At 42.7% G+C, this 956,652-nt stretch overlaps 15 protein-coding genes, 1 non-coding gene and 8 pseudogenes across 57 annotated transcripts; 13 read left to right on the top strand and 11 right to left on the bottom strand.

The window, feature by feature from the left end:
- Positions 1-1,456: 1,456 nt before the first annotated feature.
- MAP1A (microtubule associated protein 1A) lies at positions 1,457-15,487 on the bottom strand. Its single transcript, XM_010383805.2, has 6 exons — positions 15,392-15,487; positions 12,352-12,434; positions 11,963-12,103; positions 3,570-11,751; positions 3,210-3,430; positions 1,457-3,011 (listed from the first exon to the last, which is right to left on the bottom strand). Exons 4-6 carry the CDS (start codon positions 11,599-11,601, stop codon positions 2,856-2,858), a joined length of 8,409 nt encoding a protein of 2,802 aa, XP_010382107.1. The 5' UTR covers positions 11,602-11,751; positions 11,963-12,103; positions 12,352-12,434; positions 15,392-15,487; the 3' UTR covers positions 1,457-2,855.
- LOC115897547 lies at positions 15,347-22,088 on the bottom strand. Its single transcript, XM_030930800.1, has 3 exons — positions 21,851-22,088; positions 20,786-20,887; positions 15,347-15,618 (listed from the first exon to the last, which is right to left on the bottom strand). The coding sequence occupies exons 1-3, from the start codon at positions 22,086-22,088 to the stop codon at positions 15,347-15,349; spliced, it is 612 nt and encodes a 203-aa protein (XP_030786660.1).
- A 20,410-nt stretch (positions 22,089-42,498) lies between these two features.
- Positions 42,499-129,144, top strand: TP53BP1 (tumor protein p53 binding protein 1). 2 transcript variants are annotated; one of them, XM_010383797.1, is made up of 28 exons: positions 42,499-42,633; positions 43,218-43,402; positions 43,589-43,682; positions 43,931-44,015; positions 56,338-56,465; positions 57,361-57,519; positions 58,186-58,315; positions 59,925-60,091; positions 62,334-62,460; positions 63,293-63,387; positions 66,684-66,892; positions 79,997-81,323; positions 88,616-88,735; positions 89,509-89,712; positions 93,415-93,472; positions 97,262-97,354; positions 103,297-103,780; positions 108,100-108,252; positions 113,829-114,100; positions 114,781-114,930; positions 115,225-115,655; positions 119,820-120,011; positions 120,427-120,642; positions 122,914-123,129; positions 126,579-126,673; positions 127,226-127,425; positions 128,248-128,393; positions 128,788-129,144. In XM_010383797.1, the coding sequence occupies exons 1-28, from the start codon at positions 42,627-42,629 to the stop codon at positions 128,973-128,975; spliced, it is 5,931 nt and encodes a 1,976-aa protein (XP_010382099.1). In that variant the 5' UTR covers positions 42,499-42,626; the 3' UTR covers positions 128,976-129,144. The 2 variants fall into 2 exon arrangements, with proteins under 2 accessions (XP_010382099.1, XP_030786593.1); XM_030930733.1 differs by lacking the exons at positions 42,499-42,633; positions 43,218-43,402; positions 43,589-43,682; ... (8 more) ...; positions 79,997-81,323; positions 88,616-88,735 and adding an exon at positions 89,228-89,333.
- On the bottom strand, positions 126,553-165,563 carry TUBGCP4 (tubulin gamma complex associated protein 4). Of its 10 annotated transcripts, none has more exons than XM_030930735.1 (19): positions 165,195-165,558; positions 164,809-164,841; positions 160,724-160,852; positions 160,358-160,480; positions 159,918-159,971; positions 158,828-158,884; positions 156,879-156,958; positions 153,504-153,705; positions 150,716-150,881; positions 150,341-150,465; positions 141,885-141,935; positions 141,352-141,457; positions 139,735-139,842; positions 138,884-139,025; positions 136,193-136,370; positions 135,104-135,238; positions 132,869-132,985; positions 132,119-132,258; positions 126,553-127,399 (listed from the first exon to the last, which is right to left on the bottom strand). In XM_030930735.1, exons 1-19 carry the CDS (start codon positions 165,270-165,272, stop codon positions 127,375-127,377), a joined length of 2,049 nt encoding a protein of 682 aa, XP_030786595.1. In that variant the 5' UTR covers positions 165,273-165,558; the 3' UTR covers positions 126,553-127,374. The 10 variants fall into 10 exon arrangements, with proteins under 10 accessions (XP_030786595.1, XP_030786596.1, XP_010382100.1 ...); XM_030930736.1 differs by having other exon boundaries at positions 138,884-139,022; XM_030930737.1 differs by having other exon boundaries at positions 126,556-131,155.
- On the top strand, positions 165,507-175,573 carry ZSCAN29 (zinc finger and SCAN domain containing 29). The gene is made up of 6 exons (XM_010383796.2): positions 165,507-166,045; positions 166,588-167,021; positions 167,481-167,685; positions 169,478-170,176; positions 172,191-172,655; positions 174,645-175,573. Exons 2-6 carry the CDS (start codon positions 166,704-166,706, stop codon positions 175,511-175,513), a joined length of 2,556 nt encoding a protein of 851 aa, XP_010382098.1. The 5' UTR covers positions 165,507-166,045; positions 166,588-166,703; the 3' UTR covers positions 175,514-175,573.
- ADAL (adenosine deaminase like) lies at positions 172,555-206,296 on the bottom strand. 6 transcript variants are annotated; one of them, XM_030930746.1, is made up of 12 exons: positions 206,124-206,296; positions 205,004-205,104; positions 201,882-202,107; positions 201,222-201,352; positions 200,361-200,421; positions 197,047-197,134; positions 194,351-194,432; positions 189,775-189,901; positions 188,664-188,744; positions 187,315-187,453; positions 185,291-185,391; positions 172,555-172,669 (listed from the first exon to the last, which is right to left on the bottom strand). In XM_030930746.1, exons 3-12 carry the CDS (start codon positions 201,942-201,944, stop codon positions 172,667-172,669), a joined length of 876 nt encoding a protein of 291 aa, XP_030786606.1. In that variant the 5' UTR covers positions 201,945-202,107; positions 205,004-205,104; positions 206,124-206,296; the 3' UTR covers positions 172,555-172,666. The 6 variants fall into 6 exon arrangements, with proteins under 6 accessions (XP_030786606.1, XP_030786603.1, XP_030786607.1 ...); XM_030930743.1 differs by lacking the exon at positions 172,555-172,669 and adding an exon at positions 182,460-184,577; XM_030930745.1 differs by lacking the exon at positions 172,555-172,669 and adding an exon at positions 183,803-184,577 and having other exon boundaries at positions 185,286-185,391.
- LOC104678485 lies at positions 191,976-193,649 on the bottom strand (annotated as a pseudogene). The gene has a single exon (XR_750191.2). The product of XR_750191.2 is annotated as an L-lactate dehydrogenase A chain-like (transcript).
- Positions 206,296-252,709, top strand: LOC104678483 (protein-glutamine gamma-glutamyltransferase Z). 4 transcript variants are annotated; one of them, XM_030930734.1, is made up of 13 exons: positions 209,210-209,324; positions 236,993-237,175; positions 237,990-238,235; positions 238,845-238,963; positions 240,945-241,073; positions 241,157-241,334; positions 243,735-243,873; positions 246,040-246,143; positions 246,570-246,812; positions 249,031-249,357; positions 249,704-249,864; positions 251,993-252,126; positions 252,374-252,709. In XM_030930734.1, coding segments are annotated over exons 1-13 (2,124 nt in total). In that variant the 5' UTR covers positions 209,210-209,323; the 3' UTR covers positions 252,534-252,709. The 4 variants fall into 4 exon arrangements, 2 of the variants coding, with proteins under 2 accessions (XP_010382094.2, XP_030786594.1); XR_004057339.1 differs by lacking the exons at positions 236,993-237,175; positions 237,990-238,235; positions 238,845-238,963; ... (7 more) ...; positions 251,993-252,126; positions 252,374-252,709 and adding exons at positions 206,296-208,252; positions 211,910-213,224 and having other exon boundaries at positions 209,191-209,324; XR_004057338.1 differs by lacking the exons at positions 236,993-237,175; positions 237,990-238,235; positions 238,845-238,963; ... (7 more) ...; positions 251,993-252,126; positions 252,374-252,709 and adding exons at positions 206,296-208,494; positions 211,910-213,224 and having other exon boundaries at positions 209,191-209,324.
- Positions 252,710-260,802: 8,093 nt separating this feature from the next.
- Positions 260,803-261,284, top strand: LOC104678480 (annotated as a pseudogene).
- Positions 261,285-262,258: 974 nt separating this feature from the next.
- TGM5 (transglutaminase 5) lies at positions 262,259-297,354 on the top strand. 2 transcript variants are annotated; one of them, XM_010383789.2, is made up of 13 exons: positions 262,259-262,351; positions 269,874-270,053; positions 270,160-270,405; positions 273,223-273,341; positions 276,277-276,405; positions 276,974-277,151; positions 289,484-289,622; positions 291,217-291,320; positions 291,427-291,666; positions 294,665-295,033; positions 295,597-295,757; positions 296,838-296,971; positions 297,185-297,354. In XM_010383789.2, exons 1-13 carry the CDS (start codon positions 262,342-262,344, stop codon positions 297,336-297,338), a joined length of 2,163 nt encoding a protein of 720 aa, XP_010382091.1. In that variant the 5' UTR covers positions 262,259-262,341; the 3' UTR covers positions 297,339-297,354. The 2 variants fall into 2 exon arrangements, with proteins under 2 accessions (XP_010382091.1, XP_030786878.1); XM_030931018.1 differs by having other exon boundaries at positions 294,638-295,033.
- Positions 297,355-303,571: 6,217 nt separating this feature from the next.
- Positions 303,572-304,422, bottom strand: LOC104678479 (annotated as a pseudogene). Its single transcript, XR_750190.1, has one exon. The product of XR_750190.1 is annotated as a 28S ribosomal protein S10, mitochondrial pseudogene (transcript).
- Positions 304,423-309,901: 5,479 nt separating this feature from the next.
- Positions 309,902-334,654, top strand: EPB42 (erythrocyte membrane protein band 4.2). Of its 3 annotated transcripts, none has more exons than XM_010383787.2 (13): positions 309,902-310,213; positions 314,726-314,911; positions 316,177-316,410; positions 320,250-320,368; positions 321,312-321,416; positions 322,294-322,471; positions 322,971-323,109; positions 323,396-323,499; positions 324,292-324,534; positions 325,093-325,392; positions 328,456-328,616; positions 329,849-329,982; positions 334,417-334,654. In XM_010383787.2, exons 1-13 carry the CDS (start codon positions 310,204-310,206, stop codon positions 334,577-334,579), a joined length of 2,076 nt encoding a protein of 691 aa, XP_010382089.1. In that variant the 5' UTR covers positions 309,902-310,203; the 3' UTR covers positions 334,580-334,654. The 3 variants fall into 3 exon arrangements, with proteins under 3 accessions (XP_010382089.1, XP_030786010.1, XP_030786009.1); XM_030930150.1 differs by having other exon boundaries at positions 309,995-310,052; XM_030930149.1 differs by lacking the exon at positions 321,312-321,416 and having other exon boundaries at positions 310,011-310,213.
- A 2,147-nt stretch (positions 334,655-336,801) lies between these two features.
- CCNDBP1 (cyclin D1 binding protein 1) lies at positions 336,802-347,424 on the bottom strand. The gene is made up of 11 exons (XM_010383785.1): positions 347,112-347,424; positions 346,874-346,933; positions 346,514-346,593; positions 343,347-343,428; positions 342,476-342,572; positions 342,229-342,302; positions 341,571-341,647; positions 340,642-340,922; positions 339,493-339,553; positions 337,547-337,593; positions 336,802-337,281 (listed from the first exon to the last, which is right to left on the bottom strand). Exons 1-11 carry the CDS (start codon positions 347,218-347,220, stop codon positions 337,167-337,169), a joined length of 1,083 nt encoding a protein of 360 aa, XP_010382087.1. The 5' UTR covers positions 347,221-347,424; the 3' UTR covers positions 336,802-337,166.
- A 117-nt stretch (positions 347,425-347,541) lies between these two features.
- TMEM62 (transmembrane protein 62) lies at positions 347,542-399,854 on the bottom strand. Of its 5 annotated transcripts, XM_030930144.1 has the most exons (15): positions 399,385-399,854; positions 398,999-399,110; positions 397,733-397,870; positions 394,753-394,798; positions 386,063-386,204; positions 383,501-383,625; positions 383,231-383,353; positions 380,535-380,690; positions 377,677-377,836; positions 371,526-371,639; positions 367,286-367,370; positions 359,936-360,040; positions 356,680-356,798; positions 353,949-354,668; positions 347,542-347,709 (listed from the first exon to the last, which is right to left on the bottom strand). In XM_030930144.1, exons 1-14 carry the CDS (start codon positions 399,562-399,564, stop codon positions 354,342-354,344), a joined length of 1,932 nt encoding a protein of 643 aa, XP_030786004.1. In that variant the 5' UTR covers positions 399,565-399,854; the 3' UTR covers positions 347,542-347,709; positions 353,949-354,341. The 5 variants fall into 5 exon arrangements, with proteins under 5 accessions (XP_030786004.1, XP_030786005.1, XP_030786007.1 ...); XM_030930145.1 differs by lacking the exon at positions 398,999-399,110 and having other exon boundaries at positions 399,385-399,656; XM_030930147.1 differs by lacking the exons at positions 386,063-386,204; positions 394,753-394,798; positions 398,999-399,110 and having other exon boundaries at positions 399,385-399,525.
- Positions 392,014-393,260, top strand: LOC104678493 (annotated as a pseudogene).
- LOC115897469 lies at positions 395,121-395,532 on the bottom strand (annotated as a pseudogene).
- A 1,776-nt stretch (positions 399,855-401,630) lies between the features above and the next one.
- Positions 401,631-402,792, bottom strand: LOC104678475 (annotated as a pseudogene). The gene is made up of 2 exons (XR_004057244.1): positions 402,222-402,792; positions 401,631-401,781 (listed from the first exon to the last, which is right to left on the bottom strand). The product of XR_004057244.1 is annotated as a signal peptidase complex subunit 2-like (transcript).
- A 17,509-nt stretch (positions 402,793-420,301) lies between these two features.
- UBR1 (ubiquitin protein ligase E3 component n-recognin 1) lies at positions 420,302-581,512 on the top strand. The gene is made up of 47 exons (XM_010383779.2): positions 420,302-420,489; positions 441,261-441,517; positions 444,775-444,853; positions 450,984-451,094; positions 455,442-455,572; positions 462,037-462,175; positions 471,932-471,994; positions 472,221-472,344; positions 472,849-472,956; positions 473,642-473,730; positions 475,579-475,677; positions 477,158-477,315; positions 483,631-483,730; positions 484,859-484,987; positions 488,921-489,101; positions 491,410-491,471; positions 491,760-491,870; positions 493,036-493,101; positions 493,354-493,455; positions 496,469-496,532; positions 499,081-499,205; positions 501,334-501,386; positions 502,491-502,593; positions 503,703-503,751; positions 504,149-504,303; positions 506,308-506,407; positions 507,746-507,846; positions 511,973-512,059; positions 513,334-513,515; positions 520,104-520,309; positions 521,644-521,737; positions 522,864-523,013; positions 527,361-527,458; positions 535,577-535,667; positions 536,745-536,893; positions 540,460-540,515; positions 541,409-541,505; positions 547,725-547,792; positions 548,970-549,120; positions 554,908-554,995; positions 559,237-559,370; positions 561,135-561,243; positions 564,562-564,618; positions 567,465-567,542; positions 573,469-573,639; positions 575,872-575,973; positions 578,915-581,512. The coding sequence occupies exons 1-47, from the start codon at positions 420,409-420,411 to the stop codon at positions 579,054-579,056; spliced, it is 5,250 nt and encodes a 1,749-aa protein (XP_010382081.1). The 5' UTR covers positions 420,302-420,408; the 3' UTR covers positions 579,057-581,512.
- Positions 581,513-585,064: 3,552 nt separating this feature from the next.
- On the top strand, positions 585,065-586,064 carry LOC104678495 (annotated as a pseudogene).
- A 19,705-nt stretch (positions 586,065-605,769) lies between these two features.
- TTBK2 (tau tubulin kinase 2) lies at positions 605,770-784,375 on the top strand. 6 transcript variants are annotated; one of them, XM_030930648.1, is made up of 16 exons: positions 605,811-606,165; positions 606,693-606,840; positions 646,991-647,127; positions 653,364-653,511; positions 687,974-688,047; positions 699,008-699,148; positions 701,062-701,166; positions 711,531-711,596; positions 715,556-715,648; positions 716,592-716,717; positions 731,427-731,584; positions 743,601-743,817; positions 750,284-750,495; positions 751,799-752,387; positions 771,670-772,940; positions 778,682-784,375. In XM_030930648.1, the coding sequence occupies exons 3-16, from the start codon at positions 647,059-647,061 to the stop codon at positions 779,142-779,144; spliced, it is 3,732 nt and encodes a 1,243-aa protein (XP_030786508.1). In that variant the 5' UTR covers positions 605,811-606,165; positions 606,693-606,840; positions 646,991-647,058; the 3' UTR covers positions 779,145-784,375. The 6 variants fall into 6 exon arrangements, with proteins under 6 accessions (XP_010382080.2, XP_030786508.1, XP_030786510.1 ...); XM_010383778.2 differs by lacking the exon at positions 606,693-606,840 and having other exon boundaries at positions 605,770-606,165; XM_030930652.1 differs by lacking the exons at positions 605,811-606,165; positions 606,693-606,840; positions 646,991-647,127 and adding exons at positions 672,886-672,939; positions 676,412-677,119 and having other exon boundaries at positions 653,411-653,511.
- LOC115897516 lies at positions 723,791-726,571 on the top strand (annotated as a pseudogene).
- Positions 784,376-788,841: 4,466 nt separating the features above from the next.
- Positions 788,842-802,015, top strand: CDAN1 (codanin 1). Of its 4 annotated transcripts, none has more exons than XM_030931364.1 (28): positions 788,842-788,968; positions 789,183-789,661; positions 789,885-790,091; positions 790,288-790,457; positions 790,594-790,707; positions 790,790-790,868; positions 791,600-791,720; positions 791,899-792,008; positions 792,773-792,862; positions 793,529-793,604; positions 794,101-794,306; positions 794,591-794,711; positions 794,851-794,997; positions 795,158-795,324; positions 795,725-795,812; positions 796,063-796,152; positions 796,326-796,380; positions 796,577-796,710; positions 796,801-796,904; positions 797,107-797,265; positions 797,647-797,710; positions 797,891-797,969; positions 798,155-798,303; positions 799,477-799,584; positions 799,733-799,796; positions 800,224-800,405; positions 800,655-800,762; positions 801,299-802,015. In XM_030931364.1, the coding sequence occupies exons 1-28, from the start codon at positions 788,879-788,881 to the stop codon at positions 801,422-801,424; spliced, it is 3,687 nt and encodes a 1,228-aa protein (XP_030787224.1). In that variant the 5' UTR covers positions 788,842-788,878; the 3' UTR covers positions 801,425-802,015. The 4 variants fall into 4 exon arrangements, 3 of the variants coding, with proteins under 3 accessions (XP_030787224.1, XP_010382079.2, XP_030787225.1); XM_010383777.2 differs by having other exon boundaries at positions 788,859-788,968; positions 789,888-790,091; XR_004057442.1 differs by lacking the exons at positions 800,224-800,405; positions 800,655-800,762; positions 801,299-802,015 and having other exon boundaries at positions 788,859-788,968; positions 798,155-798,256; positions 799,733-799,763.
- Positions 802,016-804,952: 2,937 nt separating this feature from the next.
- On the bottom strand, positions 804,953-955,702 carry STARD9 (StAR related lipid transfer domain containing 9). Of its 6 annotated transcripts, none has more exons than XM_030931371.1 (33): positions 955,602-955,702; positions 948,054-948,123; positions 945,501-945,617; positions 890,630-890,746; positions 887,509-887,541; positions 887,361-887,422; positions 886,634-886,746; positions 879,843-879,912; positions 878,346-878,418; positions 868,846-868,913; positions 866,869-866,966; positions 865,952-866,161; positions 865,667-865,764; positions 863,727-863,804; positions 863,198-863,269; positions 859,413-859,592; positions 852,402-852,453; positions 851,931-852,068; positions 850,841-850,923; positions 850,612-850,715; positions 844,042-844,232; positions 843,100-843,550; positions 830,998-841,209; positions 830,615-830,812; positions 830,017-830,200; positions 829,467-829,604; positions 809,176-809,263; positions 808,893-809,014; positions 808,139-808,203; positions 807,752-807,954; positions 807,411-807,505; positions 807,030-807,188; positions 804,953-806,467 (listed from the first exon to the last, which is right to left on the bottom strand). In XM_030931371.1, the coding sequence occupies exons 1-33, from the start codon at positions 955,646-955,648 to the stop codon at positions 806,366-806,368; spliced, it is 14,091 nt and encodes a 4,696-aa protein (XP_030787231.1). In that variant the 5' UTR covers positions 955,649-955,702; the 3' UTR covers positions 804,953-806,365. The 6 variants fall into 6 exon arrangements, with proteins under 6 accessions (XP_030787231.1, XP_030787232.1, XP_030787233.1 ...); XM_030931372.1 differs by having other exon boundaries at positions 807,426-807,505; XM_030931373.1 differs by lacking the exon at positions 955,602-955,702 and adding an exon at positions 949,983-950,036.
- On the top strand, positions 817,187-817,287 carry LOC115898061. The gene has a single exon (XR_004057818.1). It is a non-coding gene; the product is annotated as a small nucleolar RNA U13 (small nucleolar RNA).
- Positions 955,703-956,652: the final 950 nt, after the last annotated feature.

Here is a 956,652-nt window from a genome sequence, read left to right as displayed (position 1 = left end):
CAGGAGGTGAAGGTTGCAATGAGCTGAGATCGCGCCACTGCCCTCCAGCCTGGCGACAGAGCGAGACTCTGTCTCAAAAAAAAAAAAAAAAAAAAAAGGGCCGGGCACGGTGGCTCAAGCCTGTAATCCCAGCACTTTGGGAGGCCGAGGCGGGCGGATCACAAGGTCAGGAGATCGAGACCATCCTGGCTAACACGGTGAAACCCCGTCTCTACTAAAAAAAAAAAAAAAATACAAAAACTAGCCAGGCGAGGTGGTGGGCGCCTGTAATCCCAGCTACTCGGGAGGCTGAGGCAGGAGAATGGCATGAACCCGGGAGGCGGAGCTTGCAGTGAGCTGAGATCTGGCCAGTGCACTCCAGCTTGGGTGACAGCGAGACTCCGTCTCAAAAAAAAAAAAAAAACAGAGATCAGGCATCCCAAGAGGTGCCTATAGCAGTTAACCCACTATCTCAAAAGGTTTGTTTTTTTTTTCTTTTTTGAGACAGAGTCTCGCTCTGTCGCCCAGGCTGGAGTGCAGTGGCGCGATCTCAGCTCACTGCAACTGCTGCCTCCTGGGTTCAAGTGATTCTCCTACCTTAGCCTCTTGAGTAGCTAGGATTACAGGTGCCTGTCACCACACCCAGTTAATTTTTTTGTATTTTTAGTAGAGACAGGGTTTCGCCATGTTGGCCAGGCTGGTCTCGAACTCCTGACCTCAGATGATCTGCCTGCCTTGGCCTTCTGAAGTGCTGGGATTACAGGTGTGAGCCACCATGCCTGGTCCCCAAAAGGTCTTTATTGAGTAAGTAGAGTGTTGGATGGGGGACCGGAAAGAGTTTCCCTCTCTGTGAAGTGCCAGAGGGTACATGCCTTCTCACCAAGTTCTTGGAATCATCCTGTTAATTTTTCACTCTGGAGTGTCAGGAGGAGTTTATATAAAGGGGTTATGCCCTTTCTCTGCTCCCTTGACATCTTTACCATGAGAGAGCCCAGAACAGTGGGAGGGCTAGAATATGCCCCTCCCCAAATATACACATTCAGCCTGGCCACTTCTGACATACTTAGGACTATAAAGGGTTTCCATGGAGGAGAAAAGTCGACCATTTTACTCCACGGAAATCCTGACTGCACAAGGAGAGTCGTTTCCAACCTCATTAGGCTCTGGATCTCTTAGGATCCTTCAGCTTCTTACCTCTTTAGCCCAAGAGGCTGTCCAGGTTATTTAGTCCTTAACTCTTGACCCCGTGGAATGCATATCCCCTCCCCAGGAGGCCCCCTGCCCCTCTTCCCTTCCCCCAAACCAGACGTATGTACCCACCCTAGGCTCCTATTCTCCATACTCAGGCACAAGTGTTTCCAGTAATCAAAAGCATTGGAGTCTTTCAAGATAAATTCAAGACTGGTTGAAGCAGAGAGGTGGAAACCGGGGCCCAGTAACTAAGCATGTATGGAGTCAGAAAAAGCCTAAGCGGCACTACATCATCTGCAATGAACTGGGTTTATTGTTAGAGTTGGAGGTGGCTCCGTTACAGCAGCTGGGAACTATAGCAGGGAAGTGTGGGGAGGAGCAGAGCACAGCAGCACGGGGAGGGTGGAGCTAGGAAGAACACAAGGTGGGCTCATTTTGGTTTCCCAGTCGTTTGCCAGAGAAGGTAAGCCCACATGACTACCAGCTTCTGGGTTTCTCAGTCTGGCAGTAGTCTGGCAGGGCTGCTCACTGGCTTGCTTGGGGTGAGGTCCTCTCCTGGGGTGGTATTTTCAGCCCGTTTTCATTTCACTCTGTAGGAGTTAAGCTATGGCTCAGCTTCTCCCTTTTTCCTTCCTCCCTCTCATTTTCCCTAAGTCCTCTGGCCTGGCCTCCACCTCTCAGATCCTCTGTCCAAGAGCAGGTTTGGAGAGGCAGCCAGTGTTCCCATTTCAGCTGCAGGATGGCATAGTGGAATGTTGGGGGAGTCACACATTGCTGGGGTGTCAAATGTTGGGATGTCAGGCAGTGGCTTATTTTTAACCCATTACACACCAGGCCACAGCAGATGACCACATGCACAGAAGCCAAGCAGGGGATGAGAAGGGATCAGGATAATTGAAATGGGGTGAGTAAAAACTTCAAAGAGTCAGGGAGTTTGGAAGAATTCTGGCATTGGGGCTTGGGCTCTCCTTGCCCTTTTGTGCTGTCCGGACACAGCCCTGGGATGTGAATGGTATAAAGCAGGGGCTGGGGGATAAGCTCCTTTCTCCTTTCACCAGTTTGTTGGTCTAAAGAGCTTCAAGTTTTAAATTGAGACATTCAGATACTGAGGGAAGCAGTAGAACAGTGTAGCAGTGGGATACCCCCAGGCCCCTGCTAGAATTCAGACACTGGTGGGTGAGGAGATGGGGGATGGGAAATGGAGAAAAGGATGCAGCTCTGGGCACCTCACTGACAGTATCCTGCCCCCAGGTCACATAAATTACTATTGGAAATCCTTCCCGGGATGCCAAATAAATAGATTGAGATAAAGAGGTCCCTGGATTTGGGGATATAATCTCCCTCTACGAGGGAGGAGGTTGCTCTCTGAGACCCATCCTCAGTCCCCATTCAATCCCAGCATTTGACAGTGCTAGGAGAGGGTTCTCAGGCATCAGATGCTATCTTATTCTAATTTTTCCCCTCCCCATCCTCCCCCTGTTAACTTTGGTTTGAGACCCCTCTCAGGAATGGATGACGGGGGGGGGGGACAACCCCTCCCACTTAGCCCAGCCCAAGTCCCCACAACAAGATATCTCCCTCCCCTCCCCCTAGCTCCCATCTCCCTCAACCCCAAAGGACTCAGCAGTAGCCATTCTCTAAAGGAGCTGGGGGAGTGGATCCTTGGGGAAGGGAGGGCGGCTCTTTCAGAACTCAATCTTGCAGGCAGGGAAGGACTCATCCTGCATGACCACGGTGCTGCTGCTAGCCAGGACCAGGACATTCAGTTGCTGCTGCTGCTCATGAGTTTGTTGGTACCACTCACGAGTCACCTCCGTGTCATGAGTAGGGATCAGAGTCACCTAGGAGGGAGATAAGACATGCCTGATGTGAGAACATGAAGGGAAGGTAGGTGAGGGGGAAGGGGCACCTGATGGTCTCAGAAGCAGCCCTGCTGCCCTTAGAAAAGGCCTATCCTTTAATAAATAGGGACTGTGTTCCACTATTGCCTCTGAGTGAGCTTTGACCAGACTACTTCCTTGGTGTCCTTTGCTACTCACCTGAAGATTCTCCCCCCACTGGGCCTTGCCCTCCAGCAGGGCATCCAGCACAGCCCGGCTTGGCTCTCCATTGGCAGGGTCATTCCCACTGACCACATAGTAGGATGCACGTACTCGACGGAAGAAGTCAAGGTCCGCAGTCTTGCCACTGCAATGATTCGGGATGTAGGCGAGATCCACATATACAGGGGCACCAGAGCCGCCCTTGGAACTCAAGGCCACTGTAGAGACAAGCCAGGATTCATTGTAGAGGAAAAGTGGAACCCTTTTGGCAACCTTCCCCTCTTTCCCATTCCTGGAGTCTGACCAGCCCACACCCAGCCCTAACCCACTCTCTGCCACGTTTCATGATATACGTACTCGGTCCTGCCTTGAGTCCATTGACTAGGCCTTTGGACGTGGGGCTGTGTCCATCCTTTTCCTCTGCTGGGGTGACCTGGCTTGTAGTGCTGCGTGGTCGGGGTGGGGCCCGGGATGCTCGATCTGCAGGCCCTTTACCAGGGGTGGGTGAGCGTTTTCCCCGAAGATCCAGACGCCGTGCAGGGGACGCTGGCTTGGCCTTGCCTGGGGCCCTGCGCCCTACTCGCCCCTGAACCTTCTCCTTCTCCCGTAGCCTCTCTACTCTCCCAGACTCTGAGCTGAGCCCCTCGGGGTCAGCCATGCACACGTCAGGGCGGGGAGGGGATGGGCGGGGGTCTGGCTGTGGGAGAGGGGGTGGGTCATGGCCAGGCCTGGGGTGGTGAGTACCACTGACACCCCCAGCTTTGTCCACAGGCAGGAAGTCCCCGTCTTCATCTGAGTCGAGAGCTGCCTCGGCTGTGATGGATGGGCACTCCTCAGTTTCTGGCGGGACATCAGAATCTGACTGTGAGGAGCCTGAGTCACTGGCTGATGTGGGGGGTGTCTCATCAGTCACAGGGCATGGGCCCCCAGTGGTCCCTGGCCCTCCTGCCCGACGGCGCCCCCCTCTTCCTACTAGTCGAGCTTCCTCAGTTGAGAGGTCGCTATCATCTGTGGATGGGGGCAGAGGTGGGTTCAGGAAGGATGGGGAGAGCTCCCCACGATGGGGCCGGGGCTCAGTGTCACATCCCTGGGGCCCAGCTTCGACCTCAGGAGAGGCACTGCTGGGTGGGCCCCCGGAGCCCCCTGCAGGACACAGTGGCTGCTCAGGGGAGAGCAATGTGTCAGGCCGGGAGCTCCTCTCAGCTCCTTCAGGCCAGGCCCCACGTTCCCAGGCAGGACAAGCCGCAGCCTCTTCGTTTTCAGCCTTGGCTGGGGCAGGGCCTGGGGGGTTAGGGCTGGTTTCAGTTGGGCCATTGGCTGCACAGTCATCAGAGGGACCCTGGAAGGGGCTTGGCTTCTCCATGGCTGCCCCTGAGCACTCCAGGTGGCACGGCAGGGTGCCATCACCCATGTCTCCAGGCAGGCTTGGAGCCGGAGCTAGGGCCAAGTCCAGTGAAGCTGGGGGTGCTGGGCTCAGAGGAGTGAGGTCCCAGAGGCTGTGGGCAGCTGGTTCCGTTCCTGGGTCCAGCTCTCCAGACTCCTGTTCTGCAGCCTCAAGGCCTGGAGAGAAGCGCTCAGCCACACTTGAAATCACAGGTGTGGTAGCTTCAGAGGAGGAGCCATCAGACAGGGCTGGTGAGGCAGGTCGTGGCAGATTGGAGAGGAGAGGGGCCCCAGGAGAGCTGGGTGATGGGAGCTGGGGCAGCGAGGAATCCAGGCTGGGGGCCTTGGTCACTTCCAGGTATTCATCATGCCGGGTTCTGGTGGGGGGTCCTGGAGCCAGAGCCAGAGCTCGGTCCCCAGAGAAGGCAAGGGAGCCACAGGGTGCTGAGCGGGGTTCAGCTGGAGAGGGTAGCTGTTGGGGAGCTGGCTGCAATGAGGAGAAGCCAAAGGCTGAAGCAGGGAAGTCCAGACTGGGTCGGGCAGGCCCCAGGTGTGAGTCCAGGGGAGGGCTAATATGTGCCTCAGTTTCTGGCCATAATGTGGGGGGCCCCATAGGAATGGGGTGAGGAGGACTTGGGGATTGGGCCCCTTTTTCTGGCTGTTCCCGAGCCCCCTTCTCCAGTTCTGAGTCACTAGTGCTGTCATCCCAATGACTCCGGCCTGATTCCTTGGGGGATGGGGACCTCCTATCTGGGCTGCAACTCAGGATGTTACCATTAAGAGGGGGGCTTGGGCCTTTGCTCAGGATAGGAGCACGGGGGGGAACTGCAGGTGGCGTGAGGCTGGGCTCCACACTTGGCGCTGGCTCTGGCCTTGGGGGTACAGTGGGTCCTGCCAGGGCTGCATAGCTGAAGGTTGGAGTGTCAGATTGGAGGCTCTTGGGTGAGACAGGAGATGAAAGCTCCTTCTCTGCAGATGTGTTTCGGCCGGCAGCCTCCTCCTTGGTTGAGAGGCGTGGGGGCCAATCCCCAGCTGCTCCAAGTGGAGGCTCTCTAGTGGGGCATGCAGGGCCAAGCCCAGTAAGCATCATCTGCTCATAGATGTCTGCATACTGAAAGCTTCTCTCATCAGGATAGGGTGTGGGCTCTCTCTGCTCTGGCTCAGTCTGCTCAGGCTCCGTGGTGGCATGGCTTTTGCTGGCCTCTGGTACCTTTGAGCTGTGTGAGCTTTTGTCAGGAGCCTCAGCCCTACCTTCTTTTTCCCTTTCCCCTTCTGCCTTGCGGTAGTCCTTCCCCAGCGGGGAGTATGGCCCACCTTCCAACTCAGCTGCCCCCTCCTGCACTGCAGCCACCACACTGTCATACTCAGCTGTGCCCCAAGAGAAGGGTGCAGGAGTGTGGGGCTCTGGGGCAGGGATGGGGGGACCTGGAGCTGGGGAAAGGGGTGGAGGAGGGAGGGGTCTGTCCTTGGGCACCCAGGGTGGGATGTCAGCCAGCCATGAGGGGGTAGTGGGTTCATTTTTCATGGATGGCGTGAGCTTAGGGTCTGGGATAGGACTCTCTTGTCCTGGGGCTGAAGGAACCCTTTGTCCAATCATCTCAGGTGGGGAAGCCGGAGGGGAGATGATCTCAAAGGGAGAGCGGGTCAGTTTGTCCTCTTCCTCTGGTGGCAACCCAACTGGTGATTCAGCAAGCCAGCGCTCCACCTCCAGCCCCTTCTGTGGGGAGGATTCCTGGAAATCCTTGAAGTCTGAGGCCCAGGGGCTCCGGGTTGTGTGTTCCCGCGGGGGCACTTCTTGCTCATCGTCTGGGCCCTCGTCTAGGAAAGTGCTTTCCCGTTCCTCAGTGTAGCGTAGGCGGGCCCCCTGGCCATCCAGCTCGTGAGGGAACCAGACTTTCCGCTCACAGCTTAGCTCCCTCCAGTATGTGTCCTGTTCCAAGGCCACATCCTCTCTGCCTCTCCAATACCTATTGTCCTGCTCAGGAGATGTGTCCTTCCATGCCGGGGCAAGCTCTTTCTGTTCTCCAACCGGCTCTTCTCTGGTAGGAGATGTTTCTCGCCACTCCTGGACCACATCCTGCCCCCTCCAGTACTTCTCTTCCTGCTTTCTGGCCTTGCCCTCCTGCACTAGGCTCTCTTCCAGGCCCAGAGCTTTGGTCTTCTCCAGAAGAGCTTCTAACTTCTCTTCCATGGCCTTGACCTTTTCTGGGGATTTTTCCTCTAGCATCTTTGGTTTCCTGGTTTTATCCTCCTGCAGTAGGCTCTCCTCCTCCTGAGTTTGGTCCTTCTCTTCCAGAGCCTTAATGTTTTGTTCCAGGGCTTCATCCTTCTGTCCCAAAGCCCAGTATTTTTGTTCTAAGGCCTGATCCTTCTTTTCTGAGATTTTATCCTTTTGTTCCTGGGCCTGGTGTTTCTGTTCAGGGGCTTTGTCTGTCTGTTCTAGCTCTCTGCCCTTCATTTCAGTGACCGTGTCCTCTGGAGACTTATGTTCAACACTTCTGACTTTTTGATCTAAGGTTTTGTCTTTCTCTTCTGGGATCTTATCCTTCTTTTCCAGGACCCGGTCCTTTTGTTCTAAGTCTTTATCTTTTGGTTCCAGAGCCTTGTCCTTCTGTTCCAGGGCTGTGTCCTTTTGTTCTAAGGCTTTGTCTTTCTCTTCTGGGATCTTATCCTTCTGTTCCAGGGCCTTATCTTTTTCTTCTAAGTCTTTGTCTTTTGGTTCCAGGGCCTTGTCCTTCTGTTCCAGGGCTATGTCCTTTTGTTCTAAGTCTCTGCCTTTTTGTTCTAAAGCCTTATCCTGCTGTTTCACAGCCTCGTTCTTTATATCCAGAGCCTCATCTTTCTGATAGATGGCTGTATCCTTCGGCTCTACCACCTCCTTGTACTCCAGAGTTTTGTCTTTCTGCTGTAAAACTTCATCCTTTGGCTCAGGTTCCTTCTTCTGTTCTGAGGTTCTGTCTTTCAACCCTGGAACTTTATCTTCCCACTTGATGGCAATGTCCTCCAAGGCAGGGCTTGGCAAAGACTCAGGACTCTTGGAGAAGGAGCTCTCAGGTGTCAGAATGTGTTCGCCAGGGCTTGTGATCGCCCCAGGTAAGTACTTCCCATTTCCCGAAGGTGTAGAGTGAGAGAATGAGCTGGCAGGTGATTTCCTGTCAAGGCTCTCATCTGTGATGTTTGTCTGTGCAGAGTATCGAGTCATCCCATCTGTGGGAGGTGACACGGTGGCTGCATGGGGCTCTGGAACAGACATGGGAGCTGCATGGTGAGAGGTATCCTCGGCCTGCATCAGATGCCCCGTTTCTTCCTTCCCAAGGTTTAGTTCCCCAAACTGGAGGGTGCCAAGGCTTTCTGGAGAGAGTTGCTTAGAAGAGACATCCAGGGAGGTCTCCTTGCTGGGACTCTCTTCTGACAGAGAAAGTGACTGGGTGTCTTCTGGAGATACCTCTGGCCAACGGTCTGTGTGTAGGTACTGCTCTGTTAGGCCATAGGGAGACTTGGGGGTGGGCTCTTGGTTGGCAGTGTCTGGGGAGGCCACGCTGAGGACAGAAAGGGATTCTGCATCGTCAGGAGAGAGGCTTCTGTCAGGATATCTGAGCACCTCATCTTTCTGAGGTTTGATAGGTTCTTGGGGTAATGTCCTCAAACCTCTGGGAAGGGCTTCTGCTCCCAGAATTGGGCCTGTGGGCTCTCCTGCCTCCATAGTCTCAAAGACTATTGCTTTATCCTGCTCTGGCAACAGTTGAATGGTACAGCCTGTAAGTCTCTCATCAGTGCTGACAGGTGCTTCCTGGGCCTGGGGGCTCCTGGGAGGAGAAAGCTTCTCTTCCTTCTCTAGTGTGCCCTCTTCAGGCCCTGGCTTGACTGTCTCCTCTGCAGCATCTTCCTTGCCCACACCTGGTGTGCGTTTAGTGTCTCCCCAGGAGTCTGCTTCCTGAAAGTCTTGGGGCTCAGACTTTTCTTCCACTGGGGACTGATGAAAGGGTGTGTGGGTGGCACTGGGTGGGCCAGATGGTGGAGGAGAAGCCATCTTCACTGTGCTGTCATCTGGGCTAAGGCACCGCTCCTCCGCTTCTCCAAGGGCTGGTTCCCCTGGATGTAGGGCATGCCCAGGGGCACTAAACACTGGAGTTCCATATTGACTGCAAAGTTTCTCAGACATCTCTACATTTGCTGTCTCCTCTTCCTCTTCCACAGCTCTCTCTCCAGACAAGCCTTTCCCTATGATCTCTCCTCTCTTCTCTGACTCCCCAGTCACAGAGAAGTCCTCACAGGGTGGTGATTTGAAGCCCTTGTCTTCTTCCAGTGAGGAGGTGGGTGAGATGGTACCAGCCGATGGCACATAGTCCAAGCCCTGCGTAGCTTCAGTACGGGAGGAAGGGATGCTTGTGACTGTGTCAAGCAGCAGGGAGCTCTTGCCTGTCTCCTCTGTCTGGGGAGCTGTAAGTGAGGCCACAGATTGGTCCTCAGCCACTGATGTGGCAAAGGAAGAAAGTTTGTCACACTCAGTGATTGAAGTGGCTGAGGACACATGTTCCTCTTCAGCCAAAGGGGCAGCCACTATGTTAGTGGGGTAGGTGAGTTCAGTCTCTGGCGCTCCATAGACTTTGCCAGAGGTAGCAGGAACAGCACTATCGGCAGGTTGGCTGGCTTCGAATGGGCCAGCACCTTCAGGCCCGGGGAGGTCATATGTACTTGTATGAAATCTGGGTGGAGCTGGGCGCTCCTCCGGCTCATCATGGATCTCCTCATCTGAGATGGTCTGCTCAGTCTCTGAGTAGCCAGGGATTGTCTCATCCTGGATGTAAGAGACATGCTCAGTGGCTCCTGCAGGTGTGGTCAGGCTGCTTAGGAATGACGAGGTCTCCTTCTCAGGGGCCTTGCCCTGGAGTCCCAATTCCCGAACCCCAAAAGCCTCCCTGCTCCTTGGAGTTACCTTCAAGGCTTCCTGCATATGTTTTTGGTAAAAACCCTCAGCTTTTGTCGCGTCCTCTTCCTCCTCATCTGAAGGGTGTACCTCCTCCATTTCTTCTAACTCAGCCTTTTCTATCACATCCTCCTTTACTTCAGGTTCACTTTCCTCTCTGGCTTCTGTTCTGTCTGGGAGCCTCTCTGCTTCCCTCTGTTTCTTTTCCTCCCAGGTATCTTTCTCTTCCTCTGTTTCAGCCCCAGAGTCTAGGCCTCTGTCCTTGCTGCCTTGTTCCTCAGGGACCTCTGGGACAACCTCTTTCTCCTTCATCACATGTTCTTCTTGTCCCAGCCCTGGAACAGAGGGTGGTGTTGCCTGGATAGCTGTACTTGGGGGTCCCTCCTCTGCAGTGTCTAGAGGGAATGGCTTATCTCCTAGTCCTATGTCCCTTTGTTCAGCCAGTAAAGCCCTCTCCTCACGCTTCATCTCCTCAAAGTCCTGTGTGAGGTCCTCTGGTGAGGACAGGACCAGCTCCCTGTGCCCACTGATGGTTGGGAGTGGTACAGCCCCCTTCTGGGCTGGGGGTGTCCGGGGCTCGGAAGACAGCTCCTTCTCCCCACGGATAGCACGGCTCCTGTCTACTTTGACTCTTCCAGGGGCCTTGGCTTTGTAGAGGGTCTTACGTACCTCAGGAGTAAAGGGCTTTAGGTCTGGCTTGGAAATCTTCTTGACCTCAGGTTTGGTATCTTTCCTCTTCTCCTCCTTCTTGGCATCCTTCTTCTCCTCCTTCCTTCCTTCATCCTTCTTGAGCTCTTTCCTCTCCTTTTTGATCTCTTTTTTCTCTTTATCTTTTTTTTCTTCCAGCTTTGATATCTTTTCTTTAAGGTGTTTTTTCCCTACCTTGTCTTTGATCAGCTTTCGCTTCTCTGCCTTCAGTGCCTCACTTGACTCTGTCCTCACCCTCTCAGGCTTGGTAGACTTCTCTGGGGGCTTCTCAGATGACTCTTTTGCCTTCTTCTCTGTTTTGGCTAACTCCTTGGCCAGCTCTGAGCGGGCCTCCTTGGCTCCCTCTTCCACCACCTCCTCCCGTTTGGCCAACTTGCTCACGGCTGTCTTGGTAGTGGCTTTGAGGCTCTCCTTGCTATCAGCCCGCTGTTTGATTTTGCTGGGCTTGAGGTTGGTAGGCACAGCCCCAGAAGCCAGGTCCTTCTGCGTGGCCACAGGGTAACGCAGGAAGTCCAGATGCCGAAGCTTTTCCAGGCCCTCCAAGATCTTGTTTTGGGGAGCATTTCCTGGAAAAAGCACACGCACAATCTTCTCAGTGGGGTTGGCTGGTAGCCAGACCACCAGAGCAGTGATAGAGGTAAGGTAGGGCACGGAGATCTCAGCCTCCTTTCCATTGGCCAGCACGATGCCTGTCTTGGCTTTACTATTGCCTGCCCACTTTTGCATGAGGAACTGCATCTCCTTGCTGTCCTTGACAGGGTTGAGGACATACATGTCCAGTCGGCCCACACCCATTTTGTGGAAGAGGGTCAGTGGCTCAATGGTGTTGCTGACCACACGATACAGAGGCTCAGCCTGGATGCCCAGGCGGTTTAAGTGCTGCAGAGTGAGGCAGGCCTCCTCAATGCTGCGCTTGGCTTTCCGGGAGGCATCAGGAAGCCGCAGCTTTTCAGGCACGTTGAAAAAGACAACTCCAAGCTCAGGGGAGATAAGGTTCTTCACCCAGTCGCTGTAACTGCTAGAGCCCTGGGACTGCTCCTCCTCTAGCTCTGCCACTTTGCGCTGCAGTAGTCCATTGATGCCTGGCAGATTGTCTGCCCCAATGTGTGTGAGTAGCACCGAGTCAATGCGGTCCAGGTGCCGCACCAGCTTCCAAAAGCAGGACTTGCGATCAGAGCCACCATCCACCAGGATGTTGAAACCATTGACAGCAAAGAGGGCAGAGTCCCCACGACCACCTGGGAAGATGTAGCAACAAGGCTTGGAGAGCTTGAGAAAGCCCCCTGATGTCGGGGGCTCTAGCAGGTCAAATGGGGATGGCACGTCCACAGTCTCAGAGACATACTCGGAGAATTCAGCCACGCCATCCATGGTGGGCAGCGTGGGCTCAGGGTTTAGCCGGAGGTGCAGGGTCTCTTGGGAACTGGATAATCCCAGGTGGCTCCAATCACCTTCCCCTAAGCACGACACGGTGAGGAAGGCCTGGATCCCAGGGTCTCTATTGCTGAGCAATTGGGAGATCTAGAAGAATAGGAGATAGAAACCTGATCAGGTCACTAGAGTTGTTTTGGTCTGACTCAGATTCAGTACCCTAATCTTCACCTCTCTCCAAGGTGAACTCTTACCTTTCTGCCAGGAACCCCCATGGTCAAGCAACATGAGACTTTCCCTTAGATCCCTCCCACAGCTCTAGTGCTGCCCTTTCTCCTGGATACTCTGGCATGGAACTTACCTCGGGGTTGTGAAGGACCTGGGCAAAGTTTTCATAGGAGTAGGTGCCACTCTGTAGGACGAGGTCTCCCCCGGGCTCTACACTTTGCCCACTCAAGATTAGTAGTTTATGAGCTGATGAGCTGCTAAGAAGATGGTGAACCTGGAATGGAAGAAGGGGAGTGGTCACAGATCTAGGAAATCCAGGGGAAGGCAATGAATGGCTCCTCAGTACCTCAAGAACATGCTCCCAACTGGTGTCCCTCACAACACCTCCAGAGTGGGCTGGGGACAATAAGTCAGCGTAGATGGCAGAGAGAGGAATTCTTGGCCTAATAGTGGTAGCACTGGCGAGGGTGGGTATAGCACTTGCATGAAGCCTGCTTGGCAAGGCACAGGCCCTGGCCTTACCTCAGAGCTGATGCTGTCTGCACTGGGATTTACCAGGATGATGGTCTCTAGGATCTCACTCTGGTGGCAAAGGGTCCTCTGGCCTGAGGGAGAGATGTAGGAATTTATATTGAGAATAGGTATAGAAATTGTGGTGCAGGAGAGGAAAGAATGTGCTATCAGGAAATGGGGCTTAGAGGAAAGAGAAACTTGGGTATCCTTAGGCTCTGTCACCTTGGATACTGCTGAGTAAGGTCTAGGAACTGGCTCCTCCAGCCCTTCCCTTAGAGGGCTTCCACCTCCCCTCTCCCACACTGGCTGTCCTCTCCTTCCCTTCATCTACCACACCCTCTGCTGCCTGTGCCCCCACCCCTCTGCCTGGAACTATGGTCTCAGACTGCCCTGTTGACAAGAAGCTTTTGTCCTTCTGGAGCACTAAGCTCCTGGTGCTGCCTGGGGATGGGGGGCTCAGCTGGAGAAGAGGGCCCCTGGGATGATGATCCTCACTTCCCCTTCTCCTTCCTGGCTTGCCTCTGCCCTGGGGTTTCCTGCCAGCAGAGTGTCTAGAAATAAGGAAATAGGAGCTTCTGTGTGGTACCTATAGACTCCCTACCCTTCTTGCCATCCAAGTCCAGAATTTCTGTTCCAGAAGACCCAGAGAAACCTGTGCTATGTAAACTTTTGGGGTTTTATTATTCAAAGAATGGACATAGGACTATAACTTCCTGTTCTGTCCTCTGGTTCCTCAGAGGCCAAGCCTGCACTAATACACATGCATACAATCATATTGTTCCCACTCAAAAGTTTTCATAGCACCCTCTTCTACCTCATCTTCATGTCCCAAGTTTCAGAGAGGCCAGATTCACTACCCCACAACTTATTCCTTGTGAACAGTTTCTTCTCTCATCTTTGCCCCTTTCCTAGGGGCCTCTACCACGGACATGGGGAGTGAAAGGTTCTTGAACAAGAAACATATTAATAAGGAAGGAGAGATTCAGGGTGTTCCCCAGGCCATGGAGTAGATAAGGCATCCCCATATCCCCTATTTCCCTTCTCCAGCCTCACATGAAACACCAAGCAATTCAGCAAAGAAAGAAAGTGGCAAATCAGACAGAAGATGCTGAGGAAGAATGCTGCCATCCCCTGCACCTGCCCTTCCTCTCCCAACCTCCTGTCCAATTGCAGTACATAGTGGCATTAACCTAACAGAGCATCCAACAGATGGCAGTGGGCTGTCTGGGGGATACTAGGGGGAGGGTTCATAATTTGTCCCTTAGACCCTCTTCTGTGACCCAACTGTCTCTTCTTTCTGGGGCTTGGACAAGAGAAGCCTGGGGCCAGGGCCTTTGTTAAGAGGAAGAGCCATGGTGCCAGGATCAGGCAGATCTGGCAGCACAGGGCTGCAGATGCAGCTGTGGGGGAAATGAACGATGGATGGTGTCGGAAGACCAAACCCCATACAGGGTGGGTTGGGCCATAGGGGAATTCAAGGGTTCCCTTCTATACACTTGAGAATTGAGGGAACATTTGAGATAAATTCAGAGGACAAGAGCCACCTCAGATGTAGGCAAGGGCAGGGCTTGGGGCAAGTGAGGGATATCAAGGTTCGGGAAGCTGCCAGCCTTAATTAGTTCAGATTTAGAAGGGCAAGAGCTCCCTCCACACAAATAAGGTCACAGATTTGAGGTAGGAGGGTCAGAAAGACAAATATCTATAGCACACACTGATTTGCTTTCTATCTACCACTCCCCACCCCCAACCATTCCTCACGGTCCCCATTTATCACCACAAGACTTCTATGATCCCAATTCCTGTCCTGACATAAGGTCCTATTCCTCACCCTATCCCTGGGAGTGGTTCTGACTTGAAATTACATGGTTTATATCCTTTCTGTGCCTCTGTTTTTCAGGCCTGGGAGACAGCCGTTTCTTCTGCTCTCCTGGCTCTCTCACTGAAGGGAACTGACTCGTTTTTTCCTTTTTCTTTGGAGAGGACCATCTTGTGAGGCAGGGGCACACAGTGCTAGGCTAGTGCTGGAGTGGGGGGTGGGCAGTGGTGCGGAGGCTGAGCAGGCAGGAGGGCAGGTGTCTCCGCAGTGAGGCAGAAGGGGAGGGGGGCCGGTTTGGGCAGCTGCAGTTTGCCGCAGTGTGTGAGTGTGCGCGCTGAGCTCTGGCTCCAGCTCCGCCCCCACCCCCCACCCCAGCATGACAAGTCATTTTCTTGGCTGCTTCTGCATGGGGGGTGGGGATGGGGGGATGCAGAGAGAGAGAAGAAACTGGCTTCTCTGTTCAAGAGCCCCCATCTTGGGAAGAGAAGCAGAGATGGGGTGGGGGTAGGGCTGAGACCGGGAACCTGTGAGGTTGACACGACGGGAAATGCAAGGCAGCCACTGGGGAGGGAGTTCTCCGTCTCCAGAGTGGCCTCAGCAGGGCCAGGAAGGGGGGGTTTAGAGTCTCAGTCTAAAGCTAGCCACCGGGAATAGGGTAGGGGGAGCCCAGTGCAAACCAGTTGATCTGTACGGAGGCGCAAGCCAGGTCTTAGTGACCCTTTCCTCCCTTCTTTTCCGTAGTGTCCCCCACCTTCCCTTACTTGGCAAAAACTCACTGCCCTGCTCACCCCCAGCACAGGAGCAGCTGAGCAATCCAGCAGCTGACACCCAGGGGCCCTCCCATTAGGCACATTCCCATAACATCCCCCTTTCTCTCAGATTCTTCTGCCTCTGACCAGAAACATAGCCCCCAAATTCCTCCAGCACCCTGGGCTGCCAGGCAGAGCCAGTGGCACCATCCACTGCTGCTGTCCCAGGCTGATGTCTCCCACCCCCGCCCAGCTGGAGAGGTGGACTGTCACAGCCCCTGGTGGCCTCTGGTTCTGGGTCCAGGCTGGGCCCACAGCCAGTAATGTTCATCTTCTCTCTCTATTTCTCCAGCCTGCCTTCTGCCACTGGGCTAGTTCGAGACGCATCAGATTAGGTACCAACCAGCACCCTTTCCATGACCCCCATCCCACCTCCCTATCACAGTGTATCCCCAGATGCCAAGCCCTTTGGTTCGGTTCTTACCCTGGGGTGTAGGAGGAAGCCTCTCATGGAGGCGGCAGCTCCGGCCTCAGCCGGCAGCTTCAGGGAAGAGTCTGCAGCACTTGGGGTGGGAGTGGGGGGGTGCTTGATGAGGAGGGCGGCGCCAGGGCGGGGAAGAGGGGCTGGTCGGTGACGAGGCACTGGAGACTTAACTGTTTCTTTGCCTTCACGACATCTGTGCTCTAGTGCTTTTGCTTGGCTCTGTGGGGCTGAGGGATTGTTTAACAGCTCAAAGAGCCTCTACAATGTCCTATGGCCCACAGGACCTTTCTCTCCAAACCCTGCTTGGTTAGGAAATACTCTTTTAGCATCAGCCAAAAGACCAAAGCCCCATGCTAGGGCACAGAGCAAGGCTATAGGAGGCATAAGCTGTGTGGGCTGTCCCCCTTCTCTTAGAAACCATCTGCTGCCTCTCTTCCTCAGATGGACCCAGGGAGTGACCTTCAGTCCCTGGAGGAGCAGGAGACAAAGGCTATGGGCCCAAAAGCATGGGGTAGGGGTGGGGAACTGCTTAAGAGAAAGGTTGGGGATGGGGAGATGTGCTGCCTTCTTCTGAACCTCAGCCCTACAGAAACCAAGGAGGGCAGAAATAAGTCTTATTTTAGGGTTAGAGGGTAGTTTGAAATTCTGGAGAGGACACATGGTCCCTAGCCTGCTGGGGTGGGGCACAGGGACCCTGAGAGCTACAAGAAGGTCTGTGGGAATGCAGCATAACACAGTAACCACACAGCCACTGATTCTTGGGATTCTTGAGTCATTGGGTATGAAGAGACAAGTCCCTGAAGGGACAGGGAGCTTTCTGCCTTAGAGTGAAGGAGTTAACAAGCACCAAAACAGATGACCAGGGCCTCCGGCCCAAGCAAGGTTGTAGGCCAATTATTAAATGTAACGGAAGTACTCTTTAGATTAAAAAAAAACAAAAAACAAAAAACCCTATAAAGATTTTGTAGGGTAGTTGGGTTCCTGCTCTCTCCTTGTCTCTTTGCCATCTCTGTATTATATTATTTTGATCCTTCTAATGTTGATCCTGTTTCCCTTAGTCTCTACCTCCATCTCAGATTTAGTAAAGTGCTCTAGGACTCAAAGGAAGGATCTGGAGAGCGATGGCACTTCCTTCCAACCTGAGGATGCCATGCTCTTACATAGTCCTTCCCTGCCCTCTTCCCATCCACCCTCCCCAGTCCTGGCCAGCTCCTAAGGCCTTCCTCACAATCACAGCTGCCCACTCACACCCCAACACTAGCCTCACCCTTGCCCCAGGCTGCCAAGAGCTACTTTTGAAGGTCAGAGAAGCCAAAATAGTCTGTGCTGTCAGCATCCCCCTTAATTGCAGCCACAGGAGAGGAGGAGCTGAGTCACTAGTACTCTTGGGGGTTGAGGGGACAAAAGAGGAGCAATCCTTGCTCAGATCCGGGGATGCAAATCTGCAACAATGGCAACAACCCCATTTGGGCGGCCATCTGCAGAGATACACAGGGAACAGGCTGAGTTCCGAGCATCACAAAAGGGAAATATCCCTCTTCTGCAACTTCATCGTTCTTATTTCCTCCCACCTCAAGCCTTCTATCTCCTCTCTGCTTTCTAGGGCCTTCTGGAGTGTGTTAGGAGGGAAACTTGAGTAGACATTTAGTTTACGAACAAAATAACATTTCCCAGACCAATACAGAGCCCACCCATATTCTCAGCTGCCACCCCCAAGGGCCACACCCTGGGCATGGTGCCAACTCACAGTGGAGTTTTCCTTCAGCCTTCACCCTCTGAACAGCTACCCACCACAACCAACTCTCCACCTGCTGTATTCCTAGGCTCTGCTGCAATGAAATGGTGAGATGCCAAAGAAGAAAGAGAGGCTTGAGCTGAGATACAAACTAAGATACGAAACCCTGGATTTGAGGCCTGATCCACCATTTTACTAATCATGCTGCTAAACAAGCGACTTAACCTCTCTCAGAGCCTGCTTCATAAACAATGAAATGAGTATAATATTAGTACCATCCTCCAATAATGCTGTGAGGTTTGAATTGTATAAAAGATGAAAGAAAAAAAAAAAGCTTCTTCATTCCTAGACTTCCAAATCTGCAATGTACAAATGCCACTGGAAGTCTTTCTCCCTTTTGTGGAAGATTTCTGAGAGGTCATCTAGGTGATCAAGGAAATCATAAATCAGGATCTCAGACCAGATCAACTCTGGAGAATTGTTAGCTCCCAGGTAAACCTAGAACTAAAGATGCCAGCAGTATGAGACTTGAAGTACTATTCATGTCCTTGCTTTCCCATTTCAGAGAGCAATGCAGACCCCTGTTCTAGGGGTTAATGAGCTGCTGTATTAATTCAGGATAACTTTTGTATTGGTAGAAGTAATAGAGCTATCACTTCCTAAGTCCATCAGTGGAAATGGAGAGTCAGACCAAGGCCTCCAGATTGGTCCCTCAGCCTGTATTTTTTTTTATTTATTTATTGAGACGGAGTCTAGCTCGTCGCCCAGGCTGGAGTGCAATGTCACGATCTCGGCTCACTGCAACTTCTGTCTCCTGGGTTCAAGCAATTCTCCTGCCTCAGCCCCCTGAGTAGCTGGGATTACAGGTATACGCTACCACCCTTCGCTAATTTTTGTATTTTTAGTAGAAAGAGCATTTCACCATGTTGTCCAGGCTGGTCTCAAACTCCTAACCTCAAGTGATCCACCCGCCTCAGCCTCCCAAAGTGCTGGGATACAGGCATAAGCCACCATGCCCGGACCTGTGTTTTTTAGTCTTAGAATATTAGTTATGAATTATGAACCCCCTTCTATTTCCTATAGGTATCCAATAGTAAAAGAATCAGAGAGTTATTGAAACTCAGTTTTCCACTGTCCTAATTGTTTCTGAATTTGTATTAGAATGTTCGGAAGATCCAGATTTTTTGTAGGGGTTAGAAAGTCACCACTGGAGAGACTACCTGGTGCAAAAATCACTTTGAAAACTTTTACCAGACTTGACCACTAGAAGGAGCTGGGCCACTGACTCTTTATCAGAGGGTCCCTTCTTTTCTGTGTGTGGTTATGTCAATGTGGAGGGTGCAGTGCCTAGGAATAATTGCACTCTCCTTGTCACTGTAGGGTACATTTTTGTCTGCTTTCTCAGCATTTTGGCCCAGGGCTTGAGGATAGGTGATAGGAATGGTGGCCCAGCCCATGGGGTAGTCAAGCCATAACACACTAGCATATCCCCTTGAGCTCATCCCAGCTGCCTGGTCCCCTTTGCGTCCTTACTAACAGAAGGCTGAAGGGAGGGGCAGTGTCTGCAGCTGCTCTGGGCTGACTGTTGTTTGTGGGGACAGCTGAAAGAGGAGCCAGCAGGGGTGGGGCTGTGGCTGTCTTGAGCTGTATGGGTTTTTCCAGGAAATTCTCTACTATTCTCCTGTGACATAGACAGACCATGATAAAAATGTCCAAACCTAAAAATATTCAGTATGCCAAAGTAAGCTCTGATCTAGAGTACATGGCCCTAAGCCCCTTGAGGACACCATAGCCAAACTCTTTGATGGAAAGGGCCTAGTGGGTGTTTATACATCAGTGTTTGTTTCTAAGAAGTGCCTGAGAATAACTATGTATTTCCCTGTAAGTGTCTTCCCAAGTAGCCCTGCATCTTAATCTGAAGAATGGCTAAGTACTTCGGTTTAAATTATTTTCATTTCTTACATTATTCCAGAAAGCAGCTTACTCTCAAGTCTCTGTAGCCAAAAGGACAAGGTTAGAGAATTCAGTGTGAATTATTAACATCAGCAGATAATCCCCAAACTTCTGTTCAGTCATTAATTTCATCCTCTGTCATCCCTGTATCTGGCCTTGCACTAAAGCTCCTAGGAGTACTAAGTGGTAAAACTGCCGATTTTCATCATCAGCGATAATGGAGGAAGCCATGACATGAGTAATTCTAAACAGAAGCATTCTCAAAAGAGTGAATAGCCTTCTTTACAGGAAGCCAATCACATCAGGAAGATGTCAGCCTCACATATATTAATATAAAATTGCTGTATATATTCCTAGGCTAATGGAGCTTTAGTCATATTAGCCTTATTTTCTCCAACTTCCTAGCAGCATCTATAAGCATCAGTGATCAGGAAATGATCAAAGATTTGGCAGTTAGGAGCAGTGGAAAAGGAGGAGAGGTAATTAAGGAAAGGTGATTACTATACTGGGTAATTGAGAATTATCTGTATAAGATATGAATTCAGTCATTCAGTTGCAGTGACTGTTGACCTGGATGGATTGTATATTCCATTAAGCTGCATGGATTGGTGTGTCAACATTTTCCAATAGCATAACAAGATACCTAGCTCTTTTTTTTTTTTTTTCTGAGATGGAGTTTTTCTCTTGTTGCCCAGGCTGGAGTGCAATGGCATGATCTTGGCTCACTGCAACCTCCGCCTCCCAGATTCAAGCAATTCTCCTGCCTCAGCCTTCCAAGTAGCTGGGATTACAGGGATGTACCACCATGCCCAGCTAATTTTGTATTTTTTAGTAGAGACGGGGTTTCTCCATTGGTCAGGCTGGCCTCGAACTCCCGACCTCAGGTGATCCCCCCACCTTGGCCTCCCAAAGCATTGGGATTACAGGTGTGAGCCACTGCGCCTGGCCTTAGCTCTTTTATAATAGCATGTAGAGCTTTCCTTAGTCACCTCACAGATATCTGTCATGGAATGGTAGTTCCTAAAATCTTATTTTCTCAAATCTCTAACCCACCCAGTCTTCCCACCCAGCAGAATGGGAAACTGCATTATGTGAGCTTTGATTTGGGCCAAATCTCAAAGTACAACTTGATCTTGTAGCAGTAAATTCAGGAGCCCCTTCCTCCACTCTGGATTTGATGGTGCCCATCATCGTGTAAGTACCAGGATTCCGTTGTGCCCTGGAGATCTGTTGGCTAAGCCAAAGCAGGAACCAGAAACCCTGAAACCTGTGCAGCCTGAAGAAAAATGCTAAGCAAGGGTCTAGGAAGATGAATGGGGGATTCTGGGGTGTCTGTAAAGGGAAGCAGGGAGACCGGGGTATGCAGAAAGGGGAACACAAATGAAGAGAGTGAATTTTTGCATGAGAGATGATTGATCACTAAGAGGAATCCCTCGTTTCTTTAGTGCATGTCAACAGCTATCCACAAACAATCCTCTTCTCAGGGAGAAGTTATGTTCTCCAGGCTCCTTCCACTATCAAACCATGTCTGCAAAGTATATATTTGCTATGTGGGGACAGCTATGGAATTCCATGACTTTCCTCCTCTATAAAGTTTCTCCCTTCTCCTCCACCCAAACATCCCGCAGTCTCCCAGGGAGACTGGACCACTGCTCTTCTGTGACCAGCTCTTACCCAAAGGACTGAAATAAAACATTAGTCCTAACCTTTGACCTCTGAGGAGAAGTGAGCTAGATGCCGGGTAATGAAGAGTCTCAATTGTTGGTTCAAGTCAAAGGATGACAGGTCAATGTTCCAGGAGAGAATCCCTGTGGGAGAAAAACAAAGAGGGTTCTGGATAAGGTTGCGGGTTGTGGGGTGGTGAGACTGCAGGAACACTTTCAAGTTCATAGAACAGGTAAGGAGAGGGAGGGTATATGGACAGTTGCCATGATCAGCCTCAGTGATGTCTCAAAGAAAGGTGGCTAGTAGTGGTATCTTTCTCCCAGTTTACACCTTTTCTAGGCTTTACTTGAGCCAGAGGGAGAAGGACAGAGTTTAGACTAAACTCAGTCATTAATGAGTTTATAGGTAGGAATTTTCTTGTAAGGTTCCCCAGTTGTGGTGGAAGTGACACCTAAGGGGCTATTCCCAGATACTGAGGGCTACCTTCCCCACATTTACAGCTAAGTAGGATTCTAGGTTCACCTTCTATGCTCCCTTCCTTGTCTCCAGCCCTCCACAGCTTGCTTCCACCCGCAGGTGGCTCCGCAGCACTGCACCACAGCACAGGCACAGCACTGGGGAGGGAGGTGAGGACTTAGGAGCTGGTAGCCACGAAGGTCACTTCGTTGTTGGCTGCTGGCATTCAGAGATTTGAGATTTGTACGGGGCGTTCAGAAAGCTCCCCGCGCTGGCTCAGGGACCATAAAGAAGATACAGCAAGATAGGGACATGGATTCTCCAGGGGATGGTGAGGACTTTCAGGACACCAGGTCCAAAACACTGCGGAGGAAGGTGTGACCAGAGGGGCCCCAGGGGCTGCACAGAGCTCCGCTGCCTCAGGGAGAGTGCGGAACACCACGGAGTGTGCGGGAAGGATAGGCAAGCGAGATGTTAGTAGAGCGAGAGCATACGGACACATGGCATGGAAGATGCAGGTGACAAGGGCGCAGATCTTAGGAAGTGCACACTAGGGATGGAGAAGCAGACGTATGCATTGGGAGTTGAATGCAGAAGGCGGAGAAGCACAGGGTGGAGATGCCTGAAGCACAGCCAGAACAGTGGCTCACCTTGTTCAAGGTGGGCCCGCACGGCCCTCAGCTGACTCTCTGTACCGATATCGCCGATCACAATTAGCAAAGAGTGCTTCTGCAGGTCCCAGCGTGCAGTCGCCACCGCGGCTCCGGCCTCGAACAGCGGCTCCGCGGGGTTCTGAGCCAGCAGTGCTCCGGGACTTCGGAGCCCCAGCCCCGGAGTCGTCTCCATGGCAACGCCGTGAGGCCGCGCAGGCCCGGCCTCGGTCTCCATGGAAACACCGGCGGAGTGTTAGGCCGGCAGCGTCCGCTGCAGGGAGAGTGCGCGCTGTTCTTAAAGGCTGGCGGCAGGTGCCGTTCATTGGCTGCTGCCTGTCAGGGGGCGGGGCACAGGCGCCGCAGGGGCGGGCCAGGGCCGGAGATGGAAGCTCCTGCTCTGCGGTCTCGCCAGGCACGAGGGTGGTGGCCGCCTCCTCCCTCCCATCACGTCCTCCCCAGTACCCCCAGGAGCTTCCACTTGGACTTGAACGGGGGTGGGGTCTCTGGGGAACCCACTGGAGGGGCGAGGCGGTTGCCTCGGCGCCGGAAGAAGCTTCTAGTTAAGATGTGTCCCTGATAAGTATTGTCTGGCAATTCCGCAGCCTCGCCCGAACTGAGGGGAGCCATCTTGTCCCTCTCTGTCTTAGAGTTTGTATCGTTGCCTCCATCTGTGTCTGTGTGTCTGTATTACCGTTGTTTGGCGTTTCTGTTTTTTGTCACTTCCTGCCTGGGTCCTGCCCGAGGTCTCCATCCTCGGCTTCCCTGTCCTTGCCCCAGGCCCTGGGAGTGCTCTGGGAGGCTGCGCAGTTTTGGAGGGGACAGAATGACCTTCCGGCCTTGAGTCCCTGGTGAGTTGTTATTCTGAAGATAGCAGTTGGCTGGCTACTCTCCATCTCTGCTGAGTGCAGGACGCGAGTGCGATGAGCTCAGACTGCAGCAAGGGGGATTTGAGTAAAACCTAGGAAAGACCTTTCCATCTTCAAGTGATGTGACAGTGAGACGGGTCTCCCTCAGGAGATTGTTGTATTACTTCCCCCCTCCCCGCTCCCGGGAGTTCTTAAAACAGAAGGGGCAATGTTTGCCCCAAAGAAGAGGTTGACAGTTCTAAGATCAAAACCAGAGAGGTTGGGAAAGGACTGAGGAGGCCTTGCACTGTTTTATGACTGACTGGAACATCTTTGTAAAAATGTGCTGTTAGTCTAGCCTCCCCCGTTCCTCAGTGTACCTCTACCTCCTCCACATGCCAGTCTCCTTTTACCCAGGATACCGAATCATTCTGTGCATGTATGTATGGGACTGCCTATATTTCACCCTAGAGCTCCAGCAGCACTTGTTTTTTTTTTTTTTTTTGGTCCCGTTTGCCTTCGCTTTGGAGATAGTACAGGGAAGAAAGGAGCACAGTACCAGATTCAGCAAGGCTGCCTGTGAGCCACATTTTGATTGGGCAGTGTCTGCATGTTAAATACTTCACAGTGGCTGGGCTCAGTGGCCCACGCCTGTAATCCCAGCACTTTGGGAGGCCAAAGTGGGCGGTTCACTTGAGGTCAGGAGTTCAAGACCAGCCTGGCCAACATGGGGAAACCCCGCCTCTATTAAAAATACAAAAATAAGCTGGGCGTGGTGTTGGACGCCTGTAATCCCAGCTACTTGGGAGGCTGAGGCAGGAGAATCACTTGAGCCCCGGAGGCGGAGGTTGCAGTAAGCCAAGATGCACCACTGCACTCCAGCCTGGGTGACAGAGTGAGACTCTGTCTCAAAACAAAACAAAACAAAAACTTTACAGCAATCCTGGTCCCTACCAGGGAGCATGTGTTACAGGAAAACAGCCAGTCCACTCTGCAACCAATTTGGACATGGCCCTGAAAATCCTTTTGCAGCAGAAAGGGGAAAAGAAGAGTACTGGCAGAATGTCAGATGGTGGGGATGCCTCACCCTCTAGTCTCATGACTATGACACATGAGACAGTGTTCCACTGTACCTCTGCCCCACCCCACCCCCCACTATTTGTGGATCTGAATCTGGAAAAGAGCTTGGAGAGATGTACAGGCCTCCTCTTCTGCAATCAGAAAAAGAGTACCATGTGGAGGCAGAGAGCCAGAATAGGTTGTGGGGAGAAGGAGACAGTTTCCATAGCAACTGTAGAGATGAGGCCTCTAACTAGCACAGGGTCTCAGTATAAAGGTCAGCAGTAGTTAACCAAAGATTCGGCTTTCATCAAGTCTGACAAACAGACTAGACAATAGATCTGAATGGTATAGGGAAGGATCACACACTGATTAGATTAGATGGTAGGGGCAGAAACTCAGCCTTGTGATCTCAGGCCCTGCTAAATTGGGTTTTATTAATTACAGTGCAAATGTAGATTATGGTAGTACTAAAATTGCTTATGTGTGCTGGATGAGTATTTTGCAGGCTCATTGCCAAAGGCTGACAATGTCACTGAAAGATGGGCTATAGGTGTCTGTTAATTATCCTCCTCTTTCCTTGGTTAACAGTATTCCAGCCATTCTACTGAGTGATGATTCCAGTATGATTATGTTGTCAGAATATATATATATATATATATATATTTAGAGACAGAGTCTTGCTCTATCAGCAAGGCTGGTGTACGGTGGCATGATTGTAGCTCACTGTAACCTCAAACTCCTGCGCTCAAGTGATCCTTGCACCTCAACCTCTGGAGTAGCTAGGACTATAGATGCATGCTATCACACTGGACTAGTTTGTAAAAATTTTTTGTAGAGACAGGGTCTTTGTGTGTTGCACAGGTTGGTCCCAAACTCCTGGCCTCAAGCAATCCTCTTGCCTTGGCCTCCCAAAGGACTGGGATTACAAGTGTGAGCCACTGTGCCCAGCCCAGAATTTTTTTTTTTTTTTTTTAAGACGGAGTCTTGCTCTCTTGCCTAGGTTGGAGTGCAGTGGCATGATCTCGGTTCACTGCAACCTCTGCCTCCCGGGTTCAAGCAATTCTTCTGCCTCAGCCTCCTGAGTAGCTGGGACTACAGGCCTGCACCACTATGCCCAGCTAATTTTTGTAGTTTTAGTAGAGATGGGGTTTCACCATATTGGCCAGGCTGGTCTCGAAGTCCTGACCTCATGATCCACCCACCTCAGCCTCCCAAAGTGCTGAAATTACAGGCATGAGCCACTGCGCCTGGTCCAGAAAATATTTTTAAATGTTAAATTGCACATAGCACTGTCCAAAGTGCTCTATAAAGAAAACTGTGGCCAGGAGTGATGGCTCACATCTGTAATCCCAGCTGTTTAGGAAACTGAGGTGGGTGGATCACTTGAGCCCAGAAGTTCAAGACCAGCCTGGGGTACATAATGGAACCCCATCTTTACAAAAAATACAAAAATTAGCCAGGTGTGGTGGTGCATGCCTGTAGTCCCAGCTACTCAGGAGGCTGAGATGGGAGGATCAATTGAGCCCAGGAGGCAGAGGCTGCAGTGGGCCGAGGTCTCGCCGCTGTACTCTAGCCTGGTCAACAGGGCAAGCCTCTATCTCAAACAGAAAAAAAAAAAAGAAAAAAGAAAACTGTGGAGCATTAGCATCTGTGTCCCGGAATTTTATAAGCAAAGACAGAAAATGCTCTGATACATATGCATAAGACATAGAAAGCTGAATAAAAAATTAAATACATATATGAATTATGAAGAATTTAAAAACCTATTTTGAATTTAGGAAGTGTGCTATGGCAGAAGCCTGGTAGTAAAACGATGCTATTCAAAGGCCCTTCCAAGGTTGTTACCAGTGGAGGGTCTTGACTATGAGTTGTCCAGGTTCTTGGCATATTGAACAAAGAATTGGACTAGCCAGGTGCAGTGGCTCACACCTGTAATCCCAACACTTTGGGAGGCTGAGGTGGGTGGATCACCTGAGGTCAGGAGTTTGAGACCAGCCTGGCCAACATGGTGAAACCCCACCTCTACTAAAAATACAGAAATTAGCTGGGCGTGGTGGTGGGCACCTGTAATCCCAGCTACTCGGGAGGCTGAGGCGGGAGAATTGCTTGAATCCAGGAGCTGGAGGTTGCAGTGAGTGGAGATCGTGCCACTCTGCTCCAGCCTGGGTGACAGAGTGAGACTTCGTCTCAAAAAAAAAGAATTGGACAAAATGCACAAACAAACCAATGGAAGACAAAAGCATAGATTTATTGAAGTGAAAGTACACTCTACAGAGTGGGAGTGGGCTCTAGTAAGTGGCTCAAGAGCCCCAGTTGCAAAAATCTTCTGGGGTTTAAGTACCCTTTAGAGGTTTCCTATTAATTACATCCTATGTAAGTGAAGACTTGGCCTGCGACCTCTTGGAGGCTGAAGTGGTAGCTTGGCCCGTGACCAATCAGAGGCTGAAGTGAAGTTACACCCTATGCAAATGAAGACTTGGCTCCCACCAATCAGAGGCTGAAGCGAAGGCTCCCTGTCTCCATACCCTATTCTCCTGCCTCAAGGGGATTATTAGGGACCTGTGATATGCATGATTGTCAGACACAGGTAATAGTGTTTGATGGCTATGGAGCTTCCTGTTTTGTTTCATTTAACTGTTGACCCCCTGGAATGATCAAGTATGATCTTTTGGGAGCTCTCCAATTCTGTAGCTTCTTCCACAGTCTTGTCAAGCAAAATTGGCAGATATAGTGGCACACCAATGCTTTTGAACTATTTGTGATGAAGGGCCCTTGAATTGTCAAAGGTGTCTAAGGATCCACCACTGAAAGAGGAGGTTAGAAGAGATGCAAGAGGAAGGCACTATTATAGGCTCTTTCCTTGGTTATGCACTGGAGTGAGCACAAAGCAAAAGATAGTATAAATCTCAAATGGTTTGAAAAGTATTGGCTAAGTTTAAACCAGTTAGGGAATTTTCTTTTTTTTTTTTTTTTTTGAGACGGAGTCTTGCTCTGTCGCCCAGGCTGGAGTGCGGTGGCCAGATCTCAGCTCACTGCAAGCTCCGCCTCCCGGATTCACGCCATTCTCCTGCCTCAGCCACCCGAGTAGCTGGGACTACAGGCGCCCGCCACCTCGCCCGGCTAGTTTTTGTATTTTTTTTAGTAGAGACGGGGTTTCACCGTGTTAGCCAGGATGGTCTCGATCTCCTGACCTCGTGATCCGCCCGTCTCGGCCTCCCAAAGTGCTGGGATTACAGGCTTGAGCAGTTAGGGAATTTTCAACCCCCAGGGTTTCATAATGTATAGTGATAAATTATCCAATAGGTAAATTAAGCACACTTTTAACAAAGTGGGAAGGGCATCTCTTAAGTTTTTCTGGAAATAATTTCATATCTGGCATTTAAAATAAAGTATGAAAGTTGTCCTCATTAAAAATCAGAGCTTTGCTTGCAACCAGTTACACTCATATTGAATTATGTGTTCATGGGAGAGAAGAACATCATAATTCTTTCAATGCTTAAAGTCTCCGTAAGATTTAAGACAGCTCTGGCAATTCATAAAGAAAAGATGCTGGCCCTTCTAGCCTGATGAATGTCACTAGTTTTTCTGGGGGTCTGAGCTCATTTGGTAGAACTCCAGCCCTGCTCTTTGGATTGCATGGTTTTATCCACCAAAATATCCAAAGGGAGCTGCATACAGCTCAGATTCCCTCCCTCCACTCAGTTCTGCCTATAAAGCATTCTTACACAGAGAGAGGCGTGTTGGATTACAGAAGTGCTGTGTCAGAGGCTTATCCTTGGCTTTTGGGGGAAATACTATGATCATAATGCATGCCAGCAGCCATAGGGTCACCTCAGCCTGAACAGCTGGTTTGTCTGCAAAGGCATGGAGTAAAATAACCTTTAAAAAGGCACTGAGTAAAATAATATCTAAAAAGGTTGAGATGGGGAAGAAGTCTGCATTTGTTACTATGTCTGGGCCACAGAGGAGGCCCACAATAAATATTTTTGTAATTATTATTTGTTAACATTAAGTAAATGGGCAGAGCAATGGGACTGGGTTTATCTTCCCCCTGCAGAGCATTGCAAAGGACAATGAAGAAATTTCCCCTTTTTCTTCCCTCACTTCCCACGTTCTTTTGTTTAAGAAAGCGATTCCCAAAAGCGAAAAAAGTAATCTATCAATAATACCATCTTTCCTTATCCATTCCATTAGCCTGTGAGATGGAAGGTAGTGTTTGGCTGTGACCTCTGATACCATCTTTTCTTTTAATCTGAGCAAAGCTACCTCTTACTGCGGGGATCTCTAGGGATTTTCTTTGTGGTGGTAGAGATGACGGTGGTAAAGAGGATTGAAACCCAACTATATAACTTAGTTTTTAGTCCGTACATGTGTGTGAATTATATTTTGCATTTTTTCCCCCAAAGTATTCATAGAATGGAGTTATTTTCTTTCAAGGAATGCTTGGGTTGAAGAAATGTTATTCCCTTTACAATATCACAAAATCGGCCGGGCGCGGTGGCTCAAGCCTGTAATCCCAGCACTTTGGGAGGCCGAGACGGGCGGATCACGAGGTCAGGAGATCAAGACCATCCTGGCTAACACGGTGAAACCCCGTCTCTACTAAAAATACAAAAACTAGCCGGGCGAAGTGGCGGGCGCCTGTAGTCCCAGCTACTTGGGAGGCTGAGGCAGGAGAATGGCGTAAACTCGGGAGGCGGAGCTTGCAGTGAGCTGAGATCTGGCCACTGCACTCCAGTCCGGGCGACAGAGCGAGACTCTGCCTCAAAAAAAAAAAAAAAAAAAAAAAAAAAAAAAAAAAAAAAAAAAACAATATCACAAAATCACAAATACTTTGTGTCTTCTCATCAGTTCCTTCTTGAAGATCCTTCATAATATGCCCTAACTTCCCTTTCTAACATTACCTCCTGCACATATCCTGTTTTTATTTTTAAAATTTTATTTATTTATTTATTTGAAACAGAGTCTCTCTTTGTCACCCAGACTGGAGTGCAGTGGCACGATCTCAGCTCACTGCAACCTCCGCCTTCCAGGTTCAAGCAATTCCCTTGCCTCACCTTCCCGAGTAGCTGGAATTGCAGGAGTGCATGCACCAACATACCTGGCTAATTTTTTATATTTTTAGTAGAGACAGGGTTTCACTATTTGGCTAGGCTGGTCTTGAACTCCTCACCTCAGGTGATCTGCCCGCCTTGGCCTCCCAAAGTACTGGGATTACGGGAGTGAGACACTGCTCCTGGCTGCAAATATCATGTAGTAACCCTTTATTCAGTCAGTCTGAACCACTTGCCTTTTTCTCATTCTTGTATTTTTTGTTTAGGCTGTTCATTTTTCCTTGAATACTCTGTTTTCCTGAATTCTTATCTAAGGATTTATTGATTTACCTTTACCTTATTTGTGGAATAAAGATTCATCTCTTTCCACAAAGGATTTAAGGGATATGACCGAACTCAAACACAACTGCTTCTGCAAAACTGACTTTCTTACTTACCAACTATGTGAACTTTGGCAACTTGCTTATCTTCTCTGTTTAGTTTCATTATTTCATAAAGCAAAAATGCTTTAGTTTCATTATTATGTTATTATTGTATTATATTAGCATTATTATTATAGTTTATTATTTTTATAAAATTAAAATAATAATAGCACCCCACCTTATAGGGATTATTTTAAGAATTAAGTGGAACAACCTTTTAAATATGCTTAGCACAATGCCTGGAATTCATTCATTCATTTATTCATTCATTCAATAATATTTATGGCCAGGCATGGTAGGTCACACTTATAATCCCAGCACTTTGGGAGGCCAAAGCAGGAGGATCACTTGAGTCAAAAGGATCACTTGAGGTTGCAGTGAGCTGTGATCATGCCACTGCACTCCAGCTTGGGCAACAGAGCAAGACTCCGCCTCAAAAAAAATTTGTTTTAATTTATTGATTGATTTGTAGAGATGGGGTCTTGCTATTTTGCACAGGCTGGTCTTGAACTCCTGGCCTCAAGCAATCCTCCCATCTTGGTCTCCCAAAGCGATGGGATTACAGGCTTTAGCCACCATTCCTGGCCCTCCCGTATACATTAAATTGTCTCTTGGCCGGGCGCGGTGGCTCAAGCCTGTAATCCCAGCACTTTGGGAGGCCGAGACGGGCGGATCACGAGGTCAGGAGATCGAGACCATCCTGGTTAACACGGTGAAACCCCGTCTCTACTAAAAATACAAAAAACTAGCCGGGCGAGGTGGCGGGCGCCTGTAGTCCCAGCTACTCCGGAGGCTGAGGCAGGAGAATGGCATAAACCCGGGAGGTGGTGCTTGCAATGAGCTGAGATCCGGCCACTGCACTCCAGCCCAGGTGACAGAGCAAGACTCCGTCTCAAAAAAAAAAAAAAAAAAAAAAAAAAATAAATTGTCTCTTGATTACCTATAATAACTAATACAATGTAAATGCTATGTAAATAGTTGTATTGTTTGGGAAATAATGACAAGAAAAAAAAGTCTGTGAATGTTCAGTACAGATGCAACCATCCTTTTTTTTCTGAATATTTTCAATTCATGGTTGGTTGAATCCACAGATGCAGAATCCCCATATAGGGAAGGCTGACAATATTTTAAAACATTACAAAGAAGAATCAGGAGAAGGCAGGGCGAGACTTCAGACTAAGATGTAAGCCTGATATCTGTGGAAGGAGAGAGGGAAGGAAGGAGGATTGGAAAGGAAGAACCTTATCCTACTTATCTAAGAAAGTTATCTAAGAAAGTTTTGGCTATGCCAAGGAAGAGTCCTTAAACCAGAGGCACCTGTTAAAGAAATCTTGCATCTTAACAGGAATGGGCCTGCCATTGTATTCCTGCTGTGCTTAACCATTGGCTAGGATCAGCCTGTGGGAAACATGGCCTTAATGCAAATGTGATGGTAGATCTAGAAGGGCAGCAGGTGGAGCCATCATTTAATTATGCTCTCTGTAAGCACATATCAGTGGTGCATTTTCTCTTTCTTTCTTTCTTTCTTTCTTTCTTTCTTTCTTTCTTTCTTTCTTTCTTTCTTTCTTTCTTTCTTTCTTTCTTTCTCTTTCTTTCTTTCTTTCTTTCTTTCTTTCTTTCTTTCTTTCTTTCTTTTTCTTTCTCTCTTTCTTTCTTTCTCTTTCTTTCTCTCTTTCTTTTTTCCTTCCTTCCTTCCTTCCTTCCTTCCTTCCTTCCTTCCTTCCTTCCTTCCTTCCTTCCTTCCTTCCTTCCTTCCTTCCTTCCTTCCTTCCTTCTTTCCTTCCTTTCTTTCCTTTCTTTCCTTCTTTCTTTTTTTTTTTTTGGAAATGGAGTTTTGCTCTTGTTGCCCAGGCTGGAGTGCAATGGTGTGATCTCGGCTCACTGCAACCTCTGCCTCCCGGATTCAAGCAATTCTCCTGCCTCGGCCTCCCAAGTAGCTGGAATTACAGGCACCGGCCACCACGCCGGCTAATTTTTTTGTATTTTTAGTAGAAACAGGGTTTTGCCATGTTGGCCAGACTGGTCTTGAAATCCTGACCTCAGGTAACGCACCTGCCTCGGGCTCCCAAAGTGTTGGGATTACAGGCATGAGCCAGTGTGCCCAGCCCAGTGGTGCATTTTCATGGTTGCCACAGTACATACTGCATGGATAAGTTTATCTGAAATTCTAGAATGGGCAAGACTAATCTACAGTGACAGAAAGCAGATAAATGATTGCCTAGGGCTGCGAATTGATTGCAAAGGGCACAAGGGAACTTTTCGGGTGATTGAAATGTTCTATATTTGATTGGGGTCATAGCTACACACACCTGCGCATGCACGTGCACAAATGGATGCATGTGTATGCATCCATTTATTGAACTCATCAAACTCTATACTTAAAATGGGCCCAATTATGACTGGGCATGTTGCTTATGCCTGTAATCCCAGCACTTTGGGAGGCCAAGGCGGGTGGATTACCTGCAGTCAGGAGTTCAAGACCATCCTGGCCAACATGGTGAAACCTCATCTCTACTAAAAATACAAAAAAAATTAGCTGGGTACAGTGGCATATGCCTGTAATCCCAGCTACTCTTGGGGCTGAGGCAGGAGAATCACTTGAGCCTGGAAGGGGGAGGTTGCAGTGAGCCAAGATTGCACCATTGCACTCCAGCCTAGGCGACAGAGCAAGACTCTGTCTCCAGAAAAAAAAAAAAAAAAAAGGGCCCTGACTAAAAAACACAAGATAGGCCAGGCATGGTGGCTCATGCATGTAATCCCAGCACTTTTGGAGGCCAAGATGGGCAGATTGCTTGAGGCCAGGAGTTCAAGACCAGCCTGGCCAACATGACAAAACCTCGTCTCTACTAAAAACACAAAAATTGCCGGGCGCGGTGGCTCAAGCCTGTAATCCCAGCACTTTGGGAGGCCGAGACGGGCGGATCACGAGGTCAGGAGATCGAGACCATCCTGGCTAACACTGTGAAACCCCGTCTCTACTAAAAAATACAAAAAACTAGCCGGGCGAGGTGGCGGGCGCCTGTAGTCCCAGCTACTGGTGAGGCTGAGACAGGAGAATGGCGTAAACCCGGGAGGTGGAGCTTGCAGTGAGCTGAGATCTGGCCACTGCACTCCAGCCCGGGCGACAGAGCAAGACTCCGCCTCAAAAAAAAAAAAAAAAAAACACAAAAAACACAAAAATTAGCTGGGGGTGGTGGTGTGTGCCTGTAATCCCAGCTACTCGGGAGGCTGAGATACAAGAATCGCTTGAACCCAGGAGACAGAGGTTGCAGTGAGCTGAGATTGTGCCATCGCACTCCAACTGGGGTGACAAAGTGAGATTCTTCCTCAAGAAAAAAAACAAACAGCTGGGCACGGTGGCTCACGCCTGTAACACCAACACTTTGGGAGGCCAAGGTGGGTGGATCACGAGGACAGAAGATCGAGACCATTCTGGCTAACATGGTAAAACCCCGTCTCTACTAAAAATTACACACACAAAAATATAGCTGGGTGTGGTGGCGGGCACCTGTAGTCCCAGCTACTTGGGAGGCTGAGGCAGGAGAATGGTGTGAACCCAGGAGGCGGAGCTTGCAGTAAGCCGAGATTGCACTACTGCACTCCAGCCTGGGCGACAGAGCGAGACTCTGTCTCAAAAAAAAAAAAAGAAAAAAACAAGCATGAGATATCATTTCACACTGACAAACCAAATGTTAGTGAGAATGTGGAGCACCTGAAACTCTAATATGTTGTTAGTGGAAGTATAAAATTATACAATAATTTTATTTATTTATTTTTAATTTTTTTAGAGACAGAGTCTCGCTCTGTTGCCCAGGCTGGAGTACAGTGGTGCGATCATAGCTCACTGCAACCTTGAACACCTGGGCTCAAGTGATCTTCCCACCTCAGCCTCCCTAGTAGCTGGTACTACAGGCTGGCGCCACCATGCTTGACTAATTTTTAAAACATTTTTTTGTAGAGATAAGGCCTCCCTATATTGCCCAGGCTGGTCTTGAACTTCTGGGTCAAGCGAACCTCCCACCTCAGCCTCCCAAAATGTTGGGATTACAGGCATGAGCTACCGCACGTGGCCTACAGTCATTTTCAAAAACTATTTTTGGCAGTTTCTTATAAAGTGAAAGGAGCACACATCCTATGTCCCAGCAGTTCCACTGCTAGTTATCTACCCAAGATAAATGAAAACAAACATTCACAAAATGAATTGTTTATAAATGTTCATAGCAGTTTTATTTATAATAGTCTAAAACAACCCAAATATGCAGTAATAGGAGAATTAATAAAACAAATTGTGGTACATACAATTGAATGTTGCTGAGCAATGAAAAAGAATGAAGTACTGATGCATGCAGCAATATGCAAAATATTGAGCAAAAGAAGCTGGACACAAAAGACCACATACTGTGTGATTCCATTTATATAAAATAGTATCACAGGCAAAATTAATCTATCATCCTAGAAGTTACAATATGAATGCCTTGTGGAATAGGGATTGACTGGAAGGGACCATGAGTGACTCTCTGGAGCGATGAAAATGTTCTGTATATTGATTGATATGTAGGTTTCATGGCTGCATACATTGGTCAGAGCTCATCAAATTATTGGCCAAGCGCAGTGGCCTATGCCTGTGATCCCAGCATTTTGGGAGGTCAAGGTGGGAGGATTGCTTGAGCCCAAAAGTTCAAGACATGCCTGGGCAACATAGCGAAACCCCATCTCTACAAAAGAAAGAAAAATTAGCCAGGTGTGGTGGTGCATGCCTGTAGTTCCAGCCCCAAGGAGACAGCTGGGAGGATCACTTCAGCCCAGGAGCTGAGCCCAGGAGTTCAAGGCTGTGGTGAGCTATGACCGAGCCATTGCACTCTAGCCTGGGCCACAGAGCAAGATCCTGTCTCTTAAAAAAAAAAAAAATTACACAATTAAGAGCTATGGATTTCACTGTATTTAAATTTTACCTCAATAAAAACATCAGTCACTAAAAATAAAAAACAAAATGAAAGACACAAGCCTAACTATTGAATTGGTAGTATTGTTTTAAATTATTTTAAAATACAGTAATTTAACTTTATATATATATATATATATATATATGTTTTTTAGACAGACTCTCACTGTCACCTAGGCTGGTGTGCAGTGGCATGATTACTGCTCACTGCAGACCTGACCTCCTGAGCTCAAGTGATCCTCCTGCATTGGCCTCCCAAAGTTCTGGGATGTGAGCCACCATGCCTGGCCTGTTCATTTTCTTTGGGTGTGTTGATGATGTTCTTATGTTTAAAATATTCTCTTTTATTTTATTTTATTTTATTTCTTTGAGACAAGAGTCTCACTCTGTTGCCCAGGCTGGAGTGCAGTGGTGTGATCTCTGCTCACTGCAACCTCCACCTCCCAGGTTCAAGCGAATCTCTTGCCTCAGCCTCCCAAGTAACTGGGACTACTGGTGCCCACCACCATGCCTGGCTAATTTTTGCGTTTTTTTTTTTGAGACAGCGTCTCGCTCTGTCGCCCAGGCTGGAGTGCAGTGGCGCGATCTCAGCTCACTGCAAGCTCCGCCTCCCGGGTTCATGCCATTCTCCTGCCTCAGCCTCCCGAGTAGCTGGGACTACAGGCGCCCACCACCATGCTCGGCTAATTTTTTGTGTTTTTAGTAGAGACTGGGTCTCACCATGTTAGTCAGGATGGTCTCGATCTCCTGACCTTGTGATCTGCCTGCCTCGGCCTCCCAAAGTGCTGGGATTACAGGCGTGAGCCACCATGCCGGGCCTAATTTTTGTGTTTTTAGTAGAGATGGGGTTTCACGATGTTGGCCAGGCTGATCTTAAACTCCTGACCTCAGGTGGTCCACCCACCTCAGCCTCCCAAAGTGCTGGGATTATAAGTGTGAGCCACCAAGCCTGGCCTAAAATATTCTGTATATTTTAGACACAGAAGTATTTATGAATAAAATTATATGATGTCTAGGATTTGTTTAGAAATCAGTTTGGAGGAAGTGGGTGGATATAGATGAAATAATATTGAGCATTTGTTGGAAAAAAACAAAAGAAAAACAACAAAAGAAGATTGAGCATTTGTTGATAATTGTTGAAGGTGGATTATATAAGTACATAGCTTTAAAATTTTTCTCTATTAATAAAAAGATAGTCTCTTCAAGCCTTTTGTTATAAGCAACCAGAAGGGTGAAGTTGCCATCAACTGAGATGGGGAAGGCTGCAGGTGGAGTAGGCTTGGTAGAAGAGAGGAGTTCAATTTTAAGCATGTTGAATTTGAGATGTCAGTTGGACATCAAAATGAAGATATTGAATAGGCAGCTAGATATATAAATTTGTAATTTGAGAGAGAAGTGTGGGTCAAAGATATAGTTAGGAGTCATTGGCATATAGATTGTATTTATAGCAATGTGACTGGATAAAATCAAGAAAGGAGTGAGAGTAAATAGAACTTAGAACATAGTAAGTGCTCAAGAAGTATTCATTATAACCACGTGACGAAAATTCTTTCAATTTCTGTCTCACAATGCCTACAGAACTTTTATTGTATCTTGTACTATCATTATTTGTATGTCTTATCTCCTTCCTAGATTGTAAATTCTTTGAAGCTAGAAACTAGATACTACTCATCCTTATACACTGCTCTCTCTCCACCACCACCATGGAGCCAAAATGGTACCTTGCATTTAAGTGAATTGAAATTAATAAATGCACCTGAGTTTGTGAAGAAATTTTTGGTCAGTTTTATGGCTTTTCTGACTTGCTGTGACTTTGGGTTCTTGAGACTCTGTGTGATGTGCTTATATGTGAGTAGAGTCAAGATGCATTACTGTTATTCTTGCCACTAGTTAGCACACTAGCTCTGTACAGCCCAGATCAGCCTTTGAGACCTAGCTCTACTGAAGACACTACAGAAGGCATATGCTCAGAGTAGAGTGGGAAAGGGCAATAATGACATAGGAAGTAGGATCCAAGAGTAGGCACTGTGTTCATGCAATGTTACTTGTACTTTATTACTTATTTATTGTTTTAAATTTTATTTTAGGTTCAGGGGTACATGTGCAGGTTTGTTAAATAGGTAAGTTGCATTATCACGGGGTTTGGTGTACAGATTATTTTGCCACCCAGGTAACAAGCATAGTAACTGATAGTTTTTGATTCTCACCCTCCTCCCCCCTCCCCCCTAAGTAGGCCCCAGAGTCTGTTGTTCGCTTCTTTGTACGTAGACATTACTTTATGTGCACACACTACCTCAGAATATGAGTAACCATTTCATAGCTCAGCCACTAGGACACAGTGGTGTCCTTGTCCACTGAAGTCTTCTCTTATATTCTTTTTAGATTTCTCAGCCCCAGAACATAAAAACTCCTTTCTTCCTATTGAAACTTAAGAGTTTAGGAATAACAGTTTTTTTTGTTTGTTTGTTTTTGTTGTTGTTTTTTAATTTGCAAAATGAACTTTTCTCTCACCTTCTATCACTCTGGGTCTGATTTCTGGCAGTTTCCATAGTCTCTAAATATATTCCTTCTCTTGTCCTCATGCTGTTCCTATGTTAGGTACAGGTTAACATTTCTCTAGTTTTGCTTAGTACCAAACTGCCCAGCTCCAATCTTGGATAATTTAGTACCACTCTCTTTCTTTGTTTTTTATTTGATAACCACAGTATAATTATCAAGATCAGGAATATAACATTGATTTGTTACTAATCTACAGACTTTATTCAGGTATCAACAGTGCTCCCATTAGAATTATTTATAGAAGAAAGGAAACCAAGTTCTTGTCCAGGATTCAGTTCTGAATCATCTGTTGCATATCATGGTTTTGTCTTTGTAGTCTTCTCAAATCTAGAACATTTCTTGAGACTTTCATTGTCATTCTTGACCTTGGCAGCACTTCTCTCTCACGTTCTCTCTCTTTGGAGAATATGGGCCGTTTATCTGTAGAGCACCCATTAATGTGGGTTTATCTGATATTTTCTCATGATCAGATTCAGATTATATATTTTTGGCAGGAATACAATTAAAGTGTGATATATCCTCACAGCATCATATCAAGTGACACAGATAGCTTTTTGTCCCTTTACTGGTATATTAACTGAGATTAGTTGGTTGAGTTGGTGAATACCAGGCTTCACTGCAAATTTACCACTTTTCTCTTTGTAATAATTCAGTACATTTCAGGGAGATACTTTGAGATCATGTATATACCCTCTTTCACCATATTATGAGTTTTAGTATTAATGATATTTATTTTGAATCATCTTTATTGTGAAATATAGCACATATAAAGTGAATAAAATAAAATATAAATGTACAAATTTATGAATTATAAATAGTATACCTGTGTAATGCCTCTGGTAATAAAAAATAGAACATTTCCAAGCACCTCACATGCCTTTTAATGAATTACAACCCCACTGTTCCCTATAAAATTAACCATACATTCTGACTTCTATTGCAATCCTGTTATTACAATTTTTTATGATCTAAGTATGCATCTTTAAATATTAAAGTTTAGTCTCATTGAAAAACTTGTTTACTGTAGTAAAATACACATAAATGTACCATTATAATCATTTTTAAGTGTATGGTTCAATGGCATTAAGTACATTTACATTGTTGTACAACCATTACTGCCATCCATCTCCAGAACTTTTTCATCTTCCCAAACTGAAGCTCTGTAAATCATTAAACAATAAATTCCCTTTCCTCTCTCCTCCTAGCTCCTGGCAGCCACCATTCTACTTTCTCTCTTTCTGAATTTGCCTACTCTAGGTACCTCATATAAATAGAATCGCACAATATTTGTTCTTTTGTGTCTGGCTTATTTCACTTAGCATAATGTTTTCAAGGTTCATCTGTGTTGAGCATGTTCGTATCACTCTCGATTTTCATTCTATAGTACTGGCTTCCAGGACGTTAGGAATTGGAAAGAAAGCTGAGATGGTGGAGGAGAGCCAGGATTTATCAAGTCACAGGATGAATTTTGAGGAGGGAATGGCAACAGCATCAGACACTACAGACGTCAAAGATAATGAGGTAATTTGTTGTTGTGTTTTTTGAGACAGAGTCTCGCTCTGTAGCCCAGGCTGGAGTGCAGCGACGCGATCTCGGCTCACTGCAGCCTCCGCCTCCCAAGTTCAAGTGATTCTTCCACTTCAGCCTCCTGAGTAGCTGGGAATACAGGTGCATACCACCATTGTATTGTTAGTAGAGACAGGGGTGTTCACCATGCTGGCCAGGCTAGTCTTGAACTCCTGAGCTCAAGCAATCGGCCTCCCTTGGCCTCCCAAAGTACTGAGATTACTTGAGCTACCGCGCCTGGCTGATAATGAGGTAATTTGACAAGAAAATTTTAGAACCAGTTATTAGCATGTTTTGAGTAACTACTTTGTGTCTGGCATTAGATTTATGGAGGTTGAAGCCAGACTGCAAACATAGAGAAGTAGAGTGGAGAGGAGATGCTACTTGGATGTGAAGATTTGATTACTTCTATACAAAGAGGGGAGAGGCTGGGCGCTATGGCTCATGCCTGTAATCCCAGCACTTTGGGAGGCCGAGGTGGGCAGATCACCTGAGGCCAGGAGTTTGAGATCAGCTTGACCAACATGGAGAAACCCTGTCTCTACTAAAAATACAAAATTAGCTGGGTGTGGTGGTGCATGCCTGTAATCCCAGCTACTCAGGAGGCTGAGGCAGGAGAATCACTTGAACCCAGGAGGCGGGGTTGCGGTGAGCGGAGATTGCACCATTGCACTCCAGCCTGGGCAAGAGGAGCGAAACTCCATCTCAAAAAGAATAAATAAATAAAATAAAGGAATATATGATTGTTTTCCTATCATTAAATTTGGCACTTGTCAAGTCTCCTCAGTAGAGTACTCTGCCACTGAGCTCCAAAACTATGAGTTTCCATAAGATCATGAAGCAACTTTAAAGGTTGGTGGAATACCTGTGAGGGAAGAATAAGGTGGCTAGGCTTCTTTTGCTAGAAGTCTTTGAGGAGGCTTCAGAAAAATACTAAGTCATATAGCATTTAGATTTGTTGTTTGATTGTTTGACATTTATTATAGAATTATAGGACCAAATGAGATGATCCCAACTTAATGACATCTATTTAGGTTTTAAAGATAGCAGTTAAAGACAATATGAGAGGAAATGACTTTAAATTATATAATAAAGGATTTAGGTTAGAAGATTAGGATTAGAAGAAAAATTTCTGACAATGAGGTTTGTTAAACTTTAAAGCAAGTTAACATAAGATCTGTTGAGTCTTCTTCTCTGGGAGGGTTTTAGAAGTAAGTTAGATTTCTCTGTCTAAGGTGGTTTAGAAAAAGATGTTACCTTTAGATAGGTAAAGGTGCTGTTGGTCCTTTGCAGTCTAGGAGTCAATAAAGGCCTTTGACTCATCTAGCTGCAATCAGTCACAGCTTCCATGGGTAACCATTCTGCCTGTAGTTTCTGTTTTTCCTGGATAATTTAATGATCAATTTAATTGCCATACTGCCTAACAAGGAATTAATAGTTTTTCTTAACAGTTTTTTAAAGACTCTTGTTTAGTAATGCGAATGGCTCACTCATGTATTTATCTATCTATTTTTAGTCAGGTTGAGGTTTTTAGGTTTTTATTTTTATTTTATTTTATTATTATTATTTTTTTGAGACGGGGTCTTGCTCTGTTGCCCAGGCTGGAGTGCAGTGGCGTGATCTTGGCTCACTGCAAGCTCCGCCTCCTGGGTTCATGCCATTCTCGTGCTTCAGCCTCCTGAGTAGCTGGAACTACAGGCACCCGCCACCACGCATGACTAATTTTTTGTATTTTTACTAGAGATGGGGTTTCACCGTGTTAGCCAGGGTGGTCTTGATCTCCTGACCTTGTGATCTGCCCGCCTCGGCCTCCCAAAGTGCTGGGATTACAGGCGTGAACCACCACGCCCGGCTTTTTTTTTTTTTTTGAGATGGAGTCTCGCTCTGTTGCCCCAGCTGGAGTGCAGTGGCACGATCTCGGCTCACTGTAACCTCCACCTCCAGGGTTCAAGCAATTCTCCTGCCTCAGCCTCCTGAGTAGCTGGGACTACAGGAGCCCACCACCACGCCCAGCTGATTTTTTGTATTTTTAGTAGAGGCGGGGTTTCACTGTGTTAGCCAGGATGGTCTGGATCTCCTGACCTTATGATCTGCCCGCCTCGTCCTCCCAAAATGCTGGGATTACAGGTGTGAGCCACTGTGCCTGGCGGTTTTTAGGTTTTTATTATTGTTGTTTGTTTCAGACAGGGTCTCACTCTCTTGCCCAGGCTGGAGCACAGTGTTCCAGTCTTGGCTCATTGCAACCTCTGCCTCCTAGTTCAGGAGATGCTCTCACCTCAGCCTCCTGAGTAGCTGGGACTACAGGCACATGCCACCACACCCAGCTAATTTTTTTTTTCGTATCTTTTTTAGAGATGGGGTTTCGCCATGTTGCCCAGGCTGGTCTCAAATTCCTGGGCTCAAGCAATCCACCTGCGTCTGCCTCCCAAAGGGCTGGGATTACAGGTGTAAGCCACTGCACCCAGCCATTTTATGAGTTCTGACAAACCAACTTGTCTTGTAATCAAAGAGATCTGTTTATTTGTGTCTCACTTGTGGAGGAAGCAGAAGCAGGCTGGAGAAGAAAAGCAAAAAAATGGTGACTTTGGGGGATTTTTATGGGACTCAAGGTCATGATTTACTCATAACAGGACCTGGTTGGTTGTGCCCTCTCAAATAGAGCAGATGAACTCACTTTATCCATCTAGTGTAGTTAGTATTGATCTAACCTGGCCTTTAAGTATTAGATTTGTTTAGTCACTGGTTTTCTGCAGCTTTAGGAGTGGAGTATGAAAACAGTCAATTATAAATGATTTTAAGATTAAGAAGTGAGATGCGTCTCTGTGTGGTCCATTTCATTTTAGCTCCACTAATAAAACATTCTGGGGACCATAATTATATTCCAGTTATAGCAGTAATAGATTCTAGATTTTTCAGGACAGTTTCAAGGAGTCAGTCCTTTTGTTCCCATAAGTAACATGTATTCAGACAACATGCCTTGATTTTGGTTTGGAGAATATGATCACTGTAATTTATAGCAGCAGTGAGAAGATTGGTAGGAAGCTCTACTTCAGCTTTGCCTATATCAAGTGCTGAATAAGGCATTTCTGGAAATGGAGAATCATGGTTGGGCTGTGCTGAAATAAATCTGAGCCTGGGGTAGAAAGAGAAAACTGCCTTCTATTGAATGCCTACTGTGTATATGTTTGGCACTGTGCTAGGTGCTTTCCCTATTGACAGCTGCTCTGGCTAGACTTATATCCTGGATCCAACTGCCACTTAAATAACATACCCCCACCCATCAACAACAACAAAAAAACAAACACATATGCCTCATGGGGCTTAGTTCATTAAGACTCGTCACAGCTGCCACACCCTCTTTAAGACCCTGGCACCATAATTAGGATAATAGAATCTCTGGGCTTGGAGCTATCTTTGAGGGCATCTAGTTAGAAGGGGTGGCAGCTGTTCTCTTTACCATGGAGTTTGAGAATGACACTGCTCAGTTCTCTCAATGGGAGGTGCAAAATATGTCTGGGGCTGTAGTCTCTGTAGGCAGTCCCACAAAAGATAAGGCAACGATAAACAAATGTGAAGCTTGAAATACGTCCTAGGCTGAAAAGGGCAATGGGAAGAAATATGGCTTACTGGAGCCCTCATACAATGTAAAAACAAACAAAAACTAAAAACGCCCTGGCAGAGACGTAATGTCAGGCCCCTGGATTCAGGGTAGAGGCCCACAAAAGGGATCCTCATTGACACAGGTTAACCCAGTGTCAAAGAAGAGTCTCTTCTCTTCTTTTCAGCAGCTCTGAAATACTAGCCGTCCTCAAGCCGCTTCTTCTTTGCCCTGTTATGAGAAAGCTGGGAAACTCTCTCCTTTTCCAGGAAAGAGGGTGAGGGACGGGGATTAAGGGGCATGGGACGAGAAAAAGCAGGTAGAGGTTCTGAAATGTCTGAGTAGTGGTAAATGCAATCGTCCTGGAAGCAGGGAGGGTATTTTACGCCCTCTCAAGGTCCCTTCGGTTCAAGGATACCGTCATTCTCCGGCTCTACTGAAGGGGAGGGCCTGCAACGTCCATGCTGCCATGGAAACGCGCCGCCGTGTTCCTTTTTCTTACGTGGGGCGGAGCACTCTGCCTCAGCTACCTATCATCCACGGGAGTTCTTGAGTGGCGGGCAGCGGCAGCGAATGGATGATCCGATATTGTGTGACGTGACGGGAAAGGGGGAGTTCGGGGCCGGTGGCGGCGGTGGCGACAGCGGCGACCTGGGGATCGATCTGGAGGGACTTGGGGAGCGTGCAGAGACCTCTAGCTCGAGCGCGAGGGACCTCCCGCCGGGATGCCTGGTACTGTTTGGAGAGAAATGGGAGTGCAGTGGGCTCTGAAGGCCTGGATTTCGGGTCTGAAAGGATGGCTGACCGGAGGGGGCGGGGTGGCAAGCATGGCGGCGGTGACGGGGAAGGGGTTGGAGGGCCCTAAGGAGGGGGTGGGGAAATGGTAGCTAAGAAGGCTTGGTGGTCGTGAGGAAAGCTGAAAGGCTGTGGGGCCTCTGGCGAACAGATTTTAGAAAACAGTCTTTTGGGGGGCGGTAGAGGCGCCAGAAGGACGTCGGGCGGGGGGGGGGGGGGGTGGTGGAAAAAGGGGCGGGGAGAGAAGAGGTTAGGAAGGAGGGGAAAGGGTGTCTACGAGAAGGTGATGAAAAAGACAGAGGGAGGAATAGGAAGGCTTATTGTAAATAACGAGGAACGGGGGCTTCGTAAGCATGATAGGAAAGTGCTTGCAGCAATTATAAATATAATATTCTAATTGTCGGATTCCTGAACTGGTCCCGTTTCCCAGCTCTTGTACTTCCGCCCCATTATTTAGGTTTAGACTGCGTGAGCAAGGCTAGTAGGTTACACGGAACTGATCTTTTGTTATTCCATTCCAGGGGAGCAGATGGACCCTACTGGAAGTCAGTTGGATTCAGATTTCTCTCAGCAAGATACTCCTTGCCTGATAATTGAAGATTCTCAGCCTGAAAGCCAGGTTCTAGAAGATGATTCTGGTTCTCACTTCAGTATGCTATCTCGACACCTTCCTAATCTTCAGACGCACAAAGAAAATACCGTATTGGTGAGTGATACCTTGTTTGAAAATGATTGAGCAGATTTTTTTTAAAAAACCAAAAACAACCAGCAAACGTGAGTATTTAGAAGATCATTATCTTCTCAATAAAGTTGATTGGAAAAATTGTTCACAGTAGGTTTCATTTTGAACTATTTCATTTATAATGGGGATATTTTGTATGTGTGTTTTTAGGATGTTGTGTCCAATCCTGAACAAACAGCTGGAGAAGAACGAGGAGACAGTAATAGTGGGTTCAATGAACATTTGAAAGAAAACAAGGTTGCAGGTGAGATGTTTAAAGCTATCGGTCCCCTTTGCATTTTTTGGGTGCTCTTGTTGGAGCTGGGTGAATTTAAACTTTATGTGGTTGTGCTGAATGTATGTAAGGAAGCCTACTGGGGTATCTGCATAGTAGTCACTCAAAAGTTGATGTGCTAGTGTCACTGATTAGATTGGTTTTGTCTGTATTCCTGATTTTGTATTAAAGTTTGGTGGTAAATGTCTTTTGTGCTAATATCCAGTAACTTTTTTCAGACCCTGTGGATTCTTCTAACTTGGACACATGTGGTTCCATCAGTCAGGTCATTGAGCAGTTACCTCAGCCAAACAGGACAAGCAGGTATACAGTGTTTGAAGGGGGTTATTTAAGTGTATTATCAAATTTATTCTTTTATCTGTACCTGTTGCCTCATCCCAAGGATAAAATCTTTTTCTTGTGGATTAGGAAGTGGGACTTGAGGGTTGTATTAGACAGTATTGTATTAGTACTGATAGCTGGAAACTCTTTTGTGACGGTAATAACAATTTTTATACCTACATTATTCAAATCATGATCTGTCTTGTGCATGTGAAACAAAATAAGCATTCCTCCTAGTAGAAAAAAAATTACTGAAAAGTATTTAGGGGCCAGGCCCGGTGGCTCATGCCTGTAATCCCAGCCCTTCGAGAGGCCAAGGCCAATGGATCACTTGAGGTCAGGAGTTTGAGACCAGCCTGGCCAACATGGTGAAACCCCATCTCTACTAAAAACACAAAAATTAGCTGGGCCTGGTGGCGCATGCTTGTAATCCCAGCTATTCAGGAGGCTGAGGCAGGAGAATCGCTTGAACTCGGGAGGTGGAGGTTGCAGTAAGCTGAGATTGTGCCACTGTACTTCAGCCTGAGTGACAGAGCGAGAGTCTGTCTCAGAAAAAAAAAAAAGATTTAGGAGTATTATCAGAACTATCAGGCACGTTTTCCATCTGTCAACCGAAGTAACCCACCAGTTTTAGATCTAGAATGTTTAATTCATACCCTAAACAGGATTCAATTTTTACTGTGTCTTATGCATATTTTTATAGTATCTATTTTTTGAGTTCATTCTCTGTGTTAGGTCCTGTATTGGACATTTGGCATATAGTATAATGTTATTTAATCCTATTCTTAAGGCAGCTGTACAATGAAGACATTGTTATTACTTCCATCTTATAGAGGGGAAAATTGATGGGCAAAGGAATTAGATAACTTGCTCTAGAGTACATTGCTAGTAAGTGACAGAGCTGGGATTTGAACCTGGTCCTTATGACTCTAATGCCTCCTCTTTCTTTCTAACTAGTCAGTGCTTCTCAGTCGTCTGCCCCAATACTTCTAAGGTCCAAGGAGAATGTAGAGAACATCAGGAGTTTTGGGGTGGTAGAAAGGGGAGGTGGTTAGAGAGGAGAATGTTAGCTCGAGATGGTTAAAGACTATTGCTTTTTCTTTTCTTTTTTTTTTTTTTTTTGAGACGGAGTCTCGCTCTGTCGCCCAGGCTGGAGTGCAGTGGCCGGATCTCAGCTCACTGCAAACTCTGCCTCCTGGGTTCATGCCATTCTCCTGCCTTAGCCTCCCGGGTAGCTGGGACTACAGGCGCCCGCCACCTCGTCCGGCTAGTTTTTTTTTGTATTTTTTAGTAGAGACGGGGTTTCACTGTGTTAGCCAGGATGGTCTCGAGCTCCTGACCTCGTGATCTGCCCATCTCGGCCTCCCAAAGTGCTGGGATTACAAGCTTGAGCCACCGCGCCTGTCCAAGACTATTGTTTTTTCTTAAAACGAAATGGTTTTTGGCTGGGCGCAGTGGCTCATGCCTGTAATCCCAGCACTTTAGGAGGCTCAGGCAAGAGGATCACTTGAGCCCAGGAGTTTGAGATCAGCCTGGGCAGCCTAGTGAGACCTTATCTCTACAGAAGAGAGAGAAAAAAAAGGGCTGGGCACAGTAGCTCACACCTGTAATCCCAGCACTTCGGGAGACTGAAGTGGGCAGATCACCCGAGGTTAGGAGTTTGATACCAGTCTGGACAACATGATGAAACCCAGTGTCTATTAAAAATACAAAAAAATTAGCCGGTGTGGTGGTGGGTACCTGTAATACCAGCCACTCAGGAGGCTGAGGCAGGAGAATCACTTGAACCTGGGAAGCAGAGGTTGCAGTGAGCCAAGATCGCGCCTCTGCACTCCAGCCTGGGCGACAGAGCGAGACTCTGTCTCAAAATAAAATAAAATAAAATATTAAAAAAAAATTAGCAGGGCATGGTGGTGCATGCCTGTAGCCCCACCTATTCAGGAGGCTGAGATAGAAGGATCACTTGAGCCTGGAGGATTGAGGCTGCAGTGAGCCATGATTGTGCCACTGCACTCCAGCCTGGTTGACAGAATGAGACCCTGTCTCAAAAGAAAAGCTTTTTTGGAGGTGTGTTTTATTTTACACTCTGTGTTTGTTTGTACGTATTTTTTTTTCCTTGCAAATCAAGTAAAATAAATGCTATAGAACAACCTGCAAACCGATGGGCTCATTGTGGCCTGCAGAAGTGTTTTATTTGGCCTACATAGGTGGTAAAATGTTAATATATTTGAATTAATTGATAGAATTTTAAAATGGGGAAATTTCTCATAAAGCTTAGATTTCTAGCTTCTGGCATTTCTTGTCTCTATTGGCAACAGTTGGCTGGAGTTATGAGTAGCAGTCAACCTCTGCTTATATGGCGCATTAGTGCTATGATTTGCCATAGTCACTAAATTCACTATTGTACTTGGACACTGAGGCCAGGTGTTCTTTTATCGTTTATCATAGTGCTTGTGCTTTTGTTCTTACACCCAGCTGCTTCACTCATCTATGTTACCTTGCTTTGATTTCTGTGGGCATTTAAATTTATGGTACCTCTTTAGGAACACGTGCCAGGCTTATCTATGTTTTTGTGGCTCAGCATCCTGGTTTGAGCCAGTGGGGACAGGAAGTATGCACATCCCTCATTGTGAATGAAGCAGTGCTATTTGAGAAGTTTCATGCTACTTCTTCTCATGTTAAATAAATGTGCAGGCACTGTGGCATGTGCTTTAAAGGGGCTTTTGCCATTGAGGAGCTTATAATTTAATAGGAGAGACATGTTAAATGAGTCATTACATCAATAGCTATTCCGTTACCACTGTGATCATTGCAAAGAGGAGAAAATATATATATAACGTAATCTAAAGGATAAGGGAGCACCTCTTTGTGGAATACAATCTGAACAATAAATATGAATTTGATAGGCATAGTTGAAGGGCTTGGGAGGGCATAGTTGAAGGGCTGCAGATTTCTATGTGCAGTATGCAAGGAGGAGCTTTCCAGACAGAATGAACTGTGTGTGCATAGGCCGTGAAGCTGGAAAGAATTTGGAGTTGATTCCAAAAGAATAAAATCCCTTCAAAACCCTTTTCTTTTTTTAAGATGGAGTCCCACTCTTGTTCCCCAGGCTGGAGTGCAATGGTGTGACCTTGGGTCACTGCAACCTCTACCTCCCAGGTTCAAGCGACTCTCTTGCCTCTGCCTCCTGAGTAGCTGGGATTACAGGTGCCCACCACTACTGCTGGCTAATGTTTGTGTTTTTAGTAGAGATGGGGTTTCCCCATGTTGGCCAGGCTGGTCTTGAACTCTTGACCTCAAGTGATCCACTTGCCTCAGTCTCCCAAAGTGCTGGGATTACAGGTGTGAGCCACCTTGACTGGCCAAATCCACCAAATTTATTCACATTTCCTGTTTTACTTTGTGTGTGTGTGTGTGTGTGTGTGCATGTGTGTATTAAGTTTTACATAGTTTTATCACCTGTGTAGGTTTGTATATGCACCACTACAGTCAAGATACAGTTCTAACACCACAAGGATGCTTATTGTTGCTCTTTTATAGCCACCCCTACCTCCCTCTTTTGCATCCATACCCCTGGCAACCATTAATCCATTTTTCACGTGTAAAATGTCATTTCAAAATATTATGTAAAATGGGATCGTACAGTGTGTAACCTTTAGTGATTGGCTTTTTTTTTTTTTTTTTGAGGCAGAGCCTCACTCTGTTGCCCAGGTTGGAGTGCAGTGACAAGGTCATGGTTAGTGCAGCCTCCACCTCCTGGGCTCAAGCAATCCTCCCGTCTCAGCCTCGCAAGTGGCTGAGACGACAGGCACATGCCACCACACCCAACTAATTTTTTAACTTTTTGTAGAGATGGGGTTTTGCTGTATTGCCCAGGCTGGTCTCCAACGCCTGGGCTCAAGCGATCCTCCTATCTCATCCTCCCAGAGTGCAGGGATTACAGGTATGAGCCACTATGCCCATCCCTGGGATTGGCTTTTTCAATCAGCATAACTTTTGGAGATCCATCCATGTGTTTGCATGTATCAATAGTTCATTTTTATTGCTGAGTAGTCTTCCATGCCGTGGATGTACCGCAGTTTGTTTAACCATTCATCGATTGAAGGACATCTGGGTTTTTTTTTTTCTTGTTTTTGACTACTATGAAGAAGCTGTTATAAACATTTATGAACAGGTTTTTCTTTTCTTTTTTCTTTTTTTTTTTTTTTTTTTTTGAGGTGGAGTCTTGCTCTGTCGCCCAGGCTGGAATGCAATCTCAGCTCACTGCAACGTCTGCTCCCGGGTTTAAGTGATTCTTCAGCCTCAGCATCCTGAGTAGCTGGGACTACAGCTGTGCATCACCACGCCTGGCTAATTTTTGTATTTTTAGTAGAGACGGGATTTTACCATGTTGACCAGACTGGTCTTGAACTCCTGACCTCAGGTGATCTGCCTGCCTCGGCCTCCCAAAGTGTTGGGATTATAGGTGTGAGTCACTGCGCCTGGCCATATGTACAGGTTTTTCTGTGAACGTAAGTCTTCATTTCTCTAGGATAAATGCCCAGATTTGCAATTGCTGGGTCATGGTAGTTGCATGTTTGTTTTTTTAAGAAACTGCCAAACTTTTCTAGAGTGGCCGTACTGTTTTGTAGTCCCATGAGCAATGTATGAGTGATCTAATTTTTTTCATCCTCACTGGCATTTGGTGTTTTCACTATTTTTTGTTTTAGCCATTACAAGTCTGTAGTGATACCTCATTGTTGTTTCAATTTGCATTTCCCTAATGGCTAATGATGGTGAGGGTCTTTTCACGTGCTTACTTGCTGCCTGTTATTTTCTTCAGGGAAATGTCTGTTCATATTTTTTGCCCATTTTGGGCAAATTGGATTTTTTTTTACTGTTGTGTTTTGAGAGTTCTTTATGTATTCTAGATACTAGTCTTTTGTAGAATATGTATTTTGCAAATATTTTCTCCCACTCTATCCTTTCTCTTCATAGGGTTTTTCATGGAGCAATTTTTAATTTTGGTGAGAGCTGTTAAATATTTTTAACAGAATAATATAAGTCATTTACTTTAAAAAGGGCTTATAAGCTGGGCGCAGTGGCTCAGGCCTATGATTTCAGCACTTTGGGAGGCCAAGGCAGGTAGATCACTTGAGCTCGGGAGTTTGAGACCAGCCTGGGCAATATGGTGAAATCCTGTCTTTACCAAAAATACAAAAAAATTAGCTGGGGCATGGTGGCACACATCTGTGGTTCCAGCTACTCAGGAGGCTGAGGTGGGAGGATCGCTTGAGCTTGGGAAGCAGAGGTTGCAGTGAGCTGTGATCGCACCACTGTACTCTAGCCTGGGCAGCATAGTGAGAACCTGCCTCAAAAATAAATAAATAAATAAGTATAATAAAAAGGGCTTATAATGAAAAGCAGAGAGTCCTTCCTTACCCTTGCTCCCTTTTCACAAAGGCAACTCTCTTTAACTGTTTATGGTTTTACTTCTTTGGGAGGTTATCTTCCTACCTCTAATACTATTGTAAAACTATAAATGTGTTTTATATGTAAAGTAATACTTTTGTATTGTCGTTTCTTGCTTTATCAGATTAAGACAGTTGAGTTCTGATAATGAAAGATGGGATAACTCAGCAACACCCTCCCAATTTTTTTGTTTTGTTTTGTTTTAAGACCGAGTTTCGCTCTTGTTGCCCAGGCAGGAGTGCAATGGCATGATCTCGGCTCACCGCAACATCTGCTTCCCAGGTTCAAGTGATTCTCCTGCCTCAGCCTCCCGGGTAGCTGGGATTACAGGCATGCGCCACCATGCCCGGCTAATTTTGTATTTTTAGTAGAGATGGGGTTTCTCCATGTTGGTCAGGCGGGTCTTAAACTCCTGACCTCAGGTGATCCACCCCGCTCGGCCTCCCAAAGTACTGGGATTACAGGCGTGAGCAACTGCACCGGCCCTCTCAATTTTGTTTTTTTGTTTTCACCTTCTCGATTTTTGATGGTAAATATTTTAATTCTTCTACTGGCTCCGTTTATACCTCTAAATAATATATTTAAACCTTTGTTTTCTCTTTCCATCAACTTTAGACAGTGGAGAAAAGTTTAACTTCAATACTGTTTTTTGTCTTAATCTGGATTATTTCATCTTTTTCTGATTCATCTAATGGTTCTACAAAATTTTTTTGAGTATTTTCTGTTTTGTTTTTTGAGATGGAGTCTTGCTTTGTTGCCCAGGCTGGAGTGCAGTGGCACCATCTCGGCTCACTGCAACCTCCACCTCCTGGGTTCAAGTGATTCTTGTCCCTCGGCCTCCCTAGTAGCTGGGATTACAGGCGAGTGCCACCATGTCTGGCTGATTTTTGTATTTTTAGTAGAGACGGGGTTTCACCATGTTGGCCAGGCTGGTCTCGAACTCCTGACCTCATATGATCTGCCCATCTCGGCCTCCCAAAGTACTTTCTAGTGAGTATTTTGTGTGTGCCAGGTGTTCTTGGATTTTGGGGGTACAAAGTGATCAGAAGAAATAAAAATCCTAGACCGTAATGTAGCTTACATTCTTATGTAGGGTATGGCAATATATGATAAATAAGTAAAATATGTAGTATGTTAGATGCTGATAAGGGCTGAAGAGATCAATATAGCAGAGAAGGAGAGAGGAAGCAACAAAGGAGTTGCAAGTTTATATAGGGTGTCTAGGGAGTGCTTCATTGATAGGACATTTGATTAAAAAGCTAAGTGAGGCCAAGGCAGGAGGATCTCTTGAGCCCAGGAGTTTGAGAGCAGCCTGGACAACACAGTGAGACCCTGTCTCTACAAAAAATACAGAGTAAACCAGGCATGGTAGTGTGCACCTGTGATCCCAGCTACATGGGAGGCTGAGGTGGGAGGATCACTTGAGCCTGGGAGGTTGAGACTGTAGTGAACCATGATTGCTTCACTGCACTCTAGCCTGGGTGACAGAGTGAGACCATATCTTAAAAAAAAAAAAAAAGTCTAAAGTGAGTAAGTGTATTTGTTGTTACCTGGGATAAGTGTGATCCGTGCATGTAGAATGGCAAGTGCAAAGACCCTGAGGCATGAGTGTCCCTGGAATATTTGAGAAATAGCAAGGAAGTTAGTGTGGCTGTAGTGGAGTGACTAGGAGAAGTGAGAGAAGAGGTCAGAGAAGTCAAAAGGGAACCAGATTATGTAAGGCATTGTGAGGAATTTGGCTCTTATTTTTAGTGAGATAGGAGGACATTTAAGGGTTTTGAGCAAGGGAATGACATGATCTGATTTAGATTTTTAACAGAATCACTCTGGCTGGTTAATTAAGAATAGACTGAAAGGAGGACAAGGCTAGAGGCAGGAAAACCAACCAGGAAACTATTGACATAATTTAGCAAAATGTGATAGTGGCTGGACCAGGGTTGAAGCAGATGAAGAATGGTGAGATTCCGAGTATTTGAAAAGAGGATTCGGCCGGGCGCGGTGGCTCAAGCCTGTAATCCCAGCACTTTGGGAGGCCGAGACGGGCGGATCACGAGGTCAGGAGATCGAGACCATCCTGGCTAACACGGTGAAACCCCGTCTCTACTAAAAACTACAAAAAACTAGCCGGGCGAGGTGGCGGCGCCTGTAGTCCCAGCTACCCGGGAGGCTGAGGCAGGAGAATGGCGTGAACCCGGGAGGCGGAGCTTGCAGTGAGCTGAGATCCGGCCACAGCACTCCAGCCTGGGTGACAGAGCGAGACTCCGTCTCAAAAAAAAAAAAAAAAAAAAGGAAAAGAGGATTCAAAGATAGATCAGATGTGGAGTGTGAGAGACAAGAAGGAAGTAATAATTATTCCAGGTTTGTTTTGCTTTGAGTAGCTGGGACTACAGATACATGCCACTGTGCCTGGCAGATTCCAAGTTTTTGATTTGAGCAACTAGAGTAATGGAATGACAATTAAGATGGAGAAGACTGCAGCAGGGGAAGTTCAGTTTTAAACATGTGAAACATTGTGCTATCTTTTCTTTTTTTTTTTTTTTTTTTTTTTTTTTTTTTGAGACGGAGTCTCGCTCTGTCTCCCGGGCTGGAGTGCAGTGGCCGGATCTCAGCTCACTGCAAGCTCCGCCTCCCGGGTTTACGCCATTCTCCTGCCTCAGCCTCCCGAGTAGCTGGGACTACAGGCGCCCGCCATCTCGCCCGGCTAATTTTTTGTATTTTTTAGTAGAGACGGGGTTTCACCGTGTTAGCCAGGATGGTCTCGATCTCCTGACCTCGTGATCCGCCCGTCTCGGCCTCCCAAAGTGCTGGGATTACAGGCTTGAGCCACCGCGCCCGGCCTGTGCTATCTTTTCAACAGCCAGTTGGATGTGTTGAAGAGGTTATTGGACAAAGAGGCCTGGAGCTCAGGGGGAAAAGTCTAGGCTGGAGATTTAAATTGCAGACTCATAAGCAGATAGATAGTATTCTAAACCATGAGTCTGGATGAGGTCATTAAGTGGGTGAATGCAGCTAGAAAAGAGGTCCTAGGTCTCACGGAGCCTGCCAGCATTTAGAGACCAGGGACATGAGGTAAAAACATCAAAAGAAACTAAGAAGAGCTCAAAGCGTGTGTGTGGTTTTGTGCTGTCCTTCATTGCTTCTTTTCTACCATTTGCAATATTTGCTCTTGAACTTTCTTTCCCTGTGTTTCAAGGTCATTTTTTTGGTCCTTCCAGTTATATAGATAATGTTCTATTTAGTTCTTGTAAAAATCTTTACTTAGTCTTCTTTCACTTGCTTGGGTCACGGTTCCCAACTTTGCAAATTTATATTTTCACCTCTTTTATGTTTATTAAAGTTATGCCTAACGCTCTTTTTATGAACTATTAATTGCATAGAAAGTTGCAGGGAAGCAAAGATGGCATCTGTAATTCTGCCACCCAGAGGCTAATTGCTGTAAACATTTTGGCATCTTTTCTCTCTTTTTTTATTCATTTGATTTATATGGTTGACATCATGTGGAAAGTAAAAGTATATGTTTGCTGATGTTTTGCTTAAAAACGTGAACATTTTTCCCATGACAATTAAAACTTAACATATTCCACAGATTTTTTATTTTAAAAGTTTAAGCCCACAGAAGAAATGAAAGAGTATACATTTGTTCTGTGTGTTGTACTTTTTTGGGGGGGATGAATTGTTTAAAACTATGTTGCAGACATCAGATTTCTCCTTAATATGATGTCCCCTTATTCTGTATAATTGTAGTACCATTATCACACTTAAATAATTCCGTAATATCTAATTATACGGTTCAGATTTTCCCAGTTGTCTCAAAGATGTCTGTTATCTTGTTTTATTGATTGGTTGGTTGATTGGATCTAAGATCCAAATTCAGGTTCACATTTTGTATTTGATTGTTTCACGCTTTTTTTTTTTTTTTTGGAGATAGACTCTTTCTCTGTTGCCCAGGCTGGAGTGCAGTGGGGCAGTCTCGGCTTACTGCAACCTCCACCTCCTGGGTTCAAGCGATTCTCCTGCTTCAGCCTCCCAGGTAGCTGGGACTACAGGCACGTGCCACCACACTGGTTAATGTTTTTTTTTTTTTTTTTGAGATGGAGTCTCACTCTATCGCCCAGGCTGGAGTGCAGTGTCATGATCTCGGCTCACTGCAACCTTCGATTCCTGGGTTCAAGTGATTCTCCTGCGTCAGCCTCCCCAGTAGCTGAGACTACAGGTGCGTGCCACCATGCCTGGCTAATTTTTTGTATTTTTAATAGAGACAGGGTTTCATCATGTTGGCCAGGATGGTCTCGATCTCCTGACCTTGTGATCCACCTGCCTCGGTCTCCCAAAGTGCTGGGATTACAGGCGTGAGCCACCGCACCCAGCCTAATTTTCGTATTTTTGGTAGAGACAGGGTTGCATCATGTTGGCCATGCTGGTTTTGAACTCCTAACCTTGAGTAGTCCATCCACTTTGGCCTCCCGAAGTGCTGGGATTACAGGGATGAGCCACTGCATCTGGCCCTGTTTCATACATTTTTAATGGTGATATAATATTTTATTAATATATTATAAATTTAATCATTTCCTTAATGCTGAACTTAATAGGTTGTTTCTTAATAACAGTAGACTTTTAGAAATAAGCTTTCAAAGGATTGTTCCATATTTCAAATTATTTCTTACAATAGAAATTATCAGAATTACTAGGTATGTGTGTTTTTAAAGGTTTGATGCATATTTCCAAATGATTCTCCAGAAAGTATTTGTTTATCTATACTCATTAGAAGTGTATGGTGATGCTTATTTCATGTTAGTTTGAGTAACACTGAATAGTAATACAGGATTAAAAATCTGTTTTTTCTAATTTAATTAGCAACAGATGGTTTCTCTGATTTCTTTACATGTTTAAAGATACTTGGCCGGGTGCAGTGGCTCACATCTGTAATCGCAGCACTTTGGGAGGCCGAGGCAGGTGGATCACCTGAGGTCGGGAGTTCAAGACCAGCCTGACCAACGTGGTTAAACACTGTGTCTACTAAAAATACAAAATCAGCCGAGCGTGGTGGTACACGCCTGTAATCCCAGCTACTCGGGAGGCTGAGGCAGGAGAATCGCTTGAACCTGGGAGGTGGAGGTTGCAGTGAGCCAAGACTACACCATTGCTCTTCAGCCTGGGTGACAGAGCGAGACTCCATCTCAAAAAAAAAAAAAGAAAGAAAAAAGATATTTGTATTTCTTTTTTTTTTTTTTGAGACGGAGTCTCGCTCTGTCGCCCAGGCTGGAGTGCAGTGGCCGGATATGAGCTCACTGCAAGCTCCGCCTCCCGGGTTTACGCCATTCTCCTGCCTCAGCCTCCTGAGTAGCTGGGACTACAGGTGCCCGCCACCTCACCAGGCTAGTTTTTTGTATTTTTTAGTAGAGCTGGCGTTTCACTGTGTTAGCCAGGATGATCTCGATCTCTTGACCTCGTGATCCACCCGTCTCGGCCTCCCAAAGTGCTGGGATTACAGGCTTGAGCCACCGCGCCCGGCCAATTTTTTGTATTTTAAGTAGAGACGGGGTTTCACCATGTTAGCCAGGATGGTCTTAATCTCCTGACCTCGTGATCTGCCCGCCTTGGCCTCCCAAAGTGCTGGGATTATAGGTGTGAGCCACTATGCCCGGCCGGTGTTAACTGATTTTAGAAATATATGGGGTTTGCTTGTGCCCGTAGTTGAAGGCTGCAGTAAGCTGTGATCGCGCCACTGCACTTTAGCCTGGGAGGCAGACTCTGTCTCTTTTTTTTTATCTTGAGATGGAGTCTCGCTCTGTCGCCAGGCTGGAGTGCAGTGGCGCGATCTCGGCTCACTGCAACCCCCACCTCCTGGGTTCAAGCAATTTTCCTGCCTCAGCCTCCTGAGTAGATGGGACTACAGGTGCGTGCCACCACACCCAGCTAATTTTTGTATTTTTAGTAGAGACGGGGTTTCACCATTTTGACCAGGATGGTCTCGATCTCTTGACCTTGTGATCTGCCTGCCTTTGTCTCCCAAAGTGCTGGGATTACAGGTGTGAGTCACTGCGCCTGGCCCAGACTCTGTCTCTTTTTTTTGTTTTGTTTTGAGACGGAGTCTTGCTCTGCCACCCAGGCTGGAGTGCAGTGGCCGGATCTCAGCTCACTGCAAGCTCCGCCTCCCGGGTTTATGCCATTCTCCTGCCTCAGCCTCCCGAGTAGCTGGGACTACAGGCGCCCGCCACCTCACCCGGCTAGTTTTTTGTATTTTTAAGTAGAGACAGGGTTTCGCCATGTTAGCCAGGATGGTCTCGATCTCCTGACCTCGTGATCCGCCCGTCTCGGCCTCCCAAAGTGCTGGGATTACAGGTGTGAGCCACCGCGCCCGGCCAGACTCTGTCTCTTAAAAAAAAAAGTAAAAAATAAAAAGTGTGTGTTTGTATTTATATACATATATAAGCTTCTTACCTGAATTTTGTTTGGACTCTCTGGTTCTATATATGTATTCTAAGATTTTTTTACTAAAATATTTCTGTGAACTTTTAAAATGTTTTCTGAGCCCTTTCTCTGCTCATCCGATGCATATCTTTTCTTGTCACTTGTCAGTAATTCTTCTGAAGGCAAGATTTTTCCACCTCTACTCAAAAATATAAAATTCAAGTATGTTGACGCCTTATTTTTTCTTCACTTAATTCTGTAGAGGATGTTGAATTGTTAATCTTTTAGGTGCTTTTTGTAGAAAGAAGCACTATAAAGATGAGGTATTTTACTTTTTCAGGTTTGGCTAAGAGGTGGTTGGTATGTGTCGGGGGTCAGAGTGCTTTGATTAAAGTGTTCCAAACTATCTGGGAACACATGATTATATCCTTCTGCTGTGTAGTGTTCTGGGAATGTCAGTGGAATCTGCTCCTGCTTTGGAGGAAGAGAAGGGAGAAGAGTTGGAACAGAAGGAGAAAGAGAAGGAAGAAGATACTTCGGGCAATACTACACATTCCCTTGGTGCTGAAGGTAGCCTTGTGTCTTTTGCAGAATAACAGACTGTTCTAACTTCCTTTAACATGATCGTTCAGATGTCTAAATTTCTCCTCTTTATTAGGTTACAGATTTCTCATAATTAAATTGAGAGTCATTAAGAAATTTGCTAGTAATGTAAAATGTTCCACCTGATTTGGTGTTCAGGAAATTGAAGTTCATTGGTTAGCTCCTTTCTGCATATTGAGTTTTCTTCCTTTTGTATTCATTTATTTTTCAAATATTTTTGGAATGTGTACTTTGTGGGGTGGAAGTACAATCCGAATTGCTGTGACTGTGGGTGTAGTTTATGATGTACCTTTAGAAAACAGACATAGTCTACCGTATTAAGTGCTTATAAGGTTTTATAGTATGAAGTATTTTTACTTTATTACACATTTTCCACCTTCATCTTTAATACACGTATTTATTTTTTCATTTTTTATTTATTATTTTGAGACGGAGTCTTGCTCAGTTGCCCAGGTTAGAGTTTAGTGGCATGATCTTGGCTCACTGCAACCTCCGCCTCCTGGGTTCAAGCCATTCTTGTGCTTCAGTCTCCCAAGTAGCCAGGATTACAGGTGTGCGCCACCGCACCTGGCTAATTTTTGTATTTTTAGTAGAGATGGGGTTTTACCTTGTTGGCCAGGCTGGTCTTGACCCTCTGACCTTAAGTGATTTGCCCACCTCGGCCTCCCAAATGCTGGGATTACAGGTGTGAGCCACCATGCTCGACCATATTTATTTTTTATTTTTGAAAAATTTGGGGGGTGCACAGGGCTTTGAGGTGAAGGACTTAACAGGACCCTTCTTTGCTGAGGAAAGCAGCTTGTACATTGCATAATGTTAATGTTGTGGGACGATACCTAATTTCTTGGTGTTTTGTTCCTAGATACTGCCTCATCACAGTTGGGCTTTGGGGTTCTGGAACTCTCCCAGAGCCAGGATGTTGAGGAAAATACTGTGCCATGTGAAGTGAACAAAGAGCATCTACAGTCAGTAACCACCAACTCTGGTTATACCAGGCTATCTGATGTGGATGCTAATGCTGGTATGAAACATGTTTTCTGGCATTTGGAGTTGTTGTGTTTTCTCCCATACTAAAGGTAGTTATTTTTTCCTTGATAAGTTTTGTAGCTATCCAAATTAATATAATCTAAGTCATTTAGTAAGGTTGAAGAGTTTTCTGGTAAATACTTGTCAATTGTTGGTTTGTGGGCTGAGGTTTTCTTTAAGTTATTGGTTACTTTATAGAATGATGCCTGTGTGTATTTGTAAATTGGACTTCTGTTAAAATCTTTGCTTTTTAGGCCGGGCGCGGTGGCTCAAGCCTGTAATCCCAGCACTTTGGGAGGCCGAGACGGGCGGATCACGAGGTCAGGAGATCAAGACCATCCTGGCTCACACGGTGAAACCCCGTCTCTACTAAAAATACAAAAAACTAGCCGGGCGACCTGGCGGGCGCCTGTAGTCCCAGCTACTCGGGAGGCTGAGGCAGGAGAATGGCGTGAACCCGGGAGGCGGAGCTTGCAGTGAGCTGAGATCCGGCCACTGCACTCCAGCCTGGGCGACAGAGCGAGACTCCGTCTCAAAAAAAAAAAAAAAAAAAAAAAAAAAAAAAAAAAAAAAATCTTTGCTTTTTAAAAAACATCTGGGACTGTATCTAGTATTTTGAAAAATTAATTATCCCCTTCCTGTCATTTTATAAAACTCTCAGCGATTAAGCACGAAGAACAGTCCAATGAAGATATCCCCATAGCAGAACGGTCCAGCAAGGACATCCCTGTGACAGCACAGCCCAGTAAGGATGTACATGTTGTAAAAGAGCAAAATCCACCACCTGCATGGTAAGCCGTGTTCTTTCTAAAAAGGATTTATGGGTTTTGCTGTAGGGTTATACTAATTTCATTTTACCAGATGAAAACATTTGTAGAAATTGTTGATTTTTAAATTATTTTCCGCTTGTACTGGTCATACTTGTGGTCTATTAGAAACACTGATTATTTATGAAGTCTCAAGAATCATTTTTTGTCTGTTTGTTTGAGACAAACAAACATGTTGCCCTGGGCTCATGTAATTCTCTGCCCCAGCCTTCCAAGTACTTGGGCCACACTTGACTACTAATCTTATCTTTAGGCATTCTACAAAGACTTTTTTTGTTGATTAAAAAAATGTTTTTGTTGTAGAAATGGAGTCTCGCTATGTTGCTTAAGCTGATCTCGAACTCCTGGGCTCAAGTAATCGTGCTGCCTCAGCTTCCCGGAGTGCTGGGATTATAGGCATGAGCCACTCTGCCTAGCCTACAATGATGTTTTAAGGCTTCTCTAACTATAAGCATGACTCTGTAATCTTTGGTTGCCACTCCTCCTTTGGGATCTTTGTCTACAGAGACACTGCCTGTGTATGGGAGGTCTACTTAGCCTCTCTGGTGTTATGAAGAGTAACGTGAATATTATATTTGAAAGCCTACTGTTTCTATACTTGAGGAGCACCCAGATTGCTTTGGGTTCTCAGATATCTTGCATCTGGTATTTTATGGTATCAACAGATGTAGGGATTCTCAGGTTCTTTAGGCTCTTGGTAGAATTGGGAAATGTGCCTCTGCTTCGTCTCTAGTGATTTTTATAACCAAAGCTTCATTGCCTCTGGCCAGCCCGTGAAATTTGAATATGGCAGAAGAAAACTGGGATGCTTCCAGTTTGGGGAAGGGGATAAACATTCAGTATTGTTTTGTTATTTCCTTCAATAGAAAGAGTGGGGAGGGAGTGTCCTAAGCAAAGTTGAATATCAAGAGAAATTGTCTTTCTAATGTAAAACACTCAGCATAGCAGTGACTTTTTAGGCTTTTCTTTTAGATGCTGCCTTCCATCTAGTTATGCTATTCTGTTTACCCTGGGGAGTGGTAGAACAGGTGAACCTCATATGTCTCTGGAAAGGGGCCAGGGATGAATGTCTTACATGTGTTAGTATTGGTCTGAAGGAGAATTGGTTTGGGGTTTGGGTACATCAAATGGAAAAGGTCAGCAGAAGATATGTGTGGCACTAGTACAGAGGATAATTCTCATCAAATACTTTCATGGAATGTCATAGTTTGGACTGTTCTCCTTACTGACATTATTAGGGTCTGGATCAGAATTCGTCATACAGGTCTAGATAACATTATATGTAACAAAAATCCCCCAAGTCACTCATCAGAAATCTTAGAAAGCATGAAGCACAGTATTGAGCAGAGTTGAATGCAGGCATTGGCTGTGTGAGTCAGACAGGTTTTAAAATGGGCTGAGGACTTTTATCACTATAAAGAGCAGTTTATTTCCTTTTTAATAGATAATTATGTAAATTAGAGCCACTGGAATTTTTGAAATTATTAAAGAAAAACACACAAAACAGGAAAAGCTTTTTAGTAAAAGTGTGTGAACTTAGGAACTTTTTCTCCTGGTGATATGAATTTCCTAGGTCAGAGGACATGCCTTTTAGCCCCAAAGTGTGTCTTGCTGCTATGGAAGCAAAAGAACAGTTGTCTGCACAAGAACTTACGGAATGTGGACTGCAGATTCAGAAGTCACCAGAGCCTGAGGTTTTGTCAACTCAGGAAGACTTGTTTGACCAGAGCAATAAAACAGGTACCAAGAGTGATTTGCTGTTACAGCTCTTCTCCAAAGATCTAAACTTATATTTTAGTTCTGAGGCTACTGGTTAAGTTACAAAGCATTTTATAGGTTTGCAGACCTGTTTGTGATATGGAAGGAAAATATGTTTCTAGTTAATTAGTGAGAAGGGCTTTTTGGGAATAATTTCCATTTAATATTTTGACATAATTTTCTCTCTTTTGGAAATGAGATAGTGAAGAATAGCTAATACAGTAAATTTAGTATTATGGATACTAGCCATTTTGTTTTAGTTTTTTTTTTTTTTTTTTTGAGACGGAGTCTTTCTCTGTTGCCCAGGCTGGAGTGCAGTGGTGCGAGCTTGGCTCACTGCAAGCTCCGCCTCCCGGGATCACGCCATTCTCCTGCCTCAGCCTCTGTAGTAGCTGGGACTACCGGCGCCCGCCATCATGCCCGGCTAATTGTTTGTATTTTTAGTAGAGACGGGGTTTCACTGTGTTAGCCAGGATGTTCTCGATCTCCTGACCTCGTGATCCGCCCACCTTGGCCTCCCAAAGTGCTGGGATTACAGGTGTGAGCCACTGCACCTGGCCGCCATTTTCTGTTACATGGCTATTATGTCTTCAGATCTTTTTTTTTTTTTTTGAGACGGAGTCTCGCTCTGTGGCCCAGGCTGGAATGCAGTGGCCGGATCTCAGCTCACTACAAGCTCCGCCTCTCGGGTTTACGCCATTCTCCTGCCTCAGCCTCCCAAGTAGCTGGGACTACAGGCGCCTGCCACCTCGCCCGGCTAGTTTTTTGTATTTTTTAGTAAAGATGGGGTTTCACCATGTCTGCCAGGATGGTCTCGATCTCCTGACCTCGTGATCCGCCCGTCTCGGCCTCCCCAAAGTGCTAGGATTACAGGCTTGAGCCACCGCGCCCGGCCGGATCTTAAATATGATATTAAGCTTAGGTTTTTCATATTCATCTGGGTAACAGTTTACTAAATCTGTTTATTAGTTTATTTGACATAGATAGGAATTTAAAATCTAGCAGAAAGGACATAAAACTTAAAAGAATATAATTTGTTTCACACCTCTTTAACCTCCACCAATCTCATTCCACAGCCTCAGAGAGCTAGAAAGCTTGAATTAATTACCAGCAAAACATATTATGTTGGTTGTAAGGAGGGAAGGGAAGAAGGGTATATTCCTTTGCTATGCTGTGATAGAGGTTGCTGTGCAAGACATTCAGAGGGTCACTGAGGAACCTTTGTTGGCCTCTTACTAAAGTTGTAAGGTTTTATTTAAGAACTTCTTTTACACTGGGATTAATATAGTTGATACTCCATCTGTTGCTAAGGGGAAGGGACCAACAGGAGACTCTTGATAGTATAAGTCAGTAATGGCTGCTCATAAATCCTTTTACTAATGCGTTAGTCTTTTCTGTCACCTTTGAGCAGACCCAAATCATGAAAACTGCTGCATTTATAACATCAGGTATCATGTGCATTGTTTTGACTTCTCCCATCTGTATCATGGCATAAGCTTGACTTCACCTAAGGTAGACATTGGAATAAAAGGCTTATTTGCTGTTTTTTAATAGAAGCATCACAAGAAAGAAGAGCAGCTAAGCAGAAGTATAAGGATTCTGGCTTTTATTTTATTTATTTATTTATTTATTTGAGACGGAGTCTCGCTCTGTCTTCCAGGCTGGAGTGCAGTGGCGTGATCTCAGCTCACTGCAACCTCCACCTACCAGGTTCAAGTGATTCTCCTGCCTTAGCTTCCCAAGTAGCTAGGATTACACATGCCCGCCACCATACCCAGCTAATGTTTGTATTTTTAGTGGAGATGGGGTTTCACCACGTTGGTCCAGCTAGTCTTTAAGTCCTGACCTCAGGTGATCCGCCTGCCTCAGCCTCCCAAAGTGCTGGGATTACAGGTGTGCGCCACCGTCCCCATCTAGGATTCTGGCTTATAATCTCCAAGCTTAGATGCTGACAGAAGGGACTAAGGAACTCTTCATCTATTCTTTATTCAAGAAGCCCATTGTAGGGGTGGTTAATGTTCACTCAAGATTTGTGCTATTGTGGTATTCCATTCGTTGTACTATAAATAAAAAACAATTTCTGCCCTTTTGGAATTTCTGCCCTTTTGGAAATATGGAAATATGTTGGAAATATGGATATTACTCTTTGCAGTACTGAATGGTTTTTGGCAACTCAGTAGTGTCAATCTGAGAAGTAAGTGCAACTGGAATTTCTTTTTTTCAGTATCTTCTGATGGTTGCTCTACTCCAAGGGAGGAAGGTGGGTGTTCTTTGGCTTCCACACCTGCCACCACTCTGCATCTCCTGCAGCTGTCTGGTCAGAGGTCCCTTGTTCAGGAGAGTCTTTCCACGTAAGTAAGCCTAAAATAGCTTATACCAAGGCAGTATGTGCCTGAGAGTCTTTTTTTTTTTTTTTTTTTTTTTTTTTTTTTGAGCGTCTTAGGCTAAGACTGAAAGAGGCTAAACTTGCCTGCGAGTCTAGAATTCTTTTTGAAACCAAATGGTAGAACCTATGCATTAGAGCTTTGGGGATGAAGAACTGTTGAAGGTAGATAAATCTGTTTTCCCTTTTGAAAATTTTATAATAGTAGCCCAAAGGTTTCACTAAAAAAGAAAAGGCGCAGTTATTTAGAAAATGTTACACGTCCAAAACAAGCATTCTGCTCCTCTGTTTTACTTGCAATTCTTCTTGTTCAATAGCAGAGGGTGGCAAATAGTTGTTAACAGTAGTTGGATTTCTTTATCTCTGTGTTAGGGCAAAGGGGTTCGCTTATTGGTTTTTTTTGTTTAGTTTTAGCTTTGTTTTCTAATGAAAATGTGCATGGTCTATTAGGCAAAAAAATGGAATAATTTTTTTTTATGTCTCAAATCTGCAAATGAATTTATTTCCTAGCACTGCTCATCTTGCTTTTCAATCATGATGTCCTTGTGTCTGATCATTCACTTTGCCCTTACTCTTGTAAAAAAAGTTCTTATTTTATAATAGAAGAGTCTGGTATGGGAAATAGTTATTGAAGTAGTTTTGGTTCTTCCACCAGCCTCAGGTTGCTATTTGGGAGAAGTGCTGATAAGTATTTATCTGAATGCCTTAGATATTTTTTCCTGTTAAAAAGTAAAAACAAATACAGAAATGCAAAACTGTGGCTATGGTAAAATAACCTGTGATTCTCTCTTTGTATAAAGGAGTTCCTCAGATCTTGTTGCTCCTTCTCCTGATGCTTTCCGATCTACTCCTTTTATCGTTCCTAGCAGTCCCACAGAGCAAGAAGGGAGACAAGGTGAGCTCTCTTGATCTCTCTGTTGATCTCAGATTAGAAGAGGAGCAACACTTCTTCTGCCTTGCAAAATGTACTGCTTCTTTGTACTTTAGAATGCTTGTGACCTACACAATTCTGTAGGATTCATGTTTGTCTAACCTTTAGGAATAAGACCTACTGTAAAGTGCTGTCCTCAGTTCTTTGCTTTTCCTTCCTTCTTTTTTTTTTTTAATCTAACCCCATCCCCCATTCTTTGCTTTTCTAGCACTAATTCTATTGAGATTTCTGTATTGTTGGCTCAATTTTTAAAAAGGCTCTGAAGGAAATTTTTTTTTGAGATGGAGTCTCGCTCTGTCACCCAGGCTGGAGTGCAGTGGCGTGATCTCAGCTCACTGCAAGCTCCGCCTTCTGGGTTCACGCCATTCTCCTGCCTCAGCCTCCCGAGTAGCTGGGACTACAGGTGCCCGCCGCCATGCCCGGCTTATTTTTTGTATTTTTTAGTAGAGATGGGGTTTCACCATGTTAGCCAGGATGGTCTTGATCTCCTGACCTCGTGATCCATCCACCTCGGCCTCCCAAAGAGCTGGGATTACAGGCGTGAGCCACTGCGCCCGGCCAAAATTTTTGTTTTTAAAGTTGAACTTAAATGAATTAGTATGGGGAAGAACTGGACTTACTGCTAACGGCCTAGTTGTTTCTAGCAGCATATGAACACATTTCTGGTGAGAAGGAACCAGCTTGTTTCTTGTGGTCCTTATAGGTTATTTTTGCTATTATTAAAATAGTTTTAGCATAAGAGTGGTTGAAAGTAGGTGGTAAAAATTTTAACTTCATTCATTTACTCCTTTGAAGACTTAGAGATTTTATATTACCTTATTCATAAGAAAGCTTTCCTTTTCACGTCTCTAATTCATCTCATTATTTAAGCTTCTTTTGCTCTGATCTAGTCTCCTATCCAGTCATTCAAGATGTTTCTGAATTCCTATGATTTCTACAAAGCTTTTTCTAATAAATTCTATGATTTTCATCTTTTTACTCTTTCGTATACAAGTAATGGTTTTATTTATTGAGCACTTAGTATAGGCAAGGCATTATTCTAGAGGCATTTCTGTGGTTTTTCTCATTGAATCCTCACAAACATCCTAAGAAGGAGATGTTATTTTTATCCCCATTTTACAGATGAGGAAATGGAGGCATAGAGAGATTTTGCAACTAATGAGATGTAGAGGCAGAATTTGAACTCAGGCAGCTTCCTCCAGAGCCTGTGCCCTTATCTGTCATATGCCTCCTATTATATCCTTTCTCTGCTCTTGAGTAATATAAAACGTAGACATTTAACAGTTTTTCAAATGTAATTTATCAGTGATAGAATTTGATCTTAGGCTTTCTTCTGCTATAAAATTTGTCTCTATTTCTCTTAAAATCAGTTGTAGGTATCCAAATGGACTAATAGCAGTCTAGGCATAACATGATTAGTGACTAATATCAATCTAAGCATAACATGATTAGGTGAATTCTACAAAAACCTTGGTAATACAAGTTAAGACTGGTTAATTCTTAGAACAGTTTCTTTTATCTGTACTGTGAACATTGAAAAAAAATAAAAATAATTATATTAAATATGCTTTCTCAGGCTGGGCGTGGTGGCTCACGCCTGTAATCCCATCACTTTGGGAGGCCAAGGCGGGCAGATCACCTGAGGTCAGGAGTTCGAGACCAGCCTGGCCACCATGGTGAAGCTCCATCTCTACTAAAAATATAAAAAATTAGCTAGCGTGGTGGCGGGTGCCTGTAATCCCAGCTACTCAGGAGGCTGGGGCAGGAGAATCACTTGAACCCAGGAGGCAGAGGTTGCAGTGAGCCAGGGTTGCACCACTGCACCCCAGCCTGGACAACAGAGTGAGACCCTGTCTTCAAAAAAAAAAAAAAAATGCTTTCTCCCTGATTGTAAACAGTCAATATTTATTGTAGAAAGTTTGTTAAGTATATAGGAAATTAATGAAAATAAAAATCACCTGTGATACTACACTCCAGATATAGTTACAACTAGTATATTTGGATATATATCAGTTTTCAATACATAAAGTACTTTTACATAATTGGCATCATGTTGTGTATATGACTCAGTTTTCTTTTTTTATGTAACAGTGTATTTTCACTTGTCAGTTATATTTTAGATTTAATGCATTTGCTTAATATGTGCATCAGTGTTTGTGAAACTATGTGTGCTTTTTGTATTTATTTGTTTTTTTGCTTTTTCTCTTAGATTATTAGCCTAAAGCCTTTTTTATATGTAGTGCCTATAACATCAGGTTTTTAATGTGCTTTGTCATGGCAAGAAAGTTCAAAATGTGCAACAAAAGTACTTAGCACAGCTATGGTAGTATATTAAAGGCCAGTAGCACCGGATCCCAGATTAGGTGTAGACTGGTAAGGTTGAGACTAAGCTAAGCAGCAAGGCTGGGTATTGAGGTTGCAGTTTGGGTAACTGGTAGCGTGAATGTGAATTATGGGGAAAAGGTAAATGTTGTCAAGTAGTTTGTGAGTGGTCTAGAGGAGGCCTGTTTAGGGTCAAGTTGTAAGATAGGGGATAAAAATGATGAATCAAATACTTAGCTAGCCAGACTGACTCCAACCAAGGTCCTAGGTGGGTAGTATACTATGGGAAAGCAGTGTTTTGTGTTTTGTGTGTGTGTTCCCTCCTAATTTGTGTCAGGATTAGTGTCTTCTCTTTCCTAGTTCTTTGATAGATCAGTGCTGATTGGCATTGATAGATTTTTTTTCTTCATCTGTATTTGTACAGGCATCCATCTCTCTGCATTTAGCAATTGTTAATGCGAATATAATGAGTTCATAAATATTAATTATAGATGCTATTTGTTTACTTAAAGTGTTGATAAGTTCACTGTCTTTCAAGGCCTGTGGTAGAATATGGTAGAATATATGATGGTTAAATTAGGTAATAGTAGTTTGGGCTTTTCTTGAGCTTTTCTACAGGGAAGTGAAAAACTGAGCTATAAAATCAGGAAAGGAGCCAAGTTAATTTAATATTTCTTATGAATGGGTGGGTAGCCCCAGATGCATCCAGTTTTGATCTATACCTAAAAATAAAAGCTTGGGCAGCTCTTCCAACCAAAGGAAGTATTGCTAGATTGCTAGGACCCAATCTACTATTATTCCATCAGCTTTTCTGAAAAATTGCATCACTATTTTTTTAGAGTGAAAATGTCTGTAATGTAATTGTTCTTAGTGGTGTTGGAACATGAGTAATATTGATGAGTGATATTTCTCAATTTGTTTTTCCTGTTTTAAACCAGATAAGCCAATGGACATGTCAATGTTATCTGAAGAAGGAGGAGAGCCTTTTCAGAAGAAACTTCAAAGTGATGAACCAGTAGAATTAGAAAACCGCCCTCTCCCACCTGAGCCCACTGTATCACCACAAGCCTCAACACCAATATCTCAGAGCACACCAGTCTTCACTTCTGGGTCACTTCCTATCCCATCCCAGCCTCAGTTTTCTCATGTGAGTATTGTAGAAAGAGTTGTTTTTTTTTAAAGCAGCATTATTGGGGTATAATTTACAGACCATAAAATTCACACGTTTTAAATGTACAATTTTGTGATATTTTAGTACATTTACAGAGTTGTTCCTGGCTAACACGGTGAAACCCCGTCTCTACTAAAAATAAAAAAATTAGTCGGGCGTGGTGGTGTGCGCCTGTAGTCCCAGCTACTCAGGAGGCTGAGGCAGGAGAATGGCATGAACCCTGGAGGCGGAGCTTGCAGTGAGCTGAGCTGAGATCGTGCCACTGCATTCCAGCCTGGGTGAAAGAGGGAGACTCCATCCCAAAAAAAAAAAATTTACAGAGTTGTGAAGCTGTCATCACAAAGTAGTTTTAGAACAGTTTTGAAGTCACCTAACATCTTGATTTTTTTTTTTATGTTTAAACTTTTTACAGTGTCTTTAAACTTTTTGAAAATGTTACTGCAAAATTGCAAAGGGACATAAATCATTATCCTACCTTAACACAACTGTTACTGTAATTTTTGTCTTTCCACATGCTTATGGTTTTTTTCAATAACTAAATTTTTTTGCCCATGACACAGCCTCAGGAGGTCCTGACGATATGTGCCCCCACATGCTGATTTTTTTTAAAAAGTTGTTCGTATAGCACAACTTCAATTTTCTTTTTCCAGTTAACATTGTATCATAATAATTTTCAGTGTTACATTGTTTCAAAAGTTGTGTATTATTTAAGTAGATGTGATCTCAGTACAGGATCATTCCTATACTTAGGGCATCAATATGGTTTTTAGTTTTGAATGTGTATTTTCTTCTAAAAACAAGGGAAAATTATTAATTTGTATAATTTTAAATTTAAATATTTAAAGAAATGAAATTCAGGTTTCATAGTGAGTTGAAAATCCTTAAATCTAAAGGACTATATTATATATTCAATCTAAATACCTATTCTTATAAGACCTTAAGTGGGGGAATTATTGTAGTTTTATTGGGAGAACTTATTTTATACCTTTCAGTTTGCAGGTGTTATAACAAGAGTTTAAAAGTAAAATTTGAAAATGAATAGTAATGAACTGTAAATTTAGTGAGGAGGGGACAGTAGGAAGAAAGAAACTGGTTTGTTTTCTGGAGTTTTAAAACTTGTTTTGTTAAAGGATTCCATTTTATGCAGTTCATTAGAAGCAATTTGGTGGCATTATTAAAAATGAGGACTCTAGAGTCAGAACTTCCTGGACTCACTCCTGGCTCTGTCATTACTACCTTTGTGACCAATTGAAATTGAATCTTAGTTTGCTCATCAGTCAAATGGTGGGGATACTGATACTGTCTACCTGATAGGTTGTTTATGAAGGTTGAGTTAATATATGTAAAATGCCTAGACTAATGCCTTACACTTGCTAAATACTGCATATAAGGATAGCTGTTGCTCACAGTAAAAGGGTTGAAAACAAGGTTACCTGGAGGTGAAATGGATGTTCAAACCATACATCATTTTCTTTAGCTTTTTTTTTTTTTTTTGAGACAGGATTTTGGTCTGTTGCCCAGGCTGGAGTGCAGTGGTGCGACCATGGCTTACTGCAGCCTTGACTTCCTAGTCTCAAGTGATCCTCCCACCTCAGCCTCCCAAGTAGCTGGAACTACAAGCACGTGGCACCATGCCCAACTAATTTCTTAATTTTTCTTATAGAGATGGGGTATCACTATGTTGCCAGGGCTGTTCTTAAACTCTTAGGCTCAAGTAATCCTCCTGTCTCAGCCTCCCAATGTGTTGAGATTACAGGTGTGGGCCACTGCACCTGGCCTTCTTTAGCTTTTATTTTTCTAAGTTATATGTAAAGGTAGCTGGGCGTGGTGGGGCATGCCTGTAATCTCAGCTGCTCAGGAGATTGCAGCTCAGGGAGGAGCATTTGAACCTAGGGATTTGAGAACAGCTTGGGCAAAATAGCAAGACCCCGTCTCAAAAAAAAAAAAAAAAAGTTATACATCTGGCCTGGCACAGTGGCTCATGCCTGTAATCCCAGCACTTTGGGAGGCCAAGGCAGGCGGATTACTTGAGACCAGGAGTTCAAGACCAGCATGGCCAGCACAGTGAAACCCAGTCTCTACCAAAAAGTACAAAAATTAGCCTAGCAAGCACCTGTAGTCCCAACTATTTGGAAGGCTGAGGCAGGAGAATCGCTTGAACCCAGGAGGTGGAGGTTACAGTGAGCCGAGATCGCACCACTGTACTGCAGCCTGGGCGACAGAGTGAGACCCTGTCTTAAAAAGAAATAAAAAAAAGAGTTTAAGAATGAGCTTTATAAGCACTGACAGAGAGCACTGAGAAGATTTTTCCAACACTGATTTAAAGAAAATGGTTGTAGATGTTTATCAGTGACCAAACAAGACATTTATGATCTTTGGAAAGGTATTCCTACCAGTTGGTGGGGGCAGAGATAATTCCTGGCCACAAAGGGAGAACGGACGTTTTGAAAAACAAGGCACTATTGAAGGAATTGCTCTGTTTTCAACATTTACCAAAGACCTTCAGAATTAGCCAAAAAATCAGCAATGAAAATTTCAGACAAATGAGTGATTCTGAACATAGTTCAGAGATTCTTGGAACCTAAGATGACTCTAATCAGGTTTCTTTGAACTCATGTTTTATAAGATGCCTCAGCCAGTGCAGTCCCTGCCTCCTAAAAAGTCTCGGAAGAATACCTTTAGTAGCCCGGGTGCAGTGGCCCACACCTATAATCCCAGCACTTTGGGAGGCTGAGGCGGGAGGGTCACGTGAGCCCAGGAGTTTGAGAGCAGCCTGGGCAACATAGTGAGACCCCATCTCTACAAATGGTCAAAAATTAGCCAGGAGTGGTGGTGCCCGCTTGTAGTCCCAGCTGCTCAGGAGACTGAGACGGGAGAATTGCTTGGAGAATTGCTTGAGTCCGGGAAGTTGAGGCTGCAGTGAGCCATGATCATGCCACAGCACTCAGCTTGAGCAGCAGGGTGAGACTTTGTCTCAAAAAAAAAAAAAAAACAAAAAACCTTTACAACATAGCTTTTAAGTTAAAGATTTGATTTTACTTAATAAGCATTTGTAAAACCCCAAAAATAAGTCAGATAGTTAAAACAAGACCTCTTCCTCCTTCTACCCAAAGATAACCACTTTTCATTCTTTATGCTTTTTCTTTTGGTATTTACCTCCATAATTCTACATAGCATGATTATATTTTCTTTTTCTTAGGCACAGGGTCTTGACCTGTTGCTCAGGCTGTAGTGTAGTGGAGCAGTCCTAGCTCACTGTAACCTCAAACCTCTGTGCTCAGGCCATCCTCCCACCTCAGCCTCCTGAGTAGCTGGGACTACTGGCACACACTATCACACCTGGCTAATTAAAAAATTTTTTATAGGGCCGGGCACAGTGGCTCAAGCCTGTAATCCCAGCACTTTGGGAGGCCGAGATGGGCGGATCACGAGGTCAGGAGATGGAGACCATCCTGGCTAACACGGTGAAACCCCGTCTCTACTAAAAAATACAAAAAGCTAGCCAGGCGAGGTGGCAGGCGCCTGTAGTCCCAGCTACTCCGGAGGCTGAGGCAGGAGAATGGCGTAAACGCGGGAGGCAGAGCTTGCAGTGAGCTGAGATTCGGCCACTGCACTCCAGCCCGGGCGACAGAGCGAGACTCTGTCTCAAAAAAAAAAAAAAGAAAAAAATTTTTTTTATAGAGATGGGACCTCACTATGTTGCCCAGGCTGGTCTTGAACTCCTGGGCTCAAGCAGACCTCCTGCCTTGGCCTCCCAAAATGCTGGGTTTACAGGTGTGAGCTACCATGACCAGCCTATTTTCATAAAAAAATTTTAGCCATTTTCCAAGTATAGTTAAATCATAATTTTGTTTAGATTATTACTGAGTTTACATTATTGCTATGTAAACAGTTCACAGCAGAGCCTATGACATATTATGATTATTTTTTCATGTTTCTGTAATTTGTTTTCTCTGAAATTGTACTTGTGGGGCTTTTTTATTTAGTTTTCTGTGACTCTCATTAAATCAACCCTAGACTCTCCACCAATTGTCAGAAACTCCTTTCAGGATGTTGAAGAGCCTTAGACTTTCTGTTTCATCTTTTTGGAGAAACCTCTTTTGGACCCTCCTGATTTCTAATCTGTACTGTTGCCCTCTATTCCTGGTGCATAACTGTTACCTCCCTTCACTGTCATCCTTGGAGATTCTCCTTACCTGTCTTTGTGTTGGATACCTCTTGGGTTTCATATCTTCTTGCTTGGTTTACTCCCTCATTTTGGTGGGGGACATTGTTTAGTAGCTTTTATTCTGCTATCACACTTGATTTGTAGTTTGCAGGATTATAGAATTCTAGATGGGAAATAATTTTCCTTTAAAGATTTTGAAGGCATTGCTCTTTTGTCTTCCAACTTCCAGTGCTGCTGTTAAGTGTGAGGGCCAGGCCAGCCGTGGTGACTCATGCTTGTAATCTTAGCACTTTGGGAGGCTAAGGTGGGGGGACCACTTGAGGCCAGGAGTTTGAGACCAGCCTGGGCAATATGGCCAGACCCTGTCTCTACCAAAAAACAAAACAAAACAACACAACAACAAGACCAGCAAAAAACAAAGTGTGAAGGCAGTCTGATCTTAACTTTTAATAGGTGATCTGTTTTTTCTTTGCTGGAATCCTGTAGAATTTTCTCTTTGTTCCCAGTGTTCTGAAATTTCCAGACCTTTGGGATAGGTCTATTTTCATTCATTGTATTAGGTACTTGGTAGGCCCTCTGAAGTTTAGAAACTCAGGTCCTTCAGTTCAAAGAAATTTATCTCTTTAATTTCTTCCCCTTTGTTTTCTCTGTTCCTCTTCTTTTTTTAATGGACTGTCTGTTGTTTGGATGTTGAAACTCCTAGAATAGTCTTCTAATTTTATTTTGTCTTCTACTTTTGATCATGTCTGTCTCTTTTTGTTCAACTTTCTGGGTGATTTCTTCAGTCATTAAAAAAACAGTGGCTATATTGAGATGTAATTCACATACCATTCAGTTTACCCATTTAAAGTACACAATCCAATGGTTTTTAGTATATTAATAGAGTTGTGCTACTATCACCATGATCTAATTTTAGATTCGTTTCATCACCTTCCCCAAACCCATGCCCATTAGCACTCACTCAACCTTTCTTCTACCCCTGGCTCTTAGAGACCACCAGTCTACTTTCTGTCTCTATAGATTTGCCCATTCTGGACATTTCATATAAATGGAATTATAAAATACATAGGCTTTGTGAATGGCTTCTTTCATTTAGCATAATGTTTTCAGGGTTCAACTATGTTGTAGCATGTGTCAGATTTTCATTCCTTTTTTTTCTGTTGATCTATCCTTGTCTATAAAAAATATAAAGGAAAAAAGAATTTCATTCCTTTATTTATTTATTTGTTTGTTTGTTTGTTAATTTTTCTTTTTGAGATGGAGTTTTACACTTGTTGCCCTTGCTGGAGTGCAATGGCGTGATCTTGGCTCACCGCAACCTTTGCCTCCCAGGATCAAGCGATTCTCCTGCCTTAGCCTCCTGAGGGGATTACAGGCGCATGCCACCACACCTGGCAAATTTTGTATTTTTTTTTTTTTAGTAGAGACAGGGTTTCTCTATGTTGGTCAGGCTGGTCTTGAACTCCCGACCTCAGGTGATCCACCCATCTCGGCCTCCCAAAGTGCTGGGATTACAGGCGTGTGTCATTGTGCCTGGCCTTCATTCCTTTTTATTGTTGAATAATACCATTATGTGGATATACCACAGTTACTCATTGATTCATCATTTGATGGACATTTGGGTTGTTTCCCCTTTTGGCTATTGTGAATAATGCTGCTGTGTACATTTACGGACAGGTTTGTGTGTGAACATGGTTTTATTTCTCTTATGTATACTTACAGGTGCAATTGCCTGGTTCAACCATCTTTTAATTCTTCTTTTAGTTATTAATTTCTACTCTTGGGTTTTTAATTTCTAAATTTTTTTCAGAATATTTTTTTAAATACAATTTCTCTTATTTTATGGATATACTATCTTATCTCTGTAACAGTATTAATAACAGTTTTCTCCTCTCTGGAATAGTCACTGTTTCTTCCAGATGGACTTTAGTTTTGTTTGTTTTGATCTTTTTCAAATTAGAGGCTTTCCTCAGATGTCTGGTAATCTTTGATTATTTGGTGATGTTCAAGAGTGAAATAGCAGACAGATGATTAGTAGTTCTGAGTTGGTGGTTGGGTCTTCTTGTTTTTGGGATTTGCTGTAATGTGATCCGCAGGGACATTTTATTGGAAGTACCATAATGTCAGTATCTTGATTTATCTTGGCCTGGTCAGATCCCTTAGGAAAATGTCTGATCTCCTATTTGTGGGGTATAGGCCTGGCTGCCATTGTACTAGAAGTCTATTAATGGAAGAGGGCTTTGGGTGGGAAGGGGTTGGGAGACAGGTGCAGGTTTCATTCAATATGTGGATTTTCATTTAATCTCCCTATTTTCAGTATTGTACTTCCTGATAACTGTGCCTCTTGTCTGCCAGTCCTGGGACACTCTATTTTGCGCTCTCCAGGGCAGAGGAGGGGCAGGGTGAGATTATGGGAGTTGGAACTGTGATATAACTCTGGGTGTTTCTTGGCTTTCTCTACTGCTGGCTTAGGAATTCAGCTTTCACTCTTCTGTTAAATAGATTACCTTTTCCAGATTTTTTTTTTGCAGTTACCTTTTCTTTTTTTCTTGAAATTTTGTGCTTAAGAAAAATCACTTTACCATTACTTAATGGGATTTCAGAAAACTCTGAATATGTGTATGTTCAGTCCTCCATTTTTGTTAAGTTCCCTACTTTTTTCATTATATGTCAAACTTGTACGTGTTATTCTTAATGGGTAACCCTTGTACATCTGTTATTTCTTTTGTACCTTGGTTACTGGAGTCCAAGTCAACCTAATTTTGATGTTACAAGATCTAAATATGTATAAAGAGATTATTACTATTCAAGAGAAAATTGGTCTAAAGGTAATTTTGTCAATTTTTTTTCTTTCTTTCCTAATAAACTTGTCAATCGCATAGCCTCTTTGACCCTTTACCAGGATATGAGGGATGGGGAGAGGATTAGTAGAACATAGTTTGATAGTTAACATTTTCTCATTCTTGATATATGTATTAATTTTGGTGAGGACAAATTAGACAATTAAATGTTTTCAAACTAGAAATAGTGGTGGTGGTGGCACAACATTGTAAATGCACCAGATGCCACTCAATTATTTTATTTTTGTTTTTGTGTGTGTGTGTGTGATTCTTTTTTTTTTTTTTGAGATGAAATCTTGCTCTGTCACCCAGGCTGGAGGGCAGTGGCACAATCTCAGCTCACTGCAACCTCTGCCTCCTGAGTTCAAGTGATTCTCCTGCCTCAGCACCCCAAGTAGCTGGGACAACGAGTGCACACCACCTTGCCCAGCTCATTTTTGTATTTTTAGTAGAGATGGGGTTTCACCATGTTGGCCAGGCTGGTCTCAAACTTCTGACCTCAAGTGATCTGCCTGCCTTGGCCTCCCACAGTGCTGGAATTACAGGCGTGAACCACCGTGCCTGGCCTGAATTGTTTAGTTTAAAATGCCAAATTTTATGTTGTGAGTTTCATTTAAAAAAAGGTATTTATAGCTTTACATTGTGATGTTTTATCTATGAGCCTTTGTAAAGTGACTTATTTTTTGCAACAAGGGAAAAAATACATATTTCTTGCAGAAGATGTGGTAATGCATGGTGGCTTACACCTGTAATCCCAGTGCTTTGGGAGACCAAAGTGGGAGGATAGCTTGAGCCAGGAGTGTGACAGCAGCTTGGGCAACGTAGTGAGACCCCCGTCTCTACCCCCTACCCAAAAAAAAAGATTAGCTGGGTGTGGCAACGTGTACCTGTAGTCCCAGCTCCTGGCGCAGGGGAGGAGTATGAGCGGGAAGATTGCTTGAGTTCAGGTGTCTGAAGCTACAGTAAACTATGATTGTGCCACGGCCCTCTGGCCTGGGTGACAAAGCAAGACCCCATCTTGAAGAAAAGAAAAAAGAGAAAATAAGATCATTAGTTATTCTACCTAGGAAATAACAACTCTGTTTTTTTTTTTTTTTTTTTTTTGAAATGAAGTCTCTGCATGCGCCTGGCAAATTTTTGTGTTTTTAGTAGAGACGGGGTTTCACCTTGTTGGTCAGGCTGGTCTGGAACTCCTGACCTCAGGTGATCCACCTGCCTCAGCCTCCCAACGTGCTAGGATTACAGGCATAAGCCGTCACACCTGGCCAACTCTTAGCTTTTTTTGTTATATGTTTATTAACTAAAATTACATGAAGATTATATATGATAAAATGTGTAAAAAGAGTATAATGGCCAGATGCTGTGACTCACGCTTATAATCCCAGCACTTTGGCAGGCTGAGGCAGACCGATCACTTGAAGTCAGGAGTTTGAGACCAGCCTGGCCAACATGGTGAAACCCCATCTCTACTAAAAAGTACAAAAATTAGCCGGAAGTGGTGGCGGGTGCCTGTAATCCCAGTTACTCTGGAGGCTGAGGCAGAAAAATTACTTGAACCTGGGAAGTGGAGGTTGCAGTGAGTGGAGATGGCGCCACTGCACTTCAGCCTGGGTGACAGAACAAGATTCTGTCTCAAAAAAAAAAAAAGAAAAAAAGACTATAATGTATATCTACATAATTTTTTACTAAAATAGAAACTTCTTGCTAGAGCCCAAATGTTTTTTGATCTTTTAGTGTTCTTCTGTGTACTTTTATGTAGACCACAAAACATTCTATCATGTGATAGATCACAATTTAAAAATTATTATCTTGGCCGGACGAGGTAGCTCATGCCCGTAATTCCAGCACTCTGGGAGTTTGAGGCGGGCAGATTGCTTGAACCTAGGAGTTCAGGATCAGCCTGGGTAACATGGCAAAATCTCGTCTCTACAAAAAAATCTAAAAAATTAGGTGTGGTGGTGTGTGCTTGTATTCCCAGCTACTCGGGAGGCTGAGGTAAGAGAATCGCTTGAGCCTAGGAGGTCAAGACTGCAGTGAGCCATGATCGCACTACTGCACTCCAGCCTGGGCAGCAAACAAGACCCTGTCTCAAAAAAAAAAAAATAAAGAAAATAAAATTCCTATTTGTAACCATTTATGGTATTTCATATTGTTTCCTATTCTAAATAATAATATAGCAGTGAACCATTTTGTAGCTAAATATTAGTGTGCTTTCATTGATTAATTTCCCAGAAATGGAATTATTGGATTATGGCGTATAGGATTTTAGGGCTGTTGTGTTTTGCTAAATTTCCATTCAGAAATGTTGAACCTTTTTTTTTTTTCCCTTTTGAGACAGGGTCTCATTCTGTTGTGCAGGCTGGAGTGCAGTGGCACAATCACTGCTCACTGCAGCCTTGACCATCCAGGCTCCCAAGTAGCTGTGACTACAGACGTGTGCTAATGTTTTTTTTTTTTGGTATAGACAGGGTCTCACTTTGTTGTGCAGGCTTATCTCAAACTCCTGGGCTCACGTAATCCTTCTGCCTCGGCCTTCCAAAGTGTTAGGATTATAAGTTAGAGCCACTGCACCTGGCTTGAACCGGTTTATACTCAGTCATATCTGAGAGTATATGAATAGATTCAAACTTATGATCATTGTTACAATCTGATAGGATAAACAAAAATACCAGACATTGAAATACCAGAAGTTATGGAGTATACAGAATGCTTGACTACCCATTTGATTCCTCATTCCCTTAAAAATCATAGGAAAAAAAGCTTGGGTGTGGTGGCTCATGCCTGTAATCCTAGCAGTTTGGGAGGCTAAGGTGGGCAGATTGCTCGAGCCCAGGATTTTGAAACAAGCTTGGGCAACAAAACGAGACCCTCTCCACAAAAAATATAAAAATTACCTTGCTTTGGTGGTGCACACTTGTAGTTCCAGCTGCTTGGGAGGCTGAGGTGGGAGGATCAATTGAGTTCAAGACGTCAAGGCTGCAATGAGCTGTTATTAAGCCACTGCACTCCAGTCTGGGTGACAGAGCAAGACCTTGTCTCAAAACAAAACAAAACATAGGAAATGAATGCCCTATGTCTGGAGTTTTACATCATTTACATTAGGCAAAATTACACACTAAATGTAAATTCTTATGTAAAAGCAGCTAAGTTTTATGTTAATGTCTCTTTAAAAATATTGAAGTATTAGTTACATAAAATTGTCATTTTTACGTGTATGTTTTGATGAATTTTGGCAAATGTGTACAGCTGTGTAACCATCACCACCATCAAAGTAGAGAACAGTTCCCTCACCCTAAAAAGTTTCCTTATAACCTTTTGTGGTTGATCTCCCTGCTGCCCAACATACTCCCTTCTCCTGCCCTAGGCAATCACACATCAGTTTTCTGTCAGTATAGTTTTGGTATTTCAGTAGTTTCAAGTCTGGGCAATATAGCAAGATCCCATTTCTAAAAGACATTTTTAAAATTACCTGGGTGTTGTGGCGCCCACCTGTATTTCCAGCTACTTGGGAGGCTGAGGTGGGAGATTGCTTGAGCCCAGGAAATTGAGGCTGCAGTGAGCTATGATCTCACCACTGTACTCCAGAGCCTGGGCGACAGAGTGAAGCCTTGTCTTTAAAAAAAAAAAAGAAAAAGAATTTCATGTAATTGGAATCAGGAAGTGTGTATGGTCTTTTATTTTTGAGCTCTTTTACTTAGCATATTTTTGAGATTTGCTTGTATTATACATGTTCGTATTTTATTGCATTTATATTGTTGGATAGTGTTCCATAATATGTGTATCCACAATTTGTTTGTTCATTCACCAATTGATAGGACATTTGGTTCTAGTTTTTGGTTATTTTGAATAATCTAGTCAATTATAATTAATATATGACCATTATATGAGTGAATATATGAATAATTCCCCATGAATTTATGAATAATAATCCTATGATCTTTTGCACATCTTTTTTTTGGAGACAGAATCTTGCTGTGTCGCCTAGGCTGGAGTGTAGTGGCGTAATTTTGCCTCACTGCAACCTCTGCCTCCTGGGTTCAAGCAATTCTTGTGCCTCAGCCTCTGGGTAGCTGGGATCATAGGTGTGCACCACTATGCCCAGCTAATTTTTATATTTTTAGTAGGGACAGGGTTTCACCATGTTGGCCAGGCTGGCCTCGAACTCCTGGCCTCAAGAGATCTGCCTGCCTTGGCCTCCCAATGTGTTGAGAATACAAATGTGAGCCACTGCGCCTGGCCAACATGCACATCTTATGAATAATAGTTCTATGATCAGTTGGATGCCCATCTTTTCTGTGGGCACATATTTTTATTTTTCTTAGGTAAATGCCTACAAATAGAATGCCTAGGTTATATAGTAATGAGTGTTTCTAAGATACTGCCATACTGTTTTTCCAAAGTGAGTGTAACATTTTGCATTCCCAGCAGCAATGTACGAGAGTTGCAGTTTTTCACCATGGTTGCTAATCCTTGGTTTTGTGAGCCCTTTTTTTTTTCCTCTTTTTTTGAGACAGAGCCTTTCTCTGTCACCCAGGCTAGTGTGCAGTGGCACAATCATAGCTCACTGCAGCCTGGACTTCTGTGGCTCAAGTGATCCTTCTGCCTCAGCCTCCCAAGTAGCTGGGACTGTAGGGGCACAATACCATGCCTGGCTAATTTTTAAAGTTTCTGTAGATGTGGGGTCTAGCCATGTTGCTCAGGCTGGTCTTGAACTCCTGGACTCAAGCAGTTTTCCCACCTCAACCTCCCAAAGTGCTGGGATTATAGGCGTGAGCCACCACACCTGGCTGAGCCATGATGCCTGGCTATTTTGTGAACTATTTTAACGTTAGTTTGCTTTTTTTTTTTTTTTTTTTTTTTTTTTTTGAGACAGAGTTTTGCTCTATTGCCTAGGCTAGAGTGCAATGTCACGATCTCAGCTCAGTGCAACTTCTGCCTCCTGGGTTCAAGTGATTCTCCTGCCTCAGCCTTGCGAGTAGCTGGGACTACAGGTGCTCGCCACCACGCCTGGCTAATTTTTGTATTTTTAGTAGAGATGGGGTTTCACCATGTTGGCCAGGCTGGTCTTGAACTCCTGACGTCAGGTGATCCACCCGCCTTGGCCTTCCAAATTACTGGGATTACAGGTGTGAGCCACCACGCCTGGCCTATGTTAGTTGCTTTTGTTGCATGTAGTGGCATTTCATTGTGATTTTAATTTGTATTTCTCTGTTGACTATTGATATTGTAACCTTTGGATTTTATTTTATGTATTAATTATTATTATTATTATTATTTTTTGAGATGGAGTCTTGCTCTGTCATCCAGACTGGAGTGCAATGACATGATCTTGGCTTACTGCAACCTCTGCCTTCCTGGTTCAAGCTATTCTCCTGCCTCAGTTTCTTGAGTAGCGGGGGATTACAGCCATGCACCACCCCACCAGGCTAACTCTTGTATTTTTGGTAGAGACACGGTTTCACCATGTTGGCCAGGCTGGTCTCGAACTCCTGACCTCAGGATCTACCTGCCTCAGCCTCCCAAAATGCTGGGATAATAGGCGTGAGCTACTGTACCTGGCCACTGGATTTTAATATCTGCTTTATGAATGCTAGCTTTTTTTTTTTTTTTTTTTTTGAGATGGAATCTCATTCTCTCACCCTGGCTGGAGTGCAGTGGTGCAATCTTGTCTTACTGCAACCTCCGCCTCCCAGGTTCAAGTGATTCTCCTGCCTCAACCTCCCAAGTAGCTGGGATTACAGGTGCCCGCCACCACACCTAGCTGATTTTTTGTATTTTTAGTAGAGACGGGGTTTCACCATGTTGAATGCTAGCATATTTTGAAATCGTGAAGTAAAATGAGTATGTATTGCCACTTTGTGAGAACTGAAATGGGCTGGAGCATGTGCCACTGCTCTTGGCTATCCTAGAGTTCTTTAATTCTTAAATTTGATGTAGAAATTTTATATGAATTTAAAAATTTGATTTAGAAATTTGACTTGATTTAGAAATTTTATGTGAATCCAGGGATTAGATATAAAAGGTGTATGATCATGTACAAATTACGATTTGTCTCTTTTTATTCTTCCTTAGGACATTTTTATTCCCTCCCCAAGTCTGGAAGAACAATCAAACGATGGGAAGAAAGATGGAGATTTGCATAGTTCATCTTTGACAGTTGAATGTTCTAAAACTTCAGAGATTGAACCAAAGAATTCCCCTGAGGATCTTGGGCTATCTTTGACAGGGGATTCTTGCAAGTTGATGCTTTCTACAAGTGAATATAGTCAGTCCCCAAAAATGGAGAGCTTGAGTTCTCACAGGATTGATGAAGATGGAGAAAACACACAGATTGAGGATACGAAATCCATGTCTCCAGTTCTCAATTCTAAATTTATTCCTGCTGAAAATGATAGTATCTTGATGAATCCAGCACAGGATGGTGAAGTACAACTGAGTCAGAATGATGACAAAACAAAGGGAGATGACACAGACACCAGGGATGACATTAGTATTTTAGCCACTGGTTGCAAGGGCAGAGAAGAAACGGTAGCGGAAGATGTTTGTATTGATCTCACTTGTGATTCGGGGAGTCAGGCAGTTCCTTCACCAGCTACTCGATCTGAGGCACTCTCCAGTGTGTTAGATCAGGAGGAAGCTATGGAAATTAAAGAACACCATCCAGAGGAGGGGTCTTCAGGGTCTGAGGTGGAAGAAATCCCTGAGACACCTTGTGAAAGTCAAGGAGAGGAACTTAAAGAAGAAAATATGGAGAGTGTCCCATTGCACCTTTCTCTGACTGAAACTCAGTCCCAAGGGTTGTGTCTTCAAAAGGAAATCCCCAAAAAAGAATGCTCAGAAGCTATGGAAGTTGAAACCAGTGTGATTAGTATTGATTCCCCTCAAAAGTTGGCGATACTTGACCAAGAATTGGAACATAAGGATCAGGAAGCTTGGGAAGAAGCTACTTCAGAGGACTCCAGTGTTGTCATTGTAGATGTGAAAGAGCCATCTCCCAGAGTTGATGTTTCTTGTGAACCTTTGGAGGGAGTGGAGAAGTGCTCAGATTCCCAGTCATGGGAGGATGTTGCTCCAGAAATAGAACCATGTGCTGAGAATAGATTAGATACCAAGGAAGAAAAGAGTGTAGAATATGAAGGAGTTCTGAAATCAGGGACTGCAGAAACAGAACCTGTAGAGGAAGACTCTTCACAGCCTCCCTTACCTTTAGTTAGAGCAGATGATCCTCTGAGACTTGACCAGGAGTTGCAGCAGCCCCAAACTCAGGAGAAAACAAATAATTCATTAACGGAAGACTCAAAAATGGCTAATGCAAAGCAGCTAAGCTCAGGTGCAGAGGCCCAGAAGCTGGGGAAGCCCTCTGCCCATGCCTCACAAAGCTTCTGTGAAAGTTCTAGTGGTGAGTGTGATTGTAGATTATTCTGTCTCCACCTAAATTATAATTTGGAATGGAAAGTTGGCGAGAACTGCATGCTTATGTCAGGAGTGAACATTATCTTTATGTTTATGAACAACCAATAATAATTGGGAAATTAAATTTTTTGGATTGCTTTTTTTTTTTTTTTTGAGATGGAGTCCCACTCTGTTGCCCAGGCTAGAGTACCACTAGTGGTGCGGTCTCAGCTCCCTGCAACCTCCATCTCCCGGGTTCAAGTGATTTCTCGTGCCTCAGTCTCCCAAGTAGCTGGGACTATAGACGCATGCCACTGTCTGGCTAATTTTTGTGTCTTTTTAGTAGAGATGGGGTTTCATCATGTTAGCCAGGCTAGTCTCAAACTCCTGACTCAAGTGATCCACCTGCCTTGGCCTTCCAAAGTGCTGAAATTACAGGGATGAGCCACCACACCCAGCCTGGATTGTATTTTTTTAATAGCTATAAGTATTTGTGCAATTAGAGATATTTGAGGTTTATCAGCTTTATAACTTAGGACTACGTGGTAAAAAATATTTAGAAATTGTGCCAATCTGTTTTTTTTGACTTAGATTGTATCCTTGCTCTGTGTGTATAGATTTTGACAGTTGCCTTGAAATAGAAGGATCTTTTTTGATTAACTGTATGTGGTCAAATCACATTCAAAACTGTTGATGAGTATCCTGTTAATTAGTTATTTCCTTTTGATGGGCATTAAGTAAAGTTTCTAAACTTGGTTCAAAAAATACAAGTCTCTTAAACCTGAAACTGGAAAACGTATTAGTTCTTGTTCTTTATTTTATGAAATTTAGCATGAAAACATAGATTACTTTCTAAGTATTTGTAGGCTGGGTGCAGTGGCTCACGCCTGTAATCCTAATGCTTTGGGAGGCCAAGGTGGGCGGATTGCCTGAGCTCAGGAGTTTGAGACCATCTTGGGTGACATGGTGAAACCCATCTCTGCTAAAATACAAAAAATTAGCCAGGTGTGGTGTCATGTGTACCGGTAGTTCCAGCTACTTGAGAGGCTGAGGCATGAGAATCGCTTGAACCTGAGAGGCAGAGGTTGCAGTGAGCCGAGATCATGCCACTGCGCTGGAACCTGGGTGGCAGAGTGAGACTCTGTTTCCCAAAAATAAAATAAAATAATTGTAGAGTATGACATTAGCTGAAAATAATTCAATCTTTGTGAATCCTTAGAGTTAGTATAATGTAGGCCAGGCGTGGTGGCTCACGCCTATAATCCCAGCACTTTGGGAGGCGGAGGCCGGCAGATCACCTAAGGTCGGAAGTTTGAGACTAGCCTGACCAACTTGGATAAACCCTGTCTTTACTAAAAACACAAAATTAGCCAGATGTGTTGGCAGGCACCTGTAATCCCAGCTACTCGGGAGGCTGAGACAGGAGAATCACTTGAACCCGGGAGGTGCAGGTTGCAATGAGCCGAGATCGCGCCATTGCACTCCATCCAGCCTGGGCAACAAGAGCAAACTCTGTCTCAAACAAACAAACAAAAAAAGGGCCAGGTACAGTGGCTCACGCCTATAATCCCAGCACTTTGGGAAGCCCAGGTGGGCGGATCACGAGGTCAGGAGATCGAGACCATCCTGGCTAACACGGTGAAACCCTGTCTCTACTAAAAATACAAAAAATTAGCCGGGTGTTGTGGCGGGTACCTGTAGTCCCAGCTACTCGGGAGGCTGAGGCAGGAGAATGGCGTGAACCTGGGAGGCGGAGCTTGCAGTGAGCTGAGATTGAGCCACTGCATTCTAGCCTGGGCAACAGAGTGAAACTCTGTCTCAAAAAAAAAAAGAGTTAATATAATGTAAAATCAAAACAAGCTCCAAAAACAAAGTAAGAACAAGATACAAACTTAAGAAAACAAGTTTCTAGTATGAAATGAAAAAACAGTATTTGGCAAGTTTATATATGATAGTGACCATATTTTTTGGTTTGCCTAAAACGGTCCCTTTTTTTTTGTTTTTGAGACGGAGTCTTGCTCTGTTGCCAGGCTGGAGTGCAATGGCACAATCTCGGCTCACTGAAACCTCTGCCTGCCAGGTTCAAGCGATTCTCCTGAGTAACATGCAGGTGCATGCTACCACGCCCAGCTAATTTTTGTACTTTTAGTACAGACAGGGTTAGTACTTCTCTTGCCAACGTGGTGAAACCCCATCTCTACTAAAAATACAAAAATTAGCCTGGAATGATGATGGGTGCCTGTAATCCCAGCTACTCTGGAGGCTGAGGCACGAGAAGCCAAGATTGCACTGCTGCATTCCAGCCTAGGTGACAGAGCGAGACTCCGCCTCAAAAAAAAAATTGTCCCTATTTATTAGCTTTTATATTTAGCACTTTTTAAAATCTTGAGAATAAGAAATGTTAGAGCTGAAAAGGAAATGAGGGGTTATTGGATTTAGTCTCTTTTTAACGTCTTTTGGCTAGTTAATGATAGAGGTGGGACTAGAACTAGGTCTCCTGATCCTGGCTGTGCTTTTTCTTCCTGTAAAACTAAGACTTAATACAGTTTATTTGATTCTGAAGAGCTGTTGTGAAGAATAAAGTGAATAATCTAAAATTCTGTAATAGAGTATTTTTGTAATTGTATTACGTTTAAATACTGCTAATGACCTGTGCCAACAAAATATCAGGTCTCGTTGACTGTTTTAATGTAGTTATTTCGGAGTACTTTTAAATTATATGCAAAAGAAGCTTCTAAAGCATTGAGATATTCTATTATTTTAATAGTATCCTTCATGAATTCTTGTTTACATTGTTAATTGGCAGAGTCAGCTTTTTTTGCCATAGTAAAACTTATTATTTTATTAATACTATTACTATCCAGATTATTGAAAATGCTAGTGATTTTGTGTTTATTTCATGATTTTAGTTCTTGGACAAACAAAAAGCAATGAAGACAGTGGTTGGAAAATAGTATTTATGAGGAGAAGTTAAGGAAATAAAAATAATTTTAACTATAAATTAGAACACGAAGGGAGAATAATAGCTTTTTGTCTTTTTTTGTTTTTGTTTTTGAGCCAGTATCTCACTCTGTCGCCCAGGCTGGAGTGCAGTGGCACCATCAGTGCTCACTACAGCCTTGACCTCCCAGGCTCAAGTGATCCTCTCACCTCAGCCCCCCACCCCAAGAAGCTGGGACTACAGGCGTGTACCAGCATGCTTGGCTAATTTTTTGTAGAGACAGGGTTTTGCCATGTTGCCCAGGCTGATCTCAAATTCTTGGATTCAGGCAATCTACCCACCTTGGCCTCCCAGAGTGCCAGGATTACAGGTGTGAGCCACCGTGCTCAACCAAGAATAATAGTTTTTAACTTAGAGAATTGTATAAATCATTCAGAAGAGCATTGCAAAAAGAACAGAAAAATATTATTTTATACTTAAAAATATAGTTGTTTAGTTGCTAAACGTTGAGAGACTAACTTTATTTTTATTTTTATTTTTTTGAAACAGAGTCTTGCTCTGTCGCCCAGTCTGGAGTGCAGTGACATGATCTCGGCTCACTGCAACCTCTGCCTCCCGGGTTCAAATGATTCTTGTGCCTCAGCCGCCTGAGTAGCTGGAATTACAGGCATGTGCCACCATGCCTGGCTAATTTTTGTATTTTTAGTAGAGACAGGATTTTGCCATGTTGGCCAGGCTGGTCTCGAACTCCTGGCCTCAAGTAATCCACCTGCCTTGGCCTCGCGAAGTGCTGGGATTACAGGTATGAGCCACTGGGCCTGGCCAAATTTAAATGATAGTAGTCTAAAAAGTAATGGTTCTTCAGTCTGAAAAGACAGAATGAAAGGTATGAATTGGGAGAGTTTTGCATTTGTTCATCTACTAAGAAGAGCACTTTTTTGTTGTTAATAGATTTATTGATTTTTTAAAAAGATAGATGCTTGGCCAGGCATGGTGGTGTGCACATGTAATTCCAGCTACTCAGGAGACTGAGGCATGAGAATCACTTGAACCCGGGAGGCGGAGGTTGCAGTGAGCTGAGATTGCACCCCTGCACTTTAGCCTGCGCGACAGAGTGAGACCCTGTCTCAAATAAATAAGTAAATAAATAAATACATAAATAATACGTGCCTAATTTTGAAAAACATTCAAACAATACAAAGTAGAGATTGTGAATGGGGAGGGTGTGGGGAGAGGGAGTTGGAAGGAAAAGAGAGTGAGTACAGAGAGGGAGAGAGAGAATTACTTTAAATGTCTCCATTTATAGATAACTTATCACTGTTAGCAGTTTGGAAACTTCTTCAAGTATCTGTCTATGGAGAGTTCCTCTTAAACCTGAAAAAAAGCAAGATGGTGCTTGGAAACCCAATCTTATTCAACACAGAACAAATATTTGGTGGGTTGATGATGTGAAAAACTGTAATGAGTTCAGTAAGTCTTTAATTAAATCCATAAGTAATAGTCTGTAATAGTTAATAATGATCAGGGCAGCTAGATGTGTTTTTGGCTCTAGTTATAACCGTTATTGGCTTACTTGATAAAACACCATCTTAATTGGCTATTAATGTCAGAGGCAGACTTTTAGGGTAGACTGTTCATGCATGATATCACCTGATATATGACATTTTTAACTAGATGGCTTTTAATCAATTCTTAGACGTAACCAGTTCTTTTAAGAACAAAGAAGAAAAATGGGTTTAAAACTGTAACAGAAAGTTAGGAGAGACCTTCTTAACATTTAGAGTTTAAAATACTGCTTTGGAGTTATTCTCTAAAGTCCTTAAAGGACATACTCCCACTCAGGTGGTTTCAAAATTAGTATTGAGTTTCCTTTTGTTTCCTCATTTGTATCCTTCTTCATTGTTTGGTATGCTGACATACAACATGATAGCCCATGATTATCCGCAAAACAAGAAGGGATTTGATAATTTAAATAATGTAGAAATGCTAAATGTTAGAGAAATAATGGAATATGTGGAAAATTCCATAAATCTAAAAGGATAAAATATGCCAGCAAATGTAGTTTTAAGGATTTGGCAATAATTTGAGCAGATTAGTGGTGTTTTCCAGATGAGGGAACAAAAGCATAGAAATGGGAAACGTTTGGAGTACATTGAATAGAAGCTTTATGAACGTGAATAATTAAAGAAAAACTGGAGATATAGGCAGCTACTAGTTAGTTGAATGTTGACTGTAGAGTTAGGAATTTGTTTTCTAGTGAAAACCTTGGAGTTTTTTGACCAGGAGCTAACAAAGCCATGTTTTCTAGGAAGGCTGCTTTGGTTACAGTGTGCAGAGAGAATGGGGATTAGGGAGAGTGGGAGACTTTAGGCGGAGGAAGTGATTGATAGGCTATGGTAATAACCCAGGAATGAGGCATTGGAGACCTGAGGAGAGTAGTGGCAGTGCTGTCCCTAGGGCCTGTAAAAGTCTCAATTTTCCATTAGGTTATAGTAATGCAGTTAGATAAATGGTGCTAAAATTACTTTTCATAAGTTTTATGTAATACTGTGCAAAGGAAACCTTGTTACAGGGATATATTTTCAGCAATTAATGCTTGCATATTGTATTTGCATAATATAATATGTCACATAGAAAGGTCTGCTTAAAGATTTCATGCACATTTTCAGAAGTCTGGAATGTATGAGGCTTTGCAAGGTGTTTTTTAAGTTTCTGTATCTCTTCTAAGTTCTTTATTAGAACAACTTGCTTTATAAGGGGCGACCGCAGAATGAATGCTTATCTACCTGACCCATTTCTCTTTTTTCTGTAACTATGGTGGATGTCTTTGCCAGTTAGATGTAATGTTGAGATTCTTCATTCATACTGTTTACAGGTTTTTTGTTTTTGTTTTTGTTTTTGTTTTGAGGCAGGGTCTCACTCTGTCATCCAGGCTGTAGTGCGGTGACACCATCTTGGCTTACTGCAACCTCTGCCTCCCAAGTTCAAGCGATTCTCCTGCCTCAGCCTCCCGAGTAACTGGGATTACAGGCACCTGCCACTACGCCCAACTAATTTTTGTATTTTTAGTGGAGACGGGGTTTCCTTATTTTGGCCAGGCTGGTCTCGAACTCCTGACCTCAAGTGATCCATCTGCCTTGGCCTCCCAAAGTGCTGGGATTACAGGTGTGAGCCATGGTACTTGGCCCCTCTTTACAGTTTCTTTAGCTGAGCATATGTACTTTAATCCAGTATTTCTAAAGACCATTTCTTTTTCTCTTTTTATCTCCTCAGATTACTAATTCATTTTCTCTTACATGTAGATGTAAGAGATTTTTGTTTTGTTTTGTTTTAAAGGAAAAAGTTATCACGGTGCTTGCTATTAAAGATAGGAGTGGAAAAAGATGAAAGAAACAAACTACTTTCATAAGTAGTAGTGTCTGAGTATGCCAGATTATAGTTAATTTGAGCCATCCCACGAAAGTAAGAAGAAATTTTCATTAGTTTTAAGAGGGCAGTCTGGCGCAATTCTTACTTTCTCTCAAATGTATCATTTTATTAAAAGAGATAAATTAGGAATTTAGAAAATGTGACTTTTTGACAGTTTTCTAGTTCTGATTAGCAAAAATTTGAAACTGAGACCTAGGTAGAAAGTAGCTTTATGTCTTGACAAATATTTTCTATTTATAATAATTTAATAACTAAAATGTGTACACTGGTGATGCTTATATATGAGGGATTTACTGTTGTGCAGAGATTTAGGTATGAACATTACACTTAGGCCTAGAGCAAATGCTGGTCAGTACTGCTGAACCATGAAACCCTTAGATTTCTATGGTAGAACCAGTCAGTATCTTGAAGTCCTTTAACCTGTGAGATCCTCTGTCATCTCTTTGATTAGATTGTACATTGTAAGTATTAATTTCTGACTTTGCTTTGGAGAATCCTACAGACCATTAAGGCTTATAAACAAACTCCTTAGGTTAGCATTGCACAAAATTATGTTGTTCTGATTTGAAACTGTCCAAATTTGTATTGCTGAATATCCCCTGATGTACTGTCTTGGAGCTCAGATGTTTGTGTTCCTTTTGACTCCAGGTTCCTCAGGTCTTGCAGACTTTGGGCTTTCCTTATTTGCCTGTCCTCTAGTTGTCTACTTTGTGTCAGTACTATAGTTGTTGACTGTGAAGAGAGCAGAGACAATAGAAGGGAGCTGGTCAGGAGGCCTGGTGAGGGTGGTGGGAATGAGACAGAATTTGGGAGCAAAGGAAAAGAGTAATTGAAATATTTCTTGCAGGTCTCATTATTTTTGCTTATTTTATACTTCTGTTTTTTTTTTTAAATCATTTTTTCTTTCTTTTTTCTTTTTTTTTTTCCAGAAACCCCATTTCATTTCACTTTGCCTAAAGAAGGTGATATCATCCCACCATTGACTGGTGCAACCCCACCTCTTATTGGGCACCTAAAATTGGAGCCCAAGAGACACAGTACTCCTATTGGTGAGTTAATAAAAAGTAATGATGTTTAAGGCAGAATTTCTGAGATACCATTTTTTACACAAGTGATACTTTAGATCTGAGGAGTTGGGCCTGGCTGGTAAGGTTGATTTTTGTTTTAGGGAGAATAGGGTTATGAAATCTGGTTCTGTGATTTTACTACTAGGAGATAAGGGGTAAAGAGAGGAAGGAAAGAAAGGGTGGAGGGAAATAAGAAAGAAAGAGAATACTTAAAAGGATTTTCTCTTATTACTTGCAAAGCAGTAGAATCTGACTGCTAAGTAGTGATAAAGCTGTCTTATAAGGAAGTAACAGGAAGTAGGGTAGAAGTACTATTTATTCAATACCTTGGCTAATTAATCAGTCTGCTGCTTGACAGGGCAAGAAAACTTAGATCCTCCTTCCCTGAGGCAGCCAGTAGTCTTCTACATTAACCTATTTGTTTTCTCTAGTCAGTGCTGGGAGGTAACAATCATGCCGTCTGGAGTCTCCTGCTACCTATGCCTGATGCTGGCAGATGTGGGTTGGCTGAGGGCTCATGCAGCATCCTTTGTCCAGATGCAGAAGTGGAACTGAATCCTGTTGCTCCTCTTAAGACCAGGTGTCAATACTAGTTCGTAGTTGTTGATACTTATGACAGGAATCTATCCTAGGAACCTCCTTCAATCCTGCAGAGCTGTGGAGCCAAACAGGCAAATTGATGACCTTGAATTGCTGTTTTTTGTGTTTGTATTTTAGTGTTCTTTTTTTCTTCCTCCCTGCCTCCCTTCTTTCAGGTATTAGCAACTATCCAGAAAGCACCATAGCAGCCAGTGATGTCATGTCTGAAAGCATGGTGGAGACCCATGATCCCATACTTGGGAGTGAAAAAGGGGATTCTGGGGCTGCCCCAGACATGGATGATAAATTATGTCTAAGAATGAAGCTGGTTAGTCCTGAGACTGAGGCGAGTGAAGAGTCTTTGCAGTTCAACCTGGAAAGTAAGTTTTATGTTAATCTTGGGTAATTAGTAACTGCAGATCATATGGGGAGTATTGATTATAATCTAGTTATAATAATTGAAACTTTTATATTTATAAATGTATTTGTAAAGTCTTACACCCGTAGATTTAATTCTTTGCTTTTGGTCAGCCTGTCATGTTGCTAAAGATACTCTTTTATAATCTCCATGTTATAGCTTGTTTCTATTAAGTCTGTTTCTATGTAATTGGTTTCCCTATTCAGAAAGACTTCAGAATAGGGTAGAAAACTTTAGGACTGTGGATTCACATTGCAGATTAATGTTGATGCTTTCTCACATGAATTAGAAGTTGTTTGGTAGGGCTAGAATAAAGAGAAGATACAAGGGAGGGATGCAAAGTAGGGACCAGATGCTGAAAGGCTTTTTACATCATGCTGAGAAGCCGAAGAATTTTAGGCAAGGGAGTAATGTGATCAGATTTGCCTTTAAAAGAAGTGTCAGCGGAGTCTTTCAAAACCTTGTGCCTTTGTGCATGATGGTTCCTTTCCTTTCATTTTCTATATTCTGTTCTCCTGCCTGGTAAATTCTACCCAGTCTTTAACCAGCAAGTGAGGTCATTGGTAGTGTGACTGGAGATGAAGGATGAATTTGAGGGGTGAGTAGGCAGAACCATGGCTCCAGGTGAATATGGAAGTAAGGGGGAGGAAAAAAGAGAACGACTCTTCACATATACTGTATCATCTCATTTCCATAATAGTACTCCCAAGTAGGTATCTGCATTTTCATTTTATTGATGAGAAAACAGAGTAAGAGAGGTTTTTAAGTTCCATGTCTAAGGTCACAATAATTGGTGCTAGGTAGAGTTGGAATTTGAGTCAGACCTAACTCTGAGGCTTATAATTTTTTCATTTCAGGTAGTTTGTAAAAGCTGTTTAAGGAGGATTAGAAGAGGAAGAAATCTCATAAATGAGATTATAAAGGAACGTTCAGAGAGAAGGAGAACTAGGAGGGTGTATGAAGCCATGGAATCCTATGGAGAGGAGAATTACAAGAAGATAATGTCAGGCACAGGAGCAAGTTTAGTAAGATGTGTCTGAAAATAAACTTTAACTTTGGGAATTAGGATCCATTTGGTGACTCTAGCAAGAGCCATTTCAGTATAGCAGTTGGGGTGGGAGCTATACTGAAAGTAATTGAGGAAGGATGAGGAAGAGGAGATGAGGCTGCACATGTACTGTCTGCTTTTGAGAAGTTTATGTGAGAGAAGAAGAGAAAATATGGTGAGTTAGAGGGAAATGCAGGGTTGAGAGAAGATTTGTTATTTTTAGGCTAGGAGAGGCCTGAGCAGGTTTATAGATTTTAACCCACTTATGCCTAATGTTCCACTATTGGAACGCTAAGCTTGTGGGAGTTATTTATATCTTACTGCTCAGTGTCATCACCAAAGTCTGATTTTTCACCAAAAAAAATTTGCAACCTCCAGCATAAATGGGTTAAGGAAGGACCCAAAAGAGGGAGGCATAGATTAAAGACAAGGGAATTGGGGGAAACAGTTGATTAAGGCCCTGAAGAAGTTGGGAAGGGAGGCTATTGAAGACTACACAGAATAGGTTGGATAAACAGGACTTCTTCTTCCCTGAGACCAGAGAAAGGTAATTTTAGCTAATACATTTTTAGCTCTTACTGTATGCCAGGCACTTCATATGTATAGCTCATTAAATCTTATAACAAGCCTATGAACTAGATCCTATTATCCTCCTTTTACAGATGAGGAAACTGAGGCACAGGACGGTTGAGCACCTTTGCTAGACACAGCTAGTAGATGGAGTAGCCTGGACACAAATCCAGGAAGTCTGATTCCAAATCTTAAATGTTGTGGTACTTACTGATTTGAATCTTAGCAACTCAGTAGACTGAGTTAAAGTATTACATGGTTCCATTCTTACTATCATCATCTCTGGAATAAATAAGAGCTTATTGCCAGGCATGGTGGTTGGTGCATTCCTATAATCCCAGCAATGCCAGAGGCTGAAGTGGGAGGTATGCTTAAACCCAGCAGTACAAGACCAGCCTGGGCAACATAGTGAGATCTCATCTCAAAAAAAATAAAAATTTTAAAAAGGGTTTGTAAAGAGAGAGTATTGATAGCCTTAAATCTTACTTTACCTTTGGATCTGAAATTATAACTAGCTAAGTGTTAAGGATGATTGTTATCAGTAAATTTTACTACCTTTCCTAATACCAGGAGCATAGTATCAAGGACTATATTCAGTGTTACTTACATCATTTCATCCTCACAACAAACTTTCGAGGTTTGTTGTGTTTTTATCTTACAGAGGAGGAAACTGAGACTCAAAATGACAAAGTAGTTTACTCCTAGGTTGGACTATTAAGTGCAGTAGCCAGGGTGTGAGCCAGATTTCTATTTTAGAGCCAGGGCTCCAACTGAACTTCAGCTGCCTCCCCGATGACTGTTTAGATTATGTTGGGTCATGAATATTTTATAAATATTTTAAAAACATTTAAGGGTTGTTTTCTCTAAGGCTGGTATAAATTTTAAATGAACACATGTTAATCCCTTGAAATTAGTGACGTTGTTGTAAGAATGTGGGATTCTTTTCAGTATGACCTTTAATTTGTTGCTGCATATTCTTGAAATGTCCCTTTCGTTTCTTTTTTTTTTTTTTTTTTTTTGAGACAGGGCTTCTCTCTGTCACCCAGGCTGGAGTGCAGTGGGGTGATCTCGGCTCACTGCAACCTCCATCTCCCAGGCTCAAGCGACCCTCCCACCTCAGCCCCCTGAGTAGCTGGGACTATAAGCATGCCACCACCCATGTCTGGTTAATTTTTGTATTTATTATAGAGGTGGGATTTTGCCATGTTAGCCAGCCTGGTGTTGAACTCCTGGACTCAAGCAATCCTCCTGCCTTGGCCTCTCAAAGTATTGGGATTACATGCATGAGCCACCGTGCCTGGCCACCCTTTATTTTTCAAGTATCTGTCCTAAAGCACTTTGGGAAGAACTTGGGTACCTTCTATTTGTGGGTGCTCTAAAAACTATTTAAAATTAGTTCATCAACCTAAAATATTTTCTACATAGTTTATTAAGTTCTTTCATTTTTGTTTTTAATATATAAATTAAAAAAATTTTTTTGGTTTTTAATTTTGTATTATTACATCATTTTTTAACTTCTTATATGGGCAGAGGTGAATTGGGATTCAGAAGTTTAACTTTCATTTAAGAACGTTACTGCTGGCTAGGCGTGGTGGCTCATGTCTGTAATCCCAGCACTTTGGGAGGCCGAGGCGGGTGGATCACGTGAGGTCAAGAGTTTGAGACCAGCCTGGTCAAGATGGTGAAACTCCATCTCTACTAAAAATATAAAAATTAGCCGGGCATGGTGGTGGGCACCTGTAATCCCAGCTACTCGGGAGGCTAAGGCAGCAGAATCTCTTGAACCCAACAGGCGGAGGTTGCAGTGAACTGAGATCATGCCATTGCACTCCAGCTTGGGCGATAGAGCGAGACTGTCTCAAAAAAATAAACAAACAAAATTACAAGAAATGTTTGTTTGTTTACACCTACTAGTTTTACTTATTTTTATTTCTTTTTGTTATTTGTTGCGAATACTAGTAGAGCAGAGTGAAGGTTTTAGGTGTGATGCTAACTAAATTCTGTTTCTCTTTCGTTTCTCTCCTTGGTTTTTTTTTTTTTATTCAGAGCCTGCAACTGGTGAAAGAAAAAATGGATCTACTGCTGTTGCTGAGTCTGTTGCCAGGTAACCAAAGCTGGATGCTGTTTAGAGTTTAATACGCAGCTACTGTTAATGAGGGTAGATGGTTTATCAACAAAGGGAAAAAGTTAAAATAAGAACGTTAAAATGAGCCTCTTCCATAAAGGTTTTAGCAATGTTTTGAAGGGATCATAGACTTTTTAATTAATACTTTTTTAAGTAACAGTGAAGCTTTTTTCTACACCTAGAACTAAGATAATTGAAATATCTTTTCTTTTGTTCATGTGAGAGTTCCTCTCCTCACTTTTTTCTGTTGCTGAGACAATAGTCTCCACAATCTCAGGATTGTTGTTCCAATTGATGAGAGAAAGAAGGATTAACGAGATAGCTACAGACCTTGTTCTTTCTGCAATCGCATACTCAGCTGCAGCCTCAGGTCATTTTCTCTTCTGCCTGCCAAATTAACTACTATGTTGAGCTGTTATTTTTGCTTTGTCATGAATGTTGTAATGCTTTGAGGACGAGTATGACCCCATACTGAGGTTTTGGTTGGTAAGCTTTGCCATCTGGTGGCTGTGAGAGTACATTTGTTTCATTTGTGTCTGGCATGTCATCAAGCATGAAAACACTAACAGCAATTGGTGAAATATAGGCAATAATTCTTTTTTTTTTTTTTTTTTTTTTTGAGACGGAGTCTCGCTCTGTCGCCGGGGCTGGAGTGCAGTGGCCGGATCTCAGCTCACTGCAAGCTCCGCCTCCCGGGTTCCCGCCATTCTCCTGCCTCAGCCTCCGGAGTAGCTGGGACTACAGGTGCCCGCCACCTCGCCCGGCTAGATTTTTGTATTTTTTAGTAGAGACGGGGTTTCACCGTGTTAGCCAGGATGGTCTCGATCTCCTGACCTTGTGATCCGCCCATCTCGGCCTCCCAAAGTTCTGGGATTACAGGCTTGAGCCACCGCGCCCGGCCTAAGAATTCTTTTTTTTTATTTTCTTTTTTGAGACAGAATCTTGCTGTGTTGCCCAGGCTAGAGGACAGTGATGCCATCATGACTCACTGCAACCTCAACATCCTGAGCTCCAGCGATCCTCCTGCCTCAGCCACCTGAGTAGCTGGGGCTACAGGCATGCACCACCTCATCTGGCTAATTTTTGTATTTTTGTAGAGATGGGGATTTCACTATGTTGCCCAGGCCAGTCTTGAACTCCTGGGCTCAAGTGATCTGCCTGCCTTAACTTCCCAAAGTGCTAGGATTACAGATGTGAGCCACCATGCCCCACCAAGAATTTTTTTTTTTGAGACGGAGTCTCGCTCTGTCTCCCGGGCTGGAGTGCAGTGGCCGGATCTCAGCTCACTGCAAGCTCCGCCTCCCGGGTTTACGCCATTCTCCTGCCTCAGCCTCTCGAGTAGCTGGGACTACAGGTGCCCGCCACCTCACCCGGCTAGTTTTTTGTATTTTTTTTTAGTAGAGACGAGGTTTCACCATGTTAGCCAGGATGGTCTCGATCTCCTGACCTCGTGATCCGCCCGTCTCGGCCTCCCAAAGTGCTGGGATTACAGGCTTGAGCTACCTCGCCCGGCAAGAATTCTTAAATTAGAGGCTAGGCGGGTACTGTAAATGACTAAAGTGGCTGGTACAAGACAGAGTGTTGAGGACAATGGCAAACTGAATGTATGGTCCATGTGAAAGGGTGTGCCCTACTGAACTCCAGCCAGTAGCTGTCATGCGAGACTGCAAACTTATTGTTGCCACATCTTTGTTTTTAAAAAGAAATCTGGATTTTTAAAAATAAAATACCAAATAAAAGAGACCTGTGGACTAAATGTAACTCCTCACTTGTGAGTTTCTGACCTTTTTCAAAGTCTTTTGATCAGTTCTTAGCTATGTCTTAGAGAGATTAGTTCCTCTCTGAGCTATTGTATATTTAATCTGAAAGATAAGTACCTTAGAGTCCTTTTTCATTTGAAGAACCTTTAATGATATGCAGTCTTAGAAGCTGAAGAAAGTGGAGTGTGTATCTGGTCCATTTGGCTTTAACAGAATTTTTGGCCAGGAATAAGTTGTTATTAGTCTGTACATACGCGTATTCAGAGGGAACAGAGTATGTTGCTAAAGCTTCTAGAACCTTCAGGGTAGGAAGTAGAGAGGAGAAAATAAGGAAAAGCTTTGAGCAGAGGGTTGGAATGGTGGATCTTAGAATGAGATGAATTTTTTGATGTTGTGAAGAAAATTTTCTAGGTAAGAATCTGAATTTTAAAAAATTTTGACTTATTTGCCATTGGGTTCACTCTAACAGATCATCTAAAGTAAGCTCTGTCACAATATTGGAAGTAGTCCTTGGTTCATCTGCATTTAGGTGGAGCTTTTTTGTTTGTTTGTTTGAGACAGGGTCTCACTTTGTCAACCAGGCTGCAGTGCAGTGATGCGATCACAGTTCACTGCAGCCTTGACCTCCCAGGCTCAAGCGATCTGCCTCAGCCCCACAAGGAGCTGGGACTACAGGCACCTGTCACCAAGCTGGCTAATTTTTGTATTTTTAATAGAGATGGGGTTTCGTCATGTTGCCCAGGCTAGTCTCTAACTCCTGAAGCTCAAGTGATCCGCCTGGCTCAGCCTCCCAAAGTGGTAGGATTACAGGTATAAGCCCCCGTGCCCAGCCTACGTGAAGCTTTTAAGTGTTGTTAGTAACTGTACTCTGTTCAGATTACTTGCTATCACCTTATTTCTCATTTTATTTCTTTTTCTCTATTTTACTATAGAAGGTTTCAAGCATATACGAAAGTAGAGAGAGTAGTATAATGAACTGCTGTGTATTCATCATCCAGTTGCAAAAATTTCTTATGGCCAGTCTTGATTCATTTATATTTCCAGCACCCCTCTCCCTACTGAATTATTTTGAAGATAATTTCAGCATTATATAATTTTATCTGAAATACTTCAGTGCTGTCTGCAAAAGATAAGGATTCTTATTTTATTTTATTTTATTTATTTATTTATTTTTTGAGACGGAGTCTCGCTCTGTCGCCCAGGCTGGAGTGCAGTGGCTGGATCTCAGCTCACTGCAAGCTCCGCCTCCCGGGTTCACGCCATTCTCCTGCCTCAGCCTCCCGAGTAGCTGGGACTACAGGCGCCCGCCACCTCGCCCGGCTAGTTTTCTGTATTTTTTAGTAGAGACGAGGTTTCACCGTGTTAGCCAGGATGGTCTCGATCTCCTGACCTCGTGATCTGCCCGTCTCGGCCTCCCAAAGTGCTGGGATTACAGGCTTGAGCCACTGCGCCCGGCCGGATTCTTATTTTAAACCTAACCGTATTACTATTATCATACTTTAAAAAATTGACAGTGGTTCCTTAATATAATAAAATATTCAATGTTCAGATTTCTCTGATTGTCTCATAAACGGTGTTTTACAGTTTGACTCAAGATCTAAATAAGGTCCACATATTGCATTTGATTGTGTCTCTTTAAGTCTTTTAAAATATAGAGTACCCCTCCAGTCTTTTTTTTTTTTTTTTTTTTTTTTTTGCCTCTTGCTTGCAAATTATTTGTTGAAGGTACAGATTGTTGTATAATTTTCTACATTCTGGATTTTGCTGATTACATCTTTATGGTATTTAATACAGTTCTCTGTCTGCCTTATTTCCAGTAAATCTTCCTTGAGAATTTTAAATTATGCTAATTCAAAACAAATATGGAGAATTTGCATTTTGGTGTAAGGTGATTTGGAGTTTGATATGCAGAGAAAGCATTTTATTTCCTCTGTGCATAAAAAGATACTCTCCAAAAGGACTTTTCTTTTCAAAACTAACAATATATTGCTTTAATATATTGTCCTAGTCCCCAGAAGACCATGTCTGTGTTTAGCTGTATCTGTGAAGCCAGGCAAGAGAATGAGGCTGGAAGTGAGGATCCCCCCACTGCACCCATCAGGTAAGCATTATTTTTATAGAATCTTTTGGGCTCCATTGGTTCACAAAATGGTTGGTGCCCAAATCCTAATATGTAGCGTGCTATGGTTTGAATGTGGCATGTGTTGGAAGCTTAACCCCTAGTGCAACAATGTTGAGAGGTAATTAGTGGTATTGGTATAAAGCTACAGAAGTTGAGCACACACACACTAAAAAGAGGTAATTAGGCCATGGGGGCACTGCCCATATGAATGCATTAAGGCTGTTACGGTGAGCATGGGTTAATTATAAAAGACTGAAGGGTCTGTTTGGCCCCCTTTCCACCTTCTTGCATGCACCCTTACCATGTGATGCCTTCCACCGTGTTATGTTACAGCTAGAAGGTCCTCACCAGCTGGCCATCCAGATGCTGGTGCCATGTCCTTGGACTTTTCAACATTCAGAACCGTGAGCCAAATCCTGTAAATCTCTTTTCTTTATAAATTTCCCAGTCTAGTGGGAATTCTGTTATAGCAGCAGAAAACAGACTAAGATGTACTGCTACTATTTTGTAAGCTTAGCTTACCTTTTTTTTTTTATACCTTGTGGGACTATGATGTATTCTGGATGGATTCATGAGCTATCATGAGAAATTTTGTTAAATATTTTATAGATACACATTTTTGTCTTTATCTGCCAGTTGTATCAATTTGAAATTACTGTCTTCATAAATGTATTTATTTATTTTGAGATAGGGTCTCACTCTGTCACCAGGCTGGAGTGAAGTGGCGTGAACATGGCTCACTGAAGCCTTTACTTCCTGGGCTTCAGCCTCCCAACTAGCTAGGACCACAAGCATGTGCCACCATACAGGCTAATTTTTTTATTCTTTGTAGAGATGGCTTCTCACTATGTTGTCCAGTCTGGTTTCAAACTCCTGGGATCAAGCAGTCCTCCCACCTTGGCATCCAAAAGTGTTAGGAATATAAGTGTAAGCCACCGTGCCCTACCTATGAAAATAATTTATGTAATTCTGCATTTCTTAGATTAGTTTTTCTTATTTTGGAAATCATGTTTACTTTTAACAGACTTTTTATTTCTCCTTAGCTTCCCACAGAGCAAAATATGAGATGTTTAACATCCCAAATTTCAAGTTTTTCAGACTTGATGGAATTAATTTTTCCGTAATTTCTTTTTCTTTTTAGAGACAGGATCTTACTCTGTCACCCAGACTGAAGTGCAGTGGTGCAGTAGTAGCTCACAGCAGCCTCAAACTAACCTTTGTGCAAGCAGTTTTGCTCAAGCAATCCTCCTGCCTCAACCCCCTGAGTAGCTAGGACTGCAGGCATGTGCTGCCACGTCTGGCTAATTTTTTTTTTTTTTTAAACTTTCTGTAGAGACAAGGTTTCAGTATGTTGCCCAGGCTGGTCTCAAACTCCTGGGCTCAAGTGATCCTCCTGCCTCGTCTTCCCAATGTGCTAGAATTACAGATACGAGCCACTGTGCTTAGCCCCATAATTTATTTACTCCATAATCTCTTAGGACAGTTCTGAGTCAGGAAAAAAGTTTTGAGTTACAGGCCCTTTTTCTCTATTTAAATAATTAAGGAGGTGGCCAGCCACGGTGGCTCACCCCTGGAATCCCAGCACTTGGAGGTCAAAGCATGAGGATTACTTGAGGCCAGGAGTTCGAGATGAGCCTGGGTGACATAGTGAGACCCTGTTTCTACCAAGAAAAAAAGAAAGAAAAAAAAAAAAAAGCTGGATGTGGTGGCATGCGCTTGTGGTCCCAGCTACTTGGAAGACTGAAGTGGGATGATCTGTTGAACCTGGGAGGTCAAGGCTGCAGTGAGCTGTGGTCTCGCCACTGCACATTAGCCTGGGGAATAGAGTGAGACCGTGTCTTAAAAAAAAAAAAACAGAGTATCTTGTATGGAATATATGATTCTTATATTTAGTGTAGAGAAATAAGTAATGGCAATGGAAAAGAACCTGTATTTTCATTATGAAATGAGTATCTTTCACCTCTAAAATTCAGTGATTTTCTAATTAGACAATGTGATAATGTTTTGTCAGTAGGTATATCACTAATAGTGATATAAGTAGCATGATTTAGCCAGGCACGGTGGCACTTTGATAGACCAAGATGGGTGGATGGCCTGAGCTCCAGAGTTGGAGACCAGCCTGGGCATCATGGGGAAACTTCGTCTCTACAAAAGTACAAAATTAGCCAGGTTTAGTGGTGCATCCCTGTAGTCTCAGCTACTTGGGATGCTGAGGTGAGAGGATGGCTTGAGCCCAGGAGGTGGAGGTTATAGTGAGCCAAGAGTGTGCTACTGCACTCCAGCCTGGGAGACAAAGCCAGACTCTGTCTTTAAAAAAAAAAAAAAAAAAAAAAAAAAAAGACTGGATGGGGTGGCTCATGCCTGTCATCCCAGCACTTTGGGAGGATGAGAAGAGGTGATCACTTGAGGCCAGGAGTTAGTGACCAGCCTGGCCAACATGGTAAAAACCCGTCTCTCCTGAAAATACAAAAATTAGCCAGGTGGGGTGGTCCGTACTTGTAGTCCCAGCTACTCTGGAGGCTGAGGCATGAGAATCACTTGAACCCTGGAGGTGGAGGTTGCAGTGAGCCAAGATGGTGCCACTGCACTACAGCCTGGGCGACAGAGCAAGACTCATTCTCAAAAAAAAAAAAAAAAAAAAGTAATAGGTAGCATAATTTCTAAATTTCTATGTTCATTATTGAAATAAATATTTAAAATAAATATGTCAATGCTTTAAATGGGCATTCTGAATAAGTGTGAGCTTGTTGATATTCTTGGGAATCAGATGATCTGAAATCATGTGATTTTAAAAGTGGTGTAGTAATGACCCATCTATTACTGAATTTATTGATGTCATTGAATTGCCTTGCTTTTTTATTAAAGCATTTTAAAATAGAGGTGCCAAGATGTTGGTGATACTGTTTAACCTTGGTGGAGCAGAGACCTGGGAATCTAGCTGTGTTTGATTCCAGATGCCTCATAAACACAGCTACACTCAGAATAGAATAGTTAGACATTTGTTAAATATGGAGATGTATTCTTTCCTATTTCAATTTGGATTAATTTTTTTTTTTTTTTTTTTGGAGATGGAGTCTTGGTCTGTCATCCAGGCTGGAAGTGCAGTAGGGCGATCTTGGCTCACTGCGACCTCCACCTCCCAGGTTCAAGGGATTCTCCTGCCTCAGCCCCCCAAGTAGCTGGGACTACAGGTGTACGCCACCATGCCTGGCTAATTTTTTTGTATTTTTAGTAGAGATGGGGTTTTGCCATGTTGGCCAGGCAGGTCTTGAACTCCTCACCTCAGGTGATCCACCTGTCTTGGCTTCCCAAAGTGCTGGGATTACTGGCGTGAGCCACTGTGCCCAGCCTAAAATTTACTTTCTTAGCATCAGTTTCTAAGTCTGGCGTATAGTGACCAGAGTAGAATTGCATAGCTAGAACTACTGGAGAGGGACAGAGGTATGGCACTTCTTATAATTTATTGGATTGCTGTAGAAGTAAAATTCCATTCAGATGTTCTAACCTGAATAAATAGCTTCTGAGGTGTCTTAGTCTCTTTGGGCTGCTACAACAAACTGCCATAGACTAGATAACTTATAAACAAAAGAATTTATTTCTCTCATTTCTGGAGGCTGAGAAGTTCTAGATCAAATCAGTGGCAGATTTGGTGTCTGGTGAGGGCCTGCTTCCTGGTTCATAGACAGCTGTTCTCACATGGCAGCTGGGGGCAAGAGAGCTCTCTGAGGTCTCTTTTATAAGGGCACTAACACTATTCATGAGGGCTCTGCCTCTTAATACCATCACCTTGGGGGTTAGGATTTAATATATGAGTCTTGGGGTGAAGAGGACATAGACATTTAGTCTGTAGCATGAGATAAAATTTATAAGCTTGTTTAGGATAGGAAACAACAATAATTGAATTCCTAAAATTGAGTCCTGGCTCTTCTGGCTTTTTAATCCTTTCCTTCTTGCTCAGCCATTGGTATGTTAGATGTCTTAAAGATTTAAATATGAATATTTAGTTGATACTGAAGGTGAACTGAGTCTCTTTATTTGCATTGTCTTATACATCTAATATTGATTATCTGCTGTGCTCAATATCTTACATATATGAACATTTATAAACCTCATAAAAGGTAAGTGCTACTCATGGTAGGTGTCTCCTGGTGGTCATGTTCTTACTTCTTCTTCATTGGACCATATATTTTCATTCAGTTGAGGTTTCTGAGGGATAGGGCACAAACTGTAACAACCAAATGTATATATACTAAGCTCTTCTTGGTTAGAACTCTATTCCAAATCCCTCTTTGAGCTCCTGTTCTGGTAGGCTGAGGTAAACAATATAGAAACCTCAGAAACTTCTTTTTTCCTTTTCCTTAAAGATCTAGAGCAGAGCAATCCCTGAAGAGCACTTCCTGCTGAAGGATAAGAGCTTCTGTCAAATAGGAGACAGCCCCAGCTCTATCTTTTTCTGGCCACATACTTAAATCAACATATGACATGGTTTCTAGGCCCCTTATCGTCCTTCGTGTTACCTTCTGGGTTTATCTACAGTTTATTCCTTGTAAACTGTCATGCCCAGAACTGAAACAGATATTCCAGATGTGGTCTTAGCTTGGTCAGTTCAGAATGGATTCCTTTTATCTTTATTCTGGCTGTTGTACATGTAATGGAGCCTAAAACTGCATTATGTTGGTTTAATCTGAGTAGATTTTACAATTAATTGATTCAGAGAACATTCAGTCTTCTGTTCAAAGTACATGTATTAAGCATCTATTTTATATTAAGCTGTGAGTTAGGTGTTTTAAATATAAAAATGGATAAGACATGGACGTCAAATTTCTGTTGACTTGGAGTTAGCCTGGACGTTTTTATTCTGGAGAATTGTTAGGGATTTTTTTTTTTGAGACGGAGTCTCGCTCTGTCGCCCAGGCTGGAGTGCAGTGGCACGATCTCGGCTCACTGCAAGCTCCGCCTCACGGGTTCATGCCATTCTTCTGCCTCAGCCTCCCGAGTAGCTGGGACTACAGGCGCCCACCACCACGCCCGGCTACTTTTTTGTATTTTCGGTAGAGACTTGGTTTCTCTGTGTTAGCCAGGATGGTCTTGATCTCCTGACCTCGTGATCCGCCCACCTTGGCCTCCCAAAGTGCTGGGATTACAGGCGTAAGCCACCACGCCTGGCCTGTTAGGGATATTTAAGAAAGCTCCTAGTCACTTCAGAAATCATGGTATGTGGTTTGTAGGAGACATTCAGCAAATACTTGTGGAAAAAAGGAACAAATCACTGATACCCAAATGGGATGACTTATGAAAAGAAATTGGCTATATCTTGAGAACTGTCTTTGAGAAACAATTCATTCTGAAATGTTTAGTTGTAGATATATCAGTATAGCTGACAAAACTAGAATCTACCTACAGCTTTATCCTTTATAAATCAGATTTTCTGTCTTAAAAATATTGGTCAGGGGGGATAAACAGTATCTAGAATGTTAGGAGTCAGTTAAGGAATGTTAGAACCATTCATAAGGCCAGATGAGACATCTTGACCTAATTGATATTTTTTCAAAATAGATCTCTAAGTTGCCCTTCATTGTCTATGACTTCAGTAATGGGTTTACATCTTTTTGTTTACTTCATTTTCCTGCATCAAGTTTCAGAGTTCATAGCTAGTGATGGGAAGAAATTTTATGACTCTTTTATCATCATGGTGGAATTGTTCCAATCTACCATTATTTTTTTTCCAGGAGTGAAATTATAATGAGAGGCCTCCCAAGGTGATAATGCTTGATTACCTGAATTTCTCCCTTCCTTACATTTCTCAAATTGTCAAAATATGGCTCCCCCCTTGCCACTACACACACACACGCGCACACACACACACATTCACACATACACTTGCTTAATTGACATGGCTTCTTTATATGTTGCATTTTCAGGGGGAACTTGCTCCACTTTCCAAGTTCTCAAGGAGAAGAGGAGAAAGAAAAATTGGAGGGTGACCATACAATCAGGCAAAGTCAACAGCCTATGAAGCCCATTAGTCCTGTCAAGGACCCTGTTTCTCCTGCTTCCCAGAAGATGGTCATACAAGGGCCATCCAGTCCTCAAGGAGAGGCAATGGTGACAGATGTGCTAGAAGACCAGAAAGAAGGACGGAATACTAATCAGGAAAATCCTAGTAAGGCCTTGATTGAAAGGCCCAGCCAAAATAACATAGGAATCCAAACCATGGAGTGTTCCCTGAGGGTCCCAGAAACTGTTTCAGCAGCAACCCAGACTATAAAGAATGTGTGTGAGCAGGGGACCAGTACAGTGGACCAGAACTGTGGAAAGCAAGATGCCACAGTTCAGACTGAGAGGGGGAGTGGTGAGAAACCAGTCAGTGCTTCTGGGGATGATACAGAGTCACTCCATAGCCAGGTGAGAGAACATACTAGGGTGCATCAGAGGCCCTGTTTTTGACTTTCAGGATTCTCAGAGAATTTAAGTTGTGGCATGTCTACTTAATGACAATTCTTGAACGTTTTGGACAGAACAGTGGTTGAAAGACAAAAACAACTTTTCCAAGATACAGATATGGTAGTGAAATTGTGGGTAGCTATAGCCATTAGATAGTCTTTTAGGGAAAATGTAGTATTGCTACAGTTTTTTAGGTAGGTCTTTACTGGAGGAGAAAGCCAGAGATTCAGCCTGGGTTTACTCCTGTAATACTCTTCTACATTCACTCATTTCCTTCTCCATAATTTTTTATCCTTCCCTCTAACCATCAGATCTGATTTTTTCTCCCTTAAGTCTATTTCATCATGGTTCTCAGGAATTCAGAGTAGAAGGTAAAGGGGAAAGAAGCAGCATGAAGAATAGTGTATTTCAGTATATGAAACAGAAAGAATGGTAACAGGAATAGAGAGAGATGGGGAAAAGTCCCCAGGTGACTGGGAACTGCAGAAGAGAGGCTAAACTAGAAGCTAATGTGAGGAAAAGGATTGGGGCTGATGAAAGTGAGGCTGGAGGAATACCAGGTTCCAGGGAATAGAGTGGGGAAGTATTGGTACTAGTAAAAATTAAGTAGGTGGCTGTGCATGGTGGCACATGCCTGAAATCCCAGCACTTTTGGAGGCACAGGTGGGAGGATTACTTGAGCCCAGGAGTTTGAGACTAGACTGGGCAACATAGTGAGACCTTGTCTCTTAAAAAAAAAAAATTGAGTAGATAAAAAGAAGTTGTAGAAATGTATGTGTTAACAAATACATAGAAGTTCACAACATTTCATTGAGTGGCAGAGTGGGATCCATGGCAGAGAAAATTTGGAAGTTACTAGTAAACAGTAGTCTCCGCTTATCAGTGGTTTCTTTTTCTTGGTGGTTTTAGCTGTCCATGGTCAGCTGCAGTCCAAAAATGTTAAATGGAAAATTCTAGAAATAATAAGGTTCAAATTGTGTGCTGTTCTGAGTAATGTGATAAAATCAAGTGCTGCTCCTCTTAGTCCTGGCTAGGATATGAATCCTCCCTTTTTCTAGCATATCCATGTGCCATATATGCTCCCTGCCTGTTAATGACTTAGTAGCTGTCTTGGTTATCAGATCAACTATCATGGTATTGCATTGCTTGTGCTCAAGTAACCCTTGTTTTACTCTCACCCCAAAGTTTGAGAGTAGTGATGCCGACAATCTGAATATGCCAGAGAAGTCATAAAATGCTTCCTCTAAGTGAAAAGGTAAAAGGTCTTAATAAGGAAAGAAAAAAATCATATGCTGAAGTTACTAAAATCTATGGTAAGAACAAATCTGTCCGTGAAATTGTGAACAGTATATTGTTATAGTTTATCTTATTATTAGTTATTAATCTCTTTCTGTGCCTGTTTTATAAATATTATGGGTCTGTATGTATAGGAAGAAACATAGTGTATAGGGTTTGATATTATCTGCAGTTTCAGGCATCCCCTGGGGGTCTTGGCACGTATCTCCCTCAGATAATCAGAGATAGTGTAGTGGTCAAGTTGTCTTTTCAGTTGCTGTGGTAGATTATCTTCATTTGGGATCTACTTAGGAAATCTTCGTTACTGATGTGCCTCTCATTCCGATTGTCCAAGTTGTTTGTTTTGTAAACATAATATACAGTTCTTATTTATTGAACACCTATGGTACATATGGCATATGAACATTGTGTTCAAGACAGTGCTAAATTTTATGTTACGCAGATTTTAGCGTACTACAAATATATAGATGGTGTATAGAATGACAGAAATTGAAATTGGTGTGCCATCTTTTGAAGAGAGGTTAGCAAATGAGAAAGGCTGTATGCAAGTTTTCCAAGTGTCAGTGCTTTTTAAAAATCCGCTTCATTATAGATAGGATATAGGCTAGTGCTAGTGGAAAAGCATAGGCAGCCTACTTTGACACTCTTGAAATTTTCGTTTATATGTCAAAAAGGACATAGAACCAGGTGGAAGGGAAAGTGTGGTTTTTTCATTTTGTTTCCTTCCCTTAATGGTGGTAAGATCATCCATTTTTTTATTTTACAGACACCTCTTTTCAGAAAAGTATTTGAAGAGAGTAAGCATAGCTTTCTTTTTACCTGCCCCTTTACCTTTTCTCCTTATTCTCTCAGACACGCTTAAGTGTCTGTCTTGCAGTGATCATTCATATGGCTGTTGTAATTGGAAGAATACAGGGAAGCTTCTTGGCTGCGTTTCAGCAATATGTAAAGCCCTAAAACCTTTTAGACTTTCTCTGTAGTGGGGAATAGTCTGATTGTGTGTGCAGGCAGGAAGTTCAGGCTGTCATAGTTCCCATGCGTGGGTACCCTGATGATTGAGGTGGGACTGACCTGTGCTGTAACCATTCATTAGACAGAGTTGTGTATGTAGAACTATTTTGAATAATTCGATGAGTAGCATTCCATGCCTTTGATATTACTTATAACTATTCACATAATTTACATATTTCCATTTTAGCAAATATTTCACCTCTGCCAGTTTCCACGTTGAAACTGGAGTGGGGATTATTCCGATAAATTACTGAAAGCTTTTGGCAAATTACTACCACATGTAGGAAAAAAAATGCAGAATTACCATTATTGCATTTGTATGTGTAATTCTTTTTAAAGACTTGGCTACTTTGATACTGAATGCTGAAAGTAAAATCAGCCTACCATAGGGGAGATAAGGTGAGAGACAAAAGTGTGCATTTTCTCTTCAGAATTACAGAGCCAGTGGGGTGTAGGAGGGAGGATAAAGATGTGAAAAAATGTGATACAGTTGTTATTAGAAAACATGTATTTTTTCAGAAATACAGGACTGAAATTCTAGCACTTTTTATTAGCCACAGGCAGGTCCTAGGTAATAAAGGCCGAAAGTCTTAAACTAACTAATGATTAGAGGTGGTAAATAAGGCTTTAAGATCTAATTTGCTAAGAAGTTATCTTTTAAAAATTATCCAGATCTGACTAAAGTATGAACTCGGGCTGTCTGTAAATAGAAAATTATGAACAAGAAATAATGAAGCTGGATACTATATTAGTTAACTCAGTTATTCTTTTGAATAGCAGTAGTTATTAGTTTTTTATTTTTGTAAATAAGAAATAATGCCTTTGAATTTTTTCAGAAGTGTTGAATGAATTTTACCTGTCCTGAATTTTCCAGCAGTTATTTGTCTAGTATAGTACCTGGCACCCTTAAGTTGTTTGATAAATATTTGCCTAATGTTTTTTGAATGAAAGAAGCTCAGTCCCCCTAAGTAATATTATTTAATATAGTTATCATAAAAATGTAGGGTCTTATTTAGCCCTACATTATTCTTGCAGTAGAACTAGATATAAAATCTTAATTTGCTAATTTTTCCATTTCTGAACACTAGCTCAACTCTTTAGTCATAATCTGTTCTTTGGAATAGATGAAATATTTTATATTTAATTCTAGGAGAGATCAGTGTACATTTTTTTTTTTTTTGAGACGGAGTCTTGCTCTGTCACCCAGGCTGGAGTGCAGTGGCACGATCTCCACTCACTGCAAGCTCTGCCTCCCGGGTTCACGCCATTCTCCTGCCTCAGCCTCCTGTGTAGCTGGGACTACAGGCGCCCGCCACCGTGCCCAGCTAAGTTTTGTATTTTTAGTAGAGATGGGGTTCCCGTGTTAAGTCAGGATGGTCTTGACCTCCTGACCTCGTGATCCGCCCGTCTCGGCCTCCCAAAGTGCTGGGATTACAGGCGTGAGCTACCGCGCCTGGCCCAGTGTACATTGTTTTAGGTAATGAACTGTGGTTTTTACTTTAATACAGGAAGAACACATAAACTGAGATTAACAGATACATCATTCTGGTTTTATGTAAAAGATTAAAGAGTGCATTCCTTTTATCTAAAGAGCTGTTGATTTAAATGTAAACTTGTTTACTCATTTGCAAGGTAGCATCAGAATTAGAAGAAATATGGTTTAAAAATAATGAACTTTTAGGGGTCAAAGGTTCACCTGAATGTCCGTAGATATAAGTACTAGGTGTAATGATTTTGATTTAGACAAAAATAGGTCATTTTAGGTCATGCTCATACAAACTTCTCTTAGCCTCTGGCTATACAACTGATCCATCCCTGGTCTTATCTATAGGTGGATAAAACAAAACAGTTGGAAGATTCTGTCACACTAGATTCATGGAACCTCTGAACAGTTCTCATCATGAAGCATAAGATTTGTGATTTTGACAGCTTGCAGTGAGACCTGTGCTCATGTTCTGTGTCTTCTGTCACAGGGAGAAGAAGAGTTTGATATGCCTCAGCCTCCACATGGTCATGTCTTACATCGTCACATGAGAACAATCCGGGAAGTACGCACACTTGTCACTCGTGTCATTACAGATGTGTATTATGTGGATGGAACAGAAGTAGAAAGAAAAGTAACTGAGGTAACATATACTCTGAGTCTGTGTGGCAAATTTCTTTCTTTCTTTTTTTTTGAGACAGGGTCTCACTTTGTCACCTATGCTGGAATGCAGTGGCATGATTTTGTTTCACTGCAGCCTCTGCCTCCCAGGCTCAAGTGATCCTCCTGCCTCAGCCTTCCATGTAGTTGGTTCTACAGGCATGAACCACCAAGCCTGGCTAATTTTGTTTATGTTTTGGAGGGACAAGGTCCCACTGTGTTTCCCAGACTCGTCTTGAACTCCTAGGCTTAAGTGATCCTCCTTCTTTGGCCTCCCAAAGTGCTGGGATTACAGGTATGGGCTGTTGTCCCCGACCCCACATTTCTTTCTATAGAAAAATTATCTTGACTCTCTACCCCCTCCCCCTTTCCTGTGCAACACTTTGTTTTTCTTCATCTTTTTATTACCAGAGATAGAAGAACAGGGTTAGAAATTAGACTTCCTGCTTTCTAAAGCTTTCCCCAACCGTAGGTTTGATGTTTGACCATTGGTTAGTTAATGAGTCCCATCATGCTTTCCTTTTCTGTAAAGAAGAGATTGATAAATCTCTCTCATGTGTAAAGATTGTATGTATTATTTTAAATCCTTGGAAACTCAAATGAAGTTTAGCACACTGTGTTTAACTACCTGTGTTTTCTCACATATTTTCATGTCTACTCATTCAGTTCTTTGTCACTATCTGTGTGTGGTCATAGACGGGTTGGTAAGAAATGCACCTTTATTTTTTAGTGGGATTCATTATAGACTAGTTACAAATGTCAACTCAGTATTGGCATTTAGTGACTATTTGTTATATTGAATGGCAAAATATGCTGACTTTGTTTACATCTAATAATGAGAGAGGTTAGACAGATTTTCTAGAATTAAAGATCTGGGACCTTAGTTGGTATATGTTAAGATCTGGGAACCATTTTATTAGTTGGTAAGAGGCACAGCTATTTTCTTTTCTTTTCTTTTTTCTTTTTTTGAGACAGAGTCTTGCTCTGTCACCCAGGCTAGAATGCAGTGGTGCAATCTCAGCTCACTGCAACCTCTGCCTCCCGGGTTCAAGCGATTCTCCTGGCTCAGCCTTCCGAGTCACTGGGATGACAGGCGCTTGCCACTGTGCCTGGCTAATTTTTGTATTTTTAGTAGAGACAGAGTTTCACCATCTTGGCCAGGCTGGTCTTGAACTCCTGACCTCGTGCTCTATCCACCTCGGCCTCCCAAAGTGCTGGTATCACAGGCGTGAGCCACCGCGCCCGGCAAGGCACAACTGTTTTCTTCCTTTAAGCAGATACTTTCTTTTAATTCTGTCTGCTGGCCATGTAGGAGGTTGAACTCAGGGAGAGTTAAACTCTAGTATATACTTCTATTAAATAGAATATATTACTGCTATTGTTCAGTGGGCTATTTGGCCTTCATGTCAGGTAACATTTGATGTTAGTTTGAGGAATTGTTTGTTGTTTGTTTGTTTTACTATCCAGAGATTATTCAGATTTCATTGGTTTTACAGGCACTCATTGAGAAATTGTTTTTTATTCCCTTTGTTTTTTTGTCACAGAGTCTTACTCTGCTGCCCAGGTTGGAGTGCAGTGGCCCCATCTTGGCCTTCTGGAACCCCTGTCTCCTGGGTTCAAGCGATTCTCCTGCCTCAGCCTCCTGAGTAGCTAGGATTATAGGTGTGTGCCACCATGCACAGCTAATTTTTGTATTTGTAGTAGAGATGGGATTTCACCATGTTGGCCAGGCTGGTCTCGAACTCCTGATCTCAAGTGATCTGCCTTGGCCTCCCAAAGTGCTGGGATTACAGGCGTGAGCCACTGTGCCTGGCCTGTTTTTTGTTCTTTGTGTATACCAAATCCCAGAAATAATTCTTTTAAAATACTGCTTTATCTCTATTTTAAAAATGTTTTAAAAAGATTTTTGTTCATGGAACTTTTTTCATGTTATTACTATTTTGGAGAAATTATGAAAAGCAGTTTGCCTTCATGAAAACTTTTGTAACTGTTATAGTCCATATTAAACTCTGTGCCTAGTACACTACATTAAGTGTTAAACACATTACTTCATTTCTTAAAATACATTTTTTATTTTTATGTTTGGATTGCCCAGGCTGGAGTGCAGTGGTGCGATCATGGCTTACTGCAGCCTTGACCTCCTGGCTCAAGGGAGCCTCTCCCTCAGCCTCCTGAGTAGCTGGGACCATAGGCACACACCACCATACCTGCTAATTTTTGTATCTTTTGTAGAGATGGGGTTTCACTGTGTTGCCCAGACTGGTCTTGAACACTGTTCTCAAGCAGTCTTCCTGCCTTGGCCTCCCAAAGCGATGGGATTACAGGCATGAGCTATGGTGCTAGGCCCATTTAATATTTTATATGGTGCTTTCTAAAGTATATTTCTGGAAACAGCAGGCCTCTTAGACAGTTTGATGAAAGGAAAAGATTCCATGGTCATAAATAAGTTTGAGAAACACAAAACACTCTCTTAGTCTGTCTTCTGTTGCTATTAAACACCTGAGACTGGGTAATTGATAAATAAAAGAAATTTATTTCTTATGGTCTAGGAGGCTGGGAAGTCCAAGGTCAAGGGGTTACATCTGGTGAGGGCCTTCTTGTTGGAGGGGACTCTGAAGAGTCCCGAGGCATCACAGGGTATCACATTGCCAGGGGCCTTACAAAAGAGAACCAAATTAGTTTTTGTAACAGACTCACTCTCGTGATAACTAATCCACTTTTGTGATAACTCATTAGTCCATTAGCTCATAATTCCGTTAATCCATGAATGGACTAATCCATTCATGAGGGCAGAGCCCTTATGACTCAATCATCTCTTAAAGGTCCTACTTCTTGATACTGTTAACATTGGGTATTAAATTTCAGCATATGTTTTGGAGGGGCAAATGTTCAAACCATAGCATGCCATTCATCCCTGTCCCCACTAACAAGAAAATTCACATATTACCATATTAAAAGTTCTAAGAAGTCCTCTAGTAAGGATACCTATTTTATTCTGTTCAACCCAGCACTTCCCAAACTTATTTGACCATTAGCATTTTTTAAAGTAATACCTGTTTTTTCCCTATGGAAGATAGTTTGGGAAGCACTACCATACTTAAATAATGATAGTGACTAGCATTTATTGAGCACATACTATGTGCTAAGCACGTTAGTGAATTAACTTATTTAATCCTTAAACAACTATGCTATGATAGATCCAGTTATTATTCTCATTTTGCAGATGTGGAAACAGAAGTATATCAAATTAAAATAGGCCACTGAGAATGGTGACAGAAGTAGAAATGGGGAAGATAGGCTATGAAGCTAAGGTCTTCATGGATGAGAGAGGGTGATTTGGAGATTGTTAGCGGATAACAACTAGGGAGGGGGTAAAGATAGTTTTAAGAAAATGGCAAATAGTGGTTTTGAAGGAGAGGAGGTGGGGAAATAGAAATGGTCTGTAAATGGCAATGGGGAGCAAGGAGGTATCTCATCTCAAAATTCTTGAATGGAGGTTTGGCTGAAAGAAACCAGCCTCTGCTAGAAAGAGCTGTAGGAGATGTGAGATGCACTGGGGATATCTAGGATTCATTCATTGAAGGCAGAGAAATGAAGGGAGGATCATAGATTGTTTTGTATCTGTTGAATTTCAGGTGTTTGTGGTAAATCCAAGTAGAAATTTGTATAAGCTGAGTCATTGTATTCTTGGTAGATAAGGAAGGATGAGTGTGGTGAGACTGACGAGGGAAAGCACATGAGAGTGAGGAAAGGAATAAAAACAGAGTCCTGGGAAATACTGATTTTAAAGGAACACACAGAGAAAGAGGAACCCAGAAAAGCATAAATAGAAGTAGCCAAAGAGGTAGACCAGAAGAAAGAGAAAAGTGTTTCTGTGGATTTTAAAGGAGGAGAGATTTCCAAGAAGGAGGGATCAGAGATAATTATTTAATCATTTTATAGTATTATGTAAATATATACGTATGTGTGTCATTATATACTGTCTCCCCATGGAGATTGATTTTTTTCAAGGTGGAGTCTCTGTTGTTCAGGCCGGAGTGCAGTGGCACGATCTCTGCTCACTGCAAGCTCCGCCTCCCAGGTTCACAAGTGATTCTCCTGCCTCAGCCTTTTGAGTACCTGGGGACTACAGGAGTGTACCAACATGCCCGGCTATTTTTTTTGTGTGTTGTTTTAGTAGAGATGGGGTTTCACCATGATGGCCAGACTGGTCTTGAACTCCTGACCTCAAGTGATCCACCTGCCTCTGCCTCCCAAAATGCCTGGATTACAGGCGTGAGCCACCGTGCCTGGCCTCCCAAAAGGAATTCTAAACTCTATGAGGGAAGGATCTATCTTATCCATTTCCATATCCCCTCTGGCAATTAACATAATATTGCGTAAACACTCTAGACTAGGAAGGCAGATGTGTCATACTCATGCTATAATTTCTCTGTGCTGTGCCCATGGTGGACACTGGTGATTGGTCTTAGAATCTTTTCCCACTAAGTCTGGGATTTAGCCTCCAGAAGACTTCTTAAAACTGAGCACCAGGCAACTGCTCATCAAAGTAGGCATATGAGATAAAGCCAGTTTGACTTTCTTGTAATCTATAGATACTTACAACGTTTTTGTCCCTCATTTTTCCAAATGGTAATACTATTTTAGCCTTTTTTTTTCTTTTCTTTTTTTTTTGAGACAGGGTCTCATGCTGTCGCCTAGGCTGGAGTGCAGTGGCATGATCCCAGCTCACTGCAGCCTTGACTTCCAAGCCTAAGCGATCCTCCCACCTCAGACTTCCGAGTAGCTGGGACTACAGGTGTGCACTCCCACGCCTGGCTAATAGTTTTATTTTCATATGGAGACCGGTTCTCACTATGTTGCCTAGGGTGGTCTCAAACACCTGGACTCAAGGAATCCTTCCGCCGTGGCCTCCCAAAGTGCTGGGATTACAGGTGTGAGCCACCACACCTGACCCCTTTTAGCCTATTTTTGCATATACTTTTCTATTGCTCAGTTCTATTTTCTATTGATCAGTTATTGAAAGGTAATGGGAAATAACTAATGTCAGAACATGTAGTGCTGTCCACTGTTAATGAAGTACCTAGAAGGGCTCCTGACCACTCGTGTTCTCCTCTCACCTGCCTACCTCCTTGCCTGTCTTCGCTAAGATAAGAATTTACCTCTGTCTTCTCGGTTAGAATGCTTGCTGGTAGCCAGAGGTTGTGAACTTATCCAATAAAAAGATAAACTCTTTCTTACCAATATAGTACCATCTTTATTTTATATTTTATTGAGATACAATATAGTCCCATTAGAATGAACAATTCTTCTCAGAATCACCTGGGGGAGAAAAAAAAAGAAAAAGAAAGAACAGATCCTAAACGTTCAGTGGCTTTTGAAAATTTTATGTAACCACTACTCAAAACAGATACAGAACATTCCCATTATTGCAGAAAGTCTCCTCCTGATTCTCACCTTTTTGAATTATTTTGTGCCATCTGTAGGATTTTCCAACCATCATATTAGCATTGTGTTATTATGGCGTCTTTTATCTTCTGTATCTATTTTTTCCTGCAGGAGACTGAAGAGCCAATTGTAGAGTGTCAGGAGTGTGAAACTGAAGTTTCCCCTTCACAGACTGGGGGCTCCTCAGGTGACCTGGGGGATATCAGCTCCTTCTCCTCCAAGGCATCCAGCTTACACCGCACATCAAGTGGGACAAGTCTCTCAGCTATGCACAGCAGTGGCAGCTCAGGGAAAGGAGCCGGACCACTCAAAGGGAAAACCAGCGGGACAGAACCCGCAGATTTTGCCTTACCCAGCTCACGAGGAGGCCCAGGAAAACTGAGGTGCAGACAGGGTCTCCAGAGAGAGAGAACCACAGCAGGGGCAGGGGTGCTGACATTTTAATATCACAGGAAAAGGGGAGTAATGGGAAATTCCCCATCCTCCATTAAAGATAAATCAACTTCCCCTCCTCACTGTTTGCCCTCTTGCTGTTTTGGGTTTGCATGGGAAGTAGGGTGGAGCCTTGTGGCAGGTAGATTTCATTGGCAAAGCAGCCCCTGAGAAAATGTAGGTAACAGGGGAGGGGACTTTCGGGAATTTATCATCTGGTGGGCACATGCTCCTACCACAGCATTTTTATGATTTAGCTGGGAGTACAGGAAGTTTGGGATAATAGCCCCAACTTAATATATCCCCTAGCTTTTTGTTATTCTTTGCAGGTGTCCAGAGCCTAAAGTAGAGGAGGAGGCATAGCAGAAATGGGGTGTGCTGTTTTTGCAGCAGCAGTAGGAAGCTTTGTCAGAGGGAATAGACTTACATGAAGGAGAATGTCCTTTACTTGTTATCCCACGCTCCCCACTCCCTGGATGAGATTTGGTGGTGGGTGTGTGAACCAGCTTCCTGCTGCCCTGAAGGCTCAGCACATGTAGGCCTGTCATGTAGTCTGAGGGCCCAGGGGAGACTTTTTGAAGAAAAGATTCAGTAGCAGGTGCTATCAGACTAACTTGTCTTCATTCTCTAGTCCTAGAAAAGGGGTCAGTCAGACAGGGACGCCAGTGTGTGAGGAGGATGGTGATGCAGGCCTTGGCATCAGACAGGGAGGGAAGGCTCCAGTCACGCCTCGTGGGCGCGGGCGAAGGGGCCGCCCACCTTCTCGGACCACTGGAACCAGGTACCTGGGTAGTGTGAGATAAACTAACTTACTTGTTCAGAAAAAAAGGGAATAGAGAGAAGAGAGGGGAGTAGAGAGTTCGTGGGGTATCAGGAGGGAGAAGAGGGGCCCATAGTGACTGGGGAGTGGGTAGGGATCAGAGCGAGGCCACAGAGAGACCAGGCTCGTGCCTGTGATGGGGTTTTCAAAGAATGGGCTGAGGAGACCCATGGACAAAGGAGTGGGAAAATTGGTAGATACGTACTTCTGTGTTCTTGTTCTCACCGGCTTCTCCTATTCCTTATCTCTCTTTAGAGAAACAGCTGTGCCTGGCCCCTTGGGCATAGAGGACATTTCACCTAACTTGTCACCAGATGATAAATCCTTCAGCCGTGTTGTGCCCCGAGTGCCAGACTCCACCAGACGAACAGATGTGGGTGCTGGTGCTTTGCGTCGTAGCGACTCTCCAGAAATTCCTTTCCAGGCTGCTGCTGGCCCTTCTGATGGCTTAGATGCCTCCTCTCCAGGGAACAGCTTTGTAGGGCTCCGTGTTGTAGCCAAGTGGTCATCCAATGGCTACTTTTACTCTGGGAAAATCACGCGAGATGTCGGAGCTGGGAAGTACAAATTGCTCTTTGATGATGGGTACGAATGTGATGTGTTGGGCAAAGACATTCTGTTATGTGACCCCATCCCGCTGGACACTGAAGTGACAGCCCTCTCGGAGGATGAGTATTTCAGTGCAGGTAATGAAAGAAGCAGAGTTTGTAGAGATTTTTTTGTGCCTTGGGGCAATACTCTGTTATGTTAGTAATTACCAAGACATTACTTGGTACTTTTCTGGGGTCTCTAAAGTCAGAAATTTCATTCCTACAAAATTGGTTACTCTTGCCACTGACTTTTCTGTTTGTTCATTTGTTTTTGAATAAACTTAATTTGGAATATTTTAGATAATTTACAGAAAATTTGCGAAGTACAGAGTACTGCTAGTAGAGTTCCCATATAACCCTCATCCAGCTTTCCCTATTGTTGACATCTGGTGTTAACATGGGACATTTGTCAAAACTAAAAATCCAACCTTGGTTTATTACTGTTAACAAAACTTTAGACTATATTTGGATTTCACTAGCTTTTCCATAATGTTCTTTTTCTCTTCAGCGTCCAACATTGCATTTAGTCATTGTATATCCTTTGGTCTGCTCTGATTTGTGGCAATTTCTCAGTCTTTTGTTTTTTTTTTTTTTTTTTTTTTTTGAGACGGAGTCTCGCTCTGTCGCCCGGGCTGGAGTGCAGTGGCCGGATCTCAGCTCACTGCAAGCTCCGCCCCCCGGGTTTACGCCATTCTCCTGCCTCAGCCTCCCAAGTAGCTGGGACTACAGGTGCCCACCACCTCGCCCGGCTAGTTTTTTTATTTTTTTTAGTAGAGACGGGGTTTCACCGTGTTAGCCAGGATGGTCTCGATCTCCTGACCTTGTGATCCGCCAGTCTCGGCCTCCCAAAGTGCTGGGATTACAGGCTTGAGCCACCGCGCCCGGCCAGTCTTTTGTTTTTCATGACCTTTTTGTTTTTCATGACGGTTTTGGGGAGTCCTGGTCAGGTATTTTGTAGAATGTCCCTCAATTTGCGTTTGTCTTGTATTTTCTCATTAGACTGGAGTTCTGGGATATTTTAAAAAGAATGCCACATAGATGGCTGGGTCTGGTAGCTCGTGCCTGTAATTCCAGCACTTTGGGAGTCCAAAGCAGGGGGATCACTTGAGGCCAGGAGTTTGAGACCAGCCTGAAACACAGTGAGACCCTGTCTCTTAAAAAAAAAAAAAAAAAAAAAAAAAAAAAGGAACATAAATTAGCAGGGCATGGTGGCACATGCTTGTAGTCCTAGCTACTCAGGAGGATGAGGCAGGCGGATTGCTTAAGCTCAGGAGTTTGAGTCCGCAGTGAGCTATGATCATGACACTGCACTCTAGCCTGGGAAACAGAGTAAGACCCTGTCTCTTAAAAATGTGAAATGCCCTTCTCATGTTATCAGGAACTGGGAACGTTTGTGATGATGATGATGTATCCACATGACAGACATCACCGATGATGTTAATCTTCATCACTGGTTAAAGTTGTATTTACCAGATTTCTCCACTTTTTTTGAGACAGTCTCACTCACTCTGTTGCCCAGGCTAGAGTGCAGTAGTGCGGTCTTGGCTCACTGCGACCTCTAGCTTCCGGGTACAAGTGATTCTCCTGCCTCAGTCTCCCGAGTAGCTAGGATTACAGGTGTGCCCCACCACACCTGGCTAATTTTTGTATTTTTAGTAGAGACAGGGTTTTGCCATATTGGCCAGGCTGGTTTCGAACTCCTGAGCTCAGGTGATCTACCTGCCTTGGCCTCCCAAAGTGCTGGGCTTGCAGGCGTGAGCCACCGCATCTGGCCTTCTCCACTTTAAAGTTAGTGTTTTTCCCTTTCCATACTCTCTTCTTTTTTAAAGCTTAACTACCTGCTTTGATTGGAGCCCAGCAGGTGAGTATGGCTGATATATTGAGATATTTTTGCTTAGGGAGAAGTTTTTAGTGCTGTGTCTGTAGGCCTGCACATCTACCACTTATTCTCTGGTTTGAAAAACGGTGCCTTTTTATTTTTGAAGTAGGTGATATTGGTGATAGTGAGAGGTTTATGCTTGTTGTTAGTGCTTCATGTGCTAGTTCTTTGAATATATTGTCTCCTTTCTATAGAAATAATTTGAAGATACCTATTTGTGTTGAGTTTGTCATTTAAAAACATCTTTCTGAGGACTTTTTGAACACAGATTGGGATATAATGGGGAAAAATGGCTTTCTTTTTTTTTTTTTGAGACACAGTTTCAGCCTGCCTCCTAGGCTGGAGTACAGTGGCGTGATCTCGGCTCACCGCAACCTCTGCCTCCCGGGTTCAAGTGATTCTTGTGCCTCAGCCTCCCGAGTAGCTGGGATTACAGGCACGCACCACCACCTGGTGGTACGTAAAAGTAGCACCACCTGGCTACTTTTTTGTGTGTTTTTAGTAGAGATGGGGTTTTGCCACACTGGCCAGGCTGGTCTTGAACTCCCAACCTCAACTTAACTGCCTGCAGTTAACTGATTACAGACGTAAGCCACCATGCCCAGCCAAAAAATAGCTTTTTTTTTTTTTTTTTAAACAGAGCCTTGCTCTATCACCCAGGCTGGAGTGCAATGGCATGATCTCGGCTCACTGCAGCCTCCGCCTCTGGGGTACAAGTGATTCAGCCTCCCAAATAGCTGCGATTACAGGTGCCTGCCACAACACCTGGTTAATTTTTGTATTTTAGTAGAGAAGGGGTTTCATCATGTTGGTCAGGCTGGTCTTGAACTCCTGACCTCAAGCAATCCACCCGCCTCAGCCTCCCAAAGTGCTGGGATTATAGTAGTGAGCCACTGATCCCGGCCGGAAAAATGGCTTTTTATTGGAGTCCATCCAGGCTTCTCTTGTATTTGGAATCCTCTGAGTAATTGTTGTTTGCCCCTTTGTTCATTATTAAATGGGCCACTTCACCTTCTAGTTCTGGATAACATTGTTAGCTGTATATGGGATCAGTTGGGAGTAGCACATGGATTGGGGTCTTTTACTGTGACTCATTGTATCAAATGCATTCCTTCTTTCAGGTGTAAAGCTACTCTGAGGGGTTCATATTTGGCCTTTTAAAGACAAAGTTCTGTAACAAGAGTGAACTGTGGCGTCAAGGTGTGGGGATTCTGTGTCCCATTTCTTGAGGCTGTTCACTAATGTCAACACTAGACTGCTTCTAGTTCTAGTAACTCTTCATTAGTGTGAAGTATATTGTTGGCCTTGGGCTTCTTTGTGTTTTTGAGGGAGACTTTGTGACTTAGTTTGGGGATAGAGATTTAAGCAAGGAGATGAACAAGTAAGGGAAAAGGGAGTGATTCCACAGGATAGAGAGAGAACCAAGGCTTGCTTTCTCTGCATTAGTTTCCTTGGGTGGGGTAGGCTCTGGGTTTCTTTTAGCTCATCATTCAAGCATAGGCTAATGGGTGAGAAGAAATTGGACCTTTCTGTGTATAGGAATGAAAATATTCATAATACTGCCTTGTTTTTGTTTATGTGTGTGGGGGTAGGGGTGTGTGTGTGTGTATCTATAGCTGTAGTATGTGTGTGTGTTGTAAATTGTTTATTCATTGATAGGAAGAAGTGTTCTTTTTTACAGGATTAGTAATGGGTCCCATCCAAGATCACACAGCTTGGTGGCAGCAGAATTAGGCCTAAGCTCAGGTCTCCTGAATTCTAGCTTAGTTTCCTTTTACATCCCACATTTTGTTCCTTCTAACATAAAGGCCTTATCGTCAGGTTTTGAATCAGTGCAGGAAAGTAGATAATAGAGAGGAAGATTAGGTAGGAGAGGCAGGATCTGTTTCTTCCTTTCTTTGCTCTCTATCTCTAATTTTGCTACACACACAGACAAAAAACACACACATGCTGTCTCTTAGAATGATGTCATTTTTCACCTACAGCTTAACTCAAGACTTGCCACTCGGCCTCCCAGGGAACCAAGAAGGAAAGGTTTAGAAGTTGTAATGGAATTTTTAGGAAACCACATGCCATTTCACTTCATGGAAATCATTTGAACCACTGGCAATCCATAATGGCTGTCTTTGGGAAGTTTTATTTGATAACTAAAGGATACCTTCTGTCAAGAAACTTTCCTGTCCTAATCCCAGTGTAGTAGCTACATATATCCTAAGTGTTACTGATTGGGATTGACAACTGGGATTTTGTTAAGTCCTAACTTCAGTCCACTGTTGGATCTCTAAATTCCCTAACTCAGGCCTGCTTTGCAGAGCCCTTGTGAGAGGGTGCTAAGGAGCCTAAGACAACAGCAAGCTTCTTTTATGCTTTCTGCCCCCCAGGAGTGGTGAAAGGACATAGGAAGGAGTCTGGGGAACTGTACTACAGCATTGAAAAAGAAGGCCAAAGAAAGTGGTATAAGCGAATGGCTGTCATCCTGTCCTTGGAGCAAGGAAACAGACTGAGAGAGCAGTATGGGCTTGGCCCCTATGAGGCAGTAACACCTCTCACAAAGGCAGCAGATATCAGCTTAGGTAAGACCTTTGCTTCCTGAACAGCTGCTTTTGGGCTTCTGTTCTGCTTACAGTGGGAGGGGGAGTTTCTGAACCTGTCAGGAATGTTTCCCTAACTTTTATTATTCCTGTATGTGGCTTATCAGATGGTGATGAGCTGTCATTTTCTAGAGCTACTGCCTTATCTGTTTCCTTCTTAGTACCAAACAAAGTCCTTAGGGTTTTTCTGGCCTCCTCAGTTCTATAGGGGACTAAACACATTTCAGTCATGGCAAAGACTAGATCAAAAAATATTATGGCCTTAAAAAGAAGCTTCTTGGCCTCGTGGGAAGTGGGGGAAGGAACACTGGTAGCTGAATCAGGGTCTGCCCAGCTTCTTGGAGTTCAGGACCTCATAACATAGAATTTGACCAACCTTTGGCTTATCCTGCCATAGACAATTTGGTGGAAGGGAAGCGGAAACGGCGCAGTAACGTCAGCTCCCCAGCCACCCCTACTGCCTCCAGTAGCAGCAGCACAACCCCTACCCGAAAGATCACAGAAAGTCCTCGTGCCTCCATGGGAGTTCTCTCAGGCAAAAGAAAACTTATCACTTCTGAAGAGGAACGGTCCCCTGCCAAGCGAGGTCGCAAGTCTGCCACCGTAAAACCTGGTAAGTGCTCCTTTTTGCCTCATTCTTCCTTCATACCATGGCAGAATGCAGGGCCAGCTGCTGGAAAAATGGAGCTTAGTATGTGGCAGTGGCCCTTCTGTCCTGTTATAAAGTTGGGGTCCTGCCCAAGCCCACAGGTGATATTCAGGGACAGCTCACTGTATCCCTCCTCCCCCATCCTCTGCAGACTCTAGTGCAGATAGATAGGAAGGCCAGAATCAGCCGAGTGTAGTGGTGGGTGCCTGTAATCCCAGCTACTGGGGAGGCTGAGGTAGGAGAATCGCTTGAACCCAGGAAGGTGGAGGTTGCAGTGAGCCGAAATTGCACCATTGCACTCCAGCCTGGGCAACAAGAGTGAAACTCTGTCTCCAGAAAAAAAAAAAAAAAAAAAAAGACCAGGACTTGATCACACCATTCTTTGACTACTATATGGGTTCTAGGAGGGAAAGGAGAAGTATTGAAATGTAAGCAGATTCAAAATAGGTGTAATTTCTCTTTGCTTGCACCACCATCTTCTTGGAAATTCTGCTCTCCTCTCTCTTGTGCTTGGGCCCTCTAGCTTTCTCAGACTTCCTATTGAAAGGTCATGGCTGGGCATGGTGGCTCACGCCTGTAGTCCCAGCACTTTGGGTGGCCGAGGTTGGGGGATCACTTGAGGTCAGGAGTTCAAGACCAGCCTGGCTAACATGGCAAAACCCTGTCTCTGCTAAAAATACAAAAAAAAATTAGCTGGGCGTGGTGGCACATGCCTGTAATCCCAGCTACTCAGGAGGCTAAGGCAGTAGAATCACTTGAACCTGGGAGGCGGAGGTTGCAGTGGGCCGAGATCACGCCACAGCACTCCATCCTGGGTGACAGAGTGAGACTCCATCTCAAAAAAAAAAAGGTCATATCTCAGTGTGCTCTTCCTTCTTCCCATTATCCCCAAAACAACCACTTTCCAGTCCCTAGCATTCAATAATTAAGAAAGGAGTTCATTTCATCTGTTGTTCATTGAGTCCCTACTGTGACCCAGGCCCAGCTGCTACGGGTTCAGGAGATTACAGAGGTAAAATCAGTCTATTCCCTTTTGGAACTTTCTCAGGCTAGCAAACTGATGAAACTCCATTGATTGTTACATTGTCCTGGCACCAGAGCTCCTTTTATTTCCTAAGTATTTGAATTGTGTCATCTCCTTGTCTACCCAACTGCTGCTGTGTTTCAGGGTATTTAAAAACAATAACAATAATCTTTATTGAATATTTACTGTATGAGGCATAGCGCTCAGTGCTTCACACATACTACCTCACATATAACCCCTATGAAGTATAGGTGCTAGAATGAGTTTTCCAGTTGAAGACTCTGAGGCACAGAAAACAGAAAAGTTGGCTAACTTTCCCAACATGACAAAGTCAGTCAGGATTCAAACTTTGTTGGTCTTCACTTCTAATTCCAGCCTCGTTTATATAACATCATATTGCCTCTGAGACTGTTTTCTTGCTCCTGGTTTTATTTTAGGGAGGCATGCATGACCTGTCTGTCATCTTAGCCTCCTAATGAACCTACGATTCAGCTTCTCCAGGTCAGGTATCTGTTTTTTTTTCTGAAGGACTTATTGGGGCACTCTTGGCATGGGTGTTCTGGCTGGCTGGTTCACTTACTTACCCAGGTGTTGAAAACTAATTCAGTTGAGGCAGGCTATTTTGATGTGGCACCATCTATGTGTAAAAACACTTTATTACCAAGTATTCTCTGCACCATTCTGGTGAAGGTCAGCAATGGGGTGGGACGGTCTTTCTACAAGGGGCATTTCTTGGTAATAAAAAAGTGTTGGTTTTTTTTTTTTTTTCCAAAGGCTGCTTCAAAATATCTCATACCCTGGGGGAAATCAGAGCACGGGGCAGAGAAAGTGGGCTGAAGATTTCCAAACATTTTTCACTCTCAACTACTATTTCTTTGTATTAGAACCACCTCTTCCTTCAGATGACCTCAGAAGTATTTGGTGTGGCTATATGAAAACAATACTTGGTTAATTTTCATTTATGAAAACACTGCATACATTATGACTGTAAAATTTAAATATGTAAATTTCTGTTTGTTGTAAATTTCATCCTAGGCTGTTGGTCATTTAGAATGGTTGGCCATTGGAATGGTCTTTGGTTTCTGGCTAAGTTCGTCAGGACATTGCCTACCCATCAGGTCATGCTTGGTGCTGGGGCCTTTTGGTGCTAAGGCTTTTGCCAAGGCAATGGTGTATATCCCCCTAGTAACTGTGCCCCCTGTCCTTCCCAGGTGCAGTGGGGGCAGGAGAGTTTGTGAGCCCCTGTGAGAGTGGAGACAACACCGGTGAACCCTCTGCCCTGGAAGAGCAGAGAGGGCCTTTGCCTCTGAACAAGACCTTGTTTCTGGGCTATGCATTCCTCCTTACCATGGCCACAACCAGTGACAAGTTGGCCAGCCGCTCCAAACTGCCAGATGGTCCTGCAGGAAGCAGTGAGGAAGAGGAGGGTAAGGCCTTAGGAAGCCCTGGGAGCTCTGACATATAGGCACTTCTTTCTTTTCCAGTCACATATGAGCTGGTGGTCCCCCTGCTGTATGTAGAGGAGGCAAGGCAAGTAGCAGCTGGGATCTTGGTCATAGAAATTACTCTGTATCCTGCTTTTTAACAGTTTATAGACTGTTTTCACAAAATTCCTCTCAGTGAGTGGTTGCTGAAAACAATCCTGTGAGGCAGATGGGAGATAGATCTTATCTGTTTTATGGATGAGGAAACAAGTTTGGAGAGGTTAAAGGTTAAATAACTTTTTGGTTTTTTTTGTTTTTTTTTTTGGTCCACAATGACGACAAACTTGGGACTAGAGCTCTGTCATTTTAGCCTACTGCAGCCATCCAAGTCAATTGGGTCTGAATGCCCTGCCATTTTCCCCATTTGTGTTCTATGGGCATCTGCTAGAGCAAACCCATCCTGAGGTCTAAGACTGGGACTTTGGGGTGCCCGGTTCCTCAGGGTGATTGCAAAGAAACAGCTTCTAGGCCTTTTCAACTCTTGTACCTCTCTTTAACCTTAAATTAAATCTGTACATTGCATTTATTTCTGTGTTGTCTGTTTTTGAGTGAAGACTGCAGTGGGGAGAAGTCTGAAAAATGTGTGATCTAGGAGAGGGAATGAGCAGATATAAATGTATACACTATAAATAAGTGACTGACAGTAGTATCTAAATGTGTCTGTCAAGGCTAAAGGTCCAGATGGAATGATGTTATACAAGTTAGAGTTCTGACTAATGTTGTCTTGCAAGAGGGAATTGAATTAGGCAACATGGTTATCATAAAATAGCACCACTGGAGATCTGTGAGGGTTGGCATTTCAGGTACGTGGATGACTCTTTCCTCGTTAACCAAAACGATATCTCACCGACTGCAGCCATGTGTAGATATGTACAAGGACATGGAAAGGATGATCAGGGAGTTGCAGTTCAGGTGTATGCTATTAGGAAGGTGCACAGAGAGTTGTTGGGTAGACAGGCTCTGGTGTGGGAGAGTTGGGCTGTGGGAGTGAGTAGATGCGGTGTGGTGGGATTTCAAGGTTAAGTGTGTGCAACACCTAGCTTGTCAAACTATCAGATAGGCACAGTGGGAATAAGGTATTTGAAGAGTTTCCTGGACAGGACTAATTAGGAGTCTTTTGAGGATTCTGCATAGAGGCATGTCATGGCATTAAAACAGTGGTCATGGTCATGGCTTGTTTTTTTTTTCCCCCTTATACGATATTGCTGGACTCAAAACCAGGACTTCACAAGGCAGCTCTATAGATGTTTTGTTTGTTGCTTGGTTCAGCATAGTCAAGAAAGCTGACTGGTATGAGATGCAGGTTGTCCAGTTTCATTAAAATGTGTGTGCCTATGTGAGATGTAATAAACTCTACTCATAAAAATAAAATGAAGCATTTGGATGGTGTTTTTGAAGGGATCACCAGGTTTCTGATAGTAAGTGTGGTTATGGTGAATGTGTCTTTATGTTGGCACCCAAGAGTACCAGAATCCTTGATATTTTCAGTGTATGAGAATTGCTTAGGGGTTTCTCAATCTCAAGAAGGAGGAAGACATCTAATACTAAAACAATTCTCTGCAGAATTATAGTTTTTAAGAAACTGTTTGGTAGGTGTTACAGATAAATGGGAATTCTTAGACACCACCTTATAACAGGAGCTCAGTAAAATATTTAAATCTGTCTTAGGAGATGTATTTATTAATGAGTTTGGTACCTAATCTTGTTGGGTGGGACACCATGAGAGATCCTTCAGACACAGGGATTGACCCTGGAGTTGGGTTTGTTTAGTACCTTCATACTTGATTTAAATGGCAGAATTAACAATCTATTCATTTTAGCATCTGGCTGGGCAGGGCACTCATACCTCAAAAATGAAGAAATTGGAACCCAGACTACTCGAGAAAAATTAGAGAAACACACTGCCTAGACAGGGTAATACTTCATTAGACAAATGCAAGGAAATATAATTAAGGATTAAAATTTAAATAGACCAGTCCTGGATTAAGCAGACATAAAGTAGAAGTCTTGAGAAAAATGCAGGACTGTGAGGGGTGCCAGCAGTGACTCAGCAGTAGAATCTTGGTGCGAAGATTGTGATGTGCTATATTGAGACAAAGCTGAGAAACAGCTCTGCTATATTCTGAGTTTCTCATAACCATGTAGAGTTTCTGTTTTGGGATTTCTGTTTGAGAAGAATGTGGAGAATGCTGAATCAAGAAAAGAGCAATAAAAGTGAATAGGTTGGCTAGTCAGAACTAAGTGGAGATGGAGACCCCTGACATGGGGCCTCAGCACTGCCTGTGCTGCTCCAGCAGGCAGCGAGGGCACTGAAGGGGGAGCCGTCTCCACAAGGGATCTGCTGTAGGTTTTACCACTGGGTGTGAAGGGGAAGGGGAGTGGTACTGGCATTGAACCTTATGCATTGGATTGGGTTGGGTTTTAAAATTTGTGATAAAAATTTCAGTTAATTAGAACTTAATTTCCCAAAACTCCTAATTAACTAAAATCTCTAATGTCTTGCTTTTCTTTTCTTTTTTTTAAATCTGTTATTTATATATGAGAGGAGCAGATGACAAGAAAACAAGCTCAAATTAGATATTTGGTCAAAAGAAGCAATTTCTAATTGCCTAGGGTCATTACAGCCTCAGCCTCATCTCTCATATCTTCTACTTCACCCTCAAGACTATAGAGCAGTCATTGGTGTTCAGTGTCCTGAGGTACTTCAAGATCATCAAAGGTAGATAGTTTTCAATAAAAAGGTTGAAACAGGATTTTCTAACCTTCACTTAATCCGTTAAAATTTTAAAACCATATTTCATTGAGCATTCTGGTTTATCAAAGTTTTAGTGTACAAGGAGGTAAAAAGGCTGATGCAGTGGGAATATGAAGGGTTTTTTATAAACCCTTCACATATAAATTATAAAGTGTTCATCAGCTATTCATCTCTACAGAAGGTAGAACTAGAGGAAATGGGGTTTAGTTTTCAACAGGAAAGATTTAGGATAGACACAAAGGGAGCTTCCTGATGGTAAGTAAGGGTTATTCAAGTTGGAATATGTCACTGTGGGAAATGGTTGTGCGCCCATCCCTGTGAACAGTCCGGTGCAGGAACCTTTGATGTTTTTAGGTCTAGGACCTATTTCCAGTCCTCATCTTCCCAATTCCTCCTGCTCTTTGTCCCTTCTTTTGACAGCATTTTAAAGGTCTCAAGACAGATCTCTTTCTGCCCATGGGGAAGCCCTTGGCCGACAGATCTCTTTCTGCCCATGGGGAAGCCCTTGGCCTGTCTTTGGGGACACACTGCTGTGGATAGATAGCTGGGGAGTGAAAAAGGGGGCAGTAAGAAGCAGGCATAAGGTAGCAAATAAGAAAAACACTCAGTAATTATTATCTTATTTTTTTTAATGTAGAATTTTTAGAAATTCCTCCTTTCAACAAGCAGTATACAGAATCCCAGCTTCGAGCAGGGGCTGGCTATATCCTTGAAGATTTCAATGAAGCCCAGGTGAGGAGTTTCTTTGTGTAACCTAATATAGTGGCAATGAGAAGAGCCAACTTGCTGTGTGAGAAGAGGCCTGAGAGGGGTTGGGGAACCTGGATAAAGTAGCCAGAGATTTTAGGAACTGAGAAACTGCCAAAATGTCGTTGCATGAAATATAATTTTTGTTGTGTATAGGGAAGAGAAGTTAGGACCTTGGGTTAGTTAATGGCTCTGGTTCTGTTGCTGGGACAAAAGAAGATTGATATTTATGTTTAGTAGTAGAAACCCCTATTAAGGTTGCTGATTCTTAGCCTGAAAGGCTGAGTTCATAGGTCTTGTTTGTCCCTTGAGGATTTAGGTCCTCAGAATGCTGCAGGTGAGACAGAGAGAACATCTATGGAAATCATTTGGGCCTTTCAGTGAGAAGAGTGGCCTTGGGCAGAAGGATAGACTAAATCACACGTTGGGTAGTAGTTGGGAATCTTCAGATCTGCTCTTCATGGCTCACTATGGCTGCCGCTTAGGAGCTTTCCACAGAAGTCACCAAACCCATTGGCTCTGCTTCTTTTCTTCCAGTGTAACACAGCTTACCAGTGTCTTCTGATTGCGGATCAGCATTGTCGAACCCGGAAGTACTTCCTGTGCCTTGCCAGTGGGATTCCTTGTGTGTCTCATGTCTGGGTCCATGATAGTTGCCATGCCAACCAGCTCCAGAACTACCGTAATTATCTGTTGCCAGCTGGGTTCAGCCTTGAGGAGCAAAGAATTCTGGACTGGTAAGTATTTGAAAGCCCATCCAGAATTGTATAGACAGGAAGACAGCAAGCTTTGGAGGGAGGAGAGTCTAGGTGAGAGAGTAAAGCTTTCTAGAAATTGGAATGTCGGTAGGATAAATTTGAGTGGGTTTGAAATGACTTCAGGAGTTCAGTTTATTTCCATAGGTTACATTGGTTAGGAACCTTTTGAAAATGTGTGAAGATTTGTATATAGGGTCAATATTCTCAACCTGTAAAGTTAGAGAACTAAGTTTTAAGCAAACATTAAAAATATATAGGCTCAGGAGCGTGATTTAGATTATTCTCAGCCCCAGAACAAACATGGAAATCAGAAAGCCAGGATTGCAAGGAATACAGGTCATTCACAGCAAGAAGGAAGAGAAGGGGGACCCTAATACAGGGCTTAGCTTTTTGAGATGAAGTCTTGCTCTGTCACCTAGGCTGGGGTACAGTGGCACAATGATGACTTACTGCAGTCTCAACCTCCCAGGCTGAAGCGATCCTCCTACCTCAGCCTCCCAAGCTGCTGGGACTACAGGCACTCGCCACCATACCCAGCTAATTTGTTATTTTTTGTAGAGATGGGGTCTCGCCATATTGCCCAGGCTGCTCTCGAACTCCCGGGGCCAAGAGATCCGACCACCACAGCTTCCCAAAGTGCTGGGATTACAGGCTTGAAACACTATGCCTGATGGGGCACTTAGTTTTGAAAGCATTCAGATGTACATGAATCCCTTTGCAGAAAGGCAGTTTGTTGGGTATTACTTGTCATGCTAAGGTCCTTTCCAGTTACATAGGGCTGTCTCTCTGCCTCCTTCCTAGGCAACCCCGTGAAAATCCTTTCCAGAATCTGAAGGTACTCTTGGTATCAGACCAACAGCAGAACTTCCTGGAGCTCTGGTCTGAGATCCTCATGACTGGAGGGGCAGCCTCTGTGAAGCAGCACCATTCAAGTGCCCATAACAAAGGTACCTGAGTGTGTGTGTGTGTGTGTGTGTGTGTGTGTGTGTGTGTGTGTATTCTTTGTTCGAGAGATCTCCTTAGACCTCTAGGTGTCAGGCCTTGTGGTCCAAGGCTCAGGCCTAATAGGTTGACCGTATCCATGTTTCTTAGCGAAGAAAAGTACCACCTTCAAGGGGTGAGTCAACATAAATGAAGCACTGGGCAGATATTTGTTAAATATTTCTACAAGGTCAGCACATAGTGATTATACCTCTTTTGGTCATGATCAGCAGTGTGCTTGACATAATAGGGCTTTGGTTTGTGCAGAGTGGGATGTATTGGTTAGAATCAAATCTCTCTTTGTAATGGAGGGCTACATTGAGTGTACTTTCCTTCTTCACTTTCCCTTGCTCCTTGCAGATATTGCTTTAGGGGTATTTGATGTGGTGGTGACGGACCCCTCTTGCCCAGCCTCGGTGCTGAAGTGTGCTGAAGCATTGCAGCTGCCTGTCGTGTCACAAGAATGGGTGATCCAGTGCCTCATTGTTGGGGACAGAATTGGATTCAAGCAGCATCCAAAATATAAACACGATTATGTTTCTCACTAAAGATACTTGGTCTTACTGGTTTTATTCCCTGCTATTGTGGAGATTGTGTTTTAACCAGGTTTTAAATGTGTCTTGTGTGTAACTGGATTCCTTGCATGGATCTTGTATATAGTTTTATTTGCTGAACTTTTATGATAAAATAAATGTTGAATCTCTTTGGTTGTAGTAACTGGGATTTCTTCATCTGTTTCTTTGAGCTTAATCTCAGAACAAATGACAAGACAAACATAGTACTTTCTCGAGGTTTTCAATAGGCTCATTCACTTTAGGAGGACAGCTAGCCAAGGAAATTGCAAAGTTAAGAGTGTACTTTATTCTGTGGCATCATTCCCAAAAGGTTATTCCAGGGTGTCTAAAATGCTATGCTTGCAAAAACTCAGTTTAAAGTAGGTGAAGGCCCAGATTAACAGTTGTGCCAAAAGTTGAGCAGAATTGGGCACAGCTCTGTTTCCTGACAGTTGAAGAAAGACCTCATGCTCTCTCTCTCTTTAGAGCTGAGATCACTAACAGCTGACCTGTGGGTATTCCCCCACTTAAGAGCTAAAGGGAGAACGAAAGGACCAACTGCCATGAAGGGACAGTGACCATAAGCTTGATGGAATGACCTTCCGGAAGATAAACATGAGAAGCACAAGTGAGAACACTTGGAAATGTTACAAGTTCTAGTCAAAGACCCAATATTATTATTATTGTCACAATGGCTGGAAGTTGTTCCTTCCCTTCCTCTGGCATCACTGATCCCTGTTCATGGCTTCTCATTCTCTAAAGCAGGGATCAACAAGTTTTTTTCTGTAAAGGTCCAAAGAGTAAATATTTCAGGCTTTGTGGGCCATTTGATCCATCACAACTACTCACCTTTGCTGTGAGGGCATGAAAGCAACCATAGACAATGGGTAAACAAATGGGCATGGCTGTGTTTCAGTAAAACTGTATTTACAAAAACAGGCAGCAGGCCATAGTTTGCCAACTCCTGCTCTAGAGATAGCAGTGGAAAGGGTGATCTTTAGTTGATAATAGAAGGGAATAAGGTTGTCAGAACTTCCCTGTGTAGATGTAGTGATGAAGACCAGATTCAGTGACTATAAACTGATGCCAGAACGCTGCATTCTTTTTCAATTTGGAGGGCGTTGTTCAATGAATATTTATTTTTACTCACACTGATATGAATATTGATTACCAGTGATGGCTGGGCCATATTAAGATAACTTCAACCCCTATGGCTTAAGATGGGTAATTGGGCCTGCAGTCTTCACTATTTAAAAATCTAACAACTTGATCTCAATTTTTTCTTAAAGACCTTTTTATTGGAGAATACTTTTTTTTTTTGTTTTTTTTTGAGACGGAATTTCGCTCTTGTTGCCCAGGTTGGAGTGCAACTGCATGATCTCAGCTCACTGCAACCTCTACTTCCCAGGTTCAAGCGATTCTCCTGTCTCAGCCTCCTGAGTAGCTGAGATTATAGGTGCATGCTGCCACACCTGGCTAATTTTTGTATTTTTAGTAGGGTCAGGGTTTCATCATATTGGTCAGGCTAGTCTCAAACTCCTGACTTCAGGTGATCCACCCGCCTTGGCCTTCCAAAGTGCTGGGATTACAGGCGTGAGCCACCGTGCCTGGCCTAAGAAATACTTTAAATATATTTTCATTAGCTAGAATTGCCCAATCTGTGTAGGTATAAACTACTTGGTATAGGGAGAGAGAAAGCCTATCCTACCGGTTGCTTTCTTACTTGATGGTAACATCCAGCAGTTAGCCTATTTATAAACATAATTACTTTTTCACATATGAACCATAAAATACTTAACTTTCTGCTCTATATTGTTTGTTTACTGCTGTATCTCCCACAGCTTGAACAGTACCAAGGCATGTACAGTAGGTGCTCAATAAATGACTATTGAATAAATGAACATATCCAACAAATGTTCTCAATGTAAAGGATCAGAGATGCCACATGTTCTCCTTGATGGGACAGGCCTTTCCACATGGGAATGATGGGAAGGATTTGTACTCCTGGATGTTCAGTAACTGCTTCCAGGAGAAAAGGTAGAGTCCTATCACTAGGCCACAGATACTTATTTGTGTTTGGCTAGAATGGGATGTTTGTTTTGAATCTTCTGTTACAAACTTGGGAACGTGGCTGTTATTTCAGTTTATGAGCCATAACTTTTCACATCCCGAAACTACAAAAGAGAAAAAGATCCTTATTAAGTATCATGCTTTCCCAAGACTGCCTTTAAAGAAATATGAATCAGGACAACCTGTGGTCTAAATAATGTCATCTTAAAACAAGAGTTTCTTTTGACTCTTCTGCTAAAATAGCTTAGAAAAAAATCTACTTGCAGACATTTTAGAGAGAGAAAGGACAGTAAAGTGATTTTCTGAATGGGAATGACAGACCTCTGGGAAGCCAGCTACCACTGAATCGCACTTAAAGTTTAGAGTTAGAAGGGGTGGTCCCCTCCTTTCACCGATGTGGAAGCTAGGGACCAGCAAGGCGGGGTGCCCACGGCTGCACAGCTAATTCATATCAGAATTAGGAATGGAAGGCACACTGCCTCCCAGCATAGCAATACATAACCTAGCAAAGGACTTAACACCTGTCTCACTGTCAGGTTTTTTTTTTTTTTTTTTTTGAGACGGAGTCTCGCTCTGTCGCTCAGGCTGGAGTGCAGTGGCCAGATCTCAGCTCACTGCAAGCTCTGCGTCCCGGGTTTACGCCATTCTCCTGCCTCAGCCTCCCGAGTAGCTGGGATTACAGGCGCCCGCCACCTCACCCAGCTAGTTTTTTGTATTTTTTAGTAGAGACGGGGTTTCACCGTGTTAGCCAGGATGGTCTCGATCAGCTGACCTCGTGATCCGCCCGTCTCGGCCTCCCAAAGTGCTGGGATTACAGGCTTGAGCCACCGCGCCCGGCTCACTGTCAGGTTTTTTAGTATTTTATGATGATGATGACTTCTACTAGAAAATAATCTTCATTAAAATTATTAAAGATGGTCACACCTCTTATCTCTAAGCCTTGTTTATATAAAATGAGGGTATTTGGACTATATGATGGCTAAAGTCTTCTTCCAGCTCTAGAATTCTGCAACTCATTAAAAAGTCACCCAAAAAAGTCTACTGAGTTACCCAAGGGTTGCTCCTACCTGCCCAGAGTTCCACCAGCCTGGGTATAGTATTTGTTATAATCTAGTCGTAGCAGTAGTTGAGCCAAATCTGAGTTGATCTGATGATTCCGAACACTGGAGAGAATCTTGAATAGGAGTGAAGACTGGCGGCTAAAGCCCTGCAGAGAGAAGGACTCAGCTGTCATTCCACTTCAGCTCACCAACTCTCCATATGGAGGATGGGGGCGGAGGGAGGAGTTTCTTGGAAAAGTCTTGCTCAAAATTCTACAGAACCACCTGGCCTTCCCACATTCCTATTTCTCTTAGTTCTTAAAATGACTTGTACCAAATCCATACATGCATGACTTCCTATGAAAGTACTCTTTCATCAGTAGGAATTTAGTAGCTGGTTTCCAGTTAATGTATTTTGTCAAGTACTGAGGTTGGGGAGAACCCGTTTTGATTACAAGCAGATAATTATCTCAGATAGGGGTTAGTTCAAGGAAGTAAGGAGGGGTAGGATGTGAGGAAGTCAGAACAAAGCCAATGCTTATTTGATGGGCTGAATAAACTATTCAGGACTGAACTATTTTTGAGCACTGTGAGGTGGCACAGTAATTACCTGCTTCAAAATCAACTGATACCAACATTTTTATCTTTATATATTCTTTCTGTACGTGTGTGTATTGAGGAAATGCTTTACTGACTCAGAGGAAAGATCATGAATTCTCCATTGACAAAACCACCTCTGTCCTTTCGGCAAGGCTGCACACTTCCAGGCAGACGCACCTTCACGAGAATGCTCAGCTGGGCGGCTCCACGCTCATCCAGTGGGCCTAGGTTCTGACTGACCAGCGAACAAAAACTGTGACAGAGATCTAGGATTTCATTCAGGCAGTGAAACACCTACCCAGGAAACAGAGTTGGCATTAGGAAAAGAAGGAAGGCACGTCCATGAAATTAAAGATTTGGGAGAACAGTCTAATTAATAGCTGACCTCCCAAATCTGAGAGGATAGACACTGTCACTTGCAAGGCCTGCCAGCCCCTCAGACATACAATATGTGTAAAACAAACGCATCCTTTCCTACATAAGCGAGTATTACTCTCTTAGCCCTGCACCAAACCTCCAGTCTAGCCACATTTAACTCTTCATTTCTTAGACCCGCAAAGTGTGTTCCTGCCTCTGAGCTGTGAGTGTTGTTCCCTTTGCCTGGGATGCTCTTCTTTTTAATACCAGTTCAAGTCCCACTCTCTCAGTGAAGCACTCCCTTCCCCACTGTAGCCTTTAGTGAACCCCGTTTCTTGCTGCTTTATTATCTGTACTGTTGTCCACTTAGCAATTGTTCAGGCCTCTGTGTTGTTAATGATTTCTGTATGTATATATATGTCTTGTTTTTCCAACTAGATTGTGAGCTCCTTAAGGGCAGAGCCATGAATTATACCTCTTTGTATCCCCAGTGCCTTGCATACAGTAAGCACTCAATAAATATTTAATGATGACGACCTGCTCTGATACTCGGCTTTTCCCTATGGATGCATCTATGCCACATAAGGACAGCATCGACCCATCACAGTAGTTCTTGGTTGTTTTCAACCAGCCCTCTGAAGTGGCATCTATTAATATCTATCTTACTCTTCCTGGTACAGCAGAAATAGCCCTAAACACCAGAACATTTTTAAAAAGTCTGTAACAGCTGTGCTGTAGCACACTGAGGAATAACAAACAGCTCATGTCAGAGAGGAGGCATGACCGTTCCATTAGAAACTACCAGAGATCATTTCAATCTTCCTGTTCTTTATCCTGGAATTGGAACTAGCTTGTGAGCTTTAAAAAAAATTGGTAGCTGGGTCCCACTGTTTTAGGGATTCTAATTTAAGTGCTCTGTCATCTGGATTTTTTTAAAGGGTCCCGATGATTCCAATGTGCAGCCAAAGTTGAGAATGACTGCCACGAAGGAGACATATATGTATTTACAGAAACACACACATCGAGAGAGAAACACTACTCTAGTTGTCTATGAAAACTTTCAAATGACTGATCCGTCCTGGTCCAAAAGATTTCTAAGAAGGTGAACTCGGCCGGGCGCGGTGGCTCAAGCCTGTAATCCCAGCACTTTGGGAGGCCGAGATGGGCGGATCACAAGGTCAGGAGATCGAGACCATCCTGGCTAACACAGTGAAACCCCGTCTCTACTAAAAATACAAAAACTAGCCGGGCGAGGTGGCGGGCGCCTGTAGTCCCAGCTACTCGGGAGGCTGAGGCGGGAGAATGGCGCAAACCCAGGAGGTGGAGGTTGCAGTGAGCTGAGATCCGGCCACTGCACTCCAGCCCGGGCTACAGAGCGAGACTCCGCCTCAAAAAAAAAAAAAAAAAAAAAAAAAAGAAGGTGAACTCTATATGCTTTTCATTGATTTTTCTGTATTATCAGCAAGGATTTTGAGTTTCTTTAACTCCTGAGGGTTTAAGCACATAATTCTTTCATCTGTGGCTGCTCACCACACCCCGTATTTCAGAAATTCAAAGACATCTTAGGTCCTGTTTTAACATGCCTTTTTAGTTTTGCTTTACACATTCTTCCCCCCACCCCACCCCCAAAGACAGAATCTTGCTCTGTTGCCCAGGCTGGAGTGCAGTGGAACGATCTCGGCTCACTGCAACCTCCGCCTCCCGGGTCCAAGCAATTCTCCTGCCTCAGCCTCCCAAGTAGCTGGGATTACAGGTGACTGCCACCACACCCGGCTATTTTTTTCTTTTTGTATTTTTAGTAGAGACAGGGTTTCACCATGTTGGCCAGGCTGGTCTTGAACTCCTGACCTTGTGATCCGCCCACCTCAGCCTCCCAAAGTGCTGGGATTACAGGCATAAACCACCATGCCCGGCCGCCTTATACATTCTTAAAAAATGTTTTAAAATGGACTTGAATAATTGCTTAATGATGGTTTCATATCCTGTCAACTCAAAGTGCCTAAGGGAATGGTCAGTGCTAGAAGCAGTCTGAGGAAACCAATGCGCCTTACTTACAGGTTTCAATAGGATAAAGGATTGAGCCAGCAAATTGCTCAGGAAGTGGTCATGAGCCAATCGGATGCTTTCAAAGTCTCGGGTAGAATTGATTTGATGAAGCAGCTGGGAGAACTGAGACTCCAACACATCTACCTGATAGACATTACACAAAAATTTTAGCACCTTGAATATTCTAAGCACTCAAAGACATTAAGATGCCTGACAGATTGAAATGAAAATGCTTTGTCCCCACTCATCTTCCTTCTAACTAAGTCACATTAAGGCTGACCAAAGACACCTTTATATTGCCCAGCCTTGTAGGAAGTTATTTGCATAATTCTGAAACCCCTCCCTCCAATGTCCTGGCTGACCACTCTCCCCTGCCCCATCCTTTTCTCTTTTTCTTTTCCTTTTTTTTTTTGAGTTGGAGTCTTGCTCTGTCGCCTAGGCTGGAGTGCAATGGTGTGATTTCGGCTCACTGCAACCTCACCTCCCAGGTTCAAGCAATTCTTCTGCCTCAGCCTCCCAGGTAGCTGGGACTACAGGCATGAGCCACCACGCTCGGCTCATTTTTTTGTATTTTTAGTAAAGATGGCGTTTCACCATGCTGGCCAGGCTGGTCTCGAACTCCTGACCTCAAGTGATCCGCCCACCTCAGCCTCCCAAAGTGCTGAGATTACAGACGTGAGCCACCACACCTGGCTGAAGCCAGGAGTTTGACACCAGCCTGGGCAACAAAGTGAGACGCCACCTCTACAAAAAATTTTAAAAACCAGCTGGGTGCGGTGGCATGTACCTGTAGTCACAGCTGCTTGAGAGGCTGAGGCAGGGGGATCACTTGAGTCCAGGAGCTTGAGGCTTCAGTGAGCTATGACTGTACCACTGCACTCCAGCCTGGGAAACAGACAGACCCTGTCTCTAAAAAATAATAAAATAAAATAAAATGCTTTTTCATTTTAAGAAACATGCTTAATGATATAACTCCTGAATTTTCTCAAACCCCACCATTTTATCAAATACAAACTTATAGTCCCTATTCAATACTCCCTGCCAACCTGCTAGACGTTTTTCCATACCCCTTCCTTCTACTCATCTCTCAGCACAGACCTGGAGATAGTACTGAAGATTATCCACCAAAAATGCCATGTGATTTCTTAGGCGCCACTTGATTGCATCAGTCTGGTTGGACTTGAGGTGCTTGCGCTGCATTTGTAGGGCCCAGCAGTGCTGCAGCTCAGCTTGCACCCGGCGTACACTCAGAAGGTACTTGAAAACAACATTGTACCTAGGACAGAAACATCAGGATATTCAAAATAAAAATTTCACCCCGTGACAGACTCTAGGACTTTGTGCCACCCACTCCTCTCACAAAAAGGCAGTAAGGAAAGAATGGCTAGAGATGTAGACAAATAAATTATAATTTATTATATAATGGAATATTATATAGCAGTCAAATGAATGAACTCCAGCTACACAACAAGATGAGACCCCATCTCTGCATTTTTTAGATAACTTGGGAAATTTCAATGTGGACTGGATATTAGATTGTAAGGGACTACTGTTAATTTTACTGGCTGTGATAATGGCATTGTAGTTCTGTTGAAATACGCCTTTTTGAATGGTTGACTCATGTTGCTTCTCATATTCAAAAGTGTTGGCTCATGCCTGTAATCCTGGCACTTTGGGAGGCCAAGGCAGGAGAATTGCTTAAGCCCAGGAGTTCAAGACCAGCCTGAGCAACATAGTGAGACGCCATCTCTACCAACAATTTAAAACATTAGCCAGGTGTGGTGGTGCCCACCTATAGTCCCAGCTACTCGAGAGGCTGAGGCAGGAAGATCGCTCAAACCCAGGAGTCAAGGCTGCAGTGTGCTGCCTGGGCAACAGAGCAAGACCCTGTCTCAAAAAATATAGTGTATTATGAATCAAGGATTATGATGAATCTGATTCTCTATCCCTGAGCCCAAAGAAAGTAAAATAGCTTCCCTCTAAGATAGACTCCTGCCTCCCTGTAAGTTCAGGAGCTAACTGCTTAATGCTGAGACTCCATACTGAAAAGACACATGGGAAGAACAGCTGATTCTTGGTACAACAGGATTTATTTACCTGTTTGTAGGCAGGCTTGCAGAAGACAGTCCCATTCTGTTTGGTTTTTAAAATTATCTATTTCTAAAGGAACAAACATAATGAAATAATAGACCTTGTCTTGATACTGATTTGAACCCAAACATAAAGACAATTTTTAGATAACTGGAGAAATTTCAGTGTAGACTGGATACTAGATTATAAGGGATTACTGTTAATTTTACTGGATGTGATCATGGCATTGTACTTCTGTTGAAATATGCCTTTATCAATTGTTTATTGGCAGAATGAAATGACTGTGATTTGCTTTATACAGCTCTAGCAAAAAAGTGGGGGAGGGACAGATAAAAGTAGTATAATGTTGATGGTTACTGAAGGTGAATAATGAGGACACACGATTTTGTTATGGTCTATACTTTTGTTTATATTTAGAAATTTTTATAATGAAAATGAAAAAATACTTCTAAACTTGATTTCTTCAAGGGTGTTGAGAGCATATCAAGTTAGGAGGTAAGTGGACTGTGGGCCTATAGGATTCTGGGAGCTAAGGATCTTTGGAAGTTCTTTGCACAGGGTCCATGCCACTTGCTTAGCTGGGTCGTGGGCTCTGAATTTGCCATAGAATCTTGTCCCTGAACCAGCCTCATCTTTTCTAGTTTATGCCCAGTCTATTCTACCCTAAGCTTCTCTAGTGAAACAAGTAGAGAGGGCTAGGAAGAAGAATAGGAAGGATTAAGAGTGGTGGCTAGAAGAAGAGACGGTCTTTTTGTTTCCCTTTTCTTCATTCCTCTGGCTTCACAGAGTATGATAGCTTCAATCCTCCATCCAGGCCGGGGGCCAGTTCTCTGACCAGTAGTTGGGTTTGGGAAGTTCCTAGATACGGTGTGAGGATAGATTTCAAAAGTCACCACCAGCCACATTTGCTTCTTACCTCTTTTCTGTAGATCTCTGGTTTGGGGACGTTAGGTCCTGACCAAGGCAAGCAATAGCACTTGGCAGGCTCTCATGATAAAGAGCGAGGCTGACCTGACAGCAGGAGACTCCAGCTTGGTCAGCTCCTTTGTTCCACCCCCAAGCTTGGCTGCCCCTGTCGGCTCTCCCTTACGGAGGCAGTCTTCTCCCCAGGGGCTAACATCCACAGCAAACATGCAGGCTGGAGGACTTTCCCAAGTCAATCAACAAAAAATATTACAAAAGTGAGGGAGAGACCTTGTCAGGTGTGATGGAATTATCAAGGGCCATTATCTCGACATGGTGCCTGAGACCTTATTTTCCAGAGCTCACAAACTGGCGGCCTACAAACTGCTTCTTCTTTGGCAATTTGAAAAAATGATGGTTTGAAGTAGATAAGCTCTCCCACTGATTCCAACACCCACCACTCCGTGTCTCATATCTGCAGCTCCACTTATTAATGTGATCAGTCTAGCCCCTGGAGGGCTTTACAACTTTTGATTTACATATTGTTAAAAACACTTGGGTGCCTATCTTGCTCCCATTAATTCTTTTTTTTTTTTTTTTACGAGATGGGGTCTCACTACGCTGCCTAGGATGGATTTGAAACCCTGGGTTTAAGGGATCCTCCTGCCTCAGGCTCTGGAGTAGCTGGGATTACAGGCATGTGCCACCACACCTTGCTAATTCTGTCCTGCTAGTTTCTTCCCTTACAAGTAAGGTGGGTCATTATTTACCTGTGAGAAACTCAGAAACACTCACTTTTCCAGGACAGCTGGGGTGAAGAGAATGTGTAACGGCCACTGCACTTTGTAGGAAAGACCTAGGGCTGCCCAGCCAGATGCAGGGGCTTCCCGGGGGGAAGTTTCCCGAGATGGCCCTTCTCTTGCCTGAGTAGCATCTGCTGTGATAAAGAAAAGAAAAGAAGAAAAGAAAAGATAACAACTTGGTTAATCTAGAACCAGAGATTCAACAAGTGAATAACATTAATGAAACTAGAGCTCACAGGAGTTCAAGACCAGCCTGGGCAATACAGTGAAACCCTGTCCCTACTAAAAATACAAAAATTAGCTGGGCGTGGTGGCTGTAGTCCCAGCTACTCAGGGGGCTGAGGCATTAGAATTATTTGAACCTGGAAGGTGGAGGTTGTAGTGTGCCAAGATTGTGCCACAGAACTCCAGCCTGGGCAACAGAACAAGACTCCGTCTCCAAAAGAAAAGAAACAGAGCTCACTGGAGTCTGTGATGTCAGAAGCTTACAGGGGACACAAAGAAGAGGGTTAGGACACTTTTACGTGAGGTTCTCTTGGGAGGTCTTCTAGAGATTCTTTCCTCAGCCTTAAAATCTGGGGGCTGGAAATAAATAAACAGGGAGCATTCCAGCAGCATGACCAAAAAAAAAAACCCAACCCCCCAAAAACATGGCCTGGGCATCGCACTTATCCTCTACGGACTTCTGGACTTTCCTTTTCTTCTCTATGGAATTACAGTACTGTACTAGCTGATTTCTAAGATCCAAAATTATATGGTTTCTATGGTGGTGCATGGAAGCAGAGATGGGAAAACGGATGATGACAAGTAGGAACTCTAAGGTGACAGGGAGGAATGGCAAACCTTTGTGCTCCTTTCCGTGATACTCAATTGTCAAGTGCAACAGAGGGAGAAGGTTGTCATCATCTAGCAAAACCTTGTGTGCTGACTGTTGAAAGGCCACATTCACATCTGCAAGAAAGAACACGGGGGCTGACAAGGATGCTTGGCTCCATAACAAACCCAGACTCCTCCAGCTTTCCACTTCTCCCCCAACATGCCCCGTGCTAACAGCAGGGCACAGTGGACATCTGTTGCATTTGTCTAACATCCATCCATTCTTCTCTTCTTGCTGACAAACTGCCTCCTGATTTTCCTTGGAGAATCATCCCTATTCAGTACAGTTCACATATTTCCAGTGGGTTAGTGCTAGACAACACCCGATTCTAGGGGTAGCTGGGTGATGTAGGCATGATCAAATGGAACGTAATACTCTACTCTGTTATGCTATATTGTTTAGGGATATTAACATGACCAAGCCAGGCCAATCCAGAGGCTCTATTCAGACTCTAAAAGAGTCCAGCTCTTTTTTCAAGATAAACAGGGGCTTAGTAGGATGTAAACTTGGCTAGAGACTATCTGCTACCATACAGAGCAGGCCTGTCTGAGAAGAAAGAGGTGAAAGATGGAAAGAGACCAAGTCCTAAAGGTGCCACACGCATCCTGGATCAAACTTTGCCGAAAACCATCACACGTCTGAGCTTTTCAGTTATGAGAATCAATACATTATTTCTTTCCTTTTGCTTTGCTTAAGTGAGTTTGAATTGGATTTTCTGATATTTGCAACCACAAGTACTTATATTTGTACTATATAAGTATAGTGGACATCTATGATTTTACTGAGTTAGAAAAATGATCAGCCTGTGTGTATGTATTTTCTCACATTTCTTTTTTTGGATCCTTACTCAACTCTATTCATGCAGTATGAATGGAAATGGCCATCAGTTGGTCAAGGGGTGGACACTTCACTGAACTAGGCATAGCCTAATGTCTGACCTCTTTGATACATGTGATGTGGGCTGGGCCAATCAAAACATAGAGAATTCCCTAGAATTCTCTAACTTGCAACAAGAGGGACAAGGCTCAGTTCCTTCAGTAGAGGACACTGTGAGGCATATTCCTGGGAGCTGCCCGTGATCATGTTTCCAGAAGGTCATCAAAGAGCTCACAAGAGACACAGACAAGATATGGTGAATGAGCAAATGAGCGAGAGAGAGAGAGAATGAATCCAAGTTGTCCCACTGGGGTTTTAGATACAATAACAAATCCATTTCCCTTTCCCAACTAGGCTAGTTTGGGTGAGTTTCCGTCATTCACACCGAAAGAATTCTACTATAACACTACAAGCAGCACTAAGTCCCAATATGACCCATAAAGGATATATGGCTATAATCCAATGAGAAAAAACACCTGGTGTGAAGGCCTGCACCAACTCTTCCAGGAAGGGTCATAGGCCAAGACACTGTTCCCAATGACCCCAGCATGAAGCCTACCTGCAAGGGCCTTCCATCTCTGGAAGCCACTGCTCTGTAACTGACCAGGCTGCTCTTATGTGGAGGAGGCCTTAAAAGGGTCAGCAGCAGCCAAGAAATACCCTACAATGTCAATCAGTTGATCATTCTCAGGGTCACAGACAATTACCATGCTCAGTTACTGCAGTGGGCGGTGTTTTTAACATGTGTTGAGCTGTGTCAATGAAGGCCTGAAACAGTTCTCCACGTCCCAGAAGGTAAAAGTCTTTAATGATCTGAGGAAAGAATTTCAATTTACAATTCGGTAAAGCAAGGCAGGAGCTCTTCACTGTCCTGAGGAATTACACGTATACAGTAATTTCTAATTTCATCAATTTGAGCCCAAGCTACAAAACATACAGGCATTTGGCATTTCAAAGAGGCATTCTTAGTTCCGCATAGCAGGATGACTGGTGTGTATTTGGCATTATTTATTCAATAGCAACATAATTATATATATACATGCCAGAAAAAAGTATACTCCCAAATCTTTGTATTACAGTAGATTTGTGGCATTAGGTATAGTTTGCTCACTTGGCTAGGAACAAGTGAGTCGACTCTGGAAGTCTGGGTATAGGCAACCAGTGCTCTCAGGAAACATCAGAGAATGCAATTCACTGCCTACCAGCATCACCGTAAGAATCACAACAGTTAAGCCATTACCTTCAGCTGACCCAGTAAATCAGATTCTTCTACCATCAACTTCCAGAGATGCTGTGAAAACAACCAACAAAACAGGGACAAATTTCATTACAGTGAGAAGTCCTGCAAAGAATGGTTCCACACCAATCCAGCAATGTATTAAAAGAAGACTATACCTTGCCCCACACAGAAAAATTCACTCAAAAGGATTAATGTATTATTCCGTTCTCCCACTGCTGTAAAGAATACCTTAGACTGGGTCATTATAAAGAAAAGAGGTTTAGTTGCTTACAGTTCTACAGGCTGTACAGGAAACATAGTGGCTTCTGCTTGGCTTCTAGGGAGGCCTCAGGAAACTTACAGTCATGGCAGAAGGCAAAGGCATCTCACATGGCAGGAGTACGAGCAAGAGAGAGCAAGGGGGAGGTGCTGCACACATTTAAACAACCAGATCTCACGAGAACTTACTATCGTGAGGACAGTACCAAGGGGAATGGTGCTAAACCATTCATGAGAAACTGCCCCATGATCCAGTCATCTCCCATCATGCCCTACCTCGCCCTACTTCCAACACTGGGGATTACAACTCAAGAAATTTTGGTGGGGACACAGATCCAAGCATATCAATCATAGACCTGGGTATAAAACTGAAAACTATAAAATTTCTGGAAGAAAACAGAAGAGAAAATCTTTATATCCTTGAGTTAGGCAGAGTTCTTAGATATAACACCAAAACATGATCCATAAAAGAAAAAAAAAAAAAGGTAAACTGGATTTCATCAAAATTAACAACTTCTGGGGCAAGTCATAAACTGTGAGAAAAGAGGCCGGGCACGGTCTCTCATGCCTGTAATCCCAGCACTTAGGGAGGCCGAGGCGGGCGGATCACAAAGTCAGGAGTCTGAGACCATCCTGGCTAACACGGTGAAGCCCCATCTCTATTAAAAGTACAAAAATTAGCCAGGCGTGGTGGCAGGCACCTGTAGTCCCAGCTACTTGGGAAGCAGAAGAATCACTTGAACGTGGGAGGCAGAGCTTGCAGTGAGCCGAGACCACGCCACTGCACTCCAGCCTGGGCAACAGGGTAAGACTCCATCTCAAAAAAAAAAATAGTGAGAAAATATTTGTAAGTCACATACCTCTTAAAGAACTTAAATTCAGAATACATGAAGGACTCTCAAAATTCAACAACAAGAAAACAAAAATCCAATACAAAATGGGCAAAGAGGCACATGAAAAAATGTTCAACCTCACTAGTCATTACAGGCATGCAAATGAAAAAGACAATGGGAAATCCCAGTACTTTGGGAGGCCAAGGCGGGCGGATCACGAGGTCAGGAGATCGAGACCAGCCTGGCTAACATGGTGAAACCCCATCTCTACTAAAAACACAAAAAATTGGCTGGATGTGGTGGCGGGAGCCTGTAGTCCCAGCTGCTCGGGAGGCTGAGGCAGGAGAATTGCCTGAACCCGGGAGGCAGAGGTTGCAGTGAGACGAGATCGCGCCACTGCACTCCAGCCTGGGCAACAGAGTGAGATTTTGTCTCAAAAAAAAAAAAAAAGAGTATTTTATATATATATATATATCATAGGTGATACAGAGGACATATGTATAATAAAAGGAAAAGCACAACATTTATTATAAATATGCGCATGCTTCACAGGTATCCTCAAAATGTACAATTAGAACATACATAGAAGTCTACACTCGACACAGAATATACATTCTCCAGGCACATGCAGGACAGCTAAAAACAGAAACCAGACCCTGTATTAGTCCATAAAGAAATCTGCAATAGATTCCAAAGAAACAATATCATACAGACCATGTTCTCAAACTATAATGCAATAAAATTAAAACAATAAATTCCTTGCTTAAAAAAATCATAAACAAAATTAATTAGAATTATATAGAATATAATGAAAACACTACATGCCAAAAACTTGTGAGACACAGTCAAAACAATATGTAAAGTTTTATATATATTTCTCAGAAAACACAGGTCAAAAATAAAGGAGTCAAGCTTTCAACCTGGGAAAGAGTAACTTAAAAAAAAACACGAAGGAAGAAAATAATAAAGAAAAAGGCAGATATCAATGAAACAGAGAATTCAAACAAAATATACATATATATGTGTGTGTGTGTATATATCTCTTATTTTATTTTATTTTTATTTTATTTTGAGATAGAGTCTCACTCTGCTGCCCAGGCTGGAATGCAGTGGCGCCATCTCAGCTCCCTGCAACCTCTGCCTCCCAGGTTCAAGCAATTCTCCTGCTTCAGCCTCCCGAGTAGCTGGGACTATAGGCGTGCACCACCGCACCTGGCTAATTTTTGTAGTTTATTTTAGTAGGGACAGGGTTTCACCACATTGGCCAGGCTGGTGTCAAACTCCTGACCTCAAGTGATCCGCCTGCTTCGGCCTCCCAAAGTGCTGGAATTACAGGCGTTAGCCACTGCACCTGACCCCAAAATATATATTTAAAAAATAAAATTAAAAAAAGAAAAAGCCTGGTGGGCACAGTGGCACATGCCTACAGGCCCAGTTCCTCGGGGGGCTGAGGCAGAAGTTTCACTTGAGTCGAGGAATTCTGAGCGTGGTGTGCTACACCAATTAGGTGTCCACAATGAATTCGGCATCAGTACAGCGACCACCTGGGAGTAGCGGACCACCAGGTTGCCTAAGGATGGGTGAACTGGCCCAGGTCAGAAACGAAACAGGTCAAAACTGTAGTGCTGGGGCGCGGTGGCTCACACCTGTAATCCCAGCACTTTGGGAGACTGAGGTGGGATGACTGCTTGAAGCCAAGAGTTCTAGACCAGCCTGGGCAACATACTGAGACTCCGTCTCTACAAAAAGTTTAAAAGTTAGCAGGGCATGGTGATTTGCACCTGTAGTCCTAGCTACTCAGGAGGCTGAGGCAGGAGGATTGCTTTACCCTAAGCGTTCAAGATTACAGTGAGCTATGATCACAACACTGCACTCCAGCCTGGGAGACAGAACAAGACCCCATCTCTGGGAAAAAAAGAAAATGAAAGGCCAGGTGCTGTGGCTCATGCATCTAATCCCTGCACTTTGGGAGGCTGAGGCAGAAGGGAGGATCTCTTGAGCCCAGGAATTGGAGGCTACAGTGAGCTAGGATTACACCACTGCACTCTAGCCTGGGCAACAGAGTAAGAAGAGTAAGACTGTATCTCAAACAAACAAACAAACAAACAAAAAAAAAGAATTAGCCAGGCATGGTGGCACGCACCTCTAGTCCCAGCTACTTGGGAGGCTGAGATGGGAAACCCATTGAGCCTGGAAGTTGAGCTGCAGTGACTCATGATTGCACCACTGCTCTCCAGCTTGGGTGACAGAGCGAGAAGCTGTCTCTAAAAATTTTTTTTAAATTAAAGAAAAAGCCAGCCCCAGTGGCTCACGCCTGTAATCCCAGCACTTTGAGAAGCCGAGGTGGGTGGATCACTTGAGGTCAGGAGTTCGAGACCAGCCTGGCCAACATGGTGAAACCCCATCTCTACTAAAAATACAAAAATTAGCTGGATGTTGTGGCATACACTTGTAATCCCAGCTACTCAGGAGCTGAGGTGGGAGAATCCCTTGAAACTGGGAGGTGGAGGCTGCAGTGAGCTAAGATTGCATCAATGCACTCCAGCCTGGGCCACATTGAGACTCTGTCTCAAAAAAAAAAAAAAAAAAAAGAAAAAAGAAAAAGAAAAAAGGATAAAAACAAAAGCTTGTTCTTTGAAAACACTAATAAGACTAAACAATAAAAAGAAATTCTAAATAAATAAAACATACATGACTACAGATTTTTAAAAATTAAATCTAGATGAAATGGGTAAATTCCTAGAAAATACCAAAATTAATACAAGAAATAACTCTTTTATGTCAATAGGTTTTAAATACACTGAACTAGTTAAGTTTTCCCTCCTAAAATTATCTAGCTTAGATTATTTTTCAGGTAAATACAAATTTTCAGTAAGAATTCCTGTCTTATATAAACTGTTCTTAAAAAAATAGAAAAAGAACAAAACCCAACTAGCCCATTTTATAAGGACTGTAGAGTCTGTATTCCAAAACCACATAAGCAAAATACAGGGAAAGAAGGGTATAGTCTTATTTCATTGGTGACACGGTGTGGCTGTGTCCCCACCCAAACCTCATCTTGAATTGTAGCTTCCATAATTCCCACGTGTCGTGGGAGGAACCCGGTGGAAGGTGATTGAATCATGGGGGTGGTCTTTCTCATGCTGTTCTTCTGAGAGGGAATAAATCACTCTTATAAAGGGGTGATTTATTTTATAATAAATTATATTTTTTATTTTTTTATAGTATTTTATAAAGGGGAGTCCCCCTACACAAGCTCTCTTGCCTGCTGCCACGTAAGACCTGACTATGCTCCTCATTCGTCTTCAGCCATGACTGTGAGGCCTCCCCATCTATGTGGAACTGTGAGTTCATTAAACCACTTTCCTTTACAAATTCCCCAGTCTTGGGTATGTCTTTATTAGCAGCACGAGAACAGACTAATACAACTAGTGATTACAGATGTAACACATCACAATCAAGTAGTGTTTATCTCAGGAAGAACCAGCATCTCCAAATCTAACCAGAAATTTATCATATAAATAGACTAAACGAGAAAAATAACCCAGAGCAAGAAACTGAACCTTAATTGATAAAGAGCACTTGATAAAATTCAACATCTACTTATGATAAAAACCTCTGGACTGGCTATGGTGGCTCACAGAAGGACCACCTGAGCCGAGGAGTTCAAGACCAGCCTGGGCAACACAGCAAGACCCCATCTCAAAAAGTAGTCATAAAAATAGAAGGAAAGTTCTCTCATTTGCAGATGGTATGGTCATCTGCTTAGAACAACTGATAAAATCAGACTATTAGAACTAAAAAGAGTTCAATGAGTTGCAAGGTATAAGATTAACCTACAAAAAGTAATACCACCATTTCTCTATGTAAGCAGTAAAAGCTAACAAAAGACATAATTAAAATAAAAACTATTAAGTACTTCAGCATTTTTAAAACCTTTTTGTTTAAGCACTAAAATACATACAGAAAAGTACAAGTCATAAGTTCACAGCTTGAAGATTTTTACAAATTGAACACCTGTATTACCAGCACCCAGATCAAGAAATGGAACCAACTGAGTGTTCCAGCATCCTAGAGGCCCCACTCATGCCCCTCCCACTGACTCAAAGGCAAATACAGTCCTGACATCTAGCGCCAGGTTCACTTTGCCTGTGTTTGAACTTTACAGAAATAGATTCACACAGTATACACACTTTAAAGGAAAACTTTTTTACAGGAGAGAAAGAATCCCAAAAGGGATAAATATAACAAATATTTACAAAACACTCCCCCCCTTTCCTTCAGGGCATACCATTTCTTTTCATTGCTGTAGGCTGTTATTGTTGCAATAACGCCTTCCAAAGTCCATTAGCTACAATTCTAAGAAACTCCAAAGAGTCTGTGCTTCACTTTGCTTATCATTTTTACAAAATGGAATATAATTTCTAGCCAACTTTCACAAGAAAAAAAAAATTTTTCCTATTGTTTATAATTCACTCAGTACAATTTTACTTTCCTCCATTAATTATATTTTCCAAAGATTTATAATAAAAATGATAAAGCAACGGAAATACACAATTTTCAAAAATGAAAGGAACTGATACCAACCCCTCTAGACTAGAATCTGCCTTGGCCTATAGACGAGGGTGAGGCAATGTCTTAAAATTTTTAAAGGACAGGAACATGGGTCATTTAGATATTTACTTGCCCAGAAAGAATCAAATCAAACAATATTTCACAGCCATTTTATGATAGAACATTCTGTGTCTACAACACAGTTCTATCTCTGATGACCAGGAGTTTTTGAGACAGTGACTAGAAAGGGAAACCATATTTATAATAGATGATTGTGCTTCCAGCCCATGGAGATTTGATGCTCTTAGCAGTTCCAGACACTGAGCGAAGTGCACTGCTTTTTTTTTTTTTTTTTTCACTGCAAGCTCCGCCTCCTGGGTTTACGCCATTCTCTCGCCTCAGCCTCCCGAGTAGCGGGACTACAGGCGCCCGCCATCTCGCCCGGCTAATTTTTTGTATTTTTTTAGTAGAGACGGGGTTTCACCGTGTTAGCCAGGATGGTCTCGATCTCCTGACCTCGTGATCCGCCCGTCTCGGCCTCCCAAAGTGCTGGGATTACAGGCTTGAGCCACCGCGCCCGGCCAGTGCACTGCTTTTTAGCTCTATTTTCAGAATCCCCTGTAGAGGTTTGTCTTTGGTGGGTGGACTGGCTGCTTAAATAGAAGTACTTGCTGGGCGTGGTGGCTCACACCTGTAATCTCAGCACTTTAGGAGGCCAAAGCAGAAAGATCGCTTGAGCCCAAAAGTTCAAGACCAGCCTGGCCAACATGGCGAAACCCCCATCTCTATTAAAATACAAAAAAGTTTGCCAGGCATGCTGGTGCAGGCCTGCAGTCCCAGCTACTCAGGAGGCTGAGGCACATGAATTGCTTCAACCCGGGAGGCGGAGGTTGTAGTGAGCCATGATCACTCCACTGCACTCCAGCCTGGGCGACAAAGCAAGACCCTGTCTCGAAAATAAAACAAAATAAAATAAAATAAAAGTACCGACCCTCTACTGACCTACGAATCAGAAGGTCTGGAAGTAAGGGCTTGGTGCAAGTGCAGGTTTTAAAATTTCCTCATGTGGGCCGGGCGTGGTGGCTCACGCCTGTAATCCCAGAACTTTGGGAGGCTGAGGTGGGAGGATCACTTGAGCTCACGAGTTTCAGACCAGCATGGCCAACATGGTGAAACCCCATCTCTACTAAAAATACAAAAATTAGCAGGGCATGGTGATATGTGCCTGTAATCCCAGCTACTGGGGGGGCTGAGGCAGGAGAATTGCTTGAACTTGGGAGGCAGAGGTTGCAGTGAGCTGAGATCATGCCATTGCACTCCAGCCTGGGCAACAGAACAAGACTCCATAAAAAAAATAAAAACTAAAACTTTCTCATGCGATCCTATGCTTAGCCAATGTTGAAAGCCATGAATATAGTTAACAACGCAGTTGACTAAATGTCTCATTTCATGTTATCACACATCCATGAGACAAATGTTAATATAAGCCACAGAACATATATGCTCCTTTGAAAACTTACTGGTCACAATTTAAGTCGGTGGCAGCAGCACAATTCAAAATGAAGAAGACTGCGCTCCAGGAGTCGCAGGCCTGGCACTGACTTCACTATGGCAACTCACTGTGCCACACCAGACAAGCCAGACAAGGCAGCTTGCTGAGTGTTTGCTCCATTTATAAGAATGAGAAAATCATATTTGTTCTGCTTTCCTCATAAGACGATTGTGTATTTAAATGAAAGTACAAGGGCCGGGCGCGGTGGCTCAAGCCTGTAATCCCAGCACTTTGGGAGGCCGAGACGGGCGGATCACGAGGTCAGGAGATCGAGACCATCCTGGCTAACCCGGTGAAACCCCGTCTCTACTAAAAAATACAAAAACTAGCCGGGCGAGGTGGCGGGCGGCTGTAGTCCCAGCTACTCGGGAGGCTGAGGCAGGAGAATGGCGTGAACCCAGGAGGCGGAGCTTGCAGTGAGCCGAGATCCGGCCACTGCACTCCAGCCTGGGCAACAGAGCGAGACTCTGTCTCAAAAAAAAAAAAAAAAAAAAAAAAAAGAAAGTACAAGTTATAAGCCATACTAAACTCTAAACTACAAGAAAGACACTAAATTTAGTCAGAATTAGTTGATTCCTAGGAGTTATTGCAAATGATAGAGACAGATCCAAAATGCTGATTTTCAAAATTTAAACCAAGACCTCCCCTTTATTCAACTAACTAACCAACTAAAAACCACCTGTCTTTTAGTTAGATAGGAAAATGGGAAGGCAGTTCTGCCTCTGTTAATGAAAACTGAGGCTTTTCTTTTTCTGTTTCCTGCCTTCAACTCTCTGCAACAGCTCTTTCCAAGCTCGGTTCTTACCACATCAAGAAAAATACAAAAGTCAAGTAACTCAATTTCTTTCTTTCTTTTTTCTTTTTTTTTTGAGACAGAGTCTTGCTCTGTCGCCCAGGCTGGAGTATAATGGCGTGATCTCAGCTGACAGCAACCTACACCTCCCAGGTTCAAGCGATTCTCCTGCCTCAGCCTCCTAAGTAGCTGGGATTACAGGCGCCCGCCACCACACCCGACTAATTTTTGTATTTTTAGTAGAGACGGGGTTTCACCGTGTTGGCCAGGCTGGTTTTGAACTCCTGACCTCAGGTGATCCATTTGCCTTGGCCTCCCACAGTGTTGAGACTACAGGCGTGAGCCACTGCACCTGACCAACTAACTCAATTTCTAGGGAACTAGTCTAAATTTTTCTAAAAAAAGAAAAACATATATATATATATAATATATATATATATACACACATATATGATGAAACACAAACCTCAGCCACAGTGCTTCGAATGCGATCCACCACCTGTTCAAAGTCCACCAAGCTGAAGAGCGGCTGCTGCTTGAGACGGTGCAGCTCTGCAGCGAAAGTGTCTTCCTGGTTTTTCAAAATGGATCCTGCAAAATAGGAAGGCACCGTCAAAGGAGGACAGAGAATATCCAGGACAGTCAGGGTTTTCTGGGGAGGGCTAATCTCGGTGGGGCAGCAACTTCACCTGCTTCTCAGACAAATGTCATGATTCTGCTACAATCTCAGGATAGGAATATTATCGACCACTCGGTTCTGACCAGGCATGCTGGGGGGCCACACAGTGTTAAGGAAGAAGAGCGTTTGAGGGTGCGGTACATTGGACAAGGAGATTTCTACCTTTTCTAGTCAGGTTCACATTTTGATTCTCAAACATCTGGACAGATTCTCCAACAAATAGGATTTTTTCAGCAACCCTCACTGGAATGTAGGATGGCAAAATCTCCACTCGTAGGGAAAACTGCTTCAGAGATGGTGCCAGCATGTTCTCTTCCTCAATCAGGCGCTAGTCAAGGAGAGAGTACACATCAAGATGAAGTATGAAGCAAGAAAAGGAAAACACGAAAATATCTAGTAACTCTCCCAACCCATGATTTAAAGTAAAGACGCAGGGACTTCAAATCTGGTGTTGCACAGTTCTCAAACCACCCGTTTTGGAGAGACGTATTTCATCTTCAGGCAGCAGAGTGGCATGGTGGAAATAAGAGTGGCTTTTTAAATACTGGGACTTGGGCCTTCACTCTGCCTTTACTACTGAGTAAAAACTTGCACAGTTGACCAGCTTCCTTACTTATACAATGAAAGAGGTGGTCTTTTTTGTTTTCCAGGCCTTCTCTCTCTGTCTGCTCTGCTGGTGCTCCTCAGGGCACTGTCCCAGACTGTCTTTTCCTCTCAGCCTACACTCCTTATACAATCACATCGTCTTCTGTGACTGATCAGTGGAACAGATAGTTTTAATTTTTAGGTCACAGACTTCTCTGCAATCATAAAAGCTATGGACCTTCCAGACAAATGTACAGAAATATCACATTTCATGAACCTTCTGAAGCCACCCAAGGGCCCCAGATTAAAAATCTCCAAGCTCCATGCTGATGATTCCATAGGTAGATTTAGAGCAAGCTGGAGTGCTCTCATGAGCCCCAGGTTCAGCCCACTGAACATTTCCTACAAGTTCCTCAAACTCAACATGCCCGCCATTAGACCCATCTTCTTCCCCGCATACCAGCAGTATACACCCCTATCATGACTACTTGCCCAGCTGCTGAAGGCAGAAACCTGGGTATCATCAATGATTCTTCCCTCTTGACTCATTTCCAAGCACTCACTAGGCCTATCGATTCCACCTTCTAAACATCTCTCACACCTCTTTACTCTTTTTTCATATTCAATGTTAGTATCTTTGGTTTAGGGGACTATTATTTTCACCTAAGTCTCCCCAACACTCTCTTTTTTTTTTTTTTTTTTTTTTTTTTTTTTTTTTTTTGAGACGGAGTCTCGCTCTGTCGCCCAAGCTGGAGTGCAGTGGCCGGATCTCAGCTCACTGCAATCTCCGCCTCCCGGGTTCACGCCATTCTCCTGCCTCAGCCTCCCGAGTAGCTGGGACTACAGGCGCCCGCCACCTCGCCCGGCTAGTTTTTTGTACTTTTTAGTAGAGACGGGGTTTCACCGTGTTAGCCAGGATGGTCTCGATCTCCTGACCTTGTGATCCGCCCGCCTCGGCCTCCCAAAGTGCTGGGACTACAGGCTTGAGCCACCGCGCCCGGCCACCCCAACACTCTCTTAACTGGTTGACCTGCCTCTAATCTTGATTTTTAAAAAATGATTCCCCATACAGCATCCACAGTGATTTATCATGAAGCTTGACTGTGGTACCCACTTGCTTAAAATTCAATAGCCCCCAACTCTTTTCAGGTTCAAGTACAAATTCATTTCTACTGTTTACATGCACCTTTGTGATCTTGCCTCTGCTTAACTCAAGTTTCATCAAGTAACAACTTAAAAGTTTCAAGTACCACCTCTCCCTCACACCATCTCTTATAATATTTTACTTCAGGCTTTACTTGACCATTTCAATTGAATTACTATTGTTTCCCTAAATGAACCACGTCCTTAATGGCCCCTGTACCTTTACACAGATCATTCCTTCTGCCTGGATATCTCTTGATCACTCCTCCCAAACTCTTTGCAATTTAGACATACCTTCCACTGAGAAGCCTTCTCTAGTCACTCCAAGACCCTATCCCATGACCATGTTCCAAGAATACCCATATTTAGTCTTTTCAGAGCACTTAGTACACTGTAATGTAACTGTTTACTTTTCTACATATCTTCCCCTAAGCTATGAGCTCCTCAGGGACAGAGACTACTACTTTTTATTTGTATCACCTAGAACAATGCCTGGCACATAACAGGCATTCAATGAAATACTACCACAGGATAAATGAATGAATGGATGGATGGATGAATATGGACATTGTAGAACTTTGAGGAGTCTAATCAAAACACCAAATGGCCGTGTGCGGTGGCTCATGCCTGTAATCCCAGCACTTTGGGAATCTGAGGCGGGTGGATCACCTGAGGTCAGGCGTTCGAGACCAGCCTGGCCAACATGACAGAACTCCGTCTCTACTAAAAATCTGAAAATAAAAAACATGAAAATTAGCCAGGCGTGGTGGCACACGCCTGGTCCCAGGTACTTGGCAGGCTGAGGCAGGAGAATTGCTTGAACCTGGGAGGCAGCGGCCGCAGTGAGCCAAGATTGTGCCATTGCACTCCAGCCTGGGCAACAGGTGAGAATCTGTCTCAAAAAAAAAAAAGAAAAAAACTCCAAACTGTATTTAAAATCTAAAACGTAGCTAGCTATTCCATTAGAGTAGCTATATCCATATAAGTAAGACTTATAATCTCTTAAATGCATATATTGGAAAAGGAGAAACAAAAAGAATCTCACAAACATATTTTCTATTTTATAGTCTCACACTAGTTAAGACAAAGCCAAATGTTTACATCCAAAGAATTGATGGAAGGTGCTCAGCTATGAGCTAAGAAGGGATCACCAGAAGATCATTTGGCTGCACGCTTTTCTGACTCCTGGCAGGAGGGTGCTGGCTGCTTTTTGGGCTCTCACCAAGTCCTGGAGTTCTCTCAGTTGTTTTCCTGTCAGTCCCCCAATGCCCAGATCCTCCTCGTCCTCTTCTGGCTGAGCACTGACATTACCAGAAGATGGACCCTGTTTGATAAAGAATTCTTCATGCTGGTCCAAGAGGAGTCCGTGGAGCATCCAGGCTGAGAGTTGTTTATACATGACCCCATGACAAATGGCCAGGATTCTGGGCAGAGCGGAAAGTAAGAGGCTTAGAAGTCATGCTTTCAACTGTTACAGGATAAACAGAGGTCTGAGAGTTTGATGAGTCATAAGGGAAATAACCAATTAAGTTAAAAATAATTGTGCTATTTTAATTTAAATGTGGGTGAACTAACTCACTGAATTTCCGTATTTGCAGCCTACATAATGAAATTTAAAATGTTCAGTATATGTGCTGATATTATTTTAGGGAAGACATTTTCTTCCCTTCTTTTATGTAATTTTCAAAACTGATGGATACTAAATATGTACAACTGTTTGATAGCAATAAAAAATAAGAATAATAAAAAATTTTTAAAATGGACTTAATGGAGTCTCTTTTTGGCTACCACAGTATTAAATTTGTTTTATTTTTGTTGGAATCACATAGGGAGAGAGCATCAATGCGTGAGGGCCAGGTATACATGAAAAACTATTATCTAGCAAAATTCAGAAACTAAAACAAAATGCAGAATGGTTTTGGGGGAACAGGATATTCAGATGGTCTCGAAGGATCATCCACCAGAGAGTGTATTAATTAAAAGGGGAAAATGTACCTCTACAATGGAGCAGTGATGGGCAGGTGATGAAAACACCTAAGCCAAGCGATCCAACTGCACATCAGTCATGAGATAAACTTACTTTCTGTGCCTTCTAATATGATGTCATGGGAAATAATACCACCTACATAGTATTCTTGCCAAAAAAGTTTAATCCAGATCTAATCATAGGGAAACAACAAATCCAGATTGTGGAACATTATACAGGACAGCTGGTCAGGACTCTTAAAACATCGGCGTCATCCAAAACACCAAGAGCAACGAAAGGCAAGGGGGACGGTTCCAAATTAAAAGAGACTGAAAAGACATGAGAACAAAATGTAGTATGTGAACACTGATTGGATCCTGGACAGCAAAAAAAAAAAAAAAAAAAAAAGAAGAATAGCTATGAAGGAATTCTGGGGGACAACTAGAAAAATTTGGATATAATATTATTGAATTAATGTTAGCTTCTTGGGCATGACATGGAATTGACGTTCTATAAGAAAATCCCTTTTTATTTTCTTTCTTTTTCTTTTTTTTTTTTCGAGACAGGGTGTCACTCTGTCGCCCAGGCTGGAGTGCAGTAGCACAATCATGGCTCACTGCAGTTTCGACCTCCTGAACTCAAGCCATCCTCCCACCTCAGCCTCCTAAGTAGCTGGGCCCACAGGGGCATGCACCATGCTTATTTTATTTTTGTATTTGTAGAGATGAAGTCTCACTATGTTGCCTGAGCTGGTCTCCTAGGCTCAAGCTATCCACCCAACTTGGCCTCTCAAAGTGCTAGGAACACAGGTGTGTGCCACCATGCCCAGCCAAGGATGCCTTTTTTCTAGAGTGATATAAGATGAAGTATTTAGGGGTTAAGTGTTGGGATATCTGTGACTACTTTCAAATGATTCCGCAAAAAAAAGTTTGTGTGTTTCACATATATGTATAGAAGGAGAAAAAGAGAATTCAAATGTGGGAAATGTTAACAAATGGTGAAACTGAAGGATATACTAGCGTTTGGTTGGGTTTTTTTGTTTTTTGTTTTGAGACAGGGTCTCGCTGTCATCCAGGCTGGATTACAGTGGCGAGATCTCAGCTCAACCTCCTGGGCTAAAGCAATCCTTCTGCCTCAGCTTCCCATAGCTGGGACTACGGGCAGGCACCACACCTGGCTAATTTTTTTATTTTTAGTACAGACAGGGTCTCGCTATGTTGCCCAGGCTGGTCTCGAACTCCTGGGCTCAAGTGATCCCTCTGCCTCAGCCTTGGGATTATAAGTGTGAGCCACCGAGCCCGGCCTTCAAGTGTTTTGTTATATGTTTCTTTCAACTTTTTTGTAGGTTTAAAATTTTTCAAAATAAAAGGCTGGGAGAAAAAGAAATTATAAGAGCTTGAGCATGTTATTTGTAGTATGCTAACTGAATGGAATCTCTCTTTAAAAAGATCACACATGAAGCTATTTACATTTATGCATTTCTGAGTATGTGGTCTGTAAAGTTTGGTCCCTGCAAACACAGAACAAACATGTATATATAATATCATCTACGTAAGATTTTATATTCTATACACAAAAGTATAATAGAGAATAATTAAGTCCCTAAGGCATGTTGTGGAAAGTTTCCCGCTGTAATGAGAGTTTACTCATGCAGTGGTAAGAGTGGAGATTAACAGTTGTGAGTGGCCTGGCCGGGTGCGGTGTCTCACACCTGTAATCCCAACACTTTGGGGAGCCAACATGGGAGGATCGGTTGAGCCCAGGAGTTCAAGACCAGCCTGGGCAACACAGCAAAACCTCATCTGTATAAAAAATTAAAACAAAGTAAGAAAAAAGGAAAAAACAAAGAGAGCTGTGAGTGGCCTCAGGGACCATCTATTATAATTTTTCAATGAATGTCACAATTTTTTTAAAATAAGGAAAATGGAGAAATGGAAAGATCAAACAGGTGGTCTTTGATCATACTCTACACATATTTTTATGCAGTTGCAATCACAAGATAAATACAATTTTGTATCATTTGTCAGTACATATTTATACAAAATATTTTGCACGTGATAGTACCTATATCTTTTGTGGCTTTATAGTCTATCAAGTGAACATATCATTATTTAAATTTTCTTCTACTGTAATTTTCTAATTTCCTGATATAGTACACAACATTGCAATGAACATGTTTGTGTATATAGTTATTTTCTTCTATTAAATAATTTTGTTAGGATAAAATTCCTAAGAGTGGCATCATGGGATTATAAAGCATAAACATTTTTAAGGACCTTCAATTTGAAAATACCAGCTACTCAAATACACATGTTTAGACATAGCAAGCAACATCTGGCACATGTAATGGAATTTCTGCAAGGATAACAAGATCTAAACATTTAAAAACACTGCCTCAAGGTCATCCAGGCAGCTAAATCCTGGTTTTGACACTCAGCACTCTATAGCCCTTTGCAATGCCTGAGCCATAATAAAGGCTACATGGGCTCTTCTGCTCATGGAACTTTTTCTATCCTGGTCATAACCTTCCCAAGAGGGAAACCTGAAATGACCTGAAAATAAAACATGTGAGAACTCAAATAATTTGACCGCCCACCTCCACCACCGATTCCCAGTTAAGCCATGACTTACTTTTCCAGTGCACTTCGAACAGGAGGCAACCCCCCACAGCTGTGTTTGTAGACTGTTTCCAGGATTTGACAACCATGAATCTGTGGAAAATACGGCCTTGTCAAACTGGATTCCATTCTAATAGTCCATGCAAGACAAATTCTTATTCCATATTCAACCAAGAGGGCACAATTTAGGAGAGACTGGGGTAAACTTTCTCCTAAGATTTACATATAGTGGTTCTCAAAGAGGGACCACCCCTCCATCAGCGGCATCACCTGGGGGCTCATTAGACACGCAAACTCTTGGTTAGAACCCAGCACTCAGTGGTTCCACAAGCCCTCCAGGTGATTCTAATGCACAGTAAAGTGTGAGAACCACTGCACTTAAAGCAACCAGAATCATTTAGAGTTGGAACACCAAAGCCAAGGAAAGCTCTTTATTTCGAGTTAAGGTCCAATTCAGTCTACTTCTAAGGTATATACTTTTTCAAAAATCCTCTGCCACTATGTTCTTCAGACTTTTAATTTTACCACTTTGAGGTATAATTTACCATGAAATTCACTCGTTTTAAGCATACTGATCAACAATTTTTAATAAATTTCAAACACTGGGCAACCATTACCACAATCCAGTTTATAACATTTCCATTGCTCCAAAAAGCCCCTTTGTGCCTGTTTGCAATCAATCTCCATTCTCGCCCCCAGCCTAGAATCTTGACCGCCTGATTTTTAAAAACTCTGAAGAGCCTTGGTACACTAGTTTCTCTACCACCATCCTGGCAGGAAGGAAGATTCACCCATCTGCAATCCCCCTCTTTTCCACTCTCCTTCCCATAGCCAGCAGAAGCTGAAGGCCAACCAAGACGTGCAGCTAGGGCTGGCTTCCTTATGCTGTCCTCTTTAGCTCTACTTGCCTAGAAGGTCCCCTTTTATTGTGGGAGATAGTTTAATCTAGTGGTTAAGAGCACACTCTTTGGAGCTAGACAGAGCTGGGATATAAACCCATTTACTACTATCTGTGTGACGCTGGGCACGTCCCTTAACCTACTTAGCCCTTTAGTGGATTGTGTGTGATAATGTATTTAAAGCACTTAGCACAGTGTCTAGTACACAACAAGTGACAGTAAAAGCTGGATGTTGTTATTTGATGAGGGCAATTAGCTTTGAAGGGCCAATGAGCACCCACGACTGGCTTTGCTGGCACAGCATGAATGTAGCAGAGCACTTGTTTCTACACTTACACAGTTAAAAATGATGCAGCAATGTGGCAGATTAACTGGTTTACTAGTTATATTAATGAAAATGAACACCCTAATAAGCTAAGGCACAAATAAAAATCTTAAAAAAATGAAGACTTGAACTAAAGATGTTTAATCCATTTGTCCACTTGGTCCAATTGTGGACCAATTCAATAGGACAGCAGATACTTCTAATATGAAATCTTAAAGCATTTATTCCTCAGAATTATTAACTCTGCCCAGAAAGACAGTCTCCTGACTTCTCAATATACCTGATAAAAACTTGTGATAAGAATAGGCTTATTTAATAAACATCTGGCTTTCACTTACTGATCTCAAAATTCTCAGAAAGCTGCCAGCACACTAACCATAAACCTATTACCTTCTTCCTAAGAATTAACTTTCTGCTTCACACCCAACAGTTCTAAACTCTTACTGCAGGTTCCTCTCACCTGCAAACATCCACAGCATTTTTTTTCTTACCCCAACAACATTCTTGGGCACATCTACTAACATTTCCTCTATCTTCTGGACCAGGAGGTGTTTAAAGACAGAGTCATATTTTTGCATTCCTGACACTTAACATGATAACCAGGCAGATATTGAATGGATGAATGAATAAATAAAAACTACTAAAAACTAGGGTCTTTGAAAAAGAATGTACAGCAAGATTAATTAGTAGTATTTCCTCAGTGCTTAGCAAAGCAAAAGGAATAAGGAAAGTTCTCACCTTTTGACTTTTAATTTGTTCCACTACAACCATCACAGAGGGAAAAAGAAGCTGAAACTGCAAAGTAGAGAATAATTAGAAGGGTATGTAATCAAATGTAAGGGAAAAAAATCAACATAGGAAATGCTTGTTTCTAAAGAGTTCAACTTAAGATAAAATGGCAATACCAAAGAACAGTCAAGATCCAGTATCCTAAGGCAACTGGATGTGGAGGTTCACTGCAGATAGCAAGAGGACAGCAGAGAGAAGCAGTTTCTTTCTTTTCTTTACCCCTTCTTCCCTCCCTCCCTCAAACCGGAGAAAGCCTCGAGCTCTCTTCGGCATGAACGTCCGGCGAGCGTCCTCGAGGTAGCTAGACTACCCTCTTCACGTTCTTCTCGTTCTTTCTTTCCTTCATTCGCCCTCCCTCCATCCCTCTCTCTCTCCTCTCTTTCTTTCTTCCTTCACTTCCTTCTTTCTTTCCTTCCCTCCCTCCCTCCCGTCCCTCTCCCGCTCTCTCTCTCTCTCTCTCTCTCTCTCTGTCTTTCTTTCTTTTTTGAGACAGGGTCTCACTCTGTCACCCAGACTGGAGTATAGTGGTGGGATCCCAGCTCACTGCAACCTCCGCCCCTGGATTCAGGAGATTCTCATGCGTCAGCCTCCCAGCTAGCTGGGACTACAGGTGCACACCACCACAACTGACTACTTTTTGTATGTTTAGTAGAGATGGGGTTTCACCATGTTGGCCAGGCTGGTCTCCAGCTCCTGACCTCAAGTGATCCAACCGCCTCGGCCTCCCAAAGTGCTGGGATTAGAGGCATGTATCACCATGCCCAGTAGGGAAGCAGTTTCTATTTCTGAGGCTGGCATACTTGTTAATACTGATGTCAATATAGAGCAGTAATATTAGCATTAATATCAGACATTAAGTTTTAACTATATTTGGAAATCTTTAAACAGTTTTGATCTAGTAAAGCATACAAAATGCACAAAATATAAAATGTTAGGCGCTGAATCCAGAAGAAAAAAGTTCTCAAAAATAGTATCATAAATTAGATTATTCTAACACTATCAACAGATTGCAAGGCATTTGGTTATTTGGCCAGCATACCTGGTCTAGGGAGTAGTTGACATGTGATATGGAGAGATGGGGATCACCCAGGAACTGTAATAAAACAAGCCGTGATTAGGGCTCCACACAAAATATCTCAAATCTATTTGATCTACAAAAATGAGAAGAGAATCTCATGATGGGTTTAGTGTTAATTTTAGGCTATTGAGAACTGATAATTTAATCAGGTTATTCATCCTGATTTTCAGGCCATAAAGAAACCAAGCCAGGGCTCTTATAACTCACTAAGGAGTCTTTGCCATGATCTGTAAGCCACTCTGATCACAGGTTGGGCAATCACTGAGAGAACACTGTCTCTTCCAGCCATATAGGAAATTGCTCACTCTTAACTACCTGACCTTACCAAAGGGCATTTCAGATTCAAGAACATGCCCTAATCTACTATCCCAGAGGTGTTTCCTATATCTCCTCCTTCTTACCTCTTGTTCCAAATCAAGCAATGCTTGGCGATAAGGCTGCAAAACAGAATCCAGCCCTGTGCAGAAGGCCCTCAGGTAGATTCCATGTAACCCACCTTGGCCCTGCTGAGATGGATGGTGATCCTGAAATCAAACAAACAGAAGCCAACTTCTCAGCTCAGGCCCTGAAACCTGAGAAAGACATCATCAGGCTTGTTTCTTTTCAGAGTTCTATAAACAAACCAATTAGAGGCCTTGCCTTCACTTGAATATTTCCAGTGATGAGAAATCCATTACTTATTTCACATGAATTACCAATAAATTCACTGAAAGCCTGACATAGCTCCTGCCCTCTAGAGGTGTGCACCCACCGAGCACAGGACCCACCTGTTGTTGCACATGGCCCGTGTACTGCTCAATGAACTCAGTGAAGCGAATATAGTCTGTGCCAAGCCGGCAGAGTCGATTCAGGACACTGGTCTCACTGGGGTGGAGGAAAGGGAAGTCCTGTGATACCTGTGGGAAGATGAACACTGCCGAAAACACTGCCAGTCACTGCCTCAACTTTCAGGCGCTTCAAATGCTTCATACTACACACTGACCGTTTTCTTTCTCAAGATGTCCACTTAAAGGTGTTAAGTTCTGGATAACAATGTATTTCCAAACCACTTCAAAGGGGTTCCCTATCCCTGACCCAATTATTTGCTTCTTAAAATAGGTAACACACGCTAAATAATTTAAACAATACAAAATGGTGTACATTAAAAATAAGTCAACCACCCCAGAAGCAGCTGCTGTTACCTACTTCTTAAGCAATCTTCTAGGGATGGTCTATAAGGATATGGGGGTTTTGACCTGGTTGCCACTAAGTTTCTTTAGCAATATTGCTCAAACGGGGGTCTGCAGACTCTATGGGTTTCTCAGACATATTCTTAGGATTTACAAATTCTCTATAAAAGTTTTCATTCCAGTAAAAATCTGAAATTAAACATACTATTATCTGTACATGTACCTTATAACTGGCCATATACATTTAGTGTCCATATTTGCATTTGTATTTTTAATTTAAATGAAAGCCAAATGATAGCCTAATATGCTATATATAAAGGTTTCACAGCAGTTCAGGCAGAAAAAAGTAGTGGGAAAATATATTCCTTCAACCAACTTTTTAAAAACACTGTGGTAAAATACATATAACAAAATCTACCATTTTAGTTATTTTAAGTATATAGTTCAGTGGTATGAAGAACATTCACACTGTTGTACAACCATCAACACCATCCATCTCCAGAACTTTTGTTTGCCCCAAATGAAACTCCGTATCCAGCCCCTGCCAAACACCACTCTACTGCCTCTGACTTTGACTACTCTAGTTACCTCATACAAGTGGAATCATTCAGGCCGGGAGTAGTCGCTCACGCCTGTAATCCCAGCATTTTGGGAGGCCGAGGCGGGTGGATCACCTGAGGTCAGGAGTTCAAGACCAGCCTGGTCAACATGATGAAACCCCACCTCTACTAAAAATATGAAAATTAGCCAGGCATAGTGGTGGGCACCTGTAATGCCAGCTACTTGGGAGGCTGAGGCACGAGAATTGCTTAAACCCAGGAGGCAGAGATTGCAGTGAGCCGAGATTGCACCACTGCACTCTAGCCTGGGCAACAGAGCGAGACTGTCTCAAAAAAAGTGGAATCATTATTTGTCCTTTTGAGACTGGCTTATTTCAGTTCATCCATGTTGTAGCATGTGCCAGAATTTCCTTCCTTTTTAAGGCTGAACAATATTCCCTTGTATGTATATACCGCATCTCAATTACCTATTCACCCCTGCACTGACACTTGCTTCCACCTTTCAGCTATTGTGAATAATGCTCGGTGAACATGGGTGTACAAATACCTGTTGGGTCCCTGCTTTTACTTGTTTTGGGATATACCCTGAAGTGGAACTGCTAGATTATATGGGAATTTTATATTTAATTTTTTTTTTTTTTTTTTTTAGAGACAAAGTTTCACTCTGTCACCCAGACTGGAATACAGTGGTGGGTTCATAGTTCACTGTAACCTCAAACCCCTAGGTTCAACCAATTCTCCCACCTCAGCCTCCAGAATAGCTAGGACTACAGGCATGTGTCACCATGCCCGGCTAATTAAAAAAATTTTTTTTGTAGAGAGGGAGTCTTGCTCTGCTGCGCAGGCTAGCCTCAAACTCCTGGCATTCACTGATCCTCTAGCCTCACCCTCCCAAAGTGCTCAGATCACAAGTGTGAGCCACTGTGCCTGGCCTTTATTCAATTTTTTGAAGAACTGCCATACCATGTTCCATAATGGCTGTAACATTTTACATTTCCATTACTATATCCCAGGTACTATGCTAATACTTTCAGACAAAAGAGTGAACAGAATCAGATGCAATTACTACTCCAAAGGAACTCAGCATATTATAAATGGATGGATATATAATATGGATTATATGTGGATGCCATCTTTACATGACAGTAAATGTGGTAACAAATAGGCAAAGAAAAATTTTTCTATTATCGAGTCCATAGAAAATTGATTAGGAATCCAATTAATGTAGATTTTAATGACACACTGCTAATCACTTCTTCAAGTTAGTAACTTAAGAGGTTGCACAACATGGTGCTTAAGAACCTGGTCTCTGGAGCCTGACTGCCTGGGTTTGAATCCCTGAGTTGCCTTTACTTGCTTGAAAGCTTAGGCAAGTTACTATACCTGTCGGTGCCTCAGTTTTCATACCTATAAACTGAAGAAAATAACTGTGAGGATTAAATAAGTTAATACATGTGTAAAGCACATGTCCCAAGCACACAGCCAGTGCTCAACACACATAAGCAATTTTATATTATTAACAAGACAGCTCTACCAGTTATCAAGTGATACTACTATTAAAATTGGCATTTGAGTGTTTCTTGTTGGCAGAGTTTTTGAAAAGTTCAATATCTAATTACTCTGAAACAGCACACAATATCTTGAAGTTACTGATACCATTCTATATAACATAGTTATATGAACAGGCTGAGAAATCCTGCATTAAAATAATGGTCATTTGAATTTATTGATTTGGTCGTTTTGTTTACTTTTAATTTATAAAAATATTTGATTTTATAGTTGTCTAAGAGCATTATGCTTGAGTTTATAACTAGCTTATGTATATACATATTCAATATAATAAAATAATTTTCCTCAACACTTGGCACTCATGACAACTTTTCCCTTTATTCAAGTGTAAAAGACACTGCTCTGCAGAAAGTATGTAATACTTGCTGTCTTTGTCTTCTTTCCTTCCATCAATACCTAAACACCTGCTATGTGGCAGTAACTGTGCTAGGTGCTCCAGGTAGACGAATGAAGAAGACCACTGTGGTCTTCGCTCCCAGGGGCAATCTATGTGGGAGAAAGGTTAAAAACAGGTAACAACGATACATTATGAACTGTGACAAATCCTATTAGGGAAATAAACAAGTTGATGGAGAATAATGGCATCAGGGGAGGATGCTTAATTTAAAGATGTGCCTCAGAGAAAGTTTTTCTGACAAAGTGACTTTAAAGCTGAGACCTTAAGGATGAAAAGGTAGACAATACCTGATTGAGAATTTTTCATAAGAAACAAAGGAAGGGAAAAGATGAATTACTTGTTGCTGTCTCCCCCACCCCCTCCCTAGCTATCTTTCCTGTACTGTGTTATCTCTTTTTATTTTGGACCATCAGGCACCCACATACTTCCTGAATACTGTCCTCCTATATGCCTGACATTGTACTAAGCTCTATGGAGAAAAGTGAAATATTGAATTAGTCTTCAAAGACCTACAGGTGAAAGATAATTCAAACTCCACCACACAAATCTTCACCTATTTTTTTCAAAAATTCACCTAAACTCTCAAACTCCAAATACACATTCATAAATAATAACGAAACGAATCTGTTTGATTGATAGGTTTTATAGACTAAGAATGTACCTTTTCTGCTCTTCCACAGTCTATTTGCCAATTCTTCTAAGAATAGGCGTGTCTTGGTGATCACTACCAGGACTGGCGAGCATAAAGTTCTCTGAGCTTCAGTTTGCTCATTTGGTAACTAGTAGAAACAATACCTAAATGACTAAATTATTGAGAGCATTAGATAACATTACTGGAAGCAGAAGCAGGTAAGAGTACTTCAAATACTGAAGCCAGACAGACCTGGGTTCAAAACTAAGCTCTGTTAATTACTAGCTATGTGACCCCGATAGTTATTTAACATTCTAAACCTAGGTTAACCTGTAAAATGGATATACATGGTTGTGAGGATTAAATAAGATAATGCATACGGAACATCATACATTCCTGGTTACACAAAGGCCCCCTACTAAGTGCTTTACCTAATGCAGACATTTCCTGGTAAAGGAGTAATGAGGGAAACACCGCAGGCTCTCGATTTCATTTTTTCATTCAACAAACTTTACTGAGCGCTTACCAAGTGTTTGGGAGCTGTGTATTTGGCCCAGTCCTTGAAAATTCAAACAATGCACGTGTGAAAATAAATAGGAGAAAGTACCTCCCACACTTCTAAATCATTCCCCAGCAACTGTCACTCAGACACCTGGACCTCTGGCCCTTTCCTCGCCCCGCCACAGGCGGGGCTCTTCGAGGTCTGCCCTCCGTTTTCTAGCCTAGGCCCAGCCTCTCTAGGTGTCGCATCAGCCTTGACCCTAAGGGGCTGCCCTCCAGTCACCTGTCCAGGGACACGCCCCCAGCCCTGGAAGCCCCGCCCGCTAGGCCCCTCAGCCTAGTCCCCCAGGTGCTGACTCAGGTCCGCCGCTCCTGCACTCCCTGGTTCCCGCGCTCTGCGCCGAACAGTACCTGCAGGCCACTCCGCTTGTTCCAGGTGAAAATAGACCCAGGGTACCCGCTCAGAGCCAAGAGCAGTTCGTGGATCATTCCCACAGCGGACCTCGAGTCCCTGGATACTTCACCCCCTCCTCCAGCGCACCTCCAGGCGACCACGAGGGGAGTGCTTCCCCTTTCACACGCGCACCAGCCCCTGGGTCCGGCGGTTTGTGCCGAATCAACCCACCGAGACAATCGCTGCGGCGGAGCTGACGGGAAGCTGGGAAGGGGTAGCGGCTGAGTTCCGGAAGTTCGGCGGCTCCACTGGGCCCACCCGCTACTCCCGCCCAGGCTCCGTGGAGACTGAGTCGCGGTCGCAGCCCTCGCGCATGCGCCCTCGGTGCCCCGAGCCGCCCGCTCGGACTTCCGGTTTGGGAGCTGTACTTGGGAGGCTGGAGAGCCCGGGCCGGGGTCGGGGTTGGACCCCAAGTGGGTGAGATTGGCCCGGAGGCAAGGATGCGAGGGGGCTGAGGGGCAGCTCGAGAGGGAGACACTCCCAGGGGTGGGCTGGAGGGCGCCCTCAGGGCGCCTTAGCCGGGTCAGAGGCCTCTGGAGGGACCGCACGACGGCTTTGGGTGACCCGGCCGGAGGGAGCGGAGACAAAAGAGGCCAGAATCCCGCAGTCGCCGCTCCTTGAGCTGAGAGCTCGGCGTCCGCGAACCGGCAGCACCTGGAGCCTCTGGCCGACTCCCGAGCACGTCCTCAGGAAGTCCGTTACTACTGCCCCTTGGACTCTCCAACGCAGTGTGACTCTCCCCAAGCCCACTCGGTCCTCGCTTTGGAGCCAAAACCAGCTTATCTCCTTGCGCGAGGTTTTCCGACAGGTAGCTCCCTAATCCTTGCTGAGCAACTTCTACTTTTACGCGGGGAAAACAAAGACCCGAGATTCTGGACGTGATTTTTTGCCTGGGGTGGGCTTTGGGAGTTGTGCAGCCGAGGGGGCGGGGCGGACACTGAAGGCCTCCGGAAGGACTGCGGAGGTACTGAGGGAGATGAGCTGCGACCAGCTGGATAGAGGCTTTTTGTTGCCTTCAAGCAGGATGGCGACTTGTCTTTAGATCCTCTCGAGCACCAGCTCTCCTATATGGTTCGGACTCACCGTGCAACATTGGGCAGGGAAATTAAATGGGATTGGCTTTGGAGGAGGTGGGAGAGGGGCAGACAGTAAGTAGTTTTATTTTCTGCTGCTTCGTGGGGCTGCCCTGGAAGTCAACCAGAAAAGCACCTTTTGCAAAGTCTATTTACTGAAGATTGTGCTACCACAGAAGGCCACTCGGAGCACATGGGAAGGCAGGCCAGCTCTGGCAAGACTTTAGACATATGAATGTATTCCTTCTGCTAATAGTGCCATCTTTCTCTGCCTTAGGAAGAAACTCCTCTTACAGAGAGTCATCTGCAGGGGACTCTCCAAGGACATGGGAAGATAGATGTAAGCCCTGGAACCCAGACTCTTAAGTGGAGGGAAGCTGCTTTCTGCTGTTAATGATGGCCAAATCCGCTCAGAGAGAGAAAGGCACTAACTCTGAGAGCTTCCGACAGCGTTTCAGGAGATTCCATTACCAGGAGGTGGCTGGGCCGCGGGAGGCTTTCAGCCAACTCTGGGAACTTTGCTGTCGGTGGCTAAGGCCGGAGGTGCGCACCAAGGAACAGATTGTAGAACTGTTGGTGCTAGAGCAGTTCCTGACCGTCTTACCTGGGGAGATCCAGAATTGGGTACAGGAACAATGTCCAGAAAATGGAGAGGAGGCAGTGACTCTCGTGGAAGATTTAGAAAGAGAGCCTGGAAGACCTGGATCTTTGGTGAGAAGGGAGGGGGAATTCAAAAGTGTGATACTGGGAAGGGGCAAGGGTGGAGGGCTAAATTAAGATAGAGACAGGCTTAAAGAGGGACACAGTCTCCCTTGGTGATGCTTATACTTCTGGTCTGGTATAGCTAACTTTTTCAGATAGTGCTTGTCTGGAGATGCTGCCTGGGTGTACCTTCACCTACCCTGTCACAATGAGTTTTTCCTAGTTTCACAGTTTCTTAATAGGGAAGAAAGGGGATTTTTTTTTTTTTTCAGCCTGTAGGTGGGTTTACTCTTTTGATCGTTTCCTTCTGGAGTTTCAGCTGCTTTAAGCTAATGGCAATGGAATAAGATCCTTGTTCGCTTTAACCTCCCCCACCCCTACAACCCTGGCCACGGGTATTAAATAATCTCCTCTGGGAATGCCCCTTATTATGATCTTGCAGTGACAATTAACGGGGGTTGTTTCTAGGTCACAGTCTCTGTGAAGGGGCAGGAAGTGCGCTTGGAGAAGATGACACCCCCGAAATCATCACAAGAGTTATTAAGTGTTCGGCAGGAGTCAGTGGAACCCCAGCCCAGGGGTGTACCCAAGAAAGAGAGGGCAAGAAGCCCAGACCTGGGACCACAGGAGCAGATGAACCCAAAGGAGAACCTCAAACCTTTTCAAAGGAGCGGTGAGGAGTAGATTCATATGGGAAGATAGACTGCCATTCCAAGTTGGGAAGTAGGGTTGGGGTTAGTGAGTGGGTAAGGAATTTCAGGAGTAAGTGGAAATTGCAGAATATGTGGTTGTTGACATGTAGTTTAGCCCTGTGGTATTCTTATATCGCCTCTTGATAAGTCCACAAGAGAATGGCTCCCTAGTTTTTATCAGAAAGAACTTGGAATTATTTTATTTCCTTTTGGTAATGATGATAGTAGATCATTATTTTCTAGATAAAAATTCTTTTCTATACTTGAAGGCACATCTTCCTTTTGGTTGTTTTCCGTCTTCAAATTAAACTGTATTTGTTACCTTAAATTTTCCCCCCAGAAGATCCATTCTTTAAACCTAAGTTTTTGTTGCTCTCTATTGGAACCTTTAAGTTCTCCAAATATCATGTTAATTGTGGGGAACTAAATTATGTGTATTATTTTCCTGAAAGTCTGTTAGAAGCTAAGTAAGAATTTTACTTCAGAATCTTGCAATGTCTTGTATCAGTATAGCCCAAGCTGTGATATTTTTTTGTTCACCTGGTAACTTCCAGGACTCTGATAACTTTCCCCAATGCCTTTATACCTAGTTGATTATTCTTGTACTTGATTTTTGTAGAACTTTTCTTCTTTGTAGTCTATTGATCTCCATGTTCTATGCTTTTTTCTGTTACCATTTCACTTAAAATTTGTTGAGGTTGTTTTGAATTCTGATCTTATCATCCAAGACAACAGCCTTCTCAGCCAGTTTGGTAATGGTCTGTTTAGTCACCCAGATGAAATCCCTAAATCTTACACACAGACTTGCAGAGTTCATTAGTTTTTGAACACCTATCAAGGTGCTCAACACCTTGCAGGGTACTCTGCAATAAGAAAATGTGCCTATCCTGAACTTAAAAACATGATTGAGAACACAACAGCTAACTCTTTAAGTATGGGCTGAACTGAACTGTACTGAAACAGTGCCAGACAATGACTTGCTCAATTGTGTGAGTCCCATATGGGTTTGGCAGAGTGGAAGATGAGGGAGGGCTATAGGTAAGGCTTCTTGAGGGCACTGGGAAATACAGCCTCTTGAAGGATGGGCTGAAATTGGATAGGAGGGAATTAAAGGCACATAGTGGTGAATAATAGTGTGCTGTGTTCTGGAGGGAAGAGTCTGACAGGAATGGGTATGGTAGGCATTAAGGTTAAGGTTCACCAGGGTAGCATGTGCACTGAGGAAGCAAGAGCCTGCAATTAGGTAGAACAGTGACTGCTGCAGTTATCGGGGTGTGAGAGGATAAGCAGTCTGGACTTGGATGGTGGCAGTAGGAATACAGAGGAAGGACTACTAAAGTAACCACCTTTAGAACTTGGTGACTGACTGTGAAGGAAACAGATAAGTTAAAGACAATCTTCTCTTGCCTCCCCCCGAAATCACTCCGAGTTTAATTCTGTAGCCCCAAGTGAAGAACAATTATTCCCAGCAGTACTAGGACCTGCCTACAAATAGGAGAGCTAGGGAGCAACTTGGAATAGAATTATCTGCTCTGAACACACAACAGAATCCTTTCCTCTCTTGTCACCCTGCTCTGGAAAATAAAACATTTCTCATCTTTTGAGGTTTCCTGTATTTTCCCCACTTTTTTCAACCCACTGAACTTTCTGAAAACATTGCCCTAGAGACTTTGTTTATAATCCTCTTGGATGAAAAAGGCAGGACTGAATTTCAAGATTTTTGTGATAATCAGTCCAAACTATGACACCTTTTGTTTGCTTCCCTGCAAGCAGGATTTCCATTTCCTCAGTCCGGTGTGGTCTCCAGGTTGGAGCAAGGAGAGCCATGGATCCCAGATCTGCTGGGCTCCAAGGAGAAAGAACTTCCAAGTGGCAGCCACACAGGAGACAGACGAGTGCATGCTGATCTGTTACCATCCAAGAAAGATAGAAGAAGCTGGGTGGAACAGGATCACTGGAGCTTTGAAGATGAGAAGGTGGCAGGTGTGCACTGGGGCTATGAAGAGACCAGAACGCTTCTCGCAATTCTCAGCCAGACTGAGTTTTTTGAGGCTCTCAAAAGCTGTCATAAGAACAGCCAAGTGTATGGGGCTGTGGCTGAGCGGCTCAGGGAATATGGCTTCCTCCGGACCCTGGAACAGTGTCGGACCAAGTTCAAAGGTCTCCAGAAGAGCTATCGGAAAGTCAAGAGCGGCCACCCACCTGAGACCTGCCCCTTCTTTGAAGAAATGAAAGCCCTGATGAGTGCTCAGGTCATTGCCCTGCCCAATAATGGCCTGGAAGAAGCAGCCTCTCACTCTTGCCTGGTGAGCAATGATGCTAAGACTGAGGAGCCAGGGCGGAGGGGCTGGCAGCATGAGGAGGGAGCAGAAGAGGCTGTGGCTCAGGAGTCTGACAGTGATGACATGGATCTAGAGGCGACCCCCCAGGACCCCAACTCAACTGCAGCTATCGTGTTCAGAAACCCAGGTGGTAAGAAGCTTTTCTTCTTGGAGTTTTAGAATTTGACTTGGGGAACAAAGAGACTGGATGTGGGGTCAGAAGGCTTAATGTTACATGCCAGTTTTGCCACTTAGGGAACAAAGAAGTGCTTCTCAATTCTTTATGTGTATTTCATTCTATTTTATGGGAAAATCAGTGAAATAATTGGGAATAAATTTAGATTTTTAAAAGAAATACACTCAGAAAATTCACAGTCCTGAGAAGGAGTATCATTCCTTCCATTTCTTTACTAAACTATTTTTTCCCTGATTTTAAAATCATTGCAGGCTCACTGAGAAAAATGTGGCATGATACTATCTTTAAGTTGAACCAGTATTTATTGAGTACGTCATATGAACTGGATATTTTACATATTTTATCTTTCACTTCCCCAAATCTCAAAGTCAGTTTATTATATTCATTTTTACTTAGAATAGTACAGTGAAGAATTGTCCAAAGTTGGGGAAACATTTTTTTATTTAAAAATTTTAAAATATATTTAAAACAGAGACAGGGTCTTGCTGTGTTGCCCAGGCTGGTCTCACTGGATTCAAGCAGTCCTCCCACCTCAGCCTTCTGAGTAGTTAGGACTACAGGTGTGAGCCACCACACTCGGCTGGGAACATCTACGTTTCCTCTGAAATTCATAGTATACATTGGCATTTTAACAGGATTGAGAAGTCCTACAGTGAGAAAGCTTGTTTAACACTATTTAAATATTCTTGCCTAAGGAATCCTTTTAAAAGTGTCACTTACTACCATTAATGTAATTGGTCCAACTGTGCTGTTACGGAAAGAGCACCAAAGTATGACTCAGGAGGCTCAGATTCTAACCCTGACCACTAATCAACTGGGTGGCCTTGAACAGTTATCTAACCATTCTAAGCTTCCATTTCCTCAAGCATAAAATAGGGCAAAGCAGGAGGACTGCATCACTAAAGTTGCAGTTCCTTTGTGAGCAGTGGTCTTTTCCTTCTGTTTTTTAAAACATGCATGATCTTACTTTAGCTCTGTTCTAGCTTTCTGATCTTTGTGTCTTCTGCTTTTTCATTTCTATTTTTCTTCTTGTTTTCTTCATTCTCTTTTTCCTTTTTTGTTGTGGACACAAATATATGTAGGTTAATTAAACGTGGCACATGTGCTAAATGTTATTTTCATTATCTTTGTTCTCTCACTTTTTTTTTTTTTTTTTGAGACAGAGTCGCTCTGTTGTCCAGGCTGGAGTGCAGTGGTGTGATCTCATCTCACTGCAACCTCCGCACCCCTAGTTCAAGTGATTCTCGATTCTCATGCCTCAGCCTCCCAAGTAGCTGGGACTATAGGTGCACACCACCATGCCTGGCTAATTTTTCTGTGTTTTTAATAGAGACGGGCTTTCACCATGTTGTCCAGGCTGGTCTCAAACTCCTGGCCCCAAGCGATCCACAGGGATTACAGACATGAGCCACTGTGCCTGGCCAGCTTCTTTTTTTATATGGCTAAACAGAATTTGTAAATAAAGGTCTCTGTGAAATTGCTAAAGGAGATAAAGAAGCAAAACATTTTATACTGAGTTTGTGGGTTTTGGCAACATGAAGTATTTTTACTTTTTCATCTAGGAGCCTGAGCTTAGGTGAATTCTTTTTTTTTTTTTTTGAGACGGAGTCTTGCTGTGTCGCCCAGGCTGGAGTGCAGTGGCACGATCTCGGCTCACTGCAACCTCCGCCTCCTGGGTTCACGCCATTCAGCCTCCCGAGTAGCTGGGACTACAGGCGCCCGCCACCATGCCCGGCTAGTTTTTTTGTATTTTTAGTAGAGATGAGGTTTCACTGTGTTAGCCAAGATGGTCTCGATCTCCTGACCTCATGATCTGCCCGCCTCGGCCTCCCAAAGTGCTGGGATTACAGGCGTGAGCCACTGCGCCCGGCCGCTTAGGTGAATTCTCATGATGCAGACGATAGGACTGAGGAATTCAGGCTGTAAAGTTCTGGATTAAGTGGTGCTGAAATTTCTCTTCTGGTGGCAGGTGTACACTGGGGCTATGAAGAGACCAAGACTTACCTTGCAATTCTTAGTGAGACCCAGTTTTATGAAACCCTCCGGAACTGTCACCGCAACAGCCAGCTGTATGGAGCAGTGGCTAAGAGGTTACGGGAATATGGCTTTCTTAGGACCCCGGAGCAGTGTCGGACCAAGTTTAAAAGCCTGCAAACCAGCTATCGGAAAGTTAAGAATGGCCAGGCACCAGAGACCTGTCCCTTCTTTGAAGAGATGGATGCTTTGGTGAGTGTCCGGGTTGCTGTCCCATCCAATGATGGCCAGGAAGAAACAGCTTCTTGCCCCATCCAGGGGACCAGTGAGGCCAAAGCTCAGAAGCAAGCCGAGGAGGTAGACGAGACCACAGAGGAAGATTCTGATGATGAAGAAGATACCGAGGTACTCCCAGGGGCTGTCATAACCCGTGCTCCAGTGTTATTCCAGAGCCCCCGTGGTAAGATTCTTTCACTGTTACGGTATAAATAACAAAGGGAAAGACAATGGGACTTAGGAAAAATATCAGATTGAGGAGAACTGGTCTCTACACCCAGCTTTCAGGATTCTTCTTGTGATCACCCATATTTCTTGTCTATTAAAGCAGCTCACTGAGGGGATATAAATTATTTATGTGACTTGCCTCCTCTCACTAGAGCATCAATCTGAGATAGCTGCACATTGTAAATCTGCTGTGATTTATTCATGAACTGCTACGTTTCCAGCCAGTTTACCAAGCAGGGATTCTGAAAGCTCACATTTCTCAAGTAGCATGTCATGTACCCCATAGTAGGATGAAGTTGATTTTAAAAGTTCATTCTTTTATGTAATGTTTTCTTCTAGTTTCAGCTCATATACCAGCTGTATGTCTGCTTTATTCACATTTATGAAAACCTGGTAACTCTTCACTTTTACGAATCTGAGGTTCCTGAGAGAACTGACCCTTTGAATCTTAGTTGCTAGATAAGAAAAAAATACTTCACAAGGGCTTCCCTCCTTGTGAGAAGAATTCTGATTTCAGAGTCACATATGTGTATGTATGTGAATCCGGGCTCTGTTGTTTATTAGCTAAGTGACTTAGAGAAAGTTACTTAAGTCCGGGCATGGTGGCTCACGCCTGTAATCCCAGCATTTTGGGAGGCCAAGGCTGGCGGATCACCTGAGGTCAGGAGTTGGAGGCCAGCCTGGCTAACATGGCGAAACCCCATCTCTACTAAAAATACAAAAAATTAGCCAGGTGTGGTAGCGCATGCCTGTAATCCCAGCTACTCGGGAGGCTGAGGCAGGAGAATCGCTTGAACCTGGGAGGCAGAGGTTGCAGTGAGCTGAGATTGCGCCATTGCACTCCAGCCTGGGCAATAACAGTGAAAAAAAAAAAAAAGTTACTTAACCCCCAAGTTTGCTTATATATTAAGATGTACCTCACAGGGTTGACGTAAATGAGGTACTGTGCACAGTGCCTGGCACATAGTAGCCATTTAATAAATAATAGTTTTCATTTTCATAAGCCTTTAAGATCAGCATTCTTTAATGGTGTTCCCTGGAATATCAATTCCATGGGGTATTAATATATTCTACTAAAAAATAACTTCTAGGTTTGGGAAGATGGTAAATACCCGTTTTGGAGGCTCACAATACATATTCACATATTTAAGCGTCTAAGATTTATTTAATCTAGTGAATATTTCATGAAATATCTCATAAGACTAGGCTTCTGGGTGGAAATACTGTCTCAGGAGGTACAAACATGGGCTGATACTCAACATGCTTTTACTCCTAGATTTAGAATAAGGAATATGGGATTCAGAGTTTACCTGAAATATCTGAATAATTGCAAATTTGCATAGTCTAGGCCCAAATAAGCCAGGCATTTGGTTCTTAAGACCTTTTGGTTCTTTGAAAGACACTACATATTTTTATATCCTGTTTTTACTTCCAATGTATATTGGAATGTGAGGGGAAGGGGACTCATGAAGCTCCTCTGGATATAAAAGTTTCCAAAAATGTTTTACTGAGCATGTCCTTCTAAACCTTTTAGTTACTGGTGAAGAACATGAATAAGAATACTATGACAGACCCGAGATGTGGCAAAAATACGTATTAGAAAGTAAGTGTCTTTCCTGTAGAAACATGGAAATTATTTTATCTAAAACCTGGTGAATTTTCTGTGCTGTACTGAGAGGATTTTCCACAGATCCTAGGTGACCAAGAGGAGTTAAGAGTATATATTAATCAGACCCTATGTAGATGAGAAGCACCTGATAGGTTAACAAGTAGAGAAGTAAAACATTGGGATTTTAATAAAATAATGGTAGTTATTTGGGATCTAGGGTTCCCTAAATTTTATCTTTAATCATCTGGTGTAATGCTTGTTTTTCCCAAGTTTTACATTCCTGTGGCACATATGATTAAGAAAATAGATGACTTCTAAAATTCTATTTTCCATCAGGTTTTGAAGCTGGATTTGAGAATGAAGATAATTCAAAACGGGATATTTCTGAGGAAGTACAGTTGCATAGGACATTACTTGCAAGGTCTGAAAGGAAAATTCCCTGGTATCTTAATCAAGGTAAAGGCAATGAGAGAGACTGTAGATCAGGAAGACAGTGGGTAAAGACCTCAGGGGAGAAAAGAGGAAAACTGACACTACCAGAGAAGAGCTTAAGTGAAGTCTTAAGTCAACAGAGAACTTGCTTGGGAGAGAGACCATATAAACATCTCAAATACAGCAAAGGCTTTGGTCCGAATTCCCTTCTCATGCATCAGGAATCCCACCAGGTGGAAAATCCATATAAATGTGCTGATTGTGGGAAAAGCTTCAGTCGGAGTGCACGACTCATTAGACACCGGAGAATCCACACTGGAGAGAAACCTTATAAATGTCTTGACTGTGGAAAAAGTTTCCGTGACAGTTCAAATTTCATCACCCATAGAAGAATCCACACAGGAGAGAAACCTTATCAATGTGGTGAGTGTGGGAAACGCTTCAATCAGAGCTCAAGCCTTATCATTCACCAGAGGACCCACACAGGAGAAAAGCCCTATCAGTGTGAAGAGTGTGGAAAAAGCTTCAATAACAGTTCTCATTTTAGTGCACATCGGAGGATACACACAGGAGAGAGACCCCATGTATGTACTGACTGTGGAAAGAGTTTCAGTAAGAGTTCTGACTTACGTGCACATCATAGAACCCACACAGGAGAGAAACCCTATGGGTGTCATGACTGTGGCAAGTGCTTCAGTAAAAGCTCTGCCCTTAATAAGCACCGAGAAATCCATGCACGGGAAAAGCTTCTGTCACAGTCAGCACCTAAGTAAGCCCCTGAGGATATATAAAGGAAAGAGGCTCAATAAATGTATTGTTTAGAAAGTCTTCCAGTAGTGAGATCATCTCCTATTCTGTGTCCAGCTAGCTTAGGAAATTCTCTAGGATTTATGCCACTGTTCCTTGTTTTTCCTGATCTAGAGTCAAATCCCCAAGTCAGTCTAAAGAGCGAAAGGAAGATTTTAGTCCGTCCTTGCCAGCATCTGAATTGATGGATAACATCTTTTCCCTCTCAGTGCCTATGGTGTTCCCTTAATATAAGCAGAGAGGACATGGTAGCAGATCCTATGAATTTGATAAGCATCCTTCTTTACTCATTCTGTCATTCAGCTGCACTTTGACAGGAAAAACCCATTACATTTCAAGAAGAAGTTGTGAGACTTTGCTCATTAGGTGGGTCTAGCTCTTTTTTTTTTTGAGACGGAGTTTTGCTTGTTGCCAAGGCTGGAGTGCAATGGCACGATCTCAGCTCACTGCAACTTCCGCCTCCCAGGTTCAAGTGATTCTCCTGCCTCAGCCTCCCAAGTGGCTGGAATTACAAGCATGCGCCACCATACCCAGCTCATTTTGTATTTTTAGTAGAGATGGGGTTTCTCCATGTTGGTCAGGCTGGTCTCAAACTCCTGACCTCAGGTGATCCGCGTGCCTCTGCCTCCCAAAGTGCTGGGATTACAGGCATGAGCCACTGCACAGGGCTTTTTTTTTCCGAGATGGAGTCCCGCTCTGTCGCCCAGGCTGGAGTGCAGTGGCGTGATCTCGGCTCACTGCAACCTCTACCTTCTGGGTTCAAACAATTCTTCTGCCTCAGCCTCCCGAGTAGTTGGGATTATAGCCGCCTGCCACCACACCTGGCTAATGTTTGTATTTTCAGTAGAGATGGGGTTTCACCATGTTGGCCAGGCTGGTTTTGAACTGACCTTGTGATCTGCCTGCCTAGGCCTCCCAAAGTGCTGGGACTACAGGTGTGAGCCACCATGCCCGGCCCAGCTCTTCTTTATGCAATAATTGAAATGCTAACATGAATGACTCTTCCTGCTCACTTAAACCTGTGCTCAAAATTACATATTTGTCAGGCACCCTCTTCATTTACCTTAAAGAAGGAGAGTTTAATGTCCATCTTTGATTCTGCCCTATGAATCGTCTTGTCAAGAACAGGTGTTCTTATGCAGAAACAGTGAAAACCTTACACTGAAGTATGAACCCTGGATTTCTTAGTTTCTTCCGAGTCCTAGAAGAAGGGTTGGAATAGAATAATACATTTACAGGATTTAGTTTGGTTTTCTTTCTGTCCAGTCTCATCTGAATTTCATCTATCCCTTGTGGTCCAGAAGTTCCACAGAGCAAGGCAGCTGGAAGTGGTGACAGGTAAAGCAGTTAAAGCTGCCAACAGGAACTCATCCATATTCCACACACCTAGTACAGTGTTATGCCCTCCATGGGCACTTCCGCACTTCCCTGCAATAAGTAGAAGCCACTGCCACAGTCCCACGTATTGGGAAAATGGACTACTGTGTGCGAACAGGCCCTTCACCCTAATAGCTGGGAAGATGGATTATCTTTGGCCAGTGGAGCTGCCAATCTAGACATACACATTCCGCTGAATACAATTAAAAGCAGTTCTTTAAATGCAAATGTAATTACTCATCTTTATGATACAGTAGTATTGAATTAACTGCCCATACATTCATAGTATAATGAGCCCTGTATAGCACAAGGTCAGCAGGTCCTCTCCTTGTCCTTACAATCTAAAGCAGATGACACTGACATGGACAAGCAAGTGCACATGCATAGTTGCAGCAGTTTTAGAGAAATCTAGAAAGCTAGGTAGCAACACTAGGCATAAATGTTGTGGTCCAATGCATTAGTTTGCTGTAACAAAAATCCAGGAGGTATTTTCTTCTCTTTATTCAGGAAGGCTTCATGAAGCAGGAAGTGTTTAAAGGAGGGAAGGTTACTGGTTAAATTAGGATAGGAAGAACTTTCCATAACTAGTTGCAAAATTGAGTGCTGGGTGGGTTGAGGAATGGGAAAATGGGGGAGCAAGGTGTTTTGTGCAGATGGAACAAAAGGCAAAGGAAATACTGTAAGGAAGGCCAGATAAAGCTTGGAGTAGCATGAGAACTTGAGGAATAGTATGATATGGGCTGTGCAGCAGGCAGAGAGAATCACCTTAGCTGAAACATGGGTGTTAGGAGCAGACCATGAGGTGGCAGACCCATCATCTATAGTAAATCAGGTACTATGCTATAACTATTGATAAGGAAACAGCTGACTGACACTGGAAGAATAAGCAGTTTAAGGGGACTAGCTCCGATGGGAGACAAAGGTCAGAAATCGTAGTAACTGTTGAAGATATTTTGATGAGCAGGTGAGAAGAAAGATAAACATGGCCAGATGGCCAAGGCCTGGGATAAATAGCCGTTTCACATTCAATTAGAATTCTGTGGCTGGAATAAGATCAGGGAGAGCAGCAGGAAGATACAGTATTCTATAATTCATAGCTTGTTGTATTAGAGATTAATTAGGATTCTAGTGTTGAATCTTAGTACAAAAAAATCTAATATTTATTAGGAATTAAGGGAAGATGGTATTTCTGTTATGTTGCCTAAGCAGACAGGAAGCTATAAGAAACCAGTGCCTCAGGATCTGAGATGATTTAGGAAGTGTGCTGTAATGTCAAAAAAAAAAAAAAAAAAAAAATATATATATATATATATATATATATATATATTGCCTTTAGTATATCTATGTATAGTCTTGTGGGAAAAGCATTGGTTGAGGTGTCAACAGATATTCTGGTTCCAGATGTCTTGTGTGTAAGTTAACCTGCCTCCATTTCCCTTTCTGTAAAGCAAAATAATGTTTACACCTAATCTGTCTCTCAGGGATACCATATTAATAAAAATTATGTCTATAAAGTGCCTGGTGTTTCTTCAAGTGTGTGTGTGTGTATATATATGTGTGTATATAAGTATATATATATACACACACACACAAATTACAATCAAGTTGTGGATGGTAGGTAAAGATCAGTCTTTCTTTTTTTTTAGCTCCCTGTGTGGGTTTACTAGAAGTATGCTTATCTGAATCTTTATATTCTAGAAAGAGGAGTAAGTCAGATTGTGGTAAAAGGGGAATTAGAATGCAAATCCTTCCTCTGTACCTCTAGCCATATCCACAATAAATTAGGACCCAAGATAACTGGGCATGCAGAATCTTATTTTTTAAATTTTTATTTATTTTATTTTTTAGAGACAGGATCTCACTCTGTTGCCCAGGCTGGAGTGCAGTTGTGCCATCATAGGTCACTGCAGCTTCAAATTCCTGGGCTCAAGCGATCCCCAGCCTCCCCAAAAGATGGGACTACTGGCATAAGCCACCACACTCAGCTCATTTCTTAAAGTTTTGTATTGATGAGGGGGTCTATGTTGTCCAGGCTGGTCTTGAACTCCTGGCTTCAAGTGATCCTCCTGCCTCAGCCCCCCAAAGTGCTGGGATTACAGGCATGAGCCACAGTAACTAACTCAGCTGAGTCTTACTTTAAAAGACCCAGAACCAGCTGGGCATGGTGGCTTATGCCTGTAATCCCAGCACTTTGGGAGGCCGAGGCAGGTGGATCATGAGGTCAGGGGTTTGAGACCAGCCTGGCCAAAATGGTGAAACCCCATCTCTACTAAAAAATACAAAAATTAGCTGGGTGTGGTGGCGGGCGCCTGTAATCCCTGCTATTCGGGAGGCTGAGGCAGCAGAATCACTTGAACCTGGGAGGCAGAGTCTGCAGTGAGCCAAGATCATGCCACGGCACTCTAGCCTGGGTGACAGAGCAAGACTCCGTCTCAAAAAAAAAAAAGACCCAGAACCAACACTCCAAACTCCAGATGAAAAGAATATGCAGAAGGAATAGGGCAAGGGCCAACTTGCTTACCAGGTGAAAACCCAGTTCATCTCAAACTACCTCACAAACCATTACATGCTGCCCAACCTGCCATTCCTCAGGATGGAAGCAGCAAAACATATCTTCAAACTTTCTAAGAAACCAAGCCCACTGTTGGGCATCTCTGCACCTCTAACTTTTTCACATCAGTAAAGCCTTTGTGGGAGAGATGGGGTGGCATGTGCAGCAAAGGAAACAAAAATGTATTAGCAGAAGCTGGACAATCCTGTTCACATCAGTTGTTGCCTTAGCGCCATTACTTTTCTTTTCCCCCATACTATCATTTTTCCTTTTATTGTTTGTTCTCTATGGCCAATGCCATAGAATGTAACATGTTTTTGCCATTCTCATTTATTGTAATCTGAATGTAGACTCTTGAGTCTTGTCAACGTAGTATAGCACTATTTTTACGGTGACCAGGTAAGAATGGGAAGATGAGGTAAGATTGTAAAGATACATCAGTTCTTTCCCCATTATTCAATTCAAAATCCAAAATGAAGACTTTACTCCTATACACTCAAATAGCTATGTAATGACATGCATGTCTCAAAAGTTTCAACATATAAAATGTTATGCAGAATTCTTTGAAACCATGGTGCTTAAAGTACCAGGTGTGTGTGTGTATTTTTTAAGAGCTTAAATTCTTCCTCTCCTACCACACCCAACATGGTGCTCTTTTAGAAACAAAACTTTGGAACAACTAGAAGTCAGGTTCAAGATTAGAAACAGAAGTCCAATGTACCTCAGAGCTCAAAAAGGCTCTGGAGAGCAGAACTTCACTGTGGTCAAAGAGTAAAGTAAGAATATTAAAAATAAAATACATTGATTCCCAGTTGACGCAGTTCAACCTTTAACCCAATAGATAAATCAGGGAAGTAATTTTAAAGTCTTCCATAATTAATGAGTTCCTCAAATTATTTAAGTAGAATTTAATTTACAAATATTTTATTGACATCTTTGTTAAATATAGTACAGAAACCAAAGATACTCACATCATTGTACACAGTGAGGTCTATATTCCAATAACTCATGCTGTGAGTCACCAAGCACCTGAATATTTCTTAGGCCTCACATATTTTTGGTTGCCCAAAGTTGGCATTTAAGAGTTTTTAACAGATAAATGCAGGAGCAACATTTACAGAGACTAGGCCAAATTCTAATGAACTTAGTGCTCTTGATATGGAACTAGTGTAGGCAAAATGAAGCTGCATTCCAGGTCAGTCCCATAACACTTCACCTCTGGGTTCATTTATGTACAGATAAGACACAAGCTATATATAGTCTTAGCAACACAGAAAGTGAAAATAGCAGCTATGGTGGTGACCAGGTAAGCCTGGGATGGGGCTTTGAAGATGCAAATGGTATACATGTACAGGGTTACCTGGTATTAACAGTAGGGGGCAGGTGTACTTTCCAAAATGCTAGATCACTGAAGGAATCCAGGAAATAAAGTTTCAGAGAGTCTATTCCAATCTACATACACTCTATACAGTTTTTGTAACTTTTAATCTTGATATAATTTCAAACTTACAGAAAAAGTTCCAAGAGTACAAGAAACTCCTGTATACCTGGATTCACCATTTATATTTTGCCTATTTGCTTTTCATTCTCTACATATGTAAATGTGTGTGTATATATACTTTTTAAAAATTTTTTTGAAACAGGGTCTCACTCTGTCACCGAGACTGGAATGCAGTGATCTGATCATGGCTCACTACAGCCTTGACTTCCTGGGCCCAAGCCATCCTCCTAGCTCAGCTTGTTGAGTAGCTAAGAATACCGGCATGTGCCACCATGCCTGGCTAAGATTTTTTATTTTATTTTATTTTATTTTATTTTATTTGTAGCGATGGGGTCTCCCTATGTTCTCCAGTCTGTTTTGTTGTTTCTTTGAGACGGTCTCACTCTGTTGCCCAGACTGGAGTACAGTGGTGTGATCTCAGCTCACTGCAGCCTCGAACTCCCAGGCTCAAGTGATCCTTCCACCTCAGTCTCCTGAATAGCTGGGACTACAGGCATGGGCCACCATGCCTAATTTTTTAAAAAATGGTTTTTTTTGCAGACGGGGTTTCCCTATGTTGCCCAGACTGGTCTCGAACTCCAGGATCCTCTTGCCTCAGCCTCCCAAAGTGCTAGGATTACAAGTGTGAGCCATAGTGCCTGGCTCACATGTTTATTTTTTAAAAAAAAATTCAATATTTCACTGTTAAATTTGATGTTAGCTGTAGTTTTTCATAAATGCTCTTTATCAGCCAATCCACATAAATTCTAGAACCTCAAACAAAAAAAACTTATGCCATCCCTACCCCCCCCTTAAGACTAGCATGACTTTTATAGTGTGAAAAGAATTTCATAAGGCTAATAAATTAAAATCATACACTTCAATAGCTTTTGTATACATACTAAACAAAAAAAGGACTATAAAACTTTATAACCATATTTTCATTGAATATATTATCATGAACACTTTCAGTCGTTAAAATCTATTCTATAACATTTTTAGTGACTGCAATAGATCCACATTTTATGAATAACCTTTGATGTTTTTACTATACAATTTCTGTATGAGTAGATTGAGGGTAGAAAATAATACAATGCTATATATAATGCCACACAAAGCTACAAACACATATCTAAGAACTTCAAAAACCACAGAACTTCCCTCTACCCTGTTCCTTAAAACAAAGTCTGAGTGGAAAAAACAAACGTTTTTCCTCTGCTCTCACACCACAATAAAGACAGAAAACTCTGACCAAATGTGTGTTTTTTCCCCATCACCAAGCAAGCAAGCAATTTTGCAGCAGATACCATCTAGATGTCCTCCAGTTTCCCATGCTATCCCCTAGAGATGGCATGTGATCCCACAGACTGAGGGCCCAGTCCCACAAGACTGCTGCCCACTTCCAATGCCAAGTTCAAACCCCAGGTGGTTTTCAAATCAGGGTTCCCATGACCCCTCCTTGAGTTTAATTTGCTAGCAAAGCTCACAGAACTCAGGGAAACACTTAGGTTCACTGGTTTATTATAAAGGACAGTACAAAGGATAGAGATGAAGAAATGGATAGAGCAAGGCATGTGGGAAGGGACAGGGAGCTTCTATACCCTCTTCAGGTACAGCACCCTCTAGGGACCGCCACATGTTCAGTTACCTCGAAGTGCTCCAAAATCTGTTCTTTTGGAGTTTTATGGAGGTTTCATTACGAAGGTATGATTACCACTGGTCACTGGTGATCAGCTTAACCTTCAGCCCTTCTCCCAAGAGTTTGGGGGAGGACTGAAAGTCCCCACTCTAATCATGCCATGGTCTTTCCAGTAGGGGCTGCCAGCCAGCAGTCAACTCATTAGATACAAAAAGGCATCACTCTGGAGACATTAAGATTTTAGGAGCAGCATGCCAGGAAGCAGGGTCAAAGACCAAATAAATACTTTACGATATCACAGAAAAGCTAGCAGAAACCCTTAGTAATTTAAATTAGGGGTGTCATCAGCCTTAACTTCTTCTGATACCAGGGAAAAATACACATTGTAAAGAGCAAAGCAATTCAAGCATAACTTGGTATCTAATATGCTCATCTTTTGTTTGCTTTTTTCTTTTTTTTTTACCTTTCAGAACTGTCTTAGTTTGTCCCTTGTCTTCAGCTGAAATGGTCACAATATGTGTGCTTATGTAAGCCTGCACCAGTGGTCCATCCTGTAGTGGTAGGGTTACAAGAGGCCCAATGAACTCTACTTAACACAATGTTGCCACTACTAGAGGTATCTTTTAGACTGAGCAGAAAGTGAGTACTAAGGTGGAAATACAGCTTCCACAAAGAAAATGTAATAGAAGCTGTTTTAAAACTGAAAGCTGCAGTGATCTGTGATCAAGTCACTGCACTCCAGCCTGGGCAACAGAGAGCCTTTGCTGAAAAAGGAAAAAAAGAAAAAGAAAGTTGCAGCTATTTCTGTCTTTCTCACCCCTCAGCCAGTTATTTTCTCCTCTTCCAAAATTGGAGCAATGACTTCAATCTCTTTCTAGTACTGATGGGACAATTGTAAAGAGGGCAAAACCAGATCTCAGCAACTAGCTTTGTCTGTCACTAGGGTCATCCCTAGGCATTCACACAAATCCCTGGTATACAATGTGACCTGGTGTCAATGGTCTTGGGACCTTGGAGAATACTTTTTTTTTTTTTTTGAGACAGGGTCTCACTCTGTCACCCAGGCTAGAGTGCTGTGGCTTCACAGCTCACTGCAACCTCGAACATCCCTGGGCTCAGGTCTCCTCCCACCTCAGCCTCCCTGGTGGCTAGGACTACAGGTGTGCACCACCGTGCCTGGCTAATTTCTGCTTGTTTGTTTTTGTAGAGACAGGGTTTCTCCATGTTGCCTAGGCTGGTACTGAACTCCTGGGGTCAAGCAATCTGCCCACTTTGGCCTCCCAAAGTGCTGGGATTATAGGCATGAGCCACCACATCCGGCTGGGGAATACTTTTAAAAACTTAAAGCAAGTGAAGGGAGTCTGATGAAGGTAAACACAATAAAATATAAAGCTGTTTAGAAGGTTTAAAGGTCTTGGCAGTAATCTAATTTCCCCACTTTCCTAACTTTATACTAGTAATTCCAAAACATTTCCTGATGAGAAACTTTGATTTCCCTGAAGTTTTATGATCACTAATGGGGAAGGACTACTGAGTCACAATAATCACTGGTGGAATGGGGATGTAATTAGCAACAACAGTCAAATCCCACCCAGTAAGCACCTGAGAGCTTGTGAGTCAGTTGAAGACACATATTTACTGAGTACCTGCCACGTGTAAGGTGCTGGTGATAGAGACCAAGGAACTTGGCTGCTATGCTTCAAAGGAGTGGTGGACTATTTTACTAAGTGGGATATGGCAGGACCTTGATGGCAACACATACTCAGAAGTAGTTCACCTCATTACAGCTTAAAAATGTAACACTCTGGGCTTCAGGTGATTCCATTTCTTCCTCAGTTCAGATCTGGTGCTGTCAGAAGCAAAGATGTAGTTGATGGATTCATAAGACAGATCCCACACCTGAGACTGGGTCAAATTAAATGTTTCAGCTGCCAGCTGGTACTCTTGAGACAGGTGTGTTGCAAAAACACCCTTATCATCAGTCTGCCAATGTAAACAAGAATGTTTCAAAATGAAAAAGGAAGGATTTTTCAAAAATGACCATCTTTTTGTTTAGAGTCTATTTTCCTATTTACTATACTTCTTTCAAGAGCCTAAACAAGGGCCTACAAATTTATCTGTACATAGCTGTAACTAAACAGACTTATTTATACCTTAAGAAAAGATATCAGAGCAGTGTTTCAACTCTGGCTGTATATTAAAATTATCTAAGGAGTTTTTAAAGCCTATCTATGCCCAGGACCCACCCCAGATCAAATAAAACAGAATCTCATGGGAATGGGTGTGGAGCATCAATTTGTTTGTTTTTGTTTTTAAGTCCTCTCAAGTACCTTTTGCTATAGAGCCCAACCAGAGTCACCCTGGCCCTCTGCAGTCTCTCATGTCCCAGTCCCTTTTCCTTTTTTTCTTTTGAGATGGAGTTTCGCTCTTGTTGCCCAAGCTGGAGCGCAATGACATGATCTCTGCTCACTGCAACCTCCTCCTCCCGGGTTCAAGTGATTCTCCTGCCTTAGTCTCCCAAGTAGCTGGGATTACAGGTGTGCGCCACTATACCCAGCCATGCCCCAGTCCCTTCTAACTCCTCTACTTGGGCATTATCCTCAGACATGCAAGGCAGTCAGCTAGGTAGTGAACACCTGACTTAATGCAACTCAGGGAGCAAAAAGGAGCAAAATACTTCACACGGAACACCTTACACAGATCACAGAAGGATGGGCAATGCTGTACCAGAATCCGAAATGGTGCTGGTCATAAGATGGAACTGTCTGACTTTTGACGTTTGAGGTCAAACAGAGTTCTAGACGAAAAGGGGAAAAAAATCTCTTATTAAAAGCAAATAAGTGAACTCATTGTGTTCACCAAGTAGACGCATGAGAAATCTTTCCAAAATTTGCTAATTTAGTTTATTAGTTTACAAAGTTGACCTTTCCTTATGTGTGAAAATTTGTAGTTCAATTAGTGTAGTTGTATAGGAAATACGTGCTGCAACTTATGGCAACAGCAGTACCAGGCAAGGAATTAATATCCCTTTCACAGCCATGCACTTCTCTTTCTTTGACCAAAATAGAGAAGAAAGAGGAATGTCATGATGAAAAAAGCAGAGAATTATCAATGATAGAAGCAGAAGGGTTTTTTGAAAAGCTACTGCAATCCCTCCTGGTCTAACAGTGGAAGCCAAAACAAAGGTAAGAAAACTGTTGCACTGCGTGTGAGAGCATTATGAAGAGCTAAGAATGAGCAGAGACTTTGCCATGGCTTCTAAGAACCCCTAAACACTTTCACCCAGACAATCATCCATTCACCTCCTTCTGCTTCTAGGTAAGTTAAGTCCATCTTAAGAATGACTCCTACTATTGACCAGGTGCGGTGGCTCACGCCTGTAGTCCCAGCAATTTGGGAGGCCGAGGTGGGTGGATCACAAGGTCAGGGGATCAAGACCATCCTGGCTAACACAGTGAAATCCCATCTCTACTAAAAAAAATCACAAAAAACAAAACGAGCCAGGTGTGGTGGCGGGTGCCTGTAAGTCCTAGCTACCAGGGAGGCTGAGGCAGGAGAATGGCATGAACCCAGGAGGCAGAGCTTGCAGTGAGCCGAGATCGCGCCACTGCACTCCAGCCTGGGCAACAGAGCGAGACTCCATCTGTTGGAGTCTCCAAAAAAAAAAAAAAAAAAAGAGAATGACTACTACTAACAAATTCCTTCCTGGAAATATTACCAGGTTACCCAGCCAGAGTAAATACCTGACTGACTTGATTGATGGCATCTGCTCACTTGAGTAAGGCAGCCTCAACACAGGCTCCCTCAGTTTAAGGGATGACAAACCCAAACTGCCCCCTCACTCTGTCGGGAGCAGAGCCAGGCCACCACACCAAGTAAGATCACTATGCCAGTGGTTCCCATTCTTTCCACTTTAGTGGATATTTAAAATTTTCCTTAGTTAAAAAAAAAAAAAAAGCAAATTTCACCCATTATGAATTGCCGAAAACTCTATAGTTAAAACATACTCACACAAGCATTTTTATAAATTGGTAAATTTAGCAAATTGATCATTCTGTAAAATGGTTTGCAGCCAACCACTTCTTCCTTCTTTAGAAAGGCCTTTCCTAACCATCCAATTGAAAGTGGTTATACAATCACTGTATCAGCCTGTTTAATTTTCTTCATAGAACACTGATACTTTCTTGTATATTTGTTTACCGTCTTCCCTCTGCTAGAATATGAGTTTCTTGGGAAAGAAATCTTGCCTGTTTTGTGTACTGCTCTATTGACAGCAATGACAACAAAGTAGGCACTTCATAAACACAGACAATCAAGTGTGTAATGATCAACAGACATGTGAAAATATACTTGGGATTTTCCATGTTTAAGTTTTAAATAATGTTACATATTTTCATAACACGTCAATTTTGTTAAAGTCATTTCAAAATTCTAGATGACCCTTTATTCCTTTAAAAAATTCTTATTGAGTTCCAAGCATTGGAGAATGTAGCAATGAATAAGACAAGTGGGGCCCTGCTCTCATAGAGCTTATACTCTAATGGAAGTTAAAGCTTTCTGTTACTTAAATAAGGCTCAGAAAGCACACACTCCATGCATATTTTAATAGCGAGATGACATTCCTACTTTTAGAACAGTACTTCTCTACAATCCTCAGAAAACCTGGGGATTGGGGGAGGGACAGAGAGTCATCTGGAAGACCTGAAACTCCAAGCCTTACCCAGTGGTATCCGATGTTGCCTCACAAAGTCCACCAGATCCAGGGATCCTCTCTCACTGGAGTTGAGAAATGTTCCATGCCCGATTCTGTCAGGAAGCAGATCCAGGAGTATTTGTGTTTCTTTTTTTTGGTTTGGAATCTAAAGAAAGGGGAGGAAAGGGAATCAATGGCCTCTTTCAGTGGTTCTTAAAGAGTACTTTTTTTTCTATAGCTAGGTACTCTGCCCCTCTGAGTAGTACTTAATGCAGACCTTTTGGAAAACTGAACTACTACTGCCTTCCTAGCTCTCTTTGACTTTTATTTTCTCATTCTTTCCTCAATATTCTTCTAGATTTATTTCAATGATAATAATAAACACCTATTAAGAACCTATTTTGTGCTTTTTCACAGAAATTATTTAAGGCCTCACAAGAATCTTAAGAAGTATTAAGATAAAGAAATTAAAGCTGAGAAAAATTAAGTAATTTTTGAAAAATAAAACTTCACAACTCTATACGTATATGTGTGTTCTGTAATATACATGTGTTCATATATATTATAAAAAGTTCTCAAAAAATATAAACACAAAACTGTTAACAGTATTAACTCTAGGGAGCAAAACAAATAGAAATTGGGCTTTTAATTTTTAATACTTTCCTTCTTGACACTTGGATTTTTTTCAGGTACACATAACTTAAACTTTATACATTACCCCTTTAATATAATAACTCTGTGAGGTAAGTAGACTAAGTATTATTTTCTGCATTTAGGAAATAAATAGATAGAAGTATTGAGGTAAAAAGTAAATCCATCTATAAAATGGGGAAAATTGCAACAGAGTCCCTCACAAGGGGTTTGCCTCACAAGGATGTGCTTACAAAAGTGACTACTTCCCAGCAATTATCTGTCACTATGTTCATGCTACCAGTGAGCTTGGGGCTGATAAGGGAACTGGACCTCTTTGCTGGGCTTTGTAAAATGACAAGCTGCTTCCTTTATTGCCATTGGATGTGATAAAAATCAGGTCCCTTCTACTATGAGGACAGGTGAGATAAACTGATGCTTTTCTTAGAGTCAGCTTGCCAATGACAAGAAAGATGTTGGAAATGCATGCATTTTCTCTAGCAAGATGTCATTAAGCTGCTTTTAATGACACAGCTGGCATTTGAGTCAACAGCCACTACCAGGAACCACAAAAGGATAAAAACAGTAACACTAGAGACTAAAGCAAGTCATGTATTTAAAAATATTTCTACTTTCCCTTTTTTAAAAATGTTTTTCCAATCTAGGTTTATTCCTAGTCACTTACAAATGACCCCATTATTTTCTATTACAATCTGTCCCTTTTAGCCTAAGACAATATTATTTACCTCGGAAAGATGCAATGCCAACTTCAGACCTGCTTTCTTAGCTTCTAAAAGAGGTTCCATGAAGTCTTTTGCTTGTCCTACCTTAAAGATAAAAGTTAAAATGAGGATGCATGAGAATTCTGGGAAAACCGAGGAACTGAGTACTCCATTCCAATAAACAACATAATGGCAGAAAAAATTATGGTAGATTAATTCATTTGCACATCTTGTTTATAAAGCACCTACAATGTTCTAGCCACTTTGCTGAACACAAAGCTGGCAAAGGCCCAGTCCCTGACCTTGAGAATCTTGTCTAGTATCAGTAAACTGAGGTCAGTCAGCTAAGCTGGATATAGTAGTCACCAAATTTTATGCCTGGAAGGACACCTAGATATCCAGAGCTAAGGGGAACTCACTCACTTGACTCAGGAACTCTCATGATTACTCAAAACACTTCTGTTAAACAGGTGGATAAAAAGAAGGGCAGAATACTCCAGGTTTGGACAAAGCCATAAGAATCAGTTTCATGGGACTCTCTTATTCAGTTGTTTTCAACCAGGAGCAATTCTGCCCCCCAGGGGCTATTTGGCAATGTCTGGAGACATTTTTGGTTGTTACATCTGGGAGAGTGCTACTGGCATCTAGTGGGTAGAGGCCAAGGATGCTGCTAAACATCCTACAATGCATGGGGCAGCCCCACAACAAATTATCCAGCCCCAAATATCAAGATTTCTGCTTGAATCTGACATTCAAGAAGCTCAGGTCAACATTTCTCAACTATCTATGAAATAGTTAAGCCCCAACATCCATCCATTGTATGTAATGAATTACATTATAGTGCATATAGTCTGGTACTAGCTGTGCACCATCTCTAGAAGAATGGAGAAAACAGTCATATAGTCAGGCAACTGTTTTTTTTTTTTTTTTAGTGTACTTAATTGTTTCATAGAACCTTGGATGAGAGCTGCTCTAGGCATTCTGGTCATCCAGGGCAGAACAGGCCTTCATCCACAGAATGGAGTGCCTGCTGGACGCTCTGGAGAATGCAACGCAAGATGCCCGAAGCTAGTCCTTATCCCACTAACTGATTCTACCTTTTAGAATTAAAATATATGTAGGAAAAATAACTTACAGTCGGGTCTCCACTGAGGTCAAGGCCAAGAACTGTACCCTCAGTAGAAAGGAAGAACTCCTCGGCAAGTTTTACAGTCTCCTTGGCTACTAAAGGGCCACCTCTTCTGTCAACTGCTATCAAATACCTTTAACATAAGAAAGACAGAGTTGAAAATTAATATGACACAGATGAAAAAGACAATTCTGAGTACAGCCAGACAGAGATGGCAGTCTCTGTAATACATCTCACTAGGAAAAGTATAGCCTGACTGAATCTAGACAACCTGACATTTTACTTTGCCATATGGACTGAGACATGAATTCCTAAACAGCATCAAGCATCTAGTCAGTGTTCAGATCTACAATTGTCTTTTGAGGTTTTTTGTTCCTGTATTTGTTTCTTTAGTTTGTTTGATTCAGGATCCAAACAAAGTCCACACTTTGTGTAAGTCAATGTGTCTTCTAAGCCTGTCTTAATCTACAACCACTCCTTCCTCTCCTCCCACCTCCCATCCTGCTTCTCTCGTAACTTCTTTGTTGAAGAAACCAAGTTGTTTGTCCTACAAAGTTTTCCATGGTCTAGATTTTGTTGATTGTATCCCTGTGTTGTTAACATGTTGTCCTATTTCTTATATTTCCTATCTAGTCTAGAGGCAGATCAGGTTCTATTTTTTGGCAAGAGTAAACTGGTGGTGGTGTGTTCTTAGGAGGCTGATATCCATTATTTCATTAGGGGTTACAAAATTAGAAATATTCTCATTCTAAAATGTATCAAATATCTAATAAAAGTCCATTCTTCAAATATTAGCTGGAATTCTATAGGACTTGAACACCCAGAGAATCTCTGTTAATCCTTTTTGTTTTTTTTTTTGGAGACGGAGTCTTGCTCTGTGCCCAGGCTGGAGTGCAGTGGCTTGATATTGGCTCACTGCAACCTCTGCCTCCCGGGTTCAAGTGATTCTCCTGCCTCAGCCTCCTAAGTAGCTGGGACTACGGGCGTCCGCCACCACACCTGGCTTTTTTGTATTTTTAGTAGAGATCAGGTTTCACCATGTTGGCCAGGATGGTCTTGATCTCTTGACCTCGTGATCCACCACCTCGGCCTCCCAAAGTGCTGGGATTACAGGTGTGACCCACCGCACCCAGCCAATATTTCTTTTTCTCTTTATTTCTTTTTTTTTTTTTTTTTGAGACAGAGTTTCGTTCTTCTCACCCAGGCTGGAGTGAAATGGCACGATCTTAGCTCACTGTAACCTCCACCTCCCGGGTTCAAGCAATTCTGCCTCAGCCTCCCGAGTAGCTGGGATTACTGGTGCCTGCCACCACACCTGGCTAATTTTTGTATTTTTAGTAGAGACAGGGCTTCACCATGTTGCCCAGGCTGGTCTTGAACTCCTGACCTCAGGTGATCTGCCCACACTGGCTTCCCAAAGTTCTGGGATTACAGGCATGAGTCACCGTGCTTGGCCTGTTAATATTTCTTGAATACCCAGAGAACCCCTATAATTTTTCTAAAGCAGTTATTAGCTTACTATTTATTCACAAATTCCTTCAGCATTTGTTCATTTTTTTTACAAAATTTAGATCAATATATAAAATGCTGTATCTTTTTTTCACTTAGCAACTTCCCATGCCATTAAAATAATGTTAGAAAATAGTATGAATCATGTGAACATACCATAATGTAATTATCCTCTGAATACTCGACATTTTAGGCTATTTTCTAATTTTTGTTATAACATTATAATAAGGAATCTTATGCATAAATCAATCTATTTCCTAGGATGCATTTCTGGCACAGAATTGCTGGGTCAGAGGGAAAAACTTTTTTATAAATTTTGACATACACTGCTCTTTAGAGAGGCTTTTTCCTCCCCTTACCTATGTACCAGTGTAGGATTTAAAGAGGTTTTATTAATTACATATGCTTACCAGCCGTGTGTAACTTTACAAACACTTGCTATTACTTTTTTTTAGCCTATGGAAACAGCATTGTGATATATGATTAATGAGATAAGTAGTTTTCTATGTATTTCTATACATTTACCAGCTCTTTGTATGTCTTCTTCTCTGCATTCTATTCTTGTCTTCTGCTTTTTTATTGGGGTTATTAGTTTAGTTAAGCTTAATTTTTAGAGTCTTACAGCCTGAAACTATACAGCTAGCTTTTTTTCTTTCTTCATTTAGGGCTTTGTTGAGCCCATACTATGTACCTACTTTTTTTTTTTTTTTTCTTTCACTGTTCAAGGTTTATTGGGGGTTTTAGTTGGTATAACACTTGGATAGTTGGTTGTATTGTTTATATGTAGATCTTTTTATGTTATATGGTAATGTACACTACTGATATATATAGTTCACAAAATAAGCTCCTTTGGAACAATTACGCACAAGACATACGATACTGGATTTATACACTGGATCCCAGGATGTGACTGACTGAGAAAAAATGTTGGACTAGGCATGTTCAGTGAAGGAGCCAGGAAATTATATAACACACAGTAAACATCCACCTGGCTCAAGGGGCAAATGCAGCATGTACAGAATTGGCAGTGGTGCGTCAGAACTATTTCACACTAACCAGTTTAGGACTACACAAGATTAATACCATCTAGCATCAGGATATAGCTGTGGATTTCACAAACCATTCCTATTTCTAACTTCAGGAGTTAATGCTTTTCCCAGTCCATCTTAAAATATTACTGCTTTAATTACAAATCAGATAAAAAGGAAAACATGCACAACCTCCAACTAGAATCCTGTGGTAGCCTAGACAGTGAAATGCTATGACATCAGAAGACTTTAAAATTGCAGCTCTTTTTGGATTCCCCAAAGCGTATCTGCACTCTTCTTCAAACGGGCCTCTTCCTCAGGAGTCAGAGTCACCTTCACAAGGTCTGAGATTCCATTCTGTCCCAAAATGCAAGGAACACTAAGGAAGACATCATCCTTTATTCCATAGAGACCCTTAATCATGGTGGAAACTGGGTGCACTCGCCTAAGATTCTTCATTATACTCTCTGCCAAATCTGCTACAGAGAGTCCAATGGCCCAGGCTGTGTAGCCTTTGAGTTTGATCACCTCATAAGCACTCTCAACCACCTGCTTGTGAACCTCTTTCCACTGTTCCTTATCTTTATCAGTCCCTAAATCTGGGTGCAGAGTCTTCAGGGAGACACCAGCAACATTCATTCCACTCCATACAGGCACACTGGAATCTCCATGTTCCCCAAGGACCCACCCATGACAGCTTAATGGGTGAACTCCCAGTCTTTCCCCCATCAGGTAACGGAATCTGGCTGAATCCAGATTGCAACCACTTCCAATAACACGGTTTTTGGGAAAACCACTTATCTTCCAAGCCACGTAGGTCAAGACATCCACTGGATTTGAAACAATAAGCAACTTGCAGTTCGGGCTATATTTTACAACATTAGGAACGATGAATGTAAAGATGTTCACGTTACACTGGACCAAATTAAGACGGCTTTCTCCCTCTTATTGATGTGCCCCAGCCGTGATAATGACCAGCTTGGAGTTTGCAGTTACACTATAGTCTTTCCCAGAGACAATCTTTGGTGTTCTAAGGAAAAGGCTGCCATGTTGGAGATCCATCATCTCTCCCTTCAATTTGTCTTCGATGACATCAACAAGAGCAAGTTCATCTGCCAAGTCCTTCATTAAGACACTGATGGCACAGGCCATGCCAACAACACCAACCCCAACAACTGTAATCTTATTCTGGGGAGTCTGTTCTTCCTTTAGAAGATTATGAATCAGCTGCTCCTTGAGAGTTGCCATATTGGACTTGGAACCAAAAGGAATCGGGAATGCACGTCAGGCGGTCGTCCGGGACATGTGGCAATGAGATCCGGAATCGGCGGCAGCGGCTGCAGCACACTATGTACCTACTTTATGGTAAGTACTAAAGATGTAGTGGTGAATCATAAAACAAGGTCCTTGGCTTCATGACGCTTACACTCTAGCGGGTGGGCATACATACAAACTAACACAAGATAATTCCTTGTTACAAATAATGCCATAAAGGAAATAGATGGGTGACTAGAGGATTAGCGGGGCACTTTAGACAGAGTGGTAAAGGAAGGCCCCTCTGAGGAAGTAACAGCCAAATTGAGATCTGAATAATGAGAATAAGCCAGCCAGCTGGGCAGGAATCTCGTAGAAATGTGTTCTGGGGAATACTAAACAAGGGTGCTGAAGGGGGACAGTTTTCTTGTTTATTTTAGGAAGAGACAGTACACCCACAGTAACGGAGGAGGAGTGGTCTAGATGAGCTGCTGAAGTAACAGAGGCAGCCAGATCATGTGGGACCTTTTAGGCCACAGTAAGAAGTTCATTTTAGCTTAACAAAGGAACACCATACTTTACTCATGTAAAAATACTCAGGATTATATTGCCTTATGAATAAATTCAGAATTGTGTTCTCACTTTAAACAACAGGGTTCTTGATTTTATTTTTCTACTGTATAAATCAATGAATGATTAATTCTAAAAAATCCATTACACCCACGATCAAAACAGTAAAAATTAACATTCTGGTTTTGTAAATGTTAACTACTAAGGTAGAATCTTCTTACCTAACATCAATGTCTAAGTTTTCTTGTTTGGACTGTTTTATACCTTCAAGTATAGATTCCACATAAGTCTTTTTAGTCATTCCTGGAAAGGACACATAGAAAATACATGTAAAGAGATCATCAACGATTTCATCCTTCACCTTCAGCAATCCTATATGAACAAGTACATTTTCACTTTATGCTATGACAAGGGCATGGTTAAAGATGAGTGAAAACATGGCCCTTATGGGTATATTTGAGTAAATGCAAATTATACTTTAATAAAATTGGGGGAAAATGAAGTGTTACAGAAATGAAATGAAAAAAATAAAGACTTTTTTTTGTTTTTTTTCGAGACAAGGTCTGGCTGTCACCCAGGCTGGAGTGCAGTGTTACAATCTTGGCTCACTGCAACCTTTGTCTCAAGCTCAAGCCATCCTGCGACCTCAGCCTCCTGAGTAGCTGAGACTACAGACGTGTACCACCACGTGCGGCTAGTTTTTGGATTTTTAGTAGAGACAGGGTTTTGCCATGTTGCCCAAGCTGGTCTCAAACTCCTGGGCTGAAAGTGATACGCCCACCTTGGCCTCCCAAAGTGCTGGGATTACAGGCATGAGCCACCACACCCGTCCTGCTTTTTTTTTTTTTTAAAGGGACATTTTCTCTCCTGGTCCAGAAAAAAAGTCGTAACTTGGATTCCTTTCCCCTCAATCCTGCTCGGGCTTAGTGTTTCTCATCCAGGGAAGCAGGCATGTTCTTCCAAGTATGAGTGCTCTGCTCTCTGGGGCGATGTGCAAGAGCACTCTCCAGAGCAACCTCCTGTCAAATACCTTTTTTTCTTTTTCTTTAGGCTACACTGGGAAAAATAAAATACCCTTTCACCCAGATTATAAAATGCTTATGTTTGGTGGAAAGTCTCTGGTAAAATACATAAAGTTATAAATAAAAATAAAAATAAAAATACAGTGTGGTGGCATGCCTGTAATCCCATCAACTTGGGAGGCCGATCACTTGAAGTCAGGAGTTCGAGACCACCCTGGCCAACATGGTGAAATCCTGTCTCTACTGAAAATATGAAAATGAGCCAGGGGTGGTGGCAGGTGCCTATAATCCCAGCTACTCGGGAGGCTGATGCAGGAGAATCACTTGAACCTGGGAGGCGGAGGTTGCAGTGAGCCAAGATCCACCACTGCACTCCAGTCTGGGTGACAGAGCAAGACTCTGTCTCAAAATAAATAAATAAATAAAAATAACCCCACCACCGAGAGGTAACTACTGTTTTTTAAATACACATATACACATTTATTTCTATGTATTATTTCAAGAGACCTTTTTTAAGGTCTCTCTGTTGCTCAGGCTGGAGGGCAGTGGCATGATCACGGTTCACTGCAGCCCTTGGAGCCCACAGAAGTAGGGTCTCACGACATTGCTCAGGCTGGTCTCGAACTTCTGGCGTCAAGTGATCCTCCTGCCTCAGCCTCCCAAAGCGCTGGAATTATAGGCATGAGCCATTGCACTCTGCCCATATACACATTTTTAAATAGAGGAGATACTACTGGTATATATGTACCCAGTTCAGTCATTTAATATGATTCTGAGTATTTCCCCATGTCATTAAAGTGTCTTCACCAGTATTTTTAATAGTTGTCTAATATTCCATTAGCCTTTATTTAACCATTCCTCTACTGTTGCATATTTAGGTTAATATCCTTCTTTTGGAACTCCATCGAAAGAGCCCTAGAGTTAGCTCTTCTCTCCTTCCCTTTCACTACTCTCACCAGTACAACGTGGAACTGATTCTACGGTCCAAAAATGCAAGATGAGAGCCTTCTCCTTATCTTATGTAAACACTTATACTTTACAATAATAGTTTCAAAAATTTTATCCCCAAATGATTACTAAGCTACACATATCAGGAAACAAGATGACCTAGGTCTCTTTGGGTCATAAACAAGGCACTAAGAGGGCCCCAATGTCTCCTGATGCTGATTATACAGGGAGGATCTCAGGAAATTCCTCCAGACCATAGCCAGATCTCATCTCTATCCAAAGAGGTTTTACCACATCACAGCTTGCTCCTGGCCTAAGAAACCATTCCCTGAGAAGTGAATGAATAATTTTAGTAACTACCACAAAACATGATTCTGCATCCACTCAACAACATTGTCTCACAAGTGCCTGTGATGCAGGGAGCAAGAATCAGCCTCTGCTTGTGCCAATGCAAACATAAGGAGCAGGTATCCTTTTCTCAGAGTGAAAACAACTAAACAAGGAAGAACAAAAGAAACTTGCAGGCCTTTGTTTCCTTCCTTAAACAGATAATGCCTGACTGGAATTTTACTACTTTTTACTTAAGAACAACTCACTCATTAATAATGTACATCAGGATGGGTGCAGTGGCTCACACCTGCAATCCCAGCACTTATAGAGGCTGAGGTGATCGTTGGGCCCAGGAGTTTGTGGTTACAGTGAGCTATGTTTGCATCACTGCACTCCAGCCTGGGCAAGACAGCAAGACCCCGTCTCTAAAACAAACAAAATGAACATCATTAACGTACATCAGAGAGAGGACTTGGACTGTTGACTAAAGGCTCAATGAAATACAGAACAACACAATAGTGTAAAAGTTAGTGCTTCATATTCCCACTCACAAGCGTGTGAGTGATCAAAGCACATAGGAAAAGGACAGTACATTTGCTGAGAAGTATAAATTCTACCGGTAGCATTTTCTCTTCTGGGTGTGCTCCTTAGTTCCAGGTACTTGACACCATCATCTGCAAATTCTTTTATGACATCTTTTGTGACCTGATAATAAAGATAATGTACACAATATTGATAATGTTTGTGTAAGGGTCCCAATGAATATGCCAAGTGCTACAGCTTTATTTTATTCACTAAATTTGATTTGCAAGAAATGTTGGAAGTTTCTCACGTGGTAGAGATTATCCACTTTGTCACATCCCTGATGGAGACTATGCAGGGCTGCAATATTTACAATCACTCCCATCACCCCTCATTCCCACGTTCAATCCCAATCTGTACATCAGCTACACTTTTTGTTTCTTTCCCTCCTTTTAAACATTTATTTCCTAGTATTTATAATAGCAGAATGATAAAATAGAGAAATGGCGCAAAACTAAAACCAGTTGGAACCATCTATATGTGTAGACTGCTAGGAAATGCACATACGGAAATAAACAGCTAAAATGATTAGGTATTACTGATGTGCTATTTGAAGTCATGGCTTAAGGTTTTTATTCAAGTTATTTAGGAATAAGTTACATTTTTCAATAAATTCTGGAAGTGTTCAATTTTCTCAAGAAGTACTTAGGGCAAAGAAAGTAGGTGATAAATATGAGTAAAACTGTATCCAATTTAGTGCAAATCTCATAATCCAAAAGTTCCTGAAGTCATGTTTTTCCTTTCTGCCTTCAGTCCTAAAAAATCTACAAGAAAAAAAGGCTAGGTTGGCGAAGCTGTGACAAACTGCCCTAATTAGTCCTTTCAGTTGGTATCCTAATCTTAACCTGCTTTGACTACACGCACACAGGCATGCGAGTGCAGCATCCTGGCAAAGCAACGGGGGCTGGCTGTTTGTACAGACAGTGCCTAACAGTATGGCACTACGTTGGTGAATTGATAGCAATCCAAGTTGTAGGCCTCTTCTTTTTTTTTTTTCACTGAAGACAAAAACGAACTTATTATAATGTAAGCGGAATGGGTATCTCAGTTTCATCAAGAGGTCTAAAGACCCAGATTCTGAGAATATAGCCAAAGATAATACATCAGCATTCTAAATCCATGGAACTCCTGGACCAAGCAAGATATTACTGCTCTTCCACCAATGAGCATGATACTGCAACCTCCATGCCATCATTCATGGCATTGGCCCCATGGCACTGCTACTCCAGGAACTCCCTCTTGCTGTCATTGACACTATGAAATTGTGACCTCACCTTTGTATTAATAGGTTGAGGAACCTGGATCTTGTCATTGCCCCAGAACAGAATAGACCCACACTCACCTACCCCAGCTCACATGAGACTAATGCAGAAACCTGTTTGATAATGAGGAATAGGGTAGAAGTGAGGGTTTGAAATAGTAGTCCTTTAAAGTGACTACTATCCAAGGCTCCCTCTTTCTGAGTGGCCAGGTACCTGTAAAACCAAATGAACAATGAAAAACTAACAAGTATGGAGCAAGAGCTAAAGGGAGGAAGATTTATCTAGGCCACAGTGAAGCCTACAGAACCATCCCTAACCCACATCCAAGAACATTTCCCTGGGGTCCACATCTGTGTTTGCCAGATTTAGCCCTTTCTGTGATGTGTGGCAGGTAGTGCAGTAGGTACTGAGGACACCTCTTTGGGCTTTCCTCTCCTATGCGCTGGACTGAGAGTATCTATTCAAATTCTTTTTCCAGGCAAAGTACATCACAATTAGTTAAGTTCCTACTTACTCAAACCTAAGACTGTATAAGCTTAAATGGGAAAGAGCACGAGCTCTGCGACCAGATAGTGCACCACTTACTCTGTGTGTGTGATCTTAAGCAAGTTACACTTAACCTCTTTAAGCCTATTTTTTCATCTACAAAAAAGGAACAATAAAAATACCTACTTCTGAAAGTAGTCCTAAGATAATGTCTGGTACATGTAATAACGAGTATCATTTTTTCAGCCACACTCCAATCCTCTCTTTGAGATTATACCCAGGTCACCTTGACTGCAGTTTTCAGTGATCTCCCTCACACTCAGTTCTACATTTACAATCAATCTCTTAGTTTACTCTCATAGACGTTTCATTTATCATATAAGGCACCCCACTGTCACCCTCTGAACCACCTAATAGCACTAGGTCAAATGCACAGAATCTTATTTCTCACCGAATTTAATAAAGATTTTCAACTTTCATTGTGAAATGAATGTAGCAACGAGCACGCCATTATTATACCCATAGAATATTAAACTGTCAAAATTTAAATTTCATCATTTTGCTCTACAACACTCATCAACAAAGTGAGATCAGAGCCCCTGTGGTGGACGTTCTTAGCAACGTTCAATGATATCTTTTGAGACGCTGCTTAGAGAATGCCCTTTTGGCTCCCTATAAATCCTTATGTGTGTCTCTAGCACAGAGCTTACTACACTATGTTGCAATATCTGCTTATTGGTCTGTCTCCCCAACCTAATTATAAATTCCTCAGGGGCAGAAACTGTGTCAATCTCTCTAAGACTTTACCACAGTGCCTGGAACACTGTGGACACTCAGTCAACTTTTGTTGAACGAAACTAAAAGCTGATTAATTTACTTACCACTTATCACGAAGATCAGTCTTTACCAAAGTGGAAAACTTTTGCTTGATCAGTCAAAAGTTACCTCTCCAGAAACACAGGTTATACTTTCTTTGCATTTTTTTACTACTGGTTAGGATCACTGACACAATTTTGCTTCTCTCCATTTAGAAAGAGAACATTTTAAAATGCCATCCTAGTCAGATCAATGATACAGAAGACAATCTTCCATGTCAGACTCTAGTATAATGGAGCTTCAGATAAGAGAACACAGTGGTATCCTTTGTGCCCTCAGAGGGAAGGCACAATTTCCCTAGGGATTAATCACTTAATCTCTAAGCTCTTCGTGAACTTCTTCCTTCTCTGTAATGTCCACCCATGAAGTAAGTCTCCTATGTAACACAGACAATGCCTTATTAAGGATATCTCCATCTGTGGTCTAGTATTTCATATATGTATGTTATATATGAAAAACAGGACCAAATTTTCTCTTCCATATTGTCCTCTATCCTATAGAAGATGCTCTTCCTGGTTCTTTCCTCATATCTTTTACAAGAAACACAGTCTTTCTGTGCTAGCTCTTAGGCAAATGTCTTACATCGGTTTTGAAAAGAGTTGCCTTAATAGAGAAGACATTTTTCATCACTCTTAATGAGAGCAAAAATGAAAGGTCATGTGCAGTCATGGAAGGAAATTACTTCATAATTTTTAAACCATTCTAAAAATGCGTTCATGTCTTACCATTAGAATATCTTCAGGGCTACTAGTAAGTTGATGAATAGTTTGAAACATCTGGAAACATCTGCAACGTGAATGAAAAGTTTTAACATATTCTAGTCATCAAAGAAACTCACTAACTGAATGAATTAAATTTTAGGCTAATAGTAAATATGCATTTATATTTACAAACAACAACAGAATAGATGTTTCAAAAATTACATTGATCTGGAAAGATAATCAAATGACTGAAAATAAAACATTACTGATATTTTTAAGTGGGAAATAATAGTACCTCTTCTCCAACCCACCCCTGACACGGGGAAATTCAATATGCCTATATTTTCAAATCTAAAGACTACCCCAGGCTGGGTATGATGGCTCATGCCTGTAATCCCAGAACTTTAGGAGGCCAAGGCAAGTGGACAGCTTGAGCCCAGGAATCTGAGACCAGCCTGGGCAACACAGGGAGACCCCCATCTCTAAAAAAATTCAAAAAACATTAGCCAGTCATGGTGGCGTGCCCCTGTGGTCCCAGCTATTTGGGACGCCAAGGTGGGAGGACTGCTTGAGCCCCAGAGGTCGAGGCTGCAGTGATCTGCGGTCATGCCACTGCACTCCAGTCTAGGCAACAAAGTGAGATCCTGTCTCCAAAAGAAAGAATATCCCAATATATTATAACTTCACAAACAACAGAAATCACTAGAAATACTGTCAACAGTCTAACAGCTGGAAAAAAATGTTGTATGTTAAGATATTTGCTTCATGCCAGATGCCAACCCCATTTCTGTTAACTACTAAAATCTGAATTCTTACATACTACTTAAAATCTCAAAATACTGATAGAGAAAAAAAGGAGTATACCCACAACCTCCCCACACTTACTCTTCTAAAGTTCTTTTCTTTCCTTTGTCAATCACAGTCATCTGATCATGGATTTTAAGATCTGGCTTCTGGGCTATTAATTTCTTCATGGTATGAGAACTAATGGATCCATTCAAGTGGGCATGAAGTTCCTAAGACAAGAGATACAACCAGTAAAACTTACCAAATATCCAATAGATTCATAGCATCATACCAGATACTTGATGTTTGTAGTTCGCACTAGGCAAATTGCTTACCAGATTTAGCTACATAACAAAGTTTACAAATTTTGCCTACAAAATTTACTTTTTCTATTTTTGAGATGGAGTCTCACTCTGTCACCCAGGCTGGAGTACATTGGTGTGATCTCAGCTCACTGCAACCTCCACCTCTCAGGTTCAAGTGATTCTCCTGCCTCAGCCTCCTGAGTAGCTGGGACTTCAGGCATGCCACCAAGCCCAGCGAATTTCTGTATTTTTAGTAGAGATGGGATTTTGCCATGTTGGCCAGGCTGGTCTCAAACTCCTGACCTCGGGTGATCCAACCGCCTTGGCCTCCCAAAGTGCTGGAATTTCAGGCATGAGCCACTGTACCCAGCCAAAATTTACTTTGATGAAAAGAAGCAACATAAAAGTCATTACAATTAGCAACCACTCAAGATTTCTGTAGTTGAATTCTCACCACTTTTGGCAATTCAGAATAGAAGTCTGTCTTCCATGGCTGTTGCTCTTCTGCCTCCACCATTTTAGCAGGAAAAAAATGGTCGTTCTCCACTCTTATTCTTGGTATGAGCAATGTGATATATTTCAGTCAGTGCATTGGATGGTACTGAATTTCCTTCAGATTGCTTTACTTTCACACATTTTGATAAGATTAGCTGTATGTGTAGATCTGGGTTCAGCTTCACCTATTTTAACAAATGTTAATATTTTCAGATGTTAACATAAAAGGAAAGGAACAGGATTTTGCTAATTTTCTCCTTAAAAGGCAAAAACCCCTCTAAAACTAACTTAAGTGTGTCTAAGGTGGGCAAATAATTAGTAAACAACATAAACTGGAAACAGGAAAAGACCTCAAGCCTGTAAGAGGTGTACTAAAACCTGACATTTAGTAGAGTGTATTCCTTAACTATTGGCACCTTCTACACAATGACTTCAAAATTCAAAATTTTATAAGGCCTACTTTGGAGATATATATATATATATATATTTTGAGACAGAGTCTCCCTCTGTCACCCAGGCTGGAGTACACTGGCATGGTCTCAGCTCACTGCAGCCTGTGCCTCCTGGGTTCAAGCGATTCTCCTGCCTCAACCTCCCAAGTAGCTGGGATTACAGGTGCACGCCACCACACCCGGCTAATTTTTGTATTTTTAGTAGAGATAGGCTGGTCTCGAACTCCTGACCTCAAGTGATTCCCCCGCCTCGTCCTCCCAAAGTGCTAGGATTACAGGCATGAGCCAACATGCCCGGCCAAAAATAAAGTTTTAAATTTTGAATTGTTGGAAATACATAAAGGAAGAACAGAGGTGCTGGCGTCAGATGGACCTAGGTTTGTCCTTTTACCAGCTCTATAGGTCAGAAGCTATGTGGCCTTAGTTACTTACCTTCATGGCTTCAGTTTCTTTATTTACAACAATGGGATTAAAAATGCAAAGTGGCAGTGATGATTAATAAAGTAATTTAAATTCCCCTCATTTATGCTCCCACATGAGCCAGTCACTGCCTTTAACTCAGCTTTTAATCACACTGATATCTCAATCACTGATATACTTTCTCTCTCTCTAGACTGTAAGTTCCTTGAGGACAGGTCCTATGAATTATTCCACCACTCTAGCACCTAGCACAGTGCCTAGCACACTGTAGGTGATAAATCAATCATAATTTCCATTCACCCCTGAAAGTGGTTTATAAGTGAAGATAAAATTCCAAACGAAATTCAGTGATTTTCAAAGTAGCCACCTTGACTCTCTGAGTTGTCACATATTAATGATGATGACATTTAAGAATAACAGTTTCCATGTATTCAGAACCTACCAGGTATGTGACAAGGACTTTTAGTAATAATATCTTTAATTTTTGAAATAACTTTGCAAAATATTACTGTATTGAAAATCAATAAATTGATACTGAGTGGGGTTAAATAAGTTACCAACATATTAAAATGTACAATAAAGAAAGTGGTTCGTACAGGACTAAACATAGCCATAGAAATCCACAGAAAGGCCTACTTAGTATGAGATAAACGTGGCACTTCAAAGTAATGCCATAGTAAGTATTTAATAAATAGTAAAAAATGAAAAAGATGGACTATTTAATCAATGGCACTTAATATCTCCACTGAAAAACATAAATGACCTAATTAAAATAGAAAAACATACTTTTTTTTTTTCAGACAGGATCGTGCTTTGTTGCCCAGGCTGCAGTGCAGTGTCATGATCATAGCTTGCTGCAGTCTCAAGCTTCCAGACTCAAGCGATCCTCCCACTTCCGCCTCCTCTGTAGCAGGGACCACAGGCAGGTACCACAATGCCCAGCTAATTTTATATAAAAATTTTTTTGCAGAGATGAGGTCTCACCATGTTGCCCAGGCTGGTCTCAAACTCCTGGGCTCAAGTGATCCACCAGCCTGAGCTGGGATTACAGGAGTGAGCCACTCCGCCGGGCCAGATTTTCAGTTTTACTCCAGGATCCTGACCTTAATTTGGGCCCCATTCAAACCATCCTCCAGACTGACCTTCAACTAGCTGTGAGTAAAATTACTGACCCACTGGCTACAAAGTTAACCGACGGAAATTAAAAAGCAACTAAGCAATCATATCTTCACACATTAAAAAAATTTTTTGTTCCTTGCCTAAAACACTGCTACCAACAATAGCCATGTCAAATCCAACCTTTCTGGACTGGTTTTGGTCTGGGACAGAAGGCAACAAACACTGGGATAAGATCCACATTAGTAATACTTCATCAATATTAGAGCAGGGCCAGAAGCAAGTATCCTGTCTCCCAGGGAACTTTTTTCAAGCTCCCACCTACTCCCCCAAAAGGGAACTCAGAATAGTAAAAATATTTGTTACTGTTTATTATGCACTTACCATGAGCCAGGCACTGTGGTATCTTAGATAGCTATTTTGTTTAAATCCTCACAACAACCCATGAGGTATTATTATCCCCATTTCATATAAGAATAAATTGAGATTTAAACACCTCCCCCCCTCAGCTGTAAATTATAAGGCATCCAAATCACAAATTTTGCTCCATTCTGTTTCTTCTTGAATTACTTTTCTTGATCTGGTCTTTGCAAAACAAGCAGTATTTTTGACATAACATCTAAATTTTAGGAACTTGTCATTAAATAAATTTGTTTCTATAGTGCTATGTATTTTTCAAAGTCCTTCAACTTTTTTTTTCTATTTGCCCCTTAATCAACCCTGAGATACCTCACAAAGTAGTACTTAATCTCATGTTAGGGGTGAGGATCCAATGATCCAGCAGGCATAGGTGAGCCCTTCTTCTAATCCCTGCCGAAGCAATTCTCAAACTCCTCAAATGTTTCATCCAATCTAACCACCTTACACTAAACCGACAAGTCTGCCACCAACTTTACAGAGAAAACAGAAGGCGTCAGGTGTAAATTCCTTCTTTTTCTCTCTGCCTTACCTCACACCTGAGCTTATGATTATCTATATATATATGTATTTTTTTTTAACCCCGTCAGGAGTCACAGACAAAGGATTCATTCTTCTATCCCCACAACTAATACGTGCCCAGGATCCCATTTCTATCAATTCCAAGTTACTCTACCAGTGAGTTATCTTTTCCTTTTTCTGTTCCTTCAACCTCTCCCTCTCCACTGGCTGATTTCCCTCACAGGACCAACATGTATGTGCAGTACTTGCTTCCACCTGAAAACAGAACAAAAGACTCTTTTATCCACATTCTTCTTTAGCCACTGCCCTGACCCTTTTTTCCTTCTGAGTTAAGCTCCTCGAAAGTACAATAATTTAGACTGGATACCTCCTTTAACTCCTAGTCACTGAAACATGGATTCTGCCCTCATTGCTTCACAGAAACTGCTCTCCCTAAGGTCATTAATGAGTCTTTCAACACCAAATCTAAATGCTACTTTTCAATTACCAAATCTTTATCCTTATCCAAACCTTTTCTTTCTTACTTCATTTTATTCCACAAGAAAACATTGGAAAATATGAAACTTTTTCTTAACTCCAGTATCCAAATCTGCTGGACTCCAAAACTCATGCTCTTAACAATTATGCAGTACCACCTGTAGTTAACCATAAAGTTATCTGATTTTCTTTTCTATTTCAGCCAGTCAGTCACCAAACCCCAGTGAACAAATGATAAATTTCCTAAATGTCTCTGGAAGTGGTTTCCTATGGATGACTCCCAGACACCCAATTTAGAAACTTTATGATTATTTTGCAGTCCAACCTGGATTTACTCCTTAAAAACAAAGCTCAGAACATATCACAGGGAACAATTACCTCTCTTCAGTGACTCCCCTTTCTGGGGACCTATTCAACACTACTTTAAAATCCACAGAATTCTCCAAGTGGAAGGGGGTGTGATGAGAAAGAGAGGCTGAGTGGCTTATTCACTGTCGGTCTAACACAGGACAGGGAATCAACAGTCTAATATCTGTGGGTAGACATTTTCTTGTTGTCTATAGATTATTTGTAAAGCTCGGTTTCTTCAGTTTGCACTCTGGCCTTAGTGACTTCAGATTTAAATGGGTTCTCTTTTGCAACTGTGAGAGCATTAAACAAATCAGCAACTATTAGCACCCAAGGAAGCTAACTAATCCTTGCCCACAGACGGTCCGTGGTGCTGACCCTTCTTAGCTCCTACCAGATCCTTCCTTAGCGGTCCAAGGAAGCCAGGTCGTCAGTCCCCACAGACTCACCTCTTAAGAGATTTCTCAACTACGAGGAATTAGGCAAGGTTTCCCTTCTGACTGAAAGGCCTGTAGAAACGTGACAACTCGCCTTCTCTAACACACATATTACAGCGGTAGCGGGACGTATTCTGAGGCAAACGGAACTCAGGATAATCAAAGAAAGGTCAGCTGCAAGCTAACTTAGCACTGACTACACCCTCCTCAATTCTGGTTGGCGAGATGCGCTCTTCCCGGAAGTGACGCGCAAGTGCCGGCGGAAGGGGAAGTCCAGGAGCATGGGTGATTTTTCTCCCTACCGAGGTGCATGAGGGGTGTACTATGCTAACCAAGGGGAGGCTCACAACCGTGACAGACTGCCATTCCTGAACTTTTCTGGCTATGGGCCCCCGGAGCCGCGAACGTCGGGCAAGCGCGGTACAGAGCACCAACGACAGCAGCGCCCTCAGCAAGCGTTCCCTGGCCGCGCGCGGGTACGTGCAGGACCCCTTTGCCGCGTTGCTGGTTCCGGGCGCAGCGCGCCGCGCACCGCTTATTCACCGAGGCTACTACATCCGCGCACGCGCCGTAAGGCACTGCGTGCGCGCTTTCTTGGAGCAGACTGGCGCGACCCATGCTGCGCGTCGCGCGCAGATCTTGTCTTTAGGCGCCGGCTTCGACTCGCTCTATTTTCGCTTGAAAACTGCGGGCCGCCTGGCCCGGGCTGCAGTCTGGGAGGTGGATTTCCCGGACGTGGCGCGGCGCAAAGCAGAGAGGATTGGAGAGACGCCAGAGCTGTGCGCGTTAACCGGGCCTTTCCAGCGTGAGGAGTGCGCATCAGCGCTGTGCTTTGAGAGCGCAGACTACTGCATCCTGGGCCTGGACCTGCGGCAGCTCCAGCGAGTGGACGAGGCCCTGGGCGCAGCGGGGCTCGACGCAGCCTCACCCACTCTGCTCCTGGCCGAGGCGGTGCTGACCTACCTCGAGACGGAGAGTGCCGCGGCCCTCATCGCCTGGGCAGCGCAGCGTTTTCCTAATGCCCTTTTCGTGGTCTATGAGCAGATGAGGCCTCAAGACGCCTTTGGCCAGTTCATGCTGCAACATTTTCGGCAGCTGAACTCCCCCCTGCATGGCCTGGAGCGCTTTCCTGACGTGGAGGCGCAGCGGCGCCGCTTCCTTCAAGCTGGCTGGACTGCCTGTGGTGCCGTGGACATGAATGAATTCTATCGCTGCTTTCTCCCCGCAGAAGAGCGCCGGCGGGTGGAAAATATTGAACCCTTTGACGAATTTGAGGAGTGGCATCTGAAGTGCGCCCATTATTTCATTCTGGCAGCTTCTAGGGGAGACACCCTCTCCCACACCCTAGTGTTTCCATCTTCAGAGGCATTTCCTCGCCTAAATCCTGCTTCGCCTTCAGGGGTATTCCCTGCCAGTGTAGTCAGTAGCGAGGGCCAGGTCCCAACCCTGAAGAGATATGGCCACGCCTCTGTCCTCTTGAGCCCGGACGTAATTCTCAGTGCAGGAGGATTTGGAGAGCAGGAGGGGCGGCACTGCCGAGTGAGCCAGTTTCACTTGCTCTCAAGAGATGGTGACTCTGAATGGAAATGCAGCCAAATAGGCGGTTGTGGGACTGGAGTTCAGTGGGATGGACGCCTTTATCACACCATGACAAGACTCTCAGAGAGTCGGGTTCTGGTTCTGGGAGGGAGACTGTCCCCAGTAAGTCCAGCCTTGGGGGTTCTCCAGCTTCATTTTTGTAATAGTGAGGATAATAACACTCAGGATCTGAAAGTGACAATAACAAAGGCCGGCCGAAAGGACGATTCCACTTTGTCTTGTTGGCGGCATTCAACAACAGAAGTGTCCTATCAGAATCAGGAATATTTGTTTGTGTATGGGGGTCGAAGTGTGGTGGAACCTGTACTAAGTGACTGGCATTTCCTACATGTAGAGACAATGGCTTGGGTCAGGATCCCAGTGGAGGGAGAAGTGCCTGAAGCCCGGCATTCTCACAGTGCCTGCACTTGGCAAGGGGGAGCCCTTATTGCTGGAGGTCTCGGGGCTTCTGAGGAGCCATTGAACTCTGTGCTCTTTCTGAGACCAACCTCTTGTGGATTCCTCTGGGAGTCAATAGATATCCAGCCTCCCATTACCCCAAGGTACTCCCACACAGCTCATGTGCTCAATGGAAAGCTGTTACTGGTTGGAGGGGTCTGGATTCATTCCTCCTCATTTCCTGGAGTGACTGTTATCAATTTGACTACAGGATTGAGCTCTGAGTATCAGATTGACACAACCTATGTGCCATGGCCATTAATGTTACACAACCATACGAGTATCCTTCTTCCTGAAGAGCAACAGCTCCTGCTCCTTGGAGGTGGTGGGAACTGCTTTTCCTTTGGTACCTACTTCAACCCCCATACAGTCACATTAGACCTTTCTTCCTTAAGTGCTGGGCAGGAAGGACTGGACTTATATTCAGGACCCACTAAAGTAGACAATAAAGTTTTCCACAAATAGGACGACCCTGTAGCTATAGGACCCTGTAGCTATAGATATTGCCACTCCTCCCTTCCCCATCCTTTTTTCCCCTTAGCACTATTCAGTGCTAAAAGTGAAAAAGGTTGGTAAAATACCTACAAACAATCATTACAGAAAACAGCTGAAGACAGTGGCCATGCAGTCTGAGTGTAGTATTGGTCTTCCTCTGATTTTCTAATCTAAGTTTATTTATTGAGTTACAGTGGTCTTTAGTAAAGTAAAAAAATGTCCCAATCCCAGGCCTTGTGATTTGAGATGGTACCTTAGAAAAAGTTTTATGCAGATCCTTGGTTGAATATAGTTGAAGGAGCATAGTATTGACCTAATTCTTCATGTAGGAAACCTGAAATGAACACAGTCACAGTTTGATTAAAACATTGTCCTGTTTATTGCAACAGAAAACTTGAATAGTTTTAACAACAGGAAACACTTGTAGGACTTTCTTTAACAACATACTTTTTAAATGTTTTGCTATTGGTTCCATATTTATTTAGATTTATAAGTGCCAATAAAGCAAATGTTTGATGCCTCAATTCATAATAATGTTTTGTTCCAGGTGTGCTCTCCACCTTTCACTGTTCTGTGCTCCAAGAGGCTGACCTTTGTGGACTATATCAAGGAGCTCTCTTTACTTTTTGATTGAATTCCACCAGTCAGAGGCACCAGAGGGGAATGGGGGCAAGAAGAAGAGTGAGTTGGTATTTATTCACAATTCCTCCCCTGCTAGTTTGCAAGTTGGCAGTGGCAGCATTCTTCTGTCAAAGGCTACAGCTCCTGTCATGTAATCCTTTCCTGTAAGATCGAGTTCTAATTCTCCATCACCCCAGCTTTCAGTAATTGTTCCTTTACTTCACCTCTTCGGGCCTAGGAGTTGTGATGGCTCTTTGTTAGACCTGAACTGTACTGTCCAATGTAGCTATTAGCAACATGTGACTGTTTAAACAAATTAATAAATTCAGTGGCCTAGTCACATTAACCACATTTTAAGTGCTTAATAACTACGTGTGGCTTTGGCTACTGTATTAGACAATGTAGATGTAGAACATTTCATCGTTACAGAAATTTCTACTGGACACTGCTGACTGGATAACTTGACTTGGTTTCCCTTAATCCTACTCAGCCCCTTATAGTTAGCATCCCATTAAACTCAATTACCCCTTTTAAATGGGAAGCTTGCCTAGTGAGCCATGTGAGATCAATGAAATAGCTATTCATCCTTAAAATTTGAGCCTTAATTTGTCATCTAAATTATGCAGACCTTGTGAAATTTACACTTCAAAAAATGTAGTGGCTTTGGTGGTACTAAGTGTATCACTTTAGTATTTCTTCTCTTAGTCCTAGAAACCTTAGTAGTTTTCATTCTGCAAGTGCCTAAGTGATTATTATGAACCATCATTGATAACAAATTGCATCCTTTATTTCTATTAACTTTGCATATAAATGGATGTGAAAGGTGATTAATATAAAAACCGAGTAGCAAACACAAACCTAAGTGTATGGAGAGGACAATGTTGGCTCTGTTAGCTGAAGGCTCCTTGGGGCAGACCAGCTGAATAAGGGTTGTGGTCTAGGCTGGGCATGGTGGCTCACGCCTGTAATTCCAGCACTTTGGGAGGCCAAGGCAGAAGGATCACTTGAAGCCAGGAGTTTAAAACCAGTCTGGGCAACAAAGTCAGATCCCCATCTCTACAAAAAAAATAAGTGGGCACGGTGGTGTGTGCTTGTAGTCTCGGATACTCTGGAGGCTGAGGCGATAATGAGCTGTGATTGTGCCACTGCACTCCCGCCTGGATGACAAGAGTGAGACCCTGTCTCTTGAAAAAAAAAAAGGTTGTTGTCTAACTTGAGCTTTCCTGAGACTTTGTAAGAGCCATTTCTAGGGAAAACATTGATTATGGCTATGACTGAGTCCTGGGAAACAGGGCTTATTACAGCTGGGAAGGCATCTGGAAAGGCGATCAGTGGGCCAGGTAGAAAACTGGCAGGGAATATGATCAGCAGGAGAAAATGGCTGTTCTGTATTTCCTGTTTCTAAGTTTACTACAGCACACCCCAGCTTTCAGGAGCAGATAAAAGCAGAACACTGTGGAGGCCAGGCGCAGTGGCACACACCTTAATCCCAGCACTTTGAGAGGCCAAGGCTGGCAGATCGCTTGAGCTCAGGAGTTGGCGACCAGCCTGGCCAATATGGTGAAACTGTCTCTACCAAAAAAAAAAAAAAAAAAAATACATATATGTGTATATATACACACACATATACACAAAGATTAGCCAGGGATGGTGGCACATGCCTGTAGTCCCAGCTACTCAGGGATGCTGAGGGGGGAGGATTACTTGAGCCTGGGAGGTTGACCCAAGATCATGCCACTGCACTCCAGCTTGGGTGGCAGAGTGAGACCCTGTCTCTAGTAATAACAACACTGTAATGAAATGAGTGTTCTCAGCTATGTAGTAGAATATACCAGAATTCAAACCTAGATCTAACTCCAAAGCCCAGGTTACACCTTCCAGTATGATGCTGCTTACATCATGCCATCAGCCATTATTTCATTACTTTTGTGGGGGAAAGAGGGGAGGAGGGAGGTCATCTAGAGAATGTGGACATGTGCCAGACCTAAATGAGGAGTTCTGTAGTGCCTATTCTCTTGAGCACTGCCCAGTAGGGCACCTTATGAGTAACAGGGCTTATTCTCCCGAGAGAAATTACCCACATTTCCTATAAGTGATTACCAGATTAAGCATGTCCTCCACCTGTAACTGAGCATCATGCTCAGTTAAGGAATTATTCGTCTCTTGACCTCTACTCATTAGAGCACTTAGAAGTATTGTCAGCAGTATTTACACTGTGCCTTTGGAGCAGCACTCAGTATAGACTAGTGCTGAATCACAGTTTCATTAACAGTAATCTGCACAGCTGGAGATGTGAGCCAGATTGAGAACTAAAGCTCGGTAATAATTTTTGCTTCTCCATTTCACTTTTGAAGTTTTTGTTCTAAAATTCTGATGTGGAGCTCTGGAGTAGTTATGAGAGTTAATGAACAGCTCTCTTCCTCTTTTAGGGATTACTTCTAGACCAGATAAACTACTTAAGGAAGGAAAATAATTTCTTATTTTGAATCTCCACTCTGGGTTTCAAAAATAGTTTATCATAATAGTGAACATGAAAACAGGTTAAGAACAACTGTTGGAGGATATGTTCTTCAAAGGCCAGTGCTGTTGCTTCTTTTTGTACTTTCTGAGTTTTAAAACTGAATATCCATTTTTTGTCTTTCTAGAGCTTTAAGTCTTCTTAATGATCTTTGGGAGATGGTATGTATCCAGTATGTTCCAGGACCCAGGTATTTTCTTGGTCTTTTTCAGTGATCTCAGACCTTGAAGTCCTAGCTTATTCCATATGTATTTTGTGATCCCAAACTCAACCTCAAGCAGCCCATGCTTACCCTGGGACTTGTCCCACATGACGTCTCCTGGAAAATAGCTCTATATGACAGCCCCAAATGGAACCAACCGTTTTCTTCCTGTGCAAGAGAAGCCTGTGCTCTTTGAAGAGTTTTGGTGAATTAAAGAACTGGTTAATAAGGTGGAGTATTTTTTTGTTTGTTTTGGTTTGGTTTGGTTTGGTTTTTTTGAGACAGAGTCTTGCTCTGTCACCCAGTCTGGAGTGCAGTGGCTCAATCTCGGCTCACTGCAACCTCCACCTCCTGGGTTCAAGTGATTCTCCTGCCTCAGCTTCCGGAGTAGCTGGAATTACAGGTGTGCACCACCACGCCCGGCTAATTTTTTTGTATTTGTAGTAGAGATGGGGTTTCACCATGTTGGTCAGGCTGGTATCCAACTCCTGACCTCAAGTGATCCGCCCACCTCGGCCTCCCATTGTGCTGAGATTATAGGCATGAGCCACCATGCCTGGCCTAGGTGGGTTTTTAATCATCGGGACCATCCAGTAACGTCTAGTTTGACTTTAAGACTAAGCCTTTTAACTTCAGTAATGAAGAAAGGGGTGTAAAATAGCATTAAACCGGCAAGTTAGGTCATGGCAACTTGGCTAATCACATTAGACTTGATGTTTAAAGAGAGAAGGAGACTGTGTAGAGCAGGAATTATGAAATTTATAATCAGCTTTAGAGTAGGCTGAGCCTTGGATGTCAATAATTACGAGTAAACAAGAGTTCTGTCATCCCACAGTTTAGTTACAAGACTGCTTACTTACCTGTCTTGGACATTGATAGAAGGCACTTGATTGGGAAGGGGCAGTTCCTTGACTGAGGGAAGGAGTTGTGTCTGGTTCATTGTTCTATTCCCAACATAGTAGATGCTTAACAAATACTTGTTGGATAGAGGTCCACTCTTGTACTCAAATAAATTATATTTGAATATTACTATAGTTCTTATCATGCACAAACAGATATCAATAACTCCTGTAATTATTGTATATGTGTGTGGGGTGGGGGTGGTAAGCATTAAAATTTTAAAGAACCCACAGTTTAAGAGTCTTTGGAAATAAATTCAACTTTTCTGACCCAGGCAAAGGTGGTAGAGTTTCTGGTGTCATTTCTATCTTTATGGAATAAACCTGAACCTTCTCCCTGATTGCAATTTTCAGCTGATCCTCATCCTCTTTTGCTCAATAATGACCGTATTCTTTGGAGATTAAATGAGTTAACTTTGCAGAAGGCTAATCTGAAGGAGTAGGAACATGCAATTCAATGTACTTGTGAGCACATATACACAGGATCTTCCTAGGATGTTGTGATGGTTCACTGAGCAGGACTTTGTGTGTAACTCTCAAAGGACGTTTAATAGAGGAAGAGGAAAGACCTTGCCCTAATTTTTATGTGAAAAGTCATTTGCCACCTAATTGTCAGACTAAAGACAGGAAATAAATTGAAATAATAATGGCTTTTAGGATATTATATAGCATTCTGCTTTTCTTATTCCCCAGCCCTTGTCCACATTTTTAGGCTTTCCGTTAGAGCCCCAGCCTCTGATTCATATTTAGATGTATTGCTTCAGAAAAAGTTAGCAAGGCTGATCTTTCTTGTTTATGGATTCATCAGCAATATTTAAGGAAAATAAATGTTACCATTCCCTTTCCTCCCTCCAAAAAGACCTTAGTTTAAAAAGTAGAGTCTAGGCCCCAATTCACTGAATTTACATTTAGACAGTTGAGTCCAGTCAGCAAGAATTTTTTTTTTTTTTTGAGATGGAGTCTCGCTTTGTCACCAGGCTGGAGTGCAGTGGTACAATCTCAGCTCACTGCAGTCTCAGCCTCCCGGGTCCAAGCGATTCTCCTGCCTCAACCTCCCGAGTAGCTGGGATTACAGGCATGTGCCACCATGCCCAGCTAATTTTTGTATTTTTAGTAGAGACGGGGTTTCACCATGTTGGCCAGGATGGTCTCGATCTCTTGACCTTGTGATCGGCCTGCCTCGGCCTCCCAAAGTGCTGGGATTACAGGCGTGAGCCACCGCGCCTGGCCTAGTCAACAATATTTTTATGTTTGGTGCATAACATATAAATACTCAAAAATATTTATCACATGAATGTATGGATGACTGATTTAAGCTAAAATCAGTAATAAATGAATAGTAAATTGTAATGCTGAAATCAGAGATTACCACCAGAAAATCAAAATATAACTTAATGTCATAATTAAAAATAGTTTGGTATTGATGTCACAATAAATAAATGAATCAGGAATAAAGAATTAAAAACAGACTGTGTGATAAGGTGACATTTCAAATCAATGAGGAAAGGCGGACTATTTAGTATATGGTCTGGGGTGACCTGTATTTGTGAAAATGATGTTAGCACCCTATTTCTCACAAATCACAAGCTTAAATTCCAAAGGGATTAAAGACCAGACACAAATTTTTAAATAGCACACACACAACCTAAATTGGATGAGCATTAGAAGTATAAAAGATTTGATTTGATTCATATTTAGACGTTTTGCTTGATTACAACCTTGGTAGGAAAGTGTCCTTAAAGAATGCAGAAACACAAAATGAATAGAGGGGAAAAGCCAATAAATTTCATTACCTAGGCATTTAAAACTTCCGGACAGCAAGAAAATGCATTAAAATGTTAAAATATTAGTGGTTAACTAATATTTTAGCTTGTAATTCCTCTCTTCCTTAGACAAATAGCTCACAAGGTGTCCCTCCCTTCTCCAGAGTCATCATGCCGTAGGGAGATTTTGGTTTTTCTTTTTCAATCAGTACCTGAATTAAGATGCATGGAACTCATCCCTCAATTTCTGAGATCAATGAGATCAGGAGATGGAGACCACCCACCTTGGCCTCCTAAAGTGCTGGGATTATAGGCGTGAGCCACCGCACCTGGCCTGTATTTTCAGTAGAGATGGGATTTCACCATATTGGCCAGGCTGGTCTTGAACTCCTGACCTTGTGATCCACCCACCTCGGCCTCCTAAAGTGCCGGGATTACAGGCGTGAGCCACTGTGCCCGGCCCACACTTTGACTTACATTTCTAAAGGGTCCCTCTAGTGAGGAGATTTGGTTGTAGGAGTTCAAGAGTCAAAGCAGGGAGACTTGTTGGAAGGTTTGCAGTAATCAAAATGAGAGATGATATGAATTCAGCTGGAGATTGTGAGAAATGATAAGATTTGGAGGCTCTTCTGAAGGTAGATCCAACAGAATATCCTAATGGACTGGATATGGAGTGTGATAGAGATGAGTGAAGGATGGGATCCAAGACCTGAGACCTCAGTAACTGGAAGGTTGGAGTTGCCATCACCTGAGATGGGGGAGGCTCCCTGTGGCACAGAGTTTTAGGGGGAGTTTAGGAGTTCAGGTTGGATATGTTGACGTTGGGATGTCGGTTAGATATCGAAATGAAGATCTATTGACTCAAGTATTTATTTTATAACCTTCTTCCTCATCTTCTACATTCACCCACTTTTTTCTTTTTCTTCTGTGAATATCCAGACCCAACACAGGAATGGGACTAGCAAATAAAAGTGGTTAAATTGGAAACACAAATTGTAGCTGAGCAATAGGAGCAAATCCCCTGTGAGATGGCCCAAGCCTGGCTGGTCCTGGCTTCAAAGCTGCTTTCATTCAGAGCCATTGTCTCTTTTCTCTTTTTCGTGACATTTCTTTCTTTCTATGTTAATATTTATTACACTGTGTAATTCTTTATTAGCAGTGTTTTCAGAAAGCTAGAATTGGATAATCCTCATCTCATAAGCCTATCCCCTGAAACGCCTCCTCACATGCCACCTCCCCTTACTTGGCATCCTAGTTGCTGGTACTATACCCAGTTCCCAAAGTACATGATGCTGTTTCATGCCTCCGGTCCTTTACTCACAGTGTTCTTCCTGTCTGGACTGTCTGGACTCTTAATATTGCTTCTCCTATCCCACTTCCAAGCCATCCCAACCTTGTTCACACAATTCTTATTTGATTTTCAAAGCTTATCTTTGGGGCCTGGAAACAGTGGCTTGTGCTTATAATTCTAGCACTTTGGGAGCACAAGGAGGGAGGTTCCCTTGAGCTCAGGAGTTTGAGACCAGCCTGGGCAACATAGGGAGACCCCTGTCTCTACAAAGAATAAAAAAATTAGCCAAGAGCTGTGGTGCCTATCATCCAGACTGCGTTTGTCATGTTTTTGTTTCGTCTGTGTTTTAGTCTGTCTGCTCACTTCAGACCAAAGTTCCTTCGTAGCAGGAATAGTATCTTTGGAATTCATCTTTGTATTCCTAGTACCCAGCACTCTATAAACACTTTAACTGAACAAGAGTCTCTCCTTATGGGTGTTTAACTTCTTAAAGCCAGGCCTCTCTCATGCCCTTTCACTGTAAAAAATCCTGTACCACTGGCTTCCTGGGGAAGGATAGGGAAAGATAAGGTAGCACCAGAGAGCAATAATACAGTGACATCCAAAAAACTCACAAGCTTTTGTCATGCAAACCTGTGCCCTTGGTCATAAACTCAGAGAATCAGCCAGCACCTTTAGAACAGAGCTGTGATTGTACACAACTGCTTTCTGGAACCCCATTCTCAGCCCTGCTGCTTCCTTCATCTCCCACTGAGACATCTGGGTGGTGGGGGCAAGTAACCACATAGACAGCAAGTTTTTATCATTTTAGTAGAAGACTGGTATAGAAATTGCATTTTAACTACTAAGATCCACTCCATTATGACTTCAACCAGCATCCTACTTTCTAGCCTAGACTTTTTCAGTTTTGGTAAGACAACGCTGTGGCCATTTTGGTTTCAGCTGACCACCTCGACTCACACCAGTGTTAATTTAACTCTACGGGTTCAGCTAGAACACATAGCAGCTCAGAGTTTCTGCATCCTGCTATGTGTTAGCCTACAGTTCAGTTAAAAACACTTGTTGCTATTTATTGTGTAAGTCCTATGATCATGTCCTCTTTGAAGATGAGGAAACCGAGGCTTAGAGGAGGGATATAACTTGTTCCTGGACACAGACAAAGCAAGACAGGATTCAAACTCAGGATTGAGAATCCTGTAGTAATTCAAGTGTGAAGACAGCTTGGAGGCTTGGACCAAATCCAGAGGACACACTAAACTAATCTTCCTGTTAAGAAACACCACCACATCTTTTTTTTTTTTTTTTTTTCCCCCACTGGAGTTTCACTCTTGTCACCCAGGCTGGAGTGCAGTGGCGCCATCTCAGCACACTGCAACCTCTGCCTCCCGGGTTCAAGTGATTCTCCTGCCTCAGCCTCCTGAGTAGCTGGGATTATAGGCGCCCGACACCACGCCTGGCTAATTTTTGTATTTTTAGTAGAGACAGGGTTTCATCATGTTGGCCAGGCTGGTCTCAAACTCCTGACCTCAGGTGATCCACCTGCCTCAGCCTCCCAAAGTGCTGGGATTACAGGGGTGAGCCACCGCACCCGCCACCATCACATCTAATAGACCTAACTGGAAGAGTCAAGATGGCACTTGAAGGAAGTACCTCTGAGAATGTACTGCTCGTCAGACTGGCCATACCGGTAGCGTTGACTCTGCCCCTGAAATGGCAAGACTCCCTTCTCCACATCGCCAACCCTGCAACCTGAGACCAATTTCTGTTGACTTTGAGAATGAAGCCTTACATAACCCTTTGCTGCCTCTACTTCTTTTACAGGCCAATGATTTCATGCCACACTGAAATCAAATAATCAAGGCATTGGTTTCTGTCACAGCAGTTAAACACAAATCATTAAGGGGAACCATTGTCCTTTTGTCCAGAACAACCAGCCAAGCATGAGACTATGAAAGAAATGTGTGCTCTTTCCTGGGACTGGTGTAGTATAGGCAGCCGCCCCAGGTGCCCAGTCCACAGCTCAACTGGAAAATTAACTGGGATGATTTTCTGTAGAGATGGGATCTCATTTTGTTGCCCAGGCTGGTCTTGAACTCCTGGGGTCAAGTGGTCCTCCTGCCTCTGCCTCCCAAAGTGCTGGGATTATAGATGTGAACCACCATGCCTAGCTAGAGAACACATTTTAGAGCCTGGATGCACCATGGGGTGACTTAAGAGAAGTCTGGGGACAAACTGCTGGAGATTAAATTAATCTGGAAGTCATTCCGTCACCTAGAAACTTTGCTACTGTTCTGCCAACTGACTTACAAACCAGACTCCCTTTTGCATTTCATTTCACATTTATAATCTCTTTTGCTGTAGGTCAAAAGTTAAGAGTGAGCACTAACTTTTAGATCCTGGGATAACCACCCACATGGAAGAAATGACGTCTGTCCTGATATCAGACTCTGCTGGGAGGCATTTTTTTTTTTTTTTTTTTGAGACAGGGTCTCAACGTGTCGCCCAGGCTGGAGTGCAGTGGTGTGGTCATTGCTCACTGCAGCCTCCAACTCCTGGGCTCAAGGGATCCTCCCACCCAGCCTCCGAAGTAGCTGGAACTACAGGCACGTGCCACCATGCCTGGCATGGAAGACATCTTCTTGACCCCTTCTCGAGACCACAGGAACATGTCATTTTCAGGAGGACTGAATGAATCTCTGGCTTACAGCTGAGGGGAAATAGCTGCTGTTTTGAACCTTGGAAACTTGCTTAATGGTTACACTCAGCACCTCACCTACCTCAGCCTTGAAATGTTGCTGAAACCACAGGATACTCTGGGACCCCTCGTCTCATTCTTAAACACTGTCCAGATGTTTTCTCTCAGGGATGTTGTGTTTGCAAGGAAATGTGGCTTCCCATTCCCCTCCCTCTGATGAACATCCTGACTTTCTGCCTTCACAGGAGCTTTATTTTACTGATTCGTTTGTAGTTATTATGGGGTCATACATGGTGGGTCAGGGGAAAAGATGGAAGCTCAAGAGAAGGAGATCAAGATGTGAGAGTAGTGAAGCACTTCCCTGACCCCAAGCCAACACCCGTCAGGAGCCGAAACCATCTCTCATTCAGGACTTCTGGTGAAAGTGTTGAAACAATGGCTTAGCCATGTAGCCATCCTTAAATCCCAGTCTGGCCCCTTGCCTAGGTGCAGGGTTTCATCAACCACACCCCGCTTTAATGATTTTTCCCCAAAGTCTATTCCAACCAATGAGAGTGTGCGCCGGAATAATCATTAACAATACCACAGACTGACGCAGAATGATCTCAACCTGGTGTCCTGTCAGATTCTGAATAAACTTTCCATCACCCATCCTGATTAGTCTTCCTTTGGTTTAAAACTTGTTCAGGGAGTTGCTCGGGCTTATTCCATATGTGAGCTGAACCCTCCCGAAACAACAGGCACAGGTGGAGTCCCAGGGCCTGTGTTAGGAATTTGGAAGCCACGGAACCGTGGGATGTGAACCAGGGAAGGACACTTCCTAGCTTTCTATCTTGTAAGAGATCAGAGAGGGTTTTGGGTCATGGCCAATACAGAGAAATAATACAATCCTTTTTAATAGGAGTGGAAAAGGCAAGACCCTTCATGGCAGTCACCTGGGGTATAGAAAGAAAATACATTCTATTTTTATTTATGTATTTATTTATGTATTTATTTATTTATTTATTTATTTATTTATTTATTTATTTTAGAGAGAAGGTCTCACTCTGTCACTCAGGCTGGAGTGGAGTGGTGTGATCTCAGCTCACTACAACTTCTACCTCCCAGGCTCAAGCAATCCTCCTGCCTCAGACTCCCAAGTAGCTGGGACTACAGGCATACACAACCATGCCCAGCTAATACTTTGATTTTCTGTAGAGATGGGATTTTACTTTGTTGTCCAGGCTGTTCTTGAACTCCTGGGGTCAAGTGATACTCCTGCCTCAGCCTCCCAAAGTGCTGAGATTACAGGTGTGAGCCACCATGCCTGGCTAGAGAACACATTTTAGAGCCTGGATCCACCATGGGGTGACCTGAGAGAAGTCACATAATCTCCCTGGGACACTGTTTTCTTATCTGAAAAATGAGTTTGATAACATTACCTACCTCAGAAAGTGCTTGTGAGGGTCACATGAAGCAAGTGTCTTGCATGGTGCTTGGCAATCAGGGCACACTCAAAACAAATGTTGCTGTCAACCTCTCACTCTGCTTTCTGAAGTTGACATGAATCCCAGATCACCTGGGAACTACCAGCCTCAGACCCGGGCAAGTAAGACACTCTGGAAGGAGTGTGTCATTCTGATCTCTCTGGTCACTGGACATTCTCTGGCTGAGTATACTGCACATGGAGTCTCTGTGTCTAGGCTTTGGCCATGACCCAAAGCCCTACAAAACCCGAAACAACAGGCACAGGTGGAGTCCTAGGGCCTGTGTTAGGAATTTGGAAGCCACAGAACCGTGGGATGTGAACCAGGGAAGGGCACTTCCTAGCTTTCTGTCTGGTAAGAGATTAGAGAGGGTACTTCCCTGGGGCTGTTAAGGGAGCTCACTTCTGTCACTAAATAAACTTTAGAATGCACAGTGCTGACCAGGTGATAAGCAGCGAGGTCCCGCATCAGCCCTGTCATTAGCATGAGGACCAATTTGAAGTTGCTGCTTTCTAGGCCCACTGCATCTCACAAGATGCATCTCTTTTAGCCCGAAGCCCCACAGCTGCTTATTGTACCTGTGCCTCTGCTGCTCCAGAGGACGGCTATGTCTTTGAGATGGTCTCCAAAGAAATTCTCCAAGAAAGTATCCCACAGGGTAGGATAGGGTATCCCACAAAAACCACACTTCTTATACTATCATCCTAAACATAGCTTTCTAATTTGATAAAAATCTGTTTAATTCTATCTGCAGAGCCTGGAACAATGCCTGACACATGACAGGTACTCTTTAAATCTTTGTGCAATGAATAAATGAAATGTATGCAGACTATGGGAGTATTTATCAAGGACATCTTCCAGGAGAGAGGGACGTGTCAGCCAGAGCCCTGAAGAAAGAGGAGAAGTTAGCTAGGAGAACAAAGCAGGGGAGAACATCTTAAGGAGAGGCACATGAGAAGGATTTAGACCGGGAGAAAACAGGGGTGCCCAAGGAACCAGAAGAACTCAGAGGAAACCCCACAAAGCTGGTGGCATCTGGTCCTTCCCTTCTCCTCTGCTTCTCTCTCCTCTCTTCTCCCACAACAACCTCATTCCACTCACACTGCTGCCGTTTTCCTCCTTCAGATCAACCCCTACTTCCTGCCTCAGGGCCTTTGAACTTAATCTTTCCTTTCCTCCATTTTCAAAAGACTATTTTTTCTTGTCACTTAGCTCAGATCAATATCACCACCCTAGGGAGACCTTTCTCGACCACCCAATCTAAAGTAGCATCTTGCCACCCCAAGTATTCTCTCTCTCATGCGCTTGCTGGCTTCTTTCTTTTTTAGAGCAGTTATCTCCATCTGAGCATATCTTGTCTATTTATCCATTTTCTTGTCCGTTGATTGTCTCCCACGACTAAAATGTGAGTTCCACGAGGGCAGAGATCCCACTAGTTTTGTTTACCACTGTATTCTCAGCACCTGGCACAGAGGCTTAGCAGATAAACATTGAATGAATGAATGGCTGTGGCAGGGAGAGAATAAGGAAAAGGAAAGCAGAGGCCAGATCATGCAGAGCTTTGGGGGTCACACTGTATCTTTTGGATCTTATTTTAAGGAGAATAAGAAGACATGGAAGAGTTTAAGCAGGTGACTTATCTGACAATCTTTGCTTTTTTAAAAGATCATTCTGGCTGTTGTGTGGTATATGAATCATATAGGACCAAAATGTAGCACTGTGAGGCATAGACCAGGTGAGGCGATGGCGGCCTGGCCAGCTGGAGGGTGGGACGGAGATGGACAAAAGGAGAGGGAATCAGATTGTGTGCAGCCTGAAGAACTAACAAAGTTTGGTTATAGCATAATTGGTAGGTTTAACACATCTAAAGAAAGAATGAAATCATGTTTGGCCAGACAGAATTCATGGTAGCAGAATTAGGCATTAACCTCTACCCCAGGTTTTGGGTATAGAAGCTGGGCAGAACTCTTCCATTACTCTTCCTCCATCATATTCAAGGGGCAGAAGTGTCCTAGAAAAAAAGGGATTGGGGGATCAATCATGACTATTCTTCTTTGATATACTTTGATATTTAGTTATTAAAAGAAGTTTGATGACCTGGGATGGTCCAGACTGAGGTCAGACAGGCAGGTGAGGGCAAGATGGGCATGGCTCACCACCAGGAAGGGGTCTTCTGAATGGGAACCTAAGGCTCAGCAGCAGGGGCTCAGGAGCTGATCCTAGATGGAGGGTGTGGCTGATCTCATTATCCCCTCCTGCAACACCCTCCTGGCTATATAGCTGAAGGCCTTTATAATCCTCCCAGGATTGTAGTCAAAGACATCTAACCTGGTAGAGCCAGTCAACCTATCCTTGAAGACTGCTCCTGAGTTTTCATTCTCCAAGCAGGCACCAGCTGGTATGAAAGCAGAACTGATTTGTGGAGGAAAATAAGCTACCATGGGGATTTTCTAGGATTTCTGGGGAGGGGACCCTGGGAAATACTCAACTTCCAGCTAATTTCATAGGGGAAGAATTGGTGGTGGTGTAATTCAGGTAGCCTAGAAAGTCAGCTTTATTTTGTAGATGGCCCCGCCTGTTCAGGTGGGATAATCTGAGTGACACACAGAAGACAGGGAATCTAGTGGGGAAGACAAATGATACAAATGACTAATTAGAGTCTGATGAGTTTTGTGAAGGAGAATTGCAGTGCTCCAAGAGAGGAAATATGGGGACTTTGGCTAGCTAGGGAAAGTGTCTGTGAGGAAGTGGCATTTCAGTTGAGTTTGAAGAGAGGGCAGAAAGAATGACCAGGAAGGGGGATGGTGTGGGGAAAGATGTTAATTTGGGAATTTGGTAACTGGGAAAACAAAAGATCAGCAAGCTAACGAGAGGGAGAGTTGCAGGCGATGTGGCTGGGGGAAATGGTTAGGGTAAAATAAGGTGGCACAACCTGTGGACTCTGCTAACATTTTGGACTCTGGAGCAATGCAAGCTATTGGTAAGTTTTAGGCAGGGGTGTGACCCAGTCAGTTTAGGTCAAATATGATGTTTTCACTGCCTTAACAATAATCAAGCCAAGAGCACTGAAAAGAATGAATGAGAATGAGGCTGGACTCTGGACTATGACAAAGTCTCCCTGACTATGAATGCCTCCTTGGGTAGCTTAGCAGCAAGTCTTGACATAAGTTCTTTTTTTTCTTTTTCTTTGAGACGGAGTCTCGCTGTGTCGCTCAGGCTGGAGTGCAGTGGTGCAATCTCAGCTCACTGCAAGCTCCGCCTCCCAGGTTCATGCCATTCTCCTGCCTCAGCCTCCAGAGTAGCTGGGACTACAGGCGCCCGCCACCATGCCCGCCTAATTTTTGTATTTTCAGTAGAGACGGGGTTTCACCGTATTAGCCAGGATGGTCTCGATCTCCTGACCTCGTGATCCGCCTGCCTCGGCCTCCCAAAGTGCTGGGATTACAGGCGTAAGCTACTGCGCCCGGCCGCAAGTGGCTTTTTACCACTTTCAGGCTTCTACATGCTCTCACAAACATCTATTTGATTCTCAAAAGCAAGCCTGTGAAGTAAGCTTTGCTATTAGCCCCATTTTACATGAGAGGAAATTGAGACTTAGTGAGAATAACTTGCTTAAGGTCAAATCAAAGTACTAAAACTCAGAGGGTCAGATAAATCTTCAACAAGGCTCTCTAACTCAGAAACCTGTGCTCTGTCCATTTGGCCACACAACCTTCAAATAGAGGTTCTAAACAACTAAGGCAGTTTTGTAATATTTACAAGGATGAGTAAAACATAAAATCAACTGGGAATGGAAGGGTGGAGTGAATGTATTGAATTTAAAGTGACTGCTGGATCTTCAAGTGGAGAAGCCAGTAGACACACACGAGGGTGTGGAACCAGGAAAGGATTATAGTATGTCTATATTTACTTTGGAATTAAAGCTCCTCAGAGCACACTGTCCTGTCGCTGAACAAATCTGGGGGATTCATGAACCCAGCAGAGCTTGGTCTGTTATCAACACAGAGATGATTCTCTAGTACAAGACCCTTTTTGTTCTGGAAACTAAATTTAAAACTTGTCTATATCAGGCATTTTTCTTATAGGGAAAATTTAGAGCAAATGGCATATATGTGATCAACTAAAAAACATGATTTATAATGTCATGAGGGGTACTGATTAAAAATTAATCAATTGATCATAACTTAATTTAAAAATTAGTGGCCCAACAGAGCTGATTAGCTAGAATACCAGATAGGAATGACAGTAATGTGTAAGACGCCAAAGGAGGGTGGTGGTGTGAAAATGCTAGGGGTAATAAAAATCAATTTGATCAGTGATGTTTAGGTTTTCAAGCAAACTACCCATAGCCATAAAACTCTAATATCTGAAAGTGGTGTAGGAAAAACAGCATTGATATTGCATGTCTGAATCTCTTAAGTCTCTGATGCTTTTTCTCCCTATTGAAAACAATTGCTTTATAAAGTGAATTTTTGCTTTATAAAGTGAGTTGCTGCAGGCATTCCTGTTCCAGTTTCAGATGAAGTCCTAGCCGTCTCCATTTTCCCCACTTTGCTCCTGTGTGCCTTTGACCTGGAATACCTTTTTCACTCCATCTCTCTTCTCTAAAATCCTCTTCATCCTCCAGTGGCACAGCACAGATCACAATGTCCTTCCGGAGCTCCTCCCTAGAACTCCTCTGTCATTTTGAGCAAGCCACTCAGGGCAGTTTCCTTTGTAGAGTGCATGTGTACATGTGTGTGTGAGAGAGTGTGTGTGTGTGAGAGTGTGTGTGTGTGACAGACAGCAAGAGAGAGTGTGTGTGTGAGAGAGTGTGTGTGTGTATATGTGTGTGTGAGAGTGTGTGTGTATGACAGACAGCAAGAGAGAGAGTGTGTGTGTATGTGTGTGTGAGAGTGTGTGTGTGTGACAGACAGCAAGAGAGAGTGTGTGTGTGAGAGAGAGTGTGTGTGTGTGTGTCTGTATGTGTGTGTATGAGATGGAGCTCTGTCACCAGGTTGGAATACACTGGCATAATCTCGGCTCACTGCAACCTACAGCTCCCGGGTTCAAGCGATTCTTGTGCCTCAGTCTTCCAAGTAGCTGGGACTACAAGCGTCCACCATCACACCTGGCTAATTTTTGTATTTTTAGTAGAGATGGAGTTTCGCCAGGTTGACCAGGCTGGTCTCAAACTTTTGGCCTCAAGTGATGGGCCCGCCTCAGCCTCCCAAAGTGCTGGGATTGCAGGCATGAGCCACCGCACCTAGCTGTCTCTGTTCTTATCTCCACCAATAGAGTCTAAGCTCCTTGGGGTTAAAGAGCAGCTCATACTTTGTGTGCCTTAAAACTTCTAATATGGTGCCTTCTACATTACAGTCATTCAAGGCTTGTAAACTGAATGAAGAAAGGAAGGAATGAAAGTAGAAGAGGAAATTCAGATACTCAGCCCCATGGTGAGGCCCTTAGGCTTGACCAAATGGAATTTCTCCAGTTAACCTGGATAATAATATTGCGGTTACTTTTATTTTTGACATGGAGAAATCTCTTCCCATCTAAGCCCTCAAATAAAAACTGAAGGGTTGAAATAAATAAATAATATATGAGATGTGAAAGCTTATTTTCATAAGGCCTAATTCATTACATCAATAAAGCTCTATTTTTAAGTAGAATGGCAAATTGTTTTATATGGAAATTCTCACTTAAAAAAAATCCTGTCTTCGAGTTATAGTAGGACCGAAGCTAGGGAAAAAACCCACCTGTGCACAGACAGAAAACAGGAATGAAATGTATCAAAATGTATACCCTTCTCTACCATTAAAAAAAATTCTGTGTTCAGGGGCCGGGTGTGGTGCCTCACGCCTGTAACCCCAGCACTTTGGGAGGCTGAGGTGGACGGATCACTTGAGGTCAGGAGTTCAAGACCAGCCTGGTCAACATGGTGAAACCCCGTCTCTACTAAAAATACAAAAATTAGCTGGGTGTGGTGGTGCAAGCCTGTGGTCCCAGCTACTTGAGAGGCTGAGGCAGGAGAATCAGTTGAACCTGGGAGGCGGAGGTACAGTGAGCAGAGATCGCACCACTACATTCCAGCCTGAGTGACAGAGCAAGACTCTGTCTCAAAAACAAAAAAAACAAAACCAATTCTATGTTCAAAATATCTTTAATTTATGAATTAGAACTCTTACTATGAAAAAAAGTTGTTTTAAAAACATCTGCCTTCCTCAAAAGAGCATATATTTCTACTATAAAAGATTCTTGGCACCAGTAATCAGGTATTTTTCTGAGCCAAGGCACAGCAATTTTAACAAAATAAAGTCCACAGGGTGCCCAGTGAACACCGGGTAATGAGTGAGTTTAATGTGTTCACCTGACCATCATTTCGTGAAAACACTCGACATATTGAAAGAGGCAGAGGATGTGACCGAAAGCTTTGGTTACAATAGATGTAGGAATTTGTGATGAATGAATCACACAGATTAACTCAGGGAATTAGGAAGCTCTTACATACGTTTGACAGTAATTAGTAAATGTGTAAGTAGCTTTAATTGTTTTCTGTCTGCAGCACTTATTCTTTGACCAAACTAAGTTCCTCCTCCAGGAGTGCTGAATGGGCACTTCTGTCTTTAAACTTTGCATCTGGGAAACACGTAGACACATGTCTGGATATCCTGTCACGATCTTCCTATTCCTTTTCTTTCTTTCTCTTTAAAAATAAAAATGTTTTTTTTTCCTCCCTAATTAAAAACATCTTATACTCCCACTGCGGAATTTTTTAAAAATTCAGTAAAATATATTTTTAAAAAACCCATTCACAATCTCACTGCTCTTAGTCAGTTTGTTACATTTTCTTCCATCTTTTAAAAATGGATCTATCTGCATAAATAACATTTTTTACACTGTTAAAACTACACTGTTTTTTAAGAAATTATTTTATTTTTAATTGACATGTAATATTGTACATATTTATGAGGTACAGAGTGACATTCTGATGTATTTTGATACATGTATATAATGTATAATGATCAAATCAGGGTAATCAGCATATCCATCATCTCAAATATTGATCATTTCTTTGTGTTGGGGACACTCAAAAACCTTTCTTCTAGCTATTTGAAAATATGCAATAAATTCTTATTAAATACAGTCACCCTGCAGTGTTAAAGAGCACTGGAACCTAGTTTTCCTATCTAGCTGTAATTTTGTATCCCTTAACCAACCTCTCTTTATCCCTGCTCCCACCCACACTTCCCAGCCTCTAAGCACCACAATTCTGCTCTCTGCTTCTCTAATCTCAACTTCTTCAGGTCCCACATATGAGTGAGAGCAACTGCACTGTTTTCCTATCCTACTTTTTCCCTTCAGCTAATATCACATTATGGGCATTTTTCCTTGTCACTGGAAACTTTGTCAACTTCATTTTTAATCAGCAGCATTAATAATTCACCATTTCAGTGTGCTTTGTTTTTCTTCAAGATGCAAAGCTCTCTGGGTCCTGATGGGCTGTGCAAACCTTTCTTCATGACTCTTTTTCTATGACCTTCCTCATAGCTCTTTCTTACCCAACACCCATATGGTCAGGGGAAGCCAGACCGAGCTGGCTTAGATCTAATTGGATCCCAGGACTTCAGGTGACAGAAGCACAAGGGAACAGCTTCGAGCCAAGCTTTGCCATCCACATCACCTGGGAGTCTTCTCAGCTCCAAAAGGAGGCCACAGAAACAAATCCCTCAGCACATTGTTACAGGGCTTAAGTCAGAAGCTCCTTTCCTTATACCAAGGTGTACCTGGAACAACGGGAAATTTAAGAGGAGTGGGAGGAGGAGGAAGTGGCAGCCCCACCCGACTCAGGGATGGAAGAGAAGGTTCTAGTAGGGTGACTGTAAATGCTCAAGAGGCAATTAGATCTCGAATTGTACTGGTGACTAGTTGAAGGGCCTTGACCGACAGGAGAAGGAGGGAGATGGATCAGGGTGAGTACTGGGAATCGACTTACCTTTTTGGAGGCACTAAGCCAAGAGAGGGGAAAAGTTTGGAGAGGGTAGAGGATGTAGGGAAGCAGCAGGAGAGCTTGAATTGATGATTGGTGGCTCGTTGTGCAGTCTGGCTCCTTCTCACTTCTCCATCTGCATTTGGACCTTGGGGCACAAATCCTACTGCCATTCATTTTCTTTTCTGAAGCTGTGAACAGCCTTTTATTTAAAACCTTAGGGGTTGAAATGGCCTTGGGAAGTCTGAGGAGCCTCAAAAAGAGCTTGACCCCTGCCACCAGGTGTCCTTGGGTGCTTGTGAGGCTTTTTCTGTGGCCAACTCTGAAGCTGTGGGAGGACCCCTCTCAGACCCTAGACCTCTCCCTTGTCCAGCTTCTCCCTGACTCTCAGGGCCTCACTGAGAGCTGCTGCCCCCACCCCTGAGCTCAGGCCTCTTTTTTGGTCCCTTCAGAACCCTGCCCACTCCTCTGCTGGGAGTGAGAAGAACAGGCCCCCACAGGCTGGGCCAGCCCGCCCGACACGCGGGGCCCGCCAGGGAGGGCACTAAACATGGTGCATGTATTTCTTTTCTTTTTTTTTTTTGAGATGAAGTCTCCCTTTGTTGCCCAGGCTGGTGTGCAATGGCGTGATCTCAGTTCACTTCATCCTCCGCCTCCTGAGTTCAAGGGATTCTCCTGCCTCAGCCTCCTGAGTAGCTGGGATTATAGGTGCCCGCCACCACACACGGCTAATTTTTGTATTTTTAGTAGAGACAGGGTTTCGCCATGTTGGCCAGGCTGGTCTTGAACTCTTGACTTCAGGTGACCCACCCACCTCGGCATCCCAAAGTGCTGGGATTACAGGCGTGAGCCACCGCGCCCGGCCATGTATGTCTTAAAATAATGTTCTAAAGCGTGTATCATGTTCTAATGGCCAGGCACTGTGTCTCACACTGGGCACAGTGGCTTACCCAGCACTTTGGGAGGCCAAGGCAAGTGGATCGCTTGAGCTCAGGAGTTCGAGACCAGCCTGTCCAACATGGTGAGAACCTGTCTCTACTAAAAATGCAAAACTTAGCCGGGTGTGGTGGCACACATCTGTAGTTCCAGCTACTCGGAGGGCTGAGGCGGGAAGATTGCATTAGCCCGGGAGGTCAAAGCTGCAGTGATCTGAGATCTCACCACTACACTCCAGCCTGGGAGAAAAAAGTGAGATTCTGTCTCAAACAAACAAAAAAATAAAAATAGAGAGATAAATGGTTTTTAAATGCAAGCCAGAGTTTGCTAGAGAAGGCTCAAGAAGCTTGTCATGTGCTAGATTCCAGGGTACTTTAGTGCTAGAGTTTAGCATATCTTTTCTCCTTGGCTATCCTCAACTAGAATAAGTCTAAAACAGTTATATTATCTTTTAAAACTGCATACTTTAATTAAACAACTAATACACAAAATATATACTTATTATAAAAAGCTGAAAGTTCACACAGTATTTTAAAAAGCCCGTATGAATTTACACTCCCACCATCAGTATATGAGACAGTCCGTTTCCATAGACCTTCAGCAAAGTAGGTTATCGTTATTCATTTAAATATTTTTGAATGGATCAAAGATGAATCTCATGATTGTTTTAGCTTGCATTTCTTGCTATTATTATAGCAAGACTGTCTTCTTAATATTTATGGCCATTTTTATATATTATGAATAGCAATGCTTTGTTGCCTAAGAGGCAAAAGACCTAAGACTTTAACTTGTGCAGCTAGCTTGAGAACACTTTCTCCTGCCAGCAGCTATTTGAATTGCTGGGTACTGGGTGTAAATAATCGAACAATATAGTTAATCATGTAGACACCATTAAATGAAAATAATGTTTCAAGGAAATACCGTAGTAGTAAGTGATTGACTGAATAGTAAGGGGTTCAGAGTCCGGGAAATTGCAGAACAGGGCGACAGATCGAGTGGGTCCTGGAGCTGGTTCTGTCTCGACCTGTTGAGCTGCCTGAGGGCTTGTACCCTCCTTGACATCTTAGACTGAGGAGGCTGAGAGGGAGCTGTGCTTTTTGTTGTGTTCTTTGGATCCTTAGGGCTCTGCAGAGAAGCCTGGGGGTGGGCAGAACACCTGCCCAGTTCTCCCACTAGAGAAGTTCCTCTTAAGTCTTTTATTATGTTTTCATTTGAAGAAAGCACAATGTTCACTTACTTGGAAAAAAAAAAGTTTGAAAACCTCCAGACCAGTACCACAAGCCAGAAGTTAAGAACTAGGTTCTGGAGTCAAACTGTCTAGGTTTAAATGCCAATTTTGCCACTTAATTAAGTAGGTGACACTGGGCAAGTTAATTAACTTTGCCCATCATCTTCCTACTTATCTGTAACATGGGGCTGATAATATCAAATTGGGTAGTTACAGGGATAGCAGGAGATGATGCATATAAAGACTGGAGTTCCATAACACTTAGTATTAACTAGATATTCAACTAGTGTTGCAAGTGCAAACATCCCATATGTTCTGAGATGCTTGGGAAGAATTTTGTGGAGGAGTGGCTGCTGGGTTTTGTTTGAAAAATGGGTAAAATGGAGACACAAAGAGATTAGGGAAGGGGCAGGGGCTGTCAGAGGTAGATGTGAGTATGGTCTATTTGGAGGCCATAGTACAAGTGAAGCAGTTTATTTATGGGCTAGTGGGAGATAAGATTGGAGAGATATGTTGGGACCACATTGTGAAGGGCTTGGAATGCTTGGCTAAGGAGTTTGGACTTGAAGTTTAAGTAAGACATTTTAATTCTTGCACACTAAAAGAGGCACAGAACACGGCAGTAATCTCCTGTAGGAATCTCTTCATATGCTCTCACACAGATTATACTCTTTCACATTTTGTAAGAAGGGAAGAAATAAAAAGAATAAAGTTATGTAAAAGTCCTAAAAATGGACAATAATAATGAGAAATGAAAAGAGAAAAGAAGCTAGAATAAATGCAGAAACAAAGACAGAAGAACGGAAGGAGCTGAGTCCGCCTGGCGCTTTGTGGCAGGTGCCAACTCCGTGCCAGCTGCACAGGATAGAATTTGCCCTTTGTTGTCTCCACCTAGAGCGTTTCAGCCTCACCACTAACCTGACTACCTGGGACTTTGTTGGCAGTTGATTCCTTTAACTGACCCCATTCTTCATCCACCCTAGCAGGGGCCTTAGGAAGCCCTGCAATTCAAAATATTTCACTAAGTATTTATTAGCCTGCCATATGCCCAGGGATGCCAGCCCTTTGCACACATAGGGTGGTCCTTCTTTTCCTCTTACCGACACCTGTGTTTAGGTCCTCATGAGCCTTTGGCTTACATTGTTGTGACAGGGCTCTTGCTGCCCTTCCCACCCTTGTCTTCTTCCCCTCTGGTCTGGGCTAAATGCCACAGTTGAATTAATCCTGAAGTACAGCTTTGATCCTGCCACTCCTGCTCGAAAGCCTGCCTTTAATCACAGTAGCACTTTCCCCTCAACACAAAAGGAATACCTGTTCAAAGTAAAAGCCTGGGAAACGCCAAAAAACCTAAAGGAAAGAAAATTTCCATAATTTCACCACTAAACATAATCTGTACATACTAATTTTTAGTCTTTTAAAGAAATCTTCCTTTCTAATGTCTTGTGAATTACCTCTCTCTAATCTTTGCTCCTTTTTTTGGCTGCTGTTGGTGCCCTGTTTGTTGGAATCCAGTTGGAATCATCAAATGAGAGGAATCAAGTGTGTGTAGCCAACTCCTACTGTAAGATATGTGGGTTGCACTGAACATTTTTATGCTTAATTTTTCTACACAAATTATTATTTTTGAAGAAAAAAATCCTAGACAAGAAGTTCATGGGTCAAAGGTATTTATGTTTTAAGGCTTTCTTTTATATTTATTTATTTATTTAAGATGGAATCTTGCTCTGTCGCCAGGCTGGAGTGCAGTGGCCCCATCTCGGCTCACTGCAACCTCCATCTCCCGGGTTCAAGCAATTTTTCTGCCTCAGCCTCCCAAGTAGCTGGAATGACAGGCACCCGCCACCATGCCCAACTAATTTTTGTATTTTTAGTAGAGATGAGGTTTCACCATGTTGGCCAGGATAGTCTCGATCTCTTGACCTTGTGATCCACCTGCCTTGGCCTCCCAAAGTGCTGAGATTACAGGCACGAGCCACCATGCCCAGCCGCTTTCTTTTATTTTGCAAAAAATATTGATGAATTGCCCTCAGAAAGGTGTAACATTTTATCTACCCATCAGGGATAGATCTACCCATGCCTACTGAATCAAGCAGCAGCATCTTGGCCCGGCTCGAGCCTCTCCTCATCCTGGCCCTGCTGCCCTCAGAGGCTCTGCCCCCTCTCATCCCCTCCATCCCCAGTGCTCTTCTGCACGATGACTATCCTTGAACCTCACACACATATGTGTCTATCCATTCAGCAAATGTCACCGAGCACCCACCAAGATGGCAGGAGATTGTGCGGGTTAAGAGGTCAGCCTCTGGAGCCAGCCTCCCTGGGTTTGAATCCTATCTCCACCCAGCACCTTCCTATATGTGAGGAACAATATTAACAGCTCCATTTCAGGGGGGTGGTGAGAACATAAATTATTTCAGACATGTAAAATACTTTAAACAGTACTGGGTGTTGGTAAGTATTCCATGAACATTAGCCATGCGTATCTGCAGTTAGGCACCAGGCTCCTTTCTAGGCAGGGGCATCTGCATTTGAAGATGGCTGAGGTCTCTTGCTTTTGCGGAACCAATTCTAGATATTAAGTGCCATGAAGAAAATAGAGAGGGTGTTGTGATAGAAAGTGATCACATGGTGGGAAGTAAAGCATCATGCTTGGTGGCCAAAGAAAGCCCCTGTGTAGTGGTTACTGCTGAGCTAAGACCCGAGTGGAGAGATGTAGGCATGAGTGAGGGCAGGGCCGTCTTGGGTTTTGGTGTCAGAGGTAGGAGCTTTGCATCATGGAGCTCACCACATACAGATGGCTGTTTTAATGTCTGTCTTTCTTTCCTTTCTTTCCTTTCTTTCCTTCCCTTCCTTCCCTTCCTTCCCTCCCTTCCCTCCCTTCCCTCCCTTCCCTCCCTTCCCTCCCTTCCCTCCCTTTCCTTTCTTCCTTCCTTCCTTCCTTCCTTCCTTCCTTCCTTCCTTCCTTCCTTCCTTCCTTCCTTCCTTTCTTCCTTTCTTCCTTTCTTCCTTTCTTCCTTTCTTCCTTTCTTTCTTTCTTTCTTTCTTTCTTTCTTTCTTTCTTTCTTTCTTTCTTTCTTTCTTTCTTTTTCTTTCTTCTTTCTCTCCCTCTTTTTTTCTTTTCTTTTCTTTTCTTTTCTTTTCTTTTCTTTTCTTTTCTTTTCTTTTCTGAGACAGAGTCTTGCTCTGTTGCCCAGGCTGGAGTGCAATGGCATGATTTCAGTTCACTGCAACCTCCGCCTCCCAGGTTCAAGCAATTCTCCTGCCTCGGCCTCCTGAGTAGCTGGGATTACAGGCATGCACCATCACGCCTGGCTAATTTTTGTATTTTTAGTAGAGACGGAGTTTCACCATGTTGGTCAGGCTGGCCTCGAACTCCTGACCTCGTGATCCACCCTCCTCAGCCCCCCAAAGTGCTGGGATTACAGCTGTGAGCCACTGCGCCCAGCCTGTCTCCTTTTTCTTAAAAGGCTGATAATACATTAGGATAAATTTGATCCTTTTATACCCTTGTCTTTGTATTAGTCAAATAAGTACCAGGAGTCTTGTGGCTGGGGCTTAACTCTCCTCTTACTCATGTCATTAACTCCAGTGGGATTGTGGCCAAGTCAAGAAGGCCTTGTGGGTGCTGACTAACTGATTCTGCTTGATTTCCTGCTTTGTTGAGCCTCTTCCTGATCCTCTTGGCTTTCTTTTCCTGCTTTTGAAAACCTTCCTTTTGTTTTCTTAAGTCATTGTCTCTTTGACATGAGAAGCACTTCGGTGGAGTGGAATAAAAAAGAAAACCTGAGTGTCCAGTGGAGAATGAGTTTTCTCCATGCCACTGCAACCTTGGGCCTCTGGAGAGGAAGATATCTTCCTTCCTCCTCCTTTCCTTTCTTTCCCAAACTAAGATAAACCTGGCTCAGGGGAAAATTGAGTTGGCTGTCCCTAGGAACCATGCTTTGAGCTAAAAACAGCAGCCAGGAAAAGGCTACCCTGAGTCCTGTTTCCTCCTGTGTGTGTTCCTGTCTCTTTTGGATCTATCATCATTCAGGGTGGGAGTTGTGTATGGGAAGGAGAGGCTTTCTGTGAAGGCTCAGTGGTCCTGCTATGAAAACTTTAGGCCCCTTAGGAGCAAATGAGAGGCAACCAGTTTCCAACTAGATTGAGGCCAGCTGATTTCTGACTCTGTGTGTGTGTGTGTGTGTGTGTGTGTGTGTGTGTGTGTGTGACAGAGTCTCGCTCTGTCGCCCAGGCTGGGGTGCAGTGGCATGATCTCGGCTCACTGCAACCACTGCCTCCCAGGTTCACGCCATTCTCCTGCCTCAGCTTCCTGAGTAGCTGGGATTACAGGCGCCCACCACCACGCCTGGCTAATTTTTTATATTTTTAGTAGAGACGGAGTTTCACCGGGGTAGCCAGGATGGTCTCAATCTCTTGACCTCGTGATCCGCCTGCCTCTGCCTCCCAAAGTGCTGGGATTACAGGCGTGAGCCACCGCGCTCGGCTGCTTTCTGACTTTTAACTATGATCCACAATTTATATCATGACCCAGCTACACATAAAATTGTCCTTGTTCTTCCTATGTGTGACACATTCCATTTTTCTTATTACTGGCTCCTCTCTCTAAATTGATTTCACAAACTGCTAAATGAATTGGACCTGAAGTTTAAAAACTGCTGTTGAATGATCAAAAGGGATCTGTCTTAGATCTTTCTCTGAATTTTCCGGTTCCAATAACATATCTATTTAAGTGCCCCAAAACATCAAGAGGCTTAACAACTTTGTACCAATTCATCCAGTAATTCACCTTTGTTGAATCTACCTTACAAAAGATTGTTGTTAAGAGACAGATCAAGGGATCATTGTGCATATTCTGTTTTTAGCCAGACATTTGACACATTTATGGAAAAGATGAAAACTGGATTTGATTTTAGATTGTGAAGGAAATTTAAAAACATTGACTTCAGCTTTATTCAAAGATTAGATTTGGTTAAAGCAGTTGAACAACTATGCCCGAAAATTATTATTATTATTTTTTAGACAGAGTCTCGCTCTGTCACCCAGGCTGGAGTGCAATAGCGCGATATTGGCTCACTGCAACCTCTACCTCCTGGGCTCAAGCAATTCTCCCGCCTCAGCCTCCCAAGTAGCTGGGATTACAGGCGCTCGCCACCAGGCCTGGCTAATTTTTGTATTTTAGTAGACGCAGGGTTTCACCATGTTGGCCAGGCTGGTCTCGAACTCCTGACCTCAAGTGATTCACCCACCTCGGCCTCCCAAAGTGCTGGGATTACAGTGAGCCACAGTGCCCGGCCCCAAAGAGTATTTCTTAATGGCTCAGTGTTAGCATGGAGGAAAGAGCTGACGATACACCACTGGCCTCAAACTTAAGCTCTAATACTTAGAAACATCTTATTACTGATTACTTAGATGAAGACTGGAAGATAGTTTAGCCAGTCTAGGATGGAAAAGTAAAATATTTGGGTCAAAAAATCAGAATCTATCAACCTGGGCAACATAGGGAGATGCTGTCTCTACAAAATATATAAAAAAAAATATTGTGACGCATAGTAGTGCACAATTGTGGTCCAACCTACTTGGGAAGCTGAGATGGGAGGATCACTTGAGCCCAGAATGAAGGCTGAGGCTGCAGTTAGCCAGGAGCATGCCATTGCACTCCAGCCTGGGATGCAGAGTGAGACCCTGTCTCAAAAAAAAGGGGGATCAAGATGGGTAGGAAAGATGCAAAAACATTAAGAACCTCTGTGGAAGTTCAAAATGCACGAAAACTGGCTGGGAGCAAACATGAATTTTTCCTTTAGGATGCTGCTTAGCAGCCTCTCTTCCCAGTAAAAAATCTCTTCAGACATTGCCAAATGTCCTCCAGGGCACTGGATTTCCCCTGTTGAGAACCACTGAGGTAAATTGATGTACTACTAGAGGAAAGACCTAATGAACTTTTGTCGACAGTAAATGCAATCTAAACATTGCCAGCAAAGGTCGCAAAAGAAATGCAATCCAAGAACGCATGATTCCTACCAGTAAGAGTAACTAATAACGACTGCTCACTCTGTACCTGGCACAATGCCAAGGCCCTTCCATGGGCATCCTCACTTAACGCCCACATGACCTATAAGGTAGGAATATAATTGTCTCCATTTTTCAGATGAGGACACCGATGTCTAGGGACATTAAGTGACTTGCTCGAGGTCTCACAGCCCAGGTGATAGACCTGAAGCTGTGTCAGTCCAGAGCCTGCCCACTGCCCACTATGCAATGAGAGTTTCACAACCATATACCAGGTGCGCACACACAGGAAGCAGCCAGTGCCCTCCTCGTAGACCTAGAAATGACTGAGAAGTCAGACGTAAGTTGCAAGTGACCCAGAGAGTCTCCAGAATCCCAAAGACTTGCCCTACAACTGAAGTCCCAGCCTCCAGTCAACTCACTGACTTAATTCATACAAAATCCTAGTATGTTTATTCTTAATAGGATAATAGAGTGACTTTTAGAAAGATTGTCAACAAATAGTTAAGAGCATGCAGCGGCACTTCAGGGGTTAAGTTTCGGTTATCTGGAATGGTTTCCGTTTGGGGACCCCAATCCTTGATCATTGTGGCTCCAGGTCCAGACGTGGAACTCACCAGGATCAACACTTCCCCCCGCCCCGCCCCACCCAACCCCCCACCCCCGCACCCCCCGCAAATGACTGAGAAGCTACAAGGGATGCCTGAGCCCAGGGGGTTGCAGGTGGGCGTGACCTGTCCCCTCCTCTCCCCTAGTGGCAACCTTGCAGCTTGAGTCTGCCGACCTGCAGAGCTCCAGGAACAACTTGGAGCACCACACGCAGGAGATGGGCGTCAAGCGGCTCACTGTGCGCCGCGGCCAGCTCTTCTACCTCCGGCTGAGCTTCAGCCGACCCTTCCAGTCCCAGAGCGACCATATCACCTTTGTGGCTGAGACCGGTGAGTTTGCCCTGCCCCAGGGCCCCGCAGGTTCCCTCTAAATGAGGGCATTAACAGAGTCTGCCTGCAGGGCCCCTGCCTTTCCCACCTGAGCCGCCGGCCACTCTCTTGTCCTGGGAGCCCCAGGCCCCCTCACGCTCAGGATCCTGTTAGTGCCGTTGAGGAGAGATTTGGTCAACTCCTCAAACTGAGCTTGTGGCAGTTCACAACCAACCTGTAGATACACAGCAAGCACTGTGCTAAAACTTTACACACATTAGCTCAGGTAATCCCCAGGACAAGACTTTCAGGTGGTACTATTATTTTAAAAACGGAGGCCTGGCCGGGTGTGGTGGCTCAAGCCTGTAATCCCAGCACTTTGGGAGGCCGAGAGGGGCGGATCACGAGGTCAGGAGGTGGAGACCATCCTGGCTAACATGGTGAAACCCCGTCTCTACTAAAAATACAAAAAACTAGCCGGGCGAGGTGGCGGGCGCCTGTAGTCCCAGCTACTCAGGAGGCTGAGGCAGGAGAATGGTGTAAACCCGGGAGGCGGAGCTTGCAGTGAGCTGGGATCTGGCCACTGCACTCCAGCCTGGGCTACAGAGCGAGACTCCGTCTCAAAACAAACAAACAAACAAACAAACAAACAAAAAAGAAAAAAAACACGGAGGGCTGGGGATCTTAAATGGTTTGCCTGAGGACACTCAGGGGCAGTAAAAGCCAAAAGCATTAGCAAGTGGTTGGAGAAGGTGAGGGTCCTTCCAACCCCCCTGGAATCACATATCACACAGGTTTTTGGACCCTCACTTTGGGGTCATTCTCTCCCACACAGGACCCAAGCCCTCAGAGCTGCTGGGGACCCGAGCCACATTCTTCCTCACCCGGATCCGGCCCGGGAATGTCTGGAGCGCTTCTGATTTCATCATTGACTCCAACTCTCTCCACGTTTCCCTTTTCACACCAGCCAATGCAGTTATTGGCCATTACATTCTGAAGATAGAGCTCTCTCAGGGCCAAGGTCACAGTGTGACTTACCCGCTGGGAACTTTCATCCTACTTTTTAACCCTTGGAGTCCAGGTAGGATGTGCTCACAGCTTGTAATGCTAACCTGATCCATTGGGAAGGCCCTGTGAGGTTCTTTGGAAAAAGCCCAGAAAATAAATCGCCACATAGCTATGCAATGTATGCTCTCACAAAAATCATCCTTACAAAGAATTTCTAATGGCATGAGGAAAGTATTCATGGTGTGATGTTAAGTGAAAACACTGGAACATTTCCTAATATGATCCTAATTGTATTAAGTATGCATGCACAGAGAGAGAGAGAGTGGCTAGAACACACCAAAACATAATGGTGGGTGTCTCTGAGTAGTGGGAATGAGCAGTTTCCATTGTCTTCTTTCCATCCATCTGTATTTTATGAATCTCTACAAGAAACCAACCCTATAATCAGTCACTTTTACAATCACGAAAAGATCGTTGTTTTTTAAAGTACACATTATATTTCTGGCTTCTAGAAAAGCATATAGTAGACCTTTAAGGGGGTCCAGTCTTAATTTCTGTTGCTATCAACCCATCAACTGCTCCTCCTGTTTTCCAGAAACACATTGTCATTACTGTTTTTTAATTTTATTATTCTGTTTCTCGGTTTGGGGTTTTGCCCCCTCCACTACTCTTAACTGCCCAGAGGACGACGTCTACCTGCCAAGTGAAATACTGCTGCAGGAGTATGTCATGCAAGATTATGGCTTTGTTTACAAGGGTCATGAAAGATTCATCACCTCCTGGCCCTGGAACTATGGGCAGGTAACACTGTCACCCAATGTGGGCCTGGGGTGGGCTCCTTAAGGCTGGTCCTTACACAGCCCTATTATATAAGGCTGTTACATTACACCACCCTCATGGAGGGCCACTAATACAGGTGAGGGTGTGAGGGGCTGGGCCAACTTCACATCCAGTGAGGGGGCAAGGAAGGGGTGGATATCTTTCCTTTTTAGCTTTTAACATTTTATTATGAAAACCTTAAAACATAATCAAAGTAGACAGGCTACTACAGTGAATCTGCCTGTACCCACCTCTCGGCTTCAGGAGTGATCGATGTATCATGAGTCTGTTTCATCAACACTGGGGGTTTGTAAACTACAGCCCACAGACCAAATGTGGCCTACTGCCTGTTTAGCCCATGAGCTGAGAATAGTTTTCACATTTTTTAATTGTTGAAAAGGAATTTTAAAAGAATAATATTTTGTGATGTGAACATTATATGAAGTTGAAATTTCAGTGTTCACAAATAGCATTTTATTGCAACATAGCCATGTTTATTCATTTAGATGTAGTCTGTGGCTGCTTGCATGCTGCATTGGCAGAAATGAGTTATTAAGACAGAGACCTTATGGCTTGCAAAGGCTAAAATATTTACTATTTGGTTGTTTACAGAAAAAGCTTGTCCTTCTTTGGTCTGTACTCCTCTGCCTCCACCCTCGCTCCCCACTCCACCACTAGATTTTTTTTTTTTTTTTTTTTGAGACTGAGTCTCGCTCTGTTGCCCAGGCTGGAGTGCAGTGGCATGATCTTGGCCCACTGCAACCTCCATCTCCTGGGTTCAAGTGATTCTCCCGCCTCAGCCTCCTGAGTAGCTAGGACTACAGGTGCGAGCCATAATGCCCAGCTAATTTTTGCATTTTTAGTAGAGATGGGGTTTCACCATGTTGGCCAGGCTGGTCTCGACCTTCTGACCTCGGGTGATCCACCCGCCTCGGCCTCCCGAAGTACTGGGATTACAGCCACAGCTCCCGACCAATTTTTTTTTTTAAGCAAATTACAGATACTGTATCATTTAATACAGTGACACTTCAGCATATTTAATCCAAATAATACTTCAGAATATAATCGTGTAAAAGATGATGATTCTTTCTGCAAAACTTAATCAGAATAAATGATTGTAACTGAAAAAAAAAAAAAAGAACAGTAATTCTTTAATAACATCCAATATCCAGTCAATGTACAGAGGGGGACCTTGGCTCTGGGCAACATCTCCACTCTCAACCCCTGCAGGCATGGTTTCTCCCTCCCATTGCCACCTCAGTCCTGCCCACAAACTCCAAAAGGGAAGAGGTGGGGGAAGCCTTGCTGAGGGAGAGCACGTTTTCCCCATTCTCCAACCATGGCGACCTGTGACCCTCTTTGAAACTGAGACAAATACCTGTGCATTTGGCAGCCAAAGGGTTGTAGCAAACATTGTGCATGTCTACCATGAGCCCACTCTGGCTCCTCCAGGGCCGCAGTGTCTGCTCTGAGCTCCTCTACCTGATTTCAAGACTGGCATGCCTGGCCCTACATTGATCTCTAGACTTTTTCTGCTCTGATCCCTTCCCTGCTCCTTCAAGTCCTCCAGACAGGAGTCTGTCTAAATCCTTGGTACCCACCATGCTCAAAGACCTCAGGTAAATGTGCCCACTCTCCTCTTCCTGTCCACCCAATCCATCAATGCCCATTGGCACCAAAGCCCTCTCTCATCTATTCAGCCAGCGGGGACCGCTCACTCTCTGAATTCTGCTTCCATTTTTCATCAGAGCCACACAGTTTAGTTTTTCAGAATTTCAAACCTCATACATTCCCAATTTGATTTGTACGTTCTTCAAAGGCAGGACCTTGTCTTATATTTAGCGCCCTTCCCCCATCCCCACATCCCCATATACCTGCCATCCCCAAAAGTTTGTTAGTGACTTAAAGTTTCAGAAATCTAGACATTTGCTCCTCTTTTTTCTCCCTTAAAATCACTGGGAAGTTTGAAGAGGACATCATAGACATCTGCTTTGAGATCCTGAACAAGAGCCTGCATTACCTAAAGAACCCGGCCAAAGACTGTTCCCAACGGAACGACGTGGTGTACGTGTGCAGGGTGGTGAGTGCCATGGTAAGGATGGATGCTTCCCGCCGTCTGAGGACAGTCTGAGCTTCCCCGGGAGCTGTGGAAATTCACCCATCTGTCCTCTGCAGATCAACAGCAACGATGACAACGGCGTGCTGCAGGGGAACTGGAGCGAGGACTACTCCAAAGGGGTCAGTCCTCTGGAGTGGAATGGCAGTGTGGCCATCCTACGGCATTGGTCAGCCAGGGGTGGGCAGCCTGTGAAGTACGGACAGTGCTGGGTCTTCGCATCTGTTATGTGCACCGGTGAGCGAAAGATCACTCACTTAGGGGTGTGATTAACTTCATTTTCAGAGAAGTTAACTGTGGCTCATAAAGTTTCCGTAGCTTGCCCATGGCCCCACAGCTGGGGGTGGTGGGCACCCAGGCCCTGAGCCAGCACACCATACAGTCTCGAGGGAGCCTGTGCATTTATGTGAGAGGGGGGTTGACCTGTGGCAATCACCTCACAGTATCCTTGATGGGTCAGTCAGACTGTTATAACTGTCGTCTGGAGAGACAGCTTGTGGTCCCGAAACAGAAACCCAGTGGCTTCTTTCTGCCACCAGCTCAGGCATCTCAGCTCGAGATGAGCCTGGCACGGAGGGGCAAGTGGAAGTAGATGGTGTGAGATAGCTGACATCACCCATAGGCAGAGCTAGCAGCTCCCAAATGCTTCACTGAGAGATCCTTGAGCAGTTATCATTATAGACTTGCCACTTTGCTGACTACCCTTAAAGAACATCAATGTTTTATGCAGTATCAATTATTTACAATTCAGTGCAAAGTCGTTGAGCAGATCATCTGTGAAGACGAGAGAAAGATGGAGAGTACTTGTCTCACCCTTGCAAGGCCAGAATACCTTACACAGGCCTGTCCTGCTACATGATGGAGCTTGATAAACGTTTGCTGAACTAACAGGGTGACTCTGAGTTGGAGAAAGGAGAAGCAGAGAATGGGGAGGACAGAGACCGGAGCCAGAGACAAGGGCAGAGGCTTTTTGGAGAGGGGCAGCAGAGGCTGGCAGTTATATACAGGTGCTGCAGACACAGAGGAGGTTTAAATCTGAGTGTTTGAATCCAGTGACCTCACTTTGCTGAGGTGTGAAATCTGGTGACCTCACTGTGCTCAGGTGTGAAATGAGGCTAGGGCTACTCTGGCACTCAGTCTTCTCGGTTGTTCCGTGGGCTGGGAAGTCCCCAGGCTGTGGCTAGGTAGGTGTTGTGGAGGAGGCCTGGGATGAGCAGGAGAAGGACAAGGTCCACCACCGTGCTCCATTTCCAAGCCTCTCCCCACTCCCAGGCCCTTGAGTTATGGGGCCACTGCACACTGGGGGAGCTGCCCCTGCCAAGCTTCCTCTGGCCGCTTCCAGCCTGGGTGTAGCTCCCATGCCTGCTAAGGATCTGTGACAAGCCAGGAGCTGTGCTGTGAGTGGGCAGGTGACGGTAGACAGGCGGCCCTCTTGGGGGCTCTTCAGTGAACCAAAACAAAAGGATTCGTCACTCTCATTAGTCCTTTTACTTTTCAAAGCTGTGTAATCCTCCTGGCAGCCTCAGTAGACACTGTCTGCCCCTCCTGGGAGGGAGAGGAGTGGAATAAACCTCTCTGAACTCCTCGCCATGTTGGCAGATGTCAGGACCCACGTCCCTTCAAGGTCACACCTGGCTCTTGCTGGCTCTTGGCTTGACTTCATCTGGCTCTGGGCAGGCAGATGTGTGTGTGTGTGTGTGTGTGTGTGTGTGTGTGTGTGTGTGTGTGTGTGTGTGTTGGGGGTAATGTCTACACTGTGTGACTAGATTTGCAAATCGTAACTCAGCTTTTAAAAGCCTTTGTAGCAGTATCACGAGAAGCCACAAGGGGGAGCTGCTACCTTATTAAAGACGGTTGCTGGTTCTGTGGTTCCCCTTGTCGTTGCTGACGGTTTCCACGGTCTCTAGAAGTCTATCTTGTCCCTCTATCCGTTCTGTAATTTCTTTCATACCTCCCCCTACCTCTTGTCTTTAAGTAGAATTACAGATCCCAAATTTCAGAACTAGGGTGGGAGGAGGGCGATAAAATAATCTGTACAACAATCCCCTGAGACATGTGTTTACCTACGTAACAAACCTTCACGTGTACCCTCAAACATAAAATAAAAGTTTAAAAACATTGTCAGAACTAAAATTTCAGCCTCCTGAGTAGCTGGGACTACAGGCACGTGCCACCACACCCTGCTAATTTTTTTTTGTATTTTTAGTAGAGATGGGTTTTCACCATGTTGGCCAGGCTGGCCAGGCTGGTGGTCTCAAACTCCTGACCTCGTGATCCGCCTCTGCCTCCCAAAGTGCTGGGATTACGGGTGTGAGCCACCGCGCCCGGCCCTCTGTTTTTAACTTGGAAAGTTGCTGAGTGGAAAGACTCCTGAATGATAAATTGGATTATTGTTAACTGTTGTTTTAAGCGATCCTCAAATGATTCCTTTCTCCTTGTGGGATGTTGACCACCGATGGGGCAGCAGGGCTCAGGGACTGGGTGTGGGGCTCTGGGAATAAAGGAGTTACTGGTGTGGTTCCCTAAGCGTCTTGGCTTTCTCTCCTCCAGCTTGAAAGTTACAAATTATGCATGGAAAACCAATAATTTTGCCTGAAATGAACTAAGCGATTCTCTATACTTTATTTTTCTCTTTAGTAATGAGATGCTTAGGTGTTCCAACCCGTGTTGTTTCCAATTTCCGTTCCGCGCACAACGTGGATAGGAACTTGACCATCGATACGTACTATGACCGAAATGCAGAGATGCTGTCAACTCAGAAACGAGACAAAATATGGTGAGAGGCACTATCTTGAACGGCTCTCTGCTCTGTCCCAGGGAGGGCAGGAAAACTTTGACCTGGTTCTCCCTGACCCTTGAGGCAATATTGCAAGATTGCCCTGAACATTGCTGCTAATGCTCAGAGAAGAAGAGAAGAATTCCGCAACCCAGGAGGCTGTTCTGGCTAATTAGGTCATCACATTTAACTCATTTCAGAGATAGAAAACAATGGGATAACATTCTGAGGCCTCAACCACATGACTAGCTGGGCATCTTCTGAACACTGACCTCAAAAGTCTTTATTCATCTTCTTCTTCCTTCCCTGAGTCTCTGTTTGTACCACTCTGTTTTCCCAGAAGTCAGGGAGAACCTGGACTGACTGCCTCTGTAGACCTCTTCTTGTCTCTCTTGACTTCTTCCTCTCCCCGCCCCACTCCCTGTCTGCATACATGTGTGCGTGTGTGTGTGTGTGGATCTCTGTGCATCCCTTTACTTGTGTATCTCTGGTTTCTTTTCCTGGTTCCTTTGTTCTTCTCAGCTCTACTCTCAAAACTGGTTTCCTGTTTTTCCTTTTCTAGCCAGTTTCCAGATAAGACTTTTTTTTTTTTTTTTTTTTTTTTTGGGACGGAGTCTCACTCTGTTGCCCAGGCTGGAGTGCAATGGTGCGACCTCAGCTCACTGTAACCTCCACCTCCTGAGTTCAAGCGATTCTCCTGCCTCAGGAGGCAGGAGTAGATGAGACTACAGACATGTACCACGATGCCCGGCTAATTTTTGTATTTACTTAGTAGAGACGGGGTTTCGCCATGTTGGCCTCGAACTCTTGACCTCAGGTGATCCACTCGCCTCGGCCTCCCAAAGTGGGGGGTTACAGGCCTGAGCCACCGCAGCCGGCATCCAGGTAAGACTCTGAGTTGTGTGAGAACTACCTGCTCTCCTAGGAGCCCCCTCCCTCTCTGAGTTTCGATTTTCTTGTCTGTAAAATGAAGATAACGTCTACTTCACAGGGTTGCTAGGGTGAGATGAGATCAATGCTGTTAAGGAGGGCTTTTCAGCCTGGGATCCACAGATAGACTCCTAGAGGTCTGAATCGTCTCTGATTCAGGAAGCAGTGCTGTATCTGAGCATGTGTAACTTAGGTACAGTTCTGTCTTTGAATGCGTATCTTGAGTCTAATAATGAGAAAACATCAGACAAGCCCAAAATGGGCGCTACTCTAGTTTTAAAAAATAGATAAATAACATAAAGACTGTTTTCATTAAAAGCCCAGACTTCACCACTAGGCAATATCTCCATGAAACAAAACTACATTTGTACACCTTAAATTTACGAGAGAGAGAGAGAGAGAGAGAGAGAGACTCTTTTCAAATCCCAACGTAACAAAAGAAAGAAAGGTGGAGGAACTGTTCCAAGGTCAAAGCAGACAACACGCTGCATAGCTGAATGCAGTGTGTGACCACAGATGGCACTGCGTACCGCATGGGAAAAGAAGGCTCTAAACAACGTCGTTAGATCAACTGACAACATTAAAATATAGACAGTAAATTAGATGAAGGCATCATATCAATACCCAATGTGCTAGGGTTGATAAACTATACAATCCCTATTCTTAGGAAATACACACTGAAGTGTGTATGTGTAGATATCTATTCATGTCCACACTGAAAGAAAGCAAATGGGGCAAAATGTTAACAACAGATGACTTGGGTAGATGGGTGTTCTTTGTACCATTCTTTTTTGTTTTTGTTTTTTTGAGACAGAGTCTCGCTCTGTCACCCAGGCTGGAGTGCAGTGGCGCGATCTCAGCTCACTGCAAGCTCTGCCTCCCAGGTTCACGCCATTCTCCTGTCTTAGCCTCCTGAGTAGCTGGTACTACAGGTGCCCACCACCATGCCCGGCTAATGTTTTGTATTTTTAGTAGAGACGGGGTTTCACCATGTTAGCCAGGATGGTCTCGATCTCCTGACCTCGTGATCCACCCTCCTTGGCCTCCCAAAGTGCTGGGATTACAGGTGTAAGCCACTGTGCCCAGCCTGTACTATTCTTGTGACTTTTAGTATGAAATTACTTCCTAACAAAAAGTAAGAAAAAGAAACAATGATATAAATCACTCCACATAGTGCCTGGTACCTGGCAAAACCTCAGCTAACGTGAGTCCTTGTCTGCTTACTCCCTCCTGCAGGAACTTCCATGTCTGGAATGAGTGCTGGATGATCCGGAAAGATCTCCCACCAGGATACAACGGGTGGCAGGTTCTGGACCCCACTCCCCAGCAGACCAGCAGTGGTGAGTGAGGACCACTGCAACAGGCTCTGGCTCTGTGGGGAGGCAGATTAGGGTGACTGGCTGTGGGAGCAGGAGACGAGGGAAGAACAGCGTTTTCCACGGCACCCTCTTCCCGAGGTCCCAGCTGACACAGCTTCAGATCAGGAATCTAACTCTACCGTTGGCAGCGGGGTCACCTGGATGGGTCACTGGGCCTCAGCTGTGTCCTTACCTGTAAAGTGGAAAAGCTGATGATCAGCACTGCCACTTCACAGGGTGGCTGTGAGGGTCAGATGAATTAATAGGAACAAAAGTGCTTGGTAAACTGGAAGATATCCCATGGGTGAGAGTCAGCGGTGCCACTGCCTGTCCCATCTCCACCTCCCACAGCCACAGCCACAGCCAGCTGCCCCTGGCCCCAGTGTCAGTAGCCTGTTGCCTCCACAGGGCTGTTCTGCTGTGGCCCTGCCTCTGTGAAGGCCATCAGGGAAGGGGATGTCCACCTGGCCTATGACACCCCTTTTGTGTATGCCGAGGTGAACGCCGATGAGGTCATTTGGCTCCTCAGGGATGGCCAGGCCCAGGAAATCCTGGCCCACAACACCAGTTCCATCGGGAAGGAGATCAGCACCAAGATGGTGGGGTCAGACCAGCACCAGAGCATCACCAGCTCCTACAAGTACCCAGAAGGTGCCGGGCTGGGTATTTGGGGAGAGGGCTGGTTTAAGCTTCTTTGTGATGCTCCCTAGCTGGGGTGGCTCCAAGTTGAAACCGTCACCATCTAATCACCTTTATCCTCATGGCAAACTCCTAGGGGTCCTTCCTGGATCCCAGGCATGTGACCCTAAGTAGGGTTACCAGCAAATAAAAATATAGGATGCCCAGTTAAATATGAATTCCAGATAGATCCAAGTAAACAAATATTTTATTTGTGTAAGTATGGGACATACAGCATTTGGCACATACTTATTCTAAAAAGTATTCACCAGCACTTTGGGAGGCCGAGACGGGCGGATCACGAGGTCAGGAGATCGAGACCATCCTGGCTAACACGGTGAAACCCCGTCTCTACTAAAAAAATACAAAAAACTAGCCGGGCGTGGTGGCAGGCGCCTGTAGTCCCAGCTACTCGGGAGGCTGAGGCGAGAGAATGGCATAAACCCGGGAGGCGGAGCTTGCAGTGAGCTGAGATCCAGCCACTGCACTCCAGCCCGGGCGACAGAGCGAGACTCCGTCTCAAAAAAAAAAAAAAAAAAAGTATTCACTGTTTATCTGACATTCAAACTGGGTATGATTTTTAATGTATAAGTATGTTCCAAATAGTGCATGGAACGTACTGTACTAAAAATCATTTGTTGTTTATCTGGAATTCAAATGTAGTTGGATGTCCCGTATTTTAACTCCACCCAGAGTGGTGCCACTGTCTCCCTACGTCCATGGCAGGAGGGGTTGTAGCAAGGAGATCGGTGGAGTTGGGGGGATGGGCCCCTGGGCCTATGGACGGGGTGGACACCCCCACGGAGGGCGCGTGTGTGGAGTCAGGCTGCCTGAGTACTGAACAGGGCTCTGCTGTGCCCTGTGTAAGACTGGACACAGTTTACCACCCCTGTGCCTCCATTTCCTCATCTGTAAAACGGGGTAACAGTCCCCTGGACGGCTGTTGAGAGGGTTAAATGAGTGTCCACAGAAAGCACTGGGAATCGTGCCTCTGGGACGTAGCAACTGCGCCAGAGAAGTCCACAGGTGGGGGTAAGTGTGGGTTAAGCTGTTGAAGGCCACACAAATGTTTCTTATGATTAGGCATAATCGAAGCCTGTCAGTAACAATCTGAACCTGTGATCAATTAAGCAGCTGACCAATCGTTACCTGCTCCTCCTTGCTCTTGCTACCCAAATAAATATGAAGGGCGGTAGACGCTCAGCGGCTGCCTTTGCTCACTAGAAGCAGGGAGCCCTTTTCTTCTTTTCTTCTTTTCTCTTCTTCTCTCCTTCTCTTCTTCTCTTTTCTTCTTCTCCATGCTAGCCTTTCTTTAAAACAGTTTCTTTTGTTTTTTACCATTTCTACGTTCATCCCTTCCTTCAGTCTTGTAATGATGGTCTCAAGTAGTAACAATTGTAACTGTGGTAATGATGGTCTCAAGCGGTAGCAGTGGCAGTCAGCCACATTAAGCCTCCATGTTGAGTAGCCCCCATGGGCAAGAGAGGAAGCTCTTTAGCTCTTTTTTTTTTTTTAAGATGGAGTTTCACTTTTGTTACCCAGGCTGGAGTGCAACGGCGAAATCTCGGCTCACCACAACTTCTACCTCCTGGGTTCAAGTGATTCTCCTGCCTCACCCTCCTGAATAGCTGGGATTACAGGCACCCATCACCATGCCCAGCTAATTTTTGTATTTTTAGTAGAGACGAGTTTCACCATGTTGGTCAGGCTGGTCTCAAACTCCTGACCTCAGGTGATCCACCCACCTCAGCATCCCAAATTGCTGGGATTACAGGCATGAGCCACCATGCCTGACCGAACCTCTTTTTTATAAGTTTTGAGCATATATTTTAGCTGGAGGGGTGCTGGGTAGGGAGAGAAGCCTCTGGCTTCATGACGATGATGATAGTGATGCTTGGTGGTCATAGTGATGGCAGAGAACAGTGCTGAGTGCTTGCAGCCAGCAACTCATTTAGCCTGACGTTTTTGGGATTCCTTATAAGGAAAGCAGATATCATCCCCAGGTTACAGATGACAGAACAGAACACAGAGATTAAAGCACTGTGACAGAGCAAGGATTTGAACCCAGCAAGTGGCACCTGAACCGCACGGCCTCCCTGTGCTGCTATTCCTGTGCCTTGGTGCCCTGGGAAAGTCTCCGGTCCTCCCCACCCCTCCCCATGCATGTCTCTCCCGTCTCTCCCTTCTGCAGGATCCCCTGAGGAGAGAGCTGTCTTCATGAAGGCTTCTCGGAAAATGCTGGGCCCCCAAAGAGCTTCTTCACCCTTCCTGGATCTCCTGGAGTCGGGGGGTCTTAGGGATGAGCCAGCGCAGCTGCAGCTTCACCTGGCCAGGATACCCGAGTGGGGCCAGGACCTGCAGCTGCTGCTGCGTATCCGGAGGGTGCCAGACAGCACCCACCCTCAGGGGCCCATCGGACTGGTGGTGCGCTTCTGTGCACAGGCCCTGCTGCATAGGGGTGGCACCCGGAAGCCCCTCTGGAGGCACACAGTGCGGTTGAACCTGGACTTTGGGAAGGGTGAGTATGAGGCAGGCGTGAGAAGGCACCTACGGGGAGGGGAGCTGTGGGGCCCTGAACACAGTGGGGCGGGCCCAGCCAGATCACACAGAGACCCCTTCCTCTGACACACACACCTTCCGGGCAGTGAAGCTGCCAGCTACTGTACCTCTGATGCCACCCTACCAGGCAAGACGCAGCAGTGAGCCCTGGGGGCAGTGTGTGCGTGGTGGGACACTGTCTGTCTCTCACACACACAATTTTACCTCTCACATGAAAAATTCTAATTTTTCCTGTCTCACATCTACATGTCCCCCCTCTCTCTGGTCCATGTCCTGGACTCAAGGTGTCTTTTGTATGTCCTTAGAGACACAGTGGCCACTCCTCCTGCCCTACAGCAATTACAGAAGCAAGCTAACGGACGAAAAGCTCATCCGTGTGTCTGGCATCGCTGAGGTTGAAGAGACAGGGAGGTCCATGCTGGTCCTAAAAGATATCTCTCTGGAGCCTCCCCACTTGTCTATTGAGGTAGGCATCTGGACACAGGTGGGGGCTCTGAGGCTCTCTTACTCACCCAATCCAGGGGCTGGGGTGCAGCAGCCAACAAGACACTGTTCCCACCTCATACCACACCGATGGCTCCAGCACAGTATGGTGTGGTCTTGTGCTCTGTACCAGTGAGTTGGGGTGAAGGGTGTGAAGGCTTCTCAAAGGAGGTACTATTTTTCAGAGGATGCATAGGAAACCGTATAGAGAAATGAGATGGCTGTGAAGGCATTTTAAGTAAGGAAATCATTTTGCAAAGGCAAACAGACAGGAAAGACAGTGACTAGGAGATGAAGTAGAGAAGACAGATTTAGAGACTCCACAAAGTCAAATTCAAATGATGACCACCAGCTAAGCACGGTGGCTCATGCCTGTAATCCCAGTGCTTTGGGAGGCCAAGGCGGGAGGATCGCTTGAGCCCAGGAGTTCAAGACCAATCTGGGAAACATAGCCAGACCTTGTGCTACTTAAAAGTTTTTCAAAAATTAGCTGGTGTGGTGGTGCATGCCTCTAGTCCCAGATACTCGGGAGGCTGAGGTGAGAGTCTGGGGAAATCAAGCCTGCAGTGAGCTGAGATCATGCCACTGCACTCCAGCCCAGACAGCAGAGTTAGACCTTGTCTCAAACAAAACAAAACAAAACAAAACAAAAAACAAAAGGTGAGTATTGACAAGATTGAGGTGGCAAAAAGGGAAACAAATGAAAGTGAACTTCAGATGCCTGAGGGGCCAGTGAGGCCACTGCACAAAGAAGGAGTTTCAGGCGAAGGAAGGGTGAATGGAAGAAGCGGGTGCGTTCCCCATCTCCTGCTACCAGGCTTTTCCTTCCCTGAAGCCTGGTTTCCCCACCTGCCCCTCCCACTCGGAAAGACTTGCCCACTGCCTAGTCTAAACCTGGCTCTGTACCTGGAGGCTTCTTCAACAGCACGCCCCTCCCCACCCCAAATGAGAACTGGGCAGCTCCAGACCATGTATCGGCTGGCCTACCCCAGGGTTTTCATCCAGGCACACTGTCAGGCTGTCAGGCCAGCTGACGCCAGGCAGCCTCTGTGCTGGGGCAAACAGCGGGCAGAATTGCAAGTGCAGACATAAGCCTGGGGCTGCGGCCAGGGCCCTGCCGTGTACCTGAAGCAAACATGGCAAATGCCAGGTAGGTTGCTAATTGGTCCCCATCAGTAAGGGACCCATAGATGATTCCACAGTTATTTTAACCTGTTCTACTTTGACACCCTAATGAGGGTACAAGGGACTTGGTATTTTTGTTTGGATCCCAGGTAAGTCAGGTGTGTTCTTCCTTTTCCCTGAGTCTCTGGCCCAGCCAGAACAAGCCCCTAGTATGATCTGGGTGGTCAGAGCTCCTTTCAGTTCAACACGTGCTTACTGGTGTCCATCATCTGGCCGGCACTGTTCTAGGAACAGGAGCTCCAGAAATGAGTAGGAAGGATGCCTGCCTCCCACTCATAGGCCACGGCTGTGCTGCCCCATGACACAGCACTGAGCACACCTGGAAGAACTCGAGTGCATGCCCTGCTGATGTTTATGAAGACACAGCAGTATGGTGAAAGATCCTGGGCTGGGGTCTGGGACACCCAGGTCAGGTCCTGGCTCTGCCACTAACACATCAAGGGGCCTTGGCCTCATTGTTTCCTCAGTGATGAGTGTAAGGGCAGGATGACATCACTGATGGCACTTGGGTGGCACACATGACACCACTTCCTTATCCCCCACCTGTGTTAGATAGGAATCAATTGGGATCCTTTGTCCTCAGGATCCTTTTTAACACAGCCTTCCTAGTAGCCACCCACTGGAGCTGGCACTCCCATTGAAATCTTGTGGACATCTTGAACTAGATGGTGGGGAGGGAAACGGGTTTCAGCTTGGTGGCAATTGCTGATTGGTGGTGGCTCCTTGGAGTATTGCGACCTAAGACAGGCCTGTATATGTGTTAATCTCAAGTACTCTCAGCTCACATTCCTCCCTCCCCACTGTAGCACATTAGCTCTAAGCCGCAGTGCGTGGTGGTCGCCAGGGACCTGGGGGTGGGGATAACTGAACCAGAATGCAGAAGCGAGGCCAGTTGCCGGTGGAATCACTGACCTCTCTCCACACAGGTGTCTGAGAGGGCTGAGGTGGGCAAGGTACTGAGAGTCCACGTCACCCTCACCAACACCTTGATGGTGGCTCTGAGCAGCTGCACGATGGTGCTGGAGGGAAGCGGCCTCGTCAGTGGGCAGATAACAAAGGAGTAAGTGATGCTTCTGCCTACCTCCCCCTGGCTGGTCTCAGAAAAGGGGTGCCCCATGGCATCACAGGACCCCCCCCAATCCCCTGTGCGGTGCCTCTCTGCCCCCACTTTCTCACCCTCCTCAGGAAAGGCTGAGCTCAGTGGTGGTGGCGAGTGGGAGCTTCTCACCCACCCAGAGGAGAACCAGATCACCCCTCCTGCCAGCAGGGACTCCTTGAGGCTCTCACAGGCCCTTTCTGACTTTCAGCCTTGGGACTCTGGTGGCCGGACACACCCTCCAAATTCAACTGGACCTCTACCCGACCAAAGCTGGACCCCGCCAGCTCCAGGTTCTCATCAGCAGCAACGAGGTCAAGGAGATCAAAGGCTACAAGGACATCTTTGTCACTGCGGCTGGAGCTCCCTAAGCCCCGCCCTCCGGCTGCCCTCTCTGGCACCCCTGCTCCACCTGACTCCTTTCTACTCCTGACTATGTCATCTTGGCTCCACCTCTGTCCTCTCTCCAGCCTGCCTGGGAGTGAATGAAGCTCTGTTAGAAACATCGTGTGCTTTGGGAAGAGACAATAAAGACGTCTTTATTTATTACCAGCATTCTCAAGCCACTTATTGCTCCTGGCTGATCCTCTTGGCCTGGCTGCCAGCTCTGTGGCTGAACCCTCCCTTCCCCTCCTGTCCTCTCTCTCCTCCCTTAAGAGCCTCAACCACAAAATAAGCCCACCACCATCCCCTCTAAAGCAGCCTCTCTGGAATTAAGGATCCCAGGTCTCTCCATTTACACTGTCTTAGTGAGCCTGCGGGCAGACGATGGAGGGAGGCCTGGGGAGGGCAGCTTGGATGTGCCGGAGGACAGCAATCCTGTGCCGACTGGCCAGAAGCTGCCCAGCAGGACTACTCTGCCCCCAGTCTAGAGTATCCTGGGAGGCACAGGCAGCCACCTTTCCACACACGTTCATTGACAGACAGGATGACTGGGAAGCACTGCATAGCTGGCTGCTGTTTAGCAACAGCCTCACCTGCTATCCCTGTCCCCGCCTTTGCCTCTGGCTCCCTCACCCTCATCTTGTGTTCTTCCCCATCATCCCAACTCTCAGCCTCTCTTCCTGCTTGTGTGTGTGTGTGTGCTCTCTCTTTTTTTATTTAAGACAGTTTCCCTCCTGTCGCCCAGGCTGGAGTGCAATGGCGCAATCTTGGCTCATTGTAGTCTCCACCTCCCGGGTTCAAGCGATTCTCCTGCCTTAGCCTCCCGAGTAGCTGGGATTACAGGCGCCCACCACCACACCCAGCTAATTTTTTTGTATTTTTAGTAGAGACAGTTTTTCCCTATGTTGGCCAGGCTGGTCTTGACCTCCTGACCTCAGGTGATCCACCCACCTTGGCCTCCCAAAGTGCTGGGATTACAGGCATGAGCCACCGCACCCGGCCTCTTTTGTCTTTTGTTTTTGTTATTTTAAGGACAGAGGAAGTCACTCTTTTGTATTTCTTTCTCCTGTGGTTACCAATATTATTCCCGCTCATTCTAGATGATTTGGAAAGTGAAAAAAAAAAAAAAAAAAAAAACCTAAAGAAAAATCACCAATAGCTCCCCCATCCCAGAGGAAATCTTTGCTAACATTTCTCAAGAGATCATTCTGGCTTTCAGCCTGGGACTCTGGTGGCTGGACGCACCATCCAAATTCCCTTTTTCCCCTTTTATTATGTTGTTGAAAAGTCAGCATTGCAAATGGATACGTCTCCATCATAGATAATTTAGAAAATTCAGAAACACAGGAAAGGACAGCATCTTTCTGTCGGTCTGCAGGCACGTGCACTCCTCACCTGCTCTGCCACTCAACAGTTTTGACTCCTTTCCGTCTTCCCTTCCCTTCCCCTCCTCCTCTCCCTCTTGCTCCTCTTCTCCCTTTTCCTCCCTCTTCCTGCTCTCCCTCCCCCTCTTCCCCTTCATGTATTTTTTTGTTTTTTTGCCCCGAGTTCTCCTTCCCCCTTCTATTTTCTTTCTCTCTCTCTCTTTTTTTTTTTTGAGACAGGGTCTCTCACGGTCACCTGGGCTGGAATGCACTAGTGCGATCTCCGCTCATGCAACTCCGTCTCCTGGGTTCAAGCGATTCTCCTGCTTCAGCTTCCCAAGTAGCTGGGATTACAGGTGCCTGCCACCATGCCCAGCTAATTTTTTTTTTTTGTATTTTTAGTAGAGACGGGGTTCCACTGTGTTGGCCAGGGTAGTCTCAAACTCCTGACCTTGTGATCCGCCCGCCTAGCCTCTCAAAGTGCTGGGATTACAGGCATGAGCCACTGCACCCGGCTTATTTTTCCTCTTGGGGTGGCCCCCAGCCCGGCCTGCACGCAGCTGCTTGGGTCAGGAAGGGTAGGAGCCTGCACGTCCTCACTCCGCCCCGTGTGTCAGCTGCACCATCCCCGTGAGGAGCCGTTGGGCATTTTCGTGGTGCCCTGTCACTGCCCTGTCACTGCCCTGTCATGCTGTGTTCCAGGCGGCTCCCTGCCATCAGGAGAGGGCCACCTGAGTTGCCCTTGCAGGAATGTGAAACCTCACTTGTCTGCCAAGCACTGGGTCCTCATGTTTAGTCATGGCCCTCCTTCCCTGTCCCTGGCTGTGTCACTGGAGAAGAACAGCAGGCAGGCTTCCTACTGGCCTGGGAAAGGCCTCCCAGGGGGATGTGGCTGTTGGTCATTTCTGTCTTTCCAACCTACCTTTCAAATTATTTTTCCTGTCCCCAACTAAAAGTTGGCTTTAAAAATTATTATACTCTGGGCCGAGCGTGGTGGCTCGCGCCTGTTATCCCAGCACATTGGGAGGCTGAGGCAGGCTGATCACCTGAGGTCAGGAGTTCGAGACCAGCCCAGCCAACATGGTGAAACCCCATCTCTACTAAAAATACAAAAATTAGCTGGGCGTGGTTGTGGCACCTGTAATCCCAGCTACTCGTGAGGATGAGGCAGGAGAATCGCTTGAATCCAGGAGGCAGAGTTTGTAGTGAGCTGAGATCCCACCATTGCACTCCAGGCTAGGGAACAAAAGTGAAACTCCGTCTCAAAAAGAAAAAAACAATTATACTCTGTATCTTCCCCCAACCCCTTCCCCTCCTCCTGCTCCTCCTCCTCCTCCTTCTTCTTCGTTTCACTTAGGCAAGCCTGTCTGGCTTTCTTTATCCACCTCAGTTGAATAAACTAGATCATCTCAAAGCTCCCTTCCAGCTGGACATCCCCCAGGCCCTGGAACGCTGGAATTCCTTCATGCCCGCTGCTATAGTGCCCCCTGAGACAAGCTTCTAAGCAAGCCTCCCCTGGCCTCACAACACAGTGAGGCTGGCCACCCAGGCCAGTCAGTAGCTCCTGCAGACAAACTGTGACAAACGAAATGTTCCACTGTGGAGCAAGGAAGCAGCACCAGCCAGGTAGCACCCTTGGCTCCTGACTCCTAGTCTTCCCGTCCCCCCACAGTGTGCACAGAATTCGTCATCTTCACGTCCTTGTGGCTGATGGTTTTGGGGTTCACGACACCCAGCATAATTGTGATACAAAGCCAAGAGCCGTGGACTCCCTCATGGTGTGACCCCGGTTCCCCCAGGGGTAAAATGATAACATAACAATAGGAGTGTCAGCCCGACCTTCCCTCATAGGGTTGCTGTGAAGATCAAATGAGGAAATGTATTCTAAACTGCTTTGTGGCTGGGCATGGTGGCTCACTCCTGTAATCCCAGCACTTCGGGAGGCCAAGGTGGGGGGATCACCTGAGGTCAGGAGTTAGAGACTAACCTGGCCAACATGGTGAAACCCCATCTTTGAAATACAAAAAATTAGCCAAAAAATTATATACAAAAAAATTATATACAAAAAATTGTATATGAATTGTATTATATACAAAATATATAAATTAAATATTTATATATTTATTTATAAATAAATATAAAGTATTTGTATATATAAAGTATACATAAATATGTATATTTATTTTACAGAAAAATAAATATAAAGTATTTGTAAGCTGGAGTCATCACATTATTTAACTTCAAACTATACTACAGGGCAACAATAACCAAAACAGCGTGGTACTGGTACAAAAACAGGCCTATAGACCAATGGAACAGCATAGAGAGCCCAGAAATAAGGCCCCACACCTACAACCATCTGATTTTCAACAACACTGACAAAAACAACCGATGGGGAAAGGACTCCCTATTCAGTATATGGTGCTGGGATAGCTGGCTAACCATATCCAGAAGATTGATACTGGACCCCTTCTTTACATTGTATACAGAAATCAACTCAAGATGGATTAAAGACTTAAATGTAAAACCCAAAACTATAAAAACCCTGGAAGACAATCTAGGCAATACCATCCTAGACATAGTATTGGGCAAAGATTTCATGATGAAGATGCTGAAAGCAATCACAACAAAAGCAAAAATTGACAAATGGGATCTAATTAAACTTAAATGCTTCTGTACAGCAAAAGAAACTATCAACAGAGTAAACAGACAACCTACAGAATGGGAGGAAATGTTTGCAAACTATGCATTTGACAAAGATCTAATATCCAGTCTCTATAAGGAACTTAAACAAATTTACAAGAGAAAAACAACCTCATTAAAAAGTGGGCAAAAGACATGAACAGACACTTTTCAAAAGAAGACATACATATGACCAACAAGCATATGAATAAAAGTTCAATATCACTGCTCATTAGAAAAATGTAAATCAAAACCACAATGAGATACCATCTTATACTAGTTAGAATGGCTATTATTAAAAAGTAAAAAAAACAACAGATGCTGGCGAGGCTGTGGAGAAGCGGGAACACATATACACTGTTAGTGGGAGTGTAAATTAGTTCAACCATTGTGGAAAGCAGTATGGTGATTCCTCAAAGAGCTCAAAACAGAACTACCATTTGACCCAGCAATCCCATTACTGGGTATATACCCAGATGAATATAAATCATTCTATCATAAAGACAAATGCATGCAAATATTCATTGCAGCACTATTCACAATAGCGAAGACATGGAATCAACCTAAATGCCCATCAATGACACATTGGATAAAGAAAATGTGGTACGTATATACCATGGAATACTATGCAGCCATAAAAAAGAATGAGATCATGTCTTTTGCAGGAATATGGATGGAGCTGGAGCCCATTATCTTTAGCAAACTAACACAGGAACAGAAAACCAAATATCTCATGTTCTCACTTAGAAGTTGGAATTAAATGGTGAGAACTTATGAACACAAAGAAGGAAACAACAGACACTGAGGTCTACTTGAGGGTGGAGAGGGTGGGAGGAGGGAGAGGAGCAGAAAAAAGAACTATTGGGTACTAGGCTTAGTATTCAGTGGTGAAACAATCAGTACAACAAACCCCCGTGACACGAGTTTACTTATGTGACAAATCTGCACATGTACCTCCGAACCTGAAATAAAAGTTAAAAAAAATTTTTTTAACTGAAGTGCTTTGTAAATTGTGAAGCACACTCACAGAGGCCCTCTACCAGTTTAACTCCTTCTCCAGGGTGACTGTCTCTGTTTCTAGGGGTGGAAAAGGAAGAGGAGAGAGGAATCCACTGGCGTCTTCCAGCTGCAGCTTCCCTGTGCAGTCATCTGTGGGGCACCTCCTCACCCTCCCTCAGACCCGGGCACCCAGCCCGTCATGGGCTCTGATTCTACAGGCAAAGAAACTGTCACCTGCTCAGGGGCACAATGGAACTTCATGGCAGGGCCAGAATCAGCACCCAAGTCTCTCTGGGTCTTAGAAAGGTCTGACCCCATCTGTAAAATTAGAGAATAAAAGGAGGTTCTGGAGGTTCTCCACCCCCACCCAGTAAGTACTGGCCTGCCCCATGCGGATGGCAGGTGTGTCCTCACTTCTCTGTTCAGGTGTCCCTCCCCTGTGGGCACAGCCCTACTTCCTTCCAGACAGGAAGGTGCTCATCCACTCTGCTCAGCCTCCCTGTCTCTCCCTGTCCCCTCCCCTGGGCTGAGGAACAAGCTGCTGCATCAGAGCTGCCTCCCTCTCCCCAGCACCCTCACCCACTTGCCCTCTGACTAATGGCTCACAGAAATCGAATGAGGGGCTGAACCTACAAATAGCTCCCTAGGCCCAGAGCCCAGGTTGTATTCAGCCCCAGGGTCCAGGTAGAGGAGCTGGCTGGGGTTTTCCTGGCCCTGTGAATGGGCTTCGTGCCCCTGTGGTGCTTCTGCCTCCTCTCTCCTGTCCAGTGGCTACCTTAAACAAGCCTGCTCTAAGTGCTCCTGACCATGCGAGGTCCTCTGGGGGAGGCCCAGGCCCTCCAAGATGGGTGTGAGTTCCCTACCCTCTCCTCAAGGTTGGGGCGTGGGCAGAGCTGCCAAGAGTTCCAGCCACTCAGGCTGGCACAACTCAAAGGACTTTACTCAGAGTGACTGCCTTATTGATCCCAAATTCTCTCAACTGTTTCCAGCTGCTTTGGACTGGCCTCAGGGCACCACAAAACAGGCTGATGTCCGGCTGGTCATTGGGCACTTTCTCCTTTGGCCACCACAGTTACCCTAGCTGCACTTACCTTCCTGTTCCCCCTCACACTTATACTCTCCTGCCTATGCCTCTTCCTCCTTCCCAGCTAACCCATCTCAGCATGTGGGTTCAGGCATTCATCCATTTGTCTATGTAGGGATCATTTTTTAATTCATTCACTCTATCAGGCAATAAATAGGAACTGGAAAACCAACTATGTTCCAGATATTGCAGCAGGCAAGCACTTATGAAGCACCCAGGCTCTGGAGTCTGATGGTTGCATTCAAAATCTGGCTCTACCAGTTCTTTGTGAATGATCTGTTTAATGTCTTTAAGCCTCAATTTCCTCATCTGTAATGTAGGAACAATAACAGTAACTAACTATAGGGATGTTGTAAGACCAAGTGGGGTCATGCATATAAATAACTCAAAATAGTGTCTGGTATTAAAAGCTACTGCAATACTAATACAATCTGGTTGTATTAGTTGTTCTGCTGCTATTAGCCACTGTCATTATTAAGCTCTGGGAACACTGTTAATAAGACACAGTCCATGCCCTCCAGGGTGATTGGGGGAAAGACAGATAAGTATTTATAATGTTGAGGTATGAGTTGGCTAATAGGAAATGCAGAAGCAGCAGCCCCTGATTAGAATCCTGGTGCAGGCCGGGCGCGGTGGCTAACGCCTGTAATCCCAGCACTTTGGGAGGCCGAGGCGGGCAGATCACAAGGTCAGGAGATCGAGACCATCCTGGCTAAAACGGTGAAACCCCGTCTCTACTAAAAATACAAAAAAAATTAGCCGGGCGAGGTGGCAGGCGCCTGTAGTCCCAGCTACTCGGGAGGCTGAGGCAGGAGAATGGTGTGAACCCGGGAGGCGGAGCTTGCAGTGAGCCGAGATCGCACCACTGCACTCCAACCTGGGCTGCAGAGTGAGACTCCGTCTCAAAAAAAAAAAAAAAAAAAAAAAAAAAAAAAAAAAAGAATCCTGGTGCAGCAGAGGAAGGGTGTCAGGAAGACTTCCTGGAGGGGGGATGCTTGAGCCTGGGTACTGGAGAAAATAGACAAGTGAGAGGAGGACATTTCAGAAAGAGAGAAGCTGATACATGCAAGAGAGAGGGAGGTGCGGGAGAGAGGGGGTCAGCCTGCTTGGCCTCCAAGTGGGCAGGAGAAGACCCTCCAGGCTTTGAGGGTGATGCTGAGAAGTCTGGACTTTACCCACTGTGGGATCGTAAGCAGGGGAGCAACCTGATGGAATTGGAACTTCAGAAAAATCACTGGTGACTCATTTGGAGAAAGGGTGAATGGGAAACCGGTTAGGAGTTGTCCAGGTAAGCAGGGGCTTCCATGAAGGCAGAGCAAGGGGCACAGTTTCAGGACAGCATCAGGAATTGGGCTGGACTGATGAGCTAAAGGGAGGTCAGGAAGCTGGGAAGTACAAGGTGGCATGCAGGTGTCCCCTGGAGTGATGGATGGACAGTGTCCTCACTCACCAAGACTAGACTTGCAAGAGGAAGGGCAGATATTTTGAGAGGAATGAGCAAGGGGAGGAGTTCCATCTGGGCTCCTTGGCTGTGAAGTGTCCAAGGTTCCCCCAGCAGAGCTGTCCAGCAGAAAGTGCCTCTGCAGTACACAGTTCTGGGGGTCCCCAGTGTCACGCGGGAGCCAGTGGAGTGAGAAGAGAGGAGATGGGGACAGATCCCTAGGAGGCACCAGCTCGAGGAGGGAAAGCCTGTAACAGGGACTGAGAGGAAGAGGACAGTGTGGATGGGGAGATAGGCAGACAACCAAGAGAGAGAAGTCTCCTCAGCCCAGGAGGAGTGGTCAGTACTGGCAGGGCTGCAGGAGGCCTTGCCATGTAAGAGCAGGAAGGCGCCCAGTGCCCAGTCCTCAGAGCCGGGAGGTGAGCGTGGCGTCGAGGCAACCGTGAGACAGAAGGCAGCCCACAGCGGGTGAGGGGTAGTGGGAGGCAAAGCAGTGGGCAAGGAGCTTGGCCGAGAAGTGGAGTTGAGAGAAAGGGCAGGGGCTGCCAGGGAACTGGGGATGAGAGTTGAAGGTGGATGTGCTGTGTTAAAATAGTGAACTGCATTTGTGCACATATACCCTATAAGCTATAAGAGGTGAGTGGGGTGTGGACCATGGGCTGCCAGGGTCGGTGAAGGATACCAGGATGGCTGGGTGAAAACTTGCTCTAAAAACCGTTGACTGGGTAGCTTTTGCAGAGATGATACCCCGAAACCAAAAGGCCACTGCAAATTCCCTGAAATCCTGGAATGAGACCTTCACCTCCAGGCTGGCTACTTTACCTGAGAATCCACCAGCTATTGACTGGGCTTACTACCAGGCCAGTGTGGCCAAAGCAGGCTTGGTGGATGACTTTGAGAAGAAGTCTAATGCCCTAAAATTTCCTGTACCAGAGGATAAACATACTGCCCAGGTGGATGCTGACGAAAAAGAAGATGGGAAAACGTGTGCTGAGTGGGTGTCGCTCTCAAAGGCAGGATTGGAGAGTATGAGAAACAGCTGGAGAAGATGAGGAACTTAATTCCATTTGATCAGTCCACTGAGGACTTGAATGAAGCCTTCCCAGACACCAAATTAGACAAGAAAAAGTATCCCTATTGGTCTCACCAACCAATCAAGAATTTATAAAATTAAGTCCAGGAAGAAGCTCTGGCCCTTATATTATACCTTCTGGACATTAAAAATAAAAATAATTATACAGTTTTTTTTTTTAAAAAGCTGAGCGGAGACAGAGAGAATTGAAAATACAGAAGGGAGGACAATGCTGGTGAATGACGTTCCCGAGAGAGAAGGACCCACAAAGCAGGGGATGTGGGGAGAAGTGCCCAGGGCACAGAAAGACAGGGTGGGCACGGGGGTCCCACCCGCTCCACAGGCAGAGCCCTTCCCTCTCCTGCCCTCTCTCTCCTTCCACCTGCGCTTTTCTCCCTACGAAAGGGCTTGTGCCTTTCTTCCTAGGATCAAGGCCCTTGCTCACCCGCATTCCCGCCCTCTCACCTATTTCCAAACCTCCTCCACAAATTTTCCCAATTTTTCTTCCTCTATTTTATTTGTGATTATTTGCTTTTATTTGTGATTTGTCCTGGACCTGCCAGGTCTCACGCAAGACAATGCCACTGCTAAAGCTAAATACAGTGAAATCATATCAAAGGAGATTCAGACAGAGTGGGTTCTGTTTGCATTTAATGTTCAGAAAGTGACTTTTCAGGATAAGAGAAAGGCCTTGGTTACCTAGCAGGGTTCTCAGCTCAGTGAGGTGCCTTTACGGTGTGAACAGTGTCTTGGGACCCTGATGCTCCTTCCAGCAGCCCCCTGCATCCCTCTGGCGGGGCCATCAGCTCGCTTCTCCCTCCTGACTTCTCCACCACAGCACAGCACCTGCCTGGGAATGCCCTATTGCTCAAGAGCTATCAAAAGCCCACATGGCACAAGGCTGTGACAGTTCACCAGCTTCCACACCTCCTCTCAATCCAGCAACACCGCCAAGAAAAACCCGAGGGCAAGTGAGCAAACCAGTTGTGATCTGCTTGGTAATCAGGTGGCAGTGCGGCAGTCCAGCCCCGCCTTTGGTTCTCCTGGAGTCTTCCAATGGAAGGGGAAGCAGACACTCTGGCACCAGTTTGCTGAAGCTCCAGACTGCCCAGCTGTTCTGTGGGGAGCATCCCAGGAACCGGAGGCAGCCACCATGGCCCAAGGTAGGGAAAGCCCTGTGGCCACTGGAGTTCAGGGATAAAGAGGACAGAGACAGACTGTAGGAAGTCAAGGGGTGGAGGGTGTATTCAGAGAAATAAAGAAGTAAATACAGACTGAGTCAGGAAAAGCAAGAACCCCAGAAACCTCAGTATTCATTGGTGGCTTGAGAACCACCAGCGTAGAGGCTGACAGGTAAACACAGCCACACAGCTGCATGCTAACATGCCTGCCTCTGTAGCCAGGTGGGACAGGGCAGGACCAGGGATGAGGGGATCAGGGTTTCTGTCCTTCTCAGCTACTAGCTGACCCTTTGACATTGGACAAGTCACTTCGCCTCTAGTTTCCAACCCCCTTGCCTGAAAAAGGAGGGATTGGATCAGACAATCTTGAAATTGTCTTCCAGCTCTTAAGTTCTCTGAATCTTCATATCTTCTCCTCTTCCTCCATTTCAGAGGGTCTATTTCTTATCTTAGCTAATCTTCCCATCACCAGCCTTCTCGCTATATCATCCCCCTCTCTCTGGAAAGAGCTGCTATGAAGATTAAATCGTTAATTGAAATCATTCAGAGGAATAAGCTTTCAACTTCCTCTACAACTGTAACAGCCTTACCTTTATTTATTACTTTTTTTTTTTTTTTTGAGATGGAGTCTCACTCTGTTGTCCAGGCTGGAGTGCAGTAGCGTGATCTCAGCTCACTGCAACCTCCGCCTCCCAGGTTCAAGTGATTCTCCTGCCTCAGCCTCCCGAGTAGCTGGGATTACAGGCGCGCGTCACCATGCCCAGCTAATTTTTGCATTTTTAGTAGAGACGGGGTTTCATCATGTTTGTCAGGCTGATCTCAAACTCCTGACCTTGTGATCCTCCCACCTCGGCCTCCCAAAGTGCTGGGATTACAGGCGTGAGCCACTGCACACGGCCCCATATTTATTACCTTTTTTGTTTAAATTTTTGTTTTAAAATTTTGTTTTAAAATTTCCATAACTTTTAATTGCACAAGAAATATAGGAATACATAGTTGGAGTAAAATAAATCAATAATTATAGATATAGTCTATCTATAGACTATAGACTATAGTCCTCTGCCTGCCAACCCCAATGGCAGTCTCATCTCCAGAGTGAACACTGTTACCTGTCTTTTGTCTGCACATATATTTACATTCAGACATATATTTACTCAATGTAATACATAGGATTAGCATGTGTGGTCTTTTTTGGTATATCCATGGTATCATCATGTTGTATGTATATTTCTGCAACTTGATTTATTTCACTACACAGTATGTCTGGGAGCTCTGTCCATACCAGTCAGTACCTATAGATCTACCTCAACTTTTCCCATAGTATCAGTGCAAGTAATTTCTAATCCAGTCCCCTATTGATGGGCATTTAGGTTGCTTTCAATTTTCCAGTTACACGAGCAATATTGCAAGGAACATCCTTATCCATGCTTCTGTGTGCTCATGTTGCTCATGTGGGAGTGTCTTTCTAGGATAACTACGAAGATCACTTACTTTAAAAAGTTTTTTTTTTTTTTTTTTTTTGAGACGGAGTCTTGCTCTGTCGCCCGGGCTGGAGTGCAGTGGCCGGATCTCAGCTCACTGCAAGCTCCGCCTCCCGGGTTTACGCCATTCTCCTGCCTCAGCCTCCTGAGTAGCTGGGACTACAGTCGCCAGCCACCTCGCCCGGCTAGCTTTTTGTATTTTTTAGTAGAGACGGGGTTTCACCGTGTTAGCCAGGATGGTCTCGATCTCCTGACCTCGTGATCTGCCCGTCTCGGCCTCCCAAAGTGCTGGGATTACAGGCTTGAGCCACCGCGCCCGGCCTTAAACAGTTTTTCTACAATCTCTGTTTATTTCCTGATCATTTCACCCAATTCTCTTCTCACCTCAAGGAAAACAAATATGCCCAGTAGTCAATGAACCTCCTATTTGAATAGATGGCACCTGGGCTGAAGAGTCATCCCTGTCTTAGGCAGGGATTAACATGGCCCAGGATATCTCTAGAGAATGGAATTCTGCCCCAGCACTTGCTGCCAGGCAGATGCTGCCATGCCTGCTGAATAGCCTGAGTCATGTGCCCAACCTGAACTGCAGCCAGTTAGTGCTGTCTAATCAGTTGGTCTCCAAAAGGGGTGAGCTTCTTTTTCCACTATTAGGTAAAAGCCAAGTGCTTTCTTAGCTGGCAGTGGGTGTGGACATTTTTTTGATCATGAGTGAAAGTCAACAGTGGGCAACAGCTGTTGGGTGATGGGAAGACCACTGGACTGGGCTCAGGAATCTGGTTTAACCGTAGGCAAGATATTTAACCCACCTGAACCTTAGTTTTCTCATCTCCAAGTGTGGATGACATGACATTTTGTCCCTCCAAGGATGTGATGAAGATTAAATGAGATAACTGTTCTAGCATACCTGGCACAGTGCCTGGCACATAGTAGATAGGCCCTCAATAAGATGTTGATTAAATCTGAAATCTGAAATAAGTACAGGGTGATTTTGCAAAAGATAGAGAATTCTATTCAACCTAGCAAATCTGAGTACCTACAATATGCTGATCATTATGCTTAATTTATTTATAATGAAAAACTAGTTTATGAAAAAGATGTGTGTTAAAGTAATCAAAAGCACTCAAAGAGATTTAAGACAAAGTTTAATATTTATTAGAGTATTTTGGTACAATTTGGTTCATATTTGTTTATAACAACTTTATTGAGATATAATTCATATACCATCAAGTTCACCTTTATAAAGTTCACAATTCAGTGGTTTTTCATATACTCACAAAGTTTTGCAAGCATCGCCACTATCTAGTTCCAGAACATTCCGTTACCTCAAAAAGAAATCCCATACACATTGGCAGTCACATCCCATTCCACCTTTCTTTAGCCCCTAGCAAACCCTAATCTACTTTCTGTCTCTATGAATTTGCCTATTCTGGACATTTCATATAAATATAATCATATAATATGTGTCTTTTTATGTCTGACTTCTTTCACTTAGCACAGTATTTTCAAGGTTCATCCATATTTGGTATGTTAAGCATTCTTTTTTTACAGCCGGATGACTTTCCTTTGTATGACATATCATTTTGTTTATCTGTTCTTCAGTTGATGGACAATTGAGTTGTTTCTACTTTTTGGCTATTATGAATAATACTGCTATCATTATTCAGGTATTATATGAACGTGTTTTCATTTGTCTTGGGTATATACCTGGGGATGGAATTGTTAGGTCGTATGGTAACTCTTTGTTGAATGTCTTGAGGAACTTCCAGACTGTTTTCCAAAGTGCTGCACCATTTTACAACCCCATCAGCAATGTATGAGGATTCCACTTTCTCTGCATCTCCACTAACACTTGTTATTATAGTCATCCTAGTGGAGGCAAGATGGTATCTCATTTGTATTTCCCTAGGACTAATGATGTTGAGCATCTTTTAATGTACTTATTAGCCTTTTGCATATCTCCTTTGGAAAAATGTGTATTTAGGTCCATTGCCCATTTTAAATTTGAGTTGTCTTTTTAATTGTAGAGTTATATGAATTTTTTAAAAAAGTATTCTGGATATAAGTCCCTTACCAGATATATGATTTACAAATATTTCCTAACATTCTGTGGGTATTCTTTTCACTTTCTTGACGATGTTCTCGAAGACAAAAAATTATTATTTTGATGAGGTCCACTTCATTTGGTTTTTCTCTCACTGCTTGTACTTCTGCTGTCATATCTGAGAAACTGTTGCCTAGTCTAAGATCACGAAGATTTATGTCTATGTTTTCTTCTAGGAGTTTCATAGCTTTAGCTTTTATGTTTAGGTCTTTGATCCATTTTGAGTTAATTTTTAATAAATGATGTGAGTTACGCATCCAACTTCATTCTTTTGCATGTGGATATCCACTTGTCCCAGCACCACTTTTTGAAAAGAGCATTCTTTCCCCCATTGAATTGTCTTGGCACCCTTGTCAAAGATCAATTGCCTGTAAATGTGAGTTTCTTGCTAGACTCTCAGTTCTATTCCACTGATCTATATGTCTATCCTTATGCCACTACCACATTGCCTTGATCAAGAAGTGCCACTCCTCTAATTTTATTTTCGCTTTTCAGTATTGTCTGGCTGGTATGGATCCCTTGTATTTCCATATGAATTTTAGGATCCACTTGTCAATTTCTACAAAATGGCTGTTGGGATTTTGTTAGGGTTGTGTTGAATCTGTAGAAAAACTTGTTATTTTAATGATATTGCCTTCCAATCCATGAAGATGGAATGTCTTTTTATTTATTTAGGTCTTCTTTAATTTCTTTCAATGATGTTTTGTGGTGTAGGTTTTGCACTTCTTTTGTTAAATTTACTAAGTCATTCTTTTTGATGCTGTTATAAATGGAATTGTTTTCTTAATTTTATTTTCAGGTTACTCTTTGCAAACGTATAAAAATACAGTTGGTTTTTGTATATTGATATTGCATCCTACAACCTTGCTGAATTCATTTATTAAATATAATTTTTGGTGGGTTCCTTAGGATTTTCTATATACAAGATTATGTCACATGTAAATAGAAACAATTTTACTTCTTTCCAATCTGTTTGTCTTTGATTTCTTTTCTTTTTCTTTCTTTCTTTTTTTTTTTCTTTTTGCCTAATAGCCCTAGCTAGAACCTCTAGTAGAATGTTAAATAGATGTGACAACAGCAGACATTCTTGTCTTGTTCCTTATCTTAGCAAGAAAGCATCCAGTCTTTTACTATTAAGTATGGTATTGGCTGTGGGCTTTGGAATGCAGTGGTGCGATTTGGCTCACTGCAACCTCCACCTCCCAGGTTCAAGCAATTCTCTGCCTCAGCCTCCCGAGTAGCTGGGATTACAGGGGCCCACCACCACGCCCAGCTAATTGTTGTATTTTTAGTAGAGATGGGGTTTCACCATCTTAGCCAGGCTGGTCTTGAACTCCTGACCTTGTGATCCACCTGCCTCGGCCTCCCAAAGTGCTAGAATTACAGGTGTGAGCCACCGCACCTAGCTGGAAGTCCCCTTCTATTCTTAGTTTGTTGAGTATTTTTATCATGAAAGAATGTTGGATTCTGTTGAATGCATTGGTTCACTTTTAAAAAGTCTAAATACAGCCAAGACAAAGCAGCTAAGTCTCTGTACTTATTGGCTTATATCTAGAGGCAAAAGACAGACACATAAAAAAGTAGCTAAGAAAGACATCTGGGGCCAGGCGTGGTGGCTCACGTCTATAATCCTAGCACTTTGGGAGGGCGAGGCAGGTGGATCACAAGGTCAGGAGATTGAGCCCATCCTGGCTAACACGGTGAAACCCTGTCTCTACTACAAAATACAAAAAATTATCCAGGTGTGGTGGTGGGTGCCTGTAGTCCCAGCTACTCGGGAGGCTGAGGCAGGAGAATGGTGTGAACCTGGGAGGCGGAGCTTGCAGTCAGCCGACATCATGCCACAGCACTCCAGCTTGGGCGGCAGAGTGAGACTCCGTCTCAAAAAAAAAAAAAAAAAGGAAAAGAAAAACATCTGAACACCTCATCCTAATCCTTACATATTTATATAAATGAACACATGAGCCTAGCATGTAAATTAGCTTGTCAATTAAGCAAATGAGCGATTCAGTTAAGTGTATAGCTCAGTAGGTGATGGAAAGAAGGGTTGGCCAATTGAGGCAGGCTTCATAGAGCAGGTGGGTATTGGAGGAGAGTCGGAATTTGGTTAGAGAGTGAGGGGCCATTCTGAGTTGGGGCTATAACAGCAAATACAAAGACAGGGATTTGCTTGGGGATAGATTGGCTAGAGGAGAGGGCCAATGCTGGGAATGATGAGAAGTGAGAATGCAAGAATAAGCTAAGGCCAAGTATGAAAAGTCGTGTCAAGTTAAGGAATGAGCCTTTTATATGATAGACTGTAGGAGATCTCAGAACTTGTAAAGCAAAAGAACGGCATGATTAAATTGTCTTGAGGAAAGGTAATCTGATAATGCATTAAGAGGTGGGAGATGGGGAGAGAGACAGGAGGCAGGAGACCTCATGGAGGCTATTACGGTCACTAGGTATGAGAAGATATTGGAATTATGTGAATGTGGAAAGGGATGTATAGACACTAGAGATATTTTAATGGCAGGCGTGAAGAGAGTTAGTGACATGTGAATGGGCATAGGCTGAGAAGGAGATGGGTGAGCCAATGGTGATTTAAAGGCTGTGAGCCCACCAGGTGACTGGGACCATGGCAGAACCATGGTCAAACATGGAAAAATAAAAAACAGACCCTTCTGGCAGAGACTAGTGAGGTCAGTCTGTGTTTTAGCAGAGTCTCCAGAAGGTTGGGAATGGAACTTTCTTTGACTGTCATCAGCATCCAAGCTCCCAGGGCACTGAGCACACGGCCTGTGGTGGTCAGAGAGCCAGCAGATGGCCGATGGCTCAAGCCTGTAATCCCAGCACTTTGGGAGGCCGAGATGGGTGGTTCATGAGGTCAGGAGATCGAGACCATCCTGGCTAACATGGTGAAACCCCGACTCTACTACAAAAATACAAAAAAACTAGCCGGGTGAGGTGGCGGGTGCCTGTAGTCCCAGCTACTCAGGAGGCTGAGGCAGAAGAATGGCGTGAACCTGGGAGGCGGAACTTGCAGTGAGCTGGGATCCGGCCACTGCACTCCAGCCTGGGTGACAGAGCGAGACTCCGTCTCAAAAAAAAAAAAAAAAAAGAGAGAGCCAGCAGATGGCTAAAAGAAGAGCAGCTAGCGGCCAGGCACGGTGGCTCACACCTGCAATCCCAGCACTTTTGGAGGCCGAGGCAGGCGGATCACGAGGTCAGGAGTTCGAGACCATCCTAGCTAACATGGTGAAACCCCGTCTCTACTAAAAATACAAAAAAATTAGCGGGATATGGTGGCGGGCGCCTGTAGTCCCAGCTACTTAGGAGGCTGAGGCAGGAGGAGAATGGCGTGAACCCGGGAGGCAGAGCTTGCAGTGAGCTGAGTTCTCACCACTGCACTCGAGCCTGGGCGACGGTGTGAGACTCCGTCTCAAAAAAGAAAAAAAAAAAAAAGAAGAACAGCTAGTCCAAGGAAAGTTAACCCCAGGGCAGCTAAACCAAGGAGTAGCTCCCCAGACCTGGAGGCTAGTACAGGGGCAAGTGAGACTGTTAACTTGAGTCCAAGAAAGTGGATGCTGGGGTGAATCTGAAGCCATGTGAGGCTGAAGGGAGCAATCAGACTTGGCCAGGTCTACGGAAGGACTTGGACAGAGGCAGAAAACCATGCCCCTCCGGAGTGTGTAAGGGAGAAGAAGATAGAGGGTCAGAGAGAGAGGAGAGGAAGGAAGAAAGAGGAACCTGCATGCCTGGAACCTCATTAAATCCTTATCCTCACCCTGGCAGGCTGATCTTACGGACTCTATTTTACTGATGTGGAAACTGAGACTCAGGCTAAGTTACTTTCTCAAGTTTGCAGAACTAGTAAGTGGTAGGTAGGATTGGCTCCACAACCCCACTCTTTTGTCTAACCCTGGCTGCCCCATTGCAGGGCTAGAAGTGGCCCTCACAGACCTCCAGAGCTCCAGAAATAATGTGCGGCACCACACGGAAGAGATCACTGTTGACCACCTCCTTGTTCGCCGGGGCCAGGCCTTCAACCTCACCCTGTACTTCAGGAACCGGGGCTTCCAGCCAGGCCTGGACAACATCATCTTCGTGGTTGAGACTGGTAAGAACCCCAGCTGGTTCACAGGAGCTAATTGTGTGTGTCTGGGAGGCGATTTTCGGGGGTTTGGAGGTCGCCATAGAGGGCCTCAGCTCTACTTCCCTCCTAGGACCACTGCCAGACCTGGCCTTGGGGACTCGGGCTGTGTTCAGCCTGGCACGCCATCACAGCCCCAGTCCCTGGATCGCCTGGCTGGAGACCAATGGGGCCACCTCCACAGAAGTGAGCTTGTGCGCTCCTCCCACGGCGGCCGTGGGTCGGTACCTCTTGAAAATCCACATCGACTCCTTCCAGGGGTCTGTGACGGCCTACCAGCTCGGGGAGTTCATCCTGCTCTTCAATCCCTGGTGTCCGGGTAAGGCAGGGTGCCCATGCGGGGCCCTCCTTTCTCTTCTGTCAGTGCTGCCAGAGAGACAGGCTCAAGGATTTCTAGACCCGGCTCCCGGGCCACCCAGAGCCTCCCAAATTCCCTGCACTCAGCATCCGCCCCAACCACCACGAATTAGGGCAGAAAACCTTGCTATTCATTTACTTATTTAGAATTTTCAAGTTATAAACCAAATCATCTTTGCTTAAACAGAAAACTGTTACAATTAAGTTTGATCATGAATAACATCTACCTTCATCATATATTTTTAAGTTAACTAGAGTTTTTTTGTTATAAAAGTAATGAATGCACTGCATTAAGTATTTATGGAATGAAGGAAACGGTTTAAAGAAAAGAAAGAAAAGTATAAAGTAAAAAGTAAAGCCTCCCAGTCTCTAAGTTCCATTCAACAGCAGTTCTATTCTTCCAGATTCCATTCACCTTCAACATTTTCTTTCGTAGTTTTACAAAAGTGTTCTATGCTTAATCAAATACGTACGCCTCTGTGTGTGTGTGATTCTACAATACACAGTGTAAGTGAGATTATGTAATACATACCATTCTCCAGCTTCTTTTTTTTTTTTTTTTTAATTTAACAATTCAACTTTGGGCACATTTTCCTATCGGAGCATTCTTCTTAACAGCTACAATTATTCCACTGTTTGGATGCACTAGATATTTTTAACTAGTCCTCTATGGGCATTTTGGCTGTTTCTAGTTTTTTTTTTTTTTTTTTCTTCTTCTTCTTCTTCTATAAACAAAGTCACAGTGAATCTCTCAAACTACCTGTCTCTCAAGCCCTGACCTCTAAATCTAGTTGGGGACAAGGCTAGATACATAGGCAGACACAAGGACACGATGTGGGCAGAAGGGATCAGGAGTAGAGAATGGATCTGCTGTGCCTTTAAGCAGAGGCCAGACTCCCAAGTCTGGCTTCTGACTTAGGGGACGATCCCCTTCCCATCTTCCCTCTCTTTCTACCTTCTCCCCCAGCCTTATCCCAAGGAGGCCTCCTGGGTCACATCAGGACCCAGAGCCCTGGCTGGGTTCTAACGCCTCTAACCACTTCCCACTTCCCTGTCCCTGAATGGCTCAGAATGCTCACCCATCAGCCAGCTGGAGAGACCCTGCCATGGGATCCAGGAGGGCCAGTCGACTGTTTTCCCTGTCTCTGTCTCCTCTCTCTCTCTCTCTCTCTCTCTCTCTCTCTCTCTCTCTCTCTGTCTGTCTCCTCTCTCTCTCTCTCTCTCTCTCTCTCTCTGTCTCCTCTCTCTCTCTCTCTCTCTCTCTCTCTGTCTCCTCTCTCTCTCTCTCTCTCTCTCTCAGGGCCTTCTGAGCAGTGGGGAGAAAAACGTTAATGGTGGGGCCTTCTCTCTTGAGCTTGTGCCACACCCAGGCCCTGGGGAGACCCAACACTGGGCCTAGGGTTGGTGGGGGCTAAAGTGCCTTCTGGTGCTGCAGGATGGGAGGGTATTGGCTGGGAAGCCTCACCCTGTAGCTCAAGCCACTGCTGGGCCTGGCTGAGAGGAGGGGCTATGTGGTCTCAGCCATAAACCTGCAGCTTCTCGCCACACTGGCCCAAACCCTCAATAAAATACATCTCAGCAACGAGGCCTCCTGCACCAGCCTCCTATCAGGCTGTGTCTGAGGCTGCCTCTGAGGAGGGCACCTTTCCCTCAGGGCCAGGCAGAACTTCCAGACAGTTCCAGAACCCTGTGAAGAGGACGTCTGAGCCCATGGCCTTTTGTTTGTTTGTTCTTAACTTTAAAAATATAATTTTTAACTTTTATTTTAGGTTCAGGGGTACATGTACAGGTTTGTTATGTAGGTAAACTGCACATCACAGAGGTTTCGCTTGATGTACGGATTATTTTGTTACCCAGGTAATAAGCATGTTTCCTAACAGATAGTTTTTCAACCCTTAACTTCCTCCCACCCTCCACCCTCAGATAGGCCCCTCAGATAGGCCCCATTACTTTCAATGGCAAAAACTGCAATTACTTTTGCACCAACCTAATGTTAAGATATTTTTGAATTGGCTTCAAAACCCTCTGTTCATATGGGCAGCGTGTGTATGTATATATATATATACATTCATGCTATAAACATGGTTCATAATCTGTAGAGACTTCAGGTATCACATACAGATTTCCATGTCCATGTACATGATTTTGCTGCCTTATGTCTCTACGGTATGGAATTCCGCAGTGGAGTTGTACCGAAGCTAACTAACTACTCCCCAAGAATAGGGCGGTAGGTGGTTTCCAGCTTTGCAGTATCACAAACGGCACTCAGATGAACAGCTTCGTGTCTAAATCTTTGTGCACATATGAAATGCTTTGCCTGGATTAAATACCTACAAAAGGAATAATGAGGTCAAGGCCAACCCTTAAGGTCTGGTTTGCTCTTTTCCAACCAAGATTAGTATAGCGGAAAGAGCACAGAATATGGAACCAGCGGGCTGTGTTCAATTTCCAGCTCTGTACTGATGTGTGATTTGGGCAATTTACTTAATCACTCTGAGCCTGTTTCCTCAACCTTAAAATGGGGATAGGATGTAAATGTGCTTTGTAAACCAAGAAATTCCACCAAAGGCGAATTTTTATTATTCTACCTCGTGTTCATCTTGAACCTGTTGGTGGTGTTGGGAGCATGGACTCCCTAAGACCCACTGCCTCGTGCTCCTCTTGGTGTCGCCAGGGACCCTTGCTCCAGAGCTGTTTCCTCTGGGACTATGGGGATGAGAATGGGGCAGGAAGGGAAAGGCGACTTTTCTGCTTCGTGCCCTCCCACTCTGGTTCCTAGAGGATGCTGTCTACTTGGACAGTGAGCCCCAGAGGCAGGAGTATGTCATGAATGATTACGGCTTCATCTACCAAGGCAGCAAGAACTGGATCCGCCCGTGCCCCTGGAACTACGGACAGGTGAGTCTCAGCCCTGCTTATGGCCCATCCTGGCCCTGAGCTTGTGGGGAGAGGGAGCAAGGCGCACGTGAGGTTCACCTAGAACTGCTGACCAACACTAACTAAATGGCACGAGGAAGATGTGTGTTGTGAGCCCAGGTTGCCCGAGGAGCAGCCATAGGGAGTGAGAGGGTCTGTCCTTTGCTGATCATGTCTGATTTGGACAACAGGAGTTAAGGGAAAGGGCAGTTAAAGGCCCCTTACCCAGGAATTCCACTGAGCACGAGGGTAAGGATGGAGGGCATGACAAGCACCACGACAGTGATGATGGCATTTGGGTTCATTAAACTGTTTTTCCTCTGGGGTCCCATTTTCCACTCTTTCACTTCATCCTCACAACCCCTGGTGACTGACCCTAGCATCAATTCTGTCACACCAAGGACAACTTGCCCCTGAACGTTTCAGCCAGAAGCAGGACTGATGAGCCGCAATGCATCTCCCTCCCTGTGGCTATTGTCTCTCTATTTACATGTCTTTTTGATAAGATATCTTTTTAATTATGAAAGTTAATACATGATTGTTTAAAAAGCTTTGCAAAGAGACATTACAAAAATGGATACATGAAGGTCATCCCAAGCACTGTCACCAGCTTGGTGTATGTTCCTCTGCATTTTGTTTTCTACACACATTCTAAAATGCTACTTTATATGTAAAAATAATGTCATATTAATTGCAATGCTCTGCACCTCCTGCCTTTCTAAAAGCCTGCCTCTCTTTTCAAATTCAGCCTGCAGCAGGGGCTTCAGGAAGTCCAGCACCAGGCAAAGAAGAGGGCTCTCGAGGCTGAGCCCCACGCCAAGAGCACTATGGGAGGGAGGGATCAGCTCTCGGCCACTCAGAAGGCTGTCAGCTGGGAAACCCTGGGGATCCTCGTGGAGCCTTGTCTCAGCTTCATATGAATTCCTCCCCTGGACCTGCCCAAATAGAACTCCAACACATGTGTCCTTCCAGCCCCAGCCTGGGCCCAGGGTTGGCTATAGCCAAGACGAGAGATAGTGGCCTCAACTGGCCCCAACTCATATCCCCGGTCCTCACTCAACATGGGCAGATTGGGCATCATGGAGAGACCTGGACAGGAGTTGGCTGCCATCTGTGAGAAACAGAAGTGAGGGGTTGCTGCTTTCTCAGCCCTGGGTCCCTCTGTTTCTGTCTTTCTTTTTTTGTTGTTGTCTTGTTTTTATTTTTGAGACATCATCTTGCTCTGTCACCCAGGCTGGAGGGCAGTGGCGACATCATAGCTCGTTGCAGCCTTGACCTCCTGGACTCAAGTGATCCTCCTACCTCAGCCTCCTGAGTAGCTGGGACTGAAGGCATGCCCCACTACGCCTGGCTAATATTTTTAGTTTTTGCAGAGACGAGGTCTCACTATATTGCCCAGGCTGGTCTCAAACTCCTGGGCTCAAGTGATCCTCCCGTCTCGGCCTCCCAAAGTGTTGGGATTACAGGTGTGTGCCATCGCACCTGGCCTATTTCTGTCTTTCTTCTGCGTTAAATGTATATTGGTTGCCTGCTCAGTGTCAGGCAGGGTGCTAAGTGCTAGATATATGAAAATGAATACAACATTGTCCCTGATCTTACAGTGTAACGGGGACTCAGACACATAAACAGGTCACTTATCATACAGTGGAACATATAAAGACTGAGAGATAGGGGCACAGTGTTCTGAGAGCCAAGGGGAAGAGCTCTTGGTTGGGCATGGGAGTATCATGGAATCTTCCCGGGAGAGGAGATGTTTGAACTGAGTTAGCCAAGTGAAGGATGGTGGGAAAAACATCCCAGACAGAGGGAAGGCATGAGCAAAGACATGAGGGTGGGAAATGGTTCGGCCCACTGCAGGAATCTGGTGTTGCTGAAGAAATAATGGCGGGGATGGAGGGGGCGGGGGCGGCGATTATTGAGACCTGAGGCTGCAGAGTTAGGTTGGGGCCAGGTCTGGGAGGAACTTATGTGCCTACTGAAGGAGGTCAGAGCTTTGATTCTCTAGGCTGTAGGGGGCCTTTGAAAATTGTAAAACAGAAAAGTGAGCTGATCAGACTATCCTCTGGGGAAGATTGATCAGAGAAGCCTCCTAATTCTGCGTGTTGCCCAGTGTTATACAGGAGTGAATGCATTCTTTTACACGCGTTCTACAAGGAGGTACAGAGTTCATGTAATGTGCTGCGCACCATGCCAGGCCTAAGGTCCAGAGTTGTGAAGGGAACTGGACTGGAGCAGTGCCGAGACTCAGGCAGGAAAAGACAGACTTGACTACACCACGTAGCCGAGTCTCATGAGGAGAGGGGACATACCCAGGGCTGTGGAGCTAAAGCAGGCTCAGGCTCGGGGAAGGCCTCACAGGGAGTGGCATTCACACCAAGTCTGAAGGACCAGGAGGAGCCAGCCTACCTTGGGTGGGAAATTCCCTAACTCACATGTAATTAGTCAGCCTAGAGCCCCAGTGAATCACGAGTGCCATGGCAGGTTGGCAGCCTCACTTCAGCAGCAGCTGCCAATGCTAAGCTGGGTCAGCAGGTGAGTGTGGAAGCAGGGGCGATGTGGTTTTGGTAAGAACACCCCCTGGGTCTCTAGGCGTGTGGGGATTGAGAGGAGAGGAGGAGCCTTTTCAATCGGTCAGACTTACTGGGGAAAAGCCCAGAACAACCCAGGAGTAGCAACAGTCATCTGGAGTGAAGGGGAGGGATTTGGTGTGCAGGGCATACACGCCAGTGGAATTGTGACCCTAGAGCTTTGAAACCCCACACCTGAATGGGAGGAGATTCATGGCTGTTCTGTTTGACACAGTTACCTTCCAAGTGAATTTATGTTCCACTGGGGTTGAGGGGGGAAGTCCATTACTTTTTACATATTCCCACGTGACAAGCATGGGTGCCTTCCCTCTCGGCCTCTCCCCCTGAAGTTTGAAGAGAAAATCATAGACATCTGCCTGAAGCTGCTGGACAAGAGCCTGCACTTCCAGACTGACCCAGCCACAGACTGTGCCCTGCGGGGAAGCCCCGTCTACGTCAGCAGAGTAGTGTCTGCCATGGTGAGGTCCCTGGCGTGCCCGGGGAGGGAGGAAGCTATGCAGCGGGAGCCCTGCCCACTCACAGTTGTCCCCTGCAGTGGGTGAAAGAGGGACCCTCTGGCAAAGCCATCTTGGATGAGACTGACGCCAGAATGTGGGTGACAAGTTTTCTCAACCGAGCTCTGAAACAGCTGGGTGTGGGTCCTCACCTCTATGAATTCCAAATTACCTGTTTTAAGAACGGGTGAGTGTAGTTTCGGTTTGCGAAATGGTCTTGCTGTTTCTAAATTTCCTCTTTTCTGAAGTGTTTTTTAAAGGTCTCACAGGTAGGCTCCAGCTTTGCAGGGGATGGGAGGACACGGGTAAGGGGTAGATAGGAACATAATAATAAACTAATTCACAGTGGAGCAAAAGTCAGAAGAGTCAACACCCATCCTTAGTCCTCCCCAGCAAGTCTGGAAGTCCGCAGCAAAATGCTGTTAAAGTCTCTCCTCTGTTTCTCAGGCCCATGGCTCTTTCAAGGCAGCCTACACATGACATGTTGAGGAAATGGATGCTTCTAACACTTCTGTATATGGCTTCTCTTCAGATCAACAGCAATGATGACAATGGGGTGCTCAATGGAAATTGGAGTGAGAATTACACAGATGGCACCAACCCTGCGGAGTGGACGGGCAGCGTGGCCATCCTGAAGCAGTGGTATGCCGCAGGCTGCCAGCCTGTGCGCTATGGGCAGTGCTGGGTCTTTGCTGCCGTCATGTGCACAGGTAGGATGTAGAAAGGACCCCATGAAAAGGTCGAAAGTATAGCAGCTCACGTATGAGCCTTCTGAACCATTCCCATCCCAGTCCCACACAGTTCACACCAAGGGACATTTGGAAGGAGGTCCTTTCCCTCTCTGAAATGTCTCGACCAGGCACGGTGACTCACACCTGTAATCCCAGCACTTTGGGAGCCTGAGGCAGGTGGATCCCAAGGTCAGGAGTTCAAGACCAGCCTGGCCAAGATGGTGAAACCCCATCTCCACTAAAAATACAAAAATTAGCAGGGCACGGTGGCAGGCACCTGTAATCCCAGCTACTCGGGAGGCTGAGGCAGGCGAATCGCTTGAACCCAGGGGGTGAAGGTTGCAATGAGCCAAGATCATGCCACTGCACTCCAGCCTGAGTGACAAGAGTGAGACTCCCTCTCAAAAAATAAATAAACAAAATAAAAAAGAAAATGTCTCATCACGGACCTCAGACTGCACATGTCTGGGCTTATGTCAGACCATGGTTCTGAAGTGACAGTCACACGTCCCAGGACGCCTGACACCCTTACTTCTTCTGAGCTTAGGCAACCTACCAGCATATTCCTAAGAGCCTGGCTGGGAACTGTCTAGGTTCGACAGGCTGAGTAATTAGGAAACTACAAACTGATTAGTGTCCTTTCTGAGCACAGAGAATGGGCTCAATGAAGATGTGTACATGCAAGGGAAACGTGAGTTAGGGCTGTGGTGTGGGCCATGGGGCCAGAGCAAGATGGCAGCCCAAGGAATGAGCTTGAATTTGGGGTTGTTGAGGGCCTGATGGCCTTACTCCGGCCAGAGGGCTAGGGGCAGGGAGAAAACGTGAGGTCAGCTTTTCAGATAAGGAATGGGTACTACATTAGTAGAGGAAAAACTGAAAAATACATGTGGGGAAAAGAGCAAATGGAAGTTGGTTTGTGGGTGACAAGAGGAGGAGATAAGGAGGAAATCATGAGGGGTGATACTTGGAAATGAGTCACACACTGGAGGTGAAAGGAGGAGGCCTTCTGCCTCACCCAAGGCCAAGTGCTTGCTCCGGGTCCTCACCCTTGCCCTGCCCCACACCCAGGCCAGCTCTCAGCCTCTTGGCTTGCGCATCCTGATTAGGGTGGCAATCAGAAGGTTATTTGTTGTGTTAAGCTGGGGAGAGAGGCCAAGCAAGGTTTTCGCTCACAGGACTCTTTAGGGGAATCCAGGAGTGCCAGATCTGCCCATAACTTGGTGTTTATTGGGGGTTCAGGCCTTTCGGGTGGAATTTCGTGTGTGACAAGGTTTAGTGCATTTCGTGTGCTTGTATATACTGGGCTCATCTCTGGGCTGTTGGAAGAATGCAACTTCCCTGAAGGAAGCTCAGAGAGCCCCAGGCATCTGTCCAAGGGCACGAGGAGGCGTTGCCAACCGAGAGAGAGTGACTTTGCACAGTTGATGAGAATGATCAGTAAGTCCCAAGCTTACTCCTCTGCAGCTGCAGAGCCAGCTCTTGAGTTGATTGAGTTGAGTTGGATGAGTTGAGTGCCCAGGTATAAGAAACAAGGATTCCACAGCTTTGAAACTCCAAGTCATGAAGATTTTGGTGAAGTGAGAGGTCTGAGTCCTTCAGGAAGCAGGCACAAGACTGACAGGTAGAGACTAGATCTTGTATAAGATAGAGAGGGAACCTTCCAGTGTGTGGAAAAGCCTAGCATCTAATGGATCAGGTATGTGTGTGTAGAAGGAGTGAGCCAGGTTTGGTCGGGTGTGGTTGTCTGGAACTGCTTGATGAGAGAAGTGGAGCCAGTGAATGGAGATTATGCAATGACAGTAGACCAATTAACATGTTTGTGAGAATCATGGCCCTTTAGTGGCCTGGAAAACAAAGGGTTGGTCAAAGTAGGTCAAACGTGGCCCAGTCCCCTGCAGCTCAATCAGCACCAACCTTCCCCAAAAGGGTTACCATGTTATATATTAATAAATACAGCAGTTTGAAAAACTCATTCCTTCATCCAGCAATGAGTCGTTATTCTACACCAGGGACTCACTGTGTTCCAAGAGCTCTTGAATACAAGATGGGTAAGACCCAGCTTCTGTCTTCAACTAAAGTTAAAATTAACGATTTAGTCAAACTCTTTAACCTCAAACAGTTCCCAAAGCATGTTTTTTGAAAATATATATGTTATTAGTTCATAGCCACAGTAACTAATGTTTATTGGGGACTTCCTTTGTGCCAGACACTGTGCTAAAACTCTGATGGCCAGCGTAGCAGAGAAGCATGTGGACTCTGGAGGCAAGATGCGTGAGGTTGTATACCAGCACTACCATTAATCGGCTGAGTAACCTTGGTCAAGTCATTTAACTTGTGCCTCGGTTTCCTCAGATGTACGGTGGGGAAAGTAATGGTACCTACCTTATAGGATTATTGAAGGGATTGAGTGACTTCATACTGGAGAGTGCTTAGAATAGTGCCTGGCTATAGTGAGTGCTCAGGAAGCATCAGTTAGGGTCATCTTGTCTGATCACCTAAATGACCTTATGAGATGGGACCTACCATCTCCATTTTTCAGAAGAGGAGATTGAGTGGTGGAGCCGGTCTCATACCCGAGTCTGGCTGGCTCTTCAAGCCATGTGCTAACCATCGGGCCTTACCACCTCATGAGCATTGCTAGCAGCTGCCATTAATCCAGCACTAAGTCCCTCAGGAAAACACTGGGCACTTTCACTTTTACTAATCCTGACCACCACCTGCAGTCAATATCATTATAGCCGTTTCACAGATGAGGAAGCAGGCTTAAAGTGACCTGGGGACTCTGGTCTGACTCAGATGTGCATCTCCCCTCTACGGCCCTGCCTCCCCGGGTGGCCTTTCTACGTGTTGACACATCGACTTCAACTTCCCATAGAAAAACCACAAAAGGAGGCTTTGTGTGCTTCAAAGATGAGGTTATAATTTTGGGGGATGTGCTGTGTCCTTGGCATCCATTTAGTTGCCTGTTACTTGAGAATTTTAGAGAACTCCCTGGCCTACCCTTCCTGTGTCCAGGGCCAGGCACCCTAGAGCTCTAGGCTCTCAGGCTCTTCCTGTTCTGGCCGTTCACTCTCTGACAAGGTTGGAACCCTCAGCTCTTGGCTGAGGTCTGGGAAGTAGCCTGGATGCCTTGCACGATAGCAAAAGAACAGACAGAACAGTGATGTTTTGTTGCCTGAAAACTCCCCAAAAGCCAGGTGTGGAAAAGCCACCTAGTGTATAATTTCATACATATGAAATGTCCAGAGGAGGCAAATTCATAGAGATAGAAAGTAGAGTGTGGTTGCTTAGGGCTGGGAGGAGGGGATAGTTGGGAGTGACTGCTAATGTAATGAGGTTTCCTTCTGAGGTGAAAATGTTTTGGAGTTAGACAGTAGAGATTGTTGCACAACCTGTGACTATATTGCAAACCACTGAACTGTACACTTTACAAGGGTGAATTTTACGGCATGCGAATTATATCTCAAGAAAGTTGTTTGAGAAGCCAGGCATCCTGGGAATATGCCTGGTCTATTCTTGCCCATAACTGTGTGGGGTTGGAAGTGGGGTAGGGGAGAGCAAAGAATTGGGCTGAGGGTTGGGAGGTACTAATGTGTGACTGTAAGTGGATGTATAGCACCATCCCTCTTCTGTAAAATAGGGTCCAAGGTCCCAGGGGAAGCGGAGATGGGAAAGGGTGTGGGAGATGGGAGGCTGCCTGGTTGGGACTGCGACTGGGCCCTCCTCTTAAACTAAAGCAACCCAACTTGCATGTCTTTTATACATCAAATCCTCACTTATGATGGGCTTGCATATAGAGCCCTCTGCTTAATGCTTTTTTGAAAACCCCTGAGCTAGATATTATCTAAGATTTTTCTAACTCAGTTATGTAGGGGCCTTTATAAAGTATCCCATCTTCATTTCAACACAGTAACTCTTGTTCTTATTGTTTTTACCCTTACGTCTCAAAGAAGGAACCGCAGCCAAGGCCCTGGTGCATTATTTTACTGCAGCCTTTTCTTAGATCCCAGTTCAAACTCTTTTGTGCAATGCCTTGGACTAAACACAAACCTGCCTTATTTTCCACTGATTTCCATTGACATAAGATAGCATGGAATGTTCCCTCGTAAGGTTGTTGACTAATACATGGAGAGTAGATAGAAAGATGTCTGGCACATAGTTTTATCTAAATGTTAGCTATTATAATTAGTCTGGTACTGTTTTAATCTCTGCCTCTTGGGCTCCAGGGGTTTGGCTGGGTCTTATTCAAAAGGTGTTTCAGCCTGGTGCGGTGGCTCCCGCCTGTAATCCCAGCCCTTTGGGAGGCCAAGGTGGGCAGATCACGAGGTCAGGAGATTGAAACCATCCTGGCTAACACGGTGCAACCCTGTCTCTACTAAAAATACAAAAATTAGCCAGGCGTGGTGGCAGGCGCCTGTAGTCCCAGCTACTCGGGAGGCTGAGGCAGGAGAATGGCGTGAATCTGGGAAGTGGAGCTTGCAGTGAGCCAAGATCACACCACTGCACTCTAGCCTGGGCAACAGAGCCAGACTCTGTCTCAAAAATAAAAATAAAAATAAAAATTAATAAATAAGTTGTTTCTAGCTATCCCTGAAACTTCAGTTCCCCTCTCTCCCACTTTTTTCCCCTTTTATTTCCTTTCTTCCTTGGAACGTTTAGAGTTAAGTTAACTATATTCCTCATTTCATGGCACTTACCATAATTGGTCTGCTCAGGCCCCTCTTTTGTAAAAGGCCCTTCTTATTAAAATCAATTAATTAATTTCCTCCTTTTATTTTATTTTATTTTTTTGAGGCAGAGTCTCGCTCTGTCGCCCAGGCTGGAGTGCAGTGGCGTGATCTCGGCTCACTGCAAACTCCACCTCCCGGGTTCATGCCATTCTCCTGCCTCAGCCTCCTGAGTAGCTGGGACTACAGGCGCCCGCCACCACGCCCGGCTAATTTTTTTATATTTTTAGTAGAGACGGGGTTTCACCGTTTTAGCCAGGATGGTCTCGATCTCCTGACCTTGTGATCCACCCACCTCGGCCTCCCAAAGTGCTGGGATTACAGGCTTGAGCCACCGCGCCCGGCCTAATTTCCCCCTTTTATCTCATAGCCCACTTCTATTCACCTCTCTGCATGATAGGGAAACATTTTCATGTGTTTAATATGTAGCACTGTAGTTGGATGTGTTTTCACAAAACAATCATATTATTATCTTTGTGTAGTGTTTTATTCAGTATGGTTTTGGTTTCATGTATTGTATTTGTCTTTTATATACATATGTATATAGTTTTATTTTTATTTATTTTTTAAGGCCAGCGTGTATTTTTTATCCTTAGAAGTTCCACTGAGTCTTTTTTTTTTACCTCCCATTTCTCTTCTCATTATGTCCTTGTTTTTCTATAACTCCTCTCGAGCACTTTGAGCATATTTATAATATATAAAATAGCTCTTTGAGGTCCTTGTCTCCTTTTTTTGAGATCAGCTTTTTAAAAAATAATTTCAACTTTTATTCTAGATTCAGGGGGTACCTGTGCAGGTTTGTTATGTGGGTATATTACATGATGCTGAGGTTTGGAGTATGAATGATTCATCACTTTGTGCTAATTTCATGATCTCTGGCATTTCTGAATCTGGTTCTATTGATTAATTTTTTTTACAGGCTATGGGCCATATTTTCCTGTTTCTTTGCATGCTTACCCATTTTTTATTGTGTTATGCTGTTAAGAACTGAATTTTGTTTTATTCCTTTAAAGGACTTTGTGCGGTACAGCAATAATAAATTCCTTGCAGATTAATTTGAGCCTTTGAAAGTTTTTTTGTTTTTTGTTTTTTGTTTTTTGTTTTTTTTTGAGACAGAGTCTCTCTATTGTCGCCCAGGCTGGAGTGCAGTGGCGCAATCTCGGCTCACTGCAAACTCCGACTCCCGGGTCCTGAGCAGCTGGGACCACACGTGCCCATCACCATGCCTAGCTAATTTTTGTACTTTTAGTAGAGGTGGGGTTTCGCCATGTTGACCAGGCTGGTCTCGAACTCCTTGAGGTTTGCATTTAAGCTTTGTCTTGATGGCTCCAGAGCGGTCTTTACCCTAAGCTTAATTTAGCCCCACTACTAAGTCATGCCTCTTCTGAAGACTCTTATCAAATGCCCAATGTATTATGAGGCCTCTCCACTCTATTGCTTTATCTGGCCTCCTGGAATTTCATCCCCAGGCTTGCACAGATCACCACTCAGCCAAAGACTTGAAAGACCCCTCTGCAGATCTCTGGAATACTCCCTCTGTTCAGCTCTCTCCCCTGCATACACTCCACCCTGCAAATTTCAGCCCTCTAGGCTTCCCTCAATTGTGATCTCATCTCGTTAACTCGATAAGACTGCTGAGTTCTTTTTGGGCTTCCCGTGCCTGTGTGGTGGCCTGGACGCTGCTCTGGGAAGTCCCTCAGTTGCAATTTGTCTATTATTGTTCTCATGATCATACTAGAAGTATGTATTTTGGGGAGGAAGACAACAAAAGTAGTGCTTCCTGTTCACATAATATCAGGGGTGCCTGCCGTCAATACGACTTATCACGGTTGACGTTGACCTTGATGCCTGGCTGAGATGGTTCAGTCTTTGCCAGCAGAAAGTGGCGGGGGTGAGGCTACAGTTTGTATCTGTACAGTCAGTTTGTCCAAACCAGGATCTAATGAGGAACCAAACATCACACCTGGTTGCAATGTCCTCTGTGTCTCCTTTAATATCAAAGAGATCCTTTAATTCAGTATGTGACTTGGTTGAAGACACTGAGGCAGGTGTCCTGCACAACTCTGCCTTTCAGACTTACCTGAGGGCTTCACCGTGTTGTTGGTCTTCTTATGCCTCTGTTCTTTGTATTTTGCAACTGGAAGTTAGATATAAAATATTCATATTAAACATTTGGACTAGAGCCCTTTTTAAACAGTCTTCTGATTGTCCATCCCCGCATAAGCAGCTGACATTTTTGTCTTTTCTCTACTAGTCCAGGAAACTGACTTGTGTGAGGATGGAGGGAGTGATTGTACTGCTCACTGTGAAAGGGGCCTTTTTTGCCATTTAAGACCCTCCCGGCCGGGCGCAGTGGCTCAAGCCTGTAATCCCAGCACTTTGGGAGGCCGAGACGGGCGGATCACGAGGTCAGGAGATCGAGTCCATCCTGGCTAACACGGTGAAACCCCGTCTCTACTAAAAAATACAAAAAACTAGCCGGGCGAGGTGGCGGGCGCCTGTAGTCCCAGCTACTCAGAGGCTGAGGCAGGAGAATGGCGTAAACCCGGGAGGCGGAGCTTGCAGTGAGCTGAGAACCGGCCACTGCACTCCAGCCTGGGCGGCAGAGCGAGACTCCGTCTCAAAAAAAAAAAAAAAAAGACCCTCCCCTCGCCACACACACCCAGATAACCCTTACAAATCTGCCGCAGAGCCGCAGAGCAGGTCTCACAGCTCCATGGTAACTGCCCACTGCCACCTTCTGCGCTGCCGTTTTCAGCTAATACATGGCCCAGGTCCTACATGCTGTACTTTGCTCCTTCAAGGTTGATATCCTTGTTTCCATGTCCTATTTCTCTGTAAACAGTGCTCATTTGTACTTCTTGAGTAACAGGTTATTGCACTTTGATGACTAGGGTTCAGTTCTTAATTGCCCCCACCCCCTTATCAAAAAATAATTTTGGTAGGGCCTTGTCTTAGTGCAGGCTAGAAGACCGGAGGTTATCGTGGAAAACAGATGGTATACCTTTGCATACTTAAGGTACTGTTAAGGAAACAAATAAGATTTCATTTCCTTCCCATTACAGGTGAGAGAGAGAACAGTTCAAATATGATCTAGTGATGGCATATCTGAAAGACCAAAGCAATATGATCATCTTGGTTATAAGGGAGATTAAAGGCATGGGATAAAGAGCAGAAAGTGATATATTTATCATTTGGAAGCTTAATGCATTCAGGGAGAAATTAAAAGGTGGTAAAAGTCATCACATTTACACTCAATTACTTGGACTCTACGAGGTGAAGTTTTGGCCACATTTCTCGATAAAAGCCATGGGATTGTGGCAGTAAAGCTAACTGAATGCATTTCAATAAATTGAACTCTAACTTTCCACTGAATTTTTCTTATGAAATTAGGGCCACATTTCCACATGGGGACAAAAAGAACTTTACAGCCAGTCCTAAAACATGCTAGATATTTTATTTTATTTTAGACAGGGTCTCACTCTGTCACCCGGGCTGGAGCACCCAGGCTGCAGTACAGTGGCGCCATTATGGCTCACTGCAGCCTCAACCTCCTGAGCTCAAGCAATCCTCCTGCCTCAGCCTCCTGAGTAGCTGGGACCACAGCACCATCATACCCAGCTATTTTTTTTTATTTTTTGTAGAGGTGAGGACTCACTACGTTGCCCAGGCTGGTCTCGAACTCCTGGGCTCAAGCAATCCTCCCTCTTTGGACTCTCAAAGTGCTAGGATTACCAGCCTGAGCCACTGTGCCTGGCCCCATCCTCATCATTTTAATACACCATTAGGACATGGTCCACTACCAGTCAAGTGGAGTTGTCTTTCCCGAAGGCAGGAATGTCTTTCATTTTTGTATCCTCTTCATCTAATTGACTACCTGGTCTCAACACTTATCACTGAATGACTACTAAATGGCTGAATGAAGAAATGTAATTGCTGAGGCTGAGAATGCGGTGTGATATACCTTGATAACTCTGTGGCCCCTTCCCAACTCTGAGATCTCGTTCACCTTTGCCCAGTTGTCACTGCATCAATGCTTGTGCATGTAGCGTATGCATGTCCATAAGCACAGATTCCCCACATGGGTTTCCCTTTTACGAGGGACTCAGAGCCCTCAAAATCATCAGTGACAGGTCACCTAAATCTCACGTCAAGCTGTGAGTCATCAGGACTGAGAGTCCGCAGGAACAGGTTAAAGGTGCCTTACTTTAACAGGAATATAATGAGCACCTACCCTGTGCCCAGCCTTGTACTAGGAATGTAGAAATGCAAGAAAAGTCTTATATGAGCTCAACTCTAGGGGGATGTGTAATTTGGCAGACAAGATAAGGCAGACACATTAAATTACAGACAGCCAAATCCAGTGCTGAAATGTGTGACACAGGCGATCAGGGTTATGTGAGGGCACGAGAAGGGATGAGTGTGGTGTGGAGTCATTGGTGAAAACTTCACAGAGGAAGGTGCATTGAGACTGAGGTGTGGTTGGGATGTCCAGTGGAGTTGCAGTGTTCTGGCCTGCAGTTAAAAGCATGAGAGGCTTTGAGATCAGAACCGTGGGTTTATGTCCTGCCCTGGCTTTTCTCTTTCTGCCATGTGACCTTACCTCTCTAAGCTCCAGGTGTCTCATCTTTAAAGTTGGGATAATCATATGGGCATGAAGAGAACTAAGGGAGATAATCCCCGTGCCGTGCTTGGCACCACGTCTGGTACCTATGATGATGATGTCTTTGACTAGAAAGGCTGGAAGACAGTAAGTTCAGTGGGGGATGTGTTCAGTGACAGCGAGGTCTCTAGGCAGGCTCAAGATTCAAATTCAAGAGTCCTGGGCACAGAAGTGGGAGAGAAAGCCATAGTCGGGATGAGCTCTTTGTGGGAGGACAGAACCAGAAGGACAGAGGGAGCAAGGCCGCCGGAAACATGTGTGTGCACGGCTTCTGCTGCACAGATCTGAGCGCCTTGAAGCTGATGCCTTCGCTTCACCCCCTATGTAAGAAACCATTCTTGCCCCTCTGTAACTTCATTCTGTTCCACTGTGACAATCTGCTCCCCATCCAAGTCCTCTCACAAGCCATGATGAGCAAAGGGTGAGACTGGATCAGTGCAAATCCATCACCACTCAAAGCTTATGCTCTACAGACAGTTGAGCTTGGTACCCAAAGCATCACACAGCCATTAGGACAGTGGTGTGTTGAACTCAGAAATCACCAGAACAGGCAAAAGATTCACAAGACACCATCCATCCATCCATCCATTCATCTATCCAGCAAAGATGCAGCAAGATGCAAAATGGGCCTTGCTCTGTATTATTAATAGCTGAGTAATGATAAAGATGAATAACACACAATCCCTGCCCTCAGGAAGACAGACTTGTAAACAGTTCATCACAAGCCTCGTACTCTGGTCTCATAGAGAACTTCAAAGTGCTTCAGGATCGGTTACTTGTGTTAGGGTGGGACAGTGCCCATCAAGTCATGTTTAGCAGGAGTTGACACCACTACTGACCCTTCAGGTGACCACTCATGAACTCATCCATCCGGGTGAAGGGCAGGGGGAGGCTTGCTCCCTGCTCTGCCTCCCTGCCCTCCTCCTTGGCACATTTTCTTGTTACTGTGAGTGTCATCCACCCTCCTGACTGTACTTTTAGCATAAATGTGCCCCTGCAATGCTGCTCTCTTGTCTCACTGCTGTCTCAGGGTCCTTCAGTGACAGCTTTTCAACCTTCAGCCTCACCTCTGCAGCTGTCCTGTGTCACCTCCACCTACAACCCACTTAGTCAGCTCTACCCACTGCCTGCCCTAGTTCTTCAGCCCTGTTCAGACCTGCCACGCGAGCTCAAGGCTCCCTTTGGGCTTCTCCCCTCCCTTTTCTGGTCCCATCCAAGGCCTGTCCCCACCCTGGCCTGGAGAGGCTCTGTGTCAAAGTGCAGAATAAGAAGAGGGTGAGCTAAAATCTGTATGCAATTAAATGTTTAAACTAAAAATTATAAGTTTTTATGAAATGACAGTAGTGTGTGTGAAGAACCCTTAGAAATAACCATATTTTTGACTCGGTCATTTTACCCCTTAGAATATGTCCCAGAGGAGGGGAGATATTGATCTACAAAGGTATTTATCACAGTATTTACAACAGGGGGAAAACTGAAAACCAACTAAATATTTCAAAATAATCACCACTAAAATCTTGTTTGGGCAAATATTTGATAATATAGGAAAATGCTTGGGATGTAAAATTAGGTAGAAACACTAAGATGCTGAACTATATGCATTCTGCTGAGAGCTGGACTCAGTATTGACTGCAAGCTTAGCAGTGAAACCAGGATTTTAGTGGTAGCTCTGCCTCTTATTAGCTGTGTGACCTTGGTCAAGGTAGCAAACTTTCTTAGCCTCTGATTCTGTGTCTTCAAAATGGAGATAATAATAGTAGCCGTCATATAGAGTTGTCTTGAGGATAATGTGTGTGAAGCATTTAGCACTATGCCCAGCTGGTAGATACTATTATTGTCATTATTAAATTGAGTGGGTTGTCATTGCTGGACATGAAGGGACAGGGATCCCCAGAGCATTTCATGGTGGGATTTTCCTGTACTTAAAAGAGCACAGAGGCCAGATGCGATGGCTCATGCCTACAATCCTAGCACTTTGGGAGGCCGAGGCAGGCGGATAACTTGAGATCAGGAGTTCGAGACCGGCCTGGCCAACATGGTGAAACCCCATCTCTACTAAAAATACAAAAAAAAATTAGTTGGGCATGGTGGTGTGCGCCTGTAATCCCAGCTACTCGGGGGGCGAGGCAGGAGAATCGCCTGAACCCGGGAGGTGGAGGTTGCAGTGAGCCGAGATTGCATCATCACACTCCAGACCCGGGGGACTAGGGCTAGAGTGAGATTTTTTGACTTCGGAAAAAAAAAGAAAGCACAGAATGGAAATACGGCAGAGGATAAAGAAAGGGAGTTGGCTGGCAAACAGAATGCATGGCCCCCAGGAATAAAGACAACACTCTGCCTTCTTTCAATAATGTCTCTACCAGGTAGAAACTCTCACTTTTCTAAGCTCTTGTTACATGGTTTTCTTTCCTTGTTGGCTTGATCTGTGATGCTTTCCTAGAGAGGCTTCCAAGATCATACATCCAGGAAAAATCATACAGAACGTTTTGCTTGAGAATCTGATGGTCTCGAGCAATCATTCTAATCACAGAAAGGAATAGAATTCCAGCTGTGGCTTGAAGATGGAGATTTAGGGCCAGAAGAGAAGTGCAGTTGAGTTGGGCCTCTGAGTTTTGCCAAAGGAAAGGCATGCCTGTCCCACCCTCCTGGCGTAAGCAGAGCTCGCAGCTTGCTAGACTTTATTGGCTCAGGCAGTGCTTGTCTGAGCAGTCAGCATCCTGACCTTTGCATAGAATCTCTCCCATGAGCTCCAGAAGTGGGGAAGGAAGCTGGAAATACCACTATTCCAGTGTTCCAAACAGCTCCAGCATGGTCCTGCAGATGACGAACGGAAGAGGTCTCCAGGTCCAGGCCCCAAAGTCTGGGAATACACAGGTCTGGAATCTACAGCTCATGGGTGACTTTTTCTGCCCTTTTTGCAGTGATGAGGTGCCTGGGGATCCCCACCCGTGTGATCACCAACTTCGACTCTGGCCACGACACAGATGGAAACCTGATCATAGACGAGTATTATGACAACACGGGCCGGATTTTGGGGAATAAGAAGAAGGATACTATCTGGTGAGAAACAACCTCTCAACCTATTTCTAGGGCCACACATCAGAGCCAAGCCCCATGGCAGGAGGAAGGGCAGGACGATGTCCGTGAGTCTGCTCCCTCCCCTTCACCTCCTCCACCCCCCACCCCCAACGCCAATGCTGCCCCCACACCTCTTGCCAATCTTCAGCTGGGAGACAGCTGAACAAAGCCCATTTGGGGTTTAGAAGTCTCACATCATAAGAACGTTCTGCCACGGGTTGAGGTTTTCATCTTTGTCACCTCCTTCGCAGAACCTCCTGGTTCTGTGGGGCCTGGAGAAAATTTCCCCACTGCCCTCTGAAGGTTTGTTAAAAAAAAAAAAAATCAACTCACAAAATCAGATCAATAGGAGAAAAGGCATACGCATTTATTAACGTATACACAGGAGCCTTCAGAATGAAGACCCAAAGGTACAGGGGAAATTGTCCAGTTTTATGCTTGGTCTAACAGAGTATGGACAGCCACGTAGAAATATGCTTGGACAAATGGTATGACCTAACGCTAATAGACTGAGCCGGGAAACCCAGCACTGTCTGTCTACATTCTGCTTGGCCTCTCTGAGCATGAGTTCCTTCCTTCCCAATATGGGGCAGAACCCTCTCTAGAATGAGGGTCTTTTGACCTACAGTCAAACAAGGTAGGTCAGATAAAATTTTTATGGCCAGTTTTTATACAGAAAGGCAGAGGGAAAGCCAGGGTAATATTTTTAGGTTTTAAGACTGCCTTTGGGGAAAAGGGGTTCTGGTTTCCATGACCTTCCCACCTTGGGGAAGAGAGATTTTAATTTCTATGGTTAGCCATGGGGGTAAATGAGACTGAGAGACAGGAAGACAGGAAAAGGTCCCAAAAAACACTTCTGCTTCTGAGACCTTCATTTTGGAGTATTGTTTCCTGAGTGCCAACAGTTCTGACCACAGGATGGCCTTACCTCCGAATACAAAGACGGCGACTGCCTCTGTGCGTCAGCGACACACACAAAGGGGCCACGAAGACTGTTTCATGAGACAGTGAAGGATTTTTGACTTCAGTGGACTCTGGAAGCCTTCACTTTCTGTTCACACGCTGAGTCTGCAGAGGGAAACTCTTTTCTGGGAGGCAAACAGAGGTCCACGAGAGGAAGACCTGTCACTAATTAATTATTTTTTTGAGCCAGGGTCTGGCTTTGCTGCCCAGGCTGGAGCGCAGTGGTCTGATCAAGGTCAATGCAGCCTTGATCTCCCGGGCTCCACTGATCCTCCACCTGAGCCTCCCAAGTAGCTGGGACTATAGGCATGCACCATGATGCCTAGTTAATTTTTTTTTTTTTTTTTTTTTTTTTTTTTTTTGAGACAAGGTCTTCCTTTATTGCCCAGGTTAATCTTGAACTCCTGAGCTCAAGCAATCCTGTCACTTCAGACTCCCAAAGTACTAAGTTTACCGGCATGAGCCATCGTGCCTGGCTATCCACAGATGTTTCAAGCCCTGTGTGTGTGCTAAGTCTGTCTTTCTATCCAACAATTCATTTGCTCGTCCATCCCTTGCCTTCTTCTAGAAAGACCAAGCAGTACAACGTCTCCCTTGGTTCTGTTTGACACAGGAACTTCCATGTCTGGAATGAGTGCTGGATGGCCCGGAAGGATCTGCCCCCTGGATATGGAGGCTGGCAGGTGCTGGACGCCACACCTCAGGAGATGAGCAACGGTGAGGCTCTCCAGAAGAAAGGCAGGACCCGCTCCCATGGAAAGTGCCCCACCCCTGCCCAGCCCTGCAACAAACGGCCCACCGAGGCTCCCCTGTTCTCCTTCAGGCGTCTACTGCTGCGGCCCTGCCTCTGTCAGAGCCATCAAAAATGGAGAAGTGGACCTGAACTACGACACGCCCTTTGTGTTTTCGATGGTGAATGCTGACTGCATGTCCTGGCTCGTCCAGGGAGGGAAGGAGCAGAAACTTCACCAGGACACGAGTTCTGTTGGCAATTTTATCAGCACAAAGAGCATCCAGAGTGATGAGCGGGATGACATCACAGAGAACTACAAGTACGAAGAAGGTAAGTAAGTAAGCCAGCCCTACTCAGAGCCCCAGTCCTGCAGGAACCTTCTCCTACCCCAGGGAGCCAGAGAGCAGCTGAGAGGCAGGACCCAGCCCCACTGTCGCCTCAGCCGTTCAGTTTTGAGGCCCTAGTTGGGGTGGCCCCACGGCCTCACTTCTTCGTCACACCCCCACCCCACATTCTGCAGGCCAGCGAGCTCCCGCCACAAGGCGCTCACATGGACTGTGGAGCCCAAACAGAATATGAATCCTTCACCCCTGCTTCCCACCCCAAAATCAGCCTCCCACTGAAGACGGCAGGGAATTTAGTAAACACTATGCCACTCATTTATTTTATTTAGGGTATTGTTTAATTCATTGTGTTTCACTGAGTCTTTGGAGGACAGGCTGAGGCGAGCCCAGATGTTCACTCCCACCCCTCCTCCCTGCGGGGCTGGCAGGACCAGAGGCTGACTCTGAGGTGATAGCCCTGGCAGCAGAGCCACAGGGGAGGCTATGTTAATCTGGTATAGATGAATGCCTGGAAACTGAGAAACGCCAGCCACTAGGTTCAACTACGAGGGAACCAGGCAAAAATATCCAGTCCATGAGGGCCGAGGCAGGGTGAGGGCCAGAGCTGGGATCTGGCTGGGGAGGATCTGAGCAGGTGCAAGGCAGGGTGGGTAGAGGGCAGCAGGGAGGGCTGAGCAGTTGCTGGGAGTACTGATGAGTGGGTGTCTGTGGTTCGTCTACATGGGCCTCGGGGACAGACACAGGGAGGCTCCAGAATTCCCCACCTGGAAAGGGGATTTGCAGTAGGGGGCGAGTGTTGAATACAGCCCAGCAGTGCCATTACCACCCTCTCCCTGCGGCCTCTGGCCTCATCTTGGCTGGGTTGCCACAGAAATGGATCCTGAGGCAAGCATTCAAATACAAGTGGTTTATTTTTGAGGCTATCCTGGAAATGCTGGTAGCAGAGTGAGGAAGGGAGACAGGGAAGGGGAGGAAGTGAATATAAGAGTACATTTTCAAGCCTGTTAGCACAGTGACAGCTGGCTGGGAGCTCTGGGAGTGGGGTTGCCAGGAAAAATACAGGACAAATAATGCTTTAGTGTAAATATGTCCCAGGCCAGGAGCTGTAGCTCACACCTGCAATCCCAACACTTTGGGAGGCTGAGATGGGAGGATCGCTTTAGCCTTGGAATTTGAGACTGAAGTGAGCTATGATGGCAACACTGCACTCCAGTCTAGGTAATAGAGTGAGACTCCATTTCTAAAAAAAAAAAAAGATGTCCCAAATTCTTTGTTGTTTGTTTCAAATTAAATTGCCTTGTATTTTTGTTTGCTAAATCTGGCAACCCTATCACTGATTCGGTGTGAAGTGCTGAACAACACTGCAGATTCATCGCACCAGAGAGGCACGGGGCTAGGGTGTTTATCCATCAATTCCTGTCGGTCATGAGTTGAGGGCTGTTCCTAGGGGATGCAAATTCTCTAGCACTTCTGGCCCGCCCCATGCATGAGCTGAGTCTGCTCTGGTAGCAGAGAAAGTCTCAGACAGAGTTGCAGGGGCTGCAATTTGAAAAGCAGGGCCTGTGGGCACTGAAATGGCAAGTGCCAAGGGGATATGGGCGGAGCTGTGACCACATTTGCTACAGAGGCCCACAGGGTCCCCTGTGGACTCAGGGGGATTGGAGCCATACCCTGGTGGGCCTGAGTGTCCTGCTCAGGTGCTCCTCGGGCCAGCAGTATTCAGTCTCCTCCCACCCAGCCTGGCAGGGTCTGGGGTTGCACAGACCGCAGATGCGCTAAATCGGATTCCCATCTCTCTGGGCCCACTCTTTTTAAATTTAATTTAATTTTATTTTATTTTTGAGACAGAGTCTCGCTTTGTTGCCCAGACTGGAAGGGCAATGGCGCGATCTTGGCTCACTGCAACCTCCGCTTCCCGGGTTCAAGCAATTCTCCTGTCTCAGCCTCCCGAGTAGCTGGGATTATAGGTGCCTGTCACCACGCCTGGCTATTTTTTTAATTATTATTATTTTTAGTAGAAACAGGGTTTCACCATGTTGGCCAGGCTAGTCTCGAACTCCGGACCTCAAGTGGTCAACCCTCCTTGGCCTCCCAAAGTGGTGGGATTACAGGTGTGAGCCACTGCACTCAGCCTTTGGGCCCATTCTTACTGAAGCAAATGTCTCCAGATTCTCTTTTGTCTGGAACTGGGCTTAGAACGACCTGCAGAGCAAGGGTATAAAAGTGGCCTCTGCCTCAGGATGTTGTGGCAAATGCATTGAAGGGGTAGAACTGGTCCCTGAGGAGAGTAAGTACTCAACAAAGGCAGCTTCTGGAATTCTAAGGGAGGCGTGGGCAAGTATTCCTGCACATGCGGCCCACAGGGACCCCCGGGATAGAGCAGGGAAGCTGAGGCCACTCTGGGAACTCCGCACACCTAGACCTCCTTTCATACGTATTTACTTATTTACTGTGCTGCTCCTTTCTCTCAGTTTCCAGGAATTAGTCTATCCCTGAACAATAATCTGGCTCTGGAACAGGAAATCACACCATGCCCTGCTGTCTTTAAGAGGTTTATTTCTCTGCATTTGTGGGCCTTTGTCTTTCCCTTGAGGACGTTAGGATAGAGTTGAGCAGTCACAAGCACCGGTTTTAAAGTTGGGCAGGTTTGGTTCCCGCCTGGGCTCTGCTCCTTACTAGTTGTGTGACTCGGGCAGGTGACATGACTTCTGTTAGCCTCCTTTTCTTTATCTGTGTATGGAAGAATAAGAAGAAGAAAAATGGTAATGGTAATACACCTTGCTTGTGGTTGATACGGGAGGATGGGTGTGAAGTGGCCAGCAGAGCCTGCCTGGGAAAGCACATGAGGCGTGGAGGGACTGCTTGTTACTGGGAGTGAAGGCCTGAAGTTGTTGGTGGAGATACTGGGTGGGGGATGGCGCTCAGCCTCGGTGTACCCTGGTCAGCCTGGCTCGCAGCTGGTGCTGCGCTCTCCCCACCTTCAGGTTCCCTCCAGGAGAGGCAGGTGTTTCTGAAGGCTCTGCAGAAGCTGAAGGCTGAAAGGTTCCATAGTTCCCGAAGAGGAGCAGATTTGCAACCTTCCAGGCCCACCCCACTGAGCCAGGACAGCCCTCGGAGCGTGCATACACCTTCCCTTCGACCCAGTGATGTGGTCCAAGTCTCCCTGAAATTCAAGCTGCTCGACCCGCCCAACATGGGCCAGGATATATGCTTTGTCCTGCTGGCCCTCAACATGTCCTCCCAGTTCAAGGACCTCAAAGTGAACCTGAGTGCCCAGTCTCTGCTGCACGATGGCAGCCCCCTGTCCCCATTCTGGCAGGACATAGCGTTCATCACACTCTCTCCTAAAGAAGGTACGCATATGCGCAGTTTGTGTACGCAGAGTCGGTTCTGGCAACATTGGTGTGGTCAAGCCGGCCAACAGGGTTCTGGGGGCAGACCCCTGAGACACCGTGATTCCTACTGTCCCCTCTGGCATGATCCCCCTCCTTCCCTCTTCTCCTTCCTCCTTCCTTCCTTCTTTCCTTCCTTCCTTCCTTCCTTCCTTCCTTCCTTCCTTCCTTCCTTCCTTCCTTCCTTCCTTCCTTCCTTCCTAGTATCTCCTCTCTGCCTCCTTTGTCTTCCTCCTCCTTTCCCACCCCAACAAAAGTAGCTGGTTTTGTAGGAAAAACCTGAGATTTTGAGTCTCTGAGACCTTGGTTGGAGCCTTAGCTCTCCCATTTCCTAGCAGAATGGCCTTGGGCAGCCATTTTGGCTCTTTCCAGCGCATTTCCTCATCTGAAAAGCTGCCACCTGCTTCCCCAGAACTTGGTACTTGTTGACTCTCTCTTCTCTGTGGAAGAGAGACCCCAGGTCCAACCCAGGTCTGGCTGATTTTCTCAGCTACTCTCACCCCATCCTTGTGTTCTTTCTTTAGCAAAGACCTACCCCTGCAAAATCTCCTATTCCCAGTACAGCCAGTACCTGTCAACAGACAAGCTGATCCGCATCAGTGCCTTGGGTGAAGAGAAAAGCAGTCCCGAGAAAATCCTGGTGAACAAGATCATCACCTTATCTTATCCGAGCATCACGATTAACGTAGGCAGAAGTCCTGCAAATGGCTTGTGGGACCCCTTGGATCTGGTGGAGAGGGGGTGAAGCCCTGTGAGAGGGCAGCCTGGGCCTGCTTAGTAGAGCATCCTCTCCCTCCTTTGCCTCTTCTGGTGCCCCAGGAGGGAAAAGTTTGTCTGAGAGGTCTTCATCCTCTTGTACCACCCACTAGAGGCCCTATGGATGGGTCCTTGAACAGGTGCCATGGACAATAGACGAGCTCCCTCTTGTGCCACTCCTGTTGTTGGCCTTCCCCATGGTTCAACATAAGGAAAGTGAGCACAGATGGAGGGTCTCTGGTCTGGGGAGAGCCCTGTCTGAAAGTCAGTTCAGATTTGCCATTTTTTGGCTGTGCATCCTCAGACAAGGCCTTGGGCCTCTGCTTCTTGAACTGTCAGAGAGGGGATTAGAGTAGGTGGCCTCTGAGGACCCCTCCTGCTCTGACATTCTGTGATCTTCCAAGTGGGAAGATTTCAAGGGCTCCCTTCCTTCCCATGCTGTCTCCCCAAGGCCAACCAGCCTCCTAGACCCTGTTAAGTAAGCCCATGGAGCCCCCTCCGATGGGGAAACATGAAGGTTTGGCTAGAACTTGGGCTTTGAGATGGCATCTTAGCAAAGAAGCAATATGTTTTTAGAGAAGTGACAAGAGAAAGGGAAAGGACCTTGAGTCTCAAGGGGTGGCAAATTTGGGGAAGGCAAATACATGGGAAACTCATGGTAGATAAAACTTAGTTAGAAAGTCTGTTGTGTAGATTCCTTTGGTGCCCTTTCCAGGCTCATAAAGGTCTGAAGTCATCTCTGGTGATCAGCCTTTGTCCTTCTTGGTAGAGAGGGGAGGGGGGACACCTTTGTAAATTTATGTCCTGCTTTTAGGCAAATAAGGGGCAACCAGAGAGCTTTTCTTATATCTGCTTCTTCTCAATTGTCTTCGGCTCAAAGTAATTCTTATGCCAAAGTGGCATATTCGGGGATGGCGTATCCTGCCACCTTACAGAACAGTGCCCTTCGTAAATGTCTGGTGAGTTGAGGAATGAGAACTAATTCTCCTTCCCCTCCTGGTCTGTTTAGGTTCTAGGAGCAGCCGTTGTGAACCAGTCACTCTCCATACAGGTGATATTTTCAAACCCCCTCTCGGAGCAGGTTGAGGACTGTGTGCTGACCGTGGAAGGAAGTGGCCTCTTCAAGAAACAGCAGAAAATCCTGTAAGTGCTGCAAGTGCTCAGCCTTCTCTTCTGCTCCTCCCCCGCGAGATTAGCACTATCCTTCTCCCTGGACATGGGCTCCTGGGCCAGACTCACGACACTGAGGAAGAGAAAGTGGAAGCACTCCCTCACACTCAGGAAGCTGGGTGGAAAAGGGCTCTGGGGTCATCATCATGCCTGTGGTTTTCTGGCATGCTGCATTCTCTGTTGCAGCCTTGGGGTCCTCAAACCCCAACATCGAGCGAGCATCATTCTGGAGACTGTCCCCTTCAAGAGTGGCCAAAGGCAGATCCAAGCTAATATGAGAAGCAACAAGTTTAAGGACATCAAGGGTTACAGGAATGTTTATGTAGACTTTGCATTATAAATTCTGGAACAATGCGCCGGACGTGTGCCTTTCAAGCTTCAGGAAAAGGAGCAAGTTCAAATGCGAGCTGTGCCATTCCCCACCACAACAGAGGCTTCACAGGGCTCCAGCGAGAGCAGCAGAGGGGACGACGTGTTCATTGTCTGTCTCCCCTGTCTCCACTAGAAATGTAAGCTCCATGAGGGCAGGGACTTTGCTTTATTTACCTTGTACCCCTACACTCAGAACCATTTCTAGCTATGCTAGGCACTCAATACATATTTTTTGAATGAATGAATAGGGTACTCCAGCATCCAGAGAACAGGTAGGAAATGTCTATGGATGGATATTTCCCTGGACCATTTGCACAGCTCCCCTGGACTCTTTTCAGGGCCCAGGGATTCCACTGTGTCCCGTCCAGAGATTCCAGGGATTCCACAGTCTCCTATCCAGAAGCATGATTTGGCACAGAGGTCAGAGGATACTGGTAGGACTTGGCCGTGACTTACTGCCCCCTGCCCCAGATATCCAGGAAAGAAAAAGACAGGCTGAACAGCTCACTGTCGTTGTGTTGTTGCAATAGCTAATTCCCTAGTATGAATAACCTTCAGACCTTGCTCTCCTTTGCCCCATGTAATCATCACTTTCCTATCTTTTCCCTGGATGCTGGAGTCTCCTGTTCATTCATTCAAAACAGCATTTATCCAGTGCCTAGCATATGCCAGAAATGGTTCTGAGTGTAGGGGTACAAAGTAAACAAAGCAAAGTCCCTGCCCTCATGGAGCTTACATTTCTAGCGGAGGCAGCGGAGATAAACAATGAACACGTCAACAAATGAGATACCCACAGGTGGTGTATCAGCCACGATCCAGTTAGAAAAGCCAAAAACTCACAGGTATTTCTACATACTACCTGCCTACCATCTTTGTGTCTTGGGGGAAAAAAAAAAGCCTGGGAGACCTTTCACCCTTGGCCTTCCTTTGAATCTTTTCCCATATCACATCGAAGAGGTCCCTCAGTCCTAACAGGACCAGCCTATTCACTCAAACTCACCGATGCACTGTGGTCCTGGATGGCCTTGGGTTGGCTGGGGAGATAAAGCCACCTGAATAACACAATGAGGTAGACTTTGAGTGGAGAATGGAATACTCTCAGAGTTTTCTAATAGTTGCAGCCTGTGTTTGTGGTCATGCAAACTCCACCCTTTCTGGGTCCTACTGAACACAAAACAATTCTGAGCATTGTCTCCTCTTGTGGCACTGCACAAAGTTCTGCACAAAGAAAGACATGATGCACTTGCTCTCTCAGTACTGGCTACATGACTGAGACAGCTGTCCCATTAAATACACTCACAGTAAATAAAGAAGATAAAGATTTCCAGTATGTATAAACCAAAGGGTATGTGTAGTTAATCAGAGGGATAGAAGGGCATGTGGTAAGAATTAGGGAAAGTGGGGAAATAGTCCTGTGAGAGAGTGGGCTGAGAACCAGGAGCTACTGGCAGGGAACTGGAAGTAACTTAAAATTATTTCATCTTATAATTATTACCTGACAATCATGAGAAATAGTTTAAGGAAAACACCAGAGACAGCAACATCTTACAGACACAATGACCTCTGAAGCACATGGAAGGTTTCAGGAACTGCACCCTAGGACTCTTTAATGAGTCCTGGTTTTAACACTACATTCATGAATTCTTTCATTCAACAAAGATTTACTGAGTTTCTACTAGGGGCCAGTCCTCTGTATGTTGAGCGCCAATCCCCTGGGCCCACTTTTCTTTCTCTATACTTTGTCTCTGTGTCTCTTTCTTTTCTCAGTCTCTCGTTTCCCACCTGATGAGAAACGCCCACAGGTGTGGAGGGGCTGGCCTCTTTCAGCAAAGGTTGTCTTTCGTTCATTCGTTTAACATTTTTTGAGTTCCTAATGTGCTGAATGTTCTAGGTGTAGGGAATAGACCAATAAACAGGGCAAATAAGGTTCTCCTCAACCCATTCCCAATGGACAACCTCACAACCCCTCATCCCCCACCCCCAGTGGAACTCAGTATCATTTTCTTTCTTTCTTTTTTTTGAGACAGAATCTCACTCTGTCGCCCAGCCTGGAGTGCAGTGGCCCCATCTAGGCTCACTGCAAGCTCCACCTTCCGGGTTCTTACCATTCTCGTGCCTCAGCCTCCCGAGTAGCTGGGACTACAGGCGCCCACCACCACGCCCGGATAATTTTTTGTATTTTTAGTAGAGATGGGGTTTCACCATGTTAGCCAGGATGGTCTAGATCTCCTGACCTCGTGATCTGCCCGCCTCAGCCTCCCAAAGTGCTAGGATTACAGGCATGAGCCACTGCGCCCAGCCCTCAGTATAATTTTCTTCTGACAACATTCAGCTCAGCTCCAGGCAAAAAGGGTTTTTGAAGGAATTTCTTTTTCCTTGTTATGTGTATCCTTGGTGGATCTGCCAGTGAAGAAACCCTGCCCACCCATGGCCAAGAGGTGGGCATGCAACTTATGCTGAAACAATCAGACACTTCTCCCAGGACTTTGACTGCAGAGTGAAGTGGGTTAGAGAAGTGAGAAACCTGGAGTCCATCCGTCTCGGCAGCAAAGACCCAGAGACAGACCAGCTTCTGTTCCAGCTGCCTAGTCCCTCAAGCTGCCCTGGAGTCCATCCTTCTCCTAGTCCCGAGTCTGATTCTCCTTTTCCCCATCAATCTAGGAGCTCCTTCATACTCTTGTTTTTTTAAGTTGACCAAAATTAGTTTTGGCTTTGCTTGCATTCAAAGGACAATCATGAGATAAAAGGACTTTATCTAGTTCAGAGAAATTGGGTAATTAGTTTAAGACCACACAGCAAAGTCTGTCTGATTCCAAATTCCCACCATGTCACACTGCCCAGTTCTCCCATAGGCCTGCACTTGGGTCCTACAGGTGTCTTTGTTAGTGTCATACGTTAGCCTGAAGTTCAAGGAAGTGTCAGAAGCTCTCATTCACCCCAATCTGGTGAATAACTGGAGAGGTGGGAGGTGGCTGTGTGGAAAGGGCAGGCAGCAGCAAGAGCCACACTTTGTTTCCCAGAGCCCACTCCTCCTTTAGTCCCTGGCCCTCCAAGCCCAACTGTTCAGTTTTTCTTCCTCACCATCTGCCCGCTGACCAGCAGCCAACCAAGGAATGTGCAGCTGGTACCACCTCTCTACCTGTCCCTGAGACCCAATTTTCTAGTATCCAGGAACCACTTGGTGCCAGCTTTGGGGCTGCTGCCTTTTCAGGAGTACAGACAAAAAGAATTTGGTTGCAGAGCGCTGATCTCAGACATACTCAGCTTTCCTCCAACCCCAGAGGATGGGCTTGCCTTCAGACTCCATGAGAGCCTGGAGCTTCCTGATGGTATCCTTGATGACCCTCAAACTCAAACCCTGCTAGCCTGCCAGATTCTCAGGCTCTTATCTGCCAATTACAAATGGGCAAGTGCCCCAGATGGAAGAGTGGCAGCCAGTGTCAAGTTCACTCTCTGCTCTTCTTCTCCCCAAGATCTTGATCCCTCAAGTCCTCACTGCCTTGATGCCTTCAAAGAGATATTTTTTGGCCGGGCGCGGTGGCTCAAGCCTGTAATCCCAGCACTTTGGGAGGCCGAGACGGGCGGATCACGAGGTCAGGAGATTGAGACCATCCTGGCTAACACGGTGAAACCCCGTCTCTACTAAAAATACAAAAACCTAGCCGGGCGAGGTGGCGGGCGCCTGTAGTCCCAGCTACTCCGGAGGCTGAGGCAGGAGAATGGCGTAAACCCGGGAGGCGGAGCTTGCAGTGAGCTGAGATCCGGCCACTGCACTCCAGCCTGGGAGACAGAGCCAGACTCCGTCTGGATGGTCTCGATCTCCTGACCTCGTGATCCACCCGTCTCGGCCTCCCAAAGTGCTGGGATTACAGGCTTGAGCCACCGCGCCCGGCCTGTTTTTTTTTTTTTTTTTTTTTTTTTGAGACGGAGTCTGGCTCTGTCTCCCAGGCTGGAGTGCAGTGGCCGGATCTCAGCTCACTGCAAGCTCCGCCTCCCGGGTTTACGCCATTCTCCTGCCTCAGCCTCCGGAGTAGCTGGGACTACAGGCGCCCGCCACCTCGCCCGGCTAGGTTTTTGTATTTTTAGTAGAGACGGGGTTTCACCGTGTTAGCCAGGATGGTCTCAATCTCCTGACCTCGTGATCCGCCCGTCTCGGCCTCCCAAAGTGCTGGGATTACAGGCTTGAGCCACCGCGCCCGGCTCAAAGAGATATTTTAAACATTTCATTCAACTTTTCTAATGGTTACCAATAGAGAGGATGTTAACAAGCTAGTCTGCTGTATTTAGATACAGAAATTCTTGAGAGATTTTAAAAGAAGGCTGAATAGAGAGACCTTCTCAGCGGTGGCTTGGATCAAGGCTAATGTGAAATCAAATGTGTGGGGTATGAGTTGGAAGACCTCAGTTGGAGTCTAGGCTTTACGATAAGCTGTGAGATGTTGGGAAACCCTCCCTTCTGGAGCTTAGAGGTAAGTTTCTTGTGTGTGGAACACATAGGTAGGCTACAGTGTGCACTTTTAGCCTGCTCCTTGGCTCTGTTTGGGCTCCTTCTTTGTTCTTTCATCATTTGCATCATTTTAATGTGCTCTTCTGCAATACCATATTTCATTGTTAGTCTTACATTCTTTCTGGAATGAGGCAGTATTTAATTGATCTTACATTCACTAAAATAAATGTTAACTATCTGAACCTATTTTCTCATCAGTAAAATTGGAATAATGATCCCTTAATGTAGTTTACAAGATTGAGGTTCAGATCATACAAGATAATGTATGCAAAAGTGCTTTGTAAAGCAATGTGCCAGCATAATTAACTTATTTGCACCTGGGAGTCATGTTGAATATCTTTTCTTCTCTGCCCTCCACCTGATATTCTGTCCATTAGCACGTCATAGCCATTTAACCTACATCTCCATCAAATCTGTCCATGTCTATCTTCTTTTTTTTTTTTTTTTTTTTTTGAAGGTCATGGGGCACAAGGCTGTAATTCTTCTAATGGTAATGGCAGTAACGTAAGTCTGATACACAAGCAGCATGTATTCAACACACTGATACCTGATAGCATGTCAGGAAAAGAGAACAGGCAATGCAGTTTAAGGGGGGAAAACTGAGAAGTCATAACTACTCCAAAGATGTGAAGGAAACTACAAAAGATATGGACCTGCTCCTACTATAAAAAGAAAATGAAGCACTTCTCTGGGGTTGCTATACCAACTGTTTCAGGCCATTGTAGTCTTTCCTCTTTCAGGGCTTTAGCCACTATTTCATTTCATGGAAAAGCAGACATATCCTAACAGAGTGACATTTACCAAAAGAAAGAGGGCTTATCAGTGAGCAGCTTAATAAAGAAAAAATTTTATCTACGCTTTGCAGTTTTCTTTTCTTTTTTGTTTGAGACAGAGTCTCGCTCTGTTACCAGACTGGAGTGCATGGCACGATCTCGTCTCACTGCAACCTCCACCTCCCGGGTTCAAGTGATTCTCCTGCCTCAGCCTCCTGAGTAGCTGGGATTACAGGCATGTGCCACCACGTCCGGCTAATTTTTGTATATTTAGTAGAGACAGGGTTTCACCATGTTGGTCAGGCTGGTCTCAAACTTCTGACCTCACGATCCGCCCGCCTTGGCCTCCCAAAGAGCTGGAATTACAGGCGTGAGCCACTGTGCCTGGCCTGCTTTGCGCAATTTTCAAAAGCCATTATTTCTATTCAATTTTGGGTACTTATCACTACAGTGCTGGATGCAAAGTTTATGTAATAAAATCTTATTGAATGAATGAATCATAGGATAAATAATATAACTAGTAATTCCTTAAGATCATAAATTCCATTACAGTAACCCTGGTAGGCAACTCTATAAAATTTTGGGCTCCAAGAAGAGGTCAATGCATGCCATAAATGTGTTTGATCTGCTGTAAAGTATATTCACAGTCTTCAAAATGTAATGCTTAAATGAGATAAAACTGGTTGGTTACCACCCCCAAGTTAGCATATGCCAGCCTGCACAAAGGTAAATATCACGAACTTTAACTGCTCAATTTGAATTAACCAAAGATTCCTTCTAGGAATCTTAAAAAAAAAAAAAATAGGGGTGTGAACACTTCAAGCACTTATTTTCAGATGCATCAACTGACATAAATTAAAAATGGTGCAAACTAATAATTGAACACTAGCAGCATAACAAAATAGAATTTTCACTTTCCACTTTGAGTCAAAGTGGTTTGCTCATGTTTGTTGAAATCAGAACTGAAACAATGACATGTATAAAAAGAATAGATAAAAGTGGTTCTTCCATTAAAGTTCCATTCCCTGCTCTCAGCTGATGAAGGCACGAAAACTCAATGGAACAGTTAGGCGGACTCCAATCATCTCAGCTGGAAGCACTCTCTGCTTAAACATACTCATCTGGCCCACCCTCATTCCAAATTCAGGCACAAATGGCCTCCCCGAGGCTTTATGACTTGCTTTCTTCTTTTTCTTCTGATAGCGTTTCCCAGATTGGCTCCTTGATGTGTTCTGGTAACTGTTCTGTGTCTTTGTCACTTCCATGGCAACCCCTTCAGGTAAGTTTCGCTGAATATATTCCAAGTAGACATCTGCTGTGCTTCCAGTTAGATGTTCTAACTCTAAACATCTGTAAAGTGTTCTCATTTCATACTGAACTCTGTGCTTCTTGTAAATATGCACTGATTTGAGAAGAGTAAATCGCTCTATTTTCCTTGGAGGTTCGTGTACTTTAATAGAGATACCAAGTTCTTTAGCAGCAAGCACAGCAAAATATTCATAACTGTCCAATACAGCCTTATCGTGACCTTTCACTAAAACCGACAGGCGCTTATATAATGTGTCTGGTTCATCAGAGATCGTTATCACAGGTTTGGTCAAATCCTTTGGAACATCAACATGTAGGTTTGAAAACTGTACCCACTTCATATTGGTACTGAGAAGAAAGCCACCATTTTTGACTTCATCGCCCTTAGAACTGTTTATAGAAAAATTCCCCAATCCCTGCCTGAGGCGCCGGCACACGGCCCCGAACGCTGTCCGCGCCGCCATCTTCTTCTTTTTTTTTTTTTTTTTTTTTTTAATTGAGATGGAGTCTCACTCTGTGGCCCAGGCTGCAGTGCAGTGGCGTGATCTTGGCTCACTGCAACCTCCACCTTCTAGGTTCAAGCAATTCTCCTGCCTCAGCCTCCTGAGTAGCTGGGATTACAGGCACGGGCCACCACACCCAGCAAATTTTTGTATTTTTAGTAGAGATGGGGGTTTCGCTGTGTTGGCCAGGCTGGTCTCGAACTCCTGACCTCAGGTGATCTGCCTGTCTTGGCCTCCCAAAGTGCTGGAATTACAGGTGTGAGCCACCATGACCAGCCTATGACTATCTTTACTAACAGCCCCCGGAGTAGACCACCATCATCCTTCACCTGAGCCATTACTCTAGTCTCTTATTTGTCATCTCTCTTCCCTTTTTGCCCCCTTTAAATCATTTCCCCCATATTAGCCAGTATTTAAAAAATGCAAATCTGTGTTACAACCTTGCTTCAAATATTATTCAATGGCTTCTCACTGCTCTGAGGATAAAATCCAAAATTCTCAGCTCAACTCTGCAAGATTTAGCCCTTGCCTTACCTCTCCCTATCTCTCTCTGTGATGCAGGCCTACTGACTGCTTTCAGTTGCTTCCTGCCTTAGAGCCTGTGCACGTGCTGTTTTCTCTCCTCTGGCGCCAACCCTTTTCCTATTACCTAGCTAATTCCTGTTTATCCTCCCAGTTTCTCAGCTTAAATATCACCTTCTAAGAGAAGCCTACCCTGACCTTCCACACCTAGGTCCGAGAGCGCTCGAACTTCTCTTTTACAGCATTTAGCACACTACAGAGAAATAGCTAATGATGTATGCGCTTAGTATTGTTTGTCTCCCCCTGCTGGAATAGAAGCTCCTCGGTGGCAGGGACGCGTCTAATTTACTGCTGTACCTAACCCGGTTCCTAACAGTTCCCGACAGCACCTGCCGACACCTAGCGCAGTTCCCGGCGGCACCTGCCGGCACCTAACGTAGTTCCCGACTGCACCTGCCGGCACCTAACACAGTTCCTGACGATAGATACCAGTACCTAACGCAGTTCCCGGCGGCACCTGCCGGCACCTAACACAGTTCCTGGTGCATGACAGTGCTCTGTAAGTATTTGTTTCACAAATAAATAAACAGATCCTTCTTGAATCCACACCAGCTAAGGGGTTTTCTGCCAGAGGCTGGAGAGTAGAAAGGTGTGGGTGCTGTGGGGCAGACCTTTCTGGTCACCCCCTTCCTCCATCCTCCTTACATCTCCTACTCGCTTTTCCCCAGCCCAACCCAAATGCAGCAGCATCTGTCTCGTCATGGGCTCCTCAAAAAAGTGCCCCGACTGAAATACTGCCAGAGACTGGATCTCTGTGGAGCTCTCATGGGAACTGTGCCAGGAAAGAGAAGATTCTCTTTGCTAGTACCAGAAGGAGAACACATTCCCCAAAGGGAGACCAGCCCACAACCCCCTCATTGCCCTCCCAGGTGAAGGGTTCTCTGTGGTGAAAACAGTTCTTTCAGCCAGACTTTTCTTTCCCCTGACAGTTTTTGTTACTTTAAAAATATTAACATATAAATGTATGTTCAGGGCACAAAGATACAAAGGGTATATAGAAAAAAGCCTTGTCCCTAGGCACTGAGTTTCTCTATCTAGAAGCAATAATTTTCTAGAAATAGTCTATATAAACAAAAGCAAATTCATATATATTCTCCCCCCACAGACATACCCTTTACACAAAGATAGCATACTATTCACACTGTTCGTTCTCTTCCTCACTTATTCCACTTAACAATACAGCCTGGGCTGGGCGCAGTGACTCATGCCTGTAATCCCAACACTTTGGGAGGCCAAAGCTGGGGGATCACTTGAGCCCCAGAGTTCAGGATCAGCCTGGGAAACATAGTGGGATCCCATCTCTACAAAAAATAAAAAATTAGCCAGATGTAGGTGGCATGTGCCTATAGTCCCAGCTACTCTGAAAGCTGAAGTGGGAGGATCATTTGAGTCCAGGAGGTTGAGGCTGCAGTGAGCCATGATTGTACCACTGCACGCCAGCCTGGGTGACAGAGCAAGACTCTGTCTCAAAACAAATGAACAAACAAATCAAGCTTGGAGATTGTTCCATATCCTTTTATATAGAGCTACTTCATTCTTTTACACCTTTATGTATTTTATTGAATGCATGTCCCGTAATTTATCTACCCAATACCTTATGCATGGATGTTTAGGTAGTTTCTAGTCTTTGGCTATTATAAATATCAACGCCTTGAATATACTTGTATAAATCTTATTTTACACCTGTTTGATCATTTGTATGATAAATACCTAGAAGTAGAATGACTGAAGCAAAAGTATAGACTTTTTTTTAAGTTAGAGCAAGTTTATTAAGAAAGTAAAGGAATAAAGAATGGATAATCCAATGCCATCCCCATCAAGCTACCAATCAGTTTCTTCACAGAATTGGAAAAAACTGCTTTAAAGTTCATATGGAACCAAAAAAGAGCCCGCATTGCCAAGACAATCCTAAGTCAAAAGGACAAAGCTGGAGGCGTCACGCTACCTGACTTCAAACTATACTACAAGGCTACAGTAACCAAAACAGCATGGTACTGGTACCAAAACAGAGCTATAGACCAATGGAACAGAGTCCTCAGAAATAATACCACACATCTACAGCCATCTGATCTTTGACAAACCTGAGAGAAACAAGAAATGGGGAAAGGATTCCCTATTTAATAAATGGTGCTGGGAAAATCGGCTAGCCATAAGTAGAAAGCTGAAACTGGATCCTTTCCTTACTCCTTATACGAAGATTAAGTCAAGATGGATTAGAGACTTAAATGTTAGACCTAATACCATAAAAACCCTAGAAGAAAATCTAGGTAGTACCATTCAGGACATAGGCATGGGCAAGGACTTCATGTCTAAAACACCAAAAGCAACGGCAGCAAAAGCCAAAATTGACAAATGGGATCTAATTAAACTAAAGAGCTTCTGCACAGCAAAAGAAACTACCATCAGAGTGAACAGGCAACCTACAGAATGGGAGAACATTTTTGCAATCTACTCATCTGACAAAGGGCTAATATCCAGAATCTACAAAGAACTCAAACAAATATACAAGAAAAAAACAACCCCATCCAAAAGTGGGCAAAGGATATGAACAGACATTTCTCAAAAGAAGACATTCATACAGCCAACAGACACATGAAAAAATGCTCATCATCACTCGCCATCAGAGAAATGCAAATCAAAAGCACAATGAGATACCATCTCACACCAGTTAGAATGGCAATCATTAAAAAATCAGGAAACAACAGTTGTTGGAGAGGATGTGGAGAAATAGGAACACTTTTACACTGTTGGTGGGATTGTAAACTAGTTCAACCATTATGGAAAACAGTATGGCAATTCCTCAAGGATCTAGAACTAGATGTACCATATGACCCAGCCATCCCACTACTGGGTATATACCCAAAGGATTATAAATTATTCTACTACAAAGACACATGCACACGTATGTTTATTGCAGCACTATTCACAATAGCAAAGACTTGGAATCAACCCAAATGTCCATCTGTGACAGACTGGATTAAGAAAATGTGGCACATATACACCATGGAATACTATGCAGCCATAAAAAAGGATGAGTTTGCGTCCTTTGTAGGGACATGGATGCAGCTGGAAAACATCATTCTTAGCAAACTATCACAAGAAGAGAAAACCAAACACCGCATGTTCTCACTCATAGGTGGGAACTGAACAATGAGATCACTTGGACTCGGGAAGGGGAACATCACACACTGGGGCCTATCATGGGGAGGGGGGAGGGGGGAGGGATTGCATTGGGGAGTTATACATGATATAAATGATGAATTGATGGGTGCTGACGAGTTGATGGGTGCAGCACACCAACATGGCATAAGTATACATATGTAACAAACCTGCACGTTATGCACATGTACCCTAGAACTTAAAGTATAAAAAAAAAAAAAAAAAAAGAATGGATAATCCATAGGCAGAGCAGCAAAAAGTATAGACATTTAAAGTTTTGGTAGAAACTACTTAATTTCCCTCTGTTCTGGACTGAATTGTGTCCTCCCCAAAAATTCATATGTTGAAGCACTAGCCCCCAATGTGACAGCATTTGGAGATGGAGACCTACAGGAAGGTAATAAAGGTGAAGTGGGGTCATAAGGATGGACTTCAGTCCAATAGGAATGATGTCCTTATAAGAAGAGGAAAAGGAAAGACACCAGAGATCTTTCTCTTTCCGCGTGGACGCAGAGAAGAGGGCGTGTGAGGAAGACAGCCTTCACCAGACACCAAGCGTAAAGGCCCTGATCTTGAACTTCCATCCTACAGAAGGGTAAGAACATAAATATCTGTTGTTTAAGCCACCCAGTCTGACTAACACTGTCCGTAGAGGCTGCACCAATTTGGAGAGGCTGCAGCAATTTATTATTTATTTATTTATTTCTATTTTTTTGAGACAAAGTCTTGCTCTGTTGTCAAGGCTGGAATGCAGTGGCATGATCTTGGTTAACTGCAACCTCCACCCACCAGGTTCAAGCGATTCTCATGTCTCAGTCTTCCGAGTAACTGAGATTACAGGTGCACACCACCATGGCTGGCTAATGATTGTATTTTTAGTAGAGACTGGGTTTCACCATGTTGGCCTGGCTTGTTTCGAACTCCTGACCTCAAGTGATTCACCCATCCCAAAGTGCTGGGATTACAGGCATGAGCCACTGCGCCCAGCCAAGGCTGCACCAATTTAAATTTGCACTCCCACTAGTATTAGAAGAGAGTAACTATTTTCCTAAATCGTCACCAACTCAAAATGTTGTCAGACCTTTCTACCCCACTGCCCAGATCCCCTCCCCACAGGCAACCAATATTTTTTGCCATGTGTTTTATATCATTCTATAGACATCTCAGGTATATGCAGCAAGTACAGCTGCCCTGAGAGTGCTGCTAGTAACACAGGTTTACAAGCCCAGGTAAGGCCAAATATGAGATCCTTGTCTTGTCTCTTCAGGAACTAAAGAAGGAAAAATTGAAAAGGCATAGGGCCTGAGTTCCAAGATAGTTCCCAACCTTCTCAGGTGGAGGGTCCAGACCAGGTAGGCTTGGAAGAGTTGGGGCCCCAGCTTCTACTTTTAAGACATTTATTTTTCACCAACAAATTCTACTTCCTTATCTCTTTCACACACATAAATTCCAGACACACGTGTTCTCTCTATTATCAAAACAGCCCATGAGCATCTCGCAACTTGCAGCCCCTGTCACGTTTAGGGCCTGAGATTTGGAGTTGGATATGGGACTCCTGTTTGTGGCCTCCTCTCTTCCAGAGTCTTCCAGTGCAGTCCAGATAACATCTCTGAGAGTCTCTTGAGGCCACTGAAGCAAAAGGCTTCAAGGTTTGTTCTAGGCTTCTCCAGTTGGCAGGTCTTCCCCATCCTACCCCCTCCCTCAGGGCTGCCAGGCATATCCCTGCCTGGGCCTCCTGGCACAAGAGATAAAATGAACAGGGCTACTCCCAGCAACTGGTCCAGGAGATACCAGCAGGGAGGGAGCAAGAGAGAAGAAACATGTCAGGGTGCTCACAGGAGTAGTTGGGGGTAAGTTTTGCTCTTTCCAGATTCTTAAGCCAACAAAAGTGCCTTCATCATTTTCTGTCTGAAAGACAGAAAGCCCAGAAGGAGCCCAGAAGCAACAGTTCAAGACAGGTGCTTCCTGCAACCAAGTGGATAAGAGGAGCGACCTGCAGCCATGGGACAGGGTGAGCCAAGCCAGCGCTCCACAGGTCTTGCTGGACTGTATGCAGCCCCTGCAGCATCACCTGTTTTCATTAAAGGAAGTGGGATGGATGGTGGGTGGGGAGGTGGTGGTACAACCATGGCAGGGGAAGGGGTACTGGTGATGGTGAGCTGGCTGTGGAGCATCGTGTCATGGTGGGTGCTGGTGGAGGCAGAGGCGATGGTGGGGTGGCTGTGGAGCGTGGTGTGATGGTGGGTGCTGGCGGAGGCGATGGTGGGATGGCTGTGGAGCGTGGTGTGATGGTGGGCGCTGATGGAGGTGATGGTGGGCTGGCTGTGGAGCATGGTGTGATGGTGGGTGCTGGTGGAGGCGATGGTGGGGTGGCTGTGGAGCGTGGTGTGATGGTGGGTGCTGGTGGAGGCGGAGGTGATGGTGATGTTGTTATGGGGTGGTTATGGGGTAGGATGTTGGGGTAAACTGGTCATGATAGCTGTATGATGATGGTGAGATGGTGAAGTTGGTTAACATGGGTTTATATTCTTATCCCAAGGTCATCATAGCATAAGTGTTCACAGCTTACTGATACAAATGAGAGACACCCTGTGATACAAATGAGAGACACCCTGGGTAGCATGAAGGTGTCACATCTTCTACAACAAATGGGAGAGAAGGAGAGGTGGGAGTCAGGGAATCCACCTAAAAGGGGCAGCAGGCAGACACAAAGCAAGAAACCAACAGAGGTGGTCAGAGTCGCAGCACTCTTGGCAGGAATTATTATCTCCTGGCCTGAGAATTGCCTGGCTGTTCTGTGTCCAGGGAGAAGCAAGAGGGTAGGCAGAGGGAAATGGTGCAGGGGTGTGGGGACAATGGGATGCAGCTATGGTTCTGTTTCTATAGAAACTGCCTCACTCCCCACCCTGGTTGGCCAGTCTGGTGTGCGGAGGGCAACTGGCCCTGAGACCAACACCTGAGAGGGAAATAAAAGAATTCTGGGTGAATTCAGTAAATCATCTCAGCCACGTCTTGTGAAAATAGGGCAGACACCAATAAATTGTCCTTTTTTTTCAAACGGAGTCTCTCTCTGTCGCCAGGCTGGAGTGCAGTGGTGTAATCTTGGCTCACTGCAACCTCCGCCTCCTGGGTTCAAGTGATTCTCCTGCCTCAGCCTCCCGAGTAGCTGGGACTACAGGTGCCTGCCACCACGCCCGGCTAATTTTTTGTACTTTTAGTAGAGACGGGGTTTCACTTTATTGGCCAGGATGGTCTCGATCTCTTGACCTCATGATCCACCCACCTCAGCCTCCCAAAGTGCTGGGATTACAGGCGTGAACTACCGCACCTGGCCAAATTGTTCTTTTTATTCTTAGAGACCAGACAAATTAAAAACCTACTCAATCAGAGAAACACATTCAAAGATATCAGGAGATTGTTTAGTCCCAAACCAGAGGATGCCCTGGGCACTAAATTCTTTCCAGGTAGTGGGTGGCAGAGGGCCCAGTAGCCACCAGATGAGAATCACTGAGTATGAGCTCATGGCATGCCGCAGTGGCTGCAGCTGACTTGTGCTGACTTGCGAGAGGCAATTGCTAAATTTTGAGGAATCCTGTGAACCAGTTCTTAAACAGAGGCATTATTAAAAATTAAACTGTATAAACTTACAAGTAAAAAATTTGTATTAAAAAGAAAGATAATAAGTACTCTAAACTCATCACCTCCTACATATTTTACTCCTTTTCACCTTTATGTTCTTGAGGGTGTTTACGTCTCCTGTATCTCTGTGCTGGAAAAACCACATGATGATGTGCCAGTCCGCGCCTCTTCACAGTTCTGCGCTTGCTGACATCACCTCAGTAGCTTCAAACTGGCCACAGAGGGAGTATTTTACACCACAGAACTTGGCAAATGCTGTAACTCAGTACGCCCTTTCCCCTCACCACCCCCTCCCCCCAGCCAGTCGTTAAACACATCACTGCTTGAGGGGCACATGTGCGGCAGCGCCGGGGTGTTGTGAAAGGCAGAGAGGGAGGAGGGTGGGATACTGTGCGCCTCTGAAGAGCATTCCACATGGTCTCCGTGTTAACGCAACTTCTCATGGTCTGTGGTACAAATAGGAGATGCTGGGAAAACACGAAGGTGTCATTGCCTCAAGACCCAGTGGGAGAGAAGGGGAGGTAGGAGTCAATGAATCCACCTAAAAGGGGCAGAGGCAGAGATAAACCAAGAAACCAGGCAGACCTAAAGAATGCAGAAATCTCAGGGGCCCTGCGAGGGTCTGGCGGCACAGGTGGGGGCCTGAGGCCCCTGTGATGCATCTGAGAAAATCTTCTTTAAGGCTGTCCCAATGTTCTCATCCATTCACTGACGGAGCAAACACTGATTGGCTATCTATTGAGTTCTGCTGGGCAGAGGATGCAGATAGGAGAAAGCACTGTACCTCGGGGAGCTTCCCCCAGTGAAAGCGGGAGCAGAGGGCTACTCAGGTGACAGGTATCAAATGGGATAAGTGCTGAAGAAAGTGGAGCGGAGTACTGTGGGAGCCCAGAGGACTGACCTCTTCCAGGAGGAGTCAGTGAAGGCTACAGAAGTGGGTGCCTTTGGATCTTGGAAGATGAGTAGACATCTGCCAGGTAGAGAAGAGATGGTGGGAGCCTTGCAGACCGAACCGGAATCCAAATGAATTCTAGTGACTCTCGCCATAACACTATGGTCATTACTTGGGTTCAGATACACTGAGGCTCGAGTCATATGACTTAGGATGTGACTAAGGCATTCCACCATCCAAGCCAACTCAACCAGTCTGCAGAGGGAGGGCTTATCCTGGGCCTCAGCACAAGCTTTGTGCTAAGCAGAAAGAGGAATCATTGTTGGTTTCTGAGTGCTGCTGTACTTCAATTTACAAATCCCAGCCTCCCTGTGGCTACTTTATCTATAGCCATGGCCTGACCAAGCCAAGTGGAGGAGGGGGATACAGGGATGCAAGGGGCACCCAGGGACACCAGGACCAGACACAGAGAGGTTTCTTCCCTCCTCTGCACGCTTTAACATTTCTTCATATTCAACGATGTCAGTTCTTTTGCCCTAAATAGACATCATTGGCATCTTCTATCATCCCATCACTAGTGAAAGAAAAAGTAGAACATCGTTCCCCTCTACTCTTCAACTCTAAGGCAGAGAGACTGGGAAATGAGGGAAATTTGAAGTAGGGGTATCCTGAATTTGACAAGATATGTCTTGTAGTCTAAAGGACATTGCCATCAGGGTCATATCACTTCCCTGAAGTGGGTTAGACCTCATTTCATACCTGCGAGCAAAAGCCATAGTTTCTCTCTTGTGGCAGCTGAGCCAGTACAAAACACTGCAGGCTGCCTTTCAGACCAAGGAGATTCCCAATGGCCTTCTGCCATCAAAGGAACAAAAAGTGCACAATTCCTTTGCTGCAAGAAAAAAACCTAAAATTTTTTTTCCAGCATTGTTCCTTAACTTGGGCTTGCTGAACATATCTTTTGACTTCTTTACTCCTTGTTTTTTTCTTCCCTCTTGTATTAGTCCATTCTCACACCGCTATAAAGACATACCTGAGATGTAATTTGTGAAGAAAATAAGTTTAACCAGTTCATGGTTCTGTGGGCTGTGTAAGCTTCTGCTCCTGGGGAGGCCTCAGAAAACTTACAATCATGGCAGAAGGGGAAGCAAGCACATCTTCACATGGTCAGTGGGAAAGAGAGAGTGAAGGAGGAGGTGCTACACACTTTTAAACAAGCAGCACTAAGGGGATGGTGCTAAACCATTAGAAACTGCCCCCATGATCCAATCACTTCCCACCAGGCCCCTCCTCTAACACTGGGGATTACAATTCGACCTAATAGTTGGGCTGGGACGCAAAGCCAAACCATATCACCTCTGTTAAATGAGAATTGATTAACAGACTGTCATAATACTCTTGAGCCACCTACGTGAAGGGTTTTTGTGGGCTGCATAGTGCTGTGAGTTTATAGTAAGACTTTAGGTCAAAAAGCCACCATGCACAGTCTCAGGCGAGTCAGTTCCACACTCAGCCTCACTCTTCTCATCTATAAAACAAGAGAATTGGACTCAGTGATCTCAAAACCAGCTCTAAAATTTAACTGATTGTGCTCTAAGAAAAAATGAGTAGGGGTGAGAAAGATTTTGGGTTTTATTCATTGCTTGTGGATTGGGACCAGAAAAAGGAGGCCAACAATGAGAATAAGCATTACATTTATTAATAATAGTTACAACAACAGCAGTTTCATTTATTGGGACTTATGTGTAGCTGACACTGTGCTAAATGTATTACACATCATCTAATCCCCACAACTATGAAAGGAGGGATGATTATTCTAAGGAAAAGGAAACTGAGGCTCAGGGTGGTTAAGTTACTTGCCTGGGATTGCGCAGCTAAAACGTAAGTGGAGCCGAGGATTTGAACCCTGGTCTCTCTGACTCCAGAATCTCTGCTTGTACTTATATTGTCACATTTACTTAGTTTCTATGACTTCTCTCTTTCCCACAACAGCCCTGGGTATCAAGAGCTGCGACTTTCAGGCAGCAAGAAACAATGAGGAGCACCACACCAAGGCCTTCAGCTCCCGGCGCCTCTTTGTGAGGAGGGGGCAGCCCTTCACCATCATCCTGCACTTCCGCGCTCCAGTCCACGCATTTCTGCCTGCCCTGAAGAAGGTGGCCCTCATCGCACAAACTGGTTAGTGAGACAGGCCTAGACTCCCGGCAGCAGGCCTGGGGGTTTCTCTCCAGCAACCTGTTAGGGAATCAAGGGGCAAACGGCCCACACTGCAGCTGGGCTGTAAGAAGTCCTGCCCACCTGGCAGGGCAGTGATGAGGGTGCCATGAGATTATGTGCCTGGTAAATGTTGTTTATGATGAGTCAGAAGCTGCCTAGCAGCAGCATCACCAAGGGCCTCTTTTCGGTTGCAAATATAACAGTAGCTTTGTAGAAAATTCTGGATGGGGCCGGGCGCAGTGGCTCACACCTGTAATCCCAGCACTTTGGGAGGCCGAGGTGGGTGGATCACCTGAGGTCAGGAGTTCAAGACCAGCCTGACCAACATGGTGAAGCCCCGTTTCTACTAAAAATACAAAACATTAGCCGGGCATGGTGGCGGGTGCCTGTAATCCCAGCTATCCGGGAGGCTGAGGCAGGAGAATCACTTGTACCCAGGAGGTGGAGGTTGCAATGAGCCAAGATAGTGCCACTGCACTCCAGCCTGGGCAACAAGAGCAAAACTCTGTCTCAAGAAAAAAAAAAGAAAGAAAGAAAAGAAAATTCTGGATGGAATTGAACCCAAGCTAAATATAACATTTAACTGCCACTGTTTATTGAATCCATACTACCTGTCAGGTGTTGGGCCAAGTACTTCACACACAATAGTTCGTTCAGTTCTCCTATGGGCCATGAAGCAGGTACTGTGATGATGCCCATTTTAGAGACTATGATGTGGGTCTGTGGGTGCCAAAAACCTGTGCTCTCCTATCACTTTCTTGATGGGTCTCATTTCTAGACAGGTCATTTTCATTATCCTCAGAAACAACTTTCACCTGCTCCATCTTTGAAATACCCTGACCTTGGCCGGGCGCAGTGGCTCAAGCCTGTAATCCCAGCACTTTGGGAGGCTGAGATGGGCGGATCACGAGGTCAGGAGATCGAGACCATCCTGGCTAACCCAGTGAAACCCCGTCTCTACTAAAAAATACAAAAAAAACTAGCCGGGTGAGGTGGCGGGCGCCTGTAGTCCCAGCTACTGGGGAGGCTGAGGCAGGAGAATGGCGTTAACCCAGGAGACAGAGCTTGCAGTGAGCCAAGAATCGGCCACTGCACTCCAGCCTGGGCGACAGAGCGAGACTCCGTCTCAAAAAAAAAAAAAAAAAAAAAAAGAAATATCCTGACCTTATTACTCTGAGTTGTGACCAAGAAGTCCCAATGACAGACTCGTCACTGTGTGACTGCAGGAGAGCAGCCTTCCAAGGTCAACAGGACCGAAGCCACATTCCCAGTGTCCAGTCTGGGGGACCGAAAGTCGTGGAGTGCAGCAGTGGAGGAGAGAGATGCCCAGTCCTGGACCATCTCTGTGACCACACCTGCGGATGCTGTCATTGGCCACTACTCGCTTCTGCTGCAGGTCTCAGGCAGGAAGCCACGCCTCTTGGGCCGGTTCACATTGCTCTTTAACCCCTGGAGTAGAGGTAAGTTTGGACCTGGGCCAGCCTGGGCTGCACGGGGACTCCAGACACTGGAGCTGGGGTGCAGCTCTGGCAGGGAGCACCTGTGCCAGGTACCTGCAGCAACCCTCTCTAAGGACAGCACCAACACCCAGTCTGTGCCAGGGCCTTCTACCTGGATGAACCAGCTCTCAGACCCAGGGTCCTGTTTTGGTGTCACTCCTGGGAGAAGCAGGTTGAGGCTTCCCACTGAAAGTGAAAGCTTGTCTCATCACCAGACCCTGGTGCTGGCTCAGGCTATTTTGGTCACAGGAGTTGAGACTCACTGAGATGACCCTGGGAGAACTGCCCTTCATTATAACAGTGCAGGGGTGAGAACTGGAGAGGGCCTCAGGAATGGCCTGAAGATGGGCTTCTCTCTCTCTCCCTGCCATTCTGTCTCCAGAGTACACTCAGGCTTTGCGGGACCTGAAGCTGATGCAATTTGGGGGGCCCTCTTTAAGAAAAAGAACATGCCATTTGGAATTGATAAGGCCCCCTGCCAACCAGGGCCCCAGGAGGTCTGTGTTATTCCACAAGCCTCTGCTTCTGCTTCCCAGGAAATGTACTGCTCCCTGTCTTTCCTCCTCTCTTCTGGCTCGTTCTGTTCTTGAAGATTTCTGGGCGCTCTCCAGACCCACCTACCCAAGTGTCTGATGGGACCCTACCATTCACCAGCCTGTGAGCGGCTTCCCTGGGGTCAGGTGACCTCCTGTGGGCCCCCCATCCACAACCATGACCACCTCTAGCAATGCTCAGCCCTAGCTGTGGCTGGAGCCATGTCGTCTAGAAATGGCCATCTGACATAATACATGTCCAAATAAGACCCAAAGTAGGACCCATCGTCTCTTCCTCCCCACTCTGAAGATTGTGTCTGTCTTTGTTTTTAAATCTACCTCACCCACCTTCATCCTTGGGCTCCCTGAAGGGTTTGTTGGGAGAATGAAAAAGAGTTTCTCCCGGCCTTCCTGTCTTTACAACATCAAACGAGTACACAGCCCTTTTCCTCTCAAGAATTTTGCTGCCAACGTGGCAAGGCAGGGCTGGGAAACTGGCGGAAACACGGGGAGATGGAAGAGCCTTCCCAGGTTCTTAAGGTTGGCCTCATGTCTGGTCCGCAGCTCCTGACTGCTTTTCTCTGTGGTACCTAAATCCCAGTGGGTTCTCTCTCCACTTCTCCTGTCCAGGGCAGGGTCCTCCCCCACTTCAGGTGGCCCCACCTGTCCTCAGCTCAGGCCCTTCTTTCCTGCTCCGAGGGCGCAGGTGGGTGGGTCAGCACATGGGAGCTAGTATTCATCCAGATGCCCCACGTGGATGAATATAGATGCAGGACCCCTCGGCTGGGGCAGGCCCTGTGGCTCTCCACGACTGGCAGAAAGCCCTTCAAGTCGCTTCCCTCCAAAGCTGAGGCTTTGGTGTACCCCCAGATCACCCTGAGTCTGCTTCCAGAGCCGGGCCCTGGCAACAACCGTAAAGACCTGGCAAAGACGGTTCTAGGACAGTGCTTGGCTCAGGGCGCCCACACTCTTGACTCCAGTGCAAGGAGTCCTGCCTTTGTGCTCAGTTTGTAGGGACCTGCCTAGGGAGGGCCTCTCTACCTGAGTATGGGCGGAGGTCTCTGTCTGGGCAGGGGAGAGTCATTGGCTCCGCTCATCCGGGAGGTGACTGGGGAATTTTCAGATGCCCTGGCATCGCAGCGTCATCTTGGCATGCTTGGAGATGGGGATTCAAAAGGAGATTTTACATCGTTTTACATCCTATGATAACAGTTGGAGCCCTGCTCATCGGCCAGGCACTTTATAAAGGGGGCTACATACGCCCAAGCAGAGAGGAGGAGGCTGGCACTGCTCGTGCTCTCATAAGCTACTTCCTAGAGCCCTGCAGATCCTGGGGCCAAACACCTCAGTTTGAAGTAATGTCAAAAAAAACAAAAAACAAAAAACAATGATGCCTAGTTGACTTCAGAGAGTACTCAGGATGGAAGGCAGAAGTGGAGGGCTACTTGGGCATATGGTTCTGTGATTTTAGACCCCAGATTTTTCAGGGCTTCTTGATTTCTGTTGCCTTATCCTTCTGTTGCCCTGAGGACCCTCATCCCCAGATGGATCCCTGGAGGGCTCCAGAGAGGTTAGCCCAGCAGCTCCTGTGGATGGTTTGGAAATCCTTTTCTCTCTCTAGTCCCCAGGAACTAGTCTAACCCCTGTCCACTTCACCTCGGCCATTGGGTCAGAGTGATTAGCCCTCAGCAAGCAGGGCAGTTGCCCTCCTGCTTCTAGCTTCCCAGAGTGGGTGATGGCCCCCTTAAAAGTCGCCCACCCTCCTCATGATGGCCAGCCCAACTCTAGGATGAGGAAAGCAGGAGGGGCACTGGGAAGAGACCGAGGGAGCCCTAGACTCACTTGGACACCGCCAGGGCAGAAATCCAACATTCTGACTTCCACTTCTCAACCCCGCTGCTCCTTCCCACCCTCCAACCCTGTCTTGCCAAATGTTCCTCTTCCTTCTGCTCACATCCATCAGCCTATGCTTAATTGTCTTTTTTCTGAAACACCAGGTTTTTCTTTTTTTTTTTTTTTTTTTTTTTGAGATGGAGTCTCGCTCTGTCGCCCAGGGTGGAGTGCAGTGGTGCAATCTCAGCTCACTGCAAGCTCCGCCTCCCGGATTTACGCCATTCTCCTGCCTCAGCCTCCCGAGTAGCTGGGACTACAGGTGCCCGCCACCTCGCCCGCCTAGTTTTTTGTATTTTTTAGTAGAGACAGGGTTTCACCGTGTTAGCCAGGATGGTCTCGATCTCCTGACCTCGTGATCCGCCTGTCTCGGTCTCCCAAAGTGCTGGGATTACAGGCTTGAGCCACCGCGCCCGGCCCAACACACCAGGTTTTTCATCACAAATTGAATTTATGGGAAAGACATACAAGCCACTTGGAAGCTCCCTGGCCTGTTGCCAATTTATCCAGGGACGATAGTGTTTTGGCTGTGAACAATTAGGATTTTCTTTTTTTTTTTTTGGAAACGGAGTTTTGCTCTTGTTGCCCAGGCTGGAGTGCGATGGCACAATCTCAGCTCACTGCAACCTCCACCTCCCAGGTTCAAGAGATTCTTCTGCCTCAGCCTCCCGAGTAGCTGGGATTACAGGTGTGCACTATGACACCCGGCTCATTTTTTATATTTTTATTAGTGATGGGGTTTCACCATGTTGGTCAGGCTGGTCTTGAACTCCTGACCTCAGGTGATCCACCTGCCTCAGCCTCCCAAAGTGCTGGGATTAGAGGCGTGAGCCACCACGTTTGGCTGATTTTCATTTGTTTTAAGAGAAAGTCTCTCACTCTGTCACCTAGGCTGGAGTGCAGTGGCACCATCATAGCTCACTGCAACCTCAAACTCCTGGGCTCAAGTTTCCTCCCGCCTCATCCTCCACACACCTGGCTGTTTTTTTTTTTTTTTTTTTTTTTTTGTAGAGACAGAGTCTTGCTGTGTTGCCCAGGCTGGTCTCAAACTCCTGGTCTCAAACTGTCCTCCTACTTTGGCCTCCCAAAGTGCTGGGATTATAGGTGTGAGCCACTGCACCTGGCCAACCAAGATTTTTAAGGTTGTTCTTGTCTTCCTGGCTGACCATAAGGGCCACACGCTGACTGACCCAGGGACTCTGGGCTGGGTCCCAGTGGGGGCAGTGAAAGAGGGACTTCCTCCTCAGTCTTCATTAGGCCCAGAGCTGACGGGGCGGCCTGCAGCCAAGCCTAATCTCGGCAGGGAGGACAGAGGCCTGGATGTGGAGGGTGGACCTGGCACCCTACAGGCCCTCATCCCTCCCCACCTCTCACCAGACGATGCTGTGTTCCTGAAGAATGAGGCTCAGCGCACAGAGTACTTGTTGAACCAGAATGGTCTCATCTACCTGGGCACAGCTGGCTGCATCCAGGCAGAGTCCTGGGACTTTGGCCAGGTACTAGGGCCCTCTAGGGGAGGAGCGTGTAGAGTGACTGTCCCATAACCTTGCATGTTCAGGCTAGACAGAGCTGATAGGTCCAAAAACCCCTGGTCATGAGACCATTTATTTAGCCTGTTTCAGCCTTGTGGTGCCCCCGCTTCCTCTGGGCCACATCAGAACATCCTCCAGAGCTACCAGAATTCTTTTCCTTAAAGCTGTGGCAAATCAAGCCTCAGTTACATCCCCACTGTCTTCGAGATAAAGACCAAATCCCCGTAGCCCAACATCTACGGTCCTTCCAGCCAGGCCCCTGCTCTGCTTTCCCCATGAACCACCCCATGTTCCAACTGCTCACCATCCTCAGAGCAACAAGCTGAATGTTCCCTTCGCCAGGAAGGGCTCCCCACCCTTATCTCCTGGCAAGCTCCCGCCCATCTCTCAAGACCTTCTCGAAGCCTTCCCCAACCCCCGAAGGCAGAGGGAACCTCTCCACCGTCCTGCTCTGTGCCTGCGTCTCTACAAGAGCCCTGGCCATGCTGCTGTGCTCTGTAATCTAAGGGGCTGCGCTGCATGTCCATCTCCAGTCCTAAACCATGGGCTCCTCAGGAACAGGAGGAGTATCCTCCACTCCAGGTTCAGGGCTGGTAGGGACAGTCGGGGTTCACTACATGGAAATGGAATGCAATGCAACAAAACGAAATGGTACAGCACGGGTCCCCGAGAGCTCACACCCTACCGGGAGTCAGACAATAGAATAGGCAAAGGACTAGATGCCTGGGAAAGGAACCTGGGTCACTTGAGAGGTGGGGGGAGGGAGCCAGAGCTCCTCAGAGGGATGAGGCAAGGGAGGCAGGTGTGGAGTGCGGGTCTGGGAGAAGGACGAGATAATGAGGCTGTCCTGCGGGATGAGTGCCTGACCTGAGAACCCTTCATCATGGCCCTGTGTGGTCCTTAACAGTTCGAGGGGGATGTCATCGACCTCAGCCTGCGCTTGCTGAGCGAGGACAAGCAGGTAGAGAAGTGGAGCCAGCCAGTGCACGTGACCCGTGTGTTGGGTGCTTTGGTAAGTGAGAGGCTGGGGAACCAGAAAAGAGTGGGGGTGAGACAAGAGCCCTCTGAGAGACCTGCCCCACCACCGTGGCCTCAGAAACCCCCAAATCACAACTGGCCCCCTTCTCCCAGGGTGTGGGGACAGTTCCTACAGAAGGGTCTGAGGAGGAGAAGAAGACAGGCAATAGCATCCACAGGGGGGAGAAAAGCAAAGAAATGTGTCCTCCCTCAGGACACAAGCCCGCAGAAGACTAAGCCTCCTTCCCGCCCACACCCAGTCCCATCCTGGAGCTTAGGTCCATGGGAAGGAGCTGGTAGGGCCCGTCTTACCCAGTGCTTGCTGCTGCAGTGATCAAAGGGACTTCTTTTACGTTTCTGAATTGTTCATAAGAATATGCAGACCATGATGGTAACTTGGTGCTTTCCCTTGTCCCTAAAAATCCTCTCAGAGGAGTCCTGTGTTCACCATTCCCTCTTTGCCACCGAAGTCCCCTCTGAAAAGGTGGTGAGGGTCCAGACCAGCCTGTGAGTTGAAAGAAGCTTGGGATAAGTGGCCTCCGGGACCCAGGTGCAAACCACCTTCAACGAGGGTGGAGGACTAAGAACCGGTGAAACCAGCCCCCGAGGAAGGGCAGCTCTCCTGCTCCTCTTTGTGGCTGGAGCCAGAGGACTTGTTAAGAAGGGCGGTCCTGGGCTCCAGCCCTAGGGCTATGGCCCAGGGGCCTAGGATGGAGCCCAGGAGCATGCAGGTTTAACCAGTACCAGGTGGCTCTGATGCTGGGGATCTGTTCACCACGGTTGGAGTACTGCGATGAGCCCTCCTTACCCATGCCCTGGAAGCTGTCCTGCCTGAGGGACTCATACTGACATCCACACATTTCCCCAAACAGCTGCATTATCTCAAGGAGGAGAGGGTCCTGCACACCCCGCAGACCCAGACCACCCAGGAAGGGGCCTTGCTGAACAAGCGCCGGGGCAGCGTGCCCATCCTGCGGCAGTGGCTCACCGGCCAAGGCCGACCTGTGTATGATGGCCAGGCCTGGGTGTTGGCCGCTGTTGCTTGCACAGGTTGGTCCCCTTGCCTCCTGTACAGAGTGCCCTGCCTCTTGGGTTGTTCCCTGGCCTCCCATGTGGGAGGGACATCTCCAAAAGCAGGTGCTGCCTCCCTGCGGCCACATTTCCCCGTCCCACTACACAGAAGTAGTTGCCCCAGGCAGCTCCTCCCACCAGCTTCTGCTGCTTTTCCCCTCAGGAAAGTTGGGCTCATTTGCAAACTCCGTTCCCAAATTCACTTAATTCCCCAACCCTGCCCCAGCAGAGCAGCTCCACCGCACTGTGTTCTATGCTCCGTTGCCTTCTCCCCTGCTGTATACCCTGCATGTGGTGGAACCTGTGCCTTACTGATCAGCCTTCATGCATCCTGTTCTTGGCTGCCACTTCTAGGTTCCACACTCCTCTGTTTTCCAGGTTTTCAGTGCCCAGAGGAGACATTGCAAATCCTAGCCTCCCACATGCCCCCAGCCCAGTCTCTAGAGCGCCCCCTGACACTCCACCCCTCTTCTCACAGTTCTGCGATGCCTGGGAATCCCTGCCCGTGTGGTGACCACGTTTGCCTCAGCACAGGGCACCGGCGGGCGCCTGCTCGTAGATGAGTACTATAATGAGGAGGGACTTCAGAACGGAGAAGGCCAGAGAGGCAGAATCTGGTGAGAAGCCTGAGGGAGATGAGGTTTCAGTCCAGGAAGGGCTCCAACCCTACATGGCACACCTCTGCAGGAACCCCACCCCCTGCGTGGCCCTGGCATGGAGAGTAGGCTTTCAAGACTCTTAGAGGCTGCGCTGATGGTCACTCCTTCCTGGGAGTGCCATAGCCACTTTGACACAGTGACCTCCCATCCCACTGGAACAACAACAACTGCCAGGCTGCGTTTCCAGAACCTCTTCAGCACTCCTTTTCCTTCCCACTTGAATTTTTCTCTTTGCTACATTCAGGATCTTCCAGACTTCCACAGAGTGCTGGATGACACGGCCTGCCTTGCCCCAGGGTTATGATGGATGGCAGATTCTGCACTCAAGTGCTCCTAATGGAGGTGGAGGTAAAGCCTAGGGGTGGGTCCAGGACCACGCAGGGCTACACAGAGCTGAAGAAGTCCCCTGGAGAGGACTCGGGAGCAGCAGGCAGTCCCAAAGGGGTCTGCATCCTCGAAAACAGTAGAAGCACAAGGCATGACAGCAGCCAGCAGAAAGCTGACCTGATGCCAGTGGGCTCATGGGAATAGAGGTGCCTGCCATCCTGGCTACGAGGCTGTAGGGAGACGAGGCACTTTAGAGCCGCGGGTGAGGGAGTTGGGTCACAGTGAAGGGCAGAGGATCTTAAGATGGCAAGTGACTGTGCTAGGCCAGGGGCTTGCAGCAAGGGGTTCTGAAGTTCTGGACATGGATGAAGAGGGTACCGGATAGGCTCAAGCCCAGAAAAAGGAAGCTTCAGGACCCACTAAAAGATAGCTCTTCCTCACCCAGGAACAGAAATGGCACAGAGCCTGGCACCTAGTAAGTGCTCAAGAAAGGTGGCCCTATTCCTGTCATATCCATAGTAAAGCTGGCTTGAGAGCTCCTCTCTCTAAGTGTGGCCCTCTGAGCTTCTGCCTGTCCAGTTCCTGAGAGAGCTTCTGTCAGAGGCCATGACCAAAAAGTTTTATCACTAAATGGTTGATCACTAAATAGTTTCACCTCTGTGATTCTCTCAGAAACCCTGCCTAGGGCTCACCTCTGACTTGGTCCTTGGGGAAGGAAAATAGGCTAGAGGATGGGGACTGAGGTGATGCAGTTCTGAACTGAGCAGAGGTCTAGGCATGGCTCCCATGCTCACCAACCTTTCTCTCCTTCAGTCCTGGGGTTCTGTGATCTGGTGCCGGTCAGAGCAGTCAAGGAGGGGACGCTGAGGCTGACCCCAGCAGTGTCAGACCTTTTTGCTGCCATAAATGCCTCATGTGTGGTCTGGAAGTGCTGTGAGGATGGGAAACTGGAGCTGACTGACTCCAACACAAAGTACGTTGGCAACAACATCAGCACCAAGGGTGTGGGCAGTGACCGCTGTGAGGACATCACTCAGAACTACAAGTATCCTGAAGGTATGGGCCAGGGAAGGACCCAGGCTTCTCAGTGTCTGAAACAGCAAGCGAGGGAAAGGGATGGGCCTGGCAGATGCAGTCAGAAAAAGTCTTGTCCTCTCCCCGTCATATAAAACAGGGTTTCTCAACCCCATTTGACACCATTGACATTTGGGCCCAGATATGTCTTTGTTGTAGGGACTGTGCACCCTAGGACATTCCTGACCCTCAGAGGAAGTGTAAATTCTTTCGCATAGGAAGATTCAGTTCCCTGCAAAACTGTCCTCAGAGACAGTGTTGACTTGTCCCCAACCTTCCTCTCTCATCGTTCAAGGGGCGAATTCATAGCACTTGAAAAAGAACTTGGTCCTTGAGCGGTTTGGAAGAGACACACTGTATCGGTGGTGGATCTGCCTGACACAGACGTTTTTGGGCTAAATACGGCCTTAGAGGCTTGCAGAGCTCTCATGACTTTGGCATTTGAGCAGAAGTGGGTAAATGGTTTTGATTCCCAGGGTTTTATGAGAAGCGTTTATACCACCCGGGTAAAAGGTCAGCTTTGTTTCTTCCCTTGTCCAGGGTCTCTTCAGGAAAAAGAGGTGCTGGAGAGAGTTGAGAAAGAGAAAATGAAACATGCGAAAGACAACAGCATCCGTCCTCCCTGTCTCAAGACTGCCAATCCTCTGTACCTGCTCTTGAAAGCACCTAGCTCCCTACCCCTGAGAGGGGATACCCAGATCTCGGTGATGCTGGTTAACCACAGTGAGCAGGAGACGGCAGTGCTGCTGGCAGTTGGGGTCCAGGCTGTGCACTACAACGGTGTCCTTGCTGCCGAGCTCTGGAGGAAGAAGCTGCACCTCACGCTCAGTGCCAACCTGGGTAACGCTCTATGGCCCCACCAGACACCCCCCCCCCCCCCACACACACAGCCCCTGCCTTGGGCAGGCAGCAGCCACAGGGCACCCCCTGCAGTCTCTAGAGATGGCTTTGAGCCCCTGCTGCTCACTCTCGTGTTCTCTGTCATTCACTCATTCAACACATATTTTTTGGGCCCGAAGCAGGAGAAAAACATGATGCCAACTGCAGTCAGATAAGTAAACAGACACTTCGCAGCAGTGTGAGAAGTGTTTGCTGAGTTTAACAGAGTGGAATGGCAGGAGAGCACCTCCCCCGCAGGCTGGAGTAAGCTGCCCCCAAATAAATTGTACTGCATTGAATCTGGAAGGATGAGTAGGAGAGTAATGGCCAGAAAAGTAAGTCACAGCATTCCAGACGGAAGGAGTAACATGTGCAAAGGGCCCTGCTCATCTCTGAGGTCCTTATTTACTTGGTCTGAGATGGGGTCCAGGCATTGTTTTTTTTCTTGCTTTTTGTTTTAAACACCCTGTGTTATTCTATGGTTAAGATTCCCTGAAGTAGAACAATTGCTTTTAAATTTTGCTGCACATTAGAATCACCTGGGGAAGTTTGACGCTCAGCCTGTATCTCAGGCCAATTAAATCACAAATTCCATGGTGGACTGGATGCAGTGGTTCATGACTGTAATCCCAGCACTTTGGGAGGCCAAGGCGGGTGGATCACCTGGGGTCAGGAGTTCAAGACCAGCCTGGGCAACATGGTGAAACCCCAACTCTACTAAAAATACAAAAATTAGCCGGGCTTGGTGTCACACGCCTGTGATCCCAGCTACTGGGGAGACTGAGGCAGGAGAATCGCTTGAACGCAGGAGGCGGAGGTTGTAGTGAGCCAAGATCATGCTACTATAGACTCCAGCCTGGGTGACACAGTGACACTCTATCTCAAAAAGGAAAAAAAAGAAAAAAGAAACTCCATGGTGGAACACATCAGAATTTTTAAAAACTCGAGTAATTCCAGTGTGCAGACAAGTGTGAGAATCAGTTGACGAGAGCTTGTCTACAGCGTTGCAACAGCCTTCTAACTGGTCACCTCACCTGCAGTCTCTGTATCACTCTTTCCTTTCCAAGCATGGGAGGAGTGGAGTCGGGGGTGGGGGGTGGCGTGAGAGCTGGACAGGGCCCAGGTGACACAGGGTCTTGTCTCTCTTGCTAAGGACTTTGAGTTTTGTTCTCTGGGTAATGGAAAACTGGTGGAAGGTTTCAACCAGGGTAGTCAATGGAATCAGAAATTCATCTTAACAAGAAAGAACTTTTGGCAGAATGGAATGGAAAGGGTCATATAAGAAAAGTGCTTCTTAACGTTAGCCGCACATTGCGTCATCTGGGGAACTTTTTTTGTGGGGCGGGGAGGGGGCAGCCTTCTGAGCCAGAGTAGGCTCAGAGTCTCTGATCATCTGGAAACTTTAAAAACTGCTGATGTCTTGGCCTCACCGCCAGAGTCTGATGTAACTGATTGGGGTGGGCCTGGTGTTGGGGTTGTTTTGTAAAGCTCCCCACTTGATTCTAATGTGCATCCAGAGTCTTGAGAAGCACGGAATTGAAGATGAGAAGGTTTTGTAATCATCAAGTCAAGAAATGAAGGCCAAACTAAGCTAGCAGCACTTAGAGTTAAAATGTATTATGGAGTTGGGATAGATGGGGCTTGTGACTGTGTGAGTGTGTATATGTGTGTGGTGGGTGCTTCTGGTTTGGGTGAGTCACTAGAACAGGAAAAATGGGGAAGAGCAGGTTTGGGGAGAAAAAGGATGAATTTGGTTGTGGCACGTTGTGTCTGAAAGCCCGTGACACGTGCACATGCAGCTGACCAGTGGGCAGCAGGAAACCTTGGTAAGATAAAGTTCTGGGCTGGAGCTCAGATGTGGAAATCCCAGCACAGGGGGGCCAACAAAGAGTCAGGGCATAGATGAGCTCACAGCAGTGGGGAGAGGACAGTGAGGAGATGAGAAGGTGAGGAGGGAACCCGGCAGCAGCAGCAGCATTTAGGGGGCGGTCAGGGGAAAAGCAGGGTAAGGGAGGCCAAATAGTCAAAGAAAGAAAGGAGGCACCCAGCAAGATCAGCAGAAAGGGCACAAGGTGTCAAGGCTGAAGAGCACTATTAAGAGAGTGGGCTTGCAGAGAAGCTTCCTGGGCGTTAAGACGATTGAGTTGGGAAAGTGAGACAAACCGTCTGGTCCTCCTTGGAGGCATGATAGAAAAAGGTGAGGCTGCGGAGTGGTCAGCCAGGGACACTGGACAGAGGGAGAGAGCTGAACCTGCTCCTATGCTGAGGAAAATACGCAGGCAAGAGGGAAAGAATGAGCTCAGGAGAGACGCGTTAAAATTGACAATGCTATGCCTGGGGATATGAGACAACTAGAATCACTAGCTCACATTTATCAGGCACTTACTGTTTGCCCAAAATGATGTTAAGTGCTGTATGTGCATCATCTTGTTAGGCCTCACAACAATGTTCTGAGGCAAGAACCATTGCTATCCCCACTTTACAGATGAGGAGATGAGACACAGAGAGGCTTGATAATTTACTCAGGTTACACAGCTAGTGTGATGGGGTCAGGAGGGGGCACAGATTTAGAAAGCAGAGGATTCACTTGGGCAGGGGGGATACCTCATCCCCGGAGCAGTGGTGACAGTAGGAGTCGGTATTTCTTCTGTAGGGTGACAGAGCAAGACCCTGTCTCTAACACAAAACAAAACAAAAACCCTACAAACAACACAAACCATCCCACTAGGAAGGCATTATTACACAAGGACACTGAGGCTCAAAGAGCTTAACTTGTTCCAGTTCACAGGGACCCTTCCCCAACCCCACTGAGGTGGTCTGCCAAGAGTGTTGTTGAGGGTGGTGATGGGGATGAGGGTGAGGAGTGAGGTCTTGAGTGAGTTCCAAGCGTACAATTGTTGGGGAAAATGAGGCATCTTTCTGGTCTCAGTGAGGCCCTGAGTCCTTTGCATTGTGTGTGTAACTATGGCTGTTTCTGGGGTACACACACCTGTTGGCACTGACTCCACCTGTCATGTGTTTCAGAAAAGACAATAACCATTGGCCTGTTCTTCTCCAATTTTGAGCGAAACCCACCCGAGAACACCTTCCTTAGACTCACCGCCATGGCAACACACTCTGAGTCCAGCCTTAGCTGCTTTGCTCAGGAAGACATTGCCATTTGTAGACCACATCTTGCCATCAAGGTAGGCACCAGTCCTCCCCTGAGTTGCCCTCATCTGCCACCACTCAGGTCCCCATTTCAGAAGGAATCCAAGCCCCTTCAGAGCAGATGACTGTGCTGCAGGATTACCAGAAAATGCTACATTTAAGAGCTCCTTCCCTTGAAAGACATAGTTTCTTCCATACCCTATTAAGGTGTAAATCTTCCAACTTCTTTAGTTAGTTAAGTAAAGGTTTCTAAAATTGGGCCCTTCCCAGTTGCTGCCTCCTACCTACAAGGATAATAGCCTATGTTTCTTTAGCACTCCATACACATGCCAGAGCGTTTTCACCTCCTCTCTCTTCTTTTTCCTTCCTTTCTTTCTTTTCTTTTTCTCTTTCTCTCTCTCTCTCTCTCTCTCTCTCTCTCTCTCTCTCTCTCTCCTTCTCTTTTCTTTCTTTCTTTACCCTGTGAGGTAGAACTGTTCCCATTATTCAGATAAAAACCACTGAGCCCTAGAGAGCAACATGCCCACGAGAATAAAAACAGGACATTCTAGAGGCTTATGGCTCTTGGTCCAGCCCTCTTTCCATGTGTCTACCCTGGCCAAAATGAATGAGATCTGATCCCTGCCCTCTAGCACGTTATAGTTTAGTTAGGGAGACACAACATTTGGTCTTCCAGGTAAGTGCTTTAATAGATGCACAAAGTTGCTATGGAATAAGTGAAGCAAAGGGGATTAATTCCAGCTGGTGGGTTCGGGGATGACCTTAGGAAAGAGATGACATCTATGCTGGGCCTTGAAAAATGGGTACCCTTTCAGTACAGAGGTAGGGGAAGGGCACTGAGACAGAAGAAGACAACAAAGAGGTGCAATGGAAGGTAGCCTGAGGGGTGTGCTGGGGATGGGACAGTCCCTGATGGGGCTGGGATGTCACTTAGTCATGGGAAGAACAGGTAAGGTGGGAGAGGGGGGTTGGGGGCACACCGTGAAGAATGTTGAATACAATGTAAACTGAATTCCGAAGACAGTGGGAAACCCTCCAAGGGGTCTGCCTAGAGGAGAGGCGATGTCAGAAATCATCAGTGATGGACCAAGGGTGGGAATAAACGCAGGAGGCGCAGGTTGAGCGGTAGAAAACGTCAGCTGTGAAGCTTGGGTCAGCTTGGCAGAGATGAGGAAACTTACTGAGGAGGGTACAGGGGTACATGGGAGGAGAGAGTGACTGCGGCTGTACCCTTGGCATCCACACCAAGTATTGCCTCTTCCCACAGATGCCAGAGAAAGCAGAGCAGTATCAACCCCTCACAGCCTCAGTCAGCATCCAGAACTCCCTAGATGCCCCCATGGAGGACTGTGTGATCTCCATCCTGGGAAGGGGGCTCATTCACAGAGAGAGGAGCTACAGGTAAGTGATGGAAGGCTTCTAATCTTCCTGAAATGTCTCAATGGGTCAGAAAGGTGGGGCCCAAGAGACAGACTCTCTCTTTGCCATGTCCATGCAGACAGCAGATACCCCCAGAAACTGAACTAAAGGATTAGGGCTACCAAGTGGCTTCCCTCATCTTGGGACCACCATATCTGCAAGAGGATGGGAGTGAGGCAGGCTGTGTGGGCCCCTTGGGCACCCACCTGCCCTGGTTGCTGCCCTGATCTTGCAGGGAGAGCCTGGGTGTTGCTGTGAATGTAGGCGAGGGCATTAGGGCTAGGTATTGGAGAGTAATGAAGGGAGGCCAGGCTATCTTTCATTGTGGTCAGAGGGCTACGTTCCGGTAGTCACCACCACAATACACAATTTTGTTTAATTTATTCCCTTTTATTCCCATTTTCACCACCACCCTTCATATCCTTTTATTTGTACATGTAAAATGTGTACTGTTGCTTTCATGAGCCTGTATTTTTAACTTTACATATAAATTTATATTTAATTGCTTTTCTTTTCACTCAGAACTATGTTCTTTTTTTTTTTTCTTTTTTTCTTTTTTTTTTTCTTGAGACGGAGTCTCGCTCTGTCGCCCAGGCTGGAGTGCAGTGGCCGGATCTCAGCTCACTGCAAGCTCCGCCTCCCGGGTTTACGCCATTCTCCTGCCTCAGCCTCCCGAGTAGCTGGGACTACAGGTGCCCGCCACCTTGCCCGGCTAGTTTTTTGTATTTTTTAGTAGAGACGGGGTTTCACCATGTTAGCCAGGATGGTCTCTATCTCCTGACCTCGTGATCCGCCCGTCTCGGCCTCCCAAAGTGCTGGGATTACAGGCTTGAGCCACCGCTCCCGGCCAGAACTATGTTCTTAAGATTTATGCCCATACGTCTTCTGCTACAAAATATTTCATCATGTACACCCACCACTTTCTACCACTCCACTCCACAGAGATGGGCACCCAGAGTGCTTCCAACTCTCTGACACTGCAAATAATGTTGCAGTGAACATCCTCACACAAGTCTCCTTATATACTTGTTTGAAAATTTGGTGGAGTCTGGGGATATATATACACCCAGGAATAGAATTGCTGGGTCACAGGATATGATGTGGTTTGACCAGGTACTGTCAGCTTTGCAGAATGGCTGCAGGAGTCTCCACTCCCTCCAGCAGTACATGAGAGTTTCTATATTCCTACCTCTCCTTCCTTCCTGGCAATACCCAGCTATTAACATTTTCTTCCAGTCTAATAAAAATGAAGTAATATCTTACTATTATTTTAATTGCAACTCTTCATATGTTTGTTAGCCTTTTATGTCTTCTCGGTAAGTAGTTTGTCTTTATTTTGCCTATTTTTCCTTTGGTGTTTCTGCACTTCCTTCTTACTGATTTGTAGAAGTTTCCTGTATAGTCCAGGTATTAGTCCCTTGTTGGTTTTAGATGTTGCAAATATCTTCTTTCATTATGTCTACTGCATCCTTAGTTGAATAGACAGTATAAAGTTCAAGATACCTACTCCTACCATCCCTGAGGTCCCTAGCAGGTGTTTGGGTTACTGAGCTACTACCTCAGCCTCATGAAACTTAATGAGTCATTCTTGCCAAGAAATCGAGAGGAGGGACTGTCAACACTTAACCAGACTTTTGTGATCTCCCAAATCAGTTGTGGGGCAAAGCTCCCCAAAGGAAGTCTGTCACCAAAAGAAGGTTTATAGGCAGGCCAGGAGGTTGCTGACAAGATTCCAAACGCCATCTGCTGACATACTGACATCCTCGCCATAAGCCTGCTACATCCACTGTGCTTAGCAATAAGCAAGGGTTCCAAAGCTATAGCTCTTTGTATTAGTTTGTTTTCACGCTGCTAATAAAGACATACCCGACACTGGGAAGAAAATGAGGTTTAATTGGAGGTTTAACAGTTCCAAATGGCTGGGGAGGCCTCAGAATCATGGCGGGAGGCAAAAGGCACTTCTAACAGGGTGGTGGCAAGAGAAAATGAGGAAGAAGCAAAAGCGGAAACCCATGAGAAACCTATCGGATCTCATGAGACTTACTATCACGAGAATAACATGGGAAAGACCAGCCCCTGTAATTCAATTACCTTCCCCTGGGTCCCTCCTCTGAGGAATGGGTGATAGAACTCAAGTTGAGATTTGGGTGGGGACACAGCAAAATCATATCATTCCGCCCCTGGCCCCTCCAAATCTCATGTCCTCACATTTCAAAACCAATCATGCCTTCCCAACAGTTCCCCAAAGTCTTAACTCATTTCAGCATTAATCCAAAAGTCCACAATCCAAAGTCTCACTTGAGACAAGGCAAGGCCCTTCTGCCTATGAGCCTGTAAAATCAAAAGTAAGCTAGTTACTTCCTGGATACAATGGGGGTACAGGTATTGGGTAAATACAGCCATTCCAAATGGAGAAATTGACCAAAACAAAGGAGTTACAGGGCCCATGCAAGTCCAAAATCCAGCAGGGCAGTCAAATTTTAAGGCTCCAAAACGATCTCCTTTGACCCCAGGTCTCACATCCAGGTCACACTGATGCAAGAGGTGGGTTCCCATGGTCTTCGGCAGCTCTGCCCCTGTGGCTTTGCAGGGCACAGCATTCCTCCCAGTTGCTCTCATGGGCTGGCGTTGAGTGTTTGTGGCTTTTCCAGGCACACAGTGCAAGTTGTCAGTGGATCTACCATTCTGGGGTCTGGAGGATGGTGGCCCTCTTCTCACAGCTTAACTTGGCAGTGCCCCAGTAGGGACTGTGTGTGGGGGCTCTGACCCCACATTTCTCTTCTGCACTGCCTTAGCAGAGATTCTCCATAAGGGCCCCACCCTTGCAGCAAACTTTTGCCTGGGCCCCCAGCAATTTCCATAGATAATCTGAAATCTAGACAGAGGTTCCCAAACCTCAGTTCTTGACTTTTGTGCACCCACAGGCTCAACACAGCTTCCATGTGGAAGCTGCCAAGGCTTGGGGCTTCCACCCTCTGAAGCCACAGCCCAAGCTGTATGTTGGCCCCTTTCAGCCACGGCTGGAGCAGCTGGGACACAGGGCACCAAGTCCTTAGGCTGCATACAGCACAGGAACCCTGGGCCTGGCCGACTAAACCACTTTTTCCTCCTGGGCCTCCGGACCTGTGATGGGAGGGGCTGCCATGAAGTTCTCTGACATGGCCTGGAGACATCTCCCCCTTGATCTTCAGGATTAACATTAGGCTCCTTACTACTTATGCAAATATCTGCAGTCAGCTTGAATTTTTCCCCAGAAAATGGGTTTTTCTTTTCTATTGCATAGTCAGGCTGCACATTTTCCAAACTTTTATGCTCTGCTTCCCTTATAAAACTGAATGCCTTTAACAGCACCCAAGTCACCTCTTGAATGCTTTGCTGCTTAGAAATTTCTTCCACCAGATACTCTAAGTCATCTTTCTCAAGTTCAAAGTTCCAAAAATCTCTAGGGCAGGGGCAAAATGCCACCAGTCTTTTTGCTAAAACATAACAAGGGTCACCTTTGCTCCAGTTCCCAATAAGTTCCTCATCTCCATCTGAGACCACCTCATCCTGGATTTTATTGTCCATATTGCTATCAGCATTTTGGGCAAAGCCATGCAACAAGTCTCTAGGAAGTTTCAAGCTTTCCCACATTTTCATCGTCTTCTGAGCCCTTCAAGCTGCTCCAATCTCTGCCTGTTACCCAGTTCCAAAGTCACTTCCACATTTTCAGGTATCTTTTCAGCCATGCCCCAATCTACTCATACTAATTTACTGTATTAAGTTTGTTTTCATGCTGCTGATAAAGACATACCTGAGACTGGGAAGAAAAAGACGTTTAATTGGACTTACAGTTCCACATGGCTGGGGAGGCCTCAGAATCATGGCAGGAGGCAAAAGGCACTTCCAACAAGGTGGTGGCAAGAGAAAATGAGAAAAAAGCAAAAGCAGAAACCCGTGATAAGTCCACCAGATCTCATGAGACTTATTCACTATCACGAGAATAGCACGGGAAAGACCAGCCCCCATGATTCAATTACCTCCCCCTGGGTCCCTTCCACAACTCATGGGAATTCTGGGAGATAGAATCCAAGTTGAGATTTGGGTGGGGACAGAGCCAAACCATATCATTCTTCCAAACAAACTCCAGTATGATTACCAGGAATTGAACCAGAAGGAAGTCACAGATGACAAAAGGAACAACAGATGTAGCTTGGAAGCCCTTAGGATGTATCTCTTCTCAACCATGCAGTTGCTTAGCATTGGGCGGTTCCTTTCTTCTATTCCTTTATAAACACTTCCATTTTAATAGCAAGGTACTTAGATGTTTATTTCTGCATGGTCCACCTCTTCAAGCAAGGAAGGATCAAAGTCACTGGGACCAGCAGAGCAATGAACCTGGGACAGAACTAGCACCTGCCTTTTCCTTTATTTCAGATTTGGTTCAGTGTGGCCTGATAACACCATGTGTACCAAGTTCCAGTTCACGCCGACACATGTGGGGCTCCAGAGGCTCACTGTGGAAATGGACTGCAACATGTTCCAGAACCTAACCAACTATAAAAATGTCACCGTGGTAGCCCCTGAACTTTCAGCTTAAACTTCCAGCTCTATCACCACTCTCCTGCCAACTCTTGCTCTACAATCTAAACCAAACATGTGCTAGGAAGAGAAACTTCACGTCTCAGTGTGTTGCTATAAAGGAATACCTGAGGCTGGGTAGTTTAAAAGAAAAGAGGTTTATTTGGCTCACAGCTCTGCAGGCTGTACAAGAAACAGTGAGGGCTTCAGGATGCTTCTACTCATGCAGGAAGGTGAAGCGAGCCAACGTGAGCAGAGATCACAGGGCAAGAATGGGTGGCGGGGGGTAGGTGCCAGGTGCCAGCCTCATTTTAACAGCCAGCTCTGGGGTGGGGGAGGGACGTATAGAGCAAGAACTCACTCATTACCCCAAGGACGGAACCAATCCAGAGGGATCCAAACACCTCCCATTAGGCCCCACCTCCAACACTGGGGATCAAATTTCAACATGAGGTTTGCAGGGTTGAATATCCAAACTACATCACTTTATCAGACAAATGAGTAGTCATTCAGGATAAGCAGAAGAGTGACCAAGAACAAAATCAGATTCCCAGAAATCAATAGACAAGATGTTTATTTCTGTTACCTCAGCTAAGGCAGCCATGAAGACAAGTTGTCTTACAATAGACACTATTGGGCTGAAATGACAAAAAGAAGCCTTTGAAAAGATGCTCAGTTACCTGTACAGAGTACATTCAGATTGTTCAGGTTCAGGTTTTTCGCAACCATTTTACTGCTCATTAATACATTCGTAACTTACAGGTAAGGGAAAGGATCTAACACTTAAATCATTCTTATATTTCTGATGAAGTGGGATATTATCCCAAAATGGAATTTTTAGGTAATCTCAAAATTACATTGATGAAGCTGGGCTCGGTGGCTCACACCTGTAATCCAGCACTTTGGGAGGCTGACGTGGGCAGATCACCTGAGGTTAGGAGTTCGAGACCAGCCTGGCCAACATGGTGAAACCCCATCTCTACTAAAAACACAAAAATTAGCTGGGCATGGTGGTGTGCATCTGTAGTCCCAGCTACTTGGGAGGCTGAAGCCAGAGAATCGCTTGAGAACCTGGGAGACGGAGGTTGCAGTGAGCTGAGATTGTGCCACTGCACTCCAGCTTGGGGGACAGAGTGAGACTCCATCTCGAAAAAAAAAAAAAATTTACATTGATCAGTGCTTTCCCTGATCATTATCCTTAAAGATCCAAACATGACTGAACAATGTTATACAATATAGGACCTGAAAGAAAAATTCAGTAGATAGGTCTTTATATTAGCGTTCTACATTCATTAAGTATCCCACAATTAAAGTCTGATGTTAATAACATGAATTTGGTCCAGCAGAGAAATATAAAAGTATATAAAACATAGGCTCTATATGAAAGGATAAAAGAACTAGTCTCCTGTTGTACAAAGTTATTGTATGTTATTTTGTTGCCTTGGCACTCTATCAGTCTGATTCTAGTTCCTTCCCTTTATGACACTTGTTAACAGTACAAAATGGCACTTCAAAACAGTCAATTAAAACTCATTTGGCTTAAAGAATTTCAACCCCAAGTATACATTAGTCACTTAAAGAATGACTGCTGTTGCTGATTATACCTAAAGAGGGCAGAAAGGCATATGTGATGAATTACACCTACAGAAGGAAGACGATGGGCATGAGAGGTGGCGGAGACCTGCAGGACATGCATAAGGCCCTATTCAGCTCACCAGAACATACATCATTACAGGTTTACGCTGCTTTCCAATATGCAGTCTTCTAGACCGATGCAAAAGTACAATTAAGTGGTGATGGTTTTGCAAAGGGATGAACTGAAAAGGCCCTTAAAATTACATAAAATCTCTAATACACTAAAAAATTTTAATTTATAAAAATTTGGTATTTACATTTGGGGACACACATAACAGACGACAACACAAGTAGGTATAAAGAAAATAAATCTGTTCAATAAGGTGGGCAAACGTAACAAATGAGTTCAATGCCAATATATTTGTGAGACAGGGAGTAATCTGGGATAATATTCAGAAGGACTTGCTGATAATAATATATAACATGGTGAAATACTAAGATGAATTTTGGAGTAATCTTTTATAAATAAAGTGTTTTTGTTCTAAATATACTTCTGATCAGAATCAGATTTTTAAACCTACAAACCCAATGAAAGCAATGTTCTAGTCTCAATCCACTGTATTTCTGGTAAAAAAAAAAAAAAAAGACACTTTTGAAGGGCACTCCTTTAATCACTGGCCAGTTAGCATTTTATTGAGACCATCAACATCTTTACAATGAAAACAACATACTTTACTGTAAAAAGAGAATAAGGCAGCTTTCCTAGGAATCTCTGAGAAATGACTCAAGAATGAGAAATCATGCAATTATTTTTCATATATAGCACAGAAAAATATATTATATGCATATGGTTTATAAATAGGTGCCAACCTGGCCTAACCAACAATCTTTGGTAATAGTGTCTCTTGCTAAATATAGACAGGCACTCACTTTCAATCCAGCAAGCATTCTAGCTCCATTTTAAAAGCAGACATCAGAGCCTGACCATGATGGTGAGAGGGGGAGAAGAGAGTACAAACGAGCCTGAAAAGTCATAATTCAAGTTCACTCTGAGTGAGCTCCTTGATTCTATTCATGCAATGATCAATGGCATTAATAAGTAAAGGGATCCAACTATCTTCCGGCTGAGGGGTCACATGACTTGCTCTGAGAATAGAATAGGAAAGAAACAAGTTAAACTTATTAGGGCATCAAGGGAAAACCTACCCTCAGGAGGGAGCACAGGGAAAACTAAAATTTTTTTAAAGGGAAGCTTCTTTGCAGAATCTCAGCTGCCCCACAACTGAAGTTGAAAGAAAATCCCACACCCACCCTTTCCCACTCCTTGAAATGGGGGCTAGGGAGTTGAGAATGTCTGGACAGGAGTTCCGTTTTACTCTCAAAAAGCTATCTGAGAAGTCTTCGTACTTACTTTGTAATTTCAAGTGCCTTCTTTAAAACAGATACGAGTTTTGCAGACTAGAAAAGAAACACAGAAGTTATTCACCCTGAGCCCTACTATAAAAAGGTGAGCTCAAATATTTTAAAAAACCCAAGTAATAAAAAAATTATTTAGAAAAAGAATCTGAAGGAAGTATGCAAAACTTAAAAATGCTGATTAGGTTAGGGTGGCAGGAATACGAGTTCTTTTCATTTAGCAAGATCTTGTTAATACCATTGCTATAACATTTTAATACATTTTTTAGATCTAAAATATTTTCAATTTTAAAAAGGACAGAAAAAGGAAAATGTAACCTGAATTGGTCCCAAATGCTGATAGCTCAAAATATAAAGCAGAAATGACTAAGGCTCCTTTAAAAAAAAAAAAAAAACGCATAAAGAATTTTAAGAACACCAATATAAGGATAACATGGAGATGTTTAAAAATATCAATACATATAAGATGCATATGCAGTACACATTTTAAAATTGCTAGAGCAGATACTATGTTTGGGATAGCTGACTAGGCATATTGCTAAAAACATTTGTTTCCTAGGAAGTCAATTTTTTAAAAGTTAATGCCAAAAAAAGTTAACACCCAAAAGGATCCTATTCTACTTCAAGGTGTTTGTACATCATGAAGACACTTCTGATGAATCTAATTTCCATTATTCAATTTATCAGTTATTACTAGAATTGATACATTTGATTGTAAAATATAAGCTATTTGGCAGTTTTACTGCTCTTTCCAATAACATTAGAGAGAACAGAAGTCTCTCTAGCAAAGGGCACAGCACAGAACTTCAAAGAATACAATAAAATCAGATTTTTATAAGAAACTTGACTCTCCATGGTTAAATCACACTGTTTGTATTAGAACAGAGTATGTTTCTGGAACACTTATTTCTGCCTCAACTAGAAATTAGAAACTTGTGACCTCAGCCAGCTACTTCATGAACAGCTAGAGTTCAATCTAATTGCTGCTTAGTCTAGAAATTAGAAACTTGTGACTTCAGGCTGAGAAGTTCCTAAATTACTCTGTAATTAAGACTTTCTTTTCAAAGAAGCATTTTCTATTTTTTTTTTGAGACAGAGTCTTGCTCTGTTGCCCAGGCTGGAGTGCAGTAGCGCGATCTCGACTCACTGCAACTTCCACTTCCCGGGTTCAAGTGATTCTCTTGCCTCAGCCTCCCGAGTTAGCTGGGATTATAGGCGCATGATGCCTGGCTAATTTTTGTATTCTCTTTTTTTTTTTTTTGAGATGGAGTCTCGCTCTGTAGCCCAGGCTGGAGTGCAGTGGCGTGATCTCGGCTCACTATAATCTCCGCCTCACGGGTTCACGCCATTCTCCTGCCTCAGCCTCCCGAGCAGCTGGGACTACAGGCGCCTGCCACCACGCCTGGCTGATTTTTGTATTTTTAGTAGAGACGGGGTTTCACCGTGTTAGCCAGGATGGTCTCAATATCCTGACCTCGTGATCCGCCCACCTCGGCCTCCTAGAGTGCTGGGATTATAGGCGTGAGCCACCGCGCCTGGCCTTGTATTCTTAGTAGAGACAAGGTTTTGCCATGTTGGCCAGGCTGGTCTCAACTCCTGACCTCAGGTGATCCGACAGTCTCAGCCTCCCAGAGTGCTGGGATTACAGGTGTGAGCCACCACACCCAGCCTTAAAGCAGCATTTTCTAAGGCCTTTGGGCTTTTCTAAACGATTACCCAGGTGATTATGGAAGAGAGAACTATCAAAGCTCATGGCTATTATAATTCAACTTCAGCAAATATTTATCAACCCCAAACACATGCAAGAACTGTGACATTACTGTTGTACTTGCATCCAAATGTGACAAATAAATATGTACCCTATAGCTTAGAGGAAATACTAGTGATTAGTGAAGTTCCACCCATTAGGTCTGTAGCTATTCCCTCAAAGCCAGTACTTACATTGATTCGCACGGTCAGGTGACACATAGGTGGATATATGCTCAGAGCCAAATCATCCACACTAAGAGCAGAAAACAAAAGTAATCATTAACAAAAAAAGAAACGCAGCCAGGTTGTTTCTAGTACACAACTATGGATGTCAACAGTAAGAAACTGTCGCAGAAATGCCTGTCAGTTTTTAAAATTGGGCAACTGGGCAACCAATACAGAATGAGTTCAACCAGTCTTTATTGAAACACGCATACCCCATTTCACTAGGAAGTTGGGGGGAAAATTCCCTTAGTTCATAGTAGGGTGCATGATCAATTCAGTCAAAAATGTGAGGATATGAAAACATCAGTTTAATAACTAATATAGGCAGGCAGGTCATCAATGGAAGCTAAAATTAGAGTAAAATATAACTTTACTAAAGCAAGCATCACTTTAAGTGATCAAATTTACTACCACCAATAATGAGGCAAACCAACACCATGTGCCTCCCTAATATGATAAAGTGAGATGTATAAAACACTCAATTATACGATATTCTTGCAAAAATGAGAACCATCACATGAATCCAGGTTGTTGGATATTTTATGAGACAACTGACCTGGTTTCTTTTTAAAATGTTGATTTTTTTAAAAAAGATTACAAAGGAACTGTTCTAGATTTCAAGAGACTAAAGAGATGACAATTAAACGCAATGTGGGACCTTGACAGAACCCTGAATTTATATGACATTTTAGATAGAGACAATTGGAGAAATCTGAATATTAGATAATATTATTATATTCAATGTCAAATTTCTTGGATGTGATAATCCACATCTTGGATGTGGAGGAGGACTAAGAGCATTTCAGGAGATACATACTGAAGTATTTAGGGGTGAAATGTCATTGCTGTCTGCAATTTACTCTCAAAACATTCTGGAATAAATATGAAACATCTGTCTGAGAAATAAACCAATATAGGAAAAAAATGTGAACAATAGGCGAATCTAATAGAAGGATGTAGGAGTGTTCACCGAAGGTACTTTTTAAACTTTCCTATAGGTATGAAAAATTTCAAAATATAAAAAATCCGGAAAACCTTGTTTTCCCAGTTTTTTCCCAGTACAAATTGAGATCAGAAAGCTGCTGCTCAGATGTTTCAAGTGGAGATCATGCTTACCTAGGGCTGATTTCATCAGAAATATCCACAATGTCGTCCAGCTGTGCCACCTGATCCTTCTTCCCATTCTCTGCCACTAAGATCCGAATTTTCTTCAGGCAGGCTTTGGATGCTCTCACCAGTGCAAGGCAGGGGATTATGAGCTCTTGATCATCCTCTGACCAATACAAGTCCTGATTGCTTGGAAACCCCAACACATCATCCTCATCATTGTGGTTGTCAGAGATGTTCTCGTCAGTATCATTCAAGAGGCCAGAGTAAGGGTCGCATTCTTCCACAGCCTAAGACATACCATGATGTATGTGAATGCAAAAAAAAAAAAAAAAAAAAGGCCTATTACACTTTTACCACCGTGCCTTAGTTGTCCAAAAACCTTAGCTAGGCCGGGCGCGGTGGCTCACGCCTGTAATCCCAGCACTTTGGGAGGCCAAGGTGGGCGGATCACGAGGTCAGGAGATTGAGACCATCCTGGCTAACACGGTGAAACCCCGTCCCTACTAAAAATACAAAAATTAGCCGGGCATGGTGGCGGGCACCTGTAGTCCCAGCTGCTCGGGAGGCTGAGGCAGGAGAATGGCATGAACCCAGGAAGCGGAGCTTGCAGTGAGCCGAGATCGCACCACGGCATTCCAGCCTGGGAGACAGAGCAATACTCCATCTCAAAAAAAAAAAAAAAAACCTTAGCCATCCACTTCACTAACGGCTGCAGAGTGGAATCATTTCATAAAACCTGTTTCTCGTTCTCCTTGTCCAGTAAGGGAACGGAGAGGAGTGGTAGTAAATCACACACTAACAAGGAGTGGGAGATGGAAGACAGAGGACAGTAGTGAGAAGGGGACCTATCTGGCAATGCTCAGGAAATCTCTCTTTATAATTAATTCTCATCTACTAGTCAAGGAGTTGCCTTCCAATGATGGAGGTCCCCTCACCTGCTCCATTTCTTCATGTGCATCCTTCACAAAATCCACATTCTTGGTCAGCATCCAAAGAGCTGCAGCTTTGTTATCTATGAGTGAAAAATCAGAAGCACTAGAATTAGAAGAAAACCCCAAGAATTTTCTTAAGGCTGCAAGGAACAACCACATTGTTCCTATTGAAGGGAGTACCAAGGACGGTTGACAAGGGTGGTGGTTTAATAAAAAATTCTTCTCACTACATCCCCTGGTATCTAGACAGGGGTTTAAAAAGCTTGTATTTTATTCACCACAAGAAGAAATAAAATGGTCACATGATGTTTACCATCATGGTCCTCTTGGACAACCACCATTTTGGCTTAGCTGTCTCTACCTCATAACTGCTTTGGTGTGCTCCATAATACTACTCTTGGGGTAGGACTAGGAAAACAAACCATATTTGTTCAACAAGAGACAGAGCCACAGCAAAGGGGAGTGGAATTTAGAAGTATGAGAACTAGAGAATGACAAAAAGTACTAATACCTACCTATTAATTTTGATAATAAAATATATATATTTCACCAGACTGTGTATATAAATTCAAATACATACATGTCACAAAGCTGGAAGCTAAACATGAGAGGTCTCTCTGCTTTGGGCAGCAGACACGGCCCACTTCCCACCTTCACTCACCTCTTGGCATCTGAGGCATCTGCTGGCATGCAACCCAGACACTGTTGTAGGAAATAAGGTCATTGTTCTCAGGGCTGGGGAAAGAAATCAGTAAGGATAAATTAATATCCTAGGTTCCTGTCTCCTAAAAAGCTCCTTCCTGCTGGTCATTACTCTCAGCTGTCAGTAACTTTGCTGTTAAAATGAGTTTTTCCCCTCTTAGGCAAGGAACCCCAATAACTGATAACCTAAACTGTGGCATCACTACCTCTGAGTTGGAGTGATGGAAAGCACTTCCATGAGCTGAGCCATGCCATCCACGATGTCCAGGGTGGCGCCCCGTACCAGCTTTCGCAGGGTGATCCCTGTGGCCAAACCCAAAGAATAAGCAGCCTGGTGCTCTTTTCAGAAGCACCATCTGCTTTCCTGAGTCTAAGCATTACAGAACTGTAAGGTAATGTACACCCACATGCTTTAACCTACATGCTAACACAAAACTCAGGTCTTACTTATATCCCCATGGCATTTTCTTGCCCCTCCTGCCATTCCTTAGTGTTTTCTTTAAAAGAGATCTGGAACAAAATCTTTCTGTGACACCATGTATTCATTCGTTAAAGACCGTGATCTCTTAACAACTGTAGATGAAACACTTGAAGTTTAAGCCACTTGAGTAACCCTGAAGATCCATGACATGTATTCAGTTATAATTTTGGCATGATTATAATCAATGCATGATTCTACAGGCAGGGCTGGAGGCCATTTAACCTATGAAGATGTTCAGAAATAGGGTGAGATATAATATGGGTGGAGGAAAGTAAGGATGGCCTGAGCCTGCATATGGGGCTGAGAGCCAGCCAGCATCTGTGGTGTTAAAACGGGTTGAAGAGGGAGAAGCCTGTGAGAATTAAAAGCCTTACAAGTCAGGCAAGGTAGGGGAGATGGGAAGTCATAGGAACAAAGCATCTGTATCTTAGAATAATGGCTTGATTATTTAAGTCACTTACATTACAAAATTATCCTTGACTGTATTTTATGGGAGAAAGTTATATGTTCAAGTCGGGTAAAGGTAAAAGTCACAGGACATAATCCACAATATTAGCAAAGATCTACACGAGAAATGCAACACTTATGTGGCTTACCCTGATCCTTTGGAAGCAAATAGTACACTGCAATAAATGCCTTGATGGCAGCATGGACTTGTTCACAGAACTTCTGGGTTTCCTATGAAAAAGGAAACAGATTAGATCAAAGTGGTCAACCCTTCTACTGTGGAATACAGCAGATATTTCTTTTCTTTTTCTTTCTTTTGAGACAGAGTCTCGCTCTGTCACCCAGGCTGGAGTGCAATGGCACAGTCTCAACTCACTGCAACCTCCACCTCCCAGGTTCAAGCAATTCTCCTGCCTCAGTCTCCCAAATAGCTGGGATTACAGGCACCCACCACCACCCCCGGTTAATTTTTTGCATTTTTAGTAGAGATGGGGTTTTGCCATGTTGGCCACACCGGTCTTGAACTCCTGACCTCAGGCAATCCACCTCCCTCGGCCCCTCAAAGTGCTGAGATTACAGGTGTAAGCCACTGCACCCAGCCTAAGGCAGATATTTCTACAGCATCATCAAACATTTTCTGAAGCCCTGGTATGAAGGTAGGCCTTCTGCTATACTCACCACATACCAGAGAGGATTTAGCTATATAGTAGACACTGGGCTGACAACTCAATAAACCATTAAGAAACAGCAGGAAAAAACTTATTCCTGATACACTGTATCCCAAGATATTCATGATATCTTAGACCAGGAGTTGGCAAACTGTGGTCCTCAGGCCAACTCAGGCCCCACTGCCTGTTTTTGTAAATAAAGTATATTGGGACACAGTCATACTCATTGGTTTAAATGTCTGTAGTTGTGTCTGCTCTACAAGGGCAGAGTTGGGTAGTTGGCTACAAAATCTAAAATATTTACTAACTGGCCCTTTACAGAAAAGAGAGGGAGAGAGAGAGATAGACAGACAGACAGACCGACTGACAGACCATGGTTATTAGATCACTAACCAGGTCTCTCTCTCTTAACAGAATCACAATATGTAACTAAAGGTAACTAGCATGGACTCAACAATGCTCCATGTTAACTATTTTCCTTCTAGGTGGTCACTGGCTTTCTCATCTTCCTTGTCCTCAATTGACTTAAATTCTAAGTCAATACTATATAAATGTGGTCCAGGTTGGAGCCAGTCTACAAACTGTTTGTGACCAGTCAGGGATGAGATAAGGACAGTGACTGAGAGTGTTTAGAAACTTTTATGGCAATTTGACATTTATTCAACATCCAAGCACATAATTTTATTAAAGTATCATTCCATACAGACTGGAATTTAAAAAAACAAAAAAAAACTACCCATCTTTTAGTAGGACTAAAGTGGTGAGATCTCAAGAAGGCAATGATGACTCATGTGTATGTGTGTGTACATACACACATATATACATATACATATTTATTTGAATATATGTATATACTTGAATATTTGTATGTATTTCAAATAAATCCAAATTCTAATTTTTCATCTATGAGTGAAACTACTGTCCTGAGCATGTATAGAAAATCAGTTCTACGCTGCCTCCTTGTGGTATCTTACTTGCAGTGAGTTTTAGCAGCAAGTCCTAAGTGTATTTGAAAGAAAGGGGTTAGCAGATAAGAAAAATAAGATAATATTAATTACTCTTTTTGAAATAGTCTATTTTCCACGAATCTTTTAAAGTGCTCTCATACAATTCATCTCTTGTTTCCTCGTCACAAATCTCAAAGGTAGGCCAGGCACGGTGGCTCACGCCTGTAATCCCTACACTTTGGGAGGTCAAGGTAGGCGGATCACTTGAGGTCAGGAGTTCGAGACTAGCCTGCCCAACATGGTGAAACCCCGTCTCAACTAAAAATACAAAAATTAGCCGGGCATGGTGGCGGGTGCCTGTAATTCCAGCTACTCGAGAGGCTGAGGCAGGAGAACTGCTTGAACCCGGTAGGCAGAGGATGCAGTGAGCCGAGACTGCCACCGCACTTCAGCCTGAGTGACAGAGTGAGACTCTGTCTCAAACAAACAAACAAAAAAACTCAAAGGTATGTGAGGAGGAGAAAGTCTATCACTGTAGGTACATGCAGCAGAAGATACCTATATTCTTTCCAAACACCTGTATATGTAGACTGAGAAACTAAAACTATTAACTATGAAAATCAAATAAAGCAATGAATATGCCATTTTAAAAGAATCTTACTCCCATATTAAGGATACATAGCTCTAGAAAAACTAAGCATAGAGCATACGTGGTCACAGCCAACATGTTTACTTTCATTAGTTTAATAATAAAGGAATATTTAAAACGCATAAATTCTTTGTTCTAGCAATTCCACTTCCGGGAATTTTTTCTACTGATATACTTACATACACAGAATTAGGTAATTCATCACGACATTGTTTGCAGTAATTCTAAGTTGGAAACAGCTTAAATGTCCACATAGAGTATGGTTAAATTATGTTTATATCTAGTCTATTGAATACCACGCAGTCATTACAAAGAACGGAACAACTTTATAGTAGCTGCTAAGAGTTGATTTCTAAGCTCCATTGTTAATTTATTTAAAGGAAGATCTAGAACAGTGTTTATGGTATCTTACCATTCGTGTAAAAAGAAGCTGACACATACAAGATAAATGTTTATGAATGTATATATGCACAGAATGTATGTGGAATAATGCAAAAGGAACTGGGGGAGACAAAAATGAGAAAGTGGATGGAACGATAAACTTAACACACTTAACTTCGATATCTTCTGAATTTTATACTATCTGCGTGTTACTGATTAAATACAAAAAATAATATAAAAAGGGTATTATGTAGTATAACAGAATAGGTGTACCTTAGACATCAGATAGACCTTGATTTAAATTCTAGCTCCCCTGCTTTTTTTAAAAAATCTTAACCTGAGCTTCTGAGCCTGCCTGCTCATCTGTCAGATGGCCAACAAGTATGTGAAAACACCCAGCAAATAAAAAGTGCTTAAAAAATTATCAGAAAAGAAACAATCAGGGTGAACTTCAGATTGAACCAATATTTATAAGACCTGCCTACTCCGCGCCAGGAACTGCACTTGGCAAATCGGTCTTCACAACAATCCTGTGAAGTAAAAAACGGTAACCTCATTGGACAAATGAAGAAAATAAATCTCCTGGCATGCGTGTAAAAGGTGGAAAGAAAATTAGAGGATTCCTAAGGTGTAACTCGGCAGCCCAAGGATTCCAGGAAAGTGAAGCCCACCTGTGGAGACGGCAGTGGAAGCTGAGAGAAGACTGTGGTCAGAGTCGTGGCTTCCCTTGACACTGTCACTGCTGCCTCATCTGGGGGGTGGCCGAAGAGAAGGCAGGTGCCAATACATTAGTGCCGCACGGACTTGGAAGATACGCGTTCCCTTACCGACCAAGACTTCTCAAAAACACCTCCCGAATGTCGATGTTAGAATTCTAGTTCACCCTCTCAGGTGCTGAGGTGGGTAAGGTATCTCACAGAAAGGATGCAGCGGGGGAGGGCAGTCCCCTCCCTGGGGGAGAGCGAGAGGGAAAGGGGTCGGGACGCTGGAGGAACTGAGGCAAGCGGAGCCCGGACAGGAGGCGCACTCACTGAGTCTTCTCCAGAACATCTCTCGATTAAACTCCTCGGTGGTCTCCTGGGCTTCGCCGACTTGTGGGTGTGGCGTGTGGGGGCCGAATGGTGGCGAATGGAAAAGCTGAGGTAAGCGGAGCTACCTCCCTCGCCCGAGCCCGGCTCCCCGCCGCCGCCCCAGCCCGGCCTCTCCCCGATCCCGGCCTCTCCCCGAGCCCGCCCCTGCCGTCGCGCGTTCCAACTCCCGTCAGCTCACCCCGCACTCGAGGCAGGAGCAACCGCAGCTCCTCCGCCAAGTGCCGGAGCTGCTGCAAAGGTGGAGCCAGGGTGGGGGCTGCGGCTGCAGGTGCAGTTGCGCTCGCCATCTCAGTCGCTTGCCGAAGGCCGCAAACACAGGACTCCGCCGCCACTGCCGGAGCCGCACTGCGACAGCCGCTCCACTTCCGGGCCACAGCGTCAATGGCTCGTTTCCGGCAACAAGCCGTCCAGCCCCACCCCAGAGGCCCGGCCCCGCCCCCAGAGGTCCAGCACCACCCATCCCATTATGAGAGACCAGGCCTGGCCCCGCCTCCTCCAGCTCCGCCCTGTCCCCAGAGGTCCAGCACCAACCAACCCAGAGGCCAGGACAGGCCACGCCTTCTCTCGCCCCTTAAGCGAGGCCACACGCGCAAGGCTCAGGCTCATGGTCTTTCTTATTCATCATTCATTCATTTATTTGATTAGTTGAAAACACTTCCGACTAAGGAAGCAGAGAGCCCACAATCCTGTGGGAAAACAGGCCTGGGTACTAATATCTCAGCCGTGGTCAGGGTCGGGCCCAGGTCCTCAAATGTTCCCTGCCACTGAAATTGCACCTTTGGGGGGGCGGAGCAAGATGGCCGAATAGGAACAACTCCAGTCTCCAACTCCCAGCGCGAGCGACACAGAAGACCGGTGATTTCTGCATTTTCAACTGAGGTACTGGGGTCATCTCACTAGGGAGTGCCGGACAATCGGTGCTGGTCAGCTGCTGCAGCCTGACCAGCGAGAGCTGAAGCAGGGCGAGGCATCGCCTCACCTGGAAGCGCAAGGGGGAAGGGGATCCGTTTTCCTAGCCAGGGGAACTGAGACACACAACACCTGGAAAATCGGGTAACTCCCACCCCAATACTGCGCTGTAAGCATACAGGCACACCAGAATATATCCCACACCTGGCCGGGAGGGTCTCACGCCCACGAAGCCTCCCTCACTGCTAACACAGCAGTCTGCCGCGATCTATCCGCAAGGCAGCAGCGAGGCTGGGGGAGGGGCGCCCGCCATTGCTGAGGCTTAAGTAGGTAAACAAAGCCGCTGGGAAGCTCGAACTGGGTGGAGCTCACAGCAGCTCAAGGAAGCCTGCCTGTCTCTGTAGTCTCCACCTCTGGGGACAGCGCACAGCTGAAGACCAACAGGGGAAGTAGCCGGAGCCGGTGCAGACGCGAACGACTCTGTCTGACAGCTTTGGGGAGAGCCGCGGATCTCCCAACGCGGAGGTTGAGATCTGAGAACGGACAGACTGCCTGCTCAGGTGTGTCCCTGACCCTGAGTAGCCTAGCTGGGAGAAATCCCCCACTAGGGGCAGTCTGACACCCCACACCTCACAGGGTGGAGTACACCCCTGAGAGGACACTTCCAAAGGAAGAATCAGACAGGTACACTCGCTGTTCAGCAATATTCTATCTTCGGCAACCTCTGCTGCTGATACCCAGGCAAACAGGGTCTGGAGTGGACCTCAAGCAATCTCCAACAGACCAACAGAGAGTCCTTCTGACTGTCAGAAGGAAAACTATCAAACAGGAAGGACACCTATACCAAAACCCCATCAGTTCATCACCACCATCAAAGACCAGAGACAGATAAAACCACAAAGATGGGGAAGAAGCAGGGCAGAAAAGCTGGAAATTCAAAAAATAAGAGCGCATCTCCCCCTGCAAAGGAGCGCAGCCCATCGCCAGCAACGGATCAAAGCTGGTCAGAGAATGACTTGGACGAGAGGAGAGAAGAAGGCTTCAGTCCATCAAACTTATCAGAGCTAAAGGAGGAATTACGTACCCAGCGCAAAGAAACTAAAAATCTTGAAAAAAGAGTGGAAGAATTGACAGCTAGACTCATTAATGCAGAGAAGATCATAAACGAAATGACAGAGATGAAAACCATGACACGAGAAATACGTGACAAATGCACAAGCTTCAGTAACCGACTCGATCAACTGGAAGAAAGAGTATCAGCGATTGAAGATCAAATGAATGAAATGAAGCGAGAAGAGAAACCAAAAGAAAAAAGAAGAAAAAGAAATGAGCAAAGCCTGCAAGAAGTATGGGATTACGTAAAAAGACCAAATCTACGTCTGATTGGGGTGCCTGAAAGTGAGGGGGAAAATGGAACCAAGTTGGAAAACACTCTTCAGGATATCATCCAGGAGAACTTCCCCAACCTAGTAGGGCAGGCCAACATTCAAATTCAGGAAATACAGAGAACGCCACAAAGATACTCCTCCAGAAGAGCAACTCCAAGACACATAATTGCCAGATTCACCAAAGTTGAAATGAAGGAAAAAATCTTAAGGGCAGCCAGAGAGAAAGGTCGGGTCACCCACAAAGGGAAGCCCATCAGACTAACAGCAGATCTCTCGGCAGAAACTCTACAAGCCAGAAGAGAGTGGGGGCCAATATTCAACGTTCTTAAAGAAAAGAATTTTAAACCCAGAATTTCATATCCAGCCAAACTAAGTTTCATAAGTGAAGGAGAAATAAAATCCTTTACAGATAAGCAAATGCTTAGAGATTTTGTCACCACCAGGCCTGCCTTACAAGAGACCCTGAAGGAAGCCCTAAACATGGAAAGGAACAACCGGTACCAGCCATCGCAAAAACTTGGCAAAATGTAAAGACCATCGAGGCTAGGAAGAAACTGCATCAACTAACGAGCAAAATAACCAGATAATATCATAATGGCAGGATCAAGTTCACACATAACAATATTAACCTTAAATGTTAATGGACTAAATGCGCCAATTAAAAGACACAGACTGGCAAACTGGATAAAGAGTCAAGACCCATCAGTCTGCTGTATTCAGGAGACCCATCTCACATGCAGAGACATACATAGGCTCAAAATAAAGGGATGGAGGAAGATCTACCAAGCAAATGGAGAACAAAAAAAAGCAGGGGTTGCAATCCTAGTCTCTGATAAAACAGACTTTAAACCATCAAAGATCAAAAGAGACAAAGAAGGCCATTACATAATGGTAAAGGGATCAATTCAACAGGAAGAGCTAACTCTCCTAAATATATATGCACCCAATACAGGAGCACCCAGATTCATAAAGCAAGTCCTTAGAGACTTACAAAGAGACTTAGACTCCCATACAATAATAATGGGGGACTTCAACACTCCGCTGTCAACATTAGACAGATCAACGAGACAGAAAGTTAACAAGGATATCCAGGAATTGAACTCATCTCTGCACCAAGCGGACCTAATAGACATCTATAGAACTCTCCACCCCAAATCAACAGAATATACATTCTTCTCAGCACCACATCGCACTTATTCCAAAATTGACCACATAATTGGAAGTAAAGCACTCCTCAGCAAATGTAAAAGAACAGAAATTATAACAAACTGTCTCTCAGACCACAGTGCAATCAAACTAGAACTCAGGACTAAGAAACTCAATCAAAACCGCTCAACTACATGGAAACTGAACAACCTGCTCCTGAATGACTACTGGGTACATAACGAAATGAAAGCAGAAATAAAGATGTTCTTTGAAACCAATGAGAACAAAGATACAACATACCAGAATCTCTGGGACACATTTAAAGCAGTGTGTAGAGGGAAATTTATAGCACTAAATGCCCACAAGAGAAAGCAGGAAAGATCTAAAATTGACACTCTAACATCACAATTAAAAGAACTAGAGAGGCAAGAGCAATCACATTCAAAAGCTAGCAGAAGGCAAGAAATAACTAAGATCAGAGCAGAACTGAAGGAGATAGAGACACAAAAAACCCTCCAAAAAATCAATGAATCCAGGAGTTGGTTTTTTGAAAAGATCAACAAAATTGACAGACCGCTAGCAAGGCTAATAAAGAAAAAAAGAGAGAGGAATCAAATAGATGCAATAAAAAATGATAAAGGGGATATCACCACTGACCCCACAGAAATACAAACTACCATCAGAGAATACTATAAATGCCTCTACGCAAATCAACTAGAAAATCTAGAAGAAATGGATAATTTCCTGGACACTTACACTCTCCCAAGGCTAAACCAGGAAGAAGTTGAATCCCTGAATAGACCAATAGCAGGCTCTGAAATTGAGGCAACAATTAATAGCCTACCCACCAAAAAAAGTCCAGGACCAGATGGATTCACAGCTGAATTCTACCAGAGGTACAAGGAGGAGCTGGTACCATTCCTTCTGAAACTATTCCAATCAATAGAAAAAGAGGGAATCCTCCCTAACTCATTTTATGAGGCCAACATCATCCTGATACCAAAGCCTGGCAGAGACACAACAAAAAAAGAGAATTTTAGACCAATATCCCTGATGAACATTGATGCAAAAATCCTCAATAAAATACTGGCAAACCGGATTCAGCAGCACATCAAAAAGCTTATCCACCATGATCAAGTGGGCTTCATCCCTGGGATGCAAGGCTGGTTCAACATTCGCAAATCAATAAACGTAATCCAGCATATAAACAGAACCAAAGACAAGAACCACATGATTGTCTCAATAGATGCAGAAAAGGCTTTTGACAAAATTCAACAGCCCTTCATGCTAAAAACGCTCAATAAATTCGGTATTGATGGAACGTACCTCAAAATAATAAGAGCTATTTATGACAAACCCACAGCTAATATCATACTGAATGGGCAAAAACTGGAAAAATTCCCTTTGAAAACTGGCACAAGACAGGGATGCCCTCTCTCACCACTCCTATTCAACATAGTGTTGGAAGTTCTGGCTAGGGCAATCAGGCAAGAGAAAGAAATCAAGGGTATCCAGTTAGGAAAAGAAGAAGTCAAATTGTCCCTGTTTGCAGATGACATGATTGTATATTTAGAAAACCCCATCGTCTCAGCCCAAAATCTCCTTAAGCTGATAAGCAACTTCAGCAAAGTCTCAGGATACAAAATTAATGTGCAAAAATCACAAGCATTCTTATACACCAGCAACAGACAAGCAGAGAGCCAAATCAGGAATGAACTTCCATTCACAATTGCTTCAAAGAAAATAAAATACCTAGGAATCCAGCTTACAAGGGATGTAAAGGACCTCTTCAAGGAGAACTACAAACCACTGCTCAGTGAAATCAAAGAGGACACAAACAAATGGAAGAACATACCATGCTCATGGATAGGAAGAATCAATATCGTGAAAATGGCCATACTCCCCAAGGTTATTTATAGATTCAATGCCATCCCCATCAAGCTACCAATGACTTTCTTCACAGAATTGGAAAAAACTGCTTTAAAGTTCATATGGAACCAAAAAAGAGCCCGCATTGCCAAGACAATCCTAAGTCAAAAGGACAAAGCTGGAGGCGTCACGCTACCTGACTTCAAACTATACTACAAGGCTACAGTAACCAAAACAGCATGGTACTGGTACCAAAACAGAGATATAGACCAATGGAACAGAACAGAGTCCTCAGAAATAATACCGCACATCTACAGCCATCTGATCTTTGACAAACCTGAGAGAAACAAGAAATGGGGAAAGGATTCCCTATTTAATAAATGGTGCTGGGAAAATTGGCTAGCCATAAGTAGAAAGCTGAAACTGGATCCTTTCCTTACCCCTTATACGAAGATTAATTCAAGATGGATTAGAGACTTAAATGTTAGACCTAATACCATAAAAACCCTAGAAGAAAATCTAGGTAGTACCATTCAGGACATAGGCATTGGCAAGGACTTCATGTCTAAAACACCAAAAGCAACGGCAGCAAAAGCCATAATTGACAAATGGGATCTAATTAAACTAAAGAGCTTTTGCACAGCAAAAGAAACTACCATCAGAGTGAACAGGCAACCTACAGAATGGGAGAAAATTTTTGCAACCTACTCATCTGACAAAGGGCTAATATCCAGAATATACAAAGAACTCAAACAAATATACGAGAAAAAAACAAACAACCCCATCAAAAAGTGGGGAAAGGATATGAACAGACATTTCTCAAAAGAAGATATTCATACAGCCAACAGACACATGAAAAAATGCTCATCATCACTGGCCATCAGAGAAATGCAAATCAAAACCACAATGAGATACCATCTCACACCAGTTAGAATGGCAATCATTAAGAAGTCAGGAAACAACAGGTGTTGGAGAGGATGTGGAGAAATAGGAACACTTTTACACTGTTGGTGGGATTGTAAACTAGTTCAACCATTATGGAAAAGAGTATGGCAATTCCTCAAGGATCTAGAACTAGATGTACCATATGACCCAGCCATCCCACTACTGGGTATATACCCAAAGGATTATAAATTAGTCTACTACAAAGACACATGTACACGTATGTTTATTGCGGCACTATTCACAATAGCAAAGACTTGGAATCAACCCAAATGTCCATCTGTGACAGACTGGATTAAGAAAATGTGGCACATATACACCATGGAATACTATGCAGCCATAAAAAAGGATGAGTTTGCGTCCTTTGTAGGGACATGGATGCAGCTGGAAACCATCATTCTTAGCAAACTATCACAAGAAGAGAAAACCAAACACCGCACGTTCTCACTCATAGGTGGGAACTGAACAATGAGATCACTTGGACTCGGGAAGGGGAACATCACACACTGGGGTCTATCATGGGGAGGGGGGAGGGGGGAGGAGGGAGGGATTGCATTGGGGAGTTATACATGATATAAATGATGAATTGATGGGTGCTGACGAGTTGATGGGTGCAGCACACCAACATGGCATAAGTATACATATGTAACAAACCTGCACGTTATGCACATGTACCCTAGAACTTAAAGTATAATAAAAAAAAAATAAAATAAAATAAAATAAAAAAAAAAAAAAAAAAAAAAAAAAAAAAGAAATTGCACCTTTGACAGCTGCTGAATTCCAAGCACAGCGGTAGGTGCTTTACATGGGGTAACCCCTAAAAAACACACTGGGCCTCAGACACTCCCGTACACACACCCAACCCCTACCCTGTGGGTGTCCTAGATAAGGGTTTTCTCTTCACAAAGATAAATCAACTCTTTGCCTCCTTGAGGAGGACAGGAATAAAGGCATTATTTTTGAGACTTTTCTGCAGTCCATTCTGCAGGTATCAGTAGTGGGTAATGCCTTCAACACCCAGGAGTCCAAACGAGAAGCAGCTCCCTAAAGCTCACGCACCAATACTGGCCCTCCACCTGCTACTGGTGTAGAGGCCTGGGATACAGACACAGAGGCTGGGCTTCTGCCCAGCTGCTAGTGGTGAGACATGGCCTTCAGGGGCTCAGGTGGCTTTTTAACTGCACCATGAAGATTCCAAGCTTGGCGGAGTTCAGTGTCCACACACAACGAATGAGAACAGGTGTCAGCAGTGTCAACCAGGTCCGCAAAGGGGAGAATAAAAAAGCTAGGGTGCCGTATGTCGCATAAAGAAAGTAGCAGGAATAAACCTGCCAGATGTACAGCAGTAGCATAAGTAGGTGAACAGGCATAATTTTCAAGTATTTTCTTTGATGGAGATGAGACCTGAAGTTGTGACCAAAGCACCGCTGCAGCAAGCTCCAACACATGTAAGCCATCAAGGGGATGTTAAAAAACGCCAGCTGGAAAAGAACAGAGCCATAGCTTACTCCCAAGTCCTTGGAAGAGTTTGGTCTTAATAATGCATCATTAGTGGATTCTAAGAATATGCTGCTTTCTGTCTTGGGGTTAGCTAATTTACTTCAAGCACAGTTGCTTATAACACAACAGCTGACTTGTGGCTAGTTGTGTATTTGCCCACGTTCTTTTATTCATCTTTGAGGCGGGTATCATTTAATTTATGTTGAAGTCCCAACTTGCAGTACAGTATCATATACACAGTTAATACCCAGTGATGTTAAGCTGGAATTGAACTGAGTAAATGTATACACACACATACAACAACCCCTCTTTTTTGGTGGAGTGAGGGGAGGGCTTGGCTGTCAGTATTTTTTTTATCTCCATTTTTGTTTGAGGTAGCGTGATTAAGTACTGGAATATAAATTAGAAGATCTAAATTATAATCCAAGTTGAGCAGCTGTATGATTCATTCATTTAACAAATATTTATTGAGCACCCGTTATGTGGCATGCATGAGCTAGGCTCCAAGTTAGGGACACAATGGCAAACAAGTTAGAAAAGGTCTGTCATAGAGCTAACATTCTAACAGGGAAAAGACAATGACCAAAAAAAAAAAAACAAAAACAAAAAATATAATTACAGATTGTGATTAGTTCAATGAAGGAAAGAACTGGGTCATAAGAAGATAATGGGGAGAAAGGCTCTCAGAGGCCAGGACAGGAATAAATCAGCGGAGGGAAGTGCATTCCAGGCAGAAGGAACAAATGAAAAGCCCAGAGATGGGAGAGGTCTTGGCCTCTTTAAGGAAGTGCATGCAGAGCATAAGCCAGGTGGAAATTGGGGCAGTTGGCAGGACCCAGATCACTGCTCTGCTTCAAAGCATTTCAAGCTGAAAAGTAAGTAAGCTGATTGTAAAGTTTTTAAAAGAGCACACTGGATGCTCAGTATTAAACTGAGAGCAAGCAGGCAAGAATATCAGGGAGAAGATCCAGGCAAGAAATAATTACAATTTAGATTAGGGTAACAGAAATAGAGAGAAGTGGATGGATTCAAGATATGCACTGGAAGCAGATCAAATAAGGTAGAGCTTGCTGGTGAAATAGATACAGGGTACAAAGGAAAGGGAATAATTGAGGATACATCTTGGAGAAATCAGATGAATGGTGGAGTCATTTATTAAAACTGGAAAAACAGAGGAACAGGTTTGGGGTAGAAATAATGTTCCTATTAGAGAGATATCATATGAAGTTGAGATGCCTGTTAGACATCTGTGGCCATTGGATATAGAGGCACTTGAAGTGCAGAGAAGAGGTCGAGATCAGAGATATAGATTTGGGAGTCATGGGTCTGGATGATACATAAAATCCATTATTAGTGTACTATTTATTAGAATATGAATGTAAACATTTACAAAGGAAAAAACCCTGCCTTTTGGTAAGGCTCAGGATTCATTTGGTATGAGAGAGTTCCTTGGAGACAGCCTCCATCTACATAATAGAAAACTGAAATGAGGCTGGGCACAGTGGCTCACGCCTGTAATCCCAGCACTTTGGGAGGCCGACACGGGCGGATCACCTGAGGTCAGGAGTTAGAGGCCAGCCTGGCCAACATGGTGAAACCCCACCTCTACTAAAAATGCAAAAATTAACCGGGCATGGTGGCACATGCCTGTAATCCCAGCTACACAGGAGGCTGAGGCAAGAAAAGCACTGGAACCCAAGAGGTGGAGGCTGCAGTGAGCCGAGATTGCACCACTGTGCTCCAGCCTGGGCAACAGCGCAATGCTGTCTCGGGGAATAAAAAATGTATTTTACATGTTTACGTGAGAGTGGTAGAAGGAGTTTAGGAAGCACTTTAAAAGCAAATGAAGCTTTTATTAAAGACTCCCCTGCAAGTAAAGTAGGAAAGATGATCTATGGTACTTAATTTTGGATTTTGGATTTAATTCATAACTGTTATGCAATTAGTCCGACAAGGCCAAGATGTTCTTAAATTGCCTTTCTGACTTCTTACCTGGAGAATTCCAATTATAAATGTTATGCTGCCTTGTAGGAAATGTCCATTAACAAATATCCCAAAGGAAAAGCAGCAACCCAATTTGCCATCAATGATTTCACCAAAAAACCATGGACCTAAAAGAGGCAATGGACAAAAAAGGAGATTAAATAACTATAACTCTGATTACATATATCATGAGATGCATTTATAGGAATAATGCAAATATATGAGACTAGCCATCTATAAGTATTTTATTTCATAGCCTTTCCTCTTTGTTAATCTCTATGTTGTATTCGATATCCTCGCTAACCAACTATTTGCTCCTTTACTCCATATTTTTTGGATTATGAAATTTCTTAGTAGACACTATACCTGGAACAGATATGTGTCTTATAGAGTCTAGAAACAAAAAAAAGCACACTCACATTTTTGAAAATTCCGTTACAATAATAACCTCGGCCGGGCGCGGTGGCTCAAGCCTGTAATCCCAGCACTTTGGGAGGCCGAGACGGGCGGATCACAAGGTCAGGAGATCGAGACCATCCTGGCTAACCCGGTGAAACCCCGTCTCTACTAAAAAAATATAAAAAACTAGCCGGGCGAGGTGGCGGGCGCTTGTAGTCCCAGCTACTCGGGAGGCTGAGGCAGGAGAATGGCGTAAACCCGGGAGGCGGAGCTTGCAGTGAGCTGAGATCCGGCCACTGCACTCCAGCCTGGGCGACAGAGCGAGACTCCGTCTCAAAAAAAAAAAAAAAAAAAAAAAAAACAGGCCGGGCGCGGTGGCTCAAGCCTGTAATCCCAGCACTTTGGGAGGCCGAGACGGGTGGATCACGAGGTCAGGAGATCGAGACCATCCTGGCTAACACCGTGAAACCCCGTCTCTACTAAAAAATACGAAAAACTAGCCGGACGACGTGGCGGGCGCCTGTAGTCCCAGCTACTCGGGAGGCTGAGGCAGGAGAATGGCATAAACTCCGGAGGCGGAGCTTGCAGTGAGCTGAGATCCGGCCACTGCACTCCAGCCTGGGCGATAGAGCGAGACTCCGTCTCAAAAAAAAAAAAAAAAAAAAAAAAAAAAAAAAACAATAATAACCTCAATATAATGCATTAACATTTCCTTTAAGAGGTAAAGAGGTATTCCACAGAAGTTAAATTTCCAGATGATTGAGAATTACTCCTTAAAGCAAAAAAACTTCAACTGCCTTTTGAAAGAAATCTTTCTAAGATGCACTCATTAATATAATGAATGTATGTTAACCTCTTCTTGAAGGCCCACAGTCATTACTTTGTATATCAACTACATAACCACGGTTACCATGTAGAAAGTTGAACTTGCTTCAGTTTTCTCATCTAGAATGCCATGCTGACTTTTCTCTCCTCTCTATTATTATTTACTGCCCCCTTCTCAGTGTGTGAGTTTCTAGGTATTATTATTATTATTAATATTGTCATTTTGTCTTGTAAGTGTGCTGGTTTATGTAAGAGTGTCAAGTGTTTGTCAAGAGTGATAAGGGACAGTTAGACTTGCCTTCTCAAAATGCAAATACTAGACCAGGCAGGGTGGCTCATGCCTGTAATCCCAGCACTTTGGGAGGCCAATGTGGGTCGATCACCTGAGATCAGGAGTTCAAGACCAGCCTGCCCAACATGGTGAAATCCTGTCTCTACTAAAAATACAAAAATTAGCCAAGTGTGGTGGAACACGCCTGTAATGCCAGCTACTCGGGAGGCTGAGGTAGGAGAATGGCTTGAACCCGGGAGGCAGAGGCTGCAGTGAGCCAAGATTGTACCACTGCACTCCAGCCCGGGCAACAAAGCGAGACTATATCTCAAAAAAAAAAAAAAAAAAAAAAATGCAAATACCATCATTTGCTGGCAAGAATAGGGTTCAGCTTTAAAATGTCAGAGGCAATTTTCTCGGATATTCTTTATATAAACTGCATTAAAGACATATGAATCTAAAAAGGTGCTTTCTCTTCAGGTTTCAACTTTTTGAATGGAACAATTCTTCCCTGTTAATGTATTTTGTTTTGTTTTGTTTTACAGCCCAGGAACCAAATTACTTGCTTTACCTCATTTTGTAAGACAAGCGTCAAAAACAGCTTCAACCTATCTTGTAACAAGAGAACTTACCTCCAAAGGTGATCTGCCATAGCTTACACAGAATCATAAAGTGTTATATTTTCATTTGTTCTCTGGTGGGAGTTACTAATGAGCAAAGTTTAAAGGGAGGATAAAAGTGTAAAAGACTAAGACTAGGCAACAAACAGGCTAATGTACTCCTAATTGACTTTTATTCACTAAGAAACATGAGCACAAAAGTCTAAAAGAGATTTACGGGGATTTCTGCTTTTAATAACTGTGGCTAAGTGACTTTGTAAGTACAATCATGCATTGCTTAACCATGAGGATGCATTCTGAGAGATGTGTCCTTAGGCAATTTTGTCCTTACATGTCATACACAAACCTACATGATGTAGTCTACTATATACCTCCAAATCCACTATAGTTTTATGGGACCGCCACTGTATATGGGGTCCCTTGTTGACTGAAATGTTGTCATATGCCACATGATAGTACTGGGTATAATAATACAACAGAAGAGTGCAGATATGCCTGAACTATTGCTCATCTCAGCTTCTCTCTTTTTTGACCTGAATTTTTGAGAACCACACATTAGTAAATATTCAACGAACTACACACTAAGCAAAATAGGCAAAATACCAATGGATAGATATATATACTTTTTTTTTTTTTTTGAGATGGCATCTTGCTGTGTTGCCCAGGCTGGATTTGACCTCCTGGGCTCAAGCAGTCCTTTCGCCTCAGCCCCCTGGAACTACAGGCATGAGCCACCGTACCCACCTACCAGTGAATATTTTAATGAGGAAATAGATAATAAACACAGAAGATAAGTATAAAGTCTGATAAAGGTAATGATGGAAATAAAACGTGTGATGAGATATAGACTAAAACTTTAAGACACACAAAGGTTTCTCTAAGGAGGTGCTATTTCAGCTTCTATTAGGTTTCTACACAAATACTAATTCTGTAGCAGTCTTCTCAGCACCCTTAAGTTAACTTGGTGTTAACTAAACGTCCTTTAAACATGTTAGGCACGAGCTTTATTTTCCAAAACTGTGTCCCAGAAAATGATTTATGAAGAATCCATGAGAGCCATTTGTTATACCCTCAAGAGTCTAATTCTGTTGTCAAAATTGTTAATATATTCTTTGGCAAAATTCCCCACAATCTGCACTAATTTACTTACCCAGCACTGTATATAGTGTCAACAACAACACAGAATAGTAGCAGATGTTTATTTTGCTCAAGACATGAAGAGAAAATGAGGTCAGATTTATAAACCCTGAAGGTTCTAAAAAACATAAAGTTGAAAAATTCAGTGAACACATGCAAAGTTCAGTTTCTTTATGACATTTTCTAGAAGACTTTCATGGGCTATCTACCATATATTCAGCAAATCCTTTGTTAGATGGTAACTATAAAGATGACACCACTTTAAATTCAGAATTTGGCAGGAATCCTGGTGAGACAGTTCACTTAGAATTGCAGAAGGCAGAGTTCGAAGAAATGGTATAGTTGTGAGACATTTTATTTATATCATAAGATATATAATTGTTATATTTATATATATCACAATATATCAAACTCATATATATGCACATATATGTACATATACATACATATATAGGCACATATATGTACATATACATACATATATAGATATATATAATAACTGAAAACAATGGACACACCTACAGAGCAGCATACTATTTTATCTTGTCTTTTTTTGTTTTTCTTCCTTTTTGTGGATAACGGGGTCTCGCTATATTGCCCAGGCAGGTCTCCAACTCTTGGGCTCAAGCTATCCTCCTGCCTCTGCCTCCCTGAGAGCTAGGTTCGAAAGACAGTGGTTTGTTCAAAGGATGATCAAGTCTCTGCTTTCTATGGAATTTAGTGTCCAAATATACAAACTTCAAAAAGGTGTATCAAAGTATTTCAAAAGTAAATTAAAAGAAATATCAAAATATCTTCATTCTAATCATAGATATGAATATCTGTCCAAATATAGTCCTTTCTCGTACATTATACAGTTAACTCATAGCTAACCTCTTACTCCAATTGAAAGGTTTCCCTAAACTTTCCAAATTAGCATGCTTTTAAAATACAGTGACAAAAAGCCGAAGTGTAAGGGCTTGACTCAGAGAAGCTCCATTCTGTAGCCACAGTCTACAGTACCACGGATCCTCAGCCCCAGCCAGCCATGTCACTCATACATGTGGCTGATCATAAACCAGTCAGCTGAGGACTATGAAAGGAAGCTCAGTGTACACTAAGCAACACTACTGGTAAAAAATAGTTAAAGGACTAGTCCCAGTGAAAGACAGTCCAATGTAAGTTAAATAAGTCATGTCTTTGCTAAAAGACCAGCACATTCATTTTATACTTATAACCTTGCTCAGCCTAACACTTAATTTTATGCCAAGCCTAATAATGCATGACCTTTCCTACTTTGTGTGTTATTCTCTCAGCTTCTTTTTTGTTCTAGTCTGTACTTCTCAAAGTATTAGCCTACATATTCAGATAGAATAATAATTATTTATTATTTTAAGAAATCCTTTAGCCTTAGAGGCAGCTATTCTTTAAATTTTAAGTAATTATTCTCCATTTTGGCTGCACATTGGAATAACCTAGGGGAACTTTTAGAAAATACTCATGCTTATATCTCACCCTCCAGAGATTCTGATTTAATTTTCCTGGGGTAGAGGGAGATCTTAGGCAGCAACTCAGTGATTTTAAGCAGTCAGGATTGAGAAACACTGCTTTCGACAGAGCCGTGCTTCTCAGTCTTCACTGTACATTGGAATCATCCGGGGAGCTTTAAAAGGGACTGATGCTTAGGTCCCACCCTGGAGATTCTGATGTAATTGGTATAGAATGCTGTTGTAGGTACTGAAATTTCAGAAGTTCCCCCAGCGGATTCTAAGGTACAACCAAAGTTGAAAAGTCTTATTTAGAGGAAAGAACTGACCTGGGGTCAGAAGCCTTGGGTTTGGAGTCTCTCCTCTATCTCTCATTAGCTATGAAACCTTGGACAATTTACATAACCTCCCCAAACCTTTGCTTTCTAATCTTTAAAACGGGGTCAACAGCACCTACTACCTCACAGGAATGTTTTAAGGATTAAGTGAAACAATGTAGGTTAAAATACGTTTCAAATTTAAATAACTATATAAAGATATTGAGAGCCCCATATAAGAGGCTGGGGACCTCAAATATTTATTTATTTACATTATGTTCAGGAAAATACACATGTATAATAATGCTTCTTGAACTTTTTCATAGAATTTTTAAAATAAATATAAGCAGAAAAACATTCCGTAGGATGTGTACTGTACCTATTCAGTTAATCATGTTACTGTTTAATCACTACTACAATACTCCCCTTCTCTATCATCAGTCCTTGATCCCAGGGATTTCATCCAAATTAAGAAGGAATCAGGAAAATTAATTCAACAAGTATTTATTGTCTATTATGCACCAAATTCAGTGGTGGGGGCTGTGGGAAACAAGATAATTAGGAAGCAAGAGTGCCTACACTGAAGTCGGGCACAGTGGCTCACATCTGTAATCCCAGCTCTTTGGTAGTCTGAGGTGGGCGGATCCACCTGAGGTCAGGAGTTCGAGACCAGCCTAGCCAACATGGTGAAACCCCGTCTCTACTTAAAAAAAAAAAAAAAAAAAAATTCAAAAATTAGCTGGGTGTGGTGGTGCATGTCTGTAGTACCAGCTACTTGGGAGGCTGAGGCAAGAGAATTGATCGAGAAGCCAGGTGGCAGAGATTGCAGTCAGTTGAGATCATACCACTGCACTCCAGCTTGGGGTTCACAGCGAGACTGTCAAAAAAAAAAAAAAAAAAGAGTTCCTACATTGAGGAACTTAATCTGGTTAAGGAGAAAATGTATATACATTCGAAGTGGTTATATAAAGCAAAGTGGCTATCTAAGTATAGAATTAATTGTGAGAAAGAACTATAGGGATTCAGATAAGCAAAAGCTCGTTAGGGCCTGGAATGGCTGGAGAAAACAGTATGACAAAAGAGGTCTTAAGGTAAGCCTTATGGGAGGCTAAGATTTAAATAAGTTTAGAAAAATATAAAGTAGGGATAATACTATGAGCAAAAGTACGGAAACAGAAATGAGCATGGCATGTATAGTGAACGGTGAAAAAGTATCTAGGCTAAAATACAGGTAACTGGTTGAAGACATGGCTAGTTAAATAAGAATAGATTGTGGAAGATTTTTAATGTCTTGCAGAGATGTCTGACCTTTATTCAGTGTGTTCTGGAAAGTCACTAAAGGCTTTTGCATACAGAAGTGATCTGTGGATGAGATGCCATGAGGAGGATAATTGGCTAATAATTAAGAGGATGAATTAGACAGAGAGACTGGCTATAGGAGCAGGAATTAGGAGTCTATTCAGGAATCCAGAGAGGTGATACTGACATGGCACTGGTGACCTTTCAAAAGGAAAAGAAACATTTGAAGAAAGAATTAATGGGTTGTTTTTTGTTTTGTTTTGTTTTGTTTTTTGAGACAGAGTCCTACTCTTTTGCCCAGGCTGGAGTGCAGGGGTGCAATCTTGGCTCACTGCAACCTCTGCCTCCCCAGTTCAAGTGATTCTCCTGCCTCAGCCTCCTGAGTAGCTGGGATTACAGGCATGTGCTACCACACCCGGCTATTTTTTTTAATTTTTTTTTTTTTTTGACAGAGTCTTGTTCTGTCACCCAGGCTGGAGTGCAGTCGTGCGATCTTGGCTCACTGCAAGCTCCGCCTTCCATGCCTGGCTATTTTTTGTAATTTTAGTAGAGTCAAGGTTTCACCAAGTTGGCCAGGGTGCTCTTGAACTCCTGACCTCAAGTGATCCACCTGCCTCAGCCTCCCAAAGTACTGGGATTACAGGCATGAGCCACTGCACCTGACCTGAATTAATGGGTTTTAATAATATGTTCCCATTAGGCGTGAAGACTGATTACTAAAAAATGACTCGATTTTTAAGGTTAAAAACTGTAGTAAGGTCTTCCTGTAAGGTCTTTATTTTTGATAGTCCATATGCTTTTATTTTTTTTAACATCAGTATGTTATATGTGTATATTTTTCTATCAAAATATAGTGATTAACTCAAATGCCTGCAAGTTCATGTGACTTAAGTAAATCTTTCATAAATAACCTGACTTTAAATTTGTTGATAAAAATAGAAATGTCTTCAGAATTGTCAGCATACATTTTTGCCTGGGTTTACTGATCAGATAGTTTTGCATTTGTCTGTGCTAGATGTTTTAAGCTGCCAGGATTTGACCAAAAGGTTATAAAACTATATATTCAGCCTAAAATCAGAATGATCTTTGTGTAAGTCTTTGATAAGTAAAACTAATATAGTTGATTTAATGAAAATAGCTGTCTTCAGTTTTTGGCAAAATATTTATATAGTCAGCTTTAAGATTTTTACTTAGGTGAACACCTGAAATTCACATGCTGTAAAAATGATTAACAGAAAGATACCTTGACATAATGACTAACTCTTATCTAATATCTTAGTTTTCATAAGTAATCTATGTGTAGTTAAAAAATAAATTAGATGAATGTAAATGTTATAAATTTATAAATGAACTTTTCATGTGATTTTAAATCCTAAAGTTACATTATATTAAATTAATTAATAAATACTCATGAAATGTCTGAGTCATTTCTAAGTAAGATAAAATGCTGAAACATAAATTGCTAAACATTAGTATAAGTTTGTTCTTGGTTTCTTAAATTGTATAGAAAGACAAAACATACTTACTATTAGTAAATAGTAAATTCCACATTCAAAAATTGTTCCATAAAAAAATTGTTTTAGAGATTATAAACTATATATTCATGAGATGTTAATATATAACAGTTCAAAATTACTTACTTCCTGAGTAACTTAAAGCGTGAGGTTACTAAAAATTCAAAATTTTTATTAAGGCCGGGCACGGTGGCTCATGCCTGTAATCCCAGCACTTTGGGAGGCTGATGCGGGTGGATCACGAGGTCAGGAGATCAAGACCAACCTGGCTAACACGGTGAAACTCTGTCTCTACTAAAAATACAAAAAAATCAGCCGGGTGTGGTGGCAGGTGCCTGTAGTCCCAGCTACTTGGGAGACTGAGGCAGGAGAATGGCGTGAACCCAGGAGGCAGAGCTTGCAGTGAGCCGAGATTGGCGCCACTGCACTCCAGCCTGGGCGACAGAGCGAAACTCTGTCTCACACACAAAAAAAAAAAACAAAAAAAAGATTTTATTAATATGAAACCAATAATTTTTATATGAGAAAGAATTTTGTGTGGTCTCAATATAAAGGAATAAAAAAATTCTGAGTAATTTTTTGTCTTACGGTAAAATAACTAGTTATTCCAATATAAAAGGGGGGAAAATATAGGACAAAGACTAGGAGTTTAGGAGCATAATGGAAGGTCTAAGCAAGTTGTGGAAGGTTTATGAAGGATGGGTCCTGTAATGGAAGTTTTATATCATCAGGATGGTTGGAATTTGAAGGGAACTTTTTTTTTTTTTTAAGGACAGAGTCTCACTCTGTTGCCCAAGCTGGAGTGCAGCAACGTGATCTCGGCTCACTGCAACCTCTGCCTCCCGAGTTCAAGCAATTCTCATGCCTCAGCCTCCCGAGTAGCTAGGACTACAGGTGTGTGCCATCATGCCTGGCTAATTTTTGTATTTTTAGTAGAGACGAGGTTTCACCATGTTTGCCAGGCTGGTCTCAAACTCCTGATCTCCTGTGATCTGCCCACCTCGGCCTCCCACAGTGCTGAGATTACAGATGTGAGCCGCCGCACTCAGCCACAAGAGGTTTTGACTTAATTCTAAAATCTGTTTCTTTAAAATTTAATTTTCAAGCATCTTCTGAATGGCAGCTTTTTTTTTTTTTTTTTTTTTTTTTTTTTTTTTGAGGCGGAGTCTCGCTCTGTCGCCCAGACTGGAGTGCAGTGGCTCAATCTCGGCTCACTGCAAGCTCCGCCTCCCGGGTTCACGCCATTCTCCTGCCTCAGCCTCCTGAGTAGCTGGGACTACAGGCGCCCGCCACCTCGCCCGGCTAGTTTTTTTGTATTTTTAGTAGAGACGGGGTTTCACCATGTTAGCCAGGATGGTCTCAATCTCCTGACCTCGTGATCCGCCCGCCTCGGCCTCCCAAAGTGCTGGGATTACAGGCTTGAGCCACCGCGCCCGGCCTGAATGGCAGCTTTAAAGTTTATAGACCAATGTTTTCCTCCAATATAACTCGATTCTGTACTCTTGGCTTTTCTTGATGTTTCTGAATTGTCCATATAACCAGGAAATTTCCCATGCTTTTTCTAAAAGCCCTGTATTCCCCTGCTCAAGGTACTAGTTTTCTTGTTTATGTCCCTCTATAATATAGTGTATACATATAACCTTGGACGCATGCTCTTCCTATGTCTGATTATATTTAAGTATCTTTCCATCAGGTTTCACTTTCAGGTTATCTAAATAGGCTTCCCATAAGGAGGAGCAATCACACTTGAGGAAGATTTTTTTTTCTTTACTTTTTTGGGAACTGAACTAAGAAACAAAGATTTTATATTTTATCAAGACAATTTGCTATGTTTCATATTATCCTTATTAGCTTTTTAAAAAATATTTCTTAGGAAAACTGAGCTTTGAAAGGTTTTTGTTTGTTTGTTTACAGCCACAGAACTTTCTGTATTGTTTTTGAAGTCTTTTAATTGTCACTCTGTTTAAGTGAGTGACTATTACTTCACGATGACATCTATTCCTATTCTGACCAAGTGTTTTAAACCTTTTGACATCTTTGGCATGCCTACCAACGATCAATTTATAAATTAAGTCTTTTTTGACCCTGAACTAATTTTGGGATGTCTCTTGGCCAAGGGGACCCCAAAGAAACCTTAAAAATTGAGTTCTCAGCCATGATAGAAAGGGAGGTTGGACATATCTTGTCATACTCCCTCCCTTTTAGAGTTTGGGCACAACAACAGACCATCATTAATGTTAAAATAGAGATCATAAGACGGACAAAACAGACTCTGTCACAATAAGATACCAAATTACAAACAAGATCTAATGCCTGCAGGACATCAATCTTGCTAAACAGGTCATTTTTCACCCAGTATATTGTGGCTGACATAACATCCTTATCTTAACGTAAACATTCCTTTCTACTGACAACAAGTTTTAGACTGAGCCTCAGTCCTGTAACCAATTGCAAATTAAAGAATCTCTGAATCCCCGTATAACCTGTGAGCCCCCACTTCAAGATATCCCAACTTTTGGGGCCGAAGCAATGCATGCCTTCCATGTAGCGATCTATGTCTTTTCCTGTAACTCCTGCCTCCATAAAATGTATAAATCCCAACGTAATCCAACTGCCTCAGGACCATTTACTCAAGGCTTCTTGAGTTTGTGTTTTCCCTGGGCCATAGTCATTCATATTGGCTCAGAATAAACCTCTTTAAAATATTTTACGGAGTTTGGTTTTTCCATGAACAAGGCTTATAGGAATAAAAGGAACCATAACTAACCTTTAAGCTCTGGGTATCCTCGATATCTACATGTGATGAGAATGGTGAGCTGGCTCAGCACAATTAGCACAAAAAGGACCCGGGCCTGCAGGGAAATAGATGTTAATGTGAAATGGATACATGGGTACACTTTCTGTAAAGATTTTTAAAGTGGCCTTATTAACAAAAATGGAAATGGCATCTGTGATACTGTGATATAAGAAATACATATTTTGGTCTTTGTCCCCACTGGTCAGAGCTCCTAAAATGCTTGTAATTTTCTAAGTGATAGCAGTGATAGGAGCATATTATTATAACATTTGGATTTTGTCTCTGGCTCCTGAAACAGCTCTAGAGTGATAAAGTAAAAGGAATACCTATTGTTATTCATAACAAGCCCCTTTTGGAGGAGGTATAGCAAGATGGCCAAATAGAACCCTCCAGCAGTCATCTACCCCTTACCCCTCAGAACACCAAATTGAACAACTATCCCCACAAGAAAGCACTTTCATAAGAACCAAAAATCAGATGAGTGATCACAGTACCTGGTTTTAACATCATATCAAGGAAAAAGGCACTAAAAAGGGTAGACAACACAGTACCTCATTGCCTACACCACCCTTCCCCCATTCTGTGGCAGAGATCATCTGGGCACTTGTGGGAGAGCGCAAAATGACGTGGGACTTTGCGTTGGAACTCAGTGCTGTCACAGGGGAACACAACACAGGGCAGAATTCTGCCAGCATCCACAGAGGGAGCATTTAAGCTGACCCTTGCCAGAGGGGAATCCTCTGCCCCAGTGGTAGGAACCTGAGTTCCAGCTACCTCCAGCATCAGCTGACTAAACAAGTGCCCTGGGGTCCTGAATAAACTTGAAAGGCAGTCAAGTCACAAGGACTGCAGTCCTTGGGCAAATCTGGGTACTACGCTGGGCTCAGAGCCAGTGGAAATGGAGTGCACGTGACCCTGTGAGACACCGGTTGTGGTGTCCAGGGGAGTACTTGTGTCATCCATCCCCCAACTCTCCAGGCAGTACAGCTCCAGGAGAGACTCCTTCCTCTTGTGGAAACAAGAGAGAACAGTAAAGAGGACTTTGTTTTGCCACCTGGATCCCAGCTCAGCCACAGTAAAATAAAGCACCGAGCAGATTCCTGAAGCCCCTGAGTCCAGGCCCTCACTCCTGGATGGCATTTCTAGACTCAGCCTGGGCCAGAAGAGAACCTGCTGTGTTGAAGAGAAAGACCACGTCCTGGCAAGATTCACCATCTGCTGACTAAAGAGCCCCTGGGCCTTGAATAAACATCAGCAGTAGCCAAGCAGTAGTCACCACAGACCTTGGACAAGACCCAGTACTGTGGTGAATTCAGGTGTGACCCAGAACGGTACAAACCGTGGTCACCTCTCCCACATATCCAGGCAGCCAGCAAAGAGAGAGAGAGGCTCCTTCTGCTTGGGGAGAAGTGAGGAAAGAACACAAAAGACTGCCTGGTAATCAAGAGAATTCTCCCAGTTCTTACCCAAGCTCACCAAGCCCATGTAAGGCTGCAAGAGTTGCAGCATTACTGGGCCTGGGGCGCCCCCTCGTACAGATACAGCTGCAGTGACCAAAGGCTTAGATCACAACCCTCAATTGTCTTTGAATACCTGGAAAGCCTCCTCAAGGAGGATGAGTACAAACAAGCTCAGACTACAAAAATTAGAATAAATACCTAACTCTTCAAGGCCCAGACATTGACAAACATCCACAAGCCTCAAGAACATCCAGGAAATGACCTCACCAAATGAACTAAATAAGGCACCAGTGATCATTCCTGGAGTGACAGAGGTATGTGAACTTTCAAACAGGATTCAGAATAGCTGTTTTGAGGAAGCTCAATGAACTACATGAAAACACAGAAATGGAATTCAGATTCCTATCACAGAAATTTATTTATTTATTTATTTTTATTTTATTTATTTATTTATTTTTTTGAGACGGAGTCTCGCTCTGTCGCCCAGGCTGGAGTGCGGTGGCACAATCTTGGCTCACTACAAGCTCCGCCTCCTGGGTTCATGCCATTCTCCTGCCTCAGCCTCCCGAGTAGCTGGGATTACAGGCGCCCGCCTCCGCACCTGGTTACTTTTTGTATTTTTAGTAGAGACGGGGTTTCACCGTGTTACCCAGGATGGTCTCAATCTCCTGACCTCGTGATCTGCCCACCTCGGCCTCCCAAAGTGCTGGGATTACAGGGGTGAGCCACTGCACCTGGCCTCTTATCACAGAAATTTAATGAAAACATTACAATAATTTTTAAAAATCAAGCAGAAATTCTGAAGCTGAAAGATTAAATTGGCAAACTGACAAATGCATCAGAGTTTCTCAAGGGCAGAACTGATCAAGTAGAAGAATTAGTGAGCTTAAAGACCATCTATATGAAAATACACAGTCAGAGGGAAAAAAAAGGGAAAAAGAAAAAGAATGAAGCACACCTACAAGATCTAGAAAACAGCCTCAACAGGACAAATCTAAGAGTTATTTGCCTTAAAGAGGAGGTACAGAGAGAGATCAGAGTAGGAAGTTTATTCAAAAAATAATAATAGAGAACTTTTTTAACCTAAGGAAATATATGAATATTCAGGTACAAGAAGGTCATAGAACACCAAGAAGTTTTAACCCAAATAAGACTACCTCATGGCATTTACTAACCAAATTCCCAAAGGTCAATGATAAGGAAAGGATCTTAAAAGCAACAAGAGAAAAGAAACAACATACAAAGAAGCTCCAACATGTCTGGCAGCAGACTTCTCAGTGGAAACCTTAAACCTAGGAGAAAGTGGCATGACACATTCAGAAGGAAAATAATTTTACCTCAGAATATTATGTCCAGCAAAAATATCCTTCCAATATGAGGAAGAAATAAAGACTTTCCCAAACAAACAAAAGCTGAGGGATTTCATCAACACCAGACCTGCCCTATAAGAAACGCTAAAGGAAGTTCTTCAGTCTGAAAGAAAAGGATGTTAATGAGCAATGAGAAGGCTGGGCACAGTGATTCATGCCTGTAATTCCAACATTTTGGGAGGCCGAGGCAGGAGGATTGCTTGAAGTCGGGAGTTCAAGACCAGCGTAGGCAACAAAGTAAGACCCCCGTCTCTACAAAAAAAATGTAAAAATTAGCTGGTTGTATTGGCATGTGCCTGTAGTCTCAGCTACTTGGGAGGACCCCATCAAAAAAAAAAATCAGTCTTTGCACTCCAGCCTGGGAAACAAGAGCAAAACTGTCTCCAAAAAAAAAAAAATTATATATATGTGTGTATACATATATACATGTGTATATGTGTGTGTATATATACATACATGTGTGTATAAGAGTGAAAAATGGAGTATCATAATGACAAATACAATGGTTATAATGGATAGTATGATAAAAGAAAGATGTGTGGTTGATTTCACTTTATCTGTTTCTAAATTTTCCATGTTTTCTACACTGAGCACATATTATTGATGTGGGAAGAAATATTCTTTAAAAAGCCTTAACCCAAGTTAGCATAGTCCCTATAATTCCCTTAGTTATCCTGGTTTTATAGCATCCTGATTTTATAGCATCCTTAGTTATAATTCCCTTAGATATTATAACTAATATCCTTAGTTATAATTCCCTTAGATATTATAACTAATATCCTTAGTTATAATTCCCTTAGATATTATAACTAATATCCTTAGTTATAATTCCCTTAGTTATCCTGGTTTTATAGCATCCCGAATGACTCATCCATGCCTCTGCTTCTTTAAATTCAAATCAAATCAACTTAAAAGCATTTTATTCTTCTAGACAAATAACTAAACTTTAATTTTATAAGATTCAACTTTCTTGTCATATGATCATAGTAGTCTCTCTTTATCCACAGGGGATACATTCCAAGTCCCCCCCCGCAGTGGATGCCTGAAAACACAGATAGTACCGAACCCTATATATATTATGTTTTTTCCTATAAATACATACCTATGATAAAGTTTAATTTATAAATTAGGCACAGTAGATCAACAACAATAATAATAAAATAGAACAATTATAACAATATACTATAATAAAGGTTACAGGACTATGGTCTCTGTCTCTCAAAATATCTTATTATATATACTTTCAGACCATGGATGACCTTGGGTAACTGAAACCATGGAAAGTGAAACCACGGATAAGGGAGGACTACTGCATATTATTTAGGACTCTGCATTTACCAAATCCAGTAACATATGCAATGTTTAATTGAATGCACTTACCATGATGTAGTGATCAGTACGAAGAATAAATGATGCCAGGGGATCAAAACTAAGATGATTATTCTCTTGAGCAGAAAATATGTGGTGAACACTCTTACTTCTTCCAGCAGAATCCTAGTAATAACCACAGAAGAAAAGTAACTTTCATGTACATGGAAATATTTATAATGTTCTAAATTATAATAAGAATAGGTTTCTAATAACTACACTTTGTTGCTTTTGTTTTCCAAGGTTTCTGTCTGTTGTCCAGGCTGGCGTGCAGTGGTGCAATCACAGCTCACTGCAGCTTTCATCTCCTGTGGTCAAGTGATCTTTCTGATTCAGCTGTGAGACTATAGGCACACACCACTATGCTTGGCTAATATTTAAATTTAGTTTAGAGATGGGGTCTTGCTATGTTGCCCAAGCTGGTCTTGAACTCCTGGCCTCAAGCAATATTCCTGCATTGGCCTCCCAAAGTGCTGGCCTTATAAGTACTTTTAATAATATTTCTTAGGCCAGGTGAGGTGGCTCATGCCTATAATCCCAGTACTTTGGGAGGCAGAGGCAGGCAGATCACATGAGGCTAGGAATTTGAGACCAGCCTGGCCAACATAGTGAAACCCCATCTCTACTAAAAATGCAAAAAATTAGCCAGGCGTGGTGGTATGCACCTGTAATCCTAGCTACTCACGTGGCTGAGGCAGGAGAATTTCTTGAACCCAGGAAGCAGAGCTTGCAGTGAGCCGAGATTGCACCACTGCACTCCAGCCTGGGTGACAGAGTGAGACTCTGTCAAAAAAAGAAAAAAGAAAAAATGTTTAAAACCTGTAATTCTACATTTAAACAGGAAATATTAGCATGCACTCGCAACATATTTTCCCTTTAAAAAAAAGTCTGTATTTCCCTTTGTTCCCTAAAAAGGCCTAGAAATAACAACAAAACTAACAGTACTGAGCTAGCTAGGCTGGTGCCCAGATTATGGTCTCAAAATAGCATTTCTCACTACAAGAAACCAGTGCTCTGTAGGGAAACAGCTCATTCCAGTTCTTGAATAGGAAGTGCACAAGAAGAGATACCTGCACTCCCGTGTTTGCTGCAGCACTGTTCACAATAATATTTGGAAGCTACCTAAGTGTCCATCAACAGATGATTGGATAAAGAAAATGAGGTATATATACATAATAGGGTACTATTCAGCCATTAAAAAAGAATAAGATCCTGTCATTTGCAACAACATGGATGGAACTGGAGATCACTATGGTAAGTAAAATAAGCCAGGAACAGAAAGACAAACATCACATGTTCTCACTTGTGGGATCCAAATATCAAAACAATTGAACTCATGGACACAGAGAGTAGAAGGATGGTTACCAGAGGCTGGAAAGGGTAGTAAGGGGGCAGTGGGAGGGAGGTGGGGATGGTTAATCAGTACAAAAAACATAGATGGAAAGAACAAATAAGACCTACTATTTGATAGCACAACAGTGACTAGAGTCAATAACTTAATTGTACTTTTAAAAATAACTAAAAGAGTGTTATTGGACTGTTTGTAAAACAAGGACGAATGCTTGAGAGGATGACTACTCCATTTTCAATGATGTGATTATTATGCATTGCATGCCTGTATCAAAACACCTCATGTAACCCATAGATAAACACACCTACTATGTACTCACAGAAAGTAAAACTTTAAAAAAAATTTTTAAAGAAAAAAGTGCATAAGAAAAGCTTGGAATATCTTATCAAATCAGAAAGTAAGAAAATGAACAAAGACTACTGGGATTGTGTCAAAGGGCTTAGTAGTCAACATGAAGAGGCTCCCACTAGCCAAAGGTGGAACAATTTGAGCATGGAAAAGAATAAATGCAATGGACTGAAATACGTCAAGTATGTTTTCATACGTCAATATGTTTTTTAAACTTTGAATTTATAATAATATTAAATGTAAAAGACTCAGTCACCTTTGGCAGATACTAAAGAACCAACTCATTATTCTGAAAACTGGTTTAGTAAAGGGGCAATGGGGAAAGAAGAATTTATTTTGCATTTCCCGTGTGAATTCTATATCTGGGTACCAAATAGATGAGATAATTTTTTTCTTCATAGGACAGTTCTAATTAATATTCCTATAATAAGAAAAGAAAATTTGAATATCACCATTTTAGAACTCTAATGAAAAAAATGGATTTAGGTAAGTATCATCAATGGATACTAAAATCCCTCAGGTGAAAAGCTAATGGAGGGATGAGCCAGCAGTGTGCTGGAGCTGGCTTGACTGCTCACAAGAGCCAACTGTTAAGTTTTCAGCAATTTTGCAGGCCACTTAGTATGGCATTGGTAGTTTAAAATCAGCCATGGTAGAAATATTTATATTTTGGGAATTGGTACAAATCAGGGAAATGCTACAAATCAGGATCCCCTCTCCTTGACCCCTGTAACTTGCCCCAAGCTGGTTGCTAAATATTTACCAGCACACCAGTGGATAAGGCTACCAAAAGCTGAATACACTGATCCATCTTAACATTACAGAAAGAGAGACAAGCAAATATCATGGGTATCCTGTTAAAAGCATAAAAAAACAGATAAAGTACTTTTGCCAAAAAATAAACAGATGTAAATCTGATGAAACCTCTAAATCTAACTACCAATTATAGAAACTAAGGGGGAAGGGGACAGAGGAACATGTTAAATGATACCACAGGGATGTAAACAGCAAAAATCCAGAAAACAGGGAACTCCACAGGACCAAAGATTCAGTTTCCAAAACAAATTTTAAGGGGGGAAAAAAGAGCGGGGAGGTAAGGGAGGCAATCTATACAGTAAAAGAGACAAAAGAGACAAGTCAGTTAAATGGAATATATGAGTCTTGATTGGATTCCGATTTGAACCAACCAAATGAAAATGTACATATCTATTTATGTATATTTCTGTCTATCTATCTATGTGACATATTGGGATAACCGAACATTAGCTGAGTAGTTTGGTATTACAGAATTACTGTTAGTCTTCCAAGTATGATATGGTATCATGGTTAAGTTTTTTAAAAATAGTCCTTATCTTTTCATTTTTTTCTGAGACGGAGTCTTGCTCTGTCGCCCAGGCCCGGCTACTTTTTTGCATTTTTTAGTAGAGACGGGGTTTCACTGTGTTAGCCAGGTTGGTCTCAATCTCCTGACCTCATGATCTGCCCGCCTTGGCTTCCAAAGTGCTAGGATTACAGGCGTGAGCCACCATGCCCGGCCAAAACAGTCCTTATCTTTTACTGATACATATTGGCATATTTACATATGAAATGACATCATTGTACAGGGAGGGAAGATAGGGATAAAGAAGGAACAAGACTGATCATGTGTTGATAATTGTTGAGATTGGCTGATGGATATATGGGAGTTCATTATAATATTATCTCTTTTGTATATTTAAAATTTTCCCATTATAAAAACTTTTAAAATAACAGTAAGAACTTACATTTGTGTTTTTTAAGCTTTGATTGCTCAAAATGTGCTTATATTAAATTATGTTATTGTTTTAAAGCAGGAATCTAGATTTCTCTAACACTTGAGATTAGAACTTTCTAGGGTCTACTCTTTAAATTGGCAAAGTAGGCACAATAATCTTAAACTACAGGTACTCAAACTTCAGTGGACATCAGAATCACTTGGAGAGATTGTTAAACTAGATTGCTGGGTCCTATCTCCAAAGTTTCTGATTCAGTAGGTTTTGGATGGGACCTAAGAATTTCCATTTCTAACAAGTTCCCAGATGATATTGATACCACTAGCCCAGGACCCACATTGAAAATTGATTTAAAGGTCTAGTTGCTACTAGACTGCAGGGAACCTATAGATAGTCAATAAATACAATGAGTAGGTAAAATATTAGATAATAAACACATGTCTTCTCCTACAGATTTTGAGTTTCAAATCTGACTCATCTATAGTTTACTGTATTTAAAAGGACAGAACTTTCCCACGAACAAACGAGGGGACGAGGTTCCCTATTTAATACTCAGTAGGTTGTTTAAAGTTATACATATAAGAAAACAGAAAACAGATGAGCCCTTGCCTGAGATTGAGGATGTAAGGAAAACAGATTGCAAAGGATATAAGAAAACTTTTGAGGGAAATGTATCATATTGCTTGTAGGCGATGACTTCAAGGATGTATACATATGTCAAAACTCATCAAATTGTATACTTTAAATATACAGGGTTTATTATGTTATTATGTAAAAATTATACCTGCATACCTTTGTAAGAAATGTTAAACATACAAAAAGTATGTGATTTTACATTTTTATTAAGGATTCAACTAAGCAGTTAGAAATGTTTCAAGGAATGTAAGCTATGTTTTTTTTTTCTTCATAAAGCTACAGAAGTTGTATGTATATCTTATTAAGAAAATAATACACTGGGGTTCTGAGGCTCTCCAGACTGTAGTGACTGTAAAGGCAGGGAATAATTTATTCTAGGTGCACATGAACCTTCACGTCTCTTTAAAATGGTCCAACTTCTTCTAATATGAGAGACCTTAAGGGTTCATCCCCAGCCATCTCTCCTACTTCTTCTGTTAAGTTTTTTCTTCCTTCTACACAGAACATTTTAAAGATGGGTGGCATAGCAGAGTGTCTTCTCTTGTGCAGACGTACAAGTTTCTCCATTTACAAACCAAGGGTAAAACTACCCACGACAAAGGATTGTTTTGCGGACTAAGTAAATAATTCTAAGTGCCTAGCATCTCCTTAGAGGGAGCTCAGTAAATAGTTTCTTCCTGCTCAACCTGTTTCTGTAGGGGGGATAAAAAAGATACTGAAAATAACTACATATGTTTTCTGAAAAATTATTTGGTGTTTCAAATTAAGTCTTAATATTAGAAGATTAAATAGTTAAAAACTGTCATCAAATCACAAAGTTGCAGAAATTGACAGTTGTGCGTGTGTGTCTATGTGTGTCTGTGTGTGTGTGTGTGTGTGTGTGTGTTTAAGAAACTAATTTCTGAGCACAGCTTATTGTCTTAAGAGTTTAATGAAACTGCTTTATTTTGGTAATGATTATTACTTTCTACTCTGGCAGCTGCTAATAAATTAAATGCCCTAAATTGAATCAGAATAAGAAAAGGCAAACTGGTACTGCATATGCTAACGATGCTTATTCCCCTTAACAAAAAAGTGCCTTTGATGCGCTGGAAATTCTGTGTCCTCAAGCTTTCAAATAATGACACAATTGTCTTATAATTAGAGACAGCAATCAAAGATATGGAAACATAATACATGTTTTCTGACTTATTCTATTACCCTTGGGTATACTGGAGAATTTGCCCATATTATGAAAAGATTCTGGGCAAAGTTGGAAGAAAACAAAATAATGATTTCCTGGGGTTAAAAAAAGGGAGTCTATGGCCACTCCTCTTCTCCTCTGCCTAGTTTTTAATCTAATATTAGAATTATTCCTGAGTCCCCATTTTCAGAATATACTAAATACAGTGTATTCAATTTTTTTTTTTTTTTTTGAGATGGGGTCTCGCTGTGTCACTCAGGCTAGAGTGCACTGGCACAATCAGAGCTCACTATAACCTTGAACTCCTGGGCTCAAGCGATCCTTCCATCTCAGCCTCCCAAGTAGCTAGGACTACAGATGAACGCCACCATGCCCAGCTAACTTTTATTTTTTTGTTGAGATGGGGTCTCACTATGTTGCCCTGGCTGGTCTCAAACTACTGGCCTCAAGCGATCCTCCAGCCTCAGCCCAAATTTTTTCACTTTTTTGTTTATTTTGAGACAGGGTCTGGCTCTGTTGCCCAGGCTGGAATACAGTGGTGCAATCTCAGCTCACTGCAATCTCTACCTCCTGGGCTCAAGTGGATTCTCCTGCCTCAGCCTCCTGAGTAACTGAGACTACAGGCACATGTCACGTGCCCAGCCAATTTTTGTATTTTTTTGTAAAGAAGGGGTTTCACTGTTTTGCCCAGGCTGGTCTCGAACTCCTATGCTTAGGTGATCCGCCTGCCTTGGCCTTCCACAGTGCTGGGAATACAGGCGCAAGCCACCATGCCTGGCCCCCAGTTTTTTTTTAAACATAGTTTCATTACCGATTGACTAAAAAATTCCAAACCAGAATTCATTGTGGCTACAGCTTAATCATTTACATAGTAAATATAAATTACTAACTTACCTGGACGATTACTTCTATGTTATGTATCCCACTACTATAGTTTCTAGGATTCCACTTCAGTACGAAAATGGGACCAGACACATGAACAGCCTGGCCTAAATGAACTCCATCAATCTTAACTGTGACAGAAGTAATGGAGGATAAGGAAAAGGCCAAAACTCTAAAATGAGAGCATATATAAAACACATGGTTTGAGGTTTGTCATTGTTTTTGTAAAGGAGAAAAACCTTATTGTAACTTGCAAATATATACATATAGGCAGAACCATCATATTGTACAACTGCAGAAGCCACTATTCATATGATCTGGTTTCTTTCTGAATGGGGGCTTCTGGAGTTGGACAATTAGCAAAACTGAACTGGTAAGAAATTCGGAACTATTCTTTACTTTTTAGAAAGAAAAATCAATTTTCTTTTGACAAATATAGGTAAGGTAGATTCAAAGTTCTTTCTGAAGAAACTGCAGAAGTACTGATTTTTCTCTTAGGAAAATAATATAGGGTAGAAATCTCATTTTGTCAAGCCTACCATCTACTCATTTGGTACCAGGGTATCTGTCCCAAAGAAACAGGGTTATAACCAGGACTAGGCTACCAAGCCCTTTCAGAGAGTATGACACCTAAACCTGATATCCAGCTCCCACCAAAAAACCTAACTGACACATGTGCATTCCATTTCATTAGTGATAAAAAAAAAATGTAAACATCTTGGTACCATTTTTTACAAGTTAATTAGTAAATACTTTTTCAAGCATAATATCCAATAATAATAAGAGTACTGTGAATTTGGCACTCATATATTGCTTGGTAATATTATAAATTAGCATCTGTTGTTGAAAGTAATTGGATACCTGATACACTGCTGGTGGGAGTATAAAATGGTGCAGCCACCATGGAAAACAGTATGGCAGCTCCTTAAAAAATTAAACAGATAATTACCATATGATCCAGCAATTCCATTTCTGGATATATATCTAAAAGAAGTGACAGCAGGGACTTGAACAGATATCTGTACACCCATATTCATAGAAGCATTATTCAACATAGCCAAAAGGTAGAAGCAACCCAAGTGTCCACTGAACACATAAACAAAATGTGGTGTGTGTGTGTATATATGTGTATGTGTGTGTATACATATATACACACACACAATGTGCGATGGAATATTATTCAGCCTTTAAAAGGAAGGAAATTCTGACACATGCCGCCAACATGTATAAACCTTGAGGATATCATGTTAAATGAAAATAAGCCAGTCACAAAAGTATACATATTGAATGGTTCCACTTATGAGTTAGCTAGAGTAGTCAAATTCGTAGAGACAGAAAGTAGATTGGTGGCTGCCAGAGTCTGTGGGAGAGGGAAGAATGGGAAGTTATTGTTTAATGGGTAAAAATTTCAGTTTTAGAAAATGATAAATGTTCTGGAAATAGATAACATTTATCCATTTGTGGATAACCATTGTGATGGCTGCACAACAATGTAAACTTAAACTTAATGCTACTGAACTATACACTTAAAAATGGTTAAAATGGTACATTTTATGCTACGTGTACTTTGTTTAATCATGCTTACCATGATTAAAAATAGTGATTTTAGCTCCAAAAAAAAGGGATTGGGCAATTTTTATCAACAGTCATAAAAGAATTCAAACTCTTTCATCTAGAATCCCACTTCTAGAACTCTTTCTTAAAGAAATTATTCAAGTGAAGGAAGAATATATATGTACCAGATATTCATCCACAAATAAGAAAAAACTTAAAAGTTCACCAGTGAGACATGAAAATGGTTAGAAAAACTGTGGTACATTCTTTGTGTTGAAAGAAAACAAATCAGGAATTAGAATAGATGTGCCTTATGATTATAATTATATAAAAACATGCTTAAGAGAGAACGCCTGAGAAGAAATTCTCAGAAGTGTTAATAATAGTTCTGTTAGAAGTGGAGAAAACATACTTAAAATCCCATTACCCTGTTTTCCAAAGGCTGTTCTGTCATATTACTTTTCAAAAAAACTGTAAAAGTATATTTTTAAAAGTGCCCTTACACTTGAAAGAAGTTATATGTCTCTTTGCAAAAAGAATGTTAATGTCCCATTAGGATTCCATTAATCTATATACTCAAATTCATGGCTGGGCATGGTGGTTCAAGCCTGTAATCCCAGCACTTTGGGAGGCAGAGGAGGGTGGATCCCTTGAGGTCAGGAGTTCGAGACCAGCCTGGCCAACACAGTGAAACCCCTCTCTCTGCTAAAAATACAAAAATTAGCCAGGTTTGGTGGCATACACCTGTAATCTCAGCTACTCCAGAGGCTGAGGCATGAGAAAAGCTTGAACTCGGGAGGCGGTGGTTGCAGTGAGCCAAGATCAGGCCACTGCATTCCAGCCCAGGCAACAAAGCAAGACTCTGTCGAAATCAAAACAAAACAAAACAAATTCACTTGCCAACTGAATTTTCAATTCCATAAGGATTATATATGTATAGCTTTTGCTTTCTTAGAAGGCTACACAACAAAATGAAAACAAATTTGATATATAATGCAAATTTTAAAAAGCAGGCTATAAAGGAACGTGTGCATTATGCTTATAGCAATGTAAAAGCATGCAAATAAAAAGGCTGGAATAAAATAAAACAAAAATAATAATGTTAGAATTACAGATTTCTGAATGGTTTTTAAAATTTCATCAGCTTAAAAACATGATCTGCTTTTTAACTTAATGGGAACAAAACACTAAGCAATCTATCTTTATATAATGTGTAGGTTGCTGTGAAAACTAAAATGGGGTGTCTTATAGCTTTCATACGACTTATCCTCCATCATTATCAAACTGAAAGAAAATTCTGAAAAATCACTACATACCTGATGTGTGTTGAGTGAAGAAGTCTTTCTAGTGGTTCATGTTTACCACAACTATAAAGGAGTGATTTAGGATTGGTGATAAGAATCACAGGCCATGTGCCAAAGATCAAATCTGCAAAGCTAAAGAGGTCATGATCAAAAGCAAAAATCCGGTACCTAGAGACCGATAATGATAAGGTAATTTAGTCACTTCACATTGTAAGAGGTCATGCAGGTAATATACAGAACAAATATAAAAATACATAACTAGGACTTTTTTACATGATGAATTTGAATACAGATTAAGTAATATTTTCTTTCTTTCTTCCCTTATCCCTATCACTTTGGCCTTCACATATGTCTGGCCTCTGATAACTGGCCTCTGACTGGGCAATGGATTCAACTGTGCTCTTGAACAACACCTGGTACATGGCATGTACTCTTTAATTTTTAAATGAATACTTGTTGAAGTAATTCATCTTATCCCTGTACTTTAAGACAACTTCGAACCTAAAACATTTATTATAACCCTAATACCTGACATTCTTCATCCCATCAACAATGCTACATAAAATACTAAGTAGCTGGGATTACAGGTGCCCGCCACTATGCCTGGCTATTTTTAGCAGAGACAGGGTTTCACCATGTTGGGCAGGAGTCTGGAACTTCTGACCTCACGTGATCCCCCTGCCTTGGCCTCCCAAAGTGCTGGGATTACAGGCGTAAGCCACTGCGCCTGGCCTTAAACATTTCTATAATTTCAAAGAAATTAAAGTTGTTTTCATTTTCCAAATGCAATAACAAAGGGTATAAAATATTCATTAAAGAATAACCAAAGTTTTATATCTTCTAACTTTTAGAATTAAAAAAAGAAATGATTCACTATGGCAGAAACACTAGTGCTCACCAAATACTCTACACATTCCCCTGCATTTCCCAGTCTCCCTGGTATCAGGTTGGGACCATGTGACTAGTTTTGGCCAATGGCCTGTGAACAGAAGTGACACATATCATGCCTGTGGTCCAGAGTACTTAAGAGTGGGTGAGTTCTCCCTGCTGTCTTCCCTGCCCTGGAACTGACATGTCAAAATAGGAATTTTAAGACAGATGAAGTCTGAATTACTGACTCACCCCATGGACAAGAGTTCTTCTGACTCATATTGAATTTACACAAATGAAAAACATTTGTGTTAAGCCACTGATATTTCTGGATTTATCTGCATCTACAATAAGGCCTAGCCTAATATTACCAATATACTGTTTTTAAAAATTCTTCTATTGTAACCAACACAATGTAAGTGTTTATAAGGGCACGTAAAGTTTAGGTCCTTTCAGTAAACTCCAGATAAAACCCCAAGATTGGAACACAGGAATGCTGGTGAAGACAGAAAGGAAATGGCTTCATAATTAACAACACAACTTGTAACTGGAGCACTTAGAAGAAATAAAGAAGCTGGTCAAAGCTTAGTAAGACTATCTCACAAAAGGCAATCATAGCCCAGCCCACAGCCTCACAGTCATGAACAGACAACTCTTCGCTCAAAGTAATTATAGTTGCCAAATAATTACAGGTTTCAAGCATAACTCATACAGTTTCTAAAAAGTCAACCAAAATGAGGAAGTACCTTTCAAGATGTAAAGTTCCTTTTTAATTAATGGAAGTAGTTAAAAACAAAAAGATAACATATTCAGCTCAACAAATCTTTGTTGAGTACCTATTATCTTAGAGCACAGGGTTTGTATAAATTAAATAACTGTAGTAGTTAAACAATAAGATGATACTCCTCAAAACTTGATAAACTATTTCACTTAAATACTTCTTTTAAAAAAGAAAAAAACATATATTTAACTATACTACATGCTTTTGATAAACATGTTTTCTGTTAGCCTTTAACCTTAAAAAAGTCAACTATCATCTATTTGAAGAACTTAAATCACTGCCATCTTGTAGCAGTAACCAGTATGGTAGATACAAAATTCAGGAGGAAAAAAAAGGCACTTCTAGTACTAGTATTTCTCAAACTGTGGTGCATAGACCACCCAGAGGGCTTTTAAAAAATGCAGTTTGGGCCAGGTGCCGTGGCTCACACCTGTAATCCTAGTACTTTGGGAGGCCAAGGCGGATAGATCACCTGAGGTCAGGAGTTCAAGACCAGCCTGGCCAACATGGTGAAACCCTGTCTCTACTAAAATACAAAAATTAGCCGGGCATGATGGTGGGTGCCTGTAATCTCAGCTACTAGGTAGGCTGAGACAGGAGAATCACTTGAGCCCAGGAGATGGTGGTTGCAATGAGCCAAGATCATGCCACGGCACTCCAGCCTGGGTGGCTGAATGTGACTCTGTCTCAAAAAAAAAAAAAAAATGTAGTTTGTTGGACCCTAATCCAGACCAACACAGTCAAAATCTCTAGAAGTAGTGCCTGAAAATTTTTATTTTTCATAAGCTCCTCCATAATTCTTGTGCGCACCAGAGTTTGAGTCCATTTCCTAATGGACATATCTTGAAAATCCAATGTAACATAGTGATAGTAAACACTCTGCTGTGACAAGGTTTCCACAAAATGACAAAGATTGCAGAGCCATATATTACTTTAAAGACAGAAATATCACAAGTTTTTCTTTAACTGTGATCACCCATGATATCAGCAAGAAAACTATCATTGCTTTGGCAAAACTTATGTGCATAAGTTTTATTCTGTGGGGAGGTTCCCTTACCTCCTATTATCCTTCCAGTCTCCCACCTCAAGTTCCAAAGTGCCCTGGAAGTGACGAGTGTGCAAAACAGGCATCAGTCCACCAAGTGTATGGAGGTGTCCACACAAATAAGCTATAGCCGAACTAACCAGTGAAAAATAAATGAAATAAATGAACAAAGATAACTTGTGAGGCCAAACTAATAAAAATGTCTTGCCAGAAAAGCAGAATAGGTACAGCAAAATAAAAAACTAAAAACAAATGAATTCTGATTTTGGAAGCTTGTCTCACCTCATTATTGACCGGATTCCTGGTGATGGAGAAAGAATAGTGGATGTTGTAAAGTGTCCAAACCAAATTGTATGGTTGCTCCGACTGCTTTCCTTGGCCAGTAATAAGAGCTCCTCCATCTTTTTCTGAAATGGGAGAAAAATGGAAGGATCTTAAATTAGGGCTCAGGCTAAAATCTAATGTCAACAGATTAGAAAACTCCTCTGAAGATGTATAATAATTATTATATGTGTCTAGACCTTAAACCTTACTAGTTAATGACCTCTATGGACCTCTGTAAGTTTCAAATGGTTTTCACATATATTATATTTCATTTGATCCTAAAAATAACTCTGCAATAGGTAGGGAAGATATCCTATTTTAATAGATAAGGAAATTGAGAAATAAAGAAGTCATCACTAATCTTTACAGCTTTGTATAACACATTACAATTAATAAAAAGGATACAGAAACTAAACTTCTAAAATAATATCATGGAAAGACTTCTACCTAAATGTTTATAACAGCTCTGATAATAGCCAAAAACTAGAAACCATCAACAAGTTGTAATACATCCACACAATGGAATACTACTCAGCAACAGAAAGGAAAGAACTAATGATACACACAATCATATGGATGGATCTCGGAAACATACTGAGCAAAAGAAGCCAGACCCAAGAGTACATACTCTATGATTTCATTTATACAAAATTGTAAAACAAACAAAACAAATCTATACTGATAGAAAACCAATCAGTGATTCCCTAGGAGGTAAAGACTATACAAGGAAGACAAGACTTTAGGATGATGGAAATGTTCTAGTCTTAACTGTGGTGACAGTTATACCAGTATATACATTTGTCAAAACTCTTCAAACACTTAAAATGAGAGTATTTTATAGTATTCAAATCATACCTCAAAAGCTGATTTCAAAAAATAACTGGTACATATGTAAATATGCATTAATATTATCTGTAAGGTGCTTACAGCAATACATTTCTGGGCTCTACCCCCAGGGTTTTTAATTTGGTAAGTCTGGGGCAAGGCCAGGGAATCTGCATTTTGTAACACTCCAGTTGGTTTTCATGTACATGATCCTTGAATTCTACCTTAAAAAACACTATACTAAGGAATGGGATTTAATGTAAGTTCATCAACCCTGACTAAAGACACTTGATAGATAGGAAACAAAATAGAACCCAATTAAATAAAATGCCTAAAGTAACGCAATGCATTTGACAATATTCTGTTCACTTGATTTCACATTCTTTCGAACTCTCGTCTAACTCTGAACCTCATAGTTCTAATTTAGCAAATTCTGTTCTTTATTATATTCATTTCTATACTGGTCTTATACCTTACCACTATATTTAATACTCTAAGAGTCTAAGAACTTGATCTTACCATGTTTGTATTCTTTCATATGAGCACCTATGTCTTACTTAGGGGCATACGCTTATTAAATAATGAGTTGGCATTTACTGTACCAAGAAATAATAAGAGGTTCTCAAATGAGACTTTCCACAGTTTAAATCCAGCAATCACCTAGTCTTGTCAAAATACTTGAAAATAAACGTATTGATTTCAATAGTTGTCCTTCTCTTCTTAAAATATAGACCAGCTGGGCACAGTGGCTCATGCCTGTAATCCCAGGACTTTGGGAGGCTGAGGCTGGTAGAACACTTGAGATCAGGAGTTCAAGACCACCCTGGCCAACATGGCGAAACCCCCTCTCTAGTAAAAATGCAAAAATTAGCTGGGCGTGGTGGCACATGCCTGTAATCTTAGCTACCTGGGAGGCTGAGGCACAAGAATTGCTTGAGCCTGGGATGTGGAGGTTGTAGTGAGCTGAAATCACACCACCAGGCCGGGCGCGGTGGCTCAAGCCTGTAATCCCAGCACTTTGGGAGGCCGAAACGGGCGGATCACAAGGTCAGGAGATCGAGACCATCCTGGCTAATACGGTGAAACCCCGTCTCTACTAAACAATACAAAAAACTAGCCGGGCGACGAGGCGGGCGCCTGTAGTCTCAGCTACTTGGGAGGCGGAGGCAGGAGAATGGCGTAAACCTGGGAGGCGGAGCTTGCAGTAAGCTGAGATCCGGCCATTGCACTCCAGCCTGGGCGACAGAGCCAGACTCCGTCTCAAAAAAAAAAAAATCACACCACCATACTCCAGCCTGGGCGACAGAGCAAAACTCCGTCTCAAAAAAAAAAAAAAAAAAAAAAAAAAAAAAAAAAAACACTAGTTAGAACTGGCAATTATGGGAACTTAGGAATATACCACACAAAGTTGTATGTCCTGTTCCTTGCAAAGTGCATCCTGTACTCAGTACCTATTTAATAAATGTTTATTCCATAAAGTGTGAGGTACTTCTTTCTCAGATTTTGGGACAAGAACAAGGATAGCAAAAATAGTGCTGAAATAGCCAGTAACTTCTAGCCATACCTGTAACCAAGTTAAATTTCTCTCAAGCATTCCTAGATAATAACAAGTTTACTTATGATAACTTTAAGTGATCCACATGTATCCATGAAAAAATAAGTAAGCTACAAAGGGAAGTAAGATTTTTACTACACCTTATCTAAAATTCCAAAGAAATTATAGGGTCTCTTAGGCCCTGGATTTATGGTGGCATCTACACAGATGAACGAATAGTTGCCAAAGGGAGTACTGTGGACATAATGGAAAGAGCCATCTCTACGTACAGCAGAATATTTCCTAAAAAATAGAAGACAGGAGGGTGTTAGTATAATCATAAAAAGACAATGCTTTAAAATTCCTTCCCTAATACACAAGATTTTGCCTTCCTTTGAAAAAGAGATTTGCTGATCTGACAGAGAAGTATACTAAACTAGATCCACAATGGATAAACTAATGAAATTGCAAAGTTTTTCTCCCATTGTCCCCAAAGACTCATGCAAACTAATTCATCAATAACCAAACACAAGTTCACCAAGTAACGTTCAGAAGTAAGAGAGCTCTTTTAGGCAGTCCATTAAATGTTCAAAAAGAAACAAATCAGAATAAAGTGGAACAGTATTTATCAATCATTTGCAGATTTAGTGAGGGCCTACTAAGTACCTAGAAGAATTCTTGGTGTAGTGAGATACAAAAGCTGTTTACTTCTTGAAACAGGACTACAGAGGCTTAATTCACAAGAAAGACAAGACGAAGTCTTCAAGCAAGGAGAAAAATATTAGTCTAGGTCTGGGTTGTTAAATCTTTTTCAGTTCCTAAAGATACATTGATAACACACACAGGGTCTATATCCACTAATGAAAGTTTACCACCTTAAGTGTCAACAGTGTTCCCTGAAGGTGTCCATAAAACTGCAGAGTGAAGCCCAGGAAGAAAGGATGGGTAACACAGTACAGAGCACGCACTCATTAAGTATGTGTTGAATAAATAAGAAGGAAAGTATAGATTTTATTGGGGGGCATACCTATATTATTCAAATGTCAGAACATTATCAGGAAAGTTGGTATTATCTTTAATCTAAGTGTCTTACATGATTTTTACCTAACAGCATATATTTAAAAATACAAATTCCTGAAATTTAATATGCTAGTGGGCCACAAAAGCCATCATGTATAATGTAACCCAAGTAAATATATTATACAGAAATTACAACTAATACTCAGAAATTAGTCAAACCCAATTTAAACAATGTCAATTAGTTCTATTGCCTTTCTTCTTGGTATTTTTAAAATTTCTATTTCAGGGCCAGGTGTGGTGGCTCACACCTATAATCCCAGCACTTTGGGAGGCCACGGCGGGTAGATCATGAGATCAGGAGATTGAGACCATCCTGGCTAACACAGTGAAACCCCATCTGTACTAAAAATACAAAAAAATTAGCCAGGCGTGGTGGTGGGTGCCTGTAGTCCCAGCTACTCGGGAGGCTGAGGCAGGAGAATGGCGTGAACCCACCAGGAGGCAGAGCTTGCAGTGAACTGAGATCACGCCACTGCACTCTAGTCTGGGCAACAAAGTGAGACTCCATCTCAAAAAAAAAAAAAAATTCTGTTTCAGGGTTTTAGTCTAAATTAAAATTTTTACTTGTATTTTTTCTTATTTTATGTTCAGCTATTCCTCAGAATCTTATAATCTTACATATGTTGTTTCCTTTCCTGCATTTTTGATGCATTAAAATCCAACTGTCTAAAAATAAATCCAACTATTTGAAAACACAAGTTAAAATATATGATGCTAACATAATATGGGATTTTGGCATTCTCTGGGGCTTATTTTATTTTTTTGAGACAGGGTCTGGCTCTGTCACCCAGGCTAGAGAGCAGTGGCATGATCTCGGCTCACTGCAATCTCAGCCTTCTGGGCTCAAGCGATCCTCCCATCTCAGCCTCCTGAGTAGCTGGGACTAAAGGTGCACGCCACCATGTCCAGCTAATTTTTGTATTTTTGTAGAGATGGGGTTTCACCACCTTGCCCAGGCTGGTCTCGAACTCCTGGACTCCAGTGATGCACCTGCCTCAGCCTCCCAAAGTGCTAGGATTATAGGCATGAACCACTGCATCCAGCCTCTTCGGGACTTTTTTTTTTTTTTTTTTGAGACGGCGTCTCGCTCTGTCACCCAGGCTGGAGTGCAGTGGCGTGATCTCAGCTCACAGAAAGCTCCGCCTCCTCTCTGGGACATTTTTAAGATCAAGATTTAACTTTAATTTTTTTCCTCAGATTGATATTTCTGTAATATTTACATTTTTAGTAAAATGCCATTTATTAAATTCAGATAAAGTTTAGGTGGCTAAAAACAAAAATACAAAGGTAAGAAACTTTAAAGTGACTATTCACTTTACTTTCCAAATAACCACTCAGCCCCAGTTCCTGTTAATTATTTTTGAATGTCTCCTAACTGCCCATAGTCACCATCAAAGATACAAACAGTTAACAGGAAGTGAAAGATTTTCATCTCTGTCCTTTTCCTTTCTCACATTAACAAAAGAGAACAACCTCCTCTTCCAATGTATAGTGACTCTAATTATACAAACTCAGTTAACCGGTGCTTTTTGACCTATCATCCTCAAATTGATGTCACCATCTCCATATCCAGGAACTTAGTTCAGATGGGTATGTCTCTTCATATCATGACTGGACTATTGCAGGATCCTCCTATGTAGTCCACATAACTCCAATATCTTTTTTCCTTTTTACCCCATCTTTTTCCTTTTTTATTGTGGGATTGCCCTTTATAAAACACTATTTTAATTATGTTACTTGCCTCCTTAAGAACCTATGCTGAATTACCAACTATTACCCATTACATCTCAACTTCTATGCTTGTTACTTAAGACCTCCATAAATTAGCCCTAAGCTACCTATCCAGTGTCATACCAGTCCTCAGTATGAATGTTAATTCTGGTGATACCAGTTTCCTTACTGCCCCAGCAAAGTTCAGCTTTTGGTTTCCCAGTGCGTAGCTTTTAAAGATCTATTCATACCTATCCTTTTGCCTAAAATATCCTCCTTGGCATGTCTTAGTTCTTCAAATGCTACTCATTTTTTAAGATTGGACAATTTTTTGCTTCTTTTATAAAGTCTTCTCTATGTCCACCCCACACTTTTCTGATTTCTCACAGTGATTATCATGTGTACCAAATAATCTAGCATTTCATCAGCCATTCCTTCATGTTCTTTTCTAATTGTTTCCTAAATAATTCTGATGTCCCTTAACTACACTATCAGTTCCTTGAAGGCAAAAGCCAAATTTTTAACATTAGCTCATGTATCTCTCACACTATCCAGCTAGGGATGGACTCTCAATAAATATTTGCTACATGATTGATTGACAATGCAGAACAAAGCTACTGAATATCCTGAGGCTGAAAAGTGAACTGCAACCAAAAGAGGAATCTAAATATAATGAAACTAGAGAATTGGTTTCTAATTCAGAGATCCCTTGCCTTTTCACATTCACGACAAATAAAGATTATTTTAATATTTATATGACACAGGATGAAAAGATAAAGCAGCCAGGTGACTAACTGGGCTCTCCAGCCACCACAGAGGCCAGGAAAATCAGTATCCCAGGATTCTGAAAACCCAGTGACCTCAGTAGTGTGGCTGACAAGCTCTGATATAAATGACTTCTCTTATGTATCAATGACTTAAAAAATTGTTTAAGCCCGGCCGGGCGCGGTGGCTCAAGCCTGTAATCCCAGCACTTTGGGAGGCCGAGACGGGCGGATCACGAGGTCAGGAGATCGAGACCATCCTGGCTAACACGGTGAAACCCCGTCTCTACTAAAAAATACAAAAAACTAGCCGGGCGAGGTGGCGGGCGCCTGTAGTCCCAGCTACTCGGGAGGCTGAGGCAGGAGAATGGCGTAAACCCGGGAGGCGGAGCTTGCAGTGAGCTGAGATCTGGCCACTGCACTCCAGCCTGGGCAACAGAGCAAGACTCCGTCTCAAAAAAAAAAAAAATTGTTTAAGCCCATGTGGAATATTAAAAGTACCATTAGCCAAAACAAAGCATTAAACTACATGCATACTTCAGAGATATTGTGGTTCCTGACCACCACAATAAAGCAAATATTGCAAAAAAGCGAGTCACATGAATTTTTGGTTTCCCAGTGTGTATGAAAGTTATGTTTACAGCCGGGGGCAGTGGCTTATGCCTGTAATCCCAGCACTTCTGGAGGCCGAGGCAGGCAGATCACTTCAGGTCAGGAGTTTGAGACCAGCCTGGCCAACATGGCAAAACCGTCTCTACTAAAAACACAAAGATTAGCCAGGCATGGTAGCACATGCCTGTAGTCCCAGCTACTCAGGAGGCTGAGTCAGGAGACTCGCTTGAACCAGGGAGATGGAGGTTGCAGTGAGCCAAGATGGTGCCACTACACTCCAGCCTGGGCAACAGAGCAAGATCCTGTCTCAAAAAAAAAAAAAAAAAAACTGTTATGTTTACACCATACTATAGTCTATTAAGTGTACAATTGCTTCATGCCTAACAAAACAATGCACATACCTTAATTTATAAATACTTCTACTGACTGGGCATGGTGGCTCACGCCTGTTCTCCTAGCACTTTGGGAGGTTGAGGTGAGTGGATCACTTGAGCCCAGGAGTTCGAGACTAGCCTGGGCAACACATCAAAACCCTGTCTCTATAAAAAATTACAATAATTAGCCAGGAATGGTGGCTCATGTCTGTGGTCCCAACTACCCGAGAGGCTGAGGTGGGAGGATCACTTTGAGACTGGGACGTGGAGGTTGCAGTGAGCTGAGATCGCGCTATTGTACTCCAGCCTGGGTGACAGAGTGAGACCCTGTCTCGGGGGGAAAAAAAAACTTTACTGCTAAAAATGCTAATGATCATCTGGGCCTTCAGTGAGTCAAATCTTTTTACTGATAGAGAGTCCTGTTTTGATGTTGGTGAATGCTGGCTGATCAGGGTGGTGGTTGGGGTGGCTGGGGTAATTTCTTAAAATAACCATGAAGTTTGCTACATCAATTGACTTTTCCTTTCACAAGAATTTCTCTGTAGCTTTATCAACTAAATTTATGTATAATTCTAAATCCTTTGTTGTCATTTCAAAAATGTTCACATCATAGTTACCAGGAGTAGTTTCCTTCTCAAGAAACCACTGTTTCTGCTCATCCATAAGAAGCAACTTGCCATCTGTTCAAATTTTATCCTAAGATTGCAGCAATTTAGTCACTTCTTCAGGCTCCACTTCTTTTTTTTTTTTTTTTTTTTTTTTGAGACGGAGTCTTGCTCTGCCACCCAGGCTGGAGTGCAGTGGCCGGATCTCAGCTCACTGCAAGCTCCGCCTCCCGGGTTCACGCCATTCTCCTGTCTCAGTCTCCCGAGTAGCTGGGACTACAGGTGCCCGCCTCATCGCCTGGCTAGTTTTTTGTATTTTTTTAGTAGAGACGGGGTTTCACCGTATTAGCCAGGATGGTCTCGATCTCCTGACCTCATGATCCGCCCGTCTCGGCCTCCCAAAGTGCTGGGATTACAGGCTTGAGCCACCGCGCCCGGCCCAGGCTCCACTTCTAATCCTAGTTCTCCTGCTATTTCCACATTTGCAGTTACTTCCTCCACTGAAGTCTTGAACCCCTTAAAATTACCCATGAGGGGCAGAATCAAACTCCTGTTCATGTTATTTTAACCTCCTCCAATTAACTGCAACTGTTCTTAATGGCATCTAGAATGGTGAATCCTTTCCATAAATTTTTCAATCGACTGCCCACATCCATCAGAAGAAGAATCATAATCTAAGGCAGCTACAGTCTTATGAAATGTGTTTCTTAAATAGTAAGAGTTGAAAATTGAAATTACTTCTTGATCCATTGGCTACGGGATGAATACTATGCTAGTAGGCATGAAAGTAACATTCAACTCCTTGTACAACTTCCTCAGAGCTCTTGGGTGACCAGGTGCATTGTCAATGATCACTGATACTTTGAAAGGAATATCTTTTTCTGAGCAGTAGTTCTCAACAGTGGACTTCAAATATTCAGTAAACCACGCTGTAAACAGATGTGCTATTATTATCCAGGCTTTGTTGTTCCATATATGGAACATAGGCAGAGTAGATTTAGCATAATGCTGAAGCACCCAAGGATTTTCAGAATGGTAAATAGGCATTGGCTCCACTTAAAGTCATCAGCTATGGAGCAGGAACCCACATCCAGGAACAGAGCCCTTTGCTCCTCCCTCAGAATGAATGGAGACTAGAAATCAGACATTTCTCTCCAAGAAATGCAGGATTTCGTTCAGTGCTTCTCCCAGATTGTTAGGGTGCTGACTGAGGATGAGATGGGGCACCCAGAGACAGGAGATGCTATCACTCAGCTCAAGGAGGTCCTGTAGTACAATGCCATTGGAGGCAAGTATCACTGGGCTTTGACAGTGCTCGTAGTATTCTTGGAGCTGGTGGAGCTGAGGAAACAGGATGCTGAGAGTCTCCAGCGGGCCCTGACTGTGGGCTGGTGTGTGGAACTGCTGCAAGCTTTCTTCCTGGTGGCAGATGACATCACGGCTTCATCCCTCACCAGCCAGGGATAGATCTGCTGGTATCAGAAGCCCAGCGTGGGTTTGGATGCCATCAATGATGCTATGCTTCTGGAAGGGAAGCATGTATGTACCACCTGCTGAAGCTCTGTTGCAGGGAGCAGCCCTATTACCTGAACCTGATCCAGCTCTTCCTGCAGAGTTTCTATCAGACTGAGATTGGCCAGCCCCCCAGGGCAATGCAGATCTTGGCAAATTCACTAAAAAGAGGTACAAATCTAGTGTCAAGTACAAGGCATCTTTCTACTCCTTCTACCTTCCTGTAGCTGCAGCCATGTACATGGCAGGCATTGATGGTGAGAAGGAGCACACCAATGCCAAGAAGATCCTGCTGGAGATGGGAGAGGGAGAGTTCTTTCAGATTCAGGATGATTACCTTGACCTCTTTTGGGGACCCCAGTGTGACCGGCAAAGTTGGCACTGACAAACAGGACAACAAATGCAGCTGGCTGGTGGTTCAGTGTCTGCAATGGGCCACTCCGGAACAGTACCAGATCCTGAAGGAGAATTACGGGCAGAAGGAGGCCAAGAAGGTGGCCCCGGTGAAGACTGTATGAGGAGCTGGATCTGCCGGCTGTGTTCTTGCAATAATAGGAAGACAGTTACAGCCACATTATGAGTCTCACTGAACAGTACACAGTGCCCCTGCCCCCAGTCATCTTTCTAGGGCTGACGTGCAACATCTACAAGCGGAAAAGTGACCTAGAGACTGCAAGGGCAGGGAGAGGAGGCCCTCAATAAATAAATTATTGTGTAACTTTCTAAAAAAAAAAAAAAAAGTCATCAACTGCATGGAACCCTAGCAACAGTCAGCCTGTCCTTTGAAGCCAGGGATTGACTTCTCTCTAGCTATGAAAGTCCTAGATGGCATCTTCTTCCAAAAGAAGGCTGTTTCACTTACACGGAAAATCTGTTGTTTAGTGCAGCCACCTTCATCAATTATCTTAGCTAGATCTTCTGGGTCACTTGCTGCAGCTTCTCCAATCAGCACTTGCTGCGTCACACTGCATATTTATGTTATAGAGTCAACTTCTCTCCTCAGACCTCATGAAGCAACCTCTGCCAGCTTCCAACTTTTCTTCTGCAGCTTCCTTACCTCTCTCAGTCTTCACAGAATTGAAGGGAGTTAGCATCTTGCTCTGGATTAGGCTTTGGCTTAAGTGAATGTTGTAGATGCTTTGATCGTCTATCCAGAACACTAAAACTTTCTGCACATCAGCAGTAGGACTGTTTCACTTTCTAATCATTCATCTGTTCACTGGAGCAGCACTTTCCATTTCCTTCAAGAACTTTTCCTTTGCATTCACAACTTGGCTCACTGCTCCAGCTCAAGAGGCCTAGCTTTCAGCCTACCTGATAGCCTTTCAACAGCCTTTCTCACCAAGCTTCATCATTTCTACCTTTTGATTTAAAGTGAGAGATGTTGGGCCCTTCCTTTCACTTGAACACTTAGAGGCCATTGTAGGGTTGTTGACTGGCCTAATTTTAATATTGTTGTCTCTCAGGGAATAGGGAGGCCAGAGGTGAGGGAGAGAGATAGGAGAACAGCTGGTTGGTGGAGCACTGAGAACACATATAGCATTTATTGATTAAGTTCCTGGACTTATATGGGCAAGGTTTGTAGCACCCAGAAACAGTTACAGTAGTAACATCAAAGGTCACTGATCGCAGATCACCATAACAGATACAATGAAAAAGTCTGAAATATTGTGAGAATTACCAAAATGAGACAGAGACACGAAGTGAGCATGTGCTGTTGGAAAAATGGCTCCCATAGACTTGCTCAAGGCAGGCTTGCCACAAACTTTCAATTTGTAAAAAATGCAACATCTGCAAAGTGCTATAAGGTGAAGCACAATAAAACGAGGTATGCCTATATATGAAACAGAAAGAATTAAAGAAAAGAAAAAGTCTAAACAAAAATAAATACATCTGTCACAAGAAGACAAAAAGGCTCATTTTTTTAATTACCAGAGATTCTTTATAGAAAAAATTTTTCTGTTAAAAAATGTTTTCAGCTAGGCACAGTAGCATGTGCCTGCAGCCCCAGCTACACAGGAGTCTGAGGCAGGAGGATCGTTTGAGCTCAGGAGTTCAGGGCTAGCCTGGGCAAAATAGTTAGACTCCTGCCTCTTAAAATTTTTTTTAAGTTTTCTCTCATTCATTGAATTGACCACACCCTCCTTATAACACTGACTCTACACAGTGGTCTGTCTTCTGTTTATTACAGTACCTGTAATAATTCTTGACGCTGTCCAGACTTGGAATATTGAATGCATCTAATTAAAAAAAAAAAAAGCAAACATTCATCCACATTAAAAAAAGAATACAAACATTTTCTTTAATGACTAAGGGAAAATAATTCTTTCTATAACAATTCCCCCCCACACACCCCCAGGGTAGAGCCATTCCATTTATTATTCAGCAAATAGCGGGAGGACTAGGAGAGGGGCCCATCCTAGACAACCTCCCATTATTGCCATGGGTTTCAGTTTGCTTCCCCAAACTAGAAATGTTAAGCCTAGGGAAAGGGTAGACTCAGAACAGAGTCCAGATGGCCCTGGCCCTACCACCAACTCATGAACTCCCACCATGGTCCATCTCTCTAGGGCCACTGAGCCTCTCTTAGAACCAGTATGGCTAGACTCTGGGTTGCTGGGTCCAATCCAAGCAGGCTGGGCTCCAAGTTCTAGACCCTAGGCTGGCTAAAACCCTGGAATCTTGATTCCAGGATGTGGGTGGGATGGACTTAGGTCCCAAGCTCCAAGCTAAGCCAGTGGCCTTCAGGGCTGCAGCAGGTAGCTGCCTTCATGGCTAGGCTTCTTGGGCAGTGGTACTTTTTCAGGATAGGAGCCAGGGCTGGAGTTGGGTCTAAATCTGTAGAAACAGTCAATATTGGCAGAGCAAGAGTGGTAGGCCTGGCAGAGAATGACTCGGAGCAGAAGCAGCAAGAAGCCTATGAGGTGTTGCAGATGACGGCAATGAGCACCCCCTGGGAAACAGCTGCCCCCATGACAGGCAGCCCACCCTCAGACCAGCACAGACAGTAGAGCTGCCACAACGGCAAGGCCTACGCCAAGGCGGGACTCTGGTATGACCAGCCTTCCGTGGAGGCTGTCCTGCCTACATACTCAACGATTCCCGGGCAGTGGAGATGTCCACCTGAGGTCTTAAGCCAAAGTACAGCCCGGTGCACATCTGTGGGAGGGTTGGGACAATGGGATATTCAGATTTAACTGAGGCTCCAGCAGGGGCAGCTGGCCCTCCCCAAGCTCTCTGCCTCTGCTGGCACAGACTGAGCTAGCCACAGCGTGACTGCAGCAGCCTCTGTCATCTTTCTATAACACTTTTAATGGTAGAATGTCAATCAATTAGATTGATACTTTAAAATGTTGATATCTTAACAAAATTCAGATTATCTAGAAACTTACTTAAGGCACTTAGTATACTAGAGAAAAACAGGTACTTTGAATTCTATACCATTCGGAATAAATAAGTTTGCAATTATAAGATTGAACTGTAGTTGCTCTTGTCTTAATCCTGTGATTCTAAAAGCCAGCAAAAAGTGGATTCATGCCTGATCTATTGATCAAATAAAGTAGACAAATGAAGTACTTAGCTAATAAAAAAGTCAACCTTTATAAATCAAACAAATCTACTACCATCAGGACTCTTTTAGAGAAGAGTTCATTTCCTTACCAACCCAACAATAATCTAAAAAAGGGAAAGGATTATTCATTTCCCTGTTCATGCCTATGGAGATTTGTTTGCAATTTAAAATTTTTAGGCTAGGTGCAGTGACTCATACCTGTAATCCCAGCACTTTGGGAGAATGAGGTGGGAGGATCGCTTGAGCCCAGGAGTTTGGGGTCAGCCTGAGCAACAGAGCAAGATCCCAACTCCACAAAAAAAAAAACCTTCAAAAATTAGCTGGGTGTGGTGATGCATGCTTGTAGTCCCAGCTACTTGGGGGTGCTGAGGTGGGAGGATCATTTAAGCTCAGGTCAAGGCTGCGGTGAGCTATACGCACACCACTGCACTCTAGGTTGAGTGACAGAGCAAGACCCTGTCAAAAAAATAATAATAAAGCGGGTGTGGTGGCTCACACCTATAATCCCACCACTTTAGGAGGCTGAGGCAGGCAGATCATTTGAGGTCAGGAGTTCGAGACCAGCCTGGCCAATGTGGTGAAACTCCGCCTCTACTAAAAATACCCCCCAAAAAAAAATTAACTGGGAAGGATGGTACCTGTCTGTAATCCCAGCTACTCAGGAGGCTAAGGCAGGAGAATTGCTTGAACTCAGGAGACAAAGGTTGCACTACTGAGATTGCACTACTGTACTCCAGCCTGGGTGACAGAGTGAGACTCTGTCTCACAAAATAATTATAATAAGAATAGTCATAGTAAATTTTAAAAAGAAAAAATAAAAAGCAAAGTTTTTTAACTTTGCACACAGGAAAATTCATTCTTTTCTGTGACTTACAGTTCTATGGATTTTGACAAATACATAACGAACCTGAAGTCCACCACAACCACCAAAATACAGACTAGTTCCCTCACCACCAAAAATTCTCCATGATGCCTGTTTGCAGTTAATCTGTCTCCCAATCCCTATCCTCTGGTAACTACAATCTGTTCTCTGTCTATTGTTTTGCCTTTTCCTGAATGTCATATAAATGAAATCATACAGTATGCAGACTTACGGGTTTGGCTTCTTTCACTTAGCAAAATGTATATTTATTAAAACATCTGTCTGCATGAGTTTTGCTAAAACTCATGTCTCTTCCATGTAAAGAAGAAAAGACTTGGGGGTGGGGGGCAGGGGGAGGGATAGCATTAGGAGAAATACCTAATGTAGATGACAGGTTGATGGATGCAGCAAACCACCATGGCACATGTATACCTATGTAACAAACCTGCACGTTCTGCACATGTATCCCAGAACTTAAAGTATAGTGATAATAATAATAAAAAAAAGCAGCATATGTCACAAAAAAAGGACCATACCAATTGTCATTTCAAAGGCTAACAATGACATCTGAAGTTTTAAAACCACATTATATAGTTGTATTTCAGAGTTGTGACCTTTAGTATATGTAAACCTATGTTATAACGTCCCATTTTATAATTTTACAATCTAAGTTGGAAAATCTAGGTTCCTGAAGGGGGAAAAAAACTCTAGTCTTTATTATATCTGGCTCTTGGTTCTCACCATGATTTCCTTTGATATCCAACCACTTGGTTTTTTCCATGACTCTTGTCTTCTTCAGAATACCCTGGTAGGTTTGCCATTCTACCTCATGCTGCCTGGATCCCAACTGTTCCTTTGTTTTGGCATCTGTCAGGTCTCCTGTAGGTTTACACAAGAATTGAATCACAATGCAAAACAAACTCCTAGGGGTTCCATTTTTTTAGACATGTACACTGAAGGAACAACGATACTTAAAGTACTCAACGTGTATAAGCAAAACTGGTCATGAGACCACCAATGTCCAATCAAGCCATCTAAACTAACAAGATTTTCTCAGCAAGGGCTTTGTTTCTTATAGGTTAGCAAATGCCTGTGTGATATTAGAAATGGGTTGTGAAAAAATCCTTAAAGAGAACAGTACAAAATGCATCAGTAGACTCTGATAAAATGAAAATGTTTTTATAAGAAATTCCAATACTCTGAGTGGGTGCCTAATATCTACAGCAACCATGTTTTCCAAACCACAAAATCAGAATATGTGACTTGACCAAATATTATTTTTATAGCAAGAAGCAATGTGGCAGGTGCAATTGGACAACAAAATACCAAAATTTATAGGGAACTAAACAGAACACTTTTTATGGGGGTTCATCCATTAAATGAGAACTGATACCCTTTCATGTCAGCAGAGATACTTCAATAAGGTGGATGGGTGATGAATTCCCCAATAAGCAAGACAGATAGATGCTCCTTTAGCTTCTTCTCCCCACTACAGTTTGGAAGCAAATAAAGGGTTTGAAGAGTCTAGAAAACTCAAGTCATAAAACTATTAAAGGATGAAGAAAAAGTGCCCTGGGTCACCGGAAGCCTCAAACAACTGAAAATATAAGATTAATAATATAAAGAAAATTGAAAAGTGAGCAAAAGAAGAGAACTTCTGATTCGTGGTTACAGGCTTTTCCCTAATTCTCACAACCACAACTATAACAACAAGAACAAAAACCAGATACAAATACATGAGACAACAGACTGACATGAGAACCAGGAGCCTTGCTTCTACTACTTTGACAAAACCTTGCTACCTCAAATCATTTTGCCTGGATCTTGACTCATTCAGTTATCCATAGGCAAAGGGGTTAGAATGTCCGATCTCTTCCACTTCACAGGGCTCATCTGGAGCTGTGGCTATACTGCTCCCAACATCCCCAAAGTGAAAAGCCGCAGCCCTGGCCAAAGTTCTACCATCCAGACCACAGAACACTACCACAGCATGGCAAGCCTCCCTACCTGTTGCTAGGACGAGAGCTGGTTGAATGATGTCAATAGTTTCAGAACAGAATTTCTCTAAGTCTACCGCTCTGCCTGGATCTCGAAACCTGCTCAGGTGAATGTCGGATATCTGCCGAAAACAGGTATTGAACAGAGAGATCTGAGCCGGGAAGAGGCAGCATGGGGAGCGGCGGCTCAGCGGCTCTCTCGGGCAGAAGGAAAAGACAAAGAGGCAGTGCATAACGAACCCCCCAGATAAGGACAGGGCCAGCACTAGACAGAGCCTCGAGTTACAACCTGAGTGAGGCCCGCAGCCTGGAGCGTGGGGCCCAACACCCGCCAGGGTCTCACCGCACGGTGCCCGCTCTGCACCCGCCTCCCTGCCCGGCTTCCCGCCGCTTCACCTGCAGGCCCCAGAAGATGTTGCTGTCTCCAGGACCTGGCGCGGGGTGCGGCCTCCTGGGGGGCGCGGGATGCGGCAGCGGCGAGGGTTGGCCCGCCAGGCCGTAGTGCTCCAAGAGCATGGCCACCAGCGCTGCGGCCGCCAACCCCGCGACCACCCTGAGAGCCAGCACTGCAGCCATGCCGCCCGCCCGCCAATCCGCCGGGGAGCGGCCCTAGCTAATCCCGCGCGGGACCGCGCGGCGCTCCCGGGAGCCGCTTTGCCTGCACTTCCGGACTCTCTTGTTGCGGGGTCAGAGCCGGATGCGGGGCCGGAGCCGGATGCGGGGCTGGAGCCACACACCGGGCCTAGGGTGCTGCGGCGGTCAGCCGCCTGCCGGCATCTGTGCCTCTCTGGCAGCGCAAGTGTCTGGGCTCGTTTTGCGTAAGTAATGCGATCAAAGAAAAGGGAACCGAAACTCTGAACACCAGTGACGGTGGCCGAGTGGTGGCGGGCAAGGAGACCGGGACCAGTGGCCAGGAGGCCAGGGCTAGAGTCCTGGCTCCGCCTTGGTCATTAACTCCTGACCTCAGTGGGTCGATCTCCTTACCTGTAAAACAGAGTTAATAACACCTTCCGTGTGCACTTTGCAGGGTTGTTGTATCAAAGTGAGAACGTATGAGGACGCCTTTTACATTGTCTCACAAATGTGTCAGGTGGCTTCCTCTGGCCCCTTCTGATTATTAACGTGCCTCCATAGGTTTTCTTTTCTTTCCCTTCTCCTTCCCGCTACCGTTCCCCTTTCCTTCACTTCTCAGACATGATCTCACTCTGTCCCCCAGGCAGGAATGCAGTGGAGCGATCATGGCTCACTGCAGCCTTGACCTCCCTGGCCTCAAGTAGCTGGAACTACAGGTTCGCACCATCACGCCCAGCTAATTTTTTAAATATAGTTTTGTAGAGACTGGGGTCTCTCTCTGTTGCCCAAGCTGGCCTCGGAACTCCTGGGTTCAAGCGATCATCCCGCCGCCGCCTCCCAAAGTGCTGGGACCACCGCGCCCGGCAGCATAGGTTTTCTATAGATGTTAATTCCTATGTTTTGTGAAAGTTATTTTTCCCTTAACCTGATTTCACATGCACCTGATTAATATTGCAACACGGTGGTATACTATTCATTTAATAAATATTAAATACTTCCTATGGGCCAGGCCCAGGAGAATTAGATTCAGCCCTACCTTAACTTATCTAACCACTCCCTTATTGTTGATTTTTAAATTGTTTATTATATATTGGTGTTCTGAGTAATTTATTTTCACATCTGCCTTCCTTTCATTGAAAAAAATTTTAGAAAATGGCAGTTAATAAAAGGCACAAACAAATCAACAGGGATATACTAGTGGAAAACACAATATAAAACTAAAATGTCATTGGTTTCTTTTATTGGTTAGGAGCACAAAATGTATCAGGCAGAAGGTCTATTTCAAACTAATTAAAAAGCTATGTGTATTTTAAATTCTGCCCAAATCAGATATATACACACCCACAAAAATAGTGTGTGAAGGAAAGCAATCACACACGAGAAGTCGTATACTGAATTCTTCAAGGAAACACATGTGGAAATAGGAATTAACAAAGTCAGCAATTATGAATATAATTTTTAAATTGAGTCTTAAAATGCTACATGGCCCAGAACTATACTATATAAAGTAATGCTAGGTACAAAGGAAAAAAGTCTAAACAGCTTTTAGCAAAACTGCTTTCCCAGAAAAGCAAATTAAAATAATGCAATCAGCAGACCAAGGATACAGCTAGACATCAGAGCTACAACTTCTCGTATCTGTGTCAGAAAATCCTATTTATCCAGAATAGACTAAAATTTCGGGATAAAACAGGAACTTTTTTGGCCGGGCGCGGTGGCTCAAGCCTGTAATCCCAGCACTTTGGGAGGCCGAGATGGGCGGATCACGAGGTCAGGAGATCGAGACCATCCTGGCTAACACGACAAAACCCCGTCTCTACCAAAAATACAAAAAAATTAGCCAGGCATGGTGGCGGGCGCCTGTAGTCCTAGCTACTCGGGAGTCTGAAGCAGGAGAATGGCCTGAACCTGGGAGGCGGAGCTTGCAGTGAGCTGAGATCCGGCCACTGCACTCCAGCCTGGGTGACAGAGTGAGACTCCGTCTCCAAAAAAAAAAAGGAACTTTTTAACTTTTTTTACTTTTATCCATTTTAAGTTATTTTTATCTCCTCCACCTCCCAAACCAGTAATTCAGCAAGATCCAGCAGAAAGAGGGCTACTTTTAGAATTGGCTATTTTATTTTTCTTTCTATGGCGAGACTGTCATGGAGCTTGGATATTTCAGGATCATATACATCCAGGACCAGTGTCCCACTGTGGTCAAAAAACTTTGTCAGGCCTCTGAGCCCAAGCTAAGTTGTCATATGCCCTGTGACCTGCACATATGCATCCAGATGGCCTGAAGCAACTGAAGATCCACAAAAGAAGTGAAAATAGCCTTAACTGATGACATTCCACCATTGTGATTTGTTTCTGCCCCACCTTAACTGATCAATGTACTTTGTAATCTCCCCCACCCTTAAGAAGGTTCTTTGTAATTCTGCGCACCCTTGAGAATGTACTTTGTGAGATCCACCCCCTGCCTGGAAAACATTGCTCCTAACTCCACCGCCTATCCACAAACCTATAAGAACTAATGATAATCCCACCAACCTTTGCTGACTCTCTTTTCAGACTCAGCCCGCCTGCACCCAGGTGAAATAAACAGCTTTGTTGCTCACACAAAGCCTGTTTGGTGGTCTCTTCACATGGACATGCATGACAAACTTAGCAATGGGGACTTGGTAAACTCGACTTCCTGCTGCTGCTTTGTTCTCCCACTTGTGAAGGTCAGCTTCAAGGTGTATTTGTCATCAAACCTTTAAAGACTGGAGGACAGTTGGCAAATATCATCAGGATCCATTCCTGTAGGATCTTTCCTGTGGGTCACGACAAAGATGCTCCTCTCCTTATATGAGGTATAAATGGTCAGAATCCAGATCATCACAAAATAGGATATGAAGCACAAAACGAAAACGGGTTTGGACTCTGGAAAGAGGTGCATGTAATCCCAAATCAAAGCCACTATGGCAAAGAAACAGGATATTGTACAGATGGTGAGGCGACCATCAATTAGACCAAAATTCTCCACATATTTGTATTTTTCCAGAAGTAACTTTCTGGCAGAATCATCCGAAGAGTTTTTCACAGCTAATCCATCGCACTTGTCAATTTTTACAGGCTTATCATCTATCTTCCACTTATCCAACAAGCCGCTATGGCCACTGCCTGCCCCACACCTGGAACCACGCCAGCCCCACTACTGCCTCCACTACCACCGCTTCTCCCACCCTGTGCAGCTGCTGCCGCCATCTTATCCGCTTCTGCCTGTTCTGAGTAAAGATATGTATTTTTGCGGGGGGATGGAGTCTCTCTCTACCGCCTAGGCTGGAGTGCAGTGGCGCGATCTCGGCTCACTGCAAGCTCCGCCTCCAGCAGCTGGGATTACAGGCACTCACCATCATGCCTGGCTAACTTTTTGTATTTTTAATAGAGACAGGATTTCACTGTGTTAGCCAGGATGGTCTTAATCTCCTGACCTTGTGATCGGCCCGCCTCGGCCTCCCAAAAGTGCTGGGATTACAGGCGTGAGCCACCGCGCCTGGCTGAGTAAATATTTTTACACGAATAGTGCTCTTAAAAAAAAAAACTCCCTTTGAGTTTTTTCCTTGGGATATGTTGTCAGTATTGGATTTATGCCAATTTCAATTAAATTGAATTTTCAATTTAAAATTTTCAATTAAATTTTGAGTACCTTTGGAATACAATACATTGATCTAAGCAGAAAACATAAAGAAACATAAAGGTAAGTAGGCAAAGAGCTATGGTTCATTAAGGAGTTTATGTAAGAGAGAGACATACATACATAAGTTTAATATGCGAAGAATATGCTTTTTGCCACAAGAGATGACCAGATATAAAAGGCAGGGGGAAGGTTAAAACTAGGAGAGAGAAGCTGGGCACGGTGGCTCACGCCTGTAATCCCACCACTGGGAGGCAGAGGCGGGCAGATCACGAGGTCAGGAGATTGAGACCATCCTGGCTAACATGGTGAAAGCCCATCTCTACTAAAACTACAAAAAATTAGCCAGGCATGGTGGCACGTATCTGTAGTCCTAGCTACTTGGGAGGCTGATGCAGGAGAGTCGCTTGAACCTGGGAGGCGGAGGTTGCAGTGAGCCAAGATCGGGCCACTGCACTCCAGCCTGGGTGACAGAGCGAGATTCCATCTCAAACAACAACAACAACAGCAAAAAACTAGCAGAAAGTACGTCTTTGGAAAGAATCAAGAAAAGTTTAATTATGGATGCTGCATATAAAGGATGGGTAATATTTCTTGACTGGCAGAGATTGAGGTTGGGGTGGGTAAAAGCACTTTCCTAACAACACGAACCAAAGCATTAAGATGAGAAAATGCAGGGCATGTTGCAGGGACAGTGAATGTTTCAGTTTGCCAGCCTATGCCAAGAGGAATAATGGTAATTAGACTGGACCTTTGGCTTGAGGCACACACATTGAGGAAGACCTCTAAATGCCAAGAGTGAAGACAACAGAGTTCTGCTTTGGCAACATGGATCTGGCAACAGCATAGAGAACTGACTGTCCAGAGGATAGGTGTGAGAGAGAATCCTGTTGGAGGGAGATTGCCATAATCCAGGTAGTGGGGTAATTACAAAGACCTGAAGAAGAAAGATGGGAGAATACAACCTTGAGATTAGAAAGGAGTGATCAGATGTAACAACAATTTTAAAAATAAAAACTATAGAACATGGCACCTGATTGGATATTCAATGGAAGAAAATAAGAGTTTTTTTTAAAATAATGACAAAATGTGGAACATAGTGACTGAGGGACCAGGGCTATAATGTATGAATGGAGAGCATTACCCATATCAATAAAATAAAATTTTGATTTTGGTTTTATCTAATACTACACCACTAGAAAACACGTGGAAGGATATTTTAAAACCAAATTTGGGAGACATGACTGAGATGATCTAATTTAAAACCCAAGCAATGTGGCATACATAAAATGCATTTGCAGAGACCTTAGGGTATTGGGGGAACCTGCCCCCAATATTTCAACGTAGGTTCTTTCTATTTTCCATAAATGTCGGCCGGCTGAGAAATAAAGAAAAAGAGTACAAAGAGAGGAATTTTATAGCTGAGCCGCCGGGGGTGACATCACATATCAGTAGGACTGTGATGCCCACCTGAGCCTCAAACCAGCAAGTTTTTTATTAAGGGTTTCAAAAGGGGAGATGTGTAAGAACAGGGAGTAGGTACAAAGGTCACAGGCTTCAAAGGGCAAAAAGCAGAACTACTACTAAGGGTCCAACAAAGATCACAAGGCAAAGGGGAAAAGCAGAACTACCAATAAGGGTCTATGCTCGGCAGTGCGCATATTGTCTTGATAAACATCTTAAATAACAGACAACAGGGTTCGAGAGCAGAGAACTGGTCTGACCACAAATTTACCAGGGCAGTTTTTCCCCACTGTAGTAAGCCTGAGGGTACTGCAGGAGACTAGGGCGTATCTCAGTCCTTATCTCAACTGCATGAGACAGACAGTCCCAGAGCAGCGTTTATAGACTTCCCCCCAGGAATGTATTCCTTTCCCAGGGTATTAATATTAATATTCCTTGCCAGGAAAAGAATTTAGCGATATCTCTCCTACTTGCACGTCCATTTATAGGCTATCTGCAAGAAGAAAAATATGGCTCTTTTTGTCTGACCCCTCAGGCAGTCAGACCTTATGGTTGTCTTCCCTTGTTCCCTAAAAAATCACTGTTATTCTGTTCTTTTTCAAGGTGCACTGATTTCATATTGTTCAAACACACATGTCTTACAATCAATTTGTACAGTTAACACAATTATCACAGTGGTCCTGAGGTGATGTATATCCTCAGCTTATGAAGATAACAGAAGTAAGAGATTAAAGTAAAGATAGGCATAAGAAATTATAAAATTATTATTTGGGAACTGATAAATGTCCATGAAATCTTCACAATTAATGTTCCTCTGCCACGGCTCCAGTCAGTCCCTCCATTTGGGGTCCCTGACTTCCTGCAACATTAGAGAAACCTCAAAGATACAGGAAATCATTTTCTAGAAATGGGGCACAACAAGAGGAGGAATCATGCTGTTAAAGCATTTGGACATGGTCACAAGTCACAAAGGCCAGCAGTCTCAATTTCAGACACTGTACTCCAACCAAGCCACTTCACTTGTGGTGTTCAAAGTGAATAGGAACAGGAAATTATTTATTTAATGATGGTTAATGATTCTCTAGGGAAATACTGGTTTGACCAGCTAATCACTTCAGTTCAGTTCCTGACAGTCAAAGTTCCTGACAGTCAAAGCAGAAAGGTAAATAGAGTTCTTGTTATAAAGAAAGCAGGCAGCAATTCACCATGAGAGCAAATTTACCTAGAACCAAAGTCAAGGGAGAATGTATCACTCGGACATTTAACAGTACAATGTACATTGTCACCAACAGCCACATGTTGAATTAAGTAACTCTCACAAATATAAGATGCAGAAATTGTCTTTTTTTTTGGCGGGGGGTGGAGGGGAGACAGAGTTTTGCTCTTGTTGCCCAGGCTGGAGTACAATGATGTGATCTCGGCTCACTGCAACCTCTACCTCCTGGGTTCAAGCAATTCTCCTGCCTCAGCCTCCCGAGTAGCTGGGATTACAGGAGCCTGCCACCATGCCTGACTACTTTTTAAAAATATTTTTAGTAAAGACAGAGTTTCTCCATGGTGGCCAGGCTGGTTTCAAACTCCTGACCTCAAGCGATCCACCTGCCTTGGCCTCCCAAAATGCCAGGATCACAGGCGTGAGCCACTACACCTGGCCGTAATTGTCTTCCAATCACTATCTTACTGACCTTGTTAAAAATACAAAAATATAGTATTAAATTGTTTTGTGAATTCATTTATATAGAGAGCCAAAGTAATGTAATTAAAATAGGTTGTGTGTGTATAAAGTTTTTTTTTTTTTTTTTGAAACAGAGTCTAGGTCTGTCGCCTAGGCTGGAGTGCAGTGGCACCATATTGGCTCCCTGAAACATCTGCCTCCTGGGTTCCAGCAATTCTTGTGCCTCAACCTCCCGAGTAGCTGGGATCACAGGCATGGGCCACAACATATGGCTAATTTTTGTATTTTTTAGTAGAGACAGGGTTTCGCCAGGTTGGCCAGGCTCACCTCAAACTCCTGACGTCAAGTAATTCCGCCCATCTCGGCCTCCCAAAGTGTTGGGATTAAGATTTTTTTAGGCCCGGCATGGTGGCTCAAGCCTGTAATCCCAGCACTTTGGGAGGCCGAGACAGGCGGATCACGAGGTCAGGAGATCGAGACCATCCTGGCTAACACGGTGAAACCCCGTCTCTACTAAAAAATACAAAAAACTAGCTGGGTGAGGTGGTGGGCGCCTGTAGTCCCAGCTACTCGGGAGGGTGAGGCAGGAGAATGGCGTAAACCCAGGAGGCAGAGCTTGCAGTGAGCTGAGATCCAGCCACTGCACTCCGGCCTGGGCGGCAGAGCGAGACTCCGTCTCAAAAAAAAAAAAAAAAAAAGGCCGGGCGCGGTGGCTCAAGCCTGTAATCCCAGCACTTTGGGAGGCCGAGACGGGCGGATCATGAGGTCAGGAGATCGAGACCATCCTGGCTAATACGGTGAAACCCCGTCTCTACTAAAAAATACAAAAAACTAGCCGGGCGACGAGGCGGGCGCCTGTAGTCCCAGCTACTCGGGAGGCTGAGACAGGAGAATGGCGTGAACCCGGGAGGCGGAGCTTGCAGTGAGCTGAGAGCCGGCCACTGCACTCCAGCCTGGGCAGCAAAGCAAGACTCCGTCTCAAAAAAAAAAAAAAAAAAAAAAAGATTTTTTTAAATTATTTTTTTAAACTGTGGTAAAATAGGCTGAGCACAGTGGCTCACCCCTGTAATCCCAACACTTTGGGAGCCCGAGGCAGGCGGATTGCTTGAGCCCAGGAGCTTGAGACGAGCCTGCGCAACATGGCAAAACCCTGCCTCTACTAAAAATGCAAACAATTAGCTGGGCGTGGTGGCGCATGCGTGTAGTCTGAGCTACCTGGGAGGCTGAGGTGGGAGGATCACCTAAACCCAGTTGGTCAAGGCTGCAGTGAGCTGAAATTTTGCACCATTGCACTCCAGCCCAAGCAATAGAGTGAGACGTTGTGTAATTCAGTGCAGTTAAGTACTGAATTACTGTGTAATTCAGTGCATAAGTATGTTATGCAACCATCAGCACTTAACATATGGCTTCAAGGTTCATCCATGTTGTAGCATGTGCCAGAATTTCCTTCCGTTTAAGGCTGAATAATATTGCATTGTATGTATAGACCACATTTTGTTTATCCATTCATCTGTTGATGAATACCTGGGTTGTTTTCCCCTTTTGGCTATTGTGTATGATGCTACAATGATCACTGGTGTGTACTAGACATTTTTAAAGTTTTTTTTTAACTTTTATTTTAGGTTTAGGGGTACAGGTGCAGGATTGTTATTCAGGTAAACTGCATGCCACAGGGGTTTGGTGTACAGATTATTTAGTCACCCAGATAATAAGCATAGTACCCAACAGGTTTTTTTTTTTTTTTCTGATCCTCTCCCTCCTCCTATCCTCCACCCTCAAGTAGGCCCATGTCTGTCATTTCCCTCTTTGTGTCTATGTATTCTCGTTGTTTAGCTCCCACTTTTAAGTGAGAACATGTGGTATTTGGTTTTCTGTTCCTGCATTAATTTGCTTAGGATAATGGTCTCCAGATCCATCCATGTTGCGGCAAAGGACATAATCTCATTCTTTTTTATGGCTGTGTAGTATTCCATGGTGTATGTGTACCACATTTTCTTTATCCCATCTACCACTGATGGGCATTTAGGTTGATTCCATGTCTTTGCTATTGTGAATAGTGCTGCAGTAAATATTTGCTTGTATGTGTCTTTATGGTAGGATGAACTATTTTACTTTGGGTATATACACTTTTTAAGCTTTTGAGGGAGCACTCCTTTTATTCCTTAACAAAACAGAAATTTGGGAAGAATTTCATCTAGGTAATCAATGCTCTTTACAAGAAACCTGAAACACCTGCAAAAGTAAAAAACTCACAGATCAAGGAATTGACTTATTACAACATGGATCAACCTTAAGGACATTATACTAAGTGAAATAAGCCAGTCACAAAAAGACAAATACTGTGTGATTCCACTTATATAAGGTACCTAGAGTAGTCAAATTCACAGAGACAGAAAGTAGAATGGTAGTTTGCAGAGACTGGGAGGAAGTGGGGATGGGGAATTAATGTTTAATAGGTGTACTTTTCAGTTTTGCAAGATGAAAAAAGTCTGGAGATGGATAATAGTGATGGTTTTACGGTATGAATGTACAATCGGCCCTCCATATCCATGGGTTCTGCATCTGTGAATTCAACCAACTGTGGATCAAAAATATTCAGGAAGGCTGAGTGCAGTGGCTCATGCCTGTAATCTGAGCACTTTGGGAGGCTGAGGTGGGAGGATCATTTGAGGTCAGGAATTCAAGGCCAGCCTGGCCACCTTGGTGAAGCCCTTGTCTCTACTAAAGATACAAAAAATTAGCTGGGCCTGGTGGTGCACACCTGTAATCCCAGATATTCAGAAGGCTGAGGCAGGAGAATTGCTTGAACCCAGGGGGCGGAGGTTACAATGAGACAAGATTGTGCCACTGCAATCCAGGCTGGGTGATAGAGTGAGACTTTGTCTCAAAAAAAAAAAAAAAAAAAATTCAGGAAAAGGCTAGACTTAGTGACTCACACCTATAATCCCAGCATTTTCAGAGGCCTTGGCAGGAGAATCCCTTGAGGTCAGGAATTTAAGACCAGCCTGGGCTGGTCTTAAAAATTTAACTGGCCATGGTGGTGCACTCCTGTAGTCCCAGATACTTGGGAGGATAAGGCAGGAGAATCGCTTGAAATCCAGCAGGCAGAGGCTGCAGTGAGCCAACATGATGCCACTGCAATCCAGCCTGGGCAACACAGCAAGACTCCATCTCAAAATAATAATAATAATAATAAATGCATACACTCTATTTCTCTATTTTTCTCCATGAAAAGTTTTATTTATTTTATTTATTTATTTATTTTTTTGAGACAGAGACTCACTCTGTCACCCAGGCTGGAGCGCAGTGGTGAGGTCTTGGCTCACTGCAAGCTCCGCCCCCCAGGTTCACGCCATTCTCCTGCTTCAGCCTCCGGAGTAGCTAGGACTACAGGCGCCCGCCACCACGCCTGGCTAATTTTTTTTGTATTTTTGGTAGAGACGGGGTTTGCCAGGATGGTCTCGATCTCCTGACCTCGTGATCCGCCCGCCTTGGCCTCCCAAAGTGCTGGGATTACAGGCTTGAGCCACTGCGCCCAGCCCTCAGTAGTCTTTTTAATGCTGGAGCTCACTCTTGTTTTTGACCTCCGTATTTCTCTTGACCTGCCAATGGTGATAGCTCTGGGCTTTCAGGATCAAATGGTATCTACCGACTCCCACTAAGGAAGAGGTGAAACTAGCCCTCTCACAACGACCACAAGAAATGCTGCAAGGACCACTTTCATTCGTACTCCCAGACCCCATCCTTTCAAAACAATTTGTATCAGTTTTGGTTAGGTCAATATTCAGAGTCGACTTTAGCGTGACTGTGGAATTTTTATTCAGAGTAGAGCTGAATTCTACCCTGAGTTCTAATTGTATAGCTAAATTATGATCATATTATAGGAAAAGGGGTAAGTGAACTTTTTCTATAAACAGAGAGATGGTATGTGAGCCGTGTTACAAGTACTTAGCTCTGCTGTTGCACTGGGAGAGCAGCCATAGTAGTAATATTCAATAAAACTTTATGGACACTGAAATCTGAATTTTGAATAACTTTCTTGTGTCACAAAATGTTACTATTCTTTTGATTTTTTTCAACTATTAAAAAATGTAAAAACTGTTCTTAGCTCAGGGAAGTCAAAAAACGACCATAGTGGGACTAATCGGAGTTTGTCAACATCTGGCATAAAATATTAGCAGGTTGTTGCCTAAAATCTCTTTATCTCATCAAATTACTGTGAAGAGTTGTAGGCAGAAAGGTATGTTTTATTATGTAAAGGTAATTATATTCAAAGATAAGTTGTTTGGAACTTAAAATCTAGTATTTTAAGACCAAACTTTTGAAACACAACTAGAATTCACTAAGGATAGGTTACAGTGAACATTGAAGAAAAAAAATTAACACTTTACCTTTTTTGTTTGTTTAACACTACTCTTTTTTTTTTTTTTTTTTTTTGGAAGGCTGAGGCAGGAGAATCACTTGAATCCCAGCTACTTGGGAGGTGGAGGTTGCTGTGAGCCAAGATCACGCCACCACATTCCAGCCTGGGGGACAGAGCAAGACTCCATCTCAAAAACCAAACAAACAAAAAGATAATATAAGTTAAAACTGAGAAAATGTTAAAATATTGATCAATTATTTTAAAATAATAAACCCAATATATGTTAAAATAAACAGCATTAAAAAAAAAATTAACTGCTTTCCAAAATATAAAAAATATTGAAAAGTGTGGTAATCTTTTATGTTGTCGCAAATCTCTCTTTTGTTTTCTTTTGAGCCGGAGTCTTGCTCTGTCACCCAGGCTGGAGTGCAGTGGCATGATCCTGGCTCACTGCAAGCTCTGCCTCCCGGGTTCACGCCATTCTCCTGCCTCAACCTCCCAAGTGCTGGGACTACAGGTGCCCGTCACCACGCCCGGCTAATTTTTTGTATTTTTTAGTAGAGACGGGGTTTCACCGTGTTAACCAGGATGGTCTCGATCTCCTGACCTCGTGATCTGCCTGCCCTGGCCTCCCAAAGTGCTGCAATTACAGGCGTGAGCCACTGCGCCCGGCAATTTTCACAAATCTCTTAACGTCTGGCTTAATAAAGGTGGCTAGGTTCTTCTAACTGCTTTTGTATTCAATATATTGTGATATATTGTTTTGGCTGAAGTGTATGAAGAAAATCTGGCCTTACACAGATACATAACTGGAAAGGGGAAGAGTATTTTATTTATTAATTTAATTTAATTTATTTATTTGTTGAGATGGAGTTTTGCTTTTGTTGCCCAGGCTGGAGTGCAGTGGCGTGATCTCATCTCACTACAGCCTCTACCTCCCAGGTTTAAGAGATTAGCTGGGACTATAGGCGTGCACCACCACACCCAGCTAATTTTTGTATTTTTAATAGAGATGGGGTTTCACCATATTGGCCAGACTGGTCTTGAACTCCTGACCTCATGATCCACACACCTCAGCCTCCCAAAGTGGTGGGATTACAGGCGTGAGACACCGGGCCCAGCCTGTGTTTTTTGTTTTGTTTTGTTTTGAGACGGAGTCTTGCTCTGTTGCCCAGGCTGGAGCACAGTAGTGCGATCTCAGCTCACTGCAACCTCCACCTCCCGGGTTCAAGGGATTGTCCTGCTTCAGCATCCCAAGTAGCTGGGACAACAGATGTGTGCCACCATGCCTGGCTAATTTTTTGTATTTTTAGTAGAGATGGGGTTTCACCATGTTGGTCAGGCTAGTCTCGAACTCCCAACTTCATGATCCACCTACCTCGGCCTCCCAAAGTGCTGGGATTACAGGCATGAGCCACTGTGCCCAGCCAACAAATAGTAGTTTCTTAAGACTCAATTCAATGTGGAATCTGAAACCATATGAATGAAATGTTTGTATTCCATAGCATTACATTCTATTGTTCTATTTAGCATTTTGGATGGATCTTTTACCCATTTTTTTTTTTTTTTTTTTTTTTTTTTTTGAGAAGGAGTCTCGCGCACAGCTAATTTTTTTTTTTTTTTTTTTTTTTTTTTTTTTTTTTTTAGTAGAAATGGGGTTTCACCATCTTGGCCAGGTTGGTCTCGAACTCATGACCTTGTGATCCACCTGCCTCTGCCTCCCGAAGTACTGGCGTGAGCCACCGCGCCCAGCTCATGCTGGATTTTTAACACCTCATTTGTCATCTGGAAAATATTGATTGAGTTATACCAATCTTCCAAACATTGACACCTGTCATTGTAATTTATCAAATAATCACATTAATATCACCACTGATCTCATGAGGACTTTGTCAAGCTCACAGTGGCAGATATGACTTTTCCACAGTTCTAATTTTTCATTTGAAAGCTCAACTTTGTCACAGACAACAAAAACTGACAGTTGTTTTCCTTGAAGAAAAAGTCTTGTTCATATTTGAGAAAATGCCTGCCAAATACTCAAGTCTGAATAATCACAGTGATAGTTGTCAGTTGTTCTTTTAAGTAAAAAGGGTGTTCTGTGATAAAAAAGTGACTGGTTGAGCTAGCAACTCAATGCAGAAGTGCTTCTTCTCAAGTCAGTTACCATACTTTTATACATGGCGGAAAAACTTTGTGCACTTCCTATTTCATCATACAGAATATTTAAAAGGCTCATGGGTTGAGATTTAATAAAATTAATAATGTTTACTTCATCAAGGGTATTCTTAAGGGAGAGTCTTTCCCCCTCCCCCCCCTTTTTTTTTTGAGGCGGAGTCTCGCTCTGTCGCCCGGACTGGAGTGCAGTGGCCCGATCTCAGCTCACTGCAAACTCCGCCTCCCGGGTTTGCGCCATTCTCCCGCCTCAGCCTCCCGAGTAGCTGGGACTACAGGCGCCCGCCACCTCGCCCGGCTAGTTTTTGTATTTTTAGTAGAGACGGGGTTTCACTGTGTTAGCCAGGATGGTCTCGATCTCCTGACCTCGTGATCCGCCCGTCTCGGCCTCCCAAAGTGCTGGGATTACAGGCTTGAGCCACCGCGCCCGGCCCCCCCCCCCTTTTTTTAACTGCAAGTGCATGGTGGTAAAGGAACTACTACTTCACTTTGGTGAATAGTCCAGTTTGATGCCACTGCCTTGATTTTGTGCTAAGAGGCCAGTAGTTTCAGCTACCAAGCTTTTGGACTCATCAGTGCAAATACCAACATTTTTTTTTTTTTTTTTTTTTTTAATAAAAGGCAAATAACTCTTTTTTTTTTTTTTTTTTTTTTTGAGACGGAGTCTCGCTCTGTCGCCCAGGCTGGAGTGCAGTGGCCGGATCTCAGCTCACTGCAAGCTCCGCCTCCCGGGTTCACGCCATTCTCCTGCCTCAGCCTCCCGAGTAGCTGGGACTACAGGCGCCCGCCACCTCGCCCGGCTAGTTTTTTATATTTTTTAGTAGAGACGGGGTTTCACCGTGTTAGCCAGGATGGTCTCGATCTCCTGACCTTGTGATCCGCCCGCCTCGGCCTCCCAAAGTGCTAGGATTACAGGCTTGAGCCACCGCGCCCGGCCAATAACTCTTTTTGGTTTGTTTGTTTTGTTTGTTTGTTTGTTTTTCTTGAACCACAGTCTAGCTCTGTCACCCAGGCTACAGTGCCATGGCCCGATCTTGGCTCACTGCAACCTCCACCTCCTGGGCTCAAGCCATGCTCCCACCTCATCCTCCTAACTAGCTGGGACTACAGGCCCATGCCACCACACCCAGCTAATTACTTTTTGTATTACTATAAAAATAGTTTTCCCTCACAGACTTCCTGAGTCTCAAGAACTCTCATTGCATCTGTGGACATTTTTAATGGCTGCAGAGTATTATATTATATGGGAGAACAGTTTATTTAGCCAGCGTCCTTTATTGTTGGGCATCTGAGTTCTTTTTTTTTTTTTTTTTTGAGATGGAGTCTCGCTCTGTTGCCCAGGCTGGAGTGCAGTGGCGCGATCTCGGCTCACTGCAAGCTCCACCTCCCGGGTTCACGCCATTCTCCTGCCTCGGCCTCCCGAGTAGCTGGGACTACAGGCGCCCGCCACCACGCCCGGCTAATTTTTTTGTATTTTTTTTTCAGTAGAGACGGGGTTTCACTGTGTTAGCCAGGATAGTCTTGATCTCCTGACCTCATGATCCGCCCGCCTCGGCCTCCCAAAGTTCTGGGATTACAGGCGTGAGCCACCGCGCCTGGCCCTGAGTTGTTCTTTTATACGTTACCAATAATTATGTAATTAAGACTTGGTTTACACCCTGAATTATTTTTCCAGTATAAAGTCTTAAGAATGGAATTACTAGCCAGGAACGGTGACTCATGCCTGTAATCCCAGCACTTTGGGAGGCCGAGGCGCGTGGATCACGAGATCAGCAGTTGGAGATCAACCTGGTCAACATGGTGAAACCATGTCTCTACTAAAAATACAAAAATTAGCCAGGTGTGGTGGTGCATGCCTGTAATCCCAGCTACTCGGGAGCAATTCCAAAAGAATGGAATTGCTGGCCAAATAGTATGCTAGTATGCTTTTTTTTTTTTTTTTTTTTTTTTTTTTTTTTTTTTTGAGACAGAGTTTCCCTCTGTCACCCAGGCTGGAGTGCAGTGGCGCGATCTCAGCTCACTGCAACCCTGCCTCCCGGGTTCCAGCAATTCTCTGCCTCAGGCTCCCGAGTAGGTGGGATTACAGGCGCGCACCACCACACCCGGCTAATTTTTTGTATTTTTAGTAGAGACAGGTTTTCACCATCTTGGCCTGGCTGATCTTGAACTCCTGACCTCGCTATCCACCCGCCTTGGCCTCCCAAGGTGCTGGGATTACAGGCATGAGCCCCGGTGCCTGGTCCAAATAGTATACATTTTTTTAAAAAGGCTTCAGAATGGCTGGGCGCGGTGGCTCAAACCTGTAATCCCAGCACTTTGGGAGGCCGAGACGGGCGGATCACGAGGTCAGGAGATTGAGACCTTCCTGGCTAACCCGGTGAAACCCCGTCTCCACTAAAAAATACAAAAAACTAGCCGGGCGAGGTGGCGGGCGCCTGTAGTCCCAGCTACTCGGGAGGCTGAGGCAGGAGAATGGCATAAACCCGGGAGGCGGAGCTTGCAGTGAGCTGAGATCCGGTCACTGCACTCCAGCCTGGGCGACAGAGCGAGACTCCGTCTCAAAAAAAAAAAAAGCTTCAGAATATTGCCACACCATCTTCCAAGAGGTTTACCAATTTACACTTGCATTTTACGTAATAATATGGTTATCCTTCCAGCTTCTTACCAACACTATCTTCCAAAAAAAAAAAACCTTGCCAAATTTACAGGCAATAAATCATAATTTTTTCTTATTTTTCATTTATTTGCTTACTAGTTAGGTCTTTTTCACAAATTAATAGAAATTGGTAAGCTGCACATTTATGTCTTTCATCCATTTTCCTTTTGGAATAGTCATCTTTAGGATTTTTTTTGTTTTTGAGACGGGGTCTCACTCTGTTGCTGAGGCTGGCAGTGGCCTGATCTTGGCTCACTGTAACCTCTGCCTTCTGGGCGCCAGTTATCCTCCCATCTAGCCTCTTGAGTAGCTGGGACTAGAGGCACATGCCACCAAGCCCAGCTAATTTTTGTATTTTTTGCAGAGACAAGGTTTTGCCATGTTGCCCAGGCTGGTCTGGAACTCCTGGGCTCAAGTGATTCACCCTCCTCAGCCTCCCAAAGTGCTGGGATTCTGAGCATGTGCCATGGTGCCTGGCCACTTTGGGATTTTATCCTTTGATATCTACTGTAGACATTTCTTCCCAGTTTTTGTTTACCCTTTAAATTTTATGCCATTTATTTTTATGTTTTTAATTTTAATAAAATTACATATTAGTCTTTTTACATTTATATTTTTTTGCCTTTAGCAACATGCTTAAAAAAGACTTCTCCACCCCAAATTAAAAAAATGTTTACTTTTGGCAGGGCTCAGTGGCTCATGCCTGTAATTCTAGCACTTTGGGAGGCAAAGGTGGGTGGATCACTTGAGTCCAAGAGTTTGAGATCAGCTTGGGCAACATGGAGAAACCCTGTCTCTACAAAAAATACAAAAATTAGCCACACATGGTTGTGCATGCCTCTGGTCTCAGCTGCTTGGGAGGCTGAGGTGGGAGGATCGCTTGAGTCCTGGAGGTAGAGGCTGAAGTGAGGCAAGAGCATGCGACTGCACTTCAGCCTGAGTAACAAAGCAAGACCCTGTCTCCAAAAAAATAATAATAATTTTTACTTATTTACTCTTTTTAGCAGTTAACTCTTTAATGTATTAAGAATTATTTTGAGGGCTGGGCATGGTGGCTCACGCCTGTAATCCCAGCACTTTGGGAGGCCGAGGCAGGCGGATCATGAGGTCAGGAGATCAAGACCATCCTGGCTATCATGGTGAAACCCCGTCTCTACTAAAAAATACAAATATTAGCCGGGCGTGGTGGCATGCATCTGTAATCCAGGTACTCAGGAGGCTGAGGCAGGAGAATCACTTGAACCCAGGAGGCAGAGGTTGTGGTGAGCCAGGATCTCACCACTGCACTCCAGCCTGGGCAAGAGAGCGACACTTCATCTCAAAAAAAAAAAAAAAAATATTTTGAGATATGATTTGAGGTAAGGATCTGACCATCTTTTCCCAAATAGTTACTTATTATTTATTTATTTTTATTTATTTATTTTTAGATGGAGTCTCACACTGTTACCCAGGCAAGTGCAGTGGTGTGATCTCGGCTCACTGCAACCTCTGCCTCCCAGGTTCAAGCGATTCTCCTACCTCAGCCTCCTGAGTAACTGGGATTACAGGCATGCACCACCATGCCTGGCTAATTTTTGTATTTTTAGTAGCTACAGGGTTTCACCATGTTGGTTAGCTTGGTTTCGAACTCCTGACCTCCAGTGATCTGCTGGCCTTGACCTCCCAAAGTGCTGGGATTACTTACAGGCATGAGCCACCAGGCTCAGCCTCTTTAAAATATTTTATTGTGGTAAAATATACATAAAATGTATCATTTTAACCACTTTTAAGTATACCATTCAGTAGCATTAGATATATTCATATTGTTATGCAACCATTACTACTACATACCTTCAAAACTTTTTCATCTTTCCAAAATGAAACTCCATACCCATGAAACTCTATTCTCTTCTCCTCTCAGACCCTGGCAACCACCATTCTACTTTCTGTGTCTATGAATTTGACTACTCTAGGTATGTATTATAAGTCAATCATACAGCATTTGTCTTTTTGTGACTGGCTTCTTTTACATAGCCTAATATCTGTAAGGTTCATCCATGTTGTGGCATGTGTCACCTTTTCCTTCCCTTTAAAGGCTGAATAATATTTCATTGCATGTATGTGCCATGTTTTGTTTATCCATTCATCTGTTGATGGACACTTGGGTTCCTGCCACCATTTGACTATACTGAATAATGCTTCAATGAACACAGGTATACAAACATCTCTTCAAGTCCCTGCTTTCACTTATTTTGGATATATACCCAGAAGTGGAATTGCTGCATCATATGGGAATTCTATATCTATTTTTTTTTTTTAGGAACTGCTACATAATCATCTGTTTTTGCACCACTTAATAAACAGTCCAGCTGGGCGTGGTGGCTCATGCCTATAATCCCAGCACTTTGGGAGGCCAAGGCAGGCAGATCACCTGAGGTCGGGAGTTTGAGACCAGCCTGACAAACATGGAGAGACCCCATCTCTACTAAAAATACAAAATTAGCCGGGCATGGTGGTGCATGCCTGTAATCCCAGCTACTTGGGAGGCTGAAGCAGGGGAATTGCTTGAATCCGGGAGGCAGAGGTTGTGGTGAGCTGAGATCACACCACCGTACTCCAGCCTGGGCAACAATAGCAAAACTCATCTGCATAAACAAACAAACAAATAAATAAATAAGCAGTCCATAATTTCCTTCTAACTTGAAATGCTGTATCTTTCATGTGTAAAATACTTGAACTTGGTATAAAGTAATAAAGTGAAATGGTTAAGAACAGGGCCTTGCGAGTCATTTAAACTGGATTTTATTTATTATTATTTTTTGGTAGAGGTGGGGGTCTTGCTATGTTGCCCATCTCAAACTCCTGGGCTCAAGCAATCCTCCCGCCTTGGCCTCCCAAAGTGCTAACATTACAGGGGTGAGCCATTGTGCTGGCTGAATGTCTGCTGTGTCACTTGGAAGCTGCATGTCCCTAACCAAATTCTATAACTTCTCTAAACTTCAGTTTTCTCAATTTCTCATAACAGTAAAATAGAAGTAGTAACATCTACCTACAGGATTGTTACTAATATATAGCTAGTGCTATTAATATACTAGTGCTTTGATTACATTAAGATGTTAATAAGTGGCTGTTATTATTTTTCTTTTCTTTTCTTTTTTTTTGAGATGGAGTTTTGCTCTTGTAGCCCAGGCTGGAGAGCTGGAGAGCAGTGGCACGATCTTGGCTTACTGCAAACTCCACCTCCCAGGTTCAAGCAATTTTCCTGCCTCAGCCTCCTGAGTAGCTGGGATTACAGACACCCGCCACCACACCCAGCTAATTTTTGTATTTTTAGTAGACATGGGGTTTCACTGTGTTGTCCAGGCTGGTCTCGAACTCCTGACCTCAGGTGATCCACTCACCTTGGCCTCCCAAAGTGCTGAGATTACAGGCGTGAGCCACCGCCCCCGACCTATTTCTGAACTTTCTAGTCTATTTCATTTATCTAAGAGTGAAAGAAGAAAAAGAGAAGAGAGTTGGGTAGCACAAGAGAACTCCAGGAGTAAAGGCATAGAGACAGGAAGGAACAAGGTAACTTTTTGGGCAATTTTTATCAAAATGTGGGACAATATCTATTGTGGGTTATAATATCACTTTAATAACTACAACCAGTATTTTGGCTTAAATGCATAAACATATTGCAGTTGAATAGAAAATATGACATATCGCAAGCATTGTTTCAGAAAACTTTAGTTTCAGCATATATATACATATTCTATATATACCCATATAATTTTGTATAGGTACCGTGATAAGATGTAAAATGTATTTATTGTGGTTGTTGGGCAAAAAGGCTGGAAAAACAGTATTTTAGCACCCAGGCGGTAGTTCATTTGAGCAGAAACATTGTTTAGGCAGGAAAGTTCTACTAATCAAGGTGGACCACAGCATTTGGAAAGCCTCCTCTGCTTTTCACATTGTTTGGAGCTTTATTTTCTTCCCTTTGTTAAAAATATACACTTTAAAATTATTTGTTTTGTGAACAATGTAAAATACTGATGAAGGTAAAGTAGCTCTTGACACCTTCTTCCTCCAATCCGAATCCTGGCCCTTAGAGTTACTACTTTGCCCTTTCCCCTTTCAGACTTACTCCTTCAGATTTAAATGCCTATGTGTGCAAATATATAGTTTGCGGCAACTTGGCTTTTTTCCCTCTCACTTAATTTATCTTGATCTTTTCACAGATTTATCTTGCTCAAGAGCTGCACAGTATTTCAAAATGCGGATGTACCATAGTCTATCCTGTCTTTCATCTATCGATGAATGACTAGGTTTCCAAATTATTTCCCCCCGTGCTCCCCAATAAAGCTGGATCCCCAGCTTTTTTGTACACATGTGCAAGTGCCCACGGGGTAGAACCTTAAAAATGGAAGATGTGTGAGTACTTTCTTTTTCATTTTATAGGCTCTGGAGAACTACTGCAGGGAGGCTGGGATACAAAACACCCTCAGGCCAACAACCGGCCAGCTAGGACAGGTTCTTGCTTTAGCCCCTGACAAGTTTTCTTCCTTTCGTAATGGACGCTAACTTTGGCTTTTTTTTTTTTTTTTTTTTAACCTCGTAGATACAACAGTTCCCAGCACCAAATCCAGATATACAACCACTCAGCTACCAAGCGCTACGCCTGATAAATTACAGGGGAAATAAAAATCTCCAGTCCTTTCACGTCGTGACGCTTGCTTCCGGGAAGCGGGCCGGAAGCCGCTCCTCAATTGTGCGTCAAACCCGACTTCAGGGGCCGTCGTAAAAGTGTCGTCCCTGTGTGTCTCCGACCGGCCACAGGTTTCCGCTTGCCTCTGGCCGGGGGTCGGCAACTGCAGGAGTCAGTTTCCCTCAAGATGGCGGACGAGGAAGCTGGAGGTGCGGAGAGGATGGAAATCAGCGCGGAGTTACCCCAGACCCCTCAGCGTCTGGCATGTGTAAGTCCCTGTAGGCAAGTCTCTTTTGTCCTACCCCCAGTGCCTCCCTACTGCGCTTAGGAGGATATGGGGCTTCACCCCCTATGGCAGCTCTGGGGAGGGGGAGTTATCTGGATTGATCTGGAAGGAAGCCACTGAATAAAAAGTTAGTCGCAACCCACATTTCTGCCAGCCAAGTGTACGGAATATAATGACTTTGTTATGTATTATTCCTGATGATCTCAAGCATGCATGTCTCTATTCTGAAGTAGAAAGAACCAGTGATGTTATTAGACGGTTTGATGTGGGGGCCGAGGCGGGGTTGGAGCAAGAGCCATTTTCGTATAGAAGCAGTACTAACCCTTTACTTTTGATTATGGGAACGCAGCACCTGGTATTGTATTGCATAGCCAGCTGGCCGGGACCTGATAATGGTAGAGAGTGCTGCCACTGTCATGTCTAGATGTGAGGTGTAGTAACTGGCCTTCGATATAGCATATTAAGAACCCCAGGCCTAACCCTCAGTGGAGAAGCCCATCATCTGTCGCTACTTTTTAAAGCTGAAGAAGGGACTCCCAAACATTTCAAGCCAGAGCAATACCATTAATTAATGTTGGAATCTATACTTTGCTCTTGCATTTTGAAAGAATGGGAAGGCAGAGATATTGAACAAATTTGAGTCACTAGCTACAGGGAGAAAGCTGACGGTGGAAGATAAGAGTAGAGGGCAATGTTAGGGAATGTTCTGGATGCCCAGGGCATCTAGTGGGGAGATATGTAGAAAATATTCAAGTATCTGTCACTGCATAATGTTTTATTAGTTTTGTCTTTCTAAATAGCAGCATTTAGAGATTTGGGATATACACCATTTTTTCTGAAGTTTCTTTGGTTTGTAGTTTAATAAAAGCTTTATTTTATTTTATTTTATTTTATTTTTTTGAGACGGAGTCTCACTCTGTCGTTCAGGCTGGAGTGCAGTGGCACAATCTCGGCTCACTGCAAGCTCTGCCTCCCGGGTTCACACCATTCTCCTGCCTCAGCCTCCTGAGTAGCTGGGATTACAGGCGCCTGCCACCATGCCTGGCTAATTTTTTTTTTTTTTTTTTTTTTTTGGTATTTTTAGTAGAGACAGGGGTTCACCATATTGGCCAGGCTGATATGGAACTCCTGACCTCAGGTGATCCACCTGCCCCGGCCTCCCAAAGTGCTGGGATTACAGATTAAAAGCATTCTTGAAGGTTTTTGTTTGTTTTTTAACCCTGCCTACAATTGAACATTGTTTTATGCAAAAACAGAGGGAGCTACTTCAGGGACTGAAGAGACTGGCTAGGAGGTAGGAACCAGGTAGGGAGGGAGTTGGAAAAGGGTTTGGCTTCTGACTATGTCAGTGCTTGCCGTTTTCCTCCACCCCAAATAGCAGTTCAAATTCATTTCACTACTGGTAGTGAAGGAGAAAGCATCTTATCTGCGATGATAAGGAATGAGGAGGTAGGACAAATATAAAAGCAGCTGAAACATTTTAATGGTAGTTTGTGAGTTTTGCTTGTTAGAAGGAGTGGGGAAACTGTGCTGTGGTCAGAAGAATTGTTAGAGTTTTGTATCTGAAGACTAATATTTAAAGCTTTGATACATTAATTTTTTCCAGATGATACAGTAAAACCCCATCATTCTGGCCACCACTAATTTGGAATCGGAGATAATGATACAGGAATTGAGCTAGAATTTATGTGACAACTCTTTACCTCAGGAAATAGTATTAGATTTTGTTGGGCAGGGCTTTAGGTTTTGCAAAGTAGTAGGTAGATTGTGTAATATAGCCTCAGGGAACTCATAGTCTGGTGACACAGGTAATATAAGTGCCCAAATAATTTTAATTCAAGGTAGAGTAATGTTAGTAGATGAGGACCTGTGACTGTTAAGCTTTGTAACCCCTTTTATGGCTTGCATCTCTCTATCTACTGAAGACCCTACAGATCATTCTACCTTTCTCTCTTTCTCTTTTTCTCTTTTTAAAGCTACTACTGTTTTCAATTTTATTCTAGCCATGGTTGACACTGGCTTCCCAGTTTACTACTTTGCTCTTAAGCAATAGAAGCTCAGTTGTCCCCCCTACTCCTTATTGTTTATCTTTAGACAAAGATAAATAGTATGGGACATTCAGAGAGGTTTAAGCAATCGTACAATTTCCATTAGAGTCTAATCCCAGGTTATAGTCTCTGATTTCGTTAAACTTTCTTCTTGGTCTGCAGATCCTTTTTCATTCATGTTGCTGTTAGTAAGCATTAAGGCTGTAGTATTCTTAACATTATCTCACATGCAATTCAAATAAAATACTATGTATGAATTAGTGGACATTGTTAAAAGCCATGGCTTAAGAATCACCAGGGGAACTGATACTGTAGGTCTGAGGTGAGGTCCAAGAATCTGCATTTTCACAAGCCTACCGTGCTAATTCTGTAATAGTGGTGTATGGGCCACACTTTGAGTAATACTTAACTAGGTATTTGGAAGTTATCAGTAAATTTACAGTTGAGGTTGTGGGAATGGATAACATCTTTTTTTTTGAGATAGGGTCTTGCTTTGTCACCCAAGCTGGAGTGCAGTGGCACAAACATAACTCACTGCAGCCTCAATCTCTCGGGCTCAGGTGATCTTCCCACCTCAGTCTCCTGAGTAACTGGGGATATAGGCATGTGCCACCATGCCCAGTTAATTTTTTGCATTTTTTTTGTAGAGACACGGTTTAATTTAATTTAATTTTATTTATTTAAGACAGAGTCTTACTCCATCACCCAGGCTGGAGTACAGTGGTGCCATCTTGGCTCACTATAACCTCCACCTTCCAGGTTCAAGCAATTCTTGTGCCTCAACCTCCCAAGTAGCTGGAATTACAGGTGTGTGCCACCACGCCCAGCTGATTTTTGTATTTTTAGTAGAGACAGGGTTTTACCATATGGCCAGGCTGGTCTCGAACTCCTGACCTCAAGTGATCCATCTGCCTTGGCCTCCCAAAGTGGTGGGATTACAGGAGTGAGCCACTACGCCCAGCCTGGATAAAATCTTTGAGGAGGAAAATGTGTGCGTATATAGACACACACACACAGGAAAAGAGAGATTGAGACAGAGAGAAAGAGAACAGGAATGATTGAAACAGGGGTAGAAAATGGAAGAACGAGGTAAGAACGTGGAAACAATAGGCAAGCAGGTAGGAGGTGAGAGTAGTGTGATGGCATGGGGTATCGTTTTGAGGAGAGGGTGGTTTATTGGGTCCATGATAATGAGGACTGAGAAAAATCGGGAATCAAGAGGGTTGTGAGTAGTCTGCCAGAACTTCTGCCTTCTGTCTTCCTCAACTAGATTTTCTTCCTTAAGTCAATTTCAGAAGATACGTCTTAGCATGATACTCAGCTCTTTCCTATTGCCTGTTTGTAACCTCTACCTAGGGGTTTCATCCAGTTCTGTGACTTTAAATACCGTCTGTATGTATTCAGTTCCCAAATTTATATCTTTGTGTCATCTCACTTCTGAGCTCCAGAATCATAAATCCAACTGCCTACTTGACATCTTCACTTGGATGTCTGGTGTTTCAAACAGTGTGAGCAATTAAGAAGTTGCTGCTGTAACCCAAGCCGTAGTTGATGGTAGCTTGCACTGGAAAGGTTATCCCTGGAGATAGAGTGAAGAGGATGAATGTGAGAGAGATTTTAGAAGTATAGAAGAAGCAAAAAGACTTGCTGATAGATTAGGCATGAGGCAAAAGGGAAGGAACGATGACATCTGCATCCTCAGTTTTTGGTTTAACCATTCATGGCAGTGGTTGTGTTGTTTCCAGTGGTATGATCTTGGCTCACTGCAACCTCCGTGTCCCAAGTTCAAGCAATTCTCCTGCCTCAGCCTCCTGAGTAGCTGGAATTACAGGCATGCACCACCATGTCTGGCCTTTTTTTTTTTTTGAGCCAAGATCTCTCTCTGTTACCCAGGCTGGAGCGCAGTGGCGAGATCTCGGCTCACTGAAACCTCCGCATCCCGGGTTCAAGAGATTCTCCTGACTCAGCCTTTCAAGTAGCTGGGATTACAGGTGACTGCCACCATTCCTGGTTAATTTTTGTATTTTTAGCAGAGACAGGGGTTTCACCATGTTGGCCAGGCTGGTCTTGAACTCCTGACCTCAGGCAATCTGCCCACCTCAGCCTCCCAAATTGCTGGGATTATAGACGTGAGCCATCGTGCCCAGCCAATTTTTTTGTATTTTTAGTAGAGGTGGGGTTTCACCGTATTGGCCAGACTGGTCTCGAACTCCTGACCTCAAGTGATCCACCCATCTCGACCTCCCCCCAGCTGCTGGGATTACAGGTGTGAGCCATCGTGCCTGGCCTTGGTTGTGTCATATATTGAGAGGAAAGACCAGATTTTAGGAGAGGAAAGGAGAAAGGCAGATCAAGAGTTTGGTTATCCGTGTCTCTGTAGACGACACCTCCATAATAGCTCTTGAACGCAAATAATTCTGTCTCCACCCATGTAGTCCATGTCACTATCTGTTGTCTTGGCTACTGCAGTGACTTCTGTTTTTTTTTTTTTTTTGAGACGGAGTCTTGCTCTTTCTCCCGGGCTGGAGTGCAGTGGCCAGATCTCAGCTCACTGCAAGCTCCGCCTCCCGGGTTTACGCCATTCTCCTGCCTCAGCCTCCGGAGTAGCTGGGACTACAGGCGCCCGCCACCTCGCCCGGCTAGTTTTTTGTATTTTTAGTAGAGACGGGGTTTCACCATGTTAGCCAGGATGGTCTCGATCTCCTGACCTCGTGATCCGCCCGCCTCGGCCTCCCAAAGTGCTGGGATTACAGGCTTGAGCCACCGCGCCCGGCTTTGCAGTGACTTCTTAACTGGTCTCTTTGCTTCCACTGTTGCCCTCTTCCTGTCCATTCTGCACAGAACAACCAGAGTAATCTTTTAAAGATTAAATCAGATCATGTCAGTCTCCTATCTAAATCCTCAGTGGCTTTCTATTAGTACTTAGAATAAGGTCTAAATTCATTACAAGCCTTCAAGACTTTGCCTGATCCGGCCCCTACATCTCCACCTCATTTCCTATTACATTCTCCTCACTCATCCTGTAACAGTACAAGCTGAAACTGTATTTTGCTTTAGGGTCTGTGCCTTTGCTTGCTGTTTGCTTTTCCTAGAGTGTTTTTCCTGTTTTTTTCTTAATACATACCCTGTCTGAGAGATGGGTTCCTCTTATTCTCTGTCAAAGCAACCTGTTTTTTTCTCCCATTGCAATTACAATCTGTAATTACTGTATTGTCTTTATTTACTTAGTGAAATGTCTGTTTCTCCCTCCAGAGGGAGAGGTAAGTTCCATGAAGGGAAGGATCGTGTATGACTTGTTCATTGACGCATCTTTTTTTTTTTTTTTGAGACGGAGTCTCGCTCTGTCGCCAGGCTGGAGTGCAGTGGTGTGATCTCGGCTCACTGCAACCTCTGCCTCCCGGGTTCAAGCGATTCTCCTGCCTCAGCCTCCCTAGTAGCTGGGACTACAGGTGCATGCCACCATGCCCAGCTGATTTTTATATTTTTAGTAGAGACAAGGTTTCACGTGTTGGCCAGGATGGTCTCGATCTCTTGACCTCATGATCCGCCTGCCTCAGCCTCCCAAAGTGCTGGGATCGATTACAGGTGTAAGCCACTGTGCCCAGCCACATTGGTGTATCTTGGTATGTGATTGATAGAGAAGACACTTTTTTTTTTCTTTGAAACGAAGTTTCACTCTTGTTGCCCAGACTGGAGTGCAATGGCATGTTCTCGGCTCACTGTAACCTCTGTCTCTTAGGTTAAGTGATTCTTCTTCCTCAGCCTCCTGAGTAGCTGGGATTACAGGCACGCGCTACCATGCCCAGCTAATTTTTGTATTTTTAGTAGAGATGAGATTTCTCTGTGTTGGTCAGGCTGGCCTCAAACTCCCGACCTCAGGTGATCCACCCGCCTCAGCCTCCTAAGGTGCTGGGATTACAGGCGTGAGCCACCACGCCTGGCAGAAGACACTTTTTTAAAATGAATGAATAACTGAGGATCAACATTAATGATTTATTATAGTAAGATTAGTAGTGATCGGTGGATGGAGGTTGTAGATGGAAAAAAGAGGGAATGAGCGGGCATGTTAGGGTAGTGGCTAACCTTGATCTTGGCTGATCAGGGAGGTAATAAAAGCCAAAACAGGAAATCTGGAGGGAATTGGTGGGATTGAGGTATTAAAGGACATGCGATTGACATAATTGGGAGGACTGAACTTTGTGGTCAGAAAGGGGAATTTTAGAATTTGAGTACATGGGGGCACATCAAGTTTTTGCAATGGTAGAGCCAGGTTAAAGGCACTTCTTGGCCTGGCGCCGTGGCTTGCGCCTGTAATCCTAGCACTTTGGGAGGCCAAGGAAGGTGGATCACAAGTTCGGGAGATCGAGACCATCCTGGCTAACAAGGTAAAAGCCCTTCTCTACTAAAAATACAAAAAATTAGCTGGGTGCAATGGTGGGCGCCTGTAGTCCCAGCTACTCGGGAGACTGAGGCAGGAGAATCGCTTGAACCTGGGAGGCGGAGCTTGCAGTGAGCTATCACACCACTGCACTCCAGCCTGGGCGACAGAGCAAGACTCCGTCTTAAAAAAAAAAAAAAAAAAAAAGGCACCTCTTATGTGTTTCTATAGCACCCTTTTCATATTCCTGTTTTATGTAGTGTGTCTCAGACTATACTCGACATTATCTGTTTACTATGTGTCCTTCCTTCTAGACAGTGAAGTTCTTGAAGGCCTGAACTGTTTCTTGTTCACAGCTGTATCTCTAGTTTCTAGCACATTGCTTCAGAATTTTTAGTGAATGCATGAATGAGTGAATGAGGAGACACTGAGGTAGAGAGGAGGTAGAGGTAATGGGAGCTGAGAATGTTAAGAGATACTAACATTATTGAGATATACATACAATAAAATGTACCCATTTAAGGCATTTCTTGGATAAATTTTAACAAATGTGTATACTTGTGTGACTACCACTGAATCAGGATATAGAATATTTCTGTTATTTCCCAAAGTTGTCTTCTGCTCAAATGGGAGGATTTTTTAAAAGTTTAATGTTGTTATGCTTTTGCAATAATCATTATGGAAATCAATGAAAAATGTACCCCTAATCTCATATCTATAGCGGAATTTTTTTTTTTTTCTGGAGTCATTACCCAGGCTGGAGTGCAGTGGTGCAATCTTGGTTCACTGAAACCTCCGCCTCCTGGGTTCAAGCAATTCTCTTGCCTCAGCCTCCTGAGTAGCTGGGATTACAGGTACGCACCACCTTGCCCAGCTAATTTTTGTATTTTTAGTAGAGACGGAATTTTGCCATGTTGGCTAGGCTGGTCTCAAACTTGTGACCTCAGGTGATGATCTGCCTGCCTCAGCCTCCCAAAGTGCTGGGATTACAGGTGTGAGCCACTGCGCCTGGCCTATAGGGGATCTTTAAAAGATAACATAATCTCGTGACTTCAAAATAGAAGTGAGAAGTTCTGTGTGATTTTAATTGGAGATGATTTTCCTTAGAAATTTGAATCTATATTGTTTTAGGCCATAGTACAGTTTTGTGTAGTAAGGACACACTCTGAGTAGGAAAACTGGTGAAAGTCTACGTCTTTTTTTTTTTTTTTTTGAGACAGAGTCTCGCTTGTCACCCAGGCTGGAGTGCAGTGGCACAATCTCAGCTCACTGCAGGCTCCGCCTTCTGGGTTCACGCCATTCTCCTGCCTCAGCCTCCCGAGTAGCTGGGACTACAGGTGCCCACCACCACACCCGGCTAATTTTTTGTATTTTTAGTAGAGGCGGTGTTTTACCTTGTTAGCCAGGATGATCTGTGTCTCCTGACTCGTGATCCATCCCCCTCGACCTCCCAAAGTGCTGGGATTACAGGCGTGAGCCACTGCGCCCGGCCAAACCTAGGTTTTTTGAGCCCTAACTGAAGTACTTTGTTACTAGATCTTAGCAAGTCCTAATGGCTTTTGTTTTTTCACCATCTCATAATTTCTATTTTGGAGGCTTAGGGAAATTTGGATTTTTTAAAAAAATTTTTTTAATTTTTTTTTTTTTTTTGAGACGGAGTCTCGCTCTGTCGCCCAGGCTGGAGTGCAGTGGCCGGATCTCAGCTCACTACAAGCTCCGCCTCCCGGGTTCACGCCATTCTCCTGCCTCAGCCTCCCGAGTAGCTGGGACTACAGGCGCCCGCCCCCTCGCCCGGCTAGTTTTTTGTATTTTTAGTAGAGATGGGGTTTCACCGTGTTCGCCAGGATGGTCTCGATCTCCTGATCTCGTGATCCGCCCGTCTCGGCCTCCCAAAGTGCTGGGATTACAGGCTTGAGCCACCGCGCCCGGCCGGAAATTTTGATTTTTTTAATGCCAGATTCTATAGAATTAGATGTGAAATTGAATTCTAAAACCCTAAGTCAAAATGAGTGATTCATCCCCACTAACTGTAAGAGTCTAGGGAAGGAACAGTAATTTAGTGTAGACGTGCTAGTGCTGGAAACTGACTTCTTACAATACCAAACACTATCCTGCAAATGAAAAGGTTTTTGTCCTCAGTACTGCACAAAGGTTGTGTCTGGATAGATACCTTTATAAGTCAGTGATACAGATGAACCAGTGAAATACAGGCATACCTTATTTTATTGAGCTTCATTATTATGCTTTGTAGATAATCAGTTCTTTATAAATTAAAGTCTGTGGCAACCCTGTCTCAAGCACGCCTTACAGTGCCATTTTTTCAACATTGTGTGCTCACTTCGTGTCATTGTGTCACATTTTGGTAATTCTCACAATATTTCAAGCTTTTTCATTATTATATCTGTTATGATGGTCTGTGATCAGTGACCTTTGATGTTACTATTGTAATTGTTTTGGGGTGCCATGAACCACATCCATAAAAGACAGCAAACATAATAAACAATGTGTTTGTTCTGACTGCTCCACTGACCAGCTACTTGCCCATCTCTCTCCGTCTCCTTGGGCATCCCTGTACCCCAAGATGGGACAATATTAAAATTAAGCCAGTTAATAATCCTACAATGGCCTCTAAGTATTGTAGTGAAAAGGAAAGTTCAGTATTTCTCACTTTAAATCAAAAGCTAGAAATGATGAAGCTTAGTGAGGAAAGCTGTTGAAAGCTGACATAGGCCAAGAGTTATGTCTCTTGTGCCAAGCAGTTAGCCAAGTTGTGAATGCAAAGGAAAAGTTCTTGAAGGAAATTAAAAGTGCTACTCCAGTGAACAGACAAATGATAAGAAAGCAAAACAGCCTTACTGATGATGTGGAAAAAGTTTTAGTGCTCTGGATAGAAGATTGAACCAGCCTCAATATTCCTTTAAGGCAAAGCCTAATCGAAGAGCAAGGCCCTCACTCTCTTCAGTTCTCCGAAGGCTGAGAGAAGTGAGGAAGCTGCAGAAGAAAAGTTGGAAGCTGGCAGAGGTTGGTTCATGAGGTTTAAGGAAGGAAGCCATCTCCACAACATAAAAGTGCAGCGTGAAGCCGTAAGTGCTGATTGATGGAGAAGCTGCAGCAAGTTATCCAGAAGATCTAGCTAAGACAATTGATGAAGATGGCTACACTAAACAGATTTTCCATGTAAATGAAACAACCTTCTGTTGGAAGACGATGCCGTGTAGAGCTTTCATAGCTAGAGAGAAGTCAGTGCCTGGCTTCAAAGGACAGGCTGACTCTCTTGATAGGGGCTAATGCAGCTGATAACTTTAAGTTGAAGCCAATTTCCATTTACCATTCAGAAGATCCAAGAATCCTTAAGAATTATGCTACTCTAAGTATGTTGAATAAATGGAACTAGAAAGCCTGGATGACAGCACATCTGTTATAGCATGGTTTACTGAATATTTTAAGTCCACTGTAGAGAACTACTGCTGATAATATTTCAAAATATTACTGCTCATTGACAATACATTTGGTCACCCACAAGCTCTGATGGAGATATACAAGGAGATAAATGTTATTTTCGTGTCTGCTAATACAACATCCATTCTGTAGCCTGTGGATCAAGGAGTAATTGCAACTTTCAACTCTTACTATTTAAGAAACACATTTCATGAAACTATAACTTTCATAAATTATGATTCTTCTGATGGATATGGGCAAAGTCTATTGAAAACCTTTTGGAAAGGATTCAGCATTCTAGATGCCATTATGAACATTCATGATTTGTGGAAGGAGGTCAAAATATCAACATGAACAGGAGTTTGGAAGAAGTTGATTTCAACCCTCATGGATGACTTTGAGGGGTTCAAGACTTCAGTAGAGGAAGTAATTGCAGATGTAGTAGAAATAACAAGAGAACTAGAATTAGAATTGGAGATTGAAGTTATGACTGAATTGCAGCAAACCCATGATAAAAACGTAATGGATGAGGAGTTGCTACTTCTGGATGAGCAGAGAGAGTGGTTTCTTGAGATAGAATCTACTTTTGGTGAAGATGATGTGGACATTGTTTAAATGAGAATAAAGGATTTAGAATATTCCATAAATGTAGTTGATAAGGCAGCAGCAGAGTTGGCAAGGATTGACTCCAGTTTTGAAAGAAGTTCTACTGTTGGTAACATGCTGTCACATGCTACGGAGAAATATTTCATGGAAAGGTCAATCAATGTGGCAAACTTCATGGTTATCTTATTTTAAGAAATTGCCTGGCTGGGCATGGTGGCTCACGCCTGTAATCCCAGCACTTTGGGAGGCCGAGGCGGGCGGGTTGCCTAAGGTCAGGAGTTTGAGACCAGCCTGACCAACATAGTAAAACCCCATCTCTACCAAAAATAGAAAAATGAGCCAGGTGCCTGTAATCCCAGCTACTCAGGAGACTGAGGCAAGAGAATTGCTTCAACCTGGGAGGTGGAGATTGCAGTGAGCCTGTAAACCCAGATCGCACCACTGCACTCCAACCTGGGGGATAGAGTGAGACTCTGTCTCAAAAAGAAAAAAGAGAAAAAGAAAAAAAAAGAAATTGCCACAGCCATCCCCATGTTTAGCAACCACCAACCTGATCAGTCAGCCATTAACATTGAGGGAAGACCCCCCTATCAGCAAAAAGATGACAACTTTCTAAAGGCTCAGATGATCATTAGCATTTTTTAGCAGTATTTTAACATTAAGTTATGTACATTTTTAAAGACTTCGTACTATTGCACTTTTAGTATAGTGTAGTGTAAACGTAACTTTCATACGCATTGGGAAACCAAAAAAATTTGTGCGACTCACTTTGTGTTCACTCTATTGTGGTAGTCTTAAACTGAACCCAAATGTCTGAGGTGTGCCTATGTCTTGCCCATCCTTTCTTTGTGTGCTGATTTTGAGGGTTACCTCGAATTTCCCTTGCTGCCACTTTATCCATTTCTGTAAAGGTATTAAGCATATGCTGTGCTCTGTGAAATAATTTTCCTTAAGCTTTTAACCCCTTGCCTCAGATGACCTAACACAAAATATTAAGACCTCTAATCCCAGGTGATTTACTATGACTGCCTATACGTTCTTTCAAAGTGTTTTCAGTTAACATGCCTCCTCTTGAATAAACAATAGTTGATGAGCTTGGGTTTTTTTAAAGCATTTGGTACAGCCCTTTTTTTTTTTTTTTAATGTTGTCACACTCTAATACTAATCTGAGTGCTTATGGAAATATGCTATGGTAAATAGATGTTACTGATAAAACTCCAGTAGAGTTAATGCACTTTCCCTAAGTGCCCACTTGCTGCCCGGGAGTGACACAGACCCTGTCCAGAATGCAGTCTACTGTTACTCATTTGAATATAATTTTCTTTCTAATAGTTTACTTAATGCCAGCCTTCAGAACAAAGTCTGTTTGACTTATTTAGAGGAGTGGAGCTATAACTACTTAATGTCTTTATGGAGTACCTTTTAAAATGCCTTTGAAGTGTTGGTATTTGTGGGTAAGCTAGAAATGACTTTAGCCACTGGAGGGAAAGTCTGTTAATTTATCAATTTTTTTAATACACACTTGTTCTGCCTTGTAATTTAAGAGAGGATTTTAGTTGGTTTGCAAATATATATTCCATACAGCAGAAAGAGAATATGAAATAGATAGCTCAGAGTTTATGAAAGCAGGATTTTACTTATCTAAATACGTCAAGGAAAGCCTAGAAAATTGGGGCATGACCTATGACAGAGACGAAAAAGAGAATACAACAAATAGGACAAGGAGAACTTGTCCCTTAGGAGGGACAAAATGTTTTCAAAAACCAAATTCTGACAGCATGCTTATACGTTATCTCAACAGCAAAGAAAAGAGAGTGAACTTGCTTGTCATGTGGCTCTATATTTGACTCTGGCTTATTTTATCAATGCCATACAGACATAGAAGACATGTTTACAGACAGCACAAGGCTGGTAGGGATAACATGTAAAGGATAAATCCCATATAGGCCGAATATTGTGTCAAAAGTAAATTGTGATGAAAGTAAAGCCTTATACCTAGGTTCATTTGGTGTAGGACTGAGTCTCTTACATGTGATTGACCTAAGGGTTTTAGTTGTCTGCATGTGATGTCATGTGATGTGGCAGCCAAAGAATGGTCTGCTTGTGGGAACTAGGAAAAAGAGGATTTAAAATATATATAAAAAAGAAAATAAAAAAGAAAAAGAAATAGAAAAAAATTTTAAAAAGAAAAAAGGAATGTGAGAATGTGATGTTTTTGTTGTTTGTTTGTTTGCTTTTTTTTTTTGAGATGGAGTTTCACTCTGTCATCCAGGCTGGAGTGTGGTGGCGCGATCTCCGCTCACTGCAACCTCCGCCTCCCGGGTCCAAGCGATTCTCCTGCCTCAGCCTCCCGAGCTGGGACTACAGGCGTGCACCACCACACCCGGCTAATTTTTTTGTATTTTTAGTAGAGATGGGATTTCATCATGTTGGCCAGACTGGTCTCGAACTCCTGACCTCAAGTGATCCACCCACCTCAGCCTCCCAAAGTGTTGGGATTACAGGCTGAGCCACCACACCTTTTCAGAATGTGATCTTTTGAAGCAGTTTAGTGCTGGGGATAAGGAAGGTAATAAATAGTCCTATTCCTCTTTATGGAAGCATGTTGTGCAGTTTCATAAGGGTAATCAACTTGGAGAGTGGTCAGGATACCATGTGTTTAGGGCCGGCCAAATTTCTTTAGTCTCTTTGTTTCAGTTTAGCCATGAAATGAAGAGACTAGAAATGAGAGACATAATAGTTATCTTCATTTATTTTAAAAGACTGATGAAAAAGCAAAGTGAATTATATTGGTTTATTTCAGTAACAGGATAAAAGTTAGAGGAAGGTAGATATTAGCTTAGTTATGAGCGTGCCTTTTTTTTTCTTTTCTTTTTTTTTTTTTTTTTTTTGAGACAGAGCCTCACTCAGTTCCCCAGGCCAAAGTGAAGTGACGCGATCCTTGCTGCAGCCTCAGCCTCCTCGGCTCGGGTGATCCTCCCACTCAGGTACGCAGCCTTAGTACCTGGGACTACAGGCTTATGCTACCATGATGAGATAATTTTTGTGTTTTTTTGTAGAGATGGGGTTTTACCGTGTTGCCTATGCTGGTCTTGAACTTCTGGGCTCAAGTGATCTGCCCGCCTTGGCCTCCCAAAGGGCTAGGGTTATAGGCATGAGCCATTGTGCCTGGTTGCTGTAAACCTTTGAGTCTGTAGAATAATATTAGAAAAAAAATTATATAATCAAAGATTATTGGTGCCTAGAGATGCTCTATTTATTACTAATCCATAGTGGCTATGAAAAATGGTAGTGCCTTCAGATTTTGTTACCACTTTAAAAAGAAGAATTAGAAAAACAATTACAGGGCTCTGAAGGCTCTGTAGATGTCTAGCAGTTGTTTAAGGAAGGTCAAATTGTGGTTTAAACAAAACTAATCTACTTAAGTAAGCTCCTTTTTCAGAATGATGTTCCCAAACAGGCATCTAAGCCCTTGGGTCAGAGTTGAAAACATAGCTCTAGTCTCCTTGGGGATGAGGGAAATGTTTGGAATGTTTGGGAATTTAAATGTTGAGAACTTGTTAAGAACTTGTTTTTTACAGAATAGTCAATTAGGAAAGCTTTCCCATAACTCCAAACAGTTATTTTTTTTTCCTGGACCTGGTAGTTAAAAATTCTTAATTTTATTCCTGTTGAAAATGGGGGAAAATTTTAAAACCAACCAACCAGAGGCAAAAAATCAAACCTATTTTAGTTGAAAAAAATTTTCCATAGTTTGGCAATAGTGGAAAACATTTTTGTGAAGAGTATAACTGAACTTTTATTTCCTATAAGAATTCTAGGCTGGGTGTGGTGGCTTATGCCTGTAATGCCAGCACTTTGGGAGGCCAAGGCAGGCGGATCAGAAGGTCAAGAGATTGAGACCCTCCTGGCCCATATGGTGAAACCCCATTTCTACTAAAAATACAAAAATTAGCTGGTTGGGGTGGCATGCGCCAGTAGTCCCAGCTACTCGGGAGGCTGAGGCAGGATAATCGCTTGAACCCAGGAGGCAGAGGTTACAGTGAGCTGAGAGCGAGACTCTGTCTTCAAAAAGAATACATATATATATACACAAAGTTAGAGAAGGCTTAATGTTATCATAATTTGCTTTGTTTTCTCTGGCAAGAAATGTGTAGCATTTAGCAATTAACTGAGAACTTTTATTGTGTACTTGTGCTAGGCCTATGGGATACAGGGATTTGAAGGGCAAAGTTCCTCTCCTCAGGGAGCTTACATTCTGGTTGAAGAGGCTAATTTTGTATTTTTAGTAGAGGCGGGGTTTCACCTAGCCAAGTTACCTAGGCTGCTCTCAAACTCCTGAGCTCAAGTGATCCACCCACCTCGGCCTCCTGTAGTGCTAGAATTACAGCCACCATGCCCAGCCATGATGTTTTAAAATACCACTTCTTCATGGTAAAGCGTGTGATGATATAGATAATATAAGAATATTTAGGAGCCTTCAGGAATGTTCGGTAGTTGTTAGCTAAGAGGCTTCATTTGTAATTGTAATTAGAAAGAAGGCCATAGTTAAAGCAAAAAGTAAGAAGGCAAAACTTGATTGTTTTGTTTTGTTTTACCATTACTGGTTGAGTATCCCTTGTGTTTTGGATTTTGGATTTTTTAAGATTTTGGAATATTTGTATTATACTGGTTGAACATTCGAAATCTGAAAATCTAAAATCCACAATGTTACAATGAGCATTACCCTTGAGTGTCTTGCTTTCTGATTTTTGGGTGTGGGATGCCCAACCTATAATGTGAAATTGAACAAGCCAGTAAAGGTGGATTTTGAAACTATGTATTTGGCTGGGCACAGTGGCTCACGCCTGTAATCCCAGCACTTTGGGAGGTCGAGGCAGATGGATCACCTGAGGTCGGGAGTTCAAGACTAGCCTGACCAACATGGAAAAACCCCATCTCTACTAAAAATACAAAATTAGCCAGGAGTGGTGGCACATGCCTGTAATCCCGGCTACTCAGGAGGCTGAGGCTGCGGTGAGCTGAGATCTGGCCATTGCACTCCATCCTGGGCAACAAGAGCGAAACTCCACCTCAAAATAAATAAATAAATAAATAAATAAATAAATAAATAAATAAATAAATAAATAAAATAAAATAAAAACTACATTTATGTTTGGTTTAGTAGAATGGGCATTGAACTTTAGGACTTAGGATACCTAGTTCTGTTCCTGACATTGATACCAACTGGTTATTTGACGATTTTAGACAAGTCAGTTTACTTCCCTGTGATTCAGCTTTCTCATCTATAAAATGTGAGGGGCTTGTACTCGTTTTTACTCTCAAATTTCTTCTGTTATTAACAAGAGAATTGAAAAGCGCTAGTTCTGTGCCTCCTATAATTAAGCAGAACAGTAAGGTTTTTTGTTTGGTTTGTAGCGCTGAATATGCAAGTTTTTTTTTGTTTTGTTTTGTTTTGTTTTTTTCTGTTTAGTGCTGTTGATGAAAAGATCCTTAGGTATAACAGAACGTTAGATATTATCTCTATGTTAGTTGTAGTTGTTGCCAGGTATGTAAAGAAAAGTTGTTTGTGTATGAGTACCCCAGAAGTTGGAGTAGGAATACTGGAAGGTTTATTTATTTATTTATTTATTTATTTATTTATTTATTTTTATTTTTATTTTGTTTGTTTGTTTTTTGAGACGGAGTCTCGCTCTGTCGCCCAGGCTGGAGTGCAGTGGCCGGATCTCAGCTCACTGCAAGCTCCGCCTCCCGGGTTCACGCCATTCTCCTGCCTCAGTCTCCGGAGTAGCTGGGACTACAGGCGCCCGCCACCTCGCCAGGCTAGTTTCTTTGTATTTTTTAGTAGAGACGGGGGTTTCACCGTGTTAGCCAGGATGGTCTGGATCTCCTGACCTTGTGATCCGCCCGTCTGGGCCTCCCAAAGTGCTGGGATTACAAGCTTGAGCCACCGCGCCCGGCCTTTTATTTATTTATTTTTTTTTGAGACGGAGTCTCGCTCTGTCGCCCAGGCTGGAGTGCAGTGGCCGGATCTCGGCTCACTGCAAACTCCGCCTCCCGGGTTTATGCCATTCTCCTGCCTCAGCCTCCCGAGTAGCTGGGACTACAGGCGCCCGCCACCTCGCCCGGCTAGTTTTTTGTGTTTTTTAGTAGAGACGAGGTTTCAACCGTGTTAGCCAGGATGGTCTCTATCTCCTGACCTTGTGATCTGCCCGCCTCGGCCTCCCAAAGTGCTGGGATGGTATATTTATTTTTAAAAGGTTTTAGTAAAAAAATTTTAATTTTAAAATTATAAAATTACTTCCCAAATATGGACTCACTGTAAGGATGTTACTCATTAGATAAGCAGACTAGTGAATTCCATGAAACTATGCTAAAATCACACCACCCATTTCTGTTAACATTTTGTTAAATATTCCTCATGATTTTTCTCTATGTAAATGTAAGTATAATATTTAACCAAATTGAGATTGTATATATACTGCTTTGTAACCTACTTTACTGAACTGTTTGTTATTAATGCCTTTCCATATTAGTAAATAAACCTCTTCAGCATAATTTCTTTTTTGTTTTGATTAATCTTAGACTATAAAAAAAGTTGCATAAATTGTAGCACAGTTCTGTTACCTCCCTCTTCCTGTTTCCTGTAATGTTAACATTTTACATAACCATAGTATAATTATCAAGGACAGGAAATTAATATTAATACTAACTACAGATCTGATTTGCATTTAATCAGTTTTCCCATGAACGGGCTTTTTCTGTTCTAGGATCACACCCAGGATCCCACCCAGTTACATTTAGTTATCTCTCTCTTGTCTCCTCCAGTCTGTAACAATGTCTTGATCTTTCCTTATTTTCATGACTCACTTTTAGAGTACTTTGCACTTATGGTATGGAATGTCCCTCAGTTTGGATTTGTATGATGTTTTCTCATGATTGGAATGAGTTTATACATTTTGAGCAAGAATAACACAAAAGTCAGCCAGGTGCTATAGCATGAGCCTGTAGTCCCAGCCAGATCCATCTCTTCGGGAGGTGGGAAGGATTGCTTGAGCCCAAGAGTTCAAGACCAACCTAGGTGAGACCCCTTCTCTATTAAAAAGAAAAAAAGCATAACACAATAATGTTGTGGTGTCTTTCTCTCTGTTACTGTCTTTCCCATTGGAGATACTTTGAGACTATTTGGCATCATTTTTAAATGGGCATATTATCTCATGTAGTTTTTTTTTTTTTTTTTTTTTTTTTTTTGAGATGGAGTCTCACTCTGTCACCCAGGCTGGAGTGTGGTGGTGGGATCTTGGCTCACTGCAACTTCTGCCTCTCGGGTTCGAGCAATTCTTGTGCCTCAGACTCCTGAGTAGCTGGGATTACAGGTGCATGCCACCATGCCTGGCCAATTGTTGTATTTTTGGTGGAGACGGGGTTTCAGCATGTTGGGCAGGCTAGTCTCGAACTCCTGATCTCAAGTGATCCGCCTGCCTCGGCCTCCCAAAGTGCTGGGATTACAGGCATGAGCCACCATGCACACCAGGCCTCATGTGGATTTTTTAGAAGTTTTTTTTTTGTTAGTTGCAAAAGTATTGACACTTGTCTAACAAAGTCAAACAATGAAACATTGTTGAAAGTAAAAATGTGACAACCCCTAATTCTTTTCCCCAGTTCCTTCTCTCCGTGTAGCCATTATTAATAGATTGTTGTTTCTCCTTCCAGACCCTTGGTCTATGTTTAGGGAAGCATAGGCAGAGATGTGCCTCCACATATATTAAATTAGAAAACTCAGCTACTTGGGAGGCTGATGCAGGAAAATAGCTTCAACCCGCGAGGTAGAGGTTGCAGTGAGCTGAAATCGCACCATTGCACTCCAGCCTGGATGACAAGAGTGAAACTCTGTCTCAAAAAAAAAAGAAAGAAAGAAAGAAAGAAAACCCAAATGTGTTGAAATTTTAAAAGTATATATAATGTTTTCCCTTTTACAAAAATGAAATTATATTTAAAGCTTTTTTTTCTTTTCTTTTTTCTTTTTTTTTTTTTGAGATGGAGTCTCACTCTGTTGCCCAGGCTGGAGAGCAGTGGCACGATCTCCTCTCTCCGCTCACTGCAAGCTCTGCCTCCCGGGTTCAAGCGATTCTCCTGCCTCAGCCTCCCGAGTAGCTGGAACTACAGGCTCCCGCCACCATGCCTGGCTAATTTTTGTGTATTTTTAGTAGAAACAGGGTTTCACCGTGTTAGCCAGGATGGTCTTGATCTCCTGACCTTGTGATCTGCCCACCTCGGCCTCCCTAAGTGCTGGGATTACAGGCTTGAGCCACTGCACCCGGCCTAAAGCTTCTTTTTCCACTTAACAGTATTTATGACATTCTGACTGCATTGAGTGGTATGACTGTACCACAGTGGATATACCTTTATCGATAGACATTTAGGTGGACTTCATCTTTTCAGTTACAAGTGATGTTACAGTGCACATCTGGTGGATGTAAATATATATTTTCACACTTGGACAAGTATGGCTAAATGATAGATTATTACCCTCTTCATGGACATTCAGGTTTTTAATTTTTTGCTGTTATGAATAACTGTACATGAAATGTATAGGATGGAAATAACTGTACACGAAATGTATAGGATGGAAATAACTGTACATGAAATGTATAGGATGGAAAACGTTTTTAAATGATTTCAAATAGATAATGTGTATATACAGTAGGAAATTAAAACAGTAAGAAAGGTAACACAGTGAACATTAAGTCTTTCCCGGGGCTCTTTCTGCTGTTAACAGTTTATTTTGAATCCTTTCAGAGATTTTTATATTCAAATATAAACACATACAGATACATCTTCTTCACCTCTTCCTTTTTCTTTTCCTCTCTTCTCCCAGTATAAATGATAGCACATTATACTCACTGTTCTATACCTTTTGCTTTTTCTTTAACAATATAACTTGAAGAATGTTCCATATCAGGACATAGATCTGTGCCCTCTCCTTTTTTAATAATGTCCCGTGATTTATTCAGCTCTTGCTTTGGGACATTTTGGTTGTTTCCAGTCTTTTATGATTAAAGATAGTTATGCTGCAAAAAAAATACTTTATACATGTTTATCTGAGGAATAAATTCCTAGAATAAGCATTTCTGGGTCAAAATATATGTAAATCTAAAATTTTAGTAACTATCTATAAGTTGCCCTTTAGAGAATGGGCTAATTTCTATAGTAATACCTATTGTAAACATATTTTCCGTGAAGTTTTAATTGTGAGTGGAATATTGAGGTTGAATTTATTTGTGAATGGAATATTGAGGTTCATTGGTGCAAACTAAAAAAGCCTTATATGTAATCAAATATCTGTAACTTTCCTTAATGACGTGTTATGGAACCTTATCTAAAATCTTAATTCTAATTATATTAGCTTGTAAAACTCCTTAGATTCTGTTTTTGTTGTTGTTTTTAAATGATGTGCCTTGAGTCATATGTGTTTTGTTTTTGTTTTTGTCTTTTGTTTGTTTTTTAAGAGACAGGGTCTCCCTATGTGTTGACGAGGCTGAAGTGCAGTGGCTATTCACAGGCACACACTACAGCCTTGAACTCCTGGGCTCAAGCAGTCCTCCCACTTCAGCCTCCTGAAATGGGACTATAGGTGCGAAAGCACTGTTGGCCTAGTTAGCATTTGATGTTGCCAGTTTTTATTTTAGCCAGTATACTAGGTTGTGCAGGGGTATCTCATTGTCATTTTAATTTGTGCTTCCCTAATGACTAATAATGGTAAGCATGTTTTCACATGCAAATAAGCCATCTGTAACAGTTTCTTTTGAAGAGCAGAAGGTTTTACTTTTGATGCAGTCCAATTTATCCAGTTTTTTTCCTTTTATGGTTAGTGCTTTTTGTGTTTACAAAACTTTGGCCTATGTTCATTTTGATCTCTCGTTAAATACTCTGGTTTCCTAAAACAAAGTGTTTGATGAATGCATTGTCTGTATAGCCTGTGACTGATAATAGAACCACCTTCACATAGCAGGAATTGGCCATTCCAGAAGGGAAGGATAATTCTTACCTACTACAGCTACTCTTCTCTCTTTTTTTTTTTTTTTCAGATACAGGTGGTATGTGAGCAGTTGCTTATTTCCAAGCTTAATTGTTTTTCATCACCCACTTTCCTTCTGTATTGGTGAAGGATGAACTATATTGTAAATTACTTTGAAATTATAGAATTATGTCATTGCTTGTGCCCCTAGATGATTAAGAAGGAACTTGTAAGTCAGTCTAATTTTCATCTTCTTTTCTTTCAGTGGTGGGATCAGCAGGTTGATTTTTATACTGCTTTCTTGCATCATTTGGCACAATTGGTGCCAGAAATTTACTTTGCTGAAATGGACCCAGACTTGGAAAAGCAGGAGCAAAGTGTACAAATGTCAATATTCACTCCACTGGAATGGTACTTATTTGGAGAAGATCCAGATATTTGCTTAGAGAAATTGAAGCACAGTGGAGCATTTCAGCTTTGTGGGAAAGTTTTCAAAAGTGGAGAGACAACCTATTCTTGTAGGTAAGAATTAGAAATTTACAGGATTGATTATAATTATTAAAATCCTTTTTTTTTTTTGAAACAGAGTCTTGCTCTGTTGCCCAGGCTGGAATGCAGTGGTGCCATCCCGGGTCACTGCAACCTCTGCCTCCCAGGTTCAAGCAATTCTCCTGCCTCAGCCTCCCAAGTAGCTGGGATTATGGGCGCCCACCATCACGCCTGGCTAGGATTACAGGTGCCCGCCACCATGCCTGGCTACTTTTTGTATTTTTAGTAGAGGCGAGGTTTCACCATGTTGGCCAGGCTGGTCTCAAACTCCTGGCGTCAAGTGATCCACATGCCTTAGCCTCACAAAGTGCTGGGATTACAGGCATGAGCCACTGCGCCTGGCCAATTATTACAATCTTGGTATTTTGTATCTATTTCATGATGTACTTTTCTTGGTTTATTACTATTTATAATACATTTAATCTTATTTAACTTTCTTTTATTATACCGTTATAGTGTGGTTTTTGCTAGTACAGCTTGTTTCTGAATATATATGACTTCCAGTTAAATAGTTCTCACTGTTTCTTCCTGTTCTCCAACAGAATGTCGGTGATAGATTTTTGCCTTGTTCATAATGTATCCAGCACATTCTTACCTGAAACTCTTTGGGCCGTTTCAGAATTCTGAATACTTCCTCAGCAGAGTCAGGGCGGGACACTGTAATCAAACACAATCTTTCTTTAAGAAATCTGTGAATATTCACAACAAGTAGTATAAATCATGCCTGTAGTCTCATGTCATTTAAAGTCATGTTTTACCACCATGTGAGATTTGTTGCCAAACCTACAAAAATCCCAAAACCTTTCAGTTTTGGAGCTATTTGGATTTCAGAGTCTGGCATAAGGGATTTTGAACCTGTAGAAACAGTAGTAATTTAGTTGACTAGAAGAGGCCAGTGGTAGGGAAACTGAAAATAACTTTAGGCTTTTTATTCTTTGTGAGAGCAGTGCCTTAAACTTTGTGGCAGCACAGAGAATGTTTTTACTCCCTACCTCTGCCTGAAAATTGAAATTTAGTTTTCCTCCTTTGTTAGAGCTAGTTTAGGTTAGGAGTGTAAAGTTTTAGACTTTATAAATACAGAGAATTGTTTTTACTTCCATATAATTCTAGGCCTGACTGGTTTATGTACAGTTAACGGTTGTTTAGAACATACTATCTTTCTTTATCCTGTTCTTTTCTCAGGAAAAAAAATAGCCTGGGGCAAGTGCTGTGGCTCATGTCTGTAATCCCAGCACTTTGGGAGGCTGAGGCAGGTGGATCACACAGTCAGGAGTTCAAGCAAGACCAGCCTGGCCAAGATAATGAAACCCCGTCTCTACTAAAAATACAAAAATTAGCCAGGCATGGTGGTGGGCGCCTATGATCACAGCTACTTGGGAGGCTGAGGCAGAGAGTTGCTTGAACCCGGGAGACGGAGATTACGGTGAGCCAAGATTGTGCCACTGCACTCCAGCCTGGGCAACAGAGCAAGACTCCATCTCAAAAACAAACAAAAATAGTCTTTGCATTTTGTGTACCATGTTGCTATATAGTATAGTAAGGTTCATTTATCTTATTATATGTTTTTAGCTAAAGCCCAGTCAGTTTCAACTAAAGCATACTAGACATTTGTAGACCTCATTTCTCCAAAAGTTTCATGGAGATATTTTTAATTGTTAAAACTGGGGATGAGGGTACTGGCATCTAGTGTGTAGATTCCAAGATTCCTGCTAAACATCCTGATGCACAAGATAGTCGGGTTCATCCCCAACAAATAATTATCTGGCCCAAAATGTCAGTAGTATTAAGGTTGAAAATCCTACTCTAAATAGGCCTATAAATCATATATGTTATACAGAATATTATTAGACAACTTGTATTTCCTGTTAGCCTTTTAAGTTGTTGTTGTTGTTGTTGTTTTTCTGACAGAGTTTCGCTCTTGTTGCCCAGGCTAGGGTGTAATGGAGCTGTCTCAGCTCACCTGCAACCTCCGCCTCCCAGGTTCAAGCAGTTTTCCTTCCTCAGCCTCCTGAGTAGCTGGGCTTACAGGCATGCACTACCACGCCTGGCTGATTTTTTGTGTTTTTAGTAGACACAGGGTTTGTCCATGTTGGTCAGGCTGGTCTTGAACTCAAAACCTCAGGTGATCCACCCACCTTGGCCTCCCAAAGTGCTGGGATTATAGGTGTGAGCCACCAAGCCTGGCCAGCCTTTTAAAATCTTTTTAAAATTTCCCAATTTTATCTCTTCAATTCTTCTAAATAAGATATTTAAAAAATTAATCCTGGCCAGGTGCAGTGGCTCACGCCTGTAATCCCAGTACTTTGGGAGGCCGAGGTGGGCAGATCACTTGAGGTCAGGAGTTTGAGACCAGCCTGGCGAACATGGTGAAACCCCGTCTCTACTAAAAATACAAATAATTAGCTGGGCGTGGTTGTGCATGCCTGTAATCCCAGCTACTCAGGAGGCTGAGGTTTGAGAATCGCTTGAACCTGGGAGGCTGAGGTTGCAGTGAGCTGTGATTGTGCCACTGCATTCCACTGCATTCCATCCTGGGTGATGGGGTGAGACTGTCTCAAAAGAAAAAAAAAAATTAATCCTGCACTTTGCACTAATTTATATTGTTCTTAATGTCTCCTCCAAAATGTTAAATAAAACAATACATTTAAGAAATTTTTATTAAGGGAGAGATAAAGAGGGATTGAATTTCTTTGATTTGTTCAATAAATATTAAGTACCCACTGTATGCCAGGCACCATTGCAGGTGTTTGGGACACTTCAATGTACAATGAATAAAAATCCCGGCCCTTATGTTGCTTGCATTCTCATGAACTTTGTCTTTATCCAAGCCTCATTTGACAATGAACAATCAGCTTTTGTAAAATATATTTATTTATGTAATAGGATGAGATGATGGTAGTTAATGGAAAAAGTGGATTATTTTTTACAAAACTATTTTTGAATTGTAATCTAACAGTTCGAAACCAGGTCAAGGCCCAAAGTTATGAGAATGATTTCAGAAAGAAAACCAAACATCCAGACCTACACACTTAAATGTGGCTAAAATGAGACTAAAGTTATGCTAGCAATATTATCTTTGTTCAAAACATTTTCACAATTCAATTTTTGAGGCATTTTCATATTCAGTTTGTGTACCATACAGGAAACTTGTTCACATTATATTATAGTCATACCTTGAGCATCAGTGGGAGTCATCTAAATTTTGGAATCTAATTTCTGATCTTTTTCAGGGATTGTGCAATTGATCCAACATGTGTACTCTGTATGGACTGCTTCCAGAATAGTGTTCATAAAAATCATCGTTACAAGGTATGAAAATATAACCATAAAATCTCTGAATAAGTAGGAATCTGATGGCCATCTAGTCCAAATTCTTGAGTAGTATTCACATTCCTGCTGTAACAGCTCTGATATGTGAACATAGCCATTGTAAAGAAAAGATTGGAAGAGATAAGGGATGTGTGTTGCTTTACAGAAAAGAAAAAAAGTGTAACTTTAGGGAGACTCAAGATCAGATATTATTTGATGAAAGGACCAAGATAAACCTTTAGTGGCAGAATAGTCCAAAACAACTTTTGAGAACAAGAAAACCAACAAAATTTTGAGCTCTTTGCTCTACAGTGTGTAATATGACGCTTCTTTGTGATCTCTAGCCTTTTGGTAGTTTGCCACCAAAAAACAACTTATAGTAAACCTCTGTATATTCTTTCTCAAAAATACATACATACATACATACAAACAAACATACACTCACTGTTAAAGATTGTTTTTAATAGAAATGTTTTTTTCATGTTGTTAAATGAGAAAAATGAACCATAAAAGAGTGTATTTCTGTATCTATTTTAATCAGAAAAAAATGTACTTTTCAAATGAAGTTTGTGGAGTTATAAAAATAAAAAAATTTTGTTATACTTTTAAATGTAAAAAGCAAAATATATGAAATTATGCATTGTGCTTTTTTTAGAACATATTGTGTATATAATATTAACCATATTTTATTTTTATAATTTACCTATTATTGCGGTATTTATTTGGGTTTCAGTTTTTTTTTAAATGATAAACTGTGTTACAATAAATACCTTTATGTGTAAATAATTTTTCTATATGTAGGATTATTTCCTTAGGGTAGGTTCTCAGAAGTGGAATTACTGGATTAAAAAATATAGATCTTTAAGGGAATAAAAAGGCAAGAGATAGATTGAGCAAAAAATCTTTGCCAAACATACATCTTTAAAAAAGGCCAGTGCTAAAAATATACAAAGAACTCTTAAAATTCAAGAGTAAGAAAACCATCCCTTTAAAAAATGGACAAAATATCTGAATAGACACTTCATCAAGAATATATACAAATGGTCAGTAAACACACTAAAAGATGCTCAACATCATTTGTCATTAGAGAATTGCAAATTAAAGCAATGAGATGTTACTATGCACCTGTTAGAATAGTGAAAATCCAAAGCACTGACAGCACCAAATGCTGGTGAGGATGTGGAACAACAGGAACTCTTTCTTTTTTTTGAGATGGAGTTTTGCTCTTATTGCCCAGGCTGGAGTGCAGTGGTGCTATCTCGGCTCACTGCAACCTCCGCCTCCTGGGTTCATGCAATTCTCCTTCCTCAGCCTCCCAGGTAGCTGGGATTACAGATGTGTACCACTATGCCCAGCTAATGATTGTATTTTTAGTAGAGATGAGGTTTCACTATGTTAGGCTGGTCTCAAACTCCTGACCTCAAGTGATCCACCCATCTTCGGCCTTCCAAATTGCTGGGATTACAGGTGTGAGCCACCGTGCCCGGCCAGTGAATGTTTTATAGCAGCTTTCTTCATATTTCCCAAAACTTGGAAGCAACCAAGATGTCCTTCAATAGGTGAATGGAGAAACTGTGGTACGTACATACAATGGAATATTGCTTAGTGCTGTAAAGAAAGGAGCTATCAAATCATGAAAACACATGGTGGGATCTTAAGTACATATTGATAAATGAAAGCAACAATTCTGTAAAGGCTACTTACTGTATGATTCCAACTGTATGACATTTTGGAAAAGACAAAACTATGGAGGCAATAAAAAAATCAGTGGTTGCTAGTGGCTGGGGGATGATGGTGGAAGGGAATGATCAACCACAGCCTGTGGGTCAGATCTGGCTCACTATTTTTGTATGGCCTCAAACAGCTGAGAATGTTTTTGTATTTTTAGATGGTTAGTTTTAAAAAATGTTTCATGATACATTAAAATTATATGAAATTAAAATTTCAGTGCCCGTAAATAAAGTTTTATTGCAGCAAAGCCATGCTTATTCACTTTTGTATTATCTGTGGCTGCTTCTGCAATACAGCAGTAGCATTGAGTAATTTGACAGAGGCTATGTGGCCTGCAAAACCTAAAATGCTTATTGTTTGGTCCTTTATACAGAAAGTTTGCTGATTCTTGCTCAAATAGACACCTCAAGAAGGGCACATGTGTAGTGTTCCCTTAGTCCTGACGCGTTCAAGATCAGACCTTTATAGCTTGGCTGGAAATAATATCCTTAGTTTGCATTTTCTTTACTTAAAAGTACTACTCAGCTGTTGTTTTGTTTCATATGTTGTTACTGAGTAGTCTAATGCCAGTCAGATTTCCTTGTCATTATGATATCTCATCTTTTGCCTGAATGTCCTCAGGACTTTATTTATTTATTTTTTTGTGATGGAGTCTCCCTCTGTTGCCCAGGCTAGAGTGCAGTGGAGTGATCTCGGCTCGCTGCAAGCTCCGCCTCCCGGGTTCACTCCATTCTCCTGCCTCAGCCTCCTGAGTAGCTGGGACTACAGGTACCCATTACCATGCCCGGCTAATTTTTTGTATTTTTAGTAGAGACAGGGTTTCACCGTGTTAGCCAGGATGGTCTTGATATCCTGACCTCGTGATCTGCATGCCTTGGCCTCCCAAAGTGCTGGGGTTACAGGCATGAGCCACCTTGCCTGACCGCCCTCAGGACTTTCATCTTTAAAGTCAAATCGTTTTGCTAGGATGTATTTTGGAGTTGATCAGTCAGTCAAGAATTCATGGGCCCTTTTAGTGTACAGATTCAGGTGTTCTTCTATTTCCAGAAAGTTTTCTTAGTTTATAGTCTTATTTTTAATTTATTTTTAAATTTTAATTTAATTTGATGTTTTCTTTTTAACTGAGATGAGGTTTTACTGTGTTGCCCAGGTTGGTCTCAAACTTCTGGGCTAAAACAGTCCTCCTGCCTTGGCCTCCCAAGGTGTTAGGATTACAGGCATGAGCCGCTGTGCCTGGTCTATAGTTTTAAATGTTAGCGGTGTTCCGTTGTTTTGATTTTCTTCTTCATTGACTCCAGTTATGGTGGCTTTCTTATGCCTGTCCCCCATTTCAATGACTTTTTCTCTGATCCTACTTTTTACTTCATCTCATTTTCATTCTCTTGTATTCCTGCTTTGCTTCAATGTTATTCATTAACTTTTCATTTGAGCCTATATTTTGGACACTTTGTAATGTGTCCAAAATATAGATATGATTTTCTCATTTTGGTATGATTTTCTCATTTTCTTGTATTTTTTTTTCTGAGTTCAATTAAGTCTCATTTATTCCTACTTTTTTGTCTATTTCTGTTCTTAGTTTTTGTATTATTTACTACAGTTGCATGCCACCACACCTGGCTAATTTTTAATTTTTTTGTAGAAATGGGATCTTGCTGTATTGCTTAGGCTGATCTCAAATTCTTGGCCTCTAGTGATCCTCCCACTTCAGCCTCTGAAAGCATTGGGATTACAGGCATGAGCCACTGTGCCTGGCCAGTTTTTCTGTTTCCGATGAAAGGTGTTTTAATCTGATTCAAGTCATAATCACCAAATGCTTGTTTGACTCTATGTAATTGAGTTTGGAGCATTGTGTTATAGTTTTCTTTAGCTTTGTGATTGGCTTTTGGCTCTTATTTGAATTTTTTGCCCCTTCCTCTTTTAATTTTTACATGTTTATGTGAATGTGGGTTGCTTTTTCCTATTCTTTCTCATTTCATGCTCAAGGGTCACAAGTGCTCTCCTCTGTCAGTTCTTCCATTTTCTGTGTAATTTCTTTTTTTGTTGATGATATTGGTGGTGGCGATGTGAAGGAATGGGTTTGGCATGTCTTGTGTCTCTCTCATTTCTTTTTTTTTTTTTTTTTGAGGCGGAGTCTCGCTCTGTCGCCCAGGCTGGAGTGCAGTGGCCGGATCTCAGCTCACTGCAAGCTCCGCCTCCCGGGCCCACGCCATTCTCCTGCCTCAGCCTCCCGAGTAGCTGGGACCACAGGCGCCTGCCACCGCACCCGGCTAATTTTTTTGTATTTTTAGTAGAGACAGAGTTTCACCGTGTTAGCCAGGATGGTCTCGATCTCCTGACCTTGTGATTCGCCCACCTCAGCCTCCCAAAGTGCTGGGATTACAGGCGTGAGCCACGGTGCCCAGCTGTGTCTCTCTCATTTCTATAAAATTTTCTCTTATATCCCTTTTTCCTTCATTGTCATGTCTTTAGGGGTTTCCACTTTGTAAAAATGTATTTGATTTTCTTCCAAAAGTACTGCTTCTCTGAGGTTGCCACCTCTGGTCCTGCTCACTTTCCTTGTCAATCAAGTCCCAACTCGTGTTTAGGTTTCATCCCTTAGCATTGGGCTTTCTCTTTTGGGGGTGATTTTTTTTCTGTGTTTCAGTGTTTCTTCTAAGTCCTCTGCACCTCTGTACTTCTTCATGGAGTCTTTAAAGCTCCCCTCTCTTGCTGTCTGCACCCACAGGCTTGAAGGGATAGGCAATGGGAACTCTTTTGGAGTATGTCATATGAACTTTGTGGTATATATATATTTTTTGTCTCCTAGTAAATGCTAAAAGTATGGATAATGTGTGGTTTTAGTGTTCTCTTTATTCTTCCTATGTTTTGGAGGAAGTTTGGGGGAGGATTCAAAATCAAGTTATTGCCATCGTCCTCTACCTGAGGTAGTATACTTTAGATAATCTTTTTTCAGCAACACTGAAAGGATAAAGTTTATAAATACGTTTTAGTTGCTATGGGACATTAGTGTAAATTAAAATACTTTATACATTTCTTTTTTTTTTTTTTTTTTTTTTGTTTTGAGACGGAGTCTTGCTCTGCCACCCAGGCTGGAGTGCAGTGGCCGGATCTCAGCTCACTGCAAGCTCCGCCTCCCGGGTTTACACCATTCTCCTGCCTCAGCCTCCTGAGTAGCTGGGACTACAGGTGCCCGCCTCGTCGCCCGGCTAGTTTTTTGTATTTTTAAGTAGAGACAGGGTTTCACCGTATTAGCCAGGATGGTCTTGATCTCCTGACCTCGTGATCCGCCCGTTTCGGCCTCCCAAAGTGCTGGGATTACAGGCTTGAGCCACCACACCCGGCCCCTATACATTTCTTAAGTACTATGTAAGTATCATCATAATGAGTTTTTTTAAGTTTGTTTAATTAAAAAAAATCTTATCAGGCTGGGCATGGTGGCTCATGCCTGTAATCCCAGCACTTTGGGAGGCCGAGGCGGGTGGATCACCTGAGGTCGGGAGTTCAAGACCAGCCTGACCAACATAGAGAAACCCCATCTCTACTAAAAATACAAAATTAGCCAGGCATGGTGACGCATGCCTGTAGTCCCAGCCACTTGGGAGGCTGAGGCAGGAGAACCGCTTGAACCTGGGAGGCAGAGGTTGTGGTGAGCCAAGATCGCACCATTGCACTCCAGCCTGGACAACAAGAGTGAAACTCCATCTCAAAAAGAAAAATCTTATCACTCAAAAATTCTAGGTGTTGTATAGATTATTTTCGCACACTTCACAATCTAGTCTTCTCCATTAGTCAAAATTTAAACAGCTATTATTTAAAAATTAGAGTTATGTTTCAAAAGCTTATCAATTTTGGCAGTTCATTTTTGTTATGATGAAGTATTCAGGATTTGGAAGTTTTTGGTTTGTTGGTTTGTGTTTTTTTTTTTTTTTTTTTTTTTTTTGAGACGGAGTCTCGCTCTGTCGCCCAGGCTGGAGTGCAGTGGCCGGATCTCAGCTCACTGCAAGCTCCACCTCCTGGGTTTACGCCATTCTCCTGCCTCAGCCTCCCGAGTAGCTGGGACTACAGGCGCCCGCCACCTCGCCCGGCTAGTTTTTTTATTTTTTAGTAGAGACGGGGTTTCACTGTGTTAGCCAGGATGGTCTCGATCTCCTGACCTCGTGATCCGCCCGTCTTGGCCTACCAAAGTGCTGGGATTATAGGCTTGAGCCACCGCGCCCGGCCGTTGGTTTGTTTTTTAGGTAACTAATCAAAAATGGTTTTTGTTACATCCAGTTAGTATTACATTGAACTCAGTTAAGGTTGGAGTATTGGTGAGCATTTATTATTTGAGTCATCTTTATCATTCTTCATGCTTAGTAAAATATTTGAAATCAAGACAAACTCATTTTTCCTTTATCAGATGCATACTTCTACTGGAGGAGGGTTCTGTGACTGTGGAGACACAGAGGCTTGGAAAACTGGCCCTTTTTGTGTAAATCATGAACCTGGAAGAGCAGGTACTATAAAAGAGGTAAGAATGCTATTTTGTTAAAAATTGTTAACTATTTTAAGTTTGCTGAGGTTAGGTAAGAATAAATGTTATGTGTATAGATTCCGGTTAGAACCCTGATATTTTTATTCTCATATTTAGCTGTAAGGAAATTTTCTTTTTCAGCTTCAGAGAAGTTAAGGATTTGATAATGTCTCTAAATTAGAGAGAATGAATTTACAATGAAAAGATGAATTCAGAAAATGTTTTGTTAAACAATCAACTTGATACATAAGAGTGCACAGGTCGGGTGCTGTGGCTCACACCTGTAATCCCAGCACTTTGGGAGGCTGAGGCGGGTGGATCACCTGAGGTCAGGAGTTCAAGACCAGCCTGGCCAACATGGTGAAATGCTGTTTCTGCTAAAAATGCAAAAATTAGCCAGGTGTGGTGGCACATGCCTGTAATCCCAGCTGCTCGGGAGTCTGAGGCACGAGAATCACTTGAACCTGGGAGGTGGAGGTTGCAGTGAGCCAAGATCATGCCACTGCACTCCATCCTGGGTGACAAAGTGAGACTCCATCTCAAAAATAAAAATAGTACACAGCATATAAGCCTAAATGAACAAAAGGAAGTAATTATTAATAGATAAGGGTAGCATATAGTGAATTAGTAGAGCTGATATATACAGTAATTGCTTTTCTTAAAGAACATGTTAATTAGATTAAATAGATACGTCCCAGTCAAGGAAATAAAAAAGTTTGAGCAAGCCCAGATATAGACAATTAGAAATGAGAATAGGGAAATAACCATAGAATCACACATACAGAAGGAATCCCAAGGATTATAAAATACTCTTTTAATGATTTTGTGCAATTACACTTGAAAATGGATTATCTTATCAGATATTATAGAGTAGTACAATATTTTTATTCAAAAGCAGAGAGAAAACTTGGTCAGTTACATTGAAGAAGTTCAGAAAATTGTCACAAAAAAGTACTTGCCCCAGAATGCCATGTTGAAAAGTTTTACAGATGAATTATTTCACAACTTCAAGGAAATAATTCATAGTTTTTGTGCCCTTTGAACTGTTGTGGATATCCCTAAAACAGCAAACACCTGTAGGGCACGTATATTGATCTTTTAAGTACCATTCTGCTCTTAAACTCTGACACTTGTTGTCAGAAATACCTGGTTCCAGGTCTGGGTCAGGGAAAGTATAAGCTCATGCAAAAGAACGTAGGACCCAGCTTGAAAAGGTTCACATTGACCTTACTTGGATAATTGAAGCATCAAAAGAAAAAACAATAAATAACCAATATAATTGATTGAATCACATTGAGTATATAAAAATCCATGAGTTCCTAATGAAACCTAAATGAGAGCTAGATGAAGTAAAACTTGTCACAATGACAACTAGCTGTACTGTCAATTTCTTACTATTAAAATTGGTAAAGAGAGTGAAGTAAGCATTTATCCTGCCTTTTCAATAAGAATTGTATTTCATGGTAACCAAGTATCTCTAGTTCATTAGGAAAAGCTTTTCTTTCTGGAGAAATGCTAGCTAATAGAGAAGGAATGATAGAACTAGAAAAATCAACATTTTGTCAACCATAAGGAAATATTTGATTCAGAAAAGGATGCTAAAATTCTTTTTTTTTTTTTTTTTTGAGACGGAGTCTCGCTCTGTCGCCCAGGCTGGAGTGCAGTGGCCAGATCTTGGCTCACTGCAAGCTCTGCCTCCCAGGTTAATGCCATTCTCCTGCCTCAGCCTCCCCAGTAGCTGGGACTACAGGCACCCGCCACCTCGCCTGGCTAGTTTCTTTGAATTTTTTAGTAGAGACGGGGTTTCACCGGGTTAGCCAGGATGGTCTTGATCTCCTGACCTCGTGATCCGCCCGTCTCGGCCTCCCAAAATGCTGGGATTACAGGCTTGAGCCACCGCGCCCAGCTGGATGCTGAAATTCTTAAGACTTAGGTTGATGAGGAACAATATTTACTTACTTCTAAATTATTGATTATTCGCTAGTCATAAGGGGAAAAAACAGAAATTTTACAATTTTACAATGGAGTTGTCATACTGTCATCACCTGAAATCAGTCGTTAGTATTAACATCATCATTAATAATGAAGTGATATGGCATAATAAGCTTTTTTTTTTTTTTTTTTTTGAGACGTAGTTGCCCAGACTGGAGTGTAGTGGCGTGATCTCAGTAACCTTCACCTCCTGAGTTCAAGCAATTCTCATGTCTCAGCTTCCTGAGTAGCTGGGATTACAGGCATGCGCCACCACATCCAGCTAATTTTATATTTTTAGTAGAGATGGGGTTTCATAATGTTGGCTAGGCTGATTCGAACTCCTGGATTCAAATGATTCACCTGCCTCGGCCTCCCAAAGTGCTGGGATTACAGGTGTGAGCCTCCATGCCCAGCCAGCATAATAAGCTTTTCATATGATATACAATGAAGTACATAGTTTTAACATTTGAAAACCAATGTAATACACCATATAAATAGAATAAAAACCACATTATCATCTCAGTAGATGTAGCAAAAACATTTGACAAAATCCAATAGCCTTCCATGATAAAAATACTTCAACAAACTGAGAATAGAAGGGAACTTCCTCAGCCTTTTTCATAGTTGTTCTGATAAAGGACATCTATGAAAAACTCACAGTTAATACCATAGTTAATGCTGAAACAGTGGATGTTTTCCCCTTGAAGTCAGAAACAAGACAAGCATGTCTGCTTTTGCTATATCTGTTCAATATTGTATTGGAGGTTCTACCAAGGAATTTAGGGAAGAAAAGTAGTTAAAAGGCATCCACATTGGAAAGGGAGAAGTAAAACTAGCTCCGTTTGCAGAGGACATGATTTTGTAGACACTAGGCTATTTTATCAATTACAACCATAAAATACACACATCTTTGGCCATGAAATACACACAACTGGTGGCTCACGCCTGTAATCCCAGCACTTTGGGAGACCCAGGCAGGAGGCTTACTTGAGGCCAGGAGTTAGAGACCAACCTGGGCAACCGTGATTTTGTATATGAAAAATCCTAAAGAATCCATAAAGAGTTATACATTGATTGATTTTTAGATGTTAAAACTATGTACTTCATTTAAAATCGTATAAAAAGCTTATTATGGTGGCTGTGTGCAGTGGCTCACTCCTATAATCCCAGCACTTTGGGAGGCTGAAGTGGGTGGATCACTTGAGGCCAGAAGAGACTCCATCTCTACAAAAATTTAAAAATTAGCTAGGGGTAGTAGCATATGCCTGTAGTCTTCGTTACTCAGGAGGCTGAGGTGGGAGGGAAATACAAGTAATTTTTGTAGCATTATCTTGTTACAAAATCTTGCAATCTTGCTGATCTTTTTACATTATTTTTTACATCCTGGCCAATACTTATTGTTTTCTGCATTTTTTGTTATAGCCACCTACGTAGCCGTGAAGTGGTATCTCATTGTGATTTGGGTTTGCATTCCCTAATGGCTTATGATATGGAGCATTCAAGTGGATTTTATAACTGATTGACTTGAACAAGCTTTTTATTAATGTTCTGTAATGAAAAGAACATTGCTTTTTTGTGGGAGTCAAAAGACCCAGATCATGTTTCTGCTCTTTATAAGCTCTGTGATCTTAGATGAGTTCCTTATCTTTTTTTTTTTTTATGGTTAAGCACATGACATTAAATTTATCATCTTAACCGTTTTTAAGAGTATAGTTCAGTAGTGTAGATATAGAGTTCAGTAGTGTTAAGTATATTCACTTTGTAGTGTAACAGATCTTAAGAACTTTTTCATCTTGTGACACTGAAACTCTATACCCACTAAACAACCTTCTACCTACCCCCAGCCCTTGGCAACCACCTTTCTACCTTCTGCTTCTATGATTATGACTACTTTAGATACTTCATATGAGCAGAATCATATGGTATTTGTCCCTCTGTGACTGGCTGGGTTCCATTTCTTTTCGATGTCATTAATACCTGTTCTGCCTTAGAGAGTAGCCAGGAGGATCTGGGGAAACAAGTTGTGAGAAAAGTCTTTGTAAGCTATAAGGGATAAACAATTGTTATGTAATATCATCATAATTAGCTACTCAGAAAGGCAGGTAGGAACATTTGTAAGAGAGTATTTCACTAATGGGGAGACTCCATGGTTCTGCCTCCTTTTTGTCATCAGTAACACCAACTCGGCCACAAGGGGTTAAGCTAACCTGATCTAAATATATAGCAACCCTGTTGAGCTCAACTTGAATTCATTCCTGGAAGATGTTGTAATGAATTCAGCAAAGTGATTATTTTAACTTAACATTTCCTTCCTTATCCATTTATTTGTATGCAATCTTGACTAGTATGTTTTTCTGTGCTTTTTTATAGAATTCACGCTGCCCGTTGAATGAAGAGGTAATTGCCCAAGCCAGGAAAATATTCCCTTCAGTGATAAAATACGTTGTAGAAATGACTATATGGGAAGAGGAAAAAGAACTGCCTCCTGAACTCCAGATAAGGTGGGGAAAACTGTCAAACGGAACGAGTTTTAGTGATGGTTATTTATACTGTAAAATGTTGTTTGATAATTGTTTTTGTTATTTACTGCCTAATTATCGTTAGGAAAAATTCTTAGTGACTTATCTCTTGGGAATATTTCAAAATGTCCGTTTGTATGATATACTTTGCTAGGCACCATCTAGAAGCTAAGCCAAAAGAATAGTCTATCAGGAGCTTTGAATTTCTAGGAAAAAAATATCAACATTTTTGGGGTCTTGTTCTAAATGGTTTATAAGGACCTAGCAGCCTCTCATCGCACTAAGTAAATAAATTGCCCAGTTTGATCCTGGCCTGGATTAATGTCCAATTTCCTCAGGAGGTTCGTGAACAAAGATAGGGACTTTGAAACAGTGTAGCCCAGGTTTTTAGCTCTTGTCCTGATCAAGAAAAGTTTGATGGGAACGAGGAAATGACCCTTTCCCCTGTGCTTTGGTATCTAGAATTATTGAAATTATAGGGATGTAACTTTTTTTTAAGCTAAAACTCAGCAGTTTCTGGTAGCCTTAAGTCTTTTAGTGACAGTAATATTTGCTCTTAACTTACAAATGCCATAAAAGAATTCTGGACCTGATATGAAGATAACTTTCAGCTGTGTGAGAATTTTTCTACCTGTGTAATATTAGGATTTTCACAAAATTGCAGCACAAATCCAAATAGTCATTCTTTGACTTTACTATTTTTGTTTGTTTTGTTTTAAAGGGAGAAAGAAGTAAGAATTCTTTTTTTTTTTTTTTAACCAAGCATATGAACTATCATTTATTTAGGTTTTAGAGTAGACAAATAATTGGGATTTTATTTTATTTTATTTTATTTTTCATTTTTTTATTATACTTTAAGTTCTAGGGTACATGTGCATAACATGCCGGTTTGTTACATATGTATATTTGTGCCATGTTGGTGTGCTGCACCCATCAACTCGTCAGCACCCATCAATTCATCATTTATATCATGTATAACTCCCCAATGCAATCCCTCCCCCCTCCCCCCTCCCCATGATAGGCCCCAGTGTGTGATGTTCCCCTTCCCGAGTCCAAGTGATCTCATTGTTCAGTTCCCACCTATGAGTGAGAACATGTGGTGTTTGGTTTTCTGTTCTTGTGATAGTTTGCTAAGAATGATGGTTTCCAGCTGCATCCATGTCCCTACAAAGGACGCAAACTCATCCTTTTTTATGGCTGCATAGTATTCCATGGTGTATATGTGCCACATTTTCTTAATCCAGTCTGTCACAGATGGACATTTGGGTTGATTCCAAGTCTTTGCTATTGTGAATAGTGCTGCAATAAACATACGTGTGCATGTGTCTTTGTAGTAGAATAATTTATAATCCTTTGGGTATATACCCAGTAGTGGGATGGCTGGGTCATATGGTACATCTAGTTCTAGATCCTTGAGGAATTGCCATACTGTTTTCCATAATGGTTGAACTAGTTTACAATCCCACCAACAGTGTAAAAGTGTTCCTATTTCTCCACATCCTCTCCAACAACTGTTGTTTCCTGATTGCCATTCTAACTGGTGTGAGATGGTATCTCATTGTGCTTTTGATTTGCATTTCTCTGATGGCGAGTGATGATGAGCATTTTTTCATGTGTCTGTTGGCTGTATGAATGTCTTCTTTTGAGAAATGTCTGTTCATATCCTTTGCCCACTTTTGGATGGGGTTGTTTGTTTTTTTCTTGTATATTTGTTTGAGTTCTTTGTAGATTCTGGATATTAGCCCTTTGTCAGATGAGTAGATTGCAAAAATTTTCTCCCATTCTGTAGGTTGCCTGTTCACTCTGATGGTAGTTTCTTTTGCTGTGCAGAAGCTCTTTAGTTTAATTAGATCCCATTTGTCAATTTTGGCTTTTGCTGCCGTTGCTTTTGGTGTTTTAGACATGAAGTCCTTGCCCATGCCTATGTCCTGAATGGTACTACCTAGATTTTCTCCTAGGGTTTTTATGGTATTAGGTCTAACATTTAAGTCTCTAATCCATCTTGAATTAATCTTCGTATAAGGAGTAAGGAAAGGATCCAGTTTCAGCTTTCTACTTATGGCTAGCCGATTTTCCCAGCACCATTTATTAAATAGGGAATCCTTTCCCCATTTCTTGTTTCTCTCAGGTTTGTCAAAGATCAGATGGCTGTAGATGTGTGGTATTATTTCTGAGGACTCTGTTCTGTTCCATTGGTCTATAGCTCTGTTTTGGTACCAGTCCCATGCTGTTTTGGTTACTGTAGCCTTGTAGTATAGTTTGAAGTCAGGTAGCGTGACACCTCCAGCTTTGTCCTTTTGACTTAGGATTGTCTTGGCAATGCGGGCTCTTTTTTGGTTCCATATGAACTTTAAAGCAGTTTTTTCCAATTCTGTGAAGAAACTCATTGGTAGCTTGATGGGGATGGCATTGAATCTATAAATAACCTTGGGCAGTATGGCCATTTTCACGATATTGATTCCTCCTATCCATGAGCATGGTATGTTCTTCCATTTGTTTGTGTCCTCTTTGATTTCACTGAGCAGTGGTTTGTAGTTCTCCTTGAAGAGGTCCTTTACATCCCTTGTAAGTTGGATTCCTAGGTATTTTATTCTCTTTGAAGCAATTGTGAATGGAAGTTCATTCCTGAATTGGCTCTCTGCTTGTCTGTTACTGGTGTATAAGAATGCTTGTGATTTTTGCACATTAATTTTGTATCCTGAGACTTTGCTGAAGTTGCTAAGGAGATTTTGGGCTGAGACGATGGGGTTTTCTAAATATACAATCATGTCATCTGCAAACAGGGACAATTTGACTTCTTCTTTTCCTAACTGAATACCCTTGATTTCTTTCTCTTGCCTGATTGCCCTAGCCAGAACTTCCAACACTATGTTGAATAGGAGTGGTGAGAGAGGGCATCCCTGTCTTGTACCAGTTTTCAAAGGGAATTTTTCCAGTTTTTGCCCATTCAGTATGATATTAGCTGTGGGTTTGTCATAAATAGCTCTTATTATTTTGAGGTGCGTTCCATCAATACCAAATTTATTGAGCGTTTTTAGCATGAAGGGCTGTTGAATTTTGTCAAAAGCCTTTTGTGCATCTATTGAGATAATCATGTGGTTCTTGACTTTGGTTCTGTTTATATGTTGGATTATGTTTATTGATTTGCGAATGTTGAACCAGCCTTGCATCCCAGGGATGAAGCCCACTTGATCATGGTGGATAAGCTTTTTGATGTGCTGCTGAATCCGGTTTGCCAGTATTTTATTGAGGATTTTTGCATCGATGTTCATCAGGGATATTGGTCTAAAATGCTCTTTTTTTGTTGTGTCTCTGCCAGGCTTTGGTATCAGGATGATGTTGGCCTCATAAAATGAGTTAGGGAGGATTCCCTCTTTTTCTATTGATTGGAATAGTTTCAGAAGGAATGGTACCAGCTCCTCCTTGTACCTCTGGTAGAATTCAGCTGTGAATCCATCTGGTCCTGGACTTTTTTGGTGGGTAGGCTATTAATTGTTGCCTCAATTTCAGAGCCTACTATTGGTCTATTCAGGGATTCAACTTCTTCCTGGTTTAGTCTTGGGAGAGTGTAAGTGTCCAGGAAATTATCCATTTCTTCTAGATTTTCTAGTTGATTTGCATAGAGGTGTTTATAGTATTCTCTGATGGTAGTTTGTATTTCTGTGGGGTCGGTGGTGATATCCCCTTTATCATTTTTTATTGCATCTATTTGATTCCTCTCTCTTTTGTTCTTTATTAGTCTTGCTAGCGGTCTGTCAATTTTGTTGATCTTTTCAAAAAACCAACTCCTGGATTCATTGATTTTTTGGAGGGTTTTTTGTGTCTCTATCTCCTTCAGTTCTGCTCTGATCTTAGTTATTTCTTGCCTTCTGCTAGCTTTTGAATGTGTTTGCTCTTGCCTCTCTAGTTCTTTTAATTGTGATGTTAGAGTGTCAATTTTAGATCTTTCCTGCTTTCTCTTGTGGGCATTTAGTGCTATAAATTTCCCTCTACACACTGCTTTAAATGTGTCCCAGAGATTCTGGTATGTTGTATCTTTGTTCTCATTGGTTTCAAAGAACATCTTTATTTCTGCCTTCATTTCATTATGTACCCAGTAGTCATTCAGGAGCAAGTTGTTCAGTTTCCATGTAGTTGAGCGGTTTTGAGTGAGTTTCTTAGTCCTGAGTTCTAGTTTGATTGCACTGAGGTCTGAGAGACAGTTTGTTATAATTTCTGTTCTTTTACATTTGCTGAGGAGTGCTTTACTTCCAATTATGTGGTCAATTTTGGAATAAGTGCGATGTGGTGCTGAGAAGAATGTATATTCTGTTGACTTGGGGTGGAGAGTTCTATAGATGTCTATTAGGTCCGCTTGGTGCAGAGATGAGTTCAATTCCTGGATATCCTTGTTAACTTTCTGTCTCGTTGATCTGTCTAATGTTGACAGTGGAGTGTTGAAGTCTCCCATTATTATTGTATGGGAGTCAAAGAATTCTAATGAATAGAGATATTAAATATATTATTAAATGTACTATTTTGACTTATTAGGTCAAAAACCACTTGTGGAAATAAATGTTATGACAAACTGTATCCACAAATATGTTAATTTCCAACAGGTGTTAATGTCAGTTAAACCTTATAAGTCACTTTATGTTGATAAACATAATATGAGCCATCTGCCCGTCAAAAAAAGGAGGATTGCTTGAGTGTCGTTGTATATGTGAGTAGCACGGGTCTTTGGGTTCACGCATCTGAGTTCTAGGCCCTCTCACTGCCTATTGGAGTTGTGACCATGACATATTGGTCTTTTAACCCCTTTAGGTCTCTGTTTTCTAAAATGAAAGAGGGCTGAGAAAATATGCCCCTCAGAGTTTTGAGAATCAATTGAGTGTATTGTAAAAGTATGTTATATATTGTTTAAAACTGGGAACATAGGCCAGGCACAGTGGCTCACACCTGTAATCCCAGCACTTTGGGAGGCTGAGGTGGGCAGATCACGAGGTCAGGAGATTGAGACCATCCTGGCTAGCATGGTGAAACCTTGTCTCTACTAAAATTTAAAAATTAGCTGGGCATGGTGGCGGGCGCCTGTGGTCCCAGCTGCTTGGGAGGCTGAGGCAGGAGAATGGCATGAACCCAGGAGGCAGAGCTTGCAGTGAACTGAGATGGCACCACTGCACTCCAGCCTGGGCGACAGAGCGAGACTCAGTCTCAAAAAACAAAACAAAACAAAACAAAACAAAACAAAACAAAACCTGAACATATATGTAGCCCATGGCAGCTGTTTTTACATATCTTGTGAAATCCTCATAACACTCTTGAATGTAGATATTATGTTCTATTTGGAGATGAAAAAGCACTGTCATCTCAGCAAAATTAAAAGATTAGGTGACCTGTCTAACGTCCTGTTGCCAAAATGGCAGTGCTGGTGCTTAAGTCTATACTGTATACTTTTTAAAACTTTAACTTAAATGTGCATTAATACCAGTGTCACTTAAATAGAAGGTAAAAACAAAAATAAATTCAATAAAGTCTGTTTTTTATTACTTGCTTCAAAGTTCTGAGCCTGAGGCCTATCTCCTTTTGTCAGAATAGGAGATAAGCAAGAGTTAAGGGTAGTATTAAAAACGTACAGTCAGGCCGAGACAGGCAGATCACCTGAGGCCAGGAGTTCAAGACCAGCTTGGCCAGCATGGTAAAACCTTGTTTCTACTAAAAATGCAAAAATTAGCCAGGTGTGGTGGTGGGCGCCTGTAATCCCAGCTACTCCGGAGGCTGAGACAGGAGAATCACTTAAACCCAGGAGATGGAGATTGCGGTGAGCTGAGGTCACACCACTGTACTCCAGCCTGGGTGACAGAGTGAGATTCCATCTCAAAAAACAAAGAAACAAACCCCAAAACATACAGTCACTAAACTGAAAGGTTTGAAGGTAATATGAAAAATTGGGGAAAAAACATGGAAAAGGAAATATTTTTATCAGAGTTTTAAAAAGTGATGGCACTATACCACTTAAAACCAGATTCTGGGCCGGGCGTGGTGGCTCACGCCTGTAATCCTGGCACTTTGGGAGGTCGAAGCAGGCGGATTGCTTGAGCTCAGGAGTTTGCAGCCAGCCTGGAGAACGTGGTGAAGCATCTCTACAAAAAATACAAAAATTAGCTGGGCCTGGTGACACATGCCTGCAGTCTCAGATACTTAGGGGGCTGAGGTGGGAGTATCGCTTGAGCCTGGGAGGGAGCGGTTGCAGTGAGTTGAGGTTGCATCACTGCACTCCGGCCTGGGTGACAGAGTGAGACCCTGTTTAAAAAAAAAATCAAATTCTATATTACTTTTATGGTGTTACTTTTCTACAGGTAGGAAACTACACAGATGTTACTTATTAATTTTGTCTTTTTTTTTTTTAACTTTTCCTTTGTTTATTTGATTAGTATCTAAATGTGTGTTTGTTTTTTTTCTAACAGGGAGAAAAATGAAAGATACTATTGTGTCCTTTTCAATGATGAACACCATTCATACGACCACGTCATATACAGCCTACAAAGAGCTCTTGACTGTGAGCTCGCAGAGGCCCAGTTGCATACCACTGCCATAGACAAAGAGGTTTGTGGTCTCCTTTTGAATTACGTTTCTGTTTTCTGAAAAGCTTCCTGGCAGCCAGGTGTTGACTGAAGCCCTTGCTCGGTATTGTGTTAGGTCTGACCATCCTCTCCATTTATTCCTTACATCCTAGGTAAATTGGTTAGAGCTTCAGTTTTGTGAGTGTGTGTATCATAATTTTAGGTAACTGTTTATAACTTTCATCTTTTATTTTAAATAATTAGAAAGTTACTGAATTTGGGCGGGCATGGTGGCTTACACCTGTAATCCCAGCACTTTGAGAGGCCGAGGCGGGCTGATCAGGAGGTCAGGAGATCGAGACCATCCTGGCTAACATGGTGAAATCCCGTCTCTACTAAAAATACAAAAAATTAGCCGGACATGGTGGCGGGCGCCTATAGTCCCAGCTACTTGGGAGGCTGAGGCAGGAGAGTGGCGTGAACCCGGAAGCTGGAGCTTGCAGTGAGCCAAGATCACGCCACTGCACTCCAGCCCGGGCGACAGAGCGACTCCATCTCAAAAAAAAAAAAAAAAGAAAGTTACTGAATTTATTTGGCAATGTGTAGGTAAGAATGTCATCTCAACTTTAGTCTGGTCCTATAATTCTTTACTGAATGAATGAATGAATAAGTGCATGAATTATGAAAAGTTGATCATTTCTGAGGTCTTAACATGATTTATTTAAATTACTTTTAGAGTAATATTAATTCTATGGCTCAGTTTATTTAACATCCATCCGGAGCAAAATGGATTCTTCAGGTAATATGAGTATATAAAAGGAATATTAACCTCATCCTTGCCCTTGGGTGCAGTATAATCTAGAGTAAGAAATAGCATGACATTAGTCATTTAATTTTTTCATTTTTAATGTACTTTTTAAAGACACCTGGTTTAATATAGGATTAGAATATGTGGTTAACTTTCTCTGTGTTTCGTATGTGTAGCTTATGTGATCGCAAATCATTAATGAAAGAGCAAATGAAGTGAAAAAAACAAAAGGGTGTGAACAACTAATAATAGCTAACATTTACGAAGTATTTACATACGTCAAACATGTTATACTTTATATGTAATATCTCACTTAAGCCCTATAGCCATAAGTCAACTATTTGAAATTGATACTGATATTATTATCTCTGTTTCGTAAATCTGTATTTATACCTGGAGAACTAAGAGGATCAATATCTTGGCACACCGGTAACTCATTCTGAGTACATAAGAATTCTGGTTAGTGGCCAGGCGTGGTGGCTCACACCTGTAATCCCAGCACTTTGGGAGGCCAAGGCACGTGGATCATGAGATCAGGAGATTGAGGCCATCCTGGCTCACATGGTGAAACTGCATCTCTACTAAAAATATAAACAATTAGCCCGGCATGGTGGCAGGCACCTGTAGTCCCAGCTACTTGGGAGGCTGAGGCAGGAGAATGGCGTGAACCCAGGAGGCGGAGCTTGCAGTGAGCCGAGATCGTGCCACTGCACTCCAGCCTGGGCGACAGAGCGAGACTCTGTCTCAAAAAAAAAATAAAAGAGAGTTCTGGTTAGAATAGCACTCTTGAAAGTTTAATGTTCACATGAATAGATCTTTTTAAAAATGCAGATTCTAGGGGCCAGGTGCTGTGGCTCATGGCTGTACTTGTAGCACTTTGAGAGACTGAGGTAGGAGGATCGCTTGAGGCCAGGAGTTTGAGACCAGCCTGGCCAACATAGCGAGACTCTGTCTCTACAAAAAAACTGAGACAAGGCCGGGCGTGGTGGCTCAAGCCTGTAATCCCAGCACTTTGGGAGGCCGAGACGGGCGGATCACGAGGTCAGGAGATCGAGACCATTCTGGCTAACACGGTGAAACCCCGTCTCTACTAAAAAAAAAATACAAAAACTAGCCGGGCGAGGTGGCAGGCGCCTGTAGTCCCAGCTCCTCGGGAGGCTGAGGCAGGAGAATGGCGTGAACCCGGAAGGCGGAGCTTGCAGTGAGCTGAGATCCGGCCACTGCACTCCAGTCAGGGCGACAGAGCGAGACTCTGCCTCAAAAAAAAAAAAAAACTGAGACAAAACAAAATGCAAATTCTGATTTGCTATGGGGTATGCAGTTCAGTTCTTCATTTCTAACAGGTTCCCAGGTGATTTCTAGTAGGTTTGCCATTAGGTATGCAGTTCTTCATTTCTAACAAGGTTCCTAGGTGATTTTGATACTTCCAGTGCAAGGACCACATTTCGGTTAGCCTGTGTTTTCTTCAGCATTTCTCTTGTATATAAATAAGTCTCTGTTTGCTCAAAGGCTAAAAAGATCAGTTATTTACTGATATGACCAGCATATAAATGTGAACTGTGTTTTCTTCTAAGTTTTGGATGACCTCATAAATTACATATAGTCAAGTGGAGGTGATAAATGTATGTTAATCATTGCTGGTCTCAGATTGACTGTGTTTCCAGATTCCTTATAATTTGACATAACTCTAAAGTATTTTAGAAAGTGTGTTCTCTTGGCCGGGCGTGGTGGCTCAAGCCTGTAATCCCAGCACTTTGGGAGTCCGAGACGGGCGGATCACGAGGTCAGGAGATCGAGACCATTCTGGCTAATACGGTGAAACCCTGTCTCTACTTAAAAATACAAAAAACTAGCCAGGCGACGAGGCGGGCGCCTGTAGTCCCAGCTACTCGGGAGGCTGAGGCAGGAGAATGGCGTAAACCCGGGAGGCGGAGCTTGCAGTGAGCTGAGATCCGGCCACTGCACTCCAGCCTGGGTGGCAGAGCAAGACTCCGTCTCAAAAAAAAAAAAAAAAAAAAAAAAAAAAAGTGTGTTCTACTCTTAGGCTGATAGATTCCTGAAATTAGATTTATTGTAAGGAAGTGAAGAACATGAGTATGAGTGAGTTTTAAGAGGAATGGTTGAAAGCTATATTTATTTACAGTTAAGAAGATTGAGAAAAAGATAGGTAAGGCAGTGCTTAAAGAACACAAGAAAGATGAAGATTTAGCAGGCAAAAAGAAAAGGAAGAGAATAAGCATTCTTGTACACCAGCAGCAGGCAAGCAGAGAGCCAAATCATGAATGAACTCCCATTCACAATTGCTACAGAGAGAATAAAATACCTACGAATACAGCTAACAAGAGAAGCGAAGGACCTCTTCAAGGGGAAGTACAAACCACTGCTCAACAGGACACGAACAAATGGGAAAAAAACATTCCATCTTCATGGATGGGAAGAATCACCATTGTGAAAACGACCATACTGCCCAAAGTAATTTATAAGTTCAGTGTTATTCCCATTAAACTACCATTAATGTTCTTCACAGAATTAGAAAAAACTACTTAAAAATTCAAATGGAACCAAAAAAGAGCCTAAATAGCCAATACAATCCTAAGCAAAAATATAAAAGCTGGAGACATCATACTATCCTACTTTATACTACTAGTCTATAGTAACCAAAACAACTTGGTACTGCTACGAAAACAGACACATAGACCAATGGAACAGAATAGAGAACTCAGAAATAAGACCACACACCTAGAACCATCTGATTATTGACAAACATGACAAAAACAAGCAATGGGGAAAGGATTCCCTATTCAATAAATGGTGCTAGGATAACTGGCTAGCCACATGCAGAAAATTGAAACTGGACCCCTTCCCTATACCTTATACAAAAATTAACTCAAGATAGATTAAAGACTTAAATGTAAAACCCCAAGCTATAAACCCTAGAAAAAAATCTAGGCAGTACCATTCAGGACATAGGCATGGGCAAAGATTTCATGACAAAAACACCAAAAGCAATTGCAACAAAAGCAACAGTTGACAAATGGGATCTAATTAAACCAAACAGCTTCTGCACAGCAAAAGAAACTATCATCAGAGTGAACAACCTACAGAATAAGAGAACATTTTTGCAATCTGTCCATCTGATGAAGGTTTAGTACCCAGTCTACAAGGAACTTAAACAAATTTACAAGAAAAAAACCAACAGCCTCACCAAAAAGTAGGCAAAAGACATGAACAGACACTTCTCAAAAGAAGACATACATGCAGGCAGCAAACATGAATAAAAGCTGAACATCATGGATCATTAGAGAAATGCAGCCATAAAAAGGAACAAGATCATGTCCTTTGCAGGACTGTGGATGGAGCTGGAAGCCATTATCCTCAGCAAACTAACTCAGGAAAAGTAAACCAAACATGCATGCTCTCACTTATAAGTGGAGCTGAATGATGAGAACACATGGCCACTTGGTGGGGAGCAACACACACTGGGGCCTGTCAGGGAGATTGAGAGGGGAGAGAGTATCAGGAAGAATTGCTAATGGAGCCTGGACTTAATACCTAGGTGATGGGTTGATCTCTGCAGCAGACAACCATGGCACACGTTTACCTATGTAACAAACCTGTACATCCTGCACATGTACCCTGGAAATTAAAAGTTTAAGAAAAAAAGGTAAGGAAGAGAATAGGAAAGGAGAACCAATCAGAGGAAGAAAGAGAAAAGTGGGCAAAGAAAGAAAAGGCAAAAACGATAGAGATAGGAAAATAAGACAGAAAATAATAGAAGAAAGTGAAATGGGGTATTTAGCAAACCTTTTTTTAGTCCTTCAGAATGATACCGGGTTTAGTCAGATGTCAATACCTATATTACTATTGCTACGCTGTAGTTATAGGTCATAGAAGGAACTTTAAAGGTTAATCAGGCTTATGATTTTCAACTACAGTACTAGTTGTACAAAGTAAAATCTACTTGGGATGTTAGATTTTCACAACAATTATTAAATATATATTTATACCCCGTCTCATTCAGAAAACATTAGGTGGCTGTAATCACAAAGACCTTAGAAGACAATCTTTAAATGTCCTTCTTAGGAGAAAAATGGAGCCTTTTGTTTTTGTCCTGGTAGGACCCTGTTTGATGGTAAAGTTGTAAGATAGGGCCGGATGTGGTGGCTCACGCCTGTAATTCCAGTACCTGGGGAGGCTTGGGCGGGCGGATCACCTGAGGTCGGGAGACTAGTCTTGCCAACATGGTGAAACCCCGTCTCTACTAAAAATACAAAATTAGCCGGGTGTAGTGGCACATGCTTGTAATCCCAGCTACTCAGGAGACTGAGGCAGGAGAACTGCTTGAACCTAGGAGGGGGAGGTTGCAGTGAACTGAGATTGCACCACTGCACTCCAGCCTGGGCAACAGAGCGAGATTCTGTCTCAAAAAAAAAAAAAAAAAGATGTAAGATAGGAAATAGTGAAAACCCAGTGAAATTGGCCATCCTTATATTGAGAGCACAGTATCGCTGGTCCTCTAACTTGTGCTTTTAGCACTTAGAAAGTTTGTTTCTCTGACTGCTTTGCTTGTTAGACAACTCTCATTCTTAGAAAAATTTTTTCCCGTTTTCAGCCAAAATCTGTCTCCATGTGTTTTCCGACTAATTTCTTATAGAACAAACCAGAAAAGCTCTTCTTTTTCTTTCAAGTGACAACCCATCAGATAGTTTTTAAAAACTGTTATGTTTGTTTTCTTCTGTTTTCTTCAGCTGTCCTATGATAATCTCATACTGATCAAACTCTATTTCCTTCTCTCAACCTCCTCCCCTGGGTAAATAATAGTTTATCAAAGATTTTCTTAAAATGCGTAAAACAGTCTGTTTTACAAACCCTTAAAGATACACACTTTTAGTGAACTCTAAGTGAGTTCACTAAACATTTATTAAAGCTCTTTGAGGAAATACCAAGATGAATTAGATTGAATCTGCCTTCAAAGAATTATTCCCTACTGTTCTTATGAAAGAAACAGTCATTCAAAGGCCGGGTACGGTGGCCCACACCTGTAATCCCAGCACTTTGGGAGGCTGAGGCGGGCGGATCTCCTGAGGTCGGGAGTTCTCGACCAGCCTGACCAACATGGAGAAACCCCGTCTCTACTAGAAATACAAAATTAGCCAGGTGTGGTGGTGCATGCCTATAATCCCAGCTGCTTGGGAGACTGAGGCGGGAGAATCACTTGAACCCAGGAGGTGGAGGTTGCAGCGAGCCGAGATCATTCCATTGCACTCTAGCCCAGGCAACAATGAACGAAATTCCATCTCAAAAAATAATAATAATAATAAAAAAGAAAAAAACAGGCATTCAAGAAAAAATTTAAAGATGTAATGGTGCTCTTTTTAAGTTCATATTTTTAAAAAATTAATTTTTATTTTAAGAGACAGGGTCTCACTATGTTGCCCACACTTGTCTTGAACTCCTGGGCTCAGGTGATTTACCCACCTTGGCCTTCCGAAGTGCTGGGATTACGGGTGTGAGCCACTGCACCTGGCTCCTGAGTCACATTTTTGCCGTCTTATGTACAAGGTTAATATTGCAGACTATAAGAGAAAATCTTAGTAGATAATAAGATCTATTATTGTGGGAGGATTACTGTGAGCTGTCATGAACTTAGGACTCTGAAAAGACACATACCAGTAGGAGAAACCAGTGTCCCAGGAGAATTGACTTGCGAAAGCGTGGGGCTGTGCTTTGTCGGTTTTCATATGGAATGGAAAGATCTGTGTCTCCCAGTGTTTGTCCTATCTCTTCCTAGCATTTCTTCCTGTTACTGCTCTCCTCTGCAGTCAAAGTGGAGAAGGCTTGTAGCTACAGCTAATCTATCTACTGATAGGTTGTCTTGTTTTGGGGTCCCAAGGCTCCATAAGGTGATGGTGATTGCAAGAAAAGCTTTTTAATAAATGATTATTCAAAAGGTAAAATAGGACATGAGATAATGTTGTACACCCAATTAAGGTGAAAAATGTACTCCTTCGCTAGAAGAAACTGTGTTACAGTTAGTCTGTTTTACAAACCCTTAAAGATACACACTTGTAGTTCTGTGCTTTCAGCTATAGTGTGAGGATAAAGGTAACCTATTAGAAATCACTTGGAAAGAATTTTTTTTTTTCGGAGTAGACATGCCAGCCCAAGCCTAGGAAATCAGAATTGCGAGTGTGAGGAAGAGAATAGGAAAGAAATGCCCGTGTGTTTTGAAAACACTGCCTCCCTTCAGTTGATCTACTCCCACCCCTGTATTTTTTGGTCATTAAGAAAGGTTATTTTTGTTGGATTCCTGTAGTCCCAGCTACTTAGGAGGCTGAGCCTGGGAGTTCAAGGCTGTAGTGAGCTTTGATGACACCACTGCCTTCCAGCCTGAACAACAGAGTGAGACCCCATCTCCAGTCAATCAATAAAATTTTTAATGGTGGTAAAATCTACATAACATAAAATTTATCATTTTAATCTTTTTCTAGGTATACCGTATACTAGTGTTAACTATCTTGTCATGCAACAGATCTCTAGAACTTTTCTATCTTGCAAAACTGAAACTTGATATCCATTGAACAATTCCTCCTTTTCCCCTCCCTCTATCCCCTGGCAACCACCAATTCTACTTTCTAAGAGCTTGACTATTTTAGATATCTCGTACAAGTGAGATCATGCAGTATTTGTCTGTTTGTGACTGGTTTATTTCACTTAACATATATGTCCTCAAAGTTTATCCATATTTTATCAACTATATGACATGTATATGTATATGGTATATGTGGTATGTGTGTGTATATATGTATATATTTATATACACATATATATGTACAGTATTGTACTGTACAGTATTGTCCTGTATACAGTATATACACATACACACACACCATATTTTGTTTGCCTGTTCATCTTGTCAGTGGACACTTGGGTTTCTTCCACCTTCTGCTATTGTGAATAATGCTCTTGTGAACATGGATCCACAAAAGTCTGTTCAAGTCTTTGCTTTCAGTTCTTTTGGGTCCATGCCCACAAGTGGAATTGCTGGATCATATGGGAATTCTATTTCTAATTTCTTGAGGAACCACCATATTTTTTTCTATAGCAGCTGCACCATTTTGTGTATTCTCCAGCAATGCACAAGGGCTTCTCCACATCCTTGTCAGTACTATTTTCCCTAGGTTATTGGGGTACAGGTGGTATTTGGTTATATGAGCAAGTTCTTTAGTGGTGATTTGTGAGATTTTTGATCCACCCATCACCCCAGCAGTATACACTGCATCCTATTTATAGTCTTTTGTCCCTCTTCCCCCACCCACCCTTCCCTCAAAGTACCCGAAGTCCATTGTATCATTCTTATGCCTTTGCGTCCTCATAGCTTAGCTCCCACGTATCAGTGAGAACATACGATGTTTGGTTTTCCATTCCTGATTTACTTCACTTAGAATAATAGTCTCCAGTCTCACCCGGGTTGCTGCAAATGCCATTAATTCATTCCTTTTTTATGGCTGAGTAGTATTCCATCCTCTGTGTGTGTGTGTATGTGTGTATACATGTGTGTGTCTATATATACATATATGTGTGTTTGTGTGTGTATGTGTATATATGTGTGTATATATAGATATGTCACAGTTTATCCACTCTTCAATGGGCATTTGAGTTGGTGCCATGATTTTGCAATTGCGAATTGTAACTGCTAAAAACATGTGTGTGCAAGTATCTTTTTCATATAATGACTTCTTTTCCTCTGGAAAGATAGTGGGACTGAGTATTTAGGGTGTCTCCCAGGTCCTGCAGGAGCAGTCCCCTGCTTCAGAAGGTCTGTGGGTCCTCTTTGGATTGCTGGTTTGTTCTTGCAGTCGTTCTGAAGCTAAAATTCATGATGTGAGCCTCTGTGCGCTCCTCCGTCCATCTGAGTCGGAGCTCCAATCTAGTCCTGCCTCCCATCCACCATGATCAGCAAACTCCCTTGTTGTTTTTTGATAGCAGCCAAAAAATATGGATGTGAGGTGGTTTTCCTCCCCCCGTTTATTGAGATCCACTGCTGTAGGTTAATTGCCAGCATCACATACATATAAGCTGATTGAGCTCAAGTTTATATAACTATTCTTGTCTTATCTGTTCTTTTAACAATCTCTCATGGCCTGGCTTTTTGTGCATTTTTTTCTTCTGTAATGGCAACCTTACTGGTGTAATTAGTAGTCCAAATATATTTGAATAGTTCTTATGCTTATGTACTAAGGAGCTAAAGAGGGAATATTACAGGGTGGTTAGAAGTGCAGACTCTGGAGATGAAATGCTTGTCATGGATCTCTGAATCTATCACTTGCTAACTTTCTGATTTGGGGACAAATTAACTTCTGTCTTATTTTTCTTTTTATCATCTGTAAGTGGGGTATACTTTCTTCATAGGGTCATTGTAAAGGTTAAATGAGGAAGACAGTGCTTCCTGACTTTTTTCACATGACACACGTAGAAAATGATAAATTTTTACAGGTGGGTAAAAGAATAAGCTACAAGGAAATCCTACATAGACCTTGCATGAACGCCTCCAGGACTGGTGGAATCAGTAGTCCAGCTATACTTCCAGCTCGTTAATGGGCCACAAGTATATTATAGGATACGTGTTGAAGAACTGTGAATTCATTCTTGAAAAATATTTTAAACACACAGCAGAAGTTTAGAAAGCCTGAGTCATTGTTTCATACAAGTAGAAAGGACACTTCAGTAACTAAAGAACTACCATTCTTGCCAGGCAAGAAACTCAACATCTTAAATTATAGAATATCTCTCCTAGGTATATTAAAGTTTTCATACTTCATAAAGGTGTTAAACATTTGCGTCTGTCTTTCAGGTATTGTTTCAATATCTTACAACGTTTAGTCAACACGTGATTAGTAATTAAGAGCTCATTAAGTCTTTGGGCCACATATTGCTTATTGATTGTGGTTATCATTTCATTACCTAATTCTCACTTTTGTCTATAATTAGGGTCGTCGGGCTGTTAAAGCGGGTGCTTATGCTGCTTGCCAGGAAGCAAAGGAAGATATAAAGGTAACTTTCTGAATTAGGGGGAAAAAGAGAAGTTAAAGATGAATGTACTTTACAAGAGGCCAAGTAGAATAATTTGAGTGATGATGTTGTTGAAATGGTTTAGGGCACCTAGATGCAGAAATTTGGAAATGGCAGGGTTATGTGATTTCTTTTTTTAAAGTATAAATGCCTTTACTAAAAGCAAATTTTAAATGCTATTTTTTTGGTTTGTTGCCTTCATTTGTAGAGTCATTCAGAAAATGTCTCTCAACATCCACTTCATGTAGAAGTATTACACTCAGAGATTATGGCTCATCAGAAATTTGCTTTGCGTCTTGGTTCCTGGATGAACAAAATTATGAGCTATTCAAGTAAGCATACCTCCTGTTTTTCTTGTTTCTGATAAAATACTGTGTTTTTTATAGTCACAAATTTTAAAATGTCATTGAGTATGAAATACAGTTTTTCTTTTTTTTTTTGGTTTATACCCTTTGATTAATTTTCAGGGTTGCATTTCAAATGCATAATATCTTAGCATATTATTTCAAGTGCATAGTATCAAATAATACCTTTTTATTGACTGTTGAGTCTTTGATGTTGACAGAATTATTCTTTACATCAAATGTGGGAAGATTAATGTTAGTCTTTTCACATGTTATAGGAAGTGTACTTTTAGGAGAAATATTATAAGAATAAAAATTATGGCTGAGTGCAGTGGCTTATGACAGTAATCCCAGCACTGTGAGAGGCTGAGGTGGGAGGATCACTTGAGCCCAGGAGTTCAAGACCAACCTGGGCAACAGAGTGAGATTCATCTCTTTTTAAAAAGAAAAAGAATACAAGTTGTGTAATTGAGTGACCTCTTTTGTTTATAGGTGACTTTAGGCAGATCTTTTGCCAAGCATGCCTTAGGGAAGAACCTGACTCGGAGAATCCCTGTCTCATAAGCAGGTTAATGCTTTGGGATGCAAAGCTTTATAAAGGTAAGTAGACATTTGCTTATGCTTTTTGTCAGGAAGCAAAGGAAGATTATGATCTTAAAGTGGAGCTGTAATATCTTTTGTATATTAAATTAGTTACTAAATCTGTGATCTTGATTGATATTACATGTGAATATCAAGTTTAACCAGTCAGTATGTATTCTTTGGTGTTAAAATGCAGGGATGTTATCTTTTAATTACAGAGTCTTTTCATTTAGTGAGAGCCAGTCAAAAAGAGTATATATGTATATATCTATACATGTATCTATATATTCAGGTAGTAATGCCATTGTTGAGTGGCAAAAAGAAAGCTATTTTCATTGTAAAAATCTAAATGAAGAACAAAATGTAAAAGTCAAGAGAAAGGCTAAAAGCATGGAGAAGGAAAAGTACAGAGTAAGAGTACTTTCGAGTGAAATAGAAACAGGATGAAAAAGTTAGGAGAGAATAAATTGAAGTGTAAGATGAAGTGGTGGGAGGGGTACAGAAAAAGAGGGAAAAGGCAATATATGTGTGTATTTTAAATTCTAGTTATTAAATATTAATACAATAAATGCTGTTTATATTTGAGGTCTGTTTGCATGTGAAATAATTTTATAATATTCTGCCACTCTAATAGCTGGAATGCTTTTGGTTTTTGCCTTGGTGATTCCCCTCATTCCCCCACCCTCCTCAAAATACTCTATAGGTGCCCGTAAGATCCTTCATGAATTGATCTTCAGCAGTTTTTTTATGGAGATGGAATACAAAAAACTCTTTGCTATGGAATTTGTGAAGGTAATTATTTATAAATTAGATATCAATAAATACAAATAGGCAGTTTTTATAAATGAATTAAATGTTACGATTCATTTCTTTGTCAAAAGTTCGTTCTTGGCCCTGAGGGTTGACGCACACCTGTAATCCCAGCACTTTGGGAGGCGGAGGTGGGTGGATCATTTGAAGTCAGGAGCTCGAGACCAGCCTGGCCAACATGGTGAAACCCCGTCTCTACTAAAAATACAGAAATTAGCCGGGCATGGTGGCGGGTGCCTGTAGCCCCAGCTACTCAGGAGGCTGAGGCAGGAAAATCGCTTGAACCTGGGAGATGGAGGTTGCCGTGAACCAAGATCGCGCCACTGCACCCTAGTCTGGGCAACAGAGTGAGACTCCTATCTCAAAAAAAAAAAAGTTCGGTCTCATACATTGCATAAATATTTTCACAAATGTCATTTGCTTGTATAGAAACAGCGCTCTTAGAGAAGAGATAGGTGGAACATGACCTACTGACCCAGAGCAAAGGGAGATTATCACATTCACATATGCATTCAGTCTTCCTAATCATTTATTTGGCTGTTTGTAAAATTACAATAAGAATAGAAGTGACTAATTGAAAAAGGATAGCAGGAAAGAAGAGCAGATGTGTATGCTAAAGTGGGGTGCAGGAATTAGGTGGCCAAGGGTTCTACTTAATTGTTGGAAGCTAAAATGTAAGGCTAAAATTTACAGCTTTTTAATGTTTTATTAATCTGTCATGTATCTCTTACCTTACTGTGTCTTTTTGTCTATCAACCAAATTAGACTGCAAGGTTATACATATCAGGGACTCCTTTGAATCTTTTATTTTGCCTTATATAAAGGTATCCAGTAATACTTGTTAATTTCTTCTGATTTTGAGTTGCACTCAATTCTGTAAGACTTAAAATAGATATAGGACCCAAGATGGAATTGGAAGCAGAGAAAGAAATAATGATTGTTGTAAGCAAATGACACTGTGGGATAAGATACCTGCATTCCCTGGATTTTATATGCAGACTTACAAGTAACTAAGACATTTGTTGTATGTCTTATCCTTCAGCAGTGATGACAACCTAAGATGTTCTCTTCTAAAACTCTTTAGATATAGAATATTGGACCATATATGTGATCTGAAATGAAATTTTGTTTTCTTATACAAAAGCTAATCTCCCAACTTAGATGATTTTTTTGTACACCATGGTTACCCCTTAAACTTTGTAGGAATTTTGGAGGGTAAAGTATCCAACTTAAAATAGGTTAAGTATCCAACTTTGTGCCTTGCACATAATAGATGCCTGTTATGTGACTGAGTGTATTACCATTTTTGTTCTCCCAGTTTATCAGGGTTGTTTTGCAGCTGTTATGTACCAGTATGGGAAAGAAGTTATTCGCAGCCAGCATCCATTCTGTTTAAGACTGTATTCAATCTGATTGGTTGGTTTTTCTGGGTCATATCAGTTACTACATACTTTGAATATATTCCCTGCCCAATACCATTAGAGTAGAAGCTGCTAAAGGTTGCCCCAGATTCTGTTTGGAGAAAGGATAAACTATACCATTGCAGTCCTCTGTTTTTTTTGTTTGTTTGTTTTGTTTTTAACCTGTATGTATGTTTTAATAGTTTCCACTTCTATCTCTGCTGAATTGAGTAGGTGAATTTTTACTTGATTTGTTGTTTGTTATTCTCCTTCTAAGATATTTTTGTTGATCATAATATCTTGCCTTAATAAATAGGAATTATCTTACTTGACATTTTATAGATAGAAACTTGCAGCAGTTATTAAAATTGGGATTTTTTAAAGGTCTTTAGTAGTGATTTATAATTGATTCTCTACTTGTATATTTCAGTATTATAAACAACTACAGAAAGAATATATCAGTGATGATCATGACAGAAGTATCTCTATAACTGCACTTTCAGTTCAGATGTTTACTGTTCCTACTCTGGTATGTATTGATTATATTCCTTTTCAGTCTTTCTAAGTAAAACTTGTTTTGCTTTGTAAGAATTCCACTTAATGTTGAATCAAATTAGAACAATGTTAGAATCAGTAAGTTGGGCTATGTGAATACTTTAGTGCTACCCAAGGACTAGTTAACTAGGCGCCACCTTGGTTCAGATGTCCTCGTCAATGCAGATGACACCTAGAACTGGTTTCTTACTTTCTAGAGTAACTTACAAACCCTGCCTTTTCAAACCAACAATATTTTATTTTTAAGTTATTGTTTGTAGGCAGATAGAGTAAGATAAAACTGAGAAACGGGAGAGTGTGCCTGTCAAGCATTTGGGAGAGATGGTGCTACATAGGCCTGGGAGTAGAGTGGAAGATTCTGCTTCCTTTGTAAAGTCCATACTTTTCTTTGTTTTTTGTTTTTTGGTTTTTGAGACAGAGTCTTGCTGGGTTGCCCTGGCTGGAGTGCAGTGGGACGACCTCGGCTCACTGCAGCCTCTGCTTCCCGAGTTCAAGCGATTCTCATGCCTTAACCACCCAAGTAGCTGGGATTATGGGCATGCACCACCATGCCTGGCTAATTTTTGTATTTTTAGTAGAGACGGGGTTTCACCATGTTGGCCAGGCTGGTCTCAAACTCCTGACCTCAGGTGATCCACCCACCTTAGCCTCCCAAAGTGCTGGAATTACAGGTGTGAGCCACCGCGCCCAGCCCTACTTCTTTTCTTGTTTGGAATTAGATAGTTAACCAAACTTGGTTAATTGTTTCTAGTTTACTTTTTCAAAAGGATGGGGAGAAGAATTCAGATTGGGGTAAGAAGGAGATTTCAAAATAGATCGTAGTGTGCTAGAAGTCATGAAGTACATCTTTGTTGTACTTTGCTCATCATGTGATTTTTTTTTTTTTTTTTTTGAGACGGAGTCTCGCTCTGTCACTCAGGCTGGAGTGTATTAGCACAATCTTGGCTCACCGCAACCTCTGCCTCCTGGTTCAAGCGATTCTCCTGCCTCAGCCTCCTGAATAGCTGAGATTACAGGCATTGCCACCACACCCGGCTAATTTTTGTATTTTTTGTGGAGAAGGAGTTTTACCATGTTGACCAGGGTGGTCTCGAACTCCTGACCTCAGGTGATCCGCCTGCCTCGGCCTCCCAAAATCCTGGGATTGCAGGCATGAGCCACCACACCTGGCTTCATTGTGTGATTACTGATGATAAATGTTTATCTAGATAACCTGTCTAATGGGCTTGGGGTATCCAAATAGGTGTTGTCTAGTTACTGAGGAGTAGGGAATTTTTTTCTTTTAGAAAATAACTTCTTAGTAGTTGCTATTCAGTGAAACTAAGGACTGTGTTTAACATTCAATAACAAACATTTATTTAAAATAACTTACGGACTAACCCAATGAATGAATAAATTAAGTCCATACCACAGTGAGTTAATGCTAAAGAAAATATTCTTGAAATATTCTGCAGGCTCGACATCTTATTGAAGAGCAGAATGTTATCTCTGTCATTACTGAAACTCTGCTAGAAGTTTTACCTGAGTACTTGGACAGGAACAATAAATTCAACTTCCAGGGTTACAGCCAGGACAAACTGGGAAGAGTATATGCAGTAATATGTGACCTAAAGTAAGTTGTTCAAGTCAAAACGTGAGGGCACCTGTTAAACTCAGTGTGCTTATTTGCTGTGTCTTATAAGTAATCCTGTGATCATTTTGGTTATCTAGAATTCTCTTTATAATGATGGCAAGTACAAAGAACTGTTACTGCCTTGCGTTAATAAATGTCTTCAGTGAAGGCTTCTTACTGAGTTGTAAAACCTGGTTAATAAAGACGCTATTGAGGAGAGGCCTGTTACAAGAACTTGGGGTCTTCTGGGGTCACCAAATGCATTCCCATTGTAATTACCATACTTTTCACTCACTTCCACTCACACACTTTGGTTCTGTCCTTCCTATATAGTCTCTTTGTGCATAGTTTCAGATAATCTATTGATGTAAATTTCTTTTTTTTTCTTTTTTCTTTTTTTTTTTTCTTTTTTTTTTTTTTTTGAGACAGGGTCTCGTCCTGTTGCCCAAGCTGGAGTGCAGTGATGCAAACATGGCTCACTGAAGCCTCGACCTCCTGGGCTCAAGTGATCCTCCTGCCTCAGCCTCCCATGTAGCTGGGACCACAGGCACGTGCCACCACACCTGGCTAATTTTTTATTGTTTTGTAGAGACAGAGTCTCACCTTTTGTTGCCCAGGCTGATTTCGAACTCCTGGGCTCAAGCAATCCTGCTTTGGCCTCTCATAGTGTTGGGATTACAGGCATGAGCTACTGTGCCTGGCTATTAATGTGCCTGGCTATTAACATTTTTTTAACTCCCCTTTTGCTGTACTGTTGATCCTCCATATCTGTGGGTTCCACATCTGTGAGTTCAACCAACCACAGATTGAAAATACTCCATTTTAAAAAAATTGCCGCAAGGCTGAGGCAGAAGGATCACTTGAACCCTGGAGGTGGAGGTTGTAGTGAGCCGAGATTGTGCCGCTGCACTCCAGCCTGGCAATGGAGCAAGACTTTATCTCAAAAAAAAAAAAAAATTGCATCTGTATCAGACCAGCCTGGACAACATAGCAAGACCTTGTTTCTACAAAAAATAAAAATAAAAATTAGCCAGGTATGGCAGTGTAAGCCCGTATTCCTGGCTATTCCAGATGCAGAGGCGAGAAGATCACTTGAGCCCAGGGGTTTGAGGTTGCAGTTAACTGTGATCATGCCACTGCACTCCAGCCTGGGCAACAGAGTGGGATCCTATCTCTAAAAAAATAAAATAAAGTTTAGTAAATTGTCATGTTTTATCTTCAGTATAAGTGGAGATGGTAGGTAAATTCAGTAGTGAATCAATATGTAGCCATTGCAATTGCAATTTGTTTCTCAGCCAAATTATGCAAAAATTACATGTTGTAGAAAACAAAAACTCCTAATGGCAGTACTTAAAGTTATTGTTAAGTCAGTGAATATAGAAAAAAAAAATCTCTCTACCGTGGCTGTCATTACTGTGAAGTATTCTTATAACTGAGTTATTTTTGTATCCAGTTAAGTGGTGCATAATCACTTGTTTTATCATATTTTGTGGGTCTCTGACTATAGCTAGTCTTTACGGTAAATAGTTTAGAGCCAGCACATCCCTAAATACCTACCCTTATAGTAGAACTTTAAGGTGTCTGGTTTGGAAGGCAACTTCAAATCTTCTGATGCTTACAATTCCTCGCCTATATCCTAACCTAAATATAGATATCTCTAGTGACCAGGGGAAGGGAAAATTAACACCTGTTCTGCAGGTACTGTGTAATTCGCTCTCATAAGAATCCTGTGAAATTTATTGGTAACTGCTATGTGCCAAGGAGCTTTGCTTATTTTACCTGATTATATTCTTGCACCATTCTTAGAAAGTACTTGATATAATCTTACTTTGTAGATTGTAAATATTTGCCTAAGGTCACAAAGCTAGGAAGTGGCAGAACTGAGATTTGATTATAAACACCATTTATCTGTAAAACTCATGTTCCTTCTACTATGTCATGTAGCCTCACAGGATACATAAACAGCAACACAAAACCTGCTGTGAAACCTGGCCTAACACACCAATCACAAAAACTCTTTATTTAGCAAATAATTCATGTTCACTGTTTTCTCAGTCTCTCATTGTAGAAATTCTGTAGTAACATCTTACTCTTTCCCTGCATGTTTATTTACTAATTTCCCCTGAAACCTTGTTTTTAAATTAGTTAGAAATAACCACACTTAATGTGTTTTCTTCCCAGGATAAAGTCTAAATTCTGTCAGAATTTGTAGGTCTTCATAGTTTAGCTTTGTGTTTATCTGACTGTACCTCAGCACGAAATAAGTTTGTTGGTACTAGTAGGTACTCTGTTCAGCCTGCCTTAGGAAATTTTCACTCTCTCAAAGCAGCACATTCCAACTTTGGATAGCTTCTTCCAACTCTTAGAAAGTTTCCTATTGTATATTGAACTCTTGTCTTTTTTTGTAGCTTTTATTTTCCGGTTCTAGTTCTCTCTTTGTCCATTGAGAACACCTTCAATTCTCATTTAACTTGAAGAAGTGTTTAAAGGCAGCAGTCATGTCTGTCAGGTCTTTTCTGCATTGAGTTGCATTTATTTCTTAACTGGTCCCGTTTCATGTTGGTTAAAATTCCTCCTAAATCATTGTCCTTCTCTACTGAACCTGTTTCTGGTGCATGTATACCGTTTATGTGCCAAGAAATGAACACAGTTCTCCAACTGAGATCTGCCTGGTAAAACATAGAAGGGAGGGATTACTACCTCTCTTATTCTAAAAAATGTATGTCTATTACTTCAATTTTGTCAGTTGCTCTTTGGGAGGTACTTTGTTTCTCGGTTCCTAATTTATTGTGGAAATGCAACTTAGAAAAGAGATGCAGTTGAACCTTGGTTCTATTGAGGAGAACAATATTATTCTTTTATTACTCCAACCTGTTCCTTTGTTCCATTTCCAGAAAGTATAGCACATTCTCAAACAAAATCACTCCCTTACTGTCTCACCCTGTCCACACTTTCTCCCTCTTTTCCCATTGCTTTTGCCACCTATTTTTATCTACAAACTTCTTTTCCTTCCCTTCCTTACCTTTTTGTTTGTTCCAGTTCCTTATATCGTCTTGATAAGTCATTTGTAGAAGTCCCTCATGAGCTATGTGCGATTGCTAGAAACCAAAAATGTAAATTCTCTTCTAGATCAGTGCTTCTCAGATTTTAATGTGAATGCAAAAATGCAAATCATCTGGGAGCTGCTTTTTTTTTTTTTAATTTAACTTTTATTTTGAGTTCAGGCTTGTTACATAGGTAAACTTGTGTCATGGCGGGTTGTTGTTAAGATTATTTTGTCACCCAAGTATTAAGCCTAGTACCCATTAGTTATTTTTCCAGATCCTTTCCCTCCTTCCAACCTCAGTCCTCTGATAGACCCCAGTGTGTGGTGTTCCCCTCTATGCGTCCGTGCATTCTCATCATTTAGTTCCCACTTGTAAGTGAGAACATGTGGTATTTGGTTTTCTGTTTCTGCATTATTTTGCTGAGGATAATGGCCTCCAGCTCCATCCATGTTCCCAGAAAAGATGTGATCTCATTCTTTTTCCGGCTGCATAGTATTCCATGGTGTATATGTACCACATATTCTTTATCCAGTCTATCACTGATGGGCATTTAGGTTGATTCCATGTCTTTGCTATTGTGAATGCTGCAGTGAATGTATGTGTGCATGTGTCTTTATAATAGAACAATTTATATTCCTTTGGGTGAATACCCAGTAATGGAATTGCCGGGTTGAATGATATTTCTGTTTTTAGGTCTTCAAGGAATTGTCACACTGTATTCCATAATGCTTGAATTAATTTATGCTCCCACCAACAGTATATAAGCATTCCTTTTTCCTTGCAGCCTCCCTGCATCTGTTACTTTTTACTTTTTAATAGTGGCCATTCTGACTGGTGTGAGATGGTATCTCATTGTCGTTTTGATTTGCATTTCTCCAATGATCAGTGATGTTGAGCTTTATTTCATGTGATTGTTACATACTGCCAACGCAGCATGTATGTCTTCTTTTGAAAAGTGTCTATTCTGTTCCTATCCTTTGCTCCCCCCTTTTTTTAAATTTAAATTTTTATTTTTCGAGACAGAGTCTTGCTCTGTCACCCAGGCTGGAATGCAGTAGCACTATCTCAGCTCACTGCAACCTCAGCCTCCTGGGTTCAAGTGATTCTCCTGTCTCAGCCTCCCGAGTAGCTGGAAATACAGGCGCACACCGCCATGCCTGGCTAATTTTTTATATTTTCGTAGAGATGTTTTAGTGGAGATGGGGTTTCACCATGTTGCCCAGGGTGGTCTTGAACTCCTGAGCTCAGGCAATCTGCCCACCTCGGCCTCCCAAAGTGCTGGGATTACAGGAGTGAGCCACCACGCCCAGCCTCACTTATTAATTTTTTTTGGTTGTTAATTTGTTTATGTTCCTTATAGATGCTGGCTATTAGGCCTTTGTCAGATGCATAGTTTGCAAAAATTTTCTCCCGTTCTGTTGGTTGTCTCTTCACTGTGTTGATAGTTTCCTTTGCTGTGCAGAAGCAAATCATCTGGGGAGCTTCCTTAAATTCAGATTCTGGGGCTGATTGCGTTGACTCATGTGCTTTGGAAGGCTGAGGCAGGAGGATTACTTGAGGCCAGGGGGTTGCAACCAGCCTGGGCAACATAGTGAGACTTTGTCTCTACAAAAAATAAAATTAGCCAAGTTTGGTGGCACATGCCTGTAGTCTTGCTACTAGGGAGGCTGAGGCAGGAGGATTACTCGAGCCTGAGAGTTTGAAGTTGCGGGGAGCTATGATCACACCATTGCACTCCAACCTGGGCAACAGAGTAAAGTCAACTTTAAAATAAATACGGGGGCAGGGGGAGGTCTGATTCAGCAGGTCTGATTAGAGCCCAAGATTTTGCATCTCTGAAGAGCACTCAGGTGAGGCTGATGCTGCTGGTTAGTGGACCACACTCTGAGTAGTAGTGCTTTAGAAAGCAATGAAACATGAATGCCATTTGTTCAGTGTGACAGATTTTAAACTTTAATCTTTTTTATCTTTTACTTTAAAGGAAAGATTTAGATGGTAATTCATGTATTTGAATTAAATCTTTGCTAAGTTTCTTTGATTATTGTATTTTTAATGTACATTTACATATTAATGGGTATCTAAAGAGTGAGAAAAATTAAACCGCAATCCTATCTTTACAGTTCAAAAAACTGTGTTTTCTTTGTTGCTTTGTCTTTATGTACCTCCATTACTTCTTTTTCTTTTTTTTTTTTATTTTGAGATGGAGTGTCGCTGTGTCTCCCAGACTGGAGTGCAGTAGCATGATCTCGGCTCACTGCAAGCTCCGTCTCCTGGGTTCACGCCATTCTCCTGCCTCAGCCTCCCGAGTAGCTGGGACTACAGGCACCCACCACCACACCTGGCTAATTTTTTGTATTTTTAGTAGAGATGGGGTTTCACCGTGTTAGCCAGGATGGTCTCAATTTCCTGACCTCATGATCCGCCTGCCTCGGCCTCCCAAAGTGCTGGGATTACAGGCATGAGCCATACATTACTTCTTTTATATATTATTTTAGTGTTTAACATTGAATTTCTGTCTACTATATGTATCTGTTTTTCCCACTATACTATGAACTTCAGGACAGGTGTGTCCATGTTTATGTTCCCAATACCTGCAATATAACAGGAATTTATTCTCATTGGTCAAGTGCAAAATAGTGTTTAATACTTGTTAATAATTACTTCCTGAAAACTCATTTCATGATAAACATTGTTCCAATTGTATATGAAACCAGTCATTGTCTGTACAGCCAAAAGAAATATTGATCATACAAATTATAGGCTAAGATGAGTTTGTTTATCTCTTGAAACTAGTACATCCTGATGTGCAAGTCAAGATGACAGGTGCTTACATCCTTCTTCCAAGTTCTGGGTTATGAAAAACTGGAGGTAGAAAATCTGTTCCAAATTTCCTGAGGCTGAAAGAATTTCAGCTGGCCCTTTGGGTGATGGGTAGGCACAGTTCTAGGGAATCTGTACTGTGGTTGTCCAGAGGTAGCTGTGACAGGCTTGGTCAGTTCTAGGTTCACTTAATCAGACTAACCTCTGAGAATGTAGTGTATGAAGTCAGGTTTAGCTTGATATTTGCCTCTTCTAGAGCATTCATGTTTTACTGGTTGTATTTAAAATAAGGCAGAATAAATAACTCTAGCTCTACTCAGATCTTCTAATTATTGTGAGAAATTAGAATCCATAATTTTTATAAATCAACATTGTCTATAACCCTGAGAACCCTAAAATTATCTCAAAATAGAGAAGTGAAATCTTTCTTTCTTTCTTGAAACGATAGGTATATCCTGATCAGCAAACCCACAATATGGACAGAAAGATTAAGAATGCAGTTCCTTGAAGGTTTTCGATCTTTTTTGAAGATTCTTACCTGTATGCAGGTATGATCATTTTTCTGTACGTCAGTAAGATAAATTTAGTTTTAAAAATTTAACCCCAGTCTTTTGAAAGCAGATTTGGTTTTAATACAAGAATTTAGCAAAGTAGAAACAAGATTTAAACATTGACTCATTCATCCTGTTTTGATAGATCCTTTTATATACCTTGTTTACTGTTGCTACTTTTTTTTTTTTTTTTTTTTTGAAGACAGAGTCTCGCTCTGTCGCCAGGCTAGAGCGTGGTGGCGCGATCTCGGCTCACTGCAACCTCCGCCTCCCGAGTTCAAGTGATTCTCCTGCCTCAGCCTCCCGAGTAGCTGGGACTACAGGTGCCTGCCACCACGCCCGGCTAATTTTTGTATTTTTAGTAGAGGTGGAGTTTCACCATGTTGGCCAGGGTGGTCTCAATCTCTTGACCTCATGATCCATCTGCCTCTGCCTCCCAAAATGCTGGGATTACAGGTGTGAGCCACTATGCCCGGCCTACTATTGCTACTTCTATTAATGTTTACTGAATACTTACCATGTGATAAATGTGTAGTAAGCACTTTTCATGCATGGTCTCTTTTGAGCCTTATAGCAATCTTATTAAGTAGTTACTATTAATATTCTCATTTTACATGGAAGGGTTACTTGCATGTGCAGCAAGCACAACACATATTTTTTTGGCTCCCTCACCCTTATGGAAAGCATGCATGCACAGTTGTTGGGTGATGAGGTTAAGGTGCCTGTTTTCATCTTGACATGTCCTAAATCTTCTGAATTCATCTACATTTAGTATCTTCACTTGTTAGCTTCTAATACTTTTTTTTTTTTTAGCTTCTAATACTGCTTTAGAATCTGACTTATGCCCTTATCAATTGACAAGAACTGCATTTAGAAAAAAATCTCAAAGGATCCATTTAGTAACCAAGCTTAGAAATAATTTCCCCAGGGTCACACAGCTAGAGATACCAGACAGAGCTGTGCTTTGCAGCTAATGTTTTAGCCCTGAGCATGTATTGTGAGCTGGGATTTGAACCCATGCATTCTGACCCAGTGTAACAACCATGTTAAAATGTTATGAATCCTGACAGCAGAGCAAAGAGAGAGGGCTCAAATAGGTATATGTTGACCAACTTTTAATTGCAGGGAATGGAAGAAATCCGAAGACAGGTTGGGCAACACATTGAAGTGGATCCTGATTGGGAGGCTGCCATTGCTATACAGATGCAATTGAAGAATATTTTACTCATGTTCCAAGAGTGGTGTGCGTGTGATGTAAGTGAAATTTGTTAGTAGGATCAGTGCCTTTTTAAGTTCTTAGTAATTATTCATAGTATAGTTGTATGTTACAGCTTCCTTGATGTAAAGTGTTTATTATTTGCAGTAGTTTTTTACATATTTGAATTTGTCTTTTTAAATTTAGGAGGAAACTGTATATACTTGAGTAGAAAATGTGCTCTATGGTAGTTTTGCTTATTTTGGGGAATAGCAGGGTTTAAATATGTATATATATGTATTTATATACACGTTTATTCCCTGGAAATTGCCTATATATGCATAATAATATGATTAAGACCATATTAGACTTTTAAATATTCCAAGAATGGAGAGGGGTAGATTATTCATTCAAGAACTTTGTTATATGTGTTCGTTTCAAAATATAGAACTAATGTATTTCCTTAAGTAGCAATTTTAGACCATAACCCTCTTTAAATATATAATCCCACCCTAGACTCCCTTTAAGAATGATGACCTCATTTATTTATTTTCTGAGAAAATTGCCATTATCTAAGTTAAATTCCCTCATCGTCTCCAGTTTCTCTGTGTCTGTTACCATAACCTGTTCAGTGACTAAATTTTTCTGTGTCTTCACTATTGGTCTTTTCCTTTTTGTCTCTTTCTAAGTCTAATGCCTCTACCTAGGCTCTTGGTTCTGACTTATTGTTAGTTTTTCCTGGAGTTAGCTTCCTGAACTATCCAGACTTGTGTTTCCTACTCTTTTAGTCAACCGTCTGTAAACACACAGTACTCCCTTATTTTTAAAAACAACGATAATATAAGCCTCCTTTCTTGTGTTTGCACCCCTGTGAACTATAGTCTCTTCTGCTTCACCACCAGCAGTTGGTCACAGGTTCAGAGTGGCAGCCATACTCAACAGATGTAGTAGACTTTAGTCTAGCACTGTAGCTTTTTAGTACAATCACCACAGGAAATACTGTCCAGCAAGCACAGCACGTATTTTTTGGCTTCGCTCACTTTCATGGAGGGCATGCACAATTGTTAGATGATGAAGCAAAGGTGTGTGTTTTCATCTTGACTTCTTCCAAACCTTCTGAAGTCATCTACATTTAGTATCTTCACTTGTAGCTCCTAACACTTCTTTACAGTCTGGGTTCTGCCCTTAGCAATTGACAAGAACTGCATTTAGAAAAAAATCTCAGAGGATCCATTTGGTAACCAAATTCAGGGGTCTTTCCTTAGTTTCCATCTTCCTTGAATTGTCTGTAGCATTGTATTTTCTTGAGTACTTTCATCTTCTTGAAACTTTCCCTCTGGTTTTCACAAACATGCTTTATCCCAATAATACATTATCGATTACCTATTTTGGCCAATGATTGCCTTTTTTCTGGTGCCTTCTGCCTGCTAAATGAGACATTCCCCAATATTCTCTTCCCTTCCTTACAGAAATATGTTTTCACAAGTATGTCTTCCTAATTGTTTGTGATTCTTTTCCTTGCCATCTTAGGGCAATTAGTTTGTCCCATTTACATGGTACTTAAAATTTTTTTACTTTGATGATATGTGTGTATGTGTGTATATCTTACATTCTTTTCTCTTCTCTTGTATTTCTATCACTTAGTTAAAAGTTCATAGGGATGACTCTCCTAAGCTACAGTGTCACTTCTGTTTGTGGGCCAGACATTCTTGTTTAGATCTTACGCGTGTGTACGTGTGTGTGTGTGTGAGACAAGGTCTTACTCTGTCACCCAGGCTGGAGTACAGTGGCGCTATCATGGCTCACTGCAGCCTTGACCTCCTAGGCTCATGTGATCCTCCCACCTTAGCCTCCGAAGTAGCTGGGACTGCAGGCACATGCCACCACACCTAGCTAATTTTTTTCTATTTTTTTTATTTTTTGCAGAGACAAGGTCTCTCTATGTTGCCCAGGCTAGTCTCAAACTCCTGACTTCAAGTGATTATCTTTCTTTGGCCTCCCAAAGTGCTAGGATTATAGGCATGAGCCACCACACCTGGCCTCAAACTCAGAATATTTTAAATGGACCTGTCATCATTTCCTTCTACTTCCAACTTGCATTTTCTCATTTTGATTATCCTTGTTTTATTAGTGACATTACTATTACATTCATCCATGTAGGAAATCTCAGAGCCACTATATTCTGTATGTTCAATGTTAACAGGTGTTTTGAAGGGAAAAGTGTTCTGGATTCATGTAAGATTCAGAAATGTTTGGTTAAACAAAAAGAGGTTTTTGTTTGCTTTTTTGTTTTTAAAGCCACTGAATTTCTTTTCTTTTCTTTTCTTTTCTTTTCTTTTCTTTTCTTTTCTTTTCTTTCTTTCTTTCTTTCTTTCTTTCTTTCTTTCTTTCTTTCTTTCTTTCTTTCTTTCTTTCTTTTCTTTTCTTTTCTTCTTTTCTTTTCTTTTTTCTTTCTTTCATTCTTTCATTCTTTCATTCTTTCGTTCTTTTTTTTGATGGAGTCTCGCTCTGTCACCCAAGCTGGAGTATGATGGCACGAACTTGCCTCACTGCAACCTCCGCCTCCTGGGTTCAAGCGATTCTCCTGCTTCAGCCTTCTGAGTAGCTGGGACTACAGGTGTGTGCCACCACGCCCGGCTAATTTTTTTTGTATTTTTTAGTAGAGATGGGGTTTCACGATGTTGGCCAGGCTGATCTCAAACTCCTGACCTCGTGATCCGCCGGCCTCAGCCTCCCAAAGTGCTAGGATTATAGGCGTGAGCCACCACGCCCAGCCACTAATGAATTTCTAAAACCCTTTAGTTAGTCAGTATGCTGATTTCTGAGAAGGATGTTTCCAAATCATCTATTTGACCATGGAGTTCCTTTTTCAAGATAAAAATAGAAACACTGTCTTTAAAAAATGGTCTTTAACTTCTCTCTTCCTGCTATATTCACCCAGATTTTATTCTTCCTTATCCCAAATATATTTTATAATCCTAATCATTTTCTATGGGTTCATTATTTTTGGTTGTGACAGCCCCATCCTAGTTCACACCCTTATCACTTTACTTCATAGTCATCTTCCTGTTGGTTTCTGTATCTCCTAACTTTATCCTCTCCAATCTATCATCTTCAATGACCCACATTAATTCTTCCTGAAGCAGTGTGTTGACTACATCATTACACTGCAGCCTCCATCAGTGCGTTCACATGCCTGTGCCAAGGCACATTTCCAGTTCAAATGCTTTGTTTCATCCATAAATTGTTTCATTTATCTACTCTTTATTCTCTACTGCCTGAATAGGAGTTGTATTTCTCTTATTTTTGTCTTTATTTATTCTATATCTCTGCTTAGAATGCCATCTTCTCCTTATCTTTCCTCATATTTAAATTCTGCATATTCTTTTAGGGCCCATCAGAAGCTGCTTTCACAAATTTGTCTTCCCAGTTCCTTGTGATTCTTTTTTCCCCCCTCTTAGAGCAATTAGTTTCTACCATTTACATGGTACTTATTTTTTACTTTGATTATAAGTGCATATATGGGCATATCTTATGTTTCCTGCAAGTTTGCAGATCCTGTGGAGGTAGACTTAGTAATACTTAGAACAATTTTCCACTCATATTTAGTAAATATTTATTGAATGATGCATGTTATGCTGGGCATGGTGGCTCACACCTGTAATGCTAGCACTTTGGGAGGTCAAGGTAGGCAAACCACTTGAGCCCCAGAGTTCAAAACCAGCCTGGGCAACATGCGGAGACCCTGCCTCTACAAAAAATACAAAAATTGGGCATAGTGGCACGTGCCTGTAGTCCCAGCTACTCAGCAGGCTAAGGCGGGAGAATCACCTCAGATAACTGAGCCCAGGAGGTTGAGCAGTGAGCTGTGATTATGCCACTGTACTCCAGCCTGGGCCACAGGACAGGCTGTCTCAAAAAAAAAAAAAAAAAAAAAAGGAGTGTTGAAGTAGACAACTTGTCAACTTTTTGTATTCTTATTTTCCTCTTAGGAAGAACTCTTACTTGTGGCTTATAAAGAATGTCACAAAGCTGTGATGAGGTGCAGTACCAGTTTCATATCTAGTAGCAAGACAATAGTACAATTGTGTGGACACAGTTTGGAAACGAAGTCCTACAGAGTATCTGAGGATCTTGTAAGCATACATCTGCCACTCTCTAGGACCCTTGCTGGTGAGTGTTTGTTTTTTCTTTTTACATATACCTATTAGCTTTGTTTCTAGATATTCATTTAGTAGAATCATTTCTATTTTTGTTCTGTGCTCAGTATGTTCAGACATGCTCAGGTCAGATACTACAGTTAAGGGCTGTCACTGCCTTTCAAGGGGCTGCCACTAGAACACCCATTTAAAGATGCTAATTTACCTGGGCTTTGTTTTATCTAGGTTGACTTATGGATCCTTATAGTGTGTACTTACGGACTAACGTAGTAATTCATCTCACACCTAAATTTAAATATAATAAAATCTGGTTGCTGGTTTCTAAACCTCCTCTCTGACCAATTTCATTAGTGTGTTATCTCTATCATTCTTTATCATTAAAAGGAAGAAATCATAGATTCTCCTTAATCATTTGCATTTCCATGTCAATTGGCCATTCATTTGTCAGGGTTTTTAAAAAATATCTTTACTGAAGTGTATATATTTATATTTTCGATGATAAGAAAATGTACATGACATAAAGCTTAGCTTTTTAGCCATTTTTAAGTGTACAGTTCAGTGGCACTAAGTATATTCACATTTTCTACAACTGCCACCACCATCCTTCTCCAAAAGCTTTTTATCTTCTAAAAATGAAATTGCCAAAGCTGAAATAGAATAATATTATTATTATTAAACAATACTTACCCATTGACTACTCTAGGTACCTATTAAAAGTTGACTTATACAGTATTTGTCCTTTTGTGACTGGCTTATCTCACCTAGCATAGTGTCCTCAGGTTTATGTCATAATACATGTCAGAATTCCCTTTTTTTTAAAGGCTGAATAATAGTCCATTGTATGGATATACCACATTTTGTTCATCCATTTATCCATTGATGGACACTTGGGTTACTTCTACCTTTTGGCTGTTGTGAATAGTGCTGTTGTGAACATGGATGTAGAAGTATCTGTTCAAGTCTTTGCTTTCAGTATTTTGGGTATATACCCAAATGTGGAATTGCTGGATCGTTTGGTAATTCTATGTTTAGTTTTTTGAGGAACCATCATATTGTTTTCCTTAATGGCTGTACCATTTTACGTTCCCACCAGCATGCACTAGGATTCCAGTTTCTCTACATCCTTTCCAACACTTGCTATTTTTCCTTTTTTCCCCCCAGATAATAACCATTCTAATGGATATGAAGTGGTATCTCATTATGATTTTGATTTGTATGTCCCTAGTGATTAGTGATTTTGATCAACTTTTCACGTTTGTTGGCCATTTGTATATCTTCTTTGGAGAACTGTCTATTCAAGTGCTCTGCCCATTTTTAAATTGGGTTTAATTTTGCTGTTCAGTTGGAGTTACTTATATAATTCTAGATATTAACTGTTTATCAGATATGTGATTTACAAATATTTTCTCCCATTCTGTGGGTTGCCTTTTTACCCTGCTGATGGTCTCGTTTGATACACAGGAGTTTTTGTTGTAGTCCAGTTTATCTGTTTTTTTCTTTTGTTGCCTGTGCTTTTGGTGTCATATCCAAAAAACTCATTGTCAAATCTAATGTTATGAAGCCTTTCCCTATGTTTTCTTCTATGAGTTTTATTTTTTGGTTTTAGCACCTATATTTAAACCTGTGTTTAAGGTCTTTGATCCATTTTGAGTTAATGTTTGTATATGGCATAATTGACATCATGTGATTTTATATTGCTTCTATTTTTATTAAAAAATACTTAGATTAATTTTCGTTTCTTTTGATACATGGCTAAAAGCAGAATAAAGATATCTTGAGAGACTGTTATTTTTGTATAAGGTATGAGCACACCTTGCACAGTGTAGAATTTTAAATATGTTAGTAACACTGTGTTTCAAATTAGAGATCAGTAGTCTGCATTCTAGAGTGTCACTTCTAAACTCAGTAAACATATGTTTAAATCACACAAGTTTCTTCTTCTTCTTTTTTTTTTTTCCAAGACAGAGTCTCACTCTGTCACCCAGGCTGAAGTGCAGTGGCATGATCTTGGCTCACTGCAGCCTCCGCCTCCCAGGTTTAAGTGATTCTTCTGCCTCAGCCTCCCAAGTAGCTAGGATTACAGACCCGGCTAATTTCTGTATTTTTCTACAGACGGGCTTTCAACCATGTGGGCCAGGCTGGTCTTGAGCTCCTGACCTCAGGTTATCCACCCCCTCAGCCTCCCAAAGTGCTGAGATTACAGGCATGAGCCGCCGCACCCAGCCAAATCAAATTGCACAAGTTTCTAAACTTGATGAGTTAACTGATTAACAAATTGGGTTTGTTTTCTCATCTTCTCTTTTTTTTTTTTTTAACTTTAGGTCTTCATGTACGTTTAAGCAGGCTGGGTGCTGTTTCAAGACTACATGAATTTGTGTCTTTTGTAAGTGATTCTACTAAGTATTGATTTGCTTATGTTCTATTTCTGAATACTTCTTGGTTGATGGATGAGAAGGAAAGTAATATTTGGAAACCCACCTGAATAATTCCCATTCAGTAATTTTGCATCTTCATATAGTACATTGTAATCTGAGTCACAGGGACTTAGAAGTCATCTAGTTCAAGTTCTTCCATTTTACACATGAGAAAACTGAATAATATGTAGTGCTGTATCTTGGAGAGACATCCAAGCTCTGTGAGAAATGATAAAATTGACCTCACTCTATTTCAGGAGGACTTTCAAGTAGAGGTACTAGTGGAATATCCTTTACGTTGTCTGGTGTTGGTCGCCCAGGTTGTTGCTGAGATGTGGCGAAGAAATGGGCTGTCTCTTATTAGTCAGGTACAGTAAAGCCTATTATTCATATTTATGAATGTCTTCATTTTCTAATTTTTTTCTCTTATATAATTTTACCCTGTGTTCCTAGATTTTACTAAGTGTTTGCTACTATTCTCTTGTATAAACTCTTAGAGATGAATGTTCTAAAAACTATATAGACATTTCTCCTATCCTGTTTACTGTGTATTCCATCTGAATTATAAACTAGGATGCTTGTGTGATAAATTAGGTGAGAGCCAGTAGTAACACCAGAGGCCTCCCCATTTAACATAGTTCTTTTCTGAGAATTACCTTACTTAGAGGCCTTTAGTCTTCCCACCATCTGTCTTAATTAAAGGCCACCTTGTAATTTTTTCTTCTATTTTGGAGTAAATATGGAGCAGTGCTTTTCTTTTTCTTTCTTTTTTTTTTTTTTTTGAGACAGAATCTCACTCTGTTGCCCAGGCTATGGAGTACAGTGGTGTGATCTCGGCTCACTGCAACCTCTGCCTCCGGGGTTCAAGTGATTTTCATGCCTCAGCCTCCCAAATAGCTGGGACTACACGTGTGCACCACAGTGCCCGGCTAGTTTTGTGTTTTTAGTAGAGATGGGGCTTCACCATGTTGGCCAGGCTGGTCTTGAACACCTGACCTCAGGTGATCCACTCATCTCAACCTCCCAAAGTGCTGGGATGACAGGCGTGAGCCACTGAGCCCGGCCTTGCATTTCTTAAAAGGTGGAGAGATAGGTCTTGTTATCACTTGGAAGAAAAATGGCATTATGCGTTTACCTATGTAACCTACACGTCTTGCACGTGTATCCTGGAACTTAAAATGAAATTTAAAAAAAAAAAAGAAAAGAAAAATGGTACTATGATTGAGTGTAGAAATTGGTTTATTTTTATTGAAGTAGGTATTTTAAACTTAGGGAAAATAAATTCCCTTGTTATACGTGAGAGTAATAACCAATATAGAACGTTTTTAACTCTGAAGTGATTTCATGCCATATTTCTTCACTTCATCCTCACAAGTCCTTTTAAATGATTCATAGATTTGCAATTTATTTTTTGCCACTAAGGATTTTTTAGGGGTTTCTAGCTTAGAGAAAGTTTAAAGGATAGGTTTTCTTGAGAATTTTGCTTGAAATAAAATAATTCTTTTAGCATTTATTCTACCTATTACTTTATAGGTGTTTTATTACCAAGACGTTAAGTGCAGAGAAGAAATGTATGATAAAGATATCATCATGCTTCAGGTACCTATTTAAATTGTTTCTGATATTTGTGTCTTCATCTTCCTTCTTGAATTCTTTCTAATAAGAGAAGATAATCTAATAATTTTTAACTTAAAACACTCTCACCGTTAAACTGAATATGACACATAGAAATAGAAGGGACTACTACATTATCTTCTGCAAACTTACCTTATAATTTTTGACAGTCCTACATAAGACGAAATGTTTCTCCATATAATACACAAGAAACGTGATGCTGTATTTCTTTCACAGATTGGTGCATCTTTAATGGATCCCAATAAGTTCTTGTTACTGGTACTTCAGAGGTATGAACTTGCCGAGGCTTTTAACAAGACCCTATCTACAAAAGACCAGGTACACAACCTGTAAATTCTGTGAATTAATTTTAAAGGCAATATTGTTACTATTTTAGTCATATTTTATTTCAGTCGTATTTAGCCATATTTTAAAAGTTATTTCTTTTTTTTTTTTTTTTTTTTTTTTTTGAGACGGAGTCTCGCTCTGTCGCCCAGGCTGGAGTGCAGTGGCCGGTTCTCAGCTCACTGCAAGCTCTGCCTCCCGGGTTTACGCCATTCTCCTGCCTCAGCCTCCGAGTAGCTGGGACTACAGGCGCCCGCCACCTCGCCCGGCTAGTTTTTTGTATTTTTTAGTAGAGACGGGGTTTCACCGTGTTAGCCAGGATGGTCTACGATCTCCTGACCTCATGATCCGCCCGTCTCGGCCTCCCAAAGTGCTGGGATTACAGGCTTGAGCCACCGCGCCCGGCCTAAAAGTTATTTCTTAACCATACCTCCCGAAATGACATGTATACATATAGCACACACATATATACACATATATAATCTTTTTAATCTAGAAAAATTAGAATATGTAGATTAACAAAAAATCACATGAAAAACACTGCTTCCTAGAAATGATCACTTTTAAAGTTTGTGTCTTGCTTGTTTTTAAAGCAAAAATTATATCATTCTGTCTGTGCTGTTTTGTAATCTGCTTCCTATGCTTAACAACATATTGTGCAGTTTTTTTTTCTTGTCATGAAATAAATATACAATTATATCAATTTTGATAACTATATAGGATTGCACTATATGATGCATTATACTTTGAAGTCTATTACTGAAGAGGTCTTCCTAGTTGGTTGGTCTTATAAACATTTGTAGCTCGGTATTTAAATACTTCTCTGTTTTGTTAAGACACATTTTTAGAAGTGGATTTGGTAGATAAAACGACACGTTTTTCTTTTTTTTTTTTTTGAGATGGAGTTTTGATCTTGTTGCCCAGGCTGGAGTGCAATGGCGCGATCTTGGCTCACCACAACTTCTGCCCCCGCCGGGTTCAAGCGATTCTCTTGCCTCAGCCTCCCGAATAGCTGGGATTACAGGCATGCACCACCACGCCCGGCTAATTTTGTATTTTTAGTAGAGATAGGTTTCTCCATGTTGGCCAGGCTGGTCTCGAACTTCTGACCTCGGGTGATCCACCTGCCTTGGCCTCTCAAAGTGCTGGGATTACAGGTGTGAGCCACTGTGCCTGGCCAACAACATATTTTTCTTAAGGCTCTTAATACATATTGTCAAATTGCTCTCAGTAAAAAGTCCTATTTAAGCTCTCTCTTGCAGTATGTACATCTATAATGACATTGGTATTTTTTATCTTTGTTGTCTCAGAGGTAATATACAAATTTATTTTATTTATTTATTATTCGTTTTTGAGACAGAGTCTCACTCTGTCACCCAGGCTGGAGTGCAGTGGCGCAATCTTGTCTCAAAGCAACCTTTGCCTCCCATTCTAGTGATTTTCTTGCCTCAGCTTCCTGAGTAGCTGGGCCTACAGGGATGAGCCACCATGCCCAACTCATTTTTTCTTTTTTTTTTCTTTTTCTTTTTGTGATGGAATCTTGCTCTGTCACCCAGGCTGGAGTGCAGTGGCACAATCAGCTAACTGCAACCTCCAGCTCCTGAGTTCAAGCCATTCTCCTGCCTCAGCCTCCCCAGTTGCTGGGATTACAGGCGTGCACCACCATGCCCAGCTAATGTTTGTATTTTAGTAGAGACGGGGTTTCACCATGTTGGCCAGGCTAGTCTCGAACTCCTGACCTCGTGATCCACCTGCCTCAGCCTTCCAAAGTGCTGGGATTACAGGTGTGAACCCCACTGCATCTGGCCAATTTTTTGTATTTTTAGTGGAGTTGAGGTTTCACCATGTTGACCAGGCTGGTCTCAAACTCCTGAGCTCAAGTGATCTGCTTGCCCTGGCCTCTCGAATTGCTGGGATTATAGGCGTGAGCCACCATGCCTGACCACATCTTTATTGTTTGAACATTTGAAGTACCAACCTATAAAGTAGCCCTTAACTACTTTGAATTCATGAAATCCATTATTTTATTCTTTGAAATTAGAAGTTACTCCTGCTAGTAAAATTTCTTTGGAAAAATAATAAATAAATATATAATTTTTTTTTTGAGATGGAGTCTCACTCTGTCACCCAGGCTGGAGTGCAGTGGCTCGATCTTGGCTCACTGCAACCTCCACCTCCTGGGTTCAAGTGATTCTCCTGCCTCAGCCTACTGAGTAGCTGGGATTAGAGGCGCGCGCCACCACACCCAGCTAATTTTTCTATTTTTAGTAGAGACAAGGTTTCACAATGTTGGTCAGGCTGGTCTCAAAGTCCTGACCTTGTGATCCGCATTCCTTGGCCTCCCAAAGTGCTGGGATTACAGGCGTGTACCACCATGCCTGGCTATACAATTCTATACAATTCATATACAATTTCTAAATCAAATTCAAGAATTAAAGAACTCTAGGATAGCCGGAAGCAGTGGCACATGCCACTGCACCTGGCCAAAAAATTTTTTTAAATGAAAATAATAGAAGTTACTTGCAAAGGGCTAACATGAATAGGATATAAAATGCAGAGCTAATTTTTAGTTGTTTTATACTTAGTGAAAATCAGTATCTGATTTAATAGTGTTTAAATGAGGGATGTGTTAGAGAAGGATACTCTCACCATATAACTGTTGGGAGTCTATTTGAGGGCACTTTCTCACTAACCCAGGTAAGAAGGCAGCAAATAATAGAGGAAGAGTTGAAGATTAGCATTAGTGTGCTGAGTTATGACTATGTGGGCGATAATGATAATGAAAATGATGACAGTATTTGGCAATTATATGCCAGGTATTGTTGAATTTGATGTCAAAAAAGGGAATGATTGTAACTATTTGTGCTGTGCACACACACACACACAGAAATACTAGACTGGTTAAAAAATACTAGACTGGATAGACCATGAGTCTCATCCAGAAATGCATGTTTTATGGAGGTTTTTGGTTCTTGCATAACTAATTTACTGTTTTTCGATTCTATAGGATTTGATTAAACAATGTAATACACTAATAGAAGAAATGCTTCAGGTCCTCATCTATATTGTGGGTAAGATTAAAACACAATGTTTTGAAATAGAACATGGGTTACTTTTTAGAGAGACCATTTATATGAACTATAATTGATCATTTTACTCCTTATTCAAATACTGCACTTAGAAAATCACCTTTGCAAAAGTACAGATTTTACATTTTTATTTTTCAGTACCTGATTTGTAAATGTTTTGACTAATTTGGAGGTCATTTAGTGCTAAAATTTTTATATATATTATAGGTCTAAGTAAAATGTATTTTCATTGTGTCATTCTGTTTAATAATTTTGTGCAAATATTGGTCATACTTAGCTTTGTTAAGGTTACTTAGAGAAAAGAAAAAGAGTGTTCTTTGCCAGAAATCATGTCTATCGAGTTATGACATTGACCCATAGAAATGTGTCTTATAATTCAGTTGAGATTAATATAAATAATCAGTGCAGAAACACTACATTCTAACCTATTAAATACAAATATATGCTATGTCATAGTCTGTGTTGATTTTACCAGCTGGTACATTCATTACCATCATTTTGTTCTTTTTTTTTTTGTTTTTTTGAGACAAAGTCTCGCTCTGTTGCCCAGACTGGAGTGCAGTGGTGCGATCTCAACTCACTGCAACCTCCGCCTCCTGGATTCAAGCGATTCTTCTGCCTCAGCATCCTGGGTAGCTGGGACCACAGGCATGTGCCACTATGCCTGGCCAATATTTGTACCTTTTTTTTTTTTTTTTTTTTTTTTTTTTAAGTAGAGACAAGAGTTCACCATATTGGCCAGGCTGGTCTTGAACTCCTGACCTGATGATCCACCTGCCTTGTCCTCCTAAAGTGCTGGGATTACAGGCGTGAGCCACTGCGCCTGGCTATCATCTTGTTCTTGATCTCATTCTGGCTTTTGTTATTTACTTTACTGCACCAAACACTGTTTGGTTTGAATAGTTCTTTAGCTGGGGATTCTAGCAGTTACGTAAGTCTGTAAACATGGGTTCATTTTTACTTATTGTTTGTCAGAGAGCTAGTTGCTAGACTAGCTACATGTTTCAGCAGAAAGGGTAGTAAGCCTTTATTGCTGAGTGAGACTTAAACCTTCCAGGCTACTAACTCTTCCTGTCCAGAATATGCCAGTTAGAAGCAGATGGGAAAAAATGGGCAAATTAAGAATGTGTAAAATATTTTAAAATTGATTATATACTTTTTCAAATTATGAAAACTCAAGGGAAATTTTTACATTTGTCCTTAGAGTACTATATGAAGAATTCCAATATTGTAGTATAATTTTGCTGTTTTATTTTTACTGTTTTATTATTCCTACTGTTATTTTACTATTATTGTGTTTGCCCAAATTTATTGTTTTTTTCTCTTGTGATTTGATTTTTAGTTAATACTTGCTCTGTTCCTGAGTGTACGTTTGTTACTTTCAGGAGTCAACAGTTTTGTTTAAAAAATTATATTTCTGATCTATAGTGGAAAATCATTAAGAAACAGAAAAATATTTGGATTTAAAATCAGGAGCTCTAGTCTTGGCCTTGCTACCAGCTTTCAAGAGCATGCAGTTGCATTCTTTGGGCCTCAGATTCCTGATTTGTAAAATGTGGAGGTAACCTACATGATCTCCAAGGTATCTTCTAGCACTAAAATTCTAGGGGATACTGTTTTTGGTGAAAAGTTATGAAAATTACAAAATGCTTTACAAATGTAAAGAGGAATGAATGTGTTGGAAACGAATTCACTTGACAAAAAGTCTTACTTTGGCAAATTTGTAGAATTCATCAAATCTCTTAGGCAAGGGGTTTCTTTGTAACCCTCTTGTAGATATCATAGGACTTCGTACAGATACTGTAGTGTTGAAAATCAGTGGTGACATAAGGCCATATATGGTAAGCTTTCTTGAGGCAGTGGGAATTAGATGCTATTGACACCAGTGAAGTTCTCCTACTTATTTTAGCTATTTTCTCTCTTCATTTGGCAGTTTATTGTGATGAAAAATGGAAATCTGACCTTGTGGGCATTTTCACAACACCAGTCATTCTTAATATGTATTACTGTTTTGTCATTTAACACATAAAGACATTTTAAAGTATTTTGTTTTTCAGTTTTCACTTTGTTCTTTGTTAAATAACAGGTAGAGACAAAATTGAGAAAGATCTTGAAAGAAAAGCTATTCAGTGATGGCCACTGCTCATTCAGATGCCATCAGCCATGTGTTCTGGGTTAGAAACACATGCTAATTTATTTGAGGGGCCTTGTTTATAATGTGTGAGTATGTGTATGTGTATGTATACATGTGTGTATGTATACATATGTGTATGTATATGTATGTGTGTTTGTGTGTATGTGTCTAAGCAAGCTAAGACAAGGCCTGGATTCTCCTTCAGGTCACAGTTTTCTGCCTCTGTCTTTCAACATAGATTCTTGTTCAGATGCGAGAACACATTCAAATAACTTTTGCCCCTCTCTCACAGACTTAATTTAATGCAATGTTCTGTGTGTAAGTGCCTCTGATGGGGAGAGATTTAAATAGAAAACAATTATTCTACTTTTTTTTGTTTTAAATTGTTTGAACTAGGTGAGCGTTATGTACCTGGAGTGGGAAATGTGACCAAAGAAGAGGTCACAATGAGAGAAATTATTCACTTGCTTTGCATTGAACCTATGCCACACAGTGCCATTGCCAAAAATTTACCTGAGAATGTAAGTCTGATTTTGATTTTATCTCTGTTTACCTCAAGATGGGGTAGATTTTTCTTTTTCTTTAATTGGAAACTACTTCAAAATTTTAGGCAAAAAGTCCTATATTATTACCTTATAGATGTAAACCAATCACCTTCATCCTTTAGTGGTATAAATTTTAATTCTGGGAGAAACTCCTTTACTTTTTGTTTACTTTAAAATAAAGATTACTCCAGAGGAAAAAAGGGAACTTCCTGAGATACTGGGACTGGGTGGTGTGTTAATCTGGGTCTTCTGAGAAGCAGATCTTGTGACAAAACATTAAGATTTTTATTAAAGACAATGGATCTGGGAACGAAAAGGGGAGTCATCAGGTTCTGATGCAAACCTGATTCCCAGTGAAATAAAGAGGGAAGGAAAGTTAAATAGAAGCATCCCAGACTGCTGGGCTTCAATGGCCTTTCCATCTGTTGCTTCCCATGTCTCCCAGAATGAGCTTGCCTGAGTATCTCTGCCTTGCTCATTGTCTGGGAATGACTGGTGAGAAGCTTGGCCTTGGTTTCACCAGAGCACAGCAGTTGAGGCACGTGGTCATTTACTTCCTGTAATTAGATGTCTGCAAAGTGCATTCACATGACCATGACCGCCACAGGTGGTATTTGTGTTTTTGTATATACAGATACTGTGGTAATAGTCCTACAGATTATGAGTCTGATATTTTTTCCCTCTGAGATTTGAATATGAATTAGAAAAATGTTTCTTAAAAAATAATTATACTTACCTGTGCTGTCAAGACTTTCCAAAGAGGTAGAATAGGGATATATGTATACGTGTGTGTGTATATGTGCGTGTATATATATGTGTGTGTGTGTGTGTGTATATACACAATATATATACATTTTTTTTTTTCCTTGAGACGAAGTCTTGCTCTGTCACCCAGGCTGGAGTGCAGTGGCACAATCTTGGCTCACTGCAACCTCCGTCTCCCGGGTTCAAGCGATCCTCTTGCCTCAGCCTCCCGAGTAGCTGGGATTACAGGTGCGTGCCACCACACCTGGCTAATTTTTGTATTTTTAGTAGAGATGGGATTTCACCATATTGGCCAGGCTGGTCTGGAACTCCTGACCTCAAGTGATCCACCCGCCTTGGCCTCCCAAAGTGCTGGAATTACAGGTGTGAGCCACAACGTCCGGCCAAGGAATAAATATGAAAATATATATATATTTATATATTTAGACGGCGTCTCGATCTGTTGCCCAGGCTGGAGTGCAGTGCTGCCATCTTGGCTAACTGTAACCTCCGCCTCCCATGTTCAAGTGATTCTCCTGCCTCAGCCTCCTGAGTAGCTAGGACTGCAGGCGTGCATCACCAAGCCCGGCTAATTTTTGTATTTTTAGTAGAGACGGAGTTTCACTATGTCGGCCAGGCTGGCCTTGAACTCCTGACCTCATGATCTACCCATCTCAGCCTCCCAAAGTGCTGGGATTAATGGTGTGAGCCACTGCACCTGGCTAAGTATATATATTTTTAAGGAAGTTTATATTTCTTATCTTTACAAGACTGCAGGAATCTGAGCTTACTGTAGTAGTTTGACTGGGTCCTTATCTTAATTTTAAATGGCTTTGTAAAAAAATAGTGTTCCCTGTTTAAGGAAAAGATCAGGTCAATCAGAAAAAAACTTACTATATTTGCAGAAAGTAGATTAGGACATCTAGACATGTGTATTGCTATAGATTACTAGTTGGAGCTCATTAATTTTGTTACCTTGGTTTTAGGGATTAGTATAGCATGGGCATGTACATAAATGATGGGGGTAATGAATATACTACATAAAGAAGAGCTTCTTTTCTTTGAAGTATTGGTAATACTGTGTGTGTATGCCGTAGATGTATGTGTGTACTTGTACACACATATGAAAGCAAACTTAGATAACCTTTCTTAAGCAGTTTATACATACATCTTATCTCCTACGAAGTTGGTCTCCCAAAACATAGATAATTGGTTTTAGACCTAATTTTTTAATAGTGGAAATTGAACTTTTAATTATTTACAAAGTACTTCAGAGATGCAGTTGAAAATTTATTTCACTTCACAATGAAGTGGAAGTCATTATATGAAGGTAAAAATGACAAAAATATTGTTTCAACAGGAAAATAATGAAACTGGCTTAGAGAATGTCATAAACAAAGTGGCCACATTTAAGTAAGTGCTTAATATTTATGTTTATTCTAAAAGGTAGATTGATCTTTGTTCTTGTACTTTGGATACTTTGTAGAAGCTCTGAAGTTCTTAGCTGAACTCCCAAGAATAAGAATGGAATATAGATTAGAAAGGGTGACAATGAGGGGCTCACAGTAGACACTTAGCACCTGTTTGTTGAAAAAAATGAGTGGTTTTGGCAAGTGAATAAGAAATACTCATTTATGATATTAGATGATTTATTTAGATAGTAAGTAAATGAACTTTTCTGATACTCTCTTTCCCATTAATCTGAACCCATGATTTCATTTATTCCATAAAATTTTATATGCTAATTTTGGATTTTTCTCTAGTAGAATTAAAACTATTTTATAATATTTTCATTTGAGTATATAAAATGGAAATAAAAATTTGATTGTATTAATCTTTGAAATTTGAAAAATCGATGCTGATAGTGAATTTCTACTTGTTGCAGTATTGTGTTTACAGATACATTACTAGTTTCAAATAACTTTTAAAATAGGGTATAGCTTTTCTTATGATCTAGTAATGTTCATTGAAATATTCGACTTAGAGATTGGATAGAAACCAAAAGCTATTTAATGTTTAGAACAAATATGGAGTACTCCTTTTGACCTTAATGATCTTCCTTGTAGTACTATATAAAGGATTCAGTACTACGTTTTCATTTGCAAATTACTAAGGTTATGATGTCTTCCTACTGTTTTAGATATGACCTTAGACAGTGAAGTGCCTAAGGTCAATGAAATGTTCTTTAGTTGAACCGACAACCTTTAGGCATCACAGACTCTTAAATCTCTAAGAAGGTTTAGAGATAGGGCATGGTATCATTTCTAGATAGTATAAAACAAACTTCTCCAGATTTGTTGGAATTTCATTATTATAAAACAACTTAGCTGTTATCAGGCTTTGTGTTCACAATGTAGGTTTTTAGTTTTATTATTGGAATGGAATTTTTCATAAGCTAAATGAGACATAATTTTTTTCTGTATATTTGACCTCTAGATTAATTTTTAGGTTTTTATTTTGTCTGTATTTTATACTTCAAGAACACTGCAGTTCATCTTTTATATTCCATCTATTTAGGAAACCAGGTGTATCAGGCCATGGAGTTTATGAACTAAAAGATGAATCATTGAAAGACTTCAATATGTACTTTTATCATTACTCCAAAACCCAGCATAGCAAGGTAGAAAAAAGTATCCTTTTCAGTAAATAAACCTAAATGCTTTATGCTTTCTAACTCCACAGAAAATTTTCTTCTTTTTCTATAGTTTCATGCTGGTTCTTATTAATAGAGGGCATTATGTCACCCAAGAATTAAAATTGAATCAATAATGTTATTTAGTATACAGGCAATATTCAGATTTTCCTGATTATACTACATATGTCCTTAATAGCTCTCTTGGGAAGAGGATTCAATCAAGCATCATGGACTTCATCATTACACCCTCATTTGATCGTCGTATTTCTTTAGTCTTTTTTTTTTTTTTGAAACGGAGCCTCACTCTGTTGTCCAGGCTGGAATGTAGTTGCACGATCTCAGCTCACTGCAGCCTCCACTTCCTAGGTTCAAGTGATTCTCCTGCCTCAGCCTCCTGAGTAGCTGGGACTACAGGCACATGCCATCATGCTTGGCTAATTTTTGCATTTTTAGTAGAGACGGGGTTTCACCATGTTATCCAGGCTGGTCTCAAACTCGTGACATCGAATGATCCACCCACCTTGGCCTCCCAACATCCTGGGATTACAGGCGTGAGCCACCTCGCCCAGCCAATAGTCTCCTTTAATTTAGAAGATAATTCTTTTGCATCTCTTTCTTTCATAGCATCAGCATTTCTATAGAATACCAAATAGATTCAACTTAAAACAGTTTTTGGCAAGAATACTATGTAAGTGATACATTGCATCCCATTATTAGGCACATATGTCCTTTTGTCCCATGAAGTATCATGTTAAGTTTGATCATGTTAAGTTAAGGTAATGTCTGGCTTTGTCCTTATAAAGTAAATACTTTACAGCCCATAGCACAGTACCCTGTACATAATAGGTACTGAGTAAATATTTTCAGTAGAAAATAATGGAGACTAAGTTTTTGACCAGGGATATTCCTCATCTATTTTGCATTAGTTTTCTCTAGAACACCATTTTGTTTCTAGGACAAAGAGGCATTTGAATACATGCTTCAGTATATAAAGTATTTTAATAGGTGGTTGGGTCTTTCCTGATTGCTTTAAAGTATTTCATTTGTTTCATGCTTGCGAAGCAGTGTATTTAATGATAGATTTTTTTTTATAGGCTGAACATATGCAAAAGAAAAGGCGAAAACAAGAAAACAAAGATGAAGGTAAAAAGTGAGATTCTGAATTGACTCATTTTGATTATTTTCTGTGGTTTTGTATCAGCAAAGCATATAGTTTTTTGTTTTTGTTGGTCTTTGAGAGTGGGCAGCTCAAGGAAGTGCAAAGAGCTTTTTGTTTCTTATTCACATATTAAGATATGGTATATATCAGTAGTGACTGAATTTAAAATTGATAGCAAATGTAGTTCATTTTGGGTGACTGATATAGTACTTACATTACACTTAACATTGATATTTTCAGTACTGGAAAGGTAGCAAAAAAGCATGTGTTGTTTTGCATGTAACCTATTATTTTTTGACATTTGCAATTTAGTATGTAGGATAACCCAAATAAAAATGTACCTGTTTGTCTCTTTCCCCATCCATTCCCCACCTCCTATAGCATTGCCACCACCACCTCCTCCTGAATTCTGCCCTGCTTTCAGCAAAGTGATTAACCTTCTCAACTGTGATGTCATGATGTACATTCTCAGGACCGTATTTGAGCGGGCAATAGACACAGATTCTAACTTGTGGACTGAAGGAATGCTCCAAATGGTTTGTTTACCTGAAATATTTTCTCTACATCAAGTCCTAGAGTTCTTGGGGATCTGGAGAAGATCTCAGGTCTAACTTCAGTTGGAACCACATCTAGAGCACTGGAAATGTGGGGGTCATTAAAAATAGCTTACAGACAGCACAAATTTTTAGTGATATGTTCTTGTGTTTTTAGCATCCTTACTCTTGGGAACCATTTCTGTTTAATAAAACCCATGGAAACAAAAACAGGTGTACTTATGCTAATAAATTGACATGTTGTTATTGTGTCATGATTTTTAATTTTACTTGAATTATAAGGAGACAGTATAATAAAGATTTGAAGATAGGTCTAGACTTCAGTCTTGGGTTTCTCCACTTCCTATTTAAGGAGCAAATAATAATTTTCTCATTAGTAAAATGGATAAAAGTGTAATTATTCATAGAGGTAGGAGAATTAGCTAATGTGAAAGCAGCTCTTTTTCCTTGTTACTGTTATAGATAAATACATGTTACTTAATTATGCCACGTCATGGTAGTTGTAACACCATGTTTATTTATACCTGCCTAATTCTTTTCCTTTGAGTATTGTTGGTCTACAAGTTCTAAATGCTGTCATTACCCTATGTGTACCTCAATTTTTGTTATAACACTGATAAATACATTCTCTAGTAAATTTCAAACTGTAGAGCTATGTTTGAAATCAAGTTAAAATTTCTCTCACTGAGTCCCAGTATGCTATATAGGACATAAGCATTGTTAAAGTTTTGTATATTCTGGAAATCATTGCACATTAGCACATATAGATCTACTTATTCTTGATAGCTGCATAGTCCATCATATGGATATAATGTGTTTAAGTAGTCTCCTATTAATAGACATTCAGGTATTTCTAGGTCTTTACTGTAACAAAGAACAATAAAAAGTACATTCTTATACAAATGTTTTTGCATACTTAAGGGAGTGTATTTGTCATACTAATTCCTAGTAGTTGGTATATGGCTTTACATTTTTGGTAGATGTTTTCAAATTGGCCTCCAAAAATGTTGTACCAGTTTACTTTCCCTTCACCAGTATGGTCAAAAGTGCTTACTTCCCAATACCTATGCCAGCTCTATATTTTATTAAACACCAAAATTTTTGCCACTGTAATAGGTGAAAAATAGGATGATCTTGTTTCAACTCATTTTTCTCTAAGCGAGGTTGAACTTTTTTTTTTTTTTTTTTGAGATGGAGTTTCACTCTAGTCACCCAGGCTGGAGTAGGCTGGAGTGCAGTGACACAATCTTGGCTCACTGCAACTTCCGCCTCCGGGTTCAAGCTATTCTCCTGCCTCAGCCTCCCAAGCAACTGGGATTACAAGCGCCCATTACCATGCCCGACTCATTTTGTATTTTTAGTAGAGACGATGTTTCACCATGTTGACCAGGCTGGTCACGAACTCCTGACCTCAGGTGATCCACCTGCCCTGACCTCCCAAAGTGCTGGGATTACAAGCGTGAGCCACCAGCGCCGGGCCAGGTTGAACATTTTTCTTATGTGTATTCATCATTTCTCTTTCTGTAAACTGCTTAATGTGAACTGCTGAAACCTTTGTGTGTTTTTTACCTATCAGCTTTCTTATTTGTATACTTCTACTTAAAATAGATTTACCTTGCTAGGCATGGTGGCCCATACCTGTAATTGCAGCACTTCGGGAAGCTGAAGCAGGAGGATCACTTGAGCACAGGAGTTTAAGACCAGCCTGGCCAACATAGTGAGACGCGGTCTATTACCTCCCGCCCCCCGAAAAAAAATTAGTTGTGCGTGGTGGTGTGCACCTCTAGTCCCCGGCCACTCAGGAGGCTGAGGCAGGAGGATCACTTGACCCGAAGAGCTTAAGGCTGTAGTAAGCTAGGATTGCCCCACTGCCCTCCAGCCTGGGTGACAGAGTGAGACCAGTCTCTGAAAAAAATAAAAATTAAATTAAAAATATGTTTACCTGAAGAAGCTCAATTTTAAAGATCTCTTATTTTCCTCCTTCAGGCTTTTCATATTCTGGCATTGGGTTTACTAGAAGAGAAGCAACAGCTTCAGAAAGCTCCTGAAGAAGAAGTGACATTTGACTTTCATCATAAGGCTTCAAGTATGTTTGAGTATCGCTCTTCAACACGTTTGTCATTGAAAGTTTAGATCTTGAGGAGTTTTAGTTTGTCAAACCTGAAAGTTTATATCTTACAGAGTTTTAATCTGTCAGTCCTTAAAACATAAGTAACCCTGAAATAATTTTTTTTCCCTAGCATTCTTAGTTTGTAACTAATATTTTCAAGTATACTAATATATTTTTAAATCCCTTACTGTAGTCTTTACTACAGTCTTTTTACTACATGATCTCCCCACTGTTTTTTTTTTTTTTTGGTTGCATATATTGGTGTTTTTTTACTTTAATTCCTTATCTCAGTATTATCAAATATTTGCTGCTGTGTCAACCATAGCATTCATGTGACATGTCTTAATAAGATATTAATGTTTCTGAATTTTAAATGGTAGAAATCTGAATGATAATGTATTCATTTTGCATTGTATTCAACTTGGAAGAAAAGGATAGTTTTAAATTAGATTTCTAATAAATGCTACCTGATTAAGATAGTTTTTTCAAAGCACATTCCAGGCATGTTGATTATAAAAACAATAGGAGACAAATGTTTTCTGTTTACATGCTGTATTCTTTAGATCCCTGAAGACATCAAAAACCTATTCAGTTTATGGATATGACATCCCCCACTTCAATATTTTTGGCAATTTTGTTTCTCATTAAGCACTTTTGCTTAGATGTTGAGTAAAGCAGAGAAAAGACCAGAGACAGATATTTAGGGTAGCTTTCACTTAGCAGTGCCAGTAAAAGATGTAAGAGAGAGACTTAAACTCATTTTTAAATTTAGTAGGTCATGTCATTATAACCCAGTACTTCATATAATTGCAGATTTGTTCATTGAAAAATTAATGTAGTTAAGGGATTGATTCGCAAACCTTGGTTATCAATGTAAATAACAGTAACTAGAAATTGTAATTTGTACATAATTATGAGGACATAATTGACCCTCCATATCTGTGGGTTCCATATCTAGGGATTCAACCAGTCACAGATTGAAAATATTCAGAGGGAAAAAGGAAAGGGTGGTTGTCACTGTGCTGAACATGTACAGACATTTTTTTTCTTGTCATTATTCCCAAAACAATATTATCTAACAACTATTTACATAGCATTTACATTGTGTTAGACATTATAAGTAGTCTAGAGATGATTTAAAGCATACAGAAGCATGTGTATAGATTTCATGAAAATATTACACCATTTTATGTAAGGGAATTGAGCATTAGTGGATTTTGGTGTCCATAGGGGTCCTGAAACCAATTCCCTGAGGATACCAAGAGATGACTATATGTATTTATTTATGATGTGTGATTTTGTGTTTTAAAAAAGGATTGGGAAGTTCAGCCATGAATATACAAATGCTTTTGGAAAAACTCAAAGGAATTCCCCAGTTAGAAGGCCAGAAGGACATGATAACGTGGATACTTCAGGTAAACTAGAAAAGTAAAGTGATCATATCTTGGTTTAAATATTTAAGAATTCTCTGCTTGCCTCCAAAATTAAACCGCTGTACCATTGTAGCCATTTACTACTGGTTTTCACAATCACTGATTCTTCATGTTAATAATTCTATTTTCCTATATTTTAGTGTAGTTTTAAAAATAAGCTAAGATTTATTCTTTTTTTTTTTTTGCCATTATTTAGTCACCTTTACTGAATACCTACCATGTGCCATGCTCATTTATAGATTTCTAGATGGAACAAGATAGACAAGGTGCTCACTATCCTAGAACATATACTGTAGTTGAGGGACAGACATTAAACAAATAAATAAACAAGAAAATATCAGGGTAATTCAATAGATGAGTAAGGGGTTACTTTGGGTAATTAGGGAAGGCCTCTCTCAAAATACGGCATTAGAGCTAAGACCTGAATGACATGGAGTCAGTCTTAGAAGAGTCTGGAAGAGTACTCCAGAAAGAGGGAACAGCAGTGCAAAAGCTCTGTGGTGGCCAGAAAGAAGACCAGTATGGCTGGAACATAATGGGTGAGGGATGGAAAAGTAGGCAGTGAGGTCAGAGGGGCAGCCGGGGGCCAGATCTTGTAGGTCCTTATAAGTCAGCATAAAGTGATAATTTTTTAGCACAATGGGAAGATACTGGCGGATTTTAAGTGACCTAATCTATATTTGTACAAGATGGTGTTGACTGCTGTGGAATAAATGGATTATGGGGAATAGGCATAGAAGTAAGGAAACTGTTAGGAGACTGTTGCAGTAATCTTGATGTGAAATAAGCATGACCTAGGCTAAGATGCAGATAGTAAGAATCTGAACTGATTAAGGTGTATCTTTTTTTTTTTTTTTGAGACGGAGTGTCTCTCTGTCGCCCAGGCTGGAGTGCAGTGGCATGATCTCAGCTCACTGCAAGCTCCGCCTCCTGGGTTCACGCCATTCTCCTGCCTCGGCCTCCCGAGTACCACAGGCGCCTGCCACCTCACTCAGCTATTTTTTTGTATTTTTTTTTTAGTAGAGACGGGGTTTCACCATGTTAGCCAGGATGGTCTCGATCTCCTGACCTCGTGATCCGTCCGTCTCGGCCTCCCAAAGTACTGAGATTACAGGCTTGAGCCACTGCGCCTGGCCGATTAAGGTATATCTTGACGGTATATGAAGATAGAATCTGTAGTACTTGCTCATCAGTCTGATGGGAGGGATGAAGGAAATGAAGAAATCAAAGATGAGGCTGGGCACGGTGGCTAATCCCAGCACTTTGGGAGGCCAAGACGGACAGATCACCTGAGGTCAGGAGTTCGAGACCAGACTGGCCAACATGGTGAAACCTCATCTCTACTAAAAATACAAAAATTAGCCAGGCGTGGTGGTGCACGCCTGTAGTCCCAGCTACTCGGGAGGCTGAGGCAGGAGAATCGCTTCAACCAGGGAGGTGGAGATTGCGGTGAGCCGAGATCGCACCGCTGCACTCCAGTCTGGGTGACAGAACAAGAATCTGTCTCAGAAAAAAGGAAATCAAAAATGACTCCTGGATTTGGTTCTTGAGCTATTGAGTAGACAGCATTGCCTTTGGAGACAAGTGAATTAAATAAGCAGGGGAGAGAGACGCCAGGAATGTTACTTGAATGGAAAACCTCCACATAGAAGCATGAAACTGGCTGGGTGCGGTGGCTCACGCCTGTAATCCCAGAACTTTGGGAGGCCAGCATGGGTGGACCACGAGATCAGTAGTTCAAGACCAGCCTGGCCAAGATGGCAAAACCTCGTTTCTACTAAAACTACCAAAAAAAAAAAAAAAAAATTAGCTGGGCATGGTGGCAGGCGCCTGTAATCCCAGCTACTCAGGAGGCTGAGGCAGGAGAATTGCCTGAACTCGGGGGGCGGAAGTTGCAGTGAGCCAAGATCGCGCCCCTGCACTCTAGCCTGGACGACAGAGTGAGACTCTGTCTCAAAAAAAAAAAAAAAAAAAAAAAACAAACAAACAAACAACATGAAACCAGGATTATGGAGCTTCTGCACTCATTGCATTCATTAAGATATTCTGATGTTTATTACTAAATATTGTTTTGATAATTAGAATGTATAGAGTAGTTATTTTTCACATTCTTGTCAATTGGAAATCTTGGTACTGATTTATACTTTCAGCTATAAGAGGGCAGCTCTTTTTACTACTTAATTAGAAACAGTCCTTAAGCATGATGTAACGATGTAACTATAAGATAATGATATTATTAAAATTCTTCTTGAAGTAGATTTTATGAATATTTAGTATTTGTGTCAAACTAGCCAATATTATTTTAAGATATAAAATCAAACGAAAGTAGGTAACTATTAAGAAAGTCAGTTGAGGTACCATTTAGTTCAATGTTCATATCCCATAGAGATGGTGCTATGAATTGCAGATCTAGTCCTGAAAATTCGTTTTCAATTAGAATACTAAATTTTATTATCAAAATATGTAAAAGCATACATATCTGCTGTTAAAAACATTAGATACTCTATCCAGATGGTCGATTTAAAGCTATGTTGTAAGTGTTCATCTTGGGAAATTTTTCCTCATGAGACCAAGGTTCCTTCAAAATATAAATAAATTTTACTGGGCACAGTGACTCATACCTATAGTTCCAGCACTTTGGGAAGCCAAGGTGGGTGGCTTGCTTGAACCTAGAAGTTCAAGACCAGTCTGGACAATGTGGCAAAAACTCCATCTCTACAAAAAATATAAAAATTAGCCAAGGATATGGTGGTGTGTGCCTCTAGTCCCAGCTACTTGAGAAGCTGAGGTGAGAAGATGGCATGAGCCTGGGAGACAGAGGTTGCAAGTGAGCCAAGATTGTGCCGCTGCACTCCAGCCTGGACAACAGAGTGAAACTCTGACAAATGAATGAATTAATGCATTAATGAATGAATTAATGAATGTATTCATGCTGAAACCATGACCTTTGTTAATAAGAATGAGGCAGTTCTGTGTAAGCTGTTGAGGAAATGTCTCCGAAGATAGGCTGGGTACGATGGCTCACGCCTTTAATCCCAGCGCAGGCCCAGGCGGGTAGATCACAAGGTCAGGAGATCGAGACCATCCTGGCTAACACGGTGAAACCCCGTCTCTACTAAAAATACAAAAATTAGCCAGGCGTTGTGGTGGGCGCCTGTAGTCCCAGCTACTCAGGAGGCTGAGGCAGGAGAATGGCATGAACCCCGGAGGCGTAGCTTGCAGTGAGCCAACATCGCGCCACTGTGCTCCAGCCTGGTTGACAGAGCAAGACTCTGTTAAAAAAAAAAGAAAAAGAAAAAGAAATGTCCCTGAAGATAAATGATTGAGTGAAAAGAGGATGTGTGAAACAGTATGTATGGTAGCATCTCTTTTTATGAAAATAGATGTAAATATAAAAATTATATATTCTGATAGAGCTGTTGCAATCAGGGAGAGGAGGATTTTACTTTCCATTTTGTATCTTTGTCTTTTTTTTTTTTTTTTTTGAGACAGGATCTCGCTCTGTCACCTAGGCTGGAGTGCAGTGGCACGATCTCAGCTCATTGCAACCTCCATTTCCCGGGTTCAAGCGATTCTCCTACCTCAGCCTCCCAAGTAGCTGGCATCACAGGCATGGGTCACCACGCCTGACTAATTTTTGTATTTTTAGTAGAGACAGGATTTTGCTATGTTGGCCAGGCTGGTCTCTAACTCCTGACCTCAGGTGATCCACCCTCCTTGGCCTCCCAAAGTGCTGAGATTACCCCGCCTCTGCCTCCAAAAGAGTAGTCACCATTTTGTGTCTTTGTTTTTATGTGTTTTTGCACAAAAATGTTATTTCAAATTAAAAAAATTTTTGTTTCCTGACAAATCTCTTGAAAGCTAATAGAGGCATCCCTCCAGCCTACTGAATCAGCTGATTGTGCTACCAGTGGCCTCCTCAGCTGAATTGCTCATTGACCAGGGGAGGTGTTTGTCACAGAGTCACTTTTTTTCTTCATATATTGAAATAGTTTTAAGTGAAAGACATTTGGAGATATGACGCCAAAATTAAATTAGTGGACGTTTCTGTTCCTGGTCAGTCTAACGGTCTAACTAACTCTTTTAACGTTTCATCTGTTTTTCACAGATGTTTGACACAGTGAAGCGATTAAGAGAAAAATCTTGTTTAATTGTAGCAACCACATCAGGATCAGAATCTGTTAAAAATGATGAGGTATGACACTGTAATAACACTGTAGTAATGGTGACATTCATCTCTATCTCTGAACTTTACTGGTGTAAGGGAGCTGCTGCTTTTTTGTCAGGAGAAACCTGTTTATTGTATAAAGTACATGAGATCTGTTCATCTTTTATTCATTATGTTTCTATATTGTGGGGATTAATGGTACGTGACAATGCAGTATAATTTTTGTATTTTGCAAAAACAGGAGAAATTGGTATATAGTAGAGCTCTATTAGAAATACCATATTTTGGCTGAGCGCGTGTGGCTCACTCCTGTAAGCTCTTTGGGAGGCGGAGGTGGGTAGATTCCTTGAGGTCAGGAGTTCAAGACCAGCCTGGCCAATATGGCAAAACCCTGTCTCTAATAAAAATACAAAAATTAGCCCAATGTGGTGGCATGCTCATGTAGTCCCAGCTGCTCAGGAGGCTGAGGCACGAAAATCACTTGAACCCTGGAGGTAGAGGTTGTAGTCAGCCAAGATCACGCTACTGCATTCCAGCCTGGGTGACAGAGCACGTTTCCATCTCAAAAACAAAAAACTGAAATACCATATTTTATTAGCTTTTAATATATTTTTAGTGACTTAAATTGGGTTATGTCTCACAATAAATGACTTTCATCAACAGCATTTTTTAGAGAAATATAAGATAGTGGTACATCTTAGATTCAATGAAATGCAATAATATTTGTGTTATTTCTATAATACAGTGAATCAGGTTTTGATGATTCTAATATTTATGTTATTAGAATAATACTATTTGTGGTTATTACATGTTCTTCCTAAAAGTAAAACACACTGGATGTAAATTTGAATAGAAATTTAAAATGCACCAAATGTATCTCAGTAATATTGTTAAAGTTAAAAAAGTTGTTAAAGTTCTCATTTTTAACAGTGCATTTAGAAGTAACTGTTAGAAATCAAGATTATTTAAATTGTCAGTGATTAAGTGATTGACAAATGATTTTGAAATTTTGTTTTATCCAATTTTATTTCTTAATGTACCTGCACTGAGTATAAAAGGCAGTTAATTGGATATTTAAGGTTCTTAGCTTTTTACAGTAAATTATTTAAATAACTAAAGGAATAATTAGTGTGTGATGTCATGCAGCCTGTAATGCTAATTTTGAAACATTAAACTGAATCCAGGATGTAAGGGGTAATCAGAGTTTCAGAATCTTATTCTAAGGAATTTTGCCATCCAAACAGCGTATATAAATTTTTAACAGTGGATCTTACCTAAATTTGTCATTTCTTAATACCCAGATTACTCATGATAAAGAAAAAGCAGAACGAAAAAGAAAAGCTGAAGCTGCTAGGCTACATCGCCAGAAGATCATGGCTCAGATGTCTGCCTTACAGAAAAACTTCATTGAAACTCATAAACTCATGTATGACAATACATCAGAAATGCCTGGGAAAGAAGACTCTATTATGGAGGAAGAGAGGTAAAATAAAGCAAACCCAATAATTACCAACTCAATTTTTGGAGGAAAAGTTAAATAGTCACTTTAAATTATGCTTTCCTAAAATGTATTTTGTGGCAAGAGAAATTCAACTATTTTCATTCTAGAAAGGTCAGAGTGAAGACTCTTAAGGTACTTATTGAATGTAATTTTACATTGAGTGCATTGAGTGTGCAGTAAAGTTATGTTAGGAACCTTTATGCACAAAAACCCATTATTTTGTATGCATTAGCACTTTTAGGTACACATTTACACATCAGTTCACTTATTTCACGTTGTTATTTCTAATAAAAATGACTGCAGCTATTGCATACTGGAAACAAATTCTTTGCCTGAAAAAGGTGGCTTATGCGAGTTTTTCTTTTTTTCTTAAAGAGAAGAAAGACATTGCCTATAACTACAGGTATGGATAGTACCTTGGAATTGGAATCAGTAAATCTGGTTTTCTGAGTTCTGACTGTGGTATGCTCTTAGAGAAATTGGTTAATTTTCTGAGCTGTGCTGTCTAGGCTATTATACAGTGAGAAAAGGGAGGAGAAATAATAATGTTACTTTGAAAAGCATTCCAAGAAATTTAAAATACTGGAAGTACCCGCTTTGGCCCTTTTTTAAGACAAGCTTTCACTGCTGTTTAAAACAATATGTGTTGTGGGCTGTGAGCAGTGGCTAACGCCTGTAATCCCAACACTTTGGGAGGCCGAGGCGGGTGGATCACCTGAGGTCAGGAGTTCGAGACCAGCCTGGCCAACAGGCAAAACCACATCTCTACTGAAAATACAAAAATTAGCTGGGAGTCCCAGCTACTTGGGAGGCTGAGGCACGAGAATCGCCTGAACTTGGGAGCCAGAGGTTGTAGGGAGCAGAGATTATGCCACTGCACTCCAGCTTGGGCAACAGAGCAAGACTCTTTCTCAAAAAAAAAAAAAAAATGTTGTGGATACTTTTAGAAAATTGTGCTTTTGGAATAATAGTAGGCACATTACATCCTATCTGATCTGTATCTTTAGTCTTGAAGCTGAGTATGCTAACAAGGACCATAAAGAATAATGATTATATTAGTGATTAAAAATAAAAAGATACGAAGGTATGCTTTCCTTGGCTGACTATATTGTAATAAAACTGGAAATTTTTTTTTTTTTTTTTTTGTGATGGAGTCTCGCTCTGTCACCCAGGCTGGAGTGCGGTGGCCGGATCTCAGCTCACTGCAAGCTCCGCCTCCCGGGTTCCCGCCATTCTCCTGCCTCCGCCTCCCAAGTAGCTGGGACTACAGGCGCCCGCCTCGTCGCCCGGCTAGTTTTTTGTATTCTTTAGTAGAGACGGGGTTTCACCGTATTAGCCAGGGTGGTCTCGATCTCCTGACCTTGTGATCCGCCCGTCTCGGCCTCCCAAAGTGCTGGGATTGCAGGCTTGAGCCACCGCACCCGGCCAAAACTGGAAATTTTAAATGACAAGCCAAAGTCCCATCTCTAGATACTGTGTATTAACAACATACTATTTAGAAATAGAAAGAAACTATTGACGATAAAATAAGAAGGTGTAAGTAAAGGTGTACTCAGAGTTCATTTATGGACTTAATGCTTTCATTATTTATTTTTATTGCCTGATTGATTGGACATGTGATTTTTTAATGTGTTCTTATTGAAAACAATTTAAATAATGCAGGAAGTCCCCCTTTGACCATCTTTGCATTACTGAGCTTTATCCACACATAACCATGATTACAAATTACCACTGTTCTTAGACCTCTTTCTATGCATTTATGAACATGAGTACATGAAGAAATAGTGAGGCTTGTTTCGTGTTTTCTAGTGGTTTTTCTTTTTTAACCATACATTTTGTCTGCAGCTTGCTGTTTCAATGTCTTAGGAATCTTTGGATATCAGTACGTATCACTCTATAGTGTAGATTCTACATCATTGTTTATGACTGCTGCATAGTGGTCTCTCATGTGGTTATATAGTAGTTTATTTATCTGACTTTAGACATTTAGGTTGCTTCTAATTTTTCCTTATTACAGTTAATGGGAACCTTTTTGTATGTGTCTTCTTGTGCAACTGTGCAAGTACTTAGTCAAGGAGTCCAGTAAGGGAAAGGGCTGAGTTAAAATTTTTATAGATGTGGCCACATTTCCATCCAGAGTGGTTTTACCAGTTTCTGCTCCTGATAGTGTATATAGGTGCCCAGTTTACTTTGTTCTCACCAATACTTAACTATTTTCAGTACTTGAAAACATGTGATGTTATTAAAATTACAGATTTGTGCCAATCTGGCTGAATTTCCCCAGTTGCTAGTTAGTACCAGGTAGAGCATCTTCTCATATGATTATTCACTGACCTTTTACATTTTATCCTCTGGGAATTGCCTATTATTATTCTTTGCCCATCTCTATTGGGTGCTTTGCTCTTGTCTTATTGACTTATATAAATCTTAAAATTAATACTTAACTTTGTTACATATGTTTCCCATATTTTGTCCCTGTTTCTTTAACCTTAATTATGGGGTTTAGCCATAGAGAAGTATGCAGTGTTGATAAAGACAAATTTATCAGTCTTTTAGAGTTTTAACTTTTTGTATTAATATTTTGTTTAAGAAAGCCTTTCCTATCCCAAAGTCTCAAATATATTCTCTCATATTTTTTTAAACCCCCTTTTTTTCTTTTTTTCTTTTTTTTTAAGAGATGGAGTCTCACTGTGTTGCCCAGGCTAGAATGCAGTGGCTCTTCACAGGGATAATTATGATGCACTACAGCCTGAAACTCCTGGGCTCAAGTGATCCTCCTGCCTTACCCTCCTGAGTAGCTGGGACTACAGACGTGTATCACCACACCCAGCCAAAATTTTAATTACATAGTTTTACACACACACACGAGATGGAATCTTGCTTTGTCACCTAGACTGGAGTACAGTGGTTTGATCTTGGCTCACTGCAACTTCCACCTCCTGGGTTCAAGCGATTCTCCTGCCTCCACTTCCTGAGTAGCTGGGATTACAGGGGCCTGCCACCACACCTGGCTAATTTTGTTGTTGTTGTTGTTGTATTTTTAGAGAGATGGTGTTTCACCATGTTGGCCAGGTTGGTCTCGAACTCCTGGCCTCAAATGATCTTCCCACCTCAGCCTCCCAGAGTGCTGGACTTACAGGCGTGAGCTATTGTGCCTGACCAAATTACATAGGTACATTAATAATTTTCCTCTTGAAAGCTGAATGTCAGAGATAAAGCTAAAGTTCCATCTGAGCACCAGCCCAAATCCTGGACTTCTTTCTGCTCCTTAGAGGTTCTCTGGTTATAAGTTTTATGTGTATCTGCCAGAATTTTTCCTATGTTATTAATACAAATATATGTAGCCACAGAAATTATAACATGTCATTCAGCCTTTGGTTTTATTTACATTAATAGTATTATGTACATATCACTCTACAACTTCCCATTTTCACTCTGTATTATGTCTTGGAAATCTATGTTTGTTCTTATATACAAAACGAGCTCAGCATTTTTCAGTCTTGGCATTTACGCAGCTGTTTTTTTTTTTCATGCAGTATTGTCCTGTGAATTGTGGGACTGCATCCTGTGCCCACTAGTACCTTGTGACAATCAATAAGTAAACCTTTCATAATTTATTGCTAGATGCCTCCTAGGAGATGGTTCCACATAATTACCACCTTTTAAAAACTGCAGAGTAGGCCAGTTGTGGTGACTTACGCCTATAATCCCAGCACTTTGGGAGGCCAAGGCAGGCAGATCACGAGGTCAGGAATTTGAGACCAGCCTGGCCAACATAGTGAAACTCCGTCTCTACTAAAAATACAAAAAAATTAGCTGGGCATGGTGGCAGGCGCCTGTAATCTCAGCTACTTGGGAGGCCGAGGCAAGGAGAATCACTTGAACCTGGGAGGCGGAGGTTGCAGTGAGCTGAGATCGCGCCACTGCACTCCAGCCTGGCAACAGTGCAAGACTCTGTCTCAAACAAAACAACAAAACAAAAAGCTGCAGAGTATTGTCTGTTAGGTAAGTTCATTTATAATGATGATGAGTATTTATTTATTGTTCAGTGATATACCATAGTTCAGGGAGCTTCTTGCACAGAGACAATATTGCAGAGTAGTTCAGAGCGTAGACTGTGAGCCTAGATTACCTGGATTAAATCCTGGCTCTGCTACATACTATTAAGGAGTCATTGGGTGAGTCTCTTATTGTCACTAGGCCTCAGTTTCTTCATCTGAAAAGTGGAAATGTCACAGGATCCTTAGGGTGTTGCTTTTCCAGCTAGAAACCTCTGTGGCCAGTGGCACCTTTGCCAGAATTTTGCTCAGTCTCTCTGGGCTCATCCTGCCTACTTGACCCAGCAGGCTGCACTTGGCTCACACTGCCAGCCTGGATCCCATGCCTGCCAAGGGTGAGCCAGGTGTGGAGTGACCAGGGGTGCATGAGCGGGCACCTGCAGGGTCCAGCCACTGTGCACAGCCAGGCACGCCAGCTGCTGCGGCAGGGCAGGCACCTCTCAGCACTGGGACAGGGGCCAGCTCTGTGCAAGCCTGCACCTGGATCATATGCACCAGCAGCTTCTGCTGTGGGGACTCGTGTCTGGACAATGGGAATGTGGTAGCACCTGGAAGCTCAGAGATGCCAGAGACTGCAAAGCCCCAAAGAGAATGTCACAGCCCTGGCTCAGGGAGCCCCTAGGTCTGGGCTCCCTGAAGGACCACAGCTTATCTCTCCTTGTCACCTGCAATATGGCAAGTGGTAGATGTGGGCATTTCAGCCCTGTTTGTGTTACTAGCTCTTTCAGTCCTGCCATTTGGTGGTTCCTGAGTTCTTGTCCTGCATCCAGGAAGAATGAGGTACACAGACAACTGGAGGGTGAGCAAGGTGGAGAGCTTTATTAAGCAACAGAACAGCTCTCTAGGGACCCGAAGTGGGTAGCTCTTTCTGCAGGCAGGTCATCCCAGTGAGTGTCCAGCACTCAGTGGAGAGGAGATCCAAAATGGGTATTGCCTTTCCACAGGCAGGTCATTCCAGTGAGTCAGGAGACTTGAATTGGGTCGCTCCTTCCTGCAACTGGTAGTCCCCATGTGAGTCTGGCTGAGTCTGGGGTTTTTATGGGCTTCAGAAGGGAGAAAATGCGTGCTGATTGGTCCATAGACAGACCTGGAGAAAGCACCATAAATTCTCACTCCAGGTTGTGGACTCCACCTGTAACTGACATACCGGTCCCCAGGCTTCAGGCCATTCCTGGTTTGAAGGTGGGACTTCACTGGGGACCCACTCCTTTCTGCCCAGGAACCTGTCTTCCTCCTGCTACCATCAACATGTCATCCACAACTCCCTGGCTGTTTGTGCCAAGGGGCATCTGCAGGCCCATGCTGAGCCACCTGTTTCCCCTTGGCCTTTCTTCCATGCTTATCAGCACCCAAAGGCCAGAGGGGGCCAAGGCAGCAGGGGGCTGGCGTGTCAGTACTGCCCCAAGTGTGCACACACCTGGCCGGGCCACGGCAGCACCCGGGCTTGGCCACAACTTTGCTCCAAAATCAGAATGGGTGTTGGGAGTGGGGAGAGGCTCAGAACAGGCACTTCTGAGCTGGGCAGCTGCAGCTGTGCCTGGGAGTGTGGAGCTCTTGCCCCACAAACTCGGAAGGGGTGGGCTCCCTCCTGTTCCCAACCCAAGGGCTCCATGGAACACGTTGCCCCAGCCACGCCTCCACTGCCGCAGCAGACATCTTTGCAGCAGCTGCTCTAGACGTAATAATAATACCTACCTCATAGGATTATTTTAAGTATTGAGTAAACGTGTAAAGTATTTGAAACAGTGCCTAGCTTCACAATCAGCATGTTGTAAATATTTGCCATTATTTAAATATTGTACACATCAGTAGATCCTGAGTTTTGCCCAGTCAGTAAGAGTAGATTCTAAGAATTGCTGAATCATTAAGGTGTAAGTTTTTTAGTTTGAATAGCTACTAAAATAGAATAGAAACCTGAATGCTTAATGACAGGGAATGGATAAAACTATTATGGCACATATAGTAAGAGCTGTGCATCCATTTAAAAATGTTTCTGAAGAAGTTTGAATGATGTAAGAAACTATAAGTGAATACAGCAGGATGCAAATCTGTGTAATGTGATTTTATTTATATGAAGAAGTATATTATAAATAGAAAGCAGACTAGAAGGAAATGTACAAGATTACTAGTGGGTATCTCTAGGTTGTGGGAATATAACATTTATACTATTACAGATTTCCCAAAATTTATTCAGTAACCCTGTATTACTTTTATATCCAGAAAAAAAAAATAACCCAGCTTATTGGTATAGTAAATTAAATAAAATTATAATATACATTCCATTTTATCATCTGTTTTTTTGCACTTAGCAACACTTGTATTTTGTAATAAGCAAATAACTGATAAAAGCCACAAAGGAAGGGGGGAAGCTTTTAACTTAATATTGCTAAATATCATTTTTATTTTTATTATCTTTCTTATATTTCTTGCCTATAGTTACTTAAAATCTACCAAAATATGAAGACAAGTGACCAAAACATGTGTCCTCATTTCTGGTCATTTCTTTTGGTAGCACCCCAGCAGTCAGTGACTACTCTAGAATTGCTTTGGGTCCTAAACGGGGTCCATCTGTTACTGAAAAGGAGGTGCTGACGTGCATCCTTTGCCAAGAAGAACAAGAAGTGAAAATAGAAAATAATGCCATGGTATTATCTGCCTGTGTCCAGAAATCTACTGCCTTGACTCAGCACAGGGGAAAACCCATAGAACTCTCAGGAGGTATGTATTCTTTAATAAATATCCTTTTGTGCATTTCTTTTCATGCCTGTGTAATTAAAGAAAATAATATTTGAAAGACATTTGGAAGTAAGGTTATATATCTACCATACCGTTATCATATTTAAGAAAGTAATAATAATCCAGGAATATCATCTAATATAAAATCAATTTTTCTCCAACAGTTCTCAAAATGTCTTCAATTGTTAGACTTTTTTTTTCACTCAGGATCCAGACACATTTCATGTGTTGCTTTGGTTATATTTCCTTTACTCCATTTTAATCTAGATTAGTCCCTCCTTTTTTTATGATAGTAGTTTTTTTGAAGAATTCAGGCCACTTGTTTTGTATAATGTATCACATTCTGAATTTATTTGATTGTTAAGTTGCCTCCTGATTAGAATCATGTTAAACATTTTCTTGGCAATAATGCTAATTAGATAATTTATTGCACTTGTTACATCAGGAGTTAGCTGCTTTAGCATTATTCTTATTTTAAAATACCCTTGGAATAGGCCAGACATGGTGGCTCACGCCTGTAATCCCAGCACTTTGGGAGGCCGGTGTGGGTGGATCACTTGAGCTCAGGAGTTTGAGACCAGCCTAGGCAACATGGCGAAACCTCATCTCTACAAACATATTAGCCAGACATGGTTGCATGAGCCTGTGGTCCACAACAGGGTGAGACCCTATCTCAAAACAGACAAACAAAAAAAGCTCCTTAGAATAATAGTGATAATAAAGACTAGCATTTATTGAAAACTTAACATTGCCAGGCACTTGTTAAGTGCTTTATGTGTATTTACTTAATCTTCACAATAGCCCTATGAGTTAGTTATCACTATTGGTTCCATTTTATAGATAAAGGACCTGAGGCACAGAAAGGTCAAGTAACTTACCCATGGCCATGAGTTATAAGTGATGAAACCAGAATTTGAAATCCTCCATCTGTGCTTTTTTTAATGAGGTTATAATTCCCCTAAGTATCCCTTAAAATTATTATTTATCAAATTACTATTAAAATTTAAAAAGTAAATTATATTGGAAACATAGAAAATCACTTAAATAACCAAGATAATGCAGATTAAACCCAATATTCGAGGTTAAAAAATAAATCAAAGATAGAGTTATTAATCCATACTAAGTTTAGAATCATATCTGACAGGTTAGCTTTATGCTTTTCTCTTTTGTTACTATTACTTTTCTCTTTTTGTTACTATATATCCTCCCATTATGATATTGTGACACTTTGCTTGGACATTCCTAAGACAGTTTGTGATTAGACTTTAGACCTGATAACCTATCTCTTTTTCCCTCCTTTTTATACCTTGTACCAGAAACCCTAGACCCACTTTTCATGGATCCAGACTTGGCATATGGAACTTATACAGGAAGCTGTGGTCATGTAATGCATGCAGTGTGCTGGCAGAAGTAAGTTGTCCTTCTGACATGTTCTTGAAAGAGAATAGGAACATTGAAGTTCACTCAAGGCCACAAAAAGGCATGTTTTCTCATGTCTTCTTTCCTTTCTTCTTATTTGAATGACTGAAACAGTTTTAATTACTAATTCTGTTTGCATGAATTATTATTATCAAAATTGGAAAGTGGTGTGTAAAGTTACCAACGTTAGATTTTCACTGTTCCTTTGTGCTTGCTCTCCATGAACTAATCAGTTACTCTTCATCAGTATTCATGTAAAAAAAAGTAATGATTGGCTGGGCGTGGTGGCTCACACCTGTAATCTCAGCACTTTGGGAGGCCGAGGTGGGAGGATCACCTGAGGTCAGGAGTTTGAGACCAGCCTGGCCAACGTGGTAAAACCCTGTCTCTACTAAAAATACAAAAATTAGCTGAGTGTGGCGGCATATGCCTGTAATCCCAGCTAGTCAAGAGGCTGAGGCAGGAGAATCGCTTGAACCCGGGAGGTGGAGGTTCCAGTGAGCCGAGATTGCGCCGTTGCACTCCAGCCTGGGAGACAAGAGTAGTCTCAAAAAAATTAATAAATACAACAAATAAATAACAAATAAGTAATCTTTATACAAATCTAATTTCCCTCAAAACATACTGCTGTGAAAAGTACCTTTGAAATAGAATAGGATGAATAGGACAAGAAGTTCTCATTCTATCTCTGGAAAATACAAAAATTCAAAAATGTAATTCCTGAAAAATCTTTTGTGTAGAGTTTACCCATTTGGCATTAGATTACAATATATAATTTTTCCAAGATAGCCCTCACTACTTCAGTTCATCATTAGAAACTGAGGAAAGTAGTGTCCATGCTGTATCACCATGCTTTTGAGGTAAGAGATGAGTTATGATTCAATAAACTTATTTTAAATTTTTATCTGCTCTGATGTATTTTCCAATTTATTCCCAAAATAATAGGCAACCTGTTTCTTCTGTGATTACAACTTGTGTGTTTTTGCATGTATGTTCTAAAGATGTTTATTGAGGCAAAAATTCTAGATTTTTAAAACTTGGATTAGAGCAAGTAGAGATACACATGTAGAGATGCATGTGTAGTTCTAAATGCGCCTGTGTCTTTGTAATTTTGCAGATATTTTGAAGCTGTACAGCTGAGCTCTCAGCAGCGCATTCATGTGGACCTTTTTGACTTGGAAAGTGGAGAATATCTTTGCCCTCTTTGCAAATCTCTGTGCAATACTGTGATCCCCATTATTCCTTTGCAACCTCAAAAGATAAACAGGTATATTTTATGTTTTGGTTAATTTTTAAAAAGTTGGCCAGGTGCAGTGGCCTGTGATCCCTGCACTTTGGGAGACCAAGGTGGGTGGATTGCCAGAGCTCAGGGGTTCGAGACCAGCCTGGGTAACACGGTAAAACCCCATCTCTACAAAAAATAATAATAAAAAAGTTAGCCAGGCGTGGTGGCACATGCCTGTAGACCCAGTTACTTGAGGGGGCTGAGGTGGCAGAATCACTAGAGCCCAGGAGATTGAAGCTCCAGTGAGCCAAGATTGCGCCACTGCACTCCAGCCTGAGTGACAGAGCGAGACCCTGTCTCAAAAACAAATAGAAAGTTGTCTTTAGTTCTTTAATTTGTGCCTGTTTTTGTTAGATAACTGTTTTTTATTCTTTAAAGGGATTAATACTTTTTCATTTTATATCTTGTATTATACTTTTAAAATGTGATCAAAAGCCTAATTTTTTTGGACTCTCAGAGAAGTATAATGTTTATTTACTCAAATCTATATATTGTGGTTATATTTTCCAGCAGCCATTAAAGCAATAGAACTCTGACCTCTGCCTTAGCACTCACAAAAGGAGAAAAGATGCAAAAAAAATTCATTCCTTTCATATGGCCCTTTGCCATCATTAGAGTTGCCAGTTGGAGTCTGATAGCTCTAATGATCTTTGTATTATTTTTAATTTAATTTTTCTGAAGATCCAAATGCTATAGCTCTAGAGATGTGGACAAATGTTAACTAAAAAAATTAAATAAAAACACTAGATTCATTTTATATATATAATATATATATCATTTTATATATATCTCTTTTAAATTTTTATATTCTGATATATTTTATATATTTTACATTCTGAGTTTTTAAATTTTTATATTCTGATCTGTAAATGGAATTTAACAGCAAATTATTAGTTTTTGTATGACAACTTGGAAATTTAATTATGTATTTCTATATTCTCACTGTTCTACATGAGGATGACAGTACTATAATATTTATATTATTTCAGTTGCTTTAAAATGCAATGAATTTGTAATGAGAAACCTAAATTCTGCTGAAGAAAATTGTTTTGTTGATAAAAATACCTTTATGTCCCCATAAAAGTTCAAAGGTGATAGGTTTGGCGAGAAGGGTCAATATAAAGAGTTGCTCTGGCGGGACGCTGTGGCTCACACCTGTAATCCCAGCACTTTGGGAGGCTGAGGTGGGCGAATCACGAGGTCAGGAGTTTGAGACCAGCCTGGCCAACATAGTGAAACCCGTCTCTACTAAAATACAAAAAAATTAGTTGGGTGTGGTGGTGGGTGCCTATAATCCCCGCTACTTGGGAGGCTGAGCCAAGGAGAATCGCTTGAACCTAGGAGGCTGCAGTTACAGTGAGCCGAGATCTAGCCATTGCATTACAGCCTGGGTGACAATGCGAGACTCTGTCTCAAAAAAAAAAAAAGAATTGCTCTAACCTTGGCTGGGCACAGTGCCTCACGCCTGTAATCCCAGCACTTTGAGAGGCTGAGGCAGGCAGATCACCTGAGATCAGGAGTTTGAGACCAGCCTGGCCAATATGGCAAAACCCCATCTCTACTAAAAATACAAAAATTAACCTGGCGTGGTGGCACATGCGTGTAATCCCAGCTACTCAGGAGGCTGAGACATGATAATTGCTTGAACCCGGGAGGTGGAGGCTACAGTGAGCCGATACCATGCCTTTGCACTCCAGCCTGGGCGACAGAGCGACACTCTGTGTCAAAAATAAATAAATAAATAAAGAGTTGTTCTGATCTCTACTATTCCATGTCATTGATAAGCCTAAATTGAAATTATCTTCTTCAACATATTTGGTAACATGAGAAAGAATTATCCTTGATTTGAGTAATTAATATATTTTAGGCATTCTACCAAGCAAATGCTGCATTATCTTATTTAGTTCTCACAGTAGTCTAATGAAGTAGGTACTATTATTTCCATTTAAAGGAATCGGAGACTATGGATAGTTTTTATTTATCCCAAGACAGATCTAAGATTCAAACCCAGACTTGACTCCTGACTCCAAAGCCTTACCTAACTATACAGCAAAAAGACAAAGATAAAGGAAATCATAACAAAGTGACTTTCCAACTTCTTGTACAAGCCTTTTTTGCACAGTGGCTCCCCCAATTAAATTGTTCTCTAACAGAATATTTAGCTACTTCTTTCCTTGATGTCTTTAAGGATCAGATGCTTCAGAGCAGTTCTTTCTAAATTCAGAAAACTGATCCTTACAACCAGTTCTCTTAGAACTCTGGCACACTTTTAATTTATAGTAACAATTCTGTTACTCAGGATCTGAAATACATAATTATACATAATAGTTTTATTAAATACTTCAATTTACCCATATAATTGATTATATTTGCCTTTTTTGGATTTTAGAAAATCAGCATGAATATAATCTAAGATAGTAAAGATAAAAGCATATAAAAACTGTCAAAACTAAGATTTTGATTAAAAATTTATAATATAAACTTACCAAAAAATTTAAAACTAATAAACTGGTGTCTGTAAAGAAAATTGGTTCTAATCAGTCATAGTATATTTCCATTTTTTGAGAACAAAAAAAATTTCTTAGGTCAAATTTGTGCCCAGATACATAAATTTTGGCACAGTTCATTATATATTTTACCTTTGCTCAAGACTATTATTTCAATAAAAAGATTCCTATTTTATAGTCTTTTTAATAACACTGTTTCTGGTCCTTCTTGGTTTTTTTTTTTTTTTTTAGATAGGATCTCACTATGTGCTGGAGTACAGTGGTGTGATCTCACTCAGCTCATTGCAGCCTCAACCTTCTTGGTCTCAGATGATCCTTCCACCTCAGCCTCCCGAGTAGCTGGGACCACAGGCGTGTGCCACCCACACCCCACTAATTTTTGTATTTTTTGTAGAGACAGAGTTTCACTACATTTCCCAGGCTGGTGTCTAACTCCTGGGCTCAAGTGACCCACTCACCTCAGCCTCTCAAAGTGCTGGACTGCAGGCCCGAGCCGCCACTGTGCCCAGCCCTTCTTTGTTCTTAATAACAGTCTGTCTCAGGACCCTTTCCTTATGTCCATTTTAGGAAGGAGAGACTGGCAATAAAAAAAATAAGACAAAATGTTGAGTAGTGGGAAATACTATGAGAAAGCTAAAGCAGTAAGTTAAAGGGCTGAAGACAGACTGGGGCATGAGGCTATTTATAGACAGAGTTATCAGGAAGCTCTTCTCTGAGATGGTGACATTTGAACAGAGACCTGAATAAAGTGAGGAATAATCACTGCTTGACTGCTTTTCTCTGGGAGAAGAAAATTCTAAGCACAGGCTGTATCAAGAGCAAAGGCTTGGCTGGGTGGTGGCTCATGCCTATAATCCCAGCACTTTAGGAGGCCAAGGCGGGCGGATCATGAAGTCAAGAGATCGAGACCAGCCTGGCCAACGTGGCGAAACCCAGTCCCTACTAAAAATACAAAAATTAGCTGGGCGTGGTGGCAGGCGCCTGTAATCCCAGCAACTCAGGAGTCTGAGGCAGGAGAGTCGCTTGAACCCAGGAGGCGGAGGTTGCAGTGAGCCAAGATTTTGCCACTGCACTCCAACCTGGCGACAGAGCGAGACTCCATCTCATAAAAAAAAAAAAAAAAAAAAAAAAAAAAAAAAAAAAAAAAAAACAAAGGCTCAAGTTTGGAACACCATTGTCATGTTTGAGGCACAGCAAGAAGGCAGCATGGAATGGAGCAAGTAAAGATCAGATCATAAAAGGGATTATGAGCAAAGATTAGAAGTTGTAATACGATCCTGTTGACAATTTTAGAAAATTCTTCTAGCTGCTGTATGCAGAATTTATACTTACAATGAAACACAAGAGTAGAAGCAGGAAGAACAATTAGGAGTCTATTTAAGTAATCCAAGTGAGGGCTGATGTGACTTGGATTGGGGATAGTAAGGGTAGAGGTAGGTAGGAGTGATCAGCTTGGGATATATTTAAAAGATAAAACCTGCAAGGTTGATTAATAGATCAGAATGTGGGGTGTGAGGAAATCAGAGAAATCAATGACAACACCTAGTTTTTGACTGGAGCAACTAGAATGGTGATTCCATTTACTGACATTTACTACCTGTGGGTGACTGGCATGTGGGTGGTGACTTATTTCTTGTAAGTTTAAAATTTTCTTCCCCTTCCAAAAAGCTACTTTTTTAGACATGTTTCTGTGACCTAGGAAATTAATCTGGAGGAACTTAACTTTTTTATACACCATTTATCCAAGGAAATAATACAAATTCAGCTTTTCCATTTGACTTTGTACCCATGGTTGTAATAATTTTTAAATATCATTTTTCAGTGAGAATGCAGATGCTCTTGCTCAACTTTTGACCCTGGCACAATGGATACAGACAGTTCTGGCCAGAATATCAGGTTATAATATAAGACATGCTAAAGGTTTGCTTACATTTATTTTATATTAACTATGTGAAGATGGTGTCAGAATCTTTATTTTTTTAAATAATTAATGTGCTAAAATATGGTTTGCAAGTACAAATTTCTTGAATATCAGGAAATAGAAGTTTTTGAAGGTAAGAGTAAGTTTGGCTTAAATTGCTTTATTAAATTTAATCGTTTTTCATACTAGGAGACAATACAGACAGTGATTAAACTATCAAGTCCATCTATCTGATTATTCCAAGCTGTCGGACTGCTTAGATGTAAATCTTCGATCCAAGATTCATCTAAATCACTAAGATCCACTTACTGATTATGTAATCTTGGGCAAGTTACTTAAGCTCTGTGTGCCTCAACTTCTTATTTGCAAATTGGGGATAATAATATTATAATAGTACCTATTTTATTGGTTGAAAGATTAGTAGAGTTATTGTATGTAAAGTAGAATAGTCCATGGTACCTAGTAAGTGCTACATGTTAGCCATTACTATCACTAATACTATTAATATGTGGTTAGTAATGTTTGTAATAACGAAAACATTTTAAAACTGTCATCTTATTTATATATTCTTTACAGTTGTGAGACAGGTATGGCTATTAATAGAGATGTGCTTAAAAGGATAAAAATGGGAATTTGTAAAATACAGTGAGGAAAAGTTGTCTTTTGTTTAGGCCAATGGTCCCCAACCTTTTTGGCAGCAGGGACTGGTTTTGTGGAAGACAATTTTTCCACGGTTGAGGGGGATGGTTTTGGGATGATTCAAGTGCCTTACATTTATTGTGCATTTTATTTATATTATTATTACATTGTCATATATAATGAAATAATTATATAACTCACCATAATGTAGAATCAGTGGGAGCCCTAAGCTTGTTTTCCTGCAACTAGCTGGTCCCGTCTGGGAGTCATGGGAGACAGTAACAGATTGTCAGTCATTAGATTCTCATAAGGAGTGGGCAACCTAGTTCCCTCACATGGGCAGTTCATAGTTAGAGTTTGTGCATCTATGAGAATCTAATGTGGCTGCTGATCTGACAGGAGGCAGAGCTCACGTGACAATGCGAGTGATGGGAAGCAGCTGTAAATTCTGATGCAGCTTTGCTCACCTGCTGCTCACCTCCTGCTGTGCGGCCCATTCCCAAGGTTCCCAACAGGCCATAGACTGGTACTCGTCCATGACCCCGGGGTTGAGGACCCCGGTTTAGGCAGTGAAATCAATAGGGTGAAGACAAAGTCCAGTATTTTAAAAATTATCTTCTCATTCCCTCTTTGGATCTGAAATTGATGAAAACTATACCTAGAAAATATTCCAGAGTATTTCTAGGTATTCTACTCAAAATATTGATGTCTTGTTTCTACATTTCATACCTTTCTGTATTTATCCACATTTTCCCTGATTATTTTACCCTCTGTTATGCTTTAATTATGTCCTTTCAGTTACATACTTTTAAGGAAAATAAAGGATGTATTCAAAAGCTACAAAGGAAAAAATAGGGGTGATGGTTTTATTTCTCATCACCATAGTCTAAGTTAAAAGGTTTTTTGTTTGTTTTGTATGTGGGGGGGTTTGTTGTTGTTTTTTGTTTGTTTGTTTGTTTAGACAGGTCTCACTCATCACCCAGGCTGGAGTACAGCTCACTGCAGCTTCAACTCCTGGGCACAAGTGATCCTCCTACCTCAGCCTCCCACATAGCTGGAACCACAGGCTTATACCACCACACCCAGGCTAATTTTTAAATTTTTTGTAGAGACAGGGTCTCGCTATGTTGCCCAGGCTGGTCTCAAACTCCTGGACTGAAGCAGTCCTCCTACCTCAGCCTCCCGAAGTACCGGGATTACAGGCATGAGCCAGTGTGCCCAGCCTAAGTTATCAAGTATTTATTAGGTGTTTACTCATGCGTTCAGCACTATACAAAGTTTTATGTTCCCTGCCTTGTTGACCTCATATGTATGCATGTTATGCAGTTAAGAATGATACAAGAGGAAATAGCATTAACAGCCCGATTTTATAGTATAAAACAGTAGGACTCATAGAATTTTTAAGAAGGAATTGATCAGTAGGGGCTGAAGTAGTAAGAGAAGATGTCATGGAGAAAATTAGATTTGATTTGACCTTGTATAAAATTTGGGTGTGTGGTAGGGATAAAGGAGAACCCAGGTAGAAAACAGAAATGTTTTTAGGGAATTATGAGCATGACATTTTCAGAGACATTGAAAAAGCCTGGCCTACCTTAGTTGAAGAGTACACAGTGGGGAATAGTGGAGAATATGGGGCAGTTGTGGAGGTTTGTAAGAATTTGAACTTGGTCATTTAGAAACACAGAATGATGGAAGACAACAGTCAGCAATGAATAAGTCTAGCAACATCCAGTTTCCCCTCCTCCTTCATTTTATAACAAAACCTTTTCCACAAGTGGTGCTAATGAGATAACAATCTGTTAGGTGGAAACTCTTCTAACAAAAGACCTTGTATTTGTTAAGAAGTGATTTTTGGCATGTACTTGCTACTTTGCTGCTTGTTTTAAGCACTGAGAAGCAATTCAGTACAAGAGATTCTTCTTAATTTTTATAGTAATTTAAAATGACTTTGACGTATGTGAGTTTAGTTTCTTTTTATTAAAACAATTGTAGATTCACATGTTGGTTATACATCCTGAGTTTTCGGTCTCAAAAATTCAGCCTTAAGTCAGTTTTTATTGTTATTTTGGCCTCTAAATGTTTAATTGGAGGTCTCAAACATGGCATTAAGTAGAAAGATCACTTTATTAGCAGTAGGACCTCTGTGACCGTCTAAAGAAGTATAAGAGTGATTAGGCCGGGCACGGTGGCTCACGCTTGTGATCCCAGCACTTTGGGAGGCCGAGGCGGGTGGATCACGAGGTCAGGAGATCGAGACCATCCTGGCTAACACGGTGAAACCCTGTCTCTATTAAAAAATACAAAAAATTAGCCGGGCGTGGTGGTGGGCGCCTGTGGTCCCAGCTCAGGAGGCTGAGGCAGGAGAATGGCATGAACCCAGGAGGCGGAGCTTGCAGTGAGCCGAGATCGCACCAGTGCACTCCAGCCTGGGCGACAGAGTGAGACTCAGAGTGAGACTCCGTCTCAACAACAACAACAAAAAAGAAGTGTTAGAGTGATTAGTATCTTTTAAGCATATTCACTAATTTACTTAGAAGCCTATATTTTTAAGGGAAGAAAATACTGAACATAATCTAAGGAAAAACTATTGAAATAAAGAACTTTAAAAAAGAAATCATGGAATGATTAAAAATTTTGAGCAAGTGACTAGCATTTATTCTGGTAGCTTTTTAGTGTGGGAGTGGTGCCGCAGATAGATTGGAAGAGTGAGGAGATAACTCAAGAAGATTAATCAGGAATCAGTTGCACTGGTCCTACCATGAGATGGTAAGAAGTGGTGGTATTAATAGTAAGCATTGACAAGTTTGCTCTGAATGCTTATTGAATGACTAATTGTTTGGGGGAAAGAAACAGCCAAAAGATTGTAAAGGAAGGATTGCAGAGAATGTGTAAGCCTTTTATCTATATTGCCTAGTATATTGGGGAGGTTAGGAGAAAAGACAGATGATAAATTCAGTTTCTGTTTATTTTCGTGCTGTGTTGTTTTGGTACATAAGTAGAATTAAACAAAAACGTAGTGATAGTGGGAGATTTTACCAGATCTTTCTAAGACTATGGCTGGTCAAGTCATCCAAAAATAAATAAGGACTTAGAGAATTTTTAAAATTAAGCTTGATTTAGTAATATATTCTACGGGAGTTTGTTCCTATTGGAAAATATATTTTTATCAAATGCCCATGGAATTTTTTTTTTTTTTTTTGAGACAGCATCTTGCTGTGTTGCCCAGGCTGATCTTGAACTCCTGACCTCAAGTGATCTTCCCACCGTGGCTTCCCGAAGTGTTTGGATTATAGGTGTGAGCCACTGTGCCCACCTGTCCATGGATTATTAATAACAGATTGGTTAATAAATTAGGCCATGTAAGAATCTCAATAGTTTTCAAAAAGGGAAATTATGTAGGACACTTACACTATCCACAATACAATAAAATAATACTTAACAAAAAAGAGCTCAAAAACCTAACAAATTAGGAATTTTTAAATACTATTCCGTATAACTGTTGAATGCAAGGAAAAAGCTAAAGAGAGATGGAGAAATTAGTGACTATTTAGCAATTGGCAACGAGAACAACACAGATCAAAATCCATGGAATATGGCCAAAACCATACTGAGAAGACAGCTCATAGCCCGAAAGAGACAATGCTCAGATTGAGTTTATTCTAACAGTGCCTTGATGGAAACTTCTTAAAAGAATAGGTTAAAGATGAAAACTAATATGATCATTATAGCCTTTTATTTATTTATTTATTTTTGAGATGGAGTCTCACTCTGCCCCCCAGACTGGAGTGCAGTGGTGAGATCTTGGCTCACTGCAACCACCGCCTCCCAGGTTTAAGCAATTCTCGTACCTCAGCCTCCTGAGTAGCTGAAATGACAGTCGCCTGCCACCAACACCTGGCTGGTCATTATAACTTTTAAAAAGACATTTCAAACCAGGTGCGGTGGCTCACGCTTGTAATCGCAGCACTTTGGGAGGCCGAGGCAGGCAGATCTCTTGAGGCCAGGAGTTCGAGACCAGTCCGGCCAACATGGTGAAGCCCTGTCTCTACTAAAAATACAAAAATTACCCAGGTGTGGTGGCGCGTGCCTGTAATCCCAGCTACTCAGATGGTTGAGGCAGGAGAATCTGAGGCATGAACCTGGGAGGCGGAGGTTGCAGTAAGCTGAGATTGCGCCACTGTACTCTAGCCTGGGCAATACAGCGAGACTCTGTCTTTAAAAAAAAAAAAAGACATTTCATAAAACCCAATATCTAATTCCTCATACTTTCACAGGATACGAAAAACCACAACAGCTCAAGTCTCTGAAAAGTAAAATAGCAGGCAGATGGGAACTAAAGTCAAAATTTAAGAATTATCAGTACATTTAGTGAGTTTCCTGAGGCTTTTTCCTCCTTTATTTCCCAACTTTCACCCAAGAACAGCTGAGTTCTAGAACTGTACAACAAGCATGAATAACAAAAATCCATGAGAAATGCCATCTCTTTCTGGTCAGAGGATCAGGAAAAGAAGCCCCTCATAGCCAGAATATAAAAGGAGTGTGTTTATTTTATTTTTCCTCTGGCCTTCTCCCAAGGCCAGCCTCAGGCATAGAGCTGCACAGCCATTGTGGCCACACAGATGCCCATAATCCCAGGAGAAAACCATTCTCTCTGGTGAGGAACTGGGAAAAGGGGCTCCTGTGTTCCAACGAGTACGAGGTTAATCATCATCATTTTTTTTTTGTCTTTGCCTCGTGGCTTCACGCCAAGGGCATCCGCAGTCATAAATCTGACTGACAGCATGGTAGACTAAAACTGAGAAAAACATGTTATTTTGGCCAGAGAAACTGGGGGAAAGGGCCCTTTGGAGCTAGAAAGTGGGAGGGCTAGGGTGGGAAATCCCCAAGAGGAGAGAACTGTAGAAGGGGAATCTCATATTTTTGAGGTCAACATAAGTTCTGGGCTCACCTCCAAGCTGCACATGTACAGAATAGGCTCAAAGAGGCGTAACCAGAGTTTTGAAAAGTAAGCTTCATTTAAACCATCACTCAAGTCCTAGACTAACCCCACGAGGAGTACATGTGCTGGACAGATCAGAACACCACAGCAAAGACTCTGAAAACTAACATTGGAATCACCATCCACAGAGAATGAAACAGAACTTGTTGGACCTGAGTTTATTACTGTCTAAAACACTTTAAAACTGTATATTTTTCCAGAGGTTTTTAACAGGACCAGAACCTCCCAATGTAATATTCTACATGTACAAGATAATAATCCAGAATTACTTGACATACGAAGAACCAGAAAAATCTGACCGATTCTCAAGGGAAAAACAACCAAATGCCAATCCTGAGATGTTTTAAATGTTAAACTTATCGAAGAGTTTTAAAGCAACTAGTTAACCTTGAAACATAAGGTGAAGGTGAATACTCTTGAAAGAGTTGAAAGATAGAAGTTACCAGAAAAATAGAAACTAAAAATACTAACCATATGGAGATAATAGAGTTGAAAAAATACTGGATGAAACAAAAATTAACTGGATGTGCTCAATAGTAAACCAAAAGGCTAAGCACAGTGGCTCAGGCCTGTAATAACAGCACTGTGGGAGGCTGAGGCAGGAGGATCACTTGAGGCCAGGAATTCAAGACCAGCCCGGGCAACATGATAAGACCCCATCTCTAAAAAAATAAAATAATAAAAAAAAAAATAGCTGTGTTTGGCAGTATGTGCCTATAGTCCTAGGTACTTGGGAGGCTGAGGCAAGAGGATCACTTGAACCCAGGAGTTTGAAGTTACAGTGAGCTGTAATCATGCCACTGCAGTCCAGCCTGGGCAACACAGCAAGGCTGTGTTGTTTCAAAAATATATATACTAGACTGGAGATGAGGTAAAGTGTCCATGAATGTGAAATTAGATCAGTGGAAATTATTCAATCTGGAGAACAGACAGAAAAGAGATGGGGGATAAAAAAAATACAACCTTAGGGATCTATGGGACAATTTTTTTTTTTCAATCCAACATTTGTGTCATTGAAGTCCCAAAAGGAAGAGAAAAATAATGCAGAAAAAAATTTTGAAGAAATAATTGGCTGAAAATTTCCCAAATTGGGTGAAAGACAATTTTGCAGATTCAAGAAGTTCAGTAAATCTCAAGCAGATAAGAAAACCACAGTCAGACACATCATAAAGCAAACTGCTGAAAACAAAAAATAAAGAGCCAGGCACTGTGGTGCATGTCTGTAGGCCCAGCTATTTGGGAGGCTGAGGTGGGAGGATCCCTTGAGCCGAGGAAATTGAAGCCAACCAGGAAAACATAGCAAGACCTCTTTTTTTTTTTTTTTTTTTTTTTTTTTTTGAGACAGAATGTCGCCCTGTCGCCCAGGCTAGAGTGCAGTGATGCGATCTCGGCTCACTGCAAACTCCACCTCCTGAGTTCAAGCGATTCTCCTGCCTCAGCCTCTCAAGTAACTGGGATTAGGTGCCCGCCACCATGCCAGGCTAATTTTTTGTATTTTTAGTAGAGATGAGGTTTCACCATGTTGGCCAGGCTGGTTTTGAACTCCTGACCTCAACTGATCTGCCCGCCCTGGCCTCCTAAAGTGCTAGGATTACAGGTGTGAGCCATCATGCCTGGCTGAGACCTCATCTCTTAAAAAAACGAACAAACAAACAAACAAAAAAAAACTAAAAGTCTTGAAAGCAACCAGAGAAAACCCATTTCATGTCAGGAAATAGCATTTGAATTTGACAAGGCAATGGAGCTACGGAGAGGTTTAGTTTTCACACAAGGTTGCAGTAACAGTAAGTGGCAGAGCTAGGATTCAGATCTTGGCTTCAGATCATTTACTCTTATTCACTAATATATGCTGCCTTATCAAGAGAACATTTATGCAGTCATTAAAATGGCAAAATAGAGGGAGAGTTACTGATATAGAAAGATGTTCATGATCTATTAGGTGCAAAGGCAAGATACAGACTAGTATTATATCATGTCATCCTCTTAAAAAATATGTAATATTTGTGTGGGGAACAGAAGAATATCACCCAAATGTTAACTGTGTTTATCTGGATGGAGAAACTTAGGTTAATTATTCATTGCTTATTAGCATATCCTGAGTTTCCTAAAACGATTATGTATAATATTAAAAAGCCAGAAAGCCTGGGCACAGTGGCTCACGCCTGTAATCCCAACACTTCGGTGGGCCAAGGTAGGAGGATCTCTTGAGGAGTTCAAGATCAGCCTGGCCAGCAAAGGAAGATCCCATCTTTACAAAAAAATGGTTTAAAAACTAGGCAGGCATGGTGGCACATGCCTGTAGTCCCAGCTACTTGGGAGGATAGCTTGAGCCCAGGAGGTTGGAGCTATAGATGATCATGCCACTGTACTCCAGCATGGGTGACAGAGTGAGACTGTCAAAACAAATAAATGCTAGAAAACTCTATGTCAGACTAAACTCATTCATGATTTTTCTTTCTTTTTCCTTTTAATTTATAAGGAGAAAACCCAATTCCTGTTTTCTTTAATCAAGGAATGGGAGATTCTACTTTTGAGTTCACTTCCATCCTGAGTTTTGGTGTTCAGTCTTCGTAAGTATCTAAATAGTTAAGAGAACTTTGTAAATGATTGTGAAAATAAGAGTAGGAAACAGTATAGGCTTCCATCTTTCCCTCCTTTTTTATTTGTAAAATAGTTTATCCCATTAACTTGTTTCTTTCTCTGTTTGTTTTGTTTATTTGTATTAACAAAATGAAGTGGTTTGATATATTAAAGTAATGTATATTAAGGCAAACTATGCCTCTGAGTAATCATTTTTAACCAACAAAAATGCCAGTTCTCTGTGGTCCTACAAGAGGACCAAAAATGCCAGTTCTGTCTGGTCCTACAAGAGGACCAGAATTATGAGACTTCATTTAAAATTACATCTAACTTGCTTTGCAACTTTCTGAAAAGTCTCAGGTCACTCCATGCCACCACCAGTTCATTTTTTGTGTATGTAAAATTGAGGCCTTCTGTCCTACTTCACTCATTAGGTTATTGGAGAGATGTAATATACCCAAATCAGGTATTACTATTTCATTAATACTGAGTATCCAGGGTAGTTTTTCTAGTTGTGATCCTTGTTTATCTATCCCATTGCTGCTGAAAATACTTGTTATAAGTGGAAGTTGAGAAAACTGGAAATTATCACTCCAGGTACATGGTATTATCACACATACACACAACACAAACACATACACATATCTGTCAACACAAAAGTACTTCTTTGGTTCTTTTTCCAAGCACCAAAACTCATTAGGTCAGATTTGTTCCTCTGAATTTTATTCCTTCTGTGTTCAGTCTGTTTTTTAATTAGAACCTGAACCCCTTCTAGTTGTGAGCATTTGCTGCATCTTTTACAGGAAGTGAAGTTATGTTGGTCATTACCATTTTATAAGAGCTATTTCTCTACCTTTAAAAAATACGGTTCTCCTCTTCCAATTTTTTTCCAGCTGAATAAATCTTCAGAGGCTCTAATCTCTAATTTGACAAAGAGCAGTTTACTTACTTTGAAAGTGGTTAAATTGTTTCTATTGCTCTAGGACTTAATTGGACTTCTTACTAAGTAGCTCCTACTAAGTAACTCCTTTTACTAAATCATACAAATTTTCTTGTTTTATTTATAGGATTAAATATTCAAATAGCATCAAGGAAATGGTTATTCTCTTTGCCACAACAATTTATAGAATTGGATTGAAAGTGCCTCCTGATGAAACGGATCCTCGAGTCCCTATGCTGACCTGGAGCACCTGTGCTTTCACTATCCAGGCAATTGGTAAAGCTCATAAGAAAACTGGTTTGGAGGTTTCAGTGAGACAGAATTAACATTGATCATTCATTCTTAAATTATTTTTTTCACTAATGGGCCAGAATAATTTGACTTGTATGACGACTATTAGTATTTCAGTGTATTTGTGTGGCTCATGCCATTTGGTCTGATAATTTTTTTATGTTGATCTCTTTTTAACTATGATCGTCGCCATATGAAACATAAGTTTAAAAAAATATTTTTAAAAAGCTGGGCATGGTGGATTATGCCTGGGAGGCTGAGCTTTGGGAGGCAGAGGTGGGAGGATAACTTGAAGCCAGGAGTTTGAGACCAGCCTGGGCAACATAGCAAGACTGTCTCTACAAAAAATTAGCCAGACATGGTGGTATGCACCTGTAATCCCAGCTAATCAGGAAGCGGAAGAGGGACGATCATTTGAGCCTAGGAGTTTGAGGCTTCAGGGAGCCATGGTTACACCACTGCACTCCAACCTGGGCAACAGAGTGAGACCCGGTCTCCAAAAAGTGTGTGCGTGTTCACACACACACACACACACACACACATATATATATTCCTTTAGTATCTATATTAAAGGAATGTAAAGCATGATGTTAAGTTATAGAGGTTCAAGGAAAAAAGACAACTCAGAAATGCTCAGTAATTTTTCTTTCTTTTATACTTTGAGAGAAGAACTGAGGGGAAACCAAAGTCACCTAAAAATTAACAGAAAGGGGAAAGGAAGACTGAGGCAGTTTTAGAGAGATTAGCAGGCAGAAACCAGCTCTAAAGGGAAGCCTACTATCAAATTCTCTGCCATATTGAAAATGTCCCATAGAAAAGTGTAGCAGTGAGGGATCACTTAGATTTCTTAAGTTAGTGCACTTGTTCATTTTAAGGACAAGGTCCAGTATTACATGGAAAAAATTAAGAATGGTGATTCTTCCCTATCTTTATCCAAGCCAACTTTGATTTCCCTTTCCAATATATATATTTTTGGTAATTGTTTTTAATGGAGTCCATTATATTTTCTTCATTTAAATATATTTTTGTAACAAGACACTTATAATTTGAATTAAATAGCATGAAGCCAAATTTTTCCCAAAACCTTCCTACATACTATCATTAGTTTCTTAATAGAGTTTAAGAGTCACTTCCAGTGCTTTGGAAAAGGCAGGTTCCAGGCCACGGGCGCCTGCCCTGAGCAGACCCCCTACTGGTGTCCTCAGAGGGCTCCTGTGGGTGAGTTCATTGGCTTTGGCCCAGTGAGCCCCCGCCTACATTGATCTTAGGCACATAGGGCCCATCCCGGCTCTGCCCCTGCTGGGATCCAGTCGCTGCCCCAGGGGGACTGATGGGCAGAGTCGCCCCGTGGCTAGGCTGTGACCATCCCTGTCAGGACCAGACTCCGTGGTTGGGCATCTTGGGTCGAGCCCAGCACCATGCAGGGCCGTGGGAGCTGAGGAAGTGCCGCTCAGGAGTTGGGGTCTCCACTCCACGGTGTGCCCTCCAAGGATACCCAGGGGGGCAGTGGGCTGGTGGCTTCCTCCTGCTTCCTGTCAGAGTCAAAGCACAAATCCTCAGGGCGGGCTCAGGGGCCGAGGCAGCCCAGGGAAGCTCCAGGTGGGGACTGTGTCTTCCTGGGGTTGGTGCCCTCTGGCTGGGGCCCTTTGCTGGCCCATGGTCCCCAGGTGCTGCTGTGGCATGGCCTCCCACCTGTCTGCCTGGTGGAGGGAGGTGTGGGGGTGGGGTCGTGACTGAATAAAGCCACCGTGGGTGGATGTGCTTGGGGGGAGGGGGTAAAGTCACTTCCAAACCTGTTAGACTTAAATCATGGGTATAGGATAATACATCAGTTTATATTTGCTATGATTCAATCAAATGGGATATAGGAAAGGCGAGGTTTATATAAAATAGAATCTGAACAAATCGATAAGAAATGTAAAGCATTCTTCAGAGTCATGACATGTTAAGTCTATTCAGACTTTCAGTGAAGCTATTTCACACTTTCCTATTTTGGGGAAGATAAGCATTAGGAAGTCAAGAATTTATATTTAGACCTTGAACATTAAAAAGGGGGCATAGTCTGTTATAAAGGAGATAAGAAATTCACTGCTGATGGAACTGAATCTTTTCATATGTGGTTCTATAATCTAGTAATTGGATTCTATTTGATTAATATCATATTGTGTTCACTATTGTGTTTTTTCCATCAAGCAAGCATAATGCTGTACTTTATTCTTAGTACATAAGCAACTAACTTATCTCAGTCCCTGTGGGGATGGAGAAACATGTACAGAATGCATTGGCATAGGATAATAGTTGAGGAATCAAAACAAAGCATCCTTTGAATTACTCTTTATGCAAAGATGAAAAAAAATGCTTCCACACTCATATCTGCTGCTAAGGATCAGTGAAAATAAGAGTAATTTAGGAATAAATACCATGGACAACAAAACACAAATCCATGGTTTTGGTATTTTCATTTTCTCTTTTTCTTTCTCTCTCTTTTTTTTTTTTTTTTTTTTGAGACAGGCTCTCACTTTGTTGTCTAGGCTGGAGTGCAGTGGCGCAGTTACGGCTCACTGCAGCCTTAGCCTCCCTGGGCTAAGGTGATCCTCCCACCTCAGCCTCCCGAGCAGTTGGGACCACAGGCATGCACCACCACAGCTAATTTTTGTATTTTTTGTAGAGACAGGGTTTTTCCGTGTTACCCAGGCTGGTCTTGAACTTCTGAGCTCAAGCAGTCTTCCTGCCTCGGTCACCCCAAAGTCCGGGGATTACAGGCATGAACCACCGCACCTGGTCTCATTTTCTTTTTTTTCCTATTGATCTTTTCTAATTCTTTTAAAATTGTACCCGAGGTCGGGCGCAGTGGCTCACACCTGTAATCCAAGCACTTCGGGAGGCTGAGGTGGGCGGGTCACCTAAGGTCAGAAATTCGAGACCACCGCTAATGTGCTGAAACCTTGTTTCTACTAAAAGTACAAAAACTTAGCCCGCGTAGTGGTGCACACCTGTAATCCCAGCTACTCAGGAAGCTGAGGCAGGAGAATCGCTTGAGCCCGGGCGGTGGAGGTTGCAGTGAGCCGAGATCGCGCCGTTGCACTCCAGCTTGGGCAACAAGAGCGAAACTCTGTCTCAAAAAAAAAAAAAAAAAATTGTGCCCAAAAAAGCAAGAAGTTATTTGTATCTGCCTTACATATTATTTTTAAACAAAATAGGCTATAATTACATATATAAATTACTTATTTTAGAATTTTTTGCATAAAAAAGATGCTGAAATGAGAAGAAACAATCCAGGCTGTTTTTTTTTCCCCCAAGCATTCTTTATAAGATTGCTGCAGGGACTTTATTTTTTATGCTAGTAATTTGTAAATGATATTCATTTGATTCTCTAATATTCTCTCACTCAAAAATTGGAAAATTTTGGCAAAGACTTAAAACACAAGACTTTGAAGGGGAAAATGCAAATCATCTCATCAAAAATGTTAAGGAACATTTGATAAAAAGTACAGTATATAATTATAGCACTATTCAGGATTTATTATTTTTATTTTTTTTAATTCTTTGAGAAAACCTGTTGGGAGATGAAGGAAAACCTTTGTTTGGAGCACTTCAAAATAGGCAGGTATGTATATTCCAACAAGGTACATGTAACTCATGGCATGCTGTATTTTTCCCCCCACAGTTTATTATTAAAAAAAAAAAATCTTTACTCCTTTTCTGTAAAAATTAGCAGAATTCTATAGGGGAGAAAAGGAGCTGCCTCAGTCTTATAGGAAACTGAATAGTGTGTGCACTTCACAGAGCTTACTCAATCTCAGAGGTGAAGTGTAATTCATACAGAGATTTCATGTGGTGATTACTTTTTCTCCCTTTGTTACACTTCAAAATCCTGATGTTTCCTATATTTTTCCTTCTCACTAATTTTGCACCATTATATAATATTGAGTATTAATGCTGACTTAATTTTGGATGAATCATCATACTGAATTCAAAAATAAAATTAAGCCATGACTCCTTGATGGGCAGATACTGACACTACTGTAGGACTCTACTCCTGCCCCAGGCCTAAACCTTTTAACATAGTGATCCCTGGAAAGCAGTACTAAAGAAATATGCGGAGTAGCCCTGTGAAGACAAAAGGGGTAACTGAGGTTGCTATTCCTTGCTTCCCATTTCCCTCTTATTTTTCCGACACCTGGCACAGAATACTAGAAGACTTGTGGTCCACAGTGTGCTCAGCTCTGGGGAAAATGAATACTTTTTACACGAGAATTAAAATAATTATAGCTTTAATACCACTTTTTTATCAGAAAATCTGTTAGAAATTTAGCAAGGCTATAAAACCTTGTACAGGTATTAAGAATATCATAATTTATTTGCAATGATATAAGGTATATAATGAGTCTGCAGCTAATTCCGACAAACTAGAGTTGGTTTTTACCAAACTCTTAAGCGGATGAGTTAGGTCTCTCATCTTTCCTCATCTTTTTATCTTCCCTCTCTCTTACAATCTAGCATAATGGTCTGAAAGCGTTAATGCAGTTTGCAGTTGCACAGAGGATTACCTGTCCTCAGGTCCTGATACAGAAACATCTGCTTCGTCTTCTATCAGGTAGAGTCTTCTCTGAACTATTATTATGTATTGTATTATTTTTATGTCTTTTTCTATTGCATTTCTGGCAGTGTATTTCATTAGGAAACAACACACGCTACAATAATTTTGAGCTCTCAGTAATGAAATTTTACCACCTACAGAAGTCATGCAAAAAAACAGATAAACACAGAGCTGCCTCTGTAAAACTTGTGATCTTATTATTGTTATTATTTTTGAGAGGGAGTTTCGCTCGTTACTGAGGCTGGAGAGGAATGGTGCGATCTCAGCTCACTGCAACCTCCACCTCACGTGTTCAAGTGATTCTCCTTTCTCAGCTCTCTGAGTAGCTGGGATTACAGGCTACTCAGACAATTTTTGCTTTTTTTTTTTTTTTTTTTTTTTTTAGCAGAGATGGAGTTTCACCATGTTGGCCAGGCTGGTCTTGAATTCATGTCCTCTGGTGATTCGCCTGCCTCCACCTCCCAAAGTGCTGGGATTACAGGTGTGAGCCGCCACTCCCGGCCTTCATGACCTTATTTTTAAAATCTGTATTTTCCAAATATTTTCAACTTATGTTTCTTCTACCTACCTAGGTTATTGAACCAATGTCTATGACAACTAACATCCATGTATCCCCAATCCAATTAGAAAAGGGAGCAATGATGTGGATAGATCATTTTAAAATATGTTTAATTTTGTTTGTGGGTCAAATTCTTATGAAATAATGGAAATGCTACATTCAGTAATCTCAGAACTCAGTTCCATGCCCATTTCTTTGACAGGCTGGCTATAACAGCTAATCTTCTCAGATTCTGACAAGTTAGAAATTTACTAAGAGCTCATATGGTGATCTCAATTACTATAAAAATAAAATGAAGGATAAGTCATTACATAGCATTAGAATGATTTTGCTTTCCTTTTGGTTATCTGCATTTTCATCTGGGCATTTGAAGTCTACTATAAGCTCCTCTGTACCCAAAGAGACCAGCCTTAAAGAGAGTTGTTTGTAAATCTATTTGTTCATAAGTCCCAATTGTCATGAGTAGGGTAGTTTCAGCATGCACTTCCCAGATATATTTCTGACAAATAAGAGTTATTCAGATTTTTTAAGCTTTAAAGCCAGGCATAATTTTCTTGTAGCTAAATTAGCAGACTTTTTTTTTTTTTCCAGCAAAATAGACCTTCTTTACCTTGAAAATCTATTGAAGCCAGTAGTGTTTTTCCTTGTCAATCCCCACAAGCTTCTTAGGGAGCTCTTCCTGAGCAGCTTTCTGCTTATCCTGTTGATGTGGAGATTCCACAGCTCCTCCCAAGGCTGCCACTCAAGTTTTGTTAGAACTTCTGCCATGCTTAGCTTTTATATTTTCAAATTGACTTCCAGGTGTCTCCTGAATTGGCTTCATGCTAATAGAAATCTAATGTTGATACGGTTCCCCTAGTCACACACATAAAAGTTTTCCCTTCTTGGCCGGGCGCGGTGGCTCAAGCCTGTAATCCCAGCACTCTGGGAGGCCGAGACGGGCAGATCATGAGGTCAGGAGATCGAGACCATCCTGGCTAATACGGTGAAACCCCGTCTCTACTAAAAAATACAAAAAACTAGCCGGGCGACGAGGCGGGCGCCTGTAGTCCCAGCTACTCGGGAGGCTGAGACAGGAGAATGCCGTGAACCCGGGAGGCGGAGCTTGCAGTGAGCTGAGAGCCGGCCACTGCACTCCAGCCTGGGCGGCAGAGCAAGACTCCGTCTCAAAAAAAAAAAAAAAAGTTTTCCCTTCTTTCACTTACTTTTTTCTCTTCTTGGTCAGTTGCACAGGCCCAGAACCTTCCATATGTCACATGTGCCTGTCTTTGTTTTTAGGACATCTTTCTGTTGAACAGTTTATCCTATTTGCATATCACTATTTTGTTTTTGTTTTTTTACTTTTTTGGCATCTCTTTCATTTCAGTCATAATTTAGATACTTAGTAATTCTTCCAATTTCACTGCTTTTGCACTTATTACACATTATGGGATTTACAATGTTTAAAACAGCTTATTGCCCAGCATGGTGGCACACACTTATAATCCCAGCTACTCAGGAGCCTGAGGGGGAGGATCCCTTAAGTCCAGGAGTTTGACACCAGTGTAGGCAGTATAGTGAGACCTTGTCTCAAAAAAAGCACCAAACGAGATTAACATTATCACAGATGGGAGAGACTAAAATGATGGTGTATAATCTCTAATTAGCAATACTGGAGAAATTTCTGTAGTATAGCTTTATGCCTATATATGAAAGTTTTTCATATGAACATTTATTAGAGGAGCATTTTTATTTGTAAGATGTTAGGGCTATCAGATATGTTCCTTGCCATTTTAATGCTTATGATTGAATTAAAGAAGCAGAACCTCTCTAAAAACAAACATAAAACAGCCAAATGCCAGATATGTGCTTCACTAATACACGCTTCAAAAATTGAGACAAGTGGCCTGGTGCGGCAGATCACGAGGTCAGGAGATCGAGACCATCCTGGCTAACACGGTGAAACCCTGTCTCTACTAAAAATACAAAAAATTAGCTAGGCATGGTGACGGGCGCCTGTAGTCCCAACTACTTGGGAGGCTGAAGCAGGAGAATGGCGTGAACCCAGGAGGTGGAGCTTGCAGTGAGCCGAGATCGCGCCACTGCACTCCAGCCTGGGTGACAGAGAGAGACTCCATCTCAAAAAAGGAAAAAAAAAAAAATTTGAGACAAGGAAGAAATCACTTTGGGACTCTGCTGTTATCTCCTCTAACAGGGTAGGATTTGAATTGAGCCTTAAAGGGAGTACACATAATAGATAAATTGAGAGGAACAGAAGCTGCATTCCAAAAGACACAGGGTGCATTTGAACAAACACTGAGGAGGTAGGAAAGTGTGTGATATGTTCAGGTAGACAGGTTTGATAGGAGTAATGGCATCTACAGATAGAGAAGCATGAAGTTTTTTTAAATAAAATTACAGTGACTTAAATGCCCCAGCCATAAGTTTGAACTTTATTCTTTAGGTAATTGGAATTTTTTGAAATGTTTTGGACAATGGTATTCTGAGCTTAATCTGATATTGAATAGGTTGGATTGAAGGAGGGAAAAATTAGAGGTAACATATGCATCTGAATGTGGTAGCAGGAATTAGGGAAGACATTGGTGTGGGCTGGGTCAGGGGCAAAATTTTGAACTAAAATGAATAGCAGAAAAATTGAGAGAAATAAGGAAGTTCAGAATAGGAGCTATTTTCTAGTAAAGTGATGAGTATTGTTTTAATATGTTGATTTCTGCAGTAGCAGTAGGACAGGTCGGGTGCAATGGCTTACACCTGTAATCCCAGAACTTTAGGAAGCCAAGGTGAGCAGATCAGTTGAGCTCAGGAGTTCGAGACCAGCCTGGGCAACATGGCGAAACTCTGTCTCTACAAAAAACTTAGTAGGGTGTGGTGGTGCACACCTGCAGTCCTGGCTACTCAGGAGGCTGAGTCAGGCTTATCACTTGCACCCAGGTCAAGGTTGCAGTAAGCCGTGATCGTACTATGCACTCCAGCCTGGGCAACAGAGAGAGACTTTGTCTCTAAATGGATGGATTGATGGATAGATATATAGGACATACAATGCTCACTGCCATGTGCTATGCCTTGTACTAGAATTTTTTAATAAAATCTCATTTCTAGTCACCATCCTTCAAGGAAATTATTCTCCCAATTTACAAGGAGAAAACTGAGGCACAGGGAAGTTACATGACTTGCCCATGGTAATAAAACTAATAAGAAGTAGAACTAATATTTAAACCCAGACCTGACCATAAAACCCATTATTTTTTCACTGTATCATATAAACTTTGCCGAGGTGTTTAATTGTGCAAAAAGGCTTGGCTTAACCCATAGATAAAATGAAAATATGCATACCAAAATTGACTTTTGATTTCAAGAGAATTTTAAATATTTTTAGCAATCAGGAAAAGAAAAATCATTTTAAAACTGCCTATAAGAAAAATTTGATGACACAAAGAGTATTCTTTTGGCTGAAAAGAGGATGGAAATTAGGACAAGGGATCGGGAATTATTTAAATATTTTGAGTAAGCTGTAACATTGAGGAAAAAAGTAAGACAGGTAGTATCATAGACATGCTAACTGAAATATCAGAAATATTACTAAAAGATAATTTGAGGAGATGAGACCTAGAAACAGCAAATGACTTGTCGAAGTCACATAGCTAGTTAACGTCAGAGCTGTGATCACTTTAGTTTGTTTTATGTAGCCAGTATTAAAAACTTTTATTGAGGGGTTACATATGCCAAGCTTGGATAAGTGCTTTAAATTCATATGTTGGCCTGGAGCGTGGTGCACACCTGTAATCCCAGCACTTTGAGAAGCCGAGGCAGGTGGACCTCTTAAGGCCAGGAGTTCAAGACCAGCCTGGCCAACGTGGCAAAACCCCATTTCTACTAAAAATAAAAAATAAAAAAATTAGCTGGGCATTGTGGCAGGTGCTTGTAATTTCAGCTACTTGCGAGGCTGAGGCAGGAGAATTGCTTGAACCTAAGAGGCGGAGGTTGTAGTGAGCCGAGATCATGCCACTGTACTCCAGCCTAGGGAACAGAGTGAGATTCTATCTCAAAATAAAATACACAAATAATACATTAATATGTTAATGAACCTCCCAACAAACTTGTATATACTGCGTGTAAACTTAGAGGGCTTAAGTCGCCTGTCACTTGCCTATGACCAATAGTCACAACCAGTACTGGAAGCCGTTTTAGTCTGACTTCAAAGCCCCTGATCTTAACCTTTATGCTTTTTGTTTAGAATCTTGGGATTAGAGATTAAGAAATTGATCTAGTCACATGGCCAGGCATGGTGGCTCACACTTGTAATGCCAGCACTGTGGGGGACCGAGGCAGGTAGATCACCTGAGGTCAGAAGTTCAAGTCTGGTCAACATTGTGAAACCCTGTCTCTACTTAAAAAAAAAAAAAAGAAACAATTGGTCGGGCACGGTGGCTCATGCCTGTAATCCCAGCATTTTGGGAGGCCAAGGCGGGTAGATCACGAGGTCCAGAGATCGAGACCATCCTGGCCAACATGGTGAAACCCTGTCTCTACCAAAAATACAAAAATTAGCTGGGCATGGTGGCACGCGCCTGTGGTCCCAGCTACCCGGGAGGCTGGGGCAGGAGGATTGCTTGAACCCGGGAGGCAGAGATTCCAGTAAGCCAAGATTGTACCACTGCGCTCCAGCCTGGCGATAAAGCGAGACTCCATCTTAAAAAAAAAAAAAAAAAAAAAAAAAACTGGGCATGGTGGCACATGCCTGCAATCCCAGCTACTCAGGAGGCTGAGACTCAAGAATCGCTTGAACCTGGGAGGCGGAGGTTGCAGTGAGCCAACGTCATGCCACTACACTCCTGCCTGGGTGAGAGAGCAAGACTCCATCTCAAAAAAGGAAAGAAAGAAAGAAAGAAATTTAGTCTGAAAAGAGTCTTCTCTTCCTCATTTTAAAAAGTAACAGCTTTATTTATGTAATGTTGAATCTTCTGAGCCAGAGTTCAGAACCAGTACCTAGACCTACAGTAATTCATTCCCTCATTTTTATATAAACAAAACCATTCCTCTTGTCCTGACTTCTCAATTTCACTTCTTTGCCTCTCTCGCTCTCACTTCTGGAATTACAGCTTTTCCTTAGGCATGGACCAGATTGGAAAGATAGTAGCTTTTGAGTCATTTGCATTTCCTCCAGATGACCAGTCTACATAAACCATTATCTAATTTTGTTCAGGAGGATCTTCTCCATCCTCATTTCACCTACTATATTTTGCATGTTCTTTCCACTCCACAACCTCAATTTTGTTCACATATTATGTATCACAGAACATTTAGAAATGGAAGTCAGAGAAAACAAGTGATAGAGGTAACATTGTATAAAAATAACTCTTCTCATTCATTCAACAAATGTTTCTTTAACAATCTCTATATTTCAGTTGTCCTATTTCATGTGCCTTTTCCACCTAGATTTTACCTTTCAACGCTTAAACTGTATCCAAGTCTTTCTAGCAGCCTTTTCTCAGTTCAGTTTGTCTCATTATAGTTTCCATATCTCAAAGGTGTGACTTATTAGTTTCTGTGTTTTATAACCCTGTTACATGTTTGGTTTAGGTGTTTTTAGCTTGCATTTTATTTAACTACATTGCTATCTTACTGACTGAATTACATTAACTTTTTGTTTGTTTTAGTTGTTCTTCCTAACCTAAAATCAGAAGATACACCATGCCTTCTGTCTATAGATCTGTTTCATGTTTTGGTAAGTGTTCAGTAATTTTGTTTAAGTCACTCATGTTGATAATTTCTTGTACTTTCCTCATTCAAATTCATGCTCTTTGTTCAAGATTATAAATTATTGGTGTTTAATCTATAAAGTTTGGTCTCTCCTGTCCATTCTGTTTACAAATAGGTACAGATTTGATGGAGACCATCAAATTCATTAAAAAAAAAAAAAAAAAAAAAAGCACTAGAATTTGTAATAGGTCTTTTCCTGGTTGATTACATTAGTGGGTGTCTGTACGGACAAGCCTTTTCTAAATCATGTTATGCTCCCCTTCTGGCCTTTTTCTTAAGCTGTATACATGATATACAGTCAATAACTGTGTGAGCTCTCTTAAAATCATTAATTATTTGATGATAAGGACCAGACCATGGGTATATCTAGGCTTCCTCAAAACACCTATGGATGGATGGCAACTGCCCTTAGTTTTTTGCAGAGATCTTCCATTCCTGTGATGATCTCATTCCTTCAAACCAAGTTCTGTAGAGAAAACAGTATTGAGATTGGGAGCATGGAGTTTATGGATGCAGGGTTAGCCAGCATCCTCATGCCTCATTATCTAGGCCTCTACCCAGTGGTCATCAACCCTGACTGTCTTTTAGAATCTCCTGGGGGACGTGGAAAAGAATGCTATTAACTGGGCCCTACCCCAAGAGATTTTCATTTGGTTAGACCAGGGTGGGGCCTCTGTGTCAGTATTGTTTTAAGAACTCCTGTAGGCCGGGCGCAGTGGCTCAAGCCTGTAATCCCAGCACTTTGGGAGGCCTAGACGGGCGGATCACGAGGTCAGGAGATCGAGACCATCCTGGCTAACCCGGTGAAACCCCATCTCTACTAAAAAATACAAAAAACTAGCCGGGCGAGGTGGCGGGCGCCTATAGTCCCAGCTACTGGGGAGGCTGAGGCAGGAGAATGGCGTAAACCCAGGAGGCGGAGCTTGCAGTGAGCCAAGATCCGGCCACTGCACTCCAGCCTGGGCGACAGAGGGAGACTCCGTCTCAAAAAAAAAAAAAAAGAAAGAAAAAAAGAAAAATATGGTGTTTATTAAAAAACACACACACAGTGTAGCATCTGATGCCCTTCACATTTAGTTATGACATTAGTTTATGTTAGTCTTTTATCATTACCCATGTTGATGTCCATTTTTCTCTCATAGGTGGGTGCTGTGTTAGCATTCCCATCCTTGTATTGGGATGAAACTGTTGATCTGCAGCCTTCTTCAGTTAGTTCTTCCTATAACCACCTTTATCTCTTCCATTTGATCACCATGGCACACATGCTTCAGATACTACTTACAATAGACACAGGTAAGGTTTTCATCTGGGTGTTGACAGTGAATAACATTTTGCCATGCTTTACTGGCAAAATTAATTATGTTTGTGATTATATAATGTATTTCTAGGTTCTGTGTTATGTTTTTTGTTGAATGATTATTCATCTGTTTTTTAATGGATACTGTTTAAGCAAGGAAAGGTAGAATAAGCTGTGAAAAAGATAATTAGGTGAAACTACCTAATTAGCAACTGCTCTGCAGATATGCAGGGAGACCACTTGAACCTGCTTTTCCGTCTTTTTCAAATTCCTCGTCCTCGAGGTCTGTCCCTACATGAGTTTTTCAACATTTTGATAAAGAGGTCCCTAAAACCATTCTTAATTCCTTCAGCTAGAATGATAGTACTTTCTTCCCCTTGTAGCATTTATCATTAGTATCTTGTTTTATAGTTATTTGTGGTTATATCTTATTGTTGTTCTGCTCCTTTCCCTGTTTCTTCTGTCTCTGCTCCTTTGTCCTCAGTGTAAGTTTCTTGATGATAGGAAACAATGAAATTTCAACATCTTCCCTTTAAAGCTGCAAGTATCTAGTAACCTTTGTTAAACCCAGTAAACACTCATTAAATGTCTTTTGAATTAATGTTCATTTGAAGATACATGAGTAATACAACATTATGGAATGATAATACAGTTGTTCTTTTAGAGTCTGGGTTTTAATAGGAAGCAAAGTCTAGGGGCTGGATGCAGTGATTCATGCCTGTAATCCCATTACTTTGGGAGGCCAAGGTAGGAGGATCCCTTAAGCTTAGGAGTTCAAGACCAGCTTGCGCAAGATGGTGAGACCCCATCTCTACAGATTTTTTGTTGTTGTTGTTAGTTGGGCATACTGGTGGGCGCCTGTAGTCCCTGCTACTTGAGAGTCTGAGGTGGGAGGATCACTTGAGCCCAGGAGTTTGAGGCTGCAGAGAGCTGTGATTGCACCATGGCACTCCAGCCTGGGCAACAGAACAAGACCTCATCTCTTTAAAAAAGAAGAAAAAAAAAACCCAAAGCAAAATCTGGTCCTGGATACCAGTGACCAATAGGGGCTACTGAAGAATCAGATAATCGAGAGGATGAACATAATTCAAGTGATGTCAGAATAAAATATGGCAAAAGTACACGTGCATTTACCCTGTGGTACACCAACTTCATTTCTAGGAATTTATCCCAAAGCTTTACCGGCAAAAATATGAAATGATACAAGCACGACATTATTTATTGTGTTATTTTTGGGATATCAAAAAAACAGAAATAATTGAGCTGTCCATCAGTGGGGGATTCGTTGAATTACCTATGATGTACCATATAATGGAATTCTGTGCAGTTTTAAAAAGTAGTGAACAAGATATGATACGAATTGATCTTTGTGATACAATAAGTTTAAAAAGTAAGGTACAGAATAGTGGTTATAGCATAGCATTTTTCTGTAAGGTATTTTATGCATATGTGTGTTTATATACATTTTTTGCTTATGTGTTTTATAAAAGAGACAATAGAGGCCGGGTGGTGACTTATGCCTATAATCCCAGCTCTTTGGGAGGCTGAGGCAGGCGGATCACCTGAGGTCAGGAGTTCGAGACCAGCCTGACCAACATTGTGAAATCCTGTCTCTACTAAAAATACAAAAATCAGCTGGCGTGGTGGCAGGCATCTGTAATCCCAGCTAATTGGGAGGCTGAGGCAGGAGAATCGCTTTAACCCAGGAGACGGAGATTGCAGTGAGCCTAGATCATGCCACTGTACTCCAGCCTCCTGATGAAAATCCATGCAGGTTATTATTGTGGATATCAACAAACTGATTCTAAAGTTTATGTGAGCCATGCCCAGTGGCTCATGCCTGTAATCCCAGCCCTTTGGGAGGAGTTTGAGCCTGGGCAACATAGTGAGACTCTGTCTCTAAGAAAAAATAAGAAAATTTGCTGGGCATGGTGGCACACGCCTATAGTCCCAGCCATTTGGGAGGCTGATGTGGAAGGATTGCTGTAGCCCAGGAAGTCAAGGCTTCAGTGAGCTGGGATTGCACCACTGCAGTCCAGGCCAGGCAACAGAGCAAGACCCAGTCAATCAGAAAGTAAGTAATAAGTAAACAAACAAGTACATAAATAAATAAAGTTTATATGGAAAGACAAAAGTCCTAGAATAGCCAGTTCAGTATTGGAGGAGAAGAAAGTTGAGGGGCTGATACTACCCAACCTTAAGACTTACTATAAAGCTACAGTAATAAAGACAGTGTGGTTGGCAAAAGATTAGACAAATAGATCAATAAAATATAAAAGAGAGCCCAGATACAGACCCACATAAATGTAGTCAACTGATCTTTGACATTTGAGCAAAGGATCAAAGGCAGTTTTTTCAGCAAATGGTGTTGGAACAAGTAGACATACATGTCCAATAAAATGAATCTAGACACAGACTTTACACCCTTCACAAAAATTAATTCAAAATGGATCATAGACCTAAATGTAAAATGCAAAACTATAAAACTCCTACAAGATAACATAGGAGAAAACCTAGATGACCTTAGGTATGGAGATGACTTTTTAGATTTAAAACCAAAGGCATAATCTATGAGAGAAATAATTGATAGGCTGGACTTCATTACAATAAAATTAAAAACTTATGCACTGAAAGACAATGTCAAGAGAATGAGAGACAAGCCACAGTCTGGGAAAAAGTATTGCAAAAAACACTTCTGGTAAAGGACTGTTATCCAAAGTATACAAAGAATTCTCAACATTCAACAATAAGAAAACAAACAACCCAATTTTAAAATGGGCAATGAGGCTGGGTGCCGTGGTTTACGCCTGTAATCCCAGCACTTTGGGAGGCCAAGATGGGCAGATCACTTCAGCCAGGAGTCTGAGACCACCCTGACCAACATGATGAATACCTGTCTGTACTAAAAATACCAAAATTAGCCTGGTGTGGTGTGCACACCTATAGTCCCAGCTACTTGAGAAGCTGAGAGATAAGAATCAGTTGAACCCAGGAGGCATAGATTGCAGTGAGCTGGTATCATGCCACTGCACTCCAACCTGGCAACGGAATGAGACTTGGTCTCAAAAAAAAAAAACACAAACAAAAAAAACGGGGCCATGAGCCAGGTGCGATAGCTCATGCCTGTAATCCCAACACTTTAGGAGGCCAAGGTAGGAAGAATTGCTTGAGCCCAGGAGTTTGAGACTACCCTGGGCAACATAGCAAGATCCTGTCTCTAAAAAATAAAGTGGCCAAAACACTTGAAGAGACACCTCACCACAGAAGATGTACAGATGATAAGTGATCGTAATGTTCAACATCTATATGCCATTAGGGAATTGCAAGTTAAAACAATGAGATACCACTATACACCTATTAGAATTGCCAAAATCTAAAACACTGACACCACCAAATGCTGGCAAGTATGTGGAGCAACAGGAACTCTCATTTGTTGCTGATGGGGATGCAAAATGGTACAGTCACTTTGGAAGACAGCTTGACAGTTTCTCACAAAACTAAATATACTCTTACCATGTGATCCAGCAGTCATGCTTCTTGTATTTACCCAAATGAATTGAAAACTGAAGTTCACACAAAACTGTGCACAAGGATGTTTATAGCAGCTTTATTCATAATTGCCAAAACTTGGAAGCAACCAAGACATCCTTCAATAGGTGAGTGGATAAATAAATTACAGTATATCCAGAGAGTGGAAATATTATTCAGTGCTGAAAAGAAATGAGTTATCAGCCGGGCACAGTGATTTATACCTGTAATCTCAGCACTTTGGGAGGCCAAGATGGGTGGATCACCTAAGGTCAGGAATTCAAGACTAGCCTGGCCAACATGGTGAAATCCCATCTCCACTAAATAAATACAAAAATTAGCCGGGCATGGTGGTGCACATCTGTAATCCCAGCTACTCAGGAGGCTGAAGCAGGAAAATCGCTGGAACCCAGGAAGCAGAGGTTGCAGTAAGCCAAGACTGCGCCACTGCACTCCAGCCTGGGTGACAGAGCGAGACTCCGTCTCAAAAAAATAAAAAACAAATGAGTTATCGAGATGAAATGATAGACAAAACTTAAATGCCTATGACTAGCTAAAATAACTCAATTTGAAAAGGTTGTATACTATATTAATCCAACGATATGACACTCTAGAGAAGGCAAAACTATAGAGTCAGTAAAAAGATTAGTGATTGCCAGGGGTAAGGGTGTTGGGGGAGAGCTGAACAGGCACAGCATAGAGGATTTTTAAGGCAGTGAAACTGTTCTGAAAAATACTACAGTGGTGCATACGTGTCATTATTACACATCTGTCCAAACTCATAGAATGTAAACACCAAGAATGAACCCTAATGTAAACTGTGGACTTTGGGTGATAATGATGTGGCAGTGTAGGCTCATTGATTATAACAAGCGTACAACACTGGTGCCGAATGTTGATAGGTGGGGGATGTTGTATGTGCAGAGAGACAGAGGAAATCCTCTGTACTTTCTGCTCAATTTTGCTGTGAATCTAAAACTTCTCTTAAAAAATAAAGTGTATTAATTAAAAAATAAAAATCTTATTTTATGGGTGTATGCATTTGTCCAACTCATTATCAAATAGAGCACTTGATATTTGTGCATTTAATTGCATGTAAAATTTACCTCAAATTTATAAAGAATCCCTTAGAATTATTGAACTCTCTTACATTTGAATTGAAAAAATCAGTATGAATTCATGATGTGTTTTTTAAAAGTATAGGAATAAAGAGATGTTATTTGGAAAATGAAAAGGACTAGCAGTATTCATTCAAGATATGATAAAATTACTGAGGGCAACTTGAATTGTGACCTTCCAGATGAATTAATACATAAACAAAAGCATTTTTAAAACAACAGAGCAATACCCAAATGTGCTGTAACTATACCTCTCAGCAAACTACAAGGTAGACATTTCTATATCAATTTTAATACAGTAATTCTGAAGTTCAGGGAACTTATGTAGCTTATCCAGAGCCTTAATGTAAGTGGGAAAGTTGACAGTTGCTGGAAAGGTTTAGGATGGTCCTTCTTAAGGATAGGTTGATGGAGGAAAATAGCCTCACAAAGTTCTCTTTATGGGACCCTTTGCTTGAGCATAAAGACAGGACAGACACCTACTTCCCTTTCTAGAGGATGAATTTCTATCTGCTGCCTAAGATTCCTAGGAAACCAAAGCAGGTTGATAACAATTTATTTCCATGGTCATGTTATGATGAAGTATTTACATGTTTAGCAAGTAAATATTAAACATCCATGTTCAGTGATTCTGCCCTGTTTGTTTCTCCAGCTAATATATAGATAAAGTTTACCTAACAACTTTAATATTCAGCGTCAGCTACTTAGATTAAAAGCAGGTGGGGCTGGGCACAGTGGCTCATGCCTGTAATTCCAGCACTTTGGAAGGACGAGGCGGGTGGATCACTTGAGGTCAGGAATTCAAGACCAGCCTGACCAACATGGTGAAACCCCGTCCCTATTAAAAATACAAAATTGGCTGGGCATGGTGGCACACACCTGTAGTTCCCAGCTACTCTGGAGGCTGAGGCAGGAGAATTGCTTAAATCCAGAAGGCGGAGGTTGCAGTGAGCCAAGATCGTGCCATTGCACTCCAGCCTGGGCAACAAGAGCGAAACTCTGTCTCAAAAAAAAAAAAAGCAAAAACCTCAGTTGAATGAATCTACATTGTGTATTATCTTGGAACCATGAAATTAAAGTATAATTTATAAACTGAATAGCAAATACATAATTCATCTTGCAGAATTTCTTTTTCAGGCGTACCCCTTGCTCAGGTTCAAGAAGACAGTGAAGAGGCTCGTTCTGCATCTTCTTTTTTTGCAGAAATTTCTCAATATACAAGTGGGTGAGTAAAAATCCATTAGTTCAGTCTATTGTAGTAATTTAATTTCTTGTTCAGTTGTTTGGCAGTGTAACACTTGAATCATTTAAATTCTAGTTTAAAAATAATCAGTTAATCCCTAGGTTTTCTTCTGGGGTTTTTATGGTTTTAGGTCTTACATTTAAATCTTTAATCCATCCTGAGTTAATTTTTGTATAAAGTGTAAGGAAGGGGTCTAGTTTCAGTTTTCTGCATATGGCTAGACAACACCATTTATTAAATAGGGAATCCTTTCCCCATTGCTTGTTTTTGTTAGGTTTGTCAAAGATCAGATGGTTGTAGATGTGTGGTGTTATTTCTGAGGCCTCTGTTCTGTTCCATTGGTCTATGTATCTGTTTTGTACCAGTACCATGCTGTTTTGGTTACTGTGGCCTTGTAATGTAGTTTGAAGTCAGGTAGCATGATACCTCCAGCTTTGTTCTTTTTGCTTAGGATTGTCTTGGCTATACAGGCTCTTTTTTGGTTCCATATGAAATTTAAAGTAGTTTTTTCTGATTCTGTGAAGAAAGTCAATGGTAGCTTGATGGGGATGGCATTGAATCTATAAATTACTTTGAGCAGTACGGCTATTTTCACCATATTGATTCTTCCTATCTATGAACATGGAATGTTTTTCCATTTGTTTGTGTACTCTCTTATTTCCTTGAGCAGTGGTTTGTAGTTCTCCTTGAAGAAGTCCTTCACATCTCTTGTAAGTTGTATTCCCAGGTATTCTGTTTGTAGCAATTGTGAATGGGAGTTTGCTCATGATTTGGCTCCCTGTTTGTCTATTATTGGTGGATAGGAATGCTTGTGATTTTTGCACATTGATTTCGTATCCTGAGACTTTGCTGAAGTTGCTTATCAGCTTTGGGAGTTTTGGGGCCATTCAAGACATAGACATGGGCAAAGACTTCGTGACTAAAACACTAAAAGCAATTACAACAAAAGGCAAAATGGACAAATGGGATCTAATTAAACTACAGAGCCACTGCACAGCAAAAGAAACTATCATCAGAGTGAACAGGCAACCTACAGAACAGGAAAAAATTTTTGCAATCTATCCATCTGACAAAGGGCTAATATCCAGAATCTACAAGTAACCTAAACAAATTTACAAGAAAAAAGCAAACAACTCTGTCAGAAAGTGGGCGAAGGATAGGAACAGACACTTTTCACAAGAAGACATTTATGCGACCAACAAACACAAAAAAGCTCATCATCAGTGGTCATTAGAGAAATGAAAATCAAAACCTCAATGAGATAGCATTTCACACCAGTTAGAATGGCGATCATTAAAAAGTCAGGAAACAACAGATGCTGGAGAGGATGTGGAGAAATGGGAACACATTTACACTCTTGATGGGAGTGTAAATTAGTTCAACCATTGTGGAAGACAGTGTGGTGATTCCTCAAGGATCTAGAACTAGAAATACCCTTTGACCCAGCAATCCCATTACTAGGTATATACCCAAAAGATTATAAATCATGCTGCTGTAAAGACACATGCACACATATGTTTATTGCAGCACCATTCACAATAGCAAAGACTTGGTACCAACCCAAATGCCTATCAATGTTAGACTGGATAAAGAAAATGTGGCACATGCACACCGTGGAATACTATGCAGCCATAAAAAAGAATGAATTCACGTCTTTTGCAGGGACATGGATGAAGCTGGAAACCATCATTCTCAGCAAACTAACACAAGAACAGAAAGCCAAATGCCGCATGTTCTCACTCATAAGTAGGAGTTGAACAGTGAGAACACATGGGCACAGGGAGGGGAACATCACACACCAGGGCCTGTCAGGGGCTGGGGGAAAGGGGGAGGGATAGCATTAGGAAAAATACCTAATGTAGATGACGGGTTGATGGGTACTAGCAAACCACTACCATGGCACATGTATACCTATGTAACAAACCTGCACATTCTGCACATGTATCCCAGAACTTAAAGTATAATAAAAAAAAATTAATAATCAGTTATGAAGCTAGGTGCAATGGTTCATGCATGTAATCCCAACACTTTTAGAGGCTGAGGCAGGAGGATCACTTGAGCCCAGGAGTTTGAGACCACCCTGGGCAACATAACAAGACCCTGTCTCTCTATTAAAAAAAAAAAAAATCTGTTAAGGGCTTTTGCATGACTTTGTTTGCTACAGGATAGGCTTACAGTGAAGAAAACTTATTCTGATGATTTTACTTTGAACTAAAGGATAGTAGGTTGGAATAACAGCTACCCACTTGTTTCTGAGACTGAAACAAGTCAACACATCTTTACTTTTGTAAACTGGTCTGGAAGCATAGCCAAAAGATGATTGGATTTTAACAAAAGGAGTATTTAGAATTAAAATAAATGTAGAAAATGGAAAATAGATTGTCCTTTTACAGTGATCCATACAACTGATGCACTCAGTGCTTGCATGTAGTTACAGGTTAAGGCTCTTATGAGTAATATGGAAAATACATTGGCATTTGTATTTTAATATGCATGTAATACATAACATGCAATATGTACATATATTGTGTAACATAGTTATGTAATACATATATAATTTATACATATATTCATAATATATATTTAAAATCTTATATATATTTAACCTTTGTGTAGAGGTTATAGTAGGAGTACGATGGGCGTACTCTGCTGAACTACATCTGCTACCAAGTTCCCCTCATCAGTCGTCTTTACCAGTCTTTTTAATTTTTTTTTAAGTTAATAGATTTTGTTTTTTAGAGGCATTTTAAGTTTACAGAAAAATTGTGCAGAAAGTATAAAAAGTCGCCATTTGCTCCCTCTACCTACCAGTTCCTGTATTATTAATACCTTGCATTAGAGAGGTACCATTTGTTACAACTGACTAACCAATATTAATACATTATGATTCACTCAAGTTCATAATTTACATAAGATTCACTTGACAGTATCATACAGAATAGTTTAACTGCCATACACATCATTAGTCAATCTTAATATAGAAACCAGGAAATCATTAATTTTATTTTAGCTAACAAGTTACTTTGGTTAGTTATTGATAAATTTTTTTCTCCACATTTCTTTGCAAGGTTTTAATATAAACAAACCAAAAAAAAAGGAAGATTTAGTTACCTTTAAGTTTTATGTTGAAGAATATACTTTATTTTAGGCCAGTCATGGTGGCTTATACCCATAATCTCAGCACTTTGGGAGACTGAGGTAGTCAGATTGCTTGAGCCCAGGAGTTCGAGATCAGCCTGAGCAAGATAGTGAGACTTTGTCTCTACTTAAAAAAAAAAAAAAAAACTAGTTGAGCATGGTGACTCACACCTGTAATCCCAGCACTTTGGGAGGCTGAGGCAGGCGGATCACCTGAGGTCAGGAGTTCGAGACCATCCTGCCAACATGGTGAGACCCCGGTCTCCACTAAAAATACAAAACTTAGGCGTGTTGACGTGTGCCTGTAGTCCCAGATACTCAGGAGGCTCAGGCAGCAGAATCACTTGAACCTGGGAAACAGAGGTTGCAGTGAGCCCAGATCACGCCACTGCACTCCAGCCTGGGTGACAGAGCAAGACTCCATCTCAAAAAATAGTAATAATAAAAATTTAAAAATAAAGAGTATACCTATTTTAGAGTCAAGCTCCTTTAAAGTAGATTTTTTGGTTGCCTCTTTGTTTTTGTTTTGCTTTTGTTTTTTATCGCCACCTAGGAAAAAGAAGAGTAGTTCCTTGCCTTAAAAATCCACGTGGTAAAAAATGTAAAATTTGTGATTTTCTTGAGGAAATTATTAGGAGATTTGAACACTGAAACTATTAGCTACTCAAAATTTTTTTTTTTTTTTTTTTTTGGCGTCTCGCTCTGTTGCCCAGGCTAGAGTGCAGTGGCACAATTTCAGCTCACTGCAGCCTCCACCTCCTGGGTTCAAGCAGTTCTCCCGCCTCAGCCTCTCGAGTAGCTGGAATCACAGGTGCCCGCCACCACGCCCGGCTAATTTTTGTACTTTCAGTAGAGACTGGGGTTTTGCCATGTTGGCCAGGCTGGTTGGACTCTTGACGTCAGGTGATCCGCCTGCGTTGGCCTCCCAGAGTGCTGGGGTTGTATTTTCTTTTAAATATTTAAAAATTGCATGGATAATAAATTACCTAAATGTTTAACTTTGTATTTGAAAAGGGGGATATGTTTAAATCTAGGACTTTAGTCTGATACGTGTTCTGTTCTCTTCTGGAATTATTGTCTCTTAGCTGCATTGGGTGTAGTATCCCTGGCTGGTATTTGTGGGTCTCACTGAAGAATGGCATCACCCCTTATCTTCGCTGTGCTGCATTATTTTTCCACTATTTACTTGGGGTAACTCCGCCTGAGGACCTGCATACCAGTAAGTAGAAAAATGAAATCACGGAGTGGAAAATGGGAGATTTTCTTTGTTGTTACCTTCAAGCTCATGAATACAAGGTTAAAGCAGACAAAACCACTTCTCCTCTCCCCATTTCTTTCATGTGTGTTCACTTCAAACATGAGCCCTGGTGTAGGTTAAAGGTGAGGCCAAAAAGTCTGTTAGCTTTTTAATCTGCAAGACCTACTCTTAGCTCCTATCTATGTATAGGTTATGTGCTTGAACTTATAAAATACCTACATGCAGAATATAACTGATAGGCTATACAAGAAATTAGAAACATGGTTGTCTTTAGAGAAGAGAACTGTTTGGCTATAGGAGGAAGACTTTACTGTATACTCTGTTATTTAAATTTTGGACATAGAGGCCAGGTGTGGTGGCTCACGCCTATAATCCCAACATTTTGGGAGGCCGAGGTGGGTGGATCACTTGAAGTCAGGAGTTCAAAACCAGCCAGTCCAACATGGTGAAACCCTGTCTCTACTAAAAATACAAAAAAATTAGCTGGGCATGGTGGCATATGCCTGTAATCACAGCTACTCGGGATGCTGAGGTGGGAAAATCACTTGAACCCAGGAGGCGGAGGTTGCAGTGAGCCGAGATTGCACCACTGCACTCCAGCCTGGGCGACAGAGCAAGACTGTCCCCCCCAAGAAAAGTACATGTAACTACATTAAAGAATGAAAGTGCTGCTAGGAAAGGCCTACTAGAACCAACTGAGGCCATGTATATTTAAGCAGGAGGATCACCTTCTCATTTACTTGCCTCTAAATCTAGACCAAAGTAGGGAAGCCTTCCTGTGGCTTTGTATGGGTAAAAATCAGAATGTTTATATGATTTTGGAAGAGTCATCAAAACTGCTCAGAGATTCTTCCTTTTGTCCTTTGAGAATAAGCTGACCAGGTTACCGTTACTGGCTATCAACTTCTTTATCTTGAACTCAGTTCAGTAGGGTTTATCTGATCTAGATTTTTCATGGTCTTTTATAAAATAGGACTCCACTTTCCAAGTAATTGCCAGCACAGATCTGTTGTTTGCTCACATACAAAAAAGTCATGTATTTATCTCATGGGTGCTACAGTACAGTTGTGAGTGAAATAAAGTCCTTTTTATTGGGAGGAATCCAATTATAAACAACTAGAGAAATATATATATAATGTAATGTCAAATGCTGATAAATGTTGCAAGGCAGAATGAAGCAGTTCAGGGATAGAGAGGGTATTGGGGCCAGAGTGGGGAACTCTCCGAGCTAGTTTTCATAGAATGCTTCTATGTGAGGAGACATGGAGCAAACAGCTGCATAGATGGGGTTGAGTTGGACAGACAGTTGAAGGAAGAATATTCCTAAGTAGAAGAAGTTATAAATGTCAAAGCTTTGTTTGATGTAATCACAGAATTGCAGAGAGATGAGTATGGCTGAAGCCTAAGGGGAGGGTAACAGGAGATGAGGTCTAAGCAGCAACTAGGGGCAGCTCACACAGGGCCTTTGGGCCACCATAGGGACCTTGTATTTTATACTAAGTGTGGTTTACACATTAGAGCCATCTGATCAGGAGAGTGACTCAGTACAATTTATGTTTTTAAAAAATCATTGTGACTTATTTGCCACCCATAGTTTTATAGAATAAGCAATATACCCTCTACAAGGAGAGTATAGAAATGAGCATAAACAGTGAAGAAACTCTAATAACAGACTGACCAGGTAAGAATAATGTGCTTATTAAATGTATTTTTATTCTCTTGCAGATTCTGCAGAAGGAGAGTACAGTGCACTCTGTAGCTATCTGTCTTTACCCACAAATTTGTTCCTGCTCTTCCAGGAATATTGGGATACTGTAAGACCCTTGCTCCAGAGGTACTATGGGGGTAAAATATCGTCGTTGGGTTATTATACAATTTGAAATTTTAACATTACAATTACTTGCAAAGCTTTTAGTTTGATTAGCATTGATGAAAGGGGTGGCAAAAGTATAGGAGATTCCTAAGTTACACACTTAAGAAGTGGGGATAAGATCAACAGCCATAGGCAGGTGGAATTTCTGCTTACTCCACTGTAACTGTCATTTTTATTTGCTTTCCCTGCAGCTGGTGTCTCATCTGTTTTAAATTGGGGGTGGGGGATGGGGATTTTGCTAGCAGGCATAAAGTCACAATTAGTATCAAAAGAACCCAAATTGGAGCTGTATCCAAAATAGGAGCACATCTCACATGGTAGCACATGTATCAGGAGAGTGACTGAGAAAAGAAGGAAGGTCATTTGGTAGATCAAAAAAAATACTTCAGTTAAACTTCCAAGAGAGAAATGTGTCCCTCTTTCAGAAAAACTTTCTACCCCATTATTTACTGGCCCTCTTGTTCATTATCAATGCTTGTAACCTCCAATCTCCTTACCCTATCTTTGCCCGCACCATTTTCCATCATTCTTATAATCAGCTCTCACTGTATTACTTTTCTTGCCCATCATTTCCTTTATTCTCCTTACTTTCTACCTTTTTCTTTAATCATTATCTTTTTTTTTTAATACCGAAGTCAGTATCTGTGTGAATGTTGGCTTCTGTCTCCTACCCCCTTTCTTGTGCAGTGGTTCTCTGTGGTGGGTTCTTTTCTTTGCTTCCCCATTTCTCTTGAGATATTCTGATCTCTAGTGTGATCAAAATGAATTAAGAAAATCAGCATCACGCTTTGTGTTAAGTGCAAGGTTGAACTAATTTTACTTTTATATTCTTGGAGTACATAAGTTTTAATTGCTGTTCTAGTTTAGTCAAGTATTAAAAAATCACACTTTGAAACAGGAAGTCCTTGCCCTCTGTATCTTTCCAGACCCTCCTTGTCTGAAAGTCTCTTCTCATCCTCTGCCCTATGTTGCAGGAAAATGACCCTGGGAATTTCCCATTCTACCTTGTCAGCTGGCTTCTACATGGGTTCAGCCAGTGGGAGGGGAGGCACTGGCAAGATTTTGGTGGCCAGGAGAAAGGGAAGCCCCAATATTGGCCAGGCGCAGTGGCTCATGCGTGTAATCCCAGCACTTTGGGATTTCAAGGCAGGTAGATCACCTGAGGTCAGGAGTTTGAGACCAGCCTGGCTAACGTGGTGAAACCCTGTCTCTACTAAAAATACAAAAATTAGCCAGGCGTGGTGGCAGGTACCTGTAATCCCAGCTACTCGGGAGGCTGAGGCAGGAGAATCGCTGGAACCCAGGAGGCAGAGATTGCAGTGAGCTGAGATCTCACCACTGCACTCCAGCCTGGGTGATGGAGCAAGACTCCGTCTCCAAAAAAAAAAAGAGAGAGACCCCAGTTCAGGCTACCTCTCTCTGTCTTGTGGGGCATCTCTGGTGGTGACTGCAGCTCTTGTCTGGCTCCATTTCCCACCAGACAAGCCTACTACAATTCCAGCATCCACTAGTGTCCGGAGCCTCTGGGCTCCATGATACCACTGTTTCCTTTTGTTCCTCCAGCCTAGGGTAGTGGTGATCTTTAGTTTGCCTTGCCTTTTTGTCTCATGGTTGACTTCTCAGCCCTTACGTCACTTTTATTACCAACTCCTGTTAAATTCTCTCTTGTTTAAATACTTAGAATGGTTTCTGTTTCTCTAGTAAGACCTTGGTTGATATAGTCTTTAAAAAATAAATGAATAAGAGAAGGAAAAATAATTAGACACAACAAAGAAAGAAGAAAGAAAGGGAGAAGAAAAGGGGCAAAATGATAAATATAAAAAGATAAATATAAGGCCAGGCGCGGTGACTCACACCTATAATCCCAGCACTTTGGGAGGCCTAGGCGGGTGGATCACGAGGTCAGGAGTTTGAGACCAGCCTGGCCAACATAGTGAAACCCCATTTCTACTAAAAATCCAAAAAAGATTTAGCTGGGCATGCTGGCGCACGTCTGTCGTCCCAGCTACTCGAGAGGCTGAGGCAGGATAATTGCTTGAACTCTGGAGGCGAAGGTTGCAGTGAGCCAAGACCACGCCATTGCACTCCAGTCTGGGCAATAGAGGTAGACTCTATCTCAAAAAAAAACAAAAAGGATAAGTATAGAAAGAGGAACATAGGGCCGAGCACAGTGGCTCACACCTGTAATCCCAGCACTTTGGGAGGCCAAGGCAGGCGAATCACCTGAGGTCAAGAGTTCAAGACCAGCCTGGCCAACAAGATGTGAAACCCTGTCTCTATTAAAAAAAAAAGAAATATAGAAATTAGCTGGGTGTGGTGGCACATGCCTGTAATCCCAGCTACTCGGGAGACTGAGGGAGGAGAATCGCTTGAACCTGGGAGGTAGAAGTTGCAGTGAGCCGAGATCATGCCATTGCACTCCAGCCTGGGCGACAGAGCGAGACTCCATCTGAAAAGAAATGAAAAGAGGAACATAAGCTGCACAGTGGCTCATATGTATGTAATCTCAGCACTTTGGGAAACCAAGGCAGGCTGATCACCTGAGTTCAGGAGTTTGAGACCAGCCCAGCTAACGTGGTGAAGCCCTGTCTCTACTAAAAAATACTAAAATATTTATTTTAAAAATAAAATTTATTTTAAAAATATTTTTAAAATATTAATTTATTTAAAAAATAAAAATACTGTCTCTACTAAAAATTTAACTGGGCGTGGTGGTACGTGCCTGTAGCCCCAGCTACTGAGGAGGCTGAGGCAGGAGAATCACTTGAACCTGGGAGATGGAGGTTGCAGTGACTGGAGATCACCATTGCACTCCAGCCTGGGCGACAAGAGCAATACTCCATCTCAAAAAAAAAAAGAAAGGGAAATATAGAAAGAAAGGGCAGAAAGAATTGAAGAGAATGGCAAGGCCGGGCACAGTGGCTCACGTCTGTAATCCCAGCACTTTGGGAGGCTGAGGCGGGCAGATCACTTGAGGTCAGGTGTTTGAGACCAGCCTGGCCAACATGGGAAACTTCATCTCTGCTAAAAATACAAAAACTAGCCAGGTGTGGTGGCGGGTGCCAGCTACTTGGGAGGCTGAGGCAGGAGAATTGCTTGAACCTAGGAGCCAGAAGCAGTGAGCCGAGATTGCTGCCACTGCAATCCAGCCTGGGCGAAAGCGTGAGACTCCATCTCAAAAAAAAAAAAAAAAAAAAAGAAGACAACAATGGCTTGTTGACAAATCATGCACTGAAGCTGTGATAATCCATTTGTCTTTTCTCTTGGCTCCACATACAGGTGGTGTGCAGATCCCGCCTTACTAAACTGTTTGAAGCAAAAAAACACCGTGGTCAGGTTGGTTTCACTGCTTAATCCTTTCTCCCTCATCCACAAGTTGTGTTTCCTAAAGTAGTTGGTTTGTTGAGCATGCTTTCTAGTCTGCTTTCTTCATTCTCACTCAGTACAGTGTTCCTGACTTCTGTTAGGTCTTTGCCAGAAATCAGATTCTTCCTACAAATGTTTTTTTCTTGGAATGACTGTCCTTTTCCTCTTAGATTATTAGAAGCCCGCAGTTCCTCTTGAGAGAATCTTTTTTAAGCTAGCACATGCCTGTCAAAAGGCAAAGGTGGAGGAGGCATCATGGAGCTGCTGGTATATTAACTTCAGAAGGTGGTGGTTTACAGTATTTCTATAAGCCATTTTTGGTTTTGATTTTTTTTTTTTTTTAAGAATAAAGCAAGATATACATAGAACTATATCCTTTTTCCTTCCTATCTATGTCCTTAGAAACTATCCCAAAAACTTTTCCTTAGCCCTCCTGTCTCCCTTAAGTTATGGCTCTAACAAAATCTACCTCTTTCTTAAGTACTAATTTAAATGCCACCTCGTCCATGAAGCCTCCCCTAATATATTCTCTCTCATAAGTGTCCACTTATTTACACCCAGAATAACTGACCAATAAGAACTGCACGCTTGTCTTCTTTGTATCCCCTCCCAGGGCCTGTCTGGTATTGTATACGGTGTCTAATTTTATTCCCTTGAATCACATCTATAAACAAGTGGAGGAATTGACTCCTGGCTTTAAATACCAACACTAATACCATTTTCCTGTGGATAAAGCAAACATGAAGACAGTATACATTTGCCTTCTTTTGTCATCACTTCTGCCACCCTGGAACTCCTTTCACCTCCACTGTGCATGTGCATATGCTGCTTTCACTTGTAGCACATCTTTAGAGATTTAGTGATGACAGATTCAGCCCCTGTGCTCAGATGCAGCAGGAGTCACTCATAAGAAAAGATCTTCGAGTAGAGAAACAAGAGAAGTTTAAGATATGAATACATATTTTTGGACTGTTAATCTCACAAAATTTTTCCTTTATTTCAATTCACTGTATACGTTTTATACATCTGCTATTTACCCAGCATGGTACTGAAATACTCTGGAAAATTTAAAAGAGGTAACATAGCTTTTGGTCATAAGTAATCTACAATCTAGTTATCAACATAAAACTTAAGACATTATAACATAAAGTATAATGATATATGGAATATACCATTAGTGCTATAGAAATTTAAAGAGGCAAAGATTGTTAATGAGGCAAGGTTAGTCTTAGAGATCATTTTTAGCTGAGTATAGAAATAATTATAAAATTTAAGCCAGGCACAGTATCATGCACCTGTACTCAGGAGCCTGAGACAGGAGTATTGCTTGAGCCCAGGAGTTCAGGGCCAGCCTGGGCAACAGTGAACACTGTCTCTAAAAAAACAAAAAAGTGTCTGGGTTTTTCAAATAAATGTTACGGTTGCACTAAATATAGACAACTGAGTTGAAGATGAAAAGAATTACAGAATTTAAATTGATTGGGGCCAGGTGCCGTGGCTCGCACCTGTAATCCCAGCACTTTGGGAGTCCGAGGTGGGCGGATCACCTGAGGTCAGGAGTTCAAGACCAGCCTGACCAATGTGATTAAACCCCGTCTCTACTAAAAATACAAAAATTAGCCGGGCATGGTGGCAGGCGCCTGTAATCCCAGCTACTCGGGAGGCTGAGGCATGAGAATCGCTTGAACCCACGAGGCAGATGTTGCAGTGAGCTGAGATTGCACCATTGCACTCCAGCCTGGGGGATAGAGTGAGACTCTGCCTTCAATAAATAAATAAATTGATTGCTTGATTGATCGAGGTTTGAGGACAGAATTTCACATTATTCAGATGATCTTCCCCAATACATGCAAGCAAGGCTTTTATTGTATCTAGTTTGGTGAGAATGAGTAACATTTGCAAGCATGTATTAACTACTAAGTATATTGTGTTTTACTTATCTCATTTAGTCCTCACCTGCTGTGTGTGTTTCCTTAATGCTAATATTCATATTTAATTTAACATTTCTTAAATCAATATGAACCTTTTAATTGATACGTTCATTTAATGTAATGTTTCTCTCCCTCCCTTCCCAGAACCTGATTTGATGGTGGCCCCATGATTGGAGTATGGTATATTTTATTCCTAGTTTACAGACACGGAAATACAGGCTTAGGTTCAAAGACTTGTGAAGTGTCAGGGAATTTAGGATTTGTAACCAGATCTAATTTCAAAGTCTGTGTTCTTAACTACTACTTGATGTTACTTTCCTATATAGTATAGAAATCTAGCTAGAACAGTTTCATCCTAGAAACTAGTAGAAGTTAAGTTTGGAAAGGAATTCAGCTGATGAAAGATTTGGAATTATAGACTGAGAAGTTTGGATTTGATCAGGTCAACAATGGGAATTAATTTGAATTGCAAGTGTAGGTCCTTTCTTTTTTTTTTTTTTTGAGACGGAATCTCGCTCTGTCGCCCAGGCTGGACTGCGGTGGCACCGTCTCGGCTCACTGCAAACTCCACCTCCCGGGTTCACACCATTCTCCTGCCTCAGCCTCCCCAGTAGCTGGGACTACAGGCGCCCACCACCATGCCCAGCTAATTTTTTGTATTTTTAGTAGAGATGGGGTTTCACTGTGTTAGCCAGGATGGTCTCGATCTCCTGACCTCGTGATTCGCCCGCCTCAGGCTCCCAAAGTGCTGGGATTACAGGCGTGAGCCACCACACCCAGCCCGTTTTGTTATTTTTAAGACATTCTTCCTTCTATCACCTTGGGTAGTTTTTGATCTGGGTTTATTTACTCTAAAATAAAATTGCCTTTTAAATTACATTGTAGGTACCCTAGAAAAAGAAATAGTTTGATAGAGCTTCCTGATGACTATAGCTGCCTCCTGAATCAAGCTTCTCATTTCAGGTAAGGAGAATGTGTGTGTGTGTGTGTGTGTGTGTGTGTGTGTGTGTGTGTGTGTGTGTGTATATATATATATATGTATAATTTTAAATCATTTTCTGAACTTGCAGTTGATACATGCCATAACTCACACACTTCTTTGTTTTTGTTTGTTTTGGTTTGGGTTTTGTTTGTTTGTTTGTTTGTTTAGACAGAGTCTTGCTCTGTTATCCAGACTGGAGTGCAGTGATTTGACCATCGCTCACTGCAGCCTCAAACTCCTGGGCTCCTCCCACCTCAGCCTCCCAGGTAGTGAAACTACAGGCAGGCACCACCATGCCCTGCTAATGTTTTTGATTTTTCACAGAGACAAGGTCTCGATATGTTACCCAGGCTGGTCTCGAACTCCTGGGCTCAAGTGATCCTCCTACCCACTGGCCTCCCAAAGTGTTGGGATTACAGGCATGAGCCACTGTACCTGGCCACAAACTTCCTTTTTTAACAGTGACCTCTGAGTATCCTTGATAACAGTGGTTGTCAATTTTTTTTAAGTTGAGGGGAAATCATGCAATGAGCCATGATAAAGTGTACAGTTCAGTGGCATTTAGTGTATTCAAAATTTTGTACAATCACCACCTCTTTAGTTTGCAAACTTTTTCATCACCTTATACTCACTAATCACTTCTGTTCCCCTCATCCCATACCCTATGGTAATCTGTAATCTACTTTCTGTCTCTATGGATTTGCCTATTCTGGATATATTATATGAAAGGAATCATACAATATGTGACCTTTTGTGCCTGGCTTCTTTCACTTAGCATGTTTTTAATATTTATCCAAGTCGTAGCATGTGTCATTACTTTTTTCCTTTTTTGACTAAATATTCCATTGTATGTATATATAAGAGTTTGTTTATTCCTTCATCCATAGATGGGCATTTAGGTTGTTTCCCCCTTTTGACTATTACAGATAATGCTACTAAAAAAATACTCATCTATAAGTTTCTTTGTGGACATAAAGTTTTCATTTCTTTTGGATCTATGCCCAGGAGTGGAATTACTGAGTCATATGGTAATTTTGTGTTTAACTTTTTGAGGAGCTGCCAACTGTTTTCCACAGTGGTTACGCCATTTTATGTCCCAACCAGCAATGTGTGAGGGTGCCTTTTTTCTCACATCCTTGCTGGCCTCAGTGAACCACCAGCGTGATCTAAACATACAGCCTCAACTTTTGGAAGACAAGGTCTCTATTGTCTACCCTGACACAAGCAAACCACACCGGAAAAACAGGCCGTCATCCCCATGGCTGCCTGCCGTGGCATTGGGGGCCTAGAGGAAGATAGCCATGACACAGATGTCAAAACTCACCAAAATTTACCAGCTGCTTCCTTTATTAAGCATTCCCCTGGATGCTGCAAGTATTTCACCAGGCTCCAGAGTTCCAAAATAGTTGCTTCAGGCCGGGCACAGTGGCTCACACCTCTAATCCCAACACTTTGGGAGGCCACGGCGGGTAGATCAGTTGAGGTCAGGAGTTCAAGGCTAATCTGGCCAACATGGTGAAACTCTGCCTCTGCTAAAAATACAAAACTCAGCTAGGCGTGGTGGTGCGCACCTGTAATCCCAGCTACTTGGGGGGCTGAGGCATGAGAATCACTTGAACCCAGGAGGCAAAAGTTGCACTTAGCTGAGATCATGCCACTGCACTCCAGCCTGGGCGACAGAGTGAGTGAGACTGTGTCTCAAAAGAAAAAAAAAGTTGCTTCAGGCAGTTCTTGCTGGCTCAACAGTTGTTTGATTGGAGTGACTGATTCCTGGAGCTCCCCCGCTACCTTTTCTATGCTATTACTCCTTAATCTTTCTTTTTTTTTTTTCTCTCAAGCCACAAGAACCCTTATTAAATAAAATCTTACATGGAAGTCCATTAAACAGCAGAACAGGTAATAGCATCATGACTCAGGTTCAAGCAAGCCTGAAGAGTGGAGTACACCCCCTTGGGCTTTTTTGGCACCATCCCCCCAACCTCAATCAAACCACTCTAAAGCAGTGGTTCCCAAACTTTTTTTCCCTTTCACCCCTTTCACTGATCGTTTCAAGTGGAAAAAGAATTGGATGATAACAAAGACTCGTGAAAACAAAATAGGTTAACAATATACAGGTACTCATTATTAACGCTGTGTGTGAGTTACCTATTAGTTACCTCTATAAGAGAGCATAAGCCTAAGCATATGTCTACATGATAAAATAATGTCCTGTAGCTTAAACATAATTTTGTATCTTATCATGCTTACCTTGCTATAATATGTTGTCAGTTATTTGAGTAGCATGAATCGTGACCACCACCAGTGAGATACCACCGAATGGAGGAATTATATTCACATCTGCTTTCACCATTGGGGTGTGAATACTTCATATTTGAATCATAATGCATTGACTTAGTATTTGAAAATACTAAGTCAAAACTTCTGTTGATGTAACTATGTATTCTGGATACTCAGGAGGCATCATATCACCTCCCATAGCAAACCACGTTGATAATGATGACATGAAACAAGTAGTAACTTGTAATTAAAAGACAAGAATCTCGGTAGCCTGAAAAACAAAGCCTATTCAAGACTTTATTGATTTACTAGTAAGTAATCATCCTTTTTCCAAATTTCAAGAATTCCGAGGCTCCTTTAAGAGTTTTGTAATGTTACTAAGCATTATGCAGCAGCCAGACTTTTTAGTAAAATACTTAAATTCAAGATCTCAGTAAATACACATAACTCTTATATTTTGTTTTAAGGATACCAGTTAGTAGCCATAATTAACTGCTTTCATGTAGTAGTCCTTAGTCATATGTAAAATAACTTGCTGTCATTTGAAGGACCAAAAAAAAGGAGTTCAGTTTAAATTTGTTTTGTTTTGTTTTTGAGACAATCTCGCTCTGTCCAGGCTGGAGTGCAGTGGCGCGATATCAGCTCATTCTGACCTCCGCCTTCTGGGTTCAAGCAGTTCTCTGCCTCAGCCTCCCAAGTAGCTGGGATTACAGGCACCTGCCACCCCTCCTGGCTAGTTTTTGTAGTTTGAGTAGAGACAGGGTTTCACCATCTTGGCCAGGCTGGTCTTGAACTCCTGACCTCGTGATCTACCTGCTTTGGCCTCTCAAAGTGCTGGGATTACAGGCGTGAGCCACCACACCTGGCCAGTTTAAGGTTATTTGGAGGCCAGGCGCAGTGGCTTATGCCTGTAATTCCAACATTTTGGGAAGCCGAGGCAGGCGGATCACTTAAGGCCAAGAGTTCGAGACCAGCCTGGCCTACATGGCAAAATGCTGTCCCTACTAAAAGTACAAAAATATTAGCCAGGTATGTTGGCGCATGCCTGTAGTTGCAGCTACTCAGGAGGGTGAGGCACGAGAATCACTTCAACCTGCAGGCGTGGGTTGCAGTGAGCCGAGATCACACCACTGCCCTTCAGCCTGGGCAACGGTTCAGCCTGGGCAATAGAGTAAGATTCTGTCTCAAAAAAAAAGATCATTTGAGGTCTTAAAGAGCCCCTCTTTGACTCGCTCTGAGAATCACTGTCCTGCAGAATGACTCAGGAAATTCTTTTTTCTAGTTATAACTATTGTTTTAAGCCATGAAGTTGGGGAAGTTAACTGTCCCAATAGGGTCTTGAGTAGGTCACACCCTAGCCACTGTTACAGGATAAAATTGACCTTCCTGTACTAGCTCCCTTTCTAGTCAATCATCTAAAGGAATGGTTGGGTCACTTTACCTTTCAGCCCTCTAACAATTAGCTAATTAATTTCAAAGATTGCATCCATCTCTAAATTCAGTAATTCTCCTAATCTTGGGGCTACATTGCTACCATAAAAGCCTGGTGAATAGATATTATCTTCCAGCCATTAAGAATATCAGGTTGGCCGAGTACAGTGGCTCATGCCTGTAACCCCAGCACTTTAGGAGGCTGAGGTGGGTGAATCACTTGAACTCGGGAGTTCAAGACCAGCCTGGGCAACATGGCAAGACCCCGTCTCTACAAAAAAATACAAAATAATTAGCTAGACTTGGTGGCATGTGCCTGTAGTCTCAGCTACTCGGGATGCTGAGGAGGGAAGATCACTTGAACCAAGGAGGTTGAGGGAGCAGTGAGCTGTGACTGTGCCACTGCACTCCAGCCTGGGTGACAGAGCCAGACCCTGTCTCAAAAAAAAAAAAAGAATATCAGGTTGTTGGCTCCTGGGAGGATCTGAGGAGAGTGTTGGTCTTTATTAATCACAGTGAGGATCCTTCTGGATGATATTACTACTTATAGATTTCACATAAGAATGAAGATCAAGGCCGGGCGCGGTGGCTCAAGCCTGTAATCCCAGCACTTTGGGAGGCCGAGACGGGCGGATCACGAGGTCAGGAGATCGAGACCATCCTGGCTAACACGGTGAAGCCCCGTCTCTACTAAAAAATACAAAAAACTAGCCGGGCGAGGTGGCGGGCGCCTGTAGTCCCAGCTGTTCGGGAGGCTGAGGCAGGAGAATGGCGTAAACCCGGGAGGCGGAGCTTGCAGTGAGCCGAGATCCGGCCACTACACTCCAGCCGGGTGACAGAGCGAGACTCCGTCTCAAAAAAAAAAAAAAAAAGAATGAAGATCAATCCTATGATCTCTTCCAGTTTTATTGTCACCACCAATTTCCATAAGATGGAGCCATCCCTAGTGGCTGCTCAGTGGTATGCTTTAGGCTCCCTCCCTGCCTTTCCTCTGTAGGATGGCTAATGACTCAGACTCAGCCATCCTGTGTTAAAGATGAAAGATGTTGGCTTTATCCAAAAAGAGCTATAACTATGTTCTGGAGAAACCTCCTGGAAGTGAAAATAGTCCTCTCATCCTATGCACAGAGTCCCTCTGCTCCTATGGAGACAGAGGTGGGGTTTTGTTTGTTTTGGGTTTTTTTTGTTTGTTTGTTTTAATCCTGTCTGAGAAACGGGGGATCAGGAAAAGAGCTGTCAGTACCCTATTGGAGATTCTTTCTGATGTTCTTTATTCCGACCCCAGTGTGGGGCTAGTTGGATTGCTCCTTTGGTTGCATTTATCTTCTACTTCCCAAATTAAGGAATATGATGTTTCCCATTGTGTTCAATGTACAGCATAGATGGGAGGAGCATGGGAAACTCCTTTTTAAAAGATAACCGTTATCCCCCTTGGTGGGGCATTATAGCACGCCTCCAGCATACTATGTAAAATGGTCTCATCATAAAACACTGGTTGACTCAAGCAAGTCAGCACTATCACCTTTTTCTTCCTAAGACTGTGATTCCCAGATGGAAGGGTGGGCCAACTCAAAGGCTATAATCTCTCATTTCAGTCTCAGCTACTCAGGACGCTGAGGCAGGAGAATTGCTTGAACCAGGGAGGTGGAGTTTGCAGTGAGCCGAGATCATGCCACTGCACTCTAATCTGGGTGACAGAGCAAGGCTCCGTCTCAAAAAAAAAGAAAAAAAGAAACAGGGGGGATGTGTTTGGGCCCTTACTGTAAAATGTAATTTTTTTTCTTTTAAACAATTGCATACTTACAAGGTCATATCCCTTCAACATTGAAGACACAAGCTTGACTAACCCAATACAGAAGAGGCAGGTAACTGTAACTTGGGCATGTCAGATGAAGACTGGAGTCTATCAGTGAATCTCAATCACAAGGCATATATTCAACCACCATACTTTATGAGAATTATCAGCACACCATTTATGTAATATAGATTGTCTTACTATGGATTAATTGGAAGATTTTCCATGAAGTCCTTTTAGGGGGCATACTAAAGAGGAATTAGCTAATTCAATGTTTCCTTGTGTTTTAAGAGCTTCCTTTGCTGGAAAGGGGTCAGTGATGAAAATATGCTTGATTGCTAACAGGATATATCATACTTGTTTTGTTTTTCCACCATTTTCTAAATGTTTTCTTCCCTTTTGAGGTGCCCACGGTCTGCAGATGATGAGCGAAAGCATCCTGTCCTCTGTCTTTTCTGTGGGGCTATACTATGTTCTCAGAACATTTGCTGCCAAGAAATTGTGAACGGGGAAGAGGTCGGAGCTTGCATTTTTCACGCACTTCACTGTGGAGCCGGAGTCTGCATTTTCCTAAAGTGAGTAGTGAGTGTTCTGGAAGCTTTATGATGAACTTAAGGAATCTGGATCCAATGTGGGGGTCACTCTTGGGACAGTGTGTTGATAGCAAATAATCAATCAGAAGTTAGAGTATTAACCTGTTACTGACGTGAAATTACATTTGAGAAGATACTGTGAAAAAAGAACAGGTTTCTGTTAATATTTCCATTATTTATGGAAAATCTTAAATACGATAGAGTTTGTATTAATTGCTCTGGTATTATATAATACTCAGGTATAATGAAAGAACTTCGAGTCCTAAAACATATTTAAAATGTAGGCCGGGCGCGGTGGCTCAAGCCTGTAATCCCAGCACTTTGGGAGGCCGAGACGGGCGGATCACCAGGTCAGGAGATCGAGACCATCCTGGCTAACATGGTGAAACCCCGTGTCTACTAAAAAAAAATACAAAAAACTAGCCGGGCGAGGTGGTGGGCGCTTGTAGTCCCAGCTATTTGGGAGGCTGAGGCAGGAGAATGGCATAAACCCGGGAGGCGGAGCTTGCGGTGAGCTAAGATCCGGCCACTGCACTCCAGCCTGGGCGACAGAGTGAGACTCCGTCTCAAAAAAAAAAAAAAAAAAAAATGTAATCTTCCTGGAAGATGAGTTCTTTAAAATAAATAAAAATAAACAAAGTACACGTAGGCCAGGCACAGTGACCTATGCCTATAATCCCAGCACTTTGGGAGGCTGAGGCAAGAGAATCACTTGAGGTCAGTAGTTCAAGGTCAGCCTGGGCAACATGACAAGACCCCATCTCTATAAAAAATTAGCCAGGCATGGTAGCACATGGCTGTTTTCCCAGCTACTTGAGAGGCTGAGGTGGATGGGCTGCTTGAGTCTGGGAGTTCAAGACTGCAGAAAGCCATGATCGTGCCATTGCATTCTAGCCTGGGCAACAGAGTGAGATCCTCTATCAAAAAAAAAAGTCCATGTAAATTGTTAACTTTGGTTTGTCCTGTGATATCTTTATTTCATCTATTAACCCACCATTTCTCCTAGTCTTTCAGCAAAAGATTGAGGATAGAAAAATAGTCACTTATGGCTGGGCACAGTGGCTCACACTTGTAATCCCAACACTTTGGGAGGCCCGAGGCAGGCAGATCAGAAGGTCAAGAGTTCAAGACCAGCCTGGCCAACATGGTGAAACTCCGTGTCTACTAAGAATACAAACATTAGCTGGGCATGGTGGTGGGTGCCTGTAGTCCCAGCTACTCAGAAGGCTGAGGCAGGAGAATCACTTGAACCCGGGAGGCGGAGGTTGCAGTGATCAGAGATCATGCCACTACACTCCAGCCTGGGCGACACAGTGAGACTCCGTCTGGAAAAAAAAAATAGAGAAAAAAGAAAAATAGTCACCTATATTTATGAAAGAAGAGTTTAAGTTGCCTGCAGAGAAATAAAATTCAAAGTGGATATATATCCTTTTTCTTTCCACTCTCCTCATGTACACAGTTTCTGTTACATAAACCCAAATGTCTTTCTAACTGTGAAATATGTAATCATTACTCATAGGCATCTTTTGAACCAAGGGGAAAGAATGTATGGAAGCCAAACCTAAACACCTATTTTTAGGGAACCCACAGCAAATAAACCCACTACCTTACCCCAGCTGTTTATTTTATAATTTCTCTGTAAAGTACTTGCCCCTGTACATGTGTACGCAAGCCTTTTTTATGTCTGTTTCCCAAGAGACATAAAAGTCCCAGGTGCCTTCAGGGTGGCAGTGGCTCTTTCTAATCTGCAGTGTTTCAGGTGAGCTCTAGCCAGAAAAGCTGGTATACTTCCCTAGTTGATATTCTGTCTGACTTGAGGTTATCAGACTAGGAGATGTGATTCTGTGCTTCTGTGAGGTTCCCTCCCCTGTCCAGGTTGTGTCGAAATTAGAATAGAAACAACCCCAGCCACCATTTTCCAAGATGTCTGTGGCTGAAGTAGGACAGCTTCCTCCCTTCAACAGATTCTGTCAGTATCACTGATCTCATTTCACCAAATCCACTGCTCCTTTTCTATAGCTTCAACAGAAATAGCAATATGTGTTCTCTTTTATTTAGACAAAACATAATTTAGTCTATTTGTCTGTTGATATTGTCTGTATACTGAATTTCTAACACATATTGGCCATGTCTTTTCTCTAGATTAACATTGATGCAGTGCCTATCATTTGCACACATACACTTAACCATATTCCTGTTGGTTTTCTCTTTCAGAATCAGAGAGTGCCGAGTGGTCCTGGTTGAAGGTAAAGCCAGAGGCTGTGCCTATCCAGCTCCTTACTTGGATGAATATGGAGAAACAGACCCTGGCCTGAAGTAAGATTTTTTTTATAATAGGAAGGTTTCAGTAAGTTCTCTTTTATATTGTTTGTTTTCTATTTCAGTCATATTATTGTATGTAAACGGTGATAGTTCTTTAATCACAAAAGGTAATTGAGGCCGGACACTTGGCTTATACCTGTATTCCCAGCACTTTGGGAGACTGAAGCAGGCAGATCATTTGCGGCCAGGAGTTTGAGACCAGCCTGGCCAACATGGTGAAAACTCGTTGCTACTAAAAGTACAAAAATTAGCCAGGCATGGTGGTGCGCGCCTGTAATCCCAACTATTCGGGAGGCTGAGGTGGGAGAATCACTTGAACCCAGGAGGTTGCAGTGAGCCAAGATCGCCCACTGCACTCCAGCCTGGGCGACAGAGGGAGATTCTGTCTCAAAAAAAAAGTAATTGAGAGCTACCTTTTACTTTTATTTTTTATTTATATATTTATTTTGGGAGACAGAGTCTCCCTCTGTCACCCAGGCTGGAGTGCAGTGGCACTATCTCGGCTCACTGCAACCTCTGCCTCCCAGGTTCAAGTGAATCTCCTGCCTCAGCCTTCTGAGTAGCTGGGACTACAAGGCACATGCCACCATACCCGGCTAATTTTTGTATTTTTAGTTGAGACGGGGTTTCACCATCTTGGCCAGGCTGGTCTGGAATTCCTGACCTCGAGTGATCCACCCACCACAGCCTCCCAAAGTGCATGAGCCACTGCACCCGGCCAAGAGCTCTTTTTTAAATGGCTTCAAATTTTAAATATTAAAAATGATGCCATTCTTTAGCACATAATTTTCAACAACTGTGTGCTTCTCCAAAATTTGAAGGTAGTATTTCTCCAAAATTTTTAAAGGCCCCAGCTATCCTAATGTTTCAATGTTCTATTATTTGTAATCAACATTTCTTCAGAATTGCTTAAAAGGATTGACACTGATAGTATACATTTGTAGTGTCCAGTGATGAAGTTTGGTTTAGAGATATTGTTTCCATTGCAATACTTGAACCTTTTTTTTTGAGATAGACTCTCACTCTGTCACTCAGGCTGGATCTCGGCTCACTGCAACCTTTACCTCCAGGGTTCAAGCGATTCTCCTGCCTCAGCCTCCCAAGTAGCTGGTACTACAGGCATGCACCACCACACCCGGCTAAATTTTTTTTGTGTTTTTAGTAGAGATGGGGTTTCACTATGTTGGCCAGACTGGTCTCAAACTCCTGACCTCAGGTGATCCAGATGCCCACCTTGGCCTCCCAAAGTGCTGGGATTACAGGCATGAGCCACCCTACCCAACTAAGACTTTTTGTTAGCCAGCTATATCAGCCTTCTTTCCTTCTGAGCATTAGCAAAATATTTATAATCCTGAACTTTTCTGTATCCTTCCCTGGTGGTAGGAGCTGGGGTCCTACTGATGGCTTATGAAAATGAGGTGACTGACAGTGATCTCAAAAGTACATATAGATAAAGATTAGACCTCCTTACAATAAACTCTTTGGTTCACTAAAATTTTGTTCCTTTGAAATATTGCTCAGAGGCTGGGCGCGGTGGCTCAAGCCTGTAATCCCAGCACTTTGGGAGGCCGAGATGGGCGGATCACGAGGTCAGGAGATCAAGACCATCCTGGCTAACATGGTGAAACCCCATCTCTACTAAAAATACAAAAAACTAGCCGGGCGAGATGGCGGGCGCCTATAGTCCCAGCTGCTCCGGAGGCTGAGGCGGAGCTTGCAGCGAGCTGAGATCTGGCCACTGCACTCCAGCCCCGTCTCAAAAAAAAAAAAAAGAAATATTGCTCAGAAAGAATAGGCTTAATAGATGGGGCTTGGGACCTTGGATCATACAGAGCTTTGTTTCTATTGGGATGACATTTGACCTGTCTTTGGTTTAGGGAGAAAAGCAGAGTGGTGAAAGTAGTTAATGACTGAGGATAGTCTTAGTTGTTCCACAAGGGTACAAAGCAGAGTTTTAAAATTAATTTGGCAGTTTAAAAATCCCCAACCAGGCGGCCGCAGTGACTCACACCTGTAATCCCAGCACTTTGGGAGGCCAAGGCGGGCGGATCACGAGGTCAGGAGTTCGAGACTAGTTTGGCCAACATGGTGAAACCCTGTCTCTACTAAAAATACAAAAAAAATTAGCCAGGCGTCGTGGCGGGCACCTGTAATCCCAGCTACTCTGGAGGCTGAGGCAGGAGAATTGCTTGAAACCGGAAGGCAGAGGTTGCAGTGAGCCGTGATCGTACCACAACACTCCAGCCTGGGCAAAAAGAGCAAAACTCCGTCTCAAAAAAAAAAAAAACAAAATCCCAACCAGCTAGGCACTTCAATGTCTAAAGGAATTAGGATCTCACAGTTCTCCATTACTGGCAACAGCCAGACTTAAGTCATTTTGGATTAACTGTTATACAGTGTTAAAAACTGTGCAACTCTAGAATTTAATTATTTTATTAAATTATTTGCTAGTTATTTGCTGATAACCAGCCAGTTTGTCATATCATAAGGACAGTTACAACCAAACATCTCTGAGTAGCAAAATATAATTTTAGGGCCTAGTGTTATATGTCAGACCTAACCTCTACTGTGCAAAGATCATAAATTGAAGCTAGATAACAATATGAAGCCAAAAAGCTATTCAAGCTAACCACCAAAAAAGAATAGTGCTGCTTCAAGTTATAAACCTCACTGACCATTTAAGTGAGGTCCCATAATGCCATAGTATACCTGACCTATTTTATGAATAGTCAAGGAGTATATTTCTGCTTTATTAGCTAAGTAGCCTGTCAAGTTCTTAGTGATCAATGGTGAAGGGAAAATATCCCCTTTTAAGCCCTGTGCTGGTGAGTCCTCCCAGCTCCAGGAACATCTCAAGAGTGCATACCAATTTAGACAATAAAGATGTGGCAGTTACTAGATTCAAACTTACATGTTTTTTCTTTTTTCCCTAAAGGAGGGGCAACCCCCTTCATTTGTCTCATGAGCGATATCGGAAGCTCCATTTGGTCTGGCAACAACACTGCATTATAGAAGAGATTGCTAGGAGCCAAGAGACTAATCAGATGTTATTTGGATTCAACTGGCAGTTACTGTGAGCTCCAACTCTGCCTCAAGACAATCACAAATGACGACCAGTAATAAAGGCTGATTCAGAATTATGGAAAACTTTCTGAGGGCTGAGGAAGTATTGGAGGGTCTTTTGCTCCATGTCCAGATTCACTTACATCAATAAAGTATTTCTTAATGGAGTATTGCTTTCAGTTAGCAAACATGCTTCACAGGAAAAAAGGACGTAGATGAATCTGTTTTATGTGCTGGTATTTCCAGATAATTTATTCCCCTTCATAATTTGTCTCATTTCATTTCATCCACTTGGTAGATGAAGTCACGTCAAACAGTTGTGGACATTTTTATATGTTGGTTAATTAACTCTTCTGCAATTTTGTATTTGGTGTTTTCCCCGCCAGTTTAGTTCAGCTGACATTGGATCACTGACAAGATTCTAATAATCTGTGATAGTCTTCCTTGCAGCTAAAGAAGAATTGCAGAAACCATGCAATATACTTGAATTGAGAAAGATTCCAAATATAAATTTTTTATTATTTCTCTTTTAAGGAAATACCCCTAATGTGCCACCTGCTGCTATCACCACAAATTAAATTCAATCTCGATGTGGACAGGATGATTTCTGCCAATGTGGAAAAGATTTTTTCTCACTGTAGAACTCAAGAAAAGTTAGGGTAATGTATTTATTATTCATTCCTGATGGTACAAAGAGCTTGCAGTTCTGCACCTCTGAATACCAGTAGCTTTGTTGAGTTTTGAAATAATACTTAACATTTTCCAAAGGCAGATCTCGTTCTGCAAGGAGATTGTGGTACCATCCTATTTGACTCTCAGAAACCTCTTGTAATTCTGATGTAAACTATTTGTAGAATGAGGATAAGAAAATTCTCCCAATGAGTGGATCATGACATGAGTGGATCATGACAACTGTAAATTAGAACAATCGGATTTAAGCCAATTCCACAATCTTCTATATCTTTGTAAAAGACAAATCCTTGATGTTGTCTGTGTGCAACCTTTTCATAAACTCTGGTTTTATGACTAGTACAAACCACCAAAAAAGCCATGTGATCAATAGTCTGTGTCCTGTTATAACATGCTGTGGTTGAGCCATCTTGTTTATAAATAATAGAGCTCTCCTGAATTTGTGCATAGACTTCTTGATTCCTGGCTTTTATTTTTTGTATCAGGAAATTGTGATATAAAACAGCAGACAAAAGATAAATGGAAACCTTCCATTTTAACTTTATGTTGTTTCTGGGGTAATGTTAGAACCTTGAAAGATGCATTCAAAGACTGTATCCTATTTTGCCCTTGGCTACTAGTGTCTCACATACGTGTGTAAATGTTTTCTTACCTTCTTTTTGCTCAGCAAAGGCAGGCAAGTAAAAATATATTTGCTAAGTGATTCGTGATGCACATTTGGGGCTAGATTTTTTTGATCCTTTTATGTAAAGAAAAGTGGATCTTGCAGTAAGGGATTGGCCTGAGCAGACGTCAGAATCACAATCATGATTTTCTACTTGAATAATTACAATTCAGAAGGTATCCGGATAAATAGATACATCTCTAGTGAATAATTTGTAAAAATAACAGGTAAGGATCAGGAAATTCAGTATTCAGTTTGTCAGATTTGCCAGAATAATGAAAGTATTTGAACATTTGTGTTTGTTATGTAATTGTATTGAGTGGATTGTTTGGGAAATCTGGGCTAGAATAGGAAACAGAAGATGCTGACTTCTACCCTAATAGATGGGTCCCACTTCAGCAAAGATAAACGGACTTCCTTTTAGTCCTTTTTATATTAACTTCATAAATTCTGGAGTTAGACTCTCAAGAGGACAGAGGGACTCATCTGGCAATGGCCAGCCAGACCTTTACTGCCAAAGAACCCATTTCATATTGCGTTCCACTGATTGCGATTGATTCCGATTTTTGCACTGTAGGTGAGCATATGTCTCAGTGCTGCCCCAAGCCCCAGGGATTTCTCATTATGTTCAAATGTCCTAGTGATTTACCTTAATCATTGCAAACAATTATGGTTATGAAGTTTACTTACAAACAAGCAACTGAGTCACTTTATTTTCTTTAGTGTAGTATGTGAAGGCACTGGTTCAACAGGATGGCTCCAGAACTGTGTTTTTCTAATGTTTGGTGAGGGGCTAGTGAGAGTTTTAATGATATGGTGAAGAAAAATATATCTGTATAATTAATTTATTATATTGGTGTATGGGCTGTGAGTTCACCTTTTAGTGGTCATTTGTCATTTCATAACAACTATGCATTTTGGTTCACTGTGATGATGATCTATATTTAGTGACTGCAACATGTTTATACCACTGATTCAAATTCCATCCATGATGAAGTTATACAAATAATGCATATATTGATAACTTTTATTGCAAAAATGTAAATCTAAAACTTGTATAATGTTCTTGTGCTTTTTAAAATAAAATATATGTGTATATTTAAAAAGAAAAAAAAAGGACTTCTCATGTTTGGGGATTTGGGTTTGAAGTATAAAAATCAGGCCGGGCGCGGTGGCTCAAGCCTGTAATCCCAGCACTTTGGGAGGCCGAGACGGGCGGATCACAAGGTCAGGAGATCGAGACCATCCTGGCTAACACGGTGAAACCCCATCTCTACTAAAAAAAAGAATACAAAAAACTAGCTGGGCGAGGTGGTGGGCGCCTGTAGTCCCAGCTACTCCGGAGGCTGAGGCAGGAGAATGGCGTAAACCCGGGAGGTGGAGCTTGCAGTGAGCTGAGATCCGGCCACTGCACTCCAGCCTGGGCGACAGAGCGAGACTCCGTCTCCAAAAAATAAGAAATAAAAAAATAAATAAAAATAAAAATCTGTGCCTAGGAAGACTCTCCAGTCAAAACCTTTGTCAGCCCAGGCAAATGTTTTAAAAGACATAGGTGTTTAGTATATATGGGTCTCCAAACTTTTTTAGCCATATACTCTATCAATAAATAGTTTTTAAGCTTGCATACCAAATAGAATATAAACACATACACATATTTTATATTCTATATGCAGTGCTTTACTAATACATGCAAATTATAAAACATAGCTTTAAAAAGGAGATTTAAAAATCAGTTAAAAATAGAAATAGATATTTAAATATCTTCCAATCCAATCTGCGTCCTTTTGGATGCACACTCTAATATGAAGACAGCTGTCTAGAGCAGCAGTATCCAGAAAAGTTTTGCAGTAATAGAAATGTTCTGGCTGGGTAATCGCAGCACTTTGGGAGGCTCACACCTGTAATCGCAGCACTTTGGGAGGCCAAGGCAGGTGGATCACGAGGTCAGGAGATCGAGACCATCCTGGCTAACATGGTGGAACCCCGTCTCTACTAAAAATACAAAAAATTAGCCAGGTGTGGTGGTGGGCATCTGTAGTCCCAACTACTCAGGAGGCTGAGGCAGGAGAATGGCGTGAACCCGGGAGGCAGAGCTTGCAGTGAGTCAAGATCACGCCATTGCACTCCAGCCTGGGTGACAGAACGAGACTCCGTCTCAAAAAAAAAAAAAAAGAAATGTTCTGTGTGTATTTACCATACGGAATGGCAGTCACTATTCTCATGTGGCTATTGAACACTTGAGATATGGCTAGTGCAACTGAGGGCCTGAATTTTTAATTTTTAGTTAATTTAAATGTAGTCATGTGTGGCTGGTGGCTACCATATTGGGCAGCATGTATCTAGTGTGATGGTCCTCAAACTTAACTGTGCATTACAGTCACCTAGAGAGAGTTAACAAAATCCAAATGCCCGGTTCTCACCCTCGATCTGGAATCAGTCTTCTGGGATTGAGCCTTAAAATAAGCAGAGTGGTTTTCTTCCATTTCTGAGCCATGACTCCTCACGTAAAATGAAGAGGTTGCTTTCTTTTTAGCTTGGTGATTTTCAGACTAAGTGCCAAAGATTCTGGGAGAAACGTAGGCCCGAGGGGAAAGAATGCCAAAGCTGGATAGTTGTGATTTTTCATTTTTGAGTTTCTGTGTAAGCTTTCATTTGAGAAAAGGGTACCTGGAATTTTTTTAAAATTAGAAGCAGTTGCTTTAGTTTTAAGCTTTAAAATATTCTATGAGGGGGCCGGGCGCGGTGACTCACGCCTGTAATCCCAGCACTTTGGGAGGCCGAGGCGGGTGGATCACAAAGTCAAGAGATTGAGACGGTCCTGGCTAACACAGTGAAACACCATCTCTACCAAAAATACAAAAATTAGCTGGGCATGGTGGCGTGCACCTGTAATCCCAGCTACTCAGGAGGCTGAGGTGGGAGAGTCACTTGAACCTGGGAGGTGGAGGTTGCAGTGAGCCGAGATCGCACCATTGCACTCCAGCCTGGCGACAGAGTGAGACTCCATCTCAAAAAAATAAAAATAAAAAAATAAAAAGTCAGGAAACAACAGGTGCTGGAGAGGATGTGGAGAAATAGGAACACTTTTACACTGTTGGTGGGATTGTAAACTAGTTCAACCATTATGGAAAACAGTATGGCAATTCCTCAAGGATCTAGAACTAGATGTACCATATGACCCAGCCATCCCACTACTGGGTATATACCCAAAGGATTATAAATCATGCTGCTATAAAGACACATGCACATGTATGTTTATTGCGGCACTATTCACAATAGCAAAGACTTGGAATCAACCCAAATGTCCATCTGTGACAGACTGGATTAAGAAAATGTGGCACATATACACCATGGAATACTATGCAGCCATAAAAAAGGATGAGTTTGCATCCTTTGTAGGGACATGGATGCAGCTGGAAACCATCATTCTTAGCAAACTATCACAAGAACAGAAAACCAAACACCGCATGTTCTCACTCATAGGTGGGAACTGAACAATGAGATCACTTGGACTCGGGAAGGGGAACATCACACACCGGGGCCGATCATGGGGGGCGGGGGGGAGGGATTGCATTGGGAGTTATACCTGATATAAATGACGAATTGATGGGTGCTGACGAGTTGATGGGTGCAGCACACCAACATGGCACAAGTATACATATGTAACAAACCTGCACGTTATGCACATGTACCCTAGAACTTAAAGTATAATAATAAAAATTATATGAGGGGCAACACTGAAGGCAAAGAAGGGTTTTGTTTGTTTGTTTTTCTTTTTGAGTGGGAGTCTCGCTCTGTCACCCAGATCAGTCAAGTGAAATTTGGGGGAAAAGTAGAAATGAAGACTAAGAAGGAATACAAAAATGAAAAGTTACCAATGGAATGCACAGTAAGGAAAAGTTGGAAAGACCTGGGCATTGTGGCGCACCTGTAGTCCCAGCTACTTGGGAAGCAGAGGTGGGAAGATCCCTTGAGAAGAAGGTCAAGGTTGCAGTGAGCTGACATCACGCCACTGCCCTCCAGCCTGTGTGACAGAGTGACACCCTGACTCAAAAAAAAAAAAAAAAATGCAGGGGGCAGGGAAGGAGAAAAAAAGGATTTAGGATAAAGAAGATTCGATATATATTAACTGAAGTCCCTGAAGAAAGAAAAAGCAATGGAACAGAACACAAATGGAAAACTATAATTAGATAAAAATTTCTTGGGGGAAAAAAGAAAAAATTGAATATATTTTGAAAGAGAACATTGTAAAAACCCAGAAGAGTCAACACCAAAGGATCTTCACATCCAGACAAACTGTCCGAGTACAAAATCCACCCAGACAGTTCAGAGCATGCTAATACTCAGGGAATATTTTTTCCCATGAGCTTTTCCTAAGAAATTTACCAGTGAGCCAGCTTCAGACAATCGTAAATGATTATAGAAGCCTTGGCATAAGGTCTGGGGGTGAGTGTTGCATATGTTTAATTGTACAGATGGGGGGGATGAGAGACAAAATTGGATGCTTTAATGTAGAATTATTACAACTAACAAAAAATAGGAGAAAAAGGGCAAGTGGGTAGAAAGGTAAATAAACTCACTGATTACATCAGTGGTTTTAGCCAGAATTAAAAAGGTATCAAGCAGAAACCCGCATCCAGGAACAAAGCCCTTTGCTCCTCGCTCAGAATGAATGGAGACCAGAGATCAGATGTTTATGTCCAAGAAAAGCAGGATTTCGTTCAGTGCTTCTCCCAGATTGTTAGGGTGCTGACTGAGGACAAGATGGGGCACCCAGAGACAGGAGATGCTATCACCCAGCTCAAGGAGGTCCTGTAGTACAATGCCATTGGAGGCAAGTATCACTGGGCTTTGACGGTGCTAGTAGCATTCCGGGAGCTGATGGAGCTGAGGAAACAGGATGCTGAGAGTCTCCAGCGGGCCCTGACTGTGGGCTGGTGTGTGGAACTGCTGCAAGCTTTCTTCCTGCTGGCAGATGACATCACGGATTCATCCCTCACCGCTGGGGACAGATCTGCTGGTTACAGAAGCCAGGCGTGGGTTTGGATACCATCAGTGATGCTATGCTTCTGGAAGGGAAGCATGTATCTACTGCCCGCTGAAGCTCTGTTGCCGGGAGCAGCCCTATTACGTGAACCTGATCCAGCTCTTCTTGCAGTGTTTCTATCAGACTGAGACTGGACAGACCCTGGACCTCATCACAGCCCCCCATGGCAATGCAGATCTTGGCAGATTCACTAAAAAGAGGTACAAATCTAGTGTTAAATACAAGGCAGCTTACTACTCCTTCTACCTTCCTGTAGCTGCAGCCATGTACATGGCAGGCACTGTTGGTGAGAAGGAGCACACCAATGCCAAGAAGATCCTGCTGGAGATGGGAGAGGGAGAGTTCTTTCAGATTCAGGATGATTACTTTGACCTCTTTTGGGGACCCCAGTGTGACCGGCAAAGTTGGCACTGACAAACAGGACAGCAAATGCAGCTGGCTGGTGGTTCAGTGTCTGCAATGGGCCACTCCGGAATGGTACCAGATCCTGAAGGAGAATTACAGGCAGAGAAGGAGACCAAGAAGGTGGCCCCAGTGAAGACTGTATGAGGAGTTGGATCTGCCGGCTGTGTTCTTGCAATAATAGGAAGACAGTTACAGCCACATTATGAGTCTCACTGAACAGTACGCAGTGCCCCTGCCCCCAGTCATCTTTCTAGGGCTGACGTGCAACATCTACAAGTGGAAAAGTGACCTAGAGACTGAAAGGGCGGGGAGAGGAGGCCCTCAATAAATTATTGTGTAACCTTAAAAAAATAAAAATTAAAAATAAATAAATAAGGTATCACTTGAAGGTGACAAATCAAGAAATAAAAACAAGTGGCCTGGCACGGTGGCTCACGCCTGTAATCCCAGCACTTTGGGAGGCCAAGGTGGGTCAGGATCCTGGCTAACACGGTGGAACCCCATCTCTACTAAAAATACAAAAAGTTAGCCGGGTGTGGTGGTGGGCGCCTGTAGTCCCAGCTACTTGGGAGGCTGAGGCAGGAGAATGCGTGAACCCGGGAGGCAGAGCTTGCAGTGAGCCGAGATCGCACCACTGCACTCCAGCCTGGATGACAGAGCGAGACTCCGTCTCAAAAAAAAAAAACAAAAAACAAAAACAACAAGTACACACATTGACACTAGGACAAAGCTAGTGGCTAAATGGTGAGAGAGAAGGAGCAGGGTAAGAAGCAATTTCAAAATTGGTCATGTATTAAGAAACCAACAGTATTTAAGGAAAGAGAATATTACATAAAGATGTTAGTGTAAAATTTACTGCTAGAAGTACACCACCAAAGAGGAGGAAAAAGGCAAATAGACCACATAGTGAAACAACGTGGTCCCCACCCTGTGCCCTGAGCTGTCGCCAGGATAGGCAGATAAATAATTATTTTACTTGTTTTTAATCAATCTTTCTTTTTTTTTTTTTTTTTTTTTTTTTTTTTTTTTTTTTTGAGGCGGAGTCTCGCTCTGTCGCCCGGTCTGGAGTGCAGTGGCCAGACCTCAGCTCACTGCAAGCTCCACCTCCCGGGTTTACGCCATTCTCCTGCCTCAGCCTCCCGAGTAGCTGGGACTACAGGCGCCCGCCACCTCGCCCGGCTAGTTTTTGTATTTTTTTTAGTAGAGACGGGGTTTCACCGTGTTAGCCAGGATGGTCTCGATCTCCTGACCTCGTGATCCGCCCATCTCGGCCTCCCAAAGTGCTGGGATTACAGGCTTGAGCCACCGCGCCCGGCCTAATCAATCTTTCTTAAATGTATGTATAGTTCACATTTATTTCAGTGTTTATTATTAGAAGAGTTTTCATCTTTATTTAGAAGTTTGGGCCAGGCGTGGTGGCTCACACCTGTAATCCCAGCACTTTGGGAGGCCGAGGTGGGCAGATGACCTGAGGTCAGGAGTTTGAGACCAGCCTGACCAACATGGAGAAACCCTGTCTCTACTAAAAATACAAATTGGCTGGGTGTGGTGGCGCATGCCTTAATCCCACCTACTCAAGTGGCTGAGGCAGAAGAATCGCTTGAACCCAGGAGGCGGAGGTTGCAGTGAGCCGAGATCACGCCATTGCACTCCAGCCTGGGCAACAAGAGCGAAACTCCGTCTCAAAAAAAAAAAAAAAAAAAAAAAGAAGTTTGGTGATGTTTTTGTGATGCGAAGTATGCCATACGAACTTAACTCTTGTTTATAATAATTCGCCTATGGTAAAACTGGCTTCGTTATATATCATTTTGCTTAAAGTCATAGTTCCCAAGGGTTAATGATGTTAAATGAAGACTTACTGTACTGCTTCACACCTACCAGAAAGGCTATAATCAAAAAGATGGGGAATAACGTGTTGGCAAGAATGTGGAGAAAGTGAAACCCTCATACATCAGTGGTGAGGATATACAATGGTACAGCTGCTTTAAAAAAACAGATGGGCAGTTCCTGATAATATCCATTACCAGATGACTTAGCAATTCTCCTCCCCGGTGTATACACAAGAGAATTTGAAACATCTTCACACACACACACAAAAACTTACACACAAATGTGCATAGCAGCATTATTCATAATAGCCCAAACAGGAAACTACCCAATTGTCCATCAACCAATGAATGGATAAATAAAATACCTATCCATACAATGGAATATTATGCACCCACAAAGAGGAATGACATTCTGATGCGTGCCATAGCATGGGTAAATCTTGTAAACATTATGCTCAGTGAAAGAGGCCAGTCACAAAAGACCATATATTGTATGATTCCCTTTATATCCAATGTCCAGAATTAGACAAATCCAGAGACAAACAGTAGATTAGTGGTTGTCAGGGGTTGGGAAGACAGGAGAGTAAGGAATGACTGCTAATGGGTATGGGGTTTCTTACTGGGTTGATGAAAATATTCTGGATTAGACTGTTTCTGATTCAATGCGTCCTGGAGCATGGCACCCACCTTCAAAGCTGACACTTGAACTGTGCCTTCAGCAGGCCATTCCAACACTGTATTAGCTCAGCTGCTCCTGAGTGGTGCAATATGCAGTACAACCAGGGTAGCCCATAGTCACTGGCCCACTGCAGCACTTTCTTATTGTGAAGTGGGTTCCCTGGTTACATGCTGTGCTGAGTGGAATTCCATGTTGTAGAACACGTACTTGACAAGCCCCCAGATACTGGTGCTGTCTGAAGCTCTGTGGGCAGGAAAGGCAAACCCATACGCTGAATAGGTATCTGTTCATATGCGAATGAACCACTGACTCTTCTAGGATAGAAACATCCCGGCCAGGCACAGTGGCTCATGTCTGTAATCCAAGCACTTTGGGAGGCCAAGGCAGGAGGATTGCTTGAGCTCAGGAGTTTGAGACCACCTTGGGCAACATAGTGAGACCTTGTCTCTACTAAAAATACAAAAAAAATTAGCCAAGTATGGTAGTACACACCTGCAGTCCCAGCTATTCAGGAGGCTGAGGCAGGAGGATTGCTTGAGCCTGGGAGATTGAGTCTGCAATGAGCTGTGATTGTGCCTCTGTACTCCAGCCTGGGTGGCAGAAGGAGACTGTCTCAAAAAAAAAGTAGTCAAGTTGCTGCAAAGTAGCTGGTTGATCTTGAAAAACAGTGCACAGGCTGGGTGAGGTGGCTCACACCTGTAATCCCAGCCCTGTGGGAGGCCGAGGTGGCCAGATCACCTGAGGTCAGGAGTTTGAGACCAACCTGACCAACGTGGCGAAACCCTGTCTCTGCTAAAAATACAAAAATTAGCCAGGCATGGTGGCATGTGCCTGTAATCCCAGCTACTCGGGAGGCTGAGACAAGAAAATCACTTGAACCCAGGAAGCAGAGGTTGCAGTGAGCCGAGATCATACCACTGCACTCCAGCCTGGGTGAAAGAGTGAGACTCCGTCTCAAAAAAAAAAAAAAAAAGAAAAAGAAAAACAAAAATAATGCCACATCCATAGAGCATTGGTCTTTGTTGCTGACAGGATGGACATTCAAAGGTGGCAGTCTTGATGCATGGAGGTCCATGCCACTGGGCCTATGCTTAACCCCCGTCTGTCCAGTTGTGTACCCATTGTGCCAGTTTCCAAAGGGTGCTAAAACATTAGTTTGAGCCGTATTTTGACACTTGATTGTTTTGGTCCCTCTTCTGTAATGGATGCTTTCTGGTGGCTGTTAACATGTATTGCAGAAATCTTCAGTGAGCACTATGTGCACTCACTTAGCCCATCTACAGTAACATACAGGATCTACTCTTTGTGTTCAGGTTTTTCATCTTTGAGATTCATCCATGTTATATGTTCCAGTAGGGCTTTCTTCTTATTGCTAGTTAGTATCTAGTTGTGTGAGTACGTAATTTACCCACTCTCCTATTAATAGACATCTGGGTTGTTTCTAAAGTTGCCATTTGGAATAAAGCTGTTATGAGCTTTTTTTTTTTTTTTTTTTTTTTGAGACAGGGTCTCACTTTGTTGCCCAGGCTGAAGTGCAGTGATGTGATCTCAATGACCTACAGCTTCAACCTCCTGGGCTCAAGAGATCCTCCCACCTCAGTCCCCCAATTAGCTGGAACTACAGGCGTGTGCCACCATGCCCAGCTACTTTTTTTGTATTTTTTGTAGATCAAGGTTTCACCATGTTGCCCAGGCTGGTCTCGAACTCCTGAGCTCAAGCAATTCACCCGCCTCGGCCTCCCAAAGTACTAGGATTACATGCATGAGCCACCACGCCTGGCCAAAGTATGGACTACAGTGACTTCCTTCCAAAGAATACAATATGAAATGGAGAAAAAAGGGTAACTTTACAGTGAAGAAACCTGATAAACATTACCTCAACCAGGTGAGCAAGGTAAGTATCAGTAGTGATAGAATCATGTTGATGGTATGTAACCTTGAGATGATGAAATGGTACTTTATGTGGTTTTCCTCCCTAAAACCCTTAACTCCAGTCTAATAATAAGAAAAACATCACATTCCAATAGAGAGACAAGCTACAACATACTTAACAGTATTCCTCAAAGCTGTCCAAGTCATAGCCAAGTCATAGACGTGAGGTGGTACCCTGGATGAGTTCCTAGAACAGAAAAAGGACACTAGGTAAAAACTAAGGATATTTGGACAAACTATGGACTTTAGTTAATAATAATTATCCATTTTATTATTTTTATTTTATTTATTTATTTATTTATTTTTTATTTATTTATTTTATTTTTTTGAGGCAGGATCTCACTCTGTCACCCAGACTGGAGTGCAGTGGCATGATCTTAGCCCACTGCAACCTCCACCTCCTGGGTTCCAGTGATTCTCCTGCCTCAGCCTCCTAAGTAGCTGGGACTACAGGCACTCACCATCATGCCTGGCTAATTTTTGTATTTTTTAGTAGAGATGGGGTTTCACTATGTTGCCCAGGCTGGTCTCGAACTCCTGACCTCAAGTGATCTGCCCGCATCGGCCTCCCAAAGTGCTGGGATTGCAGGCGTGAGCCACTGCACCCGGCCTTATGATTATTTTTTTTTTAGAGACAGGGTTTTGCTAGGTCACCCAGGCTGGAGTACAGTGGTGAGATCGTAGCTCCCTGTAACGCTGAACTCTGGGCTCAAGAGATCCTCCCTCCTCAGCCTCCTGAGTAGTTGGGAATACAGGTATACACCATCATGCCTGACTAGTTTTAAAATTTTTTGTAGCAACGGCGTCTCACTATTTTTCCCAGGCTGGTCTTGAACTCCTGGGCTCAAGCAACCCTCCTGCCTCACAATATACTCTTTTTATACTTTTTGAATGTTTTAATGCCTTTTGTTTGAATGTTTTAATACTGTTTGAATTTTGCATACAGCAAGAAATAAAGATTCTTCTGAGAAGGGGACCCTCTCTATACCAGCGTGAGAAAACAGTCCTTATCACCAGAGACGGAACTGGAGGCAATACACATGTAAAACTCATAAAATTTGTATACTTTTCTCTAGTTAACCTGCATGATGTCAATGTAGTTTTTACATCCAGCTGAAGAGCGCACTAAGAGCTAAAAGAGAGGTTGGAGGTTATCTCTGGCTCCCTACAATATATAAGAAACCAGTAATAAAAGTCAGGGAACATCCATGGGAGACATGGATGGAAAGGAGACTTACTCTTCACTGTATATATAAATATAAATATAAATATATATATATATATATATATTTTTTTTTTTTTTCGAGACAGGGTCTCACTCTGTTGCCCAGGCTGGAGAGCAGTGACATGATCACATCTCACTGCAGCCTCGACCTCCTAGGCTCAAGCAATCCTCCCACCTCAGCCTCCAGAGAATCTAGGACCATGTCCAGTTAATTTTATTTTAATTTTAATTTTTGTAGAGACAGGGCCTCACTATGTTGCCCAGGTTGGTCTCAAACTCCTGGGCACAAGCAGTCCTCCTGCCTCACAATATACTCTTTTTAATACCTTTTGACCTTTTGAATGTTGCACTATATGAATATATTTTCTATTAAACAAACAAATAAATAAAATCAGATAAAAAAGAAGATGGTCTACCAAATTCTCCTCCTGACATTTGTAGTTGGAGTGGACTAGAATTTTTCCTGTCAGGAAAGACTAGGCAAGGGGTAGCTGAGAATAACCCAAACTGTTCCGAGATGCTTCCAGGAGGAGCCTCTGGGTAAAAGTAAACACAGTGAAGCAAGAGGCAAGGAAAGAGAATCTGGGAGCTCAGCAGGAATACTTTTCACACAGGTCAGACTGTCCTATCCAATGGCCTCTCCTCAATCCTGTCCTTCCATCTTCCTTTTAAATGCTGGCTTTTCTCCAGGTTCCAGTCTTGCCCTCTTGTCTTCCTGCTTCCTATGTACTTCCTTGTGGATTTCATCCATCAAAGTCATTGATTCTAATTAGGGCTGGAATCAAATGAGAGAGAAATACTGAAGCTATTTTGAACAGCAGCTACTATTGTTTTGAAAGTCAGTTTTATGGTCTATGAGGGATTAACGCTTAGGTGAGTTAATATGGTTTAAAAATAGGGAAATCCCTATGTTTACTCTTTATTTATTTGAGACAAGTCTCACTCTGTCTCCCAGACTGAAGTGCAGTGACGCAATCTTGACTCACTGCAACCTCCGCTTCCCAGGCTCAAGCGATCCTCCCACCTCAGCCTCCCAACTAGCTGGGACTACAGGCGTGCACCACCATACCTAGTTAATTTTTGTATTTTTTTGTAGACCTGGGGTTTTGCCATATTGCCCAAGCTGGTCTCAAACTCCTAAGCTCAATTGATCAGTCTGTCTCAGCCTCCCAAAGTTCTGGGTTTGCACGCATGAGCCACCACCCCCAGCCTAGTTTCTTATTTTTATTTTCTCCTAATTATTATCTGTGCATGACTCTAGGCTAGGTGGCATGTAAAAGTTAATACATTTGCTCCTGCAGAGTGGGATTTATAATTTGCAAAAGACCAACACAATTAGTGTCCAGTGTACGAAATGGCACAAGGTCAAACCAACAATTAAAGGAGCATCAAAATAAGCCTGTATTAGTCCCTTCTCACACTGCTCTGAAGAAATATCCGAGACTGGGTACTTTACAAAGGAAAGAGGTTTAATTGACTCACAGTTTCACATTGCTGGGGAAGCCTCAGGAAACTTACAATCATGGCAAAAGGCAAAGGAGAAGCAGGAGGCACCGTCTTCACAAGACAGGAGGACAGAGTGAATGTAAGCAGGGGAAATGCCAGACGCTTATAAAACCACCGGATCCCATGAGAACTCACTATCAAGAGAGCAGCATGGTGGGGGGACCACCCTCATGATCCAATTGCCTCCACCTGGTCCTGCCCTTGACATGTGGGTATTAAGGGGATTACAGTTTGAGGTGAGATTTGGGTGGGGACACAGAGCCAAACCATATCAAAGCCTGATTTGAAGTTTTCAAATGTTTTGTTATAATTCTTAGCAAAGATAACACAAACCATAGGAGTTTTACAGCCATTTATTGAAGAAATCCCTGAGTTCTAACATAGAAATAAATAATTAATGCAGAAACGACAAAAGCAAGGATATATAAATGAATAATATTATGAATGCAAATTAAAAGATGCAAGAAAATTTAAGAGTTGAACTCGAGCTTTACTTCTTGTAGGAAGTGTTGTTTTTTAACGCTCCCTGTGGCAGGCACACAGCAATGTCCACTTGCCTCCACAGGATGTCCATGTTCTGCCCTGAAACCTGTGAACATGTTTACCTTACGTGGCAAAAGGGACTTTATAGGTGTGATTATGTGTGCAAATCTTGAGATGGAGAGTTTCCTGGATTATCCAGGTGAGCCCAAATTAATCACATGGATTCTTTTTTTTTTTTTTTTTTTCCTGAGAAGGAGTCTTGCTCTGTCACCCAGGCTGGAGGGCAGTGGCGCGATCTCTGCTCACCGCAAGCTCCGCATTCCAGGTTCAAACGATTATCCTGTCTCGGCCTCCTGAGTAGCTGGGACTACAGGCGCCCGCCATCAGTCCCGGCTGATTTTTATATTTTTAGTAGAGACGGTGTTTCACCATGTTGGTCAGGCTGGTCTCAAACTCCTGACCTTGTGATGTGCCTGCCTCGGCCTCCCAAAGTGCTGGGATTATAGGCGTGAGCCACCACGCCCGGCTAATCACATGGATTCTTAAAAGGAGAAGAGGCTTGCAGAAGCCTGGGTCAGAGAGTCATACCATGAGGACTTGGCCCACTGTTGCTGCTGACTTTGAAGCTGGAGGAAGTGGGCCATAAGCCAGGGAATACGGGCAGCCTCTAGAAGCTGGAAAAGGCAAGGGATCAAATTCTCTCCTTGCGCCTCTAAAAAGGAAGGCAGCCCTACCAACTCCTTCATTTAAGCCCGGTGAGACCCATGTTGGACTTCTGAGTGACAAGGCTGTAAGATAAAAATGTCGTGTTGTTTAAGCCACTAGGTTGGTGTTCATTTATTACATCAGCACAGAAAGCTGGTGTGCACTGCCCCCGGCCCTGGGTAGAACTGAACACTCTGTGCATTTGCTGCCCTGCTGGATCCTAAGTAGATGTTGATCAGAGGACCTATTTCCAAGATGGCTCCCTAACATGGGTGTGAAATATTTTTTTCTAATATTTTATTATGAATGTTTTCTTTTCTCTTTTTTTTTTTTTTTTTTTTTTTTGAGGCGGAGTCTCGCTCTGTCGCCCGGACTGGAGTGCAGTGGCCAGATCTCAGCTCACTGCAAGCTCCGCCTCCTGGGTTTATGCCATTCTCCTGCCTCAGCCTCCCGAGTAGCTGGGACTACAGGCGCCCGCCACCTCGCCCGGCTAGTTTTTGTATTTTTAGTAGAGACGGGGTTTCACCGTGTTAGCCAGGATGGTCTCGATCTCCTGACCTCGTGATCCGCCCATCTCGGCCTCCCAAAGTGCTGGGATTACAGGCTTGAGCCACCGCACCCGGCCTCTTTTCTCTTCTTTTTTTTATAGACAAGGTCTTGCTCTGTTGCCTAGGCTCGAGTGCAGTGGTGCAATCACAGCTCATTGTAACCTTGAACTCCTGGGCTCAAGTGATCCTCCCACCTCAGCCTCCCAGGTAGCTAGGACCACAGGCATGCAACACTATGAAGGGCTAATTTTTTATTATTTTTAAATTTTTGGTAGACATGGGGTCTTACTGTGTTGCCCGGGCTGGTCTTGAACTCCTGGCCTCAAGTAATCTTCCCATTATAGCCTCCCAAAGTGCTGAGATTACAGCCATAAGCCACCAAAACTGGTCTATTATGAATATTTTTAAACATACAGCAAAGTTGAAAGAACTTTATAGCGACCATCCATATACCACTACCAAGAATCTACCAGTAGTAATTTGCTATACTTGCTTTATCATGTATCTATCCACCTATCCATCCCTCTATTCATTCATCAATCCCTCTTATTTTTTGGAGAAAATTAAGTCAATTGCAGTAATTAATACATATCCCCCCTAATGTATTTTGTATGCATATAATTAACTAGAGCTCAATATTTTTTGCAGGTTTTTTCTTCTTTTTCTTTTTTTTTTTTTTCAAGACAGGGTCTCACTCTGTCACATAGGCTGGAGTGCAGTGGTGCAATCTCACCTCACTGCAGCCCCAACCATCTGGGCACAAACAGTCCTCTCACTTCAGCCTCCCAAGTGGCTGGGACTACAGGCGCATGCCCCTATACCCAGCTCATTTATTTTTATTTGTGTAGAGAAGGGATCTCACTATATTGCCAAGACTGGTCTTGAACTCTTGGGCCCAAGCAATGCTCCTGCCTTGACCTCCTAAAGTGCTGGGAAAGGCATGCAGGCCGCAGTGCCTGGGCAGTTTTTTCTTTTGATATAAAATTTACATTCAATGAAATGCACAAATCTTAAGTGTACATTCACAGAGTTTTGGCAAATGCATGCACTTATAGAACATTATCATTACTTTCTATACCTTACCAGCTAATCCCAGCCCCTGTCTCCTCAGAGGCAACCATTGTTCTCATTTTTTTCTACCATAGATTAGTGTGTTTCGTGCTAGAGTTTTACATAACTGGAATAATCCAGTATGTTCTCTTTTCCATAAGACTTCTTCATATAAATAGAATCATATAATACGATGCTTTGGCAAGGTTTATTTCATTCAGCATATTGTTTTTGAGATGCATCCGTGTAGTTTTGTGTATTAGGTTATTTTTAGTGTTGAGTGATATTCCACTCATGAACATAGTACAGTAGTTAGTAGTCTATTCTCCTTCGGACCTGAGCTGTTTCCTATTTTGGGATATTATAAATAAAACTACTTTGAACATTCTTGAGTTAGTCTCTTTGTGAAAATATGTTTTCATTTCTTTTGGGTACATATCTTGAAGTCAAACTGCTGATTCATAGGATAGATATATGTTTAGTCTGAATGAAATTTCCAGATCTTTTTTTCAACATGGATGTACCATTTACATTCCCACCAACAATGTATGAGAGCTCTGGTTGCTCCACATCCTCACAAACATTGGATGCTGTTAGTCTTTCTAATTTTAGCCATATAGTAGGTATGTTATATTTTTTGCCCATTTTTCCATTGTTTTAAATTCTTTTTTCCCTGGATTTTTAAGCTTTTTAAAATATATCCAAGATACTAGCTCTTTATCTGTGAAATACATTTTAAATATTTTATCTCACTGATTTTGACTTTATAGTTTTAATTCCATAAAAAGTTCTTTTAATGTTTTGTGATTAAATTTTTCAATCTTTTCAAAAATTACATCTGGATGTTGAATTATAATTAGGAAGCCTCTTCTCACACCCAGGTTTAGAGGAATTCATCCATGTTTTCTTCTAGTACTTGTATGATTTCATTTTTTACATTTAGATCTCTGATCCATTTGGAGTTTATTCCTGTTTGTGGTTCAATTTTATTATTATTTTTAACCATCTAATCTGGTTCTCTGGACACTGTTTCTAAGAGGGTCCATCTTTGTCCCAACTATCTGAGATGTCACCTTTATCATATGTAAAATGTACTTGAGTTTATTCTTAACTTCCTATTACATTCAACTAGAATTCAAAGTTTAAAATTTTTATTTTTTCCAGTTGTTTTTATTTTCCCAGAAACACATTTTTTGAAAATCTGTGTGAGCAAAAAAATGAAGTTTCAGTTTACTAAGAAAAGAGGAGGCGAGGCGAGGTGGCTCACACCTGTAATCCCAGCACTTTAGGAGGCTGAGGCGGGTGGATCATCTGAGGTCAGGAGTTTGAGACCAGCTTGGCCAACATGGTGAAGCCCCATGTCTACTAAAAATACTAAAAAATTAGCTGGGCATGGTGGTGGGCACCTATAATCCCAGCTACTGCCTCCTACTGAGGCAGGAGAATTGCTTGAACCCAGGAGGTAGAGTTTGCAGTGAGCCGGGGAGGTTGCACTCCAGCCTGTGCGACAAGAGAGAAACTCCGTCTGAAAAAAAGAAAGAAAGAAAAAAGAAAAGAGGAATGAGGATACTGTCCTTTTGCAAGGCTAGAACTCATCTCCAGCTGGATCTGGATATGCCCCCACAGACTTGCAACCCTGACTTGTTTAGAGCAAGCTTTACATGCGAGCACAGTGAGATGCTATGCTAAGAATAATCAGGGATTCTATTTGAACGCTGTGTATCAGACAGACTGACCCAGGAACACAGAAAGCCAAGTTTCTAGTTCTAGTTTCTACACTGCTGTTACCACTCCTAAGGTAAATTTTCTGGAACTGTTCTCTCTTCTCTCTCTTTTGAGTTCTCCACACTGAAGGATTTTCTTTGTTGTTTTAACAATCACCCTTGTTGTGTTTCTGGGTAAGAGTCAAAGAAAATAAAAAAGCAACTTGCTGGGTGCAGTGGTTCAAACCTGAAATCCTAGTGCTTTGGGAGGTTAAGGTGAGAAGATACCATGAAGCCAGCGGTTCAAGACCAGACTGGGCAACAGAGTGCTAGCCCTGGCCCTACAAAATAATAATAATAAAAAGACAAGGTGGTACACTGCTGGAGTTCTAGCTACTGAGAAGGCTGAGGTAGGAGAATTGCTTGAGCTCTGGTGTTCGACGTTACAGAGAGCTATACTGGCACCCTTGCACTCCAGCCTGGGCAACAGAGTGATACTATTTATTTTCTTTGAAAGCATCTTAATACAGAAAAATGCAGAAAAAGGCAAACCCGGAGGTGTTGATAGCACTTGTTTGAAAGTTAAAACAGGCCGGGCGCGGTGGCTCAAGCCTGTAATCCCAGCACTTTGGGAGGCCGAGACGGGTGGATCACGAGGTCAGGAGATCGAGACCATCCTGGCTAACACGGTGAAACCCTGTCTCTACTAAAAAATACAAAAAACTAGCCGGGCGAGGTGGCGGGCGCCTGTAGTCCCAGCTACTTGGGAGGCTGAGGCAGGAGAATGGCATAAACCCGGGAGGCGGAGTTGCAGTGAGCTGAGCTCTGGCCACTGCACTCCAACCCTGGCAACAGAACGAGACTCCGTCTCAAAAAAAAAAAAAAAAAAAAAAGTTAAAACAATGTGTGACATCACTTGTATTTTTGTACTTATTAGTATTTAACTTTTTGCATTAATTATTTTAAAATACCTACTGAGTGTACTTAATATTTACAAAGTGAAGAAGGTATGGGGAATACATGGTATAAGAAATTATCCCTCTACATTCTATAAAAATAAGACATACAAAAACTATAATTCAAAATAGCATATATATGAACCATATCTTACATGTTTTTAATCCTTCATAGGATATCCTATGGTAACTTTGATGTAGGTACTCAATACATTTCTGGAAATTTTTATCTGCCATCTACAAATATATTTTATGTTGTAGAACATACAATTCCCAAAATGACACCACCAGAAAAATATTTCAAGATCATCTTTGGCCCGGCGCAGTGGCTCATGCCTGTAATCCTAGCACTTTGGGAGGCCGAGGTGGGTGAATCACCTGAGGTCAGGAGTTGGAGACCAGCCTGGCCAACGTGGCGGAAACCCGTCTCTACTAAAAATACAAAAATTAGCCTGGCGTGGTGGTGCTCATCTATAATCCCAGCTACTCAGGAGGCTGAGTCAGGAGAATCACTTGAACACAGGAAGCAGAGGTTGCAGTGAGCCAAGATCGTGCCACTGCACTCCAGCCTGGGTGACAGAGTAAGACTCCGTCTCAAAAAAAAAAAAAAAAAAGATTATCATGAGCATAATCAGGTCTTTAAAAATGATTAAAATCCTTAGCCACTGGCTAGTCGGCTTTGATTAATGTCAAAAATATAAAACCAGTTTTGCTTCAATACATCTTGCAATGGAACACTATTATCACTAGGGTGCGCTATTAGCATTGCTAGTCAGTTAATGATCCTGCCAGAAGAGCCTGAAAATCACAGAACTGTCCAGGGTTAGGAGTGGAGTGGCTGGTTCCTGAACTAGACTAAAAGTCACTGAACTTTTTCCAGACTGTAACAGGCACAATCATAACATCACCCCACTATTTTCTCATTTTAAATCTATGAGTATACAACAATAATATATTAATGGGGCCGGGAACGGTAGCTCACGCCTGTAATCCCAGCACTTTGGGAGGCCGAGGGCAGCGGATCACTTGAGGTCTGGAGTTCGAGACCAGCCTGGTTAACATGGTGAAACCCCCGTCTCTACTAAAAATACAAAAAAATTAGCTGGGCATGGTGGCGGGCGTCTGTAATCCCAGCTACTAGGGAGGCTGAGGCTGGAGAATCACTTGAATCCGGGAGGCAGAGGTTGCAGTGAGCTGAGATCGCGCCATTGCACTCCAGCTTGGCTAACGAGAGCAAAACTCTGTCTCCGAAAAAAAAAAAGAAATCCTTGCAGCAAAACTACGGCAAATATATAGAGCTATAATTCACTCTTCTAATAAGACTTTCAAAAAGTTAACGGTTAACGATATAATTATTCTGTGGTTCGTAAAAGGCCTAAATGGGAAGCAGATCAAGAAATAACTACAATTAGAATTACTTTGTGAATGTAAACTCTTTTAGTTTCTTTTCTCACTTTACTAGGTCCAATCAATGTCAATCTTCTCTGATATTATGGTCTATTTTAATCATTATAATTAAACACAATTGATAATCAATAGGTTAAAAGAGAATAAACTCATGTCTCCCAAATTGAGAGTTTTTTTGTCTTGCCCCCTCAACAACGTTTTCTCTTAATTCTTTTTGCTTGAAACTTCTTTAATTAGAAATCAAGACCGGGTGCAGTGGCTCACGCCTGTAATCACAGCACCTTGGGAGGCTGAGGCGGGTGGATCACGAGGTCATGAGTTCAAGACCAGCCTGGCCAACATAGTGAAACCTTGTCTCTACTGAAAATACAAAAATTAGAAATCAAGGCCAGGTGTGGTGGCACATACCTGTGGTCCCAGCTACTTGGGAGGCTGAGACAGGAGAATCGCTTGAACCCAGGAGGTGGAGGTTGCAGTGAGCCAAGATGGTGCCATTGCACTCCAGCCTGGGTGACAGAGCAAAACTCTGTTTTTTTTTAAAAAAAAAAAAAAGAAAAGAAATCAAGTCTGGGTGCAATGGCTCACACCTGTAATCCCAGCACCTTGGGAGGCTGAGGTGGGCGGATCACGAGGTCAGGAGTTCGAGACCAGCCTGGCCAACATAGTGAAACCCTGTCTCTACTAAAAATACAAAAATTATTCTGGCATGCTGGCAGGCGACTATAATCCCAGCTACTTGGGAGGCTGAGGCAGAACTACTTGAACCTGGAAGGTGGAGGTTGCAGTGAGCCAAGATTGTGCCACTGCCCTCCAGCCTGGGTGACAAGGTGAGACTCCATCTCAAAAAAAAAAAAAAAAAAAAAAAAAAAAATCAAGCCTTTTACTTAAAAATAAGCTTTTCAAAAACACACAACCACTTGAGTTAGTGAATATATGTGATGTGAATGCCTTTCTGTTGAAATCAGAATGCAGCCGACACTGGCTTAAAGAAATGAAGCTCTCAGAGATCCCCAAGGATTTGGCTTTTGAATATCTTTGTATGCTGTTATACCTCTTTTACAGCAGTTATTACAATGTATTATAGTAAGATTTGCATGTATGCTAATCATTACATTGTGAAACCCTGAGGGACAGGACTGAATTTATTCAAATTTGTTTTCCCAGTGCCTATCAGAGTAGATGGCATTAGTAGGTTCTATAAAAACTTGTTTTTGGGGGCCGGGCACGGGGGCGCAGGCGCAGTGGCTCAAGCCTGTAATCCCAGCACTTTGGGAGGCCAAGGCGGGCAGATCACGAGGTCAGGAGATCAAGATCATCCTGGCTAACATGGTGAAACCCCATCTCTACTAAAAATACAAAAAATTAGCAGGGCAAGGTGACGGGCGCCTGTAGTCCCAGCTACTCTGGGAGCTGAGGCAGGAGAATGGCATGAACCCGGGAAGCGGAGGTTGCAATGAGCCGAGATCGCGCCACTGCACTCCAGCCTGGGCGACAGAGCGAGACGGTCTCACAAAAAAGCAAAAAAATCTTGTTTACAGGGATTTTGTTTGTGGTTTAAGTAATGTTCAAATAGAAACTGATTTGATGAAAAACTGAAAAACAACGCTGCTTGCTGGTTTTCAGAAATGCTTGAGCACCAGTTCACGATTGAGTTTCATGTTTCAAAGCACTGTGGACTGAGTTTTTAAAAAGAGATTTATTAAGATATAATTAACATACCATATAATTTACCCACTTCTCGTGTGCAACTCTGAGATGTGTTTCTAGAGAGAGATAGAAAGAGACAAGGGCAGAGGTCTCTTTTCCTTGAGTTGAACACAGATTCACACTGGGGTGCTGTCCCAATAACAATTTGATGTAAATGACACATCTAGATCCTTTTCTGTTTGGATTATGGGAAGAAGGTTACAAAGTGGTACCTAAAGATAGGCAGAAGAGGACATAAATGAAAGGAAAGGAATAGAAGAAAGAGATTCTTCAATATGTTATTTATTTCATGCTAGGAGAAAAGAAGCTGTGTTGAAAGGGGCTTTATGTCCTGTGTGGGGACTTTTTAATGTAAATCTGAACTTTGGACATCATATCTTTGCATATGCTGTAAGACTGATCCTAGAATCTGTCTGATTCCTTTAGACTTCTCCAGGGACACATCCTTAGACTTCAGTTATTCCTGTCTCTTATTTTCCCACGTCTTACTGTATTAGTTATCTCTTGCTGCATGACCAATTATCCCAAAAATTAGTGCTTAAAGCAATAGTAAACATTTACTATATCACATAGTTTCTGTGGGTCTCCATTTTGGAAGTGACTTAACTGGGTGGTTCTGGCTTGGAGTGTCTCACAAGGTGGTGGTTAAGAAGCCAGCTGGGCTTTCAGTCATCTGAATGCTTGACTGGGGCTGGAGGATTCATTTCTAAGAATGGCTCACTAACATAGATGGCAAACCGGTGCTGATTATTGATGTGCTGCTTCAGTTCCTCGCCAGGGGACCACGGCATGGGACTGCTAGAGTATATTCAGGAAAGGACAACTGGCTTCTCTCGAAATAAGTGATCCAAGAAGGCATAAGGCAGAAGCTACAATGTCTGTTATATCCTGGCCTTGATATTCCCACACCATAATTTCTGGAAAGTCCTATTAGTTACATAGGTCAGTCCAATTTAGTATGGACAGGAATAAATAAGAACGAGAATAAGTGAGGTAGGGATCATCGGGGGCCATCTGGAAGGCTGGCTACCATATTTATTTATTAGAGACAGAGTCTTGTGTTGTCACCCAGGCTGTAGTGCAGGGGTGCAATCATAGCTCACTGCAGCCTCGACCTCCCGGACTCAAGCAATCCTCCTGCCTCAGCCTCCTGGGTAGCTGGGACTACAAGGGCCAGCTAATTAAAAATACATATTTTTTGTAGTGATAGAGTCTCACTATGTTGCTAGGGCTGGTCTCCAACTCTAGGGCTCAAGGGATCCTCCTGCCTTGGCCTCCCAAAGTGCTGGGATTACAAGTGTGAGCTACTAGGCCCAGCTTATTTATTAAAAGAGATATATACATATACATTTGAGATATATATATATATATACTTCAGATATATCTATATCTGTATCTCAAAGGGGATTCCTAAACTCCAGTACCAGCTCTTGAATAACATATTACATTGACATTTAGCCTGACTGAAAGAGTGTCTCTGGAGACAGCTCAATAATTCTTTTTTTTTTTTGAGACAGAGTCTCGCTCTGCTGCCCAGGCTGGAGTACAGTGGCCGGATCTCAGCTCACTGCAAGCTCCGCCTCCCGGGTTTATGCCATTCTCCTGCCTCAGCCTCCCGAGTAGCTGGGACTACAGGCGCCCGCCACCTCGCCCGGCTAGTTTTTTGTGTTTTTTAGTAGAGACGAGGTTTCACCGTGTTAGCCTGGTCTCGATCTCCTGACCTCGTGATCCGCCCATCTCGGCCTCCCAAAGTGCTGGGATTACAGGCTTGAGCCACCGCGCCCGGCCCTTTTTTTTCTTTTTTAAAGACAGGGTATCACTGTTTCCCAGACTGGAGTGCAGTGATGTGATAATAGCTCACTGCAGCCTTGACATCCAGGACTCAAGAAATCCTCCTGCCTCAGCCTCCCAAGTGACTGGGACTACAGGTGCATGCCACCACACCTGGCTAATTTTTGTATTTTTAGTAGAGACAGGGCTGGCCAACTAAAAATTTTTTGTGTGTAGAGACAAGGTCTTGTTATGTTGACCAGGCTGGTCTTGAACTCCTGGGCTCAACTGATCCTCCTGCCTCAGCCTCCCGAATAGCTGAGACTACAGGGGCATGCCACCATGCCTGGCTAATTAAAAAAAATTTAAGGCCGGGCGCGGTGGCTCACGCCTGTAATCCCAGCACTTTGGGAGGCCGAGGCGGGCGAATCACAAGGTCAGGAGATCGAGACCACGGTGAAACCCCGTCTCTACTAAAAATACAAAAAAATATTAGCCGGGCGCGGTGGCGGGCGCCTGTGGTCCCAGCTACTCAGGAGGCTGAGGCAGGAGAATGGCTTGAACCCGGGAAGCGGAGCTTGCAGTGAGCCGAGATCGCGCCACTGCACTCCAGCCTGGGCGACAGAGCGAGACTCCGTCTTAAAAAAGAATAAAAATAAAAATAAAATCTATGTTTCCATGATATATATATATATATATATATATATATATATATATATATATATATATATATATTTTAACAGGAGTCTCCTTACATTGCCCAGTTTGATCTTGAACTCCTGGTCTCAAGTGATCCTCCCACCTCAGCCTCTCAAAGTGCTGGGATTGCAGGCATTAGCCACTGTGCCGGGCTCCTATAAACTTCTTTAATTTTAAAGAATAATATTTACAGAAATCCTAATGTTTTCTTATTCAAATTACATGATTGGCCAATATTCTGAAATGAATGAAATACTCTATTAGACATAGTAATGGAAAAAGTAACTTATGGTTTTAATCAGTAGAAATAAAAAACAATTGGCAACATCTTTATGTTTGCATAGAACAAGATGAGCTGCATCATCACTTGCCTTTAATATACATTTTGTCCTGCTTTTAATCCAAGGATCTGGACATGACAGATAGTAGAGACGCCTGCTGTTTTTAAAAAGAATGGCAAGAGGCTGTGGCACTTCCTGAACAAGAAGAAACAGATTCTATAGGAACAGTTCCAAGACTGAATATAGGATTAGTCATTTACCTTTCTATATTCTTAGTCAGCTTTATTGACAATGTCACTTGAGTGAAGAAAAGGATTTAAAGTAAAGATGAAGTTCATAATTCATTGCATTCTTTCCATCCATGGCAGACCCCTGGGGATCATTGTGATTCTTAAGTAGAAAGGACATTAGATGTGGGGCGTATGAGAGACCTGAGTTTTCATTTTGCCACTAATTAGTTTTACAACCTTAAGAAAGCTGTTTAGCGTTTTTAATGGGTTTTCTCTACTGTACATTGGTGGGCAAAGATGGGAGAGGTGCTTAATCTTAAGGTTTTCCTTCACCAAAGCGGCTGACACAACACTAAATAGAAACGCATCCTGCACAGCGTCCTTGCTCCGCCCTCCTCGCTTTTCTTTGAAAGGCTTTAAGCACCTCCCGCATACACTTGCTTAGCATCGCACACTGGTGTGCACCGGTGCTGCTCGTTGAGTCTCTAGCTGGTGGTGTTTCACAGAGGGAATGAAATCTTGCTCTTGGGTTGTGAAACCGTAAGGACACTCCGGTCTCTAGGCTGACATTCGTTTATGGAAGTGCCCATCTCCTTTCCTCGTCACACCTAAGGCCCTTCCCCGGTCCCCCAAAGATGATTAGCTTCACGTTAGGCGGTTCTGGGGACGGCGCCAATTTGCGGGATCCTGGCCGCGCTGATGCTGAGGAAGAGGATGGATCCTTAAGGCTTGCAGGGCCTCACGATTTGGGCCCTTCATCGCGACTGCCTCAGTGTGTAATTTCGTATCGTGACAAAGCATTTCCGATTTTATTCCGAAAAGTCCAACCCTGGAGTCCCGACCATCCTTCTATAATCAATTTAACTGTCACGCTAGGAAAACACCTATGTGCGCAAACTACTTGTCTCGGAAGCCCTACTTCTCTCCTCGGGACGGGCGGGGAGTTGCGGCTGTGGCTGGAACTACGAGGCCCAGAATTCCTAGGCGCATGCGCGCTGCCATTGTGATGCTCCTTTCCCGGTAACTCGCCCTCTCAGGCAAACCTGAAGATAGCGGCAATTCTCCGGTGGGGGCGGAGACGGTTTCTGACCGACTCTCCGCCCCCTTCGTGATAGGCAATGGGATTAGCCAACCGACGCTGCGAGTTCGGAAAGCACTCTCCAATCAGCACCTGTAGCGGAGAGGTGGGCGTGCGCGCTGGCAGGGCAGGTGGGCTAGGCTGTGTCGGGTTACGAGGGGGGAGTATAACGTCGGGTCGGGTCAGCGGGCGCTGCAGTAGTCGCCGCAGCGGCGATGGGAGCGGTGGGGACGAGGCGGCGGTGGCGGCAGGAGGGGGAGCAGGTGCTGGCACAAGAGCAGCGGCTTGGGGGAGCCGGCAGCAGCAGTAACAGCAGCAGCCGCCGCCGCCGCCAGTAAACGCGGACGGTACCCCGGGGGACTACCCAGCCGGCCGGCCCTGGAAGCCGCGCTCGGGTCCCGCAGCAGTCGGCGGCGGGGGATGGGCAGGCAGTGGCGGTCCCGCCTGCTGAGGGTTAACCCCCGCCGGTCCCGGTCCTGAGCTGGACCAGAGCCCTCCTCCAGAAACCCCTGCGTCCGCCACGGCCCAGGTAGGACACACCCCCCGGCCCCCCAGGGCGCCGCCCTGCCCCAGTCCCGACCCCCTCCTCCGGCCGCACCCCTCGTCGAGTGACCGAGCCTGTTGAGGAGGGGAGGGGTACCGGGGACTCTCAGGTCGCTGCAAGCCCCGGGCTCGTGCCAGACCCCGTCACTCTCCATCTCGGAGATCGTTCTGGTTCTGTCCCATTTCCCCGAAGGCTGCCGCCCCGTTTTGCCCGAGGCTTTGGGTGTCTTCACTGAACTTGGAGGGTCATGAAGCTTCGTTCTGCGTCTCTCTCTGTGGGTGACCCACATATCACTCGTACTTATGCCACTCCTGGTACCAGCACCGAACACGAAGGATACCTAGGAAATCTGAGCGCTTATTTCCCACCCACCTCCCCAACTATAATGGAAAGGAACGTGGGACTACAGAATCTGTTTGCTGTGTTGTAACGACAGTGAAGGCCGCGACTTTCTTGTACTTAGGGTGCTGAAGTAATGATCTGAGGGATTTGCTCATCATTTGCTTTGACAGAGATGCTGCTGACACCCTGGGATGCTGTGGGAGGGACAAAAGACCCACGTATATGTTCTGTCAAATCAGAGAAGTAAATCCATTGGGATGCCAGGATACTTTATCCTACAGCGAAGTTAATTTTGTTTCCGTCGAGGCTACAGTAGAGGTAAAAATGACATTGAGTTGTACTTTGAATTAAAGTTGATGGCTAGTAGCAATGATGGTATTAACTCTTCTCTCTCATCACTTTAGAACTTGTTCTTTCTTTGAACACTAAAGAGGACAGTTTTATTATACACTTTTAATAATGTGAAGATGTTTTGTTATTCAGTAGAAATTGAGTTTCTGTGTGTGTAGGAGGGTCATGTTATGAATGGGCACATGTGGACACACACACGCAGAGGGAGGATCCACTTATTGTGTTTTGTTGCAATGTTTGGTTCTGAGCCATTCATAACAGTTGCATTGGTATCTAAACCCTGATTTGCCACAGTATACCACAAAGATATGTTGGCTGTGTACTTTTGGCTAAATGGAATAGAATAACGTCCATTTGGGGATAGAGGGGGGATATGATTTTAACTTATAGAGGGAATTGAATGCTATGTATTACTGGCTTTCTTTCCTTTTTTTTTTTTTTTTTTTTAAAGAAAGAAGCAGTAATGATGACAAATACAGCTTAATGTGACTAATCTTGAGGCATTTGTCTGAAGTCAAAAAAGTTTCAGATAATAAGTGTGTTATATTGTGATCTATGCAAATTGAAAACATTGAAGGAAATCTTTGATTTAGAAGCTTATGTTTTCCTATATGATAACATTTTATCAAGACTCGGAAAGGGACATTTGAAGCATGGTTTTAAAGGAAAGTTTCTCTAACATTTTTCTTTTATGATAGAATGTTAGGAAATGCTTTTTCCCCTCTTCCAGTTTTAGACACATAGAAGAAATTAAAGTCCATAACTTCATTAATTTAATATGTAATATCAAGTTGATGCAAATTTCTACATTGGTAGGGGGCTGACTGAGAATAATATATCTTGCTCATTATCTTGTACTATGGTTAATACATAATTTAGTAAATTCTCTACTGCATTATATATGACTTCAGTTTTTTGTATCTTCTTTTGATTTTAAGTGCTGATTATTTTAATACTTAAGGAAATCTTCATGAGGTTAGACCTCATTTGCTTTAGCAAATTGAACTCAATTATGTGGGGCTTCAAATATCTTTAGATGTAATACTAGAAGGGAAGTTTGTATAATTTAGACAATTTCTGAGGGTATTTTACTTCTAAAAAGTGCACTAAAAATATGGCAACAATAAGTTATTGGTTTTTCACAGTAAATGAATATTACAGATCCGAGTTAGCTGTGATCATGGAATTTAAATTTCACTTTGGTTGGGGGCAGCCAATTTTTTTATATGCTTTATGACTTTAAAAAGTAACATATATCCAGATGACTGCTTGATTGCAACTCATGAGAGACTGAGCCAGAACCACCTACTGGAGACACTTTCAGATTCTAATTCTCAGAAACTGTGTGAGTTAATAAACGTTTGCTGCTTTAAAAAAAAACAATAATTCATGCCTGTAATCCCAGCACCTTGAGAGGCCAAGACAGGAGGAGGCCAAGGCACTTGAGCCCAGGAGTTTGAGACCAGCCAAGGTAACACAGGGAGATCCTGTCTCTACAAAAAACAAACAAACAAAAATTTAGCCGGGCATGGTGGCTCACACCTGTGGTTCTAGCTACTAGGGAGACTGAGGGGGAGGATCAGAGGTTGAGGCTGCTGTGATCTGTAATTGCTCCACTGCACTCCACCCTAGGTGACAGAGCAAGACCCCATCTCTTAAATAAATAAAAATCTATGACAAGGGAAAGTGTTTATGATCATTATTGAACTAGTAAGAACTGAGTTGATCAGCAAAATAAAAAGTCTTTGAGAATTATGGAAAATATAGCTATAGCTTACTTCTTTCCACTCTTAAAAAAAGCTCCTATAGGAAATATTCCTTTATAAATATATAGCAAATAGTCTTTTCAATTTGAGGGTATGCTACTCAGAATTACTCTAGTCATGTATTCATTTTTTGCTCTTGTTGAGGTTTTTGAGAGACACTCAAAATGTAGTCAGAGCTATTTCTGTTTATTTGATTAGTAATATTGCAATATACCTTCAATATTTATGGATTTTTGAATTGAAATACATTTTATTCAGTTTTATTTCCTAGTCTTTTTTTTTTTTTTTTTTTTTTTTTTTGGTCATCCAGCATATTGTAAACAATGTGTGGTAGTGGAAGTTTTTTCCCCAGGCTTCAGTGGATAGAACCTTTTATGCTGAAAATACTGAATGCTTTTAAGTTTAATATCATACTTCCATATTTGGTGAAAGAGCCTTTAAGTTCACATGAAAAAATTCAGTTTTTTAGAACTAAATTTTGAGCATAAGAACAACACATATTACTACTCAAAACTGCCTCATTAAAGTCTGGTGATCCTTGACTATAGGTTTATAGTACAGATTGAAATTATGTTATTACATAATTTGAATGTCAATTTTGCTAGATAATTTCATCTTTTCAGTAGGTGATTTTTAAGTAGACTTCTTAGTATATTTTCATTAATGTCATGTGACTTTATTCTTGATACTTAAGTGAACATATAGTACTTACAAACTTTTGTGAACATTTTGGATTTTTTTCCTTTGTTTTTTTTTAACCTTTGTCTGTATAATCCTTCGTGTTTTGGAATGTTCATAGCTGTTTTTTATTGTGTTATAGGAATTTGTTTTCACTTCAGTTAGGGTAAAGCTTCCCAATGTAAAAAACTTGTGTCCTCTGAAAAGAATCTGGGATGTAACAGTGTCTCCTAAAGAGTGGAAGTTAGTAAGTAGCTTCTTAGCTTCCTTTGGTAAGCTATCAAGACTTAACCATGTTTTCAGAATCATTATTTTTTTAAACAGAGAATTAACATCTTTATTGAAAATAAGAATCAGCATTTAAAAATGTTTGAATTAGAAAACATATTTTCCATTATATTTGTTTTTACCAAAATGCTTGTATAATGAATACTTTAACATTTGTCTTTTTCTTTCTGCAGTTTCAGAGTAGTTGCCTTTAAAAAAATGAAGTTGCGCTTTCCCTCATCTTGTTCTAGCCATATGATCAATTGAAAGACTGTATTTTGTTCATATTTGTCGAACATTTAATTTTCCACATGTTATTTATTATAGATGAAGTTTGTAAAGCCTTTTTAAATTTCTTCATCCTCCAAGTGCTTCAGTTTCTAAAATATCTAAAAGTTTTATCACCATTTTTTAGCTGGGCATGGTGGCTCACGCCTGTAATCCCAGCAGTTTTGGAGGCCAAGGTGGGTGAATCACTTGAGGTCAGGAGTTGGAGACAAGTCTGGCCAACGTGGCGAAACTGCATCTCAACTAAAAATAGAAAACTTAGCAGGGTGTGGTGGCAGGCACCTGTAATCCCAGCTACTCAGGAGACTGAGGCAGGAGAATTGCTTGAACCCGGGAGGGGGAGGCTGCTGTGAGCTGAGATTGCGCCACGGCACTCCAGCCTTGGTGACAGAGTGAGAGTCTGTCTCAACAACAAAAACAAAAATCACTTTTCAATGACCAATAAGGCAAAGATGAGGGGAGGAAAATAGGAAAAAATGAATAACCAAAGAAAAAAATGTGAGCCTTGTCTCTCATGGAAATTTGATTTAAGAAATATCATCTGGAGGCTAAAATTATATGGTAGATAATAAACTAGATTAGGACTTCTTTTCTGCTGGATTTCCCTAGCACTTAAAAAATTCAATATATCCAAGACAATAGTCAGTTCTCTTTTTAACTTCCTTAATTCTATAAATAAAGGCATTATCATTCAATCATACAGGATCAAAACACACATTCTCTCTCTCTGTTTTTTCTTTTTTTATTTTGGCTCCCTATTTATCCTGCATCTTGCCCACATAAAACCTCTGCTTTCTTTCTTTTTTTGGAGACAGGGTCTTGCTCTGTTGCCCAGGTTAGAGTGCCATGATTATAGCTCACTGCAGCCTTGACCTCCTGGGCTCAGGCAGTCCTCCCACCTTAGCCTCCTGGGTAGCTGGGACTATGGGCATATGCCACCACACCTGGCTAATTTTAAAAATTTTTGTATAAGTGGGATCCCACTATGTTGCCCAGGCTGGTCTTGAACTCCTGAGTTCAAGCAATCCTCCCACCTCAGCCTCCCAAAGTGCAGGAATTATAGGCATGAGCCACAATGTCTAGCCTTCTGCATTTTATTTCCATTGCTACCACCTTAATTCTGTCTCTGTGAAACTTTGAACTACTGTAGTCATCCCCATCTGAGGGGCATACATTCCAAGACCTCCAGTGGCTGCCTGAAACCTCAGATAGTACCTTACCCTATGGGTAATTATGCTTTTCCTATACATACATAACTATGATAAAGTTTATAAATTAAGCGTAGTAAGGGAGTAAAAACAATAGCTAATAATAAAATAGAATAGTTATCATAATATGCCAGCATCACTACTCTTGTGTTTTAGGGCCATTATTAAGTAAAGTAAGACTTAGTTACTTGAATACAAGCACTGCTGTGCTGAGACAGTAATCTAACAACCGAGATGGCTACTAAGTGACAAACAGTAAGGCAGCATAGACAGTGCGGATACATGCTAGACAAAGGGATGGTTCACATCCTAGGTGCAACAGAGCTGAACGGCTTGAGATTTCATCACCATACTCAAAACAACGTGCAATTTAAAACTTATGAATTGTTTATTTCTGGAGTTCTCCATTTAATATTTTTGGACTGTGGTTGACCATGGGTAACTGAAACTGCAGATAGTGAAACCGTGGATAAAGGGGATTACTGTATAATAGTAGCCTCATTCCTTGATTGAATACTTGCTAAGCATCTGCCATGTTACTGTGCTAGGGGTTAGAGATTTAACAGCCTACAGGATAAATAATCTACTCACTTTTGGAGCTTACAAATAGTGGAAGTAGACATTTGCAGAGGAAGGAATTACAAGTGTTCCAAGTATTGTGAATGGAAGATGCAGACATGAACATTTAACAGACCTAACAGTCAAGAGGTGGGTTCAGGGAAGAAGTTTCTGTATCATCAGCCACAGTTCATTCTACATACTTCACCAGGTTCAGAGGCTAGTGGATATATTATCCTATAATTCGTTAAATAATTAAATAAATAATGAAAAAATAAATGTTTTTAAATTTAAGAGGCTATTTGGAATTAAATGTCCACACAACCCCTGAAACAGCTTTAGACAAGTTCTTTCAGAACACAAGAACACTTGGAAGAGTTTTGTCCTAAAGAGTCCCTGTTCTCCCTCCAATATGGGTTTCTGCTTTGGATTCTCCCAAGCCTCAATTGCTTGAATACTGACAAAGTTCCTATGTTATGTTTTTACACTCTCTGTTTGAACCATGAGAAGTTAGGACTGTGTTACCAGAAGCCAGAGTAGAAGCCATGGTTACAGGAAAGAGGTGTTCCAAGTAGATGGCTATAGTGTCTCTGTAGCTAGGGTTCAGCATCTTATAGGTGATTCATTAAACGTACAAGTGATTAGGATATATTAGGATATATTATATTATACTGTGCCTGGCCAGTTTTGCTGTTTTTAAAAAAAGGAAGTTAAGGCCAGGCGGGGTGGCTCATGCCTGTAATCTTAGCACTTTGGGAGGCCTAGGCGGGCAGATCACGAGGTCAGGAGTTCGAGACCAGCCTGGCCACTATGGTGAAACCCTGTCTCTACAAAAAATACAAAAATTAGCCGGGTATGGTGGCACACACCTGTAGTCCCAGCTACTTGGGAAGCCGAGCAGAAGAATCACTTGAACCCGGGAGGTGGAGCCTGCAGTGAGCCAAGACAGTGCCATTGCACTCCAGCTTGAGTGACAGAGCAAGACTCCATCTCCAAAAAAAAAAAAAAGGAAGTTAATATACTTAAAATGTTATTACAATGAAGATACAGAAAAGGTTCTGTATTGATTTTTCTTTGTCTTAGTGGGAATCACAGACATAATGCTTTGCTCGGTTGATTTGGTTATAGTAGATTTTACTTGAGGAATGATTTTGTTTACCCAAGGAATGTTTAGTGTTTTCCTTAACAATCTGGCCATGTAAGTTACACTGTACTTCCTGTAAGGGAAGGATTTGTTTATGTGTTGCTAGTATGGTAGCCAGGGAGAGGAAAACTAGGTTGTTTACACTTTTATTTTGTTGTCAGTAATTGTAACCATACTGACCTGTAAAGCTTCTCTTTATTTTTAATAGATATTTTACTTAGATTTATTGAGCTCAGAGAGATTGCAGGTTGCCCGAAGTATAATTTGCCTCCCCTGAAAGTTTATAAAGAACAGTTGAAGTAAGAGTGGTGAATAAACTTGCCTTCTCTTCTGTTACCATCAGCAAATGGAGTTCTTTACAAATCTTCATTTCTTTTTACTAACTCTTCAGAGGAGCTCTTGCTAAGATCTATGGGATAAAAACAAAAACAAAAACAAAATCCCATTGGGCTTATCCTATCCTTGCACCTTATTTCTGTTGTTTATCAGTATATTAGATGCCTTGAAAAATTTAGCAGGTGTGTACTCTTTGTAAACTTGTTTCTACACACGATCTTGTTTTATTTTAAAACATAACAATTTAGATACTTTTTTTTTTTGAGATGGAGTTTTTTTTTTTTTTTTTTTTTTTTTTTTTGAGATGGAGTCTTGGTCTGTCACCCAGGCTGGAGTGCAGTGGCTGGATGTCTGCTCACTGCAAGCTCCGCCTCCCGGGTTTACGCCATTCTCCTGCCTCAGCCTCCTGAGTAGCTGGGATTACCGGCGCCCGCCACCTCGTCCGGCTAGTTTTTTGTATTTTTTTTTTTTGTAGAGACGGGGTTTCACCGTGTTAGCCAGGATGGTCTCGATCTCCTGACCTCGTGATCCGCCCGTCTCGGCCTCCCAAAGTGCTGGGATTACAGGCTTGAGCCACCGCGCCCGGCCTGAGATGGAGTTTTGCTCTTGTCACCCAGGCTGGAGCGCAATGGCACGATCTCAGCTCACTGCAACCTCCGCCTCCCGGGTTCAAGCAGTTCTCCTGCCTCAGCCTCCCGAGTAGCTGGAACTACAAGCGCCCGCCACCATGCCCAGGTAATTTTTTTTTTGCATTTTTAGTAGACATGGGGTTTCATCATGTTGGCCAGGCTGGTCTCAAACTCCTGACCTCAGGTGATCCACCCACGTTGGCCTCCCAAAGTGCTGGAATTACAAGTGTGAGCCACCAGGTCTGGCCAAAGAGTAGAATCTTATATAAACTATATGACAGTTATAAAACTGTGCTATTTGGTGAATTATCTAGTTTCCCTCCTAAATGTAGGAGAAGTTTATTCCTTTAGCCTGAGAGATAATAGTGATAGTAATCGTCTTCTAAGTGGACTTTTTTCCCTCTTACATCATATCATCCTCTGCTCCTGAAGGGGTGCCTTCAGGCCCACCCTGTGCCACCTTGCCGACCGAAACAGAATGATATCCATCCTCTTCCTAGCCTGGTTTTTGCAGTTTGAACTCAGTTTACCTTTCAGGCCTATGTATTCTTTCTCCCAATAAGCACCCTTTTCACGTAGACCAAGCTTATCCAACCTGCGGCCCATGGGCCGCACGCAGCCCAGTATGGCTTTGAATGTGGCCCAACACAAATTTGTAAACTTTCTTAAGACATTATGAGCTTTTGTAGTGTGTGTGTTTATGTGTGTGTGTGTTTAACTCATCAGCTATCGTTAGTGTTAGTTTATTTCATGTGTGGTATAAGACAGTTCTTCCACTGTAGCTCAGAGAAGCCAAAAGATTGGACACCCCTGATATAGACTAATCTCATCATTTATTTTCCCATGCACTTGTATGTTATGCTTATTTCCTCTTCTGTGCCTTTGCATACCTCCTTAGTTAACTTTTGCCTTGAAACAAAGCACCCCAAAATTTAGATGCTAAAACAATGATTACTTATGAGTTAACTGTTCTGTGGGTTGGCAGTTTAGGCTCAGCTGAATAGTACCTTTTTTGGTCTTGTTTGTTCTGATTTATATGAGACAGTTGGCTAGCTTGAGTTTGTTCTCATGAGTCTGGGCTCCAAAAGTAGCAAAAGAGGGCAAGTCCAGTGTATTTCTGGATTCTTTTCTTTTCTGGATTGCTTTTCTGGATTCTGGGTCATGTTTGCTAATGTCCCATTGGCCAGAACAAGTCACATGGCCAACCCGTTTCAGAGAAGGAGAAAGGAACCAAAGGAATGATCTACCTCTTTTGTTAGAGACAAGATCTTGCTATGTTGCCCAGGCTGGATTGAAACTCTTGGGCTCAGGCAATCTTCCTGCCTCAACCTCTCTAGTAGCTGGGATTATAGGCATGTGCCACAGTGCCTAGCACAATCCTATCTCTCCATAGGATATGTATCAAGGGCACATTGCAAAGGGATGTATGTACAGGAATGGGAGAAATATGTGGCTATTTTGCAATCGACCAGACCCTCTTCTACAAATCATATCCACCTCTTGTAAGAAACTTTGTATGACAATCCTAGCTAGTATTAACCGCCCCGTTCAATTTTTTGTATGCATTTGGCCCTTACAAATTGATCAAATTGATGTAGGTTAACTTTTTCTATTTTTTACCTTTTTTTTTTTGAGATGGAGTTTCACACTTGTCACCTAGACTGGAGTGCAATGGTGCAGTCTCAGTTCACTGCGTCCTCCGCCTCCTGGGTTCAAGCGATTCTCCTGTCTCAGCCTCCTGAGTAGCTGGGATTACAGGCACTTGCCACCATGCCTGGCTCATTTTTATATTTTTAATAGAGATAGGATTTCACCATGTTGGCCAGGCTGGTCTCAAACTCCTGACCTCGTGATCCGCGTGCCTTGGCCTCCCAAAGTGCTGGGATTATAGGCATGAGCCACGGTGCCAAGTCCCTATTTTTTTGCCTTTTGAACCCAGATAGTTACTGTTAATTTCTGTTTTTGTATTATGTGTTCTCATTCAAATATTATTTTGGAAATAATTATTTTTTGAAATAATAACTTTTCTTCCCCTGATTGTTAACTCATTAAGGGCAAAGCTATGCATTATGCTTCTTTTTTCTCTTCCATGTATTCATGACAATTTATTGAATGAGCATGTGTTAAATTTTCAAATCAACTGTCCAGTTATTTGCCGAAGGACTGTTTAATTTCATTCAGCCATATGGGAGGTGAAAGGTTCTATGGTAGGTATTAGGCTAGATGCTAGATGAGTAGAATTGAATGAGTAGATGCTCTTGACCTCAAGGAATGTGTACTCTATTAGGAAAATGTAAATGTGTGCGTGCTTCTAAGGTTGTTTCTTTATTCCAAACCTATATTTCTGCTTCATGCTCAACTCACAGGTGAGCTGGCTTTTTTTTATTGTGTAGATGGGGCACTCTTCTGCTGTCTCTCACATTGCTAGATTATTGTTGCCTAATCTATTCTATGTCTGGCTTTCTCTGTTTCTGGTTTGTATAACTATTATTTGTTACTGTTCTTTATAAGCTATATTAATCATGGTATGTATAAAACATATATGTGCAGTTTAAGGAATAATTAATTATAAAGCCAGTGTTCAATAAATAAAACATTGCCAGCATCTCAGACTCCCGTCCTGATCTCACCTGCCTTTTTTGTTTTGTTTTGTTGAGATGGGATCTCCCTATGTTGTTTAGGCTAGTCTCAAACTTCTGGGCCCAAGTGATCCTCAGCCTCCCTAAAAAAGTAGCTGTGATTACTACAGGTGTAAATTGCCTGGCTTTCACCTACTTTCTTTACCCCAGAGCTACCCATTCTTATGATATTTATGATAATAATGTTTTTGCTTTTCTTTATAAACTTACGATCTATATTTGCATCTCCATTTAATGTAGTTTAGTTTTGCTTATTTTTGAACTTTTATCTGTAAAAGGGCTCATACTGTGTATATTATTTTGTCTTGCTTAACTTTTTTCAGTGTTGTTTGTGAGATTTATATAGTTCAGTATAGCAATATTTTCTTCATTTTCTTTTTAGTGTAGTTTTGTGGTAAGTGGAATAATGGCCCCCCAAAATGTTCATGTCATAATCCCCAACACATGAATATGTTAACTTATGTGGCAGAAGAGACTTTGCAGATGTGATTAAATTAAGGCTCTTGCAAGAGGAGGATTTTCCTTGATGATCTGGGTCGATCCGATGTAATCACAAGGAGGTGCTCATAAAAGGGAGGCATATACTTTGTCAGAGAGAGATAAAGAGATGTGACAGTGGAAACAAGGGTCAGAGAGAGATTTGAAGATGTTATACTACTGACTTTGAAGGTGGGTGATGAGGCGGTAAACCAAATAATTCAGGCAAGCTGGGCCTGGTGGTGCACTTGTATTCCCAGCTATTTGGAAGGCGAGGCAGGAGGATCTCTTGGGCTCAGGACTTTGAGACTGTAGTGTGTAATAATTGAGCCTGTGAATAGCTAGCTACTGTACTCCCGCCTGGAGAACATAATGAGACCCTGCCTCTTAAAAAAACAAAACAAAAAAACGAAAACAAAAACAAAACAGAATTCAGGTGGGTTCTAGAAGCTAGAGAAGGTAAGGAAATAAATTCTCCCTAGAGCTTTAGCCCAGTAGAAGCCCAGACTTCTGACCTCTAGAGCTATTAGATTATAAATTTGTGTTGTTTTTGCCACTAAATTTGTCATATTTGTTACGGCAGCAGTAAGAAGCCGCTATATGAATGTATATACTGGATGAATATACTATAATTTATCCATTCTTCTCTTGCTGGACATTTGGGTTGTTTGTAGTTTTTACCATTTATGGACGATGTGACTGAACATTCTTGTACCTGTTTGCTGGTGTGCATAGAGAAAAGGTATTTCTAGGATATATACCTAGTAAAGGAGTTGCTGAGTCACAGGGTATGCATATCTTCAGCTTTCTTTCATAATACACTACAATACCATTTTCAAAGTACATTCCCTTAGCATGCACACTGGACGATTAGCAAGCAACAACAAAGTATATTCCTACTAGAGGTGTACAAAAGCCCTCACTTTTTAATGTAAATACTTTCTTCTGTGATATTAACTATGATAATGCTTCTTTTATATGGGTGAGTACTCAAAATTTGCTTCAAGTTAAAACACATTTGAGAACTAATCCATACTTTTTTTTTTTTTTTTTTGAGACAGGGTCTTGTTCTGTTACCCAGGCTGGAATGCAGTGGCACAATCATGGCTCACTGCAGCTTTGAACTTCTAGGCTCAAGTGATCCTCCTGCTTCAGCTTTCTGAATAGCTAGGACTATAGATGCATGCCACTACACCTAATTTTTAAAATTTTGTACAGACGGCATCTTACTATGTTGCCTAAGCTGGTCTTCAGCTCCGGGGCAGTCGTCCCACCTCCACCTCCCAAAGTGCTGGGATTACAGGTGTGAGCCACCTCGCCTGTCCTAATCTGTACTTTTGCCAGTCTAAAAATAGTAAGTGGCATTGGTTTATTTTTATTCCCTTTTTGATCAACTAATTATATTAACTTTATTTTTAAAGCTTTATTTTTTTTGAGACAGGGTCTCACTTTGTCATCTAGGCTGGAGTGCAGTGGCATGATCTTGGCTCACCACAACTTCTGCCTCCTGGGCTCAAGCAATCTTCCCACCTCAGCCTCCTGAGTAGTTGGGACCACCGGCACATGCCACCATGCCAGGCTAATTTTTTTTTTTTTTGTAGTGATGGGGTTTTGCCATGTTGTCCAGATTGGTCTCATACTCCTGGGCTCAAGTGATCTACCTGCCTTGGCCTCCAAAAGTGCTGAAATTATGGTTGTGAGCCACCATGCCCAGCCAAAAATTTTTTTAAATTGAGGTAAAGCATGCAAATATAATTTACCATCTTTACCATTTTATATGTACAGTTCAGTAACAATAAATACATTTATATTCTTTTTTTTCCCTTTCTTCCCCCTCCCCTTCCCCTTTTTAGCTTCTGATAAACCACCAATCTACTCTCTGTCTTCATGAGATTCACTCTTTTAGCTCTGGCATATGAGTGAGAACATATAACGTTTGTCTTTCTGTACTTGGCTTATTTCACTTAAGGTAATGGCCTCCAGTTCCATCCATGTTGCCGCAAATAAGAGCATTTCATTCTTTTTTATGGGCGAATAATATTCCATATTTTCTTTATCCATTCATCTGGATAGACACTTAGGTTGATTCCATTTTGGCTATTGTTAATAGGCTGCAGTAAACATGGGAGTGCAGGTATCTCTTTGCTCTAGTGATTTCCTTTCTTTTGGATGTATACCCAGTAGTGGAATTGCTGGATAATATGGAAGTTCTAGTTTTGGTTGTTTTGGGGAACCTCCACACTGCCTCCATAGTGGCTGTACTAATTTCCATTCCTACCAGCAGTGCATGAGGGTTCCCCTTTCTCCATATCCTTGTCAGCATTTGTTATTGCCTTTTTCGTATAAGCCATTTTAACTGGGGTGAGATGATACCACATTGTGGTTTTGATTTACATTTCTCTGATGATTAGTGATATTAAGCATTTTTTCATATACCTGTTGGCCATTTGTGTTTCTTTTCTTTTTTTTTTTTTCTTTTAATGAGGCGGGGTCTCATTGTATTGCCCAGGCTGGCCTCAAACTCCTGGGCTCAAGTGATCCTCCTGCTTTGGCCTCCCAGAGTGCTGAGATGATAGGCATGAGCCACTGCTCTTGGCCCATATGTCTTTTTGTTTTTGAGAGATGTCCATTCAGATCTTTTGCCCATTTAAAAATCAGATTATTTAATTTTTTTGCTATTGCGTTGTTTTCACTCCTTATATATTCTGGTTAACTACTTGTCAGATGGATAGTTTGCAAATATTTTCTCCCATTCTGTGGGTTTTCTACTTTGTTGATTGTTTCCTTTGCTGTGCAGAAGCTTTTTAGTTCGATGTAATCCCAATTGTCTATTTTTGCTTTGGTTGCCTGTGCTTTTGTTTTTGTTTTTGTTTTTTTTTTTTTGAGACGGAGTCTCGCTCTGTCGCCCAGGCTGGAGTGCAGTGGCCGGATCTCAGCTCACTGCAAGCTCCGCCTCCCGGGTTTACGCCATTCTCCTGCCTCAGCCTCCTGAGTAGCTGGGACTACAGGCGCCCGCCACCTTGCCCGGCTAGTTTTTTGTATTTTTAGTAGAGACGGGGTTTCACCGTGTTAGCCAGGATGGTCTCGATCTCCTGACCTCGTGATCCGCCCGCCTCGGCCTCCCAAAGTGCTGGGATTACAGGCTTGAGCCACTGCGCCCGGCCAAGTTGCCTGTGCTTTTGAGATTTTACACAAGAAATCTTTGCCCGGATCAGTGTACTGGAGTGTTTCCCCAGTGTTTTCTTCTACTTGTTTCATAGTTTCAGGTCTTAGATTTAAGAAGTCTTTAATCCATTTTGATTTGATTTTTGTGTATGGTGAAAGATAGGGGTTTTTCTATTACTAATAACTTTAAAAGTAAAATTATAACAATGCAAATGCTGTAATTTAATTTGTAATAATATTAGTAAGGTAATTTTCTTTTGCTGACAAAAATATTTTTATATGAATTTGATAAGTAGTATTTGTAGAATAGTTTCAATTCTGGGCCTCTGTGCAAAAATGATAATTTCCTTTCATATTTAAGTGGTACAGGACCTGTTTTGGACAGTATTGTGTCTGTGAATGTGACCGTTTCTCTTCTGTTGGTTAGGAAACATGCAGAATTACTTAAGTAATGACTACCTTTTTTTTTTTTTTGAGACGGAGTTTTGCTCTTGTTGCCTAGGCTGCAGTGCAGTGGTGTGATCTCAGCGCACCACAACCTCCACCTCCCAGGTTCAAGTGATTCTCCTGCCTGAGCCTCCCTAGTAGCTGGGATTATAGGAATGCACCACCATGCCCGGCTGATTTTGTATTTTTAGTAGAGACAGAGTTTCTCCGTTTGGTCAGGCTGGTCTCGAACTCCCGACCTCAGGTGATCCACCCATGTTGGCCTCCCAAAGTGCTGGGATAATAGGCGTGAGCTACCGCAACTGGCCAATTTTATTGAGGACAGTCAGTGAACTAGGCACTGTGATGAATAAACACTTTACATATATCTTAGAACTTTTAATGCTTAGCAACTGTCATTACTCCTTTTTTTTAATAGATGAGAAAATTGAGGTACAGAGAAGTTAAGTAATGGGCCCAATAGCCAGAATTTGAATCTAGGTACAGTAGTCTAGTCTTAATCTCTATTTTGTGAGGAGTTCCTCGAGTTAGAAGACAATAAACTTACTGTAGTGTTATGTTAATATCTCAGATAATACTGTTTTAAGGAGTTCTTTTTGTTAAGTCTTGTTTGGTCTGGCTTATATTTCTTAAAGTTCCTATACAATTTAAAAAATATTTCCTGGCTGGGCATGGTGACTCATGCCTGTAACCCCAGCACTTTGGGAAGATCTCTTGAATTCAGGAGTTCGAGACCAGCCTGGGCAATATGGCAAAACCCTGTCTCTCCAAAAATTTAGGTAGGTGTGTACCTGTGGTTCCAGCTACTTGGGAGGCTGAGGCGGGAAGATCATCTGAGCCCAGGAGGTCAAGGCTGCAATGAGCTGGGATCATGCCACAGTACTCCAGTCTGGGTGACAGAGTGAGGCCCTGTCTCAAAACAAAACAACAAAAAACTTCCCTTTGTGCCTCTTATTCTTATTTTTGTTCTACTTTATCTTTTTTACTCTATTTGTATATGTGAATCTATATGACTTAAGTTACATACAGTTTGGGGCCAAGTGTGGTGGCACAGGCCTGTAATCCCAGCACTTTAGGAGGCCAAGATGGGTGGATAGCGCTTGAGTCCAGGAGTTCGAGACCAGCCTGGCCAACATGGTGAAATCCTGTGTCTACAAAAGATACAAAAATTAGCCAGGCATGGTGATGTGTTTCTGTAGTCCCAGCTACTTGGGAAGCTGAGGTGGGAGGATCACTAGAGCCCAGAAAGCTGAGGTTGCAGTGAGCCAAGATTGCACCACTGCCCTACAGCTTGGGTGACAGAGTAAGACCCTGCATCAAAAAAAAAAAAAAAAAAAAAAAATTATATACAGTTTGATGTCTCATTTTGAGCCCTTTAATTAACTTCGCCAAATATCTGTTAATTAACTGCAAAGCTCAATACTTGGTTATGGCAGAGGATAATGATTGTGATGTGTGTCTCCGTCTTCAAGGAGTTTATCATCTAGGGGATTGTCAGTGTTTACTTATTAATTTGTTGGCTATTTTCTTAGTCTTTTTCTACCCAACAAATTTTTTCAAATGACTTTCACCACATGTTATTCTGCATTTACAAATTGAATCTCTATTTAGTATGTTCTGTTCATATTTTGATCTTCTTTTGGTTTGTTTGGCAACACCTCCAGAGTTAGCATCTTTGTCAGAATTCATTAGTCTGCTATTTACTTCCTATGTTAGGTCATTAAGGATATTACTAAGGAGGAATTTATTTAACTTCTGTTTTCTTTAATTTCTTTAATTTCTAGTTTTCTTGCACCAAGTTTTTTTTATTATAAGTCTTACTGAAAAAATAAATCTAAAATAATTATTGGCAATATTGGTACTATAGCTAAGCTATTAATTTTTCAGGTATAATCCATAGTCTAGAACAAAAAAGGAACCTGTGGTCGTGCATAACTTTGAGAAACTATCACCCTATTACTGTTGAAGCCTGGTATATAGTTATCTATTGCTGCATAACAAATTATTCAAAACTTGGTGTTTTAAAACAACATTTATTATCTCACAGTGTTTGTGGGTCAAGATTTTGGGTATGACTCAGGTGGATACTCTGTTTCAGGGTCAGTCATAGGCTGCAATCAAGGTATGCTGCAGCCATCACAAGGCCCAGCTTGGGAGGGATCTATTTCCAAGCTCATTCTGATGGTTGTTGGCAGGATTCAATTCCTATAGTTCATTTGAGAGCCTCAGTTCCTTGCTAGCTATTGGTCTATTATAAGCAGAATCATGTAATCTTCTAGCAGAAGCTGCCTCAATTCTTTGCTATGTGGGCCTTTCTATGGGGTGATATGGCAGCTTGCTTAATCAGAGCAAGTAAGTGGAAAGAGCGAGAGAGACAGAATGTGAGCAAGATAGATGTCACAGTCTTTTCTAACCTATCTGGGAAGTGACATCCTATCACTTTTGCTGTATTCTGTTCATTAGCAGTAAGTCACTAGATATAGCCCACACTCAAGGGAAAGGATCAATAGCAGGAGTTGAGGGTCATTGAAAGCCATTTTTAGAGGCAGTCAGCCAAACATGGTGTCTTATAGAATTCCTGGTCTTTCTCCTAGTGTTCGGTTCCTAATTGGGACAGGTCTATTCTTAGATTTATTTCAGTGTACTGAAGGACTCCACCCAGGATACCATTTGTCCCATGATTTTTCCACTGGTAATTTAGAGTGAGATAGTGAAAATTATTTGGCTTTTATAGTTACATCTGAGGAGTGCCTGGTAGTCTTATTTAAAATTTAAACTTTCCTTTTATTATGGTAAAATATGCATAAGATTTTCTTTTTAAGCATTTTTAAGTGTACAGTTCAGTGGCCTTAAGTTCATTTCCATTGTTCTGCAACCATCATTACCATCTGTCTGTAGGACTTTTTCATCTTCCTAACTGGAAACTCCATACCCATTAAACACTCATTTTCCATACCCCCTCACCATAGCCCTTGGTAACCATCATTCTACTTTCTGTCTCTGAACTTGATTACTAGGGAGTACCTATTATAAGTGGAATCATATAATATTCATCCCTTTGTGCTGAATCATTTCACTTAGTGTGGTGTCTTTATGGTTTATCTGCATTTTAGCATGGGTAAGAATTCCCAGCCAGGCACAGTGGCTCCTGGGCGACAGAGCCTGGGCGACAGAGCGAGACTGTCTCAAATAAAAAAAAAAAAAGAATTCCCTTCTTTCTTTCTTTTCTTTCTTTCTTTTTTTTTTTTTTTTTTTTTTTAGAAACAGTGTCACTCTGTTGCCCAGGCTGGAGTGCAGTGGCGCGATCTCCGTTCTGTGCAACATCTGCCTCCTGGGTTCTAGTAGCTGGGATTGCAGGTGCACGGCACCATGCCTTGCTCATATTTGCATATTTTGTAGAGACAGGGTTTTGCCGCATTGTCCAGGTGGTCTCAAACTCCTGAGCTCAAGCGATTCTCCCACCTCGGCCCAGCAAAGTGCTGGGATTACAGGCGTGAGCCACTGCTCCTGGCCCTGTTTGGTTATTTGAGGAACTGCCGCACTGTTTTTCACAGCAACTGTCCCATATTATGTTCCCACTAGCAATGCAGAATGGCTCACCAGCCATTTCACATGATTTCACATCCTCACCAGCACCTGCCATATTTATTTTTTATAATGGCCGTATTAATGGAAGTGACCTGTTGTGCCATCACACCCAGCTAATTTTGTATTTTTAGTAGAGACGGGGTTTCACTGTGTTGGTCAGGCTGATCTCAAATTCCCGACCTCAGGTGATTCGCCTGTCTCGGCCTCCTGAAATGCGGGGATTACAGGTGTGAGCCACCGTGCCTGGCTGTGGTGTTTTTTTGTTTTTGTTTTTTGAGATGGAGTCTCGCTCTGTTGCTCATGCTGGAGGGCAATGGCATGATCTCGGCTCACTGCAACCTCTGCCTCCTGGGTTCAGGCAATTCTCCTACCTCAGCCTCCCTAGTAGCTGGGAATACAGGCGTGCTCCACCACACCCGGCTAATTTTTGTATTTTTAGTAGAGATGGGGTTTCACCATGTTGGCCAGGGTGGTCTTGAACTCCTGACCTCAGGTGATCCGCTCACCTCGGCCTCCCAAAGTGCTGAGATTACAGGCGTGAGCCACCGCGCCTGGCCTTCATTGTGGTTTTGATTTGCATTTTCTTAATGATTAGTGATGTTGGGGCTATCTTTTCATGTTTATTGACCATTTGTTTATCTTCTTTGGACAAGTGTCTATTCAAGTCTTTTGTTCATTTCTTCCAGGTTGTTATTTTATTGTTGAGTTTTAGGAGTTCTTTATGTATTCTAGATGTTAATCCCTTATCAGATATATGATTTGTAAATATTTTTTCCCATTCTGTGGGTTGCCTTTTCACTCTGTTGATAGTATTCTTTGATGCACAAACGTTTAAAATTTTTTTTAAATTTTTATTTTTTTATTTTTTTAGAGATGAGGTCTCACTATTTTGCCCAGCTGGACTTGAACTTCTGGGCTCAAGAGATCCTTTCACCTTAGCCTCCCAAGTAGCTGGGACTGCAGGCATATGCCACTGTGCCTGGCCAAAAGTTTTTAATTTTGATGAAGTCCAAATTTATTTTTTGTTTTGTTTTGGTATTATATCCAAGAAATTATTGTCAAATCCAATGTCTGAAATATATTACCCCTATGTTTTCCTCTAATAATTTTTTTTTTCAACGTGGAGTCTTGCTCTCTCGCCCAGGCTGGAGTGCAATGGTGCGATCTCAGCTCACTGCAACCTCCACCTCCCAGGGTCAAGTGATTCTCCTGCCTCAGCCTCCCGAGTAGCTGGGATTACAGGCACACACCACCATGCCCAGCTAATTTTTTGTATTTTTAGTAGAGATGAGGTTTCACCATGTTGGCCAGGCTGGTCTCAAACTCCTGACCTCAGGTGATCCACCTGCCTCTGTCTCCCAAAGTGCTGGGATCACAGGTGTGAGCCACCGTGCCCGGCCTTCCTCTAATAATTTTATAATTTTAGCTCTTAGGTTTAGTTTCTTCCTTCATTTTGAGTACATTTTTGTATATAGTGTGAGGTAGGAGTCCATCTTTTTTCTTTTACATGTGGATATCCAGTTTCCCCAACACCATTTGTTGAAAAGACTTCCTTTCCCCTTGAGTGATCTTGGGACTCTTGTTGAAAATCATTTGACCATGTATGGGAGAGTTAAATATTTTATCTTTTAAAACCAGTTTTCCTTCTAATTGTAAAAATACATGTTTTCTGTAGTAAATTTACAAAAGAGGAATTCCCCCATCCACCAGAAAATAACCATACTACATAGAAATAACTACTGGGTTTTTTTGATGTGGGGGATGGAGTCTCGCTCTGTTTCCCAGGCTGGAGTGCTGTGCCGCGATCTTGGCTCACTGCTGCAACCTCCGCCTCCTGGGTTCAAGCGATTCTCCTGACTCAGTCTCCCGAGTAGCTGGGACTACAGGCATGCACCACCATGCCCAGCTAATTTTTGTATTTTTATTAGAGACGGGGTTTCACTATGTTGGCCAGACTGGTCTCAAACTAGTAACCTCAAGTGATCCGCCCGTGTCAGCCTCTTAAAGTCCTGGGATTAAAGGCGTGAGCCACCATGCCCAGCCCTTGTAACTACTGTTAATAGTTGGTAAATTTCAGTTCAGGTTTTTTCTGTGCATAATTATTTATGTGTACACATTTTTAATAGAAGTGGGATCATACATATGTACTGTTTTGTGTTTTTAACAGAATCCACAAAGAACTCAAACAAATATACAAGAAAAAAACAAACAACCCCATCAAAAAGTGGGCAAAGGATATGAACAGACATTTCTCAAAAGAAGACATTCATTCAGCCAACAGACACATGAAAAAATGCTCATCATCACTCGCCATCAGAGAAATGCAAATCAAAACCACAATGAGATACCATCTCACACCAGTTAGAATGGCAATCATTAAAAAGTCAGGAAACAACAGGTGTTGGAGAGGATGTGGAGAAGTAGGAACACTTTTACACTGTTGGTGGGATTGTAAACTAGTTCAACCATTATGGAAAACAGTATGGCAATTCCTCAAGGATCTAGAACTAGATGTACCATATGACCCAGCCATCCCACTACTGGGTATATACCCAAAGGATTATAAATCATGCTGCTGGCCGGGCGCGGTGGCTCAAGCCTGTAATCCCAGCACTTTGGGAGGCCGAGACGGGCGGATCACGAGGTCAGGAGATCGAGACCATCCTGGCTAACACAGTGAAACCCCGTCTCTACTAAAAAATACAAAAAACTAGCCGGGCGAGGTGGCGAGCGCCTGTAGTCCCAGCTACTGGGGAGGCTGAGGCAGGAGAATGGCGTAAGCCCGGGAGGCGGAGCTTGCAGTGAGCTGAGATCCGGCCACTGCACTCCAGCCTGGGTGACAGAGCCAGACTCCGTCTCAAAAAAAAAAAAAAAAAAAAAAAAAAAAAAAAAAAAAAAATCATGCTGCTATAAAGACACATGCACACGTATGTTTATTGCGGCACTATTCACAATAGCAAAGACTTGGAATCAACCCAAATGTCCATCTGTGACAGACTGGATTAAGAAAATGTGGCACATATACACCATGGAATACTATGCAGCCAGAAAAAAGGATGAGTTTGCGTCCTTTGTAGGGACATGGATGCAGCTGGAAACTATAATTCTTAGCAAACTATCACAAGAACAGAAAACCAAACACCGCATGTTCTCACTCATAGGTGGGAACTGAACAATGAGATCACTTGGACTCGGGAAGGGGAACATCACACACCAGGGCCTATCATGTGGAGAGGGGAGGGGGGAGGGATTGCATTGGGAATTATACCTGACATAAATGATGAATTGATGGGTGCTGACGAGTTGATGGGTGCAGCACACCAACATGGCACAAGTATACATATGTAACAAACCTGCACGTTATGCACATGTACCCTAGAACTTAAAGTATAATAAAAAAAAAATAAATGAAAAAAAAAAAAAAAGAAAAACACAAAGAACTTTCTAGGCTGGGTGCAGTGGCTCACGCCTGTAATCCCAGCACTTTTGAAGGCCGAGGCAGGCAGATCACGAGGTCAGGAGTTCGAGACAAGCCTGACCAAACCCCCATCTCTACCAAACCCCCATCTCTACCAAAAACACAAAAATTGGCCAGACGTGGTGGCAGGTGCCTGTAATCCCAGCTACTCAGGAGGCTGAGGTAGGAGAATCGCTTGAACCTGGGTAGGGGAGGTTGCAGTGAGCCAAGATCATGCCATTGCACTCCAGCCTGGGCAACAAGAGTGAAACTCCATCTGAAAAAAGAGAAAATAGAAGTTCTTTTTTTTCTTTTTTTCCTTTTTTTTTTGAGACGGAGTCTTGCTCTGTCATCCAAGGTAGAATGCACTTTTCTTTTCTTTTCTTTTCTTTTCTTTTCTTTTCTTTTCTTTTCTTTTCTTTTCTTTTCTTTCCCCTCCCCTCCCCTCCCCTCTTGTTTCCGACGGAGTTTTGCTCTTGCTGGAGTGCAATGGCGTGATCTTGTCTCACTGCAACCTCCGCCTTCTGGATGTAAGCAATTCTCCTGCCTCAGCCTTCAGAGTAGCTGGGAACTACAGGCGCCCACCACCACACCTGGCTAATTTTTTTTTTTTTGAGACAGAGTCTTGCTCTGTCACCAGGCTGGAGTGCAGTGGCAGATCTCAACTCACTGCAACCTCCGCCTCCCGGGTTCAAGTGATTCCCCTCCCTCAGCCTCCCAAGTAGCTGGGATTACAGGCACATGCCACCACGACTGGCTAATTTTTTGTATTTTAGTAGAGATGGGGTTTCACCTGATGTTGGTCAGGCTGGTCTCGAACTCCCGACCTTGTGATCCGCCTGCCTCGGCCTCCCAGAGTGCTGGGATTACAGGCGTGAGTCACCATGCCTGGCCACACCTGGCTAATTTTTGTGTTTTTAGTTGAAATGAGGTTTCACCATGTTGGCCAGGCTGGTCTTGAACTCCTGACCTCGAGTGATCTGCCTACCCTGGCTTCCAAAAGTCCTGAGATTACAGGCATGAAAAACTTTCTGCATTTAAATGTTCTATAAATTGGCCAGGCACGGTGGCTCTTGCCTGTAATCCCAGCACTTTGGGAGTCTGAGGCAGGCAGATCGCTTGAGCTCATGAGTTTGAGACCAGCCTGGGCAACATAGTAAAACCCATCTCTACAAAAAAAAATACAAAAAAATTAGCCAGACATGGTGATATGTGTCTGTACTTGCAGCTTCTCAGCAGGCTGAGGGAGGAGGAATGCTTTAGCCCAGGAGGTGGAGTTTTCAGAAAGCTGAGGTCACACCACAGCACTCCAGCCTGGGTGATAGAGCGAGACCCTCTCTGTCTCTCTCTCTCTCAAAAAAAAAAAAAGTTCTACACCTCTCTGTCTCTCTCTCTCTCAAAAAAAAAAAAAAAAAAGTTCTACAAATTGCTTTTTAAATTTAGTTTTTATTATTAGAGTTTTAACAGCATATAATTTTAAAAGTTTAATGGTTATATACAAGTTGTTATTAAAAAAGGAGTCTTCTGGATTCTCCACTCTGTCCCCTTTTTCATCCTTTGGGAAGTATTCACTTTTAGTACTTTTGGTATTTACCTCCATATCTCAAACTAAGATGCTTGTGTTGCTGCTGATTAATTGTTCAGTTTTAGTCATTATCTACCAGCTTTCTACTATGGAAGATGATTTAACTTTTTCACTGCCCGTCTCATTCCTACTACACATACACAGTTAGATCCTTTTATTTTTCCAATAATGTTATATCTTAATGTTGGTTAGGCCAGTAGTCAGAGTTTAGGACAGTATTCAAAGAGTTTAAGTTATTATGACTCTGTCAATGCTTTTTTTTTTTTTTTTTTTTTTGAGAAGGAGTCTCACTCTGTCACCCAGGCTGGAGTGCAGTGGCCAGATCTCAGCTCACTGCAAACTCCGCCTCCCGGGTTTACGCCATTCTCCTGCCTCAGCCTCCCGAGTAGCTGGGACTACAGGCGCCCGCCACCTCGCCCGGCTAGTTTTTTGTATTTTTTTAGTAGAGACGGGGTTTCACCGTGTTAGCCAGGATGGTCTCGATCTCCTGACCTCGTGATCCGCCCGCCTCGGCCTCCCAAAGTGCTGGGATTACAGGCTTGAGCCACCGCGCCCGGCCAATGCTTTTTTTTTTTGAGACAGTGTCTCATTCTGCCACCCAGGCTGGAGTGCAGTGGCGCTATCTCGGCTCTCTGCAACCTCCGCCTCCCGAGTAGCTGGGACTGCAGGTACACGATACCATGACTGGCTATTTTTTGTATTTTCTGTAGAGACGGAGTTTCGCCATGTTTGTCCTGAACTTCTGATCTCAGGTAATCCTCCTGCCTGAGCCTCCCAAAGTGCTGGATTACAGGTATTAACCACTGCACCTGGCCAGAAGTACAGTATTTTCTGTTTGGTCTGGTCATGGATTAGTTATGGCAAAATGAGTGATTTAAACAACCATTATCATGACAACTTGAACCTTGATTACTCATTTGCAGAGTTGTTTGTCATCCCCTCACCCATTTTCTTGAGAAGGCCGTCATAAGCAGTTAGCCTCGACATCCCTGGTCCAGCCTCCTAAGTAGCTGGGGCTACAGGCACGCACCATCACACCTGGCTCACTTTTTATACTTTTTGTAGATATGGGGTTTCACCAAGTTTTCCAGGCTGATTTCAAACTCTTGGGCTCAACGGATCTGCCTGCCTTGGCCTCCCAAAGTGCTAGGATTACTGCCATGAGCCACTGCGCCTGGCTGATTATCTCTTTTTTTTAAGAGTAGCGAAGCTGATTGGAAGTTGTGTGTGTGTGTGTACCACTACTGGTATAAGTTCAGCTTTCTCAGATTCATTAGATAAGTTACCTCTTGTACATCTTCTGTCCGACTTGCACATTTTTATCATTGTCTCCTCTCTTGTATGGGTTTTCATTGTGAACTTATTCTAAAGAAAAATGCCTAAAACATATCATATGTTCTCAATAAATGTCGAATGGATGAATGTTGCCATTGTCCTTCTGAGATCTACTAATCAATAATGACATCCTTTCCTTTTAGTCCAGACTTTGCTTCAGGATCCTTCTCAACTTTGGTGTGTCTTGCTGCCCTGGAGATCGGATCTTTTTGCCACCCTGTCTAAAAGGCTAGGGAGCATTACTTACTCATCTCATATTTCCCTCAGCTATTGTCAGGGTTCTTGTCAAGTGTTTGTTTATTGAAAGAATGATTGGTAAAAGTTCAGATAGTAGAGTATTAAAAAGTGTTTACTCATTCAAATATATACCATAAATCAAGGTTATTAATAGTAAAAAAAAAATGATTATAGATCTCTATTACATAATCTAGTCATTCCCAAACTCTCAGGAACTCTTACTAATCTTAAAAATTATTGGTACTCTTAAGATTCTTTTTCTTTAACATGGATTTATATCTATTGATAGTTACTATATTAAAAACTAAAACTGGCCAGGTGCACTGGCTCACACCTATAATCCCAGCACTTTGGGAGGCCGAGGTGGGTAGATCACGAGGTCAGAAGTTTGAGACCAGTCTGGCCAACATGGCAAAACTCTTTCTCCACTAAAAATACAAAAATTAGCCGGGTGTGGTGGCGGGCACTTGTAATCCCAGGTACTAGGGAGGCCGAGGCAGGAGAATCTCTTGAACTCAGGAGGTGGAGATTGCAGTGAACTGAGATCATGCCATTGCACTCCAGCTTGAGCAACAAGAGCAAGACTCTGTCTCAAAAAAAAAAAAAAAGCTAAAACTGAAAAATTAAAAAGAATTTTAATAATAATAAACCTATTACATATTAAATCTTTTAGTTTTATTTATTTATTTTATTTTTTTTGGAGACAGGGTCTCACTGTTGGCCATGCTGGAGTGCCGTGGCGTGGTCATGGCTCACTGCAGCCTTGACTTCCTGGCCTCTAAGTGATCCTCTTGCTTTAGCCTCCCAGTAGCTGGGACTACAGGCAGGCATGTACCACCGTGCCTGGCTAATTATTTTTATTTTAATCTTTTGTAGAAATGGGGTCTTGCTCCGTTACTCAGGCTGTTCTTAAATTCCTGGCCTCCAGTGATCGTCCTTCCTCAGTCTCCCAAAGTGCTGGGATTACAGGTGTGAGCCACCTTGCCTGCCCTAAAAGTTGTATATTTACATTTAGGTCTATGATACGTTGTGAGTTACATTTTGTGTAAAGTGTGAGATTTAGACAGAGGTTCTGTGTTTTACATATGGAAATAACAATTGTTTCAACATAACTTGTTGAAAAGACTATCTTTTCTGTATTATTATTATTACTATTATTATTATTTTGAGACAGAGTTTTGCTGTGTCACCAGGCTGGAGTGCAGTGGCACAATCTCAGCTCACTGCAACCTCCGCCTCCTGGGTTCAAGCGATTCTCCTGCCTCAGCCTCCCGAGTAGCTGGGATCATAGGCATGCGCCACCATACCCAGCTAATTTTGTATTTTTAGTAGAGACAGGGTTTCTCCATGTTGGTCAGGGTGGTCTCAAACTCCTGACCTCAAGTTATCCACTTGAGGCCTTGGCCTCCCAAAGTGTTGGGATTACAGGCATGTACCACAGCATCCAGCCTGTCTTTTCTTTATTCAATTGCCTTTGCGTCTTTGTCAAATATCATTTGGCCCAGAATAGGCAAATCCATACAGACAGAAAGATTTAGTGATTGCCAGGGGCTGAGAGAAGAAGGGAATGGGGAGTGACTGCTAATGGGTATGGGGTTTTGTTTTGGGATGATGAAAATGTTCTGGGATTAGCTAGTGGCAATGGTTATACAGCCTTGTGAGTATACTACAAAACACTTAATTGTATTCTTTAAAATGGCCACTTATATGGTATGTGCATTATATCTAAATTTTTAAAAGAGCTTAAAAAATGAATTGGCCATATCTGTGTGTGTCTATTTCTGGAGACTTTAAAAAAATCTTTTTGATGTATACTTTTTTTTTTTCTTTCTAACTTTTATTTTAGGTCAAAGGAGGGTACATGTGTAGATCTGTTCCCTGGGTAAATGTGTGTCTTAGTGGTTTGGTGTACAGATTATTTTGTCATCCAGGTAATACATATAGTATCCAATAGGTAGTTTTTTGATCCTGACCCACTTCCTACCCTCTACCCTCAATGGACTCTTTATTCTGTTTCATGTGTTTATATTTCTATCCCTTTGCAGATAGGTCACTGATTTGATTACTGTAGTTTTATACAGTAAGGCTTAAAATCATATAGTGTGTTTCCTCCAGCTTTATTTTTTTATAAAGATTTTGGGTAATATTTGCTTATTCTTATAGATTTTAGAGTCAGCTTATTTATATGAAACATTCTGCTTAGATTTCAGTTGGAATTGTCTTAAAACTGACAGTTTGTGTGAACTTTGTTTTTTTTTTAGATACCCTTTATCAGGTTTAGAAAATTCTCTTCTATTCCTAGTTTGCTGAGAGTTTATACCATGAATGAATATTGAATTTTGTCAGATGCTTCTCCTGTATCACATGATAGGTCATGTGATTTTCATTTTTAGACGCTTAATCTGCTGTACTACATGAATTGATTTTTGAATATTGAGTCAGCCTTGCATCCCCAGGATAAACCATACTGGATTGTGGTGTATTATTCGTTGTATGATATTGCTGGATTCAGTTTGCTACTATTTTATGAGAGATTTTCATGTCTGTGTTTATAAGGGATATGGATCTATTATTTTTTGTTTTCTTTTTGAGACAGATCTCACTCTGCTGCCTAGCCAGGAGGGCAGTGACGGTATCTTGGCTCACTGCAGCCTCAACCTCCCTGGGCTCGGGTGATCTTCCCACTTTAGTCTCCTGAGTACCTGGGGCTACAGGTGTGCATCACCATGTCCAGCTAATTTTTAGTATTTTTTGTAGAGATGAGGTTTCACCATATTGCCTAGGCTGTTCTCAAACTCCTGGGCTCAAGCAATCCACCCACCTTCGCCTCCCACAGTGCTAGGATTACAAACATGAGCCACTGTGCCCAACCTTTGACTAGTTTTAATATCAGGTTAATGCTGGACTCATAAAATGAGATGGGAAGTGTTTTTTCCTCTTCTTTTTTGGGGAGATTGTGTAAAACTTGTTTCATTTTTTTCTTTAAATGTTTAGTAGAATTTGCCATTGGAAAAAACATCTAGGCCTGTATTAGTCCGTTCTCACACTGCTAATAAAGACTTAGCTGAGACTGGGTAATTTGTAAAGAAAAAGAGGTTTAATGGACTCATAGTTCCACGTGGCTGGGGAAGCCTCACAATCAGTGAAAAGCAGAGAAGGAACAAAGGCACGTCTTACATGGCAGCAGGCAAGAGAGCGTGTGCAGGGGAACTGCCTTTTATAAAACCATCAGATCTCATGAGACTCACTTACCATCATGAGAACAGCATCATGGAGGTAACCGCCCCCATGATTCAGTTACCTCCCACTAGATCCCTCCCATGACATGTGGGGATTATGGGAACTACAATTCAAGATGAGATTTGGGTGGGGACACAGCCAAACCATATCATGCCCATACTTTTTAGTAGGACTTTTAAGGAGGCCCCTTTCACCTTGGGTGAATTGTAGTAGTTTTTGATGGTTGTGTTCACTTTCTGTGTATAATGTTGTTCATGATATTTCCTAATTATGTATTTATGTCTTTGGAGTCTGTAGTGATAACCCGTTTCATTCCTAATATTGATTATTTGTGTATTCTTTTTTCCCAGCTTTCCTAAAAGGTTATAAATTATATTGATCTTTATAAAGAGCTGGCTTTTGGTCTTACTGATTTTTTTTTCATGACGTTTCTGGTTTTAATTTCATTATTATTATTTTGCCTTTTGTTTCCTTCCTCTGCTTGTTTTGAGTTTAGTTTTTTTTTTCCCCCTAGGTGGAAGCTTATATTTTTAATTTGAAACTTTCTCACTTATTTTCAATTTAAAAATTATTTTAGTATTATATATATATATATATATATTTTAAGAGACAGGATCTCTGTCACCTAGGCTGGAGGCAATGGAGTGATCATACCTCATTGCAGCCTCAACCTTCTGTGCTTAAATGATCCTCTCACCTCAGCCTCTTGAGTAGCTAGGACTATAGGCACTCACCACACACAGTTAAGTTTTTTAAAAAATTTTTTGTAATAAAAGGGTCTTGATAGGCTGCCCAGGCTGGTCTTGAACTCCTGACCTCAAGTCCTCCTGCCTTGGCCTCCCAAAGTGTTGGGATTACAGGCCTAAGCCACTGCACCTGGCCTCATTTTTAATATAAGCTTTTAGTGGTATAGTTTTTCCTCTAACCATTGCTTTAGCTGCATACCATATGTTATATTTTCCTTTTTGTTCAGTTAAAATATTTTCTAATTTGCCTGGGGGCTTTGTCTTTAACCATGGCTCATTTAGAACAGGCATTGGCAAAAATTTTTTTTCTTTTTCTTTTTTTTTTTTTTTAAGATGGAGTCTTGCTCTGTCACCCAGGCTGGAATGCAGTGGCATGATCTCGGCTGACTGCATCCTCTGCCTCCCGGGTTCCAGAGATTCTCCTGCTTCAGGCTCCCAGGTAGCTGGGATTACAGGCACACGCCACCATGCCTGGCTAATTTTTGTATTTTTAGTAGAGACAGGGTTTCACCATGTTGGCCAGGCTGGTCTCAAACTCCTGACCTCAGGCGATCTGTCTGCCTCGGCCTTCCAAAGTGCTGAAATTACAGGCGTGAGCCACTGCGCCCGATCTCTTTTTTCTTTCTTTTTTTTTTTTGAGACAGGGCCTTGCTCTGTCATCCAGGATAGAGTACAGTCTTGCAATCACAGCTCACTGCAGTCTCAACTTCCTGGCTCAAGTGATCCTCCCACCTCAGCCTTCTGAGTAGCTGGGACCACAGATGTGTGCCACACATCTGGCTAATTTTTATATTTTTTGTGGAGACAAGTGTAGCAGGATGAGCCGCAGACAAAACCTCTCAGACACCGAGTTGTGGAAGGAAGGGCTTTATTCAGCTGGGAGCATCGGCGAGCTACTGCCTTAAAATCCGAGCTCCCCGAGTGCACAATTTCTGTCCCTTTTAAGGGCTCACAACACTAAAGATTTCACATGAAAGGGTCGTGATTGATTTGAGCAAGCAGAGGGTACGTGATAGGGGCTGCATGTACCGGTGGTCAGAATGAAACAGAACAGAGCAGGGAGTTTCAAAAAGTTCTTTTATACAGTGCCGGGAATCTTTGGATAACATCGGTTTCTAAGTCATGAGTTGATTTTTAGCTACTAGATTTAGGCCAGGCAGGCCCAGGCCCGGTTTTGGGCCTGGCACTGGGCTCCCTGTCTTTGGTTTCACTTCCTTGTTTTTTTCTTAAAACAGGTACTGAATGTAAAACAGTATGAGAGGATCTCTCTCTTTCCTCATTTTCCCCCTTTGAGACTCTCACTTTTTATTAGTGGGAGTTGTTACTCTTATTTTTGCTACTTATGTCTTTTTGTGCAATAGAGTGATAGTGATTCATATAGTACACTTGTGCTGAAGCATTTTGGTGAACTAAGGTAGCGATGAAGCTTTTTTATCATTTGAAGAAGTACAGGTAGCAAACAAGGGAGCGGTAAGGAGGTTCTTATTACTATTATAACTTTTATTATAAGAGTTTTAAATCTTCCTAGTGCTGGGAACTAATTTTTAAACATGACTTCAGGGTTGAATTCACGCTACACTTGTATGGGCACGTGTCAGTTTTGTCATATTTTTAACTATGTCTTTAACTACTTGCCTTTGATTGTCTATGTGTAGACAGTAATTAGTAAGGTTAAATTTCTTATAGACCTCTCTTTCAGCTGCTACCAAGTAATTAAGAGCCAATCTATTTTGATAGATAGCATTTCTTATCTGAGTTTCTTGCTGGGCCAGAATAGTCAAGGCTTGGCCAGTTTTATTAGTGATGATGTTTGAAACAGCTTGCAACCATATGATTCGGTTGAGTATGTAAATGGGGGCCCAGTATCCCCATGAGCCATCTTGTGTCTAAGTGGCAGGTCTATAGTATTGTATAATTATTTAGGAGGTCATTTATCATTTTTTTGATTACCTATGGCTATGCTTCGTTTTCCACAGGAAGCATGGACAGGGAAGCCCAGGAGTTCACCTGTTTTTATGGGCAGTAGGAAGAAAGATGGTTTAATAGTGCCAGTAACACAACTACCTGTCCACCGGTCAGGCAGCTTAGCATAGGCTCTATGTCTGTATATTGAGTATAACCCAGTGGGGCCAGTCCAGTCCCGGTGGAATTCTGGGTGGGCCCAGTCTGCAACCTTGGAAATTTACTGAATGGATCTCTTTCTGTGTAATTGGAACTCCACCATGTCACTGTTTTTTTCAGTACCATTATACAGTTTTTGCCCCAGACAACTAAGTCATCCTATAGAATGAGTGAATTCTTTCCTTTTTCTAGCTATGCAATATTGTCTAATAATTGAGACTTTTATAACCTAGAGATGATCAGGGTGATTTTTTTGGGCCAGGAACTCATCAGGAACTGGGTCTGTAGGCACTAATTGTCGGGGTTCTTTTTTTTTTTTTGAAATGGAGTCTTGCTCATCGCCCAGGCTGGAGTGCAGTGACGCAATCTCGGCTCACTGCAAGTTCCGCCTCCCGGGTTCACGCCATTCTCCTGTCTCAGCCTCCCAAGTAGCTGGGACTACAGGTGCCCGCCACCATGCCCGGCTAATTTTTTGTATTTTTAGCAGAGATGGGGTTTCACCGTGTTAGCCAGGATGGTCTCGATCTCCTGACCTCGTGATCTGCCCTCCTCGGCCTCCCAAAGTGCTGGGATTACAGGCGTGAGCCACTGCGCCCGGCCAATTGTCAGGGTTCTTATGGCTATCGATCTCTTATTACAGTTTCTCCACAAACATAACATGAAGTGACATTTAGAGACTGGGCTACATGCTCAGCTAATTGCAAAAACAAATTTCTGGTTTTTCCTGGAGTCTCTGGTACTGGCACTTTTAGTTTATCATAGAAAGTCTGAAATACTGGTTCTGGAGAGAGTTTACGAACCTCCTCTTTTACTAAGATACTTACTCTAGGACCTAGTCCTTTTTTATGGATGCCCAGAGATACGTGTTCTCCTTTTTTTTTTTTTTTTTTTTTTACCTTGGGTTTAAGGGATTTGTAATTATTAATTTCAAGGGGTTGCAGCTTCCACCCATACAGGAGGGGCTGCCTTCTGCTTTTTGGAGCTAAACAGAATCTTTTTCATCATTTTTCTAAGTAGTCTGGATGACACAAGACCAGTAATTACACACATTTGCACATGAGTGTAATTCATGGCAGGTATACTTATTTCCTGCTGTGTAACCCTTTTTTTTTTTTTAAATTTAAAGAACTGCATCTTATTATATGCTGATTGCTATTGATAGTGGCACAAGCATGAAATTTTAGGGTTATATGCTTGGAGGCCCCTCTTTCTTCTGTCCTAGCTATTACTTTACTTGTGTCGCCTAGAAAAGGACCAGTCCTTAACTTTAAGAACTGTGATCATGGGAGGCTTAAAATGGGTCATAACACACATCACGTTGGTTATTTCCTGGGCTACATACCTTGGATAGAATAGCATTGTACAAACAAGTTTCTTTTAGAGTCCTGGTACACTTATAATAACCATAAAATAATAGGACTGTAGCAATCTTTTGTCCTACCTCAGTGAATTGATGTATATACTGAGAACAGCCCTCAGTCTGAGGAAGGTCAGTTGAAGTCTTTACTGTATAAGTTCAAATTTTAAGGAAAATGAGTCCCGTGATGAGTTTCCTCATGCCTCGGCCGTGTGTGGACCAGTCAGCTTCCGGGTGTGACTGGAGTAGGGCTTGTCATCTTCTTCAGAGTCACTTTGCAGGGGTTGGCGAAGCTGCTCCCATCCACGTACAGCCCACCAATCTACTGATGTTTAAAGATGATCTCAGAGGTTGGGCCCACTAGAATAAACTGAGTCCAATACTTTTACACAGTTATGTTTAACTGGGCTCTCTGATACCAGGAGCAAGGTGGCGGGGTTTAGGGTGTTGCAAACTTTAATGGTTATGTGGGGATTTTCACAGAGCGAGCTTTGGTATCTAGTTAGTCTAGCATTCATTAGCTAGTGGTGTCCTTTGGTATTTATTAAAATTACTACAGCATGGGGGGACTTTATGTTTAGGTTTTGTGTAAGTGTTAGCTTATCTGCTTCTTGTGCTAACAGGGCCGTTGCTGCCAGGGCCTTTGGACATGGGGGTCAGCCTTTGGAAACCCCATCTAGTTGTTTTGAGAGATAGGCCACTGGCCTTGGCCAGGGCCCTACAGTCTGGGTTAAAACTCCAACTGGTTTTTTTTCTCTTTCTGACACATAGAGTATAAAGAGTTTTGTCAGGTTAGGTAGCCTCAGGACTGGGGCTGACATGAGTGTTTCTTTTTAACTCATGAAAAGCTCGTTGCTGTTGGTTGTAATAGATATAGTTTATCTAATCTACATTTTTATTGACTGTCATCTACCAAAATATTGACTTAAATCCTGTAACTATTTGATTTCAAGCTTTAAATTGATCTGGTATTCCATCTGGGGCTCCAATTGCGTCTAAATAGATGTGAGAGTTGAAAGACCTGTAAGGGGCTTCTCTTGCTTTACGATGTCTTATTATTATTATTATTTTTCCTCTGGTTGATGAAATGCCAGGGTGAAAGGGATAGCCAAATGGACTAAAGCACAAGTGCCACTCTAGTTATTCGGCAGAGTGCCCAGTAAAGGTCCACCGCAATACCGCCACACATCCGCTCGGGGATGAACAAGGGCTGACTGATTGATAAGTTCTTGAAAATTCTTAAGCTCACTGCATCCCTTCAGGTCTCCAAGGAATGCTGAGTCTCCTCCCTGCCATGAAAGACATGAAATGAACTTAGTGTTGGGAAACGGAAGCTGGATGGCCCTTGGGGGCTGACCTGAAGGGACTTTGGAATATAGCAGAGAGAGCTTGGCATGACTTATTACTCCAGGCTGTAGAATCCTGGAAAAGAGCTACCATGTAGCCCACGCCTGGTTGACTAGAGGACCACCTTAGTGGAAGGGGGACAATCAGGGCCTCTGGCCTGCCATTGCACAAGCATAACAGTTGCTTTTGTTTAACGTGCAGATGGAATATTTGATCCATTTCAGCCAGGCATTTGCATCTTGGTATGCTGTCTTAGGTGCCAAAATTTGTTTTAAGTCTTTAACTTCTATGATCCTCTAGTAAAATGAGTGTTTCCTTTAGCACCTGTCTTTATTAGTTTTTAGACCAAAGAAAGCTAAACACCATTTTATATTTAATAATGGTTCTTGTATGATTTTTATACCAGATAAGCTAAATTTTACCTTTATATTAGTGTGTTGTTAATGTTAAACTTAATTTTAATAAAACCTTGTAGACATATTTATCCAATTTTTCATGTTTGACCATAAGGTAAGATTTTATAGACTCTTTTTAACCTTTTATAATTTTTGTTAAAGAGCAGGTTGATGCTTTAAGAAAAACCTGTTGCATTTTTATTTTAATGTCCAGTTAACAGAAAAACTGAATGATATCTTTTTAACTTTAGCTAATGTTTACACACAGAATTTTTTTACAATTAACGTTTTAAAACTTGCTTAAACTTTCAAAACAATACTTTTTTTAACCTTTTAATGTAGGTAAAAATCCACATTCTTATGCCTCCTTATAATCTTTTTACCAAAGGTGTATTTTACTTTTTTTGTACACCTTGCACATAAACTGATTCTTCAGTAGTACTCAGGAGGCCTTATTACTTTTAAATTATACAACAGTTTTTGCATAAAATTTTTTTTTTTTTTTAGACGGAGTCTCGCTCTGTCGCCCCGGCTGGAGTGCAGTGGCCGGTTCTCAGCTCACTGCAAGCTCCGCCTCCCGGGTTTATGCCATTCTCCTGCCTCAGCCTCCGAGTAGCTGGGACTACAGGCGCCCGCCACCTCGCCCGGCTAGTTTTTTGTATTTTTTAGTAGAGACGGGGTTTCACCGTGTTAGCCAGGATGGTCTCGATCTCCTGACCTCGTGATCCGCCTGTCTCGGCCTCCCAAAGTGCTGGGATTACAGGCTTGAGCCACCGCGCCCGGCCTGCATAAAATTTTTTTTATAACCTTTTTTCTTTCATGACTTTCACAGACAATTTTTTGACATGTCTCAACTTTCTGACTTAGTACAAACATTTTTTTTTTTTTTTTTTGAGGCGGAGTCTGGCTCTGTCGCCCATGCTGGAGTGCAGTGGCCGGATCTCAGCTCACTGCAAGCTCCGCCTCCCGGGTTTACGCCATTCTCCTGCCTCAGCCTCCCGAGTAGCTGGGACTACAGGCGCCCGCCACCTCGCCCGGCTAGTTTTCTTTTTTTTTTTTTTTTTTTTTTTAGTAGAGATGGGGTTTCAACGTGTTAGCCAGGATGGTCTCGATTTCCTGACCTCGTGATCCACCCATCTCAGCCTCCCAAAGTGCTGGGATTACAGGCTTGAGCCATCGCGCCCGGCCAAACATTTTTTTCTTTAACAACCAGTTAATTTATTTCAGGACAAGAATTTACCAAATAACATTATTTTTGTATAAATTCTGCCTCCCCACTTCTTTCCCTTTCTTGAAATTTTTTAACATAGTTCTTAGTGGGGTGGGCTTATTTGTGCTTGACCCATGCTTCTAGAGAAAACACCACACTTACACCACACGCACACCACAAAATAAACAGGTAAAAAGGGCACACACACACTTCTGCAGTTTACACCAAACCAAAATCAAAACCAAAATCAGAGTATCCAGAAATCCAAGCCAGGTCAAAACCAAAACCAAAGTATCAAGCAGTCCAAGTCAAGTCAAAAACAAAAACCAAAGTGCCAGTACAGGCACACCGTGGGTGATCAGGCCATACTTCCACTCAAATGGAGTAGGCAAATTCCCAAGACCAGTCCTGTCAAGCAATTCAAACCAAGTCAAAACCAAAACCAACATCATAGTGCCAATAAAGGCACACCATGGGTGATCAGGCCACGCTTCCACTTAAATGGAGTGGGCAAGTTCCAAAGACTAGTCTTACCAAGTTTCAGATGTCCAGACTCCAAGTGCCAGTTCCTTCCTGGTGTTCAGCCACTGTGTTAATCCTCTGCAGGGGCCTGCTACGTGCTGCTCTGGGGCGAGGCGTTCCACCTGGGCAATTGCCTACCCGGGAGCACTCTTTGGATCTCCTCACTCAGGCTGGCCGGAGTCCCCCGCAGGGATGCTCCACAGGGTAGGCCTAAGTTGCCTAAGGGGCTACCTCGGCTGTCCCTCAGTCATCTCATTTCCTGTTAGGAAACCAAGAAATGTAGCAGGAGGAGCCGCAGACAAAACCTCTCAGACACCGAGTTGTAGAAGGAAAGGCTTTATTCAGCTGGGAGCATTGGCAAGCTACTGCCTTAAAATTCGAGCTTCCTGAGTGCACAATTTCTGTCCCTTTTAAGGGCTCACAACACTAAAGATTTCACACGAAAGGGTTGTGATTGATTTGAGCAAGCAGAGGGTACGTGATAGGGGCTGCAGGCACCGGTGGTCAGAATGAAACAGAACAGAGCAGGGAGTTTCAAAATGTTCTTATACGTTGCTGGGAATCTATGGATAACATCGGTTTCTAAGTCATGAGTTGATTTTTAACTACTAGATTTAGGCCAGACAGGCCCAGGCCCGGTTTTGGGCCTGGCGCCGGGCTGCCTGTCTTTGGTTTCAATTCCTTGTTTTTTTCTTAAAATAGGTACTGAGTGTAAAACAATATAAAACAATATGAGAGGGTCTCTCTCTTTCCTCACAGGGTCTTGCCATGTTGCTTAGGTTGGTCTTGAACTCCTGAGCTCAAGCAATCCACCTGCCTCGGCCTCCCAAAATGCTGGAATTACAGGTGCGAGCCCCCGTGCCCAGCCAAACATTTTATTAAGAAATAAATTTTTGGCCAGGCGCGGTGGCTCAAGCCTGTAATCCCAGCACTTTGGGAGGCCGAGACGGGCGGATCACGAGGTCAGGAGATTGAGACCATCCTGGCTAATACGGTGAAACCCCGTCTCTACTAAAAAAATACAAAAAACTAGCCGGGCGCGGTGGCGGGCGCCTGTAGTCCCAGCTACTCGGGAGGCTGAGGCAGGAGAATGGCGGGAACCCGGGAGGCGGAGCTTGCAGTGAGCTGAGATCCGGCCACTGCACTCCAGCCTGGGTGACACAGTGAGACTCCGTCTCAAAATAAATAAATAAATAAATAAATAAATTTTTTTATTAAGAAAATAAATATGTTAGGCCTAAGTGTAATACCGTCTGTGTTGCAGTTATTTAACTCTGCTGTAGTAGTATGAAATCAGCCATACACAACATATAATTGAATGAGCATGGCTTAGTTCCAATAAAGTGTTATTTATATAAAATCAGGTGCCTTGCCCTGTTGTTATTAATTTTCAAGTGTATGTAGAGTTTCTTGTTATCTTGCTGTTATTGATTTCTAGCTTAATACCATTAAGCTAGAATATACTAGCTTGTTATCAGAGAATACAGTATATATGATTTCAGTTCTTTTAAATTTGCTAAAATTTGTTTCATGACCTGGGATATTATATAGTCTCTTGGCATATGTTCCTTGTGAGTTTGAATGTGTATTCCGCTTTTGTTGGGTGGAGTGTTCTATAAATGTCAGTTCCAGTTGTTGGATGGTTGTGTTTAAGTTCACTGACATCATCCGGGTGTCCTATAATTCACTTTAATTCTATCACTAATTGCTTCAAGGTAATGCAGACCCCACAGGTTACAGTACAGGGCTCAGTCCCACAAAGCCGCCTTCACTTCAGGCTGTAGCACAAGCCACTCAAATTTTCCCTGGTTGAGTGTAAGTTTGGGCCTTCCCACAATCCCCTTGGGTTTAATAATTTGCTCAGAATGACCCACAGAGCTCATGAAAGTGCTATACTTAAAATTACCTTTTTATTATAAAGGATATGAATGAACAATCAGATGAAGAGGACTATATGATAAGTTTGTAAGGCTCCCAAGCACGGGAGCGTCTATCCTCGTGGAGCCAGAGTGTACCACCCTCTTGGTACATCAGTATGTTCACCAACCAGGAAGTTCCCTGAGCCTTGTTGTTCAGAGTGTTTTTTTTCCCCCCGCAATTTCTTTTTTATCTAGCTGAATTTAAGATTTACAGAGTTTTTAATATCCAGAGTTCAGGGCTGGGCACAGTGGCTTATGCCTGTAATCCCAGCGCTTTAGGAGACTGAGGTGGGAGGATCGTTTGAGTCTAGGAGTTCAAGACCAGCTTGGGCAACATACCCAGACCCTGTCTACAAAAAGTGAAGTGAGCTGGGTGTGGTGGCACATGCATGTAGTCTAGCTACTTGGGAAGCTGAGACAGGAGGACTGCTTGAGCCCAGGAGTTTGAGGCTGCAATGAGCTACGACTGCACCACTGCACTCCAGCCTGGGTGACAGTGAGACCCTAAAGTGCTAGGATTACAGGCGTGAGCCACCGTGCCTGGCCTAAATTTTTAATTTCTTTCTTTATGTCTCTTATTTCTTTACTGAGACTTTATATCTTTTTATTCGTTTCTAGGGTGTTCACCTTTATTTCTTGGAGCATTTTTGCCTGATAAATCCTAAATCTGTGTCATCTTGACATTTGTATCTATTGATTGCACTTTCATATATAAATTGAGATATTCTTGGTTCTTTGTGTGCTTGGTAATTTTGGATTGTGTGCCCAACATTAAAAGTGTTTTTTTTTTTTTTTTTTTTTTTTTTTTTTTTTTTTTTAATTTGAGTCTTATTTAAATTCTGTGGAGAATGTTGATTTTTTTTTTTTTTTGAGACGGAGTCTCGTTCTGTCACCCAGGCTGGAATGTAGTGGCACAATCTCGGCTCACTGCAACCTTTGCCTCCCGGATTCAAGCCATTCTCCTGCCTCAGCCTCCTGAGTAGCTGGGGCTACAGGCGCCCGCCACCACGCCTGGCCTAATTTTTGCATTTTTAGTAGAGACAGGGTCTTGCCATGTTGCCCAGGCTGGTCTCGAACTCCTGACCTCAAGAGATCCACCTGTCTCAGCCTCCCAAAGTGTTGGGATTACAGTTGTGAGCCACCATGCCCAGCTGAAGTAATTATTTTCTGTGTGACTATGGCACAAACTCAGTATGCAATGGATGCAATGGGTTATTTTTTAAAAATTCTTTTAGTTCCATAGGTTTTTGGGGAACAGATTGCAGTAGATTATTGGTTTCAGTTTGTTTTGAATTGTCCTTTATTTTTAGTGTGTTTTAAAATTTTTGTCTCTTGAACATGCCGTCATTCGTTTTCTGAACAAAATGCTAAATTTATTGTGTGATATACAAGGGAGAGCCATAATTGTAGGACGTAATTTCTCTGAATGAAACAAACTGCCCAACCAGGTGCAGTGGTTCATGCTTATGATCCCACCATTTTGGGAGGCTGAGGTGGGAGGATCACTGGAGGCCATGAGTCTGAGACCAGCCTGGACAACATAGTGAGACCCTGTCTATTAAAAATAAACAAAGAAACAATGTTATCCAGGTATGGTAGTACGCTCCTGTAGTCCCAGCTCCTTGGGAGGCTGAGATGGGAAGATTGCTTGAGCCCAGGAGTTCAAGGATATAATGAGCTGTGATTGCACCACTGCACTCCAACCTGGGTGACACAGCAATACTTGGTTTTAAAAGAAAAAAGAACAGAAACTGCTGGTCTTAAATAGGATTTGAGGAATTATGGAGTTCAGGGATTGGTGAAGTAGGAGTATTTAGGAATTGATTGACCTTTTATTATGTAAATGTGGTTATGAATTGTGGCATTGCTGACTGGTGACTTGCTGAAGTGATATCACTCATTCAGAGCTTCCTTTGATGGGCGTAGGATGGGTTTAACACCAGTTCTGGTGATTACTTGTTGTTATGGTCCTTTCTGGAATTTGGAGTTTAGAACATTTTTTTTAATCATACGTAAAACATTTACATGGTTCCAGAATCAAAACTATATCACAAGATGCATTCACGGAAGTCTGGCTTTCTTCCTTATCCATTCCATCGTTTTTTTTCTTTCTTTTTTTTTTTTTGAGACAGGATCTTATTCTGTCACCCAGGCTGGAGGGCAGTGGCACCTTCACTGCAACCTCAACCTTCCAAGCTCAAGTGATCCTCCCTGCTCAGACTCCTGAGTAGCTGGGACTACAAGTACGTGCAAGCACATCTGGCTAATTTTTAAATTTGTTGTAGAGATGGGATCTCCCTGTGTTGCCCAGGCTGGTCTCAAACTCCAGGGCTCAAGCATCCCTCTTGCCTCAACCTCCCAAGATGCTGAGATTACAGGTGTGAGCTACCACGCCTGGCCTTTTTTTTTTTTGCTTTCTATTGAGTAAAGGTTGAAACAGTCTGCAGGCCAAATTTGGCCCACATTAATTTTTTTTTTTTGTAAATAAGATTTTGTTGGAGCACAGCCATACTCATTGATTTACATAATTGTGTATGGCTTTTGTGCTACAGTGGCAGAATCGAGTAACTATAACAGAATACAGTATGTGGCCTAGAGACTAAAATATTTACTCTCCAGACCTGTATTGAAAAAATTTGAAGACTCCTGCTACAAAGAATCATTTTCATTAAGTTTTAGCTTATCTGTCCTTCTTTTCCTTTCTTTTTAAAAAACAAAAGCAGATACTTAAATATACTCAACATTTATCTCCTTTTTCTGCAAAGTATAGCATACTATAAACCCTTTACTGTCTTGCCTTTTTTCACTAAACAATGTATCTTGAAAGTCACTCTGTATCAATATCTTTTTCATTCCTGGGCTAGGTTACAGTTTTCATCTCCTTTAGGCTGTATTTTTGTGCTATATCTTCATTTTCTACAGGTATGCTGTTCATCTTACTAATATCCTCTTTTTCTTAGAACGTCGTTGTATCAGGTTTGGTCAACAACCATTTTCTTTGTTAGTATTTATTTCCTATGCATTTTAAGTGCATTTTGTAACATTAAAATATTATTAGCTATAATGATATTAAGCTCTAAGTTACAAACTGTAAGCAGTTGTAAATTAGATACTGTGTCTTTTCAGCAGTGTATTGTACTCAGGATAGTCATCTACCTAGTTCAAGTGCCATGACATCATGCTTGCCCTATAATCTAACAATCTCAGTTATTATAAATAATACCTGTGTTTTAACACTATCTTTGTAACGCCTAGCTATTTCACTGGGCATCTGTAATGGCAAGATATGTGGTTTTAAAAAATATGCATTAAACATTTCTGGGTCTTTTTCCCCTTCTTCCCAACAAAGTAGCCAAACTAATGTATAGTATTAGTAGTGCTTCCTGATGTTGGAATGTTATTTGTGTTGATTAGTTAACCCTAATATACTGCTACTATTTTTTGTTGTTGTTTTAGGTTAAATGGAAACCACCCTTGGGAACTGGATGCCTGTGTAACTGTTCTACCATAATCAGTGTATTGCAATGAGCGGGGGAGGAGAGCAGCCGGATATCCTGAGTGTTGGAATCCTAGTGAAAGAAAGATGGAAAGTGGTGAGTGTACATCTCAGAATGTGTATGTGTGTGTGTGTGTGTATACATATCAGGGTAATTTTTGGTATCCTGATAAAAATAGCATTTCATTAGGAAATATTATATACATTACTTATATGCCTAAAGCAGTTATTTACAGTTATTTTTCTATGATTAAGCTCTGTTTATACCCTAATTCTTAGTCTTCATGTAGTACTAAATTTTTGAACAAATGAAAAAAATACAGTGTTTGAAATTACAGTGAGCTGGCCGGGCGCGGTGACTCACGCCTGTAATCCCAGCACTTAGGGAGGCGGAGGCGGGCCGATCATGAGGTCAGGAGATCGCGGCCATCCTGGCTAACACAGTGAAACCCCATCTCTACTGAAAAAAAATACAAACAATTAGCTGGGCGTGGTGCCGGTGCCTCTAGTCCCAGCTACTAGGGAGGCTGAGGCAGGAGAATGGTGTGAACCCGGGAGGCGGAGCTTGCAGTGAGCTGAGATCACACCACTGCACTCCAGCCTGGGCGACAGAGCAAGACTCCATCTCAAAAAAAAAAAAAAAAAAGCAAGTCCAATGAGCTGCTCTTTTTTTTTTATTATTAAGGAAAATTGTAAGTATACATAGAAAATAGAGACTTATATAATGAACCTCCATGTACTCATGACCCAAGTTAAATAGTCATCAATGTATGATTAATCTTGTTTCATCTCTCTCCCAGAATATTTTGAAGTGATATTTAACCTTAGCATTTCTTCTGTGTGTACTTCAGTATGTATCTCTAACAAATAAGGACTTACTTTTAAAAACATAATCGTGATACCATTATCATACCTTAAAAATAATAATTTCTTTCCTGCTGACTCCTCCCCCAAGGTTGTGTATCATTTTGTCTGTTAGCCTGTGGTATTTTCAGCTACTTTCTACTGTTATAAAATACTGTAGTAGTACTAAAAACAGGTAATCATTTCTTAATATCACCAAATATAATTTTAGTTTTCACATTCTCCTGATTGTAAAGTATTTTGAACAGTCTGAATCAAGATCCAAATAAAATCTGGATATTGTAATTAGTTGCCATCACTTAAGTTTCTTTTCATTTCTAGATTCCTTCCTCTTTATTGTTCTTTTTTTCCCCTTACGATTTATTTACTGAAGAAATTAGGTGATTTGTCTGTAGAATTTCCCATGGTTTGGATTTTGCTATCTGCTTCCATTTGATGTTAACACGTTTCTCTGTCTTGTGTATTTCCTGTAAATTGGTAGTTATATCTACAGGCTGGATTAGATCTGACTTTAGGTTTGTTTTGAGATGGGGACATCTTTTTTTCATAAATGTTATTGTGAGCCTTCACTAGGAGGCATATAATATCTTATTGTCCATCTGTCTATCTTTTTTGTGGTGGTAACACTGTTGATGATCATTGCCTAGGTCTATTATTTAGGGATTGCAAATTGGTGATATTCCATAATTCATTTATTAGCTGAAATGTATCTGTAAGGACAAGTTTTTTATCATCAATTATTTGATTATCTTGAGGTACAATTTGATTAGGAAAACAAGATAAATACTTGTTTCTCTTTTTTAATTTACCAGTTTTCAAAACAATGAATTGGTTTTTTGCCATTCTCCAAAAGTGATCAATTAGATTTGTTTTTTAGTATAATTAAGAAGGATGTAAACAAATTTGATGTGTTTCAGTCCATGGTAGTTATCCTTATAAATGTTTAAATTGTCTTATTTGACTAAGGGGACACACTTCACATTGTCTTCTGAGTTCTTTTGACAAGATCCTAATAGTCTTTCGATGACTTTCTCTCCCTAGACCTAGAATCTGCCATCTCTCTAATACTACTCATTTCTTTAAGGAACTATTTTTGTTTTGGATATATTTAAATATTTTTTTATTGCTACACAGTCCACCAAAGTTTTTTTCCATTAGTAGGTTTTACAAAGCTATTTTAATGGTTCCCTTAATTTATGAACAGATTGGAAAAAGAAGACCCTTTAGAAATAGAATTTTTATTTTTTATTTGTATGGTACAGTGTGTTTTACTGATTAGGTAAGTCAGTAGACTTTGAAAATTTACTTGACCAAATATAAGAAAACTATGTCATCATCATGGACTGGTGCAGGGAGATTCACCAGTTGCTAATCTTTTATGTAAGTCAGACCTGAGTGTTGCTTTGGTGAGAGGATTACACTAAGCACTGTGTTAAGGCTGGTTTGTTCTCCAGTGGACATATCAAAAGGTGACAAGTGGAAACTCTTAATTGGCATGGTTCCCTTGTCCTGGTAATTAGAACTAATATATCTGAGGAACTTATCTCCAACATTTGGGAGGGCATAGGGGCATTTTTAGTTAAAAAAAAAAAATGACAAGCTCATTGTTACAGATGATGTTTTAGTTATTTATTGTTATGTAACAAACTACATCAAAATTTAGAAACTTAAAACAATCATTTTATTTTGCTTGCAGTTTTGTGCCTTAGGAATTTGGGAAGAGTTTGCCTGGGTGATTTGTCTCTTAGCTATGTGGCATTAGCAGGATTGTTTCAGTTAGAGGATCCATTTAGAAATGGTTTCTTCACTCACTTGTCTGGTATCATGGGGTTCCTTAGCTCTTCACCCCCAACTCCCAACCCCCAACCTGGTGGCTTGTTTTCTAGGGCATAACCACGTGGCTGTGGCTTCTCAGGATGGTCCCATTTCTTTCTTTTTTTTTTTTGAGACGACGTCTTACTCTGTTGCCCAGGCTGGAGTGCAGTGGCGCGATCTCCACTCACCACAGCCTCGCCTCCCGGGTTCAAGCGACTCTCCTGCCTCAGCCTTCCGAGTAGCTGAGATTACAAGCGTGCACCATCACACCGGCTAATTTTTGTATTTTTAGTAGAGACGGGGTTTCACCATGTTGGCAAGGCTGCTCTTAAACTCCCAACCTCAGGTGATCTACCCGCCTCGACCTCCCAAAGTGCTGGGATTACAGATGTGAGCCATTGCTACCGGCCAGATGGTCCCATTTCTTACATGGTGGCTAGCTTTCAAGAGACAGGAAATGGAAGCTACCAGGCTGGTTAAGGGCTGTCCTCAGAGCTGGCACAGTGTCACTTTGCCCTATTCTGTTGATGAAAGCAGTTAAGGGGAAAATGGACTCTATGCCTTGATGGGGGAGTAGCAAGGTCACATTGCCTTCATCAGTGTGAAAGGTTTTCTTCACATTGAAGAAGAGCAGGGATGGATGATATTATTGTGCCTATTGTTGGAAAATACAATCTCCCACAGACCTTACCTCTATTCTTCCTGTAATCTGTGTACCCCAATCATACTAAACTGCCTCTCTCTTTGCCTCATAAACCTTGATAGTTTCTTAGGGCTTTATCAGGCCAATTAAAAAATGCTCTATTAATGTTTAAATGGCATTATAGGGATAGAAATAGACAAAGAAGCAAGAACATTTACTTCAGCCTAGATGTTTTATTCTGTCATTTAATAAGGTTTTTTTGTGAGGTAAAACATGAAGCTGCGTCTACCAGTCCTTAGTTAGAAAGGAATCTGTTTGGTACTGTGTATGAGTTTTCAAAGCTACACTAGGTTTTATGTAATGGGCAAAATATGAAGAATCATAAGTATATCAATCAAGGCCCATGAAGGAACAATTTATTTAACTGAATGCCTCTGGGACTTTTTTTTTTTTTGAGACAGAGTCTCACACTGTCGCTCAGGCTGGAGTGCAGTGGCGTGATCTCTGCTCACTGCAACCTCCGCCTCCCGGGTTCAAGCGATTCTCCTGCCTCAGCCTCCTGAGTAGCTGGGATTATAGGCACGCCCCACCACGCCTGGCTAATTTTTGTATTTTTAGTAGAGGCGGGGTTTCTCCATGTTGGTCAGGCTGGTCTCAAACTCCTGACCTCGTGATCCACCCGCCTCAGCCTCCCAAAGTGCTGGGGTTATAGGTGTGAGCTACCACACCTGGCCACTTCTGGAACTTTGTAAAAATCTTGAACTTATCCTGTAGTTTCATGTAGTATTCCTTTCCCATCACCAAATGACAATAAAGCAGGATCAGCCGAGTGTGGTGGCTCATGCCTGGAATCCCAGCACTTTGGGAGGCAGAGGTGGGCAGATCACTTGAGATCAGGAGTTTGAGACCAGCCTGACCAACATGGTGAGACCCCATCTCTACTAAAAATACGTAAATTAGCCAGGCGTGGTGGCGCACACCTGTAATCCCAGCTACTGGGGAGGCTGAGGCAGGAGAATTGCTTGAACCCAGGAGGCCGAGGTTGCAGTGAGCCAAGATCATGTCACTGCACTCCAGCCCTGGCGACAGTGTGAGACTACCAACTGAAAAAATTAAAAAAAAAAAAAAAGAAAAAAGAAAAAAAAATAAAGACGGATTATGGCTCACATGTGCAAAGTAGTAAGTATAGGATTATATTTGTAAGTTAGCACTTTGCCAAATGCTCTGGGGGACACAAGGAAATAGAATAGAACAAATGGCCATCTCTTCGAAGAAGCTTAGTTTCTCTGTAGCAGGATAGGATATTGACAATGGAAAGTTAATCAACATGACAGTTTAAAAACAAGGTATTGGCCGGGCGCGGTGGCTCAAGCCTGTAATCCCAGCACTTTGGGAGGCCGAGACGGGTGGATCACGAGGTCAGGAGATCGAGACCATCCTGGCTAACACGGTGAAACCCCGTCTCTACTAAAAAATACAAAAAACTAGCCAGGCGTGGTGGCGGGCGCCTGTAGTCCCAGCTACTCGGGAGGCTGAGGCAGGAGAATGGCGTGAACCCGGGAGGCGGAGCTTGCAGTGAGCTGAAGTGAGCTGAGATCCGGCCACTGCACTCCAGCCCGGGCGGCAGAGCGAGACTCCATCTCAAAAAAAAATAAAAATAAAAATAAAAATAAAAACAAGGTATTTCATGGACATAATTTGAAAAATACAAGGTAATAATACAAGTGATATCTGAGCCCTGGCCCGGTACCTGAGGTATGGCCCGGTAAAGTGATTAATTGAATGATTAAACAAATAATTACCGTAGAAATTCAGAAGATAAATTAACCTAGATGTAGTAATCAGTGATGATCAAATGGAGAAAGAGGTCGAACATGGAACTGGGGCGTTTTGAGCTGGTTAGGATTTAGGACTCTGTGCCTATGATGACTTCCTACATTATATCACATCCTGGATGTTGGATAATGTGATAAGGAGACAACCTAGTTTCAGGAAATGGAAAATAATTGCTGTGTCTAGCTTGAAGTATCTACCCCCACAACCCAGCTTTCAGAGCCTACAGGTGCAGTTGCCGCTGACTCTTCAGAACTTGCTTATGATACTTAGACCAGCATTCTCATATACCCCAGTTAAGCTAACATACTTTATCAGAGAGAATAGTGTTTGTTGAACTTGCTTAAATTGATTAGTTTTTACTCTTTTATGAATAAATAGATGTATAGTGAATTCTGGGATAGTTTGGTACTGGAGTTCTCTGCCTGCTCTGTGAACCCTGTTAGGTACACCTGAGAGAAGGGTAAGTGGTGGTGAGAGGGCTGGGTGATTTTGTAGTGTTTTTTGTTTTTTTCGTTTTTGAGATGGAGTCTCCCTGTCACCCAGGTTAGAATGCAGTGGCAGGATCTTGGCTTACTACTGCCTCTGCCTCCTGGGTTCAAGCAATTCTCCTGCCTCAACCTCCTGAGTAGCTGGGATTACAGGCATGTGCCACTGTGCCTGGCTAATTTTTGTATTGTTTAGTAGAGATGGGATTTTACCATGTTGGCCAGGCTGGTCTTGAACTCCTGACCTCAAGTGAGCCTCCCGCCTCAGCCTCCCAAAGTGCTAGGATTATAGGAGTGAGCCACTACACTCAGCCAGGATTTCATAGTTTAAAAAGTTTTCCTTAAAATTAAAACAACAAATCTGGTTGTTGAGTGGCATTTGTAGGAAGAGATTCTTTCAAATACTGTATTGTTGGTGACATTTCTGATGCTGGCTGTCAACCAAATTTTAAAATTGTTTGTGGGTGAAATAATTTCGTTACTTTTTTGTGGATAAACCTGTGGGGAAAGGTTTTGATGTTATTTTCAGGCCTATGTTTTCTTGGCATATACATAGTTAATTTAACAATATTGAAATATTTTATAAAACAGATTATAAAATTATACATTTTCTAAATATAAGAGATCAGTTGCTTTCAAGTTAGAATCTTCTAGTAATTTTGAGTGTGTGTGTTCTTATTTTCTGTGCAGTTGAGAAAGATTGGGGGTGGGGGCTTTGGAGAAATTTACGATGCCTTGGACATGCTCACCAGGGAGAATGTTGCACTGAAGGTGGAATCAGCTCAACAACCAAAACAAGTTCTGAAAATGGAAGTTGCTGTTTTGAAAAAGCTGCAAGGTAAGCCCTTTGTAGAATATACAATTTAAGATTTGTATGATAATTTATAATTTATTTGTATCTTCCTGAACCTTAATTACATTCTTTAAGTACTAATTGAATGTACTGGTGTCAGCCGGGTATAAATACGCTGAGCATTTTTCTCTTGGAAATTTTATAACTAGTTAGTAGTAGTAGAAATATGTAATTACTTAGAATAATTGGGCTTTGGGAGTTCCTTTCACGGAGTAAGGATGAGAGAGTGTGAATTAGCAGAATTTTTACTGCTTTGGAAAGTATTGTCGTAAGTCTGCTATTTGCCTTTCTTTTTTAAACTACCAATAATAAATACCTCTGAGTTGTCTCTACTCATGTCTTTGGATGTTAAATGTGTTTTAATCACAGTAAGGAAGCTGCTTTCAAATCACACTGCGGGATGGATTAAAAACAATACTGTTGATTACGTGTTGATTCATATTAACTTCAGTTTCAGAAAGTAACTGTTTCTGGCCCTGTTGTCATTTTTGAAGTCCATTTTACTACTTGGGCCCCATTTGTTTTTATTATAAAAATGAATAATTTTTTTTCTGACATGAATCCAGTGGTATAAAACCCTGAATACATTGCTAGTTTGTGTTCACCTTTGTATTCTCAGCTTAATGACATACTGTCTGGTATTACTTATATTTAAATGTTTGATCTGAAACAAAATTAAATAGGGATGATCATTTTCCTTTGCCCCAGGCATATCCAAGTTTCTCTACCAGTTGACTCATTTGATTAGAGAATGATGCTAATAAAATTATAGATCTGTTTTTATAGTCATTTTTAGCTCAAACTTAGCTTCTCCACAACATGGTAAATCAGGAAAACAGTGGATAGATTAGCACCCATTGTCAATACTAGAAAAATAAATAATTGGAGAAGAAAGAATAGGTAAAAGGATGGCTCTCTCTTTTTCTGACCTTTTCTATTTTCTCCCCATTTCTCTTGAGTTGTTGTTCTCAACTCAGTGGTGTAGAGGCTACACACAGGTACAGCCAGACCTACATCTTCCTGGGTTGCACAGATCCCAGGATACCTGTGTTACTCTCAGCCAAGCCCATGAAGGTATGTCAGCATCAGCTTAGTGTGGATAGTGCCACTTCACCTTTCTCCTACTTGGCCCCAAGGAGATGCTTCCAGGTGAGGCAGGATACAGCTTTGCTGCCCCTTCAGGAGGTTCTTCTGCTTAATTTGACTATGGTTTACTCAGGATTCTATTTGATAAAGCTTGAAGATCAGTTTAGTACCTTTTATGAATGAGTTAGAGACCCTTGGATGCTAGCTCTCTCCTTTTCTTGTATTTTATTTTTCACGTTATTAACTAAAATATTTTTCCTATCTGCTTATAAACACATGACATCCCATTCTTAAGAACCCTTCACTTTCCAAAAATAAATTGATTTTCAATCTTCTGGTCCCTATTTCAGTGAGGCAGTCCTTGACTCTCTTCTCTTGGCTTCCTAACTTATGCCTCCTGCATACGTATTCCTCACAACTTCATTTTGTTGAGGGTGCTTTGTAATCTGGACCATTCTGATAACATTTTTATGGGACTGAGCTGCTCTTGCTGTCATGTTGGCATAATGACTTCTTACTGAATGATCCCAATGAAAAGGCTGAGTGTAAGGAAAAAGGTATTTAACCAGAGGCTAACCCTTCATAGGATTAGTTAATTTTTAAATTGATGTTCAATTTTTGATAGCTGGGATACGGGTTTTTTTTTTTTTTTTTTTTTTTGAGTCAGAGTCTTGCTCTGTCACCAGGCTGGAGTGCAGTGGCGCGACCTCAGCTCACTGCAACCTCTGCCTCTGGGGTTCAAGTGATTCTGCTGCCTCAGCCTCCCGAGTAGCTCAGACTGCAGGCACATGCCTCCACACCCAGCTAATTTTTGTATTTTTAGTAGAGATGGGGTTTCACCATGTTGGCCAGGGTGGTCTCGATCTCTTGACCTCATGATCTGCCCACCTCAGTCTCCCAAAGTGCTGGGATTACAGACATCAGCCACTGCGCCTGGCCGGGATTTTTTTTTTTTTTTTTTTAAACAAGATAAAAAGATATTTTATGATGAATTAGCCCGACCCCTAATTCTGTTCCTTTTAATCAATTCCTCTTCTCAAAATTCATATACTGCCTGCTGTCACATTCCCTCAGTTCTCAATTTTCTTTCTCATAGTCTTTTCTGTACTTAACAACCCTAGATTTTCTCAGTTCAGTCAAAACTCTCATTAATAGTATGTTCCTTTCTCTTTGAACCTAAAGTGTGAAGGCCTTAACATTTCACCCTGTATTTTCTTCTGAGTGACCTTCCCCCATGCTGCTGTATCAGATTACTCTCTTTTCAAAGCTTTCTGAAATATTCTGGATGTAACCTGCAATTCTCCAATGAATCAAGCTAGACTCTTGAATTTTTTTTTTTTTTTTAGTTGAAGTCTTGCTCTATTGCCCAGGCTGGAGTGCAGTGGCACGCTATCAGTTCACTGCAACCTCTGCCTCCCAGGTTCAAGCGATTCTCCTGCCTCAGACTCCCAAGTAGCTAGGACTACAGGTGGGTGCCACCACGCCCAGCTAATTTTTTGTAGTTTTAGTAGAGATGGGGTTTCACCATGTTGGCCAGGCGGGTAACTCCAGACTTCAGACAATCCTCCCATCTTGGCTTCCCAAAGTGTTGGGATTACAGGCATGAGCCACCACACCTGGCCAAGACTCTTGAATTTTACTTAGTTTTTACAAATGTATTTTAATGTTTATCTGCTTATAAACTAAATTATCTATTTATAAGCCTATTAGGTAGTACTTCTGTACCTATTATTATTATTATTCTCCAAAGTGTTCCTAATAAGTAGAGCCATAAAACTTATTAAGTCTATCCTTTTATTCACAGTATTGTTCAGAGATACATCTCTGTATAAACATTTATGTGTATCTCTTCCCCCTCTCTGTTTGCAGCTGTATTATCTTCATCCTTTGTTTTTCAGTTTATTTGCTTTGAAACTATGCAAAGGTGGTCATTGCCATTCTAATCTGTTAGATTCCTTTTTCTTCCACTTTAAATGATTGTTTTATAATGATATCCTACCTGTCTTCACTTCTCCATTTTCTTTTTTTATTAAAAAATTTTTTTGTTGTGTTTTCCTCAGTTTTCATGATCTCTTGTGCTGTATCTCAACACACCAGTTTTGTTGTTGTTGTTGTTGTGTTGTTGTATTTTCTTTTTAATAAGTATAGTTTAGGCCAGGCGCGGTGGCTCATGCCTGTAATCCCACCACTTTGGGAGGCCAGGGTGGGTGGATCGCCTGAGGTCGGGAGTTCGAGACCAACCTGGGTGACATGGTAAAACCCCATCTCTACTAAAAAATTCGAAATTTAGCCAAGTGTGGTGGTGTGCACCTGTAATCTCAGCTACTCTGGAGGCTGAGGTATGAGAATCGCTTGAGCCCAGTAGGCAGAGGTTGCAGTAAGCCAAGAAGGTGCCATTGCACTCTAGCCTGGGTAACAGAGCCAGACCCTGTCTCAAATAAAAAAGTATAGATTTGCAGTGCCATTGTAAGAGAAAAAAAACTTCTGTCCTTTGGTTTCAAATCTGATCATTAGTCATTTCTACAGTGAAATGATGGTTCCTCAGGAACCATCAGTATTTCTAAAAAAGTTAGATTTCCATTCTAGTCTTAATAGAATTTGGTACACACCTAGAATCCAGAAGTGAGACAGGCAGATCTTTTATTTATTTATTTATTTATTTATTTATTTATTTATTTATGGGACAAGGTCTCACTCTGTCACCCAGGCTGGAGTGCGGTGGCCCAAACACAGCTCACTGCAGCCTCAATCTTTTGGCTCAACCAGTCCTCTGGCCTCAGCCTCCAGAGTAGCTGGGACCACAGGTGTGTGCCACCACACTCGGCTATTTTTTTTTTTTTTTTGTAGAGACATAGAGTCTAGCTATGTTGCCCAGGCTGATCTCAAATTCCTGGGCTCAAGCAGTCGTCTTGCCTCGGCCTCCCAGAATGCTGGGATTAAAGATGTGAACCACCACGCCCAGCCTGAGACAGGCAAATATTAAATTTTCTTTTTTCTCTAATTTTTAAAATACTTTTTTAAAAAGACAGTTTTAGGTTCACAGCAAAATTGAGAGGAAAGTATAGAGGTATCCTATATATTGCCTGCCCTCTCACATGTATGTACTCCCTCAGGATCATCATCCCCCACAGCTGTACATTTGTTACAATTGATGAACTACATTGATACATCATTATCATTCAGATCCCATAGTTTTACAATAGGGTTCACTCTTATTGAACATTCTGTGGGTCTGGATGAATGTGTAATGACATATATCCACCATTATGTGTATACAGGTGCTGCTCAACTTATGATGGGGTTATGTTCTGATAAACCCGTTTAAGTTGAAAAATTGTAAATTGAACCATTGTATGTCAGGAACCATCTCTCTCTCTTTTCACTGCCCTAAAAATCCTCTGTGCAGTCTCCGTTTCCCTGCTTCCTAAACTCTGGTGATGACTAATCTTTTTACTTTCTCTTTAATTTTGCCTTCTCCAGATGTCATATATTTAGAATCATACATTTATTGGCTTCTTTCATTTAGTAATATGTACTTAAGTTTCCTCCACATCTTTGCATGGCTTGATAGGTCATTTTTTTTTAACATTTAATAATATTCCATTGTCTAGAGGTACCACAGGTCATTTATCCATTCACCTAATGAGGGATATCTTGGTTGCTGTGCAGATTTTTGTGTGGTATGTATTAGTTTTCTACTCGTTTGGGGAAATACCAAAGAGCATTATTGCTGGATTTGATAATAAGAGTGTTTAGTTTTGTAAGAAACTGCCAAATTTTCTTCCAAAGTGGCTGTATCATTTTGCATTCTCATCAGCAATGAATGACAGTTCCTGTTGTTCCACATCCTCACGAGCATTTGGTATTGTCAGTGTTCTGGATTTTGGTCATCTAATAGGTGTGTAGTGACATCTCATTGTCATTAATTTGCATTTCTCTAATGATGTGTGATGTGGAGCACTTTTTCATGTGCTTATTTGCCATCTGTATATCTTCTTTGGTGGGGTGTCAGAAGTGTTTGACCGATTTTAAAATCAGGTTATTTGTTTTCTTATTGTTGAGTTTTTAGAATTATTCAAATATTTGGATATCAGTCTTTTATCATATAGGTCTTTTGCAAATATTTTGAATTTTCTCTATTGATTTTCTATGTTTAATTTGATTGATTTCTGCTCTAGTTTTTATTATTTCTTCTCTTCTGCTTTAATTTGCTTTCTGTTTTCTAGTTTCCTAAAGTAAAAACTTTGGTTATTGATTTTAGATCTTTCTTTTCTACTACATGCACTCAGTGCTATAAATTTCCCTTCAAGCACCATTTTCAGTGCGTTCCAGAAATTTTGATGTTATATTTTATTTTTATTCAGCGTGAAATACTTTAAAACTTCTTATGATAGTTCTTCTTTGACTCATGTGTTTAGAAGTGCATTGTATTAATCTCCATGTATTTCAGAATTTTTCCAGTTGTCTTTCTAATATTGATCTCTAGTTAAATTCCACTGTGTTCTGAGAGCAGACATTGTATGATTTCTATTATTTTGTTAGGGTATGTTTTATAGCACTCAGAATGTGATCTGTCTTGGTGAATATTCTGTGTGAGCATGAGAATAATGTGTATTCTGCTGTTGTTGGCTTAAGTAGTCTGTAGATGTCAGTTATATCTAGTTAATTGATGGTGTTGTTTAGTTCAGCTGTGTCTTTACTGATTTTCTGGCTGCTGGATCTGTTCGTTTCTGACAGAAGAGTTTTGAAGTCTCCAGCTGTAATAGTGCATTCGTCTTTCTCCTTACAGTTCTATTGTTTTTTACCTCATGTAGTTTGAAGCTCTGTTGTTAGATGCATGCATGTTTCTAGATATTATTAGGTACATAGTATATGGCTTCTTAGAGAATTGACCCCTTTATCATTATGTAATACTCTTGTTATTATTACTATTAATTTTCTTGGGGATGTACTCACTAGGTTGTTCGGGCTGGTCTTGAACCCCTGACCTCAGTGATCCTCCTGCCTCAGCCTCCTGAATAGCTGGGATTACAGGTGCAAGCTACTGTGCTTGGCTATGATGCCCTTCTTTATACTTGTCAATTTTTTTTACATGGAGCCTGCTCTGTCAAATTAATATAGCAATATTTACTTTCTTTTGAGTATTAGTAGGGTATATAATTTACATCCATTTACTTTATTTGCATTTACATACTTAAAGTGAGTTTCTTGTAGACAACATACAATTGGGTTTTGTTTTTTGATTTAGTCTGTCCAGTCTCTTTTATTTGGTACATTTAAACCATTGATGTTTGAAGTGATTGTTTGTATAGGTAGATTAATATCTACCATTTTTGTTACTGTTTTCTATTTGTTGTCTTCTTATTTGTTTCTTTTCTTTTTTGAGATGCGGTCTCACTTCGTCACCCAGGCTAGTGTGCAGTGGTGTAATCATAGCTCACTGCAGCTTTGAACTCCTGGGCTCAAGTGATCCTCTTGCTTTGGCCTCCTGAGTAACTGGGACTACAGGTGTGTGCTGCCATGCCTAGCTAATTTTTAAAAATTTGGTGGATACAGAGTCTCACTATGTTGCCCAGGCTGGTCTCCAACTCCTGGCCTCAAGTGATCCTCCTGCCTCAGCCTCACAAAGTGCTGGGATTACAAGGGTGTGCGCCACTGTGCCCAGCCTGTTGTTGTTGTTGTTGTTTTGTCTTCTTTTTCTGTCTTTTGTAGTTTTTGTTTTTGTTTTTAGATAGAATCTCGCTTTGTCGCCCAGGCTGGAGTGCCAGTGATGCAATCTCCGGCTCACCGCAACCTTTGCCTCCTGGGCTCAAGTGATCCTCCCACCTCAGCTTCCCAAGTAGCTGAGACTACAGACGCGCGCCACCATGCCCAGCTAGTTTTTGTATTTTTGGTAGAGGCAGGGTTTCACCATGTTGGCTAGGCTGGTCTCATGTTGGCCAGGCTGGTCGAACTCCTAACCTCCATCAGTTCACCCACCTCGGCCACCCATAGTGCTGGGATTACAACTATCGCACCCAGCCTTCTCTCCTTTCTTAACGTATCAATTATACTTCTGTTTTTAGTTTTTTTAGTGATTGCCCTAGATTTTACAGTACAAATCTGTAACTAATCCAAGTCCACTTTCAAATAACACTATACCACTTCAAAGGTAATGTGAAGGTATTTTCTTGTAATAAAATGATCCTAATTTCTCCCTTCTGTCCTTTATATCATTATAGTTGTCATATATATTCAGCATACATAAGCATATATATATTTATATGTGCAAAATATATACGTAAGCATACATAATTCAATACATTGTTGCTATTATTATTTTGAGCAAACTGTTATTTGTTAGATCAATTAAGCGTAAAAAAATAATTTATTATGTTGCCTTCAATTTTTCCTTCTTCAGATCTGGTTTTCTACCCTATATCACTTTCCTTCTCTCCAAAGAACTTTTAACATGTCTTGCAAGAGAAGTCTACTACCAAAAAATTACCTCAATTTTTGTCTGAGAAAGTCTTTCTCCTTTACTTTTGAAGGATAATTTCGGGGGGTACAGAATCTAGGTTGGTGAGTTTTTCTCTGAACACTTTTTGTTTTTCTTTTTTTTATATGGAGTTTTGTTCTTGTTGCCTAGGCTGGAGTCCAGTGATACTATCTCGGCTCACTGCAACCTCTACCTCTTGGGTTCAAGGGATTCTCCTGCCTCAGCCTCCCAAGTATTTGCAATTATAGGCGTGTGCCACTACGCCTGGCTAATTTTGTATTTTTAGTGGAGACCAGCTTTTTCCACGTTGGTCAGGCTGGTTTTGAACTCCCGACCTCAGGTGATCTGCCTGCCTTGGCCTCCCAAAGTGCTGAGATTATACGCATGAGCCACCACACCTGGCCTTCTCTGAACACTTTAATATTTCACTTTGTCCTTTGCCTGTTTTAAAATAGGGTGATTTGTTTTTTATTGTTCATTTGTTGAAGTTTCTTATAAATTCTGAATGTTAGACCTTTGGAGGATATATAGTTTGCAAATAATTTCTCCCATTCTGTAGGTTGTCTGTTTACTCTGTTGGTAGTTTCTTTTGCTTTATGAAAGTTCTTTAGTTCAAATAGGTCCTACCTGTCATTTTTTGTTATCGTTGCAGTTACTTCTGGGGACTTAGCCAAAAAGCTTTTGCCAAGGCCAGTGTCAACAAAGGTATTTCCTAGGTTTTCTTGTAGGATTTTTTACTTTGAGGTCTTACATTTAATTCTTTAACACATCTTGAGTTAATTTTTGTATATGGTGAAAGGGGTCTAGTTTCAGTCTTCTGCATATGGCTAGCATGTTATCCAAGCACCATTTATTGAATAGGGAGGACTTTCCCCCTTTCTTGCTTTTGTTGACTTTTGTCAAAGATCAGATGGTTATAGGTGTGTGGTTTTGTTTCTGGGTTCTCTAACCTGTTCCATTGGTCTGTGTGTCTGTTTTTGAGACAGTACCATGCTGTTTTGATTACTGTTGCTTTATAGTATAGTTTGAGGTTGGGTAATATGATGCTTTGTTCTTTTTCGCTTAAGACTGCTTTGGATATTTGGGTTCTTTTTTGGTTCCATATGAATTTTAGAATTTTTTTTTCTAATTCTCTGAAAAATGACATTGGTAGTTTGATAGGAATAGTGTTGAATCTGTAAATTGCTTTGGGTAGTATGGCCATTTTAACAATACTGATTCTTCCAATCCATGAGCATGGAATGTTTTAACATTTATTTATGTCATCTCTGATTTCTTTCGGCAATGTTTTATAGTTCTCCTTGTAGAGATGTTTTACCTCCTTGGTTAGCTGTATTCCTAGGTTTTTCTTTTCTTTTTTTTTTTTTTTAATTCTTTTATGGTGGCTATTTAAATGGGCTTGTGTTCTTGATTTGACTCTCAACTAGAACATTATTGGCCTGTAGAAATGCTACTGATTTTTGTACATTGGTTTTGTATACTGAAACTTCACTGAAGTTGTTTATCAGTTCTAGGGGCCTTTTGGTGGAATCTTTAGGGTTTTCTAGGTATAGAATCATATTGTTAGTGAAGAGAGATAGTTTGACTTCTTTTCCTATTTGGATGCTTTTTATTTCTTTCTGTTGCCTGATTCCTCTTGCTGGGATTTCCAATACTATGTTGAGTAGGAGTGGTGAGAGTAGGCATCCTTGTCTTATTCCAGTTCTCATGGGAAATGATTCTAGCTTTTGCCCATTCAGGATGATGTTGGCTGTGGGTTTGTCATAGATGGCTATTATTTTTATTAATTTTTTTTTTTTTTTTTTGGCGCAACAGAGTTTTGCTCTTGTTGCCCAGGCTAGAGTGTAGTGGTGTGATCTCGGATTACTGCAACCTCTGCCTTCTGGGTTCAAGTGATTCTCTTGCTTCAGCCTCCTGAGTAGTTGGGATTACAGACATGTGCCACCATGCCTGGCTAATTTTGTATTTTTAGTAGAGACGGGGTTTCTTCATGTTGGTCAGGCTGATCTGGAACTCCCGACCTCAGGTGATCCACCCGCCTCCGCCTCCCAAAGTGCTGGGATTACGGGTGTGAGCCACCGTGCCTGGCCATAGATAGCTATTATTTTGAGGTATGTTCTTTCGATGCCTGTTTGAAAGGTATTTATCATATAAATAAAAGGTATTTCTAGTCTGTTGAGGGTATTTATCATGAAGGGATGTTGGATTTTATTGAAAAGTTTTTTCTGCATGTAATTGAGATGACTATGACTATGTGGTTTTTGTTTTTAATTCTGTTTATGTGGTGAATCACATTTTTTTATTTGCATGTGTTGAACCAACTGTGCATCCCAAGAATAAAGCCTACTTGATCATGGTGAATTAACTTTTGGATGTGCTGCTGGATTTGGTTTGCTAGTATTTTGTTGAGGATTTTTGTGTCTGTGTTCATTAGGGATATTGGCCTGAAGTTTTCTCTTTTTGTTGTTTTTCTGCCAAATTTTGGTATCAGGCTAATGCAGGTTTCATAGAATGAATTAGGGAGGTGCCACTCATCCCCCTCCCCCTTTTAAAAATAGTTTCGGTAGGATTGATACCAGTTCTTTGTGCAGCTGGTAGAATTGGGCTGTGAATCTGTCTGATACAGAGCTTTTTTTTGGTTGGTAGGTTTTTCATTACTGATTCAATTTTGAATCTTGTTGGTCTGTTCAAGTTTTCACTTTCTTTCTGGTTTAATATTAGAAGTTTGTGTGTTTCCAGGAATGTATCCATTTCCTCTAGATTTTCTAGTTTGTGTGCTTAGAGGTGTTCATAATAATTTCTGAGAATCTTTTTTATTTCTGTGGGATCAGTTGTCATCCTTGTCATTTTTGATTGTGCTTATTTGGATCTTCTCTTTTTTTCCCCCTTTGGTAATGTAGCTAGTGGTCTATCAATCTTGTTTATTCTTTTTTTTTTTTTTTTTTTTTTTTTTTTTTTTTTTTTTTTTTTTGAGACGGAGTCTTGCTCTGTCCCCGGGGCTGGAGTGCAGTGGCCGATTCTCAGCTCACTGCAAGCTCCGCCTCCCGGGTTTAGGCCATTCTCCTGCCTCAGCCTCCGAGTAGCTGGGACTACAGGCGCCCGCCATCTCGCCCGGCTAGTTTTTTGTATTTTTTAGTAGAGACGGGGTTTCACCGTGTTAGCCAGGATGGTCTCGATCTCCTGACCTCGTGATCCGCCCGTCTCGGCCTCCCAAAGTGCTGGGATTACAGGCTTGAGCCACCGCGCCCGGCCAATCTTGTTTATTCTTTCAACGAATTATCTCTTTATTTCATTGATCCTTTGTGTGGATTTTTGAGTCTCAGTTTTGTTCAATTCTTCTCTGATTTTAGTTATTTATTTATTTTTGCTAGCTTTGGGATTAGTTTGTTCTCTTTTTTTTTCTATTTCTTCTATGCAAGATGTTAGATTGTTAATTTGAGATCTTTCTGACTTCTTGACGAAGGCATTGGGTGCTACAAACTTTCCTCTTAACATTGCTTTAACTGCATCCCAAATATTTTGGTAAGTTTTGTCTCTGTCTTCATTAATTTCAATGATATTTTTTATTTCTGCCTTAATTTCATTGTTCACACATTAGTTACTCAGGAACAGGTTAATTTCCATGTATTTTTGTAGTTTTTATAGATCTTTTTGGTATTGATTTCTATTTTTTGTTGCACTGTGGTCTGAGAGTGCTAGGTTTTGATTTTTTGAATTTATTGAGACTTGCTCTGTGACCTAGCATGTGGTCAGTCTTAGAATATGTTCCATGTGCAGATGAGAAGAATGTATATTCTGTGGTTATTGGGTGGAGTATTCTGTAGATGTCTATTAGGTCTAATTGGTTAAGTGTCGAGTTTAAGTTCAGAATTTCTTTGTTCATTTTCTGCCTTGATGATTGGTCTAATGCTGTCAATGGGGTGTTGAAGTCTCCCACTATGTGGGGCTAAGTCTTTTCATAGGTCAAGAAGAACTTGTTTTATGAATGTGGATGCTTCAATGTTGGGTGCATATATATTTAGAATAGTTAAGTCTTATTGCATTGAACCTGTTATCATCATGTAATGCCCTTCTTTGTCCTTCTTGATTGTTGTTGGTTTAAATTCTGTTTTGTCTGATATAAGAATACCCAGCTTTAGGCCGAGCTCACTGGCTCATCTCTGTAATCCCAGCACTTTGGGAGGCTGAGGCAGGTGGATCACCTGAGGTCAGAAGTTCAAGACCAGCCTGGCCAACATGGTGAAACCTCATCTCTACTGAAAATACAAAAAATTAGCTGGGCATTGTGGTGTGCTTGGGAGGCTGAGGCAGGAGAATCGCTTGAACCTGGGAGACGGGAGGTTGCAGTGAGCCGAGATCCGCCATTACACTCCAGCCTGGGCAACAAGAGTGAAACTCCATCTCAGAGAAAAAAAGAAAGAAAGAAAGAAAGAAGGAATACCCAGCTAATGTTTAATTTTTTGTGGAGATGGGGTCTCACTATTGTCTGAACTGAACTCCTGGGCTCAAGGAGTTCAGCTGGTCTTGAACTCCTGGGCTCAAGCAGTCCTCCCGCCTTGACTTCCCAAAGTGTTGGGATACAGGGATGAGCTACTGTGTCTGGCTAATTTTTGTTGTTGTTCCTCTATAGGTAAGGCTTGTTTTTCTTTTCCCTCTAGCTTCATTCAGAATTTTTTCTTTTTTTTCAAACTGCTTTTTCAGAGTCAGAATTGTTTCTTTATCTTTGATTTTTGATAGTTAAAAAATAGTATGTTTAGATGTAGGTTTTTGGGGTTTTTTGTTTGTTTGTATGTTTTGCATTTATCCACTTGGCATTTTCTGAATTTCCTGGATTTGTGGTTTGGTGTTTGACATTAACTTGGGGAAATTCTTAGTCATTGATTCGTATAGTTACGTGTTCCTTTCTCTCCCTTCTGGTGTTCCCTTTGTGTATGTTTGTGATACATCTCTTATAGTTGTTCCTTAATCCTTTCTTCTGTTTCTTTGTTTTCTTTTTTTGTCTTTGTCCTCTTTGATTTTCTCTTTTGGAGGTTTCTGTAGATCCTCAAGCTCAGAGACTTTTTTTTTTCTCAGCTGTGTCCAATCTACTAATAAACCCATAAAAGGCATTCATCATTTCTGTTACAATGTTCTTGATCTTTAGTGTTTCCTTTTTGTTCTTTCTTAGGATTTTCATCTCTACTTACATTACCCACCTCTTCTTGCATGCTGTCCACCTTATCCATTAGAGCCCTCAGCATATTAATCAATGTTGTTTTAAATTCCCAATCTGATTATTTCAACATCCCTGCCATGTTTAATTCTGATATTTGCTTTTTCTATTCAAATTGTGTTTTTTTGCCTTCTAGTGTTCCTTGTATATTTTTCTTGATGGCTAGACATAATGTACTGCATAAAAGCAACTGCTGAAAATAGACTATTAGTAATGTGGTAATAGGTGGAGAGAAGGGAAGTGTTCCATAGTTCTGTTATTAGTTCTCAGTCTTTTAGTGCACCTATACTTCTGGACTGTGAACTTCATAAGTGTTTCTAGTCCCCCCCAACCCCATTAGGTGAGACAGGATGGTTAGAATGGGTTGCATTTGGGTATTTCCTCTCCCCCAGATCAATTAAGCCTCAATAAAACCTCAGGCCAGGCATGGTGGCTCATGCCTGTAATCCCAGCACTTTGGGAGGCCGAGGTGGGTAGATTGCTTGAGCCCAGGAGATTGAGATCAGCCTGGGCAACGTGGTGAAATCCTACCTATACAAAAAATACAAAAAATTATCTGGGCATGTTGGTGTGCACCTGTAGTCCCAGCTACTCAAGAGGCTGAGAGGTGGGAAGATCACTTGAGCCCAGAAGGTCAAGGCTGCAGTGAGCTGTGATTGTGCCACTGCACTCCAGCCTGGGCAACAGAGCAACACCCTGCCTGATAAAATAAAAAAATAAAATAAAAATTAATTTAAAAATAAATAAATAAACTCCAGCAGGTTAGGTGTAGTTAACTTATTTCTCCTGAGGGCAGACCTTATTACGAAGAACAGAATGCTGTGGCATATTTTAAAAGGGTTCCTTTTCTTTTGCCCCTGCTGGAAGCATGAGGGAATTTTTCTCCTATATATACTGTGAGAAACTAGTTGAACTCCTGGAGGTAAAACTCACAAAAACATGACATCTGTCTAATATTTCTGTAAATTTCGGGGAACATACCTATGACTAGGTGCCCCTGAAGTTTTAAAGTCTTGGGCTTGTTGACACCTAGCCTCCAGCAATCTGTCAGTTGTAATTCAGGTTTTTCTACTCTGGCACTGGTTCCTGTGTATGATTCTGGTCTGGTATGTCATGACTGTCTGTGTCCGCCCATCTCTCTTTCCAATTTTGAAGGCAGCAGTTTGCTCTAAGAAGAGTTGGTTATTTTTTCACTTGTTTGGCTTTGTACTTGTTGATAGAATGGCATGGCAGCTTCGATGTTCCTCACTTGTGGAACTGGAAACGAAGACCCTTCCCCTAATTTTTTATTATGAAAAATTTAAATATGCACCAAAATAGAATTACATAATGAACATTCATGTATCCAAAACTCAGCTCAGTCTTAATAAGTATCAGTATTTTGGCCAATATTGTTGCAAATATATCCTACTCCTTCAATATTTTTCCCCCAAATTTCTGGAGTACTTTAAAAGAAAGTATAGACGTCATATAATTTTTTGAGTATGTATCTCTGTCTAACAAATGGGGGCTCCTTTGTTTTTATAATGAAAATATTCTTTATAGATAAATATACTTTGTTTTACAGATTTGTGTTCCTAGTTCCTAGTCAGAGAATCTGTGGAGATGGGGTAGGGGGTGTTTGGAGATGCATCAAAATTTGGCAGACATTACTTTGCCTATGAGAGCTTAGTTGATGATTGATGATTTTGTGAATCCATTAACTTTTTTTTTTTTCTGAGATTTTGTGAATCCATTAACTTTTTTTTTTTCTGAGACAGTGTCTCACTCTGTTGCTGGAGCATGATCTTGGCTCACTGCAACCTCCGCCTCCCAGGTTTAAGTGATCCTCATGCCTCAGCCTCCCTAGTAGCTGGGACTATAGGCATGTGCCACCATGCCTAGCTAAGTTTTGTATTTTTAGTAGAGACAGGGTTTCACCATGTTGGCCACGCTGGTCTTGAACTCGTGATCTCAGGTGATCCACCTGCCTCAGCCTCCCAAAGTACTAGGATTACAGGCGTGAGCCACCGAGCCTGGCCCCATTAACTTGTACTTACTGGAACATAGAAAGTTTTTGCCATTTATCCATTGCCAAAAAAACAAAAACAAACAAACAAACAAAAGTGTGTGAAAGTGTTTATGTAAGAACGTATTAGAAGTAGCTGTGTTAAGCCTTAGGGAAATTTGAGGGATCTGTATTTTTGAAAAGTGAAATCACAGGCTGTAGAATTTCCTCAGGTGACCAGTTTTAAGAATGGATTGGAGACTCATTGGAGAGGAAACCCGTATTCTCAGTTTTTCTTTTATTTTTTTAATGAATGGACTTTTTCTTTTTTTCTTTTTTTTTTTTGAGATGGAGTCTCGCTCTGTCGCCCAGGCTGGAGTGCAGTGGCCAGACCTCAGCTCACTGCAAGCTCCGCCTCCCGGGTTTACGCCATTCTCCTGCCTCAGCCTCCCAAGTAGCTGGGACTACAGGCACCCGCCACCTCGCCCGGCTAGTTTTTAGTATTTTTTAGTAGAGACGGAGTTTCACCGTGTTAGCCAGGATGGTCTCGATCTCCTGACCTCGTGATCCACCCGTCTCGGCCTCCCAAAGACTTTTTCTTTTTTTTTAGACAGATTCTCATTCTGTTGCTTAGGCTGAAGTATAGTGGCACAATCATGGTTAACTGCAGTCTTGAACTCCTGGGCTCAGGCAATCCTCCTGTCTCAGCCTCTTGAGAAGCTGGGGCTTCAGGTACATGCCATTATGCCCAACTAATTTTTTTTTTAAAAATTGTAGATGTGCGGTGTTGCTATATTGCCCAGGCTGGTCTTGAACTCCTGGCCTCACACAATCCTCCAGCCTTGGCCTCCCAAAGTGCTGAGATTACAGGCATGAGCCACCGCACCTGGCCCTAGACTTTACTTTTTAGAACTGTTTTAGGTTTACACAAAATTGAGTAGAAAGTACAGAGTTCCTGTATACAGACTTCCCATCCAGTTTTTCCTATTATTAACATCTTGCATTCTTGTGATACAAATGTTACAATTGATGAACCAATATTGATAGATTTTTTTTTTTTTTCTGAGACAGAGTCTAACTCTGTTGCCCAGGCTGGAGTGCGGTGGTGTGATCTCGGCTGACTGCAACCTCCGCCTCCCAGGTTCAAGCCATTCTCCTTCCTCAGCATCCTGGATAGCTGGGATTACAGGCGTGTGCCACCACGCCCGGCTAATTTTTTTATTTTTAGTAGAGACAGGGTTTTGCTATGTTGGCCAGGCTGGTCTTGAACTCCTGACTTCAGGTGATCCCCTGCCTCGGCCTCCCAAAGTGTTGGGATTACAGGCGTGAGCCGCCACGCCCAGCCTTACGTTTTTATTAACTGAAGTCCACAGTTTACATTAGGGGATTCTTTTCTTTCTTTTTCTTTTTTCACACACAAAAAAATTTTTTTAAAGTAGAGACAAGGTCTCACTATATTGAGAACTTGAACTCCTGGCCTCAAATGATCTTTTTGCTTCAGCCTCCCAAAGTGATTCCTTTCTTAATAATGTGAACACAATAGTATTGAAAACCTAACAAAATTAACTGTTATTTTACTATACCATCTCATATCTATCCAGTATTTAATTTCTGCCATTGTCTCAAAAATATCATTTTACAGGTGGCTTTGTTCAAATTAGGATTTATATACAAGGCAGGCATATTGCATTATATTTTGTTCCCCTGTCACAGAGTTTGTTCTCCCCTGCTTTTTTTTTTCCCTTGCCTTCCCATTTTTTTGTTGAAGGAATGAAGTTCTTAGTTTGATAAAATAGTCCAAAATCTGGATATGGCTGATTGCATCCTTGTGGTGTCTTTTAATGTGTTCTTCCATCCTTCATATTTCTTGTGAACTCTTAGTTAGATTTAGAGGATTAATGAGATTTGTGCTCTTGTTATTGTTGGGAAGAATCCATCACCTAGATTCATTGTTTTCATTAGAGATTGCAAAATGGTGGTTTTCCTAATTCTTTGATTCCTTCTAAATTCCTTAACTGGAATTATTCTACAAAGTAGAATGTTATTCCATCATTTGTTTCCCTGGTAATGTAGTTAGTATAGGAAGGACAGGATAAAGGGCTTGAGTTTTCTTCTATTTATCGATTTTCAGAATAGTAAGTTGTGGTCTTATATGACCAGTGTATTTGTTTTTTTGTTTTGAGTATCATTATGAACTCATGCCTTTTTCTATATTTTATTTCAAACCATTGAAATCTTTATCCTTTTGAAGCTTAAATTTCATATCTTTGACTAGTAGAAGCCCTTTTGCATTGGCTTTTGTGTTCTTCTTGCATAACTCCAATATTCTTTGATGTCGTCCTTGTTTTCTGGCACAGCAGAGTATTTCAGATGTTCCTTAAACTTTTTCTGTGCCATATTCGGAATCAGGAGCCCTGTTTCTCCTAGTAACTCTGTTTCCTTGTGTTGGGAAACAATTGAGACTGCAATATGACCACTGGGTACTAATTGCTATTGGGCTCACACACTTCTCTCAATAGGTTTTAGTAAGGACTGTATTTTGCCTTGTTTATTATCTTGTGCACTTTTCAACTTGTGTTATGGTATTTTAAAAAAATAAATTTTCAGGAGGTTGAGGCAGGAGAATCACTTGAACCTGAGAGGCCTGAGGTTGTGGTGAGCCAAGATTGAGCCATTGGACTCCAGCCTGGGTAACAGAGTGAGGCTTTATCTCAAAAATGAATAAATAAATAAATTTGTATTCTTGGTGGGGCGTGGTGGCTCACGCCTGTAATCCCAGCACTTTGGGAGGCCGAGGCAGGTGGATCAGGAGGTCAGGAGATTGAGACCATCCTGGCTAACACGGAGAAAACCCATCTCTACTGAAAATGCAAAAAATTAGCCAGGCGTGGTGGCAGGTGCCTATAGTCCCAGCTACTCAGGAGGCTGAGGCAGGAGAATGGCGTGAACCCGAGAGGCAGAGCTTTGCAGTGAGCCGATATCACATCACTGCACTCCAGCCTGGGAGACAGCGAGACTCCGTCTCAAAAACAAAACAAAACAAAAAGAACAGAAAAAAAAAAATTGTATTCTCTTTTAAATTGTAGGCCTCTGAAAAGGCAGAGATTGTGTATATTTAAACTTGACTTTTATATTATGCTTAGTGACAAAATAACAGCACAAAGTATCTTTATATTCAGTTATAGCATACATTTGTAAATTGATGTGGGAAGATAGCATAACTAACATACCTGTTCCATTTCTAGTTAGTTACTTCATAAACTTTATTGTTAGTTTTTTTCTGAGTGAGAAAAATAAATATTGAGGTTCTGGGATAATTTGCTGAAAAGTGCTGTAAATACTTGTTGATAGTCACCTTTCGATGACTAGGGCTCCGAGTCCCAAGACCGTGTCATATAGAGAGTCAACTCTTTATTATAATGGAAGACAGTCCCCTGGATCTTCCAGAAAATTTTCATTCGGTTTAAGGATTTGAGTTTTTTTGTTTTGTTTTGTTTTGTTTTTTAACTCTTGCATATAGGTTGGTTTAATGTTTTAGGAATTCACAGTATTGTAAAATTCCTGTTACAGTAAGTCCTCACTTAAGTCTCAATAGGTTCTTGGAAACTGCAACTTTAAGCGAAACAATGTATAACAAAACCAATTTTCTTTCCTCACTAATGTTATGACAGAATGACTTTGAACTCAATAAAGTTTTTCCAGGACCAGATTACGTTACATGTTGTTTTGCTTAAAGCCCAGAACCTCTCAATGACATTAAATGAGGACTTGCTGTATTTATATTTAGTGTATCTTTTTATCAAAGGAAGTCTTCTTAGGATCTTTAAAAGTTTATACATCATTTACTGGCATCTAATTGGATATAAATATTTACTTGAGCATAACAAAATGTTTTTCTTTTAAAAGTATTGTGTAGGCCAGGTGCAGTGACTCATACCTGTAATCCTAGCACTTTGGGAGGCCAAGGCAGGAGGATCACTTGAGGCCAGGAATATGAGATAAGCCTGGGCAGCATAGCGAGAGACCCTGTCTCTACAAAAAATTAAAAAAATTAGCCAGGTGTAATCATGTGCACTGGTGGACCCAGCTACTTGAGAGTCTAAGGTGGGAGGATCACTTGAACCCAGGGGTCAAGGCTGCAGTGAGCCATAATTATGCCACTGTGTTCCAACCTGGGTGACAGAGTGAGACCCCATGTCTAAGTAAATAAATAATTTGAAAAAAATTCTGTAGATCTGATTTCTCATTTATTCTTTCTTTTTCTTTTTCTTTTCTTTTTGTTTTTTTGAGACGGAGCCTTGAACTGTTGCCCAGGCTGAAGTGCAGTGGTGCCATCTCGGCTCCCTGCAACCTCCACCTCCTGGGTTCAAGCAATTCTTCTGCCTCAGCCTCCTGAGTAGCTGGGATTACAGGAGCGCTCATTTGTTCTTATGTGTGTTCCCTCCATAGTGTGTTCAATCTGACAACGTTGGTTGTATTTAAAAATCACTACTTACGTCAGTGATTGAATAGAAAGTTGTTTGGCCCTGCTGTTCCATCTTAGTTCTTCATGCTGCGAGTGATCAGCATCATCTCTTGTACTTTTTCATTTTTCAGTGTACCGTCCTGAGTAGAGCTGATGTTCTTCTGTTTATTCCCTTGGGTGAGAAGGTAATTAATTGAAGAATTATTTAATTATTTAAAATTTTTCTTCTTTCCATCCTGTAAAGTGAGTGGAGGTCCAACTAATACCAAAAAATACCAATAAATGTCATCATTTGATAATGAAACAATTTTATTCTCAGTTGAGATATTTGGGAATTAATTTGTCTTGCCTCATATAAAGTCAGGAAAACTACATTTTTCTTTATAGGTCATGAAGGGGAAATGATTTTGTTCTGATTTTCAGGGATTTTTTTTTTTTAACCCTGAAATATTTGGTCCTGGATTTTATTTTTGCCTTTTAGACTACAGAGCACAAGCTGAGAGTTGGGAAGGAGGGTTACTATTACAGGAGAGCGACTGCACCTGTCCTGCCGTGCCTGTTTAAAGCCTCCATGTTCTGCTGCAATGTATGACCACTCCTTTTTCCCAGTCATGAGAATAGAAGAAGTATGTAATTTCTGGATTAGACCACTGCTTTATCCAGTATAGAAGACTGTGGAAATTGCTCCACAGAGACCTTTTGTGGGAGAGCATAATAGTTACATGCTGGGACCTGAAAGATTAGGGATATATCCTTACCCTTCATTCCATCCTTTATCCTCATGTAAACGTATAATCTACTCTTTTGTTGATTTCATCCTGTGCATAGTTTTTTTCTCCTAAAGTAACTTTTGCTTGTCCTTGTTGATGTTCATTGTTTCATCAAAGGGTGTGTGGAGGTCTCCAATAACTGTATCTGTTGAGTATGTTCATTTTAACATTTTTCTCCTTGGAAGATGTAACATTATCTGTAGGCTTGGGGATTCGTTTACTCGTTACTCTTCTTTCGTTTAGAAAAATGACACGTAGAGAATAGAATAGGTCTAGATTATTTCAAGGAGCAGCGGAATATATTCCATTCCTTGAAATGGAATAGAATATATGTGTCTTTACCTGAAAACACATGTACATATTTATATATGCTCCATATGCACAAAGAACATTTGGAATCACATGTAGCTCAAGAAGACCCTGAGGTGATTAGAATCAGAGGGGTCAGAGAAGGAGAAGATTTTACTTTTTCGCTTTATACCCATTGTATTGTAATGTAATTAAAAGCTATTTTGTGTTGTGAACTTAATGTATACATAGTTGATAATGGCCGGGTGCAGTGGCTTACGCCTGTAATCCCAGCACTTTGGGAGGCTGAGGTGGGTGGATCACTTGAGGTCAAGAGTTCAAGACTAGCCTGGCCAACATGGTGAAACCCCATCTCTACTAACAATACAAAAATTAGCTGGGCACGGTGATGCACACCTGTAGTCTAGCTGCTCAGGTGGCTGAGGCAGGAGAATCACTTGAACCTGGGAGGCAGAGGTTGCAGTGAGCCAAGATCGTGTGACTGCACTCCAGCCTAAGTGACAGAGTAAGACTCCGTTTCAAAAAAGAAAAGTCGTTAATATCTTATGTATCAGGACATCTATAGTAGTGTTTGAGTGCTAACAATATGCTAGAACAGTGCTACTGAATATTAGGCTCATTGATACTTTATCTTGTTTTAATATCATTCATATATAACTAATATCCAGTTAATGCATAGACTCTCCCTCCATTTCACTAATAAACCTTTTTAAGAGTGTAAATGGTCACAATAAGAAACTTAAAAATCAACACAACGAAATAAAGTGAGAAGTAAGTTTCCTTTAATCTCTTCGCTTTCTTCTCCACAGTTAACTAGTGTTACCGGTTTCCTGTGTATTTTCCGGAAATGTTCTATGCATATTATAATCAGCTCTATATATCTATGTATAGATATGTATATATACACACATATATAAAATCGTCTAAAATAATATATAATCATCCATATGTTTATGTATGTATATATAAAATCCCCCTCCATTACCCACCTTCCACAACAACATATGGAATCAAACTATATATGCTATTCTGCAACTCATTGTTTCCCTTAAATTCAGTCAGTAAGATTTACTTTCTATTCACCTTAATGTTTTGCGGCAAGAGTGATCCTTCTAACATACTAAACAGTTATGTCACTCCCCAGCCTTTGCTAAAAACCATTCATAATCTTTTTTCTCGTGTAAAATCTACACACCATAACATGGCATACAAAACACTGAGCTGACCCCTGCCTGCTACTTCTCCAGAGTGCTGGTCTTCCTGAACTATTTTCTCTTTCTTTCCTTCTTTCCTTCTTGCCGAGACAGGGACAGTCCGGAGTTCGAGTAGGGAAGGATGGATGCTGGGGGACAGTGGGGAGGGATTTCTGAGGGGATGGAGTTGGTAGGGAGGGTCGTTCTGTATTTAGGGACTGGAGGGAGTAGGGGGAGGACTTATGGAGGAGGGCTTCTTTTTCTTTTCTCTTTCTGCCTTTCCTTCCTCCTTCCTCCTTCCTTCCTTCCCTCCTTCCTTCCTTCCCTTCCTTCCTCCCTCCCCCCTCCCTCCCTCCCTCCCTCCCTCCCTCCCTCCCTCCCTCCCTCCCGCCCTCTCCCTCTCTCTCTCTCTCTCTCTCTCTCTTTCTTTTTCTCTTTCTTTCTTTCTTTCTTTCTTTCTTTCTTTCTTCTTTCTTTCTTTCTTTTCTTTCTCTTCTTTCTTTCTCTGCCGTTCTTTCTCTGCCGTTCTTTCTGTCTTTCTCTGTTGCCCAGGCTGGAGTGCAGTGGCGTGATCTCCACTCACTGCAAGCTCTGTCTCCCGGGTTCATGCCATTCTCCTGCCTCAGCCTCCCAAGTAGCTGGGACTACAGGTGCCTGCCGCCACGCCCGGCTAAATTTTTTTTATTTTTAGTAGAGATGGGGTTTCACCATGTTAGTCAGGATGGTCTCAATCTCCTGACCTCATGATCCACCTGCCTCGGCCTTCCAAAGTGCTGGGATTACAGGCGTGAGCCACAGCGCCTGGCCATATTTTCAGTTTCTTAAGGCTTACAGCCTCTCTCCTGCAAACTGCTTCCTTTTTCTCACACTTTGGGTAATTCCTGCTTTTTTTATTCTTCTTTTTAAAAAATGTGTAATCGTCCTAATATTTATGAAAGTCCACAGGTAAAGCAAGATTCAAATATAAGAAGCAAAGTATAATTAAGAACTTCACCTTTTTTCACATACATATAATGTCCAAAAGTACATATGCTTTTAAAAAATGTGATTCTACTAACTTGCTTTTTCCCTCTACCTCAATAAGATTATTATAGGATTTATTTTTAATTTTTAATTAAGTTCCAGGTTATACAAGTAGTTTAAAATAATCAGTTCTACAAAGTTTGTTAAGAAAAACAGTAGTCCAGATTCTGGTTCCAGATGAGATGGAGTCAGCGCACTTCACTCTGTCTCTCCCACTGAATGCAACTAAAAACCTGGGCAAAATTCTTGGAGTGGCTATTTGAGGCCTCTGAAAAGTAAATTGTAGGAGACAGACTGGGGAAGAAGACCAGAATTCAAAGTACCATTGAACCAGCAGTGAGTTTACCATTTTTTTCTTCCAGTATGCCCCAGCCTGAACTTAATGTATCCTGCAACTTGGAAGTGAGCATTGACATGGACAGAAAATGCATCGAGAGAAGTCTTCTAGTTCTGACTCGAGGAGGAGGAAAGGGGTCTCCTAATGCCCAGAGAAAGCATGGAAATCCTACATCTTTCTCTCTCTTTTTATTTATTCTCTTACACCCAGGCCTCAAACAATCCTTGACAGTGGCCTCAATGGGGGCAGGCAAAAGCCTAAAATAGAGGGAGAGGATCCTTCTTCTCAGATTGGAGGAGCTGTGGTCTGAAGAGAGTTGGGCAAATCCCCACTGCTTTTTTTCTCTCTCTGCTGTTCTGTTGCTTGGCCTTGCCTGATGTGAGCACAGTCATGGGAAGTACTCTGCAGAGTGGTGTTAATAAAGCCCCAGAGAGTTCTGCTGGAAGACTGGAAAAGGGGAGCCCCAGTGAAATGAAAGATTGTAGATGAGGGAGGAACTTGGGAAACTGACCACCTAAAGTTGCTTTTGGACTCCTGAGCTGACCTCCAGTCTGTGCATGCATGGGTCCAATCCTAAACAGCACATATGGACTTTGAGAACTGAATTATGGGATAGACCACTGCCCACATCCCAAACTGGAAACTACGTGGAGTACTTATGGAACACGTTAAATGTAACTGCAAAGGCTTTAAAAACTGAATTGACATTAGAAATACAACCTACAGAAGGCTGGTGAGAACTTGAAGCATGAACTCAACTGGGTCAATTACTGGCTAAAGCAAAAATACCAACATTCTTGGTGGGACTTGAATAAGACCTAGAGTCTCATAACATAATATTCAAAATGTCCAGAATACAACCTGGAATCACTCAGCTTAGAAAGAATCAGACAAATCTCAACTCATATAGAAAAAGGTAGATGCCAATGCCAGGATCATACAGATGTTAAAATTATGTTTAAAAGACTTTAAATCAGCTATTATGACTTTGCTCCAAGAATGAGCAGGAAGATAGACAATCTCAGCAAGGGAATAGAAGACATAAAGAACAACCAAATAGAACATTTAGACCCAAGACGTACAATAACAGACATAAGAAACTCACTGAATGGGCTCAATAGCAGAATGGACATGATAGGTGAAAGATTCAGTGAACTTGAAAACAGATCAATAGAAATGATCTAATCTGAACAACCAGGGAAAACCATGTAAAAAAATAAACAGAGCCTCAGTGACCTATGAGATAATATCAAAATATCTAACATTTGTGTCATCAGCAACCCAGAATGAGACTTGAGTTTGGTGCAGCAAAGATATATAAATAAATAATGACATATAGACTGAAAAGGAGGAAATAAAATTGTTCCTGTTTGTGGATGACATGATTGTCTATGTAGAAAATCCCAAGAATCGTAAAAACTTCCTAGAATAAGTGAGTTTAGCAAGCGATATAAGATCAGGCCACAAAAAGCAACCATAATTCTGTGTACTAGCAATGAACAATTGAGAACTGAATTTTAAAAAATTTCAATAGCTCCAAAAAAAAAGAAATATGGAGGGTGTAAATATAACAAAATATATGCAGGATCTGGGCTGGACGCAGTGGCTGACGCCTGTAATCCCAGCACTTTGGGAGACTGAGATGGGCGGATCACCTGAAGTCAGGAGTTCGAGACCAGCCTGACCAACATGGAGAAACCCCATCTCTACTAAAAATACAAAATTAGCCAGGCATGGTGGTGCATGCCTGTAATCCCAGCTACTTGGGAGGCTGAGGCAGGATAATCGCTTGAACCTGGGAGGTGGAGGTTGTGGTGAGCTGAGATTGCGCCATTGCACTCCAGCCTGGGCAATAAGAATGAAACTCTGTCTCAAAAAAAAAAAAATAAAACCCTGATTAAAGAAGTAAAAGAAGATTTAAATAAATGGAGAGGCATACCATATTCAATAATTGGAAGATTCATTAATGGAAGGTTCATTAATTGGAAGATATTGATTCTCCCCAAATTGATCTATAGATTTAATGAAATAGTAATAAAAATCCCAGCAGTACTTTTTGTAGTTATAGAGAAGCTGATTCTAAAGTTAATATAGAAAAGCAAAGGATCTAGAGTAGCCAAAACAATGTTGAAAAAGAAGAATAATGTTGGGGAAAAAAATCAAATCACGTAGATAATAGATTTTTAAGTGTTCTTATTAAAAATGTGTTTGTAAGCATGTTATTAGTTTGAGCCATTCCATCGTGTATACCTGTCTTCAAAACATGTTTATACAATAAAAATATATAATTTCTGTCAGTTAAAAAATACATAGTGGGCTGGGCGCGGTGGCTCAAGCCTGTAATCCCAGCACTTTGGGAGGCCGAGACGGGTGGATCACGAGGTCAGGAGATCGAGACCGTCCTGGCTAACACGGTGAAACCCCGTCTCTACTAAAAAATACAAAAAATTAGCTGGGCGAGGTGGCGGGCGCCTGTAGTCCCAGCTACTCAGGAGGCTGAGGCAGGAGAATGGCGTGAACCTGGGAGGCAGAGCTTGCAGTGAGCTGAGATCCGGCCACTGCACTCCAGACTGCACTCCAGCGTGGGCGACAGAGCGAGACTCGGTCTCAAAAAAAAAAAAAAAAAAAAAAATGCATAGTGAGACCTCCATCTCTACAAACTAAGAAAAAAAAATTGACTCAACATGGTGGTACATGCCTGTAGTCCCGTGCTGCTTGGGAGGCTGAAATAGGAGGATTGCCAGAGCCCAGGAATTTGAGTGCACTATGATTGTGCCACCATATTCCAGCCTAGGTGACAAAGTGAGATCCTGTCTAAAAATATAAAATATAAGCAAAGAAACAAACTATATGGTTTTAAAACTTAGTACAGAACTAGGATAATCAAGGCTGTGGTATTGGCAAAGGGATAGACATATAGATCAAGTGGAGTAAAATAGAGATTTTGGACATAGGCTGACCCATACAAAGAAGGCCAGTAATAATCTACAAAGTCGCAAAGGCGAGTCAGTGGAAAACGAATGGTCTTGGTGCTGGAGCTATCAGGCATCCTTTTACAAAAGTAGTGAACCTCCACCGAAACTACACACATTATACAAAAATTTACTGAAGATATACTGCACATCGAAATGTGAGATAGAAGGCTGTATAACTTTTAGAAGAAAACATGGAGAAGATCTTTGTAACTTAAGTTTAGGCAAGAAGCTTGTCAAATGATGACAAAAGCATGATGCATAAAATTAAAAAATTGATAATTTGGATTTCATTAAATAAATAACTTTGCTTGCAAAAGACGTTATGAAAAGAATGAAAAGACAAGTTACAGAGTGAAAGAAAAATATTTGCGAATCACCTGCAAAGGACTTTTCAGAATATATAAAGCACTCTGAAAACTCAACAATAAGAAAACAAACAATTAAAAATATTTAATAAGCTTTTACAGGTACTTCAAAGAAGATATAGAGTGTTAAATCAGTTGCTGAAAAGATATTTAGCATAACTAAACATTAGGAGAATACACAGTGAGATATCACTGCACACCATTAGAATGGCGTAAACTATACTTGAACCCGGGAGGTGGAGGTTGTGGTGAGCTGAGGTTGAGGTGACTGGCTGCAACCTGGGGCTCCCTCGATTCCCCTCTCCTTGGGTTTGGTTAACGTGCTAGGATGGCTCACAGAACTCAGGGAAACATGTTTACTGGTTTATTAAGGATATTGCAAGGGATACAGATGAACAGCTGGATGAAGAGATGGATAAGGGTGAGGTGTGGGGGAGTGGGGAGCTTCTGTCTCCTCTCTGGGTAGGCCACTCCCCCAGCACTTCCATTTATTCAGCAAACCAGAAGCTCACGCATCTGATTGTTCAAGAGTCTTTATAGAGCTTAATCTCCAGCCCTCCCACTCACCTTTCCTGGAGGTTGGTGGGTGAGGCTGAAAGTTCAGTCCTCTCTTCTAAGCACTTCGTCTTTCTGGTGACTGGCCCCGTCCTGATTATATAGGGCTTCCCCCAAGTTACCGGATTAACATAAACGCAGTTGTTCTCAAAAGAGTCATAAATAACAAAGACATTTCTATCAGAAAATTCCATACGTTTTAGAAACCAGGTGACAAATATCAGGGACAGAGACTAAATATATTTCATATTATCGTTGGCTGTTCCTGTCAGTGGGTTCCACATCCATGCATTCCACATCTGTGGATGCAACCAGCCACAGATGGAAAATCTTAGGAAAAAGACTGAGCGTGGTGGCTCATACCTGTAATGTCAGCACTTTGGGAGGCTGAGGTGGGAGGGTTATTTGAGGTCAGGAGTTCGAGATCAGCCTGGCTATCAGCCTGTGTCTACTAAAAATACAAAAATTAGCCGGGCATGGTGGTGCATGCCTGTAATCCCAGCTTCTTGGGAGGCTGAGGTATGAGAAGTGCTTGAACCCTGGAGGCAGAGGTTGCAGTGAGATGAGATCGCTCCACTGGACTCCAGCCTGGGTGACAGAGCAAAGTCTGTCTCAAAAATAAATAAATAAAATAAATAAATAAATAAAAATTAGGAAAAAAATATTGCATCTGTACTAAACATGTATAGACTTTTTTTTTCCCTGTTATTATTTCCTAAACAATCAGTATGGCAACTATTTACATGGCATTTACATTGTATTAGGTATCATAGGTAATCTAGAGATGATTTAAAATATGGTCGTGCATCACACAACAGCATTTTGTTCAGTGATAGACAGTGGTCCCATAAGATTATAATACTATGTTTTTAGTGTACCTTTTCCACATTTAGGTACATAAATATTTAGCATTGTGTTATAACTGTCTATAGTATGCAGTACAGTAACACACCATACAGGTTTGTAGTCTAGGAGCAATAGGCTATACCGTATAGCCTAGGCGTGTAATAGGCTATTCCATCTAGGTTTTTGTGAGCACACCCTATGATGTTCACACAGTGACTGAATCACCTAAGGATGCATTTCTGAGAACTTATCCCTGTTGTTAAGCAAAGCCTGGCTGTATATGGGAGGATGTGCATAGGTTACATGGAAAATAGTACCCCATTTTATTTTATTTTCAAGATGCAGCATTGCTCTGTTGGCCAGGCTGGAGTGCAATGGTGCAATCTTGGCCCACTGCAACCTCTGCTTCCCAGGTTTAAGTGATTCTCCTGCCTCAGCCTCCTCAGTAGCTGGGATTTTAGGTGCCCGCCACCATGCCCAGCTAAGTTTTCTATTTTTAATAGAGATGGGGTTTCACCAGGTTGGCCAGGTTGGTCTCTAACTCCTGACCTCAGGTGATCCACCCACCTTGGCCTCCCAAATTGCTGGGATTACAGGTGTGAGCTACCATGCCTGGCAGGTACCCCATTTTATATCAGAGACTTGAGTATTGGTGGATTTTGGTATCCAAGGGAGGTCTTGGCACCACTCCCCCATGGATACCAAGGGACTACTGTATACCACAGTGGCATATAAGGTTTTAGCTTACTTTTCTTGTCTGATCATACTTCCCACCTCAGCCTACCTTAACTCGTATCAAGTCCTCTAGCCTGTCATCTCAATCATCTATCACATGTACTTAGATCCTTTATGACTTTGTGGGTGACCTTCTTTTAGAATACTCTTCTCATAAATGTGTAAAATCTAGTGATTTAATGCTCATGTGAAGCCTCATAAGCCAAATTTTTGAATCTTCTTTATATCTGCAGCAGTTTATCTCTAATATTATAGAACTCATACTGCATTACATTTTTTTTGTTTACATATCTTGGCTGTGAACTCTTTGAGGGCATGGATCTTAATTTCTCTTGTATTTCTGGTGCCTAGTTTAGTACTTGGCGTATAGTAGATTGTCCTGTTTCTGTTCTGTCACAGTCTTTCTTTCCCTGTTTTAATACTTATTGACAAGGTGTTACTTGATTTTAAAATCTGTTTCTGTCATTTCTGGGCATAATGGTTAAGAGCAAAGGCTCTGGCATTAAACTGCTTCATGTTTTGGTTGTAATTTTGGACAAAGTAACCTCCCTATTTCTATATCTGAAAAATGGAGAATATAATAATACTTGCATTATTGGCGGGATTAAATGCATGTAACATGCTTGATATAGAGCCTGGCATAAAATGCTTGCACATTATGTGTGCATATTATGCTTATTTATTTATTTATTTAGAGACAGGGTCTCACTCTGTCACCCAGGCTGGAGTCAGTGGCATGATCACAGCTCACTGCAGCCTTGTCCTCCCAGGCTCAACTAAGCCTTCCACTGCAACTTCCTGAGTAGCTGAAAGTACAGGCATGTGCCCCCACACCTGACTGATTTTTGTATTTTTTGTAGAGACGGAGCCTTGCCATGTTGTCCAGGCTAGTAACTCCTGGACTCAAGCAATCCTCCCACCTCAGCCTTCCAAAGTGTTGGGATTACAGGCATGAGCCACCACTCCTGGCCCATATTATGCATATTTTGTTAGCCATTATTCTATTCATTTGTTTACACATATGTAGGGTCCAGCCCCACAGGGTCGGTGGGTTTTTCTCCCCGTGTGTGGAGACGAAAGATTGTGGGAATAAAGACACAAGACAAAGAGATAAAAGACAGCTGGGCCCGGGGGACCACTAATACCACGACATGGAGACCAGTAGTGGCCCCGAATGCCAGGCTGCGCTGATATTTATTGGATACAAGACAAAGGGGCAGGGTAAGGAGTGTGAGCCATTTCCAATGATCGATAAGGTCACGTGGGTCACATGTCCATTGGACAGGGGGCCCTTCCCTGCCCGGCAGCGGAGGCAGAGAGAGAGAGAGAGAGAGAGAGAGACAGCTTACGCCATTATTTCTGCATATCAGAGACTTTTAATACTTTCGCTAATTTTCTACTGCTATCTAGAAGGCAGAGCTAGGTATACAGGATGGAACATGAAGGCGGACTAGAAGCGCGACCACTGAAGCACAGCATCACAGGGAGACGGTTAGGCCTCCAGATAACTGTGGGCAGGCCTGACTGATGTCAGGTCCTCCACAAGAGGTGGGGGAGTAGAGTCTTCTCTAAACTCCAGGGAAAGGGAGACTCCCTTTCCCAGTCTGCTAAGTAGTGGGTGTTTTTCCTTGACACTGACGCTACGGCTAGACCACGGTCCGCTTGGCAAAGGACGTCTTCCCAGACGCTGGTGTTACCGCTAGACCAAGGAGCCCTCTGGTGGCCCTGCCCGGGCATGACGGAAGGCTCACACTCTTATCTTATAGTCACTTCTCACTATGTCTCAACTCCTCTGTATGACCTGGTTTTTCCTAGGTTATGATTGTAGAGTGAGGATTATTATAATATTGGAATAAAGAGTAGTTGCTACAAACTAATGATTAATGATATTCATATGTAATCATATCTATGATCTATATCTAGCATAACTATTCTTATTTTATATGTTTTATTCTACTGGAACAGCTTGTGCCCTCGGCCTCTTGCCTCAGCACCTGGGTGGCTTGCTGCCCACACACATATTCATTGAGCATTTAAATCACTCTTTACTGGGTATTGTGCCAGGTACTGTTACAGCCTAGCAGGTTCTTTTTGCCTGCTGCACAGAAAAAGCCGATACACTGAGACTGGTGTTGCAGCAGAGAGTTTAATAATTGCAGTGTGGCTCAGTGAGGATGGTGTGTGATAGTTCTCAAATCTGCCTCCCTGAGAATTTGACAACTAGGGTTTTTAAGGATAGTTTGGTGGGGAGGGGGCTAGGGAATGGGCACTGCTGATTAGTTGAGTTGGGGATGAAATCACGGGGGTATTGAAATTATCTTCATGTGCTCAGTCGTTTCCTGGGTTGGGGACACCTGGGTGGTATCAGTTGGTCCACTAAAAAATATCTCAAACACCAGTCTTAGGTTTCACAACAGCAATGTTACCAGTAGGGGCAATTGGGAAGTTACAAATCTTTTTTCTTTTTGAGACCATGTCTCTCTCTGTCGTCCAGGCTGGAGTGCAGTGGCGCAATCTTGGCTCACTGCAGCCTCCTCCTCCTGGGTTCAAGTGATTCTTCTCCCTCAGCCTCTTGAGTAGCTGGGACTACAGGCACGTGCTACCATGCCCGGGTAATTTTTGTATTTTTAGTAGAAACGGGGTTTCACCATATTGGCCAGCCTGGTCTGAAACTCCTGAACTCATGATCTGCCTGCCTCAGCCTCCCAAAGTGCTGGGATTGCAGGTGTGAGCCACTGCACCCAGCCAGAAGTTACAAATCTTATCGCCACCAGCTAGTGACTCCTGAGTAGTAGGCAATTACAAAAAGGTAAGTTAGGAAACAATGACTAGTTGTTATTTAACTATGCCTAAACCTTAACAGAATTCAGGCGCCTACCATAATTCTGTTTTTTTTTTTTTTTTTTTTGAGACGGAGTCTCGCTCTGTCTCCCAGGCTGGAGTGCAGTGGCCAGATCTCAGCTCACTGCAAGCTCCGCCCCCCGGGTTTACGCCATTCTCCTGCCTCAGCCTCCTGAGTAGCTGGGACTACAGGCGCCCGGCACCTCGCCTGGCAATTTTTTTGTATTTTTTAGTAGAGACGGGGTTTCACCGTATTAGCCAGGATGGTCTCAATCTCCTGACCTCGTGATCCGCCCGTCACGGCCTCCCAAAGTGCTGGGATTACAGGCTTGAGCCACCGCGCCCGGCCCATAATTCTGTTTTTGGCCTTTCATTAGTTTTATAAAAGCAGTGTCTGTCCCCAAAGAAAGAGTGGGTTTGTTTTGAGAAGGGGCCATTATCATCCTTGCTTTAAAGTTAAACTGCAAACTAAATTCCTCCCATAGTCAGCTTGGCCTGTGTGTATAGGGATGAGCAAAGGTAGTTAGCTTGTGAGTTTAGAAGCAAGATAGAATCAGCTATGTTGGATGTCTCTCACTGTTACAGTTTTTGCAAAAGTGTTTTTAGTACCAGAACAAGATAGATATGGTCCCTGTACATGACAGAAAAGTAGAGTCTTAAGGAATGGATAATGCAAGGAAAACACTATTTAACTTATTTTTTATTGTTTCTTTGAAGCTGAGGACAAGAGTAAGTTGCTAATGATCATCATTTGATCCTTTCATTCTTACTACAGTGTAATAGATAGCACTGTTTTGCAAATATATGTAAAATATGTATTAAGTGATCAACATGTACTGTGTACCTTGTGAATTATTGTGTTCTCCATTGCACCCATTCTTGCTAGCTTATAACCCCCTTTTTAAACAAAAACATAGAGAATGAGAGAGCAATCTTGTACTGATTGATAACACAGATGCAAAAAAATGAGTTTTTTTTTTTAAAGGGAAGGGGTCTTGCTATGTTGCCCAGGCTGGTCTCAAACTCCTGGCCTCGTACAATCCTCCCACCTTAGCTTCCCAAGTAGCTGGGATTATAGGCGAAGTCATTGCCCCTGGCCTTGCTGCGTCTTAATTGTATTTATATTTTAAGCCAGTTAGGAGGCAAATTTTCTTTGAGTGTTTCATCAGTCTACCAAATCTTCGTCTTCAAGCTTTGGCCTGTTACTCTTCCTTACTTTCAAGCAAGCTCCTTCAAAGACTGTCTCCCCTCATATTTCATATTCTCTTTACTCTTTAACCCATTATAAACTGACTTCTGCCCCTTGACTCACTAATGACTTCCTGTTTATGTTAGTACTTCTCAGCCTTTCTATATACTTGTCAATGTCCACTTCTGCCCTCATGAAGTGTTCTCCCTCGGTTTCTGTGATACCCCTCTCTCAGTGTCCTCCTATCTTTCAGGCTATTCCTCTGTTTCCTTGAGGGACTCTTATTTTTGCTCATGCTTTGAATATTGCATTTTCTAGGGTGGGCATGGTGGCGCACGCCTGTAATCCCAGCACTTTGGGAGGCTGAGGCGGGAGGATTGCTTGAGCCCAGAGTTTGAGATCAGCCTGGGCGAGATAGTGAGACCCTGTTTTAAAAATAATAATAATAATTAAATGTTGCATTTTCCAAATTATGTGCTGAAGTTTCTTTTCCTCTTATATTCTTTCACTTGTCAATCTTCCATCTATTGTCCATGAATTAAGGGTTCCTCAGTGTACATCTGGAGCTCTGCCTTTTGGTCTCAGCACCAGGCCTGAACTTACAATGTCTACTGAATTCACTTGATTGTCCTAAAATTCAACATTTTAATATCACTTAAAATCTATACAACCTACTGCATTCTCTTATTTTGGTACAACTTTTCATTTAATTTTGCCAATTCTAGTAAAAAACTACATCTTTAATATCGGTCAGATTTATCTTATTTTATCTGTCTCTAATCCCCTTATTCTTTCTCCTGGATATTGTAACTATCCCCCAGAGTGACCTTCTCCACCAGAATTGACCCCTTTGTAGTCTACCCTCCTCATTGCTGCCACAGTGTTTTAGTATATTATTATTTATCTTAAAATCTTTTTGATACTTCTCATTACCCTGCAGTAGTTTTCAAATATCTCTCCATGTCCTACCTGGTTTAGGATCATTTAAAGAACTTTTGAGGCCAGGTGCAGTGACTTATGCCTGTAGTCTCAGCACTTTGGGAGGCTGAGGCGGGCAGATCGCTTGAGCCCTGGAGTTTGAGACCAGCCTGGGCAACATGGTAAAACCCCATCTCTACAAAAAATACAAAAATCAGCCAGTTGTGGTGGCACACACCTCTAGTCCCAGCTATTCGGGAGGCTGAGGTGAGAGGATCAGTTGAGCCTTCCAGGAGGCAGAGGTTGCAGTGAGCCAAGATCATGCCACTGCACTTCAGCCTGGGCAACAAAGTGAGACCCTGCCTCAAAAAAATAAAAAACAACAACGAACTTTTGAAAAGCTCATATTCTGTATCTTTCTCCACAGATTCTGAATCAATATAGAACTTAGGAATCTTTAAAAAGTTTTCCACTGCCTTCGGGTCAGTGGTGTCAGAAAACAAAAATAAAGTGTTCCAGATGGTTTTCATAAGTAGACAGGGTTGAAAAACACTAACCTATGCATGTGGCTCAATTCTTTTGGGGGGTCTTTGCATGCTTTTCTTTAATCAGATTTCTGCTGTACCCCTGCTCCCCTCTGTGCCCCAGCCAGCACTGTTCTGGGTTTCTCAGATGGAACTCAGATTGAAAATCACTGGGCGAATCCGCATCAGTGAGGCCCCCAAAGATTGTGGGTCTTGCAGAAGTCATAGCAGTGAGTACCATAACATATCTAAAATTCAGGGTTTCTATTTCTAACATAGTTCTTTTTTGTTGTTCTGTGGCTTCATATGTATCGTATCTGGGCAGGTTGATCTGAATTGACCACTTAATCTTTTCCTCCCTAAATAAATTATCATACATTTGTTTCCTCATTCATATATTAATTTGCTTATTTATTCATTCAAATAATCATTTATTTGACCACATAAAGGAATAGTACAGTGCCTGGGAGGAGAGGAGGTAGGTAGAAAATTTGAATAATATAAGTTTTCTATCCTTAAGGTTCTCAAGATGTATTTTATATTCAATCATAAAATACTATACAAAAAAGCAAATTATTAATGTTTTAAGAGAAACCATAGTATATTCTTTTCCACTGTTTTCTTTCTTTTTTTATCCAGGGAAAGACCATGTTTGTAGATTTATTGGCTGTGGGAGGAATGATCGATTCAACTATGTGGTCATGCAGTTGCAGGTAGGTTACCTTGAAAACGTGTCTTGAAATCCTTCCGTTTTGATCAAAGTATACAATTACAGTGAATATGAATAAAAAATAACAATATTCTTAGTACCATGTGAGAATGTTTTATACTGTGCAGATGAAGCTTTATTTAAACAGACGATACAGATTTTCCAAAAATGAAATAATTGTCTTTGTCCGCTATTTGAGTTGACCTGTATCTTTACGGATTGTCATCTTTGCAGTTTTCGATCCCTGGGTGGATGAGGGGATATAATGTGAATCTTGCCCCTTCTACTGTTCATTACCTTAGGGATTCCAGTTTTCCATTTGTATTCTAAAGTATTGTCTTAGTCTGTTTTGTGCTGCTGCAGAATACCCAAGACTGAGTAATGCATAAAGAACAGAGATTTATTTCTTACCATTCTGGAGGTTGGAAAATCCTAGCTCTAGGGACCCACATCTTGCAGGGGCCTTCTTGCTGCATCATTCCATAGTAGAAGTTGGAAGTGCAAGTAAGTATGCACGTGGGCAAGGAAGGTGAAGAAGGGATCCTAGCTCATCCTTTTTGTCGGGAACCTACTTCCAAGATAACTACCCCACTTCCACACCAAAATATGTCTCAAAATAAGACACCTATATGGCCAAAAAACATATGAAAGAATGTTCAACATCACTAATCTTTAGAGAAATGCAAATCAAAACCACAGTAAGATACCAGCTCACACCAGTCAGAATGACTATTATTAAAAAGTCAGAAAATAACAGATGCTGGTGAGATTGCAGTGAAAAGGAAACACTTGTACACTGCTGGTGGGAATATAAATTAGTTCAGCTACTGTGGAAAGCTGTCTAGAGATTTCTCAGAGGACTTAAAACAGAGCTACCATTCAACCTAGCAACCCCATTACGGGGTGTATACCCAAAGGAATAAAATCCTTCTACCAAAAAGACACATGCCCTTATGTGTTCATCGCAGCACTATTCACAATAGCAAACAAGTGGAATTAACCTTACATGCATATCAGTGGTGAACTGGATAAAGAAAATGTGATACGTGTACACAGCTATAAAAATGAATGAAATCATGTTCTTTGCAGCAACATGGATGCAGCTGGAAGCCATTATCCTAAGCAAATTAATGCAGGAATAGAAAACCGAATACTGCATGTTCTTACTTATAAGTGGGAGCTAAACTTTGAGTACACGTGGACACAAAGAGGGAAACAATAGACACCAGGGCCTACTTTGAGGGTGGAGCAAAGAAGGAGGATGAGGGTCAAAAAACGAGCTGTTGGATACTGTGCTCACTACCTGTGTGACAAAATCGTTTTCACACCAAACACCAGCAACACACAATTTGCCCGTGTATCAAACCTGCACATGTACCCCTGAACCTGAAATAAATATTGAAAAAGAAAAGAAAAACCATAGCAAGTACCAGTCTTGAGTACTTGAAACTTTAAACAGTAGTTGAGATAGAGGAGAAATGCCATTCCTTTTTCTTTTTCTTTTTTTTCCGTCAGTAACATAACTCTGTTATATATTCTTTTTATTCTTTTTTTTTTTTTTTTTTTTTTTTTGAGATGGAGTCTTGATCTGTCACCCAGGCTGGAGTGTAGTAGCGTAATTTTGGCTCACTGAAACCTCCCCCTCCCAGGTTCAAGCGATTCTTCTGCCTCAGCCTCCCAAGTAGCTGGGATTGCAGCCGTGCTCCACCAAGCTCGGCTAATTTTTGTATTTTTAGTAGAGATGGGGTTTCATCATGTTGGCCACACTGGTCTCGAACTCCTGACCTCAGGTGATCTGCCCACCTCGGCTTCCCACAGTGTTGGGATTACAGGCGTGAGCCACTGCCCCCGGCCTGTTCCCTGTTCTTTAGATGGTAGTGGAGTTAGGTCCAGAGGAAAGAAATTCAGAATAGGAATATTGGAATAATGGCTACAGTGGGGAGAAGAGGGAAACCTTTCTATTTTCTCTGACACTACCTCTGCCCCTGAAAACACACACACACACACACACACACACACACACACACACACACACACACACCTCCTGAGCTGTAGTCACCCTCAAAGTTTAAAAACCGTGGTTCATCTTGATCTTGCTGCCTAGATCTAGAATTCTCAGTATTTCTTTTCATCTTAAGCAAACATTGTTTTGGGCATTTGACTTCTTTCTTTTCTTTTTTTTTTTTTTTTTGAGACGCAGTCTGGCTCTGTCACCCAGGCTGAGTGCTATGGCGCAATCTCGGCTCACTGCAACCTCTGCCTCCCGGGTTCAAGTGATTCTCCTGCCTCGGCTTCTGGAATAGCTGGGTTTACAGGTGGCCGCCACCATGCCTGGCTATTTTTTGTATTTTTAGTAGAGACAGGGTTTCACCGTGCTGACCAGGCTGGTATTGAACTCCTAACCTCAGGCAGTCCGCCCACCTCAGCCTCCCAAAGTGCTGGGATTACATGTGTGAGCCACTGCGCCCAGGCGGTTTCTTTATTTTCTTTCAAGTTATCTAAATAACAGTGATTCTAGAGACATGGATCCTGGCCTAAATGCTTCCTCTTCTCATCAGGAGGCTTTTCTTGTTTCCCTCAGCCATCCTTCAGATTTCATTTAAAGATATTAACCTCTGTAGATGTAACCTTAAGGTCTTTTTGAGTCATGTGATTTACTAACTCTTGAGCCAGCCTGGTTTTATTTATTTAAGCAGCTATCCCTGAACCTTTTTTTTTTTTTGAGACAGAGTCTTACTCTGTCACCAGGCAGGAGCGCAGTGGCGTGATCTCGGCTCACTGCACCCTCCTCCTCCCGGGTTCAAGTGATTATTGTGCCTCAGCCTCTCAAGTGGTTGGGATTACAGGCACACGGCACCACACCTGGCTAATTTTTATGTTTATTAGAGACTGGATTTCACCATTTTGCTCAGGCTGGTCTTGAACTCCTGACCTCAAGTGATCCACCCACCTCGGCCTCCCAAAGTGCTGGGATTACAGGCGTGAGCCACCACGCCTGGCCTTTTTTTTTTTTTTTTTTCGACGTTGTCTTGCTTTGTCACCCAAGCTGGAGTACAGTGGCACGATCTCAGCTCACTGCAACCTTCACCTTCTGGGTTCAAGTGATTCTCCTGCCTCAGCCTCCGGTGTAACTCAGACTACAGGTGTGCACCACCACGCCTGTGTAATTTTTGTATTTTTAGTAGAGACAGGGTTTCATCGTGTTGGCCAGGCTGGTCTTGAACTCCTGACCTAAGGTGATCTTCCCCCCTCAGTCTCCCAAAGCCCTGGGATTATAGGCGTGAGCCACTACGCCCAGCCTCTCAACCTTTTTAGATCATTAATTTGGATCCTGCTTTCTCTCATTTTGGCTAGTAATAATATAAATTTTTGTGTGACATTTTACAGTTTTCATCTGGATTTATCATCTTATTTGATCCTCATTATACCCCCATGGGGAGGAGAGAACAAGTTTTATCCCCTTTTGCATATGGAGAAGCTGAGTCTCAAGGAGGTTTGTGATTTGTCTGGTACTAGCCTACTTGATGGGTATTAAAGCTTGGTGGAAGCCTGAACCCAGTATTCTTTAGGCAGTAATAAGAGAAAACTGTTTTGTTTCAAGTTACTACTGACTGGAGAATTATCGAAAGCAGGTTTTTTTCTTTAATCTGCAGAGTCTTTCTCAGTCTTAGCATATACTCATTTTCATTCTTGTACTTACCTAAATCTGACTTTCTGTAAATGGGAAGGCTCCTGGTACTGGGAAACCCCAGAGACTGGTGGATATTAGACAATGATGACCTTTGTGGCCTTTGGCAAGTTCCTATGGATTTGTCTAAGAACTTTTCCATTTGAATTGGATGCTATATTTTTTTCCTGTAACAAGAAAGTTAACCCATTTAAACTCCCATCTGTACAGTTTGTGGTTGACTTGATTTGGAATTAGGCTAAAGCTGGCGTAACCGCTAGAGCATATTTTCTCTTATTTGACATATGGAAGATCACTACTGAGTCTCCTCCATGTATTCAGCTTCCCACAGAGAGTCCTAATTTATTCTAAAAACCATAAATTCATTATTCTTAAGATAAATTTGTTCTTTTCCTCCTGCTGATTCAATTACATAATATCTGCCTTAAAATTTTTTAAGGAACAACCCTATCTCTGTTGTAGAAATTCTAACTATTCGGCGTTAAAATGGTTTTTAAAATCTTACAGAGCTCAAGCAGTTGTACACTTTTTTTTTCTTAATTCCCCTTGCAGGACATTGGCCAGGTCTCACCTAATATTTTGTCACCACTGAAGCTTTATATGAGCATCTTAAGGGTGATATATTGTGATAAGTACATCAACTATGGAGGTGCAAAACATTTTTTCGAGTTCTGTAACCAGTACAACTGTAGATCTAGATTGCCTAATACCTACAACCTTTTAAAAACTTTTTTTTTTTTTTTTTTGAGACGGAGTCTCGCTCTGCCGCCCAGGCTGGAGTGCTGTGGCCGGAGCTCAGCTCACTGCAAGCTCCGCCTCCCGGGTTTATGCCTCAACCTCCCGAGTTGCTGGGACTACAGGCGCTCGCCACCTCACCCGGCTAATTTTTTGTATTTTTTTTTAGTAGAGATGGGGTTTCACCGTGTTAGCCAGGATGGTCTCGATCTCCTGACCTTGTGATCCGCCCGTTTTGGCCTCCCAAAGTGCTGGGATTACAGGCTTGAGCCACTGCGCCCGGCCAAAAACTTTTTATTATGGGAAAAATTAAACATACACAAAGTAGAGCGAATAGTATAATTTATACCCATCTACTCATTACCCAGCTTCAACAACTATCAGTATATGGCTAATCTTGTTTCAAGTATTTTCTCTTTCTCCTATCCCTCCCGAAATTATAGCTAATCCAAGGTATATTTGATATATATATATACATTTCTGGAAGACCAGAACTCTTTTTTTCTCTTAAAGTAACCAAAATACCCAATAATAATTCCTTAATAATAGCACAAATACCAAACCAATCTTCAGATTTCCTTGATTGTCCATCTCTTTAATAAAAACAATTATTTTTTACATTTGGTTTATTTGAATTGGGTTCCAAATAGAGTTCACACATTGCCTGTCTCTTAAGCCTCTTTCAATATATTGGTTCTCCCTCTGTCTTTTATTTTCTTGCAATTTTCTTTTCATTGTGTTTGTTGATGTTGATAAAAATGGAGGAATGTGACATGCACACATTACCATATTCTGGATTTTGCTGGTTGTTTCCCTGTGGTTGTCTTTAATATGTATTTCTGTCCCCTGTATTTTCTATAAATTGATGATTATATAAGATTCCAGATTTACTCTGCAAGGATACTTCAGAGGTGGGTTGTATGCTTGCTCTTGAATCACATCAGGAGGTAGTGTCTGATTGTCTCTCTTTTAGTGAGGTTGAGATTAGTCAATGGGTTCAGGCCTTGTCAGTCTAATCCATCCATTTTAAAGTTCCCAATGGTTTTTTCCTAATGGTTTTATCAACTCATTTGTAATAATCATCCATTATTTTAATGGGAGTTGCAAATACAGTGTTCTATCATTTTATTCTTTTTTTGTTAACTAGAATTCTTCTTAAAAAGCACTGCATTCAGTATTAGGTTATCCTCAAGTATATTTTACATAGGAAAGGCAGGACTACTACTTGATTATTTTATTTATCAGTTTTTAGGATAATGAATTGGTTGTCTAATATAAACATAATCGTATATAACTATATAATAAATCCATAAATGCATGGATTTAACATATTTGATGTCTTTCGATTATTGCAGTTTTATTTAGTTTTTTGAGATGGAATCTCACTCTGTCGCCCAGTCTGGAGTGCAGTGGCACGATCTTGGCTCCCTGCAACCCCTACCTGCTGGGTTCCAGCGATTCTCCTGCCTCAACCTCCCAAGTGGCTGGGATTATAGGCGCACACCACCATACCCAGCTAATTTTTAAATTTTTAGTAGAGATAGGGTTTCCCCATGTTGGCCAGGTTAATCCCAAACCCCCAAAGTGCTAGGATTACAGGCATAAGCCACTGCACCTGGCCTACGGTTTTTTAAATATTCAAATTGTCTCATCTTTTGCTGCAGGGACTTCTTTCATGTTGGATCTGGATTCATTTTGTTAGGACTAGGCTGCAGCAGTCTTTGACAGCATCCTTATTTTTTGGTGCAATACTATGTACCAGACTCATTCTGTGTATTTCATACTCCAGATCTGGAATCAGCCATTTCTCCATTAAGCCTTGGCTCCTTTTAATGGGAAATGATGTTTAGAGACCAGAATCTAGATGATGTGGGTGTCTGTTGAAAGTGGATTGGTCATTATTTTTCATTCTTTTCAAGTGGATGGATTTAAGAAATGCATTTTTAAAAATGAGAAAGTATGCCATGATTCATATTGATGTTTCTTTTTTTTTTTTTTGTTTTTGTTTTTGAGACGGAGTCTCGCTCTGTCGCCCAGGCTGGAGTGCAGTGGCCGGATCTCAGCTCACTGCAAGCTCCGCCTCCCGGGTTCACGCTATTCTCCTGCCTCAGCCTCCGGAGTAGCTGGGACTACAGGCGCCCACCACCTCGCCCGGCTAGTTTTTTTGTATTTTTTTAGTAGAGACGGGGTTTCACCATGTTAGCCAGGATGGTCTCGATCTCCTGACCTCGTGATCCGCCCGCCTCGGCCTCCCAAAGTGCTGGGATTACAGGCTTGAGCCACCGCGCCCGGCCCATATTGATGTTTCTAATTCAAATTTACAATGATGTAATTGCTAATAACGTCTACTTATATTTGTATCTCTTTCCTTTTATACACCCTTCTGGGTTTTTTTTTTTTTTTTTTTGAGATGGGGTCTTGCCCTGGCTGGAGCACAGTGGAGTAATCACAGCTCGCTTCGGCCTCTACCTCGTGGGGTCGAGTGATCCTCTCACCACACCTTTCTGAGTAGCTGGGACTACAAGAGTGTACCACCATGCCCAGTTAATTTTTTTTGTTTGTTTGCTTTGTTTTGTTTTTTTGAGACAGAGTCTCTTTCTGTTGCCCCGGCTGGAATGCAATGGCACGATCTCGGCTCACTGCAACCTCCTCCTCCCGGGTTCAAGCGATTCTCCTGCCTCAGCCTCCTGAGTAGCTGGGACTACAGGACCATGCCACCATGCCCAGCTAATTTTTGTATTTTTAGTAGAGATGGAGTTTCACCATGTTGACAAGGATGGTCTCCATCTCTGGATCTTGTGATCTGCCTGCTTTGGCCTCTTAAAGTGCTGGGACTACAGATGTGAGCCACCGTGCCTGGCCCTAATTTTGTAATATTTTGTAGTGATGAGGTCTCAGTATGTTGCCCAGGCTGGTCTTGAACTCCTGGGCTCAAGTGATCTTCCTGCCTTGGCTTCCCAAAGTGTTGGGATTATAGATGTGAGCCACCACACCTGGCCTACGCTTTTTAGTATATAGATGAAATTGTGTGGTTAGAATTTACATGAAAATAATTCAGTACGTGTGGGTGGGAGGGGAGAGGATATGGATGAGGAGGTGAATAATAGATGAAACAAGACTGGGCATGAATTGATAATTGTTAATTCTGGGTGACCAGTAGATACATAAAGGTTCATTATATTATTTTTTCTCCTTTTTGATATGTTTCATATCTTCAATGTAGAAATTCACTTGCATTTTTATTAAGATCTTATAAATTTGTAGAGAAATGAACTTGCTTCTTTAATTCATTCCACATTACTATATATAGTCCTCTTCCTTTTTTTTTTTTTTTTTTTTTTTACAAAATATGGTGGCTTGTGACATTTTATTTTATTTAAAAATTTTTTATTTTATTTTTGGGGATACATGTGAAGGTTTGTTACATAGATAAACATGTGTCATGAGGTTTTTTTGTGTGTAATATTACATCACCCAGGTATTAAGCTCAGTACCCAATAGTTATCTTTTCTGCCTCTCTCCCTCCTTCTACCCTCCCCGCTCCAGTAGACCCTAGTGTCTGATGTTTTCTTCTTTGTGTTCATAAGTTCTTGATTCTTCATTTTTTGAATGACTGCATATCAGTCAGTAAGATGACTGTACCATTATTTATGTAACTATTCATTTATTAATGTACTTACGATAGTACCCCCTTATCTGAGGAGATACTTTCTAAGGCCCCAAGTGGATGCCTAAAACCACAGATCATACTGAACCCTGCACATCTGGGTAACTGATTGGGCCACTAAGTGATTAGTGGGCAGGTAACAGCATGTGGACACGCTTGACTAAAGGGATGATTCACGTCCTGGGCCTGATGTAGCAGGATGGTATGAGATTTCATCACATATGAGAATGGCCTGTAATGTAAAACTTATTAACTGTTTATTTCTGGCATATTCTATTTGGTATTTTTGGACCATGGTTGACTGTGGGAAACCAGTAAAGTAAAACCATGGATAAAGTAAAACCATGGATAACCATGGACTATTGTATAGATTGTTTTCAATTTTTCTTTGTAACAAATAATAATTCATTAGTAGTATTTACTTTAAAGTATAATTTAGTGGGTACCTGCATGTTTTTACCGTGTTACTAGCACTTTACCCCATACTTTTATCAGTTTTGTGTTTACCTTCTCAGATTTTGTGAGCTGATACGTTAGGCTTGTATTTTAAAATATTTAAATTTTTTAAAGTATTACTAATGTCATAAATAAAATTTAATTGATTTCCTTTTGAAAGTTTTTGTGGTGAAAGCTGTTTACAAATAAAGTTTCAATATTAGGTATATTTTCGGCAATCAAAATTTTGATTTTTGAAGAAAAAGCTATTGGAATTCTAATAAAAGTTATTAGGTACTCTCACATGGTTATACAGTTTGCTGCTGTAGATTGTCACTTATTTTACATTTGCTACAGGTGCGAGGAACAACAAATTTCCGTTAAAAATAATAGCTAAGGTAAATCTCAATTAATTTACATAATGAGAAAGCTTCATTTAAAAAAGAAGATACGAAGTATGAAAGGATCCTGACTTTACTGTAACTTTTAAACTGTTACTTGAGGAGTACTTCATATTTTATTTTGAATGATAATCTAAGAATATATTACTTTTCAAAAGTGAATCAACTATCTTTAGATGAAGTGATACTATTAGTGGCATAGTACCCCTAAAGATATATTATAAAATTGTGGGAATAGATTGGGATATTTAAATCCCCTTGGGACAGGAGAGTCAGTCTTTTCTTTGGGAGGTAGTGCTGCAGGGCCATGTCCTGCTCTCCTTTTCAGATTACCGGTTTGTTACCTAAGCAACAAGGAACCTTGGTGGAGCAGCATCATGAAAAAGTCTGTAGAAAAGCTCTGTGAAAGAGGACTGTAAAAGAAGAGCACTTTGGAGTCAGACAGAGTTAGATTTGGAAAACAGCTTTACATTAACAGGTTAACATTATTTAACCTCTTAGAACCTTAGTTTCCTTATCTGTAAAACAGACACAGGAACAACTTCTATTTAGGGTACTGTGAGGCTTCAATGCAATCATGAACAGCAGATGCTGGATGTATTCATTGCTTTTATATACTTCTACAAGTAAATTGAATGTTTGTCATATAATGTTTGGTCAAAATAACAATAGTTAGCCTATGTTGAGTACCTATTGTGCACCACACAGTATTCTAACAACTTCATATGGGGCCAGGCACGGTGGTTCACACCTATAATCCCATCATGTCAGGAGGCTGAGATGGGAGGCAAGGAGTTTGAGAGCAGCCTGGTCAACATAGCAAGACTCCATTTCCCTTTAAAAAACACAACACACACACAAAAAACTTTACATAGATCTTATTTAATCCTCACAGAGCTCTGTGAGGTAGGTTTTATTAGCTTGTTTTTATGAGGAAACTGATTGAAGAAAGTTAAGTAACTTGTTTGAGAATATATGTTAGGCAGTAATGAGGAATTAGTGCTCTTTGTATGTATATGCATTATCTATACTTGATCTTGTGCGTGTGTGTGTGTGTGTGTGTGTGTGTATATATATATATATATTTTTTTTTTTTTGAGATGGAGTCTTGCTGTTTCACCCAGGCTGGAGTGCAGTGGCGTGATCTCGGTTCACTGCAACCTCTGCCTCCTTGGTTCAAGCGATTCTTCTGCTTCAGCCTCTTGAGTTGCTGGACTACAGGCACGTACCACCACACCTGGCTAAATTTTTGTATTTTTACTAGAGACAGGGTTTCACCGTGTTAGCCAGGATAGTCTCACTCTCCCGACCTCGTGATCTGCTTGCCTCAGCCTCCCAAACTGCTAGGATTACAGGCATGAGCCACCACTCCTGGCCTGATCACATATTTTAAGTAAATAAATATAAATGTAAATAATATAAATTATATATTTGGTTACTTATATTTTAAATAATCAAGACTTTTTTGTTACAACATCAGAGATAAAGGGAAGCATGATGAATCAGAAACATGATATGCTAAAAATCTCATTATTCTAAAACTTGTCTGAAACATTCATATGATTAAGAGATCTGTTGAGTGAGAGGATCACAATTTGGGTAAAATTCTTGCTATTGGCCGGGTACGGTGGTTCTTGACTGTAATCCCAGCACTTTGGGAGACTGAGGTGGGTGGATCACCTGAGGTCAGGAGTTCAAGACCAGCCTGACCAACATGGTGAAACCCCGTCTCTACTAAAAACAGAAAAATTTGCTGGGCATGCTGGTGCGCACCTGTAACCCCAGCTACTTGGAAGGCTGAGGCAGGAGAATCGCTTGAACCCAGGAGGTAGCAGTTGCAGTGAGCCAAGATCGTGCCATTGCACTCCAGCCTGGGCAACAAGAGTGAAATTCCATCTAAAAAAAAAAAAAAAAAGAAAAAAAATTCTTGCTATTTTACTGCAAACATATTTTTCAATGGTAAGTGAGTGGTTTCCCAGTTTTCTCTTCTAACATAGTTTTAGTACTGTATTTGAAAGTGTTTATTTGATTTCCACAGGGTCGGAATCTGGCAGATCTTCGCCGTAGCCAGTCCCGAGGCACATTCACCATTAATACTACTCTCCGGCTGGGTAGACAGATTTTGGAGTCTATTGAAAGCATTCATTCTGTGGGGTTCTTGCATCGAGACATCAAACCGGTAGGGACCTTTTCTGTCCAGAGCACAGAATGAGTTTGATACTCTTAATGTTATCCTGGGACACAATAAATTACAAATGTAGCTTTATGTATTTGTTGTGGTAAAATACAAGGTAATATTTTCATTTCGATAGAGACCTGGAAGCAAAAATATAACTTACCTCTTAATTTTTTAAGTAATAATTACAACTACAACTTGTTTTCAGGAGTTTTTCTCATACGATGAAAATAAAAACTGAGACTGGGGCGGTGGCACATGCCCATAGTCCCAGCTACTCAGGAGGCTGAAGCAGGAGGGTTCCTTGAGTGCAGGAGACGGAGACTGCGGTGAGCTATGATCGCTCCTGTGGATAGCCACTGCACCCCAGCCTGGGCAGCATAGTGAGACCCTGTCTCTTAAAAAAGGTTATGTTTGGCTATTACTATGTGTGCTAACATTGCCATTTACTTAGCTTTATGCCTAAATTGGCTTTATTCCCTGGTTTTTTTAATAGATATATTGGTTAAAAAACTGTATATGTTGCTTTTGGTTGTTCATACTGTGTTCTTGAACTATTTGTTAAGTCAAAAATTATAAGAAATCATCAGTTGTGAAAGACCTTATTTTTCTCCTGAGTGCTACTGTGGAAATATAGTGGGGTTTTTATTTACTAATCTGTTTTTCTTAGAAATTGTCATTTCCATAAGTGTGAAATAGGTTTTTCTGTCCTTTTTGGTATTTGATTGTTCATTAGGTGAAACGACCCATTTCTGATATACCATATTTACTATAAATGTATCATATGTTGGTACAGTTGAAAAATATAACTGTCTGTTGTTACATGACTTCTAAAATTAGTTTACATGAAAATGCTAACTAAATTTAACATAGTAGAGTCAGTCTATTTCTATGCATCATTATTTGAGAACCATGGTGATTGGAATAGTTTCTGTTTTTATCAGAAAGCCCATAAGTAGAACAATATTTAAAAAAACAAAAAACAAACAAAAAAAAACTAACAATTCTGGTAACAATTTGGCCTTTACCTTCACAAGTCCTCTTACTTACATACTCATCTTTGCGTTTGTGGTCATTTAATATTACACTGATTTTCATTAGGGGAATAATACAAAGTGTATTTTCCTTAAGTCCATTTTGAAATGTTTCTATAAATTGTATTTTCATTTTAGACTTAGTGAAATTCAGTTTTATGATGTTTATAGGAAATTCTTTTTTTTTTTTTTTAATTTTTTTTGTGACGGAGTCTCACTCTGTCGCCCAGGCTAGAGTGCCGTGGCGCAATCTTGGCTCACTGCAACCTCCGCCTCCTGGATTCAAGCAATTCTTCTGCCTCAGCTTCCTGCGTAGCTGGAATAACAGGCGCATGCTACCACACGCGGTTAATTTTTTTTTTTTTAAGTAGAAACGGGGTTTCACCACGTTGGTCAGGCTGGTCTCAAACTCCTGACCTCGTGATCCACCTCCCTCGGCCTCCCAAAGTGCTGGGATTACAGGTGTGAGCCACCACACCTGGCCGTTTATAGGAAATTCTTTTAAATTTCTATGGTTTTTTTTTTTTTTTTTTTTTTTTTTTTGTCTGTCTCTGATTTCTCCTATTTTAAAAAGTAGGGGGTTGGGTTGTCATTTAAGCATTCACTTAGACTAGAATTTCAAGAACTTAGAGTTCCAAGTCTAGTTAATATTGTCTTGTGTGTACCCTTAGTCATTTATATCCTTTTTTGCTCAAAGTTTACCTGATATTAGGCATTAATAGAACCCAAAACTAAATCATATTTTAATACCTACTAAACATCATTGACTAGAATAGTATATTTGGAACATGTGTGTTATATAGAGCTTAAATAGAAGAAGACTTAAAATGTAAGGACTAAGTATTATAAGAATGTATATATTTTCCTTCTTTATTTTTCTAGTCGAACTTCGCTATGGGCCGCTTTCCTAGTACATGTAGGAAATGTTACATGCTTGACTTTGGCTTAGCTCGACAGTTTACCAATTCCTGTGGTGACGTCAGACCAGTAAGATTTTTCATATTATTATCAAATATGTGATAATTACCCTGGTATTTATAGTATCACACTTTTTAAACAATGCTAATTATTTATCCTAATGGATGTTATCTAAGAAGTGGCATATACATTTAATGATTATAGAATGACAATAAATTGTATTACTGAAATTTGTGGCTTCAAAAAATGTACATTAGAGGGAGATTTCGAGTGGTCTTATAGTAAGAACACATGTTGACCCTTTGAAATGAGTGGTCATTTGTGCAGTATGATACCCTTTCTACATACTATAATTCTATTTCAGTTACTATACTTTTCAACTCCCAAATTTCCACTTAGTTCTCTTCATTGATAGTCTCTATTTGATGCAACACGGTCATCGTATTTTCTTTTACTTGTTTAATCAAGCTGTCCTTTATTTCTGAAAACATATCTATAATGGCTACTTTAAAATCTTTTTCTGTTAAATCCAATATCTGGTCACTCTCACAGGCAGTCTCTGTTGCCTGCTTTTTTCCCCCATGTATAAGTCATACTTTCCTGTTTCTTTGCATGCCTCATGATTTTTTGTTGGAAACTGGACCTTTTAGGTAATATATTACAGCAACTCTGGGTACTAGTTTCCCCCTTCTAGGGCTTGTTGTTATTTTTTATTTAGTGGCTGACAGGATCATTTTAGTGAAATCCATTCCGTTCTCCCTCCCTCCCCGCAAACCATACACACAGTATTAAGACTGTGTTGCTCTTCAGGGAGGTGCATCTTTGGGTATGACCACAATCACACTGTGATGATAATGGTACCAGTAAGGCTCACTTCTGCTCTTTCCTTGGCCACATCCAGCTGTTGAACTTCACTAATTGCAGGCCAGTTACTTTATTGTTTATAACAATATCTTGGGGGCATAAATACCTTGACCAACTAATCAAACTGTGGCTTCTAAAATGGAATAGTTTCTGAAGTCAGTGTTTGATCATTGTTCTGATGTCAGGTCCTTCAGCTATCTTTTCCCCCTAGTTCTCTCCTGTCCAGCTATTCTCTAAGCTGTATCTTCAGTGAATTTCCTCCTAGTTCCCTTTACCACAACCTCTATTTTTGATAGGGCTTTTAGGTTTGTTAAAAAGAAAACATTAGGCAAATTAAATTTAACAGAGTTTAGTTGAGCAAAGAATGATTCATGAAATCATGTAGCCCCCCGAATAAGAATAGGTTCAGAATGACTCTGGGGCTGCCACATGGTCAGATAACATGTATGAACATAAAAAGTAAAATGAGTACAGAAAATGTAAGTGAGGTACAGAAACAGCTGGATTGTTTACAGCTGGGCATTTGCTTTATTTGAATCTGCTTTGAACAGTTGGCTGCTGTGGTTGGCTGAGACTTGGCTGTTTGTTACAAGAGTAGTTTACAGTCTATTTATACTCAAGTTAGGTTACCATCATTACCTCTAGACCAGCCATAAAACATGTACAGAGGCAGTTTTAGGCCAAACTTAATTTAGCAATAAAACTGTAAAGCATTGATGTCACTCTGTCAATATTGTAAATGGACTTATTTGGTCTCAGTATGGGATTCACAAGTCTTATTTGGTCTCAGCTCCTGTCTGTTTTGGGATCTGTCTGCTTCTTTAAAGTTTTGGTTTGATGAAATTAATAATAAACATAAAATAAAAATAAATAAATAAAAGTTAATGTCATACTTTTTTGGATTGTGTTTGAAATAATTTTCTCATATTGTTCTACTAATGTAAAATCAAAAGTTCCCATTGTAGATTTATTTCATATGTACAATTATTTATTTATTGCTAGGAAACTTGAATCATTTGTTTGGATTGTCTAAGTATACCATCATGTTATCTGCAGAAATCTGTATTTTGATTTTGTTTATTTTGTCTTGCTATATATTCCAGAAGAGTGTAAAAAACATTAAAAATTAAGAATAACGAAACATTACTGGCCTCCATCTAGGTAAAGAAATGGCATGTTACCATCTTAGAAGCATGCTGTGGGGCCTTTCCTGATCATATCCCTTTTTCTTCCTCAAGCAGCACTGACAAATGGAGCTTACTATGATGATAGCAATGTTCTGTGTCTGTACTGTCTTATATGGTAGCCACTAGCTACATGTGGCTATAGAGCACTTGGATTGTAGCCAGAGCAAATGAGGAACTGAATTTAATTTAATTTTATTTTATTTTATTTTATATTTAATTTAATTTTATTTTTATTTTTATTTTTTTGAAATGGAGTCTCGCTGTGTCACCCATGCCAGAGTGCAGTGGTGCTATCTCAACTCACTGCTACCTCTACCTCCTAGGTTACAGCGATTCTCTTACCTCAGCCTCCCGAGTAACTGGAACTACAGGCACCCGCCACCACACCCAGCTAATTTCTTTTTGTGTTTTTAGTAGAGACAAGATTTCACCATGTTGGCCAGGCTGGTCTCGAACTCCTGACCTCAAGGGATCCACCCTCTTCGGCCTCCTAAACTGCTGGGATTACAGGCATGAGCCACCACACCTGGTCCAGGAACTGAATTTTAAATTCATTTAATTTTAAGTGGCTATCATATTAGCCAGTGCAGCTCTTGACATACTCTCCATTCTATATTTTGTGTTAACTAGTTTCTTTGTTTTCTTTCTTCTCTCTTCTGCAGATCTTGAGGGTACTTGTTTTGGAGTTAGGGAGCAGATGCAGATAGCTGCCATGACAAGCCTTCATGTTTAGCTTATGAATTTAACCCAATCGACTTTTAATGTTTTTAATCCAGTCCCTCTCTCCTTTTTCCCTCTCATATTCCTTTTCCTTTGCTTTTTAAATTTACTATTATTATTTAAAGGGACAGGGTCTTGCTCTGTTGCACAGGCGGGAGTGCAGTGGTGCAATCAAAACTCATTGTAGCCTCAAACTCCTGGGCTCCTCAGCTTCTCAGAGTTCTAAAATTACAGATGTGAGCCACTGCACCTGGCCTCCTCTGCTTTTTTATTATTTTATTATTCTTTGCTTTTCTCCCTGATTTGATGTATATTGTTGTCCTTTTTTATTATTATTTTTCATTTCTATTTTGGGTTTGGGGGCACATGTGCAAGTTTGTTATATAGCTAAACTCGTGCCATGGGGGTTTGTTATATAGATTATTTCATCACCCGGGTACTAAGGCTAGTACCCAATAGTTATTTTTTCTGCTCCTTTCCTTCCTCCCACCCCCCACCCTGAAGTAGGCCCCAATGTTTGTCTTTCCCTTTGTGTCTATGAGTTCTCATCATAACAAATACTGTTTTGTTATCACAGTAAATACTCTGTTGGCTGATCAATATGTAATAGTAGTTGGTCTGTTAATTGAAGATTCATTAAGGATGAAGAATCACAACATAGTACTTTAAGCATTTTTTATATTTTTCTTTGTTTTGTCTTTTTGTTTTCAAATAGTTAAGACTCATAAGAAGTTACAAAAATAATACAGTTACCATGTACCTTCATCCAGCTTTCTCCAGTGCTAATACCTTACATAATCATAGTACATTGTCAAAACTGGGAAATTGACGTTGATATAATATTATTAACTCAAGTAGAGATTTAGATTTTACCAGGTTCAACATGCACATTTTGGTGGGGGTGGTGGTATATGAAATTTTATCACATGTATAGATTCATATAACCAACTGCTATAATTTGAATGTCCCATCCAAATCTGATGTTTAAATTTGATTCCCATTGCTAGAAGTGAGGCCTGCCGGGCAGTGTTTGGGTCATGGGATGGATCACTCATGAATAGATCACTCCTCTTCCCTGGGAGCGGAGGGTCGTGAGTTCTCACTGTTAGTTCTTATGAGAGCTGGTTGTTAAAAAGAGCCTGGTACCTTCCCCCACCTTCTTGCTTCCTTTCTCACCATGTGACCTCTGCACATGCCGCCTCTGCTTTGCCTTCCACCATGAGTGGAAGCAGCCTGAAGCCCTCACCAGAAGCAGATGCTGGTGTCATGTTTCTTGTACAACCTGCATGCAGAACTGTGAACCAAACAGACCTCTTTTCTTTATAAATTTTCAGCCTCATGTATTCCTTTATAGCCGGGATGTCCAATCTTTTGGCTTCCCTGGGCCACAATGGAAGAAGAATTGTCTTGGGCCACACATGAAATATACTAACAATAGCTGATGAGCTAAAAAAAAAAAAAAATTCCAATAATGTTTTAGGAAAGTTTATGAATTTGTGTTGGGTTGTGTTCAGAGCCATCCTGGGCCACATGTTGGGCAAGCTTATTTTGTAGCAGCACAAATGGACTAAGACATCAACACCATAATCCAGATACAAAGCTATTCTATCACCACGAAGGAACTTCCTCAAAACATAGATGTATATTTATTTACCAATCTTGTGGTGTAGGACCATCAGTCAGAAGGCATTACAAAGGGAATGGTGGTGTGTATCTGTTATACCAGTGTGTTGTTTTATGAAGTTGGTTTTGACAGCCTCTACTCTTTATCACCTTTAAGATGTATTAGTTACATTAAGTAGGGTTGTGAGGGGCAAAGAAGTCCTAAACTATATATATCTGCAACACTTTGATTCATAATTTCAGAGTTGAGCTTCTGTTTACCTAATGATTTGAATCTGCCTGTTCGTTTTGTGTATGTGTCCTGCTTTTAAGGCATTCCCTAGTTTCAGCCCTTCAGCTGGCATCTCACACTGGCCCTTTGTGTCTAAGCTCTGGGAGTGACATGTTTTCTCCTGTTGCTCCCATCCTAACCATTCACCTGAAACTTCCAGGGCCTAGGATTGTGGTAACTTATGTAAGAACAATTTTTAACGTCTTTTTTCTCTGTTAGTATTTCAGAATTTCAGCTGAATTTGAGATATTTTCTTAATTCCATTGGGAGTTGTATTACATAGTTCTTGCATTTTTTTCCCCTGATCCTTTCCCTTTTGTTAGCAATAGGCTAGAGTCATTCTCTTCTTTCTTGGTTTATTCTCCTAGGAGTTCATCCTGTCTCTAACATACATTCTCTCCTTTACATTCACACTGCTTCTGCCCTTGTGCTAATTTTGTTGTTTCTTGTTTTAATTGTTAAAATAGTTTCCTCACTCATCTCTCTGTCTTCTCCTTTCAGTCTGTTATACTTCCACCAGAGTCAACATACATGCAGAGCATTTTCTCAATCGTTACTTTCCAGCTGAAAAATATATATATATATATTTTTTGAGATGGGAGTGTCGCTCTGTCGCCCAGGCTGGAGTGCAGTGGCGCGATCTGCACTCACTGCAAGCTCCGCCCCCCGGATTCACGCCATTCTCCTGCCTCAGCCTCCTGTGTAGCTGGAACTACAGGCGCCCACCACCACGCCCGGCTAATTGTTTGTATTTTTAGTAGAGACGGGGTTTCACAGTGTGAGCCAGGATGGTCTTGATCTCCTGACCTCATGATCCACCCATCTCGGCCTCCCAAAGTGTTGGGATTACAGGTGTGAGCCACCGCGCCCGGCCTAAAAATATTTTATGAATTCCAATTACCTACACGTTATAAACCAAATTAAAGAAGACCTTAATTTGACATTTAAGTCCTCCCTTAATCTGACTTCAACCTATTTTCCTGTTTTTTTCCTCTCACGGTCAGCTACAGTCATACCAGATTTGTTTCTCTAACACCAACAGTACTTTCCTCCCTCTTTGCATTGTTAACCATGTTCGACTTAAAATGCATCTCATTTTTTCTGTTGTAATTCCGTCAGCTCTTCAAGGCCTGATTTATTTTTTCTTTTTTGTTTTCATTTGAATATCTAGGTATCAAATAAAATATGCTCATAGATTGTTAAATACTTTCACTTTTTACTTTCTTTTTCTTTCAAAATGTTTGTAAATATAAATTTCAAATAGGTAACATATTCATGTGATGCAAAAGTTAAAGAATTAAAAATGTATCAATATTAAACACGCTCTTTGAAAGACACTGTTGAGCAAATGAAAAGACAAGTCACAGATGGGGAAAAATATTTGCAGAACACACATCTGATAAAGGTTTTATATCCAGGATCTATGAACAACTCATACAACTCAATAAAAAGAAAGCAACACAGTAAAAATGGGCTAAATATTTGAATAGACATTTTATCAAAGAAGAGATACAAATGGCAAATAAGCATATTAAGAGATGGTCAATATCATTAGTTATTAGGGAAATGCAAATTAAAACCCTGGCAAGATACCACTGCCTACCAATTAGAATGGTTAAAACAAAAACCAGACAATACTAAGTGCTGACAAGGGACAGAAATCATTGGTTGTCAGAGACTAGGAGTGGGAGGGATTGACTCAAAGAGGCCTTAAGGAAACTTATTGGAGTGATGGAAATATTTGATATCTTAGTTGTGGTGGTGGTTATGTGACTTTATATCAGTCAAAACTCATAGAACTGTGTATACATAAAGTATGAATTTTATTGTAAGTAAATGATACCTCAGTAATTCAAAGTAAAGTAAATTAAACCTGACTTGAAAAGAAATTAAAAAGTAAACAGTGAAATAAATCTCCATTTCACCTCTGCCTATTCCAAATCTACTCATTTCCTATACTGTCTCTGATTCTTCCCCCACTCCCTACATTCACCTTTAGGTAGCTATACTGTTATTAGTTTCTTAACATATTCTTCCAGAATCTCTTTATTCACATACAACAAATACAAATGAACATTCTTATTTTTACCTTTTTGATTAAAAAGGTAGCATGATATACATTCTATACCTTTCTTTTTTTCACTTGACAGTGTATCTAGACGATCTTTCCATGTTGGTATATAGAACTTCCTCATTCTTTTTTTTTCTTCTTTCTTCTAGACAGGGTCTCGCTCTGTCACCCAAGCTGGAGTGGAGTGGCTTGATCACAGCTCGCTACAGCCATGACTCAGAGGTCCTCCTACCACATACTCCTAAGTAGCTGGGGGATTCTCCCACCTCAGCCTCCCAAGTAGCTGGTAGCGGGGACTATAGGTACATGCCACCATGCCCAGCTAATTCTTTAATTCTTTTTTTTTTTTTTTTTTTTCAGAGACAGGGTCTCACTATGTTGCCCGGGCTGGTCTTGAACTCCTGGCCTCAAGTGATCCTCCTGCCTTAGACTCCCCAAAGTTCTGGAATTATAACCATGAACTACTGTGCCTGGCTTCTCTCTTTTTTTTTTGCAACTTCAGTGTGTATTCCATTATTTGGGCATACTATAATTTATTTAATCAGAGTCTCCTATTGGCAGACATTTAGGTTGCACTCAATCTTTTGCTATCACAAACAATGATGGTAGTGACTGACTACATCCACTATTTTTGCACATGCGAGTATATCTGTGAGATAAATTTCCAGAAGTGAAATTGTGAGACAAAGTGAATATATGCATTTACAATTTTGATAAATATTGGCAAAGTGCCATCAGTTGAGGAAGTTTCAAGAGATTATTTGTTTCAAGACCCAGTAAAGTGCTGCCTGTTCCTAAGACTTGTCCTTCCTCCCTCCTACTACATGGAACTAATCCTTACCACTCCCAAGTGTTTATATTTCATTGTGCTTCACTAATGGTATTCATTGTAATCTGCTTTAAATTGGAATCATTTGCATATGTGACTGTTTTTCCCCAGTTGGGTTTGAGTTGTCTTTACTACATTAAATAAGGTGATTGAATTTCCTTGATCTGACATTATTTCTTTTTCTATTAGAATTAGATGAGGTATGCAAACTGGTATTATTTCTTTGACTACTTATGTCAAGATTTCTCTAAACAGCTGATTTCTCTTTATCTCTATTTCCGCCTTTCTATGGCAGAAGTAAGGTCAGAGCCAGGCCAGGGAAACCCTTAAGTAGAAAGAGTCTCCTGGGCTTGTCTTGGCTAGAATCCATCAGGGAGAAGTCCAGATGCCCAATCAACTGTGGACTAGGCTGCAGAATGTGATAATAAGTCTGGAGATTTTCATTCTGACAGTTACTGGAATGAAAATAATTGGGCAAAATTATGTAACACACACAAAAAATTCTATGTTAACTGAAGGCTCATGTCAGGTAATGAATAAAAGTACAACCTCTGAAACGTTATTAACTGAAAAAGATTCATAGTAGACTTTCATATATTCTCTTAGACATTTTTCTTCTAAAAAGAAAACTCTCCAACCTTAGTTCCATCAACCAAATTAAGCATATTAGGTATTCCTGTTAATCATGATGTCTTAGGAAAATATTGAGATCCACTGACTATGATTGTCAATGAATGGCAGCTAAGAAAATAATGGGGATTTTTTTTTAAAGATTGCAGGAAATTTTAATTACTGAGACTTGCCGTTAAATAGAGAATATTTTAAAATCGTTGTCTTAAAAACCAAACAAAAGTAAAGGGAAAGACAGTATTTAATGAAGGAAGAAATGAAATAGCTAACTTGATTAAACATAGATTATAAAATGAGAAAATGGAGGAAGAACACATAGATTGTTTATCCCATGCCGTAACATATGACCAAATTATTCTGCTAAGGATTTTTTTTTTTTTTTTTTTTGAGACAGAGTCTCACTCTGTCGCCCAGAGTGGAGTGCAGTGGCACAATCTCGGCTCACTGCAACCTCCACCTCCTCAGCTCACTGCAACCTCTACCTCCCGGGTTCAAGTGATTATCCTGCCTCAGCCTCTTGAGTAGCTGGGATTACAGGCATGCACCACCATGCCCAGCTAATTTTGTATTCTTAGTAGAGATGGGGTTTCACCATGTTGGTCAGGATGGTCTCGATCTCTTGCCCTTGTGATCTGCCCACCTCAGCCTCCCAAAGTGCTGAGATTACAGGTGTGAGCCAATGCGCCTGGCCAGGAATTTTTACTGTCTTTTCTGACTACAAAAGTAATACATACTAATTGAGAAAAATTTGAGGTTACTTAAGAAAAAAAAAAAAACAAAAATTATACTAATGAAAAGTTTGTCTATGATCGTTTTCAAGTTTGTCAGTTTTCATATTGAGCTACAGTGCCACCCACGAATCCTCAGGGTACTTACTTGCTTCTTGGGGAGCAGTAGAATGGAGACAATGTTGAAAGACCTTAGTTAATGCCTGGTTTTATTATTTACTGATTTTTGTGTCCTTAGACAAGTTACATACCTCTCAGAGTCTATATCTATATTTGTAAAATGAGCAAGACAAAGACCTCACCCACACAGAGTTTATATTCCATGGACTAAAAGAAGACAGGCAGTAAACAAATTACAATAGACTAACCCTATGTGGTGGCACACTCCAGTAGTTCCAGCTACTTGGGAGGCTGAGGCAGGAGGATCACTTGAGCCCAGGAATTTGAGGCTGCTGTGAACTATGATTACCCTACTGCACTACAGCCTGGGCTACAGAGTGAGACCTTAGCTCTTAAAAAAAATTAAAATCTAAACAAATGGGCAATAAACAGAATAAGAATATAAATAAAATTGATTTGGAGGTAGTAAAGGTGTTAAAAGAAATAAAGCAGAGTAAAAGAATAGAGTGGCACTACAGATGGGGGGAGTAGTATTTTAGATTAGAATGATTAAGGGAAGTTTCTCTGAGGAGGTGACATGTGAGCAGAAGCCTTAAAATGGAGTAGAAGAGCTAGCCATTGGAGAGATTCAAGGAGCTGGGATTCCAACTGGAGAGAATCGTGTGCACTGTTTTGAGCTAAAACTAAAATTGGTCATAAAAGAAACCACGGTAAATCCATTGTGAAAGGAGACAAATGCCAGATCATGAAAAGTCTTATAGGCTAAGTAAAAAGCCTGGCCTTTATTCTAAGTTGAGTTCTCTGAGGACTAGGATCATATATTTTTCATGTTGGTGTTATTTCTAGTATGTGGCACATACTAAGCTCCCAATAACTTGAATTTTTAATACATGAATTGCATACGAAGGTAGGGTACAAGTTGCCACTACCTTTGAATTGAGTTTGAATGAAATAGCCAAGGTATGAAGAGCTTGGTATCTCAGGTTACTTAGTGATTCCTCACCATCTAAATATATTTATTTGTATCCAGAACCTGAATATTAATGTATATACTATGATGCTTCTCATGATTATGGGTATATGAAAGCATTTAATATTTTCTAATATACAGAGTTGTATAGATGTCATAAATGCCCCTGTATTTTAAAATGTAGGTAGGAAAAAACGGAACTGAAAATTACAATTTTATCAGTGTTTTTTTTTTAAAAGATGTGATTTAGAGATAATCTCTCTAATTTCTTGTAATTTCATAGTTGAAAGTTAGAAATTAAATAGTGTTTTATTGTGACAATAAAGGACATGTTTCTTGCATTTACTTCATGGGTTCAAGTGTGCTGAGTGTATTGCTGTTTGAAACTCATTTATTATTCTTTGCATGGCTTTGTTGTAGCCTCGAGCTGTGGCAGGCTTTCGAGGGACGGTTCGTTATGCATCAATCAATGCACATCGGAACAGGGTAGGTATCTGAACTGGAGTCATATCTGTATAAGTATGCTAATAGCTTAAATCAGATTGTCTTCTTTTTTATTTTATTATTATTATTATTTTATATTATTATTATTATTTTTTGAGACAGAGTCTTGCACTGTCCCCCAGGCTGGAGTGCAGTGGTGTGATCTTGGCTCACTGCAACCTCTACCTCCCAGGTTCAAGTGATTCTCCTGCCTCAGCCTCCTCAGTAGCTGGAATTACAGGTGCCCCCCCACCGCGCCCAGCTAATTTTTTGTATTTTTAGTAAAGGCGGGGTTTCACCATGTTGGCCAGGCTGGTCTCAAACTCCTGGCCTCATGATTCGCCTGCCTTCGCCTCCCAAAGTGAGACTGACTTCTTAATAAAAACAAAGGTATGGAAAGTGCTTGCAAGTTGAGGATCCCTTTAATAGCTACAAAGTTGCTTGAAATGTTTGTCCTAATTCATTCTTGTGTGGCACTGATGGTAATGGAATTGGTAATACTAATGCACGGTATAGTGTATCGTGGATAATAGATATGTGCAGCTGCTTGGAAAATAAAATTGAATTTGCCAGAAAAGACTTTATGAGTAGGAAAAGTGGGCATTTTTATGGATTATCAACCCTTTAACTTTTTTTGCATGGAGTTGAGAAGCTGAACAAGTGATTCCTTGATAAAATAGGGAGAAAAGTGTTTTTTCTTGATTCTTTTCTTTACCTTGTTGCTGTTCTGATAAGCCAAAATTGCTTTAATGAGAACTTGACCAACATATAATAGGAAGAGTATACTGTGGTCTTAAATGCTGTGCTCCAGTTAATTTGGTTTCCTATGGTGTGATTATAAATTGAAAATAATAAAGCCATTTTTCTCAGTGTGTAGCACTCTGCCAAGCATTTAAACTCATTTGGTTTGATTCAGTGTTGCTTTATTTTATGATATCTAGTCATTTACTTTGCCTTGAAAAGAATTTCTCTTCTTTTCCTGATAGATTCTTATAAAAGTTTAGAAATACTAGGTTTTCCAATTAATTTTATTAAAGAATTATGTCAACATTGGAATCTGTGAAAGTACATTATTTTTAAGATAAACGTAAGTATTTTCAGAGATTATAATAGCTACATAAGCATTTTCAAAATAGCGAATAGAAAGAGATTATGTACTTTTATTGCTTTAATTTAGACAGCGGCAGTTTCTTCTAAAAGCCTTTCCAGTGTAGTGTCCTTTAACACTTGATAACTTGCTTATTTGTTACTCATCTAACCTTGTAGAGGAATTTGATAGTATATAGCAGTGGTTCTTAACCCTCTTTTCTGCTCCCAGCACACCTGAGGGGTAGAATGCTTTTACTCAGTAATGTAGTTCACAACGATCGTTTGTGAGGTGATGCAGGAGTGCAGCTCTTGGAACTTCCAGAGTTGCTTGTCTAATCTTAAAAGGTTTCCCAGATAATTCTAACATGCTTTTTTTTTCCATACTCTGAATCCCTGATTTGATAATATCTAAAAATAATACACGCCATTTCTCTTTTTCTGGTTCCTTAAACTTTACTTTTTAGAAACAGGGTCTTGTTCTGTTGCCCAGGCTGGAGTATAGTGGCAGGATCATAGCTTACTATAACCTTGAACTCCTGGGCTCAAGCAGTCTTCCCGCTTCAGCCTTCTCAGTAGGTAGAACCACAGGTGCACACCACTGTACCTGGCTAATTTTTTAATTGTTTGTATTGACAGTCTTGCTATGTAGCCCAAGCTAGTCTCAAACTCCTGGCCTCAAGCAGTCTTCTAGCCTCGGTCCCCCAAAGTGCTGGGATTACGTGCATGAGCCACCATGCCTTGCCAAATCTTAAAGTTTTAACATAAATAATTCTTAAATAATACAAGGACTTTTAAAAACACTTGAGCCTGGCCAACATGGTGAAACCCCGTCTCTACTAAAAATATAAAAATTAGCCGGGTGTGGTGGGCAGGCGCCTGTAATCTCAGCTACTCGGGAGGCTGAGGCAGGAGAATTGCTGGAACCTGGGAGGCAGAGGTTGCAGTGAGCCAATAGCGCCCCATTGCACTCCAGCCTGGGCTGACTACAGCGAGACTGTCTCAAAAAACGAACAAAACAAAAAAACACTTGAATTCTGTCATACTGTCTTATTGTTGTTTTACATTTTAATCTTGTTAATATTTATCTCAATACTTTGAAAAAATTACTTTCTTCTGCTTCTTGGGTCACTGTTGAGAACATCTTTGTTACTTTATTTATTGTTGTTACATTTTTTTTTTTTTTTTTTTGAGACGGAGTCTCGCTCTGTCGCCCAGGCTGGAGTGCAGTGGCCGGATCTCAGCTCACTGCAAGCTCCGCCTCCCAGGTTTACGCCATTCTCCTGCCTCAGCCTCCCAAGTAGCTGGGACTACAGACGCCCGGCACCTCGCCCGGCTAGTTTTTTTGTATTTTTTAGTAGAGACGGGGTTTCACCGTGTTAGCCAGGATGGTCTCGATCTCCTGACCTCGTGATCCGCCCGTCTCGGCCTCCCAAAGTGCTGGGATTACAGGCTTGAGCCACCGCGCCCGGCCAACTTTTTTTTTTTTTAAGAGATGGAGTCCTGCTCTCTCGCCCTCCCTTGCCCAGGCTGGAGTGCAATGGCGTGATCTTGGCTCACTGCAACCTCTGCCTTCTGGGTTCTAGCAATTCTCCCGTCTCAACCTCCTGAGTAACTGGGATTACAGGCATATGCCACCACATCCAGCTAATTTTTTGTATTTTTTAATAGAAACGGGGTTTCACCATGTTGCCCAGGCTGGTCTCGAACTCCTGAGCTTAGGCAATCCACCAGCTTCAGCCTCCCAAAGTGCTAGGATTACAGGCATGAGGCACCGTGTGCGGCCTTAATTTGTCCTTTTTAAAATTTTATTTTATTTTTTATTTTTTGGGAGAGCCAGTCTCCAGGCTGGAGTATACTGGTATGATCTCGGCTCACTGCAGCCTCAACCTCCTGGGCTCAAGCAATCCTCCCACCTCAGCCTCTTGCGTCCCACTTTTCATTTTAACATTTTAAACATTCTTTGTATCCTATAATTCCATTTCAGAAATTATTCCATTTCTGAAATCCTTGGATACTTTTTTCTACTTTTTGTAGCTTCTTTTGACATTAGCTTATTAATATACTTTATAAATCTGAATAATGAACATTTGGTGAAGCTTTTTGTATAGCACTTCTATGAGGTCTGAATTTAGGGATGTATTTATCCTGAGAGGACAAATTTGCTTCTGTCATTCCTGCAGGGCATGATCACCCTTGGTTTTTCAGACCACACAGGTATATATTTAACCCCCAAGTCTAAATGAGGGACAGGCCTATGGTAACAAATTCTCAGGGCAATTTTTTAAAAACTCATTTTTTTCTTTTGATAGCCGTTAAATTTTGCAGAAAACAATTATTATAGTATAATGTACACACCAAATACTACACTACGGATGTAACCCTTTTAGGGCCCTAGCTATATGGTGGGGGTGGGGTGTATCTCAGTTACAACTCCTGTCCTATGTAGGCCCAAGGCCTTTATGCCTGTCCCCTTCCTGGTGGATATGCTGATGACAGATGCCCCCAGAGCAGCCAAAACTTCAGCATCAGCTTGCTTCCCTTATTTACACCTTTAAAAAAAAATAGCTTTTAAGAGTTCTCTTTCTTCTAAATGAACACATACTAATGGGCTGTTATGTTACTTCCAGCATTTCCATGTTTTGGGGTGTCCTTTGTTTCAGAAGGTTTTTCTATTTGTATATTCTGCCATATAGATTGCTGTATTTCTATGTAAATTTATATATATATATATATATTTACCATATAATTTTTTGGGAAATCAATTTACATTTTTCACCTAATAAGGTGAAACAAAATGGTTAGGCCTTGACCAGTGTAATGTACTCACAAGTCATAGTAATGTAATGTGACTGGATTTTGTTTTGTTTGTGAAGGAAATGGGAAGACATGATGACCTTTGGTCCTTATTCTACATGTTAGTGGAGTTTGTGGTTGGTCAGCTGCCATGGAGAAAAATAAAGGACAAGGTAATTTTGGGAATGGAGATGTCCATTTTTGTGCAAGAAATAAAAATTTCTCCTGAATAAACATTTTTGTTGAAAATATACCTATGTATAAGACTTAAAATCTATAAGCACTTTTACTATATCCCAGTATATATATTTTTCTCTCTGAGCTGACATTAGAGATCAAATTAATGTTATGAGATTTTTCTGTGTACATGGAGAATAAACACTAATTGCTTCTGATTAATTTATAGCCCTCCGTCTTAGCTTTTAATTGTATTAGTTCTCCCCTTTGTTTTTGTAAGTCAAGTAAGCTTTTAGTTTTTGATTGTCACATTGTATTGTTTGATTTAGAAAACTAAACACATGTGTTGATAAAGAAAAGTAGATCAGATTTAAGATAAATTATTTTGAGATGGGTGCAATGGCTCACATCTGTGATCCTAGCACCTTGGGAGGCTGAGGCAAGAGGATCATTTGAGCCCAAAAATTCGAGACCAGGCTGGGTAACATAGCGAGACCCCCAACTTTACAAAAATTTTTTAAATATTAGCTGGGCATGGTGGCATGTGCCTGTAGTCCCAGCTACTTGGGAAGCTGAGGCAGGAGAATCACTTGAGTCTCAAAGGTCGAGGCTACAGTGAGTCGTGATCATGCCATTGCACTTCAGCCTGGGCGACAGAGCAAGACCCTGTCTCAGAAAACTAAATTAAATACTTTCTTTTGGGGACTATCAATATACTGATGCAGAACTCTGTACTACTTGTTTGGTTCTGCATAATAGTTTTTTTCCATTTTAAAACATTGTACATTAAGCTGTTAGTAAGAGCTCAGTTCTTGCTTTATACTTAATTACCCACTATCTCATTCCCTAGTATATACCCTTGAGACGGCTACTGAGGGGCTCTTAATGCCTAACCGCCAAGAGAAATTGACTGTAGCTCTTTTTCTCTTTACTTCCCAGGAGCAAGTAGGCTCTATTAAGGAGAGATATGACCACAGGCTCATGCTGAAACATCTCCCTCCAGAATTCAGCATCTTTCTAGACCATATCTCTTCTTTGGATTATTTTACAAAACCAGACTACCAGGTAACCATCTTTGTGAGTTCTGTGGGTTAGTTATTTTCTCTGCTAGTCTCTGCTTTCACTTATTGTAGCTTTGAAGGTGTTATAAATGAGTAGGGGAGGTCCTTAGAATCAGACTGTTTTAATACATCCTGAGAAACATGGTGAAATTAACTTGTGATGGGAGTGTCAGTGTGTGTGTTATGTTTCATCCCTCTGGATGGACTTAACTTCATTAGAGTTTTAGGTTTGTTCATCTTGTAACAAATTTTACTGTTCCTGCATGATTCTTTTGGCATATAGAACTGCTGATAGTTGAAATTATGTGAATTCTATGGCTAATTTTTTGACCAGAAGGAAATGTCCAACTAGGTAATGCATCTGTCAAGGGCTTTAGGGCAGCATATCGTATGTTAATATGCTGTGGGACAGCGGTCAATGAAAATTGGCTCCATTTTGTCTGTGGTCAGAGAATCATTTCCTTAGAGCATCAGTTAATGAGCCTTAGAAGGCTCTATTTGGTCTACCACAAATTGCATCCCTAACCCCAACCAGCGGTATTTCAGAAGATTCTGTTGCTCTCAGGGAGAATTTGGTCAGGGCTTAATACCAAATAATTGCTACCACCGCAAACATAAATGCAGCCACACATAGAGTAATAAGAATTATATTATATATATATAATGTATATATAAACCATATATATATTAGTATATCATTCTTACAAAGGACAACACATAGACTGCATGAGAATGGTAGTTAAATTCTAAAGTATTGTCAGTGTTGTGCAGTCAAAAGACTAAGAAGTATCTATAGCACAGTGAATGTATTTGCATGTAGTAATCATTTCTCTGTGAAATTGCTGCTTTTGTATAAGATACGAACAGGATATAAAGCAGAGGCAACATACAGCCATGAGTCCTTAGAGACCTTAAATGGGTGAGCTTGTCTTCTCACGCATATACCAATTTGTGTTGTAAACAATAGGGACTGCCTAACAAATTGAGAAGATACACTGTGTGTGAGTTGTTTTTGTATGTGTTCTTATATTTGCCTTTTGTATGTATTTTCTGAAATGTATAGCGTTCACATTACTTAAAGCAATGAAATTATACCTGTAAGACTAGATTCAAGAGGAGGTGAAAAATGTTCCAACTTTCCCATCTTGAGTGCTAATAATTTTTTATTGACAAAATTTGCATAGGGAAATTTAGGACAGTAAGACTTCGATCACATTCTCTTCTTAGTTAAACCTACGTCTAAAGAAGACTATCATATTTACCAGCTAAAGTTTGAAACTTAGATCTATGATTATTTTAAACTAACAAATTATTGTTCTCAAGTTTTTCAGTTGGACATTCTCCTAGGGGCTTTTCTGTCACTTAATAACAAAGCAAAGTATGGTAATTTTCCATTTTTGGAAGAAAGAGAACAGGCATAACATTACTTTGTTTCACAGATTCTGTAAATAATCCAGCTCTTTCCTGCTCTGATCTTTCATAAGCAGTGAGTGAGAACAGAGGGCAGGTGGACAGGAGAAGGATAATTGAAAAAAGATGTTGATGTAAGTGATGGGTGTGTTCTAATGACTTGTATCAATATGACATCAGGTTTCAAAAGCCTGAGCTTTGCAGCTTCTGCCTCTTGTTTTTCTGCTCAGTCTTCATCTTGAGAAAAATAACTCTACTTTTAATCTGAGTGGTCTTGTGAACTAATGCTGTCCCTGTGATTAATTTTACAGCTTGAGATTCATTCCTGAATTTGATTTTACTTACTATTCTTTCAAGATTTTATTTTCTTTATTTAAAAACATTTTTTGAGACAGGGTCTCACTCTGTCAGCAAGGCTAGCGTGCAGTTGGTGCAGTCACGGCTCACTGCAGCTTCAGCCTCCAAGACTCAAGTGATTCTCCCACTTTAGCCTCCTGAGTAGCTTTATCTACAAGTGTGCACCATGCCTGGCTTTTTTTGTTGTTGTTTTTGTTTTTTTTTTAAAGCAGAGATGAAGTCTCCTTATGTTGCCCAAGCAGGTCTCGAACTCCTGGCCTCAAGCAATCTCCTTCTGCCTTGGTCTTCCAAAGTGCTGAGATAATCAGCATGAAGCCACCATACCTGGTCTTTTCTTTCAAAATTTTGGATTTTTCATGGGACAACCAGTAAAGTTAAAAACAACAATAAACCTCCTTCATCAACAAGCAAAAAGCATATCCATGTTTAGTATGACTGCTTCCCTAGCTACATCAAAGGTCAAATAGCAATAATATGTTTCCAGCTTTGTCTATTCTGAACTAAGACCAAAGTCAATTTTTTTGTTATAGTCAAAGTGTTAAATGATGCAGTTTTACAGAGCTTTGTGTGTATTTTATAAATCTTTAAAATTTAGAATATCTTGCCATAGAATGTTATTACTTCAACATGTTGCACATGGCCAGCACCTCATCCAATAGCTGCTACCGTTCACTCTGACATCAGGTGTGGACCTAGAGAGAATAACTATTTTGTTTTCTACCAGGAATCTTTTATGTGTCTCTCACTTTACAATAAAGGCTGAAATTTGCTTTTGAGAAGTTTTATATTATTTTGTGAAATTACATCAAGTTTATCTGTACTTAGTATTTATATATGATTCTGTTTCCCTAGCTAGCTTTTAAATCCTGGAGAAACAACCATGTCTTTTTTTTTAACTCCATATTACACCTGGCACCTAAATTTTCAACAAATGTTAGGTAAATTTAATTGAGTCTTTACCAACAGTCTCCTACACAGAGAATACAAGAAAAATTAACCCTATAAGTGATTAAATACTGTTTTCTGTCTGTTAAAATAAATGTGAAGATATCAGAATTATAAACAAGATTAAAGCAGATATGTTCCTATAAATATTGTTTTTTAGATTCTAAATTATAACAACTATAAGAGATAGAGTATTTCAACCACAGTGATTCATGCTTGTAATCTCAGCACCTTTGAGAGATTGAGGCAGGAGTATCACTTGAGGCCAGGAGTTTGAGACCAGCCTGGGCAACCCAGTAAGACCCTGTTTCTACAAAAAACAAAACAACAACAACAAATAACAAAAAAATTAGCCAGGTGTGGTGGCATGCACCTGTAGTCCCGGCTACTTGGGAGGCTGAGATGGGAGGGTTGCTTGAGTGAATCAAGGCTGCAGTGAGCCATAATTGTGCCACTGCACTACAGCCTGAGTGACAGAGTGAGACTCCATCTCAATAACAATACTAGTAATAATAGGATCACATGATCCTGATAAGAACACAAATATCTTTATTAGAGTATTCAAATTATGTTAAGCATCACTTAGCAAGTTGAGAAGACTAATGAAATCCATAAATATTTACACTGTTGGTGAAACTGAAACTAAAATGTGTATCTCAACCAGTTCACCCACTGCTACAGCATTGCTAATATCAGAGGATAGGATAGAGAGGAAATGCAAAGCTAAGCAAGCTTCATTAATCTTCTTAATATACTTTCCGCGTTTAGGAATGGGACTATTTAAACGTAGATTACGTCAAAATGCAGTAGATTTGCCTCTTGCTTTGGGGGACATAGAGCAGTTGTAGGATCCTCTGACTCTGATAACATCTGAATTAAATTTTTCTGAGGGCACAGATGCTACTTGTGAGGCAAACAAGAAAAAAGATAAGCTGAAAACAAGGGGGAACCTCCTATCAAATAGAGTGGTAAAGGAAGGTCTCTTTCTAAAGCTACCATGTAAGGCCAAGGGGTGCCCAATCTTTTGGCTTCCCTGGGCCACATTGGAAGAAGAATTGTCTTGGGCTACACATAAAATACACTAACACTAATGATAGCTGATGAGCCAAAAAAAAAAAAAAAATTGCAGAAAAATCTCATAATGTTTTAAGAAAGTTTACAAATTTGTGTTGGGCCACATTCAAAGCTGTCCTATGTTACGGGTTAGAGAAGCTTGATTGTAAGCCAAGCCCCAAAAGATGGGATTGTGTTGGCCATGTGAAGAGCAAAAATAAGAGGTAGAATGTTAGAAGCCGAGGGAAGAACATGCACATGCGTGGGCCCTAATGGGAGAAAGGACTGAAAGGAGACAAGTGTGGCCAGACAGTAAATAAGGAGAGAGAACAGGTTGAGGCGAGGTTGGAAAGAGTCAGAAACCAGATTATGCAGGGCCTTATAGGCTTTTTTAAGGAGTTTGGATTTTTATTCTAAGTACAACACAAAGCCTCGGAAGTGTTATAAACAAGACCATGGTGATGCGATTTGTGCTTTAAGAAGATTACTTTTGCAGTTATGGGCATCCAAATGAAACAAAGGAGAATCAGAGACTAGTTGGGAAGGTACTGAGATAAGCTGAGCTATGCCTTGGAAAGAAATAATTTTTTTTAAATCAGTGTCTTTTTTTTTTTTTTTTGAGACATAGTCTTGCTCTGTTGCCCAGGCTGGAGTGCAATGGTGTGATCTCGGCTCACTGCAACCTCCACCTCCTAGATTCAAGTGATTCTCTGCCTCAGCCTCCCAAGTAGGTGGGACCACAGGCACATGCCACCACGCCCAGCTAATTTTTGTGTAGGGTTTTTATAGAGATAGGGTTTTACCATATTGGCCAGGCTGGTCTCAAACTCCTAGCCTCAAAGTGCTCAAACCCGCCTTGGCCTCCCAAAGTGCTAGGATTACAGGTGTGAACCACCATGCCTGGCCTAAAAATCAGTGTCTTAACACCATAAAGGTTCTTGATCATATAATACACGAGTCAAGTTGTACAACTCTCCTAGGCAACTTTTAAGAGTAACTTGAAAATCCAGGATCTGCCCACATATTGACACTGCTGTCTTTAATACATGGCCTTTTACTATTATCAGGAAAGGGAATAGTGTGGATGATGGCTTAGGGGTTTTATAGGCAGGCCTGGAAGTGATCTACAACACTGGTGTATGCCCAGTAGTCAGAACTCAATCACACTGACCCAACACTAACTGCAGGGGAGGCTAGGAGATAGAGTATTCCCTTCTGGCCAGGAGGCAAGATGATGATGACCTTGACTTGAGAGAAGTAGTAGAGATGGAGGGAAATGGGTGACTTCTTGCCTTGGCGCTGTTAGCCTTATCTCCTTTCATTCCCCATTGTACTTATGTGATCTAGTCATATTAGACCCCTCGATGCAGTCAAATGAGATTACCAGTTCTTCTCCCAGTGTGCCTTGCCTGGAATGTGCCTCTGTTTCATAACACTGCTTGTCTTGTGAAACTGAAAGCCTAGCTCAGATGTCAGTTTCTCCGCAGTCTCCTCTGATCCCTTCCATTCCTTCTGTATTCCATACTGGAGTAATTTCTTCTGTTCAGCTCTTAGAGCAGCAGTACTTTGTTTTGTCTCTTTATTATATAAGCTCCTTAAGAGCCAGGGCCTTGCACATTTATCTCAATTTTCTCAAGAACATAGCACAATGATAGGCGTTTAATAAAAGTGAAAAATTCAATTAAATCTGCTTGATTTTTGCTTCTGTTGAATGTAAACCACCCAAAGACAGGACTGTGTTTTGTTAACATTTATATTCCTAGCACTCAGGACAGTAGGCGGTCAATGTATGTCTGAAACAAGGAGTGAATATTTGATGTAGCTGTAGAATACAATAGAGTCACACTGTGTTTATGTGACTCACTTAAATTCAGCTGTGTGTTCAGGAGGTAGAAAAATCTTAACATCTGTGATTCTGCCTGCCCTTTGGCTTAGTCATGCCTTATGGTGAGGGTAATGATTTAGTGCCCTGAAGCATCTGCTATTCTCTCAGTCTTCTTGTTGACAGCAGTCCAGTGGCCCCAAATCAGGCTGCACCAAGTATGAGTCCAATAGTTGAAAGCAGAGTACTTTTTTTGGTACAAGTGTGACTGCTGTTTGCAGCCAGCTTACTTTATCCACATTCATATGAGGAAAAGACATCTATTCTGGAGCTGGAGGAAAAACTGGCTCTGTTGCACCTATGGAGAAATGGTAGTATTCTGTACTTTGTGGACATTTTAAGGTGTTTTCAAGGATAATTTCAACTAGATGCTGTTTTTACCTTGCCTGCTGACTGGCTGTAACTCTTCTATAGTAGAAATAGCACCATACGTAAAAGACCTGTTTAAATTGGTGCTTTGCCACATACTGTTTAGATAACCTTTCTAGATCTCAGTTTTGTAGTCGGTGAAATGGTGGAAATACGGACTTCACAGCATTGTTGTTAAGATTTTTTTTTTTTTTTTGAGACGGAGTTTCGCTCTTGTCACCCAGGCTGGAGTGCAATGGCGTGATCTCGGCTCACTGCAACCTCTACCTCCCAGGTTCAAGCAATTCTCCTGCCCCAGCCTCGCAAGTAGCTGGGATTACAGGCATGTGCCACCAGGCCTGGCTACTTTTGTATTTTTAGTAGAGATAGGGTTTCACCATGTTGGCCAGGCTGATCTCCAACTGCTGACATCAGGTGATCCACCCACCTCGGCCTCTCAAAGTGCTGGGATTACAGGTGTGAGCCACGGCGACTGGCCGTTGTTAAGATTTTTAATGAGGTAATTATGAGAATAATTTGTAAATTTTAAAGTATCATGTAAATGTTAGAAATGTAAGTGGTTTTACATGTACCTCCGTGATGCTGCATTTGCTTATAGTAATCTCTGTTTCTTTTTTTTTTTTGGCACTCCTGGTTGGAGTGCAGTGGTACAATTTTGGCTCACTGCAACCTCCACCTCCTGGGTTAAAGCAATCCTCTCATCTCAGCTTCCCAAGTAGCTAGGACCACAGGCGTGCACCACCACATCTGGCTACTTTTTATATTTTTAGTAGAAATGGGATTTCACCACATTGGCCAGATCTCAAACTCCTGACCTCAGGTGATCTGCCCGCCTTGGCCTACCAAAGTGCTGGGATTACAGGTGTGAGCCACAGCACCATGCCTATAATCATCTCATTTTTCTTCACTGAGCATTACCTTCTATGTTAGTAGAACTTCTTTTATTTCCTCTTTGCTGCTTTGTCCTGTCACAGCAATAAGAAAATGTTGTTTACCTTTTTTATTGGCCTTATGAGGAGGCATTGAAAAGCCTTAGTGTACTATATTTCCAGGCAGTTTACCGTTTGGACTGATTGAGCCCCTGAAAGGGAAGACTGATATCAGCCAGAACTTTTGACTGAGTAAGTGACCATGCTGCCTTACCCTGCCTCAGGTCCTGGGGCAGCCAACCATGGGGGGCACTTCTGAATCTCCAGTATCTTGATATGCAGTCATGCGCCACATAATGATATTTCAGTCAATGATGGACTGCGTATATGACAGTGGTCCCATAAGCTTATAATACTGTGTTTTTACTCTACCTTTTCTATATTTAGATATGTTTACATACACAAATACTAACCACTGCATAACAATTGCCTACCGTATTCAGTACAATAATATGCTACACAGATAGGTAGCTTAGTAGCAATAGGCTATACTATACAGCCTAGGTGTGTAATAGGCTATACCATCTAGCTTTGTGTAAGTACATGTATTAGTCAGGGTTCTCTAGAGAGACAGAACTAATGGAATATATATATATATAAAGGGGAATTTATTAAGTATTAACTCACATGATTACAAGGTCCAACAGTAGGCCATCTGCAGGCTGAAGAGCAGGGAGAGCCGGTCCGAGTCCCAAAACTGAAGAGTCTAATGTTGGAGGAAAGGAAGCATCCAGCATGGAAGAAAAATGTAGGCTGGGAGGCTAGGCCAATCTTACCTTTTCATGTTTTTCTGCCTGCTTTATATTTGCTGGCATCTGATTAGTTGGTGCCCACCAAATTAAGGGTGGGTCTGCCTTCCCTAGTCCACTGACTCAAATGTTAATCTTTGACAACACCCTCACAGATACACCCAGGATCAATACTTTGTATCCTTCTATCCAGTCAAGTTGACACTTAGTATTAACCATCACAGTACACTCTATGATGTTTGCACAATGAAATGCCTATGGACACATTTCTCAGAATGTATCCCCATTGCTATGTGACACCTGATTTAATGATGAAAACAGGTAAAGGTTGCAACTTCTTTGACTCATTCTCTTTATTTTATTATTATTATTATTATTATTATTATTATTATTATTATTTTGCTGGCTTAGTTTGCTAGAGGATGGGTGCAATTAAATTTTTTCTTTACCAATGTTGCTAAAATCCCCAAGGAGAGCACAGAAGTAAAGAATGTGTGCAGACCACTCCTTCTGGGATCTCTGTCTGGTTTGGCCTACCTGCCCCCACTCCTGCCTCCACCATGTCCATCAGGGTGACCCAGAAGTCCTACAAGGTGTCCACCTCTGGCCCCCAGGCCTTCAGCAGCCTCTCCTACACGAGTGAGCCCGGTGCCTGCATCAGCTCCTCGAGCTTCTCCCGAGTGGGCAGCAGCAGCTTCTGGAGTGGCCTGGGTGGAGGCTGTGGTAGGGCCAGTGGTATGGGAGGCATCACCGCCGTCACTGTCAACCAGAGCCTGCTGAGCCCCCTTAACCTGGAGATGAACCGCAACATTCAGGCCGTGTGCTCCCAAGAGAATGACCAGATCAAGAGCCTCAACAACAAGTTTGCCTTCTTCATAGACAAGGTGCGGTTCCTGGAGCAGCAGAACAAGATGCTGGAGACCAAGTGGAGCCTCCTGCAGCAGCAGAAGACGGTTTGGAGCAACATGGACAACATGTTTGAGAGCTACATCAACAACCTTAGGCGGCAGCTGGAGACTCTGGGCCAGGAGAAGCTGAAGCTGGAGGCGGAGTTTGGCAACATGCAAGGGCTGGTGGAGGACTTCAAGAACAAGTATGAGGATGAGATCAATAAGCGTACAGAGATGGAGAATGAATTTGTCCTCATCGAGAAGGCTGTGGATGAAGCTTACATGAACAAGGTGGAGTTGGAGTCTCCTGGGAAGGGCTGACTGACAAGATCAGCTTCCTCAGGCAGCTGTGTGAAGAGGAGATTGGGAGCTGCAGTCCCAGGTCTTGGACACGTCTGTGGTGCTGTCCATTTACAACAGCCGCTTCCTGGACATGGACAGCATCATCACGGAGGTCGAGGCACAGTACGAGGAGATGGCCAACCGCAGCTGGACTGAGGCTGAGAGCATGTACCAGATCAAGTATAAGGAGATTCTGACGCTGGCTGGGAAGCATGGGGATGACCTGCAGCATACATAGACTGAGATCTCTGAGATAAACTGGAACATCAGTGGGCTCCAGGCTAAGATTGAGGGTCTCAAAGGCCAGAGGACTTCCCTGGAGGCCGCCATCACACATGCCGAGCAGCGTGGGGGAGCTGGCCATTAAGGATGCCAATGCCAAGCTGTCTGAGCTGGAGGCCGCCCTGTAGCGGGCCAAGCAGTACATGGCACAGTAGCTGCTTGTGTACCAGGAGCTGATGAACGTCAAGCTGGCCCTGGACGTTGAGATTGCCACCTACAGGAAGCTGCCGGAGGGCGAAGAGAGCCAGCTGGAGTCTGGGATGCAGAACATGAGTATCCATATGAAGATCACCAGCAGCTATGTAGGTGGTCAGAGCTTGGCCTATGGGGGCCTCACAAGCCCTGGCCTCAGCTACAGCCTGGGCTCCAGCTTTGTCTGTGGCGTGGGCTCCAGCTCCTTCAGCCGCACCAGCTCCTCCAGGGTCGTGGTTGTGAAGAACGAAACCCGTGATGGGAATCTGGTGTCCGAGTCCTCCAACGTCCTGCCCAAGTGAACAGTTGTGGCAGCTCCTCCTAGCCTGCCCCGCCTGCAGCTGCCACAGAGCCCCAGGAGGGAGGCCGCTGTGCAGGTTAACCCGCCTGGGGCTTCTCCCTAGCCCTCAGCCATCCGGTGGGAGTTTACTACCTGGGGACCCCAGTTTGCCCATGTCTCCAGCTACAAAACAATTCAATTGCTTTTTTTTTTTTTTTTTTTTTTCGGTCCAAAATAAAACCTCGGCTAGCTCTGCCAAAAAAAGAAAAAAGAATGTGTGCATTTCTTTCCCTCTGTTGCATCTACTTGTCACTGAAGTAGGGCAATTTCTTTTGTAGTAAATAATCTGCCTTTGAATCAGCCAAGCCAACATTGCCATTGTGCTCCCCTGCTTAAGTGCTTTATTGATCCACTAATTTACAATTTATTAACTGAGAATTCAGGAATCAGGATTGTTAGTGAGTTCTTAATATCACCTTACACATAATTCTTGGTTTTGCAAAAGCTGGACTTGGTCTACACTCTCTTTGAAAGGGCAAACTGGGATTTCACATGGAGGTAAATATGATACAGCTATTGATTGCACTTTATGCTAAGGATAAGAGGAATGCTTCACCAAGGCATTGTGTGTATGTCAGATGACTGACTGCCATAAAGAGTAAGGATATTTCAGGTAGTAGGAGCTGGCACCAAGCATCTATGTAGGCTGCATATAGGCATATAGTCGATTTATTTTAGAATAATATATTTTTGTTGATTTTTTTCTAGTTATTAAAAGTTAATACGTGGTCATTATAAAAGTTTTAGAATTATAGAAAAATGGTAAATTCACATTACTCAGAATCTCATTATCCTGACATAGTAATTGACTTTCATTGTTTATTTATTTATTTTGAGACAGGGTCTCACTCTGTCACCCAGGCTGGAGTGCAGTGGTGTGATCTCAGCTCACTCCAAACTCTGCCTACCCAGGCTCAAGTAATCCACCCCAGCTTCCCAAGTAGCTGAGACCAGAAGTGTACACCACCACACCTGGCTAATTTCTTGTATTTTTGTTAGAGACAGGGTTTCACCATGTTGCCTAGGCTGTAATTGACTTTTATTACTTTGTATCTTGAATAATTTGCTTTTGAAAAATCATTGTATTGAATATCCCATCAAATTTAAAATGGACTGCTTCTTATTCATAAGTGCAAGTAGAAGAGGGATTGACACAAATAATCCACACAGTGGCCAAATAAAAAGTAATGCAGGGCTGGGCGCATTGGCTCATGCCTGTAATCCCAGCACTTTGGGAGGCCGAGACAGGAGGATCACTTGAGGTCAGGAGTTCAAGACCAGCCTGGCCAACATGGCAAAGCCCCATCTCTACCAAAAATAGAAAAAAAATTAGCCGGGTGTGGTGGCACGTGTCTGTAGTCCCAGCTACTTGGGAAGTGAGGCAGGAGAATCTCTTGAATCCAGGAGGCAGAGATTGCGGTGAGCCGAGATTGCACCACTGCACTCCAGCCTGGGCAACACAGTGAGACTCCGTCTCAAAAACAAACAAACAAAAAGTAATACAGGTTGAATATCCCTTATTTGAAGTGTTTTGGATTTCAGATTTTTTAGGATTTTGTATTATTTTGCATTATATTGGTGGAGCAACACAAATCCACAATCCACAATGCCCCAGTGAGCATTTCATTTGAGCATCATGTCAGCACCCAAAGTTGTGTTTTGGAATATTTCGGATTCTTGATTTTCACATTTGGGATGCTCAATCTGCATAGCATTTTTGCCTGTTCATTACCTTCTTCAAGTTCTCCCTCCTCTTTTCCTCCTCTTCACACAACTTCCCCTTCACTTAACTGCCTCCTTTCCCTACATCCATTTACAGAGGATTCACTTTCCCGAAGGTGATTGCTTCTGGTATTTCTCACACTATTTCATCAGTTACTCCTCTGGCAGCCAAGTATAAGCATATTTCTCAAGAAGACTGGGAATAGCCTTACAGTGTCAACCATAAGTCCAAAATTTCTTTGTATTCTCCTGGTTTATCTTAAAAGTTCATTTGAATTTTGCTTTCCAACTTCTTTGTGTCCACAGTATTATAAAATATTATAATAAATGTCATACCTCTGTGTAAAATACTCCAGGAAGCTGTGCCACATTGTCAAATCACTTTAAATTCTCTCTGGCATATGGCTGCATCCCCTGGGGGGTACCTGCTACCCTAGTTTGAGAAACTTAGACTCTAAATGTAGATGAATTTGTATTTTCTAAGAATATATTATTAAGTAAAAGAAGGAGTCAGATGTATACTAGATTTTCAGAGATTATCAATGAAGAGATATGGGACATGCCTTTTAGAGGGAAGCATTGGAATCATTTGGAAGATTTTTTTCAGATTTTTCCCTTCTCCCTTTCCAGTTTGAGAATTACTGCCACAGTGAGTCCCTGTTCTGATGGGAAAGTGCTTTGTTCCCCAATGATATTGGGATATAAAAAAGAATGAGAGGCTGGGCACGGTGTCTCGCGCCTGTAATCCCAGCACTTAGGGAGGCCAAGGTGGGCGGATCACCTGAGGTCAGGAGTTTCAGACCATCCTGGCCAACATGGACCCCGTCTCTGCTAAAGATACAAAATTTAGCCAGGCGTGGTGGCATGCGCCTGTAGTCCCAGCTACTCAGGAGGCTGAGGCAGGAGAATCGCTTGAACCCAGGAGGCGAAGGTTGCAGTGAGCTGAGATTGCGCCACTGCACTCCAGCCTGGGCAAGAAAGTGAGACTCCGTCTCAAATAAAATAAAATAAAATAAAAATAATAAAAAGTAGAAAAAGAATGAGGGCTATTCAAATTTAACAGACACACACATATATATATACACCCAGACATATATTCACACACTACATATACTGTATATACCATATGGATGACTTACAAGATAGTTTTTATTCTAAAATCTATTTGACTGAGTTAGAGTTTTTTGTTTTTATTATTTATCATAGCCAAACATGATGTAACACATTCAGTTACCAGAAGAGTAAGTCCTCGACTTGTCCTGTTTCTACTATTCCAGTCTGAGGAAGGTTAGGATTTAGTGCCACCCTGCTCCCGAATTAGAAGATTATTTTGCTAGATTAGAAATGTTTTTCTCTAAAATATCTGCAGAGCTCTGCCCAGTCTGACCATTTGTTCCCACTAGGGTGCCTTTAAGTGCCTCAGTGCTTTTAGCTTTCCTGTTTCTTTTGTTCTTGTCTGCCGTCTTTCTGTCTCCTGCTGCTGGTGTCTAATATCACCATCATAGTAACAAACTGTTTCTAATTTGAGGTCCAGTGCCATAGAATACATTTTCTAAGACATACGATACTATGATAGATGTAAGAAAATAATTCCATGATAAAAGGACATCTTGCATAAAAACCATTTAGGATCATTTCTGTTGCAGCACAATATAGATGGAGAATTTAGCAGTGGCAGTCTAAGTGCTCACATAGCAAGGCTCCCCTGGATGGGGATTCCACCTTCCAGGAAGCATGCATCTCACTCTGTGAGAACCTATGAGAACCTTGATTTCAGAGTTAGGAGAGAGGGTCAAAGGTCTGGCACTTCAATTCCCATATCCTAGATTCCAGTCCATCTTTATTTCCTCCTTTGTGTTTTCTACAGCCCTCTACCTCTGACATTTGGAGAAGTCTAAGTTGTAATGTAGGTGACTTACATAAACAAAAATAGGACCCATAGGCTGGTATCTCTTGATATCTATATGCTGATGACACCCAAATTTATATCTGCATTTCCTATTCCTCCCTAAACTCACTGCTTTCCATGTCACTGCATTGACTCAGTGACTCAGGACAGAAATCTATGTCCAGTTCTTATCACCTTTACTGTTACCATGCTGGTTTAGCTGACAGTAATCTCTTAACTGGCCATCTTTTCCAAGTACCCTCATTCCCATCCCTGTTTATGGCATCTATTGACCACTCAATAGCTGAAGTAATCTTTTTTTTTTTTTCTTGAGAAAGGTTCTCATTCTGTCACTCAGGCTGGAGTGCAGTGGCATGATCTCGGCTCACTGCAACCTCCGCCTCCCAGGTTCAAGCAATTCTCATGCCTTAGCCTCCTGAGTAGCTGGGATTACAGGCGTGCACTACCACACCCAGCTAATTTTTGTGTTTTTGATAGAGACAGAGTTTCACCATGTTCACCAGGCTGGTGGAGTAAAATTTTTAAAACCTAAATCAGACCTGTGCAAAATCCTCCAAAGCAGTGCTGATTTCAGGTCTGGGTAGGAAATGCACAAGATGAATCTCAGAGGATAGGATACTAACAGTTCCAGAAATGACGAGGAGAGAATGAGGCTATAATCATAAAATTGGAAATGGTGCCTACTGACAGAAACAATAAAGGTCTTTTATGAGATCCTTCTCAAGAACACATCAAACTTTAGGAATTGAAAGACAAAAAATGAAATTATACAGAATATATATATCAAACTAACAATATAAATCAAGCAATGTTTTGATAATTTGTATATGGAGACACACAAACATACACACACATATTTTAAGAATTTTTTAAACCTACAAAAAAAAAATAGAGGAAAGCACAATGAACTTCTATACTCCCCTTACCTAGACACATCACCTGTTAACGCTGGCTACTTTTTTAGGTTGAAACATATAAAAATGTCCTTGTTTTGTTTTGACAAATAAATGATAAAATAGATGGTTCAACTGAATGTACACTAACATAGACACTTATAAACAACACACATCCTTTAGCCAAACCATCTGAGAGTAGGTTATAGATACGTTGCTTCATTATGTATCTCTCAAAAACAGAAACATTCTATGCAACTGAGAAAAATCAACATTAATTCAATATCATCATCCACATATAGTTCCTATTCAAATTTCTCAATTTGAATCATCAGTTTTTAAAGAAAATCACATTACAAAATCATTTTGTGAGTCTAGTGTGCTTTCTCATAGAATAAAGCGACTGTGTTTACTGTTCACTTACTCTAGTTTTTTTTTTTGTGGTTTAGCTTCTTACATCCGTGTTTGACAATAGCATCAAGACTTTTGGAGTAATTGAGAGTGACCCTTTTGACTGGGAGAAGACTGGAAATGATGGCTCCCTAACAACCACCACTACTTCTACCACCCCTCAGTTGCACACTCGCTTGACCCCTGCTGCAATCGGGTATGTCCTAAACAGATCATTTGGTGGTGTCTTTCCTGGATGCATTGTATTTGCAAAAATTTATTTCATCCGGATTCCCTCAGATGACCAAATGCTAAGACATCAGGGAAAGCCTATGGATCTCCTCGAATTAACATTGCTCTTATGTACGCCTTTGAAATTACTTGCTTTGGATTGTACTAATAGATTATACTGTGAAATGGGAGCTTAGAGCTTATGTGACTTGTTGATGTCAAATTTATAATGGGTTTTCTTCAAAATGAGGACCAGCATTAGTTGTATTTCCAAATAATATATGGAACCCTGAAAAGAATGTGCCACAATTATATCTATATTGTGCCAAAGTTTAGTGGGAACAAAGCATATAGCATGTTCTTCTTAAAGTGATTTAACAACTTTCATAATGTATTAAGAAAAGGTTATGATCTATTTCCGTGATCTTAGTTTTTTATTGTTAATGTTTTTTCCTCTACATGTATTAAATAGTTTCCTTTTATCTTTTATTTTGTCTTTTTTTCTAATTTTTTTTACCTGCTTTAGTTGTTTCAAACATTTTGGTCAAAAAAAAAAAAAAAAACAAAAAACAAAAGTAAATACCCGAAATGCTGAGGCAGAAGGATCACTTGAGCCCGGGAATTAGAGGCTGCAGTGAGCTATGGTTGTGCCACTACACTCTAGCCTCTGCAACAGAGTGGGACCCCTCTCTGGGGAAAAGAAAGTGAACAGGGACAAATTGTCATACAATTTAAGTTAATTGGGATATTATACCACTAATCCATTGCTTTGATTTTTTTTTTTTTTTTTTTTTTTTTTTTTTAACATGGAGTTTCATTCTTGTTGCCCAGGCTGGAGTGCAATGGCGTGATAACAGCTCACTGCAACCTCTGCCTCCCAGGTTCAAGCGATTCTTCTACCTCAGCCTCCCAAGTAGCTGGGATTACAGGCCTTTGCCACCACGCCTGGCTAATTTTGTATTTTTAGTAGAGACGGGGTTTCACTATGCTGATCAGGCTGATCTCAAACTCCTGACCTCAAGTGATCTGCCTGCCTCGTCCTCCCAAAGTGCTGGGATTACAGGCGTGAACCACTGCGCCGGCCTGATTTTTTTTTTTTTTTTAAGAGATGGAGTCTGGCTATGTCACCCAGGCTGGAGTGCAGTATTTGTAGGCACAGTCATAGTGCACTATGGCCTCAAATTCCCGGGCTGAAGCAATCCTCCTGCCTCAGCCTCTCTAGACTACAGACATGCACCCTTGTGTCCAGCTCTGATCTTTATATTGAAAGATGGGATCTCTAGAACTTGTTGAATCATCGGAAGAGTTTTCATAGACTCACATAACTGGATAGTATCACTGACTATCTTGTCTAAGCAGATGTTTTTTAAAAACACCTGTTCCTGGGACCTGCCCCAGACCTGTTGAATCAGAATGCCTAGAGGTGGGGCACAGAAGTCCATATGCATCAAATACTTCTCATGCTTATCAGAGTTTGGGATCCACTGCCCTAATCCAGCCCCCCTATCTTACAAGTGAGGAAATAATTCTGACACTGAAGTAAATCCAACTTTAGGTAAATATTAGTGGCAGAGCTGGAGCCAGTCCAGAAATTCTGTTCTAGTGTTTTTGTCCTTCCCCTTTGATTATTGTTAGGAATAAGTCTCCAACTTGCAAAAATTCAGGTGATAGCACTTCAGGGACCTAAAGACAGTGAAGGCAGTTTATGTTCCCATCTTCCAATGTTTCCTCCAAAATAACACAGAACAGCAAAGAAAGAAAACTACAGCTACGCAGAAAAACCATGTCCTCAGCATAACTTGTAAAAGATGTCCAAGCTTCAAAATAACTGTAAATAAAAAGAAAAATATGAGACCACAAATCCTAGTGCAGTATCTTTCATGCTCTTGCCTCACCTACCCCTGCCAGAAGACTTTATAAAGACAGATCAAGAAAAACTGTGGGGAAGACGGAAATTGCAACGGGATGTAAGGTTGATCTAAAACCAATGCCATACTCCAGGTGTCTTTCGATCCAAACATAAATAAATAAAACCAGTGCTAGAAAGACTAAACCCATGCTAATAAGGAAAATACTAAAAAGTGTCCCGATAGATCAGATGATGAATTTCAGGGAAGTAAAAATATGCGTAATTCGAAAGAAAATAAAGGGAGAAGTGTGCTTCATTAGTGGAGTGGTGGAGGAAAAAAGATGTATCACTTTGGGTCCAGTCAGGAGACAGAAACTACACAGTAATTTGAATAGGAAAAAAATTAAAGAATTATTTAAAATTTTTATTGATACACAATAATTGTACATATATATGGGATACATGGAATATTTTAATACACGCATGCAATGTGTTATGATCAAATCAGGTCATTATTTGATCATATGATTATGATCAAATCATATCCATTAGCTCAAACATTTATCATTTCTTTGTGTTGGGAACTTTTCAAACCTTCTAGCTATTTTGAAATATACGTGAGTATTTTTGTTTGTTGGTTTGTTTTTTTTGCGACAGAATCTCACTCAATCACCCAGGCTGGAGTGCAGTGGCGTGATCTAGGCTCACTGCCACCTCTACCTCTTGAGTTCAAGCCATTCTCCTGCCTCAGCCTTCCGAGTAGCTGGAATTACAGGGGTGCGCCACCACACTCATTTTTGTATGTTTAGTAGAGACGGGGTTTCACCATGTTGGGCAGGCTGGTCTGGAACTCCTGACCTTAGGTGATCCACCTGCCTCGGCCTCCCAAAGTGCTGAGATCACAGGCATGAGCCACTGTGCCCAGCCTACATAAGATATTGTTAACTATAGTCAATAATAGGGAATTGGAATAACATGGGATTGATTAATAAGAAATAAAGATAAATGTACAGAATACAGATACAGGAATAGCAGATACAAGGTCCAGCCACGATGCCTAGGACTGAGTGAGATTAAACCTCCAAGCAAGAGCTGTCCCACCCCTACTCAAGGACTGAGATTCAGACCTTATTGGGAGAGGAAGAAAGGAAATCAGAATTGATTGAACTCAGGAAAGAAATAGAAGGAAAAGACAAAATTACCTCAGAATTGAAGAATATATTACAAAGTGCACAAAGGAGAATAGACTTAAGTGAAAATTTAATAGAAGTCATTGAATAAGGACAAGGAAAAAACCTGGAGAGAATGAAAATGAGATAAACTCAAGAGTTAGAGAGAAGGTAGTGCAAACTAAAGGCAGAGAAGAAATAACATTCAGGTTGTTGGAGTGCCTGAAAAAGAAAAACAAAATAATACCAGTTAAAACTGAGAAACCAAATAGCAGAAGATTAAATTTAAAAACAGAGAACTGGCTGGGTGTGGTGGCTCACACTTGTAATCCCAGCACTTTGGGAGGCTGAGGTGGATGAGTCATGAGGTCAGGAGTTCGAGATCAGCCTGTCCAATGTCGTGAAACCCCGTCTCTACTAAAAAGTACAAAAATTAGTCGGGCTCGGTGGCTCACGACTGTAATCCCAGCACTTTGGGAGGCCGAGGCGGGTGGATCACGAGGTCAGGAGATTGAGACCATCCTGGCTAACACGGTGAAACCCTGTCTCTACTAAAAATACAAAAATGAAATTAACCGGGCATGGTGGCAGGTGCCTGTAGTCCCAGCTGCTCAGGAGGCTGAGGCGGGAGAATGGCGTGAACCCAGGAGGTGGAGCTTGCAGTGAGCTGAGATCGCGCCATTGCACCCCAGCCTGGGTAACAGAATGAGACTCTGTCTCAAAACAAACAAACAAACGAAAAAAAAAAAAAAACACACACACAAAAATGAGCTGGGCGTGATGGCACACACCTGTAGTCCCAGCTACTTGGGAGGCTGAGGCAGGAGAATTGCTTGAACCCAGGAGGCAGAGGTTGCAGTGAGCCAAGATCACGCCACTGCACTCCAGCCTGGGCAACAACGTGAGACTGTGTCTCAAACAAAAAACGAAAAAACCCACAGAGGACTAAGAGCATTTAAAAAGGTTTATGTCCAAAGATAAGCATTAGAACAAAAAGGTGAACCTCCTAAAATACTCCCCCAAAATTATGTATAAATTAAAGTACAGGCCAGGCACAATGGTTCATGCCTGTAATCCCAGTACTTTGGGAGGCCAAGGTGGACAGATCACTTTGAGCTCAGGAGTTTGAGACCAGCCTGGGCAACATGGTGAAACACTGTCTCTACAAAAAATACAAAAATTAGCCGGGTGTGGTGGCGTGCACCTGTAGTCCCAGCTACTCCAAAGGCTGAAGCTGGAGAATGGCTTGAGCCCAGGAAGTAGAGGTTGCAGTTACCTGAGATTGCACCACTATACTCCACCCCGGGCAACAGAGCAAGATCTTGACTCAAAAACAACAACAACAACAAAAACTGGACAAAGGATACGTCTTGTAGAGGAAGAAATGTAGCAAATGTAGCAAGATACTGTGCACATAATAATAAAATACTATGACAAAGCTTTCCCTCTATGTTCTCTTCTAGGAGTTTTATAGTCTTAGGTCTTAACATATAGGTCTTTTATACATTTTTAGTTGATTTTTGTGTATTGTGTAAAATGGGGGTCCAATTCCTTTGCATGTGGAAATCCAGTTTTTCCGGCACCATTTGTTGAAGAACACCATTTATTGGACCCCATTGTGTCCTTTTGGTGCCCTTGTTGAAAATTAGTTGATCAAGTAAGATATCTGCACTCTCGTGTTCATTGCAGCATTATTTACAATAACCGAGATACAGGAACAACCTGAATACCCATTGATGGACAAATTGATAAAGAAAATGTGTGTGAGGCCGGGCGCGGTGGCTCAAGCCTGTAATCCCAGCACTTTGGGAGGCCGAGACGGGCGGATCACGAGGTCAGGAGATTGAGACCATCCTGGCTAACACGGTGAAACCCCGTCTCTACTAAAAAATACAAAAAACTAGCCGGGCGAGGTGGCGGGCGCCTGTAGTCCCAGCTACTCGGGAGGCTGAGGCAGGAGAATGGCGTGAACCCGGGAGGCGGAGCTTGCAGTGAGCTGAGATACGGCCACTGCACTCCAGCCCCGGCGACAGAGTGAGACTCGGTCTCAAAAAAAAAAAAAAAAGAAAAGAAAATGTGTGTGTGTGTGTGCATTGTATATATTTGTATATATATACACACACAATGGAATATAGATTTATAAATACATACACACACATAATAGAATATTACTCAGCTTTTTAATTTTTCTATTTTTATTTTTTGAGACTGAGTCTTGCCCTGTTGCTCAGGCTCTAGTGCAGTGACACGATCTCTGCTCACTGCAACCTCCGCCTCCTGGATTCAAGCAATTCTTCTGCCTCAGCCTCCTGAGTAGCTGGTATTACAGGCCTGCGTCACCACACCTGGCTAATTTTTGTATTTTTATTAGAGATGGGGTTTCACCATGTTGGCCAGGCTGGTCTGGAACTCCTGATATCAGGTGATCCACCTGCCTCAACCTCCCAAAGTGCTGAGATTACAGGCATGAGCCACTGCGCCCAACCTTATTCAGCTTTTAAAAAGGAGATCCTACCATTTGCCACAGCATAGATGGAACTAAAAGACATGCTTAGTGAAATAAGCCAGACAGAAAGAAAAATGTTGCATGATCTCATTTATATGTGAAAAAACATATATATACACACACATATACATACACACACACACATATACATACATCTATATATATATATATGCACTCAAATGCACAGAGATTGAGAATGAAACAGTGGTTACCACAGGGGGTTCAAGGAGGGAGGAAGGAAAGGAAATGGGGAGATGTAGTTCAAAGGATATAAAATAGCAGATATGTGGGATGTACAAGTGTGGAGATCTAATGGACAACATAAAGAATAACCTTAATAAAATTGTATTTTCAGAAGACTTGGACATATCTTAAATAAAAATAAAATTGTATTAGAGATTTTTGTTAAATAAGGAGATTTTAGCTGCTCTTTATCACAAAAAGGGTATGAGTTGATAGATATGTTAATCTGTTTCCCTATAATAACCATTTTACTGTCTGTGTGTATCCTATTACATCATGTTACAAAGCTCAGATACACACAATTGAAGGAAATAAAATACTACAGCAGACTTAAGATCAAACATATCAGTCACAGCAATAAATATACATGGGCTTAAGTCACCTATTAAAAGGAAAAGGTTTTCAGTTTGGATTATATAGCTATATTCATATGCTGTATATAAGAGACACACACCTAAAAACAGTAAGAAAGAGATGGACAAAGATAGAAAGATAGAAAAGAGAAATGAGCCGGGCGCGGTGGCTCAAGCCTGTAATCCCAGCACTTTGGAAGGCCGAGACGGGCGGATCACAAGGTCAGGAGATCGAGACCATCCTGGCTAACACGGTGAAACCCCGTCTCTACTAAAAAATATAAAAAAATGAGCCGGGCGTGGTGGCGGCGCCTGTAGTCCCAGCTATTCGGGAGGCTGAGGCAGGAGAATGGCGTAAACCCGGGAGGCGGAGCTTGCAGTGAGCCAAGATCCGGTCACTGGACTCCAGCCTGGGAGACAGCGAGACTCCGCCTCAAAGAAAAAAAAAAAGAAAAGAAAAGAGAAATGATCCTAATAACAGATGATGTAGAATTCAAGCCAAAACAAAAAAACTTACAAAAGATGGAAGGGCACTTTTTAATGCCAAATGCCACAATTCACAAGTGGGATACAAAATTTTTTAATATTTAGTCACCAGAATCATGACACTCACCTTTAGGAAACAACAACTGCAGGATATTCAAGGCGACATAAAAACACACCCATAATCAGAGATGTTAATGCACCACTCTCACTTTAAGACAGATTAAGTGAACAGAGAATAGGAAGATAGAAGACTTAAACAACATGATCATAGTAAGGTAGATCTTATTTATGTTTTCTGAACACTATACCTTGATGATACAGACTATACCTCCTGCCCAAGTACCCCTGGAACATTCACAAAAGTTGATCAGGCATTAGGTCACAAAGAAACATGTAAGTAGTTCCATAAAGTAGAAGTATTACACTATCTGATCACACTGCAAGAAAACTAGAAATTACCAGCAAAATTAAAGTATCAAAGGCCCTTTTACTGGAAATTTAAAAACCTGTTAAACTACAGTCATGTGCCGCGTAATGACATTGCCATCAACGACACACCACATATATGACAGTGGTCCTCTAAGATTACAATACTGTAGTTTTACTCTACCTTTTCTATGTTTAGATATGTTATAATACCCAAATACTTACCATTGTGTTATGCTTGCCTGCAGTATTCAGAACAGTAACATGCTGTACAGGTTTGTAACCTAGGAGCAATAGGCTATACCGTATAGCCTAGGCATGTAATAGGCTATACAATACAGTTTTTTTTAAGTACACTGTGATCGTTTGGTTAATGACGAAATTGCCTGACGATGGCATTTGTTAGAATGTATCCCCATCATTAAGTGATGCATGACTGTACTCTTGGGTGAAAAGGAAAATAAAAACTACAAGTTATAGAAAAAAATGATAATGTAAACACTACTTATCAGAATCTATGAGATAAATTTAGAGCAAAGATCAGAGGAAAATCAATGGCATTAAACAAGGAGGTACATAATGTCAGTATGTCTTTTTACTGATGATACTAGTGTTGATAATTTGGTTACAGTGGCCAGTTCTTTCTACTATAAAGTTAACTGTTTTTCTAAGAAATAATCTTGTGGGAAGATATTTGCAACTATTTCAGCACTGTGTTTCTCGTCATACTTTTGCCTGTTAGTTGTAGCGTCCAACAGTGACTCTTGCCCACATCACTATCTGACCCTCCAAGGAAAAGCTTGACAATCTCTGATTGTTTTCTGTTTGCAAATGATATGGTAGAACACCTGGAGAATCAGTGTTAAAGAAAACAATGTATAGTGTATGTCCCAGAACCCCGAATTTCTTCGTAGAGGGAGACTGAAAGTTTAGGAGAAGGTGAGAGGACGCTTTAAATCATGAGCCAGCAAGCTTTATCTGTAAAGGCCAGATAAATATCTGTGAGCTGTGCTGTCTCTGTCACAACTGTCATTGCTGTTGTAGTGCAAAAGCTGCCATGACCAACACGTAAACAAATGAGACTGACTGTGTTCCAACACGTCTATTAAAAAAAATAGGTTTTATGTTTAATGCCGTAGATTTTCCTCTGATCTGCAGGCCAGATTTGGCCCACAGACACTAGTTTGCCTTGGATTATGGGGAATGAAATATGAAAAGGATGTTCGTTCTTACTATTTTCTCTCGTATCTCTTCAGTTATTCCACACATTTTCTTTCTTATTCCCTTAATCTGCTTCAGTTACATAACACCTTGCCCGGAAACACAGGCCATGTGCTAATAACACTCATGTGTACTGTCTCACTCATTCATACTCCTGAACATGATATAATTTTCCTGGGAAGGAATTATTTCTTTCTATGTCGCATACTCCAGATTTGGATCAGAGTTTAGGAAAAGAAAGGAAACAATAACCAGGGAAGGAGTAATGAGTGGAGAATAAATGCAGAGGGAGGGGCCGGGTGGGAGAGGAACCTGAGTCCTGTAAAAGAGAGCCTGTGTGGAGGAGATAGACGAGGGCCTTGCAGTGTGTGGTATCATACTGAAGCATAAGATATAAGAGAAAAAGTAGGATTGTATTCAAGCAGAAGTAGAAGTGTATTCAGAGGTGGAGGCGTGGTTTGTTTCCTGAGGTGTGAAAGAAGGAAATGCCAAGGAATTGAGGTAGTTGGAAAAAAAGCAGAATAGTGGCTAGACATAAGGGGAAAAGGGGCTTGGAAGAATACTGAGCGATTAAAATGGAAAAAAGGTGAGGATAATAGACTAAGCTTCTTCAGTTCAAATATTCATCTATTTCCCTTTCTCTTTCCTCAGGAATAGAGGGAATTCTTTCAATAAATATTTGGATTACCATGTAGTACATGTATGTTAGTGTCCATTATGACTCTTGCATCAATAAATAAATTATATTGAACTAATATCTGAAAAATCCGTTAGTAGCCAATTTATTTCTGATCTTTAATTATCTCTATAATAAATCTGTTTATTTGAACTATTTTAGGCCAAACTACCTTTTAAATATGCTTCCACTGTCAGAACTGCAGACACTACTCGGTTATAAGCTTTTTTTCTGGGAGCCATTATCAGTGCTTTTCTAGATTATATCATTGTAAACTGTTGATAAAGAGGTTCATTCTAGCGTTGACCCATTTAGGCAAAGGTAGTGGTGAAGGTCATCGGTCACCAAGTCAAGTGGAACAAGTCCCTGAAAAATCACTGGTCTTCTCACAGCCTGTGAAGTACTCGTGACACCACTGCCAGGATCTAACTGTGACTCTGAAAGTGGCTCACTGAGAGGATGCCTGTGTTGCCACTCACAGTAATTACAGGAGTCAGTATAATGTACTGAAGACTGATTTGTCTACTTTGAGACATTCCAGGTCACTTCTAAGAGGAGGTTTCATTGTGTACTAAGTATTGTGTTCAGTCAGCAATAGTTTAAAAAAAAAAAAAAAAAACACCTAGAACATAGCGTTGTAGAACTGGCAGGAGCCTTTTCACTTAGTGAACGATAACTGTGAACTAGAAAAGCCTCTCATGGGAGGGTCTAAGGAAGAGATGACCAACCATGTAAATAAGACCTGGAATTACTTTGAAAGAAATATATAGACAAATACCAATTAATATTTGCTATTAGGCTGGGCGCGGTGGCTCACGCCTGTAATCCCAGCACTCTGGGAGGCCGAGGCGGGCAGATCACAAGGTCAGGAGATCGAGACCATCCTGGCTAACGCGGTGAAACCCTGACTCTATAAAAATACAAACAATTAGCCGGGCGCGGTGACAGGCGCCTGTAGTGCCAGCTACTCGGGAGGCTGAGGCAGGAGAATGGCATGAACCCGGAGGCGGAGCTTGCAGTGAGCCGAGATTGTGCCACTGCACTCCAGCCTGGGCAACAGAGCAAGACTCCATCTCAAAAAAAAAAAAATTTGCTATTTTTTTCCCCCAGGTCAGTTCATGTTGAACTATATGAACTGTATAATTACGGAAAGTCTAGTTTTCCCTCTAGGGCAAGAATTTCCTTCCTCTTGTTTGTGTTGCTAGGGCATTGCATGTAGTAGGTGCTTAGTAAAAAGTCTGCAAGTGGCTGGGCACGGTGGCTCACACCTGTAATCCTAGCACTTTGGGAGGCCGAGGTGGGCGGATCACTTGAGGCCAGGAGTTTAAGACCTGCCCAACCAACATGGCAAAACCTCATCTCTACTAAACGTATAAAAAATTAGCTGGGCATGGTGGTGCATGCCTGTAATCCCAGCTACTTGGGAGGCCAAGGCAGGAGAATCACTTGGACCCTGGTGGTTGAGGTTGCAGTGAGCCGAGATTATGCCACTGCACCCCAGTCTGGGAGACAGAGCGTGACTCTCTCAAAAATTTAAAAAAGAAAAGTCTGCAAGTGAAAAAGTAATACACATTTCACACTGTAAAAAAAATAGCATAGCTGATTGATCTGACACCTGTTTATTTCATTATGGCACTGCGAAAGTTGATTATACAAATTAGGTCATTCTTGTCATATTCAACTAAATCAATCAAGAGGCCAGAGGGAGAAAGCACTTGGGGCATATAGCACCTGCTCCAAGAATTTGATTTCTCACAAGCCCAGCTGCTGAAATGGCCTCTTGTGACTCTAACACTAAATTTACATACTTCTGTCACTCACCATTCAGAGCCTGCCAGCTCCCAAAAGCTTCTCTAGTGCCAATGAGCTTTCTTTCAAAACAGTATGTGACATCTCTCTAATAAAACCCCCAACCTCTTCTTTGGTCTTCAGATATACCAGAGACCCACTCAGTCTATATATGTGCCCCAAATTGTAGTTCTTGCTTCCCAAATGAAATGTTAATTTGGAGATTCATCTCTGTGTTTTATTTTGAGTTCAACAGCACTTAACATTTTCCTCTTTAGATTTTTTTTTTAATTCTCTAACAGGCTGGGTGCGGTAGCTCATGCCTGTAATCCCAGCACTTTGGGAGGCCAAGGTGGGTGGATCATCTGAGGTCAGGAGTTAAAGACCAGCCTACCCAACATGGCGAAACCCTGTCTCTACTAAAAATACAAAAAATAGCCGGGCGTAGTGGTGGGTGCCTGTAATTCCAGCTATTCAAGAGGCTGAGGCAAGAGAATCACTTGAATCCGAGAGGTGGAGGTTGCAGTGAACCAAGATCACGCCACCGCACTCCAGCCTGGGCGACAAGAGTGAAACTCTGTCTCAAAAAAAAAAAAAATGTTGTTTTAATTGACAAAGACTTCTTTGAAAATAGATGAAATGCTTCTTACTTATAAAGTGATTGTCAAATTAGTGTGTTATTGTTTTAGAATTTGTATTTTAAAATCAGCTTGAAAGTTCTAATTGATCAAAATGTTAAAGTTTTATTTTGTAGGATTGGCATGACCTCAGTTTTTTTTTTTCTTTTTCTTTTCTTTTCTTTCTTTTTCTTTTTCTTTCTTTTTTTTTTTTTTTTTTTTTTTGTTTCATTTTGTTTTTTGAGCTGGAGTCTTGCTCTGTCATCCAGGCTGGAGTGCAGTGGCACAATCTCGGCTTACTGCAACCTTCACCTCCTAGATGCAAGCAATTCTCCTGCCTCAGCCTCCCGAGTAGCTGGGATTACAGGCACCCGCCACCACACCCAGCTATTTTTTGTATTTTTAGTAGAGACAGGGTTTCACCATGTTGGCCAGGCTGGTCTCGAACTCCTAGCCTCGAGTGATCTGCTCGCCTCAGCCTCCCAAAGTGCTGGGATTACAGGTGTGAGCCACCATGCCTGGCCAAACTAAGTTTTCAAGGTGCCTTTTTTTTTTTTTTAACTCTCTTAATTATATGTGGACTTCATTTAAATGAAGAAATATAATTATGTAAGATAGTATCATAGTAATTTTTGATTCTTGCCTTTTTTTCCTCCCTTCATATGTAGAATTGCCAATGCCACTCCCATCCCAGGAGACTTGCTTCGAGAAAATACAGATGAGGTATTTCCAGATGAACAGCTTAGCGATGGAGAAAATGGCATCCCTGTTGGTGTGTCACCAGATAAATTGCCTGGATCTCTGGGACACCGCCGTCCCCAGGAGAAGGATGTTTGGGAAGAGATGGATGCCAACAAAAACAAGATAAAGCTTGGAATTTGTAAGGTATCAGTACCTTATAAACAACAGAAATGTATTTCTTACAGTTCAGAAGGCTGGGAAGTCCAAGAAGGAAGGCTAGGCAGATTTGGTGTCTGGTGAGGGCTGTTTTGTGGCTCCTCCTTGCTGAGTCCTCATGTAGATGGGGAAGGGTCCCTGTTGGGCCTCTTTTGTAAGGATGCCGCTCTCATTCATGAGGGCTCTGCCTTCTTGACCTAATTACCTCCCAAAGGCACACCTCCTGATACCCTCACATTGGGAGTTAGAATTTCAACAGGTGAATTTTGGGGGCCACAGACATTCAGACTATAGCCGGTGTATATGTTCAGTCATGGGAGTCATTTGCAAAATGATCTCTGGATCGATGTGATATGCCACAATGTGATTTGGCTGTTGACAAAGCACGATCTGGACCAATAGTAATCAGGAATGAGTAGTGGAAAGTAGACAGGGAGTCAGTGTCAGAGTTTTGTAGTATCAGCTGTGGCTGTCTTTATGGCACCAAGAACAAACTGTTCTTATAGCAAAAAAATCACTGGTGACATTCTCGGTTGTCAGCCCATATGGATATCTGTGTATGTGAGAGAATGAAATGGCACTTGACATAGAAGATCTTAGTTACTTTAGTTTCTGTCTTTTACCCACTATCACTATTTAATCTCAGTGAAATTTGAATGGTAGATGGTTTTGACCCTAAGTCCATTATTTGTTATCATGTGCAGTTTATTGAATTTATACTATATAGTGTTGAACATTACAAGCTCTCATTTTGAACATCTGGCTAAAGCATTAAGCTAAATATTGAAGACAGTGTACTAAGCTAGGTGCTGTGCAGTTTAAGATACATCTTTTACCCTTAAGGAGCTTACGGTCTCTTCGGGTAGATATGTAGCTGCACAAGCAAATATAATACAAGACAGAACATTGTGCAAAACATTTAAAAGAATTAAAATGCATGCAGATGGGGTGGGAGTTGGGAACATGCCTTATGGAAGAAGTGGTTGAAGTAGAAGTAGAAGTACAAATATGTACATGAGGGCCAAACATGGCGGCTCACACCTATAATCCCAGCACTTTGAGAGGCCAAGGTGGGGGGATCACCTGAAGTCAGGAGTTCAAGACCAGCCTGGCCAACATGGTGAAACCCTGTCTGTACTAAAAATACAAAAATTAACCGGGTGTGGTGGTGGGTGCCTGTAATTCTAGCTACTTGGGAGGCTGAGGCAGGAGAATCGCTTGAACCTGAGAGGTGGAGGTTGCAGTGAGCCAAGATCATGCCACTGCACTCCAGCCAGGGTAATAGAGTGGAAACTCCACCTCAAAAATAAATAAATAAATAAATAAATGTACATGAAAAAGTGCATGGATAGAGCTTGTAACTTTAGGAATTAATTGGTCATCTAGGAGAAAAATTCAAAACAGCTATATTTATCTTTTAAAATCTACTTGGCCGGGCGCGGTGGCTCAAGCCTATAATCCCAGCACTTTGGGAGGTCGAGACGGGTAGATCACGAGGTCAGGAGATCGAGACCATCCTGGCTAACACGGTGAAACCCCGTCTCTACTAAAAAATACAAAAAACTAGTCGGGCGAGGTGGCAGGCGCTTGCAGTCCCAGCTACTCGGGAGGCTGAGGCAGGAGAATGGCATAAACCTGGGAGGCGGAGCTTGCAGTGAGCTGAGATCCAGCCACTGCTCTCCAGCCTGGGCGACAGAGTGAGACTCTGTCTCAAAAAAAAAAAAAAAAAAAATTAAATCTACTTGTACTATATATAAAAGATTTTATATTTATCATGTCAAAGCATAGTAATGTAAGCATGTGAATCTACCATCTGCCCCAAGAACTAGAATATTTTAACATATTCCTTCTATATTTATGCTTCTACCCCATCCCCACTGAGGTAACCACTATCTTAGGTTAGATTCCATAAAAGCAGAGCCACAAAACAAACCTTAATAAGTTTAAATAATTGAAATCGCACATACTATGTTCTCTGAAAATGATGGAGTTAATCTAGTAATCAATGACGTAAAGACAGCAGGAAAATCTCTAAACACTTGGAAATTATACAGCATATTTCTGTATTATCATGGGTCAGAGAGGAAGGCTTAAAGGAAAAAATTTTTTAATTTACATAGAATTGAATGAAATTGAAACTACAACATATCAAAATGTTTGGGAGGCAGCTAAAGCAGTGCTGAGAGAGAAATGTATAGCACTAAAGACTTACATTAGGAAAGATAAGGTTTTACATCGATAGTCTAAATCCTACCTCAAGAAACTAGAAAAAGAAGCAGCAGAATTAGCTAAGATAAGCAGAAAGAAGGTAATAAATATCTCTGTTACTGTATTGCAGAAGTTTTGGTGTGTTGTATTTTCATTCTCATTCTGTTTTAAATATTTTTCCATAATGATTTTTTTCATCCATGAGTTATTAAGTGCATACAAGTTTAGAGTTTTTACATCTGCCAGGTGATTAAAAGTTTTGTTTTTCTTTATATAGTGACTATTTCTATTCTGTTCCTACTATTTTTTTTTCTAGCATTAAAGCCTATTTTATCAGATGTTAATACAGTTATGCCAACTTTCTTTTGGGTAGTACATGCCTGGTGTCTTTTCTGCCTTTATCTTTCTATTTTTTCTCATCTGTATTCTGTTGTGACTTTCGTTAAATGGAATATAAGTAGACAATTGTACGTCTTTATGTTTTAATTAGCTTAATTGATTTACATTTAGAATTATTATTTTATTTGTGTATTTATTTTTTTGAGACAGAGTCTCGCTCTGTCACCCAGGCTGGAGTGCAGTGGCGTGATCTCTGCTCACTGCAACCTCTGCCTCCCTGGTTCAAGTGATTCTCCTGCCTCAGCCTCCTGAGTAGCTGAAATTACAGGCATCCGCCACCACGCCTGGCTAAGTTTTGTATTTTTAGTAGAGAGGGTTTTGCCATGTTGGCCAGGATGGTCTCAAACTCCTGACCTGAGGTGATCTGTCCGCCTCAGCCTCCCAAAGTGGCAAGATTACAGTAACAAGCCACGATGCCCAGCCAAATTATTTTTATATGAACTTGTTTCTCTTCTCTTTTAAATTTCTATTCAGTTTTTTAATGCCGTTTTCCCGCCTTTCTTTTCATTACAGATTTTGTTGCTATTTTTCGTCTTCTGTTTTTTCTTTGTACTTATTGGGGATTTAAACATTCTAATTCTGTTCTCTTAGTAGTTGTCCTTGAAACTTCCCAATTATTTTTAACTTAAAAGTCTAAAATTAAGCAATATCTTAACCACCTTTCTGATATTCCAAGGACTGTAGAACATTTTAACTTCATTCACTCTTCTCCCAACATTACAGTACTCTTCTAATTTTAATTCTTTCTTTAAAAAAAAAAAAAAAAAGACTTGCCCTGGCACAGTGGCTCACACTCGTAATCCCAGCACTTTGGGAGGCCAAAGTGGGAGGAACACTAGAACCCAGGAGTTTGGGACCAGTCTGGGCAACATGGCAAAACCCTGTCTCTACCAAAAAAAAAAAAAAAGCTGGGTATGGTGGCACGTGCCTGTAGTCCCAGGTACTTGGGAGGCTGAGGGTGGAGGATCACTTGAACCTGGGAGGAGAAGCTGCAGTGAGCCAAGATTGTGCCACTGCACTCCAGCCTAGGTGACAGAGTGAGAGTCTTTCTCAGACAACCACAAAAAAGAATGACTTGAATTAGGTTATTTATTTTATTTATTTTTTAAGACAGAGTCTCACTCTGTCACCTAGGCTGGAGTGCAGTGGTGCAATCTTAGCTCACTGCAACCTCTACCTCCTGGGTTCAAGTGATTCTCATGCCTCATCCTCCCAAGTAGTTGGGAGTACAGGCACGTGCCACCACACCCGGCTAATTTTTTGTATTTTTGGTAGAGACAGGGTTTCACCATATTGGCCAGGCTAGTCTCAAACTCCAGGCTTCAAGTAATTCACCTGCCTCGGCCTCACAAAGTGCTGGGATTACAGGCGTGAACCACCCGGCCTAGCCTTGAATTAGATTATTAATGTTGTTCTTTTATACAAGTAATGTTTATATGGACTTTCAAAGATGTTTACCATTTCCTTTCATTTCTGAAAGTCCTTGGCTCGTCTTTCTTCCAGAAATATTTCCTTCAGAAGTTCCTTTACTTCCGGTCTTTTGGTAGAGGATTCTTTCTATAAATGTATTTATTCATCTATAAATGTACTTATTTTAGCTTCATTCTTTCAAAACAGTTTATGCTGAATATAAAGTTGTTTTTTGTTTTGTTCTGTTTTTTTGAGACAGGGTTTTGCTCTGTTGCCCAGGCTGGAGTGCAGTGGCGCAATCTCAGCTCACTTCAACCACCACCTCTTGGGTTCAAGCAATTCTCCTGCCTCAGCCTCCCGAGTAGCCAGGACCACAGGCATGCGCCATCACACCTGGCTAATTTTTTGTGTGTATTTTTATTAGAGACAGGGTTCACCATGTTGGCCAGGCTGGTCTTGAACTCTTGACCTCAAGTGATTCACCCACCTCAGCCTCCAAAGTGCTGGGATGACAGGCGTGAGCCACCACATCCAGCTCAAATATGAAGTTTTCTGTTGATGATTATTTTTCCTCTGGCTTCAGTCATTGGTGTTCAGAAACTTACTGTCATTCTAATTGTTTTTTTTCTTTTTAAGTGATTGTTTTCCCCACCTTCATCTTTCCTTCCCAGCTACTTTTTAGTTCTTGTTCTTGTCTGTGGTGTTCTGCATTTTAACTCTGATGTTTCTAGGCATATATTTCTTTTTGTTTATCTTGCTTGGGATATCTTGTGTCCCTTGAATATTTTTATTCCTATTTTTGTATAAAAAATATGTTCTGGGAAATAACAGCCATTCTGTATCTAAATGTTACTACCTCTTCATTCTTTCTATTATCTCTTTCTAGGACTCCAGTTAGACATATATTATGGCTTTTTATTGTATCCATCATATCTCTTAATATCTTTTTTCATAATTTTCTTTTTGCTGGGTTTTTTTTTTTTTTTTTGTTTCTTTTTTTGAGATGGAATCTTGGTCTGTCACCCAGGCTGGAGTGCAATGGCACGATCTCAGCTCACTGCAACCTCCGTCTCCTGGGTTCAAGTGATTCTCCTGCCTCAGGCTCCCGAGTAGCTGGGATTACAGGCCTGCACCACCACACCCAGCTAATTTGTTTTTTTTTTTGTATTTTTAGTAGAGATGGGGTTTCACTATGTTGGCCAGGCTGGTCTGGAACTCCTGACCTAGTGACCCACCCTCCTTGGCCTCCCGTAGTGCTGGGGTTACAGACGTGAGCCACCGGGCCAGGCCTATCTTGCTGTTTTTTATTCTAGGTAATTTATTTGGCTGTGTCTTCCGCTTCACTAATTAATAATTTCAACCTTTTTTTTTTTTTTTGCTAACTTGCTGTTTAACTTGTTAATTGAATATTAAATATTAAGTTAATCAGTCATTTAATTCCAAATAACCCTTTGTTGATCTTTGTTATAATAACCTTTATTTATTTAAACATTTATGCATAGCTGGTCTATATTTTGTATTGAAACCAGTTCAATATCTGAAATCTTTGGGAGTTTTAAATGTTTTTCTTAATTTTGACTATTATTTCTGTTGTGTCAGTCATGGTAGCATGCCTTCTCTTGTATTGATTCTCTCTCTCTCTTTTTTTTTTTTTTTTTTTTGCTAATTAATTAATAATTGATGGGAGTTCTGGAGACCTAAATTGGGGTTTGGGGAAACCTTCCTTCAAGGAAGACTGGCTTGTGTTTCTGCTGCTACCCTGAGTATATCACCAATTTGAGCCAATTGGGCATCCTCTTGAGGGTCTCTAGTCAGAGTAGATGTCCCAGACTTCCTTCTGTCACCACACTCCTGATATGAGGCTTAATTTCCCTGATAATGTGCTGCCGTAGGCACCTGTGCTTAAACAGTCCCACCCCCTGGGCTGCCTCATGCTCATCCTCCTCCTTCCCTGCCTCAGCTCCTTAGTAGTCTGGCGCCCAGGCTTTTTGTTTTTTTTTGTTTTTTAGAGGAGGAATGAGCAAAGAGGTATAGCGACTGAGGCTTAGCAGTCTCTCCTAACTTGTGAGACCACTTATGTCTCAAAGAGAACATCCTTTCCAGGTTTCAGTTTTAGGTTAGTGGAATGGGGTCCTACAAGCCTCAAGTCAGACATAATTCAAAAAGCCAAGTCTGTTAAACATTTTTAGATTGTTTATCTTTGTTCCAGAAGTATTTAAAAAAACTAAAATAATACTGAAACTGAGTATAAATTAAGAAAACACATTTAATGTAGAGTTAATAGATAAGAATGTAATGAAGTAAACTAGCCAAAATATCTGAATTGTTTGAAAACACATCTAATCATTTATTGATATTATTTTGAAAGGCTTCAATGATTCCTGTCATGTGTATTGCCTAGAATGTTTTTCATGGGTTTATTTTATATTTTGGATAGGCTGCTACTGAAGAGGAGAACAGCCATGGCCAGGCAAATGGTCTTCTCAATGCTCCAAGCCTTGGGTCACCAATTCGTGTCCGCTCAGAGATTACTCAGCCAGACAGAGATATTCCATTGGTGCGAAAGTTACGTTCCATCCACAGCTTTGAGCTGGAAAAACGTCTGACCCTGGAGCCAAAGCCAGACACTGACAAGTTCCTTGAGACCTGGTATAAAATAGTTTATTTTTCTTTTTAAAGCTTCTAAGGTACCATTGTTATTGTTTTGTTGTTGTCGTTGTTGTATATTTCTGTTACATAAAGTCTTTCAAATAAGAAATTCTTGCATTTTTGTAACACTGATTCTGTTAAACTCTAATTTTCATCCTTATTTTTAATTATTATTGCCCTGATTCTTAATTATTATAAATTCTGTAGCATATCCTTTGGCTTTGGAAGCTGAGCAGTAAGAGCTGATAACTTCCTAACACTAGGAACAAGATAAATGAGCATTTTTTACAGTAACTTTGTTTGGAAAGCAATCTCTTCCACACAACAGTGTAGTATTGGAGAGGGCATGATAAAGGTGGCATTAGGCAGAGATGAGGGGAATACATAAAGGAGGGGAAAAAGTGATTTATATACAAGGGACAGTCAGTTCAATTCACTTTAGTGAAGACCTTCTAGGAGTAAAATACTGTAGGAAAATAGATACCAATAAGTATATCATGCTTGCCCTCGAGAGTTCACAGTCTACCTAGAGAGAAAGGAAGGTGAAACTTGAGAGATCTATACATAGGTAAAGATTGTAGTGCATAGTTATGAGGCACATTATCCCTACAACAAATTTTGATGACAGAAGACAGAAATGAAAAAAGTGTGGGATATATTTATGAGTTATAGAAGGCTTTAACAGTATTCACAGTATTAAGACCTAACTTCCTTTAATAGTAGTCACACCCTTCAGTGGTACATCTCTGGTGGCTACTATTGGTAATGAAATATTAGGTTAGAGGGACAGTGAATTTGACTAACATGGTAATTACTGTGTCCCAAGACAATTCAGCCACTTCTGGCCTACTCCAATCTAGCTTCCATTTTAAACAATCCTTCACATATGTGTGTTCTTCCTCACGTGGTAATCATTCATAGCTATGTTATGTAAGCACATGTCTACATGCTCACATGATCAAAAGGATGGATGAGGCATTGGTTTACCCATTTTGAGTTGTGGCTCATATTGAGAATAAGTATCAACATACAATAGGGATAAAAGCGTAGTTCAATAAAAAGTTGGTTTGACAAAAGAAGGGAACTAAAAAGGGCCTTGCTGAGGAAGGAAGTGAACTCCATCTTCCAAAGCAGGATGTGGCAGGTAGAGAAGAACATTATCAATGCTGTGAAACTTTCCTTATGCTTTATCCATCTTTTTCTGTCTCATCTTTGTGTCCATATTAGTTTTGTATGGCGCTTATATATTATATAATAAATGTTTCCTTAGGACAATTGAGTAACTTCTTGCCATTTCCTTAAGCCTGGAGAAAATGCAGAAAGATACCAGTGCAGGAAAAGAATCTATTCTCCCTGCTCTGCTGCATAAGCCTTGTGTTCCTGCTGTGTCCCGTACTGACCATATCTGGCACTATGATGAAGAATATCTTCCAGATGTCTCCAAGCCTGCTTCTGCCAACACCCCTGAGCAGGCAGATGGTGGTGGCAGCAATGGATTTATAGCAGTTAACCTGAGCTCTTGCAAGCAAGAGATTGATTCCAAAGAATGGGTGATTGTGGACAAGGAGCAGGACCTTCAGGATTTTAGGACAAATGAGGCTGTAGGACATAAAACAACTGGAAGTCCTTCTGATGAGGAGCCTGAAGTGCTTCAAGTCCTGGAGGCATCACCTCAAGATGAAAAGCTCCAGTTAGGTCCTTGGGCAGAAAATGATCATTTAAAGAAGGAAACCTCAGGTGTGGTCTTAGCACTTTCTGCAGAGGGTCCTCCTACTGCTGCTTCAGAACAGTATACAGATAGGCTGGAACTCCAGCCTGGAGCTGCTAGTCAGTTTATTGCAGCGACGCCCACAAGTCTAATGGAGGCGCAGGCAGAAGGACCCCTTACAGCGGTAAGAAATTTGTTCCTGTTATTATTCTTTGTTATCCACTCGAGGTGCTATTAAGAAAGGACTAACAGTTGATCAACTAAGATTCTTCAGTAGAGGCCTAAATTTTGCAAATGGCCCAGGGAGTGATTTTGTACTAAGTTCTATCGTCAACCCTCCAATATGAAATTTTTCAAAAAGTGAGGTCTTCTTTTATTATGTGAAACACAATACATGAAATACCATTATAACCTAATTTTGGAATAACATTTTTAATTAGACTACAAGCACTAGCTATCTATGTGTGTTTATAGATGCTACCATTTTTTAAAGTTTCTAGCAATTTTTACTTTTACTGAGAAAGGCATATATTTAACCATTCATGGTTTGTTCTTTACACTGTACACTGTTGCTAGGCCTGAGTCTTTAGTTCCCTTTCTCTTTCATAAAGTCCACCCAGGAATTTCTCATATTTCATATTCCTGTTAAACCGTCGTTTTCTAACATTGATGGCCACTGTTCAAAATGCAGAATTCCAGGCCTCACTTCCAGAACTTTTGTTTTAGTAGGTCTGGGAAAGAGCGTGCTCAGGAATCCTCATTTTAACGAGCAGGTAGAGGCAGCATTTATGATACAGGTATTCTACAAAGGAAACTTTTGAGGAACCACTATTGTGTATTCTCAGTTTTGGGCCTTCAGCTGGAGAAGCCTGTTACCCTGTTACCAGTAAGCAGTGGTGCCCCCGGTGACTTGTGCGAGGAGCCCCAGAAAAGCCAGAGACGGCCAAGCAAGGCCATGAAAAACCCCCAGGCTACATAAGTAACTGTGAACACAAATCTAAGGCACCCACAGGTACATCTATCCTTATGTGATGGGAGCTACCAGGTTTCCTTAAATTCTATAATCATCTAGCAGTCCCCTTCCCCCAACTCACCAGAAACAGCATTGTTCCCCAAACTGAAATGTTTTCTGTTAGAACACAATTCCACATCAGGTGCAAAACAGTGGGAAAAGATACCAGTGAAAATTCATTTTGTGTACAGTTCTGAGAAATTTGCCTGCGCTCCAAAACAGGGAAACAAAGGCCTGCCTGCTTCTTCACCAGAGTTAGTTAGCAGGTCCCTCTTTCCCGGGACTGCTTTGTATAGTTAGGCAGGTTGTTCACGGCATAAAGGAATCTAGCCAGGAAACAAATTAGGACTGAAATCCACCCCAGACTTGGCTTTCTAAACTGTGCGTCTTGGCACAGGGCTGTTTCCTTTTGGAAGGGCATTCTTTTCCAAATTGTACAAAGCTATCATGTGGGCTAGAGGTAGGTAACTACTAACTCCCTCCCTCCCTGTTCCATCTTTTCTCCCACCCCACCTTTCTTCTTTCCATTCATCCCCTCTTTCCACCTTCCCAGGTTCACTTTCTTCTTTAACTCTGTGATGCTGTGTACTGACTTTTGCTCTAGCATGTTTCCAGCAGCATTCTGTTGCACCTTCCTTCATGGAGGCTTTCTAAAGCCTTTGCTCTATTTCTCCTGGTATTTTTGACCCTCTCTCAATGCTGTCCTATTCACAAAGATTGTGCTCATGGTTCTCTTACACTACTGAAGTGTTTTCTCTGACAAGTTGTTGATAGGCTTGCATTCATGTATGTGATGTTTGACCTTATGTTTAGATATCTTTGAATTATTTTTCTATTTATTTATTTATTTATTGAGACGGAGACTCAGGTTGGAGTGCAGTGGTTCGATCTCGGCTCGCTGCAACCTCCACCTCTGGGTTCAAGTGATTCTCCTGCCTTAGCCTCCCAAGTAGCTGGGATTACAGGCACCCACCACTACGCCCGGCTAATTTTTTTGTATTAATTCAAAGTCTCTAATGAAATGTCAGCTGCATCAGTTGTGTACTTATTTCTAAGTTTTTTGTTTCTATTTTAGAGGCAAGGTCTTCCTCAGTCACCCAGGCTGTAGCACAGTGGAATGATCATACCTTAGTGTAACCTCAAGCTCCTGGGCTCAAGTGATCCTCCCATGCCAGCGTCCCAAGTCACTAGGACTGCAGGCATGAGTCACCATACCCAGCTCATTTTGTTGTTGTTGTTTTGTAGAGACAGGTTTTGCCATGTTGCCCAGACTGGTCTCAAATTCCTGTGTTCAAGTGGTCCTCCCACATCAGCCTCCCAAAGTGCTGGGATTACAGGTGTGAGCTCCTACACCTGGCTAATTTTTTAATCTTTTGTAAGACAGGGTCCCACTGTGTTGCCCAGACTGGTCTCAAACTCCTGGGATCCAGAGATTCTCCTGTCTCAGCCTCCCAAAGTCTTGGTATTATAGACATGAGACACTGTGCCCAGCTAGTGCTTCATTTTAATACTACCTTTAGAAACAGTATAAATGTGGCTGGGCCTAGCAACATCACCCATATGTTATCCATTGCTATTGCTGTGTACCAAATTAGCCCAAATTTAGCATCGTTAAACAAGAGTCATTATTTCACACAATTTCTTGGAGCTGGAAATGCAGGAGTGCCTTAGTTCAGTGGTTCTAGCTCATGCGTGGTCTCTCATGAGGAGGTCGTCAAGCTCTCAGCCAGGGTTAAAATCAGCTTAAAAGTTTGGCTGGAAGGGGAAGATCCACTTCCAAGCTCACTCCCATGACTGTTGGCAGGCCTCAGTTCCTTCCTGGCTGTTAGCCAGAGGCTCTAGTTCCTCGCCATTTGGGCCTCTCCATCTGGCTTTCCCAGTGAGTGAGGTGAGAAAGAGACAGACATAGGGGAAGAGAGGTGACGGGAATGCATCCCCACCAAGATGGAAGCCACAGTGTCTTTTCTCATCTGTCTCAGAAGGGGCATAGCATCGCTTCTGCCGTATTCTATCATCACACAGACCAACCCTGTACAATGTATGAGGGCCGACACGAGGGTGTGAATACCAGAAGACACATCTGGGTCATTGGGAACCGTTTTAGAGCTGTCTACCATATCACCTTACATTTACATTTTACAGAATACTTCCCAATTTGATCTTAACTGCAGCTCCATGGAACAAGCAGAGGGAATATTATTTTATCTTTTGTACTGAGGGCACTAAGCCTCGGGAAAGGAAGAATCCATGAAGAGTCAGATGCTGCTAGACTAGACTTGGTGCTCCATCCCTCGTGCCAGGAGACTACACCTTACGCCAGTCTTCTGTCCCTACACCAGGGCGTTGCCAACATACTGAAAGACTTTCCTAATTGGCTTGTTTCTTAGATATCGAGAAGAAGAAAGGGGGTTTAAAATAATGCACAAAGTAGGAGCAGGACCAAAAGAAAAAGGGTAGCAGAATTTTTAATAATCTGTTAGCCAACATCTATTGAAAGGATTTCTCTGACTGTATTTACAGGACTACCAATAACCAGCACTAATAAAATTTAAATTAACAGTTAGTTGTATTTTCTTACTTATGTTTATATCTTCATACCTGTGAAGTATCTGCTAAGTTCCAGGCTTTACGCTATACTTCAGGGATAACAAGTTGGCACCAACCTGTCAGGTTGGCAATGAAAACTTACATCTAAACAGTCACCTTAAACAACCTGAAATGATTGTAATAGGGCTGTTTATAGGAATGAGGACACAGACATATCTGCCTAGGACTGAGGAGTGGAATTTTGGATGTCTTTATTTTCTCAACTTTTATTTTCTAATTTTTTTTTTTTAACCATGGTAATTAAAAATCTTCCTGGGAAGGTTAAGGAATGCTTCAGGCTGGGCACGGTGGCTCATGCCTGTAATCCCAGCACTTTGGGAGGCCAAGGCGGGTGGATCACAAGGTCAGGAGTTCAAGACCAGCCTGGCCAAGATGGTGAAACCTTGTCTCTACTAAAAACACAAAAAACTAGCCAGGTGTGGTGGCACATGCCTGTAATCCCGGCTGCTGTGGAGGCTGAGCCAGAGAATTGCTTAAAAACCTGGGAGGCGGAGGTTGCAGTGAGCTGAGATCGCGCCACTACACTCCAGCCTGGGCAACAGAGCGAGACTCCATGTCAAAAAAGAAAAGAAAAGAAATAGTACTTCCATGTGGCTTTCCTGGCAAGGCACATGTTTCGCTTATTTGGATCCCTTGTATAAACTACAGTGACTGTGTGAAAGCTCATGGAGTTATTCAGAGCCTCCGTTGACACAGGAATGATCCACACATGTATTAATAGAGGTGTGCTTTAATAATGTGAAAAGGTGAAGACTTTTTGGGTTGGTTGCCATCTGTTTAACTTCTTAAAATGAATTTTGCAGGAGAGTTGAATGTATGTATATTGACTGGGGAGTGGCCAAATATCCTCTGTCTCACCATGAATTCCTGTTTTTGATCTGGAAAATTTGGTCATTATAATCCTAGGAAAGTTTTTTTTCTATGAGATTACATCTCTGGAATTACATTTGATATTACAATTCAACCTATGTACAGTTAGAAAGGATCAGAGATTGGATGGACTGCGCTGGAAAGTAAAGGAAGAAAGCCCATTTGTGAAGTGCTTGAGTACAGTCTGGACTATCACTTGGGAGATTTTTGTGGAAGGAACCTCAGCATGCAATGGTTGATACACTCATGTGTGCAACATTTGTTGCGTGTCTACTATGAGTCGGGTACTATGCTAAGTACCAAGAATAAAAAGCCCAGTTAGTCACCTCACTGCTTTCAAGGGTCTTCAGTCTAGTAAAGAAACAGTTTAAGTGTTATAGGTGCTGTGATAGAAATTTATACGTTATAGAAGTTGGACTGGATTTATCCCTAAGATATCTTTCTTCCTTTTTTTTTTTTTTTTTTTTAATTATACTTTAAGTTCTAGCGTATGTGTGCACGACGTGCAGGTTTGTTACATAGGTATACATGTGCCATGTTGGTTTGCTGCACCCATTAATTCGTTATTTACATTAGATGATATTTCTGCTATCCCTCCCCCAGCTCCCCACCCCCTGACAGGCCCCAGTGTGTGATGTTCCCCACCCTGTGTCCAAGTGTTCTCATTGTTCAATTCCCACCTATGAGTGAGAACATGCAGTATATGGTTTTGTGTCCTTGTGATAGTTTGCTCAGAATGATGGTTTCCAGCTGCATCAATGTCCCTGCAAAGGACATGAACTCATCCTTTTTTATGGCTGCATAGTATTCTGTGGTGTATATGTGCCACATTTTCTTAATCCAGTCTTATCATTGATGGGCATTTGGGTTCGTTCCAAATCTTTGCTATTGGGAATAGTGCCACAAAAAACATATGTGTGCATGTGTCTTTATAGCAGCATGATTTATAATCCTTTGGGTATATACCCAGTAATGGGATGTCTGGGTCAAATGGTATTTCTAGTTCTAGATCCTTGAGGAATCGCCACACTGTTTTCCACAATGGTTGAACTAGTTTACACTCCCACCAACAGTGTAAAAGCATTCCTATTTCTCCACATCCTCTCCAACATCTGTTGTTTCCTGACTTTTTAATGATCGCCATTCTAACTGGTGTGAGATGGTATCTCATTGTGGTTTTGATTTGCATTTCTCTGATGACCAGTGATGAAGAGCATTTTTTCATGTCTCTTGGCTGCATAAGTGTCTTCTTTTGAGAAGTGTCTGTTCATATCCTTTGCCCATTTTTTGATGAGGCTGTTTGTTTTCTTCTTGTAAATTTAAGTTCTTTGTAGATTCTGTATATTAGCCCTTTGTCAGATGGGTAGATTGCAAAAATTCTCTCCCATTCTGTAGGTTGCCTGTTCACTCTGATGGTAGTTTATTTTGCTGTGCAGAAGCTCTTTTGTTTAATTAGATCCCATTTGTCAATTTTGGCTTTTGTTGCTGTTGCTTTTGCTGTTTTAGTCATGAAGTCCTTGCCCATGCCTATGTCCTGAATGGTATTGCCTAGGTTTTCTTCTAGGGTTTTTATGGTTTTAGGTCTAACATTTAAGTCTTTAATCCATCTTGAATTAATTTTTGTATAAGGTGATAAGGAAGGGATCCAGTTTCAGCTTTCTACTTATGGCTAGCCAGTTTTCCCAGCACCATTTATTAAACAGGAAATCCTTTCTCCATTTCTTGTTTTTGTCAGGTTTGTCAAAGATCAGATGGTTGTAGATGTGTGGTATCATTTCTGAGGGCTCTGTTCTGTTCCATTGGTCTATATCTCTGTTTTGGTACCAGTACCATGCTGTTTTGTTTACTGTAGCCTTGTGGTATAGTTTGAAGTCAGGTAGCGTGATGCCTCCAGCTTTGTTCTTTTTGCTTAGGATTGTCTTGGCAATGCAGGCTCTTTTTTTGTTCCATATGAACTTTAAAGTAATTTTTTCCAATTCTGTGAAGAAAGTCATTGGTAGCTTGATGGGGATGGCATTGAATCTATAAATTACTTGGGCAGTATGGCCATTTTCACGATATTGATTCTTCCTATCCATGAGCATGCAATGTCCTTCCATTTGTTTGTGTACTCTTTTATTTCGTTGAGCAGTGGTTTGTACTTCTCCTTGAAGAGGTCCTTCACTTCCCTTGTAAGTTGGATTCCTAGGTATTTTACTCTCTTTCTAGCAGTTGTGAATGGGAGTTCACTCATGATTTGGCTCTCTGTTTGTTACTAGTGTATAGGAATGCTTGTGATTTTTGCACATTGATTTTGTATCCTGAGACTTTGCTGGAGTTGCTTATCAGCTTAAGGAGATTTTGGGCTGAGATGATGGGGTTTTCTAAATATACAATCATGTCATCTGCAAACAGGGACAATTTTACTTCTTCTTTTCCTAATTGAATATCCTTTATTTCTTTCTCTTGCCTGATTTCCCTGGCTAGAACTTCCAACACTATATTGAATAGGAGTGGTGAGAGAGGGCATCCGTGTCTTGTGCCAGTTTTCAAAGGGAATGCTTCCAGTTTTTGCCCATTCAGTATAATATTGGCTGTGGGTTTGTCATAAATAGCTCTTATTATTTTGAGATATGTCCCATTAATACTTAGTTTATTGAGAGTTTTTAGCATGAAGGGCTGTTGAATTTTGTTGAAGGCCTTTTCTGCATCTATTGAGATAATCATGTGGTTTTTGTCGTTGGTTCTGTTTATGTGATGAATTATGTTTATTGATTTGCATATGTTGAACCAGCCTTGCATCCCAGGGATGAAGCTGACTTGATCGTGATGGATAAGCTTTTTGATGTGCTGCTGAATTTGGTTTGGCAGTATTTTATCGAGGATTTTTGCATGGATGTTCATCAGGGATATTGGTCTAAAATTCTCTTTTTTTGTTGTGTCTCTGCTAGGCTTTGGTATCAGGATGATGTTGGTCTCATAAAATGAGTTAGGGAGGATTCCCTCTTTTTCTATTGATTGGAATAGTTTCAGAAGGAATGGTACCAGCTTCTCTTTGTACCACTGGTAGAATTCGGCTGTGAATCTGTCTGGTCCTCGACTTTTTTTGGTTGGTAGGCTATTAATTATTGCCTCAATTTCAGAACCTGTTATTGGCCTGTTCAGAGATTCAACTTCTTCCTGGTTTAGTCTTGGGAGGGTGTATGTGTCCAGGAATCTATCCATTTCTTCTAGATTTTCTAGTTTATTTGCACAGAGGTATTTATAATATTCTCTGATGGTAGCTTGTATTTCTGTGGGATTGGTGGTGATACCACCTTTATCATTTTTTATTGTGTCTATTTGATTCTTCTCTCTTTTCTTTTTTGTTAGTCTTGCTAGCAGTCTATCAATTTTGTTGATCTTTTCAAAAAACCAGCTCCTGGATTCATTGATTTTTTTGGAGGGTTTTTTTTGTGTCTCTGTCTCCTTCAGTTCTGCTCTGATCTTAATTATTTCTTGCCTTCTGCTAGCTTTTGAATTTGTTTGCTCTTGCTTATCTAGCTTTTTATTGTTGTTTTTTGTTTGTTTGTTTTGGTTTTTTTTTGAGACAGAGTCTCACTCAGTTGCCCAGGCTGGAGTGCAGTGTCATGATCTTGGCTCATTGCAAGCTCCGCTTCCTAGGTTCACGCCATTCTCCTGCCTCAGCCTCCCGAGTAGCTGGGACTACCAGCACCCGCCATTAGCCTGGCTAATTTTTAGAATATTTTTAGTAGAGACGGGGTTTCACCGTGTTAGCCAGGATGGTCTTGATCTGCTGACCTTGTGATCCACCTGTATCGGCCTCCCAGAGAGCTGGGATTATGGTCGTGAGCCACCGCGCCCAGCCGCTTCTTTAGTTCTTTTAATTGTGATGTTAGAGTGTCGATTTTAGATCTTTCCTGCTTTCTCTTGTGGGCATTTAGTGCTATAAATTTCCCTCTACACACTGCTTCAAATGTGTCCCAGAGATTCTGGTACATTGTGTCTTTGTTCTCATTGGTTTCAAAGAACATCTTTATTTCTGCCTTCATTTCATTATGTACCCAGTAGTCATTCAGGAGCAGGTTGTTCAGTTTCCATGTAGTTGTGTGGTCTTGAGTGAGTTTCTTAATCCTGAGTTCTAACTTGATGGCACTGTGGTCTGAGAGACAGTTTGTTGTGATTTCTGTTCTTTTACATTTGCTGAGGAGTGCTCTACTTCCAACTATGTGGTCAATTTTGGAATAAGTGTGATGTAGTGCTGAGAAGAATGCATATTCTGTTGATTTGGGGTGGAAAGTTCTGTAGATGTCTATTAGGTCTGCTTGGTGCAGAGCTGAGTTGAAGTCCTGGATGTCCTTGTTAACCTTCTGTCTCGTTGATCTGTTTAATATTGACAGTGGGGTTCTAAAGTCACTCATTATTATTGTGTGGGCATCTAAGTCTCTTTGTAGGTCTCTAAGGGCTTGCTTTATGAATCTGGGTTCTCCTGTATTGGATGCATGTATATTTAGGATAGTTAGCTCTTCTTGTTGAATTGATCCCTTTACCATTGTGTAATGGCCTTCTTTGTCTCTTTTGATCTTTGTTGGTTTAAAGTCTGTTTTATCAGAGACTAGGATTGCAACCCCCTGCTTTTTTTTTTTTTTTTTTTTTCTTTCCTTTTGGTTGGTAGATCTTTCTCCATCCCTTTATTTTGAGCCTGTGTCTCTCCATGTGGGATGGGTTTCCTGAATACAGCACATTGATGGATCTTGACTCTTTATTCAATTTGCCAGTCTGTGTCTTTTAATTGGGGCATCTAGCCCATTTACATTTAAGGTTAATATTGTTATGTGTGAATTTGATCCTGTCATTATGATGTTAGCTGGTTATTTTGCCCATTAGTTGATGCAGTTTCTTTCTAGCATCAATAGTCTTTACAACTTGGCATGTTTTTGCAGTAGCTGGTACCGGTTGTTCCTTTCCATGTTTAGTGCTTCCCTCAGGAGCTCTTGTAAGGCAGGCCTGGTGGTGACAAAATCTCTCAGCATTTGCTTGTCTGTAAAGGATTTTATTTCTCCTCCACTTATGAAACTTAGTTTGGCTGGATATGAAATTCTGGATTGAAAATTCTTTTCTTTAAGAATGTTGAATATTGGCCCAGATGCTCTTCTGGCTTTTAGAGTTTCTGCTGAGAGATCCATGTTAGTTTGATGGCCTTCCCTTTGTGAGTAACCCGAACTTTCTCTCTGGCTGCCCTTAACATTTTTTCCTTCATTTCAACCTTGGTGAATCTGACAATTATGTGCCTTGGGGTTGCTCTTCTTGAGGAGTATCTTTGTGGTGTTCTCTGTGTTTCCTGAATTTGAATGTTGGCCTGTCCTGCTAAGTTGGGGAAGTTCTCCTGGATAATATCCTGAAGAGTGTTTTCCAGCTTGGTTCCATTCTTCCTGTCACTTTCAGGTACATTAATCAAATGTAGATTTGGTCTTTTCACATAGTCCCATATTTCTTGAAGGCTTTGTTCATTTCTTTTTATTCTTTTTTTTCTAAACTTCTCACTTTATTTCATTAATTTGATCTTCAATCACTGATACCCTTTCTTCTACTTGATTGAATCGGCTATTGAAGCTTGTGTATATGTCACGTAGTTCTTGTGCCATGGTTTTCAGCTCCATCAGGTCATTTAAGGTCTTCCCTATACTGTTTATCCTAGTTAGCCATTCGTCTAATCTTTTTTCAACGTTTTTAGCTTCCTTGCAATGGGTTCGAACATGCTCCTTAGCTCGGAGAAGTTTGTTATTACTGACCTACTGAAGCCTACTTCTGTTAGCTCGTCAAAGTCATTCTCCGTCCAGCTTTGTTCCGTTGCTGGCGAGGAGCTGTGATCCTTTGGAGAAGAAGAGGTGCTCTGGTTTTTAGAATTTTCAGCTTTTCTGCTGTAGTTTCTCTCCATCTTTGTGGTTTTATCTACCTTTGGTCTTTGATGATGGTGACCTACAGATGGGGTTTTGGTGTGGATGTCCTTTTTGTTGATGTTGATACTATTCCTTTCTGTTTGTTAGTTTTCCTTCTAAGAGTCAGGTCCCTCAGCTGCAGGTCTGTTGGAGTTTGCTGGAGGTCCACTCCAGACCCTGTTTGCCTGGGTATCACCAGTGGAGGCTGCAAAACAGCAAATGTTGCAGAACAGCAAATATTGCTGCCTGATCCTTCCTCTGGAAGCTTCGTCCCAGAGAAGCACCTGCCTGTATGCAGTGTCAGTCAGCCCCTACTGAGAGATGTCTTCCAGTTAGGCTACACAGGGGTCAGGGACCCACTTGAGGAGGCAGTCTCTCCATTCCTTAGGCTACGTGGGGGTCAGGGACCCACTTGAGGAGGCAGTCTGTCCATTCTCCGAGCTCAAACACCATGCTGGGAGAGCCACTGCTCTCTTCAGAGCTGTCAGACAGGGATGTTTAAGTCTGCAGAAGTTTCTGCTGCCTTTTGTTCAGCTATGCCCTGCCCCCAGAGGTGGAGTCTACAGAGGCAACAGGCCTTGCTGAGCTGCGGAGGGCTTTTCCCAGTTCGAGCTTCTCCGCCTGCTGGCTGCTTTATTTACCTACTCAAGCCTCAGCAATGATGGATGCCCCTTCCCCTGCCAGGCTGCTGCCTTGCAGGTCAATCTCAGTCTGCTGTGCTAGCAGTGAGCAAGGCTAGGTGGGTGTGGTTCCTGTGGAGCCATGTGCGGGATATAATCTCCTGGTGTGCCGTTTCCTAAGACCTTTGGAAAAGCACAGTATTTGGGCAGGAGCATCTCGTTTTTCCAGGTACCATCTATACCTGGCTAGGGAAGGGAAATCCCCCAACCCCTTCTACTTCCCAGGTGAGGCGATGCCCTGCCCTGTTTTGGCTCACCCTCTGTGGGCTGCACCCACTGTCCAACCAGTCCCAGTGAGATGAACCAGGTACCTCAGTTGGAAATGCAGAAATCACCCATCTTCTGTGTCAGTCACGCTGGGAACTGCAGACCAGAGCTGTTCCTATTCGGCCATCTTGGAACAGAATCCCTGAGGTGTCTTTCAATACTGCATGAAGGGGCTAGAAAACTGACTGTTTAATCCTTTAGCCATGTATATAATATGTAATTACAGGCCTGCCAAAAAATGTTTTTGTTTTAGTCCATCTTTTCTGGGCTTCTATTCTTTGGGTATGAGCTGTAGCTTGCTTACAATTTTTAGTACTCCTACAAAATTTTTATAATTGCAAACCCCCTTAAAGACACATTAAACTATAAATAATGAGTGACTTGTCTGGAGAGTGGCATGACAAGGGAAGGAAAAAACAGCTTTTACTTTTCATTCACTTTTGAGGCTTTAGGTTTTTAGTTTTACCCACCTCTGTAGCAAAGACTGCTGCCTTCCGCACTCTTCCCTATCCACCCTCACCTCAATCCACATTGGCCAAAGTGGGAGATACCATATGTAGCCTCTTAAAAACATTATAATTGGCACATAACAATCATACATATGTATGAGGTACATAATGATGTTTTGACACATAAAATGTATAGTGACCAGATCACTGTAACTGGCATCTACATCATCTCAAACATTTATCATTTCTTTGTGTTGGGAGCATTCAATATCCTTTCTTCTATCTATTTGAAAATATATATTATTGGGCCAGGCACAGTGACTCACGCCTGTAATCCTAGCACTGAGGTCAGGAGTTCGAGACCAACCTGGCTGACATGGTGAAACTCCGTGTCTACTAAAAATACAAAAATTAGCAGGGTGTGGTGGGGCATGCCTGTAATCCCAGCTACTCGGGAGGCTGAGGCAGGAGAATCGCTTGAACCCAGGAGGCAGAGGTTGCAGTGAGCATAGATCACGCTCTGCACTCCAGCCTGGGTGACAGAGTGAGACTCTGTCTCAAAACAGAAAAAAAAAAAAAAAAAAAAAACCCAGAAAGAAAGAAAATGTATATTATTGTTAACTATAATCATCCTACAGTGCTATGGAACACTAGAAGTTATTCCTTCTGTCTAGCTGTAATTTTGTATCCTTTAACAAATCTTTCCCTATCTCCCCGTTTCTGCTACTCTTCCCAGCCTCTAATAACCTCTCTTCTACTTTTTACTTACATAAAATCAGCTTTTTTTTTTAACTTCCTCATATATTAGAACATATGGTATTTGTCTTTCTTTGCCTGGCTTATTTCATTTAACATAACAGCCTCCAGTTCCATCCATGTTGCCATGAATGACAGGATTTATTTTTTATGGCTGAATAGCATTCCATTGTTTATATATACCACATTTTCTTTTTTTTTTTTTTTTTGAGACAGAGTCTTGCTCTGTTGCCCAGGCTGGAATACAGTGGCGGTGATCTTGGCTCAGTGCAACCACCGCCTCCTGGGTTCAAGCAATTCTCCTGCCTCAGCCTCCTGAGTAGCAGGGACTACAGGTTCACACCACCATGCCTGGCTAATTTTTGTATTTTTTGTAGAGATGAGGGTTCGCCATGGTGGCCAGGCTGGTCTCGAACTCCTGACCTCAGGTGATCCACCTGCCTTGGCCTTTCAAAGTTCTGGGATTACAGGCATGAACCACCGTGCCTGGCTGATATACCACATTTTCTTTATCCACTCACCTGTTGTCGTACACTTGAGTTGATTCCATATCTTGGCTGTTGTGAACAGTGATGCAGTAAACATGAATGTGCAGATATCTCTTCGATAAACCGATCTTCCCAGTAGTGGGATTGCTGAATTGTATGGTAGTTCTATTTGTAGTTTTTTGAGGAACCTACATACTTTTCTCCATAGTAACTGTACTAGTTTACAGTCCCACTGTATTAGTCTGTTTTCATACTGCTGATAAAGACATACCCAAGACTGGGCAATTTACAAAAGAAAGAGGTTTAATTGGACTTACAGTTCCACATGGCTGGGGAGGCCTCACAATCATGGTGGAAGGCAAGGAGGAGCAAGTCACATCTTACATGGATGGCAGCAAGCAAAGAGAGCTTGTGTAGGAAAACTCCCCCTTATAATAACCATCAGATCTCGTGAGACTTACTCACTATCATGAGAACAGCATGAGAAATAACTGCCCCCATGATTCAGTTACCTCCCACTGGGTCCGTCCCAGAACACGTGGGAATTCAAGATGAGATTTGGGTGGGGACACAGCCAAACCATACCCACCAACACTGTATTTGAGAGTTCCCTTTTCTCTGCATCCTTGCCAGCATTTGTTATTTTTTGTCTTTTTGTTGATAGCCATTTTTACTGGGGCAATATAATATTTCATTGTGGTTTTTATTTGCGTTTTTCTGATGACTAGTGATATTGAGCATTTTTTCATATATTTGTTGGCCATTTGTATATATCTTATTTTGAGAAAAGTCTGCTTAGGCCATTTGCCCATTTTCTAATGAGATGTTTTTCTTTTCTTTTCTTTTCTTTTTATTTTTTGGCTGTTGAGATGTTTGAGTTTCTTATATATTCTGGATATTAATCCCCTGTTAGATGAATAGTTTGTCGATATTTTCTTCCATTCTATAGGTTATCTTTTCGCTCTATTGACTCTTTCCTTTGCTGTGAAGATGGTTTTTAGTTTGATATAATCCCATTTATTTTTGTTTTTGTTGCCTGTGCTTTTGAGGTCTTACTCATAAAGTACTTTCCTAGATCAGTGTTCTGAAACATTTACCCTATGTTTTCTTTTTTTCTTTTTTCTTTTTTCTTTTTTTTTTTCCGAGATGGAGTCTTGCACTGTCGCCCAGGATGGAGTGCGGTGACGCGGTCTCAGCTCACTGCAAGCTCCGTCTCCCAGGTTCATGCCATTCTCCTGCCTCAACCTCCCACGAAGCTGGGACTACAGGCGCCTGCCACCACAGCCGGCTAATGTTTTGTATTTTTAGTAGAGACAGGGTTTCACCATGTTAGCCAGGATGGTCTCCATCTCCTGACCTCGTGATCCACCTGCCTCGGCCTCCCAAAGTGCTGGGATTATAGGTGTGAGCCACTGCGCCCAGCCTACCCTGTGTTTTCTTCTACTAGTTTTGTAGCTTTGGGCCTTGCATTTAGGTCTTTAATCCATTTTGAGCTGATTTTTATATAAGGTAAGAGATGGGAGTCTTAGTTTCATTGTTCTGCATGTGGATATCCAGTTTTCCCAGCATCATTTATTGAAGTTCTTTCCCCAGTGAATGCTGTGATGCCTTTGTCAAAACTCAGTTGGCTGTAGATAAATGGGTCTATTTCTGGATTCTCTGTTCTGTTCTGTTCTGTTGGTCTATGTGTCTATTTTTATGCCAGTACCATGCTGTTTTGGTTACTATAGCTTTGTAGTATAATTTGAAATTAGGTAGTGTTATACCTCCAGCTTTTGTTTTGTTTTCTTTTGTATTTTTGCTTAGGCTTGCTTTAGCGATTTGGGGTCAGATTGTTTTTCTATTTCTGCAAAAAATATCATTGGTATTTTGATAGGGATTGCATTGAATCTGTAGCACTTCAGGTACTATAGACATTTAAACACTATTAATTTAGCAATATTAATTCTTCCAATACAAGAGCATGATGTCTTTCCATTTTATTGTATATTTTCTTCAATTTCTTTAATCAGTGTCTTCTGGTTTTGCTTGTAGAGATCTTTCACTTCTTTGGTTAAATTTATTCCTGGTTATTTTATTTGTTAAGCAAACAAATAAAATACAGAAAATCTAGTAGATCCTGTAGGTTTTCTTCATTAAAACATTTTATTTTTGTTATTCAAAAGACCTGTCTTCAAGTTCAGAAATTCTGCCTGATCTAGTCTGTTGTTGAAGCTCTCAATTTTATTTTTTATTTCATTCACTGAATTCTTTTTTTTTTTTTTTTTTGAGACTGGGTCTTGCTCTGTCACCCAGGCTGGAGTGCAGTGGCATGATCTCAGCTCATTGCAACCTCTGCCTCATGGTTCAAGCGATTCTCCTGCCTCAGCCTCCTAAGTAGCTGGGACTACAGGCACATGCCAACACATCTGGCTAATTTTTTATGTTTTTAGTAGAGATGGGGTTTCACCATGTTGGCCAGACTGGTCTCAAACTCCTGACCTCAAGTGATCTGCCCACTTCAGCCTCCCAAAGTGCTGGGATTAAGGTGTGAGCCACCACACCCGGCCCATTTAATTCTTTAGTGCTAAGATTTGTTTGGTTCTTTTTTATGATATCTATTTGCGTTGAATTTCTCATTGAAATCATGAATTGTTTTTCTGATTTCATTGAATTGTCTTTCTTTATTCTCTTGTATGTCACTGAGTTTCTTTAAAATTATTATTTATTTTTTTCTGGGATTTTGTATATTTCCTTATGATTGGGGTCTCTTACTGGAGAATTATCATTCCTTGGGAGGTGTCATATTTCCTTGCTTTTTCATGTTTGATGTGTCCCTATGTTGATATCTATGCATCTGGTGGAACAGTTGACTCTCCTAATTTTATGGAGTAGGTTTCATAGGGAAAGACTTGGGTCTTGGGGTAGCAGTTAGGTGGGGTGCCTTGGCTTTGATGCTAGGTGGATGCAATAGTGTAGTCTTCATGCAATTTCTTCAGCTGCAACCCATGCTGGTGATGTTTGCAAGTGTCTCTGTGGCCTAAGGTGAGAGAGTTTGTGGCAGTGTTGGCATGGTTTTTCTGAGTGTGGTCTCACCAGGCTGCTTCTCAGGTCAGGGTCTGCATGTACACACAAGTGGGTCAGCTAGTTTCAAGTCTGGCTTACTGGGGTTGGGGCCACAGTGCTGTCACTCTGACCAGAGGCGTGGGCTCATGGCTGCTGGTCTGGTCTGGGAGGCATACCTGCCAGGGGCAGGCTCAGGAGGCTGTTTTTCTCAGGTCCAAGGCACAGGTGTGCAGCCGCTCAGCTGGCCTGGGGGTGTATCTGCCAGGAGCTGGCCTGAGCCAGCTGGCCCTGAGTGCTGGCACATACACTGACCTGAGGGTGGGTCAGCTCCTCAGTGGTTTGGAAGCTTCTCCTGCTCAGGGGTGTGTCTGCCCTGTGTGGTACTGCCAGACTACTTTTCTACCTGGAAGTGTGCATGGCAGGGGTTAGTTTTCCTGCTGGGCAGGACTCGAATCACAGCTGATCCTGAGCCCAGGCTCCAAGCAGTCAGGGTCATGACATTGTAGACACCAGCCACCTGTGTGATCTTGGTGGAATGAAGATGGAGCCCAAGAGCTGGAGAGGTGCAGTGGCTTCTGGCCCCCAGAACAGAGTGTACTCCAGAAGTGGCTCTGGCCTTTGGGTGGCACTAAGCTGTGGCAGCTTGGCTCACAGGGGTGGGCGGGCATGCTCACCTTGTAGCCTAATCTGGAGCAAAGCAGCTGTGTGAAGTTTTGGCAGCTCTCCAAACTAGACTCCAGGCTTGCGAGTACTGTGGGTACTCTTGTAGTAAGGATTGTAGGTGTTTGCAGTGGCAGTGAGGGCTGATGAGGCTCTTCTGCTTACCTTTCTCCCACAACAGGAAGTCCCTCCTGACTCCAGCCCAATCTGGGCTTGGGTAACGGGGCAGCAGAGGCTGGGTGCCTCCATTCTGCCTTCTTGGACTTCTTTTTTTTTTTCTTTCTTTTTGAGACGGGGTCTCACTCTGTCACCCGGGCTGGAATGCAGTAGCGTGATCTCAGCTCACCACAATCTCCACCTCATGGGTTCAAGTGATTCTCCTGCTGCAGCCTCCCTATAATCCTGTAGCTGGGATTATAGGCATGCACCACCACGCCTGGCTAATTTTGATTTTTAGTAGAGATGGGGTTTCTCAATGTCGGTCAGGCTGGTCTCGAACTCGTGACCTCAGGTGATCCGCCCGCCTCTGCCTCCCAAAGTGCTGGGATTACAGGTGTGCGCCACCGTGCCCAGCCTATAATTTTCAACACTTCTATAAAGTGTTATATGAAGCTGCTTTAGACAAGAGAGGTCTATGGTGGAATTTGAATGGCTAAAACTTAACTCCTTAATAGGCCAGGCTGTATTAGGTACCAATAGATGATTCTACTATGTGTATCTCTGCTCAATTATTTGTCTTTGTCAACAAACAAAAATGAGAATGTGGAAATTTCATATACCACATTCTTTTCATTTGGAAGAAAGGCTATTCGGAATGGATGTTAAATTTTGCAAAGTTTTTATTATCTTAGTAATATTACAATCCTTGAATGAGAGAAAAATAAAAGGATAATTTATAAGTTAAAATGCAAATGGTAGTTGGTTTGCAGTTCATTGTTTCTCACTAGTGGCTAGTTTGAAACATGGGGTGACTGAAAAATAGTGAGGCTGCTTTACCTGAACTATTAATTAAGACACTAATTTTGGTCAAACTTAGTACTAGGCATTAATAGAACTCAGAAACTGTGAAAGAAATGGAAAATATTGAGATCTTTTTCTAATTCTTTAGAAAGATGTACATGATACAATTACAGAACAGAATAAAGGAAATGATCTGATTAATGCTGTAATGAAATATTTGTGAATTATGAAAATTAAAGATATAAAAGATGCATATGGCTTACTGGCAGATTATTTATTTGGTCCATTTGTAGAGCGCCCCAAGTATGAGAACTGCTTTTATGTCTTTATAGTTTGAGGAAGCTATTTGCAGCTACACTTAGAATTAGCTTTCTCTTCTCTATACTCAACTACTGATCCTAGGTTTTCTCCTTTTATTTTGTCAGATAATGTTATTGCAGATATTTTGTCAGATAATGTTATTGCAGACTCAGTTTCCACGATTTTATTTGAGAGTGTGTAGAACATGTCAGTAGGCTGTACTGTGCTGTGCACAACTTTCAAAATCCCGAAGTCCTATTTATGACTTCTTGATTGTGTTTTTCCTCATTTGTGAATTTGCATTAGTAATAGTACTCTGACTGGGCACACTTGGCTCATATCTGTAATCCCAGCACTTTGGGAGGCCAAGGCAGATGGATCACTTGAGCTCAGGAGTTCAAGACCAGCCTGGGCAGCATGGTGATACCCCATCTCTACAAAAAATGCAAAAACCAGCCAGGTGTGGCGGTGCATGCTGTAGTCCCAGCTACTCAGGAGGCTGAGGTGGGAGGATCACTTGAGCCTGGAAAGCAGAGGTTGCAGTAAGCCAAGATCGCACCACTATACTTCAGCCTGGGTGACACGGTGACCCTGTCTCAAAAAAAAAAAAAAAGGAAAAAAGTAGAGAGATCATAAACATTACTAAACATCTTTGTATGTCTTTACTTATAGGAAGATATAATAATCCTAGTATTTAATAGAATTTATGGAAAACAACAAAATGCATGAAAATTTGGAGTTTTTCAGTGAACAATTATTTGCCAGTAATTTTTTCCTATAATCCTGTATCTAGATTCTGGCAGGAAATAGATGGCATACTCAGAGGGACTTGGAGAGAATTTAATGTAAGGAACTTTTTACAGATGTATGGGCAGAGTTAAGAGAGCCAACAGGACCAGCAACAGAGGGAGCCGTTCCTACCATGAGTCCTGAAAGGGGAGTTGAAGTGGGTGTAAGCAGAACTTGATGAGGGTAGTAGCTGAGAGAGAGGCCACAAGAAGGGAGCTGTGGCCAGGATAGTGGAATGTAGCCGTCACCAGCGCCACAGTCCTCAGCGGGGAAGCAAGGATAATCATTACCCAGCCCTCTCTTTCCTCTAACCCTCTGATTGTCTGTTGGTGCCATCCATTGAGCAGATCTAACCACAAATCAGAAAGCAAGGAAGCCCAGATGGTGCAATCTGTAGAAATTAGACTTCCAGAGCATACAGCACACCAAAGAAGGGGCAGGGATAAACCTACAGGGAGAGACTGTTCTGCACAGTTTCTGAGTAGGGTAGCTTAAGTGTCATTCATTGTTATTCAGAATTGTTCATTTTTCATGTAAGTTGGGCAGACCTGGTCAACATCTGTATTCTTCCTATAAATTAGATATTGAGATGTTAAATCTCACAGCATGCATCTGTATTGATATTTTACATAGTTGTATTTTAATTTTTTCTCCCCCTTCTCCAGATTACAATTCCTAGACCTTCTGTGGCATCTACACAGTCAACTTCAGGAAGCTTTCACTATGGTCAGCAGCCAGAGAAGAAAGATCTTCAGCCCATGGAGCCCACTGTGGAACTTTACTCTCCAAGGGAAAACTCTGGCTTGGCTGTGACAGAGGGTGAACCTCCTAGTGGAGGAAGCAGAACAGATTTGGGGCTTCAGATAGATCATATTGGTCATGACGTGTTACCCAACATTAGAGAAAGTAACAAATCTCAAGACCTGGGACCAAAAGAACTTCCTGATCGTAACAGACTGGTTGTGAGAGAATTTGAAAATCTCCCTGGGGAAACTGAAGAGAAAAGCATCCTTTTAGAGTCAGATAATGAAGATGAGAAATTAAGTAGAGGGCAGCATTGTATTGAGATCTCCTCTCTCCCAGGAGATTTGGTAATTGTGGAAAAGGATCACTCAGCTACTACTGAACCTCTTAATGTGACAAAAACACAGACTTTTAGTGTGGTGCCAAATCAAGACAAAAATAATGAGATAATGAAGCTTCTGACAGTTGGAACTTCAGAAATTTCTCCCAGAGACATTGACCCACATGTTGAAGGTCAGATAGGCCAGGTGGCAGAAACACAAAAAAATAAGGTATCTAAGGATGATGACGTCATGAGTGAAGACTTGCCGGGTCATCAAGGAGACCTCTCTACTTTTTTGCACCAAGAGGGTAAGAGAGAGAAAATTGCCCCTAGAAATGGAGAACTATTTCATTGTGTTTCAGAGAATGAACATGGTGCCCCAACCCAGAAGGATATGGTTAGGTCATCCTTTGTAACTAGACACAGCCGAATCCCTGTTTTGGCACAAGAGATCGACTCAACTTTGGAATCATCCTCTTCAGTTTCTGCAAAAGAAAAACTCCTCCAAAAGAAAGCTTATCAGCCAGACCTAGTCAAGCTTCTGGTGGAAAAAAGACAATTCAAGTCCTTCCTTGGCGACCTCTCAAGTGCCTCTGATAAATTGCTAGAGGAGAAACTAGCTACTGTTCCTGCTACCTTTTGTGAGGAGGAAGTGCTCACTCCCTTTTCAAGACTGACAGTAGATTCTCACCTGAGTAGGTCAGCTGAAGATAGCCTTCTGTCACCCATCATCTCCCAGTCTAGAAAGAGCAAAATTCCAAGGCCAGTTTCATGGGTCAACACAGATCAAGTCAATAGCTCAACTTCATCTCAGTTCTTTCCTCGGCCACCACCAGGAAAGCCACCCACGAGGCCTGGAGTAGAAGCCAGGTAATGCTGTGTGCTCTCCCTGTGTTAGGTGTGTAACACCATTTCTATATCTGCTTTATTATACTCCACCAATGGCATCGTTTCTGTGTTACCCTCTTCTCAGTATCTTTCTTTCCTGCCTTTCCCAGGCCTTACAGCCTAGTGCAGTGGAAGTAATCAGATTGATCCAGGTTAATCATTTTATTTTTTCCAATTTATTGTGGTAAAATACACATAAAATTTAGCATCTTGACTTTTTTGTTTGTTTTTGAGATAGAATCTCACTCTGTCACGCAGGCTGGAGTGAAGTGGCTCAATCTCAGCTCACTGCAGCCTCTGCCTCCCCGGTTCAAGAGATTCTCTCATGCCTCAGCCACCTGAGTAGCTAGGATTACAGGCACCTGCCACCACATCAGGCTAATTTTTTTTTTTTTTTTTAACTAGAGACAGGGTTTCGCTATGTTGGGCAGGCTGGTCTCAAACTCCTGGCCCCAAGTGAACCACCTGCCTCGGCCTCCCAAAGTGCTGAGATTACAGGCTTGAGCCACTGTGCCCGGCTATGTCTTTTTCAAGTGTACAGTTCAGTGGTATTAAGTACATTCACATTGTTGTGTTACACTTAAGTTCTAAAGTTATAACATTGATTTGGATTTATATGAGCTTAACTTCAATATCATGCAATAACTCTGCTCCTTTCAGTCTCCATCTCCACTCCTTTCAGTTGTTGATGTTACAGAATTACATCTTTATACATTGTGTGTTCAAACACATAAACTAATACTTTTTAAAATGCATTAATCTCTTAAATTATGTAAAAAACAAAATGTGGAGTTACAAACCAATGTTAGAAAAAGAAAGTATTGGTCTCCTAAATAATGCAGAAAACAAAAAGTGGAGTTATAGACTTCTTACAAAACTACTAGCTTTTATAATTGTCCATGTGTTTGCCTTTATTAAGATCTTTATTTCTTCATATGGCTTCAAGTTCCTGTGTGGCGTCCTTTCATTTCAACCTACAGGACTCCCTCTAGCATTTCTTGCAAGGCAGGTCTGGTGGTAACAAACTCCCTTAGCTTTTATTTGAGAATGTCTTAATTTCTCCCTCATTTTTGAAGGACAGTTTTGCCAGATACAAGATTCTTAGTTGACAGTTCTTGTAGCATTTTAAAAGAAGTACTTTAAAGTACTAAAGTACTTCCAGCCTCCAGTTTTTCTGGTGAGAAGTGTTCTGATAATATTTTTGAGAATCTCAAGATTCTCTGTCTTTGTCTTTCGACAGTTTGATTATAATGTGTCTCATTGTGGGTCTCTGAGTTCATCCTACTTCGAGTTTGTTGAACTTCTGGGATGTTGTATATTCATGTCTCTTATGACTTTGGGGAGTCTGCAGCCATTTTTTTTTTAAGTATTCTCTCTGCCTCTTACTCTCTTCTTCTTCTGGAACTCCCACAGTGTGCATGCAGGTCTGCTTGATGGCCCCACAGGCCCTTTACTCTCTGTTTACTTTTCTTTACTCCTTTTTCTTTCTGTACCTCAGACTCAATACTTTCCATTGTCCTGTCTTCAAGTTTGCTGATTTTTTTCTTCTGCCTGCTCAAATCTGCTTTTGAATTCCTCTAGTGAATTTTTTATTTTAGTGATTGTACTTTTCAGTTCCAATTTTTTTTTGGTTCTTGTCAGGTTTTCTGTCTCTTATTGATATTTCCATTTTGTTCACACGTTGTTTTCTTGACTTTCTCCGTGTCTTTCTTTAGTTCTTCGAGCATCCTTAAGACAGTTGTTTCAAAATATTTGTCTAGTAGATTTGCCATCAGGTCTTTTTCAGATACAATTTCTTTTTTTTTTTTTTTTTTTTTTTTTTTTTTTTTTTTTTTTGAGGCGGAGTCTCGCTCTGTCGCCCGGACTGGAGTGCAGTGGCCAGATCTCAGCTCACTGCAAGCTCCGCCTCCCGAGTTTACGCCATTCTCCTGCCTCAGCCTCCCGAGTAGCTGGGACTACAGGCGCCCGCCACTTCGCCCGGCTAGTTTTTGTATTTTTAGTAGAGACGGGGTTTCACCGTGTTAGCCAGGATGGTCTCGATCTCCTGACCTGGTGATCCGCCCGTCTCGGCCTCCCAAAGTGCTGGGATTACAGGCTTGAGCCACCGCGCCCGGCCTCAGATACAATTTCTGTTGATTTTTTTTTCCTTTGAATGGACCATGCCTTCCTGTTTCTGTGTATTTTTTTTGTTGAAAATTGGATATTTGAATCTAATAATGTGGTAACTCTGAAAATAAAATTTTCCCCTTTCCTCGGGATTTGCTGGCGGTTGTTTTTGTTTCTTTTTGTTTTTGAGACAGGGTCTCACTCTGTCACCAAGGCTGGAGTGCAGTGGAATAATCATGACTCATTGCAGCCTCTAATTCCTGGGCTCAAGTGATCCTCCTGCCTCAGCCTCCTGAGTAGCTGGAACTACAGGTGCATGCCGGCACACCTAGCTAATTTGTTTGTTTTTTGATGGTTCTAGATTGTCTCTGTGCTGAGGACCACCCTGAGATGTAAACCTAAGGTCTCAGACCTTTTCTAAGCCTGTATTTTTTTTCTGGCTAAGCATAATAGCTTTCTGATTTCCCCAGTATATGTGGTTGGTTTTGAATACACAAGTCTTTAATATCTGGCTCCGAAGAAGGGAAAAAAGAAAAATGAGGGAAGGAAAAAAAGAGCACTGGCCCTTTTAATCCCCTAGCAGTTACTTCAGCCAGAGGAGAACCAGTTTGTAACAATAGGGAAAAATGTAAGAATGACTACCCACCTCTTTCTCTGCTCTTCTGTGATCAGAACCAGCTATGAGTAATTAGAGCACACATCCCCAATAATTGGAGGACAGGGTTCTTTTTGCCCACCTGCTTCTTGTAAGCTGTGTGCAAACTGCTCCAGAAATAAGTGCACAACTGTCTGCCACAGGGCCAGGAATGAGGGATGGGTAGCTGTTACTGTGCTAAGATCTGAAATAGACTAAAACTAACTGTTATTGACAGTCCAAGCCTTCTCCTGGAAGTTGCAAGCCTTCAGTAGACTCCAGATTTCCAAGATAATTACATCAGACAGATTCTGCCAGTGGAGTTGCCTAGTTGGGGAGACAGATTGCTAGTGTTTCAAATATGATATCAAATGCTAGTGAATACATTGTCCATGATTTGATAAATGGACCCTGGTAACAGTGCTGTTTATCTTGATTATAATGAATTAAACCAAAAAAATCCTATAGAAAATTTCCCTAGGTCTGATGGTATGTACAACCATACATAGTAAAGATACTGCTTTAGTATCTACTGCATGCTATACTTTTTATTTAAATATTATCATGATATATTTGACCACAGAATGTTTATATTTTGAGGAAGAGGGGAAAATATCGGGAGGTGGTAAACCAGTGAAGAGTGCTTTCCAGGGCCAAATGTGGTGGCTCACACCTGTAATCCCAGCACTTTGGGAGGCTGAGGCAGGCAGATTGCTTGAACCCAGGAGTTTGAGACCAGCCTGGGCAACATGGTGAAACCTCATCTCTATAAGAATTAGCCAGGCATGGGTGCTACACAGCTGTATTCCCAGCTACTCGGGAGGCTGAGGTGGGAGGATCTTTTTATGAGTTGTTGGCTGTTTTCATGTCAAAACATTCTATTGGGTTACTGTTGGTTTTTGGTTTTTTTTTTTTTTTTTTTGAGATGGAATCTTGCTCTGTGGCCCAGGCAGGAGTGCAGTGGTGCAATCCTGGCTCACTGCAACCTCTGCCTCTCAAGTTCAAGTGATTCTCCTGCCGAGTAGCTGGGATTATAGGCACCTGCCACCACGTCCAGCTAATTTTTTGTATTTTAGTAGAGACAGGGTTTTGCCATGTTGGCCAGGCTGATCTCAAACTCCTGACCTCAAGCTATCCACCCACCTCAACCCCCCAAAGTGCTGGAATTACAGATGTGAGCCACTGCGCCCGGCCTGGGTTACTTTCTGTAACTAACCCCCTTCTCTACCAATTATATCAAAGATATTTTATCCTAGTCTGAATTTAACTTGGGTTGTAGTGCCTTTTGTTTGATAGAAAAGTTTAGTGTTCATGGAACTGAATTTTTTTTATTAATTGTGTTTTATATCATGCGTAGGAAGGTCCTTCAACCCTAATATTTTTTTAAAAGGTAGTAATTTCCTGTACCTTTATAGTTTTGTGCTTTGTGTATAAATGTATTGTCTATCTAAAGTTTATCATTATATATGATGTGAAGTTTTTTTCCAAGTAGTTAGTGATATCTTAATACTAATTTCCCATAGAAACATGGGGATCTTTTTGGATTCAATGCTCTGTTCCATTCATTTGTCTCTTCCTTTGCTGTATACTTTCCATTAGCATAATTTTATTATTACAGGGGCCCTAGGGTCCTTCTCACTACGTAATTTGGCATTGCCACTAAAATATATTGTAGACTGCTTTATAGCAGGCCCCCCCACCCCAGGGCTGCACGGCAGGTGGTGAAGCATTACTGCCTGAGCTCCGCCTCCTCTCAGATCAGCAGTGGCATCACAGTCCCATAGGAGCGCGAACCCTGTTGTGAACTGCACATGGGAGCGATCTAGGTTGTGTGCTCCTTATGAGAATCTAACTAATGCCTGATGATCTAGGGTGGAACAGTTTCATCCCAAAACCATCCTTGCCCCTCCTCCCCCCGTCATGGAAAAAAAAGTGTCTTCCACGAAACTGGTCCTTGGTGCTAAAAAGGTTGGGGACCACTGCTTTATAGTTCATAAAGACACTTTTATATGTTCCATTTTCTTTGATTCTTAGGCCAAATCAGAAAGACATTTAGGACAAGAAACACATTTGCTGTTCATATGAATACTCTTAGAATTCTGAGGCCCAAGAGCCAGGCGCTATGGTTCATGCTTGTAATCCCAGCACTTTGGGAGGCTGAGACAGGAGGATTGCTGGAGCCCAGGAGTTTGAGACCAGCCTGGGCAATGTGGCAAAACTGTCTCTACAAAAAATACAAAAATTAGCCAGGTGTTCACTACAGGTGCACTACAGGTACAGCTTGAGGCCCAAGCTCAGTTGCCAGTGTGGGGGGGTGGAGGGCAGTCAGTTCCAGCATCCACCCTCTTTAATCCCAGGCTATTAACAGGAATACAAACTGAGCTCCACAGAAACCAATGACTACTCTTTTCTCTTGGAAATTATTAAATGAGTGGAATGTACATTTATCTATAATTCCTCCTGTTGCTTAGTGTAGTTCATGTTGAAGACTTAGAGGTGACAGAGCCTTGGCAGAAAAAATAAAATTAAAAAAAAAAACACTTACATTGTGGGATTTTGTGTTTGTAAGATTCCTGTCCTAGCATCCTTACACAATATAGTTTACTCTCTGTCTTATGTGCTAACATGCTAGAGACAATTAATTAAATTCATCTGAAAATTAGCAGAGTAAACATGGCATAGGAGGAAAGGAACTAACATCATTTAAGGGCTTCTTCATGGCAGATGTTCATCTAAGTACTTGGGTCACTGCCCTTTGTCTGTGCAGTGACCCTATGAGATAGACAGTGTTCCCGTTGAAAGCAGGGAAAGATTAAATAATTTGTCCAGGGTCATACAACTAGTATATAGCAGAGTAACCCTGTATCCTGTGAGTCTATTTTCTGATTTCTACACATTCACATTATGATTTTGGGACATTGTGACTTTTTAGGCACGCTTGAAATGATTTAAAATAAAAATATATTTTCTCTGTTCTTTTAAGGCTACGCAGATATAAAGTCCTAGGGAGTAGTAACTCCGACTCAGACCTTTTCTCCCGCCTGGCCCAAATTCTTCAAAATGGATCTCAGAAACCCCGGAGCACTACTCAGTCCAAGAGTCCAGCATCTCCTCACAATCCAAAAACACCACCCAAGAGTCCAGTTGTCCCTCGCAGGAGTCCCAGTGCCTCTCCTCGAAGCTCATCCTTGCCTCGCACGTCTAGTTCCTCACCATCTAGGGCTGGACGGCCCCACCATGACCAGAGGAGTTCATCCCCACATCTGGGGAGAAGCAAGTCACCTCCCAGCCACTCAGGATCTTCCTCCTCCAGGAGGTCCTGCCAACAGGAGCATTGCAAACCCAGCAAGAATGGCCTGAAAGGATCCGGCAGCCTTCACCACCACTCAGCCAGCACTAAAACCCCCCCAGGGAAGAGTAAGCCAGCCAGTAAACTCAGCAGATAGGAGCCAGGCTGCATCTCTTTGAAAGGTGTGAGATCTTCCTCCTAAACCTGATGCATGTGTGTCCCTGTACTGTCTACTTAAAAAAATCAGTGTTGATCTTCTCTTGCAAAAGAAAGTAACATGATCAATTATTTATAAGAAGACATAAATACATGATAAGGAATTACCTAAGGCAGGCAGCAAGCAGATTAGGCATCAATGTCTTTGTACAGGAAGGAGAAACAGAGCAAAACTCCAAGGGGGAGAAACTCATGAAAATGAGCTCTCATTTTTTAAGCTGCCTTTGAGACAAAAGAGTTGAGGATAGGAGATAGAATGGAATTTGGGGGGGGGTTGCCTAATTTTTTTAAGCCTCAACTGAAAGATTATATAGCAAAAGTGAAACTTCCTGTTTGATATTTTCATTCAAAACTTTCCCACCCTGGAGAGTCATTGATCAGATATTAGATTTTGTAAGAAGTCTGTTGCCAGGGAGCCAGTACTCATGTATATGTGGCTTGTGTGTTTATTTCGTGTATTGAGAATGAACACCTTTACTTTGCCTCATTCCTAGTACCCACCCTGGAGTTCCGATTTTTTTTTAAAGTTTAGTAGGTCTCATCTGATTCAATCTCTCTGCTTTTATTTTATGGTCCTAGTTGTACTATCAAATCCAATTACTTTTTTTCAGGTCCCTGATTTTTTTTTTTTTTTTTTTTTTTTTTAGAGCAACAGGTCTTAACCGACTACATTTTTATTATGAAAAATAAGAAACTTAGGTAAAGAAAAGAAAAGTCTAACTAGAGCTACTTTGCAGGCTTTAGTGTTTAGGGAGAGAGAGAAATTGTGGGGTAATAGCCTTCAAGATAGAAGATGCCCCTTCCTCCCTGTTAAGTGTCCTCCTTTAGAAACTTGAGAAGGAAACTGACCAGAGTGAACTGCTTCCTTAAGTCTTCTGGGTTCCAGCTGTTTGTGGCATCAGCCTCCAAGATGATACAAGGGAAGCACAATGCTTTGGAATGTGACTTGAGATGTAGAAATCAATCAGATATATTATTGAGGCTTAGAATCCTCAAACTTTGTATTTTATACAGTTAGCCAATAAGGAATTAATATCTGGGGAAATAAATTTAGGCTAAATATTTCTTTTTTAATGTTTTATTACCTGCTTCTCCTGTGTTTTAGTTCAATATTTGGGCTTCTTGGCCTGATTTTCATATAATCTCAATTCATGAAGCTGTAAAGAGGAAGATACTTGTTCTAATCTCACTCTTCTAATAGGAATCAGGCAAAATGAAAGTCTACCAGACTTTTAAAATGGGCTCTTTTATACTCTCTAGGTGTTTTGTGTTGTAAAGACCTTATTAAGGTCAGGTAAATTGGTCTGCTTGCTGTTGAAATTTGCCTTCTAGCAAACATCTGTGCTTTCTGTTTGACCTTGTGTTTGCTGCCAAACCTAATGCAGTTGAATTGGGAAACAAAAAAAAAGAAAGAAAGAATTTCCTCCCCAAGTGAACATCTTCTAATGCTGCATCAAAGCTGCCCTGAAGCTGCACTGAACTTCTCTTGTTCTTTATCTGTGTTGAGCTTTTTAAAAAAACAAACTCAAAACACTAGTGAGGCATATAATGCCTCTTAGAAGAAATGTAGCATAGTGTGGAATCTTAATTTCTCTCCAGTTTCAAACACTACAGAGGAATGCAATAGATAAGACATATTTGCTGTTTATCTAAAGCAACTGTAATATTGGAAGACCAGTCCTTCTGTATTATATTGTATAATAGTTGCTATAACACTACTTGCATGTCTTCATGGTAAATTATATAAATATTTATAAATATATAGAGAGACATATCCTTATATAGACTCATTCTTTGTCATTCTCCATTTGTAATTTTGAGATCACAGATGGCGAAATTCCTTTTCTATTGTGTGCCTCATGTATACTTGGGCCTTGCCTATCTTCATTTTCTGAAAATACATTCTTGGCATGTGACACCTCAGAGTCTTCTTGCCTTCCCTGTGTACAATGCAAGGGTTGGCAGTATTTAACAAGCCAAGATAGGTTATTTAATTTAATTTTCATTTCAAAAAGATTTTAATAGGGAAAAACTTACGGGGACATGCTTGTAATACTGGTTCAAAGATTTGTCACGTTAATCACATAGTTCTCTCCTTACAGTTACAGTGGATAAACTGGGATGATAATGATAAGTCTGACAGATTTTAAAAACATTTCTTAAAAATTGCCATTCTACTTTCCTCTTTTCATCTCATTTTTTTTGCAGGGGGTTGGGGGAATAATGAAGAAATTATCATATTTCTGTTGCATTAGCTAAACTGTGCTAAAAGTAGCTAGCTTTAAATCCCGACCGCTTTAGTCAGAAATATGCTAGTAGTAATCATTGGAAAAGCTGATGAGGCTACAACTGTGGCATGTGTGTGAGATTTTATTTCTTATTGGCATTTCTCTGCCGGCGGTTGGAACTGACAGTGATGGGAATGTGGCAACTGAATGTTTTCTCTCTCTCTTGGTTCCTTCCATTTTTATCTCAGCTTTTCCAGTGTGTTGTCCCCTTTTCTAAATGGCATTGATGAACTCATCAAGATCCAGAGATAAACAGTCTCATCGTGTAAGAATATTTTATTTTGCATGTAGAGGAAAGAATTAACCAAAGATGTTTCTGCTCTGATACTTTCTAAAGAAAACAGACTAATTATATCATAGGTGGTATCAGTAGGTCCACTTATAAGTACTGTCCTATGTAGAGATTTACTTTTTGGTTTTTACAAGCATAGTTTGTGCTTTTAGATGTCTGTCAGGCGAAAAATAGAAGTTGGCAGCCCTAAGCAAGCACCTGTGATGCAGGGATTTTTATTTTTGTTTTAAAGTATGATACAGAGAATGAGGTTTTTGGTTTGATTCGGTTTGGTTGTGTTTTTTAGTTCTTTATTTTTTATTTGGGGGTTCTCTTAGTGATGGCATATTTCAGGTTTCAGTGACACAGATCAAGTAATTTTAAACTGATTTGGTTATTCTACCTAAGATGAGGGACATGGCTGTTAAGGTCAAGCCAAACTATGCTAAAAGTAGTATAGGGCAGCAGTTAAAATTATCTTTTGAAAATCAAGTATTGCCTGGTTTCTTCTGTCACAATAGAATAGCTGGTTACCTAGTCAGTCACAGTTGCCCTCGCCTTCCCTTGTTAGTCCCTGGAAGTACTTGAGTAGAACAGAAGGTAGAATTAGCAACAGCTCAATCACTTTAGGTAGCATTTCTCCTGAATTCTGCTGCCAAATCCCCAGGGTCTATGGATTGGTTGAAATAGTAAAATCATACATTGTGATTTCTTGCACAGCATAGAGGCATTTAATTTTAGTGGATAATGAACAAAGAAGGAAAACTGGGTCATACAAAATTTAACCTTAAAACACAGATGATAAATGTCTTTGAATGTTAAGCCCTAGGCAGACAGGTACTCTCATTCTTAACTCTGGTATGCAAGCTGGCCTTGCTGACAGTGGCACAGTTACATTAACTGTTTTCTAAGTTGCATGTTGTGACGTGAATGTTTTTTGTAGAAGTTGCCAAGTTAATCGAGTCCTACATAAGTAGCAAAATGGTAATTGACACCCACTGTAGTCATTACTCCTCGCTTTATATTATTTGCTTTCAAACACTAAAGCCTCGGCTGCTAATTCGGCACTTAGGTGTGCAGCGTCTCCTTCTCTTGACTCCCAGCCATGATGGGAACTTGAGGTTCTTCAGCATCATCAGAGATTCCTTCCAGGCCACATATTTTTTATGCTAATATTTCTATAGTTGCATTCAGTCTACAAGGAGAAAGTGTACATCGGTGCATGTTTTATAAACTCAGACACAGATAGCTAAAACCATAGTTAGTTTTTCTATACCCAAGAGCTTTGAATTAAAAACAGACGCTTTATTTTTCCCAAGAGCAGACAATTCTACATTCTAACATAACATTAGGAATTGGTGATAGGAGAAGCAGAATTCAGGACGATGTAGTGAGACTCAGGGAAAAAATGCATTTTCCCCTGGCAGTTTGAAAATTTATTTATTTGTAGATAAGTCTAGATTTAGTCTTGGAGATCAAAGTTTTTTATATGTTAAAAACATATTCCTTTATATTGATCAAAACATGGCATATGTTAGACCTCTGTCATGTTTATATATTTTGGAATTAAGTTGTTTGCATTCACTTTCAAAATCTGCCCATTTCTGTTTATGTGCCCTTACTGCAGATGTGTGGGGACTTTGCCTCAGGGGAGAGGTACTTTAGCACCTGTGTCACTGAGGAGATGGAGTGGTTGACAAGTACTGTTGCGCTGTGTAACTTGGGGTTTGGCTCTGTAGACAATATATTAGCAGAATGATACCACACGAAAGTATTACAGGATTAAGGCATGTAACTTCTATGGTAGTCCTTATGTATCAGCATATACCCAAGTTCAGAAACCACAGGTGCATTTTTAGACCTTTACTTAGAGAACTAAAGGCAGTTCCAACCATCAGCCCATATGGGAAGATGAATGCATGAAAACCCTAAGAGGGTGTTGGGACATCCTACTTCCCTGTCCTCGCCCAGTGGAACTCTGGTGTGTGACTTGAGGATAAGGAAGTAGAATGGAAACTTAGCCTGTCATTGAGTATTCTCAATATTTTGGCCTTCCCTCTGGAATTATGAGAAGTTTAACAAAGTCTCAGGAACCTTCCGAGTCCATTACCCACACTGCTAGAAAAACTGTAGGAGGCACATGGGGAATTCCTATAGTTCTTAGGTAAGCCCAAGACATGGCACAGGGATCCCTAGCCACATAAAGGGGAGTCTGGATGCTGCACGCCGCAATTCTGAGAAATACCTGACTGAACATGGAATTATGACAGTAAAGTTTTGGCCCTTTAGTTTTCTAGAGCAGCTCACAGAAATTTTAAAAAGTGGCCGGGCGCGGTGGCTCAAGCCTGTAATCCCAGCACTTTGGGAGGCCGAGACGGGCGGATCACGAGGTCAGGAGATCGAGACCATCCTGGCTAACACGGTGAAACCCCGTCTCTACTAAAAATACAAAAACTAGCCGGGCGAGGTGGCGGGCGCCTGTAGTCCCAGCTACTCGGGAGGCTGAGGCAGGAGAATGGCGTAAACCCGGGAGGCGGAGCTTGCAGTGAGCTGAGATCTGGCCACTGCACTCCAGTCCGGGCGACAGAGCGAGACTCCGCCTCAAAAAAAAAAAAAAAAAAAAAAAAAAAAAAAAAAAAAAAAAAAAAAAAGAAAACCCTAAGAGGGTGTTGGGACATCCTACTTCCCTGTCCTCGCCCAGTGGAACTCTGGTGTGTGACTTGAGGATAAGGAAGTAGAATGGAAACTTAGCCTGTCATTGAGTATTCTCAATATTTTGGCCTTCCCTCTGGAATTATGAGAAGTTTAACAAAGTCTCAGGAACCTTCCGAGTCCATTACCCACACTGCTAGAAAAACTGTAGGAGGCACATGGGGAATTCCTATAGTTCTTAGGTAAGCCCAAGACATGGCACAGGGATCCCTAGCCACATAAAGGGGAGTCTGGATGCTGCACGCCGCAATTCTGAGAAATACCTGACTGAACATGGAATTATGACAGTAAAGTTTTGGCCCTTTAGTTTTCTAGAGCAGCTCACAGAAATTTTAAAAAGTGGCCGGGCGCGGTGGCTCAAGCCTGTAATCCCAGCACTTTGGGAGGCCGAGACGGGCGGATCACGAGGTCAGGAGATCGAGACCATCCTGGCTAACACGGTGAAACCCTGTCTCTACTAAAAAATACAAAAAAAACTAGCCGGGCGAGGTGGCGGGCACCTGTAGTCCCAGCTACTCTGGAGGCTGAGGCAGGAGAATGGCGTAAACCTGGGAGGCGGAGCTTGCAGTGAGCTGAGATCCGGCCACCACACTCCAGCCTGGGCGGCAGAGCGAGACTCCGTCTCAAAAAAAAAAAAAAAAAGAAAGAAAGAAAGAAATTTTAAAAAGTAAAACAAGGCCAGGCGCAGTGGCTCAACGCCTGTAATCCCAGCACTTTGGGAGGCTGAGGTGGGCAGATCACGAGGTGAGGAGATAAAGACCATCCTGGCTAACAGGGTGAAACCCCGTCTCTCCTGAAAATACAAAAAATTAGCCAGGCGTGGTGGCGGGCGTTCATAGTCCCAGCTACTCGGGAGGGTGAGGCAGGAGAATCGCTTGAACCCGGGAGGCGGAGGATTACAGTGAGCCAAGATCACATCACTGCACTCCAGCCTGGGCGACAGAGCAAGACTGTCCCAAAAAAAAAAAAGAAAAAAAAAGTAAAACAAAAATAAAGTTTATGCCCATTAAGACGTCTTCTAATTCAGTTGTGATTGTCTGCTTCTACTTAAAAAAATATGTAAGCTTAATGTTTATTCCCTTTCAGCAAATTTGGATCAGAAAATTAAAGTATGTGACAAGATCAGGTCACCTTGAATTTCCACACAATCTCAAGACACTGCATAGCAAAAAAGTAACATGACTCAGTAATGAGTAGCGTATTGCCTTAGACTTTGCTGGATCTTTGGTCTTAAGGTAACATGTAAAAGTAGTGGAGCCTTTCCTTTCATGGCCCTGTGCAACCTAACGGTTTTCTGGCTCCTCTTCAGCTGGGAGCGTTAGTGGTAGTATGGGCACAGAATGTGTGTACACTGGCGATGCTGACCATGCCTCCCAGGTACCCTGGCTCTGGGTTCCTTGACCTAGGGAACAAGATTGGATGAGGCAGATCTTTGAGCCCATGTGACTATAGAATTTGCTGATGACATAATTTTACAATTACAATGGATAGGAATTTGACCTCTCTTTATATTAGTTTAATATTATTTATGTACATAAGTGCTCACTTGCCTAATTAAAAACATTGAGTAAACCAAGTTTTTATATAGACTACCCTTGCCATAGAATGCTCTTTTTCTCTAATAATATGCAGTTTAAATCCTGAGGAATCCATGCGCAGCATTTCACCACATCTGGACTCTGGGCATTCTTCACTCGCCTACAAGGGGTAGACAAGGCTACCAGAACTTGAATTTGACTTATCGTGGGGAGCTACCCAGGAAGGGGAAAGCCCTTGGGACTTTTTCCAAAACAATCTTCTCTTTGAACTATTCATCAGACAGAGTAGTCCACTGAGGTGAAAAAGCTTTCGGAAATACAAAGGTGGGAAGATAAAGGTAACACTGGCCCACTTGGGGCTTTGAAATTGGATTGGGTGGACTGAATAAACACAGCCTAGATGACCTGGGCCTGGGCCTCGCTTACTTCTCCCTGATACATAATTCCTGGTCCACCTTCTGACCCTTTTTCTAAAATAGCCAGTGTCTATTTCACTAGGCCATTTACTTACAAGTTCCCAGCTTTTAGGAAAAAAAGAGGGAGGAGGGAGAATCTAGTTTTGAATTAGATATACATCTTAGAAGTAATGAGCTATTGGCAGCTGTTAAGTCAGTTTCAGCCACAAACCAGAATTGTTTCTTGTTGAACAAGACCAATGAGTTAGGTGACTTTAATAATTCCACTTTTCTCTCCCTCTCTTCTCTTCCTGAAATCAGAGATGAGAAACTACTCTTTGAAATACCTCCAGAGGTGTTTCATTGTGTTCCTTTCCCTCCAAGCAGCTCCCTTTATACGATTTTGCTCAGGCAACCAAGGACAGAGTATTGGCAGAAACCTGGAGTGCTTTTGTATAGGCCACCTGTACAGAAAAGTGTAATTATTTATTTAATTTTCCCATTTGTATCATATTAAAGCTTTGTACAGTGTTTTAAGTTCTGTTTTAAAATTATTTTGTATTTTATTTTTATAACCTAGTAATAAAATATTCATTCCGCATGCAAAATCTAGTTCTATTTGTGTGATGGTCTGGATTTCAAAAGTGGAAAATATTATTTTTCTAATTTAATAAAGTTATTGAATACACCAGATGTTACAAGATCAACTGGGAGCAGACAGTGTTACTGTAAATGCAGTGCCACATCTAGAAGTTCCCTAGAAAAAGCAGCCCAGGACTGAAGAGAAACTAGGTGTTCAGTGTCCCTGCAGGTGAAAACCAGGGTGCAAGGATGTTAGGAGATGTTTTCCTCCAATAAAATTATTAAAAACTCCTTTTTAGTCCATTATTCTGTCTGGCTGGAGGTACTTTTTCCTTCTCCATAGGAAATACCCCTTCTACCACTAGAGAGATTCCTGCACCCCCACCTCGTCTTTCCACCTTTAACCTTGCTTTGAACCAGAGGAACTCTCAGGAGGCATTCACAAGGGCACTGCCTCACCCCTCCTAGGTTGGTTTGACCTGGAATGTTAGTGCCATCTGTTTTTCTCCGCCTGGATTCCCTTGCTTGATTTCTCACTAAACAGCAACCTCCAAAATGCTCTCTCAGGTTGTTTTGTTTTGTTTTTGAGATGGAGTCTCACTCTGTCACCCAGGCTGGAGTGCAGTGGCGCGATCTCGGCTCACTGCAACCTCCGCCTCCCAGGTTCAAGCAATTCTCCTGCCTCAGCCTCCTGTAGCTGGGACTACAGGCACGAGCTACCACGCCCAGTTACATTTTGTATTTTTAGTAGAGACACGGTTTCACCATGTTGGCCAGGATGGTCCCTTATCTCTTGACCTCCTGTTCCGCCCACCTTGGCCTCCCATTGCAGTCCAGCCTGGGGGCAACAGAGAGACTCCATCTCAAAATAAAATTAAATAAAGGAGATTAAAACAAATTACTCAGGCTGAGTGTTTACCACCCCTGTAATCCCAGCACTTTGGATCTGCCACCCCCTCTGTGCCAAAACATTAGCTGGGCTGTAGCCCTAGGGAGGCTGAGTTGGGAGGATTGCTTGAGCCCAGGAGGCCAAGGCTGCAGTGAGCCCTGCTCACGCCACTTGCACTCCAGCCTGGGCAACAGAGCAAGACCCTGTCTCAAAAGAAAAAAAATCCTCAAGCTCCCAGAAGCTAACCATGATATGCTTACTGACATCTAAACTGCAAAGTAGTTGAAATATTAACCTCATGTAAACCCATTTAAGTAAATAAAGCTACATACAAGAGATTCTGTGTGCAGGGTGGCCCGAGGCACTTTAAGGGTTGTGGCTTGGAGATTATTAAGAACCTCCTAGAAATAATTCTGTCCTAAATGGTCAATCAGTTGATGGTAAGCGCTGAAAAGCCGATAGGTACTGCTCGGCCAAGGGATTGAAAAATCGGCCTTTGAGCAAAAGTCAAAATGAAAGATTGGATTAACTTTATAATTTCTCTGGGGTGGTGCCAGTTGGATCTAGGAAACAAACTCTTGAAGGAATGTGCTTAGAGCAGAAGATAGAAGCTGGTGGCTGTCTCTGTTCCCCTCTACCTCTCTCCCGGGTCCTCGGTCTCCCCAGAGGGGCGTCCGACCCGCAGCAGCCCCACTCCCAGCTCGAATCCTTCCCTTCAGGTCGCTCTAGGGCGGGCAGCCAAGGTGGGCCTCCCCAGGCGCTGCGATCCGCACTTCGCCTCCCAGCAACCGGCCTGTCGGCCGGGGCTGAGGACCCAGCGAGGCCTTGACTTGGGCCTGGGCAATAGCCGGCCCCGCCCCGCGGCCCGGCCCCGCCCCTCCAGCCCGGTCCCTCCCCGCGCCGCGACCCAACGGTCGCTCCCCGCCGCCGGCCCCGCCCCTCCCTGGCCGCCCGAGGCGCGCCGGCGCCTGCGCAGTCGCCCCAGAGAGCCCGGACCGGGATGGCGGCCGTTTTGGAGTCGCTGCTGCGAGAAGAGGTGTCGGTCGCAGCCGTCGTGCGGTGGATCGCGCGCAGCACCCGGGGTTCGGAGGTAACAGCGCCGACACGCCCCCAGGTCTGACGCGAAGCCGGTTCCCGCAGTGGAGCCCAGCCCTCAGTCCCCTTTCCCGAGGGCGCCGGGCTGCCAAGCCGGGCCGAGTGCGCTCCAACTGGGCGCCGCTGCCCGGGCAGCCCACCCGAGGCTGCTCGCAGCCCCCGGGCCGGCGGCTGACTCTCTCGCCCCTCGATCTGTGCTTCTGCCCTAGGATAACCCCGGGGAGGCGGCCGCGCTGAGCTCACTCCGGCCCCTGCGGAAAGAATTCGTACCGTTCCTGTTGAACTTCCTGAGGGAGCAGAGCAGCCGCGTCCTCCCGCAGGGGCCCCCGACCCCCGCCAAGGCCCCGGGCGCCTCGGCAGCCTTGCCAGGGAGGCCGGGAGGCCCGTCGCGGGGCAGCCGCGGGGCGCGCAGCCAGCTCTTCCCTCCGACCGAGGCCCCGAGCACCGCCGCCGAGGCCCCTCTGGCCCGCCGCGGGGGCAGGAGGCGGGGCCCGGGGCCGGCCCGCGAGCGTGGAGGCCGCGGCCTGGAGGAGGGCGTCAGCGGGGAGAACCTGCCCGGAGCCGGGGGCCGGAGGCTTAGGGGCTCTGGCAGCCCCAGCCGCCCCAGCCTCACGCTCTCTGATCCACCAAACCTCAGCAACCTAGAGGAGTTCCCTCCCGTAGGCTCGGTTCCCCCCGGCCCTGCAGGGTGAGACTCGGCTCTCATGCAGGAGATGGGTACCGCGAAGGCTCTGGGGGAGTCAGTCATTCGGGCTCGGCGCTCCGCAGTGGAGCGCGAGGATGGGGAGAAGGCTGGGGGTGATGGTGAGGGTTTTTGTGGGGGGTTTTTTTGCAAGAGGTCTAGCTGTTGCGGTTGTGGAGGGGAGATGTTTGAAGACAGGAATTTGAGAAAAACCTGTGGCTACTCTCAGCAGGACGAAGCCTTCTCGCAGGATCAACCCAACTCCGGTGAGCGAAGAGCGGTCACTCTCCAAGCCCAAGACCTGCTTCACCTCACCCCCCATCAGCTGTGTCCCCAGTTCCCAACCCTCAGCCCTGGACACTAGCCCTTGGGGCCTTGGCCTTCCCCCAGGGTGCAGAAGTCTGCAAGAGGAGCGGGAGATGCTCAGGAAGGAGCGGTACGGCCTGGCCCCTCCTGGGGATGTCGGCTTCCTCGCTATGGGGCATCTTCAGGGGTTTTCCCTGAAATTGATGTCCCTCTTGGGGACTCTGGGTTTGTCTCCTGGGCTATTGGTATCTTCTCTGGAGGGACCTGAGCGTGGCCGTGGCAGGGGAGCTAAGCTGACTGCTCATGAAATTTCTTTATTCCCATAGCTCTAAGCAGCCGCAGCAGTCACCTACCCCTACCTGTCCCACCCCAGAACTGGGGTCGCCCCTCCCCAGCCGGGCAGGAAGCCTCACAGATGAACCTGCAGACCCTGCCAGAGTGTCTTCCCGCCAGCGCCTGGAGCTGGTAGCCCTTGTTTACTCCTCGTGCATTGCTGGTGAGTGAGAGCAGAGGGAGCTGGAGTGGAGATACTTGTAGAACTGCTGGGTAAGAGAACTGATAATGCACCTGGAACTGAACCTTGGCTCCGAATGGTGCCCCATACCATGGGATTTCTTTTTGTATCTATCTAGAGAACCTCGTACCAAACCTCTTCTTGGAGCTTTTCTTCGTCTTTCAGCTGCTCACTGCCCGGAGGATGGTGACTGCCAAGGACAGTGACCCTGAACTAAGTCCAGGTGTCCTAGGTCAGTGAGCAAGCCTCCTTTTGAGACGTGGGGTCTAGAAACAGGACCGTTCTTAACTGACAGTTTGGTACTGTCCTTCTAGATTCCCTGGAAAGCCCACTGTTCCAAAGCATCCACGATTGTGTCTTCTTTGCAGTGCAGGTTTTGGAGTGTCACTTTCAGTGAGTTTCCCTGGCTGAGGCATTTGGGCCTCATTCTTATCATCTGCTTAGCTCTCTGGCTGCTTGGGACCTATGCTGGTGCTTAACATGGGGGCAGTGGCCCTGGACCTTCTCCTACCTGTAATCTTTCATTTTGTGTTGAGGCTATATGAATGTAGTACTTAAAAGAATGAGATGGGGCCAGGTGCGGTGGCTCATGCCTGCATTCTCACCACTTTGAGAGGCTGAGGCAGGACAGTCACTTAAGCCCAGGAGTTTGAGACTAGCCTGGGCAACATTACAAAAATCCTATCTCTACAAAAAAAAAAAAAAAAAAAGCTGGATGTGGTGGAGTGCACCTATAATCCCAGCTACTTAGGAGGCTGTGGTGGGAGGATCACCTGAGCCTGGAAGGTCCAGGCTGTAGTGAGAGCACGCCACTGCAGCCCAGCCTGGGTGACAGAGACCCCCATCTCAGAAAAAAAAAAAATGGACCCCTGTGGCCTTGGCAGCTGAGCTCTGGGTTTCTGGGTAATGTACGTGTCCTGTTGTCTTGGTCCCTGCTCTGTAAAGTCTCATATCCTCCCCTTTACTTTCATTGTCTTTGATCCTTGACCCATGACCTTGCAGGACGTATCTGGGCTTGCCTACCTGCACCATGCCTTAGAGATCCTGTGTGTGGTGTGCAGGTGCTTGCTTCCTACTTGCAGTCTGTGTTCTGGTCTCAGTCATAGGTGCTCTTGTCCCTGCAGGGTTCTTTCCAACCTGGACAAAGGGACCTTGAAGCTGCTGGCTGAGAATGAGCGGCTGCTGTGCTTCTCACCAGCTCTGCAAGGCCGCCTTCGAGCTGCCTATGAGGGCAGTGTTGCCAAGGTAGTGACCCCAACTTAGATGCCCACTAGCCTGGACCTAACCCTGCCTAGCTTTCATAAATTCAGGCAACCCTGCTGACGACACTTAAGTGTAATGTGAGCTAACTCTGGGCAAGAATAAGAGGGAGAAGTGTTCTCAGCATGACCCTGCGGTTCCTAATGTTCCTGCTGTATTTTAGGTCTCTCTGGCAATGCCTCCTTCTGCTCAAGCTGTCTCCTTTCAGCCAGAGACTGACAATCGTGCCAACTTCTCCAGTGACCGAGCCTTTCATACTTTTAAAAAACAGAGGTGATAAGAAAAGGGACTTTTGGGGGAGGGAATGAGATGACATTTTTCTGGAAGAGGCAGCTGTTTTGGTTTCATAGAAATTAGGAGTTTGGCACTAACAGGTGGTAGGTTAGTTCTCCCAGCTCCTTCCTGCTGGCCATCATAGGGACCACCTGGCTTCATTCTCGTGTGTGCCTGTGAACCCCGGAGCTTAGCCAGCCGTTCACAGGTGTATGGCTTTAGTCTCGGGGTTCTCCGGCAAGAATGTGCCAGGATGAACTGTCACTGCCCACAGAAGTCCATGAAGCCTGCAGTGTGCTGCTGTCTGTAGCACTACTGTCATCACGTAGAGAGCTCTGGGGAAATTTAAAAAGGGCTGCGGCCAGGCGGGCACGGTGGCTCCTGCCTGTGATCCCAGCACTTTGGGAGGCCGAGACAGGTGGATCACCTGAGGTCGGAAGTTCTTGACCAGCCTGGCCAACGTGGTGAAACTCCGTCTCTACTCAAAATACAAAAGTTAGCCAGGCGTGGTGGCGGGCACTTGTAATCCCAGCTACTCCGGAGGCTGAGGCAGGAGAATCGCTTGAACCCAGGGGGCGGAGGTTGCAGTGAGCCGAGATCACGTCATTGCACTCCAGCCTGGGTGACAAGAGCAAGACTCCCATCTCCAAAAAAAAAAAAGGTGGTGGGTGGGCTGTGGATAGTCCTGTCCTCAGTTCTTCCAGGGATGGGAAGGCACTGGTGGGAGTGAGTGCCTCGGCTGATCAGGCGTTCTTATGCGTCAGGGATGTGTTTTATGAGGTGCTGCGAGAGTGGGAAGATCACCATGAGGAGCCTGGCTGGGATTTTGAGAAGGGCTTGGGCAGCAGAATCAGGTGGGTGCTCAGACCTTGTCTTGCGCCTGGCAATGAGTAGCTCAGTACTGGTCGGTGGCAGGAGGGATGGAAGAGGGAAGGCTTTTCCCCTGCTCCTTCCAGCCATTAGATGTTTTCTTCTATCCTCCAACATCTCTTTAGTTATTGATAACTCTGCCTCTACTCGAAAGGGATGTCTCTCCAGCTCCTTCCACTCACAGGTGTCTTATCCTTGTTCTATAGTGGCAGTTGCTTAGAAAGTCCAAAGCTCTTACCCCAGGCTGCTTGAGGTTTTTTTGGCCCAAGTCACTGGTTCGACACATCCAGCCTCCATCTTCTCCATCCTCTAGTTTGGGCAAGTCTGGTCACTGTGTAGGTAGATGCCTAGGCTCAGAACGCGAACCTCAGTCCAGTCACATTGCTCATGAAGCTCGCCGCCTGTCAGTGTGGCTGAAGACAGGAGGGTGGCATGATTTCTCGTTTGGTTAAGTGCACCTCTAGCCTCAGAGGACCTTGGTGCTGAGGGAGTGTCCCTTGCCTTCAGTGTCCCTGTGCAGTCAGGTTCTGGCTGAGGTCTGCTCAAGTCCCTGGTAAAGGGCTGGGAAGTCCAGGGGTTCGCTGCTTCTCTCAGGTCTTTCTCCCTCTGCCTCCTCTCCACACCCTTCATTCCTGCCTTCTATTCCTCAGGGCCATGATGGGCCAGCTCTCTGCAGCCTGCAGCCACAGCCACTTTGTTCGGCTTTTCCAAAAACAACTACTCCAGGTAACAGCCCCAGCAAGAGATGAATCCACATTAAACAGCAGGTATCATAGGCAGCCACATAACGGCTGCACTTTGGGATAGGGCGGACAGCCTGGCAGATCCTGGGCTGGAATTTGAACAAGAGTTCTACTCCTTGCGGAGTGGCTGAAACTCGAGTGGCCAAAGAAAAGCCAGGGCACTCTCTTTGACATGTCCTGGGCCCTGCACCTCCCCCAGGAAGCCTTCCCTTTGATTTGTGCTGTGGTAAAGAGCCCAGGCTTAGTAAGTAATCAAGCTTTGTTTCAGATCCTAGCTCTAGTGACCCTAGGCACATGCTTAACCTTGGAGTTTCAGTTTCTTCACCTGTGAAACAATACTGTCATTCACACCTCAGAATATCTAAAGGCGTGACACAGTTGGCATTCCTTAAATGTTCATTACTTCTCCTTATTTTTTGTTCAGTCCCTCCCTCCCACTTACTGATTTTTTAATTTCTCTCCTTCCTCTTCTACCCCAGATGTGTCAGAGCCCTGGTGGTGCCGGGGGCACCGTCTTGGGCGAGGCCCCAGATGTGTTGAGTATGCTGGGAGCTGACAAGCTGGGGCGGTTGTGGCGCCTACAGGAACGGCTTATGGCTCCTCAGAGCAGTGGGGGGCCCTGCCCACCCCCCACCTTCCCAGGCTGTCAAGGCTTCTTTAGGGACTTCATCCTTAGTGCCAGCAGGTAGGCTCCGCTGTGTCTTGCAAGGAATGGGGCAAAGGCCAGGAAAGGTTTGGCTTCCCAAAAGGGTAAATAGTTCTCTAGTCTCCTTTGCCTGGAGATAGGCTCCTTCCAGCTCGTACTTGCTGGCTTCATTGCATTTCTCATTCTGTCACCCATGTGGGTGATTTCGTTGCTCCTGGGCCTCCTTGTCTGGCTGCTCCCTTCCCTCTGGAGTGCCCCTTCTAGATTCTGGCTCTTCCTGTGCCTTTTCCAGTGCTTATGCCCCACCCACCCCTTCTTCTCAGCTTCCAGTTTAACCAGCATCTCATGGACAGTCTGAGCTTGAAGATCCGGGAGCTCAATGGCCTGGCCTTGCCCCAGCATGAGCCCAATGATGAAGACGGGGAGTCAGATGTAGACTGGCAGGTCTGAAAACAGAACAAGGGAAATCATGGGGTCTGACCCAGGAGGGAAGGGGGTATGTTCAAGAAGAACTTTGTAACAGACCGAGAATTGTTCTAGAAGCCTCATGCTTGGACCTTTTATTTCCCTTGATTCCATGCAGGGTGAGCGGAGGCAATTTGCTGTGGTGCTTCTTAGCCTGAGACTTTTGGCTAAATTCCTGGGCTTTGTGGCTTTCCTGCCATACCGGGGGCCTGAACCTCCCCCGACCGGTGAGCTTCAGGACTCCATTCTGGCCCTCAGGAGCCAGGTGAATGGGCGGGGGATTCTGGTGAGGAGGGAGCAGGGAGGACCAGCCAGGCACTGAAGCTGACTGGTTTCCTTGGCTATTCTGGAAACCAGGCAGGTTAGAGGGCACCTCCCAGCCCTTCCTAGGGACCCACCCCCTGACCGAGCTCTGGCCCTTCCAGGTCCCTCCGGTCCTGGATGTGCGGACTCTGCTGCAGCGAGGGCTGCAGGCCCGCCGGGCGGTGCTCACCGTGCCCTGGCTGGTGGAGTTTCTCTCCTTTGCTGACCATGTTGTTCCCTTGCTGGACTATTACCGGGACATCTTCATTCTCCTGCTGCGCCTGCACCGGTGAGCGGAACAAGGCTAAGGCTTGACGAAAGGATTCAGGAGTCAGGGGACATTGGTCAAGCCTGCTATTAATAAAGAGGGTCAAGCAGTCTGCATGTGTGTGTGGTGCCCCGGCCATAACTGAGCCCTGGGAGAGGCAGGATTGGCTCCCCTGAGGTGGATGGTGGGAAAGATGGTGGGAAATCATCTGCACTTTCATTGGCCTCATGCTGTTCCTGAGGTGGCCCCACCGAGAGACAGTCCCCATGCAGGAGGGGGCGCTGGGGGGATCCTGCTTGCTGACGTGGCCCCAGTCCCTTTCAGTTCTGCTTTTGCGAGCCAGCCTCCAGTGACAGCGTTTGCCTCCTCCATTCCCTTCCCCTTTCTGCTCAATCCTGTGTACTGCCCACTGATGTTTCAGGAGCTTGGTGTTGTCGCAGGAGAGTGAGGGGAAGATGTGTTTCCTGAACAAGCTGCTGCTACTTGCTGTCCTGGGCTGGCTTTTCCAGGTGGGCAGAGTGAGGGTCCAGGTTGGGGAGTGGTTCTACAGCTGAAAATGGGGAGTGGGCAAATGTCTGAGTACGAATGAGGCAAGGGCTGGAAGACAAAGGTTCAGGAAAGGCCTGGTGATTCCCATCGTCTCAGAGGAGGCTGCTTTGAAGCTGGCGCCTACACCCTGGGACCATGCAGGAGGTGCGGTGGGGTGGGTGGGGGTCTCTGAAGTTGACCTGAGTTGTGACTGTCTTCCTGTCTTGCCAGATTCCCACAGTCCCTGAGGATTTGTTCTTTCTGGAAGAGGGTCCCTCAGATGCCTTTGAGGTGGACACAATAGCCCCAGAGCATGGCTTGGTGAGTGCTGGGGTCCAGCCAGAGCCATGGAAAACTCAGGAATAAAGGAAGTGGGCTGTGTGGGGAGGCCCGGCCAGGGGCAGATGTAACCCTTGTAAACACCCTGCCAACTGCCTGTTTCCTGGGCACGCTGGGGGAGGGGCAGCCTGCCGACCCCGGCCTGTTCTCCCCAGGACGCCGCGCCTGTGGTGGACCAGCAGCTGCTCTACACCTGCTGCCCCTACATCGGTAAGCACCCGTCTCCCTGCACGGCCCCTGGTCTGCCCCCTCCATGAGCACCCAGAAGGCTCCCCTGGCCCAGCTCCCTCGAATATTGCTCCATTCATAGTCATTCCTGGGTTTCTGAACCTCTTGACTCCACAAATCTAATTCCGATACTTGGGGAGAGGGTGCTGGAACTGAGAACTCGGACTTACTGATGCAGGGGAGCTCCGGAAACTGCTGGCGCTGTGGGTGTCAGGCAGCAGTGGACGCAGTGGGGGCTTCATGAGGAAAATCACCCCCACCACGACCACCGGCCTGGGAGCCCAGCCTTCCCGGACCAGCCAGGGGCTGCAGGTAAGGGCAGGGTGGAGACAGCCACGGGGGAAAGTGGGGAGGTGGGGGGAGGTCGTAGGAAGCCTTGCTGCCTCTCCCTTCTCCCGCCAGGCGCGGCTTGCCCACGCCTTTTTCCACAACCAGCCACCCTCCCTGCGCCGGACTGTAGAGTTTGTGGCAGAGAGAATTGGATCAAACTGTGTCAAACATATCAAGTAAGAGTGGGTTAAGGATCCTGGTCTCATCGCCCTACCATTTTTTCCCCTCCTTTTTCCTCAGTTGCTAGGCTGAGGAGGTCAGCCAGAGGGCGGGTGTGGGGCTGAAGTGGCGGACACATTTTGAAGGAAATTCCCATAAATTTGCAGCCCCTTTCCCATTAACCCTCCAACCACCCCCACCTTGCTGTCCCTGCTGCAGGGCTACACTGGTGGCAGATCTGGTGCGCCAGGCAGAGTCACTTCTCCAAGAGCAGCTGGTGACCCAGGGAGAGGAAGGGGGAGACCCAGCCCAACTGTTGGAGATCTTGTGTTCCCAGCTGTGCCCCCACGGGGCCCAGGCATTGGCCCTGGGGCGGGAGTAAGCAGCGCTGGTCCATTTGATCCACTCTCCTTTTGGCTTTCTCCGTCCTTTCTTTCCGCTTTCACACTTACTTTTTCCCTTTCTTCTCTCCACGCCTCCTTTTTTCTTCTCGCCGCCCCCATCCTGTATAAGCCCTGCATTGGCTGTAGGCCTTCTGTGGCACAAAATCCAAACCTAAGTTTGGGAACGTGTATGATGCTGTGGGGCTGGCAGTAGGGCTTCTCTTCTCTCTGGCACCTGGGGTGGGGTGGAAGGGCAAACGGTGCCTCCTTCCAAGGTACAGCCTCCCAGACCAGATGCTTGGTGCACTCTGGGCATTTACTTCTACAGCCAGGCTGAAACACGCAGACACCACTGACCCCGTCCGTCTCCTTTTAGGTTCTGTCACAGGAAGAGCCCTGGGGCTGTGCGGGCGCTGCTTCCAGAGGAGACCCCGGCAGCTGTACGTGGGAGGGAGGCCTGCAGCTAGCAGGCCAGGCGGTTGTGGGAGAGGTGCACGGAGTAGTTGTGTACACACACAGCTGTGTGAGGCTGGTGGTGGGGGCAGGGGTTGGTGCCCGACTCTGGCATCCCTTGTTGCACCCAGCCCTCCCCTAGCCCCGACTCTAGTTCTGGTTCGCAGGTTCTGAGCAGTGCAGAGAACATTGCTGTGGGGCTTGCAACAGAGAAAGCCTGTGCTTGGCTATCAGCCAATATCACAGGTAAGGTCCAGGAGAGGGGAATGGCTGAATCAAGTGTTTAAAAAGTAGACTGGCAGAGAGTCGGAGGCATTCTGGGGGAGATGGGGCTGAGAGCCAGTAGGAAACAGCAAAAGGCGTGGGTCAGCATGGCGAGCCTGTGCAGGGCCCTCCCGTGATTCCTTTTCCATTCTCCCTCTGGCCCGCAGCACTGATCAGGAGGGAGGTGAAAGCAGCAGTGAGTCGCACACTTCGAGCCCAGGGTCCTGAACCTGCTGCCCGGGGGGAGCGGAGGGGCTGCTCCCGCGCCTGTGAGCACCATGCTCCCCTCCCCTCCCACCTCATCTCCGAGATCAAAGTACACGGCTACCCTACTCCCCTTGGCTTCCCTGCTCCCTCTCCCTGCTGTTCTCACACCAGCTCCAGGATTTTTATGTAGAAGCTGTCTGTGCTGTCTAGCTAGTCCCCGTTTCACTCATTACTGAATGGGGTTAGGTAGGGCAGAGCTGAATTGAATGGTTTTCCTAATTGTCACTCTGACTTTTTAATCATCCAAAAGGGGAAAAGGGCAGATAAGACATTTTTGACTAAATGCTTATTATGCAGATGGCAATGAGAGTGGGGTGGTGAATGGTTTGATAGCAAATGAGTCTCTAGGAAGCAGTCACCCCAGTATTTGGAGACAGTTTTAGAAATGTTCTATGCAAGAGGTGATGCTCGTTTAGTTATAGGCAGTAAGAATAAACCATTGGTTCTCCTAACTTGATTTTAAAATTCAAGGACTGTCTAGAGCAGGAGTCAACAAACAGCCTATGGACTGAAGCGAGCCTGCCCCTTGTTTTGTGGGTGAAGTTTTGGTGGAATGCAGCCGTATTCATTGGTGTGCGAGCTGTCTATGGCTGCTTTTGTGCAACTACTGAACAGCAGAGTTGCATACTTGGGACAGAAACTTTATGGCTTGCAAAGCCTAAAATATTTACCGTCTGGTTCTGGTCTAGGGTATGATCTAGGAATAGAGATTGGACTAGGGACTAAGGTGCAATGACTGAAAATGGAGATTATGTAGGAGGGAGAGGAAGAGGCTTAGTGGCCATTTGATACTGGTTGTCAACATGCAGAGGATTTCTGCATTGAAAACTCAGCTCTCCAGAGAAGACGAACAGAGAGGCTTCAGAGAAGATACTAAGACGGTATCTGATAGGCCAGTTTCCTTACATGCTTCAAGAATAAGATGCCCCATGGGAGTTGGTTAGCTACAGTTTGGTCCCAAGTTGAGTGACGTTTCCCATGCTGTGGCACCCTGCTCTCAGCTGCCCTCCTCCATCTGTTCCCTCTTTTGTTGTCCACGTGGTGCTTCCCCCTGGCTGTGCTGTCCTGCCCGAGTCCCAGACCTAGGGGCAACTTGGCTTCACTCACCATACCCTGGGGCCCTATTCTGCCTCTCCCCCACTGGCCGATCCCTGTCCCAAGCCGAATTCTCCATGGCATCCTGGTCCCCAGCGCAGGGTAACATCTCCCCCGCTCTCCACAGGACGTGCTCTCCTTGGCCGTGGGGCCACGGGACCCTGACGAGGGAGTTTCCCCAGAGCATCTGGAACAGCTCCTAGGCCAGCTGGGCCAGACACTGCGGTGCCGCCAGGTGAGATGTGGCATCTGCCACTCAAGGGCTGCTTTTTTCTTTGTCCTTGTGTGAGACCTGATAACCAGAGCCACACTGGCTTAGGGCTGGTTCCCGCAGCAGTAAGCGTGGTGATACCTATGCTCTCTCTTTCCCCCGCCCACTGCAGTTCCTGTGCCCACCTGCTGAGCAGCATCTGGCAAAGTGCTCTGTGGACTTAGCTTCCCTCCTCGGTATGGCTCCTTTCCATCAAATCCCTCTCTTGCCCGATCCCCCAGATCTCAGTCGGGTACAAGCAAGATTAGAAACAGCCCGCTTCTGTCCCCATCTTTTTTTGAGAGACGGAATCTTGCTCTGTTGCCCAGGCTGGAGTGCAGTGGCACAATCTCGGCTCACTGCAACCTCTGCCTCCCGGGTTCAAGCAATTCTGCCTCGGCCTCCCAAGTAACTGGGACTACAGGTGCCTACCACTATGCCCGGCTAATTTTTGTATTTTTAGTAGAGATGGGGGGGTTTCACTATGTTGGCCAGGCTGGTCTCGAACCCCTGACCTCGTGATCCGCCCGCCTCAGCCTCCCAAAGTGTTGGGATTACAGGCGTGAGCCACCGCGCCCGGCCTGCCCCCATCTCTTAAAGCTTGGCTTTCCTCTCTTTCCACAGTTGCAGATCAAATTCCCATCCTAGGTCCCCCGGCACAGTACAGGCTGGAGAGAGGGCAGGCTCGAAGGCTTCTGCACATGCTGCTTTCCTTGTGGAAGGAAGACTTTCAGGGGCCAGTTCCGCTGCAGCTGCTGCTGAGCCCAAGAAATGTGGGGCTTCTGGCAGACACAAGGCCCAGGGAGGTGAGTCAGACAGGAGGAGGAAGCATCTCAGCCCTCTGCAGTCACACTCTGAACATGTACCACCCTTGCCTCAAACTATGAGCTGCTCTGCTTTATTTATTTCCCTCTTCTGTTCCACACAGAAATGGACTCCATTTATCCATCTCAAGTCTCTTCCCAGCAGCTCTGTCCTTTGAGATCTCAATGTGTGTCATCAGGGTCACTCTGCCATCCCCCTAGCAACCCTGACCTTCTCGGTGTGTTTTGCAGTGGGACTTGCTGCTATTCTTGCTCCGGGAGCTGGTGGAGAAGGGTCTGATGGGAAGGATGGAGATAGAGGCCTGCCTAGGCAGCCTCCACCAGGCCCAGTGGCCAGGGGTAAGGAGTCTCCTGTCTTATGTGTAGAGAGAACAGGTATTTATATATCCCATCTGTCCTGAAAGGAAGCAAGTGATGGGGCCAAACTAAGTGGATTTTTGTCAAGAATCTTCAGGGCCACCCTGAAATTGTCCCAATTTGAGTAGCTGTTATATGAGGGACTGTGTTAGTGGGAAGACGGAAGGAAGGCAGTCATTTGGAAAGCAGCTCAGCCCAGTATGTGGGTTTTTTAAATCAGAATAACCTGGATGTTAATCTCAGCTAGTAAATTTTTTTTAATTTGAGGCAAAATAATTCATCTTTTAATGGGACTAATAATTTCAAGATGGAAGTAGATGCACTCAGTAGTACTCAAAAACTGGTAAAGGCTGTGCCTCCCCCATCAGGGTTCACTCCCTGCCATAACTTCAGCCTCCCAGAGTACTAACAGACAAGGTTTCATGTCCATTTCAGTGTGGAGGGCAGTTGAGAAAAAATAAAGGTGAGCCATTGAGAATTACATGCTGCCTTTTTCCTCATCTTTCTACGTATTCCAGGACTTTGCTGAAGAATTAGCAACACTGTCTAACCTGTTTCTAGCTGAGCCCCACCTGCCAGAACCCCAGTTAAGAGCTTGTGAGTTGGTGCAGCCAAACCGGGGCACTGTGCTGGCCCAGAGCTAGGGCTGAGAAGTGGCCCTGCCTGGGGCATCTCACCAGAACCCTGGACCCCCGCCTCACGAGGAGGCCGAAGTGCCCACTGCGGACCCTCACTGGTGGGGAGTAGCCGGGTCTACAGTCAGACTTCCTGCTCTGTGAAAGGAGGATGTCGCTGCCTGGCATCCCACCACACGAATCCTAGGAGGAGGAGAGTTGGCCTGATTCAGGATTATGGCAGAAAAGCCCAGATGACAGTCCTGAAGTAGAAGAGGTGGTGTTGATCTCTTGGATACTAAATGAAATGAGGTGTGTGTGGGCTTGTCAACAGAATTCAAGCCTCATTTGCTATCCCAGCAGTTCTTAAAACTTTGTGGTCTTGAAACTCATGACTAGAGGCAAATGACTTCTGCTTAACTCACGAAGAAAAAAATACGAATCTTGGGAGTCTACATTTTCTTATCACCAGAAGCTGGACTGCCATCTCCTTAAAAATGCCTAACATAGGCCAGGTGTGGTGGTTCATGCCCGTAATCCCAGCACTTTGAAAGGCCTGAGGTAGGCGGATCGCTTGAGATCAGGAATTCGAGACCAGCCTGTAATCCCAGCAATTTGAGAGGCCTGAGGTAGTTCGAATCGCTTGAGGTCAGGAATTCGAGACCAGCCTGGCCAACATGGCGAAACTCCATCTCTACCAAAAATGCAAAAATTGGCCGGGCGTGGTGGTGTGTGCCTGTAGTCCCAGCTACCTGGGAGGATGAGGCACGAGACTTGGCTTGAACCTGGAGGCGAAGGTTGCAGTGAGCCGAGATGGCCCCACTGCATTCCAGTCTGGGTGACAGAGCAAGACTGTCTTAAAAAAAAAAGGCCTAACAACAGATAAGGTAGGACTCAACCAACTGAAACCTGACTTCCCCCTACCCCGTACCTTCAAGCCCCTGTGCAGGTAGTAACTCTTGAGACCTCTTTGACCAGGGACCAAACACAGGGCATTTAGAACTTTTTAAAATAAACTGGTTTTCTTTAACAAGGGCTTGATGTCTAGTCATTTTTAAACCCTTTAGAAGGCTGCAGAGCCTCAGGTGGGCTTTAGGTGGAGCGCTGTAATTATGGCTTTGCTCTGTCCATCACAAAGTGAGCTACCTTGCCTCTTAGAAATGCCTGTATATTCCACTCTAGAGAGCTAGTATCTGGCAGCAGTATCTATTAATTTATTGTCAGTGGTACTGACTTCTCCTGTGTAACTCATTTTATTTGTGGGAGAAAGGGTTAGGATAATGTAGTTTCCACACACACGATATTCCCTAGTGAACCACATGGTGGGGCAGTGTTGTTAATGCTTGTTAAGGCCGGGGTGTTCGATTTGGCTTGGAGTTTCTCACAGCAAAAGCATTGCTTCTTGATTACAGCAGTATCGAGCTCTATAACTGAGCCATTGATTTTCACAGGTTCACACCTGTAATCCCAACGCTTTGGGAGGCCGAGAGGATTGCTCGAGTCCAGGAGTTAGAGGTTACAGTGAACTATGTTTGTGCCACTGCACTCCAGCCTGAGCAAGAGAGAGACCCCTATCTCTTTGAGGAAAAAAAAAAGGACTACTCTGGTCATGTGCATTACCGCCAGGAGCTGGGCTGGTAATATAATCCTCAGGAGGACCTAATGGGATCCACTTGTGTGACCACGGTAGAGCCAGGAAACCCCATCAACGTAGAAAGTGAAAAACGGGAGTTTTTCTGTCACCACCTTGTAATCATACTTCTCCCAAATACCATGCCTTTCCCTTCTCCTCAGCTCAGCTACTTAAAGTTTCTGCATCTGAACCTTTTCCCCTGATCTCTTCATTTTCAAAGGCCTTTATCTTTATCCTTTAAATCCAATTTGTTCTGAATGCCCGGGAACCAAAAAAGCTTTAAGGAATGCTTTCTCGGCCGGGCACGGTGGCTCACACCTGTAATCCCAGCACTTTGGGAGGTCAAGGTGGGAGGATCACTTGTGCTCAGGAGTTTGAACCAGCCCAGGCAACATTGGGAAACCCCATCTTTATAAAAAATACAAAAGAAAATTGGTCAGGAGTGTTGGTCCATGTCTGTGGTCCCAGCTACTTGGGAGGCTGAGGTCAGAGGATCACCCGAACCCAGGAGGTCAAGGCTACAGTGAGCCATGATCACGCCACTTCAGTCCAGCCTGGGCTACAGAGTGACACCTTGTCTCAAAAAAAAAAGCTTTCTATGCCCAGAGACCAGCATTGGTTGTGATTAAACCACAGCACTGCCCCCAGGAAGCTTAGGGTCAGCGTCAGGCTCATGGCTACTTCTTGACTTGTTCAAGACGACCCAGCTAAGGTGTGTGACACACGATGGGCAGGAGAGGAAAACCTGAAACCCCTAAGGATGCTGAGACTGAAGGGCTGGGCCATAACCCAGGCCTGGCTTAAGGCCCACTGAGTTAAAAACAAATTCTTGGGAATCTGAATGGAAATTGAACATGCTCCCGATGAAGGGAACTTCCTGCTGGTCTGTGGGAGGCTACTCTAAGGATTATGGAGATAGGCAGCTAGTGGGTCAGTGAACTCATCAGATTCTTTTCTGTATGTCTGCTCTGTGTCAAAGCTGTTTATAAAATGTGGTCCCCAGACCAGCAAACTTCAGGGTCCCCTGGGACTTCTTGTTAACACAAATTCTCTGGTCCCTCCCTGGGGCGACCAAACCAGTAACTTGGGGTAGGGCCCAGCCTGGGGGCATAAGAAAGCCTTCAGGTGATGCTGATATACACAAAAGTATGAGAACCACCCCGTGAAACCAAAATCTGACTCCACTTTTGCTTTTTGCTACAAGATCCCTCTCAATCTTTTCGGTTGCTGATTCAGTCAGGTCTGGTGTGTGGTTTTTTTTTTTTTTTTGAGACGGAGTCTCACTCTGTCGCCTAGATTGGAGTGCAGCGGCACAATCTTGGCTCACTGAAACCTCCACCTCCCAGATTCAAGCGATTCTTGTGCCTCAGCCTCCCGAGTGGCTGGATTACAGGTGTGCACTACCATGCCTGGTTTAATTTTTTGTATTTTTAGTAGAGACTGGGTTTCACCATGTTGGCCAGGCTGGTCTCGAACTGACCTCAGGTGATCCACCTGCCTTGGCGTCCCAAAGTGCTGGGATTACAGGCGTGAGCCACCGCGCCCAGCTGGCTTCTCTATTAAGGCGGACAGGGTCACCTCCTGGTTATCCCCCAACTCAGATTCCCATAGGTGGCTCTGCCTCAGAAGCCCCAGGGCACTGTGGCCAGTGTTAGGTGTGGCAGTGACGGCTCTGGATCCTCCCCTTCAGTTCTTACTTGGGCTACAGTTGAGCAACTTACCTGGTTGCTATTTACCCTGCGAAGTAATGCCAAGTTCATGGGAAACTGTACCTACATGTAAACTGAATCTTTGAGACGGCTATGAGTGGGTATTGCCAGTGTGATCTCCAGCTACCTCTGCCAAGCTCGAATCACATACTTAGGCTATCCCGGTGCAGTATTTCATCTACTCTTCACTAGATAAAGTACACAGAGGACTTTCAATTTAAAATGTTCTGACTTTTTTGGTCAGTAGTCTTAGTAAGAGATTTATATGAAAAGAGGTAGGAGTATATAAATAGGGTGTTAAATATATCATGTCACCAAAAAAATTTACCCGAGAAAAAGAAGTTTAAAAGCAATTTTTAAAAACCTTCAATCAACAATATATAAATAACTTAGTCTGAGGTAAGAGGGAAAAATGCCCTGCCAACACTTTAGAAAAATACATCTCTGCCACACTATACAGAAATATACCTTCTACCACATCTTCTGAATCCCCAGTTACCCTCCATCTACCAAAGATTTTGGGCACGAGAACTAAAGATGAGAATCTTTCCCACCCCTACCACTTCCAGGTAAACAGAATATTCAGAGTTCATGTTCAGCCAGGTTAAAGTATAAGAAAACTGAACCCACTCTCCATCCCATCCAATCCCATCCCAGGATAGGTGGGGCCAGAGCAGAAATCATAGAATGCTCAGGACTCCACGCCTCCCAAGTGCACTGAGGTCAGTTCTGGAACTGAGCTTCCTCCCAACAAGCCACTCCCCTCCTCTGGGAGTTCATTCACCTCCTCTCCGTCAAAGGACAATGTTTAATCTCTGAAATTCCTCTTGCCTTGTCAGCAACCAGCATCTGGCTGCCGCTCCCACCAGTCCTCAAAAGAGCTCAGCCCCCGACCCTGACCCCAAATCTGTCCAACCTGGTTCTACAGTGTCTTCCATCTGACCAAGCTCTAGAGTAACGGCTCCGTATCAGAGCATCGTCGCTCAACACCCCGACTCATGCCAAGACCCAAGTGTCTTCTCCTGGGAGGGAAAGGGAGAAAAAAAAAAAAAATCAATAAGAAAGTATTTTGCAAAAATTCAAGAGGGAGAAAAGATTCTGAATCCGTATTCTGGTTTGTGCAGCTGTTTTTTGAACCCTCTTTCTGTTTTGGTATTTTTAACGTCCCATCACACAGTAGAGCTGAATGCTGGAGGTAGATTCAGAGCAGAGTCTTGGCCAGTGGCTGCCTGATTCCCTACCAGCCTGCGGAAGCACCTTGCCAAAGCACTGCAGTCCCCTGGCTCTGCTGGCTGTGCCCAGTCCCCGTCCTTAAGTGGCCTCTTTGCTGCAGAGTCCCAGAAACAGGAAGGAAAGGTGGAAATCCAAAAGGGGAGCTGAGCTGCATTCACTCTGGATAGCCTGGGCCAGGAGCTCAGGCCGTTTGCTCTGCACTGGTGCCAGCTGTGACCAAGTACTGACCGGGCTTTGCTGGCATCCGTGGGCCAGTGCTGTCTGCCCCAGTTGGCCACAGCAGGCAGCATCAGCTTTTCCTGCACTGGGGTATAGAAAGTAACAAAGAGCTGCCACAGTGTCTCTCTTGAGCAGCCTGGGTCTGCATCTCGGCAGCACCATCTTGACGGTGAGATGCTAGCTACCAAGGAAGGAAGCCAATCTGGCTATTACCAGTGGCTGCTGTTTGATGAAAGAGCTCAGGAGCTGAGGTGGGAAGCCTGGAGCACCAAGTTCCACCTGAAAGCAGAGAGAGAAGAATTTAAGGTGCAAATAGATTTGAGAGAGTGTGCCAGGCGCACTCCAGCCCCATGGAGTTCCCTCAGCCTGTGGTGATGGGAGAAGCACCTCAGATTGTGGCTTCGTGTTTACAGGCCCCTGGGCTCTGCTATTCAGATCTAAGCACTGGCGTTCACCTCCTAGTGACAAAGTACAAGTCAAGGGACTGGGAGGGGAGAGGTGAACCAAACAGGTCATCACTCTGCTCTGCCAAGGTTGCTGCTTTTGCCTCACAATGACTCATCTGTCTCCTAAGGACACTGGGATCACCCACAGGATGCAGGTCACTAGGTATTTGGTAACAGCAGCTTCAGAAAAGATTGATGAACGCCTGTCTCATTCCCTTCTCTCCAATTCCCCAGTGACTCCCTTTACGGCAAGCCCAGGAAGCCCTTGAGTCTCCAGGTCTGAGGCCAAAGGGCCTGGGCACTGGAGGATGTTCAACAGTGAGAGAGAAAAATCCCAGGGGGCTGTGGGACCAAGTCAGCCTGTGCTGTGAGGCCGGCCACAAAGGAGTTATCACCTGGGCCAAGTAGATGACTCTGGTGACTTCCTTCCCTTCCACAGTGACGGGCTGCAAGATCCAGGCACTGGGCAGGATCTCCCCGCGAACCATTTTTCTGCTGGGTCTTGGCATGGATGTATCATACACAGACTGGGCTGCCATGACAGACAGGTGACCCTAGGGACAGAGGGAAATGGGAGTCCTGCCTGTGTGGTGTGGACAAAACAGGAACAGGCTCCCGTGTAGACAGTATGGTGAAAGGCAACACTGGGCCAGCCTTCAAGTCACCCCTACTCTGGCTCCAGCCCCAAGTTGCCCTCCTTCCCCTAAAGGACCTGATGCCCATATAGATTGTTTCTCATGACACTTCAGCCCAAGTTCTTCCCACAACGTCTTTACCACCAAGGCAGGCACCTCTTTGGCTTCTACGCAGACGCAACAGAAATCCCGCGGCTGCTTCAGTGCACACAGGGTAGTGTTGCACACCAAGTACACTGGAGGGACAGGGATAAGGAGGGTCAGGAGGCCCATGGACAGACCTAGTCCTAAAGCTTTCCCGGTCAGGGAGCCCCCCACCATCACCCAACACCTAGCTCAACCTAGGCTGAGCAATCAAAGTAACCTGAGTACCTGGCCTCCCAATAGGGCTGCCTCCAACCCTCCACCTCTCTCCCCCAGCAAGACCCCACTGGGCACACCAGAAACCAGGCCCTGTGGAAGCCTTTCTTCCCTGGGCTCACCCAGGCTGATGCTGTTGGTCACTCGCTGATGCAGCCTTGCTGTCTGGATGGGCTTGTAATACAGGGGCCATAGAGTGGGGTCACTGACAGCTGCCCACACGTGAGACAGCGGCTGGGACACCACACCTGCCCCCAGAAAGCCATGCCGAGTGGAAGAAAACACCTTGTAGTAAAGCTGCACCGCCTGCTCCTCACCCTGGTAGCTGGGGGGAGACACCAAGCACAGAAAATAGGAGGGAGTCAAAAATGGGCTCCAAGGGTCACAAAGGAGGGGCTGAGAGTGAAGACTCGAGGAATCCAGGTAAGGGAAGGGAGGAGAGAAGCCAAGCAGAGTGACAAGCTTAGGACCAAGACAGACACTGTACAAAGGACCCTACACAAACTTACTTCCAGCCAGCTGTTGCCTGGCAGCTGAAGAGGTTGTGCAAATTATCCGAACAAGCAGCCATTACCTGGGGACACAATGGCCACACCCAAATTAGGAGGCATCGTAAAAACTAAGCCCCTGGGTTAGTCAGTCTGGCCTGCCTCTGCTCAATTCCCCTTTTCTTTTTTTTTGAGACAGGGTCTAGCTCTGTCACCCAGGCTGGAGTGGAGTGGCGTAATCATGGCTCACTGCAGCGTTAACCTCCTGGGGTTAAGCGATCCTCCCACCTCAGCCTCCCAGTCTCTAGGACTACAGGTACACACCACCACACCCGGCTATCTTTTTGTATTTGTTGGTAGAAACAGAATCTCACCATGTTGTCCAGGCTGGTCTTGAACTCCTGGACTCAAGCAATCTTCCCACCTCAGCCTCCCAAAGTGCTGGGATTACAGGTGTGAGCTATCACGCCTGGCCTAATGTTTTTATTTTTTTGTAGAAACAGGGTCTTGCTATGCTTCCCAGGCTGGTCTCGAACTACTGACCTCAAGTGATCCTCCCGCTTCAGCCTCCCAAAATGTTGGGATTACAGGCATGAGCTACTACACCTGGCCTGAATTCCCCTTTTCTCAAGATGAAGAACCACTTTTCTCAAGATGAAGAGCCCATAAGCCCTGGGCTCCTCATCTGTCCAGCTTTGTTCCTACTTTCTCTTACTGCACACCCAGCAGAGGTCTGGGCAAAGGAATGGTGGGGACAGGTGGAGCAGTCACTCACGTCAGCCATAGAAGTGTCCACAACGTGCTTGGCCAAATCCTGGTAGGAAGAGGAAAAGCAGGTCCCCGAGTTGGACAGACTGGATGGTGAACAGCAGCAACTGCCCAGGGAGGCTCTGCGGCCTACAAGAAATAGGTGGAGACCCTGTGACGACACTGAACATCAGGGCCTCAGGACAGCAACAGCTCTCCCGCAGACCAGTGACCCACTAAGATCCAGCAGCCATCAGCCCCCAAGTCCCCAGCCAGGCAGCTGGCTATCCCCAACACTCCCCGCAACTCACCGTAGGCGGAGTTCTTCCTCACTGCAGAAAGGCCGCCTCGCTCATCCCCTATCCATACATCCCTGGAGTCAGGCAAGTTTGTGTAACCCTGCAGAAGACAGGATACTCAGGACTGAGCCAGAAGGCAAGCACAAAATTATCTCCTTTGCCTCTGAACTGCATCTCACAGCTTCCAATAAGATGAATCAACTGCAATGGTCTTCCCAGATGGGAATACCAGAGGCTGGACACTCCCCCAAGAAGACCACAGCAATAGAAATTAGTATCTAGATGATCTCTGCTCACCTTCTAAGCCACACAGGCAGAGGCTGCTTACAGGGGAGTTCCAACAGGGATCAGAACAACCAGGGCCTGAGAGTATGGGGTGCTCTGCCAGCCTTCCAAGCTGGGGGGTACCAGGGATCAGTGCATGAGAGGCTCTCTGCACCACCCGGGCAACAGGAATGAGGCCATGGCTAGAGGGGGTTTAGCAGGGTAATAAATGTGGAAGATGGGATGGGAGGAAAAGTAACAGGCTATGAAAAGCTGAACGCTTGGCCCCCACCCCAGGTGCGGCAGCCAAGCTAAAGGTCCTAACTGGGGATTAGATGGGGTGACCCTCTGGATCTGCAATGTGGTCACCACACCTCCACCTCAGCAGGCTCCTCAACAACATGACCCTTGACCTCTGCTGGAACTCACAGGCACCCTCCATCCTACCTCCATCATCACCTCTAACCTATTGCTGCTCTGATCACAATAAAGGAGGAAACAAAGAGAGTCCTCTCTCCATCCTCATCTCCTCACCTGCTGCAACAAAGCAGGCCCTTCTGCCTCAGGCTTAGTTCTCACGCTGCCCTGTCAGAAGCCCTTCACTACTGATCACCAGTCCCTTCACTTGTTGCTTCCACCTCTTCCTCTTCACTGGATCCTTACTATTAGCCACAATACTTGGCTAATTTTTAAAACACTTTGGGGGCCTAGCAGTGGCTCACGCCTATAATGCCAGCACTTTGGGAGGCCGCGGCGGTGTATCACCTGAGGTCAGGAGTTCAAGACCAGCCTGACCAACATGGTGAAACCCATCTCTACTAACAATACAAAAAATTAGCCGGGTGTGGTGGCAGCGCCTGTAATCCCAGTTACTCAGGAGAATCGCTTGAACCCAGGAGGCAGAGGTTGCAGTGAGCTGAGATTGTGCCACTGCACTCCGACCTGGGCACAAGAGAGCGAGACGCCATCTCAAAAAAAAAAAAAAAATTGTAAAGGCAGGATCTCAACCTGTTGCCCATGTTGGACTTAGACTCCTGGGCTCAAGTGATCCTCCCCTCTGCAGTCTCCCAAAGTTTTGGGATTACAGGTGTGAGCCCCTGTGTCGGTTTCTCTCATCTTTAAAACCTTCCTCTTCACTCTCCTGCCTTTCACAGATAAGCTTCTTGCAACTAGTCTTGCTGTTTGCCATCTCCCACTTCTTGCTGACTTCTGAACCCACCCTAATCTAACATTTGCCCTCGTCACTCCTCCAAACAGCAGTCACCAAGGTCCACGGTGTCCGTGTGGCTGGATCTTGTGAGCAACTTCTGTCCTACACTTCCTGAATCTCTCGGCAAGCTTTGACGTAGCCAGTCTCTCCCTTTTACTGACAGAACCACTTCCAGAGGCTCCTCATCTCTGAGTGTTTTTTGTTGTTGTTGCTGTTGACTCATCCTCTTCAACTGCTGACATTTTGGGAACCTTTCAAAATTCAGGCCTAGGCCCTATTTTCTCACTCCACAATGTATTCCTAGGTAATCTAATCTGTTCCCAGTGCTGAACTGATGACTTCCAAAAATAAATATCCATAAATTAATAAGTATTGCTGAGACAAATGGGCAGCCATCTGAAAAAAAAACAAAAGCTTGCATAGAGACCCATTTCACAGACATACCAAAATGGATCCCTTATGCTTTATGGATCAAAGATACACTGGGAGATGGAGGAGTACAACGGTATTACAAGAAAACACAACTGGAAAGGTAACTGTGCCTGTAGTACAGGTGCGTGGCAGGCTGGGCGGGAGAGTCCCTTGAGTCCAGGAGTTTGAAGCATGAGCCACTGCACCTGGCCTCAAAAATGTTTTAAGAAATTCTCAACAACAATTGAATCAAGGAAGAAATACAAACAGAAATCGCAAAATTATATTAAAAATGAAAACACATGTCACAAGCTATGGGAAATGGTTGAAGCAATGCTGAGGGAAATTTTAGCTTTAAAAACGTCTGGGAAAATAAATAAAAACAAATGAATTAATATTATGAACTATATGCCAACAAATTCAGTAACATAAATTAGTGACTCAAAAGTTAAACTGACTCAAGGAGAAATAAAACATCTTAGTACAGGCCGGGCGCAGTGGCTCACGCCTGTAATCCCAGCACGTTGGGAGGAGGCAGGTGGATCACGAGGTCAGGAGATCGAGACCATTCTGGCTAACACAGTGAAACCGTCTCCACTAAAAAAATACAAAAAAATTAGCCAAGCGTGGTGGCGGGCGCCTGTAGTCCCAGCTACTCGGGAGGCTGAGGCAGGAGAACGATGTGAACCCAGGAGGTGGAGCTTGCAGTGAGTCCAGACGGCACCACTGCACTCCAGCCTGGGCGACAGGAAAAAAAAAAAAAAAACTTAGTACATATTTTATTTACAAATTTAAGATATTAAATTAGTGATCAAAGAAAATTTCAAGATAGCTTCATTAGTAAAATCTACCAAACATTTAAGGAATTAATACCAATCCTTCCTAGATGCTTCAAAAAATCAGGAGGGAACACTTGCCAACTCATTCTATAGGGCCAGAGTTACCCTGATACAAAAACTGGGCAAAGACATCACAAGTAAACTCTAGACCAATATCCCCCATGAACACACACACACATCCTCAACAAAACACTAGTAAACTGAAATCTAGCAACACATAAAAAAAGATCATATATCATGAGCAAGTAGGATTTATCACAGAAACACAGGGCTGGCTCAACATACAAAAATCAATGCAATGCACTATATTAATAAAAGAAAAAAAACCCGTAAGATGATCTCAGTAGACACCAGAAAAAGTATTTGACTAAATCCAGTACCTTTTCATGATAAAAATTCAAAAAACTAGGAATATAAGGGAATTTCCTCAACCTGACAAAGATCAGCTATAAAACATCCACAGCTAACATCACACTTAATGGTGAAAGATGGATACCTTCCTCCTCAAATCAGGAGTAAGACAAGGACATCCGCTCTCACCACATCTAATAAACATTGTACTGGAGATTGTAGTCAGCACAACTGGCAAGACAACAGCAACAAAGGCAGACGGCATGATTTGCATATAGAATATCTGAAGGAATCTATTTTAAAAAAAACATTAGAACTAATAAATGAATTCACCAAGGGTATAGGAGACAAGAACAATATACAAAAATCAATTTTATTTCGGCATAATAGCAATGAAGAAACTGAAAATGAAGTGAAAACAATTTCATTTATAATAACGTCAACAGGAATAAAATACTTAGGAATAAATTTAATAAAATAAGCATAAAACTTGTACTCTGAAAACTTCAAAACATTGTTGAAATTAAGCCTAAATAAACACAATGGCATCCTATATTCACAGAGCTAAAGACTTAATATTGTTAAAATAGCAATGCTCCCCCAATTGAACTACCGATCAAAGTAATCCCAATCAAAATCCCAGCTGACTTCTTTGCAGAAATTGACAAGCAGATCCTAAAATTCATATGGAAATCTGAGAAACCCAGAATAGTCAAAGTAATCTTGAAAAAGAGCAAAGTTGGAAGATGCAGACTTCCTGACTTCTGAAGTTACAATAAAACTATAGTAATGAAGACAGTGTGAGGCTGGGTGCAACAGCTCACACCTATGTAGATCAATGGTATAGAATTAGGAGTCCAGAAATAAAGTCATATGTCTGTAGTCTACTGATCTTTGACATGGCTGCCAAGACAATTTAGTGGGGGAAATAATAATCTTTCAAACCCATGTTGTTGGGAGAACTGGACATCCATATGGAAAAGAATGAAATTCAACCCCTAGCTCTCACCATATGTAAAAATTAACTCAAAATGGGTCAAAGAATGAAATGTGGAAGCTAAAAGCATAAAACTCTTAGAAGAAAACATAGGCATAAACTTTGTGATCTTGGATTAGGCACTCGTTTCTTAGATATGAAACCAAAGCACAAGGAACGACAATAAAAAATAAACTGGACATCATTAAACTTTTGGCTTCAGAGGGCACTATATCAAGATAGTGAACAGACACAAAGAATGGGAGGACATTTTCTGTGAATTATATATTTGCTAAGGGACTCTTAAAAAGACAAATAACCAAACCTTAAAATAGACAAAATATCTGACTAGCTATTTCTCCAAAGAAGATGTATAAATGGGCAAAGGCACGTGAAAAGATGCTCAACACCATTAGCCATCAGGGCAATGGAACTGAAGCCACAATAAGGTAGTACTTCCCATCTGCCAGGACAGCTGTCATCCAAAATAGGCCATAGCAACAGTCGGTGAGGACGGAGAGAAACACACTGCTCATACACTGCTCGTGGGAAGGTAAAATAGGACAGCCACCGTGAAAACAGTCTGGCAGTTCCTCTATGATCCTGCAGTTCGACTCTAGATACATACCCAAGAGAAACGAAAACATATCCATACAAAAGCTTTACAGGGATGTTCACAGCAGCAATATTTACTAGTAGGCAAAAAGCAGAAAACGACTTTCTAAAGGCCCATCAGCTGAAGAATGGATAAATAAAATGTGGTTTATTCATACAATGGAGTATTACTCACCATAAAAAGGAATGAAGCACTCGTATATTTTACAACATGAAGGATCCCTTGTTGGGGGTTAAATCACTGTCTCCACTGAAAATATGTTAAAGTCCAAACCCCCCAGTATCTGTGAATTTGACCTAATTTGAAAATAAGTTCCTTGCAGATGTCACCAAGTTAATATAAGACAGTACTGGATTAGAGTGGTCCCTAAATCCAGTGACTAATGTCCTTATAAGAAGGTTATGTGGAGCTGGGCACAGTGACTCACACCTGTAATCCAACACTTTGGGAGGCTGAAGCATGTGGATCACCTGAGGTCAGGAGACTAGCCTGGCCAATGTGGTGAAACCCCGTCTCTACTAAAATTACAAAAAATTAGCTGGGCATGGTGGCGGATGCCTGTAATCCCAGCTACCGGGGAGGCTGAGGCAGGAGAATCGCTTGAACCCAGGAGGTGGAGGTTGCAGTGAGCCGAGATCGTGCCATTGCACTCCAGCCTGGGTGACAGAGCAAGACTGTCTCAAAAAAACAAAACAAAACAAAACAAAACAAAAAAGTTATGTGGTAGCTTACGCTGGTAATTCCAGCACTTTGAGAGGCTGAGGCGGGAGGATCACTTGAGGTCAGGTGTTGCAGGTAAGAATGAGCTGTGATTGCACCACTGCAGTCAGGTCCAGGTGACAGAGACCCTGTCTCTTAAATACTGGGACAGACAGGGAGACAGACACAGAGAGAGACAGAGAGCGCGCGAGTGAGAGCAAGAATGTCACATGAAGGCACAGACAGAAATGGGAGTGAGTGCCAAGGATTGCTGGTAACCATCAGAAGCCTGGAAAGAGGCCTGGAGCAGATCCTTCTCCCAGGAGCTTTCTGAGGGATATGGTGCTGCTAACACCAACATTTTGGACTTCCAGCCTACAGAACCATGAGAGCATAAGTTTCTGTTGTTTGAAGCCACTCTGTGAGTGGTAATTTGTTGCAGCAATTCCAGGAAACTAACACAATCCTGCAAACATTATGCTAAGAGAAAGAAGCCATCAAAAAGGATCATATATTGTATGATTCCATTTATATGAAATGTCCAGAATAGGCAAATCCATAGGCATAGAAAGTAGACTCGTGGTTGCCAAGGGCTGGGGAATGGTGAACTTAGGGAATAACTAGTGGCATGTGGATTTTTAGGGGGTAATGAAAATGTCCTAAAATTGCTGATGGATACACAACTCTATGAATATACTAAAGCCAATGGATTATAACAACAACAATAAAAAATCAATTAAAGAAGTGCTCAAGGGTCAGGCACGGTGGCTCATGTCTGTAATCCCAACACTGGGAGGCAGAGGTGCGCAGATCCCTTGAGCCCAGGAGTTCAACACCAGCCTGGGCAACAGGTAAAACCCCATCTCTAGAAAACAAAAATACAAGAAGTAGCTGGGCATGGTGGCGCACATCTGTACTCCAGGTAATCAGGAGGCTGAGATGGGAGGATCACCAGCGCCTAGGGAGGTCAAGGCTGCAGTGAGCCATCACTGTGTCACTGCACTCTAGCCTGGGCAACAGAGCAAGACCCTATCACAAAACAAACCAAAAAAACAAAAAAAAACAAAAAAGGCATGTCCAAAGGACACAAGACCCAAGCTGAAAGAACTCCAAATAATTAAAGCTGGAACAAGCTGAACAATGAAATTAATAATGACAGTACCGTATTGAATTATTCCCCAAAGAATATGATTCCAAACTGAAAAAAACTAAATAGTTGAATAAATTAAGTGGTGGAAGAAGGGACTGTACTTTCTTAGAGAAAAGTTCCAATTAATAAATGTAGAAGAAAGCCAGGCGCAGTGGCTCATGCCTGTAATCCCAGCACTTTGGGAGGCCGAGGTGGGCAGATCATGAGGTCAGGAGATCGAGACCAACCTGGCTAACACGATGAAACCCTGTCTCTACCAAAAATACAAAAAATTAGCTGGGCGTGGTGGTGGGCGCCTGTAGTCCCAGCTACTTGGGAGGCTGAAGCAGGAGAATGGCATGAACCTGGGAGGCAGAGCTTGCAGTGAGCCGAGATTGCACCACTGCACTCCAGCCTGGGGAATAGAGCATGAGACTCTGTCTCAAAAAAATAAATAAAATAAATAAATAAGTAAATAAATAAATAAATGTAGAAGAAATGAAGAGAATACAAAATTGCCACTAAAATATCACAATAATTTTTACAGATAAGACACACTAGTAGACACTAAAATCAGTGGATGAAAGTTTGAGGAAAAACAGGATTTTCCATAGTCTCCAAGATTTTTTGGGGGGGAGAGGGCAGGGGATGGAGTCTTGCTCTGTCTCCCAGGCTGGACTGCAGTGGCACCATCTCGGCTCCATGCAACCCCCGCTTCCCGGGTTCAAGCTATTCTCCTGTCTCAGCCTTCTGAGTAGCTGGCCACCATGCCTGGCTAATTTTTATATTTTTAGTAGAGACGGGGTTTCACCATACTAACCAGGCTGGTCCTGAACTCCTGACCTCATGATCACCCACCTCTGCCTCCCTAAGCGCTGGGATTACAGGCGTGAGCCACCGTGCCCAGCCAGTTTCCAAGACTTTTTGAGACAGGGTCTTCCTCTATCCAAGGCCAATGGTGCAATCATGGCTCACTGTAACCTCCATTCCCCTCCAGTCTCAAGCGATCCTCCCACCACAACCTCCCAAGTAGCTGGGACCACAGGCATGCACCACCAACATAGCTTTTGTGTGTGTGTGTGTGTGTAGAGATGGCGTATCACTATGCTGCCCAGGCTGATCTCAAAATATTGGACTCAAGTGATCCTCCTGCCTCATCTTTCCAAAGCACTGGAATTACAGGCGTGAGCCACCACATTCAGCCATGTTTATTAATCATAAAGGGCAAAATAGCAACATTCAGTGGAGAGACTCCCAAATACCACCTTAACATCAAAGTTTACATCATCAGAAATAGGATAGATTGGTATCCAGTAACCTCTGATACAATGCACTGAGAATAAGGTATTGCGTGAGACATACTTACACTATAAAACTATTTGTTGTCTCTCTAAAATTTGAATTTAACTAGCATCCTGTATTTTTCTTTGCCTAATCTGTCAACCCTGAGAAGGGCAAATCACTTTTATGGTATTTTTTGCCAAAAAATGCATAACTTCAATCCAACCATGAGAAAACCACAGACACGATCCTTTTGCAGTTCGTAAGCATGATAATTGGGTTTTCACATACATGTCTGAGAAGTGCCTCTCTCAAACCTTGTTAAGTGAGCACATTACCTGTCTTACATGAAAAAAAAAATAAAAAAGAAAGTAACAGCAGATAAAACACATTCCAAAAAATTACTGACCAAGAAGCAAGAAAAGACTGAGAAACTATCACAGCAAAAAGAAATTGATCACAATATACACAGAAATGAACAAGTTAGAATCAAAACTGGCTCCAGGAGAGACGAAAAATCTAAACCAAAGGTTGGCAAACTTTTTCTGTAGGGAGCTAGATACTAAATATTTAAGGCTTCGTGGGCCATTTGAGTAGTGACAGCTACTCTACTCTCTGCCACTGTAGTGGGAACACGACCATGTACATGAATGGGCATGACTGTATTCCAGTAAAACTTTATTTACAAAAACAGGAAGCAGGTCACATCTGGCCAAAGGGCCATATTTTGCTAAACCCTGATCTTAACAGACCATTTTCCATTGAAGAAGTTTTTCAAAGAACTAATCCCCTGCTGAAACACCAAGCCTTGTCAATTTAAAAGGATTATTATATCCAACTTTAAAAGATGATTGAAAAGAAAATTTTTTTTTGAAACAGGGTCTTGCTCTGTCACCCAGGCTGGAGTGCAGTGGCGTGATCACAGCTCACCACAGCCTCGACTTCCCAGGCTCAAGCAATCTTCCCACCACAGCCTCCTAAGTAGCTAGGACTACAGGTGTGCAGCACCACGCCTGGCTTTTTTTTTTTTTTTTTTTTTCTATGTTGCCCTGTCTGGACTCAAACTCCTGGGCTCAAGTAATCCTCCTGCCGCAGCCTCCCCAAGTGCTGAGATTACAGGTGTGAGCCACCATGTCTGGCTCTCAAATTTTTTTACTTTTCATCCCCATTTCGCTGTCCCACCAAAATCATTCTGATATGCTTAGAGTATATATTTTTGTTTGTATGTGTTCTTGCAAAAAGTTATTGTTTTATATATTGTAGTTATATACTGTATATGTTGTTTAATTTACAAATAGTAACATGTCTCATTTTATGGGCAGATCATGAGGTCAGGAGTTTAAGACCAGCCTGGTCAACAGAGTGAAACTCTGTCTCTACTAAAAATACAAAAAAATAAGCTGGGCATGGTGGCAGGCACCTGTAGTCCCAGCTACTAGGGAGGCTGAGGCAGGAGAATCTCTTAAGCCCAGGAGTGGGAGGTTGGAGTGAGCTGAGATCGTGCCACTGCACTCCAGCCTCAACGACACAGCGAGACTCTGTTTCAAAAAAAAAAAAAAAAAAAGTTTTTCACTCAGTATTCTGCCTAGGTATTTAATGTGTTGATTTCAATTCTTGCATAGTATTAATATTTCATGTGTGCAACTACCACATTTTACCTATCCATTCTCAGTCATGGATTCAGGAATGTTCTCCAACTCATTGCCACTTCAAATAATGCCTTAATAAACAATTCCTTACATGTTCTCTCATAACCTATGCAAACATTGCTGAGTCATAGGAACCTACAATGGTTCCAATATCCTCAAAGTCCTGCCAAAATCTGGCATCATCTGGCTTCCTAAATTTTGCCAATTTAACAGGTATCAAGTTTTTATTACCTTTTTAACTATTCATAAACCTTGAAAAGGAAAAGTACCACCTTTCTTTCCTATAAAAGGAGTAGAACATTGATAACAAAACCTAAAGAATATATTGTGAAAGCAAAAACCACAGAAAAATTCAAATGTTGATGCAAAATTCTAAAATATAAGTGGACTCCAACAACACATTAAAAGAACAGTACATCAGAATCGTAAATATATATTATAGGATTTATTCCAGGATTGCAAGAATAGTTCAATATTAGCCCAAAAATAGATAGATGGATGTATGAATGAATGAAATCATCTCCAAAGACTCTGAAATACACATTCTGGATAAGAATACGCTATAAGCTAGGAATAGTTGGATACTTCCTTAGTATTGCAAAAACATATCTATCTCAGCTCAAAAGCTATAAAAAAGCCAGGTGTGGTGGCTCACGCCCATAATCACAGCACTTTGGGAGGCCGAGATGGGTGGATCACCTGAGGTCAGGGGTTCGAAACCAGCCTAGCCAACATGGGGAAACCCAAACTCTACTAAAAATACAAAAATTAGCCAGGCATGGTGGCAGGCGCCTGTAATCCCAGCTACTTGGGAGGCTGAGGCAGGAGAATCGTTTACAGATCGAGGTGAAGGCTGCAGTGAGCCAAAATCATGCCAATGCACTCCAGCCTGGGCAACAGAGCGAGACACCATCTCAAAAAAAAAAAAAAAAAAAAAAAGAAAGAAAGAAATTAAGATAGGTACATGTATTAGCAGCTACTAAATTAGTAGTGCAGGTCTAGGGAATCAACCAAAAAAATAGATGCAAAATTAATTCACAGCAATCAATAGCTTTAATACATACAAAATAATCAGAAGATATAAGAGAAGGAAAAACCTATTTACAAAAGTAACAAAAACCTTAAAATACTCAGAAATAAATCTGACAAGAAATGTGAGAGACATATGAAAACTTTAAAAATACAAAAAGAAAGATTGAAACTAGTATGTTCTTGGTTAGAAAATTCTACAGCATAAGTTGTGGTTTCTCCCTAAGTCAATCCACATGATCCTATTAAAAACAGTAACAAGTTCTTGCAATTGAACTAGACAAGGTGAGATCCTAAATTTCATATAAAAAATAAACAACAGGCCGGGCGCGGTGGCTGGCTCATCCCAGCACTTTGGGAGGCCAAGGCAGGTGGATCACTTGAGGTTAGGAGTTCGAGATAAGCCTGGCCAACATGGTGAAACCCCATCTCTACTAAAAATACAAAAATTAGCCAGGCATGGTGGCGGGCACCTGTAATCCGAGCTACTCAGCAGGCTGACAGGAGAATCGCTTGAACCCAGGAGGCAGGGGTTGCAGTAAGCTGAGATCGCACCAGTGCACTCCAGCCCGGGTGACAGAGTGAGACTCCATCTCAAAAAATAAAAAATAAAATAAACAAACAAACAACAGGCTGGGTGCAATGGCTCACGCCTGTAATCCCAGCACTTTGTTCAGCTGAGGTGGGCGAATCACCTGAGGTCAAGAGTTTGAGACCAGCCTAGCCACCACTGCAAAACCCCATCTCTACTAAAAATACAAGAAAAATTAGCCAGACCTGGAGGTTGATGCAGGCCTGTAGTCCCAGATACTTGGAGTACTGAGACAGGAAGAATCGCTTGAACCTGGGAGGCAGAGGTTGCAGTGAGTCAAGATGGCGCCCCTGCACTCCAGCCTGAGTGATAGAGCAAGACTCCATCTCAAAATAAACAAACAAACAAACAACAGATCAGTAACACAGAGGCACAGCAAGATGACAGAATAGGACCCTTCAGTGACAGTTCCCCACAGAAACATCAATTTGAACAACTATCCACACAAGAAAATATCTTCACTAGAGCTAGGAAAACCAGTTGATAGATAAAAGTACTAGATTTTACAAGGAGAAGAAGATGCATTAAAGAGAATAGGAAGGCCAGCTTCATATTATCTGCACCAACCCTCCCCCAACCCTAGGTAGTGATGAGAGACACTGTCCACATGGCAGAAGAGGAGGTTAGTGGACATGGGACTTTGCCTTAGAACCCAGTACTAAGTCTGCCACAGTAATACACAGAACCAGAAAAAACCTCACAGCCTAATTCCACGCCTGTACTCATGGACAAAGACTGTGGACCCACACTAAGCACCAGAAAAGAACTCACCACCCCCATCAGGATGAATGTGATTCTCACATCATTGGCCAGCTAAAGCGTTCTTGGGCCCCAAATAAATTTCAGCATGGTAGCAGCCTGGGCTTTGAGCATGACCCATGTCCACCCTGGTCAGGAGGCCATAGGCTTCAGGTGTAACCCTACATAGCATCAGTTGTGGCAGCCACAGGATTGCCCACATCACCTTTCCCTCCAACTTTAGGCAACATGGTGCAGAGAAAGACACCATCTGCTTGGGGGAAGGAGAAGGAATTGTGCATGGGACTTTTCCTTGGAACCCAGTAGCAAGCCCACAACAACAAAACCAGCACCTGGTTCAGGGCCCTGGCCAGCATTACCACACAAGGTGGGGAACTCTCCCTGGGTCTTACTCAGGTCCATCTGGGCCAGCGACATTGGAGTCTATAACAAAGTCCCAGCTACACAGGCTTAGAGTGCCCTCTAGTGCTAAGAGGGCTACAGTGACCACAGGCTTAGGGAACTCAACAGTCAGGCTCCTTTGAATTCCTGGAAGGCCCTCTGAAGGACAGGTACAAACAAGGCCAGATTGCAAAAACTGGAATAAATATTATTTTTTTAATGCCCAGATATTGACATACATTGGAAAGCATCAATAACATTGAGGGAACTATGACCTCACCAGACCAACTAAATAAGGTGCCAGTGACCCATCCTGAAGAGATGGAGAAGTATAATCTAATACAAGAAATTCAAAATAGTTGTTTTGAGGTAGCCCAACAAACTTGAAGAAAACACAGAGAAATATTTCGGAAATCTATGTGAGAAACTTTACAAAGAGATTAAAATAATCTTCAAAAAATCAAACAGAAATCCTGGAGGTGAAATACATTGAACAAACAAAAATGCATTACAGGGTCTCGACAGCAGAAATTACAAAGCAGAAAAATAAATCTGTGAGCTCAAAGACAGGATATTTGAAAATACAGAAGAGGAAAGAAAAAAAAAAGAATGAAAAAGAACAAAAGAAAGTTTAAAGAATCCGTGGGATAGTGTCAAAAGAACAAATGTGGCCAGGCACGGTGGCTCACGCCTGTAATCACAGCACTCTGGGAGGCCAAGGTGGGCTGATCACGAGGTCAGGAGTTCGAGACCAACCTGACCAACATGGTGAAACCCTGTATCTATTTAAAAAAAAAAAAAAAAAAAAAAAAAAAAAAAGCTGGGCATGGTGGTAGGCGCCTATCTCAGCTACTCAGGAGGGTGAGGCAGGAGAACTGCTTGAACCCTGGAGGCAGAGGCTGCAGTGGGAAGATTGTGCCACTGAACTCCAGCCTGGGCGAACAGTACACGACTCTGTCTCAAAAAATAAAAAAATAAAAATAACAAATGTATGAGTCACTGGCATTCAAGAGGGAGTGGAGAATGAGAACAGAGGGAAGTAGAAAGTTTATTCAAAGCAATAATAACAGGGACCTTTTCAAACCTAGAGAAAGATACAAATATGCAGGTACAGAAAGGTAAAAAGTCCCCAGTTAAATTTAACAAAATAAGACTACTCCAAGGCATATAATAATCAAATTCTCAAATGTCAAGGACAAAGAAAAGGTCACAAAACCAGCAAGAGAAAAGAATAGGCTAGGTGTGGTGGCTTATGCTTGTAATCCCAACACTTTGGGACGCTATGGTAGGAGGATTGCTTGAGGCCAGAAGTTCAAGACCAGCCTGGGCAACATAGTGAGACTCCCATTTCTACAAAACACTTAATTAAATTGTAATTTTTTTAAAAGAAAAGAAGCAAATAACAAGTAAAGGAGCTCCAATAGGTCTGGCAGCAAATTTCTCGGCAAAAACCTTACAGTCTAGGAGGGAGTGGGATGACAGTCAAAGTGCTGAAGGAAAAAAAAAATGTCAACCAAGAATACTTTATCCAATAACATTATCCTTCAGACATGAAGAGATAAAAGACTTTCCCAGACAAACGAAAGTTGGGGAAATTCATCAGCACCAGACCTGCCTTATAAAAAATGCTAAAGGCAGTTCTTCAATCTGACAGAAAAAGATGCTAATGTGTAACAAGCAAACATTTGAGGTATAAAACTCACCGGTAAAACTAAGTACATGGACAAATTTAGAATACTCTAAAATTATAACTGTAGTAGATAAACCACTCCTATTTTTGCTATGAAGAATAAAAGACAAATTAAAAATAATAACAACAGGCCAGGCACGGTGGCTCATGCCTGTAATCCCAACACTTTGGGAGGCCGAGGCGGGCAGATTATGAGGTCAGGAGTTGGAGACCAGCCTGGCCAACACAGTGAAACCCCATCTCCACTAAAAATACAAAAATTAGCCGGGCATGGTGGCGGGCGCCTGTAATCCCAGCCACACCTGGCTAATTTTTTGTATTTTTAGTAGAGATGGGGTTTCACTATGTTGACCAGGCTGGTCTTGAACTCCTGACTTCGTCATCTGCCTGCCTCAGCCTCCCAAAGTGCTGGGATTACAGGCATGAGCCACCGTGCCCGGTCAGGGCATTTATTTCAACATCTTCTCTTGGTCATGCACTCAGCTTTTAAGGTTTCTCTGGGGTCTCCCTGGCTAAGAGGTGGTCTGTTCAGTCAGTTGGAGGCTTAGAATTTTACTTTTATTTCTCAATCAACATACAAAAATCAGTAGTGCTTCTATACATCAAAAGCAAACTATCTGAAAAGGAAAGCAAGAACACAATCCCATTTATAATAGCTACAAAAAAAAAAAAAGTCCCTAGGAATAAACTTAATGAAAGAGGTGAAAGATCTCTACAATGAAAGCTATAAACCACCAGTGAAAGAAATTAAAGAGGACATGACTAAATGGAAAGATATCCCATGTTCATGGATTGGAAGAGTATTGTTAAAATGTCCATATCACCCAAAGCAATCTACAGATTCAGTGCAATCTCTATCAAAATACTAACAACAGTCTTCATAAAAAAAATCCTAAAATTCATATTGACCCACAAAAGACCCCAAACAGCCACAGAAATTATGAGCAAAACAAAGCTGGAGGCATCACAGTACCTGACTTCAAAAAATACTACCAAGGTGTAGTAACCAAAACAGCATGGTACTGGCATATAAACTGTCACACAGACTAAAGGAACAGAACGGAGAACACGGAAATCCACACATTTACAGCCAAGTGATTTTTGACAAAGACAGAACACACAACGGAGAAAGGGCAGTCTCTGTGGTAAATGATGCTGAGAAAACTGCATATCCACATACAGAAGCATGAAACTAGACCCCTATCTCTTACCATATACAAAAAGGATCAAAAACTTAAATCTTAGACCAGAAAATAGGAAACTAGAAGAAGAAAACATAGGAGAAATGCTTTATGACATTGGATTGGGCAAGGAATTTTTGGATAAGACCTCAAGAGCCCAAGCAACAAAAGCAAAAATAGACAAATGAGGTTACATCGAACTAAAAAGATTCTGCACAGCTAAGGAAAAGAGTGAAGAGACATCCCACAGCATGGGAGAACGTATTTGCAAACTATGCATATGACAAAGGGTTAATATCCAGACTATATAAGGAATTCAAATAACAGCAAAAATCCCAAATAATCCAACGTTAAAAGGGGCAAAAACCTGAATTCACATTTCTCAAAAAAAGACATTCAAATGGCCAACAGGTATATGAAAAAAATGCTCAACCTCACTAGTTTTTAGGAAAATCCAAATCAAAACTACAATGAAATATCACTTCACTCCATCTAAATGGCTGTAATAAAAAGACAGAAAACAACAAATGCTGGTAAGGATGTAGAGAAAGGGGAACTCTTATACACTGTTGGTAGAAATGTAAATTAATACAGCCATTATGGCAAACAGTATGAAGGTTTCTCAAAAAATTAAAGCAGAACTACCATATGATCGAGCAGTTCCACCACTATGTATATAGCCAGTGAAAACGATATTAGTATGTCAAAGAGATATCTACACTCCCCCATTTATTGCAGCACTACTCACAATAACCAAGAGATGAAATCACCCTAAATGTTTACAGGTGAATGGGCAAATAAACTGTGGTATATATACATAATAGAATAGTATTCAGCCATAAAACACATTATACTAAGTGGAAGACACCAAGCATAGACAGACAACCACCACATGATCTTACTCATATGCAGAATCTAAAAAAGTTGATCTCTCACACCTGTAATCCCAGTGCTTTGAGAGGCTGAGGCAGGTTGATCACCTGAGGTCGGGAGTTTGAGACCAGCCTAGTTAATATGGTGAAACCCCATCTCTCCTAAAAATACAAAAAATAGTTGGGTGTGGTAGGCGCTTGTAATTCCAGCTACTCAGGAAGCTGAGGCATGAGAATCGCTTGAACCTGGGAGACGGAGGTTGCAGTGAGCCAAGATCACACCACTGCACTCCAGCTTGGGTGACAGAGTGAGACTCTGTCTCAAAAATAAATAAATAATGAAAATAAAAAAATTAGCCAGGTGCAGTGGTTCATGTCTGCAATCCCAGCATTTTGGGAGGCCAAGGCGGGCAGATCATGAGGTCAGGAGATCCAGACCATCCTGGCTAATATGATGAAACCCCTTCTCTACTAAAAATACAAAAAATTAGCCATGCATGGTGGCAGGTGCCTGTAGTCCCAGCTACTCGGAGGCTGAGGCAGGAGAATGGCATGAACCCGGGAGTGGAGCTCGTAGTGAGCTGAGATTGCACCACTGCACTCCAGCCTGGTGACAGAGCGAGACTCCATCTCAAAAAAAAGAAAATAAAAAAGTTGATCTCATAGAAGGAGAGAGTAGAATAGTGGTTACCAGAGGCTGGGGAGGGGATCAGGAAGAGGGTAATGGGGAGTGAGTGGTTGGTCAACGGGTACAAAGTTAGAAAGGAAGAATAAGTTCTGATGTTCTATTACACAACAGGGCGACTATAGCTAATAATAATGTAATGTATATTTCAAGTTGGCTAGAAGATAGGGTTTTGTGTTATCACCACAAAGAAATGATACACGTTTAAAGTGATGGATGTGCTAATTGCCTGATCATTACGCAATGTATACATGTATTGAAACATCACACTGTACCTCACAAATATTTACATTATGTGTAAATTGTAATAAAATAATACAATTTTTTTTTTAATAAACAAGAAAGAATACTCTGGTAAACTCAGAAAGAGAAGACCAATGAGGGTAGTGGTGGACTAACACTACCACAGGGTAGAATCTATTTTTTTTTTTTTTTGAGACGGAGTCTCGCTCTGTCGCCCAGGCTGGAGTGCAGTGACGCGATCTCGGCTCACTGCAAGCTCTGCTTCCCGGGTTCACGCCATTCTCCTGCCATTCTCCTGCCATTCTCCAGCCTCCTGAGTAGCTGGGACTACAGGCGCCCGCCACCACGCCCGGCTAATTTTTTTTGTATTTTTAGTAGAGTCAGGGTTTCACCGTGTTAGCCAGGATGGTCTCGATCTCCGGACCTCGTGATCTGCCCGCCTCGGCCTCCCAAAGTGCTGGGGTTACAGGCGTGAGCCACCGCGCCCGGCTGGGTAGACTCTATTCTAAGCTTTGGTGTAAGGAAAAGGGACCCCTTAAACAGGTGAGGCAAAGATAAACTAACAAGCATTATGGGAACAACTGGACAGCCATCTAGAAAAAACACAATCAGATCCAGACCTCATATGAAGATGACTCCAAAGGGAACAAAGATTTAAATATGAAAAAATAAAACCACAGAAGTTCTAGAAGAAACCATGGAAGAAATTCTTTATAATTTTGGATTGAAGAATGTGTTTCTAGTTATTATTTATAACCTAGATATCATAAAAGGAAAACTGGCAAGTATATCTGCCTGCATGGCCCCAAACAAAATAAGCAAGCAAAGACAAAAGAGAATGAAGCACTGGGAAAAAAATATTTATAGTTCATATCAGTCAAAGGGCTATTCTTGCTAAAAACAAAGAACTCTCGAAATTGACAAGAGAAAAAGAGAAATGAGCAAAGGATATGAACAGATGGTTCATGAAAAAGGAAATAAAAATATTTAAGCATATGAGAAAAATGAGATATAATTTTCAGCAAAAAATCCAAACATTTGATAACATGTTGGTGAGAGTCTGGGAAAAGGTAAACTCTCAGCTATTACTGGTGGGAGTATAAATTAGCTCATCTGTGAGAGAAAATAGTATCTATCAAAAATTTAAATGTATATACTCTTTGTACAAGTGCCCTTCTGGGAATGTATCCCCCAGATATATTTGCTTATGTACAAAATGATACACGCATAAAGTTATTCACTGTACTATTGCTGATAACGGCAAAAGTCTGAAAACAACCCAAGTTAGAATACTGGTTAAATTACGGTGCAACTCTACAATGGAATGCTATGCAGCAATGAAAAAAATGAGAAAGTTCTCTGCATATTCAAATAGAGTTCCAAATTATACTGAGTGAAAAAGATATATAAGGTATAGGACAGTGGCATAATATGTTTTATTTTGTATGCATAAAGACTCCTAGGAGAACACCTTCCAAGAAACAACACTGCTTTCCTTGGGTGGGGTAAAGGAGAGGTAGACTGAGGGCAGGGACGGGTATTTCCCTGTATCCCTTTTACAGGTTGAGTACCCCTTCTCCAAAATGCTTGGGACCAGAAGTGTTTTGGATTTTGAATGTTTTTGGAATTTGGAAAATTTGCATATGCATAAGGAGATATGTGGGGATAGGATCTGTGCAAAATACAAAATTTATGTTGGATATATACCTTATACACACAGCCTGAAGGTAATTTCATATAGTGTTTTAAATAATTTTGAGAATGAAATCAAGTTTTGACTGTGTTTCAACTCAATCTGTCACATGAGGTCAGGTGTAGAATTTTCCACTTCTGGTGTCACAGTGCTCAAAAAGTTTTCGATTTTGGAGTATCCTGACTTTCTGATATTTGGATCAGGGATGCTCAACCTATATATGTATATATTTGTACCCTTTCTACTATATGAATATATTATCTATATAAAACATCAAACTTAAAAACATGCAATAAAAGAGAAAAAAAGAAACACTATTCAGCTGTTAAAAAGAAGGCCAGGCATGGCAGCTCACACCTGTAATACCAGCGTTTTAGGAGGTCGAGATGGGCAAACAGCTTGAGCCCAGGAGTGTGAGACTAACCTGGGCAACATGGCAAAACCCTGGCTCTTAAAAAAAATAAAATAAGTCAGTACTAGATTTACTGATATGTAATGATATCCCAAAGATATTTTTAAAAGAAAAAGCAAAGTGAGAAAGTGAGTACAGTATACTCCCATTCATCTGCTTTACAAAAAGACGTATACACATCATCCCTGGAAATACACACCAAACTGAGGTAAATGACTGCTTCTGGGGGAAGGAAATAGGAGACTCAAACATGCACCTGACATTGGATGTCCTTTGCTACTGTTTAAATATTATTTTTATTAAATGACGTTGTATTTGTAAAATGAATTTCAAATGTTCATCCCCAGGCAGATCTTACCTACGAGCTCGAGATTTCCAACTGCTCCACCTGGATTTCTCACAGGCACCATCAACTCAGTAAGTACAAACCTAAACTCATCATCTTCCACACAAAACCTGGTTCTCCCTCCAGTGTTCCTTGTCATTGTTCACATGGCCGCCCTTCAGCTGCTCAAGTCAAAAGTGTGTGTGCTGTTCCCAACTCCCCGCTCTGCCTTCCTCTAACACCCAACCAGTCACCAAGTCCCGTAGATCTCTCTCTCCATTACATCCACCTCTGATCATCTTCACTGGCAGTGCCCTAAAGCAAGCAATCATCTCTCAGCAGCCTTTTCACTTTTGGGAAGTCACACAATGAAATGGATTAGAAAGGGGGCAGAACTCTCATTATACTCCACATGATTTTCTAGTCCCTTCTCATGTCATTTTCCCGTCTCACTCTTTATATTCCAACCACACTAAACTTCATTTATAGTTCCTCAAACTCTTCGTCCTCAAGGCCTCACTTGCTAGGCCCACATCTTTCCCGATAACAGCACCACTAAGCTTTTACTGCATTAACTACCTCGTATCCTCGTATCAGTCTAAACACATTCTTTTCGGAATATCTCTATGACCTTCCAGACTAAGTCAGACCCCTGGTTTTATGCTGGTTTAGCAACCCTTCTTCAAACAATTTACTGCAACAATAACTAAACAATAAAATCAGTTGTTTAATATTTATCCCTCAAACAGCCTAAGGACAAGAACAGTTTTGCTCCCCGTTGTATCCTAAAATTATACCCACAGAATAAACATTTGTTGAATGAATGAATAAACAGAAGGAGCAGGGGGCAGAACTAAATGGAAAACCAACGGCCGGCACATAAGAAGGGCTCATGTCAGCAGTGGCCTCTAGGAGGCACAGCATCCCGCCCAGACTCCAGGAGGCACAGCGTCCCGCCCAGACTCTTGCCTTGGCAGTCTGGGCCCCTGGCTCATTCCCAACATCTGCCTACTCACCGCATTCTCTGGGGACTGGAGGTGGCCTGACAAGGCTGGGCTGCTATTATAGCCAGAGGTCATGCCAGATGAGAGGCTTCCATTCGAGCTGGTGCACAGGGAGCTGGAGTTGGCCAAGGTATGTAGTTTATCCTCTTCCTGGGAAGGACAAATCACCATTTAACCAGCTTCTGACGTGCCCTCACTGGCTATGCCCTCTCCTACCGAAAGCCACCCCTTCCCTGCTCACCTCTACTGCTCCTTTGTCCACCTCCCAGGGCCTCCCTGACTTAGCCTCACATGCCCTGGCTTTCTCAAAGCCACCACTGCTCATATTTCCCCATACCCTGCACTTCACACCAAAGCCTCTTCCTCCCAGGCCGTGGCCAGGGAAAGGAGCTGGTGTGATGATGTAAAGAGAGAGTGAGCCCAGCTTTGAGTTGACAACAGGGGTCCCACAGCCTCCTCCAAATGTTATGTATGTCCCAAGATTCAGAGGTAGCCACAGTGAAGGTGGACCAGTCTGAGGTCCAGGTCTATCCTGAAATCAGAGGCTTGCCCCACTCCATACCCTCAACAGCTGGGAAATGATCTGCTGGTGGATTCTCAGCTTCTCTTGTTCTGTCTGCTCCCGCAGTTGGTCTCGGGCCCGGGCAATCTCCTCCTTGGCCTCCTCATGGGCCTGCTGGTAGTCTTGCAGCATCAGCTCTATGTCAGAGGGTGGCTGAGCTGACCTTGACACTGACTCTGGGCTCCTGAGGAAGATCACGGGGTGGAAAGAACACAGTGGGTGGGTAACAGTTCTGGTGTGTCCATCCAAGGCTAGCTTGGGTGATACCATCTTCTTAAAAGACCCATCCTCCATTTGCCCACAGGGTTTTAAAGTTTGATTTTTTAGCCTCAGGAGAGGTTGCTGTACAGAGAGAACCAAGCCACGTTGAGACCCAGGCCTGCAGACTTGCATAGCATGTCAGAGCCCTTCTGTCCATCCTTTCCTGTGCCTTCTCTCTGCCCAACCCCTCCCTCACTCCATTCCCTTCTATGTCCTCTTTCCACATACCCTGTCTCAGATAGAGAACCCTCCAGGATGCTAAAACTTCAGCTCCTGCTCTCCACACTCCCCTCCCCCAACAGAGCCTGCTTCCAGCAGGGTTCTGGGTCCACCCTACCTGGTGGTTTCCACAACATCCTTCCTCAGCTGCTGCAGGTATTCTCGGCGTCGGCTGGGCAAGTCAAGCTCCCAGATGAAGAGCTCTTTGTTGGGCAGGAGGCTCAGTCGTTTCTGGGGGCTAAGGCTTCGCGTCCGGCAGAAGTTCCCAAGTCGCTCAGCCCGCTCTCTCCTGAGGGTCTCAACGGCTTTTTTTTGCCTGAGGCAAAACATGATTCGCTGAAGCTGGCCCTGAATGTCCTTCACTTTAAGAGCTATCTCTGACCCCTGGAAAATCCCAGAGATGAACCAGGGCAGAGGAAACAGCAAGCTATTAGCTTTCTGGGGTTCTCTTTCCTCACAGCCCACCTCTTCCCCTCCCGACTCCAGGCTGGGGGCCCTTACCGTGCATGGAGCTCCTTCCAGGTGGATATCACAGGTTCATCAGCAGCAAGCGCCTCCCCTGTCCCACTGTGCAGCACCTGGAGCAGGGCATCGGCCTCCCCAAAGCCGTGGTGCAATTTCGCTTCTGTGAGTTCCACGCTGAGTGAGAGGTTCTGGGCCCCAACTTGCAGGGGGATCTGCTCCCCCTGGGACCACTCAGGGTCCTGGCTGTGGTCATTAGGAGGTTGTGGGGTGCCCTCTTCCTGCTTTTCAGAGCTGAGATCACCGCTGGCCCCCAGCTCCTCCTCAGTCATGTCCATTCCCCCAGGTGAGCCCTTCTGAACCCCACACCAGTTACTAAATTTGTTATGCGCCGGGAGGTCCCTCAGACTGTGGTGCTGGGGTTCAGGGGCCATGCACATCTGGCAACTGGAGCACAGTAACCCCTCGGGTTGGCAGGCCTGAGGGAGGCCCAAGGCGGAACCTCGGAGCCCTGCAGTATCAGTCAACTCAGAGACAGGGCAGGGGCTGAGGTGCTGGAGGCCTCCACATGAGGAAGGTCGGTCCAGAGTGCGTTGTGGTTTCCCTGGAGATGCTGAACTCTCACCTCCATTTTCTGTCCTGCTCCGCCACTGACTTGGCTCCCTACCGCTCAGTGGGCCATGCTCCGGGGAAGTCACCTCCTCAGGCACAAAGCTGTCGGCCAGCCTCTGGCTCCTGTGCCTCAGTGGTGGTGGCTGCAGTCTACTTTGGACCCCAGTCGTGGTCCTGGGCTGAAGCTGCTGAGGGTGCTGCCCTAAGAAACTAAACTGGAGTTTTGGACTCTGTTGTGGGTTGTGCGGGGAGTGTACCTCAAGGAAGGACGTCCCGTTACTCCTCTGTAATGCACTTCCACCTCTCTGGGAGCCGCCCAACTCATCAGTGGTTTGGGAATAATTATCCATTGGAGTCCTTGGGGCACCAACAGGGTCTGGGCTGGAGTCAAGCTTCTGGTGGCCTTCAACAGGGTGAGCTGAAGGGGCCGAGAGGGTCAAAGAGCCTGGGGGAAGACCCAGCTCTTGGGTGCTGGCACTAAGAGTGAGGATTGGGGAGGAGGCCCTGTCCACCAACAAAGCGCTGGTGGGGCCCAGCTTCTTCTTGACCCTAGGGTCCCCAGGGTACTCGGAAGTATTGGGAAGGAGCCCTGGGGAATGACAGGGGCTGGGACTGGGACTGCTGACAGCTATGCAAGACGACTCCTCTGGCTGGGAGCTGGGAGGCAGGAAAGCATCAGAAACTGAGGGGCCCACAGAAGGAAGATGCTGCCTAAGGGGGGCTTTCTGAAACCTCAAGTGGGATGAGGGTGTTAAAGGGTTCTGGGGCTTGTAGGGAGTGCTTTCCTCCTGAAGATATAGGAGCTGTGCCATTTTCTGTGCTGTTTCCTCTGCCTCTCTCTTCTGAGGTACCCCTGGCACATCTCCCTCTTCTTGAGACATAGTTGAGGTATCTGAACCCAGCCCTTCAAGGATCACATTGGCCCCCTGAGGTTCGGTCTCTGAAGCCTGGAGGCACAGGGTGGGTGTGGCGAGGTCAGTCTGGCTGCCTTCATCCACAGTGGTCTGAGTAGAGCCATCCATCATCAGGGCCTGTGAGGCTTTATCTGGGATGTCCCTCTTGGTGTTCTGCTCCCTTCTGGCCACACCTGGCTGGGAGAGACTCCCAAGCAGCTCTGAAGTACTGTGCAGGAGCTGTGAGAGGTGGAGAGACAGACTGTGCATGCTGGTCCATGAGGCCAGATCAGAGGCTGATACCGCACTAGCTTCAGGCTGAGCAAAGGAGATGTCAGTGCTGCTCTGGTGGCACCTGCTGTCGAGGGTCTGTGTGCCCTGTTCGAATATGTTCGTCCTGGTCTGTCCCACAGGGCAGCCTGCCCCTGATGGATACAGCAGCATAATCTCATCCACTGGACCTGCAGTACTTCCTTCAGCCAAGGGGGGCTTACTCCTCAGACAATCTGCTTCACCAGAAGGGCTCCTGAACTGGGGTCTTCTGTCATGACCTGAAGTGGGGGCTACTCCTTCAGAGCTCATCAGAATGTGGGGGTCTCCTAAGGCAATTGAAGAACTCCCTGGGAATACTTCCCAGGCCTCATTTGAACCTTGGGCATTCTCAGTGCTGCTGTGTGTGGTTGACAGATCGCGAATATTGGCATAAGTGCTGAGGTGACAGTGGAAGGGGGAGTTCTGGTCTTCTAGGCCATTGTCCATGCTGGAGCACCGGGCCACATTTGATGGTGTCAGGCCCTGGGGTTTCTGGCTGCAGGAAACATCGACCGTACTGCCAAACACATATTGCTTCCAGCTGATATGTGCATGCTCCTCTGTACGCCAGGGCAGGGCATAGGGATTGATGTCACTGGAGCCAAAGTGCAGCATTCCTTTGTCCATCTGAGAGCACCAATTTTCTGGCCTAACCTGGATACCCAGTTTCTCTGGCTTTCCCTGTTGGGCCTGTTCCAAAGTACCAGACATCCAGCTGGTCATGAAATCAGGGGTTGGCATGTGTGAGAGGGTAGAAGGCACTGGATAAGGAGGGGTGGCAGGCTTCAGGGGCCTGTGATCAGTAGTGCCATCATCCAAGTGAGATGAGGCTTTCTGATTGCTGTCCTCGGCCTGCAGAGATGTTCTTGCCACTGCCTTTCCTGTGGAATAGCCCCTGAGATGTGGGTTCCACAATCTGTCAGGCCCTTGTGTATCTTCGTCTGTAGGGGAAGGAGGCTCCACACTCAAGTTTAGCTCCTGAAGAGAATGAGAAGAGCTGACAACTGAGAACTGTGGTGTGGGGGAGGACTTGGAGTGTTCGGGGCCAGAGAAGATTGCAGTCACAGGAAGTGAGCCCCTGTGGTTGAGGGCTGGCTGCTCTCTGCCAGTATAGAGGTTGCCAGGCCCCTGAGCAACAGGCTGTGGTGTTTCGTTTTGCCTCAAGGACACAGTGGCTGGGTCTTTGAAGCCCTGTGATAAAATCTTGGACACAGGAGGCTTGGCCACAGCCACCTCCTGTCTCCTAGCATCTAAAATCTGACAGCTATCTAAGCCACCTTCATTAGAAGGAAGGGGATTCATACCCTGGGTGAAGCCTTCACCACCACCTGAAGCCTGGTCTCTGTGCTGCTCTTCTTCCTGCCAGCGACTGTCTTCCTGGGGGCTGCAGGTATGTTTTAACCTTGCAACAAACTTGGCTTGGGAATCCAAGCAATTGTGATCTCTCAATTCAGTGGAAAATTGTGGCTTTTCCAAAAAACATCTGGTGGTATTTTCAAAACATTCATGCTGTGGCTCTGCCACCACCTTGCTCTCCACAGACCCTTCACTTAAATCCAGGATGTGTGGTCCCGGAGTTGTTGCAGGTGGTTCTGGACTGGTTTGAGACACCTGTGCATTCTGGTCACCTACAGAGCTGTCCCTAAACTGCCTCAGTGGCTCAGAGTACATGCCTGCAGGGAAAGAGGCAGCCTCAAGTTCTGTGCTTGCTTGCTTCTCAGCAACCTTTTCCTCAGGAGCACCTATTAATCCTAAGCTTCCATTAGTAGCTGAGTGGCTGAAGGAACTTGTCCTCCTCACGTCAGAGGCAGAAGGAGATCTGCAGCCTTGAGCCCCAGATAGGATAGCAGCCACAGTAGAAGGCTCACAAGTGCTGCTCTCTGTTATACTAAATTCCCTAATAACATCTTTGGGCTCAAGGCCACGTGTCAAATGCACATCAGGTCCCCTAGAAGAGGTCTCTCCTGTCTCATCCATTTCATAGGCCCTGGAAGGTACCCCACAGGGTGGGTGGACAGTACGCAGGGCAGCCTTGAAAGCCTCCTTCCCCAGGTCACCACCTCTACAACACAGTAAAGTAGAGGAATGGGAGGAATAAGCATGAGTAGCAACAGGTTGAGAACTGCATGGCTGTGGGCAAGGAAGAGTTCTGCTCTCTTTTCCTCTAGACGTGCTGAGAGTCCTGCTGCCTTCAGGGTTCCTTGAGAAGACAGGGTCATGTAAAGCTTCCCTTGGATATCTGCATGGGGCTCCCTCCCCAATTTCCTCAGGATTTGGGCTTGGTCTTTGATCTGGCAGTGGAGTTGGTCTGGAATGTTTGCTGCCAGCCCCGCAGATTTCTGTCAACCCAGACCCAACACTCTCCTTCCAATTCACACACTGCTGTGTGGGAGCTTCCAGTTCAACCCCTGTCAGAGCTCCAGGCAGAATGGTATCTTGTTTGGGATTTGCCCTACCTTCTTCAAAGCCAGTGGAAGCCTCAGGGCATTGGACATGGTCTTGCTTAGGCCCTGAGGGGCTTGTAGAATTCTGAACATCACAGGTCACAGATTGACTTTCAAAATGGGCTGTTTTTTCTTCCTGTGCAGTCACTAATAAATTACCTGAAACTTCTCCGTATGTGGTGTTTAGAGTTCTGGGTTCCTGATGCTCTGGGCTGCTGTCCTGACTGCCAGCAGGTATGCCCTCTGCAGTCTCCTGTGGAACTGACTGACTTAGCTCATGCAGAGTCACTCTAGGATCATCACAAGGGGCCTGAGAAGATAAGGCAGCCACTACCCTCCTGACCCCTTCCACAGGTGCTGAAGAAAGAAGACTGTCTGTGGCCAAAGGATCAACAGAGGAAGGCGTTCTGGTTGCATCTTTCTTTTTCTCTAGGATTTCAGAAGAACCAGAGTGACATATAAACGGTTCACTTGTTCCCGCGAACTGCCTCTGTTCTCCAGTACAATGTTCTTTGTCTAGAGCAGGGGCAGCATGGGAGAAAGCCTGCACAGGATCCCACGGCTCTCTGTCAGTTTCCGTACTGGGCAGAGATTGAAAGCTGTCTGCAGACAGAGGTGTGGCCTGGACCTTCCTCTCGTCAGTTGACAGATCTGTCTGCCCTGCTTCAGCAGATAGAGATGCCACACGAAATCCCGGTGCTTCACCCTCATTCCTGGTCTGGTCTGATGATGACAGGTCTATTTGTTTACACTGAGGCCTGCCAGCAACCCCTGAAGAACATTCAGGTTCCAGCAAAGTTTCACAGTAAGAAAGGACTGTGCCCCCGGCCACAAAGTCATTAAGCTGCTTTCTCTGGGCCTTTGCCTGTCTGATCTCCTCCAAGATGGCCAGGCACATGGATGCATAGTCAGAGGGCTCCAACAGCCTAGGCTCCGGACTGGGCACCCTCGGCAGGGAAACAGGTGCTAAGGAAACACTGCTGGTCAGTCCGAGGTCCTCAGTCTCCTCCTCTGCCTTCTGCCTTGGCTTGCTGACTTGGTCATTATCCTCTTCCAAGGAGAAGCTGACCCTCTTTTCAGGCTGGCTAGAGACCTTGTTCAGTGAACTGACTCCTATTTCTTTCTGCATAGGCACCTTGGCTTCAGAAGCAAAATCTTCACTGGTACTGAAACCCAGCAAGGTGATTTTGAGGTCCTTTCCATGGTCTTGGGGGCTGGTGCTTGCTGAGATCCTGTCCTCTGTCCCCAGAGAAATGCTCTCTGGTACACCAGATTGACTATGAGATCCCATGGCCATGGATCGCACAGACCCACACCAGGCAGTGTGTGCCTCAGAGGAACCCCCTCTAACATTTCCTTCAGGGCTGTGGCCTCTGGTCTCTGTACTCTGGTCCTGATGATCTACTCCAGTTACCAAGGGACTGTTATGAATTTTCAACATTGTGAGATCCAGCACACAGTCAAGTGAAGAGATGCCTAGAACACCAGGTACATGAAGACAGCTTCTTGGCCGCCTTGGAGAATTCAAGGGCAAGGTATTACTCAGGTCTTGGTGAGGAGGAGCTGTAGATAATTCGGTCCAGCTTAGTAACGGGCTGACAGTTTCTTGGCTGAAAAATGTGTCCCTACAAAGCTGGCTGAGACTAGGAAGTTTCTGAGTCACTTTATTTTCTCCCTGTAGGCTGCCTCCCCTTTGTATAGGCATTTCTTCAACTTTACCTTGAGCTTTTGGCTCCTCTTGGTTGGAACTACTTATGTGTTCAGCAACTTGGCTTTCCTGAAAACCTTTCACAGTCTCCAATTCCTCAAGACTTCCTAAGCCCCAAGGCTGCCCTTTGAGACTTGCTGATGCTTTTACCAACTGGCCATTATTCTCAGAAGACCTCTCTAGCCTGGGCTGCAATGGCAGAGCTCTAGTCAAGGCTTTCATTCTCTGTGGGTGAAGAGAAGTGTTGGTGAACTCTCTGCAAGTTGTGTGTTTCCCTAAAGAATCAAAAATATCCCTGGCAGGTCTGTCTGATCCAGCTGGGTGGGTATGCTCTCTCACAGGTCCACTCTCTTGTACACCTTCCCTTGACCTGAAGGGGTTCGGGGTGATTTTTTGGACCTGGGGATGGTTCCCAGTGCTGTTAACCTCCATCTCTCCAGCTTCACTATCCCTAAAGACAGTAACATCTGTCTGTCTTGGAGAAGATGGCTGATCCTTAGAGGTCAAAAGGTTTCCAGAGCTGTCTGGCCTAAGGGCATGGTCAGTCTTCTCCTGCTCCTTCTGGTCCTGGAACACTGACTCCTTATCGACACCTGGTGTGTGGGAAGCATGAACCTGCTTATTCTGCTTAGATTCAATTTCTAAGATGCCATTTTCCAGCTGCATTACACTCCTAATTAGCCTAGCCATTTCATCAGTATTATTAACTCTTTTATTCTGTTTCTTTCCAGAAGGTTCTCCGTTGGGATTTAACATTTCTTGTGATTTTCCAGGACCCTTGCATTCACCGGGGTTTCTTTCCTGAGGGCGTGTAACTAACTGGAACCTCTCATATGCAGGCTTTGTGCCTGGAAGCTTAAACTCTTCTGAGCTATCTTTGGGATGAAGAGCTTTTTCAAGAAGCCTAGTTTCATTTTTCCCTTCCCACTTAGGGGTTGGACTCTCATCCTGGGCCACCATCACCGGGCTGCTTACCCTATGATGTACAGATCTGGACTTCAAAGAAACAGCACTTTCCCATGGCAAGTCTTTCTCAAGGCCTACATTGATGGTCTGCCTCATAACTGTATTCTGATCCAGCTCTTCTTCCTCACATGCCTCAGATTCAAGAAAGAGGAGGAGAGGCTTCCCAGACTCAGTGCTGTCTGAGGAAACACTGCAACAGGACTGAGCAGTGACCTCTCCTCCTTCGAGTGCTGGAAAACTGTGTTTATTTAAAATTCCAACTTGATTTTCAAATTCACATACTTTTGTGCTGGTAGAGGGGAGAAAATGTCTGTTCTGAGTAACAGAAGAATAAACTGAATCATGGCTTTCTTCTGTAATATTTCCAGGGCATTTACCTGATTCTCTGATGACTTCCTCGGTATTCAGATCTACTGGTATCTCAGCTGTGACCTGCTCAGATGAGGCAACCTTAGAATTCTGGTTTTGTAACAGCACTGGCAAATTATTCTTCAAATAAGCATCTTGGAGAGCTTGGTGGTTGTGACCAAAGCCCCAGGCTTCCCTGGGGGGTGGGGAAGGTACCCTTACTTCTCTGCAAGCTGGAATCTCTAAGGCAGTTTCTGTCAGGGCATCCCTGCTTTTGGTCACATAGAATGTTTCCAAGAGTGGGGGCTGCAGGGAAGATGACAATGGATTCCAGGGAGCAGAGTGAAGGTATAGCTCTGGACCTGAAGGAAAGGCAAAGGAGATATTTATGTGTCTTCTAACTGCTTCCTTAGAGCTCTCCTGGCAATCTGTCTTCTCTTCCTCTAGTGGGTAGTGGCTGTCAGGACTTAATTGCCCTGGCTGGACTGCACTATTTTTCCTGAGAGGAGCCCAGCCTTGGGGCCAATGGTCTGCTTTGGTGGCTGTAGTGACATTACTGTGACAAGCATTCTTCTGGAAAAAATACTCATCAGAGGAAGTCATCAGTCCAGGTTTCCTGCAACTCTGAAGGCATTCTTCCAAGTTGTTCTGCTTGACTTCACATGCTTCTGTCATGGAATCTGGTATCGTGTTCCCTACTGCAAAGACCTGTGCATTTGTAGATCGAGAAGCAGCCAATGATTCTAAGTCTGCTGAATAAGTTTCGTCATAACTCACCTCTTTCTCACTAGTGCTAAAGAAATCTGAAACACCTTCTAATTTGGCATTTAAACTGTCCTGTTCTTTCTCTGCCCTCAAACGCCTGATTCTGGACAGATGGATTGGAAAGCTGTTGAGATTCAGATTGCTAGATACCTTAGGGCCAATTGGCAATGGAGTATCTCCTCCTTTGCCAGAAGCTTGGGCCAGGGAACCAGAGTCTTCCTCAAGGTAGGGGAAAGCTGGCCTGGGTGCTCCTATGGCCTCCAAAACAGGGCGAGAGAGTTCAAGGAGGTACTTTTGCTGAAGGGCAGACCAGTCCCTTTCGTGGGTGCCGCCTACATGAGTCAATGTGGTGGCAGAGGCAGACAGCACGTTTGATACACTAGAATTGTGGGATGCTTCAGAGCTGCCCTGCTGGGTCATGTCACAGATGCATCTGCCCTGAAAAGTGCCATCAGCTCCTGGTTGAATAAGCTTTTGAATTCCCCAGAGAGACAGCCTGGACGTATCAGAAGCAGAGGCTGTGTGCTCATCTCTTGAAATGCAGAGGAGCTCAGTACTGCCTTGGTGCAGTTTGGAGCTATATGGCAGAACCGTTTCTGCATCTGATGGCTTTAGTTCCTTAGTATTTAGCCAGTATCCAGGTCTCTCCTCCTTACAGGGGTGAAATTCCTGCATATCAGGACTTGGACATAAAGAACCCACTATTCCTGGGGGGCTGCTGGGGTTAATCTTAGAGTCACAGGAAAACCAGGAATCCATGGACATCAGTGGGCTCAGTGGGCTCTCTCTTGAAAGCTGCATGCCTTGGAGAGAGTTGGCCTGCTCAGAGTAGCTTGGCTCTCCCTGTGACTCCGCCTGCTCACAATGGGGTTGGAGCTCACAACGGGGTTGGAACTGAGGATCAAGGTAAAACGAACTGCTCATTGGCAGGACGGCATCCAGCCTAGCTGCTGTTCTGTAGTTGATGGGACCAAGCCTGCATATTGCCTCTTGGTCCATTACAGGCAGATTGGAGTCCTCCAGGTGCCAAAAAGTCTCTGTGGGTATCTCATCAGCTGAACCAGAGAAAGGTTCCTCTTGCTGACCTTCTGCTAGTTCTTCCTCAGCATCAATCAGGCTATCCAAGGAGAAGCTCCTGTGAGTTTGAGCAAGTAGGTCATTGTCTGAGGGTGCAGTGAAGCCCCTCACAGAAGCTCTAGTTCTGGTCCTGGGGTGGCCATGGTTGTTGGTGGGATGATTTCCCCCTAGCCTGTTTTGTGGGCTTTGGTACCTCTTCTCAGCCAGTGAGTCCTCAGATATTTGGCTGTCGTCACTTTCAGAGTTCTCTGGCTCCAGGAAATCCCACGTCCTCTCCTGAGGGTCCTCTGGCTTTAGTGGCTCTATCAGGGCTTTGGCATAGACACACGAGAGAGAATCCACTGAGTAGTTGCTATCTGAGTCAGAAAAATCATTGTCTTCTCTTGAATGATCCACTACTGGACTAAAATCTGTGAGTGGGGCCATGGTATCTAGGTCCCTCGTATTTTGTTGTCTCTTGAAAGGGCTGCCAAGAGGCAAGTGAGAGGACTTTTTGGTAGTATTTCTGACCCTGGCTGCCAGGACCCTCTGACGCCTTTTTGATGCCCTCCTTGGAGAAGGTGGTTTGTATTCTGTCCAAAAAGTCTTGACTGCCTTTCCATGCCCAGCAGTCTGCCTGGATCCATGAGGATATGGGGAATTGCAACTGGCTCCCTTAGCAGCCGTGTGGGTCCCCAGGTTCCCTTCTTTTCGCCACCCAGCTTGTGTGTGGCTAGGGTCTGCTAGTCCTTTCGCCCCTCTGGTCTGGGTAGTAGAGGTGAGGATCTTTGGCTCATGCCTTGGCTTTAGCTTGTTAGCTGATTTCCCCAGAGATGCTAAGCCCTGGATCACCATCTGATGGGGCTGCTTACCCACCCTCTCCATTTCCTGGATGCCAACAGAGTTGGGACTCACGGTGAGCCAAGTGTCTGGAGCTGAGGCTCCCTTCCTGGACAAGGCTGCTCTGGCTGTGCAGGGCTGCCCATGGCCTGAGGAATGCAGGACGTTCTTGAGGAGACACCCTGTCCTTGGAGGGTAGGAAGCTGCCTGTGACAAACACTCTTCTGATGATGTTTTCTCTGATGTTTGGTGAGTAGGGTCAGGCATAGGTGGTAATGTGGTAGAGGGATCCCAACTTAGGAAAATGCTGTGAAGACAAGGAAAGCTATCTCAGAAGACGCGAGAGGTACTACTTCCTGTGAACAGAAGGAGGTTAAAAACAAGGCCAATGTCACTGTCTCCTATTGACTTCAGAGCCAGAGAAAAGCTCTCTAGGTATTAAATGAAATTGTGGACACTAGTCCTAGCTCTCGGAGAAGCTCCAGGCCCACTCTGTTCCTCAATTTCTTCATCTTATTAAAAAACTGAACTGAAGTGGCTGGGCGCGGTGACTCACACCTGTAATCCCAGCACTTTGGGAGGCCGAGATGGGCGGATCACGAGGTCAGGAGATCGAGACCATCCTGGCTAACAGTCAAACCCCGTCTCTACTACAAAAATTAAAAAATTAAAAAAAATTAGCCGGGCGTGGTGGCAGGCACCTGTAGTCCCAGCTACTCGGGAGGCTGAGGCTGGAGAATGGCGTGAACCTGGGAGACGGAGCTTGCAGTGAGCCAAGATTGCGCCACTGCACTCCAGCCTGGGCGACAGAGCAAGACTCCGTCTCAAAAAATAAAATAAAATAAAAACTGAACTGAAGCTAATCACACTTATAGGGAAAGTTTCCTATTAATAGGCAATATGAGGAATAGAGGAACAATTTAAATGGTATTATGAGGAACCAAAAGATAAATCTATAGAGTGATACACATTCTACAGAACTGTAATTATCAATAATATGAAGTAGTAAAAATAATGATTACAAATAAAACAAGAAGAACGGTTAAAAGAAACCTGAAAAACAACAAACAAATGCAGCATGTAAATCCTGCTTGGATCTTGATTTGAAAAACCAACCGTTTTAATGCTGAACCATGTTAGAGAAAAAAGAGAGAGAAAAAAGAAAACTGTAAACAGTTTTAGGCAAGCAGAGAAATTTGAACATGGCCTAGGTTTTAGAATACACCAAATAATCTTAATTTTGGTAGCTGTCACAATAACACTGTGGTTACAAGAAAAGTCCATTTTTTTTTAGAAGTGTATACTTACAAATGCAGAACTAAAGGGACAAGGTGTCTAGAAGTTGCTTTAAAAAACTTCAGAAAATGGGAAGGTAGGCAAGTGTGTAAAGCCTAATAATCGCTGAATAGTATCAGTGATACATATACTATTCTTCCAATTCTTCCAACTTGGCATATGTTTAAATTTTTTTCATATTAAAGTTTTTTTTTAAAAAAGCCCACCAAGTACTTTGAAGACCAGAGAGGTGAGCAAACATAACACCAACAGACGTTAACTGTGAACCTCCTATGGACGAGAACTTGTGCTAGGTCCTGAGGATATAAAGAGGTATAAGACACAAACCCTTGCTCCAATGAGTCTGGGAGATAATACAGCCCGGCCTTGATGGCATATAAGGGGTAATGGAGAAAAGAAGGAAGGTCCCAACTTGAACCTGGGAGTCAAAAAGAGAGCTTACTCACCAGGTGGGAGGTGGGGTCAGAAAGCTCACTTGATGTGGTGGGTTGGGGAGGGAGGTGGTGTAGGACTCAAGAAGTCTGGTTACAGGCATGACAAGACTGAGGTGTGACTTACAAAGAAACATATATGGATAGTCCAGGTCTAAGGAATAGATGAAAAATGAGGCCGAGATCCTTACTCCTAAGATATTACCAAGGAAGCAAGAATTGCTACTCGGAGGGTAAGGAAGATGGGAATGGCCTGAATCTAAAACGATATACACAGAAGGAGGAAGAGTAGCCAGAAGACAGAAAAAGCCATGAGGAAGAGAGGACTACACACATCCTTCCATTTCACAGACTGAGGAAACGAGGCATGGGGAAAAACAGAACACTACCTGGGCAACAAGGTTGTAAACTGTAACCAAGTGCTTCCAGGTGACAACTACTGGCTCTACCTGTGTAGCTGGGGCACGTACTTGCTGTAGAGCCTTTGGGGGCTCAAAGAACTGCAACTCGTCAATTTGCTTCTACACTGAGGCCGTGGGACTGTGGCATCAGGGCTGGGGACCTGGTATGGGGGCTCCTGGGTGCTGTCATCCTGGAGCCAGCACAATGTCGTGAGCTGCTCCAGTCTCTTCTGGGCCTCCAGCAGCCTCTGCTTTTTGATGATTCTCTCTAGCTGGAATGAGACCTTTTTCCGCCGGACATTCCGCTCTGCTGCCCGAAGAGTGTGTCTCCGCAGGAGCTGCAGTTGCACCACCCTTTTCTGACTTTGGACAAATGGGGATGGCTGAATCTCAGGATCTGTCTGAAGCCACGCATCAAGTGCCACAGATGCCTCAAGTTCTTTCTCTGCTACATGGTCTTCTTGCTGCTGCTGTCGCAAGCGGGCCAGCCAGGTCTCTTCTCTGAGCAGACACTGCTGGTCTGGGAACCAAAAACACCCAGAGAGAAGTTCAGCATCTCCTTCCCTGCTTGTGGCTGCCTGGACTCAGACACCTCCAGCCATGGCTGGACCTGTGCAGAGGGAAAGAGCTGGCCAAGGTGATGTGGCAGGATGAGGGCTGCAGGGCTACAGGGCTCCCTTACCACAGCGTAAGGGAATGAAGACCCTCAAGCCTCAGCACAACAGTGGGCACATGTTAGGGCAGGCAGTAGTGTATGGACACATAAGCAAATGAGGAGTGGTAAGTAGGAGGTCCATAATTCTGAGGACAATAAGGAAATTAGCTTCCTTATTCCTGCTTCCAGACCTCTTCTTATAAGAACCTCTGGTGTCTAAAAGAAAAGAGAACATCTAATACCAAAGATTCCATCATATCACAAAGAAAACCAAAGAGAGAATATAGAAGGCTGAGGAAGCATGAAAATGAGAGAATAAGGAGGTCAGGCAAACACATTAAGTGGTGGACACCTACTTTCTTTAATCTGCTGGCTAATCCAAGTTTGGTCAAATTCCAGTTCCTTCTCAGCTTGAATCTCTTCTGCTAGGATTTGATGCCTCAAATCCTCCACGTAGCTCTGCTGCTGCTGAATCTGGGCCCCGTGGGATGTCTCTCCATCCCTCGGTGGCTGACAGTCCCCGTCACATTGCTCTTCAAGTGCTCTCCTGTCACAGAAGCAGCTGAGGTTACCCAACGGGAAATGCAAACCAAGCTCAGGACAAACTGACAGCAGTATAAGGCCTTCCAAGAGAGCCCCTGCAATCAACAGGGTAGAGAGTGCTTTGGACTTCTGGCAACCTTGGACAAACAGGCATGGTGTCACAGGCAGGTCATGATGTCACAGTGCAGGAGGGGAGAATGGTCATTAAACTGACATATTCTTAGAGTTGTGGGTTTAGCAGAAACACAGATCCATTGTAGATAAGGAAAATCACCAGGAAAGTTGTTCTTTTTAAAAAGACACAAAAACATTTTCGCTAAATTCAGAAGTTTGGTCCTTTAAAAAGAATCAAAAGTTGTCTGCTAAAAATATGTTGGAAACACTCAGTAAAGCAGAAGCTCCAGAAACACTCTCGCCTACATATTCAGAGATTGTTACTGCATCTCCATTCCCTGAAACAGAAATCCTCTGTGATCTGGTAGCAAAATCCAGCTGATAATTTACACACACACCATGGCTGTGTGTGTGACCCAAAACACAGCTGGTCTCCACTTGAGAGCTGTTTTCGGTGAATAAGCCCTGGAATAGGATCCAAGAGTTTTAGACTCTACCACACCTTTCAGAGATACATACTGAAGCATTTACTGGTGAAATAGTCAAGAATTTGTCTAGATCCAGTGAGAGGGAACGAGGGAGAGTGAGTGTGGATATAAAAGAACTAGGATTAGCCATGAGTTGATAATTTGTGTTGTATTTGAAATCTTCCATAATAAACAGCTTTAAAAAATTTTAGATTTTTTTTTTTGTTTTTTTGAGACAAGGTCTCACTCTGTTGCCCAGACTGGAGTGCAGTGGCAAGATCTTGGCTGACTACAACCTCCGCCTCCTGGGTTCCAACGATTCTCCTGCCTCAGCCTCCCAAGTAGCTGGGATTACAGACATGTGCCACTACACCCAGCTAATTTTTGTATTTTTAGTAGAGACAGGGTTTTACCATGTTGGCCAGGCTGGTCTCAAATGCCTCACCTCAAGTGATCTCCCCATCTCAGCCTCCCAAAGTGCTGGGACTACAGGCATGAGCCACTATGCACCATGCTCGGCCTAAAAAATTCTAGATTTTTTTTTTTTTTTTTTTGAGACGGAGTCTCGCTCTGTCCCCCTGGCTGGAGTGCAGTGGCGCGATCTCGGCTCACTGCAAGCTCTGCTTCCCGGGTTCCTGCCATTCTCCTGCCTCAGCCTCCCAAGTAGCTGGGACTACAGGCGCCCGCCACTGCGCCCGGCTAATTTTTTGTATTTTTAGTAGAGACGGGGTTTCACCGTGGTCTCGATCTCCTGACCTTGTGATCCGCCTGCCTCGGCCTCCCAAAGTGCTGGGATTACAGGCGTGAGCCACTGCGCCCGGCAAAATTCTAGATTTTAGTCATGCCTTACTCTGCCACCAGGTTCCTATATGACCACAGATGATTCAGAGGCTTACTCTAAAAACTGACAGTTTCTACTCACTTGCTGACCTTTCCCTGGGGTCATGCAAGGACCTTATATGCTTTTTCTGCAGGGTATCTTCATCCCTGTTATTTAGGTATTTAAAGGAGCTAACTGTATGGATACCCTAGGATGCGCACAGAATGGGAGTGGCTGGGAAGAGTCAGATTCTGCCAGAGGCTGACAAAAAAGTTATAATCAAGCCTGCTTTATCCAGCCTTCCCTATAATCCCAGGATGTCATGACTTGGAAGCTTGGAGAAGCTTATTGGTTTGATGCTGGAACCATATCTCAGGCAATATGACCAGTATGCTGTAAGGGAACCACTTTTTAGGAGATCTACCACTTCATACAGCAGAATGAAATCACATGGGTATCACAGAAGAGGTCCACAAATGAAAGCCCGTGAGTCCAAATTTGGTCTGCTGCCTGTTTTTATTAATAAAGTTTTATTAGAACACAACCACACCCATTTACTTACGTACTGTCTAGGGCTGCTTTTGCACCACCTTGGCAAAACTGAGTAGTTGCAGCATAGACCATATGGCCCACAAAGCCTAAAATACTATCTGGCCTTTTACAGAAAAAGTTTGCTGCCCCTGCCTTGGAAGAAATTAAGATTTCATAATGCAGCCTTTGGAGGACAGTGAAAGATGGATGGGTGAAGAGTGATAGGTGGAATAGCCTGGGGGAATGGGAGTGGGAGCTGACACAACTACAGTTTCTTCCCAGGGAAGGAGGCTATAAGGTCATTCAATCTGCAACAGGTCCAACGACTAGAACATGTCCAGACACTTGAGTGAGTGTGCTCAGAAGACTAGCACTGATTGCTGTGGGCAAAAGGCCAAATATACACAGTGGAGCACACAGAAAGAGGAAGGGTACTCTGTTACGCGGAGGCTCCAACTGGAATAGAAACCTGTTAATGCCAAACAAATAGAAAAAGCAGTTAACAGGAAACATACATCTATATGTACCATGCTTGTATTACTGCTCCAAATTCTGTCTGACTAAAGAAATGACTGAATTACAAACATGAGCCCATCAAAGGGTCCTAGACAAACCCAGCTAAGACCCACAGACCACCAGATGCAGGAGGCTGAGACAGGATCTTTATCTGAACTCCGAGATTACTCAGCTTCCTTGCCTGGCTTTCTCCTCAACCTTCAGATTTACAATTTGCTTCTTCCTAAAACGGGCGCTCCCTACCCTTCACCTAAGAAAGTGGCAGCTATGATATTGTTTCCTGCAGAGCAATAGGACCTGTAAGGAGAGGCTGTCTGCTGTGATCTCTATAGATGCAGCGCGTTCACCCAGGAGGCCACACGATCAGACAGAATGGCCCCTCTGCTAAGCACATTTTGCCAAGTTCCCAGAAAGCAGGTGAAAAAGAAAATAGCAACCGTATGCTACATGTCTGGGTAGATTACAAAGGGCAAGTCTTCATTTACCTGCCAGCCAAGGGACCTCTGTCTTTATCAGGTGACTGCCCTTCATCTCTGGTGGCTCCAGTATCCCCCGGATGCTGCCTAGTCACCTGCTTGTGAGGACTCCACTGCACCCTCCTGCTTCTTCTCTCACAGCCCTCCCCCAGTCTCGGGGTCTGGCAGCTTCTGCAGCAGACTGCAGCAGCATCTACTTACTAAAGCCACAGTGGCAGCAGTGGTGGCAGCGGCAGCAGCAACAGTGTCTCCCAGGCTCTAGGCACTTAAGGATAACCCCCTAAAATTCCAAATGGGAAAATGCCAAGAACACAGGCAACGGTATTCAAAGACAAATTCCTCTCTGGTCTGGATTACTGCTGCAAGGAGAAAAGGAAGGCAGACTGGTCGATTTCCCCTGACTCTGGAGCCAGCTTCAGCTTTGCAGGCTCCTCATGAATGCTGCTCCAGAGATAAATGAGGGAAAGGAAGCCTGGGATAAAGGGAGGCTTTGCAGCCAACCCCATCCAAGAGCAGAGGGAGAGACTTGTAGACACACAACCACAAATCCAGACTGGGAGCCCAGCTGACAATTTATATTTTTCTCTAGTCGTGCAAGTTCCTCTCCCGGGTCCCTTTGCCCAATCACAGACTTGAGCACACACCATACCACCTCCACCAGGGATTGGTACAGATGCTGGCTACGGTGGCTGGGCAGGACCAGCCCACGGCTCCTAGAGCTGGTGGCTCAAGAGTGGAGGCAGTGTGTGGGAGAGGGCGTGATTCTGAAATTCCTGTCTTCTCTGAATGAAAGGACACACGCTTGTGTGTCTGAAAGGTCATGTCAGTGCCTGTGGGGCTAGAGAGGCATAGAAGACTTTTAAAAGGCAAGAGAAGAGCACAACACCATGATGTACTCTGGGGTGGACAGGTGAGCTGGGTTGAGACAGGAGGACAGGAAAGAGAAAGGGAGGCAGCCTTGCTGGCAGCAATAGGGGTTGTGGGGTGTGTCCACACCATGCATATATACTCACTCTTTCGATCTTTATCACAAGAATCCCTGGAAAACAGATGGCAGTATTGTCTCTTTAGAGGTAGGGAAACAGGCTCAGAGGTTCACTGACTTGCCTAAGTTCACATATCTTTTCTGTACTACAGCTAGGACATGAACCAATTTTGTCTGTTGCAATGCATCTCTTCCATTCTCAGCTATTTAAGTTGCAGTGGTATTTTCTGTAAACCTCTGAACTCTGGGAAAAACAGATCTTCAATGAGTCTTCCCAACACAAACTTTACCTAAAATAGGAGCTACTTTCATGACTTCACTACAAAGAAGGAAAGTCGCTCTGACAAAACAAAAGCTCCAGCCTAAGCCCTGAATCCACTTTGTGTCACTTCTTCTACCTTATTCTCCATCCCATAGAGCTCTCGGTTATTCAACACTAGGATCATCCTTCATCAAATTTCTGTTGTAGCATCCTTCACTGAGCAGCTCTCCTATGAGGACTTGCCTGCTGTTCATGTTTCCTGAAGCAGAACATTGCTTTTCTTTTTTTGAGATGGAGTCTTGCTCTGTCGCCCAGGATGGAGTGTAGTGGCGTAATCTCGGCTCACTGCAACCTTCGCCTCCCGGGTTCAAGCAATTCTCCTGCCTCAGCCTCCTAAGTGGCTAGGACTACAGGTGCGTGCTACCATGCCAGGCTAATTTTTTTTTTTTTTTGTATTTTTAGTAGAGACAGCGTTTCACCATGTTAGCCAGGATGGTCTTGATCTAACCCTGTGATCCACCCACCTCGGCTTCCCAAAGTGCTGGGATTACAGGCATGAGCCACTGCGCCCGGCCCTGAACCAGAGCACTTCTGCTCCTGTATCCAACACTCCTCACTGCCAAGGTTAGACATTAGATTGTCTTCATCGGCTGGGCGCGGTGGCTCAAGCCTGTAATCCCAGCACTTTGGGAGGCCGAGACGGGTGGATCACGAGGTCAGGAGATCGAGACCATCCTGGAGAACACGGTGAAACCCCGTCTCTACCAAAAAATACAAAAAAACTAGCCGGGCGAGGTGGTGGGCACCTGTAGTCCCAGCTAATCCGGAGGCTGAGGCAGGAGAATAGCGTGAACCCGGGAGGCAGAGCTTGCAGTGAGCTGAGATCTGGCCACTGCACTCCAGCCTGGGCGACAGAGCAAGACTCCGTCTCAAAAAAAAAAAAAAAAAAAAAAAAAAGATTATCTTCATCTGCCATCAAATGCTGCTGGCCTGAGGAAAGAACTGCTGGATCCTTCTGAAGCAACTATGGGCTACCGTAACTCTATTGAGACCCTGTGCTCAAGGTGCTTGGCAGCCTTCCAGCACCAGTGATGTCACAGGCACCAAGTCCCCTGCTGAAATTTTCTAAAGGAAATCTCTAAGGCAGAGGTCACTTTGATGTACAGGAATAGAAGGACTCGGCCAGGCGCGGTGGCTCAAGCCTGTAATCCCAGCACTTTGGGAGGCCGAGACGGGCGGATCACGAGGTCAGGAGATCAAGACCATCCTGGCTAACACGGTGAAACCCCGTCTCTACTAAAAAATACAAAAAAAAACTAGCCGGGCGTGGTGGCGGGCGCCTGTAGTCCCAGCTACTCGGGAGGCTGAGGCAGGAGAATGGCATAAACCTGGGAGGTGGAGCTTGCAGTGAGCTGAGATCCGGCCACTGCACTCCAGCCTGGGCGACAGAGCGAGACTCCGTCTCAAAAAAAAAAAAAAAAAAAGGAATAGAAGGACTCCCAGTACCAAATCTGCAAGGCTTCTAGATCTGGGAAGGGTGTTTTATGTAGAAATGGATGAAGTAGAAAAGTAGTTGCCATCAATCACATATAAAACTCTGACTCAGTGTCTCATAGTTACAATGTAGGCAAAGTGGGCATGAGAGGGTAGAACCCAAAGATATTTTCATATTGTTCCTATAGTTTCTGCCTCTCTTATGCACAGTTCTAGATTCTTGTTATGAGAAAGAAAGGATTCTCAGTCACATACTATCTTTAAAAACTCAGAGAAAGCCGTATGTTCTGGAAGCTATGCATTCACATATACTATGTGACATATACTATGAGCTCACATACAGGTAGGCCAGAACTTAAAGGAGTATATAGGAAGGTAAGCTCAGAACAAAGATGTCCACAAACACATCACAGCTAAATTTTGTGGAGAGAGAAAAGGTGGCCATAGGAACATCAAATAAAATACCTCTTTCAGTGATGAAAAAAGTTAAAATACCAAACAAGAAATGAACAAGGGCCAAGACCACTTCCCTGCCAACTACAAACTTAGCAGCTAGTTCAGCATCATCAAATGACTTGCCCAAGTTGATTCAGACAAGGGCTCATTCAGACCTTGGCTTCTACATTAATCACTCCCCACCCCCACCCTGATCCATGCTGTAATGGACTAAGAAGTGAACCCAGCAGGTTCCACATCAGCATGAGCAGCTATTTCTTACCCTTCCTTCCAAAGCAAAGGGAAGAGACCTAGCCGGGAGGCAGTGAGATCTCCATCCAAATCCAGCCACTCCAAAGAGCCACCACCAGCAGCAGCCTCTCCAACCTTGAACAAGGAAGAAAGCACAGTGAGGCTGCTGTCATCACCTCCACCCCTCCCAGCTTGGCGTTTCCTCTAAAAAGTGGAAACAGGGAGGCCAGCAATAACCGAGAAAACACAGCCCTGCTAACCTGCCTTCGCTGCCGCAGGACAGCGGCCTCTGCTGGGTGGTTGAATCGGAACTTCTGTGCCTTCCCCAGGGTTATGACAGCTCCTGCGGCACAGAGACAAGTGAGAATTCAATCAACAGCTCATGTTTTGGAGTACATACTATGTGTAGGGTACTGTTCTATGAGACAAAATCATGCCCTCGATAACCGATAATTTTGCTGAGTTGATAAGATATGTATTAATTCTGTATCTCACAGCATACATCTTGGATTAATAAGACAGACAGGAAGAACTCTACTACTCCAAGGGAAAGGAAGTTGAGTCCCAGGTGGAGTAGTCAGGGAACACTTGATGGAAGAGGAGGAATCTCAGTTCAGTCTCAAAGCACAGACAGAATTTGCATAGATTAATAACAGTAGCGGTAATTATAGTAATAATGATAATAAGTGTTTACTGAGTGCCAAGCACACTGTTAAGAACTATAAGGTTCATTTGATCCTCACACTGATCCTATTATTATCCCCATTTTATAGATGAGGAAAGTGAGGCTCAGAGACTTTCCTAGGGAGATAGAGCTAATGAACACAGGTACCAATTTCAGAGTCATTCTTCACTCCGAGACTTTAGAATTAAGGCTTGTTTATGGGAATAGGATCGTATTAGAAAATCTTCAGATTTCAGGGTGCAGAGGCTGATTTTTTTTTTTTTTTTTTTTTTTTTTTGAGACGGAGTCTCGCTCTGTCGCCCAAGCTGGAGTGCAGTGGCCGGATCTCAGCTCACTGCAAGCTCCGCCTCCCAGGTTTACGCCATTCTCCTGCCTCAGCCTCCCGAGTAGCTGGGACTACAGACGCCCGCCACCTCGCCCGGCTAGTTTTTTGTATTTTTTAGTAGAGACGGGGTTTCACCGTGTTAGCCAGGATGGTCTTGATCTCCTGACCTCGTGATCCGCCCGTCTCGGCCTCCCAAAGTGCTGGGATTACAGGCTTGAGCCACCGCGCCCGGCCTGGGTGGTTCATTTTTAAAGCCTGCTTCACTGAGCTCTCTGGGCCCATGAGACTGGAAATGGTCCATCACTCATCTTGGGATAAACAGGGCTTTAGACAGTCCTACCTTGGGTCAGACGGCAGGAGGCAGTGACCTCCCGGCCATTGACTGTACAGCGGGCCCCACGGGCAGGCCGGAGAACAACTACACCACAGGCACTGGTGATAGTGCAGTGGTCTCTCTCGATCCACTGACCCTGCAGGACTACAAAAGAGGTGGTGGTCACTTGGGTGGGAGGACAATCCAGGGAAACATCCTCTCCATTTCTTTCTGTAAGATCAGAATCCAACATCTGGAAGACCTCATTCCATAATGAAGGAGGAAGAGGCGACCTGAAACCACCCATGCCTGAAATCCTCCCACCGTGTGGGTCTCTCCCTAGCACATCCCAGACCTGAAACCTAGCAGCGGAGAGAGAAGCAGGCCCTGAATACGCCAATGATTCCCTTCTCAGAGCATCAGCAGAGTCCTCTGAAGAAACCTTTCAGGCACAAATACTTGCCCCAAAACGTTGGACTCCTCTGCTCTGTCACTCACCAATGTCCTGCTCCTGGTCTGAGTCAATCCTTCCAATTTTTGTTGTCCCTTCCTAAAGGGGAAAAAAGCCATTTTAATGAGAATTAAAAGGGACAGAGCCTTGCCCTACAGGAGAGTCCACATTAGAATATTCTCACTCTCTTCCCAGCCTGGTCTGTACCACTTCTCATCCCATCCCAGCCTGGTCTGTACCACTTCTCATCCCATCCCAGCCTGGTCTGCACCACTTCTCATCCCATCCCAGCCTGGTCTGTACCACTTCTCATCCCATCCCAGCCTGGTCTGCACCACTTCTCATCCCATCCCAGCCTGGTCTGTACCACTTCTCATCCCATCCCAGCCTGGTCTGTACCACTTCTCATCCCATCCCAGCCTGGTCTGCACCACTTCTCATCCCATCCCAGCCTGGTCTGTACCACTTCTCATCCCATCCCAGCCTGGTCTGTACCACTTCTCATCCCATCCCAGCCTGGTCTGCACCACTTCTCATCCCATCCCAGCCTGGTCTGTACCACTTCTCATCCCATCCCAGCCTGGTCTGTACCACTTCTCATCCCATCCCAGCCTTGTCTGTACCACTTCTCATCCCATCCCAGCCTTCTCTGTACCACTTCTCATCCCATCCCAGCCTTCTCTGTACCACTTCTCATCCCATCCCAGCCTTCTCTGTACCACTTCTCATCCCATCCCAGCCTTCTCTGTACCACTTCTCATCCCATCCCAGCCTGGTCTGTACCACTTCTCATCCCATCCCAGCCTGGTCTGTACCACTTCTCATCCCATCCCAGCCTGGTCTGTACCACTTCTCATCCCATCCCAGCCTGGTCTGTACCACTTCTCATCCCATCCCAGCCTGGTCTGTACCACTTCTCATCCCATCCCAGCCTGGTCTGTACCACTTCTCATCCCATCCCAGCCTGGTCTGTACCACTTCTCATCCCATCCCAGCCTGGTCTGTACCACTTCTCATCCCATCCCAGCCTGGTCTGTACCACTTCTCATCCCATCCCAGCCTGGTCTGTACCACTTCTCATCCCATCCCAGCCTGGTCTGTACCACTTCTCATCCCATCCCAGCCTGGTCTGTACCACTTCTCATCCCATCCCAGCCTGGTCTGTACCACTTCTCATCCCATCCCAGCCTTCTCTGTACCACTTCTCATCCCATCCCAGCCTTCTCTGTACCACTTCTCATCCCATCCCAGCCTTCTCTGTACCACTTCTCATCCCATCCCAGCCTTCTCTGTACCACTTCTCATCCCATCCCAGCCTGGTCTGTACCACTTCTCATCCCATCCCAGCCTTCTCTGTACCACTTCTCATCCCATCCCAGCCTTCTCTGTACCACTTCTCATCCCATCCCAGCCTTCTCTGTACCACTTCTCATCCCATCCCAGCCTTCTCTGTACCACTTCTCATCCCATCCCAGCCTGGTCTGTACCACTTCTCATCCCATCCCAGCCTGGTCTGTACCACTTCTCATCCCATCCCAGCCTGGTCTGTACCACTTCTCATCCCATCCCAGCCTGGTCTGTACCACTTCTCATCCCATCCCAGCCTGGTCTGTACCACTTCTCATCCCATCCCAGCCTGGTCTGTACCACTTCTCATCCCATCCCAGCCTGGTCTGTACCACTTCTCATCCCATCCCAGCCTTATCTGTACCACTTCTCATCCCATCCCAGCCTGGTCTGTACCACTTCTCATCCCATCCCAGCCTTCTCTGTACCACTTCTCATCCCATCCCAGCCTTCTCTGTACCACTTCTCATCCCATCCCAGCCTTCTCTGTACCACTTCTCATCCCATCCCAGCCTTCTCTGTACCACTTCTCATCCCATCCCAGCCTGGTCTGTACCACTTCTCATCCCATCCCAGCCTGGTCTGTACCACTTCTCATCCCATCCCAGCCTGGTCTGTACCACTTCTCATCCCATCCCAGCCTGGTCTGTACCACTTCTCATCCCATCCCAGCCTGGTCTGTACCACTTCTCATCCCATCCCAGCCTGGTCTGTACCCCTTCTCATCCCATCCCAGCCTGGTCTGTACCACTTCTCATCCCATCCCAGCCTGGTCTGTACCACTTCTCATCCCATCCCAGCCTGGTCTGTACCACTTCTCAACTTTGGTCCAGGCTGTTCTGACCCTCTGCCCACTCGCTCTACAGCCCAGGAAGCCCCTGAGATGGTAGAGCTAAAAAATATACCACAAAGCGGCCCAAGCTATTTGCAAAGTCCAGCAAGTGTGGGCAAACTCCTTTCCGTCCCACAGCCTAAGGTTAGGGAATAGTTACAGCCATTGGTCAGAAAAATTCTCTAGTCTGAGAAAATACATGCAAAAGTATGGCTTTTCCCTAAGAGGCAAAGGTTGGTGTGGTCCAAGTTTGATCCAGTAAGTCTCAATGAAACAAGCATTTTGTGAAGATTTATGGAAACACAGGATTTTTACCTTCTTGGTCCGCAGATGAAGTTTAACAGACACCAGATTCTAAGAAGGGTAAAAGCACAAATACGAGAAAAGTACCTCTAGAATAAAAAAGAACTGGAAGAGAGTGTAAGAGACGAGGGGGAAACTGGAGTTAGTATAAATGAATCAGTGGATTAGTTGAAGACAAGGCCTTTTAGACCTTGGATTACGGCAAATTTGCTTAAGACCCACATAGCTCTGTTAGGAAAAGGCAGCAACATGGCAACTGGGATGCTAAATTTTAGACATATCTTTATCGTTTATTGACTAACCATTCGATACGTCCTAGGCATTATGTTGAGTACTTTACACAAATCATATTACCTTATCCTTTAACAACTCAAAATGTAGGTATTCTCTTCTTTTTATTGATGAGGAATCTGAAGCTCACAGGGGATAAACTGCCTAAGAAACCTGCATACCAAATAGGAGAGCTATGACTAGAATTCAGGTCTCTCTGGATCCTAAGCCCCTGCAGCCTTTTCCAACTTCACCATAACACCTCCCCAGTAATGAATGAGTTTTTGTTTGTTTTTTTGAGACAGAGTCTCACTTTGATGCCCAGGCTGGAGTGCAGTGGCACAATCTCAGCTCACTGCAACCTTCGTCTCCCAGGTTCAAGCAATTCCCTTGCCTCAGCCTCCCAAGTAGCTGGGATTACAGGCACCTGCAACCATGCCTGGCTAATTTTTGTATTTTTAATAGAGACAGGGTTTCACTATGTTGGCCAGGCTGGTCTTGAACTCCTGACCTCAGGCAATCGGCTAGCCTTGGCTTCCCAAAGTGCTGGGGTTACAGGCGTGAGCCACCACACCTGACCAGTAATTATTATTATTATTATTTTTTTTTTTTTTGAGATGGAGTCTCACTCTGTTACCCAGGCTGGAGTGCAGTGGCATGATCTCTGCTCACTGCAACCTCCGCCTCCCAGGTTCAAGTGATTCTCCTGCCTCAGCTTCCCGAGTAGCTGGGAATACAGGTGTGTGCCACAATGCCCCAGCTAATTTTTGTATCTTTAGTAGAGATGAGGTTTTGCCATGTTGTCCAGGGTGGTCTCGAACTCCTGACCTCAGGTGATCTGCCTGCCTCAGCCTCCCAAAGTACTGGGACTATAGGTGTGAGCCACCCCATCTGTCCCAGCAATGTTTTTAAGGAGACCAGAGAACTCCCCACTAGGCTTCAATGTCAGCAGCCAGAGCAGGGAGGTCCCTGACACTCCTCCAAAATAGCTTGCAAGAAGGAAGAATCCTGGCAGTAATGAATGAGGCTCTGTCCTCACTGCATCCCCCTCTGTCACTCCTCTCTGCAAACACACAAACAGCCAGAGCCAGCCTTTCCTGCTCAGGCACTGAGGACCACAGCAGTCAATAGATGCTAGCCTCCACAAACACTGTCAAACAGAATGAGAGGGCAGTTCAAGGGAAAAAGGTCGAAACTTTTCATGTGTGTTCAGGGACAGCCCTTCCAAAAAGATAAAGGCTACGGCACATCATAACTTCTAGATCTGCAGGATAGAAATTACCAACAAAAGGTGATGGCATCTCAGATGAGGACTGAGCTGGCTGGCATATGCATTCACTGCCCACCCTGCCTCTTTATGTAGGGAGGGTTAGTGGCACAAAGGCAATTATGAGGATGAAGTCCAGCATATCAGTAACCTGGGCTCTCCCTGTCCTTCTCTCTATCTTCTTCCCACCCAAGACACTTCCCCAAGGTGACCCAGGGAAAAACAGCTTCCAGGTTGCCAGAGACTAGTTCTAGGTAACAAACTTAGCAAACAAACAAACAAACAACAACAAACAGAATATTGGGCCATTACTGTTAGTACTATTACCTAAGTCAATAGCTACACAAACAAAAGGTGGGGAAAGTACATAAAATGTAGAAATGGCAGGATTAGAAGTAGACTAAAATCTCATCACCCAGGTCTACTGGAAATGCACCAGGAAGGGAGTAAAATCCTCACTATGCACTGACTAAGCAATAAAAATCAGCAATCCAGCAGAGCGTGAGGGCTCATGCTGGTAGTCTCAGCACTTTGGGAGACCAAGGTGGGTGGATCACTTGAGGTCAGGAGTTCAAGACCAGCCTGGCCAACATGGTGAATCCCCATCTCTACTAAAAACACAAAAATTAGCCTGATCAATCGTTTATTCTTCAATTCATAGTAATCCCCCAACCCCCCCCCCCTTTTTTCTTCCTTTTTCACTTTTTTCTTCCTTTCTGCCTTTATTACATGCCCAGACATGCCACAGTACCAGGCGTTATCAGTACCAGCTCACATTCCTTTCCTTATTAAAAAAAAAAAAACTAGGTGTCTAGCTCATTGCAGACACCTCTTCCCCTTTCCCCTCTCTCCCTTACATGCCCACCTTATCTAAAAAGGTTCAAATGTTTAGCCAACCGGGATTAGTTTAGAATGTACGACCTGACCCTGGCCAGTGGGGAAGGCGAAAGGGTACAGGAGCAGAACTTGCATCAGAAATAAAGGTTCTCGTGCCCCCCTTTGTTCAGATGTGTTCTCATGGCAACTGGTCAAAGAGAAGCACCCCTCTGCGCAAAAGTAAAATTGCTTTACTACAAATCCTTTAAGTGTTCAATTTCCTTAACATTTTAAGCATTATTCCCAACAGTGGTACACGCCTGTAATCCCAGCAATGCAGGACGCTGAGGCAGGAGAATCACTTGAGCCCAGGAGGTTGAGCTTGTACTGAGCTGAGATTGCGCCACTGCACTCCAGCCTGGGTGACAGAGCGAGACTCCGTCTCAAAAAAAAAAAAAAAAAATCAGCAATCCTATCTTCAGGTGAGGTCATCATTCATCTCCATGTCTACGATTCAATCTAATAGTCATGTCCTTTAACCCTCTGCTGCTACCCTAAGCTCTACTACTTGATTTCTAGCTTTATCTATTCACTCCACATCCAATCCATGTATCAGATCAGTTCTACTCAAACACTGACCATTTTAATCAATCTGGTCTCTTCCTGACCTCCAGCCTCTCTCTGTGGTTCTAATGGGAGGATCTATACAGCCATTTGGTGTTTAGTTCTCTTGCTAAGGTAAAAGTTGTTAGCCACTAAGAAAATTTATGCCCCGTGTACCAGAAAATAAGCTACTTTAAATTTTCTGTCTGAGAAGCTCAGTCTCTGACAAATTCCCAAAGGGCTTATCCTAAGAACCCTGATGAGCTTTGCTAACATCTCACTTCCATATGCTCTGCAGCACTAGGAAGAAGGCCAATTTCTCCAGGGATAACAGCAGCATTACATACTCCCCAGAAACTCTTTCTTTGTTCTTTTTAAATGTCAGCTGGGGATAATTATGAGAATGAAAACTAACTTTTCAGTGAGCACAGGGATTTTGAGCATGTCAAGTACGTTCTGCTGTCCATAGGAACTGTCCTCCCACAGAACACACTGATGAGAACAAGATGAAAGACTCTCTCTACCATAGGTCTCTAACTCTCAAAACCACTTCACTCAGAAATGCGGACTGGCCTCCAGGTGACACAGAGCCAGGTGGGCCAGGTGCTGTTTGGAAGCTTTAACTTCAATCTTTTTCTAGATGGATGCCTGTCATCCCCTCTTCCCCCACCATCACACCACTCTAGCTCTTTGGACCCTCCCTATGTTTTAAGCTCCTTTACCTACTTTCTCTGTCTCCTTTTCCAGGTAAATGTAGTGATGGAGAAGTGGGAGGTGTACTGTTCGTTAATTTGGGGTTGAAGTGGGGAACTGTCAGAAGAAAACTTTCAAATCTTCTGAATTCCCCCTTTAGTCTCTGAAAGCCACCGTTTTTAAACATTATTTTTATTTATTTTATTTATTTTTGAGACAGAGTCTTACTTTGTCATCCAGGCTGGCGTGCAGTGGCGTGATCTCAGCTCACTGCAACCTCTGCCTCCTGGGTTCAAGTGATTCTCCTGCCTCAGCCTCCCGAGTAGCTGGGATTACAGGCGCCCACCACCACGCCCGGCTAACTTTTGTATTTTTAGTAGAGGTGGGGTTTCGCCATGTTGGCCAGGCTGGTCTCGAACTCCTGACCTCAAGTGATCCGCCTGCCCTGGCCCCCCAAAGTGCTGGGATTACAGGTGTGAGCCACCACACCCAGCCTGAAAGCCACCTTTGAGCAGTCTGTATTTGCAGAGTTTAGGAGCACTAATGGTATCTTGAGGTTAGGGTTTCACTCTCCATGACTGTACCCCTATGCTTCAGTAAGCCAGAAAAGGAATATGATAAGCATCATTCTTACTTTAAAATGAGAAAATTAAGGCAAAGAGAACAAAAGTAAGTTACATAAGAACAACAGTAACTGCAGTTGAAAAACAATTATTCTGATTTCCAGTCTTCTGCTCTATACATACAAAGGCAAAATAGATCACAATTTGTCAGGTAGACCAGTTTCCTGAGAACAAACCTGAAGGCAGCTCTGTGGCATCTGTCTTGATTTCAATTCACAGAAACATGGCTGCTACTCCTAGCTTTTCCCTCCTTGACCTCTGGGGCCAGTGCCTTAGGAAGAAAAGGATATACTAGTCTCCTCACCTTGAGATGATAGAGCACAACACCTGTGCTGAGCACATCATCCTCCAAGGCCATCAGGTGTGGCAGGCTGGAGTCGATGACCACCCCAGCCCTCCTCCTGTTGATGTCCACACTGTAATGCTCCATGAGGGCCTGCCAATCATTCCACTTCTGGGTCCAGTCTTTAGTCAGCTGGTCTACCTGCAGAGGTATAGGAGGTGATCTGAGACACTCAGCATGGGGAACAGACTAAAGGTCAGAAGTCATTACATCTATTCCTATTTCCCCAGAGTACTACTTTAATATGCTCCTCACGGATACTATTCAAAGCCCCCACAGAAGCCCTTACCTCCTCCAACTGCAAGCTGTGTTTTCCAAGTTTTCTTCAATAAGCAAGTGTTACTTGTATAAACAGAAGACCCCTCAATAAATGTTATTTTTAAAGTTTTCTGCAATGAACATGTACTGTTTTTATAATTAGAAAAAAACATGCTATTTTCAAGTTATTTTTAAAAAATTAATCGGGATGTTAGACATCTGTGTTTATAATTTCCCTTTCCCCACCCCACTTTTATATGATCCATACTTGGGAATCCTTTTATGACCTAACACTTCTTTCCCAAAGTACAGTACTTTATCATATAAGCTTGTACATGGCTCACAGAACCACAAAGCACTGAGAGGGAATTTCCCCAGGTGGAACTAAGACTACATGGAAATTGTCTGGAAGATCATGTAATAAGACAATAAAAACAATAACAGTAAAACACTGAGTGCTTAATGTGTACCAGGAACAGAGTTTTAAAAGTAAATATACCCACACTTAAGCTAAGACCGCCTTAGGGACATGCACAGTGATAAATGTAGGGTCCTTTTTATTCTTTTAGTGGAAACTGATGCCTAAGCAATGAGCTTATCCTGGGAATGGAAGAAATGAGGAAGTTCAGGAAAAAAAAAATTAGATGTAGCTAAGTATTTCTCTCATAAAGGGAATACTTAAAAAAAAAAATTATGCCAGGTTGGCTAGGCATGGTGGCTCACGCCTGTAATCCCAGCACGTTGGGAGGCCATGGTAGGTGGATCACGAGGTCAGGAGATGGAGACCATCCTGGCTAACACAGTGAAACCCGTCTCTACTAAAAATACAAAAAATTAGCTGGGCGTAGTGGTGGGGGCCTGTAGTCCCAGCTACTCGGGAGGCTGAGGCAGGAGAATGGCGTGAACCCGGGAGGCGGACTTTGCAGTGAGCCGAGATGGCACCACTGCACTCCAGCCTGGGCGACAGAGCGAGACTCTATCTCAAAAAAGAAAAAAAGAAAAAAAATTATGCCAGGTTTAGGTACGAGTACTTTATGTGCCCTAGAAACATTATTTTAATAATCATTGAGTTGAAGTTTGGAAACCAGGAAACTACAGGGTACCTGTAAAGGGCTGGGTTGGATAGGGACCCCTGGCATTGGTGAGTGGCAGGGTACTCTGGCTTACAGTTCAGCCAACCTGGCACAGCTGCCCCCTGGTTAGCTTTCATCACCTACTCCTACACTGCCTAAGATGATATAGCCAACAAGGGGAAGGTTCAAGTCCAGCTCAGCTGGCCTGCATAATGCAAGTATGCCCATGAGTTTGGAATGATTTCGGCTCCCCTACTTCATCTCTTAGTATAGAGGGATGATATTTTCTGAACCAAAAATCAGAATACATGACTGAAGGAGGAATTTTTTAGAGAAACTTCTAGATGTGTTATTTAGTCTTGAGGTTTAGTAAGGGTGACAAAATGTTAACGTGGCCAGGATACTCCAATGACATCTAAGGATGATGCAACAGAATATTACAAATTGAAACATTTGGTTGTAGGATTTAAATCTAACCCATCTGCTGGGTGTGCTGACTCACACCTGTAATCCCAGCACTTTGGGAGGCTGAGGTGAGTGGATCACCTGAGATCAGGAGTTTGAGACCAGCCTGGCCAACATGGTGAAACACCTTCTCTACTAAAAATACAAAACATTAGCCTGGCATGGCAGTGGGCACCTGTAATCCCAGCAACTCAGGAGGCTGAGGCTGGAGAATTGCTTGAATCCAGCAGGTGGAGGTTACAGTGAGCCAAGATCACACCACTGCACTCCAGCCTGGATGACAAGAGTGAAACTCCATCCCAAAATAATAAAAAATAGGCCGGGTGCAGTGGCTCATGCCTGTAATCCCAGTACTTTGGGAGGCTGAGGTGGGCGCATCATGAGGTCAGGAGTTCAAGACCAGCCTGTCCAACATGGTGAAACCCTATCTCTACTAAACATACAAAAATTAGCTGGGTGTGGTGGTGTGAGCCTGTAATCCCAGCTACTCGGGAGGCTGAAGCAGGAGAATTGCTTGAATCTGGGAGGCGGAGGTTGCAGTGAGCTGAGATTGCACCATTGCACTCCAGCCTGGGTGACAAGGTGAGACTCCATCTCAAAAAAAATAAAATAAAAAATTAAAAAATACAAATAAATCTAATCTGTCAACAAAAACAACTGCCCACCATTTTTTCCTTTTAAATATTTCTGGGGGCCAGGTGCAGTGGTTCATGCCTGTAATCTTAGCACTTTGGGAGGCCAAGGTGGGTGGATTACCTGAGGTCTGGAGTTTGAGACCAGCCTGGCCAATGCAGTGAAACCCTGTCTCTACTAAAAATGCAAAAATTACGTGGGTGTGGTGGTGCACGCCTGTAGTAGCTACTCGGGAGGCTTAGGCAGGACAATCACTCGAACCTGGAAGGTGGAGCTGAGATCATGCCACTGCACTCCAGCCTGGGTGACACAGTGAGACTCCCTCTCAAAAAAAATAAAATTAATTTTAAAAAAAGTCTCTGGGAATCACCATTTATTCTACTTTTCCAAAATGTCTTGTCCTTGCCCTCACTGAGTTACAGTAGTCTCTTTCCTGGTTGGTCCTCTGCTTCCAGTCTTCCCACCTTTCAATTCACCATGCATACAACTATCATATTAATTTCCCAAAGATACTCCTTTATTATGTCACCAACCTGATTCAAGAAGCTATTAATCCTGTTTACACCAAGTTCAAACCTTCTAAACTTGCCCTAACCTTACCTGCACTACCCTCTACCATGAACACCCATTCTAACCAGCTTAGTCTTCCTCACAGTGTGTGCTTCCACGTGGCCTCTCACACCCCTTCCTTCTCCCAGTTTCAAGGCTTTGCTTACGTTATCCCTCCCTCACCCAATGCCTTACCCCTTCTCCCTATGTAACAACCCTAGCAAACCTTCCAGGGCTAGTTCAAGGTCAGTTCTCTGCCTTCCAGCACCAACATATGATGTCTGCTCTGAAAATCCCAAACCATAATGATTTCTTCCTTCCCTAGGCTCTTTTCATCTAAATCACATGGTTCATGAAACACACTATTCTTTAAATGTGTTTCCAACTAGACTGCAAATCATTTGAGGGCAGGGACCTCTCTGTACCTCTTGCAGCAACATGCTGAGAACATATTTGGTCCTCAAACAATGAATACATCTTGGTTGACTGATTTACAGACAAGAAAACAGTCTTTTCCCCCCAGGCTACTCTCACTATCCAAAGGACTTATGAATCCCTGAGAGAACAATACAGAAAGTCAGAGAGCCATTAACACTCCCCTAGGCAAACACACATCCCCTGGTCAAGGCTTAAAGGAAACAAACATTGTCTTCAAATTAGACAGCTCTTCTCTGCCCTGCCAAGGGAGCAACCCTACCTAGCTCAGGAATAATGGAGAGAGCTCCCAGGGTGATGTAAAGCACTACTGAGTCCACCCAACACACCCACCTTCAATTCATTTTGGAGAACCAGCTCCTTCAGGTTTTCATCCTTTTCATCATTCAATGAACTGAAGTTTCTCTGCACAAAGATAGAGATGTGCTTTGATGTTTTCCTGGTCTGAACTTCAGGTAGGTCCCACCCTTACACTTGTGAAGGAAGATAAGGTGCAGATAAAGGAAAGACTTTATCATTAAAATGAGAAATAAATCAGGAGCCTACGTATTTGGGCTCATATTGGTACAAAGATGGAAAATAAAAATAAATTTTCCTAGAGGGCCCCATTCTCCGTACCTGCCCACACAGGGCAAGGACCATTCAGGCACAAGACAAGAGGTGATAAAGTGAAAAAATGCCCACACCACCTGAAGTTACACCAATAAATCAGATAAATCTCTGTTTTGTCTTTGCTCCTGTCTCTGCCTCATGAGAGTCAACTGAGAACATGGAATGCAGCAGGGCCCAGACTCTATGGAGAAGAGAGGCTCAGAAGGAGAATTTCACTTTAAGCATGGAAAGGTTCTGACTGTCTGCATACCAGTTCAAAGCTCAGCAGCAGGGCTTTCAGTCTTTCAATCTCTTCTCTGAGTTCTCTAATCAGCTTTACGTTTGCATCCTGAAACATAGAGAACTCCATCACCACTGATTGTTATCAAGTCCCACTCAGCTGTGAAATGCTATTTGCAATTGGCTTGGAAGAGGTAGATTACTCCTTTGGAGTAGGCTCTACAGCGGTCAGTCATTCTCAAGTTGTGGTCCCAGGACCTGCAGCATCCACTTCACCTAAGAACTTGTTAGAAATGTACACTTTGGCCCACCCCAGACCTACTAAACCAGAAACTCTGAAGGACTGGGGCCCACCAGTGTTCGAACAAACCCTCCAGGTGACTCTGATACACACTAAAGTTTGAGAATCACTTCCCTAGAGGTCAAGCAGGTAACACTTACCTATACATGCTAGGGCATGTATAGGTAGTAGGTGCTAACCTTCCTGTATTGTGACTAAGCCTAATACTGCCTAATTACATTGCCTTTTTAAAACAGTCTACATATGGGTTATATATGTGTGTGTGTGTGTATACATATATGTATATATATGTGTATGTATATATGTGTATACATATATATATATGTAGTGTGTGTCTGGCCACCACCTATGATCCCTGCTCTGGAACTTCTCACCGAAATTGTGAAGGAACATTTGAAAAATTCTCATTTAGCTTTGAAAAACCAATGAATAGTTTTGTGTGGGCAGAGGAGAAAAACAATAGAGAGAAAAACCATTAAAAGATAAACAAAAACCAGTGAATTCCTACGCTCCTTTTAATATTGAAACAGAGAAGTCACTGCAATTTGCAAAGAGAAAAATAAAACACAGACAACTTGCATAAAAAAACACAGGCATAAGACTGGGCACCTTGGCCCACACCTGTAACCCCAGCACTTTGGGAGGCTGAGGTGGGAGGATCATTTGAGTCCAGGAGTTTGAGACCAGCCTGGGCAATATTGTGGAACCTTGTTTCTACAAAAAAAAATTTTTTTTTAAATTAGCCTAATGTGGTGGCATGCACCTGTGGTCCCAGCTACTCAGGAGGCTGAGGTGGGAGGATCACTTAAGCCCTGGAGGTTGAAGCTACAGTGAGCCACAATAGTGCCACTGCACTCCAGCCTGGATAACAGAGCAAGATCCCTTCTCAAAACAGGCAAACAAATACAAAAACACAGGAATAAATCAACATAAATTCAAAATAAAAGCAGTAAACACAAATTTTTATTTTTTATTTTTATTTTTTTTTGAGACGGAGTCTTGCTCTGCCACCCAGGCTGGAGTGCAGTGGCCGGATCTCAGCTCACTGCAAGCTCCGCCTCCCGGGTTTACGCCATTCTCCTGCCTCAGCCTCCTAAGTAGCTGGGACTACAGGCGCCCGCCTCGTCGCCCGGCTAGTTTTTTGTATTTTTAAGTAGAGACAGGGTTTCACCGTATTAGCCAGGATGGTCTCGATCTCCTGACCTCGTGATCCGCCCGTCTCGGCCTCCCAAAGTGCTGGGATTACAGGCTTGAGCCACCGCGCCCGGCCAACACAAATTTTTAAATGAACTTTCTTAGAGTGAGCCATTATTGCACCACTGCACTCCAGCCTGAGTGACAGAGTGAGACCCTGTCTCTAAAAATAAAATAATAAAATAAAAAATAAATGACCTTTCTTAGAGCGGTAATGGTAAACTAAGGAATCTTAAGAGGAATGGCCTTAGAGAAGTATCTATAATAAGTTATTCATAAAAGGTTACTGAATGAAGGGCAATAGAGATAGGAGAGAAGGAGATGACAGTACAAGAAAGAATTCTACTCCCTCACCATTTGGAGGACAAGTCTGAAAAGCTGAGGGGAGTACAAAGAGAAAAAAATCAACAAGAGAGAAAAAAAAATGAGAGCTTTGTGTAAACTGTATCAGACCAGGACTTCTGAAAAGGTCTCACCTCATTTACTCGTGGCTTGTTGATAATGTTTTTGGCACTGGATGCATATCTCAGTGTGCTCATGGTCTCACTGTAGCTAGTGTGTGCAGGAGACACCGCTGAGGTAGAAGAAGAAAGTTTAAAAACATGCCAGCCCATCCATCCCAGCCCTTATTCACTTGCCTTGATACTACTGCCCATGCTGTATAAGACCCCTGATGAAATGAGAAACCTGGGTGGCCATGCCCCTTTCTCTGAGATACAGTACCAGTCCCAACACAGATCCAGCTCTGGCATCCCACTCACTGGCAACCATGATGGTTTTAGAGTTGCCTCCAAGGCTGTCCTTCAGCAGCCAGGTCAACACAGAGTCTCGGTATGGGATATAAGACTGCCTTCGGGAGGGTGCCCCTCCACTCCTGGTCCCAGAAGGAGAGCTAAGGATTCCACTGTCACCACCATTGCTGACTGAGCTGTTGAGGCTCTGGCAGCTGCTGAAAACTTGGGAGTTCTGGGCTTAAAAGATGAAAAAAGAAAATGGAAGAAAGAAGGAATTATGAAGCAAATATATTAAAACAAAACAATGGTTGGAGAACACAGACTTAACTATCATATTTCCTAACCCCTTTCTGCATAGAATAGAGTATTTTAGGGATTCCTAAAGACTTCAGACTTAGGATATGAAATGTTTGAGCCACGTAATTTTTTTAAACTCCCCTCTTTTTTTTTTTTTTTTTGAGACGGAGTCTCGCTCTGTCACCCAGGCTGGAGTGCAGTGGCCGGATTTCAGCTCACTGCAAGCTCCGCCTCCCGGGTTCACGCCATTCTCCTGCCTCAGCCTCCCGAGTAGCTGGGACTACAGGCGCCCGCCACCTCGCCCAGCTAGTTTTCTTGTACTTTTTTTAGTAGAGACGGGGTTTCACTGTTTTAGCCAGGATGGTCTTGATCTCCTGACTTCGTGATCCGCCCGTCTCGGCCTCCCAAAGTGCTGGGATTACAGGCTTGAGCCACCGCGCCCGGCCCTAGACTCCCCTCTTTTAGAACTGATGGTAGTAAGATAGCATTCTACTCTAAAACCAAGGACAAATATCAATTTTTCATGCCCCAAACTAGAAGGTAACCTTACCAAAAGGAACCCTGTGTCTACCCTATTGTGACAACATGAAAACATGAGTTACTTTCCAAAGTCTCCCTCCCAGTCCTATTATCTATCAGCAAAATACCTAAGGTGGAGATGACAATTCCCAGAGTCACAAGGGACTTGTTGATATTGGCTCCTTCAGTAATGCGGTCCTTACAGTAACTGGGGTCTGCTCTTTCACTAAAACACAGTCAATGAGAAACAAAAACAAAAGCAAAAAAAAATTGTCTTTATAATACTGTTGAAAAATATTATCCATTATTCTGTATATCATGCTGTAAAAGACTCACATAATAAATTCCTTTCAGAATTCAGTTCCAGAAAAAAATGTAACCATCTTGTAATGAACTGGACTTTTTCTGCTTCTCAGGCAATAAAAATCGAATAACTCTTTAGGTTTCTGTTTTTGACTGTCAGAACACTTTATGCTAAATGTAATGCTCATTTACAACTATGATATTAGCATGACTTTTTGGTATATTCACTTCTCTATCTTGATTTAAATTCATGTATTTACAGCTTTATGGGATTTGTATCATTAGCTGACAACAGTTTTGAATTTCTTTTTAAAGTTAGTATTAAAGGAAATATTAAAAATTCACACTTCCAATTGGCTAATAGTTTCTTTCAAACAGCACTCTGCTCTTAAGGGCATACTGTACCATATTAATTATCTGTTTTAAAATAAGAAAATTTGCCTTATTTCATCTTACACTTTCTTGTGATCACATTATCCCCCTCAAGACTAACTCTTTCTAAATACATATGTAATTATAATTCATGCTCTCTTCTAATACCTACAAGGCAGTATCTTCTCAACCTTTCAAGATTTTTAAAACTTCTTTTCTTTAGAGATGGGGTTGAGCTATGTTGTTATGTTGCCCAGGCTGGCCTCAAACTCCTGGGCTCAAGTGAACCTCCCAACCTCAGCTTCCTGAATAGCTGGGACTATAGATGTGCACCACCAAGTAAAACTTTTTTTTTTTTTGAGATGGAGTCTCGCTCTGTCGCCCAGGCTGGAGTGCAGTGGCGCGATTTTGGCTCACTGCAAGCTCCACCTCCCGGGTTCACGCCATTCTCCTGCCTCAGCCTCCCGAGTAGCTGGGACTACAGGCGCCCGCCACCTCACCCGGCTAGTTTTTTTTTTTTTGTATTTTTAGTAGACACGGGGTTTCACTGTGTTAGCCAGGATGGTCTCGATCTCCTGACCTCATGATCTACCTGCCTCGGCCTCCCAAAGTGCTGGGATTACAGGCGTGAGCCACAGCACTCGGCCTAAAACTTTTTTTTTTTTTTTAAGAACTGCATAGAAATCAGTATTAAATAAAGAGAAAATAAAATCAATAGTAAATCAAAGAGAAAAGGTGTACTAATTCAGTTACCTTCACTGAAAGCAGCGCTTTTTTAACCTTTCCTATACATTAGAATCACCTGGGCAGATTTAACAATCTCCTGATGCTTGCACTCCCACCAATCTCACTAATAATCTGATGTATCTGATCTGAGGTATAGGTATGGGGAGTTTTAAAAGGTCCTCAGGTGGCCAGGTGCAGTGGCTCAAGCTTGTAATCCCAGTACTTTGGGAGACTGAGGCAGATAAATCGCCCAAGGCCAGGAGTACAAGGCCAGTCTGGGCAACATAATGAGATGTTGTCTCTACAAAAAAAAAAAAAAAAAGCCAGATGTGGTGTCATGTGCCTGTAGTTCCAGCTACTCCAGAGGCTGAGGCAGGAGGGTCGCTTGAGCCCAGTAGTTCAGAGTTACAATGAGCCATGATCATACCACTGCACTCCAGCCTGGAGCCTGGGCAACAGATTAAGACTGTCTCAAAAAAGAAAAGGTTCTCAGGTGATTGATTTAATGTGCAACCAAGATTGAGAATCCCTCATGTACAGGAACTTTTCAGCCCCCAGAAAATAACTTCTTAACCTAGCATTCGAAGAGCTTCTTTTGTAATATTCTCAGGATGACTGAAATGTGAAAAAGATTGGAAGAGATTATTCCCTGTAAAACAGGCAAGAACAAGAGTAATTCCCCTTAGCTTTGAAATCCTAATTACCTGCCTGCTAGGTCCACAAGGTTGATCTTGCTAGCCATTTCAGAAGGGAGGTTGTTCTCCAGGATTGCCTAGAGGAGAAAGCACATTTAAAGCCTGTCATTTGGAAGGATTTGTATTGTTTTCCCCTTAGACATTCCTCTAACCAAGGTGACATTTTGGATTTTTATCCAATTCACTCAACAAATCTGTATTCTTTTTTTTTTTTTTTTTTTTTTTTTTGAGACGGAGTCTCTCTTTGTCGCCCAGGCTGGAGTGCAGTGGCACCATCTCAGCTCACTGCAAGCTCCACCTCCCGGGTTCACGCCATTCTCCTGCCTCAGCCTCCAAGTAGCTGGGACTACAGGCGCGCACCACCACGCCCGGCTAATTTTTTGTATTTTTAGTAGAGACGGGGTTTCACCGTGTTAGCCAGGATGGTCTCGATCTCCTGACCTCGCGATCCGCCCGCCTCGGCCTCCCAAAGTGCTGGGATTACAGGCGTGAGCCACCACGCCCGGCAACAAATCTGTATTCTAATGTGATGCAAACCAGATGAGTTCTCAATATCTGACAGATAAACTCAATAGGGCCCTGGATCATCACTTTAAAAACAAAACAAAACAAAAACACCAGCAGAACTTACAGACTAAGCAAACTTCCATGAAGCTCACTAAGCATAACTTTCAGGGGCATCAGGAATTTCAGTACAATTTACCATGCAAATGCTCAACTCTCTCCCAGGGGGCTCTGACTCTTACTAGCAGAGAGCCACAGCATGTGGGTGGCCTCTGATGGCCTCTTGCTAACCTCAGTCACAGCACCTTGCCCGGGCAGAAACTCTGCCCTATAAGTTCTATTTAGTGGCATCCAGCCCCCAAGAAGAAACTACTCTGACCCCCACCCTGATTCAATGTGGATTTTGTTACTTTGTTTTAGAAATTAATTTTTGGGATTTTTTTGTTTGTTTGTTTTTGAGAGAGTTTTGCTCGTTACCCAGGCTGGAGTGCAACGGCGCGAACTCAGGTCACTGCAACCTCTGCCTCTCAGGTTTAATTGATTCTCCTGCCTCAGCCTCCCAAGTAGCTGAGATTATAGGCATGCACCACTAGGCCCGGCTAATTTTGTATTTTTAGCAGAGACAGGGTTTCCCCATTTTGGCCAGGCTGGTCTCAAACTCCTGACCTCAGGTGATCTGCCTGCCTCGGCCTCCCAAAGTGTTGAGAATACAGGCATGAGCCACTGCACCGACCAGAAATTGTTAATGTTATACATCATCAACTGACTGTAGTTTTAGAACATTTCAAATAATCCCCAAATCCCTCAAGTCTTGGCAATCAATCTCTGTTCCCATCCCCAGCTTGAAGCAATCACTTAACTTTCTATGTCTGAAAGTCTGCCTTTTCAGAGTGTTTCATATAAATAGAATCATACAATGTCTGGCTCTTTTCACTGTACATAATTATTTTGAGATTCATCCATGTTAAGGCATGCATCAACAGTTTATTCATTTTTACTGCTATTACTCCATTGTGTGGATATACCATAGTTATCCATTTGTCTTTTGATAGATGTGTGGGTTGTTTCCATTTTGGGGTAATTACAAATAACAGTTATGGATATTTGTGTACATCTTTTTGTGGACATTTCTCTTGGATAAACACCTAGGAGTAGAATTGCTGGGTCATGTGGTAGTTATATATTTAACTTTTTAAGAAACTGCTAGGCTGGGCACGATGAGTCACGCCTGTAATTCCAGCACTTTGGGAGGCGGAGGCGGGTGGATCACAAGGTCAGGAGATTGAGACCATCCTGGCCAACATGGTGAAACCCCGTCTCTACTACAAATACAAAAATTAGCCCAGCATGGTGGCATGTGCCTGTAGTCCCAGCTACTCAGGAAGCTGAGGCAGGAGAATCGCTTGAACCCGGGAGGCAGAGGTTGCAGTGAGCCAAGATCATGTCACTAAACTCCAGCCTGGGTGATAGAGTGAGTACACCATCTCCCAAAAAAAAAAAAAAAAACTTGCTAAATTCTTTTCCAAAGTTGTTACACCATTTACATTCCCACCAATAGAGCAGTGTATGAAAACTCCTGCTCCTACGCAATCTTGCTGATACTTAGTATTTTAGCCATGTTAAAAGGTGGGTAGTGGCATCTCGTTTGGTTCTAATTTGTGTTTCCCTAATGAATAAGGATGCTGGGAATTTTTGCAAGTACTTAATTGTCACTAGCGTATTTTGTTTAGTGAAATGTCAGTTCAAAATTGTTGCCATTGTTTTGAGTTGTTTTCTTATGGTGTTTAGAGTTCTTCATCTATTCTGGATATAATTCCCTCATCGGATGTATGTTCAGCAAAGTTCTACCTATCTGTCGGTTTTTTTTTTTTTTTTTTTTTTTTTTTTGAGAGGGAGCCTTGCTCTTTCACCCAGCTGGGGTGCAGTGGCACGATCGCGGCTCACTGCAACCTCCACCTGCTGGGTTCAAGCAATTCTCCTCCTCAGCCTCCCAAGTAGCTGGGATTACAGGTGCATGCCACCAAGCCTGGCTAATTTTTGTATTTTTAGTAGAGACACGGTTTTCACCCTCTTAGCCAGGCTGGTCTCAAACTCCTGACCTCAAGTGATCCACCTGCCTCGGCCTCACAAAGTTGTGGGATTATAGGCATGAACTACTGCACCTGGCCTGCATTTCTTTTTATTCTCCTAACAGTGTCTTCAAGAGAGAAAAAAGGGGCCAGGCACGGTGGTTTATGCCTGTAATCCCAGGACTTTGGGAGGCAGAGGCAAGCTGGATTGCTTCAGGTCAGGAGTTCGAGACCAGCCTGGCCAACATGGTGAAACCCCATCTCTACTAAAAATACAAAAATTAGCCAGGCATGGTAATGCGTGCCTGTAATCCCAGCTACTTAGGTGACTGAGGCAGGAGAATTACTTGAACCCGGGAGGTGGAGGTTGCAATGAGTCAAGATCATGCCACTGTGCTCCAGCCTGGGAGACAGAGCAAGACTCAGTATCATTATTTAAAAAAAAAGTGCAAAAGGCCATGCATGGTGGGTCATGCCTGTAATCTCAGTGTTCTGGGAGGCTGAGGCAGGAGGATCACTTGAGCCTAGGGATTTAAGACCAGCCTGGGCAATATAACAAGATCTTGTCTCTACAAAAAAAAATAATAATAAAAAAGTTATTTTGTACACTGTAAGTGTATACACACACACACGTGTAAGTCCCAGCTACTTCGGAGGCTGAGGTGGGAGGATTGCTTGAGCCCGGGAGGTTGAGGCTGCAGTGAGCCATGATTGTGCCACTGCACTCTAGCCTGGGTGACAGAGTGTGACCCTGTCTCAAAAAAAATTATAAAAGTGCAAAAGTTTGAAATTTTGATTAACTCCAAATTTCAATTTGTATTTTTGTTCAATTTGTGTTTTTTTTTTTTTTTTTTTTTTTTTTTTTGGAGACGGAGTCTCGCTCTGTCGCCCAGGCTGGAGTGCAGTGGCCGGATCTCAGCTCACTGCAAGCTCCGCCTCCCGGGCTCACGCCATTCTCCTGCCTCAGCCTCCCGAGTAGCTGGGACTACAGGCTCCGCCACCTTGCCCGGCTAGTTTTTTGTAGTTTTTAGTAGAGACAGGGTTTCACCGTGTTAGCCAGGATGGTCTCTATCTCCTGACCTCGTGATCCGCCCGCCTCGGCCTCCCAAAGTGCTGGGATTACAGGCTTGAGCCACCGCACCCGGCCTCAATTTGTGTTTTCAGTGCCATATCTATAAAACCTTTGCCTAATCAAAAATCACAAAGGTTCTCCTAAGTTATCTTCTAAAGTTTAATAGTTTCAGGTTTCCCACTTAGATCTATGATTCAATGAGTTAACTTTTTGATAAAGTGCAAAATATAGATCAAACTTTTTTTTCATATAGACATCCAACTGGTCTCCCATCACTTGCTGAAAAGATATTTTCTCCACTGAATCACCTTTGCAACTTTATTAAAAATCAGTCGCCTATATATGTATGAGACTATTTTGGACTCTATTCTGTTCCCGTAATCTATTTATCTTAACACTACCACCACACTATCTTGGTTACTTTAGCTTTAGGAAGCATAGGGTTTATCTCAGAGAATGCTCCACGTGCACTTGAAAATATGTGGATTCTGTGATGTTGAATGAAGTGTTCTGAAAATGTCAGGTCACATAGTTTGATAATGTTGCTCAAATCTTCTATTTCCTCACTAATTTCTGTTTGGTTATCTACCTACTACTGGAAATTAGGTACTAAAATATCCAACCATTGTTGAACTATTTTAATCTTTCAATTCCATCAGTTTTTTCATGCATTTTGAGGTTTGGTTGTTCAGAGTGCATACATTTATAAATGTTATATTTCTTCAATGTACTGACTGACCCTTTGTCATTATGAAATAGTCCTGTCTCTAGTATTTGTCTTAAAACCAATTTTTTTTTTTTTTTTTTAAAGACGGAAGGCCGGGCGCGGTGGCTCAACCCTGTAATCCCAGCACTTTGGGAGGCCGAGACGGGCGGATCACGAGGTCAGGAGATCGAGACCATCCTGGCTAACACGGTGAAACCCCCTCTCTACTAAAAAATACAAAAAACTAGCCGGGCGAGTTGGCGGGCGCCTGTAGTCCCAGCTACTCGGGAGGCTGAGGCAGGAGAATGGCGTGAACCCGGGAGGCGGAGCTTGCAGTGAGCTGAGATCCGGCCACTGCACTCCAGCCTGGTCAACAGAGCCAGACTCCGTCTCAAAAAAATAAATAAATAAATAAATAAATAAATAAAGACGGAATCTCGCTCTTGTTGCCCAGGCTGGAGTGCGATGGTGCAATCTCAGCTCACTGCAACTTCTGCCTCCTGGATTCAAGTGATTCTCCAGCCTCAGCCTTCCAAGTAGCTGGGACCACATGCTTGGCTAATTTTTTTTTTTTTTGTATTTTTAGTAGAGATGGAGTTTCACCATGTTGGCCAGGCTGGTCTCAAACTCCTGACCTCAGGCGATCCATCCACCTCAGCTTCCCAAAGTGCTGGGATTACAGGCTTGAGCCACCACGCCCAGCCTTAAAACCTATTTTTTTGCCTGACATTAAAATACCACTCCAGTTCTCATATGCTTACTTTTTAAAATTTTTCAATAGGTTTTGGAGGAAGAGATGGTGTCTGGTTACATGAATAAATTATTTAGTGGTGATTTCTGGGATTTTGGTGCACCCATCAAACAGTGTACCTTGTATCCAAGGTATAGTCTTTTATCCCTTACCCCCCTTTCCCACAAGTCCCCAAAGTCCATTCTTATTCATATACCATTGTGTCCTTATGCCTACATGTCCTTATGCTTTTGTATCATTCTATGCTTCTGTGTCCTCATAGCTTAACTCCCACTTATGAGTGAGAAGATATGTTTGGTTTTCCATTCCTGAGGTACTGTACTTAGAATAATGGTCTCCAATTCCATCCAGGTTGCTGCAAATGCTATTATTTCGTGCCTTCTTATGGCTGAGTAGTATTCCACAGTATACATATACCACATTTTCTTTATCCACTCACTGACTGATGGACATTTGGGCTGGTTCTATATTTTTGCAAATGTGAATTGTGCTGCTAAAACATGCATGTGCAAGTATCTTTTTCATATAATGACTTCTTTTCCTCTGGGTAAATCTACTCGTAGTTCTTTAAGGAATCTCCACACTGTTTTCCATAACGGTGGTACTAGTTTATATTCCCACCAACAGTGTAAAAGCGTTCCCTTTTCACCATATCCACGCCAACATCTTTTTTTCTGAGACGGCTGGAGTGCAGTGGCACGATCTTGTCTCACTGCAACCTCTATCTCCCAGGTTCAAGCAGTTCTCTGGCCTCAGCCTCATGAGTAGCTGGGACTGCAGGAGCGTGACACCACACACAGCTAATTTTTGTATTTTTAGTAGATACAGCATTTCACCACCCTGGCCAGGCTGGTCTCGAACGCCTGACCTCAGGTGATCCACCTGGCTCAACCTCCCAAAGTGCTGGGATTACAGGTGTGAGCCACCGACCCAGCCTCTTTTTTGATTTTTTGATTATGGCCATTCTTGCAGGAGTAAGGTGGTATTGCACTGTGGTTTTGATTTGCATTTCCCTGATAATCAGTGATGTTGACCTTTTTTTTTCCTTATGTTTGTTGCCATTTGTGTATCTTCTTTTGAGAACTGTTTATTCATGTCCTTAGCCTACTTTTTGATGGCACTGTTTTTTTCTTGATTTGTTTGAGTTCCTTGTAGATTCTGGATATTAGTCCTTCGTAGGATGCATAGATTGCAAAGATTTTCTCCCATTCTGTGGGCTGTTTACTCTGATGATTACTTCTTTTGCTGTGTAGAAGATTTTTGTTTTATTTAAGTCCCATCTATTTATCTTTCTTCTTGTTGCATTTGCTTTTGGATTCTTGCTCATGAAGTCTTTGCCTAAGCCAACATCTAGAAGGATTTTTCCAATGTTATCTTCTAGAAGTTTTATGGTTTTAGGTCTTATATTTAAGTCTTTGATCCATCTTGAGTTCATTTTTGTATAATGTGAGAGATGAGGATCCAGTGTCATTCCCCTACACGTGGCTTGCCAATTATCCCAGCAACATTTGTTGAATAGGGTGTCCTTTCCCCACTTCACATTTTTGTTTGCTTTGTCGAAGATTAGTTGACTGTAAGTATTTGGCTTTATTTCTGCATTTTCTATTCTGTTCCATCGGTCTATATGCCTGTTTTTGTCCCAGTACCATGCTGTTTTGGTAACTATTGGCCTTCTAGTATACTTTGAAGTTGGGTAATGTAATGCATCCAGATTTGGTTTTGTTGTTGTTTTTGAGTCAAAGTCTCACTCTGTTGCCCAGGCTGGAGTGCAGCAGCATGATCTCGGCTCACTGCAACCTCTGCCTCCCAGGTTCAATAGATTCTCCTGCCTCAGCCACCCGAGTAGCTGGGATTACAGGTGCCCACCATCACCCCCAGCTAATTTTTTCTATTTTTAGTAGAGGGGGGTTTCACCATGTTGGCCAGGCTGGTCTCAAACTCCTGACCTCAAGTGATCCACCTGCCTTGGCCTCTCAAAGTGCTGGGATTACAGGCATGAGCCACTGTGCCTGGCCCAGATTTGTTCTTTTTGCTTAATCTTGCTTTGACTATGTGGGCTCTTTTTTGGTTCCATATGAATTTTAGGACTGTCTTTTCTAGTTCTGTGAAGAACGATGGTGGTATTTTGATGGGGATTGCATTGAATTTGTAGACTGCTTTAGGCAGTATGGTCATTTTCACAATACTGATTCTATCCATCCATGAGCATAGATATGTTTCCATTTGTTTGTGTCATCTATGATTTCTTTCAGCAATGTTTTGTAGTTCTCGTTGTAGACGTCTGTCACCTCCTCGGTTAAGTATATTCCTAAGTGTTTTTTTTTTTTTTTTTTTTTTTTGCAGCTATTGTAAAAAACGTTGAGTTCTTGATTTGATTCTCAGCTTGCTTGCTGTTGGTATACAGCAGGGCTACTGATTTACGTGCATTAATTTTGTATCTTGAAACTTCGCTGAATTCATTTACCAGTTCCAGGAGCTCTTTGAATAAATCTTTAGAGTTTTCTAGATATACAATCATGTTGTCAGCAAATAGCAACAGTCTTACTTCCTCTTTACTGATCTGGATGCCCTTTCTTTCTTTCTTTTGTCTCATTACTCTGACTAGGACTTATGGTTACTATTTTTAGGGTGTATCTTTTCCCATCCTTTTACTTTCAAACTGTGTCTGTGGTTCTAAGGTGTGTTTCTTATAGACAGCATATAGTTGGGTCTTGCTTTTATGCAATTTGAAAATCTGTACCTTAGGGAATTCACACTTAATGCATTTAATAATTATTGATGTGCTCAGAACCATCCATGTCTGATTTTTTTTTCTATGTCTCATATCTCCTTTGTTCTTGCTCTTCCTCCACTGCCTTTAACTGTTAAGTATTTTTATTAATATGTACCATTTTAATTTCTGTTGGGTTTTTTGCCCAGAGACGGCAGAAGAAATGCTGATTTTTAAAATTATGTTTTTGAGCTATTTTCTTAGTAGTTGCTCTCCAGATTACAATATGTATCTTTATGATCTACTTCAAATACTAACTTAATTCCTGTAAAATATAAACTCTACTTAAATATGTATTTCACTTCCCTTGTGCTGTTTTCATATATGACAATGTACAAAAATGCATTATTATAACTGTGGTTTTACGTAATTTCTTTTATTGACGTCAGGAGAAGAAATGAGAAAGAATGTAGGTTTTTTTATATTTACTCACACATTTACCATTCCCAGATATTTCACTGTCTCCTATAGATTTAAGATACTTTCTAATATCACTTTCTTTCAGCCTAGAAGATTTCATTTAGTTTTCTTGTCAGGTAAGTCTACTGCCGATAAATTCTACTTTTTTTTTCCCCCCCCAATCTGGGAATGTTCTTATTGACAGTTTTTTACATTCTCTCAACACCCTGCCTTCTAGGGTTCAATGCTTCTAATGAGAAGTCAGCCATTCATCATGTAATTGTTCTCCTATATGAGTCACTTTTCTCTAGCTGTTTTTAAGATTTTCTCTTTGTCTTTCAACAGGTTAAATATGATGTGTCTAGGTGTGGATCTCTTTGTGTTTATTTTACTTGGAGTCCTTTGAGCTTCTTAGATCTCTAAATTATTTTCACAAATTTAGGAAGTTTTTGGTCATTGTTTTATTTTGGGTGTGGTGCTCCTCACTTTGTTACATTCCTTTAATCTATTTTCAGACCACAGAAAAGGATTTTGTCCAGCTTTATAGTTGCTTTCTGGGGATATGACTTGACCTCCTCATTCCATCATAATGGAAGTGAATCTTCTAATATTTCATTTTAATGCTTATTTTCTTTTCAACCTTTTGTTTTAAATGTCCACAATGATCACACAGATGTGAAAGTGTTGTTAAATGTTAAAAATAAATACAAGCAGAAGATATTTTGATTAGTCTTTATAAAACGCTTCTACCCATTCTGGGTGTACAGCTTAATGGATTGTGTGTAAATTCGGTTTATAATATTAGGTTCTATCAGAGGACCTATAAATGTGAGAGTAGGAGAAAAGGAAAAGAAATAGGGCCGGGGGTGGTGGCTCACATCTGTAATTCCAGCACTTAGGCAGGCCGAGTCAGGTGGATAATTTGAGGTCAGGAGTTTGAGATCAGTCTGGCCAACCTGGTGAAATCCCATCTCTACTAAAAATACAAAAAAAATTAGCTGGGCGTGGTGGCGCGTGCCTATAATCCCAGCTACTTGGGAGGCTGAGGCAGGAGAATCACTTGAGCCTGGGAGGCAGAGGTTGTGGTGAGCCGAGATTACACCACTGCACTGCAGTCTGGGCAACAGAGTGAGACCCTGTATCAAAAACAAACAAACAGAAATAGGAAAGAAGACAAGAAAGTGGTTTAAAGGTACAAGGAGAGGAAGAAATCTCACCAAACATAAGGGGTTACCAACCTGCGTGTAGTAGATAGTGAAAATGGCATGGGATCTGCTGCTGGCCTCATGAACATGGGTGGCTGCTGTGATTCTGTGTATACAAGAAAAAACTGTTAGGACAAGGATTGATCACACATGGTGGATTCTTAAGGATCTATAGGGAATACAAGAAATGTTAGTGCTGAGGTTCACAGATGAGAATCATATTTAGTTCAGTTTTGTAAAGAGGAATAGTCCAAAGAGGGCAGAAGCAGCACGCTAGGTGCTATCTGAGAATAAAACGGAGCAGAGTTTCATACTAAACTACACTGAAACTTTTTTTTTAAGCAATAGAAGCAAAAATTCGAGTGTAAAGAGAAATGAAGACTAGAGCGTCATCAACCTGGAAGAACAGGCCCAAGATAGACTCATTTTATTTTATTCTTTCACTTTATTTTATTTTTAGACCCATTTTAATAAGAAAAGTGGATGTAGAGAGCTTGCTGAGAAGGTACCTCAAAGACAGAGAAGGTAAGTTTTGAATTAATATTCTGTGTTTAATCAAATTCTATTAATCAAATATTAATTCTACAGCGTCAGAAAGATCTTGGAAATGAGATCTCAAATCACATCAATATCATGCTTAAGCCACGTAGAATTCATATCTCCCTTAGAAATCCATTACAGTGTTAACCTTCAAAGTCAGGAGAGGTTTTCCTTTATCTAACAGCATCTCACTGTGTTCTGTTCTCAGAGGATCTGGAGAATTGAAGAAAAGGGCCAAAATCTAGAGGCTAGTCTCATGATTCAAGTCTGACACTGAAAAATCACGGAGCTCAGGGTATCCTGAAGACCAGAAGCAAGTGTCTCCAGGAGAGTTCCATGAAGCTCAGGAGAATGTTAAATATAAATTTCTTCCTTTCTGTTCAATTAACTTGGTCCTGCTATTAACAGGATAAATAGAAGGCTCTATAGACTTTTTTACCCCAGGGAAAAAAGCCTTTTTTAGGGACATTTACTAGTAATATTCTAGGTATTTCATACTAACTTACAACACGGCATGTTATTACAATTTACTATAGCTTTTAGGGGAATCTATAGCACCTGGTTATTCATAGCAGATTCAAAACAGTCTTTCGGGGGGCTACCTTATAAGTATGCAAAACTAGAAAAAAAATGGTTTTCTGAAACTTTTACACTATATTCGTCCTTATATCTATCAAACCTGAGGAGAGGACAATGCAGGTAAGAATCTTTTCTTCCAAATTTAGAAGCTCTAAACAAAGTAAATTCCTTGGGCTTACTGCCTAATATTACTACGTCCAGAACAGATTCCAGCTTCATTACTAGTGAGAAGAGACTAAATCTTAGTCACCACCCCTTAACCTGGGAACATTACTGTTCTGGGAAGAGCCTCCTGGTTGTGAACACCTCTACACACAGAGACAATTTTAAGTGTCATTATACACTCCCCAAAGGGAAACAGGAACACAGGATAGGAGTGTGAGGATAAAAGAATGATAGAAACAAACAAACCTGTTTGCAATTCCCTCCTCTAAGAGTTGGATTACTTGCTTGTAATTGGTAACTACGTGTTGAGATAAACCTATCGGGTTTGTGAAACAGAAAAAAGAAATTAAAGGAAATTTTTAGTAAAGTTTAACCTTTTCTTGTAAGTCTTTATCATTCCTATTTCATATTATTTAATAGACAAAAATGAGGGAATCTGGCCAAATTCATTCAGATAATAAATTAAATCAAGAAATATTTATTGGAAACCTCTTGTCAGGTATATGATAGGCTCTAGGAATATAGGTCTCTGCTGTCACAGAGATTATGGTCTATAATTCATATAGACCATATGCTAACAACAACTATAATTCCTTACAATTCTGCTATACAGGTTATAAGAACTCATATATTATCTCATTTGGCCCTCACAAAGTCCCTGAGGTAGGCCAGTGTTGTTTTCCCCACAAGGTGGCAGACTCGGTTTGGCATACAAAATACACAGTACACTTGTCTCTGTCCTCCCACAGTTTACAATCATGGTAAGTTACACTACACAAGACAATATGGCCAAGCGCCACAGAAGTTGGAAAGATGATACATGAGGAGATCAGAGGTGTTGTCAGGGCAGGCTCTATAGAAGAAGTGAGACTTAAATTTAGCCACTATAGAATGGGGAGGGGCTTTAGACAGGTGAAGAGGAGCCTATGGGTATGAAAGTAAATCTTCATGGCTGGTTACTAACCAAGTCCCAAAGGCCTTCCCAACTGTTCTAGAGAATCTCTGTATTAGAGATTCAAAGACAAAGTAACTTCATGGGCTTATTACTAAATACAATTACACCGAAAATAACAAAGTAACATAAATGAAACCAACAAAAATAATAGTCAATAGAAAACAATCCAAGAAAGATCCAGATACCGAAGCTACCATGTCAATTTAAAAGTAACTCTGAAGGCTGGGTGCTGTGACTCATGCCTGTGATCCTAGCACTTTGGGAGGCTGAGGCAGGCAGACCCGAGGTCAGGAGTTTGAGACCAGCCTGGAGAACAGAGAACCACTGTCTCTGCTAAAAATGCAAAATCAGCTGGGCGTGATGGGGCAGGCCTGTAATCCCAGCTACTTGGGAGGCTGAGGCAGGAGAATCCCTTGAACCTGGGAGGTGAAGGTTGCGGAGAGTGGAGATCGCACCATTGCACTCCAGCCTGGGTAACAAGAGTGAAATTCTGTCTCAAAAAAAGTGGGGGCGGGGGGGGGGCAGCGGGGCAGGCTCGGTGGCTCACGCCTGTAATCCCAGCACTTTGGGAGCCCGAGGCAGGTAGATCATGAGGTCAGGAGTTCCAAGACCAGCCTGGCCAAGATGGTGAAACCCCACCTCTACCAAAAAAACAAAAAATTAGCCGGATGTGGTGGCAGGAGCCTATAGTCCAAGCTACGCAGGAGCCTGGGGCAGGAGAATCACTTGGACCCAGGAGGCAGAGGCTGCAGTGAGCTGAGATTTCACTATTGCACTCCAGCCTGGACAATAAGAGCAAAACTTCATTTCAAAAAAAAAAAGTAACTCTGCTTACTATTTTCAAGGAGCTGAAAGACAAGATTGTAAACTTGGAAACTAAAATGAAATAATAAAATGGATATCTGAGAAATAATACTGTAAGTGAAAATAAAAACTCAATATAAAGGTTAATAGCAGGTTAGACATAGCTGAAGAAAGAATGAGTGAGCAAGAAGACAGATCAGAAACATACTCAAAATTTAGCACAGAGAGACAAAAGATTAAAAATATGGAGGCAGCCGGGTGCAGTGGCTCACGCCTGTAATCCCATCACTTTGGGAGGCTGAGGTGGGCGGATCACAAGGTCAGGAGTTCAAGGCCAGCCTGACCAACATGGTAAAACCCCACCTCTAATGAAAATACAAAAATCAGCTGGGGGTGGTGGCATGTGACTGTAATCCCAGCTACTCAGGAGACCGAGGCAGGTGAATCACTTGAACTCGGGAGGTGGAGGTTGCAATGAGACGAGATCGAGCCATTGCACTCCAGCCTGGGTGACAGAGCAAGATTCCATCTCAAAAAAAAAAAAAAAAAAAAAAAAAAAAAAAAAAAATGGAGGCTAGGTGTGGTAGTGCACACCTATGATCTCAGCTACTTGAGAGGCTGAGGCAGGAGGGTCCCTTGAGCCCAGGAGTCCAAAACCAGTCTGGGCAACATTAGCAAGACTCCATGTCTAATTAATTAATTAAATATAGAAGAAACGGTAAGACTCAGAGTATACAGAGAATAGGCCTAACATACCTGTAATTAGAGTCCCAAGAGAAGAATGGGGTAGAAGGAATATTATAAGCAGTAATGGTAGTGGAGGGAAGGGGGGGAGAAAAAGGAAAGGTAATGGCTAAGAACTTTCTAAAACTGATAAAAAAGATACAAAAGCACGATTCAAAAATCCCAGCATGATTTTTTAAAATCCTGCATCTACCCCTAAGTAGATCATAATAAACTGTTCAAAGACTAAAGGAAAAATATTGAAAAAATTAGACTAAGAGAAGACTTCTCAGCAAAAACAGTGGAAAACAGAAGACAATGGTATAAAATTTAACGACTAAAAGAAAATAGCCATTAATTAAAAATTCTATACTCAGTGAACTTTACCTTCAAGAATAAGAAAAGCAGTCCAGGCGTTGTGGCTCATGCCTGTAATCCCAGCACTTTGGGAGGCCAAGGCGGGTGTATCACCTGAGGTCAGGAGTTCGAGACCAGCCTGACCAATCAGGTAAAACCCCATCTCTACTAAAAATACAAAAATTAGCCAGGCATGGTGATGCGTGCCTGTAATCCCAGCTACTCAGGAGGCTGAGACAGCAGAATTGCTTGAACTTGGGAGGCGGAGGTTGCAGTGAGCCGAGATCCTACCACTGCACTCCAGCCTGGGTGACAGAGTAAAAAACAAAATCAAAAACAATAAAAGGGTAACTTTGATGGAGTAATTTTATATCCGTGGAATCTAGTAAAGAAGATTCGGGGCTTGTAATTAAGACATTGCTTTCATTCATTTTTCTAGTAATTCATCCTTATTTTATAAATGTATTAATATGGCAAAGATTGGAATTTAAAAAAAAAAAAACTGGTTCTTCTAGCCTGGGCAACATAGCAAGACCCCATCTCTAAAAGAAAAAATAAAAAACAGTTAGCTGGCACGATGGCACATGTCTGTATTATCAGCTACTTGGGAGGCTGAGGTAGGAGGACTGCCTGAGTCCAGGAGTTTGAGGCTGCAGTGAGTCACAATCGTGCCACTGCACTCCAGCCTGGGTGACAGTGTGAGACTCTGATCCAAAAACAAAACACCACCACAAAAAAAACTGGTCCTTCACCACAGTTCGAGAAGCATATAGAATATCTCTTAAAAATAATCACTATTGCAAATATATTACTTAATGGTAAAATGGTGAAGCTTTCCTCTGAGAACAAGACTCACCACTTTTATTTACTATTGTACTAGAGGTCCTAGTTTATGCAGAAAGGTAAGAAAAAAAAAGGCACAAGAACTAAATGGTTGGGGTTGGGGGGAAACTCCTGTGACTTACAGATTGAGTATATAGGAAATACAGAATTTTTCTCAAGTTTCTCTTGGTTTGCACCTGTACCTTTACATTAAAATAAAGACCACAGTGAAAATACAGTACTGTCTTTGTCTCACTTAGATATCAGTTTACATCCTATAACCACTGGCCTCTTAAGTGTGCTTTGGGCAGGCCATTGTGCATTTCAGATTTCAACTTAATCTCTCATCTAATTAATAAACTTTTTAATGGAAAGGCTACTCCTTTCCTTTCTTTGGATTTACGTAGCTATCAAGGTCCATCTCACAATTCTGAACTGGAACTGCAAGTTCTTTAAGGGCTTATATTTTCATATTTCCCATGGCACCCGGAATACTATAGGCATCTTGTAGGTACTCAATAAATTTCTGTAGAATTGGTTTCAAGCCAGAAACCACTTTCCACTTTAAAGTCATATTCACAGAATGGATGAGCCTTAAGACAGATGGACGGGCAGATAGATAAGATATATATCAATAAAGAAAGAAAACATTTTTTTAAAAAAGTTTACTAAGATCTCATTAGAGGGTGGTGATGGGAATAACGTAGTTCAGTGTGACTACTCAGGGTCCTAGCTTCCAAGGCGGGTTCTATACTATTTCAGCTCATGGCTCCTTCACTAAGAAATGTCCACCAGTATTTGTAAAGGTTTAAGAATGTCCAGAGTGGTTCAAGAAACTTGTGACACAGAATCTAAGAGATTTTTCACTGGTTTGGAATTTAGCATTTCTTACCTCCTTCCCCTCAAGGGTTCACTCCATAAAGGTATTCAAAAGTGTCCTGAACTTTGCACCATGAACCCTGAGATTTGAGTCCTGATCCTGTCATTGACATTTGACATATGACCCAAGCTGTATGACCTTGCAAGAATCATATTTTCTGGGTTGCAGGCACTATGCCAATCAAATAATCTAGGATCCTAGGCCTCTCTCTAGGCTCTTGGTGTTCAGGATTCTGTTCCATTCCTCTCTTCCAGTCCAGTGCCAGTTTCCCAGTTTCAATTCTGTCCCAACTCTAGCTGTGTGACTTTGGGAACAACCTTTAACTTTCTCCAGATTTCACTGTTTTCTGTATAATGCGGATATCTGAACTATGTCCGAGTTCTCCTCTGGTTACTCCTCCCACACGTACACACACACTTGTTTTTTTTGAGACGGAGTCTTGCTCTGTCGCCAGGCTGGAGTGCATGCAGCTGAGCGATCTCGGCTCACTGCAACCTCCGGCCTCCCGGGTTCAAGCAATTCTCCTGCCTCAGCCTCCTGACTAGCTGGAACTACAGGTATGTGCCACCATGCCTGGCTAATTTTTTGTATTTTTAGTAGAGACAGGGTTTCACCATGTTGGCCAGGATGGTGTCAATCTCCTGACCTTGTGATCCAACTGCCTAAGGCTCCCAAAGTGTTGGGATTACAGGCGTGAGCCACCACACCCAGCCCACACAGACTTTTAAGATGAGAAGTTTGATACCGCTGCATCGACTCATGGTCTGCCTTGAAAGTATTGCTTTACACAGATATGTATACCCATAGAGTTTTACAGAGCAAACTTAAACTGGTTACAGAGTTTTACAGAGCAAACTTAAACTGGTTCCTAGCAAGGGAAATGGTATTTTTGTTGTTGTTTCTAAGCTGCCATTTATGATTAAACATTTGGGGAAAGACACAGGTAGCAGAATCAGTCACTGGCATACCTATTGTATCATCCATTTGCCATGCCCTGACCAGAGAACAGCAGCTCTTGATTGTTCATGTCCTGCTCCTTATCAGGATTTAAATTAGCATACTACAGCCAGGCGCAGGCTGGCTCACATCTATAATCCTAGCACTTTAGGAAGCTGAGGTGGGAGGATCAGTTAAGTCCAGGAGTTCAAGACCAGCCTGGGCAACATAGTGAGATCCCATCTCTACAGCAAATTTAAAAATTAGCTGCCTAGGTGCACGCCTGTAGCCCTAGCTACTTGGGAGACTGGGGCGAAAGGATCACTTGAGCCCAGGAGTTCAGGTTGCAGGGAGCTATGATTGCATCACTGCATTCCAGCTTGGGCTACAGAATAAGACCTTGTGGCTAAAAAAATAAATAAAAAATAAACTAGCATACTGCTATAGGAACATAAAATGTATATATTACTTTGTTTTGTTTTGTTTTGAGATGGAGTCTCACTCTGTCGCACAGGCTGGAGTGCAGTCGCGCAATCTCGACTCATTGCAACCTCTGCCTCCCGGGTTTAAGCGATTCTCCTGCCTCAGCCTCCCGAGTAGCTGGGATTACAGGTATGCGCCGCCATATCCAGCTAATCTTTTGTATTTTTAATAGAGACAAGTTTTCACCATGTTGGCCAAGCTGGTCTTGAACTCCTGACCTCCAGCAATTCACCCACCTCAGCCTCCCAAAGTGTTGGGATTACAGGCATATGCCATTGCACCTGGGCCATGTATTAACTCTTATAAGTGGCCTGGAAGGGTAAAAACTTCGCCCATAAAAGAACCCAACTATTGCTACTTAATAGCAGGATCTACCTTAATGATATAAGACAGATGGTACCAAGCACCAAACATGAGTACTTGGTTAGGAAACACATCAAATCCTACTCCATGTCTGATGTCTGACTTCGCCCTATCTCTCCTACCTACTACCACCACCAATGGAAAAGAAAGGGGACTGGTTTACCAGGGAACCAGTAGAGGCTCTGCTATATCAGGCGCCTGAAGATCCCACCGCATTCCCTACAGCTTTCCCTCTCATTCACCATGCTTTAGCCACACTGGCCCCTAGAAAACACCAAGCCTTCTCCCAGGGCTCTAGTCCATTCCACTCCCTCTTCCTGAAACACTTCTCACCTTGTTACATCATTCTTCACATGACTATACTCCTTTCAGGTCTCAGCTTAAATGTTTCCTCCTCAGAGAAGCTCTTCCTGATCACCCCATAAAGGTGGGTCACCAACACTTTCCAATGTTCTTTGCCACTGACATCTATTTATTCACTAGCCTTTATCACTACTTGTAATTGTTTGTTTCCTGACTCACACCCACTAGATTGTAAGCTTGCCTGAGGGCAGGACCATGTCTTCTCTATTTGTCAATACATATTCAGTGTCTAGTACAGTAGTTGGCACACAATAAGTGTTCATTACACATATGTTCAATGAATTAGTGAACATTAGGAGAGCTTCCCAGGCTTCAGTTTGTTTTCGGATCTCCAGGACCACAGTAGCTCACCTTGTACATAGGGCCCCATCTCTGGATGCTCCCTGACCCGCAGGGTATAGGGCTTTTTTTGACCAGATTGCTTCAACAGATCCCGCACCCGTTCATTATAGATTTCTAGAAAACTAGACAGAAGTAGAAAAAGGCAACATAATTACATTTTGAAAAAAAGTAGAAACAACACTGAGCTAAAAATCAGGAGGTCTTAGTTCCTGTTCCAGCTCCACGTCTGACATTCCAAGGCACTAATCAAGCCAAGGTTCCCCCTTGAGTCTCTTTCCATATATACACAAGAGTTTTTTTTTAATTGTATTTTTATTTTTGAGACAGAGTCTCTCTATCTCACAGGCTGGAGTGCAGTGGCACAATCTCGGCTCACTGCAACCTCCGCCTCCCAGATTCACCACACCCGGCCACAGAGATTGTTTCTTGAGTGAGTTTCAAACATGACCCTTGAGCTCTATTGTTCTGTGAAGGCATCTCAAGGGCTACTTGACAGCCAGGGTCAGCTGGGCCACAGAAGGAAAGACCTGCTTGTTAAGTCTATGAGTAGGAAATTAAGTTTTCTACAACCAAGGGCCTAAGTATGTTTCTTAGCTCTTGTACTGCAAGATATTTCTTCTGTGGCTTTTCTCCATCCCTGTGGTGACTCTGGAAGCAAAGAGAGGACAGCTGAACATGGCAGAATTTGGAGTGGAAGGAGAACTACTGTAGGTTCCAGAGCTTGGTAGATTCTTACCTTACTTTTATCCTACAGGAGGAAGGCAGTGAGGCACAGTCTTTCTGCCTGATGAAGAGACCCTGCACAAACCAGAGGGTTGGGGTTTCATTGTAGGAACTGTACAGAGACCTACTTTGAGAGGATCCAGCCAAAAGATAGTGTATACCTCACATATCCGTGGTGTCAGCCCAACAGAGGCCTGGAGAACAGAAGAAAGGAAAGCATTATTGTTTACTCAAGATGATGCTCTCCCCCACCGAATACCCAGGCACCATCCTCAGCATGGGGATGGGTGCCTGGACTCCTTGTGCTAGCCTCTTCACTTCAGGCAGTTTCACTAGAGAATATAGAAGACTTTTATGTGCCAGTGCTCCGAGAGACACTCAAGGAAGAAATGTACCAGATGAGAGGCATATGTATCAACCATAAGAAGGAAAAGAGGAGGCCGGGCGTGGTGGCTCACGTCTGTAATCCCAGCACTTTGAGAGGCCAAGGCAGGCGGATCACGAGGTCAGGAGATCGAGATCATCCTGGCTAACACGTGAAACCCTGTCTCTACTAAAATATAAAAAAAATTAGCCGGGCGTGGTGGCGGGCACCTGTAGTACCAGCTACTCGGGAGGCTGAGGCAGGAGAATGGCATGAACCCAGGAGGTGAAGCTAGCAGTGAGCTGAGATGATGCTACTGCACTCCAGCCTGGGCGACAGAGCGAGACTGTGATTTAAAAAAAAAAAAAAAAAAAAAAAAAAAAGAAGGAGGAGGAAAAGAGAAGCCAGCACACCCAGATACCTGCTTTTATGCAATGAAGGTTACATTATTCTTGGATAAAAACACTTTACCAATGTTCCTCCTAGACTCCCTACACCTGGGGATTGGAGTATATGAGTATTCAAAATACACATTTAGACCAGGTGTGGTGGCTCACCCCTGTAATCCCAGCACTTTGGGAGGCTGAGGTGGGTGGATCACTTGAGCTCAGGAGTAAGAGACAAGCCTGGGCAACTTGCGGAGACCCTGTCTCTGGCTAATACAAAAAAAATTAGCCTGGCATGGAGGCGTGTGCCTATGGTCTCAGCTACTCAGGAGATTAAGGTGGGAGGATCACTTGAACCCAGGAGGCAGAGGCTGCAGTGAGCTGAGATTGCACCACTGCACTCCAACCTGGGTAACAGAGACCCCATCTCAAAAACAAAACAACAAAAACAACAACAACAACAACAAAACACATTTAGAAAGAGGTAGTTTTCTCATCTTGTATCCAGTGCTAACTTGTACTCGGTTAAGGGCTTTATACTTTTGGTTTAGCAGCCAATTTCTTCTTTTTTTTTTTAATTATTATTTTTTTGAAATAGATTTTCTCTCGTTACCCAGGCTGGAGTGCAATGGCACAATCTCGGCTCACTTCAACCTCCATCTCCCGAGTTCAAGCAATTCTCCTGTCTCAGCTTCCCGAGTAGCTGGGAGTACAGGCACTTGCCATCACACCTGGCTAATTTTTATATTTTTAGTAGAGATGGGGTTTCACCATGTTGGCCAGGCTGGTCTCGAACTCCTGAGCTCAGGTGATCCACCCGCCTCAGCCTCCCAAAGTACTGGGATTACAGGTGTGAGCCAACGCACCCAGCCCCAATTCTTTTAATGTCAAATACTATGAAATCACACTAAACACAGGACAAAGTGAGCAATGAGCTAGGTCCAAGACATCAGGGATAATCATCTAAGAGGAATCATGTTGTATAGAATGTTCCTGTGTAGTGTTTATTTGTTACCCACCTAACAGGATATATATACTTTTAGAGACAGGGTCTCTTTTTATTTATTTATTTATTTATTTTTTGAGACGAAGTCTTGCCCCATTGCCCAGGCCAGAGTGCAATGGTACAGTCTCAGCTTACTGCAACCTCAGCCTCCCCAGTTCAAGTGATTCTCATGCCTCAGCCTCCTAGATAGCTGGGATTACAGGTGCATGCCACCACATCTGGCTAATTTTTGTATTTTTAGTAGAGACTTGGTTTCACCATATTGGCTAGGCTGGCCTTGAACTCCTGACCTCGTGATCCACCCGCCTCGGCCTCCCAAAGTGCTGGGATTACAGGAATGAGCCACCGCACCTGGCCGAGACAGGGTCTCTTACTCTGTTGTCCAGGCTGGAGTACAGTGGCAAGATATGGCTGATCACTGCAACTTCAACCTCCCAGGCTGAAGCCATCCTCCCACCTCAGCCTCCCAAGTAGCTGGGACCACAGGCATGTGCCCCCACACCCGGCTAATTTTTGTATTTTTTATAGAGATGGGGTCTCCCTATGTTGCCCAGACTGTTCTCAAATTCCTGGGCTTAAGAGATCTTTCTGCCTCAGCTACCCCAAAGTGTTGAGATTATAGGTGTGAACCACTGCGCCTGGCATCCTGACCAGGATACTTCTAAATCCAAAACAAAAAGGTATTCTTAAGGAACTCTGCCCTCCTGATTTTCTGTGATAAAGGAAGGCTCTCATTAAATCCTATGTACTTTTGAAAGCCCCCGGCTCAGAAGCTAGTTCTCCTGCTTTCTTCTAATACACAGATCTAACACATGTAGGCTTGGAGCTTGGCCACAATAATCAAATCTCTGCACAGCTCTAGCCTGCACTTAAGATTTAGTCCAGGTCTTGTCCACAACAAAGGTGCAAAACAGCTTCAAATAACGAACCTGGAGATAACAAGAAATTCAGGAGGACTGACGAGAACTGCTTTGTAGAAGGGAGCTGTAAAATTCTAAGGCTCTTCAGGGTTTAATAAAAAGGGGTTAATTATTCAAAGTTTACCTTCCAATTAAATGCTGAAAAACTTTTTTTTTTTTTTTTGAGACGGAGTTTCGCTCTTGTTGCCCAGGCTGGAGTGCAATGGCACAATCTCAACTCACCACAACCTCTGCCTCCCGGGTTCAAGTGATTTGTGATTCTCCTGCCTCAGCCTCCCGAGTAGCTGGGATTACAGGCATGTGCCACCACACCAAGCTAATTTTTTTGTATTTTTAATAGAGATGGGGTTTCTCCATGTTGGTCAGGCTGGTCTCGACCTCCCAACCTCAGGTGATTCGCCCGCCTTGGCCTCCCAAAGTGCTGGGATTACAGGCATGAGCCAATGTGCCCAGCCGAAAAACTCATTCTTAAAACAGAAGAAGGCTCATTCAATCTTCTTTAAGGTTGACTGACTACAGAAATCATATTCTATCTCACAGTAGTAAGGACAATGCAAGGTTCAGGCTTGCTGTGGCATTAGGACTATATCTCATTGTAATACTCACTGGGGTCCCCAGCATGGTATATGTCTTCCCAGAGCCTGTCTGTCCATAAGCAAAAAGGCATATGTTATAGCCTTTGGCAACTCCAGACAGTACTTCCATCCCTAAATCCTGGAAAACCTGTAACAACAAAAGCAGAGGAAATATCACTGTGGTCCTTCTTCTCATAGCAGATTTAGAATTATTTTCTAACCTAAAAAAATATATAAAATATTTCAAACATCCATGACTATTAATTCACTACCATTTCATAAGAATCAATTTAGCTTCATAAAAAGATAGCTAAGGAATATTCATTCATTCAGCCTGTCAAATTCTTTAAGTGCCTACTGTATCTAGACACAATACTGGACTCTGAAGATACAAAAGTAATATGGTCTCTAAACTTAAGGCAAAGAGAGTGTAGAAGAGCAAAGATATGCAAGCAAAATAATTCTGTATCTCTCGTAAGAAAATGTTTAATATGGTTAATCAGGTAAAGCTGCAGTGAAATATTGCCCAATAACAAAGAAATTCAGGGTCTTAGGATACCACACTGAAGATCAGTAAGATCAGAAGTTAGGGAGGTGTTTTCCATGTGCATTTATTTTCTATACACTCCCTCCTCAGATTGACCCCAAGAGCTGGCTGGTTCTGCTGGTCATTTACCCCTGCTTCAGTGAATCAGAAATAGGCAGAGGTCCTCATGTGAAAATTCCTATACTTGTTATACTGCTTGGAAGTCCTACTGAGCTCTGTTCGGCAAACTCTGGTCTCAGGAAAAAATAGCCAGTTTTATGGGGAAGGCACAGCTTCCTAGTTCAGCCAGTCTTCAGCAGAACGCTATGTGGGCATCTGCATACCCATGGCTGGTACGGTGGACATTTACCCTTTGTATTGTTGCCCAGCATCAAAATACTCTTCCTCTGAACCTTTGGTTGTGTCAGTCTCGGTGGGAAGCACGGCTCAATGCTCTACTATAGAAGCCAAACAGGCCAGATATTCCTCTCCACCTAGGAGACTAGCACATGAAATGAGGCCAGACAGGGATGGATGCAGTGGCTCATGCCTGTAATTCCAGCACTTTGGGAGGATGAGGTGAGTGGATCACCTGAGGTCAGGAGTTCGAGACTAGCCTGGCCAACATGGCGAAACCGTCTCTACTAAAAATACAAAAAATTACCCGGGCATGGTGGCGGGCACCTATAATCCCAGCTACTTGGGAAGTGGAGGTAGGAGAATCACTTGAACCCAGGAAGTGGAAGTGCAATGAGCTGAGATCGTGCCATTGCACTCCAGCCTGGGAGAGAGAGACTCCATCTCAAAAAAAAAAAAGAAAGAAAGAAAGAAATGGGGCTGACAACTACATGTCACTTGACAAGCTGAGTATCATTTGAATTTTGAAAGAAAGACATAAAAATAAAGAATAGTTAATAAATTGTCCATACTGGCATCAAGGATCCAATAACACTGCCTGCTGGGCATACAGTGGTAGAAGTGCCAAGTGTGGTGCTCAAATCAGACAATTCTGTGATATGGTTCTGCCTGGGGTCCCTGTTGCTTAGTATCCCATGTCTTCCTGCCCAATTTTCAACTTTCCCCTCAATTCTGTGACTCCTCTGATATGATTCCAAGGTGTAGTGTGTTCTTACACGTCAAAGCTGTGTGATCTTGGGCAAGTTACTTAAACTCTGTAAACTTTAGTTTCTTTAGGTATAAAATGTTTACTGTTGTATCTGTAATACAGGTTTGTTGTGAAGATTAAACAAAGTAATACACTTAATTAGGGACAAAGATAGGAGCTGCTAACTCAAGACTACACTCCCTGCTTTTTTTTTTTTTTTTTTTTTTTTGAGGCAGGGTCTTGCTCTGTCCCCCAGCCTGGAGTGCAGTGGCACAATCTTGACTTACCACAGCCTCGACCTCTTGGGCTCAAACGATCTCCCTACCTTGGTCTCCTGAGCAGCTGGAACTGTAGGTGTGCACCACCACACCCAGCTAATTTTTTTTGTATTTTTGTAGAGACAGGTCTCCCCATGTTGCCCAGGCTGGTCTTGAACTCCTGGGCTCAAGTGATCCACGTGCATCAGCCTCCCAAAGTGCTGGGATTACAGATGTGAGCCACTGTGCCTGGCCCTTTATTTATTTATTTATTTATTTATTTATTTTTTCTTAAGAGACATGGTCTTATCCTGTCAGCTAGGCTGAAGTACAGTGGCACAATCATAGCCTACTGCAGCTTCGAACACCCGGGCTCAAGGGATCATCTCGCCTCAGCCTCTTGAGTAGCTAGGATTAAGGGCATTTTTATTATTTTTTTCTTTATTAGTTTATTTGTTTTAATAATCAGTGTTAAGTTGTCATCAGTTTAAAGAAATGGGTTATTTGCAAGCCTCGTGGTAATCTCAAATCAAAAAACCTACAAAAGATACACAAAAAATAAAAAGAAATTAAAACATGCCACCAAAGAAAACCACCTTCACAAAACAGGAAGACAGGAAGAAAAGAAGGAGGGAAGAAAAGACCACAAAACAACCAGAAAAGAAATAACAAAATGGCAGAAGTCCTTACTCATCAATAATAACGTTGAATGTAAAGGCACTAAACTCTCCAATCAAAAGACAGAGCTAAATGGATTTAAAAAACAAGACGCAACAATCTATTGCCTACAGGAAACACACTTCACCTGTGAATACACATATACACTGAAAACAAAGGGAGAGAAAAAGATACTCCGTGCAAATGGAAACCAAAAAAGAGCAGAATTAGCTACATGTATATCAGACTAAATAGATTTCAAGACAAAAACTTAAAAGAGACAAAGGTCATTACATAATCAGAAAGGGGTCAACTCAGCAAAAGGATGTAACAATTATAAATATATATGCACCCAACACTGGATCACCCAGATATATAAAAGCAAATATTATTAAAGCTAAAGAGAGAAAGAGAGACCTCAACACAGTAATAGCTGGATACTTCAACACCCCACTTTCAGCACTGGATAGATCATTCAGACAGAAAATCAACAAAGAAATGTTGGACTTAACCTGCACTGTAAACCAAATGGACCTAATAGATATTTACAGAACATTTCATCCAATGGCTGCAGAATACGCATTCTTCTCCTCAGCACATGGATCACTCTCAAGAAAAGACCATATGTTAGGCCACAAAACACGTTTTACAGAATTAAAAAAAAAAAAATCTTCCTGAAAGATGGGTTAAGGAAAAAATAAATAATAAAACAATTCAAAAAAGCTGAAATCATATCAAGTATCTTCCATGACCACAATGGAATAAAATTAGAAATAATAACAAGAGGAATTTTGGAAACTATATACACACATGGAAATTAAACAATATGCTCCTGAATGACCAGTAGGTCCCTGAACAAAATAAGAAGAAAATTTTCAAATTTCTTTTTTTTTGGAGACAGAATCTCACTCTGTCACCCAGGCTAGAGTACAATGGTGTGATCTCAGCTCACTGCAACCTCCACCTCCTGGATTCAAGCAATTCTCATGCCCCGGTATCCCAAGTAGCTGAGACTACCGGTGTGCACCACCACGCCTGGCTAACTTTTGGTATTTTAGTAGAGACAGGGTTTCACCATGTTTCACAGGCTGGTCTTTAACTCCGGAGCTCAGGTAGTCTGCCTGCCTTGGCATCACAAAGTACTAGGATTACAGTCTTAAGCCACCACGCCTGGCCTAAAATTCTTGAAACAAATAGATATGGAAACACAACATACCAAAACAAATGGGATACAGCGAAAGTACCACTAAGAGAAAAGTTTACAGCAATAAGCATCTATATCAAAAAAGTAGAAAAACTTCACATAACCTAACAATGCATCTTAAAAACTAGAAAAGTGGCCAGGCATGGTGGTCCATGTCTGTAATCCCAGCACTTTGGAAGGCCAAGGCAAGAAGATCACTTGAGCCCAGGAGTTCAAGACCAGCCTGGACTCAAGCTCTATAAACTCTTGCAATATAGCAAGAATTCATTTCTAATTTTTTAATAAGAAAAAGAACTAGAAAAGCAAGAGCAAATCAAACACAAAATTAGCAGAAGAAAAAAACGAGAAATAAATGAAATTGAAATGAAAAAAGCAATGCAAAAGATCAATAAATTGAAAAATTGGTATTTTGAAAAGATAAAATTGATAAGCCTTTAGACAGACTAAGAAAAAAAGACTCACATAAATAAAATCAGAGATGAAAAAGGAAGCATTACAACTGACACTGCAGAAATCCAAAGGTCCGGTAGAGACTACTATGACTATACACCAATAAATTGGAAAACCTAGAAAAAAAGGGATAAATTCCTAGACACATACAATCTACCAAAATTGAACCATGAAGAAATCCAAAACCTGAATAGAACAACAGCAAGTAATGAAGCTGTAATAAAAATCTCCCAGCAAAGAAAAGCCCAGAACCCAATGGCTTCACTGCTGAATTTTACCAAACATTTAAAGAAGAACTAATATCATGCCTACTAAAACTGCTCCAAAAAGATGAAAAAGGGAATACTTACAAACTCATCTTTTAAGGCCAGTATTACCCTGATACCAAAACCACACAAAGATACATCAAAAAAAGAAAACTACAGGCCAATATCCCTGATGAACATTGATGCAAAAATCTTCAACAAAATACCAGCAAACCGAATTCAACAACATGTTAAAAAGATCATTCAGGCCGGGCATGGTGGCTCAGACCTGCAATCTCAGCACTTTGGGAGGCCTGACATGATGGATATCCCCATCTACCCTGATGTGATTACTACACATTATATGCCTGTATCAAAATATCTCATGTACCTCATAAATATATATACCTACTATATACCCATAATTTTTTTTTTCTTTTTCTGAGACAAAGTTTCACTCTGTTGCCCAGGCTAGAGTGCAGTGGCACAATCACAGCTTACTGCAGCCTCAATTTCCCAGGCTCAAGGAATCCTCCCACCTTAGCCTCCCAAGTAGCTGGGACTACAGGCATGTGCCCCCATGCCCAGCTAATTTTTGTATTTTTTGTAGAGATGGGGTTTCGCCACGTTGCCCAGGCTGGTCTCAAACTCCTAGCGATCTGCCCACCTCGGCCTCCCGGAAAACAACTGGTCAAGCACAGTGGCGCACACTTGTAATACCAGCACTTTGGGAGACTGAGAGGCCTCAGCTACTTGGGAGGCTGAAGTGGAAGGATTGCTCGAGCCATGGAGGTAGAGGTTGCAGTGAGCCGACATCACACCACTGCACTCCATCTACCTGGGGCAAGACACCGAGACACTGTCTTGAAAAAAAATTGGTATCAAAAACCCGCTCATAAACCATTAAATTAAAGAAAAGATGGCCAGGCACGGTGGCTCACACCTGTAATCTCAGCACTTTGGGAGGCCGAGGCGGTGCGATCACCTGGAGTCAGGAGTTCGAGACCAGCCTGACCAACATGGTGAAACCCCACCTCTACTTTAAAAAATACAAAATTAGCCGAGCATGGTGGCACGTGCCTGTACACCTAGCTCCTCAGGAGGCTGAGACAAGAGAATCATTTGAACCCGGGAGGTGGAGGCTGCAGTGAGCCGAAATTGCGCCACTACACTCCAGCCCGGGCAACAAGAGTGAAACTCTTTCCCCGGCCACCAAAAAACAAAAAAAAAAAAAAAAAAAAAAAAGAAGAAGAAAAGAAATAATTAAAACTCTTGCCAGGTGTGGTGGCTCATGCCTGTAATCCCAGCACGTTGGGAGGCTGATGTGGGAAAATCACTTGAGGTCAGGAGTTCAGAGACCAGCCTGGCCAACAAGGTGAAACCCTGTCTCTACTAAAAATACAACAATTAGCCAGGCACGGTGGCAGGTGCCTGTAATGCCAGTTATTTGGGAAGCTGAGGCAGGAGAATAGCTCGAACTTGGGAGGCAGAGGCTGCAGTGAGCCGATATCGCACCATTGTGCCCCAGCCTGGGCAACAGAACTAGGCTCGGTCTCAAAAAATAAATAAATAAATAAATAAAATAGTAACAACTAAAACTCTTTCCTCGTATCTTGAAGGTTTTGTTAGGGCTTGGTGTCATTCTTTTTAATAAATATGAAAATCATTCCACTGAGAGGGAGGTTACTTATCCAACAAAATACATGTAGTCCTCAGCCCTTAATACCTTCCCACAGAAAAGTTTCATGCATGTCTATTACAAACTGAAATTGCTATTAAAAACTAAAATTTTCACACAGAAAAGACATTCTTCATTAGTTTTTGTTAATCTACCAAAAAAAAAAAAAAAGGAAGAAAATAACAGCCGGGCATGGTGGCTCACACCTGTAAACCCAGCACTTTGGGAGGCCAAGGCAGGCGGCTCACCTGAGGTCAGGAGTTCAAGACCAGCCTGGCCAACATGGTGAAACCCCACCTCCACTAAAATACAAAAATTAGCCGGGAGTGGTGGCATGTGTCTGTAATCCCAGCTACTTGGGAGGCTGAGACAAGAGAACTGCTTGAGCCCAGGAGGTGGAGGTTGCAGTGAGCCAAGATCGCGCCACTGCACTCTAGCCTGGGAGACAGAGTAAGACTCTATCTCCAAAAACAGAAAATAGCTTTAAGGCTGGTGGTGGTGGCTCACGCCTGTAATCTCAGCACTTTGGGAGGCTGAGCTGGGCGGACCACTTGAGGTCAGAAATATGAGACTAGCCTGGCCAAGATGGTGAAACCCCATCTCTACTAAAAATACAAAAATTAGCTGGTTGTGGTAGTGCACACCTGTAATTCCAGCTACTTGGGAGACTGAGGCAGGAGAACCATTTGAACCTGGAACGCAGAGGTTGCAGTGGGCCAAGACTGTGCCACCACACTCCAGCCTGGGTGACAGATTGAGACTGTCTCAAACAAAAAAGAAAATAACTTTAAATGTTTATGATGTATTCTGTTTAAATGCATTTTAAATATTACTTATCTCTATGGGTCTGTAACTCCATTGTTAAAATAAAAGAATTATATTAGAAAACTTTATTCCGTTTTAGAAAAATTGCTACTAAATGCAGTAACAGATAACATCTTTACTGACAAGGGTATTTGTGTATTCACTATGAGAATTATTCTTATGTTTTATTATATAAACAATTATGTTCAAAGTAACAAAGAAAAAAAAAAAGACAGGCCGGGCATGGTAGCTCATGCCTGTAAACCCAGAACTTAGGGAGGCCAGGGCAAGTGAATCACCTGAGGTCAGGAGTTCAAGACCAGTCTGGCCAACATGGTGAAACCCTGTCTCTATGAAAAATACAAAAAATTAGCTGGGTGTGGTGACACATGCCTATAGTCCCAGCTACTTGGGAGGCTGGGGCAGAAGAATCACTTGAACCTGGGAGGTGGAGGTTGCAGCGAGCTGAGATTGTGTCACTGCACTCCAGCCTAGATAACAGAGGGAGATTCTCTCTCCAAAAAAAAAAAAAGACAACAGAAAATGGTGAGAAACAAAAATGATCCCACTATTCAGAGATAATACACTTTTTTTTAATATATATACTTTAAGTTCTAGGGTACATGTGCACAACGTGCAGGTTTGTTACATATGTATACATCTGCCATATTGGTGTGCTGCACCCATTAACTCGTCATTTACATTAGGTATATCTCCTAATGCTATCCCTCCCCTCTCCCCACAACAGGCCCTGGTGTGTGATATTCCCCTTCCTGTGTCCAAGTGATCTCATTGTTCAATTCCCACCTATGAGTGAGAACATGCGGTTTTTGGTTTTCTGTTCTTGCGATAGTTTGCTGAGAATGATGGTTTCCAGCTGCATCCATGTCCCTACGAAGGACACAAATTCATCCTTTTTATGGCTGCATAGTATTCCATGGTGTATATGTGCCACATTTTCTTAATCCAGTCTGTCACTGATGGACATTTGGGTTGATTCCAAGTCTTTGCTATTGTGAATAGTGCTGCAATAAACATACGTGTGCATGTGTCTTTATAGCAGCATGATTTATAATCCTCTGGGTATATACCCAGTAATGGGATGGTTGGGTCAAAGGGTATTTCTAGTTCTAGATCCTTGAGGAATTGCCACACTGTTTTCTACAATGGTTGAACTAGTTTACAGTCCCAACAACAGTGTAAAAGTGTTCCTATTTCTCCACATCCTCTCCAGCATCTGTTGTTTCCTGATTTTTAAATGATTTCCATTCTACTTGGTGTGAGATGGTATCTCATTGTGGTTTTGATTTGCATTTCTCTGATGGCGAGTGATGATGAGCATTTTTTCATGTGTCTGTTGGCTGCATGAATGTCTTCTTTTGAGAAATGTCTGTTCATACTCTTTGCCCACTTTTTGATGGGGTTGTTTTTTTCTTGTAAATTTGTTTGAGTTCTTTGTAGGTTCTGGGTATTAGCCCTTTGTCAGATGAGTAGATTGCAAAAATTTTCTCCCATTCTGTAGGTTGCCTGTTCACTCTGATGGGAGTTTCTTTTGCTGTGCAGAAGCTCTTTAGTTTAATTAGATCCCATTTGTCAATTTTGGCTTTTGTTGCCATTGCTTTTGGTGTTTTAGACATGAAGTCCTTGCCCACGCCTAAGTCCTGAATGGTATTACCTAGGTTTTCTTCTAGGGTTTTTATGATTTTAGGTCTAACATTTAAGTCTCTAATCCATTTTGAATTAATTTTTGTGTAAGGAGTAAGGAAAGGATCCAGTTCCAGCTTTCTACTTATGGCTAGCCAATTTTCCCAGCACTATTAATTAAATAAATCCTTTCCCCATGTCTTGTTTTTGTCAGGTTTGTCAAAGATCAGACGGCTGTAGATGTGTGGTATTATTTCTGAGGGCTCTGTTCTGTTCCATTGGTCTATATCTCTGTTTTGGTACCAGTAGCAAAACATGCTGTTTTGGTTACTGTAGCCTTGTAGTATAGTTTGAAGTCAAGTAGCATGATGCTTCCAGCTTTGTTCTTTTGCCTTAGCATTGTCTTGGCAATGCGGGCTCTTTTTTGGTTCCATATGAACTTTAAAGCAGTTTTTTCCAATTCTGTGAAGAAAGTCATTGGTAGCTTAATGGGGATGGCATTGAATCTATAAATTACCTTGGGCAGTATGGCCATTTTCACAATATTGATTCTTCCTATCCATGAGCATGGAATGTTCTTCCATTTGTTTGTGTCCTCTTTTATTTCACTGAGCAGTGGTTTGTAGTTCTCCTTGAAGAGGTCCTTTACATCCCTTGTAAGCTGGATTCCTAGGTATTTTATTCTCTTTGAAGCTATCGCGAATGGGAGTTCATTCTGATTTGGCTCTCTGTTTGTCCGTTACTGGTGTATAGGAATGCTTGTGATTTGTGCACATTGATTTTGTATCCTGAGACTTTGCTGAAGTTGCTTACCAGCTTAAGGAGATTTGGGCCTGAGACGATGGGGCTTTCTAAATATCCCTGGGATGCAAGGCTGGTTCAACATACGCAAATCAATAAACGTAGTCCAGCATATATACAGAACCAAAGACAAAAACCACATGATTATCTCAATAGATGCAGAAAAGGCCTCTGACAAAATTCAACAGTTCAAATTTTTAACAATTCAATGTTAAAAACTCTCAATAAATTTGGTATTCATGGAATGTATCTCAAAATAATAAGAGCTATTTATGACAAACCACAGCCAATATCATACTGAATGGGCAAAAACTGGAAGCATTCCCTTTGAAAACTGGCACAAGACAGGGATGCCCTCTCTCACCACTCCTATTCAATATAGTGTTGGAAGTTCTGGCCAGGGCAATCAGGCAGGAGAAAGAAATAAAGGGTATTCACTTAGGAAAGAAGCAGTCAAATTGTCCCTGTTTGGAGATAATACATTCTTAACATTTGGTGTTGAAATAACTCTTTCAGACTTTTGTTCTAGTTCTAGATGATATATCTAACATTCCTTCAAGGTCTTAAATTCTGTTGTAAATACAGTAATTAAGAATACTTGAGGCCGGGCGCAGTGGCTCAAGCCTATAATCCCGGCACTTTGGGAGGCCCAGACAGGCGGATCACGAGGTCAGGAGATCAAGACCATCCTCGCTAACATGGTGAAACCCTGTCTCTACTAAAAAATACAAAAAAAACGGCCGGGCGCGGTGGCTCAAGCCTGTAATCCCAGCACTTTGGGAGGCCGAGACGGGCGGATCACGAGGTCAGGAGATCAAGACCATCCTGGCTCACACGGTGAAACCCCGTCTCTACTAAAAATACAAAAAACTAGCCGGGCGACCTGGCGGGCGCCTGTAGTCCCAGCTACTCGGGAGGCTGAGGCAGGAGAATGGCGTGAACCCGGGAGGCGGAGCTTGCAGTGAGCTGAGATCCGGCCACTGCACTCCAGCCTGGGCGACAGAGCGAGACTCCGTCTCAAAAAAAAAAAAAAAAAAAAAAAAAAAAAAAAAAAAAAAAAAAAAAAAAAAAAAAAATACAAAAAAACTAGCCAGGCGCGGTGGTGGGCGCCTGTAGTCCCAGCTACTCGGGAGACTGAGGCAGGAGAATGGCGTAAACCCGGGAGGCGGAGCTTGCAGTGGGCTGAGATCCGGCCATTGCACTCCAGCCTGGGCGACAGAGCAAGACTCCGTCTCAAAAAAAAAAAAAAAAAAAAAAAAAAAAGAATACTTGAATATAATGAGGACACTAAGCTGAACCTTGTTTTGTTATATTACAGACATAGTGTTTTTCTGTTTATGCTCAGGCAACTTAATACTTTTCATTTTAATAATTAAAATTTTCTATTTAATTTCCCAAGCGGGAAAGCATGCTATAGCTCCACTCACAAGGCACCCAAGCCTTACATAAGCCACTGTCCACTTGGCAGTACCCAAAGTGTGAACAATCTAAGAAGGGAAAGCGTCATCTGTGCCAGCTTTGCAAACATAACCCCAGTTTCAGGAAATACTGTCCACTCTTCATAAATGTCAGCTAAATTCTGGGCTGTTCCTTCAATCCCACTACAAGTCATTCATCTTTGGGTCTCTACCCAATATAAATGTTTATAGATGCATCTATTACCATTGCAAGCCTAGCTAGGAGTTTAACTAACATAATTTGGGCCCTGGCCCAAGTGTGGAGCAGATACTATCCCTGAAAAATTGCAGATTTTCCTAGGCAACAGCCCATATGTAACTTTGACAAATGAGTCTAGATTTCCTATTTGCCTTCTCCATTTTATGCTTTGAATTACAGAGAGATTAATTTCCCATGTTCATCCACGTTCTATATTTATCCATGCAAGGCATACCATGGAAATTGGTATTTAAACAGTTCCCAAAGAACAAGAGGAGGGAGAGACTACAACAGAAATTTTGAAATGCAGGTAAACACGAACAAAGCCAAATGAAATCTATGCCATACCCAATGGAAAGAAAGAAGAGTCATTATTTTGAAAGGAATGAGTCTTGAAACATTCAAGTCCCGGAACTAGAATTCTTTTAACCTTGGAAGAAAGTATTTACTGAGTTCCTAATGGGAACCCAGCACCACATAGGACATTGAGAGAGGTTTGAAAAACCTTTTAAACACTGTCTTCAGTCCACAACAAACTTATCATATAGTTGGAGAGACAGACCATAGAGTCAGTAAACAGTTCAATACCAGTATACAGTAAAATATGAATAAAGAGTAGACATAAATATTACATTTGGAGAAAGGAAAATGACTGTGACCTGAGGTAGTGAGGGAAATATTCATAGCAGAGTTGGCATTTGATCTGCATCTTTTTTTTTTTTTTTTTAGACAGTTTCACTCTTGTTGCCCAGGCTGGAGTGCAATGGCACGATCTCAGTTCACCACAACCTCTGCCTCCCGGGTTCAAGTGATTCTCCGGTCTCAGCCTCCCAGGTAGCTGGGATTACAGGCATGTGCCACCATGCCCAGCTAATTTTTGTATTTTTAGTAGAGACAGGGTTTCCCATGTTGGTCTGGCTGGTCTCGAACTCCCGACCTCAGGTGATCCACCTGCCTCTGACTCCCAAAGTGCTGGGATTACAGGCGTGAGCTACCACGCCCAGCCCTGATCTGCATCTTAAGCTATACTTACTTATTTCAAAGCACACTTTGAGAGCGGTCCCTACCTTGAAGCCCCACATAATGTCCCCAGATAAAGGCCTTCTCTCTTAAGTGAGGTTGACCCCAGGACTGTATCACCATAAAATATAAAATGTATCCTTATCATTTCAATCCTTAGAACATCAGAGCTCTGGATAAAACAGTAGAACAACCATGTCACATTACTCCCTCTGAAAAATCTTTGTACTTCCATTTGTCAGCTCTTAATACCTTGCTGTCAACCTTGGAAAGTTCATGCTTAGAACTAAAGATCTCCTGCCTCAGGAACAACAGATACCCAGGCAAGTAACCATAGAAACACTCAAACAAATCTCTTTGCCCCAACCCTTCATTCAAGTTACTTTTATTTGAATAAGGAAATATGGATCCAAAACAGAGAGACATCCACTGGGCAGTGGCTCATGCCTGAAGTTCCAGCTACTCAAGAGTCTGAGGTGGGAGGATCACTTGAGCCCAGGAGTTCAAGGTTGCAATGAGCTATGACTACGCAGCTGCACTCCAGGGTAAGCAACAAAGTGAGACGCTGTCTCTAAAAAAAAAAAGAGAGAGAGAGAGAGAGAGAGAGAGAGAGAGAGAGAGAGAGAGAGAGAAAGCTACAGGTGATAATGAGAAACTTAGCTTTCATTTTTCATTATTCTTTGTTTTTTGCTTTTAAGAGACAGGGTCTCACTCGTGTCTCAGGCTGGACTGCGGTGGTACAATCATAGCCCACTATAGCTTTGAACTCCTGGGCTCAAGCGTCCTCCTGCCTTGGCCTCCAAGTAGCTAGGACTACAGTTGCACACCACCACAGCCAGCCTCATCATCAGATAAAGGAGTTATAAATTAGGAGAGGAAGAAAGCAAGAATGAATTCTTTTGCTTTAACATAGTTAAGGAAACAAACAAAAAAGAATGAATTGCATGGTGTTAGATCAGAATCAGTGAGAACTCATAGGCTTCAATATAGATTGATAAAGAACTAGATATATATATATGTGTATATATGAAAATGTATATGCAAATATATATTCCCTAGCTTTGTCTAACATTACTGAAAGGACCTGAAAACAGTAATAACCCAACAGAAATGATCACATCTAGCACCCAGAACTTGGTTTCTAAATACCATTTTCCACTAACAGGAACAATTTGAGCATCACAATTGTTAAGTTTAACCTAAAGCTGTCTCCTTACAGATTTTAAGTATGGACCAAAGGTTTCTCCATACATAGTGATTATAACCTAACTAAATGTATAAACATACTATAACCTACTTTCCTAACAAGTAGCCAAGTTTCAACCAATCACATACAGCCAACTGTTCAAACTGTGTTCAGATAAAGCAAATGAGCTGTAATCAATCCAGCTGTTTCTGTACCTCATCCCTGTTTTCTGTATGTCACTTTCCTTTTTCTGTCCATAAATGTTATCCAACCATATGGTAGCCTCAGGCTCTATCTGAACCTATTATAGTTCCAGGGGCTGCCTTATTTGTAAATTCTTCTTTGCTCAATTAAGCTCTGTCAAATTTGTCTAAAATTTTTCTTTTAACACAATAAGCAATGATAGCAACAGGTTATAATCCACTGTATAAAATGGGAAACCATGAATGAAAGATATAATATATAATATAACCATGAATCACAGATACAAATAATTTGAAAGTCTGATGAGGGCTAGAATACATAGTTTCAAAGTACTTCCTACAAAATATTTATTAATTACAAAGAAGAGAAAGAGTAACTTTACAGTGAAAAAAAAATCTGGCAGACACCACCTTAATCAAGCAATCAAAATAAACTCAGTGATACTGCTATCAAGGATACATAATCTGAATGTAATCATGAGGAGACACTGGACAATCCAAATTAAGGGACATTAAAACCAAGTGTGGTGGCTCATCCTTGTAATCCCAGCACTTTGGGAGGCTGAGGCAGGTGGACAACTTAAGGTCAGGAGTTCGAGACCAGCCTGGCCAACATGGTGAAACCCCATCTCTACTAAAAACACAAAATTAGCCAGGTGTAGTGGTACATGCCTGTAATCCCAGCTACACAGGAAGCTGAGGCAGGAGAACTGCTGGAACCTCGGAGGTGGAGGCTGCAGTGAGCCAAGATTGTACCACTGCACTCGAGCCTGGGTGACACAGGGAAACTCTGCCTCCAAAATAAAATAAAATAAAATAAAAGGGACATTCTACAAAATAATTGGCCTGTAATTTTCATAAGTGCTAAGATCATGAACATCAGGGAAAAACTGAGGACCTATTCCAGACTGAATTAGACTAAAGTTAAGATAACTAAATGCAACAAGTGATGCTGAACTTGATCTTTTCTGTAAGGATCTTACTAGGACAATCAGTGAAACCTGAATGAAGTCTAAGGATTAGATGGTGGCAATTAACACTTAAATTTCCTGAAACTTTTTTTTTTTTTTTTTTTTTGAGACAGGTCTCCCTCTGTTACTCAGGCTGGAGTACAGTGGTGGGATCACAGCTCACTGCAGCCTTGACCTCCCAGGTTCAAACAACCCTCCTGCCTCAGCCTCTGGAGTAGCTGGGAATACAGGTGCAAGCCACCATGCCAGCTAATTTTTTAATTTTCTGTAGAGACAGAATCTCGGGAAAAAAAAAAATCTGCTTATAACTGCTAATTGGAGTGTATATTCAGGGCAACTTGAAGCTCTGCTACCAGGTTGCAATGCTCAAGCTTGGCCCAAATAAACTTTCTGCTTATTTTGCCTCAGCTTTTTCCTTTTAGGTCAACAGTGAGGAGCAGGAAACCACAAAAATAATCCAGTAACCTAGAACCAACAAAAGTGAAAATGTACCGCCCCTGGGCCCAAAGAATCAAGGGAAAGAAGTGGTCACCTTTCCGGAAGGAGAATGATGAAGAGAAACCAGCTTAAGAGAAGCTTAACTTTAAGTTAAAAGATGCCAGACCAAGACAATTCTACTGGAGGAAATACCTCCTGCTGATCTGAATAAAGGCCTATCGTTTATTCAACCCCAACCTCAAGCCTTAGGGCAAGTTAGCCATTAATTAGTACAACAGTATATTCATTTTAAGGAATGAGAGGGGACAAAAGCAAAATAAACCAAAAGAAATTGGGTAGAGCTTGAGTCAGGGGTCCCCAACCAGGAACCAGGCCATACAGCAGGAGGTGAGTGGTGGGCAGGCAGGCAAGGAGCGAGTCAAACTTCATCTGTATTTACAGCCACTCCCCCATTCCTCACTTTACTGCCTGAGCTCTGCCTCCTGTCAGATCAGCGGAGGCGTTCGATTTTCACAAGAGTGTGAATCCTATTAAAGCGTACAGGTGCCTGCAAGGGTTCTAGGTAGCATGTTCCTTATGAGAATTTTTTTTTTTTTTGAGACAGTCTTGCTCTGTCACCCAGGCTGGAGTGCAGTGGCGTGATCTTGGCTCACTGCAAGCTCCGCCTCCCAGGTTCAAGGGATTCTCCTGCCTCAGCTTCCCAAGCATGCCAGGCTAATTTCTGTATTTTTTAGTAGAGATGGGGTTTCGCCATGTTGGTCAGGCTGGTCTCAAACTCCTGACCTCAGGTGATCTTCCTTCCTCGGCCTCCCAAAGTGCTGGGATTACAGGCGTGAGCCCCTGTGCCCAGCCTCCACATGAGAATCTAATGCCTAATGATCTGTCACTGTCCCTGTCACCCCCAGATGGGACCATCGACTTGCAGGAGAAAAAGCTCAGGGCTCCCACTGGTTCTACATTACGGTAAGTTGCATAATTATTTCATTATATATTACAACATAACCATAGAAATACTGCGCACAATAAATGTAATGTGCTTGAGTCATCCTGAAACCATCCCCCCACCCCGCCCTGGTCTGTAGAAAAACTGTCTTCCACAAAGTCGGTCCTGGTGCCAGAAAGGTTGGGGACTGCTGGCTTGAGTGAATGGATAAACCAACTGTGGTATATCTACACAGTGGAATACTATTTAGCAATAAAAAGAAACAAACTCTTTGATACATGCAACAACATGGATGGATCTCAAATGTATTATTATAAGTGAAAAAATCCAGTCTTTTAAAACGGTTTTTTTAAGGCAGGGTCTTGCTCTCTCACCCAGGCTGGAGTGCAGTGGCACAATCATGGCTCACTGCAACCTAAAACCCCTCCCCTTCCACCTCAGCCTCTCAAGTAGCTGGGACTACAGATGTGTGCCACCATGCCCAGCTTTTATTTTTTTAATTTTTTGTAGCGATGTCTTACTTTGTTGCCCAGGCTGAAAATCCAGTCTTAAAAGTTTACATACTACAGTAAGTCCATGTATGAGATTCTGGAAAAAGCAAAACTGTAGGAACAAAAGCATATCAGTGGTTGCCAGGGGTTAGGGTGGGAGGATAGTGTGAATACAAAAGGGCAGCACTTGGGAATTCCTGGTGTTGTTCAAATTATCCTGTGTCCTGTCTGTGGTGATTACAATAATCTATGCATGTATAAATATTCATGGAAATGTACACAAAAAACTAAACTTTACCATATGTAAATTTAAATTTTTAAAAATTCAACAAAATTAGGAAGAGTGAAATTAAAGAGTAAAAACTGAAATAAAAGAGTAAAAACTGAAATTAACAGACTAGAAAACAAAATGTATTATAAAGAATAAATATTTACAAAAGCAATTTCTTTGGAAAGACAATGAAACAGATAATGCCAGATTAAGATGGGGAAAGATTAAAAAAATATATCTGGGGACAAGAAAAAAGAACCATATATAAAAGACAAAACTGTTGGATGGGCGTGGTGGCTCACGCCTGTAATCCCAGCACTTTGAAAGGCCGAGGCAGGTGGATCACAAGGTCAAGAGATGGAGACCATCCTGGCCAACATGGTGAAACCCCGCCTCTACTAAAAATACAAAAATTAGCCAGGCGTGCTGGTGCACTCCTGTAATTCCAGGCTGCATCAGGAGAAACGCTTGAACCCAGGAGGCGGAGGTTGCAGTGAGCCAAGATCAAGCCACTGCATTCCAGCCTGGCGACAGAGCAAGACTCCATCTCAAAAAAATAAATAAAAAATAAAAATTAAAAAAGACAACTTTTTTCAAGTATATTTTAAATTAGAAGAGGACATTCATGCATATGCATAGTGATATATTCTAGCACCATAAATTTGGAAACCGAGATGAAATGGATGATTATCTAGCCCAATATAAATCACCAAAATCAACTCAAATAAGTGTATAGTGGCTGGGTGTGGCAGCTCATGCCTGTAATCCTAGCACTTTGGGAGACTGAAGCAGGAGGATCACTTGAGCACAGGAGTTCACAACCAGCCTGGGCAACATAGGGAGACCCCACCTCTACAAAAAAATACAAAAAATTAGTCAGGTGTGGTGGCGCACACCTGTACTCCCAGCTACTCAGGAGGCTGAGGCAAGAGGATCAATTGAGCTCAGGAGGTCAAGAATGCAGTGAGCTATGATCACACCACTGCACTCCAGCCTGGGAGACAGCAAGGCCCTGTACATAATAAATAAATAGCAAATAAAGTGTAAATTAAAGAAATACATAATAAAAGTATACTACTAAACACATAAAGTGTGTACTAAAGGAAGGAATGGGCCAGGCATGGTGGCTCATGCCTATAATCCCAGCACTTTGAGAGGCCAGGCAGGAGGATCACTTGAGCCCAGGAGTTTGAGACTAACCTCAATAAGATAGTAGGACCCCGTATGTACAAAAAATAAAAAAATCAGCACAGTGTGATAGTGCATGCTGGCAGTCCCAGCTACTCTGGAGGCTGAGGTTGAGGTGGAAGTATCGCTTGAGCCTGGGAGGTTGAGGCTGCAGTGAGCTGTAATCGTGCCACTGCACTCCAGCCTGAACAAAAGAGCAAGACCATGTCTCTAAAAAAGAAAAGAAAAGAACAAAGTAAAAATTTAAACAAAAACGAAGGAATGAAAACAACAGTGAAAGAGAATTTAAAAATCAAATGGTAGTACAATAAACAAAATTGTTTAGATTCCTTTTCTATATAAAGTTGTGATCATGTGTAATGACTGCTGGAAGTACAAGTTAGTATACTCACATTCCCCCATTGAAAGCTGTGTATATTTATGTACACAGGAGTCTCTTTCATTCTTGAATCCAATCCCAACTAGGATGATAACTATTATCACTTAGTCCCAGCTACTCGGGAGACTGAGGCAGAAGAATCCCCTGAACCCGGGAGGAGGAGGTTGCAATGAGCCAAGATCATGCCACTGCACTCCAGCCTGGGCAACAAGAGCAAAACTCTGTCTCCAAAGAAAAAAAAAAATTATAGGTAATAGTTATCACCCTATAAATGTTCTTTTCCTCCTAATTTTCTGAAGTCAAACATTAATTTGACTGACATTAATTTCTGAAATTCTATATTAATCAACATATGTGAAATAATGTTAATCTAATCAGACACTCTAATAAAATTATGTGAAAGGAATGAAAATTATTTATTCCACCAGTATTTGTAAAGCACGTACTAAAGCAAAATACTGTGCTGGGCACTGCTCTTACTGTTTAAAGTGAACTGTTAGGATTCTTCTACACAATGAATACTTCATTGGAGTGTTCTATTCAAAACTAGCATTTTAGATCCATATAGCTAATAACACTTAGCTAAGGAATTATTTTGTATTAGATTACTTCCTTAGCACCTTAAAGATTAACTCATTTAATCCTTACGATACATTTATGAAGTAGTTACCGTTATTCTGTAACTTTCATATGAGAAAACTGAAGGCACACAGCTAGTAGAACGTACTTCTAAACAAAGCTCTTGCTCTCAGCCACTGTAATATTCTGCCGCTAATAAAATAACTCTGTTGGCAGAGTTATCAGGAAAGGCAAATCTTATCTGTTGAACACTAAGCTATTACTCTACAATTTAAAACTGTTCAAGGTTCCTTACTTCCCGTTGTTTCACTTGACAGTGGAAGTAACTTTACCATGTCTCCCCTTTAGTATTTCTGAATAACAGTCTCACTAATATTTTGTAATGGCCTTTGGCCAAAAGTAATAAAATCTGATCCCACTCCCATTTGTTAATCGTTTTTGGAGTCTTTTTGCCCATTATTAACCTTTTCATTGCATATATTAACCTTTTCCTTTGCACAAGTTTCACCCACATGGCCATTATTAAATGAGTAGAACACAATCACATTTTTTCTTTGCTGTTTTTCAAATTATAAACAATGCTCACTTCTTGTACCAAGTGAAAAAAAAAACACAAGGTCTGAGAAAAAGCTCACCCCTAATCCTACTCATTGAAGTACTCAAATAGAGGCCTGATGTGTTTCCTTCTGTACCTTTCTCCACATATACAAGGATTTTTGTGGTCGTTATTTTTACTGAAATAGATACATACAATATACATCAACCTGCTTTTTATCACATAATACATCATGGACATAAAGACTGGATCTATTAGCTATGCATATAACTCTTCTTTTTCATGTGTACACATACAGCCACAGTTACGCAAAATACTATTTAAAATAATTGAGACAGCATTCATGCTGAGGTGGGAACGCTTTATCTCCTTTCCTTTTCTTTCTTTTTTTTTTAAATCCCCTTTTCATCTCCCTTCTCTCTTTCCTCTTATGTTAATCCTCACTCCCAGGTAACATGTTAACATCAGGCATCCTTTCTTGTTCCTCCCAGAGTCATAATTATAAACACACACATTTATATATATATATATATATATATATATATATATGTATATATTTTATATATATATGGGTTTTAGTTACTTCTTTTAAAAAATGGGATGTTATTAAATAATTCTTTAACTAAAAAGAATGGAATGTTATCATATTCTTTGTTTTTTTCAGTTAATACCATCTCATGGAAATTCTTCCAAGGAAGCTGCAATGTATTTCGTCCTATGAATACACCAAAACTGATTGAACAATTATGAGCAATCGACTTTGTTTCTACCATCTCATCCTTACTAACAATGTTACCAGTAAACATCCTTGACCATGGCTGGGCGTGGTGGCTCATGCCTATAATGCCAGCACTTTGGGAGGCAGAGGTGGGCAGATCACTTGAGGGCAGGAGTTTGAGACCAGACTGGCCAATATGGTAAAATCGTGTCTCTACTGAAAACACAAAAAAATTAGCTGGCATGATGGCGGGTGCCTATACTCCTAGCTACTCAGGAGGTTGAGGCAGGAGAATCACTTGAACCCAGGCGACAGAGATTGCAGTGAGCCAAGATGGCATCACTGCACTCCAGCCTGGACGACAGAGCAGGACTCTTTAAAAAAAAAAAAAAAAAAAAAAAAAAAAAAAAAAAAAAAAAAAAAAAAATCCTTGACTATATATCCTTATGAACTGTGGTTTTTTTGTTTTTTGGTTTTGGGGGTTTTGTTTTGTTTTTTGCTTTTTTTTTTTTTTTTTGAGACGAAGTCTCGCTCTGTCTCCTAGGCTGGAGTGCAGTGACATGATCTCAGCTCACTGCAACCTCTGCCTCCCGTGTTCAAGGGATTCTCCTGCCTCAGCCTCCCAAGTAGCTGGGATTACAGGTGCCCACCACCATGCCTGGCTGATTTTCGTATTTTTAGTAGAGACAGGGTTTCACCATGCTGGCCAGGCTGGTCTCAAAGTCCTGACAGCATGATCCGCCCGCCTCAGCCTCCCAAAGTGCTGGGATTACAGGCGTGAGGCACCGTGCCCAGCCTGGTGTTTTTATTTTTATAGAGTAAGTGTCAGGTGTGGGACCCCTAGGTCAAAGGGTAAAATATTTAATACATATTGCCAGATGGCTTTCCCAAAAGCTGTAACAATTTTATACTTCCATTGAAAATGTATGGGCCCTTTTCCCACCTTTCCCACCAGCAATCAGCATCACTGTTCTTTTTCACTGTTCCCTAGTTTAAAGGAAACAAACTTGTATCTTGTTACTACCGTAACGAGTTTGAGCTCATCATTCATTTTTTGGGCCATTTGGTTTTGGTCTCCTGTGAAGTGCCTATTTACATCCTTTGACTGTTTTTCTACTGAACTGCTTTTTCTTTTCTTTTTTTTTTTTTTTGAGACGGAGTCTTGCTCTGTCGCCCAGGCTGGAGTGCAGTGGCTGGATCTCAGCTCACTGCAAGCTCCGCCTCCCGGTTTACGCCATTCTCCTGCCTCAGCCTCCGGAGTAGCTGGGACTACAGGCGCCTGCCACCTCGCCCGGCTAGTTTTTTTGTATTTTTAGTAGAGACGGGGTTTCACCATGTTAGCCAGGATGGTCTCGATCTCCTGACCTCGTGATCCGCCCGTCTCGGCCTCCCAAAGTGCTGGGATTACAGGCTTGAGCCACTGCGCCTGGCTGCTTTTTCTTTTTCTTGTCCACTTAAAGGCCTTCTTATATTTTTTTTTTTTTTTTTTTTTTTTTGAGACAGAGTCTCACTCTGTCACCAGGCTGGAGTGCAATGGCGTGATCTTGGCTCACTGCGACCTCCACCTCCCAGGTTCAAGTGATTCTCCTGCCTCAGCCTCTCGAGTAGTTGGGATTATAGGCGCCCACCACCACACGGGGCTAATTTTTGTATTTTTAGTAGAGATGGGGTTTTGTCATGTTGGTCAGGCCAGTCTTGAACTCCTGACCTTGTGATCCCCCCGCCTCAGCCTCCCAAAGTGCTGGGATTACAGGCATGAGCCACTGCGTCCAGCCTGATACACTGTTATTATGTAAGCCATATTTTATTCAGATGTCCTCATTCTTTTTTTTTTTTCCTGAGATGCAGTCTTGCTCTGTCACCCAGGTTGGAGTGCAGTGGCATGATCTCGGCTCACTGCAGCCTCTGGCTCCTGGGTTCAAGTGATCCTCCTCCCTCAGCCTCCCGAGTAGCTGGGATTACTGATGCAAGCCATCACACGGCTAACTTTTGTATTTTCAGTAGAGATGGGGTTTTGTCATGTTGGCCAAGCTGGTCTCGAACTCCTGACCTCAGATGATCCACTTGCCTCGACCTCCCAAAGTGGTGGGATTACAGGCATGAGCCATCTTGCCCGCTGATAAGTTATTGATATGGCATCAGAGAAGTCAATAATAACAACAGATAACACTTATACAGCACTTTTTATCTACTAAGCACTATTATAAGTGCTTTGCATTTATTTCCTAATATAGTTCTCACAACAACTCTCACGTATCATTATTATCCTCATTTTATAGATAACTGAGGCACAGAAATACAAATGGATTTGTCCAGGATTATGGCCAGTAAATTATGAATCTGGGAAATAAACCATACTTTTTAATCACTATGCTTGACCACCTTTCACCTAGAAGAGGTTGGGGTACCAAAGTTGAACGTTTAGGATCTCTCTGGTATCAGGCCCTAAAATATCCCCTCTTTGCTAAATGCTACTCTTTTATTACCTTTATTGGAAGGTAAAAATGTAAAAACGGAAATCTCTCTGTCCCTAAGTCAGTTCCCTAAGTCCCTGTCTAGCACTTTATTTTCTGAAAAGCTAAAAAAAAGGAAAGAAAAGAAAAAGAAAAGAACAAATGGGAGTTTATATAGAGATGACAGATACATACAGATATACAGATGACAGATATACATAAATGCACACAGAAACATAAATCCATATTCCCAGCATAAGACTCTAGTTCCTGAGGGAACCAGAAAAAGTGAGCTTTGAGATCAACAAAAAAAATTTCTTTTTTTAATACAGAATGTTGCTTTTTTTTCCCCCTCTGAGACAGAGTCTCGCTCTGTTGCCCAGGCTGGAATGCAGTGGCATGATCTTGGCTGACTGCAACCTCCACCTCCCAGGTTCAGCCTCCTGAATAGCTGGGATTACAGGCATGTGAGACCATGCCCGGCCTCCCAATTGATAGGATTACTGGCGTGCGCCACTGCGACCTGCTGGATTTTGCTATTTGTCAGTGCTTTTTTTGCTAATGTCCCCATGGACAACTGTCCGAGTGGCATGTGAGATCTGATAGATTCCTTATGTGGCTATCCTAACAAACAGATGGACATCTAGCTCTAACACTTCCCTCCTCCCTACAAAAAGATGGATTCATTAGAATCCTGTGAGAAATGATGAAAGATAGCTTTATTGGAATAGACTCTAAGTTCTTGCCGTCCCCACAGTCTCTTCTAAAAAGACAACCACAAATGATTCCTTGATCATAATTTACCATGTTTTATGTCACTTCTTTCCAGAGCCTCACTGACTCGATTCCCAAGCAAAGGTAAGCATTTTTAGCATGAGCCTAAGACTCATGCTCTTAGGTGCTCACTGTCAACTCACAGGTGATCCAAATAGGAATGCTAGTAAATGGCCAGGCAAGGTGGCTCCGGACTATAATGCTACCATTTTGGGAGCCCAAGGTTGGAGGATCACTTGAGGCCAGGAGCTTGAAACCAGCTTGGGCAATATAGAGAGACCCTGTCTCTACAAAAAATATAAAGATTAGCCAGGTGTGGTGGAACATGCTTATAGTTCTAGCTACTTCAGGAGGCTAAGGCCCTGAGACAGGATGATCACTTGAGCCCAGGAGATCGAGGCTGCAGTGAGCCATGATTGTGCCACTGCACTCCAGGACGACAGAGTGAGACCCTGTCTCTAATAATAATGATAATAATGTTAATAAGGGTATGCCAAATATTAACTGATCAACTCTCTTGGGGAGTTCCTTTTTTTTTTTTTTTTTTTTTTTTGAGACCGAGTCTCGCTCTGCCGCCCAGGCTGGAGTGCAGTGGCGCGATCTCGGCTCACTGCAAGTTCTGCCTCCCGGGCTCACGCCATTCTCCTGCCTCAGCCTCCCGAGTAGCTGGGACCACAAGCGCCTGCCACCACGCCCGGCTAATTTTTTGTATTTTTAGTAGAGATGAGGTTTCACTGTGTTAGCCAGGATGGTCTTGATCTACTGACCTTGTGATCCGCCCGCCTCGGCCTCCCAAAGTGCTGGGATTACAGGCATGAGCCACTATGCCCGGCCTTGGGGAGTTCTTGAGAGGAGATAGGTACCATTAGTCTCTTATAGTTACTGTTGAATTCTGAGCAGTCATAAATAATATTCCAGTGTCATGTGGCTTGGCTGTGTGACTGCTGACAGTTTCCAGTTTATTTCCCCACCTAGCCTTAATGACCCACAATGTGAGATAACCTAATCACCCCTCATCCTTGTATCCTGAAAAAGCCCTAATACAATGGCAAGTTTAATAGCCAACAGCAACAAGCACAAAGCAGACATACTGAATAGCAGTTGTATGAGAAGTGAACATGTTAGCAGTCTGTCCAGCAGCTGGTCTGGACAAGGACAATGAGGGTGGCAATATAAAAGATGGCATGATCATCAAGGTTGAGGGAGTCTTTATCTAGTCATAGGCAGAACCCAAGAAGGGTAAGCTGTGTCTCTGCCTAAAGGATAGTATATTTAAAAGGCAACACTGGACTAGAGATCCAAAAGGAGGCTTTCCTCCCATCAGGTGGAACTTCTAAGAACGAGAATGTCTCCAACAATTGAGGCAAATCATCTGGAAACATTTCCATTCCTAATAATTAAGGATCCTGCAAGGCAGACACTGGCAAACTTTTTCTATCAAGAGCCAGATAGCAAATATTTTCAGCTTTGTGGATCATAATGTTTCTGTCACAACTACTCAATTCCATCTTTGAAGTATACAAAATCATCCACAAATATTACATAAACGAATGGGCACGGCTGTGTTTCAAAAAATCTTTACTTTCTAAAACAGGCGGTGGCAAGATTGGCCCACCAATCATAGCTTGCCAAACCCTGCTGTAGGGCAAAAGTCCTTTTTAGAGCCAACTTCAAAAAATATAATACATTTGTGGGTTTCCATAGGAAAAGGGAAAAAGGCAAGACTGAAGAGAGTCCTAGGTACTTTCAATCCTTGGAAATTCATTAAACTAATTTATCATTGAAAATAAAATGAAAGTACATATACAGATCACTTTGACCCATTTTCTTACTGTTACTGATATTACATCAAAGTTAAAGCCATTCAGTAAACTCAACACTGAACAATCTATCAAGAAAGAAAAAGTTTGGGCCAGGCACGGAAGCTCATGCCTGTAATCCCAGCACTTTGGGAGGCTGAGGCAGGCGGATCACCTGAGGTCAGGAGTTTGAGACCAGCCTGGCCAACATGGTGAAACCCCATCTCTACTAAAAGTACAAAAATTAGCTAGGCTTGTTGGCAGGTGCCTGTAATCCAAGTTACTCAGCAGACTGAGGCAGGAGAAGCTTGAACCCAGGAGGTGGAGGTTGCAGTGAGCCAAGATTGCGCCACGACACTCCAGCCTGGGCAACAAGAGTGAGACTGTCTAAAAAAAAAAAAAAAGAAAAAGAAAAAGAAAGTGTAAGTTTGGATATTGCAGCAAACCCCAAAAGCACAGTGGCTTAAACAATGAAGTTTATTTCTGGCTCATGCTACACAGGAGACTCTGATTGTTGTAGCTTCTCTAGGGCCCAACTGAGAGAACAACCCATCTCCAATGTTGCTGATCATGCTGCCAAAAAGAAAGAGGGCTTTAGAGGGTCATATCCCAGCAATTAAAGGCTCAGACATTTCTGCTAATAACCCACCGGCTAGAATCAATCACATGGCCCCACCTCACCAAGCGGGACTGGGAAGTGAAATCCTGGCAGCAGGAGATGAAGGGCAATGAATATTCAGCAAGCAGCAAAAATGACTATCATAAAGCAATGGTTATGCCACTGTTACCTAAATGATCACCAAATGAGACTCTTATTCAAATACATGTCTTTATTTTTTATTTTTTAGAGATAGCATCTTGTTCTGTTGCCTAGGCTGGAGTACAGTGCCATGATCTAAGCTTACTACAACCTCCACCTCCTGGATTCAAGTGATTCTCCTGCCTCAGCCTCCTGAGTAGCTGGGATTACAGAAGCCCGCCACCACGTTCAGCTAATTTTTGAACTTTTAGTAGAGATAAGGTTTCATCGTATTGGCCAGGCTGGTGGTCTTGAACTCCTGAACTCAAGTGATTCATCCGCCTCAGCCTCCCAAAGTGTGGGATTGCTGGCATGAGCCGCCACACCCAGCCATTATTCAAATACATTTCTGATTAGTTAGCCAGAAACCACTGTCACCTTCACTTAAATTAAAATTTCAGAGCCAGGCGTGGTGGCTCACACCTGTAATCCCAGCATTTTGGGAGGCCAAGGCAGGCAGATCACAAGGGCAGGAGCTCAAGACTAGCCTGGCCAACATGCTGAAACCCCGTCTCTACTAAAAAATACAAAAATTAGCCAGGTGTGGTGGCACGTGCTTGTAGTCCCAGCTACTCGGGTGGATGAGGCAGGAGAATTGCTTAAACCAGGAGGTGGAGGTTGCTGTGAGCCACAACCATGCCATTGCACTCCAGCCTGGGTGACAGAGCAAGACTCCATCTCAAAAAAAAAAAAAAAAAATTCAGGCCAGCACAGCTACTTGGGGGGGCTGAGGCACAAGAACTGTAAACCCGGGAGGAGGAGGTTGCAGTGAGTGACATTGGGCCACTGCACTCCAGCCTGAGTGACACAGCAAGACTCTGTCTCAAAAATAAAATAAAATTTCAAATTGGGCTAGGCGTGGTGGCTGATGCTTATCATCCCAACACTTTGCGAGGCTGAGGCAGGTGGATGGCTTGAGCCCAGGAGTTTGAGACCAGCCTGGGCAACATGGTGAAATCCTATCTCTACAAAAAAATATAAAAATTAGCTGAGCATGGTAGCATGCGCCTGTAGTCCCAGCTACTTGGGAGGTGGTGGGAAGATCACTTAAGCCTGGGAGGTCGAGGCGGCAGTGAGCTGAGATCCTGCCACCGCACTCCAACCCAGGCAACAGAGCCAGACCCTAGCTCAAAAAAAAAAAAAAAAAAAATCAAATCACAATTTGATTTTGGTCTATTTTTCTTCAGGGTCTAAGGACTTTGATAATGCAGGACCCTGAAGTCATCATTATGAATATTGATTTTTTTTTCTTTTTGCTGGAACTCCTTTTGAGAGCCAGATATATCCTATGGGGGACAGCCTTAACCTATGACTGATGGGTGCAAGAAAACTCTGATGAGGAAATTCTTGATCAGGAAAATTCTACACTCTGTCTTCACTCTGTGAAGTCAAAGTTAACTTCCAAGGAACCCTTGTTTGCCTTCCAACTGTTGCTAGTTCCAATTTCCCATCCCATCTACCCCATTTTCCCCTGGCAATATGTCTTAATAAATTACTTTCACACAATTCCTCATCTCAAGGCCTGTTAAAGTAAAAGCCAACCTGAAAAACTGCTCACCCACAGCTTTAGAATAGAAAGGTTATGTGGTTCTATAGAATGAGCCCAGGATTTGGACTTAGATGACTCCGAGTTACGGTTCTAGCTCCACAACTTACTAGATAAAGGCAGGCTCTATTAGCCCTTCTAAAATACAGAAATAATGGTAAATACCACAGTAATTTTGTGACAACGAAATATATGTGGATGTGATAACATATATGAAAGCACTTTGTAAACTACACTCTATTATGAAGACATCCACTCATTTAGGACAGCTATTTTCCGAGTGATGTCTCCCCATGCCTGTAATTCTAATTATGCTCCCACTTGTCTAGAGCACCAGTTCTCTGGTTTTAACATGCATCACAATCACCTGAAGGTCTTGTAAATTGCTGCCCACCCCCCAACAAAGTTTTGATTCAGTAGGTCTGAGGCAGAGCCCAAGAATCTGCATTTCTAACAAGTTCTCAGGTAATACTGATGCTGCTATTCTACAGACCACACTCTGAGAACCACTGTTATAAGGAAAACTTTAGCGACTTCAAGAGGAACTTAAGAAGCTTACAGTGGTTCTATCATACTACAGAGAGAATTTTTAGAAAACAAAGATTCAGCTTTAAAAAATTATTGTGAGATTTTCTTCCCATGCGATGGATGTCCTCATCTTAGGAAATAGATATGTACAAGTAAAGTTGGCTGTAAAAAAAATTTCTGTAGAGGAAACTTTATATTGTATCTTCATCCCAAATTGCCTTGAATTTAAAAATGAACAGTTTCTTCCATCAGAAAAGAATTCTCTCACATGGTATTAAAAAGCTTATAGTTAAAAAAAAAATAAAAAACTTAAAAAAAGAGGCTCAGACAGTTGCCAGTCTAGTGTCATGACAGATGTTAAAGTATCAAGAACAATTTATTCAGTTTATGATGTACCAAGTAATGGTCAGTCCTTTATATATGTTAAGTCATTTACTTCTCACAATAACCCATGAAGTAGATAATTATTATTATCATCTTCATATTACAGATGGGAGAACTGAACCAAAGAGAGGTCAAGAAAGTTGCCCAGTCATACATCCAGTAAATGGCAGAGGTGGGATTCAAGCCCAAGCTGCCTGGTTGTGTCTCTATAGTCCACAGTCTTAACCAAAAATTATACCGCATGATGGGTGATCTTTTAAAACTCTGCCCAGTTTACAAAAGTCTAACTCCACAGTCTTTCTTCTTATTGGCTCTCCTTAACATGTATACCTTCCATTCTTATGTGGGCCATACAATCAAGCTTGGAGCTGCCCCAAAACCCATGCACAGCTCCCCAGGAAGCTTGCTGGTTACTCACCCTGGATATGAATAATAGCTAATAATGCTGGGCTGTAATATAATCCTACATGCAACTATTAAACATGGCATGAATTCAACATGAACAGTGCCAAAACTAAGCAGGAATGATAAATATACCAAAGCTTCACTAATTTAATCTATTTTAAAGTTGTTCTTCATAACATACAGATTTATTTTAAAAACACACTTTTAAACTTTCAGTATAATTATAATACAAAGTAAGAATAAATTAAAATCCATCTCCATAGCTAGAAACAAGAACAGGACTGGACATATGGAGAAGGTTAAACGGGTACTGATAACTCTCAATTGAATCCCAGTTAAGATCCTATATAAAATAAGTGCGATATAAACAGAAATAAAACAGAAGAAGAGGGGAATTGTCTTGGGCCTTCCATCTCAGAACAAGGTTGTTCTAGGAGGCCACATAGTCCTTGAAGTAAAAAAAGAAAGAGAGGTTGAAGAGAAAGCCTAACAGGGCCATCTTTGGCCTATGTCTGCCCCCTCTTACATTCAGAGATTAACAGTTAAGGTAGAGTCATTACTGATGTCCAGAGAAGAATATATGCTCGAGGTCACACAGCAAGTTAATGGTAGAAGGAAGACTTATACTCCAAGTCCAAACTTTCTATCCACTTGTACCCTTAGGCATTTTTAGAAGACCACTTGATTTTTCTTGGGTCTGTTTTGCACAGGGTCTCCACTGCTGGTGTCTCAGCCTCTCCTTCACCCAGTACACTTTAAGAGTACATAAGGGCCGGGCACGGGAGCTCATGCCTGTAATCCCAGCACTTTGGGAGGCCAAGGCGGGTGGATCACGAGGTCAGGAGATCGAGACCATCCTGGCTAACATGGTGAAACCCCATCTCTACTAAAAATGCAAAAATTAGCCAGGTGTGGTGGCACGCACCTGTAGTCCCAGCTACTCAGGAGGCTGAGGCAGGAGAATGGCTTGAACCTGGGAGGCAGAGGTTGCAGTGAGCAGAGATTGCATCACTGCACTCCAGCCTGGGTGACAGAGCAAGACTCCACTTAAAAAAAAACACCACCACCACCACCACAACAACAAAACTACATAAAAGAGTAACCCCTGCAAACAAGCGCTATCACCTTGATGCACTGGAGAATTTAATGGGGTCACCAGCACTTAATGCTAGTGGACCCAGGAGAGGGTCTTCTAGGAAGCAGCATGATGAAACTCACTCTAGAACTGAGGTGAAAAGACCCATTAACAAGGAGCTCACCTCTCAACATTTCACAGAATTCACTCGAAAAAAAATCACAGAAAATTGCTTTAAAATGTGTTTTAACAGAGTACGAGGGCTTCTAAGGTGCTGATGATGTCTTATTTCTTGATCTGGATACTGGTTTCATGGATATCCTTAGTTCGTGAAAATTCACTGTGGGCTGGGTGTGGTGGCTCACACATGTAACCCCAGCACTTTGGGAGGCTGACACAGGATTGCTTGAGCCCCGGAGTTTGAGACCAACCTGGGCAACATGTTGAGACCCTGTCTCTACAAAAAAATAAAAAGGCAGGGCACAGTGGCTCACACCTGTAATCCCACACTTTGGGAGGCCGAGGCAGGTGGATTACCTGAGCTAAGGAGGTTGAGACCAGTCTGGCCAACATGGTGAAACTTCATCTCTACTAAAAATACAAAAATTAGCCGGGTATAGTGGTAGGCACCTGTAATCCCAGCTACTCAGGAGGCTGAGGCAGGAGAATCACTTGAGCCCGGGAGGCGAAGGTTGCAGTGAGCTGAGATCGCGCCACTGCGCTCCAGCCTGGGCAACAAGAAAAAGACTCTGTCTCAAAAAAACAAAAACAAAAGCCAGGTATGTTGGTGCATGCCTGTAGTCCCAGGATGCTGAGATGGGAAGATGGCTTGAGTCCAAGAGGTCAAGGCTGCAGTGAGCCATGATCACACCACTGCACTCCAGCCTGGTCAGAGGGAGACTGCCCACCCTTCTGAAAAAGAAAATTAATTATGCTATACTGATGGTATGTGCATTTTTCTGTATGTTTATTTCAATAAAAAGTTTTTAGGCTGGGCACAGTGCTCACGCCTGTAATCCCAGCACTTTGGGAGGCCAAGGTAGGCGGATCACGAGGTCAAGAGATCCAGATCATCCTGGCCAACATGGTGAAACCCGATCTCTACTGAAAATATAAAAATTAATTGGGCATAGTAGCGTGTGCCTGTAGTCCCAGCGACTCAGGAGGCTGAGGCAGGAGAATCACTTGAACCTGGGAGGCGGTGGTTGCAGTGAGTCAAGACTGTACCACTGTACCCCAGCCTGGTGACAGAGCGACACTCCATGTCAAAAAAAATAAAAAAGAAGAAAAAAGTTTTAAAAATAGTTCAGTTTCCTCACAAGCAATCAAATGACACAGATCTACTAAAGAATCTTCTGGCCATACTGTATCTTCTGCAGAAGTGTGTTCATGACACAGACTGAGTCACATTAGGGTTATGAATAGAAGCCAGCGTTAGAGAGAGGAATTGGGTCATGTTCTGAGGGCTTAGAAGCCTTCCTCAACACTCGACTTATTTGGGCAGAATGACATCACAGAAGAAAAAAAGCATTTCCTTTCTAGCTTTTAGTTTTCTCTTTGTCCCCTTTCCCTTCTTCCAATATATTCCCCTTCCCGTCCCCCACTATCCTCAGCAGCAAAATCATGCAAAAGAGCAGCAGTCCCAGGAGTTTGGTCTCTAGATCCAGGGATGCCCTGAACTGTCATAAGAAAACCCTACCTTGGCCGGGCGCGGTGGCTCAAGCCTGTAATCCCAGCACTTTGGGAGGCCGAGACGGGCGGATCACAAGGTCAGGAGATCGAGACCATCCTGGCTAATACAGTGAAACCCCGTCTCTACTAAAGAATACAAAAAACTAGCCGGGCGACGAGGCGGGCGCCTGTAGTCCCAGCTACTTGGGAGGCGGAGGCAGGAGAATGGCGTGAACCTGGCAGGCGGAGCTTGCAGTGAGCTGAGATCCGGCCACTGTACTCCAGCCTGGGCGGCAGAGCCAGACTCCGTCTCAAAAAAAAAAAAAAAAAAAAGGAAAACCCTACCAAGCCCCTGAGGTACTAAAGAGGAAAGAGGATCTCACACATCTAAGGTTGAAGCTGGGACATGGCACCCATGCACAACACTGACTGAATAAATGAATACATAATCTATGGACTGAATCCATAATAGTCACAATAAATGTGTGTTGACTAAAATTAAATTATAGCTGTTCTCTAGGTTTCCCTCAATCCTTTCTGCATTAATTTCCACATATCTGATCTTCAGGCAAGATAAACATTATGAGTATCGTGGTCAGTATCTTCCACAGAGCACTGTTTTCATATTTTTTAGTGTGTTTACAAGAGCTCTTTATCACTTTTTGGTACTGGGTCCTGTCAGCACTCTGAGAGGTAGTCCAATAGGTCAAAGCTGCTTCAAGTTTTTTTGGTTGCTAATACTTTCATATAGGAAAACAAGCTTGGACGATGGAGTTTTTGTTCTTAACATTCATTCTTGCCTATGTGGAAAAACCTTTTCTGCAATCAGGCTGCTAGGAGCAAATTTCCTGTTTTTAATACTGTTTAGTCTGAATGGGTCTCTAGAGACCAACCTTAATGTAAGAGAAGCAAGGGAGCTGAGCCTCTGGGACAATTCCGGTTTCATTGTTGGGTTCAGCCAGCCTAGCTGAAGCCCATGTCATTCTTGGCAATCCAGGGTCTGGCTGAAGAGATTAGTTATGTGTTGATCTGAACAGCATCCACCTCACGCATCCGGCTGGCAGGGTCCTGTCTTCCCTCAAGCCACAATTCCCTCAAGCCACAGTACCCTCCTCCAATCCTAAAGACTAGCTTGCAGAAGGGCAGTGCTACACGCTAGAGTCACGAGACCTCTAACCACACTGGTCTGTGGCACTTCTTACACCTCAGCCCTTCATAGCAAGTCACCTCAACCAAGCAAACAAAGCCTGAATGCAGCCTTAGCCCATATCCCTGGACAAAGGTGTTTCTCAAGGTTGTCTCAGCAACTTACCAAAGTGTATGCAAAAAAAAAAAAAAAAAGATGATGGAAAAGAGACCTGCAGGGGGTGGGGGTGAGCACTCAGCTCCACAATTACTTGTTAGTGACAACTAAGAAATATACTGACACAAACCTGGACAGCCAATCAGGAACTTGAGGCTGATTTTCAATAAAACATAGTAAACCTCTAAAAGTACTAATGGAACTGACAAATGCCTAAGAGATTCATCCTCCCTACTATGTAAGTACTTTTATGTGGAAGATACAGATCAGAGGGGGTAAATCCTTGATAGAAAATAAATACTTGGAAGCAGGTGGGATTTAGGAAAAACCAGGAAAACAATATAGGATTTAATTCTATTCAAATATATATGTGTGTATGTGTGTGTGTACGTGTGTGTGTATATATTAAGATTCTCCTAGATTCAGCCTGGCAGTCCTGTATTTATTCTTTCCCTCTCTAATATGAAACTGGACTTCCTAGGGTACACCACAGATGACAAAGAATCTACTCAGAAAAAGAGGCATCAGGAGGGTGGGCATGGTGGCTCACGCCTGTCATCCCAGCACTTTGGGAGGGTGAGGCGGGCAGATCATTTGAGGTCAGGAGTTCGAGACCAGCCTGGCCAACATGGTAAAACCCCGTCTCTACTAAAAATACAAAAATTAGGCCGGGCGCGGTGGCTCAAGCCTGTAATCCCAGCACTTTGGGAGGCCGAGACGGGCGGATCACAAGGTCAGGAGATCGAGACCATCCTGGCTAATACGGTGAAACCCTGTCTCTACTTAAAAAATACAAAAAACTAGCCGGGTGAGGTGGCGGGCGCCTGTAGTCCCAGCTACTCGGGAGGCTGAGGCAGGAGAATGGCGTAAACCCGGGAGGCGGAGCTTGCAGTGAGCTGAGATCCGGCCACTGCACTCCAGCCTGGGTCGCAGAACAAGACTCCGTCTCAAAAAAAAATAAAAAAAATAAAAAAAATACAAAAATTAACCGGGCACAGTGGCGCATGCCTGTAGTCCCAGCTACTCAGGAGGATGAGGCAGGAGAATTGTTTGAATCCAGGAGGCGAAGGTTACAGTGAACTGAGATCGCACCACTGCACTCCGGTCTGGGTGACAGAGCGAGACTCCATCTTCACCAAAAAAAAAAAAAAAAACAAGGGCACCAGGAAATGCAGGGTTGTGCTGCGAAGGAAAAAGAGCACAATGGTTACAGGGTTGTGCACAGACTTTAGACCCTTCCATGGGCACCTCTGGTTTTTATTTCACCACTTTTAAAGTATAATTCAAGTCAGGCACAGCAGATCATGCCTGTAATCCCAGCACTTTGGGAGGCTGCAGCGGGAGGAGGATCTCTTGAGCTCAGGAGTTCAAAACCAGCCTGGGCAACATGGCAAAATCCCATCTCTACAAAAAATATAAAAATTAGTCGGGCTTTGTGGCACATGCCTGTAGTTCCAGCTACTCAGGAAGCTGAGGTGGGAGGATCACTTGAGCCCGGGAGATAGAGGCTGCAGTGAGCTATGATCACACCACTGCACTCCAGCCTGGGAGACAGAATGAGACCTTGTTAATCAACCAATCAATCAATCAAGTACACTTCAAAACCCAGCCTCTGGGTCAGAATGGATGAAATGAAGCATGCATTTGCTATAATGTGTGAGCTACTTTTTGCGCCTTAGAGAGTAGCTAGGTCAGTTAGGGCTAGTTACGGTATTCAGAAGAAAGCACCCTGACTGTACATGTATACAAGCACTTACTCTGGATACAAAACTAAAAATAGGCTGGGTGTGGTGCTTACACCTGTAATCCTAGCATTTTGGAAGGCTGAGGTAGGAGGATTGCCTGAGCCCTTGCCTGAGCCCAGGAGTTCAAGACCAGCCTAGGCAACTTGGAAAAACCGCATTTCTTAAAAAAAAAAAATACAAAAGTTACCTGGGTGTGGTGGCACGCACCTGTGTTCCCAGGTACTTGGGAGGCTGAGGTGGGAAGATGGCTTGAGCCCAGGAGGTGAAGGTTGCAGTGACTTGAGATCACACCACTGCACTCCAACCTGAGTGACACAGTCAGCCCCTATCTCAAAAAACAAAACTAAAATTAGGTGGTGTTCTCCACATCTCAGAGAGAGGGGCCAATAGAGAGGCTCAAAAACACATGTTCTATATTCACGACTCTTGGTCCTTTCCTACAGTAAATGCAAGATTTAACAGTCCAATATTTTCCAATTGTCAGTTAATTCATATCGTACTTCAAATATTAGGGGTTAGCACAGAGAAGGAGTGCAAAGGTAGCAGGATGTGGTGAGACAGTAGAATGGACTAAAACTGGGCTGCATCTCTGAACCTCAGTAAGCACATCTGTAAAACAGAATACTAACCCACTTTACAGGCTTGTTGTGAAGAGTGGTAAGTACTCTGTACAGTACCTGGAAGACTGTAGGTTCTCAAAAAGAGCTATTTTCTGATTTCTCCCTTCCCATTGAAGCAAGCTGGTTAGAACATTTTCCAAAATTAAGTACAACTTTTCCAAACCCTGAAATTGAATCCTTTAAACTCCACGGGAATGTTTCCAGATGTTTATGGAAAGAGGAAGTTGTTTCTATTTTCTTAAAATCTCTGATGTGGGAGAAAAGGAAAACCAATACCAGCCAGAGACCACTACATGTTCGTGCTTTAAACATCGCCACAACACCACCACAAACAAGATGAAATTAGTTTAATAGGGGAGGAACAGTAAAGAAAGAAAAGTAATTATGGGTTTCCATTCCTGTCAAATGTCTTCTCATCTCAGCAGAACCATGATCTCCACCAACTGCATGGAAGCTGCATTAATCTTCCTCTGACACCAATTCAATGTATATCCCCAGAACGCAGCTGTACCTTTTCTAACTGCCTAACTAGAGAGACAAGAATCGGGCAATCAAGTTATTGACAAAAGGATTATCCCCCACTTCTAGGAAGAGAAGCAAGAAAAGTGAGTTTGAACACACTCTCCTTTACCTCTTCCACTCCTGAGGACCAGCTGTTTAAGGCGCTATTTGTATACAGATGGTGATCTTAAGGGCTTGAGTGCACTGCTTCTGCCCTCAAACCAGTTCCCCAGGGGCTCTGTCTTTTTTTAATTTTGACATCCAGACTGGGAGATGCCTGGGCCCATCTTGTCACCATTTGATTTCATGCTTCTATTGTGTTCAGTCTGTTGGGGAAGTGAGTCTATAAATAGCTCATGTTCCTTTGCCTCATACTTGAAAAATAAGAAACTGTCAACTCTGCCTTTCCTGCAGAAAGGTTTTTGCTAAAGTTCAAACATCTGAACCCGGCCCCTCCATAATGACCAAACATCAAGTTAATATGCTAAGTAGCCAGCCTCAATCAAATGATTCATATACCTATTTTATTATAAGATTAAATGGCATCCAGAATAAAACCCAGGAGAGAGCTCCATGTTAGGACTAGTGAATAATTCATATGATGTTTTGAGAAGCCTTTGATCTTTTTGGAAGCTCACCAAGCTGTGAGGTTAAATCTATGTATATGAAACAGCACCCTCAAGTTTTTTTTTTTTTTTTTTTGAGACGGAGTCTTGCTCTGCCGCCCAGGCTGGAGTGCAGTGGCCGGATCTCAGCTCACTGCAAGCTCCGCCTCCCGGGTTTACGCCATTCTCCTGCCTCAGCCTCCCGAGTAGCTGGGACTACAGACGCCCGCCTCGTCACCCGGCTAGTTTTTTGTATTTTTTAGTAGAGATGGGGTTTCACCATGTTAGCCAGGATGGTCTCGATCTCCTGACCTTGTGATCCGCCCGTCTCGGCCTCCCAAAGTGCTGGGATTACAGGCTTGAGCCACCGCGCCCGGCCCAGCACCCTCAAGCTTTAAGAAGAAATGTCCTTCCCATCTTTGGAACAGAATCTACAGATTTAAATTCTATTCGATCCAGGCCAGGCACGATGGCTCACACCTGTAATCCCGGCACTTTGGGAGGCTGAGGTGGATGGATCACTTGAGCCCAGGAGTTAGAGACCAGCCTGAGCAGCATAGCGAGACCTCGTTTCTACAAATAACAAAAAAAAATTAGCCAGGTGTGGTGGCACATGTTTGTAGTCTTAGCTACTCGGAAGGCTAAGGTGGGAGGATTGTTTGAGCCCAGGAAGTTGAGGCTGCAGTGAGCTAAGATCACACCACTGCATTCCACTCCAGCCTGGGTGACAGAGCAAGACCCTGTCTCAAAAATAAATAAATAAATAAAATAAAGATATCGATTTGATCCTGAATAAAGCAATCATACTATACTATGAACTAGACTTCCTCCCCTGACAAAAACAATCTTCCTCACTCTTCACGTTTTTTCAAATCCTTGGTTAAAATACGGTAATATTTACTACACTGTGGAGTAATTCTCTCTTTAGTATCTGTCTCTGTCAAGAACTATTAGTTCTTTTTTTGGTTTGTTGGTTTTGTTTTGTTTTGTTTTGAGATGGAGTCTCACTCTGTCACCCAGTGGAGTGCAGTGGCATGATCTCGGCTCACTGTAAGCTCCACCTCCTGGGTTCACACCATTCTCCTGCCTCAGCCTCCCGAGTAGCCGGGACTACAGGCGCCCGCCACTATGCCTGGCTAATTTTTTTGTATTTTTAGTAGATACGGGGTTTCGCTGTGTTAGCCAGGATGGTCTCGATCTCCTAACCTTGTGATCCACCCGCCTCGGTCTCCCAAAGTGCTGGGATTACAGGCGTGAGCCACCGCAGCCAGCCAAGAACTATTACTTTCTAAAGGGCAAATACAATGTCAGTTCTTATTATTTCCATTGCCTAGCACAATTCTTGGCATATTTTTAAGTAAATGCATGTTGAGTGAATGAACAAGGTGGAATAATCACATATTATATGACCTTATGAGCTTCCACAAATAAAAACATCAAATTTGATGTTGATTTAAAGGAAAGGAAAGAGAAGCAGGGATCAAACAAGTAGAAGCAGACAGATGGAAGTAGACACACAGATGGAAGCAGACAGAAAACAGTATTTTTCAGACCCTGTATTCTGATGGCCAGCTGGTGCCACCTAGACCAGTAAACTGGCTCATCTGGTCTTGTGGCGCTCCCACCCAAGAACTGACTTAGGGCAAGAGGACAAGCTTTGACCCCCTATGATTTCATCCCAGACCCAACTAATCAATATTCCCCATTCCCTAGCCCCCTGCCTGCCAAACTATCCTTTAAAAACCCTAGTCTTCAAATATTCAAGGAGACTGATTTGAGTAATAAACTCTGGGCTTTTGCTTAGCTGGCTCTGTGTTTATTCAACTCTTTATTGTGATTCCAGGGTCTCGGTAAATTGGCTCTATGGGGCAGCAGGCAAGAACCTGTCAGGCGATTACAAGAACAAAGAAACAAATTGCTTCCTCCTCACCTCCACACCTGCTCACAATTCTAAAAAGTCTATTTTTGGCGGGGCACAGTGGCTCATGCCTGTAAATCCCAGCACTTTGGGAGGCTGAGGCAGGAGGATCACGGGGTCAGGAGTTCAAGACCAGCCTGCCTTACATAAGGAAACCCAATTTTTACTAAAAATGCAAAAATTAGTCAGGTACGGTAGCACGTGCCTGTAGTACCAGCTACTTAGGAGGCTGAGGCAGGCTGTGCTCCAGCCTGGGCAACAGAGCAAGGCTCTGTCTCAAAAAAATAAAATAAATAAAAAGTTTATTTTTACTGGAAAGTGGGCTTATGTAAATATATGTAAATCATGTAAATCACAGAACAATTGGAGCCAACATATTGTAACAACCACCTCTGACTTTGGATCCTGGAAAAGAATATATGAAGCCAAACTCCAGTCCCAAAAAATGCAGTTCAGAAAGAGCAGCAAGTAGAAGCAAGGATCCATACTGGATATGCGGCAGGAGAACAGGGTCTAGAGGCAGGGAACCTAAGGCTCTCACTCCCACTTCCCAGAACTAAACTTAAAAGAAAACTCTAGACTTTCCATGCCTAAGTAACAAAAGTAACAAGGGTGGGGTGTAGAGGGGTGGGGGGGTCTGGGCTTCATTTGCAACTTTGTAACTTCATTCCACAGCTCTGAATGGTTGCCGTCTACAACCAATCAGGCTGATTGCTGGCCGAATCTTCTTCCTTTGCATGGAAGTATGACTTTGTAACTTCACCCTAGCCTCTGTTTGCACAGCAGTGTGACTTTTGTAACTTCACTTCAGGCTCTGTCAGCAACCAATCAGTCGGATTGCAAGTTACCACTTTATTTACATGAGGTGAGCCTGCAGTGGCCAATGGGAAAACTTCTAGAGGATATTTGGACCCAAGAAAATTCTGTATCTGGTCCCTTGAGTCAGTGCTCAGCCTGCTCCCACACTGTGGAATGTACTTTTACTTTCAGTAAATCCCTGCTTTCATTCTTTTGTTGTTTCATTCTTTCTTTGCTTTACTGGGCGTTTTGTCCAATTCTTCGTTCAAAACACTAAGAACCTGGACAACTTGCAGTCATGACTCTCTACCTTGAACATACCTTAGCCAGGTACATCAAGACCTACAACTGGAAATGCCCCAAAATATTTCATAGTAAATTATCAATTTCTGACTTTGTCTTTAAGAGATAAAGTCACCCAGCCATGTTCTAGAAGCCAGATCAAACTATCGCCATGCCTGACAAAGACTCTGACTGCCTTTGGTGTAGGAAACAAATACTAAATTAAAATTTGCTCTAGGCTGGGCGGCAGTAGCTCACGCCTATAATCACTTTGGGAGGCTGAGGTAGGTGGATCACTTGAGGTCAGGAGTTCAAGACCAGCCTGGCCAACATGGCGAAACACTGTCTTTACTGAAAATATAAAAATGAGCCAGGCGTGGCGACACACACCTGTAGTCCCAGCTACTCAGAAGGCTGAGGCCGGAGGCAGAGGTTACAGTGAGCTGAGATCGCACCAATGCACTCCAGCCCAGGTAACAGAGCAAGACTGTCTCAAAATAAATAAAATAAAATAAAATTGGCTTCAGAGTCCATAGAGCAAAATGTTAATTTTTTACAGGTCATCTGCTGACACTAGACTTAACGCTGTAGGGTTTGTGAGATATAAATTAAACACACTCTCCATCTTTGCACTGATAGGTGAAATAAAGAATACATTAACCGACTGACAGTGGAGGGTTTTGCTCAAAAATCCCTCCTGTAGAAAAACAGATGTATCAAGTGAGATAAAGAAGCAGGCTGGGCACCGTGGCTCACACCTGCAATCCCAGCACTTTGGGAGGCCAAGGTGGGTGGATCACCTGAGGTCAGGAGTTCGAGACCAGCCTGATCAACATGGAGAAACCCCCCATTTCTACTAAAAATACAAAAATTAGCTGGGCGTGGTGGTGCATGCCTATAATCCCAGCTACTCGGGAGGCTGAGGCAGGAGAAACACTTGAACCCGGGAGGCAGAGGTTGCAGTGAGCCAACATCGCGCCATTGCACTCCAGCCTGGGCAACCAGAGTGAAACTTGGAGGGAGGGAAGGAGGGAGGAAGGAAGGAAGGAAACGAAGCAAAACTCTCTCTGTCTCTCACACACACATGCACACGCACCCCTCATTTGTTTACCCAGCACCTAGGCCATCCCTGGCATATAATAGATAAATGTTTGTTGAGTGAAGAATGCTTTTTCTGTGACCTATAAACTTGTATCCAGTATACACTGCTTCCTCTCCTCAGGTTAAAAGTCCTCATGGCTCCTCCAAATTATCTAAGGGAAAGCACCCATCCTCCCTTTCTTGCTTCCTGGAATGGGAGTGATGACATGTCCTATATATGCTGGACTCAGCTAAGTATCCAGTATGCTCCTGAAGCCACTTTGCCATTGTACCAGATAAACCGTTTGGTCTTCATCTCCTCCAGGAGTCTGGACCAGCTTAGCGGTGAAATGTAGGAGTCTGGCCTCCTGAAACACTTGGAAAGATGGGCACTGTGACTATATCCTCTCTTAGTTTCACCCAGACTAGCGTCACCTGATCCCCTCAAACACATCGTGTACATTCCTGCCTTAGAGTCTTTAAGCTGTTCCCTCCAACCAAAATGACCTTTCCTGAACTCATTCAAAACAAACTTTGGATATGTTACTCCTCCGGATTCCTTAGTACTTACTCTAAGTACCATTTAACACTTAAATAAATGCTTGCTATTCTTGATGATCTTTATGTACCTAAAGCCTGGTAATCCCAATAAGACTGTAAGCTTTCTTTTTTTTTTTTTTTTTTTTTTTTTTTTTTTTTTTTTTTTTTTTTTTTTTTTTTTTTGAGACGGAGTCTCGCTCTGTTGCCCGGGCTGGAGTGCAGTGGCCAGATCTCAGCTCACTGCAAGCTCCGCCTCCCGGGTTCCCGCCATTCTCCTGCCTCAGCCTCCCGAGTAGCTGGGACTACAGGCGCCCGCCAGCACGCCCGGCTAGTTTTTTTTTTTTGTGTGTATTTTTAGTAGAGACGGGGTTTCACCATGTTAGCCAGGATGGTCTCGATCTCCTGACCTCGTGATCCGCCCGTCTCGGCCTCCCAAAGTGCTGGGATTACAGGCTTGAGCCACCGCGCCCGGCCGACTGTAAGCTTTCTGAGGGCAGGAATCACATCTACTACTCCATATTCCTCGCAGTACTAAACCCCATGTGTTGCTTCCTAAATGCTTACTGAATGGATGAATGAATGAATGGTCACTGTGCGAGGAAATGTGGCATGTTCAAAGACAGATGAGACCCAGTCTGCCTTCAAGGATCACTCAGTCTAATAAAACAGATAAGCCATGTATCCAAAGACATTAACTTTAGTTAGTAAACAGAATGTATCACAAGGGAGTAACAGGATTCTATGAGAATTCAAGACATGGTGACTCCAAGGAGGAAGCATCATTTTAACTGGACTTTAATGAACAAGCAGTATTTTGTATGACAGAAACTGGAGAGGTGAGATGTATTAACATACACTAGGAAGAGGAGCCAGTATAAGCAAAACAGGGAAGTACACGACATTTTGGGGAAGGGCAATAACCAAAATAACTAGGACAGTCTGAGAAAGAACAAGTCCTCACCAATATTAAAAAGTAGTGAAACAAGATGGTGTTTTCATGTATATTTGAAACTTTCTGAAACAGTATGATTCAGGCACAAAAATGCAAACTCGATCTGTTTGTATTTTGAGGAAACAAAACAGAGTTTTAAAAGAGACCCCAAAGTATAGGCCAGGCGTGGTGGCTCACGTAATCCCAGCACTTTGGGAGGCCGAGGCAGGCGGATAACAAGGTCAGGAGATTGAGACCATCCTGGCCAACACAGTGAAACCCCGTCTCTACTAAAAATACAAAAAATTAGCCAGGCATGGTAGCAAGCGCCTGTAGTCCCAGCTACTTCGGAGGCTGAGGCAGAAGAATGGTGTGAACTCGGAAGGTGGAGTTTGCAGTGAGCCGAGATCACAGCTCTGCACTCCAGCCTGGGCGACAGAGTGAGACTCTGCCTCAAAAAAAAAAAAAAAAAAGAAAAAAAAAAATATATACACACACACACACACACACACACACACACACACACAGGTTGGGCACGGTGGCTCACACCTGTAATCCCAGCACTTTGGGAGGCTGAGGCAGGCAGATCACCTGAGGTCAGGAGTTGGAGACTAGCCTGGCCAACATGGTGAAACTCTGTCTCTACTTAAAAATATAAAAATTAGCCAGGCATGGTGGTGGGTGCCTGTAGTCCCAGCTACTCGGGAGGCTGAGGCGGAGAATCGCTTGGACTCAGGAGGCAGAGGTTGCAATGAGCCAAGATTGTGCCACTGTACTCCAGCCTGGGCAAGAGTGAGACTGTCTAAAAAAACAAACAAACAAAAATTAGCCAGGCATGGGGGCAGGCACCTGTAATCCCAGCTACCCGGGCTCGAACACAGGAGGCAGAGGGTGCAGAGAGCCAAGACCACACCACTGCACTCCAGCCTGGGTGACAGAGCAAGAATCCACCTCAAAAAAATATATATATATATAATATATATATAATATATAGTATATACACAATAATATATCCATAAAATAGTATATATACAATATATATTATTCAATATATAGTATATATACAATAATGTAATATATAAAATAGTATATATACAATAATATATATTTATATATACAGGCTGGGCCGGTGTGTATATATATATTACATAATAGATATAAATATATCTTTAAATATAATATATATATGCATGCACCAGGTGCAGTGGCTTATGCCTATAATCCCAACACTTTGGGAGGCCAAGATGGAGTCCAGGAGTTCAAGACCAGCTTGGGCATTACAAAATTATCCAAGAGTAGTAGTACACACTTAAGGTCCCAGCTACTTAGGAGACTGAGGTAAGAGGATTGCTTAGGCCAGGGAAGTCAAGGCTACAGTGAGCCATGATCACGACACTACACTCCAGCCTGAGCAACAGAACAAGACCTTGTCTCAAACAAACAAAATATATATACACACACACAATCATAAACAGAACCAAAACAAAAGTATAAACAGGGAAAACGTTTACAGTATCTATGACAGAGGAATCAATTTCCTTAATACACTAACTCCTTTGAAAAATAAGAAATAGATGCTATCTAGAAGGATACCAAAAGAATTGTCAACAATGGTTTCCTTTAGAGAATAAGATGAGTGGGAGGTACAGAAAGGGAAGGCTTTTCTAGTTTTAACATTATAGTCTTCTGCATTGGTTGAATATTTTATAATTATCTTACATTGCCTTTAAGCAAAATATTTTAATAAGCTAATCAATTAGCTGACATTTTCATTTATGCTGTTATCTGCTTTCTGCTGAGTACAGAACTAGAGAGAAACCATTTCTTTCCCCATACTTTCTCTGAACCCTTTTCTGAATGTTGTATTTAGAAGAAGCCTTTTGTTGGTCGGCTACACTGGCTCCCCCAAACAGAGGACTACAGAAATGGGGTTAAGAGGGTACCTGGACACAGGCTTACTGTGCAAGTATATGGGAAGAAAATTTAGCACCTGTTAGCAGTCTGCCTGTGCATGCCCATCTACTATGGTGGACATATGAATCTTTTGCTCAAAGGGCTGCTGTTCATTTTATATCCTCTCATTTAGATGATTTTGCAAATCATTTTGTCCAAAGACTCTCAGAGTAATCATCACCATCTTACTTCTCTTCCTCTACACATCATACTTCTCTTCCTCAAGCAATTAACTGACAACAGACAATTGCTTTAAACCCAGGACAAACCCAAGTTTAAGGTACAAAGGGGGAGTATAACAAATTTTCAGCATTGCCCATCCAAGCAAGATAAAAATGGGGTGTCATCAACGACAATTGTCTTAGGAACTCTACATTTATGCTTAGGCAGCCCTTGGTCATCTGCAAATGACTATCAGGCTTTGGGCCTATCTCCCCCACAGATAACCTCTCTCTCCAGCCTGGATCTCAAGGGCTCTAGCTACCACAAGGAATTTCCATTACCCTTGTCTCCCAGGGGGAAAAATCCACATAAGCTTTGGCATTTTAAAAAAATTTCTCTAGTTTCCACTGTTCATTTTTGCATAGGCATGTGGCACGAGCAGCAAACATTGTCAAGAAACTGTCTTTCAGATATTTCTACGAGTCTGAAAATTACTCTTTAAAGATTCACAGTCAAGTTTCTAAAGAGGGAAAAAAAAAGTTAGATTAAGCCAGAAGAATGACTTCCTTTAAAATCCAGCTTGGCCGGGCGCGGTGGCTCAAGCCTGTAATCCCAGCACTTTGGGAGGCCGAGACGGGCGGATCACAAGGTCAGGAGATCGAGACCATCCTGGCTAACACGGTGAAACCCCGTCTCTACTAAAAAAAATACAAAAAAACTAGCCGGGCGAGGTGGCGGGCGCCTGTAGTCCCAGCTACTCAGGAGGCTGAGGCAGGAGAATGGTGTAAACCCCGGAGGTGGAGCGTGCAGTGAGCTGAGATCCGGCCACTGCACTCCAGCCTGGGCGACAGAGCGAGACTCCGTCTCAAAAAAAATAAAATAAAATAAAATAAAATAAAATAAAATAAAATAAAATAAAATAAAATCCAGCTCATGGACATGCTTATGGAACCAAACAGCTGTGCTGCTGGCAGAGGGACATACTGAAACACTCATGGTAACCCCTCCCTTCCCCCACTCAGCTCTGCAGAGCCCCATCCGATTACTGCACAAAAAAGCCTTTTTCTTATCAACTTCTCTCCCTTTGACTTCTGTCTCCATCTTGCTTGGAAAAATACCAGCACTAGTGATGGAATGTACAAAGCTCTGCAAATATTCATGAGAAAATCCTGCTTCTAATCCACATGCTCCCCAGCTCCCCTAGCACATACATGCATCAGGAAAAGGGGATGCACAAGGAAGCTGAGAAGCATCTGTGGTTCTTTAACTCAGGCAAACTATGCGGCCTTCCCAAAACAGGCAAGATTCAAGAAGGCAGAGTCCTATCTTGTTGGTCATCCACTGAACCATTCGTCGAATAACGAATCTAACAGCCACTGATTGTTAATGGAAGATGTACAGCACTGGAAATACAGGAATAGAGTTGTATGTGGTACACTGTGCGAGAGCTTGGACCATGGAGTCACACAGTCAAGGTCTGACTGCTGGTTCCATCACTTGGTTGCATGACCTTAAGCAAGAATGCAACAAATCTGAGCCTGTTCCTATCCCTAAAATGGAGATATCTGCTGTAAAAAAGTGATACAATCCTAACAGTACCCACCGCACTGTGAGCTCTCAAATTTCTCCTCACCTGTTTGTTCTTCCTGTTTCCCTCTCCTCTAGCTCCTCAAAGGTCCCTCCTCAGTTTCAGTCATTCTTCTACCTTCTTTCCCCTTTCCTCAAAGCCTTCATTTCCACTCCAAGTTCAGCAGATACAAGAAATGTGAGGCATAAAATAAGTGAGGGTCACACTTCATCTCTCCAGCTCATCCTGCTTACTTTCTGAGGCAGCAGATAACAGATCACTTGTTATCATTTTGTAATGGGTTGGAGTTTCCCAAACAGAAATGCTGCTTTTATGGCAACAGTATCTAATCACGTCTGGTCATATTAGAGAACTCATAACAACAGGTATAGAATACTTCCCCATACTACTAGACGGCAATAGTGCAATTTCCTCATTCCAGGTGACTACAGAGCCAGGGACAGGTTAGATCTAAAGAACAAGATCTTTCCTTGAGATTCTGCTAGTGGCACATTACCTGTTATGCTAGGACCACTGTGTTACAGTCCATGGCCCCTACCATTAGAATAAACAACAGGATTTCCCAGCCACATCAAGAACAATTCTGGACTGGACAAAAAGAAAACAAACAAAAAAGACTTGTAACTGTTACTTTGTCTCTCTAGACCTTCAATTTGAAAACAAGTATCTTGAATGGTCTCTAACACTTCTTCTAATATTAACATTCTGAAATTCTAAAGTCAAGCTATTTAGCTACTATATATCAGGATTCAAAAATTCTGTACAAGTTACTCTTCGTGTCCTAATTATGTACAATTTTCTGCAATTTAACTGAAATCTTCTCTTTTATCCTAATGCAAACAAAGATCAGCTGGCTCTCATGTTCCAGAAACTGTAAAACGCCTCATGTTCAGTATTTATGGAGCATTACCACCTCTGCCTTCCCATCTCAGGATCAACATTCCTTTATTGAATCATCACATGCAGAATGCTCACTCTCTCTCAGGGCTCTTTGACAGTAGGTAATGATGTATTCTGTGTGTTGTTTGGTGTTCAGTATATTGTGGAGATCAAACAAATATTAAAACAAGAAGCACAACCATATTACTACTAAAATACTTTCAGTTTTGGAGACAGTGGTTGTTTTGAATTCAGACAAAAATCTCCTGCTCACTCACGTGACTTTATTTTTTTGGTCTGGAAATGCTACAAGTATTTTAGCTAAATAACAGATCATTTTAAAATAAAGATTTCCAGAAGAACAGGAGCAACTGCTTTCCATGAAGAGTGGTTAGCTTTTTGTTCATAGACATGATTTTTGTTGACTCAGTCTGCATTTGTTTTAAACAGCCACTTTCAGGCCCTGGTGGGTAAAGCTGAGCTAATACTCCTCATGGAAAGTTTTACAAACACACAGTCACCCAAACACAATACGCTTAAGCAGAGGACTCCCACTTTAACAGATGTTCCTCACCAGGAGGAAGGGAGGGAAGTTAGTGTTCCAAATGGAGCAGGATGGTCCCAGAAGGGATCATAACCAGATTCAGAAAAGAGGTTTCCAAATCTAGTTCAACTCAGAAAAATATCATGAGCCTTGCTTTTCTCGTACTATGTATGATAATGGTAATCACAGCAGGGACCCAAGGCACAGCACTCATAAACTCATTTGATGACTAGGTGCCAGCACTTTAGATAATTATTTCATTTCCTCCTCACAATAACTCTTTGAGGCATATATGATCCCTATTTTAGAGCTGAAGAAAACTAGAATGCAAAAAGGATAAGCAACTTGTCTAAAGTAAGCTGCCAATAACTGACTGTGCCTGACTTCAAGTCCACGTTTAACTTCAGAGAAGCAAATTGACTTTAATACAGACTCAAGCCAGAAAAAATACAGGCCAGTTTTGAAGAAAAACTGCTGCTCCAAGTCCAAATATTAACAAATACTGAAAACAGCATTTAGACCAATAATGACTTGCCTTAAGAATGGAAAGCGGGCTGGGGTGCGGTGGCTCATGCCTGTAATCCCAGCACTTTGGGAAGCTAAGGTGGGTGGATCACTTGAGATCAGGAGTTCGAGGCCAGTCTGGCAAACATGGAGAAACCCCATCTCTACTAAAAATACAAAAATTAGCCGGGTGTGGTGGCATACACCTGTAATCCCAGCTACTCAGGAGGCTGAGGCATGAGAATTACTAGAAACTGGGAAGTGGAGGTTACAGTGAGCCAAGATCGCACCACTGTACTCCAGCCTGGGTGACAGAGTAAGACTCTGTCTCAAAAAAAAAAAAAAAAAAAAAAAAAAAAAAGAAATAAAACAGGAAGTTGGTAACACCAGGGTCAAGGAGTAATGGACAAGACAGGTGCTACAATCCTCAACCACATCCCATTTACTATAGTCTTTTCTCTCTCTTTCCCCTTCTCCAGTTTTCCATCTCTTTCTTTTCCCATATCCTTCGTTTTCTTTTTGTACTGTAGCATAGTGTTGAATACAAACTTTGCAGTCAGATGATACTGTGTTCAAATCTAGAACTCACATCTTACTGTGTAACTTTGGTAGATCATATAACTTCTCTAAGTCTAAATTTCCTCCATATAAAAGGGGGATAAAATCCTCTACCTTTTAGGGTGTTGAAGAAATTATATCAAATATACATAAAGAGGGCCAGGCGCAGTGGCTCACGCCTGTAATCCCAGCACTTTGGGAGGCCGAGGTGGGCAGATCACAAGGTCAGGAGATCGAGACCATCCTGGCTAACACAGTGAAACCCTGTCTCTACTAAAAATACAACAACAAAAAAATTAGCCAGGTGTGGTAGTGGGCACCTGTAGTCCCAGCTACTCCAGAGGCTGAGGCAGGAGAATGGTGTGAACCTAGGAGGCGGAGCTTGCAGTGAGCCGAGATCATGCCACTGCACTCCAGCCTGGGCAACAGAGTGAGACTCTGTCTCAAAAAAAAAAAAAAAAAAAAAAAATATACACACACACACACACACACACACACACAAAGAGATGAACAGATCACTGGTAGGCTAAGTGGTATTTTTTTTTTTTTGAGAGTCAGTGAGGTTTAGTGGAAATGACATAAAATTTAGAGTTAAACAGTCTTGAATTTGAATTCTTGCTCTACCACTTACTGGCAAGTCTTATAAACTTTCTGTGCCTCAGTTTCCTTATCTATAAAATGGAGTAAATAATATAGATCTAATAGAACGTGAATGAAGTGATAAACATGTACAATTGTATCTGGCTACCAATAGGCATTTAAAAACCAAAGCTGCCTCTCAGTAGAACTTGTAGTAGCTGACTTGTCCTCTAGTAGTCCCCAGCTGGTGACACCTGATCTATTTACTCAGGCATATCACCACTAAGGACCAGGAAGTGCCAAAGCACTAAGGAATTTTAACTTTGAACCTCTTTTGAGGCTGTAAAGTAATATAAAAAGACAGAGAATGATACAATGCTATGAAAAGACCACCATAAGGAAGTCCGGGTTTGTTCCAGCTTGAGCACTAACCCCTGTATAATGCCATAAGTTACACGGCCAGATCTGTCACATATGAGGGTTGGCCTAGATTAGTGCCTAATGTCCAGACTTTTTTTTTTTTTTTTTTTTTAAGATGGAGTCTCGCTCTGTTGCCCTAGCTGGAATGCAGTGGTACGATCTCGGCTCACTGCAACCACCACTTCCCGGGTTAAAGCAATTCTCCTGCCTCAGCAGCTCGAGTAGCTCGCATTACAGGCATGAGCCATCATGCCTGGCTATTTTTTGTATCTTCAGTAGAGACAGGGTTTCACCACGTTGGTCAGGCTGGTCTCGAACTCCTGACCTCAGGTGATCCACATGCCTCGGCCTCCCAAACTGCTAAGATTACAGGCGTGAGCAACCTAGCAGTGAGCAACTGCTAGGAAACAGCCTGGACATGTTTTTTTATTGGCACAATTGGGGGATTGCTACTGGTATTAAGTGAGTAGAGGCCGGGAATGCTGCTGAACATTATACAATGCACAGTACAGACCCCCACAATAGAGAATTATATGGTTAAAACGTCAATAGCGCTGAGGTCAACAAACTCTGGCCTAGATGACTAATAAGTTACCTTCAAACTCTAACATACTAAGAGGCTATGACAAGGCAGCACTGATACAGTTTGTATATCTGTCCCCTCCAAATCTCATGTTAAAATGTGACCCCCGCTGCTGGAGGTGGGGCCTGGTGAGAAGTGTTTGGGTCATGGGGACAGATCCCTCATGAGTGGCCTGGTCCCCTCCCCACAGTAATGAGTGTGTTCTCGCTCTGTTAGTTCACACTGGAGCTGTTTAAGAGAGTGCCCTCCCTCCCATCTCTCTTGTGTGCGCGTGCTCTCTTTCTCTCCCTCTCGCTGTGACATGACTGTCTCCTTCCCCTTCTGTTACAACTGGATGCTCTCTGAACCCTCAGCAACTGCAGATACTGGCACAATGCTTTCTTACAGCCTGCAGAATTGTGAGCCAATAAACCTCTTTTCTTTACAAATTACTAAGCCTCAGGTATTCCTTTATAACACCACAAAATAGACTAATAAAAGCACCAACATTGACCAGGTGACGTTCTTATCAACATCTATCTCTGAATGGCTTCTTAAGAGGTTGCTCTAAATCCCCCTAAAGTCAGATATTTAGATACTCCCTCCATATCCACTAAGACAAATTAAGATATTTCCCTCAGATATTTTGATATCTGAAATCAGTGCCATATTTCTGAGCAGTCCTTCCTTTGTAACAAGAAGAAACCTAGGGATGAAAGACACACTGTACTCCAAGGACTTGGTCTCTCATCCTTTTCAGTCAGAATTCATGCTTCCAAAGCCATGAGATTCCTTTTGGGAGAGCAGATAATTTAAATAAATATGAATTAAGAAGGTCAGGTGTGGTGGCTCACACCTGTAATTCCCAGTACTTTGGGAGGCCAACATAGGCAGATTGCTTGAGCCCAGGAGTTCGAGACCAGCCTGAGCAACACAGTGAGACCACATCTCTACAAAAACTACAAAACTTAGCCGGGCATGGTGGCACACATCTGTAGTCCCAGCTACTCAGGAGGCTGAGGTGGGAGGATCACTTAAGTTCAGGAGGTTGAGGCTGCAGTGAGCTGTGACTGTGTCACCCTACTCTAGCCTGAGTGACAGAGTGAGACCCAATCTCAAAAAAAAAAAAAAAAAAAAAAAAGAAGGTTAGAAGATGTGACATACAGAAAGTAAAGCTGAATCTTGGCCAGGTGCGGTGGCTCACACCTGTAATCCTAGCACTTTGGGAGGCCAAGGAAGGTGGATCACAAGGTCAGGAGTTCGAGACCAGCCCGGCCAACATGGTGAAACCCCGTCTTTACTAAAAATACAAAAATTAGCTGGGCGTGGTGGCAGGCGCCTGTAATCCCAGCTACTCAGGAGGCAGAGGCAGGAGACTCACTTGAAACCAGAAGGCAGAGGTTGCAGTGAGCCGTGATCACACCACTGCACTGCACTCCAGGCTAGGCAACAAGAATGAAACTCCATCTTAAAAAAAAAAAAAGAATCTCAAATACATCATGCAAAGTGAAAGAAGCCAGATTCAAACAACTACATACTATTTGATTCCATTTATATGACATTCTGGAACTGATGAAACTGTAGGGACAGAAAACAGATCAGTAATTGCCAGGGGCTGAGGAAATAGCTATAAAAGAGCATGAAGCAATTTTTGGGATGATAGACTATTTTGTATATTGATTATAGTGTCAGTTACACACATGGAAGTATTACTGTACACTAAAAAGGTGAATTTGGACAAGCGTGGTGGCTCATGCCTATAACCGCAACATTTTAGGAGGCCAACGCAGGAAGATTGCTTGAGTCCAGGAGTTCAACACCAGCCTGGACAATATAGCAAGACCCTATCTCTATTAAAAATAATAATAATAAATAATTGCTTAAAAAAAAGGTAAATCTTTCACTATACCTAAATTATACTTCAATAGACTGACCCCTCCCCTCAAAATCTGATCACTAATGCTGTAGAGAGCTGGATGTGGTGGCTCACACCTATAATCCCAGCACTTTGGGAGGCCGAGGTGGATCACTTGAAGTCAGGAGTTTGAGACTAGCCTGGCCAATATGGTGAAACCCCGTCTCTACTAAAAATACAAAAATCAGTTGGGCATGGTGGCGCATGCTTGTAGTCCCAGCTACTCAGGAGGCTGAGGCACAAGAATCACTTGAACCCAGGAGGCAGAGGTTGCAGTGAGCCAAGATTGTGCCACTACACTCCAGCCTGGGTGACTAAGACTCTGTACCCCACGCCCCTCCCCCCAAAAAAAAATGCTGTGGAGAGGATAAACTGGATTACATCCAAATTCTTTTCCACCCCAAGTCCTAAGATTGTATGGATTCCACCTTTCCTACCCATGGTGGCCTCAGAGCCATAGTGATTAGGGTTAAATCTGGGCTCCAATTTCTGTCTTAAAGCAAAGAGCCCCTCTGATTGTATCATGTAGATAAGAGTCCTGCCAGCATTCCGGGACCTCCGGCTCTACTCCAGCTTGTGACAGAGGTTCCCTTCCTTCTCTTTCCTATCCTAACTCCTCTTGGGACCGATGAGGGACTCAGACAATTAATAAACAAGCCAGAAGAAACCTCAGGAGACACTGGTTTTATCTCTCTGCACAGGCTTCCTGTCTGGATCTCATTTGATCTTTCCATTAAATTTCAAATCAGGCAAAAGAAAAATCATATTTATGAATTTCCCTCCTCTATGGCCTTTTGGGCTTTCACTCGATTTTTATACAGTCAAGGCATGTAAATGTAAAATACGGGCCTCACAACCAAACTCATACTCAAGCTTACTGATACTAATACACACATACACACACACACACACACACAAACATAAAATTTTAACACATTCACACACCCCCTTCAAGATGACTGATTCATCAAATGTTATACAAAATAGTCAATTATTCTTACGTACAGAACAGACACACATATGCCATGGCCAGGGAGGTCTCAAACAGTTATCAGAATGCTCATACACTCTGCTAACGAAAAGGCCACTGTCTTCTATGCCACAAATATAGTCACAACTGTGGACTATTATAGGAGTCCCATCTTTCTTACTGAAAGTCAGTTACTTTGCTGGTTCTTCTTGGAGGAGCTCAAGCAAATGGTTACAAACACTAGTAACCAGATGCCTCATACACACTTGAGTGCTGAGATAAAAAATCAAGGGCTGGCCTGGCGTGGTGACTCACGCCTGTAATCCTAGCACTTTGGGAGGCTGAGGTGGGCAGACCACCTGAGGTCAGGAGTTCGAGACCAGCCTGACCAACATGGAGAAACCTCGTCTCTACTAAAAATACAAAATTAGCCGGGCATGGTGGCACATGCCTGTAATCCCAGCTACTTGGGAGGCTGAGGCAGGAGAATCGCTTGAACCCAGAAGGCAGAAGTTGCAGTGAGCCGAGATGGTGCCATTGCACCCCAGGCTGGGCAACAAGAGCAAAACTCCATCCCCCTCCAAAAAAAATAATAAAAATAAATAAATAAATAAATAAATCAAGGGCCACAAGACAAGCCTAGACCTGCCCCTGTCCTCGTATTCAAAAGGACAGAGAAGACTCAGTGGAGGGCAGGTAATGTCCACACTGCCCTTTTCTAGTGAGCATTAACAGCAAACATATTAGGACTACAAAGGTGAGATGCTTATATAACAGAAGAGGCCCACTGTGACAGCTAATCCCACAGTGGTCTAGGGTCATATTTCTGTGTGTTCCTTTCAGAAGGGAAGAATGGGGTAATTTAGAAATACTTAAATTTAGAAATATCTAAATCGGTGATTTAGAAATATTCAATCATCTTCAGAAGTCTACAATAGCAGAAAATCAGTACTATCTCCTCTGAGTCACTCGGACTTGATACTGTTGTTCCTTAGACATAACTATTAAAAGCTTTATAGCTGGGTGCAGTGACTCATGCCTATAATTCCAGCACTTTGGGAGGCTGAGGTGGGATAATTGCTTGAGCTAAGGAGTTCAAGACCAGCCTGGGCAACATGATGAAAACTTGTCTCTACAAAAAATACAAAAATTAGTTGGGCATGGGGGCACACACCTGTAGCCCCAGCTACTCAGGAGGCTATGGTGGGAAGATCACTTTCAGCCTAGAAGGCAGAGGCTGAAGTGAGCTGAGATTATGCCACTGCATTCCAGCCTGGGCAACAGAGTAAGATCATCTCCCCCACCCACTCCCCCCAAAAACAAGTTTTACAAAAGACTGAAATACTTGTCAGAAAACATACTTTGGCTTTTTATTCAAAGTTATATAGAATCCTAGGCAATGATTATCCGGGTTCCCCCCAAAATATTTATATTTCCAATAGTATTTCCCAAGGATATATTCCCATAGTCTTTTCTTTCATATGTGATACGATGATAATGAACCATGAAAGGCCAAGTAAATGGCTTTCCCAATTTTAGGTTTGGACTTTTGTAAAGTACCCTGATAGCTACTGGGGCAAGGGCTACTGTCTGTGGCCACCGAAGTGAATGAGGCAAGGCTTACTGGCCATGATGTGGACTGGGTACATGGCTTTTAACGGTGTTCAAACCAAAACAACACTGCTGCTTCAGAGAAACAGAGAGGTCCTGTAGACCCACTGGCCAGACCTCCTGCTGCCTTGGAAACTTGACAGAGAGCTAAGCAGAACCACAAGACATGTGACGGGTGACCAACAGGCTCAGATGGCAAGGCCTTGGCCGCTCAAACAGCAGATCGATAGATTCACCTGCCTCCTACCTACCTTGCAGGCTGGCTGACTAGCTGTCTAGCCCTTTCCCACTCTGCCTAGGAGGACAAGTACAAGCTTAAGGTTCAAAGAAGATACTAGCCTCTATAATTCCCTTGTGCTGCACATAATACACGGCCGTTCACCTATCATAGGAGCAGAACACTACCTGAACTAACTTATACCCCCTTGAATCGTGAGGAGGCTCAAACTTAAATGGACACTAGCCAACTTTGATGTCCTGGACAAGCAGTCTTTTCCCACCTTCTTTGTTCTTTCTGGAAGTGATAACTCTCACTACCATTTCTCAGACCAACACATCATGAGTTTCAGACCAAAGCATCATAAGAAACAGCTAGGCCTCAGATTTCATGTAAATTTCCCAATGAATATCCAGTTATGAAGAAATGAGGAAATACACAATAAGATTACATTTGAAATAAGCTTCTTTTGTTAATGCTACCATGAAAATGATTCCTTGAAAGGGCCACTGGTTTCTTGATGTATTGAAGTTTCTTCCTTTTGAAAATCTGTTAGTTAGTTTGACATTTTCTTAAAGTACCAATTAGAGTACTTCCAATCTGTACAACTGTGCTATGATAACCTTGAAAAGTATCTTTATAATAAACATCTTAAACATTATACACAAAAAAAGAACTGAAGAGAGTGAAAGAAAAATGATAAATGATATTACCACATCTTGAGATGCGTACTGGGGATCCTCTGGGTTGACTGACCAGTAGCAGTAATCAAAGCCAAATGCGATAACCTTCTCCCGGGAGTCCCCAAAGCCATCCGGTCGACTGTCCACCTAAAATCAAACATAGGATCCAGTGTCTTTTCTGTCACAATATTAGAATCTGGCCAGTGGCACTCGATCACCCTCTACCATAGCTAGAGAGCCTTGGACTGGTCATGAGACTGTTTATATTATCTTCCTGAAAAAGAAAAGGTAAACTTTGTCTCTATCTTATTAGATACAAATAAAGCACAGAGAACTAAATTTGTCTGTCATCCTATCATATATCTGCCTACATAAGAACCAACTATATGAGACATGGTAAAGCTTGGGAGAGAAAGCCTCTCCCCCTCTGGGCATCTTATCACTACAGGTTGAATGTCCCTTCTTTGAAATGCCCGGGACCAGAAGCGTTTTGGATTTTTTTGGATTTCAGAGTTTTTTGGATTTCTGAATATTTATATATAATGAGATATCTGGGGGATGATTCCAAGTCTAAACATGAAATCCTTTTATGTTTCATATAAACTTTATAAACATAGCTTGAAGATAAATTTATACAATATTTTTGTGCATAAAACAGTTTTGTGCATAAAATAATTTTGTGCATAAAACAGTTTTGGCTGCAACCCGTCACATGAAACCAGCTGTGAAACTTTCCACTCGTGGCGTCACGTCAGCATTCAAAAAGCTTCAGATTTTGAAGGATTTCAGATTTCAAATTTTCAAATTAAGATGCTCAACCTATATTCTTTCCTAAGTATTTCTGCAGAGGATACTGGAGTGTGTGAGTAGTGTGGCCATGGTGCCTGACAGGCTCAATCAACCTGGGGCTTTCACTGAGATTCCTGGAATATTCAACCTCCAATTAGACACCACATTGGACAGAAGAGCCAGAAGCAATCTACCTGCTCAAGATAGATGAGAGTAGAGCCAGAGTTTGGCCTTACACTGACCTCCAGGTACTGGAGAGAACGGCATTATTCACAAAAATGCCTTATCTTATACACTCTGGACGGGGAAAGACAACCCTGACACCAGCCATCACAAACGACAGAAGAATGAGGCTGCCAGAATGATTAAGAGATTCTACGTGGATAACTGACCTCAGGGAAGTAAGCAGCCAGGGAGGTGTGCAGAAGGCAGATTAAAGTTTGACTGATTCTTAGAAACAAAAACATGAGATCTTAGAACAAAGCAGCTGAAGTGATTAGGCAACAGAGATATAAATAAGAGACAGCAAAGAATAAAAAGTCCTTTGTCCCTGGGGAGCCCTGTTGAAAGTCTGGTAGGTCCCCATTGTTTTTTAGCACAGAACTACTGACAAGAGGAAACAGATCACATCACAGGAGTAACAAGAGAGCAGGCATGACTGTGAACACTGGGGTCCAAATAACTCTCACTTTTGCCAGTTTTCTCAGCTCTCAGGAATGCCGAGTGCCACCTGCAAGCTGACTATAGCAATAGTCACATGGTCAGCTTCCCCAGTCTCTCTCCACTCCTCAAGGCCCAGAAAGAAAGAAACCTCTCCATCTTCTGTTTGCCTAGTAAATGGAGGAACAGGATGGAGAAAGTTAGCCCTAAGGGAGACTGAGGGGTATGGAAGGAAGTTCCAAGTGTCTGTCCAGTTATGACTCAAAGTTCAGTCAGATCTGTGAAAGAGAATTTGTAACAAAACCCAGGTTAGTGACCGACTCCCTTCTGGGATCTGAAAGATGTTACTTGGATCTCAGTCTAGCTAAAATAAACCCTGCATTACCAGGTGCATACTAAAATCCCTAATAATGTCTCTAGATAAAGTGGTATCAACTGAAAAGATTAGGACACAGTTTAACTGGTGGTCAGGTGAGTTAAATAGAATATGGATTGCCTGCAGCATGATTTAACTATTGCCCCCAAAACATCCCGAGTTTACTTTCAAAACATCTACCAACTAATTTCCTAGACAGTTGCACCCTATTTGATAAAACTTAGGCTGCAGCAGCCAAATGCCCTGCACGTCTTTCTTGATTTTATTTATTTATTTTATTTATTTTTATTTATTTATTTTGAGACGCAGTCTCACTCTGTCGCCCAGGCTGGAGTTCAGTGGTGTGATCTCGGCTCACTGCAAGCTCCGCCTCCCGGGTTCACGCCATTCTCCTGCCTCAGCCTCCTGAGTAGCTGGGACTACAGGCATGCGCCACCACGCCCGGCTAATTTTTTGTATTTTTAGTAGAGACGGGGTTTCACCGTGTTAGCCAGGATGGTCTTGATCTCCTGACCTCGTGATCCGCCCACCTCGGCCTCCCAAAGTGCTGGGATTACAGGTGTGAGCCACTGCACCTGGCCACCTTCTTGATTTCTTAATTTGCTTTATGATTGGCACAAGCTCTTCCCACCATTCCCCTTATATACCCTTCCCGCCCCAACTCCAAACACATTCACATATACACCTTCAGCCTGGAAGCCCCTGTAACAATATTAGCTCCTCAGTGGAAAGAAAATGAAAAATAATTTCAGGCTTACCTTTAAATTCCTGATTTTCGCCACTTTGCCATCAACTTCCACAATAATTCTTCCCCCTTCTTTGGTCTCCCTAGAAAAAAGACCCAAACTCAGAAGAAAAAAGAAGCTGAAACCAGTGCTAGTGGGACAAAATATTTCCCTACTGCTGTACCCTTAAGAGAAGTGTCTGTCTCCATAAATGGCTATAAGTGTCGCGTCAAGCAATCCCCTAGCTGGCATGCTTCCCTGGATCTTTACAGTTTGGCTCTGGAACAGCTCACATTCACATTTAGTACCTTCTACGTGTGAGGCACTGTATTAGGTGCACTACATATTGTTCTAAATCTTAAGCTATCCTCCTACATACCCTCCTGACATAGTTTGCTAACATATCATTTTTACAGGCAGAGGACTAAAGCTGAGAGAAATTATGTAACTTGTCCAAGGTCACACAGCTATCAGTGGCAGAGCTAGGATTTAAACTCATATTTGTCTGACCACGAAGCCTAGGCTCTGAATTATACCTTAAAGTCAGGCTTAGAAACCCTAGAGAGTGCAGGGAGCAGTGGCTTGCACACATAATCCCAACTACTTGCAAGACTGAGAGGCAGAAGGACCGCTAGAGCCCAGGAGTTCAAGGGTGCAGCAAGCTATGATCACGATACTGCACCCCAACCTGAATGACAGAGCAAGATCTCATCTCTCAAAAGAAACTCGAGAGAGAGCATCCTTGGCCCAACATATAACACAGCATCATCTCTCATTTTCCGTAGCATTTTGAGCATGGATATTGCCAAAAAAAAAAAAAAGTATTGGAATCCTCTCTGCTGGGACCCTGAGAATATATTTCTCAAATCCTTTCCTTATATCTTCTTAAATTAGAAGGAGGGTCAAGATCCTCAAGAATCTTCCTACGTTGCAGTTATGTGGTAACACTGCTAACAACTAAACAATCTCTACACTCACTTTAATGGGCTTAATCCAGATGACCCACACACCTGATGCCTATCTTTTTTCATAATATAAAAAGTCACAGCTAAAGTACTCATGACCAAAATGTTAACAGACGAGAATTAAATTAATTAGTACATCCTCCACTACAATGAAAGTTATCAATCAAATTACTCCTAGCCTAGAACCTGAAAGTTGAGACAATACCTTCAGTCTTATTTTTTATCCTTCCTCAGGCTTCCCAGGCTGTGACCTAGAGGACTAGGGGTAGGAGAAGCACAGTGAGACGGGTCTTTAGATTTAATTTTATTTATTGATTTATTTAGAGACAGGATCTCACTCTGTTGCTCAGGCTGGAGTGCAGTGGTGCAATCATAGCTCACTGCAGCCTCAATCTCCTGGGCATAAGCATTTCTTCCACCTCAACTTCCCAAGTAGCCAGGATTACAAGCACGTGCCACCATGCCCAGCTAATTTTTATTTTTTTATTGAACTCCTGGGTTCAGGCGATTCTCCTGCCTCAGTCTCCCAAAGTGCTGGGATTACAGGCATAAGAAACAGTACCTGACCTCTTGTAAAACTTTCAAAAACCAGACAGCCAAGCACAGGGGTCTGAGGAATAAAAATTGTTGTATTGTTTTATCAAATGTTCATAAAAATCATTGAAGTAGTTACCCCTATTTTACAGACTTAAACAAAAACAAAAAAAGTTATATAGGCTTCCTGTCATCGTCGTCGCCGCCGCTGCTGCCGCTGAGGCCCGAAGATCGAGAGGCAGGGGTGTAGCGGTACCAGGGAATGAGAGGAAGCGAGCGAGGAGCGCGCAGAGCACGCTTTTCCGCCCGCCCGAGGGGCCGGAGCAGACCCGCCCGGCGCCGGCGCCTACCCGCCACACAAAGCCCAGAGCCCGCGCCCACAGCCATGTCCTCCTCCGCCGGCAGCGGCCACCAGCCCAGCCAGAGCCGCGCCTTCCCCACCCACACCGTGGCCATCAGCTACCTCATGACTACAGCACGACGCCCGAGGGGACGCTCTTCTCCACCACACTAGGAGGAACGCGAATCATTTATGATAGAAAGTTTCTGTTGGATCTTCGCAGTTCTCCCATGGCTAGGACCCCACCCTGCCATCTGCCCAATATCCCAGGAGTCACTAGCCCTGGCACCTTAATTGAAGACTCCAAAGTAGAAGTCAGTAATTTGAACAACCCTGACAGGAAACATGCAGTTGGGGGTGGTGCTCAGTTGGAGATGAACATGTGACTCTCCTGCAAGGATTAGAAGAAAAGCAGCAACAGGGACACCTGAATGCACCTGATTTGGCCAATAGGATCAACAGTGAAAAGACAGAAGAGGCAATACCAGCAGTCCCCATTACAGTCTCCACCTCCCACTTCTCTGGGTGCCAAAGATGATGGGAAGATAAGCTTCATCTGACCATTTCTTCTCCCTGTCTCCTGTTCCCCTTCCCAGTTAAACAAGTTAGATTGAAGGCCCCTGGTGTATTTTCTGTAGCGCTAAGGCATCCCTTAGAGAAAAAGTTAAACTCTGGCTTTCCTAGTTTTCTTTTTTTTTTTTTTTTTTAGACGAAGTCTTGCCCTGTCGCCCAGGCTGGAGTGCAGTGGCATGATCTCGGCTCACGGCAACCTCTGCCTCCCCGGGTTCAAGCGATTCTCCTGCTTCAGCCTTCCGAGTAGCTGGGACTACAGGTGTGTGCCACCACACCGGGCTAACTTTTTGTATTTCTAGTAGAGACGGGGGTTTCACCATATTGGCCAGGCTGGTCTTGAACTCCTGACCTTGTGATCCGCCTGCCTCGGCCTCCCAAAGTGCTGGGATTACAGGCGTGAGCCACCGTGCCCGGCCTCCTAGGCTCTCCTTTAATGAGTCACCCTCATACCCTGCAATTTTGTCCCAAACCCAATATCAACCTACAACTGCCTAGCTTCTTGTTGTTGTGCTTGGGAAGAAATGGGGAAGTCTGAGGAAGGGATACAGAGGCTTGGTGGGCCTAACACCATTCATGTTCCTTACCCTCTGTCTCTCCTCCCTGTATCCCACCTATGGTTCAGTGTTGCAAGATTCTGGGCTTGGGTCTTTAAAACCAGCAGGGGGAAATGATAAAAAGAGAGCTGCTTTTCCTTTTACCTTGAGGTATTTGTCCCTTGGGACAGAGCAGTTTGTGCAACTCTGGTAGCATTACCCTGTGACACTGTTTTGAGGTCCACTTCCCTTCTTTCCTCTGGGAGGAATGTCTTCTGTCTTTGGTATTACAGTTCATCTTCCCATTCTTTTACTTAGCACATTTGTGCAGTCATTTTTAACTCTGTACATCAGAAGAGAGCCCTTGGTAACCAGTCTTGCTCTTCTTCTGCCATTCCTCCCTGCTTGCATCTTGTTGCTGGCAGAGTCCTCTTGTACTTCAAGAAAGCAAAGTGATTTTGTCGGCTCCTAGAGCAGGTCCATACCAAGTAATAGAGGCACTTTGGCCTCCACTTGATGGGTAAGGCCTGATCATAGTATTCTGTCAGATAATGCCTAAGAATGACCTCTGAAGAACGTTGACCCATTTGAGTGCCCAGTCTCAGTAGTCATTTTTAAGTCCAGTTAGCATTGTGATAGTTGTTCTCAGATTGCAGTTCCTTATGTTTTGAGTTTGAAGTTGATTTTCAGAATGTTCTTAGAAAATAACTGCATTTTTTTTTCCTTTGTGGATCTGCTTTCTTTGGCTGCTGGGATAGATAAGCATGGGCTTAAAAAATGTGTTCCTCCCAGTTTTCTTGCCTTTCCTATCATACTCTGAATTTCCCTCCCTACCTCGCTCTCTGTCTTCCTCTCTCCTTCCTTTCCTTCCTTTCTCTCTACCTGGCCATTTTTCAAATTTACATCAAAGATACCTCAAGTGTTACCATCTGAGAATATCTGTCACTCCTCTTATCTGAGAAGTGACCTTTTATTTTTAAGATGACTACAGACCTATTTTTAAATATGTTTTCAGTACCATTTTGAACAGCAACTTTTAAATTAAACATCTTCCAGTGTTAGGAAGGTGAGAAATGTTCATAGGCGAGTCTGCTGTTCTATGTCACCATCTTTTGTCTCTCCTCATTCCCCAGGAGCTCTTTCCTTTCCCCTCCAGTTTTGGGTGTGCATGTTTGGAGTTTGTAGTGGGTGGTTTGTAAAACTGGACCATTCTGCCTTGTTATGGGTTGTTCGTGAAAGACTCATTCTTTTCTCTGACCCTTCAGCTTCTGCATTCACCCTCCTTCCCACCTACCTCTCCTGGGCCTATTGACAGGCATAATAATCCCAGGAGAATGACTCCCCTCATAGAAAGACTAAAGCATCCATCCCCTCATAGTTAAGTAGCCACTGGTGTCCTGGGAATTTCTGGTTGGATTTGGTGCCCTGAACTTTCTTAGAAATCAGATCCCAGGGTGAGAATAACAGGCCATTTGGCCACGAAAGAAACCTGTTTGTTTTCCTTTTGAACTATGAAAAGATCCTGTTTGTGAACACATTTTAGAAAGAAGAGAGGATGTCTGCAGAACTTTGTTCTGTTTTTTGCTACAAAAATGTGAATAGTTCAGAGTGAAAACCTTTTGTGATGGCTGTCTCTCAGGAATAAGCTGGATCGCCAATGTTTTGGGGATGCTTTGAGTCTCAAAAATTGATAATCAGAAAAGTATCTTTTGTTTGTTTAATGTATCCCTGTTCTGATTTTAATTAAACTCCAAATCTCATTTTACATATTCTTCGAAAACCTTTTTAAAAAAAAGCTATACAGTGGGTTAAGTTTTGAAGGGCAAATAGTCTTCTAGAGCCTACAGTATTGGCAGACCAGATGTGTTCTCACAATGGTTAATTGGGGGTAAACAAGGGGCAGCAACTTCATAATGAGGTATTGAATTTCTGATTATGGGAAACTGTGAGGTAGAGGGGAGGACATCAAAACCATTTCCTATGCAGCAGTATCATTTTATTGAGGGTCAGGCTGGGTGTGGTGGCTCATGCCTGTAATCTTAGCACTTTGGGAGGCCGTGGCGGGTGTATCACCTGAGGTCAGGAGTTTGAGACCAGCCTGGCCAACATGGTGAAACCCTCTCTCTACTAAAAATACAAAACTTAGCTAGGCATGGTGGCAGACGCCTGTAATCCCAGTTACTCAGGAGGCTGGGACAGGAGAATTGCTTGAACCCAGGAGGCGGAGGTTCCAGTGAGCTGAGATCGTGCCACTGCACTCCAGCCTGGGTGACAGAGTGAGACTCCATCTCCAAAAAAAAAAAAAAAAGAAAAACAAAATTGAGGGTCAACTCTAGTCCTACTGAATAAATGCGCACTTGAGACACAAGTGCAACTTTTCTGTAATCTCAGAAAGAGCAGTAGGTCTAATGAATCAAATCTTGGCTCTAACTACTTTTAGAACTTAAGCCAAACCATTCTGTCATCTGGAAAAACAAAAAACAGCAGCTTGGGTCAGATTGTCTGTAAGATTTCTTCCCGAGCACATCAGATCCAATGACTCTGTCAACTGAGTGTGTGCCAATGACTTATTTGAAGGTTGAACAAACCACATAATCACCATATTCCCCACATTCAGATAAGCCTCAGTGAAGACCGTATAACACACCCTGAAGAATAGCTGCTATCTCTGCAGGATTCTGTGAGAAGAGGGAAGTGATCCAGACCTCTTGGCTAGGGCCACACTGGGTTTATCTGTATCTGCTCCTGAATCTTCAGCCTGCTACAATCTGTTCACACCTGGGTATCTACAGTCTTGACATCCTACCACTTGCTGCTCAAGGCTCTTAACTTGAGCTAAAGTAAATAAATTGTGCTTTTCTTTTCACTTCACTTTTGTTTGATATGTTATTTTCTACTGCGGCTGCAAGTAAACCAATTTCAGCATCATTTTCTTAATCTAATTCATGCTATTATAAATTCCTAGTGTTACAGCTGGGCGCGGTGGCTCACACCTGTAATCTCAGCACTTTGGGAGGCCTCAGGTGGGCGGATCACGAGGTCAGGAGATTGAGACCATCCTGCCTAACACGGTGAAACCCCATCTCTACTAAAAATACAAAAAATTAGCAGGGCGTGGTGGCAGGCGCCTATAGTCCTAGCTACTCAGGAGGCTGAGGCAGGAGAATGGTGTGAACCCGGGAGGCGGAGCTTGCAGTGAGTTGAGATCGCGCCACTGTACTCTAGCCTGGGCAATAGAGCGAGACTCTGTCTCAAAAAAATAAAATAAATTAAAAAATAAATTCCTAGTGTCCAAGGAACTGAGAAGTTACTGTTAGGAGTGGTCAATATTGTTATCTTGAGAACCCTAAAAGAACAGTTTTACAAATACAGAATATACCTGAGGCTACTTCTAGAGTAGCATCTGCGCATATGAAAAATCCCCCAGCCCTGAGCTACCACATCCAGTTATGAAGAAGCCAGGTGTCCCGAGCCATTTACCAATCAAAACGCAGCAGTTCAGGCATCTGCTTTCCCTCTTTCCTCAGTGTACCTCTTTTGCCCTCTTCCTATTCTCTTTTTGTTTCTTTCCATTTCATTGCTCTTCTCATTAGTCTATTACAAGACTTTTCAAAGCCAATCATTTCTATATGAGGACGAACATAATCCTCACTAGTACCAAATTTTATTATGGGAGACAATGCCTTTCTTGATCCTTCTGCCCAATTATCAAACTATCTTATGTCCTAGAGATTTTTAAACTTGCCAAATACTTCCAACATGTGCCTTCTGGTCCCCAAAGGACACTGCCAGATTTACCTCCCACCACTCCTCTCCACACTAACCACCCCTTCCCCACCAAAACTTAACCTCTAGTTAGTCCCTCACAGTCTAAGTCCTTTGCTCTTGGCGGTCTTACTACATAGAAGGCTCTTTACACTCTCTCCACCTGTCAACAAACTCTAATCGATCTTTAAAAAACACTTCATCTGGTGACAAAGAGAAAAAAGTTCGTGACTGCACACTGCATGTCTCAAGGGCTGAGATGAGAGGTGCAGGACCAAAATAAGCCACGAGGAAACGGGCACTGAGGGCTCTGACAGAAGGAAGGGGTTGGAACAACTTCCCCTACTTAACAGTTCCGTCCTGGATTAAGTCAGCTGTCGAGCATAGAAAGAAACCGCGACCTGTGTGGGCCTCAATTACGCCCTCACGTTCTGCTTTCCCCCCATCTTCGCAGAGAAACCCATGCGCACCCAGGAATACACAACATTCAGCCTCAGTCCTCATGTGTACACCCAAGCCCCCCAAAAGAGAGAGGAGAATGCTCATCCCTCTCCCAGCCTTTCTCAAAGGCCCAACCCGATGCCGCAAGCCTCGAGCCGCCGTCCCTCGAAACTCCTGCTGGCAGGACGCCAGCGACGCTCACCCGGGGCAGCCCTCCGGCGGCCGTGCGAGAACCGCTATCCCCAGGACACAACGCGAAAGCTCGACTGAGGTCCCGTCCCGACAGGCTTCCGTGGGTTCCGGACCCCGACACCCCGGGTCACTTTGTCACCGGTTTCTGCGCGCCAGAATCTCTGAAGCGGGAGACGCTGACCTCCAGCTCTTCTCAGCTCCTGTGAAGCCTCAGGCGCCCCCTCCCGCCCAGACTCACCTCTTGCTGAGCGGCCGGACCCGCACGGCGACCCGCACGTTCGCCATCCGTCTGCCACAAACCAAGTCCAGCAAGTCAGCTCTGCGGCAGCATCCCAGGCCCCCGCCCTACGCCCAGACACAGCCCCAACCCAGCCCCGCCCGCCCCACGCGCCTCTGGGGACGCCCCCGCGCGGAGGGGAGCTGCCGCCCGAGCGGGGCGGTGCCTGCCTAGCTTCGGCCAATCCTGAGCCCGGTGGGCGGGAGGACTCCGGGCCCCGCCTCCCCTCAATCCTCCTTAAAGGCCCCCGACTCGCCCCCGCCCAAACACGCGCCGCAGCAGGAGCAGGCGAGTTCATTGCGAAACTCTGCCATTCCTTAGCCTGGTGGGCGGAAGGATGCCAGGGCTGGCCCCGCCTTGCTCCACCCGAAGCTTCCCGGGTCGCCCCTGCGCAAGCACGCGCTGCATCCCGAGCCGCGTGGTGCCGGCCTAGCCTTGGCTAGTCGGTGGGCGGGAGGACGCCCGGGCTCGCCCCGCCTCGCTTCGATCCACAGCCTCCTGGGACGCCCCCACCCTTGCGCGTGCCGCGCCGGGCCCATCAGTGGCGGCCCAGCTTCAGCCAATCCTGAACGGAGTGGGCCGCGAGGACGCAGTTCCAAGTCTGTTGTTCCCGGCTCCGCTTATCCAGAAATGGTTTTTGGTCTTTGACTCGGTGTCCGTGCTATGTAAAGTCAAGTAAATCAATTAAGTTTTGTTCCGAAAGTTTGCAAGGTAATTTGCTAAATACTTTTATTCTCTGCGTTCGCTTGAACTGTCAATTATGTGGTTAAATTTTCGAGGCAGGCTGGGTGCGGTGGCTCACGCCTGTAATCCCAGCACTTTGGGAGGCTGAGGCCAGGTCACCTAAGGTCAGGACTTCGAGATCAGCCTGACCAACATAGTGAAACCCCGTTTCTACTGAAAATACAAAAATTAGCCGGCGTGTTGTCGAGCGCCTGTAATTCCAGCTACTTGGGAGGCTGAGGCAGGAGAATCACTTCAACCCGGGAGGCGTAGGCTGCAGTGAGCCCAG

This window comes from Rhinopithecus roxellana, chromosome 5 (assembly GCF_007565055.1).
Source record: "Rhinopithecus roxellana isolate Shanxi Qingling chromosome 5, ASM756505v1, whole genome shotgun sequence".
Taxonomy (NCBI): Eukaryota; Metazoa; Chordata; class Mammalia; order Primates; family Cercopithecidae; genus Rhinopithecus; species Rhinopithecus roxellana.
This window is presented reverse-complemented; position numbering and strand designations above follow the sequence as displayed.

Coding starts and splice junctions, on each gene's coding strand:
- MAP1A (XM_010383805.2), bottom strand. CDS start 11,601: ATGGATGGCGTGGCTGAATTCTCCGAGTATGTCTCTGAGACTGTGGAC. Junction 3,431..3,569: donor TGGACTCAAGGCAGGACCGA/GTACGTATATCA, acceptor TTGTCTCTACAG/TGGCCTTGAGTTCCAAGGGC. Junction 3,012..3,209: donor AGTGGGGGGAGAATCTTCAG/GTGAGTAGCAAA, acceptor TCTCCCTCCTAG/GTGACTCTGATCCCTACTCA.
- LOC115897547 (XM_030930800.1), bottom strand. CDS start 22,088: ATGGAGACCGAGGCCGGGCCTGCGCGGCCTCACGGCGTTGCCATGGAG. Junction 20,888..21,850: donor GCGGGCCCACCTTGAACAAG/GTGAGCCACTGT, acceptor TTTCTCCCACAG/GGATTCTCTCCTGGAACATT. Junction 15,619..20,785: donor CTTCTCCTCAGAGGTCAAAG/GTTAGGACTAAT, acceptor ACAATCCCTCAG/CCCCACAGAGCCAAGCAAAA.
- TP53BP1 (XM_010383797.1), top strand. Junction 88,736..89,508: donor GAGACACAGTACTCCTATTG/GTGAGTTAATAA, acceptor CCCTTCTTTCAG/GTATTAGCAACTATCCAGAA. Junction 93,473..97,261: donor GTTGCTGAGTCTGTTGCCAG/GTAACCAAAGCT, acceptor ATATTGTCCTAG/TCCCCAGAAGACCATGTCTG.
- TUBGCP4 (XM_030930735.1), bottom strand. CDS start 165,272: ATGATCCACGAACTGCTCTTGGCTCTGAGCGGGTACCCTGGGTCTATT. Junction 153,706..156,878: donor GTTCGAAGTGCACTGGAAAA/GTAAGTCATGGC, acceptor CGCTCTGCCCAG/AATCCTGGCCATTTGTCATG. Junction 150,466..150,715: donor TGTGAACCTGACTAGAAAAG/GTAGAAATCTCC, acceptor CCTATTTTGCAG/GATCCATTTTGAAAAACCAG.
- ZSCAN29 (XM_010383796.2), top strand. CDS start 166,704: ATGATGGCCAAATCCGCTCAGAGAGAGAAAGGCACTAACTCTGAGAGC. Junction 167,022..167,480: donor CTGGAAGACCTGGATCTTTG/GTGAGAAGGGAG, acceptor GGTTGTTTCTAG/GTCACAGTCTCTGTGAAGGG. Junction 170,177..172,190: donor CGTGTTCAGAAACCCAGGTG/GTAAGAAGCTTT, acceptor TTCTGGTGGCAG/GTGTACACTGGGGCTATGAA.
- ADAL (XM_030930743.1), bottom strand. CDS start 201,944: ATGGTGGAGGCAGAAGAGCAACAGCCATGGAAGACAGACTTCTATTCT. Junction 194,433..197,046: donor CAGAAGAGAAAATGCTACCG/GTAGAATTTATA, acceptor TGTCCTTTCCAG/GAATGACTAAAAAGACTTAT. Junction 184,578..185,290: donor CCCATCCTTCTGTGATCTGT/GTAAGGTGTTCC, acceptor TTACATTGGCAG/ACTGATGATAAGGGTGTTTT.
- LOC104678483 (XM_030930734.1), top strand. Junction 238,236..238,844: donor TTTTAACCCTTGGAGTCCAG/GTAGGATGTGCT, acceptor TTAACTGCCCAG/AGGACGACGTCTACCTGCCA. Junction 249,358..249,703: donor GAACCTGGACTTTGGGAAGG/GTGAGTATGAGG, acceptor GTATGTCCTTAG/AGACACAGTGGCCACTCCTC.
- TGM5 (XM_030931018.1), top strand. Junction 291,321..291,426: donor ACCTCAGGAGATGAGCAACG/GTGAGGCTCTCC, acceptor GTTCTCCTTCAG/GCGTCTACTGCTGCGGCCCT. Junction 295,758..296,837: donor ATCCGAGCATCACGATTAAC/GTAGGCAGAAGT, acceptor TGGTCTGTTTAG/GTTCTAGGAGCAGCCGTTGT.
- EPB42 (XM_010383787.2), top strand. Junction 322,472..322,970: donor GGCCGCTGTTGCTTGCACAG/GTTGGTCCCCTT, acceptor CTCTTCTCACAG/TTCTGCGATGCCTGGGAATC. Junction 323,500..324,291: donor TGCTCCTAATGGAGGTGGAG/GTAAAGCCTAGG, acceptor TCTCTCCTTCAG/TCCTGGGGTTCTGTGATCTG.
- CCNDBP1 (XM_010383785.1), bottom strand. CDS start 347,220: ATGGCGAGCGCAACTGCACCTGCAGCCGCAGCCCCCACCCTGGCTCCA. Junction 346,934..347,111: donor GCTCCTGCCTCGAGTGCGGG/GTGAGCTGACGG, acceptor CACACCCACAAG/TCGGCGAAGCCCAGGAGACC. Junction 343,429..346,513: donor TTCCACTGCCGTCTCCACAG/GTGGGCTTCACT, acceptor CCTTTTTCATAG/GAAACCCAGAAGTTCTGTGA.
- TMEM62 (XM_030930144.1), bottom strand. CDS start 399,564: ATGGCTGCAGTGCTGGCTCTCAGGGTGGTCGCGGGGTTGGCGGCCGCA. Junction 394,799..397,732: donor GGATATCAAAGGAAATCATG/GTGAGAACCAAG, acceptor TTTTTTAATTAG/ATGCATTCAATATTCCAAGT. Junction 356,799..359,935: donor GACACTATATACAGTGCTGG/GTAAGTAAATTA, acceptor TGCCTCTTTTAG/GTCCATGGTTTTTTGGTGAA.
- UBR1 (XM_010383779.2), top strand. CDS start 420,409: ATGGCGGACGAGGAAGCTGGAGGTGCGGAGAGGATGGAAATCAGCGCG. Junction 489,102..491,409: donor ACTCTCTAGGACCCTTGCTG/GTGAGTGTTTGT, acceptor TTTTAACTTTAG/GTCTTCATGTACGTTTAAGC. Junction 502,594..503,702: donor CCAAAACCCAGCATAGCAAG/GTAGAAAAAAGT, acceptor TTTTTTTTATAG/GCTGAACATATGCAAAAGAA.
- TTBK2 (XM_010383778.2), top strand. CDS start 647,059: ATGAGCGGGGGAGGAGAGCAGCCGGATATCCTGAGTGTTGGAATCCTA. Junction 743,818..750,283: donor TAAAGCTTGGAATTTGTAAG/GTATCAGTACCT, acceptor TATTTTGGATAG/GCTGCTACTGAAGAGGAGAA. Junction 750,496..751,798: donor GACAAGTTCCTTGAGACCTG/GTATAAAATAGT, acceptor CATTTCCTTAAG/CCTGGAGAAAATGCAGAAAG.
- CDAN1 (XM_030931364.1), top strand. CDS start 788,879: ATGGCGGCCGTTTTGGAGTCGCTGCTGCGAGAAGAGGTGTCGGTCGCA. Junction 794,998..795,157: donor TTCTGGCCCTCAGGAGCCAG/GTGAATGGGCGG, acceptor TGGCCCTTCCAG/GTCCCTCCGGTCCTGGATGT. Junction 800,406..800,654: donor CAGACACAAGGCCCAGGGAG/GTGAGTCAGACA, acceptor TGTGTTTTGCAG/TGGGACTTGCTGCTATTCTT.
- STARD9 (XM_030931371.1), bottom strand. CDS start 955,648: ATGGCGAACGTGCGGGTCGCCGTGCGGGTCCGGCCGCTCAGCAAGAG. Junction 863,805..865,666: donor ACAAGCCACGAGTAAATGAG/GTGAGACCTTTT, acceptor TCTATGTTTCAG/GATGCAAACGTAAAGCTGAT. Junction 830,813..830,997: donor TGGAAGGAGCTCCATGCACG/GTAAGGGCCCCC, acceptor GTTTTGCCTCAG/GCAAAAAAAAGCCGTTGAGA.